This window comes from Manis javanica, chromosome 18 (assembly GCF_040802235.1).
Source record: "Manis javanica isolate MJ-LG chromosome 18, MJ_LKY, whole genome shotgun sequence".
Classification (NCBI taxonomy): Eukaryota; Metazoa; Chordata; class Mammalia; order Pholidota; family Manidae; genus Manis; species Manis javanica.
The window spans coordinates 14438421-15591853 of NC_133173.1; the positions used below are offsets into that span (position 1 = coordinate 14438421).

Consider the following 1153433-nt stretch of genomic DNA (forward strand, 5'->3'; position numbering starts at 1 on the left):
CTCTAGAGCTCAGCTTCCCTTTCCTATTCTGTAAAATGGGAATAGAAACCGAATTTACATCTTAGGGATGTTGTAAGGAAATCATAAATCTAGCATATGCAAAATGTTCAGCACTTCGTTCAGCGCTCAAGGCATACTAGCTATGGCTATTAGTAATTAGCTATTACTAGCAGCAAAGATCAAGAGATTGCGCTGTCCTGGGTCGTGGGGAGCTTGGCTGGCCAGCCTGAAAGGGGTCGCCCTACCCTCTCTTCAGGCCCGGGTTCGAACGGCCGCTGCGCGCAGGGGCCGGGGTCCACTGGGCTTGGCCTGTGAGGGCGACCCGGCTGCCGTCCCGGCGCGAGCGCAGGTACGTCCCTAACCACAGTGCGGACGAGGGTGCGGGCCAGCCGAGGTCTGGGCGACCAGGCGTGCCCCGACGGCGGGGGCCAGGCCGCGGCCCCAGGAGCCCGGCACCGGGTGTCTGGGACGTCCCGAAGGACGCCGCCTGGCACCGGACTGGAGCGACTGCTGACCTCGGGCCCCGGCCCCGCCCCCGGGAGCCCCGCCCCGCCCCGCCCCGCCCTCAGCGCCCGGGGTTGGCTGGAGCCGGCGGCCACGCGCGGCGATTTGCCACGCGCCGCGTCACTGCAGCCGCTGTCGGCTCCGCGGGATGGTCAGTGAGGCAGCGGCGGGGGCGGCGGGCGCGGTGGGCGCTGTAGGGCGCGACGTTGCGGGCCGCCCCACCCTGGGAGGCGCCCAGTCCCTCATCAAGTGACTAGTATCCCTTCCAGGAGAACAGGGTCTTCAGAGGGAAGCGTGCTCCAGCCGGTGGCCCCGGCGCCAAACCGCCGTCATCTCCTTCCTGTGCCGGGTGATCTTCTCCTCACCCACCCGGAAAAACATAGTCCGCCCCTTACGTCCTTGTGGGGTAGGTCTCGCTTCCAAACAGCGTGAGTCTCTTTGCTCGCACTCTTGTCTTTCGCATTCCAAGTACTCTAGGACCCCCCCCCCCTCCACCGCCACCTCGAATACCCCCCCCCCCCCCCGCCAAGATAATACATCAGCTCTGGAAAGAAACCTTATGGGAGAGAAGAGAGAGGGAACCAAGGGAAGGGAGGGAGAGGCGAGGATGGCGGAGGGACACTGAGGGCCGTCGACGAAGTGCGCACGCGCGCCGACAGGAACGAGTTCCGGTCTGGCCGGGGCCTGTCTCCTAAAAATAGCCCCGGTGTGGGGATCCGTGCGCGGATGTCCCGGCGAGTCCCGGGCTGAAGGAGGCGGCTCCGGGCGGCGCGGAGCGCTGGTGGCGGGCCCGGGCTGCAGCGAGTGTGCGCCCGCCAGCTGCGCCGGAGACCACGGTGAGGGTCGCGGCCGGCGGGGTTCCATCCGCGGGGCTGGCGGTGACAGTGGGGCGGTGTCTCGGCGAGGGGCCGAGTAGGGGCTGAGGGGCGCTGGGGCGGGGGGCACGGCCGAGGAGGGGTGCCCGCGGGGTTCCGGAGACGCCTGGACTGGGCGGCGTCCGGCTGGCAGGGGGCCGGGTGCGCGGGCGCGCGGCGGCGGGACGGGTGGGGCGCGGCGGGCGCCGAGGGGTGTCGCGTCGGGGTCGGCGCCGAGGGGCGAGGCGCCCGCGGAGGTGGGGGCGGGGTGTCCCGAGGGCGGGCCCGGGTCTGACGGGGCGCCGCAGCGCGACGGAGGGAGGCTCGGCTTCGCTGGCTCGGTGCTAGGAGCCTCCCTGTGCGCACGCCGCGTCTGGGGCTGGGGTCGGTGGGGGACATCGCCTTCTTGAAAGTTGAAGGAGTTCCCCGGGGCCCGGAGCCTCTCCAGGGCGAAACGCCCGAGAGCCCTTTTCTCCTCCTCGCCCTCCGAAGCCACGGTTTCCTTGAAGGGATTGACCGCTAGTGCGGGGGGCGTGCTGTTTTTTGGAAAGAAGTTCCCCCCACTTCTGGTTTGGAGACGGTTGGTGTAACCGGGCGGAACACGTAGGTCCAAGCTCTCCGTGTGTGCGTGTGCGTGTCGGGGGCCGCGTGGGTTTGGGGCCAGCCCGGGAGGTGGCCTGGGCCGCGGGCACCTGCGGGCTGCGGCCGGCCGGCGGTGCAAGGGGACGTCGCGGGGCAGGAGGGTGTAGAGAGGAAACCGCTCGCTACCCGCTGCCTGCCAGTAGATCCCGGCTCGCAGGGAAGATTTGTGAGATAGAAACTTTACCTTTTAGTTCGATGTCATCGGTCTTTGAACAGTGACGATTAAATTAGTAGGAGAGAGTGTGCAAACAAGTTTGGAAAAAGTGAGCCGTTTTGAATCAGAAAAGCAATTTTTTACCCCCCTGTGAAAGTATAACTATAAAAATGTTCTTCCTACCTGAAGTGTGATTGCTGAGATAGGAAACGAGCCTTCGTCATGGTCCAATAGGGAACCGTGTGTATATTGAAGAATAGCAACATCGTGTTAACCTGCATTTTAGTTTACAATGAAGTTGAGATTCCAGTAAATGTGCTGTTAGGAAGCCCTGCTGTGGTATGTTTACTATATATATATTTAAACAAATATCTAAAAATTTTCAGGTTTTTAGCGCAGCATGTTTCCCGCATGGGTTGTATCATCTATTCCTATACGAAGAGACAGTTCTCTAAAGCTGTAATTAGGTGTACATTACACAGGAGTACTTTCCCTTTAAGAATCCAGCTGTTGTTTTGGCAACTGCCAAGGACTCCAGTTGTCAGTTTTAAAATCTGTTACCTTGGCAGTACTTGAACAGTCTGGAAAAGGTAAACAAAACAAGCTTCAAAAATTTTTTTGAAAACACAGCAATGGCATTTATTTTAGTATGGATTTAGGAAGTGAGGTTAAAATAACTATATTGTGCTATTATGGCTTTTGTATGTACATTTTTTTTTTTTTAGTTTGGGCCTTTTTTGGTGTATTTTGGGAGGTCACCGTCTTTATTTTTATTTCTTTTGTTGGCAACTTTTGTTGTAGGAAAAAAGGCAAAAGGGCTTTCACTAAAGTGGATGCCAGTTTTAGACTATATCAAACATAATAAACGTGTTATTAAGGTTCGTTTTGTGTGGTGCACTAATTGATTTTGGAATTTTAATTCTCAATGAGCAGTTTTAAAAAGTTGTGCTAATGGTGGTGTAATAATGTAAATACTTTGAAGAGCTAAAACTAGCTTTTTAATAGACTCAGTCTTTAAATTAAAAATTCAGTTGGAAGAGTGCTTCCAGTAGAAACTTATTTACTAAAGCAGCAATGATTGCAAATAATAGTGACCTCTTTAAACACAAATATTTGCTTATCTATTTCAGTTAATTCACACTATTGTTAAATATAAAACTATGCTTTTATTTATACTGGAACAGAGGTGATAACATATTTAATTCCTTAATTGCTTTCTGGCAAAAATTGTTTTTTAACTACATTGTTGAGGTGAGGGGTTGGGGGTGTTCAGTGGAGGGAAAATAGCTCCTTGGGGCTCAGATATAATAATTGTATTGTCACCATATTGAATTATGGTTTGAGAATAATCTCCAAATTGTTGGGGTTTTTATGTTTGCTTAGTGGGTATGTGTGACAAATACTGTTTTTTGTAAATGCAGTTAGAAATATTCTGAAAGATGTTGAGTTGTTTCAAATGGTGATGTTTTATTTTTCAAAGCCATTGCATTACAGCTTTGTCTTTCCTATTTGGAATGCAGTGCAGGTTAATACTATTTTTATCAATATTCGGGCAATAGCAACATCATTCTAATTGTTTGGTTACCGAAAGAAATACTAAAGTGAATTCTGAGAGTGGTTAAGTAAATATGGAAATATTTATTAAAACATGATTTTGAAGTTTGAAATATTTCGATTTAATATTTTTTGTACATTTGTGTTCTGATTTAGGAGAAGGAAGCTGTCAGCAACTTTGTTATGAGGAAATAGCATGCTTGTCAGTCAGGTTTTGGAAAGCCGCCTTTTTTTCCTCCCTTTGCTGCCTTTAGTCTGGCAGGAGGAATTTAGTGTAACATATAATGATGACGGTCCTAGGTTTTCTGTGGACATTTCTAATTTCAGATATTCTTTCTGAGAATGTAATGAGACCAAATACTTATTTTTGTTTTGGAAGATAAAGTCAAGGTACATATGAATATTTCAAAGTCTGTCTGATATTTCAAAAGTCTTTCTTTTATCAGTGATGGGATGATTAAAACACTGTAGTGTGAATTGAAATGGTAACCATTGCTTTTTTTCTAGTTAGGAAAAATCTGAACATTCTTAGTAAATTGAGAAGTGGGTGCCCTCTCAATGTTTAGGTAATAAAAGAAGTGTAAATATGGAAAATCAAATCAGTCTTCCAGTCAGAATCTTTCTTCCAGCTAAAGAACTCTTCCACATGTCCTGCTGCTTTGCAATTCCTCATAAAGGAAGGCTGCTTGACTTTGCCGGCGGATCATGGTTCAGATCCCAGCTCCACCACTGGAAAAGCTAGGCATCTTCTGCAAAATGGGAAGCAATTACACTATCAGCCCCAAGAAATTGTAGGATTAAATGAGATAATGTATGTGAAAGTCCCTAGCACACAGCTTGAAGCTTAATATATAAAAATGTGTACTGTTTGATCTCCCTTCATCCCTTCCTCTATACATCCCTTCCTTCCTATGAGGATTACATAGGTACTCTACCCAGTACCTGTACACTTAGTGTCTGTGACCAAAAGAACTTTGTATAATGTATAAATGAAGGAGAATGCTCATATATTTGTTTGGAATAAAATGTTCCAGAATCTTAACTTCATTTTCAGATTATACATAAAATGTTTAGTTGGCTCTTATATATTAGATTTTTGACTTGTAATCATTATTTGATGCTACCTCCAAAATGTACCCAAATAGTTAAAAAAAAAAAAAATTAAATATTCTCTGCTTTGAGAAACGCATCATTCAGGAATTGTCTGTGGAAGTGTTTGCAAGTATGGTAATTTGAAAAATTGAAATTAGAAAAATATTTTTATATCCTACCTGAAATAAGTATATTTTAAAGTAGCTTTTCTTTGTTAGGTAATCTATACTTTTTTTAAGTGGAACTCTTTATATCTGGTACTCTTTACTTAAATAGACTCTGTGTCCAAATTATTATAATAAAGAGTATAAACTCATTAATTTCTCATGCATAGCAGGGGATATGTGTTGGCACATATTTAATAAATACTATATTTCTTACAGAGATCTTTGTTATTTACTGATTTTAATTATTTGTATTTACTGAGTTTGATAGTTACTGAACTTAATATTTTATCTAATATTGAGTAGTCTTAGTAATCATTCAAGATGAAATCCCAGGCATATAAATTGAAAAAGGATTAGCTGGTATGTAAAGTGGAATACCAAATATTTGAACATTGGTATGACAACAGGTAATTTATTTCTTCATCAGTTTAATAATTGATGATCATGAAAACCAGAGGATCTGTTAACCTGGGTGAAAAAGAGACTCTAGTTGATCAGACTTCTGATAAATATCAACCAAGGTACATCTTTTTGTGGTTGTCTTGAATCAATACTAATTTTATTTTCTTCCTTATACAGAAATGTAAACTTTAATCTGTCAACTTAAAAAAAATTCAACCAACAATAAAGTTTCATGTTCTGAGAAATATTTTGTTAATGAGTGGTAAATTTATACTACATGGGCTGGACCTTTTTACCAGGTTATTTTTGTTACCAGCAACATGCTTATGCAGGTTGAGTTGGATTAGTTTGAGGAATGATTTGTGACCCTTGCAGCAAAGGGATACTCTTCACTTACCTGGTAAGGTAACTTGTAACTATTGGCTTATTAAAACAGGCTGTGCTTGAAAGGACTAATTCTGTGTTTGCCTGTCTTAACCTCCTAGCACCACCCCTAGCAATTCTTTTACAATAGAGACTGGAATTATATTTCTAAAATTCAAATCCTAAGGTCATTCTTTTTTTCAGAAAAAGTTTGAAGGCATACAAAATCAGTAGAGGAAGTAATTTAAGGGATAAGTGATTGACCTTTAAAATCAGACTGCCTAACTTAGAATATCCACTCTAGTACTTTGTGTTCTTTGGCAAGTTTTCAGTCTTCTTGAGGCTCAGTGTGTAAAATAATGATTATAACTTTACTTCGTAGAGTTGAGAAAATTATATGAGATGTGTATTATAGAGCTTTTACACAGTGCTTGGAACCTAATATGCAATAATTTTTCCCCTACTCTTACTATCATTACTACTAGTGTTGTTGCCATTACTAGTCATGGTTCACTTCATAGTATGATTCTGTTCCTCTCTTTCCAGGCCCATTGTCAGAAGCTACCCTTAGGTTTCTGTGACACAGTTAAGACCATCTGTTTGGTGTTCCCTGAAAAGGCCATGACATGTATTTACATTTTGATGACTCCCACTTTTATTTTTCTAACCCAGAATTTTCCTGAGCTTGATATTCACTTGGAATCCTAGTTGGAGTCACAAACATAATATTAGCCATATGACTAAAATACAACTATTTATTCCTCTCCCCCAATCTTATTCCTTCTTCCTCCCCTTGAACCTTGCTGGCCTTCTGTATTTCAGTAAATGGCAGTACTCAAGCCAAAAACTTGATACCATTTTGGGTTCTTTTCTCTCAAATCCAATCCATTAATGCATTCTTTTGTATCTTCAGATTTTATCTTGAGCCAATCCACCACACAATCTTTACTGCCACCTCTATTTCAAGGCATCGTTATGTCTTGCATGAATTACTGCAGTAGCCTCTTAACTATGCATCTTGTTTTCTTGCTTCTAGCAAATTCTTTCTTCACACAGCCCTAGGGATCATTTTAAGGGCCTAAATCATGTCATACCTCTGCTTAAAATCTTTCAGTGACTTATATTCTTCTTGAAATGAAGTCTGTACTCCTTTCCATGGCTTGAATGGCTCTGAACGATCTCCCTCCTTCTCATCATTCATCCCTTCATTCATTGGATGCTAGCCACACTCTCTATGTCCTTGTCTATCTTAGGGTCTTTTGCATGTTTTGTACTACTGGCTTGAGACACTCTTTTAAAGTTGGCAAACCCTTTGGAACTTGGTCTATTTCTCACTTCCTCGTTGAGACCATCCTGTTTTATATGGCACTCAGTTCTCTCACGCATCTTACTTATTTCCTTCAAGACACTTAATATAATTTGTACATATCTTGTTTGCTTATTTATTGCTTATTTATGGTCTTTCTCCATTAGCTGAATGTAAACTCCATGTAGGCAGAGGCCTTGTGTCTTGTTAGTAGCTGTATCCCTAGGCTTTAGTATACTGTCTGGCACTCGGAAAACACTAAATATTGGAATGAATACTTCTGTATCTTTGTTTATGTTTTTTGCCAGAATTAGAATGCTCCTTTGCTCATATACCTATTGAATTATTTATTCTTTAAGCTGTAGCTGAAATATTACGTGATACCAATTTTAATTTCTCTAGAGAAAGATTTTTCTCCCTTGCTCTTGATATACAAGCTATTTGTAGAGTAAAACCCATTTTAGAATAGGGTATTGTAATTAATATCATTCTCTTCTGCTAGGTCGAGTTCCTGTGTCAAAGAATATCCTGCGCTTTTTTGTATGCTCCGTACCCACCAGTAAATCATGGTACAAAGTGAATGCTCAGTAAATACAGAATTGAGTGGAAGTTGTCCTAATTAACTAAAATGACCAACCACAAATCAGTTTTCCCAATTCAGACTTTAAAAATTATAAAGGTACTTTCCAGACTATAAAGTCCTACCTAATGCATTTTTCTATACTTATTAACATAATGTCCAGCATTCTGGGTCAGGGCAGAAATCCCAGAGCTGTTGAGCATAAGAGGCATTTTCTGAGATTGCATTTTGCCTTCTTGCTGGGCAGTGAGTAGCTATCTTGTCTGAGGGCTGTATTTTCAGTTTGAAATGCATATCCCTATAAAAATGATCAGAAATTATAACTAGGTACTAGTTTCTCCTTACTAACCGGCATCCCCTCCATTCTATCCCTTCATTTCATCCAGCTGTTTCTCATTTCAGAAAGGCTTGGGAGAGGGAACTTTGCAATTTAACATAGTATTAATTAATATAACATGAAATACAGTACTAATTCAACTGTATTGCTAAGGAAAATTTATTGAAGAGCTTTTATGGTTAGGAACCTAACCACTATTTGTAATAGTGAAAATCATTCCATGTTCTAAACAGCTCATTTACAAAGCTGCTTTTGGAACACCCCATTTGCAGGTTGGGGACTTTATCAAAATGTTTATTTTGATATTTAAAAACTTTTTTTTAAATGATGTTTAACTAATTTGACATACATTATGAGGGAAAGGGAGAGAATAATATGGAGTTAAGATTTTGTTTTTCAGAAATGGCTCCGTTTCCCCAAAGTAAGGTTTTATTTTTGGCAGAAGTTTGTGTGTTTTTTAACTTTTGTTTTGGAAAAAAATACGAGAAAGTTACAGAAATAGCACAAAGACCTCATATACTTGTTACTTAGACTTACCAGTTGTTACCATTTTGGCACATCTGCTTTATCATTATTTGTATTTGCAGAGTACCCCAAAGTCTGAAAACAGGTTACTATTTTATTTTATTTACAGTTTGAAGCTCCTTGATTACATCTGGGGTATGCTAAAGGTGGGAATTTGTTCAGTTAAAGTCAGAGCCATATCATCTGAAGCAAAAAATCACAGGTGCATCCAAGGAATACGTGGAAATGCTGTATTAATGCATGTGTGTTTTGCTAACAAGGAAACCACATTTTAAACATACAATGTTGAATGTAATATGTGATGTAATAGAAGGAATCCTTTTGTAGAATCTTCTTCCTCTTTTCTTTGTCTTCTTCCTTTTCTTTTTATTGTACTTATATTATTGTACTTACTTTTATTATTGTATTACTTTTATTATTATTTTTTTATTGAATCATTTGAGAGCAAGTCGCACACATGGTGATCCTTTACCCCTAAATGCTTCAGCTGATACCTCCTAAGAACAAATTATATCATAGTAAGATGGATTTAATAAATTTAGTATTGATAGTATAACTAAACAGTTCATGTTGAAATCTCATCTCTTATGCCAATAATATTCTTTTAATAGCATTTTTGCTAATTGAATAGTATCCATTACCTTGTAGCTATCATACCTCATCTCCTTTAATCTGAAACAGTCTTCTGACCTTTTTTCTTTTTCCTGACGTGAATAATTTTGAAGAGTACAGGCCTTTTGTAGATGCCTATCAGTTTGGATTTGTCGTATTACTTTGTTACATTCAGATTATGCATTTTTGGCAGGAATACCACATAAACGATGGTATCCTCAGTGTATCAATTCAAGAGGCAATATGTTACTTGGGTCACTTAGTTAAGGTCTGCGTGCTAGTTTTCTCCATATAAAAGTTATCATTGTCCTCTTGTTGAATAATATGTTGGGAGGCACTTTGAGACTATGTAAATCTTTTGTTCTCTCTAAAATATTCTCATAATGGTTTTAGCATTCATTGGTGATTCTTGCCTGAAAGAGTTATTTATTACAGTTACTATTACAGACTGGTACTTTTCTATTATTCCTTCTACATTTATTAATTGGCATAGTATTTTATTGTAAAGAACTTTTCCTTCTCTTTTGCTTATTTACTATCAATATAAATCCGTAGATTCTTTTTTATTAAGCAGGTTATACTGTCAGTATTTGTTGTGATGTTCCAAATTAACTCAGATTTGGTCAGTGGGAGCTCCTTCAACTTAATTCATTGACTGTTTTGACATGTTCCTGTCATTTTTGGAGCACTTCCTTACTTTTAGGACAACAAGATATTCCAGGCTCATCTGCTTTTCCTGCTGCTGTCCTAGAATCAGCCATTTCTTCATGGAGTCCTGGTTTCTTTTATTGAGTAAGCATATTTAGAAACCAACAACTGGGCAATGGGTATGCTCTTTGATAATGGAGTTTCTTTGTTTTAGAGCCCTTTCAGCTGGCCAAGCTAAGAAATTTTGAGTTTATGTTGATTTCTCAGGCAGTAGATTGTAATTTCTCTTTTTAAGTTCCTGGAACTCCTTAGAAGAAAGTCTTTTTTGAAAGTGTTAGCAATTTAAATGACTACTTTCACCCGATTTTTCTATTTAATTATGTCAATGGTTGGGTCTTTTTTTCCAAAACATATTTTAAGCTTCTTGGGAATCGGAATCCTGTTTTTCTTTGTATATTCAGTGAATATGTTCCATAATGCCTTGAATATGATTGATACCCATAGTTGTTTATAATATAATATGTAATTATAATAATGACTCAATACTATTTTTTTATTCTTACACCATAATTAAGTATTCTTATGTTTGTTATTACATTTGAGGTAGTTTGTGGAAACTTGTAAGTGAATTGGTGATGCACTTATCTTGTTTTCAATAACTTTGTTATTCTTGAAGAAGTGAAAAATTTTAACTTTATTTTTTAGTTAAAAAAATTATAAAACTTAATCTCTAAGATTAAAGTATGTAATTAAGGAACATCAAAATACCTAATCTTGGCAGTGGTGTTTACAGTGTTTGTTCTCCAGCAAGTAATACATTTTCTGGGCATCACTTTAATTATAAAATGAGATGATATCTAGGTATTTTTAAACCTTAACATTACTTGCTTTATACCTAATTAACATTGAATTGTTTATGAAAGCAAAAAAGTACCACAAAGTATAGTGGAAAGAATATTGTGCTCTTTAGCCAGGAGTTATGACGTTCTTATTCTTTATAAGCATTGTGTTACTTTGGCAATCTAGGTAAGTTTGGTCTTCGTTACCTTCTTCATTCAGTCCACTGGGCTAGGTTAGAGGAATACCAGTGGATGGGCTCGGCTTTTACAGTCAGATGGCATTATAGACATACATGTGTTCATAATCCACTTTGCTGTGTGCTTGATGTGATAGTGCATAGTGCTGTAGTACCACACAGAAGCGTGAGTAACCCAGTTTCAGAGAGGTCAGGAAAATTTATCAAGAGGAAGTGACACCTTCAGTTTAGTTGAGGCCTGAAGAGTGAATAGGGCTTACCCTTGTAAAGAGGTGCGTAGAGTTTACCAGACCTGTGTTAAGGACAAAAGATACACTAGAGAGCTTGGATTGCTTGGAGAAACTCAGAGTATAGTATGGATGGATCAGGCAGTGCAAGAGAGGGCAGGTACCATAGGAAAACTGAAAGATGAGGTTGAAGAAGTAAGGGTCAGATTATGAAGAGTCCTTAAGCTGTGTTAAGGAATTTGTACTTATCTGTGGAAAATTCTATCTTAAAACTGAGTGGAAATTAAGAAAAAAGCTAATATTGATTTCAATGTGGAGAACTGTTTGGGGAGGGTTAAAATTCTCAGGCAGGAGAATAATTTAGTTGGGTATTACAACAGGCTATTTAAAAGCAGTAAAGTGGCCTAGACTATGGTAGTGGGATGAGGACTAAAGAAATAAGTGGATCTGAGAGATATATAGGACATGGACTTTAAGGGCTCAGTGATGGAGGCATGTGGAAGGTAAAGAGAAAGAAGAGCTAAGGGTGATGATTAGGTTTATGGCTTGGGCAAGTGAGGGAATGAATGGGCAGTTTACTGGAAATGGGAAGCGAAGGAGGAAGAGCAAGGCTTAGAGAAGTTAATGAGTTTACTTGTGAGAGTGCCTGGAAGGATAAAGTGGTATAGTGAGAGAGTGGGATACGTTTAATATCTGAAGTGGAACAGTTCCTGGCAGTGATAAAGGCCTAAGGATTTAGCTATGGAATAGGGTTTGAAGAGGAATGAAAGTGAAATGGCCAGGTAATTGACAGGATTTATTTATGAAAAAAACCTACAGACATGTGTGCCCTAAGAGAGAGGACCCTGTTTTAGATGATCTCAAGGTTTTCAGTGTTTAGTCTTGGAAAATTTAAAATCCAGTGCTCTCATAAGATTGTCTAAGTTAAACAAAGAAACAAGCAATCAACTGTCACAATATTAAAAGCCTTTTTTCCCAACAAGGTGAGAGACTATTTAATAGCCCTGGATAGCTAAAAATGTCAGTGCTTTTCAGTAATGGCTAAAAATTATGAAACATAACAGGCATACAAAAATTAAAGTGAATAGGTAATGAGTGCTGTCTAGCAATCTAGCAAGGTGAATGTAGTGGTTCTCTCTCAGTACCACTTCCCTTTTACCTTCTTCAGAGGTAATCATTATCTTAAAGATTTATCCTTTTCATTCATTCTTTTTTTAAAAACTATATATCCATATACATTACTAAATAATATATAGTATCTTTCATGTTTTACAACTTTATAAATGATACAGAACTATGCATACCTTCTGCAGTTTATGTTTCAACAAATAATCATATTGCAACATTTATCTGTTGTCTTAATGACCTGGATACTTTTAAGGAGTACTGGCCGTTATTTTGTAGAATCTCTTTCAGTTTGAGTTTCTCTGATGCTTTCTTATGAATAATTTGAGGTCTTACATTTTTGGCAATATCACCAAAGTAATGATATCATATTAGGAGGTGCATTTTATATCTGGGGCACATGATGTCAGGATCTCATTGGTGATGGCAATATTGAGGCCACTTAAGGTGGCCTCTGCTGGTTTCTCCATTGTAAAGTCAGTTGTTCTCTTTGAAAATGATAAATATCTTGGAGGAGATAATTTAAGACTGCTGATTTCCTTTTTTCCTTATATTTTCATTCATTTTAGCATCCATCAGTGAAACTTATCTGCAACAATTACAGGTTTTTCTCAGTTTCTGAAAGTAGAATCTACTTTTATAATGAAATATTTAAAACAAAACCTTTTATAAGATGAAGTGTCATAAAGCAAAGAGGCAGTTGCCATTCATTTATATGGAAAAGTTATGAGTGTTTTGAGACCCCCTAAATAACTTATCTTAGGCTTTTCTGAAACCTTAGGATGCATCTTGCTAACAGATGCCCAAAATAAATTGAGATAAAACACAGATGCTCACATAGTTCAAAGCTCCTGCTGCCTAATTCTGAGAAGCTGTGTGTAGTTGCCAGGGAAGGAGTTTTGGTGGTGCCACTCTTGCTGTTTGGGTATGTGCTGTCTTGGTAATGGCTCATTGCAAAACAACGTTATGCTTGCCTTTTCTTGTAAAAAAGAAAATCCTGTTTGGATTTATTTTGGTTAGTGAAAATATGTTCTAATGTAGGTCTTTCATAAAAGTGAAGTGGCGTAATGTGAGCTTTCAAAAAGTGGGGGATACTTGTTTAGTGTAATATTTACCTAATGTGACTTTGTAGTTTTTCTGTTGCCTTTCATTTATCAATTGAAATTTTTTAATCTCATCTCTTCTTTCTTTATTCAGTCATTTATATCAGTATAGACTCAAAGATATTTATTTTGTAGGTTATAATCTGATGCTATTATTATTGTTTTTATTGCTCAGATTATCTAGTTTTAGGCACTGAAAACTCCTTCTGGTTGACTCTTGTGTCCTTTGACATGTCCCCATGCTTTTTTGAGAACTTCCATACTTTCTGGTACTCTTAGAACTCAGGGCTCATCTTGTATTTTACCTGTCCCAACCCTAAAGTCACCCTCTTTTCCAAGGAGCCCTAGCCCCTTTTATTGGAGGATGGCGTTTAGAAACCAAGACCTAGGTGCTAGGTGTGCTTGTTCCTTTTGGGCTCTCATTGTTTCTGGCCTTCTCAGCAGAGCTAAGAAATATATTTGTGTATGCTAACCTACACGTACACTCTGCAGTCAGTTCTGCTGTAACGTGATATATGTGCTCCTAAAAATCACTGTGCTATGCAAAGTTGTGCAATAAAAACTGTGGGCTTTGTGGAATCAGTGGAGTTAGGGGAAAAAATATCCAAAAACTTTGTCAGTGAAAGGATAGGAAATTAAGATACCTCTTGAAACAGCATCATGGTTTTAGATATGTTAAATGGTTAAGTAATATATAAATATGTAGTAAACATGGCACTTCACTATGAAAAAGGCCGGAAATTTGTTTACCTGTGTGTTGTAAGGGTTGTGGCTTGTGATTTATTGTGAAGTGGTGGTTAGAGAGTTACCTGAAATCAGATGTGGATAGATGTGGCTTATAACATATGTGGTGGACTGTCATCGCTCATTTTCATTTGACTCAGGTCTCTTTTGGGTACCTTGCAATTTTTCTTCATTTCTGTAATAATTTTTAACTTTTTTCTATTTCTTTTTTTGAATTGCCATCTTTTTAAGTTTCTCTTTGTATTTTGCCCATTTTTGTTTCATAGTTTTCTGGATTTCACTTTTCTTTTGTTCATTTTTATGATTCTTTTTTTTTACTGTATTCCTAGTTTAATGGTGCCCTCCTCTGTCAGTACCAAACAGTCCTGTTACTTCAGTGGTTTTTATTTGTTTTAAATGGTTGGAGAAGGGTTGTGAGACTTCCAGTTTTATGATTCTCTTTGGTCTTGCATGATCTTAAAATTTCCCCTTTTTCTTTCTCCCTTTACTATCCCATTGCCAAAGGATATTACCCTTGCTTTTCCCCATTTTCTACCCCAGAAGTTATGTGTTTCAAAGCTGTGCCCCTTTTCATGGCAGCTAGTAGTTCTTCTAAATGACTAGAACTTATAATTTTCTTTGCTATAGTCTGTGTTCTTATCTGCCCAGACACTCTACTAATATGTTCAGATTTAGGGTAGATTTAATATTTTTGGTGGTCCTTGTAAAATTACCTTTAGGCTCCTGTGCTAGCCTCCTTGCTACCAAGCCTTGTGGCTGAATGGGAATGGAGAGACAGCCTGACTGGGATTTGGTGATTTTTCTGTTTTCACTTACAGTTGTTTTGCAGCTATCCACATTCTTTGTCTACAGGCTGTGCTGAAAGCATGGCTTTGTGTAGAATTTCCTTTTCCTTTCTTGGGAATATTTTTAGAGTTACTTAGATATGCTACCACCATTGTCCTTGCTAACATTTCTACTTTTGCAGGAAGAGGAGTGGGAATCTACTGAATATGCTGTCTGTGCTTACAAAGCTTTTAGTTAGGAAAAGACAGAGGTAGTCAGCTTCCACTGGTAAGCTAGAGACTCCAGAAAGTACCTTGTAGAAGAAATAAATGAATTAAATTTAAATACTCTTACAAGTTCTGGGTTATTACAAGGGTTTTAAGTGCTTTTTTTGTAAAGCCAGGTTATTAATTTAAAGGTTTGTTTCTATTTTGTATGCTGGGAATGCTTTGGTTTTATTATAATATCAATGAATTATAACCCCATATTTAGCCAGGGGTTCCTCTGGTACTTATTTACTCTGATAGCAGTATAATATGTCAAGTTTTCAGAGACAGTAACTTCTAAACTTGGGAGTTTATCTGCTAGATACTAACCTCTTTGAATATTGAACTACATATACCTCTTTTCATTCTTTTTCTATTCTCACTTGCTTTTCTCAGTTTTATTTTATGATCTTGACAATTGTCCTTTGATTACAATAAATGGTATGTGTGGTGTTACTCCTTGACTGTATACTTGTTCATGTGTTTAATAAGATGATACTAAATCTGCTTATTGTATCTAAAGTTAATTACTCTCTATCTTTAATGCATGTTATCTGTGTCTTTTTAACATGAGAAATTAAACATGAATTTGTAATTATGCATGGAACTTCTTTATGCTTGATTCTGGAATTTAATTGCTTAAAGTATTTATTACCTTTCTTTCCCTAGAATTAACAAGTCTTTTGTTAGTGTTTTATGTTGTTGGAGTACAAATTGACTTGTTTAGTCATTATGCATTTTTTTTGGTAAAAATATCAACCAGAATTAAAAGTCATATTGACTTTAAACATCAAGTTTAAATCAAGTTCATAATATGAGTTAAAACCAATTCTCCACCTGGTTTCTAATGGTTTTAATGGTAATCTGTACATATGCCTACCTGTCTGTCTTTGGAACCTCATTTATAAGCTTTTATTTTTTCATAATTTCCACTAGTCTTAAATAATAGTTTGACAGGCTCTTTGTTTTCTTTTTAATTGACCTTCTCTTTTTCTTTTAACTCATCAAATATGGTAGCCCCCAAACAATGTCCATGGCCCTGCTCCCTTGCCACCTCTTTTGGACTCTGTTCCTTACCTATCATCACTGCTTTAACTATTATTTCTGTATTGTTGATTCTGAAATAGAAACACACAGAAGATACAGCTCTTTGCTTCTTGGAGGTAATGACTTAGGAAAGATAAACTCTATTCATTAATTACTGTGCTATATTAACTACCAAGTGATGTATAAATCTTAGACATAATGGAATAGGGATTCAGGGTAGAAAGAGCTCACTCAGGTTTATCAGGAATGCTTCTTGAAAGAATTGATATTTGAGCTGGATGTCAAGTATTATTGTCAGAGATGTGGAGAAGATATTCCATGTAGAGAAAACAGTTTGAGCAAATGAGCTAAAACAGAAGGAGAGGTGTGTGTTGAACAATTTGGTTAGACTGGAGGGCTTCTCAGAAGTAGAAGATGGTAGAATAGAAAAGAAAGCTTGAGGCCAGATTGTAGAGCACCTCAAATATTGAGCAGTTTAGACCTTGCTCTTCAGGTAAGGAAGAGTTGCTGAAAGTTTTTAAGTTCGGAAGTGACCAAGGCCTTCTTTAATACACTCATACAAGATAATGAAGATGATGTGTATGTCCTTTCTTATTAATAATGCTTGGTTTCTTAAAGAATAGTGCTCAACATCACTTTTCAAAAAAGCACTGTGCTAGGCTCGTTCTTTAATTTGATTGAAGGAAATTAGTTGGAATACATGTCTTCCAAGTAGAAGATATAGAGATAGAGTATCCTTTTGTCCTCTTCTATATCCCTTTTTGATATCCTTTCCCAGGCTAGACCAAATGCTGTCTCTTTATAAAGAAATTCTTTATTAGAATTCTTGTTTGAATTCTTTATTATAATTTCTTCCTATTAGAAATTGTTTTTGATGTCCTGTAGTTGTTCCTGTCTTACCATAGTTATCATGTTTTGCATATTAAAGGCAGCAGACATATACAAATTGCATTTTATGCTTGTGTTATAGATCTTTTTACTTTCTTTTCATGTAGATTCTCAGTAAACATATAGTAAATTAATCTATTGAATTGCTCTCTTTCAAATGACCCTAGATTTTATACTTTACAAAAGTGCAAATCTAGGATTTGGACTGAGCTAAGGTTTTGAAAAGATGAGTGTCAGTTCTACCTCTGCTGATCTTGGTCAATAGTTCTCAACCTTTTTTTCTTCTGTGAGATACAGTAGATGAAATTTTGACACATGCACCTCCATAGATCTACTTAGTAGAGATGTAAAGTATTACAGTGATTTGTAATTGTTACAACTATCCTAGGCTATGTTATAGATATAACAGGTAATAGTGTACAGTTCTTAGAGCATTAGCTGTAACTCTTCCCAATTCTCTTTTCCTTAAGAAGGCATATCAGAATACAGGCAAAGATGATGCTTTGACGAGAATCTGAAACCCTCTCTCTGTTTTATTTTAAGGTTCAAACCAGCACTTCATAAGTATCAAATTACTTGCAAGAGCAGTCCCAGCTTATGGTACCTGTCTTTCAAAATACTGTTAAGGACGTTTGGATTCCTTCTTTTCCAGTTGTTCCCATGGATTTTCTTCGTTTGTTTGCTTGTTTGTTTTAAATAGGTAGAACCCTATTTTTAATGTGGATTAGACTGGTAGTCTTGATTTTACTCCTGGATTCCACTTCATGTCCATAAACTTTAGCGCTTGTGTCCTAAAAAGACTTCTAACCCTCTTCCAGTTCAAAATTTTAGGAAGCTGTAGAATATCATGAATACAGTGACCAAAAGTTTTTTGCATTCTGGCCATCATCCTTATTCATATGGATATGTGGCTGATAGACTTTGCCAGTTTATCAAACTGTTTAATCAAAGTGATGTATATTTGGCCATTATGTTAAGTACATAGTGGCACATTTTAAAGTGTGCTCCTTTTTTAACTTTTTTTTTTTGTGGACAAAATATGCTTATTATTGGAGTTCGGGTGGTTGAGGACTGTAAAAGTGATAGGTTCTCGTAAGTGTATGCCTGAGAAGGAATACTGGGAGTGTCAGTCCTTAAGGTTGGGTTGAGGAAACTTCAATGTTTGAGAAGTCATATCCTCCACTTGAAGAATGACAGCATCATCAGAACCTGTAATAAATATTAATAGCAAATATTAATGTGAAAATTGTCAGTATGGTTGCTGATTGTAGGTTGGGGGGTCGTAATTTGGAACAGTAAAGTAGGTACTAGTAATTTACATAAAATGCCTGATTACTCTGGTAATTAAATAAGTGTATCATTATGGATAAGTTGTTAGATATCATAATGAAGTGAGGTAGAAAGAATATGTACACACTCTAAATTTTTAATTATAAAAACAGAAGGTAAAATTAGGTGTATAAGAACAAAGAAAAAACTGAAGGAACAAAATAGCAGCAGACTCACAGAACCCAAGAATGAACTAACAGTTACCAAAGGGAAAGGGACTGGGGAGAATAGGTGGGAAGGGAGGGATAAGGGGGAAAAGGGGCATTACAATTAGCACACATAATGTAGTGGGGGGGGGTACATGGGAAAAGCAGTATATACAAAGAAGACAAGTAATGATTCTATAGCATCTTACTATGCAGTTGGACAGTGACTGTAATGGGGTATGTGGGGGGGACTTGATAATAGGGGGAGTCTAGTAACCATAATGTTCAAGTAATCGTACATTAATGATATCTAAATAAAAAAATAATAATAATAAACAGGTAAAAATGAATATAAACTTTCACACAAAAACTTGTGTACATGTTCATAGCAGCATTGTTCATAATAGACAAAAAATGGAAACAACCCAAATGTCCAAGTGATAAATGAATAAATAAAATGGTATTTTCATATAAAGGAATGTCTTCACAATAAAACAGAATGAAGTATGGATGCATGCTATCACATGGGTGGATCTTGAAAACATTGTTAAGTGAACTAATCCATACACAAAAGACCATAATTTGTATCGCTCAAGTTAAATGAAGTGTCCAGAATAGGCAAATCTATAGAGACAAGAAATAGATGCTCCACTGTTGAGGACTGGGCTGGGGTGTGGGGTGGTGATAGGGAATAGGGAGAGACTGCTAATGGGTACTAGGTTTCTTTTAAGGATGGTAAAAATGTTCTGGAGTTAGTGGTGATGGTTGCACATTCTTGTGAATATAAAAAAAATTCAAGTATATACTTCAAATGGGAGAATTGTATGGTATGTGAACTACATCTCAATATATATAATTTTGTGTTTTACATTTTTTAAAAAAGAACAAGCTATGTGAAGAGATGTTTTGGGCATCATGGGTAGTTTGGGGAATATAGTTGTAGGTGGACGGGCATGGGGAAAATGAGCATTTTTTGGCCCAGGTACACTATCACATTATGACACAAATGCTTCTGCACTCTGTCCACTAGCTAAGAACATAATAGGTTGTGTTTTAGTGGGGATTGTATAAGAACTCAGCTTTTTAACCTTACCTAGCACAGAGGCTGAATTTGTATGTTATTCCAGTAGGCAGAATTAGTCTTGCCTTTTTATCTTTGCATTTTTTTTGGTCTTAAATTCAAATGCTTTCCTACTTTCAAGATAGTGCCTAATTATGTTCTTCCCATCTGTCCATATTACATCCTGCTTTGCTCTTTTTGTTCACACCTAGTAAGTTTATGTCATCTTTCTTTCATACCTCTTGTAATTGGGACAGTCTGTAGTTTCATGTGTTCTTAAAAATCACCCTTTTCCTTAAATGCTTGCTTCTGTGAAATTTTACTCACGTATTAGGATATTGTTTCTTGTGACGTAGTGTCTACTTATGTGCTAAGTTTATCCTTTTAAGGTTTTAGTAGTAATTTTTTTCAGTTGTAGTATCAGATACTAAATGATTGCAGATATACTTCAAAACTTCTAATTTGGCTTTTGCAGTAGTGTTTGCCTTGCCTCCCTGATATTTTGAACAAAGTGATGACTTTTTTTATTTTAATTTTTTTAATTATTTATCTTTTTTATTAAGGTCTTATTGATATGCACTCTAAATGTGATGACTTTTTAATAGGAATGTTCTTAACTATTTTACTTCCAGTGGCATTCTCCAACTGTTCCATTTGCCCATTTTCTGGGTTATTTTTTATGAATGTATTGTTCCCTTCCAGAAGTAATTATAATGATTTTGATGATGATGAGTTAAAAAAAAAAGCCCCAGTAATTAGCACTTGGCTCAAACTAATATGCCAGGCATTGAGCTATCATGTAATATGCTTATTTAATTTTCACAACTAAATTTATCAAGTATACCAACTACTACTGTACTAATTTATAGATGAGGACACAAAGACTCAAAAGATAATGCTGATTGTTCTTGGTCTTTAACTTTGTAAAATCAAAAGTCTTTTGGTTATGCATACATAGCTTTCCAATGTTAAGGACTGGCTTTAATAACATGAATTGTGAATCTTTGTGTGTTCTTTCTTGGTGGCTCAAAATTTCACAAACTTATTCATAAATGGAATCATAGATCATACATAATGTATTCTTTAGTGTCTGGCTTTTCCCCCTCACTAAAATATTTTTGCCATGCAGCCATGTTTGTGTTTATCAGTAGTTTGTTTTTACTGTTGTGTCTAGTGTTTCATTATGTGTTTCTACCAGTTTCTCCATTCACCTTTCTTGGACATTTTGGTTGTTTCCAGTTTGGAGCGATTATGCATAAAGCCACTATGTACATTTGAGTACAAGCCTTTGTGTAGACATATACTCTCATTTTTCTTGGGTGGATACCAAGAAATGGGATCTAGGTTATATGGTATTGTTTTACCTTATGAGAAACTGTTTTCCAAAGTAGCTGTATGATTTTACAGTCCCACCAGCAATGAAAGTTGCAGTTTTTCCATTATCTTCATCAACATTTTGTGTTGTAAGCCTTTTAAGTGTAGCCATTTTAGTGGATATATGTATGTGTTTTAATTTGCATTTCTCTGATGAGTAATGATTAATTAAACATTTTTTATTTTACTTATTCAGTACTCATGTATCTTTGGTGAAATATGTGTTCAGATCTTTTGCCCACAAGAGTTGGGTGGTTTGCCTTCTTATTACAAACTGTAAGAGATCTTTATTTAATTTTGGGTAGATATTTTTGTTGTTGTTCTCACTGATATTTTCTATCAATATGTGTCATGATTTTTATCTCCTTAATGGTGTCTTTCAAAGAGAAGGTTTTAATTTTTTCAATTGTCAGTTCAGCTTGCTTTTTGTGGCCTGATGAATCTTTGTCTTATATGGGACAGTGGAACTTTTTTTTGTCTTTTATATACTTTTGGAAGTTTTGTAGTTTAGCTTTTACCTGTAGGTCTGTGATTCTGTGATTCATATAGGATTAATTTTTGTGTTTGAGGTAGGATGAAGATTCATCTATTTGTTCTAGTACCAGTTGTTGATAAGGCTTTCCTTTTCCCATTGAATTATCTTGACACCTTTGTTGAATATCAAATGATTTTAAAAAGTGTGTGGATTTATTTCTGCATCCTCTGTTCTGTTCTATTGGTTTATGTTTATTTTTATTTAACAGCAGTACACAGTATTTTCTAATTTCATTTCTTTTCAAGATTATTTTTGCAAATTTTGGATTACCTTTATGAATTTTTACAAGAATACTTGCTGGGATTTTCATTGAAATTGTGTTGAATCTGTAGATCAGTGTGGGGAGAATCAGTATCACAGTAATATTGATTGGGCATTTGGATCTATGAACATACATCTTTCCATTTCTTTAGGTCTTCCTTATTTGTCAGTAGTGTTTTCTAGTATTCAGGATAATAGTCTTGCACATACATTGTTAAAATTATCTTTTAAATATTTCATACTTTTGATGCTAAAGAGAGTGGTATTTTTTAAAAGTCTAATTTTGCATTTGTCACTACTAATATAGAAATAGGACTTAAAAAAATATTGAACTTGTATCCTACACCCTTGCAAAACTGACTTTGTAGTTCCGGTCACTTTATTGTAGATTTTTTTGTGATTTCCTAAGTGTGTTGTCATGTCATGTGCCAATAATGGAGGCTTTTATTCCTTTACTAACTAGATAACTTTTCTTTCTCTTTCCTTCTTTACTGCACTTTTTAGGACCTACAGTAAATGGTGAATAGAAACGATGCAAGTGGGCTGTCTTGCTTTGTTTCCAATAATAAAGGGGAAAAAAAATCAGTCTTTTGCCATTAGTATAGTAAGTATAATGTTAGCTGAGGTTTGTGTAGATGCCTTTCCTTGGGTTGAGGAAGTTTCCAGTCAATCCTACTTTGCTGAGTGGTCCCTCCCACTCTTCCTCCCATGAATGGGTACTTTTATCATGAATAGATGTTTTCTTACATCTATTGAAATTAATGGTTTTTCTTTTTTTAGTATGTTAATGTATTGAATTACATTGTTTTTTTAATACCAAACCAACCTTGCATTTCTGAGACAATCCCCACTTGTATTGGGGATATTTTCCTTTTTATATATTGCTGGATTAGCAATATTTTATTAATGATATTTGCATCTATATACACAAGTGATATTAGTATGTGTTTTTTTTTTCCTTGTGGTCTTCCTGCCTTGTTTTGATATCAGGGTTATGTGAGCCTTATTAAATATGTGAGGAAGTGTTTCCTCTTCCTCTGTTCACTAAAAAGTTTGTGTAAGATTGGTGTTATATCTTCTTTAGATTTTTGAATAATTTACTAGGGAAGCCATCTAGGTCTGGAGTTTTCTTCGTGGGAAGCTTTTTGATTTTGAATTCTATTTCTTTGTTAGATGGAGGGTTATTCAGACATTTTTGTGTCATTTTTGATAATCCATGTTCCAAGGAATTTTGTCTATTTCATTTAAGTTGTCAAATTTATTGGCATAAAACTGCACTTAAAATTACCTTAATCTGCCTTTAATATTTGAAATACTTGTAGCAATGTCCTCTCTTTCAATTCTGATATTGGTAATTTGTGTCTTCTCTCCTCTTGACTAGTCTAACTAGGGATCTTTTCAAAGAACCAGGTTTTGTTTTCATTAAATTTTATCTATTGTTTGTCACTTATCTTTTTCACCAATATCTGCTTTAATCATTTCCTTACCTCTACTTTTAAAGTTTTATTTCTACCTTTGTAAAGTGGAAGCTAATTTAGAATACTAATACTAGACTTCCATTCTTTTCTAATATAAACACTTGAAAACTGCAAATTTACGAGTATCCTTAGCTCTACTCCATATAATTAGATAATGTGTTTTATTACATTCAGTTCAACAATGTATTTTTAAATTTTCTTCATGATTTCTTTGATCTTTGAGTTATTTAGAAATGCATTGATTTCCAAATATTTGGAAAATTTTCCTTTATATTTTTTATTCTTTAATTCTTTTGTGATCAGAAAACACTTTTTATATCATTTCAGTTCTTATAAATATGTCTTGTTTTATGGTCCAGCATATGTTTTCTCTTATTGACTATACCAAGAGACATGTACCAACTGAGTTACAAAGTTCAGGTAGGTCGAGTTGGTTCATAGTGTTGTTCAGGTCTTATGTATCTTTACTGATTTTCTACTTGTTTCGGTGATTATTGTGAAGGAGTGTTGAAATCTGTAATTGTAGATTTAGAGGCATTACTTGTCATTGTGCTTTGCTTTATTGCACTTTACAGATACTGTGTTTTTAACAAATTTAGGGTTCATGGTGACCCTGTGTTGAGCAAGTCTATTGGCACCATTTTGCTCACTTTGTATTTATGTCACATTTTGGTTATTCTTGGAATATTCCAGTTTTTTTTCTTATTATTATATTTGTTATAGTGATCTGTGACCAGTGATCTTTGATGTTACTATTGTAAATGTAACTGTTTTGGGCTGCCAATATAAGAGGGTGAACTTACTTGTAAGTGTGTGTGTTCTGACTGCTCCACTGACTGGCCGGGTCTCTCTTTGGGTCTTCCTATTCCTTGAGACACAGTATTGAAGTTAGGCCAATTAATAACCCTACAGTGATCCCAAATGTGCAAGTGAAAGAAAGAGTCTTATGTCTGTCACTTTAAATCAAAATCTAGAAATGATTACGCTTTGTGAGGGAGGCATGTCAGAAGTTGAGATGGTCCTAAAGCTAGGCCTCTTGCACCAAAAGTTATGAATGCAAAGAAAAAGTTCTTGAAGGAAATTAAAAGTGCTACTCCAGTGAGTGAGCACATCAATGATAAAAAAGTGAAAACAGCCTATTGCTGATGTGGAGAACATTTTAGTTGTTTGGAGAGAAGATCAAACCAGGCATATCATTCCCTAGCCAAAGCCTAATTCAGAGCAAGGCCCTAATAACTCTTCAATTCCATGGGGGCTGAGAGAGGTGAAGAAACTGCAGAAGAAAAGTTTGATGTTAGCAGAGGTTGGTTCATGAGGTTTAAGGAAAGAAGCCATCTCTGGTGCAAGGTAAGCAGAAAGTGCTAATGTAGAAGTTGTGGAAAGTTATCCAGAAGATATAGCTAAGATCATTAATGAAGGTGGTTACACTAAACAGCAGATTTTCAATTAGATAGCCTTATATTGGAAGAAGTTATCATCTAGGACTTTCATAATTTGAGAGGAAAGGTCAATATCTGTCTCAAAGCTTCAAAAAACAGGCTGATTCTTGTTAGGGGCTAACGCAGCTGGTGACTTTTAAGTTGAAGCCAGTGCTCATTTGCTGTTCTGAAATCCTAGGGTCCTTAAAAATTAAGTCTCCTCTGCCTGAGTTCTATAAATAGTACAATAAAGCCTGGATGGCAGCACATCTGTTTACAACATGGTTTACTGAATATTCTGAGCCCACTCTTGAGACCTGCTGCCCAGAATAAAAGATTACTCTCAAAATATTACTGCTCCTTGACAATGCACCTGGTCACCCAAGAGCTCTGATGAAGATGTACACAAGATCAGTGTTGTTTTCATGCCTGCTAACACCACATCCATTCTGCAGCCCATGGACCAAGGAGTAGTTTTGAGTTTCAAGTTTTATTAAGAAATTCGTAAGGCTGTAGCTGCAATAGATAATGATTCCTCTGATGGATCTGGGCAAAAGTAAATTGAAAACTTTCTGGAAAGGATTCACCATTGTAGATGCCATTAAGAACATTCATGATTCATGGGAAGATGTCAAAATATCAATATTAACAGGAGTTTGGAGAAGTTCATCCCAGCCTTCATGAATGACTGAGGGAGTCAAGACTTAAGTGGAGGAAGTAACTGCAGGTGTCATGGAGATAGCACTGGAACTAGACTTAGAAGTGGAATTAGAATTCTTGAAATGGAATCTACTCCTGGTGAAGATGCTGTGAAGATTATTGAAATTACAACAAAAGATTTAGAATATTATATAAACTTTGTTTATAAAGCAGTGGCAGAGTTTGAGAAGATTGGCTCCAATTTTGAGAAAAGTTCTATTGTGGGTAAAATGCTGTCAAACAGAATCACATGGTATAGAAAATTTGTTTGTGAAAGGAGGAGTTAACTGATGTAGCCAACTTCATTGTCTTATTTTAAGAAACTGCCACAGCTACCCCAGGCTTTAGCAGCCACCCTTGTGATCTTTCAACATCTGTGAACGTCAAGGCAAGACCCTCCACCATCAGAAAGATTAAGACTACCTGAAAGCTCAGTTGATGTTAGTATTTTTTAGCAATAAGGTATTTTTAAATTAAGGTATGTACATTTTTTTAGATGTAATGTTACTGCATATTTAATAGACTACAATATAGTGTAAACATAACTTTTATGTGCACTGGAAAACCAGAAATTCCTTTGAATTGTTTTATTGTGATACTTGCTGTGGTGTTCTGGAACCAAACCTGCAATTTTCTATTTTGTGTTTCACTTATCTGTATCATTACAATTAATGTAGATATTTTTATCCAGTCTGACAGTCTCTACTTTTAATGTAGTTTTACAACATGCACCTTGGAACTTAACGCAATCTACTTTAGTCTCTTTATGAATAATGAAATATCCTTACTAACATGTATTTGCAATTTCTTCCCCTTATTCCTTGTGCTATTTTTGTCATCAATTTTATTCTACATGTTGTTATTACTGTACTCTGTTGCTATGTTGCTTTATACAATGAATGACCTTTTTAAAAAAAGTAAGAAAATAAGAGTCACATGTTTACCATTTCTGTTGCTTGTCCTTTGTGTAGACTAGGTTTCTGTTTCTTTAATTAATGGATTTATTTCTTAGCACAGTTTTAGGCTTACAGAAAAACTGAACAAAAAGTACCAAATTCCCATATACAGGTTGATCCTTGAACAGTGTGGGATGGGGGCTGGGGTGCTGACCCCATGTCGTGGAAATCCATGTGTAACTTTTGACTCCCCCCAGACTTAAGCTTCTGATAGCCTTACCGATAACATAAGCAGTTGATTAACACATATTTTGTATATTTATATGTATTATGTACTGTATTCTTACTATGAAGTAAGTTAGAGAAAAGAAAGTATTTTTTTCAAATTGTCATATATCTCCAAAATGTTTCCAATATATTTATTTTAAAAAAATCTGCTTATAAGTGGACCTGTGCAGTTTGAACCCATATTGTTCAAGGGTCAACTATATTCTTCTTTCCTCTCTCCCTTCTCCCCCTTGCCCTGCCCTCCAATATCCCCTGTTATTAACATCTTGCATTGGTGTGGTATATTTGTTTAAGTTGATGAACAAATACTGATACATTATTATTAGCTAAGTCCATAGTTTACATTAGGGTTCACTTTGATGTACAATTCTGCTATCTATTTCTTCCTAAATCACTTCTTTCAGTGTTCCTTGTAGTGCAGGCCTGCTGATGACAGATTCTCAGCCTTTTTTTCATCTGAAAATATTTATTTTCCCTTTATCTATGAAGGATATTTTTGCTTTAAGTAGATTTTGTTGACAGGCTTTTTCTTTTTAGCACTTTAATGGTGTTGTTCCTTTATTTTAAAGCTGTTTGTAGTACTTTCTACAAGGAGTGGCAATTCTCATCTTTGTTCCTCTGTGTGAAATGTCTTCCCCCTGCTTTGGCTGGCTAAGATTTTCTCTATATTATTGAATTTCGGCAGTTTGATTATTAATTATGAACTTTGATGCCATTTCTTTGTTCTTATCCTGTTTTTGTTCATTGAGTTCCTTGAATATATGGGTTCAGTTTTCTTCAAATTTGGAAATTCTTTGTCCTATTTCTTCAGATATTTTTTCTGTCTTCTCCATCCTTCTCAGACTCCAGTTACACCATTTTAGACTGCCCTTGATACTCTCACAGGCCCTTGATGATCTGCTCTTTGTTTGTTTCTTTCTTTTTTTTGCTTTCTGTTTTTACATCTTCAATTTAGGGACCTTTTTTCCCCTACCATGTTTAATCTATTGCTAAGACTATTCAGTTGATTTTCTATTAAAGTACTACATTTTTCATCTTTAGAAATCTCTTTCTTTTCAAAATAATTCCATTTTGTTTCTCTTTAAGTCCTTTAATAATGTTCAGAATATTTTTAAGTTGTGTCTTTTAAAGATCATCTTTCTTGTTTCTGGGAGTTTCTTTTTGTCAGGTTTTTTCTGTTATTGGTTATACATCTGTCCAGTTTCTTATGTTTAGTAAGTTTTGGCTGACTCTTGGACATTCATCACATTGTTGTCTGGATTTTGTTGATTTCCTTTCAAGAAATTTCAGTTTTGTTTGTTAGGCTGTTATGTTTCTTGTGGATCTGTTTGAAACTTCAGTGGCTTTTTTTTTAAAACTTTGTTCTGGCGGGTCTGGTGTGCCTGTACTCTCTGATTAGTTTAGTACAGCTTCTGAGGGGTGATCCTACTTCACTTCCTTACTGCTGCCTGTGGTTTCAGTGAGGTCTTTCTCCTTTCTAGTTGGAACCAGAACATCCGCTATTTTATGTAATCTCTGGGAACTTTAAAATGAACTCCTTTCTGGTCATTGTTCTTCACCTGGCCGAGTAGAGTTTCACTTTACTCATACATAGCTTTATGTTCAATGAAAAAAACTGTGTTCTCAAGTATGGTAGCAATTAGCCACACATTGCTAATTAGAGCTTGGATTGTGGCCAGTTCAAATTGAAATATGCTCTGTGTGTAAAAAACACACTGAATTTCAGGAGCTTATTATATAAAAGAAAATGTAAACTATCTGTTCCATTAATTATATCCTGAAATAATAATATTTTGAGCATATTGGATTACATGAATTAACATTAGTTTAACTGATTTCATTTTACTTTTAAAATGTGGTTGCTAAAAAGCTTTAAATTACATTTTAGGCTCATGTTATTTTCCTTTGGGCAGAGCTGCTTTAGAAATGTCTCTGCAGTTTTTAGTAGTTTTTCTTCTTGAGCTCCATCCTCTCTGCTACTCCACTATGTAGATTCCCTCTACCTCAGCCTCCCTTTATTTTAGTCACTGTCTGTTCTACTCACAGAGTCCATCATAATCTGCTTGGTTTCCCATTCCTGTGCTGCCCTTATGACTGTGCATCCAGGCATTACTAGGGGACACTTTCCCTTTTTTCAGGTATCACAGGGCTGAGCTGCTGGTTGTCTGATGTATTTTGCGATTTTATGTATTTGATAGGTGTTCTATTTGGGTTTGTTGGGAGAACGTGTCTGGTGCTAGTTATTGCATCATGGCTGGTTAGCAGAAATCTTTTAAGGGCGTGAGTCATTCAATGTCCATATATGAGAGCTGACCCTCATTTGAATTAAAACACCATTGCTGTTAAACTTATGTTTTGATCACAGAATGAAATTCCTGTTTCAGTGAATATCTACCTTTTATTGTGTTTATAGACTTTTTCATGGGTTTTTTGTTTGTTTCATTTTTGTCTTAATCTCTATTGACTTTGGAGCTGTTTTCATATAGAACCCTCTTTTCTTTGATACTTGTTATGCATAGCTGTTAGATGCATGTCTAGGTCCTAATCCTGGCTTCAGCACTTTACTAGTAGCTTAGTGAGTATGACCTTGGCAAGTTGCTTAGTTTTTCAGTTTCCTCTTGAGAATAACAGTGAAGCTATTGTTGGCTCTCTATCAGGTTAACATGCATAAAGCAATTAGGGTACTGATTAGCATATGATCAATACTCAAATGTTACTGCTGCTGTTGTAGTTATTATTATTATTATATTAGGCCTTCACTGGATGCTTTTTCTCAAAATTTAATCCCTTTCCTATGACAGTACTTCATTTCCTGCTTTATTTTTTTTCTCATTTGGGACTTTCTGTCATCCCTCATTCACTGTTTATCATAGGTCTCTCCTGCATAAGTTCCATTAAGTTAGGGATAGAGGTAGGGATTTATCCCTAGCACCTAGAAAAGTGTCTAGACTATATTGGATGATCAGTAAATATTTTCTGAATGGATTATATTGAATTACATGTCACATATTGACTAGATATTGGGGATATAAAAATTAAGAAAGTATAGAGTTCCTTCTCTTCAAAAAACATACTGTATAATAGAAGAGACTTATGCTTAGTTTTCCAACTGTAATCATGTTGCTCCCCTGGAAATGATGGTGAAGTCAAGGTATCCTGAGTTTGTCCACACAGAAGGTGTCATTGAACTGGACATTTGATCCAGATAAGAGACAGGGGAAGGTTGTTTCCAGCGGAGGTTTAAAAGTTGAACTGAGTTATAGAGCTTGACAGTTTGAGAGACATCTTGTAGTCCATGTTAACAAGTATGTAAGTTAACTTAAAAGTAGAGGGAGCTAGAAGCTTGACTGAAACAGGTTTGGGTGGGATAGCAATTAGAGGTACAGGTTGTCTAGCTCTTGCCAGGACAGACTTTATGGGATTTGAAGGTTCAGTTTATGAATTTAATACCTGGCTGCAGCACTAACATTTTGGTTAGTAGTTTTGGGTTTATTTTTTAAAACTTAGAGTGTTTCATTATAGATAATTATTAAAGAATTCTAAAAATTTGACTTTTAGAGTTTGCCTTTTAGAAACTATTTGAGAACTATGTATAATAACAGGTTGTCAGTAACAGTTCTTTTATAGAATTGAAGAATGAGTTTTGATACAAGAATAAGTATTGTGATGTCTATCAAATTTATGTTTACTCAGTTATTTACCATTTTGCTCAGTTAATTAGCACATTGCTAAACTTAATTCCTATTGTGACACTGATACGAAGGTGTTGTTATAAAATACATTTTAAAATAGTTTTGTTTAGATTGAATATATATATACCCATTAAAAATAGTTTCACTTTGAGTTAGTGGATTTGGAAGTTGTTTATGAAACTATATTTGAGGAGATTTTTTTCCTTCTTTACACTTTAGTACAATAGATTAAAAGCTGAATTTGGCTTTTTAAAACAAGCTCCTTTTAACCTTGCAAAAAAAAGGCTTATTTGTGTTTTAAAGTTCAAGCTCTTAATTTTAATTCATTAATATAAAAAGAATAGTTGACAATTTGTAATTTTTTCCCCTTCTCTGGAGGAGGTATTCATTTCAAATAGAAACAAAATTACAGTCTCAATAATTAATATTGCTGAATCAGATTCAAAGACTGGTGTTTGTGTGGCAAAATTACCATTTTCTTTTGATGAAGCAGATTTACTTTTGGATTGGTAGAATTACCCAATCATGTACTTCCAAGTTACTAGATTAGCATAATTGATGGTGATCAATCTGGGTGAGGAGGGGGTGGCCTTTATCATCTTTCCCTTTTCTACCTAAATATTTTGCTACTATTTTCAAGCAAAATGTAGCAGGACTAGATTATTCTTTATGCACTAATCCATTGGTTAGTATTCACCAGTGTACATTTATTAATGTGAATTATTGGCATTGATCAGTTTTATATTCATTTTTGGCATTTTACTTTCATTATATTCATTTCATTGTTCTCTCAGTTTTTTTTTAAGCTGGTGATCTTTTGATATTTCAAAGCTACAAGTATACACATTGTATATACAAACATTTTATGCCAATACAAATCACTGACCCATTGACAGTTTTCTAAATAAGAACATAATTCAGTGAATACTTTGATTTGTTTTATCAAAACGTAAATTCAGTAGGCTGTGTGTACCAGGCAAATACAAAGCATATCATGTGATATGCAGTGTAGGAAGATGGGATGTAGGAAACCCAATTTGTGAATCTTGAAGAACATAGAATATTAAACATTTAGTGATATTTCCTGAAAAAATGGGTCAGTGACATTAGAAATGCTCAGTTGGCTAACATGTTTTCATTAGCCAAATAAAACCTCTGACCTTAAAATTTTTATTTTTCTATTATTCAGCAAATATTTGTAGAGCTGATAGGCATAGTATTGAGAATGGGAGTTTGTAAAAATGAAGTGTATATTTAATTCTGTTATAGAATTAAGAACAGTTACTAACCCATATCTTACTTTTTTCTTTATTAAGGAATTGCATTTTGTGAAAAGGGAAAAAAGGATTTCTGCAAGGATCATATATATAAGTGCACTTTTGCTGATGCGTCATTTCTAGTAAGACATATTTCCTTCTATATTATGAAGTAAATGAAGACAATGGAAATGCTTTTTTAAAAATTAGACTGTCTTGTGAGCGTGACTGGCAGTCATTTTGGAGTTTATTTTGCAGAGTAATTTAGATTAATTAAGGAAATTTATAAAATCCAGCTGTGCATAATATTATATCATGACAGTTTCTCATATATTTTGTCTGAGATAATCTCAGACTTTTTCATCTTTCTCATTTCCATCTTCCAAATCAATTACCCTTATTTAAAAAAAGAAGAAAAAAAATTTAAAGTAGGTGTCCATATTTACCATGATAATAATTAGGAAGAACAGTTTGAGGACAGGAGTTATTACATAAGCTAAGGAAAGATTTTCATATGAAACATGAGGTGGACGAATCTAGCCTTATTTCTTAAAAAGTTGGAAGGGTCAAAGAAAAAAAATTAGATAAATTTAAGGGACCTTTTAAAAACGTGGACTTTTTTTTTTTGGTATCATTAATATAAAATCACATGAGCAACATTGTGGTTACTAGATTCCCCCCATTATCAAGTCCCCACCACATAGCCCATTACGGTCACTGTCTGTCAGCATAGTAAGATGCTATAGAGTCACTACTTGTCCTCTCTGTTCTATACTGCCTTCCCCATGCCCCCCTCCTATATTATGTGTGCTAATCCTAATGCCCCTTATTCCCCTTCTCCCTCCTTCCCCACTCATTCTCCCCAGTCCCTTTCCCTTTGGTAACTGTTAGTCCATTCTTGGGTTCTGTGAGTCTGCTGCTGTTTTGTTCCTTCAGTTTTTGCTTTGTTCTTATGCTCCACAGATGAGTGAAATTATTTGGTACTTGTCTTTACCCACCTGGCTTATTTCACTGAGCATAATACCCTCTAGCTCCATCCATGTTGTTGCAAATGGTAGGATTTGTTTTATTCTCATGGCTGAATAATATTCCATTGCGTATATATACCACATCTTCTTTATCCGTTCATCTACTGATGGACACTTAAGTTGCTTCCATTTCTTGGCTATTGTAAATAGTGCTGTGATAAACACAGGGGTGCATATGTCTTTTTGAAACTGGGTGTAAGTCCAGGGAGAGGAAATCCCAGGGCAAAATACCTCTAAAAACTGAAATCAGTCAAAGGGAGAAATAAAGTTTAAAACCCGTTTATTGCTTACAAACTGCAGTCCCGGGCTATCTATCTCCTCTGCTCCTGAAGAAGCAAGCAAGCAAACAAGCTGACCCCTCTTTAAACTCTCAGGTTCAGACATGCCCTCGGTTGCCCAGGTAATTACCCATTGACATGGCAATGAACTTCTCTCCACCCCTGAGGATATGCAAATGAACCAAAGCCATACCTCTCTCCATGGTTGAGCACCTGTTGATATGCAGATGTACTAAAACCAGGCGAGATATTCTGGAAATATTACGATTTTACTCACACTGGGATCCTACATTCTTAGGGTAAATTCCTAGGAGTGGAATTCCTGGGTCAAATGGTATTTCTTTTTTTAGTTTTTTGAGGAACCTCCATACTGCTTTCCACAATGGTTGAACTAGTTTACATTCCCACCAACAGTGTAGGAGCGTTCCTCTTTCTCCTCATCCTTGCTAGCATTTGTTGTTAGTCTTTTCTATGTTGACCATCCTAACTGGTATGAGGTGATACCTCATTGTGATTTTAATTTGCATTTCCCTGATAATTAGCGATGTGGAGCATCTTTTCATATGCCTGGTGGCCATCTGAATTTCTTCTTTGGAGAAGTGTCTGTTCATATCCTCTGCCCATTTTTTAATATGGTTATTTGCTTTTTCGGTGTTGAGGCTTGTGAATTCTTTATATATTTTGGATGTTAACCCCTTGCTGGGCATGTCATTTACAAATATATTCTCCCATACTCTAGGGTGCCCTTTTGTTCTGCTGATGGTGTCCTTTGCTGTACAGAGCTTTTCAGCATGATGTAGTCCCATTTGTTCATTTTTGCTTTTGTTTCCCTTGCCTGAGGAGATATGTTCAGGAAAAAGTTGCTCATGTTTACATTCAAGAGATTTTTGCTTATGTTGTCTTCTTAGAGTTTTATGGTTTTATGACTTATATTCAGTTATTTGATCCATTTTGAGTTTACTTTTGTGTATGGGGATAGACAATAATCCAGTTTCATTCTCTTGCATGTAGCTGTCCAGTTTTACCAATACCAGTTGTTGAAGAGGCTGTCATTTCCCCATGACTTTTTTTTTACTTTGAATTTAATTCCCAAAATCATAGGCTCGTATTTGCAAAAGCCTAGAATAGGATTTAAAAACTTACATTGGCCTAGTAGGTTAATGGTTCAAATGTCAGTAAGATACGACGTAGTCCTCTCAAAAGTTTTCATGAGTGAAATGTCATTTGAATTCCACCTTCTATTCAAAATGGAAAATAAATGGATTATATTTTTACTTTATATTATTACTTTATATTTATATATATAATATATTTATATAATTACTTCAAAGTAATATTGTTTTGAAAATGTTAGGGGATAGTTTTTGGTGTGTTATAATAAGTTAACATTAACATTTTTAATATTAGATAGCATTATAAGTGGAATGATTTTGTCAGTAAAAACTTGGGAAAGGTACTTAGGACATTTTATTCTTGTTCTTGTCATTTTGAGAATAGCTTTTCTATTTAACAGAAGGTGTAAATTTTTCATTGAGTAATTAAGTGGTAGTAAGAACTTTTATGAATTTACAGAATGAGTTTCTTGTTAAAACACTTTATTCTGATACCAGTTTCTCATTGCTATATATTTTTGTTGTTAAACCTTGGTTGAAGAACAGCCCATTTAATGATATCTTTCGTTTGGGGAACTAGAAGAAAAGGCATTTTTCCCATTGAAGCAAAGTATCCTTCAGTCCAAAACTTACATATGTACAGGATAGGAAGGATGAAGTTTAATTCATATTTTTAAATATAAACTTTGATTAGTCTTCTGTCAATCTTAGAATGTAAGTTTTTTCTTTTTTCCTTTTATTTTCATTTCTCATGTATTTTGTTATGGTGTGTCTTCATTTACATGGAATTCAAAGAACTTTTAAATTCTTTTGTGATTTTGATTTGATCTATTTAATTTCTAAATATTTGGTTAATTTTTCCAATATCTTTCTCTGTTAGGTTTCTAGCTTAATTCTGTTGTGGTCCAAGAACATTGTGTTCTTAGTGTAAAGTGCAGTATGTGGTCTGTATTAATGAATGTTTGTATGCACTTAAGAATGTATATTCTGCTGCTGTTGAGTGGAGCTTTCTGTAAATGTTAATTAGGTTGATAGTGTTCTTCAAGATTTATTCCCTTCTGATTTTCTATTGTTCCAGTAACTGCTGTGAGAAGAGTGTGGAAATCTTCAACTTTAATTGTGGATTTGTCTGCTTTTACTTTTACTTCCTGGTTCATGTATTTTGAAGCTTTGTTATTAGGTGAATGCATATTGAGCTTTTTTTTTTTTCCTTTGTCTTCTTGATGAATTGGATCCTCTATCTTGAAATGCCCATCTTTATCTCTGGTAATATATTGTGAAATACTTTGCATAGTTTCTGAGAGAAAGTCTGCTGTTATTTCTTATTTTGCACCCTCATATGTAAATTTTCTATTTTCTCTGTTCCTAATACTTTTGATGATGGTGTTTTATAATCATTTGATTATGATATGCCCTACTATAGTTTTCTTTGAAAAAATCTTGCTTATAGTTTTTATGGAGTTCTTTTTTAAATCAGATTTGGAAGCATATCGGCCACTATTTCTTCAACTCTCCCACCTACTCCAGGGTTTTGTTTTTTTTTTTTGGTTGTGGGAGTGTGGGAATTCTAGTTACACATTTGATATTGTCTCTCCTGCCACTTATGTTCCTTTTATTTTTCCTTTGCTTTATTTAGATGGTTAATACTGTTATATCTCTAAATTCACCGGTCTTTTCTTCTGCAATGTATAATCTGTTCTTAATCCCATCCAGCATATTTTTTATTAATGAGAATTATTTTTCACCTCTAGAAGTTTTTTCTTCCATTTCTCTCTCCACCATGTTCTTATTTTCCTTTACCTTTTCTAACATAGAGAGCTTATAAATAATAATTGTTTGAATGTACTTATCTGTTAATTCCATTAACTTTTCATTCCTGTATCTCTGTATTGATTGATATTTTTTCTTATTATGGGAAACATTTTTCTTCTGCTCTTCATTACCTATGAATTTTTTTTTGCATGCTATAGCCATTGTAGTTTGATATTGTTGGGTGAAGACATTTTTTATATTTTTTTAATATAGTGTTGAACTTTGTTTTGTACACATACAAGTTACTTAATATCACTTAAATCCTTTTGAGGCTTTTTTTTTTTAGAGCTTTGGCAGCATTAGTCCAGAGCAGCCTTTATTGTAGGGTTTATTTAGTTACACATTAAGGTCGTACCTTTCTGATGGTTATAGTCCATACTTGTTTGAGGATTATTCTCAATTCAAAGTAATCCAAATCAGTACTATAAAAACTTTGTTAGCTTGTGTGCTTTGGTTTTCTGTCTTAAGGAAATTTTGTGGCCCAAGAATAGCTTTAGGTAGTCTTGAATAAGAAAGATCAAAGTGGAAGTACTTTCTCTACTCAAAATGTATAGATCTACCATAGTTATTTCTATGAAATAATGCTACAACGATAAACAAAAGAAATAAAAGGCATGGAAGAGGGCCAGTGTGTAAATGGACACTTGCTTTATGACAAAACCAGGACATTAGAGTAATAGGCAAAGAATTATTCAATAAATGATACTGGATCAATTGGTGATCCAAAGAGAAGATGACTCATACTCTAAATGATATATAAAAACCAATTTAAAATTGATTTGTACATCTCAATATGAAAGGCAAAATTACAAAATTTTAGAAGCTTTCATCAGGAGATTATGAGCATAATCTTCTGACAGGCAAAGGTTTCTTAAGAATAATTAAAAACTACTAACATGAGGATCACGGGAAGATGGCGGCATGAGTAGTTCAGAGGAAATATCCTCCCCAAAACATATATATTTATGAAAATACAATAAATACAACTATTCCTAAAAGAGACACCAGTGGATGCAGTACAGCAGCCAGGATACATCTACATCTACGAGAACTCAGCATAACACGAAGGGGGAAAGATACAAGCCGCGGCCAGGGTGGGACCCGAACACTCCCCCACCCCAAAATCCAGCAGGAAGAAAGGAGTCGAACGGGGAGGGAGTGAAAGCCCAGGACTGCTAAACAACCAGCTCTAGAAATCCGCATCCGTAACGCAGACACAAGGTGCACGGGGTGCTGGATATTAGAGAGACGGAGAAGCAAAACCTGGGGGCAGGTCCCCGCAACCGGCGCCCCTGAGACAAAAGAAAAGTGAGTGCTTTCTGCAAGTCTTAAAGAGACAGGGACCCCATAGCTGGACGAAGTTGTCCCGGTAGCTGGGAATACCGGGGAAACGTAGGCGCCCTAAATGGAGGCGGTGCAGCTCTGAAGCCCTTCACAGGACTAGGCAGCCTGCCAGTCGTTCCTCCAACTGGCGCGGACCCCGACACATGCGCCCAGTAGCAGGAGAGTGGGAGCGCGCGCTGGGGGCGGAAGCGCTAGAAGGAACTGAGAGCAGATCTGTGCGCCACAGGGCTAGCCCACAGTGGTGCAACCGAACAGCTCGGGCGCAGCTCGCGTGCACCAGCAGCAGTGAAGCCAGAGCCCGGTAGAAGCCTGTGCGGAAAAGCCCCGTGCGCACCGGCAGAGGAGCCAGAGAGGGAGCAGGCGCGCTCCCAGGAGCCGACTGGAATCCCAGCCCAATGCACAGCCACCTGGGCCAGACCCAAAGGCTGCTGCTGTGACACAACTGCCCAGCAGGGTTGCCACTAGCACGGAGGAGCGCACCTGGCATGCCTGTCACTCCCCACAGGGCCCCGCGCTGCTCTAACGGAGACCCCGCCAACAGCAGCTTAGGAGATTAACCCGGTGGCTGCTCCAGGAGTGCAGGTAGCCATCACAGGCAGCGGAGAAGGGCAAGGCATCCAACAAGCAGGAAAGGACTTTCTTCTCCCAGCTGACACACCCGCAACCTGCCTACAGCCACTGCAATCACCATGAAAAGGCAAAAAAATCTGGTCCAGACCAAGATAGTTACACCTGAGAAAGGATCTGCAGAGGCAGACCTAACCAGTCTCCCTGAAATAGAATTCAAAATAAAAATCATAAACTTGCTGACAGAGCTGCAGAGAAATATGCAAGAGCTAAGGGATGAAGTCCGGAGGGAGATTACAGACGTCCAGAGGGAGATCACAGATGTCCGGAGGGAGATTACAGAAGTGAAACAAACTCTGGAAGGATTTATAAGCCGAATGGATAAGATGCAAGAGGCCATTGATGGAATAGAAACCAGAGAACAGGAACGCATAGAAGCTGATGCAGAGAGAGATAAAAGGATCTCCAGGAATGAAACAGTATTAAGAGAACTGTGTGACCTATCCAAAAGCAACAATATCTGCATTATAGTGGTACCAGAGGAAGAAGAGAGAGAAAAAGGGATAGAAAGTGTCTTTGAAGAAATAATTGCTGAGAACTTCCCCAAACTGGGGGAGGAAATAGTTGCTCAGACTTACGGAGGCACACAGAACTCCTGAGAGATGGGATCCAAAGAGGTCAACACCAAGACACATAATAATTAAAATGGTAAAGATCAAGGACAGGGACAGAGTATTAAAGGCAGCCAGAGAGAGTAAAAAGGTCACCTACAAAGGAAAACCCATCAGGCTATCATCAGACTTCTCAACAGAAACCTTACAGGCCAGAAGAGAATGGCATGATATATTTAATGCAATGAAACAGAAGGGCCTTGAACCAAGGATACTGTATCCAGCACCGTTATCATTTAAATATGAAGGAGGAATTAAACAATTCCCAGACAAGCAAAAGGGAATTTGCCTCCCACAAACCACCTCTACAGGGTATCGTAGAGGGACTGCTCTAGATGGGAGCACTCCTAAAAAGAGCACAGAACAAAACACCCAACATACGAAGAATGGAGGAGGAGGAAAAAGAAGGGAAAGAAAGAATCATCAGACTGTGTTTATAACAGCTCAATAAGCAAGTGAGGTCAGACAGTAAGGTAGTAAAGAGGCTAACCTTGAACCTTTGGTAACCACAAATCTAAAGCCTGCAATGGCAATAAGTACATATCTTTTAATAATCACCCTAAATGTAAATGGACTGAATGCACCAATCAAAAGACACAGAGTAATAGAATGGATAAAAAAGCAAGACCCATCTATATGCTGCTTACAAGAGACTCACCTCAAACCCAAAGACATGCACAGATTAAAAGTCAAGGGTTGGAGAAAGATATCTCATGCAAACAACAGAGAGAAAAAAGCAGGTGTTGCAATACTAGTATCAGACAAAATAGGCCTCAAAATAAAGAAAGTAACAAGAGATAAAGGACGTTACATAATGATAAAGGGCTCAGTCCAACAAGAGGATATAACCATTATAACCATATATGCACCCAACACAGGAGCACCAATATATGTGAAACAAATACTAACAGAATTAAAGGAGGAAATAGAATGCAATGCATTCATTTTGGGAGACTTTAACACACCACTCACCCCAAAGGACAGATCCACCAGACAGAAAATAAGTAAGGACACAGAGGCACTGAACAACACGCTAGAACAAATGGACCTAATAGACATCTATAGAACTCTACATCCAAAAGCAACAGGATACACATTCTTCTCAAGTGCACATGGATCATTCTCCAGAATAGACCACATACTAGCTCACAAAAAGAGCCTCAGTAAATTCCAAAAGATTGAAATCCTACCAACCAACTTTTCAGACCACAAAGGTATAAAACTAGAAATAAATTGTACAAAGAAAGCAGAAAGGCTCACAAACACATGGAGACTTAACAACATGCTCCTAAATAATCAATGGATCAATGACCAAATGAAAATGGAGATCCAGCAATATATGGAAACAAATGACAACAATAACACAAAGCCCCAACTTCTGTGGGACACAGCAAAAGCAGTCTTAAGAGGAAAGTATATAGCAATCCAGGCATATTTAAAGAAGGAAGAACAATCCCAAATGAATAGTCTAATGTCACAGTAATTGAAATTGGAAAAAGAAGAACAAATGAGGCCTAAGGTCAGCAGACGGAGGGACATAATAAAGATCAGAGAAGAAATAAATAAAATTGAGAAGAGTAAAACAATAGAAAAAATCAATGAAACCAAGAGCTGGTTCTTCGAGAAAATAAACAAAATAGATAAGCCTCTAGCCAGACTTATTAAAAGAAAAAGAGAGTCAACACACATCAACAGAATTAGAAATGAGAAAGGAAAAATCACGACGGACCCCACAGAAATACAAAGAATTATTAGAGACTACTACGAAAACCTATATGCTAAGAAGCTGGAAAACCTAGAAGAAAGGGACAACTTCCTAGAAAAATACAACCTTCCAAGAGTGACCAAGGAAGAAACACAAAATCTAAACAAACCAATTACCAGCAAAGAAATCGAAGCGGTAATCAAAAAACTACCCAAGAAAAAAACTCCGGGGCCAGATGGATTTACCTCGGAATTTTATCACACACACAGAGAAGACATAATACCCATTCTCCTTAAAGTGTTCCAAAAAATAGAAGAAGAGGGAATACTCCCAAACTCATTCTATGAAGCCAACATCACCCTAATACCAAAACCAGACCCCACCAAAAAAGAAAATTACAGACCAATATCCCTGATGAACGTAGATGCAAAAATACTCAATAAAATATTAGCAAACAGAATTCAGCAGTATATCAAAAGGATCATACACCACGACCAAGTGGGATTCATCCCAGGGATGCAAGGATGGTACAACATTCGAAAATCCATCAACATCATCCACCACATCAACAAAAAGGACAAAAACCACATGATCATCTCCATAGATGCTGGAAAAGCATTTGACAAAATTCAATATCCATTCATGATAAAAACTATCAACAAAATGGGCATAGAGGACAAGTACCTCAACATAATAAAGGCCATATATGGTAAATCCACAGCTAACATCATACTGAACAGCGAGAAGCTGAAAGCTTTTCCTCTGAGATCAGGAACAAGACAGGGATGCCCACTCTCCCCACTGTTATTCAACGTGGTACTGGAGGTCCTAGCCACGGCAATCAGACAAAACAAAGAAATACAAGGAATCCAGATTAGTAAAGAGGAAGTCAAGCTGTCACTATTTGCAGATGACATGATATTGTATATAAAAAACCCTAAAGACTCCACTGCAAAACTACTAGAACTAATACCGGAATTCAGCAAAGTTGCAGGATACAAAATTAACACACAGAAATCTGTAGCTTCTCTATACACTAACAATGAACTAATAGAAAGAGAAGTCAGGAAAACAATTCCATTCACAATAGCATCAAAAAGAATAAAATACCTACGAATAAACCTAACCAAGAAAGTGAAAGACCTATACCCTGAAAACTACAAGACACTCTTAAGAGAAATTAAAGAGGTCATTAACAAATGGAAACTCATCCCATGCTCGTGGCTAGGAAGAATTAATATCGTCAAAATGGCCATCCTGCCCAAAGCAATATACTAGATTCGATGCAATCCCTATCAAATTACCAACAGCATTCTTCAATGAACTGGAACAAATAGTTCAAAAATTCATATGGAACCGTCAAAGACCCCGAATAGCCAACGCAATCCTGAGAAGGAAGAATAAAGTGGGGGGGATCTCGCTCCCCAACTTCAAGCTCTACTACAAAGCCACAGTAATGAAGACAATTTGGTACTGGCACAAGAACAGAGCCAGAGACTAGTGGAACAGAATAGAGACTCCAGACATTAACCCAAACATCTATGGCCAATTAATATTTGATAAGGGAGCCATGGATATACAATGGGGAAATGACAGTCTCTTCAACAGATGGTGCTGGCAAAACTGGACAGCTACATGTAAGAGAATGAAACTGGATCACTGTCTAACCCCATACAGAAAAGTAAACTCCAAATGGATCAAAGACCTGAATGTAAGTCATGAAACCATAAAACTCTTAGAAAAAACATAGGCAAAAATCTCATGGACATAAACATGAGTGACTTCTTCATGAACATATCTCCCCGGGCAAGGGAAACAAAGGCAAAAATGAACAAGTGGGACTATATCAAGCTAAAAAGCTTCTGTACAGCAAAGGACACCATCAATAGAACAAAAAGGTATCCTACAGTATGGGAGAACATATTCATAAATGACAGATCCAATAAAGGATTGACATCCAAAATATATAAAGAGCTCACACGCCTCATCAAACAAAAAGCAAATAATCCAATTAAATGGGCAGAGGAGCTGAATAGACAGTTCTCTAAATAAGAAATCCGGATGGCCAACAGGCACATGAAAAGATGTTCCGCATCGCTAATCATCAGAGAAATGCAAATTAAAACCACAATGAGATATCACCTCACACCAGTAAGGATCGCCATCATCGAAAAGACAAACAACAACAAATGTTGGCGAGGTTGTGGAGAAAGGGGAACCCTCCTACACTGCTCATGGGAATGTAAACTAGTTCAACCATTGTGGAAAGCAGTATGGAGGTTCCTCAGAATGCTCAAAATAGAAATACCATTTGACCCAGGAATTCCACTTCTAGGAATTTACCCTAAGAATGCAGCACTCCAGTTTGAAAAAGACATATGCATCCCTATATTTATCACTGCACTGTTTACAATAGCCAAGATATGGAAGCAACCTAAATGTCCATCAGTAGATGAATGGATAAAGAAGGTGTGGTACATATACACAATGGAATATTACGCAGCCATAAGAAAAAAACAGATCCTACCATTCACAACAACATGGATGGAGCTAGAGGGTATTATGCTCAGTGAAATAAGCCAAGCGGAGAAGGACAAGTATCAAATGATTTCACTCATATGTGGAGTATAAGAACAAAGGAAAACTGAGGAAACAAAACAGCAGCAGAATCATAGAACCCAAGAATGGACTAATAGTTACCAAAGGGAAAGGGACTGGGGACGATGGGTGGGAAGGGAGGAATAAGGGCGGGGAAAAAGAAAGAGGGCATTATGATTAGCATGTATAGTGCATGGGGGACACGGGGAGGGCTGCACAACACAGAGAAGACAAGTAGTGATTTTACAGTATCTTACTACGCAGATGGACAGTGACTGTGAAGGGGTATGTGGTGGGGACTTGATGAAGGGGGGAACCTAGTAAACTTAATGTTCTTTCTGTAATTGTAGATTAATGATATCAAACTAAAAAAAAAAAACTACTAACATGAAAATAATCAGTGAATTTGATTGCTTTAATATTAAGAAATTTTGTTTTTGCAGAGTTACCACTTGTAGGGTAGAGAGGCAAGCCAGAGTGGAAGAAAGTATTTGCAATACTCAAAAAAGACATACATCAGAATATTCAAAGTGATGTGACAGAGACATACCAGTAGAAAAAAGGGCAAGAGACATAAAAACATACTTGATAAAAGAAATCCACATATTCACTAAATATGTGAAAAGGTGTTCAACTTCATTAATAATCTGAGAAATATAAATTAAAACTGGAGAGATACTTCGTAAGTCACTAGAATAGCTAAAATTTTAAAAGAGGTTGACGGTATAGGTTTTGGAGAGGATGTTAAATTATGGTACCTCAGTAGACACTGCTGTTGGGAATGTGTGTTATTACAATCCACTTTAGGAAACAGTTTGTTCTTTCTATACTCTGTGACCCAGTAATTTGTTTCCTTGAGTATACCTGAGAGTTTTGAACATATGCACTAAGAGATGTGTTAACACTCGTAGCAGCAGTATTTGTAATAGCTTCTAAACTCAATGTGTTGTTCAGTAACAGTTGACTGAATAAATAAAATTGTAATATATTCATATACTTCAGTACTTTATAACAATAAAAATGGATGACCCATAGCTAACATTACATAAGTAACACAAATATGTTTCTCAAAAGAAACCAGAAACAAAAGACTTAATGATATGTGGTTCCATTTATGTAAAGTCAAAACACAAAAATAAAGCATGTAAATGTATAAATTTTATGTCTGTATACATTGTATGTTAATACCAAATATGCCAGTTCCTAGTTCTGCTGCTAACATGCCCACATTTCTATACTCTATACTCTCTTCCACATTCATTTAGAAATGTATGATTCTGAGTACAATGGTATGCCCTAAATAGTAAGTTTAGACCTAGAGTAACATTTACATACAGGTTTCATTCATGTGAAAGAATGTTAAAAGTTTTTAGTATATTTAGTGTTTGAATCATCATGTAGAGAATTGAGGTGATTTCTAGTAACAGTAATTCTTTACACAAGGTGTAATTATTGGCAAAGCATTTTTTCCATAAATCATGATGATAGCCTGAAAATAATTTGGAATAGGTATAAGTATGTGTATTTTACACATGAGGGAGTGTTAATATTGAGAGTGAGTTGTTGGTGATGGACTAGAAACTCATTTTTATTTCCACACCTTGTCTTGCTATATATCCTTTATGTCCCACTTGAAGACAGGACATTTCTCTTTTGTAGGTGTAACTGATCTGGGAATGAAAGGTTATGTATGGATGAGCTTTAGTCTTAAGGGCAGTTTACAAAGTCTCCTTTCTAATAATGATTTTAATAGTATTGTGCCTATCTGTTAAGGAGCACAAGGTGCCCTGTGGTTATATCTACACAGTTTCCTGTAAGAGTTCAAGCTTATCTATATTCTTGCTTCACTTTGTAGAACTGATTGAGGTAATGAAGAAGTCAATCACTGAAAATAATGTGGCAGTTCATTGATATATCTAGAAATAAAATAAATTTTATAAACTGGTTATTGTTAAAAATCTGAAATTGTCTTTTTAGTCAGTTTGAATTAACATGATTTGATTTAAACTATCATTTTTAAATAATAGTGTGTCTTGCTGTAAGGAAGCACAATTTAAAAAACTATAGAGTAAATGAAGGGAGTGATATTGACGTTAAAAAATGACTTCAAGTTTCCATCAAATTTATTTTATTTCTTTAGGAAATTTAAGATGGTTTCCTGACCAATATTTGTGAACACAATTTTCAGTACCATATTATATGTTGGGTAAAAAGGTGTGTTTTTTTTAATAGGAATGGACTCTATTTTACTCTATTTTCTCTTCAGAGTTTTTAGCCTTTAGCTTTAAAACATTTGCAATCTAAAAATATAGGGTTGAAACATACAAAAATATATAACCTGTTACTAACCAGAGAAATCCAAATTAAGATAAAAAGATACCATATTTAAACATTTTAGATTTTTAGATAACTTCTTCCTTCCCCCCAACCTGTATATGTTTTTCTATGTTGACAATTTTACCTGAAGCATTAGAAATAAACATGTAGTTTATGATTTCAGGTACCAATATTCAGTATTTCAGTTGTCCTAACTTTTCTGGTAAATTGTTTGGAGTTATCATAGGCTATCGCTAGCCTTTGCAATGTTAGAAAAAGACTCTTCTGTCTAGGTGAATGCTGCTCTCTGCTCGGGTTGGGGCTTAAATAGTGGTGAACAAAGTGAATTTCAGCCCCACTTGCATTCTGTTAGCCCAATGTCCTTGTGCAGGATATAACCTTCACCAGTGTTCACAGTGGCCTTGAGTCATATGATTTGTCTGTCTTTTGATGATTTATAGCATTTGAATTGTTTTGCAGGCCAGAATACTGTCATGATATTAACAACCTAATATAAGTCAGAACTTTGTAAAAGTGAGTGTGAATGTTTGTAAGGCATGGTTCTGCCTTTTTGAAAGTTATATATAGCAAAACTGTATTTTAAGTAATAACCATAAATGTTTGAGCTTTATATTCAAAGTAATGTTTATTTTCCTTAATGAGTCATTTCTTTAAATAGTGACTTAGTATCTACCATTGTGTTCATACAACATACCATTGTATTTTAAAAATATGTAATTAGATATAGTTTGTACAATTCTGGCTGAAATGAAATGCTTTAGTCACTTTACATAAAGCAGTAGTTTAATGATAGTCTTAAATTAATTTAGAATTTGAATTTCTGCCTGGATTTAATTGTAAACAGTAATGAAAACATTCTATTTTAGAGGGAAGAAAAATGTTATTATATTAAAAGTAACTGAAAGATAATTCTCTCAGGGCAGAGAACCCCTGATTGCATTACAAATTACAGTAAGATAGTTTTCCTAAAGTTTGTCTGACAAAGAAAAATGTAGAGTATGAATGGTTTTGTTTCTATCCTTTGTAAGGGAATGTAGGTCATTTTGTACATGTGCATGTGTGTGTCTGTGTGTATGTATGTGTGAGAATAATGTAGCTTCATTGAACAGTAGTGAAATTGGGATTAAAATTATTTGGCATTCCTTGATTCTGATTTTTCAAGATCTTGTAGCAAAGTGAATAGCCACTAGGTTTTCTTGCTTTTTAGATCAAATTTTTTTCCCTTCTAGGAGATAGTAATTAACGAACCCAGAGTTTTCATACTTAAGTGCAGTAAATTTTTCAAATTACTCTTTTTAAATATCATTTGAAAGGTTTTTCACATCAAAAACTACAAAACATTGTTGAAAGAGAGAAATTAAAGAAGACCTGAATGAATGCAAATACATACTGTGTTTATGGATCGGGAGACAATATTATTAAGATTGCAGTATTTGATGCAATCCCTATCAAAATCTTACCTGGCTTTTTTTTGCATAAGCTGACAAGCTGATCCTAAAATTAGTATGGAAATTCAAGATGTCCAGAATAGCCAAAAACAATCTTTAAGAATAATAAAGTTGGAGGACTTCCATTTCCTGATATCAGAACTTACTGTAAAGCTATAGTAATCAGGACAGTATGGTACTGGCATAGGGATAAATATCTAGATCAGTGGAGTAGAATTGTAAGTCCAGAAATAAACCCATACATTTATGGTCAATTGATTTTTGGCAAGGATCTCAAGACCATTCGCCATGAAAAAATAGCCTTCTTAACAAATAGTGCTATCTAGGGACACCTAGATAGCCACATGAAAAAGTACAAAGTTGGTTCCTTAATTTATACTATATACAATAAATGACTCAGAATGGATTGAAGACTTAAATGTAAGAGCTATAGTTATATAGGCTTAAGTCATCATGACCTTGATTTAATCAGTGGCTTCTTGGAAACTACACTAAAGGCACAAGCAACGAAAGATGAAATAGATATATATGAAAAGACAATCCAATTTACAGTAGGATTTGAATAGATGTTTTTCTAAAGGAGATAGACAAATAGCCGATAGGCACATGAAAAGATACTTTATATCATTAGTCATTAGGGAAATGTAGATCAAAACCACAGTGAGCTATCACTTCACACATACTAGGTGTGTGACAATAACAAGTGTTGATGAGAATGTTTAGAAATTGGAACCCTTGCATATTTCTGGTGGGAATGTAAAAGGGTCCAGGTCCTTTGGAGAACAGTCCTCCAAAAGTTAAACATAAGAGTTACAATAGGACCCAGCAATTCTGCTCCTAGCTATATACCCAAGAGAAGTGAAAACGTGTCCACATAAATACTTGTGTATCTGTTCATAGCAGTTTTATTCATAATAAAGGGGAGAAACAACCCAAATTTCCATCAACTGCTGAATGGATTAACAAAATGTGATATATTCACAAAACACAATATTTTATAAATATTAATAAATATGATATTACTTAGCCAAAAAAAGGAATGAAGTACTGGTAATACTTAACACAAATGAACCTTAAAACATCATGCTGCATGAAAGAAGCCAGACATAAAGGGCTGCATATTGTATGATTCCACTTATATGAAATGTCCCAAGTAGGCAAATCCATAGAGATAGAAAGTAAACTAGCAATTGCCAGGAATTGGGGAGAGGAGATGTGGGGAATGACTGCTAATAGGCATTGAGTTTCTTTTGGGGATGATGAAAATACTCAAGAATTAGATAGTGGGGATGGTTGTACAAGTTAGTGAGTAACAGCAAAGAAAACCCTCACTAAATTACATACTTTAAAAGCCCACTTAAAATCACATAGAAATGAAAACAGTGGCCTACTTCTGATCTAATTTATTATCATAACCTGTACATTTTTTAGAATGAGGAGGTCTCAGTTAATAATTATACCCACACAATAAACATAAAGTTGGCTGTCCGAAGTAAACCAGAAGGTGTGTTCTCCCTGCCTCTGGTGTGTTCAAACTCTTTTCTTTCCCCACATAAAAGAAATATGAAGGATATGAAATTATTGTTATATAACCTTCTTTATCAAATGTGGGAAAAAGAAAAAGACCAAGAAAGCCAGGTAATTCAAAGAAATGGGAGAGATGGTATTTCTTTATGGAAATGAGTACAAATGTATGTATCAAGTACAATGTATAGGTATAATACAATTCGAATTTTACTCATTTATGTGATTTTTATCATTTCAGTCTCATACACAGCCAGTCAGTGTTTGAATGATTAAGTTGTTTAGTGTTGTAGTATAATAAAACAGTTTCTCTGAACTAGCAACGTGCATCATCATAACCTGTGGAACTTACAAAAATTACTCTTGCTTGGGCATTAGCATTAATTCTGATTTGATAGTTTTGTGGAGCCAGGGTAAGTTCCTGCATGCAAAATACATGTTTTAGCACCTCAATTGAGTCTAGTATCCATTTAAATTGAGAGCCACTACATTAAATCAATGAGTTCCATTGAAATAGTTATTATTGTTTTGTGCCTAAATAGTAAACAGCCATAGGAACTGAGAGAATATAACTCTAAACTACACCCACCTACTGCCTACCATTTCCCTTCACCCAGAGCCAGCCCATCCTGTTGTTAATTCAGAAATTGTGATTCCTTTGTTTTCTAAGAATTGAGATTGGGAGGAATCTTATTGTTTATTTTACTAGGTTACCTTGAAGCAAGAGTAGTAATGGAAAGTAGGTGGAAGCTTGAGTTCCTTTGAAATGTTTGAAACAATATCCTTGGTTGGCAGGGAAGGGTATCACCATCACTGCACAACAGGAGGGATTGGGAGATAAAGCCCTTTTAGGAGGTCTGAACTCTAAGTTGGCTGATAACTACACTTCCTTTGTATTGCGTACTGTCAGATATATTGCCCTCCGATGTTGGAACTGGGGGAGCACATAGTATAATGTCTTTTCACACCTCTAGTTTCTTTTGTGCAGCCATGCACAACTTTGTAGAAATTATCTTAGTACTCTATCACTGAAAATTGGAATTGGATGACTCCTTGAAGATTTTGTAGTTCAGTTTATTTAATGAAGGATCATACTCATCCAAAAATGTCCCCGTGACATCTTTGACTGATAGGCTTTCTTCAGCCACTACTTAAATAGTGGTGATGCTATACTGTTATACTATACATGGTGTTGGAACCGAGATCTCAGGTCTGCCTTCTTGTGACTGGATGAATGCTAGTCATTTTGGTTCCCAGTTGTTTCATCCATGAAATAGAGCAAATTCTACCCAACCTCACAGGGTTATTGTGACTACTAAATGAGATGGCATCACACAGCCATTGGTACATAGAGATACTGGATAAATTAACGTTAGTTATATTTCCTTTGCAGTTCAGTGAAGAACTGACCTTCGAAAGGTTAGCTCTTAGAGAATTTTCACAGCATGGGTCCTGAAATCTTTCTTACACTTTAATGTATTGCATTCATTTATTAACTCAGCAACTGTTTATTAAGTGTTTATTTTGGGCTGAACACTTTGGTAGCTCCTGGAATCCTAGAGGCAGATCTAACAGACTTGATCCTTTCTCTCACTGAACTAATAGGCAGGGAGAAAAAAAAAGAAATTAAACATTTAATTGTACAAGTAATTAATTACAGTTGTGGTAATGCTGTAAAAGAGATGTAATGTTTGCTTTGAAAGTGTATTAGAGTCCTAATATAGTTTGGGTGTTAGGGAACATTTCATGGAGGAAACAGTGGTAATAATACCAATATGTAAAGCATGTGTAGGACACTTAGTAAGGGGAGGTGTTTAGGATGAGACCTAGCCAGAGATGGTCACACAGAGTTGTGTGAAGGCCCTGCAGCAGAAAGGAGTTAGCAGCTTTATAAGTACAGGAAAACCTGTGCCCCAAAGTTTACTGGGCAAGATGAAAAGTGGCAGGGAATGAGAATGGTGGGTAGACAAAGGTGCAAGATTAGACAGGGCTTTCTAGACCATGTTAAGGTCTTGGACTTTAGGAACAGTGCTAAGTGATGTATTTGCATTTTAAAATCTCCCTAGTGAAAATGGAGAAACTGGGTCTGAGAGGAATAAGAAAGCTTACTGAGCCCAGTTAACAGATTGCAAGGCCTAGGCTAGAGGTGGCAGTGGCTGTTTGTGGAAGTAGAGTACTGTGCTATGACTGGAGCCAGATCTTATAATAACTTTAATCTTGTAGACAGTGTGGAGTCAGTGGAGATTTTATGAATGGGAATGATTTGATTAGGTAGGATGTGTAGAAACATTACAGATAGCAGTGTAACCATTGGATTGGAATGGGGCAGTAAAGGTGTGACTACAGAAAAGGGGTAGACTTGATGTGTTTGGTTTTAAAAAATGTTGGATTTTGAGATACCGGTAGGACACTCAGGTATAGCTGTTGAGAATGTGGCTAGAAATGGAGGGCCCATTAAGCTAGTGATACAGCTATGGTGTATAGGTGGTAACTGAGAACTTTGTAGTAGGTTGATAACGTGAGTTCCTGGTATTTGTCATTTATGCACATTTCAGAGCAATTTAAGTGCATCTGTGATGATTTTAACATTTGTAAACTTGTGATGCATACTAGGCTTAGTAGTCTATATGTGTTATGTCTGTTAATTCTTACAAGTTTATGAACATCATTATTATTCCAGTATTTTTAAGATATGGCACCTGAAGGGCAGAGAAGTTGAATAACTTCCTAAAGATTACACATGTAGGAAGCGGTGAAGCTGAGGTTTGGATCCAGGTAGTCTCACTGCAGAACCTGTCTTCTACACCACTTCCAGATGCCAGTCCTCTGTGGTATCTGAGCCAAACAAATGAAACTGAATGACTGAGTGAGAAAGTATTCACTGAACTTTTATGGAAAACTGTGTACTGTGCATTGATTGTATTATAGATGCTTTAATACTCTTTCTCATTTACATTAATGTTCATATGCCCTGTGAAGTATGTGGTACCTGCTCTATTTAAAAAATGAAGAAACTGTAGCCAAAAGAGGTTAATTGACTTGGTCAAGATCATTAATACTAGTTATGGCAGAGCTATAATTTAAAATTGGCTCTGTTGACTCCAAGGCTAGTGTATTTTCTATTGTACTGTTTAAGAACTGTGTTGACTTAAAAATAAGAACTTTTCCCTTGGGGAACATGACTGGATTTAGTGGTTATTTAGCAAACTACAGTCTCACTCTTATAAACTATAGGTATTCGGTGTTTAAAATTACACATTGAACTTAGAGGATAAACATCTGAGAAAATCGAAATACTTTTAAAAAAAAGATTTTACATGTATGCAAAGTAAAGACTTCTTAGTTAAAAATTATTTTAGAAGAGACAGTGGGAAAATATCTAGCACAATAATGTCCATTTTATAGTACGTCTGAAGAAATAAGAAAAAATTATATTAATATCTTGACTGGCTTTTTATAGTCACTAGGTAATTGTTAGCATTTGTATGGGACTGCATCTTGATCTTGCTCAATTCCATTAGTCATTTAATTTTACTTCTTTTTGTTTCTTTAGTTTTGAGAGGACTTGCCTCTTAATATTGGCTTCTCTTAGCAGCAGAGTTCAAGACTTTTGTCTTACCAGTACTTATTACTGCCTACTAAAAATCAGTGAGAGGCAATTAGGCTTAGTATTAATAGTCTAGCTCCATATTCAAGATCTGGCTTTGTAATATTCTTTTCCAGTAAGCCCTTTACAGACAGTCTGCGGAATATTCTTAAAAAAACAAAAATACCACCTCTGTTATCTGCCCTCATCTTTATGCTGTCAGTTGATGATGTGTAAAGTCTTTTGGGTACTGTATACCAATAAAGTAATGCTATATTCGGGTTTCTTTTGGTTGATGGATACAGTTTTAGAGCTGTGGCCATGGGATTTCTTATACTGTGAAGATAAAACCATCTCACTATGCCAGCAGAACCTTTCAGAAACAGATAATGAATTTTGATTGGTTGGTTGGATGTGAGAGAATTTTGCAGCATCCTTGTGAGGTATTTTTGAATTTAGAAAGCATTAAGTAGCTAAATCAACAGGCTTATGTTCCAATCTTTATCTTTGTTATAGTCATTTATTAATTTGCCCTTTTTTACATATAACTGATTAGTGTATAGTACAAGAAGTGATTGCTCATCTTTGAATGCTGGCTTCTGTCACCCAACACTGCTGTTGCTTAGCAATTTTTGGTTGACTGCTCAATTCACACATCACTGTTTCTTGTCAAGACTAAGCATAGTTTTAAGCATAGACTAAGCATATATTGGGTACAGATAAGGATATCACAAATAGCTTTCTTTAGTACCTATGCTTCATTTTTAAGACTTTGTGTTTTGTTATATGGTTTATATTTATTTGCAAAACATTGTTTTCTATTTCTAGCCTGCTGTATCATCTGGTATTTTGACTTTGAAGATTTTAGTCTTATGAGCATTTGAACATCTTTATGTCTAGAATAAAAATTATAAAATGAAGTGATAGATCAAGGAAAGAATATTTATGATTGATGTAAAAATAACCTATCAGAAACATTTTTAAATGCCCTATAATTGACTTGTCCCTTTAGGAACCTATTATAATCACCTCTTAAATTATTTGCATATATATATCAGGTAGGATACTTTCTGCTGCAAGTAACAGAGAAGCTAACCAAAACAGGATTTTACAATCTCATCTAACAAGAAGGTCAGAGTTAGGGTGGTTCCATGGTTAGGTAACTTGGGTCCCCTTCTGTCTTTTCATGTTTTACTGTTTCATTCTCAATTTATTTAGTTGTCCTTCCCTACTAGCATAGTTCCTAGGTAATGTGTGGTTGACCTGGACTGTGTTTATGCCTGTGGGGAGAAATAAGCAATAATTGTTATAAACTTTGCTCTACATTGTGTCTTAAAGACACGTTTTATTTTCTGTTTCATCTTTTATTTTCATTATTGAAACTAAAGGAATGTGAATCATCTAAGTATCTAATGATGCTTATATTTAAAATTACACATATATTAAGGAAAACAAACATTAAAAAAAGCATAGAATAATGGATGTTTCTCTCTGTAATCAGAAGCCTTACAGGCAATAAAGAATCCTGTTAAATCCAGTTCACTTATTTTGATGTCTGTGGTACAACATTAGAACATGTTAAAAAGAGTAAATGCTTTTGATGAAATTCCAGTGTATCTGAATCATGAACTTTCAGTCCAGGTAAATTAAGAGATGATTCTGCTTTTTCTTAAAAGAGAACCACAGGTTTATTCCAGATAGTTAGCTCTTCCTCCTATTATAAATAGAAATTTTTTATAGGTTCATAGTATGTGATGAATTTTTCTAAATATCTTATTAAATTAGCAGAATTTAAAATTAATCTTTCGTTCACTTCTCTACCCTCTTTTTTTTGGCTACTTTGCCTTTTAGATGTTTCCTAGGTGGCAGGCAATAAAGCCTATGCTTCCCTCATTATTTTTATGTTCAAAAATTGTGTACTTGGAATTAGAATAAACTAAATAAAAGTGAGTATAATTTTTTAAGCACTTGATATGTGCCAAGTGCTGAACCAGGTACTTTATCTTGAATTCTCACAAAACCCTTTTTGAAAATTATTATTCCCATTTTGCAGATGTGAAAAAGAAGGGTAAGTAGAAATTTACTTGACTGTTGCCCAAAGTCATATATCTGGTAAATAACTCTGAACCCGGGAAAATGGACAGGAATTTGTGTTAGTGTGTCACCAGGGGGGCCTCTCGCATTTTCTGTAATGTTCCCTTATCTTTCTTGGATCACATAGAACAGGGCCATGGAAAAGAGCACATTTTCCTTTGACTTGGGTTTCCAGAGATTCTAAACTGTCATTACTAGCACACTCAGCCTTTAAGAATACATTAAACTAGTAGCTGATTTCTTCTTACTAGCTTTTGTGGTAGCAGCCTATCTCTCCCATTCTGCCAAAGGTGAATCAGTTTTTGTATATCCCACTGCTTCAAAAGGTTTGTCGTCCTTTGGAATTCCATTCACTTGGTTGCCTTGCAACCTCAGCTTTTTGATAGGTTCAAGAAAAATTATGGTTTTGTAGATTATTTGGCTCTTCCTATTTGTTGGGATAGAAGCAATCTTATTTTGAGGCTTTTTGAACATCCTTAGCTGAGGTTGTATGAAGTGAATTTTTTTTCTGAGTAGTTGGTCTTTAAAATCCTTTTTTGTGTAAAATTGAGAATATTGCTAAAAATATATTGATTAGGTGACTTACTCTCATTGGTAAGTGCATATTCTCTAAAGTACATAATACCTTTTAGGTAGGGTTTGTGGTTTCAACTAAAGTTTTGGAGGTAAATATTTAGTTGTAATTGAAAGAATCACATTTTTTGTTGATAGTGATGAAAATATATATAATGGAAATATAACAAAATTTCTTGGGATGCATTTGTTTGTTGTTAATTAATTATATACAATAATCTTTCTGTCCTATGAAGAATAAATTGTCTTGATTTCATTTAGAAGTGAAAGGCTGGACTCTGTTGGGAGTTTTCTTTTTATTTATAATGGCCATAAACTTGTTAGTAAAACTAAGCAGATGACAGATTTTTGTTCCGTGGTCCTTTTATATTCTATGTCTGTAGACAACAATGATCATACCTTGAGATGCCATATAGAATTGAATATTCTGTGGGAATGTATAAATCTCTTTTTCTGTGCTTTTGATGTATTTACTGTATTGCTAAACTTTTCAATGTAACTAAACATTGAAACACTTGAAATGTTCCTTGGTTGTTCTGAAAATACATTTCTCTCTAATGGTAGTCAAAAAGTACCTAATCAAATGAGGAAAATTTCACTGAATTTGAAGAATTCTTTTTATGATTTTGTCTGTCTTACTGTCTGGAAATATAATTATCTTGAAAACATGCAAAGTTCTTACCTTTAGGGGATTGTCCTTTCCTCTAATTATATTGTTGAAATCATATCCTTGCCTGCATAAATGTGTAAAATACTATGTTGTGATGCTTTGATCAGTCCTACTTCTCTTCCTGGCCAGCTTTGGGGCTTTGGGTAGGCTTCCTGTTGTGTCTTGCTACAGTTTACTTCTGTGTAACAGAAGAAGATTGGGATCTATGTCTATTTCTAACTGTTGGATATTAAACATTATAAACTAATCTGAAGGCTTAGGATGAAGTTAAATGCAGATGAATGTTATTAATTAGAACTATTATGGGTGATATTCTGCATACTTAGTTAAAGGTGGGACATTTTCCTCCATATTTTCTTCAGATGCCAATGGAAAGTAGTAATTTTTTTCCTGGCTTTGATTATTGATGATTGTCAGCTGATTTTTTTGTTATACTTTGTAGCTGCAATATGTGTAAACTAAAAGAATTTTTTTTGAGCTAACCAATGCAGACTTTTGGAAAGGCAAAATAATGGTGCTTGTGGGCAACTATAGAATAGTTATTGTGTCCTTAATATGTGGTCAGGCCAGACAGATTCTTGCCTTGAGTTACAAAGTGATTACTGTGAGAATGACAGCAGGAGGGGTACAGTAGAGTTTTCACACTTGATTTGAGAAGATTTGGGAAAATTGAGTAGGAGTTATTATTATTTTGTCCTTTGTAGCATTAGTGGTTTACCTAAAAGTATGAAAGAAATTTTGTGTAGAAGTCGTATATGAACATTGAAGTAAAGTTGGACAAGTATAACTTTTTTTTCACTGATAATGACATCTTAATAACACTTCTAGATGTCCTTCAGCTTTAAACAGTATATTTTCAATGATGATTTATGTTGCCTGCATAGTATTTACAAAGATGTAATCAACCTTTGTTCAGCGGACACTATAATCTTCAAATGATTTTGTAGATTTTATTTTTAAAGGTGTTCTATAAATATTAATTAGAACTGTGGAATGTTAGAAGTGAAGTACTGGCTAACAGAATATTTCATACATGCTTAGCACTTTTAATAAGAATTTTATATATATCATTGCATGTATTCTTCAAAATACCCATATGATACATGTTATTATGATCTTTTTTTTAAACTAAGGCATCATTGATATACAATCTTATGAAGGTTTCACATGAGCAATATTGTGGTTTCAACATTCACCCATATTATCAAGTCCACCCCACCCCTTTGTTATTATCTTTATGGTTCAGTTTAGAGAAGTCATATGACATTTCCAAGATGACACAATTAATGGCAAAGTCAGAATAAAACCATTGATGGCTTCCCATCTAAAACTGAAGTCTGTATCTCCTGCTTATCTTTTCAGAACCATCTTTTCTCATTCTTCTGCAAATGACCAGTACCCCAGCCATTCTAATATCCTGTTCTTTCATACCATGTACCCTTAATCCCAATAAACATATTAACAAACTTGAACCCAAACAAACCAATGCAGCAAATTGCACACTCCTTTACTATGTTTGTAAAATAAAAGTTTGTCACTGAATGTAGCTCTGCATAGATGTTTATTCACATTACTCTTGCAGTAGAAAGCTTTTATTTATTTATTTATTATTATTATGGTATGGTATTAATATACAATCACATGATTATCAAGTCCCTACCACGTACCCCATTACAATCACTGTCCATCAGCATAGTAAGCTTTTTTAAAAAGCTCATCTTTCCTTAATATTTAGTGTAGTGCCTAATAAATATTTGCTAGTTATATGGCATATTGGATTAAACTTTGCAGCTTTGAGACTGTTGCTTGTAAACCTTAGTTTTTTTTGTTTATAAAGTGAATAATTTGGATGAGAATCTCTGCTCTTCTCTTTTAAAATTCAGTACTTATGAGTTTTATTGTATTGATTATAATAAAACCATATCAAGTTTTTGGTTTAGGTCTTCTTTCAAAGTATTATGCTAATAGTATACTCTATAGTGATATTCATTGAAAAAATGAAGATGATCTATGAACTGAAATAGTAAGTAAAATACAGGATATAATAAGTGAAAAAGTCACAACTACAAAAGAGTAAATATATAGTGTGGTATTTTTTTGTGTAAGAAAACATAGATTGACTTAAAGATAGTGGCATGAGAGGTGAGACAGAAACCTCCTCCAAAAACCACATATAATATGAAAATATAGCAAATACAACTAATTCTGAAAGAGCAACAGGAAAGAAGTTACTTATTCCTTTGATTAGGAATTAATTTTCAGTATTTCATCCCTATCAAAGAAGGCTGCTCAAATCTTTTCCTTTTTTTTTTTTTTTTTTGAGAGGGCATCTCTCATATTTATTGATCAAATGGTTGTTAACAACAATAAAATTCAGTATGGGGGGTCAATGCTCAATGTACAATCATTAATCCATCTCAAGTCTAATTCTCGTCAGTCTCCAATCTTCTGAAGCATAACGAACAAGTTCTTACATGGTGAACGAATTCTTACATAGTGAATAAATTCTTACATGGTGAACAGTACAAGGGCATTCATCACAGAAACTTTCGGTTTTGATCACGCATTATGACCTATAAACAATCAGGTCAAATATGAATATTCGTTTGATTTTTGTACTTGATTTATATGTTGATCCCACATTTCTCCCTTTATTATTATTATTATTTTTATTTTTAATAAAATGCTGAAGTGGTAGGTAGATGCAAGATAAAGGTAGAAAACATAGTTTAGTGCTGTAAGAGGGCAAATGTAGATGATCAGATGATCAGGTGTGTGCCTATGGACTAAGTATTAATCCAGGCTAGACAAGGGCAGCAAAACATCCACGGATGCAGAAGATTTCTCTCAAAGCAGCGGGGGTGAGGTTCTGAGCCTCACCTCTGTTGATCCCCAAATTCTCACCTGATGGCCCCCCTGCGACTGTGCCTGTCTTAGGTTGTTCCTCCCTTGAGGAATGTTACCCGTCTCTGGCTAACCAGTCCTCTTCCGGGGCCATACAGGGAAATGTAAAGTTGGTAAGTGAGAGAGAAGCCATGTTGTTTGAAAAGGTTAGCTTTTTACTTCTTTGCAGATTTATGCCCTGTGGGTTCTATGCCCAGCACTTGTCTCGAGGTATCTTTACCACCTGGAGGAATTATGATACTCGGTAAATTCGATATGAGGCACGAATTCTATTTAAGGGTTGTAATTAGGAAGAAAGAAGAAAAGCTACAGATGTAGCATATGGAAGGAAACATGGGAGGATTGATTATTTCTTTGACATATCTTCTTGTAGAGTACCTTAAGTATGTATAGGTTTTAAACTACTAACTAATTTGCACACACATATTAACATAATAGGAATACGGTGACATAAACAAAGCAAATCTATAATTACCATCCATCTCCAGTGAAGCCAAGAAAACCATTTAGGCACCCTAGGCATTTGTGAAAATTTATCTATGATATGATGGATATTGTCCAACTGTACTTGAACCGTCTGAGAGAAATCAGACAAATTAAAGCAGCCCATTTCTGGGATCTGTTCACATCCCATATGTTCTTTTAACCGTAGATAGTCTATAGTCATAAGATTTTGGAGTGCTACACCTTGCACCCCTCCCAACTCCTGGTTGAGTTCCAACAGTACAGATCCGGTCAAATTCGTTGTCTCACTGTATGCACATGCCAGCCTAGACATCTCCATCCTCATTCCTATGGCAAGTCCAGGAGATGGTGGGCTGGATGCAGCCACAACTGCAGCATCGTCCGGATCCCAGTGGAGGCTTTTTGATGATCATCCCCTGGCACAAGTCCTTCAGAGAGTGCTGATGCCGGAAGCTCCTCCTCATATCGTATCTTAGTTCATTTTCTGGGTATCCAAGCTAGGCCTTGATCTTCTGCATAGAAACAAACAGACCCTTTGCCCACACTTTGACATGCCCTCTATACCACTGTGCAGAACTCATTGGAGGTCAGCACACAGGGACTGCCTTTTTTTTTTTTTTTTTATTAAGAGAAAGGAATATTATCAGAAAAGAGTACCTCCATAGCTGATCATCTGACACCCTTTAAGTGATCAACATTAAGGATATTTAAAGCATGCGTTGATCTTTGATTTACCAATAGTTTTATCCTATCAAGGAGTAATCCCCCTTTTCTTTCTTTCTTTTTTCTTTTTTTTTTTTTTTTTTAATTTTTAATCTATACCTACATGAAGAATACTATGTTTACTATGCTCTCCCCTATATCAGGTCCCTCCTAACAACCACATTACAATTACTGTCCATCAGCTTAGCAAAATGTTGTAGAGTCACTACTTGTCCTCTCTGTGTTGTGCAGCCCACCCTCCCCTTTCTCCCTCCCCCCCATGCATGCTAATCTTAATATCCCCCTTCTTCTCCCCCCCTTATCCCTCCCTGCCCACCCATCCTCCCCAGTTCCTTTCCCTTTGGTACCTGTTAGTCCATTTTTGGGTTCTGTAATTCTGCTGCTGTTTTGTTCCTTCAGTTTTTCCTTTGTTCCTATACTCCTCAGATGAGTGAAATCATTTGGTATTTCTCTTTCTCCGCTTGGCTTATTTCACTGAGCATAATACTCTCCAGCTCCATCCATGTTGCTGCAAATGGTTGGATTTTTCCACTTCTTATGGCTGAGTAGTATTCCATTGTGTATATGTACCACATTTTCTTTATCCATTCATCTACCGATGGACATTTAGGTTGCTTCCAATTTGTGGCTATTGTAAATAGTGCTGCAATAAACATAGGGGTGCATCTGTCTTTCTCAAACTTGATTGCTGCGTTCTTAGGGTAAATTCCTAGGAGTGGAATTCCTGGGTCAAATGGCAGGTCTGTTTTGAGCATTTTGATGAACCTCCATACTGCTTTCCACAATGGTTGAACTAATTTACATTCCCACCAGCAGTGTAGGAGGGTTCCCCTTTCTCCACAGCCTCGCCAACATTTGTTGTTGTTTGTCTTTTGGATGGCAGCTATCCTTACTGGTGTGAGGTGATACCTCATTGTAGATTTAATTTACATTTCTCTGATAATTAGCGATGTGGAGCATCTTTTCATGTGTCTCTTGGCCATCTGTATTTCTTTTTTAGAGAACTGTCTGTTCAGTTCCTCTGCCCATTTTTTAATTGGGTTATTTGTTTTTTGTTTGTTGAGGCCTGTGAGCTCTTTATATATTCTGGACTTCAAGCCTTTATCGGATGTGTCATTTTCAAATATATTCTCCCATACTGTAGGGTTCCTTTTTGTTCTATTGATGGTGTCTTTTGCTGTACAGAAGCTTTTCAGCTTAATGTAGTCCCACTTGCTCATTTTTGCTGTTGTTTTCCTTGCCCAGGGAGATATGTTCAAGAAGAGGTCACTCATGTTTATGTCTAAGAGGTTTTTGCCTATGTTTTTTTTCAAGAGTTTAATGGTTTCATGACTTACATTTAGGTCTTTGATCCATTTTGAGTTTACCTTTGTATATGGGGTTAGACAATGGTCCAGTTTCATTCTCCTACATGTAGCTGTCCAGTTTTGCCAGCACCATCTGTTGAAGAGACTGTCATTTTGCCATTGTATGTCCATAGCTCCTTTATCAAATATTAATTGTCCATATATGTTTGGGTTAATTTCTGGAGTCTCTAATCTGTTCCACTGGTCTGTGGCTCTGTTCTTGTGCCAGTACCAAATTGTCTTGATTACTATGGCTTTGTAGTAGAGCTTGAAGTTGGGGAGTGAGATCCCCCCTACTTTATTCTTCTTTTTCAGGATTGCTTTGGCTATTCGTGGTCTTTGGTGTTTCCATATGAATTTTTGAATTATTTGTTCCAATTCATTGAAGAATGTTGCTGGTAATTTGAGAGGGATTGCATCAAATCTGTATATTGCTTTGGGCAGGATGGCCATTTTGATGATATTAATTCTTCCTAGCCATGAGCATGGGATGAGTTTCCATTTATTAGTGTCCCCTTTAATTTCTCTTAAGAGTGACTTGTAGTTTTCAGAGTATAAGTCTTTCACTTCTTTGGTTAGGTTTATTCCTAGGTATTTTATTCTTTTTGATGCAATGGTGAATGGAATTGTTTTCCTGATTTCTCTTTCTATTGATTCACTGTTAGTGTATAGGAAAGCTACAGATTTCTGTGTGTTAATTTTGTATCCTGCAACTTTGCTGTATTCCGATATCAGTTCTAGTAGTTTTGGAGTGGAGTCTTTAGGGTTTTTTACATACAGTATCATATCATCTGCAAATAGTGACAGTTTAACTTCTTCTTTACCAATCTGGATTCCTTGTATTTCTTTGTTTTGTCTGATTGCCATGGCTAGGACCTCCAGTACTATGTTAAATAACAGTGGGGAGAGTGGGCATCCCTGTCTGGTTCCCGATCTCAGAGGAAATGCTTTCAGCTTCTCGCTGTTCAGTATAATGCTGGCTGTGGGTTTATCATATATGGCCTTTATTATGTTGAGGTATTTGCCCTCTATTCCCATTTTGCTGAGTTTTTATCATGAATGGATGTTGAATTTTGTCAAATGCTTTTTCAGCATCTATGGAGATGATCATGTGGTTTTTGTCTTTCTTTTTGTTGATGTGGTGGATGATGTTGATGGATTTTCGAATGTTGTACCATCCTTGCATCCCTGGGATGAATCCCACTTGGTCATGGTGTATGATCCTTTTGATATACTGTTGAATTCTGTTTGCTAATATTTTATTGAGTATTTTTGCATCTACATTCATCAGGGATATTGGTCTGTAATTTTCTTTTTTGGTGGGGTCTTTGCCTGGTTTTGGTACTAGGGTGATGTTGGCTTCATAGAATGAGTTTGGGAGTATTCCCTCTTCTTCTATTTTTTGGAACACTTTAAGGAGAATGGGTATTATGTCTTCTCTGTGTGTCTGATAAAATTCCGAGGTAAATCCATCCAGCCCCGGGGTTTTGTTCTTGGGTAGTTTTTTGATTACCGTTTCAATTTCTTTGCTCGTAATTGGTTTGTTTAACTTTTGTGTTTCTTCCTTGGTCAGTCTTGGGAGGTTGTATTTTTCTAGGAAGTTGTCCATTTCTTCTAGGTTTTCCAGCTTGTTGGCATGTAGGTTTTCATAGTAGTCTTTAATAATTCTTTGTATTTCTGTGGAGTCTGTCGTGATTTTTCCATTCTCATTTCTGATTATGTTGATTTGTGTTGATTCTCTTTTTCTCTTAATAAGTTGGGCTAGAGGCTTATCTATTTTGTTTATTTTCTCAAAGAACCAGCTCTTGGTTTCGTTGATTTTTGCTATTGTTTTATTCTTCTCAATTTTGTTTATTTCTTCTCTGATCTTTATTATGTCCCTCCTTCTGCTGACTTTAGGCCTCATTTGTTCTTCTTTTTCCAGTTTCGATAATTGTGATGTTAGACTATTCATTTGGGATTGTTCCTCCTTCTTCAAGTGTGCCTGGATTGCTATATACTTTCCTCTTAAGACTGCTTTCGCTGCATCCCACAGAAGTTGGGGCTTAGTGTTGTTGTTGTCATTTGTTTCTATATATTCCTTGATCTCTATTTTGATTTGTTCATTGATCCATTGATTATTTAGTAGCATGTTGTTAAGCCTCCATGTGTTTGTGAGCCTTTTTGCTTTCTTTGTAGAATTTATTTCTACTTTCATACCTTTGTGGTCTGAAAAATTGGTTGGTAGAATTTCAATATTTTGGAATTTACTGAGGCTCTTTTTGTGAGCTAGTATGTGGTCTATTCTGGAGAATGTTCCATGTGCACTTGAGAAGAATGTATATCCTGTTGCTTTTGGATGTAGAGTTCTATAGATGTCTATTAGGTCCATCTGTTCTAGTGTGTTATTCAGTGCCTGTGTGTCTTTACTTATTTTCTGCCCGGTGGATCTATCCTTTGGGGTGAGTGGTGTGTTGAAGTCTCCTACAATGAATGCATTGCAGTCTATTTCCCTCTTTAGTTCTGTTAGTATTTGCTTCACATATGCTGGTGCTCCTGTATTGGGTGCATATATATTTAGAATGGTTATATCCTCTTGTTGGACTGAGCCCTTTATCATTATGTAGTGGCCTTCTTTATCTCTTGTTACTTTCTTTGTTTGGAAGTCTATTTTGTCTGATATTAGTACTGCAACCCCTGCTTTCTTCTCACTGTTGTTTGCCTGAAATATGTTTTTCCATCCCTTGACTTTTAGTCTATGCTTATCTTTGGGTTTAAGGTGAGTTTCTTGTAAGCAGCATAGAGATGGGTCTTGCTTTTTTATCCATTCTATTACTCTGTGTCTTTTGATTGGTGCATTAAGTCCATTTACATTTAGGGTGCCTATTGAGAGATATGTACTTATTGCCATTGCAGGCTTTAGATTCGTGGTTACCAAAGGTTCAAGGTTAGCTTCTTTAGTATCTTACTGCCTAACTTAGCTCGCTTATTGAGCTGTTATATACACTGTCTGGAGATTCTTTTCTTCTCTCCCTTCTTATTCCTCCTCCTCCATTCTTCATATGTTGGGTGTTTTGTTCTGTGCTCTTTTTAGGGGTGCTCCCATTTAGAGCAGTCCCTGTAGGATGCCCTGTAGAGGTGGTTTGTGGGAAGCAAATTCCCTCAGCTTTTGCTTGTCTGGGAATTGTTTAATCCCACCATCATATTTAAATGATAGTCGTGCTGGATACAGTATCCTTGGTTCAAGGCCCTTCTGTTTCATTGCATTAAGTATATCATGCCATTCTCTTCTGGCCTGTAGGGTTTCTGTCGAGAAGTCTGATGTGAGCCTGATGGGTTTTCCTTTATAGGTGACCTTTTTCTCTCTAGCTGCCTTTAAAACTCTTTCCTTGTCCTTGATCCTTGCCATTTTAATTACTATGTGTCTTGGTGTTGTTCTCCTTGGATCCTTTCTGTTGGGGGTTCTGTGTAATTCCATGGTCTGTTCGATTATTTCCTCCCCCAGTTTGGGGAAGTTTTCACCAATTATTTCTTCAAAGATACTTTCTATCCCTTTTCCTCTTTCTTCTTCTTCTGGTATCCCTATAATACGAATATTATTCCTTTTGGATTGGTCACATAGTTCTCTCAGTGTTGTTTCATTCCTGGAGATCCTTTTATCTCTCTCTATGTCAGCTTCTATACGTTCCTGTTCTCTGACTTCTATTCCTTCAGTGGTCTCTTGCATCTTATCCATTCTGCTTATAAATCCTTCCAGGGATTGTTTCACTTCTGTGATCTCCTTCCTGACATCTGTGATCTCTCTCCGGACTTCATCCCACTGCTCTTGCATTTTTTTCTGCATCTCTGTCAGCATGTTCATGATTTTTATTTTGAATTCTTTTTCAGGAGAACTGGTTAGGTCTGTCTCCTTCTCAGGTGTTGTCTCTGTGATCTTTGTCTGCCTGTAGTTTTGTCTTTTCATGGTGATAGAGATAGTGTGCAGAGCTGGTACAAGTGACCGCTGGAAGAGCTTCCCTTCTTGTTGGTTTGTGGCCTTCCTCACCTGGGAGAATAGCGACCTCTAGTGGCTTGTGCTGGGCAGCTGTGTGCAGACAGGGCTTCTGCTTCCTGCCTGGTTGCTATGGGGTTTATCTCCGCTGTTGCTGTGGGGGTGGCCTGGCTTGGGCTGCTCCTCCAAAATGGTGGAGCCCCATTGGAGGGGGAGCGGCTGGGAGGCTATTCATCTCTGTAAGGGGCCTCTGTGCTCCCTGCTGCCCAGGGGGTTAGAGTGCCCAGAGATCCCCAGATTCCCTGCCTCTGGTCTAAGTGACCTGTCCTGCCCCTTTAAGACTTCCAAAAAGCACTCTCCAAACCAAAACAACAACAGCAACAATTAGAGAGGGAACAGAAAAAAAAGGAAAAAACACTTGATTTTTTTTTGTCCCCAGGCGCCGGTCCCAGGCACCCGCTCACTGGTCCTGCTGCCCTGCCTCCCTAGCACCAGGGTCCCTGTCCCTTCAAGGCTTCCAAAAAGCACCCGCCCACCGGTCCCGCAGGGAAAAACGCGCGATATTCTTTGTCCTCAGGCGCCCGTCCCAGGCACCCTCTCACCAGTCCCACCGCCCTGCCTCCCTAGCACCGGGGTCCCTGTCCCTTTAAGGCTTCCAAAAAGCACTTGCCAAAAAGAGGAAAAAAAAGGGGAGAAACGCGCGATTTCCTCCGTCCTCAGTGCCGGTCTCAGGCACCCGCCCACCGGTCCCGCAGGGAAAAACGCGGGATATTCTTTGTCCTCAGGCGCCAGTCCCAGGCACCCGCTCACCAGTCCCGCCACCCTGCCTCCCTAGCACCGGGGTCCCTGTCCCTTTAAGGCTTCCAAAAGGCACTCGCCAAAAAGAGAAAAAAAAAGGGGTAAAACGCGCGATTTCCTCCATCCTCAAGTGCCGGTCCCAGGCACCCCGGTCCCGCCACCCTGCCTCCCTAGCAACGGGGTCCCTGTCCCTTTAAGGCTTCCAAAAAGCACTGGCAAAAAAAAAAAAAAAACCCGCTCCGGTTTCTTTCCACCCGCCGGGAGCCGGGGGGAGGGGCGCTCGGGTCCCGCAGGGCCGGGACTTGTATCTTACCCCCTTTGCAAGGCGCTGGGTTCTTGCAGGTGTGGATGTGGTCTGGATGTTGTCCTGTGTCCTGTGGGCTCTATTTTAGGAAGATTTTTCTTTGTTATATTTTCATAGCTCTATGTGTTTTTGGGAGATTTCCACTGCTCTGCTCACGCCGCCATCTTGGCTCCGCCTCCTTTTTTGATATAAGTGTGTGAGATAGGATTTTTTAAAATCTGGTTTACATTAAAATTAAAAATTGGAGTTTTCTTCCTAAGTAAAATAGAGCTGAATCCCTCTTTAATACTAATTTTTTACATTACTGTTATTCTTATTGAGGAAATTATTTTCAGGTATGCATTTTTTCAAATCAGGTAATTTCTTGTTACTTATGGTCACCATTATTATATACATATTATATGTTATATATGTTTGATATATAAATATATGTGTGGTTACCATATACTCATAATACTTTATACATGTATAAATTGATATATATATATAATCATGGTATTTTATACATGTTTATATTGTATAAAATATACAATATTGTATGCTACTGTTTTATATATATACATATATATACTATATATATTTACCATATAATCATGGAAACGAATAATACCATGACCACAAATATACGTATGTACATACCAATGTTATATTTAATTGTTTCCATTTTACTTCATATTAATTATGTTTTCATTATTTTTAAGGCTCTTCCATTTGTGGCAAGTTAAACAAATTTTTCTGTTTTAACAGTAATAAAGTGTTATACTTAATACATTTATTAAAGTGAAAAGGGGAATTGGTGTAAGGAAAAAATAGCTAAAATGTGCAGAAAAAGATTGAGATGTTAGTATATTAATGACTATAAAGTTAAAGAATTAGTTCTGTGTTACAATATAGAAAAGTCCCTGGCTGTTTGAACTGACTGAGACTTTGGATGGTTCATTTTTTCTCCTTGGATTTCAGTTTTTCCTTTGCCTATAATTTGAACATTGTAGGTAGGAATCTACTCATTTTCAAGCAGCTTGGTTGAAATTTGGGTTAATGAAAGGTTTAGATTAAAATAAGTCCTGGAACGGTATTGACTCAGCAGTCTTCCTTCCCTTTCATTTCATTTATAGACCATTTGCAGAAAAAGGAAGATACTGGATAAGAGTACTAAGCTTCGGAAAAAATTTTAAACTAGATACAAACTATATATATAAATTTAAATTTACACTGTATAAATATAGGGTGCTAATATAGTACTAATATGTAGTACTAATAAAGTACTAATATGTAATATATGTATTAGTACTTTTAACTATTTCATGTTAAGTTTGCTTTTTTTTATAAGGTATAACCTTAGATACCAGTTTGACATTCTGTTACTGGTAATTAGTTACAAGGTAATGTTTTGCATTTAAATTTTTCTGCTGATTTGTGTATGCAGAAAAAAGGTATTAGTATGTTTCAATGAAAGTAAATAAGTGAAAAAGCAAGCAGACAAGAAATATTCATTTTATTTTCTAAGTATTAATAACATTTATACTGTACTTGGAAATATATTAGTAGTAATAATGAATCATTTTCCCTTATACAGTTGCAAATGTATAGCATTTTATTCTAGCCTTGTGTAGTATACTTAATGTGTAATTTCAATTTTCCTGTTATAAAAACGATTACTTTTACTTGGAAATTATCGAGTACTAAAGGTTATGCAGCTAGTTTAGTGACATGGGTTGGGGCTATGATTCAGGCTTTCTCACTTGCTTATGGTAGCCCTTCTCAGCTTTGAACTTTAAAGCAAATTGTGAAAAAGGAGTGTCTGGAAATGGCAAAAAATGCTAAAGTAAAAGGAACATCTCAGTAATGTTTGAAGTTCATACCTCTGGCTTTCAGGACTTTATTCTTCTTAATTTTAAAAGCTGCTAATAGTTTTTATTGTTTGTAGTGACTTTTTTCCTTATCACAACAGTGGTGTTTATTTTAGAAAAAATCAGATGAAGATAACTTTTAAACACTATCCACAAATAATTAATTTCAGTAACATAAATATATGGTGCCACCTATTTTCTGTGCACACCGTATCTACAGAATTTCTAAAAGCATACTAGAATTATATATTGTTAGTCCATACAATATATTGTGAACATTTGTTGTAAAAATGTTCAATCTTTTTAGTAGCTACCATATTTTATTATATAGACAGACAAGAAAGTATTCATTTTATTTTCTAATTATACATATGCTTGAAAATATATTTGTTAGTAGTAATAACGAATCGTCTCTGTATGCTTGCATAGTATTTTTCCCTCCATGTTTTCACAATTTTGATGCAGTGGGATACATATCTGTATGCATAAATTTTTTTGTCACTGTTTATTATTTCTGTAGAATAAATTCTTGAAAGTAGAGTGGATTTTTCAAGGGAAGCTGAAAGTCATGATGATTTCTTTTTGAAATCTTTTTAATAAGTTGGCCAAATTGTTTAAAAACTTTATATTTAGAGGGTAGTTGGGCTGTTCGTTTGCAACAACAATAATAAATATTTTGTTCCTTGGGGCTTTTGCTCTCTTGTCATTTTACATTTTATCCCTAAGTGAGCACATTGTTTCTTACAGCATGAATATTATCTATATGCCCAACACCCTCAAAGGTTTATTTTTACCTCTATCATCTGAGTTTTACATCTAGCCTCCTATTTGATATTTCCAATTGTATGATCCATGACCATCTCAAATTTAATATGTCCAAAATTGAATTTAAGTTCCTCTCTTTAAAAGAAGTGAAGCATCATTAAAAATTTTTCTCTTGCTAGGTAAGTCTACTTTATTGAAAGGGTTCTGTTGTTGATTATACAGTTACTTTAATTGCATAGTTTATTTTAGCAGCTTCTGAAAAAATTAATACACAATTGATTTGCCAGAATCATCAAAATAGGTGTTCTGATGTGCTCAAAGATTGTTGTGTATTTAATTAGGGCCAAGTTTAAAAAGTAAAGTTCACCTTCTGTTTTAAGTCTATGCTCTTAAAATATTTATTTACTTAAACAACAAGGTTCTTTAAAACAGTAAACAAAACTGATTTAAAAAGACAGAACATCTGTGATCACTATTACTATCAATTGGTCTGACTTTGAGTGCTAGATTCCATAATAGCTCTTAAATTAAGATAGCAGAGCCCATATTAGGAATCTTTTTTTAACTCTAGTTCATGTAAAAAGCGATATACTGAATAAAATTTCAGTTACCTGAGAGTTCAGTTTAAACTAATTTTTTACTGTAATATGTTGCCTGAATCCAGATAGAGGCCTTGGAATTTAGAGATACTCCTTTTCTTTCTCCCTAGGACAAGATGTATATTTTCTCTGTGGGAAAAATGCCCATCTGTGCTTGCTAAAAGTAGGTCTTAGTTCTAAAGATTTTAAGTGTTGCCATTTCCACTAACCCTCCTTTAGTTTTATTATGCATAAAAATCAGCAGTCATTTGGCTTAAAGAGTTAATGGTTAGCTTGAATCAATAAAATCTGAGTCCTGTAATTATTTTAAAGGTGTGTACATACTTTTTTTGAAATTGTGGTAAGATATACATAACATAGTATTCACCATTTTTAAATGTATGGTCCTGTGGCCTTAATAAATTTACAGTGCTGTCAGTGATTACCATCATTCATCTCTAGAACTTTTCATCATCTTATACCAAAATTCTGTACCCATTAAGCCATAACTCCCCTTTTCTCCCTACCTCCCATTCCCGGCAGCTACCATTTTACTTTGGCTCTTTGTGATTTGACTGCTCTAGTTACCTCATATAAGTGGAATCATACAGTATTTGTCCTTCTGTGACAGGCTTATTTCACTTACATAATATTTTCAGGGTTCATCCATGTTATAGCATGTCACAGGATTTCCCTTTGTAAGGCTAAAAAAATGTTCTTTGTATATACCACATTTTGTTTCTCCATCCATCTTCCAGTGACATTTAGGTTGTTTCCATCTTTTGACTATTGCAAATAATGCATCTATGAATGTTGGCATACAGGCATACAATTATGTTATTCAGGTTCTTCGTGCTTTCAGTTGTTTTGTGTATATACTTAGATTAAATGGTAATTCTGTATTTAGTTTTTGAATACTGACATACCATTTTCTACAACAGCCATTCCATTTTACATTCCCAGAAATGGTGTACAAGGGTTCTAATTTATTGACATCCTCATTAATGCTTGTTGTTTCTGTTTTTGTTTATTTGTTTTGATAATAACCATCCAAATGGATGTGAAAGTGGTATCCCATTATAGTTTTGATTTGTGTTTGCCTAGTGATTAGTGATGTTCAGTATCTTTTCATGTGCTTATTTGGCCATTTGTATGTCTTTGGAGAAGAGTCTATTCAAGTCCTTTGTCCATTTTTTAAATTGGTTATTTTTGTTCTTGAGTTTTAGGGGTTCTTTGTATGTTCTAGATACTAATCTCATATCAGTTATGTGCTTTACAATTATCCTCTCCCATTCAGTGGTTGCTGTTTTATTCTACTGATTCTATCCATTGATACTTTTTGATATTTGACCATATATGCATGGATTTATTTCTGGGACTCTCCTGTTCCATCGGTCTATATATGTGTCCTTTATGTCAGTACCATACTGCTTTGATTACTGTAGCTTTGTGGAAAATTTTGACTTCAGGGAGTGTGAGTCCTCCAACTTTGTTCTTGTTTTAGTTATTTGGAGTCTCTTGAGATTCCATATAAATTGCATGATGGCTTTTCTGGTTTCTGCAAAAAAAGGTCATTAGGATATTGATAGGGGCTGCATTGAATTTGTAGATAGCTTTGGGTAATATTAACATGTTAACAACATTAAGTCTTTAATCTGTGATCATGGATAATCTTTCTATTTATTGTGTCATCTTTCATTCCTTTTATCAGTGACTAAGTTAATTCCTGAGTACTTTATTCTTTTTTGATGCTATTGTAAATGGAGTTATTTTCTTATTTCAGGCTTTCATTGTTAGTGTATAGAAATGTAACTGATTTTTGTGTGTTAATTTGTTTCCTTACTGCATTGATGAATTTATAATAACAATGTTTTTGTGAAATCTTTAGGGGATTCTACATTTAAAATTATGTCATCTGCAAACAGGTAATTATATTTCTTTCTTCCCAATTTGGGTGCTTTTATTTCTTTTTCTTGTTTAGTTGTCCTGGGAAGAACTTCTAATACATTTTTGAATAGAAGTGGTGAGACCAGTCATTCTTGTCTTCTTCCTCATCTTTGAGGGAAAGCTTTTAGTCTTTCACCATTGAATATGGTGTAACTGTGGCATTTTCCTGTATGATTTGTAATATATTGAGGTGGTTTCTTTCTATTCTTAGTTGGTTGTTTTTATCATAAAAGGGTATTGTATTTTGTCAAATCCTTTTTCTGTATCAGTTGAAATGATTGTGTGTTTTTTTTCCTTTATTCTCTCAATGTGGCATAGTACATTGATTAATTTTAGTATGTCACGTCATCCTTGTATTCCAGGAATAAAACCCTCTTGGTCATGGTGTGTAATCTTTTTAATATGCTGCTGACTTTGCTTTAGTTTGCTAATATTTTTCTCAGGATTTGTGCATCACTATTTGTAAGGGGTATTGGTCAGTAGTTTTCTTGTAGTGTCTTTGGCTTTGCAATCAGGGCAACACTGACTTTGTGGAATGAGTTCCTCTTCAGTTTTAAATGTTTGATAGAACTCACCAGTGAAGCCATCAGATCAAGTACTTTTCTTTGGCAGGAGTTTTTTTTATTATTAATTCAATCTCTTTACTAGTTAAAGTCTCTTCAGCTTTTTCATTTCTCTTTGATTCAGTGTTGATTCTAGGAATTTGTCCATTTTCTCTAGGTTATCTAATTTATTGGCATACTATTGTTTATAATACTCTTCTTAAAATCATATTTATTTCTGTAGAATTGGTAGTAGTGTCCCTACTTTCATTTCTGGTTTTAGTTGAGTCTTCTCTTTTTCTTAGCCCAAGAGCTAAAGGTTTGTCAAAAATTTTTTTTGACCTTTCTGAAAACCAAATTTTGTTTTTTTATTTTCCCCCCTCTTGTTTATCTCTTCTCTATTAATCTCTGTTCTAATATTTAGTATTTTTTTTCCTTCTTTTAGCTTTGAGTTTGCCTTTAGGGCAAAATTGCATCATCTTATTGTAGTAGTTTTATAATATAATAAGGGATGGTGTGTGAGTGTTTTAGCTTCACCCTTTAAAGTAGACTTGGCTATTCTTACTCCTTTGTATTTTCAAATGAATTTTAGAATAATCTTGTCAGTTTCTATATACAATAAAAGAAAACTGCTGGCATTTTGATATAAGATTATACTGATTCTCTAGATTAATTTGGTGAGAATTGACATCTTTATAAAATTGGAACTTCTGGTAAACTGAAAACATGAGTTTATTAGTTAATATATTTTAAATTTCTCTTAGAATCAAGACATTCTTTATTTTCTGTGTTTTGTTTTAGGTAACTGAAGTAATAGCATGTTTTATTATATTGCTGCTGGGAATGTTTAGTATAGAAGACAATTTTGATGTTGAAGGAAAGAAAACAATTAGTGCTGGAGCCAAGACCTACACAGGAAGGAAGGCATAGTAGTATATGGGTATATGAGTAGTCTAATCTCTTCTGATTGCTTTTTTGTTCTGTCAGTTGAATAGGTAGCAAAGTCATCAACTGAAAGTGAGGATAAGGGGTAACTGCTAAAGATGTGAAGAGAGAATATGGTATAAAATAATCAACCAGGATATTGGGAAATGGAAGACTGCTGGGCAGTACAAATGGGATAATTTATAGTTCAAGATTCATGATCTTCATGAACTTAGTCAGACTAATTATCTTGGTAGTTTATTCTCCAGCCATATTCAGCTACATGGGAGCAGATCTAAGGGGTGAATTTTCCCAGGAAATGGGGATGAAGGGGTAGGATGCAAAGGAGAACAGGGGCCTAGGGAGTGACGGTATATGAAAATTTAACTAGATAAGGAGGGGCACAGGGAACATCAGGTGGGTGAGGGGCAGTGAAAAGGTGGTAGGTGTTAATAAATTATAAGACCTAGTGGGATCCAAAGCTGTTGCAGTTAGTTTATTAGAGTATGTGAGCTAGAAACATGGGAGGTGGTGGTTCAAGGTATACATGCCAGTTTCATTTCATTATAGATAATTTACTGTTAGATTTTGTTGGTTATATATTAGTCTTCATGTGATAAATTTGTATATAGGACAGTTAGAACAAAAGAGTCTGTATTTTTTTATTTAAGACCTTTCGGTCCAGATATGTTTTCTTTTTGTATTACTCTCTCTAAGGATTTAATGATTTTATTAGTCCTTCCAAAGAACTAACTTTTGCTTTGTTGATCTCTACTTGTGTGCTTATTTTCAATTTCATTACTTTTTGCTCTTAATGTTTATTTCCTCATTTGTGCTATTTTTTTTATCTGTTTTATTCTTTTTATAATTCTTCAAGTTTGTTTCTGAGAACAATGTTTTTTGGCTCTTCTCCCATATATATATATATGTGTGTGTATATATTTTATGTTATATATATATATTTATTTATGTTATACAATTTTTTAAAATTGTTATAAATATATATTTATATATATATATCATAATATATATATTTAAAGCTATAAATTTTCCTCAAGCATGGTTTTAGCTGCATCCCATACATTTTGATAATTAGTTTCCATATACACAAGAGTTTCCTAGTTACATTGTTGTTGGTAATTCATAGCTTAATTCATGTGAGGTAAGGGGAACATGTCTGTCCTTTGAAATTTGTTTACACTTAGTTTGTGGTCCAGCATGTGGTCACTTTTGTTTAATGTACTTTTTATGCACTTACAGAAAAAATGCTTTCTGCATTTGTTGGGTATAGTGTCTATATATCATCAGTCAGGTTGTTCATTGTGCAGTTGAAATATTTTTCTGTTTCTTCTGGTCTGCTTGTTCCTTGCTTTGCTGTACTTGTTCCATCAGCTACTGGAAAAGCTGTGGTAAAATCAGCTTGTCAGGATGACAGACTTAGTTCTATTGGGTGTTGGCTTTATATACAAGGCATACTCTTGTTTCTTAGCTGAAGTTTATTTAGAAACACTGTATTTTTATATCTGCAAATGGAAATTATAGAACATTATAATTATATGTAGACTTTTGAAGCATGTGCATGTGCTAAATATTAACAGAAGGAACATGCATCTCTGATGTTTCTGACGAGAAAAACAAGATGCCTTTGAGCAATTATCTGCCATTGTATTTGTCTTGAGTAAGTTACTAATTACCGTTCATATTTGGCCCTTAATTTTGCTTAGATTTGTAGTACTTAGAAAAAATGTCTAGAAAGTGTTAAATTGTGGACAAAGAAACAAAACCAGTTAGAAAATTACTGTATATGAAGTCAGGTAGTAAGCATTTTACATTGTGACTGAGAATTTATTATAAATGGACATTTCCTGTGTTTTAGTTGCATTTTAAGGAAAAAATGGTTGGGGATTATGAGTTGGTATGTAACATAATTTTTCCTATTTAAAGTAATGGAAAATAAGCTCCTGGATAGGGTTTTGCACAGAATATCTGATTTTTCAGAAACAGATTCCTGACTTTAAGTTTTATTGGGTGCATTCAGAGTTAGAATTACTATATCTTTCTGGTGAATTGAACTTTTATTGTAATGCACCGTCCAGTATGTATCTCTGTCCATGTATCTCTATGTATCTATCTTGTGCATTAAAGTTTACTATAATAAAATATAGCCACACAACCTTTCTTTTGATTTGTGTTTTATATAGTACATCTTTCTTCACTCCTTCATTTTCATTCTTTCTGTATCCCCGTATTTCAGATGTATCCTCTATAATCATATGATTGGGTTTTGTTTTGTTAATTCAGTTTGATTATTTATTAATCCATAGTTTCCTCCTCTTATTAGCTTGTTAGCTATATATACTTTTACTACTCTTGTAGTGGTTACGCCAGAGATTACCACGTGCATCTTTGACTTACTGAAGTCCAAAGTAAATAAGTGTTTTTTTATCTTCTAGTCAATAAAAGGATTTTAAGAACATTAATGTTTACTTTGTTTACTACCCTCCCTAATTATGTACTATTACTATTGTATTATAATATTGTTATATATTTTATATTATAATATTATAAAGTACATATTAGAATACTTTAAATTCTAAAATTTATTGTTACTATTTTACTTAATATTCATGTAGAGATACTAATGTATTTACCCTATTCATTGTACTTCATTTTCTGGTGCATATCCAAGCTGTGTCTGGGATCCTTTTTTTCCTTTTACATGAAGAGGTCCCATTAGTGTTTCCTGGTGACAGGTTTCTCTGTTTCTGTTCAACTAAAAATGTCTCGATTTTCTTTATTTTCTGAAGGGTGTTTTTTTTTTTGCCAGATATAGAACTTTTGGCATTTTACCTGCTTCCAGCACTTTGAGGATATCATTTTGTTATCTCCTGGCATCTATTATTTATGCAAAGTCAGCTATGAATCTTACTGTTGTTCAGATTGCTATTTTTTTCTTCTGGATGCTTTTAAGATCTTTCTGTGACTGTCTCTCTACCCCTACTCTTCCCTTTACTTTGATGTGCCTGAGTGTGCCTTTCTTTGTATTTGTTTGCCTTAGACATTTTATATGAAAAATGAAAAGATAATTTAAATTTCTGGATGTTATCTTTTTTTCTGGTAAGATGTAGTTTTGCTAAAATCTTTTGAGAAGATTTTACCAGCATGCAGGTAGGGTAATGATGCTAGATAGTTCAGATTACCTTAAGCTAATCAGGGGTTGAAATGCTTTGTAGCTATACCTCCCTTCTTGTGGCCTGGTCTATTTCTGGCTTACCTTTATACCTAGGGTGTAGTTCTTTGGATTCCCTCTGGATTCCTGGTGTGTTTATGGGGGTTATTCTTCCTTGGCAGGATCTGAATCTAATTTTTGTGCCCCCGGCCATAGATCTTGAAAGCTCTGGTCAGCTTCCAAGTCTCTCAGCCAGTGTTCTAAGAATCTATAAATTACTCTCTAGCAGGAAAATGAATCTAAAGTCTGGTTTCACTTGTTGCTTCCGTATCTCAGCCTTGAAGATTCTTACTGTCTTCAAAGTTCTCCAGTGATTTTAAACAGATTGCTTTTGTTTTGTTCTCCTTGTTCCCAGTGGAAGGTTGGTTTGAGTCAACTTACTGCACCATTGTCAAAGCAAAATACTCAGACATGGTCTAGAATTCAGAATTTTTCACATTATGCAAGATAATACAGTACATATACCTTATAGGCATTAGCATATCTCTGGTGAAATACATGAATATTTATCTTACCTCCTCAGTGCAAGTTTTCATAATGGAAATTGGGTGTGATGTGATCTACTAGGTAACATGATATGGAATAAGCCAACTTAACATTGTTTATATTGCAGTCTGTATTCTGCAGCACAGCTACTTGTTGGACTGGTTCCCACCAGTGACTAGCCATCTGGATTTGCACAGTATGATTTAAGTTTTATACATATACATAAATAATACTAAAAATACTTTAGTAAAATTCCCCTGAGAATTAATTCTTGCAACTGTTTTAGCATTTGTCCCCCATTCCCCTATAAATATTTTATTATGTAAATTTTGAAAGTACTAAGTTTTTGATACAGCTATCATTCAGAGCATGACAAATTATATCACTGCCAGTCATTCTACCATAGAGATAAATGGAATAGAAGATCCTCATTCTTGATGGATTCACAGTCTCAGAGGAAAATGGACTTGGAATTTATATACACATACCCACAGAGTAAGGTGCTGTGGTTTGTTCTTTCAAGGGGAATTGGTCTTGGTTTCATGAGGGAGATTATATTCAAACTGAATCTGGACTGGTCAGGAGGAGATAATTAAATGGCTAAAGCAATAGTATTTCATTTAGATGTATATTATTAAAAAGTTGTACATAGTGACTTTGTGGATTGACAAATAGTTATTTTGTTGGCAGCTAGGACAATGTGCCTGAATATTTAAAGTCTGACTGGGGCTATCCAGATTATTAGTTCATTCTTTGATATGGAGGCTATCAGGTGCTTTTAAGGATATTCTGTAATGTTTAAGAGAAGTTCTGGAGCTAGACTACCTAAGTTCATATTCTAAGCTCTGCCCCTTACTGTGTGACCTTGGACACATTATCTGTGTGCCTCAGTATCTGTGTTTATGAATGGAGATGATAATTATAACTAGTTTAGAAGATTAAAGTTAGGATTAATTGAGCTAAGACATATCAGGACTTATAAAAGTGTCTGTCACATATAAAATCTCAGCAAGTGTTAGCTCTTGTTGTTGCTATTATTATATGTATTGAGAAAAACCCAAAGGTTGTAATTGCTCTCTTGTAGCCAGAACTAGAGGCAAGAAAAGATTCAAGAGGTATTTTAGGAGTGAAATTAAGAAGGTTTCAACTTATGTACTAATTTTACGTAACCAGAAATTTCAACTAACAATGCAGTTTATCTGAAGCATAAAAGCAGGTGTGTATTTTGTATAACATTTTCATGATTTACAACTTATAGAACTTAAATTTTCTAATTTGTATTTTCTTTTAGATCTTACAGAAAATTTCAGCTGTAGCCCTTGGACTAGAAGCTGAAATAATAGAAGCTGTGTACGATGCATTAGGGTATTGAAGAAAATTATATCTTGAATTAAATATTTGGAATATAAGGAAGGAAAGGTGACTGAAAATGGGGCGGAAGAAAATACAAATCACACGCATAATGGATGAAAGGAACCGACAGGTAAATGAAAATTTTAACTTATCTTTAAGTTTAACTGATGTAAATACTTTTTTGAAAAAGGAGCATATGTTAAAATGGTTGAATTTTTCTTAAATTTACTGCAAGTCCAAATATTTTTATTTCCAGACTAAACTTAAATTTTTAATGAAAGTTAAAAAACTTTTCATTATGTGCTTTAATTTAGACTCTTTCTTTATTGCAGAAATCATATGTGTTAATTATAGAAAACAGACAAAAAGAAGAAAAGTAAAATCACTGCAGTCCCACCACTACTGTCCATTGTGTAGATTTATCATAATATAGTCTTCTGTATACATTTGATTATGTTAGTTTTCTATATATTAACCATTATTGAATTATCACCTCTGTTTTTATAATACTGTTTAACTGTAGTTATCAGTGAACATGTTAATGGTCAGTTAAATTTTCTGGTTAACAAATAATGATAATTTTTTTTACAACTCATTACAGTATTTCTAAAACATTTACATGTATATGTAATTAAGATTTAATTTATTTTAATTTAATATATTGGACTTAGTTTACAGTACCAATGTCAATAAACCTTCCAAATTCAGGATAATTATAATGATACTGATATATGAAGACCAGAAGTAATAAAAGTTTAGAACTGAGGTTGGCTCCCTATTTATATAAATAAAACATTACTGGAACACTACCATGCCTAGTTGTTTACATACTATGTGTGGTTGCTTTCACATTACAATAGTTGAGTATTGCCCCATAATCTGTATGGCCTGTGGACCTAAAATTTTTACTCTTTGGCTCTTTAATAAAAAGCCTGTCAGTTCCTTGGTTTAAAGGAAAGAAGGAAAATTAATTTTACAGAACATTGTAAATGAACTACTATTTAAAACGGGTAGAAGGGAAAGATGCTGTCTCTGGAAAGGTTGCACATAAGAAGCAGTTTCAAGAAAAGCAGGTTTCTGGAAGCTTCCCAGGAATAGAGCAGTACTGAAGATACATTCTGCAAAGTCTGAGTAGTAGTTCACCTGGTAATATGGATATAATTGGAGACAAAACTCAACTGAGAAGTTGATAGAGAAGTTAATGGGAGTGATTAGGGTTACCAATAGATAAATTAAAGAGGTCTCTTTAAGATTCCTTAGGTAAAGTATAAGGCTCACACAGTATGATTCATTATGAAGGTTGATAGAATAGCAAAGACTGATGAAATAATCACTCATTCTTTCAAAGGAATGATTCTAAGTAAGGTGGCAAGTAAATTTCCCTTAACAAATCTGAGGATTGTGACGTATAGAGGAGATGGGGCACCTGCTTCATGAACACATGCAATATCAATATAAGTAGAGTTTCTTAGGGAATAACATGCAAGTAGAGAGGTAGCAAGGCACATAAGATCTCCTGGCCTCCAATTATCCTATAGAGAGTTATGTTTAAATTGAGCATAGACTGGACCTACCAGTGGAAAGGACTCCTCACGTTTAGAGGGAAAGGGGAGCTTGGAATTTGTGACTGTAATGGAATTTTTAAGTTAAGGAAATGACCTCATTAAAAAGATGGAAATTTGCACTACAAATTAAAATTAGCTTGTTCCCACATTGAATTTACCTGTTAAGTCAGCTTCTTGCCAAGCTGTCAAATGGGGCAAGGTTATATGAATTTCTTCTCAGATGATTTTGGCAAAAAAAAAGGTAGAAAGAATATAGAAGAGGTAGTTGGGCAGTTTGTTTTTCAGATTACATTAGGTACAGAATTTGTCATAAACTATAAAAGGATATCTTAATTTTGCTGAGTTTTTAATTTGAGGATTCTGAGTTAAAAGTTTATTCTTGCATTAAAAGGGAAAAAATTGTTTCTATGCAGAAGAGATATTATTTATTCATCCAAATCTGAATACCTACTGTATCTGAGAGACTGTTAGATACTGGGAGCTCATTAAAAATATTTAGCCTATATAGGAGATGTAAGTACGTGGCAAATAGAAGTAAGCTTAGGTGATGGGAGATTTTATGGAAGGAGCCGCCACTAACCTCTGGAGGAGGAGTAGTTCAGAGAGCAGTCACTGAAGTAGCTAATAGCAAATAGAATTTTAAATTACTAGAGTTTTTAAGCTAGTAAGATAAAATCACACTGCAGTCATTGAAACAGTGAATGAAAAATCTTGGGAATGACACTTCAAGAACTACTTCATTTTGCTTATATTTGGAAGCCTCTGGTGAAAATTGTGTTTGTCATTCTTCATTTAGTATGCTTCTTTTTAAAAAGTAAACTTTGCATTAAAATATAACATAAACAAAACACCACAAAAGTATGTGTTTCGGTGAATTTTTGCAGAAAGAACATGGTCATGTAGCCAGCATACCACAGTGTACCACCCCAAAAGCACTCTGTCTTTTCTCCCATTCATTCTCACTCTGCCTCAAGGATGGCATTAATCTAAGTTATAACACCATACATTAATTTTCCCTGCCATTTGAATTTATAAGAATTATTTTGAGTTTTATCAGTATTATTGTTGCATATAGATATATTTGTAGATATATTTTGTAACTTAACCAAAATATGCTATGAGTTTGATTATTTTGTGTGTGTGTGTGTGTGGAGTGGTTTTCAGTATTCTGTTTTATTTTCTAACATATTTTTTCCTTTTCCAGTTCTTTGTTTTTTTATTATATTATCTGTCAAGCATAACTAACACTTCTATTCATTTTAATTTAAAAATTTTCAGTCTTGATTCTTTGAATTTTGTTTTTGTGGCTTTAATCTGTTACGTAAGGTTTTTTTTTCTCTCTTGTGATTGTTTTCTGAGCAACATTAGCTTACTTTTTAGGTCATTCTGTTACTCATACATCTTTGACAATGATATTAAGCACATGTTAACAAAAATGGTTTTTCTTTAAAATTCTTTGTTTGATTTTACATCCCCTAGCATTCTGCATTTAAAACAGGGTCTGTTGTATTTTTTCCCCCCACTTCTTTTGTGGCTTTCCCACATGTCTGAATCTTATAGCACTAATCAAAGAGTCCATGGCTAGACCACCCCAGGACTGAGACATTTCCTATTTGTGAAGAAGTCCAAGCGAATTCTCTGAAAATGCTCTCATTGAAATTTCTTCGGGTTGGCAGACATGGTTTTGGGGCCTTAACTTTTTCCTTGAAGAAAGCCCTGTTTCATTCATTCATTCATTCATTCATTCATACATCATTCATGTTTTTTAGTGAGTTTTGAGAGGAGTTAAGCATGGTTTTATTTTTCCATGTTGAATTGAAAAATAAATTTTGTGATTTCTCTTGAACTTAAATCCATATAAAGAATTTGTATCATTTTAATGTAATTTGTATCTTCAGTTTAGAAAATGATATTTGTCTGGGAAGAGTAAATTGAATATTGAATGGTAATTATGTAGTCAGTATTCTCTAAGTAGCCTAATATTAGGTTATGCTACCTGTGTGACATGAAATTTATAAACTGGTATTTAACTGTTTGCAACATTACTAATTAACAATATACTAACTAGGAGGCTTTACTGATTTTTACTTTTAGATGTCCTATAAAACTGATGTTTAGAGGGAAAATCTCTAAAACAACCCAGAACCTCAAATTTAAAACTAAAGTTGAGGCAAAATGTAGACTTTCAAAAGGTTTATTTTCATCCTTGGTATCTTGTTATTTCATTAAAATCTAACCTAGGCAGAATAGTTTTATCTTGAGCTATGGTCAGTATCCTTTCTTTCCTTGTGTTGTTTTCCCCCCACTGCATTCCATATCCTTTTTGTTTTTTTTGTAAAACCTATCTGAAAAACAAATACTTCAACAGATGTTGAGGTTTTTTTTTACCTAACTTGTGATTGTGTTTCATATTGAGGTTTTTAAAATATCAGCTATAGGCCAATATTCATAGATATTTAATGAAAGGCAATTTGGATGTGTGGCACAAGTTACATATAAATATAAACAGACTGAATAGTTTTGAGTAATTAAATTTTCTAGTTAAATGAAAGTTTAAGAAATCTCTACATCCTATTTTTAGTCAGTTCATTAGGAAACAGGATTTTTGTATATGGTTTTAAGATGAAGAAGATTGTGCTTTGTGTACTGAGAAATATAAAGGAAATACAAGGCTTTAAGAAAACCGATATACCTCATTTTATCGCACTTTGCTTTATTGTGCTTCACAGGTACTATGTTTCTTATAAACTGAAGGTTTGTGGCGACCCTCTGTTGTACAAATTCATTGGTGCCATTTTTTCAGCAGCATTTGCTTATTTCATGTCTCTTTGTCACATTTAGTAATTCCTGCAATATTTTACTTTTTCCTTATTATTGTATTTATTATGGTGATCATTGATTAATGATCTCTGTTATTACTAATGTGATTGTTTTGGGGCACACCAAATAAGTTTATATAAGACAGGGAACTTAATCAACTGCTCCACCAACTGGCCGTTCTTCCTCACCCCACACCCATCTTTGGGCCTCTCTATTTTCTGAGACAGAGCAATATTGAAATTCATTTATTTAATAGCCCTATAGTGGCCTTTAAGTGTTCAAACAAAATGAAGAGTCCCATATCTCTCACTTTATGTTTAAAGTAGAAATGATTAAGCTTACTGAGGAAGCATTTTGAAAGCTTATAGACCAGAAACTAGGCCTCTTGCACAAAATATTTAACCAAGTTTTGAATGCAAAGGGAAAGTTCTTAAAAGAAATTAAAAGAGCTACTCCAGTGAACACATTAATGATAAGAAGGTGAAACAGTCTTGTTGCTGATAGGGAGGAAGTTTTAGTGGTCTGAATAGATCAAACCAGCTACAACATTCCCTTAAACCAAATGTCAATCCACAGTAAGGCCTTAGCTCTCATCAATAATGTGAAGGCTGAGAGAGGTGAGGAAGCTGAAGAAAAGTTTGAAGCTAGCAGAGCTGTCTCCATAACATAAAAGTGGAAGGTGCAGCAGAAATGGTGATGTAGAGAGGGAGGGCTAAAGATGGCGGCATGAGAGATGAGAAAGAGGCCTCTTCCTAAAACCACACATAATACGAAAATATAATTAATACAACTAATCCTGAAAGAGCAACAGGAAAGAAGACTGCACCAGACTGCATATACCTGGAGAAAAGAACAGACCTCATGAAACAGGGTAACATACCAAAGCCATGATCCGGCGGGACCCAAGCCCTTCCCTCACCCCAGCTCACCAGCAGGAGGACTAGAAACAGAGCAGGGAGGGAGTGGAAGCCTGGGACTGCTGAACACCTAACCCTGGAGATGTGCTCTGGGAGCACGAACCTACATTGCATGGTGCTCTGGTGATTAGTGGTGTCGGAAAGCTAAGACAAGTGGCATACCTGGAGAGACTGAGAATTCCAGCCGCTTGTGGAAAACAGATCCACATCCGGCTGCTCTGGGGCAAAAGAAAAGCAGGCAGTCTGAGAGACTTCCTAACAGCAAGAGGGCTGCTAAAGGGGCAAGGATTGCACAGAGATTACTGCTCAGGAGAAAGGACAGGTAGACAAAATTGTCTGGGCTCACTCTGCCCAGCAGGTTGGGAACTTTCAGGAACTACATGTGTTCCATTCCCCTGGCTGGATACGCAGGCACAGCCTGCTGTGCCTTCCTCCTGGCCAGCCTGCACCTGGCTCGCAAACCGGCAGCCCCTGCCCTGGCATCAGGCCAGCCAGAGGGAAGCCCCACCTATGGCAACTACAAATGCAAAGCATAGAGGTTTACACCTATGTCTTCAGCCCACTGGTTCAGGCATAACAGCCAGGAAACAGGAAACAACTCTTTCCTCCCCCCAGGCACCAGCACCATTCCCCTGCCACCCCCAACATTGCTCCAGGGGCCAAGCAACTCCAGAGACTAGAACTTCTGGGCCCTAGAGGGTGCCACATACACATATGAAATGTCCAAGGAATCTGGCTCAAACAAAAATCCCTCAAACACCTGAAAAAGGATCAAGCGAAACTGACCTTGTCAATGTTCCTGAAAGGGATTTCAAAATAAAAATCAATATGCTCATGGAGGTACAGAAATATATTCCAAGAACTCAGGAATGAATTCTAGTCAGAAATCCAATCATTATGGAATTGGAACACAATAGAAGGTTTTAAAAGCAGATTTGATATCATGGAGGAGACAATAAATGAAATAGAAATTAGAGAAGAGGAATACAAAGAAGCTGAGGCACAGAGAGAAAAAAGAATCTCTAGGAATGAAAGAATATTGAGAGAACTGTGTGACCAATCCAAACGGAACAATATTTGTATTATAGGGGAACCAGAAGAAGATGAGAGAGAAAAAGGTATGGAAAGTGTCTTTGAGGAGGTTATTGTTGAAGACTTCTCCAGTTTGGGGAAAGAGATAGTCTTTCAGGCCATGGAGGTGCACAGATCTCCCAACACAGGGACCCAAGGAAGACTACACCAAGACATATAGTAATTAAAATGGCAAAGATCAAGGATAAGGACAATTAAAAGCAGCCAGAGAGAGAAAAAAGATTACATACAAAGGAAAACCCATTAGACAATCATCAGATGTCTCAGCAGAAACCTTACAGGCCGTAAGGGAGTGGCATGATATATTTAATGTAATGATGCAGAAGGGCCTGTAACCAAGAATACTCTATCCAGCAAGATTATCATTTGAATTTGAAGGAGGGATTAAACAATTTCCAGATAAGCAAAAACTGAGAGAATTTAGCTCCTACAAACCATCTCCACAGTGTATTTTGGAGGGACTGCTATAGATGGAAGTGTTCCTAAGGCTAAATAGCTGTCACCAGAGTTAGTAAAACCACAGTAAAGAAAGTAAAATAATTAGAAAAAAATAAATCAACTACCTCCAAAGTCAGTCAAGGGATAGACAAAGAGTACAGAATATGATACCTAATACATAAAGAATGGAGGAGGAAGAGAAGGAGGAGAAAAAAAAGAGAGAACCTTTAGATTGTGTTTGTATTAGCATACTAAGTGAGTTAAGTTAGACTCTTAGATAGTAAGGACGTTACCCTTGAACCTTCGGTAACCACGAATCTAAAGCCTGCAATGGCAATAAGTACAAACATATCGATAATCACCCTAGATGTAAATGGTCTGAATGCACCAATCAAAAGACAAAGAATCACTGAGTGGATAAAAAAACAAGACCCATCAATATGCTGCCTACAAGAGACTCACTTCAAACCCGAAGACATACACAGACTAAAAGTGAAGGGATGGGAAAAGATATTTCATGCAACCAATAGGGAGAAAAAAGCTGGAGTTGCAGTACTTGTATCAGACAAAATAGACTTCAGAACAAAGAAGGACATTACATAAATGATAAAGGGATGAATCCAACAAGAGGATATAACCATTATAAATATCTATGCACCCAACACAGGAGCACCTACATATGTGAAACTAATACTAACAGAATTAAAATGGGAAATAGAATGCAATGCATTCATTCTAGGAGGCTTCAACACTCCACTCACTCCAAAGGACAGACTAACCAGACAGAAAATAATAAGGATACAGAGACACTGAATAACACATTAGAACAGACGGACCTAACAGACATCCACAGAACTCTACACCCAAAAGCAGCAGGATACACATTCTTCTCAAGCGCACATGGAACATTTTCAAGAATAGATCATATACTAGGCCACAAAAAGAGCCTTAGTAAATTCAAAAAGATTGAAATTGTACCAACCAGCTTCTCAAGACCACAAAGGTATGAAACTAGAAATAAATTAAGCAAAGAAAATGAAAAATCCCACAAACACATGGAGGCTTAACAGTGTGCTCCCAAATAACCAATGGGTCAATGACCGAATAAAAACAGAGATCAAGCAATATATGGAAACAAATGACAACAATAATTCAACACCACAAAATCTGTGGGATGCAGCAAAGGCCATGGTAAGAGGGAAGTATATTGCAGTACAGGCCTACCTCAGGGGAAAGCACAATCGCATATGAACAGTCTAAACTCACATTTAACAAAACTAGAAAAAGAAAAACAAATGAGGCCCAAAGTCAGTAGGAGGGAAATAATAAAGATCAGAGCATAAATAAATAAAGTCAACAAGAATAAAACAAGAGAATCAATGAAAGCAGGAACTGGTTCTTTGAGAAAATAAACAAAATAGATAAACCCTTAGCCAGACTTATCAAGATAAAAAGAGTATACACACAAACATAATCAGAAATGAAAAAGGAAAAATCACTACGGACACCACAGAAATACAAAGAATTATTAGAGAATACTATGAAAAATTATATGCTAACAAACTGGATAACCTAAAAAAAATGGGCAACTTTCTAGAAAAATACAACCTTCCAAGGCTGACCCAGAAAGAAACAGAAAATCTGAATAGACCAATACCAGCAATGAAATTGAACTGGTAATCAAAAAACTATGTAAGAACAAAGCCCCTGGACCAGATAGCTTCACTGCAGAATTTTATCAAACATTTAGTGAAGACCTAATACCCATCCTCCTTAAAGTTTTCCATAATGTAGAAGAAGTGGGAATACTTTCAAACTCATTCTATGAGGCCAGCAGCACTCTAATACCAAAACCAGTCAAAGACACCACAGAAAAAGAAAATTACAGACCAATATCTCTGACGATCATAGATGCAAAAAATACTCAACAAAATATTAGCAAACCAAATTCAAAAATACATCAAAAAGATCATTCATCATGATCAAGTAGGATTTGTTCCAGGGATGCAAGGATGGTACAATATTCGAAAATCCAACAGCATCATCCACCACATCATCAAAAAGAAGGACAATAACCACATGATCATCTCCATAGATGCTGAAAAGCATTCGACAAAATTCAACATCTATTCATGATAAAACTCTCAACAAAATGGGTACAGAGGGGAAGTACGTCAACATAATAAAGGCCGTATATGACAGACCCACAGCCAACATCATGCTTAACAGCGAGTATCTGAAAGCCTTTCCTTTAAGATCAGGAACAAGACAAGGATGCCCACTCTCTCCACTTTTATTCAGCATAGTTGTGGAGGTCTTCGCCATGACAATCAGACAACACAAAGAAATAAAAGGCATCCAGATTGGCAAGGAAGAAGTCAAACTGTCCCTGTTGAAGATGACATGATATTGTACATAAAAAAACCCTATAGAATCCACTCCAAAACTACTATAACTAATATCTAAATTCAGCAAAGTTGCAGGATGCAAAATTAACACACAGAAATCTGTTGCATTCCTATACACTAATGATGAACTAGCAGAAAGAGAAATCAGGAAAACAATTCCATTCACAATTGCATCAAAAATAATAAAATAGTTAGGAATAAACCTAACCAAAGAAGTAAAAGACCTATACTCTGAAAGCTACAAGACACTCATGAGAGAAATTAAAGAATTGTAATAAATGTATCAGAATAAATAAATAATTCCAATAAATGGAAACACATCCCGTGCTCATGGATAGGAAGAATTAATATTGTCAAAATAGCCTTCCTGCCTAAAGCAATCTACAGATTTGATGCAATCCCTATCAAATTACCAAAAGCATTCTTCAACAAACTGGAACAAATAGTTCAAAAATTCATATGGAAACACCAAAGACCCCTGAGAAGGAAGAATAAAGCTGGGGGGATTATGCTCCCCAACTTAAAGCTCTACTACAAAGCCACAATAATCAAGACAATTTGGTACTGGTCCAAGAACAGACCCATAGATCAATGGAACAGACTAGAGAGCCCAGATATAAACCCAACCATATATGGTCAATTAATTACAATGAAGGAGCCATGGACATGCAATAGGGAAATGACAGCCTCTTTAACAACTGGTGTTGTCAAAACTGGGCAGCTACATACAAGAAAACAAAACTGCATTATAGTCTAACCCCATACACAAAAGTAAACTCGAAATGGATCAAAGAACTGAATGTAAGTCATGAAACCGTAAAACTCTTAGAAGACAGCATAGGCTACAGTTTGAATATAAACATGAGCAACCTTTCCTTGAATGCATCTCCTCAAGCTCTTTGTAGTAGAGCTTGAAGTTGGGGAGCATAATCCCCCCAGCTTTATTCTTCCTTCTCAGGATTGCTTTGGCTATTTGGAGTCTTTTGTGGTTCCATATGAATTTTAGAACTATTTTCTCTAGTTCATTCAAGAATGCTGTTGGTATTTCAAGGGAAACAAAAGCAAAAATGAACACATGGGATTACATCAAACTAAAAAGCTTCTGTACAGCAAAGGACACCATCAACAGAACAAGAAAGCATCCTAGAGTATAGGAGAATATATTTGTAAATGACATATCCGACTGGGTTTAACATCCAAAATGTATAAAGAACTCACATGCCTCAACACCCAATACAGCAAATAACCCAATTAAAAAATTGGCAGAGGATATGAACAGACACTTCTTCAAAGAAGAAATTCAGATGGCCAGCAGGCTTATGAAAAGATGCTCCACATCACTAATCATCAGGGAAATGCAAATTAAAACCACAATGAGGTATCACCTCACACCAGTTAGGATGGCCATTATCAAAAAGACTAAGAAGAAATGCTGGCGAGGATGGGGAGAAAGGGGAACCCTCCTACACTGCTGGCAAGAATGTAAGCTGGTTCAACCATTGTGGAAAGCAATATGGAGGTTCCTTAAAAAACTAAAAATAGAAATACCATTTGACCCGGAAATTCCACTTGGAAATTTACCCAGAGAATATAATTTCTCAGATTCAAAAAACATATGCACCCCTATGTTTATTGCAGCACTGTTTAAAATAGCCAAGATATGGAAGCAACCTAAGTGTTCATCAGTAGATGAATGGATAAAGAAGAGGTGGTACAAATATACAATGGAATACTATTCAGCCATAAGAAAGAAACCAATCCTACCATTTGCAACAACATGGATGGAACTGGAGGATATAATGCACAGTGAAATAAGCTAGGTGAAGAAAGACAGGTACCAAATGATTTCCCTCATTTGTGGAGTATAACAACGAAGCAAACCTGAAGGATCAAAACAGCAGCAGACTCACAGAGTCCAGGAAGGGACTAGCGGTTACCAAAGGGGAGGAGTATGGAGGGCAGGTGGGGAGGGAGGGAGAAGGGATTGAAGGGTATTATGATGGACACACGTGGTGTGGGAGAGGTCATGGGGAAGACAGTGTAGCACAGAGAAGACAAGTAGTGACTCTGGTATCTTACTACACTGAGGAATAGTGACTGCAATGGAGAGGACTCAATATGGGTGAATGTAGTGACCACATTGCTTTTTCATGTGAAACCTTCATAAAGAGTACATGTCAATAACACCTTAATAAAAAAAAATGGTGATGTAGAAGCTGTGGCAAGTTACCTAGAAGATCTAGCTAAGATAAGGTGACTACACTAAACTACAGATTTACCGTGTAGGTGAAATAGCCTTCTGTTGGAAGAATACGCCGTATAGGATTTTCACAAGTAGAGAGAAATCAATGCCTGGCTTCAAAGCTTCAAAGGACAGGCTGACTCTTAGGGGCTGATACAACTGCTAACTTTAAATGAAAGCCAATAGTCATTTACCATTCTGAAAATCCTAGGGCCTTTAAGATTATGGTTAATCTACTCTGCATGTAGTCTATAAATGGAACAACAAAGCCTAGATCACATCAGTTTATAACATAGTAACATTTTAAGCCCACTGTTAAGACCTACTGCTCAGAATAAGATTCCTTTCAAAATATTATTGTTCATTGACAATGTGCCTGGTCACCCAAGGGCCCTCATGGAGATGTGCCATGAGATGAATGTTGTTTTCATGCCTGCTAACACCACATCCATTCTGCAGCCTGTGCACCAAGGAGTAATTTTGACTTTAAAGTCTTCTTACTTAAGAAATTCATAAGGCTATCTAGCTGCCATAGATAATGATTGCTCTGATGCATCTGGGCAAAGTAAATTGAAAACCTTCTGGAAAGGATTCACCATTCTAGATGTCATTAGGAACATTTATGAATCACAGGAAGATGTCAAAATATCAACACTAATATGAGTTTGAAAGAATTTGATCCCAGTCTTCATGGATGACTTTTAGGGATTCAAGACTTCAGTGAAGGAAGTAACTGCACATGCAGTGGAGATAGCAAGAGAACTAGAATTACAAGTGGATCCTGAAGACATGACTGAATTGTTGTAATCTCTTGATAAAGCTTTAAGGATGAAGAGTTGCTCCTTAGGGATGAGAAGCAAAGAAGGTGGTATCTTGAAATGGAATATACTCGTGAATATACTGTGAAGATTGTTGAAATGACAACAAAGGATTTAGAATATTACATAAACTTAGTTGATAAAGCAATGTCAGGATTGACTAATTTTGAGAGAAGTTCTACTGTGGGTAAAATGCTGTCAGACAGCATTGCACGGTATTGAGAAATCATTCATGAAAGGATGAGTCAGTTGATGCAGACACTTGTCTTGTCTTATATTAAGAAATTGCCACAGCCTCCCCATCCTTCAGCAGCCACCATCCTGACCAAGCTAGCAGCCATCAACATCAGATGATGGTTAGCATCTTTTAGCAATAAAGTATTTTTTTTTAAGGTATGCATACAATGTTTTGGAAAAGAGACATCTTGCCTAAATTTAGTGAAAGGTATTAAATTATACTGTATTTTATCATGTTACAATGGAAATTAAATACATTGAAAATATAGAAACATCTTTGAATTGTACAGTGAGAAATACATTTTCATTGTTTCTTTTACATGTACACATTATATTTGTAATATAAGAATATATTAAATTAATTTTATGCCTGTGGAAAAAATTGTGATGGATCATAAAAGGAATCCTCAGCTGCTTCAGTAGTTACTGAAATGATTGATTGTAATGGTTAGACAAAGTTCATAGGAACAAAAGCATATGGTAGCTATTGGTAGGGAGAGAAAATGCTGCACTTTATGTTGTTTCACAATTCTAAGGACTATATAAAGGTACACTCTTAGGGACATTTTTTTTGCCCATTTTTAAAATAAACTATTTTTTAAAGCAGTTTTAGATTCACAGCAGAAACTGAACATTTTTAGATTCACAGCAAAATTGAGCAGAAGGTTCAGATACTTCCAATGTATCAGTCCCCTCAAATGCACAGCTCCCCTACTACCCATACCAGAGTGGTACATTTGTTAAAATTGATGACTCTGTATTGACACATCATCATCATCCAAGGTCCATGGTTTACATTAGGGGTTCACTCTTCATATTGTACAATCTATGGGGTTTTGACAAATGTAGAATGACATATATCAACCATTATATTATCATACAGAACAGTTGTACTTCTCCCCACATCTTCTGTGATTAGTCTATTCATCCCTCCTGCCTGCCCTGGAAACCACTGATCTTTTTATTGTCTCTATAGTTATAGCCTTTTCCAGAATGCCGTATTGTTCAAATCATACAGTGTAGAGCCTTTTCAGATTGTCTTCTGCCATCAGTAAAATGTACTTAAGGTTCCTGCATGTTATTTCATGGTTGAAAGCTCATTTCTTCTTAGGGCTGAATAATATATCATTATCTAGATGTTCCATTCATCTACTGAAGGACAGTTTGGTTACCTCCATATTTTGACTATGGTGGATGAAGTTTCTATAAGCATCCATGTCCAAATTTTTGTGTAGACAGAAATTCATAATTCATTTGGGTAGATACTAAGGAGTGCAATTGCTGGGTCATATGGTAAGGGTCTGCTTAGTTTATTAAGAAACTGACAAATTTCTTCCACAGTGGCCCTACTGTTTCGAAGGAGAGTTCCTGTTTTTTCATGTCCTTGCCAGAATTTGGTGTTTGTTATCAGTGGTTTGGATTTTTGCCATTCTAATAGGCATGTAGTATCTCATTGTTTAAATCTGCAATTCCTTAATGACATATGATGTTGAGCATCTTTCCATATGTTTTTATACCATCTGTATAATCCTCCTCTTTGGATCCTCTTTGATAAGTTGTATCTTTATTTTCAGTTGGTTAAAATAGTTTTAATTTCTCTGAAGATTCTTCCTTGACCTGTGTGTTATTTAGAGTTGTGCTTTTTAATCTCCAGGCATTTCAGGATTTTCAGCTATCTTTCTGTTACTGAGTTTTTGTTTAATTTTATTGTCATCTGAGTGCATATATTGTATGATTTTTATTATTTTATATTTGTTAAGGTATGTTTTATATTCCAGATGTGTGGTCCATATGTGGTCTTAGTGAATGTTCTGTGAGAGCTTGAGGGTAATGTGTATTCTGTTATTGTTGGATGAAGTCAACAGTATGTTGGATGATGTCAATCATATTCAGTTGATGGATGATATTGCTGAGTTCAGTTATGTCTTTACTGATTTTCTGCCTGTTGGATCCAATGTGCAGTATTTCTGATAGGGATGTTGAAGTTTCTTCCTGCAATTATAAGTGAATCATCTATTTCTCCTTGAAGTTCTATCTGAGTTTGCCTCATATATTTTAATGCTCTGTTTAATGGAGGCTCATATACTTGAGGGATTGTTATCTTCTTGGAAAACTGACCCCTTTATCATTATGTAATGCTCTTCTGTGTCCCTGATAATTTTCATTGACTTGCAGTCTGCTCTGTCTGAAATTAATATAACTACTTCAATATTCTTTTGATTAGGGTTAACAGAGTATAGCTTTCTCCATCCCTTTACTTTTAATTATGTTTGTCATTAGATTGGGAGTGGGTTTCTTATAGACAACATGTAGTTGGTTATTGTTTTTTGATCCACAGACAGTCTGTTTTGTTAAATTGGTATATTTAGATCATTGACTTCTAAAGTGATTGTTGACATAGTTGTGTTAATATCTGCCACATTTGTCATCTATTTGCTGCCCTTATTCTTGTTCCTATTTTTATCTTATACTCTTTTTCTGGTTGTGGTTTTAATTGGGCATTTTATATGATTGAATTTTCTCTAATTTTTTAGTATATCAGTCATACTTCTTATTTTAGTGGTTGCCCTAGAGTTTGCAGTATACATTTGGAACTAATGCACATCTACTTTCAAATAGCACTGTACAGCCTCCCAAGTAGTACAAATACCTTAGAATAACAAAGTATTCCTAATTTCTTCCTTCCATCCCTTATATTGTTGCTATCATTCATTTTACTACTGCATAAGCTATAATCACTTCATACATTGTTGCTATTATTATTTTGAACAAACTATTGTCTGTTAGGTCAATTAAGAAAAAGAATAAAAAAATTTTTACTTATTCCTTCTATGATGCTCTTTCTTTATGTGTATCTAAATTGCTGATTTATTTCATTTTCCTTTTTGAGTAACTTTTAAACATCTCTTGCAAGGCAGATCTACTGGCAATGAATTCCCTCAATTTTTTTTATCTGAGAAAATATTTCTGTTGAAGTGAAGTTTCTCAAGATACGGAATTTTAGGTTGGTGGGTGTTTTCTCCTTAACATCTTGAATGTATCACTTCATTCTCCTCTTTATATGGTTTCTGAGCAGAAATTATATCTAATTCTATATTTGTGCTTCTAAAATAAGGTGTTTTGTTCTCTCTGGCATCCTTCAAGAATGTTTATCTTTGATTTACTCTATTTTATATCTAATATGCCTAGGTGTACTTTTGTATTTTATAGTTTGTTTGTTTTTTTTTTGGAGGGAGACATTTCTTCCTGAATCTGTGGTTTGTGTCTGACATTAATTTGGGGAAGTTCTCAGAGATGATTGCTTGTAGTTATTTCTTCTGTTGCTTTCTCTTTTGGTGTTCTCATTACACATATATTATGCTTTTTTGGTTGTCCCACAATTCTTGACTATTGCATTCCATTTTTTTCAGTTTGGAAGTTTCTGTTGACATATCACTCAAGCTCAGAGATTCTTTCCTTACTAGTTTCCAGCCTGGTGATGAGCCCATCAAAGACATTCTTCATTTCTGTTACAGTGATTTTTATTGCCACCATTACAAAAAATAAGAAATCTCATTTCTGTGATTACATTATCTACCTGTTCTTGCATATTGTCTACTTTTTCCATTAAAATCTTTAGCATGCTAGTCATAGTTACTTTGAATAGCTTGTCTGATAATTCCAAGATTTCAGCCATATGTGACTCTGCTTCTGATGCTTACTGTCTCTTCAAACCATGTTTTTTTCCTTTTTAGTATGCCTTGTAGTTTTCTGTTGAAAGCTGGACATGATGTGTTGTATAAAAGGAACTCTAGTAAGTAGGTCTTTAGTAAAGTGTTGGTGAGGTTTGGGAGAGGGGAAGTGTTTTACAAACCTTTGATTAAGCCTCAGTCTTTTAGTGACCCTGTATATGTGGACTGTGAACTTTATAACTGCTTCTCAGTCCCTGGCCCCATCTTTAGGTAGGACAGGATGGCCAGAGCAGATTAGGGTTTAGTATTTCCCTTTGCTCATATTAATGGCTAAAGGGACCTAGAGTTGGGTATTTCCCTTTTCCCCAGTCAGTTAAGGTCTGATAATACCTCTAATAACTAAGGGTTTGGTAAAATAATTTGTCCTGAGGTCAGGACTTGTTAAGAATAGAATGTTCTGGCATATTTCAAAATGGCTACTTTTCCCCTCTCTCTGCTGGGATCCCAAGGGGATTTTTCTCAGATCTTTACTATGCCTGGTAGAGGTCCTAGGGGTAAAACTCAATAAAGTATAGGCATACCTCCCTAAGATTTAGCCTCTCTGGAGTTTTTAACTTTCATACTTGTCTACACTGAGCCTCCATCAATCCATCAGTTACAGTTCAGGTTTAGTACCCTGGTACTGGTTCCTGTGGCAGTTTCTGCTTGTGGTTTTGGTAGTTTATGATTATTAGTATATGCCTGTCTATCTTCAATTTGGGGACAGAAATTGCCCTGTGACCTTAATTCTCTGAGGAATCTGAGAAGAGTTGATTTTCAGTTCGTTCAGCTTTTTACTTGTTCAGATGGAGTAGCAACTTCCAAGCTTCTTATATGCTGGACCAGAAACTGGAAGTCTTTCATGGACTTTTAAATTCAATGATGAAATAAAGATATGCCTAATATATGTATATATATGAAAATCTCTGCCGGTACTTGAGATTTTAAATATAAAAGGTCTTCTAGAGATGGTGCAATCTAGCCTTCTTAAATTCAGGTAATTATACAAGTCCCAGATTTGATAAAAAATCAGGAAAACTGGTTAGGTTAAAACAAAATGACTCTCAGTTTATAGAGACACTTTTGTGGCTTAGCTCTTTAGTACTATTCTTTTTCTTTGTAGTGATTGTAATGCTGGGTGGGGTAAAATGATAAGTTAAAAATAAAATTTGTGTTTATTTTGCCTAATACTAAAGTAACTTTCTGATATTTTAAAAATTACTCAAATTTCATAATTAAAATGAAATAAAATATTAAATGTTTCATCTACAAAGATGGTAAGTGTGTTTCAAAACAAAGATTCAGATTTGTAGGAGGAATTCTTAGTAATTAACGTAATGGTTGCTGTATACATCTTGACTCTTCCAATTTAATTTTCCAAAAAAAAAAATGCAGAGAAACAAGAAGAACAAATAAAATTATCCAAACCTGCAGCCTTGGCACAATTAGAAGGCAAAGAATGTATGAATTCACATGACTTCCAAGTAGAAAATTATTACCAAGTTGCAGTGTGTGATTTCTTAAACTTCTACAGCAAGTGTTTGAAGTGAGCATGCATATTTAGGAAAAACTATGTGGAAAGGAAAAGAGATCTTTCAGCTGCCTTAAGTTGATTTGAAATCACTACAAAAAGAAGTCCACCCAAAGTGCAGAAATGCTGAAAAATATTCCTTGCCGATCAGCAAGACTCATCTTGTACGTGGGGTAAAGGACTTAACATGTGGTACTCAAGGAAGTAGTCTTGGAAAGGAGGGAGAAGATAAAAAGTAAGGCAAGGAACTCTTTGGAAAGCACTTCTTGGATGGGAAAGAAGAGAAGAGATAATGAATCCTTCAAGATAAAAGAATATACAAAAATAGATACTTCCCAAAAGACACAAAACTCCTCTTCCCACTACCAATACCCAAAAAGAGCTTTCCATTAAAAGAGACCATACTTAACTCCATTAAAGAAAGAAGTCTTCTTGAACTAAGAATATTTTAAACTACCCCCACCACTGCCATTTTTTCTCCTGTAGAAATTCAGTGAGGCAAGCAATCCTCACCTATACAAACTATTACCCGAAAAAGAAAAAAACAAACAAAATTATAATTACAACTATTAAGGTGATGAAGTTGTTCCCCCAGAACAATGGAAAAGTAGGAAAAAAACCTGTTATATGACACTCCAAACTGAAATAAATTTCCTTAAATAAGTATTCAAGAATGTGGCAGTCAAAAATCATGATGGAAATTTTTGAAATATTAAGAAAAGAGACAGGTTTTACTTAAAGACACAGATGAAACAGAGTGATTGAACTCCAGAAAGAAAAGACAAACTCATATCAAAACAAAGTCTAAATTAAAAGTGACCAAGGAAAAATAGATTCAAATGAATTATGTATACTATTATTGAAGGAAGGGAGAAAAACAACTAAGTGAATGAAAATGAGATAAGTAATCTCAAAAGGAAAATAGAGAAGGTGGTAGAAGACAGAGATAGGTAAAGAAGATCCAATTTATGTATAATTGCAGTTCCTGAGGAAGAAAAAAGAAAATAGAACAACAACTCATGTTTAAAACTATAATCAAAGAAAAGCTTTTCATAAATAAGAGAAAATAAGATGCCAAAAATAACTGAACCTACAGAGGTCAACTTTGATACATATCCTACTGAAACTATTCGATTTTAATATAAAGAAAAAAATCCTCAAGGCTTCCAGATAAAAAGCAACAAATTTATAGGTGCAAGAGAATTAGACTGTCATCAAATTTTGTAAAAAGAAAGCAAGGAAACAGTAGAGGAACATTTTCAAAACAAGGAAATGAGTGTGAAGCAAGTGTTTCATTTACAGTCAAACTGTATTCAAGTATAAAGGCTATAAAAACAAGTTTTAAACGCAATTCTATACCTATGAACCATTGGTGTCCAATCTAGTAGATGATGACTTCACGCAACTGAGAGATGACTGAGGAAACTAAAACAACAAGACTCAATGACCAACATTTATTGTATTTAACTATAGATTTAAGCCTAAAGCAGTTAGAACAAGGCTGAAAGAATGTGTTATTTATGATAAATTGTTTTATTTGTCTTTACTATTAAAATAGACATAACGCAACTGAAACATGGTAATACAAAGGAGAGGAAAAGAAGAAAGTAGAATAAGTATACTGGTTATTGTTTAGGGAATAGGTGGAAGTTGTAGAATATCATTAAGACCTGACAGACCAAATAGTACAAGGTTAAACATACAAAGAGGAGGCCAAGGGCATTTTAACAAGCTATAACTGCAAGGGTAACAACTAGAACAAAAATACCAATTTTCCTAAGTACCAACAAAAAAAAATTAAAAATTAAAAGGTAAAAAAATCAAAGAACTAAGAGAACACATCAGAGAAAAAATAGGAAATATATATGTATTAAATATTAAACATTATTAAAATGACAGTGAAATCACTAAACATTATCACTTACACCAATAAATGTGAATGGGATTTACTCATTTAATAAAAAGGAAACATTTTTAGTTCACAAGGCCCAACCATAGGCAAAAACAAACACACCTGAAATAAATTGATCAGAAAGAGGGAAAATAAAGGGATAGGAAAAGGTATACCAGAAAAATGGAAGCAACAAGACAATGGGGGTTACAATACTGAACTAGACAATGTAGCATTGTCAGTGTAGACAGTGTGGCAAGACAAAAAGCATTCAATGGGACAAAGAGCTGTAATTCACCCTGAAGATGTTAGAATTAAGAATGTCAGTATACTAAATAACTTTCATCAAGCACAAACTGAACGAGATGCAAAGAAACATAAAAGAAAACAAAGTAATAATACACTTAAAACACTATATTCTTAGTATGAGATAGATCAAAGGGACAAAAAATAATTGAGGACATAAGCTTTTATTTTTTAAAGTCCTGCCTGGAAATCTCTCTCTCTTTTTTTTTTTTTTGAGAAGTTTGATGCCAGCTAACAACTTTTGGATAAAAGAGCAAATGCATACTGAAATAACATTATTTAAAAAAAATAAAATAATGAAAATAGTACATATCAATATTGTGGAATACATTTATGTTGCAGTCAGAAGAAAATTCATAGTCCTGAACACTTTTATTAATGAAAGTATTAGCAAGGCTGTAAAGAAGTAGGCAATCCTATATATTGCAGATGAGAATACAAATTTGTATAGCCATTTGGGGGGTTGGTATTTGATAATAACTAACAAAATTATGTATGCATTTATTTCTTGACCAGGTCCTTCAGCCTATAGACAAAAGAACTGTGTTTTGCCTCTAGTTGGTGGGTTTATTTTTCATAGTGTATGTTTAACAATTTAAAAGTTGCTTAAAGTGCATTCTAAGACTGAGCAAGTAAGTAAATGTATTGTGGGTAATGGGAAATGGGTTTCTTCCTATCAAAAAAGGGAGTTAACAGTTATAGAAAGGGGAAAGGCTAGAATAAACCTCATGGCATAGATTTGGAATTGGAAGTATTATAGATTTTAATATATTTTTATTTAATATATTTTGATAAACAGTAGTAACAGATGCTGAGGTAGTGGTATGCACGTGCATCTGTGCATATATATATATACAAACTGTATATAGTGTGTACACACACACACACACACTAGCTTTGTCTGTGAGAGGGCTTAGAAACAGTGGCACCCAAGTAACTTACCATCCAGATCTTGGTTTCTACATACAGTTCTCTATCAAAAAGAATCAGAGCTCTCTGTGAAATTATTGATTCTAGGGTGGGGCAGAGAAGGAACAGAATGACCCTGAAATATCTGTGTGCCACCAAGTTCACAGAATACTGGAAACATGCCAAATGAACACTAGCACAGTGGGTCTCTCACTGGTGAAATCAAAGATAAAACATTAAAATAAGTGAGGATACTAATGGATTATAACTCAGAATAAAATAGGAAACCATAAATTGATGATAGTATAGATGTAGAAAGGAAGGAAGGAAAAGGAAAAGTGTTTCACAGTAAAATGCCCACTCATAAATGTAAGTGGACAGTATAATGCAATTAGAAAATCCCTATTTGACAACCACCATTGTAATAATTTTTCAGACAAGAGTCATCAATAGATGCTAAAATCAGTTTAATATTTGATGAGAAAAAGGATATTTACATACAATTGTTCACAAAATACTTATTAATTACAAGGGGGAAAATAGAAACTTTGCAGGAAAAAACTGGCAGACCCTTACCAAGTAACAGCTCTTGTTATGGGACAAATGTCATGTGGATTTTCATGTGATGTATTGAAGACACATCACCACTTCTAAGCTATTCCTATGAAAGATGCACAATCCGAATATAAGCAGAGAGAAACATCAGACAAGGAGAAATTGAGAGACAATGCTACAATATAAATGGAGCCTCTATTGTGCAAAAGTGCCAAGGTCCTGAAAGACAAAAACTAAGATGGTGTTTCAAGTTAAAGAGGGTGCAATTAAATGGAACATCTAATCCTGTTGTCCTGTGCTAAGGAGGAAGAAAAGCCCAAACCTTTTATCCTGTAAAGGAAGTAGTAGGACAATTGAGAAATTTGAATAAGGTTTGTAGATTAGATAATAGTTCTGTAGCCATGATGCATTTTGATTTTGAGAATCTTATTGTCCTTGTTTTTAAAAATGTATGTAGGGGCAAAGGGACTTTATGATCTGAAGCTATGTGGAAAGTTTTGGACTGCTTTTTGAAACTTTTATGTAAGTTTGAAATTATTTCAAAATAAAAAGTTAAAGGTGAAAAAAACCAAATGTTAAAAAAATGTTTTATATTATTCTTGAATGAATTGTCCAGTGTCTAAAAACAGACTAAGCATGAAAATAAAATTAAAGACTTAATTTATAAAACTTGAAAGTGAAATATTAAGATTGTAGTTTTCAATGTTATGTCTTTGGTGTCATCATTAAAGCATGTAAGTGTGTTTTTGTGCAAATTTTTCTAGTTGCTTAAAAATCTCTTTTTAACCTTATGTCATTTGGAATAGGTTAGAGGAATGGAGTAAGACTGTTATAATTTAAATGCCTTCCTCCACTAACTTTTTCCATCATCTTTGACTCCTTCTGACTGATAAGTTTGGCAAAATATTTTTGAATAAGTATTTTTGGAAAAGACAACAGGGAATATACTATCTTTACTGATACTGAACTATAATTTTTGTTTTAAAGAATTTTCTTCAATCATGCTTTTTTAAAAAAAGGTTATTCTGAAGCAGCATTACCTGTCTCATTTTTAGTACTGCCTTTTTCATGTCTCACTTGTTTTGAAAGGCATTCATTAGAGTAAGAATTATTCTTACAATAAATGCTTTGCTTTGTTGACTGTCATTTTCTTCCTGTTCTTCAGTACTAGAAGTATGGAAAAACATTTTCTAACTGACCACACCTTTGCTAAATTCAAAATTTTAATGCAGCAAGTACATTTAGGTGCATCTCAAGATATAAATGATTTTGATTTCAGTGTTTTAAAGTAGTATATTTGAATAGTGACATTTCTGTATTCATTTGTATACTTACAATAATACAATGCCATATATACATATATATACAAATATAATACAGTGAAAAACAGTATTGCAATCGGTAATAAAAAGTTTTAACTTTTTAATGACAAATGATATGTAAACAGAGTTAATATATAAATAGGAAATTTGGGAAAGTATTTGTAAAAAATCGTTGCTGTATCTGTAAGGAGCTCTTAGACAAATCTAAAACAAGTTACAAAATAGGAAAATGATCAAAAGATAGGGGCAGTTCAGAGAAAACAAATCCAAAATGGTAACAAATACAAGAAAAAAATGTTTAATCACCCCCTGTTAGGAAAATGTGTTTGAAAAAATGAGATTTTTATTTTATACCAGTCATTCTAGCATATGAGTAGTAACATTTATATGAAAATACTATGAAGTTATTTAAAGAGTACCTTAGTACTTTGCCTATGAAGTATGGTTGAATGAGTAAAACATAGAGTATTGCCAGTCTCAGTTTTGTAAAATAGTGACAAATCCCTTATACGGGTATATGGGTATATGACTATATGATCTACAAAAATGTGGAATATTTTTCATTCATTGAAAACATAGGTTAAGGGGTTTATGTTGATGCAAGGGAAACTAGCAAAACCATCATATGTATTTATATAAAATCATCTATTTGTATATTTGTATTATAAAGACTTTAAAAAAAGATTAGTGATAGACTCTTATTTTTAAAAGGTGAGAAGGAACCATTAGGAAGGTGTGACGTGAAGAGTTTTCCACAGAGAGGGAAAATCACAAAGTTCCTAAGGTGGAATGTAGCTGGAGGTTAAGGAATGCACACACGCACACCCACATGCCAGTGCAGCTTAGTAGGAATAATGGAGAGTAATGGGAAATAAGGTCAGATAGAGAGATTGAGGCTAGATCATTAATTTTGTATGCTTAATAGTTTAGATATCACTTGCAGTGAAATAAAAACTCTAAACTCCCACTTGTATTTTGATTTATGTCTCAAAAATATCACTCAGGTAGGTATATGGCAAATGACATTGTCAGGTACAGTAGGCACGAGGGAGAATGAACAGCGAGTCACTTGGTGCCCACCACAAGGAGGTTTGGGTGATGTAAATTTCATGTCAGTTATTTGGTGCCTACAATAAGGAGGCAATATATTGAGTGGTACACATTTAATGGCATGAACTTCAAAATATCTGTTTACTTTGAAGGAGAAGAAAGGAAAAAATAATTTGGAAGAGAGAATAGGGAGCAAAAAATGACCAATTTTCCAGCCTTTAGGCATAGGAGATATAAATTTAAAAGCAAACAAAAATTGATTTATATTTGAGAGGACGTCAGGTGACAGGTTTTGGTTAGAGAAAGAAACACTTGAAGAAGAATTTGAAGACATTGGGGAATTTGCTGATCCTCCACTGTGAATTTCAGTGGGTGCAATAGAAGGGCTTGGGAGAGAGAAGTATGAATTAGATGAGTGGGTGTACTTGGTTGTTTAGGAATTAAAGTCTGAGTGATGGTGAATTGCTTCAGGTGGGATTTGGGATTTCTGCCAGTAACCATTTCAGATTGGATAAGGAGCCACTGGTCATCTGTTTTCTTCTCTGGTTCTTTGCCTTCTACAGTTGGAATGACAGCCAAGGATAAAGGAATACCTCTTCAGGAGTCTGCTTTATCAGAGACCTTGGAGAGGTTAAGGTATTTGTAGGACTATAATCTTGTGGCAAATGAGGGAGAAAGAGACTTGTGTGGAGCATGAGGCTAGGAACCTTTTCCATCTTTGAAAACTGACTCAGTATGAAAAGAGGACTTACCTTCAGGTAGCCAATATTCAGGTATTCCTAATGCTTGTAATAAAAATGCACTTTCTTTTTTTTAATTGTCTAGGTCACTTTTACAAAGAGAAAGTTTGGATTAATGAAGAAAGCGTATGAACTTAGTGTGCTCTGTGACTGTGAAATAGCACTCATCATTTTCAACAGCTCTAACAAACTCTTTCAGTATGCCAGCACTGACATGGACAAAGTTCTTCTCAAGTACACAGAATATAATGAACCTCATGAAAGCAGAACCAACTCGGATATTGTCGAGGTAACACATATATCTAGTAATGCCTGACTTCCAGATAATAATTAAATCCTCCATTGAATAACTAACTGTCAGATTGTTCTTTACATCCACAATATAATCAGTTATATATATATTTTCTGTGGATCATTTCTTAGAAGGATATAATTATTGCTGTATGGTGACCCACTTATGTTATAAACATATCCTATTCATTGAGACAAAACAGGCCGTTGTACCATATACACCAGTATAATCTAACATTTCATCTATGGTTACTTATTTTGTATGAGTTTTTAAATTAATATCGTAAGAAACAATATCAGTTCAGGCAGTATGAAGTTTTAATTTTAATATGTCTTAACCATTTCATTATGTCAGTGACTACCCACAACTTTAGTGATATGGAAGAAAATGATGTAAATAATATAGTATTTCTGTTTTATTAATAGTACTTTAGTTGTGGTGGGAGGATGTCCTCATTTTCTTCTTTTTTTATCTACTTCTCTTTAATATCTCTCAGTTCTGCCAACCTAATTAAGTGAAAATAAAGAAAAAGAATTTTTAGGGTGATTTCCATCTATTCAGAAATAGTCATGTGTTACTTTTTAGCAATTAATCAATTCTTTGAAATGAGAAGTAAAAGTATGCATAAATCAACTGTGACTCATCTCTGTAGCTCGATTTGCCCACAGTTTTATATAAGTGGCTCACTACTGTGAACCTCCCTTGAAATGTTTGTGACGCTTTAGATTTTGCTTTTGTTGATCACTTCAGTTAAATTACATTGTTACATCTTTAGCCAAACCCCTTAACAAAGTTATGTTTTTATCAATTACAAATTATTATTTTATCATTTAGCATTCCTGGTATATCTGATCACATATGTGCATTATGGATTATTTAGTAGACTGTCTCCCTGCTATGTATCATAGTTCATTTGAATCATAATTTTGTAAATTAGGGGATCATCATTTAGGTTAGCTTTATAAGACACATCATAACTGGATTTCCTTGAAGTGAATAGTGTCCCTGAGTTTAACACACAGCGGTGTGCTGAGTTTAAAATGTCATCTTATTTTAAAAGTTTTGTGTCTTATCAAAAGCTCCACCACCTTAAGTCAAACAAATAGTGTTGACTTAATAATTTCAACAAATAGATATTCAAGCTAGTTTCATTATGGAAGACGACTGCCTCCTTAACTCTAACTACTCTGCTCTCTCATTGCAGCAGTTGTTGTTCTTGGCCCCTGGAAGTTGAGGGTACTTCGCACAACCTAAAGCTTACTTAGAGAATATGACGAATGTAGTCTGATTTAATCCTCACAGAATTTTCAAACTACCTCAGTCTTCATCTCTGTTGTGGTCAGCAATGAAAGTGTAAGAGAGTAAATCCCAAACATTTTTTAGCAGTTTCCTTTATTACAGTCTGCTTCAATATGAAGGAAAACTTTTGCAGCTCAATTATTAGTTGGGATTTTGGTGTTTTCTTTTTAATTGAATTTCTTAGATATAAGAAAACATGAATCTTACCAGTAGTTCTTTATGAAGTTCTGAACTGTATACATACAATGTATAGAAGACACATCTGATAGAATCCGGACAGGAGTACCACCTTTTTTTAATAAGCCCACCCGCCATCTCAGAGAGACCTAGCTGTCATCTTACTTACGCTGCAAGCATTCTCCAGAGGACATGTCATCAAGCTACAAGTCCACTTTTTCCTTGACCCCTCCCCTCAGAGAGCCCACCAAAAACCTGGCCATAAAAGCCTCTGAACCTGTAAGAGACACGTTATTTGTTCTGCTGGCCAGAACAGACCACCTTTCATCTGGTGGTGCCAAAACCTGGGAGTGAGAGCCCAGAGCAGGGGCTCTTTTACAGCCTAGGAAGCAGCTCATCCTGGGCTAATGCCTAGATCCTGAGAACCTCCTGTGATGAAAGGAAAAGAGGGGATGCGAACTCAACAGTCCAAACAGGTTTATTGCTGAACCTGAGAGGGACCCCTCTGTTCTGGACAGCAGAACAAAGAAGGTGTCTCTTAGAGGCTAAGAGGCTTTTTATGGCCAGGATTTTTGGTGGGCTCTCTGAGGGGAGGGGTCAGGGAAAAGCTGGGCTTGTGGCTTGCTGATGTGTCCTCCAGAGAATGCTTGTAGCCTAAGATGAAACCTAGGTCTCTCTGAGATGGCGGGTGGGCTTATTCAAAAAGGCAGTACTCCTGTCCGGATTCTATCAGGATGGGTGCTCTGTGTTGTTAAACACACCTGCATAGTCTACTGCATAAGGATGTACAAGTTTTACTGCCAGTGGCTTTAGACCTTGTGTGTTTTCTGGTGGCACTATGGAATAAATATATATTAAAACTAGTTGGTGTTTGAATATTATGATAAAGAAAGGAATGCATCGTGCTCACATTTATCTACATTTTAATTTTTAACTGCAAATATTAGAAACCTATCAACAGAATGGTGTTCTATCTTCTTCCTTGTTTCATATTATGTATATTTTAAAACAAGTTTCTTACAATTTTAATCAATTTTAACATTTTAATTATAGTTGATAAAAAAATATGAAGATTTGCTTTTTTTAATCAGTACTTACATATTTCAAGTTGAATTTAGATATTTTAAATTAAGGTCTGCAGTGTCTTGTAGATGTATTTACCTCATATGTTGAGAAAGCTAAATACACGAAAATGAAAACTTGTGCCATAGTAAATTAGAAAATTGTCATTAAGGTAAATATTACAAAAGGCTTCATAACTGTATTTCTTTAAAGTGGAGAGTACCACTGCTGTGTATAAAATAGCATCTTATTTGAAAATGCTTATATATTGCTTTTCAGGAACATATTATGTACAAAAAAAGAGTTTTCCTATATTTCATTAGGAGACATTTCTGAAAAGAATGTCATCATTGTATCCTTTCATGTTATTAAGCATTAATACAAAAAATTGGACATCAGACTTTTGGTCCTACAAAAAGTAGCAATTTAATTGAAATGTACAAGGAAAATGTTATAACCCTCCAGATTTTCTTTTCAGTAAATTAAGATGTAAAGATGTATGAACTGGATTGTGCATTTTTGTAAGAACATTAGATATATCTCAGAGTAAAAACTAGAAATGAAAATCACCAAACTAGTTGCCATTATTCATAGATGTCTATGTGTATACATTGAATTTATACTAAATAAAACCCTAGAACTAATAGAAGAGTTCTGTATCAAAATAAAAATTACTCATGAAGTGAGCAAACTTTATCAGCTGCTATGCAATAAACACCTGAAATTACTTTTATATATACCTTTTTTTTTTTGCTTTATAGGCACATTTGAAATATTAAATATTGCTGCTCATAGTATTTTTTAAATAGTTATGACTTGATGGTATTGGAGAACATTCAGTAAATTGCTTATGTAGTGATTCAGATCATTCTGCTGTCATTTAAGAATATAAATACAGGAGCCATGTCATTTATCTCCATTTGTTAATATCTTGTGAACTGTTCCCAAATAGAGGTATTTTCTTCACAGGAATACTACAGTACTTAAAATAATTCCACTTACATTATCTCGTTTGATCTTCATATCCAAGGTAAGATTTTTCAGAAATAGAAACTGAGACTTGGGTTAAATGACTTGCCCAGAGTCATGTAACAATTTAGTGGTAGAAATCGGGTTAGAACCTGGGTCTTGGACATCACCTACTCCCTTTGCCCACCAGTTTGCTGAATCCATTCAGTTTACTGAATCACGGAGCTGTGGAACATTTTACCATAAATAAATAGATAAGATTATATATACCAGTATGTGTAACATGTAGCAACCATGAGTAAGTTTTCTTCAGTAATGCAGAAAAATAGGATAATTGCAAAAAAGAATAGTAGATAACATTTATCAAATACTTAATATGAACTGGTACCCTTCCAAGGGCTTTTACTTACAGTAACTTACTGAATCTCTCTTATTGGTCCCATTTCACAGTTGAAGAGATTGAGGCACAGTGATAAATGAAATAAGGTAATGGTAGCTTGGACTCTAAAGGAAAAGAAAATCTGCTTTTTTGAATCTTAATAATCCCTTCCTGCTTTCAGATTACAAAAGAGTTTGGAAATACGGTCTTGGAGAAAGGAAGACAGAGAATCAGTATAAGATGTATCTATCAGTTACTGAATAAAAACAGCTGGTAGTAGAAGTGATCATGCCAGGAGTACATCATTTAAAATCAGTCGTTCTCAAAGTGTGGTACCATCAGCATCACCAGAGAACTTGTTAGAAATCTAAGTTCTTGTGCCCTACCTCAGACCTACTGAATCAGAAAATTTTTAACTGAAGCCTAAGCAATCTTGTATTAACTTATCCTAAGTGCAGTGAAACTAAAAGCTTCTGTTAACCTTTAGTCTCTTGGCATTGGCTATCCAGCTTTTCAAATATTTTTAATCTTCCAAGAATATCTCATGAAATTTTCAAGCAGTGACAAAGAAAAATTTTAACTTTAAAGACCTAAAAAGAAATTCAAAATCGCATGCTGATATTGGTATAAGTTGCAAACTAGGGGTTTCTAATGGGTTACCTTTTGAATACATTCTACATGGTTATAAGCACTTCTTTGAGTGCATTTAGGAAAGGGGTCTGGTGGGGATATTTGGGAGATGAACTCCCCTTCCTCAGCTGAGCAAAAAAAGATAAATGACTTGTCTCCTGAGATCATCTAGTGGTGACTTTAAAGAGCTGGAGGCGTGGTTGTGCTTAGGTTTTCTGACAGTATTATAATGTCCTCAGAGAGCCTTTTTGAACCAATCAGTTTTTTGTTACAGATGAGGACTGGAACAGACAGAGTGTATAAGAGGCTTGCCTAATGTCTTAAAGGGCTGCAGCGGAGCGGCAGGGCAAGGGAAAGAATAACGAGACGCCTGGAGGCAAGACCAAGCTTCCCTCCACTTCAGCCCCCTGCCCTGCTCTTTTAGTCCTAACAGAGCCTGAAGCAGCAGGACGGTGGTTCACCGGATGAGGCACACAATCCTCATGGCCCCCCTCCTCCTCTTGCCACATGTCCTGCACCATCACCTCGCACAGAAGTCACCATAGCTCTTGGAATTTCAGTTTTACTATTTTTATTTTAGTGTGTATTTAAATATTAGTATTTATTATACCATTGTTGGTTTTCATTTATGTGCTTTCTATCAGGAAGTATGCCTCTCTCCATGTGATTTTTATTTTCCTGAGGTCAGACTTTTCTCCATCAGAGATTGATGATGTTGATATATAAGCAGGAGTTCATTAGGGAAAAGGGTGATGTATTTCACTTTATAATTTAGCTCACATTTCTGCAATGCATTTTTTAAATTTTATTGATGAATACCTATGTGTCCTTTTAATTTCCCTATGTGTCAGAGATTGGGTGTTTTAGTACTTATGATCAGACAAATTTTATTTTTCCTCTGCAAGTTCTTTGATAAATTGATGAAATTTTTGACCTGTAAGAGAAGGGAGGGCACAGAGGATTAGGAGAGCAGTCAGAGAAAACATCCTCTAGAGGTGACACCCTTACCTGAGTTCTCTAAAAGATAGGTTGGAGAGGGAAAAAGGTGTAGAAGAATAGTGTTCTAGGTCAGGGGGTGCATCTTCTATGGAAATAAGAAAATGAGACATAGCACAATTATTTTATGCAGTTAAAAGGTAGGTCTAACTGTAGTGCAGTGTGCAGAGTGGAAATAGCTGACATCTGAGAAGTAATCAGATGCCAAAGTGGTGTATAAGGCCCTTGACTTTCTCCTGAAATTTTGGGTAGCTGTTGAAAGAGTGTAATAGAAAAGCTGCCTAGGTTTCACTGACTATCTTGTACTTCCCAAGCAATTAACTATGTTAGAATTGCATTGTAATTTCTTTTTGAAAGAAGTTGAAGAGAAGAGGAAAAGGGTGAAAACATGTAATGTAATGCACTGTTTCTGCATTTTTTATTTATTGCACTGTTACTTATCATACCCATGTATGAGGTATTTTGTTGGACACTGAGAATATAGTGGTAACTGGCCATATTTCTGCCATTTTCCTAAAAAGATGATGTATTGGCTATTTTATTATTATCTTAGTACAGAAGTCCCTTTGTTGGATACACTTCAATATAAAAGCAAGACATAGAATACCAAGATGTTTATGTTTGTACCAAATATTTATCATTCAGCATATAAATATTATACTACTGTTAGAGCTAGAAGCTCATTTACAGCAAAAGATGTAGGACACTTACCATATTTAACAATGTTCTGTATGTGCCTGTAAAGTGAGATATATATAATCCAAGTGATAATTTCAGTTCTCCTGTACAAAGCAAGCTAATGCAGACATGCAGTTTTTAAAAACCTGGGCATTCAGACACATAGTTTACAATTAAGCAAATAGCTATATCGTTTTCATATTTATTTTAAAATTATCTTTGTGTCTCAGATCTGAGAGAAACTATTTAGGGATCCCAAGTCCAAAAAAAGAGAGGTATCTTCCTGGGATATATTAGTCATAACTCCATTTTTTAATTCATAATTCTATATATGATTAGTGTTCAACCTGTAAACAATTCCAAATGCTGACATGAACTTCTTATATTTTGGAAAAGTAAACATACCTTATAATTTCCTAGGGTTTTGTTTGGTGGCTTGAATCACAATTTCTAATGTGTGCTTTTGTACTTGTGTTTCCTAAGGATATTCTTTAAAGATTATTATATGTATAGGCACATTGATATGGATTATATTTTTTTACTCAAAGGATATTTCTTAAAGTTCTTATTTTAGTTCTTATAAAGGTTACCTGAAGGTAAACCTTTAATACTGTTTTTAAAATGTTATTTTTGAAACCTGGTAAATAAGCTACATGCTTGACTCTTGTAGTTTGAATAATCATTCAAAGCTTGATTATTCATATTGGAATTTACCTCTTATAATTCAGTAGAGAGTATTTTTCTGTCATGCTTTGTTTTTATAGAAATTTTCTTTTCATATAACTAGTTTGTTATTTTGTGGAAATTTCTGGGCTTGAGTTGTTATTTCTAGAATTTATCTTGAAAACCTCAAAATTGTTTGTGTTCTGCAAAAAGAACTTAGAAATAGCCAGTATTTGTACAGGAATTTTAAAATTCAGCTTGCTTTTTTTATGCCTCCATTGTTCATATAGGATTATCTCATAATATTATGTAGTTTAAGTGTTTTTATTGCTGTTTTCCACATTTGTATGAAGTTTTCTAGAATTGTTTGTTACTTTGGGGTATAAAAAACCTACCAGTTATGTTCTGTATGACAGTAGAAAATGAGGGTTTAGGTGGATAGTTAAACATGTTGTGAAAGGTGTTATTATAATTCTCAAATCCTATTATTTTATATTTAGTTATTAGTAGTTGAAATTTCTATAATTATAAGTATTACAATTAGCATTTCTTGGCTATATTAATCAGTTATTTATTGAATGCTTATGGTACTAAACTCACTAATAAGAGAGAGCAGTACTAAATTTCTAAAGCTTGCAGGTTTTGAGGGTCAATTAAAATAATGTAATAAATATTTTGAAAAATATTCCATATCAGTTAGGTTGTTTCTAGTTGCAAGCAATAGAAGACCTAATGAAACTGTCTTCAAAATAGATGTATGTGTTATATCACATAAGAAACATCCAGCAGTATGGTAGAGATTAGGCTTTGTTGAAGTGGGCCCTAGGTTTCTACCTTCTCTCAGGCATCAGCTTTGCCCTGATGCTGGCTTCTTCACATCGACAATGGCAGTTCCGGGCCTTACATTTATCTACACATGGCATCATCTAAAGAGGCTCTATCCAGTAGAACTTTCTGTGATGATGGAAATGTTCTTTGTGCTGTCCAGTATGGGAGCCATTAGCCATGTGTAGCTTTTGAGCACTTGAAATGTAACTAGTGCAACTGAGGAACTGACTTTTTAATTTTAATTTTAGTAACCAGATGTGGCTAGTGTCTACTGTATTGTTAAGCATTGATACAAAGTATGAGAGATCAGTTGTTTCCCATAATTCCCAGCAAGTATCCTAAAATGAATTCTGATTGTACTGATTTGATTTAGATCACATGCCTCCACACCCCCCAACTTCAATACACTAATGGTGGTGGTGAAAAGAGGATGGAAAGTGCCAACTGGCTTATTCTAGCCAGATGTTCTACCTCTGACATACTATAAAGCTACAGTAATACAGAAAGTTTGGTTTTTACATAGGGATTGACATGTAGATCAGTGGAACAGAATAGAGAGCTCAAAAGTAGTCTTACATGTATATGTTAAATTGATGTTTGACAAAAGTGCCAAGGTAAATCAATGAGAAAAGGCTTCTCAATAAATGATGCTAGAAAATCTGGATATACCTATAGAAAAGATCAACCTCAGTATTTACATCACATGATACACAACATTTCTGTGTAATCGAGAGCTTATAAAGGGGAATAATAAAGGTAAGGAAGAAACAAATTGGTATAGTTGATGGGGTGCCTTGAAAACTTGACATTTGTCCTGTGGGTGTTGGGCAGCCATTAGAGGTGTGTAAAAGTTTAGGTAAATAATTTTTACAAGAATACTAGTCTGGCAGCAGATAATCAGCATTTTAAAAAGTTTATAGCTTTTAAAAATAGACTATATCTTAATTATGGTAGGTTTTCAGTAATACTGAGATTTGTATGAAGAAGAATGCTGTTCCATTTGGTTTGAATGGGGATGGGAGATTTAAGTTGAGGTTTAAGCTGTATTTTAAAGAATATAACATAATACATGATGCTTTTTAAAATCTATCTGTAAAAAACTAGAGTGCATCATTTGTAGAAAAGCAGATATTTAAAATTTGACCATAATGTGAATATGATCAAATATTACTTTATAAATATTTATAATACTCCTTTAATGCAATAATTAAATTAAAATAATTTTACTTACAATCACTTCATTATTACTTTTCATGCAAAAAAAAGACTATATGACTGAAATTGTGAAAAGGAGTTTATGTGTTATAAAGTGGTTTGGAAACCTTGATCTAGTTCCTTATTTCATTTAATTGGTAAGGAAGCTGGAATTCAGAGAAAGTAAAGGACTTGTCCAAGGTCATACCAGTACATAATGACAAAACCAAGACTTAGATAATGTTCTCTTGAAGATCTTGGGTCTATCTCAGAAAGACTGTAGATCCTTCAAGGCAAAGACTTTGCTACAGAGCAGTAGTATTCTTCCCAGTGGATTCCTAAAAATTCAGCACACAACTTAATAATGGCCTATAAAATTGAACTAAAAGCAGTGTTGCTTCCTTCAGTGTTAAGTCATTTATGATACTTTTAAAACTCCGTCAAATGTTACAAAAGCTAGTAGGGACAGAAAACATACAGTATGTTTAAGTAAAAAGGAAACTCAACAATGAAGGGTATGTGATTCTGTTCACTGGAAATGATGTCTTTATTTCCATATCTCCCCATCCTCTACATCTACTCCCAGTATAAAAGAAAAAAGTACAGCTTCTGCTGTAATAAAGTTTATACATTCCTTAAAAACCTCATAAGCTGCAAACCCTATGCAACTTTGTGTTCTGAGCACCAACATAAACTAAAAAATAATTAAGAATCAAGAAGATAGATGGAACTGCTCAGTGAGGTAACGTAGTGTAACTAGTGGATACCACAGTGGGTCTAAATAAATGCACAAGATTAATTAACAGAAATGCTGACAGCACTTCAATTAGAATGAAAATGGTGGGTCTTAAGACAGTGCAGATGGCAGTGAGGTAGCAAGCATGGTAGCTTGCCGTTAAAGTGGGCATGGGATTAACACAACTTGCAACAAGACTGGGAGTAGTCCTCTGAAGCCCTTATTTTCAATTTTCTCGTAATACAGATAAATGCTCCTGTTGTTAGGACTTTGTCCTTTCTTGCCAAAGGTTATAATTCTGTTCCCACTTTTCCTGGTTCCTTTAGCCTAGGAAAAGTCACCAATGAACCAAAGGGACTTCTGTATTATACTGGCACCATTCCCTATTTACCAGTTTCATATGAACTAATTTGCATTCCAGAATATGTTATAGTGGAGCAGACTGTATCATTTAATCATACAAGGTTTTTTCCTCTCTTTTTTTAAGATAGCATTCATCAGCTTATGTTCTGAATAAATGTCTTCTACCTAAAAGAATTTTTCTCAGAGTGGAGAAGTTGTATTATTTTGCTGGTTTCTTGGGGGATATAAAAGAAAGTTGTTTTCATAGATTCTATTCGCTTTTGTTTCACATAGTTATATTCGCTGGTAATCTTAACATACTTGGATGTAAGGTTCAATAGGTATGAATGTGGTTATTATTTATAATCATAGTAAGCTATTCCAAAGTTTTCAGCAACCTGCATAAAGCACTTTCACATTACCTGGTGTCTTTATAAATCATTGCTCCAGATATCCTTCCCTGTCATATGAAAAATTGAATACTCTCTGAGACAGCTGAGTGTTAGGCAGTGGCTACCACAGTGGGTGCTATAGACATAACCTGAGATGAACTTTTTTTCTGTTCTTTTCATTGAGATACAATTCACAGACCATAAAATTCACCATTTTAAATTATATAATTCAGTGGTTTTTAGTATATATTCACAAATTTGTGCAAATATTAATACTAATTCCAGAACATATTTATCAACCCAAAAAGAAACTTGGAAGCAGTCATTTCTTAACTCCCTATCCCCCCATATCCTGGCAACCACTAACCTACTTTTTGTGTCTGAATTTGCCTGTTCTAGAGGTTTCATATAAATGGAATTATCCAATATGTGGTTTTTTGTGTCTGACTTCTTTTCATATAGCATACTGTTTTCAAGGTTCATCAATATTGTAGCATGTATTAGTACTTAATTCAATGGCTAAGTCATATTCTATTATATGGATATACCACATTTTGTCTACCTATCTTCAGTTGATAGACATTGGGTTGTTTTTACTTTTTGACTGTTTTGAAAATGCTGCTATGAAACTTGTGTACAGGTTTTTGCATGGACGTGCTTTTATTCCTCTTGGGTATCCTACTAGTGGAATTTGCTGAGTTGTATGGTAGCTCTGCATTTAGCTTTTTGAGGAACTTGACAGTGGAATTCTGTGAAAAAATATGGAACACTTTCACATTTATCTTAAATCAAACACATCATCAGAAACTTTGTGGATGTCATTAGAAAATGCTTGGTTCAGTTTTTCCTAAAAATGTTTATTTTTTTATTTCAGTAACATTGGGCCAGATTATCTGGACTGAAGATAATTAAAAATTCTAGATGAATTACACAAAAACTTCTGTATATCATCAAAGGCTGTTAAGGAACATGCCTGGCCAAAATCTAAGAAAAGGTGAAAATCTAAAAGATAAAGTATTTAAAGCTCTGGCTACCCTGAGTCATTTGTATATTTGGGTACAACAGCTGAAAAACTAAGCTTCAGGTTTTGGTGGATTCAGGGACAAGGGGAAAGTGATTACTTCCCCTCCAGGTTTCAGAGTTTTAGGGTGCCCTCAGGTTTCTGAGTCTAATAGATTAACTCCCACATCAAACTGGGTCCTCAGGAAGCGGGAAAACCACTGCTTTTTCCCTACTTGTAAAGGATTGCAGGGAAAGTTCCTCTGTGCTGAACAGATGGGGCAAAGAGAACAAGAAAAGTAAGAAAAAGAACCTACTTCTGAAAGGTTGTGAAACAAGTACCAGCATTGTGTGGAATCACAGGCTAAAATTACGCAACACAAGAAGTCCAAGAAGGCTAATGCCCCAGGTACTGGGAAGAAGCAAATTTGTATCTTTTTTGAAGAAAGGCGCCTTATTCTAGGCATCAAAAACCTTCAAATAACTTTTAAAAACCACCGTACATCCATCATTGGAAGATGAGCAAGCATAAAACAAGACACAATAAGCAAAATACAGCAAGAAATACCTGAAACTGACACCTAAATATTTCAGGCACTGTTACTATTATACATAAGTTATTAACAACTTCGTTTTGTATGTTTCATAAAAAAAGCTTATAAATATCTAAGAAGTGAGATTATGAGAGTGATATAGTACACTGGAAAATAATGAAATACTTACAGAAAAAAAATACAATAACCAAAATTAGAAACTTAGTAGACATGTTGGAAGTGACATAGCTGAAGGGAGAATTCATGAGTAACAGAATAAATTATCTGGAATTTAACACAAGGAGATGAAAAGGTGGATAATACTGAGAAGTTGGGAGAAAAGGAGGATTGGTCAGAAATTCGAGTATAAATTTAATTGGAATTCCAGAAGGAGGGGCAAGAGAGTGAGTGTGTGTGAGGGTGGGAAGATCAGATGATTAATATGAATGGGGAAGAGGCAATATTTGAAGTGAAAAGAATTTTCCAGGATTGGATTGTTGAGTCTCTGATCCTCAGATTTAATAAGCTGAACAAATCCCATGCAGAATAATTTTTTAAAAATATTTATATAAACATATACCAAAACACAGAAAACAAAAGACAGAAAAAAAAACTTATTTTCAAAGGAGTGTTGACTGACACTAAACAGCAGCAAATGAAATCTGTAGTCAAAAATAAGCTCCTAATGCTCAATAGCTTTTCTGCATCCATTCTTGAATTAAAAAGAATGAAGGCAAAACACCGAGTATTAGCTTTGCAACTAAACCGCCTCAGGAAATTGAAGAAGGGGCCAAAAGCAAGTCAGACTGCGATGGTAAGAAACAGCCTTCATGGGAAGATCAATGACCTCCACAAGCTTCATGTGGATAGTGACCCATGTCTGTTTTATCAGTGAATATCAGAACCCAATAAAGTTCTTTCAATAAATTTAATTTTGTTGGATTACAGAAAAAAAAAGGTAAATCAAATCATTTGTGCAGTTGAAAATAAATAAAACTGCAGAGGAGGAGGATAGTAAAGAATCAAGAGCCAGAACTTTTGAAGATGTACTTCCCTGACTTCACAGTGCACTGGAAACCAGCTCAGTAAAAGTATTCATTTATGTGTAGAGATCTACAACAGAGTTACATTACTCTCATTTATATGCTGAGACTACTGGGCTGCCCAGTATCAGCTCCTAGAAGATGAGGGCCCCAAAACTATTGGTTTAGAGGTGGGGAGAAGTACAATTACCATTTGCTAGGATCTTTGCAATTGAACCTTAAAGTATCACAGAACTAGATAAGATCTTAAAATTCAAAGCTATAGTCTGAATGTCACTTCTCACTGAGATATGGATAAGATCACGGAGGAATTGGGGAAGGAGTTTGAAGATGGTTATCTAGAACCACATGCACAAGAAATGTGCTCTCTTCCCAGTGGTTGCAGTTGTTCCTGATCATAACTGATGCTGCCCTCTCCCTTTCATTTATTGACTGATTAATGCAGTCTGTTGAATTCTCTGGACTAACAGTCTAATGGGAAGAGCACTACAAAGGATATCAGAAGATTTTGATTCTAGTCCCAGTTCTGCCACTTAATAGCTGTGTGATGTGATGGGGTTGGTGGGTGAGACTTGGGTCTCTCCTAAGTTTAATACTGTCTTCTATAAAGGTAGGAGGTGAATTGGATCGCTAAAGTATCATTTAGTTTCCTATTCAACAGCTATTTTAATACACTTTTTTGAGCACATATAATCCTAGGATTCTGTTGTGCCTCAAAATTTTGACTCAATGTACCAATTTCCAAAAAAATACAATTCAATAAAACAGAATCATGAAGACAGAAAACTTGAATAGTCTTATTGTCAAGTTTACCACAAAGAAACTCCAAGTCCAGATGACTTCATAAGCAAGTACTAGTAGATTTTTTAAAAAGAATGCCAGTATTTCACAAACTTTTCTGGAAACTAGGAAAAGAGGAGACCCTTCCTTGTTACATGAAGCTCCCTAACTTTCATAGCAAAACCAACAAGGACAAAGTTCTAAAAAGAAGAGCCAAAAGCCAGTCTCAGTGAATGTAAAGTTCCTAAATAAAATTATTAGTACACTTCTTTGAGTGTACTCATCTTTTTGATTGGAGACAACTTTTTGATTTTCACAGTGATCCATTTTCGCTAATGCTGAAACACACATTTAAAGTCTGCATGTATCAGCATCCCTTGTTGGGAGTGGCTGTGAACACAGTTGGCAAATGTGAGTAGAAGTGATTCGTGCTGCTTGCAGGCCTGACTTGTAGAATACCTCCCACATGATCAGCCTGGTGTAGAGAATGCAGGTGGGAACTCTGAGGTCTCCTACAAGGAACCACAAGATAAATGACTCTGGGCTCTGAAACATCTAAGGAAAGTCTCTCTCAAATAAGCATCCTCATTGGGCTTTGTATGAATAAGAAACTTTCATTGTGTTAGATGACTGAGATTTGTGTTTGTTATAGCATCTAACTTTACTTGTGCTAACTAATGATAGAAATTAAATCCAGCAATATATAAAAGGGATAATACATCATGACTAAGTTAGATTTATGCCAGGAGTACAGAGTTGACTTAACAGAGTTATCCCATATTGTGGACTGGAAGTGTCAATATTATATTTATCTGTACTACAAAAATAATCTGTATAGAACAAGGAGCTCCCAATCAAAATCCCAAGAAAATTTTTTTTAAGAAATCAACAAATGATAAATATATATGGAAATTCAAGGGTGAAAGAAGACATTTTGAAAAATAGCAAAGTGAGAGGGTTTTCACTACTACATATTGAAACTAATGTTAAAGCTATAGTAATGAAGATACTGTGGCCGGGCTATCTTGCACCTGCCAGGCATATGCTAAACATACCAGTGGAGTAAGTAGCTCAGCAACAGCAGCAGACACGTCTGTAGATAATTATGGCATCACACATCAAACGGGAAAGAACAGACACTTTAAGCAGTGGTCTGGTACAATTGGATATATATATATATATATGGGAAACCATAAAAGTAAATATACCACATATCTTACACAAAGTTTATCAACTTAGGGAAGATTATAGACCTAAATGTGAAAAGCAAAATTAAAAATAATTTTAGAAGATAATAAAGGGGAGTATCTCCATGATTTTGAGGTAGAGAAGGATTTCTTGTGCAAGAAATAAAATTACCACAGTGTGTAACTGTAAAGGAAAAATTGGTAAATTTGAGTTTGTTAAAATTAAGAGTGTTTTCATCCAAAAATATGCCACAGAATAGGAAAAGATCTTTACAGTGCATAACATCAGCAAAGGACTTAATGTTGATTACAAATAAAATAACAAAAAAGCAGTAAGAAAAAGACAGCTTGATAGAAAACTTGGCAAAGTATTTGAATGGGTACTTCACAAGACAGAAAATCCAAATGGCCAATAGATATGAATTGTGCTTCATTTCCTTAGTAATTGGGAATGCAGATTAAATCTTCAGGTGCAGGCAGAAATGTACATTGATGCAACTACTTTAAAAAAAGTTTGGCATTATCTAACATAACTGAAGTTCTGCATATTTTATGAACAGTTCCACTTCTAAGAATATAACCTAGAAGAATGTGTGCAAATAATGCAGTAGACTATGTCTACAAAAATGTGCATAGCATCCATTTACATAATAGCTAAAAGATTGAAGCACCACATGTTTATCTCCAGTAGAATGGATAATGTTTTTTTTCCTGTGCAAGGTAATATAATATTCAGTGAAAATGAACAAGCTGTGACTTTATGCAACCCTGTGAATGAATCTCATAAACATAATGTATAATGAGAGAGGCAAGACAAAAGTAATACGTTGTATATATCCCATTCACATAGTATTTAAAAATAAGTGAAGTTAAATTCTATTTTTGGGGAAATGTATAGATGTGGTGAACTATGAAGAAAATCCAGAAAGTTGTCATCACAGAGTTAGGATGCTGTTACCTGGAGTGGGGAAGATTATGTGATTAAGCGGTAGAGAAAAGGTTTCGGTTCTGGTTGTAGAATTGCTGGTGTTCACATTATAACTGTTGAATTTTATATTAGTTTTATGTACTGTGTTCTACTTTTAAAAATTAAATGTTTCTATATGTTTTCAAAGTGGGAAGAATAAAAGGTATCTTTCAAAATTAGAAACAATTATTAAGAATAGGAAAAAGAACTTTTCTCATTAAAAAAATTTTTATAATCTAAATCCCTTGGAACTTAAGACTTTATTCCTTTATTTTACAAGTACTCATTTATACCAGTGCTAGATCTGACTAGCTATCTCTTCAGCCAGTACTTACGGAGCATTTACTGCTCAGCTACTTCACAGAAATGAGATTTAGGGTGGATAATGGTATTATGGATTGATTTAATTAATTAGTTCTACATTCATTTAAAAACCTGTATATACCCTCTTGAGTACTTTTTAATTCTGTAGTTTTGCTTATTAAGTGCTGTGATTATGAAATAAAATCTTTGGCACATGTTTATTTTATAGTCATGTGAGAATAATGATTAAGTCTTCCCCCAAATCTTATCTGAAACTTGGGAGACCTACAGTCCGAACTGCTGCACGTTTCCATTTGGATATCTGGCTTGGATATCTAGTTGGGAATAGAATTTGACAATTAATATTATAAAATTGAACATATATGAAAGAACATTTCGGTTTCTGGTAAGCAGTAGTTAAAAATGCAGTCTTGTCAGGCATGGGATCATATAAACACTCCAGCAGAATAGATTCCTGAATCCAAAATTTAGTATCATATCTCAAGATTTCAGAAAATTCCAGGCCCCTGGGATTTTTATCAGTTATTTCAGACTCTATATGGCTTCAATATTTATTTAAACATATTTACAGTGAAAAATATCTTCTACTAGATTGCTTGTAAACAAGCATTAAAGACTATAGTATATGTACATATGTATTTGTGCATATGTATATTTATATATGTGTGTGTATATGTAACTTCCATGGAGAATAGGTGTGTCTAAAATTTTTAATATATTTTTTGCTGATGAGAAACTATAAACTGAAATCTATTTAAAATTATCTGCCCCTAAAAAAAGAAAAACTGTGTGCATATGTGTGTAATGAAAATGTTTGATATCTTCATCAGAGTGATGGTTATATGAGTGTATATACATGTCAAAATTCATTGAGTTGTTCATTGAGATTTGTGCATTTTATTGTATGTACCTGTTTTAAAAATTAAATAAAATTAGCTGCCCCTGTCTAATTTATTATCTATTTAGAAATACATTTATTTTGTTAAAACCTGAATATACTTATAACAAAAGTCTAAGCAGCATTGGTTTTACCACCTCAAGTGTCTTTTCCCTATATCCTTTCCACCTTATCTCCAATTTCTTCAACAGATACATATATATGTGTGTGTGTGTATATTTATACTAGAAAATGAGAGGCAAATGTACAGAGCCTGCCTCCCAGGCAATATTATATACCCAGAATTCTGTAAATATTTCTTTGAACTTGAAAGGTAATGTGGCTAATATTTTATAAATGTAACAATGGAATATGACACTGTTCTTCATCAAGGTTCTTTAAATATAAGAAATAGAAATTCACTCAGAGTAGCTCAAGCTAAAGGGGGATTTATTGCGAAAATACAAGAGGGCGCCCAAGGCAGGAAAGAACACCTGGCCTCCTGAAGGCTTGACACCCAACTCCATCGGGCTCTCTGGTCTCTCTTCTCTGCCACCAAGGCTGGTTTTCAGGATGACTCCCCTGAAAGCACAACTGGTGATCTTCACATCAAAATAATTGCTGTTCTGGGTCTTTATCCAATTAACCATTTTTTGTAATAAAAGCATAATTCCCAAATTAAAAAAAAGTTTCCATTATACTGTCTTTTCTATGTCAACAGGAGAAAAGATTTGATGAGATGTGGAGCCTTTATCTCAGTGCTAATAGAGTATTGTTTTTAAAAACCTGAGCTGATCCTCTATAGCTGGCGTGGAGTTTCCCCTACTCTGGAAAAGTATGGCTTTCGTGTTCTACATTTCCAGGTTTACATTCCAGCCTTCTGTCTTCGAAATAAGATCCTGAGTCAGAACCTTTGGCTGTTAATTGATTAGGGCTATACTTTAACCATAAGAGAAGAAGACTTCTCACACCACCAATCTAATCTTTTCTACCCAAAAGCCCACTGGAGAATCACCAGCAGCTTTCAGAATATAGGGCTATTGTAAGTTAAACTTACATATTAAATGGTGAAATTACACATATGAAATTGTATTTTTGTCATTCAAAAGAATCAAGTAAGTTCTGTGGATCAACCTAGTACAAACTAACATCTCCAAATTGCCTTATTATTTAAGTGTATTTTAGCAAATTCGTAACTGTTATATAAGACTTCTAAAGTAACGTCACAGCATCATGATTTCACTGGTGTTTACTATGTTTTATCTTGCAAGTATTACTAAATTTCATGTGTGTATAGCACCTTTGTCAAGGTTTGAAAATGTCAATCTCGACTTTTAGTCTTTGATTTTAAAAGTTCATTAGATTAGTTGAGGACACAAGAAACAACAGAAGATAGATGAATAGCAGGGAACATACATTAAATGAATGTTCTGTAGAGTATGTGCTTTTAAAATTTTAGCATATGGAGCAGTAGAGGGGAAAAAAGTGAGCTATAAAAGCCATACAGATAAGAGAGGGCAGAATTTCAAACAAGTAAGGTGACATCAGTGTAGATTTAGGAGGACAGTAGTTTTGACTACTATGTAGTAGGGTTCAGGAAGAAAATAATAGATGTTTCTGTTTTATCCTAAAACATGCTTATTAAAAAATGACTGAATTCATGCATATAATTTTTAAAACATGCATATATTGGGGACTGTGCATGAAATATGTTTACAGATGGGGTAGGTGATCTAAAAAGTTGAGAGAATACTGCTTTAGATCATAGAAGAACCATCAAAGATTTAAAACAAGGGTGGCAAACACAAAGTGGTATTTAGGAGAACTGAATCTCTAACAATTCATGGGACAGATTAGAAGAGAGAAGTGGGAGAAGATGTAATTAGAGTCAGACATTAAGGCTGTGCAAGCCTGTGTGTGGTGGCAGTGGAAATGGAAACAACCTACAAAATTTGTTATTCTATGTGAATGTGGGGAGAGAACAAAAAGTAAATAGCAAGATTGCTTGCTGTGTTGACTAGAATAGGTAAGTCAGAAGAGGGGATCTGTTTAATAAAAGATAACGATTTACATCTTATTAAATTGAAACGAGAGATGTAAGCCAGATATCCAAATGAAAATGTGCAGCAGTTGGGACTGTAGGTCTCCCAAGTTTCAAATAAGATTTGGGGTAAGACATGATCATTATTCTGACACGACTATAAAATGAATGTGTTTCAAAGATTTTATTTCATTAATTAACTGAGTGAACCAGTAAGATATCAAAGCCCATTCAAAGAAGAACTGAAAGTGCCACACATTAATAGTTAAAAGAATGCAGAAATGAATTTACAAATGCAGGCAAAACTGATCAGTACCACAAGGTGATAATGAATGATATTCCACAGGAAACAATTTCTGTGAACAGGAATTACTTGTAATATCAGTTTTCTGCAAGTAAACTAATGTTCATCCCTACAGAGTAGTAAATGAACAAAGGTGAATATAACCTGAATGGAAGTTCTAGCCAGGACATCCACTAAATTACCGGTTTTCTCTGTTTTTCCTTAAAATAGTATAGAAATTTTAAACTGAAGAGCCTTCCTACCGACAGAGTCTTTAATCTGTAGGTAGAACCTCTAAATTCCTTCTGGTTTAGGTAAAACTGATTTAATTAATACCAAAACCTCTTTTAAGCTTAATTTGGGCATTTCCAGCTCAGAAAGTATGGATGTGATGTAGGGATCCTTTTTTCCTGGTAATGCTTACGGTGAAGCACTACCCACCCTTCCCTCATGAGCTTGACTTTCACTTTAGGATACAGTAGCTTCAGAGGGAGAGGAATCCTGCTTCAAGAGGTTTTGCACTTTTAGATAGTTGCGCTTTTAATACTGTGATACAAATAACAATTTATGAATTGTCATAAAAGTTGAGGATTATTCTTTAATTTCTTAAAGAAGAATATTGAAAAGTCACAAGGCTTCTCTGATACTTCCTTATTTTTGATACCATGATCTATGCAGATCATTAATCAGATAATCAAATATTTTCACTAATTCCAAATATGCACATTGCTTTTCTCTTTTAAAAACCAATATTCAATCTAATACTAAGTCCTAAGTAGGATTACTAGGAATGAATGTCTTTTCCCCTGAGTTTAGATCTGCTATCAGTCACAAGTCAATAGTAGTTTTAACTCTCAGAACTGTTAAAAAATGATTTTTAAAAAGACAAAATCATGACTCTCAGACAAATGTGAAGTGAACATGAGTGAAATATTTTAAGTCACTAGTTGTTCAGGGAACTGGGAAAAGATGTTACAGGTGCTTATGAGGTAAATCCATAGATTAGAAGAATATAACAGCTCATCAGGAAGGCAAAATCAGTTTGTTTTACAGATGCAAAAACTGACTTCTTCCACAGTAGGGAAAGAAGTCAGTTGAACCTCCAGCAGACAACTTATTTGAGTGTCTATAAACAACTAATTATTAGTATTATTCTTTGTTTTCTGCAAATTAACTTGTCTCTACAGGGTTGTAAGATAGTTCAAAGACAGGCACAAACCCCATAGAATCAGATAACCTGGAAGGATGTGCCCTGAACAATGCACTTTTCCAATAAAGACACTTAGCAAGTATTTTTTTGATCCATCTAAAAGTCTTTCATAATTTGTCTTTACGTAACTAATGTTGAAGGTAAATGTTAGCTAGGGACATCCATTATTTAAAACCTACATTTTGTACTCTAAGTGACAGCATGCAGAAAGTAACTTGATGGAATTGGCCCAAAATCACAAAAGGAAAAGCCATTAAAGTCATAATAAAATGTAACCTTATTGTGACAAGTAGAAATGTTTGTTTTTTAAAGGTGCTTAGTTGGCCCTCCAAATATAAAATTTCTGTCTTCTGTAGAAATGGACTGATGAAAATTACAGGTATATTCAATTTAGGATATCCTTGAAGTAATCTTACCAGTTAAAATCTTTAAACACATGTGAAATTCTGATGTAAAACACATAAAAAAGGTATCACACCAGCTTAAATTGATTAATAACCCATGCTGGTCACAACAGATCCCTTTAGCAATTTGTAATGTATGTTTCAAAATACAATTATTTGAGAGAAGCAGTGGGGATAAAGCAGCTTAAGTGGTATATACACCATAGAAACTTGATAAGAGTACACAGGGCTAGGACCCTTCATGAATTTTTTTCCCCACTTAAAAGGAGGGTGCTCAGAGTGGTGACCTTTCAGACTTGTTTTCTTCATTGAGCAAGTGTTTTTATTATGGCTAACTTGAAGCACGTGAGAAAACTGAGGCTAGCCTGTTTCTTACATGCCTCTCCTGGCCTTGTTAATAGATTACAGCATTCCACTCATTAGTACCCATGACACAGGAGAAATTTGTACTATTATGCTATGTGGTAATGATAAAGAAGACAGAAAAAGTCTTTTTATGGTAGTTGGGTCCTCAGAACAACTCATGTTCTGGTGATAAGAAGACACTAGTTGGATATCCAACAGAGGTTCATTAGCTTGTTATCTACAGAGCTGATACAGCCTCTTAAATTCCCTCACAATGACAGGAACCCCATCTAAAGTGAAGGCTTGCAGAGCTGGAAATACCAGCATGCTGTTCTTCCTCATGAGTACAAGTAGGGCTAATCTTATTGTAGAGTAAAAATTTTATGTAATTATTAAACAAAGACCATATTCTTTTTCTTAACTAATTTAAAAAGTGTTCAGAAAGGTATTTGGTGATTGCTACCTTTGGAAGAGCAAGACTATAAATTGCGCAGTCTCTAAGATAAATAATAATGAGGAGAAACTATCCAGAGATTTCAGGCTAGAATTAACCAATAGCTTCATGATGAAATTTCTATGGAGACTTCTACTATATTTGTTATTTTTCTAGGACTGTATAGGTTATAAGAGTTCATTGTGTTCCAGTATTCTGAGTGTAACCATCTTCACTGCTGATAGCGATTTGCAGGGCTTTGGCAAGCAGAACTTGCTGCGGTGGATGGGGGAGGATATATGTCTCCGTCCTTTAGTTCTAAACAACAGGACCTTTTATGGCTAAGCACACATAAAAGTCCTTGTGATTAGTAAGACCCATAGAATTTATAGCCATGTGGCTGATGTTGTGGAAATAGGTAGATTTGTTTGCTAGGTCATGTTTAGTATTGTATTGTGATTGGGGTTTCAGAAATTGTGTGTGAGATTTATGGCACATCAAGTAATTTGAGAAGCTAACATTTATAACTAAGATTTCTTATAATCCTTTAAGCATGCGAAAATCAAATTGAGTAAAATGAAATTTTAAAATAGTTTGACTTCAGAGCAACTAAGAAAAATTCTCAAATCTTAATGTATGTCTACATTCTGTCTCTTTCAAGGAAAAAAATGAGTAGGATAAGCATTCATAATTATTATAAATCATGTTTTAAAGGATACCAAGATCTATTACAGATTAATTTAAATGTGCTTTAAATCTAATTTAATCATTTTTTTAACTTAATTACTTCTAGTCTATCTGATCAAACTTTGTTTCCTAATTAAATAAGCTCTGTTAGGTAGGCTTTCTTGGAAAATTTTAACTTCCTGAAATGTCTGTGGTTTGCTGGAAAATCAACAAGTCTCAAAGCTATTTACTTCTACCTTAACTATTTCTACCTTAAAATAAGACCCATCAGAATTTGTAAAACTTAGGCATTTTGGAAATAATATTCCATAGATTGTCAAGTCCTTGGTTTTAAATTAATTCTTTTAAATACTGGATAAGTAATTTCATGATTTTAATGAAGAAAAATTAAAAATCAGGAAAACTATTTGCTATATTTTTTACCCTAAAAAAAAATTACTGTGGTCCAGGGGATGCTTTGCTTATACTCAAGAAAGTTCTCCAGAATGTCAATTCAGTGGATTAGCACAATCTATAAAGGAGCTCTAGAAAGAGCCAGCAAAGGGCCAGGGGAAAGATATATGATGAATAACTTTTTATTACAAATTTTAAAAACATGTGAAGTCACTAATATGTATGTTCTACATAGGAAAGAGTCACTACTGTCAATATATAAATAAGTATTTGAATTTTTATACTTCAAAGTTATACAGGAAAATGATAGCACTTAAGAACAAATGAGGAATGAAGTTATTAACATATTGTGCCAATTATTTCTGGTGAATAGGATAAACTCTTAGGGGAGAGGAATGTCATTGGATAAAGTGGCTGAAATGCTCATTTTATAAAGATACTATGATAACTTCTCAAAGCATCATTTTGATACATTTCTCTTGCAGTTCTCACACTCACTGGCCATATCAGGTATGGTAATCAGATTAGAGTCATAATTGTCAGAGCAATGAGTAATTCGGTGTTCTCTAGGATGTTTGGAAATGAAGAATTCCATCAAGTAAATATTCCTGTTCTCTTACTGTACAGCAGAAGCATTAATCTTGCTTATATCTCATGTTTAACTTATTTGAAGAATTAGGGTACATTTGTGACCATTTAGAACTATTCCAGTGGCTCTTGTATAACAATTCATTCAGTCTGTGCTCTCTTAATAAATTTTACAAAAAAATTCATGGCAAGTTAGTATCATTTGTGTGTGAATTTTCCAATTGTATTTCAGACTTTAAGAAAGAAAGGCCTTAATGGTTGTGAGAGCCCTGATGCTGACGATTACTTTGAGCACAGTCCACTCTCGGAGGACAGATTCAGCAAACTAAATGAAGATAGTGATTTTATTTTCAAACGAGGCCCTGTAAGTACTTTTACTTTACCTCTACTTTTTATTTGTTGATCCTTTTTGTTAACTTCATTATTTAGGCTCTGAACAAGAAGGAACACAGAGGGTGCGACAGCCCAGACCCTGATACTTCCTATGTGCTAACTCCACATACAGAAGAAAAATATAAAAAAATTAATGAGGAATTTGATAATATGATGCGGAATCATAAAATCGCAGTGAGTACAAAAGTATGGTTTGTGCTTTTTACCTTGTGCATGAAGACATTGGCCACACATCTTACTTATGTTCATAGTAGGTGATAACAATAAGAAGGGAGAAAAAGTATTAATTTTTTTAATCTTATAGAACTTCAAAATAAACTTGAAGTATTATAATAGTGTACGTTCAGTGTCTTAAACATAAAAATGAAGAGAAAACATCCTAATCCAGGCCCTACTACCTACTCTCCCCTGTACCTTTGCATAAGGCACCTAAACATCCTGAATTCCAATTTCCTCATCTAAACTGAGTTGGCTTACATAATTTTTAAGGTTCCTTCTAGCCCAAATTTCCATGATTTTAAACAGGGTGTGTGTAAGACTTCAGTCTCCCTCACATGTCTTTAAAAAATATTACTTGTTCTTAAATAGATCTAAGACTATGAGATATAAATTGATTGGGTTTATTTGAAAATTTGGTGCTTCAAAGAATTTTCAATTATTTTGTATAGTTGCTGTAATAGTAGTAGCTTTTACTCTTCAGCCGTTTGTGTCCCAAAACCACTTGGCAACAATACTCCTTTTCTTTTCTTATTGGTATTGAGGAAAAGAGCCTTGACTCAGTTGTAATTTAAGGAAGCAATATTCTTAAACTGGTTGCAAAACAGATAGTTGGTTTAAAATTGTCCATGCTCATAGATCTTACCATAGTGAAACAGTGCTTCTCACTGGAAGTTCTATTGGCAGCTTAAGACAACTGTTGTGGATCTAATTATTTAATGCTATGTATGTATTGTAGGCTTCATGGAACAGATTGTTTCCAATGCTGTTATTTATTTCCTTGTCAGAATTAACTCTCCAAAAAACTATGCCCAAAAGTATGCATCATGGATTATTTCTTCAAAGTAGGTCTGTACTGTAAAAAGGTCATGAAATACAGATTTAAGGAGGTATTTTGTGCTAATACCATTATTGTTCTTAAAAAACAAAACAATAGCAAACAAAATAAAATCCCTTCTGACCTCACATGGATGTTGATGACCTTGCAATTATAATGTTAAGCTGCAAAAATACTGTGCAAATAAATTGCTTTACTTTTGAAAAAATATTATCATATATCTATTGTTTTATGTTTGTTAATGAATTATTATAATTTTCTACCTGAAATAAACTACTGCTGAATAGAGTACAAAAACTGTATTCTACCAACTTTGAATTAGTATTGTTGCCTTACTTTGCAAATCATTATATTTAAATGTGGGGAAAGTTTCTTTTCTCTCACTTTATAAAGAGAAATGTTATTTTTCATGGTTAACAAGTATATTGTTAGTGGTCTATGGAGGAAATGCAAGAGGAAAATAGAAAATACTATTTTTAAGGAGGTGTGGAATATTTTGGAGGCAAGTAAGATAACATTCACAATATTTCTGTAATTTAATCTTCATACAATTAAAAAATAGTTTGTCAATAGTTAATTTTATTGTCTACATTATTTCTTTGAGCTTCATTACACTCAGATTGCATTGTTATGTATATAACATGATTTTTTTGTTTGTTTTGTCCATTAAGAATGTTAGTCAGTTAAACCAGACCAGTGCTTATTCATAATGTCCTGCATTTGATGTATTAAGTTTACAATATGTGTACATACTTTCTCCTTTTGTTATATTTGGCAGTAGAAATGTAAAGTTACTAAACTGGTTTGCATTAAAGTGCTAGTTTATGTTTACTTGGTAACAGTGATACATTTTGTAATGTCTAATTTGACAACAGTACCTTAATACAAGGTTCTGACCTCTAATTTTCATCTGTGTATATTTTTAATATATGTACCATATTAGTATATATATATATATTAATAAATAAATTGAAAAGGTTCATGTCAAACATATTCATGTTCAAATGTAATTCTAAAGGAAACAGCTTAAATTTGCAAATTGATTTAGTAAGGATCTATTCCCCTCCCCTCCTCTATTTTTAATAACTAGAATTATCTAATCAAATAAAAGTTCATAAGTTATTAAATTTAATATAGATGAAAATAGAACTAACGTTTTTTTCTTCCTTGTTCTTTATTTACAGCCAGGTTTGCCACCTCAAAACTTCTCAATGTCTGTCACAGTCCCTGTGACCAGCCCTAATGCTTTGTCCTACGCTAACCCAGGGGGTTCACTTGTGTCCCCATCTTTGGCAGCCAGCTCAGCATTAGCAGATTCAAGCATGCTCTCTCCACCTCAAGCCACATTACACAGAAATGTATCCCCGGGAGCCCCTCAGAGACCACCAAGTACTGGCAGTGCAGGTATGTGGTAATATCTCTTCTGCTGGTTTTTAACTAAGAGGGAGAAAAGTCTAATTGCTAACATAAGCAATTTCTTATTTTGCTAGTCTTGATTTTATTGCTTTGCAGAACAAGAGTCATTACTGCATAACTGACTCTGTTTTAGGTATTGTTTTGAAAATCTGTGGCTCTCAAGTCCTGTTAGGCAAAGTGGAACAACATAGAGAACCTGCTGTCTATCAGCTTCTTTATCATGGGAAAGCTGTACTTTGACAGGCTTTTTAATGGAAATTTAAATAGGATATCATGAGCAAAGATTTAAAGTTAAGTATGAGCTATTCATGTTAAAAATTTGGAGAATAGAATTACCTGCTTTGGAGTTGGAATGTTTTTTGCATTTCCTGCTGCCTGAATCTGTTCATTAATTCAGCAGAAATTTTCAGGGCACTTACTGCATTACTGTTATGAAGTGCCTCCTCTCCCTAAGGTCCTAGATTTAACAGTACTCCATTAGCACTGCGACATTCTTATCAATATGTACTATTTGGTATTGATACACAGGAAGGCAGACACATCCCTACTTACATGAGCACATTATATTACACATTAACACTAAGTTCAGACTGGGCTGTTTCTTATTTATTTATTTTTTTAAGAAATGGAGTGAGGTTACTTCAGTTCATAGTCATTCAGAAAAGGAAAGCCATTTCATATTCATTCTTTGCCCCCTCTGTTCTCTCTCTAACTTTGTTAGGTGGGATGTTGAGCACTTCAGACCTCACAGTGCCAAATGGAGCTGGAAACAGCCCAGTGGGTGAGTGAATTCCTACTATTTCACATCGTGTAGACATCTGTCCTATCTGAAGTAAAAGGAATATTGTACTCAAAACAAAGCCTTCTACAAAAATGAAGAGGAAACAAGTGGAGATATGTGACTAGAGCAGACTTCGTATCAGATGCTCTTCTAAATACTATATTGCCTTAATACAATGTTTTCATCAAGACAGTTTCTTTAGGAAAAGCTTTTTGTATCATCTGTCCTCACTAAAGTTAGCGGACTGACATATCTTAAAATGGTGTGAAATAGTCTCAAGAGAGATTACAATGTGAAGAAAATGGTGGGTCTACTTCTAGAGAGACAAAGAGAATTGAGAAGTTTGTCTCTGAAGGATGTGTTTTGGTGGTCACATGTAGATCATTCACATTTTGTCATGATTGCAGCCAAATTGGTTTTTTTACTTTGGGACCCCTCCCCAGATGACTAGCAATTTAAACGCATGTGATGAATGAAATGTGTCTGCCTAGCTCCGAAATGCTGGTAAAGATAGATGAAGACCTTAATATTACATAAATACACCACATATGTCAGAGTTACAAGAACAACTATCCCTTTGGATTGTCATCACATTAAGTCATTTTGGTCTCTTAATCTATTAATAATCATAATTATTATCATTCTTATAGGAAAGCAAGGGCAAGAATGGACTCCCTGCTTTTAGATATTGTGTGTTCCTGAAGCCAACTGAAAATAGATTATTTATAGGGAAAATTCCTAATCGCATGTATTTGACCATTCATTACATAAAAATGTAAGGCACTTTTGTCTTAAAATTATAGAGATGATTGAATAACTTGATTAAAAATGTTGAGAAAGAAATAGACATTATTGAGTGAGACAGGTTACAAAACATGGTGACTAAAATAGGAATAAATATGTAATTATATCTGCCACTGCATTAATTGCTGTTTAATGGAACTAAACAGATAAGACTGTTCTGGATCTTTTTTAATAGATAATTAAATGTGGAAAAATCGATGAAGTCTTTATCAGTTATACATTAGGGCTGCTACACTTTTATGTGTATATCCAAATATTTGTGGTTTATTTCTTTTCAACTCTGTTTTAGTTATTTGCATGCCCATATTCTCTTTGTGTTTAATTTTCCCATATGCTTTTGTTCCTCATACAGTATCCATCTTGCTCTTCCTTCTACTTTCCAGCCTGGTTAAGGCTGGGATCAATAATTTCTATTTCATTTAATATTAATTTTAACTAGTTGTTGGTTTTATTTCCAAAATTATTTTTGTTTCATGGAGTATATTTGAAGATTTCTAATGTGTTTTCCTCTGGCTTTTATTTCTGAGAAATACTTGGAGCGTACATGGGTTTAAAGTATTTCTTGCTATTAAATTCTTTTCCCACCCCCAATTAAATGTTCTGTCTTAGGTATTTTAGGGGTGTTATTTTTGTGAGAAAGAGTCAAATAATATATTTTAACTGATTTTGAACAATGGTGTCACTTAGGTGTAGTCGTTTGGAAAATAATAGTTTAAACTCATTTTTATACCTAAATAAAGTATTTTTGAATGAAATGATTAAGCATTTAAAATTCCCAGAGAAATTTAGAAGAAATATAGAAGAAGCTGTGGGGTAACATTTCTATCTGTTTTTCAAAGTATGTTTCTTGGAACTACATGTAAGTGACTTTTCTATCTTTGGCAAACCTTGGGCTAAATAAAATTAAGCAGGTTTTTTCACTACAGTACTTAACAGAGCACTTAAAATGCTAACCTATTTTATAAATCTTTAAACTTAGTATATAATATATGGTTATTCAGAGTCATTTTACAATAGACCCCTTCATTTTTCTTCATGCAAAGGCATCTTTCAGAATTAGTGACATAATTTTATAGACTCTTAAAATATATTTTTATTTATTGAATATTCAACTAAAAGCTTGTCAGTTTTTATGAAAAATTCTCAAATATGGTAACTCAATTCTTGAACCATGCTTTAGATGAATTTTACCCTGAGATTTTCAGAATTCTTTATATGTCAGCTCAACTTTTGAAATAGATTCCTACTAATAAAACATTAATGACATCATTGTCTACAATTTAGCCCTAAAAGAATAGTATTAAGGACATGAAGTGGTTTCTAACCACTTAAAAGCATCATTTTAGCTGATGTGATATTCTGAAATATGAGCCCAATTCTTATAATTGAATAATCTGCTTTATAGCAGTAAGACCATAATTGAGATCAGCTTTGTTAAGTTTCTGGAGACATCAGTATGCAGTTTGTTCAAGAGTGTTTTTGTCACATTTGTGTCAGGGCATAATTTACCATAAAACCTGAAACACATTTTAACAACAGTCACATTAAATTGGGTTTATTCATTTAGAGTGCTTTAATTCCTGAATTTGTAGGTTATGTCAAGATGAGTTGCATACTGAAAGTACCTCAAAAGGTCTGTCTCAACAATATCTTCATTTTTGTCATAAAAAATGAACTGGAGGTAAAAAGCATATATTAGGTAGTAAGTATACTACTACACTCCGCAAAATAACAAATAGTGCATGTAAAATTATCTTGTTTCAGCCTGGCAAGTTACCAACTACTTACATCATCCTCTATTCATTTATCTGCTGTAGATACAAACAACTAAGAAATACCATGCTTTTAGATTCTTTTTCACTCTTGGAATTCGATTCTCACAGGTAACAATGGTACTGTATCTAGTGAAAAGTATCATAGACTCCATATGGGAAAAGAAGTGTTAGTGGCTCTTGAAAAGCATTCTTCCCTTTGAATCATCCTGTAATGTATTTGAGAGGAAATACTGCTTCATCCTTCATATTTGAGTGCAAATCAAGTAAATAAGAATCTTCTAAATATTACCGGAGAGATTAAGACTCTCATTCATGCCACTTAATGAACAGAAAATTAATCTGTACTTACTAATGTTAATCTAAGAGTCTGTTAGTTTATTAAGCCTTCCTATTGTTTAATAAAATATTTGATAAACATTTTATATCCAGATGACTTGCCTAGCAGTTATCTCTGCCCAACTCATGGATGAGCTCTACTCCGCAGGGAATAGCCTAGTAACAAGATTGGTTTGTTTTTTTTAACTTTCTGAAGCTTAACACAATGCAGGAAATTGCTCTCTGGGGTGCAGAAAGGAGATTCAGCCCAGACTTAATACATACCTCTTTCAAGATAATGGAAGCAGAATGCAGGAAATAGCTATCTAAGGTAAACTGAAATGCAGACCACACAACAATATTGAACCACATAAATGAATTAAAACTGGTAGGTCACTTGGTAAAAGTTTTGGAGAAAGCAAAAGGAATTGGGTGAGAGTAAGGTAGAGGGGGAAGGAAACATTGATCATCTAGAATCTTGACATTTTGGGTGTGAGTGCTCAAGAGATACAGGCTAGTTCCTAAGTGCCACGCCTCACCTCTCTCTTTTCTTTGTCCCTTGAAAATGTACTGGTTAAGATCCAACAAAGTTGATTATATTACATTGGCAAAACATTAATTTTTAGTTTCTTGTATAAATAATTCACCTAAATAACATGTCTTTTTCAAACTCTAAATATATTAATAAGCAGATATATTAGATATATTAAAGCATCCATTTTCTTCAGCAGATTACTTCAAGAATATAACCCATCTTTCTAGTTAAATTTTTTTCATTTTAAAATTCCCATATCTGTTCATCAACTGACCCTATTCGTTGTATACTGTCCCTGAAACTGTTTTATAAACTTGCCAAACAGTATATGGATTGTAAATGGCTTTAAATAACATTTATATTCCATTCAAGAAACTTTTGTAGAATTAAAATAATCTGATAACCTAATGGAAAAGCTCTTAAAGTGAAAGATATATGCAGTACATAGTTTCTTTTATGAGCTCTTTGGAGTTCGTTGGGGCACATCATTTCACTTTTCAGTGTGAGATTATAAGAAGTTTTTTAGGCCAGTGTTAAACATACAGCAGACTCTCAGTTAATTTTAGTTAATCCCTGCATGTATTTTAACATAAATGTGTGTATGTATTTGTAACATGTGGTGTCTATTTTTGGTAAGTTCTAAAGTTGTCTTTTTTGCTTTATACTAGAAGGGGAAAGGAGCAGAACAAACACATCTGCCTTTTCCATCTGATGGTCACTGGACCCATGGTGTCCTTGCTTACCTGTCCCACCATTCCTTGTTTGTTCATGCTTTAGTGTATCTTTTCTCTCACATTATCCCCATGCCTGCCTTTTGTCATCTTCTGTCTGTTCAGACTGCTCAACAGTTTATCTCACAAAATCTTCCCTAATTAAGCCCACATACTTGTATCAGTGCTTTGCTGTTTCCTTTTAGATTTAGTGTGGTTGCTCTTCTTGTACTGCTTTCACCCATACCTTAAGTATGACTTTGGTAAATTCATGCATTGGTGGTGCTAACTCTTGCTAACTAGTTGAAAAGCTGCTTGAAGACTATGTAGTTTTTTTGTGTTTTTTTCCTCCCTTCCTATACCCTCCCCATTACACAGAGCTCTACATGTAATAAATGTTTAAAAGTTTATTTCCAAATTATAAAGGTAGTTCTGTATTGTTGTCTTAGTTTAGATAGTTGCTACTGTTGATGTATAAATGCCAAGTCCCATCCAAAATATTCAAGAGGTCTGTTCAGCCTTCTGTGAACTTCTAGTTCACTATTCTGAATGTTTTATTCTTGGTCAGCTTTGTAATAAACACTAGGAATGGAATTCTTAAGCCAACAAGTTCATTCTTTTATCCGCTGCTCTTAAATTAACATCTATGTGCTGTACTAGAGTATACTTAAATACTAGGGACTATTCAAAGTAGAGTAATAGTACAGTATTCACGGCAATAAGTCCCTATTGATAAAAAAGCACACTATACACATGGCAGACAGTTTTTGTTTTGATGATTTTATGGATATTTAATACTGTAGCTTAAGTTTAGTAATTAAATTTTCACAAAATATTTTTAAAATATATAATTAATGTTTTCTGTTCTTCACTGTTTTTTTTTCAATTTAATCAGAAATTAAAGTGGCATATGTAACCTCTGTTTTTTAAATTAACATTTTATGTTCCTGTATACTTGTTACTTGACTATTTTTTATTAGTTTGGCGTTACCTCCACCATTGAATTGTTAGCGACTGAATAATAACTATTTCTACTAGGATACTATCAGTTGCAACTAACAGAAAAGTATCTCAGTTAGGCTTAAGTAATACAGGGTATTTACTAACTTACATGTAACTGAAAAGATCCAGAAGTGGTACTATAAGCATGATAGAACTTTTATTTATTTGCAGTTCTCCTTTTTCCACCAGCTTTTTCCTCATTCCAGCTTTCTTCTGAGTCTTAAAATGGCTTAAGAATAAAATGCTTCCTCAGTAATATTTAGAGGAGTGCAGGAGCTGTTACCAAGTAACAGCTTCTTACCTAGGTTCTGGTTGGACATTCCTGGATCCTATCACTGTGGTGAGGGAGAATGGCATATGCTCATTGGCTTGGATCTCAGTCAGACAAATGCCCATCACCAAACTAGTCTGTGGCAAGGAGGATTGAAGTAGAGTCAGCTCCACCCAAACCACATGGCCACTACACATGAGGAAGACTAAAATGATTGCAATATCCATGAAAATAGGGATGATCTCTTATATTTATTTTCTATATCAGCTGATTTCCAAAATATATATATTTGTGTGTTGGTGTATATAGAACATATACCAACCACAATGTACTTACTTCCTATTTCCTTTAAAAGAGATGTATGGTCTATTAGGGAAGGTTAAAAAGCAGGATAAGATGGTTAAAATCAAATAAACCACAAGTATTTAACGAAGACCTTAATGGCAGCTGAAGAAACAGCAGGTAGGAGTAGAGCTATAGAGAAGAAGTACTTAGTAAAAATGACGCATTAGAGCTGAGTGCTAAGTAAATAAGCTGAAGTTAAGGAATGAATAGGCCAGTCTCAGTTATTGGTTCCCAGTAGTAGATGATGCCTGTTAGAAATGTTATCTTGTGTTTTAAATGTCTCTCAGCAGGTCCAAGCAATAAAGCTGGAAACAAGTGTCATTTTTCTAAGTTCTATATGTATTTCAGACTTTGACTTTCTTTGCTTATTTTTAAAATATTTAGGGATACATAGTTAGATACTAATGAGTTTTGTTATAAAATTCCATTGAAACTGGGGCTGGGGAAAACTTGCTTCATATTTGTACCAAAGTATTTTAAAAACTCTTTTCATGTTAATGAATTACATTTCTTTTTTCCAGGAAATGGATTTGTAAACTCAAGAGCTTCTCCAAATTTGATTGCAACTACTGGTGCAAATAGTTTAGGCAAAGTTATGCCTACAAAGTCTCCCCCTCCTCCAGGTGGCAGTCTTGGAATGAACAGTCGAAAACCAGATCTTAGAGTTGTCATCCCCCCTTCAACCAAGGGCATGATGCCTCCACTGGTACATTAAACCTTTCTTCATCGTCATTCTTTAAAATATGTATTTTATACACAATCTATATATTCCTTTGGAATTTTTTGTACTTCCATAGAATCTAAACCATTTCCTAATGAATATTTATATTTGAAAGTAGTATTTGAAGAGACAAATCTATTTTAATACAAAGAAATCTGATTATAACAAAATGGGAAATCAATCTGCTTAATGGTTATTTAAAATTAAAGCTAAATATGGAGAGGTTATTATGCTTAATTTTAATTTTACCAGGCTGGAATATTTGCTTAGACATCTCATCCCCAAATGGTTAAATTAAACCTCACTTAAATATTTCTTGTCTTTACTTTGCATACTTTCAGTAATCTATTATAATAAGCTATTACAGTAATCTATTGCTTTTCTGTGAGAGAAACACTAATTATTTGCTGCAGAATTCTACATACCAGAGGGAACTATTGTAGGATAGGGAAGAATGCATAAAAACTTGAATGAGGTATTTTCCAAGTAATTTTTCTTTTTTTATTCCTTCTCAAATAACCTTCCCATTTAATTCTAAAGAAATAGGCCTCCCCATCCTGGCTCTTGACACTGTTCTTATAGTTTCAGCCTCATTTGCTTTAATCTTGTGGTTATGAAGAAGAGGAGAGTACATTTATCCCTCTTAACATTTTGTAGAAAAAAAATTAGAATATACATGCAAGTTTAAAACAATTCTTAGTTTAATAACTGTTCTTCTATGCAGCTGCTAAACTCACCATTTGATTTTTTGCTGAGTGGAAGTGATGCTATTATCAGGCTTCAGATAGTAATTCTACATTGTATAATGCTTTATAGATTTCCAAACATCTTTATGTGCATTATCTCATTTGATTGTCAGTTAAACTGTGATCTTGGCTAGGTGCACACAAGGAAATGGAGGGAGACGTTATTACTTGTTCAAGGTAATACTAAGGAGAGCCAAAACTAAAGCTACTTACATCAAAAAACGGAAGTACGTTTTTCATTCAGAGATAGAGAAAGCTGGAAACAGTGTTGCTTGCTCCCAGCCTTACAGTGAAAAACAGTTGGACAAATAACAAGTTCATACTTTTTCTTAGAGCATATTGTAGTCCTGAGATTTCAGGGCAAAGAGTTGGCCCAGACTCTAAGGAGAGACATATAATGCAGAGAGAGGACAATTGAATACTGATTTACATGGGTAAGACACAGGTATGAGTTAAGTTGGAGTAATGGGTGAATTGCTAGAGGCCAAGTGTTTGCTGCCAAGACTGTATGAAACCCCTGGGGCTGTGATAAAGGGGATTCTTGAGTATTTTTGTAGGCTTTTTCTCCTACAAGTGAGAATCCAACTGGGTACTCACAGAGAAGATTGACAATTTCCTTTAAAAATCTCCTCTGTGATATGTACAACTGGGAAGGGGGAAGAGCAGCTACTGTAGGAGGGGCAAATATTTTGCCTGGATCCTTCTCTCTTTTCTCTACTGTGGAACAGAAGTCTTAATCTGTGAGGAGAGGAACAACAAAAACTGTCAGCCTTAGGGCCCTGATGAAATCCCAGTGTATCTGGGGAAATGGAAAAGGAAAATATCTCAACCTATGGTAGGGGAGCAGGAACAATGCCAGGAATGGCACTGGATGACTGAGAAGGCTGCACGCAGCCTGAGGCACAGCACAAAGAAGGTTTAAAACTCAGAATGGAGCAGTCATTGGGGGGAAAAAAAAAAACAAAACCTCTGGCAAACCAATCCCAGTTCCCCCCAGAGGGATTTGAGGCCTGTGGTGGATACACTGAGGGTGGTAACCATGGCATAAATGAAGCACAGACTGACACCAGCTCCTTATTTAATTAACTCAAACCCTGCACTAACAACTTAGCAGAAGGAAAGACCTGTAGGTCAGTAGGAAGTACCCAAACTGAAATACAGAGGAAGAAGAGTGGAAACAAAGCAAAAAAACTGGACAAACCTCTGAGAGCTGTGGGACTTTGTCGAATGGTTTAACTTATTAATTAATTGGAACTCCGAAGAGAAGAGAGAACAGAAAAGAAGAAATATTTGAAGAAATAATAATCAACACCAAGGAAGGTGAATACTACCACAAACACACATACACACATTTAGACTGTTAAAAGCAAAAGATGGGAAAATTTTAAAGACAGCTGGAGAAAAAATACAGAACATACAGAAGAAAAATAAGAATTTATACCATTCTTCTCAGAAACTATGCAAGCTGTAAAACAATAGACTAACAAAGTGCTAAAGTTTTAAAAATTAGAGAAACTCTCAACCTATAATTCTATACCTAGCAAAAATATCTTCCAAAAATGAAAGAGAAATAAAAACTTTGTCAAACAAATACAATGAGTATTTATTGCCAGCAGACCTCTTCTACAAGAAATGTTAAAGGAAGTCTTTTGGCAGAAGGAATATACCACCAGAAAACTCTTAGATCTATACAAAGAAATAAACACTGGAAATGGAATAAATGAAGATAAATTCATCTTCTCCTACATTTTATCATTTTATAAACCTTTTACTTTAGACCAGTTTTAAGTTTATACAAAGATTGCAAAGATAATATAGAAAGTTCCCATATGTTCCATAGCCAATTTGTTTGCAATAGTGCAACTACAGAAAAAATGTGTAAAAGAGTTATAAGTAATAAGTCAAATAGAAGAGATAAAATGGAATTGTAAAAAAAAAAAATGGTGTACTAGCCCAAGAAATGGCAGAAAAAGAGAAAAATAAAGAACAGATGGAGCAAATAAAATACAGCTGACAAGATTGCAGATTTTAATCCACCCATACAAGTAATCACATTGAATGTGGTCTAAAAATCAATAAAAAGACAAAATGTCAGATTCGTTAGAAAAGGAAGATCACAGTATACATGGTCTAAAATAACCTTACTTTAAAGACATAGATAAAAAGGTGGAGAAAAATATACCATGCAAACATTAACCAAAAGAAAGCTAGAGTAGCCATATTAATTTCAAACAATGTAGACTTCACAACAAGGAATATTATCAAGGATAAAGAAGGACATTACATAGTCTTCTAGTCCATTTTCCAAGAAATAAATATCTTTAATGTATATGCACGTAACAGCAGACCTTCAAAATACAAAAACCAAAAGTTGGTAGAAATAGAAGATGAAATAGAAAAATCCAAAATTGTTATTGGAAACTTCAACACTCATCTGTCAGTAATTGGCAGAAAAAGTGAGCAAAAAAAAATCAGGAAGGATATAGACGACTTGAGTAATGACCAGTCTGACCTGAGAGTATATAGATCACTTCACTCCACAACAGCAGAATACATACTCTTTTCAAGGGCACTTGGATCATTCACCAAGACAGATGTCCTATGCTGTAAAACAAACACTAACAAATTCCAAGGAATTAAAATTACCAGACCATAATGAAATTAATAACAGAAAGACAAAAGGCAAATATCCATATATTTAAAAATTAAGTAACACTGTGAATCAAAGAGGAAATATCTCTAAGGAAATTTTGAAATACATGTATGTGTATATATAGCCTGTAAAAATTTGGGAGACCAGCTAGAGTGGTGTTGAGGGATTATATTAGAAAAGAGAAAGATATGAAATCATAAACTTTTATAAGAAACTCAAGAAAGAAGAGCAAACTTAACCCAGAACAAACAGAAGAAAAGAAAAAGCAAAAATTAATGAAATTTAAAACAGAGAAACAGAAAAGCAATCAAACCAAAAGCTGGTTTTTTTAAAAGATCAGTAAAATTGCCAAACTTCTAACCAAGGTGGCCAAAGAACAATAGAAGACACGGGTTATCAATCTCAAGAATGAGAGAGGTCACATAACCCCAAAGCACTAAAAAATAAGGGAATACTACAAACAACTCTAATTCCAATAGATTTGGTAATTAGATGGTATCAAATTCTTTGAAAGATACAAAGTGCAAAAGAATTACCACATTTACTGAAGAAGAAACACTTCACCTGAATAGTACATATCGATTGAAGAAATTTAATTGCTAGTTTCAAAACCTTCCCAAAATAAAAACCAAATCTACAGTTTTTTGGTTTCACTGGCAAACTTCACCAGACATTTAAGAAGTGGTATCAGTTCTACATAGTCTCAGTAAAAGAGATGAGGTAGGAACACTTCTTTTAGTTGTCCCGCATTACCCTGATACAAAACCAGAATAGGGCATTACAAGAAAACTACAAACTAATATTCTTTATGATTTCTAGACATAAAATCCTCAACAAACTATTTGTAAATAAATTCATCAGTACATAAAAAAGATAGTATATCAAGACCAAGTGGCTTTTCATCCCAGGAATTCAAGTCTGATGCTAAATGTGAAAATGTATCACTGTAACTCATCATGTTAACAGAATTCAGCATTTACTCGTGGTAAAAAAAAAAAAAAAACTTTCAACAAACTAGGGAAAGAAGGGAACTTCTTTAACCTAATAAAGAGCTTCTACAAAAACCGTACAACTAATAATACCTACTAAGGGGGAAACAATCGTTTACTAATATTAGGAATGAGGCAGTGATGTTTGTTCTCACCACTCATATTCAACATTGTACTGAAAGTCCTAGCCAGAATAGTAAGGCAAGAAAAATAAATAAAACACATACATATTGGGAAGGAAGAAATCAAACTCTCCATTCACAAAGGACACGATTTTCTATGCAGAAAAGCATAAAGAATCTCCTGGGACCAATCAGTGAGTTCAAGCAAGGTTGTTGGGTACAAAAATCAATTGTATTCTTATACCAGCAATGAAAAATTGGAATTTGAAATTAAAAATTACTGTTTAAATAGAATGGAGGAAAAAAAGGAAAAACCTAGGTATAAATCTAAGAAAATATGTGTATGATTTTCATGCAAAAATCTACAAAGCACTTTTGGAAGAAATCCTAATTGAATTGAGAGATACATCATGTTAATGGATTTGAAGACTCATTATTGTCAGGATGTTACTTCTTCCTAAATTGATCTACAGATTAAACACAATCCTAGTCAAAATTACAAGCTATTTTGTAGATATCAACAAGCCAATTCTATATTGTATATGGAAAGGCAAAGGAACTACAATAGCCAAAATACTTTTGAAAAAACAAAATAGGAAGACTCACACTACCTAGGTTTAAGACGTACGTGAAAGCTATAGTAATCAACGTGTAGTATTGGCAAAAAGATGGGCGGCACATAGATGAATGGGCAAAACAAATCCAAAAAAATCTACGAAAGAATATTCAGCTTGTTTTTGACAGAGGTAGTAAAGCAATTCAATAAAGAAAGAATAGTCAATATAACTAATGGTGCTAGAATAATTCAGTATCCATATGCAAAACAGAACCTCGATATGGACTCATACCTTATTAAAAATTAACTCAAAATGTATCATAGACCCAAATGTGAAGCATGAAACTCCTCAAAGAAAGCATTGGAGAAAACAATACAACACCAAAGCGTGATCCATGAAGAAAAAAAATGATATATTGGTTCTCATCAAGTTTAAGTTTTACTCTATAAAAGGCTCTATTCAGAGAATATGAAGACAGCCTACAGATTAAAAGAAAATATTTGCAAATCACATATCTAACAAAGTACTTGAATCCAGAATGGTACAACTATATACCTATTAAATGACCAAAACGAAAAAAAAAAGACAAAAATGCCAAATTCTGGGAAGGGTGCAGAGCGGCCAGACTCTCATATATTCCTGCTTGGAATGCAAAATAGTATAGCCACTTTGGAAAACAGTTCAGTGGTGTCTTATAAAGTTAAATATGTACTTGTCATACAACTCAGTGATCCCACTCCTAAAGTATTTAATCAAGTGAATTGAAAACTTTGCTTATACAAAAAAACCTGTGTTTTTCATGATTGCCAAAAACTGAAAACAACCCAGATGTCCTTCCAAAAGATGAGTGGATATACACTGTGGGACATCCCTACAAAGGAATACAGCTCAGCAATAAAAAGGATGAATTATTTATTCCCAGCAATATAGATGAATCTTAAATGAATTTTGCTAAGTGAAAGAAGCCAGATCCAAAAGACTACATAGTATATGATTCATTTATATTTCATTCTGGAAAATACAAAACAGATCATTGGTTGCCAGAAGTAGGGAGAGGAGTTGACTGCAAAGGGATAGTGTAAGAAAATTTTGGAAGTGATAAACTTTTCTGTGATTTTGTGTTGTTTAATAAATGAGTGTATGCTTTTGTTAAAACTCATAAAACTGCACAATACAAAGGATTTGACTATAGGCCTTTAAAAAAAGGAACCCAAGATGGAATGCACACTGTGTGACACATGTGTGACACATGACTATAACAATTTGTAACTGATTGTAAATTATACTGAAAGGGATGAGGAAGAAAAGAGCTAGTCTAAATAACTTTGGGAACTATTTTGACTGGATATTATGAAGGATGGAGACCCCAAAAAATGTATAAAATCATTGTGCATGGTAAATTTCTACACACACATACAGAATATTGAAACAAGAGTACGCTGTTGATGAAAAACAGATTTTTCATTGTTAGAGACAAAAGTTACAAATGAGTGAAGTGGGTAGGAATGGGAGAGGCTCAAATGGACTCTATGTTTCTGGGTTGTATTCAGATGTTTCAGTGTGAACTTACTTGTAAAAACATATACAGGTTGATCAACACAGAAATAAAGATGTGTACATATTAATTAGTATACATCATATATTTCCTAGCTTTGTCTGCAGAGAGGACCTCGAAGCAAGGACACCTGGTAGCTGAGCCTTGCCTAGCACTCAGATCTTAGTTTCTAAATGCCATTCACCAATAAAAAGAACCAGGACTCCTTGGATAACTGATTGATTATAGAGCTGGGATGGGGAAAATACAAGATGAGCCAGAGGTGCCAAAAGATAGGGAAATATTCATCAAAAGGTTACAGAAACTAACCGTTCAGAAGAGCTTCTTCCAGTGGTCAAAACTAGAACAATTTAAGCAACAAAATAAAAAACAATAATAAATAACCCAAGGAATAAAAAATATCGAGTCTGTTACTGATATAAGCAAATGATTAAGTAGATAAAGGAAGAGGGGACAAGTCTTCCTTAGAGTTAAGATTTCTAATTAATACACAGAAAGAGAGAGAGCAAATCACCTTTATCACAACCACAGTACAGAAATGATTGCCATCAAGGTAATTGATGAATGCTAAAATTAGCAAAAGTTTAAGGAGAAGAAGCATATTTGCATAGCCTTAAAATGTCTTTCCCCAAATTACTATTGTTTACAAAAGGAAAAATAGTGATTTTACAGTGGAGAATCCTGGAAGACATTGACTTAACCAGAAGATTAAGGCTAACATCTCTCGTAATAGAATAACATATGTCTTCTGATACTGTGTCATGTCCCCTCTTTGGTATTCTTCAAAAAGCCATGTTATCTATGAGAAAGTTATCAGACCCAAACTGGGACATTCTAAGCATGCCTGACTGGTACTCTTCAGAACTTGTGACGGTCATGAAAAACAGCAAAAGACTGAGGGAACTTTCATAGACCAGAAGAAACTAAGGATACATGAGAACTAACAGTATGTATGTGATGCAGGGTCTGAACCTGGATTAGAAAAAGGACATTGGTGAAAAGCCTGGTGAAATCCAAGTAGCGTGAAGTCTGTGGCTTTGGTTACCGCTGTGTGAATAGTTTTGACAATTGAGTTGTTTCTTTGGGATCTTAACCATCGGGGGAAGCTGGATGCTGTGTGTGAGGATATGGTCTCTTGGCAACTGCTACGTCTAAAATTACTCAGAACAGAAAGTGAAAAATACATATATAACAAAGAAATATACCTCCCCAAAAGGAGCTAAGAAAAAAAATGCTACTTAGGGATAGCCTTTTAGTTCACTTTTTAGGAACTGAATGTGAAGCAACTGCCAGTCTTTCAGAAATAAAAACTATAGAAAGTTTCATTAAGGCACACAAATACATTTATAAAAATTATCAGTAAACTGAAAGGTTTAAGGACAAACTACATTTAGGTATTTAGCAACTTGTCAAAATTATCTCTGATCTTTTTTTAAGAAAACATGAAGCATCTGCATGGACTACTCACAGTTTGCCTTATAAAACTATTTACATCCTTATCCCAATAGGTTAAAGTGAAAAACCACATACACACACCCATAGTATTTTGACATACAGTTGGAGATGTGTAAAGACATCTGTAACAAAACAATTGGAGAGCATTTTGCCCACACTTGAAACAGCAGTTGTAGACCGTGTGATTATTTTTCAGAGTACATAACAAGCCTCCCTCCTATTTTACCTATCTGTTTGCAGGAAAACCTGCTTTCAGACTGGGGCATCATGTATCAGTGATACTTACAAAGACACCTTTTAGATGTTTACAAAGCAGCTTGACTTGAATCAAATGAAATAAACGTTAGATTATTTCCACTTTATTAATATTTTCTTGATGTTTAGTAGGGGAAAAGGAACAAGTATTTCATTCATCTCTTTACATGACTTAACAGTTCATTTCTCCTCCAGTCTCATTTTCTTCTTATCTGTGGCTTTTCTCCATTGAAATGATTTTATTCATATGAAAACTGTATTTGCAAGTGATAAACATAAATCTGTGTTACTTAAAGCTATTGCACTTATTAGCAAATGTTTGAGTTCTTGTTTCCTAACACTGGGCTAGCTACTGTGAGAAAACAAGATAATTTCTGCCATCGAGGAGCACAGAATCTAGTAGGAGATAATGTTGACCAGGCGGGTTAGGGGAGGGAGGATTCAGATGTAAGAATAGAGTTAGTATTCTCAAAGTTCCTACCATAAACTGGTATTATGATTACAACCCCCTTTTAAATACTACTGCAGTTACATGGCTGTGTGTGAGCAGGGCCAGCATAAGAGCAGACCCAGTTGAGGGGAGGGAGTGTCTCAAAATCCTGGCTCTAGAGAATTTAAAAGAATCTTTCCAGTCTTCTGAAATAAATTACAGATACAGTGTATTTATGTTCATTATGCATATAATCATCTCCTTAGAGTTCCAAATAACTGCTAGTGTCCAAATAACATGTTTTTCTAAAGAAATATTTTATTTTCAAGTACTGCCAGTCTTAGTAACTCTCTTATCCCTCTTATGTGCTGAGTGCAGTCGGAGGAAGAGGAATTGGAGTTGGTGAGTGGGCTTCTGCTTGAAGGGAGTTGATATAGAAAGTACTAATTCTCTTAAATGTTTTTATCTAACCAACGTTCCCTTTGTTACACAGGGTTTTTTTTCTTGCTATTAAACACAATCTAAACACTTAGAATAACTAAACTGATTTATTGGTTCTACAGAGTCTAGTTTTTCTAATTGTACATCTTGACCTATTTTATTTGTTGGAGGGAACATGAGAATAAAGCCTTCAAAACAGTAGCTGTCAATGATCACAAGACATTTGTTAAATATTTTTTATAGGACAGATCCAAAATACCTTATATAGTTCCCCAAATTATTAACATATTTTTAGAAAATGACTTCACCCCTCAAAGTTCCTCAGATTTGTAACACATGGTTTTGTGTTATTTCTCTTCCTTTCAAAAAGATTACATCATTTTTGGTGAGGTCACCTTTTTCACTGAGTTGGAATTATTTCATCCTGCATGAGAAGATCTGAACCACAAGGGGGTTCCCTGTTTACTGAAAGGAATGCCTGTAATTGAACGTACACAAATTTACTTTTTTTCTATCAGAAGGTTCTTCAAAGCAGACATTCCTTTTTTCCAAAATAAATTATTTCTGTTGGCTTTTCTTCTAGGAAATAAATTTGACTAAAGGTAACTTTCAGTTGATCTATTTCTTCTTTGAGAACTAAAACTTGAACCTCACACAAGTAATCATATGAATTCAAAGTCAGCTGCTAATTAGATGATTTTAAGAGGAATTAAAAACTTGAAAATGTAGTTTTTAGCTTGGACAAGGGTTCAGATTGCATGGAAGCATGAGGGAAAGGCATCTATCTGTTTGGTTTTATTTACATTTTATTACTATACATATATGCATGCTGGTGTGTTAGGCACAATTTGTTCTTTTCAAATGTGGTTGCCTGTGCTTTGTCCTTTTAAGTAAAAGATCATTAACTTTGTGATCACTCACAGTTTTAGATGTGGTTTTGTATTGGTGAACTAAAATATACTAGTCATTATTGTGTTGGATTATATCATGTGCAGATTTGGACTATTTTGGGGGGAAATATAATTAATGATACAGGAATGATTGGCAAATGGAAGTTTATAATTCAAGATAAAATAATTCATGTTAGATTAGACCTCACTATTTCAGTTGTCATGAATGCTTCATGAACTATCCAGCAATATGTTGCCCTCTAGTGGTTCTGGAAGTCACTTACTCTATAAAACTCTGCTCTTGAGATTGCCGGCTTTGGTGGGTAGAACCAGTATATTGGCGTGTCACTGTGAACACACACCACATACACACGCACCACCCCCTGTCTTGAGGTCATGCCAGGAGATTGCCATGAAGACAAAGCCATGGCGTGAATAGAGCCAGGCCCAACTATGTCATGCTGTATTCTTTTACCTAGTGTTTGACTCTTAAGATCCAGTGACCACATCTGTAAGAACAAGTCCAAAGTAGATCTTTATCTCAAAAATATATTAAAATTATTAGCTTGATGCTGAGATGAAAATATATTCCCCATTGTCATACACTGATTTTCTACATTCCTTGAAGTACACCTTCAGTTACAGAATCTCAAAGATAAATTCTAAATCTTTGAAGACTATAAAATCTAGAAATCATAAAAATATTTGTAATTAAGAAATAAATAACCAAAAGCCATAAACAGTTACTCAGATGCTTTAAAACTTAAGCTAATTCAGACTTTAAAACTTAAAATAAAGATTTATGTCAGAATCAAAATATAATGAAAAACAATCTGTTGAAATTTAAACAGTTGTTCAAATTGATTTGAGCTCCAAAATATAATCATGGATGGTTCTGGCCCAAAGTGAGAAAGAGCGGGTGTTCCGGAGTACGCTGACTTTTAGGGAGAGAGCCAGCCTACCGAGATTTCTTTAGAAGACTTGTAATTCTAAAATAACTTTACTTCATGACTACTCTAGGGGAGTAGCTGTGGATCAAAAGGAATAAATGTATTTATATCATTTTTTAATCCGTTATATAGAAATCTTGGGCCAAAGGTTTCTTGGGACAGCAATTTAAGGAGAAAAACTGCTGTCATTGTGCTACACATAGAGGACAGTGACTATCTTCAACTGACTTGATTATTCCGTAGCTAATTTTTAAAATTCATTCCCTGTGTAGATAGGATACTATGTTTATGCAGTCGGTAATAATGTTCCATTCATAGTCTTAACAAAAGTACTTTATTCAAAAGCTTTCTCCTCAGAGCTTCTCCTTTCAAAAGAGTTGGGAGGCTGTGAAGGGACACATATCTGAACCAGTTGTTAAAAAATAGGTCACTTAGTGGGTGATGTTGATACTGGGGGAAGCTATGCATATGTAGGGGTAGGAGTACATGGGAACTCTCTGTACCTTCCCCTCAATTTTTCTATGAACGTAAAACTGCTCTAAAGTCTTTTGAAAAAAAATAATATATCAACTACAGAATCACTAGGAAGGAAGTCCAAATATAAGCTGTACTTGAATAAGTCATGACTTAAAACCATGTTAACAAGTAAAGCTGCAAATAAAAGTAGTTTTGATCCCTATACTCATGGACTTATGAGCTTTGTATATACAAATGGCAGTTGTTATCCTCATGTATTTAAAACATACACGTACTTTAATTAGGTTAGTCTGGCTATATACATATTTTATCATTGTAGTAACATGAAAGTATTAGCATCCATATTGCAAGTTCCTATCTTAAGCATATACCTCTAACAAGCTTTGTGAAAAAGATAAGAGAAAGTGAATAATTAATGTAAAAATATGTCCCTTAAAATTAAATATTTCAGTTATTCCCAATAGTATTTGTCAGGTTTCACATCATCACTGCTTCAGAAAATAACATTCACATCATAAAACTGTGAAAAATGTCACTTTTAAATTGAATGTTATTTTAAAATCTTAAGTCTGAACATAAATACTTGCATAATAACACCTTTTTCTTTTTTCTTCTGTCTCACAGAACACCCAAAGGATAAACAGTTCTCAAGCCACTCAACCTCTAGCCACCCCAGTAGTGTCTGTGACCACCCCCAGCTTGCCTCCGCAGGGACTTGTGTACTCAGCAATGCCGACCGCCTACAATACAGGTAAGCCTGCTCTGTTGCCGCTTGTGGGTTTTATTTTGTTTTGTGATCAACATGTACTTTCGTGATTTTTTTAAACAATTTATTTAATTTTGTTGAAGTGAATGATTCCCAGTTTTTAGATTCATATTTGAATATATTAAAAAACATCATGCTAGCCTTGAAAAAAATTACAAAAATATATTGATCATAGAATCATTAGCCAAAATGAACTTTTACTTATCCTGAGAAAGAAAAAAATAGCTGTTACCAAAATGATGGCATGCATCAAACCAAGGAGGGTAATAACATGTTGCTTGGAATCTTTTATATCGTTTCTCATTACATAGTATCTCACTCTTCCAGGCTTTTGAAATCAAATGTTTTCCTCTTTATATTGTGTTAACCTACTTTGGGAAAGACTGAATCCCTTTGTGTGGAGACCAGCTCCACAAACCAGCTGAACCTGAGAGGGGTGGTTGAGGAGATTAAGGGAAGCACAGAGAAAGATAGAAGAAAGACACGGAAACCAAAGCTGGGATCAGGAGGTCCACTGACTGCTCGTGGCCGACAAGTGACGCAATTTTATTTCTGAGCACAGCTTATATAGACAGGCTCACAATGAGATCACTTCCCGGCCGACCTCACATCCGGTGATGTCCCTTTCAGGGTAACATCTCTTCCGGGGTGATACTGCTTCCTGCCCTGCACACCTTTGGACTTCAGGACTCAGGGATGTGGCAGATGTGTAGCTGTGCCAGGAGGGTTGTGTGTTCCTTTATCTACCAGTTTGGTTTCTGCTTGTGCTTGAGGAGCAAAGGACCTTTCTTGTTTCTCCTCAGAGCCAGTCACTCCTCACCTCTTGAGAGGAGCTTTTCACTCATTTATGTTTATTTAGACATTTTATCTTAAAATGCCCTATTCTGGGGGTACATGAGGAAAGTTTAAGAATGCTGCAGCGATTGCAGGGGTGCGCAGAGAGTCTGGGTGCACAGCCCGCGCGGTTCAGGTGGGCCTTTCTGAGGAGCGGCAGAAAATGCGTGCGGTTTCACTTTCCCACCAGCTGAGCCAAACACCTGATGCTTCAAAGGAAGAAGGAAAGAGAGAAATAGTTAAATTATACCTTGCCAGAGACTGCAGTGCACGGATTTATTCTTTTATGATTCCTGTAAGTAGACTGTAAAAAAGATCATCTAATTTTAGACTTTAGGATAAATGCTTTCCCACAGCCTTTCAAACTGCTGTCTGGAGCTCCCTGAGGAGGGCAGAGCCGTTGGCACACGTGATCACTGCTTCAATGCCAAGTAGTTCTTTTAAAACAGAAACAACTTTAAAAGGTTTAGTGAAAAGAAAGCCTGTTAGGAAATGACCACTACCTTTTCTTACAATCATTATGAAAAATAAAATCCATATCCATTAACTGCAAATCTAGAGTAAATTTAGCAAGAGATTCCATTCTGTGCATTCTAAGAAATTCTGTTGCAGTGCGCTGATCGTAGTGACACTATGCTCGGGTCGTTTTCTCCCAAGTTTATTCTGTATAGAGAGACAGGACTTACTTAAGTTGATAACTGCAGAGGAGAATTCTTGAGTTATTGAGGTTACTGGTTTATACTCTAAGACTTGGGAAGATTGGGAAAGAGGGAAATTAGTGAGCTAGAATGTTCAGAGGAGTATTAACTGAGAAGATGGGGCTCGAATGGGGTGTCAAAGTTAGATTCCAACTTACTGAGCATTTCATGGCAAGTTTTTCAGTATTAGAAATTCCACTACCCTTGTTCTTAGAAATGCTATTGGGTTAGAAAGAATTTGTGTTTTGTAAGTCCAGAAGGAATTACCAAAACATAAAAATGAAGTCAGGCTCTCATAAAACTATCAAACACCTGCTTCAGTCTCATTTCTTCTCTTGAGCCTTTGCTCTCTTTCTCAGAGCACCTGTTCTGAGTTTTACCACATTATCTTTAATGTATTTATCTACTTGTCTTTTTTAAACACTTGTCCGTGTTTAATCTTTCTTGGGTATATCATCTACCTTTCTGTCACACACACCCTAGACAGACAGTAGAGGGACGAATAAATGAGCAACACTTAAGAAGTCCAGCAGTTCTGTGTGAAGGAATCATGCCCGTCAGTGAGCTCACCTCTAGCTGCACAAACTGAATTGTGCATCCGTTCAACTCCTACTTGTTGGACACCTGTTGTGTAGCAGGTACCGTGTGAGGCACTAGAAATACAAGAGTGCATGGCTAATGGTGGGACACAGGGTCTATCAGGGAAGAAAGATACAAGACAAAGAGCTCTGGAAATAATTTAGTGCAGTTGTATTAGGGGCCACATCTAAGCTTCGACCTGGAGCACGCATGCCTCAGCCAGACGGAGTAGGGAGGGAGCTCCAGGAAGAGGGAGGAGCATACGCAAGGGCCAAGGCAGCAAGAACATGGCTAGAGGGGTGGGGATGACACAGGGGTCGTTAGGGGTGAGACTATAAAGCTAGGTAGGCTGAATGTTGAGGATTTTCAAGATTGTTTTGGAGAGCATTGGGAAGCCATTAAAAGGTTTTAAGCAGAGAGGTGTCATAACCATATTTGTTATTTTAAGATCACTTTGGCTACAGTGGGCTAGGGGCAAAATTGAATGCAAGGATGCCATACAAGAGGCTTTGTGGTCTAAATAATGTTCTGACGGCTCGGACTAGAGCAGTTGCAGTAGAGATGGTGAAACTTGGGCAGGCTTGGGAGACAGTGATTAGAGTTGACAAGAATGTGTGGTTGGTGATGGAAGAAAAAGTAAAGTATCCAGGATAACACCACAGGTTTCTGGCACGAGCAACCATCTAGGTGAATGTTGGTGCCATTTACTTTGATATGGAGTATTTAGAGGACCAGACTTGGAGGAAGGGACAAGTCCAGTGGGCGTCAAGTCAAACTGGAGGTATTTGAAGAGAGATCCGAGTGGACATGTCAGGTAGGTCGTTGCAAGGACCTAGAAGTCAGTCAGAAGGGCTGTGGACTGGAGGAGGCGCTGTGGAAAGCATTGGTGTGATGGGTTCTCTGCCCCAGCATCTGTAGGACTGGGGATGAATGAGGCAATCTTTCTTAGCAAAAAAATGAGAAAAATGTAGAGTCAGGACAGAATCTTAAGCACAGCTTTGCTGACCCAACTTAATTCTTTTCTAAAAAATGTTGGTTCACTAGGAAGACCAGCTTCTTAAATATCTCTCGAGACCTAAAAAAGAAATTAAAAGTAGCAGAGTTTTTGCCACCTCTCTTTAGAACTAAATGGAAAAAACAAGTGTTAATAATGAACTGAAATAACTACGTCCTAGGTCTCAGTCAAAGTGGTTATGACTAAAGCATTCATATAAGATGAGCTGTGTTATACTTCTGTAATACAAAGCATTTTCGTGAACTTGAGATTCTTTTGTATGCAATCAGGGATCTCTGATAACTCCTGTATTTTGAAAAATGCAGTTAATTAATTGTGTGATAATGTATTTGCCATGTGACTAAGCTTGGCACCCCATGAGAGGGGGACTGTCTTTCCTGCTCCCCCTCTACTTCAGGATGTTAGGCTCAGTCTGGGTGAGCTGGTGTGTTTCTTTGTGTTCAGGAGGGTAGTGGTGGGCATATTTCTTTAGCAGCCACACAGGAACATCCTTTAGTGATGGGCTTCTTACAATTTCTGTTTACAACAAAGTCTGGAAAAAGTATCTCAACTTTTTGTGAAATAATTAAAACATTTACTATAAAATTAAAATTTATTTTATTGAGATTATTCTAGATAACCAAATTTAGCTAGGTCCTATAAATTCCCAAAAGAAAAATTTTTGTGGGAGTTATGTTATGAAGCACATGGCTTCTCTCAACCTAGGAAGTTACGAAGCTACTATTTGGAAAACAGATTCTGCATGGACTTGTTACAGCAGCTGCCCTTCCTTTGCAGATTACTCGCTGACCAGCGCAGACCTGACTGCCCTGCAGGGCTTCAGCCCCCCGGGGATGCTGTCGCTGGGGCAGGTGTCGGCCTGGCAGCAGCACCATTTAGGACAAGCCGCCCTCAGCTCCCTGGTGTGAGTACCTGAAGCCCCCACCCTCCACCTGGCCTCTGTGCGCTTTCTGTCAGTCAGCTGTGGACTTCTGTTCTTTGACCTTCGTGTGAATATTCTACAGATTCTTCTTTAGGTGGCACAGTGTTTAGAGAAAATAGTTTTTTACATGACTCTAGACAGTAGCTTGGGTACTGAGCAAACGCATTCCTTGAGGAGATTCAGGGGCGAGGCTTCTCTTATCTTACATGGACGAAGTGAGGCAGAGAGACTCAGAACCTGAGCGTTGAGGCACAGATGTCACCCATATGTGCCCCTTTCTACCCACCAGGGGTTAAGCAAACTTCTCCCATGCCCACTTCCCACCCTAGTGTCTGGTCCCACTGTTTGAAGAAAGGCAGCTGGAAGGAATCGAGGCCTACTGACTGCCTTTCTCTTTTTTTGGCTTTGGTCAGTATCAGTATACTGAGAAGAGCAAATTAAGTTATTCCCTTTGTTTTCTCCCTAGATCGTAGAGGAGGAATAGTAGCAGTTAAATGTCTTGTGTATGAATCAGGCACATGGGATTCATATGAATCAGTCAAGTCACTGGATTGGTCCCAGCCCGCTGCACACACTACCTTACCAAGCAGGGTTCACAAAGAGAATATTCTTTATGTGTGGGAATAGAAGTGACGTTTTCACCGGTGCCTAGGTGGGACCAGACATCACTAGCAGTAAAGAGAAAGAACCAGTGCCCTACAGAACCAGTAAGACAGCTGTGGGCATAAGGAGCAGGCGGAGGAGAGCATCCCAGAGGGAGACGGCATAGCAGACCCAGCTGGCCTCCGTGAGGGTTGGCTGCCTTGCCCCTGCCAAGGATGCTAAAGACACCCAGCCTCCTAGCTTCTGCCCTGAAAGTCCCCACAGAGCCCTAGCTCAGCAAACCCTTTCCCTCCTGCATGCTGAAGTAATTCCACAAAGCATACTGTTATCAGTGGTCTTCTTGGAAATTATGGCATGGAAAGAGTTGCAGAGCATCTTGGGAAAATTTCTTTGCCTCTATAGCTGTTCAGCCCTTGGGCCTGCGCAGAGTATGTGCATCCTAAACGAACATACTACAACTAGCCCTGCCAAAAGCAAGTGGAAACAGTCTGGCGCTCAGAGTGGGGGAAAAGCTTGTACATGGCCTGCTGTACTACTCTGAGCAAGCTACGTGGCCTTTCTGAGCCTTTTCCTCACCCAGTAAATAGGGAGATATGACTGACTTTTTAGGGTTTCTGTGAAAGTAGACAAGACACTGGGCCTGCCACACAGCAGAGCAGGGGAGCAGCCCAGGAAGGAGCAAGGAAGCAGAGCCCACATTGCCATGTTGCTCCCCTGCCGGTGGGGTCCGCGCACAGCGTCAGACACCGACAGCGCTGGGGGTGCCTCAGTGGCCGAAGCGCCAGGCTGCGGTAGTAGCAGCAGCCCCTGGAGGTCTCGGCTGTATTGTTCTCAGGGAGGCGTGATTTCTTTCTGTGCCAGGCACTGCAGGGGATGACCAAAGCCGAACCAGTCATGGGGGTTCGGACAGTATGTCACACCTCGGGCTCTTTTCAGTCAGGCAATGCCTGTCACATCACTCCCAGTAATCATCTAATGTTTTTTTTTTCCTTCAGTGCTGGAGGGCAGTTATCTCAGGGTTCAAATCTATCCATTAATACCAACCAAAATATCAACATTAAGTCAGAACCAATTTCACCTCCCCGGGATCGAATGACCCCATCAGGCTTCCAGCAGCAGCAGCAGCAGCAGCAGCAGCAGCAGCAGCAGCAGCAGCAGCAGCAGCCACCGCCTCCACACCCGCCTCAGCCCCAGCCCCAGCCCCAGGCGCAGCCGCAGCCCCGCCAGGAAATGGGTCGCTCCCCTGTGGACAGTCTGAGCAGCTCCAGCAGCTCCTACGACGGCAGCGACCGGGAGGATCCGCGGGCCGACTTCCATTCTCCAATCGTGCTTGGCCGACCCCCAAATGCTGAGGACAGAGAAAGCCCTTCCGTAAAGCGAATGAGGATGGACGCATGGGTGACCTAAGGCTTCCAGGCTGGTGTTTGTACTTTGTGTTACTGCAGTGAACTGCCCTACATATCTAAATTGGTAAATAAGGACATGAGTTAAATATATTTATATGTACATACATACATATATATCCCTTTACATATATATGTATGTGGGTGTGAGTGTGTGTATGTGTGGGTGTGTGTTGCATACACGGAATCAGGCACTTAACCTGCAAATTCCTTGTAGATCTGCAGATGTGCGACCCATGGCAGACAAAGCACCCTTTAGGCAGTCTAGTCTGGCACCTCCTTGGACTACTTGTTTCATAAGATAACCAGTTTTTGCAGAGAAACGTGTACCCATATATAATTCTCCCACACTAGCTTGCAGAACCTAGAGGGCCCCTTACTTGTTTTATTCAACTGTGCGGTGACTGTAGCTACTTAAGAAAAATGCTTTGTAGAACAGAGCAGTAGAAAAGCAGGAACCAAGAAAGCAATACTGTACATAAAATGTCATTTATATTAACTACCCAACCTGGCATGGGTCTCTGTTGCAAAGGGGTGCATGGGAAAGGGCTGAGATACTAAACAAAAAAAACAAAAAACAAAAAAAGCATAAAAGCCCCACACACATAACTGTTTTGCACGTGCAAAAATGTATTGGGTCAAAGAAGTGATCTTTAGCTAATAAAAAAGAGAGAATAGAAAACACGCATGAGATATTCAGAAAATACTAGCCTAGAAATATAGAACAGTAACAAAATAAATTAATATATTAAGTTATAATTGGAATATGTCGGAAGTTTCTTTTTACATTCATATCTTAAAGAAACTGATTTTAGCTCATGTATATTTTATATGAAAGAAAACACCCTTATGAATTGATGACTATATATAAAATTATATTCACTACTTTTGAACACATTCTGCTATGAATTATTTATATAAGCCAAAGCTGTATGTCGTATTTGTTTTTGTTTTTGTTTTTTTTTAGAGAATAGCTTTATCTTGTTTTAACTTTTTAGTTTTATTTTAAGAGGGGGAAAAAATATCTTACAAGCAGAACCTTGGAAAAAAAAAGCCATGAACACTTACTCTTCTATATGTAAATTAAAAGTTGAGCCAAACTCTTTGTGTACATAGCATCTTAAATATACTATCATCTTTGATGTAAGTACCTATGTATTGTATGGTCACCAGATTAAAAAGTATATTTTTGTGGATTGCCGCCAATTTGGGGGAAAGGCGAGATCCTTATTAAGTAGAGTATTCACTGTTTAATATTTACTATTTTGTTAAATATACTGTACTTTGGATTTTAATTATTAGCCCAGTCTTTTCAGAGGATTGTATAAAGGGGGTTTCTCCCCTCACTGGTGGTGAATGTGTGATGTTACATTGTAATCTTTGTGCTGTATGGGTTGAGCATCATTATATATTTTATATGTGTACATAAATAGCAAAGTGGCAAAGAAAATTGGTGTTAAGTTCATCCTGCATAAATATAAAATGTGTTGTAACAGATTTTATAAGGCATTAAAACTTGCCTTTTGTGAGGAAAAAATATATAGTAGAAAAAGCTGGCCTAATTTAATTAATATTAGAGAAAATGGCGAAATAGTAGATGAGCACAAAGGTTTTATAAGTGGTAAATGATTAGGGAAAAATATTCGTGGGGGAAGGGATTTTTTTCCTTTGACCCTCTAAAAATAGAATGATGCGGCTGGTTACAAAGTACCACCATTCTGACCTCTGTGCGTTGAAATGACACCTCGTGTGGGGAAATGCCCTCTCATGGTGCAGATCCTTGGCACTGTTGCCACCCTCAGCTTAGCTGTGAGCAAGGCCTCACTCTTATAGGTGGATGACTAGGTGGTAATGGCAAGTTCATCCATTTCCTGGACTTGTGCCATGAACAGATTCAAAGTCCTGTATATCTTTCATCATAGATTTTTAAATACTCCCTTTCTTGAGAAACTCAATATAAGGGTTTTTTAATTGCTGCTATTTTATATTTTAAACTTAATATTGAGCAGCTACCTACAATTTTTACTTATGTTTTGCTTTTTCCCCTAAACTGAGGTCCTTCTGACATTTTCCTCCTATGCCATTTGTGACAAATCATCAGCCAGATTTCCTGACGCGCAGGTATTAGGTACAGGATAAACCTGTGGCGTGCGAGCTGCAAAAGGGAATTCTCCTTTAATGACGGTGTGGGTAGTAAATTTGGAAAGAGGCCAAACGAGGGAGGGTGCTATTCTCTCTCCTTTCATCAGTAAAGACATTTGGCTCTTAATTCATAAAGGATTAGCTTTTCTTTAAAATGTACTTATTTTACTGAACATCATAATACAGGCACATTTCTTCACAAGGTCATATTTAATTGAAACAAGACAGTCTCCCAACACTGAATTTCTAAGATAATCCTTACCACTTTGTAAACCATTTATAGCTTTGAAAGTGTTAAGTGACTTTCATTATCATTTATGCATGTCCATGAACTTCTGCTGTACATTGGAATAGGAGTTAACGCATTCACATTTACTGTCTATTTTCTTGTGTGCCTTACGAGATGGCTTTTCTGACTGTATCTCAGTAGTCTTTCTTTCTATGCAGGTTTATAATCAGTACAACTACTGTTTTCTAAAATAATATTACACAAGGCTCGGAGTTTGTATTTCAGTAACACTGACCAAGTAACAATGTTACTCCTTTTTCAGGAAGTGAATATTTGACTGTTAACCCTTCTCCCATATGCCCGTGTGACTCGGAGCATATGGACTTGGCAGACACCCCTCACCCAGACACCATGCACCATGTAGAACACACACATCTCCTGGTGGAAACCAACTCAGAGTGGGGAAGACAATGAAGGTGTTACTTTAGAACCTACTTTTCTTACCCTTTTACACTCGTGTTTTGTATGACACCATCATGAGAAAATTTTATCCTTGAGATGAAGTATTTTATTACTAAAAGACAAAAACAAAAAAAGCTTAAATTGCACTGGCTCAAGTACAGCTCCCAGCAGCTGTGCGTCTTCCTCCAGCACTCTGACCGGTAGTCCACTGCGAGTGACAGTCACCATTGCATGTCCACAGATGGTCCTAATCAAAACTCCATCTTCTGAGCCCTAATTATGTCCATTGTGTTAGAGACTAAATCAGGGGTTTGTTCGAAAAAGAACAATATATGTTTTACCATTTCCTTTAAGGACAACTAATAAAGCACTAACATATTTTCTGTATTAACCATCATGCGCACAAGAAATACATAGTAAATACGGAACCAGAAAACTCCTGGTATTGGATCATAAGAAGCTAGATGATTAGAATGTGAAAAAGATTTTACAAATGTAAAACTTTTATTTCTCTGTAGAAACTTTATTCACTTTGCTGTGCAAGAAGACACTGCTTTGCTATATTTAAGATGGCTTTTTTAAAAGAGATTTATGTATTTGGTAAATGTTTGTAGTCAACAGTTCACACAAGAAGCTGTACACGGTTTGATCATGTAAAACCGTTTGGCGGCACAAGCTGGACTTTGTTGCCATCCTTGAGATGAACCTTTTAAGAAAAATAAGTTAATCTCAATTTTTCCCTGAATGTGTTGTTTTTTTCTTCATTATACAATAAATATAGTGAACTTTTTATCAAATGGTTAAGAAAATGCTAGAGGTTGTTGTAAACTATTTGTATCCTGCACTCACTACAGTAAAGACGGACTGGCTTTTCCTGTGCACTGCAGACTCTGTCATGTTTCCCCCAGCCCTCTCCGTTCCCTCCTCTGCACAGAGTCCCTTTCCACCTGCAGGTCTCCTTTACTGTGAGACGTCAAGGCAGCAAGGGCAGCCTTGGACCCATTTGGAAGCAGTCCGTAACTGGGTCCCCAGCATTGGCCGGCCTGGCAGTCATGTGCGTGTCAGTGGGCCTGGCTGAACCCATTCGGGATCTGGTGACAGCTGCTTGCAGCATATGCTGCACCAAAGTGCAGAGGGGGCGTAGACAATGTTAGAACTTACTATCATGAGATTCTAGTTATCTTTCAAGTCTAGAGAGTGAAATGATTTGTTTTACCCAAAATGCACACCTAATACTGAGCTAGGAGCAGCAGAAGACAGAAGATTTTCTAAGTGAACTGAGTTTTATTTTCAAAAGTGATAGGTGTGAAAACTTTCTTCAGCCTGCAGTGGGAAGTGTTCTCTTCCTATTTGCCTGCTAAGCCAGCTCCCGGCCAGGCATATTCTTGGTGTCAACTAAATTAAAAGCTAAATTTTACTTGCTGGCTACGGTGAGGCTATTGGCAGGTTTTGAAAGCTGGCTGAGTCCTATGGCCGAAAAGACTATAATCACAGCTGCAGCTACTTAAAATCAGTTCATTGTGATTTCCTAGTTAACTCCCATGGGTGCCTTCCTCTAGGCTTTATCTTGTTATTAAGCTGATTCTGTGTCCCACTGGCACCAGCCCTCTGCCAGCTGGATGGTGCCAGCCTGTCCCATCTGCTGGCCCAGTCACTCACAAGGGATCCAATCCAAGTACCACTTCGTTGTGGAATGAGAAGAAAAACGTTTTTCCCCATATTCCACAGGAGTTAGGAGGTGACATCCTGTGGCTTCTAAGGGGTCAAGTGGACTAGTGCCATCACGTGGCAGAGTCCTCAGCCTGGTGTGTAAGCGGTGAGCCCTGAGCCCCAGCTGTCGCCGTGTATGAGCTGAGAACAAGCCCTTCCCAGCTGCTGCCAGCCAGGGACTGCATGTAGCTGGGTACGCTTCTTCCCTCCCGCTTCGAATCCCTTGTACTTGTAACCATCTCTGTCTGCTTCCCAGAACACCCAACATGCCCTAGACTCAGCACTTTCTTACACACACGTCATCTGCCTGCACTGTCTATACCAAAGCAGCCGAATGCAGCCGGAGAAGAAAAGTTCACAGTTGTACATCTCCCTCACCCCCACCCTTTAAAAAAACTTTTCAACTTCATTTTGAATATTTAACTTCCAGAAAAGTTGGAAAAATAAGTTTCCATATATACTGCACCCAGGTTTCCCTAATGTTAACATTTTTACAACCATAGCACCACCAGCAGAACCAAGAAATTAATGATACACTACTATTAACTACATGTCTTAATTGAATTTCACTATTTTTTACACTAATGTTTCTGTCTATTCTAGGATACAATCAAGGATTCCACTTTGCATTATTTCTCTATACCATTTCTTGGTCTGGTCTTTGAAAAGACTTAAGAAGAATACTTACTGGTTATTTTGAATCGTGTCCTGAGATGTGAATTTGTCTCATGCTTTCTCATGACTGGGATGAATTGGTGCATTTTGGCAAGAATACAACAGAAATGACGTGTTTTTAGTGCATCGAGTTTATGATGACATGTCCTATTACAGGTGATGTTGACCTTGATCTCTTGGTTAGCTGGTTTCTACTGGGTTTCTCCACTGTAAATCTTTCCTTTGTTATTGGTAAGTATCTTGGAGAGATACTTTGGAACTTAGAGGTTTTCACCCACTGATTTTAGCATGTTTGCAACAGTTACTACAGTGCTATTTGCCACTTTTCTTCTACATTTATTAATTGGACTTATGTAAGGAAGAGCTGTCCCTTCTCCCCACTCATGTATTTGATGATATCATGAATGCATGGGTATTTATCTTATTCATTGGGTTCTAATCTAGTACTATCACTATTTCATTCCTTAAATTATTCCAGTTTTGGCCATTAAGAGCTTCTTTAGGTAGACAGACCCCTGTGTTGTTGGAAAAAGCCCTTCCTGCGTTTTTAGCATTTTCTTACTTTCTGTCAAGATGTCCCACCCTCTTACTTTCCCTGTCCTGGTACTGGATCAGCTACTTCTGCGAGGAGTCCTACTTTCGTTTATTGGAGAATGGCATTTAAATCCCAGTATCTAGGCACTGTGTATGCTCACAGCCGCTAGAACATTGCTGCTTTTAGGCTCTGTCTGCAAACAGATAGCATGTAAAGGTAGGAACACTCACATATAGACACACATCCATAGGCCATAGTACTCTAAATGTGTATGTGAAAAACCACGCATTTCATTTTAGCCTTTCCTTTCTTTATTTGTAATTTCTTTCTCCTAAGGTAAGAATATGATTCTCATCTGCAAGCTTTTTTACTTATTTGTTCAGTTCTAGTATATACATAAAGCAGTTCAGATTTGTCCATCTATACATGTGTGAGAAACTCATTTATTGACCAGATAAGAGCATCTGCGTAGCTCTTTCTGCCTTTGGCCTTAAATGTATACAATAAAGAGTGTGTTTTCCACTGAGTTACTTATAGTTCACAACCCCTTTCAGTGTGGTTGTTATTCATGGTAATACGGTTAGAGTAATCTGTCCTGTTTCTGTTCCATTTTTGTTATTCACCCCTAATACTAGTTGATTTTAACTTATTTTGGGGGAGATATGTGAATGATACCTGGAACATTACTATGTTTCTATGAGTCAGCGCTTATACAAAAATATATTCAGGGAAATAACACTCCTCACCCCTGCAACACCATTCCTGTTTCCCACTTCTCCCACCAGTCTCCCTACAGACGCCCAATCTCAATCCTTCCTGTATTTCTTTTGCACAAACTAGCTTTCCATTTTCATGTAACAGTATATCTTGTATAAACAAGATATAAACAACATGATACTGAACAACCAATGGGTCAAAGAAGAAATCAAAAGGGAAATCAAATATTTTGAAAGAAATGAGAACAGGAACACAGCATACAAAAACATGGGATGCTGCAAGAGCTATTCTTAGGAGGAAGTTTATAGTGATAAATGCATATATAAAGAAAAAAGAATATCTCAAACAACTTAACTTTATACCTAAAGAACTAGAAAAAGAACTAAGCTCAAGGTTTGCAGAGGAAACAACAAATCAGAAGGGGACTAAATACCAGAGAAACAACAGAAAAGATCCACAACTAAGAACTGAGTTTTTAAAAATAAATTGATAAAACTCTAGATAGACTAAGAAACAAAGACAAAATCAGAAAGGAAAAGAAACATTATAACTGAAATACATATAGAATCATAAGACACTACTATGAACAATGATATGCCAACAAATTGGATAACCTAGATGAAATGCACAAATTCCTAAACAACCTACCCAAGACTGAATCATGAAGAAACAGAAAATCTGAGCAAACCAGTAATGAAAATGCTCCCAACACAGACCCAGGACCAAATGGTTTCACTGGTGACTTCTACCAAACACAACGAAGTAACACTAAGCCTTATTAAGCTGTTCCAAAAAACTGAAGAGGAGGGGACACTCTCAAACTCCCAAACTTATGAGGCCAGCATTACTCTGAGATCTAAGCTAGATAAAGATAATAAAAGAAGAAAAAAAAAACTGCAGGTCAATATCCCTGAGTATAACTGCAAAAATTCTTAACAAAACATCAGCAAACCAAATTCAAGAGCACATTAAAAGAATCATTCACCATGATCAAGTGGGGTTTATCTCTGAGATACAAACAAGAATGGTTCACCTTACACAAATCAATGAGATACACATTAACAGAATGAAAGATGAAAGATGAATAGGTGCAGAAAAAACATTTGACAAAATACAACATCCTTTCATGATAAAAAGGCTCAAAAATTGGGTACAGAAGGAACATACATCAACAGTAAAAACTATGACAGACCCACAGGCAACATCATACTGAACAGTGAAAGGCTGAAAGCTTTTCTCAGATTAGGAACAAAACAAGGGTGCCCACTCTCACCCCTCTCAGCATAGTAATGGAAGTCCTAGCCAGAGCAATCAGAAGAGAGAAAGAAAAAGAATTCTGGGGAAAAAATGGTTACGTAGGAGATCACAGCTTCTAAAGATCAATGATTAGACCGTCATCTCCGAACAAAAACGGCTCCTCTAGGATTCACTTTGGAGGTTTTACTGAAACCATGGAACAAAAAACAATAATCACACAAGGAGAAAAAGAAGACAACATCATTTTGCTTGCATCATCCCATCACCCAAGCCAGAATTGTTCAGCACCAAGAAATAACTTTCATCTACTGAGAGTTCCTTTTGCCAGGAAAGGAAAAGCAGACCTGACTTGCTGACAAGATCCAGAAGCTTTCACCAGTGAGGATGTCACCAGCCAGCTGCACAGATGTTGCCAGCCACACTATAGGTATTTATGTTTGCTAACATCAGCCATGCCCAGTCCCTCCTGAGTCCCTCCCCAGCCCCACTGGAGCCCAGGAGCTATGCTCACACTCAGCCTGGGCTACTATAGCTCTTCAAATGCAAGATGCCAGCCTAGGTGCCCTCAGCTGACCTCCACCACCAGCTCTGTGCTCAGGACTAGTCCCTCCAGCTGTGCACCTGCATGCCACTGGCCTAACATCCACTGCTGGTCTCCACAGCAACCCTTCCCCAAGGGCTAGTAGGGGAGGGAGTGCGTGCAGCTGTCAGTGAATGCACCAACAGCTTTTGGGTGCAGATCAGGCCCTGCCTTCAGTCACTGGGTGGCAACACCACACCTACCTGTAACTAGCTCCTCCAGCTTTGCTCTGAGTCTGTCCAAAGCCCAACCCCCATTACCAGCCCTCACTATAATGTGTAGCCCAGTGGGGAGAGTGTATGGCCACAGGAGAAACACCAACATCCAGGAACCCCACAGCTGCCTAGAGGTCTGTATCAAGCCCCACCTTGTCACTGGCCAGTACCACCACATCCACCTGTTGACAGCCAATGCCTGTGCATCTGGAAGCCTCCAGCCCATCCTGTCACCAGCTTCCACACCACTGTGCACACCCAGGGGAGAGAGAGTGGCCTCCAGAGAACACACCACAATGAGGGTCCCCACGGCTGCTTGCAGGCCCAGATTAGGCCCTGCCCTCTGTCACTGGCACCACACCCACCTGTAACTAGCCCCTCACAGCTAGGTATCTAATGTCCTTACCTGTCAATAACTACTCTATTAATGGACTGCATTCTCCAATCAAAAGGCATAGACAGGCTGGATGAATGATTTAAGACCCAACTATATGCTACAAGAGACTCACTTTAGCTCTAAGGACACACACAGATGCATAAGTGAAGGGATGGCAAAAGATACTCCATGCAAGTGGAAACCAAAAGAACACAGGTGGCTATACTAAACATCAGAAAACCTGACTTTAAGTCAAAAATGGTAACAGGAGACAAAGATGGTCATTATATAATGATAAGAAAGGGTGCCAATTCATCAAGAACAATTATATATATATGCACCCAACATCAGAGAGTACCTAAATATATTAAACAAATACTAATAGATCTGAAGTGAGAAATAGACATCAATACAATAATAGATGGGGTCTTCAATACCCTACTTTGAACAGATAGATCATCCAGACAGAAAACTAATAAAGAAACATTGGCCTTCAACTATATTTTAGATGAAATGGACCTAAAAGACATACACAAACACTCTGTCCAACAGCAGCAGCAGGATATACATTTTTCTCTTGTGCACACAGATCATTCTTCAGGAGAGATCACATTTAGGTCACAAAACAAGCCTTAGAAAATAAGAAGACTGAAATCATACCAAGTATCTTTTCTGACCACAACAGCATAAACTAGAAATCAACACAAGAAAAGCTGGGAAAATCTCAAATATATAGAGACTAAACAACATGCTCCAGAATCAATGGGGAAAAGATGAATTCAAAAGGGAAATAAAGAATTACCTTGAAACAAATGTAAATGGAAGTACAACATACTAAAACCTGCAGGATGCTGCAAAAGCAGTTCTAAGGGGGGAAATTTATAGTCATAAATGCCTACATTATGAAACAAGAATGAGCTCAAATAGACAACCTCACTTTATACCTCAAGGTGCTAGAAAAATAAGCTAAGCCCAACTTTAGTAGAAGGAAGGAAGGATAAGAAAAATCAGAGAAGAAATGTAGAGACCAGAAAAATAGTAAAAAGATCAATGAAAGTAAGAGCTTGGTTTTTTGAAAAAATAAATAAGATTGATAAAACTTTAGTTAGACTGACTCAGAAACGAGAGAGATGACTCAAGAAATTGAAAAAAAAGAAAAGACATTACAACTGATACTACAGAAATACAAAGGATCATGACACTATTAACTATTATATACCAACAAACTAGATAAAATAGGAGAAACAATTAAATTCCTAGAACATAAAATTTACCAAGACTGAATCATGAAGAAATATAAAATCTGAGCAAACCAATATCAAGTAAGGAGATTGAATTAGTAATCAAAAGCCTCCCCAAACAATAAAAACAGAACCAGGTGGTTTCACTGGTGAATTCTACCAAATACTTAAAGATAATCTTTCTCAAACTGTTTCTAAAAATGAAGAGGAGCTTCACTCCCAAACTCATTGTGCAAGGCCAGCATTACCCTGACACCAAAGCCAGGTAAGGATATTACAAGAAAAGAAAACTACAGACAAGTGCTCCTGATGAATACAAATGCGAGAATTCTCAATGAAATATTACCAGACCAAATTCAACAGGACACTAAAAGGATCATTCACTAGATCAAGTGGATTTATACATAGCATACGAGGTGGTTCAACATACACAAACCAATCACTGAACTACACTACATTAATACAATGAATGATAAAAATATGATCACCTCAATAGATGCAAAAAAGCATCTAATAAAACACATCCTTTTATGTAAAAATTCAACAAATTGAGTAGAGAGGGCACATACCTCGACATAATAAAGGCCACAAGCCCACAGCCAACATCATACTCAATGGTGAAAAGTGGAAAGCTTTCCTCTAAGATGAGAAAAAAGATGAAGGTGCCCACTCTCACCACTCCTATTCAACATAGTACTGGAAACCAGGCAGGAAAGAGGTAAATAAAAGGATCCAAACAGGAAAAGAGGAAGTAAAATTGTATTTGCATGCAGATGATATTATAAACACACACAAAAAGAACTGCTAGAACTAATAAGGTCAGTAAAGTTGCAAGATACAAAGTCTATGTACAGAAAACAGCTGTGTTTCTATACACTAAAAACAAACATCTGAAAAAGAACAAGGTAAACAACCCCATTCACTATGGCATCTACAAAACTAAATATTTAGGAATAAACCTAACCAAGGAAGTGAAAGTTCTGTATGCTGAAAATTTCAAGACTTTGATTCAAGAATTAAAGGCACAAGTGGAAAGATAACCTAGGTTTACAGATTGGAAGAAGCAATATTACTAAAATGTCCATACTACCAAAAACCACCTACATATCTGGTGCAATTCATACCAAAATTACAATGGCAATTTTCACAGAAATAGCAAAAACAATTCTAAAATTGGTATGGAACCACAAATGACCCTGAACAGCCAACACCATCCTGAGAAAGAAGAACAAAGCCAGAGGCATCACACTTCCTGATTTCAACCTATACTACAAAGTTATAATGATCAAAACAGTACGGCACTAGTGGAAAAGTAACACAGTGGACCAGAATCAAGAGCCCACACATAAACTCCTGCATAGACGGTCAACCAATAGTTGACAAGGGAGCCCAGAACACTCAGATGTGGGAAGGACAGTCACTTCCATAAATTGTGCTGGGAAAACTGGATGACCACATGCAGAAGAATGGAACTGGACCCCTACCTTACCCCACTCACAAAAATTAACTTGAAATGGATTGAAAACTTAAACACAAGACCTGAAACTGTAAAACTCCTAGAAAAGAAAAATGGAAAGAGCTCTTTGATATTGGTCTTGGCAATGATATTTTGGTTAAGACACCAAAGCAGAAGAAACAAAATAAAAATCAGTAAGTGGAACTACAAATTGAAAAGCTTCCATCAAAAACTGTGAAGCAAAAGAAACAATCAACAAAATGATAAGGCAACCTACAGACTGGGAGAAACTATTTGTAAACCACTTATCTGGTAAGGAGTTACTTTACAAGATGTATAAAGAACTCACAATTCAGGAGCCAAAAAACAAAAACAAACACAAGAATAAATGTTTTCCAAAGAAGACATACAGATGGCCAGCATGTACATGAAAAGATGCTCAACATCACTTATCATCTGGAAAATGCAAATCAAAACCACAATGAGACTATCACCTCACACCTCCTCAAAAAGACAAGATATAACAAGTTTTAGGGTATGGAGGAAAAGAAAACCTTTGTGCATTGTTGGCGGGAATGTAAACTGGTGCAGCCACTATGGAAAACAGTATGAAGGTCCCTTAAAAAATTAAAAGTAGAACTACCATAGGATCCAGCAGTTCCACTGGGTGGACTGATAACCCAAAGGAAATGAAAACGGTATCAAAAAGATATATGTACTCCCAGCTATTGCCACATTATTCATAATAGCCAAGTCAGGTTAACAACCTCTGTGTCCATCAATGGATGGATAATGAAGATGTGGGACATATAGACAATGGAATATTATTCAGCCATGAGAAAGAAAGAAATCCTGTTGTTTGGGGAAACATGGATGGACCTTGAGCATGTTAGCTGAGATTCAGTCAGAGAAAAACAAATACTGTATGATATCACTTATATGTGGAATCCTAAAAAGCCAAACGTGTAGAAACAGAAGAGAATAGTGAACAGAAGCTGATGGACTTGGGGAGATGTTGGTCAAAGGGCACACAGTTGTATTTAGAAGGTGATTAACTTCTGGAGATTAAATGCACAGAATTTTTACTACATTAGTGATATTGTAATATATACTTCAAAGCTGCTTAGAGACTAGATCTTAAATTTTCTCACTCCAGAAAAGAAATGATTATGTAAAGTGATGGAAATGTTAGCTAAGGCTACAATGGTAATCACACTTCAATATATATAAATGCACCAAATCAATATATGTACATCTTAAACTTCTGCAATATTATACATCAATTACATCTCAACTGAATAAAAAGAGTCCGCAATCAGAATATTAAAAGAGGTGGGACAGGAATGCCCTACAGGTATTGACACATACTGCCAAGCTACAAAAATAAAAGCCAGGTGGTAGTGGTGCAAAAAAAAGACTAATAAGTAAATGGAACAGAACTGAGAAAATTTAGTGTACAAACTTAGTTCCAAAAATCATTAGGGAGAGGGCAGTTTACTAAATAGTGTTGATAAAACTAGTTTACTATATATAACTGGATTCCTACCTAACATGAAACAAGAAGGTAGCCTCCCAATGAATTAAATACCTAAAAGTTAAAAGAGAACAATGGCATTATAGAAGAAAATATAGAAATACATCTTCCTGACCTAGATTAAGGAACTTCCAAAGCACAAATCATAATGAAAAATTTGATGAATTTGATTTCATCAAAAACTGTGAAAGAAACAAAAACAGCATAATTTGAAGTGACTCCACAGAGTAATCGGTTCATAGACAGCTTATTTTTTGTAGCTGCATAATACTTCACGGTATGGATGTATTGTGACTGACTCAACTATGAATAGGCATTTATGCCATTTAAAATATTTAAATGTATCAATGAATAACCTTATATATACATATTTTTGTATTATTAGAGATTTATCTTCAGGATAGAGTCCTAGGAGTGGGATTGCTGAATAAGCTCATGTGTAGTTTTAAATACTACATTTGCCTCCAGAGTTGTGCCAATCTGCATTTCCTCCAGCAACATATGAGAATGCCTGTTCCCCTGTGACCTTGCCCACAGAATGTTATCATTTATTTTTACCAGCCTATATGTGACAAATTACATCGCCATGTTTAAAGGCCATTTTAATCTCTTTTGTGTGTATGAATTATCTGTTCATGTATTTTTACAATTTCTCTCTATTCCTCAATTGTTAAGAGTTATTTATATATTATGGACATTAGCCCTTTGTTATATATGCTATGAATATTTTCTCCCAGTTTGTCAGGTGACTTTTTAATTTATGGTATTTTTGTTATGTAAAATTTTATCATTTCTATGTAGTCAAATTTATCAATCATTTCTTTTATTGACCGTGGACTTGAGTTAAATTTAGAATCCTTTCCCTACACCAAGATTAGAGAGGAATCCACACACATTTTATTCTAGTACTAGTATGGTTTCATTTTTTTACACTTAGATCCATAATCCATTTGGTGTTTTATTATTATTATTATTATTATTATTTGGTATCATTAATCTATAATTACATGAAGAACATTATGTTTACTAGGCTCCCCCCTTCACCAAGTCCCCCCACAAACCCCATTACAGTCACTGTCCATCAGTGTAGTAAGATGCTGTAGAATCACTACTTGTCTTCTCTGTGTTGCACAGCCCTCCCCGTGCCCCCCTCCCATTATACATGCTAATCGTAATGCTCCCCTTCTTTTTCCCTGCCCTTATCCCTCCCTTCCCACCCCTCCTGCCCAGTCCCTTTCCCTTTGGCAACTATTAGTCCATTCTTGGGTTCTGTGATTGTGCTGCTGTTTTGTTCCTTCAGTTTTTCTTTGTTCTTATGCTCCACAGATGAGTGAAATCATTTGGCACTTGTCTTTCTCCGCCTGGCTTATTTCACTGAGCATAATACCCTCTAACTCCATCCATGTTGTTGCAAATGGTAGGATTTGTTTTCTTCTTATGGCTGAATAATATTCCATTGTGTATATGTACCACATCTTCTTTATCCATTCATCTACTAATGGACCATTTGGTGTTCATTTTTATATGTGGATTTAATTTTATATTTTTCCAAATGGCTATCTAGTGGTTATCCCTATACCACTTACTTAAATGTTCATTTTTACCCCATTGATTTGAGATGCCACCTTTGTCATATCTAAGTTTCCAATATATATTTGGTTCTACTTCTGGACTTTCTATTTTTATTCTACCTTGACCACAACTTTTAAACAGCTCTCAACACTGCCCAATTCTCAACACTAGAATTCCATAGTATATCGACACCCCCACTTTCAGACATCACAATTTTACTATTTCTCCTCTCTATTCAAACCTCCAAGACCACTTGCTCTTCTCCTCAACTAATTATTTCCTCTCACATTTTCCACCAAGAGAACAGATGCAATCAGATGAGACCTACCTAGTCCTCCAGCCATGAAACCCAAGAATCTGACTGCACCTACACTCATGTTCTCTGCCCTCCCTCCCGGGGCCATGGACAGACTGTGGCTTATCTAAGGCCAGGTCTTCCCTGTTGTATACTGGAGCACAGCTCTCCTTCTCGAGGTGTTCACTCCTACAACTGTCCCCTCTCTCTGGTGGCATCATGTTCTCTCTTCTAGATCTTTGCCATCAGTATGAAAGCATGCTTTTTGATAACCCATTTCCAAAACCTGAAAAACAAAACTCTCCAGCTACTGCCCCCTTCAGGTATCTATAGCATGAGGGCTCATGTAAAGATGACCAACTCCCTCGTTTCCTTTAGGGTGCTTTACATGTTTTATTATTTTCTGTATGAAATATGACCTGGAAAGAGTAGGGAGGCACTGAGTCACACAGATACTAAGAATGAAGACAGGTGCTAAAGTCTCCGGTGGATGAGAGCACGAGACCAGATCTGTGGGTGATGCAGCAGGGAAGGGTGACAGGTACTGTGTTCTGATGACAAAGAGGGTTTAGGGAAGAGTGTGGAATCAGTATCTCAAAGTGGCAATAAGGAACAAGGACACCACCACCAGTGCCTGGACTACTGCACACGGGCTGTCCTTTCTTTCCAGCTACTCAGCTAAGATAACAGTCAAAACTTGGGAGCCTGGCCCTTGACCCACAGGGAAATGTGATAATGTTTGCTGAGCCAAATCAACTACAGTTTGGCTGTGCTGCAGGGTGTGGAATCTGTGGACTCATTCCCAAGCCCTTCTAAGAAAATCTGTTCCTTTTGACCTCCTCTCTCATGATCCCTTCTAGGCTTCAAATTCAGGGTCCACCAACAGGCCTGCTCCCTCGGTTCTGCCTCTGATTGTCCCCTAGTGCCACCCTTCCAGCTGCCTCTCCCCTAACTTGGGCCTATGAAGTTCTGCTTCATAGTATGGCCATAAGGGAATAACAGGGGCCAGATGTATTATATTATTTCAAACAAAGAATCGGGTAAGAGATATGAGACACTGGACAATGATCAATGCAGGAGAGTGAACTCTGAGGAAAAGAAAAACCATATAAAACTGATGAGTGCCCCAGTTCTTGGCCTGGCAAGTTTCCAGACCACAGCACAGAATCCAGCAGTCTTGCTGAGTTGAGGAGATGGGAGTTTGAAGTTCAAGGAGGCCAATGCATCTAGAATTTGTGGGGAGAGAGTAGGGGGAAAGGGGGAGTGGGACAGAGATCCCCCAAGTCTCTGGTTCAATGATGACCTGCACATGCATGTGAGGAAATCACAGAGATTAGGAAAAGAACCAACAGAGAAAGGCGGTGGAAGCATCCCCAAGCTCATCCAGTGCCAGGAATGAACTGTGATCCCACCAGCCAGAGTGGTGTGGTCTCCGAACACACACAGCGCTGAGCAGGATCTTCAGAAGCATATCACTATAGTAGTGGGGCTGAACTAGCCCTAGACTAAATGCTGCTCTGGACCTGCCCTAACAGAGTTCTTAGAAGCAAGCCTCAAAGGTATCAAATTGATTCCAAGTCCCTAATAACAAAATCTAGCACCGAACAACATGAAAATCACCGTGTCTAGCATCAACCAAAAATGACCTGGCATGCAGGAAAACAAGAAAATATCTATAACCAGAAAAAAAAAATGCTGGTTATTTAGAAACAGAACCAGAATGACTCAAATGATAGAAGTATCAGATGATATTAAAATGACTATTATAAATATACTCCATTTGAAAATATATGAGAACAATGATGACAGAAATAGAAGACATAAAAAATTTCAAATCAAACTTTTAGAGATGAAAAATACCTCCAATGAAAGGTGCACTGAATGGGATTAATAGCCGATTAGACACTGCAGTGGAAATGGCATAGAAACTACCCAAGATAAAACAGAAAGACAATGAACAATAAAGCATCAGTGAGCTGCGGGACAACATCAAATGGCCAAGTATATGTGTAACTGGACGGGAATAATCAAAAAAAATATTTGAAGAACCAAGGGCTCAAGTTTTTTGAAACTAGATGAAAATCAAACCTGCAGAAGAAGCCTAATGAACCCTAAACAGAATAATTACTAAGAAAACCACTCCTAAGCCCCTCATAATCAAAGTTCATCCTGACCTGTACCTCTTTAAGGTCTCTTCCCCAAACCTGTGAGACTATTATCCTAACAAGGGAACAGGCTAACACTGACCCTGAACGGTAGCTACACGTACACAGCAGACCCTTTAGGGAAAATCTGATACAGAAAGTTAGAGCCACTGCTTGAATCCTGAGAACTTTAGAATTAACATTTATCTGCCTGGTTTATTTTTGGCGGTACCCCTGAGTCAGTGAGCTAGGCTCCTTGACTGTGAGAAATAAATCTCAGCTATTTCGGTAAAGTGGCCTCCATTTCCCTACCTTGGGTCAGGGTTCCTCCAGCTTACTTCCAGAGAAGTGGGACAGCTGGCTTCACAGGGCTGAGTAGGGTCATGGGAACATCCATTTCTGCCTTCTCTCCAGGAGCCCACAGTGGAGCTGCTGAGTGAGACGGGGCCGGCTTCCCTGCCTTCCTGCCACCAACCAGGCTGCACAAGAGAGCGGGCGTGGTGGTAATGGGCAGCTCCAACCTGTGCCCTGTGCTCTCTCCTACCCCTGCTCAAAACTTCAGGGTCCCTGAGGGACTGCCACAGCAGTGTGAGGTGGGGTTAGGGGTCCTTATCATACTCCAGGAGAGACTTTTCCAGATCTTCAGGAAGCACTGTGTTATTTTAAATCCCAGTTCACGACTCTCAACAAGGAACGTGTGCTACCATTCATTCATTCATTTGCAAACCTTCCAGAGCACCAATTATATTCCAAGAGGCTATGTGAAAATAAAAAATAAGAAATATTTTCATATATTCTCAACATATTTATCATCTAGTGGAAAAGATAAAGATGTAAGGGTTGTGATATGGTACATCATGCTGGTCCCCATAAGAGGATAGTGAGTAAGGTGACATGTGGTTGATAAACCAATCATGGTTTCCTAGAGGAGATGGCTATTTCCTTAGTTGACACCTAAAAGGAGGATGGGATTTAATAAGAAGCTGTATACAAGGGAACCCTCATAAGACTATTTAGCCGATTACTTCTTAACAGAAACATTTCAGGCCACGAAAATATTTAAAATGTTGAAGAAAAAACTGTCAGCCAAGAAGTCTATAACCATCAAAGCAGTCCTCCAGAAAAGCTGAGAAAGACTTTCCCAAATAAACAAAAGCTGAGGGAGTTTGTCATCACTAGACCTGCATTAAAAGCAATGTTAAAGAAGTTCTTTGAGTGGAAATAAAAGGACACTAATTAGCATCATACAAACATTAAGAAGGTAACATAAAACTCAGTGGTAACAGTAAATACATAATGAAAGTTAGGTTCTGTAAAATAGTAATGATGGTGTGTACCTCACAACTCTAGTTTAAAAGTTAAACAAACATAGTAATAACCATAACAACATTATTGGTTACACAACATAGAAAAATGTAAACTTTAGCCAAACACCTAAAAAGTCGGGGGGAGAAGTAAAAGTGTAAAGTTTAGGAAAGCTGCAGAAGTTGTCGGTTTAAAATAGGGTGTTATATTTGTTTCATGGCAAAACAAGGAGAAAACATATAGTCATCATACAAAAGAACATGATAAAGTCAAAGCATATTGATACGAAAAGACACCAAAACACACACACACAAGACAGCAGGATAAGGAACAACTGATCTACAAAACAGCTTGAAAACAATTTAAAAAATGGCAATAGTCTTCACCTATCAATAATTACATTAAACATAAGTGGGTTAATTCTCCAATCAAAAGACACAAAATAGCTGAACAGGTTAAACAAATAAAAAGATCCAAGGGATTGGATTGAAGGTGGCAGAATAGGAAGGCAAGACGGAAACCTCCTCCCAAAAACATATAAAAGAGGAAAATACAGCAAACCCAATTAGAGCTGAAAGAAAACCACCTGAAGACTGTAGAACAGACCCCTTACACCTGAGGAAGAAGAGAGGACCACACAGAAAGGCTGCACAGAGACATCTAATATAAAGAAACACAGAATCCCTCACAAAATGAGCAAGCAGAGGAATGTAATCCAATCAAAAATGTAAGAGAGGACCCCAGAAAGAGGGCTAAATGAAACAGAGATCACCAATCTTCCTGATAAAGATTTCAAAATTGAAGTCATAAGCATGCTCACAGATTTATAGAAAAGTATTCAAGATCTCAGGAAGGGTATTTTGGGTAAAATTGCAATATTTCCAGAATCTCTCGCCTGGTTTTAGTGCATCTGCATATCAATAGGTGTTTCCAAGAGGTGGAGAGAATTAGTCCATCTACATATAAATAGGTAATTACAAAGGTGTGGAGGGATTATCTGGACCAGAGAGGTTGGTTGGAGCTCTCTCTTCTGCTGTAGCTGGATCAAGAGAGAGCCGGGACCACTGCTTGTAGGAAACAAACAGGTTTCTTAACTTTATTTCTCCCTTTGACTGATTTTGGTTTTGGAGGTATTTTGCCCCAGGATTTTCCCCCCGGAGTTACATCCAGATTGGGAAAGTTTTCAACAATAATTTCCTTATAGAGACTTTCTATCCCTTTGTTTTTCTCTTCTCCTTCTGGTACTGCTATTATGCAAATATTGTTTCATTTGGATTGGTCACATAGCTCTCACCATTATTTCATTCCTAGACATGCTTTTTGTCTCTCTGTTCTCAGCTTCTTTGTTTTCCTGTTCTCTAATTTCTATTTCATTTACCATCTACTCTATGTGATCTAATCTACTTTTAAATCCCTCCATTGTGTTTCATTTCAGATACTGTATTCTTCAGCTGAGTGGCTCTTTTTCAGGTTTTCTATCTTTGTTGTTGCCTGTAACTCCAGGGCAGGGAAAATTCTGAGGCAAGATACCTCTAAAACCAAAATCAGTCAAAGGGAGAAATAAAGTTAAGAAACCCATTTATTTCTTACAAATAGTCATCCTGTCTCTCTCTTGACCAGGCTGCAACAAAAGAGAGCTCCACCCAACCTCTCTGGTCCAGATAAACCCTTACACACCCTTGTAATTACCTATTGATATGCAGATACACTAAAGCCAGGCAAGAGATTTTGGAAACATTGCAATTTTACCCACACTGGGGAAGGAAATAAGACACTCAGGTCATGGAAGCACAGAGATACCCTGACATAAGGAACCCAGCAAGGCAACACCAAAACATAGTATTTAAAATAGGAAAGATCAAGAATAAGGAGAGAGTGTTGAAAGTAGCTAGAGAGAGAAAAAACATTACTTACAAAGGAGATCCCATCAGGTTATCAGCAGACTTCTCAACAGAAACTCTTTAGGCCAGAAGGAAGTAGCATATGATATATGTAACATACTGAAACAGAAGGACCTCCAACCAAGAATCCTCTACCCAGCAAGATTATCATTTAAAATTTGAAGCAGGGATGAAACAATTTCCAGATAAACAAAAGTTGAAGGAATTCAAAACCACTAAGCCGGTCTTAACAGATATGTTAAAGGGATTGCTGTAGATGGAAATGACCCTAAGGCTAAATAGCTTTCACCAGTGAAAATAAACCCACAGTAAAAAAGATCCAATGACGTGGCCATGAGAAACTCACTTTAGCCTTAAAGACACACATAGACTGAGAGTAGGAGGAAAAGATATTTCAAGCAAACAGTAACAGCAATAAAAAAGCTGGGGTAGCTATGCTTTTATCAGGTAAAACAGACTGATAAAGCAGGGCAAAGGCCATCATATCATGATAAAGGGGCCAATCAAGAAGATATAAAATTGTACATATGTATAGACACACTGGAGATATAATCTATATAGATATGTAAGTATGTAGATATATGGCAAAATATAACTATATAAGGCAAATACATATGTATACATGGCAACAAAAAAAAAGCTAAAAGGAAGAAACAAACAGCAATACAATAATAGTTGGGGATTTTAATACCCAATTCTCAATAAAGGATAGATCATCCAGAGAATCAATAAGGTAACAGCAGATTTGAATGAAACTATAGACCAAATAGACCAGACAGACATATACAGAACATTATATCCAGCAGCAGAATACACCTTCTTCTTAAGGACCATGGAACATTTTCTAGGATAAACCATATGTAAATCTACAAAACAAGTCAGCAAACTCAAGAAGAATGAAATCATACCAAGTATCTTCCCTAAAACAATGGTTTGAAACTAGAAATCACCAACAGGAAGAAAACTGGAAAATTTATGAATACATAGAAATAAAACAACACTCTCCTGAACAACCAATGGATCAAGGAAGAAATTAAAGAGGAAATGAAAAGATATTTTGAGACAAACTAAAATGGAAACAACATACCAAAACTGATGAGATGCGCAAAAAGTCCTACGAAGGAAGTTCAAAGCAATACGTGCCTCCATTAAGAAACAGGAAAGATCTCAAGTAAACAACCTAACTCTATGTCTTAAGAAATCAAAAAAGAAGAATAAAGTCAGCCCAAAGTTAGCAGAAGGAAATAACAAACATTAAGGCAGATAAATGAAGTAGAGAACAGGGTAACAATAGAAAGGATTAATAACTGAGCTGGTTCTTTGAAAAGATAAAGTTGACAAACCTTTAGCTAGATAATCAAGGTAAAAAAGAGGACCCAACTCAACAAAATTATAAATGAACAAGGAGACACTACAATTGATACCACAGATATACAAGGAATCACAAGAGACTACTATGAGCAATATACACCAACAAACCAGACAACCTAGAACATAAAAATTCTTAGAAATATGCAACATACCAAGACTGAATCAGAAAGAAATAGAAAATTGAACATACCAGTTACTAGTAAGGAGATTTTGAATTAGTAATAAAAATAACTTCCCAACAAAGAAAACTCCAGTACCAGATAGCTTCACTGGTGAATTTTACCAATCACTTAAGGAAAAACCGAATCCTTAAACTTCTCCAAAGAGAAGGGAACACTCCCAAAATCACTTACCAGGCTAGTATTATCCTGATACCAAGGCCAGAAAAGGGCACTACAAGAAAAGAAAACTACAGGCCAATATCCTTGTGAATACAGATGCAAAAATTCTCAGTAAAATACTGGCAAACCAAATTCGGCAGTACATGAACAACATCAGTCACCATGATCAAGTGGGATTTATTCTTAATCCCACGGTAGATACAGGATTGCAGGGATGCAAGGATAGTTCAACATCCACAAATCGATGTGATACATCTCATTAACAAAATGGAAATAATCATATGATCTCAAGAAATGGAGAAAAAGTGTTTGACAAAATTTAACATCCATTCATGATAAAAAACAAACAAACTCACTCTTAAGTAACTAAGAATAGATGAAATGTACCTTAACATTATAAGGCCATATATGACAAGCCCACAGCTCACTTCATTGCTAATGGTGAAAGGTTGAATACTTTTCTTCTAAGATCACGAACAAGACAAGGATGCCCACTCTCACATTCTTAGTCAACATAATATGGGAAGTCTTAGAGCAAATAGGCAAGAAAAAGAAATGAAAAGCAGCAGAATTGGAGAAGTAAAACTGTATGTACAAATGACATGATTTTACATACAGAAAATCAGAAAGCCTCCACCAAAAAACTATGATCTAATCAATGAATTCAGTAAAGTTTCAGGATACAAAATTCACATGAAAGTTCAGTAGAATTTCTATATACTAACAATTACCTGATAAAGAAATAAAGAAAATTATTCACAATAGCATCAAGAACAATAAAATACTAAGGAATAAATTTAACCAAGGAGTTTAAAAATCTCTATACTGAAAAGTATAAGACACTGATGAAAGATATCAAAGAAGATACAAATAAGTGGAAAAGTATCTCATGTTCATGTATTGGAAGATTTAATTTTGTCAAAATTTCTATATTACTCAAAGAAATCTATAGACTCAATGTTATTCCTATCAAAATTTCAGTGGCATTTTTTGTAGAACTAGAAAAAAGAATCCTAAAATTTATACGGAAGAACAAAAATCTCTGAATAGCCAAAGCTATCTCAAGAAAGAACAAAGCAGGGGGAATCACAGTTCCCAAATTCAAACTGCATTATAAAGCTATAGTCATCAAAATAGCATGGTAATGGCATTCAAAAACAGACACAGACCAAAGGAATCGAATGGAGAGCCAAGAAATAAACCCAGGTATACATGGTCCAGTAAAATGGACAAGGGAGCCAGAAATATACTCAATGTAGAAAAGGCAGTGTCCTCAAACATGCTGGGAAAATGGGATATTAACAGGTAAAAAAAGTGAAAATAAACCCCTATCTTATACCTCTCACAAAAACTAACTTGAGATGGATTAAAGACTTGCACATAGACTGAACAACATAAAACTCCTAGAAGAAAACAGGGAAAAGCTCCGTGACATTGGTCTTAGAGATACTTTTGGAATATGACATCAAAAGCACAAGCAAAAAGCAAGTATAAACAAGTGGAACATCAAACTGAAAAGCTGCCACACAGCAAAAATATAAAATAATAAAAAAAAATAAAGGACAACCTATGGAATGGGAGAAAATATTTGCAAGTCATATATCTGAAAAGGGATTCATATCTAAAATATATAAAGAACTTACTCATAAAACTCAATAGCAAAAATAAATCAATTGAAAAATGGGTAAAGGACTTGAATAGACATTTTTATAAAGAGGTTATGAATAGTCAACAGATAAATCAAAGGTGCTCAACATCACTAATCCTTAGGGAAATGCAAATCAAAACCATAATGAGATATCACCTCATACCTGTTACAGTGGCTATTATCAAAAAGAGATCACAAATACTGGTGAGGATGTGGAGAAAAGGAAATCCTTGTACAGTGTTGGTGAGAATGTAAACTGGTACAAAAACTACGGAAAACAGTATGGAGATTCCTCAAAAAAGTTAAAAATAGAACCACCAAATGATCGAGCAATTCCACTTCTGGAAATATATCCAAAATAAACAAAAACATTCCATTGAAGAGGTATCTGCACCCCAAGTTCACTGCAACATTATTTATAACAGCCAAGACATGGAAACAACCTAAGTGCCTATCTACAGATGAATGGATAAAGTGACACACACACACAACAGAATGGTATTCAACCATAAAAAAAAGAAGGAAATCCTGTCATTTGTAGTAACATGAATAACATGGATGGACCTTGAGGGCATTACACTAAGTGAAGTAAGTCAGACAAAGAAAGACACTTATATTGAGAATCTAAAAAATAAAAAATAAAGAAAAAATCCAAACTAGAAAAAGAGATCAGATTTGAGGTTCCCAGAGGCAGGAACCCAGAGAGGGGCAATTGGAAGAAGGTAGTTAAAAGGAAGAAACTTCAATAAAAAGTACTAAGGATGTAATGTACAACATGACAACTATAGCTAAACTGCTGTATGGTATATATGAAAGTTGAGAGTAAATCATTTCATAATATATGTAAGCCAAATCATTATGCTATACATCTGAAACTTACACAGTTCAGTATGTCAATTCTCTCTCAATAAAACTGGGAGAAAAAAAGAAAAATGTTAAAATCCCCTCTGTGAGCCATCTTTTCAGGGCCCATTTCATTCTCTCAAACACACAGTCTTCACAAGTAGCACAGACGCAGTTTACAGGACTGCTCTCCTGAGGGGCTGTGGCAGGACCGTGGCGGGGCAGTCCTGCTCTGGGAAGCCCTGGGGCCTCCACTCAGTCTCTGCAGCCTGGCCTCCCAGAGTAAACCCCGAGCATCACTTGTCTGATGAGATGATTCCCCAGGCTTCCACAACATTAAGCACTATAGTTCAACTAAAAGGACCGAAGACTGCTGAACAAATCTATTTCTTTAAATCATTAACTCCAGAAGACAATAAGAATGTAATAGGTAGAAAATGAGCTTCATGTTATCTCCTATGTCCCCTTCACAGAACAATTGGAGCCACATTATGCAGACTGATCAGTGAGGCTATGATGCTTACGTAACTCTCTGTTCTTCACCTGCTGGGGAAACCTTGGGCACAAGCCCCAGGAAGGCACCCTGGACACGGACACCTCCGTCTCCTCCAACGCTGTCCCACACCTTTTAATTCTGACCAACCCCCAAATTTAAAAAAAAGAGGAATCAATTTTCCTTCACAGAAGAAATTATTTTATTCCATTTGAAAAAAAAAGAACGGATACAGATATTCATTCCTTGCCAGGCAAGTCACTTTCCCACGGGAATGAGGCCTTCCCGGGCGCCGAGTTAACGGTGACGAATGTTAGACAATCCTGTGGTGCTCACAGGCAGTGAGCACAAACACTGGGCTAGAAAAGCATTCACATGATCAAAATATTTCCTACAGCAAAAATTCACAAATTCCAGAAGACCGCTTTGGTACTGAACACATTCAATTTTTAAAATACTTTAAATTTACTAACTGAACCAAAGGCAGATCATTTTCCACACAACTGAGATGAGAAACTGGAAACCCACCTCAAGTGCTCTTTTGTCACTATTGCCTCTGACATGATGAGATTTCCTTAGTTTTCTCTAGGCCTAATGAGTCAAATGCCATAAACCATGCCCAAGCTCATTATGTGGGCAGCGTTTTCCTCCCAGGAGACAGACCTCTCAGAGAGGGAGCCCCCGGCCCCCGCAGCCCACTTCCATTCCTCCCCGGTAGGGGGCAGGCTCCTGCCAAAGCAGGCTCTCACCGTCATCTCCCGCACCCCACCTGCCCCACCTGCCCCACCTTCAGGGCCTCGGAGACCACCGTTCCTGCCGGAGAGCCTCCGCATTTGGCACCACGATTGCTTTGTGATGGGAGGAGAAGGGCAGATGGCAGGTGAACAAGTATCAGGCCCAGCTTTTTATGGCCCTTCACAGCAAGGGTCACCTCTAGGCCCTCCATGACATGTTTAGTCTTTTAACACTATGAGCTACATCGTAAACAGAGTGATAATCACCCAAAGAAAACACGGAGCCCCATTCCCGGCTGTGGCTCTACAATGCCTAAGAACAGAGTTCACCCCGCACCACCCCACAGCACCAGGGCTGCTGCTCTCGGCCACGCTGGACAGGTGACGATTCTGCCTTAGAAGTGTCACACGTTGGGACCTCCTGTGCTCCGGACAGTGGCCAGCAAGAACTCCTCCCAAGAAAGCGGACTTTGGGAATCCATTCAGCGACTGCTGTGCGGGTGTCCTTCGGGTGAAACTGGGTGACAGCAACCTCAAGCTCCGGCCACACCAGGCAGCAGCTTAAAAGAGGTCTGCATGTCAAACAAACTAAAAAGCTCTAAAAGTACAAGGAACAGAACTGCTGTTTACTTAAATTAGTAATTTACTTACTATTTACTTAATATTGTGGCAATTGCATTTAGGGATTTTTCAAATCCAAAGTGACAAAAAGGCTGACTAGTGGGGCAAATATGAAATAGGGCTTGTTCTGACTGTAAACTGTCATACTCTATAAAACGGTGACGTTCACCACTACTGGGGAGCCCCTCTGCCAGGGAGACCCTGCAAACAGCCAGGTCATCAAAGCCAACCCCAGGGGCTCCGATGCTGCAGGTCCTTTTGCCAAAGCCACCCCACTCCCTCCACGCACATACAACTCGGGGACCCACGCGGCGCAACTGGGAAGATATTCGCAGCCAGTTCCACTAACTCCTTTCGAGAACTGGCATCTGTCATGTGTAAATGTCTCTCTCGCCGCACCTCTCCGGATGTAGGAGGCTAAGGGTGCTGCTGTTTTGGCTACCCAAGCCTTAGATTAGGCAAGGCTATTCCCCAGGGTGTGTTACTGAGAACACAATGGCGGCTTCCCAAGTGTGACCGTATGACATGGAAGAAGAAATGTAGCACCACAGGATATGGCCAATGTCTGCTGAGGCACATCGGCAACCCGGCTGCTAATGCTGGCCTGACTCTGCTAGTTCCCTGCCCGGAACGTCTGACTGAACTGGCTGTCTAAAGAGGGGATGGTTGGCACTGGAATCGCTAATTTGGGGGCTTGCCCTGGAACTGCACTCACTGCCATTGAGCCATTGGGGACAGCAGTTATGTTTAAGTTATTAGAGATCCCACCAGTAGCTTGTATTTTAAAATAGACCAAATAAAACACTGGTAAAACAATCCCAATTAGAAGCATGATAAAAACAACATTCCACCACTGAATTCCACAGTCAGCCCCATTTGCCGGTGCCTTCGGAGGAGCCAGGAGCAGCGGCTGACTGCAGGTCTCTACGCAGTAACTGTCACTTAAAAAGATTTCTGACTGTGCTGCATGCTCAATATTCTGGTCAATGCCCTTAAAGAAATTCATCAGTTGGCTGGATGGGGCAGCAGCACCTACAGCTGCTCTGTCTGGGTCTGGCTGTTCCTCGAAGGTCACTCTCGTCTCTGAGGTTGGGCTCAGGAGGGGCCTGAGTTCTCTGTTGGTCTCTGTTAGAATCCCATGGTTTTTCACTGGAATTTTAATAGATTTCAAAGCATATAAGTCTTGTTCTCTGATGAAGTTGTTGACTTTCTTTATATCTGCAACCTAGGAAAGTCATGAAGACAAACATCATGAAATATGCAAACTCCTTAGAACTAATATCCAAAAAGTGGGTCTTAACCTTTTTGGATGAAAGTCCAAGCCCACCCCATCTAATCTGATGAACACTGGAAAACTGTACCTATAAACAAAATTAGTTTAAGCTGAATAACTTTGTTTTTGGCTTTAACCTGGCTTTAATGTATAGCTTAATCACTCAAATTTTCCTATAGATTTACAAGTTTGAATGATTTCCGATCAGTTTTGGAAAAGATCTGTTTAAAGTAACTGCAACAAAATGCTTTCGGGTGAAACACAATCATGGTACTAAAAAAGAACGCTGTAAGCCCTTTCTACTCTTTTCACATTTAAGGCAATGGTGCCCCCATCTGGCTGACTTCACTCCCACATCAGAACCCAAGTCAGTAGCTGCAGTAAATATTAGCAATTACCAAAGCAAGCCTCAGCTAGCCTGACACTTAGAACTTAGTTGACCTGTAATATGTTAGCGGGCGTGCCCTCAGATTCTACCATGTTTTCTTTCCCAGGAGTACTGTATGGCATATAGACCTTCTTAAATAAAAGGAACAAGAGTTAATACACTTTAAGGATTTCGCATTTCTTACGATAGAAAATGTAAGGAACAACAATTCAAGTTGGAGACTATGGGCTGAAATCTATTCCAATGTCAGGACTCAGGGAGAAAGGGACACCAGTGTGAGTATTATTATAAAGTAACAAAGTCCCTGACAAACTCCTATCATCAAATCTTAAGATCTAAGATGGAGTGGGGGTAGGGTGGGTAGATGTAAGTCAAAGAAACCCTCCTTCAAATTAATGTTTGAAAACTTACTGAAAAAAGCATCAGAAGTGGACTTTAAGGTTTGACTCCTAAGTCCACTTAAAGTGTAAATACGGCCAACCTTTAGAGATACAGCCTTATTCAAATCACCCATCTCCATTATTTTAATTATTTAGCAACTGTTTTTTATCATCTAATTAAATTGGGGTGGGGAACATTTTTAATTTATTATGTCCTCAAATGAAAGAATAAGGTGCTTTAGACCTTTGTCTTTGCTCTTAATAAACTACCTCAAATTTACTTAAACAGGCAAACTGATCCCTTATCAGAGGCATTATATAATTTCCCTGGATTGATTAGACATCACCATGCCAAGTAGCCCACTGCATCTATTCAGGTCTTTGTAGGATAGGGTTCATTTTTTAGCCTATGTTCCATAAACCATACAGTTTGCCTACTGATTGTAACAGCCACATGAACCTCAGTACAATTTAGAGGCCATTATGTGTCCCAGAGGCCTGTTTATTTCCCTGGGAAACATAACACTCCACAGGTGTTTAGCCATTTGCACCTCATTAGATAAGTGAGAGACACTTTGAGGAAAAGACTTTTAAAATAAGTTGGTTAGATAGCCTTAGAGAAGGCCATGGATGGTTGTAGCACAAGGTTAGCAAAATGAATTAATTTCAATCCATGAGAAAATGCAGCAATTCCATAAATACGTTCCTACTTACTTTGCCATTGTTAATCACTCTGAATGCTAAAAACATAATTAAAGAGAGAAACAGGGTTATACAGATAGACAGCATTTAAAGGCTAAATCATGCAACTCTAAAAGAGCAGGTAAAACTTTATCCATCAAATAAATTACAACCCGCGAGAAAGGGTCAGAAAAAGAGAAGTAGCCCCAAAATTAGTAAGCATACCAAACAAATCTTGGATAAATTCTGCCTGGCATCTGACTGCATTAGGTGTTACATAAAATGTGCTCAAGTGGAAGTACTCTGCAGAGAGGAACTGCCCCATCACTTGAGATTCATATCCCTCACTCTTTGTGACCCCAACGTTCAGCACTGGAAGTACTTCCTCCTGCCTTCCATCTCTGGCTAGACAGGAGAGTCCTTTATGGCTACAGCAGGCCTCTCCCAACCACCTCTGGGGGTCAGGAAGGGGCGCCAAGGCCCCCACTCTCTTCAGTGAGTTCCTCTGTTCCTCCCGATGCACAGGAGCCGGGGGCAGACGGCACCTTCACCTGCAGGGTTTCTTACTTTGCAGCCATACTGAAGGGCGAGCTTGTTGAGGCTGTCCTCCCGGGCCACCTCCCGCTGCAGCAGCACCACATCCACTGCTCCTGGCTGGTGAGGGCGGTGGGCACCCTTCTTCTGGCGCTCCTTGCCACGGGGCCGCAGGGCCACCTGGTGGGACTCTTCCTCAGAGGAGTCCCCCGAGTCCCCACCACCATTCTCAAACATGTAAACACGGCTGGTCGGAGTCCTACAGACAGTGGCTGGGCCCTGGAAGGTCTTGGTTAACACTTCCTTTGGCCTCATTTTCTTTACTGAAAACCAAACTCAGGGTTAATTCCACACAAGGCATATTCATTCCTCTGTGGCTACATTAAACGTCTTGGTGTTAGAAATTAATTCTTTCCCTAAATATTGTAAATGATCAACAACTACTATTAGCACAAAAAAGAATGTGCTTCTGCTGATGGGAGATGGAGGGTGAAAGGCAAATAAAATAACCATTTTTTTGTTCTAATTGCATGCTTTTTGCAAAAGAATCCCTCTTCTACTCCCCTTACTCCTCATCCATAGCTGTGTCTTCCCAAAACCTACATATGTAGAGAAATAACTCCTCTTGTCTCAGAGTAGCAAAAGCAGCTGCTAGGATCCTTGCAGTGAAAGCTAAGGGCTGTTCCCAGCTTCCTTGCACTGAGAATCTTAACTCAGAACCTTTGTACAAAATTCTTGTTCAATACTTCACACATTCCAAAGTACCTTCCCCAAGAATGTCAAGCCTAGGGACACTTGCTTAGAAGAACTATGAGAATAAGATATTCCGGTTTTGAAACAGCTTGAATTATACAACATGTGGGGCAAGTCAGGGGCAAAATTCCTGTTAAACTAAGAAATTGTCAAGTTTCTAACAGGTCCCTTTGCCTTCATTATATCCCAGGTCTGGTTTTTGTTTTCACTTCTAGTCAAGGGCTGAAGCCACCATACCTTCTCTCTCTCCTCTCCAAATTGTTCCAGTGAGTCCAGAAATTACATCTCAAACACGGGGAGTGACAGCCTCACACTGAGCTGACATCTTGACCACTCGGGAACAGCCCGTAGCGCCAGGGCGACCCCACCCGCCCTCGGAGGCCGTGGCACGGGCCCCCTCCACCCCCGGCCCCCTAGAGTCCCTGCCTGCAGGATGCCCCGGCTCCCAGGCCTCAGTTTCCCTCAGAGCCCATCCCGTGAACGGGGTTGGGGTAGGGGTGTGAGTGACGAAACAAGAGCTGATTGAAAAAAAAAGGACAAACCAGGGAACAGCCGGCCCCTACGCTTAGATGGGCGGGGCCGCAACTTCCCACAAAGGCAAGACTTCCGACCTCTGACCTCCAACCCCGGCAACCTCTGGCCAGCCCTCACAGTCTTGGTCGCCACCCCTCCAGCCGCAGGAGACCCAGGAGTGGCGGCCTCCCTCGCAGCCGACCAGCGGGGCCCTCGGCCACCGCCTGCAGGTTACCTCGGTACCTCTGCCCCCGGATACCCGGCGACCCGTCGCCGCCGCCGCTGCCGGGCCTGCCGATTGGCTGCGAAAGTCAGCAGGTCTCCGCGGGGCGGGGACTGAGAGGCAGCCAGTGAAACCCGCGGTGGGCGGGCACTGGGATATGCCGGGACTGAGAGGTCAAGACCGGACCAATTAGGAGCGCGGTCCGGGGCCTGGAGGCGGGGAGGGGCGTGGCCTAGATGCGGGGCGGGGGCGGAGCCTGGGGGCGGGGGCGGCTTCCTCTGACTTGATACTCTCACCGCCCGCCTGCCACGGCTGTACCCACTGGTCAGGGCTGCAGTATTTTCCTCTGCTCTATGCCGTAAAACACTTCAGCATCTCCCTCCCAGCTTTCTGCTGGGCCTCAATGTTCTCACCTGAGAAAGAGGGCCTTTGCCTCGCCCTGTGCGTCAATGGTCTGGAAAGAGGAAGCGGATTCCCAGTAGGGTGGGTGGCGCCGGCCCGGGCCAGCGGAGAAAGGCCCCCTCTGACTTGGCCTAGTCCGAGAAGGGTCTCCGTATTCCTAGCCTTTGCCTGCTGGGACCACAGAAGGCCTTTGCTCCGCCCCGCCCCGCCCATGAGGTTAGAAAATTCCAACGTTGTAAAACATTGAACCACAACAACAGGGAACAACAACAACAACAATTACCAAATGTCAGATGGCGGAGGACTCCTCAAACTTAAAAGTGATGGATGGACTCTCTCGCACACTAAAGCACAATCGTTTAAAACCTCAACCCAAGAAAGGAAACCAAAATTAAAAGCCAAACAATCATTCGGGGAAAACGAATCAACAAACACACAAAAGATCAAAATCTTTTGAGAGACCTCATCACATCAAGACCCCAGTACATTACTGGGTGGAGAGCATGAGCAGATAATTCACCAAAGAATACAAATGATTAACTGGGAAAAAAAAAAAATGAAACCTCAGTAACAATCAAAGAACAAAGCAAAAGAATTAAAGATCTCAGAAACCCCTTTTATGGCTTTCTGTCCCACTTAGAATAAAAGTCAAATTCTTTCATGTTGCCAAATTTCAGGTTGGTGTGAGGGCTCTGATGCATTCTCTGCCATTCCACCCATTCCTTTCAGTCATGGCCCACTTTTGTCTGCCCTTTAAATATCTCCCACTTCTGGCCCTTGGCAGGGATATCCTTCTTGAAGCTGCTGGCATGGCTGGACCTTCTTACTCTTAGGCCTCTGGTAAGTCACTTTCTCAGTGGGGCTTTCCTTGTCCACCTTATATATGTCAGTACTCTCTCCGTCTGTTGCATCATTGTTCCTTCCCTGCACTTCCCGGGGCAATGTTTTATGGCCAGAATCCACTTGCTGCTAATCATCATCTCCAAGTCTGTTTTGCTCACCATTCCCAGTGTACGTCTCGATGCCTGCACTCAGTGGTGTTTATTAAATAGTTGTTCCATAGGACAGACACTAGGTGACCTGACCCAGGTACACAGGAGGGAAGCAGGCAACAAAATCCAAATATTAATGTGTCTCACTCCAAAGGCCCAGCTGTCAGCCATGGCTGTACTTCTGGCCCAAAGGGCTTGGTCATAGCCTGGTGGATTTGGCAAGTCTAGAAGTCACAATTTAAACGTGATCAATGAGGAGAAGAGTCAGAACAGAATCTGCACAGCTGAATTAACGTAGCTCCTCTCTGATCAATTATTGTTGTTTATTTCATTCAGCTTGTCCAATAAAAAACAAATCCAGACTTAGCAGAGACTTTATTCAAAAAATTATTGCAAGGGGATAAAGGGACTATCGCAATAGGGAAAACTCTTTCACAGTAAGGTCTGCAAACATTTCAAGAGGTAAGTGGAAAGTTTTTCTTTCATAGGGAGGAATAAGCAATGTTAGAAAGAACCAGGCGTGGGGAAGTGGGATGAAAGCATGGTCGAATTGGAAAGTAGGGCCCAGAATGTTCTACTCAAGAGTGTCTGTACAATGGCTTATGCTGAGGGTGGGCCACAGTTCATTCAGGCGACTGGAGGGAGGAGAGAGGTGCTGGAGTCCTGCTCCAGTGGGTCCAGGGGTCCCCGAAGGATGAATGATGTCAGTGAGTGAGTGAGGACACAGACACTAGCAGAGATGCTAAGCTGGCCGTTTATTGACAGAAACTTCAAGCATTATATAGGGATTGGTTACATAAGTCATCATAAAATCATCATAAAGCATGCATCATTAGGTATTTTATGGCATAATCTACTTCTCGGAATGCTCCCCTGCTTTTTCCAACCATGAAAGGTCATCATGGTCTTTCCCTCAAGAATTTTCTGTTGCTCTTTTACTTTCAGATTCTAATCTCAGGTTAAATTTCTACAAGGCACCACAATGTCTTCTAAATGTGTCTTAAAACTTGCTTAATCTAGGAAAGGTCACCTTAAAATTGGTCTCTCACCTAGACTCGCTGCGGGGGCATGTTTTTTCTATAGTTCCCTGAAACCATTTACAGTAGAATGAGCGGCAATCGTTCTATAGATCTTGGCTATAACAGCACTTACCGTGATCCCCACAGTAATGGCTCATAAGGAGACTCCGCCAAGATGTTTGGCCCCTCCAAACAAGGCTCCCGTCTGCTCTCTTGACCCATACCTTATGATGGTCATCTCTTATTTCTCCTGGGGGCCATGTTGGCCTGGGAGTTGTACCCTGAATTCACCTGAACCTTCTTTTATTTCCCAACCCAGGGATAATAACCCACTGGCCTGGGGGGATTGTGTAGGGTTTTATTTTCTCTTTAGATGAGGGGACTATCTTGACACAACTGGGTTTTTATGATCACTCTACAGTTCCCAGCAGTCCTTTCCCGGGGGCTTCCTTCATTGGCTCATTCTGAGGCCCTTCCTTAGGAATGGCCCCCGGGGGCATTTTCTGATTCATGGGGGCTGTTCGGACTAGGGGAATAGTCAAATTAAGCAATAGAAGAGATACCAGTAGCCTCCCCTTTGGAGGCCCACGGTGCGGTATCCGTCCATTAGCCTCTCAGGCGGTGCCATCAGGCATGTGGAGTAGGTTGGCTCCCGGCAGAGAGGTTTAATGGAAGTTTGGTTAACAAGTATTTTATAACAACTGATCAGTGGGGATAAGAGACTTGTCATTTGTGAGGCAAAGAAAGGGAATTTGGAGTGTCTGTATCTAGCGTTGTCATAGGTAAACAAAGGGAATGTCTGTGAGTCTTATCTAAATCATGTAGGAAAGTTAGGATGGTTCTTTGTAATAAGCCATTTTCCAGTATACAAAAGATGGGGTAGGGGTGAGGGGAGGGGTTCTTAACCTTTACTGTTTTCCAGGAGCACAGGGTTTGGGTAAAGTTCAACACTGTGTAGCTTATGTCTATGGGCCTTCTTCCCTGTGTCAGCAGGGGTCACAGTGGTAGAGCCGGCAAGCCCTCATGGGGCCTCTCTCTAGAAATCACAGAGGGAACATGAGCAGAAGCATACACAGAAAAGAGCATTACAGATTGTGCCAGATCTTTGAAAAATAAAAAACCAGGTCATGTTAAAAAAACATGTTAACAAAAATTATTTAGACTTCATAAAGGCAATAGGATGGCTGTGTGTCGATTTGGTGTCAGACTGGTGCTTGGTTAGCAAGTCCACCCGAGAAAATTCTCTAAGGCAGCAGTTCTTAAAGTGTGGTCTTGGGACCCTGGGGATTCCTGAGAGCTTTTCATGGGGCCTATGAGGTTAAAAGCTATTTTTGTATGATGTCATCCTTATTTTCCTTTTCTACTTCATTCTCTCTGGAGGGACAGTAATTTAGCTAACATATTGAGTCCTTACTGGGTACCAGGCAACACAACACCCCTATGAGGTAGGTATCAGTATAATTCCCAGTTTACAGATGGAAAAATTATGAATTTCTTACCTGATATCCATTCTAATCTTTTACTTAGATACAGAACCCATTATTATATGGGGCAACCATGTACCAAGCTGAGACTATGTTTCCCAGACTTCCTTGCAATGGGGTACACACTTGTGAATCAGTTCCAGGCAATGAGATGTAAGGAAAATATTGGGTGACATGTCTGAAAAAGATTTTAAAAGGGAAACATCTAGAAAAGCTCTATAAAATACATGTGCCCTTTTTACCCTCCCATTGCATGGAATACAGATGTGATGGCCAGGACACCTGCAGTCCTCTTAGATCATGAGGTGACAATAGAGGTGAAATTCAGTGTGCTAAGGATGGCAAAGTAGAATGATGGAAGGTGTGTGAGAAAGAAATAAATGTCCCCTTTGTGTAAGAGATGGTTACCTCAACTGATGCAATCCCTAACTTAAATACTTAGTCACAGTGGTTACTTGTCCAAAATCTCATTGCTAGTAAATATAAGAGGCAGGATACAACCCCAAACAGTGGCTACAAAGCCCATGATTTTGTGAAAGCTTCTGAGTAGGGCTCAGTTTTGCTTTTTCTGCTGGCCCAACCAGGAGGCCTACTAACCTGGTCAACAGTTCCCTTAGAAACATACCCTAGTTTTCTCCTTGTCTCTGCCAGCTGTCAGTTTCACAGTCCCAGGTGAGGTCAGAGGGAAGGCATTGGGGCAACATGGCTTGTCCACTGAAGTGTGCCAGGGTTGCTGGGCAGCAGTATCTGGGGAGGTCTCTCCCTGAGCAGTAAGTAAAACCTCAACCTGGGCAGGGGAGGGTTCTTGACTCTGATCAAGAAAGAATTCTCAAACAGGTCAGACAAGTGTAGGTCAGGAAGGAATTCATTAAAGCGAGAGTAGTAATGGGTGGCAGCAGCCATGCAGGCAGCAGAGAGCAAGGAAGAACAGAGGAAGAGGGAAGCTCATTGAACTCCTGCTCGGCATAGAACACATCCCTTGCCAAGTCCTGAAGCCAGGGTCACCTGGTGTCCAGTGTCTGCTGGAATCTGCAAGGTGGGAGAACTAAGCTCCTACCACACCAGAATTTGGGGGGAGCCTCAGAGTACTGGATGGAGTGAGATTATGTTCTGAGAATTTCCCAAAGCAAAGAAAGGATATTTTCAGGCAGGCTACTAAGGAGCACGATCATCATACAGCTGCCGTCCTGCCTGGGTCACCCAGGTGATGGGAACTTGCAAGCCCAAATCAGAGATCTTACTACCCCTTCCCTACTTGACTAAAGTAGGACAGAGAGAGGGAGAAAACTGAATGAAATAGAGAAGTAACAAAGACACCACTGGAAGAGCACAGAGACAAAAAGCAGAATGTTGAGCTGTGAGAAGTCTTTATTTAAGGCAAATTACACACTTAAAGAAAGGTGAGTGCGGGCAGCCTCACAGAGGAGACACACATGAGGGCTTAGGATTCTGTCTTTCAAGGCCTTCAAGAATAGGGGTAAAGGGCCAGGGCAGGCATAGGGCCTAACATGTGGTCTCATGATGTTTATCTCTGGTGAAAGACACTACGCCAGCACCCATAGTCTGTCCTCTGGATATTCTATAAGATAAACTTAACACAAAGAATTTCTTGAACCCATTCTTCTCCAATACAGTGGTTACCCCCAAGCAGTGGGGACAGTAGTTACCCCCAAGCAGTGGGGACATATCATTTAGTACTGCTTGCCTTGCCTTAAGATAGGGTCAGTTAATGGCTGATTACCATAAAATGTTAGGAATTTTACCTCCTAACTCCCTGCTTTTTAAAAATAGAATCTTAGCATTAAGATGGAGTCCCTCCTGTTCTTACTATACTATTTATATGTCAGCATTTTCTATCATAGGCAGGACAAATTAATCATGATGCTTGTCCCGTGTCCCCTGCCCTATGTCACCAGGATCACATCCACCAAGGACAGTCCCACTGCTCTGGCCCTGAGAAAGCTGGGGCCAACCCCGCATAAGGAGACTTGCCTTCTTAGATGCCTCTCCAACTCCTGCCGGACCTAGGCCATCCTGTCCCTGTATCAGCCTGCTAGGGACTGAACTGCAGTCCCCTCCTCAAAACCAAGTTGTCACCCAAACCCCCAGTGCGAATATATTTGGAAATAGGTCCAATAAGTAGGTAATTAAGGTTAAATGAGGTCATAAGGGTAGGGTCCTGATGCAGTAAGATTAGTATCCTTATAAGAGACACAGAGAGCTCGCTTTCCCTTTCTCTTTCCCTCCCTGCTCGTACTCACAGGAAAGTCCACACAAGGATGTGAGCCCTGGTGGACCTTGATCTTGGACTTCCAGGCTCCAGAACTGTGAGAAACACAGTTCTGCTGTGTAAGCCATCCAGTCTATGGTGTTTTGTTACTGCAGCCCAAGCTGACTGAGACAGTGGTGACCTTCTCGCTAGGAGGGCAGGTGGAAGCGAGCAGACACTGAGAATGGCTGGCTTTCACTAGAAGTTTTAAAACTCCAGTGGGTAGAGAGCAGAGAATTATAAAGTCATTAGAATTTTTGAAGCCACAATTTCTCGTTCTTTAGAAGGGGTTTAAGACCCAGAGACGCAGGGGACTTGCCCGGGCTCTCATTACTACCAAGGAGAAAACCAGAAAGGCATAAAAGTCAATGTTTCATTAAAAAGTACATTCCCACTTTAACTTAGGTATCTTAGGTGGTTGGGGAGGCTCAGCCCTGCTCTGATCTGGGGACAGATTTCTCAGGTGAGTTTTAAGCCTGTTCATCCAGCAGCTTTATTTGTGTCAGAGTCGATGTCCCCAGGGCCGGGGTGTGGGGAGTACCCACAAACAGGAGCCTGATGAACCGGGCAAGCTGTCCACAGCGGCCACCACCCTTCAGGTGCACTGAGCACCTGCGTGGGACGCACAGCACCTGGCCCAACTTCCCAGGTCATCCCAGACTGACTTGCACCCTTTCTGCTCGGAGACTGGGGCTGCTCTGTCATCTCTGCTTCGGTGGGAAATTCAGTCTCCGGCTTGGTTTCCTGGAAGGGCCATAGGCACATAACCTTGGTGTACACAGCAAAGTGTTTAAAGCCTTTATAGACACATCTTGACGTCTCCACTTTGTCCTTCTCAGGAGCAAAACCGCAGTCTCCCCCAATCCCAATTTTCCATTCTGTGAAATTTCTTTCAACTTGCTTTCTCCTGTGCTAGCCTTTAAATTCAGCTCTGGCTGCCCCGGGCATACCTGGGAATTGTGCGCATGTGCAGAGGCCCCACTCAGCACCTCCATGTCCCCGTACCCTCCCCAGTCCCCTGGGATTGACAGATCTCACTTACAATTTTTATATGAGCTACATGCTAAAATGATACCATTTTAGATATGTTAGGTTACAGAAAATATTATCAAACTCAGTTTCATCTTTTAAATATTTTTGAACATGGCTACTAGAAAATGTAAAATGGCATCTGGTTCACATTAGACTCCTGCTGGTCGGGGCTGCTCTAGGATCCGGCTGCCTGCAGTGCCTAAAATCCACCGTTCAGAGGCGACCCTTGTCTGCAGGCTTCCTTGTTCTCTAAATCTGCAAATATTCTGCAAATATCCTGACCATTAGTGTCAAGTCCAAGCTTGGCCAGGAGGTTGACTGCTGGGGAGGGGATGAAGGGAGGCAGGAATGGTGCCAAAGAAACCCCTTTTGCACCCCCATGCCCTGCCTTTCCAGGCTCCCCTGCCAGGACTCCTGGATCGAAAGTTCCCCCACCAGGTGCTGGTAGTCAAAAAGCAGCTCACCTGGTTGGGCAGGCGGGGAGTCTCTCAGCTGAAGTCTCATGGGCCACTGTGCCAGGGGAGGGTTCAGGAGAGAGCTACAGGCAGTGATATTTCAAAGAAGAGAGTGCCAATGGTCCACCCAAACTGAGGGGTCAGGAGCCTCCATCCAACTCAATGGCCAGGTGTCATGGCCATTTATTAAGTAGCTCATCCTTTTTCTGTTTTGTTGAAATTTCATCTTTGGCCAACATCAAAGTCATGTGCACAATGGGGACCTTTTTGGTAATACAGACTTTTAAACTTAATGACTTACATGAAACTGATGGGTTTCCTACCCTCTCTCTCTCTCTCTCTGCCCCTTCAAAGCATGGCTGATGTGTGATTGGCTGGAAAAGGACAGATGTGAGCATGTGGCCATCTTCCCAAAACATCTGCACTTTTCTTTTTGTATAATAACCTGATATTAGTCCTTAGCCCATGTCATAGATAGTTTTGTAAAAATCCCAAACTCAGTTTGGTTGATGGATGGGTGATTCACACAAACGTGTCATGCTCTAGCTTCCCTGCAATGCACCCCAACAACCACCTCTAGGCTCCATTGTTAGAAGATAGCTGTTAGGTCTTGTCCACCCAACCCACACCAAGAGTGGTGTCTACACTGCAGCAGTGGCAGTGAGCACCAACTTCTTCCAGCCTCCTAGCAGCCTCCTGAGATACGTGTTCTTGTTGTGATCTATCTCCATCTTACATATGAGAAAACTGAGACTTGGAAAGACGGTGTACTTGCCTGGGATCACCTAGAGGCACAGCTGGACATATAATCGCAGAGTCCAGGCAGTGAACTGCATACTGTGCCTTCCCATTCACTAGAGTGTGAGGACAGATGGGCAGTGGGCAGCACAGGCATGTGTGCCCCTGGTGGTCCAAGCAGACGGAGGCTGTAGTCTGAGCATGGTCAGGCTAACACAGGGCAAAAGAGAGGCAGGAGAGTTACAGGGCTCTGAAGGAGACCCTGAACTGGCTTTTGTATCTGCAGCGTGGTAGAGAAATGGGAGGTCAAAACAAAAAAGATGACTAGCCAGCCCCACAGCCAAGCTGTGGTCTGCATGACATGTGGTGGGAGACAGGGACCCCAAATGTGCTGGGCTCTGAAATATCACACCAGTCTCTCTTGTTCCTCTGCTCAGAGGCTTGTCTGCCATTCCCCTCTCCAACAAACTTGTGTCAAGTTGGAAGACACTTCTCAGGGGTCTCTCCCGATACTGCACATCTTGTCAGAGGCACCAATAGTCTGATTCTGGGATATCTTTAAGGATGTTGATATAAAGCATGGTCTCAGATAGTAGATCAGGTGCCTCAATAAAGTGAGGGCAGACTTATCTGCTTCCCAGTATGACAAAGATGATATCTCCCCGTAAGGCAATAGTTGGGCAGGATTGCTTGCAGTTCGTTATAAAAGAATGAGGATTCCTGAACTCAGGGTCCATCAGCAGCTGTGATGTAAACCCACTGCATGCACAAAACCCACTTGTGCCTGGATCAGCATCCCCCCCATGGGAACTGGGCATGTAGTGGATTGAAACATGTCCCCGAAAAAGATACGTTCAAGTCCTAACCCACAGCACTTGTAAGAATGACCTTATTTGGAAAAGTGTCTTCACAGATGTAATTACATTAAAATGAGGTCATACTAGATCAGGGTAGTCTCTAATCCAACGACCGGTGTCCTTAGGAGAGGCATAGAGGAGATGCAAAGAAAGCAAGCCACACGAAGACAGAAGCAGAGACTGGAGTGATGCAGCCACGAGCTGAGAAGGGCAAGGACTGCCTGTGGCCACCAGGAGCTAGGACAGAAGCCTGGAGCAGATTATTCCTTGGGGCCTCCAGAGGAACTCAACCCTGCAGACACCTTGATTTTGGACTTGAAACCTTCAGAACTCTGAGGAAATTAATTTCTGTTGTTTTCAGCCACCCTATTTGTGGTAATTTGTTGTGGCACTCCTGGGAAACTAATATGGGGGCAGGACAAGAGGAGATGGTGCCAACGTGAAGTTCATGATGCTGCTGTGTAATAAAGCCCCTTTTCTCTGACCCCAGAGACTCATGTCTTCTGCTGGCATCTGCGAAATCGTGGCAGGCTGACTTCTTAGCTTGAGAGTGGGGTGAAACCTCAGACTCTTCATAGATGTGGACAACTTTTGGTGATGAGAAGGGGATGGAGAGAGACTGGAAAGGGAAAGGATAAGCACCCCTGGGGGCTGGGTCGGGGGTAGGAGAAGAGTCCTGGGGGTTTGGTAAACACTCTCTCCCAGGTGATGCATGAGGGGCAAGGGAGAAAGGGCCCCACTGTTCTACCCACTGGTGAATGTTTAGAGGCTGAGCAGCGAGAGGTGGGGTGGAGGAGGAACTAGAATGGCACCCCTATTGTTGCTGCCTCTCTTCTGGGAAACAGGAGGAAGGGAAATTACCATGACAATGGGGCAGAAAACCCTCAGCCACAACCCCAAAGTCAGTGTGTTTGTGGTTGCTGAGTCAAGGAGTCCCCAAAGCTAAAATAAATTTTGGCACAAGGTACCTTGCTATTCAGTACAGAGCTTGGGATGGGCCAAGAAGAGAAGTTTAATTAGTTGATCCCATTGGCCACTTGCAACTGAAAGTAAATGTAAATGTAAAACGTAAAAGTGAAGTGAATGTAAAACCTTGCTCACTGGTACAGAGAGCTCTTCCCTCCCTGCCACCAGCTCCTCCCAGACCCTCTACCATGACCTCAGCCCAGCTCACCTTCCTACCTGGTGCAGTGGGTGAAGGAGGTGCCTGTATTCAACTAATGAGGTTTGGAGTCTACCTCATTAAGGAAGCCCTGCCCTCCCAAGCACCTTAAATTGAACTGATGCTGGCTGTGTCATCCCTTGCAAAACAGCTCTGACCATAATTTGAGGGCTGTTCCTCTTAACCTTTGTCTACTGTCATCAGGAGATGATGACATCAGTCCAGCTCCTGCACTTCCGCACTGGGCCTGGGTTGCCCTAACTTTGTACATTCCAAAGGTCTTCAGAACTGGCCCTTGACCAGCTCTCTGGGGATCACCTCCGAGTCTTTGAATATCCTGTCTGATCAGAGTATCTTTGACTGCCTAGGGCCTTGGGCCACACAAGGTAGTTCATGCTAACAAGTGATTTATGGTGGTGGCCTTGGGCCATGCTGCATCAAAATGACCTCTGGGTGGCTGGGGACTGTGTAACTAAGGTCAGTCACATGGCTCCATTACTACGTAGCTGGCTCCCAATAAGAACTGCTGGACACCAGGGTTCAGGTGAGCTTCCCCGGTTGGCAACACTTTGCATATGTTGCTGGATGCCATTGCTGTGATAATTATGCATTGTGACTTAATTAAGCCCATGTGACTCCACTGGGTTAGGACAAGTGGAAGCTTGTACCTACTTTCTCCTGGACTCCGCCTTATACACCTTTTCCTTCACATATAGATTCCAATCTATATCCGTTTTCTGTAAAAATCCATAACCATGAGCATAACAGCTTTTCTGAGTTCTGTGAGTCCTTCTAGCAAATCACAGGAAGTGAGGGTGGTCTGACACAATCCCCCACACTAATCACCTGTTAACCTTTCTGGCTGTCTTCCCTAGACAATCATTCTGTGGGGTGGACAAATGCCACCCAGCTGGTGGTGTTGACAAATAGGACACATAAGACAGGCAGCCTGAGGTCAGTAGTCCTTCGGAAAACAAGGGCTAGACTCCATTATTCAACTTTACCTGGGAGCTGGAGGACTACACAGGAGGCTCTGCCCCCTGTGCCCCGATGGATAAGGGTTCCACTTAGATTGCTGATAACAACTATAAACAAAGTTTCATTTCAGGGACACCACGTGTGCCTTGTAATCCTACTTCTTGTGAGGAAGCTGGGCATTAATGGGTCCCTTATCCCAGAACACGAACACTTGCAGCCTAGAGGTGTTTGTAAGAGACCTCCAGTGTCTAAGAAAACACTGCCAATAGATGGTGCAGTCCTCCAATGACTTCAGAGATCTCCAAAATAAGATGACCCTTGGTTACTCAGGGGCAGCTTCCTGCAGGGAATAACAGACTCATTGGCCAGGTACCACCACCAGGCAGTTTTCCCTATGAAGGGCGTTATTCAACAGAAAGGGTGGCATAAAATTTGCCTTGACTTTAGCTGAAGTGATCAGTGATGCTGTCTCAGCACTGGAAGTGTTCAGCCTCAATGTTCATGTCCCTGGCATGGCTCTAAGTGACCTGGGCATCTTGTCATTGAACTTGCATGAAGGTCCTTGAGGAAGGTCTCCAAGACTACCACTGAAATCCTTGGGGCCAGATGTATCTTGGAATTCCAGTTTTTTTGGACATCACTTCGAGAAGATTTTGTTATATAAAACCTGGAAACCTGGCAGAATCGGAAGAGCATCTTGTCATGAAGCACATTTTTTTGCAGCAAAACATCTGAGTAGTCCTACCAAATAGGATTAAATGGAGGATGTAAATGGCCTCAGATCAATGTAGGTGAGGTCTTGCCCCCAATTCATTATAATTTTTTTCTCATTTCTTCAGATCTTTCTGGATTTTGAAAATGTGGGTTTATATTATCACCCCAGTTTTACTGATGAGGAAACAAAGACACAGAGAGTTGCAGTAACCCGTCCAAGGTCAGACAGCTAAGGTCCACGTTAGGGTTCAAAGCCAGCAGTCTGGCCCTGAGTCCCGGATCTGTGCTCTTTGGCAGCATTTGCCATTGCAATGGTAGGATGGGGTCATAGGCCCATTCTCCGGCAGTGAGACATCCGCTGAGACCCCTCCGGCTGAGACTAAGCCTTCTGTCCCCTGTGGCACATCCTGGGCCCTGGGCTGTAGACCCCTCATTTGTCTGGCTCCTGGGGAGCCCTGTCCTCCCAGAAAGAACTCCCCAGGCCTGAGGGCTTAGGGCTCACAGGCCCCTCTGACCCACTTCTGTGGCAGCCCCAGGCAGTCCGTCCCAGCCTCTGGGTTCCTCCCCTGGAAGGTACTGATGTGATTCCGTCACCAAGCCTGCGGCATCTGCTTTGCTCTAAGGCATGTATTATTTATTTAAATCAGATGGCCTGGGCTTTTAGAACACTTCAACTTCCCATGCTCCTCAGCCCCTTTGCTTTGCAGCTCTGCCTGCGTCAGTGCAGTGGAAAAGGTCAAGGCCAGCCCTGGGCTCCAGCTCCTCTGCAGATGGAGATATGAGGCCCAGGGGTTTCCACCCTTCCCTCCCTGGGTCGTCTTCAGCTGGGCCAGGTCTGCTCTCAGTTGGGCCATCCTCCGAGCTCTATCCATTTTATTCCTCTGACTCCTGAAATGATTTATTTCTGGAGATCTGTGTGTCAGAATTGTTAAGGGTGTCGTGAAAGTACCACATAGCAACAATGGTGGGTGGGGGAGGAATTTTTTACCAGCCCCCTACACCCATGCCTCAGCTGGAGTTTACCTTTCCAAGGGCAGCTGTGATTTAAGAGGAGAAGTCCTGAGGACATTGCTTTAGAAACCTAACCCGGTGCTGTCAAGTGGAAACTTACCAGACAATCTCACGGAGGCGGGGGAGGGACACCCAGGCAGATCGCGGGCTCCCTCTCCTGGGCCTCCGGGGCGTGTGCCTGCCGCACCGACCCAGGACCTCCCTGACTAGACCAAAGGTTTGCAGGCTTCCGTGACTGTTCTCCACACCATCCTTGCAACCCAGGGCTCATGTCCACGCCTAAAACTGAGATCCATTTTAAAGAGACCACCTGTCCTTCACCATATGTGACAGTGCCCTTTGCCCTCATTTTATAAGGTGCTGGCTATGACCCACTCGGCTGATATCATGGCCCAGAACTGAACATGTCTGCAGTACCTCAGAGAACACTGTCCTTAGCTGAGAGCCCTTTGAGAATGGGGGCCTGCTGTGACTTGTTTGCACCTGGCACATAGTAGGTGCTCACTGAAGATGTCAGTGAGGAAGGATAAAGGAGGCCAGTGGGGAGAATCCCTGAAGTGTTATGATAATAAGAGTTACAAAACTTGGATGTGCCCTTTTTTGCCCTGGCTGCCAGGAAATTCAGAAAAAATGCAAAGTGTAATCCAGACAGCAGTTTTTAAATTCTCATAGTTTTTTGGTTTTTGATTTAATTAACCAATTACAGGCCCCTTTTGTGAGGTACCTTATGCTCTTTTGAAGAACAAACCCATCCCAGTAATCAGATGGATGGTCCCTACCCCTGCTTGCCTAGATTTGCTCCGATGGGGAAAAACCAATGAAGTTAAAGCAGGTCAGTGTCACCGGCCCACAATGCCTGTGTTTTAAGGGAAGGTGGTTGTGGTCACGATCCAAAGAGTGAAATTTTAGGGCCTAGTGACTGTCTAGTAAGATAGCTCAGCACCCGACAAATTAAGTCACAGAGGTGGCTACCTTTTCAACACATTTTAAAACTCATCTTGAAGTAAAGGTAAACAGGAGTTTATCTATGCTAATGGAAATTACGCATCTCAGTTTACCAGATGAGCACAGTGAGATGACGATGTCTGACGGCCAACTTCCACTTCTCAAGAACTGCACTTAGAGTCGAGCACTCCTTTAATGGGGGGAAGCCCATGGAAGCCCAGAGGGCCCCTCACTTCCTTCTCTCTCAGTCCACATCTGTAAGGCACCAGGTCCCATCTGTCCTGCCTGCAGTTTCTCCTTTGCCAGGCCCCACCTGCTAAGCTTCAGTCTCTCACAGGTTCCTGTCAGGCCTTCTGGTATCTCCCAGATCCCCACCTTTTGTTCTGTCAAAAACATCCTTTCTCTTTTGCCTGCTGGAGAAGCTCTGATTTCTTTCTTGAAACAGTTTGACTCTGATGTTCTCTGCAAAACTCCCTGAGCCCTCCAAGAAGAGTTAACCCCCTGCACTGGAGTCCCTATTAAAGGGTTGGCCACAGAGCTTGGGGCATGAGGGGGTGATACAGCGATGCCATGGCAGCTGCTGATGGAGGAGGTTGCCTTTTTCCCGCCCGGGAAGATGACCCAGCACAGACCACTCAGGTGCCGGCTGCACGGACCAGGCCCCACACACCTAGCTGGCTCCATCCCCTGGCCCCGTATGACCCCAGTACACTGTAGACCCTTGGAAGGAAGCAAAGCCTTCCTTGGGGATGGCTGGACATTCAGGACACATAGACCAGCCCAGGACCTATGGTCCCACAGCTGTGGGAAGAGACCTGGCCTGGAAAAGTATGTTCTTACTGGTCCCTTTGCCATGGGAGCTGACACTGACAGAGGAACCCATAACACCTCCATCCAGCCAGGAGAGGGGTGGTGGCCCCTTTTCAGGGCTATGGTTCTTAGCATTCTCAGCTTTCCCTTTGTCAGCCTGAGTAGACGTTAGCTGTCCTTACAGACGGCACCTGGGCACCTTTCAGCCCCTGGTTAGTGCCCCTGTCCAGAGGTCTGCACTGTCCATCGGTCATGGCTACAGCCATCACAGAGACTATCTATATTCATTTCAAGCACAATCCTCAGCTTTTCCTTTTGCATCCCAAGGGCCCAGTCTGGTGCCCCAAACATAAGCAAACCCAAGGTTTGTTGACTGACTGACTGACTGACTGATTCATGAAAAGTGTTAAAATTTGTCTGAGAAACTAGGAAAAAGCAGGCTTTAAGACATAACCTTACCCTGTACCCCACTTGTATTTTCTGTTTAATCATCCCAGTTGCACTCAGGGCCAGCTGCATTCAGCTCTTCCCTGCTCCGCAGATGGCTGGGGTTAAGAGGCCAGTGCAGTGAGCCCTGTCACTCCCCAGGAATCTGCCTCCTTCACTAGCCAGTCCTTGCTGGGCATTGGCTCTGGCTTCCTCCTTGTGGAGGTCCTCACACAGCTTCCTTCTTTCTACCCCAGAGAAGTATTTGTTCATCACTTTTCCTGGGAGACCTGAGCTTACTCCTTAATGGAAATTTAAGCATTTTAATTTCTTCCTGGATTCAGCTTTATTATCTTAGGATGAAATGCTAATCTTTATTTTTAAGGAAGACCTTTCAAGTTTGTTTAAAGGCTTGAACCTAGTCCCAGCCCAGGCCAGAAGGAAAGATGTCATCACATCAGGATGTCAGACAAACGCGACTTTAGCCTCAGAAGGAAACTAAACCACCTGCATCACCCTCTGCATTTTCTTGATAAAGAAAACCTGTTCCTTTTGTACTCTGTGCTTGACCTACAGGCCTGGCTCTGAGTCTCTGGGACTCGCAGCTTGTATACTTCGGGGTGGGGGATCTCTTGATGGAAAAAAAGCAATTAAGTCAAAAACCGGGAGTTTGATGCAAGGCCTTGGACTGTGCCCAGGAAGTGAGGCGCTGGGAAGCTGAAGCACCGTGGTCAGTATGCCTCTGCTGACAGGCTTTCTGCACCCCCTCGGACACTTTCTCTGCACCCTACCATCATTTCACAGCAGCAGAAAAGCAGTGAGGGTTTACTGAAGGTCTGCTCTTCCCCAGGCGCTTGCCTGCATCACCTCCTGTGATCTCTGATGGCCAGAGGGAGATACTTTGCAGTATCTGTATGTAAGATCTTTAACTTCCCGTGTGGGGCAACACAAGACCTTACTTCTTTCAGTAATTCCAGAAGCAGGCCTGCAAGGGCTCTCAGTGACCTGGGCGGGGCTGAGCTGCCTTAACCCCGTGGCTTGTCACGGGGAAGACAGGTGGTGCCATCCGCAGGGGGTGGCTATTCGGTGGGCAGAACCCCTCCTGCCTCTGTCCCATAGCTGGTATCACTGATGAACATGAAGGAGAAGGATGCTCGACATGGCCCCTCTCCTTTGTTTGGGGGTCGCCTACTCTGCCTCTCTGGACCTAAACCTATATGGCTGGCGTGTTTGTTTCTATCTGGGTTAGGGTACTAGGACCACCGATCTGCAGATGTAAGCCATATTTTACAGTTATGCTGATATTTTTATTTAGTTGGTTGACTCCTCTGTACAGCTCTCAACAGCCCTGGACCTTGGTGGACAAGAGGGGAGCCATTTATTGGAATTGGAAGGAGGGTCCCCCATCAACTGCAGCTTCTCTGGGACTATTGAAAGGAGAGAATCCAGCACTTACTAGCTGCTCAGCAAGTTATTATCCTGCTGTATATGATTCTCCCCAAGCAGGTCCTTCTGATAGAATAAGAGATACCCCACCCCCTTTCCTTCTCAAGAATCCCATGTGACACTCAGGGTACCTGTGATTCTGCTGGCATGGTGTCTTCTGGGTAGGAAGAAGGGCCTTTGTGGAGGAGAGGTTAGCATGTCCTGTGTCCAGGAGGGAGTCAGGAGCAGAGGCCAGGAGTTAGAGCTGAGGGCTGGTCCCTAGGTGGCCTCTAGACAGGGAAGGCTGGAAACTGGAGGCCAAGGGCCAGGACAAGCAAAGAAGTTGGGGACAGATGCTGTAAGGGTCTGAGGCCCTCTTGGCAAAGGAGGAGGCCCTGCCTGTCCCGTCTCCCCACATTGGCTGCAGCAAACACTTGCAATACAAAGGCTCTGGATATGGGGTCTGTGGGGTAAGGGGTGCAGGCGGAGCTGGAGGGACCGAGTGATCCTCTGTATCCAGGTGGAGTGAGCAGAGAGGCCCTGAGTGAGCTGTATAAGGTAAGAGAAGCAGGCCAGTGCGGGTACAGGTGCGGGCCCCCTGGAGAGAGGCCCCACAAAGTGAGAGTCGTGGGAGAATCACCCTCAGAGCACCTGGGCAGGCACCATTCTCCACCAGGTCCCTGAGGGCTGGCACGTGCCAGGGTGGTGCTGGGCCACTGTATGAGTTACTTTGTGTGTGAGGTCAGCATTACAGCTGAAGCATTTACAGATGAAGAAACTGAGGCGTAATGGCTTGTGCCAGCCTAGCCCCTCCATGACTGTGCCTTTGGCCCCACAGACTGAGGCCTTAGAGAAAGAAAAGAGTGTCTATGGGTCAGGGCACTTGTGGAACACATGGAGGCTATCCCACAAAATGCTTTGTAAACATCCTAATTTGTACCCAGGACTGGGATTTTCCAGAGGAAAGTCACTTGATGTTGGTCCCTAGGTTTCATAACACCATTTCTAACTCCACCTGGGGCAGGGGTTATGAGAATTTATGTCAAAAACCCACCTGTGCTGGATCCGGGTTCTCCTGGCAGAGGGGCTGTTCACATCCTTCCTTCACTGAGATGGGTTGAATTGTGTTCCCCAATAAGTCATATGAAATTGTTGAAACCCTAGTTCCTAGAACCTCAGAATGTGGTCAGTATGTGGAAATAGGATCACTGAAAAGGAGATTCATTGGGGTTGTGCTAATCCAATATGACTGGTGTCTTATAAAAAGGGGAAAACTGCACAGAGACAGACATGCCCAGAGGAGGAAGGCCCTGTGAACATGCGGGCAGGGGGCGGATGATGCGTCCAGAAGTTACCAAATTTGGAAGTTTGCCGCAAACCACCAGAAGGTAGGTAGACAAGAAGCCCAGACACATTCTTCCTCATGGCCCCCAGAAGGAACCGAGCCTGCCAACACCTTGGTCCCAGAGCTATGAGCCAATGCATTTCTTTTGCTTAGGCTCCCAGTCTGTGGTACTTTGTTCTGGCAGCTCTAGGAAATGAATGATAATCTCACTCCACGCTCTGAAGCCCCAGCAGGCCCTCTGGCTCCAGGGTTTCTTGGCTGTGGGTTGCAGGAAAGCCCTGGTGCTGCTCAGGGAGATGCCTGATCCAGATGGCCTCACACATGGGCTGCCATGAGCCTCTGTCTGCTCTGGCTGACATGCCCCTCTTCTCTATTACGAAAAACACGTGGCCGTCTCTGAGGCTCAGAATCTCCTTTCATAGGGAAGCTTAGCATATAATGCTCTTCTAGTAGTTAAAAGTGCTGCTTCTTATCACAGGGTCCTCATGTCAAGTTGATCATCCCAAGGAAATTTCCAAGCCACCCCTTCCCAAAGAGCTGGTCAACAGCTTCAGTGCAGCACACGCTCCCCAGGGAACCACCCCACCAACAACGAGAAGGGCTGAGAGGGGTCCTTCTGCATGCTAACAGACAGAACCTCAGAGAACATCATATGTTTCAGCTGGTTGCTTTAAAACATCACTACAGGTCAGAGTCCTTCAGAGCTGGCAGAACTGAAACCACAAGATTCCCCAGCTTTCATATAGATTCAGGGGTCCATCCCACATCATGAGAAAGGACTTACATTTTTGAAGGTTGGCCGAGAGCCTGCTGCCTCTTTTGTCTGAGTTTCCATATCCGGGTACAACTCCACCAGTGACCCTGGACAGTAACAAAACAAATTAAAGCCCGAACCCAAACCTCAACACCATCCTAGGTCTGTAATCACTCTGAAATCAGTAAGCCATGGTGTCAAAGAAATTTGCTGTTAAATTAAGATTGTTAATGTTGGAGGAAAGAAAAATGATGGCAGAGTAGGAAGGTGAGGCAGAAACCTCCTTCCACACACACACACACACACCAAGGAAGCAACTACAGAGAATACAGCTGACCCTGAAAATGACCTGAAGACTGCAGGATAGACCACCTACACCTGGGGAAGAGGAGAGGAACACACGGAGAAGGTAAAATGGCAGAGCTGTGATCAAGCAGGACCCAAGCTCTTCCCACCTCCTAGTCCACAAGCAGGAGGGTGAGGAACAGAGTGGGGAGGGGATAGGTGCTCAGGAACTCTGCACACCAGGCCCTGGAGAGCTGCTCTGGGAGCACAAGTGCACATTGCGTTGGTTCTGGTGATTCCTGGAGCTGGACACCAGGGATAGCTGGAGCACTCTGGGAGGGTGAGACTCCAGCCACTTGTGGAGGGACATGTCCCTGTCCCACTGAGACCCAAAGCAGAAGTGACAGTTTGAAAGATTTGCCAGCAGCAGGAGAGGCACCAGTGGGGTGAGGGTGGGATGGAGCTCTCTCTGCAGGAGAAAGAGCAGGTGAACATACCTCTCTAGCCCTCCCTCATCTCAACAGGTTGGGTGTTCTTGGGAGTCCCAGACACTCCATCCCACCCACTGGCAGCTCAGCCCTAAGGTGTTTGCCTGTGCACCACCGGCCCACCAGCCCACTCAGCCCAGCAGTGTCAGACTTTGCTGTCTGACAGGCAGAGGGAGGGTCTCCCAGCTTTCTCCACTCTGTCTCAGCCCAATGGGGGAGGCACCTACAGGAGCCAGCTCCAAGAGCTCCTTCCTCCCTGCACACAGCCAAGCCTGGTACTGCATGCCTCACCACTGCCAGGAGGCACCTAGGCGAGTTGCTGCTGAAGCATGCCTGGCCACCAGGGGACTCATCTTTCCCCACCCTGCCCCAGAGCCACACAACTTCCCTGCCCACCCCACTAATCCAGCAGCCCCACCATTGCCATCACTGCAGGGCAGGCAGAGGGCTGCAATGGCCACAACAACCCCAGCTAAAGCTGCTGCTCTGATCACAAAGGGCCAGCTGAGGCAGACTGCCAATGTCAGTGGACTGAGACCACTGTTGGCAAACAGGCTGAAAGGTGGCCATGCCCATTGCCCACCAACAGCAACCGAGGCTCTATCTCAAAGGAGAACTAGGCACTGGACAGTAAAGAATCTTGAACTCTGGGGAATGCCTTTTTCCTAAAGTCATTACTCTCTAGACCAGGAAGTACAGCAGATTCATGTAATAAAAAGGAAGAAACACAGAAAAGCATGACAAAATGAAGAGGCAGAGAAATATGCTCCAAACAAAACTATAGGATAAGACACCAGAAAGAGAGCTGCATGCAATGGAGGTTACCAATCTTGATAAAGATTTCAAAGTATATGTTCACTGAGCTGAATGTGAAGAAAAATATTGAAGATCTCAGGGAGGACTTCAACAAAGAGATACAAGAACTGAAAAAGAACCACTCAGAGCTGAAGAATACAGAAACTGAAATGAAATACACAATGAAGGAAATGAATAATAGCTTGACAATCTATTGTAGAGAAGACAGTCAATGAGATGGAAATTAGAGAACAGGAACACAATGAAACTGGAACAAAGAGAAAAAAGAATTTCTAGAAATGAAAGAATGCTAAGAGACTTGTGTGAGTGACCAATTCAAATGAAACAATATCACATAATAGGGGTACCAGAGGGAGAAGAGAGAGACAAAGGGCTAAAAAGTCTCTTTGAGGAAATAATTGTTGAAAATTTTCCCAATCTGGAGAAGGAAACAGACACTTGGGTCATGGAAGTTCAGAGACACCCTAACAAAAGGAACCCTAGGAAGAAGACACAGAGACATATAAAAACCAAAATGACAAACACTAAGGATAAGAAGAGAATATTGAAAGAAGCTAGAGAAAGAAAAAAGATTACTTATAAGGGAAACCCTATCAGGCTGTCAGTAGACTTCTCAGAGAAACCTTCCAGGCCAGAAGGGAGTGGAATGAAGTATATAATGTACTGAAACAGAAGGACTTTAAACCAAGAATCCTCTACCCAGCAAAATTATCATTCAAATTTGAAGCAGAGATTAAACAACTCCAAGATAAACAAAGGCTCAAGGAATTTATAACCACTAAACCAGTCTTACAGGATATGTTAAAGGAACTGCTGTTGATGGAAGTGTCCCTAAGACTAACTTTCACCACTACAAATAAACCTACAGTAAAGGTAGTAGACCAATTACTTACCCAGCAAGTATGAAATTAAAACAAAACAAACTGTAAAACCAATGATATATAAAATTAGTCAAGAGACACACAAAAAGTGCAGACTATGACATCTAATAGATAAATGGAGGAGGAAGAAGAAAAAACAACTACTTTTAGATGGTGTTTGAAACAGAGCAATCACCAACTTGATATAGATTGTCATATAGTCAGGAAGCTATCCTTGAACCTTATGGTAACCACAAACCTAAAGCCTATAATAGATACACAAAAAAATGAAAAAGAGGAATCCAATCACAACACTAAATAAAACCATCAAATAACAAGAAAGGTATGTAAGAGAGGAACATGCATATAAACCCATGCATATATGATCAAAACAACCAGAAAACAATTAATATAGTAGCAATAAGTACATACCTATCAATAATTACCTTAAATGTAAATGGACTGAATGCACCAATCAAAAGACAGAGTGGCAGAATGGATAAAGAAATAAGACTCATCTATATACTTCCTATAAGAGACTCATTTCAGACCCAAAGACACACAGACCAAAAGTGAAGGGATGGAAAAAAATATTTCATGCAAATATTAGAGAGAAAAAATCAGGAGTAGTGTACTTACATCAGAGAAAATAGGCTTCCAAACAAAGAAAGTAATAGGAGAAAAAGGACATTGCATAATGATTAAGGAGTCAGTCCAACAAAAGGGTAAAACCATTATAAATACCTATGTGCTCAACACAGGAGCACCTAAATATGTAAAACAAATACTAACAAAATTAAAGGGGGAAACAGACTGCAACACTTTCATTTTAGGAGACTTTAACACACCACTCATGTCAATAGGCAGATCAACCAGACAGAAAATAAATAAGGAAACAGAAGCACCAAACAATACATTAGATCAGATGGACTTAACAGATGTCTATGGAACATTCCACCCCAAATCAGCAGGATACACATTTTTCCTAAGTGTACACAGAATGTTCTCCAGAACAGATCACATGCTAGACCACAAAAAGAGCCTCAGTAAATTAAAAAAGATTGAAATTATATCAAGCAGCTTCTCAGACCATAATGGTATAAAACTAGAAATAAATTACACAAAGAAAACAAAAAAGCCTACAACATGTGGAGGCTAAACATCATGCTTCTAAATAATCAATGGATCAATGAATAAATTAAAATAGAAATCAAGGAATACATTAGAGACAAATGAAAACAAAAATTTGACAGTCCATAAACTGTGGGATTCCACAAAAGCAGTACTAAGAGGGAAGTAAATAACAAGACAGGCCTACCTCAAGAAACAAGAACAATCCCAAATAAACTGTCTAAACTCACAATTAAAGAAACTAGAAAAAGAAAAAATAAAGCCCAAAGTTAGTAGAAGGAGGGACATATCAAGATCAGAACAGAAATATAATAAGAATAAAACAATAGAAAAAAATGAAACCAAGAACTGGTTCTTTGAGAAAATAAACAAAATAGATAAACCTCTAGCCAGACTTCTCAAGAAAAAAAGAATACACAAATAAGTAAAACCAGGAACAAAAAAAGAACAGTCACAATAGATATCACAGAAATACAGAGTTATTAGAGAATTCTATGAAAAATTATATGCTAATCAACTGGGCAACCTAGAAGAAATGGACAACTTTCTAGGAAAACACAAGCTTCCAAGACTGAACCAGGAAGGAACAGAAAATCTGAAAAGACCAATTATCAGCAATGGAATTGAACTGGTAATCAAAAACTCCCCCAAAACAAAACTCTTGTACCAGATGGCTTCACAGTTGAATTCTACCAATCATTTAAATAAGAGCTAATACCTATCCTTCTTAAAGTATTCCAAAAAGTAGAAGATGAGGGAATACTTCCAAACTCACTCAATGAGGCCAACATCACTCTAACACCAAAACCAGGCAAAGACACTACAGAAAAAGAAAATTGTGGGGCAATATCCCTGATGAACATAGATACGAAAATCTTCAATAGAATATCAGCAAAGCACATCAAAAGGATCATCCATTATGACCAAGTGAGATTTAGTCCAGGGATGCAAGGATGGTATAATATTCATAAATCCATCAATATCATACCCCACATTAACAAAAAGGATAAAAATCACATGATCATCTCAATAGATGCTGAAAAAGCATTTGACAAAATTCAATATCCATTCATGATAAAACTCTCAATAAAATGTGTATGTAGGGTATATACCTCAATACAATAAAGGTCATATATGACAAACCCACAGCTAACTTCATCCTTAATGGCAAAAAGCTGAAAGCTTTTCCTCTAAGATCAGGATCAAAACAAGGATGTCCACTCTCCCCACTTTTATTCAATGTAGTACTGGAGGTTCTAGTCACAGCAATCAGACAGCACAAAGAGATAAAAGGCATCCAAATTGGTAAGGAAGAATATAAACTGTTACTATTTTCAGATGACATGATATTTTAAATAGAAAACCCTAAGGACTACACCAAAAAAACTATTACAACTAATAACTGGATTCAGCAAAATTGCTGGATACAAAATTAATACACAGAAATCTGTTGCATTCCTGTATACTAACAATGACTAGCAAAAAGAGAAATCAGGAAAACAACTCAATTTATAATTGCATAAAAAGAATAAAATACCTAGGAATAAACCTAACCAAGGAAGTGAAAGTCCTTTACTCTGAAAACTGTTAGACACTCATGAGAGGAATTAAAGAAGTACCAAAAAGTGGGAATCTATCCCATGCTCATGGATAGGAAAAATTAATGTCAAAATGGCCATCCTGCCCAAAGCAATCTACAGATTCAATGCAATCGCTATCAAAATACCAACAGCATCTTTCAATGAATTAGAGCAAATTGCTCTAAAATTCATATGGAACCCAAAAGACCCTGAATAGCTAAGACAATCCTGAGAAAGAAAAACAAAGCTGGGGGGATTATGCTTCTTGACTTCAAGCTATACTACAAAGCTATAGTAATCAAAACAGTTTGGTACTGGCACAAGAACAGACCAATAGAACAGAACAGAGAGCCCAGATATAAATCCATGCATATATGATCAATTAATATATGACAAAGGAGCCATGAATATACAATGGAGAAAAGACAGACTCTTCAATAACTGGTGTTGGGAAAACTGGACAACTACATGTAAGAGAATGAAACTGGATTATAGTCTAACTCCATACACAAAAGTAAACTCAAAATGGGTCAAAGACCTGAATGTAAGACACAAAACCATAAAACTTACAGAAGAAAACATAGGCAAAAGTCTCTTGAATGTAAGTATGAGCAACTTTTCCCTGGACATATTTCCTTGGGCAAAGGAAACAAAATAAAAAATGAACAAGTTTGACTACATCAAACTAAGAACCTTCTGTATAGCAAAGTACACCACCAGCAGAACAAAAAGGCAACCAACAATATGGGAAAATATATTCATAAATGAGTTATCTGATAAGAGGTTAACATCCAAAATATATAAAGAACTCATGTACTTGAATACCTAAAAACAAATAAGCTGATTAAAAAATGGGCAGAAGACCTGAACAGACCTTTCTCCAAAGAAGAAATACAGATGACCAACAGGCACATGAAAAGATGCTCCACATAGCTAATCATCAGGGAAATGCAAACCAAAACCACAGTGAGATATTACCTCACACCAGTTAAAATGGCCACTATCCAAAAGACAAAAAATAATAAGTGTTGGTGAGGATGTGGAGAAATAGGAACCCTCCTACACTGTTGGTGGGAATGTAAATTGGTACAGCTACTGTGGAAAGCAGTATGGAGGTTCCTCAAAAAACTAAAAGTAGAAATACCATTTGATCCAGTAATTCCACTTCTACCAGAATTTACCCAAGGAAAACAAAATCCCTGATTTGAAGAGATATATGCACCCCTATGTTTATTGCTGCATTATTTACAATAGCTGGGATATGGAAGCAACCTAAGTGTCCATGAATAGATGAATGGATAAAGAAGATGTGGTATTCATATACAGTGGAATATTATTCAGCCAAAAAAAGGAAATCCTGCCATTTGTAACAACATGGATGGATCTAGAGGGTATTATGTTCAGTGAAATAAGCCAGGTGGAGAAAGACAAATACCATATGATTTCACTTATTTGTGGAATATAAAAACAAAGCAAAACAGAATGAACAAAATAGCAGCAGACTCATAGACGCTGAGAAGTGACTAGTGGTTACCATGGGGCAGGGGTTGGGGTGGATGGATGGGAAGGGTGAGGGGAATAAGGGGCACAAAAATTCTCAATTGCAATATAAATTGGTCATGGGGATGGTCATACAGCATAGAGAATATTGCCAATGATTCTGTAACATTTTTCTATGTTGACAGATAGTAACCACACTAGAGGGGTAAGGATTTAATAATAGGGGTAACTGTTGAACCACTGTGTTGTATATTTGAAAGTAGAAAAAAACAAAAGAATGAAATGACACACACAAGGCTGTGATCAGTTAGTGCCCATCGAGAGGGGCTAGTTTAATAAATGGCACACCCATATGATGCAGATGTGTAAACTGAGGAAGAGCTTTAGGAGCAGATAAGGAGAGATCATCCAATGTATTGTTAGGTAGAAAAACAGTGTGCAAAACAGTGCATAGTGTATGCTACAACTTATGTAAGAAAGAGGGGTGGTTCAAGTATAAATTTGTATTACCTTTTTGTTTGCATAAATAGTGAAAGTTCATGTCAAAAATTAATAAAAGGGGTTACGAAGGTTAGTGTTATGTGTCACTGTGGCTAGGCTATGCTATTTATGGTACCCAGTTTGGTCAAACGCCAGTCTAGATGTTGCTGTGAAGACATTTTTTTAAGATAAGATTAATAATTAAATCAGTAGATTTTGAGTAAAACAGATTACCCACTGTAGTGTGGGTGGGCCTCATCCAATCAGTTGAAGGCCTTAAAAGCAAAGACAGAGATCCCCCAAGGAAGAGAGGATTCTGTTTTCAGACTGCCTTTGGACTGAGGCTACAATATTAAACTCTAGTCTTCTGATTCAGCTTGCACAATTTGGACTTGCCAGGTCTCACAATTGCATAAGCCGATACCATAAAATCAATCCCTCTCTTCCACCCTCATTGTCTCATGTTTCTTTGGGGAACCCAAATACAGGGGTTACCTAAACTATTGAGGTCAGGGTAGAAAGTGGGAGTGGGATCAAGGAGGACTGGACTGGAGCAAGAATGCTCAATGGATTCCTTTTTATATCATTATGTTTAAAGCATGTGCATGTATTACCTATGAAAAATTTAAGTATAAAAGAATTTAATAGATGAACACATAAAGCAGATGTGGCAGACACATATACACATGTACAGTGGAATATTATTCAGCCATAAAAAAGAAAGAAATCCTGCCATTTGTGACAGGATGGACCTTGAGGGAATTATGTTAAGTGAAACAAGGCAGAGAAAGACAAATACTGTTTGATCTCACCAATATGTGGAATCAAAAAAGCTGAACTCAAAGATACAGAAAACACACTAGTGGTTGCCTTGGGTGGGGGATGGGTAAATGGGTGAAGGGGGTCAAAAGGTACAAACTTCCAGTTATAAGATGAATAAATCCTGGAAATGTAACATAGAGCATGGAGACCATAGCTAACAATACCGTACTGCATATTTGAAAGTTGCTAAGACAGTAAATTTTAAAAGTTATCCTAAGAAAAAAAATTTGTAACTATGTGAAGTGACGGATGTTAACTAAATTTACTGTGGCGACCATTTCACAAATGTATACATATATCAAATCATTACATTGTATATCTGAAAATGATACATTACATGTCAATTGATCTCAATTTTTTTTTTAATGGGAAGAAAAAGAACTTAAGGATGATGGGCACATGACTTGCTGAGACAAAGTGACTTTGGAGCATGTCAGGAGGTGGGGCAGCTTTCCTTGTTTTTTCTGCAATCTGGGATTTTCTCTAAAGTGAAGGGTGACAAGAGGTGGGTGACTTTTGATTCTGTTTATCAGAAGAGGCGCCACCTGGGCCAGGCTCAGTGGAAGATGAAGAAGTCCAGGCGTGTGGCCTCCGTGCATCTGGGGTATCACACTGGCTCTTAAATCATCCATGTGGAGAAGGCCAGGCTCCCCATCAAACATGCATCTGTCTTGAATATCTGGCAAGGTGTCAGCCAGTGCCCTTCCACTTCAAAATTTCCAGACAGCGGAGCATGACTTTGCCTGGCAGTCATCACATTTGCCCTGCCACCTAAACCCACCGCTGATGGGGCAGGGCTCTTGGGAACCTGCCAAGACCAGGCACTGTGCTCAGGCCAGGGACGCTGTGGCAACGAGATAGACCACGTGTCCTCGCCACCTGAGGGAGACAGGAGGCAATGCAAACGTGACAGGTGGTGAGCTGCTCTGGGAAGACAAAACCGGCTACTGTCACAGGGAGTAAGAGGGGCTCTTTGTGTAAGGAGGAGGGGGCGGCTTACCTGAGCAGATGGCCCAACAGGGTGAGGAGGTGCCCCCCTGGTGAGGGTTCCCAGAAGGAGCGGCCACCTTGCTGGGGGCGAGGGATGCAGAGGACGTGCAGATGCCACTCACCTGTTCCCTTTCTGCTCTCCAGGCGCTCAGGACATTGGGGTGACTGTGAGCGAGAAGTGAGCTGGCCCAGGAGCAGAGGGTCCACCTACTGGGCACACACACCCAGCTGTGCTCACTTCTAAGTTCAGCGGGGAGGTGGTTCTCTATTCCTGTCTGTCTGTAGCTTCTGGAAGTTTTCTGAAACCATTGCCGCACACACTTGATTGGCAAGGTGTGTGCTCTGGAGTCAGAGCGGACTGAGTTCCAACCCTGGCTCTGCTGCTTCCAGGCTGTGGGCCCTCGACCGGGCTGTGGGGCTTCTCAGGGCCTTGGTCTCCCCTCCGGAGAAAGGGGAGGACTGATACGAGGATAAGTATCAAGGAGCATGGCATGCAGCGGGTCCTCTCCATGTGGCGGTCATTGGACACTTTGTGTCACTTACATAGAAAATAAAAGGAAACAGGAGAGGGAGCATCCTGCCTGAGGGTTTCAGCCCTGGGCAAGCTCACGAGGGTTCAGTGAGACCGGGAAGTGACAGTGGAACGTTCTTGGATGAAAGGGTTTATACCCCACTTCATTCCCACGGTGGCAGCCGTCTCCATCTCTGTCCTCGGGCTGCCACCTCTCCAGCCCCTCCTGCTCTCCTGCAGCCATGCAGCCCAGAGCACCTGGCGGGGCTCTTTATATAGAGTCAATAACAACGTATTGTCCACACGTGTGTAGTGAGCTAGCCGGCCAGAGCCAGGTGAGAATCCTGGGCGTAAGAACTTTCACTTTCTCTACAGGGAGCATGTGGGGGGTGGCGTAGCCTGGGGAAGGCTTTATAAGAGGACTTGAGAGATTTCAGCTGTTCTTTCTGAGCCTCTGAAATGGGGGATCTTTCCAAGGACAACCTCTAGGCCAACATCCCTGTCATATTCATGGAGTTAGAGATACAGAAGCTTAGGCCCCACCTGGGAGCATGGAGCCAGAATCTGCATTTTAACACCTAGGGGTGGGTGTGCACCTTTATTCCAGCTGAGAACTATTGTTCTACTGCTGGGGCCGCCACGCAGGCCCTTTGGCCTCAGCCAGACTGGCCACCGCTCTGTCCGTCCACAGAGCCAGCACCCCCACTTCCCTCTGGTTCCTCTGCTTTGCTGTGGCCTTATGCACGCCCTAATTCATTACCCTCTGCAGCCCCCTCCTTCTCTAGGCAACGTGAGTTAGGGAGTGGGGAGAGAAGGAGGAGCCTTGGGCTGTGGGAACCATGGTGAGAGTGGGGAGGCCCCATTTCCTCCTCTTCTGGTGACAAGTGACTTGGGGCCCTTCCTGGTTTAGAAGTTCATGGAGGGAGAGTCCTTAGAGAGGTCTTGCCCTCAGGGCTGAAGGAATGGGGCATGACATGTCTGAGAAGGAAATGGGGACCCCCACACCACAGCCTGGCTCTCGGAGGGTGCAGAAGAGCTCTTCATGAAGGAACTTTGGCAGAGGAACGGAAGTCAGGGGGCCACCAGGGTGGAAGTCAGACTGAGCAATGGGCACTGCCTGGAGCACTGGCTTGGGTTCCATGCCTTGGCCAGGCTGAAAGGGCCCTTGGGAGGGGTGATCCTTAGCAATGTAAGGGCTGGAATAACACTGAACTCTGCCCCAGAAAACCCCAACCCTGCCCAAGGGAAACCTCAGCAGAAGCCACCAGTATTCCTCAGAAGCAGCCCCTTGTGGGCGCTGTCTCTCCAGGTCCCCACCCTGGTTGCCAGAGGGACCAGCACCCAGGAGAGGGATGAGGCTAGCTCATAAACCTCAGCCCTCTCCCAGCTGCAAGTGGCTGGGGCCCTACCTCTGGCGGGCACTAAGGTGAGAGTTTTGAGAGTAAAGATTTAACAAATAAACAGGACTAAATTGTCATTTCTAAAAGGAGTAACCAAAAGAAGCCAAACAGTTACAGCTCCCCAGTAAAGAGATTCACTGCTGCCCAGTGGGAAAGGGGGTTCTACAGTTGGGGGCCGATCCTGGAGGAAACAAAGCCATTTCATGTATAAGCTCCAGGGAGTAGGGACTCCTTAACCACACGGCTATGCTCGACCTGTGGTGGGCATGCAATGACGGATGAAGGCTGAGGACCCTGCAACTGCATCAGAAAATAGCCCCACCCCCTGGGGTCAGTGTTCCCTCCTCTGGGCCCCATCCCCCCACTATTCTTCTTGCTCGACCTGTGGTGGGCATGCAATGACGGATGAAGGCTGAGGACCCTGCAACTGCATCAGAAAATAGCCCCACCCCCTGGGGTCAGTGTTCCCTCCTCTGGGCCCCATCCCCCCACTATTCTTCTTGCTCAACTCTTCCACCTGCCCACATAGTCCTTTCTTTCAGCCTGAGGAAAGGGTTTAACTTTCTACCATTACCACTCCATAGTACCCCCCGTATTAGGGTTTTTCAGAGAAACGGAATGCACACACCACCCACACATATATATTAAGAACTGGCTCACACGATGAGGGAGGCTGACACGCCAAGATCAGCAGTCAGCAAGCAGAGACCCAGGAGAGTGCAGTGATGGGTTTCTCAGTGCCTGTTGTCTTTAAACCTCTTTATTTCCCTATCACTTTTTGAAGGATCTTTCACTGGGTATAGAATTCTAGTTTGGCAGCTAGTATAAATGCCATTCCTCGTTTCCTGGCTTCTATTGTTTCTGTTTCAAAGTCAGTTATCAGTATTAACACTACTCCTTTGAAAGTAATTTTTTTTCCTAAGTGTTTTCATATGTTTTCTCTCTGTATTTGTTTTTCATCAGTTTATTGTGCCTATATGGTGCTGCTTGTTTTATTCTCTTGGGAATTATAGTGCTGCTTTAATCTGTGGCTTGATACCTTTGCAAATTCTCTATTTTTATCTTTTGAAATAATACTTCTTCTCCACTCCTTTTTTCTCCTTTCCTTCTGGGACTCCAAATTATAAATATATGCCAAATATTTTCACCATATCCTAGATAATTCATAGCCCTTTCTTTAGTGTGTAACCTTTTGTCTTCCTCTGCCTTGATGGGGCTCCATCTTTCAGTTCACGAATTCTTTCTTCAGTTGAGTCCACACTCCTGCTAAACACATCTATTGAGGTTAATAATTTTAGTTATATTTTTAGCTTTAGAATTTATATTTTGAAACTTTTTTACACCTTTTCATTCTTTGCTGAAAGTCTACTGAATTTTAATTTCTTGAACCAATTAACCATAGCTCTATTGAGGTTTGTTTCTGATGGTAACTTCAAATCCTGGGTGCTTCATAGGTCTGTTTCTGTTAATTATCTTGAATTTTGCTAATATTCTGTTATTATAATGCTAGTAATCCTGTTATTCTTGGCTGTTTTTGATTGAATGCTGGACATCATAGGTAAAAAAAAAAAAAAGAGGTAATTTGAGCTCTGGATTATTGTATCTATGTTTTAAGAGGATTACTTTTTCTGCATGCAGCTAGACTAGAAGTACTAGTGATCCCAGGTCATCTTACCCTAATCAGGGACTGACATGATTTTGAGGCTGGGCTTCAGTTCCTTTGAGGGGTAGTCTCTTTTTAGTATTCCACAGTCAAAATAGCCTTAAATTCTGGGCTAAGTTCTATGGCATTCCCTCTCTTCCTTGCAGTTTCTCACTGGCTAGTTAGTTGTCCAAAAATGTCAAGATTTCATTTTATTATCAGGAGAGTAGGTCTGTTCCACCTGGTCTACCATGACTGGGCATAGAACCTACTTCACAGCAGTTTGTTTCTCCATATGTTTTGTGACTTTTGATTACACAGTCATGGTTCTCATAACTCTCTCTGAAAATTCTTTAAGTCTGGGCTTAAATCTTCTCCAGAGAATTTGTGTTTGCTTTTACTGGGTCTCAGGGAGCACTACCAACTTCACATCACTGTAAACTAAAATTCCCATTTGGGATTCCTTCAGTTTACACAGAGTATAAATTCTTGTCACTTACCCAGGTGGTTAGGGATTTCACAGGGAGAATGTTCTACTCCTTTTCTTCTGCTCACCCACCGAAGGTGTTGACCTTTGAGGGTCCTGATATACACAGAGGACTCTGATCAGAATTCTTCCCCCAGCCCAAACTGCCCCTTCTGCTTTTGTCTGTTGTGCTCAGCATAGCTCAGTGTAACTGGGGCTCTATATGTGGAAACAGGCACTCAGAGCACAGATTTTGGAGTCAACAGACCTAGTTTTATTTCCCAGCTCCACCATGAATGGTCAAATCAGTCTATGCAAGTCACGTGCAGTTTTATCATCTGTAAAATAGATAACATGAATGCCCTGACTTTAGGGGACTTTGAGGGATAAATCAGATCACTTAATTGTGAACTCCTTGAATCAATAAATATTAATTGAGTACTATTACATGTAAGGCATTTTTCTAAGGGTGAGGGATAAAATAACAATGTGTGTGTGCTCCTGCATGCACATGTGTGCTAACAGATAATCAAATAACAAAAATAAAGTAAAATTTATTTTAGATGGTGATACATGCTATGTCAAAAAGTAATGCAGACAAAGACAGGGGATAGGATTATGTGTGTGTGGAGGGGGAGTGGAGTGGGGGGCTCATTGGCTCTGCATCCCAAATACCAGCACGTGACTTGGTCCAGAGCAGAAGCACAATAAACATCGGACAGAATAATTAATACCCCAGGATACATCTAGTACCATGTATGGCAAATAACAGTAGCTTTAGTTCTTAGAATGAATGTAATTGCTACTGGATTCCCCTCTTTATGCCCGGTTAATGGCAGGCTCAGGGTTCCTTTGAGGCTCATAACATTGTGTTTCTCTCTGGAGTTAACCAGAGGAAAATTGGCATAGAAATTCAACTCCCTCCCTTCTATCCACTACCTGCAAGTCTACTGAACTCCACACAGCTCTCCTTCCCAGGGGCATCATTCTGGTCTATGGGACTGACAACTGGCAGGAAGGCTCGGATCGGGGGTGAGTGCCTCCGAAGCCGCGTTGGGTGTCCAGGTGCACGCCCAGGTGTGCCTAATGTGCACGCCCAGGTGTGTGGGATGGGGCCAGAGGGCGGCGATGGAGCCTGCCCAGGCGCGTGGAATGAGGGCACCCGGCCGGCAGGGGGCACTGTAGCGCCACCACGCGTCCAACTTGGCTGAGCGCTCCTCCAGCTCGGCTTTTTGCCTAGGATCTTGCTGCTGGGTGGCAGAGCTTGAGCTTGGATGTAACTCGCATCTCTTAGACACCAGTGGCTTCCTCACTATTCATGACTCAGTTTCCTCGCATGCAGGCTGCAACTTCTCACCCAGAGGGCCCAGAAGCCCGGGTGTCCTGGTACAGACTTGCCTAGTGACAAAGGGTGTAAAAGCGGGTGAAAGAAACTCTGCTGGGGTTGCCAGACCCTCTGTGCTCTTTCCCATGAGGTTCATTCAGCTTTAACCTGGGAACTTAAGAGGGATGTGTATTCACGAGCGAGCCCCTGACTTTTAGGACCTCCAAATTCTTGGATGTCCCCAAGACCATGCTGGTCAGACGCTCATGGGGCGACTTTGCCAAGTGGCAGTGCTTGAAGACGCCAGGTTGAAGCTGGAACTGCTGAGGGATTCAACGGCAGCAGCTCCAACATCTGGCCTGCAAGGATGTCCCCTTTGTGGTCCTCTGCAAGCCAGGAGCCTGGACTTAAACATGAAATCTCTGTTGTGGGTCAGGCGAATCAGCCTGAGCCAGGGAGACATATGACACTGAGATGCTCCTGTGAGGGCAAGCAGGGAAATGGGGGGGTACTTGAAGCTTTGCGGGGGTCGCAGACTCTGACTGAGGTTTCCCTTCTAAGTGCTCTGGGGCCAGCCATGAGAATGCCCTCGCTTACCTGCAGCTGTCTGGCGTGGCTTTTTCTCTTTCTTCCCCTCCACCTGCCTCCTTCTCCCTTTCTGGGGAGCAAACTGCCCACTCCCACCCTTAAGCCACTGTGTCCTGAATGTCAAAGAGGCTAGAGGACGTTCTGGGCTCAACTTAGCCACTCCCCTGCCCCTAAATCACCTCACTTAGAAGGGAGGTTCTTCATCTTTTCCCACCCCTGTGTGTTATACAAGATTCAGATGAAGCCTTGGGCTTGAAGGCTTCACCTGATGGCCCACCCAGGGCCAAAGCTCCTCTCTCCTGGCCCAGATTGCCAAGTCCACCATCCCTGTCCGCCCACCCTCCTCCAGGCACCAAGTCTGTGGTGGGGAGCAGTGCAGGGGGCTGGAAAAGTCTGGAGATGAGGAGAATTCTGTCCATCAGGGAGGACCTTGGGCTAGAAAAAGACAGGACAGGATGTCCCTCCAGGAAATGCTGCCTTTCAGGAGAGGAACGGCAAGAGCGGACATCCTTGTCTTGTTCTTGATCTGAAGGAGAAAGCATTCACTCTTTCACCACTAAGAATGACGCTAGCTGGGTGTTTTTTATAGATGCCCTTCATCAGGTGGAGGAAGTTCCCTTCTTTCCTAATTTGTTGAATGTTTTTATCATAAAAGGGTGTTGCATTTTGTCAAATGCTTATTCTGAATCTATCAAGATGATCATGTGATTTTTTTCATTTATTCTATTATTTAATTCTATCAATTCTATTCATATCTAATAACACGCTATTACTATTATCCTGTCAATATGTGGTATGCTAAGTAATGACACCTCCCAGATGTCCAAGTCCTAATCTCCAGAACCTGTGAATATGTTATTTTACATGGTAAAAGGGAATTTGCAGATTTAATTAGGTTAAGAATATTGAGTTGGGGAGATTTTCCTAGGTTATCTGGGTGGATCCAATTTAATCTCAAAGTTCCTTATAGAATAAGGGTAGGAGATTTAGAGTTAGAGAGGGTGATGTGATGATGGAACAGAGAGAGATAGTTGAAGATGTTAATCGATTTGTGTTGTTTTTTAAGCCACTAAATTTGTAGTGATTTGTTAAAGCAGCAGTAGGAGCTAACACAATTACACTGACTGATTTTCATGTATTGAGCCAACCTTGCATCCTTGGGATAACTCCCACTTGGTCATGGTGTACCTGACCTTTTAATATACTGATGGAATCTTTGGTATTTTGTGTCCTTCTAAAAACCTGTCCATTTCATCTAGGTTATCTAATTTATTGGCATTCAATTAGTCTTATAATCTCTTTTATTTCTGTAAGGTTGGTAGTATTGTTACGTCTTACATTACTGGTTTTAGTAATTTGAGTCTGATGTGGTTTTTTTTGGTCATTCTAGCTAAATATGTCAGTTTTGTCCATATTTTCAAAGAATTTTAAATTTTGTTTTCCTATTTTTAATTTTATTTTCACTCTAATTTTTATTATTCCATTCATTATACTTGCTCTCAGTTTAATTTGCTCTTCATCTGTAGTTTCTTAATGTTGAAAGTTAGCTTATTGATTTGAGATCTTCCGTCTCTTCTAATGTAGGCATTTATGGTTATGATTTTCTCTCTAAGCACCACTTTTAACTATACCCCATACATTTTAGAATGTTGAGTTTTCATTTTCATTCATCTCAAAGTATGCTTCAATTTCCCTTGTGATTTCTTTAACTCATTGGTTATTTAGGGATATGCTGTTTAATTTTTGCATATTTGTTGATTCCCCAAATTTCTCTCTGTTGTTCATTTTTAATTTCATTCCATTGTGGTAGGAAAACATGTTTTGTGTGATTGAATCCTCTACATTTATTCAGATTTTTAATGGCCTATATATGGTATATCCTGGGTAATATTCCATATGTACTTAAGAAGAACATGTATTTTCCTGTTGTTGGGTGGAATGTTCTATAGATATTCATTAAAGCTAGTTTGTTGATAGTACTATTCAACTATCCTATTTTCTTCCTGATTTCCTGCCTCACTGGTCTATCCACTATTGAAAGTGGGGTAATGAAGCCTCCAGTTATAACTGTTGAATTGTATAGTTTTCTCTTATATTCTGTCAGGTTTGTTTCGTGTATGTTGGGACTATTGTTAAATGTGGATATGTTCATAGTTTCTTGATATTCTTGATGGATTGACCCTTTTATCATTATGAAATTTCTTTACCTCTGGTAACAATTTTTGTCTTGATGTTAATTTTGTCTGACATTAGTATAGCCACTCCAGCTCTCTTTAGGTTACTTTTTGCATGGTATATATTTTGCTATCCTTTTACTTTTAACTTACTTATGTCTTTATATCTAAAGTGAGTCTCTTGTACACAGCACAGAGTTGAATTGGGTTTTTAAATTCATTTTGACAATCTTTGCCTTGTAATTGGAGAGTTTTGTCCATTTATATTTAGTGTAATTACTGATAGGACAGGATTTGTCTTCTGTTGTGCTGTTTTCTATATGTCTTATGTCTTTTTGTTCCTCAATTCCTCCATTACTGCTTTTTTATGTTAAAAGATACTTTCTAGTGTACTATTATAATTCCCTTGTTTCTTTAATTATATATTTTAGTTATTTTCTTAGTGGTTGCCTTGGGAAGAGTTACCACTAACTTAATTTATAACAATCTAGTTTGGAATAATATCAACTCAATTTTAATAGTATATGAAAACTTTTCTCCTACACAGATGTTCCTTCTTCCCCCCTTTATGTTCTTATTTCAAAAAGTACACCTCTATACATCATGCACCTATCCACACAGACTTAAAAGGCAGCTGCCTTTTAAGTTATATAGAAGAAAGGAGTTATAAACAACACCCCTCCCCCAAATTACACTATTATCTTAGTTTAAGCAGCTACAACAGAATACCACAGACTGAGTGGCTTAAACAACATTTATTTCTCACAGTCCTGGAGGCTGGGAAGTCTGAGATCAAGGTGCCAGGATGGTTGAGGGTGGTAGCTCTCTTTCTGGTTTTCAGGCAGCCATTTCTTGCTCTATCCTTACATGTGGGGAGAGAGATCTCCCTTCTCTTCCCTTTTAAAAATAATCACATTAACCCCATCAAAAGGATCTCACCCTCATGACCCAATTTAACCTTAATTACCTTCAAAAGCCCCACCTCCAAATATTAGTGTTTAGGGCATCAATATATGAATTCTGAAGGATATTCCATAGCATCTGTCTTTTAAATTTACTTACATATTTACCTTTACCAGTACTCTTTATTTCTTCATGTGGGTTCACATCTCCTCTGCCTTCCTGTTCATTCCTCTTCATTGTCTGATTATCTTCTTTCCCCATAGCTTCAGGCATCCTTTTATTTCATCCTGTGGACCCTTAAGTGTTTCCTATCTGTGCAACTACTGATCTCTGCTACCTCATGCCAAGGTCATGGTTCACAGGCTGCCTTTCTCCCTGTCCTCATCCTAAGTGCCATGGGAGGGCATCTATTTCCCAAGCTATAGGAACATAACCTACTTGAGGGAAAACTGACTTCTAAAAAATATCGTATTTTCCATTTTGTCTCTAGAAGGCTGGGGCAGTAATCTCTATGTTGTCTGTTCTACTCTAGCCAACTGCATAGAGCAGCTATTAAATAAAGTAATTGCCCTCTTGGGCAGATATTGGGCTCCAGTAGGGCACTGTAAAACACAGGGTAGACTTAGTAATGAGTTTCCAGTGTGAGTAGACCACCAAGGCTGGCCATTAATGCCACATTATTCAGGACCATTGTTAAAGAACTAATCAATTGTAAATTAGAGTTTGAACCAGGTATAGCTTATCTGTGGCATGGTGTCACCATTAATCATCTTCCAAAGTGCCAAGGAAAGACTGAAGTGAGCTAAAAGTTGAAGGTTTAAGGTTTCTTGAAACAAAGCTCATTTAATGATATTCATGAGTGGATGGCGTATTGTGGTAACCAGGCCTTGGTATTAGTCCAATTCCACTGGTGATCCCAGGGGCTAGATAGCTGTCCAGATGCTTATATTTCTGGAAAACAGTGATTAGCATTCAGCACGTGTCTGGGGAGAAGCCATATACAGCATATTTTGTATATTCAAAGCTCCAAATGGAGGCCAAATGAGGAGAGGTTTACGATTTCCACATAAAATACAAAAGTTGTATTCGGCTGGAGAGAGGGGTCAGATTTCCTTGCAGTTGGGGATTTCCTAAAAGCCCCATAGGACTGGAAACAGACCTAAACATGCCAGTCAACACTGAAGGCACAAGAAACAAAGCAAGCTGAGAGTTACAGAAACTGCTAAGGTGCTTTTCAATGCTATCAGCCCAGTTACTAGTATTACCATGAACAAAAATAATACTGGCTAATAATATTTTTTGGATCTGTTGTATACAAGCTCTGTCCTAGGTGTTTTGTAGACACTAATATACTTCATATATATGGTTTAATTTTCAGAACAATCTTTCATAGTATGTTGTGTTATTCCTATTTTAAGATGAGAAATTAATATAGCGTATGTACCTATGGCATTGAACACACAAAAATTTCAGGATTGGGGGTGTCATGAAGCATCTTATTGGTGCCTTTTCATTGTTCCTATACATTTCTATTGTGGGAATGGTTCTTTCCTTGGCCCTGAACAAAAACTTTGGCCCATGAATTTCCTGGGCTCTCCTAGGTCAAATAAAAACAGTTCTTTAATCACTTTCTCAATTTAAGTTGTAAAACATGGCCTCAATTCAGTAATAAAAATATTTAGTTCCTGTAATAATCCAAGTTCTGAATTAATTTAAAGTTGAAATTACTCCTCCTTTTCTGTCTTGGGCTGGAAATGCACTCAGGGAGGGGTTCATGATAAGCTTCTTGAGTTTTTCCCACCTGGGCATTCTTCTGCAGGTTTGGGGAGGGAGCAGAAAAATTCCTACTTATCAGGCACTAATGAAGCTGTCCAGTATAAGCATTCTTTGGGCCTTGTGAGTACTGAAGGGTGACTTTCTTCCTAATGTACTTTCATGGGTTGTTTGGATACACGCCCATCACCTCCTCCTCTGCTGGGCCCTCTCACCCACAGGGCTGTGTGGGAGATGTGATTTCCTCCTCCTGTGGCTGAACTGTGGCTCTGTCATCAGCTCCTGGGATACTAGATTACAGTTGGACTGTCACAGTTACTCCTTACCACACCGTCTTGGACAGGACCCAACCCCTGCTACATGGGCTTTATCTCAGATACAGTCCACACATCCTGATAGACCCTGGAAATGGAGGCACCTACCTCTCTTTTGCTCTTTTCCATCAAAGTAGCTGGGCAGCCTGGTATGAACTGAGTTGTGTCCCTCCTCTCCCATTCATACATTGAAGTCCTAAGCCCCAGTGTAACTGTATTTGGAGATAGGGCTTAAAAGGAGGTAATTAAGGTTCAGTGGGGTCATAAGGGTGGGGCCCTGACCTAACAAGATTAGTGTCCTTATAAGACAAGATACCAGGATGCTCACTTGTTTTGTCCCTTTCTCCCTCGCTTCCTTCCTCCTCCCACTCCCACCCAGAGGGCACTCAGAGGGAAAGCCCATGTGAGAACAGCCATATGCAGGTCAGGAAGAGGGCTCTCACCAGAAGCCAACCCCTGCTGGACCTTGACCTTGGACTTCCAGCCTCCACAACTAAGAGAAATACATTTCTCTTGTTTAAGCCCCCTTGTCTGCAATCTTTGTTATGGCAGTTGGAGGTGACACAGACAGCCCACCTCCCACCTTTTAGATTTCTCAGGTGTGAGCCAGGCACCAGTCTACTGCCACTCAAGCTTCTGGGTCCGTGTGTTAAATCCTTGGGAGGTCCCCATGTAGCCTCTTTTCCTAGGCCTAAGGGGAGTGGGAGACACCATCCCCACTTAAGAGACACGTAACTGTATTTACCACTTGGCTTGACAATTTTGGCCAGGCACAATCATAGGCATGTGGTATCTATTGTCTTCTTATCAACCCAAATTTCCATTTTAACACCTTTAAATACATAGCCAGTAAGAAGCTAGATCCAAGTCTTGAATTTAGGTCTTTTTAAGATTTGTGGTATTTTCCACTTCTATATTTCATTGACCCCTGAAATGGAAGGATTTCAGGCTGTAAGCTCAAGAGGGCAGGGCTGTGTCTGTTCCATTTACCACTGTTTTCCTTGACTCCAGCTGCATTTAGCACAGAGCCTATTCTATTGTGCAGGAAACAATTGCCACATAGATATCAGCTAGTACAGTGCCTGGCATAAAACAAGGGCCGATAAATATTTAAATTGTTCAGTGGAACTGGGAGGCCAGCTTCCCAGCACCAGATGAGGGATTGGGAATCACATAAAGGCTCTGGGGTCTTCTGGAGGGTCCAGGGAGGTCTCTCCTGTGAAGGTAGTCCCCGTGGGGCATAGCCGGGAAGTGTTATCCCTGAACAATTCCCAGAAGGCTGGGCCAGGCCCATTTCATTCAGGCCACATTCCACCTCTCCCTGCGTTCTTCAGGCAAACATGAACCATCTCCTCTTCTCTCAAGGCTGTAATTCCACCTGGCCCCCAAAGGAGATAGTGACAGCAGGACAGGAGCACAGTGCTGTGAGCCCACTGCAGTCAGGCGGAGGGAGCCAGTGTCTCAGAAGCCCTGGAGAAGAGGAGCCCCTACCCCAGGCCCAGATGCCAGACAGGGCCTCAGTGCATGGTTCGGTAGATGAGCTGGGCCCTCAGTCAAAGTGGGGAAGAAAAGCAAGTGGCGCAGTTGTGACAGGGACTGAGGGTCATCGCTGCTTTCACATTCAACCCTAACGTACTGGGTGACCTTGACGGAAATTGTTACTGTCTAAACAAGCCAGGGAAGGGGAGTCTGCTGGCTAATGCTTTGCATACGTATGTTGTGAGGAATAATGAAGACAGGCTCCACGAAGCATAGTTTGTCCTTGAGGGACAAACAGTCCAAGCTGTTTATTCTAGGAGCATGGCTTAACAGCTCCTCCAGCTCAGCTCGGAAGCACCCTGACTACACTGGCGTGGTCTCCCAGAGGCAACAAAGTCTAATTAGGTGTCCTTTCCTGCCTGGAGCCCGGCGAGCCTGCTCCAAGCAGAAGGCAAATGCTGCTGGTTGGGCACTCCAGGTCCTGCATATCTGACCATGGCCCCCTCTTGGCCTCATTCATCCATCCAGAGGCTTTCCTGAGCCCTTTATCTGCCTAAGCCCCCGCGCTGGGACCTGGGGGTAAAAATGGGCAATATACTGGCCTTTGCATCCCTGGTTTCAGCTCCTGTCACTCCCACGATGCTGCACCACGTGTTCCTCTAACTTTCCATCCATCCCCTTCCCTTATGCTCAGAATGCCCTTTTCTCTCCTTTGTCTGCCAAATCCTTCCTTCTGCCTCAATGTCTGCTCTGTGAGGTTGCCATGGGCTCCATTAAGAGAGTGAGTCACTCTGTTCTTGTCCCTCTGTGAGATGTAAGGACCAAAGCACCTCCACGTGGGCCTCCTTGGTGTAAGTGTGGCCATGCCCACGCTGAAGAGCCAAGGCCCCGGGTTACTCGTAATTCACTCAAAGCCAAATGGGACCTCATTTTGAGATGATTTCCCTGTAAATCTGCCTCAGGACCTAGACTGAGCAGCCAGCATTCTGTCTGGCCTCTGGGGAGCAGTTTTCACTTCCTATAGAGAAATGTGTATTGTAGCCTTGCAGAAGGCGGGAGTCCCAGGTGGACAGACGGAAGGCCCAAGGACCCCATGGAGCTTGCATGATAGTAAGATTTATTAGTGACTTCTCTTTCAAAGGAGAGCCAGGAAGAGTCAGACTCATTTCCCAGCCTGAGAAGGAAATGCAGTGGGCTGAGCATGAGGGGGTGGGAGTCGCCCACTGACCATCTGCTTAGACGCAACCCGCTGGCCCATGTACTCACTTCCCATGGAACCAGCCTATCCAGGCAAACAGGGCCCAGAGTGTCTGCCTGTGGGTCCTGCCTGAATCCTCCTTTGAGTTAGGACCACTTCCCTCTAAGAGAGTATTTGAGGTAGAGCAGGCCAACAGATCATGAGCCGATTGTCAATGGAAAGGGTTTGCTACTCCCAGTTCTCAAGAGGAGGGGGCAAGGCCCCATGGGGGCAGCCCCAGTGTCAGTGGGGAGGCAGGAAGAGTTGTGGGGGGTAGATGTAGGCAAAAGTCTTTACTGCGGTTTCTGTGGGAAGGAATGCGGCAAGGCATGGTCAGCAGGCTCTGAATTGGTTAGTTTGAATAATCCCAGGGGGCTCTGGGGCACAGGGGCTGTCCCTAGCTGCTTGGTACTGGGCCTTGGGGTTGATTAGGGCTGCTGGGGAGTGACCTAGGGTTTGAGAGCCTCACAGAGGAAGTGATTGGGGGTGTGGGCTCTGGTGTGGTTTGCATGTGAAAAGCATTCTCCTGGACTAGTCTAGGATTTGGCTAGTCCTGGGAGGAGAGCTGTCCAAATATCAACCCTGTCTTTGCACAAGTAGTCACAGATGGGCGGGGCTTGTTCCAATAAAGCTTTACTTACAACAGGCAGTGGGAAGGAATTGGTTGGTGGAACAGAGTTGCAGACTCCTGGCTCAGAGAGTTGGGGGCCTATAGGCAGGCATGGGCAGGGTATGGGAGCAGGGCTGCAGGGACAGGGCTGGAGGATAAGCATGTTGTCTTGAGGGTGAGCCAGGGTCAGGCTTTGAGCAGGGAAGCAGTAAAGAGAGTCGCTATTAGACTTCAAAGGGTCACTTTGATATTGGTGTGTGGCTGGAGGTGGCAAAGCTAGCCAGGAGGCTGCTGCAATGGGCCTGAATCAGCACAGTGTCCCCTGGGGGCGAGGAAGGACAGACTGATGATAATTTGGAACAGGAAGTGTCAGGCCTTGAGCCATCCTGTCTGGGTGATTCTCAGGCTTCTGGCTTTTGTGAGACTGGGTGGACGGTGGGGGCCCTTCATTGTGATGTGTAGGCCTGAGGAGGGGCCATGAACCTGAGAACTGACTCCTGTCAATCATGGTAGTCTCTAAGGGATGAAGTTCCAGGAGATACTAAGGTGAGCTCAGCAGAAGCGGGAGGGGCTGCTCGCGCCCTTGTAAGTGTGACTTGGTTTCCTGCTGGCATCTGCTGAGTTAATTGTTATTCCTTTAGGTTTATCTGTCTTTTCTCTGGTTGCTTCTAAGATTTCCTCTTATCTTTGATTTCTGCAGTTTCATTATGATGTGTGAGGTGTGGATTTATTTCTGTCTATTCTGTTCATTAGTTGCAGGGACTTTTAATACAAGGACTCATGCCTTCAATTCTTGAGCTTTTTCAGTATCTCTTCGGACATGGCTCCTGTGCTTTTTCTTCTTTCTCATCTTGGGAGCTCCTATTAGACAAAAGTTGGTGCCTTTCAAACCATCTTCACTGTTTCTTGATAATGCTTTCAAATTTTTAAAAAGTTTTCTTTATTTCTCTATAATGACTTTTGGGTAAACTTCTTCAACCCTGCCTTCCAATTCACAAATTCTCTGTTTGATTCCTTTAACTCCAAGAGTTTATCCAGTATTTGGAGTTTTTCATTTTAATGACTTTGCCTGTCAGTTCTATGTTTTCTTATGGGCTCTTTTCCCTGTCTACTTGATTTTGTTCCAAGACTTTATGTTCCTTTAAAATGTATGCTACTCCTTGATTTATCTTTTTGAATGTCCTAAAATAACTGGGTAAAGTCCAGCCTCCATCTGTAACTGACTGTGTGAAGATAGGTATATCTATCCACTAGGGCCAGGCGGCTTGGTCTAGACGGAAAACCACACAGGACTATTCAGTGATGTCTGAAGCACAGGTGCTGTCATTACGAAGGGACAGTCGTGATCAGGGCAATGTCAGAGGCACGGAATTCATCTGAGGTTACTTGCAAGGGAGGCACTCAAACTTTGAGAACTTGGCTTTGCTGAGTTAGACCCATCTGGAAGGGCAGATCTGATTCTCCTTGGGCAGAGATTTGTTTATCCTGAATTCAGAGCCAATGGCCCTATTAGTTTTGAACTGAATTAAATATTTTTTCCACATTTGGGCAAGAGAAAGGTACGACAGCATATTGTTATCTGTTTGCCAGGAGAAGGGTGTACAACATGCTGTTAGGATTCTCTGAGGACTGGGGTTGTGTATCATTCATCTTTCCCTTCACCCTGCAGCTACCACACCACTCAATACAAGTTTATTGACTTACATTGTAAAATGGTTTAATATATGAGCCACGATATAAGTAAATTTTACATATCGTAACTTATAGATTCAGATGCGTGTTGCAGCTGCCTTGGGAACCTCTGTCCTAATTTAGCAATGTGGCCATCGCTCCAGAGGACACAGGGATTCTGCTGAAATTGTCTTTAGGCCACTGTAGAAGCCACAAGAGATTGTCCCAACTTAACCCTGTGGTCACATTTCACATGTTGGCGCTGCATACATGTGTGTGTGTGTGTGTGTGTGTCTCTCTCTCTTGGGTATATAGAGAATAAAAATGAAATATAATGTATTATATGTGGATATATTAAGTACTTCTTTTATAAAAAATAATACTGGCAAAAACCATTAACACATCAAGCCAACACTGTTGCAACATCTGCTACACTCTCTCTTCCATTTACTATACTCCAATTTACTAAAATGGCATTTGGCTTCCACCGACATTTCAAAATCTTTCAGTATTTAGTAGGTCAATTATAATCGCATGTTGATTTTGCAATATACTATTGTAATGTGTTAATACATAGCAATTCTTGGATGGCGCTTCCAGAACTGCTGTTTCATAATGATCAACTGGCATATTAAAACTAATCTCAGTGGCGAGAAAGCCAATTTCTGGAGATACACCATTAGCCGAAGGACTGTTGAATGTGTGCTTGGCACACACAGAATGGAGCTGGAAGTGAGCACCCTGAGACCTCTAAACTTCTCAAGAGCAGTTAGTTTGCAACGAGCCTGGGTGAGTGGTTTGAGAGTGAACTTTTAAAGGGTACTTGGTAAGCTAAATGCTCAGTGGAAACTCAGCTTCTAGGGGAACTTGCCACCCCTTGGGGGCCTATAAGTGGGCCCTCGGTGGAAGTTTCTACATCTACAATGGGGCCAAAGTCAGAGGTGGATCATCATCTGAAATGAGAGAGAGTGGAAAAATACAGACAGTGGAAAGGGAGAGAAGAGGGAGGGAGAAAGGGAATAAATACTGACACAAGGAGACAGAAAGTGAGACAGTAAGATGGAAAGCACGAAAGAGAATTTTGAACAGAGTGAGAGAGAAAGAGAGAGAATATAGAGAAGTAGGAAGAGGCCTTGGGGACTGGAGGAACACCCTTGCCCTGAGCCTCATTTAAGCCAAGCTCCATGCCTGTGTGCCTAACTTCTGTGTTGGACTGCATGTAAGTATCAGTAACCGGGCAGATCCCTAGGCAGCCCTGGTGCTGTGCTGACCCTCTTTGTTTTACTAAAAAGGAGTTTTGCTTTGGCTTGACGGGGCACTAGATAGAGCCTACCAAGGGACTCTTTGTGTCAGTGTGTCATTTGTGTTTTTCCTACGATGGGATGGTTTTCCCCAGACTGGAATATCTAGTCATTTTCAAGGGAAACCCCAGTGTCCTCCTAAAAAAAATTCCAGGAGGAAAACCTAATTTTTTGGTCAGTTTGGAATGCTACCCCCTGAAATGCTGAAGCAGCTCGAGGTCTGAAAGGGGTTGTTGCCCTTCTGCGAAGGGCTTCAAAGTCAAGGGCTGACACATTCATAGCGCATGGGGGTTACAAGAGGGGTGCCTGGTCAAGGCAGTCGCACAGTGAGCACCCAGGTGACCCTGGAGCCCAGCCAGGCACGCAGCTGTGTCCTGACAACACGAGAGGCCTCACGGGTATTTTTACCCCAGAAACACCAGCTGGTGGTGCCACATCAAGCTTTACAAAGATCTTACCACACTGTGGACTTTTCTCTGCCTCCTGCACACTTTCCTTTTCCAAAGATAAAATGAAAAGGAGAGAAAACAGCTTGAAGATCACCATGGCAACCACCTGGAAACACCTGTCTCTGTGGGCGAGGGGTGGATGACAAGGGGGAGAATTTAAAAAACTGCAAACGTCTGTTTTCACTGACTTACAACTAGTTTTCCAAATATTTGCATCATTTAAGGTCTATGCAAAAAAAAAAATCACTGGATTCAGAGTGCATTTTTATTATCTAGTAAATACACCATCTGGTAAAATCCTGAATTTATCTGAAAATGATCTGAACAACATAAATTGTAACTTGCAAAGGGCATGTTCACTCTGAGCACGTAGGGGCTGGGCACTGGGGATCTAACCATAACACAGGAGGGGCATGTTTTCTGCCCTGGTGGGAAACTTTTTAGATAGGAAAAAAAGAGGCTGAATCTGCAAACAAATGCAAATTTAAAAGTTAACAAAGTAATGCTAGGTTAGGACAAGGACTGAGGAAGGAATAAACCTGGCCACTGTGACTGGGAAGCCACCTTAGATAGACTGTTCAAGGAATGTCTGTCTGAGGAATGACATTTCTGCTGCGCCATGAAGGATGCAGATGACCAGCCATGGGAAGAAGTCGGGTGGGGGGCAAAAGGAACAGGACCTGCAAAGACCCAAAGCGGGGAGGAGAGTGGAGGCTCATGGGAGGAGAGGGGGCTGTGTGGCTGATGTGGGTGTGCGTGAGGATGCGGGGGTGGGAGATGAGGTCAGCAGGCACAGCAGCTCCCAGGGCTGTAAGATGAGAAAACTGCAGGCGTGAGAAGCTACTGAGGGGTTTTAAGTGGAGGAAGGCCATGATTCATGTTTTTGAAATATTCCCCTGCCTAGGGTGTGGACAAGGTATTGGAAAGAGCTAGAGAAGGGAGGAAGACAGGAAGCATTCGCAGGGCCCTGGGAGAAGTCTGCGACTTGGCGTTTGGTGGTGGCAGAGATAGAAGGGAAGCAGACAGATTAGAGACACAATTTGGGGGCGGAACCAATGGTATTTATGGCTGTATTGAACTGGGGATGGGAAGGGAGACAGAGGAAACAAGGATGACTTTGAGGTTTTGGTGTCAGGCATTAGTGGATAATGGTGCCATCTACTGAGAAGAGGAAGCTTCCAGAAGGAAAGAGTTTATCAGAGGGAGGGAATTGGGAATTTAATTTTGGAAAATCGAAGTTTGAGGCATGCAGCAGTTAGTGTGTGTGTGACACAGAGGTTTCCAGACAGAGGCCCTCATTTCCCCAGCTGTCAGCAGTGCTGACTCGGCTGGGTTGGTCCCCAGCACTGGGCCCCACAGAAGGGTCAGAAGATGACACTTCTTCCCTGGGGTACCTCACAGCCGGTGATGCACAAAGGCCTGCTCCCCGGCCTCAAGTCAGGACAACCTTGAGGAACCGTTCCAGCCCCAGAGACCCCCACGGGCTCAGTGGAGCCCCTGTTATGACTGCATTCGAGTTCGCTGTCTCCCTGTGCCCAGCCCTGCTGCTCTTACCCCATCACAGGGTTCTGGGGGGCACCTCCCAGTGAGCCTCCCCCAACAAACCTCCATCTGAGAGACTGGTTCCCATGAGTCCAAAATAAGGCAGTTGGTGCCACAAGTGGTCCTGGGAAGCAGGCCCTAAGAAAGGGTGTAAGAGCTGTGTCACCTGCCAGCTAGACAAAAGGGACCCGTGCCCCTGGCATCTATCTGTACAGGGCAATGGTTAAAGCTTTTACTGGTGGTGCATGGCCTAAGTCGTTGGAAAGATATAGGGAAATAGAGATTAAAAAGCAAAAAACAATTCAGTGGCTTCTCTGGGCGTTACTGAGGCACTGGAGAAGGACAATACAAATTCTGTGGGTGATTGCTTTTATCACTAATCAATTGCCGGTTGCACACAAGATCCAAGCTGACATTGCTGTTGCGGACCCAGGGTGTTATCATGGTCCCGCTTTTAGGGTGAAGGGGAATGGGGTTCAGATAATAAATGGAGTCGTGGTATATGGTGGCCTAGTAGCACCCGGAGGTCACGCTATGATCATTTCCCTTGTCCCTGGAGGTATATTTGGAATGGATGAACTTGGTCCTTGGCCTCTGGGATGAAGAACTATTACCATGGGGAAGGCCAAGTGGAAACTTGTGAAACCGCCTCCCTCTCCTCAGGCAAGGTAGTAAGTCAACAGCAATACTGCAACCCAGGAAGAATGGCACAGTGGGGTTCAAGCTTAAAGACCTAGAGGATGCAGGGACGGCTGTCTCCACCATATGCCATCAATGGCTGAAGCTCATCAGTTTGGCGTCTACCATATTTAGCTTCAGTCCTGTCACATGACAGTGGACAGGCAGTCTTAACCAAGAATTAGCCCCAAAGGAACTTTGGCGCCAGATGCAGTATCTTTGCTAGAGCGGATGAACAAGGTTCAAGATACAAAGTGTGTGAGTTGGGGAGTGCGTTCTTTTCTATCCGCACAGAAAGGCAGACCAGAGCAGCCGCATTCACGTGTGACGGACAGCAGTGCCTTTACGGACAGTCTTCTCCAGGGCTAGGTCAACACTCCCTCTGTTACAGCCCCATAGGGCCTGGGCTGTATGGGCCCTTGGCAGAATCCACACCGACCAATCCACGGTGCCCCTGACATCATGTTAATCAGACCAGACGAGCAAGAAGCAAGTAAATCACAGGCCTTGGTAAGCTAGCTGCCCTCAAGTGGGTAGGAGAGAAGCCCCAGGAAGACTCAGGGACATACTACATCAGTGACATTTTTTGGAGTTCAGTGGCCTGGGGACACGTTAGGACATCCTCTCCAAGGGGAAGGGCACTTGATTATATCTTGCTTCCTCTTAATGAGCTACAAGCAGCAAGTCTCTGTGGGTTCTGGAGGCAGGCCAGGGAGAGTCATGCCTAGGCAGCAGGCTGAGCCTGGCACAGCCAGCCCCATGTGCCATGCTGGGCTTCACAACTGCTGTGGGCAGTCACTGCTACCTGGTTCCCCTTCCCTTCCTTTTAAAATAGAAAGTGTCTGTAGTGGTCCTTTTATGCCCACCCCACCATTTTCTCTTGGGGGTTGGGGGGTTCACTGGCCTTCAGATTGAGAGAAATAGTGCTCAAGAAGCTGTGCCTGAGTCGGGGACACATGGGAGGAAGCCTGCCTGTGTCTGTACCTGGCATAGACGATGAACTCCTGGACTTTGAGGCTGACCCTGATATGGAAATGGGATGAGACTTGGGGAGAGGGGTGAGTGTATTCTGCATATGGGGGTACATGAATCTCCCCCCAAATGGCCACAGTATTTCCCATCCACTTGCTCTTCCAGAGCTTTGCCCCTCCCCCAGCAAGAGGTGGACTCCTGGCCCGCTCCCCTTGAACTTGAGTAGGACCTTGTGACTGCCTCAATGTATCAGAGGAGGTGGAAGTGATGCTACATGAATGTGAGTTGTCACATGAGGTGACCCAGCTGTCAGGAGTGTCCTGCTCCCTGGGGTGTTTGCTATGGAAACCCTTCCATTGTGCTTCAGGGTTGCTCAGCAGCCCCTTGGAGAGGCCCCTTGTAGGTGTTCTGGCTGACAGTCTTAGTGAAATGATAGGACAGCCTCTGTTTGTCCTCCAAGCCACCCCAGCTAATGCCACATGGAGCAGTGGTGAGCTCTCCCCAACAAATCTCAGATTTGGGACAACTCTGAAGGACCATCCCAGTCCCAGAGCTCCCTGTGGGGCTGACTGGGCATGTGGAGAGGCCCTGGGTGAATATGGAGGTCAAGAGATAGGTCAGGGCCATAGACATTAGTCTGGGAAATACCAGAATGTACAGAGCTTTAAATATCTTGGGTTTAGGTGACATGACCTGGGAGAAGTGCAGAGAGAGAAGGGGGCATAGGGCTGAGCTCCGGGGGACCTAGAGAGCTGGCAGAGAAAGAGGGGTGCAGGAGGAGGAGGAACGTCAGGAGAGAGTGGTGCTGGGAGTGGAACAGTGGAAGCCGGGAGGAGAGGATGTCCCCGAAGCAAGGGCTGCTAAGAGCTGGAGAACAGGGTGCTCAAATATCTGTGCAATCGGATGCCCCGGAGTTCACTGGTGACCTGTCAAGAATGGTGTTGAGTACTGCAGAGTTAATGAAAGTTAGGGGGTGGGGACAGCCTGTAGAGAACTGCTGGGGGCTGGTGCAAGTGTGAGGGGTAAGCTTCAGCGAGGGCTGGGACACTGCTTCCATCACCACGCAGAGAAGGAAGGCACAACCGCAGGTGGTCTTGTGTCTAGAAGTAGAAATGTAAGGGCTTTTGCTCGGACCCTTTGTAGACGAAGAGCACCATTGTACATGATTCTAGCCCATGTGCCGAGGTCAATCAACAAACCCACAAAGGAAGTCCTGACCTTTCTCTTGGAATTCTTGCAGCTCTTGTTCTCTGTTGTGCGGGACCCCAGGCCTGTCTGCCCAATGGGGCTGTGGGCTCTGCAGTGGGCCTTTTGTGTGCTCAGAGGTTCCAGGACATGGTTGCTAACAGAAGCCCACTCCACACTTGCTAACTAAGTGCTTATCAATTCCACTGAAAACTGGAATATGCTGAGGGCCACCCAGGAATGCAAGCAGTTTATAAAGAAATTACATACTGTCCAGGCTGTTTGAAATTAACCTACCAGAGAGATCAGAACTCTCAGGGAAAGGAGGAGAAAGTTCTAAAAGGTCCTTGAGGCAGGTGGCTGACTGCTCTTGAGAATTAACACAAGCTACAGATTTCCTGGCAGCTGGGCTATTAGGGGCAGTTCATTGCCTATTAAACAAATGGTTTTTATTTCATGAAATTTCTGGGTGCTGCTCCAGCTTTAAAAGGAAGTGCTGTCCAGTGGGATTCCAAGTTCTTGGCTGGGGAGCTGTTTCTCCTTGATGCCAGGAGCCAGTGATACCCTCCAGGAGAAGGAGCTGTGACATCTCTGTTCCATGTCAGGCCTCAGCTACGGTCCAAATGGCTGCAGCAGTCCCAGCTTTGATGGTGTGCTGCCCTGGTTGTGTCCCTGACGGGCAGGTCGGCGGGGCTGGACTCCTGTTCATGCCTGCAGGCGGAGGGAAGCTGTTTGGGCTGCCAGCAGGGTTAGACTGGGGGCTAAAGGTTGGAAAGGCAATATTGTAGGGAGCAGTTGCCCACTCTGGCATGACCAGGGCCTGAGCTCCGAGGGGCCCCCTGCTGTGGGGGTCCCTGTGCCCCACCAGAGTGGTGGCTGCTGCTCTACATCAGGCACCCAGACTCACAGCAAAGCTGTCAGACCTTCATGTCTCCACCCAGGGTTTTGCAAACACACAGGATGAGGCCTAGGACTGAATGATTTGTTAGGGCTTGTTTAGGGACGCGCAGCCACCCGCCAGAACTGCATTTCCCAGTGACTCTTGACCCCATCCACAGCTGTGGTCTGCAGGCTGCAGCTCACTGTGGCCAAGTCCCAGGCCAGCTGTGTGACGCTGTAGAAGGAAAGGACATGGCCTTTCTCTGTCCTGAGGACTGGCTTTTGTCTTTTACTTCATAGACAGCTTAAAATTGTTATGGAAACACATTTTATTAAACAATATTCAGCTCGCTTCCAATGACATGATTAATTTTTCATTTACAGTGGTATCCCATGTTTGGCTTCTGTTTTTTTTTTCCTCTCGAAACCAGCACCAAAAAGTAAAACAAAAACAATTACCATGGGTACAGTACGTAATGTAAGTTAGCTACTGGAAAATATATACATTTGACTCTGAAATGAAGAAAAGAGAATAAAGCAATGATATTATTGCCATTGATGATCTTTCCCTGTGTTGTGATAATATCAAGCCATGGTCAAGTGAGAGGGTTTCATTTGCACCAATGAAAATAGCACCATAAGATCCTAAGACTCTAGTTAGTGACACATTTGTGCAACCAAAAAGGTACAGTACTTGAGTGACAGTACAGGGTATTGATAACAAGAAAGAAACATCGCTGCTGTCACCACAGGGTTTCAATGTCTTCTGTACAAAGTGGAGCAAGTGTGGCCTCAGCAAAACCCATCACTGCTTGTATCGCAAACAGAAGGCAGGCTGGTGAACTTGAGAACAACAGTGCCAGCTTGAGCTCAAAGAGCTCAGAAAGACATGTTTCGGGAGACCCGTGGGGTGTTTAACAAGAACTAAATCAGTCATTTCCATTTGGAGGGTGTGAGGCCCGTGCCAGGGGCATCCATTTGCCATGGGGAAAATTCAGCGGCACGAGAGGAAGTGGCCTCACCTGTGGCCACACACACACAGCTCAGGTGCAAAAAAGCAAGCAAAGCTATGCTTTGCTGGCCACGCTGGCTCTGCAGCTCAGCCCCAGAGGCTTCTAGGGGCTTCTGGTCATTCTGTGGTGAAGCACAGCCCATTGGGGGCTGGCAGAAGACTGAACCCTGGCTCCCCAGGAATTTGAGGGTTTTATGGAAGCAGGGGGTTGGCAAGTCTGAGTTGGGGAGGACAGCATTTTGCACAGGCGTTGGTGCACCTGCTGGCAGGTCAGGCTGCGGGGTGGATCGCTCCATCCTGGCATTCGCAGAGCACCCGAGGAGGTTTCCTGACACTCCTCACGGATTCAGGTGGAACTGCATCCCTTCCCTGCCTTCCTTGCACCCCTCTGTCTCTGGGGTATTCAAACTCAAAAGCCGGACCATGGCCCATAAGACAGGACTGAGAAGGCAGCGGGTTTTGTTTTTGTTTTTTTCTTTCTGATTTTAGCTAACCCTAAAGTTGTAACATCAGAAAAACAAACACCCCTCCAAACAAAAACAAATACATAAACACAGCACCAATAAACCAAGCCGCCCTTGGAGATGACCCCAGGGAGGTTGACCTACATGAGATTCCCCTGTCTGGAACACGGGTGGAAGACGTGGTTTCTCATGGTTCAGTCCTGGAACATAAGCAGCCATCAAACACCCACCAAGCGAGTGAGCAAGCAGGCCTCCTGGCATCTATAATCTCCTCCTCTTGGCTCCTGCGGGGCCAGGTCCTGCCATCTGCACTCTGAGAGAGGCCACTCCTGTCATCTCCCCAGGCTCCCAGAGGGCATAGCTCTGTTTTGAGGGCTGAGAGGACTGTAGGAGGGAACGGCTTTCTTCACGCTTTTCTGAGTCATCCTTGCCCCACTAGGATGGCCAATAATGACAGTGGGTGATAATGGGTATCACAAGGTCTGGGTTGCAGGAAGGCTTGGTGGGCATGCAGGGATCCTGGTCAGGTGACACACTCCTACTGACCCCAGCACACCAGGCCGAGCAGCCTCTGCAGAAACCTGCCTCATGCCAGGCCAAGTGGCCCGGCCTGAGTGTGAGTCCTCAGAGGTTCTAACGGGAGGTGACTTCAGATTGATGGCCAAGGTCAATGGGAGGCCATGCACAAGATGCAAAGCTTTGTGAAGTACTGACTACTACCGTAGAGGAGAGTCCTGCACACCCGAGCTCACCTTTATGCCAGGTAGGAGTCCCATCCACTAAATGAACATGCGTCCTGTTTCATACCACCTTGAAGAAAGGTTCTCTGTTGCCCTATGTGGTGGACGGCAGAAATCTGAAAGTTAGATGTGTCCCAAGCCCACATGCTTCTGGAATGTTTCCCCTCACATAGGTGGTATGCAGAACTATACGGCCCTGGTGTCCTTTTTGGCTGCCACAGATGGAAACTGTCGGGGACAAGACTTCCAACGCAAAGCTCAAGATCTCTAGCGAGCATGTTCTCGGAGACGGGCAGGGAGGCAAACGCTGATTCCTGGGTGGCCAAGGAGGGCTCTGGCAGGCTGGCCCTCTCTGGAAAAGCCGTTAGTAGAGGCTTGCTGACACCTGTCCTTCCATCCGGGCTGTCGCCAGCTTTCAGAATAAAGCCTGTTTTAACAAAAAATGTCTCATTTTTGGGATAGTACCCCTGGGGCATGTCGAGCACCAGGAATTCAAGTGTCAAAAGGAAGCCAAGACAGAAGCATTCAATGACGTCTCTTTCTTTTGACAACTGTCTGTCAGAGGTGTTCCCTTTGAGGTACACGGGACATTAGAAATTACAATTCTTTTGTGACTCGTGCCTAGTTTTTTCTTACTGCAGAAAGCCATCCAGTGGCTGTTAACAATATATTAAGTACAAAAGCACTAATGGCATATGCCAAGTCCACTTTCAAGTTCTATGCAATTGGACTCTTGGGACAGGCTTGTGGGTGAGTGGCAGTGTGCTCTGGGGGGCCCTGGCCACAGGACTGCTGGGCTGTCAACTAGCCGTGTCATCAGGACTCAGACCTCGCGTCGGAGTGTGGCGGGACCGCTGGGCCGCGTGTCATGAGCTCGGGGGTGGCGGCCGTGGCGGGCGCAGCTTGCTCGCATAGAAGTCCCTGCACGTCTGGCAGCACCGCTGGTACCACCGCATGTCCTGGCAGAGGTTCTTTTCCCGGATGACCCGGCAGTACACCGTCCACTGGTCCCGTGTGCATTTGTAGGTCAGAGCAGCTAAGGGGATAGTGGGGAGAGAAAGCCCAGGGGTTATGGATGGCATGTGGATGTCATGAGGCCTGCACAGAGATGGCCCGTGGCCTGACACACTGGGGCTGCCATCATCCACGTGCACACCGGCACCTCACACAAACTGCCAGGGCTGCTGTGATGCTGTGCTCTTCCACAGGGGACACACCTGTGTCCAACCTGGCCACTTGGCAGAATTTGGGGGCCTGACTGCCACCTTAGGGTGAGGGCTCTGTCCACCCTGCTTCTGAGCTGAGTGATGCTTACTGTTAATTTGTGGTGGATGCCATCATGGCTGGCATTTCTGAAGCCTAACTGCATGGGGTGGTAGACATCAAGGGCTCACAAAAGCCTACGCAGCACAAGCAAGTGGCCCAAATCTCCTTCAGGGTCTTGGTCATGCAGAGAGAAGGTCCTGCCTGCGCAAGGTCTCTGGAGGGCACCAGGGAGGCCTGCGCATGCAGAAGCCTGTGGTACACCTCTGCGAACTCCAAGAACCCCCTGAGAAGCTGCTTAGAAACCCCTTTCATTGTGGTGGTGTTAGGGAGGCGGGCTCTGCATGGGAAAATATTCCCTAGAGATTTCTAATTTGGAAAAGCAGAAACGGTTTAAAGAAATCATATCAGTGTTAAATGCTCCTCTTCTGCTTTCTGTGCCACCACATTAAAGACTCCGATCTAATAACACCACTGTTCTTCTGCTCAAGCTTTGGCTAAGGACCCTCCTATGTGTACCTGACCATGGTCTCAGGAGCCATCACCAAATCCTTCTTTTCCAGAAGAAAGCGCCTGCCTTTCCCCTGCTCATGCACAAGTATCCTCCAACATTTAGATGAGGAATGTTCTCCTGAGCTTCCCACTTGTTGGCAGAGGGCTCAAGGTGTTGTGTTTGAGATTGCAGTTAACAGCCGCCTTTTTTCACGGCAAGAATGAAATTCCATCTCTGAAACCTTTATCTTCTATAAAACTGACAAATGCTGGCCTCCCTGGGGCTCAAAGGCCCAAGGACGGGGCTTTCTGGCTTAACTCCCACCGCCAGTGGGGACTCACAGAAGCTGGGGGCCACTCACCGAGGCGAGGGGAAGTGATGGTGTTCACGTTGATCTTGTCGTTGCAGACCTCCTGGTGGCACTGTCTGTACGCTGCTGGCTTTAAGAGGGCGGGACACTCGCTGCCATGGCGTCCCGTGACCTTGTGCATGCACTGTACCACTCGGGACTGCAGGCCCTTCCCGCAGGTCGATGAGCACTGTCGGAGACAGGGACAACCTGAGCTGGGGGTCTCACCCGAGCTGGGGACACAGCGATGGCTCCATGACACAGCTGCTCTGGCCCTGGCCCCTGCATGTTGTTCCCAGGGGCTTAAAATAGGTGCAGGATGTGAGGGCTTGGCTGCACACCCACCACCTGAGATGAGACTGTTGCAAGATGTTCTGGACTGAATGTTTGTGTCTCCCCCAAATCAATGTTCAGGTCCCGACTCCCAGTGAGATGGTATTTGGGGCCTTTAGAAGGTGATTAAGTTTAGATGAGGTCATGAGGGTGGGGCCTCCATGACAAGATTAGTGTCCTTTTAGGAAGAAGAAGAGAAACCCGACCTCTTTCTAGCCACCATGTGAGGACACAGCCAGAAAGCAGCTCTGCAGGACAGGAAGCAAGCCCTCACCCAGAACCAAAGTGGCTGGCACCCTGATCTTGGGCTTCCAGCCTGCAGAACTGTGAGAAGTTCCTACTTTTTAAGCCTCCTAGTCTATGGTATTTCGTTACCACATCCCGAGCTAAGACACATGACAAATGCTGAAATATTAATTTATGCTGGTTGCAGTTCGCTTTCCATCCTCTCACCCCTGTCCCAGGCAGAGAGCTTGACTTTGAAATTCTCTAGACAGAGTATGGGCTGGCACCCAGGAAGGACTGGGCCTGAGGACCATGGGGGTGCCCCCAGTGGTTCGTGCTGTGTGAGGCTCTGGGGTCTCTGTCCAGCCTGTGTGTGCAGTAACGATGGCTCAAATATCCCACATGCCTGGGGGGTTGGGGCCCAGGATTAAGTACAATTAGAGAAAATGAAGAAGCACAACTTTTCTTACATAACGGAGTTATGGACTGTTACCTGCAGCTCACAGTCTTAATTTAGACACCAAGTCCCTAGTTGTTGCAGCATCTCCAGCACTTGCAGACCTGGGTTTGCTAAAACCAGCCCAGGTGGCTCAGCAGACTACCCCACGTTTCCAAGGAGTGAGCCTGGTTAAGACTTCCCCACACGGCTCTGTTCTCCTCCCCTTCCTCGTCATAATCTTTTGACAAGTGATTCACGGGAGCCTGCCAGCTATCCAGCTCCTCTACCCTGACCTTGCTGTCCTGGGAGCCCTTGGAACCGTCTGTACTATGTTGGTCTCCTCCAAGCTAGAGAGCCACGTCCTTACATGCACGTTCTCCATCTCGGGTCCCCCAGAGCTAACCGAACGGCGCTCTACAGGGCTCTGAGGACTCTCTGCAAAACTTTAATAAAGCAAAGGCCTTTGGTGCAGCAGCCCAGCTGGAGTTAACACTGGTACCTTGGGATGGAGAGGGCAGTGGGACTTGTCCTCTGAATGCCATACGTGGTAAGGATGCCAGGATCATGTGCCTCCTGTCTCCTCCCCTCTGGGCCTTCCTGGGGGTCTGTGAGGAGTCACTGGGCAGAGGCTCAGTGGGACACCATGCTGTTCCCATGGGAGCCCACGTAGGCACCATTTGCTCCCAAGAGGGCTTTGCGCACTGGGTGAATTTCTGTTTTCTAGTCTGACAAGCAGGATCATGCTCACTTGAGAAGAAGAAAGGATCTCAGAGGGAATGGTGCTGTAAAGAGGTCCTAGTCTTCTCAAATCACAAAAGACATGGGAAAACCACGAGCAGCCTCCTATGGGCCCTGATGCTCAGACCAGAAGACCAGAACTGGCCCTCCAATGACAAGAAGGCTACCTGGGCCCCAGCTTTGGGCCATGCTTCATACCCCATCTTCCGGATAAACTTGCTGAAGGCTGCTCACAGCCTTAAGAATCCATCATACATAACACATGCAGATTTCTGAGCTCCACCCCAGACCTGGGGAATCAGCACTGGAGCACATGGAAGTTTGAGGGGTGCTAAGGTGGAGGGATGACATTAGAGGAGGTTCCCACCAACAGGAGACCTTGAACATGGGAGGTGTGAGGCAGGCACATGACTTCTGCTTGGAGGGCATCTCAGAAGGAAGGAAGCAGCTGCAGGTTGGGGTCTGCTGCATGAGGTTTTAAAAATCTTGATGTCCCAGGGCAGTAAATCAGTATCTCTGGAGGAGGCATCAGTGTTTTCAAAGCCCTCCAGGTGACTGCAACAGGCAACCAGAGCTGAGAACCTCTGACTTAACCCTGAACTTCTTCCCGGTGTCCTGTGTAGAGGGTACTGAGCTCTCTTTACTTGCAAAGAGGTAGTTGAGCATTCACATACAGCTACATGGCATTAGCAGGAGTGGGCATCTCGCTGCAGCCTAAGTTGACATACAGGTGGTAGGCATGCTTGAATTGAAGGAAATGAAGCTTTCACTCAAGATTATTCCTGGAAAAGACTAGAAAGAGTAATCTGCCTTATATTTAAAGAGAATAAAACCTCTCACAGTTTGGGAGTGCCCTCCATTATTTGTAGCAAGATTACCCCAGGAGGGGGTAAAAAAAAGGAGACAATGGAATTTAACCATCTTCTCTTGGAGGCAGGACTTCTTAATTACAAATGAGGGAGAATGGCACAAGAAATGATTAAAGATCACTTAAAAAGCAATTTGGCAAGTGGTTATACTCAAGAGACAAGGAGTCCATGTCAATAGGGTGGAAGAAGGAAAATGGTCAAGGGTCCTGATGCAGGACAAAATCCTGAGATGCAAAGCCATCCAACGCACAGTCACGCCAACACAGAGCACAGTCATGCCAACCCAGGGCACAGTCATGCCAACAGAGTCCACATTCGGCCACAGCTTGCAAGCAGACATCCAATGAGAGCAACACAGAAATACTCAAAAGAAGACAGCATTCCGATGTGCTCAGATGGCGGTGACCAGGTGTACTCTGGCAAATGGAACGGGTGGCTCAGAAAGTGAAGCACAAAATAGTAAAGACAGACCCCTCAGACTTTAGGGTGCACCTGCAAAATTGCTTATATTCAGCCATTTTAGATCCCATAAAAAGCAGCAGTTGTGTCAGGTTCAACTTCATAATAGGCTAGAAAAGGAAAAGCAGTATTTCTAAATTAAAATACATAACTTTAAATTTGAGTAACTATGGGAATAAGGTACATGTTCTAAGTAGGTATTTGACTAGTCCACCTATACCATTAAAGACTTTGACATCTGAATTGGTTGTAAAATTAAAAACAACCCCCCCCTGGTCCCTGAGGAAATGGAAGTTCTATGTACTCGGGGCCTTACATCTGTGACTATTTGGCGTTCATGAGGCCTGCTTGAGCGAACAGGTATCTGTGTGCTCATGTATAGGCAACACCGACATTCTTCTTCTAGTCAGATCTTGACTTGGGCCATTGGCCCTGGCGTCCCCTGCTGCAGGAGTCATGCCCTGCAGGTGAGCTAGGTATCCTCACATTCCTTCTGGCAGACAGGGAGCATTCAGGGTGGAGCAGGCAGTTGTTGGGTTTCTGGGTCCCCAGGAAATGGCACAGGCTATAGGAGATATCTGCAAACCTGCATATCTCACTTCCATGGCACACCCTGCCATGAGGTACCCGGGCCTTCCTGGATGGGCATTCGGCCTGGCTGAGTCACTGCCTGGTCAGGATTACCAGGACTGGTTTCAGTATCTCTTGCAGGAGGCATTATTACATACGCGAACATCAGGGCAAGGACTTGACCGTGTAGGTCTATTAAAACCTAGCAAAACTGACGAGGCCTTTGCCTGGAAATGATCAATGACATGGTAAAACTCAGACATTTGGGGGTGACCTTGAAGAGTCATTTCCCCTCTGAAACTTCTTAGATTTGTTTGACATGCTCTGGGGCTGGGGGGAAAGGGATAGCATTCATGATGCCCCCAGCACGGGCAGGCAGTTTGCTCACCCCACCTGGCAGGCTCACTCATAAGATCTGCAGTGGTGCGGGACACTCCGTCACCATCCTGAGGCTGCCATTGGCCACCGAGCTGGGCAGGGGTCAGTGTCTCACCCAAGGTCCAGAATTAGTGAGTGGCAGAGGAAGGACAGGACCCCAGCTGCCCCATCCCCCGGGTCAAATACCATCTTCCGATAGGAATTAGAGGTTGTCCTGGATGGAGCTTCTAAGGGAGTCCAGAAATCGAAACACCAGGTCACTGTCCAACTCTACCATTTACTCATTATCTTTCCTAGCAAGGGTCACTGGCTTTTTAATTTTCCAGTCTAGAAAAAGAACTGCTCCCTGAAGTCATGGAAGATGTCTTCAGAATTCTCCCATGGAGACTCACGTGTCTGTCGTCACAGATTGCGGGCTTCTCGGGGAGGCAGGGCCAGGCCAGCGGCCAGGCGCAAGGCTAAGGGCTGGCCCTCAGACTCTGTAGGGATTTGACTCTTGGAATAGGCTTTGCTAAATTTTAGCTGGAGTCCTCGGTGGTCTGCTCTTCACACACAGCTATGGGTTGCAGATGGCTTGTGCTCCCTTGCAAGAACTTCTGAGAACCTCGGGATATTTGCTTTCCCGCCTGGGAACTATGTCGGAACCAGCCTCACAGAGGCCGCTTCAACGTGCAGGTGAGGAGACATACAGGTTACAACGCAGTTACAAAGCAGGTTATAATGCCTGTATGTGTGTACCTACATAGAATTTTGGAATCATTAAAAAATGTTACCATGTTATTATCTGGTTTGTGGGACTACTTTTTCTCTTTTTGTGTCTTTTACAGCAACACAGAATTAAACATAATTGAAACAAAAGCTGAGAATTCCATCACGGACCCTCTGGTGTAGCTGCCACTTCCCATACTGGCTGCGTTTGAGTCGAGGTGGTGTCAAGCTTGCCCTTGGCCTAACATCTACATAGAACCACATGCTTCCTGGCTGGAGTTTTGCAGGGATGGAGCAGTGGGAGCACCATGAGCCTGTTGGGATGCAGCACCCCCACTTAGCTGTGTGACCTCAGGCAAGTTATTTGACCTGTCTGAACCTCAGTTTCTTTATTTGTGGCTTGAGGATAATAAAGTCTTTCTTGCACAATCATTTCCACGACTAGAAACAGCTTGGAAGAAGTGCCTACCGGGGAGTCTGGGATAGAGTGGGCCCTCACAAGGTCCTGCTATTATTATTCACAGCAAGTTCTTGACCAAGAGCAGAGAGAGATGGCTAGGGAGTCTCTAGGGCCCAGGAAAGAATAATGAGTCACCTGGCCTACGTGTTTAGCTGTCCCCAGGCAGTGTGCCTGTCACTAGGCCTCCATGGGCAGGTATGGACATCCACCTCTGTCTGGCTCCTGGCATTGACCTGGCAGCTCAGCCAGATGACCTCTGGAGGCATTATTAGACGCTGGCTGGGCCTGAAGACAGGCATGATTGCAGACCGGTCTACGGGCTGCTTTGAAGGCTCCCTCCTGTAACCTGAGCCTGCTGCCTTAAGGGTGTCACAGGTGCAGACAGCAAATTCCATCTCTGTGGCCTCCCCTCAGCCTGAGCTTTAATTAAACCATGAGGAGACTGCAGTGTCTCCTGATAGCATCAAATGAGCCCCAAGCATTGCTGTGAAGCCATTTTTCAGGCTTTTAAAATCTAAGCAAACAGATCTACAAATAACTTCCAGGTCTTGTTTGAAACACTCTCACTGTTGGGCATTTCTTTCAGGCTGCACATTAACACTTAATGTGGCTCCTTGAGACTCAGGAAACAGAGACAAAGATGGGCAGCAGCGAAATGTCCCAGGAGAGCTCCTCACCCGATGGCCTGCAGCGCAGCCCCTCACGCCCCCTCCCCGGCAGTGCCTGCTGCTGTGCATCACCAACAGGGCTGGGGACCCGCTATCCACCCCAGGGGCTTTCCCCTGCTGGGAGGGGGGCTCAAAGACACAGGGGGTGGACATTTCCCTGGAAAAATCACGATGAAATAAAACATTTTGGTGCACAGAGAGCAAAAGGTTCACAGTAACAAAGAGAAATCTTGAATTTGAATTTACTTACAGCTTTGTGACATGAATTGAAGTGACTTACGAGATTTCCTTGTAGCTTCCTGCACAGAGAGGGAAAGACCTTGGCGACAGCGAGCATTACTGGCTTGGCTTGTTGGTTGGGGGGACGAGGAGGACGGAAGTAGTCGCAGCAGCAGGGCCCACCTTTTGCAGGCCTACCACATACTAGGCACTGGGCTTATACCAATTCCTGTTGGTCCTCTTTAATCCTCATGCTAGCAGATGCAGGGGCCAGGGCAGCGCTCGGAACACATAAGTACATGCTAGATGCATGGATGGCATGTGCAGGGAGGCTGAGAGCCTTCACATGGCTTTTCCCAAGTGACAGCACCGGGCGTCCCCCTCTGGCCTGTCCGCTGGAGGCCACGGGGCTCCCCAGCAGGGAGGATCCAGGCCTGTCACCCCGTGACCTCACGGAGGCCGATCGCCCCAGATGACACACTCTGCCACCCGAGGCTCCCTTCTCAACTCTTCTCCTGCTTGTAAAATTGCCTCTATAAATAACACCAGGTCCCAAAGGGACGTGATGAGAATTAGCTGAAGGAGGTCGTAAAAACCCCAGGAAGAGGAATATGCTACAGGAACATTGAAGTACACGCGTGCGCACTAGTTGCAAGACTTCAGGATGCAGGGGCTCCCCCACGGGCTCTGGGGAGGGCAGATCGGTCATGAAATTATGCCAAGACCACCCCTCACCACACAGTGTAACTGCCCCATGATCTGAGCCCCCATCTGTGGGGCCAGCCTGCCTCGTGCAGGTTTGGATAGCAAAGAATGAGAAACAGAGAGGGTGGGGAGGGGGATGCCCTTACAGGAGCGCACCTCTGTCTGTCTGCAAGGCCCTTGGCTGGTGAAATGTTAAGAGCTCTTCAAAAGCATTTTGACAGATTTCCTCTCAGACTTGGCATGAGCAATGCAAACCTCGGGAGCTGTTGAAACCTGAAATAGCAGGTTTGAAACATAATGAAAATCTTCCCCCTCTTTGCTCCAGCCTTGAAACTGGAAATACCTCCTTAGACTTAGGCACCCACCCATACACATACACACCCTCCCCCTTCCCTCATATCCTCTCTCAAACTGTCTTCTCCTGTTCTTATCCTTGCCTTCAAGTTCCCCCCCCCACCCCATGTTTCTGAGATTGCAGCCTGCTAACCTAGAGATTCCGGGCAGGAAGCCACAGCCAGGAAACCAGGAGGCCTCCAAGGGGCTGCAAGGGCTCTCGATGCTGCTTGGCGAGCCTGCAGGGGTGGCTCTCTCTGTCTCTCCTCAGTTACCAGTTTGGTAACTTAGCTTTCCCAGCTTCTTGGCACTGGTTTGAAAGCCCTCCATCCCTCCTGGAGAACAATGGGCCATGGGCCCAGCAGATGCTCCAAAACCCATCTCCTGCCGTGAGCCATGTGTCACCATATAGGGGCACCAGGGCAGGGCACGCACTATTTCATGGGACCCCAGCCACATTCAAAGAACTGTTCTTCCAAGACAGAAATATTTTTCAGGCCTATAGAAGAAATGGGATTCTGATAAGAGACAAGACCCCTTTGGCTACAGCAAAGGGTGATGGTAAAAATGATGATGAAGATAATGATGATAACAATGAGCCCACTGCGGGCATTCCGTGTGCCTCGTATTGGGCTAAGTGTTTTACACGGATGCCCTATGAGGTGGGCACCCGAGGCCCACCTGAGAGAGGATGCTGCTGGCTGAAGGCTTGATGAGGCCAAGCAGTGTGGGGACACGGACCTCTGTTGTCCTGACCACATGCCCTGCTCCAAGGTCACTGACATGGATGCATGGACACAAGCGTCCCTCAGGGCTGATGGCTCCTCACCCTGATTCAACGGCCGGGTCCAGGTAGTGGTTAAAACCTAGACCGGAGCACAGGGAGGCATCTCCACTCTTGAGTTCTCACTCCCTAAACAGGCAGCTGGTCTGACAAAGGACTTGGGAGGGGCATCAGGGGACCAGAGAGGGCACAGGCATTGGTCTACAGACTATTGATCTCACTTCCATGCAGGCGCCTCTCCTGGCAATTTCTGGCGCCCCACTGCTGTATAGAAGCTCATTCCTCTTAACGGAACAGGCATGGGCCCTGGACTTTTCTCTGTCACTCTGCGACCCAGTTCACCCACACAGAGTACCACACACCGGTGAAGTAGCTGCCCGCCCTCCCTCCTGTCCCCTCCCAGAAAAGCACTGAAGATTGACGACCCTCCTTTTACTGGCTGCTCACATTCCTGAGAGTAGTATCATAAATGGAGGATTTGATAGCTGCATCTTCTTTATCCCTGTTTTCATGCTGAGTGCTGGCTGCTTGCATGGGTTGGTTTCACATATCCTAGAAAAGGGCCATGGTGTCCCCACTGCCTCTCATGCTTGCTCTTTAATGCCCAGGTTATTTTGAACACAGATTAAGCTTTTTCTTTCATAAAAAGAGGGAGACAACATGTAGGATCTCTTATAGAGACAACAGATTTACACTAAAGTGTAAATGACTGATATAAAGCCCTTGGGGGAGCAGGTTTTGATGGGGAGTGCTGGAGAAAGAGCAGGTAGATACTTGGTTTTATAATAAGCATGTGCCTGTGACGGTTGGAGCTGACAGCATCTTCCATTCCAGCTCCTTCCTGTTTCAGTTAGGAATCTAAGCCTCTGACATTACCGTGCACCTGACAGAAAGGTGGACTAAGAGCCAGAAAGCAGGGACCAGACACCTAGCCCTGCCATTTTCTAGGTATGTGACCTTGGAGTGAAAGCCATATTACTCACTCTGAGCCTGTTTTCTTATCTGTAAAATGGTGAGAGGGTCAAATAATATGCGTAAAAATGCTTTGTAAGTTCTAAAGCACTGGTGGCTGTCAGAGGCCTCTGTCATTGATCCCAATAAAAGTAGCATCACCCTCTACCAGCACCCACACCTACGGCTTCCCCAGCAATGGCTTCCTGGGTCCCAAAGCATTGGGTTCACAGCTGCCTGGTGGCACCTGCTGTAGGTGGCTCGCTGTCTGTATCTAGGCTGGCTCCCTGTTCACTCTGGTCCCCCCAGGGCCCAGCACAGGTATGGCCAAGAACAGGAGCTCAGGGAATGCTGGATGGATCACAGTGGCCTGGCTGCAGATACCCAGTAAGTGGGGGCCCCAGCTGGGCAGGCAGGCCAGCCTCACAGAGAGGAGTAGGGGTCAGGCCCCACCAAAGTTAGTGCTGGGGATGGAATGCTTTCTGTAACCAGTCCCTCCCGGGACACAAGGCCTGTTCTGATTCTAAGGCCATGGAGCTCAGGCCCCATCTCGTGGCCCAGAGAGGCCTCTGGCAGCTGTCTGGGGAATGCATGCACAGCACTGTCCGAGCGAGAGGCTCTCCCTGACTTCTTCCTGCCTCTGCAGCTCAGAAACTTGCATGCTTACTGCTTCATTGGCTCTAAGGCCTCTGGGAGGTGCTGGCATTTCCACATTACAGACTGGAGCTTGATTGGCACACGGAGGGCTCGACTGAGGCCTTGCAACTCAGACCGGTTCCCTTCCACGGAACCTCCCATGGCACCAAGAAGTCAATAGCCACTTTGGTCTTTGCATCAAAAGGGAAAGCGATACTCAACACAGAGAGGCAATGGTTTTCTTTAAAAAAGCACCATCTATTATAATCCTTCCAAAATAATTTGTTTCTAATTAGAAACATCGCATCATTTCAGTGGTGACTAATGCCTCTCTGGTTTTGAGACTGAATGTCTCAATGTTTGATCAAAAGTCATGCTATTCTAGAAAGAAATGTGGTTTGCTTTTCTCTGATTTTAAGTGACATCTCTCTCCCCCTATGTTGAATACATGGACCCAGCATTTAGTGGGCAAAAACAACGATTTGTACAGATCCAGAAATAGCTAATATCCCAGAAGCGCAGGTCATTTTTCAAACATGGCAGAGCAGTAATAATGCCCTTGGCAGGGATGGGAACATGAAGTCTGTCCCTCACATGGGACTCTGGATAGGAGGAGAGGGAGGGGACTCCAAATGCCCTCCAAGCCCTCCGTGCCTTTCCAAGTTCTGGGCACTGTTCTGAGGTACCCTCACTCAGCTATGGGCAGGGAGGGGTACCAGCCCCTTCTTGCTTCAGGGAGCGCAGAACAGCACCTGTGGCTGTGCATGGACTTGTCCATCCATCACCTCCCTGGGGGCAGGCTTACCCTTCTGAACAGGACCTTGGGGCCACGTGATGGGAGATGGCTTGGGTGGAAGATATCAAAGCTTCCAGACACGCTGACAGCCTGACAGTGCTCAGACTTCTCTCTCCTTTACTTTGGGGCAGCTCGTTTGCTGCTGTCACAGCCTGGCAGGTTTGGAGGGGTGGAGGCCGGTCACCCACAGTTACTGGTTGAAAGGTGTACAAACCCCAAGGGTGGGACCAGGGCAACACCCACAAGCTGGACAACAAAGACGACATGTAAACTGGAAAAGAAATCCAGTCTGGATAAGCGTATGTCAGGGTAAGATCCAGACCACGGAATCCACTTACACGGGCCTGGTCACCCCGGGAGCAACGACAAGGGCCCCACGGGGTACTGCACCCTTCCCACTTCTCTACAGGAGGCACAGGAAAAGTGACGGACAGATTCCTGTAACCGAACTGAAGGGGTGTGTGCCAGCCCAGCCAGTGATGGCAGTGGCGGGAGGGGGTGGTGGTGATGGCAACAGTCGGCCCCCACCAACCCCTGCTCCCCATGCGCGCACGCACGCATACAGACTCCAGTTCCGGAGCACTGCAGCGCTTGGCTTGGTAGAATGAGCCAGCCCTGGGCCCTGCTCTGTGCAGACCAGCTGGGGAGGGGGCAGCAGGCATCTGCCCATGCTGAGTGCTCACCCTAAAGGCGCCATGCGCACAAATCAGATGCCATAGGATGCCAGCCCTGACAGAGGCTGAGATCACTCCATCCCATTGATCTCGTTTGTGCGTCCTGGTAGGGATAACTGACCAACCTGGCTGTGGCAAAAAGTGGGCACTGTGGCCTTCTAATGCCCCCTAATACCTTACTTCCCTGAAAGCCAGGAAAGGCTTGGCTAGGAAAAAGACACAGGCCAGCTAGGCTCTGTCTCACCGGGAAGGCATGCCTGGTGAGCTGGGAGTGTGGGAGACTGCTGGACCGTGCGCCAGCATTCTCAGCCGAGGAGGGGCTGAGACAGTGGAGGCGAGAGAGCAGGCGGCATGGGCAGCCTGGGCTGGGCTTCTCGGGTACCCGTCATGGGCACCTTTTGGTGTTCTGTGGCAACCAGTACCAGGATGTCTACAGTACTTATGAACACGGAAGTGTCCACCTGGCCCTCAAAACCAGAATGGTTAGGCAGGAGAACCCCCTACCCAGCCCTGGCTGGCCAACAGCCACCTGCAGGGTGCCCAGCACCCACACGGGGAAGCAGGGCCCTTCTCATTCTGTGTCCACTATAGGGACTAAGCTCTGAATTGGGGTTCAGGAGCTTAGACTCTGCCAGAAGGCTGTGGGCAAGTCACCTGGCCTCTGTGAGCCTCTATACCCTCTTCTGTAAAACAGGACTAATTAGTGACCCTGGCCAGAGGCACAGGGGCACATCTCCATGCCAGATGCCACCAAGCCCTGGTGGGTGTACACAGCCCAGGCCTGAACTGGACACTTGTCTCTGTTCCCTGATCAGGGACACCTGTGACCCCGGGAGTCACCCTTCAATAGCACAGGCTGCATTTAGGATGTGACTACTAGGGCTCTCACTCCCTGAGTATGACAGCTTTACTCCACTCCACACCTGGACACTGGGGGTCCAGACAATGTTAATTCTGCCTGTTATTGTGTTGGGTAGTTTCCCCCATTCAGGTCCTCTGGACCCTGTGATGTGTCAGGCACAATAGAACCATCAATCCTTTAGACAATTCTGACATACAACATTCATACATGTTTTCTCATAGATTAGAACCTAAACTGTTGACAGCTCACTTACATTTCCCTGGGCCTCTGGGGCACATGGGAGACCTTTCTCAAACTGGGTCTGCCATGCTTAAAAACGAGGCACTGTTTCTTGGCCTGGTTCTATAAAAGGCTGGGCAGCCCCACCTATAAGGCAAAGTGAACTTAGATCAGAACAGAGTAGTTCTGGGGACTGTGCCTCACAACATGCGAACTTTGGGTGATAGCTTTGGGGCAGGAAATGGGCTGGGTAGTCAGTGCTTAGTCACACAGAGCAGCACCTTGAAAGCTCTGAGCTTCTTTGAGAAACAGGTGGGGCCAGTGTTAATGATTCCCATGTCAGAGATAAAGAGACTGAGGGCCAGAGAGGTTCCGACACAATGAGCCGTGAGCACCTTAATGCCTCTCTCACAGGAATCCAGGTTTTAATGGCACATTTCTTTCGCAAGAACCTTCAAGTAAAGTTTCTCCCTAGTGTAAAATTCATCCTGGCAGCTCCATAGCAATGCTTTATACATTCATGCGTTTGGTTTGTTTGGAGAAACTGGATTGTTGGCCTCAGTTCCATTGCTTTGGTCAGACTTTCTGATCAGGGAGTAAATAGGAAGGAGGTACTGTTGGTTTTCTCCAAATTCACTCATATCCGCAGTCTGCACTGTAGCACAGCCTGCAACCTGGAACCTGAGGAATTTGGCTTTGGTGCCCTCCAAGGGTTTGGAGCAGTTTGTATCCTCACATGCATTCTGGTGGCATTTCTGCAGGGCTTGGATTCAGCTTGCTTTCCAATGGGCAAGCCATCCCTCCTTTTATAATGCAGAGGCACAACTAAATTACTGCCATGGCCGGGTGGGTAAATCAAAATGCAAAGTGGCTGGAGGAACCTGATGAGCAGGGGAACCATGGCTTGGGAAAAGGCCCCAGGCCCAGCCAGGCCCCAGGCCACAGCAGCCATGGATGACAGCGGGCCACACAGCCACATGGTCAGATTTCCATACAGAGGCCCAAATTCAGATTTTCAGGTGAAACTTTCTCATTTCTAAATGTTAGTGACTAATTCCATAATGTTTAAGATACTATGCAGGCCACACCAATACCAGTGGCTCTTGGGCCACCAGGTTGCCACCTTTGAGGGAAGAGGCATCAAGAGATGCAAACGGAAGCTTTCAGTTGACGATGTTTAAAGGAAATAGTGCCACACTCTGGACTCTCATTAAAAATTTTACAGGTTTTGGGAAAAGGCTCTAAGACCGACTGGGTGGTGCTCACAGGTGGCGCGGCACTCACCTCAGCCGTCGGCAAACAGGCATCAAAGATGTCAGGTTCAAAGGCATCAAGTGAATGATACAAGAAGGGTTAAACAGCCAAGAACTGTGTACATTTCGAGTGTTATTTAACCCTCCCAGCTGCTGGGGCACCGACCTGGGCTCTGGAAGGTGGCTGGTCCTTTCTCCTGCCCCTCCCCTGTCCTGTCTGCCCCTGCCTCCTCCAGACCCTTGCCTGAGGGTCTTGGAAATGAATGAAAATGCTGTTTGTCCACAAGCTCCCCCCGCCCCCCATCTGCCTCGACCAAGGCTCCCACATGTTTACGAGGCTTTTGTGATGGCTGGTAGCCAAGCCCTGTCAGGACGTGCGGGGTCATAAGCAGCATGTGGCACAGGACAGCAGGCTGGCATCAGTTTCCTTCTGACGCACACAGTGTCCGGTCACCAGCAGGCACAGAGTTTGGACAGAGTGTGGATTTGGCTGGTTAGCCTGGGGCCGCCCGTGCTGAGAGCTGATTTCTGGCCTCGAGGCCCCTGCACTGCTGGGGCCTGACAGAAATGCAGTGCTCTGGACTCACCTTGGACCAGTCCCCCGTTTTCCACTCGTAGCAGCCCGAGTAGTCCTCACAAGCCTCCTCGGCTTTCGGCCTGGTGGATGCATCGCATTTTCCTTGTGAGTTGGTGCACGTCACTGTCCGTTTCTGTGTCCCTTGCCCACAGTTGGCAGAACACTGCAAGACACCATTCAGATATTTAATCCAGTCCAATTCAGTTCAAGTCCATTGCCACCTGTTAAGTCCCTACTATGTGTCAGACCCAGTGCTGGGAATGCAAGGATGAGGACGCCATTTTTGGTATCCAAGCTCCTGGTCTTCTAGAGTCTTATGCACACAGTCCCAGCTGGAACTACAGCCAAGTGGCCAGTGACTGGGGAAGAGTCACAGGAGTCATGAGTGGGGAGAACTTGGGGTACCCAGAAGGTCAAAATAAGGTAATGGGATTCAATGACTCATTGTCAGGTTCCAAAGGCCAATGCAGTGGGTGAGTTCAAAAGGCAAATACTGTGGACCCTTGAGTGGAGCAGGAAACAGGGGCCAGGTGGAGCTGGGTGAGAAACTGAGCCTCAGGCTCCTCCCAGCTGGCCTCCAGGTCCATGTGCTCTGCCTGGGCCAGCCTGGGGCAATAGGGATGGAATCAGGCTGGAAGGGAGATGGCAAGGAAAGCCACAGATGAGGGAATGGAAGGCAGTCAGCAAGCCCTTGACTGTTTCAACCTGGACACTAGGAGAGGTAACAGGGCAGTATTCCCTGTGGTGTATTACTTCCTGGGAGACCTGGCAAGAGACGGTGGGAGACAGGAACATGAGCAGGGTCCGAGGGCTGATAATTCATTGCAAACCCTGACAGTTCAAGAGCCCCATGCCCTCAGGCAGCAAGATCCACAGAAGGAGGGAAGAGAGACGGAGGGGCGATAGGGTGTAAACACAGGGAACCTACAGGGTGTGTCTGGAACCTGCTCTGGGCGTGTTCCCTTGGGGCCAGAGGGTAACATGCCCAGGGTGCCAAGAGCACTTATCCATCTCATAACACAGGACAGGAGGAAGCCCAGGCAGAACAGACCCATGACCTCAGGAAGACATGACCAGAGTGCATGGTATGTCCAGCGGACAGAGGTGATACGGCCTGTGAACCAGGGACCCTCGCTCTGAAGCCCTCCCGCTGAGGAAGCAAACACGTCACTCGCAGAGATGGTGGGCTGATGGCTGCACACTGCCAGGCTGTACAGACCCACAGCTAGGTCCCACAGCTACTGTGGGGGTGCACAGAGGGGAACCCCGACTCTAATTTCTGTTTTCATACTTGCTTCATTTTCCAAAAATGAGAGGCTACAGCAGTGACTTTCTTGAGCTAAAACTTGACTTGTAAAAAGTTTCACTGTGTCCTCTGAAAAAATGCACATCAAGGAAAAGCGTTAGTCTTTGTATTTCTGTTATTATCAACACTCATCCCAAAATGTTATCTAACTTTATTTTTCCTACAAATTCAATGTAGCCTGGGGTGCTGTCTTGGAAGGGACCTAAGAGGGCAAGTTCAGTTTCTCTCTTGGCTTCTGATCCAGGAATGGGGACTGGAAGCTGAAGACAGGAGAGACGGGCTAGTTGAAGGAGACCTGGCATGCAAGGGGCCAGTTCACGGCAAGCCTCCCACTAAGGGCCTACCCTTTGCTTCCTTCTTGGTATTTGTTCCTCATTCTGATGAAGCTGGGAAGATGCAGGGGTGTAGACGGTGAGTGTGATCAACATTGCTGGCTGCATAAAGGCAGCCCTGTCAATAAAACTCTCCCATGAGAGATACAAACCCATTTGTTTCTGGAAGAAGAAATGTTAGAGGGGCCTTCAGCCTGTGGCGAAGCAGTAGAAATACCAGTTATGTGAGCATTTCCTGGGGGTAGATTTGATTCCAAGTAACATGGTTAAAAAGAAGAATTTTTCTGGAGCCTGAGTTGCGCCAGAATGAGACTGACTGGTGTGGATACTATTTCAGGATTAGCATCAGGCCTGCACATAGATACAGACACAGAGTTAGAGATACTTCTTTAAATCTTGCTCCAATTATCTCACATTTTTCCAATATGGTGTTCTTTAATGCGATGATGATAGCTGATAATGTCAGGCTTGGTTATTTTGGTAAGGAGGGGCATTTTTTTTTCCCATAAGAAAGCATCTGAATGGAAAATTTATGGTTTTGATCTGATTAAAGCATAAATCCTGTTTGGATTAAGAGCCAGGTGATCGAGGTCCTAAGGCTTGGGGGTGGGGGGGTGGGAGACTGCATACTTACCCCTACACCTCTAGCAAGTATCCCCCTTCCCCCAAGAAGGTCCACTGAACGTTACACTCACAAACCCAAATACATTAAAAAAAAAAAAACCCAATTTTAAGCTTTTTCCTTCTCTGAAAATATCATAAAGGTAGGTTAAAGACTTGGTCTTTAAATGGGTACATGTCAAGATCTGTCTGAAAAGTAAACTCAGTTTTAAAGTAGCCGAGGGCAGACATTTTGTTGATTAAGAATGGGCTGAATTCTTTCTTATTCAAAATAATTCCGACTGTTTGGCAATAAAAAGGAATTTTAAAAATATTTTCCACACTGAACAGTGTCTTGGATTTAGCCTTTCCTAGAACACATCTGATGGAGGAGCGGAGGGAAGCCTGCCCTTTATTCAGCTATTTTTTTGTTTTATAGCCCAACAATCACAATTATTAATGCAAAGTCAATGCAAAGCCTTGAAGGATGATATTACCAAAGATAAAATGAAATTCCAGGATCAGTCTTCAAAGTTAAAACTTAAGGCGTAATTGACCTCTTTCCAAATTGTTTTATGGCAGGAGATTTTTAACTGACTTGCACACTAAAAACTGTCCCTCCCAGCATCTGCCTGTCTTTTGCAATCTACAAAGACTGCCCCAGAGTTAAAGGAAAGCCTTTGGAACCACCTTCCCAATCTGACAACACTACAAGTATGTCCAAAGGAAATGAAAAGATTTGTTAATCTATCTACCTACTGATCTACCTGTTTATCAAATCTTTTGATCTACTTACCTACCTACTCATCCATCTATCTATATTCATGTGAGAATTTTCCTAGGAAATGGGTTCAAACAGTATTACAGTGTATATTATCAAAAACATATATATACATTATCAAAAATACATTATCCAGGTCTTTTTAGCCTTGTTGTTATCTCAGATGGAATTTAAGAATATAGGAACGAGGATACCGCTTTGAGTCGATCCGGGGGCTGGTGAGGACTGTGATATGTGGGGATGTGTCACAAACACCACAGAGGGAAAGGTATCATTCTGAGGTCCCTGTGGACATGGCTCACAGGCCCCAGTGGCAGCCCAGGCACCCACCTGTGACCACTCAGAGGCCTCCCAGATGGACAGGCAGTCCTGGCCTTCACAGCTCTGGATGGGCGCTGGCCGGGGGCCCGGGCAGTAGAGGGGCCGGGTGGCGATGTGTGTGCCATTCTGCAGCTGGAACACGCAGGTCACCTCCCGATGCTGGAAGCCTTTCTCACAGGTGGCCGAGCAGGGGCTCCAGGGGCCAGCCACCCACCTGCCCAGAGGGACGAGAGACAGTGAGAGAATGATTGGGAGGAGAGGTCAGCTTCTGAGGAGAGCTTTGCAATCAGCTTTGGAAATGGTTCCAGAGTATGGGAGCGGAGGGAGCAATCTGAGTTCAGCGGCCTACTTGATACAGAACTTTTCTGTATCAAACGCCCCTCTGGCACATGAGCCATTGTTCCCAGCTGGTCACTCTCCTGGTGGTGGATTACTTATCCCTCCCGTGGTCTCACCACATGCTTTGTTCAGTGGAGTGAGTGGACATGAAGCTGGCCGACTGCCAGCAGAAGCCCAGAGTGTGATCATGTGGTTTGGCTTTCATTCCTTCTGTTTCCTGTCCCCTGCCATGAGAACAGGTCCCAAGACGGGGAAGGCTCCAACAGCTGAGCCCTCTAACAGCATGCCACGGAGATACTGGGGTCATTTGTCATTGCAGCAAAAGCTGGCTGGGATAGCCTTTGACAAACGATGCCCCAGTGACGGCTTGAACACACCGGGACCAGGTACCCCTGCTTTCCCCCCGAGTGGGCTGTGGGAAGACCCAGCTGTTGAGGCTGTCGGTTTGAAAGTGCTCACCTAAAACTTTGCCTTTTTAGCTAATATTTCAATGTTCCCAATGCTGTCAGGGTCTCTGGCCTCAGGGTGTTGGAAAGAAGCTGAGCAGTTTGGGAGCCAGGACACAAATGGGGCTCTGAATGCCCTTTTGGGGACCCTAAAGGACTCTCTCCTACTTGGGTTCCTGCACAAGCCTTAAATACTCCTGGCTCCAGGGGCTCACTGCTCAGCAAAGTGGCTCAGTCTGTGCTGGCCAGCTCTGGGAACCATTCCGTTCTTCCTCATTAGTCAGAACAGTCTCAAGTTCAGCCTGAACCCTAATAGGAGCATGCTGTCCCACTGCTAAGAAACCCTGGTGATGTCTTCCTGTTGGCAGGGTTCTTTGAGGGGGCCCTGGATGGTGCCAACCTCCTCGCCTCCAGCTTGCCTGCTCATTCATCCGTCCCTCCATGGCATATTCCCTGTGGGCTCTTAGTGCCAGGCAGTAGTCTAGGTTCTGATGAGGAGGCAGTGAGCAAAACAAAGCCTTGTCCCGTGAATGTCACCATTCCAATGGGGGAAAACAGTAAACCAATGAACAATATGCAATGGAATACAACATAATATGGTCTATATAACATATTAGGTATTATTTACAAATAGAGAAGATGCCACACAGTAATGAAGTGCTTTCGAGAAAAGTAAAGCAGCAGCGTTGGGCAGGCCAAGGAGGAGGTGAGGGGTGAGTGCTGTTTTACATGAAGTCGCAGGGACTGCCTGAGTGGTAAGTTGATGTTTGAGCAGCGCCTGGAAGGAAGTGAGGCGTGGGAGCCTTGTGGCTGCCTGGGAAGTCTTCCAGGCAGAGGGCATAGGAGGGGCAAAGGCCCTGCTGGAGAGCACGGCTGGCAGTGGCAGGGAGTCCAGGATGGCTGGGGGGTGAGCAGGAGAGTGGGGGAGAGAGGGCAGACACAGAGGTAGCAGGGCGAGACTGCACCGGGCCTGGTGGGCTGCTGCGGCTCTTGCTGGAACAGGACGCAGTCCTGGTGGGTTTGCTGAGAGGAGTGATGTGCCCCTCCGCTCCGGCTCTGTGCAGATACCAGGCCCCAGTGGGTAGGGGCAGTGGCAAGGAGATAGGGACGAGGCTCCTGCACTGGTCCAGGCAGGAGACGGGGGTGGCTTGAACCAGCTGGGGTGGTGGAGGTGGTCAGCTCTCCACACTTCTCCCCCACCCCACCCTGTTCTCGGCCCTTAGGGCAAGCTCAGGCCTCCTTGTCTGGAACCCGTTTGCAGTCCCGTGGCTCAGCTCCCCACTCTGGCCCCCACACCTCCAGAGACGGCTTCTAAGCTCCCCTTGTAGGACTGCTGGCTTATGCTGCGGGAGGGAAAAGGCAGTGTCTGCCACGGGGGGTGAGGACAAGTGACAGGTGAGGACAAGTGACGTATCACCCATAAACCGCTCACAGCAGGGCCTGGCACAGAAGCCTGTGTAACTTACACCTATTGTCTCCTTGGTGGAGAAGGTAAGGCTCCCAGAGGGCAGCCAGTGGGGCGTGCTTCCATTTCAGCACCTGGCAACTGCTTAAACAACACTGAAAGAACTGAACCAGATTCTACCTATTTCTCCTCATTCTGGTCTTTCGTATAACACAACTGCCTTCTTGGATATTTGAAGATAGCTCTTCTGTTCCCTTTTTAAGTATTCTCTTATCTTGAGCAAAATAATTTGCATGTGGCAGATTCTCAGCCATGGAGGGAGTGGCCACATATGGCCCAAGAGCAGCAGAACATGGGATTTTTCTCCCTCTTTAAACGGAGACTGCATATTCATTTGTGCTGCCCAACTCCACACCATTTCTAATTTTTTAAGCAACCAGATTGCACCTCTTTCCGTTTCTTTTACTTTTTTTTTTCTCTCCTGAACTGACTCTCTCCTCTGTACTGACCTTTTGCAACAGACTTGGTGGATACAAACATCAGGCTTTGGAGACCTAGGTTGAGACCTGGTCAGCTATTGTCCCGATCCCAGCTGTGAAAATAGCCTTGAATCCCACTCCTATCTTCCGTATTTACTGTGCTTCCTGGGATTGAGCCTGAAAAGTGGGACCTTTATCTGGGCTCCTGGTGGGGACAGTGAGGGGAGTTGCTGGGAGAGGTTCGGCAGTCCTGACGCAGACGTCTTCTCTGCCTGTTGCCCCGTCGCTGACTGGAACATCAGCTCTGTGGGGATCAGTTTCCCATCGGGCTGTGAGGGACTGCCAGCTTCCCAGGTTTTTTTCCTTTGCCTTTGATGTTTCTCTTGCACCTTTTAGATGCTTTGCAAAAGTGTGACAGAATGGAAAACAGCCCATGCATCCCTCCTCCCTTTTCCAGAAGAATCCTTTGACCCTTTACACCAGATACCAGAGTCTGGCAGAGGAATGGGTGACACAGTCCTGAGCACACGTAGACATGCAGGAAGTCTATGCTTGGTCTGCCTGCTCCTTGCGGGGAGGACTCTGCCTCTTGCAGCAGTGTGAAGGTGCTGCCCCTGCACCTCTCCTCAGAGTACTATGGTTACTGTTGCATGTACCTATAAACTCCCAGTTCCTGGGACCTGCTAGGATTCAAAACAAGCTCCATCTGAGGTCAAAGGAGTCTCCCCACCATGTGGGACTTGGCTCTCACGGATGATGTGATGGGGGAGAGAAGGGAGCATGGACACACTCCTCAACTGCAACTCACATGGGCGCAGCTGGTGGCGCATCCCAGCTCCACAGCCCTCCTCTGTCCCCAACTCTTATTTCCCAGCATGCATACAGTTCAGTACACATAGATGCAAATATGGCGTGGCACAGTGGGAGACAGACAACCAGCCGACAATCGGTGTATGAGGCTCACTGACCAGGCAGAGCTGAGCGCAGGGCTGTGGGGGCCTAGGGAGGCATCACACTCCATCTCAGAGTTAGTGAGTTTGCAGGTGATTTCTGAGCTGAATCCCAAAGCACAAGCATGGTTAGCTGGAAGTAAACTTGGCTGTTGTGTATATTATTTTATTCAAGGGCTATTCGTCATTCTAATACTTGCCAGATTTAAAAAATGGTGATGTGAGGATACTTGGACACCCCTGCTTATAGCAACATAATTCACAATAGCCAAAAGGCGAAAGCAACCCAAGTGTCCATAGACAAAATGTCATCCATACATACAATGGACTATTATCAGCCTTGAAAAGGAAGAAAATTCTGACACTTGCTGTAATGTGGATGAACCTTGGGGTTATTATGCCGGGTGAAATAAGGCAGTCACAACAGGGAAAGTACTGTCTGATTCCACTTATCTGAGGTCCCTGGAATAGTCAAATTCATAGAGGCAGAAAGTAGGATGGTGGTTGCCAGGGGAGCTAGTATTTAATGGGTGCAGTGTTTCACTTGAGCAAGATAAAAAAAAGGCTCTGAAGACACAAGAAGTTAATGTACTTAAGGCCACTAAGCTGTGCATGTAAAAATGGTTAGGGTGGTGAATTTTATGTGCATTTTACCACAATTTAATTCTGAAAGAAGTGATGGCACTGGGTAGTTAAAAACAGGTAGTAAATAGGGAAAAGAAGAGCAAGGAAGGGAAGTGTCTCCCAGGCCTCCAGGAGCCAGAGGGGAGCCAGGAGAAGAGGTCCCCAGCTCTACACGGACCCCTGGGAGGTGCAGGGCATCCCGCGGAGAGCACAGCACCCCTGCCTAAAATGAGGGATGAGCCGGCTAGCGGGGAGGGGCTCTACCATGTGCACACACAGCTGCAGTTTATTGTAGCTCTTTTTCCGCTTGACTTTTTGCTCCTGATTTTGACAAATATCTCAGTGAGGTTTGGGGACAAAAAATGACTTTCTTGAAACTTTGTTTTTTGGTGGCTGGAAGAAAGCATTTCCACCTGAATGACTACGGCTGCAGGAGACCCATCAATGGCAATAGGATATTGGAATGGAGCATCGCGCAATCGAATGTTTGAGTAAAACCCCATTAATCCCAAGTCCAGTAGTTTGGGAAAGGAATGACAGTTCCATAAAACAATGTATGTTATAATTCCAGCTTATGTCTGATCTTTTTTCATTTGTGTCCCCTAAGATCCTTAAGAGTGACGTCAGCCAAGTTGGAGTCAGCAGCTCTTCTTAAAAGCAATAAAACTGTAATTTTGGAGGAAGCCACCGTTAGCATTTCCCTGACTCCGGCCGCTTGTGCCCAGCTCCTCTGGGGTCAGGACGGACTCGGTTCCTTTACTGTGCGGCAGGCTCAGCTCCCCGACATGTATTTCATGGTCAGTCATTCCAATCAGTACTTCAGGCAGCTCAGTCACTACCCGAGACCCTGTATCCACTTTTTATTGCTGCTGTAGCAAACGACCATAAATGTAGTTGCTCCAGACAGCGCAGATTTTATTACCTTACCTTCCTGGAGGTGGGAAAGTGGACGTCGGTCTCACTGGGCTAAAAGGTGCTGGTAGGGCTGGTTCCTCTGCGACTTGGGGAAGGCAGTGGGCATGCCTTCTTCAGCTTCTGGACGCTGCCCCAGTCCCTCGGCTCATGGCTCCTTCCTCTCTTCAAGGCCAGCAATGTCAGGTTGAGTCCGTCTCATGTCCTTCTGACCTCTTCTGGCTCCCTCTTCCACTTCTAAGAACCATTGTGATTACACCGGACCCATTCAGATAATCCAGGAGAATCTCTCTATTTTAAGGCCAGCTGATTAGCGGCCTGTATTAGTTTTCTAGGGCTGCTGGAAAAAGTACCACTAACTGGGTGGCTTAACCCAACAGCAATGTGCTCTCCCCCAGCTCTGAAGGCTGGAAGTAAAAAAATCCAAGTGTCCGCAGGGTTGATTCTTCCTAAGGACTCTGAGGAATCCGTTCCAGGACACTCTCTTTGGTTCTGGTGACAGCTGGAAATCCGTGGTGTTCCTTAGCTTGCCGATGCATCACTCCACTCGCTGCCTCTGTCTTGACATGTTTCCCTGTGTCTCTGTATCCTTATGTGGCCCTCCTCTTATAAGGACATTAGTCAGCCTGGATTAGGTGTCAACTCTACTTCAGTATGACCTCATCTTAACTAATTACACCTCCCAAAGACCCTATTTCCAAATAATGTCACATTCTGAGATGCTGAGGGTTAGGACTTCAACACCTTTTGGGGGGGACACAATTTAACCAAGAGTACAACCTTAACTCCCCTTTGACATGTATCCTCATTTATTCATAAGTTTCAGAGGTTAGGATGGACACATCTTTGGAGCCATTATTTTGCCTACCACAGACCCATCACATTCACCATACTGAGAAATTTCAGCTTCTATTCAAAATTCTGTTCTATTCAAATTTTGAGTTCACTTTAATTAACTTCGTACAGGTGTTGTGGAAATCTGCTGAAATGTGACTTAGTTATCACAAACAATGACACCTTCAGAATCACATTCTTCTAATACCATTATTTTATGCTGAATATAAAGAGAATCTCAAATATGGATAACGAAAAAGAGAACACTGGTAGGTCATTTATTTTCAACAACTTCCAAGTTGCGAAAAATAGTGTGGGCTATTGTATTTTAACACAAGTGTTCATGCTAACAAGTGATCTGCCCATGGGGTTCAGGGTTAACTTTATCCATTTCCAAAATACACCAGTAGGAAAGATCTGGTACTGGCTGAACACCTAACCTCTGCCTATCTCTGTGCCAGGAATGTTCTCTACATTAGCTAAATTAGTCAAAGTAGGGAAACAAGATGCCTGTATGCGATTCTATGAGCATCTGTTAGAAAGATGGGCAAATTCCAGGCATAGCATCAAATAGGCCACATGTAAAATATCACAGCATAAAAATAAGGATGGGAAATAGCCCGAAAAGCTCCAGCAAGCTTCAGGGCAGACTAAAGAGAGAAACAGTTACCAGGATGACTAGTTTGTTCAACCTCCCCCAGACATGTGGCTACCAACTTCACACCAAGCCTTGAATCAAGGCTGGGACCCTAAGCTTAGCGTCCCCGTCTACACCAAGCTCAGTCAAGGGCATGGTCTTTGGGGGAGAGGGAAACGTATAAGCAGACACTCTCCTCACTGCCTGATAAGTGCTGTGGAGGAAATGGAGCTTGAGTTGAGTCCTGAAGGTCAAAGTGAAGTTGGCTAACCAAAGAAGCAGGGGCTCAGTACCCTGATAGAGAGAGCCTGCCCAAAAGGTGCCAAGGAGAGAGAGTAAGGGTGCAATTACAGACACAGGGTGGCTTGTCTTTGGAGGGTCTCCAGCAACCACATGCCCCAGGGCAAGATGTTGGTGAGGCAGTGGGAGAGAAATGGAAAACCAGCACTGAGATGAGATGTAAGGATGGAGTTAACAGGGCTTTGGGTCAGGAGAGAAAGGAGGGAAGAGTCAAGCTCAGGGTTCTGACCAGCCCAGAGGATGCAAGTGGTGCCTCCCCTCTCAGGGGCAGCTCAGGGGAGGGGCTGGCCTGGTGGAGGGCTGTGGGTGCCACTTTGAGAGGGGTGGCTGAGGTGTCCACTGGGCAGCTGGGTAGTGTGGGGAAGGGCCTGAGGTGCAATTCTGGAGTTCAGGAGTACACTCTGGGTTGCAAACAGGGTTAGAGGTCATCAGCAAGAAGGTCCTGGCAGAGGGCAAGGGCAAGAACAACTCCCCCAGGAGACTGTACAGGGAGGACAGAGGACAGGACTGGGGAATGCACATGTAGGGGGCTGGAATTAGGGGGACTCTGCAGGAGCTGGAGAAGGAGCAAGGAGCAAGGCTAGGGAGGCTGTTCAAGAGACACGAGGGAAGGGGGGGGCTGGATGAGGCCTAGGAAGTGTTCTCTGGATTTAGCCACAGGACCCAGGGAGACGAGGGGGCCAGCCCTTTCAGGGCCAAGCTGAGTGACGGTGAAGAGGAGAGGCCCATGCACAGGTCCTGAACAGACCCTTGGTCTTGGGGTGACACCCACGCTCTGGAGACCAGGCCTGTCCTTACGGTACAGGTAAGGAAGGTGCCTCATCACTTGGAACCTCTAGTCAAGTGGCCTGCAAGACAGCACATCTGCGTGGGAAGGGAAATGCTGAGAATGGCCAAGGGGTGGAAGCAGCGGCAGAACAGACAAGGAAGCGCCCCTCACGGGCATGTCTGTCTAGAAGGGCCACCCCTGCCCACTGGCAGTGCCTTGTGGTCATCCTGGGCCACATGGCAGAGCAGATGACCCATCAGAGGCCTGGGCAATACCCGACACTTAGGTGGGCGGCAGGGGAGGGAGGCCAGGGGCCTGGTGAATGGAGAGAATGTGGTGGGTGGGGGTCACCCTCGGGATTTGGTGGGAGAGCCCAGGCCAATTGGTTAATGTGCCTTGAAAGAGTCTCGCTTAAGGAACGATCTTGCCCATTCCTAGACCAGGGAGCCTCAGAGAGTCTGATCTGGAAAGCTACACAGATCAGAGCTCACACTTCTTGTGAATTCTCTGCCAAGAGAAAATTGGAAAGGACAGGCTCACATTTCCCCAGAGGTGGGGCAGCCTTATGATGCTAATGTGGCCATGGTCACCCCTCCTGCATGTGCCTGGCCCTTCCCACTGCCACCTCGCTCTTGCCCCACCAGAACCCCCAAAGGAAGGTGGCTCAAGGCCTGCTGGTTCTGCGTCACAGACGGAGAAACTGATTTGCAGAGGCAGCAGGGCAGGCCCGGGGCCCACGTTAGTAGGCGGGTCTGTCCTCTGTGCCCCAGTCTACGGGCTTCGTTTTTTTATCCCCACAGCCATGCTTCTGGTTAGGGTACTGCCGACCAACCTCATTATGATGCCCTGAAAGTTAAAGGCACCTGCATATGGAAGCCAGACATTCTCCAGCACTCGGAAGCCCACACTCAGGCTCTGGCATCCAGGCAGTCCTGGACTCAGCCGCCCCTCCCCTGACCTGCCAGTGGGTGACCCCGGGCGAGTCAGCAGTCCGGCCTGTTCCCTCCTCCAGAGGGGTTGGTGGCTCTCATCTCACAGGCCTGTTAGACGACCGGCCGAGGGGGTCTCTGCCACGTGCTCAGCCCAGGCCTGGCTCAGCTATTGTTAATTCTGTCCCTACTACACTCAATGGAGGCATCCACTTCATTCAGAGAAGCTCCCCAAAGCCCTCTGGAATGTGCCGTCTATGTGGACATTCTGAACCCAAACCAGTTCATCTTAAATTATTATTTTTTCTAATTGGCTATGTGATTGCACAAGTTGAATGGGAGGAATATGAAAAACAGCACGAGGCCTCTGTTTGAGTACTGAATCAATTTGGTTTGAGTTACTTACCTCTTCTGAGCTTTAGCTCCCTTAGCCATAATCCAGGGTCAAGGCCAACAGTTGTACACATTTGCAAGGACTGGGTGATACATACGTGGTAGGTGAAGCCTCTGGGGAGATGCCTGGGGCAGGGAGGGCCCCAGGGCTGTAAGTGTCTTCCCGGCCTCCCCAGCGCGGGAATGCTGTCCATGGGGCAGTGAATGCTTGGCTGAGGGAATGCAAACACTTTGCTCCGCTTCTCTGTGGATGACACGCCCTCGCCCGGGGCACCTGCGGCTTCAGCCGTGTGCTGTGGGCTTGGGGGTGAGGAGACGTGGCAGAGCCCAGCTGGCCAAGAGCCGGACTTCCCGGGCCCCTTTCCAAAAACACCACAGAGGACTCCAGGCAGCATCGGACTCTCCTGTTCGCCTACACGGCTCTCACCCCCAAGGGCAGATTGGGGCCAGCACCTCTGTTATGAGAACAATCAAAACATGACTTTAACATGTGTCATTTATAGTCTCTGAAGATACGTGGCTGCTTTTATTGAACAGATGTCCATGAGAGAAGGGGTGAGGCGAGGGGGCAGACGAGGACTTAACGAGCTGAGCTGAGATGTTCTCCCAGGGGCACGAGAGTGACTCTTTACAGCCACAAGTTACATTTCAACTCAGCATTTCTCCATTTATGGCTTGAGAATTATGCGTCCTCATATACGTTTCCCCGTAAAGTAATATTATACACATATTTGTTTTTTAAGGGAGGAAATGAAAACCTGAAGTGCATCGTGAGGAGCAAACATGTGAGCATTTCTTGGCTGGAGTCTGTTAGCCTTGAAAATCAAGATGGGTGCCTGGCCAGGATTGGAGGATTTTCCGTGATTTCCTGAAAAGGTCCTTGAGTCATTGTGGTTAGTTCTCATCTGCTGATGGAAGGAAGGCAAAGAAAGGAAGGGAAGGAAGGTGGCGACATTCTGCTAAAATATGGCTTAAGAGAAAATGTTTTAAAAATGGTTTCTCTAGATACTGCACCGGCTAACCCCTTTTGAGAGTTAAACTGGGTGGTATTCTCAGCAGTGAGATGGTTCAACTTATTTGATTTTGCAATGATCTTATGTAGAGCCATTCTAAAGGTAGGCACAGAAAGGTTAAGCGGCTTGCCCGAGGTCACACATTAGTAAGTAGAAAAACCATTTTAACAATTCCATTGAGAGATGTCACATACCGTATAATTTGTCCATGTAAACAGCACAATTCAATATACTCTCAGTCATGAAACCACCACTATCAACTGCAGAACATTTTTGTTTTCCCAAAAAGAAATCCCACACCTCTTAGCTATCATCTCCCAGTACTGCCCTAGACAATCCCTATTCTACTATCTGTCTCCATAGATGCCACTTCTGGACACTTCATATAAATGGGATCAGATTGCATTTGGTTCTTTGTTATTAATTTCTTTCACTTAGTATAATGTTTTTAAGGATTCATCCATACTGTAGCATGTAGTAACACTTCATACATTTTCATTAATGACTAATACTTGGTTGCATGGATATACCACATTTTACTGATCAGTTCATCAGTTGATAGACATTAGGGTTGTTTCCACACTTTGGCTATTTTGACTGATGCTACTGTGAGCATCTGTGTATAATTTTTGTGCAGACCTATGTTCTCATTTCTCTTGGGTATGTACCAAGGAAGTAGAATTGCTGGATCATAAACTCTATGTTTAACAATTTGAGGAATGCCAGACTGTGTCCAAAGAAGCTGCACCATTTTGCTTTCCTACAGTAGAGTATGAAGGTTCTAAATTCTCCACAGCCTCATAAATTTTTATTAGTATCTGCCTTTTTGATTATAGTCATCCGAGGGGGTGTGAAGTGGTATCTCACTGTGGATTTGTTTTATTGTGGCAAAATACATACAACATAACATTTACCATTTTTACCACTTTTAAATGTACAGCTCAGTGGCATTAAATACATTCATACTGTTGTACAACCATCACCACCATCCCCCAAACTTTTCATCACCATGGACTGAAACTCTGGACTCATTAAACACTAGCTCCCTATTCCCCCTGTCCCAGGCCCTGGCAACCATCACCCTACTTTTTCTGTCTCTCTCTCTATGAATTTGACTACTCTAGGTACCTCACATAAGTGGAATATACAATATTCATCCTTTTGTGACTGGCTTCTTTCTTTTTTTTTTTTGACTTAAAAAAAATTTTGGTATCACTAATATACAATTACATGAGCAACATTATGGTTACTAGAGTCCCCCCATTATCAAGTCCCCACCACATACCCGACTACAGTCACTGTCCATCAGTGTAGTAAGACGCTATAGAGTCACTACTTGTCTTCTCTGTGCTGTACTGCCTTCCCCATGAACATCCCCCCACCCCCGCCCCGCTACATTATGTGTGCTAATCGTAATGCCCCCCTTTCCCCTTATCCCTCCCTTCCCACCTATACTCCCCAGTCCCTTTCCGTTTGGTAACTGTTAGTCCATTCTTGGGTTCTGTGAGTCTGCTGCTGTTTTGTTCCTTCAGTTTTTTTCTTTGTTCTTATGCTCCACCGATGAGTGAAATCATCTGATACTTGTCTTTCTCCACCTGGCTTATTTCACTGAGCAAAGTACCCTCTAGCTCCATCCATGTTGTCACAAATGGTAGGATTTGTTTTCTTCTTATGGCTGAATAATATTCCATTGTGTATATGTACCACATCTTCTTTATCCATTCAGCTACTGATGGACACTTAGGTTGCTTCCATTTCTTGGCTATTGTAAATAGTGCTGTGATAAACATAAGGGTGCATATGTCTTTTTCAAACTGGGATCCTACATTCTTAGGGTAAATTCCTAGGAGTGGAATTCCTGGGTCAAATGGTATTTCTATTTTTAATTTTTTGAGGAACCTCCATACTGCTTTCCACAATGGTTGAACTAATTTACATTCACACCAGCAGTGTAGGAGGGTTCCCCTTTCTCCACATCCTTGCCAACATTTGTTGTTTGTCTTTTGGATGGTGGCCATCCTAATTGGTGTGAGGTGATATCTCAATGAGGTTTTAATTTGCATTTCTCTGATGATTAGGGATGTGGAGCATCTTTTCATGTGCCTGTTGGCCATCTGAATTTCTTCTTTGGAGAAGTGTCTGTTCATATCCTCTGCCCATTTTTTAATTGGATTGTTCACTTTTTGTTTGTTGAGGTGCGTGAGTTCTTTATATAGTTTGGATGTCAACCCCTTATCAGATATGTCATTTATGAATATATTCTCCCATAATATAGAATGCCTTTTTGTTCTTCTGATGGTGTCCTTTGCTGTACAGAAGCTTTTCAGTTTGATATAGTGTCGCTTGTTCATTTTTGCTTTGGCTTATTTCACTTAGCATAATTTCTTCAGTGTTCATCCATGTTGTAGCAGGTATCAGAATTTCCTTCGAATGTAACACATTTCATTCTTCCATTGAGGGACACTTTGGATTGCTTCACCTTTTGTGAATAATACTGCTATGAACATGGTTGTACAAATATTGGAGTCCATGCTATAATTATTTTGTGTATAGTCTTAGAAGTGGAAGTGCTAGATCACATGGTAATTCTGTGTTTACTTTTTTGAGGAACCACTCTACTGCTTCCCACAATGGCTGCACCATTTGACATTCCAAACAGCAACATACTAGGGTTCCAATTTCACCACCTCTTTACCAACACTTGTTGTTTGCTGTTTTTTGATAAAAACTACCCTAATGGGTATGAAGTGATTATCTCATTGTAGTTTTGATTGGTGTTTCCCTAATTATTATTGACATTTAGTATATTTTCATGTGCTTATTGGCAATTTGTATATTTCTTTGGAGAAATGTGTAACCAAGTCATCTGCCTGTTTTTTAATCAGCTTTTTTCATTGTTGTTGAGTTGTAGGAATTCTTTGTATGTTCTCAATATTACTACTTATCAAATATATGATTTGCAAATATTTTCTCCCATTCTTTGGGTTGCCTTTTCAATTTGTTGATAATATTCTTTGATGCACAAAAATTTTTAATTTTGATGAAGTCCAATTTAATTTTCTTTTGTTGCCTGCTTTTGGTTTCATATCTAAAATTATCACCAAATCCAGTGTCATAAAGCTTCTTCCTATGTTTTCTTCTAAGATTTTTATAGTTTTAACTTTTATATTTATATCTTTGATTCATTTTGAGTTAATTTCTGCATATAATATAAGGTAAGGATCCAGCTTCATTCTTTTGCATGCTGATCCTCAGTTTTCTCAATACCAATTGGTAAATATCACTGTGGTTTTGATTTGTATTTCTCTGATGGCTGATAATTTTGAACATATTCTCTTGTGTTTATTGGCCATTTATGTATCTTCTTTGGAGAAATGTCTATTAGGTGATCTGCCCGTTTTTAAATTGGGTTGTCTTATTATTGATTTGTAAGAGTTCTTTATATATTCTAGATACAAATATCTTGCCAAATATATGATTTGAACATTTTTTCCCATTATTTGGATTATATTTTCACTTTGCTGCTGAGTTTGAAGTAAACAAGTTTAAAATTCTCATGTCTAGTTTATCTATTTTTTTCTTTTGTTGTTTATGCTTTTGCTGTCATAGTTAAGAAACCATTGCCTAATCTGGAGTCAGGAAGATTTATGCTTGTTTTCTTGTAAGAGTTTCATAGCTTTGGCTCTTATATGTAGGTCTTTAAACAATTTCAAGTTCATTTTGTCCATGGCATGAACTAGTAATTCAACTTCACTCTTTGCATGTCTTCCAATGTCTCAGCACCATTTACAGAGAATATTTTTTCTTCATTTAATTGTCTTGGCACCCTTGTCAAAAATCAAGTGACAGTAAATTTAAGGGTTTATTTCTGGACGCTCAATTACATACCATTGTTTGAAATGTGTCTCTTTTTGCCATTACCATACTTTTTTGATTACCCTAAGTTTGTAGTAATTTTTGAAATTTGAGAATGAGTCCTTCATCTTTATTCTTATTTTTAAAGATTGCTTTGACAATTTGGGTTCCTTTGCAATTCCACATAAATTTTAGGATCAGCTCGCCCATTTGTGCAATAAAAAAAGCTAGAATTTTGATAGGGATTTTGTTGTATCAGTAACAATTTGTGGAGTATTGCCATCTTAACCGTATTAAATCTTTTAATCCATGAACATGCAATGTTTTTAGATGTTCATTCACTTACTTCAATACTGCTTTGTTGTTTTCAGTGTAGAAATTTTATGCTTTTGTAAAATTATTTCCAAGTATTTTATTGTTTTTGATGTTACTATAAATGGACCTGTTTTGTTGACTTCCTTGTCTTGTATTATTCATCACAAGAGTAGAGAAATATAATTGATTTTTGCATATGGACCTTATATCCTCTAACCTGGCTCAACTCATGTATTAGTTTTAGTAACTTTTTAGTGGATTCTTTAGGATTTCCTATATACAAGATCCTGTCATCTAAAAATAGATATAATTTTCCTTCTCCTCCATTCTAGGTGCCTTTTATTTCATTTTGTACCTAATTGCTCTGGCTAGAACCACCAGTATAATGTTGAGTATAAATGGTGAGAGCAGGAATTCTTGTCTTATTCCTCTCCTAGGGGGAAAGAATTCAATATTTCACCAGTAAGTGTGATGGTAGCTCTGGGTTTTTTGTAGATGACCTTTCTGAGGCTAAGGAAATTACCTTTTATTCTTAGTTTGCTGCATTTTTATCACAAAGGAGTATTAAATTTTCTCAAATGCTTTTTGTATGTTTGTCATATAAGATGATAATGTGGTTTTGTCTCTTATGCTATTGATGTGGTTTATTATGTTGATTTGCTGATGCTAAACCAATCTTGCATTCCTGGCATAAATTCTACTTGGTCATGGTGTATAACCTCTTTTATATGGCTGGATTCAATTCACTAACATTTCGCTGAGGATTTTTGTGTATTATTTGTAAGAGACATTGGTCTATAGTTTTCTTGGGCTGTCTTTGGTTTTCTTATCAGGGTAGATAGAGTTGCCTCATAGAATGAGTTGCAAAGTGTTTCTATCTCTTCTTCTACTTTTTGGGACGGTTGTGAAGGACTGATGTTGACTCTTCCTTCGATGTTTAGTAAAATTTACCAGTAAAGCAATCGGCGCCTGGGGTCTTCTTTGTGGTAAGTTTTGGATTACTAATTCAATCTTTTACTTGTTTAGGTCTGTGTAGGTTATTTATTTTTTTCTTGAGTCTGTTTCAGTAGTTTATGTTTCTTGAAATTTGTCCATTTAATCTAGTTAATTTTTTATTGTTGTTGTAATACTAGAAGCACTTTCGTTTTTTCAAAAAAGTAGCACCAAGTATCCAGATAAAACAGGGAGAAGTGGGGTCTATTCCAGGCGTCATGTGTGCTAAGGTCACTGTATTGTTTGGGAAGAGGCTAATGGTTCTGAGTAATGTTGGATATTACTAAAACTCTTATAGTTAAGATATATGGGAAACAGTGAAGGGTAACCATTAAAAGAACAGAAATGTAATCTATACCTTCCAAATAATAGAGGGGAAAAGAAGAAAATAGGAAATGTTTAATTGTAGTTCAGAATATTTTGTAATTTCCAGTATCATTTCTTCTTTAACTCATGAATTATATATATATTGTTTCCAAAAATATATAGGAAGGTGGTTCACTATCTTTTTACTGCTTAGGGCCAATGTAGTTAATTAGTTTAACTAAATTAAAGATTAAAGCTTCTATTCAAAGACACTATAGATGAAAGCAAGACCTCAAAATGAGAGAAATTTTTAATCTAGGATATACAAAGAACTCATATAAATCAACTAGGAAAAGATAAGTAGACCAATAGGATAATGGGCAAAGAATAGGAGACTCAATCACAGAAAAAGAAATATAAATATCTACCTAACATACAAAAATACTCAACCTCGCTACAGAGCAGGGGAATTAAAAAACCAAACAATGAGGTATGGTTTCCCACCCACCAGACTGGCAACACTAAACAAATCTGGCTAAGCCAAGTTTGGCCATGACTTGGGCAATGGGAGCCCTTACAGAATCAGAGACGCGGTTACAACAGGTGAGCCCTTTGGAGGAAAGCTCAAAGTGTGCGTACTCTATGACTCTGTACCTCCATTTCTAGGGATATAATTTCTTGCATGTAAGTCCAAGAAAACTGGACAAGAGTGTTCACTTTATAATTGTTTATATAAATCCTTGCCTGCAAACAACTCAAATGTCCACCAAGAGCAGAACTAAATACAGAAAATGAAATAATGTTCAGCCAGAAAATGGTACCAGAGCCACAGTTGGCAACACGGATGGATACCAAAGGCAATATGAATGTACATATGCAAAGATCCTATTTACAACATGCCAAATAACACTCCTTCTTATTTGTAGGTTTATACATATATAGTAAAGCTTTGAAAATTTGAGTGAGAAGCATATACACTAATGGGGGTGGGAGAAGAAAGGAATATTGTCAGGGGTCAAGGAGGACTTTTAATGTGTAATATTGCTGAAAAGATGTGATGCAAATATGGCAGTTGTAAAGATTTGTTAAAATTCAAAGGGATACATGTTATTTGTTAATCTTCATTAGTAACAAAGTATACATGAAACTTTTCATAAGAACCAGGTCTGTACCTACTAATTGACACTGACCACAGAGAGTGGCTGCAAAGGGAGAACTCGGTGCCTGCAGTTCGCAACGTGGAGAGCCAGGGGTCCTCTGCATCCAGGTACCTGGCAGATTCCAGCCCACTGTTGCTATGTGGCTGTGCGGGGCAAGTATTGCTATATCTTTCCTTTTTAGAAGTACAGTCTTACTGCAATGTTCTGGTTTTAAAATTTGGAAACAGACTCTAAAACTTTAAGATGCCTGTGTGAGCCAAACCGTGTCTGCTGTGGAATCCGGCCCTGTGGCCTCCCCTCTAGGACTTCACACTTCAATGTTCTGAGGCAGTGGCTGTGGTGGTTCTGAACCTAAGTCCGCATGACCAGATGTGTATTTTTCTCTAACTCTCACCTGATGAGACCACTCTGCACCATTTGCTTGTCACACAGATCTTCCATCATTGCTTCAGTCCCCACATATCTACTGTACACGAATACTAGTTTGTCTTTTGGTTGGCTTAATAGGTTAGTCCCAAGAATTTTTTCCCAAGAGGACTAGGAAAAAAAAAGACTCCCCCAGATTAATAATGTGACATAGTTTTCCCAAAACACCAGTCTGAGTGGGACCGGTCTGAAATGAACACCAAAATCCTGAACCAAGTGGGCTGCAGAAAACACCCCGCAGCCTGATGAACACCAGCAGGAGTCCCTGCCTTGTTGGCCCAACTGCCCAGGCCCACAGTTATTCAACATGAAAACATTCAAGTAGACCTTCCCAACATTCCTCCCCTGACTCTGCCTCACTTTGGCTATGAACATGCTCAGAATTTCACAAGACTCTCCCAGAATGTTCCTAGGGGGAGTTCTCAAGAGTTAGAGTGGGCCAGCTCTGCGTCCTCTGGAAGGGATACAGCAGGGCAAGGCTGCTGCGTTTAGAGGGGCAGAGGCAGGGCTCCAGCACGGCCAGCCTCAGAGCCGGCTGACTCTGGCTGCGAGCTCACCCTGTGAGGGTTCTGGCACACAGATTTATGAGCAAGGGAATTTACAGCTCTGCCTGCTTCCCCACCCACGAGTGCCTTTAATTGCAAGCCTCACATGTGCTCCCTGCACCTCTGCTGCCAAAGGCACTCCCTGACTCCCCCAGAGCAAACAGGAGCCAGTCAGGCCCCTTGACAGCTTCCAAGGTGGATCTTTGTTGGTCTATTTTGACTATCCGATGTCTCAAAATAAGCCGTGCTGCCCCTGCTGGTCAAGGCTTATAAAGGATTGTGTCTATGGGGAACCTGAGAAGAAGTTTCCCCGGGGTGACAGACATCCCAGGCCGGGCCCATGCAGAAAAGGCTGGTGGTATGGGACCCAAATCCCACGCAGTAGCTGGTGTCCTGTGGTGCCTACCTTCCGCTAAAACGACTAAAGGGTCTTTGGTGAGCATAACTGGTCACAACGAGCCTCAGGGCAGACAGCAGCTCTGACCCGTGACAGGGGTGACTACTCCCTCTGGTCTTTCCTCCTTGACCTCTCAGGCCAAGAGTTCTTGCCACCCTGCGTCTACTCCCCGTGGCCTCCCCTCCCCCTTCGCCACGTGTATCTTGGCCCTCCCCGTGTGGTTCCGTCATTGGCTCTTTTGCTCCCGTGGCTCACTTCTATTTTATTTTATTTTTCCAGACCTTACTTATGCCACAGTTTCCACAGGTACATGGATGCAGAGGACCCCTGGTCCTCACTTTGGGACCTGCAGGCCAGTGTGATCCGCAGCCTAGAGGACAGCGGGGAGGCCCAGTACTCCTCCGGCTCTGGGTGGGTGGGTGTGCGCGCAAGCCATTCCTCTTTCCCCTGCTGCCAAGGTCTGGTGGCTCCTTTTCCAAAGCACAGCCACGCATGATTAGGATCTGGGGGCCAGCTCAGACTGCTCCCTGGGCCACGCCCAAGCAGTTGCTAAGAGGCACCAAGCCAACCCCCCAAAGGGACCTCAAATTGACAACCTCCCTTCCCTGTTGCTATGGCCACCTTCACCTGGGTATTGTAACAGTCTCCTAACTGGCTTGCTCGAGTGTGTTCTCTTTTCCCTTCTAAGTAACCTTAGAATTAAGATTCTCTGATGGCTTCAGTCACATGACTTCCTCACTCCAAAACCATCAATGGCTCCCTAGTGCCGACTGTCTTTCACACCCTAAGCCTGGCAATCAAGGTCCAGTCTGATAATTTAGTCATTCTGACAGCCCACGCTCCCCCATCATTCCACCACATTGCATGTTACAGATGTTTTCAGGAACAGATGCAAGCAAACAAAAATAAGACTCCGGAAGAAGGAAAACAAGGATTAGGACAGAGTAGGGCAAGGGGAACCTGCCTCTTTCCCCTGGATTTGTTTGGCCCCATGTGCTCCTCCCTCCCTGGACCCTTTGATATTCCCTCTGCCCAGCATACCTCTTCCGTTCTCTCTGTTGGCCAGTCTCAAGTGCCTGCCCCTCCATCAGCTCCCTCCGAGGTCCTAGATGTGCCCTCTCCCATCTCTGGCACCTCTAAGGTTCCCAAATGGTCTTAATAATACTGTTTCCCCCAAGACTATCCCCACCTTTCTATGGCTGAGAGGCAAGAGGCTTGCTTCTAGTTCAGGCTCACTAGCTGCATGACTGCCTTGGCTACTAAACTTCCCATAGATCTATCTGCCATCTGTGAAATGGGGTGAATGGCTGCTACTCATCCATTTCTCACATGGATGCACCAGTGACTAGTCACATGTGTCAACCAGTTATCATCTGGGTCCCCATCTGGACTGACTCAGGACTTAAGCAGGCACATCTCAGAACAGTCCATTATCTGCACCACCCCCTACTCCAACCCCCCAAATACACTGACTTAGCCACATCTTTCATAGACGTGCCCACCTCCTCCCTGGGTGGGTCTCACTAAGGCAGCGTGTTTTGAGTGCACTCTAAACTTCGGCTCCAGCTCACTGGAGAGACACTGTATTAACGCTGCTGGCTAATAAAACAACCAGCAGTTTCCTATAAAAAGTTACAGTGGGATAAATCCACAATAAAATATTCATGCCCTTTATTTCACTTCACAGAAAGATTCAAACATCTCAACCAAATGCAGTCACAGCAGATGCTAAGCAGATGGTCTTCAGGCAAGCAAATGAGAGACAATAATTAGTCTCAATTAAGTTCTCAATAAATTATGTAATGGAGACCTTTAGCCACTCAGCCCTGAGCTTGCTGGGCCAAAGTCGGTGAACCTGGTCCAAAACATTTTAGAAACTTTGGACTGCTCTGCATAATTCATGCTCTGAATAAATTGCATAGTGTCTTGGCATGAGAGGAAATAATGAATACCATAACCGTTTTCGATTGAAAATAATAATTTGTTAATAATTTTAATAGCCAACAAGCTATAGGAACCATACCCCCCTGTCCCTTAGCTCTTCAAGCAGAAAGGAAAGAGATTAATTTTGATTTCTGGCTTTTTAAGCCTATGGCATTAAATCATCCTTTAGGCTTTTGAGAGCTCTATTCAGCAAGTATAGTGTCACAATGATCTACTTTCACTAGAACACGGTCTCTTCACCTTGATTTTGAAAACACTATTACCTATGTATCTGATCAGCAAAGGTGTTTCTCTCTACTTGGGCTTTAAGGATTTCCCTTAAGAGGGGTACATGAGATTGGCTGCCCCCTGCTCTGCCTATAAGAACCTGAGAGAACCCATCTTAAGTCTTGTTGGACCGACTTTTGTGACATCTTCTTTCTTCTCCAGGATCACATGTTGTCAATTTCTACCTTGAGGTGAATAAGAGAAAATTTTACTTACTTAGAAAATGGTAGAGAATGTCCCACTCCCCAGTGAAATCCTTGGGGTCACTCAAACTCCCGCCTTCATTCTCAAAGGCCTGGTTGTGTTTTGTTTCAGATGATCCTTGTCCAAGCAAGGATCACTGGCTCTTTTGAAGGGATGTTCCTAGCACAAAGCCTTGAGCTTGCTGAAGACCCAACACATGATTTTTGAATTTAACTGAATCCCACGGCTGTCAATGGAGAAAACTGAGACATAATCCAGAGCTTCCTAAGATGAGCTTTGTGCTGGTCTCCAGGGAATCTCTGTCTACACTCCTATTCATTTTAGGAATCTCTTCTGTAACCATATTTTTTTGTTTACCTAATAGAAATTACGAATATAATTCACACATATTGTAGAAAATTTAGAAAGTATATACAAACGTAAAACAGGAGAACAAAAGGACATCCACGATCCGAGTCTTTTCCTAAACATATTTTCTTTAACTATTGATGTCATAGTATAAACAAATCTTTTTGTATTTTGTTTATTTCTTAAAAGCAGAAGCAGCTCCCATGTGATCAAGAAACTTTTCTCAAGAGTGATTTTTTAAATGTCTGCATAACAATCCATTGTATAGATAGAGCCAGATCGCTTAAGTAATGCATACTTGTTGGACATTGGGCAGTTGCCAATTTTATCCATATTTTGGATGATTTTTAAAGGGTAGAAATTGAAATCTTGGGTCCAAGGTGATGAGGGGTGCATTCAGAAGACCAGCAGGGACTGCTCGGATCTGTGTGCTGTGGGGTGTCCATTACACTGTGTCCCATGGTGTCTCTCCAGTAGCCTGTTGATGCATCAGAGTAGGCATGCGTGTTCTCTAGATGATGATGCTTAAAGTGTGTAAAGGCAGTGGGGCAAGATGGTCTCTGAAATCCTTCTTGGTCTCTCTACTTCTTTTTACTAATGTACATAGCCCTTCAGCTATTCTTCTTGGGGTAGCCGTTTGCAGGCCATTTACCCTATACCTCCATCTCCTGCTCAAGACGCACCCTGCTGGTCAATGTTTCATTGCGTCTGGTCTTAATACATAACAGCTCCAATTATAACCTGACCAGCTTCAGGTCAATAAACAATAATAACAACATTTACTGCATCCTTCTACCTGCCAGATGCATGTGCTGTGGTCTTCACTGGATTCCCACTTAGACAAGGAGAGGGAGACTCCTTTGAAATAGCCTGTTCAGGGTCACAGAGGCAGGGAGCAGTGAGGTGGGCTCTCCCTCCAGCCCTGGTGTGCTGTGGCACAACCACTGCTTCCTGGTACCTAAACGCACCTCCACACAAATTCCAGCGGGGCATCTGTCCTCTGTTCCCAGTCAAGGGCTCTTCCCATAAGGCTGGAGCTGCCTTGCTCCACTGTCAGTCTCTCCCACCTGAAGGGAGCTTGTAAGAGTAGAGAAGAACCTCTTCATCTTAGGTCAGCATCAACTAGACATCACATCTACACATGGCAGGTACTCAGGTGAACGACTGAACGCAGGAAAAGCTTTACATGCTCAGGCTGAGCTTGACATCAGCGGACATGCCCAGGTCTTCCTTCTTCTAAGTTAACTGCCAAATGTGGGTGCAGTACCCCAGATATTTTTATTTCCAGGTAGAGGGGGCTTCTGCACTTTTCAAAACATTTTTGTTATTAATTCCAAGTTTACTGCTTTGTGACCAGAGGGTATTTACTGCTTGTATTATTTCTACTTTCTGAGCCTACTGATGGTTCCTTTCTGGCCCAAAACATGATCAGATTTTGTGACTGTTCTATGTGCAATTGAAAAAAAGACAGTTTCTATTATCAGGGTGTAGTGTTTGATACACATGACTTACCTTATTGATTATGTATATTAGGTCTTTTATGCCCTTCCTTATTTTTTATCTACTTGGCACTTGATCTGTCTTACATTGAGAGTAGTGTGTTAATGTTTACTATACTCAATAAGTTTCTATCTATCTCTTTGCATCAGCTGTGGCTTAGATTTTAATAAGTAATTGCTATGTTACCTGGGCCATAAATAATCATAACTTCTGTATCTTCATTGTTAAATACTCCTGTCTCCACCTTTGGTTCAGTCTTATCTCTACAAGTAAACTTATTAAAATGTTCATCATCATTGGCCCTTACGTATTCCCAGTCATCTCTTGGTTAGATGAAGAGCATCCTACCATACAGGGTTGGCAAACAATGGCCTGAGAGCCAATCCCTTCTTATACTTGCTTTTGTAAATAAAATTTTATTGGAAAACATCCCAGACCACTTGTTTATATATTGTCTATGGCTGCTTTTGTGCTACCATGATAGAGTTCAGTAGTTATGACAGAGACCATATGGCTTGCAGAGCTAAAATATTGAATTATCTTCCATTTATAGAAAATTTTTGCTGAGTCCTGGTAAGTAGATTTCTTCAGGAGGGCTCATAGGAACAGTTTTCTAAGCTCCTGTTTATTAAAACTGTTTTTTTAAAGCCTTGATACTTGGAGGACAGTTTTGCTAGATATAAAATCCTTAGTTGACATTCTCCATCCTGGTCAGCTGTCTTGTAATGACACTGCTCAGACCCTTACAACCACTGAGAACTGGAAGTCTGTGTGCCACTCACTAGAGTCACAAAGAGTGGGTGGGGAATGGAAGTGAAGGAGAGCGGAGTGGGTGCCCCCATTCTGGGAGGAGCCCTACTACTCAACAACCACAAGTTTCTGTGGGGCTTCCTGATCCTGTGGTAATCCCAACCACAGAGCCCCACCCAGAGCAGTCACAGGACAGGAGGCTGACAAACCCCATAGGCGGAGCTGCAGACATACCCACCAGGGGATTTCCTGGACACAGGTGGAGGAGACCTGGATCTAGCTGTAGTTCCATGGGGATGGGCCATCAGCCTGCTGCTGTTTTCCTTCTTCTCTCATGGTGCTATCATGGAGACGTGCGAAGGGCCCTGGTGACCTGACCCACCACCCCAGTAACACTGTCTGACAGGCACTGAGTGTTCTCCTTCATTTTAGGAACACACACAGCCTTCTTTTCTAAAATGCACATAAGCCATCTGTCTAATCACTGATATGTCCTGCAGTTGTGCCACATATGGACAGCAGGCTGAGGCTGTATTCCCTGGAGCTGCCCATTTATGCATTTGGGAAACTGAAACCAACTCTCAGACTTCTGGCTCTTCTCTCAGCAGCCACAATTTCACAGAACCAAGTAGCAAATTGAATTTCCTCCTGGCATGGGATTTTGGACACTAAAAAATCAGTGATAGCAGTCATCATAAAAATGACATATTTAGCACTTAATGTGAGCAAGGAACTAGCCTAAGATATTTATTTCTATTAATTCACATAATTCTCATGACAGCCTTATGAGGTAGATGTTATCTGTGTCCGCTGTTTATTTGGAGGCTGTGTGACAACTGTCAAGCTGAGATAGGAACCCAGCAGCTGAGCCTTCCTGAACTTGGACACACACCTCTTCCTGGGGTTCATGCTCTACCTTCTCTGTGTCATGCTGTATGTGCTTTCTTCTACCTGTCCTAGTTTAACCCAGTTCTCCTTGTTGAAAAGCAGCTATGAGGAGATTCTGGGAAAAATATGGCTGTGTAAAAAGACAAGGCAGAAACCTGCTCCCAAAATCATGAACATAAAAATACAGCAAATACAACTAAACCTGAAAAATGATCTGAAGACTACAGACATGACTGCCTACATCTGGGGAAGAAGAGAAGACCTCACAGAAATGGGTAAAGTGGCAAAGCTGAGATCTGGCCAATCCAAGCCCTCCTCCCACTGCAGCCAATAGGCAGGAGGAAGAGGAACAGAGAAGGGAGGGAGTAGGAGCCCAGGACCACTGAACACCTGGCCCTGGAGATCTGCTCCGGGAACATGAACCCACATGACGTAGTGCTCTGGTGATTAGAGTGGGGCTGGATGACAAAGACAGTGGAACACTTGGGGAGGCTGAGCTGCCAGCCACTTGTGGACAGCAGGCATGCTCTACTGGCTCCCCAAGACAAAAGCAAAGCAGGCAGTTTGAAAGACTTGCCATCAGCAAAAGGGCCTCCAGAAGGGCAAGGGTTACACAGTGCTCTCTGCTCAGGAGAAAGGTCAGGTGGACAATAGGTCCCCAGCCCACCCTCAACCCAACAGGTTAAGAACTCTCAGGAGCCCCAGATGCTCCATTCCCCTCACTGGCAATGCAGCCATGAGGCTCCTCCTTATGGTGTACAGCCTGCCAGCTGGGAGTGATCTCAGACTTTGCCCTCGGGTAGGCAGAGGGAGACCCTCCCAGATTTCTCAGCACAGTTTCAGGCCAGCTGGGAAACTGCCACATTGAGCCAGCCCTGGGAGCTCCTTTCTCCTGCAAGGCACTGGTCCCACTCACCTGTGGCCCCTGCCATTGCTATAGACTGGGCAGAGGGCGGCTCTGCCCATAGCAACTCCAGCAGCAGGGACCTGAGTATTCTCCCTGCATGAATGATCAGCTGATGGCCCACACAGCCCACCTGAACTGAGATCACTACAAGCCAGACAGAAAGGTGCCCCACCCACTGTACACCAGCAGCTGGGGCTTCTGCACAGGAAATTGAGCTTCTGGGCACTAGAGGGTACCTCCTACATAAAGCTATTATTCCAAAGGAAACACTAAAAAATATGAGGAAGCAGAGGAATTTGGTCCAAACATAACTACATGACAAAACACCAGAAAGAGGGCTGAGTGAAACTGAAATCACCAATCTTCTTGATAAAGACTTCAAAGTAAAAGTCATAAACATGTTCATGGATCTATAGAAAAATATTCAAGATCTCAGGGAGGACCTCAACAAAAAGACAGATGACCTCCAAAAGAGTCACTCAGAGCTGAAGAATACAGTATTTGAAATGAAAAATACAATGGAGAGATTTAATAGCAGGCTTTCACAGGTTGAAGAAGTTGTAAATGATCTGGAAATTAGGGAGCAAGAAAGTGAAGAAGCCAAAAAACAGAGAGAAAAGTATCTCTAAGAATGAAAGAATAATGAGAGCAGTCTGAACAATTCAAACAGAACAATATTTGCATAATAGGAATACCAGAAGAAGAAGAGAGAGACAAAGAGCTAGAAAGTCTCTTTGAGGAAATAATTGTTCCCTGAACTGGGGAAGGAAACAGACACTCAGGTCATGAAAGCGCAGAGATCCCCTAACAAAAGGAACCCTAGGAAGATAACACCAAGATATGTAATAATTAAAATGGCAAAGATCAAGGACAAGGAGAGAGTATTGAAAGTAGCCAGAGAGAGAAAAATATTACTTATAAAGGAAACCCCATCAGGTTATCAGCAGACTTCTCAGCAGAAACTTTGCAGGCCAGAAGAGAATGATATACTCAATGTAATGAAACAGAAGGACCTCTAACCAAGAATATACTACCTGGCAAGATTATCATTTAAATTTGAAGCAGGGATTAAACAATTTTCAGATAAACAAAGTTGAAGGAATTTACTAATAGTAAGCCAGTCCTACAGGATGTTAAAGAGACTGCTCTAGATGGAAATGTTCCTAAGACTAAATAGCTGTCACCAGAGAAAAAAAACTCACAATAAAGGTAGTAGACCAATTCATTACCAAGCAAGTAAAAAGTTAATCAATGACTCACAAAATCAGTCAAGGGATACACAAAATGTTCAGAATATGACACCTAATATATAAAGTGTGGAGGAGGAAAAATAAGAAGAGGGGGGAAAAGTACTTTTAGATTGTGTCTGAAATAGAGTACATCAGCAATTTAATATAGACTATTAGATGGTAAGGAAGCTACCCTTGAACCTTTGGTAACAACAAATCTAAAGCCTACAATGGCAATAAGTACATATCTATCAATAATCACCTTAAATGTAAATGGACTGAATGCACCAATCAATAAATGTAAGAGTGGCAGAATGGATAAAAAAACAAGACCCATCTACATACTGCAGACAAGAGACTCATCTCAGGACCAAGGATATGCACTGACTAAAAGTGAAGGAATGGAAAAAAGATATTTCATGTAAATAATAGGGAAAGAAAAACAGGAGTAGCAGTATTTCTATCAGAAAAAATAGATTTCAAAACAAAGAAAGTAACAAGAGACAAAAAAGGACATTATATAATGATAAAGGGGGTCAGTCCAACAAGAGGATATAACCATTATAAATATCTATGCACCCAATATAGGAGCACTTAAATATGTAAGCTAAATACTAATAGAATTAAAGGGGGAAATAGACTGCAACACATTCATTTTAGGAAAATTTAACACACTCATACCAAAAGACATATCAACCAGACAGAAAATAAGTAAGGAAACAGAGGCACTGAACAATGCGTTAGAACAGATGGACCTAACAAATATCTACAGAATATTCCACCTAAAAGCAGCAGGATACACATTCTTCTCAAGTATACATGGAATGTTTTCCAGAATAGATCACATACTAGGCCACAAAAAGACCAAAAAGACCCTCATTAAATTCAAAATAATTGAAATTGTATTAAGCTGCTTCTCAGACCATAATGGTATGAAACTAGAAATAAATTAGACAAAGAAAATAAAAAAGTCTACAAACACATTGAGCATAAACAACATGCTTGTAAATAACCAGTGGCTCAATGACCAAATAAAAACAGAGATCAAGCAATATATAGAGACAAATGACAACAATAATTCAACACTGCAAAATCTGTGGGACACAGTGAAGGCCATGCTAAGAGGAAAGTATATTGCAATACAGGCTTACCTCAAGGATCAAGAACAATCCCACATGAACAGTCTAAAATCACAATTAAAGAAACTAGAAAAAGAACAAATAAAGCCTAAACATAGTAAAAGGAGGGATATAATAAAGATGAGAGCACAAATAAATAAAATTGAGAAGAATAAAACAATAGAAAGAATCAATGAAACCAGGAGCTGGTTCTTTGAGAAAATAAACAAAATAGATAACCCCTAGCCAGACTTATCAAGAATAAAAGAGAGTGTACACACATAAAACAGAATCAGAAGTGAAAAGGGAATAATCACAACAGACACCACATAAATACAAAGAATTATTAGACAATACTATGGAAAATTATATGCCAATAAGTTGGACAACCTAGAAGAAATGGACAACTTTCTAGAAAAATACAACCTTCCAAGACTGACCCAGGAAGAAACAGAAAATCTGAACAGACCAACTACCAGCAATGAAATTGAATTGGTTTCAAAAAACGACCTAAGAATAAAATGCTTGGACCAGATGGCTTCGTGGTTGAATTTTATCAAACATTTAAAGAGCTACTACCAATCCTTCTTAAAGTATTCCAACAAGTAGAAGAGGAGGGAATACTTCCAAACTGATTCTATGAGGCCAGCATCACTCTAATACCAAAACCAGACAAAGACACCCAAAAAAAGAAAGTTACAGACGAATATCCCTGATGAATGTAGATGCAAATAACCCCAACAAAATATCAGTGAACCAAATTAAAAAATAAATAAAAAATATCATCCATTATGACCAAGTGGGATTTATTCCAGGGATGCAAGAATAGTACAATATATGAAAATCCATCAACATCATCCACCACATCAATAAAAAGAAGGACAAAAGTCACACAATCATCTCAATAGATGCTGAAAAGCATTTGAAAAAATTCAACATCCATTCATGATAAAAACTCTTAAAAATGGGTACAGAGGGTTAGGTTAGGTTTATTCCAGGTATTTTATTCTTTTTGATGCAATTAGAAATGGAGTTGTTTTCCTGACAACTCAACATAATAAAGGCTATATATGACAAACCACAGCCAACTACATACTTAACAGTGAAAAGCTGAAAGCTTCTCCTCTAAGATCAGGAACAAGACAAGGATACCCACTCTCACCATTTTTATTCAACATAGTACTGGAGGTCCTAGCATGGCAATCAGACAGCACAAAGATATAAAAGGCATCCAAATTGGTAACAGGAAGTTAAATAGCCACTATTTGGAGACCACGTGATATTATACATAGAAAACCCTAAACACTCTACCTAAAAACTATTAGAACTAATAAGTGAATTCAGAAAAGTCTCAGTAAAGTTGCATTTCTGTATACTAACAACAATTAGCAGAAAGAGAAATCAGGAAAACAACTCCATTTCTAATTGATTCAAAAAGAATAAAATACCTGGAGTAAACCTAACCAAGGAGGTGAAAGACCTTTACTCTGAAAACTACAAGACACTCATAAGAGAAATTAAAGAAGACACCAATAAGTGGAAATCCTGTGCTCATGGATAGGAAGAATTAATATTGTCAAAATGGCCATCCTGCCTAAAGCAATCTATGGATTCAATGCAATCTCTATTAAAATACCAACAGCATTCTTTAATGAGTTAGAACAAATAGTTCTAAAATTCATATGGAACCACAGAATACCCTGAATAGCCAAAGCAATCCTTAGAGAGAAGAACAAAGCTGGGGGGATTATACTCCCTAACTTCAAGCTCTGCTACAAAGCCACAGTAATCAAAATGGTTTGGTACTGGCACAAGAACAGACCTATAATCAATGGAACAGAATAGAGAGCCCAGATATAGGCCCACACATATACAGTCAATTAATATATGATAAAGGAGCCATGAATATATAATGGGGGAAAAGATAGCCTCTTCAACAACTGGTGTTGGGAAAACTGGACAACTACATGTAAGAGAATGAAACTGGATTATTGTCTAACTCCATAAACAAAAGTAAACTTGAAATGGATCAAAGACATGAATGTAAGTCATGAAAGTATAAAACTCTTAGAAAAAAACACAGGCAAAATCCCTTGAATATAAACATGAGCAACATTTTGCTGAACACATATCCTTGGGCAAGAGAAATAGAATAAAAAATGAACAAGTGGGACTACATCAAACTAAAAAGCTTCTGTACAGCAAAGGATACCATCACTAGAACAGAAAGACATCCTACAGTATGGAAGAATATATTTGTAAATGATTTTACTATAAGGGGTTAACATCTAAAATATATAAAGAATTCATATGCCTTAACACCCAAAATACAAATAACTCAATTAAAAAATGGGTGGAGGACCTGAACAGATACTTCTCCAAAGTGACATATGGATGACCAACAGGTACATCATCAGGGAAATGCAAATTAAAACCACAATAAGATATCACCCAACACCAGTAAGGATGGCCAGCATTGAAAAGACTAAGAACAACAAATGCTGGTGAGGATGCGGAGAAAGGGGAATCCTCCTACACTGTTGGTGGGATTGTAAGCTAGTTTAACCATTGTGGAAATCAATATGGAGGTTCCTCAAAAAACTAAAAAGAGAAATACCATTTGACACAGGAATTGGACTCCTAGGACAAAGGAAACAAGATCCCTGATTCAAAAAGACATCTGCACCCCTATGTTTATCACAGCACTATTTACAATAGCCACGATATGGAAGTGACCTAAGTGTCCATCAGTTGATGAATGGATAAGGAAGATGCAGTACATATATACAATGGAATATTATTCAACCATAGAAAGAAAACAAATCCTGGCATTTGCAACAACATGGATGGATCTAGAAGGTATTATGCTTAGTGAAATAAGCCAGGTGGAGAAAGACAAATATCAAATGATTTCACTCATTTGTGGAGTATAAAAACAAAGCAAAACAGAAAGAACAAAATAGCAGTAGAGTCATAAACACTGAGAAGGGAGTTGTGGTTACCAAAGGGGAGGGTTGGGGAAGGTGGGTGGGGAGGGAGAAGGGGATTAAGAGGCAGTATAATTTGTAATCACAATATAGGTATGTCATGGGGATGGTAGTACAGTGCAGAGAATACAATTAATGACTATAACATCTTTACTATGTCAACAGACAGTGACCGCAATGGAGGGGGGGAGGACTTAATAATATGGGTGAATGCTGAACCACTGTGTTGTGTATTTGAAACTATCATAAGATTGTATATCAATGATACTTTAATAAAAAAAGAAAAGAAAAGCAGCTGTGGGTTGGAGCAGCAGTTTGGCCTTATTGGGCTTATTTCCCACAGTTTTTTTTACTTTGAAGGTTAATTTAATAAACAATAGAAAGATGTCTTTGTTGAACCATTGTAGGCAGGGCTCAGCTGCAGGCCTCTGCCTTCTGGGCCTGAGCTGTCTGCTGAGGCTCCAAAGTGTCATCCGTTTGTTGCTGCCACATGCCCCTTTCCTCTGATGTTCTTATGCTTTTACCTGGCTCATCCAGAGCTGCCAGGTAGCCCCCTGGTCCTGTGTCTGTCTTCTTTCTTATATCTTGTAGAGTCTGTCCATGATTATGGAATCAGAATCCAATCTTGTAGAACTTCCCCTCCCTGCTGACCTGTAGTGACCATCTTTAGCTATGAGAGCAGAACTAGCTCTGTTTTGACCTTTAGTTACTCTGTTTTCTAAAAGCAGAGAGGTCTGTGCTTAGTCCTGCTTGGAGGTCCCTTTCCTGACTGTGGCAAACTGAAAAATATGGTCGGTTACTGCTTCCCAGGTTTTGGTCACTATCATACCAATGACCTCCCCTTCCTGGTTTAAAGTCAGAGTAAAGAACTAAAAGCAGAGCAATGGGCACATTTGCAGCATCCTCAGGGAGTGCTGTCTCTATAAACTGGAGTGCCCAGCTGCCCGGCTCCCCGTCTCTATCTCCAGTCACTGCTTTGCAAGGCCTGGAGCCTCCCCAGTGGTCTTGCCCTCATTCTTGACTTGGTTAGGGTCTCTGGCCCCAGTTGCCCTCCTCCTCAATGGTCTGGACCCTGGGCCTTCTAGTCTTCCAGCCTCCAGAAGATGAGATGACTGACTACCTTTCCTTCCTGGATTAGCTGCACGCTCTTTCTACTGGCGTGGTTTTGGCATCTGCTGTTGAATTTGAGTCACAGGATCCTATCCATCAAACCTGGTTGTTCTCACCATAGTTCTTCAGTTTAAAATTTCAAACAGCATTTGTTACCATAGGCTGGTGGCTGTCAGTGTGGGGCCTGGACCAACATTATTGGAGAACTTGTTAGAAATGTAGATTCCCAGGCCCCTCCCTAGATCTACTGAATCAGAAGCTCTGGGAGTTGGCCCAGCAATCTGTCAGTCAACAAGACCCCAGGGGTGCTGTCATGGTACAACCCCTACATTAAAGCTATGAAAGTGCCCACCTGAGGCCCACATCTTGTTTCTGACTAGCTCTCCGAGAACGGTTGGCCCTTAGGTCACTCTCTGTCCTCCCTGACAATTCACTGGGCAGTTGAAATTTTTTTCCTTCCTGCTTTCAAGATTTATTGTGAAGCTCTCTCCAAATGGCCAGGGAGTGTTAGCTTCCCAGGAAGAGGATTAGGAGTCGTGGAAGGGAAAACATGACTGAGCTGTGCGCCTGGTATGGGCCAGAACACATTCATTGCCTCCACAGTGCTAATTTCTTCTTTAAATGCTGTCAGAACTTCCTCTTGGAAATTACGAACTTTTATTTCACCAGGTCCTTCCTTCAGTGGTATTTAAATCCAAGCAGGCAGAAGTGCTGGCAGGATCCTGCATTTTACATCCATTCACATCTCCAGTATAACTGCACTACTCTCCCTGCCCACCATCTCTCCAGCCTGGTTGTACTGAGCCCCCTGGGCATGCCACATCTGTGATGCTGCTAGTCACGCACTGAGCCGTAACCCAATCTTGGGGTTTGAATGACACAGAAACTCTTTCATAATCCCTTTTCCTCCAAAAGTCCTACCACCATCCTATTGATAATATTGTCTGAAGTTCACAAATGCAGAGCTCAGAAACATTCATGAGGTTAGAAATGAACTGCTCGAGATTTTTCAGCTGCTTCAGATGACCCTGAAATACATATAAATTATACATAAACTTGTTCTGAAAAGAGGGGAAAGGCTGGTATATGCTATGACCTTCCGCCAATCTTTTGTTGCTTGGAAAATGCCAGCATGAATTATTTAAATTATGTAGTTATATACTGTATTAAAAGTGTGCGTGCATGTAGTGTCTTAAGAAATGATGGATAACCCCCCAAAATGCTGGGGTCTAACTGGTGGGTGACGTTGATCATTAATATAGCTCAGTGAGCAGTGACGATGGTTTGTGTTAACGTTCATCAAGTGCTTACTCAGACGGAGGAATTTATAGGCTTTACTTCACCTAATGTCTTCTCAAGATTTCTGTGAGAGAGGTTCAGATTTCTTAATTTATAGACGGCGAGATCAGGTAACTTGCCCATGAGCTTGCCTGCAGGTGGTGATGGCTCTGCTTGCCTTGACCGACTCCATGACTTCAATAACCCCCAGCTGGGGCCACCCCTAAGTAAATGGAGAGAGCATTTCTTTCTTTTCCTGATAAGCTACCGAGCCTGACAAATTGTGTACTATGTTGCCTTTATATGGTAAGGATAAAATGATTTTTTGTTCCCAACTTTACAGCAAATTTATTTAAATAAAGGCCATAAGTGAAGGAAGGATTTAAAAGCCTTCTGCAGGAACTGGTGCTGAGAGAATGGAACAAGAAGAGCTACCGGGAGGACTGAGGGTCGAGCCACGTCAGAGTCAGGTCAAGGTCACATCAGAGTCAGGTCAAGGTCAAGTCAGAGTCAGGTCAAGGTCAAGTCAGGTGGGCGTGGGTGAGATAGAGTGCATATAAAGTCCATATGCTGCACCAAGAGTGTGCGAATGATTTAATCAGAGGACAGTCGAGTATACACACCAGGCTTCTAAAGCCGCCTGTGATGTCCACCCATTTGTCAATGGAATATCCATCTGGACAGGCATTTGTCGCCCAATGGATAAGCCTTCCTGGTGCGAGCATGAAACCCCATTTTGAGCACAAGGATGCTGACCTTAGAGATGAGGAATTAGGGTATGGCTGGGGCACTTTCCCTCTACCAGTACTAAATAGTTAGTCATCCATTCGGATGACTTGCTAGCCCTCCTAAGTTCTGAGCACTGCTGGGCACTAGAGAGGGAGCAGCGCATCCAAGTTTCTACTGGTGCAGAGTAGGTGCGCCACACATATTTGCTGAATGAGCGGGGTATTGACAAGACCCTCACGCTTGTGGGGAAGAAGACAAGGAAAAGAAGGGGATGAAGAAACCAAGGACTAAACACCCACACAGATGATCAGAGATGTCCTGCCCATACCTGGTATTTGGCCCCGGTGAATTCACTGCTTGGCCACAGTGGACACATTACAGGTCGGTCAGAGGCCATGGGTCCGATCCCTGAATGGGCAGGTTTCGCTTCTTATCAAGAACATCTCAGACCTGGTCTAAAGACAACCTCTCACCTGTCTAGTCCCTGTAACTCATGCCACCGGTTGCTCAGGTCTGAGTGAGAGAGTGTGAGGGTCCCTCCCTGCTTTGAAGAGGCCATCATTGGTTAGCTAGGGATCAAGGGAGATGTGTTGTGGTATTCACAGGACAGCACCCTGCAAACACCCCTTCCCGCTCCTCAATGCTACACACACAGGCCTCCTGGAAAAAAACACCTTCACAGTAGAACCTCTAGTCTTCCTGAATTTTAATTCCTTTTCCAGCATGGGTCCAGGTAAGAAGCCTTGCGAAGAACAAGCCAGAAGACTGACCAACTACTGATCTTCCCTGACTTATGATGGGGTTATGTAAACTGAAAGTCATCCTAAGTTGAAAATATTGTAAGCTGAAAATGCATTTAATACACCTAACCTACTGAACATCACAGCCTAGGCTAGCCTACCTTCATTGTGCTCAGAACACTTAACTTGAGCCTATAGTTGGGCAAAGCCATCTAACACAAAGCCTATGTTATAACAAAATGATTGGATGAGTATTGGAATTTATTAACATGTAATTTATTGAATACTGTACTGAAAGTGAAAAAAGGATTATGGGTATGGAGTGGTTAAGTGTATGGTTGTTGGCCCTCGTGCCTGGGTGGCTGACTGGGAGCTGTGGCTCTGGCTGCTGCCCCGCATCGAGAAAGGGGATTGTACTGTAGATCACTAGCCTGGAAAACAATCCAAATTCAAAATGCAAAGTAGAGTTTCTGAGGAATATGCATCATTTTTGCACCATTGTAAAGTTGAAAACTGAAGTTAATCCATTCTAAGTTGGGGACCATCTATACAGCATTTAGTGAATTTGCCCCAGTGTTTCATTTTAAAGCTTTGAACCTCTGGCTGCTTGTTTCACTAAGAGAGAGGGGAGCCACCCCAGCTTCCTCTCAATCCCCCTCTAAGCTGAAGTCCACTATAGGGCCATCTGCTGACTTCCCTCATCCCACTTCTAAATACCTGTTTAAAGGTACCCTGCTCAAAAAGTGTTCTTTATCATGCCACGGTAGAAGCAGGTTGCACTGTTTTAAAAAAGAGAATGGTGTGGCAGGGAGTTTGTAAGATTTAAAGTAGGAAAACCTTGGTTTGAGTTCTACTTGCTACCAGTATGACCTTGGGTAAGTCACCTAAGAGCTAAGCATCTCAGAATCTTCATCTGTCCAATGGGTGAGTACACCAGTTCCCAGCCCCTGTCCCCTTCTCTCCTTGCTTCTGACAGGCAAGAATGGACTGACCTACTCCCATCCTGATTTGGATTTCTGCTGCCTCCACAATTATCATCTTAAGAATACAAGCACTCAGGTTTAAATTCTCTGCTTTTATAATAAAGTCATTTTCAAATATTCCTTTTAGAGAAAAAGAATGTTTATCTGGGATTTACAGGGACAAACTGAAATCTCAGTAGGGAAGCAAGACAAGTAAATGGAGCTTAACCAGCAGCTGATAAGGTCACTGGACCCGGTGACATTTCTCTTCAGCCATTATACCGGATTGGGTCGCACTCCTGAGCTGGCATTGATGTTGGTACGATTTAGGGGTTAAAAGAATCAGGAGAAGCCTGTGTTTGGGAACAGGTTGTACCACACCCAATCACTATGAGTTTGGAAAAAAAACTCTCATGCTTTGAGAATCATACAGCTGCTGATGTTGGAGGTTCATATCCAAGAGCAACATTCCCTCTGGGCTGCCTTTCTCACCAGGACACAGGAATTTTCCAGTACAGTAGCCCTCTTGCTAACAGACTTGCCAGCTCTCGTCCTAGGTGGACAGTGTCTGTTGGATAGCCTTTCTCAGTCTCAGATTGACTATGACATCAGCATGTCTTGATGTGTTCAGGGTGGAGGACATGTCTGCTGTTTTCATCTGTCCAGCATCATCTTCCTTCTTCTGGAAGGAATGCTTTGGTTTTCCTTTGGGAGGCTGCACCACACCCCTGGAGAGCATGTGAGCCAGCCAGCCCATCAGACATTCTCCAGCATCCCGAGCTCTGCGTGGAGCAGTTCTTGGAGGGGAGGCGGCCCGCCCACATGCCCTGCAAAGCCTGTCCACTGGAGCTGGTGCCAAACCCTTTCCCCAAGACCTGCTTTTCAGTGTCTCTTCAACTTTGGGAGCTACTCCACATCCTCTCTATAGTCCTATCTTCTGGGTTCATTTTTAGATTCAGTTCCTGTTACCTGGGATCAGAGAAGTTTGATGCACGTGTTTCCTGAGTCAAGCATTTTGTTTCACTAGAGTCAAGGCTCACTCAATATGCTTCAGAAGGTGGTGGTCTCAGGTCACCTCCTTTGTACTTCCATGCTGTAGCCAAGGCTTAGAGCAGGGGGCAGGTTGGTGGGCCAGGATTTCCATTTGTAGCCATGTCATTAGATAACTCAGTGGTCTGCTTCCCACCACACCTGATTGTCTCTTAAATGGGAGGAAGAGGTCGACTGAGTATACTGTTCTGGTGGAGGCATGGGGTCAGCCTGAGTAGTTCACCTCAGGCTGCTGGCCCCTCAAGCCTCCTGCTGGGAACACCTATCTCTCGAAGCTCTAGGAAGGGTGGCTTCTGAATCAGAATTCTCCTAGAGAAACACCAATAGTGGTGTTCTCATAGTGATTCACAGTGCACAGCGGCATATCCAAAGTGTGTTGGTGTGAAGGACGATGCAATAATGAGCCCATGTGGCTCTGTGTGACCCTGCACCTCCCTCTCTGATGTGACTATGGAGTCCTTCCTCCCTCTAAGCTTGCCACAGGCCCTGCTGTGGGAAGTGTGTTTGTGACCAGCATAAATGTGTACATAAGGCAGAGGCCTGGCCAGTTGGCTGATGGGAAGGTTGCAGGACTTGCCATCTGTAGGCCTGAGAAGCACACGGCTCCCAGAGACAGGCAATGTGGTCTCATCTCATGAGCACCAGGAACCCCCATGGAAGGGGACACCACAGCTGGGCCTGGAATGAAGGACGCTATGTCACGTAACATTGCTAGTCTCTGAACTGGCATTTGTGGCCTTGGCCAACAAGCAGTCTGAGATATTTCACTTGCCAGCTCTTTCCTTTGACATTTTAAGCTGTTCCCTAAAACCGCTTCTGGGCGGATCCCCAGTTCTGGGGCAAGGGCCAGGCGCGATTTCAGACTCCACCGTTTCCCATCCTGCTCCCTCGTGCGGCCAGCACCCACTTGTTTTCCTTATTCCCTCAAGATTTAAACCTCTCTCAGCAAAGGACCCTATAAACTCATTCCCATACAACAGAGGTTAACAGAGGTTAAATCTCTTCCCTCCCAGGGGACTGTCTTGGGTTCACCTGAGAAATCCTCCATTCCATCCCTTCCTTGACACACTGCCCCTTAGCCTAACCGTGTGGGCACGCAGCACTATCAGGCCAGCATCTTTGGAGCAGGAGAAGCTGGCAGGCCTCCCAGCTAGCACTCCCTGTCCCCAGGGGCATGAGAATAATGGTGTGCACCACGAGGAAACCCCAAGCCCTTGAGATGCTGTAAACAGAAGACCTTCAAAGTAGTGAGAGAGCTCAGTCTTCAATAGTGACATAAGGCTGAAAAAAGGTGAGGCAGAGACAATGACATCACTTTTGGTGGTCAGAAATAACCCATGTTCCATGATGCCAGCTCTCCCAGGCATCCCTCTGAAGGCTTACACATATCCAGCCCATGTGGGGTCTTTCTAGAAAGGCTCAAGTGGTTTCGTAGGGAGGAATAGATGCAAAAAGCTACTATTAGGGATGTGCTCATTTAAACAATTTAATACTAATGCTGAGGTAGTTACAGAATACATACATTACTCCAGAGAGAATGAGCCTGTCTTTGTATGGAAGGTCTTCTTGTTTTTCATGTTTCTTTTTCATTTTTCATCTTTTAAAAAATTTGGCCAATTATTATTTTTTATTGTGGTATAATTGACATATATTAGTTTCAGGTGTGCAACATAATGGTTCAATATTTGTAGATATTGTGAAAAGATCACCACCATCAGTCTTGTTAACATCATCACTTATGTACAGAATATTTTTTTCTTGTGATGAGGACTTAAGGTTTAATCTTTTAGCAACTGTCAAATATGCATGCAATACAGTATTATTAACTATAGTCACCATGCTGTATATTATGTGACTAATTTACTATATAACTGGAAGGCTGTGCCTTTGGACTCCCTTTACCCATTTCACCCAGCTCTCACACCCCACCTCTGGCAACCATCAATCTTTTCTCTGCACCTATGAGCATTTTTCCCCTTTTCCTAAATTCCACAATCAAGTGAAATTATATGGTATTTGTCTTTCTCCATCTAACTTATTTCATTTAATAGAATGCCCTCAAGGTTCCACCCATGTTATTACAAATGGCAATTTTTCATTGTTTCCTATGGTTAAATAATATTCCACTGTGTATAATATTTTTATTTTCTGCCCATCCATTGATGGGCATTTAGATAGTTTCCATATCTTGCAAATAATGCTGCAGTCAAGATGGAGGTACATATACCTTTTTTGAGTTGGTATTTTCATTTTCTTCTGATAAATACTTAGAGGTGGAATAGTTGGATCATATGGCATTTCTATTTTTGATTTAGTGAGGGACCTTCATATTGCTTTCCACAGTGGCTGCACCTGCCCACCAACAGGGCACACGGGTTCCCTTTTCTCCACATCCTTGCCAACACTCATTATTTGTTTGTCTTCTGGATAATAGCCATTGTAACAGGTGTGAGGTGTTATCTTATTGTGATTTTGATTTGCATTTTCCTCCTGATTAGTGATGGTGAGCATCTTTTCATGTACCTATTGGCAATCTATTTGTCTTGTTTGGAAAAATGTCTACTCAGATCTTTTCCCTATTTTTTAATCAGATTTTTTGGGTTTTTTGCTAGTAAGTTGTATGAGTTCTTTACGTATTTTGGATATTAATCCCTTATCCGATACATGATTTGCAAATTTTTTTCCATTCAATAGGTTTTATTTTCGTTTTGTTGGCTTCCTTTGCTGTGCAGAAGATTTTTAGTTTGATGTAGTTCCACTCATTTTTTTTTTTGCTTTTCTTGCTTTTGCTTTTGGTGTCAAATCCAAAAAATCATTACCAAGACCAATGTCAAGGACCCTACTGCCTATATTTTCTTCTAACAGTTTATGGTGTTTCAGGCCTTACAATCAAGTGTTTAATCCACTTTGAGTTAATTTTTGTGCATAGTGTAAGATAGGGGTTCTGTTTCATTCTTGTGCACATTGCTGTTCAGTTTCCACACCATTAAGATGCTGTCCTTTCCCCATTGCATATTCTTGGCCTCTTTGTCACAAATTAATTGATAGTATATGCATGGGTTCTCTATTCCACTGATCTATGTGTCTGTTTCTATGTCACTGCCATACAGTTTTGATTACTATAGCTTTATAATATGGGTTTAAATCAGGGATTGTGATGTCTCCAGCTTTGACCTTCTTCCTCAAGATTGCCTTTTCTATTCTGGGTCTTCTGTGGCCCCATACAAATTTTATAATTGTTTGTTCTAGTTCTATGAAAAGTGCCATTGGAATTTTGATAGGGAGTGCATGGCATCTGTATATTGTTTTGGGCAGTATAGACATTTAACAATATTAATAATTCCAATCCAGGAGCATGGGATATCTTTCTACCTATTTGTATCTTCTTTAATGTTCAGTGTACAGGTCTTTCACCTCCTTGGTTAAATTTATTCCTAGGTATTTTATTCTTTTTTATGCAATTGTAAATGGGATTGCATTCTTAATTTCTCTTCCTGGTAGCTTGTTACTAGTGTATAGAAATGTAACATATTTCTGTATATTGATTTACTGAAGTTTTATTTATTAGTTCTAATAGTTTTTTGTGGAGTCTTTGGGGTTTTCACATACATAATATCATGTCATCTACATAGAATGACAGTTTTAGTTCTTCCTTTACAATCTGGATGCTTTTTATTTCCTTTTCATGCGTAATTGCTCTGGCTAGGAGGACTTCCAATGCTATTTTGAATAAAAGTAGTGAGAGTGGGCATCCTTGCTTTGTTTCTGATCTTAGAGGAAAAGCTTTCAGTTTTTACCACTGAGTATGTCCAGTTCTTATTTCAACCGTCTCAATAGTGTATAAGGTTTGCTCATTCTTACCCTGATGTTTCTGCTCTGGGGCTTGGGGAAGAGGTACCATGGGTGAGAAGAAAGAAAGAGACTGGGCTTTTTTAAGGGTAGGTAGGATTTGACTGACATGGGTGAGCTGGGGGTCAACAGGAGGATGGGCAGGTCTGCATGGTCTAGAAGAACGCCCAGAGTAGGGATTCCAAGTCCCAGCTACTGGCGTCCCTTTTCAGTTTACAAAGCTCTTTCCCATCTTGTCTAGTACTAAATTCTGCAATATAGGTAGGGTAGGGGGGCTGATACTAAGTATTAAGCAGTATAATGTCAAATCTTTGGTACTTAAAATACTTGGAACATGGTAGTACATGGTAGAAACATTAAAAAGAAGTGACCAAGTAAATAAAGAGATGGGCCAACCAAATGGTACTGTTATTCTCTCCATAGTCCCCATCCCCTCAGATTCCCCCCCTACACACACACACACACACACACACACACACACACACACACTCTCTCTCTCTAACAGTGAGAGGCATGGAAAGCACCAGTTGGGTTGTGGATGTCCCTGACTCCTGATTGAAAACCCACCCTGCTTATTTCTTATTCTTTCTCGTGGGGCTACAGGATGATGACTGGCACAGGGAGAAGGACATTCAGCCTCACTTGCCAGTGTGGTTGGGGAATGAAAGCTACATTGGGTGTGCACCTTACTAGACAGTCCTCCAGCAGAAAGGCATGACATGGAAAGGTCTGAGGGGCAGCCAAGGGGAAAGGCCAACTCAAACAGGACCAGTTGGAGGGTGACTGACTACACCCTAAAAATTTTCTGTCCTAAGAATCCCAATGAGAGGCTCAGGGAGAGAGATGGCATTTTGTAGGGGAAGAGGATGGACGAGATCAGCAACCTGGGCATGATGAGGGTGGCTAATAAGATATAGTGGTGCTTGTTCGAGAGGGGACACCTGAGACATTCCAGCCAAGGTTCCTGACTATCCTGAGCTCCCCTTGTGTCCCGAGATATCTGAGCTCTGGGTGGGGGCTGGTCTGCCAGCCTCTGCTTACAGGAACTTACAGGAGCTTGCTTAGAGCCCCAAGAGCCTGCATTAAGAAATGTGTGCTTCTTTGTGTGTTTATAACAGCTTTACTGAGATGCTATAACTCATACTACACAATTCAACCATTTAATGTATACAATTCAATTACCTTTGCCGCAATCTAGATATTTTCATTATACCAAAAAGAAACTGTACCCTTTAGCTACCAACCCCCAATTCCTTCCCTCCACCTCTTCCTCAGGAGAAATATCTATTCAGATCCTTTATAATTGAATTATGTATCATTTTATTATTGAGTTGTAATCGTCCTTTATATACTCTAGATATAAATCTCATCAGATATATGATTTGAAAATATTCTCTCCCATTCTGTGGGTTTTTAAAAATTTTCTTGATACTTCAGGATACCTCAGGACACAGGGGGAGCTACATTTGAAGCATGTAAGTTTTTAATTTTAATGAAGCCCAATTTATTTATTTTTGTTTTGTTGCTTGTACATTTCCTGTCAAATATAAGAAATCATTGCCAAATCTAAGGTCATAAAGATTTTTTCCTACACTTTCTTCTAAGAATTTAATACATTTTGCTTTTCAGGTCTTTGGTCCATTTTGAGTTAATTTTCATATATGCTGTGAGGTAGGTGTCCAACTTGACTCTTCTGTATTTGGCTAGAATGTCACAAGAACATTTGTTGAAGATTGTTCTTTCTCCACTGAATGCTCTTGGCAATCTTGTCAACAGTCAGTTTACAGTAATTGCGAGGGTTTATTTCTCAATTATATTCCCTTGTTCTTTATGTCTGTCTTTATTGCAATACCATACTCTTGCTTACTGTAACTCTGTGTAGTAAGTTTTGAAATTGGGAAGTATGAGCCCTCCTCCTTTGTTTCTCTTTTTTAAAGATTGTTTTTATTATGCAAGGCCCTTTGCAATTCATTTGAATTTAAGGATCAGCTTGGTCCTTTTGTGCAAACAAGACAGGTAGAATTTTGATAATGATTGCTTTGGAATCTGTAGATCAATTTGTAGAGTACTGCCATCTTAACAATATTAAGTCTTCCCATTGATGAACATGGAATATCTCGATTGAGATCTTTTTAAATTCCTTTTAACAATGTTGTGGAGCTTACAGAGTATAAGTTTTACACTTATTTTGGTAATTTTTACTCAAGTATTTTATCCCTTTTGATGCTATTGTAAATGGAATTATTTTCTTAATTTCATTCTCCATTTATCACTACTGTATAGAAATACAAATGATTTTAGTTTATTGACTTTATATCTTGTAACATTATTGAATTTATTAGTTTAAAAGTTTTTTAGTGGATTCCTTAGAACTTTCCATATTCAAGATCATGTAATTTGCAATGTTTAACTTTCTCACTTCCAATCTGGATGCCTTTTATTTCATTTTCTTGCCTAAATGAAATGCCTGGCTAGACCCTCCAGTACAATGTTGAATAAAAATGGATAAAATAGATATTGTGTTTCATTCCTTAAGAGGAGATCACTTAATCTTTCACCATTAAGTATTATATTAGCTGTGGGTTTTTTGTAGATGCCCTTTATCATGCTGAGGAAGTTCTTCTAATCATGATTTGTTAAGTGTTCTTATTATGAAAGGGTCTTGGATTTTGTCAAAGATTTTTCTGCAGCTATTGAGATGATCATGGTGTTTTAAAATTTTATTTTTATATAATGGATTACATTAATTGATATTTAGATGATAAACCAACCTTGCATTCCTGGAATACATCCCACTTGGTCATGGTATATTATCCTTTTTATATGTTGTTAGATTCAATTTGTTTATATTTCATTGAAGTTTTTATGTCAATGTTTATAAAAGATACTGGTTTGTGGTATTCTTTTCTTGAGATGTCTTTATCTGTTTTTAGTATCAGGGTAATAGTGGCCTCATAGAATGAACTGGGAAGTGTTTCTTCCTCTTCTATTTTTTGGAAGAATTTGTGAAGGATTGGCATTAATTCTCCTTAAATATTTGGTAGAATTTCTAAGTGAAGCTTTTTTGTCCTGGGATTTTCTCTGTGGGAAAATTTTTGATTAGTAATTCAATCTCTTTACTTGTTATAGGCCTACCCAGGTTTTCCATTTCCTCTTTATTCATCAGTTTCAGTAGCTGCACTTTTCTAGGAGTTGTCCAATTCATGTTAGCTATCAAACTGACTGGCATACAGCTCACTGGCACATAATTATTTATATGATTCTGTTACAATCTTTTTTATTTCTGAAAGTTTGTAGTAATGTCCTCTCTTTCATTTCTGATTTTACTAATTTTAGTATTCTCTCATTTTTTGGGGGTCAATCTAACTAAATTGTTTTAGTTCTCTTCATATAATCAACTTCCAGTTTCACTGATTTTTCTGTTGTTTTTCTCTTTTCTATTTCAAATTTCCCCCTAAGATATGAATTTCCCCATATGGACTGTTTTAGCTGCATTTCCTAAGTTTTAGCATGTTGTATCTTCATGTTCATTTATCTGCAAGTATTTTATAAATTCTCTGTGATTTCTCTTTGACCCACTGGTTATTTAGGAAGTGATTTTTTTTGTTGTTAATTTCCACATACCTGTGAGTTTATAAAATTTCTGTTTTTTATTTCTAACTTTACTCAATTATGATAAATACATACTTTGCATTATTTTAGTCCTTTTACATTTCTTGAGGTCTATTTAATGGCCTAAATTATGGTTTGCCCTTGAGAAAGCTTCACATGTACATGAAGAAGAATGTATATCCTGCTGCTGTTGGCTGGAGTGGCCTATAGACATGTTAGGTCTAGGAGGATCATAGTGTTACTCAACTCTTACATTTCCTTGTTGATCTTCTTTCTAGTTTTAAAATTTGTTATTGAAAGCTGAGTATTAGTCTCTATTATTGTTGAACTATTTCTCTCTCCATTCTGTGTATTGTAGGACTCTGTTATTAGGTGCCTATATATTTGTAATTGTTACATCTTTGATGGATTGTCCTTCTATCATTATAAAATGATACTCATTTTTATCTCTAGCAACATTTTCATTTCAAAATCTATTTTCTCTGATATTTGTATAGGCACTCCTGCTTTTTTAATTTTATTTCTGTTTGCATGCTATGTCTTTTTTCCATCCTTTTACTTTCAATGTCTTTGTAAATAAATATTCACCTTTAAGGAGAAAAGAATTGTCCTTCTCTAGGACAAACTGCTCCTATCTGAGGACTATTCATTCCTATAAGAAAGCCACCCAGCACTGGCTTTCCTTAGTCTCCAAGGGGGAAGGGACTGTTCTGGGAGGCTGCCACTAAGCACATTTGAAGCTCCTTTCTGAACTATCCCTAGAGATTCTACACGTTGGGGATCCTTCATTGTCCACCCTCATTGCAGAGCCATTCCTCCTTGGTCTGACGTTTCTTCTGTAAGCTGCATAAAACATATTTTTCCTGCACTTCTAATAGACCACTGTGATCTCAGTTGTCTTTGTTTTTCTTCCTCAGGCTGAATTTCAACTTTTCCATTTATTTTTCCTTTCCTGTGTAATTGTGACATAAAAATCAAATGTGAAAATCAAGTGCTCAAATGCTCTTTATATTTTATTACTCAGAAAAGTCAGGAGGAAAGAAGGACTTCTTAATGGGTCCTGGGACCTACATGCAAAGCTATCTCAACCGAAGAATTCTATTATCTATGAAACTGGTATCTGCGAATTCTCTTGTCCTCTGTAATGACCCAAGGAAGGGATGTTCAAATGATCAAAGGGTTAAGAAGTATGGAGGCAAAGAAGAAAACAGAATTTTAAAATTCAAGACAACACTCTGAAATGCTTTTTTGATTCCCTATCTGGAATGTTAACTAATTTAGACAAATAAGCAAAGGCTTCAAAACTTTACTAGCTAATTTAAATACTCATGAAGTTCTGGAATTTGAGTAGTGTCAGAAAAAATTTGAGGAATTCAATTAAATTTTGCCTCACCATTCACATCCTATTGATAAGGAATTAAAAGACCACTGGTGCCATTCACTGTTTTTTCCCCCTTAGGTATTTTTTCTTTATTTCACATGGTTTGTGCGGTGTCTCTTGTCCCAGACCTGTGGTCATATGTCTGGGTATCTGGAGAGTAGTAGCCTAAGCCTCAGAGAGGGAAGCCCCATCCCAGAGATTCCCCGGACTATCCCTGTTGACCTGCAGGCACCTGCAACCCCGGGCTTTGCCCTCCCCACCTGTGAGCGTCAGGACCTGAGTCGGTCCCACGAGGCAGACAGAAGCAAGGGCAGCCTCTTCCAGCCTCCCCCGTCCAGGGCTCAGGGGCAGAGGAGTGACAATATCATAATATTGTAGAGGAAAGCAGGAAAGAGAAGCTTCAACTTTTGGACTAGCTAGAAATGGAATAAACAATAGTCTATTTCTAGATTTTGTCTGTTCCTAAAGATCTGTATAGTCTAGGTTTCATTCTTAAGTCATGATCACACACACACACACACAGAAGTGCTTTCCTAAAAACATGATGGATCCTATTCCCTTTTAACCCAAAATAAGGCAAACCTGATTAAGAGAATTGAACAAAGAAGACAAATTTAAAATCTAAATATACTTCTTTGCAGATGGCTATTCAATTCAATTTCCAGTAAGATGTTGAATATTATTTTTTGAATCCCCTAATTCAATGTAAAGTATAGTCTGTACTGCCTGGGAAGAAGTTCAAATCACAGATACTATAGGGAAATACCTAATAGCTTGGAATGGCCTTTGCAAGTGGCCAAAAGCTCTAAAAGACTGCAAAAATATTAACTCTGGTGAAGCATGAGCTGTGTGTTCCAGAATGAGCCTGTCACCCTGACATATCCTGTCTCCTTGCTCCAGGACTATCTGATATCGGGTCTTAAGTAGCTGGCACACAGGGTTCCTTCTTAGATGTCATATGATGGTGGGGCCTCTTCCCTGCAGACTGTGGTCAGCAAGGTGAAGGCTGCTGGCCACGGTTAGTACAGCTGATCCGATCTGTGATTTCTGCCTCTCCTGCCAATGTCAGGGCAGGGTTTGCTGATGTGTTTGCATTGGTGTGCAAGATGCTGGAGAGAGGCCATCTGCCCCACGTGTCAGGTTCCAGATTCCATAGGGTTATGGCAGGTTTGGGAGAAGGATCCTCAGAGCTAGTGGCAGGATTAGAATAAAGAGGTGCTAATGGTGTGCAGGTGGGAAGGTAAAGGAAACTGTAAGGAGCTCAATGGAAACAAGAGGGTTGAAGAAAATTAAAAGGAGATCAGGGGAAATAAAGAAAAATACAAGGGAAAAAGACAAATATCTCTGTTGTTTTAAAGGTCAAAGAGTAATGATATAGAAAGGCTCTTTCACCTTGCCAGATTCAACAGTGAGCAGCATTTTGGCTTCTTTAATAAAATTTACACCATTGGGTTCTTGGGCTCTTCTCCCAGGCTCCAGGCTCTGTCTCCCGATCACGTCCCCCCCACCTGAAGCAGCCATTTATTCTCTAGACCTCACACATTTCCAAACCCCACCTCCCTTACCCACGTTCAGTGTTTACTTATGGATTAAACCTCTTTTTGATGATCTAGCACTCATTTTCTAAGGTCAGTCTCTTCACTTTTCTTCACTTACTAGCCTGAGTCCATATCACTGTATGTTCTTAAGAAAGACTCATGACAACTAGATCATGAGATGCAATAATTCAAGTTTTGTTGTCCAAATATGTGTTTGTATCCATAAATATGTAATATATATACAATGTGTATGTTTACATATGTGTTTATATATATACATATGTAAATAAAACTAGGATTCATAAAAGTTTTAAAATCAGATCACACATTTCTTTAGCCAAACAATACTCCTTGATGAGTATTCATTTTCATGTGTCCAATTTATGAAACAGTACAGGCAGACCTTAGAGATACTACAGGTTCAGTTTCAGACTGTGACAATAAAGCGAACATCATAATAAAGCAGCCAAATGGATTTTTTGGTTTCCCGTGCATATAAAAGTTATGTTTACTCTATAGTGTAGTCTATTAAGTGTGCAATAGCACTATGTCTAAAAAGTCAATGTATATACCTCACTTAACAAACACTTTATTGCTAAAAAATGCTATCCAGCACCTGAGTTTCAGGGACTCATAATTGCTCATCTCAGATCACCAAAAGAAATATTACAGTAATGAAAAAGTTCGAAATATTCTGAGAATTACCAAAATGTGACACAGAGACAGGAAGTGAGCAAATGCTATTAGAAAAATGGTGATGACAGACTTACTCAATGCAGCAAGGTTGCCACAAACCTTCAATTTGTAACAAACACAGTATCTGGGAAGCACCAATAGCATGAGGCACAATAAAACAAGGTAAGTCTGTACAAAGTCAGATGACTCAAAATAAACAAGTAAACAACCCAACAAACAATACTAGACTATAGTAGGCATGCAGGCACCTCTTTTTAGGCTCTGAGGCCTAAAAAGGTGAGGCCTTATCCTTTTAACAATTTTATTTGCTCCTCTGCTCCTAAGCATTCTAGTCATTCTTTAAGTCTGAGCCACATGATTTTACAGAGTTGGAAAGAGAATGGACGAGGGTGGCCTAGAAAGGAAAGCGGTGGGGAGGAGAAACCTGGCATTTATCAAATTACATGAGCACAAAACCTTGATTGTCTTTCTCACCTCTAAATACCTTGGTACCTTCCACCAAGCCTCGTGAATGGGAAGGTGCTCCATAAATACATGTTGAATAAATGGAAGTACTGACATTGATTGCACTGTGTTGTTCAAGGCCTGCTCAATGCTTTTAAAAAGAGTATTGAGCAACTGGGCAATAAAAAGGAACTCAGAATAACAATGTGCCCTCGATCGTATAATAAGAGCATGCATCCCCTGAGGTTGTGCCTTCAGGACTTGGGTTCATGCTGGGGCTGTGGTCCCAACACCTCAGTGGGCAAAACAAGGGTAAGTACGGCTGGCAATAATCTATGGCTCATGGGCCAAATTCAGCCTGCAGATGGTTTCTGTACACCCAGCAGCCAAGAATGGCCTTTACATTTCCAAAAGGGTTATAAACAATGTAAGGCAAAATAGACATTAGATACTCTATGTGGCTTTTGAAGCCAAAAATATATACTGTCTAGTCCTTTACAGAAGAAGTTTGCTGACCCTTGTTCTAAGAAGATACTAAGAGTGTGCTTCTGAAGCTACATTTAATCTAATGCGTGTTTGCTTTGAACTTGCGCTCAGCCATGGCCAGACTGCGGGACTGTGGTCTGTCAGAATGGTCTGTCAGCATTTTGGAGCCATACACACACATTTGATGTTTTTTTTCCAAGCTTAGAGGAGCTCCATAGCACTGATTTATAGAGTTTGCACCTTTGTTAATTCATGCTTGTTTATGTGACTTTATTTAATAGATGCTTTCCTACATGATTTTCTGGTTAGAATTCTGCAGAAAGTCCCCTCCTAGAAGAGCTGCAGGAGGCAAAATCATAAAGGTGCTACATTGGCCCGCTTGGTCTAATGATCAGAGGGCTTTGTTATACAGCTCTGAATTCATCTGGAATCTAGTTGAAATACTCAAGTTGTGACTTGATTGCCTCTTTTCTGTCTTCCACAAAATCTGGGAAATTTTGGTTATTGTTTCTTTAACGATTATTTTCTGCTCCCTTCTCCCTCTCCTTGCCTTCTGTGACTCTCATTATATTTATGTCAGGATGTTTGATACTGCTCTCCAGATCACTGAGTCTCTGCCATTGTCAATAATATTTGTCCATTTTCTAGTTTCCAGAACATTTATTCTTCCATCTTTAAGTTCACTGACCTTTTTTCATCATCTCAATCCACTGTAGGACCCATCAAGTGATTTTTCAAAAATTTCAGATATTGTATTTTTCAGTCCCAAAATTGTGTTCTTTTTCAAAGGGTCTCCTTTTTTCTACTTAGACGTTCCTATGAGTTTGTGGATTATGACCTTATTTTTACTAATGCCTTTGAGCATAATTAAAATAGCTGCTTTGAAATTCTTGTCTGCTAATCCCAATATGTGTGTTATCTTGGAGTCTGTTTCCATTAATTGCCTTCTCTAGTGAGTATGGCTCACATTTTTCTTTTTCTTAGTATGTCTAAAAATTTTGGATTATATCCTGAACATTGCCAATGCTATGTTAATCTAGCAGCACTGTTCAACAGAAATAAAATGTGAGCCATGTGTGTAATTCTAATTTTCTACTATCCACATTAAAAAAGTAAAAAGAAATAGGTGAGTTAAGTTGTAATTATATATTGCATTTGATCCAAAGTCACCAAAACATAATTATATTTCAACATGTAATCAGTATTAAACATTACTAAGATATTTTATAACTGCTTTCCATACTAAATCTTTGAAACGTAGCATGTATTTTATATTTACAGCACATCTCAATTCGGACTAGCTAGTAGCTACCATATTGATCAGCCCAGCTCTAGCGTATCATTCTAGAAGAATACTGAGGGTTGGTCCAACACAGGCTACTCCATCATTATGGGAAGCAGAATCCTTGACTGACAGTTTTTGAACTTTATTCCTTGGCATTCTGCAGAAGTGCCATGGGCCTCATGTGAGATGAGGGGTAGGCTGAGTGCACGGGCTGCTCTTCCTCATCAAATGTATGTCCCAGTTGTTTTGTGTTTCCGGTATGTAGTTTCTATGCATAATTTAAAAAAATACTTTGATATTGAAAGTTTGAAAACATAGACAATTTTAATATCTTATTCTTGAATGGATCCCTAAGATTCTTCTTGTTCAATCATACCCTGAGCCCAGGCTGAGCTCTCCTCTTCTAGATTCACTTGCCCTACTATCTAATCATGTCACAACAGCCAGGCTGGTCATGCTTACAGAAGAGACTGGCTTGTCCAATCTTGAGTCTTCACAGCAGCGTACTCCACATGTGTGTGACTGATCGATCAACTGCTGGGTTTATGGGGTGGCTGCCCATATCCGAAGGCTCAAGAAGACTTTCCAAAGTGAGCTATTCCTAGTAGCTTTCAGATTAGGGTAAAATTTCATTCTTAATTTACCAAGAACCACACAAAATCAATGACACACATCTCACCTTCTTGCTTTTCCTCTCACACATTTTATCCATTTGACAAAGCAAAGTTGGGGATTGGCACAAAACCCAAATGCTTTGCACCAGGAAAGTAGCACGAGTTGAGCTTAAGAACCAAAAAACTGCCACGTCAAAAGGCTAGCCTCTTTACAAAAAGTAAAGGTGCCTTAACCCAATGCACAGAACTACAAAACAAAACCATGTACCTCAACCCAGAGCAGAATGGGAGGCCAGTGGTAATATCACACAATATAACAGCGACCGTACTATGCAAAGTCCTGCTAAAATGACTGGAAATAAGAAGGCTTCACTGATTAAAACATTTCACACAATTCATCTCAGTTCACAGCCTAAGAGCATCCACTTCAGAGCACACAAGTAACATGGCTGTGAAAGCTGGGGTTGGGAACAGAAGTTCAGATGGATTCCAAACAATAAACACCAAGATCTGCAGTCTCTGGTGTTACCATCAGCCACTGGAACAAGCCAACCGTGAGCACTACCCCGTATGCAGTGACGCACGGAACTCACACTCTGACACTGATGCCCTTTTTCTCCAAGACAACGTAACACGGGGGAGCTGATGTGTACCAGCTGAAGTGTGGTGATGGCTGTTTATCTCTGTGAGATGCTCTTAAGGGCCTCCTGTAAGATGCTTTCCAGCATTTCTATCCGAGTGCTGACTTAGTAGCCACAAATGCAGTATTTTGAGCAAGCAGAAATCACTCAGCAACGATGGAACGTGGCCTAGCGCAGCACTGTGGTGTTTAGTGGGTATCACTGCCCCCCCATCCCCCACTCACGAGCGTTGTTACCGTGACCCTGGAGGATCTGAGCTGAGAACACAGCTCCTTACCGGGACTGGCATGGGTGTGAATTGCATCTTCGGACCTGGGGCTCCGGACGGCTTGCTTGAGGGCAGTCACTGTCATTCACCAGAGTTGTGGTCTTGTTAACAATCCGCGTGCAGGACACAATGGTTCTGCGTTCCCCTGGAAACCAAACCACGGGGGCTGAGAGGCTGTGGCTGCCTGTGCCTGGAAAGGCCATTCATTCACGCTTATGGAGGAGCAGTCAGGAGCCTCCTTTGACCAGTCTGTCATTTAAGTGACTGTTGTAACGCCTTTTTTGTTGTCAGAGAAGTGACTGTTGTAATGCCTTACTGGTGGTTAGAGAACCATAATCTTAGGGATGAAGGTGTTTTAGGACATGGCAGGGGCAGGACACAGATTCTAGAACAGGATCAGAGAGAAGTAACACCTCAGACCAGCTGTGCCTTGGACAGCTTGGGATTCACTGAGACAAAGTTCTGATTTGGGTCTCCAGTTTCCAACATAGATTGCCAGTCTCTTTATCTGCTCATTCTGTGCCAAAGGCCTGTGGAGATATGGTCTCAATTAAATACCTGTACATCAGCCCTTATCAGAGATCACAGCTGCCTGGGACATAATTCCTCCTTGCTGGAGAGAAGCAAGAAGCAGGAAGGCTGATCTGAAGGGCACACCAGCCTGCATTCTGCAGACAGCCCATCTGGGGCTAATCAGAGAATTTGTCTAGCCAGCCAACTACTGCTTGTGCCTAAGTACCACCTGCTTTTGGGGAGCTTTGCTCAGCTGGAGGTAGCCATTCTGTCGTGTGCTCCCACAGCACCCTGCACATTGCTTGGCCACAACTTTGTCAGGGGGGTGAGTGACTGCGAGCTAGGAGGGTGGCCTCTGGGGCCAGGCTGTCTGGGTTCAACTTGGCTGGAGCACTAGCATAGCAAACACATCCGCAGTTAGCTATCGTGCTTCTATGCCTCAGTTGCCTTGACGGGGTGATTCATTTAAGCTCCCTGCACTTTAGGGTACCTTCAGGAATAGTTAAAGTGAACTGATACATATCAAGTGCTTAGAACAGAGCCTGGAAGGGCTAACACGTCATACTAGCTATATTCCTGCTATTGTTATTATTCGGGAAGTGAGGCAATAAAAGTTTAATAGGATGTCAGGCACAACTATTTGGATCCCAGACTCCTTGCTCAGTCTGTCTCCCGGGGAATTTGTCCTGTAGGAACGACTCAACATTATGGAATCCTGAACTGCACCGTTGGCTCTGACTGCCCACAACTGCAGCCTTGGGTGAATGGAGAAAGTGTGGTGCCACCTCAAGCCAGCACATGATTTGGGCTGCAGGTCTGACAATTGTGTCAGGGAGTTGGGAGGCACTGATGTCCTGACAGGATGCCCACGGGCCCGCAGTGACAGCAGTAAAACAGCCCTGCCCCAGCCCCCAGCAAGGGGAGCCTGCAAACTCCTCCATCTGGGCCATGCTTAGTTGGCCGCAAGCTGCCCAAGAGGGAAAGTGGAGGGATCAGGGATACGGGCACCGGCTGGATTTGGAGACTGGAGGGCCACAAGCACAGATGGCAGCTGAGGGAGAGGGGGTTCTCGGGGTGAGGGGTGGAGGGGGAGGATGCAGGGCTGACGGGAATCCTGAGTCTATGCCACCCACCACGGGGCTGCCTGAGGAAAAGGCTGAGGACAGACGGTAGGGTGGTTAGCCCAGGCGTGCAGGAGGGAGGGCTTCGCGCTGACCCTGGCTGGGTGACGTACCCAGTCATGCCGTGGCAATAATTCTTCTCCCTTAGAAGTGGGATAGTCATTTAAATGGTATACAGTCCTCTACATACTGGGTGACAACTGTCATCTCAGCCGTCACTAGCCACATGGGACTGGGACTTAGCGGGGCCAAGCCCCGGTCCCATCCTGCCATCTCACTCTTTGAATTGGTGTTCCAGAGTTCTGGCTGACTTCCTGTCCTTACTCTGTGCCCATCAAGGTCCACCCACCCTGTGTCCTAGCTGCCATGACCCCACTGTGCGTCCCATGAGGGTGACAAAGTCCGCGTACTAAGGGGCTGCTGTCTAAGAGTTCCAAATGGCTTCTGATTTCTCCTCTCAAACACCACAGAAATAAATACACTGCCTTTGGTTCATACTGATTTTTGTACTGTGACAGTCTCCTCCCTGCAGTGGGTGGGAGGCCCAATCGCACTATTTCAGGGGAGAGGAAATTCAGATATAGAGTAGGTAAGTCGTTTGCTAAAATATGGCAGCAAATCAGGAAGCCAGGACTAATGTTTTAGGCTTGTTTTATATTGTATCCTGAGGTGGGGCTACTGCAGCAAAGAGGAAAGGGTACTGAGTCAGGGGCAAGAAACATCTTCTGGGGCCCTTCCACCAAATGGCAGATGAAGCTTTATTCTCCTCCAGACCAGGGTCACCTGTCACCCCTGTGAACAGCTGTACATCAGCCCAACCTCCACTCAGCTCAGAGTCTGAGGGCCCTGTGCCATAGGCAAAGCAGCCAGTGGGCACAGCTCCAATGTGTAGGAAATTGGAAGACTTTGCCTAAGTGTTTTGCAGAGAGATTTGCAGTGGGACGTGGTTACGCTCCTGTGCAAGCAAATACAGGTTATGTGACTGGCCTTTCCCTGCTCTGTGCACTGGCTGCAGAGTGCCCTGAATTTACTCCACCCTTCAGCAAAACCCCATGCCCCCCCAAGCCCACGACCCCGGCACTCACCTCCGCCACACTGCACGCTGCACCCTTCCCAGCCGCTGTGGGTCCAGATGAACAGAGAGTCCTGGGGCTTTTCGGGCTCACTTTGATTTTCAGCAGTGTAGTTTACAGGAACGGTGTATTCATAATGAATTCCATAATTTTGGTCATGAAATAACAACACCTGGATCAGCAGCAAAATAAAAGGCCATTTTGAAATTGAGCAAAACCTACCCATTTATTGAACCTGCCAGCCAAGCCATGCTTCAGCTCTCTCCCTACCATGGGTTTCCAAACAGATTTAATCTAGGCGCACTCCTTCATTTCAGTCTCACATTCCTCAGATACTCAACGCGGGGGTGAGAGCACATGTAAGCCATCCGCAGGAGTCGGCTCTTTCCCACTGGAGGGAGGGCTGGTTTAGACGAGGAATTTGGGGATGAGCAAGATTGTGGGCTCTAATTGCACTTTTCATGGAGAAAAGGACCCATTCCCACATGCTCACCCACAAAGCTGCCCTTGCAGGCAAGGACATAAACATATAGCTTTTACCTGAATATGCATCTGAACAAGCAGGAATACTTTACTTTGAAAATGAACATCATGCTTCACTCCCCGGGCACCAGGCATTGCTATGTGCAAGGCAAGGTCCAGGGCAAACACAGCCCACCACAGGGGAGCCCAAGGGGCTTCTGGGTAGAAGCCTAAGGAGGTGTGAGCCTTCCTGTGGCCACGGGTGCTAGGAGAATGACAATGCCCCCCATGGTGGCAGAGACCTGGCTCAGGGCTTAATGCTGGGGGAGAGGGGTGAGGGGCCATCCTGTAGATTGGGGACCCTCAGGTCTGAAATCCTGGTGAGTAAGCGATGGCTGGGTCTGCACTTTGTTTGGTAATGCACGTGATGAGCCCTGTAAGTCTAGAGGTACTCGACCAGGTTTATTTCTCTACACATAACAGTGCAGAACATGTCCTTATGTGGGAGCTTAAAGTGGCCAAACTATGGGTGATGTGTCTTCAGGCCAAGCTTGGAACCAGTGGGTGCTCCTGGGTCTAAGCAGCTAGCACATATTCTTCCAGGCCAGTTGGAGCTAAAGGCAGAGTGTGTTCTACCTGACTTGCTTGGGGAAAGCCAGGTGGCAGGGGGCCAGACAATGGGGGCGATCTTCCTTCCAAGCATCTCCCAGCCCTCTAGGGCTGGAGGGGTGGGGTGGGGGTGGGGTGCTCCAGGCAGCCCAAACTGCATAAACATCCACTTCTCTAAGAAACAGACTTGCAGTAATGCATTTGGAAAAATGCCTGCAGTTTAAAAAAAAAAAACTCTCTCAAAGAACTTTATTATCTCAGTATGGGAATAAGACTGGTGAATCGAGAATCCATATGAAATCAATTTCATGCACTTTTGCAGCCACATATAATTTGTGTATGTGAGTGTTTAATAGGTTTCAAATGCAGGTCCCGTGACTCTGTGGTGCTCCTGACCCTGTAAGCAATGTGCGTCCCCTGGTTTGGGGACAATGGACTTTGATTTAGAGGCGGGGGCAGTAGGGGCACCTCTCATTTCTAGGTAACAATCATATTTCATGAAAGAAAAGTGACCGATACTAAAGAGGGCTGGAAATTCACCTGAGGTGGTTGTTGCCTACTCTGAGTGTTGCTTACCAGTGTTTGAATGAATTTAGGCTGTGCATTTGCTGTAGTGGGCTGATGATTGACTCATTGTTTATGAAAGCTTTTGGGAAAGAAGGGAAATATACCTATTTTGGTGTTGGCCTGAGAAAGCAAATTCATAAGCTGATATTGTGTACAGGCTTTAGCTTGTCTTTTGCTTCCTTCTATAGCCCCTCTGCATAACTGGAGGATTTGTTCTAATAACTTAGACTAGCAAACAATCTAATCACAGAGAAATGGCTTAGGTATAGATTCTTGGGTCCCAGAAATCAAATGTGCCAGGATATATCTGCAATGGATTGAGGGGGCCGAGTGCAACATTGACAGATTTCTGGACAGTTTATGCTGTGCCTGGAAACCGGTTTACTTTCATGAGAAACTGCAGTGTGGTAGGGTCATCCGGTGATAACCACTGGGCGCTGGTGGTCACAGGCAGAGTTGGTCTCCTCAGGAGATTCCCTGGGAGGTAGCCAGGGAGTGCTTTGGGTGTCCCCTAACCTTGAACAGCTGCAGGTTGCCAGAGACCACAAATTAATGGAGGAAAAGAACTTCCAAGCAGAAACTTTGGCAAGCACTGAGGACAAAATGTGCTTTGATTATGGACTTACAAGCTGCCACAAATCCCATTCTTTGGAAGGAGACATGGAATCAATAATTATGAGCTATCAGAAGTTAGCCATGAGAACTCCTGGACCCAGAGAAGGAAACAGTGGCATTCCTTTCCCTCGAGATCTTCAATATTCTTAAAAGGATGCACAGCCAGATGTTTAAGGATTTGGACGGTGTCCTGCCTGAGACAACAGATAAAACAAGGGTGTCCTGACCTGGCCTGGCGGCACAGGTTCCTGGAGACCATTCAGAGTAAACCGTCCTATAGAACCTAGATCTCCCTCCTGGTTCCCGAATGCTTGTTCCAAGCTGAGTCTGGAAAATCTGAGTAATGTTGGTTTGGAAATACAGTCAACAGTTCACTTCCAAACGGTAGTTTTCAATGTGGATACACAAACTATGGGGCGGATCTATGCCATCTGATATAAAAACACAGACTTTGAGTGGGGCTGTCTGCTTAACGGGGCCAAGTCTCCTTGGCTGCTACATGGCTAAGCATTTCCTTCCCGGAGGCAATGCCTTTTGAGAAAGAGGGGCGCTCTGCCAGTGGAAAGCCAGCACGAGGTTTTGAAAGGGGAGAATTCCGAAGCACGCAGTGAAAGGGGTCACGTAAGACCCAGAGGCAGGCTTGAGCAGCAGGTGGCCAGGTAAACCACCTGCAGCCAGGTGCATCCCCTCCCTCAGGGTCCCAGGGAAGAAGCCAACTGGGAGACCCCCCAGAGTGTCAGTCTCAAGACAAACGCCAAAGCGTAGCAAGTTACCATCAAGTGTAGCGGTATTTTGGTTGGTCCCTTGGCGGAAATCTTCTCCCACAGGCCCCTTCTAACGTAGCGGACAGTCGTGCCTGCAATCTGGAACTCTCCGGGGAGCTCTATCTTCCAGTCACTGTTGATGGATCGCTTACTGGAGTCCCTGAGAGCTAGAAAGATAATGGAACACCATGGAATCAGAGAGAGTCAGTCTGTCTTTAAGGGAATCTGGGTGTCCTGAATAGAGGGTGGGGGTCTCAGCCTCCACCTCCATGGCAGAAAGCAGGGAGGCCTGAAGTGAGGGGAGTGGCTTTCTGTGTCTTGAGAACAGAAGCCTGGCTCACAGGCAGCAAACCAGTCAAGACCCACAGGACCCTCGGAGAGCGAGCTTCAAGCGCGGGCTGCCTGTCTGGGAATCAGCTCACACAGGGACAGAGTGGGGGTGCAGGCAGGAGCGCCAGGGCATGGCAATGACCGCAGCCCAGCTGCAGCTCACCAGACTTAGAGTAGAGGGGCTTCAGCCTGATGAGTGAATTCTATTTTAATGCATCCAAGGCTACAAAATGGGTTTTGCTGCTTCTGCCAAACTTATCAATTCACTGGACTGTGACCTACCTGGGCTTTTTAAAGAGGGCAGCCCAACTCCAACATCTCTTCAGGATGTGATAGGTTAGTACGGTGGGTGCCCCTTCCAGGAACAGTTGCTAGTCTATCAGGTAGGAGAGTCTGGAACCAGATCTGCCTACAGATGTGACTGGAAGGCAGGTGCCGTGCGGTGGGGCCTGCGCCTCCCACACTCCAGCTTCACAGGCCTCAAGTTCACACTTTGTTCATTCACACCTCCACTTGGCAGGAAATGTGTAAGAGGCAAGGAATCACCATTTTGCTGATAGGCCATAATGAAAATCTGGTTTTCCATACAAGCCATGTATTTACTTTCTGGGCTCACCAGCAACCTATTTGGTCTCCTCACTTAGGTTTGGAGCTATAGATGCACGAGAAGACTCCGCAGTGTAATTGTTTTGTTTTGTTGCTTGGGAAAGGAAAAAAACTAACCAGAACTTCCGCTGGCATTCAGGAGAAGGTTGCAAATGACAATGGGTGACAGCAAGTTTTGGGTCACTCAGAAAATGAAACTCCCAGCTCACTGAGTCTAATGCCTCACTCTCTGCAAGGGCAGCTGGAGCAGCCCGAGGCCCCAAGGGTTCCCAGCCACACTGGGGACCCTGCTCAGTTCAGCCAGTGGAATCAGGTTCTCACCTGCTCCCTATTCTCTGCTTCCTCAGGCCAGAAATTAAATGCCCCCATTGAATACCGATTTTGGATAATGAAAGTTGAAACCAACAAGGGTTTTCGGTTGGCCCTGAATTCATGAGCCCCACGCTGGGTTAGGACCCGGTGGGTTCAGTCCAAGTCAGGGCACAAGCAGCTGGAGGGACACTGCACCTCCTCTTTCCTGTCTCTAGGCCATTATGGTTCCGGTGTTCGCTTCTGCCCACCAGACTCCCTTGGTGCACACAGAGGTGCACGCTCAGGGCTCCTTGCTTAGAGCAACTGCCAAAAGAAACACAGAGAGATGGGAAGAGCTGCTTTCTAGCATGGCGACTTCCAGCTGGGGGGTTCACATCCAGGGTGGTTGTGCGCTGCGAGCGGCTGAGCATAACAGGACTCCAGGAAAGGCATAGAAAAGAGAAAGCTCTACTGCTTGGAATCAAATATTGTCATTCAAGAAATTCTAAATTCTACCTGCTCTTGAAATTTCCTGGCTATGACAAGGAGGTGAGAAGAGTGGGATACTCACCATTTCTGCTCCTTTTTCTCTTCCTCGGCCACCACCTCTAAGCCACTCTTTAAGAAGTACACTCTGGTTTCACCCACTTATATACTTTTACCCACTTAATCTCCCCAACAGCTCTCTAAGGCCAGAGATGATTTTTCTCTTCCCACAGATGAGAAAATGGGGGCACAGAAAGTCACACAGTTATTAAGTTGTAGAGTGAACAGCTGATCCTAACCAGACCAAGCTCAGCACTCTTATTACCATCCTGGCAATTTTAAGTTGCACCTTCTTTAGGCTGTAGCTTCAGTCCAGAATTTTATGACAAATGCTGAAATGTGCAGATGTCATACTTGTTTCCAAAGAGAACAAATTCCAGACTCAAACACTGCAGGATCTCACGTTCTACATACTTTTGTAAACATAACTAACGTTATGGATTTCCAACACTTCCAGTGAACTAATAATCTAAAATGTATTTGGTTATGTCAGTTATTGGGGAGTCCAGGCATGTTCATCGTTCTTTCAACTTTTCTGCAGGTTTGGAAAATTGTTGCTGGCATGCGTGCATGTGAATTTGGGTTTAGGAATCAGTGCGGGCTGGCGGGAAGCAGCAGACAGAGAAAGTGAGGACCGGAGTGTTGAAAAACATCATCCCCCTGCCCGTCCCTCCCCTTTTCCTGAGGGTCTCCTAGCTGGGTGAGAAATTCACAGCTCCTGCCCTCAGAGAGCTTGTTTGGAAGGGAGATGGATGAGAAAACAAGATAAACACAAGACAATTTTGTAAGCTCTTTGACAGTGAGTCTGGGGCCCATGTCTATGTGTGCATCAGCAGGGACCAGGGCAGATAAAGGGGGCATCCTTTGAACTGAGATTGCAAGAAAGCAGGCAGAAGAGGGGCGCCCAGGAGTGCATGAGCAGGCATGGACTGTTGCTCCTGATCCTCAGAGGCCATGACTGATCTCGCCAAGACCAGATGCTAGGGCAGGAAGGAGGGAGGAAAATGCACCACCCTGTACGGAGACGCAAGCGCAAGGTGCAGTTACTGGAGAGTGGCTGTGAGGGGTGTAGGACAGCAGAAGGCTTGCTGTTACTGTTACTGGGATAGGAGACACCTGAGCACACTGAGATCCTCCTCGCTGGGAATGAGAACTCAGAGAGAGGAGCGGAGTTTCTTCAAAGCTGTATGCCGATCACCATGCTGCTTGCCCTTCCCCAACCCCAAGAACCCATTTTCCATACAAAGATCAGAGTCACGCCAGGGTGGCCACTCCCCTCTTTGTCTTGGCCCTCCATATGTACCCACCACTCCCACATTCAGTGCCCTGGGCTGGGGCCTCCAATTTAGAAGTTGGGTCCCCAACCTTGTTCCCATTTTATGGCTGCTGTGAACATCTAGCGTGCCGCTGCCTGGCACCTGTTTCTCCTTTGTTAAGTAGCAACAACCAGAATCTCCTCTGGGGATGGTCTTGCTCCAGTGATGGGGGGCTCACCCTGAGCTCCACCTCGGCTCCAGGCATGGGCCCATCACCCAACCCCAAGTCAATATCAAGGCTTTTGTTCACCTTGACAAGAAGCAATTTTCTTCCCACGGGGTTGCCCAGAGACTCGGTGTAAGTCTGGATCTATCAGCACATGGAAAGAGACCCCCAGAATAAGGTGAATGGAGAGAGGACAGCAGGGCCAGGCTAGACAGAGATCACTTCCATGATGTCATTTGTTAGGCCTTTGAATCCAGCAGTGCCTGAAGCCGGGTTTGGCTTTCACATGTGCCTCTTGGAGGCTGGTGCTTAAAAAACGTTAAACATGACAGGTGCAGGAGAGGCTGCAAAAGAAGACCGCTAGTGGGCGCTCCTAGAGACCATCGGAGGATCCTTACTGACATGGGCTTACTACCCCAAGACTGAGAAGGCCTGGCACATTCTATCCATGCCTTAAACCGTCACCTGGGTCTCTGCCTGTCTGGCACTAATGTTCAGGATGAGGCGGCTCGTTTGCGCTCAGCCTTGTTTGTGCATTTCTCTGACCATTTTTGCAAGGTGCTTGAAAATGACTTGCTGAATTATAAACTGAAAACTATCCCGCCTCTGTGCCAAAAGTCAAACATCTGTGAGGTCTGGAGTGCAGGAGGGCACACCTGGGGATGATTATAGAACCATCTGCACAGACGCTGCGTAGAGGTGTGGGGCCAGCCTGGAGAGCCCAGCTCCAGTCGGCAGAGGCACCCATTGTGGGAGGATTCAGAAGACATATGGAGAGCCAGCTGGGGCTTGGGGCATGCCACCCTCTGATCAGGCTTTGCTTATCAGTAGCGGGGAGCGCTGAGAAGGGTGGGTGGAGGAGACATCTCAGGAGGTGGTCTGCAGGGTGGGTGTGCTCAAGGAAGAGGGGGAAGGGAAGTGAGGGAGGCAAGCTGTGGCTAACCGGCTGTTCCAGAATAAGGCCAGCAGCTAAGTATGGAGGAATATTCCAGACAATGAGGTGCTGGTGACAAGCTCTCTGGGGAAAGAGGTCTAGATTTCTAGAGCTTGCTACTTAAGGGGTAAATGCCCCCACTATAGTGGGTTTCAAGTTATCCACCTGATCTCAGTGAATGCATCCCTAGAAAGAGACGCGACAGAGACGCGTCTCCCAAGCCACACACTGCTGCTGGGATATTCCCACAAGTTCCGAAGGCACCTCTCCTTGCACTGGGGGTTGTGGTCTGGAGCTGCTGAGCTGGTGAAATCCTACACTATCATAGCTTCGGGGGCTATGTTTGGTGGGAGGAGGGGACACTCTCATGGACCCATTAAGGATAAACTTGGCATAGGCAAACTTTACGGCCAGCCTCCACAGTGGCTGCAAGCTTGCAGGCACTACAAACACAGTTTTACAACTGCTATTTGGCCCCCCACTGGAAAGCTGGTACCCCCTTCCTCAGGAAAGTTTGATCATGACAACAATCCTTCATGCATTTTGCAGTGGGAGGAAAACACAGAGGCAGAGTTCAAAATAGGTCAGTAGTTCCAAGAAGCAAGATTCAAAATTTGCAGGTTGCTATGGTTCATGCCTAGAAACTGTAACTTCCTGCTAAAATCAGGACTTAGCCCCTGACATTCCTTTAAGGGGAAGATGCAGCCTCACAGATTCTGTCAGGATCTCAAGCTCTTTATTAGCAGTGAATAAATAGGTTCAGTGTGGAGTCCAATGAGAAAACCACTTTATGGGGCCTAATCAGCTCCAGGGAGTGAGCATGAAGATCACCTCCTGGCCCACTCCACCCAGAGGGAGCTGCACAGGGCAGGGGTTCCCAAAGCCAATGAGGCCAGAGCCCCAGGGCCTCTCATGTGCATGAGTCCTTTCCAAGACCCTGTATATAATATACTCTTTTTCCTAAAGAAGACCCCAAAGTTTTGGGCCGCCAAGTTTCTGTCCCTCTCAATCCCTGGGCATCAACGGATGTATGCAATGCCCTCTTTGTTTGTAAGCATTCTAAGATTAGTTTGTATTTGAAATTAGGACTTTCAGGCCGAGAAATTCAAGAAGTGCTATTAAGATACTTATAAATGCTCTAATTTGATAGGCAAACGATGGAGTTAAGAACAAAGGGGATTCCCAAGCGACTTAATTTCATGTGTGAAGTTCTGATTGGCTGGGGAGGTAATTTTCACTTGCTGGCTCAGCCTGGGTTAAGAGGTTGGATGCTTTAAACCACTGTCCAAAGTGTTAACAGTGCTTGCATTTGTGTGTTTTGCTTAGAAGCCGCTGAAACCTCTCAACCTGTAGAGAGACTTTTGCAGGGATGTATATGGGCAAATGCTCTCCCTTGCTAAGAACAAAACCTCCTCATTGGCCCAGATGTGAGGTCATGTGGCAAATGCCCATCTCCCTCCTGGGCCCTTCTTTCTCCCTGTGGTCATATACACATCATCCCTGGACTTCTGGGCACCACAGGAGAAGGTCATGAGCCATTCTGGGGAGTGAGAAGGGGGCATTCCTGATGGGAGGGCGCAGCTCATCTTTGGAACTGGCGGGCGGCAGATGTAAGAGGTCTGACCCTGCCCACTGCCCCCCTCTTGCATGGTGCTGTACAGAAGCACGGTTTCTTTCTGTCTCTCTCCCTCTTGGATTCCACTGGAAGACTTGACCCACAGTCAACCTACTTCTAATCCTGGCACTGAGTCAGCTCCTTTTATTTCCACTCAGAGTTCTGCCAGCTCTGTTCTTAGCTATGGATGCAAAGTGCAGAGGCATTTCCTGTTCCAGGTGGTTTTGAGCAGAGAGCCAGGCAGCGTGGGCTGAAGGTAGGTGGGGTGAAATTCTTCAGGAACTGCTCCCAGCAAATGTGAGAGTAATTCAAAGTTACGCCGGGTCGATTTCCAAAGCACCCAGCCCCGAGTGGAAACAAGGCTTGTTTGAACTAACTTTAGAAACATAATGAGCAGGGACCACCTTTGGATTTGCCCTTGTGCACGCACCAGGTCCTGGGACACTGGGATTTTGGTTTGTGAATAAGATAAGGGGAGAAAAGCTGGCCTCAGCCTCCCACGGGGGTCCAGTGCTTCAGCAGAGCTAAGTCACCCTGCAACCCAGCTCAGAACCAGTCTCCTCTGGATGGATGTTTGCTTCTCTGACATCCTCACAATGTAGTTAGTAGCGATGGGCAGGTTTAACATGTGTTCTCCAATGGAAAATCATCCCATCCATTGATTTCCAGCCCTGATGGAATACCTCTGTGGATTGCAGCAGGCCCAGATGGAGTGAGGAGCCTGGACAAGCCACTGAACCCCTGGAGACTCGGTTTCCTCCTCAGTGAAATAGGCACAGCAATACTTTGCCCTATATCTGGGGGGACTACGGTTAGGTCTGCAAAGCAGAGTGGGGCTCAGTGACTGGGAGCCACCAATGTCAATGGCAGTGATATTGTTTGTGTGTGGCCCTCAGGCGTCAGGAGCCAAGAGGGATTGTCATGAGCGCTCGCTCCTCCAGGCAGCGCCCACTATTTACTTGCTGGCCCTAAAATGGGGTCCAGTGAACAGCTTGTTTTTACTATAGGAATGAGTTGAGTGAACTAAAGGACTCTGACATTTTTCCATCATTCTTGTGGAAACAGTGTTCCTGTTTTTGCCAGATACCTGGGGCAGAGGACAGGTGGGAGAATGGTACTGGCAAGTCTCAGAAGCTGGGACTGGAAGCTAAGGAACTTGCTGGTGCTTCTTGGAAGAACCGGGAAGTCAACCTTGGAATAACACAGCTCCTGGGATACTGGGATTATGATTTTTGATTGAGGGTCAACGGTGGTGTCAGCCTTCCACAGAGGCCTAGAGCCCCTGGGGAGCAGAAACATCATCTCCAGGTAGGGGAGGGCCAACGTACCAGTTGGGAAGGGCAACTTTTGGGTGTGACACTAAGTGCTGGGGCTTCTGAAGCAAATGCTGAAGTTGATCCAATTTCCTTAGGTGGGTAGAGAGGGGGTGGGCTCTTTGAGAAATTAGAAAAAAGGCCATCATTCTGAAGAAGCAGCCAAAACCAGCAGTGAAATAGGCATAGCAATACTTTGCCCCTATTTCAGAAAGCATTTATAAGCGTTTTTCTATTTGAGTGACAGCTGGGATAGTTACGGAAAAGAGTGCCAGGCTAGACTGGGAAGGAGTCCATGCTGGGGAGGTGGAAAAAACCACGGACTGATGAAGACCAATGTGGATGTCAACCTGAGGGACACAAGGTCCTACCCTGGCAGTAGGAGCAGTGGCAGCTCTTATGGCCTCAGGAGGCAAGGTGGGTGACAGGTGAGAAAGCTGCCCGAGACACACTAGGGACCCCCAGGTGTCTGCTTACTGGTGAGCTGTGGTGTAGACACTTAGAAACAAGAGTTCCTGTCCTTACTCCTGCCTTTCCCAAGGCAGGAATGTGAGGATTATCTTAGTGTCTGTAAGTGGTTCCTCACTCTTAAATAATAGGATGGGGGTCATTATAATCTTGCCTATTAGAAGTTTCTTTTGTGTCTGTCTCATTAGACCATTTCAAAGAAAGATACTTCTGTATCTACAATGGCAGGAATGTGGACAAAGATATAACTTTTGTAAAAATCTGTGATAAAAGTTGAAATAAAATCATTTCATGAGTAACTCCATTTTAGCCAAAATTACAATTCTTAAGCTTGAAGGCAGAGAGAGATCATGTCTTGCATATTGTAAAAAATCTCAGACAGCACCTTGCAACACAGACCAAGAGATTATAATATGAGGAAGTTCCAGAGAGGGGCACCTCAGTAGATTGGTCCCCTCCAGCTGAAATCCTACCTAAGACAGGAACATGGGAGCAGGGCTGGCAGGAGGACAAGGGTCGTAGCATGTCCCATCTCAGTGAACTAAGAGCAGAGGCGGCTCCTGGGGGCCCTGCTGGCCCCCGTGGCAGCAAAAATAACACTAACACATCAGCCCAGCACTCTAACTGCCCTGGGGCTCGAGTGCCAGGCTAAGCTTTGTGGGGGCTGATGGGGAGGCTGGAAGTTGAGCTTAGGATGAACTCGGAAGATCTTCTGTGGCTAATGGAAGGTTCAACTGAACAATTCTTAGGCTTCAGTATGGTTCTGTCCAAGGCAATGAGACCAGTCTGGAATGGAACCCAAACTTTCTGCAGGAAGATAACAGGCACTTGTACCTGAAGTCAAGGGCGTTGGCCACTAGGAGTTTAGGATGCACGTACTTAGTAAAAATCAGTGTCCTTTCGAGTTTCCATTGGGGGAAATAGGGCTGTTACTCTTTTTCTAGCTAAGGAGCCACCCACCCAGAGCCACTGAGCGCCTCCAGGGGCTACCTGCATGTTTGGCAATGTATCCACACTGCTCAGGCTGAAGCTGCTCTGAGCTCTGCTAGGGCTACCCTGGGGGATATAAGCTCCTCAGTCCCGCACAACTTCCTTCACTCTCTCTCATCTTCCTTCCTGTCCCAAGTTGGTGTTTCCTACTGATCCTCCCCATCACCCACCTTGGGGGCATAGCCGTACTTTAGCCAAATATGACAGCCCTGCCTGGTCCACCCTGATTACTTACATCATTACACCTAAAATACGAGTATAAAACCAATGGCCAGGGAGAATGCTGCTGAGCCAAACCACCAGCCTGTGCATCCAAATCAGTTCTCAGAACACAGACTGTGAGAGAAATCACATTTGTTTTACCCAGAAAACTGTGAGCAGGTTTATCCTCCACCACTCGAATCCTCCGGGCTCCAGCTGGAATGACAGCAGCTTCAATATAACCTGTAGTAACAAATAACACACAAGTGAACCCAAGATCAGAGGCCCATGCAGCAGCCCCCACCAAAATCTACCTTATTACACCCTCATGGTGATTTCAGAGCCTGTGGGCTTGGACAGCACTAAGAAACCCATAGTCAACTAACAAGGAATGTTCTCCTGTGGCCAGAATCTCCTGGAAGCCCAAATTTCAGAGGGTAACACCTGCATGTGTTACAAGCTGAATTGTGTCTCCACCCTCCTCCCCCAATTCATAGGTTGGAGTCCTAACCCCCTACTGCCTCCAAATGTGACCTTATTTGGAAATGGGGCCATGGAATATATAATTGGTTAAGATGAGGTCATCCTGGAGCAGGGTGGGCCCCTAATCCAATATGACTGGTGTTCTTCTAGAAAAGGGGACACATTTGGACACAGACATGCATGCAGAACTCCATGTAAACACGAAGCAGAGATCAAGATGATGCGTCTAGAGCCAAGGTACACCAAAGATTGCCAGCAAGCCACCAGAAGCTAGGACAGAGGCCTGGGAAGGGACCAACCCTGCCGAAAAGCTGATCTCAGACGTCTAGCTTCCAGAACTGTCAGACAGCAAGTGTCTGTTGTTTCTGCCACTCAATCTGTGGTGCTTGCCTCAAGAAGCCCTGGCATGCTGGGACAGCCTGGGATTCTGTGGGAGCAGCAGGTCCCTGGAGCATGGGCTCTGAGTGCCCCTGGCCTCTTCCTCTGCATCCTTGATGTACTGTACTTTGAACTTTACCCAAGTCCACGAGATGACAGCAGAAGCTAAGCTACGTGCCCGGTGACAAAACCAGCGCCTTAACACACAGTGCAAAGTTTTCTGTTTCTATGGCCCGTCGGGCATTTCTGCAACTATCACCCTGGACACTTACGTCCATTTCCGTGAGTATTTCTAAGTATGACAGGAGGCCCTCAGAGACCGGGGCCTCCCTCGGCTCATGCTATGGCCCCACAGGTGCCCAGAACAGCAGGTGGTTAGTAAAGATGTGGGGAGGAAATGGCTGAGGCTGCCAGGGTGGAGGTCAGTGACTGGCTGACGCCTGGTAAACGGCAATTGCGTCAATGAATGAGCTCAGTGTTGTGATGAGATTCTGAAATGCAGGCTGGTAATTATTTTGTTTTGATTTTCATCTGGGTTTTAGACAAGGGTAATGTGCGTTTGCTTCAGCAATTTAGATGATGACTCCAAATTAGATGCTGAATCCTACCCCTGTCATTCCCAAATGTGATCACCACAATCAGCAAGGGAGCTTTAAAAAAGAGATTTCTGGGTCTGATGGTGCAGAGATTATGGAAATATCTATTTTGAAGGATTTCCTCATTTTCTCACAGTAAAAATGGCTTCATTTTTATTATAAAAACTGTACATGATAATTCAAACCAAACATACACACATTTTTTTTTTACATGAAAAGGGTATTGTACATGGTTTTAAAAGATGAGGGACAACTTTGAAGTTTTGCTAGGCAATAGGTGTCCAAGGTACAAAATTCAAATATAAAAGGATGTAGTAGAAAGCATGTTGACCTTATAAGATGATATCCTGTAGGTAGGTACCTTTCTAACACTGTTATTATTTATAGTAATTTGTGTATTTCAGCTGGGTTTCTATGTCGATAACTGAAACATCTGTCCAAATGGCAGTTGTATTTTTTCCTTTGAATCTTTATGCCTTTAGTTTCTCTCCTTTCACCGTTCTGGTTGGAACTTACAAAACCACATGGTATGTAAGCTGAGACTGTGGCATCCTTGTCTTAGGGAGGATGCTCCGAGGAAGGTTTCCAAAGCTTTTCCACTGAAAATTATGTCTGCTGTGAGAACATGATACCTATCATTTATCAGGTAAAAGGGGTTCCCTTTTATCCTAGTTTGCTAAGAGCTTTTGTTCTGAAGAAGTGTTGAACTTAATCAAGAGCTTTACTGCATCTACTGAGATATCACTGTGTTTCTCCCAGATAACAACACAAAGGCTTCAGAGCAGTTTAACTGTGAATCACTCTCCTCATGACTAATAGAGTGTGTGGGTCAGATTCTTAGCTTTGTCCTTCCTGTGCCAAACTATTTTCGTTCATTGTTATTTCTTTTTTATTCTGATGTTTTCCTGTAAATCTCTAATTATATTTACATTCCTGTTATGTGACTTAACAGCTGTAAGTGAAACATTTTAATCCCTGGATATTAAAAGCTGAAGAAATCAGCATAATTATACCATACTCCACTCTCTCACATCCCATTCAACTTTTATTGTATCACCCCTACATTGTATTGGTTTATTATATTCACCTTTTGCTAATTTTACTAATTCTTGTAGTTGCTTTAGTCTTAGTCCTAAAAAAAAACCACGTTCCTTTTATGCAGTTCCTTCAATAAATTCTTGCTTGCTCTAAGTTTGTTCTCTTTGATATGGGCTTGTGGGAATTATATTTTCTGAAAGATGATATAGTAAAAAAAATTATTGTTCATTGCCTTATACTTGAATGCCAGTTTGGCTGGTATAAAATTTTGGGGTCACATTTTCTTTCTCTGGGACCGTTGCATGAGCTGCTCCATTAACGTTAGTGTGGAGAAGCCTATCGGATGTTTTTCCCCTTCTACAGAGAATTTGGAAAAGATGCTCAGAGGATTCTTCCCTTTAAAATCTCATAACTATTAGGCTATTCATAGTTAAATTTTTTCCTGGGACACAGGATATATTAAAATTATACTCAAATCTATAGTCTTCTGATCTATTTGGCTTTCTTTTTCAGGGGCACTGAATTATTTGTTTGATCTCCTTTTCTCCCACAGTGCTCATTTAATCTCTTAACCTTTCGGATTCTTGGCTCATTTCCATTTTGCTTCATTCATTCTTCTCAGTCTTGCTCTTCACACTTCTCCTGTTCTCAGCAACGTCACTTTCCTCCGCTTCTGTGTGGACTTGGTTTCCGTTACGGATTCGTTTTCTTCCTATACATCTTTCCTCAGCTCTGCTAAGTCATGTTTCATTTCCCTCTGTTGCTTCATTGTATTCTCCTTGAAGTCTTACATCTTTTTTTTTATGTCACTTTCCTTTCTTTCTTTATTTTTATTAAGGTATCATTGATATACACTCTTATGGTTTCACATGGAAAACATTGTGATTACTACATTCACTCATATTATCTAGTCCCCCCCACACCCCATTGCAGTCACTGTCCATCAGTGTAGTAAGATGCCATAGAGTCACTACTTGTCTTCTCTGTGCTACACAGTCTTCCTCGTGACCCTCATACACACCATGTGTGCCAATCATAATGCCTTGAGGTCTTATAGCTTAACTATGAGTTCTTGTTTTATTGAGGCTATTGTTTAATGAGTTTTTGGAATTTATGGCAATAATGTTTGGTATTAATTTTCATCTTCTCCTTGGTAATATTTTGCTAGTATTTTTAAAAAATCAGTCACTTGTTCTCCTTGTCCCATGTGTCCTTTTTCTATTACAGTATACTTGTATAGATCCTATGCTAATTTTCTTTCTAAATTTATTACAAATTTTTAGGTGACACAAGTTCTAATTGTATTAGCTGCTTGCAGCAGGTTTGTGTGGTAGAGAGGGACAGGACATTGTTGTGGGCTAATAGAACTTTTCCTTGATTTATAGTAAAATTTGTTAGGACCAAGGTTTATGTGTATCAGTGAGTTAATTTTTATTTTTGTTAAAAATTTATGTATTTTAAAGGTACACCAGTATACATGTATATTTTCTCATTCTAAGTCTTTTAATAATAACACATATATCTCAATTTCCCTTAATTTCACTTCCTTCCCCTGTGGGAACTGTCACCAACAGTTTTGTTTTTTATTCATTCAGATATTATTTATATATGTATCCACATGATACTTTCATATTTATATTTGTCTATATTCTATATAAGTGTTAGAAGTAAATTATAACTAACTATTGTATTATACTACCTTTTAAAATATATATATAATATGTCTCGGAGATTTAGCCACATGATTAAGTATAGCTTTATTTCATTTTTCATTTAAGTTACTATATAGTTATGTAACTATTCCCCTACTGATGAACACTTAAGTTGTTTCAAAATGTTCACTATTAGAAACAGTGCTATATCACATATAAATATGCACCCAAAATCCTTCAACAAAATTCTAGCATCCTAAGAGAGCAACATATGAACAGGATTACACACCATGATTAAATATAATTTATCCCAGAAATTCAAGGTTGGTTTAACATATAAAAGCCAATTAACGTTACCTACTATATAAAGGACAAAACCACTTTGTTATTTCAATAGATGCACAAAAAGCACTTGACAAAATTTAGTACCCTTTCATGATAAAAACACTCAAAGTAGGAATAAAAGGGAACTTCCTCAACTTGATAAAGATCATTTACAAAGAACCCACAGCTAACATCAGACTTACTGCTTTCTTTCAGTCAGGAAAAAGAGGATGTCTACTCTTGCTACTTTTATTCAACATTGTCCTGTAAGTTCTATGTCAATCAACCACAAAGAAGATTTTTAAAGGCACCCAGATTGGAAAGGGAGAAATAAAATTATTTCTATGTCCAGATGTCAGGATCTTATATAGAAAAAAATCCTAAAGAATCCACAAAAATCTATTGGAATAGATTTGGCAAGGTTGCAGGATAGGAGATCAACATACAAAAATCAACTGCATTCCTATACATTAGAGATGAACAATTTAAATGAAATTAAGGAACAAATTCAAGTTAAGTAGCATCAAAAAGAATAAATTTAACAGAAGATGTGCAAAGTTTCTACACCAAGGAATACAAAATATTGTTGAAAGATATTAAAAAGGATCTAAATAAATTGAAAGACATGCTCACGGATCCGAAGAGTTAATATTGTTAAGGTGGAAATACTTCGCAAATTGGTTTGCAGATTCCACACAATCCCTATCAAAATTCAAGCAGTTTTTTTTTTTTGCCAAAAATTACAAGTTGATTCTAAAATTCATATGGAAATACAAGGGACCCAGAATAGCTGAGATAATCTTTAAAAAGGACAAAGTTGGAGAACTGATAATTCCTGATTTCAAAGTTTTCCAACCAGCTGTGTAAGCAACACAATGCGGTACTAGCACTAGCATAAAGAAAGACATTTTATCAATGGAATATAATTGAGAGTCTAGATATAAATGTCTTATTGATTAAAAAAAATATAGGTGTAAAGAACATTCAGTGGGAAAAGAATAATATTTTCAACAGTGAGACATTTGTATATCTACATACAAATGAATGAAGGTGCACTCCTATTTCAGACCATACAAAAAACCTAACTTAAAATGGATCACAGATAAACCTAAACCTAAAAGCTACTCATGGAAGAAAACATAGGGGTAGGTCTTTTTGACTATGGATTTTGCAATGGTTTCTTAGATATGACAGCAAATGCACAAGCAACAAAAAGAAAAAAAGAGGATTATATCAAAATTTAGGACTTTTTGCTTCAAAAGACACCACCAAGAAAGTGGAGAGGCAAACTAATACACTGGAAGAAAATGTTTGCAAATCATTTTGATAAAATAACTGTATCCAGAATATATAAATAATGCTTACAACTCAATAATAAAATGACAAATAATCCAATTTAAAAATAGGCATAGGATTTTAATAGACATTTCTCCAAAGAAGACATATGAATAGCCAATGAGCATGGAAAGATGCTCAACATTGTTAATCACTGGAGAAATGCAAATCAAGACCACAGTAAGATATCACTTCACATCCACTAGGATGCCTCTAACAATAATGACAGATAACATGAAGTGCAGGTGAGGATGTGGAGAAACTGGAACCCTCATTCATTGCTAGTAAGAATATAAAATGAGTACAGGCACTTTGGAGAAGAGTTATGTCCTGCCAATTCCACTCCTTGGCACATACCCAAGAAGAATGAAAACATATGTCCATGTTGTACACAAAACATATACAAATGTTTCTAACAGCATTGTCATATCCAAAAAATGTGGAAACAACTCAAATATTCATCAACTGATAAACATATTTTAAAAATCCAGTATTTCCACACAATGGAATAGTATTCAGCAGTAAAAAGAATGAAGCAGTGATAAATGCTACAATGGATGAACCTTGAAAATATTATGCCAAGTTAAAGGAGCCAGTCACAAAGGATCAGGTATTATATGATATCATTTGTATGAAATGTTCAGAACAGACAAATAGACACAGAAAGTAGCTGTCTAGGGCAGAGGAGGGAGACAGGGAGTGATGCTAACACTCACGGGGTTTTGTTTTGGATGATTGTGATGATGGTTGCACCACTCTTTGCATGTACTGAATACCCACTGAATTGCACACTGTAAATGGGTGTATTTTATTGTGTGTATGAATTATATCTCTACAAAGATACTAAAAAAAATACTGCAATGAACAACTTTGCACATGTCTTCTTGTGCATATATACAAGGTCTTAACTGGTTAGCTGTAGGAAACATCTGACCCAGATGCTGGGTCAAACATGCATGCAGTTTCAATGTTAAATACACAGCTAAATTGCCTTCCATGATAGCTTAACTAAGAGATAAGTCAACCAATGCCATATAAGAATAAATGTTTATTCACAGACTTCGAAATACTCGAAATTATCAACGCTTTTAATATTTGCTAATCCAGTAAGTGAAAAAAATGTACATCGTAGATTTAATTTGCATTTCCTTCATTAGCAGTGTAACTGCATCTTCTCCCATACTATGCTTACTGGCCATTTGCAATTTCCTCCCCAGTTAACTGCCTTATTTGTAAGCATTGCCCATTTTTCTACTGGGTCTTGTTTTTATTTCATAGATAAGCAGGAATTTCTAAGATGCATTTCCATATCTATTATAATATATTTAATGTAGTTCGGACTCCAACTTTTTACTTATTAGACTTGTTGCAAATATTTTTTTCTGTGATATGTCCTTTCTTGGCTTTTGGTGCCTTCTGTCACATAGTTTTACATTGACAGTCATACTTTTAATTCTTGAGACCTTTTTGTTTCCTGATTGTTTCTTCTCAGGGCACTCTGTACTTCTTTTATAGATAAAATCACACCTCAAATCTTTCTAAGAATAGTAAGTAGAGATTTTGGACTTCTGTTATTTGAGTTATCTTTTTTCTCCCATGGGTCATTTTTCCAGGTTATCTTGGTCTTTCACAGATGTGCTGCAGACTCATTTGAGAAGGCTGCCACAGACGGGTTGTCTCTGTATACAAGCAAGTTTTCCTGATGGTCCAGACTGGCTTTCGGCTGTGGGAGCAGGGAACAAAATACTGGAATACCAAGAAGTTTGCCAGAGGTGGTGTGTCATGGTGCTGGCCACCAAGTATTCCTAGGTCTCTCTCTGGAATCCTGAGTAGGAATACATTTCCCTACCCTCGTAAAATGTGTAGCCACATGGCTTACTTTGACCCTTAAAGTATGAGTGCAAGTGATGTGATTGTAGGAGCTTAAGAACTTCAGGGCCTCATTTGTTGTGTCCCCTTCTTCCTGCCAAAGTGAGTGTGACAGTGTGTGAACAATAAAATCTCTGTGTATAGGTCCATGAGTGGCCACAATAAGCAGAGCCTCCTGCTAACCCATGCTGGATATGCAGCAAGAAATAAACGTTTGTGCTAAGCCACTGAGATCTGGGGGTCTTCCGTGTGTGTTCTGTTTGCTTGTTTATTGCAGCACAACCAAATCTATTTATTCTGATTCCTGCATATACGAACATTCAACTGAGATGTGCTTGTTCTCCTTAGACCTTTTAATAAGTTCCTTTTCATTCATTTTAAGGTGATTTTGGGAAGACAAGGAAGTAAGCACTGTGTTCACCCAGCCATCATGGACAGAAAGTTTAGTGTGTCTTTCAGTCTTGATAGCAAATGCTTTTGGTGTTGTTATTACAGATCCAGCCTCAGAGGTCTACAAACACATGTTCTCCTTGATGCCTGGGGAGACTCCACGGATGTACACACAGTCCAGTTAGAGGGTAGCAAGCGTCTGCTTCCTGTGCCCTGATCCATCCTGCTTCGCAGGCAGGATAGGGTGACTTTAACTAATAGGGGTGTGGTTCTCCAGTAAAATCCCTTCCAACCACTATGACTGGGGAGCATTGACCCTGAGTGGCCTGAGCAGCCTGCACACAGCTCCTGCACTGCCCAGTCCTTACTGGGTGAGGCAAGGTTTTTCAATGAAAAAGTTTTTACTCTAGGAATGCTTCTCTACTTAAAAAGTAGGGCCATTAAAAACCCATCTTTTAGGATTACATCTCTGGATTTTGTACAGAAATTTCTCTTGGAGAAATTCATTTCTTCTTGGGGAGTTTGAAGAGTTATTTCAGGCATACAAGACAGTATCATGTCAAAAATGGAGATAAAATAATTCAGGGTCAATGTAATGAAAATCTATTTTTTTTTTTGGAGGAACCTCCATTTAAATCACAAAACTGACCTGGAAATGAGATCTGCCTAGGGAGCTGAATTATTTACTGACAGAGGCTGCTGTCGCATCGAAACTTTCTATTTTGTGACCAACAAACGCTGGCGTTAGCATCACCAAGCTGCAGAATCTGAGGCAAATAGATGCATCTGCCGGGTCCAGGTTAGCTGATTTTCCACAATCCACAGCAAGGCATTATTTACAGCCAATACATGGTCGCCATGCCTATTTTTAAGTTAAACTTTGGCACAAGAGGCAACACTGAAAAGGCACTTATTTCTTCTCCTTTCTCACGTGCCCGCAGGGGCAGAGGTTGATGAGCAGTGAAAAGCGTAGGGTAGATGCACAGCTCAGGTGAGGCTCCTCCCAGGTGACCTCTGAGTCAGAACAGGGCAGGGGAGGCATTGCCACAGGTGGGCCCTGCGAACCTTTCTAAGACAAGCTCCTCTGCTCATGAAATGGAGGGAACCAATGAAAAGGAAAAATCCCTGAAATGAAAGGCAGGTCGTCTGTCCATAAACCAAGGAATCCACGTCTAACTCACTGTCCTTTTTTCCAGTGACCACTATTCTGACCCAGAGCTCAAAGCCCATCCTGAGGTTGGTGTGAAGAGTGACCAGCAAAGGAAAGAGTCCCATCACCACAGCCCAAAGCACCTGGCCGTCTCTCATACCAGATATCCTCCTACGCAGACGCCAGGCGCCACCATGTCGACTGGGCATGAAATATAATTAAAGGGGGGATTTACTCTAAGAAGTCACAGGATAGTCACATTTTAGGTAAAGTAGCAAGAAATCTTTGGATTTCCCATTCTAGTCTCTGCCATTAAGCAAGAGAAATTCAGTTAGAGGGACGTGATTTGGTTTCATGAGGAAGCCATGGATAAAATTCAATGCCTGTGCCATTGTTCTAGGAAAACATGCCATTTTTGCAGTAAGGACAAGTAGTTAGAAGGAACTTCAAAGTGATGTTAACCTTAAACTTTCCTCAAATCTTCTGAACAGCATATCACCAGTCTATGAGTGTTTTTCCCTGCAAAATAATTTCTATTTGAATTTCCAAGTAGACTCACCCTCAGATGATTTGGTCTCATTTTTTCCTTGCGTTTTCCATAGCATTTACTTTCTTCAGAAGAAAACCTTTGAACTGGTAAGATACTGTGATGGAATATAGGTAACACCCTGGCTATGTGGACATTTTTACAAGGTTGTAGCAAGCGCATTTTAAAAAATCAAATTCTTTTTCCTCTTTTTTTTGATAATTACAAAATGCTTGGAGAGGCTTGTGGGTAAGTTTACAGTTTTCTCATTTTATAAGTTGTTTATGAGAATATTACAGTCTTTGTTTATCCCTAAAGGCTGTTCTGGGTCAAATTAAAAAGAAGTCATTGTTTGGGAAGGCCTTAAGGCTAGATGAATATTCTCGTTCAGTTCTTAGAATCTGAGGTCAGTGCAGGTGGGACAAAGCAAAGCCATGACCTTTATCTCCAGCATAAAGACCAGGAGGGTGTCACCAAATGCCCTCTGCCCTTTGGGAAACCTCCCTGTGGAGTAATATGGAAACTAGTGGCATCTGTGGCTAACTTCTCTGGCACCTCTTAGCATTTTAAGCCAAGTGCCAACATGGCTGAAGAGAGTGGCACACTAACATGTTTCTGCCTGGCCTCCAATCGCATGACTCTTTATCTTTTACAGCTTTAAAATTGGTTTCATTCTGTAGTTCTTCTTTTTGGAAATTGGTCTTAAACATCAATGATATATAAGTGATAAACGGCCTTGGCGTTTACCCATGGCTTCACGCATGACTCACTCCCACCGGGTCTGCTCAGAAAACAATCAGGTATGGAAGCGAGGCAAGAACCGCACGCCAGGCATGTCACCACTAATGCAGCACATAATATCCACACATCTTACATGAGAAACACTTGGGGACAGCCTTTGCCATCACACATGTGGATACCTTGGTACAGAGATTATTCTTGGCTGAGAAAAAGAAATACATTGTAATTGGTTGGTATGCACATTTCAGAAACTGAGGCTGTAGATCTTAGATCTTAATCACAGTGGAGAGAAGAGTCAGTATGTGTCATTATCACACACTGACCTAAAGACTGGAGCACAGAACTTGGCATATGGCAGAGGCTCTAAAGGTAATTTACTGAATAAAGATGTGACATGTGCATCTCTCTGCATCCCAAAGGGATAGATCATACTACCCTCCCTTTTAAGAACTGATTGCTTGAGAAGGTTCTGAGAACAAAGTGCAAAGGGATGCAGAGCCCATGGGGCACTACGGTTGGTTCCTGATGGGGACTTCAACACAGATGTGTCCTGGATGTCCAATGCACCAGTCACCTTTCTAGTGCTGAGGAGCAGCATGGAATAAAGATAATAACATTAAAATGACAATTTAATGAATGAAGTGAAAAACATCATAGCAAGAACTTTAAAATTACTGATTTAAAAAAAAAATCACTCTTTGAAGCAAAGGCTTGAACATTTTGCAGCTCATCCATCAGAAAAGTAACATGACAGCCAATTCAAGTCGATTCCTTCCATGGTTGAGTTTCTGAGGACCTTACGTATTCAGAGTTGGGGGGGCAACAGGGAAATAAACAAGCTGCACTCAGTCTGCCATATCCCCACTCGCACTGGGGCCTCTAGAGGATGAGAGAGGACGTCCTGCGAGGCGTGGGCCCTGTCCCAGTGTGGGTCTGCTCTGCATTTGCAGCTCAAGAACTTAGCTAAGTGGACCCAGAAGAGTTCAGACAAGGGTCAGGACTTCATGTAATTGGGCAAAAATCCTGCATTTGATTCCTTTTTATCTTTCTGTTATGGTATTTCTCTTTGATAGTCACCCTTAAGGGTGATAAGATATTTCCCCCTTCCCTGTCTCTGGAGCTGGGCAGAGATGAAAGTTACCTTCCTATCTAAACTGACAGGATTAACGAATTCGTCCAGCTGCACTTGGAGTCACCTGGGGGCTTTACACCATTTCTAAATTGGGTTTTTCCTTCAGACTGTAATGTCCTTCCCCCACCTCCACTGTAAGTTAATTTCTACTTGTTCTGTAGGGCTTGGAGGCCACCCTCATCTGACTGCAGGCCTGGGCGAGGTGCCCTGCCAGAATTTGGGGACCCACAGCCCCTCCATTGAGTTGCTTCTTTCTCACACATGGACTCAAGCTGTTTGCCTGGGAGTCCCTTCCTTTGACTGTGACCAACTTGGTGACAGTTAACTTTTATTTCTTTATACCTCATGCATAAACTGTAGTAGTGCTGGGTAAATGTTTACTGGGTGAATGAACTCTGGGTAAGCATTTGCCAGTATCTCTGTACATGTATGTGCATTCCAGAATGTCAGACCATGATTCCAGGTTTGTATTTGATGAAATTATATTGATTCATTCATATGAGAGTGAGCATTACATGCACACCTTCAATAAACAGAATCCACATTGATATGTACTATGCTCATTGACCCCAATTGTGAGCATTTAAAGCAAAGGGGTGACACCTGGCAACAGCTCAAAAGGACAGAACTTTTACAGGTAGGCAGAGCTCACATGTGCTTATCTTTCTCTGGAGGTTTGCTAAGGCTTTTGTGTCCCAGAAGCTGGAAGGAAACCAGGGTGGGGACAGCCACACCCAGGAAGCTTCCACAGCTGTCTGTACTCCCATGGGGGTCTGGCTGCTGTGGCCCCCAGGCCTGCCCTCCCCAGGAGGAAGGCTGCACATTCACACACCCTTCCTCCTGTGCATGAAGAGGACAGGCATGGGGGTGATGAGAAAGGGAATAGCAGAAGAAAAGGACATTCCTGTGACCCGAGGAATGAGTCCACTCATGCCAAGATGAAGGGCCAATGAACGGATTAGACCCTGGGAGAAGAGAGAACACACTTGCCCCGACCTGGGTTCTCTTGGAAGTGAGCTGCTACGTTGCAAATGGTGGAGATTTTCCATGCAGGGTGGTGGAACCTTCCTTAGTGTTCTACAGAGCTGCCCAGGGCACGGGTGCGGGCACGGCTGTACTCCACCTGCCTCCACGGAATGGAGCATCTGCAGTCCGCTCAGTTTACTGGGAATCAGCACGACATTCCACTGAAATAAGGATTCTACTGTGTCCTTTTGCTGTTGTTTTTAAATATCTATAGTAAACACTTGCCAACTGCAGAGGTTTTGTTCTTAATTGCCCTTCTAGGCACAGTAGGCAAGGTCAAAGTCTCATGGCAAACTGGGGTCCGAACAGAGCAAGTGGCATCTGACATGTCAAAACAAAGAGAAAATACCCAACACTCCAGAGCAGTGTTGTCCAAATGAACTTTCTGCAGTGACAGAAATGCTCTCTTTCTCTGCTATCACAGCAGCTGCTAGCCCCACGTGGTCACAGAGCACTTGAAGTAAAGCTAGTGGGGCTGGGGACTGAATTTTTAAATACATCTGATTTTAATTAGCTATAAGTAAACTCTGAATAGACCTAAATGCTCTGTGGCCATTATACTGGACGGTGCAGCTTCGGCGGGCAGGGTCCCTGAGACTGACTCGCTCCAGCCTCACCTTCTTCAGGTGATCTCAGGAGCCATGCAGCAGGCACAGATTCTCACACAAGCTTCTGTTTTGCAGACTGGACATCTGTCTTTAAAACCCAGAAACCAGCCCTTAATGAGACTTGCATGTAACTTTTAGATATAATTTTTAAAATTTGATTTTGGACATGCAGTTGCCTCTGGTTTTGCTTCCTCAAGATCCTGCAAAAAGTTTAGGGAGGAGGTTGCCCTTTCCACAAGGTGTCTAGGAGGAACATTTCCCCTAGACTAGGTCTTCTAGACAAAAGGGGAAACATACACAGATCTCTCTGCCTTACCCCAAGGCCTGTTCTGTGGGGCAGGGAGGATTGACTGTGATTCTGTTCTCTTGTTGGGTGGACTGAACTGCACAGCTGTCCAAAGCCATTGTACAATAGATGTTTTCCAGTTATACTGCAACAAGGTATCTTGGTGATGTTGCTCTTGGTAGCACTGGGGGAGGGGACACTCATGGAGGCTTTGAGAAAAGCTCACCCTCTAGTTGACTTGCCTGCTCCTGTCTTCCTCCTCCAGTACCAACCTAGATACTTCCCTGGACATCCCAAGCTGGTGTCCCCCAGGACAGGACGTGGGAAACCACCTCCCACCTCTGGGCAAAGCAGCCTACAGCTGTGAAGATGGTTCAAGCAGGAAGATTAAGAAGGCCCACCAGCTAAACTGTGGCTGGCCTCTCTGAGCCCAGTGTGGGGGAGGCCTGCGCTGGGTACAGGGGACTCCATTACTCTGCAGTCCCATCTGTTTTCATGTACATTTCAGGGATGTGCGTGAACACCATTCTGCTTTGACAGAAAACTCTGAAACAGTCACAGCGTCTTCCATCTGCAGGTGAGGATGATATGGCAAAGGCGTCTGAGTGTGCTGGGTTAACATAAATATAAGGGTAGCTGGTGGCGCAGGGCAGTTCCAAGTGACTCCTGGACCTCAGGACTGCACCACTGAGTGACCTGGCCGAACTATTCACTCCCAGGAACCTGAGCGCATCATTCTGGCTAAAGTGTTTGTCTTTGCCTTTCAGAAATCATAAAACTGAAGTGCTAGGTCACCTGTATATTATCAACTAGCCCTTAAATATGAAATGCAGGGAAAGTATGCAATCACTGACTTTTAGGCAAAGGAAAAAATACTCACTATGTGGAGGTTGTCCTGTAGCTGCAGCAACCCCGTGTTCTGTAGCCTTTTGCTTACCTGTCCCCCGGGAGTGACTGAAGTCACCCTTCACCACGCGGCAGGTCTTGCCGTCCCCACTGCAGACCCCACACCGGTCTTCCTTGGCCGCAGACCCGATGATGCCATCACAGCCGATTTTCTAAAGAACCAGAGTGCTGGGTTATTTTTGTGTTTAAGATTCACGGGGCTTTTCAAAGAGGGTACCCTGCAGGGCTGACTCCTCCAACAGGCTCAGCAGGCATGGTGCCTGGGGCCCACCATGCTTTCAGAGGCCCAGGAAAATACTGTAATTTAAAATCAGAAGAGAAAAAGTGAACAGAATCAGCTTGCTTTATATTTGTCTTTATATGCGCACAGTTATCAAATATCATTTTTAGCATCTGTTAGGGAGGAGGGGGCCTCCGAAGGAGAGCCCAGGGAAGACTTTTTTTCTACATGGAGGCCTGTAGCCTGGCCCTCCTAGAACGGCCTGGAGCAGAGGCCATGGGCATGGAGCAAGGCTGGCTCGCACACATCTCTTGGTGAGGCCACAATTTCACGTGAGTGAGCTATGTTCCCCTGGGGCTGTGGGCACCTGCTTCTTGGTTGGCACAGCCTACAGTCTCAGAAGACAGCAGAAACCACACTGGCTTTTCTGCCAAGGTCAGGAAGCCTGCTCACTCAGGCATGGTTGGGAATGAGCCCCCATTTTCACTTAGGGAGACCTAGCCCAAGAAGAACCCCTCTTACAGAACTTTTCAACAAGGTGTGTCCTGAGGGTAGAGGAGGGTGACCCAGTCCTGGGTGGCTGTGGGCAGCGCAACCCCTCAGTTCATGAAAAATGGGGAAAGGTTGTGAACTCCTGTTTCTTGAAAAAAATGCATGAGAATTTAATATGCTGAAAAATAACATATCTCAGTTTATGTTTTGATAAACACTGGGTGTGTGATTATTTACTAGTCACATTGTTGAAATTCCCCTGCACCTTTTTCCCCCTAAGTGAATACTTCCAAAACAAGAACTGGTTTTCCCTACTGCCCTCTACCTGCACTGGGATTGGTGCTTCGGGCTGTAATGGATGCTACAGCCTGATAACCCAGGCCGAGGTGCTTTTGCTCTTTCCCGTGTTGTCCGGACGGGTGCCAGCAAGCTAGACATGCTCCGTATATCCAGCTCTGACAAGGGCAGGGGGCAGAGCAGAGCCTGCTGGGCAGCAGACTTCCTGGAGGCCAATGCTCAGCTCCAGGGCCCACCAGCTGAACCAGAATCCTCTGCTTCACAGGGGAGTGGTTCCCCAGCATGAGTGTGTATCTGCCTCACCAGGAGGGCTGTCAAAGCACAGACGGCTGGGTCCCATCCCCAGAGTCTCTGATCCAGCAGGTCTGGGTGGGCCTGAGAATGTGCATTTCTAACAGGTTCCCAGGAGACACTGATGCTGCCGGCTGGGAGCACAGACACCCGTTGCACTGCGGCACGCTTTGTGAACAGTGAGAGGTTCAACAGTCCTGAAGTCTCGCCCTTGGGTCCTTTCGTCCCCTTGGGAAAAGTTAATGGGAAATGATTGCGTCCAAACATGATAGCGTAACTGAGCGTATTTCAGTAAAGACTTGAAGATATGCTCAGTGCTGACCAGACTGAGTCCAAAAATGACCATTATGACAACAAAGGGCAGCCTTTGGAAGAATGAAGTTCAAATGTGTACAAAGTTATAAAAACAGGTAAAGGGCAAGACTGACGGCTTTAGCAGCCAGAGGCCAGGAAAGGAGTAGATGGAGAGAAGTGGGCTTTGAGTAAAACTGCAATATCTCCAGCATCTCTCGCCTGAAGTGCATCTCCATATTAGTAGGTGTTTCCAAGGGGTGGAGAGAAGTAGTCCATCTCCAGATACCAATAAGTTATTACAAGGGCAAGCCAGGGCATATGTGGACCAGAGAGGTTGGTTGGGGTCCCTTCTTCTGCAGCCAGAGCCCGAGAGACAAGGGAGAACAGAAGTGGACAATTGCTTATAAGCAATAAATGGGTTTCTCCCACTTTATTTCTCCCTTTGATTGATTTCGGTTTCAAAGGTATTTTGCCCCAGGATTTTCCCCTGGAGTTATATGGACTTAAAAGAGCTAGGAGACATTGGGAGGCCCCAACCAGCAGTGATTCAGGACCTCATAGGATCCAAAGTTTGAGATGCAAAGTTTGGACTTAATTTCCTTTGTTCAGGGATGAATCAGTGTCAGCTGGGAGCCCAGCAAGGCCCTGATGCTGGTGGGGCTTCCAAGTGCACTGCTAGTCTATACCATGCGAGCTTGGCCCGTGAGGACCTAGCCATGGCCTCTTCCCCAGGAATCCAGGATTTTTGCAGGCAAGGCCAGTGGGACCTATCTCATCAGCATCTATTTCTCTCAGGAGGCTCAATGTAATACCAAAAGAGCATGGGCTTAGACCTGGGGCGACCCTTTCTAGAACATGAGCCACCTGCTTTCTTTTCTGGCTGGGCTATTGGTCTTGAGGGCTAGTTAGTCTATAAGACGTGTGCCCCTTTCCAACAATTCTTGCTGTGGGCTGTGCTCTCCCTAAAGGAAACAAATTCCCCTGGTTTGACCTGTGAAAGTCAATTTCCAGGGTAGACAGAGGCTCTCCCAGGCCCAGGGGCACAAGCAAGATCACCCTGGGGTGGAATCCCCTGGAGGGCTGGGCAGGTCACCCAGTGCTGAGGTGAGGCCGAAGGACTGGGTTTCCAAGGAGTTCCCAGGTGAGGCTGTGCACCCAGGGCATGTGGGAGGACAGTAGGTTGGGCTTGGAGTTCAGAGAGAGGCCTTCATGGAGACAGCTACTGCTCTCAGATTCTGAGCTCTCCGTGTCCACAGGGTACCTGTAAACGCCCCCTGGAATGGGCCATGCGTGGAGCTCTCACTGGGGAGGTGAACCCTGTGGCCTCCATCCTGGACTCCTGAGCTGAAGCAGATCTGGGCCGAGGGGTGCTAGATGGGTGTGGGAGCCCACAGAGCAGCAAGCAAGCAGCGGCTGGCTTCCCTATGCCTTCAGGGAGCAGAGCTCCTTACAGTGGTGCTCAGGCCAAGGTCATGATCCCCAGGCAGCTCCAGCATGACAGAAGGTCTAGTTATAAAACCCAATACACCTCCATCTGACGGCCTTGCATATCACCTGGGCATGGTGTTTAAGGGCTGCTCAGTCCAGGGCGGCCATCCTTTTAAACCTGTCCACCTATGTATGAAATAGAGACCCAGACCTGGAGTCCACCACGGCCTTACTGACAGGACCCACATTATTATATGTGTTACATTGTCAAAGGTAGTTACCGAGAGGAACTGCTCTCCTCTTTCACCATCTGGTTTTTTGTTCTAATTTTAAAAATAAGTTTCTTTCATTAAAACTTCACATCTAAGTAACCAAGAAACTGATGTGGTTTCAAACAGTAGCTAACTGGCCCTTGGATTAGCACTGAATTACCCCGGCAGGTGGGCAGTGAACTTCTCTTCCGTGAATGTATTTCAAAGTTGTAGCTGCCATGCACCACTTCCTGAGGATAATGACAATGATGGATATGAGCTTCTGTTTCCCCATCCTAATCATCAGTATATTAACCTCAACTTCAGTGGGTTGCTGTAAAAATGACCTCTCCTCTGGTTTGGGAACAATCGGGTTCACTGCTCGGGGCCTGCTGAGAGGGAGGCACCGTTAGGGTAGATGGGGGTTACACACAGGCCATATTCCCTCTAAGGGGCTGGGGACCATCATTACCCTATCTGAGAGTAGTAGTGCTCAACAGGTAGTTGTCCTCAATCCCTTTTCTTTTAGAGAATCCCTACTTCTTCCAAAAAAGGAGGAGAGGGAATAAGGTAAGCAGGACCACCTTCTTCCCTCTGTCCCTTTTGTTGGGAGATGCACCTCCCACTAGGATTCAGAAGCTCACCCACTGAGGGGCTCCACCAGAATATTAAGCAGCCCCCACTTGCATGTCTGTCCCAGAGGGCTTCTCAGGTCAGGTGCAAACAGGGACACATGCAGGGACACCCTTTGAATGAATTATTTGGGATACCCAGGGGCTGGAACCATTTTGTGGGCTCTGACACCCTCTGCTTGGTACAATTTTAGGCGCTGAACACACTGGAGGGCAGGAATGAGTCTGAATGACAATAAATCTGAGAATCAAATAACAATAGCCAAACTAATCTGCCAGTGGTGGCATTTTCTCCCTTTGCTCAACAGTGAGTGCAGGCAACATAGGATATTCTTAGAAGGGGTGGGATTTGTTTTTCCCAAATGGAAGCACTCATAGGATATAATTCAAGTCATTAATTATAAATATCAGAGGAGCTTTAACAGTTGTATTTGTGAAGCTTGGTGCTATGAGAAGACAAGATGAATAAACCGAAAGAAACTCCAAACAATAAACTCTGGAATCTTCTCATGTTGTCCTAGTGGTCCCTGGCAGGTTCTTTTCTACATGCACTAGCAATTGCTTCTCATTACTTAGGAGCTTTCAAAGCGGGCCTTAAAGTTCCTGGTCAGCATCTCCTGGTCGGAGCCCTGTTCTGCTGCCAAGTCAGGGTGTGCGAGGCACTCAGGGGAGGCCACTGCATGGAGCATAATCAATCCAAGGAACTGGCGGGGGAAGCACATGTTCCTTCACATGTTCCTTTCTGTACAGGCGGTTCCTGAGAAACATGCAAAACTCCTAGAAAGCTGCAGGTTCATGACTGGGTGCTGGAGGATGGTATGGGATGGGCCATGGACGGTGCAGCCATTTAGACTGTGAGCACATGGAGGGTGGGTGTCTTAGAGTTCTTGGTATTCTTCTCCCCCACCCTGAAGAGCACAGTGTTGGGCACAAAGCACGTGTTCAATAAACGCATAAAAATGATCATCTCTTTTTAGGCTGGGCCCCTGGGCAAAACTGGGACGAGGACACTCTGGGTTTCAAAGTGGGTCCTCTGGGCACCAGCCTGACAGCACAGGTGCAGCTGGGGTGTATCTGAACTCCCGGGACTGTCTCGCACAGGCTTGGACGATCTTCGCTTCTGTCTTTTTGTTGTTGCTTGTTTGTTTTCTGCCTGGAAGAAGCACTTGCTTTCTTCAGCCTAGCAGTTCTCTTCCAACAACCGCCTCATCTTCTCTCTCTTGTGGGAGAGATGCCACCGACTTCCCATGGGAGTGTTAAGTGGACGCTTGCAGGACAGCGGCACAGCCCTGAGCCCGGCGTGTGCTGGGCTCCTGGGTTAGTTCCACCCCCACCCCCCTCCCCCGTGTTGGGCTCCTCTTCCTCTTTCTGGACTTCACTCGTTTGGTTAAACTACATGTCATTTCTTCAGAATGGCTGCATGGAAAATAAAATTTCTGAGTTCCCCCATGTCTCAAAATAATTTTGCCCACACAATTGGTTGATAATTTGGCTATATACACAATTCTATAATTATCTCAATTTTCTGCCAGGGTCAGTTTTTCTGTTTGTTTTTCTTGGTCTTTCTCGTTCATGCTAATGGTTTTCTTCAAATAGCTGATGATCTCTGACTGGCCGCTCATCTTTGAGAACAGGGCACATAGAGGTGGTGTCCTGTGGTAGCTTTCACTGGGACTGCTGGAAGGAGAGCTGGGGTCACCCACGAGCCCAGCAGGGTGGGTGCTGAGGTCACACACCTGCTCCAGTTGTCCAGGAACCGTTTCTAACACAACTTTGGAAAGAAGGCCCCTCATAGTTAGCCTGAAGATCATCATCTAACAGCCACTCAAGCTCCAAGCGCGGGGCCAGGCACGCGCAGCCGTGTTAATGAGCCTTTAACTTATCTCAAGATCTCCAGCCTCACTGTCACCCTCCGTCCCCAAGTCCTAGACTCCCTCAGGCATTTTGCTTTCCTGTCAGTTGAGACTTTCCATTTGCTGCATTTCTGGCCTCTGATGCTTTGTTTCTTCAATGAAACGTCCATCTACTTCCATCCTCCAGAAAGAGGTGGTATCTTTTTCTTGCTGAAGGGTGGCCTCTGCTTCTCTTCACCATTATGGTTGTGCCATACTGCCTTTCCCACGGGTTAGTGGAGTCCTGGGGTGGGACAGGAGTGGACGTGTGGCTCACAGTCTGTTGGCTTCATCCAGAAGTTGTTACAGAAGGTTAATCCAATACAAGGGGTGCAGGGGATGACTTCAGAGTTTAAGGCACTGTTATTAATAAAGGTTCAGCACCAATAGTCACTGCAATTCAGTGATGTCAGCTGCAGGGTCATGATGCGGAGAGAAGCAGCAACAACGGGGGGATTTAAAATACAGGCCCACGCACAAATACTTGGTATATTTTCCTGCATGCTGGTTACCCCTTCTTTATGAAAGGGGACTCTGAGGCCAGAGTCTCTTAGAATTCTCCTAAGTTCCACCAGTATTTCTAATGGCCTAATAGACCACTGTATACAAAATGGAAGGTCAATAAAATCTGGACAGTTCAATGGTCCACTGAAAAGGGCTCCAGGTTCCAAAATCATTCAGGTCCTAAGATCAGGTCACCCATCCACCATCTAATCATTTCTTTCCTCTTTTCAATACATAATCAAAGGCTCTTCTCCAAGTCAGTTTCTGAGGAAACACAGGTAATCAGAAACAATCCTTCCACTGAAGAAGTTTTCAGACCCTGAAGATGTTTCATTTTGGTGCTTATCAAGCCCAGGATGTATACACAGGTTCGGGTCCCAAGGAAGTGTGACCCTACTCAGAGTACACTGGCTACAAGTGTTCATAAACTGATAGGTCCTTAAAGAAAAGCCAAGCATATGTGGTCTTGGGTATATTTTGATCTGTCCAGTAGTTTGACTCATCCACTGAGGGTCAGTAGCTTGGAGTCTTTGCTTTTGGAGGCCAACAGTAGGAATCATTAATGATGGGATTCCTGATTTACAGAGACTTGCTGAAAAATAGACAATGTTTGTGTTTCTTCCCCCAACTCACTCCCACTTTTATGAGTGTTGTTAAGTTTCATTTCAGCATGTTAAGTAATTTGTGACTCACTGAAATGAAACTTAACTTGGTCCTCATAAAAGCAGAATAAAATGGTATTTCCATGTTTCATGTTATGGTTTGAATCAGCTTGCTATTTGGAGTCGAGTGGAATCTACTCAAAATGCCATTTTGGAGCCTCTAGTCCCTTCCATTCCCTCCCACCTAGCTGCTATGTTTCTCAAAATTTCCCAGAACTCCTCTAGCTACCCCAAAATAGCAAAATTTATGGCTGAGGGGAACAGAGGAAAAAGCTAATAAATGAACTGTGGCAATATTTCTTTAAGTGCTATCTAACATAAAATGTGGATAATTTCTACCTTTTATCTATTATCATTAGATAATTATATCAGTGAATAGGTATAGATCCTCTGCTCACTAAACCCCTGAGACTTTTTTTTAAATATATATTATCACTATTCTTCTCTTTTCCTTGCTTTACTCATTCACAAGTACCACAGGAATCTAGAATATCCCATTTTGGCAATTACTGTAACTAGACATACTGTACTTGTATTTAATTTCTTATAATCTTATTTAAGTATGCTCCATTTTATTATAGAACTTCATTAGCTACGACTTTCCAAATTTGGAGTTTTGTGAGTATTGACTTCTCAGTGGGCTAAAGTTAACTTTTATAGTTTCCCTCTGAAGAATGAGTACTGTTAGAAAAGTTACAGATGGTATTTTTAACTTCCTTCAGAAAACAAGTCATTTCTCAGGGTTTTCATCTCATGAAGGGCTTTCAGGTAGTTGCTATCACTGCCTACCGGGAAGATGGTGGCCTTCAGTTACTAGAATTGGTGGGCTGCCTGGAGGCAGCGGCACTGGGGACACATCTACACAGGGGAGACAGTACTTTTGAGAAATAGCAGGCAGGGGTCTTCGCATCCGCAGGGTGAGGTTCCAAGGAGCATGAGCCCACCCACTGGTCATAGAGGATTGGGAGAGGTGCCACTGTTTACATCTCTGTGCCCCAGGGTGCCTGCCTTGAGGGGTCAGGCCTGCTTAGTGCTAGTTTCAGGGCAGGGATCAGTAACTATAATGATGATGATGACAACGGTAAAGGCATTTGTGATGGTCGGGGTGGCATCTGGGACCGGGAAGCTGAGTGTACCCAAGTCATTCTCACCACACCCAAGTGCTGGGCAGGCTCTGGCCTGATGATGTTCTGATGACCACAGACTTACGGCTACTAAAATATCTCGAGTGGCATCTCATCCCTGTTGAACCAACTAAATAACTGCAAGTTTTGCTGTCATGGTCCAGGGAAGATTACCTAATTGAAAAGGCTGTGACTAGAACCGACATGTAGAGGGGGCCCGCTGGCACACATCGCTGAGAGCAGAAGTCATGGCTGCCCACTTAACATGGACCCCATCGGCCAGAAAAATTTCAGGACTCTTAGAAATGCCTTCACGTTGGCAAGAACTCTGCAGAGATGCTGGCAAGAACCTAGAGGTGGCTCGCCTGGTGCTACTCTAAAGGGCTCAAGTGTTTTAACTTGGAATATTGTTACTAATGGAACGCACATCACTGGGTTGCAGGATGGCCCGTGCAAGTGTGTAATTTAGGAAGGAAGCAAGTCCTGCACTTGGCTTGCAAGCAGGTTTACAGAGAACCACCAGCAATTCCTCATTTCAGTAATAATGATACCTTTTTCCTACTGCATGAGGCTCTGCACATTCTTTGCACAATGTGGCCCAGCTGAGGGCCCAGCTCCACCCCCATCCTTGCCTCCTTCCTGGGGAGGACCCCCACCAAGTCTCTTGGGCACCAAGTGTCTACACCCACACAAAACCGTATTTGATATCAGAGCCAGGCCATGCCAAAGGAGTCTGGATAGTGTCAAGCTTTTCTCTGAAAACCCCAGTTTGGGACTAAGTTGGACTTTGCAGGGAGAAAAATCCACTAGGGTTGAAATCGTTGGCCACAGCAATCATCCTAGAAGTTGTCTTTGTGTCTGTACCCCCTTGCCAGTCTCCCCTTTACTCCATCTCTTCTTCCCTCACCCAAACCTTGCTGCCTATGCCTGAGACCACGCACTGGGAAGGGAGAGAACAAAGGAGATCTGTGGTCCTCCCAGCGGGTGTGGGCCTGAGGCCTGGAGGCAGGTTTCTGGTACAACTGTAGTTAAGGGGGCTGTCGGTTTCTTCACTCCCTCTACACCCACCACCATGGCCCCTGGAACTTACAAGTCTTCAAATGTTTTTAACATTTCCCTGAAACTGATCATTATAGATATGTGTTAATTTCAGGAGGTACGCGGATCCTGCATCATGAACAGCCAAGCAGCAGTTTCTCTTTTCCTAGTAAAATCAGTGGCCCTTGGTGAGTGGACTCCTTGAGTAGTCTCACAAAGGTTCTGGTCAATGGACACGGAACAGGAAAAAGCAAGAGTCAGAGGGAAGACCTGGTTTTCCTTTGCATGCCAAATGCACAGCAATCTGCCTGCTCAGGGCTCTTGGAACCCCAATATCCTCCAGCTCTCAGTGGGTTTGCCTGCTGAGGACACAGCCGAGAGAGCTTGGCCACAATAACATGAGCACATGTCCAAGCTCGGCAGGGAGGGTCCCCTGAGGCTCTCTCGTGACAGGCTCAGACAGAGTGGGGTCATAGGAAATACCTCTCTACAGACACTGGACCCCCAGCCTCTTGATCCCTCACCACAATCCCAGCTGCTGCACCACATCAGGAGGACACCCATTCTGATGGACACAGAAGAGCAGAGTCACTTTTCCAGTAGACCAGGGCAGGCCTGGCTATAGGTGGGCCCCAGCTCAGACGGATTTAATGCAGGTGGAAGGGGCACTTCCATCCTCTCTCCCTCCTTTATTTGTCTTATTAAACAATGTTTATCATCATTTTAAATGAACTATAGATTCCCAATATCAGGATGGGTTTGGGGATGATAGTCCAGCAGGGGGAGTGGTCTCTAAAAGTCAGCCATACTGAACCTCCCCTGGTAAGTTATTACTTGGGCAGGAGTCTGCTTGGTTCTACTGTCTTTTGTAGCTAAACAGAGCAGAGCTTGTGCAAACACGTTTGTATACTATTTTCCAGTCTCACCTTAGCATTCTATCTACTATTCCCTTTGCCATCATGTGTAAAATTATTTAAGATTTTTATATTCTTGCCTTTATTCAATTCCCAGTTGGCCGGCAGTCACCGCTTCATGCCTGGTCCCTGCTGAGGAAGGAGCCTATGCCAGGCTGCAGAGGGCAGTGCCACTGGGGCCTTCTTGAGAAAACCCATTCCCCCACACCTGCCCCAGGCCTCCGCTCCAGCCCAAGCCCCTCTAGGGAGAGGGAGCCTCCCTTTCAAAGCCCTGGCAAGGACACAAGGAAAACACGTCACCTGGCACCTGCCGTGTACACAGAGGTCGATCTCGTAGGGCCCACAGGGTGTGCCATCCAGGACTCTGTCAGCCACCAGCAGCGGGGACTCCTTCCCAAGGGGTGAGCAGTAGAGTTCGCACGGTTTATCTGCAGAAAGAGAGGGAGGTGGATGTTGGTATGGAAAGGGGTGTGCGGGACATGCAAGGGGCAGGTGAATGTGGGCGGTGGGCCAGGCCAAGAGCAAAGAGGTCGTCATGGATAAAGGTCATAGGAACCTGGCGCACGTGGTTCAGAGGCATGCACCTGCCCCTTGGAACACTTGGCACAGCAAATAAAGATGCTCAGATTCAGGTGAATGACAGGTGAGAGCTCTGTGGGCTTTTCTTCACCTTGTTCTCTTTTTCCTTTGCAAAGATACAGTATTTCCTTTTCTTAAGGCAATAAAAATACCAGACTGAACAAACATTTTGCTGTGTGTTAACCTCTAAGTTGAATGAGTCCCAAGGGTGAGCCTGGGAGCTGCCCGTGGCATGGAAATGGGAGAAGGAGAAGGTGAGTGAGAATGCCTCTGGGTAGGGGGGGAGCAGGTCCCATGGGTGTCTCCACAGCGGTGGCTTTTGCTAAAAGCTTTAGTGCTCCCCCAGTGGCTAGATAAAAGCTGCAGGGCTGTGACATGTGGCAAGAAGGTTCTGGAAGAAATTGAGGAGTAAGGTACGGAAAGAGAACAAAGGGGCTTCTAGGACAACTTATAAGAGCCACGTCACCACGCACGATGGAAACCCAGGTTTCTGCTGCTCCTGGAACCATGTGAGCTCCCCAAACATGCCAAGCTCTCATGCCTTTACCTAGGCTGCAACCTCTACCTGGAAATGCCTCCATGCCTTAGGTTTCTGGAAGATTCCTATCACTACTCCACAACTCTCTTCTCTCATGCCATCTCTGACTTGGAATCTCCACCTGTGCTGTGCACGCACCTCCATTAAAGTCCTCAGCTATTATGCTACTGTTTTATAATTGAGCAACTGCCATATAGAAGGGAATTTCTTGTAAGGTGGGTCCCATTGCTAAAGGAGTTTGAAAGGGATGGGTTTTAATTTCTTTAGATTGAAGAAATGGTGGGACTGGGGGCCCTTTGAGGACAAGAGAACAGGCTTTCATCTCTTGTTCCCAGGCCAGGTCCAGGACCCGGCTCACAGGACTCTGTAAATATCTTTCCATTTAAAATTTAGAATAAGTTTGTCAATATCCCCAAAATAGCTTGCTGGGATTTGACTGGGATTGCACTGAATCTGTAGATCAAGCTGGGAGGAACTGCAGTCTTGACAATACTGATTTTTTCTATTCATAGACATGAAATATCTCCGCATTTCTTTCTTTCATTTCATTCATGAGAGTTTTGTATTTTTCCTCATAAAGATCTTGTACATATTTTGCTAGATTTATACCTAAGAATTTCATTTTTGGAGTGTTAATGTAAACAGTATTGTGTTTTAATTTCAAAATCCACTTGCTCATTGCTGGTATACAGGAAAGTGACTGACATTTATACATTTACCTTATATCCTGCAACCTTGCTAAGATTGCTTACTAGTTCCTGGAGGATTCTACCGCACCACACCCTGATTCTTTAAGATGTTCTAAATAGATGACCATGTCATTTGCAAATTAAGATAGTTTTATTTTCTCACTTCCAATCTGTATTCCTTTTATTTCCTTTTCTTACTGCATCAGCTAAGACTTCCAGGAAGATGTTGAAAAAGAGGAATGAGAGGGGACTTCCTTGCCTTGTTTTTCATCTTAGTGGGAAAGCTTCAAGCTTATTTTTGAATAAATGAATGGATTTTGTTCTTCTGTACATAACTGAAAAAGAGGAATGTACCCTTTTCTCTTTCCTCAGTCACCTAATTCTTATATCATTTATGTTATTAGACCTCCAGAGAAAGAAACGCCAGCACCTTAGTAATGCTTCTGCTGGGCCCTCTGACTCCACTACAGGCCTTCCCCGGGGGTCCTTCTGGTGCTCTGAGGTGAGCAAGGCAGGGGCAGGAAAGGGCTTCTGTTGCTGACTTGGCTTTAGAAGATTTGGCATCCCAGCTGGGAAGTTCTTATGGTAGATGTGCTGTTTCCCCCAGGCTTGGGGGCTTTTGTTAGTGGATAACATGCACTAACTGCCACTGTGTTCAGCATAGCTTGCACTTTTTTGACAAGATTTTTGAGGTGCTCTTTGGGACCCCAGGGTTTCCTGTGGGCATGTTGGGGGGTACTGGGAGAGCTGGAGCACAACAGTCTGCACAGATGGGGGGATCTTCTCCACACACTGGGTTTCTTCTGTTTCACTGGAAGGAAGGGTCCCTTGGCTGAGGCAGTCTGAAAATTATGGATTGCAATTACCTTTACACTGAAGTGTTGCCTCAATACTTGGAGTAACAGCTTTGAGGTGATTCATTCAATAGCAATAATAATGATGCTGACGGTGATGATGATAAAATCATAAATTACATTCATTATCCACTATGTGCCAGGCAGCATGCTAAGTGGTGTCTATACATTTCAGGTGGGTGCTGTCATCATTCAGTCAAACAGACGAACGCACGAGGCTCAGAGAATGTGCACTGCTTGTGCAGAGTCCCTCAGCTGGACCAGACCCTGGCCTCTTTGCCCCATTTTGGTTTTCTTTCTACTGTTTTTCCTTTCTGAATAGAAAACACCGGGGACCAAAAATACCAAGGGCGAAATGGTGTTGCTGCAAACAAGCCACCGATTTCATGGCTATTTCTGGCTTGCAAGTGTATACTCTGATCTGAGCAGGAATGGAAATGAGATGTGGGGGGTAAAGTAAAGGCTCTCTTGAGGTACGTTAGAAAGACCAGACTTGGGAGAGATGAAGATTGTTTATCTGGGCTCTCTGGTGTGAACATCAGGGAAGAAGAGACTCTCCAAAGCAGGGCGGCTCAGCCTCCGATGGGGCAATGTGGCCCATCACTTCCGGCAAAGGTACACTCAACTCCACCAGCACTCAACCCTGCCACCTGCAGGCACTGTCCACTTTGGCCTGGGAGGTCTGGGGATGCACACACTCCCGAACAGAGTTTGGAGGCAATAATACTTCCTTCATCTGGTCAGCTAGAACCTCCTCCATTTGTCCATCTCCTTTTCGAGGACTCTGCTCAGAATTCAGGGTACCCCACACCTCTAGGAAGACATAACGCTATCTTCCAAAGAGGCTCAGAATAACCTTCACAAAGCTTGAGGAGGCTCTGAGCCCCTCAAAATTCTCTGAGTATTCCCCTCTAGGCTGCCTTGGGTGGGCAATTACTCTCCTGATAAATAATAGCATGAAGTGCCAGGATTTGCTTTGGGCACCGTGTCAACACTCTTATATCCTTGATAGTATGGTAAGAGAGCAAATCTCAACAGTAACACAGCCACACATCGAAGGAAAGAAACTTGGAGCGTCCCTCCCTCCTGCATGGCTGATGTGTGCTGAGACGAAATTCTGATCGAGGCTAGACCGTCTGCGGTGGGTCCTGGCTTCTCACTGGTCAGCCTGCCAATAGGACTTATACTTGGGCAGGGGAGGGGAGGGGAGATGGACTCAGGGGCTTGACAGCCACATGATCACATCTTCTTATTGGAGGCTTAGAGGAATCCCTCTGGCGCATCCCAGGGAAGTGGACACTTGTGGCTCTTAGTACTCTTGCTATTCTCTCTCCTCCAGTGATTACAAGGTCTTACTAAAGTGGAGACACCATTTAATTTTGAGGCCAGCACAAGTGATCACCCCAGGCCTGCCTTGCTTTTATGGGAGATCAGGAGGCTTATCTGATGCTAAGGAGGCTGATAAGGATGCTGCTCTTCCCTTACACCCCAAAAGCTGCCAAGCATGACCCCACAGCCAGGCCTCAGCTGACTGGACCAGCAGCGGTCAGCTCACTCTAGCTGGACCAGTCCGAGTCTCTCTCCTGGGAAATCAGCACTGAAATTTAGATACAGAGAAACAGGGAGGCCTTGGTGGTTGGTGGATCCCAAAGAAACCTACACTCCCTTTCCCACAATTTAGAAATTCAAAAAGCTCTGAAAACTGCCAGCATTTTCCTATATTTGTGGCAAATACATTTGGCAGCAAAACCAGCTTTGAGTGACATGGGGCCATTGGTTGTGTTCAGCATCCCATTTAGAGATTGTTCATGGGTTACCTGGTAAGGTGTTTATGTATGTGACTACGGGGTGCTTCCTTGGGGTTATTAAATAATATATGGTTGATGTACTGCTATTATGTTTCTATTACCCAGCCCCAAAGGATTAGGATAAGGGATGAGGACTTCAATGAAAGGTGCCATAGGCTGCCCATTAGCCTGAATGCAGACAAGTTGGGAGAAAGCCAGTCTACAGTAGAGGCAGGAAAAAAGGACTCACAAACACAAGCTGTAGTGGGCATGGAGCAAAGATCCTGACATCTTGAGAGGCCCTGGCCTCAGACCCTCATCCTGGCCCTTGGGACTTTGAGACACACTGCAGTTTGCAACGACTTCTTTCTTTTTCAGTAAGTGACTCCAGCCAGCTTAGACAAGTTGGAGCTAGAAGGCACTATCATACCCTCTGTCCCCCTGGAAGGCTCTGTGCCCCCCAACCCAGAGCAGGTTCTGCCATGCTGGGGAGGAGGAGCTAGGAATGTGCCTCTGTGTCCAGACATGGCCTTTGCCAAGCCCTCTGACACTTCAGCGGGCATGCAGCCTGCTGGCCGAGGCAGGGAAGACTGAACTCTTAAAGGTTTCTAACTTAAATGAGATTCCACAGGGAAAGCAGAAATGGGGTGGGTTTGGCAGTGGGCCATCTCCATGGGTTTCCATCTAAAGGCTTTCCCGTTTAGAAATATTTTCTAAGGAGAGTCTTTGTCTTTCTTTGGAGGTGGTATGAATTTGTGGTCCTGAATCCTCCCTTGGAAAATCTACCTCTGCAAGAATTCCCTTTTTTTTTTTTTGTCGGTAAGAGAAAAGAGAAAAAATACAGCTTCCCCCTTGCTTGAACCATGCGTCACCTGCCAAAGAATTCCGCAGCGATAGCAATGCTATGAATAGGGCAGTCATAATGGCCTTCAGAAGAGTCCAGAGCCCAACCACAGGAATCGTTCCTATCATGGCTGAGCTAGAATTGTGCCCTTTATAAACCAAGTTTTGAGAGGAACAACTTATAATCCATATTCTCCCCCTGCCCTGTGAAATTGGCCATTTATTATTTTGTTTTTATCCTCGTGAAATGCTCCTTAAAGGAAAATAGCTGACTTCTGTTTATATTTGAGAAGCAAATGAAACCAAGTATGCAAGAAGTCATGGCAATTCCACTCCAGAGGGGGACCGTAATGAATGAGCTACCCTTGCAAAGCCCTGAATTTGGGGTCTCTCCTTCCAAGGCAAAGTGCTTCCTGCTGGTTAGCCGTCCATATAAAAAGGGTTGCACTTTTCTGAGCAATGGTGGTAGCGCCCTGGCTATACTTCATTGCTTTGGCAAAAAGACACAAAAAGCGAGTGGGTGAAAACACCTTCTGGACACAGTGTGCCTCCCAGAGAGCTGCCCCGCTGGGCTGCCTGGAGGGGTTCTGGGCAGACAGCAGTCTGGGCCACTGTGATGATAAGGGAACTGAGTTGCTCAATGATCCAAAAGTGGTTAGAAGTAAAACAGAAGTTTAATCTGGACTTGGAGAAATCTGTGGAAAAACAGGCATTGAAGTGGGATTTCTGCATTGAATAAAGGAGGCAGGAGAACTGAAAAGCAGAGTGGGAGACCAAGGAAAGAATAACAACTCCGGGCTCACGGCGGAATGGAAATAAGAAGGGGGCGCGTCTGTCTTTGACCTGACCTCTTCTTGCTCCTGAGAAGTGGGAAGGACATGACGGAAGGCCTAGGGCATCTTTCTCTAGCAGTCTGGGGATGGCTGAAGGCTTGGGAATGGGACTGCTTCTCATCAGAACCGGCCACTGCGCTGCAAACGCGGCAAATCCTGCCAGGGCTATCTCCCTCCAGATTCAACGCGGCAGCTCCTGCCAGGGCTATCTCCCTCCAGATTAGGGGTCCAACGTGCCTGAGACATCTGGAAGCCTCAAGGCCAGACACTGAGCCCGAGGGTTGTGTGTGAGCCCCGCCCTCTGGCCGTACATATTCCATCTGAGAGGGTGGGCCTCTGCTCCCCCTCATCTGCAGGGAAAGCTGAGCATGTGGGGCTGCACCCCTCCTGAAGTCTGCCACTCAGGCGGCAGTGCAGCCATAATCATTCAGCTCCCGAAGGTGATGTGCTTTTTAGAAAAGGCAAGTGTTGGGGGAGCTCCCTGATGCTTTAAAATGAGTCCTCGGCTGAATGGGCTGGTATTACCCCCTGTGACTTAGAACATCTTGTATCACTTTACAAGTCAGTTCAAAGTCGATGGGTCAGGTTGTTGGGTTAAAAGCTGCAGGTCTAAGGCCGTTATTCTAAGTGATGGCGGGCCTGCCCCTGCAAAGCTAGGCACCTGAATTTACAAAAGCAGACTACAGAACACAGAAGTCAGAGGTTCTTCAGATCACAGGCAAGGAATCTAAGACCTGGCGCAGGATCCTCAGTCTCTTGCAGAAACTTCAGGGGCCGTGTAAAAATCAGGCCCAGTTGCCTTAGTTCTTGTTAAAGCTCCTCACTCAGCACTCATGAAATCAGGCTTTCTGTCTTACTGGAATACTGGAAGCCAGATAATAGCTGCTTATTTTCTGAGTCAGCTCCTCCGGAACTGGGGTCAGCTCCCTCCATGTTTCTCATCAGCTGCAGGAGCTTAGACATGTCATGTAACCTGTAACCTCTCATCGGCACGGCTTGCTTTTGCATATTAAGTGAGCTGATGTATGCAGAGCTAACATGTGTCTGGCACACAGTGTGCTCGATAAATGGGACCATCTTGTCATCGCGATAACACAGACTTGTTTCTTGAAGATGAACAGAATTTTAATAGTAAAAGCCCTTCACTAGGTCCTGGCAGTCCTTATCGGTGATAAACAGATGTCAGAAATCCTACAGACCCAATCCTAGACCTAGAATTTTATCAGCCACTGGAAATGCTTGCAACGGCCCAGAGGGCAGAATCTCTTCATTTGGGAGAAAGCTCTTGGAAAGAAACTGTAACCTGTGCTTATTATCATCTTCACTAAGTTGTAAACTGTCCTCAAATGTCTTTCCCAGACTCTCTACTTAAGGCCTGAGAGCCAACCCAAAATGAACCAAGAAAAGAAATGCAAAAAAGTATCAGCATTGAAAGGGCCACAACAGATACACAAACCCACCGCCTGACTCCTGCAGAGCCTCACTCTCCTCTAAGTTGGCCCTGGGCCCCTCAGCACATGGCACTAGACAGCAGGCTGCCAGCACACCCTCCTTGCTGCAAATGGGGCTGCTGGAGGAATCTGGTCTGCTGCCCGCCTTGCAGCTGCTTTCGGGAAATCTCACAGAGCTGGGTCATCCAAGTTCAATCCCACTGCTCAAGAAGCAGGTCCACAGCTGACTTGGGCAGGAGGCCTAGAGGGTGCTGTTGGGTGACCGCTGAGGTAGGGGGGTGTCCTGGGTGTTTTCCTAGGAGGTGTTTACATTCTTGGGACAGGGAGGAGGGAGGCCACCATGAGAGGACGTGCTATGTGCCTTACCATCAACCACCACTGCTGTGAGCAGGCCCCTCTTCTTATTGCTCAGTCGGTCGTGCGTCTGGCACTGCTGGTCTCGGAAGCTGGGCAGGCCCTTGGGGCAGGGCAGGTTCTCGCAGACCGCATGCTCCACGCTGGCACCTGGGCAGTGCGTGCCTCCAGGTCCAGGGCTATGAGGAACAGGATGGTGTGCGTTAAATAGACTGCATGGCAAAAATAGCAGGGGCATCTGATTTTTGCCTCTTGCCAGAATGGGGAGGAGCTGGGCAAGGTTTCCAAAGCTATGCCCTCTGCTCTCTGCAGTCTCAGCCCCCTGCTGACAGCATGTTTAAGTGAGCTGTCAGAAAAACGCATCCAGGAACTGTAAATCAAGGTTATTTGGAAACAGAATACACTGAGTATCAATCAGTTCAGCAAGATGCACAAATTGCATCTTTCATCTGAACTTACAACTTGGCCATCTGTAACCCTGAAAATCCCAAGGCGAAGTCTTGGTGTATGTGTTACATTGTTTTGCTTTTGTCATCTACAAAATGAAGACCTTTAAATGGTTCCTCAGTACTCCGGAGGTCACTAAGTTTCAGGATGAGTAAATAAATAGCTCTCACTTACTGTGTAATGAAAAGAATCAAAATGATTAATTTACTTGTTCATGGGCTTTGGGCAGAGACTGGGCAGCAACCTTTATCTGGCAGAGTAGGAGGCCACATGTGATTGATGACGTGATCCTGGGTCCTAGGCACTCTGTGCTTAGCCTGGGGTTTTAAGCAGTTCTGGAGACCCAGTGGCGCTCTCTGGCCAAGTCCACGCATGTGAGAGGCATCAAGGCCTGGCTCTGCCCTGGTCTCCTGTGAGACCCCCGAGTGTCCTCTTAGGACTCTGACCTGGGCAACCTCAATGGTTCCCTTCATCTCTGATGCCAAGACCGTCCTGCTGGAGTGAGATTGCTCCCTCCCTGCACTTCTTACTGGAGTTCAGCATGCTGGAGAGAAGAGCACAGATCACAACCGTTCTGCTCAGTGGCCTTTCACAAATTACGTGCACCTGTTGGCTGGATGGCAGTTGGACACACCAGCCATTTCATTTTGAGCATTTCACTTCCTCCCTTTTATCACTTCTCATTTGGACAGTGAAGCTGCCCTGTGATCACTGCCTTAGGGGAGAGAGGTGATGGCAGACAGTGGCAGAAGATGAGGCTTCTGTGTCCCAAAAGTCTATACCTGGGGTCCACAGACTTTTTCTGCAAAAGGCCAGCTAAGTGGCTATTTTTGGCCCTGAGTTTTGATCACCAAGTTAGGAAATGGCAAGACCTCTCTAAGGCTTATGGGATACAAGAACAGGTCCTTGGTTCATTTTCCTGCCCAGAGCACCAGCAAGGCAACTGGGTCTCAAAGAAAGAACTGCATGGCGAGTAGATGGAACATCAGCAGCCTCCCCAAGAACACAGGACCCACGTGCTAAGTATGGTAGATGAATGGATTCCTGTGCCCCAAGAACAGTGTGGAAAGAACAGAGAGAGCAGTCCATGAAAAGCCATGTGGACCAGCAGGAGGGACATCTGCTCTGTGGCAGCTGAGTTCCATGGCTGGGAATGGGGAGGAGAGAGGTAAGGCAGCTGATGCTGTGTGGTGAAAAGTTATGGGTTGAATTGTGTGTGTGTCCTTCCTAAAATTCATATACTGAAGTCCTAACCCTCACTCCCTCAGAATGTGACCTTATCTGGAAGATTAGTGCACATATAGGTAGTTAAGATGAGCTCGTTCTAGAGTAGGGTAGGCACTTAATCCAGTCCAACTGGTGATGTTATAAAAAGGGGAAATCTGGAGACAGAGACACACAGGGAAAATGCCTTATGCAGATGCAGACAGAGATCTGTGATGTTCCTGTCGTCTAGGGAAGGCCAGTGACAGCCAGAGAACCACCCGGAGCTGGGAGACAGCAAGGAACGGATTCTCCTGCACGGCCCTCTGAAGGAACCAACTCTTCCAACATCTTGATCTCAGGCCTCCAGCCTTCAGAACTGGGAGAGAATAATTTTCTATTGTTTATGCCACTCAGTTAGGGGCAGTTTGTTCTGGTAGCCCTAGAAGATGAATACACCAGACATCCCAAGGCCCAGATGTGTCCTCACTGATCTTAGAAGTGGGCTCTGGGCAAATGGGGCAAAAACTTCTGAAGTGATTAGAATCCAGTATGGACTAAAAGGGAGTTCAAAAATACAAATAAGCTTGGTTTGTAGAAAAATAAGGGAAGCTACAATGCCTGTAATACCTTAGGATATGGACTGTGATTTGCGTGTGTCATGTGATTAACTTCCTGAGTTGCCATCTGGCTATGTTTTAGTTTCCATTGTATCCATCGCTATCAATTGCTTTTTCCAGATTTATGCCTGACTGACATTCATATACCAACTTTATGGCTCACAGCAGGTGGATAGAGAGGTTGGGTGAGACATAAGAGAACTCCTGGATCCAGCCAGGGGGAGGCCACATGCGGCTCAGGGCGCCTCCCTCCTCAACTCTGGTCATTGTATTGCTTCTTCCCCGCCCGACCTTCTCTCACAGGCAAGGCCCTTTTCAGTCTCCCAGCTACCTTACTGCCCCCTGCCCCTGACTCTCTGCCCATCCTTCAGGCCGTCTCTACCTTGTGGCCTGCATTTCATTCCCACCTGGATCTCTCCTGACCCCGCTTGGGTCTCTGCTATGCGGCTTATCATCAAACTTGTGAAACGATGAGCCAGAGTCCTGTCTTTCTCCCATTCTTCTGCAGCCTCTTAGAAGGGAACCTTGCACAGGCTGGTCTTTAATAAATAGTAGTTAGACTGAATTGAACTATATTATCAGAATTTAACTTAAAATGACCAAAAGAGAGAGCAATATCTGGGAGTATGGTAGAATAAGAAGCACCAGGAATCTATCTTTCCACCTAGACAACTCTACTAGCAAAAACTGTCTGAGGTAGCTATTTTGAAACTCTAGCATCTATCTGAACTCTCATGGCCTCCACAAGAAAGCTTGACTGGTAAGTTGCAGTTAATTATGATCCATTTCAGTCTTCAGTGTGGTGGTAGTGGTTATCTGTCCCTCACTCTTCAGCCCCATGGCAGATAGCTGTGCCTGCATTCCTAGCATGGCTTGCTGGATCTGGGGTGGACGAGGACCTTCATCTCCAAATATCGGTGTTCTGTGATATGATTGCTCAATGTAGCTTTTGATCTCTGGGTGTGGGCACAGAGGCTGGCCACCATTGTTGCAATTCCTCTCCACTGGAGTGGCTTCCAAGGAATTTCAATGGCAATACATCGTTTTTCTCTTTTCCCCCTTTTGGGGGCCAGATACTTAAAGAGTAAGTCATTTGAAAGCAACTGCACCTATGAGAAAATTTAGAAAGCCACTAGGTTTGCCCACGGAAAGATGAAGGCTCATAAAAGGCCTGAGAAGACCTTATACTTTCATGTTATGTTGATCCCGAGTACAGAGAAAATTGTAAGAGTCAAACATCCAGGTTTCAACAAAAAAAGCACAAGGCATACAAAGAAATAGGAAAGTAAAACCCATTCAAAAGAACAAAATATGATGGCTGAAATTGTGCCCAAGAAAGCCGAGATATTGGGCTAACTAAACAAAGATGTTAAAACAACTGCCTTAAAAATGCTCAAAGTGCTAAAGGAAGACATAGACAAAGACAGGAAAATGATGTATGAAGAAAATTAGAATTTCAATAAGGAGATGGAAATCACAAAAAAGGAAACAAAAGAATTCTGGAGTTGAAAAGTAAAATAATGGATATCAAAAATTCACCAGGTGAATCAAAAGCATATTTAAACAGGAAGATGAAAGAATCAACAAATCTGAATATTGGATAATTGAAATTATTGAGACTGGGAAGCAAAAAGAAAAAAATTTAGGTGTGAACAGAGGGATCTATGGGAAACCACTAAGAGGACCATCACACTGTGTGACTCTCAGAAGGAGAAGAGAGAAAGGAGTGAAGAGATAGTCTGAAGAAATAATGGCTAATAACTTCCCCAATTTGAAGAAAGACATGATTCTAGAAACCCAAGAAGCTCAACAAAATCCAAGGAGGATAAATATACTAAGACACATTATAATTATACTGTCAAAAGAAAGCAGCAAGAGAGAAGCAGCAGACAAGAGGTATACAATAGATCCTCAATAAATTATAAACCTATTTCTCATCAGAAACCTTGGAGGCCAGAAGGCAGTAGGTTGATACATTCCAAATTCTCACAGAAAAAAAAATCTATCAACTAAGAACTCTATATCCAGCAAAACTGTCATTCAAAAAATGAGAAGAAATTAAGACATTTCCAGATAAACAAAAGTTGACAACATTTTTTTTCTTACTACCAGAGCTTCCCTACAAGAAATGCTGTAAGTCCTTCACAAGAGTCCCTCAAGTTCAAATGAAAGGGCAGTTGATGGAAATACAAAGTCATATGGAAAACTAAAGATCTCCAGTCAAGCAGGCATGATGCTAAGCTTTGTGGGTACAATGTACTAGAGAAACATCAGAGGAGGACCTGGCTGTTCTATCTGGTCTGTGTGTGATTTCTTTCAGCAGACTCCTGGGGTGACCTGTGATGCCTGCCACCTCTCTCTAGGCAGCATTCATCCCAGAGGCAGCTTCCAAGCACACAAAAGCCTTAGGAAAATCCCCAGCCTGGTCTCAGTTGCCATTTTTCCCCTTGGGCAGCTTTCCATGACACCCCTAAGTGTGATTTTTCCAGGTAGTTCCACCAGTGCAGCACCTCTGTAAACTTCTCCCTCATCTTGTGAACTCTGGCTGCACTCTCTCCAACAAACTCAAAGGAATTTCAGCCCTGGGTGTATATGTGTGAGGTGGGCACCCACATCTGTATTTGTTCCTTCCTTGCGTACACTATGCCTCTGACCTGAAGATAGTAGCCATTTCCTATACTTGTTCTTCCAGTGTTCTGTTGAGTTCTTTGTACCTCTTAGCCACTAATTCCCCATTATTCCAATCATCAGTTATAGTTGATGCTTTTTTAAATTAAACTTGCCTTGTTAAAAAAAAATGACCAAAAGAGTTGATTTTTCTCAGTTTTCCTTCGGGTTACTACTTGGAACAAAATGGGAAAAGCAAAGAAGTAATCCATGGCCGTGTGATTCGCTACCCAAATCACCCCAGTGTTGGCATGCTGATCCAGGACTCTGCACTCAGTCCACTCTCTTCATGACTGTGTCTGTAATACAGGTCACCAGGGCATCAGCACAGGCTTTCTGGGTATACACTGGAGTGACAGAAAGGGTACCTCCATACACACTATGAAGAAGACAGGGGAGAATCTTTGTGGAGGAAGGGTGTGGAGGAAGGGTGTGAAGGCCAACAAATGGCCTACAAACACATTCTGGGAGAGAACTTCAAGGAGGGGCCCAGCTTCCCCAAGGAACCCATGCTAGGTACGTGGGCCAAGCCTGAGGTGTACAGACACAGGGCCTTCAGAAGATGCTGTGGGCAGCTAGCAAGCACAGGTAGGAGAGATCACCTTCCTACAAAGTCTGAAGAGAAAAAAGGGCTGGGTTCTTATTCCCCCTGGGAAGTGCCTCTGAGCTATGCCACCTGGATAAAATAAAAAAACATCTAGGAAGACCAAAACAACAGAAATGTTAAAATAACAGAATTTGAGGTAGAGTTGTCCATTTTTGAAGGCCACAGGTAGGCACATACCCTTCACTCAGACTTTCCCACAAGGGCTATAAGGCACAGACAGGCCTGCTGGGCTCCACCACACAGTCTCCAAGGCCTCACAGATACTCACGGAAATGGCAGAAGAGGTGCCAGCAAGTTGAAACTGCATCCTGAAGTGAGGTAGTTACCTGAGGACCTGAGTGAGAAGCTGCAAGGATAGAGGCACTGTCACAGAAGCAGCAATATCAGGCTAATCTGCCCAGGGGGCTTAACCTCTGCCTGCTCTTTAAAACCACTGCCTCATTAGGTCTGCACAAAGCTCCAAAGGGGTTCCTGACTGCATCCTTTGGATGAGGAAACTGCAATTCCAATATGTTAAATAACTGCTCAGTGGGTAAGTAAGAGGTGGTGTGACTCCTGGATGCATCAGGGGAAGACTGGGAAGGGGGCTGCCATCAGCTATTGTGGGGCTGGGTAGCCAGCCAGACCCACTGACAGTCATCTGGAGGGTAGTGCATTTTTCAAGATGCTTCTCCAATGCCAATCCCCGATTTCTATTTGTACTCTATTAGGACTTTCTAAACATGAATAAAGTAGTTTAGCTTTAAAACTAAATGACTTGAACAGGCACTTCACAAGAAAAGATATCCATGCCAATGGAGAAAAGACAGTCTCTTCAATAACTGGTGTTAGGAAAACTGGACAGTTACACGCAAGAGAATGAACCTGGATTACTCTGTAATGCCACATACAAAAGTAAACTCAAGATGGATTAAAGACCCAAATGTGAGACATGAAATCATAAAACTCTTAGAGGAAAACATAGGCAAAAATATCTTGAGCATAAGCATGAGCAATTTTTTTCTGGACACACCTTCCTGGGTAAGGAAAACTAAAGCAAAAATAAACAAGTGGGGCTATATCAACCAAAAAGCTTCGTACAGCAAAGGACACCATCAACAACAAAGAAAAGGCATCCTATAGTGTGGTGAGATATATTAAAATGATACATCTGATAAGGGGTTAACATCTAAAACATATAAAGAACTTGTACAGTACAATACCAAAAAAACAAATAATCCAATTTAAAAGGAGGCAGAGGATGCGAATATACATTTTTCCAAAGAATAAATACAGATGGTCAACAGGCACTTGAAAAGATACTCCACATGGCTAACCATCAGGGAAATGCAAACCAAAGCCACAGAGATATCATCTCATACCAGTATGTCCACTATCCAAGAAAGAAGAAATAACAAGTGTTGGTGAGGACGTGGAGAAAAGAGAACTCTTCTACACTGTTGGTGGGAATGTAAATTGGGGCAGCCACTATGGAAAGTAATATGGAGGTTCATCAAAAACCAGAAAGAGAAATACCATATGACCCAGTAATTCCACTTCTAGAAATTTACCCAAAGAAAACAAAATCCCTAATTTGAAAAGATAGATGCGCCCCTATGTTTATTGTGGCATTATTTACAATAGCTAAGATATAGAAGTAACCAATATGTCTTTTAATAGATGAATGGATAAAGACAATGTGGTACATATATACAATGGAATATTACTCAGCCATAAAAAAGCACTGCCACTTGGAACAACATGGTTTAACCTAGAGGGTATTATGCTAGTGAAATAAGCCAGGCAGAGAAACACAAATACCATATGACTTCACTTACATGTGGAATCAAAATCAAGACAAAACAAAATGAACAAACAGCAGTAGACTCATAGACACTGAGAAGTGACTGTGGTTACTATGTAGGAAGGGTTGGGATGGATGGGTGAAATAGGTGAAGGGGATAAAGAGGCACAGAATCTCAATCATAATATAAATTTGTCACAGGGATGAACTTATAGCATAGAGACTATAGTCAATAGTTCTGTAAAATCTTTCTATGTTGACAGATGGTAACTACACCATTTGGGGTGAGGATTTAATGACGTGTGCAACTGTCAAATCACTATGTTGTGCACTTGAAACCAATATAATATTGTATATCAACTATACTTCAATAAAAATATTTTTAAAAATTAAAAAGAAATAGAAAGGATATCCAAATGGCAGATACAGACAAGATTGTTTATAAAGGAAATGCAAATGAAAACTTCAGGGAGACATTGTTACACTCCCACCAGAATGGCCAAAAAGGAAAAGACCGACACCACCAAGTGTTGGTAAGACTGGAGAGCAAGTGGAAGCTCACTGTTGCTCAGGGCAATGGAGACAGGTTGGCTGCTCTGCAAAATCAGGTCCTCATTTGGTCACATAGGTGCGCACTGGGAGCCAGCGACTCCCTCCTGCCAGGTGAACCCACATCTGCACAGGTGCCTGACCTGTGTTCCTCTGCAATGAGAAGCACTGAGCCAAATGCCTCCCTCTAGGATTGATGCACTTTCCTCTATGTTCTGTCTTAGTAAAGATGTTAAAAAATAAGCAAACGAATAAGGTAGAGAGGCTTTGGTGAGAACCTGGATATGTGGAGAGAAAGGTGAGTTCCTCCCTGAGCTCCTGCAGGAATGGCTCTGGCCAGAGTGGGGTCCACAGTACCTTGGGGAGACCTCAATGCAGAACAGGCAAGCAGCAAAGATTTGCTGAGATGAACAGGGTCACACAGCGCCTTTCCCTGGGAGCAGACGGACGTGTAGAATCAATGCGGGAGGAAGAGAAAAACCCCAGCTGAGTGGCACTTTTTCTTTCTTTGCTCTGCTCTATTCAGTGAAGACAGACAGGATGATAAAGTCACAACAGCGTTCAGCTCCGCTCACCATCCAGAGACAGGAAGTTTTGCAGGGAGCTGGCCGTTCCGCCCATCTGAGCATGCCAGGAGCTGATGAGCAATCAGGGCACAGACACAGGACCTTAGAAGTGGGGTAGGCCTTCTGGGCAGCAGACACCCTAGTTTTAAGGCCTGCTCTCCAAGGTGTCCAAGTAACACATGTAATTAAAGCTCAAGTGCAGGAGACTGAGACTGTTTAAAAGTGTCCATGTGAAACCCAGGTCACTGGCAGGCTGAAAGCACGCGTACGGGGCTTTCACTGGGAAGCAAAAGCAGTTACAGGCATGCGGCTTCCTTTCCTCCGGATCTTAGGAGGCCAGCTGGCTTTTCACATAAGACTATCCCAGCCTTTTTTCTCCAGGTAACCCCCACCCCGCAGCCCACAAACACAAGTCTCCTGATGGGGTACCAGAATTTGAGTTAGAGACGAACTTTCTGCCTTGCAGTCTTTGGCAAAAACTGCCCCCGACAGTGAAACAAATTATGGCAGGAGAGAACAAGCCTAGGAAGCTGGATTGAAAACACGGATGATCCCCAAGGCCCTGATGTCAGCTGGCAAGAAATAAAAATTCGAATAGCTGTAAAGACCAAGAGGAGAGAAAAAAAGGTTGGGAGAGGTGGGGGGAACTCTCTTGCCAATATTTTTGGACAGTGAATAAACCAGCTGCAGAAGACGGGAAAGGAGCCAGCAGAAATATAAAGTGAAGAGGGTGGGGAGAGGGCAGCAGGGGCTTTCCAAGTCTGAGATGCACACGGCAGTGGGATTCGGACACATCCTTAGGAAATCTCAGGGCTGCGAGCCTGGTGATTTAAGGAGAGAACTGGGGAGAGGATGTTGTTTCGGTCAGAGCTTGGCTCTGGGGTGGCGATCAGCTGTGCTTTGTAAGAATCACCCCATCAGGTCATTCTGCAACTGCAGGGGGACGGCTGCTGCACAGACTTGGTAAAGCACCGTCTGCATCCTGTGTTTCCCAGGAAGGAATGGGGCTGTGGCTAAAATGCCCACCGAGGCCCTTCTCTTCCCAGTCACCCAAGGTGGTTCCCTAAAGGTGAGGAGTCATATAGAAACCACCAGGGGAAAAGAACCTGTTGTTTTTGTTCAGAACAGGGAGTTGCAGAGACCAGATGGATGATCAACACATAAATATAGAAGCAAAAATACATACTGTTTCTGTCCCTTGGGATAATTAAACAAGGCCAGGTTCCATTTTGGAGTTGTTCTTGAGAAGGTGCTGAGCACCTCTGGCCGTGAGCTACCATCTCGCTGGGGCAGGACGGGCACTGGGGGAGGTGGCCCCCCTGTGCAGATGGCCCCAGACGAGGCTGTTCACAGCACTGGGGTCTCAGTGAGGTGAGATGATACCAGGGAAGGGGCCTACCTAGTAATCCACTTTTTTGGCATAATAATTTACAATAACCTTTGTGTTTCAGCAGGGGGAAACAATATTAGGTGTGCATGTTGGGACCCTGAAGAGCAGACGAGGCCAAAGTGAAAACAAGTGAACGAACAAGAGTAATTGAGAATCGTTATACGACCTGTGACAAAAAAGGGTGCCAACAGAGTATGTAAAGCAGGCACCCTGCCTTACACAAAGTGGTCATGGAAAGAGGCCTGCCCGAGGAGAAGATATTACCAAGAAACCCAAAAGGGGGAAAAGGCTAGGCAGGGAGAAGGGAAGGGGAGCCAGAGAAGGTCCAGAGGTTGGAGCCTTAAGAACAGAAAGGAAGCTCAGGCCTCCATGTAGGGGAAAGATAAGCCCATACAGAACCTGTAAATGTGACCTCAATTGGAAAGAGGGTCATGGTAGATATAATTAAGTATCTCTTCATTATTAGTAGGCATCACCCTGAATTAGGGTTGGCCCTAAATCCAATGACAAGTAGAGGATGAGAAGACACTCAGTGAAGATGACCACATGGAGGTGGAGAGAGGGACTGGGGTGGGGTGATAACCCTGCAAGCCCAAGAATGCCCAGGAATGCCCAAGAATGCCCAGGAATGCCCAAGGATGCCCAAGAATGCCCAGGAATGCCCAAGGATGCCCAGGAATGCCCAAGGATGCCCAGGAATGCCAAAGAATGACCAGGAATGCCCAGGAATGCTGGAGGCCATGGGGAGCTGGGGGTGGGTGGGTTGTGGTGTGGATTCTCCTTTGAAGTTTCGAGAAGGAATCCATCAGGCCAACACCTTCACTTTGGACTTGTGGTTTCCAGAACTATGAGACAGTATACTTCTTGTTGTCTTAAGACACCAGATTGTAGTAATTGACTGATGGCAGCCACAGGAAACGAATACAGAGGCCATGGTCAAGAGTATGGATTTTATTCTTGACCAGGAAATGACTGAAAGGACTGAAGCAGGAGGAGGTATAACTGGATTTATGCTTAAGAGGATCCCTGGCTTTGAATGGAGAACGGTTCTGGAGGAGAGAGAGCAGGTGGGAAGCAGAGAGTCTGTGCTGACGGTATGATCGGAGGCTTCCCAGCTGGTTCTGCACCTAGCCTGCCACCTGCCTGGCTACGTGACCTTGGGCAAGTTATGTAACCTGTGATTCAGTTTTTAATCTGTACAGTGGGGTAAAAGAGAAAACCACTCCCATGCACAGCATAGATGATTTACTACACGTAAATGTCTGGAGGGGCGCTGGGCACATGGTGAATGCCCACTGTCTTTGCCTTTCTTTCTCACTGTGATCAGATGTGGAGAAGGAGCAGAGGGGACAAGAAGACCAGTCAGAGACCAGGGCTTTGGACTCAAGCAAGGAACGCAATGGAGGGGTGCCATTTCCTGAAAAGGGGAGTGGGCAGAGAGAGGTCACAGTTTAGGAAGGGTTGGGTTTGAGGTGTCTTGGGAGAAAATGAAGGGAAGTTGATGGGATTATCTACGCCCCCTGAAATTGGACTGGAACTTCCTGTTTTTGCTTGTCACTGTGGCCTACCCTTAGCAGGGTCCTTGCCCTGGAGTTAGGGCCCTGTCGAGGTTGACTGAAGGCAGTGTGCTGGAAAGGCATCACGGAGAAGGGGCACAGGGCCCGGGACGATGAGAACATCAGCATTGTCTTTCTGATAATTCTCCCATTGCCCTGACCCATGGCATGTTTGTGGGTGACGGAGGCTGGACACAAAGACATTGCTCTCAGGGATGCGGCAGTGCTCATGACCATCTGGTGTGAGGAGAGCCACAACCCCTCAGCAGCCTGTGTGCAGTGGCCTTACAAATTTCCCCACTTCTCAATGATAAGACATAGGGAGAGGGGCAAGAAGAGATCAAGTTCATGACCACCACTGGAGGGGAGGGGTGCCAAAGTGAAGGAATGGAAGACTATTTTTGTAACAATTTTGGGGCTTCCAGAACAGCCTCTCTTTGGGGGCCACTGGCTTGAAGGGATGGGGTGAGAATACAGCACATGAAATCCCACGGCAGCCGGGCCAGGGAGGGCATGTTAACTCGGCTCGCTGAAGTAGGGGGTGTTTAGGAGCCAAGCATCGCAAAACACCCCTGTGCTGTCCCAGAGCAGCTGGAGGTTGGCAGGGCAGAAAGCACCTGGACTGGGGACAGTGGGTACAGCTGAGGCATGCAGGGGATGCCTTAGCCAATGTCATCTCAACAAAAAAGACAGAAGTAGGACCCTTGAAAGTTGCGCCTAATGCATTTGTTCTACATTGACAACATCTTACACTTTGAAGGGTGACTCTTACCTAAACTCACTCCAGTTGTCAACCGTCTTGAGACCCAGGGTCCTTCCAGACGCTTAAGAGTTCTGATACCTGCCCGCACTATGATATTACCAGGCGTCACCTGATGTGGAATGATATAGCTTACCCGCCCCCAGTGACGGATCCTCGGCCAGGGCACTTGAGCTCATGTCGCAAACTGGGAGCACCCATGACAGCCAGGCCCGCAAACGATGCTCTATACTTATCAAAGCCTTTCATACACATGGTCCTGCTCTGGGCCTCAAGATGGCCCTGTGTGTTAGGGGGCACGGCATGGGGGTCTCATCCCTGTTCTTCTGTTAGTGCCAACATGGAGAGGGGCTGAGGATTAACCATGGCCCATGTACTTTACATACATTCCTATGAAGTTTTCCATTTTTTTCGATGGAGAGGCGGGTAATAGCTGCCAGCCACCGGAAGGAGTGGTGCTGGAATATGAAGCCTCGTCTCTCCTCGAAATTGAAGTCCGGCTCTTCCCAGTATACCATGCCAGCCCCTCTAATGGGGGAAACCAGGGCCCAGAGGAGAGAAGGGGCTTCCTTGAGGTCACATGACCCAAGCAGCCAGGCCCGAATCTTAGCACCCTGATTCCAAACCCAGAGCCCCCTTCTCGGGGACAGTGGTGGAACTGTTTTAACTTCCTCACAGAGCAATGTAAACACTGAAACCAGTCTCTGTTAATTTCTCACCAGGTAGCTAAACAGGGTTTCTAAACATCTACCCACCCGTGATGGGTAATTTTATGTCAACTTGGCTGGCCATAGGGTACCAGATCAAACACCATTTCTGGGTATGTCTGTTAGTGCTTCTGGGTGAGCTGGCATTTGAACTGGTGGACTTCGTAAAGCAGATGGTCCTGCTCAACATGGGTGGGCATCGTCCAATAGACTGAGGGCCTTAAAAGAACAAGAGGGGAAAGGAGGAAGAATTCACCCCTTTTTTCCTGCCTCACTTCCTGAGCTGGGACAGTTCATCTCACCTTCTCCTGCTCTGGGACTGGGACTGACACCATCGGCTTTCCTGGACTTCAGGCCTTCAGACTCGGACTGAACCACACTGCTGGCTGTCCCAGATCTCCAGCTTGCGGACGGCAGATCATGAGACTTCACAGTCTCCACAGTTGTGTGAGCCAATGCCTCATAATAAACACACACACACACAGTTCTGTTTCTCTGGAGAATCCCAACACACCATCTATGATTTGAATTAAGAAGTCACTCCTAAGAGATTAAATACCTACCTATTATTTGCCAGGCACTCTACTGGGTGCTGGAAGGAAAGGTTTTAATAAGACCAACTATATGATGCCAATTCTTATAGCACTACCAGAAAAAAGAAATAGTTCTTGATATGGACTACACTATAAGCCTTAATTTTCCGTTAATCTGGAGGTTCTAAACCATGGCTGGCCATTGGAATCACCTGTGGAGATTCAAAGCATCTGATTCCTCGGTCCATCCCCAGAATTTATGATTTATTTGGTCTGGGCTATAGCCCGGGCATGAGGACTTTTAAACACAAGAGGGATTTGTTAATTATTCATCAGCATGACTTAACTGTGGATATAAATCACTTCTTTTTAATCACTGACTTGCTCTTTTTCAAAATTAATGTGATGCAGCTAATGGCAAATAAGACATAAAACAGGCTATTTTAGGAAACGTTAAAAGTAGGAAATTTTAAGAGAAGGGAAAAGCCAGTGGTGAAGGAACTATCATTGAGCACAAAAAACTTAGCCCTGAGCTTTCTGGAGCAAATGTGTAAATGCAGACAAGAAGGGACCTAGTGTCCTCGCAGTCCATGAAAGGGAGCCTATGAGGTTAAAAGGTCACAAAAAACAAAACTATTTTCTGTCAAAGAGTCCTACGAGGACAGGTGAGAAATACTTAGATAAGAAGACAGCTGAACCCACAGATGTTTTGTGACTCATTAACAGCCAGGCTGCTCCCAAATCAGCTAACAGCCAATTGGGAGGTCGGCCCTCTTCCGGAAGGCCCGCAGGCTTCCCTGGAATGACCCTTGACTAAGGACGCCTGTGAAGCAGGCCAGGAGGGATTGTCATCCAGCTGTCTTGGGAAACTTTCCTACCAAGGCCCATACAAGCAATAAGGAACCAGCTCACCCTGGGACTTCTGCATCCATGTTCTCAGGAAGAGCTCTGTTGAAGCTGAGAGGCCATTTGACAAACATGATCCAGGGCCCTTGGTGCAATTTCATTTTCCTTAAGCTCAAATTCTCACCAGGAGATGCACCCTGCTTTGTATCAGGCAGTAAGAGCCACAGTTTAGAACCCTCAGTCACGGTAACCCCCAGAGAGGGCCTATGGTCAAGGCGGACTTACGGGGGGTTGTCACATTTCCTCTGCCGGAAGCGGGCTCCCGTCCCACACGTCCGGCTGCACATGCTCCAGGTGCTCCATGGACTCCAGTCTCCGTCCACATGCTCCGGGATGGGCGTCTTGCTCACACAGTCCCCTGCGCGGCACCACTGAAACACAGTGGGGCAGGCCAGGGGCCCCAGGGCACTCAGCTCCCGGGAAGCAAACCTGCTTACTCACCATAAAACTGCACTTTCCTCCACATGAAAAACACCATGTCACCCAAAATCACTTTTTGCAATTTACATAGAAGTAGACTGTTTCAGGGTGTTCATGCTTGCTACCTCTAGGGACATTCCTTACCTACTCAATCTGACAGCTACATCCCTTGGGGGTTTGGATTTTGCCCTAAGCTTCCACATGGCATGTGCTCCGTTGGGATGGTCTAAATTCCCAGAGAAGGGATTAATCTACATGGCTCATGGAGAGAGCCTGAGCTTCTGCAAACTTTACTTCATGTGAGTGCATCTCTGGAAGGCAGCATTTTCTGGCCTTGTGGTTTTGAACTTCAGAGTTTGGTTTGGTGCTTGAATATGGCACAGCCAGTTCCATTCACATGCTGAGTCAATCTTGGCTCTTTCTGAGGATAAGAGAAAGCCAATCCTCAAAATCAGAATTTTCCAATGTGTGTGGCACATACTCTGGGGCATGAGAGGTAATTTAATGATTCTCAATCACAGCATCTCTTCAGTCCTTGCAGTGAGACTAAGCAGAAAGTCTCAGTATGTGGCTACTGGCCACAAATGCCTCTCCTCTCTAACACCTTCCAATCTCTCCTATTAGTGAAGGTCAGGCTGCAGGCTCAGGTTCTTAACCTCTAGCTAGAATGGGATAACATGGTTCTCATTACATTCATTTTACAATAGTCTTTTGTGCAATGCAACTGATCCTGTTTTTCCATTCATGGTCCACTGATGTAAAGGTTTACCTTGTAAGTAAATTCACTAATGTGACAGAGGAGCTAATTTAACAAAAGATATTAAGTAAATGATTCCTGTATCTTACAATTTAAAAGGGAGAGAGGTGATGTAGGTGCCCCTCTGTGCCCACAGTGGGCTCCATGAGCATTTCTGGGGTGGCTTATGACTCCTGATTACAGTGCAGACCACCTCTCAGGAGACGGGTGCAATGCCCAGAAGTCACGGGGCTGCCTGCTGTGGGTAGTGGGAGGCAGGGGTTACCTTGTCTGCCCCACACTCAGTGCCATCCAGGGGAGGGTCCAACTTGGTCTTGCAGGACGTATCTCCTTCCACCAGGCACCACAGTCCAGCGCACATCAGATGCTGCTGACAAGGGAAGGAACATAATTGCGGAGAACACCGCACATACCCAGGTCGTGGCTTGGGGTGGGAAGGTGGGGCCCAGTGACCGGTTTGGATTTGGGATTTGAAATATGAGGGGAAGAAGGAGGGTCATGAATCTGGGTGTCAAGAAAAAAAAATAGATGCATTATTTCAACTGGTTCATTCAGTCCAACAGGAGTGTGCATTTACCCCTAAGTGGGCTTCTCTCAGTGGGATTCAGGACAGCAGTTTCAGCATTAGCTGCTGAAGGCCTAGGAGGTGTTTAACACAGGGCCAGGCTGGTAGCATAAACAGACACCTTCCCCTTAATGGGGGAAGGGTAAAAGGCAGATACCCATGGGCTGTACAGGGCACACAGGAATAAAATCTCACAGCCCAGCCTCCTCAGGGAGAGCTTGCTGGAAGAGGCAGCTAGCTCTGAGCTGGGCCTGGAGGGGCCTTACGCAGGCTCACAGCTGAGAGCTGCCCAAGGCCCCCCATGGGGTTAAATAGGCAACCTGCAATTCTCCCTGTGGACACCCGTTTTCTAGCTTAGCTGAGTTTTGTGTAATTTCTTATACTATTTCACCTAGAGAATTTCTTAACATGCACAACTTATTTCATATACAATTAAAATAGTTCTGCTAAAACAAGAAAGAGTAGGCATTTAAAAACACAGACTCCCATTTGTATTAATAGGAAACTTGGACGTGGACAAAGTGCTCAGAATGAGACAATTTGTGAAAATAACGGAAGCAGACACAGCCAGTGTCTTCCCCGCCTGCCGGGTCTCCCTGCAGGACTCAGGGCAGACGGACAGCAGCCGTCTTCCCAAGCCTGTCTGCTGGAGGCCATTCTCTGGCCGGGGAGCAGCCCTTGTCCACAGGGACAGGAGCTGGATATCCTGTCTTGCTGGGTGGGATGGCTCTGAGGCTGGCTCCACACATTTCTCAGAGGGTCCAGGTGGATGGCCCCTTGTCCCCATGGTCCTCTGCCCACCAGGGCACCTTCTTTGACTCCTGCCTCCCTCGCCTCACTTTCCTGCCCCCTCACGGTGCTTCCTGGGATCATTTCCCAGATAAACTACTTGCACCCAAATCCTTGCCTCGCGGTCTGAAAATTGAGAACAGATGTACTTAAGGCTTGTTTAAAGACGCAGCACTTCCAGGATGCCAAACCCAATTACGGTGAAAAGGTCTGAGCTGGAGTGGGGAGACATCGTCCTCCAGGGCATGGCTGGGGGGCCTGCAGGTAACCTCCGGGTAGGGTGAGGGTCAAGGGTCTCCACACACAGCTCAGGGAAGTCCCAGCGGGGCTGGCCAAGGTCTGTGCTCTGTGCACTTTAGAGGTCTGCTGGTCCAGGTAACCTCAAACATCTGCACAGCATACATGGGCAACTGTGCTGCCTGAAGTCAGAAGATTTTTAGAAGTTGAAGGGACAAAAATAAAGGGGAAAAGGGGAAGGAAAGCAGAGCTGGAGGGACTCTGACAGCTAAAAAAAGCCCACAAAAGCTGCTTCTCGTTTTTCAGGTATGTTGGAGCTGCTCATGCCCCTAAAGAAGTTGATGATTCAAGTGGAATATGTGCAGTTGGGTTCAGAAAAGCCCCAAATTCCCATTATTGTTCACCTCAATGGAATGGTAAGAAGATGAGAGCCTTGAACACAGCACCAGCTGGTCCCATAAAGCCTGACTGCACCTCATTAAATGTTTTATTCCCTGCGCTGTGACCCCAGAGCTATGTGAGAGTGTGGTGTCAGTGTGTGGACATGTGTTCAGAGCCCATGCTGAGCTGGGAGGTGCATTTACGGGGTAGCAGTGCTTGGGATTACGAGACATAACTGCCCCATCAGGACAGAGAGGAGGAGGCAGGCAGAGCTGTTTATTATGCACTCTATAGACAGCACTTTCTCATTAAACTTTTCTACTCATCAGAGAAAAGGAGAATGAGGTCAAAGACTTTTTAAATAGAACACCAAAAGTACTCACCATAAAGGAAAAAAGTCATCAATTTTTCTATATTAAAATGAAGAACTTGTTTATCAAAAGCCAACAGTAAGGAAGTGAGAGAAGAGAGTTGCAATACATGGAGAGACATCCGAAATGCATGGAACAAACAAAGGATTTGTATTCAGAATATAGGATATAGGTAAAAAAAAAAAAAAAAAATCAAAAACTCCTGCAGACAATTAAGAAAAAGACCCAGAAGAAAGATAAGCAAAAAACTTGAAAAGACACTTCACCAAGAGGCTCCCTAAACACAAAGGATGGCCCACAAACATTTGAACAGGTGGTGCTCAGTGTCTTTAGTCATCAGGGGAAGGCAAGGTAAAGCCACTGCTGGATACCTCTACACACCCACCGGAACGGCTAGCGTGAGGAAAGGGAGAAAGCCAAGTGTTGGCAAGGATGTGGTGCGGTAAGAACTCTCTCAAAATGATGATGAGATTCTAACTTGGTTCCACTACTTTGGAAAACTCTTTGGCAGTCCTTACGAAAGCTGAAGACATGGACATTCTAACAGCCAGCAATTTCCCTCCTAGGTGTGTGTCAAACAGGAATGTGTGTCTGTGTTCACCAAAACCCTTGTCAGGAATGTTTATCACAACAGTATTCATATTAGCCCCAAAGGTGAAAATAGCCCAAATGCCCATCCATAGCAGAACAGATACATTATAGCCTATTAGAACAGTGGAATACTGTATGATTCCATGTATATGAAGTTCAAAAACAAGTGAGAGAAAACTACAGTATTGGGGATCAGGATACCAATTACCTTTTGTTCAATTTAAAAAGATAGACAAGGAGAATGAGCAGAAAAGACGACTTTAGAACTTCAGCCTCTGGCCCCAGCTCAGTCACCAGGAATTGCTCTGTGTGCCCAAGTCAAGCTATCAACCTTCTGTGATTCATTTTCATTACAAGACAATGGGTGAGTCACACTAACACTGATGGATGTGATGCCTTCTAGATGGATAACTGGCATTCGTGTCATGCTTTGCAAATGACAAAATGCTCTGACATCTGTTTCCTGAGGCTCATAACAGCCATGGGAGGCAAGTAAGATGGGACTTACTCTGTTTTGTTTTGTTTTTCAATTTTTCTAATGAGGAGGCAGATGTTTATGGAGGTCAAGGGCTGCAAGCTGGATCAGAAAAAGCACAGGACTCCCAAAGAAAAGAGCTAAAGGAATAACAAAAAGTATTTGAATATAAATTCAAGACCCTATCCTCAAGGGAAAGAAGATCTCAGTCTCAGATTGAAAAGCAGAAGCCCTATTCTAGGAGAAATAGTAAAGAATGATGAACACAGAGGCATGTCCTCATAAAGTTACCAGATTTCAGAGAAAAAGTAAAATATATTTTAGGCAGCCAGGCAAAAAGATCAAGTCACCAAAAATGGGAAAAGGTATCATGCTACATGCAGCGTTGTCTACACAGCACTCATTGCCAGGAGGCAGTGCAGCAATACTTAGAAAGGCACAAGGAATGCATACGTAACCCAAGAAGTTTCTAGCAACTGTTGCTCAAGTATTCAAGCAAGAGGAACATTCTTGAACATATAAAGAGCTGAATCCTCTTTTGGAGGAAATACTAGATGAATTTCAGCCAACAAAGAAATGAATGGAAACACCGTGGCAAAAGACTAGGAGTGCGCACCGAGCAGAGGGTCAATGGAAACCAACGTGGGGAGAAAGCATGAATAATAAAAAAGAAAATAACCAAAATGTAGAGAAAAGTTTTAACAATGATCAGTGACCACTGAGTTTCATTCTACCTGCCTGAACTTGAGAGGAAATGATTTTCTAAGGATGTTTAAATTAGCATACCCATTTTTCAAATAAACTAAAAATTTATATAGACTATTTAATACAAAGACCTGGGGAAGATTGTCAATGAGCCACTCTCACTGAAAACCTCTGGCCCAGATGGTTTCTTAGCACTATTTCTTCACAGGGGATTCTGCTTAACCTTTAAGGAATAGATAACACCAATGCATTCAAACTGTTTAAGTGCATAAAAAGAAAAGAGAAACTTTCCCCAATTCTTTATATTCATCAGTGTAACATTGGCACCAAAGTGAATAAGTGGAGGAAAATCAAATTCATTTATGAACACTGTTTCTAAAATCTTAAATAAAATTATCTGGTACAGTAAAACTAATACACCATGACCAAGTACGGTCTGCTCCAAGAATTCAAAGACAGTTCAATATTAGACTGTCTACTAATATAATTCACCATGATAATAACTCAAAAGAGAGAACTTACCCAGTCTTCTCTGTGGATAGTGAAGACATTTAATAAAATTTAATTACAGCTTATGAAAGCTCTTAACAAAATAAAATATAAACAATATTTATTAATAAATACTTCCTTAACTTGATAAAATGTTTATCTCATGGGGAAGCACCAGAAACATTCTCAATAAAGTCTAAAAGAAGAAAATGAGGCTTATTATCACAACTGTTATTATTATTTTAGGTGAGAGAAAGAATTAGGGGTTAATATGGAATTATGTAAATAGGAAACCCAAATAACTCAACTAAACACTATTATAATCTCTATAAAGAGCTCAGATGGCTGTGCATAAAATTAAGATACAGTAATCATAGTTTGTTATATAGAGACTACAACTAATTTCAAAAATATAATGGAATATAACATGCCATTAAAATAGGGGGAAAATCTATAGGAATAAACAAAATAAGACACTTGTAGGATCTACGCAAAGAAAACTTTAAAATTCCCCTGAGCTGGGGAGAGAAGACAGCTAGAATGGATGTAAAGGAACAATATATAGACTCAAATATATAAAGACATATATTTTTCTGTTAGTCTATAAAATGATGTAACTCCTTTTAAAATACCAACACAATTTAGAGCTAAGCAAGCAGATCCTAAAAACAAATAGGAAAGAATAGCCAGTAAGATTGTGAAATGGTCACCAGAGAGAAGTCCTGATCCGCAGAGGGGATAGGCTCAAGAGTTCCAGTGGATGCCTGAAACTGTGGATAGTCCCAAACCCAATATATAGTGTGTTTTTTCCTATATATTCATAGATACCTATGACAAAGTTTAATCTATGAATTGGGTAGAGTAAGGGATGAATAACTATAATCATAAAATAGAATAATTATAACAATATACTGTAATAAAAGGTATGTGAGTGTGGTCTCTTTCCAAATATCTTAGGGGACTGTACTGACCCTTCTTCTTGTGCAGATGTGAGATGATAAAATGTGATGAGATGGAGTGCGGTGAATGATGCAGGCATTCTGACATAGTGTTAGGCTACTACTGACCTTCTGACGATACATCGGAGGGAGGACCATCTGCGTCCAGACTGTGGTTGACCACAGATAACAGAATGGCAGGAAGTGAAACCTTGACATGGGAACAACTGTAATAAGACGTATCTGCCAGACTGCCTCAGCAGTCTCTTTCCTCATAATACATAACCCCAATCTAGTGATGAGAAACCAGACAGACCCAAACTGCAAAATAACTGGGACTCTTCAAGTGTCAAGGAGGTCATGAAAGACAAAGAGAGCCTGAGGGATTGCCACAGACTGGAGGAGACTGAAGGAGATGTAACAAGTAAGTGCAGAGCGAGATCCTGGCACAGAAAAAGGACAGCAGTGGGAAAACTGGTGGAATTGGAATGGGATTTTAGTAATACAATTGCACCAAGTCCAATTTCCTGGTCTTGACAATGGTACTATGATTACGTAAGATGTTAACATGGGGAAACTGGCTGAAAGATGTTTACTTTCCATACAGTTTTTGTAACTCTTGTTCAAGTCCAAAATTACCCACACATAAAAAATTGAAAAACAATACAATCTGTAGTTGAAAAATAAAGAATGGAGTGACTCTGCTTACACTGGTATTGCGGAACTCTAACATATTGCTAAGACATAAAAAGCAAGATGCACAACAGTATGGCAGTATGCTAACATTTGTATGAAAACGGTATTCTATAAATGGTTCTATTTTGGATTTTATACCTTGTATGCTTTTTGCTTATTCAGGATATAAAATAGTTCTGAAAATTACACTGATAACCAAGCATCTGTGACAGACATGCTCTTTGCTACAATTATTTAGTGCCCACAATGCATGTACAGACATGCTCTTTGCTACAATTATTTAGTGCCCACAATGCACATTTAGAGAGTATTGATGGTGAGTTTAAAAACAGCAATGTGGCTTTTCCAGAGTGAATTCTCTCTCTTCATTCTTGATGCCACTACCTTGCTCAAGCCCTCTGCTGCTCTCTAATTGTTTCTTGATGACCTTTATGACTGCAATCTTTTTCATGCCCAACGTGTCAGTGCCATGCCGTACTAGAGACGTGAAGTGGCTGGTGAGCATGACCTGCTGTCTGCCCTCACAGAGTTCAGTCCAAGAACCTGAGCTGAAATAAGCAATCTTAACAGAGAGCCATGAAATCAGCCTCCGTATTATATTTTTCAAGGCCAACTCCAAAAGCCTGTCCTAGGGAAGATTTCCCTCCTTTCCTCCATACCCATCAGGATTCTAAGAGTGCTCTGACCTAGCTGGTCCTACTGCGTGATGGTCCCGTGTTACTCACCTCCTCCCCCCTGCCCCCATCCTGAACTCCTGGGGGGCAGCAGCCATCTCATCACCTTCTCATCTCATTAGCTGGCACACATCCGGCAGGACACAGTACATACCCAGAAAAGAGGTGCTGAATGAACAAACGAATGAGTGAATGAATGCATTTGTAAGTAAGGTAATGCACAGCGTCCAGAAAGTGAGGGAAAAGCTGACCTACTCTAAGTATTTACAAGCCCCTGCATCAGGCTAAGCACTTTACCAGAACTATCTTATTACTACTCACAACAACCTTAGGAGACAGAAACTATCACTATTCACACTTTGCAGATGAAAAAACTGAATTAAGTGACCTGCCCAAGTTGCAGAACTGGGACCTGTCCTGACTGCCGTGCACATACTCTTATATACTGGTTATATTGCCTCTTGACTGGTCTCCAATTTCCTCTCCCCACCTCTGTGGCTGCGATCATGCATCCTCTCCATCAGCCAGGCATTATCTCATGTTTGCAGTGGAATGGAATGCTCTGTTCCCTCCGCCTGCAATGTTCTATTTGCAAGCACCGCTCGGCAGCATAATCCTTGGCTTAAATGAAATGTTGTACATGAAAACAGTGTGGAAGCAGATAAAGGTATAGCTGTTCAAGCCAAATCGGGGGTGGGAATCCCCAGACTCCCTCAATTCCCGACCCAGCGGCAGAACTAGGACCCTCATCAGACAGAGATATTCTCCTGGAGGAAAGGAATAAAGGGGAATCATGTTTGTAATAAGTTACGGGATTGTTTCTGAGCTGGATTTTAAGCTTTTGCTTAAATTGTGGAGTTATACAGGAATTTTATAGGAAAAAAAAAAGTGAAATGAAGTCAGATGGGAAAGGAAAAAAAAAAAATAACAACAAGCAGTGGAAAGCGATTGGTCCAGGGCAACGAGCAAGGAAAATGAAACAGCTGTCTGGTTTTAACATCTGTTCCCCCAGCGGCTACATTTAAGGTTTGGTGAAAGTCATATCAAGGACATTTCCCAGAGTCCCTCAAGGCGCCGCATGGCCAATAAACCAGGGCCCCGGAGTCCTGTGGAAGAGAGGAAGGTCAGAGCTCCTCAGAAGAAAGGCACTATCGCTGTTGCATTCAAGGCCTTGCCATTTTTCTTCAACTCGTGGGGTCCCTTTTAAGGACCGTGAAGGTTATTTTGATCCTCTTCCTCATTGTGCACCCACAGAGTATTGGGGGAGCAGCTGTGACTAAAAAACAGTGCTGAAGGGAATGGTTATGTGAAAACCCTCAGAAATGTGCTGCTGATAACACAAGCCAAAAGGGAGATAAAATAAGAGCCGGAGGAAACATTTTGGAAAAATCTGGATCCAAATTTTCCACAAACATGACTGCAGTCTGAAGGCCTTCCCCAGGCCGGCATGCCAAACCTCCTTCTGGAAGGCTCCCTGAGCCCTGAGTGTGGTCACTCCTTCCCATGGTCCCGAGGAGGGCAGACACTGTCACCTGGCTGAGGCCTCCTGGGGCTGGGGGTGTTGCTGTGTGAAGGCAGGGCCCGGGCACCTGGGCACTCAACTGGCAAGGGGGGCGGGGACAAGAAAGGAAGGACAGCACACAACTTGCGAAGTCTGGAGCACTCTCTGAGCAGGCAGCCTACTGTAAACTCCCAGACACTTCTGGAAAATTGGGGCCATCTGCTGCCAAAGTCCAACAGTTTTGAGAAAGGCTGCAGATGCCGGGCAGGAAGCTGAGACGGAGGCAGGGACGACCGCTTTCAGCCCAGTGTCCAACGCAGTGTCCCGCCGCACAGCCCTGCCCCTCTCAGAGGGGCAGGGCGAGGCTCCAGCTCAGCCAGCCTCCCACCCACGCTGGCCAGGATTGCAGCATTAAAGGGGCAGGTTGCTTTTAGATTAACTGTTCCCAAACCCAGCTGAGCTTGCAAATTCCTGGAAAGCTGTATAAAAAGAAAAATACCTGAAACCCATTCCCCTGGAGATTCCAAGGCAGATCTGGAGCGGGGCACAAAAACTTGGGACATTCCCTGGAGGAGGTTCTAATGACCCAGCAGAGGTTCTCATGGTCAGGGAAAAGAGCATTGTTGTGCTAAGGGGGAATTCTGACACCTTGAGCTTCCTGGTTGCCACAGGGATCTCCAGCCAGCAAGATGCCCATGAGAATCTCCGCGGGGCTTGGGAAAGGATAGAAAGAGGCTTTCCAGCCTGAGGGCCGGGGAAGTGCACCAAGGCAGGGATCCCAGATGCTGGGGAGCAATTCCTAGGAATTGCAGGTGGGTACCAGGAGGAATGGCAAGGACAGCACAGGGAAAGATGCAGAAAAGAAGGGCCCACCAGCAGGACTCAGCTAAACAGTGTCTCCTCTACCACTGGCTCCAGGACCCCACTGATGGAAAAAATGATATTACCTAACCTTTCTTTATTGAATGCATGTACTACATGATAAGTGCTCCAATTCATTTGTTACTTAGCCCTCATAACAACTCCATGTCTACATAGAATTTTCTTACTTTGCAAATAGGAACATTGAGGCCTAGAGAGACTTATGTAACTTGCTCAAAAGGTGGAGGCAGGGATATGACCTTGGGAAGCCATCTCCTTAACCACGTGTGATATGGACAGCACCTCCTCTGTACTGAAAGGCTAAGAGAACTAAATGGGAAAGAGCATAGGGGTGAACATTTGGTAGGTAAGAATACCTAAAACTCTGAACTGCCTATTACCATTCTAGACACTCTTGCCTTCCTGAAACCATTGGCTTACAGTTTTGGTGCTCAATACTTAAAAAAAAAAAAAGGTAATTTATGCACATCTCCGTCCATTGCGGATGCCCTGACACTTAGGCACACCTTTGTTCAAGACAACCAATGAGGCTGGTGTGCATCACCTCCCCGCACTGCACATGGGGCACTCACGCATGGGCTTCCAAGCAAAGAGGGGGGATGTGTTGCCCAGCAGCAGGCAGGGTTAAGGGGTGAGTGGTCATTACATGGCACCTTTCAACTGAGAATCTCCAGGAACTGGGGCGATGGGTGGGGGACACATAAATCTCTTTCTTGTTAGGGCCGTAATCACTACCGGAACGTTGCCCTAACCGCCCCCTCCGTGCTGCCGTCTCCAGTCGCAATCCAACACTCGCTTCCAGCTGAAAATACTTACTTTTGGCTTTCTCTTCTTTTGTTGCACCTGGCAGACTACCTGAGCATCAATTGCTTTAAAGTCTTGTTAAGTAGTGACTTTGCTTGCAGTGGCTTTGCTGACAGAGACAGGAGGAACTTGTAATCATAAACAAGATGGATTGGGCTAATTGCGTAAAGTTCGTTTCTCCTTTCTAATAAATATTTACCATCCAGTGTTTATAACTTTTGTTTGGACTTTCTTGAAATGCTTTATTGAATTAAAAACATCACATTACCATTGGCTAAAAGAGGAGACAGCTATATTTGCCAGTAACTTCTGCAATAAATGCCAGCTATTGATGCCAATTTTTTTTTTTGGTAGTTCATATTTCCATGAGCCTTTGCAATACCAGCATTCTGCAGACAGACACGAAAGCTGCAGTGGTGATGGCCTGAGCACCTCCAGAGCCCTAGAAATGAAAATGGACTATCCTTTTTCTTGGGTCTCTGGTATGCAAATATTTAAGAAGGCAGAAGCTTGGTTAATATTTGAAGTTAGGCTGCTCCCAAGGCAACTGCAGCATGTGTTTCTAAAGCTATTTACCCTATACCTTTGAGCAAGGAAATAACTTTTGATTTTGATTGGTCTTAAAGTGGCTATGGACTGTGAGTGCCAAAAGAACACACACAGAAATCTAGTCAGAAGAAGGTGCTGTATTTAAAATTCCACCTAAAGAAGGGTAAAAGCCCACAGCAGGCCAGCATTTCCTGCTGGGGACAGATGCCAGCCTGCCTCTAATCAGAACTTAGCCCCTGGCCTTGGGCTGTGAAGCATCTGGTGGGGACTTTGAACTCTGAGAAGAGTAATATTTGTCAAGGGATAATTACAAAATCCACAAAGTTACCAAGGAAACAATTAGATTCAAATGTAATTCAAAATGCAGAAAAGAAGACATTGTACTATAGTCATATGCGTTCGTCAACATATTACCTAAGATCTGGTCCTGGGCCTAATAGCCACTGTAATGGTGAAGCAGTGGTGAGCATAAATGACAATGTGAGATAGTGACTACAAGCTGTCATGTAGTATGAAAATACCTGTGATTCCTAAGCATGGGACGGGTCATGGGTACTGCTAAGGCTGCTGTGGCTGAATGCCGACATTCAGAATTGAAGGAAATGCTCAATTCAGGGACAGGCTAGACAAAAATAAAGATGTAATCTTTTTCCTATCCCTGTTCACAGATGCTCTGCAATTGATCCACAGACCCTCGTTGAGATCCCCTGCTTTAAAAGAATAACAGTGATGTGTCTGTCCACGAGAAATGTGATTCTCTGAGACCCCAGGCCTCTCTACCTTCTACCAGGGATAAGCTTTTGGTTCTCATAAGAGGCCCCAGCAAAATGAAAACTCAGCCCACCAGTAATCACAGTGGTCAGGCTTTTTCTCAAAAGGTAACCTCTGCAGTTTCTCTTCTTTGTATTTTTATAGTCTGTATTCCAGAAAAAGAAAAAGGCAATGTTCAACTCTTCAGCACTGGTGTGTGATGTGGTTTTATTCCCTTGGCAGTGTCCAACCTCTGCTACATTTCATTGTTATTCTCTTTTCTGTGATAGGCTTCAAATTCTAGAAATTTCTCTAGAAATTATAAAGATACCCATGCACCCCTTGTTGCTCATTAATGCTTTTGAAGCTGCCCCACTACCCCCCAAGCTCCGCCCAGGAATGCCAGCTGGGGAGCTTGCCAGTGAAGTCCTCACCACCAACACAGTCTTTGGGGGAGCCCAGGACTTGGGAACACAGACAGTTCCCGGTTGCCAGGCATGAATGTGGTTTTTAAGAGAAGAGATTCCTACAGACTTTTGGAGCTGCGTTGCCCTCATGATATTCATCCTCCTACAACTCCTGGCTATGAGTGTTTTTCTTTCTTTTTCATGGCATCTAGTAAGTAGTACTTTTTTCTCCCTATTAAACAGGGCCAAACATGATTTGGAGAATTTTGCTGAGAATTCTGCATTACAGTTCCCTGTGAAATAACTGGAGAGACCTTGAAATGTCATGACATCACTGGTGTGATGATTGTGAACTAGGCAACTGGTGCTGTCCATTCGGAGATATGGGATGGGCATTGGGGCTGCAAGGAGACTCACATCTAAACCAACTATGTTATGGACCCTAAGGATATATAAATTGCACCAGTTTCTTAGCAGAATGGAGTATAGATGACTATATGCAGTTATAATCCATCCTTATACAATCTACTTCATAATATGATTAAGGGATCATAAGGGTAAGCGATACATGATCACATTTTATTTCCTTTGTTGCCTTATTAGTCTATAACTCTATTGTATTATTTATTGGTTGATTTACAGTCGATACTATACATCTTTAATTTAGCATGGTCTGTCTGTATGTGAAAATACCTCAAATGTACAAAAACTTTACTACAATATACTAACCTTTCTCTTTTTCTGGCCTTTGTGTGAGTATTAACACATTTTACTTTTTCACATGCCATAAACCCTACAAGACTGTACTACTTTCCTAGGGCAAATCTGTAAGAGTTTCCTACTGCTGCTGTAACAAACTACCACACACTCAGAGGCTCAAAATAACACACATTGATGTTCCTACAGTTCAGGAAGTTAGAAGTCCACAGCCAACCTCACTGGGCGTAAGTCAAGGTTTTAGCAGGGCTGGTTCCTTTGAGCTGAGAGGGGAGAATGTTTCCCTGCCCTTCCCAGCTTTTCAGAGGCCACCTGCATTCCTCGGTTTAGGGTTCCTTCCCTGCACCATTCCCACCTCTTGTTTTTGTCCTACTCCTACTACCCATCCTGATTTCCTGTCTTCCTCTTAGTAAGGACCCTTTCGATGGTTTAAGACCCACCCAGATAATCCAGAAAATCTCTCCATCTCAAAATCCTTAACTTTATCACACCTGTGAAGTCCTTTTGCTATGCAAGGTAAAGCTCACAGGTTGGGGGGAGCACAGCATGAATATCTACCACGACTACATTCTTCTTAATTATTTTTTTTTGCCAAACAGTTGTTTAGATGATCAATGATCTTTTAAAGACACGTGAGTATAAATACATTGCACATTTACCCAGGTAGTTACCACTTCCGGCATTCTCCCCTCCTTCACGTAGATCCATGTTTTGATCTCCTGTCATTTTCTTTCTGCCTGAAAGACTCCCTTTAATATTTCTTACAGCATGGCTGTGTTAGTGATGAATTTTTTTCAGTCTTTGTATAACCAAAAAAACTCCATCTCACCTTCATTTTTTTTTTTTCTCACCTTCACTTCTGAAGGAGATTTTTTTCTGGGTGTAGAATTCTAAGGTGACAGGCTTTTCTTTCAGTCCTTTAAAGATGCTGCCCCACTGTCTTTTAGTTGTACTGTTTCTAATGAGAAACATGCTGTCATCTTTATCTTTGTTTATCTGTACATTACTTGTCTTTATTCCTCTGGCTCTTGTTTTCTTCTTTATCAGTACTTTCCAGCAATTTGATTATGATGAGTGTTGGTCTCAATTTCTTCACATTTCTTGTGCTTGGGGGTTCACTGACTTTCTTGGATCTGTGGGCTTATCATTTTCAACAAATTTGGGAAAAAATTTTCAACTATTATTTCTTCAAGTATTATTTCTGTCCTCTCTCTCTTGTTCTTTCTCATCCCCTTCAGGGGCACCATATTTATTAAGCGTCTTAAAGCCCCACAGCATACTGATCCCATGTTCTTTCTGTTCTCGATCTTTGTCTTTGTGTTTCATTTTGGGTACTTTTAGCTGCTTTGTCTTCAAATTCATCAATCATCTCTGTTTCAGGCTCTAACTTGCCAGTAATCTCAGGCCAGAAACTCTCATCTCAGATACTGCAGTTTTCATTTCTAGAAGTTCCCTTAGAATTTATATCTCTTCCCTATCCCCATGTAACATGTATAATCTTTCTGCTACCTTCCTAAACCCGGAATATGGTTATCATTACTGTTTTAATGCCCTTGTCTACTCATTCTAGCATCTGTGTGTCATTTTTAGGTCAATTTTGATTGATTGCATTGTCTCCTCATTATGGATCCATTCTCCCACTCCTTTGAAAGACTGGCCACTTTTTGTTGGATGATAGCCATTGTAATTTTATTTTATTGAGTTCTAGACTGTTTTGTATTTGCATAAATATTTCTGAGCTTTGTTCTAGGACTCGGTAAGTTGCCTGATTCTTTCTGATTTTGCTTTTAAGCTTTATCGGGTTGGACCAGCTCAGCATTTAGGGTAGGGTGAATTTTCCATGCTACTGATGCAATGCCCTCTGCGTACTCTACCTGGTGCCCATGTGAGTTCTAGAGACTGCTCCCTCTAAAACTTTGAGACAGTACTGTTCCTAGACTTAGGTACCTGTTTTCTCGCACACATGCATTGCTCAGTACTAAGCTGAAGACTCATGGTGATCCTGTGCAGATTTCTGAGGTTCTCTTTGTGAAGCTCTTTCTTCTACAGGGCTCTGCTCTGTGAACTCGAGCTGCCCAGCCTCCGGTACTCCCAGCTCTGCTGCTTCCACCCAAGACTGTTGCTGCTTCTCCCTCCCTATGCACAGGCTGACAACTGTGCAGCCACAAACCAGGACAATCAGAGGGCTCACCCCATTTGTTCCACATCTCTCAAGGACAACAGTCCTCCCTTGCTTGAGGTTTGGTGCCTTGAAAATCATTGTTTTGTATATTTCACTTGATTTCTTAGTTGCTTCAGGAGGAAAGGTAAATCTGGTCTCTGTTGCTCCATCTTGGCCAAAGGCAGAGGTCAGGATAAGAAATGTAAAGGCAACATTGAGTCCATGATCATATCATTACATGATATCCATTTCAATCTTCAAGGGCATTAAAGAATAGTAATGGTAACAAAGATCAATTGGTATTGGATTAAAAGAGCATTCTGATTGGTTGGTCCTGAAGGTCTCTGGCTGCTTAAAGAGAACTCTAGCTGCATAATGCTTAATTGTTCATGGCCCTGAGGGGTTCAATACAAAGAAGTTCTGATTCTGGAGATGTACACAGATAAATTAGTTCTGTGACCCCCAGAAGGTAATCGGTGTTAATCTAGAAAGATAATAATAACAGAATATCAACTCAAATATTTGGGTGCTGACTTTGTGACAGACCCATTCGCTTAAATGGAGCCTCAGATTTTACCAATGCGAACACCAATGCACAGCCAAAGAGAGCCAGCCTGCAGCCCCTCACTACCAGACTCGCTGTGCTGCCTTCAGTGGCCCCGTGTCCGGGGAGGAAGCCACAGTGAAGGTTTGTATGGACCCCTGCAGGACATCTGACAGTCTCACATGTGTGTCAGTGAGCCAGGGGAGGAATGTGACGCAGGCTTACAGAATCAACCTGATATGGAGGTCTCTCGGAGTCTCTTCCTCAACTCTGAGCTTGTCCCCAGGCTCAGCACTGGTTGGGTGAAGTCAGGTAAGAATTTAAATTTGCTATAGGGGTCATGGACGGATCCCAGAATAACACTGACTTATTGAGCACCTACTACAGGCCAGGCACTGGCCAAGGCAGTTCCAAAACACTGGTGAGCAAAAGCAAACATTCGTGCATGTGGAGGGTTTGTGATCTCGAAGAGGGAGGTTATCCAAGCAATATCATCATAAATAAGCCAATTACATGTCATGTTGGAAGATGGTAAGTCTACGAGAGCAGGGCTTTCCCTTAGGGGATCAGCAGACCTGGGCATCGCAAGCCTGGGCAAGGAAGGGTTACCAGGTTGGAATTTTAAATAGGGTAGTCAGGGTAGGATTCCTTGAGAGGATTACCTCTGAAAATAACAAGACAAAACTCCAAAAAGATGAGGGGCTTTGGCACATGGCCACCCAAGCGAAGAGCTCCCAGGCAGAGGAAATGGCCAACGCAAAGCAGAGTGTCCCCTTGCCAGGAGCATGCCTTGTGGGTTCATGGAGGGGCAGAAAGGCAAGTGTAACCAGAACAGAATAGGTGAGGAGGAGTGAAGAAGGGGATGAGGACCAGGAAGAAGTGAGGAGGGGGCTCATACCTGCACCAAAGAGTCAGTGTTACAGTGAAGAAGACAGGAACAATTCAACACATGCACAGCTCTTCTGTGACACTGAACATCCACTGGCAGAAAATGAGCAAGATGATGATAAAGCGAGCCTCTGAATCCCGCCGTGAGGCGCTCAGTTCGGGTTTGATTTTTGATTCAGACACTGTGTCCCAGGCCCAGGGCAGCACTCCGCATGCCCTTGGTTCCCCGCTGGCATTCAGCCTCTCTTCTGCAGGGGCACCTCTTTTGCGTTAGCATGGCATTTTCTCCAGCATGAAAAGTTGCTGCCATCTGACTGTGAGACTTGTAGTAAAGGAAGCACCCTAGCTTTGCAAGCAGAGTAATCACCACCAGCTAGCTGAGGCCATGCAAAGACGTGCTCCTTCACTCCCGTAAGCAGTCACCCCCACTAGGTACTGGGGAGGCAAAAGCCAGTTTTATTTTAGTGCTGGAGGAACTCAAGGAAAAGGCAAAGCAGGAAAACACATTTTGGGGGTCCTAGTGAGCTGCGGGAGTAAATGTTCAGCTTCATTGTCACATACAAAATGAGAGCAACTCACTGGATACATGTGTATTCTGAGCTTCTCGGGAGAAAGGAGTGACACAGCTCGGCTGATCATTACTTATCAGCGATGATCTTTCATCACCCTCTTCAAACAAAAGATACTGATGAAGGAAGACAAAATGCCAGCTCTCCTTTCTTCCCTTTGGAGTTTCTCTCTGTAGCCTGTCTTGGTTTCCAGCCCTCCCTCTCTGGCTGGGTGACCTTGGCCCATTACCTAGCCTCTCTTAGCCTCTGTTTTCTCATCTATTAAATAGGAATCAAAGCCTCTGCCTCAAGGGTTGTAGTCAGGGTTTCCTGTTAACAGTGCATGGAAAGAGTCCAGCCTGGGAGAGCGGAGCCCCAGTACATGTACTGCCCTCCTTCTGTTCCCCCTCACCCAGCTGCCATGCAGTTGCCTGGCTCCTGGAAGGCAGAAACAGCTGCAGCAATTGGGCAGCAGGCAGTCCCTGCCCAGCTCCTGCCCCCACTCAATCCTGCCCCTGGCAGGGCCGGCTCAGCCTGGTCTGCAATATCCCACCAGCCCCAGGAAGACTCCACAGTGGGCAGAGTGGCTGCTCTGTGTCCCGTGGCTCAGCTGGGTGCTTCCCTCTTCTCCCCCCTGGTGCCCAGGACATTTCTACTCAATGTCTTTCCCCAGAGTTCCATCCACATGGATATCATGCTGTCACCACACCATCAAAGGACCCTCTGAAACTTGCCTTCTCTGATGGTTCTGTGGCATCAGACACTTACAGGGCCCTAAGTCTGGGACGGGCACACAGGGTGCCTCTTGGCTAGGACACTGCCAATGAATGAGATACATCAGGGTCAAGCCTTAACGGCAAAAGGTGTTGATGGGCACCAGGCACTGTAGCAGATTGCTAGGGATGATGGAACCCAGGGAAGCATCACGGCTCCCCATGGAGGCATTCTTCATCCCACAGCTGCTGGGCAGAAGGGACCGGCATCCAGGGTGTGACATGGGAGACAGCTGCCATTATCCAGGCCTGGAAGGGAGCCTTACTGGCATCCCTGCAGGGGAACGGCAGAGGGGGATTGAGGACAATGTTGTGGACACATGCCCTTCCGGGAAACAGCAAGTCACAGGTTGCTAGCCTTGTTTGGAGCACTGCCCTTTTCTACACCCAAAACAATGGCAGGCAGCGCCCCACCTACAGATTCCACCCTGATTTCCAGAACCAAGCCACACACAGCCAGGAAGCATGGAAACGGCAGCATCCGGCCTCCCGCAGTCTGGGCTGACCAGTTCTGCTGGCCGGGATCCTAGGCTTTCACCCTGGAGGCACAGCCTGGAGCTGGTCAGCCTGGGTTCTTGTTCTGGGAACCTGCCCAGCCCTTCAGGCTGAATCCCTGGGAGAGGATGCTGCCTGAGCTCTGGCACGGGCGTGACCCACCCTCAAGTGACTGCCACTGCATGGCTCCTGGCTCCCATGTGACCCTAGCCTTCCTGCTTCTGTCCTTCTGCACCAGGGTGGTGCAGGCTCTGCCCTCCACCTGAGCCAACTGCCAACTGCTGGCTGAACCACAGGCTACCCCAGCTTTCCCCTGGGGCCATGGAATGGAGACTTCCCTGCCCCAGTCCTGGCATGTCCCTCTGGCACCCTCACCCACAGAAGTGGCCAAGCCACAGGCTACTGCCTGCAGCACGGTGAGAATGTGTGTGCTTGGGTAGTGAACACACTTGTTCACATCCTTGCTCTGCTACCTACTAACTGAACCATTTTGGATGATTGTTTAACCTCTGAGGCTCGGTGTTACCATCTGTATACCAGGGATGGTGGGGTAACCTAGAGTCTGTGGTGCAGATTAATTGGGACCACACTTTAGAAACTTTAGGACAAAACATGTGGGCATTGCTCAGTAAATAGTAACATTTTAATAGGGTTATTAACACTATTATCATATAGTCAACTTATTAGTTAAATGTTCTCAATCTGATACTCTCCAGCATTTAGCAGTTTTTAGCTCTTCCATAACTGTGCAGGGCTTGATAACAGGTGACATTACATCACTTCCAAGAAGGTGGGTTAATTTTACTTTCCCTAGCATCCTAATGTTTCATGTTAAGATGCTAGGCTACTAAAAATGAAAGAAATACTTTGGGATCAAAAAAAACATTAGGCCATTGGTGTCAGTAGTAACTCTGAAGCATCCCCCTGTAAAACTCCCTATGCCTGCAGGTAGGTGTGTGCACATGCAGCTCTCTAGGGGCGTGCCTGTGCAAGTGCCCATGAGGGTGCATGTATGTGATGTCCATGCATGGGAGTGTGTGTGTGAGTGTGTGTGTGGAGTGTGCAGAGCTGCGATCTCCAACAAACCCAAGATGCGCCTTCCTGAGCCAGCGCTCCCACGGCCGCTTACCTCCATGTTTCTGCAAAAGGTGGCATTGGTACCAAACAGGATCTGGCACTGCTCGTTGGCACTGTAGTGCATACCCGGCAGCTTGTGAGGGAGGCGCACAGCATGCTGGCTCCTGGGGTCTGTGACCAGCAAGCAGGTGCTGACTTTTGACCTAAAAGAGACAAGAGGCAAGCTGACTTGCAAATGTATTATCCATGTGTTTGTTCTGATTTGTCAGCCACTGAGAAGGATGTGTCTCCAAATTATTAATGGGACAATGACTCAAGCACCAAGCCTACAGATTATGCGTTTTTTTCTCTTTTTGCTCTTTCTCTGCATGGCTGAATACAGATCTTCACTCTGAAGGCAGTGAGAGTCTGGCAACCAGAAAGAGCCTGGGAATAACACCCATGAGGCTCATATATTTTTCTCGGGGAATTTGAGAGCTTTCTTGGATGAAAATGCTTTGAAAGTTTCTTATGGTATTTTCTCAGAATATGGCTTTGAGTAAAAGTTACCATGAATAGGAGTTAGGTTTGGTTAGCTTTATTTTAAAGAAAAACAAAGTACTTATTTGCAACTTTGCAGATTCACTTGGAGAACCTGTCAGGCTGTGTCAGCTGGCTGGTCCGGGCATCCCACTGTCTCTACCTTCTGCCGTCCTGGAAAGCTGGCCAGTGGTACCCTCTGCAAAGCATGCTGGGATTCCAACCAGTATGGGAATGTTCAGAGATAGTGAGAACATCTCTGAAAAACTGAGCTTGGAGTTGTGAAGCTGTGGCTCCACTGGGAGATTAAATGCTTGAATGCTTTTCTTTGTCAATCCCTAAAACCAGGAAGATGGCAGTCAAAAGAAAGCCCAGACTGTTGCCAAGATTCTTGAAGAAAAGACTTGCATGCACACAAGTACCCACAAGCTGACACTGTCCCACCTCTCCTGGCGTCAGGGGCACACGACTCTTTCACAAAGGCAGTGGGGCCAGCACTGTGTCTATGAGCAAATGGAAATACTCTGCTTTCACTGACCCTTCTGGGGAAAATGACATAGTGTCAAGTGGCTTAGAACATTTCATTAAAATTCTGGGGTAACAGGTACTCAGTAGGAAGGAGACTCTATGCAATCTAACGAGTCCATTTGGCAGCCTTATATAGCACTTAAACCATCTCCCCATCCACAGGAAAAGAACCATGGCAGACCCAGGACGAGGACAGGGGGCCAGAGTGACAATGCTGCTGCTCTACCCAGAATTCCCTGGGGACTTTAATGTCTCATTGGACCCTAAAGCTCCTTATCAGCTGAGACCCACAGACACCCTTTCCACCTCCATAGGCTGTACAGATGAAACAACTAAGCAGTGACGTGGTCAGGATCCACCCACAAAAACGGTAAGTCCAGCCCTGAAGTCTTGACACCAGGGACCCACCCTGTATGTGAGCAAAGACTGACAAAGGTCTGAAGTCCGATGGTCGATTCTTCCAGAGAAATCTGAGAATGGAACAGTGCAGACACATTCCAGAAATCAAGTGGCAGTGCGGTAAAGACATCCCATCCCCACTTGTGAGGGAGGCGAGCAAGCCCTCCTTCCCAGTACATGTACTCCCTCCTGAGGACACAGCCTGAGCAGTTAGGAAATGCCCGGCTCTGCAGCAGCCAAGGGGTGCTGCTGAGGTGGTGTCCGCTCAAGGTCAAAACACTGCAGAGAAGCGAAATGGGGGTCTCTGCAAGACATGGTCACTGTGTTGGTATTTCAATCAATCAACAGGCACGTATGCATCCTCCAGATGCACACTTGGGAGGAAGCTTTGGCTGGATGCAGGAGATTCTGCAGTGACCACCTCTTCAGGCCAGTCTAGAGGAGCTTATTTCTCCCTCTCATGCTTGCTGAGACTCCAAGTATTATGTCTTTCGAATAATGCCAAGAACTTACTTGAGGAAGTTTTCAAGGTCATCTCGACTGCAGGAGGACCAAGAGAGGTCACTGGGGTTCCGGCCTTTCACCCACTCTCCCGACATGATGTGGGACCTGCCGGCGCAGGATGAGTGCTCGCCGTCGTGGTTCATCCCCAGGCTGCCCAGGGGAAAAGAAGGGAGAGAGAGGCATGCATGCTGCAGGCTTCCTAACTAGTTCTTGGTTCTGGTGCACACTCCCAGCTTAAGTCAAGTCTTTAATACAAGCGGTGCCCCAAGCTGATATTCTGCTTCCCTCCCAGAGCAAACCAATAGTCCATGAGCTTGCAGAAACAGAGAGGGTGGTGACTTAATGAATGAAGACTGATCGAGCAAATAGACATGAACAGCATTTGCTAAATAAATGCATCATAAATGAACGAATAAATGATATTAACTGTGGTATCACAGTTCTTCAGTTCTAAGTTTCTCATGATGAGACTCGCTTTTCAACACTAAAACATCCCAACGTGAATGATCTAAATGTTTTGTTGCCTTAAAGAGTAGTCACTATGTAAAAAACTGCTGGGAACCATCCAAGACTTTGACTTAGAGAATATCATGGGCGCAAATCTTTAAATCAATGAAAAATGTGACATTTCTGTCTCTCACATCATCATACATAGATCCACCAAGATCATACCTGTCACCTGCCCACTAGTATCTAATAACACCAGGATGCCTGTCTACACTGGGTGCCTGACCACACACTGTCAGCTGAACGATGATCTTAGTTTGCACACATGCTGTCATGGGGATTAACCTGAGACACAGAGCACGCAAGACCAGATGGCCTCCAGTCGGCTGACCTGTGATTTCCAGGGGAAAGACTCACTGTGCGTAGGCTGCTCGTTCTCTGTCAATAAGCCCAGTGGAAAAAAACGTGACCTCTCAGTCATTCAGAAATATTTATTAAAACTTCCCCAAGTGCCAGGTAATGGACTAGAAAGAAGAGATACAATGGTGCCCCAAATGCCATCCCTAACCTCAAATCACTGCTAGCCTGCAGGCAAGACAACACAGAGGCAATTATAAAATGATATTCCAAATGCTTCTCTGGAGCCACATTATTCTAGTTTTCCTCATCTGTCTCTGAGCATCTTTCATCAATTCCCATGCTTGCTGCTTAATCCTGGGGTCTCCCAAGAGGCTCACCCTGGGTCCTTGCTCTGCACAGCTTCCGGCCATTCCTCACTCTTGCCTACAGAGACGCACTCTTCACCATCCCCATGTGGAGGCGGGTTAGCGGAAGCCATCCCTGTCTTTGTAAAACCCTGGCCGGCCCTCCCGCTCCTGAATCTTCGGGCTGGCAGGGTGCTCTGATCACCCACACACCTGCTCCTGTGACTTGATGGTATGCTTTGCGAGGGTTAATTGCATTTATCCTCAAACCTACTTAGTCAGTAATGCTTGTTATTTTGATTCATATGTGTGGTTATGTGTTGTGTTAACCAATGAGATCTGAGAATGCAAGTTATTTTCATGAAAACTAACCTAGCTAGTTGCCAAAAGAGACTGCTGCCAAATTTGGGTGTGGGCAAGACAACTGTAAAAGATGAGGAAAAAAAATCATAAAAATCCACTCCAGACTGCTTCACAAGGGTCTTTTATGTTCTACCCAGTTTAAAAAGAAAGAAAGAAAGAGAGAACATGGAGTTCAAACTTACTACAATATAGTTGGAGTTTGTGTAAGGAAGGTGACGTGCAAGTCCCAGCAGTGGACGCCCACTCAAAAGAAAAGGCATTCACTGCCCACCATAAAATTGGGGAAAAAATATTAACATTTTCCTGGCTTAAAACAAGAGGTTTAAAGGCACCTAAGTATAATTTGTTTCCCTACTTGAACCAATTGTTTGGCTAACTGGTCAATTAACCAACCACGAAGTTGTCAGAAAAGTGTGCTTCTGCGGTGCCACCTACGTGTTGATGGCCACATTCTCCCTTGGCCCAGACCTCTCTACTAAACTTTCCCCTGAACAAAAATGTGCTCTCTCTCTGAATTTCCCGTGGGCTCTTCCAACTTACTAGACTCCCTCAGGGCAGCTTTCTATCCCGACTTCTCCACCAGGGACTGGAGACAGCATGCACTTTATAAATATGCATTGAATGGATTATCCATTTAATACTGGGGAAAGCACCCAAAAATGGACAACCATATCTGTAACAGGTATGCTGAAGCTAGTGCCGTGGCCTAGCTTGCTCAACTGAACAAAGAAAACTATCTCTTGTTATGTTAAGACTTGTTCTCCTGCCAAGATGTCAGGTATCCATCAAGTGAAGGTTACGTGAAGAACTAAGACATCACCAGATAAATCTGTCCAATAAGAATAATTTACATACACTTCCAATGGTTACTCTGCTTCATAAAATGAGCCCTATTTTTCAGTGCCATGACTCAGCTTTTGCTTTTTCCCTACTTGTTACCTATGTCCATAGCTGTCTCTATCCAAAGCTAGTTATCTCTACATCTACTACCTGTTTCACATTAACTTTTAAAGGAGCTAACTGGTTTTTCACATGTATTTAGCCAAGTCAAATAAAAGTCACCTTAAATTTGATTCAGGACTTGATTTCATATCTTGAAAGAAAGTGGGTGATACAGCTGCCAAGTGGGGGAGATCTGAAAATTTTGATGGATTTCAGGGAACTCGCTAAATGCCTAAAGGTTACAAAAATCAAAAAGGCACATGCAACCAGTGGCTCCATTCCATCTCTAATGACAAGGAGTAAGCACAGCCTGGGGACCACATCTAACTGCTCTGTTGCCAACCTTGGAGATTCTAGTCCTATGGAGAATCAACCCACGAATCTATTGTTCTCCTAGTTTTGCACTTTTACAGGCTGCCTCCCATCATCCCTGCACAGCCACGAGATGGGTTTTTCAAACAGGGATGTTATTTGGAAAACCACAGTCAGAGGAGATCCAAGCCTTGGCAGAATGGCTTCTCCACGTAGGGAGGAATGTTTCATTTGCGGCTGCTTTTAAGTTTTCTCCGGTGGTCAAGTTGGTTGTAAAATCAAAGAGGCTCCTTTCGCCCACACTGCCAGACTTGGTTGGCCAGAGACCCTGGTCTCTCAGGAGACAAAACTATGTTTAAAATGGGGCTCAGAAAAGCTGACTCTGCCATCGACAACGGCATGCCCATATGGCATGTTTTGTTGGCGTTTCACGGTGCCGGCCCCAGAAGAGGACTTCCCTGAGGAATGTTCCTGTCAGCAAGATCGGCCAAAAGTGAAGATCCTGGGGTTTCTGGAGCTTGTCTCTAATACACATCATGGTTGATCTGGTTCAAAATGTTCAAATGCTAACTAAGTACCTCATAAATTTATAGTTTGATGAACTAGCCTTTGTGCTGGGCATCTTGATATTTGAGGTTTACATAAACTACTGTTTAGACTCTTTTTAGTTTAAATTAAGGATTACTTGACTGAAAAATTCATGTTATTTTAGGTTTACATCCCAGGGCATCTATTACTTCTGGCAACATTATCTTTAACAAAAATAAGGAGCATTAAAGCACACACGGTAATTTTAACTTTCAGTGGCTGTGCGAGTAAGGACACAGACAGGCCTCCTGTAACATGTAGCCCTGATTTATCAGCTATGATAACAACTTAATGACATCAGGTTGATTTTATCTTAAAACAAATATCACATTGCTTCTGTATTAGCTTCAGGAAATCCAATATGTACCATGCAGGGAGTTCTGAGAGATTCCCAAAATGCTCAACCCCTCCTGGCTTCACCCGCAAATCCTAAAAACTACAGGATCAGCTTGGTGGTCAGGGTGTGGGACATCTGCCATGAATGCTTCAGTTTTACCCAGGACTACCTGCCTATTTCTCAGAAGCTTTGGGATTTTGATGTTAGGTATGTGAATCAGGTCCCACCTGCCCCCAAAAAAGGTCCCACCTTCTCTGGGCTTGGCTGTAAACCCAGAGAAATGGCTCCTATAATGCAGCCCCTCTCCACTGGAGGCCGGCCTGGGACCTACTTCAGTAGCCTGGTGGGCAGACCACCTGGCAGTCTGTTTTCAATAAATGCTTACTGATGCTGCAGTAATAGGGGTGGCCCGTGGCAGTTCCTAGGAAATGATGGACAGATTTGTATTAGTTATTGCTAACTCACAGAATAATAATTAACCTGCCAGCTTTACACTAGAATGGAAGTTCTCTATTGTCAGTACCTCTTTGCCAAGAACTGGACTGTGTCCTCAATCATCAACCGCTCACTTTACCTACAAGGGTTAAAAGTCACTAAAAGTTACAGGCTGTACTTTTTTATGCAGGTTGAAGAAGAGGATTAATTGTCATGATCATCGATAACCTCAGGCATAGGGAATAAAATGAACAGGCGACAGTAATATCAAAGTTCTCTTACCCCAGACAAGCTTTAGTTTGCTTTTGTTTTTATACTGGAAAATGAGTCCACTGGCTCTCAGACATTCAGTGGCAAGGCGACCACCAGGGTCAATCTGGGGTCTCTGCAGATTCGGCTGTACCTCCTATGCTTACAGGATCATCGTGGTAACAGGAATCCTATACCACCATGAAATTGGCAATCACCAATGGGTAAATAGCAATCAACACAGTGTTGGTGTAAAGTGTGTCTTGCTATTACAGATAACATCATGATAGGTGCAAATGGATTAAGACACACACAATTTCCACTGTCTTAGCTAACCAGAGTACTGAAGTGACAAAAATACTCAAGTTCTTGAATTTATAGATAAGGGAGTTCAGTGTCTGGTATATGAGTCAGGTCCAGCCACCCCTCAGTCTTGCCTGCGATTGCATGCATGTATGTGTGAATATGTATAAACAAACATAAAAACATATATATATGCACACACACACACACATAAACATATACACATACACATTCACAGAAGATCCACATCAAATGGCTTTTAACTTTTAATTCAACAAAAACGCAGCTGCTTGTGTTGAGAGAGAAAAAACACTGTGTAAGGGTGAGTCTGCCTCTTACTCTGGTCAATGAGCATGCGTGTGTGTGCGTGCATGAGTGTGCACCTAAGAGGGGGTGTGACAGAGCTGCGCATCTGCCCTTCGCTGGGGGTCTTGGGTCCCCTGAGAGCACAGCATCATGCTGAGGGGGGGTCTGCTGTTTCGCATCACATATTTCATTCAACATGGACACAAGGCAGGGAGTCTTGATGTGTGAAGTTTAAATTTCATCTGATGTTCAAAGAAATGGTTGCTGGTTTCAACAGTGAAGGTGTGACGAACGTAGGGAGACAGTCCAGGGCGTCCAATGTGGCGCCTCTGGGGAAGTGGTTTTCAAAGGTAATTTTGATACTGTTTTCACCTTTTATTCTTCCTGTAGCCCTAACTTGGTACAAGGTGCAGCATCACTGGGCTGCCCGCACTCTGTGTAAGCATTTTTCTCTGACGTTATTGCTTGGGCCTTCACAGCCTCCGGAAGAAACGAGGGAAGGAGCAGCAGTCATTTCCCTCTGTCTTGATGAGCACCTTCTGGGGGCTGGAAAACAAGCGATATGCCCAAGGTCACCACCAAGTCGGCGTCCTCGTCTCCCCCCACCACTCCTGGGCCAGCATTCTTACTCTAAAATCATCTTCCTGGGCCATGGTCAACCACAGCAGGCACCACACCTCTCACTGGTGATGCTTCCCTGTCCAGCAGGGGACGGGGATGCTTCCCCCACAGACCCCCCAACTCTGCTTGGACATGTGCACACACAGTGGCTCTAAGTCCCAGCTGGTCTCCAATTTTCTGATAGTTTTGGCGAGAATATGTAAACAGCCAAAGAGGGTGACACCAAAGCCCCCTTCTCCGGTAGGAGCAGAGTGCTGTATTTGAGAGGCGCAGCTTTGGAGTCAGACTGACCTGGAGAATTCCAGCTCTGCCTCTGAGACAGCGATATTTTACCTCCAAGCCTCCATTTCCTCATCTATGACTAAACAATGACAATAATTATTAATGTCATTCATTCATTCAACAAATATTTGTTCAGTGCCTCCTGTGGCCACCTCCTGCCCTCAGGTGCCAGCACAGGCACTCCCTTTTTTATTCAGGTGATCTTCTAAAGGAACATAGGTGGGGAAAACACACACCACAGCATCTGTCAAGTGGGGGACACAGAAGAGATGATGCCTTCCTTTCTTCTAGGTGCATGCCTGAGTGAAGGAATACCACAGCCCCGCGAGCTGTAGGCTCAGTGCCCTCGGAGAGCCGCCAGGTCAGAGAGGGAGGTGGGAGACACCATATGAAAGGAGAGGTGAGGAGTTCAAAAGTCCCCACTCTATAAATGGTACTTTTGAATTCCATTTTTCTTCTGTAATGAGCTACCTGAACAGACCAAGCCTGTTCTGGAAGATGTGGCCCAGGGACTGCAGGTCAGAGACCCCTGAACAGAGGCTTCACAGGAGCTTTAGGGGCCCAACTGCTCTTGGCAGGCGGTCATCTGGTCCAAGTCTGCCGACACCGTCAGGCCGCCTGTGAAGGACAATCATGGATGACCACTGGTCTGCTCCGTGCACTGCCCACAGGGAGAGAATGAAGACAGCAGTCTGACATGTTACTCTAACATTCTAACATTGCGACATGTTACTCACAAATAAGCTATGGTACAGCTTCTCATTTATTTTTATCCCCAGTAGCAGGTCGAGGTTTGAGTACAGTGGGGCACAACTATGCTTGGTTCTCTGTGCATCCAGAAACCAGGACTCGACACAGGCTCAAGGGATGTAGGTCTATAGGGCTGAAACTATGGCCATCTTAGTGAAAAGCTGTTTTCTGGTCCCGATGATTCCTCCTGGCTCGAATTCGAAACTGATTTCAGGTACAAATTCCAAAGAAGTTTAGAATGGTGGCTACATTGACGGAGTAAGGCTGCAGCCTCCCAAAGTGACTCTCTGAAGGGTGACGATACTGATTCAGATGAAAAAGCTGTAGGGGTGTTAAGAAAAAACTGCCTCTGACAAGGTAATGATGCGAGTGAGTGGCAGCAGTGAGCCAGTGTTCCTTCCTTCCTCTCCTTAGTCGTCTTAATTTTTCTTGAATTATCTCAGGTAATTTGAGAACTATACTTCTCCATATGATCTTAGTTTGTCACGTTCCATTAAAGGTCCTTTTGGTTTGGGATTGCCCTGAATAAACTGATTAACCTGGGCAGAACAGGAATCAGTGAAGTTTTGAGGCCTGCCATCCTGGGACAACACAGGCACCGCTTCATTCAGTCAGGCTTTCTTGAATGACCTTGGCCCGGGTTTTTAGTTTCACATTGTAAAGGTCTTATATTTCTCAGCATCGTTCCTGGGTACTCCACATCTTTGGCTGATGCTGTGAATGAGGTCTGCTTTTTATTCTTTCGTAACTGATATTACTTGTGTGGGGGAAAACCGTGGATTATTGTGTGTGGGTCTTGTGATTCGCATCACAATGAATACTTACTGGTTTCAGTAGTTTGTCTGATAATTCTCTTATGATATGCAGATAACTGCTTGGCTTCTTTCCTTTCAACGTGCATGCCTCCTTTCTTGCCTTATGAAATTTGAGACTTCCAAAATAATGTAAAATATTAGTTACAACGTGGGTGCCATTTCTCTGACCCCAAATCTAATGGAAATGCTAATAATATGTGCACACTGAATAGATTTGCACTAGATTGCTTGTGGGTAGGTGAAGTTGATCAGCTTAAGGATGCTTCCCTCTAAGTAATCATTTGAGGAGGGCTCCCTCAGTGCCGTCTCAAAGGAAACACTAAAGACAGTCTGATAGAGTGGACAGAGTAGAGGACCAAGAGGAAGGAGGTGATGGTTGGTGTTAAAGATCTGTACCAATTAATTTGGGAAAATGAGACAAGGCTCCTAAACCCCCAGGCCTGTTTTCCTAGCTTGGAAGTGAGGGGCTTGAACCAGATGACTATTAAGAGGTTTTCCAGTTCCAAATGAAATCATTATGTGATTCTTGATCTAGAAGACTAAGTATGATTTAAGGTAGCGCCATCATTCATTCTTTCCACTCGAGCTGAGTGAGCTCTGTCTTGCACCAGGCATTTTTCAGGGCACCAGATACACAGCAGAGGGGCACACCAGCCCTGCATGAAGGAACCCCTGCCACACAAGGCAGGCAGGGATCACAGACAAGTGGGCAAGTGCTGGCCAGGAATGTCCAGTGAAACCTTCTGTGATGATGGGAAGTCTCCATGTGTGCCGTCCACTATGGTGGCCACTGAGCCTCTGAAATGTGCTAGTGATACTGAGCAACTGAAGTTGTGATTTCATTACATTCTAATTAAGATCAATTTAAAGATCCACATGTGGCTAATTGCTACTGCACTGGACCATACTGGTGTAGGCAACAATTCAACTTGAGTACCAACCACTATTGTGCTAGGAGTTGAGGATGTCATCACATTTTTAGAAGAGTATATGCATGTTACTCACAAATAATTAGACAATTAAGACAATGTGGTAACACAACTGGAGAACAATTAGTGGCCAGACATAGATGTCAGAAGCTGAAAGTCATGGGCATTTAGAGGTGAGGGACTAACACATGTTATCTCCTACTGACTTTTGTATGACCTTAATTCATGCCTACTTTTTCCTCCAAAGTGGTCGTGCTGATGATGTCATCTGGGAAAAGCCCAGAAGATCCCAGGCCTGTGATGTGATGCACTGGAAGTGAGGAGGTCTCTGAAGGTTTTACACAGCAACCAAAAAACGAAAGAATGTCAACCTAAGTTGCTTTAGACAATAAGATGTCTGAAGAGCAAATTGAGTCTCCAACAGTAAAAGGGATTCTCTAAGTGCCTTCCTGTGAATACCATTTATGTGCAATTAAAGCTGGGACACTTTAAAGCTCATGACAAGGTAATGAGGCGAGTGAGTGGCAGCAGTGAGCCAGTTTTCCTTCCTTCCTCTCCTTAGTCGTCTTAATTTTTCTTGAATTATCTCAGGTAATTTGAAAACTATACTTCTCCATATGATCTTAGTTTGTCATGTTCCATTAAAGGTCCTTTTGGTTTGGGGTTGCCCTGAATCCCTGTTTCTGTATTGCCCTGAATACTGTTTCAAATGAATTCAGTCAAAGAAAGGCATAAGGTGATGTGCCTTCACTAGCTGTGAAAGTGAGCACCGTGATGTAATAAGGCCAAACGAAGGAGATCACTTAAATGCGACAAAGTTTTGTGGAGTTCTCGTTCACTTCATAAAGGAAGATCATTTATTGAGGAAACATTATTTCAAAAGAAGACTTCACAAAAGCCCTGAGTTCTTCTAAAATTAACTGTGGACATGATGAAGGTCATGCCAGCCCCAAGCTGTCATCCCTTCTGTGGCCTGTTCTGGGCCTACAGTGCAGAAGTGCACCCAGCAAAGGGCCGATGGGACCTGCTGAAGCCCAGGATGCGGTAAAGCCTGGGTAGAGACCAGCGGGACCAGCAAGGCTGAGCCCTGTGATGTGCCCTCACCTCCCAAATTGCACCATGCGTCCCTGGGATTCCCTGTTCTCCTCTCCAAGTCTCCTTCCTTTAGGCCTGACTGCATTTGAGGGTGGCACATAAGGGGCATGTGGAGGGTCCCAAGGACAGAGGCAGATGCAACTGAAGTGGGTCTGAGCATGTATGTGGCTCCCTGGGTCCCTCCTGGTCGCCGGAGGTGCTCTGCAATACTGGGGGAGACAACCCCACACCACGTGCGCCACTTATCAGGCGAGAACTTAGCAGTTGTTGAACAGTAAACATGTTTCTTTCAAGCAATGTGCTCCCAAGGTTCTCCCAAGGAAAGGCTGCTGGGATGGAGCATTGTCGGCATCATGGCACTTACTCTGCAGAAGGAAACTGGGAGCCTGAGCAAGAGGGAGAAGAACATTCCTTCTGCTTCTAGAGCAACTCATCTAATGGCACTGCAGACAGGGAGAGATGGCTCAAGCCTTTCAAAGCTGTAAACCACTTCAGCTGTGTTCCCCACATTCGACAGAGGTGGGGATTCATGCACCCCTGTGTGTGCTGAGCTGGGAAGCCCTGAGCAGACACCAGAATCCCTTCTGATGATGCCCTAGTTCCCCTACCAGCACTCAATGCACCGTGGCCTGCCACACCCTAGTCACAGTGCCAAGCACTTGTGTGCCCACGGGACATACATTAAAGGTGCAGACAAAGGTGGGTCCCTCAACACAGACACCAAACTGGATGCCAGGAGTGGGAGCAGGGAAAGGAGAAGCTAAACAATGGGAGCCTCCTGCCCAATAAGTGGGAGCACCTGGGAAAGCAGAGAAAGAGTGTTTTAACTCATTCACTATTATTATCCCCAATTCATAGATGAGGGGACTAAGGCAATGAGAGCTTGAGAAGCTTGCCCAAGGTCAAACAGCTGGTAAATGGTCAAGCATGACTTGAGCTTGGGCAGCCTATGCTCTGAATCTCCATGCATGACCCAGCCCTTTAAGGATGAAATCTGCTCCCACACCCAAAGGCATTCAAAGGGAGGGAACCTGCTGACCCATTCAGGAGTGGCCATCCTGGGGGTGGTTTGGGAGCCCTTAGGATACTGAGGACTACATAGAAAATCCCTCCTGGGGACAGCAGTGAAATGCCAAGAGGCACTGGCGGGCTCAAGGTCTATTCTCCCCACAATGGTTCCTGCCAGCAAGATGGCATGGAAAGAGAAGGGCCCACAGAGTCTGAACATGGCTTTGGGGAGACCAGTTGCTGGGGAGCAGCCAAAAGAATTCCTTGGCCCAATTCAAAAGAATTGCGGGTATTTGGACCCCTGAGACATTCAGGACAGGGGTTCACACTTGTTTACCTTCTTCTTGGATACCTCCCAGTTTTCTTAGCTGAAGCACACATTTGAGACATTACCAGCTGATACCTTCCAACCTTCCCACATACACCTAAGGCTCATCAGGGAAGGGTGGGAGAGGGACACAGAGGTCCCCAAGTCCCCAAGATACTGAGTGGGCCCAGTGTGGTTTGGGAATGACACGGGGAGCATGGGGTCAGGGTGAGGAATCTTGAAGTTCTTTACAATTATGGATAAAATTGTAATATTTCCAGAATCTCTTGCCTGGCTTTATCACATCTGCATATCAATAGGTATTCCTCAGGGGTGAAGAGTTATTCATCTTCATTTCAATGGGTAATCACCTGGGCAACTGAGCAAGGGTTTATCTGAACCTGAGAGGTGACGGGGAGGTCTGGCCTGTTTCTGCCTGAGCAAGAAAGAGACAGCCCCGGACTGCAGTTTGTAAGCATAAACTGGTTTTAAAGTTTATTTTGCCCTTTGACTGATTTTTGTTTTAGAGGTATTTTGCCCCGGGATTTACAATGATATTTCCCCATCATCTCCTTTTTGGTACTTGAAAATTTTGCATATTGAAAACAGATTGCCAGAAGATTGCTACTCAGGATATGAGCTCCTTTTCTAGGTGAGATCCAGGCTTTAAAGAGTCATGGGGTTTGAGACTTTAAGGGCTCTTCAAGCCCTTCTGTCTTAGCCTGTGTAGAAAGCGGAGCCCAGAGAGGGGACCACCCAACCCCCAACAGCCGCTGCAGCAGGTGCTTCTGGGAACCAAGGGTCTCCTGAGGTAAGGTCTGGAATCAGATTTCTGGTCTGCCTCACAGGTGCTCCCCAGCCACCCTGTGAATGGGGAGAGGGACGATGCCAAGAAGTTCAAAAAGACATCAAATGGAATCATTTGGAGGTCCTCTGTGGACTTCACTGTGAAATTTGCTTTGCTTTAGGAAAACCTCACACCCCTCAAAATGACCATCTTTTAGAAGTATTTATTTAGAAGAAATGCTCTAAATTCATTGATTTTTTTTCATGGACTTTTATTCCCCCGAAACAAAATGGCAGTATTTTTTTTCCTTTTTAACCAGTGACATCCCATTAAGAGAAAAATTGTTTTCAATTCCACCTAGACTTAGCAACTTTGATTGCCTAGAAGCTCAGATTTAAGAACCTTTTCACTCCCAGATAATAGCAATGGCCTGGTTTCTTGGGGAGGGTTTTTCTCAGCCAGTAGGAGAAGGCCTGGCTTGGAACAGCTAAAGTAAGAGTATGGCAGAAATTCAAAAGATACAAAGGGGTGTAAGATGAAAACTGAGCCCCACTCCTCCACAGTAGTTTCCTAGGCCCCCACCCCACCCAAAGGCAATCTCTGTCACCAGTTCTCCTGGGCACTCTTTCAATGGGCATTGGAAACTAGCCCACAGCACTTCCTATCCCCTTCAAAGGCAGGGTAGGGAAAGGGATTAGCTGACCTTTAAGGGGGACCTGCTGTTCAGAGAGAACCTGCCATTTCTCAAAGTTCAAAGACCCTTCCGGGACATCAAAGGGCACAGGATGCCCCAAGCCCAGAAGCCCTAAGGATAGGCTGCTTCCTGCTTCTAATGACCTTGATCACTCACTCCCTTCCTTTCCTTAAAACCACACATCAGGAGGGACTTTATGGCCTAATTATGTGGACTCTGCCTTTTCCATCTCACCTAGGAAGCCAGGGGTGCAGTGGGCATGGGGTGTGGGGTGGGCATGTGTATCCCTTCATCCTACCTCACAGCTGTGAAGTGCATCCAGGGGCAAACAGGCTGAAAGGGGGTGTTGCCCAAGTGAAGGCAGGATTTCTGGGGGAGGGGTCGAGCACCTGTTATTTTTTCCCAGGTGAGTCTAGGGTACCTCTATGGCCTGTTCCTGTCCATTAATGCCTCAGTGGGGGCCCACATAGCAGCCTTTTCCCACTCTGAGCTGGGACTGGCTTTCATGCAGCTTCCATGCACAGACACCTCACCTGCCTTCTTAGCAAGCACTGATGAAGCCTCTGTTCGTGGTGTGACAGAATTCAAAGATTTGAGATCACTCTCTTGTCCCCCTTCTTCTTGACCTCTGGCTACAATTTTCAGGGAGAAGTCCAAGTTGATAACAAATGGCAGGAGCTTGCATCAGGCTTTAAGCCCCACAACAAAAGATTTCAGATAATTATTTCTTAGCTAGTCAAACTGAAAATCCTGACTGTTCTTTATTTCTGCCCAGATTCCCAATTCTGGGGCAAGACCAGGGGGCATTACTGTAGGTAGATTCTGGACACACACTGTGGGTAAAATTGTAATATTTCCAGAATATCTCGCCTGGCCTTAGCTTAGTGCATCTGTATCTTCAGGGGTGGAGAGAAGTATGGTTTTAGTGCATCTGCATATCAGTAGGTATTCCTCAGGGGTAGAGAAGAGTCATTTCCATATCAATGGGTAATTACCTGGGCAAGGGAGGGCTTACCTGAACCTGAGAGGTTAAGGGGAGGACTGGTTGGCTTCTGCTGGAGCAGGAGAGAGAAATGGCCCCAGATTGCAGTTTGTAAGCAAAAAATGGGTTTTAACCTTTATATCTCCCTTTGACTGATTTCGGTTTTAGAGGTATTTTGCCCCAGGATTTACTCTCCCCAGACTCACACACACAAAGTATAAGGTCTAATGCTGTCTCCACAAATTCTACCTTTGTGGTGGATATTCTAGGAAATAGACATATTTCAGAAAAGTAATCACCCTATTGCTAAATTATTAAATGCTAGCTTGTGTGACTCTCTTGAAGTGTCCTATTATGTATATAGATTTATTGGTTCTCAAACACAAAGGGTTAATTTTGGAAGTTTCACACAGTTGAGACTTTAGAGTCTTTATTATTGGTTTATCTTTCTCCCTTTGTTTTCATTTTGATGCTCTTAAGCAATACTATTTGTCTTTAAAAAAATCTTCACTTCCTCTAGTATAAATCCTAGCTTCTTGCAGTAATCACTATTGCTTAACTGGCATTCAGTTTGCAGGGTGAAAATATATTCTTTTGGCCATCTTAATGACTGTGTACACAACTTGTCCTCAAACCCTCTCTGAAGTTTGGCTCACAGCAACCATCATGTTAAGAGAATGGAATGTGGTTTCAAGTAATGCCAGCAGGATTGCATAAGCGATAATTGATATTTTTACTAGCAGCAACTTTGTATCTGATAATGCCTTATTATAACAGGAAAATAGGCCCTCCCTACAGACTCCCACCTGAGATATAAAAAGAAAAGGTGTTATAGAAAAAAAGCCTCTCAGTGTCGATAAAGGGTGATTTCAGCAAATCCGAATCTTGCAGAATGTGCAGCCTCAGGAATTGGCACCTCACTTCTCTCCCCCTTTAGCCAGATGTGACCAGCACCTGGGCCTCTGCTGCACTTTTAGAGGGAAGGAGGAGCCAGAAATAGCAAGGGTATAGCAAGTGCCCTGCCATCCCTGTTCCTTTTTTGAATATAATTTTGATATTAGCCTTTATTTAAATGCCTGCTTTCAACTTGTGTTTACAGAAGATGTTAGTGTCAAATGTGGCAACTCTGACAGAGCAGAGACTAACTGGTCTGAAATATGAGCTGTCAAGGGCACAGCCAGTGGTTATCATCTTTGGCCACTCCAAGAACAAAAGCGTTCCCTCCAGGTAGGGTGTCAGGGTGAAGATAGCAGAGGCCGCATGCATTAGAAATAGAGATTTCCCCCTTCCATTTTGATATCTTCAAAAGAATCCTAATTCTTTAGGACAAGGAGCCAACATGCCAATCCTTAATGCATAGAAGGAGACCAAGGCACAGAGCGGTGGCATTCCCACATGGTGCAGGACGGGACGGAAATGCGAGACCTCAGCGGGCACCTCACCAGAAGCCTAGTCACCTCTACCCTTTGGTGGCCTTTTGTCACTTGATTCTGTCTCATGAGACCACCCACTCTCTCTCAGTCTTCCTCTTAGCACATCAGCACCTATTCCAGCTCCAGGGTGGGTGGGTGTGGGGGGGTCCTTGTCTCTGGGAACGGTGCCTGCAGAGAAGGACCATGAGGGGCCCAGCTTGCTGCTTTGCAAGATTTCATGTTGTATTTCCCTTTCTCACCCTCCAGCCCCAGAAATGATTCATTCTTGCCAATGTTACAGGCATATAAGGCATGATAGGCTGACACGTTATGTTAAACAGTTCCTGGAACGAGGTCACACTATCCTTTAAACAAGGTAATAGGACCAACCCCTAGACAATGGCCTGCCCTGTAATTTGCATTCCAGGCCCTGCTGCCTGGGCCATGAAGGTCAAATGAAGTCAAATGTGACTTACATAGGTATGAATATCCTCTGCTTCCATGCCAGATTTCTTTCTGCATCACCCTAAGTGTCCAGCAGAATGCTGCCACACGCACTAGCATTCCTTACGAGCTATATCTATGACTGGTCAAGTCCTAGGAGCCAAGGGCCCATTTTATCACCCCTCACTGCCCTCCCCTCCTCCATTTGGCAGCCCCCAGATGGCACCATAACCCAACAACAATGCAGACATTCATCCAAAACATAAAGGACCATCTCCAGGCAGGGGGAAGAAGAATGCAAAACCTCAAAGACTACATTAGAAGGCTTTCTGAAGCCAACTCACTGCAGTCACCTTCTAAAAAAGGAGGGAGCTCTCCAGAAGCATGAAATACATCCAAATACAACACCATCCCCATCCAATCCCCAAGTGCCTTTTCTCTCTTTCATTGTAGAGAAAAGTCAAGGAGATGACACCACACCAGAACCCATGACAATTCAGACTCCTTTTCAAAATGGGGCAAGTATCCCTGCAGAAGGATGGGAGTACTCTGCTTGCCTGTGCTTCCGGAGTCACCAGGTAGTAACTGGCCCACTGAGGGGAGGGAGCCTTGATGTTGGCAGTGAACAAATAGCAGTGATTACTCTCAGTGAAAAGAGATGATGGATACAAAGCACTTCCAACAGTGCATGGCACAAAGGGCCCTACTACTGCAGCTATAATGATGAGGACCAGGAGTGGGGTGACAGAGACAGCCACTGCTCACAGAATGAATGCAGGCCCTCAAACTTGACTGTGTGTTAGAACCACCAAAGGAAGTTTAGAAAAATACAGATGCCTGAAGCCCACCTGCAGAAATCCTGACTTAACTGATAAGACATGTGGGCTGAACATCTGCATTTTTCAAAGACCCTCAAGGCATTCTAATTTTAAACTTTTAATTTTGAAATAATTATGGATGCATAGAACCAAAAAGAAAAATACAGAGAAGTTCGGTGCACTCCTCACCCAGCCTCCTCCTATGGTAACATCTTCTATAATAACTGGAGTGCAACACTGAAACCAAGAGATTGACATTGGTACAATCCACACTGCTTATTTGGGTCTCATTAGTTATACATACACTGTGCATGTGTGTATGTGTATGTATATACATGCAGTTCTATGCAATTTTAACACACATGCAGCTTCCTGTAACCACTGCTACAATCAAGAATCACAATTTCTTGATTGTGGCCTTTATTTCCACATTCACACTTTCCCTCATCCCTTAAACCCTAACAACCACTGATCTGTACCTCATCTCTATAATTATGCTGTTTCATGAATGTTATATAAATGGAATCATGCAGTATTCATCCTCTTGGCTCTGACTTTATTCATGCAGTATAATTTCCCTGAAGTTCATCCACATTGCTGTGTGTATCCATAATCCACTCACTTTTCACTGCTAAGTAGTATTCTGTGACATGGATGTACCACAGTTTATTTAATCCTTTACCCACTGAAGGACCTCTAGGTAGTTTCAAGTTTTTAGCTATTAAGACTAAGAGCTGCTATAAACATTTGTGTACCAGGTTCTGGGTAAGAGTTAAGTTTTTATTTCTGTGGGATGAATGCCCAAGAGTGCAAACGGTGGGTCTTACAGTAAGTTTTAGTTTTAAAAGGAACTGCCCAACTGTTTTCCAGCGTAACTATGCCACTTGACATTTCCACCAGCAATGTATAAGTGACCCACTTTCTCTCTTTCCCCAGCACTCAGTGTCACTACTTTTCCTTGGTGCATGCCCCATGGGCACTCAAAAAGAACATGTATTCTGCTATTGTTTGGGTGGACTGTTCTATAAATGTCAGGTCCTGTTGCTTGACACTGTTGCGCAGTATTTTTTTATATTAATTTGTAATTAATTGTTGAAACATTTTTAGGCTTTAAAATTGTCTTTTTAATAATTCTAACATCTGTCATTGGTGTCAGCTGATCGACTTTTCCCATTTCAATTTGTGTTTTTCCGGTTCCTAGTATGATGGGTGACTTTCAAATGCATTCCAAACATTTGGGCTCTGATGTTAGGTGTGTCTGGATCCTATTTAAATCTTCTATTTTAGCAGGCCGCCACCCTGCCTAGGTTTCCTGTGTAGGTCCTGGCTACTTGTGTGAGCGTTAAGGCCGTTGACAATTCAGTGTTCAGAGCCCTGCAGTGTGATGCTGGATCCTGGGTGCTGCTGAGGTTCCTGTCCGTCCCTGCTGGTGACATCCACAGGGATGGAAAGCACTTCCTTGGTTTTCCTGGTGCCCCCAGGCCACCTTTTGGGGGAGTGGGAGGGAGAAGTTGCTGGGCCTGAGTTTTTAATGCCAATGGAGGGAGGGCGGAGTGGGGGTGGGGATGCAGGGCTTTGATGATGCTGTGGCCGGCAGGTCCGGCTGCCCACCCATGCCTGGTCATGGGGCAGGACTGAGGGTGACCTAGGGCTCAGTGCTGCATCTTTAGAGGGATCAGACAGCCCACCCCGTCCTGCATACAGGGTGTGGGGGCTCCCCTTGAGGGCTCGGTTGGGCTTTGCCTTCCCCAGTCCAAGGGCCAGAGAGCAGGCTGTTCCTGGTTTTGCATCCACGCCTGTTGATGGTTCTGGGCTGCAGGACTCCAGGCTCCCAGTCAGGATATGTGGTAGGTAAAAGGAAAACTAGGACTTTGCCATGGCGTGGCTCCTCAAGTGCTGAGGTCCCCAATGTGCCCTGTTCCTCCCGGTTTTCATAGTCCTTTTAGTGTCTTTTGAATCATCCCAAAGTGTTTGGTTGTATTTAAAGGAAAGCAGCACAGAAAAGTGCGTCTACACCACCTCATCCTAGTGCCGGAAGTCAGCATGGCCCCCTTTAGCCCTGCTAACCGTGCCATGTGGAGGAGGAAAACGAGCATGCCCATCATACAGATGGGGAAGTGGGGCACTTGGAGGTGAAGTCACCTGCTTCCCCTGCAGCAAAGCTGCCTTCAGGATTTACTCCTTGAGGGTCTGAACTAAGTTTGCAGGCTTGGGCTACACATCTGGGCAGGACATCTGAGGCCTGTGCTCTAGGGGACAGCGTGGGCCCTGCCTCTGCCCTGTGGCCCCCGACAGTCGCTGGCTACACAGATGCCAGGATGCATGCTCTCTTGCAGAGCTCCTGCCTCTGGCCTGTCACCTTCTCTCGGTCCATTATGCTTCTGACAAACCTCCCCAAGCCCCTTGTCCCCTAAGCTCCCTAAGCCACTTCCTGCTGAGGCCCTTCCCTGGGCCCTGGGGCCTGCCTCCAGCAGGTGTGAAGCGCCCTCCCTGCTGGGTCCCTGGCTCCTCTCAGCCCCCCTCCTTGTCCACTGCTGCTCTTACTTCCTGTCCCGGCTTGACTCATGCTGATACCTATATTCCCCAAATGCAGGCACCTTGCTTGGTGCCCATGCCCATCTTCCTGGGCCAAGCCCACCAGCCTCCTCTCTGGGGATTAGTGACATGGCCTGCATTCTGCTCTGTATTTACTAGTCCACACTCCATGACAGCTAGCCTGCTGCATACTGTCCTATTTCTGAATGCACCATGACATTCTATTATGATACGTTCTCAAGTGAAACAATGCACGTGAAATCACTCTGATAGCTATAGTCCCGGGTGAGAGTCACGGACCCAGAGTTAGCAGTGTGGGCTCCAAGGTCCGACTGGTTCAAATCCCAATTCCACCGCTGATAAGCTCCAGGGCTGTGCAGTGGGTAGCTGCTTAACCTCTCTGTGCCTCAGTTTCCTTGCCTGTAGAATGGGGAGAATGACAGCACTTACCGCCTGAGATGGGGCAGAGGACCAAATGAATGAACAGATGTAGAATACTGAAAACAAGCTTGTATAAATAAGTGAGTAAGATGTGCCACTGCTCAGTGGGGGTGTCTATGTGCTATAAGCTTTGCCTTGGGGTCTGGTCTCTTTGGTCCCCCACATTGCCCAGGAGTCACAGAATCAACAACAGGAGGGTCTGATGTGAAACCAGAGATCAAGCCAGCCCTCATCTTACTCCAAGCATCTCTATTTCCACCCCCAGGCTGGAGGGGCCAGCTCTGTGCAAACGCTCCAGCATGAGGAAATCAATACTACCCTCGAGTTTCCAGAGAGCCTTACTTTTAAGAACTTTCTTCCTTGCACTGAGTTGAAACCTCTTTCCCTGTATCTTGAGCACACTGGCTCAGCTCTGCCACTGGAGGCCGAGCAGAGATCCCTTGCACCCTAGCAGCCCCTAAGGTGCTCGTGTTCCCCTGCACAACATAAAGACATGCAGTTTGTTCCAGTTGTTCCCCACCCCCTCCTCCTCCCTCACATTATGGACATGGTCCTGGCTCCTGAAGTCCTTCTTAAAACAGAACTTTCAATACTGAATACAAGACCCCCAGTGTCACTTAACCTTAGAAGGGCAGAAGGGAGCTACCACTGCCTCCTTCATTTCTGGAAACAAGGCTTACATTAGGGGCCTAGGAATGCCCTGATCTGTGGGCCTGCTGTGAACCATAAGCCCTTACATGTAGGAAATCAGTGATCTATCGGCAGTGGTTGCCTACAGACTCAGGAAGGATAATGCACTGGGACTTAGTGGTAATGGTTCCTGGGATCAGTTAGTAATGTCTGTCAATGGAGTGCAACTAGGAAGTAGAGACAGACGTGTTTGCTGGCAGTGACTGGACTCTATCTTAACATGCTGTCATTAAGCCATGTTTCCACCGTCCTGTGTATTACATCTGGTTCATCTGGGACTTAAATTAAATACCATTTGGAAAGTAGTAAGGCATATGGTTAGTGCACAGACTTCAACACTGACACAGGGCTTGAAGCCTGATTCTGCCACTTAGCAGTGGCAAGTCCCCAAGCTTCATTTTCTCTCTATAAAATGCAAATAGTAATAGTATTAGAGGACTGGGGTAAAAATGAAATGCATTGCTGTATTTGGCCACTTTTGCAAGGATGTCAAGAACTTCGTGGTCTGAATTTTTGCACACTGTTCTCTCTTCCATCTTTGTGCCACCTCAATGTCTGATGAGCCTGCTACCCCCCTCCACATGCAGGTCATGCCTGAAATGTTAAATCAGGGAGTCCCACAGCAGACAGAAGCCTCTCTCCCAGATAGACACCTCTCTGCTAATAACCATCCCTTGAGTAAGTTTGTCCAACAGTTATAAGTTCACTTAACTGCACTGGTACCCAGCCCACAGTTCCCCATATTTCCCCTTAGGAGTATTAAGAGCTTTGTAGAATTCCTGGTGAAATCTACATTCCCTGCCTTTTACAATCTGTTTTGAGTATGACTTGTTATCAGTAGCTTCTTGGCTGACTTCTAAGATTGCCTCTTTTAACTCTGAATGCACACAAACTATATTTGATGAGCCATTCTGGAATCTTTCCTACGAACAATACTAATATCGTAACTCTAAAATGTATGCTGATTGTCTCCTTTCCCTTTTGCAAGGTGGCATTTGCCTATTTGCAGTCTTCGGCACCCCTTGCTTTTCCTTTATTGCTCCTTTGCCATTATCAGAGCAGCTGGCACTCTCATTTACAAAAAAGTCCTCTCTATCTGGACCAGCATGATTCAAGAGAGCCTGAATCATGAGAAATGCCTGGTTTATCTCTTCTCACCTTCTCCATTACCCAGGCCTTCAGTTCCTAATGGTATGAGGTATAGTGTACAACCTCAGAGGGTATGAAAACCAGGGGGGCTTGCGGGGCTGTCAGATCATGACGAGTATTCCCACCGACAAAGACAATTTGGTTAGGAAAGGCAGCATCCCTCCAGGTCTGGCTCTTCAAAATACAATGTGCTCTCTGTCTCTAAGTGGACGGGGGGTGGGAGGGGGATCTTTATAACCCTTGGCAAGTCTACAAGTTGGAAAACACGATCACTTTCGGGGGCTTTTCCTTTCCTGAGCCATCCTCTACGAAGAAATGAACTTTATAATCACTTCGTAGGAGTTGCTGTATGTACCACAAAGGACCAGAGAATAGGAAGTGCTGGAGACCAATGCGAGGCAGTCTCTGGGCTCAAACCCCAGAGGCAGACCAGCTTCTAAGGACACAAGATTCATGTTGCAGCAACAAGCAGCCAGGGTCTGAACTTTAAGGCTCAGGCAAATCCTCAGATTCCAGCTGTTTCCACATAGCCTTTCAGGGCTGCTCTGGTCTCCTACACCTTGGATAATATTATGCCAAATGGGGAGAGGGAAAAGGATGCCTTTATTATACCAGATCCAAAAGATAGTCAAGAGGCTCACTTGCCAACTGCGTGAATCCAACAAGTGGACAGCCACAGGACGGGCTCTTCACACACGAGTCCCTGGCAGTGAGGACAGAAAGAAGCTATCCTTAGGAAAACCAGTCACTCACACATCCACTTCTGCATTCAAATAAAAAAAAAAAACCCAAGTGGGAGATGGAAAGAGGCAAGACAGGAATGTCAGCATTTCAAAGCCTGGGCCAAGGACACTTCAAAGACTGCTGCCTTGGGGGCTTCGGTGGGCACCTGCCACTTTTGTTCAGTGATTCAGTCCTCCCACTTCTTTCCATCTTTTACGTGGCAAACCCCCATTTCATGGGCAAACCAGATTCTGGGTAACCAGCATGTTCCCAACAGGCTCGTTGCTATCTAAGAGTATGACATTCCGGAAGCTGGCCAAAAATGTGCCAGATTTTTTGATGCATCAAGTTCAACTTTTGGACTAGAGTGGGGTCTCTTTGAACAGCTAGGCTGGGTGGTGGCTGAACCAACCATGTCTACAAAGAGAGCTGGTCTCTTAGCTAGAGAGGAAGCTGACCTGAGCTTCACACTCTGACAGCCAGGTGAAGGCCCATCAGTCTGTGGGCACTGTACAGGTGGTAAGTAAAGCACGGGTGAAGACGAAGGGCCACAGAGGAGATTCCAAAACTGCCACATGGAAAAGACTTAGAAATGTTCCCTTCAACTCCAGTGATGTGTATGTAGATCACACACACACACACACACACACACACACACACACACACACACACACACACGCACACAGAAAGGGTTGCCACTCCGATGTGCTTTAACTGCTCCCCTCAAGCTGTCATGCACACAGGAATCCCGAGGAGCGCCTGATCCCCCATTTCTAATGGGCTCCCTGGCAGCATGATGCTGCTGGTCCTCAGACCGCACTCGGAAGATCAAGGTGCCCAGTGCAGTTTTATGGTCCCTGGTAGAGCACCCACTGTGAGGCCCCCTCACCATCCTTTGCCAGATTCTGAAACGGGCATAGTTTTAGGGCAAGCCAGTAAGGACAGTTCATACTGGGGTGCAGGCAGCAGGACAGGGGCTTCTGGGAGCTTGCTCTGTGGAGTAAGCCAGGCTCTGCGGGGAACCGGCAGCCAGCAGCAAGCTGGCCACCTTTTCCTTCATAGCTGCTCCCTCCTGCTGCCGGACGCAGCCCTTGCCAGCTGCGGCTGATCACAGGACACGCAGCAAAGACGTGAACAGCCCCCTAATCAGTCCTGGTGCTCCCAGCGACACAGCCAACTGCGGGTTCACTTACCCAAGAAGCATGTGCTCTCGGCAGGAAGGCTCCTCTGACCGGAAACCAACCTGCGAGTCGCTCTCAGTCATGGGCAGGGGTCCCACTGTTTGGTCCTCAGTGTGTCTGAAGCTGCCCCAGGGCAGGGGTCCTACAGGGCCCACCATGGCCTCCGTGTGGGGGTCACTGTTATCAAGTTTGACTTGCCCCCACCTCCCCTTCTCTTTAACAAGTCATAAGCTGGGGGAGCTGTGGCCATGGCACGGGTGCGGGTTCAGCCCCCCAAGTAACGCATGCCCATGTCACCGGGTCCAGCCTCTCCCAGCGGCTGCCCAACCCACCCCACAGCATCAACGTCTCTGGGACCTTGACAGCCCTAAGATTTTTTCCTGGCTCAGTTCAAAAGCGGCCCACCCACCTCCTCTTCAAACTCTCTTTGCTCCTGATAATAATCATTAAGTGAGCATCAGTGAATCGCCAGGCTTACTTAACACCTGCCCCCACTCAGCACCACAGAAGTGTGGCTATGATCGACAAGATGAGGTCTAATGTTTCCTGCGACACGCTGAGAAAATTATAACGTCCCTCATTCTATATCCATTTACTTATTTATGTTTTTTTTCCAAGAGAGACCATTCCCACATCCTCACGGGAGCCCCTGGCAAGGGCTGTGCTCTGCTCCAACATTAGGAACAAAGTGCACAATTTCATGGCTCCACTAGGCCCCTAGAGCCTTGTTCTGGTCCTCTCTGCCACCACCCGACAAAACTCACCTCCAGGCAAGCTGAGAGCCTACCCTCTGTGCCTCAAGTGGACAAGGATGACAAGGGCTCTTTTCTATTCTAGAATGTGCCATCTACCAGGCTGGTGGCAAAACTCCCAGGGTCTCAGAGACTCTGAAGCTGTCCTAAGGTCTTTGGCTTGGAGTTTTCCATCAGCACTAGTCAGTAGATGAGCAGGGATTTCAGGTATGAAACTAAACACCCTGGGAGAATGGGAGCCTGTCTTAGCCAGCTTGGGCTGCTATAACAAAATACCATAAACTGGATGGCTTATTAACAACATAAATTTATTTCTCACAGTTCTAGCAGCTGGAAGTCCACGATCAGGCTGCCAGCACAGTCAGGCTCTGGTGGGAGCCTCTTTCTGGGCTGTAGATGGCTGTTTTCTCTTTGTATCCTTCCACAGCAGAAAGAGCTAGCTAGCTCTCCGGCCTCTTGTTACAAGGGCACTAATCCCACTTATGAGGGCTCCACCCTCACGACGCAGTCACCTCCAATGCCATCAAAATGCAGTTAAATTTCAACATGAATTTTGAGGGGACATAAATATTCAGTCCATAACAGGGAATTTTGCACCATAAACCCCTGCACCTTCAAACCCTAGCCATGTAAGCAACAATGTCTTTCCAAGTAAAGGTAAGTACATCTAGTTCCCAAGAGCCCATGTGCGGAGGGCTCAGCCTCAGCACCAGTTCAGCGCCCTGTGTAAGGGGCACCACGCCATGGCCTGTGGCTGGTCTGAGTCTCCACTCCACCACCCAAAGCCGTGGGAAGGGAGGTAACTCGCCATCTGCAAAAGGAGGCAAAGATGACTTCGGACGTCCCTTCCAGCTCTGAGAACCATGTTTTAGGTAAGGAAATCCACCTGATACTTACAGGCAAAGAATTCCTGGGATAGAGACACACGGTTGCACAGCTCTGTAAGCTTCCCACTAATAGTAATGAAACTCTGGAGGCAGCAGACGCCCCAGATCCAGCTGGATTTTCCATCGTGGTGATAAGGTCTGGCCAATAGCTGCTTGGACTGGCTGCTCAGGATGCAGGTTGAGACCACATCTGCCTGCTCACTCAAGAGTTTTTAATGGTTTGTGCTCCCCTCCCAGGCCTGGTCTGGGCAGATCTGGGAAGGCTGTGGTCAAAGTCCTCTTAAGGACAGTGGCTCTAGGCTTTCCAGGCAACTGGGAGAACCGTTCTCTCCTCACACTGGACTCCACATCCAGGGAGAGTCTCCAAAGGAGATCATGGCAATTTCCCTGCATCTCCTGTGAATACCAGGAGTTAAAGGAATCTCCTGTTAAAGAAATCCCTGCTTCGGGCAGAAAGGCCATTGCAGTAGGGCCAGCCGTTATAACTTTCCTTGCTGCTCTGAACACTGTACCTCCCATTCAAAACTATCTGGGGATGGGGGGCAAATGTAACTTCTACCCTAATTTGTTGCTGTGGCTGGGGTGGGGCATGCTGAGTGGGCCGAGAGACGCTGTGCAGGCCTGCCTTGCAAGTCCCCTAGCACGGCTTCCTCTAAAGTCACAAGTCATTCTAGTTTGCCAAAGACATGAGGAGTAGGGTGGCTCATAAATCAGGGTGAAAGACCCTGTCGTTTCAGCAGAAAATTTTAAAAATATTAATAAAATAAAAGGAAACGAGGACTGAATGTTTTGTACAACTCTGGAATTTGGATAAGACAGCCGCGCCCAGTGGATGCTCACACGCTGACTTTGATCCAGGGGCCAAACACTGAGGAAATCGAACTCAGGAATTGCTTCCAAGCCCCTCCGAGTGAAACCTGAGAGCCCAGAACAGTGCTGGCACCACCGGTCACCCTTTAGTCTGGAAGGGGAGGCTGGGAGAAGCCAGGGGAGCTGAGTGAGAACAGAGGGTAAGACCCAGTGAGCCAGGGAGGAACCCGTCCAAAACCCGAGTGTGGGACTTCTCTGCTCTAGAACCAGACCCCTGCGCCTGGACCCTCCTGCAGGCCGCCTGGGGGAAGCCCCCCACCCTGCTCCGTTCGGTGAGGAAGGCTGACCCCCACAGGTGAACACGACTACACTGATTCCAGCCAGGAGCAAAAGCTCATCTCCTCCTCCCTGCGCCCTCTCCACCCCAGGGCTTCTCAACAGTTTGGCTACTTCCAGAAATCCTCTCCCTGCTGCACCTTCTTTGCAAGGCTGGCCCACCTGACATCTGTGCCGTACCTGCCAGGCTGAGCACCCAGGCAGAGGCTCGGGGCAGGAGCATGGCGTCCAAGCCGTCTGCTGGCAGACTACCTGCCGGCTCCCACCTGGCCTGCGTTCACTCTGTGTCTGCCCCATACAGCTCCGGGCAGCTCACTCTTAATACAGACCACAGACAAACATTTCCCCTCCTCACACATCTGGATAAGGGCTTTCCTTACTTCCTGTTCTGGGATTGAGACAAGTCTTTTCAGACTGAACTGTGTAGACTCCAGTTACGAGAACACTTCCCCCAGAACAGCCTCCCCTCCCCTTGTCCCTGGCTCGCCAGTGCTCCCTAGACACTCATCCACCCTTTCTGCAGAAGCTACAATTCCCAGGGACCAGGTTCAGTCTGCACTCCATGCTGTACCCCAGGCAAGCATGTCCCCAGACTCACAGCGACGGGACATCCACCGCCCTAAACTCTTATCTGCACAGCGTCCCATTCGTGCCGCACACATCCAGAGTGCCTGGATCTAGCTGAGGATACCATGCTCCACTGGCTCCTTTAGAACATGTGCTGGCACCCTAACTGCCCTCTGTCCTCATAGGTCTGAGAAGGGGAATACAGTGCCTGCTCTGCTCAGCTTCGACACTCCTTCCAGTCACACTAGCCAGGACAGTGCTTCCAAAACAGGGGGCACAGTTCCAAAATGGGAGGCCATGGGCATTTATGCAGGTCTGCAAACCCACCTGTGCACCACGCATTGCCACAACCAAGTCCACTTATAACCATGGGCCTGATTACAGACACAGGTGACTGCTCTATCAACAAACATATGACCTGGGTGATGGTTCTGGGAGTGTCTACATGTCAAAATTCATTGAGATGTACACCAAGATCTGTGCATTTTATTGCACAAACCACAATTAAAAACAAAACTAAGAAACCCTGTATGTCACCATGCATAGCTCCTTATCAGGACATTCAGCCCAGCATCTGTCTTCATGTCTGAGTTTTCCTGTACACAACACCTTGGTCCTCTAAGGGGTGCAAGACTCCTATGGACCCCACCCGTCCCTCAACCTCTGCTCGTCCTCTTCCACATCCGGCTTCTCCCCATCACAGTCTGCCCATCAAAGGTCACTTTATGCTTTGTTCTGAGCACTCACTGAGGTCTCCTGGGAGGTGCTGGACAAGAGGTGACAGAACCAAGCCTGCCTACGGTGCTAACTTGCAGGATGGCTGGGCTTTTCTGCACCTGCTTCACCAGCCATGAGTGCCCGTGGGAAGCAGCAAAGGGCACGAAATTCAGGGTGACAGAGAGAGGGTCGAGCGAGAGCCAGGAGGGCAGGCATATCCAGTGCCGTGGTGGCTCAGCCCTGAGGGTGGCCCAGAGGCACGGGACGTGGGGGGTGGGGGCAAGGGCGGGAAGCAAGAAGGCAGAGGAAGTCAGTGAGCAGGATGAAACCTCCGGCAGTCCGTGTGCAGTGGTTCTCCGCCCTGACGGCACGGAATCTCCAGGGAGCCTTCCTACGCTCTCCCCAGAGGCTGTGCTCTAAGCGACTCAGGTGAGGCTCGGCCCCTGGCAGTTCTAAATGCCCAGGTGTTCCTCTGGGGCAGCACTGCGGGTGTCACTAGCCGGCTCCCAAGCGTCCCCGAAGAGAGCATTTTTCAGAGTCCACAGCCTCAGCCAGCTAACCAGATAAGAGGTAAATTCCTGAATGGAAAGATGTGAGACAGGGCATAGGGCAGCCAGGAAAAGCCCCAGGAAGAACAGGTGTGGGGAGTCCATAGATGGTGCGGCTTTCAGGCCTGTCTGGACAGCCTGTCACAGGATTCCTCGGGTTCGGGAGGTCACATGATTTGCAGTGACTCCCATGGCAGGCCATGGGTCTGGCTGGGGCTTATCTAACAGCCTCCTAAATCCAATGTTAGCTGATTTGTTTTCTGCAAGGGAAAGCTTTGTCTCTACATATAAGATACGTCCTCTGTTTCTTCTGAGTGGGTGGCCACATGCGCACTCCAGGATCCCCGTCCCTGGCTCCTCGCCCGTCACTACGAGTTCCTGGGTTTAGTGATCCCAGGAGCTGTGTCCTACCTACAGAAGCAAGCTGTGTGCATGGTGCTTGGGTCTTCTTGGGCCCCATACATCCAGCCGAGACTCAGTCCTGTGCCCTCCTGGCCTCCAAGTGCACCAGGGAGGGCTCTCACCAATCAAGTGCCCAACCCCCCACCCCCACCCGCCCCAGGACTAACAATACCATATTAGGCCTACTTCCCCAAAATCAAAAGTCATTCTAACCAGCCATCACAGAACCAGGAACTCTCCCACTTTTACACTAAAATGTCTAAATCACAGCAAACAATATATTCTAAAATTGCAATACATGTAAATATGCCTGGTTGGTTTAATAGGATCCTAAAGTCACTACCAGCTCCCTCCTTGATCAGTGAGGGTCCTGCTTGATTTTGCATAGGATCTTTTCCACTGACAGTCAGTGCAGACCTGAGCTTCTGATCCTTGTCAAGCGGGGGTCCTTCCTGTGAGCACTTGGGGTGGAGCCTCCACAGGGTGAGCCTGTCTGAGAGGAACAAACGCTGGCTTCTAGCTGCCCCTGTTTCTCCTGAAAAACAAACACTGATAAACATCTTGGACACAGAGGTCCACCACAGGGCATCCTGCCCTGGTTTCTTGAGGGAAAAAAACCCTAGGCAGTGCTGGCCCAGCTGGGCCGGGGAACGGCCCCCCACTTCATGGACTCAGTCATAACCAGTAGCAATCACAACTACAGTCTCATGCAAAAGCCGTCTTCTCATGCTGGGGGCTACCCCTCCCTGCAGGATGGAGCCGCAGAAAGGCCCTGGCTGAAGGGCCTCTCAAGCTTTCCACACAAGACAGGGAGACAGCTGCCTTCCCCAACTCCCCACCGCACTTCTAGTCACTGGGTGAACCCAGGTGACACATAGCTTCTGCCAGGCAGTCTACAGGGGCGAAGGCAACAAAGGTCAGGGATGTTCATTAGAAAACCTCCAAGCCATTGTCAGCACAGCTGCCATGAGGGGCCAACTCCTCCTCCAGCCAGAAACACAGAAGAACGCTTCCCAGGTTCTCACCTGCACCCCTAGCCATGAGTTGCAAATCTTCAGTCCCCATCAAAAGCTGGGGCTGGAGTCTTTCCCTCCCTATGTTTTTTTTTATCATGGTAATCATCAGAAAGCTGTCCGTGTCACCTTCGGTACTTGAGTGTCCTGGGGAAGGCCACTTGCTGGCACACTAGCGTCCTCCCACCAGCTGGCAGCAGCTGTACCATGCCATTTATTTTCCTTCTTGCTTTGGCTGGCAGCAAAACTGAGGGTATCTTGGGTTTGGGTACATATAACAAGCTCTCTTCTTTATTACCTCTCTTGTAATTTGGATTCTTATTTTAATGGCCCTGTGGCATGGGTATATTATCATGTAAGTGATCCCAAATTCTTTCAGGTAGAGAATAGAAATAAAAAGTAACGCTAGTTTCCTAATCTATAAAATAAAAGCTGAATAATACCCACCTCACAGGACTGATTCGATAACATAAGGAATACGTAGCAGCTAACACAATAGCTGGCACACAGTAAGTGCTCAATAAATGAGAGATTGGATTGACTTAAACATCGTTAATTATTAATAATATAAATTTTTAAATAATTAATTCCTGTCAAAAGCAGCATTATTGACCTTACCATGACAAGGGTTTTTCATTTAATATATAATTTAGAACCTACTTGACTGCAAATTGAATTGGAGTCAGTGAACATTACCAAATAATTTTTGAACTATGATATTAAAATAAAACCATTCGAATAAAGAGACACTGGAGAGAGAGAGAGAAAAATACAATTCCAGGACTCAGACAAGTTAATTGCTGAAAATGAGCCTGAAATGTGTGTTTTCTAACAGCCAAAGCAAAAAGAATATCATGTTAACCTATGCAGCTCTCATCACCTGATAAATGCAATGTGCAGCTCTTATGGAGAGGGACTATTTCTCCTGACATTCAGATCTAAGGGTAAGTACTTACACTGTTCTCACATGAGGTCTGTTGGGTGCTAACAGAAGGGCCACACCTACTCATGCGCATACGCAAAACTACACACCTAGCCTTCAGATAAGATGTTTTACTTTATCAGTATGAAATGGTTGGGGACCAGTGAGTGAGTCCCCTGGGGATTTTCTAGGGGTACACAGAGGAACACTCTTCTTCATTTTCTAAAACTGTCACCAAAGAAAGTTGCTTGAGAGCACAGACCAGTGGCTCAGGTTCCCCGAGAACATCATCCCATCCTGTCTTAAGAAACTTGGAGTTAAACTGTTCCCCTCTGAAGTATAGAGCAATTCCCAGGTTTCCTATCTGTGAAGCAGTGGCTTCACTAAGAGTGGAGGTTAATCTCTCTTTTCAAGCCCCCATCACAGCCTCACTTGGTGCTCTGAGCCCAGGTGCCCAGAGAGCACACAGATGGGGAGAATATGGCTTCATCCTTGGGGTGTCTGCTTCCCAATGCTTGCAAATAGTCAGAGGCAACAGACTCCCATGAGAAAACGATCGTCACCCAACAAGGGGCAGGGCCAAATGCTGGCAGGATTCAGTGGTTTTGATTAACAATAAGGTGTTTGTTTTTGTAGACAATTAAAGAGTTCAATAGCCAGCTATAAAGAGTCCTCCAAGAAAGTCTACGCAGACTGTACTAAAGGCTACTAATGCACACTGAATCTAACCATTCATCTCTGCAGCCCTTCTGTGTTAAGACGCCAGTGTTTGATCCAACACAATCACACAGCCATTATGGAGAAAGCATCCTCTGTGTTGTTAAGGTCTAAGGAGAAAAGCCTTGGTGCAGCATGTGTGTGCTCACATGGGCATGCAAACAGCACTTCAGCGTGTGGCCTGATACTGAATGCTGCCATGGGCTATTGCAGTTCATATCAATACATCTATTCCAAGGTCCACAGCAACCCACATGACAGGAAATGTTTTGACAGCCCCACACTCCACAACCATTAGGAGGCTGACTCCAAGGAGGCACTAGCATGAGTCGGGTGGGTCATTTGGTGGTGAGAACATGTTTGCCAAAGCCGTATGCACTGATACTTTTCATTTACAATCACTCTTGGCTATAGTTTTTTTCTTTAAAACAAGTCAGAGGTATGAATGCAAATTTGGTCACAAATAATTTAAAAACTATTTTTTAGTAGTGTAGGCGAAATAATGTGGACCAAGTGTTGTTACCAATATTTTAAAAATATCGTTCAAATAACTGCATACTTGGAAACAACTGTTCATCTTGCTTCTCATGCTATTTCCTCCTTAATCCTAGGAAATATTCATAAGATTATTTTTCCTCCCTGTACTCACATCGTGATATCGAACAGGTACAGAAAAGTTAACTACCAAGCCCACCTACAGGAGTGAAAAAAATTCAGAAGGGAGCAGATAAATAAAACAAGGCAAAAAAATAAAGCCCCAGATATGGTTAATACTAAAGGGAAACCATTCCTTATACATTGACTTTACTCTTGCAGAAGCTGGAGTCACATTTAGGGTCCCGGGCATCTTATTATGTTGGTTATTAGAAAACCTTTACAGTATATATATTTTCCTAAGAACTAGATTTCCATTCAATTTTGTTCTCTCCAAGCCAATACAGATTTTCCCACTGGTTTTGTATGTTCTGTCCGCCTCAATTTATTTATTTTTTAAGTTCTTAAGCAGTCATATCACAAATTTTCCTTCAGAGAAACATAAAACAGACATCTACTCCAGGAGAAAGACTAAACCCCCAGGCCAGTTTGGCCTTCTGCCACCTGAAACTTCCTGCAGGTGATGTCAACCCTGGGCCAGCCGCTCAGCCCTCTGCCCTACTGTTTCCTCGTCTGAAACACCGGGAGGCTGCCTCAGAGTCTCTGTACAACAACATCTTTAGGTCCTGAGGTTCTGGTTATTTCCCCCCCAACAGAAACATTTCCATGCGAAAAGGCAGTAGCTGATAACTGTTTATAACTGAGACACTGACAATCTGCTTCCAGAATGGTGGACTTTGTTTGAAACTGGCTGAAAAGAAAATAGAAAGTCAACACTGTGAAGATAAATCCCATCATTTGAATGATATACTTAGAGTAAATCAAAGGTCATCCTGATTCAAGACACAAAATACAACCAAAGATGACACTCTGAGAAAAACCTGTTCCCTTTACAGCATGTGCCGTAAGAATACACATGAACACCAAATTAATAATCCAACTCTCAGAGCCAGGCTGCTCTATAATCTCTCAGGTTCCCTGAAGGGCTGGGACCAGGCTTGCTGGCCTAGGTCCATATTACGGAAGAAGTCAAGGCACAGAGCAACACTGTTTCAGGACTTGCAGAATTCAAGTGAAAAAAATATATATTCAGAAAGGAATTTAAAGAAACAGAACAATACAGAGTCTGATACTTACTTGTGGCCCAGCTCATGAGCGATGGTAAAGGCCAAATTGAGACCATTGTCTTCGGCAAGCACACATTTCCTCTTAGCACTGCACACACCTCCTAAGTAAGCAATTCCTGCAGCAGAGACACAAAACACATCCTCTTCAGAACATGGGAGGCCCTGACCTCATCAGACAAGTCCACATGGTCAAAATCACGCACAACCGAAATAAGGGTAAACTGGGACAGATGGTGATGACCCCGAGGCTGGACGTGTCACTCCAGACCGCATTCAGGGAATGGCATGTGTATGATGCTTAGGTATTCGCATAATAACACCGTCACGAACATCTACCAGGCATTTAATTGCCTGACATCAGGCAATGTGCTAAGCAGTTTACACACATTATCTAATTTAGCCTCATTATCCAGAATGGTGGTAAGAGACGCAAACAGGTTCAGAAACAAAAGGTAACTAGTTTCCCAGAGGTCATGTGGATTGGTATCTGGCACGGGGATGCTAAGCCAGACCTGTGCAACTTTAGTGTCCAGCACTGGGACCAGATGAGGCCAGCAAGGCAAGGTGCCCAGTGTGCAAAGTTTAGGGAAGGTCTCCTTCTCCAGAGCCCGCCCCGCACTTGCAGGCGCTGAGAGGAGGGGAGTGCCTCCTTATCCTCTGCACCCGGGGCCCCCTGCACCTGGCCCAGCCTCTGCCCTGAGGGCCTGGACACCATTGGCGAGGATGAGCCCCACAGACCCACTGGCTCATTCCTGCACACACGTGACCGAGACAGGAAAACATAAGCAGGGCAACCCATACGCATGCAGATGCAGGGCAACAGAGTGAGGAAGCGGTCGGAAGGCTGCCAACCTCTGGCGCTTTCCAGGAGAGGAAGGTTATTCCGGTACAGCCCTGCGTGTGAACAACGCAGGGCCTTGGATGGACGGGGCAGGTCTGAGGAATCTGGGCAGGAGGCCAGTGCACTGGCCGCATCTCCAGGCTGACACTGCCACAGCAGCTCCTGTTTCCTCTAAGCTCCTGCCGTCTTGGTACCCCCAGGGCTCACCTCAACAAAGGGGGAGTCCATGGGCCCCCAGGGCTTGGATGGTACTCACAGAAACATCTGCACTACTGCTGTCAGGATGTCAGACTCCTCAGTGCGCCCCATGAAATGAATGCGTGGTGACGCAGGGTGCCCGGTGGGTTACATGCCCAAGGAGGGTCAGCGCTCCCTTCACTGAGAGGCCACCAATGGGCAGGGGGGGCAGTGGCTCCACTGGCCATGTGGCCAGGTGTGTGCTGCTCAGAGGTGGATGGTGTTCTCCCAGCCAGACTGCCTGCCAGCCCTGTGCCCCCTATTTAAGGGGCACCTGTTCTCTACCCATGGACACTGTCAACAGCCACACAGCATACTGCCCTATTCAAAGGGCCCCTTTCACTAACATGCACAGGGCATCTCAGCAGCTGACAGTGGCCTTGCAGGCACAGAAGGCAGGGAGGAAAGAAGCTGGCAGAGGGTGGAGGAGAATGGACTGGGGAATTAATTCATTAAAAATGCACCTCCCTCCAGGCTCCTGAAGAGCTAAACCAGTCCTCTGTTGACATTCCATCTGGGCTGGACCTCAGCCACACACAGGGCACTCCCCCTTGCTTCCTGATCCCCCCCACTGCCCACCCACCAGAGGCACAGCCACATGCCCCCGGGCTCTTGTCTGTGGGGGGATGTGACTCCAGGGCTCAGCTCAAGTTGGGCACACTGAGCGGGCACCACAGCACATGTCTATTTTTATTTGGAAACACGCAATGTGCTTGGCCAAGTCTGAAGAATTTAAAAAAAAAAGAAAGAAATAAAAAAAAATGTTATTTGGTTTCAAGATGATTTTCTTTACATGTGGACATCATAATACAGAAACACAGACCATAGGAAGGGAAAAAACGACACAGGAAGGACATGATTGGCTTCTCGTGCCTTCAAGGTCACCGTTCTGGTTTTGTTTAAAAAATGCTTGTGGGTTGCTGCAAGAAGTCCAGCAGTGAGTAGGTGGAATGCTTCTACACAGCCCTGATGGTATGAACGGGTGGCACACACACACACACACACACACACTCCAGCGCACACCCACGGTGCCCTCCCAGCCAGGCCATGGCCTCCCGGGTCAATGAAACAATCAGATGTGCTTGCCCCGAGATGTCATCTGGCAGAGGGAAAAGGGAGATGCTAAGGCCAGCTGGGCTGAGCTTGCTGTCCCGAGAGCACTTGCTGAACCAGCAGACTTTAAATGCCACACAAACACGTCCCCTGGCCTCAGCCACACTCAGCACCCAGAGCCCGCAGCCCTGATTTCCACTCTTAATTAGGTAACGTGCAATGCTAGAACAGCTAAGCAAATAGAGCCTCCCAATAATTGCATTTTAATTTTTCCAAGGCACAGATGACTTTTTTCTTTTTTTTGACTAGAAAACAAAGGATTAGTTTATTTACAAGAAACACTCTCATACAAAGGTGGATTAAGGTCTAGTGCTTTTAACAATTTATTGCAATTGTGAACAGCCTGGTCATAAAAGCGTGCAAGGCAAAATGCATTAAAGAAAATGGCCCCTGAATAACAGAGCACAGGAGCCTCGTGTATTGTGAGCAATGATGTGGCAATGCTTAGAACTCACAAAACAAAGTCTGGAGAAAATCCTAGGTTGTTGTAAAAGAGCTGCAGGGAATAAATGGCAATTAAGCCACGAGCTTTGGGAGGAAACAAAGCCCACCACTATTTGATTCTGTTTCCTGGAAAGAAACAGCAGTCCAGAGAGAAGGGTGTGCTGGAGACCCAGAAATGCCCCCATCAACTCAGGCACAAAGGCACACCCCGGGAAACCCACTCAATCCCCACATCGGCATCTGTCCAGAAATGAGGAAAGACGTTTTCTCTACATTGATTTATTTTATTAAAAAATGAAGTCTGTAAACACAGTTCTGCTAAGCTGAAGCTGTAGAACCAGAGGGTCTTTACTGTACAGCTGGAATTCTCTACTCAGACAGCAAGGATTTCTTAGCCTCTAGAGTAATGTTTTCAATGGTCTGAGCTGTCTGTGATTTAAAGTTCTCCGCAAAAGAAATCATAGAACTTAATTGTGAAATTTCAAAAACATCAATTCCACATGTTTGCAGAGCTCCTCAAACAAAAGGGAAGCAGAAAGGCAACTGGCACTGATTAGGACCCTCACCATAGGCAAGCACTGCTCTGCATGCTTATGTGGTAATAATTCCCTTATCTGGCAGTTATTACTGGCCCCATTTTACACACAGGCAAATGGAGGCTCACTCTTCTGGCTGATCAAGGCCCAGTCTTGGAAACAAATGTGGGGCTCTCTTTCTCCAACACCCAGGATCCTCCAGGCAAGCCCTAGGCCTCCTTCACCAAAGCTTTGGTAACCAACAGCAATGAATAATCTTTGAGAATTTAGAAGATTTCCAAAAATCTTAATGCACGGTTCTGCAGAGATGTGTGTGGGCCAGCATAAAGGTTTCATGTGTTTAAGTCCAAATGCTTTTAATCATAACAATAAAAGGACTCGAGGGGTATAACAAATCAATATTAACAGTAGTTGCCTCCACAATGTGGTTAAGTCATTATAGATCTTTTTCATTTTCTTAGTTTTTCCTTTTTTTGGGGGGCTTAAACCTAGTACAATGAACATGTACTTGCTAGGAAAATCAGTTATTGTTTACATTTCATTTATCCAAGGTGACACAGGGCAGAAGCAGACATGGGAAACCCCTCTCCCCCAATAAAAAAAGACCCTCTGAATTTTGATTCTGAGTGTATAGCTTTTCAGGCAGCAGATAGGAAGAAAGCTCATAGTAAATACACGCTTGAGTGTGGACTTGTATCCTGATGGTGACTCACTCCATCCCTACTACTCCCCTGGAACAGATTAGAGAAGCAAAGTATACTTTTAAAAATTGAAAATGCTGAGGATAGAAATGAAAGGCTATATAGGTTTTTCCTGGTGTCTGGAGAAGTACATCTAATTCTCCAGAAAAGCAGGTCACATCTACCAGAGCTTTGCAACCCATCTTCCCAGCCATGCCAGATCAGTGTGGATACTCTCGCTTCCCCTTTTTATTTTATTTTATTTTTCTTCATAAGAACACAATTTGGGAAGGGAAATTGGGTAAGGAGGTTTAATTATTTTCTTTTTAAGTAGAAAACTGCATGGTGTAAGCACACAATTCTAAAACTCAGAGTTGACCATATGATCCTTTCTAGATTTAAAAAGCAAACAACATGTAAGGGTATAAACTCTGGTTTACCCAGCAAATTACTACATGTAAACAGTTCGTAGCTGTTGGCCTTGTTGCCCATTACTCAGACGGTCTTGGGCTCTACCTCTTAGAGAAATGGTCAAATTTCTCCCACTAACCGCTCACGGTGGTGACACCATCGCAGTTATTACTGCGACACCACACTGCCAACTGCCAGACAGCGACTGATGTCTATTTGCTTGTCAGTCACAGTGATTGAGATGCAGGCACACATTCAGGCTCATCAACATGTCCTTGTGCTCTTGCAAACTTTATTACGAAGTTGTAGGCATGATTCAAATGTGTGAAAAGCATTTAAGAGTAAATGTCTTATTAGAGTCTAGCACATGACCAATGAAAAATAAGGTCAATTCTTCTTATTCATGGCAGCTTGAGTCTAAAAAGCCACTCTGAGCACTAAATTCTCAAACACAGAACCACTGCTCCTACTGAAAATATAGGGTTAGGTTCCTGAAAGCCTCTGGTCATGACATTTTCATCAATCAGTTTATATATAATCCTGTTTTATGTGTGTTTGTGTTTAAAGAGGTTTTATTTGATAGACATTGTTGATTCGTTCACTCTGGAATCACAACCAACTGTCCTATAACTTGAGCCCAAGTGAAGCTTATCTTGTATTTTCTTCGTAAGGCACATTGCAGCCTTTTTGTGCTGTGAGATGCTGCAAGCACTGCAGCACTGTCCTCGGAGGCCATTCAAAACAGCAAAATCACCAAACAAAAAGCACAAAAATGTGAAAACTGTGGCACCAGAGAGACCATGACAAAGGACCCTTGTTAACAGTATAAGGGCTGAAACAAGAAGGCAAAGTGTGGCCTTGTGCAGCCTCTCATCTGGCAATGTGCCTGTGCAGCAATTCTAATAATTTGCCTCTCTGTTCATGTCTGCAATGGACCACAAAAGCCCTGTGAGTACTCATTTTGGAGTTACAAATAAGTTTTAACAAGTAGGTGAATTCATAATCCAGACTCTGTGAAGAATGAAAATAAGACTGGATTCTAAAAAGAAAAAATCAGGCCCATCATCAGGTACCATGAAGCCCTTACCAGCTGCAATAAGGAAATTCAGATTTTATGCCACTGCCACATTGTATTTCCTATCTGTACTACCTCAGTTATTTAACTAACTCAGGTCTGTCCTCCTGTGCAATTCTGCTTCTGCGTTCCCTCTGAGCTCAGCAGTCCACGGGACCATCACCTCCACTGCAGGCCACTACCCCCTGAAGATTCTGCACAGAGTGGACCCTGCCCCATATATGCTGAAGGACAGGGCCAGTGTCTAAGAAATTGGGAAAGAACACCAAGGGTAAGGCTCTGGAAGGCTGGCAACAAAGGTAGCCTGAGAGGCGTGGTCCCCCTGCTTGGCACGGAAGACCTGGTCCTATTTGTGGCTTTCTGCCCCGTCACCCAGGAGCACAGCTGGACAGCCCCCTCCCAGACCTAGTCTTTTCATAACAATTCCACCTCCAGGAATCTGCAGGTTCTCTGCTTCTCTCCCTCTGGATCCCTTGGGGTCAGTCACGGTGGAAGGAAGATGAGTTTGCCAAGGTCTTTACTCTTTCACCTTGGAAGAGGGTATGGGTGGCTCAGAGCAGGCACTGGTCCCCTCCTTAAACACGAGCAGGGCAGAAGTGGCCTCTGAGGCTCCAAATGCCTGCGCCTAATGCCTGTTTGCTGAGTAGAACACTGATCAGCTGAAAATTTCCAACAACATACTCAAGGGTGAATGAAGTAGTAAATGCCCAAAAGTGAAGGTAACAGCTTCCAAGTCTGATCATTGAAGGGCTCACATTCCCCATCTTGAAACTTAATACAAAATTAAAGTAACTGAAGCAGTGTGGTACTTGCATAAAGACAGGCATTTAGATCAGTGGACCAGAACCGAGAGCCCTGAAGTAAACCACATTTGATTTCCAGCAAAGATGCCAAGACCATCCAGTGGGGTTAAAAAAAAAAAAAACAGAATTTTATCAACAAATGGTGCCAGGACAGCTGGATACCCACATGCAAAAGTAGGGTGTCAGACACCCTTTTTCATGTCATACACAAAAATTAAGTAAACAAATTAGGATCACAGACCTAAATATAAGAGTTAAAATGATGAACCTCTTAGAAGTAAAAACATGGAAGTAAGTCGTTCTGATCTTAGAGTGGGCAAACTCTTCTCAGATATAACACCAAAGGCACGAGAAAAGAAAGAAGCCCACACCGGTGTGTTCACCAGTGGAGAGACACCCCACCACCACCCAAAACAAGAGAATGGCTTGGTGAGAGCTGGGAGTGAGGTGGGGCAGTGGGGAGTCACAGGCCAGGCGGTGAATGTGCTGACACAGGCCAAGCGGGCTTCCCAGCCTTCCCCCTGCATTATGGCTTTTTGCTCACTGGGAGCCTCCCCAGCAGTCTCTGAGTCCTAGGCTAACTCCGTTGGTCAGTCCACCTATCAGAGAGCTGTTGCTTTGGGATAGAGGGTTCTTGATTACGGTCAGAGTCCAGAAAAACCATGTGTGCTGGGCTGTGCTGTCTGCTGAGAACACACATGTCCTGGCGCTGGGTTTTCCAGGCACATCCAGGATCTGGGGCTTTGGGAAGAGATGCCACCCCTCGAGACAGAATTGCACAGCAAGTCCCTAACAAAGGACCTGAGGGTCCCAGGGCTGGAGCTGGGGCTCCTCCAAGATACTATCATGATGGGTTGTATAAGTGAAATATAAACGGGGGAACCAATTCCCCATGGAACTTACAAGTTGGAAGCAAACAAGTTTATCTCAACAATTTGCTGCATTCTGTAGAAACCAAAACATGCTAGGAGAGGAGGAAGGAGCAATGAATAACTTGATATTCAACAGACCACACCGGCAGGAGCCACGTGCACAGAGATGTTGTAGAGATTTCACACCCTCCAGGCAGGATGGCACTTGCATCCAGGGGCCCAAGCTGTTTGAAAGCATCTCCAGGCAGCAGACTTTAGGTGCCTCATATGGTCAAGGTGTCTATCCTTGGAGGACCCCACAGAGGCTTCTGGAACAGGCCTAGATGCCCACCAGAAAGGGCATCCCACAGCAGGTGCCCTCAGGACATCAGGGGAGGGAAGCCTGTCCAGAGATCCTTGAAGATCTCTTGCTCTGACAAACATTTCACCATGTGTTCCCTGACTGCCTGTACGTGGTGGGGCCATGCCAGGCATGGGATCCTAAGCTGAACAAAGGCACTGCAGGCCTAGGAAAACAGTCTTGAGAACACCATCCTGGCAAAAGGGGAAGCAGGTGGGACAGTGAGCAGAAATGTTCTGAATCAAGCTCAGGGGCCCAAAGGTGGGTCCGGGGTCTCTGACTAACTGCCCCATGATGAGTTGAGATGGCAGGAGAATGGATAATGGAGACCAAGGGTGGGGCTTTCACCAAGGGCCCTGCTGCCCCTGCCCTGGACTGCCCGGCAGAGCAGAGGGCCTACTCTCAGGCCACGCCCTCATCCACAGCAAACATTTCCAGGCGCCTGGACCACAGTGAGCTCCTGGTGTGGGAGCATTTGCCGGCAGCACGTGAGAGTACAGTGGCAACAAGAGCCCTTGAGTTTCCTTTCAAAGGACCTCTGACCCCTGGCATGTGCCCTCTGACCACCAGAGTGGGGCACAGACCCGCCTCCTAACGTGTGCCATTAGAAGGGCACCACCTAACCAGCTTGACCAAAGTCTGCACGTCTGCAGCACTGCAGCCTGTTCTGTGAACGTGTGAGCAGGTGCATGCACACCTGAGCGTGTAGAGGCAGTTCAGCAGACAACACCAGACGGGATGCCCTTCCCGTGAGCTGGCAGCAGGAGGCTGATGCCTACATTTCCATAGCAGTGGTCTCCACTTTGAACACTTTCATGTATTCACATTTTCCCATCAACTGTACCACTTAGCATCTATTTTTGTCAATAATTTAGAAAGGAGCTCTATGCTGGTGTCCTGTTTCAACAGCTTTGAATCCCCCACCTTCTCTCACTATAAATGCTTTCCCTTCGCTGGTGGGTTAGAATGCGCTCCCTCTCCCCAGGGAAAGTTGGAGTTTTAAGTGGGGTTAAGTCTGGGAGGATGTGGGATGTTTTGTCTAAAAATATCTCCTTCATGTGGAGAATGAGACAGACGTCCCCAAGGGATCTGAGAGTGAATTCAAGGGCTCCCCATGGAGATGGAGCGCAACCTGGAAACAGGAACATGTTCCCAACTCAGTCTTTTCCCAGCCCAAGTGTGTGCTGTGAGTCACAACCTCTCTCAACAATTCTGTTTGAATTAAACTTATTGGAGTAGCTGCAGGCAGGACCACGAAGGAACACTGCTAAATCATGGTGATGGTCACAGCCAGAAAGAAGGCAAAACAGTTGTTGGTTGGTAAGTGTGACCACATGTGTTTTAATCAAGCCCAGGACTGTGGACTGAACTGTCTCCCACAGTTCACATGTTGAAGCTCTAACCCCAGCGTGACTGTATTTGGAGATAGGTCCTAAAGAAGTGATTAAGTTTAAATGAGGCCATAAGGGTGAGGCTTGCGTCCAATGACTGGTGTCCTTATAAGAAAAGGAAGAGATGCACAGAGAACACGTGTGCGCACACAGTGCGGAGATGGCCATCTACAAGTCAGGGAGAGTGGCCTCGCCAGAAACACACCCTCACGGCACTTTGATCTCTGACTTCCAGCCTCCAGAACTGAGAAAATAAGGGTCTGTTGTTTAAGGATGGCGTACTTTATTATGACAGCCTGACCTGGATGATATGCCCAGAGTGTAACCTGGGCACACATGGAAGTGCCCTGTGTCCCCTTGCTCATGTGGGTAACCAACAAGGAGAGTGGCCACAGGAGCCCACCAACAGACGTGCCGCAGCCACCCACCCGCCCAACATGCCATGGGACCAGGCTGTTCAGAACACAATTTAATAATGAGGATCTGATCTGGAAAGCTGTATGGGCACCTGATTGAAATCGCTTCAAAAACATTGGTAAAAAAGTCCCGGGGTGGAACTCTGGGAGTCAAAGGAGTATCAATGGCTCTAAATCTAAAATCATAAAACACCTCTACCAGCTGCATCTGGAGACACAGAGGTGACACTCTTGGTCACTTGGCAATGGGGTGCCATGCGAGTTGGAGCTGGGACCCCTGTCTGGGGAGACTGAGACACAATGGAAAGGAGTGGGACATTGATGCTCCGTCACATGTAGACCCACATATTCAACGTCAGCCTCTCCACTGCAGTGGATGCCTTGGAAATTCCAAGTCCCTGCAAAATGTTCTAGAAAGTCTCTTAAACCCAGACTTTGAGCACAAAGCTAGTCTCAAAAGACACTAGTAAAAGCAACACATTGCTAGGTCTGAAGAATGGGAGGATAAAACCTTCTCTTCAAACCCTGAAAATTCCAAAGAATGCCAAGGAAAGGTGATGGCCTCCTGAGAGACTGGGAAGGTGGAGAGCTGAGAGCAACCAGCCTCCTGGGGCTGTGGGAGCCTGGGAGCCTCCCCAGGTGCACAGAAGGCCCCAAAATGTCTATCAAACAGGGAGTAGGGAGAGTTGCTGGTTCTGCTTAGTGAATCTCAATAAAAGCAGAGCCAGCAGCAGCCACATCCCAGGTACACAAGGGCAAAACTTTGCAAGTGGGAAACACGAATGCTATTGTTCTTTTCACCTTAACTCACTGGAAAATCACAAGCACACAAAGCTGGGAGACACAGGGGAGCTGTCACTGCAAATGTCCAGAAGTACTTGTGGAAGGAGAGAGGTTGTGACTGGGAGGGGCCTGGGAAGGGCCATCTGCATGGCTGATGGACATGCTGGACCTGGGAGGTGGTCCCAAAGATGTTTACCTTATAATAATTCACTAAGCGTTGAAAAAACTCAGGCTGTGGTTAGCCCAGAGGGATCAGACACTGAGTGAGTGTTCCCAGGGGCTAGTGCTGGCTTACGTCTTGATCTGGTTTCTGCGAATATACACTGAGCCGTAGACTTAGGTACACTTGTCTATATGCGAATTATACCTCAATTAAAATTTTAAATAAAAAAGAGATACACACACAAATTTAAACGGAGAGTATGGACCTGACTTAATCTGGGACTGGTCTTGATTTTGGCTAATTTCAATGACAGCAAGCTAATGTGTAACAGGGTGACTGTCGTTGGTAACACTATTGCATAGTTGAAATTTGCAGAGAGTGGAACTTAAATGTTCTCAACAACAACAAAGAAAGGTAAATATGTAGGTGACAGGTGTGTTAATTAACAATTTGTGTTAATTAATCCTTTCACAATATGTGTGTGTATATCAAATTATCCCATTGTACATTTCCAGTACAGTTTTGTCAATGAGAGCTCAATAGAACTGGTGAAAAAAAGGGTGGGCTTAAGAGCATTCAAGGGTCATAGGTTGATGAAGTCATAGTGCTATTAACTGGTTAACTAGTCAAAGTGGTATTAACTAGTCAAGGTCTGCTTTCACCTGCCTCGCCAGGCTTTACCTAGACCATATGAGCTACTTCTATAACTCACCTTTACTGTCTTCCAAAGACCCTTACAATGGTATGTGCTTGAAATTTGCCTGCCACGGCCTTGACAAATTGCTCCATTCCCTCTCATATTAATAGCTATATTCTACAGGGAGAATAAAATACAAGGCCATGCATTAGACATATTTGCCAAGTTAGCAAAGAAGAAAAGCTTTCTCAGAATAATTAAGAAACCACATTTCTTGCTAAATGCTTAGCCCAGCAAAGTCATTATTTTAGGAATGAAATATGGATTCTCAGTGAAACCCCAGGTCGAGGTCAATAGCAGCAAGGGGACTTCCAATCTGTGCTTTGTTCCAGGCCCCTCTAGGATGGCCTGGCTCACAGGCTGTGCAGGGGGGATTTGGGGGTTTGTGGAGGAAGTCAGGCCAGGCCCCAAGGCAGTTTCAGGCATCAGCTCCTAAGCACAAGTCTGTAAATCCCCCACTGGCAGAAAACTACAGCTCCTAAGTAAAGAAGTACAGAAACCCAAATGCAGGAAGCTGGCTGTCATTTGGACACTGACTCAACGTTCATGAGCTAAAGTCAACATACCAGTCAGTACAAGCCCTCCCTTCTGACAGCCTAGGGAGGCTTGGGTGGGACTCTGCTTCTGCTTAAAGGAGGCAACAATGACAACTTTCCATTTTATTTGAAAGCAGAATGTAAGTTAGTCTCTTAGAAAAGGAAAATTGGTAGCATAGCACCATGAAGTCAGGTAGACAACAAAAAAAAAAAAAAAAAAAAGAGAGAGAGTAAACAAGCAGGTCTATGGAAGGACAGAAGGCAGATAAGGAAGATGCCTGGCCTCTGGGGACTGTCGCCCTGTTGTGACAGAAAGTGGTTAGTATGCCTTTGGCTTGAAGTCATGTCGCTGGTCTATGCTTATGAATACAGCTCATTACCAACAGTCTACTACTGTCCTGGTCCATTCAGGCTGCTATAACAAAACACTATGGACTGCATGGCTTATCAACAACAGGAATTCATTCCTCACAGTCCTAGAGGTTAAAAGTCCAAGACGAGGGTTAGCGCAGCTGGGTGATGCCCTCTTTCAGGTGGCACCCTGCAGCTTCCTGCTGCCTGTTCCATGGCAGGCGGGGTGAGGGAGCTCTGCAGGGCCTCCTTTATAAGGGCACTAATCTCAATCCTGGGGGCTCCACTTTTTTGACATAATCACCTCCCAAAGGCCCCACCTCCTAACACTATGACCTTGGGGTTTAGGACTTCGACATATAAATCCAGGGGATGGTGGGGGGCGTGCACACACAAGCTTTCAGACCACAGCAGCTATCTTGAGCTTTAGGATTATTCCACAGCACACAAACGAATGACAGGGTCTTTAAAATGTCAAAGGCAGAGAGGAAACAAGCATTTTTCAACCTTTAAGCAATATTTTTACATCTCCATGTCACCTCTGTGCTGCTGATGGTCCCCAGGCTCCATCACCTGACCCAGACTCTTGTTACAGCTTTGCTGTGGTTATTCCAACAAGACAGGCCAGCCTGGCTGTCCTCCGCTCCCCTCAGACTAAGCACGCCGCGAACAGGACTCGCTACCCCACACTGAGCCTTCTCAAGTTAACCTCTCTCTCTCTCCCCCGCTGTTCCGACTCAGTAACCATCAACTACTGCCACTTCCTGCTGCTCACAGGCTCTGGGATTCATTCCTTTCTCTCCAGTCTCAAACCCAGAACTCGGTCATCACTTTAAGCCTGAATTATTGTGGTAGCTCCTCAGGGGTCACCTCCCTTGTCACTTCCCACTCCAATTAGTCCTTAAAAGCCCCAGCTTGAGTGTCCTCTCTTCTACTGAATCTTCCATGATCCTTCCAGGGTACCCCCTTCCTTCCACTCTCCTCTGTGCCTGAATCTTACACTTGTAGAAGAGCTAAGCATTTGGCTGGGCCAGCGCACGTAACAATTTAACATGCACGGTATAGGTTAAACATGCCTTCGATAAGTTCCATGAATGAATGAATGCAAACCAGCCCTGCCAACCTAATCTTCATAAACCACCCCCCTGTGCTGCTTAAGAGAAGTCAGCTGGGACAAGGAAGAATACGTGACGAGGAGGAGGATGCTGATGAACACAACCACTTGCCATGTGTGCACAGGGTCTTTGCTAAAGGTTTCTATGCATTTATCTCCTTTTATACTTACAATCACCTAGTGAGCTACATACTATTTATTCCCATGGTGATGAGGAGGAAACCAAGACCCTAAGATGTCAACATCTTGCCCAAGGGCAAACATCTAGTGATGGGATTGGATATCAGGTCTTTTGGACCAGAGGCCTTGCCCAAAATTTACAATAGAGACTGCAAACTGGTGAGCATAGAAGGATTTGTACTGCAGATATGTTCTGTTTGGACTACTCAGTAATGTAAATAAAAGTTTTAGTCAGTCATCAGCAATTAAAAATTAGAAGAGCATGCAATTTAATCCAGATTTCTTGATTCTTCTTAAAACATTGGATAATCAGAAAAGGAAAGACTATTCAATAAATGACAATGGGACAATAGGTGGAAATTTGAATTTCCACCGTGTGGAAAATAAAAGAATTAAATACCCCTTCTCATACTATACATAAAAACAAACTCTAAGTAGATTAAATATATAAGTGTGGAAGCAAAACTTCGAATCTGTCAGAAGAAAATATAGAGAATATCATTATAGTCTTAGAATAGTAAAACTATTTTAAAACAAGATGTAAAAAGCAGAACTCATAAAGGAAACAACTGAGCTATCCATCTAAACCCACCCTGAAAACTTTTATCTACATGACAAAAGGTATCAAAGTTAAAGACAAAGGACAGACACGCACTAGGAAGTTATTTTCAACTCATGTGACCAAACAAAGATTTACAAGACACTCTACTTAGCTGGTAGCCAGAGAAGTGCAAAATAAGTCACCAGAAGATGTTAATTCACACTCAGCATGCTGACCAAACCTAACAAGGTATCAGGATTAAAGACTCTCAGCTGCTGTTAAAGAGTATGAACTGGTGGTGTAAAGGCTATTTCTGAGAGTCATCTGGCTGGCCGGTCTAGAAAAGCTGAAAGATGTGCAGGCGTTGAGAAGTAGTTCTATCCCGGCAAGTGTCTGTTTGCATTTCTGCACTCGTGTGCTCCTCCCGATTGAGCCTGTTGACAGGAATGTCCGCAACCTGACACATGCGTGCACACCCCTGTGTATATGCATTCATGAGCCCAACACGTGTACACATAGGCACACACCTAGGTGTGCACACACAACTACCACCCTATGGAGAGATGCTATTCTTATCCTTACTGACATGTGAGAAAACTGAGGCCCCAAGAGCGTAACTCACTTTCCCAGGCTCTTGCTGCAACCAGGCAGTCTGGCTGTAGGTCCCTCCTCCAACCACCACTGAGGTGAGGAGGTCTCTGCCTCCAGGAATGAAAGGCAGGCAGGGGAGACAGACACATCGCCAGGTCTGTGCATAATGCATTCCAGGGCTATGAGAGAAGTCTGCCAACTACTGTTTAAAGTCCAAGGAGTTTCTCTGTTAAAACATAAACTAAAAAGACTAACCCAGATGTCTTTAACTCTTGAAACGGTGCAAATTTTGGTGCGTGTGTATTTCTTGCAAGAAGGTTTACAGCTTTCATTGAATTTCCATAGGGGTCTATTATCTCAAAAAAGTGAAAAAACACTAAACACAGGAATCCTAGAATATAACCCAGGACATTCCCAAGGAAAAAAACGCTCTCTGGACAGTCGAGTCAGACCAAAAGATCCTGGGAAAATAATCCTTCAGCCCTCAGGGATTACCCAAGCATTCCTGAGGTGATAACCAACAGTGTTTGTAGAATGTGCTTTTCTTTGTCCCATCTCACTGACTCATGGAGTAAATAAGTAAGGGTCTAACAGCCATTATTCACCAACAATGTGACTTTTAAAAGATCAGCCACGGTACTGTAAAAGGTGAAAGGTGGATTTTGTCAATTGGGCATATACCCTTTACTGAGAAAACACCTTTAAATAAGCATTCAACTCAAACTGGACAGTGGTTGTAAAGGATGTAAAAATGAGAGAAAAAACAGCGGAGGAATACACATATACACATATATCATTTACAAATATATATAATCCTATTTCGTATATATAAAAAGATATGTTCATAAATATATATATTTGAACTTCAGAAAGAAACCATTCCGTTCTGTTTTGACAACGCCTCCATCTCTTCCCCCTGAGGCTGCATTTATCTGTAGGACCTTTATTGTATCTCAGTGTTTTACAGGGATCTGGAAATTGAATGTATGTGGAAGTGGACTTCACTCAGCAGATGTTTGATACAAATTATCTTTGTATTTCTAAATAATGGACTGGTTTGGGGTTAATAAAAGTAAAAACACAATATAAAAGCCATCTGTTGATTTTATTCTCCTTGAAGGATACTGACAAGTCGCCATTCTCCTTCACAAAATTTACACCAACATCCGCTCTTCATTCAAGTCTAAGGTCAAAGAAGCATTTATCCTGCCCCATCCCATCCACAGCACACATGCCCTGAGGACACCCTGCACCAATGCCCAGCAGCAGAGCACAGCTTTGTTCCTAAGTCCTTCTCAATCTTGGTCTAACATAAACAACCAAACAAGGGAGGGGGAATCCTTCTAAAAAGGGATCTATCCTTCAAGACTTGTCTTCTGAGTAAGTACGGAATTGCACGCACATTTTTAGGCATTTCTTGACTGCACTGCTGGGCTGGCCTGGCCACTGCCCACTCTTCCTGGTACTGGAAACCACAGAATGTTCTAGGTTCATCTGCCCAGCCCACCATGCACATAGTATATTGAAATCGTTTCTTAACAGCACCTGCACTACCTCCCATAACTAGTTAACAAAATTCCAATGGGCCCAGATTATTACTATGGGATCAGTGAATTCATGGAGAAGTAGAGGTTTGCTGTGACATGTTTGTCCCATGACAAGTTCATTACTTACCTGCAAAGGTAACTGTCTCCTAGGGGGATAGAACAGTCCCATTCTGTTGTTCCACTGATCTTTTGTACCTCAGTTTGATATTATGAACTAAGTATTAATTCCAATGCTCTCAACAGAAGACTATTTATTTAAAAACATAACCCAAGAATGCAAACTGCTCTTTTCTGAGCCCTGCACTATGTTGGGCAGGTTCTGGCTGCAAAGACAGCCCCCATGACTGTGTTTGGAATTCAGAGGCAATAATAAATCAAGTGGACTGGCAAGTGAAGGAACTGAACCAGGAGCTAGGGGGCAAATTTCCCAAAGCAAAGCAAGATATTGATGTGGAAGATCAGCTGAGATACTGTGGCAATTTTCCTGTGCTCCTTCTGAGAGTTCATGTCTGGATCTCATCTGGGACGTGTACAAAACAGATTCAGGGCCAAATATCTGGCATTTCTGTTATAACTCCAGCTCTGTGACTGTCCTCCAGCACAGCAGTGGGAACCTCACCTTCTAGCCTTGATTTCAGGTTATGACTGACTCTTCTCCTTCATCATCAGAGTTCCTCCAGCACAGATAACTCCACATGCAGTCTTTACACAGCTATCAGAGAAGTTGAAGCCTCTAGGAAAGCTTCACTAGTTACTACAGACCTTGGTTGACCAGCTGTCTCTCCAGCTGATAGCCAGGGAAGTTTTTGGCTGATCTGGCATGAGAGTTCTTCCTACCCTGGGAACAAAGGATGGTCCATGGGATGCTCTACAGCTGAGGGCAAATGAACATCCCTGAAAGGAGCTTCCAGTGAATTTCCATTCTCCTACTCAATGACACAGATGCAAAGACATGTGCGCCATTGGCAGGATGGCCAGTGAACCCCACAGGAGACCCCATTCCTCCAGGGATTGGTCTCAAACTCAGAGTTATTAATTCATGATGAAGGTTGTTGCCTGACTCTTTCCAAGAGAACTAGGATCACATTTGTTCAAGCAGAGTTGACTTGGAAGCCGCTGCTTTCAATGTATCCTGGTTCCCTTGACCATTCTTGGGGTATCAACCACAGGTAGATTTCTCTTCAGGCCAGTGGATTCTGAGGGGGTGTGACAGGCTCAGGAATCAGGTCTGTGTCTGAATCCCACTCTGCCACTTACCACCTGGGTGATTAAGGCAATTATTGAACCTCTCCAAGCCTTTCTCCCCATCCGTAAAATGAGACTAATGCCTAACTCATGGGTTTAAGGATTACATGAATAATGCAAGTAAAACACTTTTCACGTAGCAGATACTGAACAAATATTATCTATCACTGCAATTACTTTGACCCAACCCACATTTTAAAAAAAGGTTAACAGAAAGTATTTATCAAGCAAAAACTCTGTGCCAAGAAGCATGTAACAATTTCACAATTACCGGCAGCTTTCGTTGCCAGGGTAAAGATGTGCTAAGTCTTTAAATGCTTTTATCAACATGACATTTGGAAAGCTGAAGACAGCAAAGCAACCAGCTGGGGGCTTTGGAAAGCACCATTTCCAGGGGTCTCAGGAGCCCCTCTCTCTCTAGGCAGTGGGGGCAAGGCCACCATGTGCTCTGAAAATGCTTGGACCCCTGCTATATCTCCCCCACTTGCTCCAGTCTCCTCAGCTGACCCAACTTCAATCTGGACTTTGGACTGACTCCCTTCAAAGAGAGGCTCGAGAAACCCCCTTTTGGACACTTCTACCCCTGACACTGCCTGTGTCTGCCAAGCTACCAGGATGGTTCATCCAGATGCCTCCAGAAGCCAGCTTTGCTGGGTCCTGGTGCCCCAGGCAGGCCTGCTAACTTACCTGTGCTTCCAAGGGAAGAGAACACTTTGCAAAACATTCTCAGATTTATAAATAAGTAAATTCATACAAACTGAATAAAGGTTTTTACTAAGATTAAATCTATAATACACTGAAAGCACCTTGGAAACATGTTCTATTCTCTCTACAAAGTCATGTCTTCTTGCTCTAGGCTTCCTATGTTATTTGATTAAATACAGCTCTAAAAATTAATAATACATTTCCTGATGCAGAAAACACTATTTTCAAGAGGAATAGTTCATATTAAATTTATAACAAAACAATAGGGATTTGTCCTGGGGGGCAGATGTTATATTCTTAAACATCTTTCTAAAAGGCAAGAAGAAATAAAGAAATAGGCCCCTCATATCCCACTGGAGAAAATATCTGTCTGGATTTTCCCACCAAATTGTCTTCTAGACTAAGACAATTCAGTGGGAAAAAGAATAGTCTCTTCAACAAATGGTGCGAGGCCAACTGGATACCCAGGTGCAAAAAAATGAATTTAGACCCCTACCTCATATCATATACAAAAATTAAATCAAATTGTATCATAGACCTAAATATATGAACTAAAATGATAGAAATTTTAGAAGAAAACACAGGAGTAAATCTTCATGACCTTGGATTAGGCAATGATCTCTTAAGTATGGCACCAAAAGTATAAGTGATAAGAGAAGATGGACAGGTTGGACTTGATCAGAATTAAAAACTTTCATGGTTCAATGTTCACTGTCACTGAAGTGAAGGCAATCTCCACAGTGAGAGAATATATTTGCAAATTATGTATCTGATAAAGGACTTATATTGAGAATTTATAAAGAATTTTTATAATTCAACAATAAAAAGAAAATAATCTAATTTAAAAATAGGTAAACAAGGTGAATAGGCACTTTTTTAGAGAAGATATGCAAATGGCCAATATGCCTATGAAAACATGTTCAACATCACTAGCTATCAGGGAAATACAAATCAAAACCACAGTAAGATACTACTTCATGTCCACCAGAATGATGATATTTGAAAAGACATGTGTTGGCAAGCACGCAAATTAAAGCCTTCACACATTGCTGGGAGGAATGCAACATGGTGGGGACACTTGGGAAAGCAGTTTGACCATTTCTCAAAATACGTGACACAGAATTACCATATGACTTAGCAATGCCACTCCCAGTTATAAATCCAAGAGAACGGAAAGCTTGCCCACATAAATGCTTGTACGTGAATGTTCACAGAAGCATTGTTCATAAAAGCCCAAAAGTAGGTACAACCCAAATATCAATCAACTGAAGATAAACAAAATGCAGCATCTCCAAGTCATGGAATATTATTCGGCAATAAAAAGCATTGACATACTGATACATGTTAAAACATGGATGAACCTTGAAAACCTTGTGCTAAATGAAAGAAGCCAGACACAAAAGGCCACATAGTACATGATTCCATTCAGATGAAATGTCCAGAACAGAGAAATCCATAAAGACAAAGACTAAATTAGTGATTGGCTAGGGCTTTGGAGGAGTGTGGGTAGGGAAGGAATGTAGTGTAACTTTTAATGGGTCCAGAGTTTCTTTCTAGGGTGACAGAAATATTCTAAAATTAAATTACGGTGATGGCTACACAACTCTATACACTGAAAAACACTGATGAATACACCTTAAACAGGTACATTTTATGATATGCAAATTATATTTTAATAAAGCTGCTTTAAAAAATGTCATCCTGCCAAGTCAAAATTGTCTTTGAAACTTTTTTTCCTAACTACAAACGTGTCTAACATAGAAGACATTCTCAAAAACACATGAGAACTTAAGAAAATGAAAAGCACTCATAACCCTGCCCCTACATAAGGAGATGACTTTACTGTCCATAGATACGGTTTTTTGCTTCCAAACCCAGTTTCCTGATGACAGATTGAAGCACACTGACTCTCTGCACACCCAGAAGCCCTGGAACTTGACAGTCAACATCCTCATCTGGGCTGGGGAAGCAGGTAAGGAGAGAAACCACAGAGAAATCTTGGCAACTTCATGCTCAAGAGATGGCCAAGGGAAGAATAATTCTGACTTTCCCTTCATCTAACCTGAGGGCACTGGAGATCCCAGGGTATTCTCAAGTTACAGATGCTCCTTTCATGCAAGATACAAACCATTCAGTTAACTCCACTAGTTCCTCTTTTCCCTCCAACCCTTTCGATCCTCCACTGCACATGGGTACATACAACTTCTCAAGTAAGGTGTGCCCAAAATTGTGAAAAGCACTTTACACCTGTTGCCTCAAACAGTTTCATGAACCAGGTACAGTTATTATTCCCATTTTGTGGAGGAGGGCACGGAGACCGAGTGCATGTCCTTGTCCTGGGTTCATACTCTATTCCCGATGCACACCCATGATGACTTCTGATGTGTAGATTCTCGTAGCCCATCCATCCACTCATTCATTTACTTAACAAGGACCTGATGAACTGAGAGTGTAGCCTTGAACTCTCTTCATAATGGTCAGCAGACACGTGTCATCCTCAGGACCCTCAATCAGGAGACTCCTCAACCGGGGGCAGACTAACCCCAAGGAAAGTGGGGAATGTCCAGTAGCCTGAGGGTAGACCAGTTCCTCCTAAATAAATCCATCTCAACTGTGGGTAGCCTCAGAGGCTGCAGAAGAAGCACCCAGTTTTCTTGTCTTTGTTTCCGCACCCCCCCACCATGATTCACTGTGAAAAAATTCAAACAATACAAGTTGAAAGAAGAGAAATATGATCAGCCCTATTGCTTCCAGTAGAATCAGTAACTCATAATATTTTCTCATTCGCTTTATCTAGCCCTTCATTTATTGAGATATAATTCCCATACTATAAAGTTTATCCTTTAAAGCGTGCTATTCAGTGGTTTTTGGCATATTCACAAAGTTGTACAACCATCACTATGATCTCATTTTACAACATTCTCAGCACCCCGAAAAGACATTCTGCGCTTGTTACAGTCACTTCCCTACTTACTATCTTTGATTATCCTGATCTAGACATTTCATTTAAACAGAATCATACAACATGTGACCTTTCTGCTTGGGTTCCTTTACTTTGCATGGTATTTTCTAGATTCATCCATGCTGTATGAGTACTTTTTATTGCCAAATAATATTTCATTGCATGGACTACTTTAATGTAGTGGCCACTCTTGGGCTATTTATGAATTAATGCCACTGTGAACATTCATGTACAAGTTTTTGTGAGGACATATGTTTTGAATTCCCTTGGGTATATATACCTAGCAGTGCAATTGCTGGGCCATATAATAACTCTATATTTAATTTCTTAAGGAATTGAGCACATGGTTCTTGATTTCCAACTTAATACCACCAATTTGACAGGCAAATGCTGGTGTTGTTCTTAAAACAGTGGTCCACAAGATGTGTACAAATCCTCCCAATTAAAATAACACCAAAGGCTTCTTGATATATACAAAAATATGCTAGAAATGGTTTTTGCCCACTGAAACCAATAAACTCTTGTTCATGTTTTATGAGTGATGGAAGTTTGCCTTACTGCTGGAAGACTTTTGAATCCTAAACAAAGGAGATAAAACAGAAAATATTTAGCTGTAGCAATCAACAGCACATATAATTAATTACATAAGGTGATAATATGTGATGATTTGTACAAACTATATACGAATAAAGTCTTTTCAACCGGTCAACCATTGTGAAAATTTTATTCTACACTTTTTATTGTCCTTCTTAGGTAACATTAGTATTGCCCTGAGACAACAGACATTCCACTGTGCTTATATCTCCCCCTTTACATATATTGATTCTCACTTGTTATGAAACCTGTCAAATTCTGGGTCCATCATGACTGTTTGCTGAACACCCTGTACATGGTTGAACCTCCATGACATTTTCAGGTCACAAGTCCTTCCAGAAGGTTGTTTCTGAAAGTGAGGGAAAGAGTGTCTCTGGGTAGGTCTGTGGGACAGCCTGAGAGCTAGTGTGAAACTGTCCGGAATTCCACCTATTTCCAATGACTTTAGCCTCTACTCACAGGGCCTGAAATAAGGCCCATTGTTGACCTGTTTGTGCTCAGGGAAGGAGACTCTTCAGCCCTCGAGCTGGTACCTCAGCCGACAGAAGCCCAGGGTCTCTGAAAAGCCCTGTGCAGGCCCCACCTCAGAGGTGCCTGGTCCAGACCTAGCTGGGACCTAGCAGGCCAAGTGGGTTGCGCATGTCCCAAACCATCTTAGTAAACAAAATTGCTCCTTCTCCTTGATGTGCTCTCTTGATGGCAGTTTGACCTCACCATGGCAATCAACCCAGCAATTTTCACTGCAACCACTGCCTTTTATCTACTGCATACTCACCCACACAGAACACGGACTGCAGTATAAACACCAAAACAGATCCTGGGAGAGCAGCAGAGGGCCAGGTACCCATGGAGGAGGTGCTGTTTTGTGCAGACAGTTCTCTGCCTTAAGTCTGAGCATCCATATGGCTTGGGACTGCTCTGAACACCACACTGGCGGGCAAGCCTGACACTCCTGCCAGCTGGCTTGGATGCAAGGGATTATGGCACGTTTGAACAGAAAAGCATGATAACAACAAGCATGGCTTTGTTCTGCCTGATGTTCTGAAAAGCAGAGCAGCCCTGCCACAGGAGGAGGCAGATGTGACAGGCCTCAGAGCTGAGCTGGCAGAGCGTGTGGCTCCAGCAACTTGTGCACCTGGGCAGCCTCAGCATCCCCTGCACCCAGGGCGTAGGTTCGGGTGCATCTGCTCTTACCCACAGCTATCCCAGGGTATTGCTGTCCTCATTCTGCCCCTTCCTGGTGGTGAGCCCTGGAGGGCAGTGTTTCTCCCTGAGGGGGATGCTTGGAAATACTGGGTTACAAGGACTGAGAGATCCCTCCTGGGCAGAGGCCAGGGATGCCAGGTGCTCTGAAGGGCATGAGACGGTCTTGCACAATGAGAAGCCATCCTGTCTGTGATGCCAATATGGCTGTCATTTTAAACTGGTCCTATGAGGATAAGAGTCACAAACTCAAATGCCTGTGAAAACCAGGCAGGTATCCTAAGGGTGAGACAGCCTCCCTATAAAGGTCTTTTGAATTGTGTTCTTTTGACACAGACACATTCTGTTGGTATTTGAATCACAAAGGAGTGTTTTCCGTGACCTAATTCTACAAAGAAATATACTCTTGCACAGTTTATATCCTGGAAATACTCAGCCTTCTTACCCTGAGCCACAGATGAGGGATTTCCATGGGTGGCAATTTCTTCCTCTGCAGCCATTTGTGACTTCTGTGGCAGGTGTTCACAAAGGTAAAAGAAGTAGTGGAGACAGAGAGGTGGTTACTGTGTCATAAATGACTCAGGCATCACAAATTTCAAGGGGGGACTCAGAGGGGTTTGATTTGGGAGAGAAAAGGCTTGCTATTGTGAAGATGCAAAAAAAATTCCCCTTTCTTACGATGTCCCTGCTCTTCACCCCAAGTGCAAAGGCTGGGAAAGGGCACTGTTTTCCCAGCATCCCTCCTGATTGACTTAACCCTCTACAAGGCTTACATTTCCGAAGCTCCACAGGACACAGAAAGCTCTTTGTCCAGCACTGGCTGCCTCAGGCACTGACATTTCAGGGAGAGGGCCTCCCTTAAGTTCCAGAGAGAGCCCCAGGGTGCAACCCCAGGCTCTGGACAGTTCTGCTCTTTGTCCATGACAGGGCCACCCACAAGTTTTACAGGATAGAAACAGCAAAGAAAGCTGTGAAACCGGGCAGGCAACTTCAAGAATCCCACATACTTAACTACCAAAGTTCCACATGGACCTGGGAGCGCCCCAAATTACCGGGTCCCCAGGAAGGGTGTAGGACAAGATGGTCATGTTGAAACCAAGTCATCCCTCATACTCCTTGCCAGGAAAATCCACCAGCAACCTCGCAGTCCTGGGGAACATGTCCTTTGTAGCCTGAATTCCACAGGAAACAAGTTTTCTTCCATTTGCAGCAAAACAGGCAGCCACTATTGCTCCACTGTTGGAAATGCATCTAACCATCTTAGCAAAGGCCTCCGGAGTGGCAGCAAAGATTTTACATGGGGATCTAAAAAAAAAATTCTTTCTTTTAAAGGTTGGAGAGGCATATCAAGAATTATTTCTCTATCAAGGCAGAAAGTACATATGGTTTCATTAGAACAGTCGGGTGCCAGGGCATGGCGTTCACTAGGACCCAGGATGGGAAACAGAGAGGGCCTGGAGGAGCTTCGCAGATGGGTCAAAAACAAATCCAGTGGCTGCTGCACCTCATGGTCCCAAGACAGCTGCCGCAGCTTCCAGGGCAAGCACAGCTTCAACCCCGTGGGGGACATTCAAAGATACAGGAGGACAGGTTCACTGGAGCAGGAATCAGCCAGGGGTACAGGGGGCAGGGCCTTTCAGACCTGAGCCCCAGGTACTCGTAACATGGAAACAGGTGTCACTGAGGGACCGTCATACCATTGGAAGCACAAACTGGTACCACCTACACCCAGACCATCCAGTGAAGAGAAAACTTTCAGTGCGACTGAACTTGTGGTAGGAAGAGATGCATGGAAGGATGCCCGATGGAAATGGGGCTCTGATGGAAGCCTGTAACCCACTGCTACGTCTACAAATGTGGGGCATCATCTGGCTGGAGAGTAAAGCATGGGAGGCTTTCAGCAAAAGATGAGTCTGCAGATGTGGGCAAGAGTGGATGATAAAAGGCCTTGGAGGATCATCTAAGTTGGGGTTTCACCCTGTGGGTATGGAGGGAATCAAGGAATGAATGAGTAAATTTAAACAGAAAACAAGCCACAATACTGGTGGTTTGACCTAGCACAGTACCTGGTCCAGAGTTGGGAAGCAAGAAATACTAGGTTCAATCCCTGAAATTGCTGACAGTCAACAGTTCTGACCTATAACAATGACAATGGCAAACAAAATAGATGTAAGTTAATGCAAGTAAGAGACAAATAGGCGATGTCTACCATTTTAAAGAACCCCAAAGTGAAGAGACCAGGAGGACTGATAAGAAAAGGGGCGGCTGTGTGTGCTGGGCCATCTCCAGCCCCCTGGCTCTCCCAAGGCACCTCACCCCTTTCCCAGGCTCTGGTCCTGACTGAGCGCTGAGGAGCCCGGACTGTTGATTCAGGCAGACGTGTCTGTGCAAATTCAGATCCAGGCATCAGGCCTCCTGGACACTTCCACCTGGATTTCTCATGGTCTAAAACCAAGCCTCAGCCTTAGATTTCAGCTCACCCCAGAAAATGACTCTCTGCCACACTGGGAGCTGTGTTAGGTGCTAGCTGGTAAGCACAACAGATATTCTTCAGCCTCCGGCCCGCCGTCTACCCTTCTGCTCAGGCCAGAAGTGCTGACTAGCCCTCTCCATCCTCCCCACTCACCTCCAGTTCATTACTCCGTCATCTCAATGTGGGTACCTCAGACCCACCCTCTTTTCCTCATCTCTCCTGACATTTAAACTTGTATTTGGCTGCAAGTAATAGAAAGCTGGCTAACTGCAGTGTAATCACAGAGGTAAAAACCACTGTACAAAACAAGAGGTCTAGAGGTGGGTGGCTGCATACAGATTAGGTGGCCCAGTGATGACACAGCTCTGGATGGGCTGGCCTGGGACGGACGGCCTTTCCCTCATGGTCTCAAGATGGCTGCCGCAGGTCCCAACAAAATCCTCACACAGTAAATCTTTCTCTGAAGCTCCCAGCAGGCCCTCCCTTAGGTTTCCCTGGCCACATGTGGTTATATGACCATTGCTGCAAGGCAGGCTGGACAAGTGATTTTCTGGCCAAACAAATGGACTGTCACAACTGGATTCACTCTCTGAGGGTAGGCACACAGGCAAGCGACATATGAAAAGGGGCATGGCTATTAGGCAGAGCTGGCAGGACCTTCCACATGAGCCAACATCTTAGAACAATTCCTTCCACTCCTGCACCCCACTCCCCTTAAAAGTAAATCAGCTCATGTCATTCTGCCTGAGGCTTTTCAGCAATGAACCACTGTACAGGGCAAAATGCACAGTTCCCCACAGAGCAGGACAAGGCCTCAGGGGGTGTGGCTCTGTCTCCTTCTCAGACTTATTTCTCACCACCTGGCTCCTTTCTGTCCCTCAAATGCAGCAAGCTTTTCCTTGCCGCAGAACCTTCAGAAGGGGCCATCTCTCCCAGAATATTATTTCCTAAGACCTTAACACGGCTGACCCCTTCTCACACTTCAGGTGTTAGCCCTCATGTGACTTTCTCAGAAAGCCCATTAGCATGCTCCCTAGCACTCTGACTAGCACTTTGTCCTCACCGACCTTAGCAATTTATAGCCCACACCTATTTACACAAGCAGGCTCCCCGATGAGAATGTGATTGTTCTGAAGGAAGAAGCCTTATCTGGCTTGCACACCACAGTAACCAGGGCATTGCACTCAAAGCCTGAGGTGTAGCAGGTGCGAATGAGCACTGCCGAACGCATGATTCATTAATCAGTGAATAAACAAACTGGTCCTCATGAGACAGACTGGCCCAAGAGGAAGGCTCAAGGGTGACTGTGGATAGGGTACTTTCACAGGTGAGGCCCAGGACGCTGGCTGGACTGAAGTGGAGGTCTGGTTGTGAGAGACAAGAAACCACTTAACAGATAAGGCAGGCAAAGGTGAGGCACCCTGGCCATGCTCGCTGTGTCCCTGTAGAGCCCTTACTCTCTCTCTCTCTCATGTTTGCACAGGGTGGACCTCAGCTGCAGTGAGGCTCTACTCAGTGGCAAGGTGGGTCCGCCTGGGGATCAGAGGGAGGAGCAGGCTGCTCCCTAGCCCCTCGGCCTCCCCTTCCCGCCTGCCTGCAGGAAGATGGGGCCCCTGAGGTGAGCTCATCACCTACAACATGGCCTGCCCCTCCGAGGGAGGCCTCACCCTCCAGCCCTGCCTGTGAGGGCTGCAGGAGGAGAAGGAAAGTAACTCCTGGGAGGCATCTCAGGGAGTGAGGGGGTAATTCTTGGGTGAAACATTCAGGGACATTCAGGGCTCCTTCATCAGCAGAAGCTGTGACAGACACTGGGTCCAGGCCTGGGCGGGGAAGGTGGCTATCGTACGTGAGCCCTCGAGACTCCAACTTGGCAGGTCAACGTTTATTCCAGAGGTGATAAGGAGCCAACCTAGTTTTAAGTCTTGTGCAGCCCAACAGCTTGAGAATAGGATGTGACAGATTATTCCAGGCTCTCAAAACATGTTCCCTCCCAAATACCTCTCCCCACCCATTCCCAGTGGTGACCCAAGAGGTAAATGTGGGCCCAGCCTCCCAGGCTCACTGGTTTATGTTCCACCCTCCTCCGCTGCCCTGACATGTGCATCCTGAGGCTGCTCTCCCTCCCGAGCCCTCCCCGCGGAACCTCCGCCATCCTCTCAGTTCACAGCACACTCACACTCCCACGGTGGCTTTTTCTCTAGGAAGTGCACGGCCTGGCCTGTTTACAGGATACCAGCTTTGCATATGCAAGGGTACTCCCTGGGTTGAGAACCACAGCAAGGAGCCCCACAAAACTGAACAGGCCCCAGGCTCCGGGCCTTGGTCCACACAGCCCACTCTGTGTTGACAGCACAGAACCACATGATGTCCCAGAGATAGCCACCCAAAGGTCACACATGCTGCTGAAACTGCTAACCTCCAAGAGACCCGGAGACCCAAGCTCAAAGCTCCCTCCCCCTGTGAAAATGCACATAGCTTCTATTGAAGAGCATTCAGGAAACACAAGGAAAATTGTTTTGCAGTGGTAGCATAAGGAGCTGCCATGAGGAGGTGCATGCAGGACTAAGACAGAAGGCTCACAGCGGCTGCCGGGCCAGTATGAGATGTCCAGCTTGGGGAGACATGTCTGTGTCAGCCCCCTGACCAGAACAAGGCAGACAGGCTGGCAGGTCCATCATTCAGCCTCAAGGGCTTCAGCTCACTCTGCTCCACACCTCCAACCATCCAGAGCCCAGTGTGGGTAAAACTGTAATATTTCCAGAATATCTTGCCAGGCCTTAGTGCATCTGCATATCAACAGGCATTCCTCAGGGGTGGAGAAATGTTCATCTCCATATCGATCGGTAATTACCTGGGCAACCAGGGCTTATCTGAACCTGAAAGGTGAGGGGGAGGGCCGGTTTTGCTTCTGCTAGAGCAAGAAAGACAGCCCCAGACTGTGGTTTGGAAGCAATAAATGGATTTTAAACTTTATTTCTCCCTTTGACTGATGTTGGTTTTAGAAGTATTTTGCCCCAGGATTTACACTCAGGCTGATGTTCAAAGAAGCTCCCTGGTCAAGCCTGCATGAGCATAACCAAAGTTAGGCATTTAAGGAGAACAAGAGAGCATTCACTGAGAAAAGTCCTCAGTACCATTTGAAGAGGAGCAGAAACCTATCGGCCATGACACACAATGTGGGACAAGGCTGCCCACCCTCGCTGGCTACTGCCCTCTGATGCCCTCACAGTGATGCCTATGTTCTGCAGAGCCCATCAGATGAGTATCCAGGGCTGACGGTGAGCTAAACAGTAGCAGCTCCTAGTGTGTGACTCTCCAGATATTGATACAGAGTTGGAAGAGAAGGAATGCATGTAAGTGAATGTTAAACCCACCAGCTGGAGGGATGTGAGACCAGCAATGGCTTGAGAGGAGATGGAGAGGTGGAAGAAACTAGTCTGGATTGAAATGGTTTGAAAATAGCAACAGCATGCTGGCTGCAAAGCTTCAGAGGCGTCTTCTTAATGTCGATCTCAGGCCTGGGCACGGGGTTAGCTCAGGAGAGACTGATTTCTAACTTGTTGGGTTTGGCCATTCAGCAAAAGTTTAGGAAGTATTGGATTTTTAATAGAAGGGTTTATTATTTAAATGAGGGTACCTCATGGGTAACAATAACAATTGGAAGAAAGATAATTACATAAATAGATTTCAAAATAGACACGTGGAAATACATCTTAGCAGGAGAATCAAAGCCCATTGTTTATATTGAACACCTCCAGACACAGGCATTTTCTCTCTGGTGATCCAAACAGGCGACCATCACCCCAACTCCCAGCAGCTAGGAGACAAGAACGGTCTGAGGGGAGAAGGGATACATCCCGGCAAGGTGAGTTTGGAAGGCAGCTCCCCTTTCCTCCCAGAGCCGAGAACTCCGCTGGCAACAAAAGGAATCGCGGAGTTAGAAACCTTGCCCATCTGAGTGCAGATGGAGAGCCTGCACATTCGGGGGGCACTGGGGGTAAGGGGGTAGGGTAGGGGGCCAACTAATCCAAAGCAGTCTTTAAGATAAATACTTCCACTGGGGTAATTTAACGGCTTTCATTATTTCGAGCATTGTGTCATGTTATAGCCTATGTTGCTTTATATTCTGAACTCATGCCATTTATCAAAGACAATAAAATCCCAAAGGCACAACTATGTATCATCAGATAATCCAATGGAAAGTTTAATAGAGGCTTCAGTGTAATGCCTCTTGGCAATGACCCCTACATCTAACTCTCTGGCTGATTCTCATTTCATTAAAGACATTTCCCAGTGTGCCTAAACGACTTCCTTCGTAAACCGGCCACTGGAACTGCGCAGACGGTAAGCCTGCTTACAGGAAGGACTGGCAGCCCTCATGCACTGGCCTGGCCAAGGTGGGAGAAGAGGACCTAGCTAGTTACTGACAGAGACCTTGCTCCCTTCTCCAAGGACCGTCTGTAATCAAACCATAATTTTCTAAGTGTTTCACCAGCTGATTTCTTAGTTCAGATTAGAAGGCTTTCTCCAGAACTGACTTTTCACAGTGAGTAATTTCCCAGCCTGCCCAAGGCTTTCGCAGGGCAGGAGGTGTTTGGAATCATTTGCTTTGCTGATCGGCTGCTGGCTTTTCCTGAACTCACGAAATCTTGTCCAAAAGGGTCTTCTGTGTCTGCGGCTTTCTTCTGAGCTTTGAGCGTACATTTTCTGGCCTTAGATTCATCCATGATTATATTATGTAATTTTATAGTGATTCCCTGGAGAGCTAAATGATGTATAGTAATTCCACATCATTTTTCTTCTTTTGAGCCTAAATTTGGGCTGAGCACAGACCAGGAATAAATCTTTGGCATTGTTTTCCTTTCTTAGTCTGCCTAAGTCCTAAACCTTCATTTTACTTATAAATTATCTTTACTCTGGAGCTTAATAGATTAACACAAATGAACCAAGGAGGCCTTAGCTTCACACAGATTGTCTTAATATTCAAGACTTGTTTTCCCTCAGCTGAAGTAATGAAGAAATTAACTCTCGAATAAGACAGGCAGAAAAACTGGGTTGGGCTGGGGATACCCGGCCAGAGGCAGTCCCAGATTTCACTACAAATCTCAGACAGTAAATTTTCTTTAACAGAGCCAGCATAGGCCCAGACTAGCACAGAAAGCCAGTCCCTCCAGGTGGGAACCCCTGACTGCAGAGTCAGGGTAGGAGACTTAGCTTCCTCTTTGCAGCTGCCTCCCCATCCCCCAACCCACATCATCTCCCCAGGGGCAGAGGTGATGTTCAAGTCCTGGTGTGGACACATCCATGAGCTTTGGGAGCCTGGGGCTGGATTTGAGAGGGCGTGAAAAGAGTGCCAGATACGGACCAACAGTCTGGAATTCCTAGACCAACATCAACTCATGCAGAGAAGTTGTATGCATTCCCAGTAAGCCTGTTTTCTTCTTAATCAAAAACACGTTGGTGGGACACAGACGCTCCATCTGCTGTTCCCTGCCCTACTCATACTAGGAAACCCTGTGCAGCGGTGGAGGTGGGCCATGGCAGAAGGTGTCAGACTCCATCACCAGAACTGGGTGTTCCTCTTGCTGCCCACCTGAAAAGTCACCTGCCTCCCGCCCCTCCCCACCCCCAGCCTGCTTCTGGACCAGCTGTGCCACAGAGGGATTGGGCATCCCCTGCCTGCAGACTGCACACCCTGCCCCTCTCACTGCCCTCGCCGCCCAGTGCTCATGTTCTCACTCACCTTGCCAGCCACACTGGCTTCCACCTTGCACTTGCTGTCACTGGGTCTGGCATGCTCTCCCCCTGACATCTCCATGGCTCCCTCTGTCCCTTCCTTCAGGTCTTTGTCCAAATACCATCCCCCCAGTGGGGCAGAAGTGGCCTCTCCACTGCCTCCCCAGGTATCACTCCCCAGCAGTGCCTGTTTACTGCATCCATCTCATTTCTCCCTTGCAACCCTGGTATGCAAAACACCATTTCACTTGCATTTTAAGATCTATGCTTGCAGCAGCACCTATTCATTCAATTGTCCTGCGTCTCACATGTAGAAAGGCCACCTCAGGTCCCACCCCCCCGCAGGAGGAATGCCATTCTTAATCTCCAAGGCCTGCTGCCTGATTTCATTTCTTATAAGTGGAGTAGCTAAATATGCAATTAATAATTGCTTCAATCTGGAGCTCCTATACCCATTGCACAGAGGATATGGTATTAAAAAATACAGATGATTAACACACTGGGAAATTATATTGGTCATCCTTTTTTAAGATGGCAAATGGGAGTCATAAATGGAATTGAAAACTGCCAAGCCCTTAATCTCTCCAAGCACCACTACAAATCTACTGGTTCAACAAACTGGTTTTCATTCATGCATGCATTAAACATGCTGGTGCAGGGAATACAACAGGCGGACATGGAGACACAGAAGTGCCTTCTTCGGGTTTGCATTCTTGCTACAGAGGCCGTCAGTCACCAGATAAACATGCAGTGCTGGGGAGTGATACCTGGGGAGGCAGTGGAGAGGCCACTTCTGCCTCTCAGAGGAGATGCTATTTGGACAAAGACCTGAAGGAAGGGACAGAGGGAGCCATGGAGACATCAGGGGGAGAGCATGGTGACAGCAAGTGCAAGGCCCTTAGATGGAGGCAAGCTTGGCAAGGGAGGAACAAGGCAGAGGCCAGTGTGGCTGGCAGGGTGAGCGAGAGCACAAGCCCTGGGCAGTGAGGGCAGCGAGAAGGCCAAGGGCCTCCAGTGCTGGAGGCCTGCAGATCTGTGGATTTTATCCATAACACTGGATGATTTTGAGCAAGGAATGAACATGATCTGTAATTTAAAAGTAACCCTCTGGTTAACATGTATGAATGAGCTGCCCAGGAGGCCACTGTGGAGCCCCAGGAGACCCAGCAATGAGGGTGATGGAGACCTGGACCACAGGGGAAACAGCAGGTGTGCTTAAAAGAGGTCTGATTAAGAGTATATTTTGAAGGCAGCATGGGCAGGAATTACTGGTGGATTAGAAGTATCAGGCGCCTTCTGACACAGAGACCTTACAATGGCCAGTCGTCTTCTAGAAATAGCTCATAAAAATCACAGCCACCATTTTCCACAAGGCAGGCTGGCACTGCACCAAATGCTTTACCTTTAATACCGCCAGGCGTGCAGCAGCCCCGTCATGGCTGGAAGGTCAAGGTAATAAGGCTGAGGTCACACGCTGGTTAGGGGCAGAGCCAGCCTGCCTCTAGAGCCCCTTCTTCTGCTCCGTGACCTGCCCCTTGGCATTAGGCACAATCCCTGCGTTTCCAGCTTCTTCCAACTTTCACCACACAGACTATGCAGATCTGGGCATGGAAGAAAAGGACTTCTTGGCCCCAAACAGTCACTGTCTTGCTGATTTCTTTTCCAAAATGAAAACCTCTTGGGGTTCCCACTTTATTTCAAAACTTATGTTTACTTTGGCAGTTGGAGCTCTGTGACAACAGAAATGCGGCCACCAGCCCCAAAGGCCGGTCCCCTCACCCCGCCTCTCCAGGGACCCTTCCATTTAATGGGCAGCTCAGCAAGGGGGAGCGGAGCGTGCCAGTCCACTGCTCCCGAGGCAGCCCCTCCAGGCCGGGCACAGCTGTTTGGTCCTTTTGATTCTGTAACCATGGGGTACAGGAGACAATAGACAATATCTGGAATATTATGAAACTGAAAAAGACAAAGAAGGGGGGATTTGAGAGAGGAAGCATAAAGTTGAACTGCCTTTTTCACACACACAAAACAAAACCCCACTAATCATTTTCTTGGGAAAAAAACCTGAAGTGCTGTTGGGAAAGGGAAAGGGGCCCGGTGCTGTACAAGCAGCACCTTTCAGCAATTTGAGAAGGTTCAACAGCCCCACAGTGAGACAGGAGCACAGGCCAGCCTGCTGGCAGTGGTGTGGCCTGGATCCCACTTGCCAGAAGAGCCGCACCTAGGACCTGCTCTGGGCAGGAAGGTGGTGGCGCTGATGGTGAGGAGGGGTGCCCACAGTGCTGCACCCCCAGTTACTTCTCTGAGCTTGCAAAGGTCCCCATGCCGCCTCCCACACTCCACACATATGTGCACACATGCACGCATGCATGTAGCCAGAAGAATTAAGTCCTTGCAGTTCTCTGATACCACCCAGGCTTAGACTAGTGTGGTTCTCAAACCTGAGTGTGCTCCAGAACTCCCCAAGAACTTGTGAAAACACAGACTGCACAGCACTTCTGATGCAGGAGGGCTTAGATGGGCCCGAGAATGTGCTTCCCTAGCTTGGCCCCTGGCAATGTGCTGCTGTGGCCCGGGATCACCCTTTGAGACCCATTAGCATCGAGCGTGTCTTTCCCCAAACAGCACCACCGAGGACCTGCAGGGTCCTCTTCACACACGTGGTCAGCAGGGGGCACTGAAACAAGGACACCCAGCCAGCACTGGAGCATTTGATCTGAGTTCTAGTCCCTCCATCTCCAGTATCACACTTCCTTCCCACAACCACCACACGAGCAGGAATTACTCTTATTCCCATTTTCCAGGTTAGGAAACTAAGAGGACAAGTATTGCCCAGGGGTCCACAGTTAGTAGCCAGGCTGGGATTTTAACCAGGCAGGGGACGACCGGAGACTGCACAGGAAACCTCCACTCCTTTCTGCCCTGGACTCAAATCCAAACTTGGGAGCCAGGCTCCCCAGGGCTTCCCGGGACCCCACAACCCTGCCTCAGAACAGCGTACACGTCTGGCACAAGCACAAGTGGGGTGTCAGGCTGGCTCACATTCACCTGCTGCACAACTTTGGGTGAGAAATAGTCTGGGTTTCTTCACCTGTAAATTGGAACCTGGACCTTTGGCACAAGGTCCCAGCACAGAGCCTGGCAGGGGGGAGGCCTTCTATAAACATCAGGCCCTGCAGAAGGAAAGCAAAGGTGGAGTGGGCCCAGGGCACACCCACGTGTCCCCACTGTGGGACAGCTGCCCACCCTGGGGACCCTTTCTATGTATGCTCTTTGATCTTCATATTAGTGGCACAGTTAATCTCAACACTTCTAGAAGCCCTGACCTGCCAAAGGTATAGCAGGCAAAGTCTGCCTTCCAAACGTCACCCTTCCAGTGGGGTCCTGGCCACCCCAGCTACAATTTAAGTCCCACCCCATCAACTTTCCATCCCCCCTCTGTGATTTTCCTCTTTATCACTGACTTCTGTTCCTACTCTGGGGTTTACCTACTGACGGTACATATCATCCCTTTCTCCAAGTGTCAGCTCCACAAAGGCAGGGACCTTTGTGTTGTACATCAAGTGTCCCGATGCTGGTGTAGCGCAGGCACACAGTAGGCACTCAGTGAATATTTGCCCATGCGCGTGCTGGGAAAGCACAGTGTCCACAAGGACAAAGGCCTAATGTGAAAGCAGTACTGTGATAAAGTCAGGGAAAAGAAGAACATATTGGAAAAACATGATGGACAATTTCTTCTTGTAGAAAGACGAAAACAAATGGGCACAGATCTGGCAGGATGAGATAGGAGTTAAAGCTCCAGACTTTACAGTGAGCTAGTTCGATGCCAGCCATCACTCATTCTGGGTATAACTGAAGACAAGAAATGTAGCCTTCTGGAGCCCATTTCCCCGTCTGCTAAAAAGAATAACAACACGTCCCTTAAACGGTTATTGAAAGGCAAGCTACAGTTAAAAGCCTGAAAATGAACTGTTGGGGTCCAGTCCTGGCTCTACCACTGACACGCTATGTAGCTTTTGGGCAAGTTACTTACCTCTCTGGACCTCAGTTTCCCCACATGTAAAATGAAGCTCATAGCAGCACTTCCTCATAGGATTGTGAGGATCAAATGAATTAAAAACATGAAGTATCTCACATTGACATTCTCAGCACATGGAAGCCAATTCCATCAACACCTGAGAAGCCAAGCCAAGGAGTGGACTGGTACCATTCTGTTGACGAGTGACCGCTGTGTAGATAGTGCAGAAGGTTCCCCGGAAAGCAATGCTCTTCAACTTTCCAAGGCTAAGTTCAAAGAAGGCTTGGATCTTGGCACCTCTCCCAGCGAGATGCTAAGCTGGGTGGATGCCTGCTATTTTCTGCATGTGTGTATCCCCCCAAAATCTACTTGTTGAGGCCTTCACCGATGGGGTGGCGTCAGGAGCTGGGGCCTATGGGGAGGCGATCAGATTTAGATGAGTCATGGGGGTGGAGTCCCCAGGATGGGATTAGTGTCCTTATAAGAAGGGGAATTGCTCCCGCTAACTCCACCATGTGAGGACACAGAGTCTTGTGCAAGCCAGGAAGCTGGATCTCACAAGACACCAAATCGGCTGGCACCTCAATCTGGAACTTCCCAGCCTCTAGAACGATGAAAAATAAATGTCTGTTGTTTAAGACTCTCAAGAGAATATTTTGTTACAGCGGCCCAAGGTGATGAAGACAACAGTCTCCACAAACAGGAGGTTGTGAAGGAGCAGGAAGAGCAGAGAGAAGCTCCCCTCTGTGGGAGGGAGTGGAGAGAGGGCCCCACCCAGCCCTGAAGGAGGGAGCCCCAGGGCAGCGCTCTAGACCTGCAGAGGCGGGCATCCTGTCCACTTGAGGATATCTACCTAGCCACCAGGCTCCTCAGCTTGCCTAGTGTGATCAGAGTGAGGTCTGGGCACTGCAGAGGGAGGACCCATGGGGCTGGGAGGAGCGCAGACGAGGGCAAGTCACTCTTACATAGTTGATTTGACAAAGAAATCAGACATGAATCTCATCAGGACCTCACAGCCTCAGAGTGGAGACAATAAATCCCCTGAGGAAATGTGCCCCACCCTCAGGCCCCGCCCTCCCTCACAGCTAGCCAATGGAGGAGGAGGTGGCCTCCAAGTTAAAGCTGTCACTGTATGTCTCTCTTCCCCTCAATTGCAGCAAAGGCAGAGCATGTCCAACCCCAAAATTCTAGGCCAATACCTGGATTACCAATGACGCTGCTCCACTCACTCTCGGGTCAGGAAAATGCCAGGGGTGGCTGGTCCAGGTGTAATAGGACTCCTTCCTGCAGCCATCTGGGCCCAGGACTGGCTGGGGGCCCTTGGTCAAGGCTAGGGAGGTGCTGGTCCTCACCTAGACCGGAGCTGGGTCTGGCAACACGGGGCTTCCTCGTCCCCGGTTAGTACTGTTCTCAAGGAGCAGCAATCTCTGTGCCTCTTCTCCATCCTCAGCCCTAAATACCTTCAACGATGGAAGGAATTTCCCCCAAGATCACAGTGCAGTCTGAAGAAAAAAGTATACTGCTTTGCACAAGGATGACTTTGAGCTGAAGGCAGCTGAGAAGCCGCAGATGCAAGATAAGCTCTCTGACCTCCCACCATCTGCTGAACAGCAGGACGTAAATCTGTGAAGGTGTTTCCGCAGCCCTCTCTACAGAAGTCAATGACCCAAAGACGGCACCAGAGGAATCTACATAAAAAACCTTTCTTAAAATAGCCCTATCTGCCATTAGATCCCCCATATATTTTAGTTCCTACAATTTGCTACCCTAAAAACTCAGTCCTTTCCCTTTGGCCAGTCACTTCTCTAAAAATTGATTGTCCCATTTTAAGATGCTATATAAGTCTAAGTTTTAACTAACCCCATCAGTTATTCATCATGAATACTCCCATGTGTATGTGCCATGCATGTGCTAATAAGCCTCTGTTTGCTTTTGTCTTGTTAATTTGTCATTTGTCATCAGATTTATAGGGGCCCAGCCAATGAACCTAAGACAGAAAAAAAATGAGTTAAGTTTTCTTCCCCTTCAAGTCTAAGACTGCTTCTTAATTCTTCACTAAAAATGGCTCAAGATTCTGGACTCTGCCCTGCAGGTGGCTGCCAAACCCGCTCCTCCAGCCTGAACTTGGAAAGGGGAAGGTACCGTTGCTCTCAGTCCCCACAGAGATGGACGTGTTCACTGCTCTGGGACCTCAAGGGCAGAGCCTTACAGTCACTCAGGTTTTGGGATTTCTAATCATCGGAGGTTAAGTACTATAGTAAACAAAACTCCAAACCTCAGGGTCTCCACAAGCTTTACTTCTCACTCACATACATCCAATGTTTCAGGGCCCATAGCTGCTGGCTCCCAAGTGACCTCAGCCAGTCAGCCTTGAGCACCATTCAGAGAGGTTTGTAGGCCAGGCCTGGAAATAGTGCACATCACTTGTATTCTCATTCCTGCTGCCAGGAAGGTGGGAAATTTAATCATCCAGGGAAAAAAATTAGTGTGGATATCAGCTGTCAGTCTTTATATATATAGCACATTGAACCATGACTCAGTGCTTTCCCAACCATGACTCAGCCAATTCCTAACGCGGACTTATCTGTTTCCAATGCATCAATGAAACCCCCTCCCCTACAACAGCACTTACCTGGAATTTCTGATCCATGTCATCTATGCCAGTGATTTCAAAGGCTGTTTGAACCCAAACCCTAAAAAAACAGCTAGGCCCAGATCTGGTCTCTGTGCGAAGAACAGACCAACAGGCTGGCCTGACATGACAGCCTGTCCCTTTCCCAAAGCATTCCTAATGTCTTAAGTTGCATATCTAGAAACTGAGGTTCAAAACTCAAGAGCCAACTTTCACCTTCTTATAGGAGAGTGGGGGTTTCACAGAAGCCTGGTGAACTGCCTAAATATGCAAGCAACAAACCAACCTTCTCTTCCAAACTACAGTTCTGCACCTAGAGGGCTGCACACATCCTGACCCTGTGGTTACTTCTGAGCCCCACATGGCTTGAGTGTGACCAACCCCAGCTCTGTAGAGCATGGTCCAACAGTTGAGCAGTCACTGGGAAAATGAACTCGGCTTGACTCTAACGTAATGATTTTAATGCCAGAAGCAGATGAGGATGGCCCGCAGTCCAAAAATATCCACAGGTACGTCATGAAGACTCAGTGCCTGCCTGGTCCAGTCTGGCCCTGGAACACAAGCCAAAGCAATACAGCCAAGCAACGGAAAAACAAACTTGCAGAGGGCCTAACCCCTACTTGCATCTCTCTACGAACATTAAAAAGCTAATTCAACCCCCAGCAATGCTTCTTACAATGCCCTCTCCTGTCTTCCCTCTGCTCCCACCCCCAGAACCTCTCCCAGCTGCCTGGTTCTCCACCCCCTCCTTCCCTGCCCTGCCACATGCCCCACCCTGGCTCCCTGCATCACCCCAACCTGGCCTCCTAGGAGGGAAGATTGAGGACCCCCTGCTCTGGGAATTATAATTCTCTCATTCTGACCATTTTTCTTGGAAGAAATCATTATGAAGAAGTACTAGTGAATAAAATTAACTTTGCTCACCCCATTTAAAGTATATATAACATAAAATTTACCATTTTAACCATTTTTAAGTATACCATTCTATAGCATTAAATAGATTCACATTGTTGTGCAACCCTCACCATCATCCATCTTTGAAGTGTTCTCATCTTCCCAAGCTGAAACTCTGCACCCCCTAACTCTTCATTCTCCCTGCCCCCCGACCCCTGGCAACAGCCACCATTCTACCCTCTGTCTCTCTGAATTTGACTATGCCAACGGCCTCATGTATGTGGAATCATACAGTATTTATCTTCTTGTAACTGGCTTATTTCACTCAGCATAATGTCTTCAAGTTTTATCCATATTATAGCATGCGTCAGAATGCCCTTCTCTTTAAAGGCTGAATAATATTCCATATAACTGCATATCACAGTTTGCTTACCCATTCATCCATCAAAGGACACTTGGGTTGCTTCCACATTTTGGCTACTGTGAATAATCCCACTATGAACATGGGTGTACACGTATCTCTTCAAGTCCCATTTCTTTTGGTACTGGAATTCAGGGATCATATTTTTAGTTTTTGAGGAACCACCATATTGTTTTCTAAGGCAGATATATCATTACATTCCTAGAAGTATACAGGGTTCCCATTTTCCCACATGCTGCCAATACTTATTATTTTCTGCAGGTTTTGTTTTTGGGGTTTTTGTTGTTGTTGCAGGGGGGTGATAAGAGCCATCCTAATGGGTGTGATGGATCATCTCATTTGACCTTCACAATAATTTCGGGTATTATCATCCCCATTTTACAGATGAGAAAACCGTGCTGGAGGTATTATGTGACTCACACAAGGACAGTGGTGGAAGCAGCACTCGCCCCCAGGTCCACCTGCAGGGGTCAGTGCTCAGACCACCAACCCTCACCATGCTCGCCATGGGGGAGCCCCTGAGGACGGTCAGGTTCACTGTGGAGATGCTGGGCCCCTGCAGGGGCTGAGCAGGACCATGGTCAGGGCCACAGTGCAGGAAGCCATAGTGGGCGTGCCCCTCTGGCCCCTGGTTCATGCCAGGCAGGGCAGCAGCCCATGTTCTCACTGCAGCCATTGCAGAGGGACCCGGCCCCACCTCTCCGGCACAGGCTCCCAAGAACCGGGTGGCACACAGGCTCTAGGAGCGCGTACACAGAAGAGTGCTCACCTCATAAATCCACGTTTCCTGCTCGTGATTCTTCCGCTCATTGGAGAAGGGGTTTTTTTGGTTTCTAGAAGGGTCGGGAGTGACTCGGGGCTGCATGACTGGAATAAGAGATGTGGTAATCTCATCACCCCCACCTGGCCTCCTAGGTGGTGGAGGTAATGAGATGCAGCATCTCACTTCCTTCCAGCTCATCAGAAAGCACTCCTTTGGCTGTGAGGAACGGAAATAGAGAACAAGGGAGGCAGTGCTTAATCAGAGGGCAGTGGGCTGTGGTCTGGCACCAATGTCACCAACATTGCCAACACTGTGTGCAGGTTAAGGACTACCTATCTGGAAGGGTATCTATTTCAGAGGTCCCTTGTGAGCCACTGGGGACATGCTAACCAGTGGCACTGTGAAATGACACTCTCCTAAGGCACCCACTCCGACCTAAATGCAGAAGTGGGCCCCAAATCTGACATTTGAAGAACCACAGCTGGAAACCCCACAGGGGCCATTGCTTGCCCAAATGGTCTGAACCCTTGTTAGATGTGTGCACATTTGATTCCCAAAATTGAAACCTTTCATAAAAAAAACCTCTCAAAAAATCACAGAACATGGTTAAGAGCATAATTACAAATACCAATATAACTTCTGGCAAACAGATAAATCTGCTGAAGAACTCCAGTTGCCTGATTTGGAGCAACTCATAAGTCACTGAATGTTAAGCCTTCTTTGTAAGCTTCTCAGAGTGGACGGGGAGTGGGTAAGTCTGAAAGGAAGCAGCATGCATGGTGCCCAGTCAGAGATGGGCTGTAAGACGGAAGACTGACACACAGAACTTGGCCACTCTATGGGGTGATTTCCCCTCGGAGGCAATCATCCGAGACTACTTCCAACAAACAATCTTAAAGAAAATTGAACCTTGACTTCTGTAAGGCCACGAGAAATAACAAAAGGAAGCAAAATGAACAGGAACGTCCTCAGAAAAAAGAAACTCAATCTCAGTCTTATTAGTAACGCTTTCGTATTTTTACCCCAGAGTACCTTCCAGCCTCATTCAGCAAAGAGAACCGAGAACATCTGCCTCTGCAATTCAAAACCACCATCCCTGAAGGAAGACTTACTGACACCAGGAAAATACAAACGAATGCATGCCTGCTTGTCTGGGCACCAGGACGGAATGAGCAGATGCCCCTGCAGGGTGACGGAGCTGGGGGGATCGAGTGCAGCCAGATGGCTACATCGGATGTCTGCTGTTATACAAAGTGGCCTGACGTTATTGCCTGAGCCCTAAGTTACGACGTGATGAAGCTGCAACTTCTCTTCCTCCTTCCATCCATAAAATCTCAGAGGGGCAGCGTTAACACACCCAGTGCTGCTCCCCTCCTTCTCCCCAGCTCCCCAGCACCTTTTCCTCCCCTGGCCTCACAGCAGGCGGGCCTGAAGCAGACACTTCATTCCCAAAGACCTGCATCCGGGTCAGTGATGCTTCTCCCTCACTTCCTCCCACACAGACCCACACAGGGACGGGCTCCTCCTACCCCAGTGCGGGAACAGCCACGGGCCCCTTGGGCCAGAGGAGGAGGGCCCCAGTGCACAGACCAGGCTCGGAGGCCCTGGGCAACATCTCCTTGAGAGGCCGCCTGCACCAACCCAGACGGGCCGGAGGTGTGTGTGTCGGGAGGGGTTGTGCGCAGGTCAGCAGAGGCCCCCGGGGGTCTAGCCTCTTCCACCTACTAAAGCCTCCTCATCAGGATGGTGGCGGGAAAGCAAATCACACGGGATAAAGCAATTCAACAGAGGATGCTCAGACCCCACAAATTCAAGGTCTGAAGTGGACCACCCAGTTAGGGGGCAGCTGTTTCTGTATAAAGCCTGTTTTTCCAGACGCCTCTGCCATAAGAGTTGCCTCTTCTCCTTCGTGTGTCCTCCTCCCAGATGGAGATCAGCAGAACCCTGTGGTGTCCCCCCTTTTCCTTCCACGGTGACCCAAGAGACCATCAGCAGAGCTGGGGATGGAGGGAGGATCCATCAGGTGTGATTTTTTTTTAAAGCACCTTCATTCATCTGTGCAGTCAAGCCTCTGCCCAGTGTGCAGGAGCTTGGCAAGGCCTCTCCCCCTTGGGGTTAAGGACCACCTTAGAATCAAGACTAGGGAAGCCCCTCCTTGCGTATGATAGTAGAACCCCTGTAATGTGCACAGGTGGTAAGCCTGAGAATATGTTGGTTTCTCATATTTCAACCTTTACTAAGCAGTCAGGGGTGTAGTGGACATTGGCCATTCTAGATGACCCAGCACCCATCCTTCCCCTAGCTAAAGCACCCTGACCCCCAGTGGGGACCCCCCACATGCACTGCTGTTGGAGGTACTGCTGCCTCCCCTATGGAAGCCCAAAAGGTCAAAGACTCCCTCAACCCCTTTCAGGTGGAAGTGAGGAGGGACAGGCAATGTGACCGAAGGCAGGACTTGGAACTGGGAGTTGGTGACAGGCAGCTGACCAGGGGGACAGATGAGGTCCATTCCCCACAGGCCCTGCCTGCGGCCTCAGCCTCCAGGGCTGCCTGGGATGCTGGCTGTGTTCCAACCAGGACTTTCAGCCTCATGGGCAACCCCCTTTTGATAAATGCCCTTTTGTTTATTCCTCCCAATCAGGCATCTGGTCTGAAAAAAGGGGCTGATGCACATTGGACAGTGTAAAGGAAAAGTATTTTTCATAGAAACGCAAATTTCATTTTGTGTCTCAGGGTTCTTCAAAGGAAGCATTCAAATTTAACTTTGAAATCTATTTTAAGCTATTTTAAAAACAGTAATTAGAACATTTTCAGTAGTAAGTTACTTTTGGGGGCATATTGGCTGGGAGGGGGCATGAGGGAAACCTTTGGGCAGTGGGGCTGATAACATTTCATGTTTCGATCTAAACACTGCTATCTGGAGGGCAGGCATATGATTGCACAACAATGTGGGTGTGCTTAATGCCACCGAATGCACACTTACAAATGGTTAAGATGGTACATTTTACATTATATACATTACCACCATTAGAAAAATAGATTGAAACAGAATTCAAATGCTGCTTTAGAACTATTTCAATAAATACAAGATAAACTAAAGTGTGTGTGTGTGTATATATATATATATATATGCCTTAATTCAAAATCCATCAAGATCTATACTCTTTATGTAAGTTACACCACAATTAAAACAAGAAAGCAAAACCAACCATCATATACTAAATGATAAAACACTGCCAATCCCCAAGCTGTCCTCGTTTCTCAAGGCACCAGATTATCTCATTTTCTGCAGAACTCAGGGTATAGCCCCTCCTGCTAGGGCTGGATCCTGAGATTTGAAGGCAGCTGTTCAAAATCTCTTAGCCTTGGCAACCACATAGCTAGGTGACTCAGATTATTTTTCCACCCTGTGGAATCAAAAAAAAAAACAAAAAACTGGAGGCTGGAATGACAAGATGATAGAGATGGGATACAGATAGCTGGTAGCCAGGGCTTAGGGGAAGACAGGGAGGGAGCAGGTGATTCTGCAGGGACGGCCCAAGGGAGCTAATTGGAGGTGCCACACCAGCCCTGCTCCTCACTGTCCTGGTGGTGGGATAAACTCACACATGTGATAAAAAGTCATAGAACTATATGTAAAACATACCCAGACATGAGTTTATGCAAAAAGCAGTGAAACCGGAGGAAGACCTGCAGTCCAATTGATTATACTGTGCCAATCAAGTCCCTGGTTTCAGAAATACACTGTAGTTACCTAAGATGTCACTATCAGAGGAAGCTGGGTGATAGGCACAAGAGATTTCTCTGTAATATTTTGGCAGTTTTTAACTATTTATAATTATTTCAAAACAGAAAGTTTAAAAAGTACAGAAGTTGGACGAGAATGTCATAAAACTGACATAATCCCAGCTCTCAAATGTTTATGCTCATTGGGATCATCCATTGCTCTTACTGATGGACTTGATACAATGGACAAGTAAATTACGACACATTAAAACAACTGCATACTAATAAAACACCTTGCAGGTTTCCTTTTCTTAAAAAAAAAAAAAAGGAAGGGATTCAGTTTCTTTGTAAAAGCTGAAAATCACTGAGGTGTTGGAAAGAGCACACAGTAGAGAAGCAGGAGAGGGGGCTAGTTTAGCCCCGAGTTGACCCACTGTCCCGTAGAGAATCATTACACCCGGCCCATGCAAGTAAAAGACCTTTTGGTTTAGGAAATGTGGGGGCCCCATAGGACATAAGATTTCCCCAGCAGTACAAGGCAGAGTGCCATATGACTAGTGTTATGGACTGAATCACATCTCCTAAAGTTTTTATGTTGAAGTGCTAACCCCTAGTGTGAATATATTCACAGAGAGAGCCTTTAAAAAGGTTAAGGTTAAATGAGGTCCTAAGAGCTGACTGGTGCCCGTATAAGAAGAGGAGATTAGGAAACAGACATGCACAGTGGAAAGACCACGTGAGGACACAGAGAAGACGGCTGTTTGCAAACCAAGGAGAGAGGCCTCAAGAGAAACCGACCCTGCTGACATCTTGACCTTGGACTTCCAGCCTCCAGAACTGTGAGACAATAAATGCCTGCTATTTAAGCCTCCCAGTCTATGGTATTTTGTTAGCTCCAGCAAATGAATACTAAGCAGTATGGTGATGTGGTTTAGAAAAGGGAAGATAGAACTAGCTGCTTGTTCTTCAACAGGGAGTCTAAAATACAGTACCTAATCAGTTATGGCTACATACTCAAAATAAAAGCCAGCTATAAATCACAGGAAAGAAAACCACGTGATTATGTGCATGTTGTTCAGAAATGCTGAAGTTCCTTCATCTGCATGCATGCATCCATCCATTCACTCACTCATTCCTTCATTCAGTCAACAAACAGCAGTGAATGAGCCTCTCAAACCCTGTGTCCAGTGCTGACAGACACATGGGTCAAGGGCAGAGCTTGGCTGCATCTAATGCAGCATTTTCCAGAACAGGCATTATGGTGGACCACCATCTCCACAGAAGCGAGCACCGGGAGGGGGAAATGCACAGGGCAGAGGCCCCTCCTGCGCAGAAGCACAGATGCTATGAAAGCTGACCAGTGAACAGTGAGAAGGAACAGCCACTCCTCGGGACACGGCATGCCTCCCAGCTCTGCAAAGGACTTGTCTTCTACAGCCCCAGCTGGACTCAGACATGTGTCAGCCATCCCTCTCCTGAAGCCTATTTCACACTTGCATTTATCTAGGAATTCCATTATGGAATTATGTAATGCCCCAAATAATGATGCCTGGGTTAGTTGGTTAGTTTTTGATACTTGGCTCTCATATGTTTAGAGGACTGATGAATACATAAAAAAATCATTTTGTAAATTCTAAAATGGGATGCAAATGCTATCATTATACTAGATTGTGGCCTTATAAGTCACCTAGTCCAAGATGATCATTTTATGTATTACAGAGACTTATCCAAGGTCACTTGGCTCATACGTGCAAAGCCAGAGCAAAGGCTCCGGGCTACCCACTGCTAGGACTCCACAGGAAGCACAGGTTTTTAACATTTGAATTCCACAGTAATATATATTCTTCAATCCTATTCCATTTTCCTTCTATTTTTCTAACAATTCTAGGCACATTCAAATCAAAATTTTGCTTTAGGCAGTATGATGTTTCAACCTCCCGGTGAACAAAGCTTTAGGCTACAGCAGACCAAACTGGAAACCCTGTCGGTGTTTCCTCTGCTAACTGACCACTCTATTCCCACGCTCCCAGACTGGTGCTGATGTGAAACCTATGAAGTCAAGAGCAAGCTGGGAATAACCGAGACAGGAGGGAAAGGAAAAAGTCAAGAGAAGGGAAAGGTGCAGGTAACAGAGACGGCAGAGGAGGGAGGGGAGGGGAAGAAGGGAAATGTCCTTCACCAGCACTGTGTCACTCTCAGGACCGTGTGACCAGAAAGTGGCAAGCCTGCAGCCGGGGCTGGTGGAGGAGGGCAGTATCACAGCCACACAGTCACGCTCCGCTTCTCAGGACGCAGGTAAAGATCACCTTCTGTCTCATGGCGACTGTGTGACTCACTGTGGCCCCCCTCCTGCACTGGGGACCAAGGGGCTCAGAGCCAAATGCACCCCAATGACAGCCACGTGGCTCCTCCCTTGGTCTAACTTCCATATCTTCCTGATTAACCCTTTGACTAGATGCTTTCTGCCATAAGCAGCCTTAACATGTTTTAGGGGGTAAAAAAAAAAGAAGTAAAATAAAGTCCGAGAACCAAATCCCAAGAAAACAAGGCAAAAGAAAAAGCAGAGCTTGTTCGAGGACAGGACCTCCAGGTTATCTCAGGGTCCGTCAGCCCCTTAAATTATTACTTAACTCTGAACTTACCAACGGTGTCGCACGGTTCATCCTTGTGTACACAGAAATCTGTCCTAAAAAACAAAAGGACAATGTCAGGTGTACGCAGCGCCCCTAAGGATGGGAGAAGACGCCGTCAGCAGACCTCGGTTAGTCATCCTTCCCATAGTGATTTTATCACCTTAGCTGTCACAGGTTACAGTAAAGAAAACTAATTAGCAGCATTTGCCAGAAGTAACCCATTCATGTTTCCAGCCGGGAGGCCCAGTCACCCCACATTAGGCCCTCATTTCAGCGCTACACTATTCCATACAGAACACTCAGTGGCTGGAAGACCTCCTGCCAAGAGCTGAGCAAGTTTTAGAAGATATTTGCAAATCATGTATCAGTGACAATTATTAGTCAATACCATCAAACTACAGTGACTTCCCCAAGCTGCCCTACATAGGCAGCAACTTGTTTTAGATGCTGCAACCATGTACCACTTACATGAGAAGACAACACATGTTTTCTGAAAGTCACATTTACAGCTCACTGCAGTCCCCCAAGAGTGAAGCTGTGGACACACAGAAAACTTGCTCAAAACCTAGTCCAGCCGAGGTTCTGCAAGTGCAAAGTTCTCACTCTGGCCACTCATGTGTGACACGGGGTGTCTGGGCCCTTCTATTCTAGAATCAAAGCATTCATTCCCATGTCTCCTTCCCAAGTTCCCATAGTCAGGAGCTGACCAGGTCACTGGCTAGGGCAGCACCCTTCCTGGGATTGAATTAGAAGAGCAGTGGCCTGGCCCCTCCCTAGGGTCCAATGCTTATATTCTTGCTGGGATCCCTGGAGGGCTCATAGAAAGCACCCGCTCACCTGCAGTTCTCTGAACTCACTCAGGCACGGCTTCAGAGTTAAAAGTACATTCTGAAGCCATGCCACCAGCCCACTCAGACCCACAGATTCCAGAGCTGTAGGTTTAAAAGATTCCATTTGGGGTTCTTATGTACAGAATTCCCAGGCCCAGACCCACTGCCTCAGGCCAAGTTCCCACCAGGTGCCCTGGATATCCTACAAGCCCAGAGAGGGTAGGGCACATGGCTGGGTGTGGCAGCTCTGATGGTGTGTGGCCCTGAAACCAGCCAGAGACAGTGAGGAGAAACTGGGGCAGTCCCGTCGGCAGCTCACCTGGGGTCTGCTTGCTGCAAGCACCTCCTTTCTTTCCATAGCAAGCATATTTATTTTGGTCATCAATTTTAAAATACTTTAAACAGAGGAGAGAAGGGGGCCTTCAAGACCCCCACACATTTCACAACCCGATTTCAAAACCGAGGGAGCCTCTGGGGAAATAGAAAGAGAATAACCATAGGAGCTGAGAAAGGAAGTCTAATGATTTGATTTTTTCTCAAAGACAACCTTTTAGAAGACTAATAAACAGGCAGTAGAGGGTGGCAGGGAAGCAGCAACGACAGAGAGGAAACCGAACAAACACAACTCAGGATCGGAATGTGTTCACTGGGCCAGGATCCATCTAACCTCAACTTAACATTCTTGATCTGACGCCTTCCCACTGGGGTAGTTCAGACATCATACCTGCTGACACAAAGCCCAGGCTGGCCCAAGACCTGGCTCTGGGGTTTCCCAGGTGAGCACTTGGGCAGGTTGGAAGTTTCATCCCTTTGCTTCACCTGAACAAAGGAGAAAGGGCTCCTGACCATCAGTCCCACAAAAGAGAACAAAGCAGAACCGCTACTTCCAGGTGCTATCTTGGAGAGAGCCAGCCCTGCAGGCTGACGGGCATGTGCGCTCTCTCAGCTCATGGCTGCCCCGAAGGCAGTCTCAAAGGGTGCGTGGTCCGCTCACAGTGGGCCCAGCTCAGTTAGAGGCCTGGCTTGGAAGGGTCCAAATTTGAATTTTCACTCTCCTTCCTACTCAAGGTCCTTTCCCAGAAAAGGAAAAGTAAGCCACCTGCCTGCAGGGGCAGCTTCCTCTCCAGGTAATCCTGATTCCGTTGCAAACCCAGGCCCCACCCCCACGTAGGGGCTGCCGGGTTCAACTGGGGAATACAAAAAAACAACGAGGTCCCGAGGCCACTCACCAGTCTAAGTCCACACCCCACTGTTTGTTCCTGAAGAGCAGGAAGGCTGTGTGGACCTAGGCGACAGGGCAGTCTCATGGGGGTGTGAGCACCACACTCAGAACCCCCCTGGTTTCATACTCTGTTGCTGCTGTCTTGAAACAATTTTTTGAACATGGGGTCCCACATGTGCACTCTGTCCTGGGCCCAGCAAGTTATATGTAACCAACAACCTGGTGCACAGTTGGGGCTTAGTAAATACTGGCTGCTTTATTACATGACTGACCTATATTTCTGGACCACCTGCAACATGCCGTGCAAGCTCACCATTGGCCTCATCTTCCCCAGTGGTTGGAGACCTAGAACATCGTGATGCTGTGATCCACAGACACTCACTGAGCGCTCGCCATGAGCAAGGCCTGCAGGACGCCCCCTTAGTCAAAAGGCCTGAGCAAAGACTGTTCCCGGGGAGCTGGATGGAGTCCCACAGGAGGGAAGGGCCAGGGGCAGCTGGAGGTGACCGGGGGCTTGAGCTCCAAGCTGGCCCTGTGTGTCTGCTCTGGTGTTTCCCATGAGCACAGACCTGGGTTTGGGCAGAAATCCCACCTTCCTGGTTTTCTGGGAGAGATTCAGAGGCAAAGGTCAAGTGGCATGAGGCACTGAAGCCCCCTGGACCCCTGTCCTCCACATGGGCCCCCTGTGGCCCTCAGACTCAGAGGTGCTTCCTAGCCCCAAATTTGCAACTGCTGGAAATTCAGCTTCTGCTGCTCTGGCTCAGCAGCTTCTGCTGGACGTGATTGATGTCATGTGCGCATCTCTGCGGGGGGCCACCTGTAGGGTTGGTGGGCGTCCAGGAGAACTCGCTTTTGGGCTCAGCCATAGCGCATAAGAGAAAAAAAATAAGAAAAGAGAAGAAACTCGCAGATTGGCGAGTCCCAGTTCCAGGACCCAGCGACACCAGCCCTAAACACTGCCTGGCCTACACAGCCTGCAATTAGACCCTCGGCTCGTATTACTCTGGGAGGACGGGACTGCTTGCTTCTCAATAGCAGCAGCTGTCTCTCACCCAATTTCCGTGCGAAAACATCAGCCTATTATTATCCCATCCTGAGAACTGCAGCTCTCAGTCTGTATTAAACAATGCTTCTCAGCCAACTTGGCTTCCAGCCTCCACCCCACGGCTGCCCACCCCTTCCTCCTGGGAGGTCTTCAATTCAACATCCGCAAGGACCCAAGGGAATGGACAGGCCTGGAGCAATTCGGTCCAGCAGCTCCACAGAAGCAGGTGAGAGGAATCATAATTGCTCAGGTGGCTCCCGAGGTGTCAGCACGAAAGGGAGAAAGGAAACACTAGGCCATGGGTGACAGAGGGGTGCAGGTGGCCTTTGCACTGGCTCTGCCTGCAGCATTAGAAACCTTATTTTTCCAGGCTACCTGGCATTTCCCTTTCTAGCCCCTACACTCAGAACCACCTGCAAGCAGTCAGGATCCCAAACACAAACACACACACACATATGCACAATGTGCTTAGTTAAAAAAGAACATTAAAAATTTTTTATTGTGGTAATATACACATAAAATTTACCACCTTAACCATCTTTAAGCGCTTAGCTCACTAGTGCTAAGTACATTCACAATGCTGTGCGCCCAAGCTCCAGAACTCTCTTTATCTTGCAGAACTGAAACTCTATGTCCCTTAGAAAAACTCTCCATTTCCCCTGACCCCCAGCTTCTGGCAACCACCATTCCACCTTCTATAAACTTAACTCTCCTAGGCACTTCATATGACTCGATTCACAGGATTTTTTGTGAGTTTCTGTGACTGGCTTATTTCACTCGGCATAATGTCCTCAAGGTTCATCCATGGTGTAGAAGGTGTGAGAATGTCTTTCCTTTTCAAGGCTGAATAATAGTCCACTGTGTGTATGGACCACATTTTGTTTATTCATTCACCCATTGATGGACACTTGGGTTGCTTCCACATTTTGGCTATTAGGTATAATGCTGCTATGAACATAGGTATACAACTATCTCATTGAAACCCTGCTTTTAATTATTTGGGGTATATACCCAGGAGAGGAATTGTTGGATCATATGGTAATTCTATTTTTAATTTTTTGAGGAACTGCCATACTGTTTTCCATAGTGGCTGCACCATTTCACCTTCCCACCTAGAGCATGCAAGGGTTCCAGTCTCTCCACATCCTTGCCATTACTTGGTATTTTCTCTTCTGTTTTGTTTTTATAATAGCCATCTCAATGGGTGTGAAATGTTACAGAGAACATTTTAATGCAAAATAAGCTGTTAGGAGGTAGGAAAAGAAAAACAAGCCTCACAGCAACATTGTCTGGCTGAGGGTTCATTTGTGCCTGCTGATGGCGTTCTATCAAAGGGCTAACCCGCAAGCTTGGTCAACACTGATTTTGGGAACATTAACTGCCTTTGCAAAATAATGAAAGGCTATTCTTTCCAAACCAAGACCACTTGCAAGCACTTTCTCCACCCAGACAAGGAAGGAAAACAGCAGGAAAATGAATGAGCAATATAGGGAAAACTCCCATTGGTTATTTAACAAAACACCAGAATTTATACGTTCTATATAGTATTTATTTAAAACCACTTTCAAAGTAATGACCTTGGAAATTTAGCTGCATATTCCAAAGATGATGCTATTTAGAGCTCCTCTCTAGAAAAGGTTTTTTAATAATTTAATTATTATTTGGAAAATCAGTCACATTAATTAATAGTCACACATAGACATGGTTCCCAAGGATTCCTGCTTGCTCCCCAGATTAACTCTGAGAGGATGATACCCATATAACTCCAGCACCACACTCCTCAGGGTGCTTTACACAAAACCCATGGCTGCAAAAGCCACTTCAAAGTGCCTTGAGCCATGATGGCCTCTGGCCAGTGGGCGTGGGGACCAGAGACGGTGCCTGGAGGTCACCAGCACTCCCTGGGGTGGGCAAACCCAGATCCAAAGCAATAACCACGCCAAAGTCATCCCTTGCCCTCGGCGCCCGGTAGTGTAGGCAATCAGGGTTACTGATCAGGGATCGCCTTGAATGTCCCGTTATACATTTAATCATAGCTTGTAGAAGCAGCACATGTTCTCATACGGGTCAGCACACTACAGAGCACATTTTAACCCTCTGGGTGGGCAACTGATGAGTGACTGGGCATCTGTTTGGTGTGTGATGGTGGCAATGTGCATGTTCTGGGTTTGTTACGAACAGAAGGTTAGGGAGCTGCACTGCCTGGTGGCTGAGGCTGAGGCCACAGAACTTCCCCAGGTAGCTTTGGGATGCCACTGGGCCAGAAGCTTGCAGTACATGGACAAAGAGATGCAACCAAAGACACTTTCTGGACTCAAAACCACAGACTTAAACCAGATTTGACTCTTCTTACAGGGGCAGGCTGTCTTCAAGGTGAAGACATAGTAAAGTGATTCCCTTCCACAACTTCACCTCTGAACTCAGACAAAAAGAAAGTACTTTCTTTTTGGGAAGTACTTTCCTTAAATCAATAAAGGAAATTCTTACAATTCAAAGCTGACATATTCATAGCAGCTCTAATAAAATTTTGGTAGTTTAATCTAATGGATTAAATTATCAAGAAACATTTCTATGTTCTATAGGGGGATTTTGGTATAAACACATAACACGTCTTTTTTTTTCCATTACTGAAGTAAAGCAACCCAAGGCAAGCCACGTTTTCTCAGAGAGATTTGAGACATGGCGGGGAAATGAAATAAGCACATCTATAGGGTGGGGGTTGAATTGTGTCCCCCAAAAAGATATGTTTGAGGTCTAACCCCTACTACCTGTGAATGCCATCTTAATTTGGAAAGAAGGTCATGGTAGATGTTAATCAGGTTAAGATGAAGTCACATCAGATTCAATGACTGGTGGCCTGAGCGAAATTTGGACACAAGGAGAAGGATCTGTGAGAGTGGAGGAGAAACTAGAGAGAGGCATCTACAAGACATGGACACCATGAGCTGCAGGCAACAGCCAGAAGTTAGGAAGAAGGAAGGAAGGATCCTCCCTACAGCCTTCAGAGAGAGCGCGGCCCTGCCCACACCTTGCTTCCGGACTTCTGGTGTCCCAAACTGTGAGAACCAGTTTCTGCTGTTTTACGCCACCCAGTTTGTGGCCGTTTGTTGCTGCAGCCCTCGCAAACTAAAAGAACAGTCTTGCTGCCCGCCTCCTGGCTGTGGTGTCTATCGTCCTCGGCCAGGGCCCTGCTCTCTCTGTCAGTCTGGAAGAGTGTCCAGCACAGTTGCCTATAAAGAATCCTAGTGCTCTGTTTCCCATAGAACCTCCATGTGAATTTTATGGGCATCTCTGCCCACTTGCTGTTGTCCCGAGGGCACCCCATGGAGGGGGCTGTGCACAGCACATGCAGGGCTTCATGGACTTCCTCCCACAGGAAACTCAGGGTATCTGCTCCCCCAAATAGTGTGCTTAGGCCGGTTTAGAAACAATCTCAAACAGTTAGCTCTTTCCAGGGAGCCTTATATTTGGGGCAGGGTAGAGGCAGTAGATAAAATTTCTTAGAAGTTTTAAAACTGATAACAGCCTTTCAGTACTTTTATATTAGTCATAACAGGAGCAACAATAATAGCTAAGCCTTATTGTGCCCTTCCTTGGGGCCAGGCACTGAGAAGCTCCCCAGGCTCATGTGATCCTCACACCTCGGGGGTAGGTGCTCTCATTTATCCCTGTTTTACTGGATGAGCAACCCGAGGCTCAGATGGGTGGCCCTGGTCTGATTTCCAAGCCTGAATTCCTAGCAAACTGCCCTCTTTCCTTTCCAATGGGAAGTGTCTTTGCTTCTCACACTTCCCTCTACAGGCCGACTCCAGCTTTACCTGGTCACGAACACGGCGGCATCCACAGGGGGCGTATCGTCCTTCCCTCCCGGGACCTGGTTGTTGCCGAGGTACCGGGCTCCTCCGTACTCCTCGTTCTGCCAGTGACAGAAGCTCTCCAGGGACCGCTCACCATGGTGGCCAATGGACAACTTGGCCTAAGAGAGATCAGGAGGCGGGTAGTTAAAGAACCAAAGGCTCAGGACAGCCAGAGTCCATGCCCAGACCACAGTGTGGATGTTAAGGTGGAGACGGCTGCTCTCTGAGACATCACTTTGCCCAGATACAAACCCTATGGTACAGGGAGATGCAGAGACCCAGAGAGAGGCCACCAAGGCCTCACTGATAACTTTAAGTGCAGACTATGTTATTAATGATAAACACTCTGAACAGTGTACCCGACCAAACCCTGGCCCTTCCTTCTCCTGTTTATTGCTTCATTCTGCCGGCAACACTGTCAGGTGTGAACACATTCAATCAAAAGGCCAGAAAATGATGCTACAGTCAATCCAAATTTGGCCTGAAATTTGGGTACAGGTCTGGAAAGGTAGCTGTGGTTCCAAACCTCACCGTCCAGGCTTTGCACACATGAGACATGCAGGAAGTGAAGGAGGGATGCACACAGGCCCACTGCTTGGGGTTCCCTTGAGATTCTACACAATTATGCACACACCGTGCTTCCAGTAATGGTACCTGCCCTCCTCTCACCATATATCCCTAGCCCCCGGCCCACCAGGTATTGTTCCCATCTGCAAAGACAGGGAGGGCAGAAAAGACAGGCAACCTCCTCCTTAGCACTCAACAGCAACAGAAAGCTTCAAGACCAGTTACATTCTCTGTGTGCATGAGGAGGTGCTGATGCGGACTTACAGGACGTTGTCGTAGCAAGACAAGCTTGGTGACTTGAACGTTAACTTTAATTCCAAGGCTGTGGTGCTGAAACATATTGTACACCTGTCAGGAGAGAAAAAAGAAGTAATACATAAATATAAAAATTTTTTTAAAAACCAGTGGCATCCTGGTTGGGATCCTGGAACAAAGAAAAGATATTAGGTAAAAACTAAGTACATCTGAATAAATTATGGACTTCAGTGAATAATGCATCAATACTGGTCCATTGGTTATGACATACCATGCTAATGTAAAATATTAATAATAGGGGAAATTATGTACGGGAACTCTCTGTACCACCTGTTCAATTTTTCTATAAATCTAAAACATAAAATATAAATGAATAAAATATAAATGTAGTTAAAATTAAACCATAAAACATAAATTCTATTAATTAAAAATTAACAGAAAACAGCTTGTACTCTTCCAGCACAAAAGAACAATCTAAACAAATAATAATTATATGAAATCAAATTTCTGTGTTCATAGATAAAGTCTTATTGGAACAAAAAGATATATGTATGTGAGAAATACAACCCAGATTTTATTTAAAAGGCTTGAGACTAAAAAAAAATCCCGTAAATATGAATTCCCCTAAATATCTATATGATAAAAAAAACTCTGGAACCACACACACATGTGCACCCAAACATATAACACAAAGCTAAGCTGGAAATAAGTTTTTTTTTTTGAAGTATAGGATGGATATTCTAAACAAAAGGAAAGGTTGTTAGATGACTCGCACAAAACTCAAAACGCTCATTTTGGGCTCTCATGCAGGAAGCTGAAGGGGACCTTTACGAAAGGAAGGGGGTGGTCCCTGCCTGTGAGCCCCGCCTGGTGTCAGCTTGTGTCATTTCCAACCTCATCACAAGCCATCAGTGTTGGTATCGCTACCACCCTCAGCTCATCAAAGTAAAGCCACCTTTTCAAACCCCATAACCAGTCAACAATGACCCCAATTCAAACCCAGGCTTCCCCAGCCAGAAAGACCTTATTCCTTCTTTATTCCCCGAAGTCCTCATTCTAACCAAAGTGTGTCACAGCGATAAAGCTACAGTAACAGAAAAGGATATGTCTCTCTTGGTTTTGTACTTCTCATAGGTAGAAATTAATTATAAGGACTTCAAAATCAAGAAATCAAATGAAAGTGTTTCAAGCAGTGGTATTAACTATAGGAAACCTCAAATAAGGCACAGCAATTAAAGTTGACATGGACACAAGCAAGCCCATTGGATTTGAGGATTCCGGGGTGATGGTGACTCTCCTGAGCTCCTTTTATGTAATACGGAGAAAGCAGGAGGCAGCGTGATACCATAGGGCAGGTGACAAAGGTGAGACTGCAGATATGCAGAAAATGGGAATGAGAATTTTTTGAACTTTTTTTTAAATTGAGGAAGTACTTTGTTTCATTCTGTCCTGGATTTTTATTTTTATTTTGTTTCAGCTTTATTGAAACATGACTGATATGTAACATTGTATTAATTTCAGGAGTAGAACATAATTTGATATATGTATATGTATATATTGCAAAATAATCACAATTATATTAGTGAATTTCTATCACCTCACATAGTTTTTTCCTGTGATGAGAACTTCTGAGATTTACTCTTAGTATCTTTCAAATATAACACACAGTGGTATTAACTATAGTCACCATGTTACACAGTATATTCCCAGAACTTACTTATTTTATAACTGAAAGTTTGTACCTTCTGTCCCCTTCATCCATGCTGTCCACTCCCTATCCCACCTCTAGCAACCACGAATCTATCTACGAGTTCAGTCTTTTTAAATCCACCTGGTGAGATCATCCCATATTTGTTTTCCTCTATCTGACTTATTTCACTTCATTTTGAATATTCTCCTTGGCTTTTTCTGACAGACGTAATCTAGAAGGGAGAATCTTCCAGCAGGGGCATTAAAACTTTCTCCAGTTGGTGCTGGGTCCTCCAGCATACCAGCAGCAGCATCAAAGCAATGCCCACAGCAGAGAGTGTAGCCACAGTTGATTCAGGCCACGTGAAGCTGGACACAGCATCTGGCATACGTCAGAAACCAGACTCACACACTGTTCGAGCATCTGTGTGACAAAGGAATTAGCTATGTCATTGCTTGGATTTTACTCTGAAAACTATTATTAACACAAAACAAAATCTTTGTGCAATGTCATATTCTTCCCCACAAGGCAAAACAGGACATAGTCAGTTGTTCTATTCTCACTTTATCCCCCTGCAAATTTTCTTTCCTCAAGGACAGTCCTTTTTTGACACAGGCCCATCCGTAGGCCAGTTCTGAAGGCACGTCTTAATTACCTATCCCCAAGCCTGGCTGAAGAAGGGGAAAGGCACAAAACTTTTTTCCTTGTGTTTATATTTTCAGAACCACCCAATGGCTGTAATTCAATTTTTTTCCAGAAATATTCAGCATTAGGATTGGGTCCAAACTGGGAAACCTCAATTCAAAATACGAAAATCAGGAGAAGGAAAACTTAAAAGTTATGAGGGAGAAAACACAAGTCAAACAGGATTTCAAGGTGCAACCTAAACATGGCCGGTAATGTCAACACCAGCCAAAGACATTGAACAATATTACTGTACATTTGAAGAAATAATGCAGTAAAGTAATCCTCCTTGATACTCTGACAGGCCACGTGAAAGAGGCACACAGAACCTGTGTGGAATGGCACAAGTTTCAGGAAGACCCAACTAGAGGACCAAACTCCCTTGTCAGAATCTAGCATCTTCTCCTTGCTGGGCTGATGACAGTTCTGCACATTCTATACACTGCTGCCTGCAGGGCCCAGCTGCTTCCTTTAGAGCAAATGCACAAAAAAAGATGTGAGATGGACGGGGAGAAAGAGCTTCATGCTTTTGGGGGTGCTCTTGTTTAATGGGTATAGTGTTTCAGTTCTGCAAGACGGCAAAGTTCTGGAGATTGAATGCATGACAGTGTGATTGTATTTAATACCATTGAACTGTATGCTTAAACATACAGCTTAAACATACGGCTAAGGCAGTCAACTTTGTTATTATTATTATTTTTAAAGCTTCATGCTCTAACAATGTTCTCTAGCAAGCTCAAGGGAAGGCACTCCCCCCTTGATGTGTAACCAGGGAGCTCACATCCAGGAGAGCAGGTGCAGAGGCCTGACCACAGCCACACGCCTCGTCACCTGCCGTGAGCTGTACCACGCTCCCACAGGGCTCGGCAGAGCACAGGGCAGACGCAAAGGATCTCCCCGGAGGCCCACGGCCAAGCCAGGCAAGCCAGACGCAAATCTGATGACAGCCACGAAACACAAAGCAGCAGGCCTCAGAGACATGTAACAAAGTCTCCGTCTTTTTTTCCCATGGAAATTCATGCTCAGGAGAAGTCCTGGAGGTGGCGGCCATATGATGTTTAGGGAGACACCTGGTTGGGCAGGGAACAGCACAGCCAATCGTCTGGAAATTCTGTCTCTGGTGTCCAGCTCCAGCTGCGCCCTGGCCAGTGTTCAGAGTCCTGGTTGCATTTGTCACATTTCCTTGGCAGCCTGGGGGCTGAGCCTGCCACCACCAGTCACACAGTGAGGCTCTCCTGGCTGGGGGGACTTGGGGACACGGTCAGAGAGGGGCAGACAGGGACCAGAGAAGGAGCAGGTGATGGGGATGCAAGGGGAGGAGCTGTTCTCAATTCCAGGCTGGGTTTTCACAGAAACATCACCTACCTGCAAGACTCAGAGCCTGCCCAGGGCCAGACCGGGACCACACGTGATGCCCATGTCACATGTGAACAGACCCCCACATGGAAGGGGCTGTTTCTAGCACAGTGCCTCTGCGTGGGGTCGCGGAAGAGGCAGCATCGACACTGCATGGGCACTTTTGGAAATGCTGTCCAGAGCCCACCCCATAATCACTGAACCAGAGACGCTGGGCTGGGCCCGGCCATCTGCATTCAACAAGCCCCCAGAGGCTTCAGATGGCTGCTGGGGTGTGAGAAGCCGAGTCCTCTCACACTGTGACAGCTTCTCTGGTCACCGTAGAGAGGCGTGTTGACTGTTTCACATGGTAATTGAGTAAAATTGAAGTCATTTTCCCTCCAAACAGAACTTGCCTGGAATGTCTCAGGTTTTCATTCCACTCCATGGTTGTTAAGGAAGCTAAAAACAACCAAGGTTCTGTCAAGTGGCCCCATTTCCCAATTTGGCTGCCCAAGCCCAGGGTTTCTAGTGTCAACACCACCTGTTTCCGTCTGCAATTTGTTCTTTAAAATATTCCTGCTCCTGTGTCACCACCACCCCCAACCAAAGAGAAACATAAAAGGCACAATAGCACATTTGGAAAACCTACAAAAGCCGAGACTGGGGCTTGCTGCCGGGTGGAGGACCCATTAAGGTCTCCCTGCACATTTACCTGTGCAGGTTAGTGGCTCGCTGGGGACGCAGAGCCCAGAGCAGGACTCCATTTCACTGGGTAAGTGCCAGGCATAGGTATCTTTTAAAACACAAATCATTACATAGCACTCTTCTCAAACCCGTCAAGAGGCTTTGCAGTGCATGTGAGGCAAAGCTCACTCTCCATGCCCTGGTGTACCAGTCAGCAAGATCAGCTGGTGGGCACACCTCTCACCATGTCCCTGCTCTCCCCATCACTTACCAGTAACCAACAATCTGTACCTCCCAAGTGCCGGAGTGACCCCGCTGGCTGGCTCCTAAATACCTTCCCCGCTAAGTGGAATGTCACTCCTCCCAGAGCTGTCCCTTGCTATCACCTCATCTTTGCATAGCAGTTTATAAAATTTTGTGTACAAACTTTACTGATGTGTCTGTTGGTCCCACCCCGTAAGTCTGTGAGCATGGGACATGTCGTGATCCCTACTCTATCCTCAGTCCCTACAAGAGTCCCAAGCGCACATTAGGAGCCCAGCAAATACAGCTGAATGCAATTAGTGAGTGAACCTTTTTATCTTTAACTGTGGTAAAATATAGATACCATAACATCTTAACCATTTTGCAGTATAGAGTTCAGCAGTGCCATATACCCTCGTATTACTGTGCAACCGTCACCACCATCCATCCACAGAACATTTTTTTCTTGCAAAACAGAACCTCTGGAGCCATCAAAAAACAGCTCCCCATTCTCCCCTCCCACCTAGCCCCTGGCAAACACCATTCCACTCTGTGTTTCTGTGAATGTGGCTACTCCAGGCACCTCATATAAGTGGAATCAGACAGTACTCGTCCTCTGTGTTTGGTTTATTTCACTCAGCATAATATTCCCAAGGTTTATCCAAGCTGTAATGTGTGTTAGAAGTTCCTCCCTTTTTAAGATCACGTAACTTTTCATTGTGTATCCATTCATCCTTCAACGGAACTTGGGTTGCTTCCTCCTTGTGGCTGTTGTGAATAAGGCTGCCATGAACATGGGTGGACAAACATCTCTCAGAGACCCTGCCCTCAATTCATTTCTGTATGCACCCACAAGTGGAACTGTGGGGTCATCTGCCATATATGTGATCCTCTTTCATACTTTAGCCTGTACAGTGGCTAGAAATTTTGCTGGGATTTTCTTTTTTTTTTCTTCTTTGCCTAAACAGCATCTACTGCTCTTTTCGCTGGGGAAAATTTCCCTCCTGGGTGAGCTCCGGAGGAAGGCAGACACCCTCATCCCACTATAGAAACCAGAGAGGGCAGCCGCCCTGCTGGGGCATGCCACAGCAGCACGGGGCAGGGCTGTTTCTAGACACCCGCCTAGGCCTTTGACTCCTGAGGAGGGGCAGGGGCAGTGGGGAGATGTTCCAAGGACCCCGAAGCGGCAGCCAGACGCCAGCAGAGTGAGAGCAGCCCATGCTCCTGGCTGCCTTTGACTTTGCTCTCTTTTTAGCCCCCTGACCCCAGGATTCCCCCAGATTTTGGTCCTGGGGCCCAGCCGTCCTCTTGCTTCTGAGCACCTCCCTATACACCTCCAAAAATATGTTTCCTTTTCTGCCTTAGCCCAGGTTCCACTTCTGTTGCTTATAACCAAAACCCCTGACTGATACAAGAACCCAGCTCATCGCTATGTGGTTTAGAGCACTTCTTCCTTCTGTTTGAAAATGACACCGCTCTGCACGATGCCAGGTTTTTGAGGTACCTCTTCCCCACTCCGCAGCCCCTCAACAGTGACCAGAGGGGCGTGGCTCTCACCACACCACTTCTCTAACCCTGGAGTCTGACCTGTCAGGGCTCAGATGTAAAGACGCTCGGAGCAGCCAGAAGGGCTCTCTGTACTGCTCCTTATCACACTTGTTTTATCTGCTCCGTCTTGACCTTGTCCTCCTTGAAGGACAAGAAGTGAGCTGAAGGGGCCTGCCCACCGACAGTGGGCTGTGTGGAGATGTCAACATGCAATCACATTTATGTAGAAACATTTTCTACCAGAGAATAATACACCATATCTGTGTGCTATGCTTGGAATACAGAAAGCATTTCAAAAGTAAATTTATCAGGGATTTTTTTTTAAGCCAATGTTTTCACAACTTCAACACTAAATCCTTTGCAAAGGATTCATATATGGCACAGTCACTCATTTATGAGTTCAGAGACTCCATAAATATTTCTTGATCATCTGCACAGGTATTAAGCACTGGGTAAATAATGGTGAAGGTATCGACAGAGTCCTGACATGATGAACATACAGATGGTAGAAAGACAAATAATAAGCAGGATAAGTTTCTTAATAAGTCATGTTAAATATGAATATGAAATTTGTCATTTTACACATTTTTAAGTGTATGGCTTGGTAGCATTAAGCACACTCACATTGTTGTGCAGAAATCATCACCATCTATCTACAGAACTTTTCCATTTCTCCCAGGTGAAACTCTATACACATTAAACTCTATCTCCCCATTCCCCCCTCACCCCAGCCCCTGGCAATCGCCATTCTCATTTCTATCTCCATAAATTTGACTACTCCAGGTACTTCATGTAAGAAGAATAATATAGTATTTGTACTTTTGAGACTGGCTTATTACACCTAGTTTAGTGCCTTTAAGGTTCATCCATGTTGTAGCAGAGGTCAGAACTCCCTTCCTTTTTAAGGCTCAATGATATTCCATTTTGTGTGTGTGTGTGTGTGTGTGTGTGTGTGTGTGTGTGTCTACACATATCCTATTTTGTTTATCCATTCAACTGTCAACAGACACTTTGGGTGCTTCCTCCTTTGGCTATTATAAATAATGCTGCCATGAACATGGGTGTACAAACATCTATGCACGACCAAAATTTCATTTCTTTTGGGTATATACTCCGAAGTGGAATGGCTGAGTACTATGGTAATTCTATCTTCTTTTGAAGAACCACCCTCCTGCAGGGGCTGCATCATTTTATAGTCCCACTAACACTGCACAAAGGCTTCCATTTCTCCACATCCTCACCAACACTTGTTATCTTACTTTTTTTCTTTTTACTAATAGCATCCCAAAGGGAATGAAGGGGCATCTAATTGTGGTTTCGATTTGCATTTCCCTAATGATCAGTGCTGCTGGATATCTTTTCATGGGCTTATTGGCCATTGATGTATCTTCTTTAGAGAAATGTCTATGTAAGTTCTTTGCATATTTTTTAATCAGGTTGGCTTTTTTGTTGTTGTTAAGTTTTAGGGTTTCTCTATATATTCTGGAAATTATAAGAAACATAATTTGCAAGTATTTTATCCCAATCAGTACATGGACTTTTTACTCTGTTGATAGTGGCCTTTGATGCACAAAGGTTTTTGCATTTGATGAAGTCCAATTTTTCTATTTCTTCCTTAGTTGCCTGTGTCTTTGGTATTATATCCAAGAAACCATTGCCAAGACCAACATCATGAAGCTTTCCCCCCCTAAAACTTCTGGGGGTTTTATAGTTTTAGCTATTATGTTCAGGTCTTTGATCCATTTTGAATTAACTTTGTATATAGTGTTCAGTAAGGGTCCAGTTTCACTTATTTACACGTGGTTATCCAGTTTTCCCAACACCATCTGTTGAAAAGACTGCGACTTTCTCACTGAATGATCTTGTCAACATTGTTGCAAATTATTTGACAATATATGTGAGGTTTTATTTCTGGGCTCTTTATTCTATTCCACTGGTCTATATGCTTGTCTGTATGCCAGTACCATAGTGTTTTGATTACTATATTTTTGTAGTAAATTTTGAAATCTGGAAGTGTGAACTTGAATATTATTTTGGCTATTCAGAGTCTCTTAAGATTCCATGAGAACTGTAAGATGGATTTCTCTATTTCTCCAAAGGAAAATATTGTGATTTTGCTAGAGATTCCATTGATTCTATAGATAGAGTATAGTAGTACTGACATCATAATAATAAGTCTTCCAATAATGAACATGGCTGTCTTTCCATTCAGTTACATCTTAAATTTTTTTCACCAATGATTTATAGTTTTTACTGTACAAGTCTTTTACCCCTTTTATTAATGACTATGTATTTTATTTTTTTGATGCTACTATAAATGGAATGGTTTTAATTTCCTTTTTGGATTATTCATTGTTAAGTAGAGAAATGCAACTGATTTGTATGTGGTGATTTTGCAACTTACTTTGCTGAATTATTTCATAAGCTCTAAATTTGGTGGTGGGGTGGGTTTTAGGGTTTTGTACATATAAGGTCATGTCATCTGTGAACACAGATCATTTTATTTCTTCCTTTCCTATCTGGATAACTTTATTTCTTATTCTTGCCTAAATGCTCTGGCTAGACTTCCAGTACTATGTAGAATAGCAGTGGTAAAAGCAAGCACCCTTGCCTTGTTATTCATCTTAGAGAAAAAGTGTGCATTCACCATTGAGTATGATGTTTATAATGGGTTTTTCATATGCCTTCTATGATGTTGAGGTACTATTGTCTATTCCTAGTTTGTTGAGTGTTTTTATCATGAAAGGTTATTAAATCTTATTAAATGCTTTTCCTGCATCAGTTGAAATTATGTCTTCTTTTTCCTTCGTCCTGTTACAGTGGTGTGTTATAGCGATTGATTTCTGTATATTGAGACATCCTTGCATTCCAGGCATAAATCTCACTTTGTTATGGTATATAGTCCTTTTAATATGCTGTTAAATTTGGTTTGCTAGAATTATGTTGAGGATTTTTTACTTCAGTTCCTTTTAAGGTATTATTGATATACACTCATACAAAGGTTTCACATAAAAAACAATGTGGTTACTACATTTACCCATATTATCAAGTCCCCACCCATACTCCATGGCAGTCACTGTCCATCAGTGCAGTAAGATGCCACAGATTCACTATTTGCCTTCTCTGTGCTACACTGTCTTCCCTGGGAACCCCCAGACCATGTGTACTAAACATAGTGCTCCTCAATCCCCGTCTCCCTCCCTCCCAACCAGCCCTCCCACACTCCTCCCCTTTGGTAACTGCTAGTCCCTTCTTGGAGTCTGTGAGTCTGCTGCTGTTTTGTTCTTTCAGTTTTGCTTCACTGTTTTACTCCACAAATGAGAGAAATCATTTGGCACTTGTCTTTCTCTGCCTGGCTTATTTCACTGAGCATAATATCCTCCAGCTCCATCCATGTTGTTGCAAATGGTAGGATTTGTTTCTTTCTTATGGCTGAATAGTATTCCATTGTGTATATGTACCACCTCTTCTTTATCCATTCATCTACTTATGGACACTTAGGTTGTTTCCATATCTTGGCTATTGTAAATAGTGCTGCAATAAACATAGGGGTGCATATGTCTTTTTGAATCTGAGAAGTTGAATTCTTTGGGTAAATTCCAAGGAGTGGGATTCCGGGGTCAAATGGTATTTCTATTTTTAGTTTTTTGAGGAACCTCCATATTGCTTTCCACAATGGCTGAACTAGCTTACACTCCCACCAGCAGTGTAGGAGGGTTCCCCTTTCTCTGCATCCACGCCAGCATTTGTTGTTCTTAGATTTTTCAATGCTGGCCATCCTTACTGGTGTGAGGTGATAGATCATTGTGGTTTTGGTTTGCAGTTCCCTGATGATTAGTGATGTGGAGCATCTTTTCATGTGTCTGTTGGCCATCTGAATTTCTTCTTTGAAGAATTGTCTCTTCATATTATCTGCCCATTTTTTAATTGGGTTATTTGCTTTATGGGTGTTGAGGGGTGTGAGTTCTTTATAAATTTTGGCTGTTAACCCCTTGTTGGATATATCATTTACGAATATATTCTTCCATAGTGTAGGATGCCTTTTTGTTCTGTTGATGGTGTCCTTTGCCATACAGAAGCTTTTTAGTTTGATGTAGTCCCATGTGCTCATTTTTGCTTTTCTTTCCCTTGCCCGAGGAGATGCATTCAGGAAGAAGTTGCTCATGCTTATATTCAGGAGATTTTTGCCCGTGTTGTCTTCTAAGAGTTTTATGGTTTCATGACTTACATTCAGGTCTTTGATCCATTTTGAGTTTACTTTTGTGTATGGGGATAAACAATAATCCAGTTTCATTCTCTTGCATGTAGCTGTCTAGTTTTGCCAACACCAGTTGTTGAAGAGGCTGTCATTTCCCCATTGTATATCCATGGCTCCTTTATCATGTATTAATTGACTATATATGCTTGCGTTTATATCTGGGCTCTCTAGTCTGTTCCATTGGTCTATGGTTCTGTTCTTGTGCCAGTACCAAATTGTCTTTATTACTGTGGCTTTGCAGTAGAGTTTGAAGCTGGGGAGTGTAATCCCCCCAGCTTTATTCTTCCTTCTCAGGATTGCTTTGGCTATTTGGGATCTTTTGTGGTTCCATGTGAATTTTAGAATGATTTACTCTAGTTCATTGAGGAATGCTGTTGATATTTTGATAGGAATTGCATTGAATCTGTAGATTGCTTTAGGCAGGATGGTCATTTTAACAATATTAATTGTTCCTATCCATGAGCACAGGATGTGTTTCCATTTATTTGTATCTTCTTAAATTTCTCTCATGAGTGTCTTGTAGTTTTCTAAGTACAGGTCTTCTACTTCCTTGGTTAGGTTTATTCCTAGGTATTTTATTCTTTATGATGCGATTGTGAATGGAATTGTTCTTCTGATTTCTCTTTCTGCTAGTTCATTAGTGTATAGGAATGCAACACATTTCTGTGTATTAATTTCATATCCTGAAACTTTGCAGAATTCAGATATTAGATCTAGTAGTTTTGGAGTAGATTCTTCAGGGTTTTTTATATACAATAGATTGCCATCTGCAAACAGGGACAATTTAACTTCTTCCTTACCAATCTGGATGCCCTTACTTCTTTGTGTTGTCTAATTGCTGTGGCTAGGACCTCCAGAACTATGTTGAATAAAAGTAGAGAGAGTGGGCATCCTTGTCTTGTTCCCAATTTTAAAGGAAAGGCTTTCAGCTTCTTGCTGCTAAGTATGATGTTGGCTGTGGGTTGTCATATATGGCCTTTATTATGTTGAGGTACTTGCCCTCTATACCCATTTTGTTGAGAGTTTTTATCACGAATGGATGTTGAATTTTGGCAAATGCTTTCTTGGCATCTATGGAGATGATCATGTGGTTTTGTCCTTCTTGTTGTTGATATGGTGGATGATGTTGATATTTTCTAAGACTGTACCATCCTTGCATCCCTGGAATAAATCCTACTTGATCATGGTAGATCATCTTTTTAATGTATTTTTGAATTCGGTTTGCTAATATTTTGTTGAACATTTCTGCATGTATGTTCATCAGGGATCTTGGTCTGTAATTTTCTTTTTTTGTGGTGTCTTTGCCTGGTTTTGGTATCAGAGTGATGCTGACCTCATAGATTGAGTTTGGAAGTACCCCCCTCTTCTTCTACTTTTTGGAAAACTTTAAGAAGGATGGATATTAGGTTTTCACTGAATGTTTGATAAAATTCAGTGGTGAAGCCATCTGGTTCAGGGACTTTGTTCTTAGGTAGTTTTTTGATTATCAATTCAATTTCATTGCTGGTAATTGGTCTGTTCAGATTTTCTGTTTCTTTCTAAGTCAGCCTAGGAAGGTTGTATTTTCCTAGAAAGTTGTCCATTTCTTCTAGGTTATCCAGTTTATTAGCATATAATTTTTCATATTATTCTCTCACAATTCTTTGTATTTCTGTAGTGTCCATAGTGATTTTTCCTTTCTCATTTGTGATTCTGTTTATGTGTGTAAACTCTGTTTTTTTCTTGATAAGTCTGGCTAAGGGTTTATCTATTTTGTTTATTTTCTCAAAGAACCAGCTCTTGCTTTCATTGATTCTATTGTTTTATTCTTCTTGATTTTATTTATTTCTGCTCTAATCTTTATTATGTCCCTCCTTCTACTGACTTTGGGCCTCATTTGTTCTTCTTTTTCTAGTTTTGTTCATTGTGACTTTAGATTGTTCATATGGGATTGTTCTTCTTTCTGGAGGTAGGCCTGTATTGCAATATACTTCCCTATTAACATGGCCTTTGCTGTGTCCCACAAATTTTGCGGTGTTGAATTACTGTTGTCAATTGTCTCCATACATTGCTTGATCTCTGTTTTTATTTGGTCATTGGTCCATTGATTATTTAGGAGCATGTTATTAAGCCTCCATGTGTTTGTGGGCTTTTTCATTTTCTTTGCATAATTTATTTCTAATTTCATACCTTTGTGGTCTGAGAAGCTGGTTGGTACAATTTTGATCTTTTTTAATTTACCAAGGCTCTTTTCATGGCCTAGTATATGATCTATTCTTGAAAATGTTCCATGTGCACTTGAGAAGAATGTGTATTGTTCTGCTTTCGGGTGTAGAGTTCTGTAGATGTCTGTTAGGTCCATCTATTATAATGTGTTGTTCAGTGCCTCTGTCTCCTTACTTATTTTCTGTCTAGTTGATCTGTCATTTGTAGTGAGTGGAGTGTTGAAGTCTCCTAGAATGAATGCATTGCATTCTATCTCCCCTTTTAATTCTGTTAGTATTTGTTTCACATATGTGGGTGCTCCGCTGTTGGGAGCATAGATATTTATAATGGTTATATCTTCTTGCTGGATTGACCCCTTTATTATTATGTAATGTCCTTCTTTGTCTCTTATTACTTTCTGTATTTTGAAGTCTATTTAGTCTGATACAAGTATTGCAACTCAAGCTTTTTTCTCTCTGTTAGTTGCATGAAACATCTTTTTCCATCCCTTCACTTTTAGTCTGTGTATGTCTTTGGGTTTAAAGTGAGTCTCTCGTAGGCAGCATATAGATGGGTCTTGTTTTTTATCCATTCAGTGACTCTGTATCTTTTGATTGGTGCATTCAGACCATTTGCATTTACTGTGATTATCAATAGGCATGTACTTACTGCCATTGCAGGCTTTAGACTCATGGTTACCAAAGGTTCAAGGTTAATTTCCTTACTATCTAAGAATCTAAATTAACTCACTTAGTATGCTGTTACTAACACAATATAAAGGTTCTTTTTTTCTCCTCTTTTCTTCCTCCTCCATTCTTTATATATTAGGTATCATATTCTGGACTCTGTCTATCCCTTGATTGACTTTGGGAGTAGTTGATTTAATTTTGCATTTTCTTAGTAATAACTGTTCTACTTTCTTTACTGTGGTTTTATTACCTATGGTGACAGCTATTTAGCCTTAGGAACACTTCCATCTATAGCAGTCCCTCCAAAATACACTGTAGAGATGGTTTGTGGGAGGTAAATTCTCTCAGCTTTTGCTTATCTGGAAATTGTTTCATCCTTCCTTCAAATTTAAATGATAACCTTGCTGGGTAGAGTATTATTGGTTCAAGGCCCTTCTGTTTCATTTCATTAAATATATCATGCCATTCCCTTCTGGCCTGTAAGGTTTCTGCTGAGAAGTCTGATAGCCTGGTGGGTTTTCCTTTGCATGTGATCTTTTTTCTCTCTCTGGCCGCTTTTAATAGTCTGTCCTTATCCCTGATCTTTGCCATTTTAATTCTTATATGTTTTGGTGTTGTCTTCCTTGGGCCCCTTGTGTTGGGGGATTTGTGTACCTTCATGGCCTAAGAGACTATCTCCTTCCCCAGACTGGGGAAATTTTCAGCAATTACCTCCTCAAAGACACTTACTATCCTTTTTTCTCTCTCTTCTTCTTCTGGTACCCCTATAATACAAATATTGTTCCATTTGGATCAGTCACACAGTTCTCTCAATATTCTTTCATTCTTAGAGAGCCTTTTTTCTCACTGTGGCTCAGCTTCTTTGTATTCTTTGTATTCCTCTTCTCTAATTTCTATTCCATTTATCATCTCTTCTACTGTATCTAATCTGCTTTTAAAACTTTCCATTGTATGTTTCATTTCTGATACTGTGTTCCATAATTATTGGATCTCCAACCAGAATTCATTCCTGAGTTCCTGAATATTTTTCTGTACCTCCATGAGCATGTTTATGATTTTTATTTTGAAATCTCTTTCAGGAACATTCATGAGATAGATTTCCTTTGACTCTTTATCTGGTGTATGTAGTATTTTGCCCTCTAGTGCCCAGAAGCTCCACTCTCTGGAGCTGCTCAGCCCCTGGAGCAATGTTGGGGGTTGCAGGGGAGCAGTGTTGGTGCCTTGGGGGACGAAACAGCTGTTTGCTGCTTCCAGGCTGCTGTGCCTGTCTCCACTCCCAGAACTAGTGGGCCGAGCACACAGGTCTAAGCCTCTATGCTTTGTGTTTGTAGCTGCTGTAGGTGGAGCTTCCCTTTGGCTGGCCTGATGCCAGGGCAGGGTTTGCCAGTTTGCAAGGCAGGTGCAGGCTGGCTGGGAGGAAAGTGCAGCAGGCTGCGTATCACGGCGGGTGCCTTGGAGCTGCATAGCCAGCCAGGGGGCTGGAGCACCTGAAGACTGTGAAAGTTCCCAACCTACTGGGCAGAGTGCACCTGGAGAATTCTATCTACCTGTCGTTTCTCCTAAGCAGTAAGCTCTGTGCAATCCTTGCCTTTTTAGCAGCCCTCTTGCTGTTAGGAAGTCTCTCAGACTGCCTGCCTTTCTTCTGTGCCAGAGCAGCTGGATATGTATCCCTGTTTTCCACAAGTTGCTGGAATCTCAGTCTCTCCAAGTATTCTCCCTGTCTTAGCTTACCAACCCCCCTAATCACCAGAGCACCATGCAATGTAGGTTTGTGCTCCCAGAGCAGATCTCCAGAGCTAGGTGTTCAGCAGTCTCAGGCCTCCACTCCCTCTCTGCTCCATTTCTCTTCCACCCTCTGGTGAGCTGGTGGTGGGGAGGGCTTGGGTCCCACTGGGCCATGGCTTTGGTACATTACCCTGTTTCATGAGGTCTATTCTTTTCTCCAGGTATATGCAGTCTGGCACAGCTTTCTTTCCTGTTGCTCTTTCAGGATTAGTTATATTAATTTTATTTTCATATTATATGTGGTTTTAGGAGGAGGCCTCTCTCTCACCTCTCATGCCACCATCTTTAATCTATGTTGAGGATTTTTACATCATCATTCACAAAGGAAATTGTTTTCTTATTCATAAGGAACTATAGTTTTCTTTAGTGTCTTCATCTGACTTTGCTATAAGGGCAATGCTGGCCTCATAGAAAGAGATAGGAAGTGTTCTCCAATTTTTGTAAAGATTTGAGGAGGACTGGTTAGTTCTTCTCTAAATATCTGGTATAATTCATCAGTGAAGTGGTCATGTCCAAAACATTTCTTTGTCAGGAGATGTTTGATTGCTGATTCAATCTTATTGCTAGTTCGAAGTCTACTCAGATTTTCTAATCACAGTTTCATGATTCTAGGAATTTCTCCAGGTTACCCAATTTGTTGGTGTACAATGGTTCATAGCATTCGCTTATAATCCTTTTAATTTCTACATAATTGGTAGTCATGTCCCACTTTTGTTTCTGATTTTAGTAACTGAATTATTTTAATTAGTCCATCTAGCTCAAGTTTAATTTTGTTAATTTTTTTGAAGAATCGGCTCTTGGTTTTGTTGATTTTCTCTATTGTTTTTCTATTTTTTATTTATCTCTGCTCTAATCTTTATTTCCTTCCTTCTACTAGCTTTGAGTTTAGTTTGTTGTTCTTCTAGTTCATCAAGCTTAGGTTTTTGATTTGCGATCTCTCTTCCTTTTTAATGTAATCACTTACAGCTAGACATTTCCTTCTGAAATGTTTTTGCCACATCCCATACATTTTGGTATGTTGTACTTTCATTATTTTTCATCTCTGTGTATTTTATCATTTCCTCTGTTATTTCTCCTTTGATTCACTGGTTGTTTAAGAGCATATTGTTTAATTTCCACATATTTGTGGATTTTCAAGTTTTCCTTCCGCTATTGATTTCTAACTTAATCCCACTGTGGTCAGAGAAGGTACTACATATGATCATTTTAAATCTGTTGAGACTTATTTTGTGGCCCAACATATGGTATATCCTGGAGAATGTCCCACATGCACTTGAAAATAAGCAATATTCTGTTGTCACTGGGTAGGGTGTTCTGCATGTCTGTTAGGTCTAGTTGGGTCACTGTGTTGTTCAAGTCCTCTACTCCCTTATTTATTTCTATGGTTGTTCTATCTACTATTGAGAGTGGGTGTTGAGGTCTCTAATACTATAGAACTGTGTATTTATCCCTTCAATGTCATCAATGTTTACTTCATATATTTTGATAGTCTGCTATTATATAAATACTTACAATTGTCAATCTTCTTAGTGTATTGAAACTTTTATTAACTTACAGTATCCTTCTTTGCTCTTGTAACCTTTTTTTTATTAAAGTTTATTTTGTGTGGTATTAGTATAGCCACTCCTGCTCTTTTATGGTTACTATTTGCATGGAATACCTTATTCTATCCTTTTGCTTTCAACTTATTTGTGTTTTTGAATCTAAAGTGAGTCTCTTGTGGACATCAAGTAGTTGGACTTTTTTTAATCTATCCTACCAATTTGTCTTTTGATTAATCCATTTAAGGTAATGACTGATAAAAACGGACTTACTTTTGTATTTTACTATTTCTTTTCTATGCACTTTTTTAATATACCTCATTTCCTGCACTACTGACTTTTTTGTGTTTAGTTGATTTCTTTATAGCAAAATGATTTGATTCCCTTCTCATTTCACTGTGTGTATTCTATAGCTATGTTTTTTGTGGTCACCCTGGGGATTACATTTAACATCTTCATGTTAAACACTTAATTTGAATTTATAGCAGCTTCCATTCAATAGCATACAAAAACTCTGCAAGATGAATTTTAAAAAGCAAATAAATATGGAATTCTAAACCAAGATAAGAATCACCAAGTGAAAAGCAGAAAGCTATGATAAAGTTATTTCCACAGGGATCTAGCAAGGAGGGCCCCACTAAGGGGACATTTACACAATCGGCTTAAAGATGGAGAAGCCAGCTCTGTAAGTCATTGAGAGAAGAGCATTCCTGACAAGGAGAGACTGTGAGGCAGAGAAGAGCTTGGGGCACCTGAGAGACAGTGGCTGGCAGGGCAGGAGTCCGTGCTGAGGTGGAGAAAGGAATGAAGCCCAGGATAAGCAGGCAGGCCCCAGTCATGTGGCCTGGGGGGACCGCACAAAAGAGGGGTGATTCTATATTAACTGTAAGGGAAGCCAATGAAGGGCTTAGTGCCGCTTTGTGACAAAGTCTCAATTCTGTAAGATGCAGATCTTGCTGGCCATTCCGTGGCAATGATTCAAAGGGAAAAAAAAATGGAAGTGAGGAGCCCAACAAGGTAGCTCCTGCAACTGTCCAGGCCAGAAATAATGATAGTCAGTCCAGAGCAGAGATGGAGAGAAATAGCAGACTCCAGACATGCTGGTCACCTTGAACAAGGTGGGATGGGGGCCCCTCAGCCCCAGGTTTGAGTCCCCAACCTGCCGTGTACTCACTGGCTCTGCACCCTGGCTGTACCACACCCCACGAGCCTCCCTCTCCTTCTTTGCAAAACAAGTATGGTGAAACCCAGGTGTGAGAAGCCAATGATGTGAAATCACCCAGCTTTCCATCTGGACGAGTCAAGTTCTTCACAGACATCCACTTCTTTCCTTCCGCTCAAACACGGACCATCAGACCCCTGACTGCTGCTGATCTGATACGTCACAACCATGAGATGCTTTGAAAATTGTCAGCAAACACTTGATATTGAAGTCTGCCCGCTTTGGACACATTGTTCTCACCAAGGCCTATAAGCCTGCCTAAGTTTAGCCTCAGTAGTCAGAGTGGTACATGTGAATGAGCAGGTCTCTGCACACAGAGACCCAAGCAGGATGGTGGGGAGGCAGTGGGCCAGCCGATGATGCTACTTCCCACTGCCTGGAGAGGAACGTGTTGGAATGAAAGTGGCAACCACTCCAGCAGATTTGCTTCCAAATCCAGGGGAGTTAAGGAGACAGAGCCATTTCAATGCTGCCGACCCACAGAAAACACCGATGAGAGAGAGAGAGATGGGCAGGCTGGCCCCACCTTCCTCCTGCTGCACAGCACCCAGGGGGGCGGGGCTAGTCAGACAGCAACGACAGGCCTCCTCAGCCCAGCCTCAATCCTTTCCCATCCTCCTGGCTTAACGATGATCTTTCTTACTAACAGAAATCCTTTTTCTAAAACAGCCACAGGCAGAATAGAATTGTTTGGATTTTTAAAACCGGGCCTTGAGAGATTAAAGGATGGTGATGGTGGAGGGTGCTCTTTTTCCACAGTAAGTGCCACACTAAGTCTGACTTGTAACTTGTTCTTAAATTTACTGAAGAGAAACCCCCAACTAGAGCAACAGAAAGGAGTTCCCAGTGGTGAGAGTGTGTGTGTCGGGGGGGTGGGGGGCTCAGGAGACTGCTTCCATTTGCTTTTTGGCCTCAACAGACTGGCCAAGAAACCCTAAGGGCAGATGACTGGAGGGCTAAGTTAGTGCACACATGTCCTATGCCCTTTGCCACAGCAATGCTGCCTCATTAGGAAACATCTAAATCCCAGTTTAATGTGGTTGGCCCCAGATTTGCCCTGAGCAGCAGGATCAGAAGCTCCAAGTGTGTTAAATTAAAGCCAAGCATCAGAACCACTCAGTTCCCAGGCTTCAGTTCTTAGAGCTGCGGGGGCTGGGAGGGCAATATTCCCCTATGCTGTCCCCTCCCCACCTGATAAAACAGCTGCTCCTGTCCTGATGATAAAATTATAATAGTAAATACAAAAGTAGAAGCTTTGCCTTATTACTACTTTAGTTTCTGTAAAGAATGTTTCTTCCTCGTGTCCTGGACAATTAAAAAAATTAATGAGACAAATTCTCTGCAGAGGAGAGTCTGCTGAGGAACCAGGCCCCACTAGCTCCCCCCAAGTTTTTCTTCTGGGCAGAATGGAGCACTGCAACCCATCCTGGACGAGCCACCAGGAGGACCTGGGTTTGTGCAAATGAAGAACACAGAAATATTTTTCAGAAACCATAGCCGAGCCCCATTAAAAGTTAATGAAAGCAGTTCCACTTCTGGGTGGATACCCAAAAGAACTGAAAACAGGAACGTGAACAGATATTTGTACACCATGTTCATAGCAGTACTGTTCAAAATAGGCAAAAGGACAAAGCAACCCAAATGCCCATTGACAGATGAATGGATGAACAGATGTGTGTACATGAGGTGGAATATTATTCAGCCATATAAAAGGACATTCTGACACATGCTACAACATGGATGAACCCTGAAGATACTATGCTGAGTGAAATAAGCCAGTCACAACAAGATAAATACTGTATGATTCATTATTTAAGGTTCTAGAGTAGTCAAATTTGTAGAGAAAAATTCAAGTAGAGTGGTGCCTACCAGGGGCTGGGGGGGAAGGGAAGAAAATGGGGAGTTAGCGTTTAACGGTATGGAGTTTCAGTTTTGCAAGATGAAGAAAGTTCTGGAGATGGGTGGTAAATGTACCTAATGCCACCGAACTGTTAAGATGGTAAATTTCAGATGTATATTACCACAGTTTTTTTGAAAAAGAATAAATCTGCAAAAAGTTTTTTTTTTAAGTTGATGGAACTCCTAAAGTTGATGATTTTGAATGTGGGGGAGCAACTAGGTACCCTCATGTTGTGCCCACAGAGGCCCACATCCTGAAAGGAGACCACTAGCCGAGGGTCCCTGGGGCCCACACAGCTGGCTTGCTTTGCAGAAGAGCCTGTCAGGTGAGGAAGTCTGTAGCAGTAAAACCACTGACTCAGCATGAAGCCCCTACTCTCAGAGCACTGCCCAGAGAGCACCAGCTTTAGAGCCCAGCATGTCTCAGGGGTGTGGGCAAGACAGATGGAGTTTCCTACAAATAGACATGTGTCCTGAAATCAAGCTCCAGGAAGCCCACCAGACAGAGAACGAGGTACAAGTCTTGTCTTCAGAGTAAGCAGGACAGCTGTGGGCCACACTACCCTGTTTAAGCCACAGTGGGGTTCATGAGCATCTATTTTCCTATGGCTGGTAAGACAGAGGCTTGGCCTGGCAGCATGGCCCTGTCAGTGACTTCATGTGACTTTGGTAATGTCCCCAGCCTCCGGCAGCCATCTGTCACACTCCCCAACACAGCCCAGGCCCATCTGACCATGCCTTCCCTCATGCCCCCTTGCCATAAGCCATACAACCCTTCGCTGCCAGGCACGAGCGCTTGTGGCAAGGGCCCCGTGTGGCTGAGGAGGAGCAGGCTCAGAGCCCTTCACCGCGCCCGCCAGCAGAGGCATCAGTGGCTGAGCAGGGGTCTGGGGTCCGGGATCAGGGTCCAGGCCTGCCTGAGCCCAAACCCCACACCTGTAACCCCTCCACCCTTTCCCTCTGCCAAGTCCCCCTTGATCCTCATTCTAACTAGTGAGACTCTTCTTTCCTCCCCTTGGCCCAGACCACCTGCAGGTGTTGTTTCTACTCCTTCACCTCCCATTCCCGCTTTGGTCTGTCCAGCTTCCACCCCCAACGGTTCCCAGAGATACTCCTCCAGGGACATGGCTGTGGCATCGGGCACTGTCGCCCAGTCTCTTCCTTCACCCTTCACCCCTTCCTTAGGGACAACATCCTCCCTGGTCTCCGTCTGCCCTGCTGCAGGCGGCCCTGCCCACCCAGGACTGGTGCTTCAGAGGCTGGTCTCTGCCAGCTTCCGACCCACTGTACGTGCTCCTGCCGGACAATGATGGCCGTTCCCACAGCGCTGTGCCCAGGAGCCCCTGCTCCCTATCTCCTGCGGGGACCTCCATCCTGACCTCCCATAGGAAACTTGAATCCAGCTTGCCCCAGATGAGCTTCTCATCATGTCCCCAAACTCTCTGCTCCTCTTCTTCCCAGCCAGTGGCTCCGCCACCCACCCAGGCTCCCCACCTGTAGCCCAGCTGTACCCTATTTCTCTTGCCATCTCCTGCCTCTCTGAGCCCCACACCTTGCCAATCACCGATTCTGTGGGTCCTTCCTCCCAGAACATCCTCCTCGCCGCAGGACCACCTCCTCCATCCTCACTCCTGCCCCTTAGCTCAGACCCTCTCCCCACACACGCACTCCATTCCTGGTGTGCCTTCCCACTATTCCCACTCCACCCACCCTGAGCACAGCTGCTGGGATTGTTCTTCTCAGCATCTTTCTGGACATGTCCTCCCCTCCCCTGAAGTGGCCCCACTCCTCAGGATGCCTTACCCTCCCTCCCAGCCTGACTCTATCCACGAGCCCACTCAGACCCTGAAGGCTGCACCACTCCCTGCTGCAGCCACTCCACACCACTGGCCTTCCTGCAGAGGCAGCTCCTGCTGCACCCCTGCAGGACCTGCCATCCCGCTCAGCTCAAAGGTCAGTGACTCCTCCATGCTACAGGGGATCACTCACTGGCACTCCACCTGGACCCCAGTGGCCCCTGCAGATGTGTCTACTGTAACGTCATTCGTCTGATGAAACCCCTGCTGCCCAGGGAAGCACTAGGTCCGCTCTGCACTTGTTTCCCCAGCACATGACACTAGGCCAGGATGTCTTCAAAGTGCTTGCTAGGGGAGTGGGTGGAGCTGGCATGTGTGCAATGATCCTTCTGTGTCTAAAATCTGAGGAGTGCAGCCCTTCCCCTGTCTGCACGCCTCAAATCGGATGGAGACACAGGCTTCACGGCTTCTTCCTCAGTCCCCTCAAGTAGGTGACCACTCTCGCAGCTGCCCCCAGGCCCCCAGGGTGCACAGCAAGTCCTGTTTTCCATAAAGTTTGGTCTTTGTTCCTTTCACTAGACCATTGACTCCTTAGAGTAGGACTCCCTCAACTCTGAGTGCCCCTGGGAGGGCGTTTGCACACCAAAAACCTGAGGTAAGGAGTGGCAGGCAGGGCGCAAACACTGAACAGACTCAGGGACTGGAACACCATGCCAGAGTGAGGCCAGGGGCAGGCCCTCTCCCACTGGGACACCCACCAGTCCCCTGCCCTCCACACTGCCCAGAGGTCACAAAGCTGTGCGCACCTCCATCCCCCAACCCAGCTTCTTCCTTAACTGAGAAGACAAAGGACACAGCACGGCTTCCAGAGCCCTCATCCAGGAAGAACAGAGCCCTCCTGGGTCAGGACCCCAGCTCGAGACTCACCATGTTCATGACAGTGAGGATGAACCTGTGGGCAGCCTCCGCCCCGTGGTACTGCACCATGTCGGCATCAGCCACCACCAGGGTCTCCACCGCGTGCTCGTTCGTGAGCCGGATGGCGTTCCTCCGCTCTCGCCGGTCCCGGGACAGCCTGTCCCTCTTGGGTTTCTTCTTTTCTAGAAAACAATGGAGACATTCTAGCAGTCCTCAGCGTATTGGTTTCCAGAACCATCCAGGGAACTGGCCTTCCATTTAGCCTGACATTAGAAAGACTGGCCAGTGGACAGATCTCCACCATCCCCGGGGTGAGCCTGAGCCCACTCACTAGAGGGGAGCCTGATGGGGCTACAGCCAGAGTTCATCAGAGGCCTGATGCCACCCATCTACCATCATAGCCGAGGAGGCACATGGGACTGCCTACCACGGAAGAGAGAGCCTGTCCTTTCTGAGGAATGGGGTGGGGGTGGGCAGTGCAAAGTCAGGGGAGGAAAAGGAGCCCTGGGTGCAGTGGGGAGGGGTGGGAAAGCACCACAGGTCAAAGACACAGAACCAGCGGGGCTGCCTGAAAGGGCTACACCCACTCCTGCTAACTGGTCCCAAGGAAGCTGGGAGCATGGTGGGGACAGATTCCCCAAAGGCTGGCACTCCAACGACTGCTCTGAGCCACAAATAGGGAGCCCTCAATGTTCACAGACACAAAAGCATTACTTGCAAAAAAATTAATAAATCAGAAAAAAAATCACACGAGATACACATTCAGGACAAGATGCAAGTGTGTCCTTTCATCACCACAGGGCAGGGTTACAGCACATGAGCACGCGATCCTCTGCTGCCTCTGTAGGTCAGCTGATTCCTCCTAAGGGCTCACTCTGACAAGCAGCTGTTATTAGTGCTTAGCTGCTGTGTGAGGACTGACACAGACGCAGTCGGTGGAAACCCCTCGGACCGACACGGAAGGATAACATGAATACTGTGCCCTTTCAGGGTCCAAATGGGAATAGAAAGGTAATTCTTTCACGTGATAGCTGCTATTTCCATTTTAGCACTAGCCCATACGGAAGCCACCTCTGCTGCAATTTCCACACAGTAAATACGTATATATACAAACCAGCTTCATAGAATGACCCAATCATTCCAGAGCCAAAAACACACACTGTGAAGTAACCTAAGGTACGTATAGGTCATAATGTACAAAGAACATTCCATATAATATAACTGTGAAAATTGAGAAACAATCTAAATATTCAACCACAGGGGAAGCCAACAGTGGTAAAACTACTTATGCAGCCATAAAAGTCATGCTTATGAAGATTATTTAGTGACACAGTGAGTAGCAGATAAGTCTACATATACACAGTTAAATCCCAGTTTTGCAAAGATTTTAGACACAAATATCCTCAAAGATATTATCCCATACATAATAATTTTTAAAAAAAAAACAAATAAACAGCTAGGAAAGAACTAAAATTTGAGTGGTAGGTGATATGTGATCTTCATTTTCCTTTTTTCCTCTGTATTTTCCACATTTATATAGTGATCAAGTATTACTTCATTTACTTAAGATAATAGTATTGAGCTTGAGAAAAACACATAAGTCACTTTTAAACTCAGAACAAAACAGAAGGCATGGGAAGCCAAGTATATCATCAGATTAGTCACAGAAATACAAGATGAGACAAGCATGAAAGTCTCATAGGCCCCAGAGGATGGTTCCCTCCTTGCCTGGAGCCAGCCCACCCCCCAGCAGGACTTCTGGGCCTCAACAATGAATAAGGGAAGGAGTGGCCCTCCTAGGATGAAAGGCAAGGTCTCAGATGGCATTGCCTTTGCACATGGGCAGAATGAAAGAGGCCCTTTGTTGAAGATCTCTTTACAGAACAATATCCACGTTCACCGACCAGGTCATCTCCAAGCACAAGGAGACGGAACACAGGTGATCTCCAAACCCCGGGCTCAGTGTGGCTGCCAGGGTGCTCACTGCCTGGATCAGTCCTACCTGTAGAACCCAGAGTTTGTGACAAGCCACGCTGCTTCCATTTCAGCACAGAAGTGAAGGGACACCCATGCAAGAGCTTTGTTGTCCCCAGCACACCCACGATCTCCCCAGTGATCAGCCAAGAGACACGTGGTGCCACAGCAATTCTCAAAGTCAGTTACTTATAACCCACCCCTTAGAGTCACCAGCTCATGTTCTCCTCTCCAGATTTTCCCCAGCTGGCTGCTCAGTACTTGTTTTCACATGTTGTCATATATTTTCAGGTTCTCGTATGGAATGAGCAGCATTTTTAACACAGCCTAAAGATGCATTAGTAATCTCTCCCTGGGAGATGGTGGGCTGGAACATGGAAGAGCTGAGTACTCTCTAAGGCAAGTGGCCTGCACTCCCAGACCAGAGGAGCACGATGCTCCTGGACATGTAACGTACCAAAATGCTACACTGGGCATCAATCATTCAAGAGTATCAAGTAGGACTAATAAGACCTGTCCCTCCCTCCCTCATGGACCTTGAGAGCTAATAAACAGGGTGTCATAAAGATTGAAACGATGTGTGTTAACATATGCCAAGTAATAGGTACAATACAATGGCCAAGTGCTCTGAGTTTTTCATTTGTTCCTGTCATTGCCCAGCCCCGTCTCAGCGCTTGGTGTGAACTAAATACTTCCTGAATGACTACATGCATGAGTGGGTGAATGAATGAATGCATACCTGCATAGGTGAGTGAGGGGACCCCCTATTTCCCAAACAACATAGCTGAAAGCAAGCATAAGGTGGTGGTGAACATGGCTGTGGAACCCAGGGCTTCACCACTCAGCTCCGATGCTCCCCACCTGTGCCACCTGTTTGGGCAAACACACTCCTCTTTGCCATCTGACCTTAAAGCATGAAGGTGGGAAGGGCTGCAGAAAACTTGGCAGCAAAGTATTCTGTGCCGTGCACCATGAACTTGATTTCTCTGCTGTGTGCTGCAGGACTTGGCCAGGAAGACGGCACGCTGCAGTGACAGTGCAGGTCACACTCAGTGGTCTCAGCTTGCTGGAGGCCCTTGAGCAACTGTAGCATGATTATCCTGCACAGCTACCCCAGGCACACAGTGCTCTGGCCCGCCTTCCCCTCAGTGAGTGCTGCTAATTGGGGCTGTTGTGCTAGACCCATGCTAGTGACTCTGAGACACATCCCAGGGATCCGTCCTGTCCCCGCAATCAAGAAACATTCCAAGCTTTGACTGAAACCCTCCACAGCCAGATGGATTTCAGGAATTCAGAAATGTTCAGATTTTGCAAGGCAATATATGGTTCATGGACGCTATACTGAATGCTACTTTCAATGAGGTCTAGGGCAGCAATGGTAATCAGAGGCACTACTACGAAATGCAGTATAATGCACAAAGCAGAGTAAATACAGACGCTCAATAGCCTCACGTCAGTGCAGGTCAGGCCTTGCCACAAAACAGCTGGGAGAACTCCTAAACTTAGGAATTGCAATTAAGAGACCAAAGACCTCTATTCCTTTTCCATGTGGGTGTTCTTCCTGGGGAGGGTGGCGAGGATAACAGGGATGAAAGGGTGGGAGGGTGAAGGGCACTCGCTCTCCTGCTCTCATCACCCACTCCACCCGTAGGGCTCTATGCCATCACCTCGGATGGTTATTCCTTTCCTACAGGGAGAACAGAACCATAACACATTTTCCCCTTTGATTTCAGGAACTGCATACATACAACCTAGGAGAAGACATTTCATCAACACCGATATTCACAGATTATAAATATATTGAAAAGTTAAGAGGAAAAACATCAATTTCAGAATAACAACACAGATGCTGGATTGAGACCTCACCAGAGAGGTCCAAGTTCAGGACGGGCAGGTGAGTAGCTGTCTGGGGGGTGCCCTCCTTGCTGGACTAGGTAATTAGTCACCTCCAGCCATTGCGGGAACCAGAGAAGCAGCCCTCACCCTGCTGATGAGGACAGACCTCAGCCCATGAGGCTCCGAACCCTCTCCTGTTGTCACAGCCACCAGGGATCATTGCCAAGTCCAGCTCAGCAGTTTCTTGTGCCAGCACATTGCTGGAGTTAGTGCTGACTTCGTAGATTGTCAATATCTGGCTTCATGTTACTTTTTCCTACATTTATTTCACCTTTGTCCTAATTATCCATTAAAAAAGAAAATCCTACGTATTTAAATAAGATACCCCCCAAATCTTTTTTGGGTCAAGATGAGAAAAAGGGGAAGGCAAGGAAGAAACAAAGGGTATTCTAAATGCTGTACTTTTAGAATATTCAAATTATTATTTATTCTAAGAGTTTGGGACTATTGAAAATGCTTAAAAACACAATAAATTGTAGTTCCTAGTTGTGTTCTTGGCAAACTAGAAAAAAGAACTCAGTTATGAATTATCAAATGGAATAGATAGTCCTTTGGTTTAAAAGGAATACAGGATTTCGGTATTTACTAGGGAGAAACCACACACAGATCAGAGCCACTGGGTGTGGGAGTTCAAGAGCCAGAAGCCCTCCCTGAGTTCCTCTCCTTCCTGCTGCACAAGGAGGATCCTTGCATCTGTGACTCTACCAAGGTCATTTCCAGGGAAGACCTCAGATTACTTTCTGTGCCAAGGAAGAGAAAAATAAGCCTCTGCCAGCTGTAGCAGAAAATCAGAGAAAACAGGCGTGCTGGAGGAAATGGAGGCAGCAGCCCGTGGGCACTGGGTTCTTTGGGCCCAGGAGACGAGGACTAACACCACTTCTGGGAACCAGGCACCAGGCATCCAAGGTGCTTATGCTTAACAGGAAATGCAGACGTAGACTTCTCATCAGTCAAGCCAGAAACAAACATTTCCCACACGCAGCCCTCAAGGTCCAGATACCAAAGCATCCCCACCTGGGCACACAGTTACAGTGGACAGCTGGAACCCTCAGCACTGGGGAACACTCCAGAACCAGGTATTCCTCGGTGGCACTGGCCATGAGTTGTCTCCAGCTTTCTGTGGGCAGGGCAGGCAATCCTGTCGGAAGCCCTCAAGCCATTGTAATGTGTTACAAAAAAGTTACCTGCTGTCACAGAAAGGCCACCTTGAGGCACACACTCCATGATCTGCACAAACCCCTTGAGATCTTTAAAAGTCCTGAGATGAAGAGTCCCTTCCAGAGCTGGGAGAGGGGTCCCCACTATCAGGACCATGGCTGGCTATGGCAGTGCAGGCCCCAGAGTGGACACATGGGGCAGGGAGCTTTTGTCCTGGGGGCCACAAGATGAGCAGCAGCAGATAACAAGAATTTGGAACAGGGCTACGGTTTGGGGCAGACCAGAGGGGGCGCCTGGCTCATCCACGAGCCAGTTGTGGGATGCTGGGCAAGCCATGCACCCTCTCCAAGCTTATGTGACTAGCTTTTAAATCACAATGATCATACACTCCATCACAGCATCGCCTTGTGAGCAAGTGAAGTGCTTGTTGAGGACTTAGTACATTTCCAGGAATGCCATATTCCTCAGTAAACGGCACCTTTATAAGGATGACTATTATGATGGCAGCAGTGGCCAGGTTTCCTAGTGGTTAAGGACATAGTTGTAGAGGTGAATGCCCGGATTCAAATCCTGGTTCCTCAAGTGTTTGGTCTGCCCCGGGGTAAAACACTTGCTCTCTTTTAGTCTCAGAGGGTTCATCAATGAAACAGAGGGGTTAACATTTCCTCCCTCACAGGACACTGGTGGGGCTTAAAGGAGGTCTCATATGTAAGCCCTCAGCCCAGTGCCTGGCTCACAGTAAGTGCCCAATAAAGCTTTACTTGACTGATCACCAACTATCATTGTTCTTCATGGGGACAGATGACAAGAGGGGGCTCTGGAGCTGCTGGCAGTAGGGACCCAGTCGGCCCATCCCAGTCGCCCTCTCAAAGCTGGCGAGGAGGAAACGAGTCAGAAGAAGATGTGGCAGGAACAAGCACACAGATGATGCTACAACTAGGAGGAGAAGGAGGAGACAGGCCCAGGCTTACCCATCACAGGAACACATCTGATCTCAGAGAAACCTTTAAAAATAGGAAAACCATCCTCCCAACCCATAATTTGGCTGAGGAGGATTTTGGTTTTAGTTAATATTCTCCCAGGGAATTGCTTTGGTTGGAACCCTCATTTTCACACCTTATTGCCATGGAAACAAACAGCCCCTGGGCTGAGGACGCACTTTGGAAAGTCATTTCTGGGGAGCAGTGATTCCTCCTGAAGATTTGGTAGATGAAATGTCCCAGCCACGTGTGAGCAGTGGGGACAGGTAGAGTCACACAGGCCATGCCAACACTCTAAGGGATGGTCTCTGGGGTCTCCGTGTGCCCCCCAGGCTGCAGCCGTGGTCCCACCACAGCCTCCAGGGCCAGGCTACCACCCCCCACAAGGGGCTGGTATGTGTAGACAGCAGGTCTACTGCCAGGGTGTCCAGCGGGGGTCTCCTGCTGGAGCCATCACCCCACAGAGTGGCAGGTTCTAGGGTGGGACAGTGACAGATCTAGATAAAATGGCCCAGGGCAAAAGGCATCATTTGCATGATTCTCTGTGGGTAGGCAGGTGAGTTTCCTAGCATTGCTGAGCTACAAATCTGCTCATGTAAAACAGGCCAAAGTAAAATGTACACCAACAGCCTCTCCCTCAACTTGCACTCCAGCAGATGGCATGTTGCATGGGGGACACAGAACACGGAGGAGAAAAGATGCTAAGCACCCTTACCGTTACATCCCAGCAGCAAAGATTTCAGATGACATCCCCCAAAAATATATAATTAAAATAAAATTGGGGAAATTAGAAACCACAGAAAAGGAAATAGAAATATAACAACAGAGAAGGCCAGCACAGCAGCTCTGTTGGTAAAGGTCACTGCAGACTGTAACCTAACCCAAGGCACACAGAACAGATGACACACTGCTGCCCATGCTGGGCTGATGTCCCTTTCCCACGGCCAGTCATGGGCTTATCATCTCCATGCCTGCAGATAAGCAAACTGGGGCACAGAGAAATGAGTTGGGTATCTTGCTCGTGGCCACTAACCCAGCCAACTGGGATTCCAGGCCAGAGGTCTACTCACTGTCCAAATTCTAATTCTGCCTCAGAATTTGGTTGTGAGCTCTTGAAATCAGAGAATAAATATTTTAAAGGTAAACATGCTAGACTTTCAGTTTTACCACTGTCCTCCAACAGGAGGAAGGATCATTTCTCAGGGAAAGATCATATTTTCCTGACACCAACCTCTGAAATAAAAATACCACAAGACTTCACGGTGGGGTTACTTTGCACCAGGCAGCATTCTCAGCCATGTGCTCTTGACTTCTGCCTACTTCTGTCTTATAGGACCTTCAATAACACCAAAGGGCCCAGAATCAAAACACTTGTTAATGGGAATTCTAGAAAAATTCCTCTGTGTGTTCTAGGTTGGCAGCCTCGGGTAGTCCTTCAGTCCAGGGTGGACAGTGAGAGTGCCCAGAAGAGGGGCTGGGGGCCCAGCAGCCAACATAACATGGCAAAAGCAAAGGGGAGGGGCCAGCAGAACCAAGGAAGGAAGTGGCCCAAGTTAGAAGATATGAGGTCACAGATGGTAACACTGGCTTCTGGAATAAGAAGGGTGCTGCTTGGCAGGCAGAGCCCATTCATTCACTGGTGGTGCAGCCCAACAGGGCACCCCATGCAGCCTACCCAAGGTACCAAGGTATAAACCTCTCAGCCAAGACTAAGCAGCAGACTGGAGCTCTGGGGCCCCCCAGCATACCTGGGAGACCCCAAGTGGCCCATTGCTAGTAGGTGACCCAGTGAGCCAACCTCAAGGGGCTTGGAGTGCCCCCAAGTCCCCTGCTCCCTAGCTCTCCTCCAAACTCTGCAGATAATACAGCATGCTTGGTAATCTACCATGGGTCTATACTTGTCTTCTGGGCTACACTGAGCTTTAGGAACCAAACACCATCCTGTGGAACCACGGCAGTGCCTAGCAATGCCTGGTGCATAGAAGGAATTTAAGAATTATACTTAGACGAATAAATTTTAAGAATTCTTTGAAACTGCTAATTAATAACAGGATAAATGCTTAGAAAGTTAATGTAAATGCCCTGAAATTAAATTCTTGCAAGGTGCTTCCTCCACATCTTGAAGAAGGAGGTGGCAAAGCTAGTCATGGAGCCCAGCTTTGACATCTGACAGAGCTGATTAGAATCTGCCTACAGACTTCTTAGGGTGTCCATGGGCGAATTTCTCCACCTATAAAACAAGGTGATAATTACCCCACTCTCTTAGGGCAGATTTGAGGAATAACTAAGAGAAACATGCTCAGCCTGTAACACCCAAATCATGCTGCTAGCCTTATTTCTATCTTTATCGTTACATTATTATTGCTGTTAACTTAGCATCTAAATACTAATTTTTAAATTGTGCATGACCCCAGAATGAAACAGTGAGCTTGGCTGGATGCTTTGATGCACTCTACAAGTCTGACTTCTCTTGTTATACCTCTACCTAGAACCTCTAATCTAGACACTCACCAACCAACCTGTTGCCTTTAATGTTTCTGACTGCTCAGAGGCAAGAAGGAATTTCTCTAAGGCCATCCTCAATCATGCAGCAATAAATTCAAATTACATTAAAGTAACAGTTTCAAGAGGAGTGGTGGGGAGAGGTCTATAACTCCTGCTCAACATCTCAATGTAACCTCCAGACATTCCAGAAGGAGGAGTATTTTAACCAGCAACATGATAGCACATAAAACATGTTAGAACATAAAACATCAAATCAGCTCTTTAACCCATGAAACATTAATGACGTTTTGCATAGGATGAAAGAATGAAAATCAAATGTTTTTCATTAAGATGGAAGAAAGACAGTGTTAAGTCCATCTCCCTGGAGGAGAGACCAACTGCCACCAAAGGCAGACTTTCACTGCCTCACCAACCCTTTCTCAGGACACCAGAGGCACTACTGTCACTTCAGGGAAAATAGGAAGATGCATGGTTTCAATGCACGGTCCAAGAGCTCCGCTGTCTTTTGTCATTAACTTTCTTATAATAAGCAGCCATGGGGTGTAATGAAAGTACCTTCAGGTTGGGAATTGAGAACTCTGGATATTCACCCGGACCTGACCTTAATGCCCTTGAAGGTGTCACTTAATAGAAAGTTCTCCATTTCCTAAGCACCAGTTATTTGCCTTCTGTCGGCTGGCCCTCTCTTCTGCATTCTGCTCTGGGGCTTGGAGCCTGCAAACTATATTTCCCAGACTCTCTTGCCAGCTGGCTTCTTATTCGGCTCTGGAGACATAAGGGCAGGACATGGGGAGACAGAACTCCTAGTGTTTTCAGCTCAGGGTGGAATGGGGCTAGCCATATGCACCGGGCATCTATGGCTCCAGCCTCCAGCTCTTTGGGCACACTGAGCCCTGCCTCCCTGGCCCTACTAGAGGTACATCCACAGGAACACCAGCTTGGCTACCCCCTTGGTGGACTGATGCCCCCTGAGAGGTGTGAGTGCCAGCCCCCAGACCCCTGCCCCAAGCTCTTTGGTCCTAGAAATGCGCCTCTTCCCTTTGCCCACCCCTTGGGTGAGAGCTGTTTCCTCAGCTCTCTCTTCTGCTCTTTCAGACTTTGACGCTGATGTAACCAGTTCTCTCTGTTAAATCCCTCTCTTAGAAATAATTAGCATGGTTTCCACTTTCTGAACTAGACACAAACTGATATAGCCTAAAATGAGGGCGTCAGTCCTTCAAACTATTTTGTATCATTTCATTCAAGTGTCAAAGATTCTTCCCAGTTCTGTAACGAAGGATTTATTTTTTCACCACACAAGTATTAAGGTATTGGACGTGCATTTCCAAACTGCACAACACTGGCACAGACAGGAATGCTGCCCTATATTCTGAGTCACCATTTAACAAAAACCAACCAATAGGATGCCCACGAACGACAAGCAAGCATTAATATGAGCCACAGGTCACTCAACGACCTAAGGATGGCGCCCTACCGATTCAGAGACAACACAGGCAAGTCCTGGAGGGAGAAACATAAACCACGAATGAGCCAGGGTGGGTTTTCATGTATAAAGTTTGCATACACTCAGGCTTACACTATACTTTCCAATGAAACTGTCAGGTCCAAAATACTATTTTCTCATCACTTCTCTTCTTCAACCAAAGCACAGGGTCTCTTTACAGAACTACCTTTGCAACTGGGAATGATGGTTCCATGTGTGCAGAGAGCTCCCAGCCAGGTGAACTTTTCAGCGGCTGCATAAATCCAACATCCTTAAAAAATAATGGCCTTCTCTCTCACTTTTTTTTTTCAAAAAGGAAAAAAGTAAGTTTTGCTCTCCAAGTATGAATTCTTTAAATAACTTCCCCCAAGGCCAAGTGATTTTTATAAAAGGCATCTTTTTTTCTGTAAATTCCTTACAAAGAAAGGTTGAAAATAAGGTTTTTGTGTGTGCGTGTGTGATTAAGATCACATGAAGAACTGGTCAGCATTAGAATCCAAAATCAGTCCCTACACAAGGCAAGGGTTGGGCCCCACAGTCCCGCCCTGGGACGCCCAGAGCCCCACCTGCACTTTCCACCCCTGGTCAGAGCCAGGTAGGCACCAAGCAGCCAGTTCCTCTCTCTGTAGGTGAGGTCAGAAAATACTCATTCAGCCAACAAACATTGATCGAGGACCTACTGTGTGTTAGGCACTGCCACAATACAGGTGGCCGTCTAGAAGGTATAGACATTAACCAAATGAACAGATGATTTTATTTAAAATTACAAACATAAATGCTTACAAGAAAGAATAGACAACACTGTGAGAAAACAAAGGAGGCGATTCCAATTTAGACTGGGTTTCCGGAGGAAGTGACACATGGGCCAAGATTGAAAGGATAAGGGTTAACAGGTGGCAGCAGGGAGAGAGGATATGAGAGCAGTCCAGACACTAGGAACAGCATGTGCACAGGCCCTGGGGACAGAAGTATGGAATATTCTAGAAACTGCAGGGAGCCAAGAGTAAGAGAGTGTGGCTGGCAAAGAGACTTGAGCAATAGGCAGGGTCATGTAGAATGTATTCAGGGCTGCCTTTTTTATCCCAGGAGCAGTAAGAAGCCATTGAAGGCTTATGCTTTTAACGGTTACCCTGGCTGCTGTGGGTAGAACAGATTCCAGGGGGCAGCATGGAAGCAGCGATAGTAGTTGGACGACTGCTACAGGAGCTCAGGTACGTGGAGCCCATACCTGTGTGAGGTACTTAGAAGATGAAACCAACATACTGGGAATCTGGGGTACAGGAGGGCCAGAGGGTAGCACCTGATCTGAATGGCTATGTTAGTCACTGAATTAGGGACCCCTAGAACACAGACCGGTGTGAAAAAGCTCTGTGGGCTTGGGGCTAATAAAGTTTCAGGTGCTTCTGACATACCCAAGTGGAAGTCAACCTGGGTGTTGGACGGGCAGACTTGAAGCTCAAGAGTTAAGGCAAGATGGGAGCAGGCATTTAGGAATCCATGGCCCAGACCAACCCTTCAGGGAGCTCAAAACTGCGTGGCTGGATAGAAGAGGTGGAACCACCATGCAGATGAGGTAGGCAAGGTGAGGAGAGAACAGAGCATGGGTCACAGAGCCAGGGAAGATCGGGTCTCGAGAGGCAGCTTGGTACCCACAACACCACAAAGGCCCCAGTCAAGAAGTGCCTGGGTTGAACAAAAGAGGGTCCACTATGGGGGGCAGCAGGGTCTTAGTGAGAGCTGTACTGGGAGAGACAGGAGAGGGGGCTAAAACTGGACCAGGGAAGGGTGACAGCATGAGAAGTGAGGAAATGATGCAGACACTGACGAGTCTCAGGGATGCTGCTGGAAGATTCTAGAATACAGACATGATTTCTCGAGATGGGAAAAACTTACACACCCAGTGGAGAACCCCAGGCCTGAAAAGACTGCCACCTTCACTCAGTTTCTACCACTCTCCCCAACCAGTCACGTTTACAAACAGAAGTCCACAGACTCCCAACTAGGCAGAGTAAGGCTCCTCACATGCCACCTCATAGCAACTAAGAAAAGAGGAGAGTCGTCCAGCAGGGGGGAACCAAGCCCCAGCTCTGCGGCTAGCCTTGCCCTGGTGCCCCCCTCAAAGGAGAGAGAAAAGCATATGAAGACTTAACAGTCCTATAAACACCCCACGATGAAAGAGCTGTCAAGGAGACTGCACAGAACTCCTAGGGAAAGCTGGCTTCACACAGGAAGAAGGGGAGAAAAAGCACATTCATCTTATCAGGAAAGGATGGAGCTGTACACTCACAAGAAAAGCAGGGAAAATGAAAAAAAAAATGCAAGTTAGCCCCACCTAGGAAGCGACACTGGGTCTATTCCAGTCGGACTGCTTTGGACTGGCTGTCATAGGCGCCCTGAGGGTACGGCAGCAGGCTGCATTTTCTGGTTAACTTCATGTCAATCTAAAACCTTGTCTCAACCACCATTAAACATTAAATGTACTTGTTAAAGACACTGTATTAGTCTTCTGTGGTTGCCATTGATTTCCGCACAATTCTAGAGGCTGGAGTCCAAGATCGAGGTGTCTGTGGGTGGGTTTTTCCTGAGGCCCTCTTCGGGACCTGAACACAGCTGTCTTCTCTCCATATCTTCACAGTCTTTCTCCTGTACCGGTGTATGTCCAAAAGTCCTCTTTTTATAAGAGCACCAGTCATACTGGATTAGATCCCACCCTAATGACCTCATTTTAACTTAATCACTTATTTAAAGATCCAAATATATGTCCAAATACAGCCATATTTTGAGGTGCTGGGGGTTAGGACAACATATGAATAGGGAGGGGGACACAATTCAGCCCCTAACGGACATCTGTCTTCTTTTCTATCTTAAGAAGTATGCATTGGGCAAGTCACCTTTGCACGTGGGATGTGTGTCTAATCACATGGTCAGCACAGCGTGGCATTTCCTGGAAAGGACAATCCCCTCAGAGGTCCGTGGAGACACACTGGGCAAATTCAAAAGAAAACACATGCGAATGCTTGGAATTATCCTGTGCTTTTCATCACTACTTCTCAGTTAACTCTGTTGCTGAAAGATTACACTACCTACTACAGTATGACAGTTTTATCTTCTAAATTGATGGAAGAGAAAAAAAGAACATTCTCCAAACACACAGCTTGGGGAAAGAAATTAATTAATATGCTCACGTTTCAACCAGAGCAAGACAGGGCAAACAAAAGCCTGAAAAGAAATCAACTTGTCTTCTGCACCTGGAGTTTGCCCCTGGGATCCTGGGTACTGTTTCATTTGACACGCAGTCTTTCATCTTTGACAAGGAAGTACAAGAAACCTCAGACAGCTCAGAAATTCCTCTACCTCTGCAAAGAGGGTGAGCCTTTGTGTGGACGAGGACCTCAAACTCTCCTACTTTCAGTGCTCCAATAGCACTCAGTGCACCCTGGGGTGCTTGGCTGGACATCTCTCCAGGCTGTTGGGCTTCAAGGGTGGGGCAACCCCCACCCACCCTGCCTCTGTCTCATCACACTGAGGAGGGCACCTGGCATACAACTGATATTCAGTCATTGTTTTGAATGTTTAAAAGAATGAGAGAATGCAGCTAATGAACAGTAAACAAAACGATCAAACAATCCTTTTGCCCTCTTTGTAGAAGCTTAGGGAAAAACAAAAACATCCCCTTGGCCTTGTAGGGCCCTTGGATGCCAGGGGTTCTTCCAGAAGTATTAAATAACCCACATATTTCCAGAGCTGTTTGCAATCAGATGTCCTTTCGTCCTCCAATGACCTCTTCAGCTTCATAGAAGTCCCAGATGTCCCCTAACAGATGGAGAAAGAGCTCAAATAACTGACCAACAGGCCCAGAGATGGGAAAGTAAGTCCAAATGCTCTTGCTCTGGCCTAGACCCAGTCACCAGACTATGATTCTTTCCCAAACAAAGACCCCTTTCCCAAATGCGCAGGACACTCCCAGGCAAAAGGACCTGCCCAGAAAGGCACATCCGCCTGAGCATGGCATGGTTCTCCTGGTACCACGGTGAGCACCGTGTAAAGAGGCTCCTACTCCCAGCCTTCCACTGTCCCCATCAGTTCACCAAGCTGTGAGCAACTCCTTGGTGGCCAGGTCGATCATTTCGTGGACTTTCACATGCACAACAGCCTTGGGCTCCACCAGGGTGAGCAGACCTTCCAAGCAGTGGAGAGAACAGAAACCTATGTCAGGACACCTCACAAATTTGTTGGAACCTCTCACTCCCCAATTCCTACAGCCTCCCTCTGCTGTTCTGCGGCTTCCTCTGAAATCCAAGAAGGCCATCGCATTATCACACTGGCCTTCATGAGTGCAGGTACCTCATCTCTTTCCCACATCCTGGCATCTGAACATGCCATAGCTCCATCTGGGAAGGTCCACCCCCACCCCACCCCCACCCTGGTCACCTAACCCGTACTGCTGACTCAAATGTCACTTCCTCAAAGAAGCTTTCCTTGGACCCCTTCATCTAAGTCACCATAGCACACCATTCCTTGGCGCATTTACCAAAATTTGTACCTTTTTCATTGTTCTGTGTTCAATATTAGTCTATTCCACTAAGAGGAAGCTCATCCAGAACAAGAACTATGTCAACTTATTTTATCACTCTGTCTAGAGCCTAGCACACAGTTGTTCAATACTTTTAAAATTAAGTGAATGAAAGAGCAAATGAAAGATTTTAGACTTTTGCTGTGCTATGTTAAGTATTTTCTCAATTTGATCACCTTTTAACTGTGCTCCATGTTTAAATCTTTACTCACACTTTCACAGTAATTTCTTGGTGTCATTTCTGAGTCTTTTTCATTGAATCAATGATTTTCATACTTCCATGTTTATTACAGAAATGGATAATGTTTAACCTTCTATCATGTTTTTAGTTCCTTTTCTCTCTGTATTTTCCTATGTGAGTTATATTTCATTAAGTTTATCTCTAGCATTGAGGAAATATTCCTACTCATAAGTTGTCTTTACAATCTTAAGAAACATTCTTTATATAGCTTCCTGGTTATCACTGTCAACAACACAGCAGAATCTGGCTTGCCCTTTTTACACAAAGAATTTAGCATTTTTTCATCCCATGTCCCTATTTCTCTGATTTGTAACTCTTGAATTGAGGTACAGGTTATTATTAAAGTAGTATACTTTATATTATACATCTTCTTTAAATTTTTATAACAGCTTCATTGAACTGTAATTCATATGCCATATGATTCACCCATTTTAAGTATACAATCCAATGATTTTTAGTTTATTCTCAGAGGTATACAACCATCACAATAATAGAACTTTTCCATCACTCAAAATGAAAACCCATACCCATTAAGGATCACCACCACCCCATTTCCTCCTGCCTTCCCCTAAAGCCAGCCTAGGAAATCACTACTCTACTTTCTGTCTCCATTGATTTGCCTATTCTGAACATTTCATATAGATAGAATCATACGATATGTGGTCTTCATGTCTGGCTTTCACATATGATAATATTTTTAAGACTCATCCATGTTATAGCATGGATCAGTATTTCATTTTTTTATTGCCAAATATGATTCCATTGCATGACTGTATCACATCTTATTTTTCTGTTCATTAACAGATGGATATTGAGGGTGTTTCTACTTTTAGGCTATTTTTAATAATGCTGCTATGAACATTCATGTGTAAGTTTTTATGTGGAAAAATGTTTTCATCCCTCTTGGGTATGTATCTACAAGTCAACCTGCCACATCATATGGTAACTCTATGTTGAAACTTTTGAGAAACTGGCATGCTGTTTTCCAAAGTAGCTGTACCATTTTATATTTCCAGCAGTTTATTTCTGGGTTCCCATTTCTCTTTGTTACCCCCAAAACTTGTTATTGCCCATCTTTGTTGTTATAGTCATCCAAGTGGGTATGAAATGGGTATCTCATTGTGATTTTGATTTGCAATTTCCTGATGCCCAGTGATGTTGAGCATCTTTTCACGTGCTACTGGTCTTTGTAAATCTTTTTTGGGGAACTGTTCATTCACGTCCTTTGTCCACTTTGAAATTTAGTTTTTTTAATCTTTTTTCTATAATTGAGCTATAATAGAATATATTCCAGGTACAAGTCCCTTATCAGATATATAATTTAGAGAAATTTCTCCTATCAAGTGAATTGTCTTTTCACTTTCTTGAAGATATCCTTTGAGGTACAGAAGTTTTTTTATTTTTAGGAAGCCCAATTTAGCTATATTTTCTTTGGTTGCTTGTATTTTTGTGTACCGTATCTCAGAAATCATTGCCTGGTCCAAGGTCACAAAAATGTATACCTATATTTTCTTTTAAGAGCTTGAGAGTTTTACCTCTTTTACATTCTTTCAAGTCTTTTATCTTCCCCTCATTTTTCAATTATTATATTCCATTTATAACTGTATGTCCATCAGACTTATATGAAATCACTCTCAATCATCTACATCAACTCTTCATATTACAGCTTCCCTATTTTTAACCTCTTGATTTTGCTTCAGCTCAGAATCAACCTCAATTATATCTTAAGGAAACCCGTCCTAGAAGAAGGGAAGGTATAATGTACAGTTCCTAAACTCTTCTGTATCTAAGAGCACCTTTCAGTGGCCCTCACACTTGAACAACTTGTCTAAATATCAAATTCTTAGAGCACAATTTCTCATCCCAACACTGTAGCGCCGGCTCCACTGTCTTCTGGGACTCAGCATCATAAACAACTCTGAGACCTGTCATATTTTCATTTCTTTGAGTAATCTATTTTGTCTGCCTACATACTAATATAAACTTTTATCATTATTCTTATAATTCACACATTTTGCCAGAATAAATAACTGTGGGTCTATATATATCAATTTGGACCCAGATACAATAAGTCTATTATCCTGTAAACTGAGATTTTTTTTAAAAAAAACCTTCCAGAAAGTCTTCATTCATTATAAATATTTGATCAATGCTCCTATTCTAACTTGGGGAGAGGGATTCCTTCTCCAGAGATTTTTAAATTGGATTTCCATTTTCTATAACCCCTTTCTATTACTTTTTCTTACTACTCTCTTCTTTCTTTCCTTTTCCTCCTAAGAAAGCATCTCAACATTTATTCTCTGCATCATTAATTCACATGTGTAATGTCCTTCTGCTCGGCACTGTCTCCTTTGTGGATTGCAATTCTGTACAGCAGACTCTAGTTCCATACGCTTCCATTATCTCACCAGCTCCCTTTTATTCTAAGCTTATGGTCTTTACATCTCACTCTGTAGTCCTTATGGTTTTTACTTCTTAAAAGCCCTTTCTTGCCTCCCACTTAGAATATCAGTTTTCTCAAATTTATTCTGGTCCCTGAAAGAAATCGTTTCCAAGGATATGTTCTTTCTTCACGTACCACTTCCCTAGTCTGTAGCATTATACTCAGGCCCTCAGCTGGGTTTTCTCTATTTGTACAAACTCCACTAAGAAGAGGTCTACCTAAAGCCAGCACCAACACCTGGGGTGACAGGTCTCCCTTAGTCCCTCTGGTCAGCACTCACCTCACATCTGTGCTAGAGGGCAGGTGGCCATGAATGATGCCAGTAGGCATCTGCTTGGTCAGCTCTTCCAGGTTGTGGTAGGATCGTATTACCCCCAGGGACTGTACCTTCTAAATGACAGGACAATTAAATCTGGATCTACAGGCAGGCCTCCTTCTGTTCAAAGGGCAATGCAAGATGCCAGTGCCAACAACACGCCTCTGGCCACAGGACTAGCCTAGAATTGGCTACGGAATGGTATACAAAAATGGCTGATGCCAGACCAAGAGAGAGATGACCAGTTACTTAAGTATCACAAATCCTCCGCATCTCAGAGCCAAGGAGAAGCAAGTGGAAACAGGAAAACACTTCTTCTTGCCCTCTTTCAGACAGGCAGGGTTTGGCCACTCTGAAGGCCACTGACCACCCTTACAATCCAAACCCACTATCTTTACAGTTGGTGGAAAGACCTCACTGAGTTGAACCGGAGATTTCCAATTTCCTTCATTTTCCTAAATGCTGTTTTGTTCTTTTCTATCTTCACATAAGGACTGCTTGCTGGTTGCAGTTAAACCCAAGGCCATGTTGACAGCATGCTTTGTAATGCTGCAGCGCTCCAGAAGTTAGCAAGAGAGTATTTCCAAGGCCATCTAATCTGAGCATGTCAGCATATCCTGGGGGATTTATTTTAATCTGCTGCCACTGTGTGGACTCCTATAACAAACTCATCTGGGCTGCCTAAAGCTCTGTGGCATAGCCTTTAGAGGAGGCTCAACAAGTTCTAAGCCCAATAGCTTTAGAATTGAATTCCTAGGAGACAATATTCCCACCTGGCAATTCCAGATGCTGAGTACATGCTGGGAACTGAGATGCCTCAGTGCCTCCTCAGGACCTTCAGAGCAGTCCCAAGTGCCAAGTGCTTTCTTTTTATAGTACTGTCCTGCTCTACCTTTAGAGACAGGGGAGCCGCTTCTCTCCCCTCCGCCCACCTCCATGTCCTTTCCACCCATATTTACTGCATGCCCCTTCTGAGCCAGGCACACATCACGTCTGCTCTGATCCCAGTGTACCTGAGCCAGCCAGCCACTGGCTCTCGTCAAGTGGCCCTAGGGTCATCCTATTACAAGAAGATGTCTCTCTCCAGCCATGAAGCACATGGTCAGTTTCTTTGATGTGATTCCAGTTACTTGCATCCCTGGAAACCAGACCCACTGCACTTATTTCCTGCTCTAGAAGCTTGTAAGAGCAGACCAACATAAAGGCACCAGACCAGCAGCCACAGGAGCCCACTGCATGTGGCCTTGGTCCCACTGTAGGTCACTCTGTGCCCAGGCACTGCCCGAAAGACAAAAATCCAACCAGGGAAACCCAGAACTCGGCTACTATTGCCATGTCTAATCTGCTTCCCAGCTCTGGGAATCATACTGATGGGTTTTCTTTCTGGAAGACCCCCCTTTCAAGGCCAGACAGTCATTCTGTTCATCAGTAGAAGAACCCCACACTTCCTGTCTATACCCAGGGATGGAACGTTTTTTGCTCTGAGAAATCTTCAAGGAATCTGAGATGAGAGACTGTACTTCTAGAAGATCCACCTCAATCCTGCCTACATTAACTCATCGGCAAGCTAACCTCAGGTGTAGAGTTCCAGCCACAGCCTAGAAGACCCAGTTGCATTGACAGCTGTGGTTTCCAACCTGATCACATTTTTTTCTCAGTCCATGAGCTTTTAGAAACAGCTACTTATGTTCCACTTTCAGGATGAGACTATGAGGAGCTCATTGGCGAAAGCTATTTTAAAAACACCATTGAAAGTCTCTAGAAACTTCCCTAAAGAAATACAGGAAATGAAGAAACCTGTGTTCAAGGAAATCTACTAAAACACAGTAGAAAGGATAAGAACCTGTGACATTTGAGCCACCACTCTGTCCCTCCCTCCGTGGTCAGTGACCAGGTGGATGGGGCTCCTCTTCCCCTCAGCCCCCAATCAGGGCGATACAGTACTTCCGTAGGAGGGGCAGGCCACTCACATTTCCCATCCCCTTCAAGTCCACACCAGCGTCCAATTTCCTGAAGAGTACAACCAAAAGGTCAGGGCTCCCTTCCTTCATGCAGCCCCCACTTACAGGGAGAAGGATACGCTGGAGGCACCCACTGCCCTCACACCAGCTTGCACACAGGGCAGATATTCCATGTCAGGAGAGCACGCTGAGAAGACCAGAGACTACCACCCTGCCTACCCAGACCAGAAGCTCTGAGATTTTTCCCAGGGACAGAGGCAGTCTGTAAGAGCTCCTGCGCTCTCCCCAAAAGAACAAGCTTATTTGAAACAAAGTGTGGGAAAGCTCAAGCCTCAGGGCACGCTCGAAAACAATAGAGATTTTAGCAGTAAGCACATAGGAGGCTGGCAACTTCTCTTAATTAAGGGCAATAAGCTAACTGATAGGCCAGCTAGTTCATCAGAGAGTACCAGGGAAAAAAAGACAGCTAAGGAGAACCCTCCTGGGGTTAGAACAGACCTCAAAAACTTGCCACAAAAAATAACCACTAACTGAATTCAGTTGGATCCAACTGGAACAGTGTATGTCCCAGGGCACTATTGAAAACAGTGCAGAAATCAGCCAGCAATTAGTGAAGCCTACCAGCTGGGTAGATGCTGCAAACAACAGACACTTTACATTAAATCATACGAATAAGTTGGAAGCAAAAGAATGGAAAAAATATATCATGCAAATAGCAACTGTAAGAAAGCCAAAGTGGCTCTACTAATACCAGGCAAATTAGACATTAAAACATAAAATGTTACTACAGATAAAGAAGGACATTTAAAAATGATAAATAGTCCACTGGGAAGATAAAATAATTATAAACATGTGCACCTGACACAGCTTAATACAAAGCAGGAGAAAAAAAAAAGAATTGGAGGGAGAAATGGACAATTCAACAGTAATACTTGCAGACTTCAAAGTACTAACCTGTTGCCTGAAGTGTCTTGCCATTGGGTTTCAGCCCCAGGCAAGTTCACTATGGATTCAGTTAGACCAAATGATGACAATGGAACGTTCTTGGGGGTGAAAGGGTTTATTCCCAACTTTATTCCCACAGTGACAGGTCAAGCATTCTCTAACCCTGCCCACCTCAGAGCAAGTCAGCATGCAGCAAGCTGGGCTCTGCATCTGGGCCTCTCTTCCCAGAGCCATCTCGGTCTCTGTCCTGCCACCCCTCCAGCCCCTGCTCTCCTGAGCCGTGCAGCCCAGGGCACTGGACGGAGCTCTTTATAATAGAGTCAGTAACAACGTATTGCCCATACGTGTGTAGTGAGCATGCCGACCAGGGTCAGGTGAGAATCCTGGCCACAGGAACTTCCACTCTCTCTACATGAAGATACTAGATGCTAGAAGAAAGAAAAACCAAAATCAAATAGAAACACTAAGAAAGAAATAACAAAAATTAGGGGGAAAAATGAAAGAACAGAAAAATAATTGAGAAAATCAACCAAACCATAGTTGGTTCCTTGAGAAGATCAAGAAAATTGACATCCTTTAGTTACACAGGACAAGGGGTGGGGGAAGACCCAAATTTTTAAATCAGGTATGAAAGAGGGAACATTACTACTTGTCTTACAGAAATACAAAAGATTAAAAAGGAATACTATGAACAACTTGATGCCAACAAATTAGATCATGTAGATGAAATGGACAAATTCCTAGAGAGACTCAAACTACAAACATCAAGAACAAACAGACATTTTGAACAGATCTATTGTAAGGGACTGAATCACTAATTTTTCAATTAGCCACAAAGAAATGCTAGGCAAAGATGGCTTACTCATGAATTCTACCAAACATTAAACAGAAATTAACAGTAATTCTTCACACCCTCTACCAAAAAAATAGAACACTTCCCAACTCATTGTATGAGGCCAGTATTACCCTGATACCAAAACCAGACAAAGACATCACAAATAAAGCCTACTACAGACCAGTATCTCTTATGAATATAAATGCAAACATTCTCAACAACATCCTAGCAAACTGCATCTAGCAATATATATATATAAAGGAATATATACCATGACAAATTGGGATTCTTCCCAGGAATGTAAAATTGATGCAACATCCAAAAACCCAAAAATGTAATATCAATAGAATAAAGGACAAAAAACACATAATCATCTCAACAGATACAAAAAAAAAAAGCAAAACTGAACACCACTTCATGATTAAAAAAAAAAGCAAAAACGACTCAACAAAGTAGGAATAAAGGAAATGTTCCTAACCCAAAAAGAAAAATCTACAACAACAAAAAACTAACGTCATCCTTAATGGTGAAAGACTGAGTCCTTTTCTCATAAGACCAGAAACAAGAAAAGGATGTCCTTTCTTGCATTTCTATTCAACATTGTGTTGACAGGTCTAGCCAAGGCAATTGGGCAAGAAAAAGAAATAAAAGGCATCCAGATTGAAATAGAAGAAGTAAAACTATATTCACAGAAAGCATGACCTAATATATAGGAACCTCTAACGAATTCACTACAAACTACCTGAATTAATAAACAAGTTCAACAAGATTGAAGAATGCAAGATCAATAAACAAAAATAAATTGCATTTCTAGAGAGCAATGGACAAACTGGAAATGAAATTATGAAGCAGTTCCATTTACAATCACATCAAAAAGAATAAAATGCTTAGGAACAGAAATGAGAATCTTATACTCTGAAAACACTGTTGAGGAAAATAAGTCCTGAATCAATTGGAAAGCACCCATGTTCATGGATCAGAAGACTTAATATTGCCAAGATGGCAATGCTTCCCAAACTAACCTACAGATTCAATGCTATTCCTATCAAAAGGCCACCTGGTTTCTCTACAGAAATTGGAAAGTTTGTCCTAAAATTAAGTGGAAATTCAAAGGACCCAGAATAGTAAAAAACAAAATCACTTTGTGACATGAGTTTGGCAGTTTCTTACAAGCACCAAAACACACACCTACTTTATCAGGCAGCCATTTCACAGCTACATATTTATCTAAGGATTGAAAGGAGAAGGTTCATCCAGAGACTTGTTACACAAGTATTTGTAATAACTTTGTTATAGCTAAAAACTGAAACAACCCAAATGCCAATGAATAGGTGAATGGGTAAACAAACTGTGGATTATCCATGCAACAGAGTCCTTACTCAGCAATAAGAAGGAATAAAACTATTGGTACAGAAAAGACCATGGGTGAATCTTAAAATAACTAGGATGAATCCAAGTGACTACATAACCGTCTATACTGCGTATTGTATGATTCCATATATATACAACTCTAAAAAATGCATACCCTCCTGGTGACAGAATGCAGACCCGAGGTGCCTACAGAGGGGAAAGGCAGGGAGGGACAGATGGGGAGTCACTAGGGACAGCACAGGACACTTTGAGGGGTGATGTTGATGTTCGTTGTCTTGATTGTGGGGGTGGTTTCATGGCTTATTCATGCATCAAAACTTAGCAAGTTGTACATTTTGGTGTATGCCCACTTTGGTGTATGTTCATTTTACCTCCACAAAGCTACCATCAGGTAAACTCTTTAATTACATATACTTGGTGTCACACCACCACACTTCTGCTACAAAGGCCTCTGAGCCAGGACTGCCACCGACAGTTTATAAAGAAGTCAGGGCCAAAGACAGGAGCCACGGCATGTTCTCTCCGCCTTTTTGAAGAGAGAAGGGGGTAAACCTCTCCTCGTGTTGTCTTGGGACCACCCCCATGCAGTGGAGCAGGCCCCTCATCATTAGCACCATCACCTACCCACAGGTCTGAGGCGATTTTGAATAAGGCCTCTAAATTCTTTCTTTGACATTGAGAAGTGGGTCTACTGCCCCCTCCACTTGAATCTGGATGGGCTGTGGCTACTTCAGTTCAGGGAGTACAGTGAAGTAAAGCTCCGTGATCTCAGAGGTGGGTCCCGGCAGGCGGGGCGGCTTCTGCCAGGTTTGCTGGAACTCCTGCACTCGGATCCCCGAGCTGCCATGTGAGAAGGACGTGCCATAAAGTGAGGAGGCCAAGTCACAGAGGACACCCGTAGACACTCCAGGTGAGAGTTCTATCATCAGATAACTTGCCCCTGGTGAGTAAAGGATTTTCCAGTCACTGCAGCCTCCAGACTGTAAGGCTTCCCAGGCGAGTCTCAGACACCGTGAAGCAAGAGACAAGCTGTCTCCTCTATGCCCCGTCTGAATTCCTGACCCAAAGAACCTGTAAGTATATTCAAATGGCACTTTCAAGCAACTAAGCTTTGGGGTAATTTGTTACACAGCAATAGCAACTGATACAGAAGTAGTGCAATAATTAGTCTGGCTTCTTCCGTGCTGAGCTAGGGAGAAATTCAATGTCCTGCTCTGCCTCCAGAGCCCAAAGCACCTACCTATATTACCTGAGCCGACCTGGACAGATGCAGCTGGGACACAGGCCTGACACATTGCTTATAGAATGGCCTTCACCTAAGTAGAGTCCCTAGCTTGACATGACCTCTTTCCTCCTTTGACTGCCCTCAGGAGAATGAGAAGGCTAAGAGGGGACGGTGTCAGAAACTGAGCCACACTTGACAGACAGCCCTGGCCAAAGGCCACCTCTGAGCAAAGACTACCCAGGAGCCTGGCCCAGGAGAAAAAGGAAAGAGACTGACAAAATTATCTCTGCCACCTAAGGGGACATCTGTAGCTTTGCCCCATCTTGACATTAGAATGTCTTGCCTTTTGGGACCACACAAAACCACTGGGGCTTCTAGCACAAGCCCCATCCTACTTTTGAAACTGACCATGTTATGTGGACAGAATAGAGGGCTCCACACTTCGGACAGAGTGACTGGTCCAGGGACGGGCATTTGACCAGAGCACGACCATGAGAGTCATTTTATGACATCTGATGTGACTCTGTTCCTGGGCACTAAGGACCACATGAGCCACAGGTGCCAGGGGCCATCTTTGCTAACATCAGGGCAGACCTGCCTGAGAACAAAATCCACATGGGGGAAAGAGAGACAAGAGATGGCAGGAGAGAGCAACAATATTCCAGCCACGCTACTGAAATTCTGGGGGTCAGCCATGACTGAAGCTCATATTACCTGAGAGAAATCTTCATGTGAGCCAATAAATCCCCCCCCAACACCCCTTTTTTTTCTTTTTTTGCTTAGTTTGAGTTAGAGAGGAGCCTGATCAAGGCTGGGCCCTCTCCTGCCTCTGGTCCTGAAATGCTCCTCTGTGTTCATTCAGCTGAAATGGGCACCTTATAGTTTTACAGTGACAGAAATAAGCTGAGCATTTAAGAGAGGGTAAAATGAGATAACAGATGTAAAGTGACTGGCATGGTACCAGGTGTGTGCTGAGGTCCTCAGTGTGCCTGCTGAATGGCACACCAGTGTGAGCTCCCCTGTACTCTGCAAATGAGGCTGCCTCCCAGGCTCCCAACTACACCTAGCTCCCAGCCATGCACACCTGATATGGCCACACCTGACAAGCAGTTTGGCCACATACAAGAGTGCCCACTAAGACAGCCCAATAATCATAGATCTGATCAGGACAGTTATGCTTTTTTATGAAACATATAGAAGCAACCAAGTACCTGCTAAGAACCTGGTACACATCCTGCCAAACACCTCTCCCCTTCACAGAAGGATTCACTCCAGATTTCCTTCAAATGATAAGCTCATGTGCTTAATTTAAAAATTTGGTTCACTTTGCAAAAATCTCACTTTTTAAATGACTTTCAGTGACATCTATTACTGAAAACATTACACCCCCAGAGGAGAATAATCTCTACATTTTTCCCCACATGCACAGACAAGTCACACACACAAACACACTCCACAAAATGTTTTATAATAGAGCCTTGTCAAAAGGTTTTTATAAAACATTTTATTTTATCTGGCAGCCAGAAATGATTTTCAGTTGTCTGGAACGCAGGCTGCTAGAGGCTGCTTGTCACAGACAACTGGAAGGGGGAAAGAGCAGAGGACAGTTGTAAATTTCAGGATCCCCAAAGACAAAGTGAGTGGCCAAATGCTATGGTGGACATGCTGGTCTCACATGAAGAGAATGCCCACATGGTTCACACTGGCAATAATTAAATCAGAATCATATTCTTAACACAACTTGAACAGTTTCCTTCTTCTTCTGCTATTACTAAATGCCTTCCCTTTTTAGGTAGTTACTGGTGTATCAGAACTTCAAGTAACTATTCTTTAATATGGTTGAAACTGGAATAACTTCAAGAAGTCTGTACTGTCAACAGTGGAATCATGAAAAAAAAAAAGTCATGGGAAAGGAAAACAGAATCATGGGCTTAGCTAACCAACTGTGCCCTGGGGTCCCCAACCAGCCTGCTTTCTCCATGGGGTGATGCAGTGTGGGATCCCCCCACGGGAGACCGCGCGGCAGGAGAGGCCACCCCTGGGATGCGGGGACAAATCTCATTCACCTGGATGTACAACTTACAGGTACTCCACGCCCTGGTCTGATGAGGCAAGAAAGCCACATGTGTTTCTTCCCAAGTCATTGTGTCCCCAAATCTGGCAATTATCTGGACCCTACTATAAGCCGGACATTTTGCTGAGGAACGCTGATTTTTCACAACACAGATGCCCCAAAGAAAACTTTCTTTAATCACACGATCCCTATTTTCCACCACGGCTAGAAGCTGTAGAACTTCCCTTTTGCTGACGCTGCCCACGGTCCCCTGCTTGCCCCGTGCCAGGGGGCAATCCCAGGATGGAGCCTCCGCAACAGTTCCACAAGAAGATGGAGGCCTGGAAGAGACACGTGTGCTCCAGGTCACACATTCTGAGCCAGGCTCCAGGCCGAGGACTCACTCTCCCGGGTGCCGTGGAGCCCTCTCCACACTCCCAAACCCATTCCCTCAGGCCGTGTGAACTTCCTGGGCCCTGGCAGGCACCCTGACACTGTACAGAGGGACAGATGACAAAAACCGTCCCCTTCTCTGGAATGATCTCTGCACACCCACGGAGGCCCGGCAGTGATTGGGACCCAGCTCAGAGTTGGGGGCATCCCTGCGCCCCACTCCGCCCTCGCAGGGTGCTCGGCCCTGCCCAGCCCACCCAGGGTCGGGGTGCCCCGCGTCCGTGGAGCTTAGCCAGCTTCTCCAAGCTCTTCCCCTGCGTCCCCCACCCCCGCAGGGTCCCGGGAGGGCCTGATACTCACAGGATGGCGTGAACACAGAGGAAGAGGAAATGCACTTGGAGTATCTGCAGGAGGGCTCCCCAATGGGCTCCCTAAACGCTTCATGAGGCGCGTGCCTTTTAAAACCGGAAAAAAGAACAACTGCGCTGTTCCCCGGAGCCTTCAGATGATCAATTGGAAAAAAAAAATCTCTATTTCATAAGGGTTGATCAGGGACCCTACAGGGCCAGCTTCAGGGAGGACAACGGGGACCGAAATGGGGGATTTGGGGGCAGATAACCTGCTGGCAGAGGCCACATTTCTGTTGAGGGTTTGAAACACAGATGCTCACATCACTGAACAGCCAAGACACCCCTCGCCACCGGGAGACGCACATTTATACTGAAGACAGCAGTTTCTCAAACTCAGAGACAAGCCTGTAAGGCCCCAGACAGGAATTGAGGGCCTCGGCCTCAACGCAGCTACAAATACTGGACACCAACTATATGATTAACCGCCTCATGGAAAGGGCACTGATGGCGCAAACGTGACTCAGACGATACCTCCGGGACACAGCAGGCGTGAAGCACAACTGCTTAGCTATCCCGCAGTCGACTGTCAGCCCCACACAGGTAATGGGCACCTCCATGTCAAGGTCAGATTTTAGAGGTGGTCGAGGGAAACCAGAACTCCCCCAAAAGTGAGTCAAAAAGCAGTAGCCAGCCTTGACAGTTTATTTTCTGGGAGAAAATTGTACTGCTTTAAGTACTGACATAAAGAATGCTCATCCCCTTTTTGAGGGCCTGGAAGGCCAAGCATGGACTCCCTAAGGGATCCATAGGATCCTGTCCTATATGCATTGTCTATAAATAATGGCTGTCTCCTTGGAGAGAAGGAGGGCCCCTCTTCCCATTCCCAAACCTGACAGTCCCTGAGCACGGGGTGTGGCATCAATACCCACAGCAGATGCAAGTGAGGTCTCTCTGCATCCCGCCCCGGGGGCTGTGGCCCTTTACAGCTGGTCCCAAGACCCATCCACACCACCGTCACAGATGACCACTAGTGACGCCTGATATTTTCTGCTCAACTGGGTGGGAGTACTCCCAGCTTTATTGGGCTTTTCCCCTATACGGTTCACTGTCCAGCCCTGTCCAAGCCCAGTGACAGGGAGTTTGATCTATGACTTGCTAATGGATTGAGAAAGGTATGAGATCCCTCAGCCTGAAGGCAGTTTGTGAAACCCCACACCCATTCCAGCAAGCAAATTCCCTGTCTGTTTGTGCACAAGAAATTGCCCGTTGCTTTGAAAAAAAAAGGCTATGCAAAATGAACCCACTGCATTCGTGGCTGGAAAACACCCAAGAAAACTGGGCGGCAGATGTCCTGATGAGACTTTTTTGCTAGGCTTTTCCATGAGAAATTAGTGTGCTGAAAAAAGGCTAGACCTTTCTGCAGAGCGGGGAAGAAAATGCAACCCAAAATTCATTTCTTAAAAAGACCAGTCACTCCAGAGTGTCTGTCCCCCTTCCCTTCCTCTGTGCTGGACTTCCTGGCCCACGTCCTCCTGCTGGGAGGGAAGCAGGGCGGGCTCCTTTGCTCAGTCACACATTCTCTCCTGCTCTCTCCCTTGGAGGGAACATGAACTCTGCTGATTCAAAAATCAGACACTTCTGCAGGAGTTGGCAGGGGCCTCGATCTCCATCTCAACACCCCCCCAAGTCCCGGCCCCTGGAACACCAAGTCAGCACCTCGGCCATGTGCTCACACAGCCACCCAGCCCTCGCCTTCTGGGGGCCACGATCCTTCCTCCAGCCTCAGGGTGGGACCCGCTGCCAGGAGCTTCCTCAAGCCACCTGGACAGCCCCAGCCAGCGTGCACTTTAAATAATAAACTGTGCATTCTTGACCCGTCTGCAGCTCGAGGCAGATTTTCCTATTTAAGCTGGAGGCCTTCTCTGCTTTGAGTTACTGAAGTGGGGCGGGTATGTGTTGCATAATAGTACAGGGGAGAACTGGGAAAGACAACACCACTGTGCTTCCAACTCCTCTGCTTGGTGGAGCAGCATGTGGGAAAAAGGATTCAGACACACACGCACAAAACCTATCACGGTAGTCTTTTCTTCTTCATCTCCATGCTTGAGTTTTAGATTTTCTTTCTCAATTGAATAATGGAAATATTCAGGAAGAGGTCTAATGCACTCACCCTGCAAGTGATTTTTCTGTGTTCTTACAAAGAACATGTCCAAAACATAACTGAAAGATGGAGAAAAAAATTAGTGATTAGTTAATCACTATGTTTAGACTTATGGGAAAAACACAGTTCTGAAATGTTCCATAGGAAACATACTTACGAATGTGGTAGGCTCAATAATGGCCCCCCCCCAAAGACGTCCGTGTCCTAATTCCCAGAACACGTAACATGTTAACTTAGATGCTAAAAGGGGTTTTGCAGATGTGATTAAGGTAAAGATCTGGAGATGGGGAGAGCCTCCTGTGTGATCCAGGTGGCCTGACGTAATCACTGATGTTCTTTATACCAGGGAGACAGAGGAAGATCTGACCGCAGAAGGGAATTGTCAGAGTGATTCAGCATGAGAAAGAGTCCTCTGCTTATTGCTGGCTTTGACAATGGAGGCAGGGGCTGAGAGCCAGGGACTGCAGGCAGTCTCTAGAAGCTGGAAGAGGCAAGGAAATGGATTCTCCCCTAGAGCCTCCAGAAGGAATGAAGGCCTGTTAACAACTTGCCTTTAGCCGAGTGAAAATGATTTCAGACTTCTGACTTCCAGAACTGTAAGATAATACAGTTGTGTTGTTTTAAGCCACTAAGTTCATGGTAATTTGTTACAGCAGCAACAGAGAAAGTAATACATGAGTCTGGCCTCCCAGCCAGGGTGCCTTAGACACGACTAACAACAAACAGCAGATAGAGACAAGTGGGATGTTCAGAATGCAGACAAAGCCCCTTGGGATTCCAGGAAACTAAGGCAATCAAGGGGGTCTTCTTGGAATAGGTGACATCTAAACTGGGCCTCCAAAAACACTACCTTTTTACTGCTCTTGAAAATCCATTAACACAAAAAGGTCATTCCACACAGCTCCATAAGCCAAAGTTTACTTTTTATATACCAAGGGCCTTATGACCTAGGAATCTGCAATCTACTTTGAACCACATTAAATAATACTTAATATGTCAAGTAAGGGAGGATCTCTATGCACTTCAATGTGAAAACCTAGACAAAATTTGCCACAATTTATCAAAATTGACCCCAGGAGCAACACAAAATTAAAACAGGCCGATTTTACAGATGAAACAGAAAAAGCTATGAAGGAACTAGAGCCACAAAGAAGCACCAGGCTGAGATGGTTCCACAGGGGATTCTACCAAATCTCACAAACCAGACAGCCTCAGTGATTCATAAATTGTTCCAGAGTACTGAAAATAAAGGAAAGTTTCCATGTTTTAAAGCTAGTATAACTTTGATACCTAAGCTGAGGGTGATAGTGTACACACACACACACACGCACAGCACACATACAAATTAGAGCAACATCATATATGCATAAGAATGCAAAAAAGCCTCAATAAAACATTAGCAAATAAATGCAATATCAGGAAATAATAAACCACAACCAAGTGAGATTTATACCAGGAATTCAAGGTTGGTATACTATTAGGAAACCATTTATATAATATACCATATTAATACATCTAAGGAGAACAATCACACGAATGCCCCCACAATGTTGCAAAAGCCTTCAGAAAATCCAATACCCACGTCTTCTCTTACAAATTACTGTCACAATGGCCAAATCTGAGACCACTGTGCATCAAAAGAAATAATAAATGAGTATTCCATGGAGTAAAATATGAAGTCCACACAGACATAAATTAAGAAATGCAGGAGAAGAGGAAGCTCTCCTTGCGGGTGGGCACCAACTCAAAGTGTGGAGGAAAGAATGGAGTTAGAAAAGCATGAGTCTGAAGCCATTGCAATAATAACTGAGTCTGCCAAGAATCAAGAGATGCTAAAACCAGTGAGTAAAGGTTTGAAGAACAGCATATTTATATGGTCTCAAAATAACCCACAAATTACTTGCTACTTACATATGGGAAGATAGTAATTTTCCAACAGAGTAATCTAAAAGCACACCTGAGCAAAGTAACCAAAGTTGACACCCCAATAATGGGACAACCCAGCCACATGGGCCACCTGATGTGAAGCATGAGCAGAACACATCATGCCCAGGTATTCCTGACGAAAACGCAGGACCTGTGTCCAGTTATGAAGAAACATCAGCAAAACCAAATGCAAAGACCACCTCCGAAATTAGTAGATGGCACAGGTATTTTTTAAATGTCAAGATCAGGAAAGACAAACACTGTGACTGACCCGGATTGGAGGAGACTCAGACGGGACAACAAAATGCAACGTGTCACTCAGATTGGATTCTGCACCAACAAAAGCTATAAAAGACATTACGGGGACTACTGGCAACATTTAAATATGAACGGTATATTAGATAATAGTATTGTCAAAGTTTCATATCCTGAATTTGATAAATACACAGTGGTTAGTAAGAGTTCTTAGGCAATAGAAACAAAAGTATTTATAAAAGGGTATGATGTTGGCAAATTACTCTTGGGTGGTTCAGAAAAAGTGTGTGTGTAGGGGGAGGGGACTGGGGAAGAGGAAAGGGACACAGGGAGAGAGGAAGGCAGGGAAGAGAGGGAGAAAGCAAACAGGACAAGTGGGGAAAATGCTAATGAGTGCTGAGTTGGGTAATGTGCATGCCAATGCTCGTGGCAGCTATATCAAAATAAGCTGATGAAAAGTACGGGGGACACAAGGAAAGGGGACAAGGAAGGATAAGAGAGCTCATAGTTAATTTTGAGCCTGGGTGGCTGGGAAAAAAATCAGGACAGAACCTTGGTTGTTAGGCTGGTGGAGGCAGGCATCGTCAGACAAGCATTTGGTCCAGAAACACCAAGTCACGGAGAGTGGTGGCAATTCCAGCCAACCACTGGAGGTGTGTAGATGGGACATGGGAATATGAGGGGCTTGAGACAGAGACTGGAAAGGCAGCGAGGGGGGACTGCTGCAGGGTGGGGCCAGAGAAGTACGAGGGCAGCAAGGAAAAGAACACGCAGCCCAGACCACAGGCTTACCTTGGAAAGCGCGGCAGGTGGGGAGGCAGGGGAAGAAGGGGAGCCGGAGCAGGTCAGGAGAGAGCACAGGAGCAAGGCATCCCTGCTAGCAATGCTCTCTTAATGCCAGGAAAATAAATACGGCTGAGCAAATGCTCCCACGGCATAAACCAGGGTTGGGTTCTGAGGGAGACACTTCAGTCCCACTGAGGCCATCTGGTCCCAGAGGTAAACGGAAAGAAGAGAATTGCGAAAGTTTGCTAAAAAGGCATATTGGAGGCCGACAGTTGGATGGGCAGTGCAGGAAGCAAGACTTCCACCCATGCCTCTGCTTCCAACTTCAGGAGCAATGAGCCACTCAGAATACCCCACCCTGTATCTGGACATCCAGCTTCGTGTTGCAAAGTCACAACTGTCAGTCTGGTGGCTGGGTTCTCACTCCCTTTGTTTTCTCTTTCTACCACCCTGCCGAACAACCACCCTGGGAATCAGAAGGTCCTTCCAACCAGAACACAGGAGGAAGGGAAGATCAGGGGACTGGGGCCCTCCCTAAAGCACATCCAGAATGAGACTGGTAATCAGTTTTCAATCCAAGGGACAGCACTCCCCCACTGGAGTGTCAGCTCCGTGAGGTCTGGGACTTTTATCCTTGTTCACTGCAGGATGAATGCCCAGGACTGGGCCTGACACACAGTCAGTAGCAAATAAACATTGGCCGAGTGAGTAAATCACTGCCCTGGATAACTGGGCATATTACAGTCCAAATACAGAGACCTATAAATAAAATATACTCAAGCCAATTTAGAGAAAACACAGACCCACAGTCACTGAAAAGCTTAAAAGCACACAGAATAGAATGGATATTTACATGAAGATTCATTCAAACACTTCCCCTCAGCTCTGGTTTTTCCATTTTTCCTGATTCTCCATGAATGAACCCAGAAAGAAGGACCTCCAAAGAGAAACACGTGAGCGAGCTCGGGTGGGTCCCTCCAGGCAAGAGGGAGTTCCCTTCCAGATGGCCTAAGCCTCCAGATGGGCCTCCCCAAGCCGCCAGAAGGTTCCAGGTCTACAGTGTTCTGTCCACTCCTTTGGAGATCTCAGAGCCATTTTTGCTGAATGACTAAATATTTAAAAGAAAGGAAGGATGGAAGAGGGAAGGGAGGTGACCATAGATTAACTGATTGTTCATGCAGGAAGAATTTAACTGCATATACAGGAATTTTTAGAGGGTAACAAGCTTTCTTCAATTGTTAACATTTTTAAATGGTTAGGTATCCTTGCACTGCACACTGCCTCCACCAGCAGAAGCCTCTTCAGGTATCTTCCCTGTAGTGTTCCATGTCACCCCAACTTCTCCTGCCACTGTGGTGAGCAGCTCATGCTCACAGGGCCCCTCCTCAAGTATATGACCCCAGCCTCGCTTTTTTTACAGGCTCTCACACCTCAAAGCCCACTTGTTCTATTCACAAAAGCAGCCCAGAAATCTGGGAGATGAGAGCCGCTGGGTAAAACCCCAGTTCCCCACTTTCTGCAGCCTTGGGACAGCTCTGGAAGCTTCCATGCACTCCTGAGTTCCAGCTGTAGGGACGAAGGCCCTGTTGCCCACCACAACAGCCTTGGCACACACACCCCTTCCACTGGCCTTTCCATTGGATTCCATTTGATTTTGCTCCTCTCCGTCTCTCTCCTCCTGATTCCTGGGACCCCTCCCTCCCTCAAACTAATCACCTGTACCCAAGTCCTCCACTCAGGCTTGGCTTTTAGGAAGCCCACTCTGTGGACATTTTCCATAAAGAGATGATACATACACACACGTATGTGTTTTAATAATACTTTCCACTTAAAGAAAACCCATTTGCATTAGCTCATTTAACTCTCAGCAACATGGTGAAGTAAAATTATTAAGAAAAGTTTTACCTTTTGGATACTAATATGAATGAGAAAACATAGGAACAAGAGAAGTTAGCTGTCCTTAGGAACTTCTACATGCTGGGAGGTAGCTTCAGACCCTGCCCAGGGCCACCAAGCCCAGTCCAGGGCTGTGTTCACTCCGAGGCCACATAGGCGGACAGTGTCCACGTTACGGCATCTTACAGGCTCCACATCCACAGAGGCATACAGCCTCAGGGAATAATAATGGCAACAATAATAATAATAGTAATAGCAATGATGGTTTTATAGAGTGATATTATTGGGTTTTAATTTTATTATTCCCAAAGGGTAAAGAATAAGCATCCTCTACCCAACCAAACACCCCAAAAGAATATCCAAAAGTTTTCCTCAGTCATCGGTCTTAAAAAGAAATAGAATGAGATCAAAGAGACTTGGATGAACACATGGTTCATATAAAGCAAATGGCAGGATCAGAGATTCCCCTCAAAGCTTGTGAGAATTAAGTCTAGAAGACAACGGCAAACGCAGAAATGATTATTACTCAGCTCTCACAATGCAGAAGGTGCCCTGCAGGCTTATCTAGGAAGGGTCTGGTGCCCAAGAAACACTCTCTGGTGATCTCAAACTTGCCCCCACATCTACACCCATGGGCACCGGGCAGCCACATGATGTGGATGGGGCCTCCCAGCCTCAGAGAAGGCAGGAGGGCTGTCTGACCCTCTAGTCTTGCAAGGCAGGTCTTCACTTACCTGACTGCCACCATCTGCACCAGAACCTTCCTGATATTGTGGTGGGCACACATCAGAAAGGCCACAGGGCACCCCAGGAACACATTGCCAGGAGTGTGACAGCAGCTCCCCGTTGCCCAGCGGAACAAACTCAGGCTCCATGGAATGTTTACATCACTGAGTATTTCCTTGGGCAACACCAGTAAAAGAGACAGTACGTGTACTTGAAGTCAGCGAAGGAAGCAGCATGACCGGCGTGCTGATTTACTAAGGTATTAATGTGGTGTCTTCCGCTGTTGCAACCAGGTAGCCTTGTGTTCCTTGTTGTGGGCGCTTTGTAGGGTCCAAAGCAGAAGCTGTCCGGGCGTGGCCACCATCTCCAGCTGTAGCTCCTAAACCCTGAGCTCCTAAACCATGAGGGGAAGGGGTTCCCTTGAGAGGAGAGGCAGGGGCTGAAGCAGCAAACACAGAGAGTGAGCTCTCCAGCCTGGGGAGGGGCATGGCTGGGACCTCTGAGCAGCAGGGAGGCACCCCACACTTGCATCCCCCCAGAGGGTGGACGGGAACCCTGAGCTGGGTTCCAGGCACCACAGCCACACTAGAAGGTCCCCAACATCAAGGATGGCCCATTTACATTGAGAAATTCCATACCCAGAACAGGAGGTGAGTGATCCGAGGCCTCAAGCAACCAACGAAATTAGATCCAAATATTGGCCGGAAGGGTGAGGGCTACAGTGAGATAAGCGATCTGGCCAGGCGCCTGAGTGGCTGGGCAACTCCACCCCCAGGCACAGGGACATCGAGGGAAGTTTGTCTCTATTTGGAGCTCTGAGGGCCAGTGGAATGGTGGGCAGTCTCCCGTGCAAATTCCCCCAACCTCTGGCCCCCACACAAATACAAGTTGCTCTTGATGGTACAGATTTCCTAAGGAAAAAACTAAAGTTCAAATCATGTTTGGACTTGTGAAAATGTCCTGGGGCATCTGACAGGACAGTGCACATATGAAATTATTCAGTCAAGTTTTTTCCATGACCCAGAACACAGAGCACTCCCATGGAGGATGGGGCCAAGCGATGGGGGGACACATCAGCGTAAACTGAGATCACAAAATAAAATTACAATCCACGTAAGAAAACGATCCAGTATACGGCAGAGTGAGCAGATACAACAAGCAGGATGATCAAGACCCCAAGAAATTCAGCAGGTGGAATGATTCAAAAAAGACATCAAATAATTAGGTTACAAATAAGCCATGAAAAAGGAAAGGTGGAATCAAAATGAAAGAACAAGACACTACAAAGAGGAAAAATAGAACTGGGAAAGAGCCAAATATAACTTTTAGAAGTATAGATTATAATCACTAAAATTAAAAACTCAGCAGATAGATTAAATGGAGATAAGACCCAGTTTAAGAGAACTCCAATGACCTGGGAGACCGATGAGAAGCAATTATCTAGAATACAGAATACAGAGATAAAGAGGCCAAACACATAAACAGAAGTCACAAAACAGGGAGGAAAGAAAAACAGAAAGGCCCACGTCTACCAACCAGGATTCCAGGGGTGAGAGGGGCATTCCGGGAGATGTAAGCCGAGGCTTTCTCAGGACTGACAGAGGCCATGAATCCTCACATTCAAACCTCACAATGATGGGAGAAAGGTGGGAAATCTGCCACAGGTATACCACAGAACACAAAGATAAAAATGTTTTTAAACCTGCAGAGAAAAGATTATTTATCTGACTCTACAATCAATGGCTATTAGACCTTTTGTAGCAAAAACAGAATTCAGAAGACAGTGGAATAAAGAATACATTCACAGTGTTGAGAAAAGATAAGACCCAACCTAGAATTCTATATTCAGCTAAACCATCAAGAGTATGGGGGAAATAAAGACAGTTTTGGAAAAAGCAAAGATAAGATATTAACTACTCACAAACCCTAGTTAAAAAATGTTCTTTAAGAAGGACATTAAACACAGAAGTAGGTTGTAAGAAATATTACTGAGCAAATAAGCTGGTAAATATGTAAATACATCTAAATAATTCTAACTGCAAAAACATAAAATACTGATGATTAAGTGTGAGGGGACAAAAGCAAAAATATAATTAAATTAATAGACATAAAAAATCAAAGTTAAGGCATTGAAACGCTCTTGTATTCTGAAAGACAGCTGATACCTTTAGACTTTCTTAAGACAATTTTTTAAAGTAACAGTAACAACAAAAATGTTGACTAGATTATATATCTTCCGCACGAGTGGAAGAAGGGCTAATGAAGAAAGCTGGTGAAACCAACAGGAAGAGAAACAACAGCTAAAAGAAACAGAAGCAAACAAAAAGCAAGGTATCATAAACAGAAAACAAAATATAAGATGGTAAGAATAATGTAACTGTATCTACTGATACACTGTAAATGCAAAATACTAACATTGCCAGTGAAAAGACAGATATTATCAAATTGGACATTTCTAAAAAATTTAGATACATATTACTTTAAAGAAACAATTACGAAACATGCAGGCAGACAAGACCAGCGCCACTATCTCAGTGTTACAGATGAGAAAACAGAGGCAGTTATGGGCTGAATTGTGTACATAACCTCAGTACCTTAGAACATGATCTTGTTTAAAGATGGTGTTTAGAAAGGTAATTAAGAGAAAACAAGATCATGGGGGGAGGCTCTAACGCAATAAAACTGGTGTGCTTATAAGGAGCTTAGGACACAGAGAGCCACAGAGAGACTATGTGAAGGCACAGCGGGGAGGGGAGGGCCACGCAGAAGTCTAGGAGAGAGGCCTCAAAAGAAACAGACCCTGCTGACACCTCGATCTTGCACTTCTAGCCGCCAGAGCTATGAGAAAAAGATGCCTGCTGTTTAAAGCACCCAGGCTACTTTGTCCTGGCACCCCAGCACACTGACACAGAGGCACAGAGGGGATGGGGTGGCTCTTCTGGGGTCACACCTGAGGGAACCAGAATCGGACTTCTAGCAACATTCTTCTTTCTCATTCTCCTAGACCAGTAATTCTTAAAAGATTGGCGTCTGCTTTTAGTCTTATTTTTATGTATAAATAAGTACTTGAAATATGACCATGGAGAAACCCAAAGGAGCAATGTAATTCCACTCCTTTTGGGTTCTTCTTTCAGTTAAGATGCGGCCTCTGGAAGACCATCCCCACCACTGAAACAACAAAAGACACAGGATAAACTAGGAAGTTATATATACTTTTTTACCCACTGGAGAACTGAAATCTCGATGAAGTTTAGAGAAACCAAATTTCAGAAGGATTGAGCCCTTCCTAAGTGAGCAAAGACCAGTGGCTGCAACACAGATCCCTGGCCCACAGGTGGGCTGAGGAGCTAAGCAGCTTCTCACAGATGACACTGTGTGGAGGAACCAGCCAAATTCTCATCAGCCACATGATGGCGTGATGGATCGGCTGGGCTTGTGGTGCCCAGAATCCATTCCCCCAGGCTTTTACCAAGTATGTGATGGCTTGCAGGAAGTCAGGATGAGGATGGCAAGGGGAACAGGATCTCCATCGTGAGGTGGGGGCTGAGATCTCCAGATCCTGCCTTTCTCACATCTGAAACCAGTGGTGAGCTCAAAGTGATTAAAGATGCAATCCCAGTCAACCCGCCTCAATTCCTCACTAAACCAAAGAGTTTATCTCCTCGGCCGAGCTGCCTCTTCATCATCCAGCCGAGGAAAAAGCTGTCAGATGGGGAGAGAACCATGGAGCAGCTCAGCCTGGCGAGGCCTTACTGGGGTCCCACCTCCCGCTCCACGTCTCAGTTCCAGAAGCCCCTAGCAGTGATGTCAGTGTGTAAGCCAGTTTGATTTCTGTCATTTCCAACCAAATGAATCTCAATTGGTACAAAGCACAAGTCCCAACCATAGATCAGTGTTAATTGTAAATAATTTTATAAATTATAAGTAAAAATTATTTATTATAGAGGACATACACATACTAGGACACATGCAAAATTCTTGCATAAATTGGCAGAGCACAATTTCTGCATAGTTATGATATCCTCTAAACACTCACTAAAATTTATAAAATGAACCAAACAATACGATTGAGTTTTTAACTGCAATTGATTTCCTTCACAGACACCATTATTGCATGGCATGTTTGTGTTCTAACAAGTCTACCACCACTACAAAGTGTTGGAGAATGCCTATTTTGACAGTGCCTCAGGGCAAATTAGTTTTGTTATTTTACCATCTACCTCAACCATCCACATACTACATCTGCCATGGTAAAGGAGGAGACAGAGGTTCAAATGCAGATTCACTGTCTTGCCTGAGGGTTTCAGCCCCAGGCAAGTTCACTATGGATTCAGTGAGACTATGAAATGGCAATAGAATGTTCTTGGGGTAAAAAGGATTATAACTGGCTTTATTCTCCTAGCAAGCAGAAGAATCTGTCCGCATCCGGCAGTCTTTCTATAGTGACTCCGTCAATAATAGCTTATTGCCTAGGTGTAGAAGCAGGAGCCTAGCAATAGGCAATTATATCATCAAGTAATTTAGGGTCTGGTGATAATCCTGGCCATAGGAACTTCCATTTCCCCTACACTCACCTAAACTCTACTTTCAAGTAAACTGAGTGCTTCATGGAGGAAGAAGAGTTACTGGAATCTGCCTTACCTCTCTGGGCCAGCAGGCCACTCCAAGGCCATGTCCATGGTTGGGGTACCACAAGATCAACAACAAGGCACAATGATGCTTGTGGCAGCTGTGTTCAGCCATAAAGAATACATTCCCATGGGAAATCTTGGATTAATCTGATTAACCTTTCTAGGAGACTTCAAAAATGTATTTTGCTGTAAATTAATCCCAGTACATTAATTTTCCCAGTTTCCAAACTCTCAATGATTATAAGTTAATCCATACTAGATAGGACCTAATGGGCTGCTTATTAGCTAAACCTATTTGAAGGTCCATTAGCTTTCTCAACACAGCAATGAAGTGTACTGAATATTTCACACAAAGCAAGAAGGACCAGAAAGGAAATACAGACCTTTCTCCTGTGTCTGTTCCTACCTAGGACAGAGCCTGAGCTGACACCACCTTAAATATACTCATTGTTCCCATTCAACAGAGTACATTGATGTTAGATTTGGGGGCAAGAAGGGGAGATTATTTTTTAAGCAAATTCAGAAATTTTTCTCTGCAGCCTTGCATGGCTGCTCTTGTTTTAACTTCATTTCCATCATATCCTCCCCACCCTGGTTTTGTTCCTTATTTTATTTCCTTCTAAGCTAAACAGTCTATCAAAAGTGTGCCTTGAAACAGGCCTGGGACAAAAATGCACACACAAGCACAATATATTGTTTTGTCAGCAATCCCTGGTATCACACCCCTAAGGAGGATGGCAGCTGGGCATTAGATCCCGTGATATCACCCACAGGCACCCTGGGTTTCTGACCACTGCTCAGTAGTTGATGAGCACTGGCTCGAATGAATGGAAGGCAAGTGAGAATGAAACATATCTGCCCTCGGATTTTGGGGTTCTGAGAAAACCCCCTTCAGATGGTCCACAGGTGCAATTACTCATGCTTAATACTCCTTAGCGCAGTGTTTCTCAGTGCCAGCTGATCATTAGGACCACCTGGGGAGGTTTTAAATCGCCAGCTGCCCAGGCTGCACCAGAGACCTATTAAAGTGGCCCCCCTGGGGCAGAACCCCAGTGTGAGTGGTTGTTAGAGCTCCCCAGGTCATGCCAATGGACAGCCAGTGCTGAGAACCTGCCCCGGCATAATCCTCCCTCCCTGGAAACAGTACATCCAGATCAGCTGCAGAAAATGCACAAAGATTTAGAACGACCAGCAGTCATTTACTCTGAAAGCAGATGAAACAAAAATGATTCACCAAGACTGACCTGAAAAGAACCAGGCAGCTAACATTTAAAATAACACACCAACATCAGCCCAGGCACACAACGATCCACTGGACTTACCAAAACCTCTGCTTCCTCCTAACAGGCCTTTTTGAGTTACTAGTAATTTTATGCTGAGGTTTATCTTCCCAGCTTTTGAAGGGTTTAGAAAGGAGCAGAGCAAAACCCTAAATTAACATTCTCTCTCCAGCTACCACTCAAAGCTCTACTGGGACTGCAGCAATGGCCTTGGTCCAGCAAATCACCTACTGCCTCCCATCGAGTGCAGACTAGACTAAGGAGGGTGACTCCCTGGACAGGAGCAGGTCTGTATTCAGCAGCTGAACCGAGCCTCGAGGCTCTTTTATAAATAACAAAGTTGCTCTAAAGGAGAGTCATATAATCAATTTATTTCCAAGGTCATTGGAACACTAAAGCAAGACACATTATATTTTTATACAATGATAAGTCTTTAAATTACAAAAGCACCACTGGAAAAAAGTTAGCTGTGGGATCCTGTACACTCCAGGTGTAAACGCCACCTGTGAGCAGATTGTCTGTCTTCATCGGGGGACCCATGGAGGCAGACTGCTAGTGACCCAGCACCACAAAATGTTCAACAGCAGACGGATAATCCACAGTTGCTCAAATAGAGGCACAGAATATAAAAACCCTGGGTTCTCACCCCAAGCTGCATATTAGAATGACTTTAAAAACAAATGCACAAGTCACACCCAGACCAATCAGATCAGATATTATTGAAGGATGGGCCAGTGTGTGGCATTTTTTACAGCAGTGGTTCTTACACCTTAGTGTGCACTGGAATTAGAGGAATGGCCTGTGAGGCCACTGGTTACCAGGCACACCCAGAAAGCTTCTAAGTCAGGAGTTCTGGGGTGCGCAGAGAACCAGCAATAGCAGGTTCCCAGGAGATGCTGACGCTGCTGACCCAGGGGCCACATTCTGAGAATCACTGCTTCCCAGCCCCTCCAGGTGACTCTAATTAGTGCAGCCAGGCCTGAGAGACCGTGCATTAGAGGAGCAGGCTCTGCACAGGGGGCCCCAGGAAAGAATTTTCATCCTTGCTTTGCCACCAACCTGGGGTTTGATAACAACCCATCAAGGTTTTTCAGGCTTCAACTTGCTCCTGATCTACAAAACTGAGGCGCCGCATGAATGAGATCCTAGATGCCTTTCTTCTTCAAAGGGCTGCTACACATGAAATGCTGACATTAATACGCATAGAAAGCAAAAGGAAGTGGCCTCAGGGGCCAAAAAAAAAAAAAAACCCCTTCAAAATACAGGGAAAGGTAAGTTCTTGCTCATATGACAGTGCATTTGGGGACACATCAATAGGGGTGGGCCAGCAGACATGCAAAGGTGCCACATGGCGTGTGCTGGCAGCCATGCTGTGTCCCAGCCTCACCTGTTAGAACCTTGCAGCGCTGCCCACGTATCTGGGCCTCGGTGGAAGGGCTGGGTGTCGAGGACCATTTGCGCCTGATAAGATGCTCTCGTTCACTGTGCAGGCCCCGGGAATTGTTGAGGGGCTGGATTAGCACCTGCTCCTGCCCAAGCTGGATGAGGCCAACCTGTCCAGACAGAGGAAAACGGGGCATTGGTTATGCTCACACACACACACACACACACACACCTGAAACCCCAACAGCCCGAGGGCAGCAAGACCACATCTGGGCTTTTTCTCTACAGGTTGCTCCAACTGTCAAAGCCCAAGAATGAGCCTTTGTGTAACTTGACACATCCTCCCCTGCAGTTGTGTTGGGGAGGGGAGCACAAGGTTGGGGGTGCAATAGCACCCATTTTCCAGGCTCCCCTTCAAAGAAGATGTATTACTTTGTTATTTAATAAAAAAGAGACTTTATTTTAAAAATTACTTTTAAAATCATCTCCCACGAGTCCACTTGAGGAGACAAGCCCAAAAGTGTTGGGAACGAATGACAATTACACCCTTAATGGGAAGATGTGTCTTGCCCCTGGGCAGATTTAGAATTAAACAGAGGATGGAGGCAGTCAGACCTGGAGAATTAATAGTTTTTTGGTGAGGGATTTGTACATTTTTTTAAAACTTGTAAAGTTCGAAGAACTGGACTGAGTATCCAGTGGATTAGATTTGTGATTCTAATTTAAAGTGCATCATTGAGACTTGTGATTTTTAAATCTTATGTTTATAAGCAGTCTTAGAACATAGAAAAGAACTTGAGATTTCCCATGTTTGTAAGATTCACTTACTAGGTTTATAAAAATCACTTAAGTACTTGCAACGGGTTTGTGTTTTAATCAGACAACCAAAAAATGGAAATGAAATTGAGTATGTTGGATTCCTAAATGCTATTTTAAAGGTCTGAATGGTGTTAATCACCAAATATGTAAGTTGGACCAAATATTATCCAAAGCTCCCTTAAAAGAGAAGGCAAAAACTTGCTGGATTATAAATAGCACATGATTTGTAAATGGAATGAAAAATTTAAGAACAAAGATTTTTAATTTGTTGCTTCAATAGAATGAATGTTAATTCTAAAACAAATCTATATGATGCAGGGGACTTCTTCCCTCACTTGGCACCAGTGCTGACAACATTAAGTCAATTTGCCCGACACCCCCAGGACACCGTCTTCTAGCTTCCCTTCACACGCGTGCACAGAGCAGGTAAACCTCCCTCAAGGGCCCCACTAGGCCAGGGCTTGAGGAGACCTGCGCTCGCACACTGGCTGTGCAGCCCCTGGTCTCCCCTGTGGGTCCATGCGTGGAACCACTTTTGCCAGCACAGACTCAGGAGATGGGGCAGATCAGTCAGTCTTAGGCCGTCACACACACCCTTTCTTCTCTCCCCCACACTATTTTCTAAAGGCCATAATGTACTATAACAGTGGGACTCCAACTACAGAGTCAAAATCACCTGGAGGGCAGGGGGGTCATAAAGGAACACAACAGAGAGAGCATGTCACCTTAGGGCAGGGATCTCACATCCATCCACCGCCCACAGGCACAGTCTAGCCCCTTGCAGAGGTCTTGCTTTACAACGTCTTGTTTGCAGAGACCCAAATGCTGGGCTTCACCCATTCAGGGGGAAACGGTCACCCTGGTGAGGGTGGATAAATACATTCACAGGCTGGCCTCTATCTGGCAGCCACTTACCCTCAAGGGACCTAGGGACTTCCGCCCTTCAAGCAGGGATAGCACCCAGGAGGGATGGGCTGGCGCAGCCCTCACCCATGGGAGCCAGCACAGGAAAGGACCTCGCCCCACCCTGCCCTCCTTCTGACAGTCCCTCTGCCACTAGGCTCCCTGTCATCACATTGCCAGTGAAAAAATGTACTGTTGAAAGTGCCCCTTGGGTCCCTCCCAACACACACATGCACAATCTCAGCCCAGGGCAGTACTTATCGGCCCTCCTTATCTTCCTCTGACCTTGCTTCTCCCTTCTCTTCTTTACCCATCAAGAACACCCACGTCCCTGGCATTTTGTGCCCCAGCCCACTACCCACTGTGTGACAGAGCATTTGTCACAACCTAATGGTTTGTTCCTTTGAGGCAGGATTGGAATTCATTTTTCCAGTGTCACAAAATAGTTACTCAAGAAAATGTGGATGGACTGGACTGGCCTGGAATGGACTGCAGTGGACGCCCTGCAGCCCCCCACCAGCTCAGTGGTTCTCATACCACTGCACACCAAATGCGTCATCTAGTGAGCTTTCAAAGCTCCTGGAGCCCAGGCCTTACTCAAGGCCAACTGAGTCAGAATCCCTGGGGGTGGAACTCAGGTGCTGGTATTTATTAAAAGCTCACCAGCTTTCCATGTGCAGCCAGGGTCATCCATCCACAGCCAGCTCATGGGCCCCTTTTCTCGGGAAGGACAAGGCCTTGGAGACTTTGCCATCATCACTCCTGCCGCTAGGAACCTGAGGCTGGCCTCCTTCATCCCCAATCCTCCTGAAAGCCCTGCACCCTGCTCTCCCCCTACCCCTCCCCCCACCCATCCCTGCTCTTCCCCTCAGCCACCTGCAGGCTTCAGAGCCGCTTCCTTCCCCTGTCGATCTGGACCACCTGCCAGGACAGGGCCCTCACTGCCTTCCTCTTCCAGGCCTATTGGGAGCCTACCAGTGTGCCCTACACAAGGCAGGTGTGTGATAATGATCTGTTCGTTTAGTCAACAGTGTTGACTGGTGGGCTGATTATAACTGGAAAAGTCTGGGAATGGCCTGTAGGGCAAGAGAAGAAACATGTTCTCAATGACTTAATGTGCCAGGCTCTCACTAAATGATTTCACAGACTTTATCTCATTTCATTCTATCAATAGCCATGCAAGGCTGATGTTATTTACCCTTCATATGTCTGCAGACTGGGAGGTTCAAAGGAGGTGATTGAGCGCAAGATCACAGCCCTGAACAGCCGTGCAGTCTCATTTCCTCAAGAACAAGGACATGGCCGTGCATGTGCGTGCCTGTGTACTATAGCATGCACGGGGGTAGGTTACAGGGACTCTGCATGGTTCCCTCCAACATATTAGCTGCAAAAACACCTCTATGGTCAGGCAGCTGAAGCATTTCAGAGTTCAGGAGATAAGCCCCAAGAATGTAATCAGTCTAAGAAGACATCTTCAGCTCATCATCCCAGCCTGCAATCTTTCTTTAAAATGTTGCCAACTAAACAAAAGTTCAGATGGGGAAAGCTACTTAACATACCTTAGGTAGGCAGCTAGGTCGGGTTCCGTACCCCAAGGCGATGGTGTAGAAAGTCACTGTGAAGCCACGTGAACCTCCCTTTAAAGTCTGATCCATGTTCTCCCCTTTAATTCCTCTATGCCTCCAAACTTCACACTGCTTCTTTCCTTCTTATTTTCACTTTCCATAATATCCATGCAGTTGTTTCTTTTTATAAACCTTTAAAAATGTGCTATCCATTTCCCAAATATACTTCTACTATACATAATAATTTCTTCAAGTTCTTCACTGATATTAATTGATGAGCCACTTAGGAGTACGTGCCTTCCCCCACACCTGTATCAATACAATGATGTAGAATAATGCAGTTTGGCCTGCTAGCTCCCTTCCGGATGATCTCCACGCCATATTTTTGCCAAAACAAATTCCTGCTCAGCTGTATGTGATCAAGTGATGCTGCATTAGAATGCTAGGCAATTTTATAATCAGTCAATCAAAAGAGAGGTGGATGATTCTAAAGGGAGAGGCAGCAACCTCCCAAACCTGCCCCACCATCGTAGGAATTACATAAATGCAGGCCGCCCTGGAGAACAGTCCTCCAACTCCTCTAGCTGCCTGCTGACTGGCTGACCGAGGACCCCCCCCTACTGCTACCTGGACCACACTTCTTCCTCTGCAGAACAGAGATGGAAAAGCTCTTTTCCATCTTGGAAAAGCTCCCAAGTAGGCCGGGAGGAAGAGCTTTCAGAACTATGTGTAAGAAGCACCATGAATGCTGAGCTACCAAAATGGCCACCTGCACTGCACCTGGGCTGACCAGCCACAGCCAGGGTGGGCTGGGGCAGCAGGTCGACCCCACTGACCAATCTGGATGAGGCAGACTCCAAACAGGGTCCCTTACAGTATGACTGGGGCTCCAGAGAAGGCATGCCAGAAGCATTCCTCACCTGCTCTCTCTCCCTCTGGGGATGCCTGGAAAATGGGCACAGTTTTTAATATTCCACAGCCCAGAGCCCCTGTCTGGACCCAACATTTCCCCCATAGTGTATCCCTGGCAGGGCACAGCCTCAACCAAGAAGAGGTGAACAAGTTCTGACAGGTGGGCTCCCCTGAGCCTAGTATCCATTACAGAAGAACAGCCGCAGCTCAGACCAGACCTGCTGGCAGGGGCCTCTGCTTTCTGTCAACTTCTCCTCGTGTGGGGATGGCCAACAGCCCCTTCATCCTCTCATTTCAGACAAGCAGCACAGAGCATCCTTTCAGAGACTGACAATCATTCCATCCCCTGAAGTTCCATCTCTGCTGCCCACCCTGTTGAAATCTAACCCGGTACCAATTCTGCTGGTCTTCCATGAGCTGGTCCTATTCATAGGAGGCAAGTGACCCAAACTTACATAAATTCTCTGGTTATGGAAATACCTTCCTCGCATGCCCAAAGTTCATTGCTTTGAAATGGTATAGTTATAGAAACTCTTCCAAAAACCTATGTTATATCTAAGGACTCTCTGAAATGTAAATAAAATGAAGCAGCATAAACAGAAAACAATTAATACTTGAGCTGTCATCTTTGAAGATCTAAAAAATGCAGCTTGCACAGCTTTTCAAGATAAGACCCAGAGAGGGGAATGCCACAGGCCCACTGTCAAAAGCGTGGGAACATGATGGGGCATGAGATTCACTCCTCATGCTCTGTAAATATATAAGTAGTGACCTATTATAACCATGAAGATACCGAACATCTCTGGAGACAGCACAGATTCCATGCAACCTGCATACCCCTTTCTCCGCACTCCACTCTCTCTGCGAAGCCATGTTGGGTATATTTGATGCAGCAGGATTTAATTGATACTCATCACTGGCATACAGTTTTATTGAACACATCCACATCGTTTACGTACGGTCTAAGGCAGCTTTTGCACTAAAAGGGCAGCACAGTAGTTGTGACTGAGGCCCATGAAGCCTAAAATATTTAGCCCTTTACAAAAAAGCTTGCCAACCCCTGCAAGATACAAGGAGGCTTTGGAGTGCCCCCATTTGTGGACATCAAAATTCTTGTACTTAATATCACTCTTTTCCCACACCTTGTGGTTGAGCCTGTCCTAACAAATGTACAACATATTTCCACTTCAGTGTTTCCAACACAGTCAAGAGTGACTAGCATCTGTGTCGAGTACATTTGTGAAATCAAAGTAAGGTGGAGTGCAACGACGACCCTACAGCCAAGAGGTCCACTCCAGGGCACCACGCTGTCTCTTCCGTTGGGCCCTTCCTCTACAGAATGAACTTAGGGAGAAGTGTCCAATATGCGACTCACACAAATGGGGGAAACAAGGGAGACTAAACAACACAATTGTCTGCACAAGCAGGAATTTAAAATCTGAAGTCTTAGAGGTCGACCCGCAGCTGGCACATGCTGAACTCAAGCCTCTTGGCCAGGTTCCTTTATCTAAAGCACAGCGCCCCCGCATGGTGCTGAAGGAAAGGTCAGTCTTCTGAAAACCCCAGAGGACTGAAGTGAACCCTCTCTGAGCTTAGATACCATCTGTGAGAGGGCCCAGCACTCACTCGGGGAGGATTTTAAATCAGTGTTATCCAGATTTTCACTCTCAGCTCCTTCACAGATAGCTTCTTGCTGGAAACTTTACACCAACAAGTATAAACTCTGACCTCTACAGAAACTCACTAAACCGCAGCAAATGGGATTCAGATGTTTCCATGTACAGTACAGTGATGTGACCTAGACTTTAAACACTCTGGCAAAAACAGGAAAAATGATGTGGGCCTTCCAGTCCCTCCCAGAACATGATACAGCCTTGACCCGAGTCCTACAGTGATCTGAGCCATTCTCACTCCTACTTAAGTCTCCTCACCCATAGCCCACATTCTCTGCCCCTGTTCCATAGCAGCTCCTACCAGGCTCCCTCCAAGGTCCATTTTCCTTGTTTAACCAAAGCAGCCAGTTTCTCTCAGCGTCTCCCATTCTGATCAGGGCTCAGAAATGTTCTCAAAGGGGAACTTGATGAAGGCCAATCTTAGGGAATTACCCCCAGAGTTTCCCTACACTCCTGGGAAGAAAGCAGGAGCCTCACATGAAATCTTGGAGCCCCAGGCTTTCTAGCTTTGCTGCGGGTCCTTGGTGAGTTATCACACACTATCGTGGCTAAGGGCTAGAGAATTCTAGATGTTGGAGTAAGATAAGATGGAGGTGGAGGAAAGCAGTTTCTTGTGCCAGGGAAGGACAGACATAAAAGAATATTAAAAACTGCTTCTTCAGAGGCCAGTCATGACAGAAGACAGAGAAATAATTTGTGTGTTTCATGCTCTGAGCAGATACCAGGCTTTGCTGGGGGCAGCCCATCTGCCAGCCATGCTCCCAGTGGGCATGATGGAGGAGCTGAGAAGCATCTGGTTGGGTACCAGTCAGTGGAGTGATCAAGTGTGAGCTCAGGTGGGACAAAGGTGCACAAGAATGTGCCCTGCCCCTCAGAGCACTGTCACGGGAGCCTCCGTGCAGCAGGGCAGGGTCCCGGGAAGTGGGGGAGCTACTGCCACAGCAAGGGAGCTTTTAGGGACAGGAAAAGAAAGGGTCTTATCACCAATGAAAGCACCCCTCACGCCTGACTGAGGGCGGGTGTCAGACAAATGCCTGTTGGTGGTGCATGGGAACAGGGTATGAAAGAACACCCTCACTTTCCTGGTTCTCACAGTTCAACTCTGAGTAGGTAGTGGCCTCTCAGGGGACCCCTCCAAACCTCCTTTTCCAGTAGAAAATAAGAAAGACTCAAAAAGACAGAAAGGAAGTGAATGCTCACCATCCTATCCCCACATCCAAGAACAGATGAGATGTACACACACAGGTGTTCCCCATGACACATGTATCACACACCTGTACAGATACAAATGGTGGGCTCTCTACACTTGGGTTGAAGTGTGTATCTCAGTCTAGAGACCTAGTTGCTAGTCCTCTGCTCTTCTGGGTGGCCTGTGGTGTATCCCCCCCCAACCACCCCAGGAACTGTGCACCCCAGGAACCTCGGAGGCTCAGTACAGAGGGTGGAAGGCACTGGATAATCTGATGCTTCCCCTCAGCCCCTTTGCTCATAGACGCTCTGAAATGTCACAGCGTGAGGACGGTCCCCTCCTCCGGCCAGTGGCAGAGCACCCTTGGAGGTGGCACATTCTGCCAAGGGGGGGCCCAAACCCCAACCCCCAACCCAGCCCTCCCCTGGGACCATCCCAGGAGCCAGGATGGAAGGACAGGCAGTCCCGGGGTGGGGACGCAAGCAGTACCAGGCCGCCGCCGGCGCCGCAGGCACTGAGTGAGACGAGGGAGCCGGGGTGGCCCAGCACGCGGCCGGAGTAGAAGCACAGCTCCGCGGGGCGTCCGCGGCGCCCGGCCGCGTCTGCCTCCTCCACCTCGAAGCCGCGGGACAGGAAGCGCAGGTCGGGGCGCAGCTGCAGGTACAGGTCGCGCCCGAAGGCCGGCAGGTGCAGCAGCAGAGCGCGCTCGCTGGGCCTGGCGCGCGAGGCTGCGGGGGTCACGCGGGGACGCCGGCGCCTTCGGGACCTGGGCGCCCCGGGCAGTGGCGGCAGGTGCACGTCGTCCGGGAGCACCCGCCGCGGGAGCACCACCTCCACGTCGGCCGCCGCGTCACCGACAGCTGCGGGGAGAGGAGAGACGCGTCAGCGCGGCGGGGCCCGCCCGGCCGCCCGCCATCCCGCCGGCCGCCAGCCGCCAGCCGTGCATCGAGTCCAGCGCCGGGCACGCCGCGCCAGCGCTAGGAAACGCGGCCCCGAGCGGCGCTCTCCTCCCTTCTCTTGCCCTGCAGCCCCACGCCGGCCAGGGCCTCGCCGGGCCCCGCGTCACCCGGGGAGGGTCTCCGGCGCGGCCACCCGAGCTCCTCCAGGGACGGCGCCGCGGCATCGGCGACCGGAGAGCCAGTGGGCAGCTCGGCCGCCCGGGAGCCGCCCGGAGGCCGGTCCTCCAGCCGCGGCCCTCGGCCCCGGGGGCTGTCAGCAGTCCGCCACCGGACCCGGCCGCTCAGGCAGGCGGGCGCCGCCAGGATGTCTCGGGAGGGCAGAAGGAAGGTGGCGGCGAGAGGCACGGGCTAAGCAGGAGAGGGAGAGGGAGCGTTACCTGTGCCCGGGTCCGGTCCCCAAACCAGCAGCAGCAGCAGCAAGGGCAGGACGAGAGGAGGCAGCAGGGCGCCGTCACACATGGTACTTGGGAGGAGCAGCCCCCCAGACAGCCGCGGAAGAGCACGAGCGCGCGAGGCGGCGGCGCCAGCCGGAGTGAAACCCTCCAGCCTTCGGAAAAAGTAATTAGCGCTGCGGACAAACCCAACGTGGTAAATCCCAAGCCCCGCCTTCTCGTCGGAAAGCTGAAGGTGACTGGACTCTCCCTTTCCCCTGCCCCGCCTCCCCCTCCCTTATTGGCTAGGACAGGTCTCAACCAGGGTGCGTAGTTAGGTTGTAAGCACTTTCTTACACGTGGTTTCTGAGCAGTGGCGGGTCTGGGACACCAGGTGGCGCGAAGGAGCCGCCTGGATCCGTGCGATTTAGGAGGACCCAGGAGGGCACCTGACTGGTCTTCACGGTGTGTCCGCATTCTAGAAATCCTCTCTGACTCTGCTATCCAGCTTCCCAAGAAGACAAGACAGAAATGGTCCTGACTAGCAGGTTTCATCCATAAAAGCACATATTCTCTGTGCATCCAATGTAAAACCCGCTTTGCTTGAGGCTGGGCACTTTGATGCATACCTGAATTTGCACCTGATGGCTGCATCCAGTTGTAGCCCTTTTTATCCAAACTCTTCACTCCTCCTATCGCCTTTATCCTCACAGAAGCCAGTGGAACACGCGAGATTACACCCTTACAGACTGAAAAACTGAGGGAGAGAGAGATTCAGGACTTTGCTAAATTATCCAACTAGTTTCTCAGAGCAAGAGCTAGAAATTTGTGGTCCTGACTTCTGGCCCAGTGCTGCTTGCTAGGAACAGCATAAGCCCTCCGAGGCAGGCAGGAAGTACTACTAACCAGGTTTTATGGGGTTAGGAAACTAGGCACGAAGTGGCAAAGCCTGGACTTGAACCCAGTCTTCCAGCAACAGAATGGGTTCATACCTTTCCACCATAATATAACTGAAGTCTGTGGGAAAGGTGATTCCATTCCTTCAGCTTCCTGAGGAACATCTTGTAGAAAACATAGCAAAATTAACTGAACTGTAACCCCTTCCTTCCTTGTCCTGCCTGTTTCTCTTTTCTCAAAGCAGAAAGGCTACTCACACCAGACTGCTTGGAGCCTCTCAGAGTCTAAAATTCATTACAGGATTGTATGTCATCAGAGGGAATCTAGGGGTGAGCATTCTCCAGACTCCATAATATTTAATTGACCCTGGGAGTGGACTGTGTCCCTGATTCTCAGTATAGCCTACCACTCTCACCACTGCAGACTTGCTGCTCTGTGTGGCCCCAAGTGTGGTTGGTGGAGTTGTTTTCTGCTCTGTTGATCCCTGCCCTCCCAAGGAGCTGGCCACTGCTAGGCACCTAGTAGTCCAGCCACTGCTCCAGGGCCTGCCACTCACTACTAGGCCCCTGCAGTTTCTGGAACCCCCTGCACACATCCTGCTCATGGACAATCTTGGCGTTTTCCTCCTCCCTCTTGACAAGCAGCCTCAACCAACTGTAGACTCCGAAATCATGGTAAGCTTTTTGGTGCAGCTTTATTGGCAAAAGAGCCATCTCAAAGACGTGCCAGGGAGTAGCGGTCACACAGTCTCAGAGGAAAAATTACTTCTGTTGCTGGAGTCAACCTGAAGTAGTCATTGTCAACCTATCAGATGATGCTCAAGTGCATCAGTCCACTGGGACATGCAAACTAGAGCAACAGCAAGACACACTTCATACCCCAAACTGTCCAAGACTATAAATCACCTTGGAAATAATCAAGAAATGGAGAATATACTCTTTTGCCCACTGGTGGGAGTATAAATTGGTACAGCCAACTTGAATAACAAGGGGGCAAACTGTAGTAAAACTTAAAATGTACATATCCTACAACTCTACAATTCCCCTTCTATTTAATCACCACAGAGAAACACTGGCACATGTACAAGAATGTTCACAGCACATAAGAAAGAACAAAAAAGTTGCAAAAACCTGAACATTTATTATTAAACAAATGGCTAATAGAATACATCAGGCATCAATTAAAAGAAATGCAACAATCTCATATTTATAACATGGAGAGACCTCCCAGGCATGTTGTCAAATTAAAAAGAAAATCAAGTTGTGAAATACTGCATATAGAATGATAATACTTATGTAAATGTACAATGTTAAATCATTTGTATGGTAAAATAATAAAGAAAAGTCTGAAAGGGTACACACCAAACCTTTGGAGGTTAGTGCTCTTTTTACATTAAATTGCATGAAAGGATGTCACACCAGGGTCCAGTCCGGATAACTAATACCACTCTAGGCATTTAAAACAGAGGGAATTTAACACAGAGAATTGATTACAAAAGCTGGAAAGGGCTCAAAGAGTAAGTTCAGTGATGACATGCTGCCCCTGCCCCTAGGATGCATTCTACCTCAGGAGCTTATGCCTGTTGCTGTACTGTTAAAGACACTGTTACAGTTATTTCTGGATCTACCAGCGGTGTGACCTTCACCAAGGTCCTATGCCCATTGCCACACCAGCAACTTCTAACATCTACTGCCCTGGACCCTTATTTCTGTGCCTTGCCATCTGACCTCCTGCCAGGGCCTGTTTGGGGCAGGACATAAGAGGAAGTCTAGGAAAATGGAAGGGAGTCAGAGCATATAGGTTGTAGATTTATGCCTCAACAATGAAAAGCAGACATAGAAATGGGCAGTAGGGCTGAGCGACAGACCCTCTAAAGGTCTTCATCTGGCCTAGATGAGGCTGAATTCCCTTTGCCCTTCGTTGTTGTGTTTTATTGATCAGCATTAAGAGTTCATGCCTCCTTTCCAAACTGATCTATTGATTCAATGCAATCTTATCAAAATTTCATTGGTGCTTTTCACAGAAATAGGAAAACCTAAAATTTGTATGGAACTTCAAAAGACCTCAAAGATCCAAAGCAATCTTGAGAAAGAAAAGCAAAGCTGGAGGCATCACAATTCCTGGTTTCAAACTAGATTATAAAGCTATAGGAATCAGAACAGTATGGTACTGGCATAAAAACAGACACATAGACTGGAACAGAATCAAGAACCCAGAAATAAGCCCATGCATAAACACAGCTAATATTTGACAAGGGAGCCAAGAATATTCAAGGGGAAAGGACAGTCTCTTCAATAAATCCTGGTGGGAAAATGGGGTATTCACATACAAAAGAATGAAATTGGACTCTTATCTCACACCATTCAAAAATCAACTTGGAATGGATTAAGTATTTAAATGTAACACTTGAAACCATGAAACTCACAGAAAAAAACATAGGGAAAAATCTCCTTGACTTGGTCTTGACAGTGGTTATGGGGGTGACACCAAAAGCACAAGCAACAAAGTGAAAATCAGCATGTGGGAGTCTGTCAAATCTAAAAGCTCTGCACAGCAAAAGAAACAATCAGTGAAATTGAAAGGCAATCCCCACAATGGGAGAAAATAGTTGCAAACCCTACATCTGAGAAGGGGTTAATATCCAAAATACATAGAGAACCCAGCCACTCAATCGGAAAAAAAAAATGATTATCCAATTTTAAAATGGGCAAAGGAACTGAACATTTTTCCAAAGATGTACAAATGGCCAACAGGGACAAGAAAAGATGCTCACCATCACTAATCATTAGAGAAATGCAACTCAAAACCACAGTGAGATATCACCTCATACCTGTTCGAATGGCTGTTAGCAAAAAGACAAGAGATCACAAGTGTTGGCGAGGATGCTGTAACTCCCGGGAGAGGAAATCCTGGGGCAAAATACCTCTAAAACCCAAATCAGTCAAAGGGAGAAATAAAGTTTAAAACCCATTTATTGCTTACAAACTGCAGTCCAGGGCTGTTTCTCTCTCTTGCTCCAGCAGAAGCCAACCCGTCCTCCCCTTAACCTCTCAGGTTCAGATAAACCCTCGGTTGCCCAGGTAATTACCCACTGATATGGAGATGAATCTCTCTTCACCCCCAGGAAAGCCTATTGATAGGCAGATGCACTAAAGCTATACTTCTCTCCAACCCTGAGGATGCACTAAACCCAAGTGAGATATCCTGGAAATATTACAATTTTATGCACAATGTGGAGAAAAGGGAAACCTTGTACACTGTTGGAGGGAATGTAAACTGACACAGCCACTTTGGAAAGCAATGGGGATTCCTCAAAAATTTAAAAATAGGACTACCATATGATGCACAATCCTACTTATGTGTATATAAGGAAGACATTACACTAACTGAAATAACTCAGTCATAAAAAGACAAAGAATTATGATTCCACTTGCACAAAGTACCTAGAGTAGTCAGATTCACAGGTGCAGAAGGTAGAATGGTCATTACTAGGGACTGGGAGCAGAATTAGTATTTAATGGGTACAAAGTGTCGGTTTGAGAACATGACAAAGCTCTGAAGACGGATGCTGTAATGGCTGCGCAGCAATGTGAATGTACTTAATGCTGTCGAACTGTATGCTTAAAATGGTTAAAATGGTAAATGTTACTTATGTTTTCCCACAATTAAAAAAAATAAGTGATTACCATTTTCTATGATCTCATTTCATCCTAGCACACACATACAAATTGCCCTGCCTCAATTTTGTGGAAGGGCGGGGCTTAACCCCATTTCACAGATAGAGAAATGAGGGCTCAGGGTGGGAGGGTGGGGATTAAAAGCAAGACAAAAAAGCAGTCAGAAGCCCTATTTGGTGGTCTGAAGCTGAAGTAAGGGAAGCTGCCTTCCTTGTGTGCAGGTCAAAACTATGTGTTGCGCCCACAGTTGACAAACCTCCTCAACTTTTCAGCTTGTCCACTTGCTGTCTGTGAACGGTTCGATTCCAGTGGGCAGTGAGCCTGTTGTCTGGAACGGCCACCCAGCTGGTTGGTTTTATTACCTCCCTATGCCTCTCCTGGATGCTTCACGCCCAACAGTCGCATTTGGCTGCTGGGGGCCATCACATTCCTAGTGTTGTTAGTGGAAGCAGGACAGCCCCAAAGCAGCACAGGCTCTGCCAAGAGCCACATGTTCAAAGCCCACACTCAGAAATGGAGGGCTGAGGACACAAGCTTAGGCCAAAATGACCGGCCCTCTTCAGTGCCCCCACCCAGGGCTTTCTTGAGCTGGTAACTGGTGTCTCCAGGAGCCAAGACTCATGTGTAAACTTGGTCCGTGTGTAGGTGGAAGAAGGCCCCAGGCCCTAAGGACTGGTAGGCATTGGGGAGGTGGGGTGGAGAGAGGGTAAGTCCACAGGACAGCCTGGTCTTCCTAAGGCGACCAACCCTCCTTCCAGTAGATGCGGCATCCTCTCCAGCAGGGGGCGTCCAGCATCAGTCCCGCATTCCTAAATCGGAATCGGCGGGAAATGCAGGCTCCGGCTCCTTTCCTCCTCCAAAGGCTTGTTTTTTCTGATTCATATTTCATCCTTTCCCTCTTGAGCTTGGATCCCTGATGAAAATGCAGCTACTTGAGGAGCATTTTAACCCCCCAAGGGACTCTTGCTAACCCTTCCCGGTGTTTTCTGCATGCTTCTCCTTGGTTCCAGAGTGCTGGCAGCGTCTGGTGCACAAATGGGTGCCCAGCTGCATGAGGCCATTCCCGCCTGACTCTGGGAATGGCCCCTGTCTAGAAATTCCTGCTGCCCTCCATTCCTGCTCAACCAATCAGGCCCTTGTTGTGATACTAAAGAACAAGTCCAGTACTACTCTTTCGAACTTTGAATTCTTCAATCTACTATTGCTGGTTCAATCAGCATTGCTAGTAAGATATCCCTTGTCCTACCCATTAGCAGCATCTTGGCTATCCCCAGCTCCATGCTGTGACCCTGAGGTCTCAGCCAAACTTAGAGCTGAGTATCTGTGGCCTTCAAGTGTCCCCACTGTTGAAGAGACAACTCCATCTTCATGTCCTTCTGCAGGGTGCCAGAGGCCCCCTCTGACCAGAAGCGCTTGCAGCCCCCAAGTCAGAATTATCAGCAGGATGAGTACTTTAGTGCTGGACATGAATACAGAGCTTCACCTCAACTAATTCTTCTCCCCTGAGAACAAATGAGAAATGCAATATATTTTTCATTGTTCTGCAACACACCTTTCCCTTCTTTAATGTCTCCTCCCAAGGACAGCAGCTTGTCTGATATACTAGGCTAAAATGTAATGCAAGTCAAGGCTGAAAAAACAGAATAGACCCAAATTACATTTGATTTTAATAAATGCAAATGGTGATGGCTCAGATTGGTGTGGTAATTATAGTGTGTTCAGTATATGGTATTGGATGGCTCTCTTAAACTTAGACAAAGCCTAAGTTAGATTCTGTGATGATTTTAAAATATACCTTCTAGTTATGACCCTCTTCCCTTCAACATATAGGAATAGTTTCCACAGGGATTCCACAGTAATAGGGATTCCACAGGACAGCCTGGTCTTAGACAAAGAATTTCCCTACTTAGACGAAGAATTTCTAATTCCCTACATAGAAAGTTTGCTAGACTCACTGACTTGCTCCTAATGAATAAAATGTACTGGGAGTGATGCTTTGTGATTTCCGGAGCTAGGTCATAAAAAGAACACACCTTTTGACAGTTTTTTTCTCCCTCTCTCTCTACCTATCTTTCTCTATCTCAGATCAGTTACTTGGTAGAAACCAGTGGTCACGATACAAGGACACTTAAGCAAACCTATGGAAAAGCCCATGAAAAGGAAACCAGTTCACCACAGACATCTAGCTATGTGAGTGACCCACTTTAGAAGATCTTCCAGCCTCAGTCAAGCCTTCAGATGATTTCAGCCCCCAGCCTTGGAGTCTTTCCCAAACATTGTGAACACAGACCCACAAAAATAAAAAATAAACAAATAAATTATAATTAGTTTTTAAGCCACTAATTTTGGAGTTGGGGTAAGTTGTTTTATAGCAAAAGGCAACTAATACAGATTTTCAGAACACATACTTAAATTAATTGCAAGATAGATTAAAGATTTATATGAAAACATGCATGTGATGACAGCATGAAGGAGGTGGCCATTAGGAGTTCAGGCTGCCTAGAAGCAACCTGCAGAGTGAACAGGGTGACTACATTCATGACAGCAAGCAGACAGCTGGCCGGTCCCTGGGCATGGCCCCTCTGCCAAGCTTTGGCCCAGGTCCAGGAATGAGACTGACTGGCTTGCATGGGAAGTAGGGAAGACAGATGCTTAAAAAAACTGGGAGTCCCACTATCCAGAAGGTAAGCAGAAACACTAAAAAAAAAAAAAAAAACGGGAAATATAATCATAATAAATCCCTGCTTAGCTCTGCAGAGAGCAACTTTCACATAGTCATCATAGTGAAAACACTGGGAGATGATTTTCAACTGTTTGAATCAACCAGAAAGAAATGCCAGAATAAATCATTCTGGCTGCAGAACCAACTACAGAAGTTATCACCCTTGATCATAGAAAAATAAAAGAATAGATAACAAAGGAGGAGAGATGGAAGGCAAAAGAAAAGATGAAGAGAAGTGTTCAGGGCAAGTATCCTCATCCTCAAAAGCAGATGGTAGAAAGATATCCTATGGCTGCCTAAAAATGAAAAATAAAAGCATACATATATTTTTTGAATTTACAAAGATACTCATTAAAAGAAGTAAAAAAAAATCCCTTATATTGGACAGGAATGGGATAAAAGTGAGGTAAATCCCTATTCATCTTATCAGTAAGCCAATTGATAGGTCTAATCTTGATATGTAAAAAATATTGGTTTGAGAATAGTTTTCTTTAATGACATGAAAGAGGCCATCAGAACTAAAAACAAAAATAATTAAAACAGAAAATAGTTAAAAACAGAAAAAGGGAATGAGTCTGAGGTTAGAGAGAGTTGGGGCAGGTATCATTGTTTCATACTTCAAGAACTTCTTTATCATTTGCTTTCTTTAACTATGGAAGGTGGTATTTTGGGAAAAAAAATTAAATCTTTTTAAAAATTCTGATGTGTTTGTACTTTTAACATACTTAAACATATTGCCTCTGTTTTTTCAAAGGGTGCGTTGTATAATGTGGTATGCTCAAAGAAACTACTTTATGAGTAGTTTAAAAATCAGGGGAGGGGAAAGGGTTATAAATCCTTAAAATAATCCAGTGAGGGAGAAATTATTATCTCTATATCAGATGGGCAAAGTGATCTGAGAAATGGTAATGACTTGCCCAAGACAACTTAATAAGATATTTTAAGAGTTATACATTCTAAAAATGTTGACCTTTTCTCACAAATGGCCCAGGATGTAAAGGGTCCCACCTTATGGATGAATATGCAGTGACAGCAAAAATTAGTAATTTTTTCCTGGATCCCGAGGATGTAGTGGATGAACCTGGCTCCTCCTTCCTCCGTCCTGCTTTGTCACTTTGTGGGAAGTGGTGACCATCAACACAGCATCTGAAAGCAGGAACTAAGAAGAGGCGGGGAAGGAGCAAAGGCCTTACCATATTTTTTGGTAAACAACACTATTCTTTATTCTACAGATGTGAGCATTACTATTAACCACATTCTACAGATGGGCCACAGTGCCAGAAAGAAATAAGCCTCATGATGGAGCTGGGATTTGACTCATTGTTGGGGCACCAGTCTTGCCCTCATTACAGCCGGGAGCCGGGTAGGGGGCGATTAGATAATAAAAAGGAGGTTCAACTGCCTGGGAATGGGTCACATGGACATGTAGTAAATCTGTCCCTGTTTGTATGGCCTAGGCAAGGGTTTTCTCTTCTTAGACTCTCAGTTTTTTCTTCTATAAAAAGGGGAGGTAGAGGGAGGTTATCTCACTTTTGAGCTTGAACTTGATTTTAGCCTAGCAAAGTCAGACAATCTCTGGGAATGGAAACAAATGTATAGAAAAGTCCTGATACATTATAGGCACCGGGTCATATTTATTGAATAAATGAATAACTAAAGAAAATAGTTTAATAAAATCAGGGATTTCTGAAGACTCTAAAACTTGTTACATAGTCAAAGAGCATCAAAACCTCCTCACTCTCTGCATTCATTTATTGTCATTCTTCCCTGGAGGCATTTCAGTTCACCAGGTTCATGTAGATTTGATTTTAAAAACACCAAAGAGCCAGATGTCAACGTTTCTCCTGCTAGCTGCAAAGGAAAGAGATAAGGAAGGCCTCTGTTGTTTGAATAACACTGGAATTTCTCACAATTCCCGGCTGGTCATCACATCTCAGGAGTGTGTATTTCAGCACCCCACACCTAAGGCACTGTCTGAACACAGCAGGCACTTCAATAAGTATTTGCCAAATCATCAGAAGTTCAAGGGTTTTTCTCCTTTCTTACATATGTCACCCAGAAATATCTTCCAATATTAACTAAACTTTGAGATACAAAGCTCGGCAGAAAAATTATAATCATCAGATTGTATCTCTCAAAAATCTTCACATGGCTTGTATCAAAAATCTACTGAGTTCAAGTAAGCACAAGTGGGGTGTTTGCTACATGTTTTTATTTAACATTCTAAAACCAATCACTGCAACTCACAATAAACCTAAACTCACACTGCAACTAAAAAGGAACAATGGTATCATCATTTCAGTAGACATAGAAATTGCCTTTGACAAACTTCAACATCCATTTCCGATATTTCCAAAAAAAAGAAAGAGTCTCTCAGCAAACTAGCAATGATAAAGCATCTTCCTCAACCTTTTATAGAGAAAAGACATGTATAAAAAGCCTGCCGATAACATCATACTTAATGGTGAAAGACAAATGCTTTCTCCCAAGATCAGGAAAAAGAAAAGGATGTCTCACTATTTCTTTTCAACATTGTACTAGAAGTTCAAGATGGTGCAATCAGGTAAGAAAAATAAATAAAAAGACTCCACTGGGAAAGAAGAAGTTACTTTAGTTCATAGACAATATAATCATTTCTATAAAAAAATCCTGTAAAATCTATTTAAAAAGTTATTAGAACTAATAAGTAAATTCAGCAAAGATGCAGGATATAAGATCAATAAAAAAATTTCGATTGCATTTCTATCCACTAGCAATGATCAGAAATTAAAAGTACCATTTATAGCACAAAACATATTAGCTACCTAGGGATAAGTCTGAAAGACGATACCAAAGATCTGTATGCTGAAACTACAAAGCATCTACAAACTACAGAGCAAAATTTAAGAAGACTTAAATAATTGGGAAAATGTACCATATTTATAAGACTCAATATTGCTAAAATGTCAGCTCTCTCCAAACCGATATAAACATTCAATGCATCCTCAAACAAAACGCCAGCTGCCTTTTAGAGAAACTGATAAGGTGGGTCTAAAATTCATATGGAAATGCAAAAGTCCTAGTAAACATCTCTGAAAAATAACAATTTGGTGGGCTGATTTCAAGATTATTGTAAATCTACAGTAACCAGGACAGCATGGTATTTGCATGAAGTTAGACAAAGAAAATCAGTGGAACAGGACAGAGTTCAGACACAGACCCACATATATGTGGACAACAGACTTTTGAAAAGGTGCAAAAGTAATTCAGTGCAGAAAGTATAGTCTTTTCACCTGACTATACTTTTCACCTGACTATACTTATGACTAGAAAAATTGGATAGTCATACAGCAAAAATCAACACGTATAATATATGTGTGATACACCTCACATCGTATACAAAATGAACTCAAAATGGATCAAAGACCCAAATGTAAAACCTAGAACTTAGAACTTTCAGAAGAAAACATAGGAGAAAATCTTTGTGACTTTGATTTAGGCAAAGATTTTTTAGATATGACACCAAAAAAATGATCCATTGGTAGATTGGACTTCATTGAAGTTAAAAACTTTTGCTCTACATGAAACACTATTAAGGGATGAAAAAAGGTACAGGTCAGGAGAACATATTTGTAGAAGACCATATATCAACATATCTGATAGGTACTTGTACCCAAAATAAATAAAAAACTCTCAAAACTCAATAATAACCTGATTCAAAAATGGGCGAAGGACTTACATAGACATTTTTCCAAAGAAAATACACAAATGGTCCATAAGCATATGGGAGGATACTCAACATCACTCATCATTAAGGAAGCATAAATCAAAACCACCATGAAATACCACCTCACACCCATTAGGATGGCTATCAAAAACAAAAGAAGATAACAAGTGTTGGTGAGGATATGGAAAATCACACCCCTTATACATTGCTGGTGGGAATAAAAAAAGCATCTAAAATGTTGCAGCCTTTGCAGAAAAATGTGATGTTTCCTCAAAATGTTGAATATTGAATTACCATATGGCTCAGCATATAGAATAGAGGAAATGGAGTTGGGGAGTTGTGGCTTCACGGGTATAGAGTTTCTGTGAAATAGGTTGCTAAAAAATGTTTGGGGAACAGACAATGGTGATGGTTGTGCAACACTGTGAAGGTACTTAATGTTACTGAATTATACACTTAAAAATGGCTGAAATGGTAAATTTTATGTTACATATATCTTACCACAATAAGAAACTCAATAGTAAGAAAACACACAACCAAATTAAAGAACTGAGCAAAATATTTTTATAAACAAAATACTACAGATAATATACAGATGGAAAATAAGATTTAAAAGATGTTCAATATCATCAGTCTTTAAAGAAATGCAAATTAAAAACCATGATGAAATACGGCCATGTATGTATTAGAATGGCTCTTGTTTTGATTCAGAGGAACTGGAGTGTTCGTACACTACTAGTGAGAATGTAAAATGGTACAACCACTTTGGAAAATATTTTGGCAATTCCTTTAAAAGTTAAGCATTCACCTACCTACCCAGTCATTCCGCTCTAAAGTATGAAAGTGTATCACCATACAAAATCTTGTAAATGAATGATCATGACAGTTTTATTTGTCATAGTCAAAAAGTAGAAACAGCTCAAACAACTGGATAAACAAACTGTAGAATACACAATGTACAATGAAATACTACCTGGCAATAAATAAGAATCACTACTGACACATGAATGTATCTCGAAACAATTGTTGAGTAGAGAAAACCAGACACACAAAAAGAGTACATAGTGTAGAAGCCATGATTCCTTTATATAAAATTCTAGAAAATGCAAACTAATCTGTGGTGACAGATCAGTTGCTGCCTGGGGAAGGGATAGGTGCGGTGAGGTACAAGGGGAAGGAATTACAAAGCGTTAGGAGGAAACTTTTAAGGGGTAACAAATATGTTCCCTATATTAATTGTGAGGTGATGCATTCATAGGTGTATACATATGTCAAAACGTATCAAATGTTATCCTTTACATATGTGCGTTTTGCTATATGTCAACTATATCTCAGTAAAGTTTCGAAAGCAATGCTGAATTTAAAATCCAAATAATGGGGTTAAACTTTGGACAAACTTTTATGTAATTAAAGCTCAAAACAACACTGTATTGAAGAAAGTGGACTAGAAAGATGTACATTATATATGTAGACTTATATAAGAGAGGGTTCCTCTCTCTTGGGGAGTGGAAGACGAGAGATTAAGAGAAAATAATAAAAAAGACATAAAAGTGGCTTTGGGTGGCCACTGTATGATTAATTGAATGTCCCAGGAGGATCCCGGGAGAGGGAAGGCAAAGATGGAGGGAGAAAGAATTGAAGGGAGGAAAAGTAAAGGAGAATAAAAGAGGAGCGGGAGGGACAGACACCCCCACACACCACGCCGAGACAGAAATGGATTTTGCAGGAATGACACTGCTCAGCTGGGCTTCGCAAACACGCCCTCGGCCGCGGGCCAGGCAGCGCCCGGACTATCAAAGGGTGAAGTTACACGATTATCGAATTTCCCCTCCCTGGAGCCTCTGGAAGTCGTTGCCAGGAACGTCAGGGGGAAATCCATCTCTTTGTCTCTCCTTTTCCCCGGTGGACGTGATTTCGTGTCTCCTCCACGGGGCCCCTCCGGCAGGATGCGGAGGGGTGAGGCGCGGGAGGCGGGCAAGCCGCGGGGCGAGGAGAGGCGCTGTGTGCTGGGGGGTCGCCAGGCCGCAAGTGAGCCCTGAACGCAGGGGCCCGGGAGGTGGGGAGGGGAGCCCTAAGCCTGAGCTCAAGGCCACCTCCTCCGAGGCCCGGGCCAGGTGCGCGGGGGCCGACAAGCTCGTGGGCGCCGGCGGGGGGCTCCCCGCGGGCCCGCCCCCCCACGATCCCCGGCGTCACTGCGCCTCTGCCCCCCTCCCCCCGAGCTCGCCCGCGCCGGGCCCCCCGAGAACAGTCTCGGGCTCCGGGGAGCAGGCAGTTCCACCTCGGGCCGCCAGGCCGCGCGCGCGGGCAGCTTCCAAGCTGCTGGCCAAGCTGCTGCCGCTCGGGAGGCCTGGGCCGCCCCCGCCCTCGCCGGTCTGGAAGTACGTAACTACGGTAAAACACAGTCCCCAGAGGTAAGGCCACGGCCGGCGGCTCCCCGGGGGCCCTCCGACGAGCGGATCACCTGTGCGGGGACCGGGGCTCACGTGACGCCGCGGAGGGGCGGGGGGCGGGAAGGCGGGGGTCGCCGAGGGAGGCCGGGGCGGAGGGCGCCGAGTGGGGAGAGCGCGCGCTCCGGGAGGTCGGGTGGCGGGGCGGCGGCGAGGGTGCGTTAGGGGGAGCCCCGAGGGGGAAAGGGAAGGCGGTCCATCTGCCCACTGCACCCCGAGAACTCCTCCTCTCGGGGGCCCTCCCCTTCTACTTGCCCCTCCTTCCCACCTACCCCCTTCCCGCTCTTCACCGTTTTCCTCTCCTTGCTCCTTCCCCCTGGCTTCCCTTCCCCTTCCCCCCTTCCCCTCCCTCTCACTCACTCCTTCGGGGGTGCACTGCTATCCGGTCTCCGTCTAGGCCGCCTGTGATGCTTGCACTCCCTCCCTCGCTGTAGCGCACTCCGACTCCCAGGCCTGGGCTGTGTGAGCCGCACGTGTGCGGTGCCAGTCACGGGTGCCTGGGGGGCTGAGCTGGCCCTGCAGGAGACCACAGACTTTCCCTCCTGGACCCAAAGCTTATGATTTGATTTGGTTTATTAAATTGCTCCATATATTCTTTTCTCTTACAGATAGGTATAATGAGAGCGCTAGGCAGAGCTCTTTATATAGTGACTCAGTCAGTAATAGCTTATACCTAGGGTGTGGGAACAGTAGCCTAACAGAACGCCAGTTACATCATCAATTAATTCAGGTTCAGATGAAGATCCTGGCCATATAGGAACCTTCAGTTTATCCACACTCCACCCTTCCAGGATTCTCACCTCACTATCTACACGCTCTCAATCTTCCGCAGTGAGAGAAAGCTGGAGCATTGTAACCAGATTCCACAACAGCAACAGATAACAACAACATAAAGATATTAACAAAAATTAAGATACAACAAGATTTTGATACAGGTAACAAAAATTATAATAATCCTCAGACCTGAGGAGGTTACTTCAGCTATATTTAAAACCCCTTCTACTCAGATGAGTTCATGACTCACACTCAGTACTGGCACAGATAGGAAGCTCCATGCACCCCAGTGAGTAGCAGGTTTTTGCTAGGGTGTGTGCCCAATCCACAAAGACCTTAGAGGCGATAAGACACATATTTTAATGAAACCAACATAGGCAAATCTTGACCATCAGGTAGGATGCATGCAAGAGAGTGGTCTGTGATAGGACTTTACCCCTCTTCCCATGGGGGTTACTGAGGGGTCTATGTATAGTGCTACTTGAGGTGCATGCACTGGCCATAATGATAAAACAAATCTCCCTGGTAAGATGCTCCTACCTTCTGGCCATTCAGGATATACTACAGTGATCTTTGGGGGCCACTCTGCTGTTACTCCAGGAATACACAGGAAACCAGCTTCCAGGCCTTGTCCCCAAGGTGCCAGGAGGGCCAGCAATCATTGGTCCATGTGTTGAAATGTTCAAGGCCATGTCTACTCAATGGAGTCTCCAGGGTTTAGTGCAGTTGGTGCTGGTAGCAAGATATTATTCAACAACTCTTCCTTGGTTTGTACTTGCAGTTATATGGGGGAGGCAGCAATATGCGTTAGCTTGTCTGTGGGGCTCAGGGCTCTCTTTTGGGGTTTCTTGTTCAAATGCCATAGTACTGTCCATAAGTGGACTGACCATCCCCACAGATTATTGGTGTCTGACTTTAGTCCAGGTTTTAACAAACCATTGTACCTCTCTATCATGCCTGCTGTGGTAGGACTGTATGGCACATGAAACTTCTATTTGATTCCCAACTGTTGCACCCATTCTTGTACTGCATGTCAAGTAAAGTGGGTGCCTTGATCACTCTCATTTACCTGTGGTCAGCCATAGGCTGCAAAGAGATGCTCCAGGCCTCTTTTGATCATCTATTGGTCTGCACAATGTGTAGGAAAAGCAACCAGAAGTTCCAGTAGCTGTATTCACACAAGTCATGGCATATTGGTACCCTTCTGACACAGGCAGAGGCCCACCTGACGAGAGGTTTTGGCCCCTTAGCTATTGTCCCATGTTGCTGTGGAACTCAGTGTAAGTCCCTTTTAGATATGATGCACTCCTGCCGGGCTCTGCTGATTTCTTCAAAGGTCAACAGGCTACAGACCACACTGTCTTTTGCCCAGTGTGCACGAAATGCTGATGTAACCATTGGGCTACATCAGAGGCAGGCTTTCCTTCCAGCCAACGTACCTGGGCCAATTCATCTGTTGCATCATTTCCTGGGGATGCCATTGGCAAATGACCTGTCACATGATATACTATAACTGTTTAATCTGACCACAGGCCCATAAGTCTTGCCACAATTCTTGCTCCCAAAAGTGTTGGTGACCAACCAACCAGTTGGCATGGTACTGTGTCAGTAGCCACAGGGTCAAGCCACAATAGACGGCCCTGCAAAAGCCACAAGAAGAAACACTGCGACAACATGAGCTGCAAGGTCCAGTGAGGGAGGTAAAAGATTCCTTACAGAATGAGACAGTAGTGCTGCCAGGTGCTCTGAAGGAGGCAAAGGCCATGGAGAAGAAGGACGTATTCTTGAGGGAAGTACAGGAAGGGTCGACCCAAGAATGCCAGCTGCAAGGCACTGAGGTGAAGGTAAGAGAGCTGCTGAAGTCTGAGCTGGCATTGCTGCAAGGCTCTGTAGAAAAGTAAAGGATGTAGCAGGGGAGGCACTTGAGGGAGTGGAGAGAAAGGTGCCATCAGCCCCGGAAATGGAGTAGCTGGGGAAGGATGAAGGGGTGATGCCGGAAGAAGCACTGACCCCTCCTCTGCTGGAAGCACACCCAGTGGCTATAAAGAAAATAAAAACACAGCAACTGAGGGTTCCTCCAGGAGAGGTGTAGCTCCTTCCCCAGGTGAGTTCAGACTGCAACTACATGTGGTGAAGGCAGTTCTGGGGGACATACTAAGCACCCGCCCATAGCTTTGCCTGTGCCTCCGTGGGTTACTAGTACCAAACAGTGCAAATTGCCTGGAGGGCATAAAGAAATTGGAGAAATCCTCCTTTACTGGACCTTACAGCTCACGTTCTCCCACTGCCTCTTCTGTGGTGTTTGCAGGGGTCCGTCCTTTTCCTTCATGGCCGTTACCTCTTCCACAGTACCTTGTAGGAATGCCATTTCAGTCACCAACACATTTTTTACTGGCATTCTTGGGCTGCCTCCTCTCATGGGTTCCATGACTGCTGGAAGACAGTTCTCACGGGCCCTTTGCATTTCTGCAAGTCTTGTCGAACCAGCCTTTCTTCTCTTGCTTTTCAACACTTACAGTGGTTGGTCAAGATATTGATCACTTTTGTCCCAGACTTTTTCGAAGATATTTGTATAGGAAACAACATTGAGCAATGGAGATAGTGTCTATCAAACATATTTGTTTACTGTCCTGGATAATAAAGATAATGTCTGCCTCTGGGGCAAAGGTTCTATATATATATATGAAACAAGTGTATATATATATAGGTAAACAAGACCATGATCAAGATAATGAATACACCCATATTCCACAAAAGTTTCCTCAGGCCCCACTGCAATCTCATTCTCCCACCTGTCCCCACCCTACCGCCAGCCCCAGGCAACCACCGATCTGCCTCCTGTCAGCATGGGTTAGTTGGCATCTTCTAGAGTTTAAAATAAATGGAATAACATACAGCATGTACTCCTCCTTGTCTGGATCTTTTCACTCAGCATTCATTCTTCCCCGTCATTGCGTGTGTATCCATAGTTTAACCCACGTTCTCTCTGAGCAGTGTTTCACTGTGCACGGCTCATCCAAGCTTATTTATCTGCTCACCTGCTGGATAACGTTTGGGCTCTTTCCAGTTTTACCCTTTCAAGTAAAGCCTCTATGAACATTCCTGTAAAAATCTTTATATGGACATATGCTTTTATTTCTCTTAGGTACCAAGAGTGGAATGACTAGGTCATATGGTAGATGAGTATTTAACTTTATAAGAAATGCCAAATTATTTTCAAAAATGCCTGTGCCGTTTTACCATCCTGTCAGCAGTGTATGAGATTTCCACTGGATTCATCTCCTTGTCAACACTTACAATCTTTTTAATTGGAGACATTCTGATACATGTGTGTGTGGTTTCAGTTTGCTTTTCCTTAATGACTGATGCTCTTGAGTGTCTTTTTATGATTCTATCTTATTTGGTTAAGGATCTGCTCAAGTCTTTTTCCCATCTCAAAATTTTCTTATTTATTCTTGAGTGTTCTTTCTGTATTCTGGATACAAGTCCTTTATTAGAAACAAAAATATTTGAAAATATTTTTCTCCCATTTTGTAGTTTGTCTTTTCATTTTTTTAAACAATGTCTCTTCAAGAGTAAACCTTAATTGTGATGAAATCCAGTTTATCATCTTTCTCCTTTATGGATCCTTCTTTTGGTGTCAGACCTACGTATGTATGACTTTTACCTAATCCAAGGTCACAAAGATTTTTCTCCTATGTTTTCTTTTAGAAATGCTCTAGTTTTAGATTTTATATTTAGATTTATGATCCATTTGGAGTTAATCTTTGTATTTGGTATGAGGTATGGAACCAAGTTATTTTTATTGTTTTTTTGCATGTGGATGTCTAATTATTCCATCACCATTTGTTGAATCTTATTTTTTTTTTTGTAAGTTAAACCAGCCTTGCTTTTCTTGAATAAACTGAGCTTGGTATGATATATTTTTAAATACATTTTTGGATTCTGTTTGCTCATAATTTGTTTAGGATTTTGGTATCCATGTTCATGAGTGAGATTGGCTCATAATTTTCGTTTCTCATGATGTTTCCCGAGATAATCAAGGTTGTTATGGCCTCAAAGTAAATTGGAAAGTGATTCTTCTTTTTCTAGTCTCTGTAAGAATATTGACTGGCATCATTTATTTCCTAAATATTTGGTAGTATTTACCAATGAAACCATTTGCTCTGCAGTGCCCTTTGCAGCATGGTTTAATTTCATATTTAAGTAGTTATAGGATTATTTCATACTGAGCCCAATCTTGTCCCTGTCAAAGAACATGATCTCTGGCCAAAGTGCAATTTAGCTAGAAATTGACAACAAAAATATTACTAGAAAATTTACATATGTTTAGAAATTAAGAAATACACTTTTGAATATAGATTCTGAAAACCTATGGGTCAAAATGAAGTTATAATGGAAATTTTTTGATATTTTAATTTAAATGACAATGGAAGTACTAAGTATTAAAATTTCTCTAATTTAACTAAAGCCATGATTAAAGGGAGAATTTATAGCCTTTACAATATAACAGAAGGGCTGAAGAATCTACAAATACCCATATCAAAAAACTAGAAAAAGAGTAAAAGATTAGAACCCAAACAACTACAATAAGAAATTATAAAAATAATAGTAGAAATTAGTGAAATACAAATAAGCCTAATATAAATGATCAGCAAAAGCCAAAGTACATTATTTGAAAAGACTAGCAACATTGATAAACCCTTGGAAGACTGATCAAGAAAAGAAACAAACAACTAATAAAAAGCATAAAGAAGAAATATTACTGCCATGGTACAGTTTAAAAAGAATCCTAAGAAGATACTATGAACTTTTACATGAATTTTACATGAAATGGACAAATTATTAATAAAACACAACAGTGACACATAATTACATAAAAATTTGGGGGTGTTTTATAATTATTAAAGAAATTGAATCCACTATTTAAAACTTTCCCAAAAGAGTAAGTCAAACCGAGATGGCTTTACCAAAGAATTCCAACAAACATCTAGGAAAGGTCCAATTCCAATCTTTCACACATTCTTCCAAGAATAGAGGAAGGGTAAATGTCCCAGTTTGTTAGGGAATTATGAATTATGAATAATGCTCCCATGATCAGACGCTGTAATGAGGGTTGTAGCCCTGTGCTCATTCCTTGCTCTTTGTGTGTGTGTTTATACTTATTTTTATCTCTTCTTTTCCAGTTGCATCTTGTTGGGCAGAAGAATGATATTGTTGTCGTTATATGGAATTTTAAATGCTGAGTTGGCAAAGGGGTAGACTATGCTAATTATTTACTTGCTATCTCCCAGCCCCAAATGCCCCTTCCAAACTCTGTCCCATGGTCCTGGAGCTGGTTCTCTACAAACCGTAGGTCCCAGACCCCCTTGGCAGTTGGCCTCGTGTTACATTTGCCAGTAGGGACAGTTAGTAAGGCCCTGGAATGCAGAAGGAAGTAAGAAGGGAATTCCTTCCTATTTCCCAGCCTCTAGTGGCAGCAGCTGACAACTATGGCCATAGCTCTTGTCGCCAGCTTCACTAGAGCCCCTCAGAGGTGCCAGCAACAGCCAGGTGGTGCTCCCTTTGAGAAATGGAGACCAGACTTCCATCTTATCACGTGCCAGCCTGAGCCTCCTCTACAGAGGCCCCAGATCCACTTCTCTGAGGTCCAAGCACCAGCCACAGGGCCCCCTCTCCTCAGTCGTACATGCAGCAGCTGCCAGGCCCTGTCATCTGCACAGTTTGGGGGCCAGATGTGCAGAGCCAACCCCCCAGAGATCCTTGAATTAGTCCCGTGGGGTCTCTCCTCCAAGAACCTATGTTCTGGAAAACCCGTCACCTCTGCCTCCTGCAGTTATTTTCTTGGGGTCGCCCATTGCTCCCTAGTGGTTTTTCTCAGCCCTTCAATACCTTTACAGCCAATTCGTGCATTAACTCCCTTCTGTCGAAATAGCTCCTGGGATGTCTGTTTTCCTGAGTTCTGATATGCCTGTGTCCTGTGTGCCTTGGCTACTAGATCCAGCAGGATCAGGGACTGACACACAGTGGGCCTTAAGGAATATGTGCTAATCACACTGATGTGAAGAGCATGGTTCTTGAGAGTCAGCCAAAAATGCAGATTTAAATCTAAGCTCTGCCACTCCCCATTTGGGTGACTCCAGCCTGTACTTTGGAAAGGGAGCAAGGATTTGCTGAGAACTGTTTTTGTGTCAGGTGCTTCAAATCGATCTCATTTAATCCTTATACCTCAGAAGAAGACATTCATCTTACAAATAAGGAAACAGAGGGTCAGAGCAATGAGGCAGCTTCCCCAGACTGCATGTGTCATAAGGGGTGTGCTGTGACTCCAACATGTGGCAGCCTGGCTCCAGGGACCAGCTGTGTGCATGTCCCTTAGCTCCTCACTAGCCCCAGCTTCCTTTTCTGCAGACTGATGAAATGGAATTCATCATTTGGATGAAACTATATGGAATGTCAATAGATGCAATTATATAAATACTTTTGAATCCACTCTTTTGTTTTCCCTTTTTAAAAATAAGTCATGTGCAGCTTTAGTACTTTGTTAAACCGTAGTAACAAATTCCAAGCAACACTCCTACTTTTCGGCCTTGCTTTCCCATGCCTTTCCTTTTTGACCTCCTGTTCAGTCTGAGTTGCACTGGCCGACTTGCCTCCTAGCTTGTTGCCCTCAGATCCCCAAGCTGCCTGCAGCATGGTTACCTTTGGATGCCCAGGGCACAGGCTGTTCTGCCTCTGCAAAGGGCAACTGGGCTGGGTCCAGGCTACAGGCTCCTGCTCATGAGTGTGTTGGATGCAGTGTCTGGACCCATAACCATCCAGCAGGCACTAGCGACCTGTCAGTTATCTGGAATGGTGAGGCAGACATGTTAGCAGTGGGTTCCAGGGGACCTTTCCACCACTCCAGCCAGGAAGAACAGCTGGCCAAGAGTCTCAACTCTTTTATTCCAAATCCCAGTCGCTGGGCACTAATGGCAGTGGCCCAGGGACAGGCGTCTTCTCAGAGCAGCCCTGGCTTTGTCATTTATCTCTTTGTTGTCTACCCAATCAATCTCTTAAAAACCTACAGATTATACAAAGCCACAGTAATCAAGACAGTTTGGTAATGGCATAAGAACAGACTCATAGACCAATGGAACAGACTGGAGAGCCCAGATATGAACCCAAGCATATATGGTCAATTAATAGGAGCCATGGATATACAATAAGGAAATGACTGCCTCTTCAACAACTGGTGTTGACAAAATTGGACAGCTACATGCAAGAGAATGAAACTGGATTATTGTCTAACCCCATACACAAAAGTAAACTCAAAATGGATCAAAGACCTGAATGTAAGTCATGAAACCATAAAACTCTTAGAAGAAAACATAGGCAAAAATCTCCTGAATATAAACAGGAGCAACTTTTTCCTGAACCCATTTCCTCGGGCAAGGGAAACAAAATCAAAAATGAACAAATGGGACTACATCATGCTAAAAACCTTCTGTACAGCAAAGGACAGCATCAACAGAACAAAAAGGTATCCTACGGTATGGGAGAATATATTTGTAAGTGATACACCCGACAAGGGGTTAACATCCAAAATATAAAAAGAACTCACACACCTCAATACCCAAAAAGCAAATAACCCAATTAAAAAATGGGTGGAGGATATGAACAGAAACTTCTCCAAAGAAGAAATTCAGATGGCCAACAGACACATGAAATGATGCTCCACGTCGTTAATTATCAGGGAAATGCAAATTGAAACCACAATGAGATATCACCTCACACCAGTTAGGATGGCCAACATAGAAAAGACTAGGAACAACAAATGCTGGCGAGGATGTGGAGAAAGGGGAACTGTCCTGCACTGTTGGTGGGGATGTAGACTAGTTCAACCACTGTGGAAAGCAATCTGGAGGTTCCTCAAAATATTCAAAATAGAAATACCATTTGACCCAGGAACTCCACTCCTAGGAATTTACCCAAAGAAAATAACTTCTCAGATTCAAAAGGACATATGCACCCTGTTTATCACAGCGCTACTTACAATAGCCAAGATATGGATGTAACCTAAGTGTCCATCAGTAGATGAATGGATAAAGAAGAGGTGGTACATATACACAATGGAATACTATTCAGCCATAAGAAAGAAACATGCTACCTTTTGCAACAAAATGGATGGAGCTAGAGGGTATTATGCTCAGTGAAATAAGCCAGGTAGAGAAAGACAAGTACCAAATGATTTCCCTCATTTGTAGAGTGTAACAATGAAGCAAAACTGAAGGAACAAAATAGCAGCAGATTCAGACTCCAAGAAGGGACTAGTAGTTGCCAAAGGGGAGGGGTGTGAGAGGGTGAGTGGGGAGGGAGGGAGAAGGGGATTTGTGGGGTATCATGATTGGTGCACATGGTGTGTGTGGGGTCACAGGGAAGACAGTGTAGCTCAGAGAAGACAAATAGGGACTCTGTGGCATCTTACTACACTGATGGACAGTGACTGCAATAGGGTGTGGGGGGACTCAATAATAAGGGTGTATGTAATAACCACATTGTTTTTCTTGTGAAACCTTCATAAGAGTGTATATCAATGATACCTGAATTAAAAAAATGAGAGAAAAAAAAACTACGATTAATATCTCATTTTTCCGCCCTCTTCAGGAACTTGAGGGCCACCTAGTGGAAGGCTTTATTCATAAGGACCAAAGAGAGTTTGGCAGGTTGGCAAAGGGCCTCTTGAAACCATCAGCTGTGGGTGGGGTATAACTGCTGAGACAAGCCCAGGAGAGAGGCGGGTCTCTGCTTCACTGGGACACAGGACAGTTTCCTGACCAATTGCTTAACATTCTCTGGACCACTGTGCTCTGGACCAGCTTTTGCCCACTGTGCGAGATAGGCTGAGTCACCTACTCGCTCACAGGTTCAGTGGCTGAGTGGTGGCTGTTCACAGGGGCCCAGGAATGCCAGGAGGTGAGGCTCTATGGCTGTCACTGGGTAGAGTCAAGAAAACTGCCAAAGTAAGCAGCCTGCTTGCAGTGGGAAGACTCAGAGCCAAGCCTCTAGGGGAAGTTGTGGGGCTTCCCCTTCAAATTTCAAGTGGGAAAACTTCAGCCACTTTGTATAGATTCCTTCAATCCTTTGTTCTAGCCAGGCCCTGACACTCTAGCAAAGGGGCTGAGCCCTTTAGCTTTTGGTGCCCACATGGGACCAAGTGTGACCAGGTAGTACTGGGCAAGTCCCTTCTAGCTGGACTTAGGTTTTCTCATTTAAAAACCGACCTCTCCAGTGCTTCCCAGTGAGGGCCTGTTGTTTTCCTAACAGCAGGTATACAAAGTTAAGATTACCAAATTGCCTTGTGGTGGGGAGAGTGGAAGATGGAAACATTAGGCATTGCCTTCCCCAAATCAGCAGGCAGGGTGTTGAGCCCACTCCTAAAGAGTTGTGGGAATCCCCAGGCTTCCCTCAGGGTTTTCATTCCCCCTCTCCACAATTTCAGAACAAATGGGTTTTCCAATAGAAAAACCAAACCTAAATGCAAAAAATTATTTGTAAGTGGTTGTGGATTGAGTAATATATAAGAAAAAAGCCCAACTTATACTATTTTTAAGTATATTAAGTTGTGGATAAAATAAAAGTTCCTGTGGCCAGGATTCTCACCTGGCCATGGTTGACTAGCTCACTGCACACCTGTGGGCAATACATGGCTGTTGACTCTATATAAAGAGCTCCGCCCAGTGCTCTGGGTGACAGGTGGCACGGCTGCAAGGCTGCAGGAGAGCAGAGCAGAGGCTGGAGTGGTGGCGGCACCGAGGACAGAGGCCCAGAGGACAGCTGTGCGGGACGACTGTGCAGAGAAGCCCAGAGGATGGCTGTGCAGACAGAGAGGCCCAGAGGCAGAGACTGGCTTGCTGGATGCAGACTCGCTCTGAGTGAATGGGATTCTAGTGACTGACCTGCCACCTGTAAATAAAGTTGTGTATAACCCTTTCACCCCAAAGAACGTTTTGCTGTCAATTTCTTTGGTCACACTGAATCCATAGCGAACTTGTCTGGGGCTGAAACCCATTGGCAAGACATAAGTTAACCCCAATTATCCCTTCTTTTTCCAAAGGGGCACCTTCCCAATTAGGTAAATACCAATGGCTCCATATTAGAAACCTGAAGCAGATTCCCCTTCCCTTTCTCGGCCACTTGGTGTGTGAAGACACACGGACAAAGGAGGGAATAACCTTGTACAGGGCCCCGCCAGAGCCGAATGCAACCCTACAGCCCCTGATCTGGGCCACCCTGAGAGGCTGTCTCCCCCTAGCTCCCTGGTGTGATCCAGAGGTTTATCAAGAATGGAAACTAGGGAACTCTAGTTAGTGTCTGAAATGATAGCCTCCCAAATGACACAAATAAAGGTAATCATTAGGGAATCTAACTTGACTGTAAAGCTTCTAAATTAGCAGAAGGAAACATACACTCACATGTGCTGCAAAATATTCTCTACAGAAAAGATAGAAAAGGTGGGGAGAATTAAAAGCTGAAAATATGAGAGAACTTTGAACCAATATAAGCATTATATCAATAAATACGAATGGAATAAACTTACCTATTACAAGAAAGACTTCCCTGCAAGATGTAGTTAGTTAGTGCACTTTCCCACTAAAGCCAATTTGCACCCAGGATATTATGCATCAAACAGTCATAAACAGACACTGAAAGGTAGGTAGAAGCAGGCAGACCGGCTGGCGGCCTCAGAAGCCAGGAACAATACAATGGTGAGGTCCTGGGGTTTTCTTTCTGCCTCATTCATCCAGAACTGAGTGCTGGAGAAGCTGGTAAATCAGAAATATCAATGGCACAGACAGCCCTCCAGAAAACCTGCTCTCTCTGGCCAAAAGACTAGGAAAGGGAGTAGTAAGACAGAAAACTTTGATAATAACTTCTCCAAACACCATGGGGGAAAAAACAAAACTATGGCTTCATCCCCACTTCCATCAGCAAAACGTAAGTAGGGGAACTAGACTTTCACCAGCTGTTACAAGGCACACTGTCCCCTCCCCGCATTGGTCTGGCATTAGAGAAGGTGGAGTGGGGCGCTAGGACTTTCACCACCTTCCAGAGATATGAGTCCTCACCCCATTCTGAAGTGTCAATGGGAGCCACATGGGGAAGCAGTGAGGCCCCCCAGCAGCCAGGCAGGCGTCAGTGTATCAGCGTGGTATCAGCAGTATCAGTGTATTCACTGGGGGGCCTGAGCTCCCACCTGCACTCAGCAGTCCCAAGGCAGCCTTGCCCCTGAGTATGTACAGAGGTCAAGTGGAGACACTGCATTTCTACCTCCACTGGGCAGTAAAGAGGCTCTGATACAATAGAGGATCTAAGTAAGACTCAAGAGTCTCAGAACACAGTACCCAAAGTGTATAGGATACAATCGAAAATCACTTCTTAGAAAAATCTGGACTTCATGAGAAGAGAACAAATACTAATTATAAGGTGCTAGACAGGTTGGAATTATGGGACAAAGAAATTTAAGAAAAAATTTAGATTTTGAAATAATCATGGATTTCACAGGAAGTTAAAAAACATATATACAGGTGGGTCCTATGCACCCAACACCCTGCTCCCCCAGTGATTGGATTTTGCGTAACTAGAGTACAGTATCAAAACCATGAAACTGATGTTAGCACAACTCACAAAGGTGATTCAGATTTCACCATGTATGTATGTACTCATTTATGTGTGTGTGTGTGTGTGTGTGTGTAGTTCTATGCAATTTTGTCACGTGTATAGCTTTGTGCAACTGGCATCACAATCAAGATCCAGAACTGTTCCTTCACCACAAAGCTCACTGGCGCTACCCTTTTATAGCCACCGCCACGCCCCTCCACCCACTCCCCCCACCCCGCCCCCTGCAAACCCTAACTCCTAGAAACCACTAATTTGTTTCCCATGTCTATAATCACATTAGTTCACAAATATTACATAAATGGAATCATTCAGTATGTAACTTCTGGAGATGTTTTTCTTTTTTTCCACTTGGTTAATATCCTTAAACTGTATCCTAGTTGTTGCATGTATCAACAGTCTATTCCTTTTTATTACTGAATAGAATTCCATGGACATACTGGTTTGTTTAACCATTCATCTGCTGAAGGACAACTGGCTTTTTTTTCAGTCTGGGGTTGTCACAAATAAATCAATGAGCGTTTGTGTATAGATTTTGGTGTGAACATGTTTCCATTTCTTGGGGATAAATGCTCAGGAGTGCACTTGATGATTCATATAGTAGTTACATTTTTAGGTTAAAATAATTGTCAAACTGTTTTCCAGAGTGTATTATCATTTTACATTCCCACCAGCAGTAAATGAGTAACCCATCTCTCCTGCATTTTTACCAGCATTTGGTGTCATCACTATTTTTTTTTTACATTTTAATCATTCTGGTAGCAATGTAGTGATATCACATTGTGGTTTGAATTTGCATTTCTCTGCTGGCTAATGATGTTGAATTTCTTTTCAGTGCTTATTTGTCATCTGTATGTCCTCTTTGGTGAAATATCTGTTTATATCTTTTGCCATTTTCTTTTTTTTTTTTTAAATACTGAGTTTTGAGAGTTTTTTGTGTATTCTGCATACAAGCCTTTTGACAAATATGTGGTTTGCAAATATTTTCTCTAAGCCTGAAGCTCGTCTTTTCATCCTCCAGGGCCAGGTGTGCAGAGGCTCTGCGCACTTATCCCCTCCCCATTCTGTTCCTGCTTGGGGGCTGGGATAGAGGCAGGGCTGGGGTCCCGAGAGGTCACGGCTCCGCCACTTTACCTTTCTCCATTTGGGCCTGTCTCCTTCCCCAGGTGCAGGTGGTCTGCTCTACAGTCTTCAGGTGGTTTTCAGGGTTAGTTGTACTTGCTGTATGTTTTAGGTGTGTGTGTAGATTTATTTGTGACATATAAATTTGTCATAGATTTGCTCATAGATTTATTTGTGACAACCCCAGACTGAAAAAAAAGCCAGTTGTCCTTCAGTGGATGAATGGTTAAGCAAACCAGTACGTCCATGGAATTCTATTCAGTAATAAAAAGGAATAGACTATTGATATATGCAACAACTAGGATAGAGTTTAAACATACAGCAAGTGTGTATGTGTTTAGGAGGTTTCTGCCTTGCCTTCCTCTCTGCCATCTTTTTTCCCCCCATCTTTTCATCCATTTAACAGTCTTTCACAGAGCTGTCTGGCCAGTGGGTTTCAGCGCCAGACAAGTTCACTGTGGATTCAGTGAGATTGAAAAAAATGACAGTGGAACGTTGAGGGGTAAAAGGGTTTATACCCACTTATTCCCACGGTGGCAGGTCAGTCACTAGAATGCTGCCCACTCAAAGTGAGTCTGCACGCTGCAAGCCTGTCTCTGCCTCATGGGCCTCTCAGCCCCACAGCCATCTCAGTCTTGGCCCTCCTGCAGCCCTGCAGCCCTGCAGCCATGTAGCCCAGAGCCCTGGGTGGGGCTCTTGATATACAGTCAATAACAACGTACTGCCCACATGTGTGTTGTGAGCAAGCCAACCAGCGCCAGGTGAGAATCCTGGCCATGGGAACCTTCCCATTCTCCACAAGAGCAAACTTTAAAATTTTGATGAGGTCAGATTGGCCAATTTGTCCTTCATGAATCATACTTTTGGTGTCAAGTCTAAGAATTCTTTGCCTAGCCCAATAACCTGATGATTTCCTCCCATGGTTTTCTCTCTAAAAGTTTATAGCTTTACATTTTAAATTTAAGACTGTGATTCATTTTTAGTTAATTTTCATAGAGGTGTGATATTTTGAGTTGAGGCTCATTTCAGTGTCCAGTTGCTCTGGCACCACTTATTGAAAAGGCTATACTTCCTCCATTGAATTGCTTTTTCACCTTTGTCAAGTAAATTGGTGTGGGGAAAATGGAAGTTCCTATGGCCAGGATCCTCACCTGACCCTAAGCTACTTGATGCTGTAACCCTACTGCTAGGCTACTGCTTTCACACCCATAGGCGATAAGCTATTACTGACTGAGTCACTATCTATATCAAGTGTTCTACCCAGTGCTCGTGGTGGAGGCAGGGACAAGGTGGATTACAGACCTGCAGACTGTTGGATGCAGGCATGATTCTAGTGCTCAACCTATTTCTGGGAGAATAAGCTGGGTAATAATCCTTTTACCCCAAGAATGCTCCATTGTCATTCCTCGGTCTCAGTGAGTCCATAATGAACTTGCCCAGGGCTGAAACCCATTGGCAAGACAGTCGGACATATTTGTGTGGATCTATTTTGGGGTTTTCTCTTTGGTTTCACTTATCTATGTGTCTCTCCCTCTGCTAATACCATACTGCCTTGGTTACTGTAGCTCTGCAGTAAGCCTTAGTTTCAGGTAAACTGATTCCTTCCACTTCTTTTTCCAGATTGTTTTAGCTATTCTAGGATCATACCTTTCCATACAAATTTTAGAACAAGTTTGTTGATGTCTACAAAAACAAAATCTAGTAGGGGGTTGACAGGAATTTTATTAAATCTAGAGATCAATTTGGAAAGAATCAGCATCTTTACTAAATGGAATCTTCTAATTCATGAACATAGTATTTATGCCCAGTTTTTAACTCTTCTTTGATTTCTTTCCTCAGCGTTTTGTAAATTTCAGCATATAGATACTGTATGAGTTTTCTTAAATTTATAGCTAGGTTTTTCATTTTATTTGGAGTGATTACAAATGACATTGTGTTTTAAATTTGTTTCCACAAGTGCATTGTTAGTAAATAGAAACACAATTAAATCTTTGTGTGTTGATCTTATATCCTGGACCTACTGAATTTATATGTTAGTTTTAGGATTTTGTGGGTGTTTTGTAGATCCTTTAGTATTTTCTATACAGGCAATAATATCATCTGCAAATAAGGAATTTTATTTCTTCTTTTTCAGTCTGTAAGCATTTTATTTCTTTTTCTTGTCTTATTACACAAGTTTACACAGTAAATAAAGGATTAGAGATTTTAACCCCGACAGCCCGGGTTAGAGTCTTCCTCCCAAGGATGTGCAAGGCCATATTTGAAGAGCTAAAAACTAAAAACAGTTCAAGTGTCCAATAATATGAGATTGGGTAGGTGCTTGCTGATAAGTTTCTAAGGATTCCTGGGCAGCTCTTATGGGAATGAAGTGGATCTGTACATGCTGACATGGAAAGATGTCTACAATGCATTAATGAGAACAAAAGCAACGCACTCAGAGTGCCAACCTTCTGTGTTTAAAAGGTGTATTGTAGAGTGCTGCCAAGAGCCTGTGCGGAGCCTTAGTGAAAATTAGTTACATGAGCCCCCTCTGGGTGTTCACGGTCCCAGGGCATGCACAGAAGGTGCCTCTAAGCCTTCATTTTCTCCTCACCTAAGCACATTAGAGCAGAGTTTATACAGGTAAAGGTAACGTAAGTATATACTGAGAACCTAAACCACCTACCCCATACACAGCTCACTGTCTCCATTAACATGATTTGATTATCCCATTGTCATCTTTAGCATAGCTTTACTATTCTAAGACTTCTGCCAGGAAAATAAATGTATTGTTCATTTCAGAACCTCCTCAAAAGACTGACCAACTAACTCTGCAATAGACAGCATTGATAGTTTACTGTGCAAGAAACTTCTGACACTCTGAACCTCAAAATCTTTGCCTTGCTGCTTTTACCAGTAGTAAACTGGTATTTCATGATCCTTAGCTGATCCTAGTCAAGTCATAGCATCAAAAGCCAGACTTCATATTCTCAGTACAATCTGACTCCCCCTTCCCCCACTGAGTGCTGCCAAGCCTCTCTAGGTGTCTGTCCTAGCAACAGGCCTTGTCAGGAATGTTTGTGGAGCTGGAGCTCAGCCTTTGACAACAGATGCATGCTAGATAGGCATAAGAAGTTTCTGGATGGGATTAATGAAGATTAAGATTGCTTTCCTTTGGGAGAAAGACTGCACAGAGAGCTTTCCACTTTTCATTTGGCACATTTTTACATTATTTTTGCATTATTTGTGCATATGTATTACTTTTTCTACTACTTGAAATGCCAACAGGGGTTATCTGGTAGTAAGATTATATTTTAAAGATATTTTTGGTATTAAAAGTTTTTATAAAAAGAAGAGGCTGTGGTCAAAAACATTAGCTGTCTTTGGTAAGACCTAAAAGTAGCTAGCTTTTTCTTCTGCATTTCAACTTTTTAAAAAGTATAATATACATACAGAACAGTATACAAGTCATAAGTATACAGTATGATGATTTATCACAAACCAAACATGCTCATGCAACCACCACTCAGGTCAAGCAGCAGGTCACTGGCACCCTGAAGCCCTTAGGGGCCTCATCCAGGCACAGTCCCTCCCTTCTCTCCAAAGGTAACCACTATCCTGACTTTTACCATCATAGATTGATTTTGTCTGTTTTTAAGCTTTATAAAAAATGGAAACATAAAGTATGTATTCATTTTCCATCAGATTATTTTTGCAACACATTAAGGTTATAAGATGAAGCTACATTGTTATAAGTACCAGTTTGTTCATTTTCCTTGCTATATAGTATCCCATTGTATAAATATACCACAATTTACTTTTCCATACTGGGTGGGTGGATATTTGGGAAGTGTTTAGGCTAATGAGGAACATTGCTGATATGAACATTGATGTGTATTCTTTTGGTGTTTGTGTGCATGCTTTTTGGATATGTACCTAAGAGTAAAACTGTCAGGTTATAATATGTGCATATCCGATTTTAGGAAATGATGACACACCATTTTTCAAAGTGGCTGTAACTACACTCCTCTGGCAGTGTGTGGGTTCCCATTGTTCTATGTGATCGCCATGTGGTACTGCCAGTCTTTCTAATGGTTACTGAAATTGAGCACCTTTTCCCATGTGTATTGGACATTTAGTTATGGTGGTTCATAAAATGTCTTGTTAAGTGCCTTGCTCACGTTTTTAGGGGGTTGTCAGGGATTTTTGTTGCTGTTTGGGTTCTTTTGGTAGGAGTTCTTTACATATTCTGGATATGAGCCCTTTGTCGGTTGTTAAGTGTTGCAATTATTTTTTCCCACCCAGTGGCTTGCCTTTTCACTCTCTTCATGGTGTCTGTTGAGAAATAGAAGTTCTTTATTACCATTTAATCTGATTCAGTAATATATTCCTTTATGGGTAATGTTTTATGTTTTCTTTTGTTTAAGAACTCTTTGCCTATCTTAAGGTCATGAAGATGTCCTCTTATGTTTCCCTCTGGAAGCTTTATTATTTTACCTTTCACATTTAGATGTACAAAAAACATGGAATTCATTTTGTGTATGGTATTAAGTAGTGGGCAAGTTTACTTTTTAACCTTAAAGGTATCCATTTGTCTATATATACATGAGTTGTTTCCTGGACTTTATATAATTTTATTGTTTTGTCTATCCTTGTACCCATTTCATACTGCTTTACTGTCTCTTTATAGTAAGTCCTGGTATTTAGTAGATGAGTTCTCCCACTTTGTTCTTTCTAAGATTGTCTTGGTCAGTCTTGTTCCTTGGCATTTCGGTATAAATTTACACACAAATACACACACAGTGTATGGGCGTTTTTACATTTACATTTGAATAGCAATTTTTAGTTCTTCTTTTCAAGCCTTGCAATTTTTATTTCTTGAAATCTTATATTGGCTAGGATGAAAAACTACAATGTTGAATATATTCAGGATGATTGACATCCTGGAAGATAATGGACATCCCTGTCCAGAAAGCAACTCCAGGGTGGAAAGCTTTCAATAGTTCACCATTAGAGCATTAGATGATTCTGGCTTTATGCTTTTTAAAAATTGTTATTTATCAGATTAAGGAAGTTTCTTCCTACTTTTCTGTGAGATTTTGCTTATGATTAGATTTTCTTTTTTTTTTAATGGAAAGGATGTTGAATTTTATCTAAGGCTTTTCAAGATATATCTTTTCATTTATTCTTTTCAAATGGTGAATAACATTGATTTTCAAATAGTAAATCAACCATAAGTTCCTGGAATAAACCTGTTTGTCACGTACTTCTTTACATATTGTTGAGCTCAGTTAGCTTTTGTTTGGGAATTTTGCACTGATGTTGATGAATATCTTAGCCTATGGTTGTTGGGCTTTTTTCCTCCTATTATTCTTGTCAAATTTTAGTATCAAGATTATGTTGGCCTTATAAAGCACGTGTAGAGTGTTTTTTTTTCCCTTTGGAAACATTTGTGTGATACTTGTGTTGCAGTTTGAGCTTGTTCTCTGGTTCTTGTCACCGCCACAGCAAAGTCTTGTCCCTGCGCAACACGGAATTCAAAGGCAGAGACCCAGTAGTGAAACAGAGTGAAAGTTTTCTTTGAATACACGCCAAGGGAGGAGCAGGCAAGGTAGACAAAAGCAACGAACTCTTAGGGGAGGGTCTGTTTCTCCTGACCTAGCTGGGAGGCGCCTCTTTAATTGACAGGGTGAGGTCATTTGATTGACAGTTCTAATTATACAGCCTTTCCTTTTGTCTTTTCCCAAAATGCACACAGAAAAGCTCATGGGGGTGTGGGGTGGAGAGCAAAACAGCAATTTTATTTTAATGAGATCATGATGCGGTGTGGTTTGGGCGGTTCTTAGTTTTGTTGGATTGAGCCTGTGTTGAGACCTACTTAGGACGGGTTTAGCCTGGTTCCCATACGCAACAAGGTATCTCCCTGCAAACTCTTTGTTATCCTCACAGAGGGCCCCCTACCTGGGTAGAGTTTGACCTTTCGTTATCCTCACAGAGGGCCCCGTACTTGGGCAGAGTTTGACCTTTTGTTATCCTCACGCGGGCTCCCCTACTTGGGCAGAGTTTGGGCAGATCTTTCCTTGAACCTATCTTCCCTTCCCCTGGCCGCTTATGTTGTGTCAGACACTTGTATTAATTCATCCTTAAATACTGGAAGAATTCACTGGATAAGCTATCTGGGTCTAAAATTTTAAATTTTAGACTTTATTTTTTTATATAGATGACTATTTAGCTATTTGTTCTTGTGCCCATTTTGACAAGTTGTATATTTCTAGGAATTTATAGTTTATTTACATTTTCCAATCTATTGACATAATAATACCCTATTATCATCTGTTCAATAGATCCTTTTCATTCCAAATATTGGTTTTTATCTTTCTTGTTCAGTACTGACAGGATTTTATGAAGTTCTTCTTTTAAACTTTTGGCTTATTGATTCTATTACATGTTTATTTTCTATTTTTAAAATTTCCCATCTTCCCTTTTTTGAGACAGATCATTGATTTTCATGATTTTTCTTAATTTATAAAAGCTTTTAATATTATAAAATTTCCTCTAAATTTGTCATTAGTTGGATTCCACATACATTTTATTAAAATTCAGTTTAAAATGTTTTATTTCCATTGTGATTTCTTCTCTGCCATGTAGGTTATTTAGAAGTGCATTGCTCATTTGAAAAATATATGGTGAATTTTCTATTTATCTTCTTGTTATAGATTTCTAGTTTAATTTCATTGTGTCAATGATCATACTCTGTGTGATTTAAAGCCTTTGAGATGTTTTGGGATTTGCTTTAAGTCGCACATCATGTAGTCAATTTGGGCAAATGTTCCATGTGCACTTGAAAAGACTGTGTCGGTAATTGCTGAGTACAGTGTTCTGAACATGTCAATTAGGTCAATTTTGTTCATTTCATTGTTTAAATTTTCTATATTCTTACTGCTTTTTGGTCTGCTTGTTCTATCAGATACAGAAAAGTATATTAAAATCATTATGACTTTGTAACTCCTTTAATTTTGTGAAGTTTTTCTTAATATATTTTAAAGCTATATTGCTTGGTGTATACAGATTTAAATTTTTTATATCTTCTTGGTGGATTGAGCCCTTTCACTGTTATGAAACATTCCTCTTAATGTCTCCTAGTTCTTCCCGCCTTTGTCTGATTTGAGAACAGCTATGTGAGCATTTGAGGGGATGGGATTTGCCTGGTATACCTGTCTCCATCATTTTACTTTCAGGTAGCTCTGGGAGGAGGGTGTTTCTATCTCCAGGCAAGTTCACCATGAATTCAGTGAGACTGAATAACCACAAGGGAAACTTGGGGATAAAAAGAGGCCCTTACCAAGCTTTATTCTCACTGGGGCAGGTCAAGTGCCAGAATCCCATCTCCATCTGTGGCCCAGCTCCAGCCTCTGCTCCCCAGGAGCTGCCTCCACTCACGGCTCCATCTCCACGCCTCCCTGCGCTCTGCTCTAGACTCCCTTCTCTCTTTCTAGCCTGGGGCTCAGCTGCTTCCCTCTCTCCTGCTTCCCGTGGCCTTCCTCTCTGGCTCTCTGCTTCTGCTTCTGGCTCTGCTCTAGGACGTAAAGCAGTGTCAGCCATAAGCAGCTTACTGCCAACAGGTGCGCAAGTAGGTGCCTGTGCAGCAGGCTAAGTATCACCTCATTGCATGTATACAAAGGAGATTAGAATTACACTTCAACACTTCTTTTTACTCATATTTATAGTATATCTCTCATAAACAGCATATAGTTGGGATCTTCTAAAATCCAATCTGTACTCTTCATTTTTACATTGGATGTAATTACAGTGTTTTCTATTTGTCTTGTTTTTATGTTTCCTTTTCTCCTGTATTACTTTTTTTGGATTAAATATTCTGTATCACTGCATTTCCCCATCTATTAGTATATGAAACTGCTAATAGGAATAAAAACGGGGGAGGTCACACTGAATCCTGACTGCTCTTCTTCAGAAACACCTGGACTTGGTTAAAAATGATGTGTTCTCATCCCAGAAGTACTGTATCATGATGTGGAGCAGGCCAAAGGCAAGACATAGATAATTCTTTTTTTTTATTATTAAGGTATCATTGATATACAATCTTACGAAGGTTTCACATGAGCAACATTGTGGTTACTGCATTCACCCATATTATCAAGTCTCCCCCCACCCAATACCCCATTGCAGTCACTGTCCATCAGCGAAGTAAAATGCTATAGAGTCACTACTTGTCTTCTCTGTGCTGTACTGTCTTCCCCATGATCTATCTATATTGTGAGTGCTAATTATAGTGCCCCTTAATCCCCTTCTCCCTGCCTCCCCACCCTCCTCCCTACCCCTCCCCTTTGGTAACCAGTAGTCCCTCCTTGGAGTCTGTGAGTCTGCTGCTATTTTGTTCCTTCAGTTTTGCTTTGTTCTTATACTCCACAGGTGAGGGAAATCATTTGGTACTTGTGTTTCTCCACCTGGCTTATTTCACTGAGCATAATACCCTCTAGCTCCATCCATGTTGTTGCAAATGGTAGTTTTTGTTTTCTTCTCATGGCTGAATAATATTCCATTGTGTATATGTACCACATCTTCTTTACCCATTCATCTGCTGATAGACACTTGGGTTGCTTCCATTATCTTGGCTATTGTAAACAGTGCTGTGATATACATAGGGATGCATATGTCCTTTTGAATCTGGGATCTTGTTTTCTTTGGGTAAATTCCTAGGAGTGGAATTCTTGGGTCAAATGGTACTTCTCTTTTTAGTTTTTTGAGGAACCTGCATATTGCTTTCCACAATGGTTGAACTAATTCATGTTTGCACCAACAGTTCAGGAGGGTTATCCTTTCTCTGCAACCTCACCAGCATCTGTGTTCCTAGTCTTTTCTGTGTTGGCCATCCTAGCTGGTGTGAGGTGATATCTCATTGTGTGTGATTTTAATTTGCATTTCCCTGATAATTAGTGATGTGGAGCATCTTTTTATGTGCCTGTTGGCCATCTGAATTTTTTCTTTGGAGAAGTGTCTGTTCAGATCCTCTGCCATTTTTTGTTAATCAGGTTATTTACTTTTTGGGTGTTGAGGCATGTAGGTTCTTTATATATTTTAGATGTTAACCCCTTATTGTGTAAGACATAGGTAATTCTCATGGATAGCCAGCTGAACCATCAATCTAGGCCCTATTTCTTCCTCCACCTTTTTGGGGTAGTACAATAAAATGAGCTGAAGAAATATATATTTGGTCTCCAAGATGACCAAAATATAATTCTCAGGCATATTTGGTCTTCACCCATAGTTTCCTGAAAATGCTTCAGAGACATTAAGGTCAAATGGGTGTCTTGTTAATGTTAGTGGAGAGTCTTTTGCACTCTACCCAAGGGCTGGTTGCCAGAGGCACTGAACACGTGATTCAAGGGTAGAAACTCTCAGTACCTAGTCCCCAACCCTGGGAGGGGAGAGAGCCGAGGGAATCAGACAATGGCCAATGATTTAGTCAGTCATGACCATACAGTGAAGCCCTCTCAAAAACCCATGGGTAGAGCATTTTGCTCAGCTCTCCGTCTCTCTCATTTGCCCCTCTTCCTCTCTCTCTCCCTCCCACTGCCTCCCACCCCCACCATTGTGCTTGCCTTGCCACCTCGTGCCGCCAAGACAAGGCCCCAAGCTCCACAAGGACAGAAGCTCCCATATTTGGGAACTTGCCCTCTATGTATCTTCATCTGGCTGTGAACTTGTATCCTGTATGGTATCCTTTATTAAATTGGTAAACATACATTTTCCTGAGTTCTGTGAGCCGCTCTGGCAAATTAGTCAAATCTAAAGGGGAGGTTGTTGGAACTTCCAATCTGTAGCTAGTTGGTCAAAGCACAGGAAACAGCCTGGGGCTTTGGTCTGGCATCTGAAGTGGGTGGGGTGAGGTGAAGGGCCGTCACCCAGCCTTCGTGAGTCTCCGTATCAGTAGGTGTTTCCAAGGGGTGGAGAGTAGTCCATCTCTGTATGGATAGGTGATTACATAGGGGAACGAGGGCATATCTGGGCCCGAGAGGTTGCATGAAGTCCCTTTTTGGAGGTGGGTCATCACAGACACTGGCGAGCAGAAGTGTTGACGGCTTGTAAGCAATAAACAGATCTCTCCCACTTTATTTCTCCCTTTGACTGATTTTGGTTTCAAAGGTAATTTGCCCTGGGCTGGGAAAGTATTTCCCCCCCCAGAGTTACAGTCAGTCCTCTTTCTTAGCACTTAGTGCCTTGTGCCATGGGGCCCAGATGTCCTAACCCAGGTTAGACCCGTGCCCATGGGTGTCTTTCTGTCTACACTATGCATAGCCAAGAGGCTCAACCGAGTCAGGCCCACCCCACTACCTGGTGTTTGGTGTCTAGTACCCCAAGGCGAGTAGCCCTAGCATCCCAACTTGGCTTTGTTCTTCATATTGTGTCCTCTGATCCCTGGCAAGGCGTTTTAAGAGGACTGGCAAATCTGTTTCCACTACTTGTTGAGAGCAGTAATGATCTCTAAGAAGCCAAGCAATGTGTGTGTGGAATCTACTCAATCACCATGCAGGCTCGATTCTGTCCTTGTTTGCTGTTTTTGTTTTATTGTAAGTCATTAGCATTACAATAATATTGATGGCATGATGGGCTGCATTTTTTTAAAGTCATCTGGCATAGTATGAGCCCTTGTTCCCTGTAGAAAGAGAGGTTACTTTTAAAATTCACCTCAAAAGTCCTAAAGAATGATACAAAAATGCGTACCTACCTCTGAAGAGATGGTTTAATGCTTCCAACCATATCAGAGATAGTTGAAGTTGGCTTATCAATTTTATCAACATTCAAATATGAAAAAAAGAGGAGGATAGAGCAGCAAATAAACAATTTGTACCTTAAGCAAGAAGATATTTGGTACAAAGACCAAAATAAATCAAGGAACATGTAGTCTGTAAACTGGACACACAAAAAATAATATCTTGGTGATATTCCTCCACCAAAAACAATACTAATATTAATCATTTTCAACAGCTATGTCTTGAGTGGAGGCATTTCAGACTTATCATATAACACCTATGTCATTCAACTCATAAAAGCAATATGCAGAGAAAATTTGACACATTTTTCTGTTGTTTTAATGATTCCTCAAAATGGGTTTTTTTGGGGAAAAGAATTCTGAAGGGTTTTTGGGTTTGGTTTTGGTTCCTGAAGGTTTTAGAAACACCTTTTTATTAAAAATCAGACAATGCAGGCACCTTTACTCTGTGCAGTGTCCTTCCTGCCCTGAGAGCCACAGCCCTCATCAGTGGAGCCTGTGTGCCCACAGTCCTGGCACCCACGTGGCTTTATAGTACGGGTCCTGAGCAAAACAGGAGGTACGTGGAAAATGTGACCCAAATATATGAGATAATGGGCAAGAAAGAGAGTGCATGTTCTGCTCTGGCTCTTTCTCTGCAAGCGTCTGCCTCTCCTCACTAGGCAGAAACCTGAAAAGCTTCTGAGGTCTGCTCTGTATCCTGGGCTGGGGACATGTGCCCTCCAGGAGCTGGCTGCTGGCCCACCAGACCCTATCTGTGCTCCCAGAGAGGTAGGTGGCCCAAGGAGCTATCATGGACTCTAGCACCTGCCCTTGAGCATTTCTTAGGGGTGTTTCCAGCCTTTCGCTGTGCTGTTTTACTGTTAGGCGGTGTGAGTGGAGAGCAGAGATGAACCAGCATCCCATCCTCTTTCTGTTGCCAAGATTTCTTTTTGGTCTGGCGCTTACACACGTTATGTCCCAGAGGTGCAGGCTTCCTGGATAATGAGAGCTCAGTGATCATCCTGCCCTGCATGGGACTCCCCCAGAGAGGCCCCAGGTGGCCCCTGCAGCTGCCTGGGTAGCTCTGTTGGTCCAGAGAAGAGGCTTGCAGCAGCAGGGAAGCTTCCCTCTTTGAGGGGATACCAGTGAGGGACCAGTGAAAGGAAGAAGGAATGGGATGAACCTCCCACCCCTTGGCCATGGGGCCTGAGGGAGGAGAATCAGGGGAAATTTGAGCATCACCCTTGGGGAGCTCACAAATAAATAGCTATCAAATAAAATGGAAAGAGCCTCCTGGGAATTTCATTTCCAGGTATCTCCAGACACATTTCAAGGGAATTTTTTAAGACTGTGCCCTTTGCTCAGGCCTGTTCAGTGCTGGGTTTAACCAGGTTTCTGTCTCTCAAACAGAGCTGGAACCACAGTGAAGAGAGGGTCAGATAACAACAGCACCACAGTTGACAGTACACACTTTCACTTCTATTATTATCTCATTTGAACCTTACTCCAACCCTTTGAGGTAGGCTGGGCAGGTGTTATTATCCCCATTGGAGAGATGAAGCACCAAGACTTAGAAAAAAACCTACCCACGGCAGGAAGTAGCCCATGGGCCCCGGAAGCCCGGTCTCCTGCTTTGGCCCTCCTGCCCCTGTTCCATTGCCACCTCTAACTCATGTTTGGGAAATGAGTTGCTGCCTGTGGTCAAATACACCTGGAAAGAATAATGTATCACTTCTCAAACCATCCAGAAGATGGGCAAAGTGGGAAGGCGAAAGGCCTACACGTGAGCTCCTGGAAAAGCCGAAAATGTCCAAGCGCACGAATGAACACAGTTGAACCAAAACAGTTCTCTGGAGAAATCTTTGAAATCTTTGACCAGTTTGAGTTCTAACTGCAGTGAAATCCACGGGGATGCTTACATTGAATATTTTAACACAACAACATTTTGTTAAATACATCTTAGGGAGGGGATGGGGGGTGGTTAGAAAGAGGGAAAAAAAGGCAGGATGTGGGGGCCCTGTGGCTCCCGTAGGCCACAGCGATGGTGGGGGGGAGCATTTCCGGCTTCCAGCAGCCCTTGGAGTGCACTGCGCCCCGGGAGCTACGTGGGCTTCAAACTAATGGCCCTGCTGCCCGTTGGGAATGAGGTTCCTGCGGGCACCAAGGCCGTTCTTCAAAGAGTCTCTGCCTTTGCCTTCGGCGGCCTCTTCCTTTCCTTCCTCCTCTTCCTCTTCATCCTCACCATCACTCCTCACATCCTGGATGTCCTGAACAAAGGGAAGAATGGACTGCGAATGACAACCTTCCAGGAAAAGTCTTGAGTGAATAAGCGAACAAATGGGCCCAGTTTAGAGATAGGGCCCCTTTCAAAGAAAACCCAATAGTCAAACAAACAAACATTTATCAAGACGGAACATATCATGGGCCATAAAACAAAACTGAACAAACTTCAAATCATGCAAAGTATGTGTTTCAGGTCATAATGGAGTTAAGCTAGAAGTCAATAACCAAAAAATAATAGGATAATCTCAAAACCCTTGGAAATTAAACACATAAATAATCAATAGATCAAAGAGTAAGTCTAAGGGATATTAAAAAAGATTTTGAACTAAAATGAAAATGTAATATTTGAAATTTGTTGAATGTAGCTAAGACAGTGCTTGCAAGGAACTTTATAGCATTAAATGTTTATAGTAGAAAAAAATGAAAATCTCAAATAACTTGAGCTCCCACCTCAAGAAGCTAGAAAAAAGAAGAGCATAAGCCCCACACAAGCAAAAGGAAGGAAAAAAATGAAGAAATCAGTGAAACTGGTAACAGAAAAAGAATAGGAAAAAAATACAAACAAAATCTGGTTCTTTGAAAAGATCCATGAAATTGATAAATCACTAGTAAGATTAACAAATTAAAACTGAGGGAAGACACAAATTACCAGAATATAAAAAGGGGATATAACCATTCATGCTGCAGGTGATACAAAAATATTAACAGAATACTACAAACAACTCTATGTATATGTATTTGACAACTCAGATGAAATGGACCAATTCCTCAAAATCAAAACCTACAAACTACCAAATTTCATCCAAGATGACATAAGTAACCTGAATAATCATGTAGCTATGAAAGAAATTTTGTAGTTAAAATCTTCTTTAAAAGAATATCATCAGGACTAGATTGTTTCACTGACAAATTCTATGAAACATATAGAAGAACTAATACCAAATTTCTACAATCTGGTACAGAAAACAGATGCGGGAATACTTCCCAATTTATTTTATGAGCCCAGAATTACCTGATACCAAAACTAAAGAAAGTATAAAGAAAAAAAAACAACTACAGGCCAATGTCTCTAATGAACATAAACATAAAAATCCTCAACAAAATATTCCAAATCAAACCAGCAATATATAAAAATAATATATCACAATGATGTGGGATTTGTCCCAATAATAAAAGGCTAGTTCAATATTTGGTAATCAATGAATATCCATAAATTAATAATCTAAAGAAGGAAAAAATAGATGATTTATCAATTGATGTAGGAAAATCATGACAAAATTCAACATCCTTTCATGATAAAAAGTTAAAGCTTCTCAGCAAAGAAGGAATAGAAACTAACATCAGACTTAATGATAATAACTGAATTTTTCTCCCTAAGATTAGGAACAAGTCAAGGATGTCCACTTTCACTACTCCTATTCAATATTACATTAGAAGTCCTAGTTAATGTAATAAGGCAAGAAAAAGAAATAAAGGACATACAAATTGTAAAGAAATAAAAGTGTCCCTATTTGCAGATGACATGATTATCTATGTAGAGAATCCCAAAGACTCTACCAAAAAACTCCTAGAATTAGTAAATGAGTTTAGCAGTAAAGGCTGCAGGATACAAGGTCAGCATACAAAATCACACACACACACTCACACACAATCTTGATTTTAAACACTAACATAGTAGGCTGAAAGATGTGCTCAAAGATACTAGGTCCTAATCTCTGGGACCTGTGAATATTAACTGATATGGTAAAATTTTTGCTGATATGATTCAGTTAAGGATCTTCAGGAGATTTTCCTGGATTATCCAGGTGAGGCCTAAATACTATCACAAGTGTCTTTTAAGAGAGGCACATGGAAATTCAGAGGGGAGGCAATATGAAGACAGAGGTAGATACTGGAGTAATGCAGCTACGAACAGTGAATGCAGGCAGACACCAGAAGTTGGAAAAGTGGAAGAACAGGTTCTCCCCTGAAGCCTCTGCAGGTAGTGCAGCCCTGCCACACCTTAATTTTGGTTCAAAACTGATTATAGACTTCTAGCCTCCAGAACTGTAATAGAATAAATTTCTGTTGTTTTAAGCCACCAAGTTTGTGGTAATTTGTTACCACCATGACAGGAAACTAACATGACTATCAATGTCCAAAAAAAAACTGAAATTTAAAAATCAGTAACAGTTACAATAGTTTCAAAAAGTAAAATAATAAGGTACAGACCAAACAAAGCATGCATAGGATATCTGTGTAAAACTTACAAAACTCTGATGAAAGAAATCAAAGATCTAAATAATTGGAGAGACATATTATGTTCATGAGTTGGAAGATTCAACAGAGTAAAAAATGTTAATTATATCCAAATTGATCTATATTCCAAACAATACCAATTAAAATCTCAGCAAGATTTCTTACAGATACAGACAGCTAATTCTAAAATTTATATGGAAAAGCAAAGGAACTAGAACAGCTAAAGCAATTCTGAAAAAGAAGATAAAATTGGAGAGCTCAATCACCCAATTTTAAGAGCTACTTTAAAGTTTCAGCAGTCAAGACTGGGTGCTATTTGCAAAGGGGTAAACACATAGATCAATGGAATAGAATAGAGAATCTAGAAATAAACCCAAACAAATATGGCTAATTGAGTTTTGACAAAGGCACGAAAGCAATTCAATGAAGGAAGTATAGTCTTTTCAACAAATGGTGTTGGAACAGTTGGCAAAAAAATAAACTTGGACCTAATGTCATGACTTATACAAAAGTCAACTCAAACTGGATCACAGATCTAAATTAAAACTATATAACTTTCCAAAGAAAATCCATGACCTTGGGTTGGGTGATGATTTCTTAGACATGGCACAAAAATGCATACTCCATTAAAAAAATTGATAAACTGGACTTCACCAAAGTTAAAAACTTTTGTTCTCTGAAAGACACTATTTAGAGAATAAAAAGAAAAGCTGCAAACTGGGAGATAATATTTTCAAATCCCATATCCAACTGCATGCTTAATAAAGAATTTTCAAAATCAACAATAAGAAAAAAATCAGTTAAAGTGGGCAAAAGATATAAAAATAGACACTTCAAGGAGGATACATGAAATGTCTTATAAACACATGGAAAGGTGCTCAATATCATTAGCCATTAGGAAAGTGTGATGAGATACAACTAAAAGCCCATTAGAATAGTTAAAATAAAAAACACTGACAGTACCAAGTGCTGACAAGGCTGCAGAATAACTGGAAGGAATTCATACATTGTTGATGGAAATGCATAATACTACAGACACTATGGAAAACAGTCTGACAGTTAAAAAGTAAAACATATATTTACTGTATGTCTCAGCAATCCCACCCCTATCTACCCTAGAGAAATAAATGTTATGGTCACACAAAAACAAATGTGTTTAACAGCTCTATTCATGTTTACCCCCAAATGGAAGCAACCCAAATGTTTTCAACTAGTAAATGGATAAACTATGGTATATCCATACAATTAAATACTACTTACCAATAAAAAGGAATAAACTATCCACATTCATAAGAAGTTGAATGAATCTCAAAGGCATAATTTTGAGTGAAAAAAATTTAGTTTCAAAAGATTACCTACTATATGACATATTAATGTCATTTATATGATATTCTTGGAAAGACAAAACTATAGGATGGAGAAGAGATGAGTGGCTGCCAGGAAGTAGGGTCGGGAAAGGAATCACTTGGGTAATGGAGTTGTTCTGTATCTTGATTATGCTGATGGATACATAAATCTATGCTTGTGTTAAAATTCATAGAACTACATACCAATAGAAAAAAGTTGATTTTACTGATGATGTTTAAAAATAAAAAAAGTACTTCTTTTTAGAAAGCAAACACTATGTAAACATTTGCTAAGTAAAGTATTACTCATGGGCATTTTGGTTGTCAAAAGATATTTTTACTATTTGCCATTAGAATGTTTTCTATTTTCTTTAGAAAGGGATGCCTTCCATGACAGCTCTTAACTGAGAGGGATGCTTCTCTCCTCTCATGGTGTTCTGGAAGGAATTCTGTGAGGAAAAGTCCCAGAAGAATAACACTGCCCCCGAGGAAGGGAGACGGAATTGCTACAGACCGGACTTGTTTGCAAAAGAAAAACAACAGCATGAATTATTAAAACAATACTGAGAACTCAAGCTCTGGGCAAGGCAGTGTTGGAAATGACCCCTCACCCTCTGAGCCAGTTTGCAATCATGTCTATTAAACCCAGACTAGAAAAGAAAATAAAAAAGAAAGGTGGAGGCTATTTACTCTCACATCATTTTTCAAGATGACATCCGTAACCATACAAGTTCCATTTTCCTTTCGTGACCTGCAGACTAAAGCTGACCACCTCCAGAGATTCTCAGGGTATATGTAACCGAATACCTCCTCTGTGGACAACCTTCATGCAAATGTGGCTTTTGAAAAAAAAACCAATGTGCACATATTTTGCTGGCTTACTCACAGAAATATAACTTGATGGGCTCTTCTCTGTACATTCTGCTCCTTTCCACAACAACCCAATAAAGGTTTCAAAATAAACAAGGCTTGCTATAAACATTACGGAATAAACTTGGCATCTCATCAGTTAAGATGCAACAGCGAAGGGCAACCGTTTTATATGTTGGGAGCTGGGATCAGAAGTGCTCCTCCTACAACACCCTCTGCGGATGGAGTCTGTCAGGAAAGGGCCAGGCGTGGCTAACATTGACTTTCATGGATGGGCCTCCTTTCCCTTCCTCAAAAGATTTTTGTAGGGAACAAGAGAAATCTGAATCAGAACAAAGAAAATAATTTGTCTCCAGAAAAGCAGACTAGCTCTTCTTGCCCATTTCTCCAGGACGTGAAGACTTGCTTTAGCTGAGAAATACACTAGTTCTTGAGGATACTCTCCACGGCTCTAATCTGCATCCTCTAGAATCCAGTCCTGGATCATAAGGGGCTTTTTGGAAATGTATGGCATCCCAAAGGTTGGGAAGCACTACTGACTTTTAGTGAGCAGTGGTTAGGGATGCCAGATACCCTACATTGCGCCTGATGCGTAAATGTCCTGCCAGACCTGAGTTTAGGCAAGACCCTGTTTATAATTATCCAAGCCTAGAATCTAATTCCATTTTTCATTCAAGCACAATAATTCCCGCATGGTTTTAATATATTCTCAATTTTCCAGGAATGTAACTATGTACATAAATCAAGGAAAGACTATACGTTGTTCTGTTCAGAACTTCATAATATCAGAAAACCGTCAGTGATGACAACACTACCCATGGCATTTGAGTCCCCTGCATGACATGCCTGGGTCAGTCTGTGCTTGCAACTGCCCCACTGGAGTCTACATATAAGCAACATAGCATCTGTTGACCTCAGTGTGTTCCTTAGTATGTGCCAGTATGCACACGTTACACATGAAATACATATTTTATCAGAAATGTCTTTCATCATTTCTTTTTTAGTACAGTTTTGGCATGATAACGCTTTTTAAAATTATGGTTATAGGTGAGTTTTATTATCTAGGAATTTAATTTCAGACTAGTGGGTGTGGGTCCAATAGGATGGAAAAGCACTGCCCCAGAGGGTGGATCAAGCTCAGAAAGGATTTCCTGGGAATGAGAGTTTGTTAGATGGGTGTATAGGTGGTTGCGTTGCACACTATGAAACTTGAAGAGTATAAATTGGGAATGGTGTGGTATTCAAGTATTAACAAAACCTCACATTATATAGAATTTTATCTTGTACATACCATCTGTAATATAACAGTAACAGCAATGAAACGGGATTTTTTTTTCATTGCCCTAAAAAGCATCTGTGCTCTACCATTTACTCCCTCCCTCCCTCCCAACCCCTGGCAACCACTAACCTTTTTAATGCCTTCATGGTTTTGTCTTTTCCAAAATGTCATGCAATTGGAATCAGAGAGTATGTAGCCTTTTAAGACTGGCTTCTTTCACTCAGTAATATGCATTTAAGTTCCCGTCACATCTTTTCATAGCCTGAAAGCTCATTTCCTTTTATTGCTGCAGAATACTCCATTGTCTGGAGGATCCACAGCTTGTGTACCCATTTGCCTACTGGAGGACATCTTGGTTGCTTCCAAGTTTTGGCAATTAAGAACAAAGCTGCTGTAAATCTCCACATGCCAGGCACTGGCCTAAGCAGTTAGTACTGTTGGGCAGAAAAATAGATATGAGCAGGTGGAGGAAGAATAAGGTCAATAAAGCCCACTAAAAGGGACTCAAAAGAGTTAACTAGATAAAATTAGAGAGCCAGGAAAGACTCACTGAGTTAATGAGTTAATCAGCTGAAGCTCCAAAGGCCACGAGCAACTTGGAATGTCCGGATATTCCCCAGATAAAGAAAAGTATCTGAGCGCAGCCCATGTCTTCACTGTATCAATTAGATCAGGCCAGGGTAAGATTTAGTTTAGCCTGCTAAAAGGCCCAGCTTACTCTTTAACTTATGTGCTGTTTTTCCCTCTTTTTCCTATCCCTTAATCAAGTAATTTTGCAACCAGGACAGGAGACAGACCTCGGATGTGTAAATAAACCTATGTGGACAAAGAATGCCAGGATCCAGATCAACACAGTTACCTAAATAACCCTATTCTTAAGACAAAACTCCAAAGGTATTATAAATCACCTATATACATCATGCCTTATGCCAACTCCTACCTAAAAAGCCCTATAAAAACCCAGACCCTAAACCCTTAGGGCACGTCTTCTCTGAGGTTGCCCAGACTCCTCTTTCTTTGAGTGTGCACCTTTCTGCCTTAAACTAACTTCTCGCTGCTCAACGTGTGACGTTTTGTCTCTGCCCTCTTCTAGTGTAAGTGTCCTTGTTACTTTGCTATTTCATTCTGTCCTGCAGACTGAAGTTCAAGTCTCACTCTGCCTCTGTCCTATTTCAGATAAGAAGGAGGGTCTGATGAGAGCTCTGATTTGGACTGCAAGCTCCCGTTGCCTGGGTGACCTGGAAGTGAACTGCAGCTATACGATCATGCTCTTTAGTAGCTTGCCCAAAAGTCTCCTTTTTTTGCTTCTGGGAAGCTCTGAGAACATAATCTCTCTCCATCCAGTGCTCTGTGGCTCCCCCAGATTCTGGGATGGTAGGGACTCAGTTCCCATGCCATGCAGGTCCAAACGTACACTGGATGCCAGGTGACACTGGTTTTAGGAGTTGGCAGGGGATGTGCTCCATGCAAAGCAGCAGTTCAATGAACTTCCCTTCTCTCTCTGTTCTTCCTTACCCTTTGTTACCTGCACGGCAGTGGCTATTCCCTGCTACTCTTACTTTAATGAATTCCTTCCTTACCTTGCACTCTGACTTCCCTGTGTCTCTGAACTGAATTCCTCCCCAACAGTATGAACACTGACGTTTCCTCCTCACAGCAACCCTAGGACATTAGCACCATACTTTTTACTTTAAGAGAGGAAACTGAAGCTCAGAGAGGTTAGGTAACTTTTGCAAAGCCACACAGCTGTGAGACACAGACAGGATGAAAACCCTGATCTAGGCTAAGACACCTTAAACCACATTGCTCTGCAGACCTCTGCTGGAGTCATCTGCATGAATACTTGGAAAGACGGGGCACCCAGGAGGCAGACATCCAGTTCTGCTTGAGGGCGGTTATCTGTATAAAAAAGGTCTGTTTCTTCTCTGCTTACTAAGCGGAGCACCACCTGTCTCTTCATACCTTCTCATCCTGTTCTGACTGCCCTTGGTACTACCAGGACCAAATAATAGTCATAGAACCTGAAATAATGAAAATCATCCCTAATTAGTTATTTTAATTATGTGAGACAAACATTGACATGTTTTATTCTACTTTATTTCATTAAAAAAATGACGGTAGAGATCTCCAAAACTGATTTGGTGACATGTTAATGATTGCAACCCAGTTTGAAAAACAGTGGCTGAACTATGCTAGAAAAAAAATGAGGCTTTTCTAATCAGACAGAATCAGAAAAGTTTAAGATATAAACACCAATCCATACTCTGCAAAGCACCTTTTCACAACTGCAAATCTTTCCCAATAATTGCAACACCTTAGAAATCTAAAACAAGTCAAGCTTGCTCAAGCAGAACAAGGAATCTGCATACTTGCTAAAAGGTCAAACTGCAGTGTTTTCTGGAACACTACCTGTCTGCTTTGATGGAATGCCAAGACTCTGCTTGCACAAGCAGCAGTCAGTCCCTCTGGAATTAGCCAATTTCTTTTCTTGCACAGCCCTTCCCTTTATTGTTCTCTGTATACCAGCACCCCAGGCTTCCCTATTGGTGGTCCACTTGGCTAGTAGAACTCATGCAAATCGTTGGCTCTGAGCCCCCCCATAAATCATTAAAGGCTCAAGAAAATACATGCATAAAGCGGGATCCAAAGCCTTGAAAGAGTGAAGGGTGGATCTGGGCTTTGGTGGCCAAAGGGCTGCAGCTGCTTAGTTCAGGGTTCTCACGGTGCCAAAGCATATGGTGGCACATGTGCCACCATGACCTGCTCGACAGCTTCCCCTTGGTGAAGGCTTTAGCAGCCACAGTTACAGACAGCACATTCCTGCTCTGGTAAGTTTAGCTGACTACCTTTCTAGAACTAGCAAAGGTATCTAGTATTCAACTAAACATTTCTCAGGAGCAACCCGGGTCCTCTAAAACACATTATGAACAATAGCATTCATTCAGTTGGAAGTGGCTGAGTAATTTTTGCAAGGTCTTTTGAGTCCTGCACTTCCCCGCCAGCAATTCCCTTTGGTCATACAAAGTGACCATGGAAAGAATGAAGAGCAAGTGACTCGTGAAGGAGACACCTAGTTGCTAGTCTAAACCAGGGCTTTGGAGCCCCCACATCGCTACATGGCACCCATCCTGGCAAAAGGTCATCTGCTAGGCCTCCAAGAGTGCTGAGAAGACATGAGCTTGAGGATGGGGTCGAAGTCCCAGACACCGTGGAGGGAGACCCGCCCTCAGCCTGAAAGCAGCCCAGGTACTGGGAGGACTAGAAAACCCTGAAACTGGTTTCCAGTGACCTTCCCTGGATTAAACTCATGTGGAGGTCATGATTCTCCTTTGGAAGGTGTGTTCGAGGGGCAGGGGGGACTCAACCTGAACTGAATTACATTCAAAGACTCATTCATCTGAGCACTGGAGTATCTCTAAAGCAATGGAAACACTTCCAACCTCGCCTATTTATCCTTTTCTTTTAGTGGACAGGTGGGGGGGTCATGAAAAACGCCTGTGATATCACATGGTAATTAGCTTTAGCTGGTGTCGAATCTCTCAGACACAGAAGACCAGCAGCAAGACCACAGCCTGGGCTGCCTACTGTCCTGAGCGCAAGTCAAAGCAGGACCTAAAGGCTTTCAAGTCCTGTGGAGTTGGGATCCAAGCTGTTTTTAAATCTTGCCCCAAGATTGGCTTATTATTCATGGTTTCTGTTTGGTAGGTAGATGGCCAGACACAGAGCAGGGAGGGAATTGGGGACTTTGGCTGGTGTTCTCATTCAGTTAGATGCTTGTTCATATTCTAAACACTCCATGTAGTTCTCCTGGGATGTGGGGAGGCAGGGTACAGATAAAAGACCTTCCGAAACTGGTACCAACATGGAGAAGTTGACCTGAGTTTACCTCAAAATACATTATAATCTCATTAGCATACTAAATATCATGCCCCATGGGGCCACGACATTTCCACGGCAAACCATCTTAAGGACATAAGAAGGGTGACATCCTATTTCCTGGGAATCCCCTCCCTATTCCAAGAAAACCCCACCTATCCCGATGAATAGTCCACTTCTGCTTAAACTCCAGCTATAAGACCACACAGCCGGAGCCCCACCACGCCGCTCATCTCTGGAGCACGCCCTCACTCCCACCTTGAGTGGGCACTTTGCCTTACTGAACTACTCTTTGCTTGTACCTGCGCGACCTGCTCGTGAATTCTTTCTTCATCAGTGTCAAGAACCCTTTTCCGGGTTGAGGTCTCACGGAGCACAGAGGGAGACCTCCCTGGACTGGACTGCCCAGCAGCATATGTAAGAATGCCTCCTCTTGAATTCCAGAGCCAGACTCAAAACGTTGCTTTTTAAACTGTCCCAGTTTACCAGGATAAACAGAATGTATTCTGTGTTCCACTGATGGCTATAATTTTCATTACACTTGTGCTATCAATGTATCTAATTTCCTTCAGAAATTATTTCATTTTGCTAGGTTTACAAGTTTTTAAAAATGAGCTTCCAAGAGAAAAGTAAGATTTAGGGCTGGATTCTAGACAGTGTCTTTTTAGACACGTCCATTTTCCAGATGGGATATAAGCTACAGGACTCCATTCCTCTCGGCTGAGTGACACAGCTTAGTGGCAGCAGAGCTCACATTGTAATAAATGGTTCTTGATAAAGATGCATGGGTTTCTTTCATATTCTCTACATCACCTAAAGATAAATAAAAAATGTACCAGATGATATGGTAATCACCACATTGTGATGGATATAGAAATGATTTCACAAATGTAATTTGCTTCAAGGATTAAAATCATTAAAATTAACATAGTCTCTAAATTGCCACATTTTGCATCCTTTAGAAACAGCTTTAGATTCTATAGCCTGAAAGTTCTGGAACACTAAGTGGGCAAAGATGCAAAACCATTTTCAAGAAAAAAAAATTCACTAGAATCCAGATTCTGGGCTGGCCTGGCCCACCAGCAAGCAATGGCCTGTGACCTCAGAGTACTCGAGCAGAGCGTCAGCCCACTGTGCAGCGCAGGCCCCGCCCTCTGCGACACAGCACGGTGTGCGTCCCGAAGCCCCCCCGCGCTCTGCAGCAGGGCTCGTGACGGCCACTGCAGATGCCCCGGCGGGACGGTGCTGCTTCCTGGGCTCAGAGGAGCCCAGCTGCCATTGTCAGCAAGATTTCTGAATCGGGCAAACTCACAAACTATATCACCTACCCTTCTCTAGAGTGAGACAAAATATGATTTGTTCTTAGACAATTCCAATCCGTCAGCACACTTTCAAGAGGAAGCCTGGGACATATCACCTACTGGGCCCATAGCTGAGGAGCTACAGTACAGTGGGGATGATTCTACACCAGAGTTTCCCAACTGATGTGCCAGGAAAGAGCTAAAAGGTATGCCAAGGTACTGACCCCCTGAGCCCTGGGGCAGCACCAGAGCCCCAGTCTCCTCCTGCTTTGGGTGGGCACACCAGCATGCCCTCGTGTGCTGCATAAAACCAGGGCCTTGGGTATCTAGAGGTGGTGAAGTTTGGGAAGCACCATCCCAGACTGACTATAGAGCTGAATGAAAGGTTTCAATAAATAACAACTCCAAAACTTCCTCACAAGAGCTGTGGCTAGAACTGGAGATGAGAAATTGTGCAGCTCATATATGAGAGAGACAGGTATGTGCGAAGTGTGGGCTTGGGGCAGGAGGCAAGAATTTGCTGCCTTCAGGAAATCAGTAGTTCAGCTGCTTAGACTCAACATTCACAAGGTTCAGAGGTGAGAAAAAAATGGTACAGAAAGGGTTAGTAAGTGAATTAGAACCAACGAGTAACTAAAACGACTGTTCGGGGGCATCGACACTGCCTACCGGGTGTGCCCTTCACAGCCCAAACTACACACAACCACGAAGGAACCGAAAGTTGTGCTCTCTGAGGATGTGGGGGAAAAGTGATAATTTTCTCCCAGTTACACCAGAACAATTAGCTACAATCTGATTCTTTCAAGCCATCAGAACTTTCCAAATATACTTGCCTTATTTCAAAAGGAAATGGCTGGCAACCATTTGTGATTATCACTTGAATAATTTTAAACTGCCAATGTTTACATCTGAAGAAATGCTAACCAGCTAATTACACAGATCTTGCCTTCTCAAGAAATAGCGTGCTGTCTGTTCCTGCTAAAATCTAACCTCTCTCTGTACAAGCTGACATGGGCAGATGGTGAAGCAAGGAATGATTTGGGAACACCAACAACCGCAAAGTGGAATCAACCACGGGAGAAAGGAGTTCACCCATTAGCCCAGGGCTCTCAGTGTGGGCGCTCCTGACTTTGCAGGCCAGATAATTCTTGGTGTGGGTGCTGTTCTGCCCACTGTAGGAGGTTTAGCACTAAGTATCCTTGGTCTCTGTCCTCTAGATGCCAGTTGGGACAACCACAAATGTCTCCAGAGGTTGCCAAATGTCCCTGTGTGAGCAAAGTCACCCCAGTTGAGAACCCCAAGTTGAAAAACTGTTTCTTGAGCCCCTGGGCATTGTACAACACCTTGGGGGTATAGTGGTCTGTGTCTTCAAATAACTTACAATCTATTGAAGGAGTCACACCATAAGGGATTCACCACATAACGATAAATATATAATTACTCATTTGTAAGTGTTACAAAGTAGAGAATACCATGGTATGTAAGTTGGGGATCTCACTCAGATGGGGGCAATGCCGGGAAGACCTTGCTAAGGAAGCGGAACGCAAAGGCTGTAACCTGGAGGTGAAGTAGGAGGGGTCGGGGAAAAGCAGAGTAAACAGCATTTCAAGAATAGGAAACAGTATGTGCAAAAGCCCTGAGGTGGGAACAATCCTAGCATGCTAAGGGATCAGAAAGGCCAGTGCAACTGCAGCAGAGTAAGGAAGATGGAGCATTGCCCTAAGATGCAGTCAGGGAGTAAGCATGGACCAGATTATGGACTTCCTGGGTCATGGTCACAAGTTCAAATTTACTTCTAAATCCAATCACAAGCCACTGTGTAGCACTGTTCCAAGGTGTTGGGGACGAATCAGTGACCAAAACGGACAAGGTGGCTGTCCTCAGAAAGCTTCTGCCCTCGTGGGGGAGCCAGTTTACATCTAACAGTGTTCCCTGTTGCTGCAGGGAGGTGGTTCGGGGGAAGCCAGGGTGGTCCTGGGTGGAGCACTGAGGGGCCCCGTGCAGGTACCCCAGGAGAGGCACGCCAGCAGCTGGGACTGGGGTGGTAGCTTTTGAGATGTAGAGGGAGGATTACATTAAAAAAAAAACAGTGTCCAAAGACCTCCAGAGTTGGAAGGGACTTTTAAGCTCATTTAGTTTCTATTGGATGTTGCTCTGCCCTTTTTAATAGCCCAGGAAGAAGATGCACGTACTCCTGCCTATACATCTCCAGTAGTCACAGTAAGTGTTTAAAAGTTGTCTGCGTACTTCCTTCAAACACTGGTCACTTTTTCAAACATTTAAAGATAGTTAACTCCTCTTCAATAACGGTTCTCATTTCCTACAGTCAATCCTCATATGATGCAACATCAAAACCCCTCGCCACCCTGTGAGTCTTAGGGAACATGTTCTCACCCACAGCCATGGCCCTGCATTGTAGTGCGTGTGTTAACACAACCAGAACCACTCAATTAATACATGACCACCCCAAAAAGAGGAGTGAGTATAATAAACTTAAAGTCAAACCCTGATGTCTATGCTTTGGGCTTTATTTTTGTGCAGTGTTTTCATATATTTTAAAAACTCTGGAACATAAATATCTTTATCAATTAATCATGACTTGCTGATTAGTAAAGGTAAATACCTGGCCCTGGTCTGTATTCCTAAAAAATTATTGCAAGGATTACCAAACAAAATAAACCTTGACAATGAAAAAAACAGATGCTACTGTTCATGGGATAAAATGCTCGTTTTAGGTAAAGGAATGATCGCTGCCACAGCACTTCCATACCCCTCTGGGAACGGCATTTGCAACTGTGGCTTTGAGAAAATGGTAGAGCTGTGTTTGGGAACTGCTTTAATGAAGTCTGTGCTTGGGCATCTGTAGTTCTCCAGTAATGTCAAAAACCCACGAGGTCATGAGTGACTCATGGTGTCCCACTGCTTTTTGAATGGCTCTGCATCTAAATCCACAGTTGGCAGGGAAACAAAGAACAATATAATAAGCATTTTATGCTGTCTTGAAAGCAAACTTTTAGTTTTAACTGTATGAAAAAAAAGTGCATGGAGTCAGAGTTCAATTTTTCTGAACTACTATGAACATTCCTTTTGGTTATATTCGTTCTTATTATCCAAGTTGACAAGGTCACAGAGAAAAACAATTGAGTTATTCCTTTTTTTCCTCCTCAAAGGAGCTGCATTACATTTTAAGTGGATTCTATGAAACCTAGCTGTACATGGACTTTTACTTTTAGTTATCTGGAATATGAATTTTCTAGACCAGTGCTTGTCAAACTTTAATGTGCATATGAATCACCTAGGGTTCTTGATAAATAAACCTCTCATTTAGAAGGTCCCTTGCAGCGCCTGAGATGTTGCCTTTCTAACTAGTTCTGGGTGATGCTGATAACAGTAAGAGATCACACCGTGGTTGGCAGGCCCCTTGGTAAGCCCCAGAACCTCTTTGCGGCTCTCTGTAAAAAGAAATTGAAGCAGAGGATCACTTAATGACCTTTCAAGTTTGAAAATTCCACGATTTCAAATGATTTTGATTTCCTAACTATATGTCACGAGTCTCTTTTTTTAAATTTTTTATTAAGGTATGATTGATATACACTCTTAAGAAGGTTTCACATGAAAAAACAATGTGGTTACTACATTTACCCATATTATCAAGTCCCCCCATAGCCCAATGCAGTCACTGTCCATCAGTGCAGCAAATTGCCAGAGATCCACTATGTGCTACACTGTTCTCCCTGTGTCACGAGTCTTTTTAGTCCAGAAAGGCAATATAAAATTACCAGTATGTCTCCCTTTCTATAATAGATGGTTGCTTAAAAATAATTTGTACATCATCTTATAAAGTGAGTCATGTCTTTAATTCTCCAGGGAAATGTACTATTTAAAGAACTCTTGTTTTTCTACAAAAAAGAGTACTGTGTATGTATGTGACAAAACTACTGGAGGCCAGGCAAAGAAACACCAGAAAGGAGTTGTCCAAGCAAGCCCTGGAGCTCACACCGGGTTGGCAATTTCGTGGCTTCTCACCAGCCAGAATGAAAGAAGGATCCTAAGGACTCCACTTAGTAGCCACAGACTAAAGGCTTTCTGGTCTCACCTTAACAATGCTTAAAAGTGAGCTTTCTGGGTTTAACTTAACAAAGCTTTTAAGTTTGAAAGAATCAAACATACTATGAGCAACTTAACTGCATAGAAAAAACAAAATTCCCTAGTTGTACTGCACACAAAAACACTATTTGAAGGGATACAACAAAATCCAGCATGCAAAAAGGTGATCTTCAAAAGGTCCGGCATCCAGTAAAAAACAACCAGGTTTGCAAAGAAACTGGGAAAACAGGGCACAGAACCAGGATAGAATTCTCCACACCTCAAAGATTAGAGAGTGATTTCATTTATATCAGAACATTTTTATCCTTAACCACATCCCGTAAGGAAGGTAGGGGTAGCTGTCAACTCTAATGAGAAAGCAGACGGTAAAAACTAAACAAACAGTGACTCCTCCACAGACTCACTAAGTGTTTGGGAACCCAAACTTTCTGCGTCCTAGTCCGCCTCCCGCCTGAGGGTAAATGCAGTCCTCCTCGTGGGGGCTGGGGCTGGATTGGGGGCAGTGCAGGCACCAGTGGAAACTGGTGCACAGCCGAGAAGTCCCTTCAGGCCATGGCTCTAACCCCCAGCTTGGAGGACCCACAGCTGTGTCTCTCCTGGTATCCTCCTCTGCTGAAGAAAAGGGAGCTGCCTTGCCCAGAGCTCTGCCCCCTCTCCAGAGGGCAGCCCACACCCAGTGACAAGTTAATGTTGGGACATGGAGGTCCCACCCCTCTGCCTCAACTGGGACATCACTGAAGGGCAGCCAGCTCTACAGCCTTCTCCAGGCCTTTGCTGAGCTGCACTGCAGCCCAACTTCTCCCTCTGCCAAGCCCAGCTCCCTTCCCCCCTCGCAGGGTAGAGCCACAGAGCACCTTGAGACCATGTGCACACACAGGAATACACACAGCTGACACGGCAGTGGGAAGTGGGCAGGTCCGCTGCTGCTCTCCTCTCCTCCCCACCTGCACTGGGTTTCAGCTTCCCCATTACTCTCTTCTGGGTGGCAGAGCTCCTAGGGCCCTGCCAGAGCCTGGACTTTCTTCACATACTTTACACCGTCTTGCACACAGATCAGTGGGTTAAGGAGATTTTGGGGGGTCCTGGTAGATTTAGAGGCTTCTACCAAATCATGGTGCAAGTAGTCACCCTACTGTGGAGGCCCAGCTCTGCCTGTAGCCTGCAGCCCCACCATGGCCAGATCTCAGAGGGTCCTCTAGAGACTGGGTCCGTGGGCCCAGCCAGCCAGAGAGTGAGACTAGTCGGTCCCATCCCACTGAACAACATGGCCAAGGGCTCCAGAGACACACCTACACTGTTGCAGAAGCACACACACAGGCTCAAGTTGTGGGAGTGACACTGAGGCTGCGGCTGACTGAATGGCAAATCTCAGTGCAGACATACAGAACCGGTGGCAGGGCCCAGCGAGGAGCGCCCGGGCGCACGGGCCCAGCGCTGCTTTCTTTGGATTTCCCGGGTCCGTTACAAGGAGACACCATTTGCAGAAAATAAACCCATTGAGAGTACAGTGTTCCACTGATGGCATGCGTGCTATTCCCCAAAGAGAATGCGGGTAAAGCCATCTGCATCGTGAATCCTTCAGGCTCTAAGGCCCATGTGATAAATCCAAATGAGAATGTTTTAAAAATGTATTTATTTCACCCACATCTACAAACTGAATGAGTTTTCAGGAACAAGGTTTCCTTTGTGGGACATAAAGCTCTCTTCCGAGACTGATGGAGTGGGGGTGGGCAGGTGGCCACAGGGCAGGAGCAGCCCCAGAAAATCCTGGGAGATTAACAGGGACAGTGCCGACCAGGGCATGTTCTCCCCCCCACACCTGCTTTCACCAATCCCTTTGCCCCAAGAGCCCATTAATAAAACTTTCACATCCTGGTATGAATGTGTAGATATATTAACAAGCCATGAATTTTGCCTATCCCCTTGTGTAGGCTCACACAAGAACAGAGACTCAAGTGCCACATGAGATGTGTGTGTGTGTGTGTGTGTGTGCTGACATGCATGATGCATGTACATGTGGATTTGCCTGTCTACTAGTAAATGGAGAATACCTGTCCCTTTCAGGAATACATAAAATCTGCTCCATTTTTGTGAAATGGATTTTAAAATTATGGGTACAAGGGATGTCAGAGCGTCTTTTCCCCCTTGGCTGGCTCTGCACCCATCCCTCACCCTCCTTTTCAACTTCAGCAAAATCTGATCAGTGGCTCAGTGGAAGATCTGGCTGGGACAGAGGAAAGAAAGAGTCGGGGTTTGAGCACCCACTTTTATCTTCAAACATGTTTTCATTGGACAGCTCTCAACTGAACAAGTCCCCTCATTTTATAGTGGCTTCAGATGATTCCCGCTGATCAAATGACCTGGGTTGTCCAGTACCTCCGAAGAACCAGTATCATCAAAACCATTGTTAGAAAACAGAAAGGGCAAGAAATTTAGGAGTATGCACAAAGAGAGCTAATATGTGATAAAGTAAGTATGGAAAATAGTTCATATAATTTAAAAATTCATGGGAAATGGTAGGGAAGTAAGATTTGTATTTTAAAATATTTTAAAATAGATATCTAGCAGTATCTCCCAGAAGTACCAGTCCTCTCTCAGCTGCTGTCACCCAGCTACTTTCCCTGAGTAGTTCCAAAGGAACAGAGGGTGGATTGATGAAAACAGAAATAAAAACTTGTTATTTAAAAATCCTAACGTAATCTTTCTCCATCAGAGGTCAGTTTGTCTGGACTTAGGAGCTGAAAAGACATGCTGTTGTCAGCAGCGGCAGAAAGAGGTACTGCAGAACCTGGATGCGTGCAGTCACAATGCCTATCCTACTAGAAAGAAGAAACATTGTAGAAAAACACAACAGAAAACTTTCCAATGCTTGGGGGAAGGTATGGAACATCTCAGTAGTGTATAAGAAAATGCCTGGATAATGTTCTCCTAGGGTAGGAATGAGCACAGCTTGGGTGCCAGTCCAGATTCACAGGCCTTAGGAATCCCCGTTCTCCAGGCCTCCACTTCCCCGTCTGACAGGAGGACTCTTCCTTCCAGTTCTGTGCTGCTTTCATCTCAAATTGTGCCTGTGAGGCTATGTCTTCCCCGGTGCCCTGGTTGAACCTGTGGGTCTATTACAGAGGCCTCCCAGTCCAGGGCAGAGCAGCAGGAGTTCTGATGGGGTCAGGGAGCCGGCGGCTGATTTGCTCGTGGCCCTGCCTCTCACTCATGATACCCTCTTTTTCTTTTATTATCTCAGAGCCACGCATATGGTTACCTATCTCAATCTGACTTGTGCAAACAATGCTCCTCTTTCGGGTTTATGACAACTCAGGCTTGTGATTGCTTCAAGCCAGAAAATCCCCTAATGGGGGTTCCCTTACTGGGATTTTCTAAAGATTGCCCTCTATGAAGAGCTGAAATTCACTGATTACTTGAACGGCAACATTAACGGAGCTAAAAATAAGATGATGAAGCTTGTGAGAACTGAGCAGAGGCCACGCCAAATGCACACTCGTAGAAACATATGCTCGTGAAATTCATATTACTCATGTTTTGAGGACCTATGTTCACAAACTCAGAACTCCTGGGGAGGCAAAGAGCGGAGCATTAGCTAAGGCTCCAGGGCGTGAAGCACCGTTCCAGTGTGACCATGGGTGTCGCAGACCTTCACTTGTCATCGCTCCAGTCCTCTATAAGATTGAGACCACGGCTTTACGTGGATGTGGGGGGCAAACTGCATTTCAGTAGTAAGGACTTGAAGAGGGGGTCATGTTGTCCTGGTAGGAGGCACTTAGTGCTTTCTTGCAGCTCTAAACTTACGGGACTCTTTGTTTTGTGGCTGAGCTGAATGTATGGTGTAGAAGAATATTCAAATTTGAAATTCTGTAAGCTAAACAACTTCGCACATTTATTTTTGTTATTACAAGTTTACAGATTTCACTGTTGTTCTTGGATAGATTGTTAAACTTGTTCATCTATATAAATATTCAGAAATATGGAAATAAAAACTGATAGCATTTTTATAAAACTCTACTTCAATCATCTGTCTTTATGGCATTTTTCTGATGTCTTATTCAGCAAGGGAAGTTTTTACATCCATTACTGCCTACTAACAAGGGAGACTTGGAGGTTCCTTGGATGTTACGGATTTTGTATTTCCTCCCCAGCACACTGGTAGCTGAGACAGTATGTCAAAAGGATCGTCCAGAGTGGGCGTCATGACAGTCAACGGGCAGAAGACAGCTTAGGAAGCTGTCATTGGGGCCCCTGGCTGCAAGTGAAGGACAGTGACACCTGACATCAGCTGCAGAATTATCTAAGCAAAGGGAAGAGAGGGCTTGACTGACAGCCAACTGCCTGGCTACTTGGAATTCACAGAGTGTCTGTAACTGGCACAAAGAACCTGAGTAAATAGTAATGAGGGTGGTGATAATGGCAGCCAACATTTGTCGTGTGCTTATTATGTACCAGACACTGTGCTAGTGGTTTCTTTCCACAGGGCAGGTACTAAAACCATCATCTCCCATTTTACAGGTGAGGAAACCGAGGCAATAAATAGCAGTGATAAACCCAAAATCATACAGCCAGTAAACAGGCCAACAGGTTTGAATCTACACAGAGAGCCCATTCTCTTAGCTCTTACCCTAACTGCTTTACTAGGAAGTGATGGATTAAAAATATAATAATTATAAAACATTTCCTTATGCTTTTAAAAAGTTCAAAAATAAGCAAAAGGATTTATGCTGCCTTTTAATCTATAATCTTGATTACTCAAATTGTTTATGTGTTCACTATTTTTTACTTCACGCAAGTATCTTAAATTAATTTTCTGGTTGTTTCAAAGAAAGAATAATAAGAGAAGGTGAAGTATTATTACAAGTTAAGAGATTCAGGTTCTAGTCTTGGCTTTGCCATGAAATTACTGTGCGAATTTGGTAGTTTCCTCTTGTTTATCCGAGGGCTCCTTTCTTCAAGTGAAATAGTTCAGCGTATGTGAAGTGTCATTCGGAGAACTTAAAAGACACTGCCTGTTAAGAGCAGCTGGCTGGGGCAGGTCGCCAAGGGGCTAGTTCTCCATCCTGGCCTGAATGGCTGTGTGCTCCAGCCATGACCTCTGTGTCCTGGCTACGACCCAGTCTAACATGTCACAGAGACATGCTTGAGTTGGTGAACACCCGGTATGATATTTAGAAAGAAGAAAATAATAGCTTTGGGATGATCAAGTTCTTTTAAGTAATATTAAATGGAAGCATGCTATGCTCCTAATTTCTTCTAAAAGCACTTCTCATGTTTGCCAAGTGAGTGACAGGCTGAACCTCACAGGCCGTCAAACTTCTCGGTGTGATGTGTGGGCTGGTTGCTCATCACAGAATCACCAATTTTATCAGAGGCAGTTCAGATACTGTTATTTGAAGGTATTCAACAAAGGAAGCAAATGGTGGGAGGTCCCCATTCCCCATATACATGCAATGACCCTACTGTTTAGGGAAAATAAGATGTGAATGGCTATTTTTAAGAAGCATAATCTATATTGTCTTTTCAGTCTATCATGCAAATTCGTGGGAACCATAAGAAAATTAATTAATTATTTTATGACTTTTTACACAAAACAGTGTAGCTTGTTTACCCCAACTTTTTATTCATTTGCATATAAGAGCCTACCAGGCATTGGGAACTAGAAGGGAGAAATTCTTATTCTCTGTTATGAGACTTACAGGAAGTTTTTGGAGGCCTATGAACTTCTGCGATTCTATTTTTTAAATATCCAAGAATTAATCACCTAGGTAACAACTGAGGTGTAAATTAAACGCCAAGTATTTATTAAATAGAGTTGAAAAGTGATTTGGTAGTTGTTCCTCTAAGGGTTTCAACTCCTGCCTCTCGCTCTCCTTCCCTTTGCAATGCCACGGGGCCTTCAAATAGCATACTTCAAGAGGCGGCTTTATGGCTTTGGAGGAATAAGCTGATTTCACAGCCAGTTTTGCCACTGCTGTGGAAAACAGAATGCACATGCGAGCCGGCTGAAGTCATAGAACTGCACGGATTAGGGCTGCGGGGGCCTCCAGAACTGCTGTCATATTGCTATTGGAAACAGCTTTTCCAAAGTACAGCATCAGAAATCAGGAATTCTCGTCCACAGCTCCCCAACCCATGGGGTTTTTAATCAGGCCTGGTACAACCCATTAGAGATCAGAAATGTGAAAATCATGATGAAACCGAATAAGAGTACCTTCCGGTTTCCCAGTTTTGTTTTGTCTGGATCCCTTCCAGGCCTCTGATTATTGTCACTTGCCAGCTAATACGGGAACAGCTGTGGCCTAGGGACGGGAGCTGCAGGAAGGCTTACTCAAAGGCAGGACAGTACAGTGCCCTTCCTTCCCTCCTGCCCCTGGATGTGCCAAGTGTGTAACTGCTCAAATTCTTAACCTCATCTCAATTATTTCAACTCTATCAGTCACTTAGAGATAAAATAACTGCTGCAGATATTATAGAAAAGCTATTTAGAATATTAATAAACTGAAAGTGTTTTTCTTAACACTCCCAACTTTCAGGGAAAGAGTCCACTCTCAGGAAAACAAGCTCAAGTCAGTAATTTTGTTAAACAGATGAAACTTTCAGGCTTTGGTTTGAGATTAAGCCAAATTTTGCCCAATTTCCTGCACCTCTGTCTAGATCTAGAAGCTAAGAGATGCTGGAAAGCCCAGAGGTCAATTATTGCAACGTCCATTTCACTTGTCAAGTCTTCAATGGTGTTTTTTTTATTTTGGTATCATTAATATACAATTACATGGGCAACATTATGGTTACTAGACTCCCCTCATTATCAAGTCCCCACCATATCTTCAATGATATTTTAAACACATTTACTGAAGTAGGAAAATGAATTAATTGGAGAGTTGATCAAAAAATGAGCTTATCAGATAAATTACTAGCATATATGGGACAAATAATTCACTCATTCTGATGATACAATGTTGTGTTATACGAGCATGGATGGTAACATCCAAAAATGGGCCAGCTGGAACGTTCACCTTGAAAGATCCTTAATTAAAACTCCTTTAGATGTATAATCTCCATACAAAGAAGGAGCTGTGATCTGATTTTTTTTTTACTTCCCAAAGGCTCAAGTCAAAATCTGGCTATTCAATGAAGCTTTCCCTGGTCCCCTTAAATCAATTAATTTCTTTTTAGACTTCCACAGCAAGTTTCTGGGACCTCTCTTCAACACAAGACATTCTGTCCAATATAGGTAGTTGCTAGAAAGTGAACATTCCCCCACCAGATGCTGGGCTGTTTCCCCAAAGGCAATGACTGCGCCTTAATCATTTCTGAAGCCCTCCCCTCCCCTGTTCTGGAATTAAGACCCAGAACTGAAATCCAAACAAAACAAACAAAAAAACCCTTCTATTATCTAAAATGTATTAGCAATTTGTTATTATTTTGGGAAGATGTTTGCAGAAAAGAAGTAGAGCCAAATGATGCATAGTATTTCAGAGAGCAGGGGAGAACTCAGGGGGGAAGTGTTATGTGCAAACCGGATGCTCCGCAAAAGTAAACATAAGGCTCTGATTTATTACTCAACTATCACCACAAAGCTTGTCCCAAACTAGAGCAAATTTAGGCTCATTAGGACAGCCTTTAAAATGCAGCAATCAACTTTTGGGAAAAAACTGAAAACCAATAAAAGCATTTCTTAAAAGCATCTTTGAGACCTGCTTAATGAAAAATCTAGCTATATTTTTTTAGGGAAACTCTTACCAATAAAGATCAAATCAAGGAAAAAAGAATTCTCATTTTAAATTAACTAGAATGTTCTGTCTGACAATGAAATCTACCTGTTAAGAGCAAAAATACTCAGACAGCCCTTACCTTCATGAATATACATCTTTTGAGCATCTTCAGGATGAAGTAACCCCAGTAAAGGTGGAGGACTTGCAGGAGGATGAGCTGGAGGTTGAGGAAGGTGTACGAAAAGAAAGGCTCGACGTAGTACAGAGGCAGAATCAGCGTGCAGTGTAAAATCCTAAAAGCCGAACAGATGATGGTATTTCATTATGGTCGAAGTAGTTGTGAATTTTCAGGGAGAAAACAAATACTGTTTCTCCCAAAGCATACAACATTTATTTCATTACTACTGATATCCAGGAAATTTTCAAGAGAAAGCAGTATGATAATATAACCTTTTATATCACTATTGGTGAGGCACAAAAAAATATGGTTTGCCTCCTGGGAGAAAAGTTAAAGCAAATGGAATTTTTACTGCCACACGGCCTATACTTCAGTGTTTCTGTACCTCTGTTTTCTCTTTGCAAACAGAAGCACATCCCCTAATCCTACTTACCTTCCTGGGATTTGTAAAACAAATGACAGAGTGCATGCTTACATGGCGTTATTATTGCCTTATTACACCATTTCATTTATTTGGCATCAAAGGTGAATAGGGAATTCTACAAAAGGAAATTTTCCAGACAAACAAGACTTCTAAAGATGAAAAAATTCTATTGTTACAATTACACTTTCCAAGTGAATTACATGCTTTATTAATTTCATAAACAGACTCCTAGACACAATTTGAACTGCCTGCAATGATCCAGGATGCATGGTGCCTTCAGATACTACTGCAGTATGAGGGGACATCTGTTCCCTTCCCAAACTCCAAACACGACTATGATTTTAGAGCTATTGGATAGGTTTCTTTGTAAGCACATTATTCTGATTATAAAAATAATTTATTCATATAGAATTGGGAAAACAAGTAAAAGAAAGCCCTTATCACCATTTTAAACAAATAATATTGCAATTTTTTGTGTATTATCTTCTGGTTTTCTCCTGTACATACTTATTTTATTTTTTGAATTAAATATAGTAAAATAGACTTTTTTTGTGTGTGCATTTCCATGAATTATAATACATGAATAGATTTGTGTAACCACCACCACAATTAGGATACAGACCAGTTCCATCATTCTCCCAAAACCCTGTGTTATCCCTGCATAGTCACACCCTCCCCATTTCACCTTCCATTATTGGAATTGGTTTGACAGCTCCCTAGGTCTGCTTAGTTCTGTGTTCTCTTTTGTGAGTTATCTCTTCAAGATTGATTAAAAAAACAATTTGTGGGTGTGGCTATGAGCCAATAAAACTTTATTAACACTTGGCAAACGCTTAGGTGCTCTCCTTCCCCTTATTTTGTCTTTTCAAGAAGGTCCTATAAATGGAATCTCTCAGGGTGTCAGCCTTTGAGACTTCCTTCTTCAACTCAGCATAGTGTCTTTGAGATTCATCCCAGTCATTATGGGTATCAATAGCATGCTCTTTTATATTACTCAGTGGTATTCTATTGTATGGATGTACCACAGTTCATTTATTCACCCATTGAAGAACATTTGTATTTTTTCTAGCTGTTGATGATTATAAATAGAACTGCTGTAAAAATTCATCTACAGGCTTTTGTGTGAATTTCTCAAGGCTAAACACATGAGGTGGAATTGTCGGAAATCACACTCTAAGTATACACTGGTCCCTCCCTTATTTGAGTTTCACATTCATATTTCAGTTACCCACCATCAACCCTTTTCTGAAAGCAGATGGTCCTCTTTCTGATGAATCATCAGAAGGCAAATAGTAGCCTACTGCTACGTCCCAATGCCTACGTCACCTACCTCACTTCAGCTCATCACACAGGCATTTCATCATCTCATAACATCACAAGGGTGAGTATAGTACAGTAAGATATTTTGAGAGAGAGAACCACACTTATATAACTTCAATTATAGTCTATTGTTGTAATGATTCTATTTTGTTATTAGTAATTGGTGTTGATTTCTTACCATGCCTAATTTATAAACTAACTTTACCATGGGTATGGATATATAGGAAAAAAATCATAGTATATGTAGAGTTCGGTTTCAGGCATCCACTGGGGATCTTGGAACATATCTCCCCAAGGATAAGGGGAGACTACTGAACATTTGACTTTATAAGAAACTGGAAACCTGTCCTCCAGAATGGAGGTTCTATATTTCCATCAGCAATGCATGAGAATGCCAGCTGTTTTCTATCTTTGTTAGCACTTGGTACCTTTCTGTGGAGGCTTTTACCATGGTAGTAAAAGTAGCACCAGTGGAATTTTATGTTCAATTCCATTTAGTTTAAATCAAAAACATTTTACACTGTTTAAAGAACTTGGGGGTACTTAATCTGTCCCAAACTGAAGATAGTTTCTTTACGAGTGTATATTCCTAAATGTAAGATTACTGTCTCAAGGTGTACTTTCCTAGTACATAAACTCAAGGTGTATGTTAAAAACTATTACTACTTTGCCAAATCATTTTCCAAAATTGTAACAATTTTAAGGTCACCAGCAATCTAAGAAATAAGAATTTCATCGAGCTCCCAACCAGTAAGTATCAAGTGGGTTTAAAATTTGCTAATTTAAAAAACAAAACAATTTCAACTTCCATAATTGTAAGTGGCTTGACAGCTCCATAGGTCTGCTTGGTATGCCCTCTTTTGTGAGTTATCAGTTCAAGATCAATTCAAAAAGGAATTTATGTGTGTGGCTGTGTGCCAATAAAACATTATTAACAAAAAAGTTGCTGGGTTGGATTTGGCCTGTGACCCATAGTTTGCCAAACTTTAGCCTCCATGCTTTGCTTTAAAAAGTCTTTCTCACCTCCATCATTGTAAAAAATATTTTCCCATGTTTTCTTGAAGTCCTGGCTCTACTACTTAAAATCCTGACTCTGTAACCTTGAGTCACTTCTTCATGCATTTTCTCAAATGTAAAATGGAAGCAGTGAGTACCTACCTTATTTATTCAATAACATCTACTGAGCACCTACCAAAGTGCTATGGAGCACTTCACAGGAGCCAGGAATATGGCCATGAAGGAGGCAGGCCCAAATCCCTGAATCAGCAGGGCTTACATTCTGGGGGCCAGGAAATAACGTACGTAATACCTCTTTGCTTTCTGATTTGTTGGGTCTTCAGGCAGCTGTGTGTCCTATTCTGGACTCACTCAGCCTAGAACGTCCTCCCCTTTCAGCTGAAACTCCTTTCATCCATCAAAGCACAGGCTGCTTTACACGGAGTCTCTGTGCTATTCTGATTGCCTCTGACTTTGTAACTTTCCTCTAGGCTCCCTGCTACCAACTTCTTTGGAGCATTTGGCCCAGTTCACCCTGCCTTGAAGTAGTAGCTGCTAGTGTGAAGTGGCTCCTCACTAGCTGGCAGATTTTCCGAAGGCGGGGGTCGTGGTGTCTTCATCTCTGTACCTCCCTTTACTTGTTCTAGTGCCTTGCCCCTTACAGGGAATTTGATAACGTCAGAGTTAACACAGGAACCTACAAAAACATATCTCCTTTACATACTCTATCAGAGAATGTGAGTAATTCTCACATATAATTACTCATTGTGATCCATGCAAAAGAAAGAAAGAAGGCAGTGGGCATGTTGCAGAGCTCGGACTGCACTCTTTCCCTGTTCCCTCTAGCTGAAGGGAAGACACAGAGAAGAGGGTTCCAGTTGGAGGTAACTACGTGTACAAAGGCCATCAAGAGGGAGGCATCATGGTGAACCCAAGGGCTAAAAGACCACTGCGGCTTAAGGGAGCATGGTGGGGAAGGGTGGTGAGGGATGAGGCTGGAGACGGGAGTGCAGCCATGTCATGCTGGCCTTGGAGTCCAAGCTGGGGGCATGGCTTTCATTGCAAGAGCACAGGGTAGCTTTGTGGGTTTTAGAAAGGGTGGTACACCTGGCCTAGAATCATCGGAGCTGGGTCCCAGGGCTGAGGCCACTATTTCCTGGCTTCATTAGCTGCTCAAGTGACTGAGCCTCCCATTCCTTGGACAGATGGAACTAACCCCATCCCTCTGGCTGGGAGGCTCCAGGGGGGACACACAACCAGCCTTACAAACAAGAGAGTCCTAGAAATGGAGAAAACTGCCATTAAAATGCAAATGCCTTCAATGAGAGAGAAGCCCTGCCAGAGGAGAGGTCAACAGCATGGGCTCTGATGCCTGCTGGATTTTGGATCATGGCTCCTCTGTGATCCTCAGAAAATTACACAACCTCTCTGGGCTTCGATTTCTTCTACAAAATGAAAACAATACCACTCAACCCCATCAGGTCATTGTGAGAATGAATTGAATTGACAAATGGGAAGAGCTTGGCATAGAGAAAGTGTTCAAAACATGGCATTATGGCTGTTACTATTACTGCCACTGCGGTGATGTCTACTTTCCCACCAGCACCCCGGTCCCATCGCAAGGGGCATCCACTAACCACCCAGTTAGAGCAACAGCCACGAGAGAGTGCTGCAAACTGGCTGGCTTTTCTGCTTGGGAAGCAGAGGAGGAGGCCACCTGGGAGAGGCAGAGGTGGCTGGGCAGGCATGGGGCCTCTGTGCCACCAGAACATTCTCTGTGGGAGGACAGAGGGGATGGGAGGCCCGAGAAGTGAGGGCTCAGAAGGAAGCTGCTGCTGTGGCCCTGGGGAGAGCAGGCTAGGGGGCTGCAGTGATTTTCAGGACTACTTTCTATCAGTCTCCGTGTCCTCACTGCAGGATGGTCCAGTCTCTCAATCTCAATTTCTTCTCCTCTGCTAAAGGAAGAACGGGAAGAAGAGACAAGGAACACATCTGCCCTTACTCTGTTTTGTCCCTGACACACGGGCATCACACGCAAACGCTTGCACAGTTAGCACACGGGCTCCCTGGATTTCCCTTTTCACAGGAATACCAAGGGTCCTCTGCTCCCAGACCTGCTCTGCCCGCCCATTGGCCTTTCCTCTGTTCCAGTGCACACATGGCCAGGGTGCCCGTGGACTGCAGAGCCTGGCCTTTGCCCTGTGCTCTGTTGTGTTTTCCATCTTCACTCTTTCAATCACTGGAGTTTAGAAAAAAATAAGTGTTGGTATTAATAGTAGTTGGTTTTGCTGGGCAAAGGCAGCCACCAGAAAGTTCTATTCTTCCAATGAAAACTGCAAATCGAAGGTCTTGTTTCTTGCTAATCACAGGTGTGAGCATTAAGCGTGTTAGGATAACAGATACTTGGTTGTGCAGGTGAATACCCGCCTACCTTGTATTTCAGAAATGTCTTATATTTCAAAGTGACCGTGTAGTACAAGAAAACTTAATAAATACTTAGGGAAGGCAAATGATGCCTGCTCTGCATCATACGGCCGAGTAATCTCATTGGAAACATGTCTGTTCTGTGTTTCAAATGTCCTGTTTCTAGTCTTGGTTCTTTCATAACTAAGCTGTGTGATCCTGGAAATATCTTAACTCCACACCTGAAAAATAAATAGGGGATCCAACAGTGTGGATGACATGAAAGGCAAAGAAGGGGTCAGAACGGTTCAGGTGAATGACAGCTGGATGCAACATCCTGAGCCAGACCCGGTAGTGAGGAAAAACATAATAAAGGACATTACTGGGTCAGCTGACAACACAGCAACACAGATGGGAGATTGCTGCATTTTGTGAAAGTGATAAACTATACTGTAATTCTGCAGAAGAATGTTCTTAGGAAATACACACTGAAATATTTAGGATGAAAAGCACGTAATGCTTGGTACTTTCAAATGGTTTAGAAAACATACATAAATACATCTACACATATGTATGCATGTGGACTGAGAGAGAGAGAGAAAAAAAGGACAGGAAAGACAAATGGGGCAAAATGCTAACCGATGAATCTGGGTAAAGGGAATATATGAGAGTACTTTGTAATATACTTGAAATTATCCTGTAAACTTGAAATCATATCCAAATAAATAAATGAATAAAGGGGTTGGACTTAATTATGTACAAGGTCTCTATCCTACAATTTTCCAATTTGAAGAAGGGTGATTGCCAAATTTTTAAGCAGAAGTGCCGAGCACGTGGGGGGTGAGGAAGGAGCCCTCTGAGGGCACCCCACTGAACTAGACACTGAGCAAACATGTGGTGACTTCACTGTCTCCTGCATAAGGCATGTAACCGGGAAGTCTGGTTCTGAGACACACGCCTGCAGCGGTGGCTCAAGGAGTGGCCCAACCTCAACAGCCATTCTGGCATTGCACAAGCCCCTCCTCTCCTCTGGTGGCTGCACAAAGGGCCCCCTGCCATCGCAGGAGGGCATGGAAGCTGACCACGGGGCCTGAGGCCCTTACCTGCCCTTGGCTCACTGTGCAGAGCAGAGGCCCCAGGCCTCTGAGGAGGGAAAGTCCATTTTGCCCTCACTCTGCTGAATGTCAGCCAAGAGCGCAGCCAGATGCTTTCAGCTTTGCCCTGTTGTGTCTTTTCTTAGAATTCTCCTCTGTCTTGTAGTTACTCCAAGTATTTATATGGTCTTGTCACCCCCCAGAATTCCCTTTCACAAGAGGCTTCCCAGGAAACCGCTTTTCCACACCAATGAGAGCCAATCATTAAAACAGAAGCCTGAAAACTGAAGACCAGCAAACCAGAGGTGAGGAAAATAAAGTTACAGCACGCATACGTACCCTTGCAGGTAAGGAAGTTATTTATTTGAGTCTTATTCACAGTTGGAAATGTTTTGTTTTTTTGTCTTTTTGCAATATCCAGAAAAACAGGTCAATGTTAATACACTTCAAATACACAAATAAGGGGCTGGATACCAAGTGTTCTCCTGCTGCCATTATGAACTCCTGCAGGTCAGCAGCTGTGCCTTACTCAGCTGTGTGCTCTTCACAACATCCAGCTGGGACAAGGGCAAGAAGTGAAGCAGTGAGCCAGCACCGCCACCTGCAACCCTGGCTGAGCCAGAACGCTCCCTCCCTTCAGCTGCACCAGCCTGGACTAAACCATTCACTCCTGCTGTTACTCAGGGAGGAAAACTGTCCGGCGTCAGAGCAGTCATCTCCCTGGACTCGGGAAGGTCCTTCTAGCCTAATGAATCTCTGCAGTAGATACATCCATCCAATAATTCAAAAACATAGGAGTCATTATTTGGAAACGATAGTTGGGAAGACAATGTGAAAAGCATAAGCCTGGGCTTTAAATGCTTTAAAATGCAAACTAATGAGGTAATCAGGCCATCAGATTAAAGCAATCTGGGCAATGCAGATCGGAATTTCCACTTAATGTTGAGAGAAACAATGTTTAGAAAACCAGCATAATTACCTCCTGCTGACAACGACCCAGAATCAGCCAAATAAGGTCCCTGAAAAGAGCAGGAGGAGAGGGAAGGGGACACAGTTGACGCAGTTGCAGTTGCATGAATAGAAAGGAAACTCGTCAGGGGAAAGCAAATATGCTGGAGGCTGACGGAAGCACAGGGGAAGTAAAAGAAAGGGGAAGACAGGCGTAATGTAGAATCTCAGGTTCTCTCAAAGTTTCCTGACAAAATTCGGATGGGCCAGCTTTCTGCCCACTCAACCCCCTATCTCACCACAAAATGGGCAACAAGTTGGGAAGGACAGAGCAACTGGGTTGCAAACTGCCTCCCCCAGCACCTCTCAAAGGTCTGAATCTTGAAATAGGTCTATTATCTGCACGTTGTTTCATCCATAGCAAATTCCCCCCAAATCTGGACAAAAAACATCCTGAGAAGATGAATCTACAGAGTTACACATTTTAGACGGATGGCTGGAGCCAAGCTGGCCACAAGGAGCTGACCACAAGGAGTATCTTTGGCCCCACAGGATGACTGAGCAACACATTCTAACTGATGGGAAGACCATTTAAGCTACAGCAATACACGGGACTGATTCAATCAAAAACCATTGAAAACCAATCTCCCAAACTTCCAATAGCTTTCTGAGATTTTTCTCGACCTTCCAAACGATGAAGACCAGTGATCATCAGTACAGAAACATTTTTACCAGCAAAAATTCTTACACTCAAGTCTGCTACTACTGGTTTATTTGCCATTCAACTCCCTAAAGACAGCATACAGTGGTAGTGGCTGCCCTCTGCAGTGAGTTGGTAAGTTCAGTGAAGTATCAAGATCAAGAAAATACCAAATGCATGTAATTAATTCTCCTTGAAAGCCAGAAATGCTGGCAAGAGAATGAGTTCTTAGATGGAGGACTTCTGAAGTTGAGAATGTGGGTAAAGTGGCACACCACCTCTGCAGCGGCTCAGCCCCACCACTGTGTCCTGGGCAAGAGTCAGCTTGCTTGTTTTTTGAACACATCATGCGAAAGTCTGAGGTTAATGTCCTTCATTGCTAAATCGAAAGCCAACCACCACGGCAATACCTAGAAGCTTCTCAGAGTTTCCTGGACTGAGAGTTTCCATGGTGGGTGCTTTTAAAATATTCCCACAAATTCTCTGAAACTACTCCCATAAAGAAATGGAGCATTAAATTAATTTTCCTTCCCTTAAATGTGAACTGGCCTTGATCACCTGGATCCAGTGAAGAAAATGAGGTTGGAGGTGACATGATGTGTAGTCGGAAGGAAAAATATAAAAGGAGATACAGCATCTGCTTAACTGTCTCTTGAGCTGCTCACCCTTGAAATCCAGCTGCCATGCTGGGAGCTCAGGCAAAGCAGGGGCCGTGCGTAGGTGTGCCGGCTGACAGGCCCCGCTGGGCTCCCGGGGACAATCAGCAGCAAGCAGCTGAGGTTTGGGTGTTACCTCCACCATGTGAGGGAGGAAGCCTTCAAGGAAATTCCAACTCTCCACCAGCTGCCTGTCCCCACACGAGAGACCTAAGTGAAAACCACCAAGCTAAGGCCAGTCAAGCCTCAGAACCATAAACAATAATAATAACCAATAAGTGTTGCTGCCTTAAGAAAAAGGGCTGCAATATGGCCTGGTGGTAAAATCTGGCCCGAACCTCTTTTTCTACAGTCTGTGAGCTGAGCTGGGTTTTGCACATTTTAAAAAGATCATAAAAGAAAGAAAAAGAACAGTACATGACAGAGACTGTAAGTAATCCTTGAAGCCTATAATAGCCATTCTATGGCCCTTCACAAAAAGAGCTCTCTCACCACTGTCTTAAGCCACTAAGTTTTCAGATGGCTTATGACGTAGCAACAGATAACTGCAGTGCCTTTGGAACATAAGAAGTGGCACTGATGGGCAAATGCTGGATTTAGCACATCAGGAAAGTCACTCTGAAAAGTCACAGCACAACTATTATCTGGAAGCCAATACTTACCCTATCAATAATTGCTATCATATAATATCATAATTTCACAAACACACTTTCTCAGCCAAAGCAGAAGAGGTGGTAAGATATTCCTTAGCCAAGGGGAGTATCTTAAGTACGTATCTCAGATTTGATTCCAGATTTATTTTCAAATTCTTGGAGTCTTATTAATAACTTTAGAAATTATAGCTGGCATTTACTGAGTCCTTACTATGTCCCAGATGCTATTTGGAGCTGTTTTATATATTTACTTCAGTTAAGCCTCATGACAAACCTTATTTCCATCTTACAAATGAGAAAACTGAGGCCAAATAAGTGATCACGCAGGTAGTGAATATGGAGGAAGGGTTCAAATCCAGACCTGACTTGCATCCATGCAGTCAGCTGCTCCTCTCCCGACAATGTCTACGCAAGACATCCAGTCTCGGTTTAAGGAACGCAGCCAGCCTCCACAGGGCCAGCACCATGTGATCTCTCTGACCAGACCGCCCTGGACGCTAGTCAAGGGTGCTGTCCATCCACTAGGAATCAGGCCTGGAATCTGGTTCCTTCTCTTTCATCTGGAACCTAGGATCTTCAAGCTCTCATTTTCTATTGGGAGGGTCTGAAATTCCTAGACTAGCAACTATGGTTGATTAGAAGCCGTTTCTTCCAAAACCCCAAGCACTTCCTCACATTTCTCCTCTGGTTTCTGTCAATCAACACATGGGCAATTATGCTTGCCAAAGGGGAGACACAATGTAGGTTTGTCAAAGCCAGCCTTTGGCTAGACAAAATCAACAGACTAATCAAGAGCCAATCAATATTAAAAGGCTGTCCAAACCATTGATAAGACCAGTGATCATTGAGAATGCCTGCATATCAATGTCCTCATATGTGAAGTGATAATACCTAACTTTATGATTTGTTATGTACACTAAAGCCAGGATATATAAGGGGCCTAATCCAGTGTCTGGCATTCAATTAATGGTGGTTATAATCACTGTAATTTGAATGAAGATCACACCTCCCTTTTAAAGAGCTCTCGACTGGCCAATGACATTTCATTGAATAACTGGAAAAGCTGTTACAAGGGAAGATCCATATTCATGAAACAAGACATAGAGAGAAGAGTTGCTGCGTACCCATTGGGTTACCCATTTTCCATTTCCCTTTGTAAGAAGCCTTTTACATAGTGGAAGGTGTTGTTTAATGGCCCCTTCATGTCTTTTCTCCAACCAAACATGGCACAAATAATTGGAGATCAATATAAGAAGGAAAGGGCAACACTCTGACTTGGCCCACATGCCAAGTCCACCTCAGCAGTGGCCAAAGGCATGGCAGGGCACCTTGTCTACTCACCAGAAGGGAAACACAATGAGGCGGCTGATGAAAAATACGGCAGAGAAGATGAAAAACAGGATGTTACAGGTTTGCCTCCACTGGGCGTAAGAAAACATCTTGGCCGACTGAAAACAAACAAAGAGATGGCATTCAGATAAAGCCACGTCAGCATAAAAATCTTTATTTAAACATTTATCAGTGAAATGACATGATGACTGGGATTTGCTTCAGAAGAATCTGGGGAGGAGGGTGGAGTGCGGATGGGGAAATAGAACAAGACTGGCCATATTGGTAACTATAAAGCTGGATGATGGAGCCACTTGGGTCCATTATACTTTTCTCCTTATCTTGTCATATGTTCGAAATTTTCCATAATATAAATATTAAAAAAAGATATGTTAAAATGGACTGTAATATTACTCCTGTTTTCACAAGCACTACACAGTTAGCATAATTAATTTCGGCAGGCATTTTATCTGGGGGTTTGTTTGATTTCTCCATTTAACTGGGAGGAGAGCTGGGGTGAAGAAAGGCTGGGATGTGATTCAAGTCCTGGGTTGGGCTGGGCAGGTGGCAGTCTAGGTGGCTACGTCCAGGCAGATGACAGAAGAGGCAGAGGAAAGAGGCGACTCTTGGGATGTGTTCTGGTTGAAACAAAGTTTCAAGCACTTGATTTTGCCTGCCTACTTTATGCTCGTCTGTACTGTGCTGAATAAAAAGAATTACAGAAAGGACTCTTTAAGGTGGTAGCAGAAGGTTAATGGATGATGAGTAGAAGTAGTAGGATCCTCTCTTGCTTTGTCCAGTGGAGCCCACGGCTGAACGGGAAAGTGTTTGGGGCTGGGAGAGGGGCAGGTAGCTTCTGAGGGCGGGTCATTCTCTAGGAATGTGGCTTAGTCCTGGGTGGTTTCAGAACTGAAGTCACCCTGGAAACTCAATGCCCCTCTCGAACAAGACAGGCAGAGAATTTTTACTTTGGAAAGGGTTTATATTACACTTTCCATATGTTTTCACACTTACCATGGGGTAGGGATATGACTGGACTGTAGGGTTGACAGAGGACCCAAAGGGAATAGCCTCAGTGCTGATACAGCAGGCTAGTATGCCAGGCGGCAGGGAGATGGGTGTGGGGAGGAAGGCAGAAGCTTAGCATGCCTTCTGGAGTGGGGAGTCTACTTCTACCATAGAATGGGGAGTTGCCTGAAGGGTCAGAGGCCAGGCCTGGGTGGGTAGCTAGAGGCATGCATAGGCATGAGAGAGCCCACTCGAGAGCATCAAGTAGCACTCCTTTGGGCAGATACACAGCATATTCTGGACTGTGCAAAGATGGGTATCCCATGGCAACACCCTCCTTTGCTAAGCATTGGTCAGGATACTCTTAAAACATTGGGTCCTGGGTGCAAACCTGAACATGTGGAAAATTAGAGAGGGTCAGGAGATTCATGAAAAAGGCCAAGGTTACTAATGAATAAGAATTGTAGATGTTGAGTCTGTTTTTCCTTGCAAAGAGAGAACGAAGAAATGACCCACCAACGGTCTTGAGGAAACATGAAAGACTAATAGTCTCCATCTTCAAGAAAGTCTAAACAGGAGCAAAAGTTATACTGTGTCTGGGTTCAATTAGAACTTGACCGAGAGGCCAAACACTAAAACAAACCACTGGAGGAGGCCGTGGAAAAGGCACCCCTGGAGAATATCACAAACCAGCCCCATGCCACAACTGAGTATTGTCTCTGCCACCAGCTGATGGGAGGTACTGGCCTTACTCACTGAACCTCAAGTTAGATCATGACTTGAGAATCAAAAATGATTCATGAAGCAAAAATGAACAAGTGGGATACATCAAACTGAAAAGCTTCTGTACAGCAAAGGACACCACCAATAGAACAAAAAGGCATCCTACAGTATGGGAGAATATATTCATAAATGACAGATCCAATAAAGGGTTGACATCCAAAATATATAAAGAGCTCACACACCTCAACAAACAAAAAGCAAATAATCCAATTAAAAAATGGTCAGAGGAACTGAACAGACAGTTCTCCAAAGAAGAAATTCAGATGGCCAACAGGCACATGAAAAGATGCTCCACATCATAGAAATGCAAATTAAAACCACAATGAGATATCACCTCACACCAGTAAGGATCACCACCATCCAAAAGACAAACAACAAATGTTGGCAAGGATGTGGAGAAAGGGGAACCCTTCTACACTGCTGGTGGAAATGTAAATTAGTTCAACCATTGTGGAAAGCAGTATGGAGATTCCTCAAAAAACTCAAAATAGAAATACCATTTGACCCAGGTTTCCCACTCATAGGAATTTACCCTAAGAAAGCAGCAGCCCAGTTTGAAAAAGACATATGCACCCCTATGTTTATTGCGGCACTATTTACAGTAGCCAAGAAATGGAAGCAACCTAAGTGTCCATCAGTAGATGAATGGATAAAGAAGATGTGGCACATATACACAATGGAATATTATTCAGCCATAAGAAGAAAGCAATTCCTACCATTTGCAACAACATGGATGGAGCTAGAGGGTATTATGCTCAGAGAAAGACAAGTATCAAATTATTTCACTCATCTGTGGAATATAAGAACAAAGAAAAAACTGAAAGAACAAAACAGCAGCAGACTCACAGAACCCAAGAATGGACTAACAGTTACCAAAGGGAAAGGGACTGGGGAGGATGGGTGGGAAGGGAGGGATAAGGGGGGGGAAGAAAGGGGACATTACCATTAGCATGCATAATGTGCGGGGGGCACAGAGAGGGCTGTACAGCACAGAGAAGACAAGTAGTGATTCTACAGCATATTACTACGCTGATGGACAGTGACTGCAGTGGGGTATGTGGGGGAAACTTGGTGATGGGGGGAGTTTAGTAAACATAATGCTCCTCATGTAATTGTAGATTAATGATACCAAAATAAAAATTAATTAATTAATTAATTATAAAAAATGATTCATGATCGTTAACAGCACCAAGCTGTTCTCATAGTTTATCCATGACGGGACCTCTGCGTTTGACATTTCATTTTTCTTCTGATTTCTTCTTTTTTTTTTTTTTTACTTAAAGATCTCAGAATGTATTCAAACAGCAATAAGCTGAACTGCACAATATACCCTAAGGAGCAGATACCTCTTCTCATGTTTCAGCTGAGGATAGAAAACAAAGCAGTAATTAAAGGAAAGGTCACTTATGAATAAGAATTGTAGATGCTGAGTCTGTTTTTCCTCGCAAAGAAAAGGAGTTCCCTTCACCAGGGAGTTAAAGCCTGTCAGTGACATGGGGGGGAGGGGCGGCAAGGATGACCCGGAGCTTATTCCCAGTCCCGACATCTAACTGCTTTTTAGTAACACAATGAAGCTGTTTTTACAGTGGACACACACCAGAGGCAACTGAGCCACAGGGTTTAGAAGCAAGAGTAGCAAAAAATTCTTAAGTCATGGCCAATGTGGTCTTAATTTTCAGGCAGGGTTACTGAGATGTGATCAGAGAAGGAGGTAATTGGAGCAGAGATGGCTGCGTTCAGAGAGCAACACATGGAAAAACTGGCACAATCTCTCTTTGGCTAAGCCATTTGCTGCCTTGAATAATCTTGACCTTTAGAATGGGATTTACATGTCTAATTACGATTACATACAAGAAACAAAATTCTGTGTACAGCTAATATCTTAACTGTATCCAGTTGCTTTGAAGTGGTTTCAAATGACTTCTGGTTACATCTATAACAGGGTTTGGCAAATTACAGTCCAGCCTGTGGGCGAAAGCTGGACATCCCTTGAGTTAAGAATGGTTTTCACATGTTTAAAGGGGTATAAATAAGTAAAGAGAAAACAAAAACAAAAAAAGAACGTGTGATAAGAGATCTTATGTGTTCCACCAAGCTAGATGTACTATCTGGCCCTTTATGAAAAAGCTTACTGAGCCCTGATCTAAAAGAAGAAGGGTCTATTAAATCATTAAATTAAATTTCTTCCATATCAACCTATACTCAATTATTAGCCCTTCAAGAGACAATCTGGAACATGAAATGGGTTGGCATTATTTTCCTCATCTTCGTGATATGATGAACTTCATTTTTTTTATTAAGGTATCATTGATATATACTCTTATGAAAGTTTCACAAAAAAACAATGTGGTTACTACATTCACCCATATTATTAAGTTCCCCCATACACCATTGTAGTCACTGTCTATCAGCGTAGTAAGATGCCACAGAGTCACTACTTGTCCTCTGTGTGCTACACTGTCTTCCCTGTGACTTCCCTCACACCACATGCACTAACCATAATACCCCTCAATCTCCTTCTCCCTCCCTTCCCACACCTCCCCTTTGGTAACCACTAGTCCCTTCTTGGAGTCTGTGAGTCTGCTGCTGTTTTGTTCCTTTAGTTTTGCTTTATTGTTATACTCCACAAATGAGGGAAATCATTTGGTACTTGTCTTTCTCCGCCTGGCTTATTTCACTAAGCATGATACCCTCTAGCTCCATCCATGTTGTTGCAAATGGTAGGATTTGTTTCTTTCTTATGGCTGAATAATATTCCATTGTGCATATGTACCACATCTTCTTTATATGATGAACTTCATTTAAATGGTGAACTAAGTGGCTATGGGAGACAGATGTGGCTGTAGGTACGGGAGAGCTGGCAGGTAAGGAGACCCCTGGGTCACTGCGTCAGAGTAAATAGGAACCAATACATAATAGAAACACGAGAAAACAATACTAAATTTGCTTTGTCCCTCACGGTCTGTGGTTAAGAAGACTTGTTTTAATGCCCCTGTTCCAAAACATTCCTTCCTTAGAAAATATATGTTATTTAAATAAGTATCAACTCTCATTTCTTAAAGCTAGAGGCGGATCCGTGCAGGGCAGTGCAAGCAGCCGATTGGTGCTCAGTTCTGGTTTAGGTGAATCTGTGTCCTGTCCAACAGTAAGAATCCTTAATGCCACATCCAGGTTTTCCTTTTAAAAGATTAGAGTTCATTCCTTCTTCAAACATCTCAGCTTGCTTTCGGAGCTAGTATCTGCAGGCAGCTTTCACAGGTGGGATCTCACAAATTAACCTCTCTTGGTTCATTTCTAACCATGGAGAAGGTTGGACACTAAAAACAAAAAGGTTTCATTTCTTTAAGCTTAAAGGACGTGAAACCCAGATACATCCTCGAACTTTGGGTGTTGTCAGGACAAAGAGCCCCATTAAATCACTCACAGACCATTCTTCCTGTGAAGAGTCACAGAAACCCAGGATGTGTTGTTATTGGTTTTTTAATGAACAAACATTTACCTCCAGCCAAATGTCAGCCACGTCATGCACAATCATCACGAGGGTCCCACTGCGAATGTAATTAGCACACCAAGAGAAGCTCATCAAACTAATAGCAGCCAGGTGGTGGATGACATTAGCTAGAAAATCCTATACAATGAGGGAAAAATGGAAACCATTAAGCAAATGCATTTATTTCCCAACCAGTGGAAGACCTAATGAGGATAATAATATTTTTAGAAACCCATACCTTACCTCTGCATGTTTTCAAATTTGCAAAATGCTTTCACTTTAATTCTTAAACACAGCCCTTGTGAGGGAGGTAAGGCAAGTATTATCCCCACTGTTAAAGTCACTTAATTTTGACAACACTAAATAGCTGTCATCTAAGTCCTAACGTCTGCTGTTCTTTATACTACCCCATACTGGATATATGTACACGCACTTACACACTCACTCCATATATCTACACACACAAGCATGTTCCTGTGTACATTTACACTTATTATTTCCTAATTCCAAAAAGGGGAAAAAAGGCAAAAATACAATATAATAAAACTACATGACCAATAACAAAGAGTTACTTTATATGAAATAAGTAACAAATGAAAGTAGAATAACATATAAGCAAAGCTGGGCTGAGGAAAACTACCACAAAATGTTTCCTGCAAAGAAGATACACAAATGGCCAATAAACACATGGAAGGATGCTCAACCTCATCAGCCATCAGCAAAATGCAAATCAAAAACATAATGTGATACTATTTTACACTACTAGGATGACTACAATGAAAAAGAGGAACAATAGCAAGTGCTGGCAACAACGTGGAAAAACCAGACCCTTACACAATGCTGATAGGAATGTAAAACTGTGTTAGGCTGTTCTATAGAAGTCTGGCAATTCCCCAAAAGGTTAAACATAGAATTACCACATAGCCCAGAAATTCCACTCTTAGGTATTTACCTGAGAGAAATGAAAACATATGTCCATGCTAAAAACTTATAATAAATGTTCATAGTAGCATTATTCATAATAGTCTAAAAGGGAAACAATCCAAATATTCATTAAGTGATAAATGGACATATAAAATATTCCAGTAGTGTATTCATACAATGGACTATTATTCCCCAATGAGAAGGAATGACAATGCTTCAACATGAATGAACCTTGGAAACATTATGCTAAATGAAAGAGCCAGACACACACACACACAAAAAAAAACCCACACATATTGTGTGAGTCCACTTATATGTAATGTCCAGAAGAGACAAATCCGTAGAGACAGAAAGTAGATCAACAGCTGCCTAAGGGCAGGGGCGGTTGGGAGAAATGGGGAGTGACTGCTAAAATATACAGGACTTCTTTTTTTTTTTTTTTTGAGAGGGCATCTCTCATATTTATTGATCAAATGGTTGTTAACAACAATAAAATTCTGTATAGGGGACTCAATGCTCAATGCACAATCATTAATCCACCCCAAGCCTAATTCTCCTCAGCAGGACTTCTTTTTGGGTGATGAAAATGTTCTAAAGTTGATTCTGGTGATTGCACAACTCTGTGGATACACTCAAAACCACTGACTTATCACACTTTAGATGGATGAATTGTATAGTATGGGAATATAACAATAAAGATGTTTAAAAAAGCTTGAAGGTTTTAGTTTCCTTGTAGCCAAAGTAAGAGTGAATATAATACAGATATTAACAGCTGAATTTATTGAGCACTTACTGTATACCCAGAAGTACTTTATATGGATTAACTTGCTTAATCTTCACAACCACCAGAGGAGATAGGAACTATTTTTAGCTACTTTTTATAGATGAGGAAATCAAGTTTGGGAAGTTTAACTAACTAGCTCAAGATGTTAGTACGTGGTGAAGCTGGGGATTCAGACCCAGGCATTCTGACTTCAGAGACTGTGCTATCCCACTCCCAATAGTTTTATGTCTCTGAAGATATGTACTTAGAAAACATATGACATATATATGCATATAGTTTTTGAAAAGGTGCTCAATGTATCTTTATATAATAGATATCAATGCCTGAAGAATCAAAGATGGGAGAAAGACAAGGCCATAACAAGATCAACCTGCCTGAGTATATCTATGAAGACCTTTTGAAAAGTGATTATTTTCTATTCAATTCCTTCAAAAAAAGAGTCAATCAATTAAATTCTAATTTTTTTAGTGTAAACTACAGTTAATAGCAGTTAATCTATGGCTATTATTGAGTTTAATGGAAAAGGAGGTCATTTCTACCAGATGTTTTCAAAGTATATTCTTATAATTATTTATATTCTATAAATTTTCTTTAAAGCTCTCCAAATGACTTCAGCTAATTGGGCCCCCCAGTAATAGATAAGGTACACTATCACTCACTCAAATATTATTTAGTCAAGCCAATTTGGTTTTACCTCCTTAACAATGAATTCAATTTAATTTTATTTATCATATACATTGTGCTACAAACCTTTTATGCATGGAACATACGAAGTATATTGCTAACATATATCTTGTGACTGTATTGGGAATCTAATACAGTTTTCTGTGTCAACAAACAGGAATCAATAGCAACTAGACAGTTTCTAAAATGCCTCACCTTGTGACCTCAAAAATTTCATTTAGCATGCCTGTGACTTAGTTTCCCTGCAAATGAAACAAAGCTAATAATACTGAAGCAAAGTTTCCTTAAAAGGACCTTGGATGAATTAAGGAAAAAAATGTTTCAAAGTCTTTGAATACATCAAGAGTTTTATAAAGTAGTTTGTAATCACCTAAAATGTATGGTTACAGAATTAAAACTACCAGCACTTTTCTTCTTTGCACTGAGCAACATTAAATTCAAAACCAAAAGATATAGACAATATAAAGAGAGTTCTTCTCTTATTGAACAAGGGTAGAACTTCAAAGTCAAACTTTCTATAATATTTCACTGTGATAACTTACCAAGGCATCAAAGTATGAGCATAATTTGCACTATTCTATGTACTATCAAAACAAAAAGGCTACGAATTGAAGCCAAACACACATAAAAAAACAATTTAAAGTTTAGGATTTGGGGCAGGCAGGGGGACAAAAATTTTGGAAGAAAAAATGGATAAAGTAGTTTTTTAAATAAGACACTTACCTTCCTTTTAACATCAGAGCCAAGGCTAAACAAGAGAGACCAATAAAAACTCATCTCCAAAATGTAGTACCAGTATTGGGATGGCAGCAAGGCCTGAGGAAAATGAAAGTATTCATGACTTTAATGTCACCATATAGACAGCTCATTTTAAGGCATCAAAACTATTGATTATATCTATTTATATTCTCCCAAATACTGATGCTTCACATTTCAACTTCTGAGAAGGAATTGGAGATAATATTTTGAGGCATTTTATTTCTAAAAGAGTAGACAAGAATTCCAAAATCAAGTTAAATGTGATCAACATATTAGCTTTATTAGACTTGGACTCTAAAATAACTTTAAAAACTTGGTTAAAAGGTGGACATTTTCAGGAAAGAACTGGAGTCCATAAGAAAAAAAGAATTAAATGAAAATTTGAGAACTGAAAAATAATATATAACTATAATATAATATAGTATATAAATATAATAACTGTAACTGAGAACTGAAGATGTGTTTAACAGCCAATTAGACACTGCTGAAGAAAGCACTCATGAACTGGAGGACATGAAAGTAGGAAATATTCAGAATCATGTAAGGTCACAGATTTTACCCTGCTTGCAAGTGAGCTTGCCACAGTTTTATGGATGCTGTGAGACCCCTGGGTCAGAGGTAAAGGATAGTTTATTTTGCCAGAGTATCAATATTTTGGTCAGTTCTTCTATCCCAATTCCCATAGGCCTAAGCAAGAAGAGTCAGATGACATCTGCACATGCAGCAGGTTGTGTTACAAGAGAGGAACACGGAGCTAGGAAACTTGAATCTTTCATAATGGACAGTAATATGCCTATACTCTGCTCCGGGAGGAGACATTACCTTCATCTTCCCAAGTTGTTTGCTATACATATATCCTGGAAAAAATAGTAAAGAATGAAGAGCAAGCAGTGATTCACTTTATATGATATGCAGAAATGCAAAACCTATGGAGAGTTGTCTCCCAATAGACTTAAAAATAGAGAAGCAAGAAGACGGAAAATACTGGAACAGGCATGAGATACATAAGGGACCTAGCATAAAGATCTAGCATATTAGCACACCTGTAATTGGAATTCCATGAAGAGAACAAAGAAAGGAAGGAACAGAAGCAATGGCTAGGAATGTTCCAAAACTGGCTGATGATATGACTCCAAAGATTCAAGAAGTACTGTGGATACTAAGCAGGATAGACTAAAGGCAAAACACTTTTATGCTTATTACAATAAAACTGCTGAAAGACAAAGACAAAATATTAAAATTAATCAGGGAAAAGAGACATTCTATTCAAAGAAAACTGAGAACTGAATTCTTAAGGATACTGATGGAATCCAAAAGATGACTTTTTAAAGTGCTGAAGGAAAATGATTGATAACCTAGAATTCTACACAAATTATCCTTTTAAAGTATCCTGCACAAATATCCCTTTAAAAGTGAAGGCAAAGTGATAATATTTCAAACAAGCAAACCAAAGGTACTCCTTCAGATATAAGGATTATAATCCCAGATGGAAGTATGGAAATGGAGGACACAAGAAATAACATAGAAAGGGGGATTTAGCTGATTTATATAACAATAATAATAATAATGACTTGTAGGATTTCAATATTTGAAGAAGGAGATAGGACGTAGGTATATGTAATATTCTAATGACCTTTCAGTGCCTATAAAAAGTAAGAGCACAGATTTTTATTAGACTCCAGTAATTCAAGGATGCATGAAGAGCTAATGTAAAGGAAGAAATGGAATGATAATTTTTTAAAAACTTGATTGTCCCATAAAAAGTAAGAAGGGACTACAACAAAGGCAAATGCACCAGAAGGTACAAAGAAAAAATAAATAGTAAGGTGGTAGATTTAAAGTCAAATACATAGGTACATTAACCATAAACAAACTAAAGGAATCAGACAAGTGATGGGTAATATATAAGGATTAAGGATGCAATGCGTAAGCTCTGGTAGAAGAAAGACCAAAGGATGCATAGAAATGGACAAAGAGAGGGAAAGGGACTCAGACCTGAGGGGGCGAGGTGAGGGGCTGACCCTGGAGTAAGGGAAAGACTGTATCAAAAGGGACTCACATGCCTGGGGTAGTCGTTCCACACTTCCCATAGGTCATACACCCAAGGTTTCTGAAAAAACGAAGAACCAAAGGAGAAAAAATGTTTGTCAGAGTTAAAGGTTTATTTCAGCAGGAAACATTACCTCTTCCTGATGTCATTTATGGGTGCACGTGCACAGTGAAACACACTTTTGTCATGTTTCTGTTGTTCCTGTGCATGTCTCCCCATCTGTCAGTATTTACACATGTTCCTATTCAACATGCCTGTGACATCCACAACTTCTAGAGAATTTGCAACCAGTGCTGTCTCATGGAGAACATTATTTCAAACAAGTGAGTCTTCTAAGGAAATCATTTCTGAACCAATTAGATTACTGCTTCTGTCACAGTAAAAATATTTTGCGACATCTGTCGCAATAAAATCTCTTTAGAGAAATCTTGAGAGAATCTTAAGAGAAATCTCCAAAAGCTGGTTATCTTTTTTCTTTTTTCCTGTGAACAATTTACTGTTAAGTTTATACGCCAAAAGGTATTCATTTAATGATTATTTAAACAGCTCAAAGGTAAGGAGAGATTTGATTTCAGATGGGTGAGTAGTGGAAGTCTTCATGAGACAAGTGGCATTTGACAGGTAGAGACAGAAATGAGAAGGGTGAGGCATTTCTGGTGGAGAGAATAAAGATGTGTTGAAATCCAAGTGAGGATGTGCCAGGTACGTTCAGTGGAGTGTCAGTAGTCCAGGGTAGTTGGTGTATGGGTTGCATAAGTAGAAATATGGAGAGAGTAGGTTTAAAAATTCACGTTGCCCATGCAAAGCTTAGCAAAGGTTTTGAAGGACAGACTGAGGAATTGCTACTTCTCTAGGCATTAGAGAGATTAAAAGTTGAAAAGCTGGTTATTTATGAAAAGTATTAAATCCTAAGCAATTTGCAAGCAACACTTTGAAAAACTGAAGACAAATTCAAGTCAAAGATATCAAAAGGACAACTTACATCATAAAGAAATGCAATTCCAGCAACAGTAATCATTAAGTAAAATGTAAATCGCCAACTGCCAAAAACAAGAAAAGTCTTGTAAAGGTGACTGACATCTGAGGAGAAAAACATTTAGTATGACAGACTTTGGAAAGAATGCACATTCTGGAGGCAGACAAATAAATCTAAGTTGATATCCTGACTTACCCCTTGTTAGATGGCTACAACTAGGTTAAGTCATTTGACCACAGGGAACCTTAATTTCTTCATCTATAAAATGGAAATAACAACACTGACCTCAAAATGTAAAAAGAACTGAAGATGATTTGTGCAAAGTATTGGTCATAATGTCAAGTAGGAAGTAAGCAACATTAAGTGGTAGCTGTTATTACTGTTGTCATGCCTAGCCCAGTTCCTGACACACAATAAATGATGCTTTGATATTAGTGTTATCCAATTTATTTGATCTCCACTCAATTCCCAGTGAAAAGGTTTCTATGTGGCCAGACTTTAGTCTTGACTCTGAAAAGTAGATTTTGAGAGAGTCTTTTTCTCAGGGATGAAGAAAGACCTGTAGATTAAGATATTTAAAAGATGTATCAACCAATTGTAACACATTGGTCTTATTTAGATCCTGATTCAAATAAACAAACTGCAAAGAAAATTATTAGACAATCAAGGAAATCTGAACACTGAATATCTGCTGCTATTAAATGATTTTTTTAGGTGTGATACTGGTATTACAGTTATGTGTAAAATAGTCATAACCTTTTAGAGGTACATACTAAAGTACTTACAAGGAAATCAGACAGTGTCTGATATTTGTTTCAAAAGTAATCTTCAGTAATAATTGGATGAAGGTTGTCAAAAGGTATAATAATTTCCAGTTATGGGATAAGTAAATCCTGGGGATATAATGTACACCGTGATGACTATAGTTAACACTGCTATATGGTATACTTGAAAATTGTTAAAGAAATAGATCCTAGAAGTTCCCATCACAGAGAAAACAGCATTTTTTTCTCTTTGTATCTACATGAGATAGCGGGTGTTACTGTGGCAATCATTTCACAATATGCAAGTCAGGTCACTAAGCCATACACCTTAAACAGTGCTGTATGCCTGTTATATCTCAATAAAACTGAAAAAAAAGTTATCCACCAAAAAAGAAAAACCTTTGGTGGGGGTGAGAGAAGCAGGCAGGGGCATAGACGACACAGAATTGCCTTGCATTGGTAATTATTAAAGTTGGCCAGTGAGTACCTAGCAGACATAGTCATTATATGAGTCTTTCTCCTTTTGTATATATTCATGACTTTGCAGAGTAAAGCTTTCTTTAAAAACTACTGTTTTATTTAACAATTGCTGAGACAACAATAACAATATTAAGAACAATACCTGTTCCTTACACTTGTATAATGCCTCATAATGTTTTCCTCAACATGCCTGTAAGCGAAGAAAGAGGAATCTGGCATATACCCATTTTGTAGTCAGACTCATGAAGGCTAGGCTGTTTCTCCAGCTCACACAGCTCAGAAGCAATCCAGCTGAGGGTGAAATGCAGGTCTTTGCATTCTGACTCCAGCAGTGTGTCCTCAACGCTGTCACTGCCTGTCAGCTAGATGAGAGTTTTTCTTTGTGGCTTGTTTTGGTAGGGGGAAAATTGTTCAGAAATTTGAACCATAGAAACACCCAAGCAGCATTTTAAAAAATGAGTGAGTGAGACTTGCCCATACTTGTTTTATTCACGGCTGGTCCAGCAAAGGCCTACATTAGATGCAGAAGGCGTTTCCTTGGCTCCTTGGATTATCTCAGCCAAACAAGAAGCATGAAAAATAGGAGGTGATAAGGCCTGTCATCCACAAAGGACACCGGAAGTCTAGGTGGCACACCACGTATTATTTGTTTCTCCAACATGTATTGCCCTTGACTCCATGCTGGGCATTGCGCTAAGCACACATGTGCTACCATATTGTAATCCTCACAACAAGCTTATGAAGTAGGCAATAGAATTGGCCCCGCTTCAGGGTCCCTTGCTCAACTCTCACAAAGACCCTTAAAGGTAGGTAAGCTGATGACTACTGAAGGACACAGAGGCTGAGAGATACACCCAGGCTGAACAGGAACACCCAGATGCAAGCGGGAAAGCCCAGCCCCACGTGTGTCTAGCCGGTCCTATCAGGTTCCATTCCAACTAACCAGGGTCCCAAAGCATGTGCCAAGGGTCCCTAACATCAAACTCTGTTCATCAGATGACTGAAATGTCATTTGCTGTTTCATTTTCACTGCCTCACAAGCCTACAGTGGAGATTCCAGAGATTCATGACACATGACGCCACCACTATTCTGACAGGTGATGGAACATGCCCTTGTGTGGTGCTGTTTTAGAAATGTTTAAATCTTAATTTCTACTACAGTAAGTATCAGTAGGTATAACATGCACAAGCAAACGCCCTTTAGGGTGTTTAATAGTTTAAAAGAGAATAAAGGGGTCCTGACAAACCAAACAGTTTGAGAGCTGCTGCACTTCACTAACATGAATGGTGATGTACTTGTCAATGCTGTTTTACTCACTTCAAATAAATCTAAGATAGTAAGAATTCCTTTTTCTCCAGGAAAGGGTGAGACAAACATAACTGTGAGAGGAGAAAAACCCAGAAATTGATTGGTTTGGCTCAAATGGTAATAGTGAAAGAAGATGAGACTGCAAGGTGAGGTCCAGGAGGAACTGGACACTCAACTCAGGCCAGACTTGAAAGAAAGTGACAGAGTCAGACATGGGGGTCAGCACTGCATGTGGCTGAGCAGAGCAGGCAGAGGGGTAAGGGGGCACAATGCCCCCAGCACTGGGGGGGGCATCCCTGCCTAAACACATCAGGTACTTGGAAACCACCAAGTATTTTTATAATAAACTTCTCACTACTAGATGAAAATGCTCATTTTAAAAAGAAAAGTGGTCAGCTAAAGGCATTTGATTTTCAAATAAAGGATCTGCTATGGATTGAAGTCCTGAATGCTGTGGAACAGGGCATAGGGATCATTGCTAAAGGAAGTGACTGAGTACAACAGCCAAGATATGGAGGCAACCCAAGGGCCCATCGATGGACGAATGGGTAAAGAAGATATGGTACGCATATACAAAGGAATACTACTCAGCTATAAAAAGGAAGGGGATCTTGCCATTTGTGACAACATGGATGGACCTTGAGGGCATGATACTAGAGAAACAAGGCAGAAAAAGAAATGATCTCACTTATGATCACCATATGATCTCACTTATATGTGGAATCTAAACAACAAAGCAAACAAACAAATAACACAAAACAGAACAAGATTCATAGCTTCAGAGAACATCTGGTATTTGCCAGGTACAGGTGGTTGCCAGAAGGGAAGGAGGTGGGGGATGGACAAATTAGGAGAAGGGGATTAAAAGGCACAAACTTCCAGTTATAAAATAAATAAGACATTGGGATGCAACACACAGCATACGGACTATAGTCAAATATTGTAGCGACTTTATATGCTGACACACGGTAGCTGGATTTATTGTGGTGATCACTTTGTAACATATATAAATGTTATCACTTTGTTGTATACCTGAAACTAATAATATTGCATATTAACTATACATGAATTAAAAAAAGAAAGTAACAAAGGAAACAATTCACTGAATTTAAGGTGTTCACAGGAGAATCCATCCTGATATTATAGAGGAATTTCTACCTGTTGGAGAGTAATTTGTAAATGCTCAGAGCAGGGAAAAAAATTTTCTGAGATTTCCAAAGTGCCTGGGGCTACATAACTCTAGCTATGATTCCAGTAGTACATCCCATAGCTGATGTAATAAAGTGTAGGCCCTATACAATTAAATAGCTTAGCAATTTGCTTTAGTCTATTTATTTAGCCCATAATAACTTTTAACAGTTATCTGATTTCCAGGAAATTTGTGAGTGCTAAAGAATAACATAAAAATTTAATTTTATATGTGGGTCCCTCTTATTTCTTGAATACATTGTATAATGTCCAGCTTTGAGCCTTTGCCTCACCTGAAAAATGCGGGCCTCAAATCCTGCATTCTTTTCTTACAGAAATCCCAGCCCATCCTCAAGGTGCAGCAAGGTCTGACCTCCTCTAAAAAGCCATTCTGTAGTGTATCCAGCCCTACTGATGCCATCTCCTCTGGATGCCCACTTGTAAACACAACCATGGACTACAGGTGCACAGGCCTGTGCGCCACTGGGTGGAATAACATGTGGTTTCACAAGTGAAAGTCTCGTCTCCTTGATTAGCTGTTTAAGGCTAGTGACTGTGCCTTTCACTTTTATCGTCCTTTTAGAACCAGACTGCCCGTGCTCTAGCACAGTGCCACTATCCTCTGGAGAAGATGGTCGACACATCCCTTCACGTTCCCTGGCTGATAGTGGCCACTCCAGATTCCTGAACTCTGTGGCCGACTTTCAGTGATTCACTGACAGGCATATCCCCAAAGGTTGGGCTCTGTTGACCCAAACAGTGAATTGATACAGGTGGCTCCTGCTTGTTAAGAGGTAAGCGTTAGGGGGCAGGGGGGCAGGACAATGGAGCAGAAAGAGAACCAGAAAAGGGGACAGAACACCTGAGTGCAGTAACCCTGACAATAGCTAGATGACACTGAGCAAGTTCCTTAAACTAGATGGCTTGAACTAGTAGTTTCTTATTTTTTTCCTCCAGTTTGTTTGAGATGTAGTTGACATACAGCACAGTGTAAGTGTAATCATTTCTCATTTCTTACAAAGGGCTTGCTCTTTCTTCTCTGTCTCATGCCATTGGTGGGAGGGTCAAATATTTATAAACTATAAAGCACTAGAATGTATAAGAAATAAGCAGAGAATTTCACTGGAGTATGATTTAGTTCAAAAGTGGAGAATTAGTCCCTGCCCAGGGACTTTATTTAAGATAAGAATTACTTGCTAGAAAGAATGAATGAAGGACAACAGGAAAATAGGAAAATGGAATGTGAGACCAGCTCCAGTCTGCAGTGTCTTGTGGTGATGGGTAGAGAGTCACTCATGCCGATCTGACATCAGTGGCAACACAATATTAATCAATCTCTCAAGAGCTAAAATTCAGAGAGCAGCTAGTTAGAAAACAACACAATATTGTGGCGCTCATGGAGAAGGCAATGGGAACCTGTGATGCCAAATAAGTGTTTTGAGACACTCTGAAAACTTGGTGTGTGTCTCCAAGCATCACCATTACAGCTGGATTACAGTCAATGCTCAGGAACGTCTGGGTAAATAAAAGGAAACCATCATCACTTAGCCTCCCACAGGCTCTTTACTTATTTGGGAGCCTTATATCGGCTCCCTTTTCATTTCACTATCAAACAAAAATATCTGGTGAAAGTCTCTAGGCAATGGGAGGACCCTCAGAAACAGGCAGAAAGAAGGAATGCTATTGGTGTGTACAAGTGGCATCAAACACAACTCAACTGGATGTAAAGAAGAGGAACAAAGTAAGAGCAAAGTCCTAGCCCACCTTTCCTGCCCCTGTGGCGGTTTCTGCAACCAAGGGAGTGGCCTAGCATTCCTCAATATTCTATAAGAGGGGACAACAGTGGTAATGAAACCAAGAACAAATGCACTGCAGCCTCACTGCCCTGAGAACATATTCAAAGTCGTCAGTTCTGGCAAAAATCATACTTGGTGCCCCAGCTCATCCTGACCACCCTCTGCCCTCCCCGCCATCACCTGCTAAACCAACCAGGAAACACAGAGACTGGGCTTCCCAGTCCACAGGCAAGGGGCAGGGGTAAGAAGCCAGGTGAGATGGAAAGGTCCAAACTCAATGTTGTGAGGGGAGAAGGGAATCCTTTCAGACATTCCCTGCTCTCACAATGTGATATAAAAATTATAATGTGTTTGGAAACAAATGATAAAGTCTTGTGAACTAGGGCCGGACTCTACCATAGGAAGATAAATGCTAGTTAAGACGTTTTTATTATTTTTATGGACTTCATGATATGTACATAGTATCTCCTGTTCACCTTAGAGAGTTTGCAGCTTGTCCTATTTCATAAAGAAGGAAATCAACACAGAGATGGTAAATGCGTGATTAGCCTACAATACCCAACCACTAAGCGACAGAGGATGATTGAACCCTTCTTCTGTTTCAGCTTCAGTATTCCTTCTGCAATAATCATTCTGCTCTGAATAAAATTGTGGCATTCCAAAAGCTTTGGCTGCCTTTCTTACCAAGCTTCCTGGAATTTCTTCATCCTGCAAGGCCTCTCTCGATTCCGCCGAATCCTAAACCATCTTTCAACCTGGCGCTCTGTCAAGTTACACTTCTTTGCCAGTCCATAAATATCAGACTGAAACGGGATGAAATGAATGAATAAGTGATGAGACCAGAGTCTGAGTGGCAGGCAGTCAAGAGACAATGAGGTTGGGTTACAAGAACTTGCGCACTGGAGAGGAGACAGATTCTACATTAGACCTGGAGTCATGGAATCACACACACACACACACACACACACACACACACACACACACACACCAAAAAACAGAGAGAATGTTAGCATCCCAGCACTCTGAGTTACTAAGAAATGTCAATTCTCCATATGTTGGTAGCAACCCATACATTCCAGTTGCATATGTGAGCTCACTCAGTCAGCTAAATTTTATTTAGGGCCTCCAAGACACCAGGTAGAGTGGCCCAGTTTAAGGTGCCAATCAGGTCCAATCTCCTCATTTTTCCTTATGAGGAAACTGGAACCCCTGGAGTTTTAGTAAGTTGTCCAGGACCTAAAATTAGTAGCAAAATGAGGACAAGAACTTAGGTTAGTGCCCTTTCAGTTAATTCACATGATTGTTCTACTAGCTCTGAAAGATAATACAGGAAAAACTCAAACAGGTGTTGGCCATCACTTTCACAATCAGATGGAAAGCCTATTTCTAAACTAATCCAAAATAATTCCAATCATAAAAAATAATGACCGCAGAATACAAAATGATGATTGCTTCTCTTCTGGGAAGCAAAACTCATGACTTAAATTTGGAAATAATATGGGTGATGGATTATCTCAAAGGTCACAAACTTGAAGTTTTCCGAGGGCCAGGCAAGAAGCAAAGAGGATTGATGGTATAGACCAGGTCTGCTTCTTTCTGGGATTTTAAGTTGTATTCTTTCAGCACAGGCATGTTTCATATGGTAAACCTCCAGGACCTCAAGTCGCACAAAGAAATACGCTTAGTAATTTTTTTTTTAAAAAACACCCGCCCTCTTGAACTTTCATTTTCCATTGTGAGTGCCAGAAATGTTTTGATTTCCTCTTAACTTTGCTCTGAGAAGATTAAAATTGCGCAAAACTGACCCTCAGCTTCAATGTCGAGGAAACAAGCAGGAGCCATATGCATGCAGCAAACGGAACAGCACGTGCCCTGTCCCAGAGGGGCAGTTGTGACCAGGCTCTGGCTGGTGGCTCCCAGAGTGGAAGCGCAGTCCCAGAATTCTGATGTGAAATCACTAGTTATTTTTTAATGTTGAGCAATAACTCAAAGTAAACTTAAACCAACTGTGGACCAATATTCTGAGGGTCGAACAAAGCCTGCCTGTGGGCCCACTGGCTGGATACCCGACAGTTGGTGACCAGTAGGACAGCTTCTGCCATGTTATTACGTATAGTTCATATCATTGCTCAAGTGCTACGGTAGATGAAATTCATGAAGAAGCTCTCTCACTCTGAAGACTGGCAAAGGACTACCTGCAGCTCCTACATCCCTTCTAGGCTGCTAGCCTATTACTAATGAAGGAAGGCAAAACCACACAAAGGGGGTGGAGCCTATTCTCCTCGGCTTCCCAATGAACTGCCCTCTCTAATACCTATTCTTTTATAGGCCAAGGGTTCACCTGGGTTGTTTTGTTATTGTTGTTGTTTTGTTATAGCTGTTGTTTTGTTTTGTTTTTGTTTTTGAGGAGACCAAGTCGGCCCTGTGCTAGCCACTGGAGATCTACATGAACAAGGTGGCTACAGTCCTCCTGTCACAGGCTAGAATGGTGAGGAGGTCAGAAATAAAACAAAGAATTCCAATAAAATACTATGAATGCTTAGACAGGGGGAAGATTAGGGTCCCATGGGACCTAACTTAATGTCGGCAGTTCCTGGAAGTTACACTTAGGCTGAGCCCTGAAAAATGCCCAAAGAGGGGAGGATAAAGGACAAGAATCCTGGCAGAGGGTATGTGAGGTCGGGCGGAGGCAGGAGCATGAGAGAGCAGCGAAGGCCGGAGGGACAGGAAAAAGCCTGACAGGGTAGACACCCAGAGAGGAGACAAGGGGAGACATGGCCAGGGTCACATCAAGGAGGGCCTCATCTGTCTTTACCTTGTGGGTTATGGGATATTTGCATTTTTAACGTCTCCCCCTTGCAGCATACGAAGAATGAAGAGCAGAAAGGAGGTGAAGTGGAGACTGTGCTCACTTTGCCCTCTTCGCTGGCCTCACGGTGAGGCCCTGCGTGCCAGGCTGGACAGGAGTGCAAGTCTGGATGCGCTGACCCAGGCAGCACCACGCTCATCACACTGCCTTGCAGGAAGACAGAACAGGGAAGCTACAGGGGCAACAGAACATGTCAGGGGACTGGAAACTGAAGCTCTACCTCTGCCACTTCCTAGCTTGGGAGCTGTGAGCATTGTCCTCTGACTCCCAGTGGAAAACAGATAGGAGCAATAGGAGTGCATGCTTCCTGCTCCACAGAAATGGCGAGAATCCGGGGCTCCTGGATGTGAGCATACTGTGTAAACTGTCATGTACTGTGCCAGAGCTGAAGATTACAGCGGAACCCAGAAAGGAGTCCATAGGCTGAGAATCGTTTAAGAAAAAGCATCCTTTTATTCTAAAATAATTTGCAAACATGAACAGATCCCCCAAAGCAATGGACAGGATTCAAATCCTGTTGCTCAGTCCAGAGCAGAACATATGCTGAAATGCGGTAGCCTTGTATTCTCTTATGTTTGCAGACTGAAAGGGTTCTGGGTCCATCTTGACTGCTTTAGAAGTTTTACTCACCCAATCATTCAAAAGTATTCAGTAGGCTTCAATTCATTAGTGTGCTCTACATATTGGAGGTTCAGCAGTGAGCAAAACAAAGTCTCTACCCTCACACTGGAATTTTCCCAGACCTGAGGACAATTCAGTTTTATTATTCCATCATTTCTACAGATATCAGTTTGCTAGCCAACATTATTTCAAGTTTTATTTATTTTCTCTGTTTTGGAGCACAGAGGAATCTGGTTGAAAGTCAGTCTTAGTAATACTGGCCTCATATCACAGTATTATCAGGACAGAAATCTTTTTGCAAACAAAGTCTCTGAAAGTATTTTCTTATTAATACACTAAACAAACATTTATTGAGCACCTCAGATGCACAGAAAATCGTGCAAGATGTTATGGGAACAGCACCATAAAGAAACAAATGATGCTCCCTTGGGATAATTTCAGTAGGGGAGACATGTTAACACTGCTTGAGAAGTCAGTACATGACAGGTACGGTCCCAGCTAAAAAATGCTAACCTCTACTGAGCACCTACTGTGTGCCAGGCACTAGGCTAAGTACTCAATTCTATCCTCACAAAAGCTCTGAGAGGTAAGCACTGTTATCATGCTCAGTTCACAGAGGGGGAAATGCAGGCACAGAGCGGCTAACGGGGCCGCCTCCACGCACAGTCTGCACCAGAGCCAGTGTGGACCACACCGCCTGTCCCCACTTTCTGTACTTGTGGCCTCAACACCGTGGAGACTGAAAGGAAGCCTCACAGGCAGAACCTGGAGGAGGAGTGTGTTCTCAAGGGAGAGCACCAGATGCGGGCTGAGAGGCCTGGCTGCCTGACTCCAGAACACACACTCTGGGCCTGCAGGGGAATCCCCCGTCTCTGGCTCTCCCAGGCCTCACCTGTAAAGTAAACTGGACCAGAGAGCATTTCGCTCTAAAAATGTTCAAAAACCTACAGATGAGACAAGCTAGCAAACTGTAACGCCCTTCTGGGCCATAACAACTGACTGCTCTGTCTGCGTCACAGCACCACATTATCTTTAGTCCTCTTCCAGAACTACATGCCTATTTGCTCTGCATCCGTTCTCATCGTGTTTTTATTGAGAGAAAGGGCTAGATAGTAAGTTCTGCTGTTTCTCCATTTTTTCAACAGCAGGATAATTGGTCTGTTGGACAGAGCTATTGGTCTGTTATCACGGGTTCCTCCCAACACATACTCAAGTGGTTACTGAGATAAATATAGATAGGGAGAGAGACACACACACACACATAAATCATGGACACACAGCTGCACATACAGAGTCATAAAATAATTGTGCAAATCATAGGTCAGAACCCACTGGAGGTCATGTGTGTTACATTTGAGGCCTCATCAATACCATGTTATGCTTTTCTGGACTAACCAGCTCAGAATTGATACTATATATATTAAAATGTTTTTGTATTTATTGGTGTAATCTATAGAAGCTGATGAGGCATCTTCCAATTCAAGTACTCAATTATTTTAATAAAGTCAGGTATTATCTACATTATCACCAGTGCAGTGGTCTCCCATTATGGGTTTGGAACACTTTGTTAAAGGTAGTACCCTCATCTTGAATCAGCACAAAACTTTTTTTCAGTCTGCCTAGCAACATTTTTTACCTCAGCCATAAATTAAACAAAATGGTAACTGTATGACATTGGCCAAATTAATATGTGGAAGTATTCTGAGATTATTTTGTTTCCACAGCTGAAATCACTATTAAGTCATGTGCTTTGCCTTCCTCTATTATATTCTATCTTCTGAAGTTTTAGTACTTTTAATCTGTAGGCATTTTACTGGCCAACTTGTTATCTTGATCTGCCATACAAATTCTGCCTCAATTTTGTCATCTACAAGCAATATAAATTAGATATCTTAATTGTTTTCCTTCATCTTTTTGGTTTAATAGATGAAGTTTTATAATACTTTGGGCTGATGTATAAAACTTCTTCTTTTACCTCATGCAAATGTCCAAATTATATGTACATGGAGCCATACTGTATTGTCAATTGATTTAGAACGATTACTGCAAACATAGCTCCAGTTTTGAAATACATTTTTAACATTCTATTCATGGATAATGAAGTCACTTGCACATCACAGGAGCAGTGCCGGGTGGGGAGCTATGGGCCAGGTCCCGGCTATGGGCCCAGCCGCCGACTAGCCGTGTGGCCTTGGGTGGCTTATGCCCTCTTGTTGGGTCTTCGTAGCCTTATCTCAAACACAAAGAGGAAAGATTACCCCATCTCTAAATCTCCTTCAGCTTTTCTTAGTTTTTATTTAACTGTTACTTGGCTATTTTCTCTTCGTAGCAGGATGGTGGAGAAGGACCAAATTGCCTACCGAGCTGTAAGTATCCTAAAACGCTAACCTGAAGCTCTCGCTATAGCAAGCACTGCAAGCAATTGAAGGCACAAAACTGTTCGTCATGTTTTATACAAGATATTACCAAAGTCAGTTGTTCCTAGACAGAAGCATAGATGGATAAGAAGAACTCTCCAAAAGAGCCCTAGCTTTTCATAACCACAGTGAAATAATTTCCCTTTTGCAAAATGTAAAATGATGCTTAGGCATTATCATCTCTTTACGGTAACAGTGGTATTTAGATGAACAGCTGCAGTCCTTTAGGACATGTGGAAATAAAGAACAAGAAAAATGACTTGTCAGAGTGCCCTCGCTTTAGAAAAAAAGAAGTCCAGTACAGAAGCTGAGGGCAGAACAAGTTAGAGACAGTGCCGGCTAGTCAGGAACAATTCTGGACACTATATGCTACGTGTGGTCACACTTCAACATGCCATCTTTGTACAAGGAGACCATCAGACCAATGATAGAAGTAGTTACAGTAGAAGTCACATAATTCAGCAAATAAGTTCAGGACCTATAAACATCTGTCTAACCTAAACTGTGTTAACATATACTGTTGACTTTTAAAATTTCTGGCAATGGCTGTCTGTATTCATCATAGAGGGTGACATACTTTTAGAAAAGTTTTAATTTCATCTCTCATTTTAATTATGGAGGTATAACACAACTATACCTGCTTGGACACTAGTGGTTTTTTTGAAATAACTATTAGATAAAACCCTTTTTTTATGATTTGTTAACATGCAGTGCACTACAGTATTTCCTTAAGTATATCTTGTATTATGAAGAGAATTGTGACTCTCTTAAAAATTCTGTCTCTGGGGAGGTGGCAGGGGCACAGCGTATTTCTGAGTGTATTGAGGCCCTAGATAAAATAAAGTGTCCAAATCATGAAAGTCCTATGATTTGACACTTTCATAATGGTTGTAATGTATACTGATGGTGCCACAATCACCCAAACTGTCAGAGATGGCCTACATGGCCTTGACAATGAATGGTCTTTTCTGACCAGTCCATCATATGTACCCTACCATTAAAAATTTAATTTTGATCTCTATACCCAAATTATGGCATTGATTGTTAGTGTTCAGCAATATAGTTGCTGGTTATAACCTTGGTTGTTTCAAATTACAATATTTATTTGTTGTTTTATACTATGCTTAGAATGTTGTATGACCTGTCAATAGAGAAAAAATCTAAATGAATCAAATAATTTGCTCGTTAACTGGAACAGATTTCTTGCATAGATGAAGTAAGCTACAGTTCACTAAAACATGAGGAAAGGAAATCTTTAAATCCAAAAGCAAAATCTGTACTTACCTGAGATGGCTGCCTCGTGGAATGTTGGAAAAAATTCTCTAAGACAGTATTTGGTATAGCCTTTTGAACTTCCTCTTTAATGCCTAATGTTTTAGCTAGAGGTGTAGCAATAAACCTACAAAAATATGAAAGAAAGTAAGTTCAAAATCTGAGAATGAATCAACAATGACACCAGAAAACTCAAGCAGAAACTTTGGCATTCAAAATGAAAGATCAGTCATTCATTCATGTTGTCATTGGGCTACCTACAGCCAACCAACTCTGCCTTGCAGAAGTTCAAGGACAGCACATTTTGAGACTTTCTTTATGAGCAATAACTTAAAAAATTAAATACTTGCACAGTTCTAAAATGCATTTTATGTAAATCTAGATACTTTTATACACAGGATCCAGAAAGTGGGATAAGCCATTCCACTTAGAGTTTTATTTCTAAGATTTCCAAGGATTAAAATAAAAAATAGTTCTGATATTAAAAGTTGTATTTGGTCATATTATTGCAAAGAAATTTTAAGTTCCTACTTAAAGTTCTAGCTTGTGGAAAAATGGTATGACTCTTGGGTAAATATCTAGGAATGGGACTGATGGGTGGTATGACAAGTATATATTTAACTTCCTAAGAAATTGGCAAACTGTTTTCTGAAGTGGCTGTACCATTTTGCGTTCCCACTAGTAATGCCAGAGTTCCAGTTACCCCATATCCCTGTCAGCACTTAGGATTGCTAGTCATTTCAGGTTCAGCAATTCTAGTGGATATGACTGGTTTTCACTGATTTTCCATTCTATTTCCTAATTTCTGCTTGTTATAAGTTTAAATTTCTGTTTTTCTAAGCTTACTAAGGTAGAAGTTTAGATTGTTTAAAGTCTTTATTCTTTTTAAATATAGGTCTTTATACTATAAATTTCATTGATGCTTTTGTTGCATCTCACAAATTTTGGTATGGCGCTTCCTTTTTCATTCGTCTCAAAGTATTTTCTAATTTACCTTGTGATTTATCTTCTGACCCATTGGTTATTTAGAATTATGCTGTTTAATTTCCACATATTTGCTAGTTTCCCGATTTCCTTCTGTTAATGATTCTAATTTCATTTCATTATAGTCAGAAAACATACTTTATATAATTTCAATCCTTTTACATTTATTGGGACTTGTTTCATGGCCCAGCATATGACCTATTCTGGAGAATGTTCCTTGTGCACATTGTCCATATGAGAAGAATGTATTCTGCTGTTACTAGGTGGTGTGTTCTGTAAATGTCTATTAGGTCTAGTTTGTTTACAGTGTTTATTGTGCCTTCTATTTCCTTGTTGATTTTCTGCTTAGTTATTCTATCCACTATTTTAAGTGAGTGTTAAAGTCTATACTATTACTGTTTAGTTGCCTATTTTTCCCTTCAATTCTGTCATTTTTTTGCTTCATGTATTTGGGACTCTGTTGTTAGATACATTAATGTTTATAATTGTTATATCTTCTTGATGGATTTACACTTTTACATTATAAATGTCCTTTGTTTCTAGTAACAATTCTAAAGTTTGTCAGAATCTAAATTGTCTGATGTTAATACAGCCACTCCAGTTTTCCTTTGGCTACTATTTGCATGATATATCTTTTCTACTTTCAACTTATTTATGTCTTTAAACCTAAAGTGTGTCTCTTGTAAGGTATACAGTTGGACCATACACTTCTATCCATTCCTCCTATGGATGCTTTTAGTTGGAGTATTTAATCTGTTTACACTTCATGTAAAGTACATTTAATTATTGATGAGACAATATTTATGTCTGCTATCTTACTATTTGTTTCCTATACATCTTATGTCTTCATTGTTTCTCTATTCTTCCATAACTATGTTCTTTTGTGTAAATAGAACCTTTGTTTACTTTTTTTTAAGTTATTTTCTTAGTGGTTAACCTAGGGATTACAATTAACATTCAGTTCAGATTAATACCAAAGTAAAAAATAAATATATTATTTATAGAATATTAAAAAATTCCATTACCTCCCCTTTCTGTGCTATTATTGTCATATTCAAGTTATTGTCTTGTATTCTCTGATTTCAGTCTGGAGGTCCCATTAGTATATCTTGTAGGATTGGTACACTAGCAACAAATTCTTCCAGCTTTTGTTTATCTGAGAATGTCTTAATTTTTCTTTTCCTCTTTGCCTTTTGACAATTTGTGATGTACCTAGATGTGGATCTCTTTAAGTTCATCATACCTGGAGTTTGTTTAGGTTTTTGGATGTGTAGAATAATGTTTGTGATCAAATTTGGAGACATTTTTGGCCATTTATTTCTCCAAATATTTTCCATCTTGTTCATTTTCTCCTGTTCTTCTGGAATTCGCATTACGTACATGTTGCTGTACTTGATGATGCCCCACAGGTCTCTGAGGTCCTTTGTTTTTCTTTATCCCTTTTTTTTTCCTGTTTCTCACACTACTGACTCTCCTGCCTGCTCAAACATGCTATTGAGCTCCTCTAGTGAATTTTTCAACTCCTGAATTTCTATTGATTTCTTTTTATAATTTAGAATTTCTATCTCTTCATTGATATTATTGATTTGATGAACATTGTTCTCATTTTTCCTTTAGTTCTTAAGCACGGTTTTCTCTAGTTCTCTATTTAAAATAGCTAATTTAAAATCTTTGTCTAATAAGGCCCATAGCTAAGCTTTGTAAGGGACACTTTCTGTTGATTGCTGTTTTTTCTTGTGTGGAGGACATACTTTCATATTTCTTTGCATGCCTTATAATCTTGTGCTGAAAATTGGACATGTTAAATAATATACTGGAGCAATTCTGGAAATCAGATTTCCTTCAACCCCGCAACTCCACACAACCTCTTCAGACTTTTGCTATTTGTTGTCATTGCCATTTGTTCAGTTACTTTTTTGAACTTATTATCTGTGAAGTCTGTATTCTTTGTCATGTGTGGTCACTAAAGTCTCTATTAGGTTGGCTTATGAGTCATCTAATGATTAGATAGAATTTCCTTATCTTATGGAATCCGTAAGTTCCCTAGTCTTTGCCAAGGAGCTCTGTGTACATTTTGGGGCATATGTTCAACACTTGGCCAGACAGCTGACTTTGGCCTTCACTTCCTGTTTGCCCAGAACCTCAGGATCATCCAGAGGTGAGCGTTAAAGGCCCTGGGTCTTTGAGAGTGTGTGGATAGCCCTGGGCATGCCCAGAACTCTATAAATTCAAGTGGTCTGATTTCCAAGAATATGTCAAAGCTTTTTAGAGCCCCCTGAGGGCATCTTGCTTCCCAGCTTTTCTTCTAAAGCTTTTTTGATTACTCTATTTTTTGTGCCAATTATTGTCTTCTACCTTAGGCAGTCCCAAAGCAAATTAATTTTTTCTAATTGTTTTAGACAAGAACCTCCAGGAAAAAGGCTCTTCTCACTGGGGAATTCTTAGGTCAAATAAAGATAGCCTTGTGAGTACTGTCTTGCAGCAAATCACCAGACAGGTCAGCTAATGACACTTCTCTGGTAATGATGCTTTGAAGGACCTACAATTCTGTTTTGCCCCCTTCAATGGCTTCCAGGCTACTGGTTTCCAATGAAATCACAATGAAACACACCCTAGATTGTTATAAACCTTTGGTCAATTCTGAATTCTGAAAAGTCAATTTTGACAATTTTTGGTAGTTTTCCAACTGTTTTTATGGAGGAGAGACTTTTCAGAGGTCTTTACTCTGACATTTTTGTTAACTTCCATTGTAGTAGTGGTTTTAATTTGTATTTTGCTAATGACTAATGATTGGACATCTTTTCATCTGTTAACTTGCCATTGGTCTATCTTTGGTGAAGTGTCTGCTCAAATCTTTTGCTCATTTTTAAAATGAAGTTATTTCTTTGTTTATTATTGAGTTATGAGAGTTCTTTATATATTCTGAATTTAAATCCCTCATCAGATACATGTTTGGCATATATTTTCTCCCATTCCATCCATGACTTGTCTTTTTATTTTATTTATATCTTTTTAAAAATGGTTATTAAGGTACTTTTAAAAAAATATGGAATGCTTAACAAATTTGCATGTCATCCTTGCACAGGAGCCATGCTAATCTTCTCTGAATCATTCATATTTTAGTACATGTGCTGCTGAAGTGAGCACTACTAAGGCAATTCTTGCATATCATATAACTCACCTTTTTTAAGTATACTATTCAGTGATTTTTGGTTTTTTTTAGCAAATTTACCAAGTGGTATAATTGTTACCATGAATCAGTTTAAACTTTAAAATCAAGAGTAAACATTCAAATATGATCCCTTATGTACATTTACCTTTAATCCCTAGTCCCTCTCACCCTTGCCCTAAGCAAATTACTAATATATTTTCTGTCTTTATAGCTTCTCCTTATCTGGATATTCCATATAATGGAATCATACAATATGTGGTTGTTTGTGTCTGGCTTCTTTCACTGAGCCTAGTGTTTTTGACATCCATCCATGTATTTGGGTGTATCTAGAGTTCATTTCTTTTTAATGTTGAATAATAATCCGTTGTATAGATATACACACTTATTTATAATGTCTTTTGAAGAGCAAACATTTTAGCAATGTATCAAGAGAAATAAAAGCATATGTCCACACAAATTCTTGTACTCAAATGTTCATAGCAATAGCCACAATTATTCATAATAGCCCCAAACTGTAAACAACCCAAATTCCTATCAACTAGTTGAAGGATAAATAAACTCTGGTATATCAATATGTTGAAACTATTCAGCAATAATAAGGAATCACTGATACATGCTAACAACATGAAAAAAATCTCAAAAGCATTATGCTAACTGAGAGAAGTCAGATATAAAAGACTATAATCTATAGATTCCATTTATAGGAAATCCCAGAAAATGCAAAATTATATTGACAGAAAGCATATCAGTGATTGCCAGAAGCTAATAGATATGGAGAAGATTAACTGAATGAGGTAGAAAAAGAGTTTTAGCTGGACTGGAATCTTCTGTATCATAACTGTAGTGATGGTTATGTGGTTATACACATTTGTCAAAATGCATCAAATTTTGGATGAACTTTATATATATAAATCATACTTCTATAAAGCTTATTTTTTATCATAATGGTATGTCCCTATTCTTCCTTCAGTTCTAACAAAGACTCTGTACTCTACCAGGTTAGCCCATGTGTTTGTTAATTAGAGGCTGGAAATCTTAGTGATGAATGATCACTTAGCCCTTTATTTTATTCTTTTTATAAACATGGGAGTTGAATAAAAAATTTCCTAAGATATTCTGATAAAATGAATCAGCCAGTCCAACTTCCAGATGGATTAAGTTCTCCTGGAAATGACCCATATGTATCAGACATATAAAAATAAACAAATTATGCACCAGATGTACACAGAGCAATGTGGATAGATCATAAAACTGAGTGCTGTATTTTTAAAAAAAGAAGAAACCGAGTAAGGTCTTGTCACCATACTATTTATGTTAACTAACAATATACGCACTTACTGTTCATGCACATGTTTTACTGGGTCATACAAATAAAAAGTTATCAAATACATTAGAACCCAGCAGGAGGACAGGTGACTAGGAAATGGGAATAAAAGGTAATTAATGAAAAAGTTAATTCAAATCAATCAAAAGAGGTTTTATACAGACTAAAGACAGCATGATTTGATTTGAGGAATATGATTAATCGATTCCCCCTTTGCATAAAAGGTTGAAATAAAACAAAATAAAGATGCCCTGGAAATTAACAAAGCCTCAAAAAACTATTTGATAGGGCTTTGGAGAAATAATGGAATTAGTTCATTTTTCCTAACTCCTAGTTGGAAATTTTTATTGGTGAAAACACCCATTATTTTTATTATTAGGAAGCACAAATACAAAATAGTTTAATATGGTAATGGATTCTCAATCATATTCACTCAATGCTATCACCTCGAATGAATAAGTTAAGAAAAATAAAAATCTCAAATCAGAGTTAAGCCAAAGAAGATTTACTGTAAGTAAGGAATTACAACCAATCTCAAAGCCAAACGAAGCATAACATTCTCCTCTCCTAAGGGTCATGTGAGAGGTTAGTATATGGATAAGAATGAACTGTGGATAACTGTACACATCCACAGCATATTTGATGATATAAGAAGCAAGTTTGTATATTAAAATCATTAATTCAAACAAGAGGGAAAAATATGGTTCTGTTCTTAACATGTCCAGCCTTCAAGAACAGATATAACATTTTTAATAGAACAGGGGAGGTATATAATTACAGTTTTCTACTTCAGCCTTACCCTTCCTTTTCAAGCAAATCAATCCCTTCATCTAATTTAAGTGTAAATAAATGTGAATAGGTACACTTAATATAAAATCTATTTTGAAAAAGGAGAAAAGAAAGACAATGAACACTTGATAAAACTAACTGAAAAGAGAAGGGAAATGACAGATCTTAGTGCTAAAAGAACCTTAGAGATTAACTTGTCTGAATTTTCATTTTATTGATATGAAATAGAGAAAAAATCTTAAAGTAAGAAAAAAGAATTGAATTTCTGCTCCCATGTAAATGGTTCAAAGTTAGGTTACTTACCAGGGAATGACTCTCTTAGGTTAGCCTCTACTGCAGAACTTAGCCTTCAAGAGGCCTCACTCAGGCACCCAGACAACCTCCTCTTTGTCTAGCACTATGTCAGTTACCTGTGAGCTAAAATTCCAGCAATCCCAGACTCCCCTTTTTTCTATATTATTTTATAGAATTAAAGGAAGGCAGCCCTTGGCAGATATCAAGCATGTGAAGTTTAAGTACTTTTCCTAAATAGAAACAATAACCTACTGGCATAAGATTGACTCCCAGTTCCTAAGTATTCAAAGGCTCTTCGAGCAGGGTTTAATCAGAGGGTTTTATATGAGAGCACAAAATATCTGGAGCCACGTAACTCTCAGACAGCACTTAAGTCTAACGTACATATTTTGAGACTATTTCAATATAGGAAATTTAATAACAATCCTTCTTCAGCTCCTGTAAATTGCTAAAGATGGGATGCTCCACCTAGCCTTCTTTAAAGAATGATGTACGTACTAGTCCATCATGCCATTATGCTACTCAGCAGATATGGGAAAGTGGGGAATGTATTCTTTTCACAATTAAGTAAAAAAAAAAAAAAAAGATTACCTTCTGATTTTACCATGTCCACCCCTGCTTTTAACTCTTCTAGAACCACAATTTACTCTGAAATAATGTGTTTATTCCATAAGTGTTTAAATTTGAGTACCTTAGATTCCTCTTAAATCACACTTCAGACACATTAAAGAATGCCCAGAGTTTGGATAAACTGCTATTCTGGACTGCCAGCCACCACAGGGGGAAAAAAAAAGTAAAAAAACACACAAACTACAACTAAAATTTGTAAGGGAAGGAAATCCTAAATACAAAGTTAATGTTAGTCATTTGCAAATTATCTACTTCTTTGTTCTTCATCATTAATGTTCTATGTTCTTCCAGATTGTAAATGTGTCCTGCCTGGCTAGTACTAAAAGATAAAAATGAGCCAGCCAAATCACAACTCCCGGCCACTTCACAGAATGAAAAGGTATGACATAAACACAGTATAGGACAAAAGAAGGAAGCTTTCTTATGATAAATGTCATAATAGATGCTGAAACATGGTGTCAAATTTACATGAATTTTTAAGATATTTCAGAAAATTTCATATTTACTATCATTCTTTAAGCTACGTCTTCCGCATTTCTAAAAGATACTAATTTACTCTCTTCTGCCTGTAAGGTTGGAGGCACCGGAGGGAGGGGTGAGCATGTCGGACACTGATGACGTGCCAAAGTCCCCGGCTGCTGCCCCCTCCCAACCTGAAAGATGTGCCTCAGGCCAGCCAATCCTCGGCCGCTGTAAATCTATGCTCTGCCTCCCCCTGCCTTCTTTAAAAACTCCCCGCCTGTCTAGTTGTGCGCGACTTCCCCAGCCTGTATTAGCGCAGACTGGTGGACCTCGCCTGGGAATTGCACTCAAATAAACGGCCTGGCCCTTTGTTGCCTCTCGTCACCTGCTTATTTCAGTTACAATTTATCTTACACTGTCATAAGCGGTATTTCACTGGGAAAGTCCAAGAAATATTGGTATAATGGGAAAATTAAAAAATAACCATGAACCTGGTGTTATAACACAGGGGTTCAAGTCCCAAATCTACCCTTTACATAGTAGCTATGTGACCGTGGCCAGATCACTTATCCCTCATTTTCTTAACTGAGATCATATCACTTGTGATTTTATAAACCTCTTAAACTGTAAGTTTTTACTCAAATGCAAGGTATAAGTCATTTTATTTTATTTATAAGTGGTTTAACCTATTGCAAATGATATAGAAGCCCTGGGAAAAAAATAAACATATTTCAAAAAGCATGATCTCCCTCCTATGTCAAATTTTCCTTCCTTCTATTACATTAAAAGACATGTGAGACTAGTGGAACAACACATGACTTTCTGCAGTCATAGAATGGAAAAAGCTAGGATGAGCTGCTGGGAGTTAAAGTTATAAGGAGAGATAGTAAAGATAATATAGACTATACTTTGAGACTACATTTAATTTGGGAAGAAGCAAGATTGGTCCTAGGAATTAAAAGAGGGCTGGATTCCTTCCTGACTGTTGCTGGAAAGGCCAAGACCAAGACTTAACAAGTTAGTCCTTCACAGCTGTACCGCCTTGGCAACCAAGAAGATCCCTTGTCTTGATCAAAATGTAAGAAATGGAGCTGTTCACCAAAAAGTAGGAAATCTGTAGTGCAAACAAGTAGAGGACCTAAATATCAAATTCAAAGATCACTAGACACCATGGAAGAAAAGCACATATTTCAGGAGAGTTCATAGTAATTTGCTAACTTGGAAGTGCAGTGGCAAAATTCTACTTTGTTTAATGCATTCTTTGGCAAATCCAAACATGCGAGTAAAAATTAGAATTAACTGTCAAAAAGTAAGACCATTTCAAATATTCTCAACTAGAGTTTACTGGTATCCAGGGGGTGTTCTCTTCCTCCCTAGCAACAGTACATTGTTGGCCCACATGAAGTTATTTGTATAAAAACCTTCTGTAGAATCCATGAAACAGAATTGGTCAAACTAACTCCCAAGATAAGAACCCTGCAAATGGTTATAAACATATGATCTGCATTACAGCTAGTCTTGGACAAAATGATCTTTATCAAACTTTGTCTTAAGTTTTTCCAACTCTTGACATTCGAATATTCTTTTTGCTCCAAAAAAAAATGAATGTGCTAATAACAGCTTTTTGAAATAGAGACAACTGCAGAGATTATAGATGAGCATTTATCTCTTGTTATCATAACACTAGTATGGTTTAAAACATTGGAAGTAGTACCTATTTAAATTAAATTAAGAGAAAGAAGTTAACTTTTTTTTAAAAAAAGCAAATTCATATTTTTTTCTTTGTTTTCCTTCTATTTGGAATGAAGGGCTGCTATTAAAACTTTCAATAAACCTTTAAAATTAACTATGGTATAAAGCAATAATAAGTTTGGTCTTTAATGAGCCATTTTTGCTATTTCATAGGCATTTCTAAGATGATAATGCTTCTCCTAATCATAGACTCTTCTAACACTACCTTTCTGGGAATGCATGCCCTTTGTCAGACAGTGTGGTATATAGAAGATGAACTGGGTTCTGGTCAGTCATTGACACTAAGAAGCTCTGTGATCCTTAACTTCTCTTGATCTTAATTTTTTTAACTGTAATTTTTCATCAAGGAAAAATATTTTTCCCCAAGGAGACTGTGCTCCTTATTTTTATTTGTTCAGCTTGTAGATAACACATGATGTGCATTTGATTTGATGAACTCTCCCAAGAATCTGCAGCCCAATAATGACAACTTCTGAAAAACCAATTCTTTAAGAATCTCATCAAAATCCCATTATTCTGGTGTTGGGCCAAAGAAGGGAAATGGGAAGGAAAGACACACAAACATTACTTACTTTTCAAAGAAATGTCTGATTATCAGCAAGACGAAAGCATATGGAATTGTCATATATAAATGAGAAGCTTTTACAAAGATGAGTCCATCATGATCGTCAAGATCTGACCACTTTATTGTTGGAGGAAGCCAGAATCTTTCCAACCAAAACCATTCTTTAAACGACTGAAACATTCTAGAGAGATGGAAAAAGAGTACATTAGACTTATATTTATAAAATAAATACCTAAAATTGAAGCAGCATTGAGCATCTCTACTCAAAATCCCTAACTCAGAGAGTTTTGAAAAAAAGACAAGAATGGAATACTATTATTTAATGGGTTTCATGACTCTTTATTGCTTTAAACAAGAATCACTCTGCCAATACTCTCAGAACACCTTTGGCTGTGGAATGGCACACGGTTTAACACACCAGTGTTCACACTTTTGGTACAACATACATTAATACTATGGGTACGTGGTATGTGTCTTCCTCTTACATGATTCTACGGTATGAAAAATTATTTAATGATAATCTGTACAACTTCAATGTGCCAAAGGCTAACCTCACAGCAGCTCCAAGTAAGCATAAATCTTCACTGGTATCCTAGAGAACTCCTCTAGGAGATAAAGGACAAATAATTTCACTTCATAGTTTCATATTTATTGAGATTCTGTTACTTGTCAACACTGTGCTATGCACTGAGGACACAAAGATTCAAAAGACAATGCTCTTGCCTTGTGGAACTTATAGTCTGGTGGGCAAGGCAGGCCTGAATAGACAACTTTGACACACTTTTTCCTTCGGTACAATGAAAAAGGCATATACAGAGTGCTGTGGGAAGAAGATGGTGGACACCGAGCCCAGTCAAGAAGTGTCAGAGAAAGATCACTGGAATAGATGATCTCTAAGATGTCCTGAACAATCAGTAGAAATAAATAAGGGAAAGGCAGGAACATGGAGAGGAGGGAAAGAAGTTTTAAGGAGAGAAGGTACTGTGATCAAATAACCAGAAACCTAGAAAAGAGCAGAATTAGATATTGTAATCTTATTGTTTTGGCTATGACAATTTTAATCTTGACATTAGGATGTTTTGATATTAATCTTTTAAGAGCTAATCAGTTAAAAGAAGTCAAAATGTCCTCAGATTCACAACAGGGTCATCAAAATAACTCTATCAAAGCCCCTTGGTTTGTAAATAATACAGTGCCTGCAGAACACTGGCAGCACTTTGGTACTACCACTGTGTAGGAATCTGAGGTGTGGGATGGTGGGTCACACATGCATGCCCAGTCCCAGTTCATTGTTCTAGCATAATTATTAATAGACCTCTTTCTTTCAGAAGTGCTCTGGCTTGAACAATAAATCATACAGTCACTCTCATCAAATGTCTGGTGAGATAGGTAGGATTTGGTCATAGAGGGACTGCAATCCATGGTAAGGAGCTCAGACTTTGGCTAATGACATCTACTGAAGGGTATTATGCAGAGGAATAAAATGGTCAGATATTTAGAAAGGTCATTTTGTCATCCAAGTCCTGTGTGAGCCTATGTAGTGTCTGTGCTACTTAAAGAATGGTGTCCCCTCTGGGCAGACACAGCCCTTCCGCCCAGTGGAACAAGGGCTGGACGTCAATCCCTACATGCCCCCTGGCCAGGCACAGACTTGACCACTGTGGAGACAGTGGTATGGAGTACGCTTCAGGAGACAGAAAGACCAGAGAGCAATTAGGAGCCCAAAGCACTAGACACAGGTAGCAACAGGAAGGCGTGCACTAGAGCAGGGGCAGCAGGAAACAGAATATGCTGACAATGACATTGTGCAATTATTCATGAGATTCAAACTGGGTAGATAATAAGGGGAGTCCAGAAAGAAGAGAGATTGAGGGGTGGGGGTGGACAGAAAACTCAAGGGAGCAGAGGTCAAAGAACACATGTGGTGGGAGTGGGACTAAGGGCCCAAGGAGCAGTAAGACTCCAACAGAGGTGTGGATCTGAGTAGAAGATGACATTACACAGTTCCGACCTCAGTTGATGAAGAATTCCAGAGCATGGACCCTAGTATCCTTCAGAAAATTCTATACCAAAACCAACAACTGAACCCTGGTGAGATAATTCCCTACTTCATTTCATCTCTCCTCTGGTGTTAAGAGACATGCTCACTGAAAGCAGCACTAACTCAATCACACCCACACCTCAAGGCATGTGGAGAGAAAGAGAAAGGCTGCCTTCTTTTCGTGTATTGATCATTTTACAATTTCTACCCTGGAGGAGGGTGAGACCCATTAATACAATCACAAAACTGTGCAAATATGGAAGAACAAAGGTAAGATTGATTTAGTGAATACTTCATCTCTCTCAGGTTTTGGGGCTACAGGAAGGAAAGGGGTCACCCTGGACTTGAGGGACACATAACTGAGTCAGGACTCAGGTGGGTCTGAACTTGGGACGAGAAGCCAGACTGATAAGAGAGTTGTTAGGAAGGAAGAACTGACACACTTTGGTAAGGAAGCTGAGGCTTCAAGCTTGTTGCCCAGGTCAGCTGTCAGAATGGACCAAGGGAAGAAATTAAGGGAGAAAATTCACTTTGAAGGGCACATCCAGATATGGCTCAGAAAAGGAAGAGGCACAAATCTTTGAGTCTGACACCAGATAAAATCCAAACTTTCTACAGATCTTAGAATTGAACACAGGCCATAGGAGTCTCTCTGTAACAGACAAGCCTTGTACCAGGCCTTGTCCATCACTGCATCAGAATAAGTTATGCCCACAAAGGTAAAGATACTTTTTCCTAGAAGTCTGTCTCTGCGTGTTTATGTGACTGGCTCCAAACTTAACAGAGTAACACTCAGGGAACAAAGAAATGGCAATGAATTAGTTTTTATGTTGATATTGCTATAATAATTGTTATACAAAATAGTTTACTCACTAGTAAACTATTCAGGCAGTCCATATTATTTTGTCTAGTGTGACATATAAATAAATAAATAGCTTATAATGGTTATGTAGGGATTGCCATGATAATGCCCTTGCACATTATATTCAAGCAATGAATCAAGATCTGTTGCAAACCATAGTAACTTAAATACCTTACAAGCAAAAACATTTAAAGGGAGATAGAAAGAATTCAGAAGTTGAGAGTGGGGCCATGGAAAATATAGTACAAACTGAGAAAAAAATATCTGTATTACTAGCCGCAGCAATCACACAACACAAGACATCCATATTGGTAAGGAAGAAGTTAAAGTGTCACTGTTGGCAGATGATGTGATATTATACATAAAAAACTCTAAGGAATCCACCCAAAAACTGCAGGATAGAAAATTAATACATAGAAATCTGTTGCATTCCTATATACTAATAATGAACTAGAAGAAAGAGAAATCAGGGAAACCACTCCATTTACAATTGCATCAAAAAGAATAAAATACCTAGGAATAAACCTAAACAAGGAGGTGAAAGATCTATACCCTGAAAACTACAAGGCATTTATGAGAGAAATTAAAGACACCAGTAAATGGAAATACATCCCATGCTCATGTATAGGAAGAATTAATGTTGCCAAAATGGCCATCCTGCCTAAAGCAATCTACAGATTCAGCACAATCCTTATCAAAATACCAACAGCATTCTTCAACAAACTAGAACAAATAGTTCTAAAATTCATATGGAACTAGAAAAGACCCCGAATAGCCAAAGCAATCCAGAGCCAAAGCAATAGGACAAAGCTGGGGGGATTATGCTCCCCAACTTCAAGCTCTACTACAAAGCCACAGTAATCAAGACAATTTGGTACTGGCACAAGAACAGACCCACAGACCAATGGAACAGCATAGAGAGCCCTGATATAAACCCACATATATATGGCTAATTAATTTTGATAAAGGAGTCATGGATATACAAAAGGGAAATGACAGCCTCCTCAACAAATGGTGTTTGCAAAACTGGACAGCTACATGTAAGAAAATGAAACTGGATTATTGTCTAATGTCATACACAAAGGTAAACTTGAAATGGATCAAAGACCTGAATGTAAGTCATGAAACCAAGAAGCTCTTAGAAGGAAACAGAGGCAAAAATCTTCTGAATATAAATATGAGCAAGTTTTTCCTGAACACATCTCCTTGGGCCAGGGAAACAAAAGCAAAAATGAACAAATGGGACTACATTAAATTAAAAAGCTTCTATACAGCAAAGGACAGCATCAGCAGAACAAAATGGCATCCTATAGTATGGGAGAATATATTCATAAAAGACTTATCTGATAAGGGCTTAACATCCAAAATATATAAAGAGCTCACATGCCTCAACACCCAAAAACCAAACTCTGTTAAAAAATGGATGGAGGATCTGAACAGACACTTCTCCAAAGAAAAAATTCAGATGGTCAACAGGCACATGAAAAGATGCTCCACATCACTAACCATCAGAGAAATGTAAATTAAAACCACAATGAGATATCACCTCACAAAAGTTAGGATGGCCAACATCCAAAAGACAGAAACAACAAATGCTGGTGAGGATGCAGAGAAAGGGGAATCCTCCTACACTGTTGGTAGGAATGCAAATTAGTTCAACTATTGTGGAAAGCAATATGGAGGTTCCTCAGAAAACTAAAAAAATACCATTTGACCCAGGAATTCCACTCCTAGGAATTTACCTGAAGAAAACAAGATCCCTGATTATCACAGCACTATTTATGCCAACATATGGAAGCAACCTGAGTGCCCATCAGTAGATGAATGGATAAAGAAGATGTGGTACATATACACAATGGAATATTATTTAGTCATAAGAAGAAAACAAATCCTACCATTTGCAACAACATGGATGGAGCTAGAGGGTATCATTTTCAGTGAAATAAACCAGGCGGAAGAAAATGATTTCACTCCTTTGTGGAGTATAAAAACAAAGCAAAATTGAAGGAATGAAATGGCAGCAGACTCACAGACTCCAATAAGGGACTAGTGGTTACCAAAGAGAAAGGTTAAGAAGGGAGGGTAGGGAGGGAGGGAGGGAGAAGGGACTAAGAGGCACTATAATTAGCACTCACAATATAGGTAGGTCACAGGGAAGGCAGTGCAGCACAGAGTAGACAAGTAGTGACTCTGTGGCATCTTATTCCACTGATGGAGAGTGACTTCAGTGGGGTGTGGCGGGGGAGACTTGATAATAAGGGTGAATGTTGAAACCACAATGTTGTTCATGTGAAACCTTCATAAGATTGTATATCAATATCTTAATTTTTAAAAATCTATATTATTCACTTTTCTTCATGTGCTGCCACCAATCATCAATTATTACTGCTTCAAAAGAGTTATGAATCCCTTCTTCATACCATTCACAAAAATCAATTCAAAATGACAAACAGATCAAAATACAAGGGCTAAGATTGTAACACTCTTACAAGATTGTATAAGAGTAAATCTTCATGACCTTTGGTTAGGCAAAGCCTTCTCACATAGGACACTAAAAGCATAAGGACAAAATTAAAAAATAATAAATTGGACATCATCAAAATTAAAACCTTTTGTGCTTCAGTGAACACCACCACCAAAGTGAAAAGACAACTCACAGTTTGAAAAAATATTTGAAAAATCATGTATCTGATAAAGGACTTGTATTTAGAATATATAAAGAACTCTTAGAACTCAGTAGTAAAAGGATGACTAGTCCAGTTTTAAAAAGGGCAAATAATTTGAATAGATATTTCATCAAAGAAGATAGACAAATGGCCAATAAGTACATGAAAAACATGCTCAACATCATTAGCCACAAGGACAGTGCAAACCTTTTAAACCCCGTGCAGAGGTACCCTTCACACCCACTTGGATGTTAGAATCAAACAGGTAAGTGTTGGTAGGATGTGAAGAAACTGGAACCCTCATGCATTGGTAGTGGGAAAGTAAAATGGTGCAACTGCCATGGAAAACAGCCTGGCAGACCCTTGATATGCTAAACATACAGTTACCATAGGACCCAGCAATTCTACTTCTAGGCATATACTCAAGAGAACTGTAAGGCTCCAAGCTACAACATGCATAAGTAAACATGCTAAGTGAAAAAAAGCTAGATGCAAAAGGTCATGTATTGTGTGATTCTATTTAGGGGAAATGTACCAAATAGGCAAACCTCTGAAGACAGAAAGTAGGTTAGTAGTTCCTTAGGGTGTATGAGAGGGGTGCAGGGAAACGGGGCATGACTGCTAAGGGTACAGGGCTTCTTTCTGTGGTGATGAAAATGTTTCAGAATTGAATGTGATGCCAGTTGCACAACTGTAAACATACTAAATAATATTGAACTGCACACCTTAGATGGGTTAATTATATGGTATATGAGTAGTATCTCAAAAAACAGAAAGAAAAGAGTTAAGAAGCCTCTTCAGCTTCATCCCTTTTAACCTTTATGTCTTTTAACTTGTGGCTCATCCTGAACTTCATGCTAAAACTTTATATTATTTCACTTATGGAGCTTAAGTTTTACCTTCCAAATTCACCTGAGTCAAGCTTGTGTCCATGAACCCAGAAAAATAATGAATGAAGGAAAGACTATATCCAGATTCAGACTTCAGCATCATTTAAGGTTCATGACTTGGTGGAGGGAAAAGACAGTGTGATTCAAAAAGCAAAACCAGAGACCGGCACTTGAGGACAGAGGAAATCGCGCGTTTTTTCCCCTTTTTTTTTTCTCTTTTCTGCGAGTGCTTTTTGGAAGCCTAAAAGGGACAGGGACCCCGGTGCTAGGGAGGCAGGGCGGCGGGACTGGTGAGCGGGTGCCTGGGACCGGCACCTGAGGACAAAGAATATCCCAGAAAAACACTCATAAGCCAACACTCTCCTCTAGGCAGTGGGCTTTAATGATCCAGGCTGTGCATCCAGCCTTCTCTCTGCCATCCTTTTACTTCTCTCAAGACAAGAGCAGAGGCTAAACAGGGAGGAATGAGGTTGAGAGAACTGGGGGCCAGCACTCTTCTCTGAGTCTCTAGGCCACTGTGGTCTACTGGCACATTCTCTTAGCCTCCCTGTAGCTGTTCCTACGGCCACAAACCTGTACCAGTGCAGCTAGCATCTTACAGGCACCTTTCCCTGACCCTGCATATTGGACGTGCCTTCTTTGAGGTGCTCAGCAGCCAGCCTGCCTGGGATTGGGGAAAGTCACCACTGGGTGGGGGCTGGTGCAATGTCTTTTCCACTGGGAAAGCCAAGGGAATAATTTTCCATCTCCTGGCAGTCGGCTGGGGTGGTCCAGGCTTGGCCGACTGGACACCTTCCTCAGGACGTCAGTCTGGAGCCATGATACCTGGCAGCAGGAAATGGAGTCCCGCCTCGGCTGCGGCTGCTGACAAAGAGAGTTGTCATCTCTAAGCTTCTTGCCTTTCCTGATCGCGTTGGTTTCTTGGTTCCCACCATCATACAAGCCCAGGCCACCAGCCTTCTTTCAGTGCTGTGAGTCACTTCCAATACACCCACTGCATAAGGCAGTAAGGAGGAGGTGGATACTGTTGCCTGGAGCAAGAGTGCTTAAACGGAGCGGTGGAACCATGGGGCAAGACCAAGGGGGGGCGGCAGCCTGGCATTCCCCCCTTTCTCCCTCTGCTTCACCTCTGATCACGTCTTGTTGACAATGGGCACTCATTCCTCCCCTTTCCTTTCTTTCTCTCCCCTTTTTGCTCCTGCATTGCCCATGTTTCAGATCTGATGGTCACTTATTTATAGTCACTGCTTAAGGGTTTTGTTTTGTTTTTGCTGTTGCTCTTGGTACAAGAGGTTGCTAGTCTCACTGACACAGCCTTAAAAGGATGTGCGGTATATGACAAGACACGTCACCTACCCAGGGACTGGAACAAGACCTTCATGCTCTGCCAACTGGCCAAGTATTGCAATACTGCAATAATAACCAGGTGGAAAGAGAATGAGGAAACATTAAGATGGAGAGATAACTGTTTTTAAAACCCCACAGGTTATACTCTAAAAGAAAAACTGAGCATTTGCAAGCATGCATATGTCATCTGGGGACCCTCTGCCTTTGACTCATTAACTTACCGGACCTTCGGAGAAGTCCACTGGCTCCCACATGCAACTCGTAGCCCATCTCCATCTTTATTCATTTGACTCAACTCTGGACCTCTCTGGCAAGTGAAATATCATCAACTCTATTGATAACTCTGCAGTCTCTCTGCTTGGAGTGCCCATGGAAGCAGATGTATTTATCTATTCTTTGGCCATTCCCAGGCCCTTTTTTTCTTGTCAGCTACTCAAAGTCCCATTTTTCCATTCCTTGTACATTTCTCTAAGTAGTGCAATTCCTATTTATACAGAATATCCAAAGGAATTATAACACTTATTTACGTAAAAATATCTGAAGCTATTTTTTTAGAATGAGGAATATTTGTGAGAAAAATACCTGTAGTTATTTTTTTTTAGTTTTGGGAAGCATCAGTAATGGAGCTAGCACCATAGCCCAGCTGTTTTCCCACCCGTCAATACTGTGCAATTTTAAAATTCTGTTTTCAATTCCAACTGCCAGTAGTTTGCAGGAAGACAATCTAACTAATGCAGGTTTTTATGACTCATTTTTTTTTCTGACCTTATGTATATAGAACCCAACAGGGTGACAGAAGCCTGTTGCGCGACATTCTCAGATCAACACTATTAAATTTGACCTTCAGACTGAAGAAATAAAACCATAAGGGCCATAAGTTTATCACTGTTTGAAGCAACATTTTTGTCAAGTACTAGAAAATGTGGCACTTGAACTTTTGCTGGGGTAAGAATTCCAAGTCAACCTGAGGCTTTGGGTGGCTTCTGGTGATTATCCATCCATACAACCTCTACTGTAATACCACATCAGCATAGAAGATTACTTGTCTTCGAGTAAGTCAGCTTACCACATATCTCTTGCATAGAGAAGCATGACAAGAAAATATCTCTTAAAATAGAAAACATCTCTCAGAGCACAGTGATGAGAAATGGGGAGTTGGGCAGACACATCAAATTAAAGCACAGGTGTACTTCTGAGAGATAAAGTGAATGAAAGACACACTTGAAGCAATGTCCGTAATATTCTGGTTGGAGGATGTGAGAGCTGGTGAGAGCTCTGGAGACTGGGTGGCCAGCCAGATGACAGTGGGACCAGGGTTCTCCGGTAAAGGGAAGGGCTGCTCCAGAGGAGTGAGGAGCTGCTGAACTTGTTCACTGTTGTACCTGCAAAGCTTACTTGACAGTAGACACTAAATAACAATTTGCTGAATGAATGGAGAGAAGGCTTACTGAGGCTGGAATGGATATTTGAACAGTCAAGGAGTGATGCTATCACCAAAAGTGATATCTCGTTTAATTATCTACAACAACTTCATTTTTGCTCGTTGCAAAACATGATGCAAGGAAGTAGGCAAACAAGTTTATCTATATGCAGCCTGTTTGTGTTTTCTTTGGGATGAACTCTAACTCAGCCAAAAAACTGGTTATGCCTTTAAGATCAAACACAAAGGAAAACATTCAAGTTACTTACTTCCTATGAATAGGGTAAGGAATGGGCCAACTGTAAACCCCAATTATAAAAGCATTTTAAATTGTGCCACTTCAAGTGGATAAAACAATGCAAGTGATAGAGCAACTTAACTCTGAGGGATATTCTTGTGATTAACGAGGGCATGAAAAATCCTAGACATGCTTAGGCTTATAGTGAGAAAACCTGTACTTCCTGTAGAGAAGTAATTAACTTACAACAAGATTAAAAACAATTGTAAGTAATTCTCTCAGAGTAAAGTTTACAAGTGCATCAATTTAAAGTCTTAAAGAAATTCAGAACAGACCTAGAGACTAAAAACAGAAATATTCAGAGTATTTTCAAACAAAAACATGGTATTTCCTCAAAGAAGACATGGAAGGGTATCAGGATGTCCTAAGTCATTCATACTGCCGGGTAGTTTCTGGCGCCCCCCCACCCCTTACCCCCAAGTTTCACCTGGAGACCATGGCTGTGCCTCCATGTGAGGACATCTCCCAGAGCACCCAGTGGCTAGAGGTGGCTATGAGTGTCTATGTCTGAATCAGTGACACAGGAGTGGAAGTGATGTGGGTAATCTTCCCAAATACCAAGCTGCATGTCCTGCTTTGTCTCTTTCTTACTTCCTGATAATTGGAAATGGGAGGACGGGAAAGGAGCAATCTTTGAAGCTAATTAGCTCTTTAGCCTGGCCCACCCATATCTGAACTGTTACATGTGGAAGAATAAACTGTTTTATATAAGTCATTGATTTTGGAGTCCTTTTTGTTATAACAGCTTAGACGATAACTAATTAATACATAAGGATGCACATACAGGAGAACTAAGTAAGAACTGTATGTTATACTGTTTCCAGGTGGACTTGAAAATCTGGAGATATATTCTCATAAAAAAAATACTATTAAAAGACTAAAAAGGGGTGCGGAGCCAGGATGGCAGCATGACTAGAGCAGTGGAAATCTCCTCCCAAAACCACATATATCTATGAAAATATAACAAACACAACTCTTCCTAAAATAGAAACCAGAGGACACAGGACAACATCCAGACCACATCCACACCTGCGAGAACCCAGCGCCTCACGAAGGGGGTAAGATACAAGCCCCCGCCCGGTGGGACGCGAGCACCCCTCCCCCCGGCCCCTGGCGGGTGGAGAGGAGTCAGCAGGGAGGGAGAGAAGGCCCAGGACTGCTGAACACCCAGCCCCAGGATTCAGGACCAGAGCGCAGACACAGTGCGTGCATGGGGTCCTGGATACTAGGGAAACAGGGCAGCAGTACCAGTGAGCAGGTGCCCGAGGCTGAAGCCGGAGAACAAAGAAATGGGAGCGGTTTTTTTTTTGGTGAGTGCTTTTTGGAAGCCTTAGAGGGACAGGGACCCCAATAATAGGGAAATAGGGCAGCAAGACCGGTGAGTGGGTGCCTGAGACCGGCGCCTGAGGACAAAGAAAATCGTTCGTTTTTTCCTTTTTTTTTTTTCTTTCGTTGTTGCTGTTGTTGGTTTGGTTTGCAGAGTGCTTTTTGGAAGTCTTAAAGGGGCAGGACAGGACACTTAGCCCAGAGGCAGGGAATCTGAGGATCTCTGGGCACTCTAATCCCCTGGGCAACAGGGAGCACAGAGGCCCCTTACGGAGATAAATAGCCTCCCAGCTGCTCCCCCTCCAACAGTGCTCCACCATTTTGGAGGAGCAGCCCCAGACAGGCCACGCCCAGAGCAACAGCGGAGATAAACTCCAAATCAACCCGGCAGGTAGCTGAAGCCCTGTCTACGCACAGCTGCCAAGCATAAGCCACTAGAGGTCGCTATTCTCCCAGGAGAGGAAGGCCACAAAACAACAAGAAGGAAAGCTCTCCCAGCTGTCACTTGTACCAGCTCTGCAAACTATCTCTATCACCATGAAAAGGCAAAACTACAAGCAAAGATCACAGAGACAACACCTGAGAAGGAGACAGACCTAACCAGTCTTCCTGAAAAAGAATTCAAAATAAAAATCATGAACATGCTGACAGAGATGCAGAGAAAAATGCAAGAGCAATGGGATGAGATGCAGAGAAAAATGCAAGAGCAATGGGATGAAGTCCGGAGGGAGATCACAGATGTCAGGAAGGAGATCACAGAAGTGAAACAATCCCTGGAAGGATTTATAAGCAGAATGGATAAGATGCAAGAGGCCATTGAAGGAATAGAAACCAGAGAACAGGAATGTATAGAAGCTGACATAGAGAGAGATAAAAGGATCTCCAGGAACAAAACAACACTAAGAGAATTATGTGACCAATCCAAAAGGAATAATATCCGTATTATAGGGGTACCAGAAGAACAAGAAAGAGGAAAAGGGATAGAAAGTCTCTTTGAAGAAATAATTGCTGAAAACTTCCCTAAACTGGGGGAGGAAATAATCGAACAGACCACGGAAATACACAGAACCCCCAACAGAAAGGATCCAAGGAGGACAACACCAAGATACATAATAATTAAAATGGCAAGGATCAAGGACAAGTAAAGAGATTTAAAGGCAGCTAGAGAGAAAAAAGTCACCTATAAAGGAAAACCCATCAGGCTAACATCAGACTTCTCGACAGAAACCCTACAGGCTAGAAGAGAATGGCATGATATATTTAATGCAATGAAACAGAAGGGCCTTGAACCTAGGATACTGTATCCAGCACGACTATCATTTAAATATGATGGCAGGACTAAACAATTCCCAGACAAGCAAAAGCTGAGGGAATTTGCTTCCCACAAACCACCTCTACAGGGCATCCTACAGGGACTGCTCTAGATGGAAGCACTCCTAAAAAGAGCACAGAACAAAACACACAACATTTGAAGAATGGAGGAGGAGGAATAAGAAGGGAGAGAAGAAAAGAATCTCCAGACAGTGTATATAACAGCTCAATAAGCGAGCTAAGTTAGGCAGTAAGATACTAAAGAAGCTAACCTTGAACCTTTGGTAACCACGAATCTAAAGCAATGGCAATAAGTACATATCTCTCAATAGTCACCCTAAATGTAAATGGACTTAATGCACCAATCAAAAGACACAGAGTAATAGAATGGATAAAAAAGCAAGACCCATCTATATGCTGCTTACAAGAAACTCACCTCAAGCCCAAAGACAGGCACAGACTAAAAGTCAAGGGATGGAAAAACATATTTCAGGCAAACAACAGTGAAAAGAAAGCAGGGATTGCAGTACTAATATAAGACAAAATAGACTTCAAAACAAAGAAAGTAACAAGAGATAAAGAAGGACACTACATAATGATAAAGGGCTCAGTCCAACAAGAGGATATAACCATTCTAAATATATATGCACCCAACACAGGAGCACCAGCATTTGTGAAACAAATACTAACAGAACTAAAGAGGGAAATAGACTGCAATGCATTCATTTTAGGAGACTTCAACACACCACTCAACCCAAAGGATAGATCCACCGGGCAGAAAATAAGTAAGGACACACAGGCACTGAACAACACACCAGAACAGATGGACCTGATAGACATCTATAGAACTCTACATCCAAAAGCAACAGGATATACATTCTTCTCAAGTGCACATGGAACATTCTCCAGAATAGACCACATACTAGCCCACAAAAAGAGCCTCAGTAAATTCCAAAATATTGAAATTCTACCAACCAATTTTTCAGACCACAAAGGTATGAAAGTAGAAATAAATTCTACAAAGAAAACAAAAAGGCTCACAAACACATGGAGGCTTAACAACATGCTACTAAATAATCAATGGATCGATGAACAAATCAAAATAGAGATCAAGGAATATATAGAAACAAATGACAACAACAACACTAAGCCCCAACTTCTGTGGGATGCAGCGAAAGCAGTCTTAAGAGGAAAGTATATAGCAATCCAGTCACACTTGAAGAAGGAAGAACAATCCCAAATGAATAGTCTAACATCACAATTATTAAAACTGGAAAAAGAAGAACAAATGAGGCCTAAAGTCAGCAGAAGGAGGGACATAATAAAGATCAGAGAAGAAATAAACAAAATTGAGAAGAATAAAACAATAGCAAAAATCAACGAAACCAAGAGCTGGTTCTTTGAGAAAATAAACAAAATAGATAAGCCTCTAGCCCAACTTATTAAGAGAAAAAGAGAGTCAACACAAATCAACATAATCAGAAATGAGAATGGAAAAATCACGACAGACTCCACAGAAATACAAAGAATTATTAAAGACTACTATGAAAACCTATATGCCAACAAGCTGGAAAACCTAGAAGAAATGGACAACTTCCTAGAAAAATACAACCTCCCAAGACTGACCAAGGAAGAAACACAAAAGTTAAACAAACCAATTACAAGCAAAGAAATTGAAACAGTAATCAAAAAACTACCCAAGAACAAAACCCCGGGGCCGGACGGATTTACCTCGGAATTTTATCAGACACACAGAGAAGACATAATACCCATTCTCCTTAAAGTGTTCCACAAAATAGAAGAAGAGGGAATACTCCCAAACTCATTCTATGAAGCCAACATCACCCTAATACCAAAACCAGGAAAAGACCCCACCAAAAAAGAAAATTACAGACCAATATCCCTGATGAATGTAGATGCAAAAATACTCAATAAAATACTAGCAAACAGAATTCAACAGTATATCAAAAGGATCATACACCATGACCAAGTGGGGTTCATCCCAGGGATGCAAGGATGGTACAACATTCGAAAATCCATCAACATCATCCACCACATCAACAAAAAGAAAGACAAAAACCACATGATCATCTCCATAGATGCTGAAAAAGCATTTGACAAAATTCAACATCCATTCATGATAAAAACTCTCAGCAAAATGGGAATAGAGGGCAAGTACCTCAACATAATAAAGGCCATCTATGATAAACCCACAGCCAACATTATATTGAACAGCGAGAAGCTGAAAGTTTTTCCTCTGAGATCAGGAACTAGACAGGGATTCCCACTCTCCCCACTGCTATTTAACATAGTACTGGAGGTCCTCGCCATGGCAATAAGACAAAACAAAGAAATACAAGGAATCCAGATCGGTAAAGAAGTTAAACTGTCACTATTTGCAGATGACATGATATTATACATAAAATATCCTAAAGACTCCACCCCAAAACTACTAGAACTGATATCAGAATACAGCACAGTTGCAGGACACAAAATTAACACACAGAAATCTGTAGCTTTCCTATACACTAACAATGAACCAATACAAAGAGAAATCAGGAAAATAATTCCATTCACAATTGCATCAAAAAGAATAAAATACCTAGGAATAAATCTAACCAAAGAAGTGAATGACCTGTACTCTGAAAACTACAAGTCACTCTTAAGAGAAATTAAAGGGGACACTAACAAATGGAAACTCATCCCATGCTCGTGGCTAGGAAGAATCAATATCGTCAAAATGGCCATCCTGCCCAAAGCAATATACAGATTTGATGCAATCCCTATCAAATTACCAGCAACATTCTTCAATGAATTGGAACAAATAATTCAAACATTCATATGGAAACACCAAAGACCCCGAATAGCCAAAGCAATCCTGAAAAAGAAGAATAAAGTAGGGGGGATCTCACTCCCCAACTTTAAGCTCTACTACAAAGCCATAGTAATCAAGACAATTTGGTACTGGCACAAGAACAGAGCCACAGACCAGTGGAACAGATTAGAGACCCCAGAAATTAACCCAAACATATATGGTCAATTAATATTTGATAAAGGAGCCATGGACATACAATGGCAAAATGACAGTCTCTTCAACAGATGGTGCTGGCAAAACTGGACAGCTACATGTAGGAGAATGAAACTGGACCATTGTCTAACCCCATATACAAAGGTAAACTCAAAATGGATCAAAGACCTGAATGTAAGTCATGAAATCATTAAACTCTTGGAAAAAAACATAGGCAAAAACCTCTTAGACATAAACATGAGTGACCTCTTCTTGAACATATCTCCCCGGGCAAGGAAAACAACAGCAAAAATGAGCAAGTGGGACTACATTAAGCTGAAAAGCTTCTGTACAGTGAAAGACACCACCAATAGAACAAAAAGGAACCCTACAGTATGGGAGAATATATTTGAAAACGACAGATCCGATAAAGGATTGTCGTCCAGAATATATAAAGAGCTCACATGCCTCAACAAACAAAAAACAAATAACCCAATTAAAAAATGGGCAGAGGAACTGAACAGACAGTTCTCTAAAAAAGAAATACAGATGGCCAAGAGACACATGAAAAGATGCTCCACATCGCTAATTATCAGAGAAATGCAAATTAAAACTACAATGAGGTATCACCTCACACCAGTAAGGATAGCTGCCATCCAAAAGACAAACAACAACTAATGTTGGCGAGGCTGTGGAGAAAGGGGAACCCTCCTACACTGCTGGTGGGAATGTAAATTAGTTCAACCATTGTGGAAAGCAGTATGGAGGTTCATCAAAATGCTCAAAACAGACCTACCATTTGACCCAGGAATTCCACTCCTAGGAATTTACCCTAAGAACGCAGCAATCAAGTTTGAGAAAGACAGATGCACCCCTATGTTTATCGCAGCACTATTTACAATAGCCAAGAATTGGAAGCAACCTAAATGTCCATCGGTAGATGAATGGATAAAGAAGATGTGGTACATATACACAATGGAATACTACTCAGCCATAAGAAGTGGAAAAATCCAACCATTTGCAGCAACATGGATGGAGCTGGAGAGTATTATGCTCAGTGAAATAAGCCAAGCGGAGAAAGAGAAATACCAAATGATTTCACTCATCTGAGGAGTATAGGAACAAAGGAAAAACTGAAGGAACAAAACGGCAGCGGAATTACAGAACCCAAAAATGGACTAACAGGTACCAAAGGGAAAGGAACTGGGGAGGATGGGTGGGCAGGGAGGGATAAGGGGGGGGGAGAAGAAAGGGGGTATTAAGATTAGCATGCATGGTGGGGAGGGAGAAAGGGGAGGGAGGGCTGTACAACACAGAGAGGACAAGTAGTGATTCTACAACATTTGCTATGCTGATGGACAGTGACTGTAATGTGGTTTTTAGGGGGGACTTGGTATAGGGGAGAGCATAGTAAACATAGTATTCTTCATGTAAGTGTAGATTAAAGATTTAAAAAAAAAGGAAAAAAAAGAAAGAAAGAAAGAAAAGGGGGATTACTCCTTGATAGGATAAAACTGTTGCTAAATCAAAGATTAACGCGTGCTTTAAATATCCTTAATTTTGATCACTTAAAGGGTGTCAGATGATCGGCTATGGAGGTACTCTTTTCTGATAATATTCCTTTCTCTTTATAAAAAAATTAAAAAATTAAAAAATTAAAAAAAAAAAGCAGTTCCTGTGTGCTGACCTCCAATGAATTCTACACAGTGGTATAGAGGGCATGTCAAAGTGTGGGCAAAGGGTCTGTTTGTTTCTATGCAGAAGATCAAGGACTAGCTTGACTACCCAGAAAATGAACCAAGATACGATATGAGGAGGAGCTTCCGGCATCAGCACTCTCTGGAGGACTCGTGCCGGGGGATGATCATCAAAAAGCCTCCACAGGGATCCAGGCAATGCTGCGGTTGTGGCTGTGTCCATCCCACCATTTCCTGGACTTGCCATTGGAATGAGGAGGGAGATGTCTAGGCTGGCATGTGCATACAGTGAGACAACGAATTTGACCGGATCTGTACTGTTGGAACTCAACCAGGAGTTGGGAGGGGTGCAAGTTGTAGCTCTCCAAAATCTTACGACTATAGACTATCTACGGTTAAAAGAACATATGGGATGTGAACAGATCCCAGAAATGGGTTGCTTTAATTCGTCTGATTTCTCTCAGACTGTTCAAGTACAGTTGGACAATATCCATCATATCATAGACAAATTTTCACAAATGCCTAGGGTGCCTAACTGGTTTTCTTGGTTTCACTGTAGATGGCTGGTAATTATAGATTTGCTTAGTTTATGTCACCGTATTCCTATTATGTTAATATGTGTGCGAAAGTTAGTTAGTAGTTTAAAACCTGCTTAAGGTTTGTCAAAGAAATAATCAATCCTCCCATGTTTTTTCCATATGCTACCTCTATAGCTTTTCTTCTTCCTTCCTAATTACAACCCTTAAATAGAATTCGTGCCTCATATCAAATTTACCGAGTATCATAATTCCTCCAGGTGGTAAAGATACCTTGAGACAAGTGCTGGGCATAGAAGGCACAGGGCATAAATCTGCAAAGAAGTAAAAAGCTAACCCTTTCAAACAATATGGCTTCTCTCTCACTTACCAACTTTACATCTCCCTGTATGGCCCTGGAAGATGACTGGTTAGCCAGAGACAGGTAAGATTCCTCAAGGGAGGAACAACCTAAGACAGGCACAGTCGCAGGGGGGGCATCAGGTAAGAAATTGGAGATCAACAGTGGTGAGGCTTAGAACCTCACCCCCACCTGTTTTGAGAGAAATCTTCTGCATCCATGGATGTTTTAATGCCCTTGTCTAGCTTGGATTAACACATAGTCTACAGGCACACACCTGATCATCTACAATTGCTCTCTTACAGCACTAAACTATGTTTTCTACCTTTATCTTGCATCTACCTACCACTTCAGCATTTTATTAAAAATAAAAATAATAATAATAATAAAGGGAGAAATGTGGGATCCACATATAAATCAAGTATAAAAATCAAATGAATATTCATATTTGACCTGATTGTTTATAGTTCATAATGCGTGATCAAAACCAAACGTTTCTGTGATGAATGCCCTTGTACTGTTCACCATGTAAGAACTTATTCACTATGTAAGAATTCATTCACCATGTAAGAACTTGTTCGTTATGCTTCAGAAGATTGGAGACTGATGGGAATTAGGCTTGAGATGGATTAATGATTGTGCACTGAGCATTGACCCCCTTATACAGAATTTTATTGTTGTTAACAACCATTTGATCAATAAATATGAGAGATGCCCTCTCAAAAAAAAAAGACTAAAAAGGCATGCTACAGACTGGCAGAAAACATCAGCAATATTTGCAATAGAAAGGACTTACAACTAGAATATATGAAGAATTCCTGCAATTCAGTAATATAAAAAAAAGATCAGGGGCTTCTTCCATTATAACTTAATTGGGTACTTATGGTTCCATTAATATTCTGCCTAATGAGGAGCATCCTAGTATTTGCACTACCTACAGTGCTTCTTGTATTGAGCTTATGCCAGTTACCAATTTACTGCCTCTTGGCTCCAAATTCACCCTTTTTGGTTACTCTGTGAAATGCATCTGGTCCCTTCACCTATTTCCTTTTGCTAACTGGCCTGGGAGCTTTGTCAGTAGAGGGTGGTGAAGAGACTTTGCAGGAGAGAAGGGTTTTGCTTGCTGGCTCTGGTGCTCTCCCAGGAAGGGGTTCTGGCAGCCCCCAGCAGCCTGCAGATTTGGCTAGCACCTCCCTCAGGAGTTCTGTGGCATAGTGCCTTCAGTGAGACACTTTCCAGTGAACAGCTCTCCCCAGTATCCTAGAGAGCTGATTTCTGGCAAGTTCCAGGGGCTGGTTTCTGTGCCTCATCCCTGCAGGGGCCTCTTCCTTGCATGTGTGTGTGCACACATGTGTGCACGTGCTCCAGGGTTCATGACTGCTTCCTATAGCTGGGATTCCTCCACCTCTTGGAGTTCTTTCTCCTAGCCAATCCTTCTCTCCAATCCTGGCTGGACCTAGACTGCCTTGATGGAAAAGTCCTACTGTCTTTATCTGCTTACTCTAATGCTAATCGACAAAAGCCAAAGTTATTCTGAAGAAGTCAAAAATTGCCTCCGAAATTCAAATTAGAAGGGAGAGCCTTCTCATTTTCCCCTTCTACTACCATATGTAAAGTTTATTTATAGATTAAATGATGACTTGAGATTTCAGGAAGATGGGCTTCTGCACTTTGGCTCCCCTGTCCATCCTAAAGCTTAGGTTAATGGCCCTATGAGACAGCTGTCACTTTCTACTAGGGCAATGCTTTTTCATTGTTAGTAAACATAATTGGGATATTTTTTCCAGCAAAACTAATAAACTCCTAAAATGCTAACTAGACACTTGGCATCTGTGTGGGGTCAAGTTCTCTTTCAAGCCAAGGCTATCCCCTAGAGCTTTTCTCTTCAGGCTCCGTTTCTCTTGGCTCTGTAATAGAACTTCACAATATGGTTTGTTACATGCTCCTAACTTAAATAGCCCCTTCCTAACTTAAATACTGAGCCAGTGAAGTTTAATTCCTAGAAAAACACAAGGCAGGGTTACTGTTTGCTGCTGTGTGCTCTGCAGAAGAGACCCCACCTGGGGATGGCTCTGCCAAGAGACCTGCCATCTGAAGCAATGCCAGCCTGGGTTTACATGTTTGTAGGCAGCTCCCTTCTGCTCCCTCTCTGCACACAGTCCCGGAACTTAGAAGCTTGTAACATGGCCCTGGAGCACTGGGCTCCTGTCAGCTTTCCAGGCTGCTTTGTGCTGCCCTTCAACTGCTACTTTGTGATCCCAGGAGCTGCTCTTGCTTTCTAACCCTTGGGAGCAAAATTCAAAGCTCTTTCCAGCCTCAGGGCACACGCAGTGATTATTCCTTCTGCAGGAAGGCCTTTTCACTCAGAGACACCCCAATCTCCCCTCCTTCTCCTTCGGGTCTTAACTTCAGTGTGTCTAGTCTAAGATCCCCATCAAGGCTTTCCATGGCCCTTGGTCCTCTATCACTCCAGATCTAAATGAAGTAGTCCTGCTAGATGCTGCCATCGCTCCCTGGTGTTTTTCTTCCCAACATGTATTCAATTTGTAGTTCTATTTTGGCATGTTGATTTTAGTCTGGCTACCTCCTCAGACATCAAGCTGCATGAGGGCAGGCATTACACCCCTTTTGCTCACAGTAGCATCCCGAAGTTGGCATATAATAGGTGTACAAATAGTGCTCTATAGCTATTGGGGGAAGGGGCAGTACAACACAGTGGTTGGACAAGCACACGGACTTTGGAACCAGATGCCCCTGATCTAAAGCCTGGTTCTGACACTTAACTAGCTAAGTGCCCTTGGACAACTAACTCTATGTCGGTTTCCCATCTACAAATTGGAGGTGATAAATTGTCCCTCCCTGATAGGGTTGTTAAAAAGATTGAGTAAATATTTGTAAACTACTTCATTACATTGCTTGTTAAATGGTAAACTGGTGTCAAGCCATTAAATATCACACTGCCTCTCTAAAGAGAGGAGCTAAAAGAAATTTCAGGTTCTAAAATTCTATTACTGGCATCTATTAAATTAGAAGCAGTTATTTAAAAAATAACACTCAATGCTAACTATGACATAGTAAAACCACTGCATTCATGTGCTGATGGTGGAAACATAAATGTTACCACCATTTTGGAAACTGGATAATAAATTTTAGGAGTCACTCAAGTGTTCAAGCCTACCTAGATATATATGTAAAACCAAACAAAGAAAAATTTAAGCTATAGCTAATCAATAATACTACCATGTTGACAATAATGGTTTTTTTAAATCTGGAATATTCAAGTACATTTTGAAACGCTAACTGTGTGTAATAATAATTCAGCTAATACTAAAAATTATGAAATTTATCAACATGGAAAGTGTTTAAACATGTTAAAAAATAAAACCAAAATTCAAAATTATATCTATACTATGATCATACAATGGTATATGATCTCACTATATTATACTCGCTTATATATACACATATGTGTGCAGGTAAGGCAAACTACAAGGAAAATGAAAAAAACAACTGATAGGCTAAGATGGTAAAATTCTGGGTGTTTAAAAGTTTTAAATTATTATTACTGTTGATAATTTGTTACTGTTGATTCAACATTAGGAAACTTTGCAATTGATTTCTTATTAATGACTCAAATCAGCAAAAGTAAATTTTGTTCTAAAAATCATAGTTATCCAGTCCAGCCCTAAAGACATAAAGAAACTGAGGCCCAAGGAAATAAATTACATTGTTCAAGTAAATCTAAGAAAGCCAGTGTTTTCCCAATACAGACCCACTTTTCCTTGACTAAAAGGTATTATTAAGGTGATTTATTACACATTAATATGTTTTACAAGGTGCTAATTTTTTTAAGTAAATGTTTCCTATATAATAGCTAATAACTGACAGGCAGTAAGGCAAGTTTGTTACCTACATGAAACTGATCACAGCCTTTTTAGACACACAAACAAACGCTAGAATCTTTTGTATTCAAACAGTTTCAGAGAAAATTAAAAGTGTGCTTCTGTGGTCTTTAGAACAGAGGCTCTTGAGGTCTATCTGTAAATTGACTTGAGGCTCTGGAGTTAAAAAACATAAGACAGAAAATGATTTTTCTGGGATCAGTATTCACCAAAACGTAATTCTTCTGGATGCCTCGTCACCTCTATTGTGTCTCTGGTTCCTCTCTGCCCTGGTCATTAATTGACACAGATTGCCAAAGCCCAGCTCAGGACCAAGAGAGGGAAGTGAAGCGGGCCGTTTACTTATGCTGGTCACAGGGACAGCATCTGGCAGAAAAGCAGGTCTGACTGAAATCAGAAGGATCTGGAGCAAAGTTCCAGAATAGGGAAGGCCTAGAAGAATGCAAATCCGAGAGCTCACAGAAAAGGGATCCGAGATGACGGAAGGGAATCCGTGAGAAAGTTACAGAGGATTGCTGCCTTCAGAGATAAATTTTTTTTTACTTTTTTTACTTTTTTTACCTTTTTTACTTAGTTAACTTGAGAAGTCTAAAATGTAAATTACTGGCTGGGTGTTCGCAGTGGTGTTGCAATGTAAAGACATTTTAACCAATTAGCATGGCATCAGCATTTCCTTTCCAATTGCTCTTAAATACTTTGCCCCTCTCCACCAAGTCCTTCCTTGCAATCTCTCCTCCCTTGCTGGGTGAGTCACACATCTTGCTTTAGAAATTACCCTGTTATTAGGCACCAGTGAGTGATGTAGGCAACAGCAAAGGACATGGGAACCTCACTGCTGGTGACTCAGAGGAGCCGGAGGAAAGCCTGCATGCCGGGCCAGTTCTCCCATTTGAGAGACGAGAGGACTGGCTTTGTGTCTCAGACCTTCTGTGCTGAAGGATTTACTGTCACTTAGTCCCAGGTTAAAAACAGTAAGACACCCATATGAATTGCAAACCTGTAATTAATGAATAAAATCAAAAATGAAAAAAAAATTACAGTGTTTTACACACCATCTCAAGTAGCTCACTGTCTTGCAAATCAGCCAAAAAACTTTAGAACTGCAGCTAGCTCGAGAGAGTCAGAAGGCCCGGGTTTGAGTGCCAACCCCGTCACCCTGAAAGCTCTGTGGTCTTGGGCAACTCAGTCTTTCTGAATCTTTGTTTGCTCACCTGTCAAGTGAACCTACCACAAAACCACAAAGACCTACTGTGGATTAAGAGTGATTAGAAATACCTGAACACAGTAAGATGCTGGATTGACATTAGGTAGTAATATTATGTTATTATTTTCATTATTACCTTAACCTCGTTGGAGATGGGTAAGATTCTGATGTCAACCTGGTTTAAACAGTAAAATTAAATATTAAGTGCAAAAGACTCCCCAAAGAATAATGGGACACCCACCTACTCCTCCACAGCCACCTAGCCCCCAAGATCTCCATGTCTCACTGCTGGGAACCGGTAACAGGTTTCATATCCTTCTTTCAGTAAGGGGAGCTTACATAATGCGCACAAGCTGTGCTATGCAGAAAACGTGGGGACAGGTCCCCAGAGGCTGTATTGTACAGTGTTAATGTAGTTCTGGCCTTCCCAATGATCAGACTCCCCTGGGGCAGAAACGCCCGGCTCCCTTCCCTGCCCTTCCTGCTCCCCTGGGCACAGGTTCAATGCTGTGAGGCCTCCACCACGTAGGGATGTCTGTACACTGACTTGGGGACATAGACAGGGCCAGCTGGGGGTGGGGTGGTCTGTGGGCCGGATATACAGAAGTATCAGTCCACAGGACAAAAGTTATGAAAAGCTGGTGACTAGTATTTAATGCTGAGCTACTATAAAGTATTCTATATTTACATGACTTCGGGGAGACTCATGTACTAAAGGACACCCTCTCACCCTCATGTGTCCAACATTCAGTTTTAACCCTATAAGGTGGGGCAGTTTGCATATTTATTTGTCTGTTCTGTAGGTTTGTGTGTCCAGAATCCTCTGTAAGATCTTAGGATGCTTTCGTACATACTTTCTGAAATAAAAATATTTGCTATAAATAAAATAAATAAATAAAATAAAACCTTGTACATCACAAAGTTCTGCACACCCTTTAAGCCACTCTTGGCCTGCAGATGAGCCAAAAAAGAATCAGACTGGAGAGATGGGACCCTGGGCATTTGAGAATTCAGCCCTTCATCCCCTAAGACAACTTCGTCTTGGCTAGTGGTGTGTTTGTGCATATATTTACAATTCCCCATGTACCACCTAAGAAGGCAATACAAACTCTCACCCTCTAATATAAAAGAATATTCCCAGAACAAAAGCCCCGAATGAAGTGGGGAGTGTCAGAAACAGAAGATCACAGAAATGTGCCAGTGTTCAAAAGCCGAGAGAAGAATGAAATCCAGTGGACCATTCAGAGCTGCAGAAATTGGCCTGGGAAACGTTTGGCCTACGGAGAAGAAAAGGGGCACAAACTGGGGTGGTAACTGCCCTAAAGAGGTTTGCTAGTGAATCTTGGTTGTCAATTTTAAATAGAAAAAGAAAAAAAAAAAGCAATGATTCCAACAAAAATGATTACGGTAAATGGAGAATAAAATTGGGAAGATGTGTTAAAAAAAAAAGATGCCGGAACACCCCCGACAACATACTGGGGTAGAATTCCAGGACCAGAACCCAAGGCCTACTGGCTTATCAAGAATAGAGGTCTGGGAACCTCAACGGCCATCTTCACCCTTTTCCAGCTTCATGGCCCAGGTAGAGCCAGTAACTTTAACTTCTAAGCCTTGAATTCTTCATCTGTAAACTAGGTATAACAATTTTTATTTTTTGTAAAGTCTGGGTCAGGACAAACTGGGTCAGGTGTCTAAAGCACTTTGTGTCATGCCTGGTGTATAGTGAGGGCCCGATAAGCTGCAGCTGCTCGTACTGAGGTCACTACTTACATTTCCTCACCAAGGGCACCCTGGGCTTACAAGTGACAGCCATCACTCACCAATTTCCGACGGTAATCTGATCGGCGTCCAGGTTACCTAGACCAAGGGCTGGTGCGGGAGTAGCTTTTCTGAGGGATGTCACTGGACTGGGTAACTCATTTCCTCAGTGACAGCAGGATTTCTGACATCACAGAACCTGCCTTGGGCAGTGCCACCAAAGGAATAGTTTTATGAAAATGAGTAAGACCTAAGACAGGTGTGGGACCACATCTTGAGCAGAAGGAATTTGGAGCACACATCTCATTCACAGGTGAAGAGGAGGCCAAGTTATTTTTAGGGAAGGACTTGGGGTTACTTAGGCACACAAGCCCCAAATTTTAATATTTTAAGAATATATGCTTACATCATGTTTAAAGGCAGGATTTCCTGTTGGACAGCCTGCTGTCCCCATAGAACAAAGCACTCCTTAGAAATGAACAAGATGACCAAGGTTGTAGGAATCCTTAGATGAGGGTGGGGTGCAGCGTGTGCGAGGACCTGCAGCAGAAGGCAGGGAGGCCTGAGGCGAGCAGGGAAAGATCTCCAGGGCGCATTCTCCATGCCTTTCTTCTTAGACACGGAAATCATAAAAAAAAGTTAGATCAATAAAAGGTGAAACTTCCCCTGGTGAAACCACAGGGCTGGGAGATTGGGCCCTGCCTCAATAGCTGTTGTTTTCTCCCTTGAGCGAATAGGGATGGGCCACCTCTTTGCTCAGCCGGGGCAGCGGCTCCCTCTGCCAGGGGCCACCAGCCCTTGCTAGTTAGAAAGTAACTCCTAAGAACTCAAAACTGAAAAGAACTAGTCATTCCATCCAGACTCTACCTAATGTAAGAAGCCTCTTAAAGAAAAATAACATGTATAACACCCAGATTTTAAGTAGATGGGGGAGAAACAGAGACAGAGAGAGAGACATACCACGGGATCTGCAAAGTCTGGAACACAGAGAAAATACTTCATTTTTTTCATTATCTTTTTAAAATTAATCATTAAATCTATGGCTTTAAATGGAAAGAGAATTTTCCGCAAAAGTGTCTGGGAGAAAAAAAAAATTCCAGGACTATATACATTCCAGGTAAATTGTATGAAAATGTAACACATTATTTAAAAATAAGTTTCCCTGGGTGTCCAGGGTTTTCAAATAAACATTTTTTCCCCAAAGGGGTACCCTTAACTTTCTTTCCAAAACATATTTCTATAATTTTCATTTCAGTCTCTCTGATTTTTGCCTATTAGTGCCAATCAGCTGCTAAGAATGAAAGAAAACACTGTGCTGACATGTAGGGGTTTCCTGGGGCAATACCACACCTGGCACAGTGTTAATGCCTTTTTCCTGGGGAGAATAGGTGGAACATGTGCCAGTCTGACTTCTGGCTACTCCTCTATTGACCCTGATCTAGGGTCTATGGGTCCTAAGTCTCCTACTTAAAACTGCTTTTTCTTTAACCTAAGACTTATTGGAGATTTCCTCAAAACTTTTCCTGCCAAAAAGTACAGCTGGCAGAAGTGCTGCTGTGAATAACAAGTCTACATTTTGTGAAGCAGGGCCATGTGTGGATCTGGAGAACAGAAAGTGGTCAGGGTGCCATGGAGTTGACCCCCAGGGCAGATTGCTGGCTCCATGTGCTCTATGAGGGGGTTCAGACTTCCTCTGCACCCCTCATGTTAGTGCAAGTTAAATGTAAATGTCTTAAGGAGAGGGATGAGGAATGTTCTGAAGAAAATGAACAGAAGGATCATATAATATTGAGTTCCAAATAACCCGAGTGTAAGTACTGTCCAAAATACGCTCAAGAGAGACACTATTCTAAGCCGACCTGGACTCTCTGAAGAAGAACCAAGGGACCCCTGTTTGAGCCTCAGTGAAGTCCTGCTGTTCACAGGGAGGCAGAACCCCAGATTGCTTCTCTTTTCTGCCAAGCAGAGCTGTTTCTCAGTCAATTTTTCTTCCTATGAGTTTAGGAGGTTGGGAAAGTTACTCAGCTGCCGCCTTATGAAATCTTAAGTGTTTGCACCCCTGGCCATGCTGTTAGGTGGATGTTTATGGGCAGGGTGGTATAACAGCATTCACATTCACACATGCCCCAGCAATTCTGCAACTTCCCAGCCTTTGTCACCCTGACAGCATTAGTCAGTGACACCACTAAGTGCCAACTATGTGCCAAGGGCCCTGAGCTTGATGCCCAGGAGCAGCCTCACCCTTCATCTGGCCTTGTTTTACTTAATCCACTCAGGTCCTCCTCTGGCATCCAGCTCTCACGGGGTGAGGAGTGCAGAGGTCCCGGGAGACGTGCCTACCCTCACACCATGCCCCATTCTAGACTTGCTAAGGGTGCTTATGACCCTAGAATTCCCTGCCCAAATAACTCTAAGCCCACTTCCAAGGCCTGCACGGGCCTTCTACAGGTCTGTCCTTGTAAAAGTGAGAGCATGATGTCCCTGAGGCCTGGAGATGGCCAAAAGGAAACTGTTGGGGAGAGGAGAAGGGGACCCATATGTGGACACACAGACTGGGGTGTCTGCACACATGTGCACCAGGCTTCTAGCCAAGCTGATCTGGGGCTGGGAAAAGGGATAGGGCCAGGCCGAGGGCCAAACACTCCACATAAACTCTTGCCTTGGGTCCTAATTTTAGGTGTGGGCCTCAGGGCACAACTGCAATTCTAGAAGTCTCAGGGATTCTGGAAGCCAAGGATCTGTTCAGGTTGTGTACCACCAGAGGGCCTAGCATCATGACCAAGACAGAAATCCTCATGTAATTCCTGACTGTCCAGCTTAAGGATTGCTCAGACAAAGCATCCTCTTTGTTAGTAGGAAGGAGCTACATGCTTTGGCTTGCCCCACGTCTCCTCCCCAGCAGGCTACTGCTTCAGCTTTCCTCTCACCTCACCAGAAAGAGGCAGGGGAAGTTCATTTGTGAACCATGGGGTTTGTATTTAGCAAAAAATTTTGGTAAGAAGGTGTAGAAAAGTATAGGCTAAAAGGATGTGTGGGGAGGTGTGCCTTGCTCATGAACCCCTCCTGAGTTCCCTGTTGGCCCATTAGGAATTGGTTATGCTGGGAGATGGGGAGGTGGGGGGAGGCCTGGACAAACAAGGATGTGCAGGGGAAGTGTAAGAGATGTGATTCAAATGCCCAGTGGCATGGCTACCTGGTTTTGTAGCTGGAAATTGGGAATAACACCACGTTCTCATAGACTGTTATAGAAATTAAATGATGATTAAAATTATAACTAACAACTGTAAAACATACCACAATTTACAAAGTGTCTCCTATAAGCATTTGCTCATTGAATCCTCACAACAATAATAATCATTACCCCAATGCACAGGTGAAAAATGAAGTTTAGAGAGAGAAGGCAACTTGCTCAAGGTGACACAGAGCCTAAATCAAGTTTAGGCACTGAGGGTAAATATACGTTTTTGTTGTTGTTTTGAGTTACTTTTTTTAAATTAAGGTATCTTTGATATACAGTCTTATGAAGGTTTCACATGAGCAAGATTGTGGTTGTTACATTCACCCATATTATCAAGTCCCCCACACACCCCATTGCAGTCACTGTCCATCAGCATAGTAAGATGCTGTAGAGTCACTACTTGTCTTCTCTGTGCTGTACTGCCTTCCCCGTGCCCCTTCTACATTATGTGTGCTAATCGTAATACCCCTTATTCCCGTTCTCCCTCCCTCCTCACCTGCCATCCCTGACCCCTCCCTTTTGGTCAGCACTAGTTCCTTCTTGGAGTCTGAGTCTGCTGCTGTTTTATTCCTTCAGTTTTTGCTTTGTTCTTATATTTGACAGTTGAGTAAAATCATTTGGTGCTTGTCTTTCTCCACCTGGCTTATTTCACTGAGCATAATACCCTCTAGCTCCATCCATGTTGTTGCAAATGGTAGGATTTATTTTCTTTTTATGGCTGAATAATATTCCATTGTGTATATGTGCCACATCTTCTTTATTCATTCATCTACTGATGGACACTTAAGTTGCTTCCATATCTTGGCTATTGTAAATAGTGCTGCGATAAACATAGGGGTGCATCTGTCTTTTTGAATCTGAGATTCCTAGGAGTGGAATTTCTGGGTCAACTGGTTATTTCTATTTTTAGTTTTTTGAGGAACCTCCATATTGCTTTCCACAATGGTTGAACTAATCTACATTCCCACTAACAGGGTAGAAGGGTTCCCCTTTCTCTGCATCCTCGCCAGCATTTGTTGTTTTTTGTCTTTTGGATGTTGGTCATCCTAACTGGTGTGAGGTGATATCTCATTGTGGTTTTAATTTGCATTTCCCTGATAATTAGCAATGTAGAGCATCTTTTCATGTGCCTGTTGGCCATCTGAATTTCTTCTTTGGAGAAGTGTCTGTACAGATCTTCTGCCTATTTTTTAATTGGGTTATTTGCTTTAGGGTGTTGGGTATATGAGTTCTTTATATATCTTTGAAGTTAACCCCTTAATGGATATGTTGTTTACAAATATATTCTCCCATACTGTAGGATGACTTTTTGTTCTGCTGATGCTATCCTTTGCTGTACTGAAGCTTTTAGTTTGATGTAGTCCCATTTTTTCATTTTTGCTTTTGTTTCCCTTGCCCAAGGAGATGTGCTCAGGAAAAAATTGCTCATGTTTATATTCAAGAGATTTTTGCCTATGTTTTCTTCTATGAGTTTTATGGTTTCATGAGTTACATTCCGGTCTTTGATCCATTTTGAGTTTACTTTTGTGCATGGTGTTAGACAATAATCCAGTTTCATTCTTACATGCAGCTGTCCAGTTTTGCCAACACCAGTTGTTGAAGAGGCTGCCTTTCCCTGTTGTATATCCATGGCTCCCTTATCATATATTAATTGGCCATATATGTTTGGGTTTATATCATGGCTCTCTATTCTGCTCCATTGGTCTATGGGTATGTTCTTGTGCCAGTACCAAATTGTTTTGATTACTGTGGCTTTGTAGTAGAGCTTGAAGTTGGGAAGCATAATCCCCCCAGTTTTATTCTTTCTCCTCAGGATTGTTATGGCTATTCTGGGTCTTTTCTAGTTCCATATGAATTTTAGAACTATTTGTTCTAGTTTGGTGAAGAATGCTGTTTGAATTTTGATAGGGATTACACTGAATCTGTAGATTGCTTTGGCAGGATGGCCATTTTGACAATATAATTCTTATCCATGAGCATGGGATGTATTTCCATTTACTGGTATCTTTAATTTCTCTCATGAATGCCTTGTAGTTTTCAGGGTATAGATCTTTCACCTCCTTGTTTAGGCTTATTCATAGGTATTTTATTCTTTTTGATGCAATTGTAAATGGAGTAGTTTTCCTGATTTCTCTTTCTGCTAGTTCATCATTAGTATATAGGTATCCCACAGATTTCTGGGTATTAATTTTGTATCCTGCAATTTTGCTGAATTCAGTTTTTAGTTCTAGTAGTTTTGGGGTGTATGCTTTAGGGTTTTTTATGTACAACTTCATGTCATCTGCAAACAGTGTCAGTTTAACTTCTCCCTTACCAATCTGGATGCCTTTTATTTATTTGCATTGTCTGATTGCGTGCTAGGATGTCCAGTACTATGTTGAATAAAAGTGGGGAGAGTGGGCATCCTTTTCTTGTTCTCAATCTTACAGGAAAAGCTTTTAGCTTTTCACTGTTAAGTATGATGTTGGCTGTGGGTTTGTCGTATGTGGCTTTTATTATGTTGAGGTACTTGCTCTCTATACCCATTTTGTTGAAAGTTTTTATCATGAATGGATGTTGAACTTTGTTGAATGCTTTTTCAGCATCTCTTGAAATGATCATGTGGTTTTTATCCTTGTTTTCTCGATGTGGTGTATGATGTTGATGTATTTTCGAATATTGTACCATCCTTGCATCTGTGGAATAAATCCTAGTTGATTATGATGGGTGATCTTTTTGATGTATTTTTGAAAATGCTACTGCTTTTTACACTGCTCAATCTTGCCTTTAATCAACTCAGTATCTGTGAACATGCTCTGCAAATAGTTTCACTGTATGAGTGACCATTTTTGATTGTCATTTCTGATGAGTGAAGAAATGTGATTTTCAAAGTTAATCTCTCACTGATCAGAGATTGGAAGATAGAAACCTGCAGGATACCCAGATCCAACTCTTCCTTCCTACCTTCTGATTAGAGGGCAAGCGTTGGCAGAATGGAAGTAGGGGGACCAAGCATAGATGGCAAATACCATGGAAGATGGTGAAGCTTCTTATCACCTGGTGCTACCAACTGAAACTTCCTCTCAATACCACCCCTTTCTAATAAAACAGAATCTGAATCTACAGTATTTCATAGAGAATCACATGGTACTTGCCTTGCCCAAACACCTCTCCTCCCCAGACCATGAAAACAAAACCATATAATAAACTTTTGAGTCACAGATATAATTTTCTAAGACCACAGCTAAGAAAACACAACAGAAGTAAAATAAAATAAATTGTAAATAATGGTAGCTACCTTGAGTGTATATGATAGCTTTTCACCAAGGATTTCAATTACTGTGTGTGTGTGTATGTGTGTATGCATAGAAGCAGAAAAGGGAAAAAATAGATTATGCAATTATACCCGTAAGTTTCCTTCTAGCTCTAAAACTTTTAAGTCAGAGTTATAAACTGATCGTAGAATTTGGTGCTGGCTGAATTGGGCCTACCAACCAGTTTTGTTTGACTGTACAGCACTTTTAAAAAAATTTGAGCCTACATCTAAAATTCAGGAATTTTCACATAAAAATCTTGAAATTTTCACGTGAAAATTTTTCATGGAAAACATAAGATCTGGTAGCAATCACAGGAGCTGCAGGCCTTAAGTGATTTATAAGCTTACTAACCAGCCCACTGCTAATATCAGTCACCTGCCTGGCTTTCTAAGGCATTTACCTTTGTGACTTCTTACATCTCTAAGATTTATCAATGTGAATTATGTCTTCAAAGTTAGTGCAACTTGAGTAAAGATAATAAGAGCTGAGCTTAGCCTAGTAGAATGATTATGGTTACACTACAGAGCAGTTTTCAAAGGGTCAGTTGTGACCCATCTGTGTGCTGCTTCTCAACCCTGGTTCTACATGGGAATTACCTGGGAGAGATATTTAAGCCATGCTCTCCCCATAGTCAAACCAATTAAATCCAGATGTCTGAAGGTGCCATCCTAGCATCAGTACTGTTGTTACTTAACAAACATATTTGTTGAAGCACAACATACAGATAGTCAAGTGACAAATCATAAAAGGGAACACTCTTGATATATAACCAGCAGCCAGACCAGGAAAGAAAGTGTCATCAGCACCCAGATCCTCCCTTTGTGTCCCCTCCCAGTCACTGCCCTACCTTCCCTGCCTATGCAATCCCAACTTCTAACACCATGGATTAATGTCGCCTGCTTTTGAACTCTACAGAAATGAAATCAAACTGAATTCATTCCATTGCATCTGATTTTCTCCCCCCACATTTATGACTGAGATGCATTCAGGCTGACACACATAACAGTGAGTAACTGACTCATTTTCATTGGTATTTAGTATTCCATGGCATGATTGTATCACAAGCTATTTTTCTATTCGACTTTTGATGGTAATTTGGGTTGTTTCAAATTTGGGGCTATCACAAATAATGCTGTTGTCTGTAAACATTCTTGAACATATCTTTTGATAGGCATGTGTATGCATTTCTGTAGGGCATATACTTAGGAGTGGAAATGCTAGGCCATAAGCATTAAACTCTGGTTTAAGAGATATTATTAAATAGTTTTCTAAAGCTGTTATGCCAGTTTACACACCTGCATCAGTATGTGAGAGCTCCAGCTGCTTTATAAGCTCGCTAATACTTCTATTGTCTGTCTGTCTTTTAAATTTCAGCCTCTCTGGTGGGACACTGTGGTGGCACTTCACTGTGGTTCCAGTTTGCATTCCCCTGATTACTAACACAGTTGAGCACCTTTCACATTTCTTGTCCATTCAGGTAAGCTCGTTGGTGAAGTATCTGTTTAAATCTCCTGCCCATTTTTCTATTGTGTTGGTCTATCTTTTCACACAAGTTTGTTTATTGTCTCTGGACATGACTTTGTGGTTACATGTATGGCCACATTCTCCTCCCTGCTGCAGCTTGTCCCTTACTCTTTTAATGGTAAGCTCTGATGGAAAGAAATTCTTAGTTTTAATATAGTCCAATTTATAGATTTTTTCACTATATTAGTACTTTGTGTGTTTTGTTGAAGAAATTGCTGCCTACCCCAAGATCATTAATCTGTTCTACTTGTCATCTAAAGTGGCTCTCACATAGAAAAATAGTGGAAGCCAAATATGTGATTGAAAAATTTCTAGTAGCCACATATTAAAAAGTAAAAAGAAATAGTGAAATTAATTTTAATAAAAATCCTAAAATATCTAAAATATTATCAACATATAATCAACATACAAATTATTAATGAGGTATTTTGAATTCTTTCTCTACAATAAGTCTTTGAAATCTGGCATGTGTCTTACACTTAGAACCTCTCTCTTTTGGACCAGCCACATTTCAGGGACTCAATATAAGATAGATCTAGAAGTTGCATTGTTTAAACTGTCACATCTAGATTAACATTTAGAAACTGAGATTAGAATCAAGATGTATTTTTTTCCATATGGATATTTAAATGCACAGCCTTTCCTTAAAGTATTAACATTGTTGTAAATCAAGGGTCCAAACAATGTGCAGGTTTATTTTTAGCATCTCTATGTAATTGTACTGGTTTACTGAGCCTTTGGCCTCAGTACTTTTTTTAAAGTTCCTTAGTTGATTCTTATTTTCAGCTAGTTTTGAGAACCACTGCCGGTGGTTCACAAAACTAATTAGTAGGTCATGGCCAGAAATTGTACAGAGTGGAGTGGAATGGAGTGGTCAAGAAAACATCAATATGTAATCATGTTTTGTTCTGTAACACTTTTCCTTCAATTAATGGGTGTGTATATGTGTATGTCCTAAGTCAAGATTTAAAAAGTATTTCTTATCATCATTGACAGTCAAAAAAAATTGAAAACCACTGCAAGAGCATAATCTGTAAAACAATTAGTTCAGAAAATCAAACTTGTATGTCCTTTTACAATCATCATCTAGAAATGCTCAAAGTCTTACTCTTACACAACTGGTTATAGGTAACAAATCCACATAACATTAATGTCCACTGGGAACAAGTCAGGGAAAACCAGTTACAGCTAACGGAACAGGAGGAATTCATTAGGACACCTTGCATGTTTGACCCGAAGTGGAATATGCTAATGAGCCTGGAGGTGAACATTGCAAATGAAAATTGCTATTCTGCACAATTTGAGATTTGTTCAGCATCAGGGTATTTTATGTTTTTAAAGTCTTAACTGGATGTCAAACAAGAAAACAAAGTTTGAGGGGAAGAAGTTGAAGCCAATTTAGTTACTAAATGATGTCAAGTATTCTTCATTATGGGAGAAAATGCTTGCAAAATTTTTGCTTCAATCTTGAAATGATTACTTTATTATTCAACTTGCGTCAGGATCAATCTAATCAACAACTATTTATTGGTTATCTGCTAAAATATGTATGGGAAAGGAACCAAAATAATTTCAGCTCTGCTCTTGCACACAAGTACTCTGTAGAGAATAAACAGATTATGGCATATGACTTTTCCTCACTAAGTACTTCATTTTAGAACATGGATATGGTAAATAAAAATTATTTCAAGCCCCTTAATGTAATATTTTATCTCTTCAACTAACCTAAATATATACTGTAGCTGTGAATTTTGCAGTTTTCCCATTAGTGGGAAATGTATTGGTGATCATTTTGTAATATATACAAATAGTGAATCATTAGGTTGTACACCTGAAATTAATATAATGTTATATGTCATTATGTCTCAATTAAAACATAAGCTAGAGAACTCCTTCCGGGTCTCCCTTCTCTAGTCTCATGATTCGGAAGACACAGCTAAAAGATGGAAGAAGACAGTGCAATCCATGACAGGAGAAGAAATAAACCCTGGTTGCACACACACGCGCACACACACACACACACACACACACACACACATACAAACATATGCACAAATCTTTTGGTTTTGTTTTTATACTGTGCATGTGCTCATGAATGTGTGTGTGTGTATGTACCAATCCTGAGCAGGGAGATTTGGAAATTTTGGTTAAATATCTTAGTTTCCTGGTATTTCCTGAAGATGTAATTCAGAAAATAATAAAAAGGAAACTTTCCATTGAATTGGAACTTCAGTAACCAAACACCAGCTGTGCATTAAGCCTCTGGTCTATTTAGTTTACTCTCATTAAGAACACAGCACAAACCCTCCCCACAGACTTGCCAGTTACCAGGTAGGCAAAAAAATAAAGAAGAAATAATTATTAAAACAAACCAAAACCTTTATATTTGAGCAGCAGGTAGACACTCACAGCCTGAGAAATTTTAAATTCTCACACTTGAGAAAAATTAAATTTGTGTCATGGTCACACAAGACAAATTCCCTTGCCACTAGAGCTACCATCTATCTGTTAATGGGTTTCCTCAGATCTTAAGGGATGATAATAATGAAAGTTGAAAAAAACTGTTTAAAGAATATAGTGATTGCTGAAGTTCATTTACAGTTAAACACCTGTCCACCAGCCACAGAAAGCCCTGTGGAGAATCTTGGCTGTTACAGTGTTGTACAAGGCTGAAGATTCTTAATATCTCTGTTCACTTGCCATCTGAGATTTTTATACCTAAGCCCTAATTGATTTTAATTAGGCTTTTAGCTTAGTTTTATGTTTCATCTTTTAAAACCCCTGTACAAGACACAATCTTAAGGCAATATATATAGCTTGACCCATAGAAAGAGGAGATTGATTTCTGCATAGGGCTTGGGAAAATAAATCCTGCTACTTTAGAATGCCTTCTTTCACAGTGACAATTGTCTCATCTGTCTAGAGCTGACACAAAGATTTCTTCAATCATTCTGGGTCCACCAACTAAATAAAAAAAACTTCACTAAGAACACCAACTAATAAAACAAGCAGTGGAAGACTCATAAGGACAGTGAATCAGGTGTGCCGTAGTTTCCAAGAAAAGGAAGAATACAATTGATTTTATTCCAGAGAGGGCTTCCCTGTGTTCCTCTCCTACCTCTCTGCGGTCATCTGCAGGCTGTCACGAATCAGAGTTAGGGATGGATTACTGAGACATCATTCTTAATGCCACCTGGTGAACTTGAGTCCAGGCTTTTCTCCAGGAGTAAGTCAATCATTCTTGTCTCAAATCCATTTTATAAAGGTGTGTTATCTCCAGTTCAATCTTTGTAGTACATCCCTAAATTCACAACTCAGGCCTTGGCAACCCCTACACATGGCTGCTGTGTAGATGGCCTGGGCCCAAGGTAAATGAGTGGTTGTCAGGCTACACTCTGTTCCATGAGCTCCTTGCCAGATCCTCCTCCCATGCGTACCCTGCCAGCAGTGCTTCTGCTATGGTTTTGGGGACCGAGGAAAAAATTCAGATGACCTGTGTGTGTGTGTATAGGAATGTGCATATAAAAACATATCTTTCCTGTCCTTTAAGTCTCCAGTGCTTAGCACAACAAACTGACTTTTGAAAAACAAGTCTCCGATGTTCTTGCTTTTTACCTAATTCCACTATGCTTTTGAGGGACTCAGCAGAGGATATTCACTACCTTGCTTCAGAGGCTATATAGCAAAGCTGGATCACTCTACCATGAAGGATCTCAATAACCACAGTTACACTGTGATATAATAAACAGACACCAGTCAGTTCAGAGAGGATGGGGTCTTGTCTCCCCTGTTCACTGAATACAGCCCTGTGCCTAGAATAGGATCTAGCACCCAGAAGCATCACCAAATAATTGGAGAAATGAATACTATTTACCAAGTGAACTTACGTATCAAAAGCCAACCATGTGTCATCATGCAGAAGGCACTTTGCACACCTGGCCTTCTAGTTCTTATGACAAACAGCCCTGTGTGATGGACATTATAGTAAAAAGCATGTAAGGAAGGAAATCGAGGTTTGAAGAATGTCACTGACTTGCCTAGGTCACATAATTAGTAAGCAGGAAGCAGGGATTCAAATCTAGATCTTTCTGCCTTTCTAGCCCATGTTCTGTCCGACACACTGTGCCTTCACCCCAACAGTACATGCAAATTGTAGACTGACGTTTGGTCTTTTACTAAAAGATACGAAGTTAGCATATTTGCATGTTATCATGGGTTCAGAACCCCCTCCTCACAATGAGCACTCTATGAACAGGCTGATGGAACAGGACAGTAATGCGGAAGGCTGCGGTCATAGATTTCTCTGTGTGCTGAAAGGCAGCAGAACTCTGCCTGCTCACTTTCCTGCTGTGCCACTGAGAATCTCACGAAGCCTAAATTTCCTCATCTGAACACTACATAATAGGAGTCCTATCTCATTGCATTAAACAGGAAATGCATATGTGCACAGCAAGGGCTCAATAAATATAGATTATTAATAACCCAGAATTATCTTCAAAGTTATATAAATTAATTTGGTTTCTTTGAGAAAAGGCAGAATTATTTTTAAAAGGAAGAGTATATAATTATTACCTGTGTGAATCTATACTTGTTTTCTTATTTTTGCCTTAAATCATTTGTCCCTTTGTCTAGCAATTCCACTGATGAAATTTTAGGTGGAGACCCCTTAAGATTTGTAGGGCAGAGGAATGAAAAGGTGCTGTTTATTGAGTCTGAACCCTCACTCATAGTAGACAAGGCACTTGAATATTACATGAATAAATTGATACCTCATGGATAAGGTTATATTCATTATCTGGTGGGTCCCAGAGGTTTCTTTCTCTTGCCCTGTGTAAAGCTTTTTAGGAAATAAAAGTCTTAAGAGAACATCCTCACAAAACATGTGCTTGGGTTAGAAAAAAATTAAGTTTTGTTTTGTTTCTCCAAACCAGGCTGGCAGTTTTAAAACTAATCAGCTAATGTCTTCTGCATATGACATTGACTATTTCCCTCAAGACAAATCAACTAAGAAAAGTTTGCCACTGAATGGTCTGAAATGGTCCAAAATGGCCTTTGCCATGCCACGTGGAAATCGTGGTCACTGTCTTCAAATCACTTTGAGGCAAGGATTTCCTTATAAACCAAGTATGCTGACTGAGCATTTAGCCTCATGTGATTTCATTCTCTGAACAATTCTTCCTGTTCCTACAGTGAATCAGTTTAAACTTGCCAAAGAGCAAGTGATACGGGTGAGAAGCCAGCAGTTTGGACTCCACATTTATTCTCCAAAAGGATTCTCAAGAGTCAGCAAAGGGCTTTAGTCCCCTCTTTTCTGCACTGCTCCCAGAACATCAGGCCAAATATGAGCATTTTGATCATTTCTCTCTGTCTCTTTATCTCTACCTCTATCTCTCTCTCACACAGATACGCCCAGAGTCAAGGCCAACTTGATTTGAAAGCTCTCAGCTATTTAAAATATCAACCAAATGGTGCCTACCTTTCTGAAACTTCAGTCCAAAAGAGATGCCCCTTGACTGTGAAGAGCAGTCAGAGTCAGATTTCCAGTGTTCCAGCCAGCTTCGTTCTCATCAGAGAGCAACACACCTCACCTCTGCGTAAGCTCTGAAATTCTTTCAGAGACCCGCCCTCTAAAGTTGCAAGTCAAGATTTCTGACGGCGTGCGATCAGTGACGTGAGGCAAAGCTACTGGATGGCACCTTCTGGCTCTTCCTGATGAGATGTTGTTTCCTGTTTCAATACTTGGAAAGGAGAAAGGTGGAGTTCAGACAGGCACGGAATTACCAATATACGAAGTGCCTCGTCGCAGTTGCATTTTGGTACACGCAGTCATTAGTCAATTGCTAAACGGGATGGTCTTGCTGTTGGTATTAAAAGGAAGGGTTTATGCAGCAGAGGGAAATGTGAAACACTGTTGACAGCCCTGCACCATCCCCTCAGCTGGCTTGACAGCTGTAGCACCAGAAGCCGGCCAATACTGGCAGGGCTCTTTGCTACCTAAGTCACCACCACTACCACCAACAGGCCATGAAGCTCATTAACTAAGGAGCAGCAAATCAGTCCACAGAAAAGCAATTTCTCTGTCTCTTTCCTAGCAGTTAAAAAAAAAAAAAAGCTTTTTGGAGCCATATAACAACCAAATAAAATAGCCCAGCCATCTTTTCTTTTTAGAGTTGTCAGATGTAATTCGCTTTGTTTTGTTTTGTTTTGTTTGCTTCAGTCTCAAAGAGCAATCATCACAGACAACGAGACACAAACCTATTAGTAGCAGGATATAAGCCTTGCTTGTCTCTGTCTACGTGAGGCACTTCAATTTCAAAGGCAAGCCTCCCTACATTTCACAGTGTTTTCGTGAGATGTTAGACATTTGGGGGCCATTTTCACTTTCTCTTGCCTGCAGATTTAACAACTCCAGGCGTGGACTACTCAAAGGTGCTTTGACAGGTAAGAAAGCTTCAACAAGTCGATTCATGAAGCCCTGGTGAGCCGAGCCCCGCCTCCCAGGCGGTTCAGGCAGGGCCACCCCCTCTGAAAGCCTGCCTCAAAGCCCTCCTCACCTGCTGGCTCCCACTGCTGGAAGACTTCCTGCTGCTCCTGCCAGCTAACAGATGACAGCAAATTAAAAACTGACTAGACGCAGAGAAGAGGAAATGCCAGTTTCAAATTCTTGAAACTCCAGTTTCTCCAATTTCACTAATGACTTGAGTTCAAAGAGGATTGGTAAAGGCCCTTTCAATTGACGTTTGCTCACTCATCTCTTCCTAGTCTCTTCTTGTCTTCTCAGATTGTCTTTTTCCTATGAAGGGGTTCGTGAGTTTTAAAACTCCTCTGGCAGGAAGGCTGGACTTTCAGCAGAGTGGCAGGCTGTGGGTCAGACCCTCATCATCTCTCGCCAGAAGCCTATGCAGAATTGCCTGATTTTCCTGACTCCAGACTGTCCATTTCATCCTCCTACAATGCCCACCTTAGTTATCTTCCAATTAAAATTTTTGTCTTTATCACATCTCTCTCCCCTGCTGATGAAGCTCTGCCAGCCCCCTTTTTCCTACAGGATTCCCTAGCATGGGGAGACAGCCTGCTCGCAACCTGCCCTTCCAGAAACTCCTCTCGCCCCTTCCCGCTACTTTCCAGGCAAAACGAACAGGCGGCTTCCACGCCCTCCCATTAACTGCTCTCTGCCGTCTCTGCTTGATGAAAGTCTTCCTCCCCTGCCAAGCCCCATCTTCCAGCCTCCCCTGCTCTGTGTTTACACCCATATATTGTAACACTTACTCCATTATTATAACTTACCTGGTTTTGTATCTGCTTCCCCTCTACACTGGGAATCCTGGGATATGCCTAAGACATCTTTATATCCCTGGAGCTTAACGTAGTGCCTTGCTGTTCAATACTTGTTAAACAATTAGCATCCAAACTTTGAACATTTTCACCCCAGCAATACCTGGGAAAGAGAATACTCTTGAATTCTATTCAGGATTCCCTTTCTCAGAATTAAAAAGCCAAAAGAGTATTGCAGAGCCACATTTGCCTTTTAGTCACTTGTATAATTAAATACATGCCACCCCCTGATGAAATACAATGTTCAAATCAAATGTTGAAGTATCGATAGGAAGCTCAATGCCTCCTCTCTAATCAGCAGAATCCCATTATTATATGCTTATTTCTTGAGTCACTGTCAAGGTATATAGTTCTTCCTTCTTCTTCAGGGACAAAAATGAGCCTGTTACACACCCTATGCAACAGAGACAACAGCTAGAGGGATGGAAGTGAGCAATTCTGAAGGTTTGCTAGTTGTGACCTGGGGAAGTTGTATAGCTACATGTAAGCCTAGGGTGTCTAGCATGAGTCCTTGAGGAAGAGAGATAAATACAAAGAGGGTTTTTTCAAGGACTCCTAAGGTAATCCCTTTCTTTATCTCTTTCTCACTTGCGCCTCCTGGTAAATTTATCAGTTTATTACTAACAGAAAAGCAAAAAGCCAGGGAAGCATGATAGAGCAAGATGCACATGTGGGTGTCATTTCTTCTAGGTAACATTTAACTGTTTTATTTTATGAGAAAACTTTAGGAGTGAGGTAAGACACTAAATCTGTTTTTTATTTTGAATCGTCAATAATACATATTAATTCATTTATTAAAATCTTAACAATTCATTGCATTTTAAAAATGCACATCACACCTCCCACAATTAAGTGTAGGCAATAAAGCTTGATGTTAGTGGACAGGTTTCTTGGCGAGCAATAGGGGGTGCATTACAAAACTGATGAGTTTTTGCACACAGAGCAAGTTTGTTACTAAATGGTGCTAAAGTGAACTGGTGTATAATACACCTACTCAGTATATTTCACAGACTATAACAGGGAGGGAGATATGAGCAGTGTGGACCCCAGGCAAACCCAATCAAGATTCTGGAAGGCCACTTAGGAACTCACAAGAGGAGACCAGAGCAAGCAGGATACAGGAAAATGGACTCTGGGCCCCAGCAGGAGGCAGAGAACTAGACATTGTGCCCAAACCTCTGCCTGCCAGGAGCAAAGTGCACACAGCTGCACTGAGTGTAGACATGGAGAAAAAGGAAGTGGGTCAACTTCTGAGATGCTAAGTCACCTGTTACATTTTCAACCAATCCTTAACCTAATTTTCTACAGAAGAAAATCTAAGTTTGAAAAAATTAACTTGCTCTTCCCTCCAAGGAGAGAATCTCTTCCAAGAAACTTTATGAAAACAGTTTTGTCCCATATCAGTTTGCCCAACCTAACCAGTCCATTTTTCTGAGCTTTTAGTATCAACAAACTCTAGTGTCTTGTAACGTTTCATCTTACATTTCCATAGAACTTCCAAATGCAAAGGTTTGCTCACAGACAGAAACGTTAAGTCAAAAAAAAGATCTGCGGGATCTAATGAAACAAGCACATGTCTTCACAGGCACCTTGGCGAACACCTACACCGACTGAATTTGAAGACTATACCTTATTGACACAAAATACAGGTGTACCTCAGCCATGTTGCAGGTTCAGTTCCAGACCCCCACAATAAAGCAAATATTGCATTAAAGTGAGTCAAATGAACTTTTTGGCTTCCCAGGGCATATAAAAGTTGTGCTTACACTATATCGTAGTCTATTAAAGTGTGCAATAGCGTTATGTCTAAAAAAACAATGCACATTATCTTAATTAAAAAATATTTTGTTGCTAAACAACGCTATCACGAGCTTTCAGTGAGTCATATTCACTGATCACAGACCACTATGCAAATATAATAACATCGAAAAAGTCAAAGTATTGAGAGAATTACCAAAATGTGACCCAGAGACATGAAATGGGCAAATGCTGTTGGAAAAATGGCACTGATGGATGTGTTTCACGCATGGTTGTCACAAACCTTCAATTTGTAAAAAATGCAGTATCTGCAAAATGCAACAAAGGGAAATCCAATCAAACAAGGCATGCTTGTAGTCCTCCAGATGAATGCTCACAATGAATTATAGATTATAGGACCTAAACTGCATCTCCCTTAACCTCCACTCACCAGGTTCTACTCTTTCCCTGGCCAGTGTGGCAAGGCTCCCTGGCAGATAATTTGAGAGTCTATTTTGTGAGAAAGTAAGAAAATTGAAGTGCAGACCACCAGTACTAGTGGTTCTCATACACTCCTACATGAGTGCCCTCTCTCCCTAAAACCCCATTCTCTGCTTGACCACCAAAACTGCTACAGACACACGCTCATATGGATTAGCAAGTGTTCACAAACCTATTGTACAGAGTGCAGAGGGAGATCTATGTATGTGTATGCAGTGTGGTTATATTTATATGTTCCACACAGGTACAAATTGAGACCACAGAGGAGATGGACTCTCCAATATTCACTGTTTCATACCCCACATGCATGCAGGCATAAGCCGTGGTTTTAAAGTAAGGAGCTAAGACTACATAGTGTGGCATCAGGAAGCAGACAGAAGTGAGCAGATAAAGTTTTCATTCCCTCCACCAACCAATCCCACGACTGTCCCAGTCTGTGAAGGTAGAACTTGGTAGCTTCAACATCTGTGCTCCCTTTATCCAACACTGTGCTGGGCTAGGTGTAAATATTCCATGTGCTTTGAATGCACTTATGTGAGTAGTAGCAGCACTTAACATAGGAAGGAAGAAATAGGAGGTAAGAAGGAGAGGAGTGTTTGAATAAATATCTGGGCTGTCAGTACCATGGCACATGTGACAGGATAATGTAAAAACAAAATGCCCTCATCCACCCAGCCATCATTCATTCCGCATGCGTATCGCATAAGGTCCTTGCAATACAGATGAAGACAATGTCCCCTGACCTCCAGGAGGTCCCTATCCAGCTTTTCCCTCTTTCTCCAGTTCTCCTTCTGCCTCATATCCTATGAGCCATCTGACAATGAAGATTTGCTTGGCTAACCTGAGACATCCAAGAATGGGCCCCTCTCCAGCTTGTGAATTCCTGGGTACAATTTTTCAAAAAGCGGGGTGGAGCTGGACTAAGTTTGGTGATGTCAGTCAACTAAGACTCATTCTCAAGAACAAGATACTCATGCTTCTGCCTTCCTACTGACAAAAGACCTGGTGACTCTGTGGGGGCCTGCAAACACAGACCAGGCTTGCTGTGGATCATGAGCATATGTGGGATTGTGGCTGCTGCACAGGCTCAGTCACTCCTGGGTCATCTCCAGACACTCAGAGGGGAAGTTTTGAACCAAATACACTTCCCCTCATCAGTTGCTTTTATGCCACCAAGGCATTTACTGTGACCAGAACATCCCAGTACAACTACAAGTGGTGCTGAAATCCCAGTCCTGGGGCGCTGTTTCCTTTACCTTTCCAGTCCCTGAGGTAAGGCTGCCCGCTGCTTGCTCCTACCAAAGAATCTCAAAACATAGCTCTCACTAATTGCTTTCTTGCTCCAGAATTGATGGCTACTTTAAGCTGGATGCATTAACTCTAAAGTTCTATGACTATTTCCTAACTCCCTTCTAAAAGGTGATCCCCACCCAGTGTATCCCACTTTACTCTTCTCTGTACCCCAATACCAATCTCCACATGCCCCACCTGTACTCTCTCCTTACCCAAGCCTCACCCATTTCCTCTAGGAAGCTTTGACTTTCAAATGAACCTGAATCAATCTTTTTCTTCCTTGAGTCTTTACATATACTAACCAAATCACAGCATGAGCCTCACTTCATATGCAGCCCCATTCTTTAATAGTAGAGCAAAAATACTTCTGTAATACACCTTGTCAGAGTGTGTGCACATCTATGGACACTGACATATGCAGCTTTGTGCCTTGTCTCCACCAGGCTGTAAATACCCTATGAGCCCAGATCTCACCCCAGAAACACTATCAGGTTCATAGGAGACCCTCAGTAAATATTAGTTAAGGATCTGATAATGTTCTTTCCCGTTATGTTTTATGGTATATGTACCTTCTGCTGCTGTTCTTCCTCCTGAAAGTAGGGAAATCACAGGGAACAAGGCAGCTACGGTCCCTGCTTTCTAGCTACTTAAGAGTCTTGAGCTTTGGCTACGGTTGAAAAAAGCAAGAATTCTCCTTGAGTGTCTGCAGGCATTTGCTCTCCCTCTGTGGGAGACTGCGGACAGGTCAACTGAACTAAACTGAACTAACACTTTGCAAGACATAAGGGGTATGAGCAAAATACCACATACCAAGCTGAATATAAAGTTTTTCTCACTGGCTTCTACTGAGAACTTAAATGAAGAAAATAATCCTTTTTTTTTTTTTTTTTTAGCTCTTTTGCATTAGGCTGGTTTGGAATTAGATTCAAATGTCACACAACTCGTTTCACTGTTGGTGTTTTTTGAGAGTGTTTTATAGGACAGGGTGATTTCTATTCACTCATCTCTTTTCAAACAGATACTTCATAACTTTCTTGAAATAAACCTGACAAATATTAGTTTCTCTTAAAAGAAACCAGTTATAATAATTAAATTGTACTAATAATAATACATATTAGAGCCAAATACTCACATGAATACTTTATAATTATTGTGTTCATTCATTCATACATTTATGAACTCCTATCATAGCAGGATGTATGTTACGGCACCAGGAAGTATGCTTAAAATAAAAATAGTTGGCTTGATCATGTTAAACTGCCAACAAGGCCCATTTGCAAAACAGAATACTAGTCATTTGCAATTAAATGTCTGGCATCAACATGAGAGGACAAATTGCACCCTCGGAAATTGTCTCCAACAACTATAGTCCAAGCTTTCAGTTACTGAAATCCTTAAAATAAAAATCAACCATTTAACAAATTAATACAAACACAAAACATAAAAATAATTATTACACTAAAAATTAAGGGCTTCAAATTTTAGTTAAAATCTTAAAAAAAATCTTTTATCAAAGCTGAAAAGAAAATCATCTGACTGTCAATAACAAAACCCCTTTGGCCCAGAAATGATCTGTATCAAGGTCCCAAGTTTTCAGAGAAAGTAACATAATAACTAGAACAGACCAGAAAACTCTTGGATTATTAATCTTCATTACTGGGTTTCAACAGGCACGATGTAAAGAAGATCCTCAGAGGTTCACACATGGCAATAGCAGAAGTAACCTATAAATCATGCATATTTTCATAGTAACAATGATGGTTCGTGGCTTCCATTATCAGCAAGCACCAGTGACTGATCTCATATATTGAAGCAATTCGCCCATTCCATTTCTTACCCCTCAGCAATGATCTACACTGAATGTGATGAAGTCAGATACTCAAACACACACCATGTTAATACCATGTAAAGTATATTAAACTATGGAGTTAATTAGGGAAGAAATACCATTTGACTCTTCTATAGTTCTGGTCATATATATAATTGTTATCAAGATAATTAATACCTCAAGGGTACTTTCTACATATGTAACATGTTTATAAACCAGTAACTTAATATTTTCAATGTAATCTATAATAAATACATTTTACATCATGACCTAGTACAAATATATCTACAAATAAACAACTGAAACCAAAGTTTCATAAAATAATGCTTACCCATGCTATTTGTGATATACTCTATCATCTATTCTAGTCTAATCTAGGCTCTTTAAAAAACGATGATTTGGGCCTATTAAATGGGCTTTACTGACCCATGAATGGATGAGGAGGCACAATTTACCCTGCCCAAAACAACCTCACTGCATTGCTTGACCCTTTCAACAACTCAACATACTTAGATTTTTTTCCTCATTCCAGTTGATTTAAAGACATTTTCTGATGGGCTAAAGGAAAAACTGAAGTAAGCCTCCAATTTCAGAGGGTGATGTAGGCCTCCAAGCTGTGATTAGAGGGAAGAGGGTGGCTGTCTTTCCCATCTTTGAGGGCCCAGCACTCGGACCTCATACTGGTCTACACACACACTGGGCCCTTGATAAAATTTGAATTTTACAGTAAAGAAAGGGGTATTTAAAGTCATTAAACAAACAGTAAATAAAGGTTTGTTTAAAGTCATGACATAAGGGTTATAACTTATAGCTGAGAAAAACGGAAGCCACTCACAGAGGTATCTTCCCCAGGGTTAAAGGACTGTGGTGGCTTGTGGAGTCAAGGCCTCCAGGTCCACTCGGGACAATCTCCAGGGCTCCCTGCTGAGCCCCCGACAGCAGGACTGGGCAGAGATCTGGGCGAGGTGTCTGTTCACCCCAGTGAGTTAATACTCAGAGAAGATGAGGCCAACCCCGCAATGCACAAAAAACCACGAAGGCGAAGGCAAAGGCGGACAGCCTCTCGGCACTGTGGCCCTGCGACGTGCCTAACGGACTCCGCCAGGCCGCGGGCGCAGGGGCTCCGGCAGGAGGGGAGGCGGTGCGGCCGGGACACGGCCTCGGCCTGCGGGCCTGGCCGGCTCAGCCTGCGCAGCCCCGCGGCTGGCTCCGAGGTGGGGCCCCCGCCCAGTGCACCCGTGGCCGCAGGGCCCCTGAGCCGCATCGCGCCTGCACCTTTCTCCTGCCTTGTCCTGAGGCCGAGGCTTCAGTCCCCCACGCCGCCGCCAGGCAGTCAGCGCAGCGGTGCATCCTGGGACCGGGGCCCCTCGAGGGCTGCGCCGCCCAGGTGGGGCTGAGAGGGAGCCCCGACAGGCCACCGCGACGCACTGTAAGGACAACAGCTTCCCTTAAAGTGCCCTTCACGGCAGGTACTTTATCTGGGCCACACTGCTCACGGGCACAGTGATCTTGTTACACAGGCACAGGGGTCTTTCAGTAACTCGTCAAGCTAACCAGCTAGTACACAGCACAGGAGCGGGTACGCCCTTGCTGTTCCACTACACAACCTGTCCGGGGAGGCTGTTCCAGAATAATCCATAAGCCCATGTCTGCAGGGATCTCTCATTATAACGTTGAATTGACAGAAATAGATTAATAGGAAACCGATAAAATGGGGCAGTGAGAAACATCTCCAGCAAAGAGCAGCGTTTCTCTGAATATTTGGTTAAAATATAAACCTATGAAAATCACTTACAGAGGAGATAGTATAGTGCAGTAGTTAGGAAAACAGGCTTTGGAGCCAGGGCTGGGTTTAAACTCTAACTCTTCAATTTACTAACTTTGGAATGTGTGATGATGGGTTTTTAGTGTTCTTTATAGCCTTTTAAAATGCTAATTTCCTCATGAGTAAAATGAGGATAATAATGCCTCCTTGCAGGGTGTCCTGAGTATTGAGATAATGTCTAGAAAGTATTTAGAATAATATCTGATAATAAAAAAGCACTTAGCAAATGATAGCTATTTTTACTATTTGAGTGCACAAAAAATTTTAGGAAATTATGTTCTTAATAATAAGCAACTTAATTATGAAGTCTTATTAAGTCTTAAGTCTTGGTCACTTTTCCTTGAAGTAAAAACAGAAAGATACCAAGGAGAATACAGGGTCAGACATAAGGAGAAGGAGTTGGGATACAAGTACTATAAAGAAACAGATGAAAGGAGATTGCAAGAAAGTGCAAGAAAGAATTATAGATTTAACGTCTTCTTTGGAGGTGACGGTGAGGTGAACTGACATTGGAGAAAATCAAATCGGGTATGAAGAACTAAAGAATTCACATATTCTCCCAAACGCACAGAATAACAAAGGTTAAAGTGCTAAGAAAGGAAGGTAAGCATGGAGATTAGAAAGCAGAAACTCAACTTACAAATGACAACTTAAAAAATATCTGGGATGGTATAAAAGACTTATTATGTTCAAGGCAAGAATATGCAAGAGAACCAGATCTAGATGGAACCTCAGGAAACCTTTGAATTTCAAGGACAAGAAATTATTTTGGATGCATCCATGAGAAAATCAGTTAACCAAGAAATAATCAAATGAGGATGGTCTCAGATTTCTTCTGCAAAACAGCTAAGGATAGGAAAAAATGGAGTGAAATGACAATGGTTTAAGACAAGTTGTAACACAAAAACTTTTCCTAGACAAGTTGTCTTTTAGTACAACAAAAGGAATGTCAACTGAAAGACTCACTCTTGATATACAAGGTCTCAAAAACTATCCTCCTGTTCCTAGGAAAGTTGCCGAGAGGCATACACCAGCCAATCATTACCCAAGAGGAACCAAAATTAAGATTAGCTCATTGAACACATCATGAAACAGAGTTAAGACTAAGTGATAAACATAATTGTAATGATAAAATAGAATGCAAAAGGTGAAAGTAAAATTTGGAGAAGACACAATGCACACATTTATTGGGAATAGCAATATGGTTTAATGGTCCAGATGAAATTAACAATGGCCAGAAACCTGGAGGGGGCAGGAAAGTGAAAGTGAACTAAATTCTGCGTATAATGGAGTCTGTGCTTATGGCTTCATTCTTGACTCTGATGATTAGAAAAAGGAATTTTCAATTTTTATGCTTTTTTGAAAGCATAAAAAGGTAATGATTTGTATAGTTTAAAAAGTGGGTATGTTTTCCAAACAGCTATGAGACATAAATACAAACTTTTCAATTGTGTTTATAATATAAAGTCCACTTTTTTATTATTAGCTGCTTAAAAATGATCAGACCAAAGAAATCATTCCAGAAGGTTTAGATTAGAAGTCACATAATTTAGTTGGGGAAATTCAAACCCTGGCCTTTGATAGTCGCAAAGCACTTCTCTTTAGATACTACAGTGCGTTTTTTCACAACTAAAGAAGCACAGCCAGGGTGGACAATAGAGACTGACTAAGAGTCCCACATCATCTGTTCTACACATCACTATTCCAAAGGACATGCTGCTGTGTTTGAGTCCAGCTTTCCGTGGTGGGTATGTCACCACTGACCTGTAACAACTGGACTGACACATTTAGCTGGAGATGGGCCTTTGCCATCCTGCATAAAGACTATTAAAGAGCAAAATAGCAGTACTGTTTACTTTTTACAGTGCCGTTAAAAGATATGCTTCTGATAAAATCCCAATGGCTTCTTTTCTCTCCATGCCTATCTAGGAAGTACAGAGTACCATTCAAGATCCAGGTCTAAATCCCCATTGAAGGTATGTTGACATGTTCTTTTGTCCTTATAGACCTTCTAGAAAATTAGGTTATTTGTGATTATTCCCAAATGTTACTCTGATTCCATTATTAGTTTGTAAGAAAACTCACCCATATAGTGGAAAAGCTGTTGCTAATTATTTTTATTTTCCAGTTACCATTTATCTTCCCTTCCACACAGTCATCAAATCCATCATTATACACATTAAAAAAGACACACAATTAAGAAGGCATATGCCATATTCAAGCAAAGAATGCTATATAACACCAAAAAAATGGCTTACTTGTCAAGAATCCAGTGAGTAAGGGAAATATTTTCTCTTTATTGTAGGAAAAAATAGTAAAACCAGAAAAAAAAGACAATTCTATTTTAAACTAGTAGGCTTACTACTCTCGTTCACTGTTTTTTAACAGAAATGAACAAACAAAAATACCCAACAATTTAGAGATGAAAAATATATTCTTTTTTTTTAACAAATAAAAAAAGGTTTAGCTGTGGAGAAACCTACCTCTACTTATTATGATTTATTGAACAATTTAAAAAGCAACAGCATAAGCAAATCATAAATTTGCTACTGGAAATTCTTTTCATGGGACTCAAAGGAGAAATGTGTCTGACAAGAGGCCTTAAAGCACTTAAAAAACACACGTGCTGTCATGACGCCATAGACAATTCCAAGCACCACCCCTAGAAACTATTTGTAATGTAAACCCAAGTTTTAAAGTCTGTGACTTTGATTAGGTGGACTCTTGTCTCAAAACAACCTAAAAACACCTAAATCTTTTTCACTGGAAAGGAACTTGTACCCTGATCATATTTCATTGCTCAGTTCTAAATAGCAGAAAACTGTACTTTATTTGAAAACAAAGTAAAAGACTCAAAAAGAAAAATGCAAGCAGTCCAAGGTATACACAGTCATGTATTTTACCCCCTGCAGTTAAGTAACTATTGTAGTTTAGTCAAACAACTGGATAAAGCTCAATGTCAACGGCAAATACAGAAAGGAATCGTTGTTTTTCCTACATCTTAACAAGTATACTAATGAGCTTTGTAATTAGGAGGGGAATTCAAAGGAAAGGCTTTGATTTGCTTTGTTCAGGTCCACCTTCCTTAGAATAACCAGAAAAACTAAGAATTGGTTCGTCGGTCAGATCTAGGATAATAGTCAGAAAAGGCATTTTATCCATGGCACTTGTCCAATGGACATTTTAATAAAATGGGCCGACTTGCTGCGATAAACTTTACATACTGTCAATATGTAGGTCAAGTTTCCACATACCTGGGCATTCCAAGTCTGTGAATGAAGCTCCAGTGGGGTGTTGGGTGGGGCGGGGAGCATGCTTCCAGAGACGTGGGAGGAGCAGCAGCAAGTTAGTTCAGAGCCTGAGGAGGTCCCTGGCGACCTGAACATTGCCTGCGGTGACCGCGTGCAAGTTGGTGCGGACTTGGAAGCTGTGGTTTTCAGCCTTTCTGTTGGTTCAAAGATGGCACAAAAAAATCCCCGCATTCAGGTGGCACAGAACACAAATGGAGCTGAAATCCACTGTCGTTGTGGCTTTTCTCCCGTGCACATTCGGGTTCAACTAAAATTGCTTTCTCAGAGGTCACCAACAGCCCCTCGTGGTCAAAACACCCAGTGGCTTCTTTTCAGAGATGGCAAAAGCTGGGTACATTTTCCTTCTCAAAGCCCTCACATCTCTTAGTTTCTGTGTGGTTATTTCCTGTTCTCCTGTCTCTGTGATTTATTTCTCTTCTTCTTTCCAGGCCTTTTTCCCCTGCCTCTCTCCAGGCTCAGGGCAATCACACCTTCCCCTGTGACTTTCCACTGGTTCCTATGTTTGCCCTAATTCTAATTTTTGACAGAGGATTTCTATCAGTCTGTTGGACATCAACATGTGCTGATGATGGCACCATTGTTTAAAAGATTCAAAGTCTCTCATTCTGGAAATTTTTTTCAAATTTCTATAGTCCTTTCTCTTCTCCATTTCACCTTTTCTGTCTGGAACTTCAAGTCATTGAGCCTTATGGCTGGTCCCTCAAATTTCCTATTTTGCTCTATTTTCCAATTTCTTCTTCCAGTTTCTCTATTTTCTAGATTTCTCAACTTAATTTTGCATATTTTTTTTCATTTTTGCTACTATATTATTCATGTTTAAGGTTTTTTCTCCTTATTGAATACTCTATGTAATATCCTTTATAGCATTGCCACTTATCTCTGAGGATATTAATAGATTAATTTCCTGCTTGCTTTCTCTACCTTGTTGGTTTTGGTCTCTGTCTTTTACTTTGGACACTTTCCCCAAATGTCTGATGATCCTTGGGTGTTTGTCCCTTGCAGGAACTGGGCACTTACATGATTATTAGAAGCTCTCTCTGCACACCAGTGAGAGGCATGACCACGGGCTTCATGGGAGGGTGACCTGGCCAAGTAATTTCTCTGGGGAACCTCCAGTGTGTCTTTAGATCTTTTTCCTTGGACTGAGTAGATTCCCCAGAAATGTCTCTCCAATCATTTGGGGAGAAGGATGGCGATGGTGGTGGTTCTCCACATCAAGTGTGTTTCTAATTAATTCCCATTTTCAAAGTGGTGTGCCCATCCTTGGCTCTTCTTGATGCTCCCCAGTCCAAAGACCCTCTGTTTTACTCTTTTTGGGAAATATTTTACCTGTGTCTGGGAGAGAGCAGTGAGGGAGAACCACAGGTGGTATAGCTACATGTATTGGGGCAGAGAACTTAGAGGTAATTATTTCTCATCTAAGTCTTCAATCAACCATCCCTTTGGTACACAGTATGGTACTTGATACTCCTGAGACTTCAGGGGGATCAGCCTGGTAATCAGGCTGCTTCTCAGCTCCCATTGCAGCTAGGGATTTGGTTTTCCTAGGTCTGCTGTTGGTCCTTGGGTGTCTCATTGCTCTTGATTTTGGTCCCTTTACTCTTGTACTGGGTCTCTGAAGGAAGACAGCCTGATGTGCATTCAGTTGGAAGGTCTTGCTCCCCCTTTTCATTTCCATTGCCCCTGACTCCAACAGGACTTCTGCAGGACTCATTCCAATCTTTCTGTTATCTGCCAGGCCACTTTATTGTTAGTGAAATCACTTTCTTCAAACATAAAACCAATCATTTACTCAATGACCTCATTGGCTCTCCATTGCCTACAGAAGTCAAAACTCCTTAGCATGGCATCCAAGGTCTTACATGATCTGACCTCAATATACCTTTCTAGCATGACTTCTTTTATTACAGAAGAGACTATGATAGGACATTGGAACTAGACTGCCTGGATCCATTATCTTTAGCTCTGCCACTTTACCAGTTAGGTGAGCTTGGGCAAATTACTTATCTCCTAGTTTGCAAAACAGGCATCATAATAGTACCTGCCTTCCAACATTATAATGAGAATTAGTAGAGCACTTAGAACAGTGGTTGGCATATAAGTGTGATGTATTAAAGATCAGTTTCTGGATACCTGTCTACCCCAGGAAATTATCAAGTCCTTGGAGAGGGATCTCTCTCATTTAGTCAACATTTGTGTTGTGCTTTTAATGGGTTAGGTATGATGCTAATCACTAAGGATAGGGTGAAAGAACCTGGCAAATGGAGACTGTCGACTAGTGATTAAAATATGTGACAAATGCTACAATAAAGAGCACAGTGAAGAATATGCAAAGCTTGTAAAATCTACCGGTTCAGAACAGATGAGGAAGTCTTCACAGATCCAACAGTTAAGATATGACTTGATGAGTGAATACACAGAGGGTTGTGCTGCTAAGACAGTGGGTGGCAGGGAGAACCACAGGTGAGTCTAGAGAAATAGGTTGGGGCCAATTGCACAAGGCCCTGCAGAACCTGTTTGCATCTGCATTTTGTTCCAAACAGTGTTTGTCAATTGCACCATCCTAGCACACTGTGCCACAGATAATTTCCAGGAGTTTAAGTATTTTGTTCCTAATTGCAGCTGAAATGCGTGTCCTTGACAATTCCTAAGAAAAATATTTTCCCAAATAATGCTGAAGCAGCCAGATACAAAAGAACACATATTCTGTAACTTTATTACATAAAAGACGAAACCAGGCAAAATTAATGTTGTCTCAGTTCAGGATAGAGTTACTTTCATGGGTAGATAGTGACTGGAAGGAGATCCATGGGGGATTTTCAGGTGCCAGAAATGTTTCTTGACCTGGTCACTGGTTCCACAGGAATGTTTATGAAAATTCATCAGGTTGTATACTTACATGTTTACTTTGTTGTGTCTTATATTTTAAGTTAAAACAAGAAATTAGATTTAAGAGACTTTGTGCTCACTTGGACGTACATATGCAGACTGGGAACTCATCCTGCAAATATTGCTAACTTTGTGTTCCTTTATGAACTAACTCGGAACAGCTCTTGGATACTCTGAATGGCCAAGGACTGTTACTGTACAGTCAACATCAGTCCCCTTCCCCACTGGTAGGGCTTCATGAGTGAACTGACTTACACCCAAGCATCAAGTAAATATGTACAAACTCTGAAATACTAACACTCAGCATACATATAAGATTGCCTTTTCCTCATTTTAAATAAAACAAGGGGCTAACGGGTCCTTATTAATCTTCTAGAGAAACACGGGTCAAAAACACATCTGTATTAGCATGACTTTTAATGCATTCAACATTTCTGTACCCTTAGGAAACTAAAGAATCAGGCTTGTTTTGTTTTGTCAATTGTCTTAAAAATTAGTTGCACTAAAAAAATGTAGGCACCCAGTTAAATACACGTAAATAAGAGTAAAAAAAGATACATCGTGAGAAGTCTAGTTTTCGACTTCAGATCTGTTTCCCAAAGCAACCAGGATTGACTTTCTTATACATGCTTACATAAACATTTTATAATTACACAAAAGCATATAGAAATATATAGAGGCATTATTCCTCCTTTCTTAAGTAAATGGTAGCCCCATATGTTCACTTTTGTTTTTTACTGATTTCATATCTCTAAATGTGAATACAGCTCATTCTTCCTACAAGTATACAGTATTTCACTAAGTATATGCACTTTTTCCACCACGTACTTCTTTGGCTTTTACAAACAACATGCATTAGACATGCTTGAATATATATTCTTTGTTGTGCCTTTTAAATGATGTAGAAGCTGCCCCAATGGATACCCGAGGTTCTGTTACCAAACTTTTTGAACCCTGCATTTCTATTTGGTTAGCGTCTTTGTTATTTTAACTAGCAATCCTCTATTAAAAGTTTTCAGGGGTCTTGCCATTTCTACTTCAATGAATACTAACCTGCTTTGATTATCACAGCCTTAATATATATTTTAACATCTGGTAGGTTCAGTCCTCCACTTAAAAAATATATTAAGGACAACATTTCAGATTGTGTTAATGACAGACTCACCAGCACAATACAGTTGCTGCTCTTACTGCACAAATCCAAAATGCACATGAAAACTTGAATTTACTGCCTCTCCTCAAGAAGACAGAATTATTCATAATATAATTTTAAATAGGGATATTACCTAGTGATTAAAATCATATTCTTTTTTAAAGAATAGACTTATGGTCATTGAACAGACTGTATACATACATACGCATAGAGCTAATTACCTCTCTTGAAAAATAAAGCTATGATTTTAAGTTTTTTACATTATCACATTACACATAAATACCTCAGGGGAAAAGAGTAACTGTACTGGGTTAAACAACAGTGTTCCCCCAGAATCTGCGTCCTTAGAACCTATGAATACAACCTCATTTGGACATAGGGTCCTTGCCGATGTAAACAAGTTAAGATCAAGTCACACTGGATGACAGTAGACTCTAGCCCAGTGACTGGTGTCCTCAGAAGGGGGAAACTGGATATGGACACACACGTGGGAAAATGTCATGAAAACAGTGGAGGAAGAGATTGGAGTAATGCAGCTATGAGTCAAGGAATACCAAGCTCTGCCAGCAAACACCAGGAGCTAGGAAGGAAGAGGTGGGAAAGGATTCCTGAGAGAAATACAAGAGCCTTGAATGCATAGCTCTGTTGACACCATTCTTTTGGATTTCTCGCCTCCAGAACTATGAAAAAATTAATTTTCTGTTGTTTTAAGCCACCAAGTTTGGGGTAATTTGTTATAGGGGCACTAGCAAACCAATGCAATAACCATCCAAGATTTGTGTGAGTTTGAACTTCCGTAAATTTCATGTTGTATACAGCTCTCTCAGTTGACTTGTCATTTGATATATATATCTTTTTCAATCACTACACTGCTTCCAAAAGGCAAAAAGCCTTGATTTAGAAAACCCTTTTGAGGACCTTTTTTTTTTTTACTATTATCTCATTAAGACACAATTTCTATCAGGGAAAAAGAGTTCCTGGAAATAAAATGCCACTATTTAACCAAGGGTTCACATTTTCATTATAGATTGCCTCAATATGTTTTAACAACTTCAAAAGCGCTGTTGGATTATATGGGAAAAGATTTTTCTTCTGCAAACGGTAAATGGCACCTTGTAGCTCTTCTAAGCATTTGATTGTTCTATAAGATATTCCCATTTCATAGACCCTATTATTTGGGGCTATGTCACAGTCAACAGAGAGGGGAGTATTAGATTCTTTTGGAACCAGAGACCTTGATTGAGACTCCAAGCTAAGTTCTTTTTTATCCTTACTTACTGCAACTGTGTCCTGAAATTTCTTCTTTGTTTCTTGGTGTAAAGATGTCTGTTTACTGTTTGCTAAATGCTGGTCTGTGCATTCTACTTCAGAATCATCAGAGCTGTCATAATCTACCAGACTCTGAGAAGCTTGGGGAGCAGATGGACTATTCGCCTGGAGTATGCTGTGGGTTTCCTTGGACATCATGACCTGGTTCAGGGATTCAGAAGAAACATGGGAATGCCAGACATGAGAACTTCGGTGACCACCAAGAGCAGCCAAAGGACTAAGCTCTCTTTGGCTCATTCTTCTGTCCCGGTCGGGTGAAGAGATACAACCACAAATATTTATGCTATCTTTAGATTCAGTTACATCAAAGTACTTGCAAATCGTGAAAAAGTTATCCCAGTCTTTTTGCAATAATTTTAAATATCTAACAAAATATTCAAGAAAACAGGTTTCTGATGAAATCAAAAAGTCAAGAAGAACTGAAGAATCAAACCCAATATTTTTCAATAAGAATAAGAAAATACAGTGTGGATTATAGCCATTTTCATGTGTGTGATGGTTCCACATTTCTTTTTCTTGGGTCAAACCTTCAGTAGTTTCACATTCTCTGAAAATACAGATAATGGAGACCCCAGATTAATGGCTCTACAAAAATAACCATTTGACAAATACAGTTCACATACCATAAATTCACCTATTAGATTACTTTTTAATCTGGGTATTATTTTAAAAGAAAAAAATTTCAAATAATCTCCTTTTACATAAACTCTATTTAAATCTAATTCAATAAGGAAAATCCACTGACTTTGGTAGTTCCAATTTTTGTCTGCCCAATAGAAGTCCTTTATCACCCCATCTCTTGATATCAAGAGTTTCTCATTTTCACAGGTAACTAATTCATTCCATTTGCTAAGGTGGGGCTGGAGACTAACGTCCTTTCTTTCCTAAACAGGGGTGGGCATGTGACCCAGACGGACCCACCTAGAGCACCTCCAGGCCACATGATTGTTGCAACAGGACCTATGACCCAAAATGTCTATTCAGATCTCTCCTGGAACTTTTGCTAGAGCTATTAAAGATTATAACTGCAAGGATCTGTAAGCCTGGCCCTGTCCGAGAATGAATTCAGAGCTGAGATAGAGAAAATTTTAAAAAAAATCAATAATATGATTTGAATGCCTGTATATACAGTTGTGCCTAATGTCAACTTGTCCCCTTGGAATTCCCAATTACGAGCTAATTCCTTTTTTCCCCATGAGACTAGTTTGTGTTGATTTCTATAATTTACAACCAAATAATCTTCATTAATAAAATTGCATTAAAAAATACATATGACAGGAGTGCATACCTTTCTGCACACACTAAGGAATCTCGAAATTCATATGTAAAGTCAATATAATTCAAAGGCTTTCTTCCTCTTTTCCAAGGAGTCAGAAGTCAACTTTGAGTAAAAGTAAGATATATTCTAATAGGCATGCCTGTTTTCAGACTGAATTTGTATCTGACAATTTTGGAGCCTAATTCAAATCACATGCAGGAATTCTGTGTTCTTGATTAGAACCTTTTGAAAATTGGCCCCAAACACTTACAGTCTGAAAGCAGCCACTGCCAGCAGTGTCATAACACACGCAAGAGCTGGCAGCACAACACTGTACCGACCATCATTAGTAAGAAATCCCTTTCTCTGAAGCCAAGAAAGAAATGGAAGTAAAGCAAATACTTTAGGGCTTTAATAAAGCAGAAGCAGAAAGAGTGTAAAAGGTCAGCAGTTATTAGCTTCATAATCAATTACAGATATTTGCACAAGAAGATAGGAACTCAGGTACAGCTGTTTTAATGCAGCAGAAATAGGATAAGTGGAGAAGGTCACCAGTAACAGAACTTCATAACCAAGTTTATATATTTGCCTTGAGATGGTATCGGTCCTCATTCAACTGTATAATAAAATGAAAATTCAGAACAGTCCCTGTGATTACATACAAGGTTGAACCCATCTTTAAAACGCAAAAATCACCTTACAGAAGGGCAATATACAAAAGTTAGTCATAGATGCGAAAAGAGCTCTTAAACATCAATTATATTAGGATTCAGACAAGGGTACTAACTTACCCCTGATCATACAGGTAAAACAGATGAAGACTAAAGCAGAATCCCTATTTTCTAATCCGAGGGTAGTTCTACTACCCTTAGATCGGCCTAGCCAGCCAAGTTTTCATAATGAGAACCCAAATGTAATCTCATTTTCATGCAGGGCAGGGTTAAAGAATGAAATTGGAACTTACAAGGAAACCACAAGATTGTTAGGGATATTTTCCCCTAATGATGGAAAGTAAATAATATATCCAGTACATTATTAAAAATGTTTTCTGCTTTCCTGGCTTGCAGTTTGTACAATTACTTTAAAATACACGAACCTGATCAACTGTAAATAGATGCCCAGTGATGCTCTGGCAGCCTCCACCATGTCATCGTCTTGTTCTATGAAGATGCTAGACAGCCACTCACATGGATTGTGTGACTGCAGAGAGGGCTGAAGATGAGGCTTTAAGAAGGTCAGTAACTCAGATAGGAACCTCTGTAAATCAACTTCAAAAAATGCAAATTTCAAAGTGTAGGCAATACTTCATGAATGCATTGACTATATATAAAAATATAGTATCTAAAGTACTTTAAGATGCATTAACACGATTCACATTTTCAAGAAGTCTATGAACTAGGGATTATCTAATATTTGCAAATCAGGAAATTGAGCCTCAGAGAAAAAAGTGACTCACTCAAGAGTACTTGGGGTATTTAGGGTCATATTTTCTTGTATCAGTTAAAATATAAGGCCAGCTCGTCTATTTGATAGAACTGTCAAATAACTATCTCTGAGGTAAAAGTTACATGATTCTTGCTTAAAGCACATAAATGAATGAGTGGTAGACAACAGAAATCACTTCACTGGATGCCACAGCTGTTACTAGAGGTGATAATACAACCAAACAAAAATTATCTTGCCTCTCAAACTAACAAAAATTTTGTTTGTTTAAAGTATTAAAAGAAAGTACTACTATTAAGCCCAACATCAAAAAGATTTTGGAGAGTCTTAATGGCAATTTAAAACTCTGAATTACATAACATATGCCACCTAGTGTTGTAAATTTTAATTGCACAAAATTATACCTAATGTAGTTACTGCAAGTTAAATGATATCCAAAGCGATTGAGAAAGTCACTGCTTACACTTTAAACCTTTCACTGAAACTATATGCTGCTTGTTTAGAGATCATTTACTACTCGTTTTTCTCAAATGAAACGTGGAACATGTCTTCCCCAACACCTAAACTGAGTATCATACTTTAAATATCAGTCTTGGACTCTAAGCTAACATCCTGAAAATTGCATGCAACGATTTCTACATCAATATAACTCCTCACATATTAGTTTCAATTCAATTCCTAATTATCAACAATCTACATTGGTAGATACACCAATTCTATGAAGGAAAAGATGAATAAAATACTACAAAATCTGAACATGAATTGGCTTCTATCACTTTGAGGTTATTCAATTGTACTTTCCTTTTTGACCTTGGCCATTAATGATTCAACACCCATTCAGTTTAACCCACAACAAGTTGACAAGTTTCTTACGGTAATTCTAGTGGTTTTTTTAAGGAAAATCTAATAAGTTATGAAAACAAGTGGCATAAATTAGTGGAATTACAGTACTGAGATTTGGTAAGTATGAATTACTTTATTTTAGTCAATAATTACCCATTACTCTGCATACAAGAGGCGTTAGAAGAATTACCTTTCATTTCGTTTGCTGAAGCACAGTTTTGAAATTTGATTTCCAAGGATTTAATGATAAGCAAGCTGGCTGCTCTAAGGATCACGTGATCTGGACGGGGACCGTGTGCCCGCCCAGGGCTAACCTCACCACCTGCAAAGCAGGCAGGGTTTGCATGGACAGACAAGGTCCTCAGTAAGCCGGAACCCACAGCCTGTAGCACAGCATCAGCCAAGGCCACACATTCCGAATCTAAGTGGCCATTGGGTGGCACTGGTGCAGGGACAGACCCTGGGCACAGGTCTTCACCCACTTTGCAGAGAAGGCACTTTTTGATGAATATGATGAACTTCCTTTTGACAAAAGTCTGAACAGGCCATGTAATAACGTCTAGCACACAAGAAGGTTTCAAAAATAAAATCCTCTGGCAAGTGAAATGTAACTTCAGGTGGATTCTGGAAGCTACAAGAAGTTCAAGCAATTCCAGGAAACATATCAAGCTGTTTGTTACTTTAGAAGTATTTTGGCAGTTTTTGAAATACTCTGAAAATAAGGAATTGTAAAAACCTTCAAAAATAGTGTCAAAAGGAGTCAGGAACTGCTTTAGAATTTCTGCAATTACAAAAACAGTAATTATAAACAAGAAAAACAAAGGCTTCTTAAAACTTAGAACTCAATTTTTATAAATATTATCACTTTACAAGATGAAAAAATGGATTACCTCTGATGTGAACAAATGAAGATACACAGACTAACAGTTAACAATCACAGTCAATATCTTTTTTACAAATACCAACAGCATCAGACTATGCAAGGGATATATATAATAATGAAAAGCTTTATTTTTGCCTTTTAAGTTTTCATTTTAAAAAAACATCCTCAGACAAAAAATATGGGGAGTCTTCAGTTTTTCATACTTCAAGACAAATCAGATGTTGTAAAAAAAAGTTTTACTTTCATTATAAATATAATGCTCCCTGGGAACTAGATAATGATTGTTTATGGGGGAATGTAGTTTATACCTGCTTTTTGTGAACATGTATCTTTGAAGATTTCTTTTATTACAAAAGTCAGAGTCCAGAGGCAGTATACTACTTCATCACTTTTAGAGTATTCAGAAAGATTTTTTTGGCAAAAAGCAATCCAGGAATTACTTAATGTTATCTACAAGATAGGAGGAAAAAAAAAAGAAGTTGTCATACAATATTTCCTTTGCAATTATAAATTACCTACTGTACACAACACAACTCTATACACAGTTTACTCCCTTGCCAAAAAAAGTATGATGATGTTTGGTAAAACAAGGACACAAATCCTAATCTTTAAATCAAGAAGTTCAGTATGCCATAGAAATAAAGGATCCAAAGGGAACAGCAAAATACTGGCTGTGGCTATTCCAGGTGGTGGAATGATACGTAACTTCGATTTTGTTCTTTATACTTATTCTCATGTTCTAAAATTTCTACTGTAACTACCACCTTTTTGCACTTAAAAAAATATCATTTTAAGAAAGGAAAAAGCAATAATAGCTGTAATAAGCCAGTATAGGCTTAATTTTTTTTGTTAACTAATTCAGACATGAGAGAAAACCTGATGCTCAATTTGTATTTTTTTCAATATGCCAAAGACCGTTCTTAGTTCTTAAACCATTTTTTTTGAGAAGAGGAAGGAGGCCTACCTACTCCTTTGAAGAAAGTTATGGACTCACTGATTTGAAACCCATCCTTCAGGTTAAGAATCTGACTTGTAATAATTTACAAGAAATTTAAGACTTTAATCCTTGATACAAGTCACCATCATATTACTCCATTCTTACACCTCTGTGGATTTGCACACATTATTATGTAAACAAACATTCTATTGAAACAAATATCTAAAGGGTAAAAGACCAATTTTAAAGAAACTATAGAAGAAATAATAACATAATTTGATAACTTATCTTACCTTTTCTCTCAATTGGAAATACAGAAGTAGTGCAAGGCACTTGGCAGCCAGGTGAGATAACAATTTATCCGAGTTTTGGAACATACAGGTCTATGGGAAAACAAAAAATTTACCCACTGTTGCTGAATGATTTTTTAGAACATTTATTTTAAAAATCTAGATCTTTAAAAAAAAAAAAAGACCCACAAACAACAAATGCTTACTAATTTAGAATCGATGTTAGACGATTTTAAAAGAATTGTGATTATATCTCTGTACTTGTCCTTTGCACGGAGCTCAGTTTCGACAGACAGTATTCGGGTTATCATCACTCTGATCACTGTGAGCTGGAGGAGCATTATTTCTCGGGCATTGCTTATCTGACAGTGTCTCTTCAGGCACACAGGGGCTACAGAAACGGTAGACAGATTGACAGAGGACGGCTGATGCTTGTCTTGGACTCCGTGGGGGTTTGAGCATTCTGAGCAGGTGCTTGTAGAACAATCTTGATCCAAAAATGCTGGGTTGAGATAAGAGATGTAATCATAGCTGTCATGTTCAAGCGCGGATCCAAGAAGGACCTTCTTGTATAATTGTTCTAAAACTTCAAAGAAAGCTTTCATGTTTACTGCCAAAATATGTCGTATAAAAAGGTTGACAATTCCAAATTTTAAATATGTCAAAATGTGATCAATCTCTTAAATGTTTCTTCAGTAAAACCTAAAATAGGGAAAATTTTTAAATTACGTGTTATATATATATCATATTTCAAGGGAAAGGTATCTGTTTCCACTTAACCATTTAGTCTCTCAAATTAAAGGTAATACTGATTGCTTCATTTCTAAAATGGAAAATTGGTAAGAAGAGTATTATTTTAAGACCAAAAATATATGCTTTCCATATCTATTTAAGATCATAAAATTATTTTTAATTTTATCACAGCAGAAATTTCACCTCTCCTCTAACATTTTTCAATGGGCTATCCGGGCTTCTCAACTTTGGCATTATTAACATTAAGGACTGGATAATTTTGTTGTGGGGAGTTGTCTTGTCCCTTTTACTGGTTTAGCAACATTTCTGGCCTCTACCCACTAGATGCCAGCAGCACCTTCCTTGGGAGGCAAAGCCTTCCAGGTTGAGAAGCCCTGGGCTGATGCAAATTCATTAACCTTCGCCTTTAACTTACAGATGAAAACCTAGTTAGACTGCTAGGTAGTGAAAATTATAGCTACGCTGATTAATTCCCAATTTAACAGAAACCTTGGTCATCACTTAACAACATTAAATTAAAAAATTTAAAAATACCATCTAAAAAAGAGAAAGACAAGATGTTAAGCAAAAGCAATCCAAACTTGAGCACTCTGTACTCAGAGCTGGATGCCAATTTAGACATTTTGGTATCTTAGATAACTCTGCCATGATGGGAGATCACGAAGAGATGGGGACAAGGGAAAGGACATTTGGGATCAGATATGGCACGTAAAGCAGAGAATATAGCCAATCAACTGATAGATGAATATTAGAGGAAGCATGAGCTAATTATAGAGCAAGCATGCTAGGGAAAATTTCAGACTTTGGCAGAAGCAAAAGAGATTAATGAATATCCTTTCAGTGGAATGCTGGAGCCTCTGGGAATTATCTGATCCTATGCAGCTCAGTCATTTCTGCTTTTGGGCTATTTTACACCTTTGTAAACTATAGATAACTGATAGTGATAGGGAAAATTTACAAGGACAGCAACCTAGTGGGTGGCTCCACTCTGTCTCACACCCCTCCCTCCTCAACATAAACAACACTACAAGGACAGTAATTTACAAGGTGGCTCCTCTTTGCCTCGCCCCCTCCTCAATCCAAACAAAAAAAAGAACTCTCCCTTGGTTTCCCCCTGCTGCAGAGCACCAGGTCCCAAGGTTCGCTCCCTGAACTCCTTCCCCCTTGCCTGCTCGCTTGCTGTGTACGTAGGAATGTTACAGATAAGGAAGCAGAAAGGTATAAATTGCTCCTTTTTCCTTTGTTCGGGGCTCAGACTTTTTGGGAGATTACTCCCCTCTGAGCCCGCCGGTATGAAATAAAGCCTCAACACTACAAGACCTCCGAGTGCCGCTTGGTTTTTCCGTCGGTGATCCAGTCCAGGTTTTTTTTCAGTATTTTCTGTAACATTTGGTTCCCTGACCGGGAAACCCAACCGCGCTGGCCCTTTGTTGCCACCGGTTTGGGGCAATGGCAGGGTGGTGATGGAACAGGAGATCTCAACAGAGAAGGCGCGCCCTGCCTGCCACCTGGTCACCCTGGGCCAGCCCCGCTCTGCTGTTCCTGCTGGACTCAAGGAGGCTTGGCATGTGAGGACCTGGTTCTGACACTGAATCAGGTAAGGCCCTGGGGCCCCTGACCCAGCCAGTCCCACCCATTGGGATGGAAGGGGAGCCTGACCACCTCCCGGGAGACTTATTAGAAGTCTCACAGGTAGACATTCCCAGGGGGGGAATGTTTAAACTCTGGTCTGCCGGGGTGGGTGTGTGCGTGTGTGTGTGTGTGTGTGTGTGAGTGAGTGTGCAGGGCAGCTGAAGTCATTCAGTCTGCACTGAATCTGTGATTCCACGGCCTGTGCTACGGAATCTGCATGGGCCCTCATCTGCTTTCGTGGTCAGCCATCACAGCATATCGATGATTCAGCTTCGGCTGACCTGGGCCGAGACTTATGAAGGTGCACCTTAGCCAAAGCTGGCCAAAGTCTCCGCAGGAGCGCGAATGGACGGGCATCTGACTGGTCTCCTCTCTAGAGGAGGCACCCCTCCCTTGTCTGTTGTCGCGGCACCATCCATGGACACGTCATGGGGTCACGGCACAGTAAACCCACAGTCCTTGACACTATGATCAAAAATTTCAGAAAGATTTTCAGAAAACAACACAGTAAAATTAACCCCTGGCAGGTTGAAAAACGTGTGTGAATCTGTATTGCCAACCTTTAGTGTAGGGTGGCCTCCAGAAGGAACCCTAGAGGTCCCAACAATCTGCTGAGCCTGGCGGGTCATCCCTAGAGATCCAGGTCATCCTAATCAGTTCCCACACTTTAACTCTTGGTTAGAAACTGCCCAGACTCTTCCCCCTTGGGTGCAATTCGCTTGCAACAGGCAGGGACAGGGTAGGGTCTTAGTTGCCTCAACAAGGAAGCCTGCAAAGAAACAACAGAAGCCTGAGCCTCCACACATTTTTACGGGTGACCCAGAGGAAAAGCTAATATTGCCTCCGCATTATGTGCCTCCAAGGCCATCAGCACCCAGCCCCTGATCCCTGATACCTCGTCGCCATGAGCCTCCCTGCCAACTCCAGACCAGTGAACCCACTTCCCCCTGGACCAGCAGCCTGACTGCACCCTCAGCTGGGAGCAGGTGCCCTTCAGATGCCAGTGCAAGAGATGCAGGGCCTGAAAGCAGTACCCTGTTCACAACAGAAGAGAAGAGGCAGCTGGGGTCCTTGGTCAGGGTGCATAGGCTGAAATTGCTGTTCCCAAGGAGCACCCCAAGAGGGACTTCACCACCCCTGAGGGACAGCAACAGATCCACCGATATCAGGACGCTCTCCTCCAGGAGATCAAAGCTGGGTCCCAAAGGCCTATGAACATGACTAAAGTTTTTTCAGTCACTCAACAACCAGAAGAGTCTCCTGGAGACTATGATGAGAGACTGTGTGAAACTTATTGCATCTACACCCCTTTCAACTCTGAGTCACCAGGGAGCCAGCAGATAGTAAACAGCACATTCGCAGCCCAAGCTGCCCCAGACATCAGATGAAAGCTCCAAAAGCTTGAGTGCTTCACTAAGATAACTGAAATTGCCAAAGAGAAAAATAAAGAAAAAGGCAAGTCTCCTGGCAGCTGCCCTGAAAGAGACAGATGGGAAGAAGGCAGAGAGAAGCAGCCACCTAGAGGGGGGAAGCCCAGGGCCCCCCTAGCCAGAGACCAGTGTGCTTACTGTAAAAAAAAAAGAAAAAAGAAAGGGGGAAGGCATTAGAAGGATTAATGCCCCAAAGGAGGCAAAGCCCCAAAGCCCAGTTGCTGCCAGGAAGAGCCCCGTGAGGAAAGGCTCATTAGCCTGGCAGGAGCAGACAAGGACTGGGCTCTCTTGCACTCGGCCCCCGTGAGCCCATGGTCAGAATGAAAGTGAGAGGCCAAAACATGACTTTTATAATTAACACAGGGGTATAACACTCTGTGGTTACCCTCCCTGTAGCCCTCTTCAGTGAAAACGACTGCAACTATTCTCGGTGAAAGAGTTATCTCGCTGCGACCCTCTTTACCCAGGATGACTCAGGAGACACAGGCCCAAGCAAGAGATTTTTTTTTATCTGAAAGAGAAACCGGGACAGAGAGAGAGAGAAAGCAGAGAGAGCAGTGGGACTGATAGAAAGAGAGAGCAGAGAGAGCTGTGGGACAGAGAGAGACAGAGAGCAGAGAGAGCAGTGGGACAGAGAGACAGAGAGAGCAGAGAGAGCTGTGGGACAGAGAGACAGAGAGCAGAGAGAGCAGTGGGACAGAGAGACAGAGAGAGCAGAGAGAGCTGTGGGACAGAGAGACAGAGAGCAGAGAGAACAGTGGGACAGAGAGACAGAGAGAGCTGTGGGACAGAGAGACAGAGAGCAGAGAGAGCAGCGGGACAGAGAGACAGAGCAGAGAGAGCTGTGGGACAGATAGAGCAGCAGGACAGAGAGACAGAGAGAGCAGAGAGAGCTGTTGGACAGAGAGAGCAGTGGGACAGAGAGACAGAGAGCAGAGAGAGCTGTGGGACAGAGAGACAGAGAGAGCAAAGAGAGCTGTGGGACAGAGAGAGCAGTGGGACAGAGAGACAGAGAGAACAGAGAGAGCAGCGGGACAGAGAGACAGAGAGAGCAGAGAGAGCTGTGGGACAGAGAGACAGAGAGAGCAGCGGGACAGAGAGGCAGAGAGAGCAGAGAGAGCTGTGGGACAGATAGACAGAGAGAGCAGAGAGAGCAGCAGAACAGAGGAGAGAGAGAGCAGAGAGAGCTGTGGGACAGAGAGACAGAGAGAGCAGAGAGAGCAGCGGGACAGAGAGACAGAGAGAGCAGAGAGAGCTGTTGGACAGAGAGAGCAGTGGGACAGAGAGACAGAGAGCAGAGAGAGCTGTGGGACAGATAGAGCAGCAGGACAGAGAGACAGAGAGAGCAGAGAGAGCTGTTGGACAGAGAGAGCAGTGGGACAGAGAGACAGAGAGCAGAGAGAGCAGCGGGACAGAGAGACAGAGAGAGCAGAGAGAGCTGTTGGACAGAGAGAGCAGTGGGACAGAGAGACAGAGAGCAGAGAGAGCTGTGGGACAGAGAGACAGAGAGCAGAGAGAGCAGTGGGACAGAGAGAAAGAGAGCAGAGAGAGCTGTGGGACAGAGAGACAGAGAACAGAGAGAGCAGCGGGACAGAGAGACAGAGCAGAGAGAGCTGTGGGACAGATAGACAGAGAGAGCAGCGGGACAGAGAGAACAGAGAGAGCAGCAGAACAGAGAGAGCAGAGAGAGCTGTGGGACAGAGAGACAGAGAGAGCAGAGAGAGCTGTGGGACAGAGAGACAGAGAGAACAGCGGGACAGAGAGAACAGTGAGAGCAGCGGGACAGAGAGACACAGAGAGCAGAGAGAGCAGCGGGACAGAGAGACAGAGAGCAGAGAGAGCAGTGGGACAGAGAGACAGAGAGAGCAGAGAGACAGAGAGAGCAGTGGGACAGACAGAATACAGCGAGCAGTGGGAGAGAGACACAGAGAGCAGATAGAGCAGCGGGACAGAGAGACAGAGAGCAGAGAGAGCAGTGGGACAGAGAGACAGAGAGAGCAGAGGGACAGAGAGACAGAGAGAGCAGTGGGACAGACAGAATACAGCGAGCAGTGGGAGAGAGAGACAGAGAGCAGAGAGCACAGCAAGACAGAGGGACAGAGAGACAGAGAAGGAGAGACCAAGCAGTAGCATGGTGCAGAGAGTTTTGCCTTTTATTGTAGTAGATCCCCTTGGCCTGTTGCCTTGGGGAAGATGTTTAGAGATAAGGTGGGGCAGGCCCAGGAATGATTCTCACCGGCTTATGTGCTTGAGACCACGGAGTAAATGGAGGATAAATTACTATATTCTTACACTTGGAGCCACAAAGACAGCGGCAGTCTCCCCTCTCACAAGAGGCGAGAGCAGGCATCCAGGAGCGCCTGATCAGACTCAGAGAGGCAGGCATTCTAATCGAGTGTCAGTTGCCCTGGAAAACCCTGTTTCTGCCAGTCAAAAGGCCAGGAGGAGGGCACCGGCCTGTTCAAGACCTGTGAGCCATTAATAGAGTGACTGTTTCTTTACACGCAGTGGTCCCAAGCCTGCACACCGTCTTCAGCCAGATCCCAGAGTCTGCCAAATAGTTCACTTGCACAGACATAAAGATGCCTTTCTCCGTCTCTAGCTGGCCCCCTAAAGCCAGCTCTTATTTGCCTTTGAATGAACTGAACTAGATAAGGGCGCAGATGCAGTTAACATGGATGCGGCTTCCACAAGACTTTAAGAACTCACCCACCCTCTTTAGAGAGGCATTGGCTGCAGACCTTGCCAGCTTTCTGAGAGATGCCACATGATGAGCCCTCCTGCAGTATGCAGATGACCTCCTCCTTGCCAGTGACACCCAGGAAAATTGTGCAAAAGGCACAAAGGCCCTCCTGCAACTCCTGTTCAGACTCAAGATACCGAGACTCATAAAAAAGGGCACAAATCTGCCAAGAGCAAGTCCGGTACTCAGGCTTCCTCCTCACCCAGGGAGAAAGGGGCACCAAGGCCAGAGAAGAAAAAAAGTCGTAAACTCCTTGCCCCAGCCCAGGATGAGGGGGGGCATGCGAAAGTTCCTAGGGGCCGCCAGGTTCTGCAAAACTCTGGATTCCCAGATTCTCAGCAATGGCAAGGTCCCTCTGCAACCTCCTGGGGGGCCAGACTGAAAGCCCCTGCCTGGACAAAAGAGGTGAGAGCACCTTCCTGGAAATAAAAACTGCTTCAGAACAAGCACCAGCCCTAGGCCTGCCAGATATGAAAATGCCCTTCAGTCTCTTGGCTACATAATAAAGGTAGCAATTCTGCATTGCAAAGAATATCAAAAAGAAAACAACCCTACAGCACAGGGAAATGGGATGGCAGATAAAGCTGCCAAAGCAGCAGCCGGTAAGGAGGCAGGGAGAGCTCCTTCCCTCACTGTGGCCCTAACACCCTGGTAGAGGCCCCTCCACGCAGGTACACTGAAAAGGAGAAAGACTGGAATCACTTTAACTGACAACGGATGGTGGATGTTGCCAGACAGACATCTTTGTCCTGACTGCAACCGGAAGGCAACTAGTCAGCAAATACCACCAGCTCACCCACCTGGGAAAAACTGCCCTGGAGGCCCTCCTCAAAAGCAATACTACATCAGCCAGTTTCCAGCACTGTGCCGAGCAGTGAGTAGACAGTGTGTAACTTGTGCCAGAAATAATGCTCGATCTGTGCCATGACTCCCACCTGGTGTCCAAAGAATGGGAGTTGCCCCCTTTGAAGACCTTGAGATAGACTTCACGGAGGTCCAGCCAAGCAGGGCACTCAGACACCTCCCAGTAATAGTGTGTACGTACTCTGACTGGGGCGAAGCCTTCCCAACCAGAACAGAACAGAGTCGGGAGGTAGCCAAAGTCCTCCTGAGAGAAATTGTGCCCTGGTTTGGCCTACCGTCCACAATACACAGTGACAATGAGTCTGCTTTGTAGCAGATATAGTGCAAATGTTAACTGAATTCCTCAATATTACCTAGAAACTTCACACTGCATACAGGCCACAGAGTTCAGGGAAAGTAGAGCGAATGAATCGCACCCTCAAAAGAACCCCAGTACATTCCTTCCAGGCTAGGAACTCAGTCTGGGTTAAAGATTGGAAAGAAGACCCCCTCAAACCTCAGTAGACTGGCCCCACATTATTGTTGTAACTACTCCTACTGCCCTCAAGGTTGCAGGCATCAATCCAAGAGTCCGTCATTCCTGAATAAAAAGAGCCTGTCATCCTGATGAGGAAGCACATCAGCAGGAGGCCTGGCCAGACCTCCAGATCCTCTCTGTCTCCGCATCTGACGATTGACTAATAGACACCTGCGCGCTGCAGATCCTGGCTCTCGTTGGAGCAGTGTCTTTTATTCTGGGCATTGGACTCTGTGCTATTGCACCCCTGGACTGGGCTATTTCTCAAAAAAGTTGCCCTTTCTATTGTCTATTGAGCAATCTTTAAGTTGTTTTACTGTGCTTACCTGTCTCTCCTAGCTGGACCCAAGTCTCAGCCTGCATTTCCAAAGTACCTCTCTGTAATGTTTAATTGTACAAAAGTTATAAAGTGCATAGTGGGCTAAAGGGAGCTACCTCCTTTTCCCCAGTGAGATTTCCTAGGCAGAACAAGCTGCCCCTTTACTGATCCCTGCTCTAGTCAGGCTCAGTAGAGCTGGATCAGCGGCAGTAGACACAGCAGCTTTAATAAAAGAGACTTAGGGCCTGATGCCCTAACAGAGAAAGCTGATCAAGATTTAGAGCAACTTGAAACCACCATGATTCAGCTGCAAGATCAGATTGATTCCCTGGTTAAAGTGTTGCAAAATTGTAAAAGACTGGACCTCCTGTTCATGTCACAGGGAAGCTTATGTACAGCCCTTAAAGAAGATTGTTGTTTTTATGCAAGTAAGTCTGGCATAGTTAAGAGTAATCTAGTCAAAGTAAAAAAAACATCCAGCATAGGAATAAAATGTTAGAAAATAAAAAGTCTTAGTTCCAAGAATGATTTGAATAGAATCCATGGCTAACACTCTTCTAACTGGCCTTGCTGGGCCAGCGATTCTGCTGTTCCTTAAACCATTAGTGGAACCCGCATATTTAACTGGCTCATTAACTTTATCGAGGAATGCGTTTCCTCCATACAGCTCCTGTATATGCGGAGCCACTATGACCCTGTCATAAGCCAAGGAGATGATGCCCCCTAAAACGAAGTGTTTGAACGGGCATCAGAGGGGGAAATGATAGGGAAAATTTACAAGGACAGCAACCTAGCGGGTGGCTCCACTCTGTCTCACACCCCTCCCTTCTCAACATAAGCAACACTACAAGGACAGTAATTTAGGAGGTGGTGCCCCTCTGCCTCACCCCTTCCTCAACCCAAACAAAAAAAAGAACACTCCCTTGGTTTCCTGTGCTGCCGAGCACCGGGTCCCAAGGTTCGCTCCCTAAACTCCCTCCCCCTTGCCTGCTCCCTTGCTGTGTACGTAGGAATGTTACAGATAAGGAAGCAGAAAGGTATCAATTGCTCCCTTTTCCTTTGTTCAGGGCTCAGACTTTTTGGGAGATTACTCCCCTCTGAGCCCGCGGGTGTGAAATAAAGCCTCAACACTCCAAGACCTCAGAGTGCTGCTTGGTTTTTTCTGTCGGTGATCCAGTCCAGGTTTTTTTTTCAGTATTTTCCATAACAATAGCAATGCAAATAGTTGTTTGTAGACAGGCAGATAATTGTCTGGTGGAGGGACAACCCTTTCTGCAGGGGGGAAAAAGCCAGTTTTGCTTCCATTTGTAAACTCACTCCAACGTTCTTTTACTCCATATAAATTCATGGTTCTTTAATCTTTCCTTTAACAACTGCGATATTTGCCCAGCTCTTAAATTAATTAATGAGCTAACTAAAATCACTGATACATGTTCATTTATATGGGTCATGATTTTGTTCTCTTAAAATGCATTCTTTAACTAAATCCACAGACTTACCTCATCTGCCCTGTCCCGTTTATAACCGCCTAGCCTATCTTTAGCCTCCTTCCCTACTGGAAGAAACTGTGGAGTTGATCCCAACAGGACTCACTGACAGGCCCTTCCTTTTGAAACCTCCCTTTTTGTACCTGTTTCTTCTCCTTGCTTAGCTTCCAAGGAATTTCAATTCCTGGTCATCCCCACAAGACAAAGCTTCCTGATTTTAGTCCTCTGATGCAAAACGAGGCATTAAGAAACCTATAGATTTTAATTTAAGTTATGAATGAAATTGTTGGTAAATTTTCTCTGAATCCTACTCTTAAACTGTGGCGTACATCCCACATGATTTATAAACATAACTAAAGATCGGTAACCTCATTTCATCTGACAATGTTAAACTTTACCTGAGCTGTGTTCCCAGAAAGCAAAAATGGTTAAGGGCTGTACCCTCCAGTGTTCCCAGAAGAGGCTAACCATATTCCCAGACAGGACTCACTTCCCCCTTTCTCACTGACTCTCTCTTTTTTCATAAAACCCCACATTTCTTCCTTTTTTAAGAGGTTTCTTTCTTACTAGTGCACATTCAATAGCTTGAATAAAATCATCTTCTTAATTGTCTGGTGTATTTTATCTGTCACTTATCAGAAATTACTTTTCATATTCTACTTCAAAGTCTACTTCCATTGTATTTATTTTACTTTAAATTTTAGTTATAACAATAACATTTCTTCTCAATAGAACTACTGACATTTTTATATGTTAAATATTCTATGACAATACTGTTTAACATTTTACCTAATATCATATGCTCAACTTTATTATTATAATTTTAGCAACAAATGGAATTATTTTTATTTCAATGTTATAGTAATAAAAATATTTTCAGTAATACTTCTAGAAAATGTACCTCCTTAAATTTTGTCACAAATTAGAAAAAAAACTGCTATTCAACCATCTTCAATCTACAAAAACGGTCATTTCACAAGGCTGAACCATTTCAGTGCAAAATTGAAGTGAATGCCAGGAAATTAACAGATAGATAAACAAACAAGCAAGCAATTATTTCTAGGGACAAACAGGACTGTATTCTAGGGTGGAAGCCAGGTTCTTTAATAAGAGTGGCTGTGAAAGGGGGTGGAGCCAGGATGGCGACATGAGTAGGGCAGTGGGAATCTCCTTCCAAAAACATATATTTTTGAAAATACAACAAATACAACTATCCCTAAAAGAGAGACCAGAAGACACAGGACAACAGCCAGACTACATCTACACCTGCGAGAACCCAGCGCCTGGTGAAAGGGGTAAGATACAAGCCCTGGCCTGGCAGGACCCGAGGGCCCCCACTCCAGCTCCTGGCAGGAGGAGAAGAGTCGGAGAGGGGAGGGAGAGGGAGCCCAGGACTGCTGACAACCCAGCCCCAGCCATCCGCACCAGAGCACAGACACAGTGCATGTGTGGGGCGCTAAATACTAGGGAAACAGGCGAGCAAGACCGGGGAGCAGGTCCCAAAGCCGGCACCTCTGGGACAAAGAAAAGCGAGTGCTTTTTGAAAGTCTTAAAGGGACAGGGATCCCACAGCTGGATGTAAACATCCCAGGTCACAGTTCAGCAAGGGGAAACTCCAGGGAACTCTGGGCGCACTAACCCCCTGGGCAACAGCTCTGAGACCCCTCATGGATGTAAACAGTCAAACAGTCCCCCCTCCATTACCCCTCCAGGGCCCTGCCATAGCAGAGCAGCAGCCTGAGGCTGGCCACGCCCACGGCAAGGGAGCTTCCTCCATACAAGCCAGGCTGGATACAGAGACCCAATCTACAGGCACTTGCCCAACACAAGCCACTAGGGGTCACAGTTGTCCTAGTAAAGAAAGGCCAGGAGCAAGTGGAAAGAGTCTTGGCTCTCCCAGCTGACAGCCATGTCAATAGCACACCACTGCACCCATCAACATGAAAAGGCAAAAAAATTTGATCCAGACAAGACTAACCCAGACAGCTTCAACATCTTCTACATCTTCCCCTGAGAAGGAACCTGGGGAGATAGATTTAACCAGTCTTCCTGAAAAAGAATTCAAAAGAAAAGTCATAACCATGCTGATGGACTTGCAGAGAAATATGCAAGAACTAAGGAGGGAGAATACAGAAATAAAACAATCTCTGGAAGGACTTCAAAACAGAATGGACGAGATGCAAGAGATCATTAATGGACTAGAAAACAGAGAACAGGAATGCAGAGAAGCTGATGCAGAGAGAGATAAAAGGATCTCCAGGAATGAAAGAATTTTAAGAGAACTGTGTGACCAATCGAAATGGCACAATATCCACATTATAGGGGTACCAGAAGAAGAAGAGAGAGAAAAAGGGATAGAAAGTGTCTTTGAAGAAATAATTGCTGAAAACTTCCCCAAACTAGGGGAGGAAATGGCCTCTCAGACCACAGAGGTACACAGAACTCCCATGACAAGGGATCCAAGGAGGGCAACACCAAGACACATAATAATTAAAACAGCAAAGATCAAAGACAAGGACAAAGTATTAAAGGCAGCCAGAGAGAAAAAAAAAGGTCACCTACAAAGGAAAACCCTTCAGGCTATCATCAGACTTCTCAACAGAAATGCTACAGGGCAGAAGAGAATGGCAGCTACAGGCCAGAAAAGAATGACATGATATATTTAATGCAATGAAACAGAAGGGCCTTGAACCAAGAATACTGTATCCAGCACGATTATCATTTAAATATGAAGGAGGGATTAAACAATTCCCAGAGAGGCAAAAGTTGAGGGAATTTGCCTCCCACAAACCACCTCTACAGGGCATCTTACAGGGACTGCTCTAGATGGGAGAACTCCTAAAAAGAGCACAGAACAAAACACCCAACATATGAAGAAGGGAGGAGGAGGAATAAGAAGGGAGAGAAATAAAGAATCAGCAGACCATGTTTATAATAGCTCAATAAGCGAGTTAAGTTAGACAGTAAGAGAGTAAAGAAGCTAACCTTGAACCTTTGGTAACCACAAACTTAAAGCCTGCAATGGCAATAAGTACATACCTTTCAATAATCACCCTAAATGTAAATGGACTTAATGCACCAATCAAAAGACATACAGTAATAGAATGGATAAAAAAGCAAGATCCATCCATATGCTGCTTACAAGAGACTCACCTCAAACCTAAAGACATGCACAGACTTAAAGTCAAGGGATGGAAAAAGATATTTCATGCAAACAACAGAGAGAAAAAAGCAGATGTTGCAATACCAGTATCAGACAAAATAGACTTCAAAATAAAGTAACAAAAGATAAAGAAGGACATTACATAATGATAAAGGGCTCAGTCCAACAAGAGGATATAACCATTATAAATGTATATGCACCCAATACAGGAGCACCAACATATGTGAAACAAATACTAACCGAATTAAAGGAGGAAATAGAATGCAATGCATTCGTTCTAGGAGACTTCAACACACCACTCACTCCAAAGGACAGATCCACCAGACAGAAAATAAGTAAGGACACAGAGGCACTGAACAACACACTAGAACAGATGGACCTAACAGACATCTACAGAACTCTACATCCAAAAGCAACAGGACACACATTCTTCTCAAGTGCACATGGAACATTCTCCAGAATAGACCACATACTAGCCCACAAAAATAGCCTCAGTAAATTCCAAAAGATTGAAATCCTACCAACCAACTTTTCAGACCACAAATGCATAAAACCAGAAATAAATTATACAAAGAAAGCAAAAAGGCTCACAAACACATGGAGACTTAACAACATGCTCCTAAATAATCAATGGATCAATGACCAAATTAAAATGGAGATCCAGCAATATATGGAAACAAATGACAACAACAACACAAAGCCCCAACTACTGTGGGATATGGCAAAAGCAGTCTTAAGAGGAAAGTATATAGCAATCCAGGCATATTTAAAGAAGGAAGAACAATCCCAAATGAATGGTCTAATGTCACAATTATTGAAATTGGAAAAAGAAGAACAAATGAGGCCTAAGGTCAGCAAAAGGAGGGACATAATAAAGATCAGAGAAGAAATAAACAAAATTGAGAAGAATAAAACAATAGCAAAAATCAATGAAACCAAGAGCTGGTTCTTTTAGAAAATAAACAAAATAGATAAGCCTCTAGCCAAACTTATTAAGAGAAAAAGAGAATCAACACAAATCAACAGCATCAGAAATGAGAAAGGAAAAATCACGACACACTCCACAGAAATACAAAGAATTATTAAAGACTACTATGAAAACCTATATGCCAACAAGCTGGAGAACCTAGAAGAAATGGACAACTTTCTAGAAAAATACAACCTTCCAAGACTGACCAAGGAAGAAACACAAAAGTTAAACAGACCAATTACGAGCAAAGAAATTGAAATGGTAATCAAAAAACTACCCAAGAACAAAGCACCCAGACCGGACGGATTTACCTTGGAATTTTATCAGACACACAGAGAAGACATAATACCCATTCTCCTAAAAGTTTTCCTAAAAAACAGAAGAGGAGGGAATACTCCCAAACTCATTCTATGAAGCCAACATCACCCTGATACCAAAACCAGGCAAAGACCCCACCAAAAAACAAAATTACAGACCAATATCCCTGATGAATGTAGATGCAAAAATACTCAATAAAATATTAGCAAACAGAATTCAACCGCATATCAAAAGGATCATACACCATGACCAAGTGGGATTCATCCCAGTGATGCAAGGATGGTACAACATTTGAAAATCCATCAACATCATCCACCACATAAACAAAAAGAAAGACAAAAACCACATGATCATCTCCATAGATGCTGAAAAAGCATTTGACAAAGTTCAACATCCATTCATGATAAAAACTCTCAGCAAAATCGGAATAGAGAGCAAGTACCTCAACATAATAAAAGCCATCTATGATAAACCCACAGCCAACATTATATTGAACAGCGAGAAGCTGAAAGCTTTTCCTCTGAGATCAGGAACTAGACAGGGATGCCCACTCTCCCCACTGCTATTTAACATAGTACTGGAGGTCCTAGCCATGGCAATAAGACAAAACAAAGAAATACAAGGAATCCAGATCGGTAAAGAAGTTATACTGTCACTATTTGCAGATGACATGATATTATACATAAAATATCCTAAAGACTCCACCCCAAAACTACTAGAACTGATATCAGAATACAGCAAAGTTACAGGATACAAAATCAATACACAGAAATCTGTGGCTTTCCTATACACTAACAATGAACCAACAGAAAGAGAAATCAGGAAAACAACTCCATTCACAATTGCATCAAAGAAAAGAAAATACCTAGGAATAAATCTAACCAAGGAAGTGAATGACCTGTACTCTGAAAACTACAAGTCACTCTTAAGAGAAATTAAAGGGGACACTAACAAATGGAAACTCATCCCATGCTCGTGGCTAGGAAGAATCAATATCGTCAAAATGGCCATCCTGCCCAAAGCAATATACAGATTTGATGCAATCCCTATCAAATTACCAGCAACATTCTTCAATGAACTGGATCAAATAATTCAAAAGTTCATATGGAAACACCAAAGACCCCGAATAGCCAAAGCAATTCTGAGAAAGAAGAATAAAGTAGGGGGGATCTCACTCCCCAACTTCAAGCTCTACTATAAAGCCATAGTAATCAAGACAATTTGGTACTGGCACAAGAACAGAGCCACAGACCAGTAGAATAGACTAGAGACTCCAGACATTAACCCAAACATAAAAGGTCAATTAATATTTGATAAAGGAGCCATGGACATACAATGGCGAAATGACAGTCTCTTCAACAGATGGTGCTGGCAAAACTGGACAGCTACATGGAGGAGAATGAAACTGGACCATTGCCTAACCCCATATACAAAAGTAAACTCAAAATGGATCAAAGACCTGAATGTAAGTCATGAAACCATTAAACTCGTGGAAAGAAACATAGGCAAAAACCTCTTAGACATAAACATGAGTGACCTCTTCTTGAACATATCTCCCCAGGCAAGGAAAACAACAGCAAAAATGAGCAAGTGGGACTATATTAAGCTGAAAAGCTTCTATACAGCAAAAGACACCATCAATAGAACAAAAAGGAACCCTACAGTATGGGAGAATATATTTGTAAATGACAGATTCGATAAAGGCTTGATGTCCAGAATATATAAAGAGCTCACACACCTCAACAAACAGAAAGCAAATAATCCAATTCAAAAATGGGCAGAGGAGCTGAATAGACAGTTCTCCAAAGAAGAAATTCAGATGGCCAACAGACACATGAAAAGATGCTCCACATTGCTTGTCATCAGAGAAATGCAAATTAAAACCACAATGAGATATCACCTCACACCAGTAAGGATCGCTACCATCCAAAAGACAAACAACAACAAATGTTGGCGAGGTCGTGGAAAAAGGGTATCCTTCCTACACTGCTGGTGGGACTGCAGATTAGTTCAATCATTGTGGAAAGCAGTATGGAGGTTCCTCAAAATGCTCAAAATAGAAATACCATTTGACCCAGGAATTCCACTTCTAGGAATTTACCCCAAGAATGCATCACTCCAGTTTGAAAAAGACAGATGCACCCCTATGTTTATCGCTGCACTATTTACAATAGCCAAGATATGGAAGCACCCTAAATGTCCATCAGTAGATGAATGGATAAAGAAGATGTGGTACATATACACAATGGAATGAATATTACTCAGCTATAAGAAAAAAACAGATCCTACCATTTGCAACAACATGGATGGAGCTAGAGGGTATTATGCTCAGTGAAATAAGCCAGGCAGAGAAAGACAAGTACCAAATGATTTCACTCATATGTGGAGCATAAGAACAAAAGAAAACTGAAGGAACAAAACACATAGCAGAAGCACAGAACCCAAGAATGGACTAACAGTTACCAAAGGGAAAGGGACTGGGGAGGACGGGTGGGAAGGGAGGGATAAGGGTGGGAAAAAAAGAAAGGGGGCCTTACGATTAACATGTATAGTGTGGGGGGCACGGGGAGGGCTGTGCAACACAGAGAAGACAAGTAGTGATTTTACAGCATCATACTATGTTGATGGACAGTGACTGTGAACGGGTATGTTGGGGGGACTTGGTGAAGGGGGGAGCCTAGTAAGCATAATGTCCTTCATGTAACTGTAGATTAATGATACCAAAATAAAACTAATTAAAAAAAATAAGAGTGGCTGTGAGAAATCAGATTGAAAATTACAAACCTTAAGAATTAATAGATTCAAAATTACCCTTAATAGACAGAGAAATACAAAAGCATCAATTTAGGGGTCACAAATGCCAAGCAGGTGATGAAGAGAATAGGTGCCAGGTGCACTGTATTATAACTAAGGATCAATCACTCCTTCTCACCACGTCTTCTAAAATAGTAATGCTGGCCAAAGAAACCTTGCCCTGAAGCAAATGCCTGTGGATAGCCTCTTTAGAACTGAATACTGTAGTTTTGTTCTGTTCTTAAAAAAACAATTCCAATATTAAAGGAAAGGACAAATCCTGAAAAAATGAACTTGGGGATTTGACCAACCACACTTCTTTTCTGAAGGGGCTGCTACAAGACTGGTACATCTCAAGCTTACGCAGGTCAGGAGGAAGGCGTACCTCTCAGATGCTAAGCCAAGTGTTGGCGGAAGGGTGTTCAGAATGCTAACAGGCTTTGAAGCCAGCTCCACTGGATAAATGCCAGAGGTCCGTCGACGACGCTGGAAAGGAAACAAGTATTAGGAGAGGTCTGATTAGGACAAGAAATGAGCCAGTGTTTCTTGGAGTTTTTTCTGAAAATACCTCTCAGCAGACAGTGAACTCCCCAACAAAGAGAAGGCAAGCCATGTGTCCTTGAAGGGTGAATAGTTAAACTGGTACATCCAGATCATGGAATGCAACTTGTCTTTTTAAGAAGGAAAGAACTATTGATACATGCAATAATTTGGATGGCTCTTAAGGGAATTATGCTGAGAGAAAAAAGCCCATCTCAAAAAGGCTGCATACTGTATGGTTCATTTTTGAAGGGACAAAATGAAAGAGATAACAGATGAGTGATCGTCAGAGTTAGGGAGGCCCCCTCCCAACTTAGTGGGTAGGGGTATAAAGGCCAACACAAGGAATTCTTGTGATGACAGATGGGAGACGCACTAACCTACACAGGTGATAAAACTGCACAGAACTAAATACATATAAATAAATGAGTAGAAGTAAAACAGGAAACCTGAATAGTGGATTGTACTGATGTCAATATCCTGGTTGTGGTACTGTGCTATAGTTTTGCAAGACGCTGATGTTGGAGGAAATAGTTAAAGGGTACACAAGATCTCTTTGTATTATTTATTATACTCCATCTGCAATTTTTTCAAAATTAAGTTTCAATTCAAAAAATAGTAATTCCAGCTATAGTCATCAGCTTTCTGATCCTAAGCATTAATATGCATAGGATTTCAGTAATAGCAACTAAAATGTAAATGTAAACTTATTAGAACTTTGATTTAGACAATTTCTAGACTGAAAACTAAGTATTTTAGTTTAAAATGTCAAAAAATATTTTCTTAAAAAAAGATTCCTAAGTAAGAAATAAGTAGAGATTTTAAGTGTGTAGTCTATACTTCAGTAAACATTGGCCCATCACCCAATTTCAAGGAGGTTTTCTGTAGATAACCTCTACATTTAAATTCAGAATACAGAAAATTACTTTTGTGGTCAATAGTATAAAGAAAAAATGTTTTTCTTTATATGAAAAGCTACTACAGTTTGCTAATTGACTGGAAAATTCTTAGTGTTGGGTTTTGGCCTAATGTAACAAGTTCAAATCTGATCACAGCCCAATACTTAACCTATATTGCTTCATTCATGAGGATGCTGTGATTCCTGAGGCTGAAGTTGAGGCTCTTTAAACAAAGCCTGTCTTTCAGAATTCTGGTCCCTCTTCCCATCAAGGTGACATTCACTTCATCAGAAAAGGTAAAATAAATTCAGTTAGCTCTACAGAAAGTTGGGGTGGGGTAGGGAAGGGAGAGCTGGGTTGCGCTGTCAGGTTAGGGGAGGCTGATGAGGGTGGCTAAGGCACTGAGAAGGCCTAGAAGACTCAACTGGACAGAGGTTCCCATCTGGGTCTACCACCAGAGCAATGAAAGCTGGCAACTACAATTTCAAGAGCACTTCTTTCCCCTACCCTCCAACCAGCAGATGGAGGGGGAAGGGCTAGCTTCCAACAGCATGCCATATGCTGGGCATCTTCCCTTTGCCTGCTAGTTCTACAGTTTACCATTCTCCATGCCCCAACATGCCCCTACAGGAGATGGGGGTGAGGGTGGGGGCTGTTATTTCAAGTTCCAGATACAGCTCCTGCAACTTATCTACAGGCCTAGAGCAGGTACTGGCAGTCATTAAACCCCAGAGTACACCATCTCTTGCTCATTTCCTAAAAACAGTGGTGCTCAATTCTGGCTGCCTCAGGATCACTTAAAAGGCAGGTGAAAGCAGAGTGTAGGGCCTTACCCCAGGAGTTTCTGATACAGATGTTCTGGGATGGGGCCCAATAATTTTTATTTTTAACAAGTTTCCAGTTTTTTGCTACAACAGTGCCACGTGCTTGTAAATTGTCCTCTTTCTGTTGATAGGACTCTAATACAGATCAGAAATTTTTTTTAGCATGAAAGAAAAGCCTGATACCTTATAGATCACCTACTTAAAATATACAAGTAAGGCAATACTTAGAAATGTTTTTCTATCAAAGTGGCATATTGCTTAGAGCCCAGAATCAGGCATCTAGAGTCAAATGGTTCCATCACATCAGGGTCACCCTGGGGCATGTTACCCTCCAAGCCTCGGTCTCCTTCTATGTTCAAGGGTCATAAGGAGGGAACCCAGCTCACAGGATATGGGGAGAGTTAATTATATGTGCCTGTACCTATAATGATCCCCAGGGATCATCTGCTGGAGTTCCCTATAGCTCGGCTGGCAGTTAACTATGCCACACCAAGCAGAACAAAGTCCAGAAGCTGCCCTGCATACTCCCCCCTTATATTTCCCTTACACCTCTACTCACAGTGTTAAGTTGTTTTAAAAAATGAATGAATGACTTATTTTAAAGAAAAACAGTGCTTCTCCCCCAATTTTTAAAGGGGTGCAAGACAGACACAAATGTAAAATGGTTACCAAATTCTTGATATGGAATGTAGCAAGCACCAGGTAGCAGACACTGGGCCTCTGAAATGAAGGCCGGGCACAGTCTCAAAGACAGGCAACAGCACAAATGCAAGAGGTCCCCTTCACCTCAACACCTTGACAACCTGGCTAGGGTCATTGTAGTTCCCCTGCAATTGGGCTAGATGCAGGAATCAGTGAATGTAGTGCTGCGAAATAAATTCATGCACGGCATGTACTGGTTTTAGACAAGTAATGAAGTACCTTTCTTTGTTCTCAGAAGGCTGAAATAATAGATGGACTGCATCATTTAACATAAGTATGATCAAAAGATAACCACATGTATCTTTCCCAGTTCTCTCTACTAAATTGATCATTCCAAAGGCAAACTTTTTTACATAGACTTTAAAATCATAGCTTTTGGTACCAAAAAAAAACCTCACAGATAATTTTGACCAGTGGTTCTCAAACTCTAGCTTCAAAATCTTCTGGAAGGCTTGTTGCAACATGAAGGCTGGGCCCACTCCCAGTGATTCTGGTTCAGTGAGTCTGGGGAAGGCCCAAGAATTGGACCTGGGACTATAGACCGATGACCACTAACCAATCTATTTGACTTTACTGATAAGGAATCTGAGCTCATTAGGTTTACATTATATATGTTAATGCTAAGCATTTGTTTTCAAAAAGTACAAAACCTCCAGTGAGTAAACTTGAACTTTTCTACTCCTAGTTCTATACTTTAAGAGGTGCTTTAGAATGAAATGTTTCTTTATTCATTCCCTTGTATCATTATTCTATTGCCCTTACCCTCCTCCTCCCACCCACCCCCAACCAAAAGAAATCCCACCCTAAGTGGCAGGGTTGAATTTGGGGATTGTCTAGATATGACAACAGCACTACCTATTTCACTGAACTCCTGAATTCTGAATACTGTACACACAGATAATACTTTATTTTTAGTTGATAAAATAAGTTTACCTACTCTACCTCAGCAAAGTAGCACATGTTCAAAGATTTGCAAAAAGTACATGGTGAAGACATTTATACAACTCAAGTAGAATGTCAATATTCCTTTATTGAGTCTCCTTGAAAGGTCCCTTTTTGACTCTGAACCTTGATAAAATGCTATTTCCTCTGCCTAGCAATCTTTCTCACTTCCTTTCCTTTTGTTTTAAGCTTAATGATTTTCTACGCTAACAAGCCAGGCAAACTAGAAGAAATGGATAAATTCCTAGAAACATATGGCCAACAAGACTGAATCATAAAGAAATAGAAAATCTTAAGAGACCGATTGATTACTAGTAGAAATTGAATCAGTGATCAAAAACCTCCCAGAAAGCAACAGATGGCTTCACTGGTGTATTATACCAAATGTTTAAAAAAGAGTTAACACCAATTCTCTCTTCCAAAAAACTGAGAAGGAGGGGACACTCTCAACATTTTATAAGACCAGCATACTGATACTAAACCAGAAAAGGGCACTGGAGAAGTAAACTATAAGTCAATATCCCTGATGAATATCGATGTAAAAATCCTTAACAAAATATCTGCAAACTTAATTCAACAATAAAATAAAGGGATCATACACCAAGATCAAATGGGATTTACTCCAAGGATGTAAGGATGGTTTGATATCTGCAAATGAAGAACAAAGCTGGAGGCATTATAGGTCCTGATTTTAAACTATACTACAAAGCTATAGTAATAAAAACAGTATGTTATTAGCCTAAAAACAGGCACATGAAACAAGGGAACTGAACAGAGAATCCAGAAATAAGCTCATTTATTTGTGGTCAATTAATATACAACAAAGGAACCAAGAATGTATATTGGGGAAAGGACAGTCTCTTCAATAAACATTGTTGAGAAAACTGGACAGCCACGTGTGAAAGAAAGAGACTGGCCCATTATCTTATACCATATACAGAATTAACTGAAAATGGACTAAAGACTTGAGTGTAATGCCTGAAATGATAAAATTCCTAGAAGAAAATGTAAGCAGAAAGCTTCTTGACATTGGTCTTGCTGATGAATTTTTGGATTTACATCAGAAGCAAAGGCAACAAAAGCAAAAATAAGTTGGACTAAATCAAACTAGAAAGCTTCTGTACAGCAAAGGAAACTGTCAACAAAATGAAAAGGAAGCCTATGGAATAGGAGAAAATATCTGCAAATAATATATCTGATAAGGGATTAACAACCAAAATATATAAAAGAACTCATGCAACTCAACAGCATAAAAAATAAACAATCCGATTAAAAGTCGGATGAAGGATCTGAATAGACATTTTTCCAAAGACAAACAGATGGCCAACAGGTATACGAAAAAGTGCTCAACATCAGTCATCACCAGGAAAATGCAAATCAAAACTGCAATGAGGTGTCACTTACACCTTTAAGAATAGCTATTGTCAGGAAGCCAAGAAATAACAAGTGTTGGTGAGGATGTGGAGAAAAGGGAACCCCTGTGCACTGTTGGCGGGAATATAAATAGTGCATACACACACAAAAAAAATGAAGGTCCCTCAAAAAATTAAAAATAAAAATACTATATGAACCAGCAATTCCACTTCTGAGTGTATATACAATGGAAACAAAGATACTAACTTGAAAAGATGTATGCATCCCTATGTTCATTGTTGCATTATTTATTATAGCCAAGATGTACAAGCAACCTAAGTGTCCATTGGTAGATGGATAACTAAGATGTGATACACACACACACACACACACACACAATGGAGTATTTTCAGCCATAATAAAGAAGGAAATCTTGCCATTTGTGATAATAAGGATGGACCTTAAGCTGAAGGAAATAAGCTGGAAAGACAAATACCACATGATCCCATTTATATGTGGAATCTAAAAAAAAATCCAGTCAACCAAACAAACAAAAACTCAGAATTCATGGATACAGAGAACAGATTGGTGGTTGCCAGAGGTGGAGGCTGGGAGTGAGTGAAATAGGTGACGGTGGTCAAAAGGTACAAATTTCGTTTTAAAGTGATTAAGTCCTGGGATGTACACCACTGTGACTACAATTAATAGTGTACTGTGTATCTGAAGGTTGTTAAGAGAGTAGATCTTAAAGGTTCTCATCACAAGAAGAAAAACTGTATCTAATGTGGGGATACATGCTAACTAGATTTATTGTGGTCGTCATTTCACTCTATATACAAATACTGAATCACTGTATATCTGACACAATACACAATTGTGTATGTCAATTACATCTCAATTTAAAAAAATTAGTTTGTCAGGCAAGGATAGGTCCTCCTGAGATCTCAGTATCCCAGCATAGTTACTCTCTCTTACATAATGTGTCACAATTGTATGTTACATATCTGCCCAATGATTTGTGTAAGTGTCTCCCGCCTAGACTGTAAGTGCCATTAAGAGGGGCTTAGCTATCACTTCTTCCCCAGTTCCTAGCAGTGCCAGATACACAGCAGGTACTTAATATTTAATGAATGTGTTCATGACTGAAGATACTTTATCAGTAAAGCTCTCAGAGAATTAATTAACTTTATTTATTTAGTGTCAATTAGTAGTGTACATGTCTGAAGTAATGCTATTATCAGTTCCAAAGTTTACTTTAGTACTGTTTGATCTCAAAACATTTTTTAAGTGTATGTAATGTTTAACTCCTGAATTTAAATTGCAATAAAAATTTCATGGCAAAAATTATGATTATTGTGGTTATCTGTTGTAGGGATTGAGTTCTGAGCTGATTATGCATTCAAATCATTGTACAGATACATAAAATACAATTGTGACACACTTTGTAAGAACCAGTAGCTGTGCTGGGATACTGAGATCTGTCTTTACTGTATTATGTACCTGACAAAGTACTTGTTGGAAGTCATATCTTAAAATGGTTGCAATAAACTTCATATTAAAACTACCCCTGAAGGAAAATAATTCCTTATATTAGCAAGAGAAGAGGTGCAAAGAAACTCAAAAGACACTGTGGATGGTTCCTGACTTATGATTTTCCGACTTTATGATGGTGTGAAAGCAATTCGCATTCAGTAGAAACTGCTCTTTGAATTTTGATCTTTTCCCAGGCTAGTGATATGTGGTATAATACTCTCTTGTAATACTGGGCAGCAGCCACAGTTCCCCGTAACCCATGCAGTCATGGGGATAAACCACCGATATACTCACAACCATTGTGTACTCATATAACCATTCTGTTTTTTTCTCACTTTTAGTACAGTATTCAATAAATTACATGAGCTACTCAATACTTTATTATAAAATAGGCTTTGCCCAACTGTAGGCTAATGTAAGTGTTCTGAGCCTGTTTAAGGCAGGGTAGGCTAACCTATGATGTAGGTACATTAGGTGTATTAGATGCATTCAACTTTTGATGGTCTAATGGGACATAATCCTATTATAAGTCAAGAAACAGCTGTAGTTAGCTTCCTTTTCTTCAGTATCTTTTTGCTGGGACTATAAGGTCAAGATCTAAAGTAAGATTTCTCTAGCCAGCCCCATCCCCATTTACTGCCAGGTATAGTTTAACAAAGTTAGGCTAAAAGGCAGATGATGGGACTCCACGAACTCTTCATCTGAGTTTCTGGTGGCCCTATTTACAACACCCTGGTCCCCAAATTCCTTTGAAGCCTCAAGAATGCTTCCTAATGTCATCCAGTGCAGAAATTGCTCATCCTCTCGCCCACCAACACTAAGTACTTTAAGGGCCAAGATAGCTTCCTGGGCAGTGGTTCCTGAAATCACTAGGACACTAGAAAAAATCCCAGAACCCTGGACACCCTGGACACCCTGGAGACCAAACAAAGCAGTTGTTACAGTGAGGCTGGGCATTTTTCCAATGACACAGTCTTTTTCTACTAAGGGGATAAACTCAATTTTGGGTGAGTCAGCGTTTTATGAACTAAAAATGTCATAAATGTTTATCCTGAATTAACTCATTTTTATGTTGTAAAATTAGTGTTTCCATTTAAGTGAATTTGACATTACTTAAGTGAATGGGAAACGAAGTATGTCCAGTGAAATCTAATCAATTACAACTTGTAAAAAATATTGTGCAATCTAAACTGCTTTTAAATCAATGAAAAGTTGTAATTTAAGAATATTTAAATTTTATAGCATTAATTAAACAAAGTGGTTTAGAATTATCTAGTAGCACATTTTGTAAAAGTATGGTAATACAATGTTCCCTGGCTATGATGTGATTATGAACTTGAACAAAGGATTTTAAGTGAAAATCAAATGGTAAGAGAAATTGAAGAGCTGGGAATTAGGGGACAACTAAATAACCAGTCTCTACATTAAGAAACTCATAGACCTTCATGGAAAAAGAAAAAGGGACCAAATCAACAAAATTATAAATGAAAAAGGAAACATTACAATGGATAACACAGAAATTCAAAGGCTCAAAGAGGCTACTATGAACAAACACATTATCTGAACTGCATGGATGCTGAGGCTGCTATAAAACTAAATTTGTTCTCCATAACTATTTACGTATTTATTAAATTTCTTTCTCTCCCTCTTTTATTCTTTTTGGAGTTCAAAATTGTCCAATTCTATAATTAGTAACTATTATAAAACTGAGCTTATAAATTATATTCATACTAATAAAATATCACTTTCAATCTATTTTTTTCCTTTGGAGTCCCACTGCTAAGAAAATTTGAAAAATCACTGTGCTAGATGATTTCTAAAGTCTCTTACAACTCTCTTTTAATTCCTAAAGTCTTAATGCAACTCTAAAATTCTAAGAGTACTGGAAACATGAAGTGGCAATCAAGGTTTCTAAGAAGGAGGTAGTAATTACTTCAGGCAAAATATACAGAAAAAGTCTAGAAATTCATAGCATAAGTATTGTTGGAACTTTGTGAAATGTATTTAAACACCAAAAAAACAGTACAAAAATGAAGGTGGGAGGCATATTAAAGCTGAGGTATTTTAAGTGTTTTCCAAAATACCTGTGATATTATTTTGTTTTAACAGTAAACCAAGGGGAAATCATGGTAGAATTGAAAAATCAAAAATTGCTAATTAAAATGCCATTTATTATTCTTGAATAGAATTGGTTTCTAATTATAATTCAGCTAGGTACTTTAAGGAGAAAAGGAAATTTAGAAATTTAAAATTATGAAATATGATTGCTGAGAAGAATAAGGGCATAAAAATTAGCTGATTAGAAAAAAAAAACAGAAATTGCACATACAAAAATATGAGGTAGCCTTCAAAGCAGACTTTTTAGGCTGAGTTACCTTAATCCAGATAGAATATCATTGTTTCAGACTCTTGTTGAAACCTTTTTGGAAACTGCTCACAGAGTCTGGCATATATTCTTTTGAATATACAGTTAGATACTATATTTTCTACATGAATTTGGTTTAAAGAAAGAGAGAGAAGTGATCAAAAACTTTTCTTGTATGGTTTGCACCCTGGCTCTTAATCAAACAAAATTTTTATTTTTTCTAATCTAAGCAAATGTTTAGTAAGAATGTTTTTTAATAATTGGTATTTTCTGAGAAGACAAACAGAACAAGGGAAAGAAATCTTTAGGATTCATTAGGTCTGAATGTTATTTAATAATTAATCCATGTTTCAGTGCTTTATCATACAATAGGGTTCTTACTTTAAATGCACCTTTCACTCCCCTTCCCCTACTAGTTTAGGCTTTTTCTTTAAAGGGTATTTTGCTTACAATTTCATCAGTAGAATTGCTGGAATTTGCCCAATAGGCAAACTCTTTAAAGCAAAGTTAGGCAGATGTTCATATAGACAGTAATTGTGTAGTCCTTCCATTAAAAATATTTCTGACTTTTCCTCAACCACACTAATCCTTGACAAATCAACCTTTCTTGGGAGTTCCTTCTCTATGGAGTTTCCTTCCCAGTCACCCTTTCTTGATCCTCTTCTTCAATCAGTCCTTATATGCTGCAACCTTTGGGTCAATACATAAAGAAGGTATAACAATTATAAATATTTATATGCCCACCACTGCAACACCTAAATATATAAAGCAAAAACTAACAGAGGTAAAAGGTGAAATAACAGTAATATAGTAATAGTTGTGGACTTCAACACTCTCAACAATGGATATAGGTCAACCAGGCAGAGAATCAATAAGGAACCAGCGGATCTGAAAAACACTATAGACCAAATGAACCTAATATGTACAGAACATTCTATCAAACAACAGCAGAATACACATTCTTCTGAAGTGTACGAGGTTAGACCATATTTTAGACCACAAAACAAGTCTTAGAAAATTCAAGAAGACTGAAATCATACCAAGTATCTTCTATGGACACAATGGTATGAAACCAGAAATCAACAAGAAGAAAACTGGAAAATTCACAAACATATGGAAATTAAACAACACTCTACTGAATAACCAATGGATCAAAGAAGAAATTAAAGGGGAATTACAAATGTGTCCTGAGACAAATGAAAATGCAATCACAACATACCAGAGTTTGTAGGATACAGCAAGAACAGTTCCAAGGAAGGTCATAGCAATAGACATCTACATTAAGTAAGAAAGATCCCAAGTAAACAACCTAACTCCATGTCTCAGGGAACCAGACAAAGAAAAAATTGAGACTAAAGTTAGCAGAAGAAAGAAAATAATAAAGACTAGAGAATAGAAAAACAATAGAAAAGAATGAACAAAGAATTTGTTCTTTGAAAAGATAAGCAAAATTGGTAAACTCTTAGCTAGAGTAACCAAGGAAAAAGAAAAAGGGACCAAATCAACAAAATTATAAATGAAAAAGGAAACATTACAATGGATAACACAGAAATTCAAAGGATCAAAGAGGCTACTATGAACAATTATATGCCAACAAACTGGACAACTTAAAAGAAGTGGAAAAACTCTTATATACATACAATTTACTGAGACTGAATTGTTAAGAATTAAAAAGTCTGAATAGCCTAGTTACTAGAAAGGATATTGAATCAGTAATTTAAAATCTCCCAATGAAGAAAATCTCAGGACCAGAGGGCTTTACTGGTGAATTTTACCAAACATTTGAAGAGGAATTAACACCAATACTTCTCAAACTTTTCCAAAAAATTTTCAAAAAATTTATGAAGCCAGCATTATCCTACCATCAAAACCACAAAAAGACATTACTAGAAAAGAAAACTACAGGCCAATATCCCTGATGAATATAGATGCAAAATCCTCAGTAAAATTCTAGCAAACTGAATTGAGCAGCACATAAAAAGGATCATTCACCATGATCAAGTGGGATTCATCTCTGGGATGCAAGGATGGTTCAACATAAACAAATAAATCAATGTGATATATCACATTAATAGAATGAGATAAAAGAATCATATGGTCATCTCAACAGATGCAAAAATAGCATTTGAAAAAATTCAACATCCACTTATGATAAAACACTCTTTAACAAAATCAGGCAGGGAAGAAAAATATCTCAACATAATAAAGCCATATATGACAAGCCCACATAACACCATATTCAATGGTGATGAGCTGAAAGCTTTCATCTAAGATCAGAAAGAAGACAAGGGTGCCCACTCTTACCATTGCTGTTTAACATAGTACTAGAAGTCCTACTTAAAGCAATCAGGCAAGAAAGAAGTAAAATTGTTTCTGTTTGCAGATGACATGATTTTATGTAAAGAAAATCCTAAAGACACAACCAAAAAACTGTTAGATCTAATCAATGAATTCAGTAAAGTTGCAGGATGCAAAATTAACATATAAAAATCAATAGCATTTCTATAGACTAAACAATTTTCTGAAAAAGAAATAAAGAAGTCAACCCCATTTACAATAGCATGAGAAATAATAAAATACCTAAGAATAAATTTAACTAAGGAGGTGAAAGATCTCTACTCTGAAAACTGTAAGACACTGATGAAAGAAATCAAAGAAGACAAATAAATGGAAAGTATCCTGTGTTCAAGGATTGGAAGAATTAACATTGTTAAAATTTCAAAGCTACTAAAAGCCATGCACAGATTCAATGCAATTCCTATCAGGATTCCAATGGCATTTTTTACATAAGTAGTATAAATACTCCTTAAAATTTATATGGAACCACAAAGACCCTAAATAGCCAAAGAAATCCTGAGAAAGATGAACAAAGCAAGGAGACATCGCATTTCCTGATTTCAAGCTATACTATAAGGCTACAGTCATCAAAAAAGTATGGTACTGGCATAAAAACATATAGACCAATGGAAGATAATAGCCTGGAAATAAACCCAAGCGTACACAGTGAACTAATGTTTGAAAAAGGATGCCAAGAATACTCAAAGGGAAAAAGTCTTTCCAATAAGTGGTGCTGCAGTAATTGGATATTTACACGTAAAATGAATGAAACTGGACTCACATCTTACACCATTCACAAAATTAACTCAAAATTGATTGAAGACTTGAATGTAAGGCCTGAAGCCATTAAACTCCTAGAGGAAACGTAGAATAAAGCCCTTTGACATGGGTCTTGGTAATGGTTTTTTTTAGATACCTAATGCACAGCAACAAATGAAAAATAAACAAGTGGGCCTACATCAAATTAAAACACTTCTGCACAACAAAAGAAACCATCAACAAAGTGAAAAGAAAACCTACAGAATAGGAAAAAATATTTGCAAACCATGTATCTGATAAAGGGTTGTATCCAAATGAATGAAAAATTCATGCAACTCAATAGCAAAAAACCCCAAACTAAACAAAAACAAAACTCCAAATAACCCGATTAAAAAATGGACAAGGGAGCTTCACAGATAGTTCTCTAAAGATACACAAAAGGCCAAAAGATCGATGAGAAGATATTCAACATCACTAGTCATTAGGGAAATGCAAATTAAAGCCACAGTGAGATACCACCTTACCTGTTATCATGGCCATCATCAAAACTACAAGAGATAACAAAAGCTGGCATGGATGTAGAGAAAAGGGAACCGTAAGGCACTGTTGGTGGGATTGTAAATTGGTACAGACACTTTGAATCCAGCAATTCAACTTCTGGGAATATATCCAAAGGAAATGAAAACACTAACTCAAAAAGATATCCACACCCCCACATTCTTAGCAGCATTATTGACAACAGCCACAACACGGAAGCAACCTAAGTGTCCACGGATGGATGAATGGATAAAGAAGCTGTGTTGTATATACAATGGAATATTATTCAGCTATAAAAAACAAGAAAATCATACCATTTATGACCATACGAACCTTGAAGGCATTATGTTAAGCAAAGTATGTCAGAGAAAGATAAATTCTGTATCATCTCATTTATATGTGGAACCTTAAAAAACAAACAAAAAAACTCACAAAAAAAGAGATCAGACTTTTGGTTACCACAGGTGGAGGGGGTGGGCAGGGGAGTGGGGGAATTTGGGGAAGGTGGTCAAAAGGTACAAACTTCCAGTTTTAGAACAAATGAGTACTAAGGATGTAATGTACAACATGATAACTATAGCTTAACACTGCTGTATGATATATAGGAAAGTTGAGAGTAACTCCTAAGGGTTCCATAACAAGAAAAAGTTTTTTCCTTTCTTTTTATGGCATCTGTAGCAGATGGATGTTAACTAAACTTATTGTGGTAATCATTTCATAATTATTGTAAATGAAACCATCACCCCATACGCCTTAAACTTACATAATAATGTATGTCAATTATTTCTCAATGAAACTGGGGGAAAAAAACTGTTGGGACCTTAAAGTGTTCAGTCCTCTATATCCTCTCTCTCTTCTTAGACCAATTTCATAGACTTTCAATGTCTTCAGTTATTATCTCCACATTCATAAGTTCAGAATCCAGTTAGGGTCTAGCTCTCTTCTGGGTTCCCTCCCAGAATCTAATGCCATCAGAGAGATCCACTTGGAGATCCCACAGCATCTTCGGCACAAATTCCACTCATTCGACTGCCCCTCAAGCTTTTCTCCTACACTCCTCATCTCAGTATATGGCATTTGTATCTTCCGGTCACCCAAGCTCGCAACCTGAACATCCGGGACCCTTCCTCACAGCGCCTACTGCAGCACACCACTTCTACCCTGGCAACTGCAAAAGACTCCTTGCTAAGGGGGTTGTTTCTTGGCTCACCCTACAACAACTGTCTTCTGAAAAACCTCTGTACTTTACTTAGGACTAAATCCAAACTTCTAAAACAGATTAGTAGGCCCTTTACTACCTGACTTGTGGGCTCTTCTCACATCTGTGCCCCACAAACCAAGCTCCAGCCTTTCTCTGAGGTCCTCAGAAACTCTGTGTGCTTTCAGGATTCCCAAGCTTTGCTTAGCCCATTTTTTTCTGACTAAATCACACTCAAACCTTCTCCCTCCCACTGTCAACCTTCTGTTTGGAAACTTCCAGTCCTGAGGAAATCTTCCACTTAACCAACTCAGGTTTAGGGGGACCTGCCAAGTGCTCTCTCAGCTTATACCAAGGGCTTATCTCCCTGCGTTGTCTGTAACTATCCTCTAGTTCGGTTCTTGCCCCTCTCCCCTTGGGCTGCCGGGGGTAAGGGAGAGAGAAGGAAGCTAGCAATCATAAGCCAATAGGTGGTTCATATGGAAGGCATCAAAACACATATTCTTGAACGAATGAACAATAACGAATAAGAAAATATCAGGGGGCAAAATTTAAAGTCTTGTGGTGACCCCCATCTGTTATTACAACAGCCTTCCATGTTTGCAGTAACTGCAAGATCTGCAGCCTGTCCCACACCCCCGACCTCATTACCAGTCATTCTCTCCTCTTATACTTCTTGACTGTGCTACCCTTCTTTCTTGACCTTTCTGTAAGCGCCAAGAATATCCCTGCATCAGGGTCTCTGCGCTTTTCATTCTGCCTGTAAAATTCTTCTCGCCAGATTTTGGCATGGCTGGCTACTCCTCATTCAGATCGCTGCTCAAATGACACTTCCTCAGAGACCTTTGCTGACTACCTATCAAATATAGTCATCACGTTTTATCAAACTCGATCCCATTATTCTGCTTGATTTTCTTTACGTGACCTATCCTTACCTGATAATTCTGTGTTTGCCTCTCTCCTTGTTACAGTGAAGCTTCCACAAGGGCAAGGAATGGCATCTATCTTGCTCACTGTTGTCTCCCTAACGCTGAGAGGTGTCGGGGCCAATAACCACTTGCTAAATGAATAAATGCACTTAATAAACATGTTCAGCTCGCATACTTTCCATTCTCCTGTCTCCTTTCATGTACAAGAATCCGTGGGGGTCGCTATCCTTGCAGGAAAGGCCTTGAAGCGTCACCGCCGTCCCAAAGACAGTCCTTTCTTCCACGCCAGGGGCGGCATGCCCAGTCTGGAAGCTAAGGGGGCCTCAGCGATCGAAAAACGAGCCAAAGACTTGGTAATCGCGTCTGAAAAGCGCTGAAGAGGGGCGGTGGGACAAGGCTCTCCTCTCCTTGCTTCTTGCGGACTGCCGCCTCCCCGGCCTTAAACCCCTGGACCAACCTCTCAAATTGGCAACACACACGCCTCCTCCACCTCCGAGCTCAGCGGGCGGGCGCTCCTACTTCCCTGCCAGGGACCGGGCGAATCGAACCCTGCCTTCAAACCGCCATTCCAGGGCACAGCTGCCCCCTCCCGGCAACCGTAGTTCACGAAAAGTACAAGTTGGGCCCTCCTCCCGCATGCGCAGAGGCCACATTCGGAGTACACTGTCTCTTAGCAACCGCTTCGAGTCTTCCCTACCCCCGCCAGGGGCGGGGCATCGGAAGCCGCACGGGGGAAGCCAAGGGGAAGTGAGTGAGGCCAATCCCAGACGAGTCCCAGGCTCGATCGGCACGCCTCCTCTAAGTGTCGCGAATGGGCAGGCAGCTTTACGGCAGCAAGTAGTGGGGGCTGCCGGGGGTAAGGAGGAGAGAAGGAAGCAAGCAACCAACCAAGTCGCCCCCACCCCACCACCCCCACCCACCCCGGACCTGGTTTACGGCTCCGGGCTCAGGCTCCAGTGCGGCTGCTGATTGGCTGCTGAAGGCTTGGTCCCATCCCAGTGACCCCAAAGTGCTGGAGGGAGGGGGCGGGGGTGGCCCGGTGCAAAGTGCATCCCGAAAGCCCCCTGCCCGGAGCCCCTGCTGCTGGCACTTCGGATTTGTATGAACCGGGGTCTCGCTGCCCTGAGACCTCCCGTGTTCCCCAGCAACCGGGAGCCTTCGGCCCGGAGCGCGGCAGCCCCTTGCTCCGAGCCCTCAGACCGGGACTGCACCCCCACCCGAGCCGGGACTTCCTCCCTGCACCCCTGCCCTGAGGCTGCCCAGCGGCTAGGACCGCCGTCCCGCGTCTGCTCGGCTGTCTGGGTGCTCGCCGGGCTGGGGCCGTGAGGCACGGAGGAGGATCAGGAACACCCGTGTCCGGCCCTGCTGGGGTGTTTGTTCAATGGAGAAGTTGGTGAGTGTGGAGAAGGCTGAAAGGAGGAAGAGAAGCAGCAGCTGAGGAGACAGGTAAAGTCAGGGACCTCCCCTGGGGGGAATGGGGCAGGCTGGGAGGGAGGAGAATCACTGCTTCTTCCTGCCTGCCCTTACCGCACGCTTCCTTCGCTCCCCCTTCCTCAGAGCCCCCTCCTCCTCGTCCCCGGGGCACTGCACCACTCAGTGGTTTCTGATTTCCAGGTTTGCGCTGGCTAGAGGAGAGGAGAGAGCAGGAAGGGGCTGCCCAGCCCCCGGAGGAGCAGCGGAGAGCCTCTGACCAGCATCCTCTATCAAGGTAGTAAGCCAGCCCTCCCCTCCCCCGTTGTTTATTCCTGGCCCCTCCCTCATTAAGCAGTGCTTTATTTTCAGGGTGCTTACCTGGGAATGCAACCCTTTCCTGGCTCCGAGTTTCTTAGCAAAAACAAAACAGTGCCTGATCCTTAACATTTTTGTAACTTCCCTACCCCAGACACGTAGTTTCCCCCTTTCTGTCTGTCCGGTGTGTTTCCATGTTATGCATTTTTGGTATACTGTACCATTTACCATTTATCCTGCTCTGAGACTTTGAGACCTTTTTGTAGCAACCCCACCTCCCCCAATCTCATAGGAATTCCTCAATTGCTTGTTAATTCTGAATGGCTCTGCTTTTTAATTAAACCACAATTTCCCGTTTTCCTCTTATTCCTTCCTATCTATCACCTTTCCTCTACCTCCATCAGAAAATCTTTTGGCTTACCTCATTGGTAAGGGTTTGTTAGAAGGTACAGTAGTGGTTTGAAATTTTTAAGTTCCAAAAATGTGAATTTTTTCCTAGCAAAAAATGAATCTGTGTACCTTAAATGTATGAAAGCAGTATTCCCCCCTGAAGCACTTATGTATAATTAACACTAAAGGCTTTTGTGTGTTTCTGTGTGACAGATGTGGATGGGCTCTGACAGTGTTATCAAAAGATGGAGAATACTTGTTGCCCTCAGTTTTTCTAGAAGAACTTATAAAACTTTACACAATATCATGTTGATCATTTGACACTCAATAATTTAAAAGCAAAGCAATGTTTTGGTGTGTTCAGAATGTAGGACTTATTTTTGCGCTCTTTTTAAGTAAGATCTCATTTAAAAATGCTTACAGGGAATTTGTTAGGTTGAAATTTAAGCATCTTAATTCATATGACCACATTTCTGCTGCTGTATTTGGTTACTGCCTGTGAAAATGCACTAAAGGTAAGTTTAGGGCTTTCATGTAATTCCCAAAGAGGGGATATGATCAGGAAATTATGTAAGAGTTAATTCAGACACTAGCCAAGTGAATGACTTTTCTACTGTCCAATAACAGGAGTATAAAGTGACTTGTTAATCTCAGAGTTATTTTAATATCTCAGATTGTTAAGGGAATTTTAGGTACAAGGAAGTACTTAAATAGCAGAAGTTGTTAGGAAATCCTTGATTTACTCTGTTCCACCGGACTTTCTACCTTCCACAAAAAGAAATTAATGCCTTCCTTGATTTTTCTAGCTGTCAGGGCATAGCTAAAGGTAAGGGGTTCTGAGGGTTTGCATATCCTTGAAACCTGGAACTGGACTCCAAGGGAGCGTATATGTTACTGAATGGGAGGTAGAATCAGTAGCTGCCAACAGCTGCTCCATGGTGAACATTGAGGGCAGCCTTTGTATGTGTATACAGGGTCCACTTCATTTCCGTAAAAGCTAGGCAGAAGTCTACAAAGTTAAAGGCAATTTTCATTATGTAATTATGTGACTCACCAGAGAAAGGACTAATGATTACTGTAGGACTTTAAAAAAATGCTAAAATATTTAAAGTATGTTTTTAAGGTAAAAATGAATTATGGATTTTCTTTTCAGGCCTTCTCAGTTATATAATGTTTCTGCTTTGGATTTTAACTCTAGTGTGTTTTCATTGGTGAGAGGTATTATCACCTGAGATGGTAAGGGAGCCAGTCTGTGGGGAGCCAAGCTTATAAGTAAAGAGAGGACACTGCTTTCCCCTGGTTTCCAGCCAGTTCATTCTCATTGCTTCGATAGTACTTCATTGATCCTCTCAGCTTTTAATGGTTTTTTTAAGATTTGGGAATATATATAAATTGTCAGCATCTGTTCCTAATAATAAGTGCTAGAAATTGTTTGGTCTGTGTTATACCAAACATCTAAAATATTAAATTTGGGTACTCACCAACATGGCCAGTTAGGTAGTTGATATTTTTCAATGTGGTAGTTAACTTTGTTTTCCTTCTATTGCTAGTCACATTGGTTTTGGGGAAAAAAAAAAAGTACCTGATTTATTTGATAACAAATACAGGTTTCTAATCACATAAGGAGAATAACTGATTTTAATTGATGATACTAAGTGATGCATCTTGAGTATGTTATGGCCGATCACTTTGTAACTAAAGTGATGGCCTTTACAATTACTTAGTATGACATATACAGTGTCTCTTTATTTTGTCCACATTTAACTTGGGTAACACAGAAGTTTGTAGTATCATTAAAATGTCTAAAGCCAAATAAAGTTTATGTAAGCATCTTTAATACCTGACTTGCAAGCTGTCATTTCATTCTCAACTGAAGGCGCTCCTTAAGCAGAATGGTTATCACCTTTCTTAAAACTTTCTTGCCACTAACATGAGGCCGCTAAGTTGGTCATGCCAGACATGGATCAGTAAGATATTATTGACAAGACCTCATCATGTATATTATTTGTGATTTAAGCTGTAAATTGGGTCTGGATAAGTGAATTATGAGATCTCCTCTACTCCCTCATCCACATTTCATGAAAATTGTTGGTTTCTCTGCTGAACCTTACTAAAGTCAGAGATAAGTTGTGCATGATAATAAATCCTTGTCTTATATGGAGGCCCAGTAATTTAGAGGAAATAGGAATACCCTTATTATTTGGAAACAAAAACACCATGCTGACTGTGTTGGGTAATGCTAACATAACATATCTACTTTATTTTGGGTTCCAGGCCCTCAGTCATATAAGTAGAGCTGGGAAGCATGCGTCTCAGCCACGTTGCACTTTGGGCCTTGTAATGTTTCTACATCCATCTTCCCTCTTAGGATTTGTGAGCCATTGGTGGATGTTTTTTTTTTTTTATTCTCAGAGCTGATATCCCTGGAGTTAGTTGCTGATTTTATTCTCTTACCAGTTCTGTAACTCTGTTTACTCTGCAAAAAAAATGCTTCTTTCTTTTTTTGAGTAGCAAGCTGTTATCTTGTTTCTAGTTTGTGTGAAATCTGAAAGCACAGTCCTAATTTGTATCAGTTAAGCAAAAAAATGTGTGGAGTTTTAGTGAAAATAATATGCAAAAAGCCATAAATGACTAATCATTTATGGCAAAGGAAATGGGGAAATGTGGGCAAATTTGGTGAAAATTATATAATTTTAGACTTAACATATTAATTAAGACCTTAATTAATTAGTTCTTAAGTATATTGTGTTTTTTAGCTTATTCTTTGCTCCATTCTGTGAATATAGACTTCTTTTAATTATGTGAAGCAACAAGTTTTTGTTTTAATTTAATGAAGCTCATGCGGCATGTATATGTATATTAGATGGTAACATTTTAATTCCTAAATTTATGATTTCTAATATGGTCAGCAATGCAAAAGCCTGGAGACCTAGATTGTTTTCTTTTCACCTCTGGTACAGTAAAAAAGATAATTTGTAAAATGTAAACACACTATTAATATTGGGCAATAAAATCTCATTTAAAAATGATATGCATTGGGGAAGTGGCTCATTTTGGTATTTAATTCTGATATTCTGAAATTTGATATATCATTTTGAAGTCTTCCTTGTTTGTAGGTTCTTTTTCTTTTTTGTGACTGTAACCTGGAGTGGAATTTCCAGAGATTGGACTCTCAGAGTTTTAGTCATTCTAATTCATTATAAATTTAAAACACTTTACATTGTACATATATTTATTTTAAAAATTGCCTCGTTTGCCGCATTCTTTTATTTTACCGGTGACTCCATGAGTTACCAGATTTTCAAACTTCCACTGCTTGAGGGGAAATAGGCTTTTATCCATTCTCATCTCTGAGCTTCTGTGGTTTTTAATAGATACCTTTACCACTTAAAAAAAATAAATATTTTATTTACTTTTTAAGTTTAATGGTCTTTTTTTTTCTTTTTACACGATAGCTATCCTCTGTGAAGTGCAAACTCTTATAAAATAACATCAAGATAAAATTAATTTTCTGATGCTTTGAACTGTTAGGATATTTTGGTAATAAGTCATCGTCCTTCATAATTTAAGGGATGCAGCTGAGAGGGATCATGTGTGCCTGGTATGTGTGTCAGTATGCTTTTCCTGTAAAGATTGATGCACGTAAAGAGTGCTTTTTTGGTTTAAACCTGTGGTTATTTATAGTACTTGGTACTGTCAGAGAAGGGGGAAAAAGATCTTCATGTTGCTAGGATTATTTGATTGAAGTATGCAGAACTCTATTAAAGTTCTACCCAGAGTTAATACAAGTGGCCAAGGCCTGGCAGTGTGGGGAGTCCATGTTAGGCACTCAGTAGACTTTTATTTGTGTGATTGAAGTAGCCCATGGAGGTTATCACAGGTTACTATTCTTTCTTTCTTGTCATCTTGTGTTTTAACACAAATAAATTACTAATATATTGATATTACTAATAAATTAATATCACTTACTGAATATTTAATAGTCTTAATATTGCTAATAAATGAATACCATTTCATAATCTCAACTCCCACATTGCATGTCCTCCTGCAACCGCCCGCACCCTGCCCTCCGTGGAAGTGGTGATGGGTAGAAGGAAGGCCATCACAGCAAGGACAAGGATTCTTAAGGGCTTGGAACAATAAAGGGCCATCTCTACCTCTCTTAGGAGGCAGGGGACACCGAGGGCACACTTAGAAGTAAGGCCTCCGAGGGTGTTCATTCTTGAACTGCTAGAGCTCATGTGGGAAGTAGTTATATGTTCCCTTGTTGAAATGCTGGAGGCATTGGGGGTATTTTTGTAGAATGCCTCTCACCAATACAGACATTAGGTTTGTACTTTTTAAATGCATTTTTCTATTTTAGTACAGATTTACAGAAAACTTGTGAAGACAATACAGAATTCCCATATACTCCACTTCCAGTTGCACCAGTTACCATCTTACGTTAATAGATATATTTGTCATAGTTAATAAACCAGTAATGAACACATTATTAAATAAAATCCATACTGTATTCACATTTCCTTAGCCATTACCTAATATCCTTTTTCTGTTCCAGGATCCCACCCAGGACACCACATTACGTTCAGTCATCCTGTCTTAGGCTCCTCTTGGCTGGGAGAGTTTCTCAGACTTCCTTGTTTCCTTGTTTTTGATGACTGTGACATTTGGGTATTTTTGTAGAATGGCTCTCAACTGGAATTTGCTATTTTCCTCATGATTAGACTATGGTTATGGGTTTTCAGAAGAAAGGTCACAGAGGTAAAATGCTGTTCTCAGAGCACACGAACATGCTTAGCACCATTGATACTAACTATGACCACCTAGCTAAAGCAGTATTTTTTAGGTTTCTTACTCGAAAGTTGCTCTCTCCCCGCTTTCCATACTGTCCTTTCTGGAAGGAAGTCACTGTGCTTGACCCGCTCTTATGGAGAGGGGACTTATGTTCCATCCTCTTGAAGTGGCAGAATTTACACAAATTATTTAGAATGCTGCACAGATTTTCCTTCTCTACCCTTTGTTCTTTCAGTCAGTTACTTATAGCAATATAGGCTTATTGATACTCTCTACTTTGGATCAGAATCCAGTAATATTTTAATTGTTCAGATTATTCCATCTTGGCTACTGAGAGCTCTTTCAGTTGGCTTTGTGTTCCTTTGACGTACCCCCATCGTTGCATTTTTCTTTGAAAACTGCTTTTTTTGGCATTGTAAGATGCTCCCAGCTCATCTTGTCTACTTTCTGTTCCAGTCTTAGAATCAGCCATTTGTGTAAGGATAGTTCTGGATTTTTTACAGTTTGTCTTGTCAGAGTTGTTCTGATTGAGTTTAATTCATTTATTTAGAAATAATAGGCAGAGTTTTAAATCAAGTATTATTTACAAGTGCAAGTTGGCAGAATCTTTGGCCTGCCTTGAAGAAGTTTGTTAAGGAAAAGAAAGGTGGGAAAGGAGGAAAGGGTCAGTGTGGACTCCGCTCATTTGGACTGATTGACAACTGGTGTGCAGCCAGCAGCACCTGCGACCGAGGCTTTTCCCCTATAGCACGTGATGTCAGGCAACCTGACCTTTCCTTGCGTAGTTGTGGAGGGCTTAGCACACCCCCACTTGGACGGGGTGGCACTTCTCCCAGTGAGTAATTCCTAGAGTGATTCCAGTGTAATGTGTGGAAATCACTTTAAATGTGTGCTTTGCCTTAGTGGAATTCACAGACCTAGGATTTAAGGAGAAAGATCCCTTTTCTTTTAGTTGTAAAGAAATTTTTTTCAGAACTCCTATGGGGAAGCTAGCAAGACTTGTTAATATTTCATCTAGTTTTGTGTGTGCATGAAGGAATTACAGTTTCAAAATGTTTAACACGATGCCATTTGGGCATATGAGGAGCCAGCATTTGAAGACATAATCTCCTTTTAATTTTGGAGATTCTGGCCCTGGCCACCTACTATATATAATGTACATATTCTCATTTTAGTCCTCTTGAAAGAGCAAATGACTAATGATGTCAGTTAAAAAGTATGAAAATATACTCTGATAGGACAAAAAGAAGGATTTGTGTTTGCATCCCAATTCCAAATGTGTGATTTATTATTTTCTTTATTATTGTTTTAAAACTGCCTTATAAAAAAAATTCCTGAATATAGTTCATATTTTATACCACCTTGGGGATTAATGTAGGTATCTGAGATCATTTTCGCTAAGAATTGATTTGAGTTCTTTCTCTACTCTGTAAGTTTGTGTAAATATAAGCTTATCAAAAGGTAGACTATGCAGGCAGGTACAATTCTTTATTATTTTTAGGAATTTTTCCATGATTGTTACTTGTTTTTAGGGTAAGAAACTCATTCATGCCGCAGTCTGGACACATTCTGAGCGCCTTCCCCATGATGCTGTATGTGCACAATGGTTATTAGGCAATCTGCGTATCAAGAGAAAGAACATTTTTCCGTGAGGTAAGTGACTGAGGGTCAGCCATTGGTCATCTGTGCTGTTCTGGGGGAAGACCCACTTAGCTTTTTTACTTGTCTCCTTCAGGTCAGCTGATGTATCCTAAATACAGCACTTGCTAAAAGAAAATCTAGGTCTGTTTTGATATTGTTTGAATCTTCCTGCATAGTATACCTCATTTAAATAGCAAGATTATCATCTTACTTAAAAACAAATTTGTTAAAGATGATTGTTTTGAGAATACAGTAGTCGTTTCCATTAATTCTTTCTAATGGCTTTCAACATCTTCCTTTACAATGCTAAAAATAAGCAAAAACCTATTCCAAAAGGATTTTTGGGTTTAAATTTTATAAGAGAAGAGTCTTAATTTTAGTGTTGGTTGAAGGAGTAATTAAGTGAAGAGATGGGGGGGGAATCATGTTTATTAAGCAAACAAATTATCAGGAAATTTCTCATTTCCCTATTTTCTCTGAGGAAATAGCTCTTTGTTAGCAGTAGCCTGATATTCTTAAATTACATTACTTAATAGTGGTAACTTCTGCCTTTGTAGTGACCATCTTCTATGTATAAAATAACAAGATATTTGATCATACTCTTAAACTGCAATGATTTGACCTAAGTTTGGCTTGAGTTTAACATTGAACAATCTGTAATGAGTAGTTTTTGGTAATAAGATTATCCCAAGATGTCTAACCTACATAGGAGACCAAAATGTCTGTAAAGGACTTTATCACAAAATTTTTTTATTTTTAGAAATGGAAGCTTGCTAATTAGGAGATGAGTCTAATCTTTTCTTTAAAATTAGCCCAGATGGAACAGCTTCCAGAAGCATGTTTAACTATGTATGTATTTAAAAGCTTAAAAATACATTTAAAAAGTTTTTGTACAGGTACCTATAAGATGCAGCTTTTCACCAATTCAGTTTGGACTTTTCCTGTTTCTGTGAAGGAGATCTCATTTTATATTGACTTTGAGTACACATCTTTGTGACCTATTAGAGTGTGTGAGAATCCAATATAGTATCTACCTTTACTTTAAATAGTTTCCATGTAGTTAATCAACAGGTTGTTTAGATTCTTATATTCTCATAGTTGTAAAATATTTTGTATGACCTTATTACTTGGAATATTTATAGAGTAAACTTCTGGAAAACTGCAATTAGAGAAGTGTTAAAAGATAGGTGGCAGAAAAAGGATTGTAAATCATGCATCCAGTAACATCAATCAAGGAGAATAGAAAGAGAAATAGAAACAAACAAAAGGAAAGTAAATAAAATCTACACATTTTACTCTAATACACTTAATCTTGCCCATTTCTGTCCCCCAACCTTTCACCCTTCGGGGCTAAAAATAAAGTATTGTTGAACTACTTAGGGAACCCACCTAAAGGTTTTCCTTTTTTTTTTTTTTTTAATTTCTTCTCATAATTAAAGGTCTATGCATTGTCCATTTGGTACCCCACATTTACTCATTGGTCTGTGATAGAATCTCTGAACAGTTTATAACTTAAACGCATGCCTCAGGGAAATCGAATTCCCAAAATAAGTACCCACTTGACCAAACCTTTGTTGTCTCCCATCATCTAGCTGCTCAGTATCACCTTCATTTTACCTGAAATAATGCTATTACATTCATAAGATGTTTTCTTTGAGTTTTCAAAAGGCTGCAGAAGAAATTTCAGCCATTTAGGGCTTTCTGCTTGGCTTTCTTTTTGAAATGTTTTATAATCATAGGGAAATTACTGAAAGTTTTGGTCATAACAGAAATACGATAATTGTAGTATTATGAACTGTCATTATGCAGATTTACATGATTTAACATCGGGAAATTTCTACGATATTTAATGGACATGCTGTCAGGACCCAAATATTCTAAATTTTATGTATTCTCCCTGTCCTTAAAGGCTGATTCCTGTGACCTAATGAACCCTTTGTAAAAAGGGGACTCAGTGAGGATGTTACACCACCATTGTCGGAGGAACCCTGAACTCCAGGAAGAACTGCAGATTCAGGCTGCAGTGGCTGCCGGAGATGTTCACACAGTACGAAAGATGTTAGAGCAAGGCTATTCTCCGAATGGCCGAGATGCTAATGGCTGGACTTTACTTCATTTCTCTGCAGCCAGAGGAAAAGAACGATGTGTTCGAGTCTTTCTAGAACATGGAGGTGAGTTTACTAGAAGTCAACTTTTTTTCCCCAAGGAAAAACTTTAAATTAGCTGGAAGTATGTATGTGCATGTATTTATCCATTTTAATGCCTCTCGTTTGTTAACTTCTTATTCAGTCTCCTTTGTGAAAACTTGCTGTGATCATGCTGAGTTTTGTTTAAAGCAGATTTGTTTAAAAGATCAGTTTGGCGAATGTGCTTTTCCACCCTGTTACTGTAGTTCATGTACAGCCAGGTTTTTCTAGGTTATTTCAGCTAAAAGCAGCCCTTCCTCGGGTTGTCTGGTTGCCTTTGTTGCAGGAGCAGAAGTGGCTGCAGTACCCTCACGTAGAGAATTGTGCAAGCTTCCCCTGTTGATTGCTCAAGCACAGACCTAGCACAGGTCCCTTTAAATATCATGGCCTTAATGACCCCCTATTTTTATAAAGGTTTTAAAACCTTTTTAAAAAAGGTTTTGGGTGCTTGCTTTTATTACTGTTTTAGAGCACTTGCCTTTTCCAGAATTATACATAGTTTATAGGTATCCTACAAGAAGATTGGTTCTGTGAGGTCTAATTTTGTATAAATATATGCAATTGGGAGCTACATTTGACATTTTATGTTTTTGCCTGGAAGAACTCCATTCCCATAATCAATAATAATTAATAGTTGTCTGAAACTAATTTATTTTTTTCTCCAGTTGAATTTCCACGTACTTTATTTTTCTAAAGATAGACTATACTTTATCATTTGTTACCCATGTTATCTTTGTAAATTATGGTGTAAAGCAGTGGAGTTGGGACTCACATACCACGTGTACCATGTAGGGCCTGAATTGCACATTACCGGTCATTCAGTTTCATTTCTGAGGTGTACTTTGTTGCAGACCAGTCAAACTTACTTGCAAACTTAGAGAAGTCCCGCAGTGGTTGTCAGGGTCGTGTGAATTATGTGGAGATGGGAATACAAAGGTTATGAGCATGGGCTAATTGCAAGACAACACTAAACCTGGAACTAAGAGTTATCATGTAGTTCCTAGGAACCCTTGGCATGGGAGTATATCCCTGAAATAGCTAAGTGTTGGCAGAACCCAGCCATTCACCCACCTGTGTGCCCACATTTGTAGCTGTTTTTCATCCCTTCCGGCCACGCTTGCTTATATTTCATTTCACCTTAAAATTTGGAAACCTCAGTTCTGAAGTTACTGAAGGGGAAATACAAGAAGAGTGCCAGGAGAAATACCTGAAAAGACTATTAAGGTGGGTGTAGGATCAGAACACTTAAAATTCTGGTAGTGCTTAGTAATATTAAGAACAAAATCAGAGCTCACATTTTTCATTCTACCTCGTCCTGTAACTTTATGCTCTACCAGCCTCACTTTTAAAATATTAATTTCACAAAAAGTTTACTGAGGTGATACATGAATTCATCTCTTTAAAACAAATAGAACAAATTTTCAGTTAAATTACAAATAAAGATCCCTTTGGCCAACTCCCAATCCTTATCTGCCTGCCCCTGCCCAGAAGTAACCATAGGGAAGAGTTTGGTTTGGTCCTTATTCTTCTAGATCATTGCCTAATATTATTAACATTTACCCATAGAAAATAGGTCAGTTTGTATTGTGTGTGGTTTTGGTACATAAATGATTTACAGACTGTATTCTGCATCTGTTTTTTGCTCAACTGTATACCTTAAGAATTTTTTAGTATCGGTGATTGACAAACTTCTTCTGTAAAAAGCCAGATACTAAATATTTTAGGCTTTGCAAGCCCTATCGTCTCTGCCATAACTACTCAACTCTGCCCTTGTACAAGGTGTGAAGGCAGCCATGGACAACGTGTAAGCAAATGAGGGTAGCTGTGTGCCAATACAGCCTGACTTATAAAAATCAGTGGTGGGCCAGATTTGGCCCATGGGCCACAATTTGCTAAACCCTAATCCCTCACCCCCACTCTTGTAATGTGTGTATGTGTATATGTATATATGTACACACACACACATATGGTATGTAAGTATATATGTGCATAGATTTTTTTAACAGTTTTTATTGAGTTAGAATTCATATACCTTAAAATTCACACACTTCAAGTGTGCAGTTCAGTGGCGTTCAGTTACATTCATAGAGTTGGACACCCATCATCACCATCAATTTCAGAGCATTTTCATTACCCCAAAGAAACCTTGTACCTGTTCTATATTAATACATATGAAATTCATATTCAGCTGCTGAATTCAACTATATTCAACAGCTGAATATAATATTTATCAGTATGGATATGCTGTCATTTATTTTTTATTGGAATATAGTTGATGTACAATACTGTATTGGTTTCAGATGTACAACATAGTGAGTGATTCAATAATTATGTACATTTTAAATGCTTGCCATAGTAAATGTTGTTACCCCCATTACCATACCAAGATATTACAGTATTATTGGTGATATTCTTTATGCTGTACTTCCATACCTATGGCTAATTTATTTTGTAATTTCAACTTTGTACTTCTTTATCCCCCTTACCTATTTCACCCTCCCCATACCTTCCTCCCTGTGGTAACCAATAGTCTATTGTCAGTATTTATGGGTCTATTTCTTTTTTGTTTGTTGTTTGTTTTTAGATTCCATATATAAGTGAAATCATATGGTGTTTATCTTTATATGACTTATTTCACTTAGCATGGTATCTTCTAGGTCCATCCACATGGTTGCAAATGGCAAGAGTTCCCTTTTTATGGCTGAGTAATATTCCATTATATATATATGTACCATATTTTTATCCATTCATCTATCAGTGGGCACTTGGGTTGCTTCCGTATCTTAGGTGTTGTAAATACTATCATTTATTTAAACCATTCTTTCTTTTTTATTCTTTGACAGTGGCTAAGATTTTCTCAACAGGAGATTTTATTGGTTGAGAAGGTAACACATATGTATACATGGTTAAAAACAAAACAAAAGATATTATGGACTGTTCAGTGAGGGGAAGAGTCTGCTCTTTAGCACCAGCCCCTTCCTCTCTTTCCCAGAGGCAGTTCCTCTTATTGGTTCCTTCGTGTCCGTGTAGAGAGTCTGTACAGGTAGGTGTACATATTTTTCCATCCTCTACCTTTCTAACCTATTACCCTTTTGCAATAGTCTGTTCTGCATCTTAATTTTTTTCACACAACAGTTTAAGTGATACTTGTCACTATATGACTATCTCAGATTCCACTGTATGGGTATAATTTGATGTTTTTTGGGAGGATGAAGTCTGCATTTAAACAGATGAATTCTATTTTTCTTTTGCCTTAATGTTTGTGCTTTTTGTGTCTTGTACCTCATACCATAGGTCATTATTTGCCTGTTTTCTCCTTGTTAATAGTCTGTTCTGCATCTTGGGATGTTTAGGTCTTTAATCTATCCAGAATTGGTCTTTGTGTATTATATAAGGCTGTTGGGTACACTTTCATATTTTTTCCCCATAAAGGCAGCCTAAATCATCCCTTCTTTCCTTATTGCTATGTCCTACCAGCTCAGATATAAAGTTTTCATATATGCATGGTTCCATTAGTTCTGCAGTCTGTTGGGGTATCCCTGGGTCAGTTTAATATTGTTGGAATTACTTTTGCTCTATAATAAATTTTGATAACTGGCGTAGGGGGGGTGGTAGGATGCAGATCTCCTCTCCTTGTTCTTTAAGGATGTCTTGGCTATTCTTAACCCTTTACATTTCCATATAAAATTTTAAAGCAAAATAAAATATTGTGGAGATGCTCCTCATTTGTTTTTCTATAGCTCCTTTCCTTGCTCCTGTTAACCCTAGTAGAATCAGGGACTGAGGGAGCATTTTTTTCTAGCCATTATATGTCAGTTTGGAAGTGTTACTGGGAAAACAAACGCCCCTGGCTACACATGATGCTTAGACGGGCTGTGCTGTAGTCAAGGCCTGGCTTCCAATCTCTCCAGTATCGGATCAGCTGCCTTTAAGCCTCTCCACACCCATGGTTCATAGCACAAGTGCTGCTCTGACCATGTTCTGTCACAGTAAATGGCTCCATGACCTCTGACTGCTGTGCTAGGAATCTAGGAGCCCTCCTTGCCTTTCTTCCTCCTAAACAGTAGTCAGATCTTTCCACTTCTTTTCACTGGAGGCACTGGGCCCACTTTGGGCAAGGACGCCTCATTCCTCACTGAGATTGTTAGGATGAGCTCCTTCCCCTCTGCTTCCAGTCTTGCCCTCTCCTAGCTAGTCTCCAAATAGAGACTGTTAAAAATGAAAATGAAACTCTTTCCTTTTTAAAACCATTTCTCTTAGGGTAATGTTCGGAGTCCTTCAGGTGCTCTCCAGGGCCCTACGATGTTGCCTTTCCACCTCATCTTTGAGCTGCAGCCCCCTGTGTACTTTGACATTCCTGAGCCCGAGGCTTTTGCCCAGGACCTGCCCGGGTCACTCTGCTCACCCTGCTGCCGCCACCTGAACCTTGCTCATGCCTGCTTCTCCCTCAGCTCTCCTCGCTTTTTCAGGGCATCTTCCCTTACCATCTGACTTGGTCAGATGCACCTTCTTAGTATAGCTTCTATGGCAAGCATAATGAGTTATTTTTGTTGTATTCTATGTAACATCTATATGTCCAGTTAGTCTGAAGCTTCATGATGGTAGAACCCATATCTGATTTATTCTCAGTGAGGGGGAAGAGAGAGGGGAACCAAACACCACTTATCTGAGATAATTATCTCGTTCCCCAGCTTCTAGAGACAGACTGATCCCTTCTTTTATTAAAAAATATTGATTGAATATGGGCCACCTTTATGGTAAGATTAGAAAAGTGCCTGAATTCCTCATACCTGTTCTTTTCCTAAAACCACAGTTTCATTAAGAGCTTATAAACTTCCAGTCAGATTGGCCTCCTGTTAATAAGCTTACTCTGTGATGGGTATTAAGGTGAACTGAAGTCAGATTCAAATATGGGAAAGTAAGCAAAATAACCCATGGGAAAGAAGAGTTCACTTCTCTCTCTTCCTCCCTCCCTTCCCCCTCCCAATTTCTCTCTCTCTCTATGCATGAGAGAGAAAACTCATATAGTTAGTTCATGAGGTGGTCAGTTGGTCCTTTGTAAACCACTTATACATGTATTTATTCAGCAAATATTTATTGAACATCTAACATAGGCCAGGCTCTGGGCCAGGCACTGAGATACAAAAATGAACAAACACTGTGCTAACCTTCTAGCATTTCTTAGTCTAGTAGATGGATAGATTTATAGCCAACATCTATTGAGCATTTAGTATAACTAATTCTTCACAACCATTCTATGAGAGTGAATAGTACTTTTTTCACTGAGAAAGCTGAGCCCAGAATGGTAACTAATTTGCCCAAGGTCATTCACTTCATACGTAGTGGAGTCTGGATTCAGTTGTCTTAACCGTGATTCTGTGTGGTCTGCAGGAAAACGATGCACTTCCAGCAGAGTGGACTAAATGCCACATAAAAAGGCCCCCACTGTTGCCAGAGTGGAGTTAGGGGGGCGGGTGGCAAGGAAGGCTTTTCTAGAGAAAGCATGGTTTGAGTTGAGATCTTGAAAGATGAGGCAGGGATAAGATATCAGGAGGATGAAATTATGGGATTATTCCAAACACATTGGTCACTGGGCATATAGGGTTGAAGAAGAAAGGGAGCATCTTTGGTTTTAGGGACTGAAAACAGTTCAGTAAGATTGGAGCATATACAATGATTTATTCTAGAGGCAAGGGTGAGCAATTTGTTATTTGACAGAGTAGAGTGGGAGAAACAGACTTGTGTTTTAGACAATCCAATGGTCATAGTATGTAACTTACAGAAAGGGCCCAAGACCTCAGCAAGAAGAGCAGGTGGGTGCCTGCTGCCTTACCAAGACTGTAGTCTCCATCCCCCTGTGTCCACCCTGAACACCTGTACATTGAGCACCTACAGTGTGCCAGTCCCTGTTCTGAGGACTGGAAATACAGCAACAAAATCTCTGTTGTCATGGCACTTCACATTTCTAAAGAGAGGAAATTCACAGTAAAATACATAGTTTGAGTTGGTGATAAGTACTGTGAAGAAAAATGAAGGAGAGAAGGGATAAAGAGGTACATGATTCTTAAATTAGGTATTCATGGGGGCCTCTTATGTGACATTTGAGCTGAAGCCTGAAAGAAATGAGGACCAACCACATGCTAATCAGGGGGAAGTGTGTTAAAAGTGAAAGGAACAGCATTCTAGGCTAGCAACGTGTCTAGCACTTTGAAGGAAAAGCCCAGAGGATGCTGGCCAGAGCAGAATGATGGGAGGGTCAGCTGATGTGTTCTGCAGATCCTTGAAGGCTCAAGAAAGCCAAGACTTTGTTCTGAGTAAGAATGGGAAGCCACTGAACGCTTCGCAACTAAAGAATGATATGAACTTGCTTAAGGGCTTACTCTGACCTCTGTGAGGAAAACTAGCTTGTTGAGGAGCAAGGGAATAGGAAGACCTGTCAGGAAGCTTTGGAATAGTTCGGGCACGAGGTGCTAGTGGCTCATTGAAGCTGCTGGCAGTGCATGTGTTGAGAAGTGGTCAGATTCTGGATGTATTTTGAAAGTGGAGCCCATGGGATTTGCTGTTAGATTGGATAGGAAGTGAGAGTGAAAGAAATCAGAATAACTGAGGTTTGGGGGCCTGTGGATTAGGAAGAAAAGACTTGGCATTTATTAAATGAGCAGGGGAGAGTTAGCCAAGTGCAGTTTAAAAAAACAGACATAGATTCAAAGATGTTTAATACAAGCCATTCACCCAACTAGAAATCCTTTATCTCAAGCATATTAAAGGATTGAATCTTACCATTGTGAAATCTGTACAGCCACACACCAATTAGTAAAACCACCAATGAGTGATCACACATAGCCAACAAAACTCAGAGCTGAGATGCTGCCTGGCACTGTGCTGTGGTGACAGTGACGTGACCTCAGAGGGAAGCCTGGTCGGGGAGCAGCTCTGTGAAGCCATACTAGCTCCTGCTGTGGGAGAAATCCTGACCACTGAGAAAATGAGCGACTTTGACATGGATAACTGAGACTTCCCATATTCCAAGGGGAAAAACAAGTGAGGCTCTCTTTTCTCATTTAATCAAAACCCATGCCAACTATAGCATGTATAGCTTTTGCATTTAAAGTAAATTAGATAAAAATTCAGTTCCGCAATCACAATAGCTCCGTTTCAAGTGCTCAGTAGCCGCAGGTGACTAGTAGCTGCCATAGTAGGCCTCACAGATACAAAACATTGACCTGGCAGATAAATGGTATTTTGCTGCTTTTCTTTCAAACATCCTGCTTCAAAATGATGAACACTTAGGGTTTTATAATATCCAAAAGAGTTTCTAAACACAAATTTGATGCATGTAATTATAGTGCTTCTGTACAAATCCTGTTAATCTTTCTGACCAGGTTAGTGTGCTGTTGGAATGATGGGGAAGAAATTCTATCGCAAGAAGCCCATTATTATTAGTATCTTCGTTTTCCCATTTTGAATCTTCCTAAAAATTCTAAGACCATGTGGACATTTCAGGAAAGTAACAGAGACCCTACCTGAGTGCATTTATTTTGTCTTCAGATTGAGTGTTTATGCAAACTGATGTGGGCTGCAGTAGCTGAAGCTCTAGAAATTCAGCCCAGAAAGCAAGAGTCCCCAGAGGAACTTGAGAAAAGCATCTCAGGTCTTCTCTTGACACAGTGGGTAAAATCCTCTTGGTGAAATAAATGAAAATAAGTGAGATATAAGGGGTTAATCCAAGAAATCCATAGCAGAGTTGTGGTAAGTTATTTTTAGCTTTTTAAAAATGAAAGATGTTGGAGGTGATAACCCTAAATGTGATGAAACAGGGACATTGATGGTGGAATTTATGATAGCACTTGTGGAAAGCAGCTTAGTAGTAATGTATCAGATCCTTAGAAGTGGGAGATCTTTTTGCCCAATAAAGCTACTTCTGATCATTTATTCCAAGGAAGCGGTCTGAAGTGCAGTAATTCTTTTCTGTGTGAAAATTCCACCCCTCATTCCATATAATTTTTTAAATGGAGGTATTCTCAGTGCATAACTATATAGGAAAGGTTAAATAATTAGACAGTGATTGCAATTATGTGTAATTTTTTTTAAATGTATAGAAGAAAAGCTGAGAGTCTGTCATCAGTGTTGATAGTAGTTATTAGGGAGTGTTTAATTTCTTGCTTTTCTACATTTAAAATTTTTCATTCATGAGCGGTATTATTTCTGGAGGAAATCAATCCTATTTGGAAACATTGTACCATCTGATTTCTGACTCTATTCTGTGGTGAATTATTAGCAGAGTTTTAGGTACTTGTCTAGATTTTTTTCCCCCTCTCATTGCTGTTGCTTTTCTTTCCTACATTCATACTTAAGGCATAGTGCGTAACTGTTTTTTAGACCTCTGAGCAGTGCCTGTGCCTGTGTAACTTGGCTAATTGCATTTGGTGCTTTCCAAAACTTTTGAGTAATCACACATATAGCAAACTAGGAATCAGTGCTTATACATTTATTTTGTAAAACTGACTTTCCTGCTTTTAGGATTTGTAATGTCCAAAAGTATTTAAGCTTTTATCACAAATGGGATGCATGTAATAGTATCTCCATACAAATTCTTGTCATGTTTTTGACCAGGTTAGTGTGTATGTTTCCAAACCTTAGAGCAATTAGTTAAATATATATATAATCCAAAGTATAGCTAAAATGTCAATAGGGAAAGTAAAATGAAATTCTAAAAAAATGTTCTAATAGTCAAAAAAAAAGGGGGGAGAGGAAGGAACAATAGACAGGACAAATGGAAAACAAATAAAAAACGCTAAATTGAAACTCAACTATATCAATAGTTACATTAAATATTTATGGACTAAGCACTCCAATTAAAAACTAGAAATAGAAAAGATAGGTACACAAGAATTATATGCTGCCTGTAAGAGATACAATTTAAATATACAGGTACAGATAGGTTGAAAGTAGATGAATGGGTAAAGATATACCGTGCAAAAAGTAAGCATGTGAAGGCTAGAATGGCTACATTAATATCATACAAAATAGATTTCAGGACATAAACTTTTACCATAACTAAAGAGAGGCATTTCACAGTGACAAATGGGACAGTTCATTAGGAGGAATAACAGTTACAAAATGTACACACACCTAGTAAGAGAGCTTCAAAATACATCAGGCAAAACATTGACAAAGGAAGAAATGGATAGTTGTAGATTTTAAAACCTCTCAGGAATGGATAGAACAACTAGAGAAAACAACTAGAGAAAACCTGAAAAACATTATCAAACATGTTAACCTAGTTGATGGTTTTCAATATTGCATCCAGCACCTTTAGAATATACATTCTTTTCATGTGTGTATGATACAGACACAAGAATAAACCATATATATGTGGATAATAAAGTCTCGTAAATATAAAAACAGTGAAATCATTAGAATATGTTCTCTGACTGCAATGAAATTATACTAGGAATCAACAACAATAAGATATCTAGGACAGCCTCATGTTTGGAAATTAAACAATATTTTGAACTTGATAATGAAAATACAGTATGTCAGAATTTATGGAATGTGCTAGAGCAGTGGTTAGAGATAAATTTATAGTTTTAAATGCTATAGTAGAAAAGAACAATTTTGACCTTAAGAAACTTGAAAAAGAAGAAATTGACCCCAGAGTAACTGTTCCCATCTACCTCCTCTGCCTCCCCAGCAATCTCTTTGGCACATTACCATGAGGGCTGGCAGCCTCCTTGCTTCCAGAGGGTACTCACCTGATTTTGGAACCTAGTGGAAGTGTCCCATGCCTAGAGCATTGTTGAAAATAAAACATTGGTTTCAATCTTGGTGGCAAACAGTCTGAAAGAGTCAACAGCAATGGGTGCCTGAGGCTTGCTACTGTTTGGAGCAAGCGATAGAGCAGCCTCATATTTAACAGAAGACCTGGTGAATGAGACAGCATGTGGGCTTTGATAAACTTCTACATGTTCCTAGGAATTCAGAGGGCTGATTGCATGCTTCAGAAAGGCCAGAGAAGACCCCAGTTACCTACTCATGCCTGGCTGAATGTGAGGCTAAAAAAGGAGAGCTGGAGTATATTTGTAAATCACCTGATTATTGAATGAGTGCCTCAGAATATACACAGACGCCTGTGGCAAAGGGTGAAAACCTTACTGGCTCAAGATGCTTAAGCACACCTCTGGCCAGTCATTGGTCAAACATAAGTTATTTTGTCCAGAAATAAGTTATTCCTAAGAGTCACCTCCAGAAGCCATGCTTTTAATAGTAATAACAAATGAGCAGGGACATAGGTGGCTGCATATGTATAGAATTAGTCTAGACAATTCAGTAAAACAAACAGCAGTAAGCCCACCTGGGAGGGGTATGGATCAAAATCCAGGGTTGCTATAGTGTAGTCCAAAATCTTCAGTTTTCAGTAAAATTAATGAGACATGGTATGAAACAGAAACATATAGCTAATACACAGGCACTAAAACCAGCTAATAGAAAGTGTTTCTAACGGGACCCAGATGTTATACTTAGTTAACAAAATTTCAGAGCATCTATTATGAATGTATTCAAAGAACTAAGGGAACCATATTCAAAGAATTAAAGGAAAACATAATGACAGTGACTTATCAAATAGGGAATATCAATAAAGAATTTGTGTATATAAATTTATATACACACACATATGCATATATATACATATACATATATTTGTCCCCAAATAGAAATTCTAGAGTTCACAATATAATAACTAAAATGAAGAATTCATTAGTGTGGTTAACAGCAGATTTGATCTGGCAAAAGAAGGAATCAGTGACATTGAAAATTGCTCAACAGACATCCAGTCTGAGCAATACATAGAAAAAATAATTTAAAAAAAAGAACAGTCCCATAGACCTCTGGGACATTATCAAGCATACTGTCATATGCATGAGACATGATGGAAGTGCAGAAAAGTGAGGGGAGAGAGAAGGTGGCAGAAAAAATATTTGAAGAAATGATGGCCAAAAACATCTTACATTTGATGAAAAATATTAAACGACACATCTTAGAAGTGCAGTGAACTCCTAGTAGGATAAGCTCATCTAGACACATAGTAGCCAAACTGGAAAGCCAAAAAAAGAAAATCTTGAAAACATTTAGAGAAGTGACTTATTTTGTACATGGGATCCTTAATAAGATAAACAGCTGATTTCTCAGAAGAAATCACAGTGGTCTGAAGGCAGTGAGATGACATACTCTAATTGCTGGAAATGACTGTCAACCAAAAATTTTATATCCAGCAAAATTGTCTTTCAGAAATAAAGGTGAAAGATGTTCCCAGATAAGAGAGTTCGTTGCTGTCAGATTTGCCTTACAAAAAGCACTAAAAGGGCTCCTTCAGTCTGAAAGAAAAAGACCATCTGTAATTAAAATTCACACAAAAAAACAAGATGACTGGTAAAGTAATAACACAGGTACATATAAAAAACAGTGTATTTGCTCTCCATTGCTATGTAATAAATTACACAAACTCATGACTTAATAAAACACACATTTATTTCCTTGTGCTTTTAAGCTGTTGGACAGACTCTTCTCCTCTGTAGGCTTGACTGGAGAAGTTTGCTTCCAAGTTCACTCAAGTTGTTGGAAGGTTAATTTCCTTGGACTATAGGACTGAGGGCCTCAGCTTCCTGCTGACCGTTAGCTAGCTGTAGGTTGCCTGTGCTCCCTAGTGTTAAACTTCGGATTCTTATCCTGTGGGCTTTCCCACCATGACTCCTTAACTTACCAAAACAGCAAGGAGAATCACTGTACTGTGTCTGCCAGCAGATGGAATCTCATATATAATAACATAGTCACAGTAGTAACATTCCATCTTCTTTGACAGATTCTGTTGGTTAGAAGTCACAGGTTCTGCTTACACTCAAGAGGAGAGGGTTACAAAGGCATGAACTTCAAGAGGCAGGGATTTTAGGGAGGGACCACCTTAGATTTTATTTTTTTATTTTTCCTCCTTTCATCTCTTAAAAAGATAACAACATAAAATGATAATTATAAAACTGCTGTTGGCCTTATATGAAGATGTAATGTACATGACAGTAGGAGTACAAAGAAATGGAAAGGGGCTATATTTGCCCAGTCTCCATATACTGCTACAGTTAAACCCAAAGTAAGAACAGGAATGAATAGATGAGATCAGTAGAATTGAAAATGGGCAAAGGACAGAGAAAATTGATGAAACCAAAAAACAGAAGTTGGTTCTTTAAAAAGATCAATAAAGTTGATAAATTTCTAGCTAGACTGATGAAGAAAACAAAAGACATAACCAGTACCAAGTATGGAAAAGCAGTTTTTCACTACAGATCTTAAAGGCATTGAGGATAATAAGGAATATATCTGCCATTTAGAAGAAATGAACTGATTCCTTGGAAGACACAATTGTCAAAACTGACCCAAGAAATAATAGTTTAATAGCTCTATATCAAAGAAATACAGCTCATAACTAAGCTTTCTGCTAAGAAAACTTTAGGCCCAGCTACTTTCTCTGTTGAATTATTTCAAATACGAAAGGAATAAATAATAACAATACCACCGAAATTCTTTGAAGTAGCACTTGTAAACTTAACTGGGTGAGGCTTGTAATACCCTGATACAAAACCAAATAAAGACATTGGAAGATGTGAAAACTGCAGGCTGGTATCCTTCTTGACAATAGATACAGAAAACCTTAACAGAACAGTAGTAAATCTAATCCACCAGTATATAAAAAAGAATATTACACTATGATTAAGGAGTGTTTACTGCAGAAATGCAAGCTTTGTTTAGCCTGGAAATCAGTATGGTGAGTGATTTGTCCTATTAATAGAATAAAAGTAAATGCCAAATAATCGTTTCAATAGATGCAGAAAATGAATGTGACAATAAAAAGTATCATCTGCCATAAAGACTTAGCAAATCAGGAGCAGAAGATAGCTTCTAAAACCCAGGGAAAGGCACCTACAAAAAACTACAGGTCACAGCATACGAAATGGTAAACTGCTGAATGCTTTCCCTCTAAAATCAGGGACAAGTCAAGGATATATGCTTTACAAACATTTTTATTCAATATCCTGTTCAAATAGTCCTGTGGCCTGGAAAGGATGCAATAAAGTTGTCTTTATTTGCAGAGAACATAATTGTGTATATATAGAAAATCATAAGAAATCTACAAAAATGTGTTATAACTAAAAAGTGAATGTAGCTAGAATACAGAATACACAAAAAATTGTACAAAAATTTTATTTATTTGTACCAGCAATTAACATTTGGAAAATTCAAAAGCAATTCATTAAGATTGCAACATAACTTAAAATATTCAGTAATAAATGTAATGAAAAATTTGCAAGACCTGTATACTGAAGATAAAACATTTCCTAGTGAAATTAAGACCTAAATAAACATATTCCATGTTAATGGTTTAGAAGAATTGATATTATTTCGATCATTTGGGAGAGATTTCCATTTTTAGAGTCAGTGGAGTTCCAATCCAATCAAAATTCTAGAAAGTTTGTTTGAAGAATTGACAAATTGATCTGAAAGCTATTGCCCAAAACAGTTTTAAGGAAGGTTTAAGGGTGTATGGTGCCTGCAATCAAAACTTACAATAACACTACAATAATCAAGACAATGTGGTGTTGGTGTATGGATACACATTTACATTAATGGAGAGAATAGAGTTCAGAAATAGACACACTTGTATGGTAAGTTGGTTTTCAACGAAGGCACCAGGATGAATCCTTGGAGAAAAGATAGTCCTTCCGACAAATTGTGCTGAAATACTAGATACATATATGGAAAATAATGAACCTTGATCTGATCTCACACTGCATATGGATCATTGCCCCAAATACGAGAATCAAAAGTGTAAAATGTATAGAAGAAAACAGAAAATATATGTGACATTGTGTTGGGCAGATTTCTTAAACAGGACACAAAAGCACAATCCATAAAAGAAAAACTGAGAAATGACTTCATCAAAATTTAAAACTTTTGCTCTCCAAGAGAGGCAGTGTAGAAAATAAAAAGGCAAGCAACATACTAGGAGAAAATATTTACAAACATCTCTCTCAAAGGGCTTAATACTGAGAATATATATACAATTGAGTTATAAACTCAGTAATGAGAAAAACAACCCAATGAAAATGGGTAAATGATTTCAACACATTTTCACAATGAAAATATGTGAAAAAGCCCAATACCTCTAGTCACAGGAAAATGTAAATTAAACCCCAAGAAGTTAACTACTTTGTACTTTCTAGAATGGTTAAAGTTGAAATTACAAATGATGCCAAGTACTAGTGAAGATCTGCGACAACTGGAACTCCCATATATTGCTGATGGGAACGTAATGTATAGCCACTTAGAAAAAGTTTGACAATTTCTTAGGAAGTAACATGACCATTTAACTTGTGACCCAGCATTCTCTCCTAGTTATTTACTCAAGTGAAATGGAAACATATATCCACATGGAGACTTGTATGTGAGTGTTCCTAGGAACCTTATTCGTAAAACCCTCAAACTGGAAATAACCCAATTGTACATCTGCTCATGAATAAATAATTGTATATCCAAATTATGGAATACTGTTCATCAGTACAAAGGCGTGAACTTTTGATACACACAGCAACATGGATGCATTTCAAAAACAATGGTAAGTGAAATAAGTCAAAAGTCTGCAATACTATATGATTCCATTTATATGAAATTCTAAAAAGGCAGAGCATCAGTGGTTGCCTGGGTCCCAGAATCTGGATAGGGAATTGATTGTAAGAGGCAGGAAGGAACAATTTTGAGATGATAGAAATATTTTGATGATGATCATAGTCATTGTATGCACTTGATCAAAATTCATCAACCTGTACACTGAAAATGGGTGACTTTTATTTTATCTCAGTACAGCTGTTGGGGGGAAAAAAAAGGAACCACTATTAATAGGGAGTGTTTCTCTGCTTTTATTTATATATACTTCCAATATTTTCAATAGATTTAAATGGGTTTCTTGAGTCTGTGCTACATCTTGTTTAAAATAGGTTGCACCTTCCCTAAGGGGAAGAAAGCTTGGTAAGGGGACAAAGTACTGAGGTTGATGGGCCTGCCATGTTTGTGTTCAGGGAAAGCTTTTCTGATGAAGGGACACTTGTGCAAACACAGATGAAGTGAATTCAGTCAAAAGTTTTCTTTACATGTGCATTGCACATCTCTTACTGAATTTATATCTGGGTGTTCTGTAGTTTGTTACTATTACAAATGAGATCTTTTTCTTATTGCATTGACTATTAATAATCCTAAAATTAATTTGTGTTTTGCATACTCATTTGGCTTGTATCTCCCATTTGTTAATTCCTTGAGGACAGTAACTATACAGTACAGATTTAATACTATAAATTTTTACATTAAAACCTATAGTTCTTCCCTTCTGTGCTATTCCCAGTTCTCGTTTTAATTAAGACTAAGCAAATAAATCATTGCTGTATTTGTTAATCTTTCTTTTCCTAGCTCAATATAGCACCAAAATGTAGAATCTAAAAGAAGACCTCAAGTGGTAAACCAAAGATGCAAGTGTAGTTTCAGTAATATAATTTTCTTTTACTGTTAAATAGAGCAAGTAGAGGATGCACATAAGAATGTTTGCTGGCATCTTTAAAGACACCCCTGGTGGATGAAGGTGGGAGAACTGAAAAAGTATTCTTATATGTCACTAGCAAATTAAGGAAGCAGTTGATTGGTCAGGTGTAGATAGAAATGGATGTCTTGGCAAGATTTATAGTTTCATTTGAATAGAAGAGATTCTTTCTGATTTCATGCTTACCTTCACTTAGGCTTGGTATGAAAAGTACCTGAAGCTGACTTGACTTGACGGCTCAGCATTGACCGTCAAAATAGAAACATCAGTAGCTCATGTTCATGCCTTACCAGTAGATGGCAACAAAATGCTTTGTTCAAATATTCTTGCCTTGAGTTTTGTTAAGTCACAGTAAATAGGATACTGTATATTTTTCTTTCGATGAAGACCAAGGCAGATAATATACCCTTATTTTATTTAAGTGGGTTAAAGTAATACTATTGTGTACTATCAGTTTATATTAAATGATTTTAGAAATTCAACTGAGATAGCTCTCCCCCAAATTTACCTTTTTATAGGTTTTGTTAGCAACTACTTCTTAATTGAAATTTTTATTCTCTGTAAAGTATTATTAATATTTTACATACAGTTTTCTGCCTCATCGGTTTTTCTAAAGCTGTCATATGCTTTAGAACTAAATAGCATTTCACTGAACAATACACCAGGGTTTAATCACTTCCTTTGGGTGCTTTTTGTTAGTTTGTTTAAAAGACACTCTAGTTTTTCTCGTACATGAACAAACCAAAACCTAAGGCTGACTTTATGAGAAGAAAGCATTTTAACCCTACTTGGTTAGGTCTGACCAGTTTATCTGCACGTGGCATTGGTGGCCTCCAGAAAGTGACCTACATAATATGAGGGAGTTGTTCTTGGCCGCCTGCCCACTGCGCAGGATGGCCAGTGAGGTGGGAGCCGCATAGACCCGACCCCTGGCTTCAGGGAAGATTGGGGGCAGGGGATGAAGTCTGTGACTTGAGGAGTTCTAGCAAACATGTCATTGCAGTTTCTCTTCCTCCCCTTCCCCCACGTTCTCTTCTTTTCTCTCTCTCTCTCCTTTTCATAAATGTCATTTCTCTCCTTGCCTTCCCTTGCCTTCTCCTTCCTTATCTTTTTCTCTTTTCTTTCTTTCTTTCCTTCTCTTCCTTCCTTTTCTCTTATCTCTCTCTCTGTCCCCCACCCCCACCCTCTTTCTCTTCTTTCCAGAAAACAGTCAACCTAGGACAGGGCTTTTGGATCTTTTAGAAAATCATATTTATACAATGCTGAGGTTTCTCCCAACTTTTCACACAATATGCTGCTTTAATTCTTAAAACCTCCAAAGTTCTTATAAAACTAAGAATTCAGAATAGACTTTTATCTTAGGAAAACATGATTTATCAAGATCACATGACATTTATCTTACATGCTTTGGAATTTTTACAGACCGCAGAAATTTTTTTTTTTTTTTTACCTAATAATACACCCTATAACAACACAGTTTGCCAGACCACAGTACATCCGTAATTTAGAGCAGCAGATGTTGCTACACATGCTTCTCTTTAAGACCAAGAAGAAACATAGAGAAAATAAAACAGAAAGTTCAAAACAGAAGAGAAACATGAAACAGTATAGAAATGAGGGAGTTGAATAGCCAAAAGCAGTTGGTTAGATTAGCAGAGAGGTAATGTGGTGATCTGAACTCTGTTTTCTGTATGTATCTTTTAAATACTTTGTAAGTCATTCTTACTGTTACCCAAGTTTGATAGCCCTACTAAAATTTATTTCCCATTAAAACTATGCTTTAGTTAAGGTGAGGAAAGAAGTACTTGACGTTCATTATAATGTTTAATCATTTCACATTTTGTCTGAGAATTGGCTAAACTGTGCTATGTCATGGTAGAGTTTGTTGTGTCTTAAGGCTGATAATGTTTTCATTTGGTTTTAACTCTAGCTGATCCCACAGTGAAGGACTTAATCGGAGGCTTCACTGCTCTTCATTACGCAGCCATGCATGGCCGGGCCCGGATTGCACGCCTGATGTTAGAATCTGACTACAGGAGCGACATTATTAATGCAAAAAGCAATGATGGCTGGACACCGCTCCATGTGGCTGCTCACTATGGTAGGGACTCATTTGTGCGACTCCTCCTCGAGTTCAAGGCGGAGGTTGACCCGCTCAGTGATAAAGGTACAACGCCACTTCAGCTCGCCATTATCCGCGAGAGGTCAAGCTGTGTGAAAATCCTCCTAGACCACAACGCCAACATCGACATTCAGAATGGTTTCCTGCTGCGATATGCTGTGATCAAAAGCAATCACTCTTACTGCCGAATGTTCCTTCAGAGAGGAGCAGACACAAACCTGGGTCGCTTAGAAGATGGACAGACTCCTTTACATTTGTCTGCCCTTAGGGATGATGTGCTTTGTGCACGGATGTTATATAATTATGGAGCGGACACGAACACAAGGAACTATGAAGGACAGACCCCACTGGCTGTTTCAATAAGTATTTCTGGAAGTAGTCGACCATGTTTGGATTTCTTACAAGAAGTCACAAGTATGTAATTTGATTATTACGTTTTTGCACTTGTTAAAAAAAATTGCATCTTCCAAGGAGCTTTAAGGTGTTTTTATGACTTAAAATGACCAGACATTGATTATTTCTATTAGTCCTACTTAGTAATTCCTGCTTCATCTGATATATAAAGAAAGCTGTATATCACAAGAATTCATAAAAATTCAGTTGTGTTACTTAAAGTAATGGGGTAGATAGAGTGACAGAGAGAGGAGAATTTTTTAAATGAACAAAAAGCTATGTTAGAACAAAGCGGTCCTACTGGCTGTAAACCTAGTCACCCCAGGCTTCCATGACCTTCAGGCCAAGAAATTAGAAGAATTTTGAATTTTAGATTCCATAGCACTGAAGGGCCACGTAGCATTTGTACTTTCTTTCTAAGCTGTTTCTTATATTTATTATTGCTTTTCTGCTTCATTACTATGTGAACTCACATGAAATGGAACAGCAATGTTACTAATTTAGACATTCTGTCAGTGCAGGTTAAAAATGCTGGAAATTATTGTAAGGTTTGCTCTCAGTGGAAAATTCAGTGTCACTGTCCCTGGCCCACACTACTTCTATATGTCCAACCTGTTTTTGTGTGGGCATTGTTTTTTTTTTTTTTTTTCAAAAATCCTTGTAGTATCTGGTCCACCTTGTGTAGCGGTGCATGTGTTTGTATTGTTCTGATGAGGATGTGGACGTAGCCACCCTGTCTTGTTGGGCCTCCTTATGACTAGTTGAGTACATGTCTCAGAGCTTAACATTGAGCATGAAGCTTAAAGTGTATAAACAGAAGTTTGATTTTCGCTGTCTGCGGCACTTTTAATGAATTCCCTTTCCCTCACCTGATTGCCTTTCAATCATTATTATGGAAGAAGAAATACATTCTGGGTACAAGGTGCAGTTGGTGGGTGGGGAGGGGACAAGTGCTTATAAATAGTCCACTTTCCCCTTGAAACTAAACTTGGGAGTAGAAATCTTATGAAGAAATGAAGTGTAATTTGAATTTTATGTATTCATAAGAAGGAAAAGATGAAATTGTTACTGTGAAGTGCATTGTGACTAACGCTTAACAAGAAATCATACTTAGGGTCTAACTTAGCTGTCCAATAGAACTTTCTGGATGATGAAAATGCTCTCTCTGTGCTGCATAGTATGGTTAACACTAACCCCATGTGGCTGTTGAGCACTTTTTATGTAGTTAATGCCACTGAGGAGCTGAGTTTCTAATTTTATTTAATTCCATTAAGCGCAGTGGTGTCTGTGTCCTACGGCACAGATCTGCTGCTTTGGCAGAGGTATCTGGGCTAGCCGGTAGGTGGTCCCTTGCAGAAATCTTTTGAGGGGCATAGACATCTCCAGAGATGGGAGATTGGGTGTGTGTGCTGGTTTCTCACCAGCTTGCTCTGACTCTTCATATTCAGGCCACATTTTAGTAAAAGACTGCAGTGAAATTTCAAATACTGATTGTATCAGCAAATTTCCTAGCAGTTTTCATTTATAGACTGGTAGGGGTGTTGGTGTTGAGAAAGATAAGATTACCCTTGAAGTTGAAGTTAGCATTCTGTATGGTACATAGCCTATAAAGCATATCGTATTCTTAATAAATTCTGACTATCTTTCGTTGTTGCTATTGTTATTTTAACTTCTACACTGGAGACTTAGGTTAAATTAGTATGGCTGCCTCCAGGAAGGAAGGTTTATTGCATAAATGCACCAGCACCTTTCGTTCAGTTTGGCTCAGTGGTTAGTGGCAAGGACTAGAGCGAGACGGCCCTAACTCTGCCACTTATTAGCCATGACTTTGGCCAGGTTACCTAATGCTCTCTGTCTCAGGTTCCGTGTCAGACGTCAGGATAATTGTATGTCTCATAGGCTTGTGGTGAGGATTCAGCGAATTAGTATTTATAATGCAGTTGAAACAGTGGCTGGCACATTTTATGTGCTATATATGCTTTTTAAAATAAAATGTTTAATTAAGTGAGGGTGATGAACAGCAAGGGCTGGCTTGCTACCAAAAGAGTGAATCCCTTAAATTCTTACTCTACCCTTTCCTACTGTTTCCCACTCTGCAGCCTGTCATGGGACTGCTCTGTGCCAGCACAGTCCTGTGGGGAGCAGGACTGTCGAGGTGAAAAAGGTTCACATGCACCTTCAAGATTAGGGGCAGATAGAAAAATCCGCAGGGACCGTCTCTTTGTGTTTGAGTTCTCCACAGCACACACAGCTGGGCTGGCACTATTAGGGCCTCATTAAGTGTGAGTCGACGGACCGCTTCCTGACAGAACGGTGGCTGAGTGAACTCAGTATGCTTTTCAGAAGACACAGGCCATCTGTCCTTTGAAGGCTGCAGTTAGCCTTCGTCCTCAGGAGCCTCAACGTAATTCATTCTTTCTTGACTCTCCGGGGCTGTTTCCCGCCAGAAGCAAATTGTTTCTGCTTCACCTTTGTGTTATTTATTAGATTTTCTTTTCCTAGTAATAATTATGTGTCAGAAGGTCCAACTGTAGCTGATGCCCTTTGGAGCTCTTCACTGAGATCTCTCCCAGGAACCAGTGAAAGAGGGTTGGCCAGTTGAGGGAGCGTCGTCAAATCCATGAGCTCCTTCCAGCCTCGGACACTGCCATGCACCTGAGCTCCAGGCACCGAGCTGTTGGCTTCTAATCCCAGAACACAGACTCCTGAATTTAAGGACAGCAGAAATGCCACTTGGTGGTCTTTATTTAGGGCCTCTTTACTATTCATTGCACCATTTTGACTAGAAGCAATTTATTTAAATTGGAAGAGTTGAAGACAGTCATAATCCTAGAATCCAAAAGCTACTGAGGCTTTTTAGAAAAATTACCATAAAAGCTCTGATACACACTGCATAAAAACAGCAAACTAAGTAGTTTAGGAATAAAGTAGAATTTGCTGGTGTTTGTTGATCATGAGTAGAGGGAGAAGCCGTGAATACCTGCTGTTACTGTTTACCTTCAGCCAGCCTTCCAAAAACCTCTGCCTTCTAAAATGGCTGGAATTCAGTGTGGTCTTCTCCAGAAAGCCAGGCAAGTGAGGGAGCAGCTTCTTTGTGCCCTGGAACAATAAACGCAGCGAAGAAGAGCCAAAGATCATACGTGAAGAATGAGGATCACCTTGCAGAAGGGAAGGTGTTTCCTGCTTACTTAAAGAGAAACCAGTTTTTGTTCTTCAGTTCTTTTAAAAGAGAGAGAATGGAACAAATAAACCAAAGGGACAACAACAGAGAGAACAGTGAAGGCGTGACCAAGGACAGGTAGACTTGGCAGTGAGGACAGAGCAGTAGCAGGCTTTCTGATGAGGTCCACTGAGGGGCCAGGTCCCGAGTCAGGAGGTAAACAGCCCCTTGCACCAGGGCCGGGACTTGGGTGATGCAAGTGAAATGCCTAGGGCACAAAATTGAAGAAGACACTCATTCTTGGGGTTGTGCAAGCAATTAAAGTAGGATAATTTGTACGTAATGTTTGTTTGCACAAACACCAGTGCCGAGAGGATCATGTGAGCTCTGGTTTATGAGAATGAACTAATATTCTCTAGCCAGAGGTAAAGAGAAGATTGTAGAAATGTTTGCCCAATTCAATGGAGAAAATTAACATTTATGCACAAGAAAAGGGCAAACACAAGAAAATGTTAAAAGTATTAAAACTTTGAGAAAGACTATTTCAAAGGAAAGCTTATCCTAAGGAGATGGTTAAATAATAATAGAACTCACAACGAGCAATCAGATTATAATCTAGTTTTTTTTTTCCCCCTTATCATCCCCCTGCCCCACAGTGTACACTGCCCTGATCGGTGTGTGGACGAAGAAGTTATTCAGAATATAAAATGTTTTAAGAAAGAAAAGCTAAACCTTGGGCAGTGACTAGAAAAAACTTTTAATGTTACGGGGAGAAAAAAATGGGAGTTCAGCCACCTGCATGCTTGGAATTTTGTCCAGAGAGAAGTAATGAAGAATTTAACAGACTGGGGGAAAGGCCACTTGTGAATTCTCAAGTTCAAATTATGCACGTGGTAGGGAATGACTTCAGGCAGGGACCTCTACAGAAGGGAGCGGACTCCAGAATGCTGGTACTCGCAGTTCTTTGGGCAAATGGTATGGAAGTTGAAGGACAGTGTTAGAACACGGAGTCAAGTCAAAGTAGACATAGCCTTGAGTAGAAGGCTCCCTGCTGCAGAATGCCACTAGGAAGTAGGCAGCTTCCATTTTTAATTGGCCAGACTATTCGCAGAAAAGGTCTGTCTGGATGTGCTGCCTACCTAGAAAATCTTTTCATTGGAAGGCTTTACCCTTTTTGTAGAAGAGGAAAATGTTCAAAAAGAAAAGTGGAATCAAAGATTTGTATAAACAGCAAGGTTCGGGACCATTGGAGGGGTCAGCTTGTCCCCCAACCCTCCCTTTGCCAATGACATCCATATCTGTCCTCACTGTGTGTGAAAACTGCTTCTGCATAGCTGCTCTTTCATTCAGGCATTCGACAGGCAAGATCTTACTATTATCATCTAGCGTTCTCATCAGTTTTAATTTAGCAACCATAGTCATTTTAAATTGCCTGTCTGATAATTCCAACATCTGTGTCATAGCTAAGTCTGGTCTGATGCTTGCTTTTGTCTCTTCTATTGTTTTTTCTTGCCTTTTAGTGTGTCTTGTAATTTATTGAAGTTAGACATGAAATGTCAAGCAATAGTAATGGAGGTAATAAGTGTGAGGGTTTATGTACATCTCATTAGGAGTTGGGGACTGGGTGTCACGTCCGCTGTAGCTGCAGGTGCCCGAGGCCTCCACCTCAACGAGTGTCATTGGTCTGCCTCCCTCTTGATTTTGGGCCTCCGTCACACTCCTCCTCAGAGAGTCTGCTGCTCTGTCAGTTACAAGGCGCTGCTATCGTACTCGAGCCCTGCTGGTGTGGTAGAAAGGTGTGGGGAGGGCCAGGGGTCTGTACGCTTCCGGTTAGATCTCGGCCTTTCCTTGGGCTGCTCTCCCTGCGTTGCAACTTCATGAGTGTGTCTTAGTTTTGCCCACTCACGACTCTCCCTGATACTCCCCCAGAATATGTCTTGGTGAGCTGGGGAGACTGGGGGCGGGTGGGGCAGGAGTCAGCTCACCCCGGGGCCCAAGTGAGTCACTTTGAGTTTGTTCATCCTTTTCTCCTTCTAAGGGCAGGAGTAATGGCTTCCTGCCTCCTTACATGTTAGAGCCAAAACTGCAAGTCTGTTCATTAGGTTTTATCATTTTACTTAAAAAGCGAAACACATCCTACCCATGGCCCAGTGGGTTGAGTAGGGTCTTGCCCACTGGGATTCAGAGGCATGTGTCTCTGGTATGCCAGCCTGAAAATCTCTCAGCTGTGCCTCCATCAGAGGTGCTATTCAGTCAGCTGAATCTGGTGGTGAGGGAGCAGCTAATGGGCTCTTGACCCCATTTCCGACTTGCTTTCTAAAACTTGGGCAAGTTGCTTAGCCTCCCCCTTCCTCTTCCTGCTGGACCTCAGTTTCCTCCTGTGAAAAATGGGGGAACTAGAACATAGTTCCTGGGGTCCCTCTCTTTTAAAAAACCTTGCCAGTAAACTGTTCTTAAAGGAGGTGATTCCCTGCTGCTTGTGATTTTATTTTACCTTTGGATTTGTGTGTAATAGTGGTTTTCACAGTGTGGACTCCTGGGGATCCTCAAGACCATTTTAGGTGCCCATGAGGTCAAAACTAATTTCCTGACAGTACTAAGATGTTCCTGCCTTTTTCACAGCACTGACATTTGCACCGATGATGTCAGAGCAGGGGTGGGCACAGCTGCTGACACTTTGGCATTAATCAAGGCAGTGGCCCCAGAGGGTGCAGGAACTCATGTTCTCCACCACCAGGCAGTCTCAGTATGGAGAATTCTAGTTCCATTTAGGAAAGTCTTTGACAAAGCAGTAAAATTAATTTTATTTAATCTTACTCCTTTGAGTGTGTACCTTTTTAATATTCTGTGGGATGGGAAAAAAGCATTCCTACTGCATACCAAAGTGTTATGATTAAATTGAGGAGGCGCACTTCGACAATTCATTTGAGCTGAACCAGCAGCTTTTTTTGTGGAACATCATTTTTACCTGAAAGATTGACTGGCAGGCATATCATAGCTGTTTAGTATTGGACATGTGGCAGACATGTTCTAGAAAAGGAATAAAGTCCACTTATCATCTTAAGGAAAACAATTGATGCTATTCATAGCAAGTCATAAAGTTGAGCTTTCAAGTGCAAATTAGAATTTTGAAGTTTGTGTTTGTCTCTGTTTCATTGTAAGTTTCCCAATACATAGACTTTTTTGAGATCAGTGTAGATGTTGACAAAAGTGATTTTTTGATACCATATAATGAACTGGGTCAACATTGGGAAGATCTGCACAACCCAGTAAACCAGTGTTTACCAAGTGACTAGTGCATGATGTTAGAGGCACCTGGGTTAAAGATCCATTCAAACAGCAAGATAGACCACTGGATATTATTGGGAAAGAACACAAAATGTTCATTGAGAGCCAAGATGGCGGTGTGAGTAGGGCAGCAGAAATCTCCTCCCAGAACCATATATATTTTTGAAAATAACAACAAATAAAAGAGAGACCAGTGGATACAGTACAACAGTCAGGCTACATCTACATCTGCGAGAATTCAGCATCTCATGAAGAGGGTAAGACACAAGCCGTGGCCCAGCAGGACCCAAGTGCTCCCCCCATCCCAGCTACCGGGTGGGAGGAAGGGACTCGGAACGGGGAGGGATTGAAACCCAGGACTGCTAAACAACCAGCTCTAGTAATCTGCACCAGGAGCGGAGACACCCAGTGCACGGTGTGCTGGATATTAGAGAAACGGAAAAGCAAAATCTGCGAGCGGATCCCCGCATCCAGCTCCTGGGACAAAAGAAAAGCGAGTGCTTTTTGAAAGTTTTAAAGGGACAGTGACCTCACAGCTGGATGGAATCATCCCGGCACACACAGCCCAGCATCTGGGAATCCTGGGGAACTCCAGGCGCTCTAACCCCCAGGGCAGCAGGGCAGCTCTGAAGCCCTTCATGGCAATAAGCAGCCTGTCAGTCATCCCCCTGGCCAGTGTGGCCCCCAACACAGTAGCCCAGTAGCCTGAGAGCAGTGGCGGCAGAGCGGCCCAGGAGTGGGCATGTGAGGCTGCACTGGCGGGGCAGCCTGGGAGTGGGCATGTGGGCTGGTGGCGGTGGTGTAGCTGAGTGGCCAGGGAGCAGCTGTGCACGCCCACGGCAGCAGCCAAGCCAGGGAGCGGCCGTGCATGCCCGGAGCAGTAGCGGAGTGGCCCGGGAGCGGCTGCGCCCACAGCAGCCACCCAGAATCTCCTCCCGGCATGCAGCCACCCGGGCCAGACCCAAAGGCCGCCGCCCGCCTGCAGCTTCCCTGCACAGGCAGAAGAAACTGGGGCAAGGTGAGGTGGGGCACCGCTCTAGCAGGAGAGCACACCCAGCGCGCCTGCCACTCCCTGCAGGGCTCTGGGCTACCCTGATGGTGACCCCACCCACAGCAGCTTAGGGGATTAACCCGGAGGCTGCTCCAGGAGTGTGGGTAACCGACACAGGCAGCGGAGAAGGGCAAGGCAACCAGCAAGCAGGAAAGGACTTTGTTCTCCCAGCTCACACATGCGCTACCTGCCTACAGCTACCTCTATCGCCATGAAAAGGCAGAAGAATTTGGTCCAGTCCAGAATTACCCGGACAACTCCCGAAAGAGGGCCTGAGGAGATAGATTTAGCCAATCTTCTTGAAAAAGAATTCAAAATAAAGGTCATAACCATGCTGATAGACCTGCAGAGAAATATGCAAGAGCTAAAGGAGCAAGTAGGGAGGGAGAATACAGAAATGAAACAATCTCTGAAAGGACTTAAGAGCAGACTGGATGAGGTGCAAGAGGCTGTTAATGGAATAGAAATCAGAGAACAGGAACACAGAGAAGCTGACACAGAAAGAGATAAAAGGATCTCCCGGAATGAAAGAATATTAAGAGAACTGTGTGACCAATCCAAGCAGAACAATATCTGCATTATAGGAGTACCAGAAGAAGAAGAAGAAGAAAGAAAAAGGGATAGAAAGTGTACTTGAAGAAATAATTGCTGAAAACTTCCCCAAACTGGGGGAGGAAATAGTCTCTCAGACCATGGAGGCCCACAGAACTTCCAAAACAAGGAACCCAAGGAGGACAACACCAAGACATATAGTAATTAAAATGGCAAATATCAAAGACAAGGACAGAGTATTAAAGGCAGCAAGAGAAAAAAGGTCACCTACAAAGGAAAACCCATCAGGCTATCATCAGACTTCTCAACAGAAACCTTACAGGCCAGAAGAGAATGGCATGATATATTTAATGCAGTGAAACAGAAGGGCCTTGAACCAAGAATACTGTATCCAGCACAACTATCATTTAAATATGAACGAGGGATTAAACAATTCCCAAACAAACAAAAGTTGAGGGAATTTGCCTCCCACAAACCACCTCTACAGGGTATTCCAGAGGAACTTCTCTAGATGGAAGCACTCCTAAGGCTCAATAGATGTCACCAGAGAAAATAAAATCACAGCAAAGAAAGCAAACCAACCAAATACTAACTAGAGGCAAAAAATAAAATCAACTACTCACAAAACTAGTCAAAGGAAACACGAAAGAGCACAGAATAAAACACCTACCATATAAAGAATGGAGGAGGAGGAATAAGAAGGGAGAGAAATAAAGAACCATCAGACTGTGCTTATAATAGCTTAGTAAGCGAGTTAAGTTAGACAGTTGGGCAGTAAAGAAGCTAACCTTGAACCTTTGGTAACCATGAATCTAGAGCCTGCAATGGCAGTAACTACATATCTTTCAATAATTACCCTAAATGTAAATGGACTGAATGCACCAATCAAAAGACCCAGAGTAATAGAATGGATAAAAAAGCAAGACCCATCCATATGCTGCTTACAGGAGACTCACCTCAAACCCAAAGACATGCACAGACTAAAAATCAAGGGTGGAAAAAGATATTTCATGCAAACAATAGGGAGAAAAAAGCAGGTGTTGCAATACTAGTATCAGACAAAATAGACTTCAAAACAAAGAAAGTAACAAGAGATAAAGAAGGGCATTACATAATGATAAAGGGCTCAGTCCAACAAAAGGATATAACCATTATAAATATATATGCACCGAATACAGGAGCACCAACATATGTGAAACAAATACTAACAGAATTAAAGGAGGAAATAGAATGCAATGCATTCATTTTAGGAGTCTTTAACACACTACTCACTCCAAACGACAGATCCACCAGACAAAAAATAAGTAAGGACACAGAGGCACTGAACAACACACTAGAACAGATGGATTTAACAGACATCTACAGAACTCCACACCCAAAAGCAGCAGGGTACACATTCTTCTTAAGTACACATGGAACATTTTCCAGAATAGACCACATACTAGGCCACAAAAAGAGCCTCAGTAAATTACGAAAGATTGAAATTCTACCAACCAACTTCTCAGACCACAAAGGTGTAAAATTAGAAATAAATTATACAAAGAAAACAAAAAGGCTCACAAACACATGGAGGCTTAACAACATGCTTCTAAATAATCAGTGGATCAATGACCAAATTAAAACAGAGATCAAGCAATATGTGGAGACAAATGACAATGACAGCATAAAGCCCCAACTTCTGTGGGATGCAGCGAAGGCAGTTCTAAGAGGAAAGTATATAGCAATCCAGGCCTACTTAAAGAAGGAAGAACAATCCCAAATGAGTAGTCTAAACTCACAGTTATTAAAACTATAAAAAGAAGAACAAATGAGGCGCAAAGTCAGCAGAAGGAGGGATATATTAAAGATCAGAGAAGAAATAAATAAAATTGAGAATAGTAAAACAATAGGGAAAAAAATCAGTGAAATGAAGAGCTGGTTCTTTGAGAAAATAAACAAAAGAGATAAGCCCCTAGCCAGACTTATTAAGGGAAAAAGAGAATCTACACACATCAACAGAATCAGAAATGAGAAAGGAAAAATCATAATGGACCCCACAGAAATACAAAAAATTATTAGAGAATACTATGAAAACCTATATGCTAACAAGCTGGAAAACCTAGAAGAAATGGACAACTTCCTAGAAAAATAAAACCTCCCAAGACTGACCAAGGAAGAAACAGAAAATCTAAACAGACCAATTACCAGCAAATAAATTGAATCGGTAAAATAAACTACCCAATAACAAAACTCCTGGACCGGATGGATTCACTGCTGAATTTTATCAGACATATAGAGAAGACATAATACCCATTCTCCTTAAAGTTTTCCAAAAAATAGAAGAAGAGGGAACACTTCCAAACTCATTCTATGAAGCCAGCATCACTCTAATACCAAAACCAGGCAAAGACCCCACCAAAAAAGAAAATTACAGACCAATATCCCTGATGAACATAGATGCAAAAATACTCAACAGAGTATTAGCAAACCAAATTCAAGAAAACATCAAGAGGATCATACACCATGATCAAGTGGGATTCATCTCAGGGATGCAAGGATGGTAGAACATTTGAAAATCCATCAACATCATCCACCACATCAACAAAAAGAAGGACAGAAACCATATGATCATTTCCATAGATGCTGAAAAAGCATTCGACAAAATTCAACATCCATTCATGATAAAAACTCTCAACAAAATGGGCATAGATGGCAAGTACCTCAACATAATAAAGGCCATATACGACAACCCCACAGCCAGCATCATACTTAACAGTGAGAAGCTGAAAGCTTTTCCTCTAAGATTGGGAATAAGACAGGGATCCCCACTCTCCCCACTGTTATTTAACCTAGTACTGGAGGTCCCAGCCACAGCAATCAGGCAAAACAAAGAAATACAAGGCATCCAGATTGGTAAAGAAGAAGCTAAACTGTCACTATTTGCAGATGACATGATATTGTACATAAAAAACCCTAAAGACTCCATTCCAAAACTACTACAACTAATATCTGAATTCAGCAAAGTTGCCGGATACAAAATGAATACACAGAAATTTGTTGCCTTCCTATACACTAATGATGAACTAACAGAAAGAGAAATCAGGAAAACAATTCCATTCACAATTGCATCAAAAAGAATAAAATACCTAGGAATAAACCTAACCAAGGAAGTGAAAGACCTATACCCTGAAAACTACAAGTCACTCTTAAGAGAAATTAAAGGGGACACTAACAGATGGAAACTCATCCCATGCTCTTGGCTAGGAAGAATTAATATTATCAAAATGGCCATCCTGCCCAAAGCAATATACAGATTCAATGCAATGCCTATCAAAATACCAACAACATTCTTCAATGAACTGGAACAAATAGTTCTAAAATTCATATGGAACCACCAAAGACCCCAAATAGCCAAAGCAATCCTAAGAAGGAAGAATAAAACAGGGGGCATCTTGATTCCCAACTTCAAGCTCTACTACAAAGCCACAGTAATCAAGACAGTTTGGTATTGGCACAAGAGCAGAGCCACAGACCAGGGGAACAGAATAGAGAATCCAGATATTAACCCAAACATATATGGTCAATTAATATATGATAAAGGAGCCATGGACATACAATGGGGAAATGACAGCCTCTTCAACAGCTGGTGTTGGCAAAACTGGACAGCTACATGCAAGAGAATGAAACTGGATTATTGTCTACCCCATACACAAAAGTAAATTCGAAATGGATCAAAGACCTGAATGTAAGTCATGAAACCATAAAACTCTTAGAAAAAAACATAGGCAAAAATCTCTTGGACATAAACATGAGTGACTTCTTCATGAACATTATCTCCCCGGGCAAAGGAAACAAAAGCAAAAATGAGCAAGTGGGACTATATCTAGCTGTAAAGCTTCTGTACAGCAAAGGACACTACCAATAGAACAAAAAGGCATCCTACAGCATGGCAGAATAAAGTCATAAATGATAGATCCCCTAAAGGATTGATATCCAAAATATACAATGAGCTCATGTGCCTCAACAAACAAAAAGCAAATAATCCAATCAAAAAATGGGTAGAGGAGCTGAATAGACAGTTCTCTAAAGAAGAAATTCAGATGGCCAACAGACACATGAAAAAATGCTCCACATCACTTGTCATCAGAGAAATGCAAATTAAAAACACAATGAGATATTACCTCACACCAGTAAGGATCGCCATCATCGAAAAGACAAACAACAACAAATGTTGGCAAGGTTGTGGAGAAAGAGGAACCCTCCTACACTGCTGGTGGGAATGTAAACTAGTTCAACCATTGTGGAAAGCAGTATGGAGGTTCCTAAAAAAGCTCAAAATAGAAATACCATTTGACCTAGTAATTCCACTTCTAGGAATTTACCCTAAGAATGCAGCAGCCCAGTTTGAAAAAGACATATGCACCCCTATGTTTATCGCAACATTGTTTACAATAGCCAAGAAATGGAAGCAACCTAAGTGTCCATCAGTAGATGAATGGATAAAGAAAAAGTGGTACATATACACAATGGAATATTATTCATCAATAAGAAGAAAACAAATCCTACCATTTGCAACAACATGGATGGAGCTAGAGGGTGTTATGCTCAGTGAAATAAGCCAGGCGGAGAAAGACAAGTACCAAATGATTTCACTCATATGTGGAGTATAAGAACAAAGAAAAACTGAAGGAACAAAACAGCAGCAGAATCACAGAACCCAAGAATGGACTAACAGTTACCAAAGGGAAAGGGACTCGGGAGGATGGGTGGGAAGGGAGGGATAAGGCAGCGGTGTGGGGAGAGAAAGGGGGCCTTACGATTAACATGTGTAATGTGGGGGTGGGGCATGGGGAGGGATGTGCAACACAGAGAAGACACATAGTGATTCTACAGTATCTTACTACGCTGATAGACAGTGACTGTAATGGGGCTTGTGGGGGGGACTTGGTGATGGGGGGAGTCTAGTAAATATAATGTTCCTCATGTAATTGTAGATTAATGATACCAAAATAAAAAAAATATTCATTGATTTACTTTCAGGTTCCATATTTAAACTAGCCTTTAAAAAAATTCACCTGTTGAATTTTGGTGGCGTATCAAAGAAGATCCACTATTACCTAAAAAGGCTATTAAAATATTCCTTCCTTTCTCAACTACGGAAGAGAGTGAGGCTGGATTTTCTTCAGCTACTTCAATTAAGACAGCGTATTACGACAAATGAAATGTAGAAGCGGGTCTGTGAATTCAGCTGTTTTCTAGGAAGCTAGACCTGAAAAGAGATTTGCAAAATGTGAAACAGTGCCACTCTTTCTACAAAACCTTAACCAGCTTTTTTTCATAAAAATTTATTCCAACCGATAGTTTATTATTATTTTTTATTTAAATATAATATTTAAATAATAAATATGCCCCCTATGTTTGAATTTATTATTGCTACTTAAAAAAACTTTTTTAAGTCTTAATTTTAATTTCTAAATATGGCAAATGTATAGCCCACATAAACAAAAATTCTTTGAAGTTCTCCAATTTTGAGAGTGCAAAGAAAGAGGTTCTAAAACTAAAAATTGGAGACCTAGCTGTGTGCAATTTCTACATCCAAATTTTTAAGGACACCCTGTTAGCCTAATGTCTTTAGTACTTGATGACGCTCAAACATATTTCTGTTTACAGTTACAATCTGTGGGTAAAATGAATGCATTCAATTACTGCTTGCCCTATCCCAGCATGTTTACTAAGGATCTGTAGGAATCAACAATTTTTGAAGTTTGTCTATAAAATCGTGGTTCTATCAGATGCTGTAGGGGTAAAACAGATTCTCCATTCCAATCAGTTTTGAAGACTAGTCCTCTGAATTCTTGATCCCAGTTTTAGAGATTCAAGATGTACAGTAGCATATCACAAGTGCCAAGAAGCCTTGAGTAAATTAGCCATTTGACTTCGTTCATTAACTAAATGCTTACTTTTACACAGCATCTTTTAATCCTATGTCAGCCACTGTGTAGATTATTCTTCAGGCAGAGAATGTGATAGTTGGGTTTGTGTTTAGTATCCGAAGGAGTCTGAGTTGATGCACTGATCTATGTTTCTAGTAGTTGCTATTCAAAGACTTGAAGCAGCCACTCGGTATGTTTCAGCGGCGTATAAAAGGCAGGACAGGGTTGTATTTCATTTTGTATGTTTTAAGGAATTAAAGGGCTCGTATTTCTAAGAGGAAGAGATTAGGTAAATGGGACTTGAGTTGGGTAAACTGTTTGTGGAAGACTTAATCTGTCAAGTACATAAGCTCGTTGCTTTCTAAAACATCTGTCACAGGTGTTTAAAAATACTATTTTAAAAACACTGCAGTGACCTGAAATATTTTTTGCTTAACTTTCAGTAATAGTCAACTATTACGTTTTAGCTGCAGGAGTTAAACTTTAAAAACAAAGTTTCAAGCGTGAAAAAAGTAAGAATACAAATCATGACTCCTTTTTTTTTAGTTTGTTTTTAATTTTAAGAAAGTGAAATTTAGGCTGTGGCTTTCTTAGCTAAATCTAGTACAGCAACAGGTATGTGAGGAGATGAGCACATGAACACCACCTCTCTATCAGGTGCCCGTCGTTCCTGTGTTCTTTTCAAATACTCCTTTAATCACTTTCTTTGATTTTTTTTTTGGTAGACTGACTTCTCAAAACAGTGTTAACCTAGTAGAACTCTTTGGAGAAATAGTTGTGTAACACAGTTTAAGGTTATTTTTGAGTATTGAGGTTTCTTTCCTGATAAATTGGGGATAATGGCCAGAATCTCCATTGTGGTCTTACTAGGTTTTTCAATCCCAGTTATTAAAATCACTTAAGGTAGAAAATAAATAAATAGAAAGAAGTTTTAAATCAAAATTACTACATTTTAAGGTTCTTTGCTATGGAAAGTATTACTTTATTCTGTACTTTTTCCATCATATTTATATTATTTTGTATTTTTAATGTGGCCTTCTAGAGATTTCTTGCCAGTTATTAGGAAGTAATACGTGGTTTTGTTTGTCTTCATGCAAATGGAAAATATAGGTCAGAGCTCATTTGCTTGTGGAAAAAATGTAGCCAGTGGACAACTGGCATCAAGGCTAATAGTGTATATATTTGGATGCTAAGAGTTAAATCAGAGTAGCTTTTTATTTTACAATACAGTGATTTTTATTTTAAGGTATGCTAGAAACTGACTTTGTCCTACAAAGTAAGGTTTGTTTAACACATTTCACACCCTGTGAAGGGAATTCAGAGGCAGGAGCAAGGGAATAAAATGTGTTTCTGGTAGAACTTTAAAATGAGAAGCTGAGATACAGCAAAGAGGTATTGGAGAGCCTTCCAGACGTTGACCTACAATGGAGAGATGCTTGAGGAACAGGTCCGCTTCTGTAAAGCAGTCCAGAGGAGGCTTCTTGCTGCTTCACACCGTCTCCTCCTCCCTTGGTGTCTGTCCACCTCACAGAAAAGTTTGGGACTTTGTTTTGCTTTCATTTTGTTCCTTTTGGTTATGAGATAATGTCTTGCCTCCCTATGTACCTTTATAAATATTTTATCCAAAAAAATAAGCTTAGCCTATCATAAAGGTGGTAATGGCAGTATCAAAAGGAGGCAGTTTAGGATATTTTCTAAATTACACTGCTGCCTGGTTTTGTAATTTCTACTAGACCAGACCCTTCAAAAGTTGATTTCCTGGCTTACGCCAGCCCAATTCCTACTAATGGTGGGCTTCTTTACCAAATGGGAAGACTGGTAACCCTTTGAACTATTGTGTATTCCATTGTAGTTCATTAGGATGAATACCTGTAGTGTTTCTGCATCCCCCAAAATGTTCATAATTGCTTAAATTATACTCTTAGTATGGGTTCCCCCAGGCACTCCCATGGACAAGGCAGTTGTTATTTAGCAGGGTGGGAATGACTGTTCAGGACCCCAGTAAACACAGTGCATGTGTATGTTGTTGGGTTTTTTTTGCTTTCATTCCCTTTATTCTTTCTCTGCCTCCTTTTCCTCTGACCTTTCCTCCTCTCCCCGCCCCCACCCTTTAAATCTTTGGGACAGTGCGCTTTTGAGTTCTCACGGGGTACTCAGTAAATGCTTTTGAGGAATGTGTTGACAAGAAAGTACTTCTTTTTCAATTATAATCTTCTATCCTAAAATGATATTCCTGAAAAAGTATCTCCTTAGTCAGCTAGCCTTAGAAATAACAATAATGTCAGTGAGTACTCCTTATTATTACTCTGTCACTTAGCCCACTTTCCCCTCAGTGCTGGTCCCTGGCAAGATGAGTTACTGTCTGTGCCTCTGTGGGTCAGTAGCATAATGGCATCCCCCACTTCATCACTGTACAGGCTTTTACACATCACAGTTAAGGTTCTCACACATCTGCGCATTTCAACTCATGCAGTGATTTCCAGAATACGATTTCCATCAGTCTGCCCAGGACTGTTTCTCAGTAATGGATTACTAATTGTTCCTTTGCTGTTAACCTGTCAACCAGCTTTCTTGACTGTCTTAACCCCAAAAAGATGGAGACTTCAGTTTCCAAGAAGGATGCCTGTGCTTATCTGGGAAGGAGATGTAAACATTATCTTTGCAAGTATTTAAAACTTACTATTTTAACATTTATTTCCCAAATACTTATATAGGCTTTTACTATGTGCCTCGTACTATTCTAAGCACTTTACCAAAATTAACTCTTTTTATGTTTATGAAGCCTGTGATGTATGTACTGTCGTCTTCAGTTTGTGCATGAGGAGACTGAGTCGGAGGCTAAGGAGATCTAAGGAGATTGCTCCAGATCAGACTGCGGATGGTGTGTCTAGGAGTCAAACCCATGTCCCTGGCTCCAGAGTTGATGCCTTTAACCACTAGGATATGCCTCTACCATTAAAGGTCTTTCTGCAGATAGGAACCACACATGATCAAGAAATCTTTAAAAGATCAGATTCTCCCACAGTATGTTGCCACAACATACTGCCTAACAAGGAAAAAAAAATCAGTAGTAAACTGAGTAAAACTTAACAATATCTAGGCATAGAAAGTGCATTTTACTCAAGGAAGGTTTCATGCAGAGATGACTTCTGAGGGTGGTAGTGTTTCTGTAGTTTCATCCCTTGAATTAAAGTTGCCAGCTCATCTTTGCCCTCTTGCATTTTATCATAGACAATGAGGAGAGCCAGTTATACCTCCAGTGTTTTGTCTGGGAAGTCTTCCGAACTAGATCATTAGGGCATTTTTTGACACGTACCACAGGTGAGAGTGTTGCCAAACTTCCTACTGCTAATGAAAGGCTCCTTTCCTCCAGCTTCTAGTAACTTCTAAAACACTTACGTTTAAGCCTTGCCAACAGCCTCCTCAAAGCCCTTCCCACCACTGCCTTGCTCCAGTGATAAAGCCACATATTTTAGAATTCTTTTTATGGCAGCACCCTCCTTCTAGGGCCCAGAGTCTCATTCGGTTATCTACTGCTGCAGAATTTAGTGGCTTAACCAGTCATAGCTGATTATTTCACTTGTCTGCTTTGCGCAGTGTCACATGGAGTTGCTTAACGGGGGCTTTCCCGTTTTCACCCAAAATGGCTCCCTCAGGTGGCCAACAAGTGGACGCTAGCAGCTCAGCCAGAATGGTGGGGCCGTGACCCCACGTCCTTATTACAGCCTGCCCGGACTCCTTTGTGGCATGGTGTTCCAGGAGCGGATGTTCCAAGACCCAAGTCACCTTTTATGGCTTAGCCATAGCAGCCACAGAGCATCACTTCAGGCACAGTCACGAGGCTTGCCAGTTTCAAGGATCTGGAACCTAAGCTTCATCCCATAATGATGGGAGTATCCAGTCACATTGTAAAAAAGAGCTTTAGGCATAGGTGTACTGTGGTCATTTTGGAGAATGCGAACTGCCACAAAACGAGACCATCAGACGATGCCCCATTATGTAACCTTTTGTCTCCTTCCCTTCTTACTTTAGCTAAGCAAATTCCAGTAACATAGTCTTTCCACTTTGTTGGGTGCATTTCACTTTAGTATACATGTTTGCTTTTATGTGTCAACTTTATCTTCATCTGTTTTTTGCCTAAATACATTTTGCTTGTTTTTATTAGTATTATACTAGAAAAGAACCTGCCATCTATTAGGAAAATCAAATTCTTAACTTAGAGAAAAGAAGATACACATCTAATTTATATTCTGGTTTGCATTTGCAGATCAAATACTATCAGCATTTATTGAAAAATGAGTGATAATTTATTCTCCTAATGGGAGCCCATCCATAGTGATGAAACGTAATTCAAAACAGGTTACAAAATGATTTGTTGTTGACATGGGTTTGTTTTACAGTGAGTCGACTGTTTTATGCTTTGAGGGCAAGCCTATTAAGTATTCGTTTGTTCAGCTAGTACATGTTGAGTATTGTGTCAGGCATTGGGCTTACCTTGGCAGCCAGAAGTGGTCCTGCCCTCCCAGAACACGTGTTATATAGTGAGGAAGACGGGCATTAATAGGTAATGACCAAATAACCGTAAAGTCACAGCCACATTAAGTGGTAGTGGGTAGGAGCTCCAAGGAGTTTCTGATGGAGAACTGAACCCTGTCTCCCATAATGAAGTTCCCTTTTAGCAGAGGTGTGGGCGATGGAGAAAACGTACTTGAAGAGATACCTGAGTGTGTGTGTGTGTGACAGCCCCGCATGGATCTGTGTGCTGAGATCTGTACTTACACAGGACCCTAGTTTACAGACATTTCTGTGAAAGCAGTGGCTTCTGCTGTGATTCTCTTCAGAGACCATGTTTTAAGTAACTATTGGAAAGCCTGTGTTCATACAGGCCTTACAGAGCAGAAGTCTGAGTTTTAAGGAGCCTTTCTTGTTTATGAAGAATTATATTATGCTGAATAATGGCGATCACTACAAACAAGTACAATTTGTGTAAGTGAGGAAGGACTAAGTATAGCCGTGTTTCTTTGCGTGTGGCCTGGGGGGACTCATGCAGTTCCCTGAGACCCTTTCATCTGAGGTCAAAATGAGGTGTATCTGAGTTCAAAATGATTTTCACAATAATGCTGAGACATGATTTGCCTTTTTCACATTCCTTCTTTCATAAGTGTGAATACACTTTTGCCAAGGCTAAATATGATTTCATCACAACAGATTAAATACAGAAGCATATATGAGAATTCAGCTATCATCCATTAAGTTAAACCTTTAAAAGTTTTGCAAAAATGTTGAAGAATGCCATTCTTCTATTTTGAAAGTGTTATTTTCATAGTAATGTTATATATGTTAACATGTAATAAGTTTACTTTTTTTATTTTTAAGTGAATTAATTAATATTTCTAAACTTTCTGTTGAAACTTGTAAGATAGTAATCATTGATAGCTGTAACCCACATAAACAGTTCTTTCGGCTCCTCGATAATTTTTTAAAGCATAAAGAGGTTTTGAGACCAAGAAGTCTGGGAAATGCTGAAGTCTGGCGTCCTACCTGACTTTGAGCGTGTTGATTTCTCTGAGACTTGAGAAGTCTGTAAAATGGGGATTATGATCAAAGTACTTCCCTCATAAAGGATTAAACGAGTTCGTATGTGTCAAGAGCTTATGATACATGACACAGAGTATGCGTTCTATATATGTTAGTGTGTATTACTACTCCCATTTGATATGAAAGCAGAATTTATGTGAATCCAAACACTGCTGATGTACTGTTGCTGAGAATTTTTCCTTGTACTTATGGTCATCTGTGCTGTTTTGGTAACACATAGTATTCAACAGTGAAACAAATTGGATTTTGCAATTTTCTTTTGAGTTGGGTTATAGCAGAGGTTTATTGGCAGATGGTCAAGGTGTGAGGTTTGAAGAGGCATGAATTCAGAATAGTTTGGGGTGCTTTTTCTGCCCCACCCCAGCCTTCCCAGTCTAGGCTGTCATCCCCAGAACCAAGGCCCTGCTATGTCCAGTCACAGTGAACCAGCAGGCAAGTACTGTGTGCGAAACCCCCTAGGGATTGTTACCGGTCTGGGTCTGATTGTCCTAGACAGTGGGCTGAAAGGAGGAGCCCCGTTAGGGAGCAGCTAGCCTACTCCCTTCGCTTTTCAGATGAAGAAATGAGGCCCAGCAGGAATGATTGGCCCACACAGGTTCATTCTGTATATTAGAAACCTCGCCGGGATGAGAACCGGCCTTCTGATTTGTAATGGAAAGAATATGAGGCTTAACAATCAGAAAAGCTGGTTTTAGTCTGTCTAAAAGGCTGTAATTGCTCCTACAACATGGAGCAATTTACTTAAAACTCTGATACTTATTGTCTTTATTTGTAAAATGGAGGTGAAGATCGACCATCCAGGGCTGTGGAAAGGATCAAGTGAGACATCATACGAAGATGCCTCTTCATTGGCATCTAATTCTTTGCATGTGAAGTCCATAGAGAGAGCCAGTTTCCAGTGAAATGAGCAGTTCCCTTCAGAGCCTGAACACCACGCTGTACTTTGTAGCTTTGTAACATTCTCTTTCTTTTCTGTCTTTTTAGGACAGCCCAGAAACTTGCAGGACCTGTGCCGAATTAAAATTCGACAATGTATAGGCCTCCAAAACCTAAAGCTACTTGATGAACTACCAATTGCCAAGGTCATGAAAGACTACTTAAAACACAAATTTGATGATATCTGATATACACAGAACTGTGGGCAAGGTTAGGAGTTATATTCCAGATACTTAAAAGGCTGTTGGCCTTGCACAAAGTATATCCTATGCAATTTCTGATTTGCTGTGAAGTCAGAAAGCAGGTATACACTTTTAGGTTTTGTTTTGTTTGGTTGGTTTTCATTGTAGGGGAGGGATTTATATATATATATATATATATATATATATATATATATATATATATATATATATATATAAACATACACACCACATGCTTGAAGGTCTTAATTGGTTCCTTGGTCCAAGTTCAAGAGGTCCAAGCTTTCTATACAATATTGCATTTACAAGAATTGTTTTTCCAAAATGACACAAGCAAGTTTTGAGCGGAGAATTTACCCTTTCCAAATTTATGGGTTCATTGGCGTGCACGATTTTGTAAACCAGCAGAGCACTTGTTAAAGTTCGGAGGCACAGTTTGACCTGGGGAGGTCCTGGGTTCTACTGGAAAATGCCCTAAGAAATTTTTTTAAGTGATGCTGTCACCTCATTCATTTTTAATGAGTACAAATTGGCTGTTTCAAACTGTTCTTTTCCTAATGAATGTAGCTTTCAGATGACATAAATCCAGTTCTGCTTTCCTGTTGGTGTGCTCTTGTTTTTAACTTATTTTTTTAAACAACTGTAGTACACTACCCAGAGACATTGGGTCTCAACTTCTTAGTTGACTTGTGTTTTTAAAAAAATTAATGGGGAAGAAAATAACTTTATAAAGCCAGTGTATTCTGTTTTTGAAGCAGTGCCTCCAGTGCAATACCCTTCTGGTGTATTTTTATCCATTATTTCACTTGATGTTCCTCATTCCGCAGCCGGCTTTGACATGCCCGTGAGAACAGGAACTGCCACTTTAATTTTAATTGCAGAACCATAGTATGTCAGTTGCAATTTCCTTTTTAAGCCTTGTCTTTTACTTCACTCTAAGTAGAAAACTTCATATCCTGGTAGTAGAGTATTCTCTAAAAATAGCCCAAAATATTGTTAAACCATTGGCTGTAATGCTTAAATAAGAATTCAGGGTGGTTTCATGGTGTTTTTTTGCTTTTCGTTTTCCTTCCTGGTTAAAAAATTTCTAAAGGGTACAGTTTCTAATGGATGCATATTTGTAAGACGGGTTAATTCCTAATATGCTAATTGAACTTTTCCTATCTGTTTTAAGGTTCTACACAGTAAAGCTCTTTAGGACAGTTATTTGATTTTCTGGGTTGATTGGGCCTATGTTTGCGGTATGAACGTGGATATGATAAAGGGTCACAACAATGCAAAAGCTTCCAGAGGCATTGGGGCTCTGTGATGGTGCTCTTGAAGATGTGTTCTGTGCGTGACTTGTCATCCTACTAGTTTCAGAAAAACCTTTTCAAATATCCCAGTATTGTTCTTAGTGCTTTGGGAAATTTCCAAATATTCACACACTAGTAATAAATTTGTTGTCAGAAGTTTACAAAATGAGGGGCTTCTCTTGGTCTGAATATCTACTTTCAAGTTGTTAAGGATAAAACGGTTTTGCCTGAGAAGTATAGCTCAGCCACTTTAGGAGGCTACTGTGGCTTTGCTGTTTTTCCAGAGCCAGCAGTGATGCTTTCTCAAGCACAAAGTTTGTGGCTGCTGTGGGTGCAGAGCAGCTGTGGCATCAGAGTGTCTGATCTGCTTGCACCTGGGCAGTACACAGGCTTCTGAAGAACAGGCAGCTTTGGTCCGCATCTGCTTGGCGGGATCCCTAATAGGGTTTGTAGACTCTTTTGCAGGGAACCAGTGAGAATGTAGCCAGGTCTGTAACTATCCCCGGTCTGTAACTGGAGCCTGATGAGTAGAAATGGGTGTTCTGGATAGGGGCTGAGCCGCTCTCATTCTTTAAACCAATACCCAGGTCAGAGTTAAGACATGCTAGCAGCATCAGGGACATGGCATGGCCAGAAATAAATTGAGTATTACTTCTCCCTAAAACCCCAGGCCCAGGGGGACAAGGAGTTGGAGGGTGCCCAGGGTCCTGCACACTGAACGTAATAGTAACGTTAAGTTCACATGACTTATTTCCTCATGTATGTGTATGTATTTATCCAGTTAATTTTAAATGATGTTTTTTTTACCAACCATTCAGAGATTTCCAAGCTAAGCTAGCCACTGGATTTGAGTCAGGGAATTCCCAGTAGAAAGATCAGATTAAGGTAAATTCTTTGTTCTGTATTGCTGCTGCAACTTCAGAAAAAAATTATGAGAGCTCTTCCTGGAATTGAAATTTCTGTTTAATGAAGAAGTGTAGAATTCCATTATTTATTGTTTGAGGTTTGATTTATCAGGAAGCTTAAAAAGAATGTTTTATTTTTGCTGTTAATAAAATCCCATCACATAACATTTAACAAAGACTAAAACGTCTCAAAGTGATTCGTGGACTGCATAGATGAATGTGCAGATCCACAATTGAATTTGATTGGTAGAGAAGCATTCTGCAATCCATAACAAGCATTTCAGAAAACCAGCTGATTGTTTTTTCTAGAATCTTGACTGAAGTGTTCAGGCTAGTATCAAATTTGTCACTGATCCCTCTCTGTTTCTTTTGAAATGTATCATTTAAAGCCTATTACTAAACCTTTATAAAAATACATTTGACAAGTACACCAAAGAAACTGGCTCATAAAAGATTATGATCACTAATGAACTACAAACCTCATCTTTTGAAAACAGAAGATTTTTTGTGTGTGCGTGTAAATATTTGTGTTTATAAATGTACAGCAGAGTAAGAGTGTTTTTTAGATTATTTAATTCTCATCTTTCTACACAATTTCCTACAGAATAATCCGTGCTTGTTAGTTTGGAGGACTTGACTGTTTTGTTTTTTTAATTCATTATCAGTCATGCTTGGAAACAGCATTTCCGCTAGAGAATTCAGTGTTCTGGCTGTAGCAGGAGAACACATCTGGAGCACGAGGGAGCCTAGAGTGATTTGTCAGATGCACACCCTGAGAGACAAGAATGTGTAGTTTGATTACCAGAATGGACCATACAAAAACTGAGCTTCTGACTTCCCTGCAGAATTGCTCATTAGCCCAGAATGTGATTGGGATGAGGCCCTTTGCCCACAAAATTTAGCTTTCATGTAACAACTAGTGTGTTATATCATAATGTATTTTGTTCTTGCTTTGTAATGTAAGTTTTGCTTTGGGTCAATTTGAATTAAAAAAAAAAACACTTAAATCTGGTTTAAAACATACTGGAATTGTGTTTTATTTCTAGCCGGCCTGAACTTTTTAGTATTTCAAGCTATTGGGTGAAAAGAAATAAAGATTTGTCTTGCGTTCATTGGCATTTTAGGTCATTGGGAATTATGTAAGAGTGTGATACAGAAAACAGCACTATTTTAGATCAGATAAGGCAGTTCTCCCCCTGCCCTTTTGTTAATGCATCCGGCATGTACCAACCAACGAAGGACTATCACATTCTTGAGGGTATTGACCCAGCACTCAGCCTTTCTGGGCTGAATTTCCCTCTGCCTGATGCCTACCACCCCTGAATAAGAATAGACTTGGACGACAGTGTTTGTAAGCACAGAAGAGTGAACGCAGTGAACGCAATGAATTTGAGGTAGTTTTTTAGCCTGTAGGAGACAGAAGCAAAATAAGTTTGATTTCACACTTTCTCTATAGAACATAAGCACAGCTTGATTCAGGAGAGACCTCAGACTAATATGAATGATGGCGTGCTAAGAGAAAGTGGGGACAGGCGATTTAGCACCCCCTGCAGAAATTTGGTGTTTTGCAACTATAACCTTGTTGCAAACTTGTCCAGGGTTTGGCACAGATGAAGGCCAAGAATGGGACATTAGAAACTATTCCTAATGATCAGCAGGGGAGTTCAGATGTGAAAAATAGCCGTGTTGCTTGGAAATCTTGAGGTCATTCCTTTTCCAGCGATGTAAGTAGTGTATTGTTTTTTCAGCTGATAGACAATTCGTAAAAATGGCTTATGAGCTATTGATAAAACAGCTTATCTGCTTGATAACAAAATATTTCCACAGCCCATGTAATTGGGTTTCAAAGATGAAAGAAAATGGATTTGCATCCTCTGCCTGTATTTATGTAACATAATGTAACTGTGTTCTCTTAACAGGTCTTACAGACTTTGATGTTAGAATTTACAGTAGCTTAAATACCAATAAAGATTTTAAATGTCTGCTGCCAGACACTAATATTTAGGCCCGAGTTGATGTAGGCTTCTAAGATATGATGCTAATTTGTCTTTTATTCTATCATGAGTTATTCTGTCATTACCTAGAAAAGGTCTCTTAAGTCTTAGATAATAAAATAGCTGGTCAGCTAGCATATGACATTTACTAGATCTCATGACTTCTCTTGTATACTGCTGATAGATACTGTTCAAAGCTTTATAATATGTTTCTCTAAGATCATGGTGCATTTTATAGGCATTTATCTTCCAGAACTCTGATTCCCGAGTAACAGCATTCTGAATCCCGTTTGACAAGACGGAGGTGATTTGTGGAAGGTCTGATGAGAAATCATCAGTGTGTGACTAAAACCCTGAAGTATCACTATTGCTGCAGGGCTGGTGTCTTGTCCCGGAGGAGAATCTTATACCAGGTATTGAGATGCAGTCCTTCAATTTCATCCACTCATCTGTGCCCAGTGCCCCATGCTGGCTTTCATTTATGCGTCCATGGCTAAGTGATTTGTCAGTTTAGAAGACCTGTAAACATTAGGTGTAGAGGATCCAATTAAACAAATTGTTGCTCTTCTGTTGCGGATACGACCTTAAAGACAAATCATGTAATTGTCTGTGGTTATTAGAAATATGTTTTAAGTCTTGGTTTGTTCTAGTATCTTAAAAATCACACTTAGAATCTTCATGTTTTCTTTCAATCAGGAATGGTTTTAAGCTGATACAAATGTAAGTTATTCTGTTACACTGTGTAGTAATGCAGTGATTCACTTTTCTGTGAAATAGTATTTTATGAATCAGAAAAGATATGGCTTAATTTGGACAGTGGGATGCAGTTGAAGTTGCGAAACTTGGGTTATGTGATGAGCAGACTGACCCTTTGTAACTGACATGGAGGTAATCCAGCTGCACATACTTCCTATTTTATCTGGCAAACGGAGTCATATTTTTCTTGTTCAGTCCTGAGCTTATGTTGCTTTTTTTCCTCTGATAATTTTGGGTGAAGTCACTGCCCAGTTTTCCTTTACCAAAAATAGGAGCCCTTGTAGAGCATGGATTTACTGTACATGACCATTGTATATTCCTCTAGAGGGTTTCTAGATTTTCCCTCAATTCTGGCCATGGAACCCTTTAGCAAAGTACACACATATGCTCAGTGTGGGCCTCTGCCTTGCCACGGTGCTCCTGTGTGCCAACCTTAGAGTTCCCGGATTGCTTATTTTCCCTGCCTTCTCTGGGTAGAAGTACAGCTTTATATCATTTAGGAAGAATGCCTAATAAATCATCTGAGCTATATCCGTTTCCCATCCTAGGTAGCACCAGAGACAGACAAATTGCATTTCTTCCTGGTTTTTATTACCACTGTTCTTAAATCAGTTGGTGTGAGTCCTTTGAGGACAGAATCCAGGTCTTAGTGGCCTGACTGTCAAGGAGTATTTGCAAAAGAATCAGTTTTCCAGGACTCTAGGTACATGGGGTCGTTGGTCCTCAGCCAGTGGTTTGTTCCTTTGATCCTCCAAGGAAACCAGGGCCAAGTGGGTGAGAGCACCAGCATCCCCCAGCTCCAGATCTCAAGTACACATTGTCCTGCTTCCTGCCAGGGTCGCCTCTTGCTGTCCCTCCTTCCCAGTGCCACCTCCCGTCCATCATAGTCACTGGGCGTTGGACCCACATGATCAGCTGCCTGGGCACTGTGATAGCAAGCATCTAAGAGGCCATGGGACTCTGGTTGCAAGGAGTTCTACCTACCAGGAGTCTCCCACCCTGAGTTCACAGCACATTGAGCCTCTGAAGGATTACAGTTTCCCCCAAAGCATGGGACTCTCCGTGCATGTCCAGCTCAGCTTCCCCCAGGGAGCCTCAGCTCACAGGTGTGTCTCCGCGGGTGGCAGCAGTGTTTGGACAGAGCTCTCCTCGGGACTCAGGCTGCTGGGTGGGGAGGGACTGAGGCAGAGCCTCTGGCCCACCAGCACCCATATGCTCTTCTCTTCTTTGCTGTGTACAGCACAAACGGTACCATTTTTTGCCGTAGGAAAGCACAGGCATAGTGGGTCCTTTTTTTCTGTAGCCACGTTTCCCCTCCATAGTGCCTGCCCGGCACAGCGCCTTGTGGGTAGTGCTCCGTTAGTATTTTCAAATGAATTTAGCCTGAACTCTTCCTTTTACAGGTGGGAAAGCCAAGCAAGTGAGAGCTGAAGAGATTAGTAGCTATGGCTGTGCAGGTAATGACTGGAGGTGGAGGGCGGTGTGAAGGCCCGGCCCCTCCATCTTGGCGTTTGGCTCTGCTGGGCTGTAGGGTCTCAGCTCTCACCTGCCTCTGTTGTTTTCTGTGGAGCAGAAATGAACCCATTGGTCACAGAGCAATAACGGGATGAGCTACATTTTGGCAAGAGTTGGCAAGGCTCAGGGCTCTATACATAATCCCTCCTGGATTTAAAACCCACATGTCGGTAACACTGCCTCCAGTTTCCTACACATTTTCTGAGAGTTTGCTTTTAGGCTCCACCAATGCCTTTTTTAATAATCTTGGGTGAAAAAAAAAACAGCTTAGGTTGTGGGGATGCCCATGGGAACTACATTGTGGGTGTGACCACAGGAAGTCGTGCTGTGTTCTTGTCTCACACTATGTGTTTACGAGAGGGAATGAATAACTGAATACCTGAGCCTGCGCAGAGATGCCAGGGGCGTTCATACTCAGCTATTTTGTCCCTTTTGGCTTTCATTACAGGCAGCTGAGAGGTGGATGCACCACCATCCATCCTTTTATCCTATTTTATGATCCCTTAACATTCATAATGTATATTTCCATTGGAAGTTAAAAAGACTTGAGGAGGAGTAGAGGAAATGTGGATTTGTCTTGGAAATGAAGCTGAATTGAAATAAATACCTTTGTATCAGATAGCAACTAGTTGTTGTGTACACTTTAAAGTAGACATTTCTTACCCAGAGGTTTCTGATGTTTTTACATAAAAAGTAAACTGATGAGTTAATCTACCAGCCTCTTAGAGCTGTAGGTCATCATCTCAAGCAAGCAGGAAACTTAGGTTATCAGCTGAAATGTGGGCTGAGGGTCGCTGCTGACTTGAAGAATGTCGTGTTGTTAGTTTGCCTTAATTCGTCAGCCCTTGAGACTGACGCTCAGGTAATGATGCTTCAATACCAGAAAGTACTGTCAACTCAGGTACACTACCCAAAGAACATTTTGAGGGCCTTTGGCTAAGATCACAGCGGACATTCCAATAACAAAGCAGTCATTTCTCTTCCAGCTTCCTGTTAAACCCAGAACAGGGGAGATTAGAAACACCTGCCAGGTGTGTGCGGCATACTGGTTTAGGGCCTCCCCTTGCTAGGATACTATCAGTGGAGAGTGAAAAATCCCTTCCCTCAAGCTTCTTGTTGGGGAGCCGGCCCTGGGAGGAATGGGTGGCATGCACGCTAACAGTCCCATGACAGACCCAGTGTGCACCAGGAGCTGGAACAGAGACGGGCAGAGCTGGCAGCAGTAGCGTCCTTACCCTGGAGCCCCTGAAAGGATGAGGGGCACTTCCTTGCCGAGGCCCAGGCAGCTTTGTCACTGTGCCTGTGCCCACTGTGGGCATAGGAAATAGCAACTTGGCTACAGCCTGTTCAGCACACTCGCCTTTAGTCCTGACTCCTATTAAATCCAGACTCAGCTTTAGCTGTGCTGTAATGTGTAAGTGATGGATACCTGTGTCTGTTAGCAAGTATTAAGGCCTGACATGAACAGATGCCCAACAGACACAAAAAGATGCTCAACATCCCTAGTCATCAGGGAAATACAAATCAAAACTATAATAAGATATCACCTGATACCTTTCAGAAGAGTTAGTATCGAAAAGATAAGAAACCAAGAAATAACAAGTGTCAGAGAGGATGTGAAGAAAAGGGAACCCTCCTGTACCATTAGCGGGAATGTCAATTGGTGCAGCCACTGTGGAAAGCAGTATGGAGGTTCCTCAAAAAACTAAAAATAGAAATACCATATGACCCACTGTGGATAAAATGAAAGTTCCTATGGCCAGGATTCTCACCTGGCCCTGGTCAGCTAGCTCACTACAAAGGTGTGGGCAATATGTTATTATTGACTTTATATAAAGAGCTCTGCCCAGTGCTTTGGGCAACATGGTGGCATGGCTGCAAGGCTGCAGGAGAGCAGAGGCTGGAGTGGTGGCAGCGCCGAGGACAGAGGCCCAGAAGATGGCTGTGCGGGATGACTGTGCAGAGAGGCCCAGAGACAGACCAGCTTGCTGCATGCAGACTCGCTCTGAGTGGACACAATTTTAGTGATCAGCCACCATGGAAATAAAGTTGGGTATAAATAACCCTTTCACCCCAAGAATGTTCTACTGTCATTTCTTTGGTCACACTGAATCCATAGTGAACTTGCCCAGGGCTGAAACCCACTGGCAAGACACCTACTAATTCCACTTGTGGAAATTTACCTGAAAACAATTCAAAAAGATATATGCACCTCTGTATTTCTTGCAACATTACTTACAATAGCTAACATATGGAAACAACCTGAGTGCCTATCAATAGAAGAATGGATAAAGAAAATGTGGTACATATACACAATGGACTATTAGCCATAACAGAAGTCTTGCCACTTACAACATGGATGGACCTAGAGGGTACTATGCTAAGTGAGTTAGGTCAGAGAAAGACAAATGCCATATGATTTCACTCATATGTGGATTCTGAAAATCATGAATATAACAGCCTAATGAACACAGAGAAGAGACCAGTGGTTGCCTTGGTGGAGATGGGGATGGGTGAAATATGGGGACAAAGAGATATAAACTTTCAATTATAAAATAAAATTTTAAAAGCCTGAGATGAATAGAGATGAGGTTCTGGTAAAAGAAATGTGTTGGGGAGGAAATGATGGCTCCCCTGTCCAGGGAGGTAGGCAGGCCTGTGGCCCCTCTGCAGAGATGTCAGCTGTGATTGGGAATTGTGAGCAGGGTGTCCACGTTAAGGGCTGTGGAATTACAGTAACGTGGACTCATCAAATTTAGTAGGGGATGGGACCCTAAGGCAAGCAGGTGTGGAGGGGGCTGGTGCTCAGGTGTGCATGCTGGCCGGTCTTTCTGCAGCTGGGGAGAGCAGGCTAGGTGTGTCCTGTCCTGCTGGGCACTCAGCCCTAACTCAGGATGCAGTTGGGGCTGCCTCCTGGGTCAGCTTCTCCAAGGCGTTCCTATTCCAGTCATGAGAATGCCCTTTCCCCCTGGGCCCCCAGCCCTTAGCCCTAGCAGTGGCCTTCGGGAAATCGGGTTGGAAAGATTGCCTGGCAGTTCCTCCTCCTAAGGGGGAAGCTGGTTTGCACGCTTGTCTCCACCTGCTGTGCCAGAAGCCTTTGAAAGGCAGGGAGCTGGCCTTGGCGTTGTGGCCCAATAACTAGAACAATGCCTGCGTGGGGTCTGGCTTTGCAGATGTTTGGTGAGTGAGGAGTGGGTTTGATAGCCCCTGCAAAGCCCTAGTACCAGGTAAGAAAACCAGAAGGGACCGATACTGGGTTTGTTTACATGTGTGTACTCTGTTAAGCTGTGCATTCATTCTCATTTGTATCTCACCACCCTGTGATCACGTTCACAGGTGAAGAGCCTGAGGTTAAGTCTCCTTCCCTGCTCCAGTCTGCCTGTCAGCCTCTGCCCGCCGTGGCCCAGCCCAGCCCAACCTTTCCATGCCTCCTCACTAGGGATGCAGCCCAAGCCTCTGAACTGGCCTTACCCTGCCCCGGGCTTCCCTGGACATCTTTACTGCCCCCACTATCACACAGATCACCCTCGGTCTTTTTCTCTGTGTGTACTTGGGTTCCTCAGAGTTCTTAAGGCAGAACCTATGAAACCCCTCTAAGAATGTGCACAATGTTGTCTGCATACATATGTCAAATTGCAAGGCACTGTCAACTTGCCAAAGGGTCTGTAACCCCCGGTGTCAAGACGCAGCATATTGACTGACCCCTGTGATAGTTCCCAAGCATCTGTCTCCTTCCCAGTCAGGGGCCATGGGCAGCTCACCTGCCTGCGTGCTTGGCCTAAGTGCCTGTGCATCTCGCTGAGCCGGGTGACAGGAGTGTGAGTGCATACCTCCTCGTGCCTCCTGGCCCTGACCAGGCTGGGGTTCAGAGTCTGCCCCCCTGGTTCCCTTTCTCCCCTACCTCTCTTTTCATTTCCTCACGTAATTATTTCCAAATGGTTTCTGAAGGGCTGCTTTAATGAGCCAGCCTTAGGGGGCAGAGAGTTTCCAAGCAGAAGGGCCTTGGGGAAGCCCATCGCAGTTTAGGGAGAGGAGAGGACTTCCCCATGTACAGTCTGTGCCAGGTGTCACAGCAGGGCAGGTGCTGGTGCTGGGCCAGGCTCCTGGCTCGTGCTGTCGGTCAGCTGCCTTCCTTGGCCCCACCTCGGTAGGCCCCTGTGTCACCTCTGAAGAAAGACAGTCAGAGCTGCGTGGGAGCGACAGCAATGTCAAGTGTCCCAGATAATGAGCCGTGATGTCACTGTGCACTCAGATGCTTGCCTGCTGGAGCAGACCCGGGGGTCACTGCGTGACCAGAGTGGGTGCTGCAGTGGGTGGGGTGCCACCACCCTGGTTCACAGCCGTCAGTCAGCTGCTTCATCTCAAGCCAGGCTGAGTCCCCAGGTCTGTAACCCCTCGCTGCATCCTTTCTGGACATCTTTATGCCTTAAGATAAAAGGATAAGTGTATAGGCTCCCATGTGGAACATCTAAACCCTGTATTATATGAGGATCCTGGTGATTCCTTTGAGAAGTTTGTAGAAGCACTTACTCATAAAGCCTGTAATTAAGTAACTGGTTAGCTTCATGGAAATGCTTGATGTTTAGAAGGTTATTAGGGGATTACAAAAAAAAAAACTGACTTGGGATTAACTGATACCATTACTTCGTTCTCCATTTAAAAATTTCTTAAATTAAAAAGTGCTTTAATCACCTTCTGTTCTAATGGGTAGTAATAAAATGCCTGCTTAGTAGAATCTCATCTTCACATGATAGGTAAATTTAGATATTCTTCCAGTCAGACTGTACCCCTGGAAACTACATAATAAAGCTGAGAGGAGTCCCTTGGGCTTCCTAACACAGCAGAACCCCTTTAGTTCTGCACGGGAGAGTCCTTAGATAACATTCACAGATGCCATCCTTCCGTGCTTTACTGAGCCTGTTCAGAGAATCCTGGGAATGTTTAGAAGTGATGTCGTTGAGGATTGCTAGCTCACTCAATGCTATTTGTTGAGTGCCTGGGCTAAGGCACCAGAATAGTGCCAGCATTTGGGAGCCAGCCGGTCGGGGAGCCCAGAGGACAAATAAAAGGTCTCCAGGCGAGAAAAGAGGCAGGACTGGTGTGGGGAGACTGAGCTGTGTGCAGATCCAGGAGGGCTGTGCTTGGCAAGGGCTTCTGTGCTCCCAATACAAAATGTGCACAGTTCCCAGAGTGGAATTATGGTCCGCCACCTGATACATTAGCACAAGTGGGTCTCAGACTTGAGTGAGCACCAGAATCCCCCAGATATCACTGAGCCCCACCCCCAGAGTTTCCGATGCAGCAGGTCTGGGAGGAGCCCAAGAACCAGCATTTCTAACAAGTCCATGTGATGTGACTGTTGCCGGTCGGAGAGCTCTCTTAGAGCCTCAGCATTTGAGTATTCAGGCCCTTGCATGGCAAGAGTGAGGGAAAAATCCAGTAGTTACTGTGCGACATTACAGAAGCCACCTCTGTTCTTGTCTAGGAGCTGTGAATAAAGTAGTCCTAGTGCTTCTCAGAAGCCACATGTGAATGAGTCCCCTTACTTTATGAGTCAGCCTTGAATAGTTCTGTATGTGTTACGCTAACAAGGAAGACAATTCTCCCCCTGCCATGTTTCAAGCTGACTCCAAGTCTGGGCTTTTATGTCTCCAGTTATCTTTTGCAACTACTGAATTTAACTTGGGCACAGACATAACCAATAGCCTATAGTTCTGTTATCCTGGTGTTACTGTTTTTCAATCTAGTTTAGCAGCTCATAAATAACAAGTCTGCCAAACGTTAATAATGGCAGCCCTAGCCTGCTCGGCAGTGGGGGAGACAACAGCTCTAGCTGCTTCAGCCAGCCTGCGCCTTAGCATTTCCCACAAGGCAGGCTGCCAATGGCGTGTCCCAAGGATGGAAAGAAGAATTGGCAGTGTTGCCCCAAGTACCGTTGGCAGATGGAGGACACCTTGCCAGGTCACCTAGGCCAGATGCAGCCTGAGCTCCCCGGGGCAACCCCAGGGAGCCACTGCATCAATGAACCCTTTCCCAGTCCCTGGGACTAGCCTGGACTTCTTGAGGGCTAAGCTGGCATTACCTGCTTTAAGAAGAAACAACAAATCATCTAGGAGACAAATGTAGTTTTGCCTCAGATGCTACTGGTACTGGTCTGGAAGCCCCCCTGATAGCCACCACCACGGAGTCATCTCGATGGAATCTGCCTGCTAAAATGAAGTGTCACTTCCCCCTTTTTAAAAAAGTTGTATTGAGGTATAATTGTTAATCCAAAGCCCTGCATGTAGCTCATGGACACAGTCATAGTTTAGCTCGTTTCATTGGAAAGTGGAAAGACAGTCAAGTTGAAGGAAAGGGAACGTCCAAAATTTCTCCTCGGTACAAACAGCCACTACACACGACCCAGGCCCTGGGACAAGTAATGAGTGGCACTGTCAAGGTTCAGGCTCATGGTGGAAGATTTGACACATGTGGCAAGGAGAGTAGTTGTATTCCCAAAGGTTCTAGGGAGCTTCCCAAGGGAGGCCCAGCCCACCCCTTGCTCCAGAGCCTGCCCCAACGGTCTCGAACGGTGGCTGCCTGGCCTCTGTTGGCTAGCAGCCTCCTCCTAACAACACAGCCTGCAGAGATGTCAGGCAGAGGAGACCAGAAATCTTTCATCAGGCAGCAGTGTTTAATGAAATATTTAGGATCTTTGAAGGATTTCAACGGTACCGTTCTTCAACCCCAGTATCTCCTAACTTGCCTAATTAAATATTTTCCTAAATGGAAATACAGCTGAATCCCTGGCCTAGTGGTCCAGGATCATAAACAATTCCTGGGTTGCTCTTACACTGCTTTTATTTGCCTGGTTTGGGTTGGGAGAGACCAGCCCAAGCCAATATGGTGCCTGGGTCAGGAGTATACGGGTGTTTGTGCCATTATTCTCTGAGCCTTCACGTTTATATTTACCACCAAGACAGCAAGACAAGTTACCTTCCTACCAGATCGTAAGTTCTTTGTGGGCTTGGTCTGGTTTTTCCCCACTTTATGGATTCTAGCTCAGAGTTTGGCATACGGCAAACATCCATTCTTTATGTTTAGTCTGTTTGAGTTAAGGAAATTCCTAAAAGCCATCAGTTCACTTGATTATTATGTAATGTGGAGAGGTTTGTTTCTTTCAACAGTTGTATCCAACACCGTACACAGTGCATGGCATCAGCCCTCCAGTCATCAGAGAGGCAGGGACTGGGAACCTGCCTTCCACATTTTGAGCCTCTGGAGAGAAGAGAAGGTAAATGAACATTACTAATGCAATGGAGAGACAGTGGGAGCCCCAGAAGAGTGACAGATGAAGGACAGCTGCCGGACACCTGTCGTGCTGGCTCCGCCTTCCTTATGATTAGCTTGCTGAAGACAGGTGTGTGGCTTGGGACTCACACGACCTGGGTTTATCTGGCTTTGCTGGTAACTGGTGGTATGACCATGGGCAAGTCATTTGCCCAGGATTAGAAATGAGCTAAGGGCGCCTTGATGGGCCATCCCATATGATTCTAAAGCTACAAAGAAGACAGGAAGGAAAAGAACAGTCATGCAGGGCAACAGACCAAGCAGTGAGCCCCAGTCAGTTGCTTGCTTAATATGCTTCCCCTGCCATTGTGTTCCTGAGGCTTATTAGAGATAGTTCCTAAAAAGACTGGAATGCACACTCCAGGGTTTGTACTGCTCTGGCAGAGGGTTTAGCACCATAAAACTCACTTTGTAAAAGTGCAGCAGCTGTGATAAATAAGCTTAAGCCTTGGTAATCGCCTTTTCACTTTTACCAATTACGCTAGGCTGCTTTGTGACAGACGTTAACACCAAGTAAGAATTTTAAAGAAGCTTCATTTTCCCTGTCTAATTAAATTAAATACTTGAAAGGTGATTCACAGGTTGATTTTTCCCCCATTAGTCAACTGAAAATTACAGGGTCTTTTAGGAGTTTGAGCCATGTGACTTGCCTGCTCAGCCTCAAGGGTCAGGGTGATCCTGGCCCCTGGCTGCTCTCCTGCCGGCTTCCTACCCCTCCTTTTTTGTGTATGCAGCTGTCCTGGTAGGGCTCTTGGGCCAGCCCTGCCCAGGGGGATTTGGGGAAGGCCTGTTTCTTAGTTTCAAATCCTTCTGCAAAAATCTCTATGGGGTGCCTTTGTTCCCAGGTGTTTGATATTCCCAACAAGCAGCAGGTCTGCCCAGGATGAAACACTACAGACAGCCTCCTCCCTTCCAGTCAGCTTTGTTGCAAACCAGTAGCAGAATTCGCCTGCACCAAGAGTTCATTGAGTCAGCATCTCTAACCTTCCTCCCAGTGAAGACCTCGGTTATTTAAGTGCCAGTAGGTACAATCAGGTTCTTTCAATGGTGCCACCAGGATACTGATTCTCGCAATAGTTTTATTTTCTGTTTTAATGCTTTCTGCCTCTTGTTTCTGAAATGACACCCACACATGGGTTAGAAATCAGACCTTGTTCTATACATGTATTTTCTTGGACACACAGAGGCCCTGGAAAGCATCAGGGAGCCCAGCTCATGATGGCATTGGGTGTGAGTGAATTTGGTTTGTCCAAACAGTGGAGCTCTGTCTGGTGTAGTTTTCATGATTGGATCAAATTATTTACCAGTGTTCATGCTCCTCTGCAGGCCACCCTTTGATAGATACGATGATTGCATGCCTAGAGTCCTTGTTATTTGGAAATGAATATATACTCTTAAAATATAAACAATGAACTAATAAGTAACAAGTAAAAGTTCTTTCTCCTTCCCTCCCAGTGTTAATATTAACCATGTAGTATGGATTCTGCCAAGTGTTTCTCTGTACATCTGTGTATGCATTTTGCTTTACAAAATAATCTCTGCAGCTTACTTATGTCTACTCATAGGAACCCTCTCATATTACCACATGTAGGTGTGCCTAATTCTTGTTAATGGCTAGATAATATTCACTGTGTATTTTCTTCTTAAAACCAATGTGTGGTAAGCACCTTCAATGTACCAGATGGTTTGCTAGGAACTGGGATATAGCAGGAACTAGTTCTTTTATATTGGCTGTTTCTTACCGATTTCTTTCTTGAATTTGAAGTATTCCCCCTGCTTCTTAACCACTGTATCATCAAGAGCTTTTATTTTTTCAGGATGAAATCTGCTTGATGTGTGTTTGTTGTCTGTCCATATTAAAATACCATCTCCTCCAGATGGATGACATATCCTGTCTTGTTCACTGATATATCCCCAGCACTAAAAAAGTATTTGACACATACCAGCAGCACAAAAATTATAAATTCTATGCATAGCTGGCTGAGCAGAGGGATGAGTGGATACATGGAGGAATGAACGGGTGGTGCTTGTACTTCCCATGGATGAAGGGAGTAGGGGGATGTGCCACTGCTCCTTGAAGACCTTGGTTGGGTTTCCTTAAACTTCCAGCTTAGTCCTAACTACCCAGAGACATGATCTATTTAGTCTTTTTTATATTCACTGTATCTTTATACAGCTGTGGATTTGTGCATTCTTCTGTTGAAATGTTGACTACTCCATCCAGGAGGACAGGCATTCCCAGTGTGCCCTGCCCTGACGGCCCCAGCCCTGCCTGACCTCAGAGGCCTGACCCCGATCCGGCGGCCCTGGGACTGGTCTGGCCAGCAGAGGCTCTCCGGCACTTGGCTCCTGTGTACGGACCAGCTTCGGTTCCAGTGGGCCAGCACCTTGTCTTGCAAGTTGCTCAGTGTTTTGAACATCACCCCATCTTTATAGATGTAACAGTGTTCTGGTTCACTTGTTCAAAAGAATCATTCTGCTTTGACCTTTAAAAGCACAAATCAGATATACCGTTTCCCTGCTGAAAACCCACTCATTGCTTCTAAAACCCAATCTGAAGTGTTCATCCTGGCTTTAAAACCTTCTCTGACCCATATCACTTCACTGGAGGGGCCCTGACACCCAGACCGCACTACTGCTCCAGAACTTACTTTTCCACTTGCCATTGTTCTGCCCCAGGACACTTGCTCAGTCACGGCATGCCTGCCCAAAGGCGCCTCCTCAGAGAGCTCACCCCTGCCTGGCCCCTTGGCCAAAAGGTCAGGCTCCCTTCACATGCTTTCAGTGTTTCTTCCTAGCATTTGGCCCATGTGCCAATACTCAGAATGTGGCAGAGCCTCAGTAAATATATATATCATATATTTGTATATGTCCTATATACGTATATACTGTATACCTGGAATGTAGCAAACATTCAGCAAATTGTACTTATGTAATATATATATATAGTAAATATATATATTTACATATATATATATACACACACATACTGTTTACCTGGAATATGGGAGACCCTCTGTAAATTACATATAGATTTATAAATATATAATATGTATACAAATTAAACATGTATATATAAATATACATATAGATATATCTACATTTATACAATATACCTGGAATATAGCAGACCCTACATAAATATTTTTGGAATGAACAAATAAGTGTATAAACAGGCACATCACATAATGACTATAATTGTTTTGCTTCAGTGTCCAGAGGATTGAAGTCTCTGATACGGGGACATTTTCTCATCAATCTCATAACCAGGTATGGGAACCAGGCAGTAATTTACTTGATATTTGAGCTATCATCGGTCCATGCATGGCCCCCCATATTTTATTTATTCATTTCGTATTTGTTTGTTACAGGCATCAAGCCTCCATATAACGCAAGAACTAGAATACTGACAGTAACTTTCATTGACATCTGTGCTCGTCTCTCCTGAGATGACACCAGCAACCTGTGCTGGGACTTTATAATGCTCCTGTTTCATTAGTAGTTTTATTTTGCCTGTGTATATGCTGGCAATATTTTCTCCTCTATGCACACATCTTTTCAGAAGACAGAGTGGCATGCATGGCTAGTGACGATGAATTTTCCCCCAACATTAAAGAAAATGTTTTCGTTTAAAACAGTTTTTCTTTTATTTGTTTTTATTCTCTTGGTTTTCTCTTTATTTTTCTTTGCTTGTTTTTTTTTCTTTCTCCAGCTTGTTAGTCTGAAAATTTTCACACAAAACATTTGAAAATATATAATAAATACCTCTGTGTAGATCCAGCAATTGTGACATCATTGTCCTATCTCCAAGTGTGCACAAAGGCATACTATCTTCTCTGTGCCACTTAAAAGGAAGTTTTTCGATATCATGACACTTCACCTCTAAATACTTCACCTTGTATCCAACCATGAAGATATTCTTCAATATAAACATGATACCAATATCATTCCTAAGAAAATAATGGTAATGCTATAATCTAAAGTAATATCCAGCCCATATTCAAATTTCCCCAGTTGCCGTAAGAATAATGTTACAACTATTTTGATACTATTTTTAATCAGGATCTAACCTGGGTATACACATGCATTTGGTCTAGAATAGCATCCCCTACCTCATTTATTCATTTTTAAAATTTCCTTTTAATCTCATGAGGTTGACTGAAGAGTCCAGAAAAGCTGTTTTTGAAAATGTCCCAAAATCTGGATTTGCGTGGCTGTCTATTCCTAGTGTCTTTGACTTTGCTCATCTACCTTTGGTATTTCCTGGAAGCTGGAAGCTGGCCGCAAAACTAGATTCAGGGTAAACATTCCTGGTTAAGTGTGTTTTGTAGGTGATGTTGTGTACTAGAATACATTTTAAGAGTTCCATCTCTAAAGGCAGTTGGGAGTAGACAGTTCCCAGGCCTTGCAGAAAGATTACTGATCCCCTCAAGCATGAAGCAGGCAAGAATCATTTCTACACTAGGAAAACCTTAATGAGGAAAACATCTGGCCACTTAGCTGAGAAATGCATGAATCCCTTCCAGGAACTAGCTAGCATTTGGTGATGCCCAGCCCTTCATCCGACTTGTATTTTCCTTCCGTGTATGTTTACTGCAGTTGAAGTGAGGTGAGCTGAGGCGACAGGCCAGCCGGATGGAGGCGAAGGCCTGGCCAGGCCTGTTTGTTTGGGTTTGGATGGAGAATTTTGTTCCTTATTTCTTTATACCATGGTGGTTTTTTCTTTCCTGCTCCCTACCCCCAACTCTGATCCCATATTTCATCTCTCAGGCCAATAACTGAATAAGAAAGTAAATAGATGGCGTAAGATGCTTGGCCTCACAGAGCCAGAGCTGAGAAACCGCACTTAAAAATTCACTTCCTTAGGTTTTAAATTCTGTGACTCAGATGTGTTTGTGCTTAAATACAGCCCCCCACATACACACAGCTCCACACACCAAAAAAGCCCTCACAGAAATGGCGGGGGGAGGTGGAAGGCTGACCGTTGTCATGTCTCCATGCTCCCACTTAACCAAAATGGCCATTTCTAGATGCCATTTTAAAATTGTTTCCTTCCTGTAATAAGAAGCTCATGTATTAAAGAAAATCATACTCCCTGACACTGTCAATGATCGGGGGCTCATAAAGAGCCCGCATGACCATGTGGGGAGTCCCTGGCTCTGTGGGAAGGTGGGTGGGGAGGAGGCCTGGCACTGCAGGGCCCAGCGCTGGCAATGCGGCCTCCCCCTCGGGCCCCCACGGCCGCCTCTGCTCTAGCTGATTCCCGGGGCCCTGCAGGCTCTGCTGGCTTGAAAGCTGTGCTTACTGAAAACTTGGCAAGGCCCGGACATAGGTGCCCGCCTGTGCACGTGTGTGGTTACCCTATACCCTCTTTCACTGAACCCTTCAGGTGTCTCTGTGAGCTAAGTACTTGTATTCCCACAGGATAAGGATGACAAAACGCCCAGAGGGGCTGACCTGCCCCAGGCCACACAGTGAGGACGCACTGGAGGTGGCGTGGTAGCCCATGGGCGACTCTCTCAGACTCTCTCAGAGTCTTGTGTTTGGTCTAACCGAGACCTTGGCGTGCGTTACTGTGAGGTTTTGGAACCATTCACCCGGAGCCCAGGTGATGTGGGTTCGGTTTTGATGGAAGCCACCTTGGCACATTTCACTGTGAACCGTTTGTTCCGTGCAGACCGGGGCCCCCGCGGCTTCTGGTCGACTCTCTGGTGTGGCTCCCGTGGCAGGGGTGTTCAGATCCTTGTCAGCTCGCCCAGTGAAAGGTGGAAACAGTGGCAGAGCCCAGCTCCCACGCTAAGCCAAGCACCACCACCCAACCAAAACCCATGGCCTTCTGGCTTGGGGAAACATCAAGATGCATAAAAGCAGCATTTTAGGTTTCCAGACATGCCCTTCCACCACCCCCAAAAAGCTTTTTGTTGATTTTATTAGGCCATCCTAAATGTGTTACTTTGATGGATCAAATCACAATCAGCAGGGTTGAGACGTGTTCAAGCAAAGACAGACTGACATCCCTTCAGGAGCCCATGTAGAGGTCTGCGGGTGTATCCCCGGTGTGCCCTTCCAGTAGGGCTGGTCCCCTGTGGGCATCCATGGCCCTGACAGTGTCTGAGAGCAGGAATCAGCACCCCCAAGCCACGGACATCACCTGTCCATGCTGGCTCACTCTTGCAGGGCTTCACGTCTTCTGCCCGAGAGGAGTCGGCCTAATCTGGGTACCACAGGAATTTGCTAATCCTTCCGTGGGGTGGTGGCCCAGCCCCAGCCCCGACACTATCATGTGTGTCCGGAGAGCAGGAGAAAGAATGAGCTCAGAGGACGCAGCTGTCGGGGACAGATCTACACATGCAGTGTCCATATTTCCTGAATCCTTAATCAAGACACGTGTCTCTCAATGAGATTTTAGGTTATCGGGGAGTCTGAAAGGCAGCTTAGAAAGAATATTTTCTAGCTGAAATTGGAATTTCTGGGACATTTTGATAGCCTAGGGGGATTCAGGTTTAGACCATTTGGGAATGTAGCTTTCCTGGGAAGTCCAAGATGTTGGGTACTATATTAGTCTGCTAGGACTCGCATAGCAAAGTACCGCAAACTGGTGGTATAAACAACAGAAATGTATTTTCTCACAGTTCTGGAGGCTGGAAGCCCAAGATCAAGGTGTCAGTGGGGTTGGGTCCTTCTGAAAGTGGGAGTGTCTGTTGCAGGCCCCTCTCCTAGTTTGCTGGCCATCTTTGGCTTTCCTTTGCTTGTTGAATCATCACCCTGATCTCTGCCTTCATCTTACATGGCCTTCTCCCCATATGTGGGTCTTTCTACCTGCAAATTTCCTATGTGTAAGGACACCAGTCATATCAGATCAGGGCCCTATCTAATGACCTTGTCTTAACTCGGTTACATCTGCAAAGACCCCATTTCCTAGTAATATCACATTCTGGAGGACTGTGGGTGAGGACTGCAGTAGAGGAATTTGGGAAGGACAGAATTCAGCCCATGACAGTCACCCTCATGAACCTCGCCTATCTGTGGTCTGGGCCTAGTCAAACTCCACAGTGTCTTTGGACACCGGATTTAGAAGGGAATGGTCAGGGCTCACCTTTCAAAGCTTGCTCATCAGAGTGACAAGAGACTGTGAAAAGCAGGAGTCCACCACTAGCAGTACTGGGAACACCTGTGGCTTCATGGTGGTGAGAAGGAGAAGACAGGAGGCTCACTACTGCCCAAGGAGACTGAGCGAGCTCTGCTCCCTGGCTGCCTAACTGCCTGCTTTTAAACAGCAGATCAGGAGGCTTTCCCATCGCTCCAGGCTGGGCTCTGGCACAAGGCCGCACCTGCAGATGGAAGGCCCAGGTTTTCCACAGTGGAAGCGGAGCCCCCGGAAGGCTGCCTGAGAGCTGTGAGAACCATCAGCGTCCTGACACTGCGTCCTTGCCCGCCTGCCCTCAGTCTGTCAGAAGAGAGGACTTGGGGTTGGAGGGAAAGGTGAGGCTGCACTGGCAGCCTTGTGTGGAGGGGCAACCCTCATGCTTTCTCCCATGCCAGACTTAGAGGCCCCCCCGCCCCACCCCAGGTCCTTGCATCAGACAGAAGCAGAGCAAATCAGGGTGCAGTCCTGACACCTCCCTCAGCATTGCCTTGGCCCCTGACAGGAGGGGGGTAGGTGGAGGGTACAGGAGAGGCAGCTCCGGGTCCCTCCACCTCCAGGCAGAGGAGCGCGGGCTGGGCGGGGCTCAGGTGAGCAGGGCAGGAGGCTGACGTTTCAGCCTGGACCTCATTGTTTTAATATCTCGAGGGCACCAGAAGGTGATGAGCTATGCTAAAGGGTCATTCCCAGCACATAGTTGGGGGCAAAGATGGAAACAAAAAAACAGTCTCATGAGCTGACCGCCACCGAGAGTCCCCTCCTGCACGGAGAAGTGCCCTCCAGCGGGGAGTGAGGCACGCCTGCCGGTCTCTCCCGGGAAGAGCATCAAGGAACGCTGATTTCTGTGGTAGGTCAGAGCAGCGAGGGTGTTGGGCCCCTCAGGAATCTCTGTGGCTCTTATTTCTTTGCACAGTCTCTTATTGTGGATTCGAATAGACTTTTCTCTGAATGTCAAAGTCACTTGGGAGCCATCTGGGCAGGCAGAGGTCAGATTCCTGTGGATTCTGTTATGGTTGAGATTTTACCAGGAAGCCCAAAAGCTAGTAAGGGGTCCTGTGGAGTGGTTCTCCTACTCCCATTCCCGACAGTCCCTTTTGTCCCCACCCTGCCACTCAGAACTACAGTCTACACAGGCTTTCCTCTGCTTAAAATACAAACTGCCTCTTTAGTTTCGGCGGCTTGGCTGGGGTGTGGGCCACTTTTGAGGAATTGGGGTACTAGTGATAAGGCCTCTCTGCAGAGAAGAAAGGACAGGAAGGGTTTCCTCTGTCTATACTTAGATGCTCATCAGGTTGCTGTGCAGATCTGGAAGAGGATCTGGACTCCTATTTCCAGAAAGGAGATAGTCACTCTCTGCCATGGGAGGTTGTCTTGTCCCTTTCTATTCTGGAACTGGCTTCAGGACGTTTTCAGGTCCTGGCCACGGAGTGGGCCCAGGCCAGTCTTTTGGGGAGCGCTACCTTGATGAAGCACCTCTTTAGGGCAAGAATAGAGGTGAGTCTTTATCTCTGCTTACCTGTGGTTCTTCCCAAGCAGAAGGGGGAACGACAGTCCTTCGGAGCCCCAGGGCTCCTGTATACAGAGAAATGGTGCTTCTACATGTGAGCCAGCTCCAGGGCTCCAGAACCACCATCAGCCTTCCTCTGGACTGAGCTTCTCTTGGCTGACATTTGGAGTCTGCCAGGGCTTGGTGGGGGATAGAAGTCCCTTACAATCAGATGCTATCTGATTCCATCTTAAACAAGAGGTTCTGAATCACTCTTCAGAGTCACCAGGAACCCAGTGGAGTTTGGTTCTTGGCTGTGTTTCCCTGAGAGCTGACTTCCTGGAGGGGTGAGTGGACTTACAGAAAGCAACCTGCAGGCAGAAGGATTTTGACAAAGGCCAGAGCCTGGAAGAGATGAGAGATGACATGTGGGTGCCTGTGCCAGGGCTCTGGAGCATGCTGTGGTTGAGGTGCGAGGCGGTCTTCCTAGGACACCCCACCCGGGCTGCCCAGGGGCTCAGAGATGCAGAGGGTGAAGCCAGGGAAGGGAAGGCCTGGCTGGAGGAGGAGGGAGCTGTTTCCTGTCCAGGACAGGAGCTCTCACGCCCCCTCCTGATCAGACAGCTGGCAGGGAAGTAGCTGTGGGCTTTCCGGAGTGAAGCCCAGGGCTGTGAACTCTGCATCTGGGACGGGACATACTGGTACCCCCTGGCAAGGCTGTTTCAAGGAGCTCCAGCGACAGCTTCCTTCCTGTCACTAGGCAGGGGTCCCCTTCTGAGGCTAGCGGCAGGGCGTGGGAGTTTGAGCAGTCACATGGACCTGGCACGTGGGATGGCCTCCTGACAGGGCCCAGGTGCTGGGACCCAGCCTCTCACCTGGCTGGAATGCTGTGAGGCTGGCTGAGCTCAGCCCCAACCAGGAAGGACACAGATGGAATGGGCCGTGCCCCGTCCGCCTTGGCCATCTTCTGTTTTTAGGGAGTTCTCCTGCTTTGCTTCTCCAGGTGGTTTTCAGCCCCACAGTTACGGTTTCATGCTTGACTTTCCTCCTGAGGAAGGTGTAAGGGGTGGGGAGTGGGGTGGAAGAGCCCTAGCATTCCCTGAGCCCTCACTGTGCTCCAGGCACCTTGGGGCTCTCCTCCTTTGAAAGCCTCACGGTTTCCCTGTGGGGTAGACAGCATTATCCAGTCCAGTGGCACAAGAACGAGGCAGAGACGGGGCAGGCAGCTGTGTGGTCAGAGTGCAGATCTGCAGCTGGGGAACTGACCGCAGCATAGCCTCGCTTGCCCCTTGCGGAAGTGAACCCTAGCCTCCTCACAGCACCCTGAGCGGTACCTGCCTGCCTTCTTTTAGGGGAGAGAAAGAAGGCGGGCACCCTTGAAGGAACAGGAAAGGTGTCCTCATCCGGAGGTTTGGAGGTTCCAGACTGCTGCTACCGCTCACCCTCAGGGTGCTGGACTCAACTGTTGGCCCCTTAGGAGGGTGGGTGGCAGCTCCAGAGGGAAGGGGACCAAAGATGGCTGTTGGAGGAGTGGAGGTGACACCAGCTCCTGTGACACGGTTCTCCCACCCCTCAGTGGTTTAGTGCCGTAGACCTTCATGTGCCACTTGTGTAAGGGTCCGAGGCAGGCGTTCTTTCGCCCATGTTACGTCAGGGGCCAGGACCCTTCATCTTATATCTCTGCCATTCTCCAGCAGGCAAATGGAGAGAGAGTGTGGGCAAGTCATGTTTTTCTTAAGAACCCTAAATTAGAAGCCATGCTCTGCATGTCTGCTTCCCATTGGCAAGAACTGGTCACGTGGCCTTGCTTGGATGCCTGCCGTTTCTTAGGGAGATGGGAAATGTAGTCCTGGTGGGGCTGTGTGTGACCACCCCATACTCCGGTGGGGAGCACATAGTTCTGGTGTACATGTAGCCGTCTCTACCACAGCAGGGACAAGGCCTGTGGGGAAATGAGTAATGGTAGGGGGTGCTCTCTGCAGGCTATGTACTGGAGGAGGAAGAGAAGGGAGACTGTTGAGATCCTAGACATGGGGAAACATGTCAACCACCTGAGCCCCAGCTAAGGGAGAGCATGGACCCCCAGGCGCCGTGGACTCTCAGCTCCAGACGTCTGGGCCTGTCCTGTGCCCTAGGAAGCAGACTTGGAGCAGGGGCCCTGGTGGGGAATGGTGGGGAGCAGGAAAGGGAGGAAGGGTGTCAGAGGATGGAGGCCACAGCAGAGCCAATGTGGAGGGCCTTTCAGGCTAGACAGGGCACCTCAGAGGGTCAGAGGGCCCTTGGCAGGAGCACCACGGAACCTGCCCTGGAGAAGACTGGGCCTGTGGGCAAGTGAGCCCTGGTCTGGGTGCAAAAGTGGACAGGCCTGCTGCTCCCATGAGGGGTCCTCCATGCCCCCTCTATTATCTTCCCTGGCCAGTGGCTTGGGAATGGTCACCCACAAATACACCAAGGAAAGGAAGGTGTAATGATAGATGACTCTGATTCTGGGTTTGAATTATGGGAATAACTGGGATGATGAAAACCTTGGAAATCTGGATTTGGATTTTAATCCTTCAGCATGTTTCATGAGTGAGTAAAGCAGATGACTAATATTTTGTTTTCCAGAGCCTAGAATCAATCTTTCTGTTGTCTGTCTGGCTTCTGGGATATTCAAAAGACATCATTTTAGACCAGTTGTGAAACAAAAATCATCTATAACCCAAGTAGGAAGTGATTGTGGCATGAGTCAGACTAGATGAGGACAGAAACAATGGGAGGGACCTTTTCCTGGAAACAAAAGAAAACTAGCTTAAAGATAAGAATATCTGCTGAGTGCTACAGATCACTCCTAGATCTATGTCCTTGGGAGAAAATGAAGACTTAAGTACACAGCATGATAGTTAATAGGCGTAAATTACAACTGTTTATCCTTTCATACAACCCCATCACGCATGCTCAGCCAAAAATGTTATAATACATAAAGCCAAAAATTTGAGTGGGAGAGAAACTTAATAATGAGAATTAAAGGGATAAACATGTGTTTGGCCAAAAATTCAAGAGTAAGAGCTTCTCAGAGATACTCAACATGAAGCTTCGTGGTTCGTAAGGAAACAGTGAGCTTCGGGCTGGAGCGGTGGGAGCCAGAGGCAAGAATCTGCTGCTCTGGCTCTGTTCAGAGTCTCAGGATGGATGAAGGAGAAATGGGCGGGACAAAATGAAAACCTTCTGGTGGACCTCAGGCTTCAGTGTGACCTGCCAAAGAGGTCCTTGCAGGAAGCGGTGGACAAAGAGGCATGAATTACATCACTCAGCCCAGGATTACAAGAGCTGGAAGAGAAAAGTACAGGAAAAGTGGGTTGTGCAGCCTTTTAGTGCTGATGCAGGGGCAGAAGGTGGCCCTGTTACCAACAAAACCTTCCAGCTCCTCCCCCTATGCCAGCCTGTCTGGCGGGAATGATCTAGTTTGTCAGCCAGGTTCCCAGAGGTCACAGAGGCAGCAAGGGACAGAGTGTAGGAGAAAGAGAGAGAGTCAGGGAAGTCAGGGAGAGCCCCTAGGCGGGTGAAGGGCTCAGGTCCTCTCACTGTACATATGCCCACAGAATAAATCAAGTAACGCCCCGAACCAGGTGGGGCAGAGGTCTGGCTCCAGCCCCTCTCAGTGTGGCAGGGCTCCCCAGCCACGGTCCAGGGCCGCAAGTACTGTTGTCTTCCGTGTTCCTGTGGAGACGCTGCCCTAGGAACCAACCCTGCTGTACTCTCTGGCCCAGACCCATGAAGACTGAGCTACTCAGTCCTGTGCTCCCAGCTATAGACAAGGTATTGGGATAAAGGCTCAGGGTCTGTGTCTAAAACCTCCAAGCCTCCAAACTAAGGCACACCTCCCCCTCACTGCCTCCCTGCCCTTCCGACTCCTTCCAGGAAGCTGCAGGAAAAGGAGGTTGTGTGACGTTTGCATCCCTGGCCCCACCTAGGGAGGGAGCCTGCAGCCACAGCAGGTCTGGGGCAGCAGGGAGATGTGCTCTGCATGCCCCTGTGGCAGCAATACCACAGAAGCTGAAACATTTGTTATGGATTGAATGTTTGTATCCCTCAAACTCATATGTTGAAACCCTAACCCCCAGTGTGGTAGTATTAGGAGGTGGGCTTTAGGAGGTAATTAGGTTTAGATGAGGTCATGAGAGTGAGGCCATCAGGATGGTGTTGAGCCCTTTTAAGAAGAGAAAGACACCAGAGGGCTCGCTGTGCTTCTACCGCATGGGTACACAGCAGGAAGACAACCATCTGCAAGCCAGAAAGTGGTCTCCCCAGGAGAGGTGCTTTGCCAGCACCTTGAGAGTGGGCTTCCAGCCTCCAGAGCTATGAGAACTAATTGCTGTTTGATCCAGCCAGTCTGCACAGCAGCCCACGCTGAGACACTGCACCAGGGTTGTCAGACCCAACCGTGGCCCCTGGGGCATCTGGTCACCGTGGTGTATTACCAAGTCCAGTGTCAGATATCCACCTATCTTACGGCCAGTAGCCCAAGACATGGTAACATCAGGCAGGGGTGTCATGAATGTGCCTGCCTCTGGGATAAGATGGGGGAGGCCTGCAGGCCCCGGAATCTCCCCATGAGGTGCTGCCCAGCATGTGGACAGCTCCTGGTGCCCCACAGGCTCGCTGTACAGGCACAGCAGGAAGCCGGTGTCCTTACACTTTCCCTTTTCAGATCTCTACCTCATTCTGTCTGTGATCTGGAGCATAGACGCTAAGTAACACAGGGCATGGCTTGAATCTTGGCCGAGCCCTTCTTATCCCAGAGCTGGAAGAGAAAAGTACAGGAAAAGTGGGTTGTGCAGCCTTTTAGTGCTGATGCAGGGGCCCGTTACTACATAGGAGCCCGTGACCGTATCAGTTTACCCGGGTGTGTGGAGGAGAGCTCCCAAACTTGTTTGGGGCCAACATTTCACTCTCTCAGAACTCACGGGAGGTTCAATTTTCCTGCCCCCATAGGCAGGGCCATAGGACTCCTCTGAGCCCAAGAGCTGTGAGGGAGGTGATACAGATCACTTCTGGGACAAATCATTTGAATTGCCAGTAGGTCTTTTCCACAATTCATTTGGAGAAATGCTCCAAATGAAGGATTGGTTCAGGTGTAGAAATGAGCCCAAACTGACCCAGCTGGCCATTCGGGCTGCACACACACACACACACACACACACACACACACACACACACACACACCCATGAGCATCAGTTATAGAATGGAACCTAATGGGAACAGTCCCTGATACGAGTGCTGCTGTGATGTCCTGGCTTATCGCTGCCTGGATAGTCATGCCAGGCAGCATTTTTAAATGCCTGGAAGTCCAAGGGAGAAATGGCCTTGGGCAGGTTAGATTGGAGGAACCACAATAACCAGTGGGTTTGGTGAATTTGCAGGGCCAACTGGAAGCTGCTAAAGTCCTTCTCTTGTGATCAGAATATTCCCATCAGCTCCAAAAGAAGATTGGCTCCCGACACTAAACCTCTCAGAAAATGGACCTGCACCCACCCTTTGTTCAAGGGTCATAAACAGAGCCCACTTTAGCAAAGAGGTTCCAACCCAGGGTCAATGGACTGACTTTGGGGTCCCTTCAAACTCATAGTAAACAGTCTGCCAACAAGAGCTTTTGGTCACTGGATTCTCAAAGAAACCTATGACCTCCCCAGTTTTAAGAACAAGTAGATCAAGAGGTTAATGCATTCTAGGGAAGAAAGATTTTTGGTCAACTGTACAAATAAACAGAAAGATATTCTTTGCCAATTGTTGCATAGACAGCTTATGCAAAGCCAATTCTAGTCACTTGATTAACATTGTTACTTTCCTTGTAATTCCTGGACCAAAAGCCTCCCTTGGTACCACTTTTTCTAGCCAATGGTGCTTTCTTCCAAATGCCTTGAGGTGCCTCTCAAATTTTGGAGGGTGGCCAATATCATAACTCTGAGAACACACTTAACCTTCCCAGGCCTCTTAAAGACCATGAGTGAGTAGCTTATCATAATACCCTCTTTCTCTTCCACATTGTTCTGTAGATTTTTATACACTTTGTCCTCTCATTTCCAAAAAGGATTTTGAAGTATCTGATTTTTCAAGATGCAGGGTGTGAATCCTTTGTGTTTCTCACAAATGTCATTTCAGCAAAATATTCAAGAGGAGGGCCTGAGATACTCAAGAATCAGTTAATAAAATTGTCTAATTCAGTGAAGATGAACCAGAGAAGCGTTTCCATTTGCTTCACTGTTGACAGTCTGAAATGGGTGTGTCTGCTCGCCGCTAGCTAAGCCAGCGACAGTCTCCGAATTGATTCTCTCTCAGGATGGTTAGGGTGGTTCCTTTGGGACTTGATGGCTTGGGGACACCATTCTGAGATGGCCTCCCCACTGGTGATGAGCTAGGACCATTTTAATTTGTGAAGTTTGTTATTGCTGTGCTTTACATCTATCCTTGTTGGGAGTTTGTTTTAATTTCCCTTTCTGTTCCAGGAGAGTTTTACAAAAATGACCTGGTGAATTTAAAGTTTCAGTTATGCTCCAGCTCAATTAAGGTGTTTTCCTGTAGTAAAACCTCTGAGTTGAAGAGACTAGAAGCACAAGGGCCTGCAGGAGGCATGCAGTTGGCCCCGACAGGAACGTGTTTCTCCATATTGAAGGCAGGGCTTTTCCAGCTTCTACAGAGGGAGGCTGTGTTTGTCCTTGGCCAGGATGTCTCCTAGCTTTTCTCTTTTGGAGGCCTTTCCCAGGAGCATAAATGACTGTGGTTCACAGTCCATAGCTTCTGATGGGAACTTGTACTGAGGGTGTCTACAAGCACATGCTATACAATCATTCTCTGTTGCCGGCTCCTTGTGAGGTGGTCACAGCACCTTTCCTCCAAGAACAGGAACCCAAAATGGCACTTGTCGTATCCCATCTGGGTGTTCTGGCTGAACACCAGCCACTGCCCAGGGGCATATGGGCAAAGGAAGCTATTGCAGCTTCTTGATTCTGGCCTTTGGGCGATAGATACCATCTGATCCCCCAGTCGGGAGCCCTGATGGAGCTGGCCCTGCCCTGGGGCCTGGGAGCAGGATCAGTGGACACAAAAAGAAGGGGCAGCCCAGTAGTTTAATTGACAGACAACAGGAGTCAGGAACTGAGCTTGAGCCAGGGCCCAAAGCCAGAAACATATAAGAAGGAGGCCTCCCAGGTGGATTTGTGTGGCTGAGAACTGGGCCTCCTCAAGCCACCTTTGTGGGTGGTGGGTGGGAAGTCTGTGGGAAAGGCCAGCAGCCAAATGAATAACCGACGTGATCGTTCCAACTACTTACAGTCCCTTGAGAGTTTTTCCACTGGATCATCACCATCATAGAAGTAGTCTTTACAGGCCAGCATTCTCATGGAAATAGCACCCAAAGGCGCTGTGTGAGGTGCCCAGGACCCTCTGGCCACTTGGTGGCAGAGCAAGCTCCAGGCCCAGTCCTCCCTGCCCTACCCCTGGCAGGATGGTGCCGCCTGCTCCCTCAGTCCACTGAGGTGCGTCCAGTCGGGGCCACGTTCTCGTCCCCAAAGCACAGCATATTCAGTGCTTGGTGCTGCAATTATTTCTGCAGGGGTTAGAAATGCTCCTGATGGGCCTTCTTAGACTTTTGGGGTGTTGCTCGCTTTAAAAGTAGGAAATTAGAAAGAGAATAGGGCTCCTTGACTTGCAATATCCCTCTCGGTCATCCCTTACCAGGAGTTTAATCAACTTTCAATCCTTAAGGGTTACTGAGTGAGTCACATCCTCAACTGTCATCAGCCATCCCCCTAGTGCTTGCTAAGAGCCAGTTGCACAGTTTGTGGGGACTCTGGGCTCCAGACTCAGGCCAGAGAGCCTGGGCCAGCCAGGCCTGCACACCTCCCTGGGTGTCTGTGACACTTTCCATCATTGGATGAGTGTGGCGAAGCTGTTCTCTCTTCTGTATCTGTCATTCCTTGACTAGGAGACAATGATGCTTTTGAGGCCATAGAGCAAAGCCAAGCTGGGAAGACTCCAGGGTAACTAAGGGTTTTCATGGGGCAGACCAGAATGAGGAGAAAGCAGCAGAGAGAAGCTGGGGGTGGCTTGGCAGTGGTGTTCCACATCACGGGGGAAGCATCTCACTCCCGTTCTGTGGTGCCGGCGACTTGCAAGCAGGTACTTACTGCTCTCAGTGGGATGCGCAGGCCCCTGCCCTTCTGGCCGTGCACATACCTCGGGGAGTGGCTTCCCTAAGCCCATGCCTTGGCTGTGCGCTTAGCATCAGTGAAGTCAGAATTCAGGGAGCACTGCCTCCTACGAGTCTGTCTTCCTTTTCCTTTGCCACTTCTCTGGCTCATGTACGAAGTCACTTTATATAGCTGAATAAAAATGAGTCTGCCTACACAGTCTAGATTGAGGGGACCTAGTGCTGTAACTCCATAGACAGGTGAATATGTACATTGTGTTAAAGGAAAAATTTTAAATTACATAACATTAGTGGAGTACCTGTTACATGCCAGGTGGTGCTGGGCACTCACCCTACCATGTAGCATCAAATCATCATAAAACCTTCTAAGGTAGGTGTTGTTGTCACCTCTACTTTAGACATTTGGAAACTGGACTTGGCTAAGGGAAGTGACTCTCCCCAAGCCACATGGGTAAAGTAGCAGAATGAGACTCAAACTCAGGTCCGTGAGAGGCTGGGGTCCACGCCCTTCACATGACCCTGTCAGCCTCTCAGTGAAAGATGATGGTAGCTTTGAGGGTCCAGAGAGCTTGATGGATTCCAGAGGACATCCAAATAAGCTGGGTCTTAAACATGAATAGAACTCAGATAAGCAGGGAGGGAAGGAGAGAAATTCCAGGTGGGATGGGGCAGCAGGGACAAGCATACATAACTGGCTTGATGGATGGGGAGTGAACAAGTCTGGCCAGAATCAAGCAGCATTTCTCAACAGAAACACCACTGGCATTGGGAAGGGGCAATTGTTCAGTGTCTGGGACTGTGCTGAGCGTCAGAGGGCAATTTGCATGCTTGGACCCTGCCCACTAAATGCCAGTTGCCACCCCCATCTTTGTGGCAACCAAAATTCTTCTTCCTTGCATTCCCCTCTAGGAGCATCCCTGGTTGATGATGCAAACAAGATTTGGAAACCAGGATAGGAACTGAGGTCAGATTGAGGGAGGCCTTAAAAGCCAAAGAACAAGTTTGGCCTTAAACCTCAAGACAGGGAATCACTGAAGGTCTATGAGCAAGGTAGACTGCTTGGAGCAGTAAAGGGGAAGAACTGGACTGGGGGAGACACTGGGGAAGGGGAGATCCCAGACTCAAATGAGGGAAGACTGTCAAGGTAGCATGAGTCACCTGCTGCCTATTCTACTGTGGTCAGTCTCGTATGCACGTGAGAAAGGGCCCAGCACCACCACAGCAGAGGTGAAGAAAGATGAAATGTGTAGGGAGCTGCCCACTCGATCTCCAGAGGAATCAGGTGCTCTATGCTCAGGTCATGTAGGGATCGAGACAACATAGGAAAGAGATACACTTTCCTGGTATTATTAACAGAGGGGAAAGAAGAAAGGCAGTAAGAGAATTAAGAAGAATGATGTTGGGGAGGCTTACTAATGATTGTTTTCTGTTTTGGCTCAATTTATTTAAACTATCTCTGAGCCCACATCCCTCTATCCAAGAGGTCATCAAACTTTATCTTGTAAACTTCATTCCAGAATTAATTTACAAACAAGGAACATGTTGTACCAGCTACGGATGCTTGATCCAGAGATCTCAAGGAATTCACATTCACAGTAATAGATCCTCAGAAACCTTAGCTCTTCTCCCCAGGCAGGGAAAAGTGCAGGCTCTGTTGGGTACAAGAGGAAGCTCTCTAAGGCCCATGCATGAGAAGCCTGGGCCGGATTGGACAGGTCTGAGGGGGCGGCCGTCTCCGTGTATGTCCTGAAAGCGGGCAGCTTCACTAAGGAGTAAGAAGTGAAACCCAGGCCCTGACTGTCCTTCGGGACCCCTCGGCATCTCTTTCTGGCCTGGAAAAGATGCTGCAGTTGTTAGCATTCCAGTTACTGGACAGCTTCAAGAATGATGTGTAGTTTTATTTATAAGGAAAAAATGCCAAACCCCTAAGAAAATTCCCAGAACAATGATTGTAACTCATGACAAGACAGAGCATGTGAAATTCTTCTGGCTCCTTGGTCTAGGTTGTTGATGTATAATCTTGTGGGATTTTCTTTTTCTTTCTCTGAGGAAGTTATGCTTTTTCACCAGTAACACCTATTTTAAAAAATGAGACTTTATGGCTCTTTTGGGGAAATTCAAAGAAATCCTAACCTGAGATAAGTGTTCTTGAGAATCTTCTCTACTCAGTTTCAACTGGGCTGTAAATCATTATTTCTTATCCAGAGTGGGAGCTGATTTTGCAGTGCATTATCACATTGATACTGGATTTTAATTTAGGGCATGGGGTGATATGATCCTGGTTCAATAAAATTTTTAATTTTCTGTAGTCCTACTAACACCCACAACAGAGAAAACTTTGTTATGTTTTTGTTGATGAGCACCACCCAAGAATATACTCCAAATTTTCATTAGTTCTGAACATTTTTGATCATTATCTATTCAAATATTGATTTGGGGCCATTCTTTCTCTTCTTCCCTCTGGCTCTAATTAAGTGCATTTTGATCTTCTAACACCATCTTCCATATCTCTTAACCTCTTTTCATATTTCTATTTTTTATGTGTCTCTGTATTTCATTACAGATAATTTCTACTAACTTAACTTCCAGTTCCCAAACTCTTTCTTTAACTCTTTTCTAACCTTTTGTTAAAGGATCTGATTTTAGAGGAAGATTCTGGGGAGATGGCAGAATTGACAGCACCAAGAATCTGTCTCCTATATAGACTAACATTCGTATTTGCAGAATGTGTATGATGAGGCTATTCTGGAACTCTGTAATATGTTGAAGGTTTACAACCTCTAAGGAAAGACTTAGGTGATAAATTGCAGTTAGTTTTGGTCAATTTTAGCTCTTAGCACTGTAGCAACTATGCATCCTCCAGCCACAGGGCAGGCAGCTGTGCATGTATTCCCGGAACAGTTTGTAGAAGCCAGGATGGGTGCAAAGGATTGTTCTATTTTCCTCCAAATATCAGGGATCTGTACTCCATATATGATCACTGATTGCTGCTTCTGATCACAGAAATGTAGTAAAGGAGACAGGTAACCATTGTTGGAAGTCCCTCCCCATTGGCTGAAGTGACTTCCAGAGAATTTAAAGAGATGCTGTCCTCTTTTCCCCCATTCATTTTTCTCTCTTTTGTCCAGATATTAGAGACTGGGACATTCAAAGACTGCATATATAGGGGAAATTAGATAGTGACCACACATGCCCAGGAGAAGCTCAGAAAAGACCTGAGAAAACCTTAAGCTTATATCTTAGGCTGATCCTCCATACAGAGGAATCCTATGACAATTAAAGAAAAAACAACAAACAAAACCAGTAATAAAAACAGAACACCCTGGGAAAGAGGGAGAATCTGCTTTCTGGAGTTGCCACATTAAATTCAAACGTCCAGTGTTCAACAAAAAAATATAAGGCATACAAAGAAACAAGACAGTATGGCCCATTCAAAGAAAAAAAGTAATTCAACAGAATCTGTCCCTGAAAAAGACCTAGTGGCAGATATATTAGACAAAAATTTTAAAACAACTTTTTAAAAGATGTTCAAAGAGCTAAGGGAAAATGTGGAGAAAAATCAAAAAATTATGTGAGAACAAAATGGAAATATCAGTAAAGTGATAGAAATGCTTGAGAGAGAGAAAACCTAAACAGAAACCAAAAAGAAAGTCTGGAGCTGAAAAGTACAATAACTGAGAGGAAAAATTCACTAGAGAGATTAAAATGTAGATTGGAGTAATCAGAATAAGATAGGAAAGTAGAAATTATTGTCTGAGGGACAGAAAGAAAAAGGATTGAAGAAAAACAAACAGAGCCTAACAGACCTGTGGGACCCCATAAAGTGGACTAACATATACATTGCATATGAATCTCAGAAGGAGGAGAGAGAGCATATTTTTAAAAATAATGTTCAAAACCCCCCAAAATGATGAAAGACATGAATATGAACATCCAAGAGCTTAACAAAGTCAAAATAAGATGAACTCAGAGACCCACACTGAGACACATTATAACCATACTTTCAAAGTCAATGACAAAGAATCTTAAAAGCAGAAAGAGAGAAGTGAATCATCATATATGAGGGACCCTCAATAAGGTATCAGCAGATTTGTCATCTGAAATGCTGGAGGCCAGCAGATAGTGGGCCAAGATATTTAAAGTGCTTAAAGAAAAAAACTTTCAACCAAGAATACTACATCCAGTAAAACTGTCCCTCAGAAGTTATAGAGAAATTAAGACATTACCTGATAAACAAACGCTGAGGGAATTTGTGACCACTAGACCTGCCTTGCAAGAAATACTCAAGGAGTCCTTAAAAGTGAAAGGACACTAGACAGGATGGAGAAATAAAGACTGCCATAAAGATAAATATATGGATAAATAAAAGAAACCTTTGTAATAATGGTTTGTAACTATACTTTTTGTTTTCTACATGATTTGAGCCTAATATCTTGAAGAAAAAAAATCAGCGTAAAAGCTGTAACTTTTGTTTGTAACTCCAAGTCTTTGTTTTCTACTTAATTCATTTCAAAGAATTAGTAGTTTATATTTTGGGGTAAACAATGTATAAATATGTAATTGTGTAACATCAACATAAAATAGCAGAAATTTTTATGTTATTGAAGTTATGCTGATATAAATTCAAATTAGAGTGTTACAATTTCAGTATGCTAAATATAATCCCTGTGGTAGCCATAAAAAATATAGTTATAGAATATGTACAAAAGAGATGAGAAATAAATTTATACATTTCACTAAAAAGAAAACAAAATCCTAAACACAAAAGACAGTTATGCAAGAATGAGGGAAAAAAACTATAAGGCATATAGGAGCCAAATAGCACAATGACAGAAGCAAGTCCTACCTTATCTATTTACACATTAAATGTAAATAAATTAACAATCAAATGACAGAGATTTCAGAATGGATAAAAACACATTATCAAACTATATTCTGTTTACAAATGACTCACTTGAGATCCAAAATCACAAGCAGGTTGAAGGTGAAAAAATGGGAAAAGTTGTTCCATACAAATAGTAACCAAAAGAGAGTGGGGGTGGTTACACTATCAGACAAAAACTTTAAATAAAAAAAAGTTTACAAGACACAAAGAAAGACCTTATATACTAATAAAAGTTCAATACAACAAGGAGAGGTAACAATTATAAACATTTATGCACCTAATGACAGGCCATCAAAATATATGAAGCAAAAGCTGACAGAATGGAAGGGGAAAATAGTTCTACAAGAATAGTTGGAGACTTTAATATTGTACTCACAGTAATGAATAGAACAACTAGACAGAAGATAAGTAAGGAAATAGAGGATTTAAACACCACATTAACCCAACTAGAACTAACACATACATATAACACTTTAACCCATTAACAGCACACACATTCTTCTCAAGTGCACATGGGACATTTTCCAGAATCAATCATATGTTAGTCCACAAATTAAGTCTCAATAGATTGAAAAAGATAGATACCAAACAAAGTATTTTCTCTGACCACAATGATATGAGTTTAGAAACCCATAACAAAAAGAAAACTGGAAAATTTGCAAAATTGTGGAAATTAAACAATATACTTTAAAACAACCAATAGATCAAAGAGGAAATCATGATGGATATTAGGAAATATTTAGAGATGAATAAAAGTTAAAACACAGCACTGACATTGTGAAAGCGGTGCTAAGGGATAAATTTATAGCTAGAAGCACTTATACTAAAAAACAAGAAAGATCAAATCAACAGTTTAACTAAGGAACTAAAAAAAGAAAAGAAATTAAACCTAAAGCTAAGAGAAGGAAGGAAATAAAACTTAGAGCAGAGATTAAGTGAAATAGAGAATAGAAAAACAATATAGAAAATCAATTAAACCAAAATTGGTTCTTCAAAAAGATCAACAGAATGAAAAATCTTTAGCTATGGACTAAGAAAAAAAGACTCAAATTATTAAAATTAGATGTGAAAGTAGAGACTTTATTACCAATTCTATAGAAATAAAAAGGATTATAAGAGTACTATGGACAATTGTATGCCAACAAGTTGGATAATCTAAATGTAATGGGAAAATTCCTAGAACAAATAGATATTCTGAATAGATCTACAACTAGTAAGGATATAGAATCAGCAATCAAAAATCTCCCAACAAAGAAAAGCCGTGAACCTGGTGGCTTCACTGGTGAATTCTCTTAGAGAAGAAATAACATTTAAAGAAAAAATAATACCAATCCTTCTCAAACTGTTCAAAAAAAAAATTGAAGAAGAAACACCCTATTTCTGTGATTCCAACATTACCTTGATACCAAAATCAGACAAAGACACTATGAAATCTATAGACCAGTATCTCTTATGAACATTGATGAAAAAATCCTCAACCAAATACTATCAAACAGAATGCAGCAGCATGTTAAAAGGATTGTATACCATGACCACGTGAGATTTATCCCTGGAATGCAAGGATGGCTCAATGACAAAAACTGATCTATGTAATATGTCACATCAACAGAATGAAGAAAGAAAACCACATAATCATCTCAATTGATGTATAAAAAGCCTTTGCCAAAATTGCACACACTTTCATTATAAAAACAACAAACTATATATAGAAGGAAACTCCTTCCATGTCATAATCCATATACAAAAAATCTGCAGCAAACATCATATTCAACGGCAAAGACTGAAAGCTTTTATTCCAACATCAGAAACAAAGCAAGCATGCTTGTTGTCACTACTTCTACTCAGCATAGTACTGGAAGTTCTAACCAGAGCAATTAGGCAAGAACAAGACATAAAAGGCATCCAAATTGGAAAAGAAGAAGTAAAATTATTTCTGTTTATAGATAATATGATCTTATATGTAGAAAACCCTAAAGATTACACACACACACACACACACACACACACACACACACATGCATGCACACAGAAAAAACCCTGTTAGAACTAATAAATGAATTCAATAAAGTAGCAGGATACAAAGTCAGCACACAAAAATCAGTTGCATTTCTATACAAAAACAATAACAATCTGGAAAGGAAATTACAAAAGCAATTCCATTTACAACCATATCAAAAAGAATAAAATATTTAGGAGTAATTTAACCAAGGAGGTAAAAAAGCTGTATAATGAAATGTACAAAATATTGCTGAAATAAATATATAAAAAGGTATACATTCCATATTCATGGATTGGAAAACAACATTGTTGAAATGTCAATACTACACAAAGTGATCTGCAGACCCAATGTAATCCTTATGAAAATTCCAGTGACATTTTTTGACTTTTGTCCCCTCACCATGAGGGGACAGAGTTCAAGTTTGCCTGTATTAACAAATGCCCTTGGAGCAAAAGCAACTCCCATATTGCTGTTACCTCTCTGGGGGATCCCCTTTTCCCTTAGATTTTTGTCCTGTTAATTGTTTAGTATTAGGTGAAATTATTATTAGTTGAACTTTTTTTACTGTCAAAAGACAAATCTAATCTATGAGTTAGCCAGCCTTTGGATGCTTAAAAAAAATGCTTCTACTAATTTATCAAAAATTTTTAATTATTTTCAGCAGGAAGGTTAGCCCAAATGATCTAGTCAGTGAAATTCCCAGAAGTGGAGTCTCTCTCTCAGCTGTCCCTGCTGATGTTGTGGGAAGGAAGACTTTCCTCTCCAAACCGAGCTCATCTGTGTTCCCTCATCTTCTTGAACTTTCTCCTACTTACTGTCTCCTTATCTTGGATGACCTAACTCCTCTCCTGCCTTTTTTGGTTAATATTTCATATTTTTCTCTTCAATGGAAATCTTTCCCAGCAAGTGGGAAAGACCTTTTTTTTCCCACCATCTATTTTCTATCTACTTACTGTAAGGAGTAAAGCAGGAAAGAGAAAGACAGTGAAAAACTGGAGATAAATGAATAGGAAACAGTTAAGAGACAAAGGGCCATTGTGAAAGGCTAATGTGAATGGGAGTTCAGAAATACAGCCATGTGATGGGCTATAAGAGCAGCTAGTCCTATTCAAAGCAGGAAGTTAGAGGACCACAGAAAGAAAGAGATCTCCAAAGAAAGAAGCAAAATTAATAGATCATTGGATGTGTTTAAATATATTGAGAGGAGAATGTATCCAGAAGCTATGCTAGTGAATAACAAACAAAGCAGAATAACCACACACATGCACACACATGCAAAACGACCAAAACACTAAAGCCACTATTAACTTCAGGGGAAAGAAAAGAAAAGCTGTATGGTAAAGGAAGGATGATCGTAGTCATGTGTATTGGCCTAGTTATAGATAATATTTAAAGAGCCATGGATATGTGAATATGAAATTGGCTTATTGTGACAAAACTATATTAGGAGACGGGAATATACATGTGGGTGAGAGATGGTATATGTGAGCTAAATTCTTTTTTCCCATTATAAGATGTCAGTGGATAATATCTAAACCTATAAAATAAAATGATACTCATACAAACATGTCATTTGGAAATATGGCATTGTAGAAATGTCAGAAGAGGTAGCTAAAAAAGATTAAAGTGATGCATTTGAAGAGTCAGAATTAAAAGTGAGTGTGGCAAGGAATGGCTGTTTTTAATTATAAGTCTTCCGGTCTTATTTGACTTTTTAAACTATGTGCTTTTATTACTGAGATAAAAATAAAAATTAATTTAAAATATAAATATTACAAATAAAGATAAAATTATATTTATATACAGTTGTGATCAATAGGCTATCTTGAAAACCCAAGAGACTAAAAAATTAGTACTGATAAGAATATTTAGTGAGCTTACTGGATACTAGGTAATATATATAAACATCAATAGCCCTTCACTGTATTAGTAAAATCTAGTTAGAAATTAAAATGGAAAGATCCTACCCATATAAGTGACAAAATCCAACAATATTCATAGGAATACACCTAGCAGAAACGATATAATACCTATTGAAGAAAATTATACAACTTCATTAGAGAAGTTTAAACAATGTTGGAGAGACATACCATGTTACTAGATATAAACACAAAATTGTATAAAAACAAAAACAAAATGCAGTTCAAAATGGAATTTCAATGGCATATCTTGGAACTGAACAAACGTATTTTACAGGTAATATGAAAGAATAAAGTCTAAGAATACAATCAGAACATTTTATTTTAAAAAATGCTGTGGAGGAATTGATTTGCCTCACCAGACTATTTCACCTTACCAAACTGTTTTAACAGATGGCATAAAAATTATCCCATAAATCAGAAACAAATGAAACAAGATAAAGTCCAGAAATACTAACATTTTCTTTATTGCCTTTGGCATGTTTTACTTATTAAAAATATGTATTACTTCATAAGTTTAAAAAAATCTAATAAGGATAATTAAATAACAATCTAATGCAATATGACTGTATATTTGTTTTTAATATCACTTTACAGAAACAATGGTATTTTTGTCTTTCTCTTTTTCTGCACATATTTTCTTCTTTTTAAAATTCTAACGATTATTGTCAAGTATCCAGTAACACAGAAGAAAAATGTGTAAGTCCCTCTCCAAGACACAGTCCCATCTCCTTCCCTGAGGAAGCTGAGAGTGTGTCCTCTCCAGTGATTCTTAGGATGACTTTGCATGGTTTCAGGTGGTACAATCATTTTTATGGTCCCACACAGCCATGCAAAATAAGGATGCTGCATATGTATTATTTGTCTTTTAAAAACTAAAATGGAATAATTCTCTACTCGTTCTTCAATTTTTCAAACAGTGTCTTTTTGAAATGTTAAATTTAACAGAAGTATAGATTATTAAAGTTTTTTATTATAGAGTCTAGTCTCCCCACTTGATCCCAAGCTCAGTTCTCTCACCAGAGTAATAGTTCAGTGAGGACCATTCTAGCTCTTTGTTTTATAATCCATTTATTTGTTGCACAAATATAAATGTATTGTTTGAGGGGTCTGTTTTTGGCCTGTAAGAATACATCTTTGGTCTCTTTCCACTCTGTACCTCTAAAACCGCATCATTCTTGCAAATGGCCACATGATATTTCATATAGGAATACACCATTATTTGTTTTTCCAGTCCCATCCCAATAGACATTTAAATTTCTCCAATTTAAGTTCTTTCCAGCAATGATGCAGGACATGATCCTGAACACGTGGCCTTGTGCATGGTGAGAAGATTGGGTCAGCTGCATTCCTAACTATGAAATTGTTGGGTCAGAGGGTGGCCCATTGATGGACACCACTCAAAGTCCTCACAAGAAGACCTTCGTTCCACACTCCCACCAACAGCATGTGGTGGGCTCTTCTTCCCACACTCCAACCCACATGGGATATTAACATTCTTTAAACATTTTTGCCAATGTGACAGATTTTTAAATATCATCTCATTTTTGGAATCTGTATTTCCATGCACAGTACTTCATAGTTTACTGGCTATTTATACTATTTCTATGAACCGTTCTTACATATCCTTTGCTTGTTTTTCTACCAGGTTGTTCTTTTTTCTTTTATCAGTTTTTAGAAATGTATTGTAATTTGTAACTTGAACCATGTCTTTTATGGGTATTACTAATATTTCCTCTCTCGATTTCCATCATCATTATACTTCGGAAATGATACCATTAGTATATAGAAGTTTAAAAAGATTGTAGATAGTTAAATCAGTGTTTTCTTTTATGTCTAATGGATTTGGTATGTTGATTAGGAAGACATTTTGTATATCAAATATGAAGATATACCCCTATTTTTTCTCATACTTTAATAATTTTATTTTTCTGCATTTGATTCTTTAATTCATTAGAGTTTTATTGTTGTATACAGTGATGTCTTAGGGATCTAAGTAGTTTGTTTTTGGTTTTTTAATACAAGTTAGTCATCCTGCCTTCACTTATTGAACATTCTAGTCTAGGCTGTCTCTGTTGGTTTGAAATAACACCGCTATCATGTACCCAATTCCCAAATAATCCTCAGTCTGTTCTGAGACTTGCTGTTCTTTTCCATTCATTTGTCTGTGCTGGTATAAATACCACAATGTTTTAATGACTATAAGTTTATAGAATATTTTGTATCTAGTACATCAAGAACCTTTCATATTTCTTATTTTTCAAAACACTCCTGGCTAGTCTATCAGATGTATTTTAAATAGAATATGTTTTTCAAATTCCAGAGAAATCCTTTAGAACTCTGGTTGGGATTTTATTCATTTTGTGCATCATTCCAGGGTCTACTCTACCCTTTTATAAAATTGTGCATTTCCAGTGAGCACCATGAAGTTATCTGGGCTTTTAAAATGTTCTTTGATAAATTTTTTGTATATTTTTTCATATAGAATTTATAATATTTTCCTATGGGAGTTTTCAAATATATTGCTTAGTGCCCTTTTGAATGGTATTTTCCCCTATTACAGTTATAAATGGTGATTGCTGCATATGGGAAGTCTTTTCCTTTTGTACAGCAGGGTAGGGAGGGGAGGTTCTGGGGAAAATGAGGATGGTTAAAAAGGGTTTACTCACTTGTTTTCACACCTCATCTTCATCACTGTGTTTTGCTAACTATGGTGCATCATGGATACTATTGATAAGATACAAGTTCTTTTATTGTTTTATCATTCAGTTATTACTTCAGTGATTCATAACTGAAGGAGATGGGGTAAACACACTTTCCTGGGAGGGATATAAAATATACCTCAGGGGCTTTTAAAAGTATTATGAAATATTTCATAAGTACAAAGAATATATATATAATGTCTATATAAGGAATAAGGAATAATATAATGAACCTGCATTTACCCACTATTAACTTAATAAAGCATCACCAAGTCTTTAAAGGCCCTTTGAAGATTTTTCTAGTCTCATCTCTTGAATATCTTGAGCTGTTTAACAATTGTCTTGCTTTTCATCAATCATCACTTAACTGTGTTCTGCACATACTGGAGCACTGTCTCAAAGTCATACTCACACACACATGCACGTGCACAGAAATTCTAAAATGCCTCCCCTTCCATCTCAGACCCTTCTAGAGGGAATCTTTCCCATAATGAGATACTGTTGCTCTGGGAGTATTTGTACTCTAAAGTTTAGGAGTTTGAAAATCATTAAACCCTTATCAGTAATCCTTTTGAAGTTTATCTCATATTACTCAAGTATTAGAGTTTCCTGGTAGGCTTTTTATTCTTTTTCATTGATATGTTTATTTCTCCACCAGTACCATACTTTCTTGATGATTGTATCTTTGAGATAGACCTTATTTTAATACCTCATAGTGTATTCAACCTTTTGTTCTTTCAGAATTTTCTTCATTACCATTAACTTTTTATGCCTCAAGAAAAACATTATACTTATGCTATCAAGTTTCTCAAAAAGCCATCTTGGGATTTTGGTTGGAAATAGAATATACTTATAAGTTAATTTGGGAAGAGTTTTTATCTTCACAATATTGAACCTTCCCAATCAATAACTTTCTCCATTTGTTAAAATTGTATCTTATTTCCCTCAGTAGATTTCATAGCTTTCTCAACAGGTCCCAGTTTTTCCCTGGTAAGTTTGTTTCTATGTAAAAGTTAATTTTTTTTCAGTCGCTAAGAAAGTTGCGTCTCTGAAAGTCGGTTAAAAGGAATCTTTGTTAGGATACATTTGTTTATAGTTTCTGAGAAATTTTATGTCTCATACTCACATTAAGTAGGTACTAAATGTTTCTTCCTTTTTTCCTTGTTTTTTACCAAGGTATAATGGACATATAACATTATATTAGTTTCAGGTATACAACATGATGATTCAATATTTGTATGTATTATGAAATGATCACCGCAGTAAGTCTCGTTAGCTTTTGTCACCATACACAGTTAATTTTTGACAGTGTGGTAAAGAAGTCTTCTTTTCTATTTTGTTTTCTACAAAGGAAAACTATTGATTTCTTTATAGTCATTTTTTTCAGCTGGTTAGAAGGCGTCCTTTTGAAAATGTTCAACCTGAACCATATAGCTCATGGAATGGGTACCAAATTAAAGTCAGCAAAAGCTGTTTTAAACTGTAAAGCAGTGTATAACTATTGCTTATTCATGTTATTATTTAAATTAGTTTCAAAGTCATTGACCAGTTGTATTCATCAGACTATGCCATGCTGGGACAATCATTTAACCCTGAAATAAACAAAAGTTTATTTCTTGCTCACATAAGGTCTAACCAGGGCTGGTAGTAGTTCTTCCCACTGGTGACTCGGGGATCCAAGCTTCCTCCATTTATACCAGGTCATTGTGGCAGGGGAAGGATGAGACGGAGGACCCCAGGACTGGGAGACAGCACTGTTCTGTTGTTTAAGCTCCCAGTCTGTGGTACTTTGTAACGGCAGCCCCAGGAAACTACTGAATACAGGCTCCATTCTGTGCAGCATGAGTGAAATGTCTAGGAGGGCTGACCCTTCAGGAGGCATGAACAGAGACTGTTGTTGCTCTGGGAGAGGCTGCTGATAAAAGACCCCCCTGGGGCCATTTGCCCACAGCTCCACAAGCTGGCTCAGCTGTAGGCACCATATACACTAGCAGGCATGATAGAAAAAGCTGCTGACATTCCCTGAGCTCATGGTCTGTGCCAGGCCCCATGCACAGATATGCCCCTTTGGCCAATGAGGAAGCTGGGTCACAAGTTCCCAAAGTGGTGAGAGGTGGAGCCATGTTTGTCCAGCTCCAGAAACTTTACTGTTAACACAGAAGCTGCCTTTGAATGGCGAGGCCCATCATGCATTAATTCAAGTTATCAGCTGAGTCTACCTGCGTGCTAGGGTCTTTCTAGGCCCTGGGGGCAGAGTGAGAGCAAAGTGCTTGTGATTGCCCTTTGGGACTCTGGAAGCAGAAACAGACTCTAAATACAGTTATGCATTTCATCACAATTACAGTAGGTTTAGGAAGGAAACACATGGTTTCCAAGAATGCACATATGGAAGGGTCAGAGGACGGTGTCTGGCGTGAAGTGGTATTTGAATTGAGTGCCAAAGGGTTAAGGAGCAAGATGTAGGAGTTTGGGTGAGCAGTGAAACAGAGCGGAAGGGGCTGGGAGGAATTCCATAAAAGCTGGAGTGGCTGACCTGCAGGAAGCTGGAAACACGGCTAATGAGGTGGGGGGACCACACCAAGGCTGACCACTTTGATCCTGAGAGGAATGGGGAATTCGTGGGAGGGTTTCAGCACGGGAATGGTTTGTGTTGGGGAAGATTTATCTGCTTGTGTAGAGCATGGGTGTGGATGCGGGTGGGTGTGGAGAGACCTGTTGGGAGCCTCCTGTGAGAATCTGACAAGAAAGGATCGCATCTGACCTGGGTGGCAGCAGTGGGGACCAAGAGAAATGGGGCAACTGAAAAGGACGCTCTGTGTCACTAAGCATCAGAGAAGTGCAAGTCCAAACCACAGTGAGATATCACCTCACACTTGCCAGGATGGTTATTATGAAAAACCCAAAAGAGAACAAGCATTGGTGAGGATGTGGAGACATAGGAACCCTGTGCGCTATTGGTGGGCATGTAATATGGTGCAGCCACTGTGGAAAACAGTATGGAGGTGCCTCAAACATTTTTTTAAAACAGGATTACCTTATGATTCAGCAGTCCCACCTCTGGGTATATACACAAGAGGACTGAAATCCGGGTCTTGAAGAGATAGTAGTACTCCAATGGTCATTACAGCACTATTCACAATAGCCAAGATGTGGAAACAACTTTAATGTTCATTGATGACAAATGGATAAACAAAGCGTGGTGTATATACACAATGGATTGTTATTTGGCCTTAACATGGAAGGAAATCCTGCAATATGTGACAACATGGATGAACTCTGAGGACATTATGCTAAGTAAAATAAACCAGTCACAGAAAGACAAATACTGTGTGATTCTGTTTATATGAGGCCCCTAAAACTGTCAGACGCATAGAAGTGGAGTGTCGTATGGTTGCCAGAGGCTGGAAGAAGGGGAAATAGGGAATGGAGAATGGTGTCCGTGGGCATAAAGTCCAGTTACGCTGGATGAAGAGGTTCTGAAGAGCTCTGTACAGCGTTGTGCCTTTGGTTAACAGTATGCGTTGTGCACGTAAAATTCGTTAAGAGGGTAGCTCTCCTGTTAGGTGTTCTTATCACTATAAAATAAAATTGTTAGGAAAGTGGAAAAGGACATATTTAGGGGGACTACCCACTGGCAAAGCTGTGGAAGGGAGGGAGCCAGGTGGACAGCAGTGGGAAACGCTGGAGGCAGGCTCGGTTTGAGCGGGAAGATCGAGAGTTGGTATTTTGTCTCTGCAGAGTTTGAGGCACCGGTGAGATACCAAAGCGTGTTGGTCAGGTAGGAAGTCAGTGAAATCAGATGGAGCTCAGAGGAGAGGACCAGGGTAGGCTCCTCGTGAGAACATAACTGCAGGGCGCAGAGCCCTCAAAGCCATGGGAGCAGCTGAAGAGAGCTGCTGGGTGGATGGCCCCGAGAGGAGAGGTGAAAGGGCCACGCCTGAAGGAGAACAAGCCAGCCCTGGCTGGAAGGGTGGGGAAGAAGGGGTCCCCATGGCGCCTGAGCAGAGTGGCCTGGGGGAGGAAGTCCAGGTGGCGCTGTGCGTGAGGGTGTTTCAGAAAGACAGGGCGGCAGCTGAGTGGAATTCTGCCCAGAGGTTGAGTCAGATGAAAACTGAAACCCACCAGGGCCAGGTAGTGGTTTATGACCACTTCCCTGATGACATGAGGAAGCGCTACACCGACGGAGGAGGGACGGAGGCGGGACGGAGGCAGACCCCAGGGGCAGTGGGGTGAGGAGTGGGAGAGAGGGCGGGAACGGGATGCATAGTGAGGCCAGTCGCACGGGACGCTGCTTGGTTTGCTTCAACATTTCTTGCCCAGATCAGTCAGCAGTAGACAGTTCATTCCGCAAACACTGATCAGGTACCACCATTCCTCGGGCACAGATGCTGGCTGAGGGTAACCCCGTGATTCCTGGCCCTTAGGCAGCTCTTAGACCAGTGGGGTAATCAGGCATGGAGACAATTATTTTAGAAAGGGAGTAAGGAAGGAGCCAGGGGTGATCAGGTCTACCTTAAAGGGTGTGTAAGGGAAGCAAGATGCTTTGTATGGAGACTCAACAGCAGGGAGGGATTTGTGAGACGGGGAAGCTGGGCCAAATATGTGCCTCAGTTTCCCTTCTTCCTCCTGAGAAACTCCAGCAAAAGTTAGGTGATTAAATGAATTCAGGAAACCCTGCACATTATATCAGCTTTCTTCACCCTGAAATGTCTCCGTGCTCATTCATAATAAAGGCTCTGACAAATCTGGCAATAAGGAAAAGCACTGAAGTGTTCAGTTCAGCATTTACCAAATTTGATCAAAACTCTTTTTTTAGGGCATGTTTGGGGAAGTCTGGGAACAGGTAGCAGGGAGCCAAAGCAGGGCTTTGAGCACTCCAGGAAGGTCCTTCCAGCAGCCGTGTGTAGGCAGAGGGAGGAGGGGGAGATGAAGAATGGAGAGCTGGTTATGATAAGATTAACATAGACTAGACCTAAGCCCAGGCCTAGTGTTTGGGTGGTTGGAGAAAAATCACTGGAACTGGATGACCCACTAGGGGTGTGTGCATATGTGTGTGTGGTGGTGGTGGTGGTGGAGGTGTTGGTAGGGGTGGATGTAGGGGTGGCGGCAGTGACAGACCTGAAGGGGGTGGAGATGACAATGCTGGGGAGCAGTAGAAATGTCTGACTTTGGGTCTGGATGGATGAATCAAGACAGAGAATGCAGAAAGAGGCTGGGCTTGGGGCCAGGATGAAATATGGGAACATAGCTCATCTTGGACCAAGAGAGGCGGCAGGCCCAGGGTGTCCTGAAGAACTGCTGTCACATGAGCTGGGGCTCAGGAGTGGGGTCTGGACTGTAGGTGCAAACTGGATGAAACTGCAGGAAGAGCAAGCAGACAGGAAGACACGGGGCTGGTTGAGGTCTGGCTCAGGCCATGGTCTCCTGGATAAGTTCTAGTGGGAGTGGGCAGCTACGTCTCCTGAGTGCTATGTCTACCCAAAGTTCCTGAGCGTAAGATCCAGTGGTCCTGAGCAGATCCTGCTCTTACAGGAAGGAATTCCAATAGGTTCCATCTGAATCAGGATGGGCTGGGCACAGCAGCTGTTTGTCATGCGCCTGAGGAATTAGGCTCATGCTTTTGGTCCAATGGCTCATAGGCAGCCTGCTGGCAAGGAAAGACTTCTGTGCCATTTGGAAGTGGCCCACCGTGTATCTCAGTTCTCTTGCTTAGACTCTGGTTGACAGATAAAAGGGAGTCAGGCTTGGCACAGGAAAGAACAGTGGCTCTGCTGATGGGTGTATTGCTTGCATGCCAACTGGGCATGTGCTCAGATCACACAGATTCCTTTCCTGCAAGCCTTTCAGGCTGCACTGACCTCAACATGATGTTGGTGGCCTCAGCTATCTTGAGTTGTTGGACAAACATCTTGGCAACCCTCGTGGAGCCACAGGCCAGAGGGTGTTTGGCGCCTATTTGGCCTTTTGAAACTTTGATGAAGTGCCCACGTCTCATAGAGACCTGTGTGCCAATATGCATGGTTTGGAGGGAACCTTGCTGTGGACTTGCATTTGGCTTGTGAGTCTTTGTTCCTGTAGTTGGAGGCATCATAGGAAACAAGCCCCCAAGAACACAGACATTACCCAGATATTTCTTTGAAATATTGAAAGTAATTGTCATTGAAGTAGAGCCATTTCATTGAGGTTCGTCTTGTTGAGGTCAACATCCATTCTAACATATAGCAGTTATTCTTGGTTCTAACTTGTGTGGAAGATGTCCAGGGTTCAAGGAAGCCACGGGTCTTGAAAATCCCCAGTAGGAAGCAGCCATGATGCCTGACTTAGGGGTTATGTCATCCTATGACATCAAGGGAAAGGTGGGGGCTTCAAGCGGGGGCTTTGGAGGAAGCGCATGTGTCCAGGCTGCTGCCAGCTCCATCCGGGGTCTCCACTGTGGAAATGGTGGAGATAGCCCATTTAGAAATCCCTTTCCCAGACCCGCAGTTCCCCTTGGACACACTTGTTCCCCTTTCCTTCCTCCCTGAGAGGCATCCCCTGCTGAGAACTTCCACAGTGTGGTTGCTGACATGGGAAAGAGAAGGAGACATGATTGCTTGGTGTTTATGCAAGAACCCCAGATAAGCAAACCAACCTCCCTCATAGCTTGCATCAGGGGTGATGCCCTTTCAGCCTTGCTGGTATAGGTAGGGGTTTGTCTTACTCCATCTGTGTGCCTGCTGTGCCCAATGGAGCAGACAGAACTTCCCCAGACTCCACTGCTGGCAGACCCAGGAGTCCACAGCCTGGGTGTTCTCCCTGGGGCCCACGTCTGAGGCAGCTCAGGGGTGGGCACCATCCTGCACGCTGAGCCTGAAGCCCAGGGAACAGCACAGTCAATGTCTGGTCTTCTGAGGCTCTGATGCAAACCCAGCCAGGCCGGGCCCAGTTTTGCCCCATCCAAGGAGCCCTTGAAGGAGCAGGGATGGAGTGGCAGCACAGGGCAGGGCATTGCTGGGATGGTCTCCAGACTCTTTCAGGGACAGTGTGAAATAGATACAGGAAGACCTTGTAGCCAAGAGCAAGGCTTTTGCTTAGTTCCTACTGGAAGTGTTTCCTGGCTCTGGCTTTTACTTAATGTTTTGTAGGGAAAGAGAAATGAAAAAACTTTAAAAGACCCATTCCTGCTTGAACAGATTTACAAACACTTCTCTCTGTAGGTGGCGTTTCTCACAGCCGACCTTGGACTCAAGCCTCAGTGGATTCTTTGGTTGGTGGACCACACTAGGTAGTTCTGGATGTCAGAGCCCATGGCTTGGTCACTTGGGGGTCCCAGGACCCTGCTGCTCTGTGGCAGTGAGATAGAGCAGGGAAATGGGACAAAGGTCCCGCTTTAGTAAAATCTACTTGGCCTGCGAAAAAAGGCCCAGTTCATTCTTTCAATGTATAGGTTGTTCTTCTCGAGTCTCCTCAGTCAATTAAGTAACTCTGTAAAGAGGATGAGAGACAGAGCTCCAGAGTGTAAATTAGCTAATAGGGAATAAAAATGCCAAGGGACTGTATCAACACAGACCCCTGACTAACCCTATTCTAAAGACAAAACTTCAAAGGAATTATGAATCACCTGTGTACATCATGCCTTATACAGACCCCTACCCACAGGACCTCTGAAACCCCAGACCCTAAACCCTTAAGTGTGTCTCCTCTCTGAGGTTGCCCACACTCCCATCTGAGGGTGTACTGTCTTGTCAAATAAACTTCCTTGCTGCATAAGCGTTTTGCCCTTCTTTTTTGAGACAAAGGTAAGAATTCCCCACCTCCACCTCCAGTTGGAAGTGCCTTATTCACTTTGTAATTTCACTCAGCTTTCTAGTCTTAATTCAGTCTTTTTCTCTCTCCCTGTTTTATTTCAGACCAGTAGGGAAGTGGCTGCAGGAACGCCTGAACAGGGGGTTGCATGTTCCCATTGCCTGGGTGACCCAGATGGAACTGCCGTCTTTCAATCACATTCTTTAGCAGCCTGCCTGAAAAGTTTCCATTCCTTGGTTAGGGAAGTTCTCAGAACATAAATTCGCTCCATCCAGTGCCCCACAGCTCCCCCACATTCGGGGTGGCAGGGATACAATTCCCATGTCTTGCAAATCAGTCGGAATTGGATGCCAGCTGACTTGGGCCTCAGGGGTTGGCAGGGGATTTGCCCTATGCTGAGCAGGGCTGCAATGGGCTTCCGTTCCTCCCTCTGTTCTCCTTTGCTCTCTACTGCCTGCACTGCTGCTGACATTCGCTGCTACTCCTGCTTTAATGAATTCCTTTCTCGCTGGTACTTGATCAACCTGATCAAGACTTCTTTCCCAATCAGAGTCAAGAGCCCTCCCCCATCCAGGTTAAGGTTTCACTTGGTGTGCAGATAGAGACCCCCAGCAGTAGCAGGCCAGGAAACCCCTAGGCCTGGCTGAAGGAGCAGAAGCCTCCCTGCACACAGACCCATTTCCAAAACAACTCCACCATGAGCCCGGGCAGGGAGCCTTTCTGGCCTGTTGATCCAACTCTAAGTTGAGGCTAAGCACACTTATCTTGCCGGTTGGTGTGTTGATTCATTATATGGCCCCCTACGGGTTCAGCCCCAGCACTCTCCCAGGCACCCAGTGCCCTCACAGTGCGGGTGCCTAGCACAGAAGGGGCAGTGAGGCTGGAAGGCTGTCTGCAGACTTGAATTCCCTCAAAGGGATTATTCATGGTTTAGTAACAGCCTATCAGAAAGGACAATGGTCCTTTATTATTCTCCCTCCCATCACTGCCAGCCAGGCCTATTTATAACGCAGAGGATTCCTCAGGGGTGACTCACCTGCCACACACCACTCTCCTGAGGAGGCCTCATCACACACTACCTGCTACCTGGCTACCTGCTTCTGCCCGCTACCCTGGTCTCACCTCAGCCGGGCTAGCCCAGGGGTGCTGGTTATGCCCTCAGCCCAGGCACGGCTGGGCTCTGCAGCTAGCAAGGCAGATAGAAGCTAGGGCTTGGAGATTGAGGGTGAGGGCCATTGTGAGGCCCAGGTCAAGAGCTGGGTCACCATTTAGACAAACATGTCAGCACAAGCCACAGTGGGGCAGTTGGGGTGGGGGGCATGAACAACAGCCTTCTGAGGAGCTTTTCCGGCTTATCAGTCGGAATTGGAGAGTCCGGTTAGCCCAACGGGGCATCAGTCTAGGTTCAGGAAGAGGGGTTTAAGGCCAGGTTCACTGAAACCCTCCTGGGAGCATGTCGGAGGGACCCTGGGGTCCCAGGTGGCTATGTGGGGTGTCCCCTCCCTGATAATGGGCAGGGGCTGGGCACCAAAATGGTCTCAGGGATGAGGGCTCTGGGGACCCTTCCTGCTGAGCCAGGCCCCTCCGGCATGTTGTATAACAGCAAATCCAGATGGGAGATTGTGGCTAGGGGTTCTCACCTTCCAACCCTCACCTCCAGGCTCGAGGCCTCAGCTCAGGGGCGCCTGATGGTTTTCCTCCTTCCTCCACAAAAATGCCCAGGAAAAGGCAGCCAGACAAGTTCATTCTGGGTAGGAATAAGCATTTTTAAGCCTCTTCTTTCCAGGGCAGCATGTGGCTTCCCTCCCTGCAGAAGGCTCAGGCTCTGTTACAGGGAGAGGGACCTCTGGCATCCACCCCAGGGTCAAGGGCAGAGGTGTGCTGGGACCCCACCTCTGCTCCTCAGGGACTGCGTCTGGTCAGCCCCTGCTGTCAGCTTCTCCCACTTCTCTTCCTGTTCCTCTTTTAAAGACCAACCTTTTAAAAATCATGAGGATTTTTGTGTAAGTAATGTCATGTAATGTAAACAGTAAGGTGAATGTAAATGGTATTTTCTCAAGAACTTCACAACCCTCTTTGAGGACTTGAGCAGGTCCAGCCACACACCTACAGCAGGCCTGTGCTGGTTGGGAGGGTGGGGTTGGCAGATCTGCCTTCCATCTACTCCGTATCTTATCAGAAGAATGTGGAAGAAAGGACATTACTATTTGTCAGGTACCTACTCAACATTTTTCAGTGATTAGCCCATTTACTTCCTTCAGGATCCCTGTGAGTTGGGATAACCGTAGCTGACAAGCTAGCAGAGAGTGACTAGTACAGCACGTAACCCAGTGCTTACCATTTGCTCAGCTGTGTTTTCAGCACTTCACACGGATCCCCTCACTAAACCTTCTCGCCAACCCCAGGCAGGCACATGGGGGATCCCCACTCCATGTAGGAGGAAATGGAGGTGCAGAGATGTTAAGTGACACGATGTGACACAGCTAGCACACAGCAGTGCTGGAAGTGGGCCTCAGGAGGTCTGGCTCAGAGTTCGAGCTCTCAGTCCCTCTGCATCATCCTGGCCAAGCATCCAGGCTGGGGATTGAACCCAGGTCTTTCTGAGGTCGAAGACTACTTCCCTCTCCTGCCATGCTGCATCTTAGGGTCGAGAAGGAGCATAGTCCTGTAATGGCCTTTCACTGTCTGCTGGGGAAGTGCTGGATCTCAGCTCAGAGCATCGGGTTCCTGCTACAAGAAAGGAGGGTGGGTGGGAAGGGGGTCAGAAGGAGGACGATTTAGTGGGGAGGGACAGCTGTGCCCATGCCACCTCTAGGGCCAGTTCTGCTTTTTTAGGTGCAGGACACTGTAGTGACCCCCAGGTTTTCCTTTGCCTATTAGCCCAGGGGCCCCTGGTAGTGATGCCAGGGTTCTTGTTTGTGGAGTCAAAGAATGAACTTCGCGAACAATCAAGGTAGGAGAGCAAGGGAGAGGCTTATATTTAGAGATAAAGTGAGACGACAGAGCTCCTGGCTCATGCCAGGAGGGGACAAGAGAGCCCCAGGGTGGTGTGTTGCCTAGGGGATTCATAGGCAGTTGAGAGACAAAGGGCTAGGCACGTACACCTGCTAAGTGGTCCCAAAATGTTTATCTTTGAAGAGACATTGAGTTTCTTATTAGTCCTCCTGGTTATTTACAAGAAATGTACTGCTCTGATTTCCTCCCAGGATAGCAGCTTCCTGGTCTGGGAGCTATCACTCAAGACTGCCTGCTTTGCTCCCAAGGTTTGTTTGTTAGAGTATGTTAAGAAAGTCACTTTTTAATAAATTGGGTTTTAGAATGCAATCTTATTTTCAAGATGGAATCCTTCTTGTTTGTTTTGGGCTTGCTTGACTAGGGCTGCAGGTGGCAAATCACTGGACTAGGGCTGCAGGAAGAAAAGTAGCACCTGGGTAAAGTCAGAAAAACAAGCCAGGACCCCCAGCAGGCCAAAGTGAATTCCGCAATGGATTCTTTTGCTTTGCTTTGTTTTTTCCAGAGGCCCTCACCCTGCTCTGTCTAAGCCCATGGTCCCTGTCTCGGTAGGATCCACCGCCCTGGCGCCAAGAACAGGCCAGGCCAGGCAGGGGCAGAGGCAGCTTCTTGCACTTCCCACGAATAGCATGGGAGGCAGGCCCCCCAGCTCTCCGGCTCCCCCTTCTTCCCTGTCCAGCCGCCCTCTGCTGTCCTCGTGAGCTCTGATTTAGGCGTCTGTCTCCTGACTAGCTGGAGACATGGCCTGGTTCTATCTCACATACTGGCGCAGGGCCTGGCAATCAATAAACATTTGTTGAAAGAATTAATTACTTCGGACTGTTTACTGGCCAGAGGCCATTAACCCTGGTTCAGTGTCTGTTGGTTTGACCTTTGTCTTCAAGTGGCCTGATCAGTCCTTCTGAGGACGCCCAGTGGCCCTTGGCGCTGGAGCCACAGTCTCTGGCTGGCCAGTGCAGGGCTGACCTGGCCAGTGGCCACAGGCTCCGGGAGCAGGAGGCCGAGCGGCGGGGTGTGGCTTTCCCGTCCGCCAATCCAGTAATGCCCCTGCCCTGGTCAGCATCCCTGATTCCCAGCTCATTTCTCCAGCCGTGTGGTCTCCAGGGTCGAATACAGTGAGGCAAGTAGCGCAGGGCCGAGATAAACAGGTCAGAGAGGATGGCCCCACGCTTCTGGGGAAAGCAGCTGGCTGGATTCACTACTGAAAGCCTCGTCTGCTGTGTGTTCCTGGCCCGTGAGGCGACAAGTACAGATGTTGAGAGTAAGTGTTTAGAAACCTGTAGAGCATTTTGATGTTGCCACAAGGCCCAAACAAGTGACTCACAGACCCATCTTCTAGAACCTCTAAGGCATAGATTGGTCCAAGCTGGTCCTTCACCACAGATGGTAGGAGAGGCTGGTGGGAGGAGATGGCCTCAGAAATGCATTTTCCTTTCAAGGGTCTTGAGCCCCTTCCACACTGAAGAGGTGTCAGTCTCCAGCCCATGAACTCTGAGTGTGTGCTAAGAGAGTTCTAGATTCCGGTTCTAGCTGCCTCCCTCACAGGCTATGTGCATGCAGTGAGCACCTGAGTGCCTCAGCTTCTCAACTGTGAGTTATAGGAGGAATTAACTGTATTAACATAGACGTGGGCCTGGAAAATGCTAAACCCTGTACAGGTGTCAGTTCTTGTCATTGTTGAGCATGTCCACTTCCATCCCAGGTACTCGAGGGCCTGACCGGAACATGAGTCCCAGGCCCTGCCTTCATGTTGCCCTTGGGGAAGTAAGACACATGCACGCTGAGAGCCGGGAGGTGGGCACCAGCAGCAGGGTGTTGCCCATGGTGTGGGAGTCAAGCCACATGGGTGACTCCTCAGGAGGGCCCTGAGTGTGAAAAGGGCCCCAAAGACCGATCAAATGGGAAGCATGCAAAGAGGAAAGGTTAAAGTAGAATAAATATGGTTCTTGAAGAGGACTGTAAGTGGCCTCCTTGGTGTAGTGGCTCATTTATAAGGAGAGTCTTGAAAGAGGAGAGCAGATGGGTCTAAGCATGACCTTATAAATGCCAGAGCCTGATCCCATAGGCAATGGGGTGGTAAAAGGAGTGTATGTGGTTTCAGTGACATGATTTAGACAAGTTACTAGCAGATAGATTAGTGCCTAGTACCCAGCAGGTGGGTAAGGAGAATAAACAAATGAATGAATTGATGCATTAATTAGAGTTTTGGGGTTGTAAGCAAAATCATCCCAACTCAACTGATTTAAGTAAAAATAAAGTGGAGCATTTATTCACTCCCACAACGGACAGGTGCACAAATAACTCAGGGCGTAGCTGGATCTAGGGGCTCAGATAATGTCATCAGGACCTGCAGCTGGAGAGATTTTAGTTTTCCAATATCCCCAAAGTCCTGGAATTTGGTCTTTTTGTCCTGACCTGGGTCATGTTCCCAAGGAAATGGAATACAATGGTTGCTCATACTTGGGTCCCCAGCCCATTGAAATGGAGCTGGGAAGTAGAGTCACTCTGAGCTTGGAGGAGAGGCGAGTTCCCCATAGGGAAATGGGGGTGTTGCTGGCAGAGAAGGGAGGGGGGCTGCAGGGCAGACAAGGATTTCATATCTGCATGGCAATAGATGGGTAGCTGGTAACCAGCAGACCAGAGAGACAGAGTAAAGCCGAGTATTGCCTCTTAGTGGCCCACAAGTGCTTTTCCTTCCATCCTCTCCTATCAAAGGCCGTAATGACTTGAGATCAGTCTGACCCAGGCTGTAGGGGCCAAGCATCCAGGGGTGTCCTCTTGGTCACAGGCCCCTGTGGACACTCAGGCCTGAGAAAGGGACTGTAGAAGGCCAAGAACTCTGTTTGTTTTGCTTTGTTTTCCCAGAGGAAAGAAGGGATTAACAGCTCGATTTGGGTCATATTCCACTTGAGATGCCTCCTACACACCCAGGTGGGAATTCCAAGGTGGCACCTGGTTCTAAAAACACTAGGAGCAAGACAATGGCTGGGGACATCTTCTTGGAGTCCTAGGTACACATAAAATAGTTAAAACCATGGGACTGCACGTGATCACCTAGGAAGAAAGCATAGATGGAGAAGAGGAGTGAGCCCAGGGCCAAGCCTGGCGGGCTATACACGTTGGTCAGTAGATGACGAGCCGGAAAAGGTGTCGGGACACAGGTGGGAAAGGCAGTAGCAGGAGACGAGGTGGAGAGAGAGAAGGGAAGGGAGTCTCAGTGAGGAGGGAATGGACAGCTGTGTGCAGTGCTGACGGGAGAGGACGTGCCCACTGGCTTTGATCTCAAGGAGACATCGGTGAACCCGCTCAGGGTCACTGAGTCTCGGTGAAGTGAGTAAACAATAGTAAGACTGGAGAAAGGGGAAGAGGTGTGGGTTGTGAGGAAGCGGAGGCAGAGAGTAGAGGCAGCAATTTGTAGACATTCTGCTGGGAAGGAGAGCAGAGAAATGAGACAGAAGGGATGAGAAGGGATGAGGCAGAAGGACTCGGGGTCCCTCCTTCAGGTGGAGTGTGTTCGTGTGCTATGGGGAATGACCCAGGGGTGAGGCAGAAGGTGACAGTGAGGAAGAAGGACTAGTCAGAAGGTGGGGATGCTGAATGCCATTCAAGGGGGGAGGGCATGGGACACACGGCCTGATGCACCAGGGAGAGGATGGGGAGGTGGGGACAGTGAGGGTGTGTGTGGCCATTGGGCAGTGGAAGTTGAGGGAGGTCCCCTCTAATGGCTCCAGTTTTTCACCCATGAAACATGAGGGGAGGGCACCCCTGAAAGTGGGTGTGGGACGGAACAGAGCATGAAATTGTCGCAGAGGGCATGAAATCAGTACCATGGGAATGAGGCTGGGTACTGAGCAGCACGGAGGGCCCCCAGGGCTTGTCCTAATGGCCTGAGGTGAAACCGGTCATCTTGGTTAGGAGCCTTTCGACAGCAACGATAGACATGAAGAGTCAAAGTGGGTTCAGTCCCCACAGTGTCCCGGGTACGCAGGGAGTCAAGGGTCATCGTGAGGAAGGAGGGCATGAGGAGGAGGAGTTGAGCAAGTGCTGGGCGAGGGGACGGGGGGCTCAGGACGTGCAGTGCAGACACTGAGTGAGAGAGCCGAGAGGACAGGGCGTGGTGGCAGTGGAAGGACGGAGACTGCAGAGGCACGGCAGTTACCTGCAGTAGCAGATGGGGCCTCAGTGGGGGGGGGAGGTCAGGGTCTGATTGGCCACTGCGTAGTGGGTCGTCCACGTGGATGACAGGGAACAAAGCCGGTGAGGTGGCTCAGGGTCTCCTTAAATGCGGGTTGGTGGGTGACAGCAGCGAGAGGAGGGAGACAGGATGTGGGAGGGGAAAGATAATGGTGTGCAAGCAGCAGTGGGGTGCTGCCCACCTTCTGCCACCTTTCCCTTCCCCCCTCAGGGGCTACAGAGCATGTGGAGCCAGGTTCCAGTCAAGACAAAGAGTTAAGGGAAGATTTAGAACAGAGGTGGAGGAGAGGGGAGTTCCAGATTGCCTGGAGAAGGGTTTGGGGTGGGGAGGGAATGGGGAATCAGGTCAGACGAAGGAACGATGAGTGAATCTCAAGTGAATGAATCAGTGACTAATGCCATGAGGTTTAGTGGAAAAGAGGACATGTCGATGGTACCACGCCTGCACATGCTTCACCACTGTTCAGTGTCGATATCAGCGCTAAAGGTGGGGAGGTGGGCGGAAGGAATGGCACTTAGACGGTTTGTGCTGCATGGAGCGTGATGTGCCTCAGTGGGGTACGTTTCAGTTCTCAGTCATCTCCAGTTTGAATCTCACAGAATCTAGTTCCTCAAGCCGTTTGTATCCTTATTTATGTAGGTGACTAATCCTTTCATGGGTAGAGTCCAGCCTTCCGTCTGAGTTACATAGAGATACTGAGACAAATTACTCATGAGTGTTCCAGAAGAGATAAGTATCTGCAAATTATTGAGACAGTTTCAATAGGCAAATAGTATTGTGGAAAGCCTCATAACTATCCGGGTTAGATTAGAATCAAGAAGTGTGTAATTTCAGGCCAGTTATCTCCTTCACATATGGCACAATGCCCCACTACTTCCCAGCCCGACTGCCTGCCTGTCTCATGTCTATGTGACAAGGATGCTTCCAGAGGCAGCCGGAGGAAAGAAGGAGGGCTGCTGGCTGTGGCCTGAAAACTGAGAATTTAATGTCTCTGCTCTGGATATGTTACTGCTTGTTGGTAGAACCTTGTCCTTTGGAAGGGAGGTGCCTCTCCTGAATTTACTTTGTAGGTATTTTTGCAATAACCCTCTGGGGAGCTAATTGGCCCTAATAACCCTTGCAGAAGAAAGGCCTTGCTCCAAAGGGGACCATTTGCAGGCCAGAGTCAAGCCACTGAGGCCCTGACCTATGCAGAAAGGGAGCTAACAGGGTTCATGTCAAGGAACTCCTCACATCAACATAAACAAAACCAGGAGCATGGCTAAGAAGGAGCTGACCCTTCAGGCCTCAGTTGCCTATGACTCTGGATTCTGAAAGGGAAGTAAAAGGAATTTTACGTGAAGGAAGGGATCTGTGTTCTATTTCAAAACCACTGAATGTGCTGTTTGAATGAATCATCACTTCCAACTACTGGTTTTGGTGTATGGTTGCAGATGAAGCACTGAGTCCTGGCTACAAAATTCAAAAGTATTTATGAAAGCCAAAAAGATTTATTTATCCTGACTAGCTAAATCCACATAATACTTGTCTACACAAGTGACTCTTCCTGACAAGAGAGACGTGAACAGAAGCCTGTAGTGAGTTTCCAACCTCCCTGCCTACACTGGGTACACCTGTCAAGGGTTCACAAAAGGGTGTGACAAGACAGCCAGCAGGACTTAGACCCCCAGTGGCAGGAATCCCCTTCAGTGTTGCTACCCCGTCCCTGGATGTGCTAATCATACCAGGATTTTTGCCTCTAAATGAGTGTTGCTTTTGAAAGTTGGTCTCCTTGCAAGGTTAGGGGTAATGCTAAAGCATTCTCAAAACCCATTCTTGAATTGACTTCTAGGATTGTACATGCAGATTAGTCATACCGAAAACCCTTACCGATAGCACATTGGCGTCTGTTGAGGGTGTATTTGGTTTGGGACAATAAAGTCATTGGAAATCAAGCCAAAGTATGATTCTAACTCATGGATCCTTTTTCTGGATAACCTGTGGAATTGACCCTGTAAAATTACTTTTGCACAGGTAATTCTGCTTCAGTCATTCATCCATTATTGGCAGAGTAGGAAAATACCCTACAACTATCACAACCAGAGACTCTTGATTTCAAATTTTAATGCTGGCGCTTATTAGCTGTGTGGCTTTAGGCAAGTTACTTAACCTGTCTGAGCCATACCTGAAAAATTTTCCTGAGGGAAAAATATCCAACCACAGAAGGTTTTTACACTTCCTTTCTGCTGTTTCTCCTCCTCTGAGTGGAGGCTGTCCACTGGAACATCACCTTCATTCTAAACAGTCTTCCATTCCTCTACCCGTTGTTCCCAGTGGTGTATTGATAAACTGATCTCTGAAAAAAAATCACAAAGCCTTGATTTTGTGGCTTCTGCTGATTTCTGTGGTGTAAATACTTCCCCCATGGCTGAGTTGAAGTGACCAGCAATTTACCACAGGCTCCTGAAGTTTCTAAGTATTTAAACCTGGCTGTCACAGGCAGCAGGGGCTGACCCCAACCATCTCTGCCCCTTTCCCTCTCCTCTTCCTTCTTTGTGTTTTCCTCGGAGCACTGTGGATGCTGTCAGATAGAATTTCCATCTGTGCCTCTGACTTTGACCTTTAGCCAGCTGCCCAAAATAGTTTCCTCTCCGCTTCTTCAGTTCCTGACCAGCTCATGTGCTAGTTTCAGGCCATCTATCTGCTGCCTCCCACTTGAGTATTGAACCATTTCCCCAGCAGGAGGGGATTGTCAAAGGTGATGGGAGGCTCTTGGTTTTTTGCAGGGATGCACCAGTTTGCACTTGGGTGTCCTCGTTCTAGCAGTGTTGAGGACTGATGTAATTACTACCTGTATAATTGTCCATTGGTGAGCGTGCTGGGACTTTCTCCCCACGCCTAATGATCTTGGACCCAATTCCAGTGGGTGTGTGTGTTGGCGGAGGGGGGCGGTTCCCACACCACCAAGCAATTCTTGGTCCTCAGCTGGGTGTCCTACAATTTAATACAGTTCTGACACTATCCCCCTGGAGATGGCACCAGTTCCCACAGGTGAGGGGTTGAGTCCCACAGGACTGCCCCACCTCCCCCTCACACACTTTATATACCAGTCACAAGACTTGGGGTATTTCCTGTGTTTCTCACCAGCTGGCTTGGCTGTAGATCAGAGGTTCCCATACCACTCCTTGGGTTTGATCAATTTGCTAGAGTGATTCACAGAACTCAGGAAACCCATTTATTCCCTAGGCTACTGGTTTATTATGAAAAGGATATAACTCAGGAGCAGCCAGAGGAAGAGAAGTAAAGGGCAAGATATGGGGAAAGGGCACTGAAGTTCCAAGCCCTCTCCTGGCCATGACCCTGGAATCTCCACAGGTTCACCACCCGGAAGCTCTGCTTTTGGGTTTTATGGAGGCTTCATTCCATAGGCATGATTGATTAAACCACTAGCCATGGGTGATGGGTAGGACCTGCAGCTCCACTCCTCTCCCCAGAGGCTGTGGGTGACGCTGAAAGCTCCACCCTCCTTATTGCAAGGTCAGTTCTCCTGGTGACCAGCTCCCATCCTTAGGTGAGATTTACACAGGAAATTCCAAGGGTCTAGGGAACTCTGTGCCAGAAACAGGGTTGAAGACCAAATACATATTTCTCACTATAAGTCATGGTATCGCACCATCTAATCACATTCCACTTCCAACAGGGTCTGGAGGAGCTACGGAGACCCAGGAAATGGATAAAAGGGCAGTCAGTCCCCAGATTCTGTGACAAGGCCATGTAACAACAAGCATGTCAAAAGGAGAAATCACCATCCCCAGACACTCAAGCAACATGCCTGACTTGTTAAGAGATCTTCCTTCCAGGCCAGCCTTTGGTGTTGAAAACATCCAGGTGCTATAACAATCCTGAGAAGCACCCCTAGGTAGGCAGCGATTTTATCAAGCACAGGCTGCCTTCACAGATTATTTCACTTGAGCACCACCACAGCCCTATCAGGGTGGAATTCTCACCCCCATTTTACAGGTGAGAGGGTGTGTCCCACACCCAGGATGGGCAAGGCAGCAGGGAAATGGTCCTGCTCAGGAGTCATAGTGGGACTGTAAACAAGCACAATTCTCCAAAAGGCAATTGGCCTTGCATCTCAAAGTCTTAAAGCTATTCATCCTACCCTTAAAAAAGGTCCCTTAACTGTGTTAGTCAGGGTAAGCTAACTTCCTTAACAAACAACCCCCAAATCCTAGTTAGAGAAAACAGGGGTTGGCAAACCATCTAGACACGCCAGACAGCAACTATTTTAGGCTTTGCAGGCCACACAGTCTCCATCCCAACTCCTCTTTTTTATCGTAATGCAAAAGAAGTCATAGACAATCAGTGAAGGAATGGGTGTGGCCATGTGCCAATCAAAGTTTATGGACACTGAAATTTGAATTTCATGTAATTTTTATGTGTCACAAAACACTATTCCAAAGTAAAAACTGTCTGGAGCTCACAGGCTATAGAAAAAGAAGAAGCAGGCTGGATTTGGCCTTTGGTCCACAGTCAGCTGACCCTGGCTTAAAGTTCTGGAAGTTTCCTCTCACCAGTACAGTGATCCAGCATGGGGTTTCTGGCTGGAAGACCCTCTTTGTGGTCCTGGCCAGTGGCAACTCAGGATCGGGATCCTCCCCTCCTGTGATCTGCTTTCTCTGGCCCTCAGAATCTTCTTGTTCGCTGGCAGATCCACTGGCCCAAGCATGAGTGGGCCTGTGGGGTGGCTGCCCACGGCTGGGGCCCTGTAGGGACTTAAGACCTTGGTCTTGGGGCTGAGCACTGAGGAGAGCTGTGCTGTGCTGGGCTTCCTGTGAGCCATTCCCTTTGCCCAGACTCTAATCATCCCACTGACTGCCCCTGGAAGGCTTGGGTGATGGCATGTTCCAGGCTGCAGAGGACCGCTGATACAAGGCACACGCACATGGACCTTAGCATGAGCCAGGCCGTGACCCCATCACTGACTTGTGTAACCCCTGCAACAACCAATGAGGAACATGCTATGGCTCTTTCCATTTTAAAGATAAGAAAACCACGGAGCCTGGGAATGCCTCATTCAACAGTTGGGGAAACCAAGTCCGGTGAGGTGAAATGACTTTCTCAAGGTCATGTCTAATAACAACAATAACCAAAACACTCTCCCACTTCATTCATGCCTATTATATATTAGGAGCTATGCTGAAATGATATCTGATTTTCATAACAACCCTGTGCAAGAGGAGGTGTTATTCTTATGTCCCAAACAAGGACCCTGAGTTCCCACAGGGGCTCTTGGTCAAGGCCACCCAGCTCACCCAGCTGGTAGGTAGAGAGACCAGATAACTCTGTTCTCACTCTCTCTGAAGCCACCATACCCAGCTGCTTCCCAGGGCTGTGTCCAGGTCCTAAACAGTCCTAGCCCCATTCTCTGTCCTCCTTGGGGCCCTGGCCAGACCGTCTCTCTCCAGCCATTTGCCACCAAGTTCAAAGCCCTTCCCTGGCTGCAGTGGACCTGCCCCAACAGCTCTCCTCTCTGAAGGAGGGTGAAGAGATAGGCCTGATGACCCTTTATTTCACAACAGGGATACCAAGCCCTTGACTTGCTGGGCCACCCACACTCCTGGGGGCAGGAGGGAGATGTCTCTGCCCCTACTGCTCAGGTGCTGGGCAGGCTAGGTGCCCTTCCAGCATTTCCCAGTGCTCTAAAGGGTAGATGTAGAGGGGGAGGGGAGATGGCGGTGGGAAGGAGGAGGAGGGAGTGGGGATTTTATTTGTAAATTGTGTTTAAATTCAGATGCCAGTGGGCATGGCCTACTAGCCTGCTGGGATCTGGAAGATTCTGGATGGTTATGTCACTCCTTGGGCCTCAGTTTCCCCATGCATTCATAAAGGGAGACTAACATTTGCAACTGAAGAGTAAGTATGTACCTGGCAGGGATAGTCTAGTGGGACAGGGGAAAGCACTGACCCGTTGAGATACATCGTGTGACCTTGAAGTGTTTGGGACTCTCATTCTGGTACCTGCTCAGGGACAGACAGGTTTGGAATCCCTGACACATGCCTCCTGTGGTCTACATGTCTCCCCAGTGGGCTTGGAACTAATGCACTGGCTCCAGCCTAGTGGCACTGCTTTCTGACTTCTGGTCTCCAGGCTGTGAGAATACATAGCTGTTTTAAGTCACCAAGTCTGTGGTGGTTTATTAGAGCTTCCACAGAAGTTAACATCCTGTCATATCCCGGTGCCTGACACAGAGCAGTCCGGCAGTGGATATTTGTTGAAAGAATGGACAAAAGCCCCTAGCCAAGGATGTTCCATGGGCCAGCAGGGGCCTACCTAGGCTAAGCCATTCCTACCTGAGACCCTAGCTCATGTTCCAGGCGGCTCCATCGTATGCAGGTCTGGGCCTGTGTGGCTGCCCACCAGAGGGCACATGTCTGCCCAAGCTCATGCTCACCACTGGCAGAGCCACTGCCTCCTAGGTGGTGGCAGCTGACAGAGGCCACAGCCAGCTCCATCCAGTTGGCGGGTACAGTTGTTTGGCCAGCATGGAATATTATTTGTAAATTAAATTAATTGCCAACATTTGATTCAGAATCAGGAAATTTCCCATACAATCAGGATTTCTAATTTCTGTGGAAACATCAGATGTTCTTTTCAGCCCCAGGCTGCTTTCCCAGGTGGCTTGATGGTTGGACCTGAGTGGTGGCTCAGCCCCGGAGCACTGGGGCTCATGTTGCTGACACCATGATCCCCTAGTCTCTATCTGCCCACCTGCATCCCAAGATTGAAAGGGACATTTCAGGTTTTCTCAACATTGCATGACATGCAGGACGACCTCACAGCGCCTCTGTCTAACCTGACGGCTGGCCTGCCCCTTCTTTATAAAGATTCTAGAATGACACCTGCCCACCCTTCCCAGGGACTCCAGGCAGGGGCTTCTGTGTCTGTGCAGCCGCCAGCCAGGAGAGCGGCTTTCAGGCACCAGGTCTTCTGCAGCCCTTGGAAGTCACCCAACTGTTTCTGGGGGTCTTTATCACTCAGTCATCAGGACAGCAAACTTCCCAGGACACCCCAGGATGAGCTCCTGCATTCCAGGAAGACGCTGGGGCGGCAGCATCTACATCTGCTTTCCCAAGCGCTCCCTGGCAGACTCAGACAGCAGCTCCGCCGGAAACCAAAGGAATGTAAGCGAAACACTTGGGAAGCTCCCATGAGGAGGACTTTTGGCTCACGTGGAGGACATGGGGTCCTCAACATCTCCAAAACCGTGCCCAAGTGTGCAAAAGAATCTCTGCATCTGCCTTTAAACATGCAGATCCCAGATTGACATTGGCAGGCTCTGATTCAGTCCACCTCAGAGGGGTACTCAGAGAACTGCATTTATGGCAATGTCTCCAGTGGCTCAGACCAAGGGCACCTGGGACTCCGCTTGGCCTTGGGGACAAAGCCAAGAGGCTGTCCAATGCAGAGCTGTCCCCTCCTCTCCAGTCCCATCTCCTCCTCTCCTCTGGGCCACAGCAGCACAGAGGGTCGATCTGCTGAGAAAAGTCACTGCGTGAGGCCCCTAGGAAGTGATCTGTGTCCTCAGCTGCTGTCTACTTGGCTGCTTTAGCAAGTCTTTCCCCAGGACTTGAGAAAATGAAATTTACAACACATGTCAGGGCCTTAATGTGACTAGGAAATTCCTCGGCGTCCTGCTGTGGCTAATATTTGTTAACTGTATGAGCCCTTCTGACCAGGGGTCTCTAGCACTAGGGATGGATTGGGTGAGGTGAGAAAAAAACACACTGAATCGGCAGGAGCTGTGTGACTACAGGCAAGTTGCTTAGCCTCGCTGAGCAACAATGTTTTTACTTATAAACCAGTAATAACTGCCTCCAAGGGATATTGTAAGGGTTAACTGAGATAAATATCCATGTCTGACCGTCATTAGGCAATCATCTGAGTTTCCATGTCTGCACCCATCTTTTAACCCTAAGGTTCGTGAATTAAGTCTGAAATTGTGGCTTCTATGTCCTTCTCACCTGAACCACAGGAGGTGCGGTACTGGGGGCAAGTGGCAGCTCTGTCAGTCATGGCTTTTAGTGGCTGCTGGCAGAAACCCACCCAAACAAGCAAAAAATAGAACAGTATGCAAATAAGGTACATTTATAATGAGGTCATTATAATAAGGACACAGAGAGCCTGAAGGAATGCCTGGGCTCAAGGATACCCAGACGCAGGAATGCGAAGGCCAGGAGGACTCAGGCGGGACCTTGCCTCCCCTCTTTGTTTCTGAGCTCCCTTCTCTCACCATTGTTTCTCTCTCCACACAGCCTTCTGAGCAGACTTGTGGCCAGGTCCACAGAAGGCCGTGGACCTTGAACTTCTAGTTGACATGTCTTCCATTCAGGTGAGCAATGGAGATTGTCAGGCATCTCCCAGTCCCACCCCAAGTCCACAGGTCTTCACCCCCAGACCAACCAGCTTCAAGGAGGGGTCCCAGCTCAGCTCTAGTATGATGTGACAGCCACCCCTCCCAACAGGGTTGTCCTCAGAACAGCAGGACTCGAGGCTGCAGGACACCCCTAAAGTTGTCTGCCAAGTTGTCCACCCCTGATGCATAACACCTAGACTTGCATCTTCCAAGCCTACCTGGAAATGTCTGGGGACGGGGACCAAGCCTAGCACAGCAGTGAGTCCTGCCTGAGGCCTTATGCAAAAAGGTAAGCATGCTCCAGAATAGCAAGAGCATGATACCGGAGAGCAGGTCACAGTGGCTTGGGAATGAGTTCTGGGACAGAGCGCTGCGGGAGGGAGCTTGGCCCACCAGGCTTCTGATTGGCTGTTCCTCAGGATTCGGCTAAGTTAGGGTCTCCAGGTGGACAAACAATTGCCTAGGATAGTCTTCCGTTTAATTTTCATCTATTTGGAAGCCTCACCACAAGCCCAATGCTACTGAACCTTGTGAGAATTTTGGGCTGGGTTCAGACCCAGTTCAACATACAGTTTCCAGTTCCTGCTGGGAGGAAGCCTGCAGCTTGCCTTTAATTACACAGTTGGGTTTTGACTCCTTCTCCTTCGGCATCATTTCGTCCCAAGGATGGCTGGTGCTGGCACACACTCTAAAAGAGGGGAAGGTGAGCCGCAGTTTCCTTCCTGCTGCAAAGCAGAACCATCTGTTGGTGGCTTCTCTGGTGGAGTGAGGCCTTAGAGAGAGCTTTTCCCAATGAAGAGTTGGCACCTCAGAGATACCTCAGTCCTTGGCCACAATCCCTGCTTGTCCTCAGGCCAGTGAATTCTACAAGAGGCAGGAAACTGCCATTCTGAGAGTCTTTGCTTCTGCCAGCCAGAACTTGGCTCATCCTGGTGATGCCTGGAAGGTTCTCCATCAAAGGGACATCCTGTGCAAAGGCACTGTGCTGTTCACAGTGCCAGGCTGTGACACAGAGACCAATCCCACATGTTCTTGATCAAGAGCCACAGACCCCCACTTAAATCCTCACCAAATGGAGCTAACCAGGGCCACCACATTATACAACCTAGGGCCACAGTCACACTGTAATCTAAGTGGATGACGCTTCCTGGAGTTGTGCAGTGTACAACTTGGGCAGCTGTATGTGCTGGCTCTGTGGCTAATCATTAACAGAGCCAGGTGAAACTCAGGCTTAGGTCCTTGGCTTCTAATTCCATTTTCTTTCTTTTGCTGTCTTTCCTTTACTGGGGTACCTTCTAAAGTAGTGTACCAGTGTGTGCTGAAAAAAAAAAAGCAATGAAACTATGCTCATTTGCTCACTGTAGATTTCACCCAGTCATTTGCTGTATGTGGCACATAGGTACCAGGCCCTGTAAGTACCTTCAGAAGTACCTCAGTGTGTTAGAAAACATGCCCAACACCTAGCTCCTAGCACCACACCTGCATAGATTAGGTATTTCCTCTGTCATCCTTTCTTTCCCAAAGTGGGTGTGGCCCAGATCATACTCTGGGGGGGTTGTGAGATAAGAAGGAACCCAGATCGGCTGAGGAAGGAGAAGCCACCCACTGGGAGTCACGAGTGAAAGGCTGAGAGCTCCTGACACTCCAAATCCTTCCTTTTCCCTGTGTGTTGTGCAGGTGTTGAAGGATGTCCCTTGCTTCCTCCATTAGAGCACTTGCTGAACCCCCACTCCACCTGGACAGGCCACACACAGCAAATGAAGGGATGAAGGACTGAGTGGGCAAATGAGCATGGCTTCATTTCTTTTTTTCCAGCAAACACTAGGTTGTGGATAAGGTGAGGGTTCCTGTGGCCAGGATTCTCACCTGGCCCTGGTTGGCTACTTCACTACACACGTGTGGGCAATACGTTGTTATTGACTCTATGTAAAGAGCTCCGCCCAGTGCTCTGGGTGCAACACAGTGGCACGGCTGCCCAGCTGAAGGAGAGCAAAGCAGAGGCTGGAGTGCCTCTGTTCTCGGTGCTGCCACCACTCCAGCCTCTGCTCTGCTCTCCTGCAGCCTTGCAGCCGTGCCACCGTGTTGCACCCAGAGTACTGGGCGGAGCACATAGAGTCAATAACAACGTATTGCCCACAGGTGTGCAGTGAGCTAGCCAACCAGGGCCAGGTGAGAATCCTGGCCACAGGAACTCTCATTTTAACCACAGGTATGGACTGCATGCATGACTGCCACTCTGCACCCAGAAGTTTACATCCCCCTGGTGAGCACCATCAAATGCGATGCAAGGGATTGCCGACAGGTTTATTTAGACATGGTCTAGTCCTCATACTGCAGAGGATTGTCTGAGGGGAGTAGGAAAACACATTCTTAATCATGGGAAAGCTGTATGACTATGTGAGATGTTAACCAAAGCTCTTTTCTGTGTCTGTGTGTCAGGTGCCCCGCAGACTTGGAAGGTTTCAGGCTGGTGAAAACATGGGCTCAGCACACAAACCAGATGCAGGGCCATCACTGAGACACATTCAAAGAACACATTCAGGCTACCTCCCATGCCCACCACACACACAACAAGGCAACGTAGGGCCAGAATAGCTTACAGAGGGTATCATATCAGTCAAGGTTCTCCAGAGAAACAGAATGAACAGGATGTGTGCGCATATCTATATATCTATGTTTCTATCTCTCTGTATCAAAATACTTATTTTAAGTATTGGCTGATATGAATGCAGAGCCTGGCAAGTCCAAAGTCTGCAGAGAGGGCTAGCAGGGGGGAGATCCCGGGAAGTTTATGTTGCAGCTTGAGGCTGAAGGCAGTCTGCATGCAGAAGGCCCCTTCTTTGGAGAAGGTCAGTGGTCTTTTTTCTCCTTCGGCCTTCAGCTGATTGGATGAGGCCCACCCCCATTATGGAAGGCAATCAGCGTTACTTAAAGTCTACTGATTTAAATGTTAATCTCATCCGAGAAATACCTTCACAGAAACATCTGGAAGGTTTGACCATGGTCTAGTTGGGTTGACACATAGAATTAATCATCACAGTCATGAACTGGGTGATACTTGCTGAGTAGACCTCCCAGGGGATTCTGGTGAGCAGAGGAAGTGCATGCTGGTCCAAGGAGGGATGTCTTCCCAGGCCCTGGGAGGTCTTGAAGGGAGGGCCCTCACCTATTTCTCTTGAAATTCCAGCCTCTCAAGTTGCAGTGCCCAGATCCCATGGTGGGGTGTGGGGTGTAATGTTTTGCTTCATGTCCAGAACCTTCTTGCTGAAATATCCACTGAAGATGTGACAATGTCCAGGCAGCACACAGTAGGCATATTACAACCTCCCTGGAAAACCAGACTGTGGTCCTCCATTTTCTGCACAGCCTAGAGGCCCGGCTAAGTCCTTACTCCTGAAGCAGAATGCTAAGGGAGGCACAGATCTCTTTGCCAAGAAAGAGTGACTGAGGCTTACAGTTGAGCAAAGCCCCCAGAGCAGCCCATGAAAATGCCCAGAGGGCTCATCCTGTCAGTTTCAAGCTATATGTCTACCCTGGAGATCCCTGTGGGTTGCTAACGTGCTGGGTTGGGACTTGCTTCCACTATGAGGTGCTCTGGTTACGCTTTGACCCTCATAACAGTCACCCATCATTTTGTAACTTCTGGTATGACAGTGTAATCCTTAGTGGCATTAACCAATATTTTGTTTTGGTTTACCTTCAGCATGGTTTCTGCTGAAAGATCCCCTATTTACACTATTTCTTGGCCTTTGTCACCTTAAGGAAGGTACCAAAGATCGTTGAGAACAGCACATAAAGGCTTTCCTTTGAGCGTTCCAGCTGAGGCTCTGGCCTAATGGACATGAGCGGATGACAGGTTGGGGTCTGTTTTCCCACCCTAAAAACTAGGTAAAGGTCCTGTGGGCTGGGGTGGTGGGGAAAACAGCAGGTAGGGACAGAGAGAGACAGTCTCGGATCTGCACGTGGGTCTCTGAAGGGATGAGAAAGTAAAGAGCAGGACAGTTTTGGGGGCGCTGAGCACAACGGGAACCGACGCGTCATGGTGGAAGCCAGCAGGGGCGCATACTCCACACCTGGAAGGAGAGGTAGCAGGAATTGCACAGAGAGCAGGCTGGCTTCAGGGCCTCTACTGCCTCCTTCCTGAGTTTCCAGGGCTGCCTGAGGGCATCTGAAACACACCCGTCTTGTTGATGTGTGCACACGTAGTACAGTATTGTGCACACTCTAGGCCCCAGTAGCTAATTGTTGATGAGCTGTTGGGCAACTGAAAACATCTTTGTTCAGTGGGCCTCATACCACAGAGGGCAGGCCTCTGGGCTGGGGGTGTGGTGGCCACTCCTCTTCGCTGCCTGGTGGACACAATTAAGGTCCAGTGAAGGTGAAAGTCTTCGCTCACAGGGTAAGCTACCTGCTGTCTGGTTCAGAAAACCTCGGCCACTGTTTTGCACATCAGGTACCCCTGGACCTCAGTGAAATTTGATTGGCTAATACCAGTGGGTTTGGTCTTGTGTAGTCTACAGTGGTGGGTGAGTAGGGGGCAAGGGAGATCACGCCTGGTGCCTCCCTGACCTGACCTCCTGGTAAGTGTCAATGGAAGGCGTCCCTGTGGCTCACTTAATGCCGCCTGGAGAGCTCACAAAAGCTCAAGGCAGGGGTGCCATGTCTGAGAGATGGCAGAAGCCAAGACGGAGCTCTCCTCTCCAGACCAGTCGGTGCTGAGTCTCTCCCCAAGAATGGCTGTCTCCTGATTGGGAGGCAAGAACCTAGCTTTTTCAGCCTATTCCCCAGGAAGTTCCACGCATCACAGGCAGGGCCCTATGTGAGAAGGAATCATGGAGCCCACCAGTCACGGTTTTTACAAGCTCTTGGCCCACAGCCAGTTAGAAGGGGAGGTGCCGGTAGCTAGAGGCAGCACAGGACGCTGGAGAAGCTGGAGGGCTGAGACGAGGGCCCTACTTCCTTCTGTCACTAGCTGTGGCCTTGGGCTCCTGGGTCAGGCTGGGTCTCAGTTACGTGGTCTGTGAGGGTGGAGCTTTGGGAAGGCCCTGCCCACGGTCCTGCGGGATGCGCAGGTCCGTAAGGAGAGCCCAGCTTCAGGGGGCCTTCGGTCTACTCATTAAATCCCGGGTATCCAAGGAATGCACAGAGTTCTGGTCAACTGAGATTTCATTGTCCCTTAGCTGGTCTGTCTGTCCAGTCCAATGAAGTGTTTATTTAACCGCTCTCATGTTTCAGGCACTTTACTAGATGCTGGCAATGTCAAGGCGAAAAGATGGGATCCTCGCCCCGGACCAGTGGTTCTCAAACTTTTTGATTTTAGAATCTCCTTACTCTCTGTCTTTACTTTCCAAAATAACAACAAAAGATTAAGGAGAGTAACATGCTTTTATGTTTTTCCTATGTGAAATAAATTTCACAAGGCTTTTTAGATGTTTTGTTTAATAGAAGGCAGCTGGATTCGCGTATCTGCTTCTGACTTCAGTACGTCGTGGTAAATCATATGTAGCCTTTAGAGAAAATAAGATGAAAAATGGAAATAATATCTAAGTATTATTCTGAAACTAGTTTTGACCTAGTGGGGACCACTGGAATCCATACACATTTTGAGAACCACTGTGGTAGAGCAATGGGTGGTAATGTAAGAAAATGTATATCCCTTGGGGACATTTTTGGTTGTCATATTATTTGGAGAGCCTGTTAACTAAGCCTAGAACTGAACTCCATTTTACATAGAAACACAAAGTAATTTTCGCAGACTTTCAGTATACTCAGTATTTTCAAAGAATTCACTGCCATGTCAGTTGAGAGAAGATTGAATGTTGTTCTATTCAAAAATTAACTAAGAGTTGTTAATCCTTCCAGAAAATACATTAATGGCAATGTTGTTTGGGGTATTTGAGTTACCAACATCAACGCCTGCATTAGCCTGCATTTGTCCTGTCACTGTCAATCGTACTGTCCGGTACATGCAAGTATCTTGTCTGCTACTGCATATGTAGCTTATGCATTTACTTTTTAAGTTAAACTCTTTATTTTGAGAAGACTGTAGATGTATATGCAACTGTAAGAATACAGAGAGATCCCATGTATCCTTCATCCAGTTTCCCCTATAGTAACCTCTTCCGAAACTATAGCACACTATCACAACCAGGATATTGACATTGACACCGTCAAGATGTGGAACATTTCCATCATCACGTTCCCCTTTCATAGCCACGCCCACTTCCCTCCAGCTCCCCACCCACTCCTCAGCTCCTGACCAACACCAAAGGGTTCTCCATTTTTACAATTTTGTCATTTAGAGAATGGTATATAAAGGACTCATGCAGTATGCAGCCTCTAGGGACTGGCTTTTTTTCACTCAGCATAATTCTTTGGAAACTCATCTAGGGTGTTGTATATATCAATAGCTTGTTCCTTCTTATTGCTCAGTTGCATTCCACGGCATGGATGGGCCACAGCGTGTTCCATTATTCATCCACTGAAGGATGTCTGAGTTGCTTCCAGTTTGGGGTTGTTGTGAATAAAGCTGCTATAAACATTTGGTGAGAACATAAGTCCTCATTTCTCTGGGGTAAATGTTCAGGATTGGAATGCTAGTTGCTATTTAGGTTTAAAGGAAGCTGTCAAACTGCTTTCCAGGATAACTGTACCATTTTACATTCCCACCAGCAATATATGAATGATCCACTTGCTCTACATCTTCACCCACACTGGTGGTGTCACTAATTCTTGTGTGAGCCATTCTGATAGGAATGTAGTGATAGCTCATTGTGGTTTTAATTTGGATTTCCCTAATAGCGAATTATGATAAATATCTTTTCATGTGCTTATTTCCCATTCATATATCCTCTTTGGTGAAGTGTCTGTTCACGTTTTTTTCTAAAGATTTCTAAGAATTTTTGCTTTTGTGCTATTAGTTATATGAGTTTCAAAAAGTATGCTCTAGATAGTCACCTTTTTATCATATATGTAGTTTGCAAATACTTTCTCTTCCTCTTCAGCCTTATCTTTGTATCCTCTTAATAGGATCATATGTACAGAGAATGTTTTTAATTTTGATGAGACCTAGTTTGTTAACTTTTCCTTCTATGCATCATGCTTTAATGTAAAGTCGAAGAACTTTTTGCTTAGCCCTAGACCCAAATAGTTCCTGTTTTTTCTTTCCCAAAAAGTTTTTTAATTTTACATTTTATGTTTAAGCCCATGATCTAGTTTGAGTTAATTTTTGTATGAAGTAGGAAAAAGTTCTTTTTTTTTTTTTTTGCCTATGGATGTCTACTTGCCCCAGTACCATTTGTTATAAAGGCTATCTGTACCCCTACTGAATTATTTTTGCTGTTTTTTAAAAAAAATCATATTTTTGTGGGTCTCTTTCTAGGTTCTCTAATCTGTTCTATTCATCTATGTCTATCCTTCTACAAATATGACACAGTCTTAATTATTGTACCTATATGATAAGTCTTGAAATTGAGTAGATGAATTACTTCCACTTTGTCCTTCGTTTTCAAAACTTCATTTTAGTTACCCCAGTTCTTTGCTTTTCCATAAAATTTAGAATAATCTTGTTCATATCTATAAAATCTTGTCCAACTCTATAACAGACCTTGCTGGACTTTTGACAAGAATTACATTAACCCTACAAATGTCATTTTGGAGGAATTGCCGTTTTTACTGTGTTGAGACTTCCAGTTCATGAAATAATGTGCCTCTCTACTTATGTATATCTTTGGTTCTTTTCATCAGCATTGGTAGTTTTCAGCATACAAAGTCCTGTATATGATTTGTTAGATTTACCCCTAAATATTTTATTTTCCTTTGAAAGATTATACATGGTGTATTTTTACTGTTGGTCTGTATGTTCATTGCTAGTCCATGGAAATACAACTGATTTTTTAAAAATGTTTATCTTGTATTCTGCAAACTTGGCAAACTCACTTATAATTTCTAGGAGTTATTAAAATCTTTGGGATTTTCTATGTGGATAATCATGTCATCTGAAAATAGTTTTATTCCTCCCTTTTATTTCTTTTCTTGCTTTATTGCACTGGCTAGAACTAACAGCTTATGCTGAATAAGAATGGTTAGGGCAGACATCCTTGTCTTATTCCTAAATGAGTGGGAAATCTCTCAATTTTAAAATCAGTCACCATTAAGTATGATGTCCATTGTAGGATTTTTGAACATAATCTTTATCTAGTTGAGCAACTCCCCCTCTAGCTTTACTTTTCTTTGAATTTTCAACATGAATGAATATTGAATTTTGTCAAATGGTTTTTCTGCATCGATTGAGAGGAACATTTAATTTTTCTTCTTTAGACTGTTCATATGTTGGATGACATTGATTCGTTTTCTTATATTGAACCAGCCTTATACGCAAATAGCGAATAAACCCCAAATAGCATCTTTATCTGGATTTGGTTTCAGGATAATACTAGATTTCATAAAATGAATTGGAAAGTTTTCTCACCTCTTCTATTTTCTGGAAGAAATTTTATATAATTTGTGTTAATCCTTCTCTTAAAGTGTTTTTTTTTTTAAATCTTCTCTGAAGTAAGAAGAATTGGTAGAATTCTCTAGTGAAAGCATCTGGTATGGAAATTTCTTTGGGAGGAACTTTTAAATTACAAATTATATTTCTTTAGGAGTTAAATTATCTATCTCCTACTGGGTGGTTTGTGATAGTTTATATATTTTAAGGGAGTGGTCAATTTCATCTACATTATAAAAGGTATGCATGTTAGTTCTTCCTAGCAATTCCCTTATTATCCTTTTGATCTCTGTATGTTCTGTAGTGATATTTCTATTTAATTCATGATATTAATAATCTACATTTTTCTCTTTTTTCAGTTTTCCTAAAGATTTAATTGTTTTGTTAATTTTTTTAAAGAACCAGCTCCTTGTGTTTTGTTGATTTTCTGCTTTTATTTTCTGTTTTCAGTTTCACTGATGACTGCTCTTGTGTATATCATTTCCTTCCTACTGATAGCTTTAAATTTATTTTGCTTTTCTTTTTCTAGATTTTTGAGGTAGGAACTTAGATCAATGCTTTGAAACTTTCCCCTTTACCTAATTTAGTGTTACAAATTTCCCTTGCACACTGTGTGAGTGATGTCCCTAAAATCTTGATACATCATATTTTAATTTTGATGCATTTCAATATATTTTCAAAATTTTCATTGAAACTTCATATATGACCCATGGGTTATTTAAAAGAGTCTTATTTAGTTTCTGGGGAATATCCTGTTATTTTTATGCTATTGATTTCTAGTTGGATTCCACTGGGATCAGAGAACACACTGTATGACTCTAATTCTTTTTAATTTTTTGGAAATTTTTTCATGGCCCAGGGTATGGCCTATTTTGGTATATATTTTGTGGATACTTGTAAAGAATGTATGTTCTGCTGTTTGGTGGTGTGTTCTGACTGACATTTAGATCCTATTGTTTGATGGTATTGAGATCTTCTCTATCCTTGCTGACTCCGCCTGTTTTTTGTATCAATTGTTCCCTCTCTCAACAGAAAGCCATATTGAAGTCTCCAACATAATTGTGGTTTTGTCTATCTTTCCTTTCACTTTTATCAGTTTTTGATTCACATATTTTGTGGCTCTGTTGTTTGGTGCATACACATTTAGGTTTACTGTGTCTTCTCAGTGGACTGACCCTTTTATTATTATATAATATCTCTGTCTCTGGCAATTTTCTTTGCTCTGACTCTACTATATCTTATATTTATATACCCTTTCCTGTTTTCCTTGGATTAATGTTCGCATGATACATGTTTTTCTATCCTTTGCCTTTTGATCTCCCTATACTTTCATATTTGAAGGGAATCTATTTTAGACAGTATACAGTTGGATCATGTTTTTTAACAGACTTTGCCAATCCCTGTTTCATAATTGGTGTGTTAAGGTCATTTACATTTAATGGAATTACTGATGTGCTATGGTTTAAGTCTGCCATTTTGTTGTTTCCTGTTCATTCTGTTTTTTGTTTTTGTTTTCTTTTACGGCTTTCCTGTGGGTTGCTTAGAGTATTTCTTAGAATTCTAATTTGATTTGTCTATAATATTTCTGAGTCTCATTGTGTAGCTTTTTAATGGTTGCTTTAATTGTTACATTACATATAATAACTTATCACAGTCTACCAGTGTTATTTTACCAGTTCACTGAAGTATAGAAAACTTGCTCCCTTTACATTCCTTTATCCTCTCTCAATTATAATATAATTGCATTAAAATTTATTCTACATTCACTTAGAACCACATCAGATGGTGTCATAATTTTGCTTCTGCCATCAAACGTAATTTAGAAAACTCAAGAGGAAAAGGAAAATCTCTTTTATTTCCTCATGTCTTTGTTTTTCTTTCCAGGTGTTCTGAGATTCCTTCTTTGATCATTTAATCTCCATATCATTCTCTATATAGAGAGCTATTATTTAGGGTAGATCTGCTAGTGAAAATTCTTAGTTTTCTTTCATTTGAGAAAGTCTTGATTTCCCCTTCAATCCTGAAGAATATTTTCATTGGGTGTAGTATTCTGGATTAATGTTCTTTATTGCATCACTTGAAAAATATTATGCCACTTCCTCCAGGCTCCCATGGTTTCTGATGAGAAATCTGCTATCATTCAAATTGTTTTTCCCCTGTAGGTAAGGTATTGTTTTCTCTGGCTGCTTTAGAGATTTTTTTCTTTAGTTTTCAGAAGGTTTATTGATGTGTCTTGGCATACATTTCTTTGGGTTTATCCCTTTTGGAATTTGCTCTAATTCTTGAGTCTATAGGCCAGATCTTTTGCCAGATTTGGGAAATTTTCAGCCAGCAATACTTCAAGTACTTTTCCAGCTCTGCCCTCTTCTTTCTGGGATTCTATGAATGTTAAACCTTTTGTTATAATCCCTTAGGTCCCTGAGGCTCTGTTCATTGTTTCTCCAGTCTATTTTCTCTCACTTGTTCATATGAGATTCTCCAACTTTTCTGTCCTCAAGTTCAACTTATTCCTTTTTCTTTATCCTCCATTCTGCTGTGACCCATGCACCACGTTGCTGGTTTCATTTATGGTGTTTTTTAGCTTTAAAACTTTCATTTTGTTTTCCCTTATATCTTATATTTCTTTGCTAAGGCTTTCTACTTTTTTGTTGTTGTTTCAGGCATGACCATAATTGCTTGTTGAAGCATTTTTATCATGGCTTGTTTAAAAATATTTTTCAGAAAAATTTAACATCTCTTTTATCTTGGTATTGACATTTATTGATTAGCATTTTTCATTCAATTTGAGATCTTCCTGTTCTTGATTAGACTAATGATTTTTAATATTAACATGGACACTTTTGTATTATGATATGAAACTCTGTATTTTATTTAAATCTTCTATTTTATCTGACTGTCTATAACACTCTTTCATAGGGGCAGGGAAGAGGTGCTGCCTCAGCACTGGCCAGATGAAAGTAGAAGTCCAAGATTCCCATTCATTGACACTCCTTATTATTGCTACATGTGGATGGGAGTTCTAGCTTCCCATGTAGTCATCATTGACCCTGTTGAAGGTGCGGGAGTGTCAGGTCTCATTCACAGTCAGTGGGGAAGAAAACCCAAGGTTCCTATCTGGCCTTCTCTGATATCACCCTTGTGGGGCATTGGGACACATTATTATAGCTTCATAAGTATAGAAGTCTAGGCTCCCCACTTGGTCTTTGTTGACATGGCTGATGTTTTCTGTAGTTTTTCATTAGAATAGAGGAGTTTTTGCAGAAGTTTCTGTCTTGCTGGATTGCCTCTTTCCTGGTCTTACAGTGGGAGATGGTAGGCTTTTATTGTTAGTTTTTGTTTTGCCCATTGGTGTTTCAAAGTTGCCAGCTTCTTTAGCTCCAAGTCTGGGATATGTAAGGCAAAAAACAACTCCAAGCAACTCAGCACCCTATTGTCATTCCTTTGATCTCAAGGCATTCAGCCAGTCTGCTTTCTTTTCTCCACCTTTCAGTGTCTTCTTTTGTTTGTTTTATTTATAATGTCCAGAGTTTTTAGTTGTATTTAGTGTGAGGAATAGGGAAACGTATGTCTGCTCCATCTCCTCAGAGGCAGAGTCTTCCAAATTTATTTTTAAAACATACGGTGTTCATCAGGATTCTCCAGAGAAACAGAACCAATAGGATGTGTGTTCGTGTGTGTGCGAGAGAGATTTATTTTATGGAATTGGCTCAGGAGATTGTGATCATCGTGAATGTGGATATTGGCAAGTCCAAAATCTACAGGGCAGGCCAGCAGGCTGGAGACCCCATTGATGGTGCAACTCAATCCAAAGGCATTCTAGAGGCAGAATTCCTTCTCTTTGGGGGATTTCAGTCTTTGCCTCTTTATAATTTTAAGTGATTGGATAAGGCCGATTCTGAAAGGTAATCTGCTTTACTCAAAGTCTGCTAGTTTAAATGTTAATCTCCTCTTTAAAAATAGCTCTATAGCTAAGTCTAGACTGGTATTTGGCCAAATATCTGGATACCATGATTTTGCCAAGTTGACATAAAATTAACCATCACAATATTATTTTATTATAAATCAGTTTCATCTAATTTCTCTTCAAGTAAAGTTGGAAAACATTATTGATTTTTGAAAAATATATATGGTTAGGTTATATTACCTGACTTTCATTTCAGAATAACAAAGGGGACATTGTAACACCTGAGTTATAAAGAGGGTATTTGTCTGGAGGGTTGAGAACCACCACCTTGAGGAACCTCAGTCTAACCTACCTCCCCAGGTCTTCTTCATTTTCAAGTTACATAGGTATTGAGTCAAGTCCTATGATATTGCTGTTGCTGTGGTCAAAATGGTTGTATGTCAGCAGTTTTATTATGTTTGATATTGGCAAATATACCAAAATGAGCAGGAGCAAATCAGGCACCACTTTGTGAGAGTGCTGTTCACTCACACTGGCCGCTCTGTGCACCAGAATCTTGATTTTCAGGGTGCATTGGTCCTCCAGCTCAAGTCCTTCTCTGGAATGATTCCTGATGTGCCTTCTTGCTTAGGATTTAATCATTATCACTCCCTATGCGATGAGCTAAACAAGTGAATATATACACACAACAACCAACATTTAAATGGTAAGTTCAGCTCTCTCCTCCTCATTAGGCTATGAGTGAGGCTGTTAGCCAAGAGCCTCTTCGGTCCTCTTTGGCTGGTGGTTCTTGGTCATGAGTCTCTCCTTTGCCAGCAGCTAATGTCTCTTATTTGATTACTGTTTCATGAGGGTCTGCAGCTGTGACTTCCATCTGATTTCCATTGTCTCTGTCTTTGAGCATAAGTGAGTAAGGTAGGTATCAGTGTTGCTTTCAACATGCAACCAAATACCTATTGGGCCTACTCTATGCACTAGGGTCTTTCATCCTCTGCCTCCTTCAAAGTTCATACTTTAAGTCGGAGCAATCTTAGTTCTGTAGCTCTAACGTTCTAATATAAAACACTGCACAGATCTATTCAAAGCTCGCCATAACCTAAGGTGGTAGTCTGAAGGGATGACTGATAGCAACTTACGGATTATGTTGGGTTTACCTTTGGATGCAGCCTGGCACTTTATGAATAGGGGTAATGAATTCAGGTGGGCATGTGTACTATGGCTTTTTGTAGAAAATAATGACTTTTAGATAGAGAGCTACATAAAAACGTTCTTTTTTGTTGTTGGCTTTTTTAAATTTTCCCTTTCAGAATCTCTCTTTTGTAATAGTTTGTCATTTGCCCTTTTCCCTTTATTTATGGTGTTTTTATTTGCTTGTTTTGTTTTTGCCATGCAAAAGTTTTCTTTCATGTACTGTTGGATTTACTAGACTTTTCCTTGTTGTTTTAGGATTTCAACTCAGTTTAAGAAAGTTTTCCCTGCTCCCTAAATTTTCATTAATTCATCCATGCTTTCTTTTCTACACTTCACATGATTTATTCCATATTATCCCATATTATTAAATATTTCATTTCATCTCTGAGCTCTTTGGAATGTATTTTGCTATACAGGTTGAGGGGCAGATCTAGCTTTCTCTTTTTCCCTAATGCTAATGCAGTTATCCCAACATCAATTATTTTTAAAGGTTATCTTTTGAGATGCCTTCTTTAGTATATACTAAATTTCCAGTAGCTATTTTTTGATCTTCAATTCTGTATTATCTGTCTGTCTATCCATGTACTAATGCTACACTTTTTTAAATGATAAAGACTTTATAATATGTTTTGATATTTGGTAAGTCTACTTTCTCCACATTGCTTCAGCAAGGTTTTCCTGGCTATTTCTGCTTTACTTGTTCTTCAGCTTAACTTTCAAATCAACTTATCTACCTCCAGAAAAAACAAACCAGGATCATATTAAATTTATAAGTTATTTTAGGGTAAATTAGTATCTTTTTGATGTTCTGTCTTCCTATCCATTAACATGGTCTATCTATCCATTTCTCCAAGTATACTTTTGTTCACAAAAGTTTTATATTTTCCTTGAATAGATATAGATGTTTCCCGTTAAGTTTATAACCACAGCCTTCTTTTTCTCCCTGCCATGAATGAAATCTTCTCTCTCATTGTTTCTCCCAGATGGCTTTTCTTTATAGGTATGTGGGGTATTTCTCTTGCTTATTATTTACTGCATTCTGTTATTGTGTGTGTTAGTTTTTCCATCGATTCTTTTGGGTTTTCCCAATATATCATCATTTCTTCCACAAAGACATTTGATTTTTTGTTATTGTTTCTTTGCAAATTCTTCTGCTTCTAATTATTTCCTTGTTTCATTGCTTTGCTTAATAATTCTAGCACAACTTTATGTAGTACTGGTGATCATGAGCATCTTTGTCTTGGCTCTGATTTCAGTGGGAAAGAATTTTTAGCATGATTACATTTCTCAAATGTCTTTCTGCACTTAGGAGACTATCATATTGTTTTTATCCTTACCTCTATTAACAAGAATTATATTTCTGGATTTCCTATATTGGACCATACTGGCATTCCTTGAGTAAACACCATTTGATCATGATGCATTATTTTAATATGTGTTGGATTCCATTTACCTAGATTTTTCTTTAACATTTTTACATCAATATTAATAAGACAGATTGGTCTGTAGTTTTAATTTTTGTAAAATCTTTGTCATATTTTGAAATTGATGATATTCTTTACTTTATAAATAATTGGAATTTCCCCTCTCTTCCTGTGCTACAGAATAGCACTATAAAATAGTTTAAGTAGCATTGGGATTTTCTGGTTTTTAAAGGTTTCCTAGAATTCTCCTGGGAAATCACTTGGTCTTGATGCTTTTTTCAGGTGGTAGGGGTCTCTAATTACTTTATTGCTTCTATTATAATCAGCCTGTTCAGACTTTTTGAAGAAAAGGGGCCACTTCTAGTGGGTTATGGCCTGTATGGATTGACGAAAGAAATTCAAGTATTTTTTGTAGCTCAGAAACCATAGATACTGGTTTTATTGATACAAGACTGTTTTTATGCTTCAAACACTTAGCACTTAGAAAGGAGAAATATTTCTTCCTCACAACTTGCACTAAATCTTCTTGGAATTAGAATGTCATTGATAATATGTTGTGAGACACATAGTGCTATCTATGACCTTTCTTTCCTTTGGAACATAAATTTGTACAGCTACCTTAGTGAGTAGAAATCACAGAAGAATTAGAAACCTAAAACCACAAATTGCATATTTCATTTTCATGTCAATTCAGGACTTAGATAAAAATGTAAAGATTCATTTTGGTTAAGATCACCAATAGAATTAATGATTCATTAAAAAATGATATTTTTTTAATTCTCTGGCTGGGATTTGCCAAATTAGGATGGTTTCATTTGGTTTAGGGTTTGAAATTTTGCACTGAGAGGAACTTCATGAGATTTTAAGTACCACTGCTCTCGATTTCACTCTTAAGAAATAAAAATCCTCTACTTATCCTCACTTGCTTTTTCTCTAGATAATATTTTCCACTAGAACTTTGGGGAACTAAGCAGATGCATTTGGATTCCTTTGTCAAAACTAATGACTTGTTTCTGGACAGAAAAATGTTACCATCAACAGAATTTTTTTTTTCAAGTATTATACATGCTTAGTTCAGGCCAGCAGTGTGGGATGGGGATTTAGTCTCTGGGTTGGCCAACATATTTATGCAGCGGGAATGTTACTTATGTAAGCCTGGAAGTGCTCCCCATGTGCTCCCCTCCCTCTTGCATCTCAGCTTTTTTTCATTAAGAAGTTGATCTTCCTTTCATGATACCACATTAAGTGACTAAAAAAAAAAAAAAACAGTTTGTTTACTGTGCAAACTAACCTAACTGTCCACAAAATATCTATTTGGTTAAAGGAACCACAAGAAGTTCTGGAAAACTGGGCTGTGAAATTGCTTATAATCTTTTGGCTTGGCCCCTATCTCACTGCCTATTGCTGCCCAGAAGACTCACATTCAGATTTGGGGGAAAAAAAAATTTTTTTTAATAAAAGAAAATATTTAAAAAATAAACAAGTAAAAACACTCTTTAACATTTTTTCTGGGGACTGCAGATAAATTCCCGTGCATCAGAAATACATAAAACTAAGGGGAAATCATAAATATTAGACATTAATAAAACATTATAATTAAAATCTATACTTAGCAATCGAGAGCAACTAATGCGGTACAGTATTAGAGCTTATCTTAACATAGGTAAATAAATAAATATCTACAGGTTTATATAACCTAAAGGCAAAATTCATTGAGCACCAACAGGGCATGTGGGGGTGAAAACAGAGATAGCCATGAAAAGTCATGAGGCAGTAGTCCCAGCCCTCCCTGCTTACCTCATCCTCCTGCTTTTGTGTGTATGCTGCCTTATGAGTCAGTTGGGATGATAAACTTAAATGATTTTAAGCAGATGTGTGTCAACCCTCCTTGATAAAACCATGTGAGAACCTCATACACCAGTCTGTTCTAGTACCTATCCTTCCACAAAGCAATGGTCCCCCACCAAAGTGTTAACAACTTTAGGTTACACTCACCAAATGCCCTTTCCCTGGGGACCTCTGTGGCATCAACAGCTCAGAAGGGAGTTATTCTTTACAGACGAGAGACACTTAGCCTGGGTCTGGAAGCACTGGTAGGAGTTTATCTTCTGCCTATGGCTCTGTGAACCTCCTGGCTGAATGCTAGGGTGATGGCTTTTCCCTGACAGAGTTTTCACATGGAGAGCAGTGAGACTGAGGCTAGAGTCTGGAGAAATGACCAGTCTTTTTCAGTGTTAATTGTTAGAGAAGAGATGGAACCTCAGCCTGGACACAGCAAGGTGAGGGAGAGGAGAGGGTCTCACTCTTTTTCTCATAAATTCCTCCAAAATATATAGATTGAGTGGCCAGATAAGATTATTCTTGGGATTATCTGATAATAATAATAATTAATATAATAAAAATTATCTGAGTGGTTATTGAGAAGGCTGCACACTGCACATGAGAGCTCTAACCGAGGGGCCCCCTTCCCATGGTAAATATCATGGATTTGTATGTTTTTTGTGCCAGTTTTCTGGAGAATACTAGCCAAGTATCTTGAATAAGGGGTGTCTTTTTCTGAGGTACATGAAAGTGCTACCTATGCTTAAGGTACCAGGTAGATGGTTCTGGGTGATGGGAATCCAAAGATGCATGGGACGCAGAACCTTCTCATGATTCTGGGTTTTGTTGCATGTGTCCCAGAGTGGAGGAGGCTGAGATGGTGAAGATCAAGGATAGAAGAGGTCTCTGGCTCCCAGGATCATGCCCCTAAAGGAAACCTTATCATATTGGCCTTACAGTCTAGAAAGATGCTGCCTGGTACAAATACAATATGAGTCACAAAAGTAAGCCACATATCTCATTTCAAGTTTCTAGTAGCCACCTTTTAAAAAGTGAAAAGAAAAAGGCAAAATTAATTTTAATAAGAGAATTTATTTAATCCACTATTTCTAAAGTATCATCATTCAACATGTCATCAATATAAAAACTGACAAAGAAATATTTTACACTATTTTTTCTTTTTTGGTACTAATTCTTTGTCATTCAGTGTGAATTTTACACTTCCAGCACATCTCCATCAAGAATAACCACATTTCAATGCTGAGTAGCCTCTGCGGCTAGTGACCCCCATATCAGATGGGGCTGCCCTAGACTCTTGCTGGTTATCATGTGAGTCCTCTTCCTGGGCTGAGAGTGAGGCCTTAACTTCATGGAGCAGTCAAGCCTGGCCTTCGGTCTCCAAAGGACTGGAGGATGGATCAGTGTGGAGGGTTCCAGGGTAAAAGCACAAGAAAGCAGAGCCCTGGGCCACCCATGTGTCTCCTCCCCATCACTCTTGCCCCAGCTCAGAGGCCTGGGTGCCTTGGACAGAGGAAGTCAGCCCTTCGGTGAGACACAAAGTAGACAGATTCTGTGCTGTTCTCATTTAAGGAAGGATTCCTTAAATTTCTTCAGGAAGCTACATGGATAAGTAAGTTCAGAGAGGCTGGAAGCCACAGAGCTGGGTGGCCTCCCTCCGAAACACTACAGTCACAGTCACGGCCAGATGACCACGTCCCAGGCACGGTGCTTGCCGCTGCCTCTGATCTCTACAGGGAGTGCCCCTCTGTGGGAGGTCAGGCTTAGCACCTTGTTCTATGAGGAGGAAACAGAGTCAGAAAGGCAAGAGCCTTGCACACGGCCTCACAGCTGGGGCAGCAAAATTGGCAAACTGTCCACAGACCCTGCTGCTTCTTCAGGGCTACCAGCTACTGGGTGCAGGTGGTACTGTCATCTCTAGGACCCCAACATTTGACAAGAGCCACTGGTCAGGGCAGCCTTGGTGAAACCCTGTTGCCCACAGAGTCAGGCCTTGTTACTATAGCCTGCAACCATCAACTCGAGCCTAGGTTCAGACCGCTGCGGGTGGAACTTCCCCTGCCCGCACCTCCCTTTATCACGGCGGCCTGAAAGAGAAGAGCAGCTGGAGTCTGTTTCCTTTCATCTCAGGGTTCACATGTGACACCCAGGACAGTAAACGGTGCTTTGTCCCCGGCCAGGAGTAGGTCAGACCTTAGCTGTCACCTGTGAGCAGGTAGCAAGGGACATGGGACAGGCCTGGAGAGGGAGAGAAAGGACCAAAGGCAATCAAATGAAGGAAGAAGAGAAGAAGGTGTGTGCATATGATGACAGACAGTGCCACGGTCTGAGGCGGGCGAGCAGGGGCCAGGGCAGGGTAGGGGGACACTGGCAGAATCCTCTGAGTTGAGGCTTAGGAAAGAGAAGGGAGGTCTGCAAGGCAGAGCAATGACCTGTGATAAAACCAGCCACCAAATGCAGAAACCTGGCATATGGAAGAACTTTCTGGTAGGCACAGAGGATGAACTGCCTTGACAGGATGCATTTCCTGTCCCCCACGCCCCCGACGTATTTAAGCCTGGGCATGGTGATAACTTGGCCAGGATCAAAATGACTGGGGCTTAACAACATGTCCGTGGTGGGATGGGGTGCTGACTTCAGCGAGAGAGCAGGAAAAGGGAGAAGGAGGGAAAGCCGCAGTCATCCTGGAAGGCGCCATGTGAGTCTTTTTCTGAATTTAAAAAATAATAAAAGAAAGATCTGTTTGACGATAATTACAAAGCCATCAAAGAAATCAAAGGAGACCTAAGTAAATGGAGAAACGCCCATGTTCAGGGATGGGAAGACTTTTAGCACGGTTTCAGCACAGTTCCAACCAAAGTCTCCACAAGGTTTTTGCAGGCACTGAAAAGCCGATTCTAAAATCCATACAGAAAGGGAAGGACTCCGGAAAACACTGTCAGCACAGGAGAATGACGTGGAAGGCATCACTTGCCCAATTTTAAGGCTTAACTTGAGAGGCAATAATCAAGACAGTGGTCCTGGCACGGGACTGGCTGGCAGGTCGTTGGGACAGACGCAGGCCCCAGGGTTTGGGGCTCCCTGACTTGTGAATGTTAACAGATCATAGAGTCCTGGAGTCTCTCCTTGGGGAGCTCTGGAGCTGGGTGCCTTCTGCATCAGCCCAGCAAGGGGCAGGGGCCATGTGGGTGGCATGCCAGCTCCCTCTGCACATCCTCTCTGAACTGACACCCCCTCTAACCTCTCTGGGCCTGGGCCTCCATCCACCCCTCAGAAAGGCCAGGCCTGTGTCCTCACAGCTGGCCTCCTAAGCCACCTCCACACCCCTCCTGAGAGGCCCCAGAGAAGCTGTTCATGCCCCCAGGGCTGCTCTGATTCTGGAGAGGGCTAATGTCGCCTCACCTCTGTCCCCTCCTCCTCCACCACTATGTCTCCGTGGCCACCAAAGGGGCCTCCTCACACCAGCCAGGCTGCCAGGGGAGGTTGTCACCTCCGGAGTCCCAGATGGTAGGGGAGCATAGCACCCCTGACCTGGACCCCCTCAACCCCTGAGGGCATCTCTCCCTGACCTGGAGACTGGGTAAGTCATGCCACCATCCAGGGATGCTTATGAGGCCTCTTGGCCATCGCACACCCTTCCCTCCTTTTTCACGGTGAAGCCTGCGCTCTATGTCTTCCCTCGGCAGTGCTGGGAGCCTTTGCCATCTTGAAGTGCTGCTCAGCACATGCCCACGAGAGCAGGGTTTGCACTGCATGACCAGGGCTGCCCCTGCTGGGCCTCAGTAGATGCTTCCAGCCCTCCTTCCCCAGAGGGTCGGCCTCAGCCTCGAGGGCAGGCTCTGTGGGAGGAAGAGCTACAGGGCAGAGGAACAACCAAGAACGGTGGACCCCATGCCTCTTCCGCATCCTCCACGGCTTCCGCGGGCAGACCCTTCCCTCCTCCTTCCGGCTCTGCTCCTGCAGGCAGAGGCAATAGGGACAAGTCCCCTTGTCTGTGTTTGCAGTTACAAGGCTGCCTCCCAGGCCAGGAGGCCCGTCGGGTGCTCTGAGAGGACACGGGCCAGGCCTGCAGCTGGCCTGGGGCACCACAGAGGGAAAGTGTTTTCAGGTTGAGATCTGCAAAATGAGCAGCCCTTGAGTGGGTGCTTAGAGGTAGGAGAGCCCCCAGGGAGAGGACCAGCCTGTGAAGGCCACTGGGCAAGAAGGAGGAGGTGACAGCTGGCGGGTGGGGCTACAACAGCAAGACAAAGGTGTGGGGAGAGGCTGGGGACAGGCAAGGCTCCCTGCAGCCCATGATTGGTCTTTATTTTGGTGTGTTTTCTGTCTGGTTCACTGAACTTGAGGTGAAGGGTGTGGGGCCTAGATCATTGGGCTCAACTGTTACCCCCAAGTCCCTCCAACTCAGGGAGTTGCTCAGGGTGGGTGCTCAGCCAATGCAGAGACCCCTGAGCCATGCAGCTTAGACATGGAGCCCCTTTTGTCTTGTTGGTGAGGAAATAGAGGCACAGGGAGGTGAAGTGTCCTAGACCTTCAAAGTGCACCCAGGCTCCCACTTTTCCTGGGAACACCAACCCCACCACTGCTATATTCATTCCATCATGTGGTTTTGTGGTCCAGTGTGCCACCCCCACCTCAGAGGATGGATGTGGTCCAGGCCAAAGCTATCAGCACAGTGCACCACTTAGCCATCAGGACTGGTTTAGGGATAAACACATGGACCAATTCAGGCCAACAAAAAGCTGCTTTAAGACTTGTTTGCAGCCCATGATGTAGCCCTGAAGCTGCTGGAAGGCTGTTCCTTGGAGGAATCTGCCTGAGAGTGAAGCCAAGCTGAAGAAAGCTGAACGGGAGTGACATCTCTTTGATGGCAGCCTTAGGGCACCTGGATCCAGCAATGCCTGAAGCTACCCCTTGAACTTTTTAATTACATTCATTTGTGTTTCCTTTTTAACATAAGACAGTTTGATTTGTGTTTTTATTATTTGAACCTTATAAATTCTGGCTAATTTAGCATCCTTGAGCAGACATCCTTTTCCTCATCTTCCCCTTGGCCATTAAAAAGAATGGCAGTTTCCACGTTAAATAGCATAGAAGCCCTTCCACTAGCATGTGCCCTCCAGTCAGAGGCTTGTGGCCTGAAAGAATATCCTTCTTCTCTGCACAGTCCCTGGCTCCACTGTTCTGCACTTCTACCAACATTTACCTGCCCTATGCCCTGTAGGACACATTCCATTCTCTGGGGCCCTGTGTTCACTTGGCCTCAGACCCGAGGTTCTCTGGGCCCTGTGGTGCCCAGATTCCACAGCCCGGTCACCACCCACTGCCCCCAGTCCCCTCACTGCCTCCCAGGAGGCTCTGGGCCTGCCCCAGGACTGACAAGCTGTGAACACATGTTGCTGGAGGCCAGGGAGGGTTGTTTTTTCCAGTGGTCTTTTCCAAGCCAGAAAGAACTGAAATGTGAGCTCCCCTGATTTTAACCACAAGCAGAACTGCCAGAGCACCCAGGCTCCCTGCTCCTGTGTGCTGGGAGGCCTGTGTAGGCACATCTGCAGAGCGGAAAACACCATGAGTGGCCCCGGAGGCAGAAGACATCAGGGCTTCCTGTGTGTGGAATGAGGAAAAGGCACCGGGCTACCCACCCCACCACTTCCTACACTGTCTGAGGCCCCAGGAAGTAATTTGACATCCCTAAGCCTCCATCTCTCTACCCATAGGTGGGCATACAAACACTTCCTCCCACCTTCACTGAGAAGAAGTATGAGAGAGTCCACATGGAGGGGTTAGCACGGGGCCCGGCACTCCTCTGAGCTCGCGAATTAGTCCCGATGCAGCAATGACCCCGTGGGGCCGTGTCACCCCCATTGCACAGAAAAGAAAGCAGAGGCTGCCCAAGGCGGCAATGGCAGCTCAGGTCTGCACTGTGGCCGCACCCCATGGGGAGCGGGCTTGACCGGGGACGCGCCTGTGGAGGCTGAGCAGAGGACAACTGTTTCCCGCGAGCTCTAGGGGAATAAGGGGCCTCGCCCCCTTCAGGAGGGCTGTCTGTGGGCTCCCGACTGGCCTTCATCTGGGTGTCCGGGGAAGGTGGGGCCAGGGGGCCCTGGAAGGACAGGCGGCCCCAACCCGCGACAGGATAGGGCGTGGGAGGAGGAGGCTGCCCTGGCCCAGAAGATGCTCTCTGGAAGGAGGGCCAGCGGCGGTTCTAAAAATAAAAACAAACTGTTCAACTCAGGTGAGAGTCAAGACTTGGAAAGGAGAGAAAGCCCGCATGAGCCCCAGGACATGTGCTGTCAGGTGAAATAATGAAGAAAACCTGCCTGATCTCCCATGGAGACATAAATCACCCTGTGCCACTTGGGACCCATACTTGCTGCTGAGCTCCTAATTCTTCGCAGCTGGGTGGGGGGAAGGGGCCAGAGCGGGAGGCAGGAAGGGAGGTGCCGAGAGACAGAGGGGCGCTGGGAGGGAGAGCAGAGGGAGAGGAGAGAGAGGAGAGGAGAGAGAGGAGAGGGGCAGGAGGGAGAGAGAGAGACAGGAGCGCTGCACACACGGGCTGATTCCGGGGGACACGTGACCTCAGTGGATGACGAGAATCAGGGAAGTCTGTGCGTTCCGGGAGCCTGGGCAGCACAGACCAGGCCAGGCGAGAAGGTCACAGGTCCTGGCCTGGGTCCCACCCTGACTCTCCCAGCTTTAAACATCCAAGGACTGTGTTCTCTGGGGCAGGCCACCCTGCAGGTGAGATGAGGCTGGAGAGGAAGGGATCAGCTCAGGCACTGCCCCAGGTGGAAGCCGCAGGCAGCTGGCAGGTGCCCAGCTCACCCCCTGGGCCCAAGCGCTCCCTCCCAGAGACCTGAGAAGTGCCTGCTTATAAGCATGATGGGAAGTGCTCAGACTGACACCCACCCAGGCCCCAGCCCCGGACCTTGTGCTGGGGAAAGCCTGGTGCTACCTGCCCTAAGGGCCAGGGAGGAAGAGATGCCTGCTCCCCATTCCCCAGCCTCCCCAGGGGAGGACTGCTTGCTACCCTGTTTTACAGACTAGGCAGCTCAGAGGCACTAAGTGTCTTGGCCAAAGTCTCTCATCTGGTGAGAAGATGGGTAAGAACACCAGAAACCAGAGTCCAGACGGGCTTGTTCCCTCCTGCCTCTCCCACCTGCCCTCCCTCTATCCCCACTCCCCTCATCTCTATTCCCCCATTCACCTGTGGGCTGAAGAGAGGCGAGGGCAGCAGGCAGAGGGAGGAGCAGACACACCCGCAGCCTTGGGAGAGAAGGGCCAGGCTCCTGTTCCAGCCCTGGTGCCAGGCAAGGGGGCTAAAGCCCCTTTTGTAGGGTAGCCTGAGTCTCTGCTCCTCCACAGGAGTCCCTGAGCTGGTGGGGCATGAGGGCGCCCACAGGGCAGCCTGGAAGGGAGTAAATTACCCTTCTAAGAGTGCGAGGACACTACGCCCAGCACAGCCCACAAACCCTAGGGACCCAGGGGCCCGGTGGGGCTCAGGTGCCCGCATCCTCCTTGCCCATAGCCCCTTCCAGCCAGAAGGGAGGGCAGCTGGACACCCAGGGTCCCACCAGCTGGGCCAGGCTGACCCAGTCAGATGCCCCACCTGAGAGTCTCTCTCACCTGAAGCTGAGGCACAGAAAAGGATTAGTCCATTGGGTGGGGGTTTGGAATTCGGATATGGGCCTTAGACTCCAGCTGACCTGCATTTGAACCCTGGGTGCATGCAGACCAGCTCACCAGGCTTCTCTGAGCGTCCTTTTCTATCAAACGAGGATAATTAGAGCCGCCTTGAGGGCGAGTGACAACGGAGGCCAGCAGCATGCATGACACCCATCCCAAGCCCCCTCCCTGAGGGCGGTTGGGTCAAGGATGTGCAGCTTAGATTTCCTCACTGGCATCAGGGAAAGGGCAATGAGGAGCCTGGGGGCTGAGGGAGGAGGGGGCATACTCAGAGTCCTCAGGGACCTGCCAGGATGTCACCATGTGACCCACATATGTCAAGCACCAGTGTGCGCCCCTGCCAGCCTGCGGGCCTAGCTCAACCTTTGGAGCCTTTCTATCTTTAGAACTGTGGGCACTGCTTCCCGAAGGGTCCTCGCCTTGCCGTGGGGGAGACCCAGCCTCAGGAAGCCTGTAGAGGGGCCTCTGCTCTCCCGTCTGACTGGGGCCCTCAGACTCATCAGAGCGACTAGTTTTCCATCCCGTAGGATGTGGTCTATAAGGGGATTCAACCACCTTTCTAATCACTTCTGCTTTATTGTTGCTGTTGGTTGTTACGGCCCAGACTCATCCAGCATGGAGACATTAGATCAACATTTCAGCCTGAATGGCCCAGCCAAGTCCATTACAACACTGCCCTCCTGGGATGGCCAGCAGCTGCCCAGCCTCATGGCCACCTCCACAAGCCCTGCCCTCCCAGGGGCTGCCAGAATGACCCACCCAGTCCACCAGAATGCAGCCTAGCATGCGGAGGCCTCCACCCCTGCAGATAGGAGGCCTCCTTGGAGGGACCTGGGGTCCCCAAAGATCCATTCTTCCATTGATTACCCCCACCCAAGATGAATTATGGGTGGCAATCCCAGGATGGGGAGCCAGGTGTGCCTAAGCACCCATGCAAGCTCTGGATAGCTGATAACAATTGCAAATACTTATGTCTCACTCTCATGGGGCGCCAGGAACTTGCTCTAATGGCATGCATTAGTTCCCACTGGGTCCTGTGAGCTGGGTCTCATGACATCCCCATTTTATAGAAGAGGAAAATGAGGCATAGAGCAGGGAAGAAATATGCCTGGCAGTGCTTTCTGAGGATTGATCATGCTCAGAAAGGCCCTGGCAGGGTGCTGGGGCCTAGCAGGAGCCCAGAGGAGAGAAGCCATCATTATTGCCCCTGCGGCTGTCCTCTGAGAGCTGGGATGGGATTAGATAAGGGCCCCTGGTGCCTGCTACACTCAGACTAATGAGAAAGTCAGAACAGATGGACTAAACATCAGGCACCTTTCTGACCCCACTACCTCTCCCAAACACAGCTTTTGAGCTTGGGTAGTTGCTCAGCCATTCACAGCCCTGACTGTGCCCACCTTTTCCTGAGGCATGAGGACCGGGACCACCTGACTTCTGCCCAGCCTGCCTGGCTTACAGGACAGGGGCTCTCCTGTGGTGCCACTGCACCTCCTTATTCCTCTGGGATGTCACCATGTGACCCACATATGTCAATGAAGGGCCTGAGTTTGGAGAAGTTCCTTTAATTGAACTGCAATACTTTGGAATATTGGAAAGCAGTAGGGGCACTAATGGAAGCTATTTTTCTTCTGCCCACAACAGTAGCTCTATTCTAACCCTTCAAGGCTTGGACAGGATTTCCATCTACTTTCTGATTCTGCCTCAGCCCCCATGATTGATGGGGAAGTCATTGTACTTCTCCCCACCAGCCAAAGGTGACCAGGTCAGGAATGGACATGGAACACTGGCTGGACCAATCAGAGGCTTCCCCAGGATTTTAAACTTGGAACTAGAGAGAGCCTCAGGCCATCTCCTGGAATGAAGCTGGGAATACGCTGGTAAAGTTGCTTAGGGCCAAGTGTTTGGCTCTGAGAAGGAGGGTATCTGAGAAAATCAGCTAGCAGAGAGGAAAGGGAAGGGTCTGGGGGTTGGGGGCGGGGTCAGAGGGCCTTTTCTAGTTGTCCTGGAGAAAATAATCATGATAAAAGGAGTTTCAGTAAAGTAGAAATGACACTAGGAAAAAATGGGCCTTTTAAATTCCATCATGGATTAACTATAGTACAAAGCTATAATAATCAAAACAGTATGGATACTGGCATAAGCTCAAATATATAGACAAATGGAACAGAATAGAGAGCACAGAAATAAACCCACATCTATATGGTCAACTAATATATGACAAAGGGGAAAAGACAGTCTCTTCAATAAATGGTGTTGGGAAAATTGGACAGCTACATGCAAGAGAATGAAACTGGATCACTGTCTTACACCATATACAAAAATAAACTTGCAATGGATTCAAGACCTAAATGTAAGAAAGACCTGAAACCATAAAACTCCTAGAAGAAAACATAGGCAATAAACTCTTGAGCATCAACATTAGAAATTTCTTCTGGATAAATCTCTCCCGGCAAAGGAAACCAAAGCAAAAATAAATAGTGGGACTACATCAAACTAAAAAACTTCTGCACAGCAAAGGAAACCATCAACAAAATGAAAAGCTGACCTACCAAATAGGAGAATATATTTGCAAATGATATATCTCACAAGGGGTTAATATCTAAAATACATAAAGAACTCATACAACTCAACACAATCTGATTAAATAATAATCTGATTAAAAAATGGACAGAGGACCTGAATAGACATTTTTCCAAAGAAGACATACAGATGGCTGACAGATACATGAAAAGATGCTCAACATCACTAGTCATCAGGAAAATGCAAAGTCACAGTGAGATATCAAATCACTCTAATCAGAATGACTAATATCAGCAATATAAGAAACAAGAAGTGTTGGTGAGGATTTGGAGAAAAGGGAACCCTCAGACACTGTTGGTGGGATTGTAAATTGGTGCAGCCACTATGGAAAGAAGTATGGAGGTTTTCCAAAAAACTAAAAATAGAAACACCTTAGGACTCAGTAATTCCACTTCTGGGAATCTACCCAAAGAAAATGAAATCCTTAATTCAAAAAGAAATATGCATCCATATACATATTGCAGCATTATTTACAAAGCCAAGATATGGAAGCAACCTGAGTGTCCACAAACAGAAGAAAGGATAAAAATGAGGTGGTACATATTTTCAGTGGAATATTATTCAGCCATAAAAAGAAAGAAGTCTTGCCATTTACAACAAGAATGAACTTAGAAGGTATTATGCCAAGTGGAATAAGCCAGGCAGAGAAAAATGAGTACCATATGGTTTCACTATATGTGGAATCTGAAAAACAAAACAAATAAACAAAGAAAACAGAAATAGACAATAAACACAGAGAACAGGCGATTGGTTACTATGAGAGTTGGAGGTGTGGGTAAAAAAAGTAAAGGTGATAAAGAGGTACGAACTTCAAATTATAAAATAATGTAGTCACAGGGATGATGTACAGCATAGGGAAGATATCTCAGATTGTTGTAATATCTTTGGTGACAAATGTTAACTACACTTATCATGTCAGCATTTAGTAATGTATTTAACTGTTGAGTCACTAAGTCTTTCATCTGAAACCAATAAATGCTGTATATAAACTATATTTCAATAAAAATTATTTTAAAAATTTAAAAAGTAATCATACAATTGTGATGGAATTAACTCTAGAAAATATATTCTTTTCTAACAAATCAATATTGAAACACTTGTGGCTAATAAGTTTATGTTCATAAACATAGAGTCAAAAGCCCGTTGAAATGGTGGATTCAGGATGCCCTGAACTCAGTACTTGAAAACTATCTTCCTCTTGGATCTTCCTTATTCCCCCCTCACCTGCCTCTGAGAACTTTAAGAGAGAGGGTTTCTTACAAACACTTCATATGCAAATAGCACATTATTCCTAATTCTTTTTTAAAACAATCCCTTAAGTGAAGCTCCTTGGCCATTCATGATCAGCTTCCTTTAAGTTACTTTATGTTATGTAAAATAATCAATTTGCAATTACTTAATAGCCAAGAGATAGAAACAACCCAAATGCCCACCAACAGATGAATGAATAAAAAAGATGTGGTACATTTACACAATGGAATACTATCCAGCCATGGGAAAGGTGGGTATGCTGCCGTTGGCGAAAACATGGATGGACCTTGATAAGTAACTAAACGAGATAAGTCACAGAGAAAGACAAGCCTGGTATGAGTCACTTATATGTGGAATCTTAACAAGTCAAACTTGTAAAAAAAAAAAAAAAAGAGGAAAATTGTGGTTACCAGGGGATGAGGGTGGGGTCGGGGATGAAATGGATGGTGTTAAGTGTACAGACTTGTAGCAAGTACTAAATAAGCCATAGACCTCTAATGCCCAGTGTATCAAACATAGACAATAACACTGTACTCTAAATACATAATGCGATAAACATTGTTACAAGGGAAACCATATTACCATATGTAAGTGCATCAAAGTAACATACCCTACACCTTAAACTTACACCATGCTACATGCCAAATTTATCCAATAAAGACACAAATATTCTAGGTGCCCAGTTTCTCCCTTCATTTTTCCTTCCACTGTTTGGCCAGCTTCCCAAGATTTTGTCCAGTAAGATTAAGTCAATGGCTTAATCTTTATTATCATCACTTCTTGCATCTCTGAAGGTAACAGTGTGTCTCCTGAGGGCATGTCTTTGCCAGGCCTTTCCCTCCCGGCTGAGCACCACCCCTCCCATGGGTGTGCAAAGCTAGGCTAAGGAACTGGCTCTGTGTAAAAAGGGCACCTTGTCCTTGTCCTCAGGATGTGCTGACAGCCCCCCCATTCTGGCCCAGAGGACTGGGGCAGAGTGAGGTCAGAGGTTGCCTGGGTCCTCGGTTGTCTGAAGCTGCTGCCAGGCTCAGAGAGAGATGGGATAATAACTCAGCCAACGGGGCACCACACACCCCATTTCTTTCCTGTTGGCTGCACAGGAACAGAGTGGGCCTGCAGCCACCTGCCTCTTCCAGAGTATGAAATGGCCCTCCCACGGCTAGCCCAGGGAATCAAGGACTCCAGATGCCAACTTAGAGGTTGAAGGTCTTGCTTTCCAGCTTTGACCTCTTTTTTCAAGGATTCATGAGATTTTTCCAATGTCCTCACCTGACCCTCCCAGTGAATAATTTTTTCTTATGTAATTAACATACAACATGATGTTAGTTTCAGGTTACAACATAATGATTCTATATTTGTATATATTGAAAAATGATCACAATAAGTCTAGTTAGCATCCATCACTATACATAGTTACAAAATACTTTTTCTTGTGATGAAAACTTTTAAGATTTACTCTCTTAGCAACTTTCAAAGCAGCACAGCAGTATTAAGTATAGTCACCGTGCTGTATGTTATATCCCTAGGATATATTTATTTTCTAACTGGGAGTTTGTCCTTTTTAACCATTCTACAAATGATTTTTAAGGAGGACACACAGTGGGCTGACTTGTCTTACTGTGCTGGACTTAAGAGACAGAATGAGAGATGGAGGGGAAGGAAAGGGTGAGGGGTAGGAAGCTGGGAGGGATAAAAAAGGAGGGGAGGGGGAGAAACACAGACACACAGAACAAAACAGAATGGAGCTCTGTCCTTTTTAGCCAGGCATCTGCATTGAGGATGCCCACTGCTATCTAAAGACAGGTGATCTCAGAACTGGAAGGAGTCAGGCAGGTCTAAGGCTCAGAGTTGGGTTCCAAGCCTAGCAGATCTGGAAACCAGGAAGTGGCCCTGGGCCACCATCAGTGATCAGTTGGATATCCAGGCCCCAGTGCTACAGCGGGTAGGGAGGCTGCATTCTCTGGGCACCCTGCGTGTGAGGACAGCAGGCAGAGCAGACCGTCCTTGACAGCAGGGAGGCCTTCCTAGACCTGGTCAGCCACACCGTATATGTTTGCTGACTCCCTGTCTGCTCTATTAGACAGTAGTGTCCTGAGCTGGCTCATTTCTGATCATTAGGATGGCATTTTCAGAAATTTTGTGAGCTTGTTAAACACGGCGTTTATTAAAAATCAAATTATTAACTTACAATTAAATAAAGTGTATCAAAAACAACGGTAACGCTCAAAACTTATTGAATGCATCACTTCCTGATTAATTTATTCTATGATTGAGTTTATTTGTATCTATTTACAATCTATCCAGCGCTTATGTAGTGAAAATATATAATATGTGTTAACTGCACTTCTCTTTCCAACTTCAAGCTCCGCAATGTCCAGTTGGCAGGAGCATTTACACCACAAGCCACCACAGACACTACAATCAGGGACTCATGCCTTCCTCACCCAGGAGCACTGGGGATTAATTACGTATCAAGGTCCAAAAGTTAGGTTCCTATCTGACTCTCCTCACACTGCCGCACGTGGGAAAGGTGCTCAACATACAGCTGAAATCTATCCACACATATTTCATAAACAAAATAAAGCCTGAGCTATAGTTATGGCTGTTACACTCCTCCAACTTTCAGGACAATCTCAATTTAAACATTCTTCCCTGTGGTCAGATTAGGGAACCCAGTTGGGTTTCTGAGGCAGTATCAGACTCATCAAGGCTGCCCTGAAGTGAGCGGATGGTTTACGCACTTCATTTTTCTCTCTCTCTTGTCCATCCCCATGACCCAAGTCCCTCCTTATTTTTTGGTACATTAATTTCATTTCTAATCCTCCAAAGTTAGGTCACAGATACCCCGAATTACTTCTTGATTTACAGACTTGAAGATCTAATGCTGAGACCTTGAAGGAAATGAACCAGACTGTTCCAGGACCAGATCTGAAAATAAATAATAGTAATAATAGGACACTCTCAGGCCTTAAAAATCCACGGCCTAAAACGAGCCGTTTAGAGCTCCAAATCCAAGTGACTCACAAGCCCTGCAGCTGGTGACTCTCCCCACCCCCTCCCAAGCTAATTGAATTTAAAAAAAGATACTTGGAGATGCCTGGTTTCTCCAAGAAGCAAACTTGTGCACTTCCTGCTCCCCAGGCCCACACAAGGCATATAAAAACCCCATTTGGAGAATCACTTGCTTCCCACATGCCTTTTCAGCGGGTGTAATTTAAGAAACATACAGTTCCCGCATCCAGATTTGGAAGCCACCATGGGTACATACCTGATGGGGAAGCCAGGGCAAGGGGCGGGGGCTTCCTCTCTGTTTAAGCCCCTGAGCTGCCTTCTTGAGATTCAAAATACTTTCTTCAGAGAAAAAGGCTGATACACAGGGCGAGGTAAGTGGGGGAGGCGAACCATCAGTTCCAAAGAGGGGTCCTCAGCCTACAACAGCATCAGGAGTTGGAGAAAGGAGAAGGGAGTACATCAGCATGTTAGTTGTGCTCACGTCTGTGCAGTGGGATTCTGGGGATTTTAATGTTCTTTATAGTTTTCCGAATTTTCCAAATGCGCTATGAAGAACATACAGCATTTCACTTACAGTTGGGGAGGCGGACATTGTTTGTTTGCTTGCTTTGTGAAAAGAGAACAGCGTGGTGTCTCCCCTCTCCTCTGAGTTCCCCTGAATTTCAGGTCAATTGGTATTTCCAAGAGCAGGCCCACCGGCCCTGTGTGAGGCATCCCAGGCCTCTGATTGTTACTTAATTAGCCGTTGAAGGATTTAAGTTTTTAAAAATGGTGTTTTAGATGATTGGACAACCCAGGAGAACGATTTTTGTAAACACGGCACTTTTAATGGGGCTACAGTATTTATACAACGGGTAAGGTCGCACGTTCATCTGGCCCTGTATTCTGCAAGTCATGTCCTGCTGGTTACCAATCCCCCAGCTAACTTTCCCCATTGCTAATTCTGGTCTCATTCAACCCATTCATGTTTCAGCTGGGGTGTCCACATGCCCAGCAAAACTGATTCACTTCGTGCCTCTCCAGCAGCTCAGCAACCACGTGGCCCACATGTAGAGGAGAGATGGGGGACCAGCTCAGCCAGAACGACCCTTCCCTCCTCTTCCTGCCAGCCTACAAAGTGAGCAAGAGTTGGGAGATGCTCAGCTCTGCATTTGGCTGCTGCTCCTTCCAGAACAAGACCCTCCATCACCTGATAGAGCCACTGATGGTTTTGTTTCCCAAAGCAGAAAGTGTCTTCCCCCAAGACAAATTCAGCTTCTACCCTCTGGCCAAAAGGAAAAGTGCTTTTGTGAGTTCTGGTTTCTGGGCACCCCATTACCAGGACTGCTGGGACTGAGAGGCCCCTGGAAACACCCAATGGATGCGGGGCCCTCTAGCTGCTGAGTGTGGGCCTCTTTAGTCTTCCCAGGCTGAGGACACTGGGCTGGGGGATCTATTTCATGCCCAAGAAGGGCCATTCATTTGTTCCTTCCACAAATGCTTTTGACCTAGGCAAGGTCCAACGTCAAGAAGATGGTGTGTTTTCTTGTGGAGAAACTAGATAGTAAACAAACAAATATAGACACAGCAATTTCAGGTAATAAAAATAAAGCAGGGCAGTGGGATGGCAGAAAGTAGGGAGACCACCACCGGGCAAGGGATAGATAAGCAGGGACCTGGTAATTGAGCAATTTGAAAATTTAGGGAAAAATATTAGGCAGTGGAAACCAAGTCTCAAGGCCCTGAAGCAGAAATCAAGTAATAGCAAATACATTGTGTAATATTTTGAGCACTGCTCTCAGGACTCTAATTAATTTTACTTACTTATTCCTCACAAAAACTCCAGGAGATACGTGCTGTTATTATCCCCATTTTGTAAGTGAAGAAACTGCAAACCAGAGAAGGTAAGCCATTTGCCTAAGACCACACAGCAAATTAAAATCTATTGTTTTTTATTTTATGAATCCAAAACTGGGTTTGAAGGTAATAAACATTTAACCCTTCCTCTATAAAAATCATGAGATTATATCTAGGACTTTAAAATGTCCACAAATATCATCTTATACTATCTTCTCCTTTGGAACAGGTAATGGGATCAATCCTGTCTTGCCACAGGTTCCAAATATCTAGATGCAACTGACAAAATGTCAACAATATAAACCCCATTAGAACCCCTCAAATGTGTGGGCAGATTGGGTGGACAGCCTTTTGGGAATTGTGAAGGTCTGAATCCTGGAATATGCTGAGGATGCAACTTTCTTTTTTTATTTTTAACAACAGTTTTATTGAGATATAATTCCCACACAATTCACCCTTAAAAACCATACAGTCCAATGGCTGTTAGTATATTCATGGGTTGGGCCTCCATTGCCACAGTGGGTTTTAGAATATTTTCATCACTGTGAAAAAAACCCTTCAACTTTTAGCATACCTCCACTTGCTGCCCACCCCACCCCAGCCCCTAGGCAACTCTGATCTACTTTCTGTCTCTGGGGACTTGCTTGTTCTAGACATTTTATATAGATGGACTCGTAAGGTATTTATCCTCTGTGTCTGCATAACATTTTCAAGGTTGGTCCATGTTGTAACACTTATGAGCACTTCATTCCTTCTTAATTGCCAAATAATATTCCATTATATGGACATACCACCTTTATTCATTTATCGGTCAATGGACATTTAGGTTGTTTCCACTTTTTGGCTATAGTGAGTCATGCTGCTAAGAGCATACAGGCACAAGTTTCTGAGTGGGTGTATGTTCTCCCTTCTCCCTAGGAATGGAATCACTGGACCGTACAGTAATTCCACAGTTAACCAACTGAGGAACCAGGGTGCAGCTTTATTAGTCTAGGAAATGGGGTGAATGCTAAAAGGTACAGGGTTTTCTTCACAGTGACGAAAACATCCTAAAATTCATTGTGGCGATGGAGGCACAATCCTTCCAACCACTGCACTCAGACCTGAAGGGTGGTGCGCTTGAACCTGAAGGGTGTTAGCCCAGGGTGGGAGAGGGTGTCCTTCAGACACAGAAACATCTTTCTTAGCAAATTGTTGGGGGTGAGGAGTTTTAATTAATGACAACTTGGGATTAGCATTGTTTTGCTTCCACTTGAAGCAGTAAATTCACACACACATGCGCACACACACACACACACACACACACACTCCCTCCTCTGGGAGTCAGACCCTCAGAATTTAGTCATTGGGTTTATTCTCTGCGGGAAGAAAGAGAATAAAAATAAATATGCCTCGTCCTTCGTAAGCAAAGCCTAAGTAGTTTGTTCTCCCTTCCCAGGGTGGAGGGGAATCCACCAGTTGCTGAGTTACTGCCTGTGGGCTAATGATACTTGAGAACTGTGAGGACGCTGCTGAGCAGCAGCCACTGGGGCCTAGCAAGGCCCAGAACACATCTGTCCACTCCCCACTCCCCTATGTGTCCTGTCCACAGGGAGATGGGCTGAGGCCCCTCCGAGGAAGTGGCGGGTGCCTGTCCAGGGGTGCCCCTTCGCCAGAGTCAGCCCTGTGCTTAGGTGACACAGGCTTCCAGGTGGGAAATGCAACATCCTGGCGTCTCCGGGGCCCATCCACAGATCCAGATGTTTGGCTACACCAGGCCCAGACCTGGGTAATTGAATCTGACACTTTTTCATAGAGTGTAGGCACAGCCATCCAGAGGAAACTTGTCTGCATTCACGCCTTCTCTCCGTCTCAAGTGTTACTTTGAGTTCCAATTCCAGCAACCTTTTGGCAGCTCTTTCTTCCACTTTTTACTGGGAAAAACCCAAGAGTACCCCAACTCCTGTAAGAAGAGGGGAGACTAGGGGGGCCTGGCCCCCAGATGGATGGATGGAAGGGGTACAGATGAAATCATGCTATAGGACAGGGGGTCCTATACTGGATGGAGAGTCAGCCAGACAATCTTTGAGTTCACTCTCCTTCTAGGCTTTTAAGACCCTGACCCAAGTTCAACAAGACAGCCTCTTCTAGAACCCAGAAAAAGGTACTTCCCAGGAGACCTTAGAGGGGGCAGGGGGCAGAGAGGATGTGGGCTGGAAGAGGTGGAGGAGGGGACCCTGCCTGGTCTTTTTTCTTTTCCCAACCACCTAGTGTCCCCTGAGTCTCCATATGATGCACTAGACAGAACATGTGCCTTTCCATGAGCGCACTGCGCTCTGCCCTCCTTCCCTCCCTGGCTGTCCGTGAATCTTCATCATCCTCCTTGGCTCAGCTCCTAGGTCCCCTCTCCCTGGGGTCTTCTGCAAGCACCCCAGTGGAGCAATTCTCTCCTCTTCCATAAGCCCAGGAACTGAGGGTGCATTTCCATGCAGCATTCACCATCTAGCATGTCCCCAAGGACACCCAGCTCTATAGCTGCCTTCCCAGCCCAGCCCAGAACAGGATAGCGACGCACTGTGGTTCAGCTGACATGAAGTGAGTGAATCTGTTGGAGGCCAAAGAGAGGGTACCAGAGTCAGGAAGAAGGGGGACAGAGGAAGAAGGGGAAAGAGGCCAGCTGATGGCACTGACATCTCAAGCTGGGCGCAATGTGGGGACCCTAGGCCCTGTACCCCCCGAGGTGCTTTTAAAAAAATCATTGAAGTGCCAACCTTAAGAATCAGGGGACTGTACTTAACAAAACCAGATATCTGGTGTCTAGTAAAAAAGCAGGACAATCCCAGGAGCACTACCCAATGTCTCCCTGCTTTCGAGAAAACTGGAGTGGATAGCCTCTGAGACCCTACTGGCATATATGGAAGTTGGTCACCTCCTGCCTTTCTGTGCACCAACCAGAGCAGCTCAGCCTTTACTTGTTACTTCCTGCCAATTTCTGTTCAGACAAATTCATTTAATGAAATTTAACTTATTCTAGTTAAAAAAAAAATCCATAAAAGCAAGAAGCACAGACCAGGGGTGGGGTGCATGAGAAGAGGCAGAAGGGTGGGGAGGGGGAGGGAGGACTGAGAGGGACCCCAGGCAGTGCCGGGGGCCATGGTATGCTTGCTAGCTATCTTGATTGTGGTGATGGTTTCACAGACGCCTACCTGTGCCTAAGTTATCGAATTGTGCAGTTGGACATAGGCACGGCTTCTTACATGCCAATTATACCCCAGTGAAGCTATTTAAAAACAAAAACAAGAAGTGCCATTTGAATTCAGTTAAAAAGTGGATGCCTTCAGCATGAACCTAAACCTCATTTAGTCCCAAGACTCCTGTTTGGCCAGTGTGTCTGGCATTTGGGGGAATGGGTTGGTAGTGAAGGACCCAGGGCAGGGTTCAGAGGCCCAGGGGCCAGGGTTCTGGGGCCCTCGGGGTACCCCCCTCCTTCTCTCCTTCCTCTCCTGGGGCTTCCTCCCTGCTGTCCCCTCAGGAGTGTTCTCCCACTTCCTGGTGGGTGTTAACAGCTTAGCTGAGGAGGAGCCCCTCTCCCCCCAGCAGATCCTGAATCTGGAAGGCCTGGGGGCTTTACCCTCCTCTCCCTCTCCTCCCCCTGCACCCAGCTTGTGTCCCCTGGGAGAGGCTCACCAACAGCGGCCTGCCTACCTCTACAGCCATTCCTGGGGACTCACAGGGCTCTGCTTCTGTCTTTGTGGAAGCCCACAATGTACAAATCAGTAACAAGTGCCCACTAATAATTTATCTAAAGAAATAATAACAAGCAGTCTTACACCAGCAACAAAAGGTTAACTCCCCTGATCCTCTTTCTCTGCCCTCCTTCCACCCATCCAGCCCCTCTGAAGGCCAGCAGCACAGGCAGTGGGCCAGCTGGGGTGGTCGGCCTGCCAGGAAGGCCTCTCTGTTCCCGTTCCCGTAGGCAGCCTGGGACCGCTGCTCTCCGTCTCCCTAATGAACTCTGACTCTCCTGGAAAGCATTTGTTTGCACAAAATGTAACTAGGGGGAGAGTGGGTGAGTGGAGGAGGGGTGCAAGGCCACTGCCGCTGTCCCACATCCCAAGGAGCTGCTGGGAAGGATGGAGAGTGTCCCCCAGGCAGGTCTGCTCTGCAGCAGGGGCTGCAAGAGGAGCCTGGGCTGGGCTCAGGCTGCAAGGCATGCTGGGACCGCTGTCTTGGGCTGCCATGGGCTAGAGGGAGCTGCTCTTAATTCAGGATATGCCCTTCGGGAGAAGGCAACAGTCCTGTACCCCATGTCCAAAGGGGCCGGATTTGGGCCACCCAAATGACACTTGAGGGGTCTGGGCAGGGGGTGGTGAGGAAGGATCAGGGGTCAGGCCAGGACGGAGTGAAAGTGCAGCCCTTTGGGTCTTGGAGGGAAAGGATGACCAGGGCCTAGAAGAACCAGGCCATGCTGGTGACGCTCAGTACCAGAGATGCCGGGCCAGATGCAGGTCTTTTGGTCCCGCCCTTGCTTTCAGGCCGTCTGTCCCACTCCTGCACCCTAGCCACTCCTCATATAAGCACGCACATCACCCAGGCTGCCCTGCACCCTGAACATTTGCCACCCGTGCAGACCCCAGTGCGGCCAGACCCAGGAGATGCTCAGCTGTCAGCCATTGCCCACCCAGCTCCACCTTGGACTCAGTCATGTAGCAAGTACTGGCAGGAGACACCCACAGCTTCACCCGGCCCACGAGTGAGGCCAGATGCAAAGAGAACTGGTGGGATGAACTGGATCAGCACCACAGCTTAGAACAGACAGCTCATTGGCAGCTCAGTACCCGGCTCATGCCAGGCACCTCTACTCCAGGTTTGGAATCAGGCAACAAAGGTGAGATTCCCAGCTCTGCCCCTTACAATGGTGCAATCTCAGGCAAGGGCAACCAGCGAGTTGAGCCTCAGGGTCCTCTTCTGTAAGGCAGAGGGGATCGCAGAGAGAGGGGGCAGTTACAAGCATTCTGTGAGACAGGATGAGATTGTATTAGGTGTGCAGCAGGTACTCCATACATATCAGCTAGGTGTATCAAAGACAACTTGGTACATTAGAGAGGGGGCAGTGGTGATCCTGGTGATTTCCAAGCCATGCGGCACATCACCCCAAATGTTCTCATGCATACGATCTCACGGAATCCAGTTCTTTCATTGTGTGGAGAAGAACATGAAAGCTCAGGCCTGCGCCTGGCCCAGGTCCCAGAGCCCAAGGCTGTGGCCCAGGCATCAGTCCCACAGCCAGCAGGCCCCAGGAAGGTGTGAATGGAGGGGAGGTTTGCAAAGGGCCAGTGCTGTCCAGCTGGAGGCCCCATGTGGCCAGAGAGTGTCCTGAGGATCAGAGGTTTCACTGGAAGCAAGCTGAGTTGGGGAGACAATAGCAAGGCCGGGAGGGAGGCCCAGGAGGCAAGAGATGAGAGCCCCAAAAAGAGGTAGGTGGACAGAAGGAAGGAGATGCAGTGGAAGAGCACCCGGAGTGAGGGGGACCCCTGAGGGGTCACAGGTGGACTTGCTCAGACCTGGAGCAGTTAGCACGTAAAGCTGATGTGCCCCGGGGGCACGTGGTAAGCCATAGCTGGCGTCTCTGCAGCTGGCAGCTGCACTGAGGCACCTTCTGAGCAGGTGCTGAGGGGAAGGAGGAAGAGGCCCGGCTGGCCCTGCGATACTTAAGGTGTGGAGCCAGGATCAGGGAGATTAAAGGAGATAAGAAGCTGCGCCCAAACGTGGGCTCCAGTTTGGCCACCGTGCCGAAAGGGAAGGAGCCCTGGGCTCTGTGCTGTTGATCGAATGTTTGTGCCCTTCAAAATGTGAAATCCTAGCCCCCAAGAAGATGGTGTTTGGGAGGTGATTAGGCCATGAGGGTGGAGCCCCCACGAATGGCACTAGTGTCCTCATAAAGGAGGCTCCAGAGAGCTCGCCCACCCCTCCCCCAAGGAGGACACAGGAAGCTTCCCAGCCTCCAGAATGATGAGAAAGAAATGTTTGTTGTTTGAGCCACTAATCTACGGGGTTTGTGCTACAGCGGCCTGAGCGCACCAAGATCCCAAAGAGCACACGGCCTTTCGGGGGGAGCATGGGCCTGCGGGGCATGTTCTTCTCAGGTCTTAGCACCTTGAGTTTTGGGGAGCAGGGAGCACAGAGAAGCATTGTGACCACTCTGGAAACACGTAAGCACACTTACCAAAGTGAAGAGATGCACCCCGCTACCTTCAGTTCCACTTCCCAGCATGTTTCCCCCAGACCAGGGGGTTAGTAGCTTGCCTGAGATCACATGGTTCCTTGCTGATCTGCTGCCACCACCAAGGCAGATAGTCCACAAGGAAAGAGGCTAAAGCAGGACTGGGGCGGGTGCTGTGACCCTGTAGGACAGGACTCTCAATCTTAGCTTCGTATCAGAATCAGGAAATTCAAACACTACTTTCCTGCATCCTCCCAGATCAATTAGAACAAGATCTTGGAAAACGGGGCCCAGACCTTGAGTCTGTGTGTTTTTTTAGATTTGTCCAGAGAGCATTCAGAGCTGAGAACCTCCCCCCCAGGGGACATCATGGGGACTCAGTGGCAGCCATCCCGCTCTCCTGGTGCCACTTGTGTTATTTGATTGATACCGGCCCTGTGGGCTTCCCTCCATCCTGTTGCTACATCCTCGTTTGGCAATCCATACTGTCAACATGACTTGTCCATAGAAACATTTTCGCGGTTTGGTTCTTCGTGTAGAAATCATGTGCCCTTTCTGTTGTCATAACCGATTTCTCCAGGCACATTGAACATGGGTTGGGCCCCTCCCACCTCCCACCTCCCACCTCCCACCTCCCAGCACCACGCCTGCTTCCTTCACCCCCCGCCCCCGACACAGGTGGCATGAAGTCAGTCACTCACTTTGCAAATGCAAGAGCCAAGAGGAAGAAGAAGCCGCCCCACGCTCCAGCCTCCCCCATACAATGGAGCAGAAAGCCAGGCTGGGCTGCACGCACGCAAAGGCAGGGTGGTGCGGGGAAGACAGGCAGACCAGCGTCAGAAGCTTAGCCCTGCCACCTAACTAGAGGTATGCTTTGGGTCAAGTGGCCTCAGATGGGCGAGCCTCAGGTCGCTTGTTCTACAGAGACCAGACTGGCAGCACCCAGCCCCAGGGTAACTGAGGCTGGCGTGTGCGGGCAGCAGGAGGCCCACAGGGTGCCTTACTTGCTCCTAAGTTCTTCTCTCCCACCTCGCACTCCTGGCATCTGCTGATGCCTTGTACTCATCAGAGCAAGCTCCCACGCTGCTAAGAACCATGTCCTCCCAGGGACACCCCCTGGCAGTTCCCCACCGACTTCTGGGAACTCCCTCTCATGCTCTTTTCCTTCTGAGAACCTCCAGAGGCCGTCTCTGCCAATCCCACAGCCTGCTCCAGGGCTGGGGTGACAGGATGGGGGGGAGTGGCCTGTGGGGCAGGGGTGGCAGGGGTGGCCATCTGTTGGCTACCTGGAGCATGCCCTGCAGCACCTCTGGGATCCCTAGCTGGGGCTGCACACTGCACACCCCACATCTGTGACCTCCAGCCATTGGGGCATATTGGGGGAAAGCAAGGTCATGGGTGCTGGTAAGTTGGACAGAGCCTCTGGGGATCACAGAAGGTGTCCCTTCTGGGCAGCAAGTAGCCCATGGGCATGGCTTAGCAAGTGGGGTATGGGCTGGACTTCAGGTCTCATTGGCTTTCCAATGGGGCACCTTTGGCACAACACAACCACACAGCTGAACAGAATGGCCCTGAAGGTAACTGACATTTAATCACCATATGAGGAAGTCATTTCTAACAAGGGGAACCCAAGTTCACTCCAAAGCCTGACTTGAGGTCTGGGCCCCACGACTAGAGTAGGGACCCCTTGAGGGAGGTGAGGGCCCTGCGATTCACCTCCGGGTCCCCTATCTGCTGCACAGAGAATGGGGCCCTGTAGTACCTGAGCCTACTTCTGCTCTGAGTCAGGACCTCTCAGCAGATGCACGGGACCTAGGAGAGAATGGGGATGTACACAGTCCTACCGAGGCAGAGTCCTGCAGAATGGGCTCCTGGCTCCACGGGCAGAGATCTGGAATGAGGGGCTTATGAACGTGTCCTTTGCACAGGAAGTTACAGGGTTTTATTCTCAGCTTCCCCTTGAAATGTGAACTCTTTCCTCTTCGTATGGACCACCACCCTCTTGGCGGGGATGCTCCACTCATTCATTGATTCTGCCAGCAACTGTTGAGCACCCTCTGTATGCACTTGAAGGAGCTCACCATGGGGGGCAGGAGGTTAGGAAGGGATCCATCCTCCCAGTTGACAAAGGCAGAAGGAAAGTTAGGCAAAGGGGAATTTCTGGCAGAAAGACAGCCCTCACTTTTTGAATGACTGCTGTGTGCCAGGCAATGTCACAAGAGGGTCACAGAGCCCAGCCAAGGGAGTCTTTGCAAAGGCCTGTGCTGCAGGTGTGGCCGTGCCCAACAGAAAGGAATCACGCAGGCTGAGTCTAGAACTCCTCCCTTCCCGGAGGCTCCCCACGCCCCACAATCATGCTGCTGTCTGTCTGTAGCTCTGACTGGCCCAGGGAGATTTTGTGTGGCCAGGAAAGCCTGCCCTCAGCAGGCGGCCCCCTAAAGGTGCTGGGCTTTCAGCCTCCCCCTGGCCTGGCTTCTAGAGCTTTGGAGTTCTATTGTACCAAGGAGAGGGTGACTCTTCTTGGCTTAGCAATCCCCAGGCCCTGATGAGATGAGGAATTCCAGGAACACCAAGGGCGTGAGCTCTCATCCTGCATCTAGGGCTCCAGCTGGAGGAGGACACAGGGATGCTGTGGGGTCTGCTGTGTGGCCTTGGAATCACGGCCCCGTTCTTCCCTGCCCACCCTATACTAGATGCTTTTCTGCACCGTGTGCATTGTGATTCTGCTGCACACCTTCCTGAGGGCAGAAAACTCACCCAGCCTTCACAGATGAGGGAACTGAGAGACAAGAGAGGGGAGGGGACGCCCTTGCCTGGAATCACTGAATGGGTCACATCACGCTGGGATCTCAGGGCTCCATGCTCCACGCTCCTTTCTCCACCCCTCCCTGCTTGACTGGCCACTGGGGGTGGAGCCCAGGATCTGAGTGGCCAAGTTCCTTCCAACAGAGGTCCCCGATGATGTCCTGACCATCCTTCCATGCCCCTAAATGCAGCCTCTACAGCTGGGCTGACTGGCAACCTCAGTGGGCCCCTTAGTGTCTCTGTACTTCTGTTTCCTCATCTGCAAAATATAGGTGGCTATCCCTGCATCCCAGTGCTGTGAGAGCTGGAGAGGAAGACCCCAACCAGCCCGCACGCAGGGGCGTGGCATGCGGCATCTACCAGGCAGGCATCTCCACAGCAAGTGCTGCCTGGAATTCTCCTACTTGAGGCTCCTTCCTTCTCAGATCAGCTCTCCGGCCTAATGCGATCCAAGCCCCAAGCATCTAGGAACATCCTTTGCCTCATAATCATGTCTGTTCCCTTTCGTGTAATCTACTGTTGAGGATCTTCATGGATCACCTTTTAAAATGAACCAGTGGATGAGCAGATAAACAAAATGTGGACTATTGATACAATGATACAATGAATATCATTCAGCTTTTAAAAGGAAGAAAATTCTGACACCTGCGGTTTGGTGGATAAACCATGGATAAACCTGGAGGATGTTATACTAAGTGAAGTAAGCCCGTCACTGAATGACAAATACTGTACGATTCCACTTATATGAGGTCCCTGGGGTCATGAAAACCATAAAGACAGGAAGTTAGAATGGAGATCACCAGGGTTAGGGGCTGAGGAGGGGGAGGTAGTGCTTAATGAGTATAGAGTTTCAGTCTGGGAAGATAAAAATTCATGTACTTAATGCCACTGAACTGTATACTTAAAAGTAGTTACAATGGTAATTTTATTTTATGAGTACGTATCAGTTTTTTTCTTTCGTGGATCATGTTTTTGTTGTCAAGTCCAGGAACTGCTTAGCCTTAGGTGACAGGGATTTTCTCCTAGGATTTTTCTAAAACTTTCATAGTATAATGTTTTACATTTAAGTCTATGGTATGGACCTTGAATTAAATTTTCTAGAAGATGTGAGGTTTTACATTGAGGTTCCTGTTTTTTTTCCCTTAGGCTGTCCAATTGCTCCAGCACCACTTGCTGAAAAGATCCCCTCCATTGAATTGTTTTTGTCTGTTTGTCAAAAATCAGTTGAGTGTATTTGTGGAGGTCCTTACCTGGGTTCTTCACTCTGTTGCACTGATCTGTGCTTCTATACCTTTGCCAGTATCACACAGCCTTGATCGCTGTAGCTCCATAGTAAGCCTTAACACCAGGAAGAGCAAGTCTTCCCACTTTTTTCTACTTTGTCAGTATTGTTTTTTAGTAACCTTTCCTTTTCATATATATTTTAGACTAACTTTATCTATATGTACACAAAAAAACCCATGTGGATTTTTATAAGAATTGCATTAAACATACAGATGAAACTGGAAATGATTGACATGCTTACTATGTTGAGCATTATAATTTACGAATCTGGTATGTCTCTCCAAATTTTGGGGTCTTTGATTCTTTTCATCAGCATTGGCCATTTTCAGCATATAGATCCATCAAAGATTTTCTTAAATGCATATATAAATATTTCTCTTTTTTTGAGTAACTAAATGACATTTTTAAAAAATTTTGGTTTCTGTATATGTTCATTTTTAGTATATAATATGTGATTGATCTTTACATGCTAATCTGGTGTTTTGCAACTTTGCTGAGCTCTCTAGTTATAGAATGGGTGGATTGGGGTTTTTTGTAGATTCCTTGGGATTTTCTATGTAATCAGCCATGTCATCTTCAAATAGAGTTTTATTTCTTCCCTTAAAATCTACATATCTTTTATTCCTTTTATCTTGCTTTTTGCAGTGACTAGGACTTCTGATACTATGCTGAATATGAATGGTGGGAATGGACATCCTTGCTTTTTTTCCTTGTTTTCAAGGGCAAGTATTCAGTCTTTCAAAAGTAAATATGATAGTATAATGTCAGCTGTAGGTTTTTTGTAGATGCTCTTTATTAAGTTATGGTACTTTCCTTCTATTCCTAACTATTTTTTTTTCCAATATGTTTTCTTTGGCCTCTCTCTTTCTCTCTAGATAGACAGATACACACACACACACACACACACACACACACACACACACACCACACACACACACACACACGTTATCTTTGAGCCTATACACTCTCATCAGGAAATGGGGTTGAAAATTGCTGTTTTGCATCTCTTGTAGGTTTCAAATGAGATGTAAATGTATGGGTTGTGCAGTGCAGAGTGATAACCTGGGCATATGCAAGGGAACAATGCTCCCAGGTAGCATCACCCCGCCAGGTACATGATAGACAAACATCCAGCTGCACGGATGCTGCCCTTTCCCATCACCAGGGAATCATTTAGTGCTATAAATTTCTCTCTGAGCTTTAGCTATATGCCACAAATTTTGATACATTGCCTTTTTGTTTTCAATCAGTTATATGTATTTTTTGAAATTTCATTTAAGGCTTTCTCTTTGAATTTTTTAGAAGTGTTTTGTTTAATTTCCACATTTGGAGATTTTATTTTTTGCCATACAATTATTGACTTATAATGGTTAGAGAACGTACTCTATGATTTCAATTCTTTTAAATTTTTTGTTTTATGACACAGGATAAATATATATTGATGATGCTTTCATAGGTGCTTAAAAATGCTTGGTGCTTAGAATGCTTCTAGGAAAAATGTGTGAGAGGGGAAGCTTGTTTCCAGCAGATCACCACATCCCATTTTGGCACTCATTTTCTCTCTGATATTTTTAAATAGAAAAGTAATTATCATAGCAATTATATTAATAATAATATTCCAATTTCAAGATGATTTACTGAACTCATGATATCTTCTTCACCTCTAGCAGAAGTGTAAGATACATATCTTTCAAAGGGAGGAAACATATACATAGATAAATATATAATATATATATTAACTTCAGCTATTGTTAGAGAGATAAACAGGCTCATTATGCATAACTGTTGCAGCAGACAATTGTTATTATCTATTCAGCCATAACTTATTTGTTTCTTGCTGGTTCCGCAATGATCCTGCTTGGATGCCCCAGAGAAAGGTGACTCAGCCCATAATTCTAGAAGTAAATCCTGATTCATCTAAGAAATCAGTGTGGTCTCATCCCCATTCTGGGGCAATATGATGCTCTCTGTCCAGTTCTGGCCAATGACTCAGGAGAAGTCTACTGGGTGGCTTCAAGAAAAGTTTTTAAAAATTATTTTTAATAAGAAATGCAAAAGTTTCTGTTCCCTGAAATGTCAAGGAAGCCCCTAGTGGACCTGTTCCTCCTGCAGGTAATAAGTATAAGCAATGAAGAAAAATAAAGAATGACCTAGAGGCACTGGAGAATGAACAAAATCAAGAAGAGTCTTCAGGGGAGATAAACTTGAAAGGAAGAATATCTCATTTAGTCTAATAGAAAACTTTAGTCTTTCTGGCCCAAAGTACCAGAGAAAAGAATTTGGGGCAACTATAGCTGCTGGAACTCCAGAAAGCAGAGATCCAAAGATAGGGAGCTCAAATTTGGAGTATAAACTCCCCCCAGATCTCCAGTGACTCCTGAAAGATGCATGCATGTGGCAGGTTCAAAACAGCACAGCTAAAGACAACTAAGGATTTTATTTTAAAACTGAATTCAACAACTTAGTTTTACACCTTAAGAAACTAAAAATAGGAAAAAAAACAAACTCAAAAGTAGCAGAAGGAAATAAAAAAGATTAGGGCAGAGATAAACTAAATAGAGAATAGAAAAACAATAGAGAAAATCAACCAAACCAAGAGATGTTTCCTTGAAAATATCAATAAAAGTGACTTTTAGCTAGATTAACTAAGAAAAAAAAGAAAAGATACAAATAACTAAAATGAGAAATGAAAGGGGAATAGCAGAACTGATTTTACAGAAATAAAAAGAATTATAAGAGAATATTGTGAACAACTGTACACCAACAAATTGGATAACCTAAATACAATGCATAATTCCTAGAAATATACAACTTACCAAGACTGAATCATGAAGAAATAGAAAATCTGAACAGACCTATAGCTAGTAAGGTGATTGAATCAGTAATTGGAAGTCTCCCCACAAAGCAAAACCCAGGATCAAATGGTTTCACTGGTGAATTCTACCAAACATATAAAGATGAATTAATGCCAATCTCCCTCAAACTCTTACAAAACCTGAAGAGGAGAGAACACTTCCAAACTCATTCTATGAGGTTACCTTGATACCAAAGCCAGACAAAAATACTATAAGAAAACTGCAGATCAATATCTCTTATGAACATTGATGCAAATCCTCAACAAGACACTAGCAAACACAATTCAGCAGAATTCATATTAAAAGGATTATACACTATGAGCAAGTGGGATTTATTCCTGGAATGCAAGGATGGTTCAACAAAATACAATTACAAAAATAGAGCAATATATGTCACACCAACAGAATGAAGGAAAAACCTTACTTCGTCATGTCAATGTACAAAAAACATTGGCAAAATTCAAGATATTTTCATTACAATAAACTCAAAAAACTAGGAATTGAAATCACCTCCACATCTTAAAATCTATATTTGAGAAACCCACAGCAAATATCATACTCAATGGTAAAAAAACAAAAGATTTTACTCCAATATAAGGAACAAAGCAAGGTTGTTATTCAACATAGTCCTGGAAATTCTAGCCAGAGCAATTAGGAAAGAAAAAAAAAATACAAAGCATCCAAATTATAAAGTAAGACATAAAATTATCTCTGTTCTTATCTTTGATCTTATTTGTAGAAAACCATAAGTATTCCACTTAAAAAAACTATTAGAACTAATAAATTAATTCAACAAAGTAGCAGGACATAAAGTCAACACAGAAAAATCAGTTGGATTTCTATATACAATGAGCAATCTGAAAAGGAAAATACAAAAACAATTCCATTTACAACAGTATCAAAAGAATAAAATATTTAGAAATTAATTTAACCAAAGAATGAAAGACTAGAGCAATGATAATTTTTAAAAATTGGTAAAATAAATTAAAGAATACATAAATGCAAAAAAGTCCCATCTTCTTTGATTAGGAGACTTAATATTGTTAAAATGTTAATACTACCCAAAGTAATCTGAGATTCAATGGAATCCATATCAAAATCTTAATGACATTTTTTTGCAGAAATAGAAAAACCCATCCTAAAATTTATATGGAATCTTGAGGGACCCTGCATTTCCAAAACAATCTTGAAAAAGAACAAAGTTGAAGGCTCACACTTCTTGATTCCAAAACGTATTACCAAGCTGCAGTAATCAAAACAGTATCTGACTGTCATAAAGAGAGACATGTAGATCAGTGTAATAGAATAGAAAGCCCAGAAATGAACCCTTATGTATATGGTTAAATGCTTTTCCACAGAGTGCCAAAACAATTCAATAGAGAAAGGGCAGTCTTTTCAACAAATGGTTTTGGGAAGACTGGGTAGCCACATGCAAAAGAATGACATTGGGCTCTTACCCTATGCACGTATGAAAATAACTAAAATGAATCAAAGGCTTAACACAAGACCTAAAACTATAAAATTCTTAGAAAAAAACATAAAGGCAAAACTTCATGATGTTGGATTTCACAATGATTTCTTAAATATGGTATCCAAAGCACAGGAAATAAAAGTAACAATAGATAAATCGGACTACATAAAACTTAAAAAACTGTGCATCAAAGGACACAATCATCAGAATGAAAAGGAAACATACACAATAAGAGAAAATACTTGCAAATGATAAATCTAATAAGAGTTAATATCCAGAACATATAAAGAAACACAACCCAATAATAAAAAAACTCAATTAAAAAAATGGGCAAAAGACATGAATAGGCATTTCTTCAGAAAAGATATACAAATGACCAACAAATGGAATATTATTCACTATTCATAAAGAAAGAAATTCTGACACTTACTACAACATGGATGAACTTTGGGGACATTAGGCTAAGTGAAATAAGCCAGTCACAAAAAGACAAATCCTTTATGATTCCACATATGTGGGTACCTAGAGTAATCAAATTCATAGAAATAGAAAGTAGAATGGTACTTTCCAGGGGCAGAGGGGAAGAGGGAAGGATTATTGTTTAATGGATAAATAGGAGGTTTAATTTTGTAAGACAGAAAGAGTTCTGTGGATGGTTGGTGGTGACGATTACACAGCAATGTGACTGTACTCAACCCTACTGCACTGTACACTTAAAATTGGTTAAAGTGGTAAATATTATGTATACTTCACCACAGTTAAATATTTTTAACTATTTCTATAAAAAAATAAAGAATAGTTTAAACTTCCTAAATTTGGTAAAAGACATACATTTAGACATTCAAGAAGCTCAGTGAACGCCTAGAAAAACAAATACAGAAAAAAACAAGCCAGGGTCCAGCAGAGTCAAATTTCTGAAAATCAGTTTGTTAAACAGAGAACCTTAAAATAAGCTTGAAATAAAAAAAGCACATTACATACAGGGCAACAAATATTTGATTTATCACTAGCTTCTCATCAGAAAACCAGAAAGTATTTAAAAGTGTTGAAAAAAGGGAAAATGGTTAACACGGAAGTTTACATGCAGTTAAAGTATTTTTCAAGAATAAAGGCAAAATAAAGACACCTTAAGATAAAAGGAAACTGAAAGAACGTATTGCCAGCAAAACTGCTGTACAGAAAATGCTTAAGGACGTTCTTCAGGGTGAAGGGAAGTGATGTTAGATGGGAAATTAACTCTTTAGGAGGGAATGAAGTACATCAGAAATGATAAGTCTCTGGGAAAATATAAATACTCATTTTCTCTTAATTTCTTTAAAATACATAGAACTGTCTAAAATAAAAATTGTAAGGACACCTTGTGGGGTAACATATGTAGAAGTAATACAAATGAAAACCATAACATAAAAAAGAGGGTAATAGTAAGTGGACTTATACGGCTTCAAGGCTTCTGCATGTTAATGGAAGTAAACTGTGAAGAGTCAAGAAAGTACAGTGTAATCCATAACACAAGCATGTAAAAATGCAGAGATGTAGCTGAAAGCCAATCAAGATATTGAAAAAGATTATAAAAACACTTAAATAATAATTTTTAATACAAGAGAGGATGAACAAAGGAATGAAAAAAGAGGAAATCAACCCAAAACAATTAGCTGACAGACCCAAGTCCAACCACAACAATAAGTGTAAACAGAATAAACATTGTAATTAAAAGACAGATATTGTCATAATGGAAAGAACAAAACCCAATTTCATGCTATCTATAAGAAATAACAACTTATATAGAAAGACACGGATAGGTTGAAAGTAAATGGATGAAAACATATATGCCATGCAATCAACAAGCATAATAAGGCTGGAATGGTTATATTAACATCAGATAAAATAGATCACAAGACAATGATTATTATCAGCTATAAAGAAGAGAACATTACAATGATAAAAGGTCAATTCATTAGGAGAAATAATCATAGATACGAATATGCCTAATAACATAGCTTCAAAATACAGGAAGCAAAAAATTGATAGAATTAAAGAGAAAATTAGGCAAATCCACAAAGTTGAAATTTTTAACTCCCAAAAGTATTTAGAAAATCTAGACAAAAAAATCAGTAAAGACATGAATGATATGAATAACCTATCAGCCACTTTGATATAACTGATATTTTTAGAATAATATACTTTAAACTGCAGAATCTGTACTCACGTTAAATTCACATAGTTAACTCATTAAGAGAGGCCATAGGCTGGGTCATAAAAGAAATCTCAATAAACTTACAAAGATTTAAATCATATACAATATGTTCTCTGATCCCTATGGAACAAAGTTAAAAGTCAATACAAATGAGATAGTTAAGGAAACCCTAAATATTTGGCAACAAATTACACACTTTTAAGTAACTCATGGCTCAAGGAGTAAATCACAATGAAAATTTCAAAATGTTCCAAACTGAATGATAAAAAATATACATCAAAATTTGGGATTCAGCTAAAATAGACTTTAGAAAATAGACTTTAAAAAGTGTAGCTTTAGAAGCTTATATTAGAAAAGAAAAAAAAGATCTTAAATCAATGACTTAAGATTTTACCTAAAGAAGCTAGAAAAATAACAGCAAAGAGAGTAGAAAGAAAGAAATAAAAAAGAGCAAAAAGGAATGTGGTAGAAAACAGAGAAAAATTTTAAAGCCAAAAGTTGGTTCTTTGAGAATATCAGCAAAATGATAAATGCTAGCTAAACTGAAGGAAGAGAGAGAGAAAACACAAACTATCAATACACCAGTCTCAGGAATGAAAGAGAAGGCATCACGACAAATCCTGTAAGCACTGAAAGAATAATAAGGGAACATTATGTACAAAGCTATACCAAAAAATGCAACAATGTAGGTGAAATAGACAAATTCATTGAAAAATACAATAAATCCTTAACACAAGATGAAACAAAAATTCCAAATAACCTTATGCTAAAGGAATTGAATTATCCCCATAACGAACACTCCAGGCCCAGAAGATTTCACTGATGAATTCTGTCAGACATTTAAGGAAGAAATACCACCAATCTTCTGCAAACTTAATAAAAAAATAGAGGAGGAAGAAACTTCCCAAACCATTTTGTGTATGTCAGCATAACCCTAATGCAAATAATAACCTGACAAAGACATTACAAAAAAAGGAAGAAAATTACAGTCCAATATTCTTCATTAACATAAATGCAAGAATATTCAGCAAAATACTATCTAACAATATGTAAGGATACTACATAATAATCAAGTAAGTTTATTCCAGTAATGCACAGTTAGTTTAACATTAGAAAATCAACTTAATTCTGCATATTAACAGACCCACCTCTCCAAAAAGGAAACTTTCAATCACCTTAATAGACACAGAATAAACATTTAACCAAATTAAAGACCTAGTCACATTAAAATTCTCAGTACTGAATAATATATGGGGTTTTCCTTAATCTGATAAAAATCGTCTATGAAAAAGCTTTTAGCTAACATCATACTCGGTGGTAGAAAACTGAAGGCTTTTTCCCTAACATCAGGAAAAGTCAAAGGAGGCCCACCCTCCCATTTAATCAGATATGGTGTTGGGGAGCCTAGACATTCCAGTAAGGGGAAAGCAAGAAAGAAAAACATAACCATTATGCAGGTGACACAAATTTTTACATAGGAAATTCCAAAATAACCTAGAAATCAACTACTAAAAATAACAGGTGTATTAGCAAATGCACAGGACACATGGTTAATATGCAAACATCAGTTGCAGCAAACAATTGGAAATGGAAATTTAAAATATAATTTCATTTATATTGAAAGAATAATATAAAAGCATAAAACACTTAGGAATAAATTTAACAAGAGACATACCAGTATCTCTATACTGAAAACAATAAAACATTGCTGAGAGGAATTAAAAGAGATCTAACTAATTGGAGATATATTCCAGTTTCACAGACTGAAGATTCAGCATTGCTAAGACCTTGATTTTCTCCAAACTGATCCACAGGTTCAGTGTGATCTCATCAAAATCCAGGAAGACATTTTTAAAGAAATCGACAAGTCCATTCTAAAATGGAAATACAAAACTAGAATAGCCAAAGAAGTCCTGAGGAAAGAAAAACAAAGTAGGACTTCTATAACCTGGTTCCAACACTTCTTTTAAAGCTCTAGTAATCAAGACTATGTAGTACTTGCCTAAATATCCCCAAATCGATTCATGGAACAGAAGAGAGAGTTCAGAATAGACACACATTTTTCCAATCATTTGATTTTTGACAGAGGCACCAAAATTATACAATAAGAAAAGAAAATCTTCTAAAAAATGGTACTGGAATGACTGGATATGTATATAGGGGAAAAAATGAACCTTGATTCTTGTCTTATACCATACATAGAAATTAATTTTAAATGGATCATACATTTTTTTTAGAGGAAAATATAATAGGATATATTCATGGCTTGAGGGTAGGCAGAGGTTTCTTAGACAAAATAGAAAGTATTAATAACAAAAGATACTGATAAATTAGACTTCAAAATTACAATCTTTTCCTCATCAAAAGACCCTGTGAGGAAAATAAATGGCAAGCCACAGAGTGGGAGAAAATATTTACGAAATATGTATCTGGTAAAAAGAACCTAGTGCCTAGGACATTTAAAGCACTCCTGCAACCAGATAATGGAAGAAAAACAAGTTAATTTAAAAATGGGCAAATATGAACGAAAGGGCTGATAGGCTAGAAATATCATCACACAAAATAAAACTTAGAGAACAAAAGTATAAGTATTAAAAGACAGTTACATTTATACTAATAAAATGAACAATACACTTAGAAAGGAAAACAAAACACATCCATAATTACAGTAGATGTTACCAAATCTCTCAAAAGCCAAAACACCAGGTAGACCAGAAGACACAAAAAGATACAGAATGTTATAATATAATTATAAACTCGATATAACTTCACACCCAACAAACAAAAATCACATAGGAAAGTTCTAAAAATTGATCACACATTTGGCCACAAAGAAAGTCTAAACGAATTCCAAATAACCAACATCATAGTACAGACTACATTCTCTCTTCATGATATAATAAAATTAGAAATCAACAAAAAAACAAGTTAGCCAAAAGCATTCCATGATGGAAAGAAAACCACACTTTTAAACGATTCATGGATTAAAAAGGAATCATGATGAAACTACAATTTTTCAACAAAATGAAAATAAAACTACTACTTATCAAAAAATAGGAAATACAGCCAAGATACTATTTAGGAGAAAACTTATTGTTTGAATAAATTTAGAAAAAAAATAAGAAAATTAGTATAGAATAAATAAAGGGGCAGAAATTCATGAAATAAATGAAAACTGGGGCAGCAGAAGCATAGCTAATAGAAATGATACATAAAACTGAAGTGTCTTTGAAAAGACTAATAAGATTTTTTAGAAATCCTTTAACTAGACTAACCAATTGAAAAATAAGGTAAAATTTGGCAATTAAAAAGAAAAATAACTACAGATACTGAAGAAATGCTTTAATCAAGAAAGATAGGATAACAACAATGTGTGAAAACTTCCAAGATAACAAAATAAAATATAGATACAAGTTGGCAAAGTTGACACAAGTGAAGGAAAAGTTGAATAAATCGATAAAAATTAAGAAAATCAAGTCGGAATCCTCAATCTCTCACTGAATTTTTAGGTATATTTTTATCAAATTGATAAAGAACAGATAATCTGTGTTTTACAAATTATTCCACATAATAGGAAATAAGTAAAACTGTTATTTTTGTGGCAAATATAGTCTGGATTAAAACACAAACTGGATAGTATCCATAAGAAATAGAAAATTCCAGGCCAATCTCACTGACTTCTATACCAAAATTCCAGGCCAATCTGACTTATGATTTTTGTGTATTAATACCCTGTGTACTTATACTCTGTATCCTGTGAATTTATTAATATACTTATTATTTTTAGTGGTTGATTTCTGGGTTACTTTAGGATTTCCTGCATAAAAATCATGTCACTTACATGATATTCATATCTTTTATTTCTTTTTCTTGCCCTAGTGGAATATCTAGGCTCCCCAATACAACATTGAATAGTTATGGGGAGCCTAGAAAGGAAAATCACAGTCCAATAATCCTCAATTAAACAGACATACATAATTCTTAATTATATCAGGAATATAATTATATAAATCCCACAGAAAATATTAGCAATTCTAATCCAACAGTGTATTAAGATAATTTGTCATGACCAAGTGAGGCTTCTATACCAGGAATGCAAAGATGGCTCTACCATTAGAATAAATGTAGATATAATTCACCTTATTACTATGTTACAGGAGAAAAGTCTTAAGACCTCTCAAAAGATATAGTAAAAGCATTCAATAAAATTTAAAGCCCATTCACAAGAAAACTTATAGCATGTAAACATAGAAGGAAAGAAATGTCTAAAAATAATAGTTGGTAGTTATCAAGAACTGACTGCACAGAGAATATCTAAAAAAGTGAAAAACATACTTAGCAGTGAAAAAGTGCCTGTTATCACCACTACTGTGTGGTGTAGTACTGGAGTTTCTGAATGAAGCAATAAGCTGAGAATAAGAATTAGAAAAGTAGACAAAATTAGAGATAATGTGGTCATCTACCTTAAAAAGTAGGAAAAGAAAATCAATGGATAAAATAATAGAATTAGAGTTAGCAAGACAGTGAAGAAAGATATAGATGTGAAATAAAATTATAAAAAACAATAATCTGCTTTTAAATGTGCAATAAGTAACTGGAAATGTAATATTTAAGGTTTCACAATTGCAAAACATAGGCATATAACATCCAGAAATAAACCTAACATAATGCGTGAACTTTATAAAACCTTGAAAGACATAAAAGAGAAAAACACAGAATTCAATATTCACTGTTTATACATAGAAAGACTCAATGCTATAGAAAGCTAGTCAATTCTTCTCTAAATAAATGTGCACATAAAGTGCAATTAAAATTCTTGGGTTCTTTGATTCATCTTGGAAAACTGATCCTAAAATTCACATGAAACAACAGAAGAATCTGAATAGCAAGTCAATTTTGAACAGTATCAACCAAAGAAAACCTCACCCTACCAGACATTGAACCATTTTACAAAGCCAGAATGTTTAAAATAGTGTGGTACTTGGGCAGACACTGAGAAGTAAAGTATTGGAATACAATAGAACAATCGAAACAGGCGTGGGCATTTATCAGGACTCCGGTTCGACAGAGGCAGCCTCCCGGTGCCCGGGAAACAGGGGCATCGACACAAAGGGTCAAATTCCAGATAATCGCTGTAAAGCAAAGGAAAGAGGGTCAGTAGCTGGATGGAGATGTGGGAACAAGGCAGTTTTGTTTTATTTGTGTTTTTAGAATGGAGAGAGACCCCGGTGTCAGAAAGCCCCTGGGAAGGACCTGGGTGAGGGGTAAAGCGTGAGCTTGCTGGAGGGAAGTGTGGTCTTTGGGATAAATTTCTGCAGAACCTGGGGCAGATTGAGAGATGTGGGCAAGTCTGCTTATCCGGCCCAGAAGAGGAGGGAGATTTTTCTTTTACTTCACCACTGTTCCAGAGAAATTCCCTGCTGTGTGACTATCTACGTTTTAGACAAGAAGGGATAGAAAGCAGAGACTGTGGGAGCCTTTGTGTCTATGAAGGTCATACTCAGGGAACTTGCCAGCTGCTGCCACTCAAGGACAAGGACAAGTGTGTATCATTAGCTCCAAAAAAGGGAGGAACAGTGCAAATAGAAACCACCGTGCGATCCATCTAGTGTCCACCATTAACAGTAGGTCAGCATGTGTGATGCCCCTCCACTCTCCTGTAGTAGAATGTAAATGCAGTCAGCGAGGGGTGGGGTGCCTTTAGTAGTTTGATTTAACATGGGGTGGAGCCTTCAAAAGTATGCCTCTGCTGAAGAGCTCAGGTCTTAACCTAGCCTCACTTGTCTCCACTGGTAATTTATTCTATGCACGAATATCTAACAGAGTAAAAGGGACTAAGAGGATAGCTGGCCTTCATGCCTAAAGAGAGAACCAACCACACCGCACAGCGGGCCAGGGACTGCAGTGGGGGAACTGGGCAGACAGTGGGGAGACTGTGGCCCAGTGCAGTCAAGAACGATAGAGCCAGGGAGTGAACAAAAGCAAAATCAAGACCTGGAATAAGCCCCTGAGGTCAAACATCAGCCTGACCATTTCAGCTATCTTGTCTGAAGGGTGAGCTGTGTCTAGGGAGGCCGGCGAGCCAGACAGGAACGTGGCAGGAAGCAAAGAGAAGGCTCTAGGCTTCTGTGTGAGCAGGGCTGTGGGCCTAGGACTTCAGCCATCCCTCTGGCCGGCCGCACAGGCTTGGGTGGGAGGAGAGAGGCGCAGCCTAAGAGAATATGCAGCACCAGGTGAAACCAGAATTAGACACGAATCATTCTGAGGACAAAAGTCTGGGCCTTCTGGAGCAAAATAAAAAGGACCACAAGTAGGTCCAGTGTCCAGGAACAGCAGCTATCAAACCCAAGCATCTGTTAGGATTCAGAGTTCATCTGGCAACGTCAACTGTGGCTCCTTGGAGGCCAGAGTGGGCATGGGGTTTGAGGGGTGCCGGAATCCTCAGATGGCACCCCGAGATCCAGCCTCTTGGGTCTGTGAAGGATGGAATTCCTATCCACAAAGTTGACTGTTGTTCTGTTCGTGCATTTTAGCCATTGTATCTGGGCTCCAGCATCTGTTGAAAAGTTCCAGGGTAGTTTCACCATACAAAGAGCCCTGCTCTTTGGAGCCAGATTATTTCAGGCCTACAGGGAGGTGGGGATACCTGGAACGAGCTTCATTTTCTTTGACAAGAAACCCAGCCACCCATGGACTGTATTTATCATTATCTTTGGAATTATCACTATTAGCAAAAGTGAAAAGTTTCCTCCAGGCAAGTGGCTTTGCACCTGTTAAGCGCAGGTCCTAGATGAGTGACTGTGTGTGTGTGTGTGTGTGTGTGTGTGTGTGTGTGTGTGTGTGTGTGTGTGTCCCAGCATTCTCTTGTGTGGTGCTGGGTGTCTTTTGGTACATACTGTCCACAACCTGCCTGGGGCAAGCAGGGCCCCGAAGCCTGGGGTACAGTAATGCAGCCTGAGCGCCCTGCTTCCAGGTGTCCAGTACTCTGAGCATCACCCCCTGGGGCCCAGGGGCTGTGATGGTGGTTGGGCCATTCTGCTGGAAACCCATGAGCAGCCATTCTGACAGAGCGCCAGGTGCTCTGGTCTCTGTGGATGGAGATGAGATGCCAACCTCTCTCCCCAGGACACACAATCCGGCAGGCTTGTTTTCGGCCAGACAATGAACCACTGTCCCCAGTGGGTAGGCTGCTCGGCCGCCTGCCCAGCCCGATGCCAGACACAGCCAGGATCCCAGGATCCCTCCCCTCCATGGCTGTCTCCTGGGCCCACTGAGGGAGGGTGGCCTGAGCCTATGGAGACATCCTTTCGTGACGAGCCCCGGGCTCCTTTCCGCTACACAAACGTGGCCAGGTCTGATCCCGCTTCCCCTTAGTCACAGTCTTATTAAACAGTCTCAGGTGTCCTTGGGTGTCCCCTTCGGCCTGTGCTTGTTTTTGTGTTTATCCCCACAAGTAGGTCACAGCATTTCCAATGATGCTGAGAAAAGGAGAGCAATGAACAGCACGCATTTAACAACCAAGTGGAAAACAAAACAAAATAAAGAAAAAAACTTCATCTTTGAAGCCAAGGCCATGTATTTAGGTAGCTGCCAGGGAGCAAAGGCCACTCCCTGGTCGGTCTGCTTTGAGCCAAAATGAAAGGTGTCCTGACAGCCAGCACAGTGGGGCTGGTGCAGTGAGGCCAAACCATGGCCTGAGCAGCGAAGCCTGAGGGTGGTAAGCTGGAGACCACCGCTCCAATGTGGCTGTCTGTCCACAGCTGGGTAGGAAGCTCCCTGCCATGCCCAGAAGTCACTGAAGCAGGACAACACCCGACCACACTCTTTTCCTACCACGGAAAAAAACCCTTTTGATTTCATTAGGCAGTTCCTATCCTTGGGTCTAACTGCACTCATTAGGGACATTTCTCCCAAGCTATCCCTTAAGCACAGCTTAAGGATATGTGCTGTGGTCGTCTCCCAGCTAAGTACATGTGCGCAGGAAGCTTGTGACCCTCACGGTGGGGCCAGGGGACTTGCTTGTCCACCCCGGTCACCAGTGGCTGCAGGCACCCGAGGTCTCTAGGAGCCTCCATGGCCAAGGGGACTGCTTCCCTTGGGTGTTTATTAAGGACATCAGCTCCAGCTCCAGCTGTTTGAAGGCAATGGGAACTTTATGAATAAAGACATTGTACTTATTTATAGGGACGGTAAACCAACCTGGGAAGAATAGTCTGAGTTCCCACCCTCAGGCTCTTGGTGAACTTGGGATATCAGGCCAGAACGCATTACTTCCTGTCAACAGTTTAAACTCAAATCCAGCCAACCAGGAACCCTGTGCATAAACATATGGGGACCCGTTAAACATGTCACTATGGGCAAAAGTGAGTTTATCCCTCCCCAAACCAGGTATCAGATGTTCACTTGCAGGCCCATGGGGAACCCGGTAAATAGCCCCCAGGGAGTTTCCTACCCTTTTAATTGGAACAGTTCTTGAAGCAGATGTCCAATGTGAGGGAGATGTGGATGACAGCCCTGGGGCCTCCAGCCGTGAGACTGGAAAAATGGAGAGGGCCCAGTAGGCCAGAGCAGGAGAGAATCGCTCCAGGGCCAACCCGTTGGGCCTCCGATCTTCTACCCAAAGCAGCACCTTCTTCAATTTACAACCTTTTGGCACAATATTAAGACATTTAAAATGTTATTAAGTGTGTTGTTTTTAAGCCAGACTCCAGCAATGCTTAGACATGTTTTTCTGAAGAAAGCTTTTCCCTATCTGTTTTCTAAATTTCACTTTTTCAGAGCCTGACACCAGTGCAAAAATCTCCTTCCACTCGTTCTACACCCCCCTGACCCCAGCCTGCCCCTTCCACGGCTGACACACATTATACCTGCTCACTTTGGGAAACTGGAAAAGACACATCCTAAAAGTTGTTTCAAAATACCTGGTAGTGAGGCTGCCATTGAAAAGCAGAGCTTTTACAGTTTCGCTTGAGATCTAGTAATTAATGTTTCCATGAGAGCTGGAGGAGGGCAGGAATAGTATAAGAAAAGCCATGCAACAGAAACACCATAGATGAGATCAATGAAGGAAAATGTGCTTCTTTGAAAATCCATAAAATTGATTCACGTTTAGCCAGACTGACCAAGAAAAGAAAAAGATGGAAGAAACAAGGTACCAAGACAAGCAGCAGAGAAGAAGACCACAAGCCAAGATGCCCATGAGTAGAGATCTGAAAATTCTCAATAAAATAACAGCAAATTGGACATAGGAATATTAAAAATAGATCATGATCAAGTGGAATTTATCCTGAGATAAAGATGGGTCAACACCTGAAAAGTAATGAATGTAATTTCACATTAACAGACCATATTACTTAGGATTCCTTAGAGGAACAGACCCGATAGGACACCACACACACACACACACACACACACACACAGAAATATTCATAGCAAAATAAAGAGGGAATATTCGTGACAGTTAACAGTCTTCGTTTCTCTAACTGGCTATGTGGATATAGTATTCCTAACTACCTTCTTCTACTACCACCCATTCCATATTCCCTGTGCCTTCAGCCAGTCGTGACCTCTACTAGCCGTGGATTTTTACCTGTTGGGTAAGCCATGCCTTCATTTCTGAAGTGTCTGGGACGTTGGCAGTCCTGCCTGGATCGGGCTGTTGTAATTTCCCCCTGACTTTAATCACAGGGCATGCTAACACTAAGAGACACTGTAGGGGACTTCCTGCCTTCCAGACTTACTCTCCCTTACCTCCGCTGCAGAGCAGTGGTCCAATTCCTCCTTAGACCTCAGGACCAATCACCCCCAACATCAGAGCAACTCCCCTCTTTGCCTATTGATTCAGAGACATGGGGTGTCCAAAATAGTGGTCTTAGTTCCAGTTCAGTGGAATCATTCTGTGTCTTCTGGTGAAAGCATTCCTCCCTCTGGAATTGAGACCTCTAGACCAGCAGAGTATAAGATTACGGGGACGGGAAGCAAAAATTTTGCTACTGGATCACTAGAGGTAATAGTGAGTGGTGCCACTTCCATTTCTACCCCTTGATTTCTGGACCCATGAATCCTGGCTATAAGGGAAAGAGCACCATACGCTGGATGCTGATTCAGAACATATGCAGCCTTCTGAAGGATCTTGCACCATCCCTGCAAAGTATTGGCTCCTGGCTGGCACTGTAGCTAATTCTTCAAAAGACCATCCTACCCTTCTTTAAAGCCAGATGATTCAGCAAGGGGGGAACTTGATTAAGACCTGTGCATTCCATAAGCATGAGGCCATTGTGGGACTTCATTGGCTGTGAAGTGAATGTTGATCATAAGCAATGCTGTGTGGATATCAAAACAATGAATCACACATTCTGTAAGTCCACGGATGGCAGTTTTGGCAGAAGCTCTGTGTATAGAAAAGGCAAATCTGTACCTAAAGTGTCTGTTCCAGTGAAAATAAAATGCCAACGCATCCATGTGGCCCAATGTAATCGACCTGCCACCAAGTGGCTGATCACAAGCTGATGACCCCAGGGAACAGCACCGTACTAGGCACTCAGTGTTGCTCTGTGCTGTTGGAGATTGGGCATTTGGCTTCGGTGAGTAGAAGTTCATGTTGTCGAGCCCATGCATAACTCCATCCCCACCACCATGGCCGTTTTGTTCATGAGCCCATTGAGCAATGACAGGGGTGGCTGGGGAAAGAGTCTAACTGGTATCCACAAGACAGGTCATCTGACCAACTTGACTATTAGAACATTCTTCTGAAGCCTCTATTTGGGAGACACTGACATGAGACACAAATATCTTTACATTTTTTCACCTAGTCAGAGATGCCCATCCACATACCTCTTACCCAGACTTCTTTATCACCAGTTTTTCAGCTGTATTCCATTTAAGCCCCTGACCACCCAAACTGCTGGCCACAGCCCAGAAGCTGGGGAATAATTCCATGTCTTCTCAGCTCTAGATCCAAGCTAAGTGGGACCCCAGGTGCACTGTTCAAAGTTATGCCCACTGGGAGGGTTTGGCCTCACTGCTGGCCTTCAGGATATTCCAGGGGGCCGTATTGATGTGGCTGTCCACTTATTAGTAATGCCTGACTATCATGCAGAACCATCTGTGAACCAGACCCGAGTTTTCTTTGTCTCTGCGAACCAGTTGTAGGGACCCCTCCACGAAGCCATAGTTGCCAGTTGGGAGCGAGAAGATATTGTAGCAGGAGTAGAGGACATGGGCATTTGGGCCACCTCATACAATTTATTTGTGCCTCAGGACTTGCTCTGGCCTGATCACATAGATCCACTTACATGTGATGATGGAGTGCTGTTATGCACTCCCAGCTTTATGGCTGTGTCAGAGAATACCCACTTCATGATGGGCACGTGGAGGACAAAACTGGGAAAGCTTGCAGCCCAGTGTGGGACAGGCTTCTCTCTTGGCCCCTTGATGTCCACTTGATTTGGGATGCGCATTTCAGATATCCAGCTCCCCAAACTGGACATTATCTTGGAGGGAACCAATGGCAGACACAGGGTTCCTTGGACCTGGGATTCCTGGCATCCTGGACTAAGAAATGGACAAGCTTAGCAATGCAGATCAAGGAAACTCCTGGCTCATGCCCAGAAACACTCAGATCTCATTTATACCTAGTCAGCCCACCAACAGCATGTTTCCTACTTGCTCCCCACCCAACCATGTGGGAACTTGGGCTGCTTGGCCTCCCTTCCTCCCTCAGGCACATAGCTTTGCTTTTCTTTCCAGCTTATCTTTGGAGACCATTTAAAAAATCATTTTGTTATGGAAATGCTCAAATATACTCAAAAGTAGAGAGACTAGATGAATGCACCCACGTGTACCAATCATTAGCCTCAACCAGCATTAAGCCATGGATAAGCTTGTTACATCCACATGCTGTCTCCCCCTCCACACACACACATGCACTGGATTATTTCAAAGCAGAGATCAGGCATCTTACCATTTTGTTTGTAAGTAGTGAAGCATGCATGTCCAAAATGTTATAGACTTGTTTTGAAAAAATAATAATAAGTACAGTATCATTACCACATCCAAATTTTAAACAAAAAGCCCAACTGCCATCAAATTTATGAGCTTTCTCCTGAATGCAAGCACTGGAGGTGGGAGATGAGAACTCTGGGTTAGGGCTAGGGCTCTGAGTTCCAGGATGAGGCCATCCCAGAAATATGACAACCTTGCCTGAACCCACTTTCTAGCCTTCAAGTTCTTTGACTTGGTCTACTCTCCTTGCCTTTCAAATCTGCTTTAAGTCTAGAATAGAAAAAAATCTACCTTGTTTAGTGAATGCCCCTGGTCTCTTACTTAGCTGCCTGGTCTTGGGTCATAACTTCGAGCAACAGTTTCCTCATCAATGAAATGGGATAATAGTACAACATTATTTTGCTAATCATTAAGGACAATATTTGGTAAACACCTGTTTCACAGTATTGTCCCTTTGACTTTGATTCTGAACTTGAAGACATCTCTGCTTTCTTGACTTAACATCAGACATCAGTTTGTCGCCTGTCCACTCATGCAATGCCCATCTCACTGCCTATCATTTTACTTTCCACTTACTATATCATTATATTTGAAGTACGTTTCTTGTAGACAGTACATCATTGGGTCATTAATTGTTAATCCATTCTGCCAATCTCTGGTGTGATTTGATAATTTACGTTCAATATATTTATTGATGTATTAGGTCCTAAGTCTGCCACTTCATTGTTTTCTGTTCTGTTTTTCATTCTTCTGTTTCCTTTTTCTTGCTTTCTTGAGATGCTTACACATTTTCTATTTTTATTTACCTGAAGTATTTAAATATATCTGTTTGGATAGTTTTCCTAGTGGTTGCTCTAAGTATTAAAATATGCATACAAAAGTTGTTGAAGTCTGCTTGTATTTTACCACTTTGAGTGAAATGTGGGAACTTTACCATTTGGGTCTCTTTAGCTTCACTTCCACCCAATTTATAAAATAATTGCCTTAAAATTTTCCTTTACATACATTGAGCATCATATTAAATGATGTTAAAGTTTTGCTTCAACCATCAAACTTAAATTTTAAAAATCAATAGGAGAAAGATATTTAATTAACTCCATTTTTACCCATTTAGTTACTTTTTCCTTTTTGGTGCTCCAGCTGTCCTTCTGTTGTCATTTCTATTTGAAAAATTTCCTTTTGTCATTCTTCTAGGGTCAGTGTGCTAGTGACAAATTCTCCTGGTTTTTCTTTACCTTAGAATGCCTTTATTTCCCTTCATGACGGAAGGATATTTGTGCTAGATATAGAATTCTGGGTTGACAGTTCATTTCTTTCAGCACTTGAAAAATCTGCCACTTCCTTCTGGATGTGGTGATTTCTCATGACAAATCCACTGTCAGTTAAATTGTCATCCCCCTATAGGTACACATCACTTCTCTCTAGGTGTTTTCTCTGTGTCCTTAAGTTTCAAAAGTTTGATTGTCAGGGCCTGGACTCTTGGACTTATCCTGTGTGTTTGGGGTTCACTTAGCTTCTTGAATCTAGATTTGCTTCTTTCAAATTTAGGGAAATATCAGGCATTATTTCTTCAAATATTTTTCAAGCTACATTCTCTTTTTCCTTTCATTCTGGACTCTGATGACATGAATGTTAGATATTTTGTTATTGTCCCACAGGTCCTTAAAGCTCTCTTCACTTGTTTTCTTCAGTCTATTTTCTGTCTTTTTTTCAAATCAGGTAATTTATATTCATCATCTTCAAGTTCACAGATTGTTTCCTCTATTATTTCTTTTTTTGTTTTAAAGCACTTTCAGAATTTTAAAATTTTGGTTATTATATTTTTCAGTTCTACAGTTTTCACATAGTTCTTTTTATATTTTCTATTTCTTTGTGGAGATTTTCCATTTTTAAATTTGTTTCAAGAGTGTTTTTAATTGCTTACCAGAGACTTTTTATGATGGTTCCTTTAAAATGTTTGACAGAAAATTCCAGCATCTGAATTATCTCAGTGTTACCATCTGTTGATTGTTTTTTAAGTTGTGCTTTTCCTGGTTCTTGGTATGATGAATGATTTTTTAAAATTATATCCTTGAGATTTGGGAATTATATTTTGAGACTCTGGGTCCTATTAGAATCTTCCATTTAGCAGGCAATCTGTTTAAATTTAGCACACAGTCCATTCTGCTTAATTTGTGCTTTACCTTGTGGCTCATCTGAAAACCTGAGTGGTATTCCTTACTATAGTTCTCCAAGCTTTTGTCATGTTAATTTTGGTCAGTTTCAAGTATGGGTCATTTGAGGTCACTTCATATACAGGTTTTAAGAGGCCTTTTCTCTAGCTTCCTTCATTCTGAAATCCTCCCCTACTCTCTGGTTGGGAAAGGAGGAGGAGTGAATATAGTGTCTGCCACTTCTGGTAGTGGATGGAAATCCACCCTCCCAACTTGACCTCTCAGATACCACCTAGCATGGAAACCAGAGTGCTTCCTGCTACTTCCTGGCAAGAGTTAGAAATCCAGGCTCACTTCTTAGCTTCTACTGGCATTTAGGGACTTAGGGGTGGGAAGTGTGGGTACTGAAATTGAGTAGGCATTGTAGAAATGGTTTCTGTTCTGCTAGGCAGCCCTTTTCCTGGTTCTTTGGCTAGAAAGAGCAGGCTTTTGGGGGCCTTTAAAAATCTGGGCGTGTTGGTGTTTCTGGATTGTGAACTTCTCCAGCACCCACTGAGGAAAATGCCTGCAGTGTCCCAGTGACACTGCTCTGATGCTGTGACCCAGGAGTGGGCCCTCTGAGCTTGCGTCCTCAGCAGCCCTCCTATTTGGTCTCTGGTCCCTATGGACATTTATTTTCTTTTACTCTGTCCACTCCCCAGGAATTCCCAAAGCTGTTACCTGAGTATTAGTGATTACACAGGGAGTCTCACGTGTGGTTTAGATCATACGGGATTGTGTTGGTTCTTGTATCTTCTATACCCTCTTTTCAGGAAAAGCTAGGTCCTTACAGGTGGAAGGCAGTATGAAATGTGTCATTTGGTGCAGAATAAAATCAAGATTGGAATCCCTTTTGAAACTGCTATTAAAGTCTAGGACAATCTTCAATTACCCCTTCAATCCCTCCTGGAATTTCCCTCTTACCTGAAAATAAAAGGGAAGTGCTTTCAAAGGAAAATCCCCCTGTTTGGAAGGAAATGTTCCCATTGCTTCCTGGTTCCACTCATTAACTTGCTCCACTTATTTGTGGCTCTTTTGATAAACATGAAATTCAAAAACAGGTGAAGAAAATGGATTAATAGCAAATCAAGTCAAATCACTGATGGTTGAGAACCCACCACCCTCATCCCTTATTTTGGGGCGTGAGTAATTCCCAAACTTTTCTTTGTGGGCAAAACCTCTCCAAAGCAACATTGAATTCCCTTTATAGTTAATGTAAAATTACAGGGTTTCCATCAACAGAAAAGTGAACTCTAGCACCCGGCTGGCAATATGGATAATTTGCCTTTATAATGACACAAAGCATGGAATCAGTTGGCCATGCGTAAACCTGGACAGCCATACCCTGGGAAATACCTGATTTTTTACTGCAGTCTTTGGGGGATCTCTTGAGGCATTGAGGCAAGACAAGGAACCTCAACTGACAGTCACCAAGATTAGGAAAGGACTCTTCTTGGGTCCTGGTCAGGACCATGGCAGAGGGAGCTAGTGTGGAACGTGGCTGGCAAGGCAGTTCCTCACTAAGCAGGTGGCACCCACTGGAGGAACGCATGCATACTTGTGTGTGGACACCAGAGCCATGGGACCTCGGGCTGAGCTGGGAATCAGAGCCCAATGATATCAAGGGTGAGGAGCAGAGCAGGCTGAGACTGTGTGTTCAGCTGGCAGGGAGCTTGCTGGTGCTGGCTCTAATGTGACCACATGAGAAGAGGCCCTTTGCAGAGCTGTGGGAGCTTACAATGTGGCAGGAATGAGAGGGGAGCTTTGGCAGCCATATGTCAATAGTTAAATAAAAATCGGGGTTCTACAGCAGGGCTAAAAGTCATTCTAGGTCCCTCAGAATGGAGAAAATCACCACACAAGCTGTGCAAGGCAGGACCTGCTCTGCAGCCCACGAGAGGAGGAGCAGGCCTCCGTCTACCTAGGAAGGAGATATGTACATATGTTGGGGGAGTGCAAACAGGTCTCTGCATTCCCTGGGACCTCTACTTGGTGTGCACTGACAACTCCTCTCTGTGGAGCCCTTGTTGGGGGAGGTCAGCTCAGCCTTTGAGTGCAAATGCAAGCAATGCCATGCTCCTGGTTGGGGAGAGGGGCACAAACCTCAACAAACTCCTCCCATGGTGCCCTGACTACAGGCACTCTGTAGGAAAGGAAGGTGTCTGTCCACCCCCATGCTTGACTGCCTAGCCAGGTTGCTTCCCCAGGCCCTTGTGAGAGGCTGTGGCCACAGCAGCTGTCTTCTCCCATTCTGTTGCTGTGCTCGCCCTGACAGTGCTCACTGGCCCTCACCTCTGGCCCTCTCTACTTGGGGATCCCTTTCTGGCACAATCCACCTTCTGGCATGGATCCACCTGGGCATCCCAGGCCCTCTGGGTCCCATGATTAGCTTAAGGAGCAGCAGTAGGAACAGGACACAGCGCACGGCCGAGCCCTAGCTGTTTGGGAGTGCCACCAGAGGAGCACAAGAAAGGGGGTGGAGAAATGGGGGACCTCCTCCTCCTTGGGTAATGCAAGCACCCATAACCAGAGCCTACAGGCCTCAAGCCCCAGATGAATCCAGACACAGCTCCATTTACGGGGATCTGGACTGAGGTTCAGGGCGAAGCAGGAATGGACATGCAGGGTCAGGAGAACCCAGAGGCCAGGAAATCACAATGCTGGTGCCGTCATGCTGGACGGATAGAGAAATTCTGAGCAGCTACAGGTTGCCAGAAGGAAGTCAGGCCAGCAGTCGGACTGCTCCATGGCACACACAGAGGATGGAAAGGGAATAGTGGTGAGTAAGGGATGAGGGCACTGCCAATGTTCAAGTCTCTGTAGGCCAGCCTCACCAGCCTCCCTAAACACAGGCAAATACCCTAAAAAATTTGTATGATCACACCTGGCTTCTTCCCTCTGGGTGAATACAAAGTCCCTGGGCCGTTTTAACACTTCTGGGCTATTTCCTAAGGATGATCTCCAACAATGCCGACATGCTAAATGCGTCTCATTGATTTCCAGTGCTCAGGCTATAACTCAGTATGTGAACAGATCATAGAAGCAGACCTGATTTTCTGAAATGTAGAGGATTTTTTCCTACAAATTTTGGAAACCCATGAGCATCCCTTTAGCTTATTTCAGAACATATTGGTTTGAGTGGATCTTTTTGTCACAGATATCCATAGCAAGTCATGGCTTCTGATGATCTTTTCTCCACTTTCTACTCTCTCCTCCTATATTCTCCTCTCTCTTGCTTCCCCACCTCTCCTCTCCTCTCTCTCATTTTCACAGATTTCCCCGATAAAGTCATCCAAAGATTTCTGATAAAACAGAATTCTGAAACTTTGCAGTGAAAAATCCCTCAGCTGCCTTTAAGTCACATGCCTTCATCTTAAAGGAAGAAATTATGAATGCAGGGTGAATAAATAATGCCTTATCTTAGCAAAACAAATTTGAAAAAAACTAGCACAAAAGCCACAAAGTCAGACATTAGCATTTGGGTTTTTTTTTTGCATTTTATTTATTTATTTTTTATTTTTTTATTTTGGTATCATTAATCTACAATTACAGAAAGAACATTATGTTTACTAGGTTCCCCCCTTCACCAAGTCCCCCCCACATACCCCTTCACAGTCACTGTCCATCTGTGTAGTAAGATGCTGTAAAATCACTACTTGTCTTCTCTGTGCTAATAGTAATGCCCTCTTTCTCCCCCCCACCCTTATCCCTCTAGCATTTGTTTTTAAAGATGTTATCACACTGGTGACAAATTATGGTGAGTGATCCCTGGTGTGTAGCGTTTGAGACAGGGACAGAAACAAACACGAAGTCAGACAAGCCTTGAGGGACAGTTGCTTAATGGTGGAATTTACCAGATAAAAGTATCCAAGCCAAAGACTTGAAAAGCATACTATTCCAGATGAAAGACATTAAGTAGCAAAATAATGTTCATAATTATAATAAAGATGGTAGACATAACACAACAGAGGATATTCTCAATGTTTGTTGAATGATTAGAAATGCAAGAAAGAGTGAGGTATGGTTTCCAAGTAGTTACCATATCTCAGGCAAATGGTTAACACCTGATATAAGTGACGTATCATATGTCCAGACAATTTGACAAGAAAAATGCCATTTCCTCTTCTCAGGGAGCTACTGCAGGATGTGTTCCACAAAAATGAGGAGTAAAAAGGAGGAAGCTGTGCTTTCCAGGAAGTGAAATCCAGTGATGAAGGTAAAGGGAATTTGTAGGATGCCGATCAAGGGAAATCTGAGGCCAATGGCTGTGCAGAGGGCCTTGAGAATTACCTGTGACAACTGGAGCAGCCTTGGGGGACTGCAGGTGAGGGGGCTCTATCCTGCATCAGTATGACAGGGCTGACTGGTATCAGCACATGGGGACCAATTGTTAAATATTTAAGAATTTTGGAAGCCCATTGTTAAACATAGCCATTACTAAAAACAAAGTTATATGAACTAATAATTAAATACATTATATTAGAAACAAAGTAATATTCAAAATTCATCTATTTCCAATTTTTTACTATGCTTTATTAATATCTGTGTTCTTGAGGTAATTCACATTTTTTTGTATTTGGATAACAGGAAGATCATAATATGCTGTTGCACATTTCTTCCCAACTCTTGTTTCAGTGATGTCACATTGGTAGCTTGAAACTGGCCAGCATGGGGAGTATTTACACTATGGAAATTGGCAAATGCTACAAATATGGCCTTGATTTATTATTTTGATGGTCTGTTCTCAAGAAAATAAGGAAGAAATGGCTAATGATGCAGATTAAATTTTAAAGTGCATCATTTGAAGCCAGTATATTGTAACAGGAAAATTCCAAGGAAATCTTTGTTCTTCCAGTATTTGAAAACTAATATTCGATACAGCAAAGAAGTTGCTCAAATCATTTCTAAAAAAAACAAATTAAGTTCCAAAAAATTATTTGTTGTTTCATTTTTCCCTTATTTATTAACATAAATGAAAATACCAAGTAATAATCATGTAAGAACTACACTCTATCACTATAGACATAAGAATCTGGCAAAAAAAGCAATAAAAGCATTCCTTGAGAACGGAATGGGTATGTGGAAGTTCCAGTCCTGAGTATTTTATGGTTACCTGTAAATTGTTGGCTGCATGTACTTTATGTCAGCTCAGATGCCCTGTGGCCAAGGAGAAGCAAGCTACCTTGCAGAGCCACCACAAGAAGGAAGTGGGTGGCAATCGGTAAGTCTGCTGGTCCACCTTCTCTGCATTACTGTTACATGTGTTGGTATGCACACAGACTGTTAGTGTGTATGAAGACCATCAACATGCACATAGACCTTTAGCATGCACACAAACCATTACTATGTATGTAGACCACTATCATGCACATAGATTGTGAATATATACATAGACTGTCAGCATGCATACAGACCATTACTATGTACATAGACCTCTACCATGCACATAGACTGTGAACATGTGTGTAGACTGTTAGCTTGCACATAGACTGTTACTATGCACGTAGACTGTGCCCACGTTTAAAGAATTTTCACAATGGAACAGGCACTATTCTTATTACCCACCTACCTACCCCATTTAGACATTTTTGGTCTGAGACTCCTGATGATTTGTATGCCCAGAAAGTCACACAGTACAAGCTTGCCTCTCCAGGCATCCCTGTTCCTGCACCCTGCAGAGCTATCTGACTTCCTGGCAGTGACAGGGGGTTGGGCGGAGGCTGGAACCTCTGGAGTTGACCTGGAGGGGGGGAGTGCACCCCTCCTTTGCCTGCCCAAAAGGCTCTCTGTTCATCTAATGACATCATCTTTTGCACTGTGTGATCATGGTAATCCTATCCACCCCATGCTTTCCCTGAGAAAATAAATTAAAGCAGGGCCCTCTCAGTCCCCAACCTGCTTAACTGTCCTGTCTTCACAGTCTTTGTTGAGAGACAGTCTGTACATCTTGAGTCCCTGTAAGTATGTTTCTATCTTTTGTTGGTTATTTCTGGAATTCAGGCCTTTGAAATTCCATTCAACTTATAAAACTGGTTTTAAATGTTTCATAGATCTCACTCATTCCATCTACATGCAGTGGTCTTTTCACCCAAAGATGGAACTTCCAGCCTGGCTTGAAACCTGGGCCTTTCCCACCCACCACAACCATTATGGCAGATCAAGGAGACTCACAAAATACCACAGAGAGCCTGGGGTTACAACCAGCAAGATCAGCGGACACACAGCAGGGGGAAGCACAGATGGCCAGGTTCACAGACATCTGCCCTCTCTCAGGACTAGATGGTCCAGGCAGCCCCCAGCATGCCTCATCTGGCTGCATTCCAGAGAGTCAGGGCACAGTCACCTGTGGCCACAAATTAACTCCAGAACCTTCTTCTAAATCACATAAAGGTTCTGAAATTGACATCTGACTCTGGCCAGACAAAGCCCTACTCCTGCTTAGTTTGAAGGCAAAATTACAGAGTTCGTGCTGAATATTTTTAATTTTCACCTATGTCAGAGCAATGCTCATCTTACTGAGCCCTAGCTTATGTCATGCCTGGTGCCTGGGGCAGGGCACCCTAAACAGGGAGGGGCATGCTCCAGGGCTCCAAGGCGGCCCTTTCCAGACTACACAGGTATCAAAAACCAGATTTTGATACTTTCTACACACCCAGAAGATGGACTATTGGGGCCGGCCACCATCTGTTCAGCCTCCTGGCACACACTTGAGCGCTACTTGCAGATCTCAGCTCCCATCAGAACAGGGGAAGCCAGGTCTTACAGCAAGAGACCAAATCCCATGCACCAATTTGTGAACCTGGAGAAGAAACAAGAAAAGGCAAGTGAAAAGGTCATTTTAAGAGCAATCACCAGTGACAACACTAAGTTGTTCTGGGATTTGGGATTTATGCCAGGTTAGCTGAAATGGCAGGTGGCGGAGGTGAGGGGGAAAACTAGAATCAGAAAGGTCAAGATTGAAATGAGTGAGTTACATGACCTGGGACCAACCACACTTAGAATAGGGCTTGGCACATAGTTAGTGCTCAATACATGTTAGCTAATATTTATTTTATTTGCTTTATCAATGTTTAAATGTACATACAATAAAATTGACTTTCATTGGGTTACAGTCCCGTGAGTTTTCACACCTGTGTAGATTTGTGTAACCAGCACCGCAATGAGGATACAGAAAGTTCCACCATCAGCAGACAATCCCCTCACGCTGCCCCTTTATGGGCAAACTCTTGCCGTGACAACCCTGGGAAACCACTGATTTGTTTTCCATCTCTACAGTTTTGCCTTTTCCAGGATGTCATATAAATGGGCTCATACACTGTGTAACCTTTTAAACCCAGTTTCTTTCACTCAGCATAATGCTTCTGAAACTGATCCATGTCGGGTGTGTACCAACAGTTTGTTCCTGCTGCCGATGGCTGCGTGGTGTTCCGGGTGTACATTCCCATAGTTTGTTTATTGATTCATCCATCCAAAGCCTCTGTAGTTATTTCACTTTGGAGCAATTATGAATATTGCTTCTGTAAGTGTCCATGAACACTTTTGTGTGTGTGTGTGTGTGTGTGTGAAGGTTTGTATGTGAACATGTTTTCATTTCTCTAGAACAAATACACAGGAGTGAGATCATTGGGTCATATGGTAAAGATGTCATCACTTTTATAAGATAGTGACAAATTGTTTTCTAGAGAAGCCACACCATTTTGCATTCTCATCAGCAATGTAGGGGAGTGCCGGAGTGCCTTTTGCCACATGTTTGCTGGCACTTGGTATTGTCATTATTTTTTATTTAAACCGGTCTAATAGCTGTGGAGTGGTGTCTTAGGGTGGCTCCAGTTTGCATTTCTGCAGTGGCTAATGATGTTGGCATCTTTTTATGTGCCTATTTGCTAACCTTATATCTTCCTTGGCGAAGTGTTCAACTATTTTGCCCACTTTTTACAATTGGGTTGTTTATTTTCTTACAATTGAGTTTTGAGGATTCTTTATATATTCTGGATATAAATCCTTTATCTAATAAACAATTTGCAATATTTTCTCCCAGTCTATGGCTTATCTTTTCTTTTTCTTTATAATACCTTTTGCAGAACAAAAGATTTTAATTCTGATGAAATCCATTTGTGGAGTTTTTCTTTTATAGATGATCACGTGGATATATGTGAAAAGTTTTTGCCTGACCCAAAGATCATGGAGATGTTTTCCTGTTTTCTCTTAAGAGTTTTATAGTTTTACATGGTCTATTTTGAGTTAAACTTTTCTAAATTATGAGGATTAGGTCAAGGATTATTTTAGTTTTTTTTTTTTGCTTGTGGATGTCCAGTTGTTATAACTGTTGGCCAGCATCAACATGAAATCTTTTTATCCCTTTTATATCAGCTTTTCTTTCTGTAAATTGAAGATCATTTTTCTTACCTAAAATGAAAAGATATGTGAAAAGGCCTAGCCCAGTGCCTGGCATGTGGTTCATGGAAAAATCAACATTTGTTTAAAATACACACACGCACTGATCGGGAAAAAAAATTGCCAAGTAAGGCCAAAGATTAAGATCTGTCACCTGAAATTAAATTCAGGAATCACAAGATAAAGTTTGCAACACTACCTTGAAACCACTGAAGACAGTGCTCACTGGCTCCCAGGTGACCCCTATGGAGACCCTCCTGGAGAAGAACATCCCTACCTTTCTGTAGGAATGGGGTCGTTCCCTCTTCCATTCCAGTAAGTGGCCAGATAGACTTACTGTTAAATGCATCGACCTCAGCTGAAGTTGAAAACTGACCTCCTGAGTTGTGGACTGTAACGTGTGTGTGTGTGTGTGTGTGTGTGGTGTGTGGACATGTGTGCACATGCAGGATGTGTATGAAACCCAGTCCTATGCAGACCCCTCATGAGAGCTGTATTCATGGGAAAGATTTACTCCAGTGACTTCAAGACCACAGAACTCATCCAACAAAGGAGCTCATTTACTTTCTGACATGGTTAATGTCCTGATTTAATGACTCTCTTATATCACACTCAGCACCCTAAATTATAGGGCAGCCCAGGCAATTAGCCTGCAGGTTCTCAGACTGTACCTGTCTGAGGGCTGCAGTACTGGCTGTCCCACAACCGCTGGTGTGGGAGCGGGGGAGCTTTCATCCCGTGCTGTGAGCTGCAAGCCTTGGCTCTCATTAAAGTGATTGTTTGCACCTCCCTGTTGCTCCAGATCGCTGCCTCCGGAGACTTTCAGCCACAGGAAGTATTATTCTGAACATGTAACTGCACATGTGAGAGACTAAAAATGTCTTTCTTCTTGTTACTAAAGAAGCAGAGTCCGTGTTTCTTGACTGTGTGTTCAAGAGGGAAAAAAATCCTGTCTCCTTGGTGTACTCTGAAATGTCTCTGTTCTGGAAGATCATTTTCCATAATGAGCCTTTGGGATGAAAGTAGTTATGGAAAGGATTTCACGAACAGGAGTCCCTGAACTTGCTCCTAAACACTGTGCTGCTGACTTAGGCGGGTTTAGCATGTAACAAAAATCCCGTCAGATGGGCTTAAGGGATTTTTGCATCCCTCGCATTTGTCTTAAGGTTAATGTCAGGTAAAAAGGTAAAAATCCGGAAGCCCAGGGCCCACATTACAGGCCTACATCCAAGAAAACTGGTGGTAGATTATGGATCAAAACTTCCTAAGAAACATTTCTTACCTTTGATCTACTATTTACTCAGTAAATAAAGAATGACCTTCAAGTAAACTAGATAGTTGAAACATAAATTGTCCACAAATGAAATTTCACTTTTAAAAATGTTACCTTTTCTAAAATGCAGATTCCTTTTATAAAAATGGAAAATAAAGAACTGTATGAGATTAAATGGGAATGACAGGTTATAAAAATTAGTATTCAGAATAAGAAAACATAGCTTAAAATCTTGTATCAATTTGATCTGCTAAAAATAGATGAGGTGGGAAGGAGACCCCTCTTGGGAAAGAGGAATTGCCCACAGGTAGCAAGAGGACTGGATTTTCTGTTCCAAAAATTGCTTGATTCTGTTCTGAATCCTCAAACTCTTTACCTGACCCTACAAAGGGGTACATCATCACTTTGATGGGAAATGATTCTTAGGAAGCTGTAGAAAAGAAAGTAACAATGACTAGGTCTTCCATTTGGCATTCTGGCCATTGCTGGTTATACACCTGGGCTTTTATTTCACTCCCATCTGAGATGAATTAATCACTGAGTGCCCTGTTTCCTTATGTGAAAAATAGGAATTAAAATTCCTAGCTTATAGAATTTATGTGAAGATTAAATGATGTAAGATATAAAGGCACTTATCAAAAAGTATTTTGACATAGAGTTAAGATTCAACAAAATTTAGTTAGACTATCATTATTGTCATGGTTATTTAAAGGTGATTCCTTGAAGATGTTCAAATTGGGGAACATCCTATTGTTTCACGAGTTGAAGGCTGACTTAATTTGTGCAAAACGTAATACATTCTCCTTCCCTCCCTCTCTCTCTCTCTCTCTCTCTCTCTCTCTCTCTCTCTCTCTCTCTCACACACACACACACACACACACACACACACACACACACACACCCCACATAGAACTGTACTGAATTACAAGCTATTAAGCATTAGCATACCTCGTTTCTTTTTGGCTCATAATTATAAAACAATAGTAATTACTTTAAAATAATAGCTATTATAGAAAGTATAATTATTAAAATAATAAAAATATAACTGTGGCACTGAAGTCGGGTACTGGTGGAATTTATAAGGAACATGACCTATCTGCCCAGACATCTACATACAACTGTGTTTTCTCTGAAGAAAAGAAGCTGGGGACATTTGAAAGAAACAAATAAATATAAAAAGCAAAGTATAAGGAAGGAAGTGGCAGGTAACGTGCTCTGTCCTCTGAGCTGAATACTGGGTGGACCCAGGCCATTCCCTCCCGCTGGTAACAGAAGGAGCACCTGGCTCACAGGGGCCACTGAGAGGCCTTAATGGAAAACACCCCCATCCCCGAGGAGCTGCATCCTGCTATAGTTGATAGCATGTCATACAAAACACATTTATGGTTTTCTCTTATACCTAAATAAATAAATACCCAGGGGGGAGGGGAAAACCACTAGAGTAATCAGATTTAGTGGTGTGTCTTGAGAGAGAATGCACACCAAGGGCTGGCCCAGAGGATGCGGACAGTCATCAGCCAAATGAAACAATCAGAAAAGACCCACCACACTGGGACAGGGTGGAACATGGTAGATGGTGTGGGCAGTGGAACCAAATGAATCCCTTGAGAGGTACATCATTTCATCAGATTGAGTCATTGTGGGAAGATTTGGGGGAACAAGTCAAAAAACCGTTACTTAAGAGTGCATTTAGGGACAAAGTCAGTTTTATAGATTGTGTGTAAATATTGATAAAACCCACGGTGAGATTTCTATGCCCTGTTTCTGGTGGATATTGATTTGAAGGAATGCTTCCCCCTGGAGACATGGGGCAGAGGAGGGAGACATCTGTTGGTGAGGATCTTGACCTCTATGGTGGCACACAGAAAGGACAAGGGATAGAATGTGACCACTCTGAAGCCAAGGGGTGGAGCTGGCAGCACAGCTCATCATGGAAAGGTTCTTCCACAGGGGCCAAGCTTACCTGTTCTGTGGTAGTTGGCTAGAGTCTCAATTTCCCTCGCTGGGAAATAGGGCTGAAAGTGCTGGCCACATACTTAATGATATAAGAAATGATATTCTGCCTTGTGCTTAAGGGACTGTATGATTTCTGACAGAGACTCCAAGAGCTCCTTGGTTAGCCTGGGGGCTAGAATAACTTGGCTTCCTGTGGGACGGTACTCACAGATTTAAGAGTTTTTTTTGACACTCCTTTCTCCCCTTTATGTCCTATGTGTCTGTATCATTATACTGTTTTTTTTTTTTCCTAAATCTTCATTGAACCTAAACTTCTAAACCTATACAACCTCTCAAATGGCGTAATTTATTTGTGTATTTCTTTCCATTTAACTAAGCTCAATCCTACCCCTAATAAATTATGAAAGTAAAATTAAATAAGCTCTGAAAAGAATTATGAACTTCTCAAAGCCAGTAGGGTGTGGGGTGGGGCATGGCAGGAATGAGATAAAGCTCTACTGCTTTTGATTTATCATGAATACTCAAGATCAAATAGTATTCATAGAGAAAAAAATAACAGTGGTCAGTTATCTATAAGGACTTTTCACATAAAAATATGATCAGTTGTATTATAATTACTGTGTTGTTTTTTAAAGCAACTAAGTCCTAAAAATTTTTTAACTTTCTCTTATACAAATCTCAGGTCTAAAATAAAATAGAAAACAGAACTTCAGAATATTAGAAAATAAAAATGATAAAATATATTTGTCAAAATTATATAATACAGCTAAAGCAATATTCTGAGGAAATTTCATAGCCTTAAGTATTTAAGTTAACAGTATATGCTCTCAAAGAAATTAGGGAGAGAGAAATAGAGTCAATTTGTGGGCAATGAATGAGAGAAATAGTAAAAATAAAAGGAGAAAAGAAAAAAATGGTAGAATCATCAAATAAGCTCAAGAGCTGCCCCTTTCCCCTTCCCTTCCCCACCCCCCCCACACACAGGGAAAAAGGATAAACTAAATAACTACCAAGCAATCAAATTTTAATTATAAATAAAATAAAATAAACTATATACCAAATCCAGGGAAAAGGGGGGAAACTACAAAAAGAAAATATAAAAATGGGAAAATTCCCGAAGTATAAGGGAAAGTTGTAAAATAATTAATGACTACCCTGTTCAGTTCTACAAAAGTAAATGTGAAAATCTAAATGACTTTCTAAGAAAACATAAACTACTAAAAATAGAAACCAGAAGAGATATAGTCATAGAATAATTTACATAATAGAAATTTTTAAGTTACCAAAAAGTTACTTTCCAGAAAACATTCAATCCGGCTGTTATTGTAATTGAATTCTATCAAACATCCAAAGAACACATACCTTCAAAGCTCCTTAAAAATTGCTAATGATGGTAAAGAAAGAAGGAAAGCTTCCAAATTATTTTTTATTTCAGAATTCTTATTTTGAAATCCCTTTAGATTGACAGAAGAGCAGCAAAGGCAATACAGAGAGTTCTGACATATCCTTCTTCTAATGTCCCCTAACATCTTATATGACCAAGTACATTTGTCAAAACTAAGAAATTAACACAAGTATGAAACTATTAATTAAACTGAAAACATCATTTAGATTTCACAGGTTTTTTCACTAATGACTTCTCCTATTCAATCCTAGATATTGTGTTGCATTTAACAAATTATTTTTACGAGGCAAAAAACTGTATGTTCAGAACAAGGTTTTCCCAGGCACCCCCCAAAATAAAGATATAAATCAATCTCACAAACATGCCTCCAAAATATCTAAATAACCCAGCCACACTTTAAAAGATAAATATACCATGGCCAACCAGAGCTTAATCCAAGAGGAAAGAATGTTCCAAATTAATATTAATATTTAACAGAGTAGTCAAAGGAGATAACTAATTTATCCATAGCTTTAGATAAGGCATTTATTAATTTCAACATACTTCATAATTCAATATCCTTATAGAATAGAAACAGACACCATGATTTTACAAACATACCCACACATGTGAGCATGTGAGAATCAATTGTAAAACTATTATAAACAATAAGGGAATTTAGTAAGAGAGCTGGTGACAAAATTATACAAAAACCAGTAGCTTTTTTATGTACAAGCAACAGCACATTGGAAAATATAATGAAAGTAAGATTAAAAAAAAACAAAGACAAAAACAGAATACCTAGTACCATACTGTACAGGAAATGTACAGGTCCTATATAAAAAACTTTAAATAACACCAGAGGACATAAAAGATGAATTAGGTTCTAGAGACCCGCTCTGCAGCACTGTGCCTGTAGATAACAGTACTGCAAAAATCACTTGAAAATCTGTTAAGACAGTAGATCTCATATTAAGTTCCCTACCAGAATTTTTTTAAAAAACCTAGAAAAAATCATAGTGTAACACAAAAAGGCATAAAGCAATTTTTGTATGTACTGAGAAAATTAATAATGAATAAATAAATATCCTTGAGCATTTTCAGGTCTTTCCACACAAGACATGATATCCTGACATAATAAGAATTATGGATCTGACCACACGATTTTATTTAGGAAAAATGATAAAGGGAGTAAAAAAAAAATGACAGTCTACAGGAAAGTAAATTATGATACATCCGGACAATAGAATCCAACACAATTGCATAAGTGAATGAGGAAATATGACACTATTTTTATGAAGGGAAAAAAGAGCAAAACCAAATGAGGCATTGTTTGGAGATTATTACAATTACTATGCGTGGAGTAAAATAATGTGTATTAAGCAATAAAGTATGTAGGAACCCCGAGTTTTGGACAGGATCTGGTTCTGAACTGGGCTGGTGGGCTCAAGGGTCTACATTGTATTACTGTGCTTAATAGCGCATATTCCTTGTATATTCTACTGTACTATCTAAAGCACGAGGTAATAGTAGCTGTCTGTTAGAAATGAGGTGTCTCTGGGGTTTCAACACCCAGTAGGTTCTGGAGTTGGCCCCTTCAGAAAGGTAGCCTTGGACATGTACCCTCTGTGTCTTGTTTCCACCTCTGTGAAATGGGCTTACCAATTGCACCCACTTCCTAAGATTGCTGAGAGGATTAAAAATGTACATACAGTCACTGAACATAGTGTCCTGTGCATCACTGTAACATGTAAAAGAGCCATTACTTCAGCAAGGAATGGCTTACAAAATACACAGATAAGTGAAAACAGGGTGCAGAAGCAGGTAAATGGACACTTCCTTTGGTGCAGAAGGAGGGGGAGGATTATGTTTTGTGAACAGGAATATTTACACCCCCATAAATAGGGCAATAATGACTCCTCTGGAAAGGGGGAATCAACGGGGCACTTAGGACAGGAGAGAGACTTGCTTTCCACTGTGCAGTCTGACTTTTTTGTCCTATATGTATGAATTCCCTTTTTAATTAAAAAATGAATCTAGCATTAAGCCAGTAATAAGTTGAAAGGCTTTCTGCTCTGGCCAGGAGGAATTCCACGTGCCCACAGCCTTTCTCTCTGCCCACTGATGCTTAAGCTATCAATAATCGTAGAGCTTGATGTCATGCCAGTTCCCAGCAGTGGTGACAGACTCCAGCTCAAAAGTCCCTTTATTAGACCTTGTCCCTCAGTAAAGCTTGCAAATTGCTCTGATCTTAGCAGACAAAGCCATCGCTCATTCTCTGAATCTCTGAGCATCCTACACAATAACATAAGAATTGGTGAAAATTACCCGAGATAAAGCATCCTTAGAACATCAAAGTCCCAGATTTCCAGGCTGTAGGCTGCAGGTATGTGACAGGCCTGACAGGCCAGATGGAAGGCAGAGATAAAGCAAAAAGTGAAATTCTCCGGGCAGCCAGATCGCCCAACTTGGATTTGGTGCTAGGTTTTGGGGATTAATGCTGTCCTCGGAGGCGTGAGCACATTTTGCTTTTACCTTCAAAACCAGGTAATCAGCAGCAGTAACAAATCAGAGAAGGAAGCCTTTAAACCCTCTGCAAGTTACAAAGCCTATCTCTGGCTGGGTTTGGGTCATTTTGAATTGTGCACACATACTTTCCATGTTTTGTCTAAAGTCCTTGTTTCTAAAGTTATTTGTAGAGTGAGCATCTTTCCCTTATTTCCTCAACACAGTCCTTTCAGGAGCAACAGCAGCCTTGCCTGGATATTTGAAGGTGGACCCTGGCAGTCAGTTTACTAAATAGATATAAATGTGGCACAAAAATACAGCCAAGATGGAAGCTTGCCCACATTCCCCCAAATACATACCCATCCAACCTGAAATCAGCAACTTGAGTTAGCAACTTAAATATCCTCTTAGAGGAAAATGATGGTGTCATAGAATTCATGTAAAAATGGCTTAACTTGACTAATTACTTGCTCTAGCTATCTTTCTGGACAGGAAATATTGTACCACAGAACAAAAAGAAATGTGAAACTTTTTATTTTGAACAGCTGGGCTATTGGCTTTACCCTGACTATTTTATTTCATGAAAATAAGCTCAAGTCACTGAATCAGAACAAACTCTTGTTTCTTTAATGTGAACCCTAGGAAACTAACAAGAAAAGAGATTGGTAATAGGGACATATTAACAAAAGACTCTAGTATAAAGGCAGATTTAAAAAAGAAATTTATTACTGTTGAATTCAAAGTAATCTCGATGTAGCTATCATTTGTAAATGTCACTGGCCCGCAATAGCCCTGGGACAGTATTTTAAAGGAAAGTAGAAAATAATTCAAATAATTTCAGTGCTATCATCTCTGGCTGAGTAAATTTAGTAATTTATAGAATCGATTGTTTAGATAAATGTTTCTCAAAACTGGAAGCAACTAAAGTGCATGTAGATGGGTCTGTGGAAAAATGCAGTAAAGTAGGATGGACATCAAGCTGATAGGTGTCTCAACACAGCTGCGTTGAAAAAGCGTAAGATAGTGAATAAAACAGACTGATTCCCAAAAAGTAGAATCCAAAACTTGCCTGTTCAAGTGGGCATTGCTTTTCAAAGCTGCCTATTAGGGAGGCAGGACACTCAGTCCCACAATGAAGCTTTGGAATATTCTTTTAAGTGCTAGTTAACACACCTCACCAGAATAGTGGTTTCATTACTTTTCTTAAGATCTCAGGACGTCTTTAAATAAAAATGTGTTGCCTACTATGATTTTTTTCACGATACCTGAATATTAAGAAATCATTCAGGTTTCATGTTTTCAAACATGAAACTCACCCTCAAGAAATATTTGTTACCACCGAGGTAAAGCAAAATCATGCACCACCAGCCCTGAGCCATCTGGTTGGTTATATTTTAGACAGGGTTTGCTACCATGAAGCATTTCCCAGAAGAGCTTCACTCTTGGTTGAGACTTCATGGCCTCACTTGACACCTGCGGGGTATGTGGTCCACACCCTGAACAGCACGTGCTGGAATCTGATCACATGAAGAGCAAAACTGCCCTTGCACCTGGACAGGAGGCATTGGTAAAGTGCCTTGCCTCACCCCAGCCACACTTAGCCATTGTCCCAAGGTCATATTGAGTCACTCAAGAGGATTCCATCTACGGATCAAGACTTGCCTCTCGAGGGGCCCAGGTCACAGGTGTCTGATTCTGGCATCCCATTGCCCACCGAGGAAAGCAGGAGAGAGGTCTGAGGGGCTCAAAGATAGCTGAGCATGACCCCATGCTTCATGACCTTCTCAAAGGGCAGAAGCTCAGACATACCGAAGCTCTCGGATTTTGTATTTCAGAAAGACGCCAGAGTATCAGAATTATATGACTGCTCTAGGTTTTGATTCTTGGTGGGGTTCAGTTTGGGACCCTAATCAGGATAACCATTCATTTAACTAAGATATTTCAATCCAATGAATAGATAACAAAATGACATGTTGTTCAACTTAGAAGCCTGTCACTTTAATGAAGCAGCTTCACTTAGAAACAGCATTTCTCTTTTTATAACCTCCTGGAATTGGCATTTCAGAAAGCTTTGCAATGTCTTCTGATATGGCTCAGGCATATGTAGATTTGGGATTTTGAACTTATTATAAAAATAAAAAAAGGGCAGATCCCTGTGTGAAGATGGATGGGATGTGGCAAGCATTGGACAGGGCAGGATATGTCAAGTGATTGGCTATGTTTATTGAGTGGTCACCGTTATAAGGATGTGTAACTCACCCATGTTTCAGACCACCTGCTGTAAATATTACTATATTTTTCAAAAGATAATAAAGGGGAAAACATAAACATCTTCAATTGCTCTAAAATAAAAACTACATGGTGTGTGGAATGGAAAATTGTTGGAAAATTATTCAGCCATAAAAAAGGATATCTTGCTATCTGTGACAACATGTACAGACCTTGAGGGCATTATGATATGTGAAATAAGTCAGACAGAGAAAGATAAGCAGTGTATGATCTCACTGATATGTGGAATCTTAAACCAAACAACCAACCTGAACTCATACATACAGAGAGTAGATTGGTGGTTGCCAGATGCAGAATGTGAGGGGTGTGTGAAATGTGTGAAAAAAAGTTCCAAACTTTTTTTGTTACAAAATAAATATGTCCTGGAGCTGTAAGGTACAGCATGGTGACCATGGTTAACAATACTATAGTATATATTTGAAAGTTGCTAAGAGAATTGATCTTTAAAAGTTCACATCATAAGAAAAAACTTGGTAAACGTGGTGATGGAGGTTACACAAATGAAAACTAAATTTTTTTTTTCAAATAAAAGAAAAGCTGATATTTATTAAGAGTCCACACTCATCAGGCAGATAATCACCAACTCCAGCTCTGCCCTTTAGGGTGCCATCTTCCCACTGCACAGATGTAGAAACAGAGGCTTGGTTCAAACAGGTCACCCAGGTTCAGCTCTATCTGACCCATAGAGGGCAGGCTCGCTACCCCCTGGGCCTGCTTTGAGTGGATCAATAATTGGAAAAACAGGTTTACTAGTTGTCAGTGACATAGGCCTGATTTTCTTTCTATCTCTGGTTTGGTTTTAGGCTCCTTGTTGCTGGATATTTTAAAAAGTAAATAACTCCCTTCTTGCATAACTTAAACTGAACAGAATTGTGAATCCAAACCTGGGATGAATTTTAATAAGAAAAAGATTTTAAAATAAAAAAGGGTAAAAATCCATGAATCACTGTCTTTCCCTGACCACTTTCTAGTTTTGTCTACTCCCTTACATGCACTTACACAATTGCGACCACAATGTATGTATAATTGCATTATCTTTTCTTGCAAAAAATGTTGTTTCATGAAAATTTTCCCCATTTCTAGCATTTAATAATTTTGAGTTTCTGGACCCTACACTATAAATCTGAACTATTACATATATATTAGTTTCAGCTTTTCCACTATTATATACAATTCTGAAGACCTTCACATACACAGCATTGTTCTTTGGTTACCTTAGGATAAATTCCTGAAGGGGATATTGTCAAACAGTGTAGAATATTTTATGGCTTCTGGTACGTGTCACCAAGTTACTGTCTCAAAACTACAGGACTAATCACAGTGCCACCATCAGCAACCCTCACAAGCAGTGGCAGTTTTTTACAACCTTGCCAAGCCAAGAGAACAAACCCTCCAGATAATTCTGATTTGCATGATCATTAACTATTCAAAATGGTATATATTTTCTGAAATGATTACAGTGAAAACAATAAAACATCAAAAGAAATATAAGAGAGAATTTAGATATGATTCTTGTTGCAGAATTTTAGAGCTGAAAAAGACCTGAGGAGGAGGGAAAAGCCAGAGCCCTGTCACCCTCTTCTTTTCCTTAGCACATGAAAAATCTGAGACTCATTTGCCTGAAGTCATACAGCAGGTTCATAATGAGAGACAATGGACACACTAATGAGAGGCTTTTGATAGGAAGTCCACTCCTTCACCTTCTCAGGCAAAAGCTCAGGACAAGCCTGCCATCGACTCTGCAAGGGAGATCCAAACATTTCCCTGCAATTTCTGGCAACTCGAGTCACAGTGTTAGAGCATTTCAAAAATTGCTGCCCAGAGTCCCTGAATTCCAACAAGAAATGAATCCCGGATCACTACCCACTTGGATCTCACTGCTTCTCCTTTCTCCTCCACCCTCCTGCTTTCTGTTTTTAATTAGGCCCTTGGAACTCACTAGGTCAGATCCAAGTCATTTAAAGGACTTTCAAGTTGTATCTCATAAGCATAAGGAAAATGACTCTTGGTCTCCAGCCTTGATCTGTCATTACACCCTCATGTGCCTCAGGGACATTAGCAACCTGATTCTTCCTCCAGCTGTCATTTAAAATAAAAAGCTTTCTTAGTTGCCATTCAAGAAAAAAGTACAGTAAACCTAGCAGCAGGCAGACGGGGGTAATGAAATATAATTAACCATATTCAACAGGTTCCCAGGATCATATATACTGGCATATTTCTCAGTGATATAACTTGGGGATGAAGGGTACATGCACAACTGTGTGAGTGTGGAGTTTGTATTGATGGAGAAAGCGATGTGTCCCACAAAATGACCTCAGCATCCCAGAGCTGCCCCTGCTGTTCCTTTGCTGGATATACAGGACCAGCATGTGGTACCTGTTCCACACAGAGCCTTCAATAAATCCTGCTGGGTATCTATTGGGGTCTCTTCATAGAAGCTGTTTGAAAGGTACCTGTATCATCTGACTGATGTTCTTTGGCTAATGCATGTTTTTCCAAACCCCACATTAACCCATGCTTACTGGGTGCCATGCACTGTCCTAAGCACTTTCCTGGTATTAATGCAGTGAGTCCTCCCAGCAAAGTCACAGAAAGGTTCTGCTGCTCTCCTCTGATAAGAAAATCAAGGCCCAGAGAGACAGGTAGCCCACCCACATCAGTTTCAAAGCCATGGTTTGAAGGCAGGCAGCTGGGCTGTCTGCTGGCCTGTGCCGCCTCTCCTGTGGGCTGTGTTCTCGCTTGGACGCTCAGGCTGCTGTGAGTGCCCCCAAGAGAGCAGCAGATTGACAGTGTCACCACAGAGGGGAACTGAGCAAATTAATAATGAATAAATAAATATCCTTGAGCATTTTCAGGTCTTTCCACACAAGACATAATATCCTGACATAATAAGAATTATGGATCTGATCACACGATTTTATTTAGGAAAAATGATAAAGGGAGTAAAAAAAAAATGACAGTCTACAGGAAAGTAAATTATGATACATCCAGACAATAGAATCCAACACAATTGCATAAGTGAATGAGGAAATATGACACTATTTTTATGAAGGGAAAAAAGAGCAAAACCAAATGAGGCATTGTTTGGAGATTATTACAATTACTATGCGTGGAGTAAAATAATGTGTATTAAGCAAGAAAGCATGTAGGAACCCCGAGTTTTGGACAGGATCTGGTTCTGAACTGGGCTGGTGGGCTCAAGGGTATACATTGTATTACTGTGCTTAATAGCGCATATTCCTTGTATATTCTACTGTACTATCTAAAGCACGAGGTAATAGTAGCTGTCTGTTAGAAATGAGGTGTCTCTGGGGTTTCAACACCCAGTAGGTTCTGGAGTTGGCCCCTTCAGAAAGGTAGCCTTGGACATGTACCCTCTGTGTCTTGTTTCTACCTCTGTGAAATGGGCTTACCAATTGCACCCACTTCCTAAGATTGCTGAGAGGATTAAAAATATATGTATTTTTACAAGCCTACCTTTAGACTCAACTCTAGAAGCACAAGTTGAAAAACACCATGAGCAAACAGGACATTCTACAGAATGTTAATCCTGATCTCTTTTTTAAAAAGACACTATCTTGGGAGGAAATGCAAGCGGGGTGAAGATGGCTGCTTTAAATCCGAGACTAAGGAGACATTGTATGTCTTCTTAGGTGATATTACAGGATCACAGGCACTACAGTTACATGATATCTCAGTAGTGTTCATTTTCTTAGGTGGGTTACTGTGATGTGTCATGCAGTAGAAGATCCTTATTTCTAGGAAACACATGCTGGGATCTTTAAGAGTAAAGGATATGATGTCTGCAACTTAATTTCAAATAGTTTGCAAGGACACACATCCACACAGAGATAAAGCAGATATGGAAAAAGTTAATAACTGTGGGATCGAGGTTGTGAGTAGATAGTTTTCACTGTAATGCTCTTTCACCTTGTCTGTTTATAAAGTTTTTCATAATTTAAGTTGGGAAAAAAAGTCTGGCTATGCCTATTTTAGAGTGTGCTGACTAAAAAGAGACTCAACCAAAATCACTAGCATAAAATTTTAGGGACAGAAGGAACCTGACAGAGCTCATCTTTCACCTCTTCTCTTTTTAACGACTAGGGAAGTGAACATATTTAATAGTGAAAAGCTATTTAAAATATAGTGTAATGAATATTTCCATTAAGTTTTATCCTTTTGATCTCACAATTTTGATAGGATTGGAAAAAATTAAAATGCAAAGCATCTAAATATTTTACTAATTTTTAAAAATGTTTAACGATTTAATAAGTTAGTAATATTGATAGATAGTCATGAAGTATAAATACAAGTGACTAGTGTATTTGACCCATATTATAAGTGAAAGTCAAGAAGAGAAAGATCCAAGACTTTACCCGGACAGTCAGTGAGACAGGCAGACTTGAGGTTAGCTGGCACAACTCCAAAGAAGGAAAGGCAAAAACATATTAAAATTTAGGAAAAGAGGTGATGTGATAATTTTATCAAGTACCTCTATTTTATTTATACCAAGCAGGCAACACCTGCTATAGTAAATAACCCTGGGAAGGTGGGTCCAACATGAAGGGACCGAAGCACATCTCAACAGTCATTACCCAGGTATTTCCAATGACAACTTCATGACCTGATAAATGTGCTCTGGCTGGACCAGTGTAGTGCGTATCTGTGCCCAGCATGCAGTGTGCCTACCTGGAGGCCCAGAGCAGAGGCAGGAGGCCAGGGGCATGGGTCTGGAAGTTATCAATAACGCAAAGACCCCATGTTCGTGGTTTCCATCCTCCTGCCAAGCCCCTGTGCAAACCACCCTCAATCCCAAACATCCTCCCTGCACCCACCAAAGTGGTGACTGCAGGTCACCAAGAAGATCTACCTTCATCAGCCCTAATGCTCCAAAAAATGGGCTCAAAAGAATGAGAAACAAAGATATAATATTTAGAATTGTTTGTTTACCACAATATCTATCCCCCAGATAGTGTAAAGTTCTCCAGATATTGTCCCTGTTCTGCATCTGAGAAACTGCCCATAGGCACCTCCTGAAATTGGGAGCAAAAAATGAATCTGAGGGCTTGCAGAGCTGCTCCAAAGAGTTTTTTACTCCTTGAACATTTTGCTGCCTGGCCCTGGACAGCAGGAACCAACTCTTTGAAAGTGCTGAAATAAATACACCGTCAGATCTGGGAACTGATAAAAACCTTTAATGAACCATTCTCATCTTACATGTACGTGTTTCTTAATGCTCTTGATTCTAAGTAAAATACATTCCAACAAATTAGATTTTAAACCATTCATATACAACATAAATTGAATATCCAATTATATTACTGTCATTCTTATTAATTGATATGAATCTTTATTAACACATACTAACTTATAGATTTATTTAATTAATATAGTAGTGCTCTAAATAAAAATTCCTGGAAAGATATGAATTAATATAATACGTTGAGGAAAACCTCTAAGTATTGTTTCAAGTCACGCTGGTTACTTTGTAAAATTATGTTCTTTAGGTACTAAACACTGTAACACCCCCAGCAAATTTGCGACAATTGAATTTTGACACTCTTAAATGCTGGATTTAGCTCTGTTACATAATGCGATTTGTTTGAGTTTTAGAGCTGCACGTTAGCGATCACTAGGAAGATTGAATCAGATGGAGTAATGCGGGTCATGGAAACTGTTTGGGGTGTTACACTTAAAGTAATGCCAGCAAAACTTCCACAGTGACCCTTACCTCCAGGTGGCTGGGAACCCAGCAGCCTATTGTACGAGGTTCTGCTCAGAGGCTGAATGAACGCTGACCCCACTGAATGTGGCATTAGTGAGCTAGGATCTCACTCTCCCAGCTCCTCGCTTTGAGTTTTCCCAGTTACGACATGAATCAAATTACGGGTACCTCTGCTGGGTTTCCTGTGAAATAACAGATCTTACTGTAACCAAATATTACCATCTCGGAAACACTTTATGCAACTAGCCGGGACTCTTCATTCTCAGGCCGACAGAGAAAAGCTTCTTTGTTTTGAGATTGAACACCTGGAACACGTTATCCAGGGGGGCCTCCCCAGGCCCACACCGGAGAGGGGGCTCCCGGGACCCAATCACATCCCTCCCTGCGGGAGGGCCAGCCCGCCCAGAGCTTCCTCCTGGCTCCGCTTGGCCCAATTTCATCAGACTTTTCAGTTGGCAAATGGGAGAGGGAGCCCTGCCTCTATATGGAAGGATGACTTTGGTAAGGACAGCAGAGCCCAAAGGTCACAGGCCTCAAGACAGAGGAGAGAGGGCTAAGCAGTCCAAGATGGGAGGCTTGGAACCTACCCTCCCACCCCCAGACTGCTCTTGCCCTCCTGAAGCAATTACCAAACAAGAATGCTGGCTGTGTCTCCGGGAGAGCAGGCCGCCATTTGGCATGGGATCAATCAGCGAGGCATCTGTGGACGGCTTCCCTTGGAAACCAGTGAAGCCCTGTATTTCCACCTTGGCTTCAAAACATTCACTTTCCGGAAGAAAATTTTGCATCGCCTCTTTTGTCTTTCCACCATGGCTGATCCAACAATCACAGGAAGAAGTCCAACTGGGAACAGTTTGGAGCCATGAGTCAAGACTGGTGCCCCAGGGGTCAGAATGTGGACAAGTGACCAGTCCCTTCTTTTGAGGGGAGAACAGGACCACTACTCAGTGTGGAGGACGAGGGGCCACCCTAACGCAAATGTCCACGCAAACATCAATGTAACTTTTGAAGATAATATCTCATCTTCATTCCCTTCATATTGTCTTATCGTAATAAAATATAAGGTCCTTGCTGGAAGGGACCACCTCACCTTGGGGGCCCCTCATTCACCATGCCTCGATGGGCTGTGTAGAGGGCACCCCGTATTACTAGAAATAGTCCTCTCAAACCCTCCAGGGAGATGCAGGTCCTGAGTCAGAAATGGGGTCAGACCTGACATAGTACTTTCCCAACATGTTCCCAGGAGATGAGGGGGCTGCTGGTCCAGGCCACCCTGAGTTAAAAAGGGGTGTCTTAATGACAGTTATTTGCCTTGAAACAGGTGATCTCCCACATTCAGTGAAATTCCCATCTTAACTCTATCCAAGACAGTAGTATACACATAGCCTCCCCACCCCCACCAAATAGTAGCCGTGTGTAATTGTGCCCACATGCTGATTCCTATGTCGTTAGTTCAGCCACTTACATATGCCATCAGGAACAAATCTAAGCAAGTCTCAGCCACCTAACTCACAACAATTTAGATAAGGATTTGGGAAAACAAAGCTGAGAAATGTACGCTTTTTTACAGAACCATGGGAATGGCACTACCATTGAGCTATTACTAGTTTTTGATCATTTTAACTAAATTTTGATAAAACATTAACTTTTGCTAAATACGCAGATGGGTTTTGAGAAGGACAGAAAACCAGTCAAAGCCACTCTTAAGACTCTGTCCTTTGCACAAAAGTGATTGGGCGTCTACACCTGGTTGACCCTTTAAAAAATGTGTTCTTTTACTTAGTCACTGTTGATAAAGGGCTCTATCAATTTGCAGAATATTTCCTTTAAATGGTAGGGATACTATTAATTATTTCCTGCCTGGTGTTCTGTTTCAAGAGACCTGGTGTGTTTTTGCTCATCTAAGCTGATGTCTCTGGCAAGATGCAATTAGGCTGCTTGGCTGGTTTTAAAGCAAGTTTAATTTACTTGATTAAAAGTACACCTATGTTCAGCATATAATAAAATATACAGATTTTGTTTTCCAGTGTTACCACATCGATCTTCCTTGCTTTCTTAGTTTTCATTGTAGTGTCTGATATCACAGAGGTCGGCAGCAGAATGGCATGGAAATACTTCTGATGGGGCCCCTTCTCTGGGGTTGTAAGCATAACATGTATTTTACAAGAACAATGAGAAATCAGGTAGGGATCCCTTTTTGCCATCCTTGCCGGAGAAATGATCCCTATGTCAGAAGTGGGGATGGTGGGTCGGTGGCTGTGATGTAAAGTCCTCACCTCCTCTCCCTGGGATTTTCTTCAAGTTCCTTCACACAGTCCATTCACACAAACCAAAAGACTTCTCGAAGGAAAAGGAAACATTGACCAGAACTCATTACACAATGTTTCTAATTTAGTGTTTATTTATGGGTGCATTTATATCTTTTACAGGAAATTATCTGACATACTATTTTGACCACAATGTGCACATTCCTTAAGCAAATACATGATTAGGTATTTTAAAATATAGGACATTATCTATCTATAGCTCACACCCACACATTTATTTTTATTTCTCCAAAAAATTAAAACTGCTCTCTCTTGGTCTTTTCTTTGGTTTCCTGTTAAAATATATCATTAGGCAGATTTTTAATGTACCTAATAGTCCTGAGGTGACTCAGTGGCAGTCTTTTTGAAGCTTCACAAATATTAGTAGGTAACCTGTTCTCTTCTTTTTTCCCCAAGTTCAATAGCTCGGCTATTCATTTCCTGTTTCCAATAGCCAAGGTAATTAGACCATAATGAGAGCTCTCTGCTTGGAAGATGACATCTGAAAGGTGAAACTATTTGCTGCACAAGCCTCAGCACAGAGGGGAGGGGGGCAGGGACTGCCTCCTCCGAGGGAGAAAGTTCTGCAACTGTCATGTCATTTTCCCCATGATTCTTCTTCCCAGGAAGACTCTCAAGTCTGAGAGGTAAAGTGACGTGTGTAATGTTTTCTCTGATGGAGTGGTCAGTTCTTCATTGTTAAGGAAACACCTCTAAAAAGTCCAGAAAGAGCCAGGACGTACAAGAAATCTGTCTACCACTTGAACTGTTTTCTTTCTAGACACAGCACAGTAAAGTGTAAACATCTTAAAAGTCTATCTGGATGAACAGTTCACCTGTCTGGATACTTGTGCAACCACCACTAAGGTAAAGAACTAGAACATTTCCCACCCCCAAAGGCTCTCGGCCCCTGCCTGTGAGCAACCCACCCAAAGGAGCCCCCATCCCGATTTCTATCCCCAGAATGGCTTTGTCTGTCCCTGGACTTCATATAAATGGAGCCATGAAGTCTTTACCCTTTCTGTCTGGCTTCTGTGTTTCAAGGTCATGTGTCAGATCTCTCCACCTTGCTCCAGATGGGTTGGGCCTCCTGCAGTGTAGTCTTCCTTTCTGTGGACACACCACACTTTATCCCTTCTACCCTTTATGGGCATTTGGGTGTGTCCAGGTTCTTAGGAAGAAAGCTGCTCTGAACATTCTTGTCCACATCTCTGAGTGAACGTAAACACTTGTTTTCCTTGTAGGAGTGGAAATGCCCGGGCATCAGAGATTGTGCCAAAACGCTTTCCACGGAGGTTGCATCAAGCATCCCTGCCATCAGTAGTCCCTTGAGCACTTTTTGAATGGTAACAGAGTTGCAATCTCACCACTGAAAGCTAAGTCTCAATTATTCCTCAGAGGGAGGACACTGAGACTCAGCAACAAAAGAGGTAGGAAAAATCATTTAAAAAATGAAAACTACTTCCCAGGGAAGGAGCTGACCCTGGCCAAGCAGACTCTGGCCGGTTCACCCAGGGCCTCTCTGGTGACCTTTTCCCACCCACGCTAGTCAGAGAGTGAGGGCCAGTGGGGCCGGCCAGGCAGTTCATATGCAGGCAGGGCTTTTGGCCCCGCCAAGGCTCTGCCCGGACAAGCAAGGCTTTCTTGGGGTCAGACTGCCTCTAGCCAGCCTGGGTCACAGCCTGAAAGGGCCAAGAGATACTTGTGTGATTTGCCCACTTGAGCCAAGAAGTCAGCCGAGCCTTTTTGATTTGGGTCAAATTCTATATGTTCTATTTTTCCAGGAATCATCCTAATTATTGATCAAAAAATAAATAGTGGGACTGTATAAGGAAACCTGCCACTCTCATGCCCAGCAATTCCCCAACCCACAATGGCCCTGCTGCCCTCTGGGGACAGGCACGTTAACCTCCCCACTTGCATGCCGACCCTCAGAGAGCCCCAGTTTGTCTTTGGGCTCTGGGCTCTAAGGCCAGAACCCTGGGGGAGGTGGGAACCCAAAACACTACCCCCAAGTGATTCTAGAAATAAAGGAGATGGAGGTTGATAGGAGACCACTGTCCTCACTGGCAACGTTTCTGAACAACCATGCACAATGTCATCTTTAAATTTTAATATTCCTTCTGCTCCTTCTCCAAACTGAGAACCCTGCACTGACAGGACCTGTGTAGATTGTCAAAGGGTGGAGCCTCCAGGTCAAGGCCAGGGGCCCACCTCGTGCCCCTCCTCCATTGCACCATTTGCCAACTTCCTACTGGTTTCCTCTCAGAGATTCTGCTCCTTCCCTCGTCCCTCGTGGGGTTGGTTGAAATCTCTGCTGGGAGTTTCCCATGTGCCAGGATGTTCGGGAAGCCCTTGGCCTCAAAGGGTTGGGTGCACAGTGGTTTGCCATTTTGCTGTAGCACAAAGTTGAACCCCAGGCCCTGGGAAACTTACGTGCTTATTATATACTTAGGTAGGGAGGGAGCCCAGTTGTCTGCTCACCTTCTGCACAAAGGGCTGTCTCAGTCCGCCTGGTCAGAGACCCCTGACCCCCACAGGTCATATCTGCCAGTGACAGAACAGAGCCCAGGTAAGCCAGAGAACCGGTTAGGGTGACTTCAAGGACTTAAGTGCCTCCCTTCTTTCTCTCTCCTTGTCCATTTTCACCAGGAAACTGTTCTGAAAGATGTGCCCTCCTTTCCTCTTACCATTCTCCCAGCTGAAGAGGTCCAGGGACAGATGGAGGGGGCCTGGCTTACAACCGGAAAGGGCTGAGCTGGGGCCATGCGAACTGCAGGTTAAGCCCAGGACTCTGACAGTAGCTCGGGAGTTCATGCAGGTGTGGTGGTGTTTAGATATGATACTAGATTCTTGGACACTCCTTCCTGCAAGAGGTACAGTCTGATTCCTCTCCACTTAATGTGGGCTGTACTTAACACCTCCATTCTCATGAAGAGAAGAAAGGAGAAGTGATGGATGGGACTCCAAGACTAGGTCCTAAAAGGCGCTCTAGCCTTTTACCCTATTTGTTGTCTCTCTGTCTCTGCCTCTCTCTCTCAGATTGCTAGCTTTGGGGAAAACCCGCTGCCATGCCAAGAGTACTCCTGAGCAGCCCAGGGGAGAGCCCCACATGCTAAGGAGCTGAGGCCTCCCACCAACAGCCATATGAGTGTGCTATCTTGGCAGCAGACCCTCCAACCCCAGTTAAGCCCTCAAATGATGGCATCCATAGCCAACATCTTAACTGCAACCTCAAAAGAGACCCTGAGCCAGAATCACCCAGCTAGGTTGCTCCCAGATTCCTGAACAAGAAAATAAATACTGATGTTTGAAGCCACTAAGTTTTGGGGTAATTTGGTACCTAGCAATAGAAAACAATGACACTTTTAAGCACTACAAACCAAACACTTCTGCTTCTATCTTCTAGAAACATGACAGAAGGACATATCTCCCCTCCTTGGAAGTTAGATATGTATATGCAACTTTCTTTGACTATGAAATATGAGCAAAACTGATGGGTTCACCTGTGTGAGGACCCTTCAAGAGCCAAGGCACTGTCACCATCTCTCCCTCCACCGAACCAATGGTCAGTGTTGCTGATAACAAGCTTAGGGCTTCATCAGCTTAGGGCTCAGGGAAGGGGTGTTATAGCACAGTTTACCCACTATGGACATACAGCAGCAGAATAAATAAATCTTTGTGGATTTTAAGCATCTGCATTCCGGGTGTTTGTTACTACAGCATGACTGGAAGTATACTTACTAACAGAAGAACACACAGGAATCCTTCATGGCTCCACTCCCATCTCTTCCTGCTCTTTGGGCCAGGAAAAGCCAACACCTCCGTTGAGGTCGGTGGGTTTGTACCTTTAATGTAGGATCCCTGCTGTCTACCCAGGAAACGGCATTCCCTCATGTCTGAGCATGTCAGGGTTCAGGAGTGGGCCGGGCAGCTGGGCCCTGTCACAGTGGCTTCTGTTGTTTAGAACCACTGGATGGAAAAAGCCACGTGTGAGTTAAAAGAGTTTAAGGTGTTAACCGGCCATGTGATCCAGTTCTGAAAGTCACAAAGTCAACACTGATTGATCCTTTGCTTTCTTTTCCAGAAACATAGAGAATTTGGGGGAAATTACTGTCTGGCCACCCAGAAAACAAAGGCCAGTTAGGATTTGTTTTCTTTTCTTTTCTTCTCAGATCAATCCCTAGTTCCCCAAGGATCCGGTGTGGTTTTGAGCTTCCTCTGAGCCTGTTCTGCTCTTCTCCACACACCCCTGCCTGTCCCTTCCCAGGCCCCCCAGCCATCCTTCTCTCCTTCCCCGAGTCCTTGGGCTCCAGCCTCCTTGTTTGGAAGTGTTAGGAAGTTGCTGGAGTGAGAAATGAGCCTGTGAAAGCTCGTTGTCCTAATTACACTTCAACAAGGAGAGTGACAAGACTCGACAGGGAGGAAACGGGTGCCACCAGGGTCTCAGCCTGAGCCCAGGTCAGGGAGGCCTTTGTCCTGCAGAACAAAAGCGGCTGTTTGCATGTGTTAAACCCCATCAAACTTCATCAGACCCAGGTGCAAAAACCCACATCCCAAATGCCATCCCTCCTTATGGCACCTTCCAGAGCAGCTACTGGGTCCCAGCCATCAGCCCTAATCAGGACAGGGCCCCACATCAAAGCCGCTCTCCCTCCACAGACAGCTTCTGCTCTAAGATGCATTGTTGCTGCGACCTCCTGCGCTCAGCCCTTTCCTGATGAATTAGGGCACAGAGGCCCCCATGGCATGGCTGGTCCCTGCTAGTGGTGTTGTTAATGAGGTAGGAAGGGCGGGTTGTTCCTAGCCTGGGACTAACGTAATCACATAAAGCTGTTGCTTTGGAACAAACCAAGCTGCCCCAGAGTCAATATCCCTGGAAGCAACGCAGAGCAAAGCTTCCTGGGAAGGCACAATGCTGTTCATTGTCTCGGTCACTTCCGGTGCCCCTCGCAGTGATGAAGCATCTACTCAGAAGCCACAGCCCTATGCAAAGGCTGCTTGCATATGCTTAGCTGTGGTTTCCAGAAGCCCTGTGAGAAGCAGTTTCCGTCTGCTGCCATTGTTTCCAGACTGGCCAAGCCACTGCGGAGGAGAAGCCAGGCCCAGGGAGACTGTCTTCCCAGTCCTGGGAAAAGGCTGGGCTTGCAACACAAGACCCTAGTGCCTCATGGCATCTCATGGCATCTCAGAGAGAGCTTGACGCACCCCAGTATCTGGGCAGAGGCCAGGGTGGTGCAAAGCCCAGTAAGAGTCTCCTGTGAGGCCAGGTCCCTGCATAAACACAGAGTGTGCACTCTCTAGCAAGTCCTCAGAACGTTGCTGGGCCCCTGAAGGGCTCTGGGCAGCCATCTGGGCCTTACTTGCCCAGCCACTTCTTTCTGACCATCCCTCAGTCCCAGGGTGTGGGTGGTTTTTCAGAAGTGGCTGAGACTGGGAGGAAGTTCACTTCATACCTGCTAGATGCTCCCACATTTAACTCTAACCCTCCTCCTACTTGTTCGAAAGAACTGAGCAGGGCAGCAGGTGGGCTGAGAGCACCCCGAGGTGGGCAGAGGAGGGCCTGGGGCAAGTGTGGAGTCAGGGTGAAGTGAGAAAGGGAGGAACCTGGATGGGGTGTGGGTGCTGGTCTGTGCTGAGCACTGGGTAGGAGGCGAGGTATCCCAGTGGGAGCTATGGCTCCCCACCTTCCTAGCTGTGTATTTGGGGGATTCTGCTGCATTCACTGGGTCACTAAAGGACTCTGAAATTCCACTGAGATTCCAGGGTGATCAAGACATACCCTCTCTTACCAGCCAGGGAGATCGATGTATGAGCAACCAAATATGACCCAAGGCAGAGGTCACTGAGGGCTGTTTCCAGGGTTCAAAGGTGGCCTGAGCAAGAAGCAAAGAGGAAGGCTGGTGCACGAGGACACCTGCCCTTGCGTGGGCCTCACAGAGGACTGGGATTCCTCAGAGAGGGAATGGAGCCTGATGAGCTGAAGGCTTTGCTAAAGCATTGCTTGTAAAAGGGACAACACTCATCCCCTTCCCAGCCCTGCGCGAGCCTGTCTCTCCACATCACTGGCATCCCTGGAAAACTGACTTTTCTAATCCATAGCCAGCCCACCATGTCCTGCCACCCCCTGTTTTGCAGTCTGGGGCTTGAGGCGGGCACTCAGCAAACGCTGGGTGAGCCTGATGAAGCCATTCTGCGGGGCCCCCAGAAACCAAAAGGGCCCACTTAAGCGGGTCTCTCTTGGACACTGGCAAGAGTGAAATCACTCCATAGGTATTTTGTCGTGTGTTTCTTTTTAACTATATCTATAAAAAAAAAAAAAGGGTGGATGTACAGACCCAACCCAAGAATACCTTGGCTCAGGCTCAACTAGATGAAACTTTAAAAAATGATTTAATGTTCTGTTAGACTGTTGCATATTACAGCAGTGCAATGCCTTCTAAGAGATGAGAATCAGATCCTGATGGTGATGACTTGGGCACGTTTAAAGAGTTAGAGGTCACTTTTCAAAGGAGCAGCAATAAACATTTTGCCCAATATGCACAGCAGCCAGGACCGCTAGTGCAAACATGGAAATACCCTTTGGTTCCCAGATGATGATGTCACCACCTACTACCTCCATTCCAGAGCTGCACATTTTCAAACAACAGCTCTGTAAGGGACAGGCGGCTCACGGGAGAGGGGAATATTTGACGCTGTGTCAGTTGGTGCAGCAAGACTCCAATCACCTAGTTACAAAGTCACATTGCTTCCCAATAAACACGAGTTTCTGATGGCTCTCCAGCCAAGGCTGGTAGGGCGCGAGTGTATGTGTGGAATACGTTGCATCTTGAGCTGTGCAGCTGTACAGAGGCATTCATGGGGAATTATTGGGCACTCGAGCCACAGCAGATGTGATGGAAATCAAGCCAGGGGCGCTGGGATGCAGCAGGATAACGGACACAGGAGCTGAGAAGCCTCACAAGGTAGTGGAAACCTAGAAAATGAAGACATTCCCACCAGTTCCAGAAAATGGAGCTAACTTAAAATGCAGTTCCTTTCCTTGAAGTGGGCTTGGCAAGCCCAGTTGGAAGGTAAAAGGAAAAAAACATCAACATGTTTTACATTTGTCTGGGCTTCATATCTAGCTGAGTTCCTTCCAGACCCCCTCACATGCTGAATTGATGTGTGGGATCAGAACAAAAGGAATTTTGAGTACTCCTTCTATAGGGCCCAGAGCTAATAAGGCTATAATTTTAAAGTATCGTTTCAGGCATTTATGATATGAAATCAGCAAACAGGTAGCAGAATGCTGGGTCCTCTCAGAAGTTATTTGAAGTCTCATGGCTGTAGCCTTTCTGGCCACTATTGTAGAGGGTCACCTGTGCTCCTCAGAGGCCACCTCAGCCCAGAAGAGAGAAAAAGAGGTGTGCTTCCCTTGATTCTAGAGTTTCTCTCTCTCATTCATGTTACAGAGCCTCAGGTCTCAACCCCCTCATCATACCAGTCTGTTCTGCAAAGACTGGAAATCCACTCATACCCAAATGTGAACAGCAACCCTGGCTTTTCTCAGGATGGGTGGGGAGGCTAGTGTTTTCACAGGTCTTAAGCTAAAATAAGCTCCTGTTAAGCAGATGAGGGAATTATATTTAGGAACAAAAGGTCCATACTGGACTCCCATGAGTTTCTTGAAGGCTTCATGAGATTTCTTACCTCTGGGCTTTATGCATAGATTGGTTCTTTCCATCTGCAGTGCTTTTTGCCTAATTGATTCATATTTCCTTTCTGCTTGAACATGTCACTTCCCCAGGATGGCTTTCTGTAATTAGGAATAGTCCCTGTGGCAGAGGCTGCTAGTTGCCTACCTGTACCTATTCCCCATTATTCATGACTGACAGACCCCTATATAGTTGGGGGCAGCAATGGGCCCAGAAAGAAAATTACATTTGCCAGGTTTACAGTTATCTGTGGCCAAGGAGATGTAAACAGAAGATGATAGGAGGATGGGGTGGTTCGGCAAAAGTTCTTCAAAAGATGGAAAATTAAATCAGGAGGAAGGCTTTCTTGTTTGCCTTTCCCCTTGGGAATGTAGGCATGATGGCTGGAGCTCCAGCAGCTATCTTGGGACTGACTTGAGGATGGAATTTACAAGCTAAGATGACTGAGCAGAAGGAAAGACAGAAGCGGTCAGGTTCTCTGATGACTGAGTGTGGAACTGCCTTACCAAATCTTGACTTCCCCTCTCTTTAATTCTTTCATATGAAAGTAAACCTCTACCTTCTTTAAGTCACTGCGGTTTCCAGTCTCTGTCACTAGCAGCTGAACTAAATCTAAGCCCACCCCTTTCTGCTCTTCTCTGTACCACTTCACACTTATAAGTTCTCATTCTAAGCCTGCCTTCTCCCCAGACTGCAAGAGTTATGAGATCAGGGTTATATCTCTTCTTTTCACCTCTGGAACCTTAGTACTTAGCTTGGAGTCTGGCACATAACAACAGCCCTGTAAATGTTTGTTGAACAAGAGGCCCTGAAATATGGCTCTGCTTAAGGATGGGCACAGTTGGAGCCCCTTCCTATGCAGTTAATCAAAATTTTGGGATATTGGGAGCTAAGGTCTATAAGAAGTCAATGTTTAAAATAATTAGGGCTCAAAAGAGGGAAAAACAATTATATTTATTTGTTATAAATAAATGGCTATTTTTGAACACCTGCTGTATGCCAGGCCCTATAACGTGGCTTAACAGGAAATCTTTCCAATCCTCATGATGGCTATTGTGCAGACAGCTGGCATTCCTTAGTTTAGGATATGCCCCAAGTCTTGTGATCTATTGCTGCATAACAAACTGCCCCAAAACTCAGTGACTTAAAACAATAGGCATTTTATTATCTCTCATGATCCTGAGTGTTGTCTGGGGCTCAGCTAGAAAGTGCTTCTTGGTCTTGTTTGGTGTCTGTCGTGGAGCAGCAGTCAGGTGGCACCGGGGCTGGTGGTCTAAGATGGTGTTGGAGCTGGTCAGCTGAGATGACACTGGGGCTGGTCATCTAAGAAGGGACCTGGGGGTGCTCATCCAAGATGGTGTTGGGGCTGATTATTCAGAGGGGCAACTAGGGCTGGTCATACAAAACAGTGCTGGGGCTCGATATCCAAGATGGTACCAGGGTTGGTCATACAAGATGGTGCTAGAGCTGGTGGTCCAAGATGGTTTCAGTCATCTGGCTGGGAGGTGGGCTTTGTTGGGACCCTGGGACAGATGGGCTTGTATCTTCCTGGAATTTCACAGCATCCCTCTCTGTATGCGGCCTCTCCATATGGTCTCTCTGAAGGATATCTGGACTTCTTACACAGTGGATCAGGCCCCCGAAAGTGCAGAGGAGGAAGCTCTCAGACCTTCTTAGGGGTCAGGCCCAGAACCAGCCCAGCATCGCTCCGCACATTCTGTAGTTAAGGGAGTGTCAGGACCAGCCCAGAGTTAGCATGGGAAGGGACTGCTCAGGTGTGAATGCCAGGAGGCTCGGTTCGTGGGAGCCATCTCTGGGGACCAGCTGCCACCACCACACGAGAAGGCATGATGATTTGTATTTTGTAGGTGAGGAGGCTGAAGCTGAGAGAGGCAAAGGGGTTTGCCCAAGCCCCATGTGACTGGGACTGGGAATGGAACCAAGGGCAACCCGCTTCCTCGGCCTGCTCTCTCCCTCTTCCTTACTCAGCCTCTCGCACAAAGGGATGTCCCTGAGGGGACATGATGAGGCCAGAACTCTCCTCTAAGTGCTTCTTGTCAAGGGCTGCATGCGTGGCCCTGATGACGGCCCTCTCATCCATGTGGTTTAGATCTGTCCTTCACAGCAGCGAGGGGCCCTGCAGAAAAGGTCACCAAGATGAAGCGTGACTTGGTAGGAGACCGACACACAGAGGGCCAAGGACCTCCCCACACCCCTTACTCGCAGCCACTGGTTCCTTCCATTCACTCCAACCCATTCTTTTAAGATTTCTGCCTGTTCATCATTACTGCAGATTAAAACATATTCCCACATGACCTTACCTACCTCACCCTCTCCCTCCTCAGCCAGGAATTTCCCAACTGAGTCTCTGCAGGTGCAACAGGAACCAGGGGCCTCGAGGGGTGAGTGCTCAGGACGTGGGAGATGGAAGCAGGATTCCAGGGCCCGGAAGGAGGTTCTGAAATAAGTCCCCACAGAGCTTGAGAGGTCCCTTCGTCCACCCCACACCTATTTTGCCCAAATGTGTTTTTTTGGATGCACAGTTCCCAGGGAAGAACAGGCCGGCCCCCTGGCCTCAAAGCTCAGCCTTCAGGGTAGGGCAGGAGAAAGAATGTAATCAGAGTTATGGCTTAATGAAGTGAACCGTGATAACCATAAACAGACAGTTTAGGATTTGGTTTGTTTTTTTGTACAAGGCAGTACCTTTCAGCAGCAACTGGTGTGAGGGTCAAACTTAAACATTTTCATGTCACAGACAAAAAAAACAGTAATGCCATTGTTACACTACTCTTCCACCTTAAAATGGAATTGGTTTTGTGGGTTGGGAAAGTTACCAAAAATAAGTTCCTTCAATCACAATGTTTAGCTCAAAGGAAGTTGCTAGATTATTCAAAAGATGAGAGAGGGCAGTAGGTAAGAGCTCTTATAGACAGTGGTATGCCAGACCACCTACACTCAAGCATTTTTTATATTTAATGCATGTAATAGACAACAAATTCGGCACAACTGGAGGAGAAAAAGTAAGTTTGTCTATTAGTCCCTAACTACAAGGTAGAGCCAAAGTGGAATATGTAAAAGGTCATACCTGCAGGTTGTGTTTTAAGAAAAGTAATAATCAGAAAGTGTTCTCCCTCTTGAGAACCAACACCCCACATACAGTATGCCCAGTACTGCTGTGCCAGGCGGGCTGGCAGCACAGCTTCCAGTTCAGGATGGAGGGAGACAGGTTGGGGGTGTGGGCAGCTCTCTCTCCCTCTCCTTTGGAAGGGGGCTTTGCTCTAAGTGGGCAGACTTTATTTTGTGGCCTCACACACAGGCTAGTACCTAGTAATAGCCCAAGTCAGGCCTATTTTGGCACTTTCAGAGTTTGTAGCCCTTTGGGACACCCTGAGGAGCTGTTCGTCTTTAAGCACACACTAGACACACTTTAGGTGGGAGACGTGAGGGGCCAAGAAACATGGCAGATACGAAGGGTGACAGGTGCCTGGACCACACATTGGGCCAGGGCTTGCCAGACCCATGACCCCAGTGTGACCCTTACAGCACTGCCCAGAGGTGAAGCTGGGATTCTGGCACCTTCGGTGCAGTTGAGCCAATTCTGCCAACTATCCTTTCATCAAAACCAGGGGATAGAACAAAGGTCAAAGTGTACCATCTTGCATATAACTGTTTAAAAAAATTTCCTTATACCCAGGAGTATCTCTCGCCTCTGTCTTTCCCTCTCCAGGATAGCATAACACCTTGAATTGAAAATTAATGACTCTACCTGGACATATTTTCCCAACTAAATTATAAACTCTCTCAGAGCAAACACCATGTCCCATTTTTCATACTCATCCTGCCCAGCCCATAAAATGCTTTAACAGATTATGAAGCCCCTTGGCTTCCGAGACATCCACTTCACTCAGGATTGGCCTTTCTACTTCTTTCTACAGAAAGAAGGCCTTTCTACAGCATACAAGCCAATATGCCTGAAGGTCAAGGATTTCCACTTGGTGCAGAAGAAAACACCCTCATCCGGGACTGGGAATCAGGTGGCTCTCTGGAACTGGCTCAGCCGCAACTAACTCTATGACCCTGGACAAGTGCTGGCTCTCTGAGTCCAGAGTTGACCTGCCTGTGAGACAAAGAAATAGGTTTTGGAGATCTCTGCGGTCTCTACTGGGTTGATAACATAAGCTAACCACTGATAATGTTATTTCATCTATTAATGTTGTAGGAATGGTGGGAAAACAAGCAGAACTTGTTTTTATTACTCCAACCCAAGGCCTCATTTTAATTTGTTCTAGAAAGGACATTAGTCCTGATACATTTGCTGCAGACCAACTAATAAAATATCCAACTCATGGCTGACAAATGTGCCAAATATATTAACAGCCATTTGCATTTTAAATATTTTGGGACCACTTGCAAGATCTGGAACCAAGCTGTCCTGGACCAGTGACGCCACCAGGTGGCTGGTGCAGGGGTCTCTGCACATTAGGTGCTAGAAGAAAGAGTCCAGGCAATATAAACTACAAAGTGGGAAGGTTTGGTGAGTGTGTAAGGACAGTAGTAGACAGGACACTGTGGTAGGCTAGTTGGGGAGGCCTTTCTGACAAGGCAGCACTTGAGCTGAAACTTTCATGACAGAAGAGGTCACAAAAGAGCATTCCCCCACAGACATAAGTGCATTTGCAAAGGCCCTGAGGTAGAAATGAGATGACTGTGTTTTTGGAAGACAAAGACACTCTTCATAGCCAGTGCCTGGCGAGCAGGCAGCATGGCACAGATGTGGTGCAGAGGTGGAAGGTAGATCAGGCGAGGCCCTGCAGGTTTCTGGGAGCTGACTCAGAGTGGGAGGGGTTTGGGATTCTGAAAGGGCAGTGACAGGGTACTACTTCACTGTCTTTTACATTCCCCATACTCCAGTCAGTTCCACTTTACACAGGATTTCACTCTATGCCAGCCTTTGTTCAGGGATCTCAGAAAAATTTATCACCCCTTAATCAACCTTCCTTTCCATCTCATTGTGAGCAAAACCACCCTGACCTTGGTCAATGAATGCACTGCTGTGTTAGGGGACTCCTTGTTGAGGAGATGAAGGTGGCCACACACCCAGCCTGACCAGGCACCCTCACCTGTAGAGGCCATTTCCAGAACAGTCCAGCACCTTGGCACCAGGCCATCCCCTTAGCTGTATGCTGCTAAACTGACCCATTTTACAGAGTAGGAAGGAAGCTGAAGCTTAGAGACATGCCCCCAGTCACACAGCCAACCACTGCTGGAGCCAGGATGACTGAGACCAGTGATTTCACTTCCTAAGTCCGTAACATAATGTGGAAGTAATGCACTGACTCAGCACTTAGTGACTTTTTTTTTGGTTCATCCACTATGTTGGCCACTTGACTAGGCAATAGTGGAGACACTAGACAGTGTTCCTGCCTTCACGGAGCTCAGTCTGGTAAAGAAGGCCAATATCAACATCTTACTACACAGACGGACAGTGACTGCAATGGGGTATGGGGGGACTCGATAATATGGGTGAAAGTGGCAACCACATTGTTTTTCACATTGCCTAGAGCCAATGTTCTTACAAAGAAGCCTGAGACTTGGTGCCATCTCCATGCTCGGGTTCCCACTACCAGTTTCAACTGTCCACTGCCCACACTTGCCCCTTTGATGTCACTGCTTCAGCCATTCTGGGCAAATACCTGTTGTGTCCTGCTGCCGAGGGGGTGGGGGCTTCATGTTCCAAAGTGGCCTCTTGGCCTTAGTAGTATCAATCCCAGCTCCACCAATGGCATGGGGCCTAGCCCCACAAATGCCCTAAAACTCCCTCCCACCTTCTCTGAATCTATAAACCTGCCTTCTGCAAGCTCTAGAACTGAAGGTAAATATAAAGAGTGATTTTTATTTCATATAATGAAAATATAACCTCTTATTCATAATATTGCCCTGGTGTTTCTGGGCTTTGGTCTTATACAACTGTAGTAATTACAATTCTGCAAAGCCATTTCCTTGGGGGTGGTAGCTATAAGGAGCCTCTGAAGAGTGGATGCAGTTGACTCTTGGCTGGGATGGGCACTGGACCTTCCCTGGGCTCACGGTGAAGCATAAAGTCATCTCCACCTGAAAAGAAACAGAACTAGAAAGAGGACTCATTTCAGCCATCCTGACAAGGTGAGCTTCACGTTAGGCGATTTGGAGAGTGCCTTTCATGAGAGGCCAGGTATTGGCCAAACCAGAGACCAGAGATGCTGATGTTTCTAATCTAGAAAGGACATTTCTCAGATACTTGTTAATAGTGAAGAATCCTGAACCCACCTCAGATGTATGAATTGAATCCACACATTAACAAGGTCCCAGGTGATTTCTGTGCTTGATACAGGGTGAGAAGGCTGGTTTCTAGGGCTTTGCTGTATGCTGTGCCCATGGCAGACATAGCTAATCAATAATCGCACTGATAATGAGTTGAGATCCTTCCTTGCACAGTGCTGCAAGTGCCCTACTAATGCCTGAGAGTCAGCCTGTGAAAGAAAGCTTACAGTTGGCATGGACTAGAAAAATTGGGAAGATTCAGCCCTAACAGAAGGCTAATGAAACAGGAGAAAGAGAAAAAAGTCAGGGCAAAGTCAGGCTTTCAGAAGCCCCCAACCAAAAAAGATTTCTAGAAGGAGCCCAGGAAGTGTCTGCAATGTTGGGGATAGTATTTCAGGGGCTGTGGACCTCGAGTCAGGCAGAGAAGGGTCTCTGTCCCCTGGGGTCTGGAGCCACTGAAAGCTGCTTGTGGCATCAGTCAGAGAGAAAATGAAGAAGGTTCTAGAAGCGCTGACAAGCTTTCACCTACTGGGAGTTTCTTGGCCAGGGCTGAAGGACTGGGGTCCATCTTCCTAGCAGAAAAGTCTCAGGTGGAATAAATGGAGCATCTGCTATACCAGGCAGAGACTGGCCTTGTCACTTTGGGGACCTCAGTTAGGTTTCTCAGCCTATGATGAGGGTGGTCCCAACATCCCCTTCTGGCAGATGAGAAAACTGCAGCTAAGGGAGTTTAAATAATGAGGCTGCTAATAAATGCCTTACTGGGAATCCTAACCAGTCTGTCCACCTGTGAGGCTGAACTCCTAAGCTCACAATACTCATCTTTTGGTATTAAAGTATCTGTTTCCTGCAGTCTCTTGGCAAATTTCCATGAGAGGGTCCTTGGTGGTCTTGCCTGTGCGAGGGGCAGGAAGAGATGTGGATCAGGAGCTGCCCCGTGGGAGTGATGCCTGGGAGCTGAGGACAGGCAGAACAGGGCTCTAGCATGGTGCTTCCTGTCAGATCAGTTATGGGTTGGGCATCACCAGTGATGTCTTCCTGTCTGTTTTACTGCAAGTATACTTGGCATGTCATACCTGCTCTTTTGTTTATCCCTCCCACCCCCCTTGCTGGGCAGGAATCACTACTCCCATTTTCAGAAGAGGAAGTTGAGGTCCGCAAAGCTCAGGTGCCAGGTCCAACCAAGTGTTCACTGGGCGGAGACTCACATCCACACATGTCTGGTCTCAAAGCTAGGACCTCGTTTTAGGCTCATTTAAGAAGTCAGAGGGCTTTTGTGGGCTAGCCTGCATGCTAACCTCCAGGTTTAGCGTTGTGTCCATGATACAATTGAGGTTTTAGGCACTCTAATGTCAATAAGCTTTTGCAATACCGTTTATTTATAAGTTGAGGAATTCCTGTTTCTCACAGTGAAAAAACTTTAGAAGCAACTTCCTACTTAACTTGGTCCCATGACATCTAGTGGCCAGCCAGAAGAGTGCGGTGCAATCACTGGGCATGCTAGCAGGTGCGAACACTGGTACTTCCAAGATACAAGATGGGCTGAAATTCATAGTGACTGCAGTGTGCATGGAATGTATGCATTGTACATTTAACTCATGTAAAGTCTATAATTCTGGTTTTTGTTCCTAATATTTATTCTTATTTACTCTCTGGTGGAAAATATACCGTATCCAATCCATTGTCTTTTAATAAACTATGTTTGAATATAATATAATAAAATTAATATATTATAAAATACAAATAATATATATAATATAGTCCAAACTCGATACCTGCAGATATATTCAATAAGGAGAAGAATTATGAATTTGAAAATGCTGCAGGTTAGCAATTAATCTATTCACCTGGGGGTGGAGCAGATGTTTTAGGATCACCAGAATGTTGTATCAAAAAAACACTAGATGAAAAATATACATAAATAGGCTTCACATCTGTTACAGATAAATATATGATAAGATAGATGGGCTTCATAAAGACTTTCTGATTACAGAGTAAGCTTAAAAGCACTGCTTGAGTGACTTTCACCCCACAAATGCACAACTGCAAGAGGACCCGCAGGCTATCTCATGAGAACACAGATTTTAACAGCCTCTCCGCTTCCCACCCCATCTCCACCCCAGGATTCAAATAATGGCAAAAATCCAAAGGAAGATTCTTTGGTAATCGATGGTCCTTTACAGGGAGTCCCAGCCCAAAGGCAGGAGGAAAATCTTGTCACTGTGGGGCTAGGATAGATGAGCTCAAGAGTGATTCGCCAAATGAACACACTCAAAGTAGTTTTCAAACATTTTGGGTTTGGCAAACCGCATCTTGCTAAGCCCCCTTTCCCAACATTTTTATACCCATGTGAATTTCAAGAGAAATTTAATATGCATGTTTCTGATTGAGTTAGGCTTAACTCAGCACAATTGTTTGAGAGCCACTTTGTGTCCAAAAATCTTCCAGAACCCTTTTTATAAGCCCCTTAAAGGACTTTCCTTCTAACCAGGAAGTGCCTTTTGTCCAAGTGAATTGAACTCAAACTCCCAAATAATTCAAATTTGGTTCAAAACTCAGAATCCCTGAATTTTGAAGAGGGTTGTAAAGTTTGCAAACAACTTCATGTCACTGAGAAAGTCTGGTGGCAGTACTGAGAGGGCTGGAGTGTTCTGAGTGAGATGCAATGATTATATGTAGTGGTGTTTTGTATTCTTTAAAACCAAAAGTCTGACTTCTTGCTGCTTGATCGAGTGCTGGCCTGGCCAAGCAGCTTCCAGATCTGGGTGGCCCAGAGACCTGTGTAGTCCCACCAGCTCTCTGAGGAATGTTGGTACCTTCCTCAGTAGGCTAGCAGGTTCAGCCCCAAAAGCTAACACCCATGGCCACCAGAGAATGGCGGGTTACCTGCACAGCCCTCTGAAGGCCTTTGTACCAAAAGGATTGTCTTCTCTGGGTAGGAACTCACCATCCAGTTTAGGCAATTTAAGCTGTGTATGAACCAATGAGCTAGCTTCATTTATTCCAACCCAGGATTCATTTTGTCTTTGCTTTTTAATTTACCATAAATCTGAGCACAGAATATTCAGAGAATTTGATTAAAGCCCAAAAAAAAAAAAAACCAGAGATGATGATAAGGAGTTTTTTTTTTAATGTTCTGCTTTTTGTATACAAAGGGAGCATTTTGTTTTTCTAATCATGGTGATGGGACGAGGTTTAAATAGTCAGCTGTACCACTTAGGATTAGGTTCAATCACATAACAGAAAGCCCAAATAGTAAGCTTAAATAAGACACGGATTTTCCCTTTGCTCCCATGAAAGAAATCCAAGAAAGGAAATCCAGGGCAGACAGCCTGATTCCAGGGTCATCAGGAAACTTGGCTCTCCTTATGTAAAAATTTATTTATCATGTAGTTTTCATTGTCAGAATTACTTTATGGTCACTAGATGGCTGCTGGAGCCCCAGCCCTCATGTCCATATTCCAGGCTGCAGAAAGAAAGAAGAGCCTGTTGCTACCTCAGCCCTCATGTAAAGATCCTCTCTGAACACTCAAACCAAAGACTTGGCCTATATCTCATTAACCCATCCTGGCTGCAAGAGAGCCTGGAAAATGTTTTATCAATGCACACCGCTACCCTCAATGATGTGCCGTTCCACTGGCAAGAAAGAAGATAAGAACTGGGTGGCCAGCCAGCGGTCTCTACCTTACCTGCCATGTTCTCTCCTGGCCTTGTCACATTTCTTAATCACTAGAGGGTTGCTCATGGAAGGTGGACCTGGGGGGAAGTTCCAGCTGCCATGAACTGTCAGGCTGCGTGTGTGTGAGGCTCAATCAAGACCTGACCCACAAATACTTTGATGTATCTTCTTTGCTTTTACATACTTAGTTCTCTGCTTCTATCTGATCTAAAACTGATATACCCCAGACCAATACTGTGTGTGGAAGATCTTCCCTCAGGGCCAGAAATGCCCAGCAGGGCTGAAAAGAAAGTGGCTGAAAGATGTGGTGCTAGGGCCCCTTCTCCGCTGTGGCTGTGTGTCAGCTGGCTGCTCTTCCTCAGGCCCGGTGCTCCTCCCTCTGGTAAGTAATCACTGATGAAAACTAGCAGGAAGCTCATTGTGTAATTCCCTGAGGAGAGAATGACATAGTAGCCTGGACCGTACGTGTACGTGAGGGGTCTTAAGTTACAGTGAGTGAGTGCAAAAGGGAAGTAGTTCCCTATTCAAGTCAGATTAGGGCAACACTGACCGACTCACATGGAATGTGGAATCCACTCCATGGACACCAGTGGGGAGGTGTCACAGTAAAGTTAACCTTCTCTCACCTCAGGGACACTTCAGCCCATTTTATAGCCAAGACAACTGAGGTGAGGTCATGTTTGCTGAGCCACTGAAGAACCTCACTGTTTCCTTACTTCAGAGAATGACCTTCACCCGAGAAGCCTGGGTCTCCACCACAGGGTTCCACACATCCATGTCCCAGAGCTTGGCCTTGACTCCCAGTTGCTGGGTGAGGCGTGCAGGAGGCCACCAGCTCTGGGGACCCTGGGGGCCCTCAGAAGGCTTCTGGGCACCCCCAGTGAGGCTTAAATATCAGACTTGGAATAAAGAAAAACAAAACAGAGGCTCCATTATCATCATCATTATTATTAAGGACATTTGCTACAGAACTCAACTTTTTCCAAAATGTTTATACACTTAAAATGGAATTAGGTTGAGCTTGGGGATGGTAGCATCTAACGTCAATTTTATCTTAAATACATGCTTATTTTCATGGAATGTTCACTGAACGAACAAGCCTCCGACAGGAAACGTCCTGGATTCAGACAATCTGACATGCCATGAACCAAGTAACATGTAACAGCAGAGCCACAGAGCTGAATACAAAATAAAAATATTATTTTTACAATGAAATTAGCAGAGTAACTGTTGACCAGGGAAGCTTCCCCAAACCAGAGAGAAGCTGGGGAACTTGCCACTTCCCAGAAGAAAAGCCTTAGCAGGTCTCCAGAAAGAACAGGAAAATAAGGAACTGGCATGTATACAGAACTTTATGGTTTATAAAGCACTCTTTCATACCATTTTCTTGCTTGAGCTTCCCCAAACGCTGTAAATTGAGATTATTTTGCAGAAAAAGAAACCGAAGCTCAGAGTGATGAAGTGTCCAACCCAAGAGAACACAGCTGGAATCCAGGTGAGGGATGTGGTCAGGAGGGGCAGGGCCTCGAGTGCCTGAATGTTCAGGTAATCGCCCTGCCACCCGGACACCCACTGGCTAACGGCCCTTCCTCCTGGTCACCATCTCAGAGGCAGGACCTCAGGGTTTGATTCCTATGAAAGGCACAGCCTAGAGGGACTCTGCTATGACTTTGCACCTGTACATTTGCTGTGTTCTCTGCTGTCCCGGTGACATGGGGGACACAGGACCAGGTGCTACCCTTGGTGAAAGAAGGACACAGAGGAAAGGAAGAGAAATCCCTCCTCCATGGCCTGCCCCACCCACCCCACACAGTCTGGCTTTGGTTCCTCCACTGACGGTGATTCTGGGACAAGTATCTGCGTGCCTCTGTTTACTCACCCATAAAATGGGGAGAAGAGTATCTTGCCTTCCTCCCACTGGGTGGCAGGTCAGGGGAGCAGAGGTATTCTGCTGGTCTGGACAAGTCTGGAGCCAGGCCTAACCCCTGACCTGCTCTCTGGGAGACCCCTGCTATGGCCAAGTGTCCCGCTCCTATCCCAGGCTCCCAGTATCACGTGGGTGGGTGTCAACAGGAGAAGCTGCAGGTGAGGCAGTATGCGTCATTGCAACTGGCCCCCAAGGCCAGATGCTGCCAGTCACAAGGGTGTCTTTCTGTGTGAAGTGAGGTGGCCTCCATTCCTGACTTTAAGGTAAGCAAGGTGGCAGCTGTCCACCTTCAAGCAAACAGGCTCACTGTCTCACCCTAAGGGATCAGAGTTCCTAAACCCCCACCCCATTTGCCTCCACCCATCCAGCCAACAGTTACTCAACACAATTTCTTCTACAAATTTTCAGATTTTTTTTTTTAAGCCCTCGCACCAGGGACATAAGTTCAACCATCAAGAATCCCAAAGAAACTCTTGGAATGGAAGTTAAGGTTAGAAAGCTTCTCTACTTACAGTCTCATGGTGCTTGGTATGCCCCACAGACTTGGGTCCCCGGCCCCAGGACAGGGAGGGTCTGCCACCAGACCCTGCAGGCCCTCCTGGGCCCTGGCACCCAGATGCTGGGGGTCTGCATCCAGCCATGGGCCTTGACATGAGACATCCACCCACATCTTTCCAGGAGACCTGTGTGGGTGCCCTGGGCCAGCTAGTCAGGGCAGAGACCCAGGGAACTGGCAGGAACAGCTGAGGAGAGAGGAAATGTTGCTCTGCAACTCATCAGTGTTAATGAACCTAGTGCGGAGGACAGATGCACTGATGTCAGTCAACTGTAACCCATTTAGGGGACCCATTATCCCCTGTCCCTGCCTCACCTGTGTATCCTAACTCATAACAGCACAGGACGTTTTCACCCGGAAGAGCAGGTGATCTGATGAGGGGGTTCCTAAAATCTCAAAAGCTTATTCCATTATCCAGAAGGTCGCCCAGCAGCACTGTAGTGAGGAAAGAAAGAGGGGCCAGCAATGGATGCTGAGATCACAAAAACAAACAGAAAAAGCCTCAGGACAGTAGGACATCCCCTCAGCTCCCATTGCCCATCATTTGCGATTACTCACAGAAGTAACTGGAGAGAAGGGCTGAGCCTGTCTTGAGGATTAAACCACTGCTTTTGTCCTGGAGTTCGTGCCCCACATCATTGTTCTAGGAACCCGAGGGATGACATGCATGAGAAGCTCCTTCCAAGTCTCAGACGGGACCTGGGGCAAGTCCCTGGCGTTGGGGGAGTGTTTCCCAAATGGCTAAACAAGAGGATCCGGGGATCTTCTGCTTCCGTGGGAAGTTATGAGCAATCTACAGACTAAAAGCTTTGACTCTTAAAACGTAAAGCTGCAAAGATCTCCTGTGCTTTCTCTTTTTTTCATTCTTTCAAATTGAGGTATAATGTATGCATTTTAGAAACCATAATTGCATCCCAGGGCCCTGGGCTGGAGAGCGGTGCGAGCCTGTGAAGGTCAGAGGCCCAGCCATGCGGGGACTCCACAGCGCGGTGCAGGAAGGGAGGGCCAAACGTTTTTCCTTCACCTTCTGCCCCTCGGCCTGTGAAGCCCCAGGGCCACGAGGAAATTCCAGGCCGAGTGGGGCTCGGCGGGCGTCTGTCCTGAGAGTGGAGACCCGGCGGCCCGTGTCTAGGCCGAGGCACGTGGGCATCGACGCGGGGCGCTCCGACCCCACACCGGCCTGCAGGGTCCCGGCGGGCGGACGCTCATCCCGGAGCGCGGCGCATGGACAGAAGTTGGGCGAGTGCGCAGAGCGGCAGCGGGCCGGGGGCTGCAGGTGCCGCGCGCGACCTCGCCTGACTTCGGGGAGGCCGCCGGGCGCTGCGGCCCCCGCGTCCCGTCCCCCTGCCCGCGCCCGCTGTCCGGGCCCTGGGACTTCCGGGGCCCCGGCGGCGCTTCGGGGAGCTCCTCCAAGGACAGCCTCGGGGGCGGGGAGCGCACAGCGCGGTGGCCGGGTGGAGGGTGGCCGGGCTCCCGCAGGGGCGGCGGGCGGGGTGGGGTGACGCGGACCCGCGCCCTCCCCTCAAGCCCGCCCTCCCTTCCTCCCGTCCTGCAGCCAATTAGACGGCCCCCTCGGGCGGGAGGCGTGGGGCGCTCCATAAAGCGGCGCGGAGCTGTCACCCCGCGAACAAGCTGTGCACCGCCCTGGCCGGAGCCGGCGCCGCAGACTCGGGCGCCTGGGGCTGGGGAGCGTGGAGGAGCCATGGCCACCGCCAACGGGGCCGTGGAGAACGGGCAGCCGGACAGGAAACAGCCTGCCCTGCCGCGTCCCATCCGCAACCTAGAGGTCAAGTTCACCAAGGTGAGCTGGGCGTCCATCCCACCCGACGGCCTCCCGGCTCCGCGCTGGGCTGCCGGCCCTGGGTGGAGGGGACGAGGGGCCAGTGGGCCAAGAGCCCCGCTGCTCGGCTCCGAGGGCGCCGGGCGCTGCGGACGGCGAGCCCTCAACTGACTTCTCCCGGCGCTCCGATGACCCGAGCTTCTCCGGCGGGGCCCCGCCTTCCCGAAGCCGCGTCCAGCCCAGGGCATCCCGGGAGGGATCTCGCGTACCGCGGGTGTCCATCGCGCGCTCCGAAGGGGCTCTGCAATCGGCGAGCTCAGACGGCCTCTTTAAGCCTCAAAGCCGGGAGAGAGAGGCTGGGCGGCGTCCCTGCGGTGCCAGGCTGCTGCCCCCCCGGGGCCCGACGTGGCCCTGCAGGGCGCACTTTCACGGCCAGCAGGTGTGTAGTGTGTCGCAGGGACCCCGGAGCGGTGGTCTCCGCGCAGACCCTGACGCATGGTTTCGGGGCTGAACTGTTGGACTTTGGGAAGGTCAGAGAGAAACCCTAAGAGCAGGTCTGAGAGCTCAGGCTCCATCAGGAAGATTCCAGAAACACATGCGTGAGCAATGGGGGAAACGTCGGACACCTTCTGTGCTTACCTTGTACTTCGTTTCCCAGTAGAAAGGAGGGAGTAGGAAGATAATCACTGATAAAATTGCCCAGAGGCCCTGGTGTTTACCGACTAAATGGTCTCATATCTGGACCTGGGTTGCCGCGAGCAGCAAGGCCCCATCGCGATGCGTAGTCCTCAGGTTCTCTGCCTTTTCACACTGCCTGGGAAGCTGGGAGCGTCAGCAGAGGAGTGAGATCACCACCCTAGGGCAGAAACAAGATGGCGAGGACTGGAGACCAGGCTGGGAGCCTCACGTCCAGGGGCGTGTCCCGTGGGAGGGCGCCCGAGGCTGTTAGGAAGGCCGTGGGTCGGGGGCTGGGGGCACTTCGGGGGCGCACACAGGCCAAGAGACCTCCTTGGCTTCCATTTCCCCAACTTGGTTTCTTACTTTCTTTTTTTTGCATCTTATCCATAGCCTCCAACGCCAGCTGACACAGCACTTGGAAAATTCCCCATCAATTTTACTTTCAAAAGTAGCAATTATGTTTCTCAAATAGTTTTAATCAAGCCGAGGAAGTTGCAGGCCACTATGTGTGGCCCTTCAGATTTTGGTCTCTTGTCACTTAATGTCGTCTGGGCCTCTGATCACATGACATTTAAATTAACTGTTTCAAAGGGCTCTGTAATCAACAGAGACACTTCACCATAAATGCTGAAGAGTGTTTTTAATAGTTTTCTTAGTAGTATCAGCTTCAGAGCAAAAAGTTCAACACAAATTCTAGAAACAGTGAAAACAGTGCTGAAATTTGTTTAGACCCTAACACCATTGGTGCTCCTCTATTGGTGGTGATCATGTTTTTATTTTTGTTCTTTAGGATTTTTCTAAATGATGTAGAAATTACATGTATTACTGTCCTTTTACTTTTTACCTTTCTGAGTCCTATCAGAGCAATGCAACCACATATGGAAAGTTTACCTCCTTCTCCACAATTCTTTACAGCCCTTTACAAGTGTAAATGCAGCTCTTATCGAGGAGGATCTTAGCAGATGCACAGAGCAGTCTGCCGCCTTGTAGGTGCCCCCTTTTCCCAGTGAGATAGTACTGAGTGTGTGATTGAGGCTGAGACAAAGCAATGAGATGCAGGGGTCCCCAGGCAATGATGGCTGAATGGCCTGACACCAGGCAAGACCTGCCTGCTCTGTCCTTGCTTCGGGCCCACCTCTTCAGAGGTCCCCCCTGAGCAGCTGCGGGGCCTGGACAGCCTGCAAGGTTGTGGCTGAGGGTGGGCAACCTGGGTGAACGACGCATAGGGAGCCTGTGGCTGGAGGGGCAGCCAGCAGGGCTGAGGGGAGAAGCAGGAAGTGGGAGAAACAGAACAGCAGAATGGGGACCAGAGCGGGCAGTTGGAAGGGGTGGGATGTGTGAGCTGGTAATAGTCTGTTGCTTTTCAAACCTGACTCTTGATACTTCTTGCCAATGGAGGACATGCCAGAGATGGTGGGTCTGAGCTCATCCCTTGAGGATGCCATTTCCCAGGGTAAGTTCATTGTCCAGGCTGACCTTGTCGAAGTTCATTCACTCGTACTTATTCTAATCTTGGGCTCTGCTGTGTGATTCCAGTGAGAAGAGTGTCCCCCAGAACTCCCACACAGCCCTCAGAGGATGGCAACCCCTTTCACTGCAGGGGGCCCCTTCCTTTCCTTACAAAATTTCTTCTAGGAGCAAAGATTCAAAGATTTTCTGTTTTATTAAAACGAGATTTTTTTTAAATTTTTTATTAAGGTATCATTGATATACACTCTTATGAAGGTTTCACATGAAAAAACAACGTGGTTACTACATTTACCCGTATTATCAAGTCCCCACCCAGACCCCAATGCAGTCACTATCCATCAGTGCAGTAAGATGCCACAGATCCACTATGTGCCTTCTCTGTGCTACACTGTTTTCCCCGTGATCTCCCACACCATAAAACATGAGTTTTTATGAGCTCTTTTATAAAAACTAAAATTCCCTCAAGTCTCCTGTTCTGTAACATTTTCCTTCTTAGTTTAACTAATATCCAGAAGAAGTTACTCTAAATGGTGGCGGAACTCACGTGTATGACCCCTATCAGTGCGTTCAACCCAACACCTATTTCCTCAGAACTGTGGGTTTCTAGCTCAGTCCAGATGACACACGCTTCCATTCTTCTACTGAAGTGCAATGTGAATTCCATCTACAGCTCAAAGTAACTGAATATTATACTTCTGAAAGGTTTGTTTCATACCAATTCACAAGCCAAGGGGAACAATTCTTTTAGACCCGTTCTCTTGATTTGGGGCTCAGAATAACAGACCCAGCACCACTGGTAGGCCACACTCACGGACCCCTTCCTTGTTTGTGTTTTTGGTTGTAGTAGAGAGAAAATCAACAGTAGAAACCCCTTGCAAAATTACTTACTAGTGTACTTGTAAAGACAAAAAATTTACTAAATGAGAAACATTGTAAGGGGAAAAGATGGTTAGAGTTGAGCAGTCAGAATTTTTTTCTAAGTTGCTGGTTAGAAAGGACTGTGGATCAATGTCATGAACGACCAAGTAATTCTTTTTTTTTTTTTTTGGAGGAACATACTTGGAGTTGAAGTATAACAGACATTTGATCGTTGCAATCTGTTTCCATCCTCCTTATTTATATTCTCGTCTACCATCTTCTCATTTTCCCTTCCTCTTGGAATTGATACCAGGAAGGACCTACAATCAGCAGTTTTCACTGACAGTCTCTATTATCTAAGCCACGAAATTTCATCTTCCGACAAATGGGCCTCTCTTCCCTCCTGCACTTTCCTCCCCGCACTAACTTAACTCCTCTTCTCCACTTATTAATTTCTCGCTGTTTCTGAGGGATTGCTTGCCGGATGGCAAAAGTGAACTCTTGGATTTGGTTTCAGCTGGAAGAATAAACCTGTAATTGTAGCCTGGCCTTTTCTGCGCTCTTCCCAGGGGGCCTGGCCTCACGTTGAAGGCTCTGAGCTTCCAGAAGTCAGATGGGCACATCCTAGCTGCAAGGGACACTCTCAGCTCTGGATTCCCCACTGGGTATTGGAGGCGGGTGCCCACCTGCCCAGCCAGAGCTGGCCTTCTGTGCTCAGTCCCCAGTCTCAGACTTCCCTGCCTTTCAGGGAGAGTTATCGGAACGGCTTCTGCCAGCAGCTTCCCGAGGCAGGCTTCCTTCCAGTAAGCTTTGAAGTTTTTACAGAAGAGCCCAGGACACAGAACCTAACCGAGCCTCCGACTGGATGCAAGGACTCCCCACATCTGTCATCACTGGGGAGTCAAGTGCTCCAAATGAATACGATTTACACTAATTGAAATTAGCCCTTGCAGTGACACAATTCTTTCAAACAACTCGAAGAGAAGCAAAAGATATCCATATAGATATAGAAAAGGACTCTGATGAACTAGTTTTGAACTTGGAAATTATTGATGGCATTTTATTTGATGGCAATGTTCCTGAAGCATTACGCCCATGCCTGCAACTGGGCATGATGACAAGGCTGTCCTCTTGCTGGGCAGCCAGGACCTCCATGTTGTCGGAATGTGTTTTGTATATTATCTGTCCCCTCTGTTCCTAGTTCTTTTCCAAAAGCCCTCTCTTCTGATGTGGTATTTTGAAGGAAAAAAACTTAGAGTATGCTTGGAGTAAATAGTACAAATGTGTCAGTGCATGGACCTTGGGCATTCTTTTTAGTTTGTTCATAGCATTGTTTTTCTTTCTTTGCTTTCTTTTCTCTTCTTTCTTTTCTCTTCTTTCTTTTCTTATTTTCAGCTCTGTTCTAGACACTTGAGGCTCTGGACTCAGTGATTTTTGTGGGTCAGTTCTTCAGTTCTGGATATCAACCATATTTGCTGTATGTGTTAACATAACCAGAACATTTTCTAACCCAGATATTTATCTTTGTAGTCCATCACTGGCTTTTATTAAGCCCAACATGAAAATAGACATTTTAAAGATGTGGGGGAAGGGGTGCTGATATGCATTGCGGAAGAGCAAAGGGTTCTGGTAAGATCCTTGTATAAAGTCAGTTCCTTAGCAATCTAGTTGGGGGTCGCAGCAGGAAGGAGGAAGATAGGAGTCCTTCAGGGGCAGGTAGATTGCTTGGCATTTTACATTTATAAACCTAATCTTCCCCAAACTTCATGTAAGGATTTAACTTACATGCTCTATTTAACTATGAATTCAGCAACTCCTCTGGGAATTCATGTAATTGCTTCAAAAAAGAGAACATTTTAGAAAAAAATTATAAATAACTAGTCTTATTATGACAAAAGTAATTCTCTGAGAATATAGTTATTGCAAGTCAAGAAGAGATTTGGATTCTAATTCTGAGTATGCCTCCAGTTGGGCATGGGGCTCTTGCCCCTTTCTTCCATCTATGAAAGAGTGAGTGGGTGGGTAAGCAATGGGGAAGGACAAGACATTACCTAAGTTCCTCAGCATGTTGGAATTATATGATTTTGATTTAAGCCTAATGCATTACAACTTCCTTTCCTGGTTAGATATTCATCAACAATGAATGGCATGAATCCAAGAGTGGAAAAAAGTTTGCCACGTATAACCCTTCAACTCTAGAAAAAATATGTGAAGTAGAAGAAGGAGATAAGGTGGGTGCTCTCTCCGCCAACCCCAAGTAATTCAATTACAGATAACTAAAGGATAAGGAAGCAGTCTGGCTTAGTTATAAGACAGAACTGGCCCATACTCGGCATAGGATCCAGGCTAGCAGCTTCGCAAACACATGGCCCAGAATGGGATCAATTAGGGACGATCCGCTGCAGAGTCACTCTCCTTTGATAAATGTTTCTCCATCTATGAGGATGACCTCAGCTATCCTCATCATGTGGCTAAAGGAAAGGTTTTTATCAATTATTTGAACCTGGAGGCATTAAAGAACCTTTCCAGAAAGCATTTCTGGCTGGTGTGTTTCATGAGATGCAGCATTCTGGCAGCAGACACTTAAAGATAAAAAAAGACTCAAAGGAAAAAAGACTTGCTAATCGATTCATGCGGGAGTGATAACGTCATGCAATCACCAGATTTCTTTTTACTAGAAATGTAAGTGATCATGTGGAGCTATAGTCCTTGTAACAGCTATAGCACCTAGTCAACAGTTCAGGGTATATAAAATATAAACTATATTATATATAATAACTATATATATATATATGTGTGTGTGTGTGTGTGTGTGTGTGTGTGTGTGTGTGTGTGTGTGTGATTCTAAAGGACTTCTGGTTGTGTCCTTGATACACTTCAAAACCACAAAGTATTTTTTTAATATAAGTAACATTGAGGGAAAGGTCAAAGGTAAAGCTTTTCTAGGAGGGAAGGGAAGTGTAAACCTCTCCTCAACCACTACAGTAAGAGTACTTACCTGATGTTCTTAGTAAGTGTATGGGTGATGTTGAACATGGACAGGGTGAATGCCACCTGTGTAAAATGGGCTTGCATTTAATCCTTCCAGCAATAGTTTTGTGATAAGTGCGCAGTGTGCAGTGGTCACACCAGTACAGACTTCTCTATGTGCAGTGCCTCATGCTAGGCTCTGTGATGGGAAGTACTGGCACCAGGGAGCTCATGTGAAGATGGGAGCGGGTGGGCAGCTGGGGGCATTATGCTGAGCAGGATTCCCAGCAGGCCATTCCCAGATGCAGGTTGAGAAGAATAAGCTTCCTGGCCCCAGCTCTGGATGATTGCTGTAAGCACTGGAGACAGAAGCTGTCCTGTCCCTTGCAGCTGGAGAGGTCCCAGCCTCCATCCCAGAGTGAGGAATTCAAAGTCCTAATATCTCCCTTGCCAAAGCTTCCACTCACCTCCAAGCACACTTGGAAATACAGAATCTTAGTGGAGTGTTTTTCTTGACTACATCAGGCGTCCACTGCAGGCTGTACCTCCCTAGAGAAGAGAGGATCTGAGGGGCCTGGGGGATGAGTCGTCTTCAGCTACCAGAGACTTGAAGCCCATTTTCCTGAAAATAAGGATGGGTGACATTACTCTAAATAGCTTCAACTTCTTTCCTTATAAGAAGGTGTGATTGTAATTCTTCTATCACTGCAGAGAAGTTTGGTTCCTTGTCTATAAAATGGTGTAGCCCTTCTGCCCCCAGGGAGGGAGGTGAGGCTGAAGGGAGAAAAATATCCCTGGTCCTCCATCCATGGACTATTCCAACATGGTTGGTTCTGAGATCTAGGGAAATACTCGCGCCCCATTCTCACTAGCAGGCCCCAGTCCTCAGCTGGAATAAAATTGCCAAGACAGACATTTCCTACCTAATTGGTAAACTGTGGGAGTGTGTGTGTCCAAACTGAGCTAGCTAGTGGAAAATCTTTTCCAACTTGGGTCACCCAAAAACATAATTAAGGTCAGTAGTTTTATAAACAATTTTAATATTTTATAATCAAAAGGAAAGTTAATACTTGGCCATTGTAGAAATCTTGAAAAAGATTTAAAAAGGAAAAAAAATCACTCTGGCCATCCCTCACCGCCTGCCTGCCACCCCCTCCTTCCTCTGCCGCAGGACAGAGGCAGGTCTCTGCTATTCTCCATAATGACAGCCGAGCCCCCCCATACTGCAGTCACCTGGATGGTGACACAGTCTCTCTGTTGTTTTGGCCTCTCAGCCCGACGTGGACAAGGCTGTGGAGGCCGCACGAGCCGCCTTCCAGAGGGGCTCGCCATGGCGCCGGCTGGACGCCCTGAGCCGCGGCCGGCTGCTGCACCAGCTGGCTGACCTCGTGGAGAGGGACCGCGCCGTCCTGGCAGTGAGTACCTGCCTCCCTGAGGGGCCTGTCCCGTGCCAGGGGTGGAAGGAACAACCCAGGGCACTGATTTTATGGGGCAGTACGCTTGTCCAGGGAGGTGCAGTTCTCTGGCGGTAGACAGGTGTCCGTGCGCCTGGACTTCATCCTTTTCATTTTGAAGTCGGATTTTAGCCTCCTGCAGTTCAGCTTCTTGACCAAGAAGTTGCCTGGAGGAAGCTCAGCTACGTCATTGCTTCCCAGAGATATGCAGACAGCTGGGCTGGACTGGGATAGGCAGGGTCATATCCTAATCCTACCAGTACATTTACAAACTTAATTTTTTTTTATGTGGACTCCCTTTTAAACTTAAATTTACCCTCCTCCTGAATGACAATATCCATGAAGTCAAAAGCTTAAATCACAGGTTTACTATTTTTAAAATGTAGATATATTTATTAATACTTATAAAATAAATACCATTACTTAAGATAGAAAAAACTGTCCCTGTATAACTTAAAAGTCACCCCTGTTTCACCCTTGAACTGGGCAGTGGTGAGCACATGTGGAGTGATGGTGAAAACAGGGCGAGATTTTTGGTTCAAACCCCAGCTCTGCCACTTACTAGCTGTGTGACAAGTTGCTTCACCTGTCTGAGAATATATTGCTTGGCAGAAAATATTATTAATAATGATATCTAAGTGGTGTATAAGAATGAGCCATTTACAATCCTTAGCAGAGTCCCTGGAGTGCAGTAAGTGGTAAATAGATGATAGCTATTATTAATAATAGCAGTCTTCATAGTAATGCTACATGCTCAGGTACATGCCCTGTTGGCCAGTAATTTCACCTTAGTTCCTCCACTGCAAAATGGTGATATTAATTCAGCCCACACTATGAAATAGTGTTGTTCCCAGGAGATGGGGCTGGGGTGACATTAGTAAGTCATAAATGCATTATTTAAAATGATTCTGAGATTTTCCTTTGGTCTTGTGGTGGGTAATCAGCGCTGATCTGAGGTCCTTTGCAACTTGAGCACGCAGCCCTCATGCGACTTAGACTCCTGTTTAAAATTTACTACAACCTTGAGGAATAGTTGGTAGGGAAGAACATTTTTTTAGCCTCTGATTTGGAAAAAGAGTTTCTTCCCTTCTTTATCTGATGTCGGGAATGAGCAGGAGAATGCTGGAGACCAGTACCCGTCAGGACACTGGGATGGCTTGTGTCCTGAAATGTGGGTCTTGGGGTGGGGAGTGGAAGAACTCTGTATCTGGGGGCTTTTCTGAGCTGCATATCCCCCGGGGCCACATCTCCTCCAGAACCTGAGCTTTCCTTCCTTCCTCCCCACTCCGCCAGCCTGGCATGTTTGCCCCAAATCCAAGTAAGGGTGGCTCCCTCCCTGGATCAGCGTTTCTCTCCGTGGAGCCTCTGGTTTCTTCCTGCAGTGGAAGCCAGCCTCAACTCTCAAGCTGCCAAACTGGCTTTTTCAAAAACATTTCTGTTTTCACCCAGCATGACCTCATCGGTCTGCAATGTCCTTGTGGACTAATAGCGGGCGGGAGAGGATATGCCCCAGGCACCCTCCCTGCCCCAGGCTCAAGGGTCAGTATCATCCTAGGGAGTGGGGGCAGCAAAGCCACCATTGCCTTCAGCTTGTTCCCCTGTCCCGGCAGGACTGCGTTGTGATAGCAGGTGGAGCAAGCGCCTCCGTCATTGGGACCCGCTACCCACAATAAATAAGGTGGAGCTTTTTGCCACATCACGAAAGACACAAGACAATGGCTATCAAATACAGTTTCTAAACCCAGACCCCATCATAAGAAAGCACCTTGGCAACTTGATAGGGTTTTCCTGTGTTTTTACACAGCAAAGTGCTTCTTCCCATCATGTACTATTGCCGGCTTGGTGGTTTTGACAGAGCTGGGCATTTACTTCCACGTTCAGTGTTTGGAAACAGGTGTGGGGATCCAGTAGCCCCAGTTTCTCTCCTTTACTGAGACACCTGGGGCCCAAACTCAGTGCTCATTCGGGGAGCTTCCTAAATAGGAGGCTTCCCTGTTTACTCTTTTCAACCTGAGCCCCTCATTTTAGGCCTTGGCACACCAGGAGTCCAGGGGCAGCTGCCCCCGGCACTTCCCCTTCATTCTTTAGTATCTGAGGGTTATGATGTGTTAATTTCTCAGAAGGCATATTTTTCTCTTCAAATGCTAATTGAAATAAACTTAGAGGCAGCTGTGGTTTATTCATGGTCCAGCTATAATAACTGTTTAAAAGTCCTAGTCAGTAGCTGACACTTGATTTCTCAGGTTCAATCCTGTGTAGTCATCCGAGAATCTTTCTTTATTTTTAGAAAGAATTTCCTGTCTAAACCTATCATAACCCAGGTTTTGCTTGGACAGATTCCACAGAACTAACCTGGCAAATTCATGTTGTCACTCCAGTAAGCACACTTGCCCAAGTTAAATAATAAAAAATAGCCAATGCTTGTTGCGTGATCACCACATACCAGGCTTGCTGTAGGCATTTGACCAGCAGTGTTTATTATCCCCTCTGGAAGTGGAGACACTGAGGCCCAGAGAGGTTAAGTAACCTGCCCAAGGTTACCCAGCCAGGTTAGGTAATCCAGGACTGGAGGCAGGCATCCCCCACAATGCTATACAACAGTCCTATGCCTTTCTCTTCCTTGTCCCATCCCAGAAAAAAGACCAAGAATAAGCCCCTGGTTCCACCAAGAGATACACAGTTGCTCTCTGGAGTAGCCCAGCCCTGGAGACCTTTTGGCATGCTTTGCAATGGTTGGGTTTCCCCTGGGAAAATAGAAATTCCGACTTGGAATGCCAATTGGTAGAAGCCAAAGGCGTAGGGCATTGGATGTCATGTTGGCTTGACTCAGCCACTGAGCAGCATGCGCTGGGAGTGGTACATGTCCCAGACTGGCCCTGTCATCTTCAGCAACTCATAACCCTGTCTCCTCAGTGTCCCCAAGTGAGGATTATCCAGCATCTGTCTGGTCCCCAAAGGGAAGGTGATCCTAATCATGGCAGCTCTTCCTGTCATCATTTTAACAGCTAACATGGCACTTCCAGCAGGCAGGCACAGCCGTTAGTGCTTTGTGTATTCTAACCCTTCTAGCCACACTCGCCCTAGACGTAGGTACTAGTATTCATTTGTAGTTACTTAATTAATATTATTATTTTACACAAGCAGAAACTGAGGCCAAGAGACCTTCAGGGACTAGCCACTCAGTTTGGACATTAGTTGACTCCTATTTAGAGACAGCTTGGCTCATCCCTAACACGAAGGTCACAGGGAGTGGCCCTGGGCACCCTGATAACCATTCTACAGTCTTTTCAGGTGCAAATGCCCACTGTGCTGGCTGTTAGATGCCCTGAATTCAGTGCTGGCTGACTGGCTGGATGACCTTGGGTATCTCTGGGGTCCATTAGCCCCAGAGTCTGCACGGCAAAGTGGAGACAGGTGTCAAATTCAGAGATGGGGCACATGCAGGTCACGTGGAGGGGCCTCTCATGGCTCTTCCTTTGTAAATCATCATCCCACTCCATCAACTCTAAAACAAGAGTCCAGCCCCGGGCTGTGTGTCAGGGTGGCCACTTCCTGCACAGACAAATGACAGGCCATTTCAGCGCCTGGCTCCACTGGGGCCATTTGTGTGAGGGACAAAGGGGTTCTCTTAAGCCCACACTGGAAATAGGAAAGAATCCATGCCATTGAGTAGCTGCACACTTGCCCTGGGTAATCCCCCCCCCGTCCACCCAGGGTGAGCCTGCTCCCTTCCCATTGCACATCCGGTCAGCAGCCCAGTGAGGCAGGACTGTGACTTTGTGCTGGTGGCGCGACCCTTCTGGGCTCTGTCACTCCTTCTACATCCATGCGGATCAGCCCAGCCAAGAAAGAAGAGACCTTTCTCCCTTTCTCTTTTAGAGGAAGCTGGCCCTCTTTCTAGCTGCCCCATAGCCAGCTAACCTTCCAAGACCTCCCTGGGAATGCAGGAATCCACGTGTCCAGGTGACACAGACGAGGCAGCTGTGCTCTGGGTGGAAGACCAAATGCTAATGTGTATTCCTTCCCAGTGAGGCCCCAGACCAGTCTTGATTCTGCTGTCCTTCCTGGGGACCATCACCCATGCTCTGGCGGACCTGCCAGATGGACGTGTTTTGCAAGAAAAGGTGTCCTTGACAGCCTGGGACAGTCTTATTTTAAATATGGCGTCTTGCTTTCTAAAGAGACACAGTGTTCTGGGGCTATGCTTCCTACCACCACTACCCCCACTCCCCGCCACCCCCAACTCCCCCCGCCATTAACAACCTGACGGTTGCGAAGGAAACTGCATTGAAACTGCTGTTACCTTATCATTGCAGACCCTGGAAACAATGGACATGGGGAAGCCGTTCCTTCATGCCTTTTTCATTGACCTGGAAGGATGTATTAAAACCCTCCGATACTTTGCAGGGTGGGCAGACAAAATACAGGGCAGGACCATCCCCACAGGTGAGCCAGCACAGGCCTCTCAGACCCATCTGGGGACTTCTGGGGGCTCCATCTTCTCATTCCTCCAGGAGGCCTCTCCAGAGCACCCCGTGGTTTTTCCTCCTAGGGCATCCTTCCCAGGCCCAACAGAGAAACAGCACTCTGCTGATTTTGAATTTTACTTTTGAAATTGAGTTAAAAATCACTTCTTTGTGGAATAGACAAGACTTGGAGCTGACACCTTTGTGGGCTTCTGGGGCTTCTGGGTTTCTCGTCTTTTTACTGTTAGAATCCTAGCCTAGATTAACACGAGTGTGTTCATTTCCTCCATGTAACCTGTCTTCCAGATGACAACGTTGTGTGTTTCACAAGGCATGAGCCCATAGGTGTGTGTGGGGCCATCACTCCTGTAAGTATGGCAGCTTTTCTGGATGGATCTGTCTAGATCGATCCTGCCCCATTCCTCTGTGGCCTTTGAAACCAGTTCTTGTGTTTTGATTCAATTGCACTCACATAATTAATCATTGCTCCGTGGCATGGAGCTCGGTGCTTGAGTGTCCACAAGATGGATTCAACCCCATTCCTGCCATCGGCACTGATTCCAGCAGCAGAAGTTACCACAGATTTCAGCCAGAGGGGTCAAGAATGGCCAGCACCCCTGGGGTGGTGGTCTCTTAATTGGGCTTTGGAGGCTAAGGAAGAGCTGTTTAACAGGACAAAAGGTTTTCTAAGCAGTAGGAATGACCTGAGCCAATGTGGATGCACCTGATTCCTTGGAGGGCAATGGCAGGGCAGCTGGTGAGGCCAGAGCTTAGCTGGGAACAAAGTGCTGTGCTGGCCCACCTTTCAGTGGGCTGTGGCTGGCAAAGACCTGGGACTTTATTCACTGGGCAGTGGGGAGCCTGGCAGGTGCCTGCGAATGAGACGATGTGATCTTGGCAGGAAGCTAGGGAAATGGGCAGGAGCATGGGGACAAGATAGAGAAGGTTCTCCATGGGGGCGAGGCAGAGGTGACCCTTCCTCAAACAGTTCTGAGAGCCTGCTGTGTGCCAGGCCTGGTGCTAGGGGGTCAGGTACTGAGAACAGGAAGGGCCCAGCCTTTACCCCCTAGAAACATGCAGGTCGGTTAGAAGGCTGAGGGAGGAATCTGCACCAGGAGAAATGATAAGACAGGACGCATTTGAGGGACAAGCAGAGGGGTGGATCTGAAAGTTTCCAAGGAGGGAGAGCTGGTAGAGTTCAGTAATGATCAGATGCTGGGGTGAGTCCTGGCTGGAATTGTGTGGATGGTACTGCTGACTGGTGAGATGGAGAAGACAGGGGCTGGGGGGAGAAGTAGACTGGGAGGAGTGCCTTGAAAGGTACAGGTAATTCCTGGCTTGTGATGCTGAGGGGCCAGTGGAACAGCCAGAGGTCCCATTAGATGTTTGTATGTTTAGGTCTGCGGCCAGGGAGAGTCCAGGGCTGGAGCCACTCAAAAGCCAATGGTCAGGCCAGGTCCTGCCCATCTGTTTGGGTGGGGAGGTTCCCCAAGAGTGAGGCCAGGGGCCAAATCCCAGAGACTACCGGGGGATCACACCGAGAAGCCTGAGCAGCTAGGGTTAGGGGCATTCTGGGGATGAAATGCATTGCCAGAGAGAGACTGTGGCCAGTGGGGTCATCTACCTGAAAATTTAAAAGGAGAGAAATTCACTGTTAGATTTGCTCACCAAGAGCAGTGTCAGGGGAGTTTCAGGAGTGGCTGAGGCCAAATTTCTGGGGCTGATGGGAAGAGGGCTGGGCACATGGGCATGGCTCTGCCAAGAAGTTGCAGTGAGAGGGAAGGATCTGCTGGGAGAGGTGGAGGTCTGGGAAGGTGCGTGTTTGTTTGTAGGACAGGAGAGAGGATGCTATTTATGTGCTAAGGAGTAGAAATCCCAGAAGAAGAGGGGATCCCCATCACTAGCAGGGGAATCCCAGAACAATGCCTGCTATCATGTAGTTGGGCATACAGGCCCTTGAGCGCTGAGGTCTTATGTTTGTTTTCTAGAGGTAGGAATTCCAGCTGGAGCTGGGGGTAGAATTCTAGCAGCTCTCCCATGAGTGCCCGATTTCAGTTGGCCCTGCAAGGGTTGGTTCTCAGGTGAACTCTCCTGTGGCCTCTTGGGAGCAATAGGAGCCAAACAGACCCCTTCTGCGGGAAGGAGGAGGTGTTGAGGGATAGCTAGAATCTCTTGGAGATGCTTGGTTTCATTTTGTCTCATCCAAGATGATGCTTCAAGCAGCAGTGAGCAGAGGACACAGGCCTGGCTGTGGATCCTAGCCTTTGCCTGCTAGTTTGTGACCTTGAACAGGTGACCTCACCCTTTCGTGCCTTAGGTCTCTCATCTGTAATTGGGAATGATAAGATGGCCACCTCGTATGGGTTTGTAGGGATCAAATTAGGTAGTTGTTTTGGTGAAGTGCTTGGAACGGCACCCGGGACACAGTGAGTGCTAAGTACGTGTTAGTTCTTGTTGGACTTCCTGTCACAGTGATTTTAGTGTCCTTACCTCACTAGTTAAAAGATGACAAAAAAAGCATTTTCCAAAATGAATTTCACCAAACACCAATTCAGTAGGTAGGGGGATTAGTATGTATTCTTTAAGAAGAGGGAAGATCCTGTGGCATCTGAGTTTAGAAGACATGGGTCTTGTTCCTGCAGCACTTTTCAGAGCCTTTAACATGCTGAAGGTATTATAAACCTCCAAGAGGAGAAGCTAGTGTATGGACAGCAGAAGCTTCTTTACAATGACCACAATTAGTATCGTCAGAATGAGGTTTAAGAAGTACCAGACAGGAATGCTGCCCTGATCACTCCACACTCCTACGTTACCCATTATACCCCAGATCTAGACTGTGCAAAGCATGTGTCCTCCACAGGGGCATCACTGGACCTCTGGGACAGGGTAATGGGGTAAATCTGGGCACCCCAACTTCTCCTGTGTCCTGTTGCAGTGGAACTTCCCTCTGTTGATGCTGGTGTGGAAACTGGCACCTGCTCTCTGCTGTGGGAACACTGTGGTCGTGAAGCCCGCCGAGCAGACTCCTCTTACCGCCCTTTATCTGGGCTCTCTGGTCAAAGAGGTAAGACCTCCAAGAAGAAAATACCATATGTTGTTGATAACATTCCTGCTCCTAAGAACCAGGCCACTGTCACTGGTAAAGCTGCCCTGCTGAGCTGTGGTGTACGTGAATGACTGCTGTATTTCATTTGGAAACTACACTTCCTTTCTCCTGCTGGTCTCTGAGGTAGAAGGAACTCCATTCCTCCCCCTGATCCTACTGGGAATACTTCCATTTATTATGGCCTCCAACCTATAGTTGAGGACCAAATGTTTTGCCTAGAGAATTTGCAGGTGGGTCACTTGAGAGGGAGCCAAATATTTGGGAGGCTCTTCAGGCCTTGCATCTGTGGTGTCTGAAATGGTCTATTCTTCTCCTGGAGGGGTCGCCACACCAGTTCTTGTTAGAGTGGCTGCTGCCAGGCCAGGCTCACTCACCCAGAGCTCCTCACCCATGCTCTCTGCCCCGGGGGTTGTTCTCTCCCCCAGGCAGCCGCTGCACGGCCCAAAGGAACACCTCCTGCCAGACACACTTGGCTGTTCATTCAGTCATTCTGCCGCCAGCTTGTATGTCACTAAGAGTTTTAAAAAGACACAGGAAGTAAAGAGGCATGTGAACAAAGAGTATTCATTTCAATTCTTGGCCAGGCTAATATGATCACGAAACAAAACCTTTACTGCTCAGATATAAGGGTGCAGTAGCCAATAACTGACCAATTTTCCGCCCTCCTTTTGCCGGTGATATAGGACATGATGGCATCATATTAATGAGACTTACTGATTCTAAAATCACAAGTGTTAAAAAAATGCACGCTGGAAAACTAAGACTCGAGCACCATGCCCTGAAATCTTGCCTTTCTAAAATAATGCATTTTAAGTAAGACTCTGAGCAGGTGCAAAGAGCATCCCCCATCTCAATCATTTGTGGTATTCTTGGCTAATAAAGACACCTGATATGTGCAAAGCAGGAGGCATGACTGTGGAAGAAATGGTCTCTACCTTCATAACACGTCTGCTCTGCATATGACAAGCGAGAACTTTGAGGGAGTGATGCCATGTTGCCACTTGGAACATCAATGGAGCAGATTTAAAAAAAGAAAACTGAAGCTCGGGAAGGATATTTTGCAGGTGCCTCTGAGCCTTGGTTGTGACTAAGATGTCCCTCCTCCCCCAAAACACACAGACACAGACACACATACTCAGACACAGATGCATAGACACACAGAGACAGACACATACAGACAGACAAACATACACAAACACATACAAACACACAGAGACATATAGACAGACACACAGAGTCAGACATACACAGACACACACATAGACATACAGATATATGCACACAGACACATGGACAAACACACACACACACACACAAGGAATGATGCTCTGCTATGGAGGGCCACCACCATTTTGTTCAGAGGCCCTTTTGGGGTGACCTGGAAGGAGGAGTATATGCCTCACCCTAGCCAGACCCACACACAGGCTAACTGGGTCTGAGTCTTGCGGTGGATGTATGACATGTCCCTAGGCTTCCCAGTGAGGGTACCACTCTGCTTGGGGACTTCACATGGCTCTCTTGGCCCAAATGCGGGCCTGTGGTGGACTGGCCCATTCTCCTCCCCTGAATGCAGGTCGGATTTCCTCCAGGCGTGGTCAACATCGTGCCAGGATTTGGGCCAACAGTAGGAGCAGCAATTTCTTCACACCCTCAGATCAGCAAGATAGCCTTCACTGGGTCCACAGAGGTAATCCTTATCACTGGCTGTTGGCAAAAATGACAGTCCCTGCAGGATCTGAGACCTGCAAACTTTGCCTTTGAGAGGCTAAGCTATGATTTAATGATTTAGGATTCTTCTAAGTTTGACCGTATTTTAATACATAATAATGAGTAAAAAAATTCACTGGCCCAGTTTCCTAATCAGATAACTATCTAATAGTATTCAGAAACCTTAGAAGAAAAGACTGATAGATAAGATAAATATAAAACATCCTTAGGAAAAACAACATCATAATCAAGGTTAAAAGATAAATAAACTGGGAGAAAAACACTGATAATATATGCAGCTCTCCAAGAATTAAAAGCCATAATATTTGAAGGGCCCCCAAAAATCAATGAAAAAAAAAATGGCAGGCTGAATGGTGGGAAAATGGGCAATTCAGAGAAAAAAAGTACTGAGTGCCAGTAAGTCTGACCCAGTTCACTGAGATTTAGGGAAATGCAAGTTCAAGTGAAAACCAGATTGGTAAAAATTTAAATCTGATGTAATTGAGGCTATAGGAAAACACCCTCCCACACTCTTGCCAAGCTGGAGGACAATATCTTAGTTCCAATCACAAATTTGAAGCGGTAAAACTTCTAATTCAGAAACTCCATTTCAAAGCAACTATTTAGAGAAATATTCCCATGACCATTCAAGGACATATTTTCAAGTATATTATATTTTCAAGTATGCTTCAAATACAATGTTGTATAGCCAGTACAGGAAGGAAACCTGGCTGTGATCTATGGTCAAAGCACAGAGAAGTCAACCATAGGAAAGAATATACAATATGATCCCATTAGTAAAAGTGTGTGTGTAGAGAAAGAGAAATGGTCTGTAAGGATTCCCAAGAAGTCCTTACCGTGGCCGCCCCTGCAGCAGGTCCTGGGGCATGGGGTAAGGAGAAATGAAAATTGCACCCCTTTACCAGCACACATGTATGTGGAATTATTTTTAATGAGAAAGTACTTCTGTACTTTAAAAAGAAATGAATAAACACCTCCCATTCCAGAAGGGTACCCATCTCCTTCCTAGTCTAGTCCAGCCAGGAGCCTGAGACCCCTCCTGTGGCCCGCTGGACATTGTGTGGTTGCCCTCCTTTGCTGGCCAGGGTGAGCATTGTTAGAGCTGCAGAGTCAGAATGTGTGGGAGCCCCATGTGGTCTTTACAAAGCCAGTGGCCCTCAGCACGAATGGAGCAGCCGCGGCTCCACGGGTGGCCTCTGACTGGAGGTGGGGGGCAAGGTGTGGATCCTGCCTCCAGCTGCTCCCAAGTCTTCTCAGTTTTCTCACCCAACAGCAAAGCCATCCCTTCTCCTGAGCCAGCCTGGCTTCTCTGCAGAGATGCCCTGAATGCTTTCAGGGTGGCCATCTGGCCACCCACGGGCCCCAGGGGGTGGTGCAGCCACTTGGCCCGCAACCTCCTGGACAGGAGAGTGGTCTCTGTGGCCCCAGGGGTTGCTCAACTGGCAGGTGTCCCTGTCACAGCGAGGGGCAGTGCTCTCCTGCCCTGGGCCCTCCTGCTGCCCCCTGCTCTGAAAGCTCACCTCAACCCCACCAAGACATCGCCAGCCTACAGCAGGCTGGTTTTGCTTGCTGCTCTCCTTGGGGATGGTCATTGTCACTGTGGATCTCTTCTACACTCCATCTGGCCCATCACCCACAAGCTGGCTGGTGTCTAACATGCACGCCCACCTTAGTTTTGGGGAAACACACTCAGCCCTGGAAGAGCCCAGCCCTGCCTCTTGCTCGCTGTCTGGCTCTGCCCCCGAAAGACTTTCAGCTCGGAGCTTGTGACACCCGGCCTAAGCCAAGTCAGCCTGCAGATCAGCTTCCCTATTTCCCTAATTCTTGGAGGGTCAGGTTCCACCAAGAAGCCAGACAGAACCACCTCCCTGCTAGTGAGGAGAGAGCTGCCCCTCAGTCCCCTCAGCCCCTTACCAGACTAGCTGGACCAGGTGCTGCCGGGGGCGACAGGCACCGTGAGTAGCGGCCCCACCACTGGCCAGCTGTGTGACCATGGGCAAACCACCGGCCCTCCCAGAGGCTCCCGCACAGCCCTGTGAGAGCGGCTCGGGCCAAGGATTCCAGAGATGTCGCAGTCTGATCCGTGGGTAGATGCAGGGAGAGGCCAGGGCAGTAAGACTGCAGCACCACAGCTGTGGGGGCCCAGGCAGGAAAGCAGGGACCTGGCCCCTATTGCACATAGCCTCCCGGGCTTGTCCAGATGTTCGGGCCATGTCCAGCCATGTCCAAGGCTTAATCTGGTCTGTTTTTTTATCCTGAAGGTTGGAAAGCTGGTTAAAGAAGCCGCTTCCCGGAGCAACCTGAAGAGGGTGACCCTGGAGCTTGGGGGGAAAAACCCCTGTATTGTGTGTGCAGATGCTGACTGTGAGTCTCCCCCTTCCTGGCATTGCTGGGCCTTCAGGGCATCCGTCACTCTCTCCCCACTTCCTTGTCAAATTTAGAACCAGTTGAGAGAGGCACACACACAAAATGGGCATGTTTTTCTGCCTTGCGTCACCCTGCCATAGGTGGGATCGAAATGCCAGCTTTATTGCTGAAACAAGGGCTGCACTGGAGGAAGATGTCTTACGTGGTTGCCAGAGAGGCTGCCTGTTTCTGCCCTTCAAGATTAAGTTTACCTTCCACATCACCGCAGAGCTGGGGCCAGGAGGAGCGGCTCCAGGTTCTTCTCCCGAGTCCCCCTTGCAGGGGTGGCCAGGAGCAGGAGGAGCACACAGGTGCCCCCCACTTGCAGACATGAGTCATTGCCCCCCGAGTCAGGTTCCCTATCATGCTGTCAGGCTCTCCGAAGCCTTGAGGTGTTTCCTCCTTCCTAGACTCAGGCCTGACAGTCTATAGGACAGTGGCCGCCGACCTTTAAAAACATTCCCCTTGTCTGGGTACTGTCCCTCAATCACCTCTGGCCTGGGAAAGCGGCCCTGCGCAGCAGCATGGGGGCAGTTTGTGTCTCACTAGACCCATGACACGATATTAAAATATATGCTGTTCTTGGCTGCCATGTCCAGAAGAGGGAAGAGAGGGCCACATACCCATACATTCATCTGCTGACACGGTCAGCTGTCAAAAGATATAACTTCCCAAGTGCCCTGAAGCACCTCTCAAGAACAGCCTCCTCCACCTGCCCACTGGTGCCAGAAATCCGTTTCATGGAAAACAAAGCCTTCCATTCCACACTCAAATAAGTTTGGAATTGCAAGTATCTCTTAGAAAAATGACCCTAGCACAATTTCTCACTATAGTGTAAATGACTGATATCAGTTCCTCTCCTCAAAGTTGCCCTTCACTGGGAGAGGCCCCAGTGAGAAAATAAGCTCTAAAAAGGGGAGGAGAGCTGGTCATCAAGATGACCTGCTCAGTTATTGCATGGGTTGGTACTCCCTTGTGGAAGCATCATTAATGTTGCTCATTTCAGGAGCCACATGGGGCCGTTCTGTGTGTTGACACATTTGGGTTCCCTGTTTTACACTCCTTGTTCTGCACACTTGTGCCACCATAGCCAGGGGCCCCATCTGTACCTCGGCTCACCCTTTTTTCTCCCAGGGAAGAATACTGTGGCTAACACACAAGCCTCCTTCGGTCTGAGTGTTGGCTTGTCAAGGGTCATAAACACCCTATGTACCCATCTCCTACTCCTCCTCTGGGCAGAGCCAGTCCACAAATTGAATCTTGACATAACTGGCACCCCAGGCATGATATCAGTGCTAACAGGCCACTATTCCCCGCCACTGCAGCCTCCACCCCAGCTCCCATCAGGGTGCAGGAAATGAATTAGTTACTTTGGACGAGGGGCAGTTGTAAGTGGCACAGACAGGGTAGGGCTGCAGGAGGAACGAGAACCTTATAATGCTATCCTGATGCCACAGGATACTTCCACAGAAGACCCTGCCGGAGAGCAAGACCCTGGTTCTCAAAGCCAAGGGCAGCGTTCCTCAGAGCTGCCCCAAGGGCCATGTGGGGTGTCAGTGGATCGGCTGCTTGCACCCAGCAGGCCCTTATTTGCTCTATGCAGAAAAAAGCCGCTTCCCTAAGCAGCAGTGTGTTGAGGGGCTGGGGAGAGAGATGCTGAAGAAACCGCCAACAGTGGAGCGCTACGAGCCCCTTGGCGAATGCAGATGACATCCCACTGAGCATCCTTACCCATTAAGTGTGTCCCCAAAGATCTTACCAAGCACCCTTCTAGCTCATTTTAGTAACTGGTTTCAATTCAGTGCCAGCTCTACGATTCAGATTCAGCGCTCATCAGGCGGAATCAGTGCCTTTTATTTTAACCCTTACAAGTCATACATGGTGTCATGTTATTTCAGGAGCCACATGGGGCCGTTCTGTGTGTTGATACATTTGGGTTCCCTGTTTTACACTCCTTGTTCTGCACACTTGTGCCACCATAGCCAGGGGCCCCATCTGTACCGGTACTTAGTAAGACCCTTCTCATGCACAGAGTAAAAAACGTGTTCTCCTTTAAAAGTTCTCGCCAATTGGCCTACATCAATATTTACCAAAGGTTATTCTGTAGAAGATTAATCAGTCTTCCAGAAACGGGGAGGGGAGGGTTCCACAGGCAGGTGAAATGGGGAATACTACAATTCTCTGTGCTTATCAGCATATTAAAGATGCTGAGAAGTTCTGTAGTCAGGGGACCTGTGTAACCACAAACTCAGAGGATCCAAAATTCTTTTTCTCATCCTCTCTGTTTGGAAAATGCTGGGAACAAAATTAATTTCTGAAATGCAGCCATACGGGGCCTGTTTTCTGGCATGGGCCTCGGGTGCAGCTGTTGCCAGTCCTGCCCAAATGACTTAACCACCTCCTTGCCGCCCCCCTCCCTCCAGTGGACTTGGCAGTGGAGTGCGCCCATCAGGGAGTTTTCTTCAATCAAGGCCAGTGTTGCACGGCTGCCTCCAGGGTGTTCGTGGAGGAGCCAGTCTACACCGAGTTTGTCAGGCGGAGCGTGGAGTACGCCCAGAAGCGGCCCATCGGAGACCCCTTTGACGCCAGGACTGAACAGGGGCCCCAGGTAACCTGCTGATGGCTCAGACCCCAGAAGGAGCATCTGGGGGCCAAACCAGCTCTGGTGCTCTGTGATTCCAGGGTCCCTCCCAAAGCAGAAGGGAAGCTGACTTGCCCTGCCACTTGAGGCTTTTTGTTTGATCAACAGTATCACCCCATCCTCTCTCAGTGGGGTTATGAAATGAGGGTGTACACACAGAGGCTTTGCTCTTTGCAGCCCAGAATTCCTAGCTTGGGGGCCCAGCAGGAAGGAGGCAATCCCAGTTCATAAGGCCATGTGCCTGCAATCTCCAGCCAGAGGACCATCCCCTCTCTGAGCCACGCAAGTTCCCAGGAGAGAGCCTCAGGCAGAGGCTGTCTTACCTATCTGGTCTCCCTGCAGAAGAGAGGTTATAATCCTGACCAAAAGGTAGCAGACTACAAGGGGGGGCAGTAGTACTTGGAGCCCATGTGCGTTGTAGGACAAAGTGATCATCAGAAACCAAAGAATCCCAGCAGAGAGGGCTTGGGGCACGGGGATGCATCTCCAAGCAGTAGGAACCTGTCTTGGGAGGCCTGGCTTTTGAAGCTAATGACAGGATGAAAATGATCATAACCACAAGGTTTAATAAACCTCTTTAAAAGGGCACATTCTGGATCACATTCTTACTAATTATGCAGTGTAGTAGATGGATAAGTATTTAAAAGAGGGCAGCCTGACCATCCCATGCATTATTGAAATGGGACTTGACAGCAACCCACTTTGCTTGTAGCCCAAATGCTGCCCTAGCCATGAAGTTTCAAATCACATGTCAGGACTGCCCCATTGGCATTCTTCCTAAGAGCTTGCGCTTTATCAGCGCTGTGTGTTTGCATGAAAAGCCTTGGATCAGAGCAGATTTGTCTCTGTGACTTTGTGAAAGTCTCCACTCCTTCCAAACCTCTGTTTCCTCATTGGGAAAATGCGAATAATTGAAGAATAGTATGAACATTTCAAGGCACTGAATAAGTTCTTATTTTTTAAAGGGGGGAGCATTCAGTGACATACTCCCTGACCTAGGTGGCTTCAGGCTGTGTCAATCAAGTCTTGCTTTACCATCCAGTGGGGCACCCTGGCTGGGAAAGGAGGAGGACCATGTGGAGAAGGTGTGCTTCTGGCCCCTGTGCCCACCCTCACCTTGCTCCAGCCCACAGGCTCTGCAGGCTAATGTCACATGACCCTGGTGCAGAAAAGCATCTCCACTTATGGCCAATACTCACTATTCTGCCAAACCTCAGCTCCAAACCCAGTGGCCAGTGACACAGAGTTTTCTAGTGGGCTTGGCTGGATTTCAGGTATGGATGGAAGCATGACCACAAGGCATTTTCGAATCCACTGTGATTGTACAGGCAATCCAGAATCCGTGGGAAATATGTGAGCCGATCCCAGACTAAGGAGCCCCTTTACCCCATCGTTTTTTGTAAGTCCATTTCCAAAGCTCCAGGCTTGACTTTTTTTTTAACCATTTGTATTTCTCTTTTATTTTATTTTATTTATTTTTTTTTTTAGATAATTATTTTTATTGAAGGATAGTTGACACACAGTATTATTACATTAGTTTCAGGTGTACAACACAGTGATTGAACATTTATATACATGATAATTCTAGGTACCAGCCATCACCATACCAAGTTGTTACAATATTTTGACTATATTCCTTATGCTATACATTACATCCCGGTTATTTATTTTACAACTGAAAGTGTGTGTGTGTGTATATATATATTTTTTTTTGTGAGGGCATCTCTCATATTTATTGATCAAATGGTTGTTAACAACAATAAAATTCTGTATAGGGGGGTCAATGCTCAATGCACAATCCTTAATCCACCCCAAGCCTAATTTTTGTCAGTCTCCAATCTTCTGAAGCATAACGAACAAGTTCTTACATGTAGTACAAATTCTTACATAGTGAATAAGTTACATGGTGAACATTATAAGGGCAGCCATCACAGAGGCTTTCAGTTTTGCTCATGCATTATGAACTATAAACAATTCAAATATGAATATTCATTTGATTTTTATACTTGATTTATATGTGGATACCACATTTCTCTCTTTATTATTATTATTTTTAATAAAATGCTGAAGTGGTAGGTAGATACAAGATAAAGGTAGAAAACATAGTTTAGTGTTGTAAGAGAGCAAATGTAGATGATCAGGTGTGTGCCTGTAGACTATGTGTTAATCCAAGCTAGACAAGGGCAATAAAACATCCACGGATGCAGAAGATTTCTCTCAGAACGGGGGGGGGGGTTCTAAGCCTCACCTCTGTTGATCCCCATTTTCTCACCTGATGGCCCCCCTGCAACTGTGCCTGTCTTAGGTTGTTCCTCCCTTGAGGAATCTTACCTGTCTCTGGCTAACCAGTCATCTTCAGGGGCCATACAGGGATATGTTAAGTTGGTAAGTGAGAGAGAAGCCTTATTATTTGAAAAGGTTAGCTTTTTACTTCTTTGCATATTTTATGCCCTGTGGCTTCTATGCCCAGCATTTGTCTTGAGGTGTCTTTACCACTTGGAAGAATTATGATACTCGGTAAATTCGATATGTGGCACGAATTCTATTTAAGGGTTGTAATTAGGAAGGAAGAAGAAAAGCTATAGAAGTAGCAGGCGGAAGAAAACATGGGAAGATTGATTATTTCTTTGACATATCTTCTTGTAGAGTAACTTCAGCATGTATAGGTTTTAAACTACTAATTAAATTGCACACACACATTAACATAATAGGAGTACAGTTACATAACCAAAGCAGACTCCAGGCTTGACTTTTGAAGCCAGACAGAGAAATCTCTTCCAAGAGAGCAGATCCAAGAATGGGTGTTGATTTCATTGGTGCTTTTGAAGTTGCTCCTCAAAGTCCTTTTGAAAGCCCACTTAAGCCATCTAACCTCAGCATATTATTTTAGGACACTGTTGGATTTTTTTTCTCCCAAAGTGCTTTTTCTTCTTGGTAAAGGATTTTACTCTGAGAGGATTCACAGCTGTCTAAATAGTCCTGTCTGTCTCATGCCTGTAAAACAGCTTACTGACCTAGATCGGTGTCCACTGCAGGCAGCCATTGGCCAGAATGTTCCAAAATCTTTCAGGTTTATTTGACCACTGAGCAACCAGGCATGTAAACATCATGCAGGCCACCTGGTGGGGGCAGGACCTGGGGTTCTGTCCAGAAGAGCCAAACACAGCCTTCAATTGGTCCGCTGAGGGCTGTATTTCTCTCTCTGTGTGTACCCTGCCGCCTTCTTCACTTCCAGAAGTTTCTGCTTCCTACGCTGTAAGGCACCAGCTGACGTTTCAGGGTGGATTAGTAGATTTAAGCAATGTGTTCACACGGACTGGCCAGGGAGAGCTGGACCTGCATGTATAGGGTTTCCACTGGGACCCCGCACAGCTTGAAGGGCAGATGGGCAGGCAGCCTGGTCTGACTGGCAGAACACAGTCAGCATCACTCAGACCTGCAGTGTGTTGAAGCCTCGCAAGCCCTCCTGGCCTCCGAGGAGGAGCAGAGGGCAATTCTGGAACTTGTAACCCAAGACTTGGGAGAATTTTTAAGATATTACTAGATCTGTTGCAGCTGTCTGAATTACTGTTTCAGGTGCAAGTACACACGCATGCATCCAACCCAAAGCACTTATAAAGGTCCTTAGTGAAAAGGCCCCATTCCATCCCCACCACTCCATTCATAAGCCTGGTTCTCACCCATCCTTCCATGGGCATTCCATGTGCTTAGTTTTTTGTATATCCCTCTAGAATTTCTTTATGTGCATATAAACAGATATGAATATGTATTCTGATTTCCCCTGTTTATACCCAAAAGATAACTGGCATCTATAATGTTTTGTACCTTGGTGTTTGTCTCCTAATAAGAAACTCGAAGAGCTTTCCTTGCCAGTCCATGGGAAATTTCCTTGTTCTCTGTCATGTGTACATAGAATTCTGCTGTATGAATCCACCAGAATTCAAATAATATGTTTGAATATGTTCATCCTGTGGGTGTGTGCAGTCATGCACAATGCCGCAGAGTATGTTATTTTGCACACACACAAGGAAATCCCCGGGACAAATTCCCCAAGTGGGATTGCTGAGTGGGAGCACAATGTAATTTCTACAAGCATTGTTAAATTACCTCCCAAGAGGAGAAACCAACTAATGTTCCTACCACCCTTGTATGAGCTTGTCTATTCCTCGAGGCTTGCTAACAGAATATGGATTTTGTTTTCCCATTTAATAGTTTAAAATGGAATCTCATTTGACTTTAATACAAATATATCTCTAATAATTAATAAGGTAGAATGTCTTGTCATATGTTTAAAAGCCATTTGCATTTCCTTTTCTAGTAAGTGTGAATGTGCTTTGCATATTTTTCTCTTGTTTGGCTGGTCATTTTTCTTATCACTTCCAAGAACTCCACATACTAGAGAAATTAGCTCTATTTCTATGATATGACTTGTCAATTTTTTCCCAGCCTGTTGCTCTGCCCTTTGACTTTGCTTATGATGGTTTTTGTCTGTTTTTATTTTTATTTTTTACATACTCAAATTTACCAATCTTTTCTTTTTGTCTTCTGGATGTCAAGTCATAGAAAGCCCATTAGCACTCCAAGCTCACAGAGGCATTCTCCCACAGGAGACAATTTGAAAACTTTTATGCTTTCATTTTTTCATGGTTAAGCCTTTGATCTACTGGGAATTTATCCTGGGATGAGGTATGAGGTGTGGCTCCATCTTGATATGTTAACACTGGACCCACACTTCATGAACTGATTTGCTAGGTGATATGCATGGTTTGTGCCCACCCCTTCTGGGAAACCAGCCTGCTCTTCAGAGACAGACAGTCATCCAAATGCACCATCGGTTTACTTATTTTTTAACTTATAGTTCTTTAGATGAAACCAGTTTTTCTATTTAAAAAATTCAGCTGCAGCAAACCCATCAAAGCTCTTTCTCTGCCAGTCAAAGAGGAGAAGACTAGCAACGGGGTCAAGGTCAAGAACAGGGCCTCACAGATTCAAGAAGAAGGGCCACTGTGGGGGGTCTGGGAGCACTTACCCTCTTGAACACAGTGTCCCAAAGAGGTGTGCTTTGATGGCTGGTTGGGTATCATGTCCGCAGGTCGGGTGTTAGGCTGGTGGTACATGGTTCACTCCAGCCCGGGAGACCCCGGGCAGGGTGGCAGAAGGTGGAGCCCTCCAATGAGTTGGCTGCCCACCAACCAAGGAGCAGCCTTTCCACCCCAGCTAAGGCTCATTCTGCTTTGTTTTCAGGGGTTCTGACGAAGATGGTCAGCTTTCCTTCTCATATCTCCTCTGCACCACGGATGGAGAATTCCAGTAACTGGCACCCTGTGAGCAGGGGGCAGTGTTACCAGATAAAACACATGGCACCCAGTTAGATCTGAAATTCAAATAAACAACAAATACATTTTTAGCATAAGTATATCCCAAATATTGTTTGGGCTATGCTTGCACCAAAAAAATCATTTGTTGTTTTTCAGGAATTCAGATTTAATTGGGCATCCTATAGTTTTATTTGCTAAATCTGGCAACACTAACAGGGTGCAAAGAGTTGAGAGAGCAAAAAGAGTGACCACTTCAGATCTTGTTTCACCCATGGGTTTGCTTAGCAGCACGAAGGGGTCGGACTATGAATAAACTCCACACCCAAAGAAGATGAGAAGGGCCTGTCTCCCCATCTCTCCCCTGCTCCAAAGAGCCTAGATTTGTACATCTGAGGAATATTTGCATACAAGGCACATCTGTTCCCTGAATGACGACTTAGTGAGAACATCTAAGGATGGACAGCTGATTGTGTTGAAGGCTATTGGACCCAGAAGATGGCAGTCAGCCTCCGGAAGAAAGCCAGGCTGTGCATCTTGTGTTTTACAGATTGACCAAAAGCAGTTCAACAAAATCCTCGACCTGATTGAGAGCGGGAAGAAGGAGGGAGCCAGGCTGGAATGTGGAGGCTCGGCTCTGGAAGACAGGGGGCTCTTTATCAAGCCCACTGTCTTCTCTGAAGTCACTGACACCATGCGGATCGCCAAGGAGGAGGTACCAGGGGCTGCAGGCACAGCGACGTCCCATGGGGCCTCGAGCCAGGTGCAGGGGCTGAGCCCCTGGGGAGTCTTCTCTCAGGCCCACGGATCCCGGAAGTCTTCAGGAGGGAAATTTTTTCCTCTTTCCTGTGACCTTTACCCTCTCCTGTGGGGTCCTTTTGGAAGCTCCCCACCTCTGGGAACCCTGAGCACTGTATAGAGGGGGCAGAGTTGGTCCTAATCCCCCATTTCCTCTCATCTCTCATTGTCACTGCACAGTGACAATCCCTCTTCTGCCTTCCAACCCGTCCTCTGGGTGGAGGGCTGTTACCACCTATGGATAGAGCCTCCTCACACTGCCTTCAGTCTCCCAGACTGGACACAAACAAGTTCACTCCAAGAGCGTGCCATGGCTAGAATTCATTCCTAAGGTTTCCTTCATAGGCATCCTTGGAAATGATGGAAATGAAGGACCTTCCATAAGAGTGTAATTCAAACTTCATCTTCTAGTCCCACTATTAAGCTAGATGGAAGCTAGTTCCCATTCGGGTCCTGGGTGGTTGGACCCTAGGATGTGGCCTTTCAGGACTTTTAAAAGCAAGAGTGAATCACTGCCAAGGGCTTCCTGTGTGGGTATTTTATAGACATTTTCTTTGAGTTTTTTATGGGTGAATAACTGTACCATGATAGCATGAGACTCAGCTCTTTAAAGTTTCCTATGACCACAGTCCCTTGGGAACCTGGGAAAATATTTCAGCAGGTTGGCACTGTCACTTGCCGAACATTGAATCAATTACAAGCTCCTTTTCCAAATTTCCTTTGACTGTTCAGCCCTTCACTCTCTCCTTTTCTTTGCTGTGTCATAGCCCCATTCCCTCCCCTGGAGTTATGAGGAAAATATTTTAGGGTATCTTCATCAATGGAAAAGGCATCACCAAGATCTTGGGGTACAGTGCCTACAGTAAACACCCTTTGCAGTTACTTTCCAAAAAAAAGTTCCAAGGTTTTTGTCTTGTGCATCCCAGCATTTAAAGGCTGTGCCAAAGCCCCAGGGCTTGTGCTTCTCAGAATCCCCGGTGACAAGCAAGGGATCTTAAACCAGACATCTAATTCTGGTTATTTTTTATATGTTTCATTTTAATCTTTCCCCTCAGATTTCAACCATCAAGCCTCTAAAAAGATCTTTGGACATTCTTTCTTCACCGGTCATTGTTTTGCATGCATGTGAGCACTTTGGGTTTATGAAAACAGCACAGAACGAAGGAAAGCCTGCTCAGAGCAGACATGTTTCCTTCGAATGCGCTTCTCACTGCCATTCTTGCAATTGATCACAGATTTTTGGACCGGTGCAGCCAATACTGAAGTTCAAAAATATTGAAGAAGTGATCAAAAGAGCAAATAGCCTTGAATATGGACTCACAGCAGCTGTGTTTACAAAAAACCTCGATAAAGCGCTGAAGCTGGCGTCTGCGCTAGAGTCTGGGACTGTCTGGTGAGTGGAAGAAGCATGTGTTTTGCACTTGCTAATTTCATTCTTATATTAACAGAGAGCTTCTAGTTGTATGTTACGTGCCCAACACAAAGTGCTTTCCTCAATCCTCATGAACACCTTCTGAGATAGGTACTGTTACTGCCTCCGTTTTACAGAGAGACTTAATGACCTGGGTCACACAGCTAGTACGTGGTAGCGCAGAGCTCAGAGCCGACCAGCCAGCTGTGATGCCCACACACCTGACCCCTGTGTTGTCTAACCACCCTCACATTTCAGTGTCTCTGGCTTTTTAAAAAAATTCTGATTCTAAAAACAACACGTGCACTTGGGCAACGTATGGACAAAAGATCCTCTTCTACCACTACTTTTGTAGGATACATTATCCTCATTTTTAAGATGATAGAGATGAACTGGGACTCAGAGAGGTGGAGTATTAATTTCAGAATCCTATAGAGATGCAGGAGAACTTTGAAGCTGGCTCAGTCTCATTTCAAAGCTTATTCATATCTCCCAGTACCACCATTTTCCTGTCCTTTCTCCTTCCTTAGTCATTCCCTTCCTATCCCAGTGAAAAGCTTTATACTTAAGAATATTCAAATTTTAGTTTCTGGTGGGAAGAATGGAGGTACTGTTTTCATTACTGCAACTTGGACAGAAAGTCACTCTTAGGCCACCCTCTGCATCAAGCACTTGATAGTCACAGAGCCAGCTGGGTCTTCTCTGGGTAATCACTGGCATCTTTTTATTCCCCCTCTAGGATCAACTGCTACAATGCCATCTACGCGCAGGCTCCATTTGGTGGCTTTAAAATGTCAGGAAATGGCAGAGAACTGTAAGTGTTTCTGTTGCTCCACGCCTGTGGTGGGGTGAATAAAAGATACATTGGGTTCTCAGGGTGGTGGCACGTGCTCCAGGCCATGGAGAGTCCATGCACGCTGATGCATCAGCCTGGGTCAGCCCGGTCAGGAGGGCTGCTGCTGCCCTCCTTCCAGGGCTGGTGTGGATCCCTCCCACCCTCTCTCCCCTTCTGCCTTCCCACTTCTGTCCTTCCCCACACTCATCCTCATGCTGAACCCTTTCCAGCCCCACGACCAATCTCTAGCCTTAGCTTATATGTCCTCCCCAGCGCCCATCACACATGGACACATTCGGTGGATATCTGACCTGGCTGGCTGGCTGAGGACAGGGCGGGGCCAGAGAAGTGTACTTCCTGCCAGACATAGGCTATAACGACTCCTCCTCCCCCAGTGCCCAGCAAGGAAGATGGGCCCTCTCCCAGGTCAGGCACTGGCCTTGTCTTCCCCGCTAGCAGAGGCCCAGGGACAGACCATGGGCGCCTCTGGCTCCTCTGTGCCTCTTTGGGAGGCATGCCGCTACATCTGCTGGGCCCCCATGGCTCCATCAAACCCACCATGTGTTCCTTCTTGGCTCCTTTCTGTCTTGCCCTTTGGGAAGATGGGCTCCATAGGCACAAAAAATGGACATGCCTTCTTGTGTCTGGCCCAAGATGACAGGCCCAGGCCCAGAGCTGGGCGGCGTGTTCCGGGGATGGACGTGCTGTGGTTTCCAGCTGGATGGTGCCGTCTCTCCTGCATCCTTCTCAGTGGTGCTTGGGGTTTTATTAGCCTTTGTGGAAAACAGATTGTAGAATCAATCTTCCCAGGGGCACCATGTGTGACAGCACACTGGGTGGCTCCTGGGACATCGCAAAGGGCTCCAAGCTCTCCCATTTATTGAACAGTCTGTGTTATTTATATACAAATTCATTACCTTGTACTAGCTTGTGCATCTTCCAGAGGGTGTACTCAAATGCTTCCACTTGGCTGGGGCCTTAGTGGGGCCCCTGGGCAGCACCCCTTCCAAATTCCTAATAAAGATGCTTTAAGGAATGAGGCCAGCTTTCATCCCTGAGCAAAAGCTCTTGACCAGCCTCCATGGAATTGGTCCCTTCTTTCTAGCCCATCCCTGGCTCATGGCAAATACCCCAGAGCTGTCTGAACATCTGAGTAGAGTGTGTCCATTGGTGTCCCCCTAATTCCTATGACTGGTATCCCCTTCCGGGTACCTCAGTACATTCTTGGCCATGAAGACCCTTTGTAGAAACTGTTTTGTCTCCCAAGCAGCTTGTCTGTGTTGCGTTCTGTGACCTTCTGCTTTATTACCTCTTCACACACATCTGCCAGCAGCAGACACGAGGACTGGGCTGAGGTCATGGTAGCAGTGCTGGGGACAACTGGCATTTGCCAAACACAGATTCGGCCAGGCTCTGTCAGAGCTCTCTACGTATGTTACTTCATGCCATGCTCACCACAGTCGATGAGATGGCATCTTCGTCCACTCAGGCTGCTGTGACAGACTGTCATAGATGGGGGTGGTGGGGGGGCTAAATAACACAGTTATTTTCTGCAGTTGTGGAGGCTGGAAGTTGGAGATGGAGGTGCTGGCAGATTCAGGGTCCCATGAGTGCCCGCCTCTTGCCGTGTCCTCACATGGTGGAAGGGGTGAGGGAGCTCTCTGGGGTCGCCGTCATAAGGACGCGAACGGCATTCATGAGGGCTCCTGACCTTATCACCTCCCAAGGACCCCACCTCCTGATACCTTCACCATGGGGGTTCAGGCTCTAGCCTGTGAGTTTCAGGGGGATGAAGACCTTCAGTCCATTGCACCTGGGCGCTGCCACCACTCTGGTTTTCAGATGAGGAAATCCTGGGATGCCCAGGGAGGCTCCGTGCATCCTCGGGTCACACTGCCAGGAAGTGACAGGGTTAGGATTGAACCCTCAGAGCCACCGCCCCACAGGGCCTATCAACAGAGGTCACCTCTGTAAGCTGCTGGGTTGAAGCCATCCAGGGCACATGGGGTCATTTGTCTCCTCTGATCCCCCACCTTCCACCAGCCAGGCTGTGACAGCTGGGGGACCAAGAAGCCTGCTCAGCCCTCCTCCCAGAGGCCAGGCACAGCTTCCTTCTGCAGCAAGAACTTCAGTCCCCAGAGCAGATGTCCTTGGTTGTAAAAGCCGTGGGAGAGTGTGTGAGACCCACCTGACTTCTAACGTGTGGACACACACTATTTGTTTACAGCTGTCCTCCCTCCATCACCTCCGTCTCCCTTCCCACCACGCTGACAATGCTTTCAACTCCTTACTACCACCCCGCCTGGCACAGAGCAGGGCCAGATGAGTATTTGCAGAACACTCCATGTTTTTCCTGCCAGTTAGCCACAATCGGGACTTTTTTTAATGTCTGTTTTTTTGACCCTTGGCATCTATTTTCCCGAGGATTTGATAAAGTACTTGAATATAATTCACAAGGAGCCTGGAAACTGACGGGGAAACCAGTTTCCATTTCCAGTTGCCTCTAATTAATGTCTTTGTGTTGCAGTAAGTTCCCCTTTTCTGTGCTGGAGCACTGTGCGGTGGATTCCACGGTTTTCCCCATCTCCAGCTGCCTGGGCTGGGCTGGCTCTCTGCAGCCCACCCACAGGCCCCTCCGGGATCTCTACAGGTCTTTGGATGAAGCCTGCAATTTCTCTTCCTCTTGCATGCTTTTCTTAGTTCTTTGTTTTGTTTTGCAATAAAAGTAGTACAGTAACAAAAAAAATCCACACAGTAGAGACATGGAACGTCAAGTCTGCCCTCCCCTGACTCCCATTCCCATTTGTTAGCGGTAACCACTGTGAAGTCTTTCATTTTGTTCATTTGTTCACTTGGCAAATATTTATTGAGCACCTTTGATGTGCCAGGCACATGCTAGACTGTGAGCAGTGAACAACATTGCCACCAGACTCTCCCATTCCAGCGTTCTGCTGAGGTCTGATGGGAGAAGGGGCTGTGATCCTGGATGGCCTTGGGTACCATGGTTGTGACTGGGCAAGGAACCAGTTAGGAGCCACCACTAAGAGTGGACAAAGAAGAGCTGCAAGAATTTGAATTTAGGCAGTGACTGCAAGAATAGAAAGAATGAGTTGATTCGCGTACTTAATCTCACAGGGATGACTTAATATTGGGTTGATTAATGTGCTAACTCAACATGACTTCACCACTTGGTTTGCTTTCCTTTACTAAGTTGATAAATTATTAACTACTTTGAATTTTTACAGTCCAACATCATCACACTTTTGAAGTTTATTGTGTATTTTCTATGCATAAAGTGGATGTATATATGTGCATTCTTCCTGTTTTCAAATGAATTTGGAGCAAACTCCTTTTTCTCTTGAAAATGGGTTCTTTTTATTGACAGTCTCCTGTGATGACATTTTGCGCTATTTCCAAGGGTTTTTGCTATTAGGAACCATGCTAATATTCTTCCGTGTGCAAAAATTTTGCAAAAACAATCTGCAATTGTGGGAGATTGTTTTCAGAATAAATTCCTAAAATGGGTAATCAGCCACATGAAAAATAGACACCCCATTCTTTTGGTTTGCATTTTTTTTCATTGTGAGGAGGCTGAGGCCATTTTTCACACTTATTGCTAATCTGTAATTCTTTGTCTGCAAACTGCCTATTCATGTCCTTTGTTGATTTTTCCATTTGGTTGGTTGTGGGTTTTTTTATTGGTTTGTAAGAACTCTTTGTATATTAAGGAAAATAGCATTCTGTTTCTCACATAGGGTGGTAAATGTAATTTTTTTCTAGTTTGTCATGTCTGTTTTTTTTTAATGGAGTTGACAAACTACAAAAGTTGGACTTAGCACTGTGTGTATAGCTTTTATGTTTTGTTATGTTTAGAAAAGATTGCAAAACAATGCACCCATTATTACATGTTCTTGAACTATTTGTTTTAAGCAGCTACCAAAAAATCTCAATGACATATTAAAAATACAATAATATTATTTTTGGCCATTCTCTTTTTACCTCACACATAGTAGGTGCTCTGTATGAATTATCTCTTATCATTATAACTACAAGGGGGTAGTGGTATTCCCATTTCACAGATGATGACATTGAGGCTCAGGGAAAGTAAAGAACTTGCCTTAGCTACATAGTCTAAGCCAGTGCTTCTCCAACTTGTGGTGCATCACCATCTTGTGGCTTGTTAATATTGTTAAAAAACAGATTTCTGGGCCCCATACCCAGATCCAATAGGTGTTTCCACTTTCTACTGCTGCTACAATAAGTCACCACAAAAGCAGCCCTTAAACAACATAAATGTATTATCTTACAGTTCTATTGGGTAAAAAGCTGACATAGTCTCACTGGGTTAAAATCAAAGTGTCTGCAGGGCTACATGCCTTTCTGGAAACTCAAGAGAGAGAATATGTTTCCTTGCATTTTCCAGCTTCTAGAGAGTTCCACATTCCTTAGGTGGTGGCCCCCTCTCCATCTTCATAGCCAGCAACATTGCATCTATCTGAACCTGCTTCTGAAGCCTCTTTGGCCTCTGACTCTCCTCTCCTGCTTCCCTCTTTATCTTTTAAGGATCCTTGTGATTACAGTGGGCCTACCCAGATAATCCAGGGTAATCTCCCTATGTGAAGGTCAGTTAACTAACAACTTTAATTCCATCTGCAACCTTAACTCCCCTTTGCCATGTAATCTAACATACTCACAAGTTTGGAGCATCAGAACATGGGCACCTTGGAAATGGCATTTTTCTGCGTAACACAGTAGATCTTAGGGGGCCTGAGAATCTGCATTTCAAGCAAGTTCTGAGGTGAGGCCACTGCTGGGGAACACACTTTGAGACCCATTGATCTAAGGGATGGGTTGAGATTCTATGTTAAGCCTTTCTAGCTACAGAGCCTCCAGTGGCCCCTAGACTTCTACATCTTTTCTTAAACAAGTACACATTTTTATTTACTTAAAAGCAGAACAAGAGTTGTGGAGGCATTAAATCCACCCAAAGCTGCCTCTTGATTCTGAGGGGAGCCTCCCTGAGGATGGCCTTTGGTGCCCGAGAGGCGTTACCTGTGCTCTGAAAGACTTACAGAAAGGACAGATACCAAAGACGCTAACTCAAAGTCTGCAGCCCCCCTTTGGTCCAGTCTGCTAACGTCTGCTCCCCTTGCTGTGCTAGGCTGGCCATTCTTGTTACGGTGGGTCCCCAGCTGTGTGCTCCATGTCCCTGTCCCTCGTGGGTCCTCTGGCCACATCCCCAGCCAACAGCTTTGGGCCTCTGCCTCTTCTGTCTCTTTGAGAGGCTCCAAATTGCCAGCTGAAAGTTCTAAACCCAGTGTACTGTCTGACCCCCTGTGCCCTCCTCCTTAACCCATGCAACACCCTTTCTCCTTGCTTGATACCTACCCTGCCCCCTGCAATGGGTTCCCTTCTTTTTTGTATTTCCTTCATTCTTCAAAGGCAAACTTAGCCTTCTGAATCATTCAAGAGTATCACACACAAAAAAACCCCTCAATATTGAGACTTAAGTTACATATCCAGTTATGTATACTTACTAATGGTGCTATAGTTCCGTGCATTACTCTATTAAGTCTTCACATTTTGACATGACTCATGGGCTCCAAACTGCCTGGTGGAGTGATGGCCAGCCAGGCATGGGAACACAGTTCCCACGGAATGGCTAAGTGACATGCCCACCTTGTATTTTCCTCTTCCTGTGATCACAGAGGTGAATATGCGCTGGCAGAGTACACGGAAGTGAAGACCGTCACCATCAAACTCGATGACCGGAATCCCTGAGGGAAAGGTGAGCTCCTCCTTTGAAGATCTGACAGCTGAATGTGGCAGATTAAATTTGCCGAAGAAAAAAACTACATTTCTGACCTTCCTGGGATGTTTTCTTCTGGAGACTTTAAATCTACTGGATTCGAACCATCTCTCTTTTCCTCTCACACTCCTGTTCCATTCACCAATATGTTGGATGTAAAATTGCAGCCCTGTCTGGGGATGGAACCACTAGCTATTTCTGTTTTCCCCTTTGTCCAGGTCCCAGGGGACAGTGAAGAGGCTCAGAGTATTGCCAAGAGGAAGTGGTGGTTAGAGTAGCCAATCACTTAAAAATGTGTTGCTGACTCCGACTCCAGTTAGAACTTGGAAAAAACTCCCTCCATATTCTGCAAACACGGCCCTGAAAAAAAAAAGCAAGCAAGCAAAAGGATTTTAAGGCTCCAATGTGGGGAGCTTTGGGGAAGCAAGTACCCAGAATGGTCCTTGGTGCAAAGCCTTGGGTGCGAATGGACATGGGTCTTCAAGTGCTGCATCTTGACCTTGACTGTGGGAGTCTGCTTAAAACTAATACTTTCTTTGGAATATGACTGAGTCAACAGCCCAAAGAGTTTATCTAGAACTATGTCATCATCTGTCTTAACCAAGGTACTTTCTTAGGCAGAAAACATTGCTAGTGTCACCATCACTGCTAAGGATGCAGACTCTGACACTACAATAGCACAGCAAATCTTAGATCATTAATCCTGCATTTTACAAATTATGCATTTCTATTATTTGCATTAATGGTTTATGATAAGCCTGTTGCTTTTCTTTCTTCAGTTTGGTTAGCCATTATAGATTAGTAAAACACACACAACTGGGAAAGACTGCTGTTATAAAACAGCCCTGGTTTTTTAAAGTCCTATTTTGATATTAATAGATGGTTGATTGACAAATAACACCTGGACTCCATGGAGGAGCTGAGTCTCCCACGAAGTGGTCTGAGTACTGCACTAATAGGTTGTGAATTGTTCTTTTCCCCTCAGTGAATGCAGATGACGTGCAATTCCAAGTTTCAACTTTGGAAAACTGAAGGTGTTCCCATGCAGCTTTAAAAACACAAAATCAAACTTGCCTGTGTTATTGGATTCTTTTACTAAGTAGTACTTTTCTAATGGTGCTTATGTTTGAGAATTAAATTGGGGAGGGCAATAATCAAATGAAGGTCTAGGACAAAATCAGTGTATGTATAAGGAAAGTCATCTATGAAATGAGGTTATCATTCTTTTCAGAAATATGCAAGGCGCAATTCACTTTGTTCTCTACATCAGTTAACACTTGTCACTTATACTATTGGTAATTTGTTAAGTCAGGATTTGGCTTCATACACTGAATTTTCAGGATTTTATCTTAAGCCCTATAAAGCTAATCTCAATAGTAAACCATTAGAGGGTTCTTATTCTTTAATTGTACAATAATGCCTTTAATATGAAATATTACCTTATTTATAATTGGTATGATTAATGTATCTTTTTATAGTTGTAAGTAAACAGAGGTGGTATATTTAACCTTCTGTAATATACTGTATTTGGAAATGGAAATCTGTATAGTATTAGATTTCACTTATTTTAAGGTTTACTCCTGTGGGATGGTCTAAAAATCTGTTGACCTGGGAATTCTGATGCTAACTACAGATTGTGTTCAACAGTGCAACAATGACAAAATAAAATTGGATATTTGAGAAGTGTTACTTTTTTTCATTTAGGGAACAATCTCACTTTAATTCTGTGGTTGACCTTTCTTTTTCTTAGACCTACTGCACAAAATGGCTTAAAATAAAGCAATATCACTAATTTAAGAATAAAATTACATTTGGTCAATCAATCAGACCTAGCGTTTAGCCTGAGGGTAAAACCCACTTTTATGGTTTTAGGGGTTAACCAGGCAGTGAACTTGGTCTCAGAGGCTCTGAATCTTAGTTGGCAAAGTTTACGCTGTCATCTAAGCTGCCAAATCACTTTTTATCATTAAATGGTGGGTATATGAGCGTGGACAATGTAGGGGAGGATTGCAAGGGGGTTTAGGGAAACCATGGTATCCCACAATCTTGTGTGCGTGAGTTTCTGTTTTTGTCACTTTTCTCCATGAGAATTGAGGTGTTTGAGTTTAACTTAGCTTAAGTTTCTGGGGCTTCATACCAAGAAGCCTAAGTTACCAAGTTGTGAGATTGATTCAAGCACATTCCTTGTACTTGGTTAGGCCTACTGAGTTACAGTTGTGTATTTGATCAGAGTCCAGATTATTTTGGCCATTTGGTGACAAAGCACCACCTTCAAGAGAAAACTTAAGAGGGGCTTAGGTAAGATCTGTCTTCAGGTATGCACTTACGTATATATTACTTTATTTAGAAACCTCCCATTTCTTATCTAGATGTGAGCAGAAAAGTCTAGGAAAATAACCTTTTCCAATATTTGGTTTATCAGAGCATGACTTTCTGAAGGGCATTCTGGGGACCCAGACCAGCTTTTGTGTGTGTGTGTGTGTATGTGTGTGTGTACTTGTGGGCACAGTAGGTGGGCATGTTCTCTAACAGTGCATGCTCTCAAATGCCCTAGCTTCTCCTGATGGTGGATGAAGCCCTTTCAATATCCTTGCTCCTTGCATGTGACTGACTTGAGCTTGAAGTTGTAATGAAGGATCTAAAATAGAAAAAAAAAATGTGTCCAAGAAGGAATGTCTGAGGAGACTGAATACCTAGCTGAAGAAAGATGACTAGAAGACACAGAGATGAAGCAGCCAGCCACTATGCCATAAGAAGGCAGAAATGTTAGGTGAGGCAGCTTGCAGTTGACCCCCTCTTTGGAGGAGTCATTCCAACATGAGATGCTGAGAATGTGGGTAGGATGGGAAGCAAAAGTGGGAAAACTACAGACAGATCAGCAGGGTCCAGAAGCAGTATGGAACTGACTTGTAACAGCCGTTCCATGTAAACCTCCGACTAACTCAAGCCAAATAGATGGAGTGCTGGGATATGCCCAGCTTGAAAGAGCCCAGTGTGTGTTAGGTGTCCCAGTTACGCTGGAGACGTGTCCTAACCTACTCCCAAATCTGCTTTGGCCACATGCCCTACACAGTCGTCCCGGGCACTGGGCGTGCTCTTCCTCAGGGTGCCGCTAGATGGCGAGCCTCGCGCCCCGGAGGAGCAGCGCAGGGATCGCGATGCTCAGTCAGACTGCGGACGCCACGCCCTTGCAAATTATTAGGGACTTTTCGGTAGCAATCACTCGACTGCCTTTTGCACACTGGAATAAGGGCCGCAATGGTGAGGACAGGATTGCAAAACTGCACTCTCCCTTTTGGAAAGGCGTCGCGAGCAGAAGAGCTGGAGGGCAGCCTCTTGGGAGAAAAGCGAAGCTCCCAGGTGTTGCCCTCGCCAGCAGGGCACCAACAAGCCACTCTTGGAGGCCACTGCCTAAAGTGTCCCGGAAGGCTTCCTGGCTTTATGAAATGGCAGTGAGGGTGGTGTCAATGTGTCTCTGTGCCTTGTGCTATATTCTGGGAATATTCAGTCATAATATTACCTGCGAGAGGCCTAGGGTGCCGGTCCCACCAGCGAGCAGAACCATCTCTTTCTTTCCCAGCAGGCTTCTATTTCTCATGGGCACGTGGAGCCGAATCCAACATCTGCCTGCCGCACGGACGTGTGTCTTTATGATCTGCGTTTGGCTAATGGCCTCCATGGTGTGATGAACATAATTACATTAGGTCGAAACGTAATAAATCGCCAAGATTGCCCATGTTTTATGTACCTCCGCAAAACAAAACAAAAAAAGCCCTACACAATTTTAAATGACTCACCAAGTAGTTGTTATATACATTCATAATTAAAGTAGATTCACGTGGTGGAAGGGGCGCTGTTTTGCAAAATATTAAGCTTTAAAAAGACACATTCCTATACTGCCCTATTGTACATAAATGAATATTCCTTGGACAGTATTTTTAATATTTACTGCTATAGTATACGGCCAGCATAGACGAGTCGGAGGTGAAGCCGCGGATTTTGGGACTGAGCAGAGCAGAGAGACAGTCAAAGCTGGATTGAGCCGAGGACCGACCGATCTTGCCGCAGCGCCTGCCCCGCGTGGAGAGAGCCGGGTATCCAGACCCGGAGGGGACGCCGCGCTGCAGGGGCAGCAGATCTGATAAACTGCGGTCTATACGGCTAGGGACACTCGGGCGGGCCACCACAGGGACGCCTCGCGCGCGGCCCCGGGAGGCCCGGAACGGCGGACCCTGGCACTGCGCGTCCCTCGCGCCGCCCGCCCGCCGGCTGCAGGATTGAGGAAGTGCGTCGGGGCCCTGCCCGGCGCGCACGGCCGGAGACGGCGGTTAGGGGGTGGAGGGGGCGGAGGGCTGTGGGCGGCCTGGCCCCCGCGCTCCGGAGTCCGCCCGGCCCGGCCTGCGCGCTCGGGCCCACGTCGCAGGCGCCCTGGGCTCTGCCCCGCCGCCGCCGCAGGTAAGTGTGTCTCGGCCCGCGCCCCGCCGGGCGGCCTGGGTGCGTCCTGCAGGGGTCCGCGTGGAGCCCGGGCCCCGCAGCCCAGGCGCCCCGCCGCGGTGGCCCCTGCCCGGAACCACCGAGGGCGCGGGGCGCCCCCCTGTCTCACGGCCCGGAGCCCAGCCGGCCTACCGGGTGGGGGCTGAGTGGAGCGCAGGAGTGGAACCCGAACCCCGGCGCGGGACGGTGCCGAGGAGGGGGGGAGCAGAGGCAAGAAACAAGAGTAGGAATATACCCCAGGGCGTCTACACATTTCCTCCGCCTTTGCAGGAAACTCCCTCCATCCACTGGAGCGGCCGTGCGCGCGCGGGAGTAAGTGGGGGTGCCGGCGTGTGGGGACGACCCCGCGCTAGAGGCTCCTTCTGCCCGGGGCGGCCTGGCGAAGCCGATGGCCGAGCGCGCCTTCACCCTGCTCAGAGTCTGCGGCGTGCTTGTGTCCAAGGTGGCGTCTCCGTCCAGGTCCGGATAAAACCCGCCATCTCGATGGCGGTCTGTGCGGGCGACCTTCCCGTGCAGGGCGCGGGAGGTGAGTGCGGTCGCGGGTCGTGGGATGGAGCCTGGGAGGGCCGGAGGTCTGAGGGAGATGGTGACAGAGAATTTGGGGACATGTGCGGCCAGCTCAACTTGCGCCTTCAATGTTTGAGGCCAGGAAGTCAGTCCCACCAACACGTTGCCCTGCTGGGTTCTGAGAGGTAGAGAAACAGGGCTCCTGTGTTTTTTAGCAATGCACGCTAAATTTTTAGAGTTTGCCAAAACACATAGTATCAAAGTATGCAGACATTAAAGGGGCAATTGGAATATGCACAGTTTTGGAAATCATTCACCTTAAATGCCTTTTGTGATTTGACTTCTCTTTGCTTATATCCTGGCAGAATAAAAAATTACATTAAAAACAGACAAACCTCACACCTAGATTTTAGGGTCAGCCAGACTTTCCCTCCCCCCAGTGTCCACATCTCCGAGAGTGGCCCCATACTCAGCGCAGTTGCTAGGAATCCTCCATGCCATCCCCTCATACCTTGAATTCAATCTGTCAGCAAGTCCTATTGGGACCCAAACGTGTGGGAGTCCATCCGTGCCCTTCTTTCTCACAGCCCTCAGACTACTCTAAGGTACTGGCATCTCCTTCCCATTTGATTACATTCCCCCCATTCTCTATTTGACAGCCAGAGTGATTTTTTTTAAATTGCATTAATCAGTGTGTCTTTCCTCTGCTTGGAACCCTTCAGTGGCTTCTCCCTGGGACTGGCACGAAATCCAGGACACCTCCTTTGCCTCTCGTGCCCCAGTTGATCCAGTCTCTGCCCTCTCTGACCAGCTGGCTGTTGCTCCCCAGCCACCCTGGCACAGCTTGCTCTCAGCAGATGGCCCCTGTAGTGCTGCCCACTAAGCCTTCACCCGGGCAGCCCCCTCACTAAACCCAGTCTCACTCTCACCTGCCTCTCTCCGTGCCCTTCTTGCTGTCTCCATGACATTGTGTTCCCTCTCATCTGTTTGCTTTCTGCTTTAATTAGCTGGCAGTCTCCACGGAAGCTCCAGGGCTCAGAGATAATTCCTATGTGCTTACCTCGCTCACTGCTGCATCTTCACTCCCAGAAGGCGCCACTACACACTGGTACAGCCACCGAAGTGGGAATAGTCAGCCTTGACTTGGTTGTGGTTTCAAACTCATGAAGGGCTTCTGTTCTCAGCCTTTGGGAGCTTATCTGGGATTGAGAACTACACATTTCTCTGGTCTGCATCTCCTTGATATCTTGATGTCCACAATTCAAGAGAATATTGGTCAAGGGATGCAGATAGTGCCAAAGGGATGGCTGGGGGCCATGGGCCAACCGTCTCCACCAGGCTTTTGATTCAGAAGATACGAACATTTCTAACGCGATTCACTTGCGGGCTCTCCAGCCCTTTGGTACTGACAGCCCTTTCCAAGCCTCCTACAGGTGAGTGAGTCCAGGGTCTCCTGTATTTCATTCCCATCAGAAACTTTATAGGGCGTACTTACTTAACTGTGCCCTTCCCACCAGCTGTAAGTTTCATGGACTCAAGGAGTTGACTCCTCAAGGAAAGGGCCCAGTAAAAAACATCTGTAGAAAGAGAGTCAAGTCCATTTTTTCTTTTAAATTAATTATTTAGGTTTATTCATTAGTGCAGGCATAAACACCTGGCAGAAGAAAATTGGTGAGATTTTAAAAATCATTAAAATAATTATGATTGCAGAACACCTCTTGAAGCCGTCCTTAGGATGTATATGCCATAATGAAAAGAAACCGTGTAACTTGTGACCAGGAGGATTTCTTGCCTCGGTCTGAACCCAACGGCAGCAGGAGGAAGCCAAGATCTCTTTGAGGGCGAAAATTGAGCAAAACTCGGGTTACCTCATCTTAAAACTTCTTTCTTAGAGTCTAAGCCAGAATACAAATTATAATTGAAAAATGGCTCCCGTGGCAAAATCCTCCATGGTTAAAGTGATTTTCAAAAGGAAACTGAAAATGAAAAGGGGAACAAAATGTACTGGGTGAGGGTTGGCCTACAATATTTAAAAGTCTGTGTTTTTTAAGCTTAAAAACATCATATGGCAAGACACTTGTGTTTTCAGAAGGAATGTCTACTAGCATATGGATTTTTGAAGTATTTTGGGGTGTATTTCATAGCTGATTTTGAGAAGTGTTTGAAAACAGAAAGCTGTGCTCCTTGGTGTCTGAATGTTACTCTGTGATGTGTAGCCTTTATTTTAACACAGAGATTCTGTATCGCTTCTTTCACTTTTTCTCCCTGTCCCGTGTCATATTGGTTTTCCTAATCAGGTTTTGCCGTTTATAAAGTTTTGATTGTCTCCTGAGTGTTGTCCAGACTGCCCCTTTCCCCTGTCACAGCCCTGTTCTGTAGCTTACTCAGTGCCCACCCGTTCAGGGCACCTAGAGCCTGCACCTGGGGACACAGCGGGCCTGCCCTCTGGCATGGGTATTTTGAGTTTATCAGAGGGCAGGTGGGAGACCCTGTTGGCCCTGCAGGCCTCCCACTGTTGCTATGGGGAAGGGCCACCTCTGTCCCTGTTGTAGAAAGTGGCTGCAGAAACTTTGCCTTACTGGAAATCCCAAAGCGGCCCTGCGAGGTTGCATGGGTGGAGGGTGCCTGGCTATTTTTAATAGGTGAGAAAACTGAGAAACACATAGGTTTTGGCTGGAGGTCACTCTGCTGACATATGACAGAGACAATCCAAGCCTTTGCCATGCAGACCCTACTTTCTTCTTCCCATATTGCCTCGGGCATCATTCCCATGCCCTTAATTTTTTTTTTAGACTACTATTTTGGAGTTGTCTGTATCAGAGAGCAGTTGCTAATTACCAGGCTCTTTGTGTATGAACACTAATAGAAACACATGCATTTCATATGGTAGTCCCCTTCCCATCAAGCAGATCACCTGAGCAGGGCCTGGGTCTTGCCCTCAAGGTGCTTCCGGTCACTTAGGCACCACAGCAGGCTGGGCACTTGTGCCGGGGACCCCCAGGTTCAGTGGGAGCCCGGCATGACTGACCAGCCCCTTGTCTCAGCAGTTCTTTCATAGCCTCGTCTAGTTGGATGAATCTTAGTCCAACTCAGCATTTTTCTGGATAGTTGGAACTAACAGGGCAGGATAATTCTTTGTTGTGGGAGGCTACCCTTGTGGTGTAAGATGTCCAGAAGTGTCCCTGACCTCTCCCACTAGATGTCTGTACACTCCCACTCCCACTGTGACAACCACACACGCTTCCAGACATTGCCAGATATACCCCGGGGTGGTGGGGGGCCAGCAGAATGTGTGGGGCTTCTTTCTGTTATCTCCCAGGGTCAAACTGACTTGACTTCATAACCAGTGTGCCTTCCCGACACCTTCTCTCTGGGATTGTTGCCTGGTTGTGTCTTTAAGGTCACATGCCTGCTTCTGGGCTTCCAGAAAAATCTTCCTGGGCAAAGGGAGGTCCTGGTTGTGACCACCTATATTTCTGCCTCCATCCAGCCTGAGTTAGACCCTGAAGGCAGGAGCTTCATTTTGGTTGTCTTGGTGTCGCTGTGCATGTGACAGTGAATGTGTGTTGATTGAACAGTGATTGAACCCTTTCCCAGCAGGTGTTCTGCAGTTGTCCGGGGTTTCTTCGCAACTCTATCCAGGTGGAAATGATCAGAACCCAGCCATGGGGCAGGGGAGGAAGCGGACGGGGGCGGTGTCTGTTCTTTTCACTGCCCGCACCTGGCTGGACAGGCACAGCCAGCAGGATGGAATGTGGAGCAAAGGAGAGGGGAAATACCAGTGCACCAACATAAATAGTAAATTTACACAAGGCCACAGGAAATGGCTTGACAATGCAGAAAAGCTTTCTGATTTAATGATGTTTTTCACCACCAGAACAAGACCGCTTTCTGCGCAGCCATGATCGTGCGTGGATGCTGTAGTCCAACCCTCGGGCAGTGGCGCTGGTGAACACGGCTGGAGCTGACTGGGAGAACAGCTGCCTGAGTGTTCATGGCTGGCATGTCGCGGCGACCTCCCAGCATGTACTGGTGTGTGGGGCCGGAGGGGTCAGCTGTGTATCCAGGACAAGCTATGGAGGCCCAGAACGGTAAGGGCAGGGCCAGCCGTGCCCACTGGACACAACCTGCCGTGTGTGTCCTGTGGAGAGTCTAGCTGTGTAAAAACAAGGGGTTTTCAACCAAAGGATAAAGAATGCCGGTTATGTGGTGTATTTTTCACTATGAAATATGTCTTGGGATTCTCACTTAGGTTTAAACATTGAGGGACTGTGAGACAAAATTTATCATGGACTGGAAGAACTTAAGAATGAGGGCATCACTTCATGTTGGTTAAAAAGGTTTTTGTTTTTAGTGGGGATTTGGTTTTGTTTTCCCATTATAAAAATAATACATGTTTATTAAAGAAAAATTGAAGAGGGTATAAAAAGAGAAGTAGAAAAAAAAATCACCCAGATTCCCACTACCCTAAATACAAGCGTAGTTAACATCTTATTATGTTTTCTTCTAGCCTGCTTCTCTAGGATTCAAGGCCTTTGAGTTTATTTGCTTATAATAGTTTATATAATTTAGTATCTTACTTTTTTCCCCTAACTTTGTGGCAGTCACCTAGCTCATGTGATCAAGTGAGGTATTTTATGTGGGAGCACTATATAAAATGATTGACCTAATCTTTACTCTCTTTTGGGACATTTCAGTCACTTCTACCTGCTGACTCATACCGAAAGCATTCCATTCCCATCTTTTTATACATGGTTTTAAGGTTATTTCCACAAAACAGATGGATAGAAGTGGGGCTATTGGGTTTGAACATTGTTAAGCCTCTTTACATGTATTGCCATATGTTCCACTAAAGTTGTACCACTTTTAACACCTTCAACACTATTACTACAAGTTAAGAGGATATCATTGATACTGTTAAATATTTGTTAAGCCTTCAGTCCATAATAGCCCTTGGGTGCATGCAGTTTAGGAAATCTAATTTCATCCTGATGACAGCCTATAAAGTGCTCTTTTCCCACCATTGTATACACGAAGAACATGAGAGTAGGAGATGTGTAGAAATTTGGTGAAGATTAACAATTTGTAAATGGCAAAACTGCAATTTGAACCTTATTCTCTAAGTCTAAACCATCTTGTGGGGTTTGAGAGGGCCCACGTGTTGGGTTTGAGGAGACCCATGTGTTTGTACTCTCGGCAGTTAGTGATTCAACATTGCACCTGGCTCAGCAGCCATTTTGTTCAGTTACTTAGCTGTTTTTTCTCCATCAAAAATGCCCAAAGGCTAACTACGGTCATGTTTCTGGGAGATTTCTTTGCACATAAGTCAGATTATGAAATGGGAAAAGCATTTGCTTCTCAATATTGCCCAGCACTAAATGCTCCCAGAATGTCTACCTTGCATCTTTTGAAGTTTTTTTTTCTTTTTTACAGACTTATGTCTTTTCAGTTGCTCATTAGAAAGCACACACCATGGATGTGGTGGAATGCTATACCCAGCTTGGAGATAGCATGTCTACTTTCCAGTATGTGCTCCACCCCATTATCCCATGTGTCTCTCCTCTTAGCAATCCTAAGGAGTAAGGGTGGCAGCAGAGGCACTGGGTCCATTTGCTGCTTACTGGGTGGAAGCCCCAGAGAAGATTCTGCTTCATCCCCTTCCTCATCAAGGGCTGGTGATCTAAGCAAGTGGGTCTCCACACAGGCCCCCAGAAACACTGGGGGGATCTCTAAACTTGCCAACACGCAGGCACCCGCTAGACCTACTGGAGTAGCATCTTGCAAGAAGGAGAGACATGCACAACTTTTAAAAGTTCCCTGTCCCCTTCCCATAATTCTAATGTGCAGCTGCGGTTAAGAATCAGCTGGTCTAAATGTTTTGGGTCCTGTAAAGCACTGCTTCTCAAATTACAATATGTACATGAGTGCCCTGGAAATCTTGGTGAAATGCAGATTCTCATTCCATGAGCACCAAGGGTCCATGTTTCTAACGGGCTCCCAGGTCGTGCTGATGGTCTAGTCTGCTGACAGATGGCAAGGCTGAAATAATGGCTTTCCAAGGGGACCAAGGTTCACCATTGTTTCTTGCAGGTCCTAGGGCCCTGGACCCATGGACAGACCTGGAAGCAGTCCTGCCTTTGGGCCATGGCAGAGCCAAAAGTGTTCATGTGCACAGAGAATCCAAAACACTGCCGCTCCCCAGCCCCACTAGTCTGAACTTGGCGCTGCTCCTTTACCCCACTCCCTCCCTGCAGGTGCAGAAAAGTCGTCGTGCATGCCCCAGGGGCCTCTTTCCCCAGTGGAACCAGGATCCCCACCACCCTTTTCTGAATGAAGCTCAGGTTACACACAGAGGTAGAGGAGCCACGGAAATCGTGCAGCCCCCACCTGGTACTCTTCTGGGTGCATGGTGGGGGGCATGCCTGCAGGGCAGGTGATGACTCCTTTTCTTTTTTTAAACAGCACATAAACCACAGAGCTGAAGAAAATGAGATGAAAGGGGACTGAAATACACTGAAATTTCTGTCCTGTGGCTCAGCATTACGGAAATTATATTCTCCGTTAAGGAATTACAATAGTAATTAAATTCCCAATAGGACTCCTATGAAGAAGGTACAAATTTATGCCTCTACTCTGAGATGAAAGGTCCCATTGATGGTAGCAGAGGAGCTGAGCACGTAAGCCCAGCCCTGGGACCCCTAGGAATGAAACCCTATCCCACCCTCTCCTGCTGGCAAGCGCTGCTTATGCTGCTTATGTGACAGCCAGGCATCAGGCCGCTCTGGCCTCCCGCAGCTGCCTTTCAGGACCCCCTGAGTGCGAGAGTGCAGAGGAAGACCTCCTCTGCTTGCCTGGCCCCTCAAGGGGAGGACAGCGCCACCATGGGGACCTCCAGGGCGCTTCTGCAGGCACTGAGAATCTGTCACCTCTGGCTCTGGGCTAAGGAGCCACTGCTAACTCCAGGTCAGCCAGAGTGACAGGCACATCTATCCCTGCTGTGTTTAGAATCCCAACAGGTGGTGGATGCCTGTTGCCTTTCATTGAGTGGAAGGGGTGGGGAGGTGCTTCTGGGACTCACACAGTGTGCTCGGGCCTCCAGAGCCTGCCTGTGGGGTTAATCAGGCCTGTACCAATTCTTCGTGCTGGGTGACCTCGGCTGAGTGGCTCTACCTCTCTGAATGCTGATGAAGACACTCTCTGAGGGGTGTACCAGTCAGCATTTATTTCTGGTGCCCCTAACCAGCAGGTAGCTGGGGGTGGGGTGGGGGGCCTGCTGCATATAGCCGTGCTGCACGTGACCCCTCTCCTGAGACCAGCAGACTGGCAGGGAGGCCAGAGGCTAGTCTCCCCTGGCCAGTGGCACAGGTGCAAGTGGGCAGAGCAAAATCATGCGTGTCTCTTAAGGCCCAGCATGGCATGCTGTCACCTCCATGAAGAGCCATGGCAAAGGTGACGGGGTGGTGCCCTTCATTCCATCTGCCACGATAGGTGTTGGTTGGCCTCAGTCCTTTGGGAGGAAAAAGTACCTAATTTATGTATTTTTATTTATTTATTTGATAGCCAGCAGAGCCTTTTCCTCCCATGAGGTCTTACCTGGAGTCTCAGCCTACGTAGAAGTTAACAGTGGAGTTGCTCTCATGGGCAGTGTGAGGGGGTGGGGGTGGTGAACCCACCCACCGGTCTTCACCTTGACCCCAGAGCTTTGCAGGCCCAATTTTAAAACATTGAATGTTGGGTTTCATTTTCAGAATTTACACATGTACACCAAGCCCACAGCCTGGGGGCAGGTGACAAAGGGTAGCAGGTCAAGTGGGGGTTACAGCAACTGTTCTTTGCTATCTGTAATGGTTATGTTTTCTACAATGAGCATGACACCCTTTTCTTTTTTTTTGCCTTTTGCACTACTTCTGCAACCAGAAGAATAGTCTTGCAATTTATTTTAAAAATTGTTATCTCTTTACATACTAGTGTTTTGTGATTAGGATCTAACCGGCGCATCTTAATGCTCACTTCCAAGGTCAAATTTGCTTCAAATGGCCTCTTTTCCCTTACTTTATTTCTGGAGCAAACAGGGGAACATTTGACTCTGTGGGCGTCCAGCTGTGCCTCCCTCAGGGGCCAGCCTCTTGAGGTGTGTACTCAGCAGGTGAGCTGGATTTGTTCTGCACCCTCTTCTCCTCAGACTACCTGGGTTCACGGGAGCCCTGCTTTCCCTCCCCCCCATCTCAGTTCACCAGCCTCAGCCCAGTTGTTGACCCAGTTCCCTGCACTGCCTAAGGAAAATTGAGCACCAGAAAGAAAAGCAGTAATACTCAAATTATGTTCAGTGTAGGAGGAATTCTGCCTCACCTTTTAAAAAGCCTTGGACGATACTATGCTTTGGAAATGATAAAGTTAATATCATATTTCCAAGTATAGTTTAGAAAAAGATCTGAACTTCATGAAAATTAGTAAAAAGCTGATTTTTACTTTTGGGTTTGGGGTAATGGCATTTTGTGTAGTGTGAGCTAGATGTGTTTTCTCATGCCTTACCTATTTTGATTTGCATAACTCACTTTGTGGTCGCTTAGAATGCTTAACCCTTACAAAGCTGTGAGTGTCTGCATGCATCTCCAGCTGACATGTGATGCCCAGTGATCTGTGTGCCTGTCCTGCGTTTGTGCAACACAATTGTACTCCAGGAAGGCGTGTTGCAACCTTAGCACTGTCAGCAGTCAGCTCAACTGAGGTGCAGGAGGGATGTTCAGAAAGCCTGGAAGAGTTCACAGCATGTAAGGAACAGGACGAGGTCAGTGAGATACTGGACCAGGGCTGCAAAACAATTTTGACAAATAAGTCACTAGACATTCTTCTGCGTCTATCTGACACTAGTCAGAGTGGAAAAACCTGTCTTGCCACTTGAGGTGAGGCTCCTTGGAAAGTAAGGAAGTGAGGAAACTTCTAGATAATTCAGGCCCTGAACATTTGGCGAGACTTTCGGATCGTGAAGGGTGAGGGGTGCTTGCACAGACATCGCCTGAGGTGGGTCACACCCCCAACTTCTCTGTGTGCGGTCCTCACTTCAGCTGTCTACCTCTCTGAGCATTGTCCTCACCGGACCCAGCATGGACCAAAAGAGAAGAAAGAACATTCCAGAAGGTCTCCATATCCCAGGTTTTTGAATAGCTTCTTTCAATGTCTTTTTCTTTTTCCTTTAGAATTTTCAAATCTGTGTTAAAAATAACTTCTTAATATAAGAGCCAAGTGGTTTGATCAAGTGGGGTTGGGGGGGGGGTGGGCTTTTCCTGCCTTCCAGAAATAGAAGTAGGAAATAGACTGAATTAGGAAATGCCCCGCAGGTGGTAGCATGCTTTCTTGGCTGTGAGAAATCCTGCCAAGGACAGACCCACGTTACTGAGGGCCTTCCAGATCCAGAGCAAGCCCACGTCTCTACCCTGTGCCTGGCGTCAGTGTCCTGTTCATGCCTGATGGGCTGTGTTCACACTGTGGGAACAGGATGGACTAAACAGGGTTTTGCAGGGAAGGAGACAGTAGTCAGTGGGGCGCCCTTCTCCAGCCTGGCTATAGGAAACCACAGCCAGTGTCCTGTAAGGAATCCCTCTTTGAGTGTGGTGGAGGGAAGGTCGGCTGAGGCGGCCCTGGAGATAGGAGAAATAGCTGTGGTCATCAATCAATGCTGGCTGCAGTTAACACAACTGTGCTTCATGCCCACAAGGTCTGGCCCAGCTATGGAAGCTCTGGGTTTGATGGGGCTTTAATATTAACCTTAATATGAGGCTTGGATCTTCTCCTGCTTATTGTCTAGAATATGCTTGCTTGCTTCTAGCTGTGGGGAGCTGACTACCACTCAAATAATGCCAGCCTTTCTGGGGAAACCCTGTTAGGAAATTTTTGCTGTACAAACCAGCCCTGCTTTCATAAGCTTCATGCACCCAGGCTGATGTGATCCCTTAACCCCTTTCTTGAAATAACTGAAAGCAGATGCCTTGCCCTCCCTGCAGATTTCTTTTTAGGCAGAGTAAACCATCCCATTACCTTCAAGAGCAGGCAGCCTGTAACTTCACACAATCCACTCAGATACCACTGAGCTTCTGTGTCGTAGTCTGTAGACTAACCGTTAGGAGACTGTGGTCCCTGGACACAGGGGCAGAGCTGCCCCCCTCCCCTCTCCCTCCACTTTGCCCTCTGCAGGCCCTTGAGAGTACCCCCATCCACTTACCCCTAGGTGGCCAGAGTCTAAAGCTGGCCCAGGGCCCCAGCCTGATGGAGGGAGGCACGGCAGAGCCCCCAGGCTGCTCACCCCGCACCAGATGTCAGGATCAAAAGCCTCCAGTGGGCAGTTGCCTTTGTCTACTTGAAATCACCACTGACACCTTCAGGTTCAAAAGCAAAAAGGAAACAAATAGCCCATGCCTAACAGTAAGCAGGGAGCTCCCCCAAGTTACTTGTGTGTAATTACACACATTCTCATAGAACATTCAAATGGTAAAGCCACACTACTATTCCCATCCTGTCCAGGGGATCACTCTTAGCTGAGTGTGCTTCCTTCTGAACATCCCACACAGATGTGCACACACACAATTCATTTTGTATGTGTTTCTGGTTTTATGCATATGATGTTCAATTGTAGGTATGTTGTGCAACATTTTTCACCTCAGTTATGTCTTGGAGTCTTTCTCATGTGCACCAAATTCAATAGTATGAATACAATAATGTTTATTTAGTGAGTCACCTATTAAAATGCCTTTAGATTCTTTCTTCATCTTGTTTATTGCCATAAAAGTTGTGCATTACTTCCTGTACGCCAGCAGAACTGTGGGATCAAAGCGTAAGCTGATTGAAAATTATCAAAGTAATATACACCCTCGTTAAAGAAGCAAGTGATACAGCATGGACCATACAGCAAAGCCCGGTGTCAACCCAAAGGGGTCTCTATTTCCTGTTCCTTGCTCTAGCTCTGCAGGTCTGTTCCATTTCTCTACACAAATAATATGCCTGCACATCCCTTACTCTGTCCATCGAGACAATGTCTGTTGCCTGCCAGCCGTGACAGATGAAGATTCCCTTCACTTCCCTACCATACCTCCCTGCTGCTCCCTCCACATTTAATTCCACCCGGGTTGACTCATCCCTGTGTTGCCTTTGTAGTGTTAAATTATATGTTCCCATCGCTATGACTTGGCCTGAGGACTCAGTGCCATCCTTGTTCTGAGGGTATCTCTGCCCTTTTCTTTACCTCCATCTCCCTTCCATTTTCATCCCCAGACCTCTTACTCTGAGCTCCTATTTATCTGAAACATATCCTGTGCTGTGTAGGCGGTGTCTTCTTGAATTCTCCAGAGGATCCTAATTGGCATTTATTTTATTTCAATGTCAATCTTACTGTCCTCTCACTTTGTTTTAAAATTTATTTCTTAATGCCAAGTTTATTAAAATTAACATTTTTGTAACACATTCTAGATAAACCAATAATTATATCATTCGAAGGATTGTCAAGGAAATTCACAATCAGCTAACTTTATATGCAGAATGTGTCTGTAAATGTTTCTTTTAAGCCTGGATTTTTTTTTTAATTAAGGTATCATTGACATACAATCTTTTGAAGGTTTCACATAAACAACATTGTGTTTTCAATATTCACCCATATTATCAAGTCCTCCCCAACACCGCATTGCAGTCACTGTCTGTCAGCGTAGTAAGATGTTGTAGAGTCCTTACTTATCTTCTCTGTGCTGCACTGCCTTCCCTGTGACCTGCCTATATTGTGAGTGCTAATTATAGTGCCCCTTAATCCCCTTCTCCTTCCCTCCCCACCCACCCTCCCAACACCTTCCCTTTGGTAACCGCTAGTAATCTTGGAGTCCATGAGTCTGCTGCTGTTTTGTTCCTTCGGTTTTGCTTTGTTGTTACACTCCACAAATGAGGGAAATCATTTGGTACTTGTCTTTCTCCACCTGGCTTATTTCACTGAGCATAACACCGTCCAGCCCCATCCATGTTGTTGCAAATGGTAGAATTTGTTTTCTTTTTATGGCTGAATAATATTCCACTGTGTATATGTACCACATCTCCTTTATCCATTCATCTACTGATGGACACTGAGGTTGGTTCCGTATCTTGGCTATTGTAAATAGTGCTGCTATAAACATAGAGGTGCGTATGTCTTTTTGAATCAGGGATCTTGTCTTCTTTGGGTGAATTCCTAGAAGTGGAATTCCTGAGTCAAATGGTACTTCTATTTTTAGTTTTTTGAGGAACTTCCATATTGCTTTCCACAATGGTTGGACTAATTTACATTCCCACCAGCAGTGTAGGAGGGTTCCCCTTTCTCCACATCCTCACTAGCATCTGTTGTTCCTTGTCTTTTAGATGTTGGCCATCCTAACCAGTGTGAAGTGATATCTCACTGTGGTTTTAATTTGCGTTTCCCTGATGATTAGCAATGTGGAGCATCTTTTCATGTGCCTGTTGGCCATTCAAATTTCTTCTTTCTAAACCTGACTTTTTGTTTGTCTTTATTAATGCAGCATTACTGTTTCAACAGTTACCAAGCATCTGTTTGTAGTAGACACTATTCTAGATTCTTAGGACATAGCAGGAGTGTGACCTCTGCTATTTGGGGGCCTTGTGATTCTAGCAGGAAAAGTAGGAAGCAAAGAACAGGAAAAAAATAGGGTTATGCTCAGTGAAGATAGCATTTCAGCAAGACAAGGTGCTCAAGAGGCCCCACATGACTATTTTTAATTGTTATTGGGTAAGACCTCTCTGAGTAGGTGACTTTGAACCTCAGGTCTGTTTGCTTGACCGGAAGGTGGGAACCACGGGAAGGCTGGGAAGAAGAACATTTTTCAATATACTGCAAATGATAGAGAATGATCTTCCTAGCCCTCCTTCCTGTGCTCATCATCCCTTCCACTTTATGTCAGAGCCTTCTAAAGACTGAGCACTGGGAAACCAAGAAAATGTTCTCATAATACTTATATTCCAGGGGGGAAACACAACAAATAAACACATGCACCACTGTCGGGAGTGAAAGGGGCCACAGACAATCAGCCAGGGTGTAGGGGTAAAGAGTGATGGGCAGAGGCCACTTAGATAAGTCCAGGAAGGCATCTAGGGAGAGGTGGCATTTAAGGAGAATCAGGTGAATGGAGGCAGGAAGTCAAGCCCATAAAGAGCTGGGGAAAGGGCAGCCTGACAAGAGCACCATTGGGTACAAAAGCTATGAAGTGAGGATGAGCTGGGCATATCTGCGTAACAGCAAGATGGCCCGTGTGGCTGGAGCGGCGTGCAAGGAGCACCTAGTAGGGGTGCAGAGGTGGTCATTATGGCAGGCCACAGTGGGGCTCAGACTTCACTCCAAGGATAGTCAAAGCACCCAAGGAGCAGCATGGTATGATTTAGGGGCCAGAAGGCTGTCACTGGAGCCCTGGAGAGAAGGCCCAGGGCATAGGGGTCCATGGGGCAGGAGTCAGAAAGAGGATGGACTAGGAATTTGTTTTGAGGGGAAAGCTATCAGGACTTATTTAGACATTTATTACATCACAAACTGCTGCCATAAGGCACTGGCTTAAAACAACTTCCAATTCCCCAGGCCTCTGTGGGTCAGGGATCTGCAGGGCTCATGTGTCTGAGGCCTCAGGGCTCCTACTGACTTTTGCCTCTCTCCAGGTTTTGCAGCATCCACACAGCTAGCCTGAGCTTCTCTTCAGCATAGTGACTGAATTCCCAGAGTTCAGAACCAGAAGCTCTTAGGCCTCCAGGAAGCTTAGGTCCAGAACTGTCTCTCCATCACTTGTCCTGCCCTCTGATGGTCAAAACAGGTGAAAAGGCCAGTCCAGATTCAGTACAGGATGGGAGACAGATTCCACTTCCTACGGGAAGGAATGGCATAAAGCTTGTGGTCATCTTTAATTCACCAGAGAACATGATAATAGATTGGATGTGAGGAGCAAAAGAGAGGAGAATCAAGTGTAAGGTAAAGTTGAGCTCTCTTGGCCCTCCCTCGTCACCACCCTTCATCAGACCCGGAAGGTAGCCACTATTCTGAAGATAGTACAGACTCTTTGCTGTTTTTATGGTGTTACTAAAAAGGCATGTGTCCATGAATGCATAGTATTGTTGCTGCCTGGCCAGGCAGGTCCCTTCTGGACCGGGACCTGCTTACAAGGGTCCGCATAAGTTCCATAACATCACCCCTTTGAGTTAAGAAAGGTTTTAAGAACAGAAATCACCAAGCCTGGGTCTGCAGGAGGGGTTGTGTGTGGTACCCGGTCTCTCATCCTCACACAGGCAGGCACACCAGGGCATTGCAAGGGTGGGTTCCAGTCCAGCGAAGGGTCTAGCATGGGTTTCTCTCTGCAGGTATGGCAATGGCATGCTAGGAGTGGGTGCCAGCTCAGGACAGGGGCCGTGTAGGGCTGTGGGATGTTATAGTCCCTCAGCCACCAGACGCTTGGGAAACAGCTTTGGGTTTGCCACACAGTGTCAACCAGTCACATTTTGGTAACTGTGAACAGTTTCCATACTTAAACTTTCTAAACAGACATTTTTATACTCATGCCAATCTTTTTGTAACTTACTTTTTCAATCAACATTAAGTTTGTACGATACAAGGGCGATATTTTCCAAGAAGTTAGATAAAACCTTTTACCTATAAAACCATTGAGGCTTGGTACTTTTTTATGGGTAGATGTTTTAATAATAATTTATTCCATTTCTTTAAAGGTTATTAGTTAATTAAATTTTCCATTTCTTCCTGAGTTAGTTTCGGCAATGCATTTTCTAGATAGTCATTTAATCTAGATTTTCAAAGGTACTGGCATAAAGTTTACAGTGGCCTCAGGATTTTAAGAATATTTTAAATTATTTTATTCATTTTTTTATGATAATCAGGTGCTTGGTATAAAATTCAGAAGTACGAAATAGAATATAATGAAAAGTTTTCCCTTCCATGCTGACTCCAGTCTTCCAGTTCCTGTGTCAGGGAAAATATATAGTTCCCTTCCCTTTTTTCTGCCTCCAAAACCACAGTTTCTTAGACCTAGATTCAAAATGGCTGTGTTCCTTTTCATAAATCTTTAGCCTAGGCAGCACTTTGAAATGTTATGTTTGTATTAGTTATTTTAAATTTTTTATATTATGGAAAATTTTGGATGCATTACAAAAGTAGAGAGAATACTGTAGTGGACCTCTTTGTGTCCATTGCCGGCAATGCAGCAATTACCACACAAAGCAATCGTGATCTATTCGTATCCCTAGGTTACTTAGAACCCAGTTCCTGGCTTCATATGTTAAGAAGTCTGAAAGAGAGAGAGAAGGAAAGGAAGAAAGGAAGGCAGAGAGGGAGGGAGAGAGGAAGGAAGGAAAGAACGAGAAAGGAAAACAGTGAACCAATCACAGTATATTTTGCATACATTTTTAAAAACTAAAAAATATTTCATGAGTCACATCAGATACATAGTCAGGGTTCCAGTGCCCTTGATTGGCTCATCATTTGTTTTTATCACTGGTTTGTTTGAATCAAGTTTGTTGAATTAATGTCCCTGCCTTCTATTGGGTGATTGGGTGCTTAAGTCTCTTAATGCCTACTTTTCCTTGCAGTTTAATTATTGATCAAACCACATTGATTGTCCTTTGCAGTTTCCCACAGTCTGAATTTTGATGATAGCATCCTGTGTGTTGTTTAACACATTACTCTCTCCTCTGTGCTTCTGCAGATCCAGAAGCATGATTAGATGCAGTAAGATGCTTGGGCAAGAATATAGATAGCTTGTGTTTTGAATTTCCTGTTGCTTCACCTGGCGAGTCAAATAATGTCTCCTTGTCTCTCTTCCATGGTTACATTTTTCAGTGATTTCAGGTGCTGTCACTCCGATAATGCACTATAAAGATCCTAATGGCTTTTCAGCTTTTCACCTAATGGTTTTATTAATCATCAGTTGTTGATTAGATCAGTTATGTCATGGGGTTGCGAAGTAGTGATCTCCTGAGTCTATCATTCCTTCCTCATTTGTTGGCCGGAATCCGTCTGTAAAGGACTTTCTCCCATCAACACTGTGGCAACTTGAGTTACAGTTTGTATGGGAAAATCAGGATACATGCCTGATTCTTTCCCTTAATTTATTTATTCCTTTTTCTGAAAGGAAGTTCATTCCCTAATATCTTTCCAAGGCCACTAATGAGGGTTGTTTTTTGTTTGTTTTTTTTCTGTCATTACTAACTCATGGATTTTAACTTACTTGATTATTGATGCTAAAAAGATTCATCTTTGGCCAGTGGAAGCCCCTGTAGGTTGGGTCCTCTATCTTTTGACATGACCCCAGGAGTTTTTGATAACCTCCTTGCTTTCCGATGTGATAAGATATCCTAGGCTGGAGATTTGTTGTCCAGTTCCTGCCACCTGCCATCTCTCCAAAGTGCCTGTTGCCTTCTGTGATCTTCTGATTTAATTCTTAACTGTAGAGTTTGTCTCCATTCTCATTTTAGATGCTGTTTTGTGGTCCATCACCCCTCGTTTTCTTGGGTGACCAATCTTTGATCAATCTTTCAAGAAGGTTGTTTCATGAGTCCTTTGAAAGAACCAGCTGTGGGTTTCGTTGCTGCCCTGTTTTTATGTCTCTGCTTTCTATTTAATTTCTGCTTTTCTCTTTATTCTTTTCTTTCTAGATCCGCTCCTTCCCTTTTCAACTTCTGGGCAGTATCTGCTTACTTCTGAGAACTCATCTTGCTCAACTGGTGAAGTTTTCATATTTAGTTGGGTATATAATTCTGAAGTTGTTATGAGACACTTTTGAAAAGCTTCTCGTGTCAGCTCCCATGTGCTGATATTCTGTCTGTACTGTGAGCCTCTGTGTCCCAGGCCGCACCTTCTGCGTGGTCTTCCAGAGCACTGATTGCCCCCCAGCCCTGCCGCACTGTTACTATGATAGTTCAACTCTTCTACTTTTCATTTCTAAGCTTTTTAGTCCATTCTTACTTTTGGATGCTTTGTCCTCCTGTTTCTCTCCAAAATGTCATTCATATTTATTCTGAAGTCTTGTTCTTGCTTTACTAGCACCGGTTCTGGGTGGAGATGGGCCCCCGAGATGCTGGCCTGTCGAAGGCCGAGATTCTGCTGAGGAGCTCAGGGCCTGACTCAGTCCTTTTTCCTCCTGGATGAGGGTGGTGGTGGATTGATCACAAGTTGGGAGAGTCCAAAGTTTGCCTGCCTTCCTTATCTCGGTGACTGGGTTATTTGTCTAGTTTCCCCCTGAGCAGTAAGCTAAAGGTACAGGAAGAAATGCAGGCTCGGCTCTGGGGAGACTCTGCCTTGCCCAGTGTTGTCACTGTCAGCAGCTCACTTCCCGTGGGGACTCTGAGGCCCCAGGGGGGGGCTGTGCTGAGACACGCCCCGTCTTCTGCTTTGTTGGTCAGTGTGCTTCCAATGGCACTAGGTTCTTGGCTACACAAGCAGGGAGCTGAGAAAGGCTTTACTTTGTGTGCGTGGAGGTAGAAGGTGGGGAGGCCTCTTCCTGCCCGGTTTGCTGGCTCAGTTGGTAGAACATGTGCTTCTCCTTACGGCATTCACCTTCCTCAAATGCTCATGATATGTGTCTGGGCTTCCCCTTGGCTGTCTGTGAACGAGCATCCCTCACTGCAGCCTGCAGGGAGGAGAGTGGGAAACTGCAGCGGGCTGCCTCGGGGGTGCACCCAGAGCATGTCTTCTAGTGGGGAGGCTCCACATGCCTCCTGGAGGCCGCCCGCCTCCTGAGGGTCCACACTTCCTCTCTAGCGCACAAGGGCTCACCCCTGGGCCCCCCACTGCCTGGCCCTGGCTGGAGAAGAGCTCGCTGTAGTTTCCTCCTTCCTGCATTCCCCCTGCTAGTGGCCTTCGGGGCCCTCCTGCCCCCCCTTGCCAGCCTGAGAGCCCTCCGCCAGCCTACTCCACCATGTGCACCATGGTTTCTGGCCCTTTTATATCTCCTCATTTTCCTGTCCTAGTGCGGCTTGTTGGTAATTTTTGTTTGATACTTTTTGTGATTTCTAAGGATTTGGGGCAAGATGTGATAGCTACCACCAGTCTGCTGTCTCCATCCCATCTTCCAGCATCTCCTTGGCTTCTGTTCACCATCTCAGAAGTGTGCAGTTTGCAGGGAAAAACTGAGTGACAGCATCAAGAATGTAAGCTTTTCAGTCAGAAGGAGCCGAGTCCAAATTCTGGTCCTTCCACATCCAGGTCCTTATCTGTAACAGAAGCATGGAATCTGTTTGCAGAATACTCAGCACCATGCTAAGTGTGTGTGACAGGTAGCCCTCCATCAATGTCTGTGTCTTTCTCTTTCCCTGTTGGCAAGTTAGGCAGTTAGGCAGCCTCACCTGAACTCTATTTCTGTTAGTGAAAATGATAATGCTACTGTGATCATGAAAATTAGCAGCTCTTAAAAACTAGGGAGGCCTTATGTTATGTGGCTCTCAGCCATTGAAGGTGCAGAATTTAAACATGGACAATCCTCGTTTCAAATATGTGTATAACTGAAAAGTGGTGATCCCACATCTGCTCATCAAAATTAAACTGTTTTAGTTAGAACTGTTTAAAGTTTTAATCAAGACTGTTTCCATTAAAGTTGAAATCTTTCCTTTCCTTGTCTTCAGAATGCATTTCTTTTAGGGGTGCAAATCTGTATGTCTCATGGAAGACAGCTCCCAGTATAGCATGAAGTTCTAATATCAATGAGTATCTTTTAAATGTTCAGCAGCCAGCTGTCCACAGGGAATGCCTTGAACACAGGCCATACAGAAATTGTGAAGGGAGGCAGGTTTCGGTGGGCAAAGGGCCACAGTAGCAGAGCCCAGGCATTCCTGGGATGTTTGTGGTAACTGAGGAATTGTGGAGCTCCTCACTTTAATAATCAGAATATCACTCATAAAAAACAAAGATCTATGCTGTTGTCTGGCCAGGGTTTATGCTAAACTGAAGAAGTTTATGCTATGCTAGTGGGTATTTCCATACAGGAAAAGTAGCTGAGAATGTGACAGTCACAGAGAGCAGCATGATTCACTTCATCCACACACTGAAACCCCGGCCGCAGAGGCGCACAACTCCCAGCAACGTGAACTCTTGCTCAGACTTACGATCTTCTCAGCATTTTTGTCTTAGGGCAAAAGGGAGAGGCTACAGGCATTCACTTCTGTTAAGCATTATCTTTCATGCGGATGTGTTTGTGGCATTTGCTTTTAACCTTTAAGAGGCCATGTCGTAATCACGCTAATCACCCAGTGGGTTCCCTTCAAATCCACACATTAAACACATCCACTTACAACTTTGTGAGCCACAGAGGACCCCTGAACTTCACTTTTGGCTTCTCTTTTAGTGCGCCTCCTTTTGGATTTGGAAGGCAGATGGCAGTCCCAGCACTGAGGCCAATCACCTGGAGTGAATTTTTGTTGTTTGACTTTGAGAGTGTGTATCTCTGCCTTAAGACAGGCAGAGGAAAAGAAGGAACAAATGACCTCATATATTTTTCCTTGCCAAGATTTTAAAACTTTAGTTGTTTTGAATGAGATCACACGGTTCAAAACCATGGTATCAATCTACAATTCTTAGATTCTTATATCCTTCCAGAATTTCTTTATATGTATACAAACAAAGCAAATACAGATGCTTATTTTTCCCTCTTTTAGACAAAAGGTAACTGATCACACATACTGTTCTGTACCTTGCCTGTTTCTTTCACACATTTGTGCATAAAGGCTCTCGTCATCACCGTTATCCCCACCATCACCTCCACCACCACCACCACCACCACCACCACCATCCTTCTTGACAATTGCATAGTATTCTACTGTATAGATGTCCCTTGATTTATTTACGTAATCTCCTCCTAATGGGTATTTGGGCTGTCCCCAATATTTTTCTATAATAAATAATATCTTTTCATTTATGTATGTAAGTGCATCTATACAATAAATTCCCAAAGTAGTGGGTCACAGGTCATAGGCTTCTAAAAATCTGCCAGCATTGCCAAGTCATCTCCATGGGAGTTTTAACTATTCACCCCACTCTCCCACAGTGATGTGCTTGCCCATTTCCCCATAGGCCTGACAGCAGCATTTGTTATCAAATTTTTTGGCTTTTCCTAATCTGATATGTGAAAAAGCAGTTTTTCAGTAAAGTTTTAATATGTAGTTCTCCTAAGATAAGTGAGTCTCAGCTATAAAACTTGCTTATTTTGGTTATACTTGCTTATTTTGAACTCTTTCTTCATACCTCTTGCTTATGAATCTTTAGGAGGTTTTTTATCTTTCTTATCAAGTTCTTCATGTTGGTATCATATCTAGTGGATGTCACATAATTAGATGCTCTGTTGAGATTCACTTAAAAACCCAGAAAAAAATGAAAACTTTAAATGTTCAAAGGGCTATAATGTTTTTCTTTTCTTCTTACTGAATTATTAAATTAATATAAACTGAATATAAAATATCCAGGGGAAATAATGATAAATATACAGGGCCCATCTGAAGAAAACTTTAAACCTTGGACAGAAAGAATATTTGAGTAAATAAAATGACATAACTTCCCCTTGTATAGGAAGGAACATTGCAAATATTTTAGTTCTCTGCAAGTTGACTCTATAATTCAGTACAATAGCAATTAAAATACAAACAGGATTTCTTTTTGGAAAGAGAACAAAGTATAATAAAATTTACCTAGAAAAATAAACATGAGAATAACCAGGAAAATTCAAATGGGGAACAGATGGGTTGAAAGAAGGGGAGATTAGTTCTATCATATGTTAGAATTTATTACAACACTATACAAATGAGAGACTATAGAGGAAAAGACAGAGAAAGTGATGGAACAGAGTAGCAACTCGAAAACAGACTAAAATGCACATAGATTTTGCTTTGCAATGTAGGATTTCAAGTTAGTCTAGAAAAGAAAGTTTACTTGGTAATTGAATAATAGAAATAACATTGCACTTTCTCACTTTCACACCAAAATCAGTTTGAGGTGAATCAAATACTTAAAGCATAAAAATGAACACCATTAAAAGTCTAGGAAAATGATAACTTAAAATAGTTTTGGAGCAAGGAAGGCCTTTTATTCCTCAGCACAGCCCAAAACCCTAGTTAACAAAGATTAAGAAGCATGGTTGCATAACAATTAGGACTATTCTGCAGAAAAGCATCTTTCAGATGACAAGCAACAAACAGGTAAAAAAGTATTTTCACACAAAGAGCACTTGCAAATCAGTGAGGAAAAGAACATTCCAATTTTCAAGTGAACCAAAAAAAATAGATTCAGAAAGTTTAGTTCATTGGAAAAGAGAAATGCTGAGTAAACATATGAAGATATGCTATATGTTATTCATATGAAAAGAAATGCAAACCAAAACCACTCATGAGATATGTTATTTTTCTTTTCAGTTCAGAAAAAATCAGAAAGTGTGATAGAATTAAATATAGCAAAGATATAATTTTTTGCTCTGTTTTTCATATTTTATTTTTAACTAATACTGACTTGACAAGTAAGTAAGGATATAATCGGTGCAACTTTTGGAAAAGCAAATTGGCAGTCTTTATGAAAATGAGGGCTCAATGTATCCTCTGCTCCTTCTACTGCTAGGAGTTTAACCTGGAGATGCAGTTCACAAGTGAGCAGAAATGCACACACAGGCACCCTCAGCACAGCCTAGAGGGGTCACACAGACCTGGAAATGTCCTGCATGTCCTTCAGTGAGGACCAAGAGCGGCCATGAAAAGCAAGTGCTAGATCTCCATGTGCTGATACTTACGTGGGAAAAGAAATATTTAAGTGGGAAAAGCAAGTTGTAGGACATAATTGTAGTATAATACATTTGTTAAAAAAATGAAATAGAGGAGAAATGACTATTTATGTGAGATCCAGGGAACTCTGAGCCACTTCATGGTCTCTGTCAGCACAGTGATGGAGTCCAAGGAAACTCCAGCCTGGACTCGTAAAACAAAATAAAAAAGCAGCTGAAATCCTTACCAAAGTTTCTTGGCAAGGCCTCCCTGGGGATTTCCATTTCAGCACACAGCCAAACCTCTGAACTCTTCCCAAATGTTCCCCAGAAGTTCACAAAATATAGTCTCTTGACCTCAATCTCTAGTGTCATTCTCTCAAGAGACCTCCAGTGTGTCCCCCAAAGCCAGCCTGGCTTGGTGTGTGTATGTATCTCTGCCCCCATTTCTGCCTTTTTCAGAACAGACACCTCAGTGCCCTTGCCCTACCCTGCCCGCCACAGGCAGATGCTCAGGGACTGTGCCTGGGAGGGTGGGGAAGCAGAGGTGGGATGCCTCCTTGTGGATTCTGTTCCACCATCTGTACTTACAGATGCATGGAGGTTGTGGAAGGGCATCTGGAGAATCCTTGGCAGAGAGACCCATGGGCACAGTGGCTGAGAGAAAGGGAGCAGGCCTTTCCCTCTTCCATGAACCAGTGTCACTTTATGGTCAGAGCCAAGCCAATCGCAGGTGCTACAATTCCTCCAGAGCCACCACTTGGGGATGTAGTTCTGGCTCCTCATTTGCCCTCAGCTGAGCCTCTGTCTTCACAGTCCTAGGATGGGCTGTGCAGACCCAGCACGCACGGCCCTGGGTGCAGGGGGTAATGGGAGATACTTGAGAATCACAGAATAATAGGACATGACTCCCAAGTATACAGAACTCTTTCTCTTTCCTTCTTACCACTACGGAGGGCTGGCTCTGTTATGTGAACATACCATAGTTTATTTAGGCAGTTCTCTATAAATGGGTTTCTGGATTGCGTCCCATGCAATAATGCTGCAAGAAATAGTCTTATATAGACATTATGGTGCTATTGATCTTTGGTAAAATTTTCTGAAAGCAGGGTATCAGTGAAGAGGGAAAATGCAGATGTAATTTTGCTAGGTGTTGGTGAATTCGCCTCCATAGGGGACACACCACTTTTCATTCTCTTCCAGCAATGTCAGAGCACACCTGTTCCATCGTATTAGCCCTTCACCTGTGACAAACTGCAAAGTATTTTTTTTCTGATTTGCCATTTGTCTTTTTACTTTTAGTGTTTTGGGACACACAGAGTTTTCTGAGACTTTTTCCTTGTGTTTTTAAATGTTATGTTTGGCCATAAAACAAGCCTCAGTAAATTTTAAAGGGTTGAAACCATACAAAATATGCTCTCTGACCACAGTGAAAATGAAATAAAGAATCAATCACAGAAGGAAATTTGGGAAATTCACAAATATGTGGAAATGAAACAACATGCTCCTAAATAATAAGTGGGTTAAAGTAGAAATCACACAGGAAATTGGAGTATACTTTGAGGTGAATGAAAACAAAAATGCAGCATACTAAAACTTAGAGGATGCAGCTAAAGCAGGGCTCAGAAGGAAATTTATAGAAATAACCACCTATATTTTAAAAAAGATCTCCAATCTATAACTTAAGCTTCTACCAGAAGAAACTAGAAAAAGCAGAACAGACTACACCCAAAGCAAGCAGAAGGAAGAACAAAGATTAAAGCAGAAATAAATGAAACAGAGGCTAGAAAAACAATTGAGACAGTCAGTGAAACCAAAAATTGGCTCTTTGAAAAAAAATCAACAATATTGACAAACTCTAACTTTGAATGACCAAGAAAGGAGACAAGGCTCAAATTACAAAGATCAGAAATGAAAGGGACACATACTACCAACTGTATAGAAACAAAAACAATTATAAGAGATGGTACTATGAACAGTCATACAACAAATTCAGTAACCTAAATGAAGTGGATGAATTCCTAGAAAAATACAAAGACTCAAGAAGGAATAGAAAATCTGAGCATATTTATAACAAAGAAAGAGATTGAATTATTAATCCAAAAACTCCCTGCAAAGAGAATCCAAAGCCAGATGACTTCACTGGTGAATTTTACTAAACATTTAAAGAAGAATTAATATCAACCCCACAAAAACTCTTCCAAAATACAGGAAAGAAGGGAACAATTACCAACTCAATCTATAAGTCCAGTGTGATACTAAAACCAAAACTAGACAAAGATATCACAAGAAAAGAAAACTACAGATTAATTTCTCTTATGAATATAACTTCAAAAATCCTCAAAAAAAAAAAAGCAAACCAAATCCAATAATATATAAAAAGGATCATATACATAACCAAGTGGAATTTACGCCAAGATTGCAAGCTTGGTTTAACATCAATCAACATAATATGTCATATTAATATAATAAACAAGAAAAATGTGACCATCTCAACAGACACCCACAAAAAAACATTGACAATATTCAACACCCTTTGATGATAAAACACTTACTAAAGAAGTAATAGAAGGGAAATTCCTCAACCTGATAAAGTACATCTATTAAAAATCCACCATTGACATCATATTTAATTATGAAAAACTAATGCTTTCTCCCTTACACCAAGAACAAAACAAGGGTGTCCACTCTGCCTACTTTTATCAATGTACTGGAGGCTTTGGCCAAGGTAATAAGATGAGAAAAAGAAATAAAAGGTATCCAGATTGTAAAGGAATAAATGAAACTTTATCTATTTGCAAATGACATTGTAGAATATCCTGAGGAATCCGCAAACACACGCACACACGCACACAATTATAACTAATAAGTTAGTTTGGAAGGTTTCAGGATACGAGATCAAAATGTAAAAATCAGTTGTAGTTATATATATTCTCAGTGAACAAACTGCAAATGAAATTAAGAAAACAATTGCATTTATAGTAGCATCAAAAAGAATAAACAATTGGAATAAACAAAAGAGGTGAAACCTATAAACATTGTTGGGAGAAGTTAAAGAAGACCTGAATAAATGGAAAAAAATCCTGTGTTCATGAGCTGAAAGATTTAGTTATGTTGATGTTGCCATACTCCCAAAATTGATTTACGAATACAAGCACAGGGTCCCCTCTGATATTTTCACAGAAATTGCCAAGCTGATCCTAAAATTCCCAGGGAAATTCAAGAGACCCAAAATGCCCAAAACAATCTTGAAAAAGGTGGGATGATTTGCATTGCCTGATTTCCAACTGTATTACAAAACGAATCAAGTAATCAAAGTAATCAAGACAATGTGGTATTGGCATAAGGACACACATACAGATCAATGGGATGAATTAAGAGTACAGAAATAAATCCATACATTTACAGTTAGGTAATTTTTTACAAGGGTGCTAATACAATTCAATGGGAAGATAATCATCTTTTCAATGGGTGGTGCTGATACAACTGGATTGCCACATGCAAAAGAATAAATTTGGATTCCTATACACAAAATATACAAAAAAATAACTCAAAATGGATCATAGACCTAAATGTAGGGACTAAAATTCTAAAACTCTTAGAAGAAAACATAAGGTTAAAATTTCATGACCTTGGATTAGGAAATAGTTTCTTAGATATGACACCAGAAACACAAGTGGAAAAGACAAAAATAGATAAATTGGATTTCACCAAAATCAAACATTTTTGAGCTTGAAGTACATCATTAAGGAAGTGAAAAGATAACTCACAGAATGAGAGAAAATATTTGCAAGTCGTGTATCTTATAAAGGGCTTATATCCAAATTATATAAAGAACTCCTAAAAGTCAACAATTAAAAGACAAATAAATGACCAAAGGATCTGCATAGAAATTAATCAAAGATAGAGAACAGCCCATAAGCTCATGAAAACTGCTCAACATCATTACTCATTAGGAAAATGCAAATCAAAGCCATAATGACAACACTACTTTATACTCACTAGAATAGGAAATTAAAAAAAGATGGACAAATGACAAATGATGGGTGAGGGATGTGAAGAATTAGAATGCTCAGACATTGCAGGTGAGAATGTAAAATGGTTTAGCCATTTTGGAAAATTACTTGGCACTTCCTCAATTTTAAACCTAGTGTTACCCTCTGGTCCTGCAATTCCACTCCTACAGGAGAATTGAAAATATTTGCAGAAAAACTTGTATACAGTTGCTCATGGCAGCATTATTCATAGTAGCCCAAAAGTAGAAAAATCTAAGCCCATCAACTGACAATCAAAGGTAGTACTCCATTCAGTGGACTACTATTTGGCAATAGCGAAGAATGAAGTACTGATGACATGTATGGTTCCATGTATATGAAATGTCCGGAGTAGGCAAGGCTATAGAGCAGAAAGGAAATCAGCGGGTGTCAGGAGCTGCGAGAGGGGGACTGCAAACAGACACAGGGTCTCTTTCTGGGCTGGTGAGAGTGTTCAAAGTTAGAGGACTGATGATTGTGATACAATTCTTTGAATTTATTCAAAACTGTTGAATTGTGCGACTTAAAATGGTGAATTTTATAATGTGTGAATTATATCTCAATAAAGCTGTTACTCTTTAAATGTGGTCAGATTTAGCAATCTCTTATTGCTGTGGGTTCTGAGTCACAGTAAAGAGGGTTTCACTCTCCTAGGTTAAAAAGGAATTCCCCATTTCCTTCTACTGCTTATGTAGTTTCTTTTTTTTATTTCATTTTTACTTCTTTAAATTTTTTACTTTTAGTTGAAGTATAGTTGACCTACAATTTGTATTAGTTGCAAGTGTACAACCTAGTGATTTGACAATGATATACATTACAAAATGCTCACCCTAAGTGTAGTTACCATCTGTCTCCACACAAAGTTACTGCAATATTACTGACTATATTCCCTATGCTGTACTTTTCATCCCCATGGCTTACTTATTTTATAATTGGAAGTTTGTACCTCTTACACCCTTTCACCTGTTTTGCCCATCCTCTCACTGCCTCCCCTTCTGACAACCACCAGTTTGTTCTCTGCATTTATGAGTCTCATTCTGTCTTGTTTGTTCATTTGTTTTGTGTAGTTTGCTTTGTTACATTCATGTCTCTGATCCACTAGGAATATCCTGGTTTCTCAGAGAGGAGTGGATCTCTTTCTGTGTGGTAGCCCAGTTGTGTGCACACCATTTATTAGCATGCTCTTCTTTTGGGGGTGCTCTTGCTGACCCTCTAAAGAGGAGACACTTAGCATTTAGCTCTAGCAGCTTTCCCTGGAGAATGTATCTTATTTTATCACAGTAATCATTGCAATCAAGGATTTTACAGTGATTAACCAGACAATTAACTCTGAACACTGATTCCAGGATTTAAAACCAAATTGACTATAAGCTTACCTCTTGGAATATTATCGGGCACTTCTTATGCTTTTAAGCAAGATCCTTGCCTTGCTCTGAATGTTTGTGTTCCACCAAAATTTGCATGTTGACACCTAACTCCCAAGATGATGGAATTAGGAGGTGGGGACTTTGGGAGGTGATTAGGTCATGAGGATGGGGCCCTCAGGAATAGGATTGGTGCTTTCAGAGAAGAGCTGCCACAGAGGTCCCTGGCCTTTCTACCAGGTGAGGATATAGGGAGCAGACAGTCACCCAGAAGAGGGACCTTCTGGCCAACCATGCTGGCACCCTGAGCTCAGACTTGCATCCTCCAGAACTGCAGGAAACACATTTCTGTTGTTTATAAGCTGTCAAGTCTGTGGTATTTTGTTATAGCAGCCCTAATGGACTAAAACAAGCTTTTAAGCGTTAACCAAAATGAACTTTATGGCCAGTCGTTTGAACTTTGGCTGATCTCATTCAGCATTTTTAGATAAGGACACTCTCAGCAAATAATCAAGACCCTTCAATTCAGCCAGCAGCACTTACACTGAATGTTTATTGAGCTTCAGCTGTGTGCTGGGCAGTGTGCAGGGGACTCGCTGTGTCCACTGGCGTGACCTGTCTTGTATGGAATTGATGCCCAGGCATTTTGGGTGCATCTGTACTTCAGCTTCTGCAGCCCAGTGAGGGTACCACCAGAGGCATGCCCTTTGTCTTCAAATATTTGGCCTCCCCTCCCATCTGACCCAGAGCTCAGTGGGTAAGATTGAAGATTTAGAAAACTGCCAACTTGTTGATTTGAATCAAAATGATGTATCTTAGATGCCTAAGGAGTAAGATAAGAACCCCAAATGTCACAATTTTTAGACATGAGCCAAATTTCTAACTAAATTTCAAATAAAAATAATAAGAGCCCACATCTTTTGGGAGCCCATTAAGAGTCAGCACTTGCCATGCTTTCGTCCCTTGAAACTCACTACTACCCCCCTGAGGTAGGTGGTGCCATGATGTCCAGGAGCCCAAGGGGGGCGATGTGAACATGCATGCAGTCTGGGGGCAAGAGCAAAGGGACAAGGCTGTCATTCTCCTCCTCTCTGTTCTGTGGCTGTCTGTGCTCTGAGGCCTCCCTCACTGGCAGTGTGTGTGACTCAGTCCTGGGGTACTTTGGTGAGTTGGAAAGCACCAAAGTATTGTCTTGGAGCAGTCTAAACTTTGACCTGACGTGAACCCTACCACCGTTGTGCTGAAGCAGCCAGATGCTGAAGCAGGTGGGGTGGAGGCAGGGCTCTGTGGCCAAAATGAAACCATTTTTGGGAAGGAAAATCCAGAAGTGCCTGAAGTCATAATTCTCCTTTCCCCTGGAGAACTCTGTGCCCCTGTGGCTATTCCGAGTGATACAGCAGATGGACAAGATTATAGGTGAACCCCTTGCTGACATGTGGAGAGCCTTGGAGGGTCTACATTGAATTCAGTGAATTTTAATGAGCACCTGCTGTGTTCATGGTTCAGTGGCAGAGTCAGCAGGGCCTAGCCTGGGGGCAGCCTAGGGCAGAAAGGATGTGAACAAATATCCTACAAGTGGACATCCGGTCAGGCCAGGTGCAGGCAGAGGAAGGAGAAGGGAGCCCATGGGAAGTCCCACAAGTCCTCCCCCGGGTATAGCAACTGTCCTGGGCCTGGAAGGAGGCGGATAATTTGGTAGGCAGGGAAGTGGTGGGGGTTCCTTCCAGATGGAGAGGCGCAGGTGTGAAGGCTGCGAGTATGAGGTTCATGGAGGAAGGTGTACAGTGTAGCTGCCTCATAGGAGCCTGGAATGGGGAGGAAGGGGCCAGATTCTCTGGAAATAACCGCCATTTGTATGCCCCCTTTTCTTTCTTTCTTTTTTTAACTTAATTGGTCAAGCATCTTGCAATACCTTTGATGTGTGCCAGTTTTGTGTTTGCTTCTTCAAGTTGACAGGATTCAGACGTCTTAAATACCTGCCAAGACCGTGCAGCTGATAAACAGCAGAGCTAGGCCTCGAACCCACGTCTCATCACTTGAGCACAGTTCTGTTGTCTCTCACCATGTGTTCGAGCACAGTTCATGGTTCTTGGTAAAAAATGCTGCTGGAAAAGTCTTGGTGCCTCATCCCACATGTCCCTCTGGATTGGTTATTTTCTTCCTTCCTTTATGTCCCTCTTTGCCAAGAGGAGGTTGGATACAGTTAGCAATTTTACTTTGTTAGCCTGTAAAGTGTATTTTTAAAAAACTGCTTTTCCATTATAGCAGTAATGGGGAAATAACTGAATAATAGAGGAAAGAGGAAAAGACCACCTCAGATTCCACTGTGGAAGAAAAACCAGTGTTATTGTGAGCTCTTCCTTCTGGTCAGTTTACCTGTGTGCAGTGTCCCTTGCTGTGCCCTATGTGATAAGCAGTGAAGGCATTTGATAATTGTCACAACCACCATTCTTTCCTAAACTATACTGCAACCAGCATCTTTATGCACATTACTCTGTTTTTTTCTGCACAGTGCTTTCTAAATGTGTAGAATTAGTCCCTTGGAGTCAGTTCCCCAGATACAGGACTGCTGTGACAAACGGTGGCCTCATCCTCTGTGTTTATAACCACAGTCGCCTCCCCAAAGACAAGTCTGACTGATTTCTTTTTACGTCTTCAGATTGTACCATTTTATAGTATGTGAGTCAGTATTAAATCAAGGAATTGTCTAACTATTGGGATTTTTATTTCCCCTGAAGGATGGTTCCTCTTTCTTCACCAGGTTAGTGTTTTTCTGTCAACCGCCCAAGTCTCCTGAGCATGGTTTCTGTTGTAGATGTTTAAAAGTAAGATCTGGCAAGAATGCAGCATCACACTCTAGTTCTTCCTGCCTGACTCATCACATTGTGTCCCCCGGGTCTAGCTTGCACATCATAGGTATTAAATGTTTGTAGAATGAATGAGCAATAATTAAATGAATTTTTGGAAGAGGAACCAAGTCTAGGAAAGAATCCGTCTTTGTAGCTCTGTATTTCTTTGTCTCTTCTGTGGCTGCAGAAAATGAATGGAGGAATTGGTTTCCATTTCCTCTCTGGTTGTTCCATTTAATGAGAGAGGATCATCTACCTTTAGTTGCATGGGCTTGCCAAGCACATTATGTTCCAAATAGCACCCCATGTGTGGTTAGGAGCACACAGCCGGGGAAGTGGGAGTCAGACTTTGACAGCAGGTGCTGGGATCCAAGTCCTAGGTCTGCTACTGGGACCTGGGGAGGTTGGGGGGCAGCTTCTCCAAGTATCCAGTGCACTCGTCACCTTGCAGAAAGTGGTGATGAGAACTCCTGCCTTGTATGGGAGTTGGGGGGAAGGCAGATATATGCAAGACATTTCATAGAGCATCTGGCAGGACTCAATAAATGGCACCCATCACTGATGTGCTGACTATTACCATAGACCATTTTATTTTATCTTTCAAGTCTAGGACACCTTTGCCAATTATTTTCCTGGGAGATTTTGTTGCTTTCTTTTTTTTTTTTCCAGAGCAAGTGAGTCAAGATTTAGTATCATCCAGGAGCAAAGAGCTGTTTCTGTTTAGGTCATACGATCAAAGAACTAGTTCATTAAGGCAGGTTGAAAGTTGTCAACTTTGTGCTAAATACACTTTCACCTTTTAATTGTCTTTTCTTAATTTCAAAAGCAATACAAGCTTGGTGAGAAAAAAAAATATTGGAAAACACAGAGAACTCCACCTGCTAAAGGCAACTGCTGCTATCAGTTGCACGTTTCTAAACAGACTGAGACAGACTACATTTTTAGAAACAAAACTAATAGATAATACTCATTGGAAACCTTTTTGCCCAAAGGATTTTAATCACACATAATCTACCAACCTGCAATATACTTTTTTGCTTTGCATGTTTTTAGATGATGTCAACCAGGGCTCTGTGTTCTGTATCTTTTCCGTGATGTTTCATTGTCTGTGTTCATTGTCATATTCTCTTAGCTCAGTATTACGTAAGTATTTTTCATACTTCTCCTTAGTCTTCATTGTTACCGGTTTTAATGGCCGCATAGTAGTTCCCCATTTTGAGGTACATTGAGGTCCTGTTTCCACCAGCTCGGGCTGCTTTAACAATTTGCTCACATGCTGGTTGGCCCCAACAACAAATATTTATTTCCCACAGTTCTGGAGGCTGGGAAACCCAAGACTGAGGTGCCAGCAGACATTGTCCTTGGTGAGGGCCTACTTCCTGGCGTCTCATTGTGTCCTCACAGGGCAGACAGCAGAGACCTAAGAGCCCCTGTCCCTTCTGGAAGGGCGTTAAACCCATCAGAGGGGTTCTACCCTCGTGTCCTAACCACCTCCCAAAGGCCCATCTCCTAATACCATCACACTGGGGACCAGGGTTAAAACATAGGAATTTTGGAGGTACACAGACATGGAGTCCATAACAGGTATTGAATTGGAAAGCAGAGTAGTGAAAATTCTATGGGCTCTGGGGTCAGAAAGACCTGTTAACACCTTTGCCCCTGCTACCGGCCGGCTCTGTCACTGCGACCTCCCTCCGCTGTGAAATGGCGGCCACAGCACCTACTCAGAGTCTTGCTGTGAGCATTAAGTTAAGTGACATAAATCAAGTCAGTCCTGGGCACCCAGGCCCTCCCTTTACTATAAGCCTCTCCCTAGTTCCCTGGTGAGGGCCACTGATCCAGTGGGTGGGCTCTTCCCCCTGCTGTGGCACTGACCTCTGTAGGGCACAGTGTCGTAGCTCAGGAGTGTATCTTGTTTGTGCCACATTATTTTTGCAGGTAAATTCCTAGGGGAAAAAAACATGAGTGAACCGGCAGACCCTCTTCATGGGTCTTGTTACGTACATTATTGTCCTATTGCTTTTTGAAACCAGCATGCCACTTGCAAGGCCTCCCACGATGACAAGTGCACCAAGTTCACCACACTCTGGCCCGCAATGAATGTTAAAATTTGTTAAATTTTTCACTATGTCTGGTGGACATAACATGGCATCTTATGACTGATTGTATTTTTATTTCTAAAGAAAGGAGAACTTCTAAGTGTATTTCCTCCTGCCCAACCTGTTTGTATACATAACCCCTCATCCCCCTTTGAATAACAAACCCATTTCCAGCAGTTTGGTGAGACTACCCACAGGAAGTTGTACACCTATGCTGCGAGGCTTGGCTGCCGTGAGACGCGCATGGCCTCTGTGGTTGGAGCGCAGCTCCGTGGCAGCCACGAGCCAGGTCCCCAGGGAATGCCACTGCTGCCTTTGCTGTCTTTGCTGATGCTGGTCAGTCCAAGTGGCCCAGAGTGTGAGCGCCCACCATCTGGAGCCGGTGAGGAATTACCACTGAAGGTCAGCCTGGGGGTCATATTACCCTCCACAACCCCCCAACCTCTCCATCTCCCCCGGAGAAGTAAAGGGTTGGATTTCACTGTAATGCGACCCTGAGCTGAAAAAATGCTACAGAAGCTAAAATCCTAGAGCGATTGCTGGCAAAGAAAGAAGCATCCTTCCAGCCCAAGGCTGGTGAAGCCAGGACTACAGTGGGCGAGCCGCCGCAGTGCCAGGAGGGTGTCGCCTCCGGCAGGGAACAACCCTTCCCCATGCTTTGGACACACAGGGGCTCAGCCGAAGATGGCTTGGGAAGGTTGTTAAACAATTATGACCAGGTCAGTAGCACCCTGAAGTTTATTTCTGTCTCTTTTGCAATGAACTAGAGGTTGCTAGATCTATTTTTACTTTTACTACTCTGCTGATGGAGGTAAACATAATAAAAAAATTTTTCAAGGATGTGTAAGTAGAATATTAGTGTCTTTTCTAGGATGTACAGAGGATGCCACCAATTTTGAATTGACAGGCCGCCGCCTCCTTCTTCAGTACATGTTTTCTTTAGTGGGGATGAGACAATTAAATATATATATGTGTGTGTGTGTGTGTGTGTGTGTGTGTGTGTGTGTGTGTGTATAAGAGGCCAATACTGAGAACTTACAGAATTAAAGTCATGTTCATATTATCTCTCCATTGTCTTAGATTTGTAGGAAAAAAAACAGTAAGGAGAGAATTTTATTCCAAATTTTACTTATTTGTTATTGGGTTGGAAGGGATAATGTACCAAATACTCTTCTGGAAGGAAAGGTAAGAATGTCTCCTTAGGATGTGAGGACAGAACAGATTCAAAATCAACAACAAACAAAGGAGACCTGTCCCTGAGGTGGGGAAGCCACAATAGGCAGTTGGCGTCAGTGATACGGCCTTTATATGTCACACACCGCTCTGTAGTATTCATGGGATTCTGGCTTTTTTTACTTCCCCAAATTAAGAAGAATAATTTCCATTAGTTTTCCTATAGTCAGAATAATTTGCTTTTTGGAAACCTGAATTACAGAAATATACCTAGACGTTGAGTTACTGACATTTAAAACTATTTCTCCTGGAAATGACTGAATATACGAAAGATGCAGGGTCACACCAAGTATTCCTTTATAACTAAGATATGAAATTGAAAGGGATCATCAAGGATTACATGATGTTCTGGTCCCACAGGTTTTTAAATATTTTTTTTAACCAAATACTTCTTCACATAATGAACCTCTATTTGCCATCTCTGTCCAGCATATTTAAATATGCAGATATTAACATGTATCACCAGGCAGGAATATGTTCACTTACCTGCTCACCGCTTATTGTGGATGTGCCTTGTATTCTTGAATGACTCCACATGTACGGAATCCTTAACCCTAACCACCCTCTGCATTTACAGCCTCCCTCACGGCCTCCTACTCTCCTAATGGTCTCCCCTAAAATCAAACACCACCAACCCAACCTTAAAAATAGAACAGCTGCGCTATTGGTCTCCCCTTCTCCTTTACTTATGTACTTTATTAAGTGTGTTGACTGCATTAAATGCAATTGAGATGCCTCAGTGTAGTTTACTTATATACGTGTAATAGGGGATTTTCATTGCTATGTAGGAAAATAGTGACACAAATTGTAAATAGGGTACAAAAAGGAGTTTTTTTCTAATTTGAAATTGAATCATTGTAATGCTCTCTTATCTTCCTACTAGTCCCAGGTACTTATTTGGTATATTAATATTTTATTAGAATAGGATAAGTTTGGGGGGGTATGTTCTTAATATTAGAATTTTAAATTTGTATGAGCAAAATATTTAGAACTGTGATATTTTACTGTATGATAGAATATAATATGGAAAGTACATGATTTATAGGCACAAATAATTGAATAATCTCAAATATAGTATCAATACATTCCCCTGCTTTAAGTGTAAATGAAAGGTTACCAATTCTCAAATATGAACCTGTAGTATTTTGGGGGATATAATTGTTATAAAAATAAATATTTACCTTTAAGAAAGGGTATGTGATGGTGGGAAAGTGGGGATTCTGCCTTTTATGTGATGTATTTCTGTATTTAATCTTTTTTAACGAGAACATGTTTTTATTTCTTGTGTAATCTCTTTAGAATTTTAAATAAAATAGTCATTTAATTCTACTGTGGTGAACTTGGGAAATAAAGAAGAAGAATCTTTTCTAATCCTGTTGCTAATAATTCCCAGTCCATCCTTAATACTCATCATTAGCATCTGGTCTTTTCTTCGTCCAACTTAAATGTATGTTAACCATTGTCTTTACAACTTCAGGAAATCAAATGAAGTTGTCAGATTAAATTAAATGCATATGCATTAACTGATGTTGTCACATTATGTCCTTCCAACAACTTGCTTGGACCAGACGCCCCCAGCTGTCAGGGTCAGTGAGAGTGGGCAGGCTCTGTTCACACAACTTAAGAAAACCAGATTCAAAGCTGAAAACACCACAGTCAGAAAATATAAATAGAACTGAGCAAAGTCTTGGTTCTTATTATGTCATTTGCTCCACATACATTGCATTATTTAAAAATCAATTTAAAGTAAAATCACCCTTATAATTTCACATGTGCCATCTGTCCTCAGCTCTACCTTCCCAGTGTTGCTTAACTTGAGCCTAAGGTTAACGTTTCAAATTATGTTCCTAATGTGAACAGAAGAGGTTATTTTGTACCTGTTCCTGCACACATACCCGGCACACACACACACACACACACACATACACTGGCTTGCCTTTTACAGAAATAAGGGGGATGTCTATTTAATTCTGAAAGATGAGCCATGACTAAGTGCCCCTTCTGGTGGATGACGCTGCGGTTGATTCAGCCTCCTTTCGCCTCCTGCCAATGGCCTTTCTCCCTCCAGCACCTTCTTAGGCCTCAGGGTCTCTGGCTGTAAATAATTAATGGAAACTCTTAGTGTGTCACCTTATTCACACGTACACCCACTTACACACTTATCCCTTTGTGATTCCTCCTTCCAAAAACACACAGCCAGAAAAACAATCATCTCCACTCAGAGTTTTTTGCTCTAGTGATTCAGGGGTGCTGCAGCTTACGTGGGACGCTCATCCATCTACATGGATTTTCAGAATGGTTGCCTGTGAAATGGTGAAAATCATGGCTCAGAGTGAGCTGTAAAGCCAGTGAACAGTATCAGCAAAGGCCTTGGTTCTGTAAGCAGCTTATCTTTGCCCTTCTACTGAGCAGGATTTTTCTCCTCTGGGGGTGGAGCACATTAGGATGCCATGTGGTGGGCCCTGCATTTAGCATATGACACTTTGATCCACTTTGTCTGTCAATCACTTGTTATGAAAAATTTTAAATATACACTAAAGTTGAAAGAATTGATCCATGTACATCTGTATACCCACCACCTAGATTCTACCATCAACATTTTATAAAATTGCCCTTTCACATTTCTGTGCATCTGTGCCTCCCTTTATCCATCCATCGACCCATTATTTTCAAGGCATGTCAAACTAAGTTGCAAACATCTGTACACTTCACCCTCACATACTTCAACATTCATGTTGTTAACTACAGTTCAATATTGTTTATAGTTTTTAGGTAAAATTTATGTTAAGTAAAATGCGTATATTGTAAATGGACCATTTGACAAGTCTTGACAAAAATATCATCCAGACAATTTCCTCTGGCCCTTTCTCTGGTAAATTCCATGTCTGTCCCTACTGCCAGGAACCACTGTTCTGGGTTTTTTCCATAGATTAAAACAGCATATAAATAGAATCATTTTGTGTAATCATTCCTGCTCTCAACATTTTGTTTTGAGATCCTGATCAGTCATTTCTTGGGTTATTGGTTCATAATTCATTTCTTGTGATTGCTGAGTAGTTGCTAAGCCACGGTAATACTTGTTAATCGACTCTCTTGTTGATGGACACCTGTGCTGCTTACAGTTTGGAAATACTATGAATAAAGCTGCTATGAACATTCTTGGAGTCATTTTCTAGACTTATTTCTCTTAGGTAAGTATCCAAGAATAGAATTGCTGGGTCATAGGATAGATGTATGTTTAGTTTTATAAGAAACCACAGACTTGTTTGCAAAGTGATTTTACCATTTTATACCCTATGACCCATAAGGTATGAGTGTTCTGGTTGGTCCATATCCTCACCAAGTGTAGTCAGTCTTTAAAAATTTTAGCAATTCCGGTGAGAGGGTAGTGGTGTCTCCTTGTGGTTTTAATTTGCATTTCCCTGATGACTAGTGATATTAAGCTCTTTGAATATCTTTCCCTATTCAAAGCTTTGCCTACTTTTAATTGGATTGTTTGTCCTTTATTACTGAGTTATAGGAATTCTTTTTATATTCTGGATACATTCCATTCTGAATATATATTTTGCAAATGTCTTCTTCCTGTATGTAACTTGCCTGGTCATTTTTAAAAGGGACAGATCAATCTTTTTTGATGCAGAAGTTCTAAATTTTGGTGAGGTCTAATTTCAAGAATTTTTTTCATTAATGATTATTGTTTTCTGTGCCCCATTCAAGAAACCTTTCCTTCCTCTCAAGTCATGAAGATATTCTTCTGTTTTTTTTTTTCCTAGGAGGTCTTTAGTTATAACCCTTATGGTTAGGCCTATGATCCAGCCTATATTAATTTTTGTGTGTGATAAGAAGTAGGGGTCAGGGTTTCTTCTTATTCAGTGTGGATGTCCAGTTCCATCATCATTTGTTGAAAAGACTCTGCTTTTCTCACTGTATTGCTTTGGCAACCTTGTTAAAATCAATGGGATGTACAAGAGTGTGTCAATTTCTGAACTCGGTATCCTCTCCCACAGATCTGTTTGTGTTTACCAGTACCACTCTGTCTTGATTACTGTAGCTTTATAATGAGTCCTGAAATCAGGTAGTGTACATCCTTCAATTCTCTTATTTTTCAAGATTACATTAGATATTGTAAGTCCCTTGAATTGCCATACAGATATTTGAGAATCAGAATTTAATTCTACCATACACTGACAAAAAAAAAACCTATTGGAATTATGGTTGGGGTTACACTGAATCTGTAGATGGAATTGAGAAGAATTGACCATCATCTTAACAATATTGATTCTTCTAATCCATAAACTTAGGATGTCTTTCCATTTATATAGGTTTTGTTTAATTTGTCTCAGTGTTGCCTTATAGTTTTCATGGCATAGATCTTTTCCATCATTTGTTAAATTTATTTCTAAGCATGTAATTTTTAAGTCATTAAAAGAAATTAATTTAGAAATGTTTCCAAATTTAGCCACTCCAATGTTACTCACTTTTGTGATTTGAATGTTTGGAAGCCAAGCCTGCTCGACATTTCTGTATTCACATGAAATAAGCCTGTTTTATTTATCCCTTCAAAGAGGCATCAGAGACACGGGATGGGTTTTGCCCCAGCCTGAGAGCTGAGAGAACAAACTTCAGTTCTGGTTTGCCTTTTACTGGCTGTGTGAACTTGGCCAAGAATGGTAGATTCTCTCCTCACGTCTATCACTCAACACAATCAGAATTTAACTCCTCATTCCCTGTAGTCTTCTTCTGTAACATCTATAGAGATAAAGCTTTTAGCTCCGGTTCACTTGCACATTTGGTCGTCTGATAGAAACCTTGAATTTTCTGCAGCAAAATGTACACATGTGTACCCACCCACACACAGTTTTGTGTGCACTTATAGAATGTCCAGGGGACCTCTGAGGGCTGTTCCTCAGCCTTTTGGGTCCACAAAACCCCTTTTGTAGAGTGGAAGCTCCATGACTTAGAGGCTGACTTGCTTTACTTCTGCATCTTCAGCACCCAGCACAGTGCTTGACCTCCCAGGCTGCTCAGTGAATGAATGCCCTGGCATTGCAGCATCATGGCCTTATGCAAGGCTGGCCTCTCTTCCCAAGTGGTGCCAGGTACTTAGTTGTTCTGGAGAAGCCCTGCACCATTCTCCACCCAGTAGAGCCAGTGTCTGGTACTAGAGAACAGCAAGGCGTTGAGGGCATAGCCACGTTTCACATAACCAGCATGGCAGAGCCGAGAGGTGTCTTAGGCATGCCCTGGGCCACTCACACTGGTGGTCCAAGAGTGTCCCAAGGCCCAGAGTTTCACATTGCCAAGATCTTAATGCAGCATGTTTGTGTAGGGGCAGGTATACATACGGGCTGCTGATTCCAAATCCCATGCCCTTTGTGCGGTTTTCTCGGCATACAGGGTATACATTTCACATCCCCAGTATTTAATATCTTCCTTCCACAGCTATAAACTACATCCCTTTGAGGGGCCACAGGCTCTCCTGATGCTCCATGGCTTTCAGAGAGGTCAGCCTGGCAGTTCCTGGCCAGGCAGCTACCCTGGGTGCCCTGGACCCACTCCAGGCAACAATCTCCCTGCAGAATCCTCCCGAGCTCTGCTGTCTGCCTGGGGCCTTCACTGACAGCCTGACTTCAGCCCCAGCCCCACACAAGAAGTCCCTCCTGCAAGGCTGCAGGTCCCAGGGTCTGCTGGGCTTGGTGATGTCTGCAGCAAACCCTTTTCCCTTCCTAAAGCCCCAGGGTAATGTTGTGGATGGCACAGCTGCTGTCCTCTGCAGGGAGTAGCACGTGCAGTGATGCCGATGTTCTGTGTGCTTCCATCCTCCCAGGTGCTGGGGACATGGGCGGCAAACCGTCCACGCCAGGCAGGGACCCCACAGTGCCGTGCCCTGGGACAGAAGGCATTCACGCTGCATACAAGCAAGGAAACCCCAGCAGGGCCCGGCACCTGCTCAGAGAGGCTTGTGACGAGAGCACGTCCCAGCTCGAAAAGGTGGGTCAATGCTAGCCCTCTGGGCAGAGCTGGGGACCTGAGCTGGGTGAAGGTTACCACTCAGATTACCTTCTTGTTGTCATCATAATAGTAATGGGGGATTGTATGGTATTCTGGAGATTTCACGTTTCACATGCAAACTTATGGGCACTAGTCCCTTCGCGTTCACACTTCAGCCTGTCATCATCTAAGCACAGCACTCCTGCTTTCCCAGGGACCTTGGGGGTCGGGGGATGGGAAGTAACTGAAATGTAAGGAACAAACTGCCAGTCTGAAAGGTTCCACCTATTCTTTTATACTTTCCCTATAATAAAAACAACATATGCTCAAAAAAGAAAATTTAGAAATACATGAAAGTACAGAAAAAAAAACAAACAAGAAAATAGCCATATGCCTAATTCATCCAAACAATCTCGCTCAACGGTTTTGGTCTGTTTTTTTCCACTCTGCTAATCTGCACATACACTGTTGCTATTTTGAATATAGATGCAGTCATATTGTATATATAGCTTTGCATGCTATTATATGCAAAATATTTTTCTCATTATTATTTCAAAAATTTCCTGTATGATTATAAACTCTTTATATGCCACAAGGAGGAAAGGTTTTTATCTTCACTCTAACTGATAAGATTTTGAAGCCAAAAGACTTTGTTAAGTTATGTATGTAATACTGAGAACAACCACTTTAAAAACTATACAAAGAGATACACCCAAAAAACACTATAGATCAATCAAAATGGAATTTTAAAAACGCTTAAGAAACCCACTGGAAGGCAGGAAAAAGAAAACAGATATGAAAGGGTAAACAGAAAACAAAGAGATGCTTGACAGACTTAAGCTTTAGTATATAAATAACTATATTGACATAAATAGTCCAGATAACATGAATTTAATGATAGAGATGGCAGAGTGGGTTTAAAAATATGAGAACTATATACTGTCTCTGAGAAATCATTTCAAATGTGATATATATATTTTGAAAGTAAATGGATGGGAAAAGATATACCATGCAAACATTAAATCAGAAGAAAGCAGAAGTGGCTATATTAACATCAGATAAAGTACACTTTAAAGAAGAACTATGTAAATCCACAATTATAATTGGAGACTTCAACATTCTCAACAATTGATAGAATAATTAGACAGAAAACCAGCAAGGATACAGAACTTAACATCACCATCAACCAACAGGATCTAACTGACATTTATTAAACATTTTACCTAGTGACAGCAGAATGCACATTCTTTTCAAGTGTCCATGGGATATATCTCAAGATGAATCATATCTACTAAACTATAGAGCAAACCTCAACACATTTAAAAGAATTGAAATCCTACAAAATATGTTGTCTAACATCAGTGGAATCAAACTGGGAATCATTAACAAAACAATAACAGAAAAATCTCCAAGCACTCAAAAATGAACCACAAACTTCCTTAGGAAAATATCAAGGGAAATTTTAAAAATACATTGAACTGAAGGAAAATGAAAATACAACATACCAAAATTTGCAGGATGCAGCAAAGCAGTGCTGAGAGGAAAATTTATAGCACTAAATATATAAGTAAGGAAAATAATTCTCAAATCAATACTTTCAACTCCTACCTAAAGAAACTACAAGAAGAGCAAATTAAACCCAAAGAAGCAGAAGAAAGGAAACCCTTAAAAGAAGAGTAGAAAATTACTGAGATACAAACAGAAAAATAATAGAGAAAGAAGCAAATGAAACAAAAAGCTGATTTTTTGGAGAAGATCCATAAAATTGACAAATCTCTGGCAAAACTAAGAGAAAAGAGAAATATCACTAATATCAGGAAAGAAACAAGGACTGTAACAACAGACCCTGCAAACATCAATAATAAGGGGAAAATATTAACAACTCTACACACATAACTTTGACAACTTAGGTGAAATGGACCAATCCTGGAAAAGTAGAAACTACAATTCATTCAATATGAAATACATGATTTTAATAGCCCTTTAACTATTAAGGAAATTGAGTTCATAATTTAAAACCTCCTAAAAGAGAAATCTACAGACCCAGATGTTTTCATTGGAGAATTCTACCTAATGTTTCAAGAAGAATTAACACCAGTTTTACACATTGTCCTCCAGATATAGAAAAAACATTTACTAACACTTTTGTGAAACCAACGTTACCCTGATACCAAAACTAGGCAAAGACAGTACAAAAAAAAGAAAAGAACAGACCAGTGTCCAGTATGAATACAGATGCAAAAATTCTTAACAAAATATTGCAAATATACTTCAGCAATAGGTAAAAAGAGTTTTACACCATGACCTAGTAAGATTTATTCCTGGGATACAAGGCTGGTTCAGTATTTGATAATCAGTCAATATAATACTCAGTATTAATAGACTGCTATGGACTAAATGTGTCCCCCTCAAATTCATAAGTTGAATATATGATACTGTTTGGAGCAGGGTCTTTGGGAGGCGATCAGGTCATGAAGGTGGAGCTCTCATGAATAGGATTAGTGCTCTTATAAAAGCCCCTTCTGCCATGTGAGGATAAAATGAGAGGTCTGCCACCAGGAAGAAACTGGATTCAACCAAAGAGTCTCAGTGGGTGAATGGTTAAGCGTACAATGGAATACGACGAAGCAATATAAAGGACTCGATGAAAAAATACAATGATGCAGATGGATCTCAAGGGCATGGTGCTGAGTAAGAAATAAAAAGCTGGTCTGAAAAGGTTACATTCTGTATGGTTCCATTTATATAACATCCTCAAAATGACAAAATCACAGAGATGCAAGAGACATCAGTGGTTGTCAGCAGGCAGGTCTGGCAAAGGGGAGGCAGATGGGCTAAACTGTAAAAGGGTAGCTTGAGGGAAACCAGGATGGAGACGGAATAGTTCTGTATCCTGATGGTGCTGGTGGTTACACAAATCTGCACATGCCACAAAATGATGGAACTATACACACACTATACTAACATCAAACTTGGTTTTGATCTTGAACTACAATTACGTGAGATGTTACCATTGGGAGAAACCAAGTGAAGGAAACATAGGTCCTCTCATCACCATCTCTGCAACATTCTGTGAATCTCTACTTATTTCAGAGCAAGACATTTTAAAATTAAAAGTGGAATACAATTCCTCTTCTATAATATTAAACAACTGGCAAAAACAAATCTGGTGTTGGAAGTCAGGATAGTGGTTACTCCAGGTAGGACAGTGACTAGAAGGGGCTGGGGGGATGAAGGGGGCTTCTGAGCACAGGAAATCTGAAATCTCTGCTCTTTGGGCTGGATGCCCTTTATGCGTGTTTGTTCACTTTGTGGCCATTCGTGAAACTGAACACAAAAATTTTTGCACCTTTCTGTACAGGTGTGTTATATGCCAATACAGTTACAGTAAATGACATGAAAAAAATCATTTGGTTTTATATGGGATTATCCATGTGCACCTATAGGGTCAACATATTCTGGAAGACTGTGTAAGAGCAGTTTTCTTGGCAGAGGGGGTTTGGGAGGTGGAGGTGTAGAGAGAGGCCTCCTTTTTACTTTATACTTTCCTATGCTGCTGGAACTAAAATGAAAATAAATATATACTGTGGAGCCTCTGGGCTGTCTCTCTCCAGGGAGCCAGCTCTGACCTTCCCCCCCCACCCCCTTCTGGTTCCCTCCTGGCCTCAGGGTAGCTTCTGTGACATCACCTCCTCATAAGGATGGGACTTGTAAGCCTCTAACCACTGAGTCTAGACAGCTGTTGGTTGTGTGGTGAATCATTTAATCAATCCCTGTGGCTTTTCTCCTAGTGCAAATGCTTTCCTGGAATGGCTGGGATACTGGGCCCCACCCTGGGCAGATGGACAGCCTGTGGGTTTTTTCTTTCTGGTCACACTGAATGTACAGCCCTCTACTGTTCTCCAAATAATTCCAGTCCCTTAGACTGGCCCTTCCCTTACCCCACAGGCCCTTGCCTGACCTCACATCACCAGCCCAATCACTCCACTTACAGAACCCAAACCTCCCTCAAGTCCCACATTTCCCTGGAGGTCTTGGATGGAATAGAGAGAACATGGGCTTTGGACCTAGACAGATGCAGTTCAATCCTGGATGGTTCTGCTGACGCTGAACTTCCTACCCCTGGGCAAGCCTTCATCTCCTCATCCACAAGATGGAAATACGGTATGAAAATAAATAAAGGAAACCTCATTTAAAATAGAGTCAGGAGCCCAGAAGGGGAGCGCTCACACTCTGCCCCTTGGGTAAGAAGCACGCCTCACATTCCCCATGACACAGAAGCTTACTTTACATACTTGAGCAGGAGGAAGGAAGACTTTCTCCTTGCCCAGCGACAGCCCAGCCAATGAATCCTCAACAGGACAGCCTCTCCCAGCATCCTCCTTTCCCCTCTGCTTTGTTCTCTGGACTTGCCTATGGTTCACCTTAGTTTGCTCATCCTAAATTATAATTCCTCTGCTATTCCCGAATAAACTCATGTTGCTGGTAAAACAACTGGCTTTTTGTTTATTTCTTTTAAGATCGACAACAGATGCATTCTTCATAGGACTGCTATCAAGATTAAGCGTGACTATGTAAATAAAATACTCAATGCAGCATCTGGCACATTGTGTAAGTTTGAAAAATATTAGTTCCTGTTCCTGGGATTCCATTGACCCATCCTGTTCATCTCACTCTAAAGTGACTCCAAATGCACTTGTGTTCTAAACCATTCAGAAAGCAAAATATGCTTGCTTGTGGTTGTTTTCTGAGGATTTCCAAGTCAAGCTTAATTATAAACTCATGGAGCCTACAAATTACCCCTGGCATCCTCAGTGCATTCTTACACACAGTAGGTCCCTTGGTAAATGTCGATGGTGATGGCACAGGCCGCCTCAGTCCAACTTGGGTCCTGCATCTGCCTCCTTGAACAATGTTAATGCCCTCGTCTATAGGAAAGAGCCAAATTCCAGAAGGACTTTATAATACAGTCAAAGCCTGTTCACACCATTCCAGCCTCCTTTTTGCAGACCCAGGGATCCCATGAAAGTCAGGGCCATTTTTACAGTCAGTCTATGACAGCCACTTTCTGGCTTTGTGATCTTGGCGAGTTCTGAACTCTCTCTGAACCTCCTGCCTTGACCACATATTAGTATACTGCCCTCCTCAGAGAGCCTTTACATACCGGAGTGGCTGGAAGGCATCGGAACTCAGGCACTGGTCCAGTTTCCACCCTGTCCTTTTCCTCTGGACCACCAAGTTAAGAATCCCACTGCGTGCTACTGGAAGATCTTTGTCCCTGGGCTTAGATTGGTGGAGTTCCCTGGTCTGAATATGGGCAGGGGAGTCCTCTAGAGAACCTGACTGCCTTTCCTCTTCCTGAGGTCCATGCAGCATGTCAGATGGTGATCGAGCTCTTGCTCTGCACCAGGTGGAGATACTCACGTGGTCCCCTTCCCCACGAAGCTTACAGTTGAGAGCAGTGCTGTCCCAAAGAAACAGAAGTCCAGCCACACTTGTACGATCTTATTTTCTAGTGGTCACATTAAAAAATAAAAACAGGTGAAATTTGAATTACATATTTAACCCGAGTGTATCAAAGATCATCATTTAAACGTAGTCAATATAAAAATCATTGATGAGATAGTTTACCGTTTTTGTACCAAGTCTTTGAAATCATGTGCGTTTTTACACTTTCAGCACGTCTCACTTGGCACAAGCCACATTTCAAGGCCCCAGTAGCCGCACATAGCTGGTGCTGCCATCCTGGACGGCTCCACTGTGGACTTACCTGTGCGCTCGGCGCAGCATTTGGAGTCAATTCTCTTGGCAGTTCCCAAGAGTGTTCATCTCACTGAAGTCCTGTTCGTGCTCTGCTTTGACCAGGGCCAGCTTCTGAGCATCTCAGCAGCCTATGGGGATCTGGAGACAGTCCGGTATCTTCTCACTGAGAGGCGGGTGGAGCTGTCGACGGAGCCCACAGATGACAACCCTGCTGTGGTGGCAGCGCATTTTGGACACACTGACGTCGTGCAGGAATTGCTCGAGTCTTTGCCAGGTAAGTCCCAGGGTGTGAGCTCCTCACCACCACTCAGGGAACCCCCTTCTTAGGAATCAGTCATTTGGGGACTTCACCTAAAAATGCATGTTTCTCCACACTTTGGCCCATCAGGCGATCCAGAAATCCAGGGCATCTAACTAACAGTCCAAAGTGAAAACTGCCTGTGGTGTTAGCGCCTCATCCCTCATCTCACTCCATTTAATTCACGGGTTAATTCTCTCATACCACATTTGATAAAAAATATGGATCTATGCTCTTTTTTAACTTAATAAACTTTATTCTTTAAAGCTTTTAAATAAAACTTTAATCTTAGGGTTTACAGAAATATGGATATGACAGTACAGAGAACTGGGATATACCACTGCCCACAGTTCCCCCTGTTATTTACATGTGTATCAGTGTGGTACATTTCTTACAATTGAGGAACCAATATTGATACATTATTACTAAACTGAAGTCCATAGTTTACATTAGGGATCACTCTTGGTGTTACGCATTCTATGGGTTTGTATAAATGGATACTGATGCATATCCACCACCACTGTATCACACAGAACAGTTTCACCTCCTTAAAAATCCTCTGTGTTCCACCTATTCATCCCTTCCTCCTCACGAACCCCTCCAACCACTGATTCTTTTACTGTCTCCGTAGTTTTGTCTCTTCTAGAAGGTCGTATCATTGAAGTCATCCAGGAGGTGGCCTTTTCAGATTGGCTTCTTTCACAGAGGCAGTCTATGAGAGTTAGGATTTTGCTTGGAACAGAGCCAGCCAGCTTCATGGATGTGCAACACAGCAGTCACATGGGGCCCGCACTTGTTTTAACACACTGCAGTTGCCATCTCAAAACTTTAATAACATTTAAACAAGGGGCCTCAGCTCTTCATTTTGCATCAGGTCCCAGCAGTTACATAGCAGCCCTGTTAGGGGTGTTCAACTGTGTAATTTGAGGCAGATTTGTGTTTAGAGTTTGTTCTGAGCTGGTACCCCCCTTCATGTGTCTGGAGGGTGGTTATGGATAGAAATCAGGGCAATGTTAGGGCCCATGGATGCAGGTTGGGTCCAGCGAGACACAGGGGGGCAGGGAGGACCCTGGGCCACTGAGGAGCCAAACACAGACCCCTTCTCATCATGGATCCTCAAGATTAGCTCTGTTCTGGTCCCAAAGAGTCCTGCCAGCGGGCTCACTCACCTGATTGTACAGCTAACATTTATTGGGCATTTGTCATTTACTGGGCATTCTGCAGAACTTGAGACACACAGACTTTTTATAAAGGTGGCTCCAGCACTTTCATAGTTCCTGGTCAAGCAGCGGAAGTTGATGCACAAAGGAGTATCTGTGCAGCATAGCCATGCTGAAGTTACAGTATTTACACAATAGTATGGGAGCACACATCAGGGAATGATCTTATATGGGTGCAGGACAGGGTCTTCTGAGCTGGGTTTTGCAAGGAGAGGAGGAGTTTACTTGGCAGAGAAAAGAAGGAAGTGGGCTTAGGTTGTCTGCTTTTGCAGAGGAGAGAGCTTGGCTGGACTTGAGCATAGTTTTTTTCAGCTGCTCCCAAGGCATCCTATCTTCAACTCAATTCAGGGCAGAGTTGCTGAGGACTGAAGGAGTCCAGAGCATTGTGCTGGGCCCTGCAGGAAGTGCAGAAATGGGCAAAATAGTGCATGCCCTGTGGGAATTCCCAAACTGGAGAGGAGGGCAGCCATTGATGGAGTAATGTAAGACCAGAAGACACAAGAGGCAGCTAGAGAATGAGGGAGCTTCAAGAAGAGGAGGGATGAGAGGCTCACTGTGGGTGAGTTCACTGTGTAATTACGGAGACATCACTTGAAGTCAATCATTATGTGGTCCCTTGTCTCTGTGGCTGAGCAGGGATGGAGCCAGGACGAGGAGGAAGGATGGAGACCGAAATGGTCTTGAGGATTTGTGCATCAGAGAACACATGTCGGGAGTTCTGGTTAAGCAGATAAAGCAGAGTTTAAGTCTTGAGTTTGCCATTTACCAACTGTGGGACCTTCAGCAAGTTCCCAAACCTCTCTGAGCTTTGCTTTCCTCATAGTGAAATCATGGCTTTGAAATCTAGCGCCTGCCTCCTGAGAACAGTGCACACTCATCCTCAACAGAAGTTGGCTACACGGTGACCGGGTTTCTCTTACCTAGATATCCTTGCAGTAAATGAATTAGGGATCACTTGTTAATCTCTGTTCATGTATCACCTCCTTTGAATTGTTCATTCTAGTTACCAGTCGCGGGAGAAGAAGGGACAGTTATTTAGCATCTGCTGCAGCCGAGGCACTGTGTGCTGCGTTTTGATTCCTGCTGTCCCAGCCTCACAGCCCTTTCCTGGTCAATTTCCCATCATGGGAGGGGGCGGGTCACTCTCCTCGTGCTTGGGAGCCCTTTGGTTTCCTAAGGACTTTCTGCCTCTGGAAATGAGACAGTGACATGATGCAACTGGGAAGTGTCACTGTGGAGGATGGAAGATATTGAACATTTCAGTCACTCTGTCCCTGTTCATACAAGGCACTCAGTGCCCTTTCATCCTGAAATTAAGTAGGTGGTTCATTCAGGGAGTAATTCCCAAAGTTTTAGGTTGGAGAGTTAAATCTATTTCTTTCATCAAAGCCTTTTTTTATGTATGCAAGCAATATACGTCCATTAATTTGGAAATGCAGAGCAGTATTAATACCTTAGGAACATCATAACATATACTGAGTCAGAATGTACTGAGCCAGGAACTTGACGTATGTTAAGTCTTGCAATCCTCACATTAAAGTTGGGAGGATGTAGTTATGTCTGTTTTACCAATGAGTAAACTGAGTCAGAGAGAGGTTTTTAAAAAAATCTCTCCAAGATGACACAGCTAAAACATTTTCACCCTAAGCTGCCTGTCTCCCGAGTCCATATGCATGTGTGAAATGCTACTCTAGGGATGAGGTCGAGGCTGGGGTTGGGGTAAGGGGAATATTCCCAAACCCAGTTCCCAGGGACAATACTGCTCTGCTGGGCTAGTTCCTTCTGGTCTTATTTCCACACATGCATTTTTATTCAGTTACAGTTACACTGTATGTGCTGTTTTGAATATTGTTCTGACTCGACATTATTTGATGAACAGGTAAGTTTATAATACTGGGGGAAAATGTCATATGCAATTCATAGGAACTATTTCAGAAAACACTATCAACTCGACAGAAGTGACATTGAGCTGAAACCAGAACAGCTCAATTTTATTAATGGTCAACGGGGAGATCAGAGTGGGCACAACCAGAATCCTGCAGTGGCACTTTTCCCCTGTCCTGTCGTCTCCTGCCAGGTCCCTGCAGCCCCCAGCGGCTGCTCAACTGGATGCTGGCTTTGGCTTGCCAGCGAGGGCACCTGGGGGTGGTGAAGCTCCTCATCCTCACACACGGGGCTGACCCAGAGAGCTACGCGGTCAGGAAGAATGAGTTCCCTGTCATCGTGCGCTTGCCCCTCTACGCGGCCATCAAGTCAGGTGGGTCCCCCAGTCAGTCCTGCCCTGGGGCACCACTGTGGTTTCAAGATGTAGGCCAGTGTCTTCACCCGCACCCCTTGCTCTTACACTGCCTGTGTGGAAACTATTGCAACCCCTGTTCTTTGCTGGTTTTTCAAATACCTGTGCCTTCCCTCATTCCCCACCCACCCCCACCCCTGCAAGGGGGTTCCAGTGACAGGGACCGACTTTGGCCAATGAGCCCATCATAGGAGGCACTCCAAAGGGCAAAATCCCACAAAAATTCTTTCACTAACGGGAACTTGATGGTGAAAGGGAAGTTCCTTGATCACAAGCCCTCTTTCATTTCCATTTTGGACAGCTGTGACGCGCTCTACACCTGACGGTCCTTAGCTTTCCATTTTCTGCCCTTTAGGGAATGAAGATATTGCCATATTCCTGCTTCGGCACGGGGCCTTTCTCTGTTCCTACATCTTACTGGACAGCCCTGACCGCAGCAAACATCTCCTCAGGAAGTATTTCATTGAAGCTAGTGCCTCGCCCAGCAGTCCGGGAAAAATGGTGAGTGTCACTGCCCGTGGCTAAATGGTAAAAGAGAGGTGGTATATATATACAATGGACTAGTATGCAGCCATGAGAAAGAAGGACATCCTGCCATTTGCAACAACATGGGTGGACCCTGAGGGCATTATGCTAAGCAAAGTAAGTCGGACAAAGGGGTTAGCCAATGCCCTGGTGGTAATGGTTTGGCAATAGGTTAACTGTGTCAGATCAACAAGTTGTACACCTTCAACTTCCACAGTGTTATATGTCAATCATAATCTCCATAGAACTGGAGACACAGGATTTCATTTCAGTTAGTTTTCCATTATAATAATAAAAATAGTATGGCATTACCTTCAACCTGGCTTTTTAAAGCTAGCACTCTATTATGAACTTTGTAGATCGGTCAGTGTGGCTACATCTTATTCTTTCAATATGTGGCTTAATACTATAGAGTGAATGTAGCTGAGTTGATTCCGCCATTCTCCTGTTGGTGGACATTAGGATTATTTCTGATTTTTACCCCTTGTAATACAGTCTGGTTTTCTAGGCTATTTGCTTATGTAGGACAAAGTTCTAAAAGTGGACTACTGCTTTGGACTCACTTTCCCAGAAAGCTTTGGTGATTCACACTTTGACCATCGTCATATGGGAATTTCTGTCCCCAAACCTTGGCCAACACGAGATATTCAGGAAAGGAGCCTTTTAATTTTCATCAGTCTGATGGGTGAAAATGATATCTCCTTGTTCTGATGTCCACATTTACATTATAATATTGAGCATCTTGTCATATCTTCATGAACTATTTTCATTTTCCCATATGTGAGTTGCCCGTTTTGTCTGTCTTTTCTTTTTCTAAAGGGTTATTCATCTTTTCCTTCTCACTTTGGAAGTCCTTTTTGTGTATTAGAGATTTTAAGCCTTTGTGGATCAAACACATTGCCAATATTTTCCCCAATCCATTATTTTTCTTTTGCCTATTATCTTTTGTGACATCAAAGGTAGGAGAATATGTAATCAAATGTGTCTCTCCTTTTCTTTATGACATCTGGATTATATAAGAAGCTCATTTCCACCTCAATTTTATATAAATATGCCCCTAGAGTATCTTGTAATATTTGTATTCTTTTATTGTTTACATTTTAAGCTTTAATTATCCTGGTATTTATATGTATATGTGGCAAGGGGGGGAATCTAACTGTCATCTCCTCTAGGTGGATAGTCAGCCATTCCAGCACGATTTTTAAAATAGAACATACTTTTTTTCTCTCTGAATTGAAATGTCAGCATTTTCGTTTTCCCCAATGTATACATTTTGGGATTCTCTGTACTGGTCCACTGGCCTATTATCTGTTTTTAGGTAAATGCCATATTGTTTTGATAATAGGCAAGTTTCCTACTCATTATTCATTTTTTAGTTTTTTTTCAAAAGTATAGGCATTTATTCTTCCATTTTGTGCATTTGCCGTGGTGACACTATTTATGCAGCTTTCCTATTCTTTAATGAGGTTTTATAGTTTTCATCATAAAATAGACCTCTCTTGTTGACTTGTGACTTCTTTATTGGTTTTGCCACTATTGAGTGGAATATATATAATTCTTTTCCATTTCTATTTCCAACTTGATGTTGCTGGTATGCAGGAAAAGTCTGTTATTTACATTTTATGCAGTCCCTTTACCAACTTCCCTTATTAATTGTAAGTTTTTTGAAAAGTCTTAGGTATATGATCAAGTCACCTGCAAATTCAAATTTGTGTCTTCTTTTCTGATATCTGTGTAACTTACTTTCTTATTGTGTCACTAGAAATTTCAAAAGATGAATCATCATGATGATAGCAGATGTATCTCTCTTGTTCATTATTTTAAAGGTCTTCACTTCAGCAATTTACAGGCATTTACTGTAGATTTTTGGTAAGTAGACTGGTTATATTTAGGTATTTCCCATGCATTCCTTTTTGCTTTGAGTTTTATTATGAAAGTTAGGTGAAATTTTGCAAATCCCTTTTTGGCAGCTATTGATATTTTCATGTAGCTTTTCTGCTTTAATTTGTTTAAGTAATAAGTGATTGTGGTAAATGTTGATCCAACCTTGAATTCCTATAATAAATGCTAATTAACTTATTGCTGGATTCAGTCTATTGATACTTTATTTTGCATCTACATTTATAGGTGAATTAATCTATAATTTTCAATTTTTGTTGTTTCTATGAAATTTTGGTATAAGACTGTGCTAGCTTTACAAAATGACTTGAAGAACTTTCCATCTTAGCTCTAGAGAAGTTTCATAGGAATTATTTATTGCAAAAGGTTAATTAGGTAAAGCAGGTCTTTATGTTCCAACTTCTTTTGAAGTCATTGGTCCTTTCAGGTTGTCTCCTTATATGCTGGTCAAGAAGTTATACTGCTGTAGAAAGTCATCCATTTCCTTTAAATTTTTTAATTTGCCATCGTGTTAAGTTGCATTTACATTTTTCTCATAATTTTTTTCTTCTAGATCTGTATACTTGCCTTTCATTTATGATGTAGAACAGTTTTACTTTTTCTCTTTTGAACTTAATTAGAACAGCCGGGCATTTATATATTCTAGCAATCCCGTCACAGGACTTGCTAGATTTTATTTTCTTTAAATTTTTATTATTTGTTCTCTATTTCATTAATTTTAGATTTCATCTAAAATAAAACCTTCTTCACATTTTCTTCTTTGAGTATTTTGGGTCTTTCTCTGAGTATTTCATGATGGCTTGATCAAGGCAAGACTCTGTCATGAGACTGTGATTCTCATCTGGGCTCCAGGCTTCACTGCTGTAGGACCTTCATCTATTTACTTTACGTCTCTGTGTCTTGGTTTCCCATGTGCAAAACAGAAAGAGAGAAAACCTGTCTCCGAGGATCACTTGACAATTAAATGTGGTGGTATTTGTAACTTTCTAATAACAATGCCTGGCACATTAGTACCTAACCAACCTTAGCTATTATTACTGGCGTTCTTTTCCAGATTCCTGAGTTAAATATTAATTTCAGTCTTCCCCCACCCCCTAATTTTAGTTTATCAATTGCATTATCCACGTCCTTCATATTCTATTTGTGCTGGCTTCCTTCATTAGAATCTGAAATGCACATATATGTACATACATAAGTTGTGTATATATATATGTACATATATGTGTTTCCTACTTCTACTGATTTTTATCTTGTTCTCCATATAATTCTAAAAGTTTTTGCTTCATACACTTGGTTTATGGCTTTGTGACTCATTTTGACCTATTTCATTCTATCAGATACCTGCTTTAATCCTACTGATGCTTCTGTCCCTAAAATCGGAATTGTCTGCTCTTCATATGGCCAACTGCCATCTTTTTCTTTGCATCAACTTTGTATAAGTGTCCCCAGACCTTTATTCTCAGTTTTTTCTTTGTCGTAGGTATATTTACTGTAAACAGTATTCAGTTTTTAATCATCTGAGAGTAATGATTGAAATATCCACTTAATTCATATTTGTATGGGACTTGTCACATTGGTTTATTCCTTCCATCTTTTTGTATTATATTTATTGTTATTTCTTTTTTACCCTTCCCCTATTTTTGATGGTTTACCAGTTTTTAAAGATTACTGACATTCTACTTTTCATATCTTGTTACTTCTCTGTGCTTTTCGGTCTTCTCAGTTATAAAACAGAGATAATTCTCATGTCACCATGGAGGGCAGCTGTGCACTTAGCACAAGGTCTGGCACGTAGTGCTCTATAAATATTGGTTAAATATTAGCCTCACATTGCAAAAGGAAATAGTGATCCTCTAACCCCTACATTTATGTAGTGCTTGGTGTTCTTCCCAGTGCTTTCTTGTCATATTTGATCCTCACAACATCTCAGTAGGAACTGCAAGTAATATCTGTTTTATGCATGAAAATATAGAGGCTTAGAGACATCTGTTACTTGTCCAAAGACAGCAAACACTAAATAGTGATGCTCAGAGCAGACCCTGTGTCTCCCAAACTCAGGGCTTTTCCCATTGCATAATGTCCCTCCCAGGTCTTTCTCATCCATCAGTGGTTCTCAGACTTTTCTGTACATTGGAATCCCTGAGAGTTTGGGCTGTATCTGACACTAGTTGAATCTGAAACTCTGGGATGGGACCCTCATCAATAGGTTTTTAAATTCCCCAGGTGATTCCAGTGTGCATCTAAGGTTGAGAGCCAGTGACTGATTTTCTTGGCTTAAGGTTCAAATCAGAAATGGTTAACATGTATGTCTGCAATGTTTTCTGTGGAGTAACTCCTGCTAAGTGTACCAAGATAAGCATGGTACATGGACATGGCTTTGTATTTTTGGTTGAGAAAACAACAAAAAAAGACAGTGTTAGTTTTCTTCTCCTTGGCCCTTTGGGTGAATCAGAAGAGAAAATGAAATTAACAGGAACGTGTGAGTCATAAGAATTCCTTGGGCTTCCCCAAAACAGGTGGTATTTTTCTTATTTAAGTGAATTTCAAAGGCCTTGCAGTGGGCATGTCTGGCTGCCTATGAACCCTGAACTGTGACAGCGCAGTCCCTCTGTGCTGCTCATAGAAGAGAAGGAAGCAGCCCAGAGGGGTCCAGCAGTGAGGAGCAATGACTCAGGAACCAGAGGTATGTGGGCCTAGCTTCCCAGGGGTGGAATGGGATTGAACTGGCATTTGGGTTTCAGCATATTAGGCAAGAGCTGACATAAAAGGGTGCTTTGCAGCTGTATGCAGAGCCAGAAAGCTCCCTTGCCTGCAGGCATTCATGGCAGTGACCTTGCTGAAGCAGTTATCTTTTGTGTGTGTGTGTGTATATATGCTCTGCCTCCCTACCAGCTAGTTGATATGTGTTAATGTAATTGCTGCCTCTGTGGAAGCCACAAGCAGTGGGGGTTCAGAGCCCTCCTGCCTGCCTCTATGTCAGGCTTTGCCTGGTTCCCAGGCTGCCAGGACCTGCCTGGGCTGGCAAACAGGGAATTGCAGAAAAGTCCACACTGATTTTCCACTGGCAGGCATGGGCTGCTGAGGCTTTGTTGGTGCTTGGTAGGGAAGGTCTGAGAGCCCACACCACGTGGTCTGGACACGCTTGTAAGAGTAAAAGTGAAGCCAAGTTGGACCTGGCTCCGGCTCATTGGCGCCCTTCTTGAGGGCTGCCAAACTCTAGCCTGAACATTTAACGAGATGGCCTGTGTTCGCAGCAAACATCCTGTCAATGTTTGCTTTGTTGCCATGAGAAATAACAACACTTTGATGCCAGCACACCCAAAAAGGAGCAGGAAAACTCAGAAATGCCAGGAAAGACCTAAACACATCCTGAAATAACTGCCGTGTTCATGCCCATTCAGCAGTTAGAGGTCCAGGCTGGAGGCCTCAGCTGGGGCTGTTTTGAGCTAAAATTAATTTTGAAACCATGCAATGGGGAAATTATTAATTTCCTTTCAAAAGTCTCTGATCATTTCAAAGCTGATAGCTGATCTCGTGAGGACCATTTATTGTTGTCACTTTTCAGATCTGCTCTGGCTATTTATCTTAAAAATCCCTGGTGACCCCCACCCCATTCATAGGCCTGTCTGTGCCTGAACACAAACATCCAGGCTGCCTGTTTTCAGAACTGAAGCAGCCCTTTGCCGTCTGTGGGATCCCGTGGGTCTGAGGGTTTGTATTTGCACGATGCTCAGAAAGGGTAAGATACGGCAATTATGACCACTTGGCTTTGGCTGCAGCCCTCACGAGCAGCTGGCCGAGTGGGCTAGGTGAGGGGGTGTGGGTTCCCGGAGCCCTGCGTGCACCATGGGCAAGCAGCCTTGCCTGGGGGTCTCTAAGACCTGGGGAGCACCCTTGTCCTGGGTTAGGCCTCCGTTTGGTGCAAGAGGTTTTATTCAAGAGCTTTATGCTTTCCAGAGCACTTCCACATACACACCCTGCCACCGTCTTGGTTCCTCACGCCCTCCTCCCACTGGCAGTGCTCCCGGGTGGCACCTGTGGAGCTGGTGCTCCCAGAAGTCAGTCTCTGGCCAGCAGGGCCCTGGCAGGTAGGAGGCCAAGTGAGGAGTGCTCTGCCCATGGCCTGGCCTTTCTACTACCCACTCACTTGAGTGAGAGAAAGAGAAAGTCGTTTACCTGCCCATGGAAAGTCACAAAACCAAAATCAGGACTGTTCTGAGCCTCTTTCCATCAATTCTGCTTTTCTTGTGCCCTGGTGAGGAATTTGGCCAATTATTCTACACGTGTCTGTTTTCTCCAGTTTCCAGTTCTGAGTCTTCCCCTGCCCACGCCCTGTTACATGTTTTCCCTGTGGAATAGAATGCCACTGTGGTACCATCCACGTGCCCAGTGCTTCCTAGAGCTTGAAATCAGATATTAAAGGTTATGCAGTAGAATAAGTGAGCAACTGCACTGTGCAGCCAACCATTCAGGTACATATTCAGGCTGGACTGTCTTACTTGATCTTAAAACATAATACAAAGCAGCAATTATATAAACCATTTGTATCTAGTTTAAAGTGGAAAAAATGATTAATGAAATAGAAATGCAGAAATGGTGGGACTATTATTTGAACTTATATGACAAACTAGAAAACGCAATAAGAAAAGAATAAGAAGAATACAAAATATCATCAAATGTCATTGGAGCTATTGGGTATTAACATAGACAACTACACTCAGTGATACAAAGAAATTCCAGATAGGCAAGAGTTAAGCATTTGGAAACTCATCAGAATATTTTTTTCATTCATTCCAGTTATAAATGGGAGGTAATTACATTACAAAATTTTAAAGATATGCAAATATATATAAAGATATGTAGTCCTAAGTAAAATGATTTATATGTTAAGACAAAGTTACTTTTAGTCAAATATAATGTTAAAGAGAAATATTAAAAAGTGAAAGCAATAAAAGATACCTGAAAAAAGAACTGATCAAAATCTAACTCCAGAACAGACCATTGATAAATTATGTATCAGTTGGTAATTGAATTTAATTCAGTCAAGGTTTATAGTTTACCCACTAGATACTCAGGGTTCAGCAGTGATCAAGTCAGAACCATGGCCCTTGATGTCACATTGCTCAAAAATCCCATTGGGCAAGAAGTTAAAAGAAATGAATATTTAATTTACACATAGTCAACACAGATAATAAATCATGGCATGGAAACATATGCAACCTTATTGGCAGTTACAGAAATTCAAATTAAAACAGCTTGACAGGACTGTCACATACCTATTAAACTAGCAAAAATAATATAAATGCTGAGTAAGACACTTGGCAGCGTTGTATGGAAATGGGCACACCAATGCCTTGCTGGTGGCACTATAAATTGGTTCCATATGTGTGGAAAGTAATTGGCATCATGTGACAAAAGCTATAAAACTCTTTTTTTCCCAATGACCTGTTCTAAATGTGGTGTTTCCTTTCTGAAAAATACCTCCAGGGCTTTCAGAATAATTAAAAAGAAAAAAATTCAATTCCCACAAACATGGTTGAAGCACTGCTGTTTAAAAGAAGAAACAAAGGGAAAGAAACCAAAGTGCACAGCAGCAGGGGAGCCATGCCATCCATGCTACACCTGCAGGTGGGCACCACACAGCCAGGAGGAGGAGCTCCTGTGCCCTCAGCACTCAGCTCCTCACTGCTGCAGGACACCCTTCCAACCTGAGCCCCACACAGCATCCGTGGGAAGGCCTTCCTGAACCCACAGGCTTACTCAGATCTCCCCGATACCTCTTGGAGCTTCCTGTCCATTTTATTTGTAGCATTTAGCAAAGTTGGCGGTTGTCTTTTGGGATAACATTCTTGTTTAATGTCAGTTCCCCCAGTTGACTGGATTCTTCTCACAAGCAGGGAATTTGACCAATCTTGCTTACCTTTTGTTTGCCCCTCAGTGTAGGGCCTGGGACAAGATGAATAATAGGTGGTTGCATGGATGGATGGATGAATGGATGGATGGATGGATGGATGGATGGATGGATGGATGGATGGATGGATGGATGGATGGACGGATGGTTGGAATTTTTTATACACAGTAGACCTCCCATTTGTATGAGATTCATACCTAACAAAGAAGTTTGCCAACATTCTGTTTTAATCTCCTCTGCAATCCTGTAAGGCAAACATGTTTGTCTTTATTTAAAACTTGAGGAAACTGAAGTTTCCCTCAAGAGTAAGTTAAGGGGATTAGGTAACTGCAGACACTGAATTTCTTGCACTTTTTTTCCCCTTCCTCAAATAGCTACTGGCAGAATTCTTAAATCAGAACTAGTGACAACTTTCTTGTAAACTTCTTTTTAAAATGAATGACTGAAATACTACAGGAGATGAAGCACAATTATTTTTTCTTTATAAACCTCCCTTGATCTAATTTAAAGAATTCTAGTGAAGAAAGAGTGAAAAATTTTATTAAACACCACTTGGCATTGAGATGCTTAGAAGAGCGCCACTTTTTTTTGGAAGTGTGCTGACAGTTTTCTTTAAGTTACCACCACCATGCTATTTTCTTGGTGTTGGTCCTACTTGGCTGCAAAGCTTAAATCTTTCAGTTCATCTGTTGATTTCTATTAGAGAAAACTTTGTGATGGTTCCTGCATCCATGTATGTCCATGTAATGGACCTAGAATTTTAATAGTCCTTGTGAAGTAACTTCATAAAATGAAGTGAGTCCTCTATTAAGGAACCATTTAAATAACATAGGGACTATTTGTTCTTTGAAACATCTGATTGAAAAAATTATATGGAGTTGGAGCCTTTGGGAAGTGATCCTTTATTTTCCTTATGTGCTTGGCTCACGTACATTATAGTGTCTTTCTTTTATTGTGTCACTTCGAGAGTTTTTATTTCTGTAAGTCAGTCTTGCATTTTCGACATTGTTATTCGGTTTGTAAGCTCTGGGTGGGGACCTCTCCCATCACTTCAGCATTGGCTCTGCCTCAGTTGTTAGATTATCATTTTCATTCTTAAATTATTCAGGCACATTCTCTTTTGTTTATAACTTTGTCCTTTGATTATCAGCTTTATTAGTTTTTCGAAGACTCTTGGGTTTACTTATCAGCTTCCTTAGCTTTATTCTATTTTGGTGCTAATTGTTTTCACTTTCCTGCTAACTCTTAGCTTTTCATTCCAAGTGGGGTGGGGCTAGTTTATTGTTCTGCTTTGGTTTTTTTTGTAACTGTGATCAGAGTGGTGCGTTTACTTTTCCATTACTTGTGTTGTTTTTATTGTTCTAAAAATATGTCCTGTTGTGAACTGGTTTTTCCTTCCTACCCACACATTACTTAAAAGGGCATGTTTTCATATCCGAGTAATTGCACACTTTTATTTCTTCTTTTGTCATTGGTTTCTAAACTTTGCCTTTGTCTAGCCATAGGATATGTAGGATGCTTGCCTTTTTCCCTTCCTTTTATCTTTTCCCCCTTTTCCTATTTACTGTTCCTTCTTACTCAGCATTTAGCCAGGTCACGTGCAAGTCCTTATGTATTTGAAATGGAGTTTGTTCTCCTGCTCCCTACCATTTGGTGACCTCCCACTGTTATTGTAGTGTGTAGCTTTAGAATTCCTCTATTCAATTTTTGCATACTTGATCTATCACATTCTGCTAATATTTTTCTTGAATTTTCATTAGTTTTTCTTTTGCATAATTTACCATGGGTGGGGACATAAAGATTTAGCCTGTTTGTATTTTGGGGTTGTGTGTTTAAATGTCTTTATCATTATCAAGGTGCCTTGTGATCTCTCCTAATGCCCTTGAAGTTTTGTCAGCTTTTCCATGGCCATGGGGACACAGTGGTATGGTGGGAAGAAACCAGACAGAGCATCGCCACCTGCATCGCTATCCTGGTTCTGTGACTTTTGAGCAGGTCACCTCCCTGAAGTTCTTTATGTGCAAATTGTGCACAACCTTACCGGGTTCCTGTGACCTTACCGGGTCAGTGGAAAAACTGGGTGCGGAAGTGCTGTGCATACATTGCAAAGACTCACGGGAAGGTGCTTTCCCTGTGCTGGCTTCCAGAAGGTTCTCCTACGCAGTGTGATCGTGAGTGTGCCCTTGGAAGCAACAGATTGTACCATGCTGACTGTTTAAGTGTCTTCCTAGGTCCACTTGCAAGTTATTTTTGTACTTAACTTCTCTCACTGATCCGGTTGCTATGGCAGCCTTTCCTTGTTTTGCTTGTTTGCAGTCCTCCTGGCAGGGGGCCACCCCTAATTCTGATATTTACAATATTTTGAGCAGACACGGATTTTGTCAGAACTGACTTCATTTTTCTCTCTCACTCAGTCATCTGCATAACTGAGCCCTTTGATTCAGCCCCCCTCGGAGTTTGGGAGGAAGGCAGTCCTGCCCTTTCTCTTTCTCTCCCCCTCCCCGTGCACCCACTAGTATTTTCACAGCAGTCCTCACAGGTTCTTTTCTAATTTAGTGACTGATTTCACTCTCTGCTTTCTTACCTTTTTATTATAGTTCTGGTCTACTTATCTCAGCAGACATCCCATTAGCGTTCAAGAATCTCTGTGTTTTTCTTCTCCCTTTTCAGTCTGCGGGCCTGTCGATGGGATGTTCAGGGTTCTCAGGTCTCGACTTCTGTCTCCACCTGACTTGTTACTGGCTGTATCAGTGCCGCTGTAGCACAGTGCCAAATTCAGCTGGCTTAAAATAATAGAGTATTGCCTGGAGTCTAGGAAGCTAGAAGTCCCACATCGAGGAGCTGGTGGGGCCGCGCTCCCTCCCGCAGTTCCAGGGGACAACCGGTCCTTGCCTCCTCCTGGCTTCTGGTGGTGGCTGGTGGTCCTTGGCTTGTAGACCCATCTCCTCAGTCACGCGCCATCTTCTCCCTGCGTCTCCACCTTGTCTTCCCTCTGAGTGTGTCTCCCTCTGTGTCTAGATGTCCCCTTTTCAAGAGGACACCAGTCATATTGGATAAGGGCCCACCCTAATGACTTCAGGTTAACTTGATCACCTTTATTAAAGGCCAAGCTTTCCTATTAGGCCTCCATTTGGAGGTGCTGGGGGTTAGGATTTCAACACATCTTTGGTGGCGGGTACAGGGGGACACAATTCAGCCAATAACACCATCGCAGTGACTGTGGCTCCACTGCCCTTGGCCTGGGCCCACCTGCCATGACCACCTCATCTGCACAGGCAGGCAGGCAGCTGGGCAAAGGGTCCTCATCCTCCCATTTTCAATGTCCCGTCTCCCCTTGAGAGCCTATCCTTGCCAGAGTGCAGGGACTTGAGCAGCAGGTGTTTGGGAGGAGGCTGGGACAAGCCACTGTCTGCAGCGTGCTGATCCTCTATCCAACTGAGGGCCTCCTTCAGTGGTTCCCCTCTCCCATTCCCAGAAACACTTGGCCCCAGCTTGTCAGCATCCATCTGTAGACCCCCTCCCACAGCCACTGGCCTCACTTAGGCGACCTGGCATGTGTCTGCAGATTCTGCCACTGGCTCTGCTGCTCTGAGCACCTACGTTTTTAGGATTTCTCTTGGTTTGCTCTCCCTATCTTTTAGTGATTCAGTTCTGTTTAGATTTGGCCAATTGTTCTTGACAGCCTCTCCGGCTCTCTGGTGTCCTGGCTGCTCCTTCTCATATCAGAAGGTGACTCCTTTCTTCCTGGATGGCTCAGTAAAGAGAAGGCACCCTCTGCCATCATCCCAGGAGTCTTTGCTTGACCACAGAAAGGAAGACTTGGGTTTTTTGTACACCAATCATTCATGAATATATTTTAGAATATTCTGTGTGTCTCCCCCTGCCCCATTTTAACATGTGTGCCTTGACTGAATAGACTAATTCTCTTGCCTGCCCTTCTGTGTCATACTCTGCTGTCGTGAGCTCTAGTCTGTGTCCTCAAGGGATCTGCAATCTCTGGGAGGAAGATTTTTACATGATTAACCACAGGTCAAGCACTAACCAACTGAGAGGGGCAATGAGCTGGAAACTTGGAGAGAAGAAGTAGAAAGTCTGCTTTGTGGGCTCAACAGAGACCTGGTGAGGAGGTGGGATCGGAACTCCGCCTTGGTGAGGCTGTTCTCCCACAGAACCATGGAGGCATACCACCTGTATTTGAGCAGAGGACCCTCCCCTGTGTCTGTCCGGGGCCTGGTTACCAGTCCACAGCTCTCATGATTAAATGCCAGCCTGAAGCATCGTAGACCCCCACACTCCATTTAACTATTCTTTTTCTTCAGCCGGTAAGGATTGCACTGATATAAAAGCATGAGACATGTCACTGTGCCCCAGCGGCTCATTCACTGATATTTTATGTGCGGTGGCTTTAAGAAATTGCCCACCTGGACCGCAGCCTCCAGCAGGGACAAGAAAACCTTCTTACAGAGAAGCACCCCCAACTTCATTCTTTATAATGAGTCACATGCCCTTAAATGCGTCTAGTCCTTTTCGTAGTGTTCCCGGTCACTACCACTGCCTCGGAAAACAAGTTTCTTAAGTCATCACACCACGCCTTCTGGGAGAGCAGCCCATCCTTTTATTTGGCCCGAAACGTAAAGGACTTGTAGTTGAGGCCAACATGAGAGCATCCTCCACCTGCTTGCTCCAGGGTGGGTGTGCTGTAAGCACGGCACTGTTGAATTGGTGGGATCTCCAGTCCAGCTGTCTTTGATTTTGCAGGTCAGCGTGCATGGGTTTGATTATGCAATTGCTGGCTGGTCTCCCTCAGAACCTTATTTATTGTGATCCTGCCTGGACTCTACACAAATAAGTAACAAGGGCTTCAGGGCTTGCCCGGCCAGGTTTCAATGTCAGTTATTGCCATCTCCTTAAATGTGCTTCCTTCTCCTTCCTCTCTGCTGCTTTGTAATGCTTGGGTCCCTGGAATGTTTGTGCACCGAAAGGAAAATAACTTTTGTCCATGGAAATTTTCAAACTAACCCAAAGCAGGTAGAAATTTTACCCATGTTTTCAACCTCCACCCAGCCCAGAAATCTTTCCACAAGCATGTCCATGTTGTCAGTGTGCCCTAATTTTTTCAGACTTCTGCTTTTTACTACTTCTCCTAGGGCTGGAGTTTAACTGATTTCAACCTTGCAGAAACACTAGTAGGTGTAAGACCTAAAAAGAACTCAGTTTTAGGAACTGGCAGCGTCTGCTTCCGCCTCTTCCTCGTGTCTGGGGATGTCAGTGGCACACACAGCCACCCACTGCTTTTTGATTATTTTCTTCCCATAGAACAATGCCCCCAAAAGAAGCACACAAGGTTTTCCTACAGGTATATTCTTGGCTTTGCGGTCAACACCACGTGCTCGTAGTCTGTGGAGATCAAGAAGCCTGGCCCTTGATCAGAGTGACCAGAGGCACATTCAATGCACACACATACACGCATAGATACATAGCTCTTCCCCGGGAACCATAAATGCCCTGATCACTGCTTTTGGCTGTGGTGCCCGCATCTTTAATCTGCCCCAGTGCCCAGCAGAATGGCTTACGCAAAGTCATTACTTAACAAAACGTTGCTGAATACATGAACATAAGCTAAGCAAGGTGCCATCCCTGTTACAAAAGTGGGGGCAATAACAGACACAGTTGGCAGTGGAGAATGTGGTCCTTGCTCCAGGGCTTTCAGGATTGGTAGGATTTAGATGGAAGGAGAAGGTCCATGAATTCCACGAGAGAGGAAATGGAACAGGGTGCAGAGGCAGGAGGGGGCTTCTTTCCCTCTTCATCAGGGGGCAGGACAGTATGGGAAGGCAGAGGCCAGCCCGGCCTGCTGAATCCTGGGTCCTTGAATGATGTTGTGACTCCCACCATCAAAAGGAGACCACTCTCGGGAGCCAACTTTTACAAAAGCTCTCTTAGCTCCTGGCCCACCCACCTTGTGCTTCCCACAGTAATCTCCCAACACCATAACAACCACATTCCAGGGGAGTATGTGCAGCCCCAGGGCACTCGGCAGCCCTGGGGCACATTGGCCAGTCAGTTACTGACAGCGAGGCCACACCCCCTGGATCCCCACAGCCTTCCTCTGGTTTTCAGCCTTGGGTCCACCTTCTGAGTCCTGTGGTTCATTTATGAACAGGCAGTTTCTGTGCTTTAATTGGCCATCTCCGCTTGGCACTGAATCCTCTGCTCTGGACGTATATGCACCTGCCAGTTTCTTCTACCTAGAGCAGAATATCAGCCCCATGAGGCATTGCCAACAGGAGTGCAGAGGGTGAGCAGAGGTTGCAGAGGAGACAATGAGACATGAAGCTGGAAAGCGGTTGGGGCAGACTGTGGAGGTGGGGGCTGCCTGTCCCGGCTGGGGAGGAGTTCTGGTGTCCTGCTGCAGACAGGCTGCAGGTGGGGGGAGGCTGAAGGGTTTCGGGCAGACCTGGACATTGTAGGATGATCGATCTGGTTAGAGGAGCAAATGCATGGATTGCAGGTCTCAGTAGCTTGATTCTCTTTAGTGCACAAACATTTACTTAGCATCTGCTGCATGCTAGGCACACTGCTGAGCTTCAGACACAGTCAGACAAGGCCCTGTACAGGAGGCACATGCAGTGCATGCCCTGGATCGTCACACTGCCAGCTCTGGCAGAGGGGGCAACCCTTGGGCTGAGTTAGTGCAACACGAAACCAGTGGGCAGGTTCATATAAGGGAAGCCACCCTGAGAAAGTCCCTACCTCCACTACAACTTGCCCAAGGTCCCACGTGAGTTAGTTTGGCAGACAAAGGGATCCAGTCCCCTGAGGTTCTAGGCTGCAACTCTGGGCTCAAAGGACGTGGAGGAGATGCAGGAGGGAGATGGCTATTTCGGGATAGCAACGGCTAAGCTGGTGCCCTAAGGATATCTAGTTCATTTGTGCCATCATTGGTTCCCATCACAATAATCTGATTCATTTCTGTTGTTTTATTTATTGTTGATGGTCCCACCAAGTTTTGTTTATAAGACTTTAATAAACACTTTTAATCTGTGGTTTAAAATCCAAACCGAAATCTGCCTCCTTTTCATCTTGCATTTAGCTTCAGTTTCAGGTCAGGCCCACCCCATCTGATGCTGCATGACCAGAATGGCCACAGAAGGTGAGTGGAAAGAGTCAGACTACGACCAGAACACCTGTTTTGTGTCCAGTTGTATGCCAGGCCCTTGAAGTTTTGTTTATAAGACTTTAATAATAAGACTTGGACTCAAAGACTGGCAGAGACTGGCATGGTGACCTCCCTCTGAGCCTGCTTCTGGATTGGCTGTCATGCTTACTCCAAGGCTTCCCACAGAAGGCCACTGTCCTCAGCACAAGTCAGATAGAATCCTGGGTCCAAAAGTGACCTAGGCATCATCTAGTCCAAACCACTTATTTTATAGATTAAAACCAACAATAACAAGGTGAAGGATGGTACAGTGATGAGTTATGGAAAAATTAGGAAGAAGCCTAATTTGAATTAGATTTGAAGTAGAGGTATCAGGACACACTCATGTTAAATATAGAGCTGTGTTGGATCAATGGGCCAAGAAGCAGTGATAATCCAGTAGCAATGAGTACACCTAACACCCAGGTCTTGGTTTCTAAGTACCATTTTCTTCTAAAAGGAATCAGCTGATTCCAGGGGTAGGACTTGGAAAGTACCAGAGTAGATTAGAGTACCTTATTTTTCCAGGAAATAAGAAAGTGCCCCAAAGTGATAGGGGTACGTCAGGAACACAGGAGCCTCTCTGATGGGACTCCCACCGGCCAATTCAGGGACTACTTGGGCATCAAAAGAAATAATGATAATAACAAATTATAATACTTTGAACAACAAAAGAATCTATGATATTTAAAAGGAACAGGAGGACACCCTTCTGTATAGCAGAATGCTAGGTTAACAAATGTAGAAGGAATGGTAGTTTTAGAAAAATTCCTACTTTGCAACCAGCAATGTACTAATTGATCGGGGCAGGATAAACAATAGATGCTGAAACCACTGGGTGAAATGATACACAAGGTATTTCCTAGTGTCAGAATATCACCCCACAAGTTAATCATAAAGAGTAAATGCACCTTTACGAAGGATGGATCTGAAGGACCCTTAACCAGGAAGTCTGAACCAGGGATTCAGACTTGGTATTACCATTCATGGGATAACCTGCCACCAGTGCCCTCTAGTGGGTTCAGTTGGTAGGACTCAGTGTTGTCTGAGGTTTTTGCCAAAAATGCTCAGCTTGAATCTAAACATTGGGAAACAAATTGAGCCAATCCAGATTATGGGATAGCCTACAAGACAATTGAAAAATTGCAGTGCCAGTGTTGAAAGAGAACTCAAAACGCAGCGGGGAGTCTCTTCTAGATTAAAGATAAATAAGGGGACATGACAATTAAATGCAGTGTGATTCTTTGTGGGATCCTGGATCAGGACGCAAAATAGTTAATAGTTATAAAAGACATTTCTGGAACAACTGGTAATATTTGAATATGGACTGTGAATTTGATAATATATCAATTTCATTAAAAATGATAAACATGTTTGTCATGTAGGAAATTATGGAAATATGTCTTACTTTTGAGATACATGCTCATACTAAAGAATTTAGGGGTGAAATGCCATGATGACAGAGAGCCCCTTATCCCCTTGCTTCAAAGACCAGAGAGGGTGTCTTACTTAGCCTTTCCACACCTGGCACTTTAGCTAAGGAGATAATGACAGGACACACATTGCCATCTAGTGGCCGATTCAGGAAGCCTGTCTGCTATTACCGTTTCTGAAAGCAAACTTTTCCCATACTGGCGTCTTTCCTGCAGTCAGCCTGCTTGTTACATTTTTGCAAAGTACTCCTTGTTGCTTCTCTGATTTTCTGACATGGATTTCCGGTTGCTTTGGAGAAACAAGACAAAAAAGCGGATTTCCCCCAGAAACCTAACTGAGCCCCCAATTCTCCTTGCTCCTGTGTATTTAACGATGTCTTTTTACCACCACAGGCCAGCAAGCCACTGGCTTTTTTGACTGCCTCTCCTGGAAATAAGCAAAGGCCAGCTGAGTAAGAAAAACAGGAGATCTTTTAGCACGTAGCCAGGGAATCAGCCGCCAGCAGTTGTGTTTTTGCGGAGACTCAGAAGCAGGCAGAGGAGAGGGATAGCTTTCCAGTGGGAAAAAAGGCGTGCCCTGACTGCAGGCTGCTGATGGGGGGAGCTGGAGGTGACTCACTGGAAGGGGGTGCCCTGTGTGACTGGCTGGGGGGCTTATTTGACTTTCCCTGGTTTCTAAGTTGGAAACAGAAACAAAGACTGGGGAAAATGTCTGTTATTAATCAAGTCCTGGTCTTTTGGAACTGATTGTTTGGGAAGTTGTTGTTTAACTCCCTTGGACATTGAAGTATGGCTTTATGCAAGTCTGGCTTGTAGTGGACTGGTGTCTTGGGCTGGTTATTATAGATAAGGGGGTGAGTTTCCTGGGCAGCTTGCTGCAGGGTGTGGGTCAGAGTTCTGTTTTTATATACTGTCTGGCCATTGTCTATTTGTATTCAGTCTCCCACTCTGGTAGTATCCACAAAGCACCCAGTGTGGGGGTCTGGTGTGGTTCAGGTGGCTACAGGCAGCAGCAGCTCTAATCACAGGGAGGAATCCCTGAAGGGAGGGCACAAGACCCAGGTTGGGAGCTCAGCTTTCTTCTCCAGTCTGGGGAAGCTCCCCAAGCTTGGGTGGCCTCCTCTGTGCAGAGCTGGGTTCCTTGCTGTTTTCTACCTGGCAGGGACCTGCCTTGTAAGACACTACACCCACGTCCTCCCTCTGGAGGCTGGAGAGTGAGTAGCTGGAAATGTGCACAGAGGGCCTGCAAGATGCAGGTTCAGATGGACCAGGTGCTTCCACAGTGCCAGCCCCAAGCTGGACATGGTCCTGACATCCTGGGACTCCACCTGGAAGACACACATTTGAAGAAATCATTGCTTTGTTCCAAGCCTACACTGGCCCTGGGCTCACCGCCCAAACGTGCTTTTCCTCTTTTTCCAACACCCAGGCTCTTCGTGTCAGATGGTCCCACCTCAAGTTGCCCTGGGTGGACCTAGACTGGCTGCTGGACATCTCCTGCCAGATCACTGAGCTGGACCTTTCTGCCAACTGCCTGGCTTCCCTGCCGTCAGTCATCCCCTGGGGACTCATCAGCCTCCGGAAGCTGAACCTCTCAGGCAATCACCTGGGGGAGCTGCCTGGCGTGCAGTCATCGGATGAAATCATCTGTTCCAGGTGGGTTCTCGGGGCCCGCCTCCCCCACCCCAGCACAGGCCATGCCGAGTGTGAACAGGACCTCTGCCCCTAGCTGCCACCACCCTCTTCCTGCACGTGCTCCCTAATTGTAATTTATGGTTTTGTAAACAAATTTTTAGCTAAAATAAGAGAGGGAAGTTATGCCTGCCCTTACACGAGCTCTTGGGAACAAGGTCCCACCTTCTTTCTGGGTGACTGCAGAGAGGTATGGGGCTGGGGTTCGTTTGAATCAGAGGTGGGGGCTGAAAGCTCTCTGGCTGGTGGAAGCAATGGGGTGCAGAGACACTAGCCTTTATTCCACCTCCCAGGGAAGGGTTAGCCCTGCAGAACTCTGGCTGCAGGTGGCCAATGTGGGCAGCTCCTGTCTCCCTCTTCCAGGAGGCCTTGGGAAGAGGCCCAGGCCTTTGCCCTGAGGCTTCCTGGGAAGGGGAAGGACCTAAGTTCATGATACATTGATATGTACCAGCATGACCTGATTCCATAAAGGATTTGAGCGGATCTCCAAAGCTATGTCACTAGGTGAAGAAAGAATGTTGGAAAGAGCTTAGGGCCAGCAGTGATCTGTGGGGAAGAAGCCTGCACACAAAAACTAAAAGACCAAGTGCCACCCATGTGGGGGTCCTTAACCAGAGCCAGACTAGGGTCCAGAGAGTTCAAGCACTGCTCTGTGGTCTTCCGCAGCTGTCAGGACACCCACTCATTCTGGTATCACATAGATGAGAAGGGTTTACATCCCTATCGGTCAATGAGACCAGGGCCACCAAAGAAGGAGATTTGATTTTCTGTGTCTACACAGTACAGGGTAACAGTTAAAGCAACCAATAAAAGTCATATTGCTACATTTTCAGTGCACACCCTGTAGCTTTGTGCAAGGAGAAAGAGAAGCATGTTTACAGAGAAGTATGTAACACTGATGCTTTACCCCTTTCTTCTGATGCCTTGACTCCCCTGCCCAACCACAGGCTACTCGAAATTGACATTTCCAGCAACAAGTTGTCCCATCTTCCACCAGGATTCTTGCACCTCTCAAAACTTGAAAAACTGACAGCTTCAAAAAATTATTTAGAAAAGTTGTTTGAAGAAGAAAGTGGTACGTTTTAGCATTAACAGCCTGACTTAATTTGTCATTTTGTTCTTGATAGAGATATTTTTACCAATCCATACTTTTTTTTCCCCCCTAGCCACTAACTGGATTGGTTTGCGGAAGCTACAGGAACTTGATATTTCTGACAATAGATTGACGGAACTCCCTGCACTTTTCCTTCATTCTTTCAAGTCACTCAATTATCTGAATGTCTCCAGAAATAACCTGAAGGTGTTTCCAGATGCCTGGGCCTGCCCTTTGGTTAGTACCATGCTGGAAATCATGAGGGATGCAGTCAACCCTGCCTCTCACACTAACTTCACGCTACCTTACCCCATCCCCTCAGTGAGTGGCCACCATTCAGAGCAGTATTATGGTTCCCATGTTATAGATGAGCCACTGAGTGTCTCAGGTGGGTAGCTCACCTGAAGGCAGCCCACCTGGCTCTGTGCTTGAGATTCGCACCTTAATACCTGCAGAACTTTCCGGTTACAGCTTGCATGTCTGATTCAGGATGAGTTGGGCCCAAAAAAAAGAAGGCTCAGTTCCTTTAGAACAGGTAAAATAAGAATGAAGAAGGTCCTCTGTTTCCACAGCATTGCCAATGAAATGGTGGTGGTGTTTCTTGGGAAATTTGCTTGTCAAAACAGATGGAACAGCATAAAGAATATTTGTTTTATTGCTGTTGGTTTTAAACCAGGAGATGCTCCATCACTAGCATTAGCATTCTAGTTTAGACCTATGTGTGTGGGAGACCAGCCCCTCTCTAGAGTAGGGTCCTGAACTGTCCCATTATTTCCGAGGACAATGAGCCAGATGTTCTGGAATGAAGGGAAAGGACCATGAGCCACCTTTGTCTCTCTCAGGAAACTGTCCTTGTCCCTTCCTTGGAGCAGAGACAGGAAAAGGGAGTAACAGTTTGTAGCCTCTTAACTACCAATCATATTTATCACAGAGCCTTATTGTAATGGTCTCTTGTCAGCGTCAAATTTGGAAACACTCTTCTCACAGGCACAACCGCATTTAAAAGCTAATTCATATCTCTTCCTCTTTCTTGTCAAACTCCTAGAAATATTGTAAGGCATCCAGAAATGCCCTGGAATCTCTACCAGACAAGATGGCTGTCTTTTGGAAAAACCACCTTAAAGATGTGGATTTCTCAGAAAACACGCTCAGAGAAGTTCCCCTGGGACTTTTTCAGCTTGATGTGAGTCTAGCAGCACTTCAGTTCTCATTTTCAGCGTTTGTGAGAAAATCGCTCCACACTGCAGGGAAACCTCTGTGCGCCTGGGATTCTAAGAGCAAAAGAAATGCTCACCTATTAAACACGTGCATAGTTATAAGCAAAGATTGGGAGGCAGTGTACAAAATGGAAACAGCCATATGAGGGTGGAGGGTTGTGGGTTTACCCTCCAGGACTTGCCTTCAGGTGGAAGTGGGTAGGCCCAGCCATGCAGCCCTCTGCCTGACCCTCGCTGGCTGTGCGCCTTGTCCTGCTGGGCCCCTGGGGTGGGCCTGCTGGGTCCTGCCCACATCCACAGCCCAGGGGTGCTGCCTTCCTGTCCCTGCCTCCCTCCCCAGAGGTGACAGAACAAGACCCCTGGGGGCTAGAAGCTTTGTATGTGAACTGGGGCAGGTGCCTTTTCCGGAGCCCTGGGGGTGTCCCCACTCCGCGTGCCACCCGCACAGAGCCGCCTCCTCACCTGAGCTTGTGTGTAGGTCCGGCTCTGTTTCCCCACTGGAATGGGAGCCCCTGCCCCTGCAGGTGGAGTGCCCCTGCAGGTGTAGTGCAGGTCAGATTCCTCTCCAGGCCCAGAACAGGGCCTACTAGGTGTTTGCTGAAGGCCTCATGGCAGCCCCAACTAAGAACACAGGCCACAGCCCCCAGTCCTGCCATGCGGCCACCTAGGCCCCCACGGGCTCTCCCCCAGGGCTGCAGCTCCCCTCGCCCCGTGTTCAGGGGCCCCTAAAAGGCCACCAAGGTGCCTCCAGTATGCATGTCCTCGGGGAGGGAGGCCACCAACTCAGAGGCCTTGGGGCAAACACAAGGCAGAGAAAGGGCCCTGGGGCACCCGCGTTTCCAGGTCTCCAGACCGGTCCCAGGCCTGGCACATGCAGGGCCCTGACAGTCAGTGGGCGGGCTGGTGGCAGGTGCCAATAACCCTGGCTGTGACTGTGGGGGTGGGGGTGGCATGGACCCCCTTCCACAGGGAGGAGACAGAAGCATGTGGAGTGAGGAGTTTAGTGGGGGCTGCCTGTTTACTTCCTGAGCTACCCCACTGTGCACGGGACAGTCGGTGTCCCTGGTGATGGTATCAAGAAAGGTTCCAGTGTGCCCCCTGTACTTCCACTAAAGCAAAACAAGTCACAAGTCTAGAAGTGGAGCCTGTGCCCCTCAGCTACCAGGTTCGCCTGCAGGGCCTGCAAGCAGCACATGGGCAGAGGGCCAAGGCTGGGCAGTCAGCAAGGGATGCTGCAGCCACCGTGCTCGGCCTGGGCACCTCACTGGCAGAGGCCACATAGCTGGGGCAGGTCCCCCTCCGTGTCACTGCCATCCTGCTCCTGTCCAGGGTGTCACCTGGGTGGGCAGGGGAGGTCATGGGAGGTGACAGCACCCAGCGTTGTGGGGCAAGCTGTCCCCTCCCTTAGTGACCCTCACGGTGAGCTGCTGCTCCTAGGACAGGCCCACGTATAATCTTCGCTCTCAAGAAATGACCTAGAGGGAAGTATCTTCTACAAATTGCCCTGTCCGCTGTGTTTGGTGTAATTTTGTGTGTTTTAAGAGATGACTGAGCCCCACACTCTTGGAATCTTTGTGAAGGAGAATCAGTTATAACCGAGTGGCTGAACTTTGCCAGGGAACTGACTTTTCTCTCAGCGTCCCCTCCCCTTCTGTGTCTGAGGGCTTTCCTTGCTTCTCTCTCTCGCCCTCAGGCCCTCATGTTCTTGAGGTTACAGGGCAATCAGCTGGTGGCACTGCCGCCTGCAGAGAAGTGGACCTGCAGACAGCTCAAAACCCTGGACCTCTCCAGAAACCAGTTTGGCAGGTAAGCAGGGGGTCTCCTTATTTCTGGCAAGTTAAAAAATATGTGTGTAACCACGGCAGAGCCGCCTCTCAGAACGGTGTCTGTACTGGGTTGTTAGGGCTGCCATAACAAAGTACCACAGACAGGGCAGCCTGAACAACAGACATTCATGTTCTCAAAGTTCTGGAGGCTGGAGGTTGAGAACAAGGTGTGTGCGGTGTCAGTTGGATTCTCTTGAGGCTGCTTTCCTTGGCTTACAGACGCCGTCTCCTGTCTGTCTCACATGGTCTGCCCTCTGTGTGTCTGTGTCCTAATCAACTCTTCTTATAAGGACACCAGTCAAATTGGATTGGAGCCAACTCACAGGACCTCATTTTAACTTGCTCACCGGTTAAAGACGCTGCCTCTAAACACAGGCACATTCCGCGGTATTGCAAGTGCGAGGAGTCCAACATGTGAACTGAGGGGAGGACACAATTCAGCCCCAAACAGTGACCTCCCATTTCTAAATATTAAAGTCTCTTGGAAAACCTCACGTCAGCCGAACCTGTCATTCTGTTCAGAAGTTTTGGCCAATCACTAATCAGTATGGACAGTGCTTGAATAACAATTATCCCCCAAAGCCTTCTAAGAAAAGATGAAAATCTGGGCATGGGCTCAGCTGGCCCTTGGGGCCCCGGGGACAGTCCCCCCATGTTCACTTCCCGAAGGCCACTTCCAAGCTTATAGTCCAAAGAGAAGTCCTGAGGGTGAAAGCGTGGACTGTTACAGCCACTGCTAGCATGAGCCTTCCTGTCAGGCACAGAGAGGCTCACACCTGCCTGAAATGGAAAAGCTCGAGAATGGAAACAACCAGTCATGCCAGCGTTTAGGTCAGCTACTCCAGGCTTGTGAGCAGCACTGGTGCAAGCAGCAGGCCGTGGCTGTCGGCACTTGCTCACCAGCTGCAGGGGCCCAAGCACCCTGCTCACAATCTTCGCCCTCCTCCCGGTGCAGTTTGGCCCTACATAGTCATAGCAGAATAGTAATGTCTTTGTCATGCTTTCCTCAAGTGTTGACTTCTTTTCCCCTCAACAGAAATGAAGACGGACTTAAAACAAAGCGTATATCCTTTTTCACCACCAGAGGCCGCCAGCGTTCAGGGACGGAGGCAGGTGTGTGTGTCGGTTCTGGGAGAGGAAGCCACTGGGTCAGCAGTTCCCTGGTCCACCACTGGGGGTCGCCCTTATCTAGGGCTGTCCGCCACAGTGCCTTGTGGGAATGCCAGAGATGTCCATGTTTGGCTGAAAAACTTGCAAGGGAACTGTGCCTATTGCACGTGTCACTCATTTGGCCTGCAAGTATCCTGAAGTCCCCCTTCCTGTCTGCAGTCTGGTGATACTAGTAGCTACTGTGTGTGGATGGCTGGCCGCATGTGAGCACCACCCTCCATATTGTTATGGATGCCCTTAAGCCTTACAACATGAAGTATAGATTGTGTTTCCCACTTTGCAGGTGAGGAAACTGAGGCTTCTTCAGTGTCTTAGTGAGGCTTCCATAACAAAGCACCACCGACAGGAGGCTTTAACCATAGAAATTTATTTTCCCACAGTTCTGGGGCCTGGAAATCTGAGATGAGGGTGCCGGTTCCTTGTAAGGGCCTGCTTCCTAGCTTCTCGCTGTGTTCTCATATGACCAAGAGAAACAGAGGGGCCAAGCACTCTGGCATTTCTTCTTATAAGGGCACTAACCCCCTCATGGGGCCCCATCCTCAACTTAAACAACCAGCCCTCCTTTTTAACCTGAGGCTAGGCCTTCTAAAGCTAGCTACACTCACAGAAGCATCCCTCAGGATGCTGCTGTCTCATAGAACAGGCACCAATAGTTAGGTCATTTTAAATGTAGTATAACTTTCCTCTTTGGTCTAATAGATTTGTGTTGGCAGGTACAAATGGTGTAAGGTGGGGATATGAAATGCCCCTGAGGCCAACACACATGTTCAGGAGGTAAACTAAATCTTCCATCCACCTGTTGTAATTTTTGATCAAGTGCTGTTTGTGTACATATGCATGTGCATCAGTCATGTATGAATATGTGTGTTTACCTATGATAGAGACACAAACATATCCTCAGTGGAACAGAAAAAATTCAAAAATAGACCTGAGTAAATATAGGAACTTAGTATATAACAGAGGTGGCATTTCAGTTTAGTGGGGGAAAGGCTTCATTGTTTTAGTAGCGTGGTATGACTCCTGTCCCGATGGAAGCAGGAAATTGCCACACTAGATTCCCTACATTGCATCAGTTTAAAAAATGTCCATGTGGATTTCAGATTTAACTGTAAAGGAAAAAGAAAACAGTAACATTGAAGAGCATATACACACCATTTGGGGGAGGGGAAGACCTTTAAAAACTAAGTGGTTAATCCAAAAGTCATTTAAAAAAAGACCAAAATCTTGGACCTCATAAAAAATCAGAAAGCTTTGTTCAGGAAAAGGCACCATAAACAAAGGCATAGTGCAAGCAGACTCAGAAGAAATATTTGCAACTAATTGTTGCAACATAAATTGGCTTAAGTCCCTAATATACAAAGACTGCTTACAAATAGATTTTTTTTCTTAGAAAAGGCAACCCAATGGGCAAGAATGGGCAACAGATATAAACCGTCTGCAGAGAAGGAAGCGCCAGTGGCCCAGAAATAAATGGAAAGGTCCTGAACCATGCTCACAGGGAAATACAATGAGGAATTCCATAACTGATCCTTTCTAAAATGAAGGGCCTTTGGACTTTGGAAACTGAGTGCAGACATAGGGATTTGACTTGGAAAGGAGAAAGAAACATTTTTTTCCCTTCGATGCCACAATGGGATGATGGGCATGAAGAGTTGCTGGTGTGGGTGACAGTCATACTCCCCCACTGTGGGTTGAGCCTCGTGTGTTTGAGTTGATTGGAAAGGTGTCTCCAGTTTAGATGTAGACTGTGCAGAGGTACATGAAGAGATGGCCCAACCCTCAGTGACACCAACAGTGTGCAAGGCCAAAGGTACACCATGAAAAGTGCAATAGGAAATGTTCTGGAAAACGACTTTGCTGGTGGTGCGTAGAAGCATGTCTGGGGAGCTAGGGAAGAGGCCACACCTCCTGGAAGTCACCCTGGCAGAGGTGAATCACGGCATTGGCGTATGACAAAGGCCTCTTGATTTTTTTTATTTCGTCTAGGAAGTTGAGGCCCACACCTGGGCGAGAAGAAGGGGGCCCATTGCAAATCATTTTCTTCAGTAGGGTTATTCTCAGAGATGTTGACCTTTGAGTAAGGAATTATCTATAAAAGATAACTTGTTTGCCCATGGATAGTAAAATTCCAAGTAGACTTATGTACATTCAAATCGTCATTTTTGTGCGGTGACCTTGTCCAAAAATAATTTGGACGGCCGTTTTTACGGTAAAATTCTGACCAGCAGAGTCATAAATAACTTATGAATAAATAATTACAGTTCATAAATACCTCGAGCTGTGCCCTCCCCAGCCCAGTTTCCATAGTTTCCACGGCAGGCTAGGAGGTCTCTGACAGGTGTTGCCTCTGTTTGCAGTAATAGTTCCTTATTCCATCCGTCTGTTACTTAGAGAGGCTTAATAAACACCAAGGTGAAACTTTAAAATTGGAGAGCCCAGAGGCCAGCTGTTCAGAGCGTGCTCTCTGGGAAGAAAGTGAGCCTTCCTTACGGTTGATGACCTTTCAAGGTGAGTTAGGACAGGCTTAAGTTAATCATTCTTTTTCATTGAGAAAAAAAAGCCTCTTTGAACATATTCTTATGGAACAAGGTCTGGAACAAAGCCATCTTTAAAAACCTGTTGCCCAGAGGCCACTGCACTGAATCTCATGCTCATTGCCAGTAGCTGGGCAGATCTTCCAAGCCCCAATTTCAGTTTTTGCATTATCGTCTCTCAGGAACATTCACCCCATTACCCACTGATACTGCAGCTACATGCGTGGAGAAAAGCCAAAGTTAAAGAAGGAAGTTGCCCTCAAGGGCAGCAGAACATAGTTTCAGCCCAACAAAAGATTCCTGGCTTTTCTATCTTGCTTTTCTGGCAGAGAACTGGGCTTTGAGGTGGTTGTTTCATCCTGAATTCTCTGAGTTGGAGCTGAAAGGGACCCTTGGGGCATGCCGTCCTGCCCCCAGTCCCAGCTACACCAGAGAGGATAAGCCACTTCAGAGATTCTGCTGAAATCCAAGCCTCTTGATGCCCGTCTGTGCATTTCCAAGCTCTCCACCACATTCTTTCTCAGCTCACACACTCCAGAGGAGCTGCGGAAACAAATTGGACGTGATTCTAATGGCAATCTCAGCCTAATCAATGAAGCCACTTAAAACCTGGAGTTGGTTTGTTTTTCAGAGAATGTCATCTTAGAAAGCATAAAAACCGAGCCTATATTATTTTATAGGTAACTAGTTTTTTTTTCATTAAAGAAGTAATACATGTACACGGTAAACAAAATTTTTTAACAGCCCTGAAGGGTGTGGAATGAATATTCAGTCTTCTAGTAATTTCCTTCCCCACAGACAACTATGGAATGTCATGTGTCTCTGGTAACAATTATGTTTGTTTCTAATACGTATGTATAACATGTACACATGTGCACATGCATATAACACACACAAATGCATGGGGTTTGTGTTTCCTCACATGTCTACACACATTTTATAACACACAGATTAAGCCTTCTTGAATCCCTTCTTCCACACCTTGCTTTTTCAGTTCCCTGAGCTCTTGAGTATCACCTCATACTCACACATGTAGACCTTTCCCAGGCTTTGTAATAGTTTTATATTATCCCATTACTCACCTACCCAATCCTCTGTGTAGGTAAATCTTTTACTTTGCTATTCCAAAGAGTGTGCCACTGAGTGTTCTTGTCCACACATCTTTGCCACATGTGCAAGGTTATCTCTGGGTCAATGAGATGAGCATCTCACTCTGATACACTTGCCAGAACACCCTACAGAGGTTGCACGGGTTTATCCCGCTGCCTGGCCTCCATGCCTTGATAGTCCACAATCATTCTCAAATACACAATCTGCGTTCCCGTTTCCTGCAGTGGGTGTGCTGGAGTTTCCCGCTTTCCTGAGCGAGGCATTGGAAGTCCTCTGTCTAAATGACAATTACCTGGATGCAGTCCCTCCCTCAGTTTGCCTACTGAAGAGCCTGTCAGAACTCTACTTGGGAAAGTAAGTACATAGCCCGAGCAGCCACACTGCCCCTCCCAGCCCAGGGAGGCAGAATGTCCTTCTGTAAACCACCTGAGGACACAGAAGCCAGGGAGAAAGAAGCCGTCTATGCATCAAGAAGCGGCAGTGATATTTTTCAGCACTGGGCTCAGTCAAAGAGGTGGGGCAGGCGAAGGCCAGGCGGGGAGTCAGCTTTGCTTGGTTGGGATTAGAAAAGCTCCATCATTCACCCTTTCATTACTGGGTCCTACTGGCAGGTACTGCTGCAGGGTTCATACGGTACAAAACTTGATGAAAATATAAATTCAGGTTACACTGCCTTTTTGAGAAGAGGTGGTGATCATCTTTATGGTAATGTAATTAATAGACTAGATGGAAAAATTGTGGGAGGGGACCCACATCTAAGCCATGGGGGCTTGCAAAAGATAGCTACGATTTGTACCACTGACTTTCCAGGGAGAGAGGCTTTGAAATTACAATTTAAGTGGCATGCTTGAAATCAGGGCCCAAGATGTCCAGCTTGGGGAGCAGGCTGTCAGTGGCCCCTGCAGGCCCCAGAGGCTTGCAGGTGGCTGCATGTACGTGTGTTATTCTATGTGCCCTCAGCAATCCTAGCCTCCGAGAGCTCCCTGCTGAGCTGGGACAGCTGGGAAACCTCTGGCAGTTAGACACTGAAGACCTCAACATCAGTAACGTGCCTGCCGAGATCAGAAAAGAAGGTAAGGGCTTCCTTAGCATCATCCCCTTGGAAAGATGGCTCAAGTCCAGTTGTTAAGGACCTGGGATGGAAAAAGCTGGATGACCTGTGGAGCCCAACCCTGGCTCCCATGTTTGGAAAGATGCTATAAAGTAAAGTTAACCAGAAAGTGATGGTTGGTAAAGACCAGCATATTGCAATTGGCCTTGTGATAAAACTTTCTATGACCCTGCAGGCGGAAGGATGTTGTCTTGAGGTCCTTCACTTTTGGGGTGATTTGCATCACACCTTTCCTCTGTCTTCCTGTCCCAGCCCATTAGAGCATGTAGACAGTGTCCCTTCGGGACAGCATTTTGTTTTCCAGGGGCCATGAGCATGTCCCCAGCCGTTTGTCAGCAGCAGCGCCCCCATGCCCCCTCTGATCTTGCATAGGCCCCAAAGCAATGCTGTCTTACCTGCGAGCTCAGCTACGGAAAGCGGAGAAGTGCAAGCTGATGAAAATGATCATCGTGGGTCCCCCGCGCCAGGGCAAGTCCACCCTCCTGGAGATCTTACAGACGGGGAGGGCCCCCCAGGTGGTGCACGGCGAGGCCACCATCCGGACCACCAAGTGGGAGCTGCAGAGGCCAGCTGGCTCGAGAGCCAAGGTCAAGGATGGTCAGCGTGCAGAGTCCCTGTGGGCGGGTGGGCGCTTCCCTGGGCCCTTCTCCCTCCTCTCCAGACAGCCCAGGATTTCCTCATCCTGGTGTCTTGAGGCCCAGAATATTTGTAGGGGCCACTGTGTGCTGTTTCAAACCAGCCTTGACAAGGGCAGTGAATAATTTCTTAACATGACCTCATAGTTTTTCTCTCACAGCTAAGTTGAGGCCCCAGGCCAGTGGTTCTTGATCCCAGCTGTCCACTAGATGTCTTTGATGAGCTTTTTTTTTCTTTTTCCTCTGGCTTCTTTTAATACTCTGTCCTTGTCCTTGATCTTTGCCATTTTAATTATGATATGTCTTGGTGTTGTCTTCCTAGGGTCCCTTGTTTGATGAGCTTTTAAAGACAGCAGTGACCAGTCTTGACCACTCCCAGCCCCAAAGATATGATTCAAATGATCTGGGGTAGGGTCCCTCCCCAGAGCTGAGAATGAACCCCTGCTGTAGGCGTGAGAGACAGCAGCAGTTGCCCCTCATGAGGATGCTGAGAAGTGACTCCCGCAGTGAATGTCCTATCCCCCCTGATACCTGCTGTCACCCCAAGTGCTGAAAAATCTAGTTTTTAAGCCCTATTTAAAACAAAGCCTTCAGTGAATCTATTAATCATCCAGTTTTCATTCAGAATGAGATAAATGAAAATGAAAACTGCCTTGGGCTTGAATCAGAGGAAAGAGCCCACGGGATCCTGGTGGAATAGAATGCAGGCAGGGGGGGCCCTTACTGCTTCTCCCAGTGCAGGGAACAAGCACACACCCATAAGGCCCCCTCACCTGTCGCTGTTTGTGGTTACAGGTAGCCACACAGGGATCCAAGTGTAAGAAGGCTGTTTGTGGAAAACCCAGGGGCCTTGAGGCCAGAGTCTGTGTGATTCCCCCCATTACCCTCAGCACAGTGCTGGACAGGTTTGCTGCAGAATCCTTTACACAAAATCACTTTCCAAGTCAGGAGTCTTGTTTCCAATTCAAGTCACTAGACATTTACACTGAATGTGTATTTTACCCTGGACTCGGAAACTGGTCCTCCAAAGAATGGAGTCCTGCCTGTTAGGGCCAATCGGTCAGATTATCCATACCTGCACCCCTCCCTCCCTTCAGTGCCCAGGAGTGAGTCTAGCTCTCTCATGTCTGAAGGCTCTCTGAAGTAACCTGAATCTCTAAATTCCCTCCTGCTTTTTTAGGCAGTTATTCAATGTCACTTTCTTCCAGCTGTTCATTAGTAAACGGTTGTCAGAGGTCTGAGGAGTGAATTACTATTTCCATTTTTCCTGTCCTTTGGGCCCCCTCCCCCTCGTCCTTTCTGCCATCATTAAAGTTTCCCTGCCTTTTGTTGAAGGAAAACTACCTGATCTTTGGAACACTGAGCCCGTAGCTCTCCGTGTGGCTGGGCCTTCATCCACGGTAGAGCAGCTGTCCGTTTTCATCTTTATGCAAAAGCAGGTCAGCACGCTGTGTCTTGGAGACCAGTGCAGCATTGTGGAAACAATCCTTTGCTACAGAAAACTGCAGCCCTAGCTGCTCGGGCCAGACTCTTACCTCATAGAACGATAGAGAAACCGTCGTTTACACAGCCTTTCCCGGCAGCCCAACAGCTAATCTTTTGTCCAATTCCCACATCAGGGCAGTTTCCCATCATCCTTGGTGGGCGCCAAGTTCGGAGGCCCATCTGCTTGGCCTTACCCTCGCACAGACGGAGGTTAAGCCTGGTGTAGGCACTGACGTCAGCACCCGGGTTTCCTCCAACAGGATGTCTCCTAACTATCTGCAGCCGAGACAGAGGCAGGACATTGTGCACCAGTGTTGGGCGGACTCAGATGGACGTACGCCCCCACCTCCAGGAGCCAGCCAGCCAGGGCCCGACCTCTTGCTCTGTTAGCAATAAATAGCAGCCCCCAGAAGCCCACCTCTGAGCCTCTGGGCCCCTTCCCCTTGCTTGGATTACCGACTCCCGAGATAAACGGCCCACAGGCCAAGCTTTTGCACTGTCATGCCTTTGCAGACCCCTAAGTACAGCGTTCTGAGTGGCTGGTCATCTCTGTTGCATCGACTACACCTTGGTTTCTAAAATGCCTCCCTGTCACTGCCTTGTTGCTCAAGTAGGTTGAGTCCGTGGAATTCAACGTCTGGGACATTGGCGGCCCCGCCAGCATGGCCACCGTCAACCAGTGCTTCTTCACAGACAAGGCCCTGTACGTGGTGGTCTGGAACCTGGCCCTAGGCGAGGAGGCTGTGGCCAACCTCCAGTTCTGGCTTCTCAACATCGAGGTGAGGAGACGCCAGCCCTTCATCTGAGGCCTCAGAGCATCGCGGGAGTCCAGCCAACTTTTCTGAAGTGTCCCCCCTTAGTGAGAAAAAGAGAAATTGTTAGGGAGAAATGCTTTGCGTTTTGGTGGGTTTTCACAGAGGGTCATAGGGAAGCACTTAAAACCCTCCTTGGTCTGATGGTTGTGGTGCTCTTGCAATTCTCTCCTACCTGAATGTTAAGAGGCTCCCACTCTTGGACCCTGACGGAGACCAGGGCTTCCCTCTCAAATGTAAAGCTGTTGTGGGCTGACACCCTGGCTGAAGGGATCAGAAATCCAGCCCTGGGGGAGGAATCCTGGGGCACCTCACACCCCACAGTGTATACCTGACAAGCCCTCAGTGTTTACAGAGAGTGGAGTATGGGGTGGGCCTGGGTGGCAGGCTGAGGGCCACCGGCATAGGGGTCAGCACACCTGCTGTGCACCTCGGCAGCTGCTTCCCAGGCCCTCATTTGCGTGAAGGAGCCTGTGCTCAGCCATGGGGGTCTCTCTCACAGGCCAAAGCCCCAAACGCTGTGGTGCTGGTGGTCGGAACACACCTGGACTTAATCGAAACCAAATTCCGTGTGGAGAGAATCGCTACACTGCGCGCCTACGTGCTTGCTCTCTGCCGCTCACCCTCTGGGACCAGGGCCACGGGCTTCCCAGACATCACTTTCAAACACTTACAGTGAGTGTCCTCTGGCTGCCTGATTGCTCCTCCCTCGTGCATGGCTGTGGCTGCTGGTCCCTCACTTGCCCATCTTCCCAGGGACACCTGGAGTCTGCCCAGTAGGGCTCCTGAGCCAGGGGGTGGCTCCTTTGCACTCCTTTCAAGGGGAGAGGTGGCAGCTCACCCCCAAAGCAGACCCAGCCCCAAGGAGGGCAAAGGATTTGCTAGAGGGTTGGCAGGGCAGGATCTGGACATACTGTCTCTGTGCCTCCTTTCTAGGCCCCCACATCCCCAATGGGACCAGGGGAAGGACATGCATGCATCACCCATCACACATGTCGGTCCCTGATAGTGAAAAGCCCCCAGGTTCGGTCCTGGTGCTCACATTGGGTCCAAGTCCTCTAGAAGGGGCTGGGATGAGAGAGGGTGCATGGCACAGGGCCATGGAGGGCCCACACCCTGAGCTGTCGCTTCTCCCACCTCCTGTCCTTAGTTCACTACAGCCCTGCAGGTTATGGCAATTGTCGTGCCCAGTTTGCAGATGATGAAATGGGCCCAGCGAGCTAAATAAGCACCCTCTGATGGGAGTACAGTGTACATGGCTGCAGCTGCACTGGTGGCTGCTGGATTCACTTACGCGGGGTGGAGTGCCTGGGGTGTTGGTGCCGGGACCAAGCTGGGACCCGTCCACCTGGCTCAGAATGCAGGATCAGCCTCTCAGGAACCCCTCTCATGCCCATGAGCGTGCCCCCCCGCCCCGGGGGTCTAGGATAACAGGAGCAGTGGTGCTCGGGTCCAACCCGAATCTGCTCCTTCCCAGCTGTGTCCTTTGGTGTCACCTTGTACCTGTGTGCCTCACTTTCCTCCTCAGTAAAATGGGCACACTGGAAAGGCAGGCTAAAGCAACATGCTGTGGTGCTACCAGTGCAGTGCTTTGCACCAGGTTCAGCCTTCAGGACATTTCTGTATCCATCTTTCATGAGTCCTCTGGACTTGACAGAGTCAGGGATGAAACACTTAGGAAAACAGGGGTGCTACGGTGCTCCTCCGAGAGGGGAAGTGTGATGACTAAGTGCGGCTCTTTTTTGCACACTCCCAGTGAGATTTCCTGTAAGAGCTTGGAAGGCCAGGAAGGGCTGCGACAGCTCATTTTCCACATCACGTGCAGCATGAAGGACGTGGGCAGCACCATCGGCTGCCAGCGACTCGCAGGGAGGCTGGTGGGTACCTCCCACATCTGGTGACCAAAACCAGAGGGGCCTGCTTCCCATCTGTGGGGAAATCCACACTCCCCTCTGCTACCGTAAGACAGGCATGCTCTGTCCTCAGGCTTAGTGGCCCCCCCATGTGAGCAGTTCTACACTGCGCGCCTATGTGCTGGCGCTCTGCCGCTCACCCTCCGGGGCCGAGGGATAGGGCAGTGATAGGAAACGTTCCACCTACTAAGGCTTCAGGGGGGTGGCAGGCGGGGCTGGGCTGGCGGGCACCTGTCCGGACCTGCGGGGCCCAGCCTTGCCCACCCGCCCCCAGATTCCCAGGAGCTACCTGAGTCTCCAGGCGGCTGTGCTGGCAGAGCATCAGTGCCGCAGCCTGAGTGACGACGTGCAGTACCTGACGGACAGGCAGCTGGAGCAGCTGATGGAGCAGACGCCTGGCAATGACATCAGAGACTACGAGGACCTGCAGTCCGGTGTGTGGGCCGGGAGGGCAGGCAGGAGGAGGGGCCCAGGTGGGCACCAGCGGGCATGGGCACCGAGTCCCAGAGAGGGAGACTCAAATCTCTCCCCAACTGTGTAAGTCCACAAATGACTGCCAAAGCAATGTGGACATTGATTTGGGGGTCCACAAATTTTAACAAGTAGGCGAATTTGTAAAGATGGAATCCATGAATAATGGAAATCAATGGACTGTAGCTCTCCAGCTGATGGGGAGATGAGCACGTTGGCAAGAGTTATGGTGCCCCTAGAGAACCCTGTGATGGGATGGCCAACCCATTGCAGGGCCCCATGTGTGGCGAGAGCTGCTTGCTCCCTGGAGCAACTGTGACCAGCCCCCTCAGAAATAGGTCACCCCAGAGTCCCTTTTGTCTTTGTCTGACGCTGCTTCCCCCGCTCCTTCCTGGGCAGCCATCAACTTCCTCATAGAAACGGGCACCCTGCTCCACTTCCCGGACACCAGCCACGGCCTGAGGAACCTCTACTTCCTTGACCCCATTTGGTTGTCCGAATGTCTGCAGAGGATCTTCAACATCAAGGGCTCCCGGTCAGTGGCCAAGAATGGGGTGATCCGGGCAGAGGACCTCAGGATGTTGCTGGTGGGGACCGGCTTCACACAGCAGACAGAGGAGCAATATTTCCAGTTCCTGGCCAAGTTTGAGATCGCCCTGCCTGTTGCCAATGACAGGTGAGGCTGCAGAATGGGCAGTGCACGCTGCTGCCTGGGGGAAGGAGTCAGGACTGGGGTCGCTGGTGGTTTGGACAAGATTTCCAGGGATGGGCCATGGCGATGACCTGCCTGTCTGCACAGGGGCAGCAGGAAGGGTGGGCTCAGCTGTCCCCTCATTGGCTACTCTTTCCTGTGCCCTTGGTGTGTCTTTTCAAGGGGTTCAAAGAGATTTTTTTTACAAAGCAACACATTTGTTGAAAAGGTGTAGGAATACAGGCAAGAATGACATGAAAAAAACTTCACACTTTAGGGGGCTGATTGCTTGGTTATTTGGTGCATCAAAATGAAGTGACAAGGATAGGCATGCTAGTTATACAGCCTGGCTTCCAAACGCAGGGAGGGTGGGGCGGTGGGGGTGGGGGTGGCTTGTGCCCCATCTAGCGATGCTCTGACCTAAATGCCCCTGGTACTCAGGACCTCCTTGCCCTGACTTCAGCTTCAGCCACTTTCTGGGTCTGATGCTGATGATCATGAGGCGACAGGTAGGATCTCAGACCCACAGACCTTTGCCACACAGGTCCCATGGAATATGTCACCACCCTGCCCACTGGCCCTGGAGCTCCGGGGGCATGCCCCCTGGAGACTGCTGGGTTGCTGGCCTGGACCCTGCATGATCAGCCCAGAGATCCACCTGCAAAGACTGGGCAGCCTGGGAGCCAGCACTGGGCCACCTGGGCCTGAGGCCCCACCCAGATTTGCCTGAGGCCTTATAGCTACGGGAAGAGGCCTCAGCCCTTCTTGCCGCTCCAGCCCCATGGGGGCCGTGAGTGAGTCCTAAAAACAGATACCCTACAGAGGAATTTAAAATCCACATGAGCCTTCATAGCACGGGCCAGGGGTGTCCTTGACTTTGGCCCATGAGAAAGCCCAAGGGGAGGTAGCCTATGACTTAACCACATTGCTGAGATCTGACAGCTTTCTGGTTATTTAATCAGGATGCTGGAGGAATGAGGAGATGTTAGCACTCAGTAAAAGCAAGCCAGGTGTTGTATATGTATGTCCAGTTGAACAATAAAATCAGCCAGATCATTGCTAAGTCCACATGGAGGCTTATAGCACAGTGGGTTAGAACATGGAGCCAGAATGCCTGAGGGTGAGTCCCAGCTACCTTTCTTTCCATATCTATAAAATGGGAATAACACTACCACCTACTAGTGTTACAGTTGTTGTGGGGATTAAATCAGATAATGCACATAAAATATTGAAAGTGTCTCTTGCTCCTAAGAGCTCCAACGACACCAGGTGTTATCGGTACTATTATTGTGACTCTTCTTTGGGTCAAGTACTCATAGCCAGTGGTGCCTGGTTCCACAGAAATTCATGAATGTCTGAGTATTTTCCATCTTAGCACAGCTCTGATGGTTCCACTGTGCCCTAGGTGAGTACCAGCTCCTTGCACCATAGCTTTTATATGGTCACCTATGCTACTGGCCATCACTGAATCATTGCAAACACATGCATTCGCCGCTCCTTTCAGAGCACGGTTTACAGTTTTCAACCTGCAGTCTGAGAGTGCCGAGACACCATGCACCGCCCAGGGGTTCACGTGAAGAATCCACCTCTGAATTCCCATCTTGCTGCCTCTCTGGCCATGCCCTGGGACAACCTTTTGCAACTAGGAATTGCTCTTAAGCCAGTAAGCCAGTGTCAGCGGTCTTGCCAGGGGCTCTCCTCCCCTTTAGAAGGGCGTCCGTTGCCAGTCAGTTCAAACCTCTTCATTTGCTGTGCTGGTTCATAAGTCATCTGTGCCTTCAAAAATAGGGGGCACCTGCTGTGTGTGTGTGCCGGGCTGCATGCTGGGGCAGCTGGGTGCAGGGCCCCTCCTTCAAGCGGTGCTCACCTACAGGGAGAAAGAAGCAGGGAACTACAGAGCTGATCACGCTGGGCACTGACAAGGGTCTGTTTGGGGAAGCGCTCCGGAGAGTAGATGGACAAGGGCTTTCCAGAACATGAAGGAAAAACTCAGGGTGCTCTGCTGGAGGAGCCTAGGGGCAGAGAGAGAGGCGCTGTAGCCTAGGTAGTTGAGAAGACCTCTACCCAACAACCGAAATGGCTAAAAAGGACCTAACACCCCACCGCCTGCCCCGCCCCCAAGCCTAACTTGCAAGGCCCGGTCCATCCTTCACCAGCCCAGAGAGGTGGGTACCCTTTCTCTTCCCACGCCAGGGAAGTGGATTCTCAACAAGGCTGAAGGCCTAGAGCTGGGGTTGTCGCCTGTGCACTCAGACCACCAGGCTGTCATTGAATTTTCCTTCTATAATATTTTTGGGGCTCTCTTCCAGAAAGTTCTGAGAACATTTTACTGGACGTAAACTGATGTATCTGAAGAGGATTAGGAGTGCCGAAGGCCAAGCCTTTGTTAAGGAAAGGACACACCCAGGGCCCTGCCCGCAGCCGCCCTGGGCCTGCCCCTCAGCTCCAGGGCTCACCGAGGTGCTGGCTTGCAGGCATTGCTGGAGGGCCCTCCTGGTTTCAGCTGCTTTCAAATGACCACAACCACGAGCAGCTCACTGACACGGCGATTGGGCACTTTTACGATGAGCAAAGTGCTCTTATAAAACTTCCCTCTTCTGCACAAACAGCCTCCTTCTAACTTTTAAGGCAATTGTGTTGTCTTAACTGGCCAAGAACAATAAACAGCTTCAAAGGCCAAAAACGTTACTCTGACCCCAATATCTACATTGTCCTTGGGACCGTGCAGCTGTATTTGTTTTTCCTTCCCCATCCGAAGTTAATTTTAAGTGATTCCCCAATCACAACCCAGTTTACAGAGAATCAACTGTGATTTGCTATGTCTAACATGTGTGTGACCACAGATGTTTCCATGTCTTCCCTGAGAATTAATCTAGTCTCTGTCTGGGAGACCTTGGTAAATATATCCACTGTGCCCATCTTCAATTTCTCTTGGAGCATTTGTTCTCAGCATATAAACTACCCTTTCTTTCTAAAATTAAAATTCCAAAGGCCCTGGAAGGAAGGTGCCTGACCCAGTTCAGTAGAGGTGCCCCAGGCCAAGTTGGCTGCCCAGTGGGGTGGGTAGGGTGTCACAGCCCTGCCATGCGGTTCACCAGTCCTTTTGGTGTGTTTCAGCTATCTCCTCCCACATCTCCTTCCATCCAAACCTGGCCTGGACACCCATGGCATGCGGCACCCCACAGCCAATACCATTCAGAGGGTATTTAAGATGAGCTTCGTTCCCGTTGGCTTCTGGCAAAGGTTTATAGCACGGATGCTGATCAGCTTGGCAGAGATGGACCTCCAGGTAGGCTCTGGTTTCTCTGTGGGAGGAAAACATGACAGACAATAGCAGCTTCACCCTCAAGGGGGAAAGATGCTCTTTAGCTGGAGAGGCCTGACTAGAGACCCTTTTCCTGAAGCAAAGCTGCTAACTTAGGGCCAGCTGCCTTCTCTTCATCAGTCCAGAGCCCTTCTGTGAATGCCGAATCAGCACCCAGCTGGCTGAGAAAGGATACTCTCTTCAAGAGCAGTGCTTCTAAACTAACCACCTCAAATCTGCTGGAGGGCTTATTAGAGCACAGGTGGCCGGACCCCTACTCAGAGCTTCTGATTCAGTGGGGGTGGACTGGGAGCCGAGAATTTGCATATCAAACCATTGCACCAGGTGACGCAGCTGGCCTGGGACCGCACTTGGAGAACCCTGGCTTTAGAGCTGTGGTTTTGCCACCCAGGCAGTGTGTTAAACTCGCTTGGAGAGCTTCCACCAGACACAGAGCAGACCCCAGACCACTTAAGTCAGAATCTTTGGGTGTGGCACCCAAGCTTCAGTAAAGCTCCGGCATGATTCCAGTGTCCAGGGAGGCTTGGAAACCACGGGCACAGAACCTGGACTTGGTGTGCATAATGAGGACCTAACCCAAGGAGTCAGTACCTGGGGTTAATGGAAGGAGTACTGGCTGTCCATCAACGCTGACTTCACGCAAGACGATAACATGGAAGTAGTATTTGTCTAGAGTGACAATTCTCAAAGTGGGGTTCCAGAACCAGCCTCATCTGGGAATTTGTTAGAAATGCAGATTCTCAGACCTGCCCCAGACTCACTGTATCAGAAAGTCCAGGATGGAATCCAGTGCTCTGTTTTTGACAGCCCTTCACGGGATTCTGACCCACTGCACAGGATGGGAACTCCTGGCATAAAACCCAAACCGTTGAATAGTTCACATTAACCTCAGTCTGAGTCTATTTTTGTCACATTCTAATTAAAAGACCCTTATGAAATTGTGACTTCTTGGCTAAATAAGATAGTCTTTGATCTTCCCATTTTACTGAAGTGTTTGTTGAAAGCAAATGCAAGAGCCTGCAAACCTGTGTGGCGCCCTTGTTAGCAGGGAGACAGGCTTGTCTGTAGGGCCAGGAGAGTGTGCTGGTTGAAGGATGGGGTGCAGAAGCTGTCCCTCTTCCTCCCACTGAGTCACTCTGCCCTCTCTTTGAACCCTTCCTCCTGCCAGATTCTAAGTGGGAGGTCACAGAGCTCCAGCAACCCGTGGGGCCTGAGGAACCAAGGCGGCTCTCTGCTGTGGCTGGCGGGGGGGCGGGGGGGGTGCAGCGGGCCCAGGCAGGGGCCCTTCTGGGCAACACCCCTCACTCAAATTTGGAAAGGAAGCCTTATTGAAATTCAGATGAGGAAAAGGAGTGCAGCCTCCTGAGTAATCAATGGCATGCAAATTTAAGCATCTGTGAGAGGCCACTTTTCCCCTATCAAATTAGCAAACAGTAAAGCCACCAATTACCAGCCCCAGAATCATAACATACACACTGTGTTCAGTGAGTGTATAGTCTAATCATTTCTAAAGCGTATCCTTTATACGTATCCAGAGTCCTAATGGGCACTTTGACCCAATAATCCTATTGTTAAAAATTTGGACTAAGGAAATCATTTTAAATCAGGGAAAACCTTGTGCTTTTCCATGTTCATCTGGCTTTTCTGAGTGAGAGAAAATGACTGGAGCCAACTTCAGTGTCCAAAGAAGAGAATTATCCGGGAAATTACTATGCTTAATAAAATACAGAGCGTTAGAAAAATGAATTTTGTATTAGTTTTCTATTAGAAATACAAAATTAGGAAATATGGCTTCAGCTATTCTATAAACATGACATAGATGTAGATAGGAAAAAATCCCGGAATAAAATATACCAACATCTTCCTGATCTTGCTGATCGGCATCAAGTTGGTATTTTATTTTCTCTTACCTCTTTCTGTATTTCCCATGTTTTCTAACATATTCTGCTTGTGAAATCAGGTAGGGAAAGATTTGAAAAAGAAAAACCTGTCTTCCATCCCTTGGGGAAAATGTGTTCCCAGGGCATCCTGGCGCCCCTTCAGATAATGCAGCATCTAACTTGGCAGAAGGATGAGCTGTGTGCAGGGGGTGGGAAGAACAGTGGTCATCTGTCACGACGGGGCCAGGCTGGCCTTGTCAGAGCCCTGCCCAGGGCCCAAGAGGAGCCCAGAATACCTAAGCAGGGTCTTTTCTCTGTCTTTCAGCTTTTTGAAAACAAGAAGAATACTAAAAGCAGGCACAGGAAAGTCACCATTTACAGTTTCACAGGAAACCAGAGAAATCGCTGCAGCACATTCAGGGTGAAAAGAAATCAGACCATCTATTGGCAGGAAGGGCTCCTGGTCACTTTTGACGGGGGCTACCTCAGGTAGGAGCATTTGGGAGCCCACCTGACTGGGGCAACACCTTGCCCTGGCAATGACTGTCCACCTGATGTCCAGAGTTCTGCTCCCACGAGCAGCTCCTCATGGCAACTTGCTAGAAATCTAAAAATAGGAGACCCCCCGACAAATGTCCCAGGGGTTCCCCATATCCTCATCGCTCCTCTTCTCCCCTGGCAGGACAGGAAAGGTGAGGGAGGGTGTGGTGATCACAGCCCAGCACTTTAGGGAGTGGGTGACCACTGAGCTCAGGGGTGAGAGCTGCCAGCACCTGCCATGGCCACTTAGCTGGGACCTGCAGGGGCCTTGCGCCAACCAGGAGATGATGCCCCCTTGTCCTAGGAGATGCCGCTGGTTCCCCACCCAGCCTGGATCCCATGGGCGACATACGAGATATCGAACATAGCTCGCTTTTCCTATTTTCTTCATTTTTTGAGCAAGATAGACATAAAGTCACCTCAACAGATCTAATAAGTGATTTTTAATCAGGGATAATAAACACACAAGATTATTTCATACAGTGAATTTTTTCAAAATTCTTCTCAGTGTTTTGAACGTAATCCTTTTTTCTGATTGGAGCCTCTCGGTGCCTGGTGCTGTCAGTATAGATTTTCCCACTTCAGGTTCACAGTTGCCACTTGACAGATGAGAATCCTGTGGTTCAAAGAAGGAAAGAACTTTCCCCAGGGTCACACGTAAGGGTCACATCCCAGCCTGAGCACCCCTTACCGCAAAGTCATCAGCATGTTGGAGGCTGGAGGGGGAACGAGGCAGGGCCATGTGCACAAATGGTCAAATGCAGGAGCCCCCCTGACAGTCTTGTCTGGGTACAGGGTCCCTGGAGTCCCTGGGGCTCCTCGCCCTGGAGGCAAGGAGATCACCCCAGGGGCCTCCACAGCTGGATCACAATGGACCTCTTTTTTGTTTTGGGGTTGCAGTGTGGAATCCTCAGATGTGAACTGGAAAAAGAAAAAAAGCGGAGGAATAAAAATCATTTGCCAATCAGAAATGAGAGACTTCTCAGCAATGGCTTTTATCACAGACCATGTCAATTCCTTGATTGACCAGTGGTTTCCTGGTAAGAGGATGTTCTTAAACCCAGTCTTTTCTCATGTTAATATTTCTTTATAAATTGGAGGGTGGGGTCCTTATTTGGGGAACAGGAATCTCACTAGGATTCAGCCCGAGGAATCCAGAGGGGTCCTAATGGCCCTCTGGCAGAGTCTGACCCCAGGGGAGTCCAGCTGTGGGCATGGATGGGGCGCTGTGGGGAAGACATGAGCCCAGATGCCACAGGGCATGTGCAGGACTCAGCCCCTGGCTGCCCACAGTGTGTAGGAAGAAGACGAGCCTGGGTACCGCTTGTGGTCCAAGAATACCCTTGCTGTGAGCCTCCCCCAGGTCTGGTTCGTACAGGGTGGGCAGTGCTGCTGCAGTTGGCTGGGGGGGAACCCACAGATGGAGAGTTAGCCCTTGTGCAGGCAAAGAGGGAAGAGAGTCGCATCTGCCAAGGCCCCCATTCTCCTTCCCTGCCTGCTTCCCACCCTGAGCCACCCACACGGCCCTCTTCAGGTCCTTTGATCGGCTTCTTCATTGACAGTCCACCTAAAGAAAATACTTTTTGAAGTGAAGCTGTTGAGGTCCTGTTTGTCTGCCAGCATGCAGACCAATCCACAGGGCATTGTGCAGGGAGGAGACCTAGGGCAAAACCAGGCAGCCTTTTCCCCGTGAGCCCTCAACCTCAGAGGGCAGGCGGCCACTCCTCCAGCCTCCCTGAGCTGGCTTCCTCGCCTGCATGCCAGCCCCGCGTCCCAGGACAGCCTCATTGGGAACACTTGAGGCCCAGGGGCAGGGCGTGCTCCAGGCACCAGGGCCTGGGGTCCTTTGGATATCGATGGGAAGGGTGACCTACGAGGAGGAAGAGCTTGGAAAGGGGCCTGACAAAAGGCAGTTTAGTGTGTGAACTGCAGGAGCTGGGGAGTGCTTGGCCATCCAAGGGGAGCCGCAGGCCCCTATGAACCACTGAGGGCCTGACTGGGGGCCCATCAGACAATCACCTGAGGTGGGAAGGACTGGGCTGCGGGCCTGAGACAGGGCTGCCTAGAGACAGCGCCAGCTGGCAGGGTGGGTTACTCATGGGCCTGCTCATGGCAGATGTGCCCAGAAACTTCTAGGGGTCCACCTCCTGCCCTGCACAAAGCAGGCCACCAGCTCAGGTACCTCCACAGAGCACTTTAGGGGGTGTTTCTTTGCATCTCCTTTCAGAGGTGTGCAGAAATCTGTGTGTCTCCCACCTAGAGGAATCTGGGTAAAATGACTAGTTTGTCAACTATACTTTGTATTCATTCCCCCCAACCTTGCTCTTCCAGAAAATATCATTGTAAGTGCCAGCTGTGTATTTCTAATTTTAAGAATGGCTCCTTACTGGTTGTTGTTTGGCCATTGGAACAAGGCATAGCTCAGACCCTGCCCACATCTCTCAGGACTGAGGATAACATCTCCAAAAAGGAACCCAAGTGTGCCAGTCATGTTTCAGCCACTCCCGAGGGTCCAGGCAAGGACAGACAGACCCTGTCCTATGAAAGACCCACTTGCCTGCCTATGAGCCGTCTCCCACTGTGTCCCTATGTAGCCCTGACCGCCACGGAAAGTGATGGGACGCCACTCATGGAGCAGTACGTGCCCTGCCCGGTCTGCGAGACCTCCCGGGCACAGCACACTAACCCCAGTGAGAAGTCGGAGGGCGTGCAGTACTTCGACATGGAAGACTGTGTGCTGACGGCCATCGAGCAGGACTTCATCTCCTGCCCCAGACACCCCGACCTCCCTGTGCCTCTCCAGGAACTGGTCCCCGAGCTGTTCATGACTGACTTCCCGGCCAGGTACGACACAGCGCCGCACTGCACAGCGGCCCCACTTGGGTGGCAACAGCTGCTGCAGCCACTGGTCCCCACCCAATCTCAGGTGACTTTCAGGTCCCTTCCTAGGCTACCTAAAGGTCTCTAGGCTGTCCTCATCCCATTTTTGAGACCTAGCTGGTTAGAGCACTTGGAGGGTGGGGCCATTCTGGGACCCCACACTGTTCCCCTCCCATTAGCTGGAGCCCCCTTCCCGAGCTGACTCCCACTCTGATTCCTACTGAGCTGCCAGCTAAACAATGGAAGGCAAACCCCCACCACGGTGTTTGAAAAGGGAGAGTGCCAGACTCCAGCTGCCTTTTCCTTCCTTGGCAAATGCTGACTCCTGGCTGCTGCCCTGAGGCTAGGCATTTGAATGCCCTGAATCTGCTCTTAGAGTTAAGCCTACCTACACTAATCTAAGATAATAACTGGGGAGAGAATGCAGGAGAAAGCAGAAACCATGTTGTGGTCCCATCCAACAAAAAACAGTCACAAAATCTGAGCGCTTGGGGAAAGGTGGCATCTTCTGTAGTCATGGAAACCAGAAGCCATGATTTGTTCTCCCTGGAGACAGTTGACATTGGTGGTTACCAACTTTTTTGAAGTTGTGACGTCCTGTTGTTTTCTCATTCAAAAGATAGGTGTATCTGAGTTCTTTAAGGAAAATTAAACTTTTGGGAGGGGGGAGAATATTTGTATTCTCATTTTTCCAAATTTCTCCCCCCATCCCAAGAAAATAGAAGTGGAGTACATTGAGATGTTGCAGAATTTGAGTTCTAAAGCATGCTTCTGGATGAATCTATTAAATTAAGAAATTGCTTTCTGCATAGGATCTTCTCCCACCATGGTTCTCTTCAACACCCCAATCCCTCATTGCTGGAAATACCAAACACCATTTTTCTGTAAAATGGCTTCCTTTATTCCTAACTCTTTAACTTGAGGTTATCACTTCCAGAGACCACATGCAGGTTTTGTATATGGATGAATCAGATTTCTTAGTGGGATGCCCAACTTGGCAGCCCCAGATTTTAGAGTTGTCATCTATTTGCTGAGCTTTGTTATGTTTTATGCCCTAACTAAATCTAGGCTGTAGCATCTGCTCCATGGAACCTGGAAAGCCAGATTGGTTATCCCTATTAGTGCGGCTGTAATTGCAGGCTGTAGCATGGTTCTTACACTAAGGTACTTGGCCAGGAGTTAAAAAGACCAATCTGAACAGGATTCACAATCCAGCAGAGGTTCTCTGGAAACGTCAGCTGTGGCATATCCATGGCACTGAAGCATCACACTCCCTGCCCTGAGAGTTTGGGCAGGCAGCGATGGGGAGCCCTGTCCTATGGCCCCGATTACAGGAGTCCTAACAGAAGGCCCCGAGGGATCCCCAGCCTTCCTGCTGCTCCCTGAGCCCATCTTAGGAGGCGGCCAAGCACCTAGGCTTCCTGAGCTGCTGGCTTGGGATGGGAGGGCATTTGGAGAACAGCCCAGCCTGCTCCCACTGCATCCCCCAGGGCTCCACTGCGTACAGCTGCGTCTGCTGGATATGATGCAGCTGAGCTGTGCGGAGTCTGAGCAGCTGCAGAATCTGTTCAAGGAAGACATGGGAAACAAGGGAAGGGGGTGGGGGCAGGCCTGTGGGGCCCCCTGGCACAGGCAGCTGATGAGGAACCCAGGTGACCCTCAGCAGAGCAGGGCAAGGCCCTGCAGTGTGGGGGCATCAGGCCGCCTTGCCCACCCTCTCTCCGTCCCTGCCTTCCAGGAGTGAGTTGCAGCAGTTCCAAAAGCCCAGCAGAAACCTCTGATTCACTTAGGATTAGAACACAGAGACCAGGGACCAGGCCTGAATGCCCTGCACTTGGGTAAAATCCTAGCCCTTGATTGTGGGGACACTGGTCATGCTGATCAGAAGCTCTGCATGGCTGTTATGTAATTCTTTGCCTAATAAAAAGAAATGGGGAAACAACTGACCTAGCAGTGAACAAATGCAGTTTGTCTGATGGATACTAGCTGCCAAAGCACAGAATGTTTTGGAGGAAAACATACATGGGATTTTATTTCCATGTGGACAGCTTTCAGAGGCTCTGTGTTGTACCAGTCACCATCTACACTGTGGGGCAATTCCTGCTATGCGCCCACTTCACGGAGGAGGAGACTGAGGCTTGTCCTCTGACCCTGTTGATAGCTGCAGACCATGACTCCTCCCAGCGGGACCAAATGACAAGCCCACCCTGCGTCCACCCAGCCTGGGAGCCATTGCCCACCCCAGCAGGCCTCTCTGGAGGCCAGGGTAGTGGTTGGGGCTGAACCTTCTGACCCCGCGCTGTTGCTGGCAGGCTTTTCCTGGAGAACAGCAAGCTGGAGCACAGGGAGGATGACAGCGCCGTCCTGGGCCAGGGCGGGAGTGGCACCGTCATCTACCGGGCCCGCTACCAAGGCCAACCTGCAGCTGTGAAGCGATTCCAGATCAAGAAATTCAAGAATTTTCCTAATGCCCCAGCAGGTAAACAGGGCTCTGCATCATTGCCTTTCAGACTTGTGTTCCCTCAGTTCAAACCTGGGGGGGCCTGAGGCCATTCACACAGGAGGGGGAAGGCGGGCAAGGGGGCAGCTCTGCTTTGTCCTGGCAGGACGTGGGGCAGGCCCAAGAGTCAGGCTGAGCAAGGCCTGGAAACTGCTTTTGGAGATAACTTTCCTGTCTAGGTGTGAGTCTTCAAGAGTGTGGGCCCTTCTTATTACAATTTCCATCTGCTCCAAGGCTGGCATAGGCCTGGCACCTGGTGGGCGCACATTCTGACCTCAGGTGGACCCCTCACCCCACAGGACCCTCCCAGCCATGTCTACTGGGTGGGCGCTCTGGATGAATGGCTGGGAAGTCAGCATGGGGTGGCTTCTCTGCCACCCGGACCCCCATGAAGGAAAGGACACTCTCAGGTCCACAGATGGGAGGTTCAGAGATGGGCTCCACCCGGAGTGTGGCTGGGAGGCCTCCTCACCTCCAGTGGCTGTCTATTACATGTCGCACTACCCCAGCTAGGCCATCTTTATGATCATAGAGATGATTTATACTCTTGGTAGAAAAATTAGAATTGTAGAATGATACAAAGAGAACAATCAGAAAGGAAGAGAAAATTGTAATTTCTATGATGTGCACAAAAAAGCTAAGAGGCTTATTGACAAACATTAGAGCCCAGAAAGATCCATAAAGTTGCTAGATGCGAGCTCACATCAGAATTCTGTGGCATCCCCATAGTCCGCAATGACCCGTTAGCTAATGTCCTCCATGGCAGCAATTAAACCATAAGATATTGAGGAATAATTCATATCTGTCATCACTTTAGTTCTCCTCTAAAGCCCAGCAGGGTGTGTGTGTGTGTGTGTGTGTGTGTGTGTGTGTGTGTGTGTGTGTGTGTGTGTGTGTGTGTGTGTGTGTGTGTGTGTGTGTGTGTGTGTGTGTGTGTGTGTGTGTGTGTGTGTGTGTGTGTGTGTGTGTGTGTGTGTGTGTGTGTGTGTGTGTGTGTGTGTGTGTGTGTGTGTGTGTGTGTGTGTGTGTGTGTGTAAGAAAGCTAATTCTAAAATGCATGTGAAATGACAAAAGCCCAAACACCGCTGAGAAAATTGTACAATAGAAGACACAGGAAGGAAGCCTGCCCAGCAAATGTCATGGCTTAAAGGCCTCGTCCTCCTGGGCATACACAGGCCTGCCGAGGGAACAGATACAGCCCACATGTGTGGGGGGGGAAGCTGGCAGTTACAGAGGTAACATCAGGGGAGAAGCTGACCGTTCGCGAAATGGAGGCAGAGACTTGGGTTAACTTTCATGCCACACTCGAAAATAAAGTCTTAATTGTCAAAGACCCAATGTGAAAAACAAAACTTTTTCACTTAAAAAACTAATTTGGCCAGCACAATACATAGATCTGGCACAGCTGATGTACTGTGATTGCCAGGGTTTTTTTCATGCTGTTTAAACCTCTTGACTTTAAAATTTGCACATGGGAAAGGGACAGATGAGGACACAAAAGGAAAAACAGGGCATGGTGGACCCTGCTCAGTGACCCCAGGGCCAACCACGGCCTGATGGGCAGCATCCTCCTTCCCTTGATGGGAGGGGGCCCCTCAAGGGGACTCAGGCCACACCTCCCAGGGGGGATGCGTTCTGGGGACAGTGGGAGAAGGTTCCAGCAGGCTGGGATCCCCCGCCACTTCCCATAGGGCTTTCTCCTGTGGCCTGAGGTGACGTGTCACAGGCCCGTGGCTGTCCCCCAGTTTCCTCTATGGCTGAGGGAAGGGGGTGGTCCTCCTTTCCTGCACAGGTCTGGCTTCAGGCTGGCAGAAAGGCAGTCAGCAGTGAGCCAGCCTCAGCAGCCTTTGGAATGACCAGTTGGGACCTGGTTACATTCCAGACTGCTGCCTGAGCCAGGCTCTGGGTGATGCTCCAGGGACGCAAAATTGGAATAAAATACAACTGTGATCCTGCGGTAGCCAGCCGCAGCATGGAGCAAGGCTTCAAGGGGGACCTCTGGGTGATGGGCAGGGGCATGTGCAGCCCCCATCAAGGGCACAGGAACTGCCCAGGGTGGCAGGACAAGCTTGGCACCTGAAGAGGAGGGGTCTTGATGTCAGCCTGAGCCATGCCACCTTTGGGGGCCAAATCCCATAGGATTATATTGTAACCCCTGGTATGTGGAGAGGCCCCTCGAGTCACCATGAGGCAGCTCAGAGGGTGGCAGGGACTCCCGCCTGAGTGGCCCTGGACGGGTGCCCTGGGTGGATGTCACAGGGCCCAGCAGGGCACCTGTGCTCCATGTCCCATGCCCTCCCGGCAGCACTGACAGCCTCTCTCCCCTGCAGACACAGTGCTGAGGCACCTGCGGGCCACGGACGCCATGAAGAACTTCTCAGAGTTCCGGCAGGAGGCCAGCATGCTGCACGCCCTGCAGCACCCGTGCATCGTGTCGCTCATCGGCATCAGCATCCACCCGCTCTGCTTCGCCCTGGAGCTCGCCCCGCTGGGCAGCCTCAACACCGTGCTGTCTGAGAATGCCAAAGGTACCAGCCACGCCCAGAACCTTCCTGGGGGCTGCCGGGCCGGCCCACCTGAGCCTCTGGGAGGCCCGAGAGCACTGGCCAGGCTGTGCAGCGCCCGGGGAAGCCGTGGGTGGCCTGGGGGGCCCCTGGGCCGGGCTGGCCTGCCTGAGGCTCATGTGGCCGGCTCCCTGCACCATGGAAGGTGCTTCACCAGGGTGAACCCTGTGCAGTGATGGTGGCCAGGCAGGACAAGCTCGTGGTTTGGAGTCAGACGCTCCCGGTCCTGTTTGAGTTTAGTCCCCGGAGGAGGATAGAGCCCCTCCAGAGGGCAGTGCAGAGAGAGCAATCACATGGGGCAGCCCAGGGAGGGCCCGAGAGGCAGCAGCCTGGCACCACGAGCCCACCAGCCGCATAAATCTCTCCTTTAGCTACAACACACCACACGTGTCCACCGTTGTTAAAACTCTGGGTCCTTGGGTTAGTTTTATCCTATCTTATTTTTTATCAAAATAAGAAACGGGTAATAATAAGAAACCCTTGAGAAATGGGTAATTAAATTCCAAAGAGCTGAGAGGGGGAGAAGTAACTATCTCTGGACTCAGGAAGAAGAAATGCAATTAAAAATCAATCATTTCTTCTCAGTGGAAGACATTTTTTTTTAATGAAGCTCTTAAACCTGCAAATCACCTCTAGACACAGTAGCAACGGGGCCTAAAATGAACTGGAGGCATATTTTATCTTTGCTCTTTTAGTAAAAACACCAACAATTCCCGGCTTGAAATCCCATGAATGAATGCTGTCCTGACAAGCATTTCTATCCTAACTAATGTTTTACTCAAGGAGGTCATTCCCTGTCTCCTGTGGCACCCAGGTTGGGGACTGGGCAGACTGTGTCAGTGGAATGTCAAGTATTTGGGGAAACAGAAGGTAAGAAAAGAAGACAGTTGTTATCATAATAGTTTGATGCTTTTTTTCTTTGCAAAGATTCTTCCTTTATGCCCCTCGGACACATGCTCACCCAAAAAGTAGCCTACCAGATCGCCTCTGGCCTGGCCTATCTGCACAAGAAAAACATCATCTTCTGTGACCTGAAGTCAGACAACATCCTGGTCTGGTCTCTCGATGTCAAGGAGACTGTCAACATCAAGCTGTCCGACTACGGGATCTCACGGCAGTCGTTCCACGAGGGCGCCCTTGGCGTAGAGGGCACTCCCGGCTACCAGGCCCCGGAGATCAGGCCTCGCATCGTGTATGATGAGAAGGTACCCATGTGGCCTACCGCTGGCCCTGGCCCAGCCCGACCCCACGGCAGGGAGCCCAGGCCCCACACGAGGCCAGCCAGCCAGTCCTGGCGGCACTGCAGCTCTCCCACCACACACACACACACACACACACACACACACACACACACACACACACACACACACACTTCTTTCCCTCTCCCGTGCTCAACCGAAAGGCTCTGGCTTTGAGTCACAGGGGCCTGTGCCCACCTCGTAGGATGTCTAGGTGGACCTTTTCATTTCAGGAGCAGTGCCTCAGCCTCAGAATTCTCAAACTTCGATTCAGAGGCACAGTGGAGGCTGTACACAGGGGACAAAGAGTGCAAGACAGAAACGGGTCTGGATTGGGGTCCCAACTCTGCCATTTAGATGTGTGAAATGGGGACAAAGTACCATCCTTTAGGGGCTCATGAGGGGCAGACAAAGTAAGGATTGTAAAGGCTCCCAGCCCACAGGCACTGACCGCAGGCATTGGCTGGACCAGACAGCAAAGACACCTAAGGCAACAGCATCAAAACTGGGAGAAGGGAGTGAATCGTGGCAGGACCAGCATGGCCTACCCGGCAGCCGCATGGCCAGCCTTGGCAGAGATGATAGCTAAATGTCAATCCTCTTCCCTGAAAGCTGTTGGGTAGATGCAGGCACACAGACAATGGCATAAGACATGCACACTGCCTCCAGGGCCAGCACTAGTCAGTCACCCGGCATTGAAACTCCCCTGGTCTATAATTTCTTATTACTTGGTGATTTGCAGGTCGATCATTGATTAATTGCTTTGAGAATGACCTAAGCATGTGTGGGTGAACTCAGCACCTGTGCCTTTAACCAAAATAGAAAAGGCAAATCAGAGTGATAAATATGAGCTCCTTAGGAGTGGGTGACAGAAAAGGGACCTTGAAACTAAGATTATAACAGGAACCTTCACACTGAAAATTCTCAGGTCTAGCTCAGCCATCGTCCTGCTAAAAAGTCACTTCTTGACTCTCTCCCTGCTGGGCCTTTTTATTAAAATTAGAAGAGTCAGCACACTGTGATCTAGGAGTCGGTCTTCTCTTTATGCTTTGCATGCACTGCTCTTCTAGTAGGAAGCGTGTTAAGCTGGGAGTCTGAGTTTTTCTGCCTTGTCTTCATACTCAAGGGTACGGCCCGTGGCGTCCTTGGAGCCCTGAACCAGGGTTGGACATTTAGCAAGTTCTCAGTGTGTGTTTACTGGGTGGATGGATGGATGGATGGATGGATGGACGGACGGACGGACGGACGGACGGATGGACGGACGGACGGACAGAGGGATGGAAGGAAAGAAGTATGGGAGGAAATATGGGTAAATGGACAGAAAGACAGGCAGTCAGATGGATAAACATGCAGAAGGACAGACAATCAGGTAGATGGATAAAAAGGTAGAACTGGAAGATAATAGACAAAGGGATGGAATGATGTTTGGACAGGTGGGGAGAAATGGACAGAATGGTGAATGGATTGATGATTATATCCCTCTGCCAGGACCCATGTTTTCCTTTTCCAACTGTGTTTCCCTGCTCCCTCCATCTTAGGGCCAGCTTGTGAAAACCACTGGACCCAGGCAGGAGACCTGACTTGGCTTTCCTCTCCGCCCAGGTAGACATGTTCTCCTACGGAATGGTGCTCTATGAACTCCTGTCGGGACAGCGGCCTGCGCTGGGCCATCACCAGCTTCAGATTGCCAAGAAGCTCTCCAAGGGCATCCGCCCAATTCTGGGGCAGCCAGAGGAGGTGCAGTTCCATCGACTCCAGGCCCTCATGATGGAGTGCTGGGACACGAAGCCCGAGAAGGTACCGGGGGACATGGAGCCTGGGGGCTGGCACCTCCTGCCTCCATGGGGGAGGCTGTGGATCTCCAGAGTGCAGTGCACACACATGGCGGCCTGCCCACCCTTCATGGAGGGTCTAGAACAAATGGGGCAGCCCTCCTCTGCTTACCTCTTCTAGAAAAAAATATTCAGTGCTCCATTACATCCAGTTCATTTTCTTTGTGTGTATGTCACTCTCAGGAAAAATGAACTTTATTTTCTTCCCAATTTGTGAAATAAAGCATACCAACCCCTTTAGAGCAAGTCAGTCCCCATGTGAGAGCAGAAGGAACATAGCTCTTTTTAAAGTAATCATTTGCTCATGAGAAGTGGGAGCCATATTATCATTTTCAAGCTGGCTGTTTTTGGAAGAAGGCAGTGGTTTCAAGGTTAAAACTCTTTTTTCAAATTAGACAATGCTAATTTAACATACTGGGAGTAAATGAGGTCCAAGAAACAGTCTTTACAAGATTATATGTCCCTGGGCATGAGGGTCAAGATATCAGAGTTTAGGCTAATGTAACCACCTGACTTCCAGATGCCCTGGATGACCCAGACACCTGGAAGTGTCTGTTCCTGGCATGTGGAGTTGTTTCAGCTTCTTGTTTTGATTGGGTCCTGAATGGAACAGATTCCACTTCTGCTTTCTTGATTCACTGGTTTTGTGGACAGAATGGGTATCAGTCTGGTTGAAAGTGACCCTTGCTCATGGCCCTGGCGGCCTCTCTCCCTCAGCGACCACTGGCCCTTTCAGTGGTGAACCAGATGAAGGACCCAACCTTTGCAGCCTTCATGTACCAGCTGCCCTGCGGGAAGCAGACAGCCTTCTTCTCGAGCCAGGGTCAGGAGTACACCGTGGTGTTCTGGGACGGGAAGGAGGAGTCCAGGTAACATTCTGAGGCTAGCTATGCCTTGCTGGCATCAGAGTGGTAGGCGGCCGTGGAATCAGGAGCAGTCTGGGATGACCATCATGAGAGATGTTTAGTGGACACTGGGTTGAAAGACTCTCAAGAAAAACTGAGTCCACATATATTGACATACACCTATAGCTTTGCATTAAGAGAAGCAAAGAAAAGGTGGTATCTGCTAGGCTTGTGGGGCACGGGGGTCAAGGAAGGGTTTTGTTTTAAAATGGGAGCTATTTGAAGCTTGATGGCAGAGGTGGTAAATAATGCTGGGGGTCAGGGGAGAGGACAGGTTCTGGAGTGGAGCTGCTGAGCCATGGTGGGGGGTAACCTGGAGTCCAGTGGGAGGGCTGCCCTTAAACCTGAATCTGTGCACCTTCCCTTCTAGTTGCATTACCTTTTCTCAGTGAAGTGGCAGGAAGGATGAGAGCATGGGGAGAGGTTTGGATTTTCAAGGAGAAAAAGAGAAGATGTGACATGGGCATTGAGGAGTGTAGTCCAGGGCCATTGCAGCCCAGCACCCAGGCCCACTTGAGGTTGGAGGCATGCACTAGAAAGGGGACCCCTCAGTGTGGTGATGTGTCCCTCCACAATGCTCTGCTGCCCAACACTGCAAGACGGACAGACAACAGTTGGTTCTAAGCAGCATTGGGGTTTTGCCAGGAAGGAGAGGATGTGGGGAGATGAGGGTGTTTTCAAGACAGCAGTTATAGAGATGGGCCGTGGAATCTGATTGAGGCCGTCAAATGGCTGAGGAAAAATGGGAAAGCACCAGAGTAGAAAAACTTGGGAGAATAATGGTGGTAGGGAGAGTGAGCCAAAGAACTAAGAGGTGGTGGTCAGAGAGTAGATTCAGACACTGAATGGGTAGGAGTGGTACAGATGTTAGTAAAGGCAGTTTATGGGGTATGGCCTTCAGACAGGGTGGATGGGATAAAGTAGGGATAGGATATTTAAGGAACAAGCAGGATTTCATAGGATGGAGAGGCCAGGGTTTTGGAAAGACAGCATCAAAGACTACAGTCTCCAAAAAACCACCTTGTATCAGATCCTTCAGTTGTGGCCATATTATATGGCCTCTCTCAACTACCTAGTGTGGTGTCTTTAGAGGCAAGAGAACATTCTGTGGCATGAAGAGTCTTCTAGTAAGCCTAATAGCAAACATTTGCAGGTGCTAAAATCTGACGAGGATTAAAGTGAAGCTAGAGGCACAATGAGATCAGTGGAAAGGACTTTGTCATTTTTCTTAGGTCAGTTTTGGTGAGGTTTGCATCAGGTTATGTCACTGGGATTGAGTGCTCTGGCATAAGACATGCTCCAAGAAAGCATGCCCCCCCCAAAATATATATATATATTGGAAATTATACACTGATGGTAGTTATTTTAAGATATTGCTTGTAATTATAGGATAAAGTTAATGACTAATTATATGTTGGTGTCATGCCCTGCAGTCATGATATTCAGCATGTAAATATGAAAGATAGGTTAAATAAAAATCCTATAGTTCTGAATTTAAATAGGATGGACTCATGATGTATTTTATGTTCAAGAAACATGACCTTATATTTTCCTAGCTCTGCCCACTGAAAAGGCCTAGAAACAGGGACCAACAAAACTGAGCACCCTAAGAACCAAGAAGATGGTGTCTAATTACCAAAGGGAACCAGGGCTTCTGGAGGAGTGGCTGACTCCAGGTCTGGGTCAGGAAACAGGCCAGATGTTTCAGGATGCCTGCAGTGACTCATGAAGGTGTATTGAAGGGACTCAGGCAGGAGCCAACCTGAAGAGTTTCCCACTGGCCAAAGACAGGCCAATTGAGCGTCAGTATGAATAACTGCAATGGATTGAGATGCATGAAATTGTTTAATGTGATGGGTTTCTAAAGCTGCTTAATTGAAAAAAAAAAAAACATCAATAACTCCATTGGAGGCTCCTAGAGAACCAACACATTATTTTGAAAACCAGCATATCCAGAAATAATCAAGGTTTTATCCTGCCTTTCCTATGTGAAGCATACCCCAGGGTAACATAAGAGATGATAGGAGGAAGTTTGTCTTTTCAGAATAAATAAAGCTAGTAAATGAAGGCAGAATACTAAGAAGAGAATGTCAGCATTTTTGCAATCTTTATTGAAATAATGTATGTAGACAGTGATCACTATTGATCACCAGGAGTGAGAACTGAACATCATATGCCTTTAATGGAAAACCACACTCCCAGTGAGAAAATATTCCTGCCTAAAATAAAATCACATGGAATCTGATCAAGACTGAGAATCAGCAAGCAGAGGAATGAGGTAGATGACACCCCCGCGTGCAGGAACTCCATCAGACACTGCCTAGGGAACATAACCCACTAGGGAAGAAAGAGGGGAGGGAAGCCTCTTGAAAGATACTGAGAGACATAAAACCAGTGGAGGTGTTTATTTCACTGCTGACTCAAGCAAACTGTGAAAACAGTCATGAGAGATGCAGGGAACTCTGCAGACTGGATATGCATGCCATTAAGGAGTTAGTATCTCTTTTCTTAGGTGGAATCATACATCTACAGTAAGTTTTTAATCATCTTTTAGAGATACATGCAGAAACATCTACAGATGAAAAGGTATCTTGGGGGTTTGCTTCATAAGAATCCCAGGAGCAGAGAAAGTGGGTGGAGATAATTCGACATGGTGATAATGAGGGGATGATAAGGCCCTAATCCCTGAAGCTGGGTGGTAAACACTAGGTTTGACATGCACACTATTTAAAAAAGAAGAAAGGAAGGAGGGCTTGAAGGAGGGATTGGTAACTGGTCCCTCCAGTTTGAATGGCAGCACAATGGTGTTCAAAATCCTTTATGAGTTCATCCCAAAATCACAATGCTTCTGGTGGAATTTCACAGTCTCAGAAGACCAGGAAATATGGGCGTATTTTCTATCATGAAAATAAAGCATTTTTACTAATGAGGAGTGTCAGTGTACACAAAATAAAATTGAAATGCTCACCAGTATATACAAAAATGAACCAGAAAATATTTTAAATACATAGGGAAGTTTTTTATTTATTATCTTTTTATTTCAAGGGTTCTTACAAATCAGTGGAAAAAATACGTAACTTCTCAGTAGTAAAATAGGAAAGCAACAGAAGTGTCACTTGAAAAAAGTAAACAAAGGACAATAAACATTTTTTAGCATTCAGATTTGCTAGTAATCAAAGAAATGTTAAGTCAACCTACAAAGTGCTTTTTATTTTCTTGGCTTATCATATTGGCAAAGCTTTTTGCTTTTTCAAAGATAATGATCTGCTGAGGGTGGGCTCTGCCTTACTGATGAGCATGTAAATTTGCACATCCCTGTAAAGAACAATCTGTCAATATGTCTCAAGTGTCTTTGACATCCTGAGACCACTTGACCAGTAATTGCTCTTCTTGGAGCCCGGCCAGTGGGTGCAGGGATGCCGGGGGCTCTCACCGCCTCTGAGATGAGCCCGGCTCTGCCCCCGGGGATGCGTTCCTTCACCTTCTCAGTCTTACAGACTCTCCCAGCAGATCTGAGATGGTTCCACTCAGGCCTCTGTGTGACGTGGGAGGGTTTTAAAGTCTCACCGCCAGCCTGAAAGGGCAAGCTCACCAGAAGGTGAGGGGCAGAAATTCTGTCCAGACACCCAAGGGCAGTGAGCTGTGAAGTAAGATGGGGAGGAAAATGAAATTATTGTGAATTAAGGAAGGAAAGGGGGTGGGCAAGGAGGGAGGATGCACAGAGGAACAGGACCCACATAGACAAAACTCTTGTTGGAGGGAGTAGGGCTAGTTATCCTTTAAATTTCTCCGTATTTTAAATTTTTCCCAAAGCTAAATGTAAATCTATTTATAATATCCTAGTTTTATTTTGTCAATGCATAGGAAAAAGATTGGGGAGAAAAAGTGGAAAAATACACCTCTGAAGAAAGTATTTGTTTGCTAATTCTTCACTCATCTCCTCCATCTGCAAATAGACGTTATTAGTCCACGATGGCAAGGGTTTCCAAAATTTGATGGTGGGAGAAACTTTACATTGAGAACTGCTCTCCATGGACTTGACATACCCCCTCAGATGGGGGAACAGATTTGTGTGGCCTGGGTATGTAACTGACCCCACCTGGTGAGCCAACGGCCGTTCTCATCAATGACAGGTGATGAGTTCTCAGAGCACTCGTGTGGGGGGCGTGAGTGGAGGAACCCATCTACTCTGAAATCACCCAGCTTGTCTTTCACCATGATTCTGTCTACTCTGCTATCGAGGGGCCCCCGTGATACAGGGGTGAGGCAGCTCTGGCTGTGGAAGGGCAGGATATGGCTTTAGTGGAGGTACAGCCTCCCGGTGCCCCTTCCTCACTCCCGGGGCAGCTTTTTGAACTCTGAAAAGTCACAGAAGAGAGTCTTTCTTCCCATTGGGAATGTTCTTTCATAGCCTGAATGGTCAAGCGTTACCAGGCAGACAGAAGGTGACTCTACCCAATGCCATGGATGGTTCCGGATGCATTGCATCTGGACCATTCATCCCTGACTTCAAGGTGGTGGGTGAGCCCTAGTTGATGTAATCCTCTAAGGCTGCCACGGGCCAGGCTAGGATGAGGCAGGTGGCCGTGGCCACCAGGGGCTGACTGCACAATTGCTGCCAACTGTAGGAACTACACGGTGGTGAACACAGAGAAGGGCCTTCTGGAAGTGCAGCGGATGAGCTGTGCAGGGATGAAGCTGAGCTGCCAACTCAAGGTCCAGAGCTCTCTGTGGACAGCCACTGAGGTAACCACCCCCACACAGGGCTCTCGTCAAGGCAGACAGCATGGGTGCAGTCCCTGGGGGGCCAGACTGAGCAAATAAAGATACAGGGCACCCAGGTACATTTGAATCTCAGATAACCACAGCTGATACCTGTGAGACCACCCCAGCAGTGCCAGCAGCTCCATGAACCAGCCTCACTCTGCCTTGTCCCTGGCTGGAGACTGGGAATTCGTGTGTGTGTTAAGTATCAGGTGCAGGATTCCAGAAGGACGAGAAACCAGTAGGTTGGCAAAGTGACTGGGTTCCTTATAATTCTGCCGGTCTACACAGCAGACCTCCTCAGCCTTCATATCAAAGAAGTCAGCAGAAGGTCCTGAGAGCTGTCTTCTGAGAAATCCAGGGAGAAAGACCCTGCAAGGAATACTCAGGCTACTAGTGTGTGGGAGGTGGATCTGTAATATATTAATGCAACTTCACCAGATGGCAGTTTGGAAGTTTGGTTGAGATGTGCATTAGAAATCTCAAAAATATTCATGCCATGTAAGCCTCACTGATTTCAGTTTTAAGAATTTGTTCTAAAGAAATAACCAAGACACACACACAGAAGGACAGACAGACATGTTTGTAAGAATGCTCATCCCAGTACAATTCATAGTAGTGAACACTTGGAAGCAGACTAAACATCCGACGGCAGATCAGCCGAGTCATGGTACATCTAAGAGATGACAGTGCCGGGGGCTAAATCATGGCTCCCTTGAGGACTGGATGGGATGGGGCCTCTCTGCCTGCAGAACCTCGTCTCAGCCAGAGGAAAGAGGGAAGAGCAGGGCTGTGTCGTCCCACCTGTGTCAGCAGCTTGCGCGCACACACACACACAACCACGCACAGGAAATTGAATCTGGGCCTCTAATCCCAATGGTTTCCTCTGGGTAATTGATTATGGGTGGTTTTACCCTTCTTCTTTAGACTATTCTGTAGTTTTCAGGGTTTCTGCAAAGAATAGGAATACAAAATCAACCAACCAGAAAGCCTCAATACATGTCACTCTCTAAGGCTGGAAGGGTCCTGGAGGCAGAGCGTGCCCCCATGGGAAATGCAGGTGCATCCCAACCCATCTCTCACACGGGCCGTCTGCCTCTGCAGGACCAGAAGATCTACATCTACAGCCTGAAGGGCATGTGTCCCTTAAACACACCCCAACGGGCTCTGGACACCCCAGCTATCGTCACCTGCTTCTTGGCAGTGCCTGTTTTAAAAAAGGTGAGGTAAGGGGGTGGAGGGTGTCTGATTCTCCCTGCCCCATTGCAGGGTGGGTACGAGCAAGCAGAAGCAAAACCACTTCCCCTCAGGCCCCCAAGCCCAGGTCAGGTCACAGCCTTGGAGAGACAGGCCATCATTAGAGCCCTTCTCAAGAACCCATGCAACCGGTTAATACTAAGGGCTGGGCAGGAAGTTTGCACTCCACATGCAAATGCCATGGCCCCAGACTAGAGTGAAATGCCCTTCTTGGAGCGAAGGGTGTAAAGGAGCAGCTGCTGTGTGACCCCCACCTTCTGATAGCAGTGCCACAGGGAGCTGCTTCTCACCCGCCAGGGCCAGCGCTTCCCCATGGCCACCCAGTCCCAAGGCCCCAGCAGGCCTTGCCCCCACCCCTGTGGGGCAGCTGCCCTCCTCCCTTCCAGAGTGCCCACTGTCAGTCCCAGAACTGGGTCGCCCCATCCAGTGTGACCCTGAGGACTCAGGTCCTCCACCTCCAAGCCCCCGCCTCTCTCAAATGAAACCGAGTGGTCCCCTCCCAGTGCAGGCTGGGCGGCTGTGCCGCCCCTTGGAGTCAGAGCCGGTGTTTGTGGGGCCAGCGGACGAGGCCCCCCATTGGCCGGCCTCTCGCTCCCCACCGCCCCCAGTGCTCACACAGCTCTTGCAACGTATCTGTTATTCAGCTCTCCAGACCCAGGGCCGTGACCCCTGCCTGGAGCAGCCGCCCCACCCTCACGCAGCCCCTCAGCGGGATCCCCGGGTTCTCTGGCTTTCAGTCCAGGCACCTCCGGGAGGCTCCTGCCTGTTGCTTCCAGCCGGCAGCAAACGCTCCAGGTGTCATGCTTGCTGTTGCTTTGTTAAAACGTGTGGGCTGTCACCATGCAGTTCCAGCTTTCCCGTTTGTAAAGAGGGTAAGAAGAGACTGTGGAAGCTCTCAGGCATAACGCACTCAGAGTTCTGGGCCCGTCCACTTGGGTAAATGTGAGCATTATTATTACTCCCTGACAGTCAGGAAACACATGCTCTTCTCTCCACCCTACTACAGTTTTATTTCTTAAAAAAAAAAAGTCTGACATCAACCTTAGAGTCCTTTATGACTGTGGCTGCACCGGTGAGGCTGGGCAGCTCAGGGCCAGAGCGCAGGAGAACACGACACAAAGCGTTATTTAAGGCCATTGCTGGCCAGAGCCCCCGAGCCAGGGCACCACCGCCTGCACGACCAGACGGAATAAAGCCGGCTCTGTGCGGGGCCTCCCCGCCAGGGTGCCTGCCCCTTGGAGGCTGGTGGCCACGGACAGCAGACCCCCGCGTTCTTGCACGCATGTGCTCACACCCAGCGGGGACCTGGGGCTCATGGCCCTGGCTGGGGCCCAGAGCGGCGGCTCAGAGAGACATTGCTCCTGTTTGCTTTGGCTGCCTTCTCCCCTAAAACCCTGAAGATGGATTTTGATAAATGTTCTTAGGGTTCATTGGCCTTGCTGTCAAGCTAGAGGCTGGTTTTCTTATTACCTGGACAGCCCAGCCTCCCGAGTTCCCAAGCTCCTCCAGCTCCCAGCAAGGGGACTTTCTGCCGCTCACCCTTGCTGGTCCAAAGCCTGGATTTCCTCCGTCCTGGCTCCGGCTTTGTTCCCAGCTCTTCTCTCCAGGGCCTCCTGCCACCCCCGCAGCCCCATTGGGGCGTCTGTACCCAGCTCCACGCAGATGCTGTGGGGAGGCAGGGAGCTGTGGGCCCAGCATTTGGCACTGTCCCGGCAACTTCGGCCTCTGCCTGCTGAACTCTGCTGGTTGTGGAAGAGCGCATGCTACACGCGGGGGTGGAGGGCAACCCAAGGCCCTGTGAATATCAGCTGGGCCACAGGTGTTTCGGTAGACATGGTAAACCGGGTGTGGCACAGTACCCAAGGTCTTCCACAAGAGACTGAGTTGTGATTTATTTGAGAATTAGTTGGCACATATTGTCTAATGGAGCAGAAAACTGGGTGGAGTCACAGAGATGAATGAGACAGCCCTTCCCCGTGCCAGGCGAGCAGGGAGTAGGGTGGGGGCAGTGGTGAGCACTCAGAGCCAGGCTTGCTCTCGTGGCGGCAGGCAGGAGGCAGCGAGCACACCCACATGGTGCCCACAGCTGCTGTCACGTGAGTGGGCAGGCAGAGTGGGGGTGGCACTTCTGGCCCTGAGCACACCTCGTCTCGGAGCACACCCAGAGCCCCTGCTGGTGGCCCTGCCTTTTTGGGGGCTGGCTCTCCCAGGGCGTGCTGCTGGAGGGCTGGTGCCCCCCCGGGGTATGTGCAGAGAAGGGTCTTGCACCCGCCCTGTTTCTGCCCTCGAGTGCCTGAGAAGGAAGTGCATCACGTGTTTCTGCCTTCTCCCAACAGAACTCCTACCTGGTGCTGGCAGGCCTGGCTGATGGGCTCGTGGCCGTGTTTCCTGTAGTGCGGGGCACCCCAGACGATAGCTGCTCCTACCTGTGCTCACACACAGCCAACAGGTCAAAGTTCAACATCCCAGATGAAGATGCACGGCAGAACCCCTACCCAGTGAAGGCCATGGAGGTGGTCAACAGCGGGTCCGAGGTCTGGTACAGTAACGGGCCGGGCCTATTGGTCATCGACTGTGTGGCCCTGGAGATCAGCAGGCGGCTGGAGCCCTACTTAGCCCCTTCGGCAGTCACCTCGGTCGTGTGCAGCTCAGAGTGCAGGGGTGAGGAGGTCGTCTGGTGCCTGGATGACCGGGCCAACTCCTTGGTTATGTACCATTCAGCCACCTACCAGCTGTGTGCCCGGTACTTCTGCGGGGATCCCAGCCCCCTCAGGGACATGTTTCCTGTGTGGCCATTGGGCCCAGAGCCCCCAGGCAGCCACATGGCCATCCGGAAGGAGCCTGAGGGGGACTTCATCACAGACGTGAGCATCATGTACAGCGAGGAGCTGGGCGTGCAGATCCTGACCCACCAGGACTCGCTGACCGACTACTGCTCCATGTCCTCCTACTCCTCATCCCCGCCCCACCAGGCCGCCGTGTCCTCCTCAAGCCTGCCCTGCTCCCCGGCAAGCTCTTCCAGCGCGCCCTTCTCCACCGACTGCGAGGACTCCGACAGGCTGCGCGAGCCCACCGCAGGTGCCAACAGGCCTGAGCACGACCTGGGCCCCGTGGACGGGGAGGCTTTCGGCCAGCACCTGCAGGCCGTGAAGATCCTAGCCGTGAGAGACGTCATCTGGGTCCCCAGGTAGGCTTCCCGGCAGTGGGGTGCCATCCTGTGCTGCCCGCTGCTCTCACAGTGGGAGAGAGGTAGGAGAGCTTGCAGGTACTCTGGGGGTCACCAGGAGCAGTCCCCTTATTATGCAATCTGGAAGGATCTGTCTCCCAAATCTAGGAAGGGCTGCACTAAAGCTCAGTTTGCCCGTGGGAGAGCTGGGGGTCCACAAAGGAGAACCACAGTCAGCTGCGATTAGGTTTCCTCCCGGGAAAGGCCTTTTCTGCCGGGCCTCGGGGCTCCAGTAACTCAATCCATGTGCAGAAGCAGGGCACCTGTGCCATGACTTTATGCATGCATTTCCCCTGGAGAGCGCAGCCCCAGAGAAAGCACTTCCCCTTCTCGGTTTTGCTTTCTTAGGCGTGGTGGAGATGTTATCGTCATTGGCCTGGAGAAGGATGCAGGTGCCCAGCGGGGCCGAGTCATCGCCGTCTTAAAAGCCCGCGAGCTGACTCCATGGGGGTAAGACCAAGGGCACCTCCTTTAAGCCCTGGGCTGCAGCATGGGAACCCCAGGCCCCACTGCCACACCCCTGCATGATGGCCTTCCTCGCTTCTGTCCTCCACAAATAAACATCGCATCCACCAACGTGGCCGTGAGACAGAGCAGGAATGAGATGGGGTCCTTCAGGCCGCTCCTAGGGGCTCAGCAAAGCCTCTAGGCATCAGCCTCTTGTCACAGCTGCCTGTCTCTGGGGTACCCAGTACACCTGGGGACCAAGTGCCCTGTCTGGGGTATGTCTTCAAGGCCAGAGTTCAGCTGCAACTGAAATAGGGAGGCAGGTGACTCACTGTCCTTCCTGCCAAGAGAGAGCCATTCCTGAGGTGCCCCAGCTGCCCATACCTTAGCCATGGCTCCGCCCGCCTGGGGGACGGGGGTTCTGCCAGAAGGCAGGGCAGACTCCACTGTGTCGATTCTGGACAGGACAGTATATACAGACACAGTCTGCATGGCTATGGAGATGAGTGGCTGACACGGACTGGTGTCACCAGAGTCCCCTTCAGCCGGCAGCGTCCACACCCTCACTTTGTCTACCTGGTCTCATGTATAAATCTCCCTTATGAAGAAATCCCACTCGGCCTGTTTCCTCTGGAGCAGGACGGTGACAGGAAACGTCTGCGGCACTTCCCCTCCCTTCTGTACCAGCATCGAGATTTCTCCGTGAGTCACCAGGGCAGCGACCCCAGCCCTGCCAGTGATTCCAGCCGCAAGATCTGGGTTTGCTGCTGAGCCCTGACTGAGTGTGTGTGCGGCAGCCTTGGGCTCCAGGAGTTCCCAGATGGCAGGTTTCTGGGGAAGCAGGCAGGTCTGTAGATCCCAGGGCTATTGACCTCAGAGCACCCACCATTAGTGTCCTGGAATTTTTCCCTGGTACTGTTTTTCTTATTTAGCTCCCAAAGGCAGGTTTACCAGGAACCAGGCACACTTGCTGTAGGGAGAAAGCAGCCCAGGCAGAGCACTGTCACCTGAGCCCACCACCTTTTTGTGACACATCTGAGATGTTGATTCCCTTGGCAAACAGCTAATAAGCATCCATGATGTGCAAGGCCCTGAGGGTGCTGGAGATCCCTAGACATCCTGGTTTACGTCCGGCCTCCATGCCAGGCAGGGTGCGCAGGGCACCAAGGGAGGAGGTGCCAAGCAGTGAGCGCTGGGAAGTGGGCTGCACCGCCTGGCACGGGTCTGGAAGGAACCTTCTGGTGTGAGTACAGATCCTGCAGAGCCATCCACAGTCTCAAAAATGTACATACTTAGGACTTAGTCTCAAAAATGTACATACTTAGGACTAGTTGGAGTAGGGTTTTTGCCTACTGTATTACTCTCTGTTTCCTAAATTTCTGGAAACTTAGAATGGGATAAGAATCATGCCTGAGCTGAGTGGCAAGGGAATTGAGTTAAAGCTTAAAATCCATCACAGACCACTGAAAAGCAGGAATGAGAGTCAGGGTATTTCCTGGAGACTTAGGGGTCTCAGTCCACTCACAGTGGCTACCTGCCCTGATTGCCCCAGTGGCCTTCCAAGGAGTCAGTGCCTTACAGACAATCCCCTTGGACAGAAAGTGATGTCCTTGGCCCTTCTGCAGACTTTGGAAAGCCTCTGCCCGCAGTCTGGACCCCCAGGGAGAAGCAGGGCATCAGAGCACATCGGTGGTGCCCAGCTGGGGTACACCGGTAGCCCCCCAGCCAGGCTCTTGAGAAGGTGCAGAGTGACAGTCACAGCTCCACCCCAGTGGGGACCCCTTCTCAGAGCCCCTCTCTCTGCAGGGTGCTGGTGGATGCGGCTGTGGTGGCAAAGGACACGGTTGTGTGCGGCTTTGAGAATGAAAACACAGAGTGGTGCCTGGCTGTCTGGCGCGGCTGGGGCACCAGGGAGTTTGCTATTTTCTACCAGTCCTGTGAGGAGCTGGGTCGGCTGGAGGCCTGCATGCGCAAGAGAAGGTGATTCCTGCGGGATGATGGGCAGGCGGAGCTGGCCGCCTCCGTCCAGCAGCCTGACTCCTCCGCCTGCAACGCTCTGAGGACCCAGAAGATGGACTGGCTTCTCCCCGGGACTGCTGGCAGCTAAGAAGTGCCGAGAAGTCACCACCCCGGAGGTGGTTTGTGGGCCCTCTGGTTCTCCAGCACCTGGAGACCCACATCTCCTCAGTGCTGGTTGTACGGCCCAAGAGAAGGCGGTGGGGAGAAACTCCCCCGCCTCCTCTATCTACTTCCAGGAGTAGGGGAGGGGACCCCATTCTGAGCTAGGTCACACGATGGGGGGGCTGGGCCTTCCTGAATAATGGGCCTGCCCATTTTCCTCCCCAGGTCTGGGATGGAATTCCACTAGAGGCTTTCACATGGGGAGCAGTTCGGGGCAGAGTGGGAGTTGAGCTGTGACCCCTGCCCCTTCCCCCCGTGGCCCCCAGGCTCTCAGCACACTTCATAAGCTCCTGAGTCCCCAGGGCCGGGGCCCTGCTCGGGCGAGCTGAGATCGGATGTCTCCTGCTCGGGAAAGCCTCTCTGTGAGAAACCCCCAGGACCCTCAGCGAGGAGCATTGCCCAATCCAGGAATGAATGAGTTCCTTGAAGTGACGCAGCCAGAAAGCCAAGAGCCAGCACCATGCTAAGAGCACCAACTCAGCCTTCACATTCTTGTCCCACCAACAAAAGGAAGGGGAAACACAATCAGCGGGATTTGAGAAAGCGCCTTGTGTTTACGCTTTGTAAAATAAACTTGGACGCAGCTGGAGCACAAGCCCTGTTTGTTTGCACATAATAATCTTGTTTATCACTTTGACAAATTAAGTAATATCTGAGTGGTTCGGCCTCTGGTTGTGAAATCACATCATATGGGGCTTATATCAAATTATGTATTTGCTAAACATTTACTACAGACATGTACAGCAGAGTATAAAAAGTAAAACTGTTAAAGGGATTTATGGGTACAACAGCGAGAATTTTTATAAATTATGCACACACACGCATGCACTCACATACATGCATACCTACATCGTTAACAGAGAGTGACTTTTTGAGGCTGCTTAACCCAGAACGGGAGTTTGAATATGAGATCATACTCCAAAGTTGTTGACCTTTTTCTAAAATTAAATTATAAAAATCAACCTTAAAAAAAAAATCAACCTTAAGATTTGCTGGGGAGTGCGGGCAAATGTGATTCTTTTTATCTGAAAATAAACAGATTCTCTCAAGAATGAAGTCATGCCTCCGTCTGTAGAGAGCTTGTAATAACCACAGGCCCCACCCCACCCAGGCCCACTCACTGCCCAGGCGGAATGGCAGCCCCTCCAAGGTCCACAGCTGTGAAGTGCAGGCCACCCCCCTGCACTTCACAGCAGAGATGGCCACTCCCTCAGTCTCCCCGCTTCCTGTTACCGGCCTGAGCACTGAGTCTCGGGGAGGGGGCGCTGACGGCCCCTCACCACCACGCTCACCCTGGCCCCTCAGCAGGGCCTGATGTCACCTCTCTCCCTCTCTTCTCATCCAGCACCCCACAGCTGCCCAGTTAACCTCCCAGTGCAAACTGGGTCCTGTCCTTCCCCTGCCCCAGACCTGCACCCCACACTCCCTGCAGCCAGCCTGCTGTGCTGACACTCAGGGTCCCCACAATCCAGCCCTGACCCTCCTGTCCCACCTCACCTCCTGTTCCCAAGCAGAGCCCAGGCCTGGGCCCGAGCTTCTGGAAGGAGAGGCTAGGTGTTCAGCCCGTCGCCTAACAGAGCCAGCTTAGGGAACCTCTTCACAAAAGCTAGAAACCAGTAATGAACTTGACCACATAAAAATTAGAAACGTAAAGGAAAACACTGCCACAAAAATCAAAAGGTGGACAGTCGACTGGGGAAAAAAATATGTGTGACAAATAAAAAGCAAATAGCTAATTTACCTTGTATACAAAAAGTTCATACCTATCAATAAGAAAGAGGGAAACAGGTAGAGGACCTACCACTCAACCGCACCCAACAGTGAGGATATAGTCATGGAGACATCAAATAACTACCCGTCCATGGGTGTGCACTGCGAGAATGTCCTAAAGGATGCCCAGGAGCGTGGTCCCTGGGGGGAGAACTGGGGACTACGACAAAGCAGCAGACCCTTTGTTGATACTTTATACCTTTCTCTCTGCACCATTTGAATTGTATATAAGCCTCTTTATGAAAGTAAGCCAGGCCGGGAGGGACTCCCCTGGGCCCCAGGAAGGACACCCCTTGGCCTCAGTGTCCAGAAGTTCCCCTGGGCACTTGATCTCCATGGAGGATGTCAGTTCCCAGGGGGAGGGCCAATAATGTCACATCCATGTGGCCCTGTGGCGTGGCTCAACCAGAAGCTACCTGGCTGTCCGTATGCAAGCAGAGTCCCAGGCTGAGTTGGGCATCCACAGCAAGGGGATGGGGGTGAAAGGCTGGGCACAGTCATCAAGAGTCAGTGGGCTCTGACCCATTTCTACCCTTGCCCTGGTTTTTAGAGCATGTGCAGCCAGCTGCAGGGCCAGGAGCCCACCCCCAGCAGACAGCCCCCAGCCCCCTCCCCACCCCACCCCCTGCACCTGGGAAGCAGCAGGCTCTCCAATGCCTGCTCACCAGCTGGGCTGCCACCACCTTCCGGGGCTGCTGATTGCACAGACCTCCAGAGTGTCAACAGTGCCCCTGTCTGGGGATGCGCCAGAGCCCACCTCTCTGCAGGGCACCTCCTGCTTTCCCTGCTGTTTCTCCTACAGAGAGCATTTGCTGAACCCCAACACACCCCAACACACAGAACCTTCCCACCAAGACTCAGAGAACCAGCAAATGTGAAACCCCACCAGATGCCAGCAGACTGCTGCCCTGGAAGGAGCCTCATCTGGCATGTCAGGGCCCGGGCCTTCAAGCTCCTCATCCCTAGGTACCTGGCAGTATTTCCCATCCTGGGCAGAACGGAGAAGTGTGGGAAGCAATGGGGGAGGGCAGTTGCACCAGCACTTGGAGAATCACTGGCAGCACCTGCCGCTGCCCCCTGTCTGCTCAGTGCCAGACACCACCTTTGTTGGTGCATCATTTCCCAGCCTCCCCCACAGGGAGGGGTGGCCCTGGGACTGAGCTCGGCCAGGGGTGGCATCAGGTGGCTGAGTAGGGCTTCAGGGAAGCACCATCAAAGGGCTTTCTCAAAGGGAGCCCCTTTGAGCCCTCCCTTGCCCCCACAGTCTTCACTAGATCATAAGAGCCAAGTCCCCCTGGACAGAGAGGACCCTGGGATGGCTACGGGCAGGCAACCCTCCATGCCAGCCCTGGCTGCTAACCCTGTCGTTACCTCATGGACTAGGAAACCACTTCCTTGTCCGAGCCGGTATTTTCCAGCTCTCCAGTACTAGCAGCCAAATGCACTGCCTGAATGTTTGGATACATTTCCCACCAGCCTAACCAGAGCCCGGAGAGCCAACAAGTGATGCTCCCAAGCTGGCCCCAGTAGGCTTCTGTTCAAGTTCAGTCACAGAGACCTGAGCAGCGATGGATCGGATCTTTCTGGGGCTGGTGCTGCCCCAAGGCTTACTTCTGCAGCCTGCGGGCTGGGCATAGCATAGTGTGTAGTTCTTTTCCTGGGAACAGCCACAGTTACACAGGGGTCCAGAGTTGCAGGCTCACCAACCAAAGGGCAGCATTGACATCCTACACACCTCAAGCCAGGACAAGCTACCCCACCTCTGTGGCCCTGGTTTCTCCTTCATCAAATGACAGCAGTTCTTAGCCCACCAGGATCAGTGAGGGACCCCGAGAGCCCACGTACGTGATCGCCCCAGCCCAGGCCCGTGCTCTCTCCCTGTGCCCAGGCCATGGCCCCCATGCCCCCTGCCTGGGGAGGGCACCCAGAGGGATGCACAGCCCTCTCTGAGAACCACTCGGAGGAAACACAAGTGATCTGTTTCTGTGAAATAGCCCAGCTTTAAAAATAAATCGCCCCTCTTTTTTTTTTCTGAAATATAGGAAGGACTTTTACTAACATCTTTACTTGAGTATTGAGTTAAGGTGTAGCACATATAATGATAATGAAAGCCGATGTATTCGTGAAAGAAAATGATAGGAATGTTAAGGGGGTCCCATTTTGGAACACATTTTTTTTTTAATGTAATAAGAATACAAACAAAATAAATGCCCACTTTGCCGTCTGTGATTTGCATCTTCTTCTAGGATGTCACCAGTGCTCCGGGCCTGTGGTCGGGCCGCATTCCTGGGTTCACTGTCCTTAGGGGAGGCCCGGGACTCGTTCAGGCACATGGGAGGCGAGTGGAGCGGGCACCCATCACCTGGGCGAGAGCCCTGGATGCCTGCAGGGACACTCCAGCATGCCCTCTCTCCGACTCCAGCACCTGCAGCTGGAGCTTCCGGTTGGCCCACCAGCCTGCGTCCTGAGAGGGGACGCAAACATCCCACCATGGCCACCGAGCAAGAGCAAGAAGTGAGCCCTGTGGCTGGGGCCACTGCAATTTGGAGGTTGTTACCCAAGTTTGTTGCTCAGGTTACCTGAGTTTGTTACACTCCGCCATCCTGACTGACACGTGACATGACGCCCCCCACCTCCAAGCCTCCGCCCCAGCACACTCACCTGTGGGCCCCCACACTGCCTTCCACTCTGCTTTCCAAGGAGGAAACGGCCCAGCTCTGTTTCCCCCAGACTGGGAGCTTCTCTATGGGGATAGACTGGGAGGAGAGGTCTACGTGAGCAGCACAGTCTCATCCTACAGGGAGTCAGAGCCTGGGGGACAGCACCGTCACAGGGTAGGCCAGAGACACCCCTGGGCACTCAGAACCTGTACATGTAAAGGGACACCAAAACATGGGGACCATGGTTGTGTCTGGAGGTAAGCAGATGGCAAGGGTAGGCTTCACGCTTACCATGAGTGTTTCTTACATTAAAAAGCAAATTGAAACTAATATATAAAACCATCAAAAATATTTTTGAGCTCTCTCATTGGAAACAGCCCGTATGGTAGCAGCTTCATATATCACAATGCTCATGTGGGCCCCTCATTTTCACATCTGGGACCTACTACTCCTCTTCCCTGAAGTGAAGCAGAACTTTGGAGAGCAACAGACTCTAGGTCACACACACACACGCACACACACACACACACACGTACACATGTACACATACACACATATGCATACATGCAGATATATGCATTCACATGCGTACACATACTAAAAAATATATATACAACACATGCATACAAACACATGCATGTAAAGACACATATACACATGCAAGCACACAAACACACACACACACATGATTTAGAATGGGCCTGGGGCAGGCTGGGTATCCAAGGATTTCAGAGGCAGTGTTCAAAGGACAAAGGAACTTGCCTTTCAGGGACTCACTATGGTTGAGTTGTGATGATTTGTACATTGATTAATTGAAATACTACAAGCTGTAAAAAGTTGGACTGGTACCAAAAATATAGATAAATTATTATAAAGCATATAAGTTGTAGTTGTCATTTGAAAGGTTAGATGCATTTAATTTGTAATCCCTTAAGGACTCAAGGAGTGCTCATTTAGAGGAGTATTTGCTCCTCTAAGTAAGTATATAATATTAGCTTGTAAACCATGTTTTTATCTGTGTAAGAAGGAAAACATGAACACAAGGAGATTCATCTTGGATGGTCGGAAGCTAGGAGCTAGGAAGAGGGTAGCAGCAAGTGGCAGACAGACCCCTCTGGACAACGTGCCTACACATTCATGCCCTCTCTGCCTAGGAAGGAATCTGGAGTTGGCCTGTTTACAAGACACTAATGAGATGTTTTCCATGGTGCTAGCAGACCAGGTCAATATATCATGAGGGTGGGACAAAAGGAAGGCAAAGAAGCTTTCACTTTGGGGGGGGGGGTGGACAGCAGACTGCAAAAAAATGCAAAACTTCTTGGAAAACTTGAGCTAAAAAGATGCGATGAGTGAACCTTCACACAGACATGATGCACTTGACATCTGTGGCTCAGGTTCCAGTCACTGCGGGAGGAGCGGTCAGGAGTCCTGCCTGCAAAAACCGTTGACACCCGTGGCCTCTGTGTCCTCAGTCCTCATCAGCCCAGTCTGTGGTCTCATCTCTTCTTCCTGGGGTGTAGAAATGTCATTGCAACCTAAGAAGGCTCATAAACACTTAGAAGAAGTATGACTATGAGTAAGAAGGCTTAAGTGGAATGAAGAAGAAAAATGTGAGTCTATGGCAGTAGAATTTTTGTCATAGTTTTAAAGCAAGGAAAGAACACAGCTGTATAACTGATGTAGCATTTTACCGGTGTTCAAAGCACTAAAGATACTATTTTAGACTTTTATTTTTAATCAAATGTTTCCAAATGGATTGTATAAAATTTTAAATCAATATTGAGTTGGGAAAAATTGCCAAAACTCAGATGTTATGTATTAGATACATAAGGTGTGGGCTAACATCTAGAGGTGTGTTGCTTCATATTTAATAGATTCAAGAGCCTAATTAATTAGGCATCAACAGTATGGAGAGAGTAAGACACAAGCCCAGCAAATTGCCCACATGCTGGCTTCCAGCCTTGCACCAAGGAAATGCTCACCAATCTGAGTTAATTGAAGGCAGAGGCAGATGGCAATGAAGATGCTTCAGGTTTGCTGGCTTAAAGTGCCAGAATGTCCCCCATCTTTCTGACCTATGGGCCAAAGAGATTTAGGACAGGATGGCATCCTATTCCCACCTCTTCCATAGGTCACATCCACCTCACTGCAGGCTTCCCCCTTCCCCTTCCCCTGTACCTACAGAGGACCCAGGAAAGGTCTGAGTGAGGGGAAGAAAAGATCAACACGGGTGCCTTGCTGAGCACATCTGTGTGATTCTGCAGAGGCAGACAGACCTTCAGAGGGCAGGACATCGCTGCATTTTAGGAGGCCAGGGATGGCCTGACAGCATCCCACAGTCCATGAAGCTCTACAACCCACCCTGGGGACTACAGAACTGAGACCCCAACCAGAAGCCCACAGTCTGTACTGTGACCCACTGCAAGTAGAGTTTTGGTATATGATTCAAGTTAAGTTCTTATCACCTTGAAATAGATTGCTATAAGATGTTTTATGTAAGCCTCATGGTAACCACAAAGCAAAAACCTATAGTAGATACACAAAGGATAAAAAGAAAGGACTGTATGCATACCACTACAGAAAATCATCAAATCCTCTTGCTCTAAAACAGTGAGAGAGGAACAAAGGAACTACAAAACAGTCAGAAAACAATTAACAAGGTGGCAATAGTAAGTCCTTACCGATCAGCAATTACTTCAAAGGTACATAGATCAAATTCTCCAATCAAAAGGCAATGAATGAATAAATGGATAAAAAACAAGACCCAGCTATATGTGGCTAACAAGAGACTCACTTCAACTTTAAGGGCACACATAGGCTGAAAATAAATCCCTGAAAATGAAGGGATAGAAAAAGATATTCCATGGAAATGGAAGCCAAAAGGGAGCAGAGGCAGCTACACTTACATCAGACAAAATAGACTTAAATTCAAAAACTAACAACAGACACAGAGGGTCATTATATAATGATAAAGGAGTTGATTCATTAAAGCAATATGACAATTATAAATACATATGCACCCAGCATCAGAGCACCAAAATATAAAGTAAATATTAACATTTCTGAAAGGAAAAATGGACGGCAGTACAGTAATAGTAGGGGACTTCAAAATCCAATTTTCAACAATGGATACATCACCCATCAGAAAATCATTAAAGAAAGATTGCACTTGAACTAGATTTTAGACTAAATGGACCTAATAGACATGTACAGATCGGTCCATCCAATAGCAGCAGAGTACATACTCTTCTCAAGAGCACATGGAACATGTCTCCTGGACAGATCATATGCTAGGTCACAAAACAGTCATAACAAATTTAAGAAGATTGAAATCATATCAGGTAACTTTTCTGACCACAATGCTAAGAAACTGGACATCAATAACTGGAGGAAAACTGGAAAATTCACAAATACTTGAAAATGAAACACACACTTGAACAACCACTGAGTCAAAGAAGAAATCAAAAGGGAAATAAAAAAACATCTTGGAACAAACAAAAATAGAAACACAGCATACCCAAACCTATGAAATACAGGAAAAGACATTCTAACAGGGAGGTTGACAGTGATAAATACCTACATTAAGAAAAAAGAAAGATCTCAAATACATAACATAAATTTATACCTCAAGGAATTAGAAAAAAAATTAAATAAAACCAAAGTTAGTGTAAGAAAGGAAGTAACAGATCAGAGCAGAAATAAATGAAAAACAGAAACTAGGAAAACAATAAAAAATATCAATGAAAGTAAGCTTGCTTTTTGGAAAAATGAAAGTGTAGCTAAATTAAGAAGAAACAAGAGAAAACTCAAATAAAATCAGAAGTGAAAGAGGAGAGTAAATGGTACCACAGAAATACAGGCCTCATGAGAGACTACTATGGACAATTATACCCCAACAAATCAGATAACCTAAAAGAAATTGATATATTCCTACAAATATACAACCTACCAAGATAAGATCATGAAGAGACCAATAACAGAGAGATTGATTCAGTAAGCAAAAATCTCCCAACAAAGAAAAGTCCATGACCAAATGACCACTGATGAATTCTACCAAACCTCTGAAGAACTAATACCAGCCCTTCTCAAATGTTTCCAAAGCATTGAAGAGTAGAGAACACTTCCAAACTCATTTTATGAGGCCAACGTTACACTGACACCAAAGCCAAAAAAGGACACTACAAGAAAATTACAGACCAATATCTCTGATAAACATAGATGCAAAAATTCTTAACAAAATACTAGCAAACTGAATTAAAGATCATGATAAAAGAATCATATACTATGATCAAGTGGGATTTGTCCCTGGGATGCAATGTTTCAATATTTACAATGTTGATGTACAATATTAACAAAACGAAGTATAATATCATATGGTCATCTCAACAGATACAGAAAAAGCATTTGACAAAATTCAACATCCTTTCATGATTAAAAAAAAATTCTCAGCAAATGAGATATAGAAAGAACATACCTCAATAAATGAAAATTATATATGACAAGCCCAGAGCTAGCTTCATATTCAGCAGTGAAAAGCTGAAAGCTTTTCCTTTAAGACCAAGAATAAGACAAGGACCTCACTCTCACCATTTCTGTTCAACATAGTGCTGGAAGTCCTTGCCAAAGCAATTAGGCAATAAAAAAAATAAAAGGCATCTAAATAGGGAAGGAAGAAGCAAAAGTGTTCTGTTTGCTCATGACGTGATGTTATAAGTAGAAAACTCTAAAGACCACACACACATACACAAACTGTTGAAACTAATAAATTCAGTAAAGTTTCAGGATACAAAATCCATGTACAAAAACAAGTTGTGTTTCAGTACACAAGAAAATGAACCATCCAAACAAGAAATTAAGAAAAGAATCCCATTTCTAATAGTACTAAAAAGAATAAAATACATAGGAATAACTTTAAGCAAAGAGGTTAAAAGATCTCTACACTGAAAACTACAAAACACTGATGAAAGAAATTGAAAAAAAACATGAATAAATGGAAAAATATGGATATTTTTCCCTTGTTCATGGGTTGGAAGAATTAATACTGTTAAAATGTCCCTACTACTCAAAGTGACCTACACATTTATTCCACCCCTATTAAAATTCCAATGGCATTTTTTACATAAATAGAAAAAACAATCCTAAATTTGTGGAACCACAAAAAAATTCCAAATATCTAAAGCAATCTTAGACAAGAAGAATATAACTGGAGGCATCACATTTCCTGATATCAAACTATATTACAAAGCTATAGTAATTAAAACAGTATGGAACTGGCATAAAAACAGAGGGCCCAATGGAACAGGATTGAGAGCTCAGATATAAACCACCCAAGTATAGTCAACTAATCTTTGACAAAGGCATCCAAGAACACACAATGGGGAAAGAATTATCTCCTCAATAAATGGTGCTGGGAAAGGGAATATTCACATACAAAAGAATGAAATTAGACTCTTATACTACACACAGAAATCAATTAAAAATGGATTCAGGACTTAGCCATTAAACATGAAACCATAAAACTCCTAGAAGACAACACAAGGGAAAAGCTCTTTGACACTGGTTTTGGCAATGATTACTTGGATTTGACACTAAAGGCTTAAGCAACAAAACAAAAATAAGTAAGTGGAACTACATCAAAGTAAAAGGTTCTGCAAAGCAAAGAAAACAATCAACAAATGAAAAGGCAATCTAAGGAATGAGAGAAAATATTTACAGATGGTATGTCTGATAGAGGGTGAATATCCAAAATGCAAAAGGAAATCAGACAACTTGATAGCAAAAATAAATAAATAAATAAATAACCTGATTTAAAAATGGGCAAAATACCTGAAGAGATGTTTTTCTAAAGACTATATACAAATGGCCAAAAGATAACATGAAAAGATGCTCAGCATCACTGGCCATTAGCAAACGTGAATCAAAACCACAAGGAGATATCAGCTAGTGTGGGTAGGGAGGCCATTATAAAAAAATGCCAAAAGTGCCATTGTCAACAATGTGGAGAAAAAGAAACTCTCATACATTATTGGTGGGAGTGTAAATTGGTGTAGCCACTATAGAATATAGTGTGGAGGTTCCTTAAAAATTTATAAGTAGAACTACCATATGATCTAGCAATCCCACTTCTAGGTATAGACCCAAAAGAAATACGAGATCTATCTTAAACAGATATGGAAACAATCTCAGTGTCTACCACAGATGAATAAATAAAGAAAATGGACAAAGACAACAATACACACACACACACACACACACAATGAAATATTATTCATCCTTAAAAAAAGATCCTGGCATTTGCAACACTATTGATGAACTTGAAGGACATTCTGCTAAGTGAAATTAGCCAGACATAGAAAGACAAATACTGGATGATATCACTTACATGTGGAATCTAACAAAGCCAAGCTCAGTAATAGAGTGTAGAATGGTAGGTACCGGGCAGGGGCTGAGGAGATGGAAAAAGGGAGATGTTGGTCAAAATATACAAACTTTCAATAGTAAGTTCTGGATACCTTCTGTATAGCCTCCCTTGGGTTTTTTCTTTTTTTTGTTTTTCTGATCAGAACAATTAAGATCTACTTTTAGAAAATTTCAAGTCAGTAATATATTATTATTAACCAACAGGGGTCAGTTAAAGTGAAAGTCTCTGTGCCCCAGCAGCACACCCAGCAGCCTGTGTGCACGTGTGTGTCTGTGTGCATGTGTGGGTGTGGGTGTCTGTGTGTGTGCACGTGTGTGTGCAAGTGTGTGTCTATGCATGTTTCTCTGTGTGTGCACATGTGAGCGTGTGTGTGCGTGTGTGCATGTGTGATTGGGTGTATGCACATGTGTCTGCATGTTTGTGTGTGCACACACGTGTCTGTATGTGTGTGTGCACGTGTCTGTGTGTGTGCATGTGCACATGTGCATCTGTGTGTGTCTGTGTTTGCATGTGGGTGTGTCTGGGCATGTGTGCACATGTGTGTGTCTGTGTGTGTACACATGTGTTTCTGTATGTCTGTGTGTGCATGTGTATCTGTGTGTCTATGTGTGTGTGCATGGGTGGATGTGTGTCTGTGTGTGTGTTTCTATCTCTGTGTGTGCTTGTATGTATCTGTGTGCATGTGCACATGTGTATGTGTGTATGCATGTGTGTGCATGCACACATGTGTGTTTGCATGTGTGTGTGTCTAGGCCAGTGTCCAGGTTCTCAGGGGCTGACCCACAGGGGCCTGGGACAGCAGGCTGCAAGGCTGGGTTCATAGGCTGACTCTCCTCTGTGTAGAGGATGCAGGGGCCCCAAAGCCCTCGGGGAAAACACCCCTAGATAATCAGGGATTAGGGGAGATGCTGCAGCTCCCTCCCTGGCTCCCAGTGTGCTGACCAGATGCTGGCCAGAAGCCTCTATTTCCTGTTGATGCTTCTTAGGGGACATCTGCAGACCAGAGCTGAAGACCTACGTCACCACACACATGCACATACACACACACATGCGCATGCATGTGTGGGCATGCACACCTTTCCTCACATGGGCACTATCAGGGCCAAGGGCTGTCAGTCCCTGGTGGGAGAGCCTGCCTGTCCTCCTGTCCCTTCTGCTCAAGGCAGGAAGGGAAACCCACCCAGAGGCATGGCTGAGGCCTGGCCCTTCTTCAGCTCCTGTCCACAGCCGTCTGCATTATAGGGACCAGAGCTGGGGGGCTCAATCCCCCAGACAACAAGGCCCTAAAGGGGAATTCTTATTGCTCAAGGAAGATCTGGCTGCACACAAAACCATGACAGGATATTCCCTCCCCATCATGTTCTGGTCTCAGGAAGGGATTGCTTGGAGGTCTGGGTCTGGGTCCTGAGGACCTGCAAGTTAAAGGAGATGGACAGCTGGACCTGAGCATGGGGATGTGGAGGTTGGGTGCAAAGGCTTGCTCAGCACCCCAGCAAATCTGGAGCTCCTCAGTGTGGCCCCACTCAGAAAGCCAGACCACCATAGCCATCATTAGCCCCTGACGGAAAGGCAGCACGCTTGGGTAAGGCCTGGGCCTTACCCCATCGGCCAACCAGCAGTTGGGGGCTTGCCCAGAAAGACAGGCTGTTTCACAAAATACCAGAGTCCCTTTCCCCATTTAGAGCCCCAGGGAGGGGAGAAGGGGAATTGATGCAGGCCTCTCCACCCCTACCTCTTCCAGGTACTTCTTCCCCCACCCCTGCAATTCCACCAGGCCCTCAGGGGCGGTGCCTGCTCCCGCGGCCAGGGGGCACCCTGCTCCAGGGGTCCTGCCCCTGCCCTCTGACTGTCCACCTGGCCCAGCCTCTACAGGGCAGGCAGAGAAATGGATGCCCCTGGGCTCCTAGCCCTGTGAGAAGAGTTTGTGGGCTTGATGAGTTTACTTTACCAAGTATTCCCAAATACGATCCCATCTGGGGAAGAAGGAACCCTTGTGGCTGTGTGTGGATGTATGTAAATATAGACACTCAAGCTGCCGGGGCAGGCAGAGGCCCAGAGGAGCCCTGTGTGCCCTGGGGGGCCAGCTAGAGGGGAGGCGAGGCAGGTTTTCTTCTAAGGACTTCTTGGAACTTTCTAATCCACATTTTGCATTCCTGTGTAACAGAAATGTTTAAGAATGTAACTTAGCTTTTCTGCATATGCCACAGGCTTCTGTGTGTATGTGTGTGTGTATGTGTGAATATGTGGGGGTGTTTGTATGTGCATGTGTGATATGTGTACCCCTTTGTGTGTTGTGATGCATTTATGTGATGTGTGTGTGTGTGGTGTGGTGTGTGTGTGCACTGTGGCTACATGCATTGTATGTGCAATGCGTGGTCTGTGTGTGGTGGTGTCTCAATGGCATGTAATATTTGGTGTGTGTACTGTGGTGTATGGTGTGTGAGTTTATATGCACATGTGTGTGTGTGTGTGTGTGTGTGTGTGTGTGTGTTTGCACAGATCCCCATGGTCAGGTGCAAGCTCTGTGTCCGCTCTGAGGTCATGCAGGTCTGAGGGTCAACAGCACCCTGGGGCAGGCACAGGAGTGGAAGGGAGCCTGGAAATTCAGAGCAAACTTTTCCTGTGAGAGTCTCTCAACAAAAGTTGCTTCTGGAACTACAAAGACGCCACAGTTCTCAGCTGGGACCTACTAACCCTTTCACTGTTCTCAGCTAAGCAGCTCAGAGCTTCTCAGCCACCAAAGGCAGCAGGGAGAGCATCTGGGGTCCCCACTCTCTCGGCCCCACACACTGTATCCCACAGAGGGCAAGCTGCCCCTTTACATAACTGGGACAGCACAGGGTCAAAGGTTCTACCCCCAGAGCCCTGAACCACAGCCACAGGGGGGTGACTGTCCACAGGGGAGCCACCAGGCCACTGAGGGGCTGTCAGGACCCTGGGCTGCTTAGCTCCAGGGTGAAGCTCTGCCTGGCTCCCCCCATTCCAGAGCTGTAGGCCCAGAGCCAAGAATCACAGGCCAAAGCCACAGGAACACCCGCGGGTACCGATGGAGGCAGGTGGACCCTGACAGTCAGGCTCCTGCGCGGCACCAGGCGGCCCTCGGAGCTGCAGTTGACCCCGATGTGCCTCCGCAGCCCAGCTCCAGGGAGAAAGGTAGAGGTGCAGGGGCCTTCCCCTGCTGTGGGGCCCCACTCCCGGTTGGGCCAGTTGAGGACCTTCTCTGCAGCAGTCAGGAAGGAACGAAGGCACTGGGAAGTCCCACCCAAGGCCATCGGTGCACCTGGACAGTGGCTGGGACAGAGTGGGAAAGAAAGCCAGGGAGTGGAATGTCCCATTGTGTTTTCCAAAAATGGCCACAAGCAGTATCTCCCATCCTGTGTGCTTCACCACCACTGCCCTTGACATTCCTCCCATTAAGGGGGGGCGGGGGTTGTACCTCCTTCCTTGAGCCTGGGGAACTTGTGACCTTTGTAACCAATGGAATGTGGTAAAGAGGATGCTGTGCGACTTCTGAAGCTCAGCCAGAAAAGACAACGAATCTAGGAGCTCGTCTGTGGAACCCTGGGCCACCAGGTAGGCAGTCTGACTATGACGAGGCCACCGTGCTGTAAGGAAGCCCAAGCCAATGGGAGATGCCACATGTAGGCGCTCTGACCAACAGCCCCGGCTGGAGTCCAGCCCACAGCCAGCGTCAAGTGGGGCAGCATGATTCCAGCTGTCTGACCACCTGCAGCCATCTCCTGAGGCCTCAGACATCACAGGGTAGAGGCCAGCCCGCCCACTGGCCCTGTCCAAAGCCTGGCCCCACACGGCCATGAGTACAGCAAGACGGCTTTATGCTGCTGAGTTTTGGAGTGGCTTCTGTACAGCAACAGAAACGGGAACACACAGCTGACCAAGGAAGGTGTTCTGAAAGTTGTGTCAATCAACACTCCTGTCTTTTTCCCTTTCATGGGTCCTTTGGAGAGCTGCCCCCTCTTTAGCAGATAATGACCCAGGCTTGGGGCCATGGGACCTGCCTCCTGGGGGACAGCTTGTCCATGAGCTCTCACGGAACCCAAGTCAGCAGGCCCTGCCAGGCAGAGCTAGCCTGCGTCCTCCCAGGTCTGGCGGAGGCACTAGGGGCCGAGAGCTGGCCGTTCACGCTGGCCGAGCTCCTGGGCGCTTTGTGTTTCCCAGCCTGGTGGGTGAGTGGGGGCCGAGCCATGGTTGACTGCAGCGACCTCAGGGGGCGGCCGAAAGTAAACCACTGCTGCGGGGGGAGAGTGCACTTGGAAACGGGGCGGGCCTTTCCTTTGCTCTGTTCCTGGCATGGGCTCTGTCCGCCTCTGCTCTGACTGCTCTGAGGAAGGCTTCGGGGAAGGGGGAAAGGATGGCAGGTCCCTGTGGCTGTGGAGGTGGGGCTGGGCAGCCTCCACCAGCGCTCTCAGCTCTGAGGGTCTGAGTGGTCCAGAGCAGACAGGGCCCTTTGTTGGCTGTGAGATGGTCTGTTCCCAGGCAGGAGGCCCTGGGAACCCTGTAGCACAGTCACCTTTATTCTCCCTGTTGGATGCCCACCAGAGACCTAAGGGGCAGGAGAGAGGCCGGCATGAGGTGCAGGTTTTGCATTCTAGAATGCACAGCCAGAAACGACCTTGACCTCTCACCTCCATTATGTTCATGGGAAACAAAAGCCCAGAGGAGCAGCCAGCCCAAAACGCCTCGTCACCAGGGGCAACCTTGCCACAGCTCTCACTCCCTTGCAAGCCTGGGAAAAAAAGTTGTTGTTCCTCACAGCGGGGGTGGGTGTTTGTTTTGTTTTTATTTTTTAAAAGCCTGAATCAAATCAGCATTTTAAAATGCTGCTCCAGGACACTTACAGACGGCCTGAAAGGGCAGATCCAGGCAGAGTCAATACATTTCAACAGAAACGCTCGCAGATTCCCAGACGCTGTGGGCAGCTCACCCCTCAAACCAAAGCGTCCTGCTGGCATTTGTCTGTTCCTTCAATCAGCAACTTTGGTGGAGAAATAAAGTTCTAAGAGCGAGTTCTTTGCCTGGGACCTTATGCAGCTGCCACTTTTTCTCCGAAATATTAAAAACCTCAGCATGGAGGGATCATTTGTCATGATTCCATGTTGTCACACACTTTCAATTAATTGTCACATCTGACCCAAAAGCAGCACTCATCCAGCTGTGTGAGAGATGACTCCAGACTTCTCTGTGGGTAATGGAGATCATTAGGGCAGAATTCCAGCTTCCCTTGTTTCAAAAATATCCAGCCAGCATAGGCGCGGCTGGAGTTCCTCCCTCTCACACTCATTACGTGTCCCGAGCATCTTTCTGGGACAGCAAGCCAGCTGAGCTGGCGAGGGACCACCACCTTCTCTTAACTCCTGAGCTCCCACCGCCCGCAGGCCTAGGCAGCTGTCTCCCCTGGCCCTCACTCTCCCGCACGGGGTCCATCTGTCCTCCGCAGGCCCCACTTTTTCCCCAGCATGGTCGGCCCCGTCTCCAAAGGCCCCTATGCTTGCCCGTCCACTGAGGCACCTCTGGGTCTGACGGTGGACGGTGGGGTGGGTGGCTCAAGGGCATCCACCTGCAGGGCTGAGAGGGAGGGAGGGGTAGGGCAGCCAAGCAGGGGGAAGGGGAGCTGGTACCACATGACCACACTGCTTCCTGCCCTTGCCAAGGGCAGGCCAAGGGGACCAAGTCATATCTAACCAAGAGATCTTGGAAATCTAGTCATTAAAGGCACTACTTTTGACCCAATTGATTGTCCAAATTTTTAAAGATTGATAATATCAAACACTGGTGAGGATGTGAGGCAATTTCACTTTTCATCCACGGCCAGTGGAAAGGTGAATAGGGGCAACCGTCTTGGAGAGCACTTTGACAATAGCCACTAAACATATCCTTGGTCCCAGCTGTCAGTGGCTTCGTATTTTTCTCTAAAGAACATTCTAGAGCACTGTATGTATAATTAAAAGAATGATAAGGTAAAATAGGACAAAGGGAAAATTTTTTAATTGGCTTTGAGGGTTTAAAAAAGTTAAGAGGCACAAAATCATACCCATTAGGGTGCCTTTTATTTTTAAAAAAGACAAAATAACAAGTATGGGTGAAAATGAAGATAAAAACAAACGCTTATGTAGTATTGGTGGGGATATAAAATGGTACAGCCACTGTGAGAAACAGTATGGAGTTCCCTTAAAAGACTAAGCATAGAATTACCATAATCTGACAATCCCACTTCTGGGTATATACCCCCAAAAATTGAAAGCAAGGACTTGAGCAGACATTCATATACCCATGTTCATAGCAAAAGATGGAAACAACCCTCATCTCCATTGACACATGAATAGATACATACAGTGGAATATTATTTGGCCTTAAAAAAGATGTTGACACATATTAAAATGTAGATGAACCTTAAGGATCTTCTGCTAAGTGAAACGAGCCAATCACAATAAAAGACAAATGCTGCATTTTTCCACTTACATGAAGTACCTAGAACAGACAAATTCATAGAGAAAGAAAATAGGCTAGAGATTACCAGAGCCTGCAGAGAGGGGGAAACTGGGAGTTAGTGTTTAATAGCTGCATAATTTCAGTTTGGGAGTTCTGGGAACAAATGGTGGTGGCGATGGTTCTACAACACTGGGAACGTGCATATTGTAAATTAATGCCATGGAGTCATACTCCTTTTTCAGTAAAAGAGCTAATGTAACACAATGGTAAATTGTGTGTATATATATTTTACCATAATGGAAAAAAATTTATAAGTTATGAGGCAATCTTACTTCTGTAAATAAACTTTCTGGGAACCCAAGAGGAAGTCAGAGCAGAATAGTGTGGTTTTGCAATGCAACGTCCACGGAGCCAATGGGCTGAGGGGTGGCAGACCCAGGCCTAGCATCCCCTCACTGCTGCCTGCACTGGCCTGAGTTTGGCGCCAAGATGGCATGGGTGGAGGAGTCCCCAGGTGCTTCCTGGGAAGGCACTGGTCCAGGGCCTTCAACTCGCAGAGCCCGCAGGAGCAGTGGGCCTTCTGCTGTTGCCCCTTTCAGACTCCGATCGGGAGTTCATTACCGCCCCTGCTAGCCCATGATGCCACTTGGTAACAACCATGGGCTACCAACATGTCTCTCTTGGCAGCCTAGTAGAATGCAAAGAAATGGTCTGAGAGGTCAGACTCTGATTCGAATCCTGCCCCTCCTTCTTATGTGTTGACTGATCTTGACAAGGCCTGAGCTTTCTTAATTCCCTCACCTGGAAAATGGGAAAGATAGGACCTCACAGAACTGCTCTGAGGCTTAAATAAGGAAACCTACATGAATCACCTGGATGTAGTAGGTGTTCAGTAAAACACTGCTTATTTTCACGTACTGACTCAAGAGGTCATGAAAATTTAATCTCATGTGGGAAAGCCAGAAGTTAGTCCCTCCCAGTTAGCATCTATCCACAGGACAGCTAGTCGAGAATGTTCCATGTGGTAGTCGCAGGGTTGAGCACCAGGAATGGAAGGAGGAATCTCTGCAGGTGAGGAGCTGGGGGTCTTGCAGTAGAAGAAAGGGAGTAAGTCACCCATGGGGCGAGACAGCGGCCCCCAGCACTGTCACCACCTATGTGGCAGCCATGGAGCTCATGACAAATGTCAGAGGTTAGAGAGCCCTTGGTCAGTGCCTGGCATACAGAAACTACTCATGATACATGTGCTTCCTGTTACTTATTGTGCAAAGAAAAACATGGAAGCTCAGAGAGGTTGGGTGGCTTCCTGAGATCACGCAGTGCATGGCAGACTTCAGTGCAGGCCTCTCTCCCAGTTCCACTGGAAGAGAATCCATGTGAGAACAGAAATCTTACACACAGGGCTGGAAGCTAAGGATCTTTCTCTTGGGAGTTAGTGAAGTGCTTCAATAAGCCTGATTTGGCTGGAACTTCCGAAAAGAAAACTGGGCCCTTTCTCCCTTCATGCTGAGCCCTGGCTGTGCAAAAACCTGTTCTAAGTGGATGGCATCAGAAGCTGCAGACTCCCACAGCTGGGCCTTGGCACGCCTTCCCCTGCCAGACAGAAAGGGCAGCTGGGCAGCTGGGAGCCTTCTTAGCCACTGTTGGGGGGTGTCGGGATGCTACTGTCCCCTCACTGTCACACTTTTCCAGAGTACACTTGACTCACTCTGGGGCCAACGGGGGCTCCAAGGGTGTCAGTGGCCGTCACAGCCTCTCCTTGCCAGAGGAAGCCGCCTGGCGTGGCACCATGCCCCTTGCTCACTCAACCAGGTCCCCCCACCAAGGCTGGCCCTGGAGCACTGTTCCACCCTGGCAGCCCAGGGCCTTGGTGCCAAGGGAAACAGGACAGATGCAAACACTCTGGTGCACAGGAGACCGGCCAGAATCAGCAGCTGCCCCGAGAGTACTTCTGGGACAGGAGCTCATTCACGCCAGGACTGGGTACCGCTGAGGGGCGAGGTCAGAAAGTGGGTGCTTGAAGGGTGCTGGGGGCCCCTCCTCCTGCCCTCACCCTGCCTGAAACTGCCCTGTTCACGCTAGAAAGGCCCCAGGGTTGAAGTGCTGAGAGCCCTGTCCGTGTGAATATTGTGGGAGCTTCCTGTAGGGCACCCAGACAAGTAGGTGCCACATTTCAGTGGAACTCAGAAGGCGCCTGACCAGCCCCCACCACCACATCGAGGCTGGACAGCATGGGTGGGGGTGTGGGATGAGGAGCAGAGTTTCAGAAAGAGCTGCTGATGTCCTATGGCTCCCCTTTTTACCCCAAAGGAGGAAGAAGACTAGAATGTGCTTCTGCCTTCTCCTCAAATCCCATAAGCAGGGCCCACAGATGACCCCCCACAATCTTCATGCTGCTCCCCTGAAGAGTAGGGCACATGGTGGATCGACACCCACCAGGAAAACCTGAGGACACTCAGCGGGCTGGCAGCTGCTCTCTTGGCAGAGTGACGGGAGGGCAGTCTGTGCCCATGGTCAGCACGAAGGTTAAGTGCCCTGGCCACCTGTGGTGGACAGCTGCTGAGGGGCCCAGCAGAGAGAAGCTGGAGGGGCCAGCCGTCTGGAATGTGCTCACTGGGGCCAGGGGCACTCAGCAAAGCATACCCCACGGAGTGTGGGGACGGGTCCCCTGGAGAACTCAGACAGTGCCCAGGAAAGAGAGTCCTTTACAGAAAGCCCATGCCAGGTTTTACTGCTCAGAGGAACCCAGGCCAGATCCCAATGACAGCACCAGCCAAGTAAGAGCTTCTTGGCTGCCCTTCCCTCTATTCACACTCTGCTCTCTGATCAGGAAGGCATCAGGGCCTGAGTAGGATGAGGAGGGGGAGAGACAGACCCCTACATCACCCCTTCCCCACCTCCGGGGTTCCTGTGAACACAGCCGGAAACAAGGTGAGTGCCTCCCCCAAAGCAGGGAGGGAAGCAGGGCGCTGAGGGCAAACGAGGGGCATCTGGGCAGAGTGGGTAGAAAGGGCTGCGGGCTTGGCTGGTGGTGTGGCTTTGAGTCCACGGAAATGGGACTTTGGGTCCAAGGAAGCTCTAGACTAGATGTTGTCAGGAAACAGGAACAATTCTGTGATTGGGGTTCCAATAAATGTCATCCGCAGGGAGGGCAGCCTAGACCAGGTGAGAAGCAGCAGACACTCATTTTAACTGAGAGAGAACATTTGCTATTTTGGTCAGCACAGTGACCCCGTGTGTGTGTGTGTGTGTGTGTGTGTGTGTGTGTGTGTGTGTGTGTGCACATTTAGACATGATGTGAAGTGGCCTTGTTCTGTCGCACTTCATTATGGAGGCGTGGTCATCTTGCTGGGTGTTTGAGCTCCGTGAGGTTGTTTGTGCCCATAGGACACCTGCGCAACACAGCACCCGGCCAGCTCCCACCCATGCCAAGGCCCAGCTCTAGAGGCCAAGCCAGCTTCTGGACACCACGGGCTGTTTTTCTTTTTCTGAGGGAAGACAACAGTCCTCAGCAAGGCCTGAAAAGGCTGTGTGCTCTAGCAAGAGTCTTGGCCTGTCTCTCCTATAGCTGCTCTGACCTTCCTGTGCCCTGGACATACCCTTCTTCTGTAGCCACTAGGCACACCTTCCCCTCTGCCCACCTACCTATCTTCCAGAACTCAGTTGTCACGCCTCAACATACCCAGGAAAAGCTGTCAAGCATTATGCTTGTCTTCTACCACTAGAATAATTGTGCATTTATTCCTAGGGGCCCCTCACCATGTCAGTCCAACCTTAGACTGTAAACTACATCAGAGCCAGGACTTTTTCTCTTTTGCTTCACTGGGAGTGCGGTCAAGTACAGTATCAGGAAGGGTAATCAAGTCAGGAAGAGATGCTGTGATCGATTGGTGCTGTCTGCCATAAGACTGGAGTGGGAGGAGGTGGCAAATGTGCCTGAACCGGGAGTCCTCCTGGAGCCATCGCCCTCAAACCATAAAGCCCAGAACATTCTCCCCAGGGGAACATAGAGGAGCTGGACTCTGGAGCAATATTCCTCATCCCCACAAATTGCATTTGAATGTTTGAAAGATGTCCTAATAAATCTAAAGCATGCATTGCTATTACTTTCCAAAAGAGGCTTGAAATAGAAAATATAGGCCAATTATGCTGGAACAGGAGGTTTTTGCTTGGAAATGGTTGTCTGCTTTAAGTGCTAATTAGAATGTTGACTTCTTGCCACATTTGGGAGCCTTTAAAGCTCTTTTCAAAGGTCCGCACGCTAATAGGAACTGAGGAAGCATGCTCAATGAATTCCAAATGGAAGGCAATGTCATTTTCTTTGGAGTTGCCAACCAGTCTCAGGACCGGATGAGCAGCACCATATCCCGGAGAACACTGAGCAATACAGGGTGGCTTTCTTTCAGGGGGTCAGGCAATTGTCATAAAGGTAGAAGACAAT

General features: G+C 43.2%; 10 protein-coding genes, 1 long non-coding RNA gene and 1 other non-coding gene across 52 annotated transcripts; 5 read left to right on the forward strand and 7 right to left on the reverse strand.

Annotated features, from left to right (window-relative positions):
• Positions 1 to 635: 635 nt before the first annotated feature.
• On the forward strand, positions 636 to 157360 carry MEF2A (myocyte enhancer factor 2A). 11 transcript variants are annotated; one of them, XM_037000442.2, is made up of 12 exons: positions 1151 to 1340; positions 31434 to 31516; positions 76843 to 77034; positions 101541 to 101744; positions 125616 to 125753; positions 127818 to 128037; positions 128771 to 128830; positions 135109 to 135293; positions 144449 to 144472; positions 147453 to 147579; positions 151498 to 151624; positions 153241 to 157360. In XM_037000442.2, the coding sequence occupies exons 3-12, from the start codon at positions 76981 to 76983 to the stop codon at positions 153650 to 153652; spliced, it is 1551 nt and encodes a 516-aa protein (XP_036856337.2). In that variant the 5' UTR covers positions 1151 to 1340; positions 31434 to 31516; positions 76843 to 76980; the 3' UTR covers positions 153653 to 157360. The 11 variants fall into 11 exon arrangements, with proteins under 11 accessions (XP_036856338.2, XP_036856343.2, XP_036856346.2 ...); XM_037000443.2 differs by lacking the exons at positions 1151 to 1340; positions 31434 to 31516 and adding an exon at positions 636 to 910; XM_037000448.2 differs by lacking the exon at positions 31434 to 31516 and having other exon boundaries at positions 1148 to 1340; positions 135211 to 135293.
• Positions 157361 to 178851: 21491 nt separating this feature from the next.
• Positions 178852 to 184877, reverse strand: LYSMD4 (LysM domain containing 4). 4 transcript variants are annotated; one of them, XM_017642507.3, is made up of 3 exons: positions 184803 to 184877; positions 183335 to 183624; positions 178853 to 181270 (listed from the first exon to the last, which is right to left on the reverse strand). In XM_017642507.3, exons 2-3 carry the CDS (start codon positions 183614 to 183616, stop codon positions 180659 to 180661), a joined length of 894 nt encoding a protein of 297 aa, XP_017497996.1. In that variant the 5' UTR covers positions 183617 to 183624; positions 184803 to 184877; the 3' UTR covers positions 178853 to 180658. The 4 variants fall into 4 exon arrangements, with proteins under 4 accessions (XP_073083142.1, XP_017497996.1, XP_017497995.1 ...); XM_017642506.3 differs by having other exon boundaries at positions 184597 to 184860; XM_017642505.3 differs by having other exon boundaries at positions 184292 to 184860.
• A 51092-nt stretch (positions 184878 to 235969) lies between these two features.
• On the reverse strand, positions 235970 to 549688 carry ADAMTS17 (ADAM metallopeptidase with thrombospondin type 1 motif 17). 6 transcript variants are annotated; one of them, XM_037000598.2, is made up of 24 exons: positions 549466 to 549686; positions 548619 to 548989; positions 541073 to 541238; positions 499332 to 499504; positions 476853 to 476936; positions 475983 to 476140; positions 469077 to 469120; positions 423414 to 423519; positions 391372 to 391512; positions 389465 to 389615; positions 370671 to 370775; positions 369454 to 369599; positions 354947 to 355113; positions 347307 to 347434; positions 336999 to 337119; positions 333143 to 333211; positions 322690 to 322770; positions 313761 to 313918; positions 310747 to 310906; positions 308037 to 308172; positions 257185 to 257389; positions 253846 to 253998; positions 239992 to 240169; positions 235970 to 238910 (listed from the first exon to the last, which is right to left on the reverse strand). In XM_037000598.2, the coding sequence occupies exons 1-24, from the start codon at positions 549545 to 549547 to the stop codon at positions 238741 to 238743; spliced, it is 3453 nt and encodes a 1150-aa protein (XP_036856493.2). In that variant the 5' UTR covers positions 549548 to 549686; the 3' UTR covers positions 235970 to 238740. The 6 variants fall into 6 exon arrangements, with proteins under 6 accessions (XP_036856493.2, XP_073083113.1, XP_036856494.2 ...); XM_073227012.1 differs by having other exon boundaries at positions 370671 to 370772; positions 549466 to 549685; XM_073227013.1 differs by lacking the exon at positions 235970 to 238910 and adding an exon at positions 246907 to 247023 and having other exon boundaries at positions 240041 to 240169; positions 549466 to 549688.
• Positions 452022 to 457398, reverse strand: LOC118968743 (uncharacterized). The gene is made up of 3 exons (XR_005056553.2): positions 457072 to 457398; positions 455386 to 455936; positions 452022 to 452160 (listed from the first exon to the last, which is right to left on the reverse strand). It is a non-coding gene; the product is annotated as an uncharacterized lncRNA (long non-coding RNA).
• A 12486-nt stretch (positions 549689 to 562174) lies between the features above and the next one.
• LOC118968711 (uncharacterized) lies at positions 562175 to 638567 on the forward strand. Of its 3 annotated transcripts, XR_012127047.1 has the most exons (3): positions 562175 to 562872; positions 618849 to 618992; positions 638466 to 638567. XR_012127047.1 is itself a non-coding variant. In XM_073227019.1 (2 exons), the coding sequence occupies exons 1-2, from the start codon at positions 562175 to 562177 to the stop codon at positions 618931 to 618933; spliced, it is 783 nt and encodes a 260-aa protein (XP_073083120.1). In that variant the 3' UTR covers positions 618934 to 622932. The 3 variants fall into 3 exon arrangements, 1 of the variants encoding a protein (XP_073083120.1); XM_073227019.1 differs by lacking the exon at positions 638466 to 638567 and having other exon boundaries at positions 618849 to 622932; XR_012127048.1 differs by lacking the exons at positions 618849 to 618992; positions 638466 to 638567 and adding an exon at positions 568869 to 574381 and having other exon boundaries at positions 562742 to 562872.
• CERS3 (ceramide synthase 3) lies at positions 587000 to 703775 on the reverse strand. 3 transcript variants are annotated; one of them, XM_073227017.1, is made up of 11 exons: positions 703710 to 703775; positions 657085 to 657258; positions 647118 to 647232; positions 640611 to 640729; positions 634396 to 634453; positions 633423 to 633473; positions 631328 to 631420; positions 628222 to 628350; positions 622944 to 623050; positions 612370 to 612523; positions 587000 to 589482 (listed from the first exon to the last, which is right to left on the reverse strand). In XM_073227017.1, the coding sequence occupies exons 2-11, from the start codon at positions 657255 to 657257 to the stop codon at positions 589333 to 589335; spliced, it is 1149 nt and encodes a 382-aa protein (XP_073083118.1). In that variant the 5' UTR covers position 657258; positions 703710 to 703775; the 3' UTR covers positions 587000 to 589332. The 3 variants fall into 3 exon arrangements, with proteins under 3 accessions (XP_073083118.1, XP_073083116.1, XP_073083119.1); XM_073227015.1 differs by lacking the exon at positions 703710 to 703775 and adding an exon at positions 695217 to 695477; XM_073227018.1 differs by lacking the exons at positions 587000 to 589482; positions 703710 to 703775 and adding exons at positions 601070 to 603860; positions 695217 to 695478.
• Positions 651130 to 651236, reverse strand: LOC118968770 (U6 spliceosomal RNA). The gene has a single exon (XR_005056622.1). It is a non-coding gene; the product is annotated as a U6 spliceosomal RNA (small nuclear RNA).
• A 6483-nt stretch (positions 703776 to 710258) lies between the features above and the next one.
• On the reverse strand, positions 710259 to 751250 carry LINS1 (lines homolog 1). Of its 10 annotated transcripts, none has more exons than XM_073227269.1 (8): positions 750960 to 751250; positions 735970 to 736070; positions 718802 to 719097; positions 718599 to 718688; positions 717677 to 717818; positions 716676 to 717266; positions 715296 to 715467; positions 710259 to 713488 (listed from the first exon to the last, which is right to left on the reverse strand). In XM_073227269.1, the coding sequence occupies exons 3-8, from the start codon at positions 718934 to 718936 to the stop codon at positions 712573 to 712575; spliced, it is 2046 nt and encodes a 681-aa protein (XP_073083370.1). In that variant the 5' UTR covers positions 718937 to 719097; positions 735970 to 736070; positions 750960 to 751250; the 3' UTR covers positions 710259 to 712572. The 10 variants fall into 10 exon arrangements, 9 of the variants coding, with proteins under 9 accessions (XP_073083370.1, XP_073083368.1, XP_073083367.1 ...); XM_073227267.1 differs by having other exon boundaries at positions 718802 to 719297; XM_073227266.1 differs by having other exon boundaries at positions 718802 to 719297; positions 750678 to 751250.
• A 142-nt stretch (positions 751251 to 751392) lies between these two features.
• On the forward strand, positions 751393 to 803310 carry ASB7 (ankyrin repeat and SOCS box containing 7). The gene is made up of 6 exons (XM_017675110.3): positions 751393 to 751948; positions 752117 to 752210; positions 758947 to 759067; positions 760965 to 761226; positions 778806 to 779411; positions 799936 to 803310. Exons 4-6 carry the CDS (start codon positions 761016 to 761018, stop codon positions 800073 to 800075), a joined length of 957 nt encoding a protein of 318 aa, XP_017530599.1. The 5' UTR covers positions 751393 to 751948; positions 752117 to 752210; positions 758947 to 759067; positions 760965 to 761015; the 3' UTR covers positions 800076 to 803310.
• Positions 803311 to 964485: 161175 nt separating this feature from the next.
• LOC140847240 (uncharacterized) lies at positions 964486 to 977514 on the reverse strand. 2 transcript variants are annotated; one of them, XM_073226985.1, is made up of 3 exons: positions 976366 to 977514; positions 976123 to 976242; positions 964486 to 965482 (listed from the first exon to the last, which is right to left on the reverse strand). In XM_073226985.1, the coding sequence occupies exon 1, from the start codon at positions 977509 to 977511 to the stop codon at positions 976936 to 976938; it is 576 nt and encodes a 191-aa protein (XP_073083086.1). In that variant the 5' UTR covers positions 977512 to 977514; the 3' UTR covers positions 964486 to 965482; positions 976123 to 976242; positions 976366 to 976935. The 2 variants fall into 2 exon arrangements, with proteins under 2 accessions (XP_073083086.1, XP_073083087.1); XM_073226986.1 differs by lacking the exon at positions 976123 to 976242.
• Positions 977476 to 1015215, forward strand: ALDH1A3 (aldehyde dehydrogenase 1 family member A3). Of its 3 annotated transcripts, XM_037000615.2 has the most exons (14): positions 977476 to 977608; positions 982720 to 982824; positions 984838 to 984978; positions 989334 to 989463; positions 989790 to 989851; positions 992419 to 992547; positions 994163 to 994276; positions 996579 to 996681; positions 999147 to 999331; positions 1005230 to 1005394; positions 1006713 to 1006870; positions 1007628 to 1007702; positions 1013432 to 1013511; positions 1013751 to 1015215. In XM_037000615.2, the coding sequence occupies exons 1-13, from the start codon at positions 977510 to 977512 to the stop codon at positions 1013502 to 1013504; spliced, it is 1539 nt and encodes a 512-aa protein (XP_036856510.1). In that variant the 5' UTR covers positions 977476 to 977509; the 3' UTR covers positions 1013505 to 1013511; positions 1013751 to 1015215. The 3 variants fall into 3 exon arrangements, with proteins under 3 accessions (XP_036856510.1, XP_073083084.1, XP_073083085.1); XM_073226983.1 differs by having other exon boundaries at positions 1013432 to 1015215; XM_073226984.1 differs by lacking the exon at positions 994163 to 994276 and having other exon boundaries at positions 1013432 to 1015215.
• Positions 1015216 to 1017455: 2240 nt separating this feature from the next.
• On the forward strand, positions 1017456 to 1132280 carry LRRK1 (leucine rich repeat kinase 1). Of its 7 annotated transcripts, none has more exons than XM_037000453.2 (36): positions 1017456 to 1017987; positions 1018297 to 1018552; positions 1022411 to 1022624; positions 1057686 to 1057849; positions 1063715 to 1063886; positions 1067208 to 1067387; positions 1067782 to 1067927; positions 1085822 to 1086048; positions 1087032 to 1087159; positions 1087251 to 1087414; positions 1088223 to 1088360; positions 1090088 to 1090200; positions 1091257 to 1091333; positions 1095259 to 1095388; positions 1095995 to 1096107; positions 1096518 to 1096732; positions 1098880 to 1099044; positions 1099580 to 1099752; positions 1100834 to 1100954; positions 1101265 to 1101424; positions 1101861 to 1102137; positions 1105270 to 1105441; positions 1107683 to 1107846; positions 1108798 to 1108937; positions 1110492 to 1110741; positions 1113090 to 1113256; positions 1115608 to 1115805; positions 1116769 to 1117046; positions 1118682 to 1118876; positions 1119629 to 1119780; positions 1124445 to 1124562; positions 1125685 to 1125801; positions 1128174 to 1129024; positions 1129412 to 1129513; positions 1131317 to 1131490; positions 1131958 to 1132280. In XM_037000453.2, the coding sequence occupies exons 3-36, from the start codon at positions 1022528 to 1022530 to the stop codon at positions 1131983 to 1131985; spliced, it is 6066 nt and encodes a 2021-aa protein (XP_036856348.2). In that variant the 5' UTR covers positions 1017456 to 1017987; positions 1018297 to 1018552; positions 1022411 to 1022527; the 3' UTR covers positions 1131986 to 1132280. The 7 variants fall into 7 exon arrangements, with proteins under 7 accessions (XP_036856348.2, XP_073083251.1, XP_036856353.2 ...); XM_073227150.1 differs by having other exon boundaries at positions 1090112 to 1090200; XM_037000458.2 differs by lacking the exon at positions 1067208 to 1067387.
• Positions 1132281 to 1153433: the final 21153 nt, after the last annotated feature.

Coding starts and splice junctions, on each gene's coding strand:
- MEF2A (XM_073227100.1), top strand. CDS start 76,981: ATGGGGCGGAAGAAAATACAAATCACACGCATAATGGATGAAAGGAAC. Junction 125,551..125,615: donor TTATTTTCAAACGAGGCCCT/GTAAGTACTTTT, acceptor TTCATTATTTAG/GCTCTGAACAAGAAGGAACA. Junction 125,754..127,817: donor TGCGGAATCATAAAATCGCA/GTGAGTACAAAA, acceptor CTTTATTTACAG/CCAGGTTTGCCACCTCAAAA.
- LYSMD4 (XM_017642507.3), bottom strand. CDS start 183,616: ATGAGGCCAAAGGAAGTGTTAACCAAGACCTTCCAGGGCCCAGCCACT. Junction 181,271..183,334: donor CCCTTCAGTATGGCTGCAAA/GTAAGAAACCCT, acceptor TGACTTTCCTAG/GTTGCAGATATAAAGAAAGT.
- ADAMTS17 (XM_037000598.2), bottom strand. CDS start 549,547: ATGTGTGACGGCGCCCTGCTGCCTCCTCTCGTCCTGCCCTTGCTGCTG. Junction 541,239..548,618: donor GCGGCGCCGGCGGCGGCCTG/GTACTGCTTGCG, acceptor CTGTCTGGACAG/GTTGGCCTCATCCAGCTTGG. Junction 369,600..370,670: donor CTGAGTGTGGGGCAGACAAG/GTAACCCCTGCC, acceptor ACTGTGTTTCAG/TGGTGCCGCGCAGGGGACTG.
- LOC118968711 (XM_073227019.1), top strand. CDS start 562,175: ATGGATTTTGCAGGAATGACACTGCTCAGCTGGGCTTCGCAAACACGC. Junction 562,873..618,848: donor GTAAAACACAGTCCCCAGAG/GTAAGGCCACGG, acceptor GTCACCCCCCAG/AATTCCCTTTCACAAGAGGC.
- CERS3 (XM_073227017.1), bottom strand. CDS start 657,257: ATGTTTCAGTCGTTTAAAGAATGGTTTTGGTTGGAAAGATTCTGGCTT. Junction 631,421..633,422: donor GGAACGACTACCCCAGGCAT/GTGAGTCCCTTT, acceptor CATTTTCCTCAG/GCCTTGCTGCCATCCCAATA. Junction 612,524..622,943: donor CTCATTGTGTTTCCCTTCTG/GTGAGTAGACAA, acceptor TTCGGCTTTTAG/GATTTTACACTGCACGCTGA.
- LINS1 (XM_037000585.2), bottom strand. CDS start 719,200: ATGAAAGCTTTCTTTGAAGTTTTAGAACAATTATACAAGAAGGTCCTT. Junction 717,819..718,598: donor ATTTCCAATTGAGAGAAAAG/GTAAGATAAGTT, acceptor CCTATCTTGTAG/ATAACATTAAGTAATTCCTG. Junction 717,267..717,676: donor TACATGTTCACAAAAAGCAG/GTATAAACTACA, acceptor TTGTAATTGCAG/AAATTCTAAAGCAGTTCCTG.
- ASB7 (XM_017675110.3), top strand. CDS start 761,016: ATGTTACACCACCATTGTCGGAGGAACCCTGAACTCCAGGAAGAACTG. Junction 761,227..778,805: donor AGTCTTTCTAGAACATGGAG/GTGAGTTTACTA, acceptor TTTTAACTCTAG/CTGATCCCACAGTGAAGGAC. Junction 779,412..799,935: donor TTTCTTACAAGAAGTCACAA/GTATGTAATTTG, acceptor CTGTCTTTTTAG/GACAGCCCAGAAACTTGCAG.
- ALDH1A3 (XM_073226983.1), top strand. CDS start 977,510: ATGGCCACCGCCAACGGGGCCGTGGAGAACGGGCAGCCGGACAGGAAA. Junction 982,825..984,837: donor AAGTAGAAGAAGGAGATAAG/GTGGGTGCTCTC, acceptor TTGGCCTCTCAG/CCCGACGTGGACAAGGCTGT. Junction 1,005,395..1,006,712: donor TGCGGATCGCCAAGGAGGAG/GTACCAGGGGCT, acceptor AATTGATCACAG/ATTTTTGGACCGGTGCAGCC.
- LOC140847240 (XM_073226986.1), bottom strand. CDS start 977,511: ATGGCTCCTCCACGCTCCCCAGCCCCAGGCGCCCGAGTCTGCGGCGCC.
- LRRK1 (XM_037000453.2), top strand. CDS start 1,022,528: ATGGCTGGCATGTCGCGGCGACCTCCCAGCATGTACTGGTGTGTGGGG. Junction 1,067,388..1,067,781: donor CTACGCGGCCATCAAGTCAG/GTGGGTCCCCCA, acceptor TCTGCCCTTTAG/GGAATGAAGATATTGCCATA. Junction 1,096,733..1,098,879: donor CAGCTGGCTCGAGAGCCAAG/GTCAAGGATGGT, acceptor TTGCTCAAGTAG/GTTGAGTCCGTGGAATTCAA.